This window comes from Camelus bactrianus, chromosome 24 (assembly GCF_048773025.1).
Source record: "Camelus bactrianus isolate YW-2024 breed Bactrian camel chromosome 24, ASM4877302v1, whole genome shotgun sequence".
Classification (NCBI taxonomy): domain Eukaryota; kingdom Metazoa; phylum Chordata; class Mammalia; order Artiodactyla; family Camelidae; genus Camelus; species Camelus bactrianus.
The window spans coordinates 2512599-3543497 of record NC_133562.1 but is presented as its reverse complement, the minus strand read 5'-3'; the positions used below and the strand labels follow the sequence as shown (position 1 = coordinate 3543497).

The following is a 1030899-nucleotide window of genomic DNA, read 5'->3' as shown; positions in this document are numbered from 1 at the left end:
CATCTTTGTTTTCAAGGAGCTTTGACACAAAATGAAGTTATACAGGTCCCTCCAGTGATATTTCTGGGGGTCTATTCAAGAGATTGACAAGCAATAAAAAGGCCTAAGAAAATGGTGACTCGATACAACTGTCATCCTCTGCTCCTTTCATTTGAAATGTGGGTGATTGCCACCTCCTGGCAACCTTTCTTCTTCAAGGACACATTTCCCCTCTAGGAGCTTTGGAGAAAGCAACCAACCTGCTTTGTAATGTCAGGATAAAATGAATCAACCAAAGTTAATATTGCAAGGAAATTGGAAGAACAACTACAACTGGGAAATGAAGATTTAGTGAGAAGTATAACACACTGGAGAATAAAAAGGGTGTCTAGGGTGCAGTTGTAATTGGTCATATTTTTTCCATAATTGATGGATTCAACTAACCAGTACTTTATTGAGGATTTTCACATCTAGGTCTACAAGTAAAAGTGGTCTGTATTTGTCTTATAATTTCCTTACCAGGTTTTGGAACCAGGGTCCTACCAGACATACTGAATGGGTAGAGTAGCTTTTCCATTTTTATATTCCACTTGAAACAGTGTGTGAAGTGTTTCAGGAAGGGCTGGAAGGGAGGGGTTGCAAAGGAGGGAACTTCGGGGGTGAAGGAAATGTTCATTATCTTGAATGTGGAGATGGTTGCAGGGATGGATACAGACGCTGAAAGTCATCAGACTATACACTTTAAATATGTGATGCCTAGTTCATTGTATGTCAGTTAGACCTCAATAAAGCTGTGAAAAAAACAACCAGGCACACTTAGGCCCAGGCCCTGAAATGTGGCTGTGCCCTGGATCCCTGGCCGTCTGGACCCTGGGAGACAGCCAGGCTTCACCCACTGCCGTTACCCAGAGGACAACATCTGGATCCTGAGATTGTCCAGAAGGGCAATTGAGAATATCTCCTGTGAAAAATGATTTCCACTGAAACAATTTCTGGAAAGAGACTGAATCATCACATGCTCCTGCCCAGGCATCCGGAGAGTCCACAGTTCCTCTGGCCAATGACTTGAAGGTCGGTTTGAACAGGAGCACATTGCCTCTGTCATGTTTCTTCAGCATCTTTTGCTGCCGTTGGGATTCCAGGGGCCACGTCACAGCTAACACCGGACAGTAGTGACAGCAGAAATGACTTTCTGAGGCTCCGTGATTCCTCAGACACACAGCTTGTTGGGACATGTGGAGAAAAATAGAGGTTTTACTCCAGTCTTCCCTGAAGTTCCAGATGAACATGTCACTTGGCCAGCGTTCCTCTCAGGGACACTAATGATCTGAAGTCACAACCCCAACATTCTTTAAGAAGGAATTACCAAACCTGCCTGCAGCAATTTAAGGTGGGAAGGAAGCAACAGACAGAAAGAAACTTTATCTGATCTGCCTCAACCATGGAGGCATTAAAAGAGATGAAATCTGTATTACACTTGATGCCTGGAGAGGGGCTTTTGGTCATTGCTACAAGCACAATTATTGAGCTATTTCCTACTTGGGTGATGTCACTAGACAGCTGTCTTACAACCCTCAGGAAATAACAGTGAAAGTCCAGTGTTCTTTCAGGTGACTCAGTAGTCGACGTGGTCTCCAGGGAAAACTGCTCCCAGCCCCAGGACAGTGGTCAGGAAAGCAGTACAACTTGGGCTGCCTGGACAGACTTCAGGCCTCAAGAAGGCTACATTTCTTAAAAAATGTTTTTCCTGACAAAAATCAGCATCCATTATTTTTAAAAGGCCTAAAAATATAGAAAAAAGGGAGTCTTCCTGTTTTGTGTTCTACATCTCAACTTATGAAGAGTCTAGACAGAGCCCTGGCCTTGCACTTGGGAGAGATGACATTCCTGAGCCATGCACGGCAGGGGCGCCTGCAGCCCGTGTCTCTGGAATGGACAGGGAGGCTCCAGTGCTCACCAGGGTCAGAGCCGAGCCCGCAGCGGTCCACACACGCTGGCTGGACCCGGGGCGGCTGCTTCAACAGCCACACACATCCGTGTGGGTCGTGCCCTCCAAACTGGACCATTCACAGATTCCTCCACCGAGGGGATGTGGTTGCTGCCTCCTCCGGTGGGGAAAGTACACTGTCCACCTTCCTTCAGTGAACCGCACTTCGAGATAAAATGACAGAAGGCAATCAGCAAAAGAAGACATATCAGGAAACAAAAGTACCAAATGACATTGCCAGAAGCCTCTGTCTTAGGCTGGTCCTCTCGCCCCTAAGCCCCTACAGTTGAGCTCCTCCCATCAGTTGCAGAATTATCCTTTCAGGAGGAAATGATACTCCTGCGTGCAGAGAGCAAAGGTTTTGTGAAAAGCCCTCGAGTTCACACACTTTGTCTCCAAGCCCCGCGGAGAAATCCCATCAACCCTTACCTTTATTGTAGGAATCCTTTGCAGCCTGTGTCAGAGACGTCAAGTTCATCACCGTTCTGAATAAACTGTCACTGATGTCAGCCAAGGACAGTTACCTGAGATCAGTCAAATCCACACACACAGAACTGAAGTCCCAGGGACCTGACCTCAGAGCACGGAGACAAGTGGCCACCAGGACCCACATGCTGGTCTGTGGATGAGGTAACACAACTTGTGAAGGAGTCTCAGCCTTTGACACCCCTGGGAAAGCCCTTCAATGGACATGAAACTGGCCAAGGTTCTCCTGTGCCTGAGGGGCCGATGCAATGATGAAATTCAGGAGACGGAAGCTGGGCCCCACATCAGAAGACATGACAATCAACAAACATCGTGTTATCTGGACTATCTGGATTGTCCGTACTTCCCAGGTGCACGGATGCCTTCTTAAAAGTGTGTGTGTCGCCCTAAGCAGTCTTCCTTTAGCAGAAGGCTCCCCTGAAGACTGTAAGACTAAGGTTAAAAATGGACTTCTCTAAAAACTTCTAAAAGTGTGAGTATTAGCATACTCAAATTGGTAGTTCTATGTACCTTTTAATTTTAAAAAACTGTACAGTTTACAAATATACTTCATTGAGGAAATAGGAAAAGTTTTCTTGATTTTGGTAAATACATATAGAACAGCTACATCCAAAGAGTAAAATATCAAGGATTAATTTCTACAAATAAACCCACAGAAGTGTTACCTTAGAAGAACACTTGAAGATGTAAGTACATCACACTTTCTCAAGCTGACACTGTTGGCATTTGGGGCCAGATGATGCTTTTTCCTGGGGACTGTTCTGGGTGTGGTAGGATGTTGGTAGCATTTCCACCCTCTCCCCACTAGATGTCAGTAGCCCTTCCTCTTTCCCCTCAGTTTTGACCACTAAAAATATTTCCAGACAATTGTCCTCTAGGGGGCGAAATTGCCACTGGTTGAGAACCACTGAATTAGATGTATCTTCTCTTTCGTGGACATTCTTTGTGGTGCTAGAATGCAACATTCATGTTCTATTTGTTTCCAGAAAGAGAATAGCCATATAAATTACTTACCTAGCTTTATTACTTTAAATCCTTTTTCTTTCTTTTTCTTTTTTTTTTTTTTTTCAAAGAAAAAGTTCATAAGCGTTGGGGTGGGGGAGAAAAAGACACTTAGGTCAGCCTGAGTTCAGAGCCTCGGCCATTAGGCTGGAAAATCCAAAAGCTGGTCTTTCTACCCTAGTGTCTGGAGAGGCTGCAGGGGAAAACACATTCGCAAAGTATTTTTCACGAGAGGCTTTGTGAGTAGCTGTAACAATGAAAGCTCCAGATGCTATCAGATGAAAGGCAGTTCTCCCAGATCAATCCTGTGACACTCAAAGGGAGAGATACACTTTCTATTTTAGAAAAAAAAAAAATAGATAACTTCAGTGTCTGGAGACCTCATGGGTTTAATGACTGACTTGCAGGGCACTTGCAGGAGCTTGGAGTCCCAAACATGGGCTGTGGTCACGTGCATCTGTCTTTGGTGTCCCAGCCGCCTCTTGTGCGGACAGATGTGTTCAGGGACACTAACCCTGACATGTAAGCTGAGAGTCTCCTTCCACATCCCCCAAGTGGGGTCTGGACTGCGAGCAGGGGGACAACACCACCTCTGAACTGTCAGGTTCATTCACAAAAAGGTGTTACGCTATCAGCTCTGTAACAGTGAGGAGACTGTTCAGCTCCATCAGTGAGTGATTGGAGCTGGTGATTGGCATTTCCACTGCTTCTCAACTGCTTTGAGAAATGTGTATGTAATACCGTGACATTTCCCCAAAGCCCCAGCATATGCTCAGTGAACTTGTCTCACTGAACAGGGTCCAGAGCCATCTGAGTGTGAGGGAACCAGCCTGGAGAGAGCTGTGCACAGGGGAACCCCCTACAACGTGTGTCCTTGTAGGGTTTGTCAGCTATAATCCAACACTATATAATCTGTACACATACATGATTCATTTACAATTTACTGTTTTCATAATCATTTTGACTTTTAAGACTTTTAATACAAACACATATTTAGTAGCTACATTAGGCAAGTAAATTTGTACTGCAAAGTTCTGTAAGCATAGTATAATTTGTGGAAAAGGACTGACAAATGAAGTCACGAATGAAACTGGTACTGAAGGGACATTTACTTAGCAAACAATATCAAAACAAAAAAGAATTTGAGAATTTTGAATTTTAAAGGGTGACAAGCAGATATTCATGATTGCACATGTAAACATTAAAGCTTTTGGGGGCTTCATACAGAATTGCTCTACAGGTCGCTAAGACTAAAGAACTATTTATAATTGCTGAGAGGTCAGTAAGAGGTTGCACTGGAGATGTTTGCCTAGAAACGTTTGGTGGAACATCGGAAAAACAATGCTCAAGTTATCGCTTTCCAATCAAATGTGATTAGGAACTGACTATTAAGATATAAGACCAACTCACAGAACATATAAAGCTACCTATTTTTCATTGCAACTTGACAACTGCACAGATATTGCTAAAATGACATGGTTTTAGTATTATATAATTTGCACGATATTGAAAAGGTAGGACTTTTTTCCAGCTTTATTGCTGACAAACACAACCAGCTCTGAGCTGAATGCAACTATGAAGGATTACACTGTCAACACATGTGCTTTGGGATTTAAGTTCTGAGTGGGAGTGTGTTCTGATGGTACCACTTCCAAAAAACGTTTTGGAAGCATTACCCAGATCAAGCACTTGCAACTGACTATAATCAGTTTACAACTCCTTCGTGGAGAGAAGTCTTGCTCTGAAATATGTCAGCTGAAGTAAAAAGGATGCTTAATGATGTAGCAAAACCTCATGTGGTAAATTTGAGATGATCCCTCTTACCATGTGACAGCACAGAAGCTGAATCACAACTGGCACTGCCTGCCAGGTCAGGGTCCTTATGATGTGGAGAAGCTGTGCCAAAACTGAACTAGAAGACAAACGCTTCCTGGTCCTACAAGATAAGAAACTAGGTTGGCTCTAATTTTTTAAATTGGTTAGTTAGTGTTTCCTATTTGTCTGCTATCTTCGGTATCTTTGATGGTTTTCGTATTTCCACACAAGGACAGGTGGTACCATGTTTTGCTCAGGAATATATGATTCTAACAAATGTTAGAGGCTTGGAAGGATAAAGTTTTACAGATTTTTGGCATGTTCCACAATTTAACAATGACTGTCAATGAAGTAGGTGATTATCTTAATATTGCCAATCTGAAAAGTTATAAACATCCTATGAATTTGAATGCTTTAAATTTTCATTAATAAAAGATTCATATGTAGGAAATTCATTGTTTTATTGAAAGGCAATTTCGATAAAAGGTAATTGAAATGGAATCATACCTTTACAAGGTAAATTGTGGAACTAGCTATTAATGGATTGAAAATACAGCTTCACTTGTTTTATTTGGGATCAAACTTAAAAATGAATGATCTTGAACTAGTTGAAACTACTTTAAAATAGCCTCTTATTTGCAATTAACATAACCCGAGATTAGTTTCTCTAATGAGTTTTTAGAAGAAAACATAGAAGTCATTTAGATATACCTTACCTCCTAGAAGTAGTGTCATAAACCCAAGTTGTATTAAATTAACAAGAAGTGAACACAATTGTGGAATGACAAAATGTTACAAATATAATAGGGGTTCTCTGTATTAATCACCTATATACATAGTTTACATGACTGTGAATTGATTTAAAATTCCTTTTTCCCTATGTTGTATTTACTCGAAGGATAGTTAGTAAAATGCAGTTTCACTGTGCTGTCTTTAATTTTAAAAATTGGGTTTGCATTATGTCTATTCTTTCATCTTTCTAGTAAATCATTTTTATGGTATTTTACAAAAATATCAGTCTACAATGGATAGGAAATGTAAGAAACAAGGCTGGTCTTTCACCACAGACAATTTGAGAAGTACTCGTTGAGAAGCAACTTATTTAATATTACTTCCTCACACAACTCTCCTCCATGCTCTCTTTATTTAGCTTAAGTTTTTATCTGTGTGTGTGTTACTAGGCACTTTCCCTTAATCTTTTGCTCACCTCAAGGGATATTTACATGTAGCTGGGATTCCCAATAAAAAGACTATTGAAGGCTCAGAGAAATTAAGCTATAGTAATGAAAGGCCCGTAGGTACAGTAATTAGAATCAGCAGATCTCACTGTTGGATTTACAAGAAATGTAATTCAGTATCTTGCTCAAATTTGGAGTTGGTTCTGTAATATACTGAGAACAAAAGAAACATTTGATTCAGGTGTTGTACTGCAGTATTGAGAGAACAGGCTCTGGAGTCAGTCTGCATAAATTCAAGCCTTGATTCTGCTCCCACCTACTGTGGGAACTTCGGCAAATTACTTAACTTCTCTGAGCCACAGTAGCCATACTCTTCATTTGCCAAGTGAGGGTGAGGACAATAATACCTACCACAAGGAGCTGATGTGTTGATTAAATGAGATTGTACATGGAAACCCCCTAGTAGACTGGAGTGGAGTCAACAGTACAGTCAGCTCTTCTTGTCATTTTACTTTTAAAAGCACCTTTAAGGGGCAAGGAGGATATAGCTCAAGTAGTAGAGCACATGCTTAGCATGCACAAGGTCCTGGGTTTAATCCTCAGTACCTCCTCCAAAAGTAAATGAAATAAATAGGCCTAATTACCTTCCCCAACCTACCCCTGACAAAAAAAAAATTTTTTTTTTAATTAAAAAAAAGCACTTTCACATTCTGCTGTCAAATTCAGCCTCCTCCATAGTTTAAGAGGAAGACGGGACAATGTTCTTATCAACATTTTAGGAATTAGGAAATACAGTCTTGGAGAATTAAATGAACAACGCAGAACCTTAATCAGAGAGACTTCTCATTGCCTAAGCCATGCTCTTTCCATGGTCAAGCTCCGCCTTCCTGACAAATGGTTGCTGCGTTAGCCTCGTGCTGGGAGCGGCATCCTTACCTTCAATCAAGTCTAGACGGGCCTCCCTGTAGCTTCATCTGTTGGGCCTGGCCACACTCTCTGAAGCAACAGAATTGAAAAGATAGATGACAGCCTCGAGGTGAGAAGACAGCCTGCCTGCCCCCAAATCCACGTTAACGGGCGGAGCCTCCCCAGGACCGGGCACAGCCCAGGGCCCCCACCATTCTCAACTGCCCTCATCTGAAGATCGCAAGCTGGGCTTCCTTTTGCTGCCCACAGCCTCTCCCCGCAATCCTGAGTCTCAGCGGATCTCCAGTTAGAACGAGACCATGACGGGGTCTCCATCCACTGGCCCACTCCACGGCTGCTTCACTCACAGAACACGCTCTCCTCCCCTCCTGAGTGGCTTACAGCCCCAAGCACACTCTGGATAAACAGAATTATTTCAGTCCGCTTTACAGTTTACTAGAACATGAAAGGATGATGCCTGGCTTCACAGGAAGTACCTGCTGGCTTGTGAGCCGTCACTTTCGGCATCTCTAGGTGACAGCCCTTCCTTCCCAGCGTCTGTCCCCCACCTATCAGGCCTCGCAGGGTCCAGGCTTCTCTCTTTACAGAATAACCTCGTCGGAGCAGATGGTCATTGCAGGCTGGGGTGGCCGTGGGCTTCTGCTTTCTACTGAGCGGGACACAGCCTGGATGTGCTTGACCCCACCCCCAGGACCGTGGCCACCAAACCATTCTAACCACCACACCAATGGCCACCAGCCATCCTACCAAAGTCATAAAAGGCCGGGCAGTCACCTCTGGGCCTCCTCGCAGCTTCCCGAGCTCGACCCTTGCAGCAGATTGGCTCCGTCCACACTGGCCTACCGCCTCACTCACTGCCAAGCTTGCCCCGCCCACCTCACCCCGCCGGCACCGCGCCGCGCTTCAGCCCCTCCCACGCTCTCAGGCCACGCCCCGTGACGCAGTCCTTAACTTCCGGCGCGAGCAGCCTTTCCCGCCATGTTGAGCGTTCGCCAGCCTAACAATCCTGAGAGACTTCGCTTCCTCCGCTTCTTCCTCTTCAGGGCGTCGCGCACGCCTCATACTGACCCAGAGGGTAACACTTTGAAGAACTTCGCCCCATGTTCTCCCGCTCTGTCTGCTTGAGGAGCGGGAAGGGCTTGAGAGAACTATGAAATCTGCCCACATTCCTTCAGGAGCCTGAGAAGGCGTTCCCGGCGTCGGGCGAGGCCAGCCGGCCCTCGAGGGAAACGGCGGCTCCTGTGACTCCTGAGACGCGGTGCGGTGAGCGGCCTGGCTCGGCCCGCGGAGGTTCCGGGTAGTTGCTCCCCACGTCTCCCCGCAACAGTGACCGGGAGTCGTGTGTGTGCTGAGAGCCAGGCTGGGCCGATGCTGGAGGCCCGGGGCGACGCGGGGCTGAGGCGCCGAGAGGCTGACCAGGCTCCGGGCAGACGAGGCTTTGAGGCGAGATCCAGGGTTCGCGAATCAAACACAGGTGGAGTCGATGCTGCTTTCTGGTTGAGTGAGGGCCGCTCCCAGATGAAGAGAAAGCGCCCAGGAAGAGCCCAGTGCTGGCAGCGTGAGCTGCAGCCTCAGAGTGAGGCGACCAGTGCCCTGAGGACGTGGGGAGGCATCACCAGAGGCCACCCGGAGTGGACACTGATGGCTGCTGGGCGGAGAAGTGGCCCCAGAGAGGAGACCGTGAGAGTCACATCATGGCCTTCACTGGTGACCTGCATACAGACCATGTCAGCGGACCCGGGGATGGACGCACGATTGAGGTAGGATGGGGAAAGGGAGGTGGGGAGTGGAGCCGGCTGCCTTACAAGTGCCCATTGCTTAGTGGGGGCTTCTTCCCTCCCCCATTTCAGAACCTGTGTGCCGTCTGTTCCTTCTGCCCAACAGCCTTTCTGTCCAACCCCAGCGTCCTGCCCCACGAGGCCAGGCCCAATGCCTCATGCTCAGCCTCCCTATCTCAGCACTTCCATCACTTTCTCAGAAGCTTACTCTGTTCCCGCAGAGTACCAGTTGAGGTCAGATCCTCCTGTCTCATCTCTTCAGGCTGCTATCCAGAATGCCATAACCAGGATGGCTTATAAGCAACAGACTGGTATTTCTCACTGTTCTGGAGGTAGAAATCTGAGATCAGGGTGCCAGTCTGGTTTGTAATCATATCGTTTTGAGATTTCTTTTAAAAACTTGTTATATATATCTTACTCATATCACTCTCTACACACTAGATAGTAAACTGAATTTGGGGACAGTTACCTGTTTTGCTTACTATGACAGGTGTTGAATTTTGCCAAATTGTCTTCTGCATCATTTGAGATGTTTACATGTTTTTTGCTCCTTCATTCTGTTAATGTGGTGTGGTATATTTATTTTCATATGTTGAACTATCCTTGAATTCCAGGAATAAATCCTGCTTGGTCATGTTGTATAAACTTTTTGATATGCTACTGAGTTCAGTTTGTTAGTGTTTTGTTGAGGATTTTTGCATCATTATTCAAAAGAATTATTGGTCTGTAGTTTTCTTGTAATGTTTTTGTCTGGTTTTGATAGTCGAGTAATGTTGGCCTCTACAGAATGAATTAGGAAGTGCTCCCTCTTCTATTTTTGATCCATGTGTTTAGTTAAAGGAATAATACAAACACAACAGGCACTGTGCAAGAACTAATGATTTCTTAAAGATGGAGTCATTTCAAATTTTTGCTGTTAAATATATTGCATCAACTACTGTTAATTAAGAAGCACTGCTTAAGGCTGGTGAAAAGACAAACATTTAAAGATAAATAATTCAATTTATAAGGAGTCCTTTGAATGCAAGAGATACCCTAAAGTAAACAATGATTAATTGCCAGGTGTATGTGATAAAATAATTCAGAAGTGGACAAGAAAGGTAAAAGTGGGCTGAGAAGAATTCACAGAAGAGGGGGAATTTAGAGTGTCACATGTAGAGATGAGAGGAATAAGTTATAGATGGAAAAGTAGAACAGGCAAGAGTATTGAAGGGAATGAGCTAAGAGCAAAAAGCCCATTTTGGCTATGACAGAAGGTCAGGGAGATAGTGAGTTTTAGATGGTCCTCTACAGGCTGTAAGGGGATGGAACTTATAAGAGGGTGGAATTTATCTCACACAGCCCTTGATAGGCAGGAGGAGGCATAGTGATATGAGCAAAGGAATATTTTAGCACTGCAAGCAGGCTGCATTGAACAGAGAGCCCCCTCAAGCTAGAGACTGAAACCAAGGTGGTAGGACAGATGCATTCAGGAGGGCATGGATTGGTATGTTTTATTCACTCCCCTTGGTATGTTTTATTCACTCCCCTGATAGGGGATGTATGATAGTGCCTTTCATATAGTTGTTGCTCTATATTTATTTAGTGAATGAATGGAAAAAGACATAAACTAGCAAATGGAAATAATGTTGGGAATGCAAAATCTCTGAAGGAAAAAGCTGACTGGGTATGAGTATCAGGATTATCCTGACATTTCTAATAATGAGATAATTTATAACCTATTGAGAGAATGATAATGGCACCAATAGAAATAGGGAAGTCTAGAGATTAAGGTAATTGGGTGGGCTAGAGGTGGAAAAGAAATAGGCATGTTTGGACAAGGTGAGTTTGAGATGGGTAACACATTCAAGCAGAAATGCCTAGTATCCAGCAGGAATTGGCTTTTGAAGGATAAGTCACGACTGTGAACATTGATTATTTTTAATGTTTGGGAACCCTTTGCACCTAGGTTATGTTTTAAACCTTAGATGTAGATGAGATCTAAGTTAAAGGGAGGAAAAACAGAAAGACAAAATCAATATTGGAAATTTGGAGAGCATCCACATTTAGGGGATTGGAAGTGAAATATATTGATGTTTATCTGAGCAAAGCACACACTGAATGTCTGTCTATAGAGTGAATTCACAGCAAACACGGAATTTTAGTATTTAAAAACTATTCTGTACATCATTTAAAGTGTATTTTTAAGAGTGATAGCAATTGATGACCTGAAATGACTGAAATGAGTTCTCAATGATTTAAGATCAAACTGGTAAAAGAAAAAAATATTTAACTAAAACCAAAAGCCATTTATGTATGTATGTATGTATGTATGTATGTATGTATGTATGTATTTGTTTAGTGGGAAAGTGCCCACATAGCAATAAATACTCTCTTAGCCAACTTTATATCACCCCCCTCCTAAGCCTACCCCTTTCCCAGATTCTCAATATTTATTCCCTGGCATAGTCTTCTGTTTCCTGTATGGGCCTATTAGACAGGTCCAGGAAGAACTGTGTTTATTTTTTAAAATTTCCTTTGAGAGTGTTTTGAATCAGATCACATAAGCCTTCTATCTTTTCTTACCTGCTGTTTGTATAAGTTTAAAATGACTATCCTGATGTCTAGCCAGGTCCTCATCAATTAAAAATCCATTTCTCATCAATTCATGGACAGTAAATTAATGGAGAAATCTGAAACACATGGAAATTTGTAGTTAATACTGATATAAACAGAGATTTAATTACCTTTGAATTCACAGAATAGTTCACTTAATGGAGAGTTACAAGCCCCCAGTCCCTGTTCAATCATGTCATGTGAGAGCAGGGACAGTCTCTTCCCTGAAAGAATGTTCACAATATTATCAGCATGCTTGGAGGTATCAAATTCAAATGCTCATGTGGAGTTTAAATTGAGTCTGCTATTCATAGCTGTGGGACTAAAGGGAGAGGATTTGGATAGTCACATTTTAAAATTATTTTTCTACAATTTTATTGAGGTATATTAAGTTCAGTTAAATAGCAAATATTTAAAATCATTGGGTTTGATAATATGTATAGACCTATGAAACCATCACCACAAACAAAATTGTTAGCGATTACATCACCCCAGTCTAAAAGTCTCCTTGTACCAGTTTGTAATCTATTCCTCTCTCCAGCTTGATCCCAGTCATTTTCTAGGTTTTTATGTATATAATATCATGAAGTATGTATTTTTGTGTAAGGCTTTTTTCATTCAGCACAATATTTCTGAGATTCATCCATGTTTATGTATCAGTTGTTTATTCCTTATTTCTATGTAGTGTTCCATTATATTAATATGCTACACTTTATCAGTTCTTACATTGATGGACATCTGGTATGTTTCTAGTTTTTGGCTACTACTAATGAAGCTCCTAAGGACATTTATCTGCAGGTCTTTGTGTACATATATGTTTTTATTTCTCTTTGACAAATACCAAGAATAAGATAGAATGGACATATGATAGGTGTATATTTAACTTTTTAAAGAAATTACCAAACTGTTTTCCAAAGTGTGTGTACCATTGTACATTCCCACTAGCAATGTACATTGTTTGAGTTGTTAAACATCCTTGTCAACACTTAGCCGTTCTAGATGGTACGTAGTTGGATCTTGTGGTGGTTTTAATTTGTATTTTCCTAATGACTAATGATGATGAGCTTCTTCTCTTCTGCATTTTGGGCATTCATATTTCTTCTTTTGTGAAATATTTATTAATATCTTTTGCTCCTTTTTAGTTGGATTGTTTATTGTTGAGTTAGAAGAGTTCTTTACATGTTCTGGATATAAGAGCAGAACTGCTCTTGATGAATTATCTTGGTTTTCTTTCATCTGAGAATGTCTTTTATTTTGCTTTTAACTCTGAAAGATATTTTAATATTTTCACTGGATGTAGAATTCTGGATTGATAAACTTTTTTATTTTAGCACTTTAAAAATGTAGTTCTACTATCTTCTGGTCTTTGTGGTTTCTCCTGAGAAATTCATGGATATTTGAATTATTGTCTCCCTGTATATAATGGGCTCTTTTTGCTTTCAGTACTTCTTTAATTCTTTTTGGATTTTAGAAGTTTGATTATCATATGTTGAGGCATTGTTTTCTTTGAAATTGAAATTTTTCTGTATGGAGTTTGCTGAATGTCTTGAATCTGTAAATCTGTATGCTTTTCACTAAATTTGGGGATTTTGCCTTTTTGTTCTTTTGTCATTCTTGATGAAAAATCTTTTTTTGTTGTTGTTGTTGTTCCAGTCTCTTTCCTCTCCCTATGGGACTCCCGATTATACTATGTTAGCTTTTTACATGTTATCTGCCTGACACTCTGGGTTTATTTTTTTTCAATCTTTTATCTCTCTCTGGTATGTTGGATACTTCTTATCATTCTGTCTTCAAGTTTACTGACCCTTTCCTTTATCATTTCCATTCTGATACTGAGTCTAATGATTTTTTTCAGTTCAGATATTGTATTTTTCAGTTCAGTAATTTTCAATTGGTTCCTTTTTCTATTTTCCATTTCTCTGTTGAGAATTTCTATCATTTCATTCATTTCAAAAGTGTTTACCCTGACCTTATGTAGCATAAATATAATTACTGCTTTAAGGTCTTTGACTGATAATTCCATTTTGAGGTTGGCATTTTTTCCCTTGAGAATTAGTCCTGTTTTCCTGGTTGAAAGATTTTAAATTGTATCCTGAACATTGTGAATGTTACGTATTGTGGACTCTGGGTTCTGTTTCTTTTTAATTGAATTGTAGTCAGTTACAGTGTGTCAATTTCTGGTGTACAATGCAATGTCCTAGTCATGCATATATATACATATATTCATTTTCATTCTTTCTCATTAAAGGTTATTAGAAGATATTGAATATAGTTCCCTGTGCCATACAGAAGAAATTTGTTTATCTATATTTTATATATAGTGGTTAACATTTGCAAATCTCAAACTCCCAAATTTATCCCTGCCCACCACCTTTCCCCAGTAACCATTAAGATTGTTTTCTGTGTTTGTGAGTCTGTTTCTTTTGAAGATGAGTTCATTAGTGTCCTCTGTTTTCTTTTCTTTTCTTTTTTTTAGATTCCACATGTGAGTGGTATCATACAGCATTTTTCCTCTTTCTGGCTTACTTCATTTAGAATGATGATCTCCAGGTCCATCCTTGTTGCTGCAAATGGCATTATTTTATTCTTTTGATGGCTGAGTAGTGTTCCATTGTATAAATATACCACAGATTCTTTATCCAGTGATGTCTTGACTATTGTATATAGTCCTGCTTTGAACATTGGGGTGCATGTATCTTTTCAAAAAGAGTCCCCCCTCCAGATATATGCCCAGGAATGGGATTGCTGGATAATATGGCAAGTCTGTTTTTAGTTTTTTTAAAGAATCTCCATCCTGTTTTTGATAATGCCTGCACCAAACTACATTCCCACTAGCTGTGTAGGAGAGTTCCCTTTTCTCCACACCCTCTCTAGCATTTATTGTTTGTGGAGTTTTCAATGATGGCCATTCTGACTGGTGTGAGGTGATACCTCATTGTAGTTTTGATTTTCATTTCTCTGATAATTAATGATATTGAGCATTTTTTCATGTGCCTAGTGGCCATTTGTTTGTCTTCATTAGAGAACTGCTTGTTTAGGTCTTCTGCCCATTTTTGGGTTGGGTTTTTTTGTGGTTGTTATTAAGCTGTATGAGCTGTTTATATATTCTGGAAATAAAACCTTTGTCAGTCTCATTATTTGCAAATATTTTCTCCCATTCATAGGTTGTCTTTTTGTTTTGCTTATGTTTCCTTTTCTGGGCAAAAGCTTATAAGTTTAATTAGGTCTCATTTGTTTATTTTATTTATTTATTAATTTTTGTATATATATATTTTTTACTGAAGTATGTGTCAGTTTCTGGTGTACAGCATAACGCTTCAGTCATAGATAAATATACCTACATTTTTCATATTCTTTTCACTGTAAGTTGCTACAAGATAATGAATATAGTTCCCAGTGCTATACAGTATAAATTTATTGTTTATTTTATATATAATAATTAGTATCTGCAAATCTTGAACTCCCAATTTGTCCCTTTCCACCCTCTGTCCCCCCTGGTAACCTTAAGTTTGTTTTCTATGTCTGTGAGTCTGTGTCTGTTTTGTAAATAAGTTCATTTGTCCTTTTTTTTTAGATTCCACATATAAGTGATACCATATGGTATTTTTTTTCTCTTTGAGACTTCACTTTTCATAATGCCTTCACCAAACTACATTCCCACCAACAGTGTATGAGGGTTCCCTTTTCTCCACACCCTCTCTAGCATTTATTGTTTGTGAACTTTAAAATGATGACCATTCTGACTGGTGTGAGGTGACAACCTCATTGTAGTTTTGATTTGCATTTCTCTGATAATTAATGATATTTAGCATTTTTTTCATGTGCCTATTGGCCATATGTATGTCTTCATTGGAGAATTGCTTGTTTACATCCTTAGCCCATTTTTGGATTGGGTTTTTTTTTTCTTATTAAGTTGTATCAGCTGTTTATGTATTCCGGAAATTAAGCCTTTGTCAGTTGCATCATTTGCAAGTATTTTCTCCCATTCTGTAGGATGATGTTTTGTTTTGCTTATGGTTTCCTTTGCTCTGCAAAAGCTTATAAGTTCAGCTAGGTCCCATTTGTTAATTTTTGCTTTTATTTCTATTGTCTGGGTAGATTGCCCTAGGAGAACATTGCCAAGATTTGTGTCAGAAAATGTTTTGCCTATGTTTTCTTCTAGGATTTATACTGTCTTGTCTTATATTTAAGTCTTTAAGCCTTTTTGAGTTTATTTTTGTGTATGGTGTGAGGGAGCATTCTAACTTCATTGATTTACATGTTGCTCTCCAGTTTTCCCAGCACCACTTGCTGAAGAGGCTGTCTTTTCTACGTTGTACATTCTTGCCTCCTTTGTCTATAGTTAACTGGCCATAGGTCTGTGGGTTTATTTCTGGGCTCTCTATTCTATTCCATTGATCTGTATGTCTGTTTTTGTGCCAGTACCATTCTGTTTTGATTACTATAGCTCTGTAGTATTGTGTGAAGTCTGGGAGGCTTATTTCTGCAGCTTTGTTCTTTTTCTTCAATATTGCTTTGGCAGTTCTGGGTCTTTTGTGACTCCATATACATTTTAGGATTATTTGTTCTAGTTCTGTGAGAAATGTCCTGGGTAGGGACATTTGATAGGGATCACATTAAATTTGTAGATTGCCTTCAGCAGTATGGCCATTTTAACAATATTAATTCTTCCAGTCCAAGAACATGTGATATCTTTCCATTTCTTTAAATCAACTTTAATTTCCTCAATCAGTGTTTTGTAGCTCTCCATATATAAGCCTTTCACCACCTTGGTCAGATTTATTTCTAAGTATTTTATTTTTTTGGATGCGATTTTAAAAGGAATTGTTTCTTCACTTTCCTGTTCTGATACTTCATTGTTAGTGCAAAGAAATGCAACCGATTTCTGTATGTTAATGTTGTATCCTGCCAACTCTGGGCCCTATTGTAAGTCTTGGAAGAATTGTTGATGTTTTGTGTTTTAGTAAGATATTGATTAACTTATGTTCAGACCATAAGTTCTATTTTCTGTTGATTATATCAGTTAAACACACACATGCATACCTTTCAATTGACTGGGGAATTGCTATAAAAGTCAGCAATTGATTTGTCTAGTAAGTTTTATCAGTTTGGGACTCCGCCCCCTTTTTCCCCTCAACTTTACTCAATTCAATATAAGAGTGAAAGGAAGAAAGTGTTCACTTTTAGGTTAGCTTACTAAGAAGTGCCTTTTCAGTTCACTTCTGATCTCACCTAGAAGATTGGAAGATTTCCATGGTCTTCCAAGTTTGAACATCTTTTTCCCGGCCAGAATTAATGAATTCAGCCTGCCAGGTCATTTTTACTTTTTCTTTTGCCCTTCTCACTCATATTTCTTCTTAAATGCCATGTTCAATTTAATTAAACTTTGAGAGTACCAAATTACATTTAAATGTTGGAGAATACTAAAGTCAGAGTTATAAACTAACATCCTAACCACAGCTAAAACTTGCTTACCTTCCTAGTAGTTACAAAGCCCCAAATATAACCTCTGGTGTGTCTGTTCCTCACAAGCTCCCACCTGCTCTCTGACTGATGTTCTTTCCCTGATTGTTCTCTTCTGATCACCTAAAAGGGACATAACTCAGTGCATTTCAATTTTTATCAAAGCTTCTGCTGTTGTTTTTATTCATAGCAGACAATCACATTTGGATTTTGAAAACATGCTAAAAATTAAATTATTGATGAAATACTTGATGTTTATAATGGCTCTGGGTAAAAGAAACTGCCATAAACTTTACTCTTTCATAGCTATGAAATTCCTACACAGAAACAACAGGTTTTCAATATTCAAGTTGGCATTTGTGTTCTAATACTTTATAATTATTGCACACTATGTATACTCTTGAGAAGAAAATACCATTTCCAAATTGCGTTACTTAGAAAAAAATGATTTACATTATTATTTTCACCCAAGTCCTTGCATCAGACAACTGCAATGGGTCCCATCGCTGGACACATAAAGAGTTTGAAAGGAACAAAGGCATGTTTTTGTCGCCTTTTGAAAAAATTCCTGATAGTATTGACATTTCAGAATATATTAAGCTGAAAATTTCACTGTATAATATGAAAATTGTTAAGCCTATGGAACTTCTTTTGGGAATATCTTACAAAAGAGACTTATTTTGCTTTTTGTTTAGTGCTTAGTAGATGGTTTAGAGGAATTACCTTTGCAAAGAACTTTTCAAATTTATAGGAAGAACTACACTGCTGAGTTATTTTTAGAAAAAAATGAGTAACTCATAATCACCTCAACAATTGCCTACTAATAATCTCCCATAGGTTTTAATTATGTTAGCTCTGGGAGAAATTCCCAAGAAATAATCCAACACAATAGAGACCTTCTAGGAGCTATGAACCAATTAAAGGATCGTTGAGGAACACATACAATGTGAAGGGAAAACGGAGCGTTAACTAAGTGCCATTAAAAAACAAAAACACTTGTTTGAACCCCAGCGTTCATAGTGGTGTTATTTACAGTGTCCAAGACATGGAAGCAACATGTGTCTATCAAAAGATGAATGGATAAAGAAGGTGTGTGTGTGGTAGGGCGGTGGAATACTGTTCAGCCATTAAAAAGAATGAAATTTTGCCATTTAGCAACTACATGGGTGGAATTGGAGGGTATTAATAATGCTTAGTGAAATAAATCAAAGACAAGTACTGTTTGATATCACATATATGGAATCTAAAACATAAAACAAACTAATGAATATAACAAAAACGAAACCAGATACAGAGAACTAACTAGTGGCTACCAGTGAGAGGAGGAAAGAGGTGAAGGGCAAGATAGTAATAGGGGAGTAACAAGTACAAACTACTATGTATAAAATAAATAAGCTACAAGAATGTATGGTACAGCACAGGGGATATAGCCAATATTTTATAATAACTATAAATGGAGTATAACCGCTAAAAGCTGTGAATCGTTAATGTTCACCTAAAATGTATATAATATTGTTTCATCAACTATACCTCAGTAAAATTCTTTTTTAAAAAAACGAACGATGGGTCCCTAACTAGAGCAGTCAGTTGGTGCACTGGGGCTGTTCAGGAAGCCAGCAAAGCCATCAGAAGATAAAAATGTAATTGCACATACTATGGAAGAGACATGAACTACACAGACTTCAAGTTTATGTGATACCTTTGGAAGTTTGAAAATTATGTGAAATTTTAATTTGATAGAGAAATCTTAAGGCTTCAAAATAGATCTAAGAAAAATTAGTTATCACAAGATGCTAGACGTGCCCACATTCACTTTCCTTTTCAGTGCAGGCCAAGCTAAGCAGATGATTTGATGCTTTCTACTCAGGCTGTTACCTTCTTTTAGACATTTGCAACTGCACTGGAGATACTGTGCCATGAGGAACAAGTGATTTTGAGGCTGATGTATAAATAACAAAGCTTGCAGTTGTGAGAAGAGTCACGAGCTAGTCCTTATTCCAGCCAGCTAGCTAAGACACCTGTCTTCAGATGTTCTCACCATCCTGTCAAACTCAATACAGTCAAAGGTTAAGTTCATAATTTTTATCAGTTTACCTCCTGTTCATGGGACCACCATTCTCATTGTCCAAGATCCCTGCTGAGCCTCGTAATTTTTACTGCCTAAAGCTAACATTGCTGGAGCCTCTGTATTCCTATACAACTGTTGTCCTTTACCACTGCCCCAGTAACAGCCACCACTCACTCTTGCTCAACCAGCTGGCTCAGGCTAGTTTTTAATTTCAGATGCACCATTTCATCACAACTGTCTCCTAATGGAAAACTCTGATGCTTTGGAAGGCATTATATCCGGTCTCCTTACTACCTGCTTGACTTTAGGGCTCTCCATTGTTAATCCCTATCCAGTCTGTTCTCTCTCCACCTACCCATCTCCCTACCTGCCGCCCATTCCCAACAGTCCCCTTTCTTTCAGCTGGATGGCTTAGACCCATGTGTCATGCTCCCACACCCCCTTCTCCAGACCCAAACACCACCATACATAAGAAAGCACTTTGTAAATTGGCTGTAGCCCACAAATGCTGCTAATAGTGCATTCTGCAAAGCCTACCTCTTTAAACCTTCCCAGACCTGTCTTTCTCGTAGTACCACAATTTAGCCCTTGATTTATAGTGTTCTGAAGTGAGAATACATATACCTCCTAGCCAGCAATTCTAACAAAGCATTTTATCTATTTTCATCTCAATTTCTGGTTTGGGCACTAATTTGGCACTTAATTCATAAGCCTGTGTTGTTACATGGTTGTTCCTTATTCAGCCATGTGTGTATCATTCCTAATTACGATGCATCATTTTTATAGATGGTTGTATAGACAGACAGAATAGGAAAACCAGTAATGTATTGTATAAATGAGGCCTCATGAAGGTTATAAAGGTTGTACTAGCTGTGTTAAATATGTTGGTTAGTTTTCTTTTTCTGTTGCTGATGTTTAATAGAGCTTGTCTTCAAATCAACTAGTTGTTGGACTTTTTTGTGGCAAGTGTGACTGAGGATTAAATTTCACTAAGATCAGTGTTACTGGCTCATCCAGGTGTTCTCTTTCTTTTTGAATCAGTTTTAATAATATTTCCTAAATATATGCCTTTTCATGATTGGTATCATAACCCCACTTACAGATGGAAAACTGAAGCTTAAAACCAGCACTGGATGCTATAGAAGAAAAAGTTATGATGGTTCCTCAGAAAATTAGAAATAGACATACCATATGACCCAGTAATTGTACTTCTGGATATATACCCAAAAATATTGAAAGTAGGGACTCAAAAAAATATTTGTATACCCATGCTCATAGCAGCATTATTCACTTTAGCAATTGCAATGCCCATTGATGGATGAATGGATAAACAAAATGTGGTGTATATATACACAATGGAATATTACTCGGCCTTAAAAAGGAAGAAAACTCTGTCACATGCTACATCATGTTGAACCCATAGGACATTATGCTAAATGAAATAAGCCACTCACTGAAGGACAAATACTGAAAGATTCCACTTATATGAGATGCCTAGAGTAGTAGAACTCATACAGACAGAAATTAGAATGTTGGCTGCCAGGATCTGGGGATAGAGAGGAGTTAGAAATTAGTGTTTAATGGGTACAGAGTTTGTTTTTCAAGATGAAATGAGTCTTGGAGCTGAAGGGGGTGATGATTACACAACAGTGTGAATGTACCTAGTACCAGAGAACTGTACACTTAAAAATGGTTAAAATGGTAAGTTTTATGTTATCTATATTTTACCACAATTAAGAAACAGTGATGGATTAATAGGCAAGCTAAGTAAATGCTTGGGCCACCAAAAATAACTTTTTAAAAAATCTGATGTTTCTATAAAAGCACCATGGGAAAAATACGATTTTCAGTGAATGATGTTGCACGTCTTTTAAGATATGGATTTAAAAATTTTTTAAATTATTTGGTAGTGAGGGAACGGGTATCCACCTTTAGGCCCTTGGGGCCTATAAAGTGGTGTTGTGAGATTTAGCAAATAAAAAATACAGAATGTCATACAATAGTTAAAAACATGTTCCTTGTTTATCTGAAAATCAAATTTAACTGGCTGTCTTGTAGTTTACCTGGCAATCTGATTCTAAAGACCTGAATCCTACCTTGCTGAGAGAGGTTGAGGAACCAGCATAAGGCCCTGCAGTGAGAGTCAGAGGCAGGTCTCTGACCTGGAGCCCAGGTTCTTTACCATCATGGGGAGACGTCTAAACCAAGCTGGCTCTACTTGTGCTCTGTAGAGGCCAAAGGGGAGAGAGCTGGGTACTCCCTTGAGGGGATCTTCTAAGAGAGGCCTTGTAAGTAGTTATAACCATGAAATGCCCAAACTCTGTTTAAGCTTTATTAATAAGTGGGGAGGGGGAGTAGAAAAGAAGGAGAGGGACAGAGGGCACAAAGCCCATGGCAACTCTACCGTTGGATCTTTTCCTCACCCAGTGTGGTGGACCAAGGTCTAGAATGTCCAAGCCATCATATACCCCTTAGATGGTTTCCATAGAGACATGAAGAGAAAGGCCACTCAGGGCACAGTGAGGGGGCCAGGCCTCTTACGCATTTTCACTACTGAGATGGCCAATTCCCTTTTAGTAATCCAGCTGCTCAAGTGAGCTGCCTGAAGACTGCAGTTGTCCGCATTCCTTACATTGCCAGATGGCAGAGAACAGTCAGTACCTCCACAATTGGCTGCTACCTTTTTCTAAAATCTTCATGCAGTTATTTATTGGGAAGGAATTACAGATTTCAGAGACATCAGCCAGGAGGTACAGATCGCCAGAAGGGTTCAGAAACATGAGCAAGGCACAGAAGAGGGACCGGGCCCAGGACCACAGTTGCTTTCCTTGTTTACCAAATTAAATTTCTCCCAGAAATAGAAATTGAACCTATCACCTTCCATATTATTAAAGTAGCTCATTGCTAAGAGTGGTAGAGACCTCTCTTCAATTAAGCATTTGCTAAGTGAAATAATTTTTCTGAAGCATACGGATTAGTAGCTGTTTTGACCCCAGACATGGCCACAGAGCAGAACTAAAATACATTTGGAGGGAACTAAATGAGCCTTCAGAAATCTTAGTTTAAAACCGCCTAGTTCATTAAGAGAATATTTATTTATGGCTTTTAAATTTTCTTTCTTTTGAACTTACTTACCTGTATTCTCCCAGAAAAAGTAGCTGACCAAGGAGAACTGTTTCATCCCAAGGGGTGAAAAAAAAGAGCTAACTAGGTATGATGCCGCTTTTTTTTTTTTTTTTTTAAATCCTGGAAAATGTTCCGTTAGGTTAGGTCCTGACAAAACAAGGATACAATTAGAGGAGGTTCACTCTCCTTCCTGTGCGCCCTTCGCCCTCTAGGCTCTCTGGAGCCTGTTTAAAAGGCTTACGGGCAAACAGCTGGTGCCCTCTGCTGGAATGTAACCAATAGTGTTGCTTGTCCATTATAGAAATTAGAGTCTAAAATCTTGGTAAAGAAATGAAAGTTTTCATGCTCTGCTCTAATCTATTATAGTCTGTAGTGATATCTTTTTTTTAAAGCTCAAAATGTAAAACATGAAATAATGTCAAGTAACAGAATATTCAATGTTTTAAAAGATTCATTTTTAAAACCTTAAAAAAGAGCCAATGAATTCAGTTTACATTTTAAACTATTTAATAGAGGCATTTGTTGTACACATGGTTTTAGGTTAACATAAACACAAAATTTCTCTCTGGAAACACTTAACCTGAGTTGGAAATGAATTCTGAACTGGAAAGATTTTAATTCACGAAATCATTCTCCTCAATATGTAAGTGACGCTGCCCAACTGAGGTCTCCCCAAAGTTCAGGACTCAGTCCCAGGACAGGAATGAGGGAAAACTCCCTGTAGGTCAAAAGCTCTGCTGAAGTCATAAAATTGCACTTGTGGGCCCTTAATCAGAGTGAGCTTTCTCAGACAGCCCCGGAAGGAGGTCTGGCTGCTCAGGCAGTTTTGCTTTACATCAGCTGTTTAGGAAAGAAGAGAAGATACATCTTGCTTAATTTTATTACATGGGTAGCACAATAGGAACAAAAATAATTTCATGTGGTTTCTACACTGAAGTTAGAATATTTTTCTATATAAATAGCTTCAGTGGTAGGGGAATGCATAGAAAACTTAATACACGATATTTTCAGGCATAGTTGTGACTTAAAAAGTCATAAAAGGGATCTTTATTTTATTATTTGTATCAATTACTTGGAACATCTAAAATGCATAATTTGAATCCAAAAATTGATGTGAGAGGATAAGACACGTTTGCCCTCTAAAATGACTGCCTGCCCCTTAAATGATTCCCCACTCTGGGCATCACTGGAGATGATCTGCCTCAGTGAAGTCATCCAGCATCACATCTGATGTTCTCTGCATCTTACCAAATGATCAAGTTATGTGTGTAGATAATTTTCCCAAGAATTCCTAGGTGTTTGAAATAGACTTTCTGAAATAGTAAAGGATTTGTCACCCAAGCCATGTATTTTTTTCATCCCTATTCTGTATCCACCTGAACTAAGACTTGCCCCAGTGGCAATGCCCCTCAAAGTGAATGAGCAGAGCAGACATCATACGTACCAGGATAGCCTCCGACATAAATAGGATTGTTGGTGTCGGCAGAGGTGGACTGGGTGTGTGGACTTTCAGCTCGAACTGCATTCCCATCGATAATCAGAACCACGCGATATTTGCTTTTGTTTGCTTTAAGAGTGTGCCATTTTCCATTGCAGAGGGTATTTGGAGCTTTGGGTTCATATGTGGCTGTTATCCTGCCAGCACCGTTGTTAACATGAAACAAGAGCTAAACAAACAACAGATAGAAACAAATTATCATGGTGAATTTTTCCATATTTAAGGAACACAGTTCATTCATATAATGTTCTTGGAGTGGATAAAATCACAGCATTCTGCTAAAAAGGAGGGATAACTATGAAAACCAAAAAATGGTTTTGAAAAATAGCTGCTTAAAGGATTCTGATACTATCCTATTCCTGAAATTTCAGAATGGACAAAGACCACCTCCCTGGGAACAAGCCTGAGGCACAATCTTAGCGTTGCATCCTCAAATCAGTGCCTCATTTTCAGGACAACAGAAACTGATGGGTTTATCAAAGATGTCAGTCTTAGCAGTTGCTATGGCACCTATAAAGAAACATTTACTAACTCCCTTCTAACAAACTAAAGATGCTCTACTACAGCGCATGGTAACACAAAAAATCAGACGAGCAAAAGATGGGGTGGGGAGGGAAGAATTGTAAGTATACTGTTGTAAGGTTCTTATGCTATATGTGAAGCTACTCAATGTTATTTCAAGGTAGACTGTGACAGATTAAAAATGTATACTGTGAAGTCTTGGGCAGCCACTAAAAATAATTTTAAAAGAAAAATAATAAGCCAATAATAGAGGTAAAATATACATCAGAAATTACATTTTTTGTAGTTATTACACTTCTGATAACATTTTCGCATGTCACATAAAAATGTGCAAATGGATACAAAAAGTTTCAAGATGATTTCGAAGTATAGGTGAGGGGAAAAGTTGGCTATAAGCCACAGTGTAGCAGTACGACATGGAGGCAGTTTTGTTTCCACATGAAGATGACTTAAAGGGGAAGAGACTAAGGGCAGGAGGTCAGGTGGTGACTTTCTTATATCCTCCCCACCCCCACCCTAGGATATCCTAGGGACCAAAGTCCCAGTGGAGAGTAAGTAGGGAAATGTGAGAAACAAGCTAATAAGCTGAGGGGAATCAAGAGACCTGTTCCTTGCCTTCTAGGAGGCAGCAGCTCAGGAAAAGTCAAACATTGTAGTCCCACAATACAGGGTGACCACAGTGCAGGAAAAATGGTGGCAAAACACGGTAGGTACAGAGAGGAGCTGAGAGATGCCCCAGGGCCAATGAGTGGTATATTCTTGCCTCCTTTGTCAAAGATGAGTTGATCATAGATCTGTGGATTTATTTCTGGGCTCTCTATTCTGTTCCATTGATCCATATGTCTGTTTTTGTGCCAGTACCATTCTGTTTTGATTACTATAGCTTCATAGTATTGTGTGAAGTCTAGGAGGGTTATTTCCCCAGCTTTGTTCTTTTTCTTCAATATTGCTTTGGCAATTCTAGGTCTTTTGTGATTCCATATACATTTTAGGATTGTTTGTTCTAGTTCTGTGAGAAATGTTCTGGGTAATTTGATAGGGATCACATTAAATCTGTAGATTGCCTTCAGCAGTATGGCCATTTTAACAATATTAATTCTTCCAGTCCAAGAACATGTGATATCTTTCCATTTCTTTAAGTCATCTCTAATTTCCTTAATCAGTGTTTTGTAGTTCTCCATGTATAAGTCTTTCACCTACGTGGTCAGATTTATTCCTAAGTATTTTATTTTTTGGATGCAAGTTTAAAAGGGATTGTTTATTTTCTTTGCCTGCTGTCATTGTTAGTATAAAGAAATGCAGCTGATTTCTATATGTTAATCTTGTATCCTGCTACCTTGCTGAATTCTTTTATCAGCTCTAGTAGTTTCTGTCTGGAGCTTTTAGGGTTTTCTATATATAGTATCGTATCTGCATAGAGTGACAATTTAACCTTTTCTCTTCCAATTTGGATGCCTTTTCTTTCATTTTGTTGCCTGACTGCAGTGGCCAGGACTTCCTAAACTATGTTGAATAGAAGGGATAAGAGGGAGATCATTGTTCCAGATTTTAGTGGGAAGGCTTTCAGTTTTTCACTGCTGAGTATTACACTGGCTGTGGGTGTCATGGATAGCTTTTATTATGTTGAGATGTGTTCCCACTATACCCACTTTGGTAAGAGTTTTTATCATAAATGGGTGTTGAATTTTCTCAAATGTTTTTTCTGCATCTTTTGAGATGATCATGTGGTTTCTGTCCTTTCTTTTTTTGATGTGGTATATGTATCACGTAGATTGATACGCATATGTTGAACCAATCTTGTGTCCCCGGAATGAAACCTACTTGATCATGGTGTATAATCTTTTTTATGTGCTGTTGGATTGTGTTTGATAATATTTTGTTGAGGATTTTTGCATCTATGTTCATCAGTGATATTGGCTTGTAATTTTCTTTGTAGTGTCTTTGTCTGGTTTTGGTATCAGGGTGATAGTGACTTCATAGACTGAGTTTGGGAGTATTCTCCCGTCCTTAATCCTTTGGAAGAGTTTGAGAAGGACTGGTATGAGTTCTTTGTCTTCCTTTTCTTGTTTTAATTTAAGTATAGTCAGTTACACTGTGTCAATTTCTGGTGTACAACACCATACCCAAGGCATGCATATACATACATTTGTTTTCATATTCTTTTTCGTTAAAGGTTATTAGAAGATACTGAATGTAATTCCCCTGTGCTATGCAGAAATTTGATTTTTATCTCTTTTTGTATATAGTGGTTAACATTTGCAAATTGCAGAACTCCCAAAGTTACTCCTTTTCTGTTTGTTTTGTAGATGAATTCATTAGTGTCCTCTTTTTTCTTTTTTAGATTTCACATATGTGTGATATCGTATGGTATTCTTGTTTCTCTTTCTGGCTTAGTTCACCTAGAATGACGATCTTCAGGTCCATCCATGTTGCTGCAAATGGCATTATTTCATTTCTCTCTCCTTCTGTGGTAAAGGAGAGTCTTGCTGGGTAGAGTATCCTAGGTTGCATCTTTTTTTCATGCAGGACTTTGAATATATCTTGCCACTCCCTCCTGGCCTGCAATGTTTGTGTGGAGAAATCAGCTCAAAGACTTATGGGGGTTCCCGTGTAACTAACTCTTTGTTTTTCTCTTGCCTCCTTTAGAATCATTTCTGTATCTTTATCTTTGGCCATCTTAATTGTAATAAGCCTTGGTGTAGGTCTATTTGGGTTCTTCGTGTTTGGGACCCTCTGTGCTTCCTGGACTTGGGAATCTGATTTTTTTTTTTTTCAGGTTTGGGATTTTTCACTTACGATTTCTTCAAATACCTTTTCAGTCCTTTTCCCTGTCTTCTCCTTCTGGGATCCCTATTATGTGTATATTGGCATGCTCTGCTTTATCCCACAGTCCATTTCATTAGTTTCCACTTATTTTTCTGTCATTCTAGCTTGTCTTCTAAGCGAGATTTGTCCCTCTGCATTGTCTATGTGCTTTTGACTGCTTTTAGCTCAGCTGTCTTCTCAGCCATTGAATTTTGTGTTTAATTGGCTCCTCTTTATAGTTTCTGTTCCCTTTTTATAGTATTCTCTGCCTGTATTCATAGTCTCTCTTATTTCCTTCAGTGCTTTTATCATCCCCTTTTTGAAGACTATCAAAGTGTATTTCATTTATCGTTCTTTTAAGGGGACTTCTCTTATTTTAATTAGGTTACCCTGCTGTTTCATTTTACTACCTCTCTAGCACTATGGATTATGGAGTATCAGTTATCTACTGTGGTGTTGAAGGGCTTTTTTTTTTTTTTATTAAAGAGGATGCATTCCTGTGTAGACTGTGCCTCTAATAATTTGTGAGGTCGTCTTTAGTGTGGGTGGTTGCTATGTCTTTCTTTGGTGTGTGTTGGCTGTTACCCCTTTGATTGGGGGTGTGGTCTGTGTTGTGATGATCAGAGCCTGCCCTGGTTGGTGAGCGGGGCCTTTTTTTTTTTTATTTCTCTGGTGATGGTTGTTTTTCTCCCTTTTTATTTCTTACTTTGTTAGTGTCCTCTCTTTTCTTCTTGGTGAGCCAGAGGTTTGTCAATTTTGTTTACTCTTTCAAAATACCAGGTCTCGGTTTGATTGATTTTTTCTGTTTTTTTTAATCTCTATTTTATTTATTTCCTCCATGATCTTTATTATTTCCTTCCTTTTGCTGACTTTAGGCTTTTTTGTTCTTTATCTAATTCTTTTAGGTGTAGGTTAGGTTGTTTGAGATTTTTCTTGTTTTTTGAGGAATGTCTGTTAGGATTATCTATTTTTAAATATTAACTGAACCTTTTCTCCATTCCTTGAAAGTGGATAATTGGAAGTTTGGACCTAGATATTTCTGTTTCTCAACTCCTTGGTCTCTGACACGAGGGGGAGGCTGGGGACTCTATCGAGATTAAGCACTTACCTTGCCATTAACAAGCTCTAATCCAATGGCGTCCACTTTGGTGCTGCTGATTCCCAAGAGGACACCATTTTCTGAGGAGGTGCGAAACTCCAGCGTGATGTTCAGATCTGACTGCACTTTGTAGCCTTCTTTGACTAGAACAAGCAAGGAAGCCCCCAAGTTAGTTGTGGGGCCTGGCCCAGCCCAGGAAGGTCCAGGCTCAGAAAGGCCAAGGGCTGGCGGGCTGTTTGGGCTTTGGGGCTTCTGAATGAGGTTCAAGAGACCTGGCTCCACTTTGGGAATGACTAACAAGTCACTTCCACCCGCTGCGCCTCAGCTCGCACATCTGTAAGATGAAGCCATGCTTTTAAAGAAGACACAGTCAGCTGGGTGAAACCTGAGCAAAGCTGAAGCAGGAACAGTCTCTCATCTAGAGCCACACAGGTAAAAAAGTCAAAAGGGATTTGAGCCATGTAATCCCTTCATCGTCTACCCAGGAACAGTGCACTTTATTTTCCCAGTAGCTACTTACTGGTTTTGTCATCTTTTGCTGAGTACATTAGAGTCCACGCTGGGCTTTTTTTTTTTAAGTGGTGTTTTAATTGAATTTTTCATTCAGGTGTTTAAAAAAAAAGTGACATAATAGGGGATATTAGCAATAGGAGGTAGTTGTTACTACACCTAGGGCCGAGGGAAAAATGGGAGAAGCTGGTGTTACTAGAGTTTGGAAGCACACAGTGAAGGAGAGAATCCTGCTAGCGTTTCCCCTCCCCACTCCCATCCCTAGCCTTCCACTGGAGCCTCCCTGGAAGCCCCAGGGCAAAGAAGCCCAGAAATTAGTTCCCTCTGATACAAAGCAGAACAGGAGCCTGGAGCATGACTCTGAGTGCAAACAGTAAGTTAACCAGCAAATGAAGCTTCTAAAAAGGGGAGAGAATGTAAGATATGTTACAAGGGTTAGATCTAAGTCTTGAGGAGTTTAAAGCATTTTAGAGATTTAAATTACCCTACATATAACTGATTAATATTTCAACAATCTAAATGAAGTTAACTTCTTCATCAAATTTGACTTTCATTTGGCTGACTGGTTTAGACATTTTATGTTCCGGATTTTTAATGCAAAGGCCTTTATTACCTTGGACAGTGAGAGCATGCATGCCTTGCATAAATTTGGGGAAAGTACAGATGAAACCAGCACTGCACGTTGCCCTCTGTCAGGAGCAGCACCACTCCTGGTGGGAGGCAGCTATCTGGATACCACAGGTCAGCAGGCTTTTCCACTAGAAGCTGAGAAATCAGAATACGCTGGAATAGTTAAGGAAATGTGGTCTTACTGCAACTAACTAGTTCAGTGGGTCCTGTCCTATCATATAGTTCTTGGATCCATATCATCTCAGAGTGCAGGTGAATTCCCAAGATTTCTTTCCAGCTTGTTGATAATACATACCAAGGGCTGCATATCCACTTCCTTCAAAGAAAGTTCCTTTCTGAGCTGCGGCATAGCACCTGCTGACTGCAAATGCGGACTCTGCATTGTCCTTGCCCAGCTGTTTGCCATTTACTGTCACCTCCCCAATGCAAGCAGGGATGCTGTGGGTGACCTAAGCCAAGTGACATGAGAGTAGATGAGGGTGAGAACACCAAGATGGGAAAGCACAAATTTTTCCTAACCTTCAACAAAACATTAAAATACTATCAGTTTTAAAATCTAATTGTCACAATACTTCACTGTCTAACTTAAACCTATTATAATGCAGTAAAAGAGTTTTTCTATTATAATCTACAAATAAAAATTTGCTGGAGTTTCCTGAATTGTAATAGGGTTAAGTGACTGTGGAAAAGGAAATGTAAATCTTCATTAAGTAACAGGCAGGAAGGCTAGTCAGGCTTCAAGGAGAAAACCCAACACATGATTTAGGGACATGGTTTGAAAGGTTTGCCTCTTGCAGCCAAGCCCCAGGCCCAAACAAACAGGATAATTTAAACACAAACATAAATATATTCCAAAACCACAATAAAGGCAAAATGGGCCCATGGAGAAAATGCTGCTTACATTCCCAATGTTCCTGGCCCTGTACTCAGAGGGAAGGCCTCCTAGGTACAGCCTTCCTTCCACATCCAGCGTGGTAGCATCTCCCACCGTGGTTACCATGGCAGACTCCTGGTTGTCAACCATCATGAAGCCCTTCTTTTTAAAGTACTCTGTCTTGACCTAGAGCAAAATGGAAACATGCATAATTTCTAAGGAATGTGAGAAAACTAACAGATGTTGGTTTGCAACATCTGTTCACTATAGCAGTAATAACCTGAGTGAAATCTTAAAGGATGGCTCAGGTTTTCACAGTTGGTTTGAGAGGAGGCTGAGCCTGGAGCTGGCACAGGTGAAGTGGCTCCGAAGAACATGCTCCGAGTCCTGGTTCTAAGAACACAAATGCTGCAATGTCAGCTTCAGCCAATTCTTACCACTCGTGGGCTTGATTTACTTCTAGTCAGATCGAGAATGTTTTTGGTACCTTTCATTCATTCTACCAGTGTTTGCTGAGTGCCTGCTAGGTGTCGGGCACTGAGCAAGCGAGGCCCTGGGGATATTTCAGGAAGCAGAAAAGGTCCCTGCCTGCAAGGAGGCAGATACCAGACGCAAAGCAAGCTAGGAATCAAGGGAGTAATCCCACTTCCTTGGAGTGGAGCAGACACAAGGGACAGGCGGAAGGAAACTTGGAATGAGCAATCACAAGTTTCCTGAGAGCGCACCGTGTGCCACTGGCCGTCACTGAGCAGAGCAGGGTGCGAGACCTTGGTCCGGCCCTTCCCAAGGTCAAACATGAAGTGGAGGCGGCCCTCGTGCAGCTGGAGAGCAGCGTAATCCACCTGGTTCTGGTGAGCCATGTAGTAAATCAGGCCACTGGAGGCGAATGTTCGGATTCTTAGCTGAACCGAGAGCCTGGAGGGAAACAAGAGCTCAGCCCGCAGAAAGGAATATGCTTTCACTTTTACTCTTTAAAATAACCTCAAAGAAAGAACCCATTAATTGTTCAACATTTATATTTAACATCTCAGGTCATTCATCCCTTCCTTCACTTATCTGTCTGTTCATTCAACTCATGGTAATACAGACGTCCATCTGCCAGGAACTAGTCTAGGAACAGAGGGTCAAGCAGTAAACAGAGGAAGGCCCTTCCCCAGTGAAACTAATACTAGAGACATGTCAGAGTTAAAGTTGGGTCACGGAGGGACCATTGGTTTTGTTACATAGTCAGGGAGGCAACTCTGAAAGATGGTATTTCTGAGACCCAAATGAAAGGCAGGACCTAGCCTCACAAGACTCCACAGTAAAGCCCTGCACTTTGTTTTCAGACAGTACAGAGTATGTGAAAACAAGGGCTTGAGTGTGGTGGTCAGCCAGGAATCCCCACAGGGGCCACACGTCAGGATGGAGGGAAGGTGTCCTTCCGCAGAAGGAAGGGCAGTGTCACTAAGGTGCACAGAGATGGGGACAGGGGAGCATGGCTCCATCCTTGAGGATGCAGGGGCCTGGGAGGCAGTATTTGGATTTTACTGTAAGGAAGGTGGGAGGTCACAGGAGGGTTTTAAGAAGGAGGGGTGTGCATGGCTGGATTTATATCTATAAAAGGACCTCTGATGTGAAGAACGAATCAGACAGGGCCAGGCTGCTAGCAGGAGTCCACAGAGGCCAGGCGGTGGCTCAGACCAGGGTGACTGGCGGAGTCGGGGCGGAAAGCGGAGGAGGTGAACTAAATACAAGAAGCGTTTTGGACAAAGCAGCAGCAGGACTTGCTGAAGGACTGAATTTGGAGAGTGAAGGGAACAACAACAAAAAAAAAGCTCTAGTAGGTTTGGGCTGATGCTGCCGAGGGCCCTGCAGAGATGGCACCGTGGACTTGGCCGCAGCAGGTCTCAGATGGCTGGCGAGGAGGGAGGAGAGGCGGACTGGGTGGAAAGGGGACAGAGTGGAAGGTAAGGAAAGGCAGACAGCCACGTGAGGCAACCCTTTCAAGAAGTCTTACTGTGCAGCAGAGCCGGGGTGCTGGGTGGGGTGGGGTTGGAGTCTCCTGGGAGTTTCTGTTTTAAAAGCTAGGAACTCCTAGACAGGAAGTAGGCACAGCAGTCACAAAGATTCTGGGCCCTCGCTCCGCGGAGTCTGAGCCTGTGCCTCAGCTTCCTAGTCTATAAAATGAAGAGAACACCTTCCTCACAGGGTATTTATGAGGACTAAGTTGGGGTGTGTGTGTAAAGTCCTGAGACAGTCTCTGGCACAAGTGTTCGCTCCTCTTACCCTCACTGATAGTGATGGGGGCTGGTGGTGATTCTTCCGGTGTGCTGATGGGGATTGTGTGTGAAAGAGGGAGAAATAGATGCTGCCCAGGTTCTGGAGAGGAGAGAGGTGATGGCTCCGGAGGGCAAGCAAGGGGGAAGACAAGGAGGAGACAAGAAGGAAGGAAGAGGGTTGGGGACAAAGGCGGGAGCTCTTTTTGGTGCTGGACAGATGAATAGGCTCGCTCTTCTCAAGGATGCAAGTCAGCATCTGGGCATGAAGGGAGGATGGGGTTGCAAAGAGTTTTGAGATAAGAGGAGAAGCTATTAAAAAATGTGACCATATTAGAGAAGTGTATTGGCTCCCTCTACATTCAGAGTTTGGAGGCTCCATCTGAAGTCTGTGGCCACAGCATTAAAGTCAAACCAGGTAGGAAAGAGATGCAGTTCTGCAGCCCTGACCACCAGATCAAGTTCTGGCATAAATTAGGCCCAGTGTGGGTTATACCTGGGTCCTGATGGAAGAGATGAGAGGGTTAAGGGGGGTTACAAAGGAACACCTGTGATAATGGCATCAGGACTACCTGGTTAAGGGGATACATTGTGTGGTGGGAGCTAGAGACAGGGGCGATGATGGTGAGAGAGCACAGGGGCTTAGAGGTCTTGATGCAGTTGAGGATCTGCTGGAGGAGGAAGAGGTCGGTTAATAGGATGCTTAAAGTAGAGATGGTGGAGGTGGCATGGATACTCCTAAGTACACAAGGGTATGACTATGGGGAGAGGGTGGCTGGGGAGGAGGGAGGAAAAGACCTCTGACAGATCGGAGCCAGGGGACCTCGAAGATCAGGTGTTGGGTAGTTGCTGAACTCATGGGGAAAGATGGCAGGAGATGCAAAGAAAAGACATTGAGCCAGGATCTGTGGTGGGGCAGTGATCTCAGAGGACCTCTTGTGGTGCAGAGCTGAAGGCATCAGCTGCAGAGGCTAGAGAGTCCCAGGAGGAGACAGGAGGGCTGTGGAGCCCTGAGGCGCATTGGCCATGAGATCCCTGGGATGTGAGCCTGCTTGACTGAAGGAAGAAGGGCACCTGGGACAGGCAGGTATGAGGGCCAGAGGGAACATGCGGAGTGGTATGGGTGTGGACCAGGAATTTTGGAAGGCACAGTGAAAGAGTCTGGGTAGACAGTTTCATCAGATCAGTGAATGCTGACTGTAGACTGGGGTTCAAGGTCCAGGTGATAGATCCAGGGGCCTTGGGATTCCAGAAGGAAGAGTGATTTTAGAGACCTACGTGCTTTCCTACATGCACACAGAGAGGCAGCAACCAGCCAACATCAAGAGGGGGGCTGAACCCCGGGAACCCCCCCTCCCCCTTAACCACGTTTTATCATCTGATCTGCACAGAAGCTGCATTCCTCTCTGCCTTCTCCCTGCTGCCATTTGGTGGGAAGTTGAACATTTCATAATAAAACACGAAAAGCTTCTTCTGGAAAAGACCCATTGCTGAAAAATACCTCCTGGATTCACCTAGCAACGAGACGCCACATGAGGACTTAAGAGCAATGCCTACCTCCTTCTGACAGCCAGCTGATTAAAGGGCAGCACGAAGTGGCTGCCTTCTGTGAGGCCAAACTGGTGGGCGTTGGGGACGTACTCCGGGGCTCTGTCCACGGCACACAGTCCCTGTAAGACATGCACATGGCTCTCAGCCACCCACGGCCAGGACCCCCGCTAACAGAGCCACATTTTTCCATGAAGAAGACATCTCAGAAGCAATTGTGTCAGAGCACCTACAACGAAACATGTTTGTAGTGATGTCACCTTTTTTGGCTTTTTCAGCAATTTACTCGACATCCCATTCTCTCTCTGAGAAAGCAATTAGAGCTTTTGTTTTCCACCTCAGTCCCACTCAAGGTCACCTAAATTCCCATGAATTTTCATCTGGCCTAAGGAGCAGAGGCCTTGCTCTGCCCTCTGTCCCCCTGAAACCCTCACTCTGGGAAGGGCCTGAGGATGTCTGCGGCTTCAGGAGCAGCTAGAGCACTAACACCAGGAAACTAAATGCCCACAGGTGACGGGCTGAGCTGGCTCCTCCTGGACAGGAGCAAGGTGCAGCCAGGAGGAGCTGGGCTGGAGGGGCGGGTCACCTGACTCCAGACAACATGAGGCCTCAGACCCAGTTTTCCAGCTTGAGTGGACAGATGCTACCAAGACAAGGGTCCTGAACTCAAAGATGGGTCCTGCTTGGAAGGTGCTGCTTTTGCGTGACTATGCCATAAATATCTAAATAATTGGAGGGCACACTTTCAACCAAGAAAACAAAGAGATCAGAAAAAGGGGAAAAAAACTGAAAATTAACAATGTCTGCTGTTAAAATTATTTGGTCAACACTGGCCTTTTCTAGATGAATTAAATTTTTTTTCAAAGCAACAATGATATGCACAATGGCTTACATAAATACTCAATCTCACGTCTCTATAAATCCACAGTGATAATCTTTATAGAGACTTTGTCCCAAAGTTTGCTGTATGGCAGCCATGAGGCGCCCGAGCATTGCAGCGAGCAGTCGGGATGCTGTGCCATGCCCCTGCAAGGTGTCTCTGCCCCACTTCTCATCACAGTGATGAGCCCGAGACTCTTCCCAGGCTCCTCTGGAAAGTGGTTTCCAGCTGGTTCTCCCAGCCAAGGGAAGGCAGTGCTAGGAGGCTGGAGGTTGAATGGGAGAAGCCAAGTGTTTCTCCCTCCCTCCTGCCCCCCCTGGCAGGGCCTGTCTTCCCTGTGCTCCAGTGCCCACCTGGAGACCCTCTCTGCTCAGACCCTGGGCAGCCCGGCTCCTGGGCCAGGTAGCACCCCTCTCCCCCCGCATCATGGCTCCAGTGTGCTCCTGCAGCTTGCCCGACACCTTTCTAATGGGGCCCCCATTTTCTTTTCCTCTGGGTGGTGCTCCTTTTTTCCTCCTGGACCTGAATTATATAGTTAGAGCAAGCCTTTCTTACTGGACTTGGTAAAGGCTGGGGCTCTGGCGGGAGTTCACCATCCTCTTCATGAAGAACCAGCTTCGGCCTTTCTGAGAGCAAGCAGGTGTCCAAGTCCACTTGCTCATAGCCAGTGGCACTAGTGAAATCCAAAAGTCTAGGTGCAAAGTGTTTCCAAAATTAATGAAGATATTACAGGCCAACACATGAACCAAGGTTATTTGATTATTGAAAATATAAAATCCATTAAAAATATTAATACTTTCAGAGTAACCAAATTGACCATCTACTACAGTAACTAGAAGTCCTTATAATCCTACCTTATGTAATCTCCTGATTCTTCTGCCTGAAATGGTAGCCCCAGACCCCCCCTCCTTCAGCCCCCAGCCCATCCCGTGTCCACCTGGCCATTCCCAAGTGTCCCTCAGGAGTCAGCTCAGATGCTGTCACCTCCTCCCACAGCCTTGGTCAGGTTGCCTCAGGGCGAGATTCCGGCTCTGGCTCTCAGTGCTGCACAGTGGCCTCAGTGGAACACTGACTTCTTTCTCAGAGGTTTCCCTTTGTCAGGAAGTCATGAACTACGCTTGTCCTAAGTCCCTTTATTCTACAACATGTCCCCTGTCCGTCCCTTGTTGGCATTTTCTGAGGATGTGGCTGTGAATAGCACATAGACATTTCTGCCCTGTCAGATTCCCAGCCTCAAGGCTTTCAGGAGCAGAAGATGCTTAATTAATAAACAGACAACTGGATGAATAAATGCATCAACTGCACAGATAACTGAGCCAAGGCTCTGGCATCATCATTGTGTTGAAACCCAAGATGATGTTCTATTTTTTTAAATGTCAAGGACTCCTAAGAGGTTCCTGTACAAAGGACACTACGACTGTAAAACATCTAAGTCCTTGCTCAAGGTCACAGGCGAGAGGGGGGATCCTCAATCTCCTGACACTTGACTCACGTCCAGTTTCTCCTGTGCAGATCCTGCTCCCGCGACCCCAGGTCAGAGCACAGCTTGTCTGCCCCAGCATGCTGACCACAGGCAGAGGGGGAGTGAGGAAATAAATGTCCGTGGGCACGTGTGCTGCCCTTCCTTGTGGTCAGCTCCACATGGGAGTTTTTGGAAGATACAATTATTTCAGGAGAAGCCACTAAAAACCTGAAGCTGCAAGTAGCCTAGTAAAGTCTCCTTTAAAGCAGTGAGCTCAAGACAGAAAGAATCATAAAGTGCATCTTGAACCATAAAATTAGGTTGCAGATTGGTGTCAGTACTTGGCATTAGGAGAGCAGGAAGGGCAGAACCACACCGAGAGCACAGGCACACTTACTCCATGTTCCAGATCAGGTTTCGGATGCAGCCATGGAATGAGCTTCTCATCTTGAGCATGGGGGTCCCCTCGCCTGCTGGAACCCCCCCGATGTAGAGGTTGGACACGTTTATTGTCCTGCCTTCTGCTGCTGGGCCCAACTTCATTTCTACAGGAGTTGTCTCATCCAGTTGTACAGTGATAATTCTAAAAGGTTAAAGGAGAAAATAAGTTTTTAAATGTAAGGAAACACTAACTGTCCGCTTTATTATGTACTTCCAGTGAATTCTTGCTGAATAATAAAGAGGTTCCTGAAGATAAAATTTAACATGACATTTAACGTGTGTGTGAATAAAAAGGTGATTCATGAAAATTAAAACTTAGGCTGAACATTCTCCAAAAGTGAATGGAATGTGATTAAGTATTATTGAGTTCAACTGCTTTTTGGAGAGTATCTTTTACTTCTTTACCTGACAAAATACCCATGTGTGCTTTTTAAAACAGTTGGTCTGTAGGTTTAGAAGGAAATATATAGGAATGTTGAGATAATACTATTTACTATTTCACTGTTTACACTTTACTGTTAACTATGCTATTTACTGTTTCACCATTCGTTATTTTATATATATATATGTAAAATATAAACATCCATCACTATATGTATATTACTATATATAGTATTAGTAAATAGTACACATATTTATATATAGTGTGTATATATAGTATATAGCATAGTATATATATATATACACTATTTACTAATATTATAATACTATTTGACACGGAATTATTCCAACAAAAATAAAATTTATGCTGGGCCCAGAAAATGGCAGGGTTAAGATTGTTCATTTATGAAAATTCTGCAAATATTGCAAAGCAGATTTCCAAGGAGGTGTCTACCAAGCTTCTAGAATTGTCTTGGAACTACAAAAACCGAATGCTAATGACATCATACTAATTATGCCAGTCATCTCACTGCAGAGAGCACCAAACAAGCCTCCTACTGGGGCGCCTTCATACCTCCCTCTCCTTATCAAGGAGATGGAATGCTCTTGGCCGTCACCGAACGTGCCCGTGGGGGCATGCAGGAGAGCTCTTCTCAGGCTGGTTCCGTCCCCAGGATTAACATGCATTTCAATGTGGCCTTCAATTAGCATGATGGAAAGGAAGGGCTGGGAAGACTGCACAGAGAATTCCCATAGAAAAGACATTACTGTGTGATTTAAAGTAGTATCATCTTATGAAGTTCATGTGGGAATATTAGCACCAAGGAAGCAATTTCTTAAGAATATCACCACCTAATATGACTGTTTTAACCTTTGTATGTTACTTTCTAATCTGCTTTATATAGAGTTTACATTCTGCATTATTGCTACTGTCACTACCCATATCAAAGGTTTCCATTCCTAGACAGTCTTCATACTTACTATATATTGCTGCATTCTGTACTAACAACTAGTCACACTGTAAGTCACTGATCTATTTCTCTTTTCCCCCAGTTTTGTTCAGATGTAATTGACATATAACATTGTATTAGTTTTGGGTATACAACATAACCATTGTACATTTATAAATACTGCAAAATGATCACCACAATAAGTTTAGCAAACATCCATCACCTCACATAGTTAGGCAAGATTTTTTTCCTTGTGATGAGAACTTCTAAGATTCTCTTACTCTCAGCATCTTTCAAAAATACAATATGGTATTGTTACTATAGTCATCAGGCTATACATTACACCCCCAGAACTTATCTCACAACTGGAAATTTGTACCTTTTGATCCCCTTCACCCACTTCCCTCCCATCTCCCCGCCCCTGCTCTGGCAACCACCAGTCTGTTCTGTTTCTATGAGTTTGATTTTTTTAAGATTCCACATATAAATGAGATCATACAGTATTTGTCTTTCTCTGTTTGACTTGTTTCACTTAACATAATAATACCTTCAAGGTTCATACATGTTGTTGCAAATGGTAGGAATGCCTTCTCCTTTATGGCTGAATAATATTCCACTGTATATCTTCTTTATTCATTTGTCTATTGATAGACATTCAGTTTGTTTCCATGTCTTGACCACTGTAAATAATGTTGCAATAAACAGAAGGGTGCAGGTATCTCCTCAAGATAGTGATTTCATTTCTTTCAAATATACACCCAGAAGTGGAGCTGTTGGATCATATAGTTCTGTTTTTAATTTTTTGAGAAACCTCCATACTGTTTTCCATAGTGGCTGCACCAATTTACATCCTACCCACAGAACACAGGGGTCCTCTTTCCTTATCCTCATGAGCACTTGTTATTTCTCGTCTTTTTGATGGCAGTCATGCTCCCTGGTGTGAGGTAGGATCTCATTGTGGGATCTAGTCCTTCATTGTTAAAAATTTAGGTCGTTTCTAATTTTTATTACCACACATAGTGAACATTTTATTTCTTTTGCCTGTGAAATTGTTTCTAAGATTTCTAAACATGGGATTAAAGAGTTGAAGGTTTGAAAATGTTTAAAGCTCCTAATACTTTTTGCTATCCTGAGAGAGGTCCACCGGCAGAATTGAAATGGGAGTGTTTCACACAGCCTTGCCAGCACTGGATTACACTGTTCCTTTTTGCTGACTTAGTAGCAGATGCTGATTTACTGGAGGTCCTCTTAAGATTGACAGAGGAAAACAGTTGATGGTTCCTCAAGAATTTAAATGGAGAATTCCCATATGACCCAGCAATTCCACACCGAGGTATAATACCCAAAAGAACTGAAAACAGGTGCTCCAACAGATCCTCGTATGCAGATGTTCACAGCAACATTATGCATGACAGTCAGAACGTAGAAACAACCCCAAATGTCCACAACTTACGCTGTGTATACTGTGCAGTATCATTCGGCCATGAAAAAGGACAGACTATGCATGCTACGGTGTGGATGGGCCTTGAAAACATGCTATGTGAAAGACACAAAAGATCACATGTATGAGTCCGTTTATATGAGATACACAGAATCGGTAAAGTCACTCCTAGATAGAGAAAGAAGACTGGTGGTCGCAGGGGTTGGGGAAAGTGGCGGTGGGGGAAGTGACTGCTTAACGGGCAGAGGCTTTCACTGTGGGTGAAGGAAATGTTTTGGAACTAAGTAGAGAAGGCGGCCTCACAACATTGGAAAGCACTAAATGCCACTGAAAATTTCACTTAAAATTTACACAACATGAGAGTAACCTGTTTTATCTCAACTTGAAAAAAATACTGGTGGAGCCAGTAAACCAAGCTGCCGTTGGTAGACCTCTATAGAGTCTGCAGGTTGGTGTTCCAGGCCAGGCTCTGCAATAGCAGCTGCATGGCCTTGTGCAGCAGGTTCACCAGGCTCCCTGAAGCCCTTTCTCCCTCAGCAGAATGGAGGAAGGCACCTTCACCCTGAAGTGTGGCTGTGACACCACACGGCAGTGTCTGTAAAGCATCTTGCACAGCAGAGAGTAGTGCTCTGAATTGCAGCTGCGTGGCTTGTACTTCATTAAGACCACTGTATGTAGCCATCTGTACATCTTACAGTAATGTAATATATAACGTTTGAGCAGAGAAAAGGGTCAGTATCACTATGCTGTTAGAATTAGAAGCAGACAGCAAGTGTTCTTAGTAGCTGGACAAGAAAGATGGACAAAGATGATTCATAAGGGAAGGACACTCAGCAGTAATTATTAAAAATGCACACCCATAAACAATGAGGCACACAGCTAGAGTAAATGCTACAACTAGGTCATCTTCCATCCAGCGTTTCCTGAAGCCATTTCCTTCCTGAGCTCCTGGTTCCCGAGCCTTTGAGCCACTTACCCCAGGGGCCTGCCGACGGCCCTGCTTCTCCCCATGCTGGCCCAGGGCAGCCAGGATGATGCCGCTGCTGTTCTTGGTGGCGAATGTTGCCAACAGTTCCGACTCTGGTGACAAAGACTTGGGTGGCAATTCCATGTAGCCGCCTTTCAAGAAGCTAACGCTTCGGACAGGCTGGTCACAAAGGAAACGAGAAAGCAAGTAAGTAAAATGGTCTCCCACACCGGAGGCTGCGGTCGTTTCCCCGCCGTCTCTTGTCTGTTCACCCCCCACCCTATTTTGGAACCTGTTACCTTATTATGTTGGTTAATCAGTGAGCATTTGTAGAAACTCATCCCAGTATTAATAAAACACTTCCCACCTCCAGTGTACAGCCTTTTCTCACTCCATAGGAATTTCTGAGTAAATCAAAGGTCGATCTGGATATTTCCAGGTTTTTGATACAGCCCACATAGCTTTTGCTGGTGACACCTTTCCTATACAGAAGGACATGAGAACAGCAACAACATTTGGATTTTGTTCCAGTTTTGAAAGAAGAAATAAAAACAGACCTATAAATAAGGAAGATCTCTTTCCATGTGTCACTGCAGAAGTGTCTAGGCCTCTAAGAAGGAGTTCTCTATGCTGAGAACTTCAGGTCGAACAAGTGCTCTCCTTACCAAATTTAGTGAGCCTGACCACCTAGATGGCTACCGAGATAAAAGTGTCTTTAATATTTTAAGGGCAACTATTATAGTCATTACAATTGAAATATACTCACTAAAACACAGGCCAATTATGAGAAAGACAGTGCACTGCCATAAGAAAATTATAGCACATCAATTATATAATCTAGTTTCCACATAAAGCAGACATTCACTTCCCATGAGGACTAGTGTGGGCAGGGTTATTTCCTAGGATCACATGACAAGAGGAGTCATCTTGTCCACACCACTTCGTCCTGAAGGAACGAACTGCATTTAGTGAAGTCTGCGAGTATCCACAACCCTGTTTCTTTGATTCTAAGTCAATATAATATTTTTCTCAACAGAATATGCCACACTGCTGGCTGAGGTGAGGCTGTAATGTGGTCAGGCTCCCATTTTTGAATTATGGAGATCACTGAACATCTGGTTACACCCTGAAGCATCAGCTAGTGACAGGAGAACTTTGCAGGAATATGGTTTCCTGCTAGAGGCGCATCTCTTTTTTCTGTGTTCAGCAATGAGCTGTGGACCATTAAGAAACTACATGATTTAGGGCAAATTTCAACCTTTCTGAATCTCAGTTTTTTCCACTGTAAGTGAGGAGTCTGGCCTTGATGCCCAAGACCCTTCTATCATGAAAGTCTGTCATCTGAGAGGTCTTCCTAGACGAGGGAGTCTGTCCTTTTCCCCAGGCTCTGCACCGCATGCCACTGCGGTGAGGCACAGACAGGCGAGACACAGCCTGTAACTCCAGGCGTGTCCCCGATGCCGCCATGTCAGGGAATGACATCTGGAATCGGGGACTAGGAGGCAGGCTTCCAGTCCTGGCTCTGCCTTGGCGGAGGGTTGAGACCTGGGCAGCTCTCCTGAAGTTCAGGTGAGCTCCTTTCCAAGACCGAGGTGGTGACTGGTTATAAACCACACTCCTCAGAACTCCCAGAATTCCTGGCAGAGCAGGGGGTACATCAGGAAGTGGGTTCTGGACTACTCAACCTCTAGTTACTGGAGTGGCTGCACTTCTGTTTATGAACTCAGCTTGAAGGTGAGGTATTGCTACAAACCTGCATTTGAAAACCACTGGGCTGAGTGACTCAGTCTGGACGCTTGGTGACCTCCCCCCCCCCCCCCCCCCCGGAGGCTACGTGGCCTTGACTGCTGGCCATGTGTGCTTTTTTCTTTTTTTTTAATGGTGTGAAAGAAACCTAGAGCTTAATTTGTCCCCAATCCAGAATTACAAAACTGAGGACAATCAACCACAGAAAGTCTTTGTAAATTATTAAAGTCCCAAAGCTGAACGTGAACATGCATCTCTCCTCTGTCTTTCCTCCAGCTTGCTGGTGCTGGTCTCTCAGCTTTCACATACAAATCAGTCATTCCAGTCACATGAAGAGGGAATCCAGGTAAGTCTGTACAAAGCACCAGTTTTGTTTTTTTTTTTTTTCTGCCAAAGAGATGATACTACTCTGGAATGTCTGGACAGGAGAATGATGTGTGATGGAAAGTGGGGTCTCCACACAGTGCACAGTAGCAATTTTTAGATGTTCTAAGGGCAATAAATAGAAAATCATAAATTTTACTGCAAAAGGCTTTCTTTACGGCCCAGTTATATGGCATGTTACTCAGAACAGAATGTTGTGGGTTAAACTGTGTCCTCCCACAACGCGCTGAAGTCCCTCCCCAGTACCAGGGAGTGTGACCTTGTTTGGAGGTAGGGTCTCTGCAGTTGTTACCAAGTTAAGATGAGGTCGTCAGGGTGGGTCCTGATGCAGTGTGACTTGTGTCCTTACAGAAAGGGGAAACTGGGACACAGACAGACACACAGACGGAGGGAGGACGGTGTGTCCACACGGACACACCGCCATCTACAAGCTGAGCAGCGCCTGCAGCTGCCAGAAGCTTGGAGACAAGCATGGGACAGATTCTTTCTCACAGCCCTCTGAAGGAAGCAGCTTAGTGGACACTGACTTTGGAACTGTAGCCTCCAGAGCTGTGAGAGAACACATTTCTGATGTTTAAACTGCCTGGTTTGTGGGACCTTGTTATGGAAACTACGACGGTTTGTAATTAGGGGCATGGAAAGCCCGCAGTGTGGTATCCTACCTCACAACTCTTGACCTAGGTAATCCACCCACGTAAATTGGATCCTTATCGAGACGATTGAGGTCAGAAGATGCTCCTGGAGTCTCCCCTTGCTTGGTTTCTTTATAGCCAAGGTTCTGTGCGTCAGTAACTGCTAGGAGTCCTAGAGGAGATGGAAGGAATAGTTAAGAAAGTGAAAATCACTTTCTGCAGTAGAAAACACAGACTTCTGCTAACAGAGCTCAGTTACAAAGACATAATCTTTTACAGTCTGCAAATTTGACCAGGGAGTGCTCTTAACTGTTAAAGGACAAATGAAAATCTCTGTACAAAAGTCAGTAAATCCAGAATACACGTGCTAAATGGTAGCAGGGTGTGTGTGAAAGAAAATAGACTCAATTTGATCCCTGATTCCACTGTAGCATTTAAGGTTAAGTAATGCCCTTGGAAACCACAGACACACAGAATTACAACATTCCTCCAGCAAGATGTGAATTCTGGTCCTTGGTATTCCAAAGAAAAGAGTGGCTTCTGATTAGAATATCATTCAAGAATACCCAGCAAGCTAAAGTAAAAAAAGACTGCTGACTCTGGAAAAGATTTCTGTTCCTATGAGGGCAATGGACATTCTGTGCATCCGTCTGTGCACTTACCTTGCTTTCTGTTTCGCTGGAAGGCAATTTTGTACCAGGTTCCATTATTATAGCGTCTGTCTGTAATAAGAGCGAGAGGCCCCGAACCCAGGTCAACGGTAACTCTAACTCTGCCTTGAATCAGCTCGAGGGATAAAAAGTCTTTCTGTAAAGAAGAGAAAATAGTTGTCCATTGTTATCACAAGATTCCCTTTCTCTTCAAGTCAGGGATAGCGGAAACCTCCTACAGTCAGACTGAGAGAACGTGATCTGGCCCAGCAGTCAGAGGCCTATGCTCTGAAGTTACATGTGTCCACAGAGGCTTGCTGGAATAGTACTTAGACATACATGAGATAAACTCACAGTTAACAAAATCTACAGTGCAGTAAGACAAGTGGGATCTCTGTATCTTTTTCATTTAGACTGAGAAATGGGCCAGTCGTAGAAATAAAACTCGAAGACTGAGAAAAAGCACCAGCACATAAGAATAAGAACGTGAACTTCCAGGGATAGGATTCAGATAAGGCCACATGGTTAGAGTAAGTAAAACAAAACATCTTACTTTAGCTCAAAACTTAATAACAAATGTTTAATTGATACCTATAATAACAGGAAGGCTGTTTTCTACTTGAAGTTCTTCTGTATTTTCCAGAGGTCTTCAATGAATTTGTATTAATATAATAAATAATTTAACATGGGGAAATAGTGTGGCATACGTTTGTATGTATTATGTTAGGATATGCGCATAAATTCACTAAGCATAAATATCCCCACAGTAACCCAACTGTACGTACACCGCAGGGCCCAGTGCCCCGCAGAGATTCTTACGGTGCCATCTGAAGCCAGGTAGAGAAGCAGCCCATTCGGTGAAAAGGTGCTGAAAAGCATAATTATCTGAGTCACAGTAGCCCGGAGCATCTTCTCCACGACAGAGTACCCGCTCCCATCAAAGTGGAAGGACGCGTCTTCATTCTGGGGGCTGCAAGCAGAGCAGGGGAAATACAGGCCATTCTCAGGAAGGCAGTTAAGGAGAACACATGGTGTATTTACCGAGTTCTCCCTCACAGCAGCCGTGGTGGAGCGGCCATTTCCATCATTTGATAACAAGTGTTAAGTCATAATGTCTGAAAACACGCTCCCTGTGAGATTGCGCAAGGCAAGCACCCAGTTGCTTTACAAGGAAAAGAAAGGTAACGTAGCCAGTGTAAACTTCATTAGAAAGACATTTCCTCAAAAGACGGATCACTACTATGAATGCTTCCACTTAGCAGCCAGGTTTTGTTTGTTCAAATTTCCTTTAACGTGACTTTGAGGTTCCTTAATAGCTAGCTTCTTTATTGTCCTTTCTTACTTCCAGTGCTTTCAGAATAATTTTTATATTGGTATTTATCACCTTCTGCTGGTTTTAACTAATACATCAGCTAAGCTGGACGAATGATGGAAAACAAATATATACCAATGCAGCAGGAGGATCATTTTACAAAAAGATAATTAACAAACAGTCTGTAAGATGAGCTTACAACACAGGTATGTACTGTGGACCCCAGCACTTCTCAGGTAAGTGTTTTCCAGTTTTCCCCACACCTCAAAAGGCTGACTTGATTTTCTCTTCAAGTACAAAGTAACTTCATCTGGAACATTATGTTTAAAAAGTACTTTTCTGGAATACCATAGGCCTTGAAAATGAAACTTGGATTTTAGGGGGGTATTATGCATTTGTACTTTTCCCAGTTGAACATGTAATAACCAGACTCTGTGCCAAATCTCTAAGCAGAGACAGAATAACCCAAAAATGAAATTTTTTCCACTAACAAAACAAAACAAAATATAGCAGTGCTTTGTAAAACCTGAGGTTTCAAATTTATAGCTTCCTCTAGGCCTGCTTTTTCTAAAAATTTCTGTCTTGAGATCTCTTATAAGGAAGTATAACTTAAATGCACTCTGCATACACAAACTAGGGCCTAATTCTCCATTATTTAATTCTTAAATCCTTGGCCTGCTAGAAGCTTGCCCCCATTGCTCTCTCTCTTGGCTGACCAGTTTCACGTGGCTGAGGACTCAGACTCTAGAACGAGACTGCTGGGGTTCAAATCCCATCTCTCCAACTTACTAGCTGTGTGACCTCGGAAAAGTTACCTAACCTCTCTGTGCTTCATTCCCTTCATCTATAAGATAAGGACAGAGATAGAACCTCTCTGGAAAGTCTGTACTTGATTTAATACATGTAAAGTTCTTTAAACAGTGCCTGGGGCACAGCAAATGTGCACTCCGTTTTTGCGTGGATTATTCTGCTGCACTCAGAGGTCCTCAGTAGGGTCTCATTATCCTACTAAAACCTGAGCCTCAAAGATTAAATTTCTTGTCCAAGAACACAACCAAGAAAATGATGAAGCCAGGTTTCAAACAGAATTCCAGAAATCTGTTTTGTCCCACTGTACATGCCCCTCCCCCCCCGAGCTCATGAGTTTTCTGTTCTCAGGAACGTGGGATGTTTGCTTCCCTACTTCAGCAGGGCCTGCCCTAGTGAGATGGCCACCGAGGGGGATGAATGCAAATAACGCAACGACTGAAGGCAGTTCTCCTGAGAAGGCTCACATCCCCAGGGTCAGCGACATATTACTGGGGCTTGTCCCCTTGCGGATCAGGCTCCCTTTCTATAACATGAGGCCCACGTGCTTGCTTCTCCAGTCAGCCCAGATACCTTTGTCCAGCTGGGCCACAGGAAGGCAGCTCCAGGCCCCTGCCTGAGTAAGAGGTCAGGACGAATGACAGCAGGGTCCACCACAGCACCTCGCGGATGGCTCCCCTCTAGTGCCCAGCAGTTACAGGGGGAGCCCTGCAGTCGGCAGGCCTGGCAGATGCCGTCCCTCCCAGCTCTCATTCCCATGACTCTAGACGGCTCTGATCTAAGCTCTCACCACGAGAATGGGGATAATTTGTACTAAAGTACCCATTTGGCTCCATGCAACCCTCTACCAAAAAAAGCTACTTCCAGGATTAACCCCTCCTCTCCATGGCAACCTTCATCTTTCAGTCAAACATCTGAAATGGGTAGACATCTGGTTGGAGGGCAGTTCTCAAGGAGAACAAATCCTGTGTCTACACAGAAAACTGACTTTTTTGTTCCAACAAAAGAGAAAAGCCAGCCCTGGGCATGTATCCAGAGGGAACCTTAATTCAAAAAGATACATAACACCCCAGTATTCACAGCAGCACTATTTACATTAGCCAAGAAATGGAAACAACCTAAATGTCCATCGACAGATGACTGGATAAAGAAACTGTGGCTTATTTATACAGTGGAATACTATTCAGCCATAAAAAAGAAAAGATAATGCCATTTGCAGCAACATGGATGGACCTGGAGGTCATCATTCTAAGTGAGCCAGAAAGAGAAAGAAAAATGCCATGTGATATCACTTATATATGGAATCTAAAAAAAAAAAAAAGACAAACTTATCTATAAAATAAACAGACTCACAGACATAGAAAACAAACTTACAGTCACCCAAGGGGGAGGGGGGGTGGGGAGGGATAAATTGGGAGTTTGAGATTTGCAGATACTAATATATATAAAACAGATAACAAGTTCATACTGTACAGCACAGAGGACTATATTCAGTATCTTGTAGTAACTTATGGTGAAAAAGAATATGAAAACGAATATATGTATGTTCATGTATGACTGAAGCATTGTGCTGCACACCAGAAATTGACACATTGTAAACTGACTATACTTCAATTAAAAAAAAAAAATATATATATATATAAATTTAAAAAAAAAAAGATAAGAGCCAGCAATCACTGAGTTCACTCACTACTGCAATTTGAGGTCAGTGATCTTAGAATAACCCTGAAAACGACTGATGAAAATCGGGGATGTCATAACTGCTGAAGTAGGGGGACATTTTCCATATGAGAAATACTCAGTATCTGTTACAACTTTCTACAAGACTGACGGTCTGGGGTCAGTCCAGGGGTTGCAGCATTTTTCATGTTAGTTACTTAACTGCGGGGAAGACTTCCTTCCATGCTAGCAAAAGTGACCAAGCAGAAAGCCTCAATGCACATGCTCCCTCTCCCCAAGTTCCAGAGCCGTGGATACTCCACGTGGAAGTATCACTTCTGATTGATTATATTTGCCAATTATAAAACCTTAGTTTACATAATTACTGTCAAGACAATAATCCTGAGACATCTTCCTTAAAAGCAGTGGACTATCACTGCAGAGAGATCAGAGGTGAACACTGGTGCAGTGTTTCAAATTTAGCAAGTATTTTCATATACCTCATGTTACATGTTCATCATTATAGTTGTGGGGTGTGTGTAAGACAAGCATGATTACTGTTTTCCTTTTCTGGAAGAAAAAATAAGCCTTTGTGAGGTGTAGTGACTTACAATTCAAAGTTGTCACCAAGAGATTTGGTGGGAGACCTGGGCCAGGAGCCTGAGAAACTTAAGACTGCAAACCTAGTATTCTTTTTGGTCCTAAGGCTCCAATAACCAAGCTTCTGTTCATGACTTTTAAAGCAAGCTAAGGAAGGAGAGTGGCAAATAAAAGGTTTAAACTACAAAATCCCAAGCTGTGGGCCGTATGAGAAAACAGACTTGACTGTTTGGTGAAAATGAACGAGTTTCTAAATGGAGTGAGAATTGCTTTTAACTGACCTTGTCCCAGCTCACTGTTAATTACAGGTATGTGTCTGGCCAGAGCGGCCCACCAGGCGGGAGCCATCACAGCAGGTGGCACGTTGCTCTGACGGCAGAGGTGGCCTATTGTCTTAAATACCAAAGTGCTAGAGACCAGGTCTTGTATGCACAGGGGTGCGGTTATTTTATTAGAAAGTAATCAAGGGGGCACTGTGTTTGCTGAGATTACATTATTAAACGCCTTCTATTTTGCATTTTGTTTCTAGAATGATAGAACTTGGGAATAAGAAAGTACTTACCTATAAAAACTGACAGCACAGACAAAACCCCTCATCCTCGGAGGTGTTTTCAACACAAAGATACATGGTGACTTACCCTAGGCTTAGTTGTGGCTCTTCGAGACAGAAGTTTGAAAAGGTATCTGATGCTTGTCAGTTTTATGATCCATGATTAAAACACACAGTACAAGACACAGCAAAAAGAGTACTTCTTTTTAAGGGTTAAAAGTGATATGCATGTTTCTGTTGGTAAGTGGGCTCCGTGGTATCCTTGGCAGTAAGATGCCCGACATCACAGACTATCCGTCCTCCACGTGCCCGTAAGTTCCTTGCACGGTTCTCAGAGACTAACACAATAGCCTAGACTCCTGCGCTCCTCGCGGGGCACGTTACCTTCCAAAGCAGCCGTGGCACTTCCCCTCCCTCTCAATGTAGTTCCACAGGCCAATCGACTGTCCATTCAAGAGAGCGTCTCCCATGCAGCCTTTAAAGTGAGTAACCTTCACAGCAGGAGACTTCTAAGGTAAACAGAAACACAGTGCACATAGATTTGGTGAAGAGGAATACGTTCTTTAAGTGCACAGAACTCCTCCTTGGGAGCCCAAATCTAATGGATCCAAAATTTTGAGAAAACAACATCCAGAAAAATAGCCAGTTTGTAATCACTGGACTTCCTTTCAGTTGAGAACTGGAATCACGCAATGATGACAGCAGGACAAGACCTCAGAGGTGTCTCAGTCACTAAGGTGACTGGAGAGAAGGCCCTGTGACAAGTGAGCAAGCAGACACCCAGGGGACGCGGGCAGCGCTGAGGGCCTGGCAGGACCTGAGACCCTGTCTCATTTCAGAGCACTGAGCCAAGCCCAGGGGACTCAGCGTTACTGGGTGAGAGGATACCTGGTCTAATAAAATGTATGTCTTCCACTAGAGAACAGAGATAAAGGAAGTTTTCAGAAATTGATGTGGAATACTGAATTTCCTCTCTTATTATTGGGGAAAAAAACCCAAATAGGAAAATGAACCATTGGCTTCTTTTCCATTTATACTATCAAGCATGAGCCTTTAAAAACCAGCGTAACTCTGCAGATGAACTGTGATTAAGCAAAATAACAGAAACAGGAAAATCTTGAGCTGCCTAGAGTATCTTCAAAAATTTAAACATACTCGTTTTATATATTGGTGAGATCAGCGATGAGTCCTGTTTGGATGAAAGTTCAGGTTACCTTGATCTGTCCTCCAAGCCCTCCAACAAACATTAGTGTTGAATTGTTTATATCCAGAACATTAGCTGTTCCAGGGGATTTACTTGTTTTTGGTGGTGGCTTCTGAGATGCACTCATTTCCTTTACACTCAATGAACCAATGTTTCCAAATCTAAGGGTCACAAAGAATTGCAAAAAAAAAAAGCACTTTCAGAATTGCAAGTCAGTCCATGTACACACACGTCTGTTTCACATGCAGCCTCCATCTGCTTCTCCCCTCGTCCCCAGCTGGTCTCCCTGCTTCCAGTCTTGCCCATCCAACCCGTAGTGTACAGTCCAAAATCTCATGGAATATTCTTTCTAAAACATAAATTCCATCATGTTACCTCCTTGCTTAAAATAGTTACAGATAATGGACTAAATGTACTTGGAACAGTCTACTGCCCTTACTACTGCCCCATTTTTAAAAATAACCAAGTAAAAATCAGAAATTCCCAACACATCAACGAGGAACTGTAATATTACAGAAAAGTGAAAAGAAAGATATACCTAAAGCTGCTCAGTAGTAGCTGCCTCTGGAGAGGAGCTCTGAAAGGAAGAATTCTGCCTTGTGCCTGAATTGGGAGAAAATGCACCTCGCACCGGTACCCACACCTCCCGACCTCTCCTACTTGTACCACGGCTGACACGTGGCACCTGTGCTGTGCGGCCCTGGACTCCCCTCCACCGGGAGAAAACCCTGACCTGGGCTGGCTGCCTTAGACTTAGACCTAACATTCAAAACATAACAAACTTTTAACTTTCTTCTAATTTTTGGTTTTGGTAACAAAGTTTATTCTTTTGTTAATAATGAAAAAAAAAAAGCTTATTTCTGTAGTTAATCTAAACCAGGTATTCCTTCACAATAATCTGACTTCCCAGAAATTCAAACACAGTTTTATGATGTTACAAACGTGTAATTACGTATAAGATGCAGTTTGAGAGAGAGAGAGATGCCCAGAGAAAACGTTCTCTGCTACCTGGTCACATAGATGCTGTGCCATTTGCTGTCATCAATTGGGAAGTCTGGAAATTCCAAGCGTGTTGACCCGGAGCCCAAATCCCAGAGGAAGGCCACTTTCCCTCGCCGCATCTCCACTGCCAGGAAATCAGACTGGGGTGTGGGGTACGAGTTGGGATGAGTTCACGTGCCAGACTGTTTGCAGGACTACCAAAACACTTTAAAGAATAAGTTCTTACAACATTTTCTCTATTAAAAAAAAAAAAAAAAAAAGCAAAACCCCCAAAAACGATCTTCCTTTGTCTTTAAATGCTCCCCTCCCTGGAGCTGGAGGGTGACCCAGAGTACTGAAATGGTGGCCACCGTCGGCCATCAGTGCCCTGCCGCCCTTGACCAGCATGGCCTTGCATGAGGCCTCCCATGAAGTTCAGAGCTCTGCGGGGGTCACCAGCCTCTACCCGGGTCGTGAGGGAAGGCAGGCTGGGGGAAGCTGGACAGCTGTGATATGCCCCTCAGGGTGCGCGCCTCCACGCCTGGCAACAGCCACCAAGATGAACTTCACGGACCCAAAGCGAAACTCCGTGACTTCAGGGGTCACAGAAGACATTATGGAAAGTTCCGCTCTCACAGTTCACAGTTAAGATGGCAGAAGGGGGCGCCTTCCATAAACGTCGCTTTCCTCCTAGCAGGCACTGTTTTGTAGTTTGTTTACTTGTAATCTAATATTACCAGTTTAGCAAAAGATTAGTTCCCTTAGAAGAATTAGTGATTTCACAAAGTCCTTTTTTTTTTTTTAACCTAAAAAGTACCAATTCAGAAAATACACCCCCAACCCTAGGAGACTCGGCATCGCCCCTGCGCGTCACACTCACGCCGCTGCTGCTCCCCAGGTAGAAGAGGAGGTTGTCGGGCTCGCCTGTCTTCACGTTTAGTGTTAAAATGTTATAGTTGGTGGAAGAAATCTGAGGCTGGTAGGCCCGGATACAGTCTCTGTCTGCAGACACCGCAACTTTGATCTGCAGGAGGAAAAGAGAAGGGTCTGTAAGTCCCTAAAAATCACGTAGGGAGACGCACTGGCGGCACGCTGGAGTCCCCAAGTGCTGCTTGCTCTGGGTCCTCACCGTCATATGCAGGTTCCTCTGCACAATACGTGGTGCTGTGTGTCTCATAAAGTGAAAATCAGATGGCGATGAAACTTACTTGGTAAGGTATTTTAATGTGGAAAAGTCAGTCTTGGAGTTTTAGAAGATTATTTTATGTTGAAAACTCTTGTGTGGGATTTAATTCCTTCTAGACAAGGAGCTTATCCAAAGCACCTTGGAATCTTCACCTGACACACAGGATATTTGGTGATCATTCGTGGGATTAATGCAGGGCTAATCCACTTACTCATTCAGCAAACATTTACAGAGCAGTTATTTCCCGTACATAGCTTCCTGATAAGATTCCTTCTATTAACCTTCAAGATTGTAAGTTTATATTAACCAGAGCACTTGGAACCAAGTTTATTTGGTGACTGGAACTAAAACGATGGAAACCAGAGCTTTTGTAAACCTACAGCCTTTTACCCAAAGTGAGGTCACTTGGGGATCGAAGAATCCAGAGCTCCTTTTTCTTGGCTAGAAGCTGCAGGGGGATAAACATGAGACCAGAGGTCACATTTACTGTCTGTAGGTCCCCAGGAGCACGACAGACAATGATCTCTCAAGTCTCAGCCCCCTGAAACGCCTCTCCTTTGGAGCATGGCCAGGGCCACTGGCCGAGCACAGCCGGGAAGTCTCTCAAGGCTGTGCTCCTCGGGGTGTCGAGTGTTTTATGCAGTTAGTGACCTGGATTTGTGCAACATTCACGTGTATATACAGGCTGTTTTGTCAGAATCCTAAAGGTGAGGCCCACACTGCACAGACGTTCTGAAGAGTACTTGGATTATTAAAACCAAGTTGATAAAATGATGTCAACTCACCGTGATGTTAGCACTTGGACTGTGTTCTGCCCATCTAGCCAATCCGTGTGGCTCTATGAATCTATATATCTAGGCTACAGTGATCAGTTGCCATAAAGACACAGAGATCTCTGTGCTAACAACATTCTGAAATATGTGAACAAAAGCAGAAATGAAAGAAAATGAGACTAATTAAATATACCTAAATGCACTTAAGTATCTAGAACGCGAGGCTTTAAGTACACCGGAGACAGGGCTGTGAGGAATCTGGGACAACTGAGAGCTGGTCAGTAGAAGTGTGACAGAGTATCTGTCCTGGAGGCCTCTGGGACTTGCAGTTACGGGAGCCTCGGCTGGGCTGGGGGCGAGGGGGCTTCCTGAGGGTCGCGGGGCCCCACACTCACAGAAGCCGCTTGCTTCCGGGCCTGGCTGATGAGCAGTTTGATTTCAGACAGGTTTCTGCCCAGGTTCTCTTCTAGCCTCTTCAAAGGCTTCAGCCGATCAAATAGAAGGTTGGCTTGTGTTTCCACATCTTTGACTTTTCTTCCTGCTAACAAAGCTAGAATAGGAAGTGGCGAGAAAGTAGGCGGGAGGGAGGAAACAAGAGAATGAACTGTTACTAATGCCCAGGGTTAAATAGAATACCCTCATAATCAAATCCTTGAAACTTCGGTCAGTACATGAAAAATGCACCAGCACAAGGCATCGCCCAAGGCCCGTGTCTTTATAAATGCAGATCCAGATGTTGGTGCATTTTTATTCTTTGAAACTGCTGTTTGTGCACAGGGCATCCTGCGCCCCTCGGCCAGCTCAAACCGCACGAGGCCGACTTTCCAAATGGGAAGGGAGACCACGACCTACTAGTCACTGAGGAGTCGCGGAGAAGGTCGTCAGTTTCTCGTAACGTGGCGTTAACCCTGGACAGGTCGGTCGACGTATTCAGCAGCTTCTGGCTCAGCCCCGCGATGTTCTGGAGCGTGCTCGTAGCGCTCTGATTTGCAGATGCGGCCAGCTCTTTGATTTTGGTTCCTTTGTCTCTGATACCTGAGATGCATTTATATGCGAGCATGCGCTCCCGTGGTTATACACACGGAAAACCATAAAACCAAAGCAAATGTCCTTTTACACAGAAACATGTTACAGAATTTCTTATTGGTTGTTGAGCAAAGGGGGCTCCTGTTGTTTTTTGTTGTTCGTTTTTTTTCATGGCAACATGAAGGCTGCATATTGTAAGCTCTACTGCTTCCTTTTAGGGATGGATGAAACAGGCTGGGTGACCACCCTCTGTACTGAAGTATGATTTCAATACACAGTGAGATCATAAAAGCAACACTAACTGTCCTGTGTTCAGCATCCTATGTCAATAATCTAAACTTCTTTCTTGGTCTCTTTCCTGTCACTCCCTTCTCAGAGTCATTAAAACACCTTCATCCTGTGGATAAGAAGGTTTGGGAATTTAAATCTGTGCGTGACACAGAAGTCTCCTGGGTTAGAGGAAGTGTATTTGCTGACATAATGGTACAATAAAAACTAAATGCCCACTAAAGATGTACCAGAATGCAGTTATTCTAGAAAATCTGGATGATGGTTTTTTTTTTTTTTTTTTTAAGATAGTCCTATTCATTTTTAAAATGTTTAATCACAAATGGGGCAAAGATTAACACCAGGAGAAGCTGGATAAAGGGTATATGTGTTCTTTTTACTCTTCTTGCAAATTCTGGCAAGTTTGAAACTACTTCCAAATAAAGTTATTTTTAAGTGTTTGATCAGCATATACCACATATCCTTAAAAATAAAGAAAAGAAAAAGAGACTTCCAGATCAGAAAGTCCTGCGTTGACTTAAGGTAAGAACTCAATCCAAACTGCCCCAGGGCCAGCCCCCCCCCCCCCCCGCCCCAGTAATTCTCATGCTTATGATGTGAGCCAGCAGACCGAGAACTTGTGAGATGTTTGGGTATCTTGTAAGACTTTTAAAAATTCTTACTAAGAAAAAAGGTTGAAAGAATGTAAAATAAATAATGTGCCCGCAGCACGACTTGCTTGTTTTGTACTTTTTTAAAGTTACTCTATTTAAAATTTTAATGAATACTGCATTTCCAAACCATCAATATTAAAGTGATCTATTTTAGAATGCTTATTGCCTCACAAGGGAAGATTTCTTTAATTTCCAAGCAAGACTTCTTTAATTTCCCACATTTCTAATAAATGCAGCATTTCCCCATAAAACAGGAACATCCCAGCTTCTTTACTTGCTGGCTTCTTTGAATGACCCTTCTTTTATCTAGGGACGTATCAAGCCCATTTTCAGAGTAAGCAGTTAATATGGTAGCACAGAGAATCTAAGGCATTTGTTTTTCAGAAAATTCTACTACGTCAGTATAGGTGTTTTGAAGTTACAAAACACAGTGGTCTCCACCTCCAAACCATTTTCTCTGCAAGTGAAAACTGTCAGTCTCGGTCTCGTTTCGGGTGAGGGCTCGCCGTCAGGCCTCAGGCAGCCTTCCTCACATTCCTATGTGAGGGCTTTGCAATGAGAAGACGTTAGTTAAATCAAGAACCCCTTTCCGCTTACCTTCAGGAATGGCTCTAAGTGTCCAGAGGGACTCACTGGTCTGCCTTGTAACTTTACCAGCATTCTCTTGAAATCTGTTTGCAGTACTTTTCAGTTTGCTCAGTTCTACTGTGATACCTATTCAAAGGAGAAAAAGTGTTTTCTTTGAGGCCAGGCCTGAAGTTACCTAGATGACAGTTTTCTTTGTCACTCCTGACCCATCTATGAAAGCGGCAGCTTCCTCCAGAGACCCCGGATATTGAAAGTTTTTCCAGCAAGACTTAGCACCACTCATCACAGAAATTGTGTCTTTAGCTTGCTTGATCACTTTTTCTTCCTTGTTTCCCGTCTCAATAATATTTCTTCTTAAATTGCAAGTCCCATTTTATTAGAGCTCTAGGGTGAAGAATTGGGTTTCAATCATTTGTTCTTAATCAGACTCATTAGCTTCCTGGCCACACCTAACCTGGCCACCTTTGTCCCCTAGGCTGTAAAACCCCAGACGCGGGCTCCTGCTTGGGAATCTTGCCCTCAGCCTCCCACCTACTTCCCAGCGCCCGCCCCTCCTTCCTGGCCCCTCCTCACCGCCCAGCAGGCACTCAGCTCAGCTCCTTCAAGTGGAGCAGAGCTGCTGGATCAAAGCTTTTGCTTTTAAAATTGCTGTTCACGATATGCAATCACACTTGGATTCTGAACACTTGGTTAAAAATTATTGATAAAATCCTTTTGGAACATGATGGTTCTGCCTAAAACTTTAATTGCCAGAAAGTTCACTATTTTGAGGCCTGTGAAATACCTTTAGTTGTGTAAACTAAAACCACAGCCTGTCAAGTCTTTATGATCGAGAGTCAGGGACTTTTTATACCGTGAGATGACACAAATTCAAAATTGTATCACTCACGGAGAAACAAAAAATATGCACTATCCAAGCCCACGCATCCGACAGCTGTGGAAGACGGACCCAGGACTGGGCACGGAAGGAGTCGTGGGGATGAGCTTTGTTTATGGCCCACTGTTTACTCCTACAGGAGGGGGCACTATTTCTGATGTATTAGCGTATATTAAGGTGATAGCTAAACTGTGTTATAAAACTTGTATGTTTCTGTTGCAGAACAGATCCCCCTGCCATTTTGTGTTATGCTTACTGGAGAGCTCTCACATACGCCAAAAAATTGCTCACTGAAACTCTTAGGAAAAACAAAACTGCATAGGTATTTTTTAAAAACTAGATAAATCATTATGATTTAATTCAGTAAGTGTTTAGTGAGAACCTCCCATGAGCCTAACATTCCATTAGGCCTGTGAAGAAGGCAAAAGAAGTATCAAACAATATGACTCTTCTAGAACCTGGGAAACATTGAGAGACGAGGAGAGCAGCCCACGACGTCACAGCCAACCTGGCTGGCGCCGGGAGGGACCGGGGCCAGCGAAGCCCCAACGAGCCTGTGGAAGGCTGAAGGCGCGGCGCAGCACAGTCGGGTCGCTAAAAGTCGTATGATGTTTCTGTGATAGGAAATTGGAATATGGCTGTCACAAAGAGATGTGAAGCTTCAGATTGCTCCAGGAAAGGAGAATGTTCTGGAAGTGGCTCAGAGGTGTGTCCATGATCACTCTGCTTATCCACAGTCCAGCTGGAACTGACCTTGGTGCCTCCTGCTCAGGCTGTCGCCTTCTTCGAGGAGCTCAGCACTGCGCTGGAGAGCCGCTCTCCCGTTAGAAAGCAGGGCCCCTGAGACCTGTGAGACAGGACAGCTTAAACACGGCCGCTGGGGGGCAGGGCGGAGTCCTGCTGGGGGTGCAGAAAGCTCCATCCAGACCGCCTCCGGTGCAGTGCGGAACCAGTGACAGCTGGGCTCAGTGTCAGCTGTCCTATTTTATGTGTAGTTTATGTTCTAATTTATGGCTGAAGAGAAAGAACACAGCTGTTTTTAAATATATAAACACAAAAACCAGCCATGAAATGGACACCTTCACCACGGGTAAGAAAAGATGTCTCAAGTAGATATCAAGTAGCATTATCATTTTTGTTCTAAGAAACTGAGATTTTCCCCGTTTACATCACGAGTCCCTAGTTTTTATAAAGAATTATTTATAACTTAGGAAATGAAAACTTACGTCACAGGATGACAGAGCCTTAAACTGATCCCACCAGAAAAGAATGTTGACCAGCATAAGTTTAAGCCACTGCATCTTTGCTCAAGCACCTTCTGGAGGATCACTCTCCCGCAGTGCCCGGAAAAGGCAGGGACACACAAAGCCAGGGGGCATTTCTTACCGTGTAAGCCTTGCTCACAGTCCCAAGAGCATCTTTTGCCAACTTCTCTGACTCTTCAATCAGACTCTGGATGTTTGAACCGACATGGGTTGCACTGGTCACATTCAGGGACACGTGTCTAACATTTCCAAGGCCACTATGAAATCAGCATGTTTAGAATAAACTGAATTGAACTTGGCCACCATTCTTAAAAGCCTCCCAGTTTCTTTCCCCTTAGAGAAGCATCAAGAAGAACCATGATTCCAGGTCAACGTACGGATTCCCCTCTGACTCTAAACGTAACCTTAAGAAGCAGTAGCCACACTGTCAGAATGACACAGAACCGCTGTTTAATCATTACCCAGAGAAGAGATGATTGCTGTTTCGTCTTTTTTTTAAACCATCCATCGGATTCCGCCAGCTGCCCTCAGCGTTCTTTGGCCTCTGTTCAGAGCCCCTGCATGTGTCTTGGGCGCCACCGCGTGTTCACAGCAGTTGTAATCTCTCCTGCTATGCGCTTGTTAATTTAAAAAAAGCTTTCCTAAGCATAGATAGGAATGCCGAATCTTACTCCTCAGGTGGAGCACACCAAGTTGATGAAACTCACTAGAGGTTTTGGAGGAGGATCAGATAATATTTCAGTCACCTGAACTTCACTCTCGTAAGTGGGCAAGTCACTGAGGAACTTGCCAGCTGGTGATGGTGCGGTTTCATCCAGCTCACTCTAGCTTCAAAATGAAATCCGACAATTGACACATCTTTGCCCGCTGAGTAACCTACTTCATTTTCTCCCCAAGGTTATTGAGTTGGGTGATTCCCAAACCAGACATCAGCCGTTATTACTTGTTACTACTTGATTGGCAAAATTCAGTGACTTATAAATAAAAGATAATAATGTTACTTAATTTTGTGTATCATACCAAACTGCTTTTGCTCCATATACTAAGCAATAAAGATTCTGTTGCAGCCATGCATGGAGTCAGAACATTGTTTTCTCTTTTGGGAAATGAAAGATGAGGGAAGGAAAAGAACTGAGAATCTAACTCCATTTTCTGCTCCCAGTTCTGATCAGATCCAGGTGGTAGGGCTCAGCGCAGCCCATAATGTACGCCGTGGTCCATTATGTGACACATTTTTCATTGCGTGAGATAATCTTTTATAGCAGCATTCCTCAAATTGGAAAATATTTTTCTCCTTCCAACACAGAAACACACATATTCCCACTTTGTCTGGACTTTTTCCTCACATAATTTATAACAGATTCTAAAGTAATAAATCTACAACTAACTCACAATATTGTATAAATCACTGTTAAGTCCTAAAACCGTGATTCCCTCATTTGCTGCACATTAGATCACCTGGGGAATCTTTCAAAAAGATAAAAAATAAAAGCACAGGCCACATCCCATAGTCTTTGGGGGATGGGAGTTGGTGGGGAGGGGACACTGGCATCAGTACCCTGAAGGTCCCTCGGCTGTTCCTGCACAGTTTGGGAACCACTGGCCTCAAGTTGTGCAGCTCATGTGAAGGCAAACTGCGGACATATTTGACAAATACCCAAACATAGATGTTAAAATAATGACAGTACAAATGGCAGACCTTCAAGCAGGAGGAAATAATGGAGAGGATGTCTTTCAGAGTTGGAAAACAGATTCCCAACACTTGTAGTAGTCTAGGGCAGGCAGCCACAATCTCTGTCCATGCATTAAACCAGCCTAATACAAGCTCCAAGGCGGCAAGATGTGTAAAGAAATTAATACTTGGTTCTGTCCATACACAACCTAATAATAAAGGCCTGAGCACCAGGGAGGTACTTAAGGCCTCAGCGGCTTGGTATGGTAGCATGGTATTTGTTTTAATTCCTATCTGGTTAAGTTTGTATTTTTCCATCACGCATTCATGTTGATGGTCAATTATTTCCATGGCAAGGAAATCCTGCTTGCTATGGAAATAAAAGAGAAGTCTTCATTCTTAGACAAAAAAGAATGACTCAACACTGATCAAAACAGCCACACTGATTCTCTCTGATCCACGCGTCATAGGCTGCAGGATTCTCGCAAGGTGTGATCTCACCTGTCCAGGGCGCTGGCCAGTGTCTGGAGCTCAGCCGCACGGCCCTCTGCTCTGTAGACCAGGTCCAGAGCCGCCCTCTTGGACATCTGCATGACCAGGGCGTCCACGTGGCGCCTGACTTGGGCGGTCCACAGAAGCAGCTCATCCCGGTGCCGCTCCAGCTGCTACACAGAGAAACTGACACTGAAACCCTGTGCCCTACTGAACGACGTGTGCGCGCGCTGAGGGGTGGGAGGCTCCTCTGGAAATGGGGCGCTGCGGCAGGGCTGAGCTGGGACTCACCGCTAGAGCCTCTCCCGCGGCCCCTGCGCGCGCGGCCGCGGCGTCCAGCAGCGCCCTCCCCGCGGCCGAGAGCGCCGATGTCAGGTTCTGTTCCTCTCGAACGCGCAGCTTTTGATCCTGCAGGCGGAAATCACCCCTAAGGATGCTTCCCAAAAGCAAGTCGCCTTCCTGACCGCGGCGCGTGACACTGCCGAGTGGGCACTCGGGCTCATGTTTTGAGAGCTAAGAACGGTTACCACTTACACGGGGGACCCGGCCCCGCTCTAACAGGGTGGGAGCCCGCGACTCACGCTGAGCTCCCGCAGGTTGGCGCCGACGACCCGCAGCAGGCGACCGCTCTCCTGCGCCTTCGCCTCTGCCTCCCGCACCAGCTCCGCGGCCGCCCGCACCTCACTGTGGTGTTTCGAGAGGAGGCCGTTTGCTGCTGCTTTCAGCACCTCCAGATCTTCCTGTGGCTTCTGGTAATTGGTCTGAATCTGTGACAATAAATCCTCAGCAGCCCTGGTAAAATAATAGGCGGTTCACATGTAAAAAGTAAACAACTAAGCTCGTATCACTGAAATGATCGTGGAAGGAACGTTCACACATCCATCCTGAGCCGCTGCTTCATGTCCTAAGACACATCGTAATCGCTTTTTCTAAGACACCTCTAGGCACGACAGATTCACACTGTATCCCTGAACTCTGTCTGCAAACTTCCTAACACGTTGTACTAAGGGGATTAACAGAAGCCATCTCAGTGAATCTGTTTTCAAAATTGGGACCACACTCTGAATGATGGCCACTACAGCCTTTTAGTATAAATACAGCCAGAAACTGAAGAAAGAAAACGGTTCAGTGATTTGCTCTCAAGTTACCAACGCAGTTACACACTATAAAAGGTTTTCTGCAGCTCGTTACGAAACAGATTTTATAAAAAACTTTCAAATCCAAATTGCCAGAAAGATAATTTGTACCATTGATAACAGCAAGCTTTAGGAAATCAAGAGATATTTTCCCCATATTCGTTTATAAATGTGCTATCAAATTGCTTATTTAAATCAATTTTGAACTTAAAGTTATCTAGAACAATAAAATTTTCACACTACAAATCTTTACAGTGGTTTAGTACATCCTATTAACTTCTTGCTTCAGTTTGTCAAGAGAACTTTGAAAAATTTCATGGAAAATATCTTGTAAATCACCCTCAGCTTTCACAGATTATCAGATTGCTGGGCTAAAACACCACCAAAAACCCATTTTCCAATGATACATATTTGAATGCTGACATTGTTAGAACATCATCAGGGATTATTTGAACATTCTTATCATTTTTAAAGATTATTAAAAAAAAAAAGACAGCAAGATGATGCATTATGATACAGACAATAAGAACTAAAAAAAGTACATGGGAAACACACAAGGAAACCCAGAATATTTCTAGCATCTGGCCGTGAATCTGTTACTTCATATTGTTAAAGAAGGTATCTAAAAACAACTATATGGAGACAAAGTGAACAACCTGGAAGAAATGGACAAGTTTCTGGAAACATGCAGACCACCAAGACTGAATCAAGAAGAAATAGACCACCTGAACAGATCAATCAATAGAAATGAAACGGAATTAGCAATTTAAAAAAACCTCCCTACAAACAAAAGTCCTGGACCGGATGACTTCACTGGGGAATCCTACCAAACATACAAAGAACTCATACCGATCCTTCTCAGACGCTTCCAAAAGGTTGAAAAGGAGGGAATACTCCCAAACTCATTCTATGAAGCCACCATCACCCTGATTCCAAAACCAAAGACACTACCAAGAAAGAACATTACAGGCCAAGATCACTGATGAACATAGATGCCAAAATCCTCAACAGAATATTAGCAAACAGAATCCAACAGCACATAAATAAGATCATATGCCATGATCAAGATGGATTCAGGGACACGAGGATGGTTCAACATATGCAAATCAATCAACGTGATACATATACCACATCCACAAGAGAGGACAGAAACCACATGATCATCTCAATAGATGCAGAGAAAGCATTTGATAAAATTCGACACCCATTTATGGTAAAAACTCTTATCAAAGTGGGTATAGAGGGAACATATCTCAACATAAAAGCTATTTATGACAAATCCACAGCCAGCATAGTACTCAGCGGTGAAAGGCAGAAAGGCTTCCTGCTAAAATCTGGAACAAGACAAGGCTGCCCACTCTCACCACTTCTATTCAACATAGTCTTGGAAGTTCTAGCCACTGCAATCAGGCAAGAGAAAGAAATAAAAGGGATCCAAATTGGAAGAGAAGAGGTAAACCTGTAACCATACGGGGATGACATGACACTATAAATAAAACAGCCTAAATGTTCCACACAAAAATGACTGGAGCTGATAGAAGAATTGGGCAAGGTAGCAGGATACAGGACTCACGTACAAATGGAAGAATCAGTATCGTTAAAATGGCCAGTACTGCCCAAGGCAATCTAGAGATTTAATGAGATCCCTATCAGATTCCCCAGGACATTTTTCATAGAACTAGAACAAATAATCCTAAAATGTATATTGAATCACAAAAGACCCAGAATTTCCAAAGCAATAATGAAGAAAAAGAACAAAGCTGGAGGAATAACACTCCTAGATTTCACACAATACTACAGAGCTACACTAATCAGAACAGCATGGTATTGGCATAAAAACAGACATAAGGATCAATGGAACGAAACAGAGAGCCCAGAAATAAATCTACAGTCAATTAACCTTTGACAAAGGAGGCAAGGATATACAGTGGAGAAAAGACAGTCTCTTCAGCAAATGGCGTTGGGAAAACTGGACAGCAGCATGTAAGTCAGTGAAGTCAGAACACTCCCTCACTCCATACACAAAAATAAACTCAAAATGACTTAAAGACTTAAATATAAGATAAGACGTGATAGACTTTCTAGAAGAAAACATAGGCAAAGCATTCTCTGGCATAAATCTCAGCAATGTTCTCCTGGGGCAATCTACCCAGGCCATAGAAATAAGAGCAAACATAAACAAATGGGACCTAATTAAACTTACAAGCTTTTGCACAGCAAAGGAAACCATTAGCAAAACAAAATGACAGCCTTCAGAATGGGAGAAAATATTTGCAAATGATGCAGCTGACAAAGGCTTAATTTCCAGAATATATAAACAGCTCATACAACAAAAAACAAACAACTCAATCCAAAAATGGACAGAGGATCTAAACAAGCAACTCTCCAATGAAGACAGACATGGTCAATAGACAAGAAAAAATGCTCAATATCCCTAATTATCAGAGAAATGCAAATCAAAACTACAATGAAGTATCACCTCACACTAGTCAGAATGGCTATCATTCAAAAGCCCATGAATGATAAATGCTGGAGAGGCTGCAGAGAAAAGGGAACCCTCCTACACCGTTGGTGGGAATGCAGTTTGGTGCAGTCATTTTGCAAAAGAATATGGAGATGCCTCAGAAAATGAAACAAAGACCTACAGTATGATCCAGCAATCCCACTCCCGGGTGTCTATCAGGAGGGAGCTCTAATTCAAAAAGATACATGTACCCTAATGTTCATAGCAGCACTATTTACAGTTGCCAAGACATGGAAGCAACCTAAATGTCCATTGACAGGTGACTGGATAAAAAAGATGTGGTATACTTATACAATGGAATACTACTCAGCCATAAAAAAGAATAAAATACCATTTGCAGCAACATGGATGGACCTATAGATCATTATTCTAAATGAAATAAACCAGAAAGAAAAATACCGTATGGTATCACTCATATGTGGAACCTTAAAAAAAAAAAAAAAAGAAAGGAAAAAAGCACACTATGAACTAATCTACAGAAGAGAAACAGACTGGCAGACATAGTAAACACTCTTACAGTTACCAGGGAAAGGGGGTGGGAAGGGATAAATTTGGGAGTTTGAGATTTGCAAATGTTAGCCAGTATACATAGAAATAGATTTAAAAAAACAAGTTCCTTCTGTGTAGCACAGGGAACTATGTTCAATATCTTGTAATAACCTTTAATGAAAGTATGAAAACGAATGTATGTATATGCATGACTGGGACACTGTGCTGTACACCAGAAATGGACACATTGTAACTGACTTCATTGTAACTGACTGTACTTCAGTTTAAAAAAAAAAAGGTTTCTTAAGAAATTTAAAATAGAGGTCAAATTTTCATCTATGGAATAACTTTGCCATCTAAACTGTGATCAGATGAAATGATACTGTCTTCAGTGAGTTAAAAAAGACTAAGAAGAAAAAACTCAGCACTCTTCGTTAGCTTCTTCCTGCAAAGCTCATTCAGTTTCTGTTCTAGTGGGTTACCAGTCCTCTCTCCAAATCTCACGCCACAGTAAGTTCCTCCTTTTGTTTTTCACTGAATCAACAGCATCAAAAACCCTGTTCAGTGGTGGAAGAGGTGTGAGCTCGGCTCTAGCACTCTGCCAGCAGAAGTGGAGGCTGTTTTAAAAAACCTTGTAGAAAATAATCTGCAGATGCGAGTCAGGCATCCTCAAAATGCAAACTCTGGCGAAATGATTTCACTTCTTAATAGCCACGCTGATGATAATAATGTGAAAAAGATTTTTACCTAAGTTGTTTATTACAACATTATTTAAAATAGCAAACTATATTAAAATAGTTGAACTATCTCACTACCGAGACTGGAGTTTTGGTGGGGCACTGTGTGACAAACCAGTTACTAGATGTGATCGCAGCTGGGCGAGAGGACAGCTTTTCTGTTACATCAAAACAACCGTGTGAATATACTGAGAAAAAAGGCTGAAAGCAAATTACAAGCTCCTGGTGACCACGTGTAACGATTCTTTGTGATCTGTCATTTCACACCAAGGGTTTCCGTGACAGGTGGCATAACTGAGCTAAACTACCTCGGCACAGTGAGTCTGTCGCGGCGTTCACAGCTTCAGTGGAAGCCACTGTGTTTGCTTCCACGAGAGTTTACTGCCTACACCTGATCTTCATAGAGACAGGACCACGAGGTTCTCTGGTTCACGCCAGGTGGGGATGCAGTGTCAGGGCCACAGAGGGAAACACTGCCACTGCTCGGTCGGGAGGGGCCGCACCCACCTCTCCTGCGACGTCTGTCCCACCGACAGCTTGCTGTCCTTCCCCTCCGCTCCCAAGTGCCTGCCTCTCACAGGCTGTGTCATGAATGGTATGCGGGAACTTACTTGAGTTCAAGGGTGGCATTTTGGTGCAAGTGCAGGAAATGCCTTTTCTGCAGGATTTCCAGCAAAGATGTAATGTTCCTTTGCATATTCCAAAGAGTAGAACTGGGTAGCTGGACATCTTCGTCCAAGGTCTGATTTAGAGTTGTTGCCTTTTCGCTGATTTCTATGGAGAAAACTTATCCATCATTTAAAAAGTCTCTCAAAGTGGACACGACTAAGATGGCAGAACCTTGCTCTGCTCACCTAAACTGGGCTGGACTTCTAGCCAGGCCAGGTCAGCCCGTACATCTCACTGCACCCTGGACGTCTCCCGTCAGGACACTCAGGGACTTGGGATTACTGGTCTAGGTGATGTCCGCTTCCCCAGTGCCCGTGAACTCTGTCAGGGCAGGGGCCGTGGCGACCACCCCCTCAGCTGCTCTGCACCTGGTGCGGACGTCTGCGCACAGCCGCGCTCAGTAAGGGTTTACTGCACCGGGGAACCCTCGGCACTGATGCTCCTCTTTCCTAAAACATCATTAGCTCTAATAACTAACTCCCTTACCCTTTGCCCTGTAAAGTCTGATTTGGAGTCTGCAGTTTTCATGCCATATACTATAATCCAAAAGGAAAAGCAAGAATTTCTGGTAGTCGAAAGTTGACAGTGGCATTTAAAAGCAAGATCACATGGGACGTCCCAGCTGAGTAGTGACCAACTTACTCTGATACCAGGACATACTTCGGGACCACACTGAAGCCCCAAATCCCATCAGCTCCTGTTCTGGGCAAAGCAGCGTTGTGGAGAGCTTAGCTAAGCTACTCCATGGTACTGCTGCCTGGGTATCCATTTTGTTTGGCAGCTGGCCTGCAGGGACCTTAACCTGACAGTGGCCCTCATGTCCTAGACGGCCGCCCACCGAGGCAAAGCACATGTAAGTTCTGGATATGACTTCCCCAGTGGCCCTCGTGATGGATGGTCTCTGCTTCCCAGCACCCTCCCCTTATGTGCCCCTTGGGTAAGACCCCCGGGGGTCACCAAAACCCTGCTCTTCTGCTTTGGATTAAGGAATCCGGCCTTAGCCCAGGAACCCCAAAGCACTCCACTCACAGACCCTAATAAGGGCTGGTGCCCCAGGCCCCCTCTTTCTCTCTGCCTGCAGCCTGCCTTGACCGCCCCCTCAAGGTGTGCTGGCTACGTCCTCCTGGACCTGGGAGTGATACGTTCCTCTAGGTCACACTCTCCTGTGGTCTGCTGTTGGACCTTGGCTCACCATCGGCAAAAGTGTTCCGTTTACTAAGTGTTAATTTGACACATTCATAAGAGATGTGGAGGCGCCAAATCTGCCCAATACTTAGGTCCTAAGTGAAAGGCATAATGTGGAAAATAAAAGATAAAACTCTCAATGAAAGGCAATGATCTGGACACATCAGGATCCCCTAACTACGGGAACATCCCAGCCCTCTGACTCCAGGAGTCCAGTGCAGGTCACATGTCTCTTCGTGCGTCAAATACAGTAGGTGGAGCTTTTTCTGCCAAAAAGCCAGACTCCCCAAACGAGAGGACACTACCTTGGATGTCTGTCCGCAGCTTCTCAGTAAACGTCACGAGGTCCCAACTCCTGTTCAGGACTCTCTCAGTGGCCCTGCTCACGTGCTGGCTTCGTGCCAACACTCTGTCGAGCTGACGGAAAATAAAGGCCTCAGATCAGTTTGAATAAAATGTGAGTGTTGGTATTTAATATTGTCTGTCTTAAGTAACAAAACCTATTCCGGAACAGAAAGTGAGGACGTGCACCGTCATGTAAGCCAAGGTTGACGGTTCAGGGTTGGAAATGGAGTAGGTGGTTAACGAGATGACTGACTGCTCACTCTGAGAAAAGATGCTATATTTTTTAAAAACAACCTAGTTGGTTTCCAAGCCGCAGACTCTCCCCTTGTCTCTGTTGTGAAGACCTGATGCTCCTCACGTTAGGGCCCAAGTACGAAGAGTCTAGAAAGTGAAAGCTTAGCTAATCCGTACTGGCCGTGAGGATGCGGCTGAGGGGCTAGGGACCTCGAGTTAGGCACGTGGGCTGCAGGCCTGCTGCTGCCAGGCCGGAGACCTGGGCCCGGGGCTGCCCGGGGACGTGGAGTGCCGCTCGCCTCACAGGACGTTATACGGGTCAAATACGGTGTTTACGAGGCCGGCCGCCCGGGGCTGAGGCTCAGCGACCCTCCGCTGTTACTCTGATTAGGAGTGTTCGGATTTGTAAGAGGAACAGTTACTTGTAATTTCCAGGAACGCAAAGCAACTCCCACTGGCTCTAAGTGTTTTCCACTCAAAATCGAAAGAGAATCTTCTTTAATGGATAGAAATTATTTTCATCAGCTTATCACTTCCTCCCGAATGTGTGCTTGCCGAGGTGCTTAAAGCCCACACGTAAACCTGAAATGCTTCCCAAATCATTATTACTTTTAAATTAACAGGAACCAAGCTAACACACGTTCAGGCTGTATGACTGTGTACGTGTGTGGATGGTGAGGGATGGAGATGAGACACGTACACGCGCACACACACGCACACGCAGTCAAGCAGGCCTCCCACACCGTCTGCAAGTGAGGAGATTCTCTTTTGGTCATTAAACTAAAAACTGTTTACCTGGCATGGACCTGACAATAACTAATTCCCTGCTGACATCAAAATGAACTCTGGACTCTCTTGCCATTCAGAGTCCACCGATCAGAAGCACAGGGGAAGCCGGGTGCTGCAGACGCCACACCAGGAGGGGCTGCGGAGCTGGTGGAGTGGGGGCAGCGCCTCGGAGTCCCTGGGAGGAAGAGGCCGCCCTGCTCTGAGCAGAGCCCGGCAGGCAGCCCGGTGCGGCTGCTCACGAGGGCCAGGTGGGGAGCCGGCCTTTTCAGCAAAGAACTTACCTCCCTTTGCAGGTGCTCTGTTTGTTCTGAGACACCTTCAAGTTCAGTTTTTGCCAGTTGCTTTTGTGTATTTCCTTTTAGTAAAGATTCCTAAAAAGAAGAAAGCAAACTATAATGCTGGAAAATAACTTTTCTGGTTCCTACCTAAGAATCACCTGTTATTACTTCTTTTGTTCAAGGAAATTCTCCTTTCCTTGAAATTGCATTAAAAAGAAAATGAATTCACTAGAGTTTTGATGACGACAGCATGTTTCCGTACTGCCCTCTGTTCGTTGTATTTCCTACAAAGACAGGAAGTTAAACCAGATACTGCTGCAGTTCTTGGGTGAGTCTGGCCTAATTTCATAGCAGAGTCACAAAAAGTTGAACTATAATTGCTAATACCTTAAAAAACGCTAACAAGGCTAAAATACAAAAAGTATTAAGTAAAGGAAAGCCTTATGGTTACTAAAAATTAAGTGCTTAATTTATTTATGCCAACACTTTCTAATTTCTTTACTTGCACGACTTTAAACCTTGTAACAACCTGTGAAGGGGCTAGATTATTGTTTAGGGTCAGGACAGTCGCTGTGTCGGTAAACAGTGAAAACAAGAAACAGTTAAGTGTTCATAATCTTCACCTCCTGTGTACTTTACATAAAAAGTCATTTAAAGGAACTGACAAAGTAAGTTTAAATGAGAACAAATCATTCAGAAAGAGTTAAAATTGAAACCAAGTATTTATCTCACTTAATAAAAAAAAATACAGTTGTCCCGCTGGAGCACAGACTCACAGAGGTAGGGTTTATATATTGTGCTATAGTGAGTGGAAAAGAAATCTGAACATTTCTGTCCTTTCTGATGTTGGTGGGGTTTTTTTCAGATTTTTTTTTTTTAAAAGAATTTCTTCTCATCTTTCAAAAACATTTTGTTCCATGGAGAAAAAAATATAAAAACATCTCTTAGAGGTTCCTAACCTTCCTTTACTCCACTGCATCTATAGAGGAAATGACCACGATTGACAAGAATGGATCACTGAAGCAGCTGGATTCCAACAGGCAGGCGCGCGCGGGGGTGCGCGCGCCGACACACACACACACACACACACACACACACACACACACACACACACACACACACACACACACACACACACACACACACACACACACACACACACACACACACACCCCTAAGGACATCTAAAGTCTGAGGAAAGCTCTTATCTGAAACAGGCGTTCAGAATGACTATCCTTTTTATTACTGCATGACAGTGAATTAAATATCTCAAATTCTAATGCATAGGCTTTAAGCAAAATTAAGAATCACATTTTTTTCCCAATTAGAATGAAAAAAATGCTGTTAGTAAGTCCATTTCTTACCTTCCCACCTTCTTTTGGACCCAGATCAAAACACAGGTTTTGGCTAAACACAAAACTATGATTTACCGCGAGATTTTTTATAAAGTTTCCTAGGGAGGAGGAACTTCTGTGCTCTGCAAGTCCAGCTGAGAATAATACATTTACAGAAACTAGTTCATCTTCAGCAAATTCCAGCATTAAAGATGCTGTCCCGAGACGGTTTCTGCGTTTGCATTAGGACGGCTGTACGCAGCCACCCCGAGGCCCCTTTAAACGGGGCGAGGGGACGCTGCCTCCTTCCCGAAGGCCGGAGGAGGAGCCCCGGGGAGACCTGACAGGGCGGCGTCTGGGGAACAACGCGCGAGCAGAGCCCCCCTCAGCAAGATGAGGGAGCGCGGAGGCCGAAGCCTCCGGTCCGGCTGAGCGCAAGGCGAGCGCCCACCAGCGCTGGACTCCGGGCCGAGGCGCCGGCGCAGGCGGGAGGGCAGTGACACGCGTCTGGGTCCCAGTACCCACCCGGAGACGGCTCGCCGTATTTTCCAGGCTGGACAGAGTTCCATGCGGGGCAGGGATGACGCTGGTGAGGTTCACAGGGAGAACGGCGCGGCCGGCAGCGTCCAGGCCGTCCAGCAGCGCCCCCGCGCACGCGTCGTCACAGGCTGCGAGGAAGCGGAGGCCCCGGTGACGCAGGGCGGCCGCGCGGTTCCCCGGGCGCGCGGCCGCCCTGTGACAGCCACGTCCCCTCATTCCCACGCCAGCTGGGCCTTGGGGGGGAGGGCAGGCGCCAGACTCAGGTCGCATCCGGGACTCCCCGGGGCTCCCGAGTGGAGCCCCGCTCTGGCGCCCGTCTCCTTACGCGGCTCCAGCGTTACCACAGCACGTCTGCCCATCTCTGACTTGGACCAATGGCCATGAATTCCCAGTGCATTCCTGCCCGAGCCTGGGGTCCTTTCCTCAGAGTTTGCACACACCTTCAGCAAGTACACGTGAAGGAGACTGGGGGAAGTCACGGGGCTGTTCTGCTTACAACACACCGACAAAAGCAAGAGTTCTGGACTGCCTGACGCTGCTTCCTCCCCGTCTTCCCCACGAACCACCGAGGCGACACCCCAAGGTCACTACCTCACGCTCTTGCTGTTCAGATAAATCAGAACCAAAAAAAAGTGTCCACAACAGCCAAGAGCTGAGGCCATATGTGAAATTTGGTGACACACATGACCAGCCACAAAGGTGTTCTCTCTGCGCCAGCTGACCCTTGGCTCCACTAAAGGAAAAGTTAATCAGCCGGACTGCGAGGCTGGCGTTACTGTGCTGCTGATTTGCCGGGGAGATAAATGCTGTTAGCCTAGAACCTTCTACCTCGGCTCCAGATACTCTGCAAAACATTGTTTGGCAGATGCAAAAGGAACCTACGCTTAGTTAAAATAAAATAGGTCTTTATGCTGATGACGCCACAGGGCACCACAGCAAGGAAGCATCTGAGAGGAAAGAGTGTCTTGAAGCGCTTAGGGGAGCGGTACCCACACACACAGTCGCTTTCCACCAGCGTGTGCCTGGGCTCACAGTCCTCACAGCGGAGCCCCGTGGCCCCCGGCCTGCAGACGCACTGCCCGGACCCGCGGTCACAGTCGCTGTGAACAGAGCCGTGCGGGCTGCAGTCACACCTCTGGCAAGAACCACCTGGCATGTGCGGGTTCCCGTGGTAGCCTGTGGAGCACCTGCGGGGACAGTGGGATCAACACCAGTAAGTACACACATGAAGCAGTTTTCCCAAGGACAGAAGAGAACACAGGCCCGTTCACCTCCTTCTGCATCCTGTTTCCTAAAGGCCGAGACGGTCAGAGGAAGTGCGTTTACCTATCTTGATACCCAGGAGGCTGCTTTGCGGTATCGCTTGTGCACAACCAAACTGACCCCGGCTCCCCAGCGCTTTTGTAAATGTGTCCTAACCCGCCAAGGGGATCATGCCTGGTGACTTCCATGTGCTGACACCCCGCATACCTTTCACAGTACTGTCCCTCATAGCCCTGGAAACAGGCGTCACAGCGGAAATCATGATCACCTTCCAAGACACAAGTGGGACTAAAACTGGAAGAAAAGAATTTTTTAAATTTTCAGATATTCAACTTCTAATCTCTCGGGGTACTTATCCTTCCCTCTTAGGGGACACGATGTTGTTCTAAAGGGTAAGTGATCACGCTGGACGCCTGGACACGCTTTTCAGGGCCTAAACTCTGTTGGGCAAAAGGAAGGACGATAAACATGTTATCAGGACAAGGGGGTACATCTCGTATCCTGAAGACCCGCACTGGCGGCTGCCCAGTGACAACCCTGTGAGTGCTGGAGCCACGGAGACAGATTTACTGAGCACAGCTAATTAGTCACCAAACAAGAAAGCATCCCAGGAGAAGAAGGGCATGTTCTGAGATTTAACTCCATCATCTGACTTTAATTAGAGAAGGTGGTGGGAGGGAGCTGCACGTGCCTGTGAGCAAACACAGGAACAGCAGGCTGAGGCCATCGGATGGCTGGGGACACACCGACTGCAGTGAAAGGTGGGGAGGCGGGGACAGCAGTGGGGAGAGAAGCAGAGGGTGAGGGTGGAATCTGAAAATACGCAGACGTAAGGGTAGGGGGTCGTGCGGTGGGCTGGAGCAGCAAGACGGCAGCCACTGAAAATGGAGCAGTGCACTCAGACGCTGGGCCCCTCGCTCGGGGGCTTTGGCTTTTGGCGCCGTCCTCTTTCAGTGACTTCTACCTCCACATTCAAATCACCAACTAGATGCTCAGCTGGGTGCCTGCAGGCCACTAAAAAAATACCCACGGGGGTATCTGGCCAGTGAGAGAAGTGCCCAGTGTGAGCTGCAGGGCTCTCCGTCAGCTCCACGTCACCTCTGACTTGCTCCTGCTTGAATACTAAAGGGACAGACTTCAGGGGAGACACAAAATATGTCGAAAACAAAGCACATCAGTTAGGGCCTCTCAGATGCACAGCACACACACAAGGCTCCCACCCTCAGAGTCGCTTCCGGATAGTGTAACCTTTAATTTATCAGCATGGGCTGTGGGGAGGTCTGGGCCTTCTGTGACGGAAGGAGGAAGCCACACAGACACACCCTGTGCATGGTACGAGGGCGGGGTGTCTGTCCACACACCTCCCTGGGCGCATACAGCCTTGCAGCTGCGGACACGGATGTGCACACGGGTACGAGTGTTTTCCAGAATGGCCTCACATCACATACTCACTCACGTAGTGTGACTGGCCGTCTCTCCCACTCCACACATCCCCTCTTCTCAGTGCCCTGCGGTGTTTCACTCAAGGGCGCACCGCAGTGCACTCCAGGTCGTCATCGCTCCCTGTAGGTAGACGTTGCAGTCCCCCCCTCCCCAGCTGCCTGTGAGAACAGGCGGGGCCCATCTTTACACACGTGCAAGTACTCCTACAGCTTAGATCACAGGAGCACATTTGATGATTCAAAATTTATATACAGACTTAGTACAAAAAATTAAATAATAGTAATAAATTTTAGGATGCTGGAGAGCTCAGAGAGATGTTTTTCACACAGTGCCTCTCATTCGGTCCTCACCGCCAAGCGACACTTACTTAGAAACAATAAAAGATAGAAGATTCAAACAAAAATCAAAAGGAAACTCCATTTTAGTATACCAAAGGCTGGCGTTTGTCCTCCACACGTCCAGTGCCTTCTCAAATATTCTAAGCAACAATGAACTGTTACTTACGAATTGCAGTTTTCGCTTAACCCAAAGATACAGATACTTCAAATCCTGGGTTCTTTTTTGGGTGGAGACAGTTCTCTACAAGGATTATGACTGCGAGGTAGACCCTGCCCACTCCACCCCTGGGCATGTTTCTCACCTCATCAGTCATCAGCACGTGTAATTCTAACCCCACTCCCTCACGGCAAACAGGAACCGAATTCTTTGTATCATTATTCATAAAATTAGTAATAGTTCGTCTCTAGACACACTGGATATATACGGTGAAGACTAACATTACTCTTTAAAAAACCAAACCTGGAAGTCCTTTCATTTATTCCCTTCTAACACCCAAACCAACACATGGGTATTTTGCTTTGGGAAAGACTCCCTTCCAATGCCATGAGGGTGAACACTTTCTCGACACAGAAGACTACTCACTAAGCGAGGCCCCAGGAGACCCTTGGGAAACGTGGCGGATGGTGGGGGCAGCCCGGCCTCAGCGGCGTGGGCGGGGGCGCCGTGTGCAGCTCACCTGGCAGGGAGGCCGTGAGGACAGGAGCAGGGAGAGCAGTCGCTGGCCCGGCCGGTCACCTGCCCGTAGTACCCAGGGGCACACTCCTCGCAGTGGTCGCCAGTGGTGTTATGGCTGCAGTTCTGAGGCCGCACGTGTCAAGAGGAGAGGAAAACAGTGGGAACCTGTTAGAGCCTCTGAACTGGCGATCGCGAAGCACTTCCATGTTTCCTGTCATTGACGTTTGTTTATTCTCAATGAAGGGTGAGCATTTTTCTTATTTTTAAAATCCTGGAAACACTGCCAGCTCTGTGGCTGGCATTCATTATAAGACTCTATCCATCCAAAACAGCCCAGAAATCACTGATATGTCCTTCCCATAGAATACATGCACAGGGCAGCCACCTTCAGAGCCCGAAAACACGGGTTTAAAAGGGACCCAACACCGACCTGGAGCACGGTGGGCTGCGCACAGTCAGTACTCAGTGATCCCAGGTGGGGAAAGAGCGGAAGTGAGTGGATGGATGGTTCAGGACACTGACAGCACGGGGAGGAAACGCAGGGGCTCAGAGCACCGCCACGATTCCTGCGGTGACCACATCGTTTCCCGTTAGCTTTCACATCGTTGTTTGGACCTACCATCCTGCTCTTTAAAGAAAAATAAGCTAAAAGAGCAACTAAGTCTTGACATATTATTCCAATGTAAAACCTGCTTCTGCTCAGTTGGACCCCCATTCACACCGCCCCAGGCACCGGATTCTGGGTCTGACACAGGGACACAAAGTCAGGTGACATCGGGAACCACTGAGCAAACCTGCAAACCAACTCAGACGTTCGTCCTTGGGAGCAGGAGAGGATGCAGAGAGAAGCCTCGTTATGTGTTTGGAAACTTATTTTTAAGTTCCTTTTAAATTAAAAAATATTCCAGTGTTTTTCGTTTGAAAATCGTAATCCTGTTTCACCTGACAAAAACAGATTTTACTAAGATCTTCTAGGCCCTAAAACTGGTATCTCTTTAGAAGTAAAATCTGCAACCTCTCTTAAAAGGTTAATGTGTTAAATACTTGTTTTAGTGAGTATAACCAGAGCCAACGAGGAATAAATATTTGATGATGAGAGAGGCCTGAAGCAGGTTTTCTGGTTTTCCATCCCTAATACCAACTCAAGCACTAACAACCCCCCTAATGCACAGCGGATGCAAACTCCCTTGTCTTCAAGATCCTGGAGAATGGAAAAGAAACTTCCAGAGAACGGCAGGGTACTGAGAATCTGTTAAGGTGACCTGGGGTGCGTCAGCTGCTGTGGGACGCGCAGGAGAACGCCTGTCAGTTTGTTAATCGCAAAAGGAGCAAGTGCATCTCCTGGAAGCCGGCAGCTGGGCAGAGGAGCCCCAGGGTAGCTGCCTGCTCCTCGTCCCACCCCCCTCCAGGCCACATTTCTGATCAGTCACTTTTATGCTAATACCAAAGGCCAGGGGACATGGAGAGGGAGGAACACCCTAGGTGCCAGATGACAAAATCAGACCCAAAATGTCCTGACACCCAGGCTGTGCGGTAACAAGGACATGGGGAATGCTGAGAGAGTGGCAGACGGAAGCAACGGCGGCGCTAAACACAGAGGGACCTATTAGAGGAAGACCAGCGAGGAGAGCCAGGGTCCCAAGTTCAAAGAGCAAGGACACAGGTGCTAAACTGGTGAAACGCATGTGACTATCGTGGCGTCTAGTCAGTTGGGTAGAGGCAGCAAAGCCACCAGCTGCATCCACAGAAACACAGCCCCCCGAGTTACGGAGGGCTGCCCCTACCCCCAGAGCGGAGGCTCTGGGCACAGCATCTTAAGACAGACGGTGACATCTGAGCCTCAAAACGGCGAGTGGACTGCAAGCATTCTATAGGACACCAGGTGCTTAAACAGGATGTCTGACCACAGGGCTGAGATGCGGGGTCTCTGGAACTGTGAAAGAGGAATTTTATTAAGTGGTTTCGCAAGTTATTTGTTAAGATACTGTTGCTTTTTATGAATAAATTTGAACTAGTGGTTTATCAAAATGGCTCTTTAGAATAGAACTGTGCCAACAGTTGGGTGATCAGTCCCAGGAATCATCAGGGCTGCCCCCAGTGAGCTGAGCCACTGCGAGAGTGAGCGCCCTGTTGCCGGCGGCGTGTAAGTGGACGTTCAGCAGCCAGCTGGCCTGGACGTTGTAGTTCCGACTTAAGATCTGAAGGGATTGCGGTAAGAATGAAAGATCCTATTGTGACCTGACAGTCTGAACTCTGAAGGCCCGACACTGTTTTCTCTTTACAGTGGGTTTTCGTTAAGTAACTGGCACTGAGCAGTAGCCGTGCGTGACGGAGTCACTAGGGACAGACACAGAGCCACAAAAACGGAACGAGCGCAAAGCCCGGTGCGTCTGCTCAACGCTGGGAGCAGAAGAGCCCCGGGGATGTGGGCTCTGCGCATCTTGGGCAGCATGTACCGGCCACACGCTGTGCACGGCAGGTCTAATTATGAGGCCCGGGTGAGATGTATGGATTCCGCTCCCCTGGCGCAGGGCCTGTCTGAAGGCTACCATCTGCCAGCATTCATCCCAGGGAGACTGCCACTGTCTTCCACGGGCTGGGTTAGGTGAGCTGTGTTCCCTCCTGGTGTAAACTGGTGGGTCAGCTGCTGATCTGAGACTGTGCTCTGGTGGATCTGGGTCAGGCACGGTAGGGCGATCCCTCACGTTACTGCAGTGAGCTGCGCCGGGGAGGACGCGGCAGGAAAGCACTGATGGAGTCTTCAACCGCCTGTGTGACCTCTGTCCCATGACTGGCCAGGGGGCCTTCCCAGCTAATGACCTCTCGCTTTAAGTTGTCTGAAATCGATTCTCCTTAAATGAGATTTTCTCATTTTCTGTATTGGACTTTACTTCTGCTGGAGCGTGGGTTGATTAGAGTAAATTTTGTTAAATAGTGGTGTGGCTGCCTGCATCTTCATTCAGTCCACTTTACCTTGACTGACTGGAACAATTCTTTCATTCCCCACATATAGTGGAGTCAGCACAGGTTAACACATGTCTTTGTAACTGAGGAAAACCATGCAGTGCTTCAGCTTCTAAAATTCACCTTGCACTGCTACGGTTTACCAGTTTCCCAGTGGAAACTGCCTTTGAATTTCAGTATGAAAGATGCTTTCAAACACAAGAAGAGGCAGACGGACCCAGTGTGGCTGGAGGCCAGTTAGGAGGCCCCGGTTCCTGTGCTGAGGCCCCGGCCAGGACCCCTCAGGCTCGGGATGCGTCCTCCTTGGGGGGCAGCTCGCTTCCCTTCAATGAGTTATTTCACTTGAGGCAAGTCAGTCTTGGTCCAATTTATACAAGCAGCCGGTTACAAAGAATGAGCTTTTAGGGTTAGGGAGTATTCTATGTTATCAATAAGGCATCGTCAGCTTAAGCAAAATCCTGGACACAAGAGTTTGTCCTCAGCCAGGGCCACAAGACTGCTGCCTGGGTCACCCGGTCCTTTCCAGCGATCAGGGTTCTCCTCATGCCCGAGCTGGCCAGGAAGCAGACGCACACTAAGGCCTCCAGGAGAGCGCGCACGGAGAGGGCAGCACTCTCCACAGGGAACTACGTTCTCAGCGTGGGCACTAACTCATTCTAAAACTGCCAGTGACTCTTCAGGTTCTATGACATAAAGTTACTTACTTTGCGACCACCAGTCTGCAAGTAGAAACAAGAGACACTTCACTAATTCCCAAACTGATGCCCGTGAACAGTCATGGAGCTTCATAAAAGGGTTTCCACCACCGTCAGACCACTGAGCTAGACCCTTCTGAAGGAAATACATTTTTATCTTACACTGAGTTAAATTTAAACTCCTCTAAATCAAGGAACTCGTATGACTTTGAATCGGACATTTAAACGCTCAGGGCTGCTCTAATTCCAAGTGTCAGGCAAGCAGCCAGAGACCAACATACCAGACACTCCCCCGTTTCAGGGTCACAGGCGTCACTGTGGTTGTTGCAACTGCAGGGCACACAGGGAGCAAGCAGAGGCCGGGGTCTCCTGCCATCACCTTCTGGAAGCTTCCCTCTGTGATAACCAGGCGCACAGTCCTGAGGGGATGCAGAATGGAAGGCGATGAATAAAAAACCTGATTAAAAATGGGCAAAGGACTTGAATAGACATTTTTCCAAAGAAGACACACAAATGACTAGACAAGCACATGCAAAGATGCTCAGTGTCACTAATTACCAAGGAGGTGCACGTCAGAACGCCACGGTGAGATACCAGCTCACACACCCACGATGGCTGCCGTCGAAAAACCACCCGCCCAGAGAATAGCAAGTGCTGGTGAGGACCAGGGGAAGTCGGGACCCTGGCGCTTTGCTGTGGGGATGGAGAATGCTGTGGCTCCAGGGAGAGCAGCACGATGGCTCATCAGACAGTTCAAAACCGAGTTACCACGTGATCCAGCAACTCTGCTTCTGGGCACAAACCCCAAAGGACTGAAAGCAGGGTCTTGGAGAGAGATGTGCACACCCATGTTTGTAGCAGCATTATTCACGGTAGCCAAAGGCGAGAGCCACCCAGGTGTCCACTGATGGATAAACACCGCGCAGTCCACCTGGCCAGTGGAGTGTTACTGGGGAGGACATCCTGACACCTGCTACCACGTGGATGCACTGGGAGGACACGCTGCTGAGTGAATTGCCCCAGTCCCAAGACAAATACCGCATGATTCCACTTACATAAGGGACCAAGAGTCGTCAGACCCGTACGGAAAGTACAAGGCGGTTGCCAGAGACTAGGGGAGGAGCAGAGGGTGGGCACAGAGGTTTAGTTTTACAAGATGAAGACCCCTGGAGACTGGCTGTTCAGCACTGTGGGTGCACTTAACCCTGCTAAACCACACACCTTAGACACAGTCAAGACAGCGAAGCTGACGGTCAGGCATACTTTACAAGTACCTTTTCAAAAGGGAAAGAGACGTAACAGATACACACAGTTCTGTCTGTCACCTGGAGCTGCTGTAACAAGCCAACTTTAACCCCAAATCAGGAAGTGCATTTTAACCACAGTCTCCCTACCTGACATGAGAGTCCAGCCGTGCCAGGAGGACAGAGACACTTCTCCAAAAGGAATGCCACCGCCCTCCCTGGGGGCAACTCTTCTGCCTTTCTGCCAACCTCCATGGAGATGTTTGAGATTCTGTGGATCCGTGTGTTAGCAAGTGAGAGAGGAAATACTAATATTAAAGAAGACATTTTCAGAAATGGCACATTGAAGAATGCTATTTGCACATCTGGGACACCAGAGCTTTCCCGCCAGTCTGAGAGTAGTTCCTACTCAAGATTATAAAGGAAATGGGTAAGAACCCAGGGGAAGCACATTCATCATTACACAGGGGTGGTCCTCAGCCAGCACTTGAGAAGTGAAAAATAATGTTAGAGAAGGCACATCTAGAAGAGCCCGCGAAGTTCTAGCTTGGCCAGGGATGGGTGGCTTTCCTTCTGGGGTAAGAACTGAATGAGAAGGTAACAGCATTCACGATGCCTTGTTCCAAAGAAGTGGGCAGTGCAGCTTACGGGCAGAAAACAGCAGAACGTCTTTGCTGTTTACACTCTATGTTCATCTAAGATTATCACCACTATGTACTTACAGCCACATCAATATGGATGATGGACAATCTATGTCATTTTTTTTTTTACATATTTCAGAGTAATATTAACATTTAATAAGGTTTCAGTGAAGAACAGAAATACATGTTATTAAAGGTAGAAGGCAGTGGGGGTGATGTGCATCAGATCTCTTCAGTCTGCTTTCAGATAAGGAAAATACTTTTAAAATTCTAGAATTTCCAAGTACCTGCTTTGCTGTAACCCTTGACCGTAAGACGCTTTGATGAGGATGTACTCAACATTGCTAAGAACGGACATAAAATCCGAGCGTGTGACAGGTTCTTCAGAAACAGAGTTAAAGTATTTCCAGAAATCCTGTGGATGAGAAGTGCACACAACTAAATTCAGGGAACAGATCCTCAGCGGCATATGAACTTAATTCTTTCAGAAGTACCTCCACCAGGGAGCCCAGTTCTGCATATGACACTAAGTTCAACTGGGGCCTAATGTACACTTCTTGAGAAGACAGAATTTGGATCTGTTTAGAAATGTTGCTAAGCCCATTGGAATCTGGACCCCCATGGCCATCAGGGGCACGCTGTCAGCACAGCAGCCCCCGGATCCACCACGTCAGGGCAGGGTCCCCAGGCTGGAGGGCTCACGTGCAAGGAACGTGCGGTCACCTCTCTCATCTCTACTTTGTGCTCCTGCCGCACTCCGTTCTCCGGGGCGGGCGCGTCCACGTAGATGACTTGCTTCCTGGCCCGGCCTCCTCTGATGAGCACCTGCGGCTCCAGGTTGAAGGGGCCGAGCCCATGGGAAGAGTGGAAGGCCACGCTGTAGCGCAGCGTCCCGCCGTAGGCCGTGAGCTGCGGGGGGAGGGGCATCGGCATTTACTTCTCTGACACGCCAGTGGCTTAAAAATATTTTATCATAAGCCTGCTGCCATTTGAAGGAAACCTTGCATCTTAAAAATACATCACACGGGTGGCATAAATTATCTGGAATTTGCTACCTTCTAATTCTAATTATGGATTATTACGTTGAACTGAGCTAGAGTTAAGTGATCTTCAGAGCTTTAAAACCCACTTCATAAGGCATGATGGGCATACGGAACTGTATGTATGTAGTGTGTACAACTCGGTGGGTTTGGGGCTAAGTACACACACGTGCAGCCACCACCAAAGCCACAGACGTGTCCAGCACCTCTCAACATTTCCTCTTGACGATGCCAACAAAAGTAGGCTCCGAAGTAACAAAGCAATGTGATAATCATTCTAATTACTTTCAAGTTCCTTTGAATTAAGAATGGTCTACAGCTTATAGGAGCACTGGATGTGTATCTGCAAATTTTAAAAATCAGGGTCAACTGGGTGGGGGGACAGTATAGCCCAGTGGTAGAGTGCGTGCTTCGCATGCACAAGGTCCTGGGTTCAGTCTCTGGTACCTCCATTAAAAATAGTAAATAAATAAATAAGCCTAATGCCTTCCCCTCGCAAAAAAAAGAAAAGAAAAAATATTTTTAAAAATCAGGGTGAATTCACACAGAGACTCCTATCTTGATATAAACAAAAATGCAGACGGTGCCCTTCAGGTCTCTTTCCCCCATGTGAGTGTCGGGTTCTTGAGAAGACCCTCCCAGGCCGCTGCACCCAGGCCTGCACGAGCCCGTATTAGCAAAGACGGTAAATGCTTGCTGAATGACTGCTGTCAGAAGGAGGAAGTATGACTGAAACTTTAAAAGACTTTCAAAATTTACGGAAAAATTAAAGGGCCATCTGTCTGATCTGGGGGGATTTTTCTAAGTGTTACCCTTCTCCACCCCCACTTAGAAGAGAAAATTAGCCACTACTCCAGTTCGCAACAGGCCAGCCCAGGTCAGCGTGATTTCAGACTGCACCCCTGCCCCCAGGAAAGGTGGATGGGCTCTGGGCTGGATGTGGGTCTCACCTGGTCCCCCTGAAACTGCCCAGGGAGCCGCCAGTAAAAGGGCTCCGCGTGGACATGCCGCCTGACGGTCACGGCATCCAGGAGGACATCGGGGGCCTGCGAGTACACCCCCTCGGTTGTACCCTTGAGGTCACTCTGAGAAACCACATGCAGACGAGGCTGTTTGGAGCTCAGCGTGACCTAGTCATGGAAGGGAGGACACTGAGAAACTTCAGAGTGAATTAACTCCGTGCCTTTGACTGCCGGATTCTTCCACTGTTTCAGACGAGGCAGCTTCATTATTAAAACAGGAATAAGAAAGCCGTTTGTTTTAAATTTAAACATCTGGATTAAAATGAACTGAAAGTGCCTTCAATTAGGATCAAACTACACGCCATTGGGCAATGTTCAATTACATGAAGGAGACTATTGAGATTTCAGTCCAACGAGGGCTGCCAGAGGCCGAAGCTCCCACTCCATTGACCCCTGGGGTGGAGTCAGCAGCAGGGCCCTGACTCACTCACTCAAACCAGCTTCCTAGAATTTCTGACTCGGTAAGAAAATTTCTGTCCCACCCTCCCCCGACTCCCAAGGGTGAAGGGTTAACACAGAACCCGTGACTGCGGGGGACTCACCGGGGTCCTCATGTAGCCCTGGGCCTCGGCGCAGAGCTGTGACAGCCCCGAGCAGAAGCAGGGGGTACAGCCCTGGGGGGCGGCGGCGGCCAGAGCGAAGGTGCCCGCCCGACACTCGTTGCACCGCGGGCCGATGGCGTTCTCCTAGAGGGCATGGAGCAACAGACTGGTTTTTACCTGAACAAGAGACACGGTTCCTGAACAGAAATGAAATAAACCACAAAAAAGCTCTGGATGAACAAACACCAGGGCTAGCTGTCCCTGCGGCGGGTTCCCGAGCCTCTCTGAGCCTCAGCTCTCAGACTCGGCGGTTCCCTGGCCCATAAGTCTCCTGGAGCCGCCAGGTGACCCTGATCCGGGGGGTGGGGCCCACAGGCCCAGTGATTACGAGGAGGTCCTCCTGCGCTGCTGGCCAAGCTGCAGCCACAGGTGTGGTGAAGCAAGCTCGCGGCCCCACGTGCGTCTCCCCTCCCTTCTCCCCCTTCACTCATTAACCCAGGACCCAGCTTCCATCTCACCAGCCCCTGGGAAAGGACCCGAGAAGCTAGCCAATGACCTTCTAATAACAAAGCACAATGAGAAAACTAATGGAAACACACGGAATTCAGCATGATGTTGAAATTGGACCCCCTGGGAAATAATACACCCAAATGTCCTCCAGTCTGGCCGGCACACACAAGAGAATGCTTACCAGCCCTAAAAAACCACAGATCTTCCTGAAGCCCTGTGTTATTTGTTTTACCTGTATAGTCAAGACAAACTGGCTACTCAACCAACTGGAACACAGGAGAGAAAACTCAGTGTGGTTTTCAAGTTAGTTCCATCATCTGACACTTGTAATAAACAGCAGAAATTCCATCTAAAGCTCACCTGTTATTCTAGAAGAGCACACACAGAATTTAAACTCGGGCCTGGAAGGTGGTGTGAACTCATAGGTGCCTATTTCCGTAGCTGAAACCCCAGCGTCGGACTGGCAGCGGGGGAGGGAAGAGAGTGGAGCCCAGGGCCCGTACCTTGCACAAGCAGGTCCCAGTTTCCTGTGCGCAGCTGCAGAGCCCCTGCTCCTGGTCGCAGGTGTCGGCCAGCGTCCCTCTCAGGTCGCAGTTGCAGGCCACGCAGTCTGGGAAGTCTCTGTAACCCAGGGAGCACTGGTCGCAGGTCCGGCCACCGAATGCAGGCTCACACGGGCAATGGCCAGTGAGCACGTCGCACTGAGGACTGGCTGACCCCACGTTACTGCAGTTGCAGGCCTGAGAGAAAAAAAACCAACTAAAAAGGCAGCTTTGGCGTTTTCATCATCTGCACCTGCGAGGATTACAGGACAACACTGAACGTGGGGAAATCATACAGACGAAGGGCTCCTCCCACTGCCGCACGTGCCCACCGGAGGCCGGACTACACTGCTGGACTGAGCGCACGGGCGTGGTGCACACACACGGGGCCTGAGCCGTGGCCTGACGTCCAGTCTACCCCAAAGGTCAAAGCAGTGCAGCAAATTATTTTAGAAGTCAAGTAATTTGCCCTCTGTTTTCAAAACACAAACTCCAGCATTTATTACAGAATATATTTAAAGGGCACTAATACAAAGTTCTGATCTTCTAACCGTCAGCTCCGCAGCTGGCTCCTGAAGAAAGCTGAGAATAATGTGTTATTATAAAGGTGCCACTGCTTCTACTTTGATTCTGACAATCTGTACTGAGCTTTAAAAAGAAGCCATAAAGCTAATTAACAGGTTAAAATCAAGCAAACAGCTAGCAGCAGATGAATGACACGTGATGCAGCAGAGTGATTCTCAGCTGAGACAGTGACAGTTCACACCTGGCACCCGAGCTCCGGGTCGTGGCCCCAGTGTCCGTCCTCACACTCCTCACACGCTGCGCCCTGGGTATGAGGTGGGCAGACGCACTCCCCGGACTCCGGGTCACAGGAATTCTGAGTGTGAGCGCAGTCGCAGGCTACGGCAAAGACAGAGGGTGTTGTTAGGGATGAGGATGGTTGGGTCAACTGACGGGTGAGAGCTGACCCTGCAAGTTATTTCCCTTTTCTTAATAATCAACATCACTCTGCTCCTTCCTGAAGGGGACCGCGCGTCTGACGGGAGGTGGCGCTTCTCCTTGCAGAGAGATGCTGTGGCTGGGAGATAACTGGGATGCAGAGGGAGGAAGAGAGCTTGTTGAGAACTTCTTGTTACCAACTGACCTGTTAAGGACTTTGACAACCTTAGCAATATCTCCTGGGTGGAGAGAATAATTAGCTTCTCCATTCCACAGGTGAGGACACCAAAGCTAAGAGGAGTTAAGTAATTAGTCTAAACGCACACAATTGATGCAGCCTGACCAAGGCTTATGGACTTAACAAGAATCGGGCTTAGGAAACAGAAAAAAAGGCATGAAATCCTACATGTTCAGAAAAAAAGGAACTTAACAGACTTAGTCAGAAGTCAAAGGAGAGCTCAAAGAAAAGTCTGGGGATTACAATAAAGTCTCAAAGACTGAATTTGAGCGCTTACGTGTACAGCCACCGTCCTGGTAGGCATAGAAGCCGTGGGCACACTTGTCGCACCTTCGCCCGGCCACGCCTGGAGCGCAGTGGCACTGGCCTTCCTCCGTGCAGGCGTCCGACAGGGAGCCCGGCGTGCTGCAGTTACAGGGCAGGCACCCGCGGCCCGTGTCCAGCCCGTAGTAGCCGAGCTGTTTCGAGATGGAGGGGCAGAGGCGTGGAAGACAAACTACATTGTAGTAATTAAGCCACTAGCACCGACTAGAACATTCCCCAAATCCAACACTGCACGTTTCCCAGACTCACAAAGTGTTCATGACATCATTCCACTGCTCTGTGAACTGAACACGCACTCTCCACATAGGGACCCGCATCACCCACCGGCCGCGCTGCCGGGATCCGTGAATTCCACGTTGTGGGACCAGTTACCAGTTACAGACATCACAGGACAACACTCTCACTGGACTCAACGGACCCGAGGCGTCTTACCAAGCACTGGTCACACCGCTGTCCGGTCACGTGTGGTTTGCAGTCACAGAGTCCAGTCTCAGGATGGCAGATGGCAGAAAGGGAGCCTTGTCTGTGGCATTCACAGGCTGACACACACACAAGACATATTTGTGCCCATTTCTGGGTACGGTTGTTAGAAAATCCTTTAATCCCAAAAGGAAAAATTTTAAACTTTCACATTTCAAATCATAAGACTAAAAATAAGTATTGCTTTGCAGTAACTTTAAAAATTCAGTGGTTTTCCAAAATAAGGTTGGTGGAAGGAACCATCACAGAGAAGAAAAATTACTGATACTATTAAGATAATAATTAGCAAGCAAACTCAACCAATTTCATTTCCTTGAAAATTTTAAAGTGAGACATCAATGTATATCCACAAATCTGCACAAAACACATGCAGGATTTCAAGATCAATTTAACCACCTGCTCATCCCAGTCATATATCTGTTCAGTATTTTAAAGCTCAGTTATAATCATCTAGGTAACTGATACATTTCAAAATTTAATAAAATATTTCCCTGTTCTGGATCTTCAGGTTCTTCCCTTCAGGCCAGATGCTTTAGCTTTATCTACAGTCAGAATACAGAATGTTGATGTTTTATCTATTTATCTATCTACCTACTTATTTATTTATCTATTTATGTACTTAATTGAAGTGTGTCAGCTTCCGTTGTGCAGCACCAAGGCCCAGCCACGCGTGCACACACTTACACATTCGCTTTCATACAGAATGTTGACATTTAAAGCTACCAGCTCCCCCACCTTTTCAAAGTGACGCAGTTTAAGGCGTCGGAGAAACGTTCACTTGATCTTCGTACCACGGCTGACAGCTGCACGTCATTCAGAATATTTAATACGTCGCTGACAGGCCGTCCCATCTTGGGCTCAGAAAGCGCAGGCTCTTCTCTGCCGTGTGGTATAACCACGGGAGAAAAACTTCCCAAGTTTTCTCAAGTGCGAGCGCACTTTGGCACCGCGCTGCGGGGTCGGGGGCAGAGCAGGGGAGAGCCTGGGGACGGGCTGATGTCAGAGGAGACAGGGTGGGATTCTGCCTCCTTAGTTGAACAGGGCCTGGTCACCGGGCCTCTCTCCTCAAGGACCTCGCTGTTGTGAGGGGACTGATGCTGACGGCTCCTGCAGGGGTGGGCCAGGTGCTACTCACACTGGCCAGGGCCCTCACACAGCTGCCTGTTCGTGTAGGTTTCCTTTTATTTTCTGTATTTCTGAGGCTTTGACTCCTGGGGCCTCGCCGACCCGGGAGAGACTGCCCCTCCCAGGGCTAGTCAGTTTCCGGAGCCAGTAAACAGCTCACCTGCCTTTCATATGCAAACCAGCCCATGCTGAGCCCACACCCCACCGCCTTCCTCACTAGGCTCCCTGTTCCTTTGGGCTCTCAGGTCTGTCTCTCCACCTGTCCCGATCACCCTCACCCCTGGCTGTGCATCAGACAAGAGGGACAGCCCCCTGGCCCCGGAACCTGCTGCAATGATGCAAATTAGCCAATTGATCCTGAACCTGCTTACACTGCCTGCCCTTTTCTTCCTGCAGATAAAGGCCCCTGCCCACACTTCCCCCACCCCCCTAACCTGCGTGCCTCCCCACGGGCCCACCCCCATGCTGGGGTGTGTCCCCTCCACCTGGCACCCAGAGTAACAAACAATGGTCATCCTCTCCCAATCTGCTGGCCCTGCTGTACCGAAATAATAATAAAACCGCATTTAAAAGAGTCCTCAGCCTCCAACCACTCTCAGCGGTCTCCCACGGAAAACATCCCACACATAACGCTCACTCCCACCCCGGCCCCCAGCACCCAACTCTGAGGTTCCATCCCCGACCCCGATTGATCGGCGCCCCCCTCGCCGTCCCTTCCCCGCTGCACAGCCAGCGTCCAGTCCAGCTTGTGCACCATGCCTTCTTGGCCCCTTGGCTGCTGCAGCTGCTCTTCCTGAACAGCAAGGACCCCCAGGTGCAGATTCCGTGAGCAGCTCCTGGCTCCTGGTCCTGATGATCTTTCTGTGATACAGGCCACAGCCCCTCCCTCCCTTTTGAACCTCTCTCTTCCCTGGGTTTCGGGACCCCCACTCTGGTTTCCTTCCTGTTTCTCTTGAAGTTCCCTCTGGGCCTCCCTGTCTATATCTCACTTAAAGCTTACCCTTCCTCTGGGGAACATTCAGAGTTCACTTCGCGTATGATCATCACAAAGTATTTGTGATAATAACAAACCACATTTATCGAACGGCCGTCAGCTTGTGTCTGTCTCGTTACAGTCAACACACAGAATAAAGGAGTCAACCTTCGTAACAAACGGAGGATGGAAGCACTTTAATTTGCCCTAGTTGGGGTGTGAAGTCTAAACCTTAGGAAGGTGATGTAACTTGTTGCTGTAGATCACACAGCTGTTAGCAGCTACCCTTTTATAGTAATTACAATAGCAATTATTAACAAAAGTTGTTCACAGTATGAGTAATACTGATTTTAAATAGTTGTTAATTACTGACTGCAGACGCTTTCCATGTATTTTAATTCTCATAAGAACCTCATGGTATAAGATTATTCCTACTGAGGTCATTTCATACAAAGTTTCTTTAACCTTCGAGCTTAGCAGGGTTCCCACAAGCCTCTTCTCCCTCAGCGCCACTCTCTGCCTGGACAGGGGTGTCCATCACTTCAACGACCACAGGGCCAAACTCATGACCCTCCAGCCCCCATCTTCCCTGATTCCTGCCCTCCGGAATATCCAAGCGCCTTCCCAGCAACTCCATGAGACCTCCCATGTTGGTGATATTAAATACTGGAATTTTTACTGGGTTAACCCAATAAAATACCACATTACCATGTGGAGACCTCTGGGAAGTCCACAAGTGGGACCCCTATTGTATACCTGGAAAGCTCTCTAGTGAAATAATCAGAAACAGCTGCAAGAATTCATATCAACAAAGCTGGGGGAGGGGAAAGAGGAGGCGAGAAGAGAAGGAAAAGTGTAAATGCTCAGAACGAGAGTGAGCCTGGGGTCAGCCTACACCCAGTCCAGCTGCCTGTGCAGCCGGCGTGGACCAGGACCCAAATCCCACCCTGCTGCCCTCCCCAGCTCCAGTCATCGCCCAGACCTTCCCTTCACCCCCGTGGGAAGATGCTGAAGCAGTTCTGTCCTTACAGATACAGATAAAGGGAAACTGTCCTTTGGTGCATGATGGAAAAAATGTCTCGGTATGCCTGAACAGTGCTGTGTGACTGCACTGCTTCAGCACTGACGTCTGTGTAACCTGCACACAGATCAAGTGCTTATCAACTTAGCATCCAGCTGAGATCAGCTATAAAACACGCACTGAATTGTGAACAATCAGTATGAAGAGAAGAAAGCAGTTACCTTATTAACACTTTGAAAACTTAATTTCATGGTAAAATAACACTTTCTACGCATTGGAGTAAATAAAATGCAATATTAAAATGTAGTTAACCTGTTTTTGTTTACTTTTTAAAAGGGTGTTACTGGAGAATTTTAAATTACATGTTTCTGTTGAACAGCATTGATATAGGAAAATCATAAAAATGACCACTCTTATTACTAGCAGTTATAATAGCTACCATTTGTTTACTGTTTAGAACTTCAAATTTGTTATCCCAGTGACTTCTCAGAAAGGCCTTAGTGTGTGTGTGTGTATATATACATATATATACATATTCTATACATATATATGTATAGAATGTTCATTTCACACATGAGGCAGCAGTGGCTGGGAGAAGTTAATACGTTTGCCTCACGTCACACAGCTGATCTGTGACCAACCCTGGACCCTGCATTAGTGAGACTCCAAAGCCAGGGAGCCACACGTGGGCTCGTCCTCAACACCATCGTGTGTGGCTCCCAAAGAGACTTGGGACACAATTTCCAGCTCCAGTCACAGAGCTTAGAACAATGCCTGGGAAGTAGCAGACACTTAATAAATGACAAATGCACTAAGAAATGGATCATCAAGTTTGCAGTAAGGACAGAAGAAATGACATGAAAATTGTGAAAGCATTCCGTAAACTCTGATGCTTTGTACAAATGCCAGTTATCATAATTATCCTGGGATAACCCATCAAGGTGCTGAAGACCGGGTTGATAGGCCCAGGGCCCTAAAACGTTACTCTCTTGACTTGCACGTGGGAAAACATCTTTTCTGTGTCGCTAGCACCCCCTTGTGTCTCCACGTTGTAACAGCATGGTAGGACCAGCATTTATAGGAAATTATCAAAACATTTTACAACTGTCATTTTCACTCTTTCACTCCTTCTTCAAGGAAAGTGCAAAAGAATCTGAGAGCTGTGTTAGCCCGAAGGCTGTAAGTTTGTCCTCCAGGGAATATGAAAATCTTTTCTCGGGGAGTGGTTCTGCATGGTGCGTGTGCCAGGGGTCTGAGCAGAGCCCTGCAGAGCACCGCAGGGGGCAGTGGTGCAGGTACAGACCACTGAGATGCGCCCGTTTGCGGGGCTGCGGTGTCCCCACTTCCCACCCTACCTCTTGAAACCCCACTGGCCTCATGAAGCCGGGACGAGCTCCTTTCACGTTGGTCATGGGAGCAGGGCCAGCACGTCCTCCACAGATGGGAGGGTGTGTCCAGGCCATGTGACCTTCACTGGGGAAGCTGATCAAGCGAACCCAGGGGAGACGAGACAGGCCTCGTGCCACTCAGGTCAAGTTCCCAAGCTACCTCCTGGGCCGAGCGCCTTTGACACAAGTAAGTATATGGGAGGAGACATCACACGTGACAAGGAATGGACTTGCCCTCGGCCCTCACACTCACCACGGCAGTTTTTCGCGGTCACAGCATCCCCGTAGAAGCCGTCAGCACACCGCTCACAGTGGGGGCCGCCCGTGTTCCCGATGCACTGTAGGCACTCTCCCGTGACGGAGTCACAGCGCCCGGCCTCCAAGGGGTCCACGTTGCCGCTGCAGTTACAAGGGACACAGGAATCCCCAGGCACCGTGGGGTTTCCATAGTAACCATCTGCGCATCTGCAGCAAAGATTGAAAGAGGGATGCAAACAAATGCAATTACTGTAGACATTGCCCCACCATCCAGGGACTCCCTGCACACTTCATCAGTCAGACGGACTGTCTACCTAAGATTTACCATGAGAGCAATGCTGCTCCAAGTTCAGCGTCCAGGTTCCTTCCACTCATTGTGAGGAACCGGGAATGATCCGAAAGGGGCCAAACCTCCCAGAGGACGCGATCGCAGTCCCAGGCAACTTGACCTGCATCCCACCTCTCCGGGATGTCACCCTCCTAGGACTCCAGCCAGACTTGGCACCGAGACTTACACGTGGGAAAGACAACCCTGGCTTCCAGGCACCAGAAAACATCGACTAAATCCAGCCACCCCTCACCTATGGGATTGGCCCGAGGAACGGGATGTGTAAATGTGGGGACAGAAGTATTGACTCCTGGCTGTTTCCTGTTGTTACTGATGAGAGCTCAGATTTGCTCAAGAAGATGGAAAAGTTACCAGGGACTTTCAGCTTTAATTTTTTGATCAATCTGCTGGCTTTTCTCTCTGATTAGATAAAACAATAATTACATGCCCGAGTTGCTAAAACTACATGTTTAAAAATAAACACACAGAATTTCAGTCAAAAATATTAATGCAACTTTTGGGAAGCGGCTGAAGGAAGCAGGGTACCTCTCGCACCAATCTCCCATGTATCCCGGAGCACACTGGTCACAGACCACTTCGTCCCTGTCGTCCAGGTGGCAGGTGGGGCTGAAACTGACAGAACAGTAGAAACGAAGGTAGTTTTCCAGGGGAAGGTGCAAAACTCCTGGTATTAAAGTGCTAAGTTTCTATCATTCCCGTCCACACAAACTTGCACTGGGCCCTCAGAGCCCAGAACCCAAGGCCCCAGCCACGCAGCCCGCCCCGTGGGCACATGACACTCATTGCTCCTCCGGCCCTGGACTGCACTCCTCAGCCACGGCCTGGGTTTGCCGGCTCATCCCCAGGGCCCAGCTCAGTGGCTGCCTCCTCCAGGAGGCCTGCCCTGATGCTTCTGATCATGCAGAAATCCTCTCCTCTGCCTCAGAGCCCTGCCCACACTGGCCAAGGGTGCGCTCGCTTCCACGCCAGAGCCAAGAGGCTCCTGCACTTCAGGGAGTTGATGACATCCCCCAAAGAGCCCTCACTGTCTCCAGAAGGACCACGAAGGGAGGCCTGGGGGCAGTGGCGAGCCCTCCCACTCTGCTTTCACCAGAGCAGCCCTTATTCTGTTTTATAAGCTGCTGGAGTTTCAGCTAGAAATCCCTGTGGGGGACTCCTCTAGGTGTGGGTAGGGGATGGTTCTGAAGGTGAACAGTGAGAAAGAAAGAGGCTTTCAGACTGCTGGCCTGGGGACACACAAGCTCCAGCACGAGTGACATATGAGGCCTTGAATATAACTGTCCTCCCGCCTCCCCTCCTGCTCTGTGCCCGGGGCTGCCCACAGCTCCTCCAGCGGGGAGCTGTTCACGCTGCCAGGCACTGGCACACTGCTCCCTCCTGCCCGGAGCGCCCCTCTCTGCTGCCTTCCAATAAGCTCCCACCCTGGGAGTCTCAGATCAAGGGCTCCCCCAGGGAGCTGCCTCCTCTGTGCACTGGACCACACTGTGCAGTCAGTGGGGCCGGCAGCCACAGGGGAACGGCTGGACACTCAGAACCCTTCCTACGACACCCAGCATACATTAGGTGCTCGATAAACATTTGTTGAATCAATAAAATGAATTTGGCCCATTCTCGATTTACACACTTGGATCATTAGATCAAAAACTCCTCAATCCCAGGAACATATTTTATTTTATTTATCTCTGCACCTCTCTTCCTCCAAGCCCAGTGGAAGGCACACAGTATACACTTATGAAAGAACTGATGGCCACATCAGAACAGGAGGAAAAAGCATGCAAATGTTCTTGCTATCACACGACTTTCCTTACAGAATTCAACGCACTACACTTAAAAAGAAAAACAGAGAGAGAATCTGTTCCTCCATCTCTAATCCCAGTTAAGTACCAGGGGCGAAATCCACACTGTCCTCACACACAGGTCTCGCTCTGAAGACAGCAGTGCACACCTGGCTGGAGAGCCTGGCCAGGCGGGGCAGGCGGGCTGGGGACACGCCAGGCTTACTTGTTGGAGGCTGTGGCAAGGGGGCAGGCACACGGCTGGCAGTCCCCAGGGGTCCCGCGCGAAGGCAGCCCGTAGAAGCCCGGCAGGCACTGCTCACAGTGGTCCCCGGTGGTGTTGTGCTGGCACGCCTAGGACACACGCACAGGAAGAAGACTCGCTCAGACCACCTGATGAACCTAAACCAATTCAAGATGCAACTGGCCTTGGTAAATATCTGCATGGTTGTGCTGAAAGTATTGTGCAAAATAACTAGCTTCATTAAAATACATTGGACTTATGCTCAATTGCAAAACATTTATGATTTGCTTTCTTTGCTCAAAGGGCCAGAGTGGGTCTTCTTTCTCTTTGGGAAAACTACGATATAATTCTGTTGAAACAGCTGCTGAAAGTCTGTTTCAGCGCCTTCTCAGGTGGGTGCCAGCATCCCTTTAAGTGACAGTTGCTGTTGGTGGGTGTGGGGTGTGAGGGGATGGGAATTTTCAATTCCTTGGGGAGGAAACACATGTTCTCTTGATTGGAAAAGGAGAAAAGGAAAAACCCGGGGGCCCAAGACATGCAGAGCTGCATTTTATGCCCCTGTCTTTGCAAAGGAAAGAAACTGATTTATCCCTGGAGTAAGAGCTCAGAGAAAGGAGTTAGGACGCAGGTGAACTGTGGACGCTGGGTGACTGTGACGCGTGTGTCTGGTCACCAAGTGTAACTGGCAGGGGGTGTTGGTAATGGGGGAGGATGAGCATGTGGGGGGAAGGGGCCTATGGGTAAGCGCCATTCCTTCCTCTCAATTTTGCCGTAAACCTAAAACTACTCTTAGAAAATAGCCTTTTAAAAAGAAGCATAGGAGCACTAAGAACTGGAAACTTCTCTCTAATAAACCACGTATGAGGAGTTGACCCCTGGAAGCCAGATGATCACACGCAAGGCCAGGGGCGGCTAACAGCTATACAGAAGGAGGAATCAAAGATTCTTGTTAAACTAGAATTTTAAAAGTAGATTAAACAGATAAATGATGCTACCACATTTTTATACTTCCCTTGTATTCCAATCAAAGTTTTTATTATTTTTGTGCCCCTTTGATTATTTAAAAAAGGGAAAAAATAGTTTTACAGTGGAAGAATCAAGCAGAGACCACCTTATCCAAGTGACCCAAGCTAACGTCCCCAGGAGAAGACATGGCATCAGGGACCCCAATGGCACATGCTGAGAGAGCATGTCACCTCCAGGTCCTCTGGCCAAATGTGTCACCTCAGGCTCACGAGAAAGTGGACCAGCCCCAGCTGAGGGGCGGTCCACAGAACGTCCAGCGCTCTCAGAACCACCAGGCGTGAAAACGGGGTAAGACTGAGGAACTGTCAGAGCCTGAAGGAGGCAAGGCCACCCAAGGCAGCGTGGGGCCCTGGGTGAGATGCTGGAGAGGAAGAGGGCCCTGAACAGGAGGTGGATGAGCGCTCAGCGCAGTCGTGGGGCTGATGATACCGGTACTGACTGCACGACGGGAGCATGAGGGGAAGCAGGGTGACTGACGCGGACACAGGACTCTGTCCTGTTTTTCTAACCTTCCCGTAAATCTGAAATTATTTGCAAAAAGTGTTAAAACTATACGAATTATTATTTACTGTAATTAGAGCTTTAAGGCCAGTTGCTATTCAGCATTTTCACTTTCGTAGGAGCACATATTTTTGTAAATATATGTTAACAGAAGCAAACGCAAATGCTCTTCCAGCCCACCTGTCACTAAGACCATAGGTGGCACAACCATGCCCTGCGGATCACCCCCCCCCCCGATGTTGACAGAGGCCTCTGGAGGCTGGTCTCTCAAACCCAAATGGCAAAGGGAGAGCAGTTTTAAAAATGCAAGGACCTCACCAAGCAGCCAGAAGCTGCACCTGAGGACTCATCCTGGAGGGACTGAGTCTGCGTGCAGAGCATCACTCCACGCCGCTCTCCAAGACGCTTCACTTACAGAACAAGGACGTGGACAGAGCACAGAACGGAAAGCCGTGCTTACAAAACAGACAAATTAGGCTCCAGGGAGAGTGAGCCATGGGTGGCATCACGCCAAGCTCTTCCCTGTGGTCTGATCATTAGTTTTCCCTGGTCCTCTGACTCGATTGATCTCTTCTGGAAAAAGCATGACACTTTCCCAGGCTAGTGAATTACCATATGCATTCAGTCCCCCTAGGAGCCGAGAATCCATCAGAGCCCAGGACTGCGGGCATCAGAGCCTAAAAGAATTCCTGACTGAAGTCAAAAAACAAGACTTGCCCTGCAACTGCCCCAGAGTTCATTCTCAAGATGAACGACATATTTGTTAAGCCCTGCTTCATCTCCTACTCTGCGAAAGAAGTACTTGTTTGCAGAGTTTATCCAAGCTGACAGCCACAAAGCGTTATGGATCGTAGGAACCAGTGAGATTATCGTTAAGTGTTATGATTCCTCTCTTGCTGCCCTATGTCATGTGATGTTAAAATCTACTAGCCCTTACATTGAAAGGTTCTGACCTTTTTATCTTTTTAATTTAATCACTGGACAACATTTTCTACCTTTATATTGTTTTATCATCTTGCTAAATAGTGACTCATTGTTCTAATAAAAAAAGAAACCTGCCGTGAAATTATACATCCTTTTTCTACTATCACCAAAGCAACCTTTCTTCAAAAAAAGGGGGGGAGGGGGCAGGAAACACTTTATGACTTGAACTTGGAGCTGCAGGTTTTCTTTGGGGTCTACAGGGGCAGGGATGGTCGCTGTGGAGGGAGCATTTGCTTCACTCCCTTCTGCACAGCGACAGCTTCAGGGTGGGAGGAGGGGCATTCGCACTCTCAGACAGACTCACAAGACAGACGCCGTGAACATCGCACTCAGGGGCGTGGCCGTGGCATTCACAGGGCTGACAGATTCCTCCAAAGAGTATTCCGTCTACACGGTAATGGCCAGGGAGGCAGGTCTGCAAAACAAGTGGGGGACTGTGTGGGTGACGGCAGCTTTTTACATAAAGCGAATCATCTTCCCAGTATGTTAGAGACACAAACTGCTCAACTTTCCATGAACAGACACTTTTTTCTTTTTTCCCCCAAAATATCCCATAAAATGCACCCATTTAAGCATACAATTTGGTGATTTTTTTAAGTAAATTTACTGAGTTATAAAATCATCACCATAATTCAGTTCCTGATTTTTTTTAAAGGTTTCTACCTTTAAAAACCTAACGCTGTGCAATGAGTCAGCACACATCACAGTGGTCTTCCACTCAATGTTCTTAGAAATCATGTAACAGTCATTCAACCAGTGCTCCAATCAAGAGGACTTTTTTCTCTTGACTTTCTTTTGCTTTTGCTTAAAATTTATTAAATGTTTCCATCAAAGTGTTAAAGGCAGGTCTGTGTCAAACTGCAGGGGTTCACTTGTGCAAACATTACAGGCGTTGGAAGGCAACGTGGGCATTGAGGGGCAGGGGACCAACCCAGGCACTGTACTTCACGGGTCCTCGTGACCACCCTGAGCGATCGGCTGTCTGTTCGACAGACATGGAATTGGGAGCAGGGGTGTTAGCTTCGGCCCACCAAGACAGTGCAGATTCAACGCCGGGTGTGCGCACCTCCAAGCCCCATGTCCCCGGCTGCCTGGGCCACAGCAGACACGAAACACAGCTAGAGCGCAGACAGGAATGGTTAATTTGGAGGCTGGCACACTCCCCTGGGGGCATGGGCGGAGGGGATGTGGATTTGTTACTGTTAGAAGAATTCTTAAAGAATGTTTCATTATACAAATAATGCATAATGCCTTCATTCACACTGACCTTGGGAAAGTCCCCAGACACCTCCTGGAAGCCCCACCCCCCAGGGGACAGCGGGCTTGTCTACAGATGGGCTTGAGCAGGCACCTGCCTGGAGGGTGGGGGTGGCGGCCACAGTGCTCCCCCAAATTCCATTCCCAACCATAGATGCCTGATTCCTTAAGTCAGCTTCTAGGTAAGAGTCTGATCAGAGAATGAGTTTTGCTTAATAAAAACACATGCAAAGGAACGCGTGAGCTTCCTAGGCTTGCCTGAGCCATCACCCCACGCGAACCAGCACCCTCCCCTTCCCTCCCCTCCGGAGCTCCACTGACTTCTCCAGCAGCAGCTGCTCTCTGCTGCCCCCTCCTGGTCTAGCTGGCCGGGGCTTCTACTTTCATGATTCTCACTGTCCCCTCAGTTCCCACATCCACACACTATGAGGTTGTCTGAGGGTCATTTATCCATTAAACACTAGAACCAAAGGGATTAAGAACTGGGAAAACCTGTTAGGCCTAAAAATAAATGAGATGTTAAAAAAAAAGTTCACTGGTCCCCACCTCCTGCCAAAAAATCCTGCCAAATATTTAAAATAGAAATAAAAAGATTTAATTAAATATCTACATCATAAAGCATTAAGCCATCTTTATTAACTACCAAGTCAGTAACTGATACAGGCAGAAACAAATTATAGGTTAAATGTTCTCATTTTGTAAAAATGACTGCCAAGAAATCACAGCCAGGGACAAATGTTCACAGTCACAGCCAATCAAGAACCCGTGAGAGGCAGGACCGCGTGATGGGTAACAGCCAGATCATGTTCAAGTCCTGGTACGGCAACTTCTGAGATGTGTGGCCTCGGTCAAGTTACTTAACCTCTCTGTGCCTCAGTTTCCTAATCTGTGGAACAGAAAGTGTATGACGTACCTACCTGATAGGGTTGTTGTAAGGAGTAAATGAGAAAACATGTGGAAAGGGCTCAAGACAATGCCAAAGACATACAAAGTTCTCAGTAAGAGAGAGTTATTATCAATATATACATTCAAATAATTTCAAAATATATTTCAAAATTTTTTAAGCAACAGATTGCTTTTGATGACTGCAAGTGTAGTTTCATATACTGCGTGTGTGAGGTGACGTCCACCTAAGTAACACAGCCTGGGGCCAGAAAAAGTCTCCAGACAGGCCTGGCTTGTGTAAAGCTTTCAGATCGCATGTTGGTAATGGGTACACACTCAAATAAGATCAAGTTCAGTCCTCCTTAGAAATGCAGATATGGCATGAGCCTTGCAGCTTCCCTGCTGACTCAGCAGGAGAGCAGCCCCCTCCTCAGGGCATTCCCAGGCGCCCCAGAGGACTCTTGAGTTCTTTACACAAGGTGGCTCCTCATATTGCCACAGCTCCCCCCAAGTCTGAAGTTTAGAAACACTGGGTTTCCGAAGTTAAAATTCAAATGTGCACCATCACACCACCTTCAATGCGCTTTTTCCCCGTAAGAAGGAGAAAAGAAGAGCGGAAGGGAGGAGGCGCGTACCTCACAGGAGACGCCCGCGTAGCCCTGGGGACACTCGCACTGCTCCACCTCCGTGGCCAGGGCCAGGTCTATCACATTAGGGCTGGCCGTGTCCAGAGAGACAGAATCCAACCTGCAAGCAGACGGCGTCGTTACACGACTTACACACCCGCGCACGGCATCTAACACCTCGAAGAAGACGGATTCCTAAAAAAGATTCAATTCATACAAAATGGTGTCGTGGTTTTCCTAAATAACTAAAGATTTTCACAACAGCACATCTTCTGGGAGCTGTCATTATTCCCCGGAAATGCCTTCGCCCTTTGGTACAAAGACAGCTGTGGGAAGGCTCTGGGGGCCCACTCCGAAGAATGAACTTCAGAAGCAAGAGCCCATTCCGCTGAACTGTCTCCAATGCAGACAGACTGTCTCTGCACGTGCAGTTCTGTGGCTGCTTTAGCTGCATCAAGGTGCACTTGGCCTGGCATTGCCAGAAATTGACCTTCTTGAGGAAACAAAATGGCTGAGGATGGATTCATGAGCTTAAATAGCCTGTGTGACGTCTAAGACCGTTAACATCAGGAGGGTGGAAACCAGATGCAATGTGGTCACCTCACTGGGCATTTCTCAGAAAACCACCCTGAAAATTTCTGATCTGAACGTCAAGCCTGCCTCCTACCAGGCACATCTGTCATGGACAACTCTTCTTACGTCTTCACTAACATTATAGTAATAAAAACTAATTTTAAGACAGTTCCATTAGCCGTGTCCTTAAAATAATCAAGTAAAGTATATTCGGCTTTTAAAATATCCTATAATGCATAAAAACGGACTGATGTGTCCTCACAGTACGTTTCCCCCCATTTCAATACACACCTGTAACGGGCCATCTTTGCGGAATTGTAGTTGGCTCTGATCAAGAGATGTGTCACGTTGGCCAGGACGGTCATCAGCTGGTCGCGATCCACCTCCCTCTTGCTATTAAGATCCTGGAAGTTCTCAGGCACAAGTCTAACCACGTTGAGGTACTCTTCATACGGCTGCAGTGACAGGCCCTCAGCCTGGGTGCTTAAAGTGAGTCCATTTCCCTAACATTTAAAAACAAGACGAAATACATTTCATAATTCAATTTCGGGATCAAAAAATAAAAGCAAATTTTGTATTCAGCCATGTGGCTTTTTGCTTGTGTGCAAGCTTTTGGGCAAATGTGTAATAATGTCTGAAGCTCTTGGTCCAGGACAATCAGGGAAAAGATGTTTCACTGCATGGCTCTGTGAGGGATTAGCATAGTAAGTCTACAGACTGTGTCCTTCGCTGGGATTGCAGAAAAGACACAAAGTCACATGCTAGCCCACAGTTTACCTCAAAGCAACCAATCTGACACCCCTAATCTTTAACTGAAGGACAAAAGTGGAAAAAAAGGTATTTAAATAACCCTCTAGCTTCTCATGAAATTGTTGTGAACAAAAATGATTTCCTTCACACCACTTCCACCTGCCGCAGGTTGGAGGTGGAGGAACAGGTGAGTAAAGGTAACCGGAGGGGAGCCAGGCCCTGCGGACAAGACCTGAAGTGGCTTCTTACCACTCTGGGAGTCCTTCTGGGTCTTTCTGTGATGGAGTGAGGATACAGGGTCAGGGACAGAGGTTGGGGACAAGAATGACAAAGCAACTCCTGCCCTCACATGGTCAGGCACTGCTGCCTAATCATTCGTGTGGGGAGAATGTGGCGGGAGGGAGCGGGGACTCAAAGGGCCCAAGGGGAAGTTCCCACATGGGGGACACTCATCTCCCATTACAACGTGGAAAGACGGCTCAGATGGGGCATTGGGGAAGAACTCCCCGTGTTGCCCCGAGGCCATTCTGGAAACGCCCGGTCTCCCGGTGTCCGGAGGAGGCAGAGCTCCTGCTACGACAGCCTCACTTAGCCACCGTCAGCCCTGACACTGTCACCTCGCGCAGCCCTCTGCTCCAGCAAAGCCACGAGAGAGCAGTCACCTTGATGATGACATCAGCATGAAACATGAGGTCACCGTCCACCGTCTCCACTGGAACCTCGTAAGACACTGTGTACTTCAGGAATCCACCAAACGCCGTCAGCTGGAATGTGTAAGTGAGAGTGAACACCGAGGGGACCAGTCATAGCCCTCAGCGAGACAAGCAAGTCACTAGGCTCCACCTGGGAACCACTAGGCTGCGAGCTGTCCCGGTGGCCACTGTACAAAAGGACTTTACGTTAAAGGCAGTGGAAGGAAGCACACTGTGTGAATGGTCTGATATTACGAAATGCAGGATATTGTTGAGATGCACAGAAGAAAACGTACTCCTTCTCAGAGACCCCAGGTGAGTTACTATGAACTTCTGTTGGTCCCACAAAGGACATTTATTTCACCTAAGTACTTTAGGGGATGGTGAGTTGGATCCCACAATCTCAACATGTGGTCTCATTGCCCTGCTTGCAGGCAGACAAAAGGGACGTGTCTGATCAGTTAAAGGAAGGTCTAAGGTCTTTCTTCCTGATCAGATAGCCTTTAACATAAAGGAGAGATTTTCTTTCTGTCAGGTATGTTACAACAAGATAATGTTCAGAAGCCAGTCTTTGCCCATAAGATTGGAGAGGTGATCTCAAGACACACACAAACAAAGCTAATGAGTCCTGGTGATAAGATCACATTCTAAACAGAAAGCATCTTCTAAGATTGTAATTTGATGAGAAAAATCATCATTTTCAAAAATAAACACTACTGAAACAAACACAAAGCTATAAAATTAACACATAATCATCAAATTAGCTAGAAATGTACCAAGGTGCAGGATCTACGCCACACATACCTTTACTTTAAAACAAACCGAACACACGGTTAAGGTGAGCAGGGAGCTATAGGTACTGAGAGAGATTCCACTGAACATGTTTTCAGATCAGTCAGAATCTGGAGAGAAGCTGCAAAATTGGTGAGGAGGGATGGGACCTTGGCACTGAAGGGAAACGTTAAATCCTATCAACCAACATTCCACTTTGCAGTATCACCGTTTAGCATTTTCTTAAATGTGAACTTCACGTGAGCAACAACCATGATGAAGAAGCTGGGGGCAGCTCAGTGGTTCCCCACACAACCTTTCCAAGTGCTCTTGGCCAGGCTAAGACAGGTGCACAGCCAACTCCACAAAGCAAGGAGGTGAGGGCCACATCACAATGGCCCAAGTGGTCCAGGAACCCAAAGCAAAGCAGAAAGAGGAGACAAGACTTCATACAGCAGACCCCCTAGGACTGGGCCAGCAAGAACAGAAGTTCATATTTTAATGATGTAATAAAATCAAACAAGGATAAAAAGACCATATGAGTCAGGCTGAGTAAAGGCTGTATAATATTCTGACCCCAAACCCGAGACCAATGAGACTACTTGGAAGGCCAAGGGAAGTTCTTCCTTGAAGCGCTCTGAAGTCTTTGCCCAAGACGCCATCACGGGAGGTAACACCTCCAGAAGTAAGGTCACCGAAGTACCTTGTTTCCGAGGTAGGCCTCCGGGGCGGACCAGTAATACTTGGACGTCAGCCTCTGCAGCGCCGCCGAGTTGTTGATGCTGATCTGGTGACGCCCGCCCAGTGCGTCCTGCTGAGACGGGATCTGCCTGGAACTGACCAAGTCGGTGACCAGCCACCCAGACATATCTTTCACCTTAACAAAAGACCCAAGAATTTCAGAACAAGAAACAGAAGCCACCTAGGTTTCACTCAGCCCAGCACTAATGTCTTCACAGTGAAGAGAGAACCAGAGAGCTTGGCCAGGGATGGAGTCAGCACCCGGTGGCCCTTCTGCTAGTCCAAGGGCGGGAGAACTGAGGATGAGTCACGTGTCCCCCAAAGCCAGGTCAATGGTAAGCAAACAGAGGGGCAGCACCGCAAGGCCACGGACACACAGCTGAGGTTAAAGAATAGCAACGAACCCAATAAATGCGTTGAGTAAAATGTCTTTTGCTAACTCTGACTTCTCAGTTGCTGCCCCCGGCTTTTTAGCCAAATGCTGGAAAGTGTATAAAATAACCTCCAGATTCTGTCCCCTCAATCTGTCGCCTGCGTAGAGATGACAGGAGAGCACCCAGAGGGACCCACCCCCATTTGCAAGTACTGATCAGAACCCTCTCTCCCCAGGTGGCCCCCACTCCTCTCCAGGGGGCGGTAAGGAGGGAGGGAAAGGAGGAGGGTTGGGAACAGGCCTACCTCCGGCCATCAGGCTGTCCTCCCCAGTCCCCAATCAGCACCCCCCCGGGCTCATTCCCCCAACACCTTCCGATCCCCAGATGGCAGGGGACCCTGCCTGCTTTCATAATCTCTGCACCACCGGCCGCTGTCTCGCCCTTGCCAGCTTCCTTGAGCTAGAACATGTCCTCACGTCCTCCTGTGCTTCCTGGCCTGAGACCGGTGGGGCTGGTGGGTGAGATCTGACCCTACAACTTGATGCACTGCTGCACAGAAGAAATTTAAACACGACGCACTCTACAACACTGTAGTATCCCACTGCTTCGATGGGAAATGTACGTGGGAACAAACTCGTGAACTAGAATGAAACTTTAGTGACAGTTTGGTAGCGGGCAGCCTTCAATCCATGCCACGTCTGTCCTAACAGTGAGATCAGTGTTACAAAAAAGACAGCTCATGGCTTCCTAACAGCACCTCGAGAGTTCATCTGAGACGGTGCACTTATCAAGTCCTGGCTCGGGGAAGGGGCCCGCACCTGACTGATGGGCCAGGAGAGGCTGCTGCAAACGTCAGAAACACCAAAGCAGAAGCACTCGGAGCAGCCCTGGGGGTTTCTTGCGTTCAAGTTATAGAACCCCGGCTTGCAGCGGTCACAGTGTCTCCCCTCCACGTTTTCCTGCAGGTCAGAGTAAAATCAACTTTGGAAGTCAACAGGTAGACAAAATAAAGTGACATGAACATGATATTAGCAGGAAAGATGTCTGCTGACCGAGAGATACCAGTAAATAAACAGATGCTCAGAGTAAATGTGAAGCCTCATGATGTCACTATTTCCAGCTATTCTGAAATACTTACCATTTGATTCTGCAGTCAAGGCTGTAGCTAGGGATCCTAGAGCTCGTTCATTATATTTAAATGGCTTTTTCATATTGTTTTGTTTTAAATCCCTGTTTGCATCCTTCAAGATCTGAAGAGGACTATGTAATTGTCTTGCCAACAGATGCTCAAGAGTATTTTCCACCATATGCAACACGTGCCCAAGACTCTGCTTACGTGGGAATAAGCAAGGAGACGCAGCTGGAAGGCTAATGATTCACGAGGGAGATAGCTATTAATCTCGAGTAACACCTTCTTGCATCAGATTAATGCTTTTCTTATCATTGTTCAGTTCCTTTTTAAGGGAAATCCAAACTAATCTATCTGCCTTTAACTAATGTTCTTAGAAATGTAGTGTTTGCCCGGTTCTCCTCTAAACATAAAGCTGGAGAGGGACATCACAGAAGAGGCAGAAGCCAAGGCCTGAGAAATACAGTATTTGGTCTCATCCAGGAAGGCACGGAAATGCCTCTGGAGTATCTGGCCATTGCCCAGAAGGCACCAAAAAAGAAAATCAGGTACGTGTCTAAGTCCAAGGACATATTCTGTGGCCAGTTCACCGTGACATAAAGTCATGTTTCTCAGGAAGGTGTGGGGAGGGGGTGGTTCTGCTTAATCCTCAATGCTCTGCTCAGGAACTGACCATCTGAGTCAATGGAATGCGTTCAGTTTTCAGGAAACCTCAAAGGAAACTCGGAGATGGCTTTAACCTCCAGACGTACCTTACAGAGACAAGACTCGGAGCAGGGTTCCTCATTCAAGCTGCCAGCTGGATTGCAGTCACAGGGGACACAGGCAGGGTAACCCTTATAGCCAAACTGGCAGCGGTCACATTTTTCTCCCGCATAACCTTCCTTGCAGGGACACTGACCTGGCCACTTCCCTGGAAGACAAGAATGGCAGTGACCCAGCAGGAAGGCAGGAGAGGCTTAAAGTGGGGGTCGGCCAACTACTGCTGTAAAGGGGCAGAGAGAAGATGTTTCAGGCTTTTTGGCCAGAGTCTCTGTTGCAACAATTCAGCTCTGCCCGTATTGCTTGAGAGCAGCCATAGATAACACATAAAAAGGTGGACACAGCTCTGTTCCAATAAAACCACTTATAAAAACAAGTGGTGCCAGATATGGCCCATGGACCATAGTTTGTCAACCCCTGGTTTAAAGGAAGAAAAGGGAGATGAAGAGGCTGGTGGGAAATGGTGCAGGAGCTTTTGAAGCCATTTGGGAAAATGCTAAAGCATAGAGTTACCATAAGATCTAGAAATACGACTCCAAAGTATGTTGTCAAGAAAAATGGAAACATACTTCCCCCCTAAACAACCTGCACATGAATGTTTATAGCAGCACTATTCACAACAGCTGAAAAGTCAGAAGTTCCCCAATGTCCATCCACTGATGAAGGGAGAAATTAAATATGCACAGAACGGAGTGCTGTTCAGCAGTGAAAAGGATGTCGTTCTGACACCTGCTACAACAGGTATGGACCTTGAAAACATTATGCCAAGTGGGAGAAACCAGTCACAAGAGACCGCATAGTGTATGTTTCTATATACGGAATGTCCAGAATAAGTAGATCTATGGAGAGAAAGTAGATTAAGGGTTGCCCAGAGCTGGGGGAGGAGGGGATGGAAGGAAATAGGCAAGGACTGCCAGTGAATAAGGGGCTTTCTTTTGGGGTGATTGATGAAAATGTACTCATATTCGATTGTGGTGATGGCTGCACTCACAAATACACTGAAAAACAGTGAATTGTAAACTTTAAATGGGTGTACTGTATGGCAGTCCGTTATATCACAAAATAAAGCATATTTTATTTTAAAAGCCCAAAAGCAAATGGTAGAGGGCAAAAAGCACTATTTTAGCTTTTAATGCCAGCTTTGACAGCTTCTGGTTGTGTATGCTGGTCAAGTTTCTTAAATGTTCTGAGTTACAGTTTCCTTGCCCGTTAAATGGGCAAAATTATTTTTATCTGCTATGGTTGAAAGTTAAAATGATCTGCATTTCCAGGTGAACCCAATCAAGGGTAACTGTCATCACTATTATCACCACCACCATCACCACTATCACCAGCATCACCATTATCATCATCACCACCATTATCACCACCATCACCATTATCATCACCATTATCACCACCATCACCATTATCATCATCACCATTATCACCACCATCACCACCATCACCATTATCATCATCACCATTATCACCACCATCACCATTATCATCACCACCATTATCACCACCATCACCATTATCATCATCACCATTATCACCACCATCACCATTATCATCATCACCATTATCACCTCCATCACCACCATCACCATTATCATCACCACCATCACCATTATCATCACCATTATCACCACCATCACCACCATCACCATTATCATCATCACCATTATCACCACCATCACCATTATCATCATCACCATTATCACCTCCATCACCACCATCACCATTATCATCACCACCATCACCATTATCATCACCATTATCACCACCATCACCACCATCACCATTATCATCATCACCATTATCACCACCATCACCATTATCATCATCACCATCATCACCACCATCACCACCATCATCATCATCTCGTCACAGCTCCCACGTTAACAATCATTCAGTCATGTAATTTACTGTCCATGCTGCCAGCGGGCCCCATCATCAGTGCACCCTTCCCGCCTGGTTGATACCCATTTTAACTGCTAGTGAGGGAGTATCTGAGGAGGTCGCAGAAGGCTCTGAAGAGATGCAACCTATTCAGGAGACTCTGGTCTTTGTCAGTCAATCTGCCAGTTTTTGAAACAGAAGGAACACTGACATTTACAAAGCTACCTGGAGGATTCGCTTGCTCTGTGAGATGATGTGCGCTAAGCCTTCCCCGTATCTTCTGAGCTGAATCAAGTGACTGCTATTTACTGTGTCCCGCACATGACTTTAAACCAAGCCTTATTTCTCCTTTCATCAAATGCTCGATTAACCTCTCAAATGTCATTTCGTCACCCCAACACTGCCGTCTCCACCCACTATCTCCCTCCTGTCACGACTGCTAATTCTGCCTTATGCCCGTGGCACTGACCCCCACCTAGCATTACACTACACGTGTACTTGCTCCTTCAGTGTCTGCCTATGAGCAGGGACCTTGATCTCCTATTCAAACATATGTTCCTGGTCGTAGAAAACTGCCTGTCAAATACTGATAAATATTTAGTGAACAAAAGAATAAACAGAGAATCGTATCACCAAATTGCTACAAAATAGTTTCCCTAGGTACAAATCTTAAACACACACACAAATCAATTACAAGCACAAAAACGAATCAAGTACTCACCTCTGTGTATGTCAGAATGATGGTCATCCTTAATACAGACAGAACTGAGGGACCCCCGAGGGTCACAGTCACAGGGGTGACAAGGGTGGTCCTCATAAGGAGACACCTGAAAAGCAGAGGTTGTCCAGGATCACCTTACTCGAAATAACAGCAACATTAGTATTAACACGAACCATAGTATCAATGACAAGGCATTGGCTTCTTATCCCACACGTGACTGTCCCAATGATTTTGTGCACCCAGGGGGTGGAGGCCAAGCCAGAAAATCCCAAACATCTTCCTGATGGTGGCAGCAGCTAGCACCACTGGCCAAGGGTCATCCTTTTCCGTGATCACTGCTAGCCGGCCCCCCTCACTCTGCCGTCTCTTGGAGCCACGTAAGAGCATCTCCCACGACCTGGCCACCACGGGGTTCCCGTGACAGCTGCATACGAGACAGCTGAGGACTGAGCACTTCCTCTGGGCAAGATGCAGCTGCTGCAGTTACGGGCTGACTCTGCCTGGACAGTCGGCATCACAGAAGTCTGAGATCACTCGGCCAGTGGGCCCCCACCCCCGTTCAAGTGAGGTAGCACGGAGCGAGCAAGGAAACAGGACAGGCAGGGCAGGAAATCCATATCCGAAGAACCCTACCAGCGTAATGAGAACACAAAGGGAGTGAGTCCCCAGCGCTGAGCCTGACACTCGGCAGAGTACGTCTCTTTCCCCCTGGGGGTGACGGGAAGCTGGGCCCCCACCTTGTGCGGTCTGTAGTAGCCGTCGGTGCAGGTCTCACAGTTGACCCCCATGGTGTTCTGCAGACAGTCGATGCACACCCCTCCCCCTCTGAGCTGCCCGGCAGTGTCCAAGCTTCTTTTCTGCTGTGCCACACTTTCATCATAGTAACAGTCCTTGGCTTTATTGTGGCAGTTGCATTCTAGGAGAAGAGTTTAACATCTCAGTTACTGTATATACCACGTCCTAGGTGAAGAAAAGCCCTGTCTCCCTAAGTAAGTGTTGAGGACCACGAATTAAATTAAAATTATAGAACAAGTAATTTCAGTAGGACATGGGCAATCTCACGGAGGCACTGGGGAATCATATGCGACTTAGATGTGTGCCTGCCCACTTGACCCACCAACCTATCTTCTGGGATCGTCTCTTGCAGAAATACTTGCTCACGTGTCAGTGACAAAGGTGAATCACCGCACCATCGCTTGTGTTAACAAGAGACTGGTCACAACCAAAATATCCACGGAGAGGTATCTGTTTTGACTGTTACATCTGTATAAAGGAGTTCCGTGCAAATGTCTTTAAAGTCAGCATCCCATAGTGCTCACGGGGAAAGACCTTCCTTCAGATACATTGTTCCACATGGAAGCAGTGCACAGAATGACATGAGCGGTATGTCAGATTCCATGCAGGGGCCTTGTGAGGTGGAGGAATGTCTTAATACTCCTTTGCTTGCATAAGCATTACAGGAATAATGTGCCAGGAAATAATAAAAGGTGGGAAGGAGGGAGATGCGGCAGAAGTAATGCTGCTCACTAGATACTTTTTCATATTTTGTAGATATTGGCACCTTGTGAATATATTGCCTATTTAAAATTTAAATTCAAATTAATAAAGAATAAGTGAACATATGGGAAGGGGAAATTCAGCCATAATAGCAAATTCATAATGATAAATTTAAATCTCAATCCTTTAAACTGTATTAAGGTAGTCTGCAGCTTTGGGAGCTTCTTGAATATCATAGAAAACCAATTATTTACTAATTACAAATGTGAAGTCACCATAAATTCTGTAATTCTCAGGGGACTCACCCTCACACGTGTTACCGGAAGACACGGTGCCGGGCCTCCAGGGCTGCTGGTGGTACCCAGGACAACACCGGCTGCAGCTGTCGCCACAGGTGTTGTGTTCACACTGACACTGAAACTTCTAGACAGTAAGGAACACAGGATTGCACCCAAAAATGTACCTGTACGTTTTACTTAATTTTACTTTAAAAAGAGCCCATCACAGTCAAACACATGGCAAGAGGTTACAATTGAGGATATATGGTGATCTACAAGCAAACTGGCATTTATTTAATCTTTAAAGGGAAAAAATACACATTATGACCTGGTTACAAACAGAAATGCAAAGGAATAAAGCAACGCTAAAATACAGACTAACAGAAGCTTTCCAGAAGAGATACGCTGACTTGAAAGGTTTAGGAGCTTCTATTAATAACTTTCTTGATATTCATCTCTATATTTTCAGCATCAATAAGAGAATAATCCTATCAAGAGTTAAACTATCACAAAGATTGGGAACAAATGAGAAGTAACTTCATGTAAGTTGTTTAAAAGAAGAAAGGAGGATGCCATCTTAATCACTCAATACTGTGCTCAAGCAGGTCAGCTTTATTTTATCCTGATGCAGCGCCACAAAAATGAGAGAGGGGGAGACTGGGGGGAGGGGAGTCCTTCTTTTAAAAAATATAAACATGTCTAACTGCACATGATTGTCACCTGACTGTCTACATTATAGAGAAGATCTTCAAAATTCACTGAATTTAAAATTTAAACACTTTAAAATGATTAGAATGGTCAATGTTGTATCTATTCTAACCAAAAAAATTCATGAAAAGGATTTAATTAGAAACATCTTTTCCAACCAAAGCAAAATGAAACTGTCCTAAAAAAATGAAACCAGTTAAATTATCTGAAAATCTTTTCTGTGGCATGATTTTCTAACTTTCAGCACATGCCTGGAATAACAAGGTGAAATGTAAACATTATAGCTACAGGTTCTATTTGAAGTTTCAGTAAACTGTGAAATATTAAAACTCACCTTTGTAGTTTCATCCCATGGGCAGCTACTGGCATGGCCATAACAAATGCACATTCCTCCAACAGAAATGTCTTTTATTGAATAGTAATACTAGGGGAAAAGAGAGGCACAAACAGACATTAAAACCTCTTCTATTTCAGTGAAAAAATGTTGGCACTCCAACAAGTATCTCAGCTGTTACCGGTAACATAAAATATAGACACACATTTTAAATTATATTTCATGCACGAGTAAATATAAATAAAATATTTGTGTTCAGTTAAAATAAATAATGTTCAAATTACTTCATCAACAGAAACCAAAGGATTTTAACAAGAATTTCTCAACTTGGCAGCATCTTAAACCAAGGCAGTCATATTCAAAACCCATGCTACTGAAAACCCTAAAAAATATTCCTAAATTGAATACAGCCTTATATAAATAGGAGAATAACTCGTGGCCAAGTAGGATTGACCCCAGAAATGTACAGTTAATTTAACACACAAAAATCAATGTAAATCACATTAGCAGAAAAAAGGGGAAAATCATAGGATCATTTTGCTAGATGCACAAAAACCATTTTACAGAACGCAACAGCATCAGTAAAAACTCAGCAAGCCAGGAGCCGAAAATAGCTTCTTCAGTCTAATGAAGGCGTTTCTATGGAAAGCCTGCAGCTAACAGAGATCAGATACAGAGCCAGACTGGAATGTGAAGAAATGACCACAACATCCACTGCATGCCGGCATCATGGGATGGGTGCGGTGAGGGACCTGAGGACGTCACTTCAGAACCATCACTTCAGAGCCTAGTTTAAAGGTGGCGTTTTTAGCAGAGCACGTATCATGATCTTCAATAACGTAAGAGAAAAGGCCAACCTCGGGAGAAAAGTCTTAAACAACAGAAACTTTCCACCACGGTCAGGAGCCCGGCTGGACTTACTCGTCTTGTAACAATAGGATCCAGGTCTTTAGGGTCTCGGTGGCTCAGGGTCATAAGGTCGGCATTGAGGGTTCGAATGCGCTGTAATCGCAGGCGGATGTATCGTGCGGAAGTGAATTCCAACAACTTGGGTGAAAGATCATCAGAGCTTGGTCTGCCATTGATGAGTGATGTATGAATCTAAAGATAAAGACAGATATATATATAATTTTAGGCATGCAAAAAAATAGCCTTGATGGTTTAAATTCAGGACATAATCTTTATGGATACTATCTAAAGTCAAACCAAACAACCAAGTTCTTGAAGAAATCTGCCTAATGTTCACTGACACTTGTGAACACCATGATCACAGCCCGTGTTCGGGTTATTGGAGTTATTATTCACCCCAGTGTCTCAGGGTTGGCCAGAAACCTTTCAGCAGGGCTTCTCCTCCCAGGGCGGTGAGGGCATTTTAACACGTATCAATAGGTTATGACTTCTCTGAAACAAATTCTAAGTGTGATGAATAGACTGGGGACAGTGAGAAAAAGTGCCAGGAGGCTTTGTGACTCGTGCTCTTCCAATTCTCCTCTGCTCTTGAAACAACGCAAGACTTGCGGCAGAGGACCTGCTGTGAAAAGCCCTTGAAGGGTTCCTGCAGGTTTATGTTATCAAGCCAGATGCTACCAAGGCATGGGTTGCTTTGGATTACGTGCTGACTGATGATGTGTGTGCGGCCCAGGCATGTAGAGCACTGAGCTGGAAGACCTCACAATCCATCTCCATCCCTCCACACTGCTGGAGAGAACTTCAGAGAGAAAACCAGGAGCTCTGTCTCTTAGAGGCATTTTAGCTCTCTCTTTAACATTTCAGCAAATATGGCTGCCCTGGTGTCATGGAAAGACGTTTTGAGGGGGATCTGATGGAGTTATTACATCACAGCAGAGTGAAGGTTGAGGGATCTCCTTGAAAGGAAGAAACCAATAAAGTAAAATGTATCAGTGGTGACGTGAGTCATCCGCAGACACCCTCAATGCTAGCTGAACCACAGCAGGCGGAGAGTCAGAAGAGACAGCTCGGTGACCTGTGCCAGGAGTGTCCCATGCTGGCTCCCCGCCAAGTTACCACTGGAGCTGGGGGCTCTGAACAAGAAACAGACCTCCCTGTGGGGGACAGTACCTCTCCGTGCTCGAGTGGCACCAGCCTGGAGTAATACGAGGTGCAGATCACTTCGTCATCGGCCCTGTAAGTGGGCGGCCCCCGTCTTGGAGTTATATTGTAATGAGTCAAACACTCCGTGTCACTAACTGCATAAAACTGCCAGGGGCTGAACTCCATGCCATCCAGAGATCGCTCCAAAATCCAGTTTCCGGGGCGAGGGGCATTAGCAGCTTTGATGATGACATAAGCAACTTGAAAGACCTGGAACAAAGGCACTGAAAAGTCTCAGTCGAGAATCAGTAGCAAGTGCTCAAACACCAAAGTGCCTCTTCGATGATGGCCAGTGGCTCTTAACGCTTTTGAGGATAACTGCTTGTTAGTGTTCATCAGAGATGTATCTCCTGAATGTTTTCCTGGTAGCATTTGTTTTCAAAATAAACTCAAAAAATACTCACAAATAAATGTGTATTATTATTACTGTTATTATGAACAGTCTTAATATTAACATAAGTGCTTGTCTTCCTGTTTCCAATGTCCTTCTCCATCCAGATCCTGAATGATAATAGTGGTATTACACAGACAGCAGTGTCAAATGTGTTTCTAATACAGTGATTCGGAGGTAACATATCTGAATATGAGGGAAAAAGTCAGCCCACGACACACCTCTGCAATGGTTAAAACCCAGAACACGGACACCACCAAGTGCTGGCGAGCACATGGGGCCACAGGAGCTTGCACCCGGTGCTGGTGGGAACGCAGAGTGGGCGGCCGCTTTGGAAGACAGTTTGGCAGCTTCTTACAAAACTAAATATACTCCTACCACACAGCTCAGCAGTCACACTCCTTGGTATTTCCCTAAGTGAACAGAAAACTCCCATTAATGAATGGATAACTGAAGTGCGATACAGCCATACAGTGAAATATTATTCCATGACTTAAAGAAAAAAAAGAGCTCTCACGCCACAAAAAGACATGGAGGAAACTTGAAGGCATATAGCTAAGTAAAAGATGCCAATTTGAAAAGACTACACACTGGATAATTCCAACTGTATTGCCTCTGGGCTTTTTATTATTTTTTTTTTATTTTTTGTTTCAAGTGTCTCCTCATCGTAGTCCTCACCAATTCTAGGGATACAAGAGCTCCTTAAAGTTAACCCACCATAAACCAAAATATTTTGCATTCATCTACAGTTCTTCCCCGGCAAGGACAGTTTTGTCTCATAATAAATATGTTCACCTATGAGAAATGTACCCCAGTAAAAGTTAGTCTGCAAGAGATGTGTGATGTTCTACCTGTCCACGTTCATGTGCAATTCTCCTCTAGAACACAACCACTGTTTCTAAAGCACAATAAAAGCAAAATAATGTTCTTGGATTTCAATAATGAGGAAAATCAGGAGTTGTGTATCTGTTATGAATGTTTGTATCTGGAACTAAATGTCCAATGTTTAAAAATCTAGAACCACCTTCATCCATTTAAACCACTTGTAAAAATTAAAATAATGGAAAGACTATTTTGCCCTAGCCTAACATCTCCAGAAAATTCTCCCATGAACATAATTACATGTTTTTTCTTTTTGTGAGTTTATTTTTTAAAAACCCTTTCCCTCAGTTTTATAATCCACATATTCCACAATTTATATATATGTTTGATTTACTATAGTCTAATGCTACTGAAATGCCAAACACTTCTTGCACACACCTGGCAGTCAGCCTTACTGTCTCCTCTAGAATTAGTCCTGAAGAACATCAGGGTTTTGCACAGCGTGGGGGCGGTTACTTTCACCCCCACAAAGATCTGGCACTGTGCCAGAACACCAGGACGGAATCCATCCTAAACAGCTTTCCACTGGGTTTTCATATGGATGCCCGAGCTAACTGGAGGGACCCCATCACTGTCCAACTGCTTTGCAAATAGCTTCATCACAAAAAGAGAACTCTATGAGCACATGGACCACTGCAGAAGATGTTAAAACAGACTTTACGAAGTGGAGGTGCCAAGTGACAGTGCGATCAGGCAGCCCATCTGACGGGGATGGAAGTCAAGGTCATTTACGAATGGAATTTACCTTCTGTTTTCCACTTTCACATCTGAAAATGGAAAGAACCAATAGGTCCACCTCATGCGTGTTAAGAGTTTCAAGCGTATCATCTCATTTAATCCCAAACAACCCCGTGAGTTTCAAGTTCCTGTGGTTCCCATTGTACATCTTAGGCAACTGATGTACAGAGAGGTTAAAATACAAACCACTGAGTTTCAGGTCCCCAGGAGAAACCAGGGGCCTCACTCTGGCGCATCCACTATACTCGCCCCCATGTCCACACACAGTGAGGGCGCGGTGCCAAGACGGTCACCTGCAAACCAACAGAGAGAGGCCCCAGGAGTTACCCTGCCAGCCTTGATCCTGGACTCCTAGCTTTCAGAACTGTGACAAATACATTTCTGTGTTTAAGCCACTGGTCTTTGGAATGTGCTCTGGTGGCCCCAGCAAGTTATCACGAGCAAGTCTGCTTCCCCAGTTGTGCGACGGCAAGCAGGTCTTCACGCCTAATACAGAAAATGTGAGGGGTTCTCTGCTAACGTATAGAATGTGAAACTTTTGCCCAGAGGAAATCCATGACACTTCTGTTGCCCCTTTGCCGACTAAGCTGCCTTTTCCCTTCACATAAGGTTGGCTGAACACAAACTGATGACACAGGGTTTCAGTCCATTCGGAGTCACTGAGGTCTTGCCAGACCTGCAGCTGATACAGCCACTTTCAAATCCGCTTTCATCAGGGTTTTCCACCAGGAGGCCTTTGTTAACGATCACTGGAATGCACACAGATGGGGCCACAGAAGTAAAGGACACGTCCACCAAATACCATCCAGACAGGACTTTTCACGTGGGCCTCAGTCTTGACTTAAACGTGTTAAATCCACCTCAGGCACAGAGATAAGAAAAACACACAGAGCCTGCTTATCCAATATCAGAAGTGAGTTCCACATGTGCTCAGTCAGGGAAGTGTCTCCCTCTGCATGTGACCTGCAGGGGCCCAGGTACCACGTCGGGGCTCCCCGGCTGGACTCTCTACAGAAGCACTCACCTGCCTCCCTGGCCGTAACTAAACAGCGCACAGAGGAATGTGTTCTCTTACACGGTGACTACGACCTTTTCACAGGCGAAAGTGATTGAGGTTAACAGTCAGATTATGTTAAAAAAAATAGAAAGTTATGTTGACTTAATAAATAACAGTGCTCAATTACCTCTATAAAAGTGACGAGCTAAGCTTTGTAAGCTTTATTTCTCAGGACATGATTAGGAAATAAAATTTAAAATGATCATTTGAGCTAATACTTATTATTCAAGAATAAAGAAGGAATTATTTACTAGAAGGCTAATTACTGGTGCAGGTATGACTCACTTCTGGCTTTACAGAGTGAAGGTCACTGAAGCATCTGATCAAATGATAACCACGTGAAGCAGCGACAAAAACGAGGCAGAACCAGAGACGTTTACTTGGCACACAGGACCCATGAGATACGAATTTTAGGTAAATCTCTTATGGGCATCTTAAAATGTCATTTCTATTCTATTTTAGTGGCTGTTTTACTGTTATCTCCTCATTTTAGGACCAGTATGCAAAAATCAACAGACAAAGGAAACAGCTTCATGACTGACAAGAGAACTGGGGATAAAAAAGGTTTGTTTCTCTTTTAATTTGGTGCTGTCATTAGAAGTGCAGGATAAACACATCAGAATCCAGTCTCCTTTTCCCCCTTTCTTTTCTTCTTGCTTTTTCTTTTTATTGAGGAAGGAGGGACTGGCCACCAGTCGTAGCACATTTAGATCGAGTAAGTTTCTTTCCTTAAAATTCTTAAGATTCATGTCTCAGAGAATCAAGGAATGCTCACTTTGGAACCAAGCTTGGAGTCTTCAAGTGGACACTGAGGAGAAGCCAAAGAGAGACAGGCGATCACCAAGGAAGAGCGGGCGGGGAGAGGAGCCCACCTGAGAGCGAAGAAGAACGGGGCCAGCTCCCTGAAGGTGGGAAAGGGGCACTTAAAACACGGGCCAAGGAGTTCCATTTTCCATCAACTAGAAATGTCATTCCAGGAAGAGCCCACAGGTAAGCTGTCCCTGGGCCACTGTTTCCAACTCAGGGTGTCTAGGAGCGTTATTCCAACAAGCACAGGCTGAGCTGCTTAAGACTCAGAACCGGGAAGTTAAGAGGCGGGTCTGTGTGTAAGGGCTCCACGGATCTCCCCCAGAATTGCGCCCCATGTTCAATTTCCCTAAGGGATGACTTCACTAAGTTTTGTGAAGATTAGCTGGAACGACCTCAAACGCACAGCCAGGCATGTCACCAGATGCCCTTTGTGGGGGTCTTCAGTGTTCCCCCGCCCATAGGTGCCCTGTGACAGCCGAGCCCCCAGAAGAGATCACCCTGCCTGCGCAGTGCAGTTACCAGCCATCCCAGGACCTGAGAAATGCACCTCTCCTGTCCCCCGACTCCTAACCACCACGTGGCCAGAGCCATCCGGTCTTCACCCATGAACATCTTGGCCTTCGAGATAATGCTGGGCTTGTCCCCAAAATCCTGTGCCTGTTTGTCCACACTGAAGCACGGGTGGCAGTAAATACCACTCCTTTCCTCTCCCCGTGACCGTGGAAGGAGGCTCAGAAATTTGTCCTGGAGAGTGAAGGGTCAGCAATATTCCAGTAAAAGCGACATTGGACAGGGTGGTCTAGACGGTGGCTGCAGAGATCAGTCACCTCTGCCTCTGGTGTCACAGGCTGAGTGGGCAAGTGCACACCTGCTCAGCGGCCTTGCCCTGTGGGTCCAGATCCTGAGAACAGTCTGCTTAAGAGAAAAGCAGAGACGTGGCCCCAGAGGAACAGGGGCAGCTCGTCTCCCAGGTAGGAAAACGGCTGCTGCTCTCCTGGACAGGCGGAGGGACAGCAGAGATGTTACTCTCAGAGAAGCGGCCCCCGGGGACACAGGGGGCTGAGAGCACAGGACTCCTCCTAACACTTTATCACTTGAGGGTCATCCAATAAACACTGCTTGAGCATCTTTGTAACAGGACCCTGGCAGGTGCCACAGATACAGGTGGAGGACATGGTGGGTGTGGCTTGGATGCTCTAATGGGAAGACTGAGGTGGCCAAGTCCCCTGGGAGAAGGACAGAAGGCTTTCAAGGTGTCTGGGGGAGGCCAGTCTGGTCTGGAGAAGGGTTGGGGGTCACGGAAGACTTCCCTGAAGGGTCTCTGAAAAGAGGGGGAGACTGAGCAGGAGACTTCCAGGTAAGGAGAGGAAAGATGCAGAGAGACAGAGGCAGGACCCTGTGGGGCCAGAGCACGGAGCGTGTAGACGCGGCAGGAGGCCTGGCTGGTTGGCTTGAGTGTAGAGATGGGAAGGGACTGGACAGGCATGGGTATTTGCAGCATGCGGAAACTTTCAGACCATCAGAGGACCCTACACCAGGGAGTTGCCAGGTCACCAGGGATGAAAAGATCATGGAATTGGATGCTGGTGTCGGGAAATTGTGAGAGAGGGTAGTGCTGAGATAGTTAAGATCAAGACTGAATAGGGAAAAACCCAATAGGTCTTAAAGAGTTTTCCAAAAGATCCAATGTGAGTGAGAAAGAAACACAGGCCAGACCTCCTCTCCACCTCAGGAAGATGGGACAAGCCTCTCCCACATGGCCCCGAAACCCACACTACCCTCTTCTCTCCTCAGTCGCAGAGAATTTCTCGCTGGAACATTTGGAAGCTCAGCTTCCTCTCACTCCCTCTCCCAGTCCTCGCGGTGCCCTCTTGTGCCCCAGCCGAGCCAGCAACAGATAGGGGTTTACATCTCCCATCCCTCTGCTTATCCCTCATCGTGAGAAAACAGTGCCCTCGCACCCCAGGAAAGTACAAGGGGCCCCTAATCATTAAGCCTCGCAAACCCAACTGGCGGCAGCATCTAGAAAAGCCGTGCAAATCTGCACTTGACTGACTCCCTTAAACGTTAACTTGTGAGTTACCCATTTACAGCACCTGGATGCAATAATAACGTGTTTCTTTGGTCACTAAATCTAGCCGAATCATTTATAGTTTCAGCACCAGAGAGATTAGAAAGCATTGTTTTGCTTTTGCAAGATTTCATTCTGAACGTGGGACCGTGACCTACAGCCTATGTGAAGATTCTCATCTTTCTTTCGGTACTGCTACCTTCACTGAATCTGTCATTTGTCAGGCATCGAACTGACAAATCATTCCATTCAAAGCTTTTTAAAGAAAAGAATATCTAAATAAGGGTCTTACGCAGGAAGGCTTTTGTTTATTTAAAAAGATGTGGTGGGCATGAAAATTGGCGCCACCACTATGGAAAACAATATGGCGGTTCCTCTAAACAAAATGAGACATAGAATTACCATAGAATCCAGCAATTCTACTTCGGGGTGGATACCCACAAGAATTGAAAGCAGGGACTCCAACAGATATTTGTACTCCAATGTCTACTGCAGCACTATTTACAATAGCCAAAAGATGGAAACAAACTGAATACCTATCTATCATAGATAAATGGCTAAACAGACTCTGAGTTGCAATGGAATATTATTCATCTTCAAAAGGGAATGAAATTCCCACACATCCTACGACACGGATAAAACTGGAGGACAGGGGTGAGGATATAGCTCAGGGATAGAGTGCGTGCTTAGCGTGCATGAGGTCCTGGTTTCAATCCCCAGTCCTCCATTAAAAAATAATAAAATAAATAAAGAAAATATTTTTTAAAAACTGGAGGACATTATGTTAAAGGAAATAAGCCAGATACAAAAGGGCAAATACTATACGATTGCGCTTGTACAAGTTACCTAGAATACACAAATTCACAGAGACCAAAATGAGAACTGTGGTTACTGGGGCTGGGGAGGGAGGGAGAATGGGAGTTATGTTTAATGGGCACAGGGTTTCAGTCTGGGAGGATGAGAAAGTTCTAGAGATGAATGCACAACAATGAGAATGTAAGTAATGCTACTGACCTGTACACCTAAAAGTGGTTAAAATGGTCAAGTTTTTGTTATATGTATTTTACCACAAGGGGAAAAAACGATGTGAAAATAGTGGGAGAGAAGTGAGTGGTACAGAGAGTCAACATTCTGTGGACGACAGAGACTTTGAAATTGAACGTGGGCAGAGACCAACTCTGCAGAAGCCAGCTCAGCCATCTGGAGGGCAAGCCAGTGGCTCAGAGGGGACGTGTGGAATCCTGTCTTCCCCATGACCCTATTTCCACCACATTCTTAGCTCTGGTGAGGCGTGATGGTACTTCACAAAACACAAAGTTGGAGCCCCAAACTGTTAGGGTTTGGAGATGAAAGGAGGCCCCTGCGTCATGTGACCAAAGACCCACAGGTCAGAGGGCGGGCTCCCCTGCTTGGGGAGGTTTCCTGCATCCCGGCTGACCTCGGGGCAGCCCCACTGCTCGCCTGGAGCCTGGTACGAGGCTGTAGGTGATCCTACAGGTGGCCATCCCCGTGGACAGCTAAGAAATGGTTATTTTGTGGGCTTTCTTGTGTTTCTCACACATGGAGAATAAAGGTACGTATCCTCTGATGATAGACATAAAATAGTAGAAAAGACATAAAATGTTTAATTATAAGACTGACAGTTCTCACAGTTCCCTCTTAAGGGGGAGAAGAGGTCTTGGAAACTATTAAAACTACATTATATCAGTCATTTTATGACTTTACGTTTAAAAAGATTATTAAGAATAACCCAAATTTGATTTATAAACTCTTATAGAGGGCGGATATGGGAACTTAATTTTTCTGTAAATCTAAAACTTCACTATGAAATAAACTATTTAAAAAAGCATACACACACACTAAGACACAAATCAACTTATTTACAAAACAGAACCAGACTCACAGACATAGAAAACAAACATGGTTACCACGGGGGAAAGGGGTGGGAAGGGATAAATTGGGAGTTTGAGATTTTCAGATACTAACTACTATATGTAAAATAGATAAACAATAATTTTCTACTGTGTAGCACAGGGAACTCTATTCAATATCTTGTAGTAACCTAAAATGAAAGGAATATGAAAGGAATGTGTGTATGTATATGGGTGGCTGAATCACTATGCTATACATCAGAAACTGACACATTGTAAACTGACTATATTTCAATAAGGAAAAATAAATTTAAAAAAAAGCACACACACAAGAAAAGAACTCTTCATACACATTATTGTAGTTATCAGTTACTCTAAGAAAGCTGAAAATTTAAGAAAAGAGTGCTTAAACCACTCCAGCTGGCCGCAGAGAAGGCTTCACCAAACGCCCAGGTACGCTGGCTTGGAGAGCAGTGGCCCCCGCTCATTACCCGCAGGTTTTAATTTGTAGTGATCACAATCAACAATACTGGGTTATGAACTTCAGCGTTGCTAAGAGACTAGGTTGTTACTTGTTTCCAGTGCGGAAGAAGGAACGACAATTACGTGATGTGACAGAAGTGCGCTAAGTAATGCCACTGCAGTAACCATCCTGCAACATGCAAATGGACCAAACCAGTGCTTTGCACACCTCAGACCCACACAACGCTATTTCCAATTATATCTCAATAAATTAAATTAAATTAAATAGGTACCGAAAAAAGAAACTAGAATAACCCAAACAAACTAACAAGAGGATGGACACACAAAGTTTTGTATATTCACCAAGTGAAATATTGCTCAGAAACAAAAGGAACAAACCACAACAAACCGGAAATAAAAGGCACAAAATGGACACGAAAAGAACAAGCTGTGTGATCACATCTGTACGACATGCTATAGCAGGCAAAGCTAATCCAAGTGAAAAACTTCAGGATTGTGGCTCCTCTGGCCAGTGGGAGCGGCGGAGGGGAGCCTGTGGAGAACTGACCGGGACAGGCGCGGGGGAACATCCCAGGTGATGGACATGTCCCTCCCCACCTTGATAAGGATGCGGCTTACACACGTGTCTGTATTTATCAAAGCTCATCCGACTCTACCCGTAAAGTGTGCGCACTTCGCTGTGTGTAAGTCGCATCTCAATAAAAAGGAAAGTGAAAGAAGCTTTCATGATCTGACTGGATGTGCTATTTTAGCTCCACCAACAGGCCTTCCCTGTGCCACTCTCCCCCGGGCATCCTTCCTCACCCCCAGCTCCTTTCCTCCAGCTGGTCCTGCATCTGGGTTGTTTCTCTGGCGCCCTAAGCTGTCCTTCTTCTGTGTGCTTCCTGCTTGCTCAACCTCCACCCCCCGACGCTGCCCAGCAGAAGCCATCTACTTTACTCACCTGTTTCCCCCACTGGGCCAGAAGCCGCTGAAGCCGGACGCAGCCTTACCTAACAATTAAAGGTACAGTGAAAATGCCGATATATATACATCCATCCATCTGTTGTATCGCTTCCCTGGATGGAGCCACTGTCCTGTTCTTTGAGGAATCCTGAGATCCCAGCCCTCCATAACAGTAGACGTCATGAATTATTAAATATACACAGTGTTCTAAGATACGATGGAATGGATCAAAAGAGAATTCCTGGCTCTTAGGATCAAAGGGATTAAAAAACTTTTTTTCTTATGTTAAAAACTTTCTGCTTCTATAGCAGAATAAAGGAAGTTCTGTATAGAGAAAAAGTCAGTTGAAGACATTAAAACCACAGGAGATATTTGGAGGTACAGCAGAGAGTTTCATGAGTTACTCTGTATTTTTATTAGTTACAGATTTCTTTTTAAAGATTAATATATTAGATGTTACAATTTGAATATACTGCTAAGTAAAAAGAAAAAAAACCTAACATTAGCATGGATTCCAAAACGTATTTTTCAAAGAAATATTTCTTCAGAAATATTAAAACTTAGCTTTTTTTAGCTTTACTATAACAGGAAGAAATAATAATTCCAGAACAGACCTCCCTTTCTTTCCATAAATATACAAAAAGCTTTCTTTTCAAGCCAAAACAGTTGGAGAGATGAGAAGTATATTTTGACAGAGTCCTGCCAAACTCCCCTCACTCATTTCCCATGATCGTCCCAAGGCCAGTCTAAGACGCCTGCAGAGCAGGAGACACCGAAACTGCGCGGCCGACACTCCGCCGTCCAAAACAGAAAAAGGAAAATGGGGGAAGGTTTGGTAAACTAAGTTGCACTAACTGGAAAAATGGTTATGCTTGACTGTTTGGCAAACCACCACAGATGATCCACAAAGGGTAAAGCTTAAAAATAAATCCTGTCGGGAAACGCAGCTCCACAGACGGCCTCAATTATTTCCATTTTCTTCAGCTCCCTGGCCTTTAACGTTGAACAAGTAAGGTGCACTACTGTTTCCCCTCTTGGGCCCATAGCTCTTTGTGTCACCTAAAGACAAAGGTATAGCCCCGAAAAGATAAGCTATCTATGGGCGGGGGGTGCAGAGAGACAGCTCTTTTCAGAATTGTGAGGCAGTGGGAGCTCAGAACAGGTCTCCAAGTCTTCACCCCTCTCCCCCCAGACAGGCTGGGGTTGCCTCATGTTTCCTTCACCTGAGTCTCTGCCAACTTCAGAGACTGGGAGGTGCACGGAGCACAGAGGAAGATGCTGTGTGACACTGGGGGCCAGAACACTGGGATGCAACTTCTGCCTTTTTCTGGAACACTTGTGCTGGTGCCCTGAACTGCCCTATAGGCCGTCTGCCTTAAGGCTGCTGTGTGAGGAAGCCACGAGCCCACATGCAGAGTCCACACAGAGAAGTCCCAAGACCACACGAAGAGAGAGCCTTGGCCAGCCCCCAGTTGCCCAGCACCCACTTCCCAGGTGTCCAGACCTCCTCCTCCAGATACCCTAACCCCCTCCCCCAGATGCCCAGACCCCCCTCCCCCAGATGCCCAGACCCCCCCTCCCCTGCTGCTCCACTGCATGGAATGATTGAATAAACAGAATGTTATTTTGTTTTTAAAAAACACGAATTCTGGGAATAGAAGCTACCACCAGAATATCCAGAAAGATGCAGCCTGAGACACACCCACTCACACTCAAGTCCCCTTCCTGAAATCTTGCCCCACAGAAACAAACCCAGAGGGATGTATGAAATGAATGCTGTCTTCAGCCCTAAAGTTTTGCAGTGATTTCTTACACAGCAACAGATAACTGGGAGAGAAGCTGTGTAGGAGAAAACCAGATGAGATAATAAAAATGTGAAAACAAGAGACAGATCTCTGAGAATAGCAGCTTCCTGGAGAACAGGACAAAAAAGATAAAAACGTCTGGAGGACAAGGATTTCCTCGTGTGGCTTACTTCCAAATCATAATGAAGAGCTTAAGATTTCTTCCAATCCGTTTGCCTTACCAAAGAAGTTCAAGAAAACTTACTATCTGAAGTTGGTTGAGGCCAGTGTGAAGTAAAAGAAAATCGAAATAAAATCACTTTGAATAAACACAAGTACACAGTAATGGTAATTTCTACCAGGGTTTCCAGGAAGAATTTCTGCTGGACCTCTTTTAACAAACAGCCAAGTCTCACTTGTAATGAGATGCTCCAATTTACATGCAACTCTTGTTCTCAAACTCTTCCAAGATTTTCTGCCTTCAGCATGCAAAATTTGTCTGTTCTTTTCTTGTTTACCCTGTCAAGGTGCTTAGCAAACACTTTACATTTGGATGATACAACAATAATCCTCAATCCAGCTCAGGCCAATTTTTCAGAAATTTTTTTGGGGAAAAAAATAACAGCAAATTAATGTCCAAATTAACGAGGTTTTATAAAGCCCAGCAAACAAGCAGCTCTTGTCTAAAAGTTTGCATAAAACAAAGGCCCTTCTGTGATTCTGTTCCCACAACAAAGTGCTACTTCCTAATTAAACCTACACAGAGTATAGAAAGCAGACGGCTTCAAAAAGCAGCCTTTACTGTCAGCGCCATAGGAAACGTTGCCCTTTTTATGAAACATGTTTTGTCTTCTAAAGGAGCATTATACATTTTCACCCACAAATCTAACCCCTCCCAGTGAAAATTTTGCCCAGGTTTAAACATTTTTTAAAGGAGACTACAAAGCACTGATTCATTTTCCTGCTTCTTGGCCAAAAAACACACGTCAGGGAGCCCCCCAATCTACCTGGAAAGCAGCATTGCTACTCCGCCCCGTCCCCAGGGGAGAGGCCCCCTTGAGAGGCAAAGAGAACAGGGATTTGGGAAGAACCCAAACATTCCCAGGTCAGGAGGAAATTGTAAGAGCTCCTACCAGTCTCCCTGCAGAGTCGGAACAGAAAGGGAGGCAGTGATGGGAGACCAGGGACAAATGGGGTGAGACAGTGTGGACAGCATGGAAGGGACCAGAAGCCCTGCATCCAGCCCCAGAGGCAGCACGTACAGCCGCGTGGCTCTGGACGAGCCTTTGAACTGCTCTGGGCTGCAACTTCCTCTCCTCCAAAGGAGGCCGTCTCTGCTCCAGAACTGCTGTGGATGAGGCCATATGGATGAGGAAGAAATGCTGTTGAAGCTACAGCCTACACCTGCTAGGTGCCTACACACCTACACAGGCACAGTGTGTGCACGTACAGTATCTGGGCTGTGTGTTCACGTATGTGCCACAGAGGTTACATGCTGCGTATATTATACACACTGAACTACTAAATTCGGTGTAATTCTAAACTCTATAATGCTCAGTTCTATGCAGTATATACATAGCAACGTAGTATATAATCTACATAACCTATACATCACACATAGATCCCTATACATACACACTGTTTCTATGAACATATGTGCAGATTCCTATATGCAACAGGCAGTCAACATTTCTCTTTAAAGAGAGACTCAACACTAACCAGAAACTTGCAATATGAACCTGCAAAATGATGTGTGCACCCTGCACTCCTTCAGTGGCACACAGTCCTTTTTCATTGAAAGCACCAGTTACCACCCATAACAGAGAAACCACCACAATGTTGGGCACGGGGACCGCTATGCACATGATGGGTAAGCCGTGTAGCAGGATATTAATGCAACTGTAAAAATTATGAATGACGATTTTAGTTCTATTGGGAGATGCTCATGCTAAGAGTTCAGTAAAGTGCTGGGACACAAACACACTTGTTACAAACCTCAGCTGGAAGGGTGCTGCCGTGCGCGGAGGCAGACAGAGCCCAGGCTCCCGAAGCTCGGTGAGTCCTACCCTGGAAGTACTTCAACTAGGGCTCAGCTGTGTCATTTGTCAAAAAGAGACGATACAGAACCAAACGCACAGTGTGATTCTGCGGGTTCCCCGAGCTAGTCTAGAGCAAGAGCTTCATACGACGCCTCACCCACGGGAAGCGTGCAGTAAAATGACAGCACTGTGGCTGCATTATTAACTGAAATACACAGAAATGCACGCGAAGGTTTGAAAGTAAGTATGTTGATGTTGTTGGTGGTCGTCTCAGAGTGAAGGGCTTTGAAGTTCGTCTCCTCACACTTATCTACACCTGCCGATTTTTCTACAACGAGCCCATATTACTTGCCTAGTTAGAAAAACCAGTATTACTGACTTCGGAATTTATTTTCTAGAAACCTGCATAATCGCAATTCTTCGCTAACTCCAAGTAGATTCTATCAAGGTCTTGTTTAATGTTTCCCTTGCTGACATCTGCAGGTCGGCGGGACCTCGATGTCATGTGTGGACTACCCCAATATGAGAGATGGAAAGGAAACTCACATTTACTCAGGAGGAGTTTGTCGGCGGCTCAACGAGGAACCTTCCTTCATTCTTAATGCTGTCACGTTCTGCTTCCTTAGTTGTCAGAACTAGCCAACCACACTTGCCACATCTCTGCCACGCCCCACGACCAAAAGCAACAATAAATCAACCCATACAGAAATAAACAGAACTGCTCCCACATTTCCTCTACTGCTGTGCTTCTTAAAGTCACACTGCCAGTGTCATCTACAAGCCTCTCAGCTGAGACCCCAGGACACCTAGTCTGTCGATGTGTCAGAAGGCAGTCCGTGGTTTCACTGTGAGGATTCTGAATTTGGCATTTTCATCCCATAGTTAATCCAGAAACTTAATTTAAGCATCTTCAGGGTCTGGTTCATCACCATATAACAAAATTCTGACCCAGGATCTCAAGGCTGTGTATCTGCGTTGATGTCACCACCCTGGCATGAATGACCACCTACTGAGAAGAGTTATTTGTGCAAGTTACAAAGTAACTGCAAATCCATCTGGCTACACTCTGCTTCTTGGGGTTCAAAAGCATTAGCGGGAGGCTAGGAGGCTGGAGGAAGGAGGCAGGGAGGCTGGAGAAGGGAGGTGGAGGAGGGAGGCAGGGAGGCTGGAGGAGGGAGGCAGGGAGGCTGGAGGAGGGGGGTGGGATTGCTCCCCTCTATCTACCTGCTGTACCAGTCAGTGCCCTTCTCCCAGCAGCAGCTGACCCAGTCTCTGGCTTTCCAGAACTCCTGAAATGAGCCTCCTCACCCCCGCTCAGAGGTGGGGCACCCTCTTCCAAGCCTCTAGCTGTGAGTAACCCCAGTGGCCTCTCTTGGTTCCTCCTCAGTGGTTACCACTCTGAGTTAGGCTAAGTACTTTCTTCTCCAGTTCTCTAACTCTGCTTAACCAGTTCCCTGTACTACATATGTCCCTTTAAGTGACTGGTGTGGTTTCTGTTTTCCTGATTGGACCCTGGCTGATACAAAACAGAGTGTATTTCACAGTATATGGACGTTTTTTAAATTGTGGTAAAATATACAGAACATAAAATGATCATTTCAGCCATTCTAAGTGCACGATTTGGTGGCATTAAGTAGATTCACAGTGTTGTGCAACCATCACCACCACCCGTCTGCCGAACCTTTTCATCCTCCTCGCCTGAAATCTGCGCTCACTGGACACTGACTCACGCCCTGCTCTGCCCAGCCCCGGCCCCCAGCGCCCTGTTTTCTGTCTCTATAGACACGACTACCCCAGGTACTTCACGTGAGTGGAATTACACAGTACTTGTGCTTTGTGTCCAGCTCATTTCACTCAGTATGTTTTCAAGGTCCATCCATGTCACAGCAGATGTCACAGCTCACTTCCTTTTTAAGGCTGAATAATCCATTCTGTGTACAGACCACATTTTGTCTATTCACTGCTGATGAACAACTGGGCTGCTTCCACCCTTCAGCTATTGTGAACAAGGCTGCTATAAACATGGGTGTGCAAACACCTTTTGGAATCCCTGCTTTCAGCTCCTTTGGGTATATACCTAGAAGTGGAATTGCTGGAGCATATGGAAATTCTATGTTTAACTTTTTGAGGAACCATCACACTGTTTTCCATAGTACTGCGCCATTTTACCCTCCCAACCAGCAATGCACACGGGTTCCAATTTCTCCACACCCTCCACACCCTGATTTCCTATTTTTTGGTAATAGCCATGTTAATGGGTTGCAGTGGTATCTCACAGTGGATTTTCATTTCTCTAAGGATGAAAGATGTGTCTTTCGCTTAGTCTTAAAGCTGAGTGTTGCAAATGGAAATCCTTGAGCTCTTCAAATGAGAAAAGCTACCATAAGAAGACATTTTAATATATTTAATAAAATGTATATAGCTCAATGTAATTAACAACTAGAAGACTGTTGACAATCATAAAATTCAAGATCTATCAAATGTGAATGCTCACTCTCTCAGAATGATTTCTTTCAAATTTTAAGTTATCACAAGAGATCCCTGGCTCGTGTCAGTGATACAACAGTAAAGAACAAACTCTTAAGTTACTTGGTGGTGAGCAACAGTTTATGACTGGACATTATCCACTCTACCCATGTATATGTTAGTTCTACATTTGCTTTATTTTTTAATGTTATTTTATTATTTTTTTTTTTTAGTGGAGGTACTGGGGATTGAACCCAGGACCTTGTGCCTACTAAGCATGCACTCTACCACTGACTTATAACCTCCCCCTCAACATTTGCTTTATTTTTCTTAAAACAAAAACACCACATTCATTTAATTCCCAAAGATTTTTTTTGCATAAGACATTGCTAAATATTTAACAGTATAAATTCTAAAATATTATGAATCAATGCAAGAAATGAATAGTCGGCATTCTTTTAAAGAAGTAAAGAAAGAAATCTAATCACTCCTCTTGTAACCTGTTACTAAAGCAAACACTCTGTAGTTAAATCTTCTTGCAAACAATCCAACATTTGTGGACTTTCTGATAACACCACTTTTATCTTTTCTTTAGTTTATCTCTCAGGTAACCAAACATTATACCCAGAGGCTAAAAATGCCATAATTTCAACCGTTGTCATCAGCTAGAGAATCAGGAATGGGATCAATGTCTTGAGCATTAAACAACCCAGAATAAAGCTGACTGTTTGGTCACAAAACCTCAGGAGCTGCCTTATTTATTAAGTCACACGGATGCATTTACACTATGAAGTTGTGATGGTTCCTGACAACATTAGGGGCTGTCTGATTTTACTTTAGAAATCTGGATTTCAGGCTGTGCACTTTCACAGGAGTCAGTGGGCAATTAGTTGACTGTCATCTTTTAATCAGGCTGTGAACCAAAAAGAGGAGGGGGATGTGAAAATAAAGCAGAGATTCCCACTGCAGTTACTCACTCGGTCCCTCCACTCTGCTGATGCCTGGGGGCCAGACAAGCCTCCATAAACATCAACAGGGAAATGAAAGGGAGGAGGAAGCAGTCAGCCGCGGTCCCTGCTCTCATAGGGTAGATCATCTAGAAATCAACCAGCAGCTGCTGAGTGGCTGGCCCGACAGGGAAATGCACAAGCTCTGATGACAGAAAGAAGTCATCAGAAGGTGTAACCACACTGCAGATCCAAGTGTCAGTGAGACCCCGGAAACGGATGAGATGTGGGAGGAAAGGGAGACAGCCTGTGGTCAATATCTATGCAGGATTCAAGTACAGCCTCACTCCACATGGGACAACCAGCTCTGGGTGCAAGAGAAGTAGCTGGGATCACCAACGGTGTGCTCTGGCCAAAAATGTTTAACTGGAATTTAATCAAGTCTTTAGAGCTGAATTTGGTTCATAGGAAAGAGAGGGCATAAAGGAACGTGTAAACAGAACCATAATGAAACCATCCGACCATCCATCTGACGGGTGATCCAACACAGCTTCTAGGAACATCAGACCACACGGAAACAATGCCACTCATCTTCCCAGCGACACCTGGGCATGATGAACGTGACGAGAAGTGATACCCTGGACAGCTTCTACCGGTGGAAAAGCAGTGAGACCAGAATGTACACGTGTTAAGAAACAAGCAGACTTTCCCAAAGCTCATCAGACTACAACTCAGCAACCCACAGACCTTCCTCAACGGTCCCAGCCTGACCCACCTGTCTCAAGTCCAGCGTGATGGTGACCCAGTGGTATTCTCTCCCATTCTGAATACTGGGACTTTGCCACCAGTTATTGGTGCCATCGATGGCGTTCGATATTGGATGACGTTCTGTTGAAAGAAAACAAAAACATGCACTCCTTTCAGCTTCCAGCTTGAGTTTTTTAACTTTGAAACTGTAACTGTAGTGGGAATGAACTGCGGTGGAGAACACACGTGTTCCTGGCTTCCTAACCAAAGTCTCCAGGAATTATTTCCAAAGTTGTACATTCCCACGGGTGCTGCAGAATTGGGGGTGGGGTGCCACTTGCCTTTGGGGTTGGCGCTGTGGCTGTCGCAGACTCGGCACTGGGCATTGCGCATAGCCCGCCCGGGCACGTGCTCCACCAGCTTGCAGAATGTCTCCGGCCCCTTCTCCCCGCAGGTCGCATTGGTGCTGATGTGAGCATTGCTGGCAAGGTTGAGAATGGCAGGAAACAGGCCTGAAAGTCAAAAGTCACCAGATCAGCTCAGCCACTTGAAATCAAAAGGTCAGATTACTTCAGCTCACTTCACAGGTGGACCAGAAAGAGATGACAAACTTACGGTTACCAAAGGGAAAGGTGGGGAGGGATAAATTAGGAGTTTGGGATTATCAGATACACACTATTACATACAAAAGGGAAACAAGAAGTTTCTTTTGTATGGCACAGGGGACTATATTCAATATCTTGTAATAACCTATAATAGAAAAGAATCTAAAAAAGAATATATATTATACATATATACACACATATATGTATGTAACTGAATCAGTTTGCTGTACAGCTGAAACACTGTAAATCAACTATACTTCAATTTGAAAAAAGAAAAAGAAAGAGATGCTAAGTCTATCTGTGGAGTGAAGGAAGCCCTACAGAAAAGCAATATATAAGGCAGTTTCATTTACATGAAATTCTAGGAGAAGCAAAACTCACCTATGGGAGAAACTCTGAACAGTGGTTGCAGAAGGTGGGGGCTGACTGTGAAAAGATCTGAGGGAACTTGTTGGGGTTGGACTACATTCTATATCCTGATAAAGGTTTGGATTGCACAGGTGTGAAAAATCACAAAATGCATAAGGTTGGGGTAGATTTGTGTATTCCACTGTATGTTGATTATACCTCAAAAATTAAAAAAAGAGAGTTTATAAAAATACTGATGTAAATGCTGAACAGTTTAGGAGTGAGGTGTACTTAGGTCTTAAACTCATTTTGAAATACATGAGAAACAAGCTGTATTGATGGGCAGAGACGGGACAGGTGAGGAAGACAGAAGAGGATTTGCTCACTGCAGGATCTAGGTGAGAGCACAGATGTTCACTGTACAGTTCTTTTTCACATTTCTGATTGAAAATTTCACGTTGGGAAAAGATTTTTAAGACAAGTTTCAAATGATCCAAAGCACATATTCGCCAGCAAAACACAAGCACATTTCACTTAGGACCCCGTCCTGCGCCCAGGTGCCTCCGTTCGCACTTACTGCATCTTTTCTAGGACTTTCCTCTCTTCACTTCCTTTACTGCCTGTTTTCTTTGCTGAGCAAAACTTTACAACACAAAGATCCAGTTTTCAAAAGTTTCTTCAACTCAGTATTAATCTCTGCTTTTCTATAGTCTCTTTGTCTCCAGTGATTTTTATCTTTAAGCAGCTGGTCCAAACTGTTCAGAAAACCACCTTTGGATGACTGTGAGAAAAACAGCCCCATTAGGTTCTTTACAGAGTTGACTTTATCTTGGTAAAAGAGGATAATAGCATTGAAGATTCTACAAAGTTCTGGAAAGGATGGTGTACATGATGTAAAAGGGGCATTCTGCATGAATCGACACTGTGAAATGAGAGAGTATTCAGAGGAGGGGGTCTCAGCCAAGCACGGCTCCTCCAATTCGCCAGAACTTGATTCAAAGATCACAGAAGATAAACTTTTCTTCGTAAAGAATATAGCATCAGTATTATTTCTGAAATATTTCTTTTCCAGTGAAAGGTGAAAAAGCACAATATAATTTTAGTCATCTAGAAGGAATTCATGACTTTAATTTTTATATTTTAGGTACTACTTAATATTTTCATTATGCATACTTTAATTATATTTTTCTATTAAAATATCTATCCAATTCTATTTTTCTATCTCTTCTATTAAATATATTTTAATACTTTATGTTATAAGGTAAAGTTGTTATTTTTGTAAGAGTTGCTGCACTTAAAAAAAACTCACCAAGCATCTGTTAAAAAAAATAACTTATTAGGTAGTCTTCCAAAGACTTTCCACATACACCAGCTACCTATTAGTGGTTCTATCCTGGGAGAATGACTCTATTCAAATCAATACACCCTCAGCCTCTGAGTAGAAACCAGTTATTGAGCATCGTATTCTTAGAGCATTACTCCTAATTTTAAAGCATGACACAGACATACATTATGTACTGGGTTTAACATATTACCCATTCTTCATTTTTAACCTAAAGTTGGTCATTTTTATGATATTCTTTTAAAGAGATTTCTGCTTTAATTTAAGAGGTTTTATGAAGAAACCGATGCATCTTTAAGTTTGCCACCCCCCAAATTACTCTTTTTATCAACCAGAAGTTAGACACTTACACTTTATGTCATGATCTAGTTCCTAAAGTGATGTGCAGTTCTCGAGGCGGAGGACCTGATATTCATTCTGTTTGGTACTGGGGTAAATATTAAATTCCTCCCTCCTTTATGACCATAATATTCTAGCAACCTGGTTCTAATGTATCTTATGAGCTAATAATTTAAAACCCGATGTGGTTTTAAACCGTGGTGTGATATCCAGATAGCTGAAATGGCGTTTTCCTGGCTCTGTACCATGTACATGCATTTAGATTTGCAGTACAATCAACTTGACCCCTTGCCTCCTCGCAGACTAGCCAAGCGAGGAGAAGAAAAGAGGTCACAGGAACTAATTTAACAATGCGTTTCTCTATCAACAAATACTTTACCAGTTAACTTAAAAATGTTCCCACCGTCTCTTTTTTCTCTCCCTCCAGTTGCTGGGCATCAAGAGAACTGCCCACTTCCTGCCCAGGGCTCCCCCTACCCCAACCTGCAAGGGACTTGAGTTATGGGGGAAGTGGGGGGTCGAGGGGGCGGGGGGGCAGGGGGGGATCTGCCTCTGCACTCAGGAGCCTCCGCTCTGAGTCACAGAGAAAAAAGTAGTTCAAACCTTGTGAACATCAACATAACGATAGTATCTCAATTGCAGAAATCAGCACAGGCAGTTCTTACACTAGATGGGTTTTAAAGAACTTCTGTACTTCCTGATTTTGCTGGTATTCTAAAGACATTATTATATATGCAAAAATATGTATATATAAATGTGTATATTTTGTGTATATATGTATATTCTTTTTCATATTCTTTTTCTTTATAGGCTATTACCAGGTATTGAATACAGTTCCCTGTGCTGTACAGTAGGACCCTGTTGTTTATCTATTTTATATGTAGTAGTTAGTATCCGCAAATCCCTAACTCCCAATTTATCTCTCCTTCTTTCCCCTCGGTAAACACAGGTTTGTTTTAAAAGACATTTTTAATAAAAAGAAAGATAAATTCCTTCATTAATGGTTGTATAGAAACACCTTTAACTCATTAATTTCAAAATATATCCTTACCTTTCACTAAAAATCCTTCTTCTCTTAGATAAGCTCATATTTGGGGGGACAAAAAGCTGTTCACGAAAAAGTATTCCTTACCTATTACATTTGCTCTCCCTTGATAGCTTTGGGATAGTTATAATTCCTCATTGGACATGAGAACACCTGCTGGAAGATGCAAGCAAGATGGAAATGCGTACTGAAGGCAGCAAGCTTCAAAACGATTTTTAAAAGCTCCTCAGGTTGCTGAATCATTTCAAAGACGGCTGAAATACTATAATGAGAGGAAACTAATGTGGGCTGCAAGTCTCAGGAGAAGGAGGAACTCAAAGGGTGAAAAAGGGGCATTGGGATCAAGAAGCTCCCAAGAGCAAAAATCAAAGTCAGGATGAAGACTGTAGCGGGAGGCACCCATCACTCCGCCGTGCACTTTACGTATTAGACGACTATACGTTTTTGCTGAGAGACATTATTCACTTTAGTTAGTGTTCCTGGGATCCGTACTTTTGCCCCCATTCAGGACACACAATGGAATCATTTTTCCATCCCTATCTTTCACCAGTAGCTAAAGACTTCACAATGCCAAACTCCATCGAGCATGAAATAAATTCCTTCTCACTTACCAGTAGTATGTGTTTTTTTTTTCCCCTTTCTTCACAGTCTGGGTCCACTTGGCCATCTTAAGTGCATTTCAGGACCATTTTAATAAACTCCTGGAAGATCCCTTATTAATATTAGCAGACAAATTGCCACGAAGCTAAGGACAGATGATGTTACTACCTATAGTTACTACTGTTTTCAGCTGAGAGGCTTCCAGGTGGTTGAAGAATTCATTTTTAAAGGTTTCTGGGTTTTTTTCCCAACAAAAAATATTTTCACTATGTTAAAAATAGGAGATCTAAAATGCTGACTAGCCCCCATTGTAACAACTTTTTAATTCATATTTCTCAAATGATTTGGGACCAAGGGCTCGTGGCCTTCATCCATTTTGTGTGTCAGAGAAGCGTGAGTTTTTTCTAACGGGGTTTTTTTTTTTCTTTTTTGGAAAAAAAGCATTTCTGAGTTCTATAAAATGTTCTATTTGCCTAATCCATAATCAGAGTCACTGTGATAGTCTGAAAAGAAAATGATTTGCAATTCTAAGTGAAAGAATCTGGGAAAATACATTCAGATCATTTTTTTTTTATCCCAGTGTGAAATAAAGGATTACGGATATTTCACGTGACTGAAAAGGGAAAGTGGCTTCTGGTGTCAGGGGGTGTTTTGTTTGGAAAAGTAGTCAAAGCAACTGATTCGATCCAGGGAGAAATCTGAAAAAAAGGGAATTAAGTTTCTAACTTGAGAAAATGTATTTACAATGTTGTGTTAGTTTACAGTATACAGCAACGTGTTCAGTTATACGTAATACATATATATTCTTTTTCACTATAGGTTTATTATAAGCTATTGAATATAGTTCCCTGTGTTATATAGTAGGACCTTGTTATTTATCTACTTTATATATAGTAGTTTGTATCTGCTACTTAATTTAGCCCTCCCTGCAACCTTTCCCCTTTGGTACCCATAAGTTTGTCTCCTACATCTGTGAGTCTGTTTCTGGTTTGTAAACAAGTTCATTTGTGTCATTTTTTTAGATTCCACATATAAGTGATATATGGTATTTATCTTTCTCTGTCTGACTTACGTCACTTAGTATGATCATCTCTAGGTCCATCTGTGTTGCTGCAAATGGCATTGTTTCATTTCTTTTTATGGCTGAGTAGTATTCCATTGTATATATACACTACAACTTATTTATCCAGTCATCTGTCGATGGACAGTTAGGTTGCTTCCATGTCTTGGCTTATGTAAACAGTGCTGCTATGAACATTGGAGTGCATGTATCTTTTTAAATTAGAGTTTTCTCTTGATACATGCCCAGGAGTGGGATTTCTGGATCATATGGTAAGTCTATTTTTAGTTTTTTGAGGAGAGATTCCAAGACCCTTTTCAGCACAGTAGAAAAATATGATCCAGCAATCCAGCATTATATATATAAAATATATAATGGAATATTACTCAGCCATAAAAAGGAATGAAATAATGCCATTTGCAGCAACATGGATGGACCTACAGATTATCAAGTGAAGTAAGCTGGACAGAGAAAGACAAATATCATATGATGCTGCTTATATGTGGAATCTAAAAAAAAAAAACAAAACACATTTTATTTACAAACCAGAAATAGACCCACAGACATAGAAAACAAACTGTGTTTGCCAGGGGGAAGGAGAGGGTAGGGAGGGCTAGTTTAGGAGTTTGGGATTAATAGATACACACTACTATATATAAAACAGATAAACAACAAGGACTTATTGTATAGCACAGGGAACTATATTCAATTTCCTATAGTGAGCTGAAATGGAAAAGAACTTAAAATATATGTACATATTTCATACATATATATACACATACATATATGTATGTCTATGTATAACTGAATCCCTTTGCTTTATACCTGAAACTATTGTAATCACCTACACTTCAATTTTTTAAAAAAATTTTTAAAAGTTGGGGAGGAGAGAAAGACCCCACACAAACCTGTGGGAGAAGCCAAACCCCAGCTCCTGGGGGCTTGGCATTTAACACCCTTGACTTTTTTTCTCACGTGGGAAGATGAAGAGAAGGTTATCTTAAAAAACCCAGAGACGGCAAAAGGCCTTGGAAGGATTTTGCCAGAGTTCCATTTCCATAGCAATGGGCTCCGGGTGTCCTTGACACAGACAGAGGATTTCACTGTAAGATAAACAAGCAACACTGTCTGTAGAAAACAGCACCTTATCAGGACAGCCTCCCCCTCCCACAAAGCCCCCTCATTGCTCACATCCGATGGCACTAAACAGCACGCTTAGCTGCAGGGACAACAGCTACAATTCATTCATCATGAAGAAGTTTTTCTCTTTTGTTGCCACAAAATTTAAATTAAAGGGCAACAATGAAGAAGTTCTACCTGATCGAAATCACTATTGCGCACAGGCAAGGCACAAAAGCACCCCAACACTCATAAATATTTTAAATCTCATATCACACCCGTTGCTCTGGAAACGCACTGCCCCTCCTTCCAAGCTCTTAGAGGAGTGAACACAGCTCAAAGGGAAATCAGAACGTACGCGCAGCCTTTAAGTTGAACACTGACAGCCCTGTTGAACGAGAAAACAGTTATATTGTATTTTGTTTGTATCATTTACCATGTTTGCAATGTTTGTATCATTGGTTTAAATCTCTAAACACATCAATTAATTCAACATTTTCTAACCAGCCGAACACTTCCAAAAACCATCAACTTTCCTACAATCCTTCAAGGTCTTAGTTTCTTCTTCCCCCTTCTCTTGCCACTTCTGGGCTCTATTATACAGATGTCAACTGCTTATCCTTGAAAGCTCCGGCGTCCTGCTTAGGACCGTGCCCAGGGCCGCTTCATGAGTGTGTGACCCGTGCTGTCACCCTTGGTTTAAAGCTCTGTTGAAACCGTCCTGAAATTTTTCATAATTTAAACAAGGGGCCCCGCATTTTCATTCTACACTAGCTCTTAAACTTCTGTAACTGGTTCTGGATGTGCCCAGTGAAAACTTCAGTTGAGAGCTGTCCTCAGAAGCCCACGTACCTCTGATCAAATCATTCAGTGTTCGAGACATGCAATGCGTCACCACCTCTAACTAGAACAATGACCGTGAGGGGGCTGGATCCACCCGACTGCAGCTCCTTTTATTCCAGATCATAGCTAGAGGGACAGCTGACAAACAAGGCAAGCAGCTGCCATCCCCTCCACCCCACAGGCCAACACTAGACAAATGTATCTGACAACTAGAGCAAGTGCTCCGATCACAAGTCCACAGGGTTGAGCTATCTTGGTACCACTGTCAATGGGATGGATAACACTGTATTTTCTGAGTCCCTGGTGCCATTGTCTTTTTCCTAAGACTGGGCGGCTTCTTTATACAGATGCGTACATTGGATGTGATAGTTTTTCTACTTTTTTCAAAAGCTGTTAGTAAATCAAGGATGTATATAAGAATTTCGGTCACTGTCCCCAGTTCCTTGCCTCACACTGGCCTTCACGGAACTCCAGCTGGCATCCTCCTCCTCTGAGTCACTGAACATGCCCTTCTCAAGGTCTCACAACCTCCATGTTGCCAAATCCAACAAGCAGCTTCAGCTGACTTGACCTCATGGTAGCTTTTGTAAACAATGACCTTTCTCTTCCTTAAACCTCTCCTCTTTTGGCCTCCATCAGACTGCAGACGCCTAGTTTTCCCTCTGTCACAACAGTCTGCTGTCCTTATGAAACAACACAAAGTATGCTGAGTTGAGGACAGAGACTTGGGCTTCCCACCCCATGCACCTGGCACTTCCTTGTTCACTATTATTAATTCCCCTGTAGATAATGACTTGACAAGGCATCACATGTGGGGGAAGTGAAATCACTGGGTTGTGGAAGTAATGGAATCTCAACAGCGGCCAAAATAAAACCAGGGTAAGTTTTATAGGGATAGGTGCAGAACCTTCCCATGCGGCCCCAAGCCACCTGCAGCCACAGCATAATCTGGGCGAAGGTGGAAAAGATGCTCTAGTTCCTTGTGAGAGGTACACACCACATGAAACAGCGCTGCCAGAAAAGTTAATGTGATCTAGGGCTGAATTAATAATGCCTTACCGATAAAGACGGAAGATGACCGTTTGCATCCACAAATTCGATCATTATAATTTAACTATGCACGAGATATTCCAAAGTCAGCCAGCACTCAACTGGGCAAAGAGAGAGTGGGAATTCCAGCAGGGCTTCTCAGGCTTCTATCAAATCACCTAGAGATCTTGTTACAAGTACAGGTTCTGATTCTACAGGGCTGGGCTGGGGCTGAGCTCCTTCATGCTTAAATATCTCCCTGGGGCAGCTGCTTTGAGGTCAAAAATTCAATTTCTCGTAATAAGCCGTAATGGAAAAGAAACTGAAAAAATATATACATATATGGATGTATATGTATAACTCAATCACTTTGCTGTACACCTGAAACTAGCATTGTACATTGACTACACGTCAATAAAAAATAAGAATTTAAAAAAAAATTAAATGATCTCTTGGGTTTTTTCCAGGTCTAACACTCTGGGAGCCGCCAAAGCAGTGGAGCCCCGGCACAAAGTTCATCAGACTGATTAGTAAGATCACACCTCCCCCAGAGTTTTCTGTCACTATTTAACCAGAACTCCAGACTCCTCATCCTGCAGTCACGTCTTGGAGACCTTTGGCAACTATTCTTAGAGAGAACGCAGGGCTTCAGTTAAAGCAAATGGATTAACTCACTGTCAAGAGGGAAAAAGCATCAAGGCCTCCAAAATTAAAGACACAACGTAGGAAGGAGGTTACCATGCATCAACCAGGAAACCTGTTAAAGTGAACTGGCAGGTTGCTTCCTCAGCCCGTTTCCCCCGCGTGATGCTGCCTCCAGGCTGCCTCACCCACGCTGACAAGGATGCTGTCAAAGAGGCAGTAGAACGCTTCGATGGCGCTAACACTGAAAGGAGGCTATTTTCTTAGCGCTGCCTGGTGCTGACAGAGAACCAGCCCTTCCAGCCCGTTCAGCCCCAGCAGTGCTGGTATCCCGACCCGCTGCCTTTCCTCAGAGGCCTGGGGAGGGCTTTGCACAGCGGGAGAGGAGGGCCGGAGGGGCAGCATCACCACAGCGGTGCCTTGAGGTCCTCCCTCCACCTCGTCTTATTCAAATAAGATTTCTAATACTATTTTTCTTTCGTTTTCTAAATTCTTCCCTGTATTTTCATGATGATAATACAGTCAGGGAAAATTTAGTCTATTTCCATACATCAGTAATGAAGAAATCAGAACCTAGCCTGGGCCACACAAAGAGGTGACTCTCAAACATGCCACATTTACGTACAGCTTCTTTAATACATTTTCTTTTAAAACAAACCCATAAAAACCAAACGGCCTGTCCTTACTGCACACCCTAGTTGGATTCACATACAGGTTTCCCACTTTGAGCAAAGTGCAAATCTTTACCGATGGACTGTGGACAGTGTGTTTTCTCAGTTTTAGTTCTAAGCTGTGCTTCCCCTCCTTGCCCCTCCCCCTCGGGCCAGCACCTCGGCACAGGCCTCCCCTTCACCCCGCCTGATTCTCCAGTCCTCCGGCGTCCACCCTGGGGAAGTTGACAAGTTTAGGATCCTAACCTGTTTACAGAAGGATGTCTGCCCTTCTTTCATCCTCTGAGACTGGGGTCCCCACCTGCCAATCCAGCACTTCTGTGAGCAGGGTGATTGTTCCCTCCTGAGGGTTGTAATTCCCAGAGAGTCGTCCTCCGCTGGAGTGTGATGACAAGTGTGCAAAGTGAGGATCTAAACTCAGGCTTGACCCAAGATGAGCATCCATTAAACATAAATGGTAACTAGCACAATATCTGCAGTTAGCTTTAAGAAACTTCAATGTAAAGACTGTGGCTTCGTGTGGTATCGTGTGTGTGCACGTGTGTGTGTTACTGAGGTTAAACTACCCACATGCGGCTGGGATTAAAATCGGTGATGACGTGCCTTCTGAGGGGTGTCAGCTGGTTCTCCAATCAGGAAGCCTGTCCAGGCTGGAGGCACCCACAACAGTGTTCTGTTATCTGTCTCTCTCCCTTTGCAAATTATCAAGGAAAATATCAGAAATGGGCTTTTAGTAAAATTAGTAGATTGTTAATGGCATGATGAACAACAGAAATAGAATCTCATTAGCGAGCTGCATGGTAGTCAAGATATCGATGTAAGTGAAAATATTTTAGAGGGCACTTCTGGCCACAGCAAGTAAAGAGATTGACAAATCCTCCTCCGAAAGAAACAGCTATGACAACGGAACAAAATTTTCAAAAACAATGATTTCGGGACTCTGAAAATCAACCAACAAACAACCAGTTGGGGAGCTCTTCTTCATGAAAGGCCGCTAGGGTTTGAGGTCAGACTGTAGAAGAGAGAGCAGCTTTCTGCCTGGGTCTGCTCCACACTCACCCTTGCTCGCCAAGGCAAGGTGAGCCTGGGGGAAAAAAAGGCGGACAACGGCTGACTGGATTTGGAGTGGAGAGTGGAACACACTCCCAGTGATGTCAACAAAGTTGTAACTCAGTAGAAAACAAATGTGGAAGTAGGAAAAGCCCACAGCTCGACTGGCCAAGGGTGGCATCCTAGCAGGGGCAGGCTACAGACAGCTGGACCAGCCGAACACCTGACAGGGGCATCCTGGACCCATGGGCATCAAGTAAGAATGAGATCAGCTTTCCATCCCAGGCTTTTTTTTTTTTTTTTCCAAAAAAAGAATAAAATACTTAAAAAGAAGCTGTAGTATATTTATAAAATAGAATACTACTCAGCCTTAAAAAAGACTAAAATAATGCCATTTGCAGTAACCTGGATGTACCTGGAGATTGTCATTCTAAGTAAGCCAGAAAGAGAAAGAAAAATACCATATGATATCACTCATTTGTGAAATCTATAAAAAGAAAAAAGAAAACACTAATGAACTTATCTACAAAACAGAAACAGACTCACAGACATAGAAAACACACATATGGATACCAGGGGGTAAAAAGGGTAGGAAGGAATAAACTGGGAGTTCGAGATTTGCAGATACTAACTGCTATATATAAAACAGATAAACAACAAGTTTCTTCTGTATAGCACAGAGAACTATAGTCAATATCTTGTGGTAGCCTACAATGAAAAAAGAATATGAAAAGGAATCGAATATATGTATATGTATGACTGAAACATAATGCTGTACACCAGAAACTGACACATTGTAAACTGACTATATTTCAATTAAAAAAAAATACCTCAGAAAAAATTTAACAAAAGAAATTCAAGAGCAATACACTGAAAATTATAAAACATTTCTGGCTGAAATTAAATAGTATCTAAATGAATGAAGATATATTTCTTATTCATAAACACAGAGACTCAATATTGTTAGACAGCACTTCCCCTCAATTGATCTGCAGATTCAATCTAATTCCTATCAAAATCCTGGCTGGTTTTTTGGTAGAAATTGGTAAGCTGATACTAATGGAAATGCAAAGGACCTAGAACGGTCAAAGCAATTTAGAAAACGTGAACGATGTGGAACGGCCTATTTCAAAGCTTATTACAACGCTGAAGGAATCCAGGCAGTGAGGTGTTAGCGCAGCGACAGACACAAGGATCAGTGGAAGAAAAGAGAGTCCAGAAATATAAACTAGCAGATCCCTCCATACTACTTCGGCATTATTTTAATATTGAATTTGAAATTTTTTCATTTGCAGAAAACTGTCTTATGCACAAATTTTCAGGGAACATTTGATCACAGAAAACAGAGTCCATCTTAACTTAGTCCATTATAATAATTAAAATGAGACCAACAAAGTTGGAAACTACTAAAGGCATGCAAGACGTTATGGTCATATTTCTAAAGAGAATAGGCCATTCTTTCATTCAGTAATAAGTGATTTTTATCAAACAAAAATCCATCTGTGACATAAATTCTGTATGCCTTTGTTCCATTCCTGAGAAGACCAGGCCGGCTTAGCCCAAAATGCCTGGAGGGGAACAGCTGCCCTCCCACCTAAACCAAGTCCTCCGAAGGCAGGCAGGTGGAGTCCTTCAAACAAAAACTCTGCTTTATATAAAAATGTAACTACAAGAGATAGTTAACAAATGCCAACAAGACTGAAGGCAAGGCCCAGCAGGGTATTCTGACATCACAGTCTTTAAACCAAAAGGAAACCAAATGCAGGAGACACGCGGTGTTTCATCAGACTTTCTTTCTGTCTATAGGGACACTATTTTACAGCATCTCCGTGGCGCGACATTGCTGGTGGAGGCACTCAGAAACTGAACTGATGGGCACACATGGTAGGGCTCCTGGGGCACTTCTCATGCCTGCTTGATTACAGCTCCGGGGGCTCAGGACCACTGGTCACCAGTGTGCAGGACATCCTTCAACAATGCTTGTTGAAGATGTGAGCTAATAAGTTGCTGGCCTGAGATACCTAGAAGTCAGTGGCTCCAAATCTAGAAATGAGATTTTGTTAAATATAACCTAGGTTTTAAGTCTTATCCATTATCAGTCAGTATCATTTCAACTATGAGAACATAATCCTTTTTTTTTCTTTGTACTGAACTGATAGATAGAAAAACCAACAGGCAAAGAATCCCTTCAAGCTTTCAGCCCCTGCTGATTACCAGGTTTCGTGACTCCTCTTTCTCCATATTTGGATCCTGTCTGGGGGCACGGAAAGTATCTGAACTTCAGGTTTCTGCCACTAGGTTGTCCCCGGTCATGTGTTTTGGTTTAGAATGAGAGCTAAGGCCTCGTCCCCAAAACTGCTTGTCCACCCTCTGCCCAACCTGGTTACCTGGATGGACTCTTCTTTGTCCCCCATGTCTGCACCCTACCTGGGGGACCTGCTAGGGTCCCCAGCCTTCCTGAGCTCGTACCTGTCTACCCCAGCCCACCACTCCCCAGGACGTCATCGCACTGCCTTCTCACTAGTGACTACTTGAATCCTGTCCACCGGTCTGTCTGGACCTCTCATTACTACCCACTGGATTCCCTCAGAGCCTCTGTCGCTTGTCTGCACTGGGACTTTCATTCATTCATCCAACAATATGCACAGAATCAACACAAAATGCCAGATGTTGGGCTGGTTACTAGAAATAAGAACAAAAATCTCTGTCCTCAAGGGGAGTCAGGCAAGGTAACAAATCCTAACAAAATGATGGGCTAGTCAGAGGTATAGACAGGTTGCCATGGTAGCAAGCAGCAGGAAAGCCCAAGCGACAGGGTGGACCAGAGTAAGTCAGGTGCCACAGGTGAACTCTGCACATGAGCCACCCTGCCAGATTACAGGAACCACAAGAGGACCAGGTGGCAGCTCTGGCTGGGTGGGGACTCGACTGATCATGGAACACGACAGAAGTTCAGAAACAGGATGGTTGATAGAGGCCACAGTAACAAGTGTGTCCTGGGGTGGGTGAGGCTTTAGGTAGGGAATGAGGATGCAAGACGGGTGAGGGAGTCATGTGAACAAGTCCTGCTGCTCAAAGTCAGAATCTGACTTTGTGAGTCTGGAGGGAGTATGGAGACCCGTGGCAAACGGGTAAAGCCAAGGAGCACAGCGTGAAGACAGAGCTTAAGCAGCACCAGAGTAACTGTGGTGTGGGACCAGATTAAGTGACAGGATGCTGCCATCAGAGGCTTCTGAAAAGTGGCCGGTGACAGTCACTTAGACAGCTGGTGATCATCTGCAGTGGAATAAAGAGGAACAAAGATTTAAAAAAAAATCAGGGACCTTTTTAAAAAATGAAACAGAAGTTCCGAGGGATGATTTGGAGAAGGGGAAGACAAAAAAAGAAAAGAAAGAAAAGGAACATGAAACCAAGGAGACCAAAAGAATGCCACGGACTGGGAGAAAAGGGAAAGGAGCCATTGGAGCAGGAAAGAATTCGTGTGCTGGGCCAGAGATAACAAGAAAAGCCCTTTTTAGGAATAAAACTCTGTCATTACCCAAAGGTTGGAAGACATTTAAATGTGAAGTATACAATAGTCAGCATCGTGGTGTGAGATTTTTCGCTTTCTAAATGTCCTCTTTTAAAAATGACCTGCTAAACTTAATATTTTTTGGTGGGGGGGAGAGGTAATTAGGTTTATTTATTTACTTACTTTTAATGGCGGTACTGGGGATTGAACCCAGGACCCCCGGCATGCTAAGAACGTACTCTACCACTGAGCTAAATCCTCCCCTGATCTGTTAAACTTAAACATCTTTTTTATTGTCGTGGAGAATTTCCTGAGGTTCTGGCAGGAAACTGTGGGGCGAAGGAACAAACTGCAGGAAATACTTTAGGGAATGGGAAAAGATGGCACTTTCCATAAATGCTAGCTGGTCTCCATCTGACATTCCCACCAGCGATACAGGAGGTTCTCTGCACAAGACAGTCCCACTGCCTGGGGGCCAGCAGATCAGGCTTCAAAGATAAGCTCAGGAATGTCGCGATTTAAACTTCCAATGGTCGAATCAAAAAAGGAAAACAATGCACACACAGGCTGAAGTCAGGGTCTTCTGTGTTTCCATGCCCCCGTTTGGGGATTAACCTCGGAGGTAAATGCTTACCTAGGCAGGAATTTCAGCCAGCAGGCTAATTAGGAATCTCACTGCCTCCTTTGTCTGTCTTCTGCCCCTGAGCAAGACCCCAAATCACTGGGAACAAGTTACCCCAAGGAGAGCTCTCTGGATCCGGCATTGAGAAAACAAAGACTCGAGTGGGAAGAGTCTGTGCTGTGAACTGGTTACTCTGGGCACTGACTGTCACCCTCCATATCAAGGACATGACGATGCAGTGAGCCCAGTACAGCGTGGTGGTTTATGCTGACAGAGCCCCTGGCAGACAGGTTCCAACAGAGCCCAGGTTCACGACCTTAACTAAATTACTCCGATAAGGGAGTTTTCCTTCTTCTCATTAACTTTGAAATGCATTTATCTACTCAGTTGTCCATGGGCACATATTAGCATTTTAGAAATAAAACCAGTACAAGAATTATTTGCGAGCATGTAAATAAATTGCATACATTCTTCTTAGGAGACTGGAGTTTGACTTGTTCATCTAAACATTTCAGGGGACTATCACTAACAACATCGACTAAGGTCTCAAAGCAAGAGTTCTTAGTGATTATCTCCACTTAACTTGTGTTTTCAAGGTGCAGGCTTAACTTTATCCATCAGATGTTATTTTTAAAAGTTAAGTTTTTCTGCATCTGACACAGGCGTTCCAATAATAAATCACACTTTTTGGTAAGATAAATAACACACTGTCTTTAACTGCTAATAGAATTATTCTCAAACTTAACCTCTCTACACCATACATCATCTAAAATGTATTTTTAAAAACCATTTACGGCTTCAGGAATAGCTTATCAATGCTACGGTAAACAATACTTTCAGAAGGAGTGCAGTGTCACGGAATCAATCAACGATCTAATTTTTAAATTCCCAAAGATCTAGGAAACACGGCTCTAATACCTGTCTGTTGAAGGCGACAAGTTGGAAGATGAAAAGTTTATAAGCGTATAGATTCATTAAGTGGTGCATTTAACATCCTGCAGCAGGGTCACTGAAGAAGTAGTGTGGAGGGAGGGCAGGGGAGAGGGGAAGGGTGCTTCCTGTTTTGTCAGGAAATAACTGGTGCCTCCTTCATACTATTAGGGAGGAAGTAGGTTTTTATGAAGCAGCTTGCTTTTAAGACTTATTTGAAGAAACATCTAAGGAAGGATACTCAAGGAACTAAATGTAGTATTTGTGTCAAAATAAGGTGATTTAACCTTTCTCTATATACCCTTTGATATCTTTTGAACTTGGTACTATGCGCATGGATTACGTATTCAAAACTATTTTTTAAAACGACTTGATTCATCAAATAAAGATGTTCATTTCAATGTGGATCAACCAACATGAGTGGCTATTAACCGCCAGGAATACTGCAGAGCCATGGACACCCAGAGAAGAATGAAACAGTCCCTGTCCTCAGGAAGCCCGGGGCAGGGGGCTAGACCAAGTAGCGGCCAGCTGGGTCCCGGACTCCCCCGTGGAGCCCAGTGTGATGGTCTCCTGTGTCATTTTGTGTGTGCGTGGTATGGAGTGAGGGGTTTGGGGGGCGTTAGTCCAAACCCACAGGGTGGTGTTTCTAGAAGAATCATGGTGGTGGCAGGGGCTGAGGACAGTGGAGGGGGTGGAGGCCCAGTGGGAGAATCGTCACAATATTTCATGGGAAAGACAAACAATCCCTGAGCCTAGTCAGCAGTGGGGACAAAAAAGTGGGAGACGGACTGCAGGTTTTCAGGAGGTAGAATCAACAAGTCCTAACACCCAAGTGAATCTGGGCACTGAAAGCGGAGGCGTGTCACAGATGGCGAGCCTGCAAGGCAGGCGTGACAGTTAGACCACCATCCTGGACTGCGTGCCCAAGACGCAGACACCCACAACCCTGGGCACATATTCTCCTCTGTGTTATTGAATCACATCAATCCTCTCCATTTCACAAACCAGAAGACTGACATCCAGAGATGCCGAGAAACTTAACCAATGTCATGGCTCATCCAAGTGACAGGTCTGACATTTGAGCCCAAGACTCCTTGCTTCCAAACCCAGACTCCAAATTCCAGAGAATATAGCTGGGAAGAGAGCCTCCCAACAGTTCTGCGCAGAATAGTACTAATAATGCTTAGATAATGCTTACTGAGGGTTGACGCTGGATTAGGCACTGCTCTAAGCAGTTTTCTTGCATTCTTTCATCTTTTCATCAACAGCCTCGCCAGGGAGGTACCATTATTACTCCCTTTTACAGATGGTGAAACTAAAGCACAGAGAGGTTAAGTAACATGCTCAAATTCCCACAGCTGGTGAAGCCAAAGAGTAAAACACCCGAAGCTTAAAGGTGTATTTTGACATTTCCCCATAAAAACTTACAGTAGAGGATAATGAAAATTCACTGAAGTTTATGAATGAAATATCATTCTAAAATGGGACAGTGTCTCACGCGATCACCCCAAAGTAAGTGGGCATATAAGCCTCTTATGATACTGGCCTATCAAGCAGTGTGATCCCAGGAGTGGCACAAGACACTACGGAACAGCACGTGTGTTTATTTCATATCCTTGTTGCATCTGAATTCTCCATCCTGCTATATTAACTACAGATGCAGGCTTTGTACTTAATGTCTGGAAAAGCAGAAGAGAAAAAAGGAATGGGCCAAAGTCTGGGATATGTAGGAGGTGGGCAGTGATGTTTTTAGTACACATAGCCTTGTTTCCAACGGCTAAAACGAGTATTTTTTTTTATTGGCCCTTACTTGGGGACTACAGCTACAGAAAAGAAAAACACACCTTTGAAAGCCATTCAGGCACCCACTTTGTTGTGGAGCACAAACATGCTAAATTTGAATGCTACGTCATTTATGAGAACGAAGCAAGTTTCCTCTAGTCATAGATTTTTTTTCCTCTGTACTTGGAATTGTCTATTTTTACCTAAGAAAAACAAAACGGTTTAAAACAAAAAAGTTGATGAGCTGCCCTGTTAAGGAACTATAATTCTAATTGTCATCTAATTGTCAGCTATGGACTTTACACAACATTATTGTTAGAAACATACTACCTGGCATTTCATACTTAGGAAAGCTCACTTTAAGCAGGTCAAATCTCAAAGGAATTGAGCCATTGGCTCACATATTGTAAGATGTGAAGTAACTCACAGAGGCTGTGAAATGATAAAGAATTCCTAAAACATTTGAATGCTATAGGACAATGATTGTTCCCCAAAATATAAGCACCAGGTAGCTAACTCACTGTTGATGCAGGTCAAGATTATTTAATTATTATATTGTGACCAAATTGTACCATTTCACTGGTCATTCATACTATATACAGGGGGCACAAAATTATATTTTAAAGAGTCGAAACTCCCTCAAAGATGCTAGTTAGGAAGGGTGATGGTTGGTGGGGTGGGGACTGCAGATCTGGAAGGCAGTGTGAAGGATTCAAAGGTCCCCCGCTGTGGGTGGTTTTCCGCTGCATCTTAAAGCAGGAAAGCCTCACGCCGTCCCACTTTCTCCAAACACCATTCATAACCGCCCAGGCCAAATGCTGAGCCCTGAGGGGCACCAAAAACATTCAGGGCATCTCCTCAGTCTAGGACTTTCAATTTCTTATAACAATAAAGCTGAGTCCGCTGCTCTCCCTTCACCCTGTGGGAACCAAGGCTTTTCACTGTCAGCAACCCGAGAAGAACACGTTCAGCTCAGAGTCCAAGCCTTCTCTCCCACAGGCAGGCTCCTTTCTTTCCTGGATAACTATGTAAATTCCCAGTATCCCCGCCCCGGCCCCGCGCAGGGCAGACGCCCAGCCATTCAAAGTTGTGTTGCCAGCTCCGGTCCAGTGCTTCCACTGTCAATGCTCCAAAGAATAGCACGGTCTCAAAGCTGCAGAGTCTGCACGATGCCCAAACACCCATCTTTCCCACGGGGGTATTTCGCATTCCGCCTGCCCACTTTTGACCTATACTTTCCCCGGTGTTTAACGAAACGTGTATTTGTGGGAGCATGCCCGTGGTCACGTATTGCATGCATTAAGACACTTGCAATGAATATCTGTGACCGCCTAGCCAAGGAGAAGCGGAGCCGGGAAGACTTAACCTCCGGGCAGATCTGGGCATGGAGTTGTCCTCAGAAAGAGAAAGGTGGGGGGTTTGCGGGGGGGGCTTCTCTTTCTCTCTGACACTGGCAGAAGCTTTGAGGGTTCTTCGGGTCTGTTCTTCACCAACCCTGCCCCGTGAGCCAGGGCGCCCGCCGGTGCAGCCAGCATGCCAAGTCACCCCTTCGTCCCCTCTGCTCCCTCACCCCGGAGTGACCACGGTCTACAATGCGCGGGGAAGGGCCAGTTCGGCCACTTGGGGTCTGCACACAGAAGGGCCTGCACTCAGCCCCGCAAGCAGCCCTCCAGCCAGCACCCCCGCCCCGACAGCTGGCTCAGGGCGCGCTCCTCCTCGCGCGGCCCTCGCTGGCCCACCCGCCGCGGGTGGCCCAGGGACCGGCCTTTCCCGGCCGCAGACGACCCGCTTTCCTCCGCCTGACAGAGACCGCGACTCGGCGGGCGCCTTTACCATTCATTCCCCGCCCGCCCGCCTCAGCCCCAAGAACCGGGACCCGCGCTGCGCTCCAACGGCGCTCGGGGTCGCCAAGCCAGACACTGGGACCTAGAGCCTGAGGAAGGAGAAGCAGAAGACGCGGTACGTCCCCAGCCCTCTCCCTCCCGACCCGGTGACCTTACCAGGGACCGCGGGGGAAACGCACGCGTCCGATCCCCTGTCGGGGGTGAACGCGGACGCGCGCACCAACCTGAGACGCGGCCAGGCGTGGGGCTTTGTCCCGCAGCCGCCCCGCCTGCCGGGGAACCGGGACGCGACCTGGGCTCACCTCTCTGCTGGCCCTGCGTGGAGACCCAAAACAGCGAGGCCAGGAGCGCCAGCTTAGTGCCTCCGCCACGCATCTCGCCGCCGCCGCTCGGGTGACTCCGGGGAGAAAACGACGACCGCGCGCGGGGACTCGGCGGAGCGCGAGCCTGCAGCTGCCCGCCGGCCCCTCGGACACACCCCCGCCGACCTCCACCGCGTCCGGCCCCGCCCCCGGCCCGGCGGCGGGAGACCCCTCCCCACCGTGGCTCCTCCCTCTGGAGACCGCCTTCCCTGGTCCCCAGGGGCCCCCTCCCTCGGAGACCCGTCCCCGCTGATACCTTCCCCCTCAGAAACCCCCCAACGGAGACCTCTCCTCCCCTTGAGACCCCTCCCCGCCGAGGCTCCTCCCCCCGGAGACCCCCCCCTCCCCACAGACGTCCCTCCCCCTGGGGGTCCCCTAGCTCAGCCCTAGGGACCGCCCGAGCCTTCCCCCAACTTGGGGGTCGCCTGGGGGTTGGCCCGCTGCAGCAGCGGGCTCCGACTTGCGGGGGCGGGAGGAGAAAGTGGGCTGCGAGGAGGGGGAGGAGATCTGCCGAAGTTGGCCCGGGCGGGTGGATTCCCGAGAAAGTATTCGCCCTGTTGACCCTTCCCGCCCCACTGCGGCCCTGCAGCCCGGCCGGGCCCAGAGCCGGGACCACGCGCCGCCGCCGCCTAGACCCGCTGCACCTCCCAGCCCGCGCCGGTGGGGCCTCGGCCTGGCCGCAGGCCTCGTCCCCAAGGATGGGACTCGGGGCTTACTGACCGGCGTCCCTGTCCCCCTGAGGGTGGCCGGGGCCTGGCCCTCAGCCTCCCTTCCCAGGAAAGGACTCGGAGCTTTTAGCTGCCAGCCTCCCCTCTCCACTGCTGGCAGAGGATTTTGTGAAGATTTTTCTGAAAATGAGTTGTAATTTGTTTCCCACTTTGTCTAAGGAAGGCAAGAAGGGTCGCTTGGATTTAATTATTAAATTAAATTATTATTATTAGCATACCCTTACAGCTTGGGAGGGCTTATTTTGGGAGAGAACTTTAGTCTTAACACAGGATTTCAACTGCTTTGTTCTTTTTAAAAACTGCATCTGGTCCCATTTAAAGAATTTTTAATTTCCTCTAATTTTTTTTCTATTGAAAGTATTCATAACTCTTTGCAGATTTCACTCTCTCACCATCTAAATATGCAAGGTAACCTAAGTCACTTAGGTTTTTTTTTTCTTTTTTGCTTGATAGGCAGGTAATTTTATTTCAGCTGTCAATGAGTTTTACAACCCTATCAATTCCAGCTTTTTTAGACGTTTTCTTTAAGCTCTTAAGGAATAAAATAGCATTATGTATTAGTAATGATTATTATTTTTAATCATAGATGTTCAGAACAAAAGGATAGAATTGGGCCGTTTAAAAAGGATGCAATATAGCTGGCTAAGCAGACAGTCAGCATAGTACCAAATTTAAAATACAGACTTAACAATTAAAATGTTTAAGTATTAAGTATTTAACTAGCAAATGATTAAATTCAGTATTTAACAAGTTACCAAGTATTAAGCATTTAATATTAAAAGAGAATTATAAGTGTTTCTGCACTGAAATAACTTTGCATGCACATTATACACATACAGATACATTTTTTGAGTCTTAAGAGCATTTATGTAGATTAGCTTATGTGATATTCTCAGTTCTATAAGGTGGCAGATAGTTACCCTATATGAGAGATGAGGAAATGAATTCAAGGGTTGAGGTCCCAATGTCAGCAAAAGTCTGGTCCAGAGCTGGACCCCAGTTCTGATTTCTGCTCCAGAGTTCTCTCCCTCGCTGCACCAAGACCATGCAGAATGAACTCAAAGGCAACAGGAGAAATCACCAGTGTTCATCTGTCTCCCCATATCCTGGGCTCAGACAAACTCCTTCCAGACCTCAGTCAGACCTTATCTTTGAACTGCAGACAGGGAACTCGGGCTCACGATTTAGGGAAACAAAGAGTCAGCACATCTGAGGAGTGAAGAGGAGGCGTCAAAATTTGCCAAGTGGCCCAGTTTGTCAGTGTTCAAAATTAAGTAGAAAGATTTCAGGGAAAGAAGAATTTCAGAAGCCACTTTAATGAACAAGCCAAAAAAATGTCACAAGTCAATGTGTCTCACAGAGCCCTCGCAGAGCCCTGCAGTAGAGCTTCTCCATCATTCAGCAGGCTTGGGAATATCTGAATCGGCTACGGCCCCACGGGAGGTCGGGGTGGCCTGTTTCAAGGTGAAAATGATATAAGAATGTTCATGGGTTGTGAGAAAGTAGAAATTCAGCTCAACAAGACGTGCAGAGATGCTGGCTTCAGTGTCACTGGTGCATAATGAAAATGCCTAAATTCTTAGCAAGAGATAAAGGGTTAATAATGTATAGTAAGTCAAGTGAGAAGCTAGGATGTAACCATTTTTAAAGTATGAGACTTCAAAAATTTGCCAGAAACATTGTATGTTAAGTGAGAAAAGCAAAATTCCAATTGACATGGGCACCCTGATTGCAAGTATATAAAATAAGCACATGTGTAAACAAACCAGAAGGCAGGATACAGAAGAGCACAGTTGTGTTCAGCCGATAAGAGGGCAAGTGGTGCTGTGGGCGTGACACACAGTGATAAAGGACTGGGGCCAGGCTCCCATTCTTCCCCGAAACTTACTAGAAAGGAAGTCTTGGGCAAGTTTCCTCATCTGTAAAATAGGAATAGTAAGTGCCAACGAAGATTGTTTGAGTTTCTGTGAAGTGCGAGGTGCTGAGAACTGACTGTTAAATGAAACACAAGTTCCCGTCTCTGTGGAACATTAGGTCTGGCAGTAAAGACAGGAAAAAAGCAAACTGAAATGATAAATCGAGTAAGTTCTGTAAAGGAAACAACAGGTTGCTGAGATAAAGAATGTGGGACCAAGCACTGACTAGGCAGTTTGGGAAGGTTTTGCTAGGAAATTTGTAGTAAGAATTAAATGAACTAATGTCTATAAATCACCAGCCTTCTGCCTTGCAGACGTTCAAGGCACAAGAGAGATGAACTATTATTTCAATTTTTTTCCTAACATTACTGTATTTTTCAATTAAAATAAAAAATAAAGAAAACCAACCTTGGTTACGTACATTTGCAGAACAAGGGTTCAGAACACAGTGGGATGGGACAGATTAGAACTTTAAAAACCACTTGGGGGAACCTTGTTAAAATGCAGGTTCCCAGCAGTAAGGCTGGGGCTGGAGGCCCGAGTCTCTGCATCTCTGACGAACTCCTGGGCCATGCTGATGCTCCCGGGTGTTAGGCAGAGCACACCTTGAGCAGAAGTCCCTGGCTCGCTTCTCCTTCCTCTGGCCTGAGCATTGGCATCATGGGCAGAGTTTTAAAAGATACCGATGTCCGTTTCTCCCCCTAGAGATTCACACTCAGCTGGTAGAGGGTGCAATCTGGACATCAAGATATCTTAAGGCTCTCCAGGTAATCCTCATGTGCAGCAAAACTGGAGAAACTCTGGGTTAGATGGACCAACTCCTGCAGGGGAGGTAATTCAGGTTTGGTCATTGGTGGCTGGGCAGGATGCAGCAGCCAGTCTCAGAGAAGTATGGTCACAGGCACAAAAAGGATCAGTCAGGCAAATGTCTTCCTGTGAGGACAGACACCCAAGTAGCAGGAACCCAGCCATGATGCCCAGAGCGTGGGGCAGGACTGGTTCTCTGCAGGCTTGGAATTAGCCAGGCTATCTTTTAGTTCTAAAGGAACTGAGATTCCAGGCGGGGAATTGGGCACTGGAACATCATACCAGGATCCAGGCACTAAGCCTGGAGAATAAGGCTGGGGGTTACCAGGAAAGAGGTAAGAGGTAGGTCACTAAAACTGGGTTATGGTGTCAGAGTCTGATCCAGGACTGAGCTAAAGAGGCTGAGTGTAAGCTAAGCTCCTTCAGGTCCCTTGGCAGTAAAGAGGGGATTAGGAGACTAACCCTTGGGCAGGGGTGAGGGGTGGCCGGTTGAGGAGACAGAGCAGGCAAATTAGGGATAGTGGGCGGTACAGTGGCATCCCAAAGATGTGCACATCCTATTGGTCTGACCCTGGAAATATGCTATGCTTCTTGACAAAATGCAAGCGAAATTGCAGGTGTGATAAATTAAGAATTTTAAAAATAACCTCACCTATTCATTCATCCCTAGCCCCAAACTGGAACCAAGCCATGTGTCCATCACCAGGAGAATGGATTTAAACATTATAGTATATTTTGCAATGGAAGATAACTTAGCAAGAGAACAGAATGAACCGTTGACTCACACAACAATGTGAATGAACTTCAAAAACATTATGCCAAGTGAAAGAAGCCAGACACAAAAGAGTACTGTACAGTTCCATTTATGTGACATTTGGCAACAGGCAAAGCTAATCAGAGAAAACAGTGGTTGCCTATGAAAAGAGGGAAGATTGGCTGGAAAGAGGCAAAAGGGAACCTGGGGTCACGGAAATGTTCTGTTTCCTGATTGGGGTGTTGGCTGTATAGGTGCGGACATTTACCAAAATCCATTTCACCATATAGATTTAGGATCTGTGCATTTCTCTGTACACGTAAGGATTGTGAGGTGAGGCACTGTCCCTGGGTTATCTGGGTGGGCCCAGTGTAATTCTGGAGGTGCTGATAAATGAAACAGAGAGGCAGGAAAAAGAGTCAGAGAGATTCAGCGTGACAAGAACCCAACGTGCCACTGATTTTTGAAGACGGGGGAAGGGGACCTGGAGTCCAGGAATGTGGCAGCATTAGAGGCTGGAACGGCAAGAAATAGATTCTCCCCCAGAGCCTCCAGAAAGAACCAGCTTTGAGGACAACTTGACTACAGCCAGGCGGAAGACCTTCTTGGACTTGTGACCTCCAGAACTGTAAGACAATAGATTTGTGTGTGTTAAGACACTCAGTATACGGCAATGGGGAACTAATACATTAGGTAAAGCCTGTCACCCGGAAATCAGGTGGAGATGACATTAGTGGGTAAAACAATGAATAGCTAAAATCCTGCAAATTAAAATTAAGATCTAAGCAGATATGGAAGATTCCATTTGTGTCCATGATAGAGAAAGGTCAGAAAAAGGAATCATTTGAAGAAATTATATGAATTATTAAGGAGAAGAGAAAAAAGAGCAGGATGTCGCAGAGCTCAGCAGTGGAGGAGAACCTGGGGTCTGGGGAGGGACAGGACTGCTATTCCGAGGGACTGTGAGGTGTGGCAGCTTTGGTCTTTGTGCAGGAATTGGTGCCTGTGAACTCCGTACACAAGAGGGCAGAGCAGCTATAAGGTGATGGGCAGGACTCTTGTCTGTAGCCCCTGGGGACAGAGGGCCAGCTGCCTCCTGAAATCCAGGCTCTCTTTTGAGCATGTGGGCACTGGGGAGGCAGGTACCTCTCCAGCCTCCCTTGCATCTAGGCATAAATAAGCATTCGCATGCTCAGCCTACCCTAACAGAACAGTACAGATTGGCTGGCTTAGGCAACATTAATTTATTTTCTCACAGTTTTGGAGGTGGAAGTCCGAGATCAAGATTCCAGCCTGTTCCATCCCTGGGGAGACCTCTCCCGGGCTAGCAGAGGGCCCGCTTTCTTGCTGTGTCTCCATGTGGCCTTTCCTGTGTGTGTGCAGAGAGAGCGAGTTCTCTAGTGTCTCTTCTTACCAGGACACAATCCTAGCGGGTCATGGTCCCGCCTTGATGACCTCATTTAACCTTAATTACCTGCCGGGAGACCCCATCTGCACACACGGTCATACTTAGGGCTCAGGGCTTCTGCGTTTGACTTTGGAGGGGACCCACAGTCAGTCCATAACAGACTCTGACTAGGTCCAGGCCACAGGAAATGAGCAGACGTCAGGCCCCCACCCCACCCCACACTGAAGACCTCCTTGCCCTGCATGCTGGGTCTACCCACTTTCCACAGGCTTAAACTCACATGTTGTTGTTCCACTGCTTCGACCAGTCCTGGAGGATGGTGAGAGCAGACGGAAGGAGGGTGAGTAACTTAAGAAAGCTGCCTTGCTGCCTGGACTGCTTTATGGAAGAAAGAACTCAAATGGTCCAAGTTGAGTCATATTTTGGAGTCCTTTATAAAGGCAACCTAGCCTTACCCTAACACATCCTATAACCTGAACAACCAGGCTCGCTCTCCTCTGTGTGGATAACAGAAGTAAATTATCATGACTTGCCACCAGCTTATTTTGAAATTAAAATAGAAACTTCTTAAAATAGCCCAGCTTCATGAATGAACTAGCCACTCCACGAGATTCAGTTTCTAAAGAAAATAAGATAAACACCACCTGGAAGCCGAGTCTCACCCTGCGTGTGCTCCCGGCCTGAGGAGAATGCTGCTTTCTCACCCACTCTGAACTTCTAAACTTGGAGTTAATTTTGATGCAGATAGTATGTCCTCATTCCAATACTTCTCACAAGATTTTTGTTTTTCTTCTTTTGGCTCTCTGTGGCTTTTCCTTTTGCCCCAAACGTTCTGCCTTACGTCTGCTTTAATGTCAGAGAGAGTTTTACTTCTCAAAAATCTATTATTAGTATTTGCTCACAAGAGTACAGAACCACATGTGCAGAATTATGATTACTGCCAGGAGCCTAACATGCCTGGCCCAGTCTAAAACTGCCTTATCAAATGAGAACATTTCTCACCAATTTTGGCCTGTATCTTCAAAAACATTTCTTAGGAAACACTTCTTAAGGAAATTTCTTAGCTGCTCCATTGTATGGGACAGCTACAGGATGGCTTAACCATACCCCCACACACTTTCTGAGAACTACATTCCCATGGCTCTGTTCTTATCACAAGAAGACCGAATTTGCACCCTATGACCTTATTCCACCCACCCCAACCCAGGCCATCACCCCCTGTGGTTTGGCCAGTCACAGTCATTATCTGAGACCCTGCGTAGGTGGCTGAGCTGAGCCTTGGTGCCATCTTGGTTTTTCAACCTTCCTTACTTCCATGGGCCAATCAACTTCCCTTCTCCTTTAACTATTTTGAGTTGGGTTCTTGTCACTTAAAACTGAGTCCTGATGCACTTTTTTATATTGATAGGCCTTCCACTACTGGTCACAGAGAATGGTGGGTGGCACCTGCTTTCTGACGCTTAATGATTTCTCAGAGCACTCATAGCATTTCCCATTTACACATCTGAGTTTTCAAAGAGTAACTGAAAAAGTACATTTAAATAGACAAGAAATTTGCACACAGAAAAGGAGTGGTTAAAAAAAATACAGAGTCAGATTGCCTAAGACCAAACACCAGCTCCCACATTTACCTGACTGGGTGATCTTTGGGAAGTTATTCCCATTTCCTGTCCTTAGTTTCCTCATCCGTCAAATGAGGATACATGTAAGACCCACATCAAAAGATGAGAATCAAGGTTCTCAGCATAGTGCCTGGCATCAAGGAAGCATCCAGTGATTATTCTCTTTGATCACTGTCATCACCACCATCAGCGGGTTAGGCAGGGACATCGCACAGCTGCCATAAGAAGATGGGCAGATTTATCAGCAGAGTCTCACAAACGGCAGTTGGACAGATGGGAATTTTTCTCCTTTCTGTTATTCATCTTCTTATTTATATGAAAGAAGCACGGGAGACCCGAAGAGGGAAGGCAAGCTAGGAATGGGTATTGGTCATTAGGGAACTTGGCGCGCGCGCGTGCGCGCGCGTGCGTGCGTGCGTGCGTGCGTTTCACTGAGGAAGAGGAAGCCAAATTCAGGGGAGGAGGGCTGGAAGACAGCTGTTCCCAAGGACATGTAAACAGCATCTACCCCCCCGGACCCTGCAGGACGTCCCTGCCTGCTGCGTATTTGTAACAAGATAAACCTTCAACAGGAAGGTTAGACTTTGAAATCAAGGTTTGAAACACACAGGAAATTTAAAGCTGGACATCAATTAGCTGAAAATTAAGAAATAGATGTCCACAGAGATACCTGTCACGGTGTCATTTTCATCCGCCCTGCTTTGGGAGAAGACGCTGGCAATCCATCAGCGTTACTGGTGCTTCCTTCTGTTCTTTATCACGCTCTCCTTCTGTTCGGTCCCCACGGAAGCAGACGTTCTACAACGTCCTGCTCCTTCACTCCTCCGAGCACTCTTCTCCAGATTTGCCTCAAGCTCCCATCTTTTCTCATTTGATAACATCTTCTACATACCTTTTATTGAGAAGCTAACTTATAGTCAAACAACTCATAAACCTGGCAGTGATCTAGTGGCAGAGAAAATATTCAAATATTATGAAGAAGACGTTGCTAAGAAATCAGACTTGTGGTAGGAACAGACAGCATTTTTCCATCAAAAGCTCCGTTCTAGGTTTCAGGAAGTCATTAATCCCGGAAGGCAATGTTGGATATTAGAAAGTTAGAAGATTTAAGATCAAAACTGTGTTTCTGCAAATGACAAATGCTGGAGAGGCTGTGGAGGAAAGGGACCCCTCCTACACTGCTGGGGGGAATGCAGTTTGGTGCAGCCACTGTGGAAAACAGTGTGGGGGTTCCTCAAAAGACTAGGAATAGACTTACCGTATGACCCAGGAATCCCGCTCCTGGGCATATATCCAGAATGAACCCTATTTCAGGATGACACCTGCACCCCAATGTTCCTAGCAGCACTATTTACAATAGCCAAGACATGGAAACAGCCTAAATGTCCATCAACAGATGACTGGATAAAGAAGATATGGTATATTTATACAATGGAATACTACTCAGCCATAAAAACTGACAACATAACACCAATTGCAGCAACATGGATGTCCCTGGAGAATGTTATTCTAAGTGAAGTAAGCCAGAAAGAGAAAGAAAAATACCATATGAGATCATTCATATGTGGAATCTTAAAAAAAACAAAACAAAACTGTGTTTCTGGAAAATACGAGCTACTTGAGTCTTGGACAGATCAATTGCCTTCTCTGAGCCTCGGTCTTTCTCCTCAGTACAATCTGAACGACCACATCGCCCACTAAAGCAGCAGTTACTGCCTCCGTGACTGCGGTGGTAACAACAGCTACCACGTACTGCGTCTTGAAAGCACACCTGACACCTGTTATCTCCCGTATCTTGCTCAGATCTCCAGCTCCACCTGTCCCAGGACTGCATCACGGCAGCTGAACGAGACTGGAGAACCACACTGACCAGTATTCTCCATCACATGCCCACTGCCATTAAAGCTGACCTTAAGAATTGCCTGGCAAACATAGGACCTGCTTTAAACTCTCTACTTCCCACTGATCGACCCCATCCTTTCAGAGCTCAGCTGCATTTCCCTCTGGCTGGGATGCCCACCTCTTCCTTTTTCCTCCTGGTGAATTGCTGGTCATCCTTCAAGACCCAACTCAAACATCTGCTCCTATAGGCAGCCTTCTCTGCTCAGTCCGCTACTCACAGACAGGTTGCTCCTCTGTGCCGCCAACGTATCTTGCAATGTAATCTCCACTGTAACCAATCTGTTGACTTTATTAACCTATTAAACAAAGAACTCATGCCCCTTTTAATTTTATTTTGTCTTAATATTTCCCAGTGTCTGAAACCAAATATTTGTGGAAAATGACAATAATGTTGCATAATGTTGGTGTATTCAACAAATGGAGTGATCTGGGCAGATCTGTGGAGGTACTAGTTTCCCGCATTATGCTAAATGTGTCACATAAGTGACCTCACCTCCCAAAGTGGCAGAAGGTAAGGTAAGCTACTAAGTAGAAACAGAGTTCTCGTTACAAGCAGCATAAGACGACTCTGGCCACTTCAAAGAAGGGCAAGTTAGCTGGGGAGATATTTGTGGGGTGGGGAGAAGGGGGTTCACAGAACACACAGGAGACTGGAGGATGGGGCTTGGAGAAGGCTTAGGAGCCAAGAGAGTTCCTTGGGCAGCAGGCCCAAGGCTGAGGTCACTCACCCAAACAGCACAGCGGACACGGAGAGACGTGCCCGGAAAGCTGTCTGACCTACAGACATTTGTTTCATCTTGTTTTACTGGCTCAACTCCCCACACCTGGGAAACCGGCAGCTGGCTGAGCTTAAATCCTGTGCCTAAAGTGGGGGCAGAAGAGGCACCCCCCTCTCGTGCGCAACAGGAGTTCTGGCTGATGAGAAATAGAGACAGAGGAGCACCCCTCCTGCTTCCTTCCGTCACATACGCGGGAAGGCCCAGGGTCTCCTCCACTGGAGAAGCGCGCCGTGCAGACATACCTGCCAAGCACCCTCCACGAGCTCTTCCTGGCTCATCCAGAAGCAGAACCAGCACCTTGAACCTGACCCTGCTGCACCCCATCTCTCCCCTGTCTCTCTGCATTCTCCTCTTCTCTGTTGCCACGGATTTCACCTCCCAAACAGAGCATCAGCACCTTCCTCTTTGCCTCGGCATCTGTGTACAAAGATGCTGGGCTCAGAACAGACGCTCCTGAAGGGAGCAATTAGGGAGCAGGGGGAAGTCGGTTTAGCTACTGCAATGAGGCCACGGTGTGTAGGAAGGAATCTGAGCTTGAAGCAGAAGACATGTGACGTTCTTAAGAGATTCTCAAGCAGAGAAACAAGAGCAAAGTCTTTCTTGGGAAAAATCTCTTTGCTAGCAGCATGCAGAGAGAGTGGAATCAGGAGACATAGTGACAGGGGTGGAGGCGAGGAGGGCAGAGAAGGGAGGAGTGGCAGTGGGAATGGGAAAGAAAGAGAATAAAAAGAGATTCCAGAAGAAGGAACGTGACTTAGTCACTAACGAGATACAGATGATCAAGGAATTTGGGGATTTTAAATTTTCTTTCTGAAAATGTAAAGAATTGGTTAGATGGGAAGGTGAGCTGAGGGGAATGGACGTAACAAGTACAGTTGATTGTTGGAGTTCAGACGGTACCAGGTAGTCAAAGGAGATGTTGGAAAAACAGCTGGAAATTGGAGACAGAGTTCCATTCTCTCTGTGTGATCTTAAAGCCACAGACACGATAGAGTTCTTGAAGTGTGATGTTCAGAGAGAGAGGCTGTGAGGAGCTCCAGTGAAAACAGCCAAGGAGGAGCTCCTGGCAGATGGCGGAAGCCTTCGGTGGAAAGGGGGCGCAGAATTCATCCTCGGGAGGTGAGAGTTGGAGTAACGAAGTTCCAGGAAGGAGTAGGGACAGAGGATGACACAATGGCTGTATGAGCACTCCGGGAAGTTGTAGGGAAAGTGACACTCCCTCTGCTGAGCATTCACAGTGCCAGCTGCTTAATCCTCACGTGCAAAGTAAGTATTATTTCCCCATTAAGGGAAAAATGGTAAGTGGTTCAGAGAGGTTAACCAACTTGCTCAAAGTCCCATAGCTCAAATGTCTTATCAGTTATTTTTTGCTGTGGTCACAAATCACCCCTAAACTTAATGGGTTTGAGCAATCGTCATTTATTCTCCTCCAGACGAGTCTAGAGGCTGGCAGCTGGGCTGGCTTGGAGGGGAGATTTTTCTGCTGATCTTCACTGGGCACATTCGTGTGTCTGCAGTCAACTCTCGGGTAAGGAACTAGGTGATTTAGGGGGCACCACGGCCGGGATGCGTGGAGCTAGACCGCAGAAGAACCGCATTGTCAGAGGATGCTAACAGATACAGTGAATTAGAAATCAAGAAATCTAGAATAAATAGAATGAGAATGAAATATCCAAAATAACAGGAATGGAGAGCAAATCGAGCGTGTGGTAGAGAGCAGCTGCTGACAGTATGTGGTGGTGACAGTTATCAGAGCGAAGAGCTGCTGAGCATCTGCAGAGGGCAGGTACTGCTCGGAGGGCTTCTGTGCATAATCTCCCCATTGAATCCTCGCCACCACACAACCCGATGAAGCACCATTGTTCACTTTATCCTTCAATGAGGAAGCAGGCGCAAAATGCCTGGGGAGCTTAACCAAGAGGAATCCAGGCAGAGGGGTCAGGGGTTTGGAATTTGGAAGACAGATTTGACTGAGTGATTTCAGTCTTGGTGTAGGTGTCTTACTGAGGACTAGTCTCAGCAGCTGAGCCCGCTGGACGCTGGCTAATGTAAAGGAAGAAGTTCTCAAGGGCAGCAGGGCAGGAACGATGAGCCTGAGATGCTGAAGGTCATGAACTTGGCTGCTGAGGTCCATAACAATAACGATGGATAATAAGGCAAAAAATAAAATAAAATAAAGAATTATAGACCACGTCCTGAACACTCCAGTAAAATACAGGAATGTGAAAAGGTTACACAATAGTATGAAACAGAAAAGTAACAGACAGACCGAGGAGAGGACGTATGGTCAGGATAGGCTAGGCTGCAGAACTCCCAAACCTCAGAAGACGAAACAGTGAAGGCACCTGGTGTCTCTCCTGACCATGGTGGGTGAGCAGTGGGCTCTGTTCACCCTTGTAACCCAGGGTCCATGACGGTGGCTTCAAGGCAACACATGATTCCATCATCACTGAGGCTGCAGAGGAGGTAAATCACCTGCCAGCTCCTCAAGTTTCCATTCCCATCGTTGTCGGCCAAGGCAAGTCGCCGGCCATGCTAACCTCGGTGGAATCCTACCCCATGTCTGTAAGTGGAGGAGAACCAGAAGTATTCTGGGAAAGGGCGCTAATGACCTCAGAGGATTTCCTGTGGACACCCTAGGGCCTGCTGGGAGACACGCAAGAACAAGAACACAGGGTGGTATAGCACAGGGACCCTGCCGAGTGTGAAATGGGGAGCAAGAGAGACAGCCAGGTGGCGAGGCCAGGTGAGGGGTGAGCAGAGCCCAGCCGGACTAGGATCAGAGCGCAGTCAGGGTCACTCTCCCAAGGCAGCTGTGCAGACGGGGCTGCTGCAAACGGGATGCTTATTATTAGAGCAGCTTGGGGGGCTCCTGAGAGGCACCCCTCCCAGATTCAGGAATCTATTCCCTGTTGGGACGAGAAGATTCTTTTCCTTTTGGTCCAGACATTCTCCAAACACGTCCCGGGACAAATTATTAGCAACTCAAAGGTGGAGTGAAACTTCACTAGGGATAAGCAAGGCTAACTTAAGTCACAGGAGTGACCAGTCAGGGTGTCCCCAGGACCCAAGTCAGCTGTTAACAGGTGTCTGAGCTGGGCTCATCATGACAACTCTTCAGAAGGTTTCACTTTGTTTCCTAGCAGCCAAGACAAGAATGAAAACACTCAGGGTTGCAGAGTTCTCACTTTCTAATAAAACAGGACATGGACATTTATCTGCAAAGGCAAACAGTTAAGTGTAAAGAAATTCAAGAAAGAATTTATTATTTGTGGAGTCTCAGCATAATGGACTGTACTTTTAGTTACAGGTTTCACCTGCTCGAGTGTCCAGGGCCCAGCCTTCCACCTGGAACATGGGGAGGGCTTTTAGGAACGAAAGGGACTACTGAGATAATAAGGCCAGGGTTGTTTGGTTTTTGATTACCTACGTTCCTAAGGTATTTCGGACCTAAAGAAAGCAGAAGGATGCACTGATTCCATTTCTACTAGATTGCCTTTCTTGCACAGCAGATGTTTCAGGTGAGCCTCTACCAGATCTCAGTCAATTTACGCCTGAAATCATTCACAACTATCAGTAACACATCACGAGGAGAGAACGAAAGCTATGCGTCCTTCTATGACTCACCCATAAAGAGCTGTGCTCCTAAAGGCTAGACAGAAGCAGGGATCAGCCTAGGTCTATTTGAATGAAAACCACTGGTGCAAGGCAGGCTTCTTAAATTTCAGCACAGACATCAGAGATGGAAGCCAAACATATGTAGTGGGAAAAATAAATAGATGTCAAGAGTGAAGCAGCATATGCCTTTCCTCTCCCAGGGTTAGGTCAAAAACGTCCTCCCTTCAAAGCCAGCGTGACAAGCAGAGCAGCCAAGGCTTGAAAACAAAATAACCCACATGGAGGGACGGGAAGGAGGAGTTTAAAGAAGGTCACACACCACATGTGCCGGTCACAATGTCATAACTCGTTCAAGGGGAATTCAATCTAGTCTTCCCTGAATTGCCAGCTCGTTGAACTGGAGAATTTGCTTGAAACCTGTCCTTTCATTGAATAGCTGCTTTTCAGTTACCATCCTACACCCTCTGGGTTCTCAGGAATGGTCCAACTGGTAATTACCTATTCATGAAAGGCTGGATTTTAATTAAGAGATGAAGATTACATACGATTAATTTTAAGGAGGACATCAGCGCTCTCCAAAGCCTGTAGATCTGACTTTGGGCAGAAGACACTGCTGGCTGCAACCCCACCCTCCTTCTTGCTAACACACCCCCGGTTAATCCCGGTTTAAGACGTTCTCTGTCTGAGGGAAGCTGGGCTCTTCCCCACCCCAGGGAGTGAATCTTGATCCGCTCAGATAGATCCAGAGAATTCTGTATTGTTTGCCAGGGACTGGCTTAGATACCAGCTCATGACTCATTCTTTTCTTCATCCGCATTATGGAGGTACACGTCTAGATAGAATAAAATCCAGCGATTTCAAGTGTACGGTTTGATAAGATCGACGAAAGTAAACAACTGTGTAACCTCTGCCGCATTCATGACATAATACGTTGTCCTCATCTTTTTGCAGTCAGCTCCTTCCCCCACCTTCTAGAAACATCTGCCCTGCTTTACGTCACTACGGATGAGCCTGTGCTGAGTCCCACGGGTGGACTTGTAGGGTGCGCGGTCTCTGAGCATCTTTTCTTCACTAAACCCAACGCGGTGAGACTCCTCCACGCTGCCGTGTGGTCTGGCCGTCGTTCCTCCGGGACTGAGCAGCTTTCCATGACAACCCTGGGCGCCACGATCCACTTGCCATTTTGGAGGGCTTACAGATTTCTGGCTCATACGTGCAAAGCTACTGTGAACATGCAAGTACAAATCTCGGTGTGGAAGTCACTTCCCCAGGAACAATCCAGCAGTGGGACTGCTGAGTCATAGGCAGGGACGCGAGAACTCTTTAATAAGCTGCAAAAGTGCTTCCCAAAGTGGTGCCCCATCGACAACAGGAGATTTCCAAGAGTTCCAGTTGCCCCATCCTCACTTGCAATTCGGCCCAGTCACTCTTTTTAATGCCCGTGCTTCTAGTCGTGGGATCTCGGTGTAGTTTAATTTGCATTTACCCGTGATAACAAATGATGTGATGTGACAATGAGCATCTTCCCTGTGTTTACTTGCCATCTGTGTATCTTCTCTGGTGAAGTGTCTCTTCAAATCTTTTGTCTCTCTCTTTTTTTTAAAATCAGTTTATCGTCTTAATATTGAATTGTAAAAATCCTTTCTATATTCTGGATATAAATTCTTTAGCAGGTATGTTTTAAAAACATTTTCTACCAGTCTCTGCTTATCTTTCCATTTTCTTTACAGTTACTTTTTAAATGAAAAGATTTTAATTTTTAGAACACTTTTAGATTTACAGGAAAAGTGAGCAGATGGTAGAGTGTTCCTGTATTACACTCCCCTTCGCTCTCCCCTATTACTAACATCTTACATTATGTATATGGGACATTTCTTGAAATTAATTAACCTATATTGATACATTATTATCAACAGAAGTCCTTATTTTATTCAGATTTTACCTCATGTCCTTTTTCTGTTCTAGGATCCCAGCCACAATACCCTGTTACATTTAGTTATCGTGTTTCTTTGGACTGGGACAGTTCCTCAGACTTTGTTTTGGAAGGACTTGACAGTTTTGAGGAAGACTGGCCGGGTATTTTGTAGGATGTCCTTCTACTATGTTATCTGGCACATTCTATGAAATACGCTGTGTACTGAAATCAAATGAGGGAGCAAAATGAAACAAAAGAGCAAAACCTTCCCAAATAATAGATTTAGTTGTAATTATATTTTCATTTCAAACATTGGCTGAACAATAGATTGAAACCTCTATATACATAAAGGCAGATATATACACACACACAGACACACACATACATACACACACATATATATATATTTCTGCTGCTGTTACTACGTATTTTTTTCAATTGATGGAAAAATCCTGAAGAGATTCCTCACATTTTGAAAGCAAGGATAAAAGCATTTTATTTTGGAAGTAATAACTGTCAACCTATTGTTTTCTAAATTAGGTATGGTCAAGAATGCAATTCCCTTTTTGGAAAAAATTTTCTTACAGCATATGAAGGAGCTGGACTTTGCTGGTCTTAAGAACCTACTCTAACAAAGCCACTTCTTTTCCCATCGTGTGTATAACTGGTTGAAACACGTCTACAGATCTGCTCTCAACGATGTGGAAAATGCGACAGACAAATCACCAGGGTCACAAGCTAAGTGGGACTATTTCTCAACACCCGAGGGCAAGGAGGAAGAGTAACCAGCAGCCCTGAGCTCCAGGGAGCCTTGGATAGAGAAACAAGAAGACCTGGGATGGCAGACAGTGGAGATTCTGGCAGGAATGTCAACAGGACACAAGGAAGTAGGCGGCTGTGAAAGATCATCTCTGCCACACAGATGATTAAAATGCAAGGGTCAGGACAGTCTCCCGCCTACGTTTTTTTTTTTTTTGCAGGAGAAGACAATTAGACATCTGAGAACGCAGGCTTCCCAAAGGTGCTCTTGGCAGGGAGGGGGCAGCCCATCAAAATGGCGGTGAGTAGGGCGCTGAGGGAGTGAGCAGGGAAGGAGTTTCTCTGTACTTGAATGTGGAGACACAGACAATGGTGATGTGTTCTGTTACATTTTTTTAAAAACCCTGCTGAAATGGCCTTTTCTTCAGAAAAAGACTGCTCCATGCCTGCCTGTGAGAGAGGAGCTTTGGGGAGTGAGGAAAGAGAGGTGCTATTTGGGGTGAGGAGGAGGATGGAGACCGAGGGAGGAGGCAGTGAGGTGCGAAGACGCAGGGGATGACTGAGAATTCCTCAGAACAGATCCTCTGAACAGGAAGTTACCAAGTGGCCGTGATGGCACCTTTCAGAGAAGCTCCAGAAGGGGTGGCAGGGCATGGTCTGGCCACCGCAGATGGGGTGGGCACCGATTTGTTTCAATGTGATCTTAGGAAGGAGGATGTGAGGACATCAGTGGGACAGACACTTGGTGTAATACATGTAAAAACCTTCTCCTCCTTATGGTTTGTCTGTTAACCTGGGTCATACCTCATCGCTTTGCCCTTTGTGCAGTGCACAACCCTAACTTCCAGACTCTCTTTTTGGTTTGTCATTTACTCTGATCTTATGTCCGTTTGCATCTAATTCCATTGCCTATTACAGAGAAAGCAAAATGACTGTATTTTCTCACACACAATTCTGGAGGAGCCAGTTCAGGACTGGTGTGTAAATTCCATTCTCCCTTTGGGGCTTCTTTCTTGAAGGTCACCTCGTGGACCAGTGGTGACTGCTGGGGCTCCAACCAGCATCTCTGCCTCCCTGGCTGCAGCAGAGAACATAGGAAGAGAAAACAAGGTACCTCTGCAGGCTCAGCTCCTGGCAAGTAATCTTTCCTCGAAGTCCCCACATTTTCACTTACAGCTTAGGGCCAGATCAGGCCATGCCTGGCAGCAAGGGAGGCTGGAAAGTGTAGTCTGATGAAGTAGAAGGGAAAGGAGTAAAGGATGAATGGGACCAGGATCTCTGGCTCAGGGATGCTGTGCTGTTAGCCAAAGAAGAGAAAACAGGAAGAGGAACAGATTTAAGGGGAAAAAACTGAATTCCATTTGGATGTGCTGAGGTTTGGGGGTCTGCAAGCTTATCTAGGGGGAGATGACTGACAAGCATTTGGGGATGTGGAGAGAGACGGGGGAGGAGATGTCATGTGTAGGTCATCAGATAGACCTGGAAGTTCAAGTTGCAGGTCTCGAGGGACTTGGGCTGAGGACAGTGCCCAAGGGGGCACCTGCAGTCAAGGAGAGGAGGAAGGAGCAGACATGAGGCTGCCATTGGGATGGCACAGATCATACTTACTAAAAACTACTAAACTAAAAAATGAAACATGATGAAGTTCCTTGTATATCAAAAAGCACAGACTTCTGAGTGTTCTGGAAAATTGCATAAACTCAAGGCTCTCTCCCCACAGTTTATTAGAATACATCTGTGTGAGGCAGATTCTCCTTAATGCAAAAGTGTGCCCAAACGCCTGTGCATGTCCCATACCTTCCCACGAGAGCAGAGCCACGATCTGACTCACCGCAGCCCAGGGACTGCGCACGGTGGGCACTCAGTACTTGTCACGTGATAAAATGTTGTTCCAGCCAAAAATCACTGTTTCCTCCCTTTACTCCTCCCAGTAGTTTTAAACGAAAGGCGCTATGGCCATGCAAAAGTCTTTTCTCATCCAGGTTTTATCCTAATCTGGAATAAATTACGTTGAACACGTACAAACAGAGTACATGCATTTTCATGGGAAAGAGAACTTGGTCTTTATGTGTTCCGGACCAGGAACAGTTTGTCCAGAGCGCCACTAGATGGCGCTGCTTCTCCATCCCGCAGGAGAAACCCACCCCTCAGAGCCAGTTTCCAAATATCTTACCCAATAACAAGTGTGAACTCCTGTTTGAGACCACAGAGTGACTCTACCGTTTCATTTGTCTTTAGTAATCGTCTGACTGTCACTAAACAAAAAAACACTGTCCCTTGATAAGGTGTAGCACACTCAGAACACCCTCAACCGTCAAGCCCCTTCCCTGCCTTCGGTCCTTCCAAGGATCCCAAGACTGTCGCAGGAGCAGAACAGCTCCTCTTCCCCTTGCGGTAGCAGATGCCTAGGATTTCCTTCCTTTCCTTCTTTCCCATCTACTTCCTTCTTCCTCAAAACCCTACTGCCGTTCTACTACAGACAGAGCCCTTGACCTGTCATCCTGGGGACTGACACCTATCGTCAGCCACCTGCCAGACCCACTGCTAACACCTGGCCTGACTCTGGAAGCCACAGCCAGAGCCCTGGGAGCTGGAGTTCAGCTGCCTCCCTGGACCACACGGGCTTCTGATAAACACTGGCCGGCTGTCAAATGCAACAAACATTCTGAACAAATGAACAAACTTCAACTAATCTACGTGTTAATGGTTTTGGGGGACGGGGGTGGTGGAGAACTTGTCCAGCAATCCTGACTACTCTATGACGTTGCGGCCCCAAACCTAAAGGTGACGACTGACGGGGATCACAACTAGGTGAGGGTCTCACACGGTGAGCACTGCAACGGGGCTCTGAGGAAAACGCAGAGGGCAGGTGGTTCCTTCTTCTGATGCTGGAAGGCTGAGGGGGTCCTGCCCAGGAGCTGATGCTGAGCTGGAGCCAGGAAGGGAGGGAGGGGAGGCATGGGGAAAGCCCACAGCCACCACTGCCTGCAGCCCGACTAAGAAGTTCCCCAAGCCTGAGTACAGAGTGAGCAGGAGGTTGGCCTGACCGCAAGATGGAAGGGACGGCAGCTGAGGATGGGCTGTGAGGGGCCCGACTGCCCCTCTTACACTGAGACTTGAACACCGAGCTACCAGGAGCCGGCAAAGGGTTTCTAGGTCTGTTACAGGTTGAACGTCATCTCCCCCAAAAAAGATATGACGTCTTGACCCCAGTCCCTGTGAGTGTGCCCTTATTTGGAAAGAGGACATGGCAGAAGTGATTGGCTAACGTAAATTGAGGTCCAAGCCTAGTGTCCTCATAGGAGACGAGACACAGGCACACATGTGCGAAGGACCACAGGGACAGAGACTGGAGCCTCAGGGCTGCAAACCAAGGGATGCTGAAGATGGTCCCCAAACACCAGCGGCTGCAGGAGGCAAGGAAGGATTCCCTGCGCTTCAGAACAAACACGGCCTTACTGACACCTTGGGTTTTTCTCCCCCTTTCTAATTGAAGTATAGTTGATGTACAGTGCTGTATTAGTGTCTGGTGTACAGCATAGTGATTTAGTTATCCATATATATACATATTCTTTTTCATTACAGGTCACTACCATTTCTATTTTGCAAGGGGAACAAAGAATGTTGTCAACTGCCGATTTTTCTTTTTTTAATGGAGGTACCGGGGATTGAACCCAGGACCTCATGCATGCTAAGCATGCACTCTACCACCGAGCTATACCCTCCCCCACTGACAACTTGTGTTTTTTTCACTCTGGCCTCCAGACCTGCCCACGGCCCCTCACAGCCCCTCCTCGGCCATCTAAAACTGAGACAGCCCTATCTTCCAGGGATGGAGACAGGGACCAGACTGTGCAGGTGTGAAGACTGTAGGGGGAGAGGAAAAATGTTCCCTTCCCCTGGTTCCTAACAGGTCAGTTCACTCGACAAACGAGTTAAAACGCCGAGAATGTTTGCTCCTTACTGACTCTATTACCTTCTGTTTTTGAAGAGTCAGCATCTTAAATAATCCTAATGACACCGAATCTGTCTTAATTATTAACCTTTCCTCTCAGGGCAGAAAGTTGTCTATGGAAGAATTTTCTAAATTTCTTAATTAACCTGCAGTGACTTGATTTGGCTAAGATTGTACTCTGAAACCATTATGAGATGCCATCCACGTTACCACAGAGTAGTGAAAAAAAAGAAACAAAACTACACCACAAAGCAAAATACCTATAGCAAAAATCGGCTCAGCGACAAAAGGTCAGAAAGACAGAAGCAAATGGGTGACAAGGAGAGTAAGAAGCTGAAGGTCCAAGGTTGCAGAGGTTACTGCTCTGCACACATCATTGCCAAGGGTATGTCTGAGGACCAGCTGTATTTCTCTTAACCGTTCTCAGATTTAGGTTTTGATGATGAGCATCTCAGAAGCCAGCTTTCATTCATTAATAGGTGGCTTCTTATTACCTGCTTCGCCTTCTGAAGAAAGCAGTTACTCCTCCCTCTACACAGAGACAAGATCTGGCATTTAACAATAGCGAGCAGAGGTTTAGCCGGGAGGAAGACTCATCTCCACACTCCCCACCCCGTTTCCCGTCACGCGCTGACCCCTGCCAGCAGAGGAGGACCTACCTGGAGATTTACTGAGGCCGCAGGCTCCTCACTCCCATCCCTTGTAAGGCCTGAGGGACCCGCCACCATCTTCACGAGGCCGTAAACGCCATAAATGCTGTAAGTGCCACTGATAAAATAAAGATGATTTAGCTGCAATGGGACAAGAACTTCTAATCTTTTTACTCCAACTAGTCCTTTCCAGAACTTTCTTTAGTGTCAATGGTCCTGGGGAGGCTGAGGGCATTTTGGGACCGGACTAAGGCAAATCTGAGCCAATCTGGGTGCAGGGGACTTGGGTCAGAGGTGTCGGTGGGGGAACCTCTGACTTCAGGCTGGTTCTTGCTGGGGGCCCTGCCCTTCAGGTGTGTCCCTGGAAAGGGTCTCTAGGTTACAGGGGCCATCTGAGGCCCACAGAGCTTGCTCCCTGGGCCCGGGGGATGCCCAAGGGCCCTGGTGACGTCAGCCTCCCTACACTGTGGGGCCTGGGCCCCTATTAGCTCCATGGCTCCCGGTCAGCTTCTCCTCTGGACCCCGTGGGGGTCTCCTTGCTCTGCCCCTGCGCCCATGCAGGCCACTCAGCGCTCCCCCTCCAGGACCTCCCAGGAAGACCACCCGGGACTCTCACCTGGAGCTCCCACCCTGGCCACACCAACCTGGACGTCACCACTGCCAGTGCTCTTCTATAACTCTCCTGCAGGGGGCAGTAGCGGGCAGAGAGCAATAGTTCCAGTCTTGGCTTTCTGAGCTTCCCCGAGAGGGAATTAGACTTCCTGCTTCCCTCTGGATGTCTCTCCCACGCTCTCCCCCAGGGCTAATGCTGAGTCCTCCCCAGCTCGTGTAAGGAGGGCTGGCGTGTGTTATAGGCTCACTATGTGCCCAGCTGCGGGAGGGGGAAGGCCCTGTTCTAGGCTCTGGACACGTATTAACTCCTTTAACCTCCACAAATATTCTATAAAGTCATCTAATGTCGCCCCTTTTCTATGGGGAAAGAAACCAAAACGCAGCAGCCCAAGTGATGTGATCACCCCAGGCACCCGGGCCAGCCGCGCACCCATCCTCCGGCTCTAAGCAGCGCCAGCTCCCTTGCTCCCTTGCTGGTTCTGTGCGAAGCCAGGGCTGGAGGAATTGGGAAACTCCTCTCTCCAGACAGTAGTCCAGCTTTCCAGCCTCTAGTTTTGCCAAGGAGAACAAGACTCTCCTGGTTGGGAAGGGAAGATGCTCATAAGCTTCAGGGGGAAATTAAAGCAGGTGAATATTTCCAGGGTGCAGAAAGCATTGGGGAAAAGATAAACCCACATTGCATTTTGGAATAGTGCCTTGTTTTAAACAGGATGATCTTTGGGAGCCCAGATGGGTTGTGAGGGAAATGCGTGGTTGGGCGGCTGGTCCAGAACTGCAGGTGACCAGGTGCTGATTCTCTGATTAGGGCCGGGAGAGCTCACAGAAGGAAGTGGGGCTGGGGTCCCCAAAGTCAGTGTCAGAGCAGATGGGTGCACAGATGCAATGATCTCCCTTTCTCTCTTACCTAATTTCTTTTTTAAAATAAGATGACCCTTTATTGTTACAAAAATTTTAAGACATTCATACATAAATACTTCTCATACACACTACAAGCCACCATTAGCAGAAATAAGACAGAACCGCCAAGCGCGCACTGATCGAGGGAGTTCCACAGTGAAAGCTTTAGTGGATATCCTTTCTACGAACATAAATCTTTTTACCAAAATGAAATGGCTCTATCCTTGAGACGGTTCTGTAACCTGCTTTTTTCAGCAAAGCCTTATCTCTCCATGGATTTCCTGCTCACCCACTACCCATTCTGTATTCAAATTTCCCAAATATTCTCCAAATGTCCTTTATACCACTTCATCCCGACCTGGATCCAATCTGAGCAAACCCATTGCACCTGGCTAGTACATTTCCTGGGTCCCTTTTCGTCTAGAACATTGAGGACCCTGCCAGGGGTCCGAGAAGCGTCCCTCCCGGGCTAGTCTGGGGTCCCTCCACGGAGATACTACACCCTGTACCCCCAGGGATCCCAGGAACTGGTGGTCTGTGTGGCCAGTACATCCAAACACGCAAACAAGGAAGGTCCTGGGTCAATTTCATCCTGCTGAGTAAGGCAAAAACCCCTGTCCTGTGGGAAATGACTTCCAAGTTCATTACCAGGCAGGTGTCCAGAGAGCAAGGAACAGGGAGGCTCACTGGTTACGTGAAGATGCTTAAACACGCGGCTTCTTGTGTCTGTCTAACGGACAGAGAAAAAGACCCGCCCAGTGGGGAGCATCCCAGGGACAGGGCACCTGGCGCAGAGCCAGCCTTCCACGGCCCGCCGCCTTGCTCCCTCCGGCCACCTGCCAGGGCCTTTCTGGGACTCGACAGGGAGGAGAGACAGGAGAATGTGCAGAGAAGCCCTGTAAAGATGCTCTCGTTAGCAGAGGACTTCCACTGTCTGTACAAGCTGTCCTTCCATCGCAGGAGCAGGCCTGAGCAGCACACAGAAGAGACGGCACAGGCGAGAAGTGAGGGCGGGTGCTAGGGGACTCGCCTGTCCGGCCGTGAAGCTGGGGCCTGCCGGGAGGCGAGCCGGGTGCCCTCAGCTCCACGTCGACGGCCCTTTCTATTTTATCAGATGACTGCGTTTGGGAAGGAGCAGGGGTTGGAAATACGGGTTCATCAGAGGCTCAGCCTGAGTCTAAACCATCCACGGAGGAAGGAAGGAATGTTGCAGGCAGACAGCCAAATCACCTTAGGTGAACAGACGCCCCTCTCATGCCCCACCACCCCCAGTTTCCTTAGAGCTCAGCTCACGGGCCTGTTGCTTCCCAGAGCTTCTAGAAGCCCCTGCTCCCCACCCTGGAGTCTCCTGTATGACCTTCACCTCTAGGAATGCTGGAGTTCTTTGAGGGCTCAGGACAGGTCCTGATAACATGAATAGCAAGGAGGTGCTATCTCCAGGCACGAGGCTGGGTAACTTGCCCCAAATCCCTGGTGTGATAAGCACACTGGGAGCCACACAGCCTCACTGGTCTCAGGATTCTCTCCATGCCAGACTCTCCCAGACTGGGACCCGGAACTGTCTCCACCCACCCAGCTCACTGTCTGCATTCATGTGATGCCACTGTTTTCTCGGTTGGCTTTGCAACAGAGAGCATCAAAGATGGTTTGCACCCCACGACTCTCTCCACTTCAGCCTCAAGATCACTGCCTTGCTGGGTCCCACAGTCATGAGTGGTGAGGTCACGGCGCTCACCCTACCTGAACCCAGGCCTGTCCCACGAAAACCCACCTTAAGCCAGACTTCAGCATCTCGGTGAGGATCCTTGGCCTCCTCCCTCTGATGTCCTCCCTCCACACGCTGAGAATAAACAGACCTTGGTCTGCTTATCAGCTGATTGTTGGGTGATATTTTTGAGGAGCTGGAATTTGATAACAGAAAGAAAAGAGAAAAAGAGATATAAGAGAAGAGGAGGGACCAGAGGGGCGTTTCCCTGGGGACAGGGGACCATGTCTTGCAGCAGCAGGGACACCTGGGGCCCCAGGCCTTGTACAAACAGCAGGAGTGGTGCTCAGCTACGTGTAATCCTACAGTTAAATCTGCTGTCTGAGACTCGTGTATGAAGGTCAAACACTTGGTTCCCATCCCCCAGGTAGAAGGGAAAGTTGCATTTGCTAAAGAACAGCCTTTCAGCTTCTTTCCACCTCCTTCCAGGAAAGGGTCCATGTTTCAGATCCCATAGCCCACATCTCCCTCCCCAAGATGGAGACCATCTGGCCAAGGCTATGGGGAACCTCCCATTGACTGAAAATAAAATGCACAACCTGAAAGTTGAGAGTTGTGTTTTATTCAGTGGACTCTCTGAGAACTCGGGCCAGGGAGGCGGCCTCTCAGGTGGCTCTGAGGGACTGCTCCAAAGAGGCAAGGGAGGAGCCAGGAGATATAGGAGATTTTGCAACAAAGACCAGATAGTCAGAACATCAAAAATTTATTCTTAATTAAAGAAAACCAGGCATCTCAAGTTAAGGAATTTAGCACTTTTCTACGTATGGGAAGGCACAAAGGTCTGGGCTCACTGAAATCATTCCTTTGATTGTCTAGGGCCAGTGTTGTGTTCTTTCCCATCCTGAGTCCCCTCAGGGGACACCACTAGGGGTGGCAGCAGGGGCCGGGCTGCCTGCTTGTCTGCATCCTGAGCTCCCTCTGCTCACTGTCAGGGGCGGTGGTAGCGGCTGATGACTTGATGGCCACAGCATCCTTTGTTTACTGATATGGCTGCAACATTTTTCATTCACACTTCTGAGCCCTCAGGGCTGTGCCCGGGTCCTCTGTGGCCTCTCAGCTGTGGCCACTGCTCACTCTGCTGGCATTTCCTGCCCATGGTCCACCCCCTGGCCTGCTAACCTGGCCCCATCTCCTTCTCCAAGGAACAAGGTCTGGCCTTGACTCCCATTTGCTCCCTGCAGGAGGTCCACACTGCGGTCTAACCTACAGTCTGGACTGCCCAGGTGTCCACGGGCCTGGGGGCTGCCTCCCCCACCCTCCACGGGGCCCACTCTGTGTGAGCGACCGTCCAGGCCTTGGTCCCTCTGGCCCAACTCTGGATTCACTGAGCACAGGCGGGACCCCTCACACCGGGTCAAGGACTCTCGGGGGTTTTCTGTCCAGTATCCCGCCCAGGAAGTAGGACAAAAGACCTGCTCTCAGTGTCCCTTCAGCATCCTGACACATCAGCCCTTCTCCAAGCATCAGCCAGGAGAGGGAAGCCAGGGCCTGTATCACCACAGATGGGGGCCCAGCCAACAGAAGCAACTGATCCCCGTTCAGGGGCTGGAAGGTGAAGAGGACGGTGTGGGCAGAGCTGGTTCCTTCCGAGCTCTCTCCCCTTGGCTTACAGTTGATAACCCCCCTGTGCCCTCACTGGTCGTCTTCCTGTGCCTGTTTGTGTCCTAAACTCTTCATGTAAGGACACCAGTCGTAGAGGGTCAGGCCCACTCACACAGGACGTCACTTTACCTCACTTTCCTCTTTAAAGGCCTCATCTCCAAATGCACTCACCTTCTGCAGTGCTGGGGGTTAGGACTTACACATGTGACATGTGGTGGGGACACAGTTCAGCCCAGGACATGCCCCTTCTCTGCTGTTTCCATCCTGTCCTCTTCCCCTCCCCAGGGGCCAGAAGTCCCACCTGCCCACTTCCCTCTCCTTTCCAGATGGGAGTTTTCTTTTGTCTTCGTGCTGCTCTGCCTTGTCCCCGTCCAAAATGGCAAACCGGCGGCCGCGGGACCCTGCTTCCTGGGGAAAGAAACGAGAACTCCGTTAGTTTCACATTTTCCCAGTCCTTACCTTGCCCTGGAGACTGAGGATACCTGTGGTTAAGCCGGCCCGGGGCGCTCAGATTCTAGACTATGGAGGACTTCTAAAAGGGGTGAGAAATGTGTTTCCCAAGATGAAAATTCAGATCTCCGAGATAATATGAATTCTTTTGCATCCTCGAGCTGTGAGGCTTAGGAATATCCAGATGCTTGGAGCTAGACTGAAAAAGAAAAAAGTTAAAAAAGAAAAAGAAAAAGATAAAAAGAAAAAAAAAGGGAGCCTGGTTAACTGATGACATCCTCACAGCCATTCGTTCTCTAATAAGCAGTTCTGAGACATTTACTGTGTCACTTTTGACCTGCCAGTCCTGTCAGCTTTAATGAGCGTCTTGCATGGGATTCTTACAATTTTACTTTCTACATTAGAGTAATTGTTGGCATTTGAGGAGGAGCCTGAAGCCAGCTGAATATTCTTTAGAAGTTTTCAGGGTAACTGATTGAGTTTATCAGCTTCTTTCCCATAGCTTCTGTACCGCCTCTCCGGATGACTGGAAAGTTCTTTCATAATTGTGCCAAGCTTGGCGTAACAATAAAACACTTCATCACAAAGAAGCTGAACAGACCAGGCGGATGGCCCTGCTGGTTCAAGGAGTAATGAAGGACCAACAGTGCCCTCTAGTGAGATAACATGGATACTACATGTTTCCACCAGCTAACTTAAGAACCTCATTAAATCAGCGCAAATTCAGGGATTAAACCTCATTTTATTGCAGATCTTCACAAGAAGAATCAAAAACTGTACGTAGAAGTTCCGACTGTCAGTTAGGATAAGTTAAATAACATATCAATTATTCTTTTGTAACTAAAAGCCTTCATAATATCATGCACTTAAATAGTCTTAAATCTGAAAACACAGATAAAAGTGAATTTAATGATCTCAGAACAATAATTCATCTTAACTTATCAAAACACAATTATAAGGGATTATTACAAGAAGAGCATATATTAATAGACTACTGCTGGTAAGACCAAAATATTTTGACCGGATTTTGATGAGAAATTAATAAATATGTTTAAGAAACTGTCACTAGAACCTTAGGGGAAAATTTTTAAGTGCCAAGAAAGAAACACAAATTCCGTTTTTCTTTTCTCCAGGTGTGAACGGTGCTTAGCAGAGACTGGTAACATTCATTACTGTTTTCCTTAGTTGCTTCTTTCATCTAAAAGGAAAGTTATTCTGAGTAATTTACAGTTAATTTATGACAAGAAAGGAGAGAGTCCCAGGAGACTTTGAAAATTGAACAGAAAGAGACCCAAAGGCCAAAATTACATGGAACCACAAATTGCATACAGAAGTCAAATCAATAAGATTTGGTAATCTAATGGAAAAGGCTTGACAGAGAAGAGATGACTTCTTTCAGACTGCTAATTGTTGAACAAGAACATACATTAATGGTATTCATTCACAATCTAACTGCATTCACTTGACAGGTAAGAGGGAAGTTTCCCCATCAAATTAAATTTTAAAATGTAAGTCATATATAAAAAGGACACGGAGAAGTTTGAGCTTTGAACCAGGAAGTGAAACTTCCAAAGTTGCTTGGATTTTCAGGCAGTAAGACAAATCTATTAGTTCATGGTTAATTATAGAGTTTGAGGACCTCAAATTCCAGACCCAAATACAGAATTGTTTATTTGACATTTCCAGTTGGAGTCTATTAGACAATTCAAATGCACAAAGTCCAAAAGGTCACTCCTCTGGTGCCCGCCCCCATCCCTCCAAACAAAAAACAAAAAACAAAACACTGTTCTGCCTGCCAGCTTTCTCACCTCATTTGCCTGCAGGTCCATCAGTACAAAAACCTCTTTCTCAACCCATCAGGAAGCGTGGGGGACACGGAGTGAAAATACATCCCTAGTAGGAACAAGAGCATCGCTAGGAATTTGAGGGTCATAAGGAGAGCATGTTATTCACAAAGAAAACTTTCCCTCATGGACTCCTTCTTTGTGGGGCATGACTTGGATGCCACCACAGACTTCTCAGTCCTAGAGCTTCCCAGGATTTACAGGAATTACCCGACATGATCAATCAACTGTCCAATAACTCATCCCGGGTGACTGGAGTGCAGTGGACGTTGCATTGTGATTGAAAGCCTTCTCAAACTGTCACTTGTAACTTTGGTTTTATTCTAAACCTAGTGTCACTTTAAAGTACAACGATTTTGGAGATTTATTGGTTGAATTTGGGCTCATGGGAAACAGAATCTTCAACATGCCAATTGCAGTGCTTCCCACAAGACTTGTATTCTAAACAGAGCAGGAATCGTGCTTGCTCTGGGAGTCAGAAAACCTGGGCTGCACCGTGGTTCTACCAACACTTGGCCACAGGAATTTTGACAAGACATGTCACCTGAGACCAGAATCATTCTCTAAGTAACAGACGCAGTACCACTCCACCTCCCACTTCCACAAGGTTCTTGTGAAAATCAGAAAATGAAAGTAGTAATTGAAAACTAGGAGCTTCCACACACACACACCCCAGTATTATTTTTCCTAATTAAGTAACTTAGAAAACTAATTTACGTATTCAGTTTTATTAAGGTATAACTAATATAAATTAAACAGTACATGCTTAAACACAACTTGCAAAGGTCTAGCGCACACACACGCGCACACCGTTCGCCCTCCTCACTGCGTTGCCTGGAACGCTCAGTACGATGTTGAAAGGAAGTGGTGGAAGTGGACACCTTTCCCTCGTCTCTGATCTTAGGGGCAAAGGCTTTAGTCCTCAGCCACTGAGTACGATGTTAGCAGTGGGTGTTAAGAGATGTTCGTTATCAAGTCAAGAAAGTCTCCTATTTCTAGTTTGTAGGCTATTTTTTAATCAGAAATGGATGCTGAGTTTTACCAAATAATTTCTCTGCATTCATCCAGATGATCAGGTACTTTCTCTTTTTTAGTTTGTTTAATATGTGGATTATACTGATCGACTTTTCAAATGTTAAACTGACATTTCTAGAATAAACCCACTTGGGCGTGGTACACTACCTTTTCCATATATTGCTTGATTAAACTGACTACAACTTTGTTAAGGATTTTTACATCTGTGTTCTTGAAAGTCATTGGTCTGGAGTGTTCTTTCCTGTAGTGTACTTTTGTCTGGTTTTGGTATCTGAGTAATGCTGGCCTCACAGAATGAGTTAAGTATTCCCTCTCCTGCAATTTCGTTGAAGAGTCCGTACAGAATCGGTATTATTTCTTCCGCAAGTGTGAGATCTGCAAAGGGGCCCCTCCAGTCCGTAGCCGAGTTACATGTTCTTGCTTCTTTGCCTGCCTAGCATTTTCTGATTGGATAACAATCACATTGTGAATTTTACCTCTGGAGTCTGGGCGTTCTGTGTTACTATAAATATTTTTGAGCTTTGCTCTGGAATGCCATTCATTTCCTCGAAAAGGACTGGATCCTTTTGTGGCTTGCTTTTAAGCTTGCTGACTGGGTCCAAGCAGATCTTGTTTGGAAGTTTTTCCACTACTGCAGCAATACCACACGAGTCTTTCAACTGACGCAGTATAGACAACGAGGTTTCCTCCCTGGAGCACAAGCGATCGCCAGTCCTGTGAGGCGGGCAGCTGTTCTCCGTAATCCTTTCCGGTGGTTCTTTTCCTGGCCTTGGGTGGGTGGCTTCACCACATGCGCTCACTGACCTGCGGATGGCAGGATGGGGGACCTTTACAGATCTCCAGAGCCTTCTCTCTCCCTGTGGGGCTCTTGTCTCTCTGGTTCTCTGCCCAGAAAACTCCAGCCCTTCAGGCCACCGGGTACTCCCGGCATCTCCTCCTGAAGCCCGGGAGGCTGCCCCGCGCTTCCTGGCCGCCCTCCCCTCCAGGTGATGGTGGGGCTCACCTAGTAGGTATCTCCCATGTCAGGGGTCACCGTCCTCTGCTTGTGTCCAATGACGAAAATCACTGTGCCGTGTATTTTGTCCTATTTTTCAGACATCCCATCTTGATTCGAGGTGGAAGTCTCGAACTTTCCACCAGGGTTCAAAGTACGAGGACAGGACACCATGAGATGGAACGAGCAGAGGGGGTTAGAGAGAGGGGGAAGGAATGGCGTTAGACCTTGACACAGAAGTAGGCTTAATGCGGGAGGACGAGAAAGGGGACCATTTCAAGCTGTTTTCTGAACTTCCAAGCTATTCGTACGTCAACTCTTCCCAAACAGAAGCGTGACAGAAATGACTATTTCTGCTAATTTTGATTTACGTGCTTCTGTCTTCTTGTTGGCCTTTCCCCTTCTGATCAGATGCTAGGATTTCATTACAATAAAGTCATCTTATATGAGAACCCAGGGTTTGGAAGAAAGAAGGAACAGAGAACTCATCAAGTTAAAGATAAAAACCATCCAGCACCTTCACTGGGTGCCTTCATCCTGTGAGGCACCAATCTTGGTGTCAGGCTGGTATTCGGCATTTGAGTAAGCCACAGTCCCCTGTGGACTAGACTCGAACGCAGCTGGGAAAACAGCTTTTCTGAGACTTCAGGATTTCTCTTGGAAACAGAGGATACCTTACTCATTTCTTTTTTTCCTTTGCTGCTCCCTCCATTCATTTCCGAAGCCTCCTAGAAGAAGTATTTCACCCACAAGACAGCCTGTGTTTGCTGCGTGGAAGTTCCACGTGTCTGGGACCCTCCCCCGGCTGCTAGGGGCATCCTAAGGCTTCCTGCTCCATGGCTCAGCCCTGATCTGAGGAGAAACGATGGGGCCATTAGCTGCACCCACTTAGGGATGATCTTACAAAACCTGACTTGTACGCACCTCAGTTCACTTACGTGGTTCGCTGTCTTCCTGAGGTTGCCGATGCTTTATTTATGCTGAGCACGTGGACTGCTGTGCTGGCCTCGTTAGAGCCGTCGGTGCCCTGGCGGGAGCCTTCCGTTCTGCTGCATTTGTGTCACACGTTTGCGACACCATGAAAGGCGGCGGCTCGGAGGTTCAAGGAAATGTCAGCCCGTGACACGTGTGAAGCTCAGCTGTACTTCTCCATCTTTCAGAAGAAACACTACTTTAAGTTGACTTGTCATTTGCAAAACCACAATCCTGATCAATGTTTCATGAGAGGGTGCTACTAGCTTTTACCCGGACACGGGAGGTCTCTGCAGACTTTAAATCTGACATGAGTTGATTCTCAGACTTTTGCTTCTTTTTTGAACAGCCAATTGGATCAAACAGTAAGTGTACTATAGAAAGGGCCACATTCCCAGTGGGTGTAGGCACAATGCCCAACCATGTCCTCCCACGTGAAGGGAATCCTAGAAAACCGTTCAGGAGGAGTGGAGACAACCATTTGCTCATGAACGAACCCATCAAGTTCAGGGACCAAGGTGCAAAGAAGCAAACTCTTCCCTCCGCCCCCCTTCACACTGGGCTGCAGTGAGCACTAGATCTTCAGTTGTGTTCCTTGTGTTTATGTGCCTTGTCTGTCTCCTCCTTGAGGCTGAGATGGGAATATGCAGCTTTGTGTGACAGGCGAGGTACCGGACAGTGGCTCACGCAGAGCACTGCTCAAGGGTAACCCAGATGGCATGCCCCTCACCTGCCAGGTGTCTGTCTGCACCTGCTGTCTCCACCCCCTGAACCAGCCCAGGCACCCACCTCAGCTCTGTGCTCAAGGGGACGCCCGAGTGAGCACCCTCAGCGTTAGTGAGCACTGGGTGGTAGAGATGTGGGGGGCAGGTTAGATCATGTGCTCCTCAGCAAAGAACGTGAAAGTCCTACCGTGACATCCACGTTCCACACGGTGGCTTCCCAGCCAGACAGCTTGCTGCAGTGCGGCCTCTCTTCTTCCTGCTGCCCGACATCAGGGGCTCTGGTGGCTCTCTCCCCTCGTGCTGAGATTTCTTAGAGGGAGCTCCAAATGCCTTTCCCTTCTACTGCGGGAAGAACTTCAGCTCTTCACCGAGCCTGCCCTCCAAGTTTGCATCCCGGAACTTATCACTGCTGTTCTGCAGAATGAGGAGCTCCCCAGGTTCCACCCTCTTTACAGGCAGCTGGTGGCCATCTCTTGTTCCTTATTCATTCTTCTGAGTCTCACGTTTAATCCAAGAAGATTTTCAAGCGATTTTCCCAAAGGGGATTCTGGTAGAACAAATTTGCTCCATCATTTTCCATCCGAGTTCAGTGTACAAGGGCAGGTCACTATGAGATGGAACAAGCAGAGGGGGTTAGAAAGGGAAGGTAGGAATGGAGTTAGACTTTGATACAAAAGTAGGCTTAATGGGTGAGGCGAAAAAGGGGACCATTTCAAGCTGTTTTCTGAACATCCAATCTATTTACATATTAACTCTCCCCAAACAGAAGCGTGACAGAAGAGCTGGATAAATTCTCATCATGTTCTCCATAGGAGTTGGCTAGGATGATTTCTAACTCGTTTAGTTTGGCTATTTTAGATCCCATGTGTAGGTGATATCCTACAGGATTTCCCCTCCTCTGACTTCTTTCATTTAGCATAATGTCCCTCAAGGTCCATCCATGGTGTCACAAACAGCAGGATGTCCTTCTTTCTCGTGGCTGAATAATATTCCATTGTCTGAATACATACCACATCCTTTTTAGCCATTAATCCATTGACAGACACTTAGGTTGTTTCCATATTTTGGCTTAATGCACATTACTTCTCGTCCTTTTGGTAACAGTCATTCTACTAGGTGTGAGTCTTGATTTGCATTTCCCTGATGGTTAGTGATGTTTGTTTGAGGACATCGAGCTTCTAGCATTAGTGGTAGCCGTCAGGACCAACCCAGACTTAAACCTTAAACCAGTGAAGTATGTTTTACAGTTTCATTCAGAGCTTATATTCCAATGACAGTCACCTGAGTTAAGATACTGAATATACACAGATACTTCCTTTCTTGGTTGACACTGCTGTGTCTTCTCCATCATTCTAATTTCTAGCCCCCCACTATCTGCCACTATTTTGTATGCTCTTTCTTCCTCGTTTCCATTTCATAATTTTTAAAAATATCAACTTTTAACTTTTGGCCACTGTTGCCTACCTCCAAAGCCCTTAACTTTTTTTTTTAAGCCAGGAAAGCATAATTTTAAAAAAGAGCATTACCAAATAATGATGTAAAATAAAAACTAGATACCAAGAGCTGTCAGGTAAACTACTAAAACACAACTTCTCATCCAAACCAGAATGGATCATGGTAGGAGACTTCTCAAATACAGATAACCTTTACTTGGTAGCTGGGTCTCTAAAAAGATCGCAAAGTCAGGGAAACCCAACAGAAGATGCAAACATCCTCGTCCATGGGGAGGGATGCAGGGTCAGTGAGTTACCCAAGCAGAGGGGGGTGGCAAAGAGAGCACTGTGGGCGGCTAGGGCTGAGAAGGGCAAGCTCACTGGAAGACCCAGATGAGGCAGCAGAGAGAGCAGGGCAGGGGCTGGAGGGGACACTCAGGGCAGCTCATGCACAGCCTGGCAAAGGACTTTGTCTTTCTTCTTAGGGCTGAGATTTGGAGGAGGGAGCAGCTTTCTGATGAGCAGATCTGAGTTCCAACTGCACATTCAGACTCATTCCAGCCATCACACATCCCCGTTCCGAGGCTCCTGCAGTAATATGCCAGCATCTCTATGTGAAGTGTGTGGGTGCAAGCCTGTCAACACTCCCCCACCCCAGAAAATTACCTGGTGACACCTGCTAACATTTCTCAAAAAAACTCCCTTCCTAGCCTGGTACAAAATATTCAGATTATGAGCAAGTTCTCCCCACCCCTTGTGCCCTCACCCTTATGATTGCTTTATCTTTAAAAAAAATCATTAAATAATGCTTCATCTTAAAATACTGCAATAACCAAGGAAAAATAAGGATGTCTTTCCATTTAAATTCAAATCACCAGATAACAAATCTCTAATTAAATGGTACGAATGTAGCTTAATTGATATTACTCATTTCATTTATGAATTCCCTAATTACATTCTGCAGGGGCCCACTACACCCTGCTCTGTGCAGAGGGGTGAGATTTAGCTGGGGGATTCTAGAGTCAGCAGGTTGGGTCCCCAGTCTTGCAACTTTCACATGTATGGTGACAGCGTCCTACCTTAGATGCCTGGAAGCAGCCCAGTGCACGGAATACAAGTTTCCACAGATTCACGCCTGCTTGGTCTTTTAACCAGCTCAGGCAAGCATCTCCTTCAAAGGCACATAATCTCCCCTTAGTGATAGCCGTCAGGACCAACCCAGACTTAAACCTTAAACCAGTGAAGTATGCTTTACAGTGAGGCATCGCATACTAGCCCACTGAATCTCTTCCACGACCTGCTGATGTAGATGGTGTCTCTATCTTGTGAGGAGGAATGTGAGGCTCAGAGGTAAAGCAAGACGACCAGTGGTCCAGGGACTCAATGGAAGAGTCTGTCTCAAAGCCACATCTCCTGGCTGCAGATCAAGCCCTCTAACTAGCACCCAGTGTCGGATGACACCCTTCCTCTAGAGCTAACCTTCTATTCTCGTGAAGCGAAGGAAGTTTAAGAGGCTGCACATGGACACCAGGGTCCTGCCTCCCACCCAAGTTCTCCCTTTCCTCCCTCAAAGCTCGCCTTAAATGTAGGGACAGCAGACAACTGTTGTCTTCTTGGGATGATCTCAGAGGCACAAGGCAGCCACTGGGTGAGCAGAATATTTCTACGTACTGGCTCAAGCCTGGATGTCAACCAGTTACAGCCTCTTCCATTTGGAAGGTTTGATTCTGATGAAAAAACAACATCCCTGAGAAGGGTAGTGCTTCAGGGTGTTTCTAGGGGAGGGCGATGTAGTAGAGGGGATGCAGCCGCTGGGAGCTGGGATGTTGGGATTCAAGTTCAGCCCCTGCTTTGACATTGGCCAGGTGGTCCTGGGAGCACCACTCAATTATCGTTCAATTCAGATGTGGTCAACCAGAGACCTGGGAGTTCTCCCAGCTTTAGCAGGCTAGGTTTTTGTTAAACTTCTTCTATGTTCTTTGTTGATGTTTAGAGCTTTCAACTGTTTTGAGTTATGAGATTAGAATCAGCAGAGGAAGAACACAGACTTCTGTTTGATGACCTACTTCAGAGAGTCTTTGGTGTCTACTGGTTAAGATTTATTTGCTTGGCTCCAAACATAGTTGTGAAATGTTTTGGCAGGCACTTATACGGAAGGAATCGACTGTGGTTAGCCCATTTCAAATGATGCTTGTTGAAGTTGCTGAAAACAGAATCTTTCTGGAACACTCTTGTCGAGAAAGAGGCTGTGGTGTCAGCTTGATTCTGGGTGTGGTCCTGCTCCAACAGTAACTCTCAAAGACAACACGTTCCCAAACCCCTCCAGCTCTTTGCCTCAGTGGACGTCACACCGTGTCCTTCTCACATTAACTCCACGCACTTCCTTTCTTTTCTTCTTTCCCTCCCTGTCCCTCCCCAGCCACCTTCTCTCCATCTATTTTCTATTCCATTTACTTTCACTGTCTAGTCTAGTCTTTGGGAAAACGCCTAGGGCTCAAGGTCTTAGATACTTTCAGTAAACACAGGAGTTTCATTGTGTCATTGGGGCTACTCTAGCTGGCTGATAGAAATGCTGAGTCTGTTAAACCTGGAAAATGTCATTCTTGGGATTATGTTAAGCCTTGCAATTAGTTAATAAAAACCATTACACTGCAAAAAGTCAATTTGGCCCGCCAATTACATCTGCAATTTCCCACCTGCCCTCCACATCACCCCTTCCCCCTGCGCCGGGCAGGGTCCACATCCTGGTGCCTCTGGCACAGCAGATGCCAAAGTGTCTGACACATAGCAGGGATGCTAGATTGAATAAGAGACAGAAAACTGGAAGCATTAGGCATTTCAGGTGGGAAATACACAGAGACTGCAGGGGAAGAGGAAGAGAAGGTGAAGCAGATTCAATGCCTTTAATGCTAATTGCCCAATTTTCCTAACATGTTTCCTGATTTCCAGTGTTTTCCTCCTCCTCCTCCCCCCTCCTCCCCCTCCCCTCTCTTCTTTTTTTTCCTCCTTTGCTGGCTTTTATTGAATCACTATTGAAATCTTTTCTCTAGACTTCCTCATCTTTCCTTTCTTTTTTCCCTTAGAAACATCTTTATTACCTGCACTCTTAAACACATCTCTAAACAACTTGCTGAACTGAAGAAACTGAATCCATCACTTCCACTACATTCTATGCTTCAAACCAAGTCTCGACTGTAGCCCAGACTCAAGGCATTGGAAACAGACTCCACTTCTCCACGGGAGGTGCAACGAAGGCCCACTGTGAAAGAACGCGTGTGTAGATGGAGAGAGTTATTACAGCCAAACGTGCCAGCAATGGACCACCGTGTCTAACAAGTGAAAGGAACTTTCCACAAAGTGGCTTCTGGTGCCAGTAGCCTTGGGACACACTTGTATCTCAACACCACCTCATGATACCAACTGTGAAATGCAGTGGGTGATAAGAATTGTCCTGGAAGCTATGCTGACCCCAGAGTGCCTAGCAATAATTTAACTATCCACGGAAGTGACAGAGAATCTTCCAAACAAGAGACGTTTCTTATCCAAGTTCCTCCTATCTGCACCTCAAGGATGTTTAGCCCCTCCAGTGCCACCTGAACTGGGAGGAAGGGCAACGGAGGGGAGTCAAGTGGATTGTAGCTAAAATGCCTTACTTTCATACATTTCGTTCTTTAAATGCCACAGTGTGAACACATCACAAGGGTCTCACCTAGTGCCCTGGAAGCATCCCCGGCAAGTGAGGGGCCCTGAAAGGTAAGCTGTGCTAGCTTCACAGTGAACCCAGCTCTACCCGCAGCTCGTGAGACCACCTCAGGGTGAGAACAGAGACTGGGCTCTCCTGAGACCACGGGTCCACACGCTCAGAGCCTCTGAGAGGAAATCTGACAGCACACCTGGGTATCTCATATGCTGACGAAGGTGACAGAGGAAATTTTGTGGGGCACAAGGTACCATTCTACACTCACTGTTTGGGAGCATATTTGGCTTCTCAAAGGGCAAATGTATTTCCAGGGGTGTGAACTGAACCAAAAGCCAAAACAAACTGCCCCAATCGACTGAACTGCAGAACAAGTTGAACCCAAATACACAACTGTTTATAGAGTCACAAGCCACAGCAAAGTCTGATTTTCTTCCCCTTTCAAAAAAAAAAAAAAACACAAAAAAACATGTTTTACTTTCTTTCCCATAATGTTTTCATTAATTTTTGTTTTGAATTCTAAAAAGTTCTGTAGACGGAGCATGTGTGATTTTTCAGCCAAACTGAGCTGTGCAAAAAAATAACTTTGTTTTCTTATATCTAAGCTGAAGTCTACCTCAAGCTCTCAGAGCTGCCTGGAAACTGAAAATGTACACAAAACCATGCATGCAAGTGCAACTGAAGTCAGAGATTTTGCAGTAAGTTTTGGTTTAAGTGCAACCAAATTAAAAAATTTCTCCTTCCGCAACCTTTGCTTGGTTCTGAATTCTCTGTTGGACTTACCGTCTCATCACCTCGTAGGGACACCGGACAGGAAGCTCTCCGTATGTTCAACCCCCAGACTGGCTGGTCCAGATCCTGTCAATTTCCAGTCGCCCAAGTGCCTCCCTCCAGAATTTAGCTGGGGCTGCAGGCAGTGCGCAGGGACTTGCAGAGACCAGAGCTCCCTCCAAGCAGCGGAGCCTGATGCCGGGGCCAGTCTGGTGCCCCTGAGAAGAGGACCACGTGTCTGCGTGGAGCTTGCAAAGGGGACTAACACAAGACTGAGACTATGCAACCACAGGACATTGGCTAATGTGGAAATGAAGTCGACTGAGTTGGACATCTTCCATAACTGCAAAAATTTTAAAGCATGTTCAGTACTTAAGGCTCCTTTCCATTCCTTTTCATTATTTTAAAAGAGATATTTAAAATCCATTACAATATTCAATCACTGAATCTTGCAAATGCCTGAATGCATCATCATTTGACTCTTGGGGACCAGCAGCCAAAGGCAGGAATCTTTCTATGATTCCAGCGCCATGACATCCTCTTCAAATTTGCATCGAGCAGAACCACTATTAAAGGAAGACAAGTCATTAACTCAGGGCAAAGAACTCTTTAAGGACTATCTGTTCTGAGAAAAGCAACGCGAAAGGAGTGCACTTTCCATTTCTTCTTTGATACTCAGTCTCTGCGTCTCTGCTGCATCTGCTCCAGCCTCTCCTGCCCGTCTGCATCCCCTCCTCCCGTCTGCATCCCCTCCTCCAGTCTCTCCAGAGTTCTTCTAGTCCCGCTCTTGCTGGTTCCTCTTCCTTCCTTGCTCAGCCCCATCTCCCACTGGCCAAGCCCAGCCCCTACCACCCCCAGTCCCCACTGTCCCCACCCCTCACAGGATGCCTCCCCCCATCTCTTCTCATCAACATTTGGACATATTTCTATCACAGTGCTGGTAACCACGTATTGAAATAATGTGTTAGATTTCACTTAGGACACAGAGTTCATCTTCATTTTGCTGTTTCCCCAGTGCCTCTCTCTTCTTGGCTTTGCTGGGACCTCCTACCTGGCCAGGGACAGAGCCAGCACTTCATAAATGATTGCTGGATGACATGCGGCTCCAGGAGGCCAGCACAAGGTGCCCTGCCACTCACTTCACTCATTCCACCCAATTCCCACAGCCGGCCTGCGAGGAGGAAGCGCCATCGCCCACTAACAGACAGGGACGTCGAGGGACCAAGCCTCACTTGCTCAGTGCCCTGTAGCTCACGGGAAGGGGGGACCACGATCTTCCTGGGGCAGTGCTGAGGCCTCTGAAAGATGAAATAGACTCAGCCTGCATGACAAAGCTTTGTTCAAGGAGCTGCAGCAGTGGCCGTTAAATCAGATTCTGAAAAAAAACCCAAAAAACCAAGCTCATAGATACAGAGAACAGACTGGTGGTCTCCCGGCATGAGGGTAGGCAAAATGGGTGAGGGGAGTCAAAAGATACAAACTTTCAGTTATAAGATAAATAAGTCCAGGGATATAATGTACAGCATGGTGACTACAGTTAATACTGTGTCACATGTTTGAAAGTTGCTAAGATCTTAAAATTTCCCATCACAAGAAAAAAGAATTCTGTAACTATGCCTGATGAGGGGGTGTTGACTAGACTCACTGTGCTGACGATTTCACAATACGTACAGGTCAGATCGTTATGCCTTATGCCTGAATCTAACATAATGTCATATGTCAATTTTACCTCAATAGAAAACCAATTCTGGATTCTGGGATCAGCCCATTGGCACACGACATGGATAAACGGAGGGGTGCGTTAAGCAGACAAATGTCAAAATACAGTAACAGAGAAGTGATTACAAACTAACAGGATAATACTACTCAGCCATAAAAAACAATAAAATAATGCCATTTGCAGCAACAGGGATGGACCTACAGATGGTCACTGTAAGTGAAGTGAGTCAGAAAGAGAAAGAAAAATACCATTTGATATCACTCATATGTGGAATCTAAAAAAAAGAAGAAGACATAAATGAGCTTATTTACAGAACAGAAACAGACTCACAAACATAGAAAACAAACTTACGGTTACTGGGGGGGAAGAAGGTGGGAAGGGATAAACTGGGAGTTCAAGCTTTGCAGATCTAACTGCTATATATAAAACAGACAAACAAGTGTCTACAGTATAGCATGGAGAAACTACATTCAATATCTTATCGTAACCAATAATGAAAAAAGTATGAAAAGGAACACATTTATGTATCTGTATGACTAAAATATCATGCTGTACACCAGAAACTGGCACAACATTGTAAACTGACTATACCTCAATTAAAAAAAAAAAAAAGGAAAAAAACAAGACCAAAATTTTGCCGTTTGTAGCAACATGGATGGCCTTGGAGGGCATTATGCTAAGTGAAACAGAGAAAGACAAAATTTATATAAAATCACTTATATGTGGAATCTAAAAAATACAACAAACCAGTGAATATAACAAAAAAGAAACAGACTCACAGACACAGAGAACAAACTAGTGGTTATCAGTGAGGAGGGAGGTGGGTAATACAGGGGTGGGGGAGTAAGAGATACAAACTCAAGTATAAGCTGCAAGGAGATACTGTTCAACATGGGGAATATAGCCAATACTTTATAATAACTATAAATGGAGTATGACCTTTAAAAATTGTGAATCTCTACATTGCACACCTGTAACTTATGTAATATTGTACAGCAACTATACTTCAATTCATCAGTCAATACAACACACCAACAGGAAGGCCCAGCGCCTTCTCCACTTTCTCATATCAGACCTCCGTCAGGACCCAGACATTTGCTCGTTTCAGTGAGCACTGAGTGAGTGCCTACTCTGTCCTCAGAACTGTTCCAGGGGTTGCGGGGTGCTAAGGAGCTTGACATCTAATTGAACTGAAGGACAGAGTGAGACAGTGAACGAACCTCAGGGTAACCGAGCCTGGAAGAGGAGCTTGGAAGAGGAGAGAAAAGAGTGCAGCCTGGATGTGCCAAGAAGTCCCTGCTCTCCAGGAAAACGCGCCATCTCCTGGAGAGAGCTGATGGCTGGCACAGCTTGGCAAAGAGGCAGGTTCAGGAGAGGGAAGGGACCAGGTGTACTCTGCGTGGGTGAAGTTCCTGTCACTTGAGCCCCAAGGCGGCCGTGGACTTGGCTGTCTTCCTTGTACTCTGTCCCGAATCGGTTTACTGGCTACCTGTGGAGGTGTGTTCTATGAGTTTGGTGTGTATTAAGCTGTTTAATTCTCATGCCCTTATAAAATACTATGATTATCTCCACTTCATTTTTGGGGGGGTGGGGGGGAAGTAATTAGGTTTCCTTCTTTCTTTTTTTATTTATTTAATGGTGGTACTGGGGATTGAACCCAGGACCCTGTGCATGCTAAGCACACGCTTTACCACTGAGGTCTACCCTCCTCCTCCGATTATCTCCACTTTACATGTGAAAATGGAAATACAGACGAAGCAGCTTGCCCCAGGTCACATGGCCTTTCAGAAATTAACCTGGGATCACAACCCAAGGTGCTCAGCCTTGGCAACCGGGGCTGGTGACAGTGACAGTGACCCCCGGGCTGTGCTGCCTCTCACTGCAGTGGCTCTGAGCTGGCGGGCTGGGGCCAGCTCTAATCGGAGTAGTAATAAGCCACTTTACTAAGAAAGAAACCTGTGCAGAGGGAGGCTGGGTGTCCATGTGCTGGAAGAGAAGAGGATTTAGGTCAGAAGACCAGGTACTGAATGGAACTGCTATGCTAACTAGTTCTGTGCCAGTCAGCCCCAGGGGATCCCAGCCTCATCGCAGCTAATGTAAGGCTAACACTACCGACCTCACAAAACTTATGAGTACCAGACAGACTGCACAGCAGTGTCCGAAACAGTGGCTGGCACCAAGCAAATACTCTGTAAGTAGAGGGCAAGTGGAGTATCAGCGAGAGATGCTTCAGAGATACAGGTCTGACTGCCCTTGACGAGAGTGTACAGCTCATGAACAAAGACAAAACGTTAATCAAATGACAAGGATGTTCAGTAAATAGACCTAGGGCCGGGGATGGGCAGCTTTCAGGTACCAAGGTCCCCAGGAGCCATCACTGCACCATTAATAACCATGAATCAGGGCATTTTGTTATGTACTTTCGGTTTCATCATTACTTGCATTTTCCAGATGCTTAACCAGGTCTGTTCTGAGACGTGGTGGTTTAACACAGCCTCTGTGTGCATGTCCGCAAAACCTAGCAATGGGCTTCAGGCAAAGATAAAGCCAGCTCGGAATGCATGGTTCTCTCCCTCCTTCTCCGACTTAGCAGCCAGGATTGTCCTCCTCAAAAAAACATTAGCACCATAGTTCCTGCCGCCAGCTCTGCTATTGAGGAAACCTGGGCTAAAACAGACAGAAAAATTTTTTTTTTTGGTAAAAGAAAATACACTGCAGTAGGTATGCACAGGAAAAAAATCTGAATTTATACACGCAAAACATTAACCAGACTGTCTCCCTTCATACTTATCAGTATTTTCAATTTTAAACATTTTACATCCGTAAAATGGTGATTTCAATTAACTATCTATACATGCACATTTCTTTCTTCCAAAATTAACAGTCATGATAGATGGAAATAAGCTGAAAAACCACAGTGAGAATAAAGACAATTATTTTCAATAGATACTCCGTTAGTGTGAATCCAGGAGCAGCTCTGGAGGTTTTCATAACTTACTATTTTATACTCTCATCATTTCAGGTTTATTTTATTTAGGGTTAAAGAAATAAGAAATGTTGACATTCATTTGTTGAACAAGGGCCACTTGGAATATATACAAGATACAGTAAGCATGTTGGCTATATTAGATAGGTTTCAATAATTCTATAACTTCTTTAGGTTTCAAAGAGAGTCACATTGCTTACCATGCCCTGGAATTTCAGAAATCTGTCTGACAATGCTGTGCTCTGAGACCTACTCAGAAGTGAAATCCACTCAGAGCCTCGGAAAGTCCCTTTTGGCAAAATCGGATGTGGGGCTTCAGAGTAAATCCTAAAGCCCGCAGTGTTGCCTGTGATTGCTGGCTCCCCGGGGCCAATCTTAATGCTAGCAAAACAAAAGCTGCTTGGATTTTGCCCACTTTCACCTGAAAAGGTCAAGTGTGACTTTCACTTCTCTATGGTGGTCTCACGTGCATGAGGATCCAACTGGCAGGGCGGGAAGAGGCTCTGGGAAATCACCCCCACAAATGCCCAAGTCACAGACAGGACACGACCCAGGGGCGGCAACTGTCCCCTAGGTGAGCCTGCTCTGACTGGATAACCCTGGTCCATAAGTGGCACCATTTACATTTCAAAGAGTGAGAGGAAGCTTTCAGATGCTCACACAGCTCATCCACTTGATATAGGAGAACGTCGCTAGAGAAGAACTGAACTATTTTGGGGAAGGGATTATATCCATTCTGCCAATGTCTTCCGGAATGATATTTTACCTCTGGCTTCTCCTAGTTGTGCTGGGGGGGAGGGAAAGCAGGGTTAATGCCTAATTATGTAGTTATTTCTATTATGTGGTTACATAGTCATCTCTTTACCTATGTTCCCTCCAGCCCTAATCCTTAGAAACAGGAAAACAGGAGACCATAACCTAGCCATAGTTACTCCATCTCTCTGTAGGGGTTTCTTATGGTTCCAGCTGGGGCTGCTGAGTCAGACTCACTGGGTTTGAGTTCTGGGTCTGCCACTGAGTAGAAACTTGAACTTGGACAAGTGACTTGATCTTGCATCAGTCATTTGACCTCTCTGCCTTCCATTTCCTCAACTGTAAAATGGAAATAATTTTAATATGCACCCTCATGTAAAGTGCCTAGTGTCATGCCTTTCACTTAGTAAACATTTGATAAATATTGGCTATTAATAAGTGTTCAAAAAGTATTACTGGAGAAAATGTATTAAGGGGAAAGAGATAATGGTCACAAAGAAAGCTGTGATTCTTCCTCAAACCATCCCAGCTCCGGCTAGTCCCCACATTTCAAGAGCTCTAGCACAATTTTCTGTGCTCACAGAAAGAAAGAGGGAAACAGAACACAGCTGACTTTTTTTTTAAGCAGCTGAACCCTATTGCCACATGAAATGTACATGTATAAGGCACAGTCTGCTCCAAAAACCAAGGGTGCAAACTTAGCCATGTTACTCCTCCCCTCTGCCCTCTGATTAATAGCTAGAATGCTCAAGTATTCCATAAAAAAAGTCCAAAGTGTCCACCTTTGTCCGACAATGCCAGGGGCTTACTCAGACAAAAGGGGTCATATGGCTCTCAAATGCCAAATGGAGCAGAAATGGTCTGGCATCATTTCACACCTCCTGCTGCTCCTCCTTAGGGGCCAGCCCCTCAGGGGATGGACCTACAGCTTCCCAGGGTGGCATCCAGCCAGAGCCCCACTCCAGCTCCTGGCTTGGGTGACGATAGCTCTGAAACCATGGTCACAGGACCAGTATCACCATCCAGGACACACTCGCCGGGCTGGGGCTGTGGCATGGGCTGCCGTGGGCAGAAGCCACAGGCTTCTGGGCCGAGCCAGCCCTCACACTGCCCGTAAACTCTTTTCTCAGATTCTGAGTCATCGACCTTGCTATCTCTTTTTCCCTTAACCCGCGACTTATTTTTAGGAATTTTCATCTACGCAGATGTGTCTGCCTGCGCCTCAGTGGGATGCGCTTGCCAGGACAAGCGTACAAAGTGCCCAATGGGTGGGCTTAAACAATGGAAATTTATTTTCCACAATTCTGGGGGCGGCAAGTCTGAGGTCAAGGTGTCGGCAGTGGGTTGCTTCCGAGGCCTCTCTCCTTGGCCTACAGATGCCGTCTTCTCCCTGTGTCCTCATGTGGTCCTGTCTCCAAACAGGGTGACACGCTGAGTTACTGGGAGTCAGGACGTCAACACTGGAAATTTAAGGGGGGGGGCACAGTTCAGCCCATGACACAAACAACGGACTGTCCATACTTAGGGAATAAGTTAACTTTTTAATGAGAGATGGGGAAAGACAGAGAGAGAGAGAGGTGTGTACCCAGGGAGTCCCCTTCAGACAATTTTCCAGGACTGTTTACCTGACTACACAGCCACTCAAGCCACTCACCGTACTAAACCCAGATGCTCTCTGTAAAACAGATGACCCCAGAGCTTCTCTGGGAGAAAATGGAAGAGGGGTCCAGACCCCGTCCACCTCTCCTCAGGGAATGCCTTTCTCAAGCACCATGCAAAACCTCTGGCCTGGAGGGTTCCAGGGGTCTGGCTCCTTCTGCTACTTCACAATGACACAATTCACCACAGTTTGAATCGGTGTGTGTCACCACCTGCCGACCCTCAGGTTTGGGAATGTAACTCCGGGACTAGCATTCAGCCCAGCTTGGCTCTGGGGTCCAGAGGAGCCGAGACCGGCAGACACCCGGGCTTTATTTTTCCCCTTGGTTTCTTTTGGGAGAAGGGCTTGTTAATCCCCCTGCTCAGCTGTGACACCCCAGAAAAGCTGAGCGGGGCATCAGACACGGCCTCCCCGTGACCTGTTAGCACTCACCAGGCCAATAAAGTGCGGGCAGAATGACAGTGACAGCTGCCCAGTGGTGTTCAGAGGGACCTGAGCGGTTCAGTTCCCTGGCCTCAGGGACAAGGGTATCATTACGGCCCGGCTGCTCGGAGAGAAGCTGCTTCAACCCAGCCTGGGGAACGGCCAGGCTGTAGCCACGGCAGGGGAGCCCCATCCCCACCTTCAGGGCAGAGGAGAGCAGAGGAAAGGCAGGTAAATGGGAGCCAGGCAGTCCGGTGGCCGCTGCAAGGACAAGGGGACTGGGCTCCTGCGGGGGAGGCAGAAGTCCTTCCCGTGGGAAGATGCCCTGCTCCCGGGGAGGGACCCGCGGTGTCTGCTGAAGCAGGGCCTGCGGCATGTCAGTTTCAGCTTGGTCACCAAGGGCATGACGGACGCGCCCGACTTCCTGTGGGGCCTCTCGGAGGTGCAGAAGCTCAACCTGTCCCACAACCAGCTCCGGGCCCTGCCGCCGGAGGTGGGGAAGCTGACGCGGCTGGTGGTCCTGAACTTGTGCGGGAACCGCCTGAAGAGCCTGCCTCGGGAGGTCAGCCTCCTGCAGAACCTCAAGGTCCTGTTCGTCCACATGAACTGCCTGACAGAGTTACCGGCTGAGCTGAGCGCCTGCAAGAACCTGGAGGTCCTGAGCCTGTCGCACAACTGCCTGTCCCAGCTCCCCGCCAGCTTCGCCGACCTCTCCCGACTGCGGAAGCTGAACCTCAGCCACAATCGCTTCGCCCACATCCCCGTCTGCGTCTTCTCGCTCCGAGAGCTGGATTTCCTGCACGTGGGCTCCAATCGCCTGGAGAACATCGCCGAGAGCATCCAGTGCCTGGCCAGCCTGCAGATCTTCATTGCCGAGAGCAACAGCATCCGCGCCTTCCCGCGCTCCCTCTGCCTGCTCACGAGCCTGGAGCTGCTGAACGTGAGCAACAACCACATCCAGACCCTCCCAGACGAGCTCTACCTGCTGTGCAGACTGACTCGGATCGCCTGGAACCCCATGGACAAAGGGCTCCACATTTCCCGTAACCCTTTAGCCAAGCCTCTCCCGGAGCTGGTGGAGGGGGGTCTGGAAATGCTCTTCAGCTACCTAAAGGACAAAAAACACCCCTGACTTGGGTGCCAGGGGCACCGCCAGGCCCTGCCAGCTGTGCACCTCCCTCGTCTAACCGTCCTCTTCCTGCTCTGGTGGTCAGTGCCTGTGTTGCGATTTGCTGCATCGTACTGAACGCCCGCTCCAGGGAGGAGCTTGCTTGCAGCTCTGTATCTTCCTAATCACCTGTAATATTACGTTCCTCTCCTTCTAAACATAAACTGAAAGAGAACCTGTGTTTTCTCCAAAGAGAAATAATTCTGATTCTCTGAGGAGCCATGGGACTCAGGCTTTGGAAGAGGGTACAGTAGGTCTGATTCAATATCCCTCCAAAGTGAAATATTTGCTCAGGATGTGCTGTGTGGGCCAAAGCGCGAGAGGAGGCATCGACACCGTCCAGTTTCAGCCCCTGAACCGGCGACCTGCAGCAAGGCAGCCACAGCAGGACATGCCCCCACGCCAGCCTCCATCAAGTGTCACTGGGACCAAAGAGCCAGCTGGGGCCCTGCTGTCCTGGCGATGACCAAATCAAGCAGACCTTCCCCGCGGGTTCTGCGGGAAACAATCACAGGAACTTTGTCTCTAAAATGACGGTAGAGTCACAATCGAGTTGCTCGTGTGGACGTCTGGTGGTGAGTGACGGGGATGTAGTGTGACGGCTTTCAGAAAATAAATACAAGCCAGTGTTAACTGCCCAGTCCTCCTCTTGCACCTCCAGTCACATCCCTGAGCTTTTCTAGAGACACCTGCCGGTGGCTACATTCTCCTAATCTCACTCCTCCTCCTCCCTTACTAGACCTGCCGTCTCAGAGATGAGCTAATAATCAGGGGAGAAATGGCCAAGAGGCAGGAAAGAGGAGAGAAGGCGTGGACTAGCCAGACAAAATAGCCAGGACCCTTGCACATTCAGAGGAGGGTAGTATTTGCCACTTGGCTGTCACATACGGATTTTTAAAAATGAGTTTGGTCACATTAAAAGCTCTGCAAAAATATTGTTTGTTTTGTTTTTAATTCTAAGAGGACACAGCTGTTAGTTCAACACAGACAGCAGGGCGGGCAATTATGCAGCTCCTGCCACGGGAGTTGTTGGACCTCACTGCTATCACAGCAGCCAAGAGCCCTGAGACACTGCTGCGTATTCAGAGTCAAAGAATTAGAATGAAAAGGTGGCAGTGACAGGGCAGTCCCTTCAGGTCAGTGGAGAGCCAACCACTCAGCACGTTTGTCTATAGGACGCAGCGAACAATAGCAAGACAGGGCTGGGACCTGTTGCCAGGACTTGTCTAGCGTCTTACTACCCCTGGTTTAATTCAGTTAAATTAATAATTATTGGCATCTTCTCTAAGGCTGGGCACTGGGCAAAGATGGCAAGGGAACAGCGCCCAGCTCCTTCTACCAAGGGGCTCCCAGTTTGGTGAAAGAGACAGGCCCACGTGGGCTTCCACAAGACACGGCCAGTCGTGACCCCTGCAAAGAGACATTAAAGCGAAGGACTGAAGCGAAGGTAACGTATCGGACAGCATAGAGTAGACTGAGCCCCGAGTTTCAGAAGCCAAAAACACGATCGGGATGAATCGGTCAAACCCAGTTCGCTGACACCATCTGGTCTTCATTCCCCCGCCTTCCTTCACCTCACAGGAAAGAGCCGTGAAGCTCACGTTCCCACGTAGGCAGTTTAGGTGTGGAGCTGCCCTCTTACTTCTCCGAAGAGCTGCTGAATGGGGAGTCCATGTAACTTACTCCTCGGACAAGTGGTTTTTCCAACAGACCCCAACATCAATTTCCCTCCATCAAAGAGGGCAGCCAGTGCCTGCCATTATCACCAGACACCACGGTTCCATCAGCGCGTTGGTGTGGAACCCGTTGCAAACAGATCTCACCAGTGTCACTGGGAGGCAGCTGAAGAAATCCCCTCTACACGCCCCCGCCAGCTGCAACCGGAGACCTGCTCATCCCCGCCAGGCACACACAGGCACTTAGTAACCTCACCCATGTTAGCCTGCGGAGCCAAGGCTATTTAAAGACATGAGTGGAATTCTTACTCAACCTCATGACTCAGTGGGAAATTGCAGGGGGAGCCTTCCTCTGCAGAGTAGGGCTGAGCAGATCACTTACTGAGGCTGGAGCTGGGGCACACGCAGCTGCCAGACAAACACCGTGTGTGCCAGGGATCGCCTCGCTGGCGTCCGCTGCCGGAGACCCACTTGGGCTCATGCTGAGTTTCCATGACCTTGCTCTGGGCAGAGAGGTGCTGGGACACCAGCACTGTGCTTTTCCTGCTGAGCAATCATTTTATTTCCTCTCCTCGCTTTTTCAGTCACTTGATATCCCACGGTAACTCTACTCTAGGGAAAGAACGTAACCCTATTTTGAAGGTGACCCAAGAGTATATTATACTTCTTCTAAGAAAAAGGTGGTATCAAGTCAGTTGCCAGCTTCCATCGGTGTCTTTCAGAAGCACAGACACGAGGTTTCCCTTGTTAACACTCAGCACTGAGGAAATCATAAAAGTTGCCCGGTGGGCTTTAGATATTGATTCTCTGTGAATGCTCCTTTTTATTGATAAAGGGAAGTGCTGAGCAAAAACCTGGTTAATGTGCTTGGTTATTCAAAATACTAACGCAGGGGTGGTTGGGGGAGGAGTGCAATTTGATACAAACTACAGTATCTGCTGTCAGATCTTCCAGTTTGCTGACTGGCTGCGACATGCTTCTTGCTTATCTTCTGTAGTTCTAATGCTGCCACGTTCAAATAGCTCCCAGGTATCTCTAAGGCTCCTGAAATCAAAGCACTGAGGACAGCTGCACTGGCGGCGAGCACACTTAGCCAAAGAATAGGAGCTAATTGGGTGCCTGATGTGGGTGGGGGCACTGGCTGTTCACGTCCCTGATGATGGGGTGATTTTCACGTCACTTGGGGCTCTCAGTGAGAAGCAATCTCAGGGGTGTGTTCAGAGACACCTTTTGAAGCAGCTTACAAGCATACAATTAAGAAGAAAATCTCTGTTCCTAGGAAAGGAAGACGACTTTGAAAAGACACAGCTGTTCAAGGGATAATGCTGCTAAATGCTTAAAACCGCTGCATATTAGAAATAAGAGTGCAGTCATTACTTACTTGTTGACTTAATAAGTGGTTAATAGAAGAAACGGCTCCATGCTCAGGCTGAGGCTGAGGCACTGCCTCTCTGTAGTTGCCAGAGTCAGGATGTGATCCCGGGCTTCACGAGGAGGCATGCCTGCAAGATCAAGAGGGAAAACTGTCATTATTTGCAGGCGTACCTGAACCCTTTCTGGTGATAATGGATTACTGCATTTTCAAATTCCATTTCCTCTGCCTCAAAGCACATCCTGAATATGCATTTTGAGGGCTATGCATTGAAAACAGAGGAAGAGGAAAGAAAGCACTGTGGGCTTAGAGGCTGGGAGACAATGCAGGTATCAACAGCCTGAGAGTAACCGGGTGAGCGAGGCCTGAAGCCTGGGCTGGGGCGCTTCTCTTCAGCAATATACGCCGTCGGCAAGGGAGAGTCTGGACAGAGTCACTGAGAATCTGTTACAAAGGATAAAAATAGAAAACGAGTTAAAAAAAAAAAGCAAAAATTCGAGCTGTTAGATTTAGCTAATAGGAAGATATTACTCCATGATTTCATCAACACCTACTCAAGTACCCTCACGGGCTCCGCCTTCTAATCCCATGGAAGAACTACCTTCAACCGTGTGTGAGAGTGAAGCACAAAATCCCCGGCCTGGATCCTATGTGTAACTAACTACCAGTACATGGGATGTGATTATAATGAATCCAAGAGCAACGAAAATACACCTTTTTGATACATTTTAAGAAAATGAAATAAAATTCAGAGGGACATGAAAGCTATTATAAATGATAATGGAACAATCTTGACCTTGTTGAGAAAAGAACTTTTTACGAGTGCTCCTTTCAAGTTACCTAGCAAGTTATGGGTTGAATCCAAAGCATTACTGATTTTTTTTTAAAAAAGAACAGCATAGTAATAAAAGGGGAGCAGAGAGGGCTCATGACTTATAAGCACCATCATCAGGAAGGCATAACTGAAAGCTACTAGCATGAAACTTGCTATGCAGATTTTTTTAGTAGTGTCACAGGAGTCTGTTTGCAAAGAGAGTTTATCTCCTGCTGTTTAGACGTACTCCTTATTTCAGCACAGGACAGAAAATGAGAGTGAGCACGAGTCCACCCACAAAGTGTCAGTCTCTCTGACACTCTGCAGAGAGGTGTGCATTATAAAAACTCACAGGATCCTGGCTTCCACAGTACGAGCTGGAGCCGCCCACAAAACATCACAGAATCCCCCATAGTCTTTGGTCTTGAGTGACTTGAGTTCCCCAGAAGAGCCAGGATGTGTGGCTCAGGAGAAGCCTGTCTCCTCCAGTCTCCTGAATGTCACATCCATCATCCTCTGCGTGTGTGTGGGAAAAGGTCCCATGGGGTGGGGAGAAAGCTCCGGACTGAGGCTGGATGTGTCAATTACAGGGCGCTTATGGACCATCTGCACATCCCAAGACTATGCAGGTGTTGGGGATACGGTGAGGGCAGAAGGTCCCCAAGTCCTTGGGCAAAGATAAGACTCAGCTGAACACGACGCGGTTCCGTGCGCACAACGGCATTAGCAGATGCACACACGAGCATGAAGATGTGTGGGTGAGACTGTGGAGGGACAGAGTGTGATGTGAGCTAGAGGGTGTGGGATACACACATCTAACATGATGGTTCTTGAGCCAATGATTCCTTTGTTTTGCTTTGTCTTGATGGAAACTAGAATCTCATTGCCTAGAGCAGTCTGCTTTATAACACCTTTGTGGCATTTTTTTTTACCCAAATCTCAGGTGTTGGAAGGCACATGGCAGGAGAGAGGCCACATCGGACAGTGGTGGCACCATGCGTCTTAGGCCCCAGAGGAGGCTCCGGAGCCAGCCTCCTCGTGGCTGAAGGTCTTTCCTGAGACTCCTGAAAGGACCGAGGTTGGCGGTGGTCCTCAGCGCTGGCTGGTCATCAGAATCCCCCGAGGAACTTCAACAAGGGGGAGCCCTGGGCTCTGTTTGAGTGCTTCTGTTATAGTTGATCTCAGGGAGGCTCTGCCTTCTTGTTTGTTTTAAAGCTCAGTAGGTAATTGTTGCTGACTCTATGCTGAGATGCAGACGTAGGCACTGACCCTCCCTCCACTCAGTCCAAACTCTGAGTGTGACGTAGAGTCAGTCCCCTGCACCCCAGGGTGCCTCCGTATCTGTGGTTTCAGATCTGCGGATTCCACCGACCATGCACTGTGCAGTACTGTGGTATTTACTACTGAAAAAAATCTGCATCTACAGGGACCTGTACAGCTCAAACCCCTGTTGTTCAGGGTCTCTGAGATTCAGGAGGTCCAGGGCAGGGCCTGGCATGTGCAGGTGTAAGAAGCATTTCAGGTGTTTCCTATCTTAAGGCAGACTGGAGCCACCCGGGCTAGCAGAAGGAGTGCCCGCTGATCCCGACTGCGACGCCACTGGGCTGCGTGCTCCTGGCTGGCTGGGATCATTGCATCCAGCATAGGGAAGATAATAATAATGTATCAAATGAATGGATGAGAAAGTGAATAAACCTGCACAAGTGACTTCACCTCTCCAGGCCTCAATTTTCTATAAAGTGAAGTGATTGAATCACTTGCAAGTAAACTCACTTTAAGCTTTTATCAGCTTTGAAATTCTGACTGTATTTGGGGGGGGGGGGAGCTTTGTCATCCCCTTGCCTGAAGCTCTACGAACGGCCACCTGAGCCTATAATCATGGTGATTACGCAAGAAAAGCAAAAACATTGAGGAGATGGGTCAAGATCGGTATGAGTGTTTTCACATCTCCTTATGGTGCCATAAAAAAGCATAATTTAATTTTGGTTGACTTTCAAAAATATGAAAAGAACTCAGCCTTTATTAAGGGTTGAATCTAGGAGTTTGCAGACCTCCCAGAGGTTTGGATTCCATCTCTAACTTTTTATTGGATTGGAGGCTCAGAGGGACTATTTCTCTTCGGCTTTGTTGATTGAAAGATTTAAAGCTCCTCTTATGTTTCTAGAAGAGAAGGAATTCTTAATTATCTGTTTCCCATAAAAAAAAACTTATTGGATTTGATTAAGTAATATCATTTGGGTACGTAGAGCTGAAATCTTTTCTTCTACAAAAGAGAAAAACTCTATGTATTCCAAAGGCTGGACCTCTTTTTGAAACATACAGCATTCCAGTGCTGCAGACCCACTCAGTCAGCCCTGAGTATTGCTTACCTGGGGCCGTGGGTCACCCCAGATGGTCTGCTCTCGCAGTGTGATTGATGGCGGGGTCTTGGGCAACACAGTATCTGTGTCACCTCTGGAGAGGCTGGGAACTGAGGTGCTAAGTAAGATCAACCACAGGGGAGCTCCATGCGCCCATGACAGACTCCCCAAAAGAAACCCGGACAGCACGGCTCAGTGAGCTTCCCCGGCTGGCAGTACCCCGCATGTGCCACAGCAGCACTGCTGGGAGAATCCAGCACCATCAAATGCCTCCATTAGGAGAGGACAATGGAAACTGTGTCTGGTCTCTCCTGGACCCTACCTGGACATGCTCCTTTCATCTTTGCTGATTTTAACATGTGTCCTTTTGCTGTAATAAACCATCGCTATCACAGGGTTTCTGAATTTTATGAGTCCTTCTAGCAAAACCATTGAAACTGAGGGTGCTCTTAGGGCCCCTCAAAAAGCATGAGCTGAAGAGTAGACTTTGAGAGAGTAAGAGAAGGGAAGCCAGAGGTCCTCACATTCCTCCTCCTCCATACAGGCCACTGGTGGGCACCTGCCTTTCTAGGAGACAACACCCCCCCCCCCGACAGTTCTCCCTGCTTGTAGGAAGTCCTGAGCACAATAATCAGACCCCTTGGGTGTGTGCCTGTCTGGTTTTGATGCTGGGAATTGTCAAAGAAAGGCAGCTCTGCAGAGGACGCCAAATCCTTGGGCATCATGGACTTGCCACAAGGGATGGACGTCCCGCATCCCAGAGAAGACCTGGGGTGCCATTCCCTCCTCTGGTCCCGCTCACTCACTGCCTGGCAGCCCTGTGGGAGCTCCTGTCATTTCTGGACATCCACACTCTTTGAGAAGGTATTAGGCATATTGCAATTTCCTCCCAGGTGGAAGAGTGCTACTCTATTCGAAAGTCATTTAAATGTCTATCTCAGTTATTCAAAATAAAGGTGAGATCCCGGAGTTAACATCATACATTGTATTCATTTATTCATAGGTGAGACCTTTAAGCCATAAGAATAATGAGTGAATGAATGAATGAATCCATCCATCTATGCACCCATCCACCCATCCAACCACCCACCCATCCATATGTTAGATAATAATACATGTATGGGAAAAAGATAAAGCAGTGAGCAGGAATATGGCCAGAATGGTATTTGTTACAAGGTGGTCAAGGAAGTTGCCAACAACACCCTGTTGGAATAGAGACCATAGAAAGTGAGGGAGCTAGTTGTGTAGGTATTGTAGGAGAAAATATTCCAAACAAAAGAGAAGAAACGTGGAAAGACAGAGGTGTGTCTGACACATCTGTGGAATGCCATGGGTGCAGGGGAGAGCATGGGGCCATGTCAATGTTGGGGATGGCTCATGAAGGTTTTGAGCCATTGGAAGGACTCAGCCTTAGCTCCGAGTGAGATGGGAAGCCACTGGTGGTTTTAAGTAGAGAAGAAACACGTACAAGTTACACTTCAGAGGCGTTACTTTGAATAATATTGAGAGCAGACTGTAGGGGCAAGAGTAGAGCATGGAGACTAGTTAGGAATCTTGTAAATATTTCAAGTGACAGATGATAGTGGCTTGGACCAGTGTGGAAGTGGTGGATGATCTCATTGTGGGGATACTTTGATGATAGCACTAGTAGAAACTGCTGATGAATTGGATATGAGGAGAGACAGAGACAGAGAGAGACAGGCAGAGAGAGACAGGGAGATCCAGAATAACCTCAACGTGTTTGACCTGAGCAGCTGGAAGGATAGAGCTGTCATTTACTGAGAAAGGAAAGGTTTAGGAGAGAAGACCAGCAAGCTAATTTTGAGACGATAAATAGATTTTCAAATGGGTCTGCTACTGAGTAGGCACTTGGATAAAGAACCTATGGTTCAGAAAGAGGTGTCAACTGAGGATAGAAATTTGAGAATCACCAGCAAAATACATAGGGAGGAGTCATGGAAAGATGTATCTATTGTGAAGGGCTTCAGTCAAAAATGGTGACTCTTTTTCCTTAAGCTTTGGTACTGGGAGTGCTATGCTCGGTCTGCTGGGAACTTCCATACGTGGTGATGCTTGTTTTTTCTGGGTGCTGGATAAATGCGCTATTACTGTATCTACAACTCAGACCTTTATTTGTGAAAACCCTTGAAATTACTGGTTAACAGGAAGAGAAGCTTTCTCTCGTCACACAGAGATCAGTACAAAGAAGGGCAAGTTCCGAGCAGACAGTGGTGTCCTGCACGGTCTTAACTGGCAAGTGGGTTTAGTCAGTCATTGAGGAGAGAGAGATGTTGGTGTTGCTCAAGATTCACTGAAATACAGCTGGAAAAGCCTCAATTTGTTCTCCTACCACTTTTTCCTTCTCCGTGTGTTTCACTTTGTTTCAATGGTAAGGAACATCAAGTTTGTTTAAAAAGGGGGCGAGGGGTAACAGAATCATCACTCATCTTAGATTTCCTCTTCCAACTTTGGAAAGGAAATTTTTCCTCAAATCCATCATTCTAATAAAAACAATTTAGAAGGCAAAATTTGATCACTATAATTTAAGAGCTGGCCCCGCAGTTTCTCCGAGCTGTGTACTGTGTACACCTGCTTCACCGCATGGCGTCTGGATGGGTCCACAGACAAGCAGTCCAGAAGCTTCTCTGCTCCTCTCTGGTGTGATGCAGATTCTACTGCTTCTCTTGGTCTGAATTACTAATGTCTCCCCTATTTAAGCAGAAGCAAGCAGCTTTCTTTTGGAACTCTAACTAAATGTTTTCTTTTATTTTGGCCTCATTTCATATTCTCTCCACAGGCATGGAAACAGCATAAAATCAGGCACAAGGAGGAATTTTGGTGCTTTACATGATGATTCTGACATGTGGGGCAGAGAAACTGCCCCATACTTTCTGATCTGATTTTACATGAGTCACAGAGAGAAAGAGATGCCCTTTTCGGAATCAGTACAGAATGTGATCTATTGTTTCCTTTTTGGTTTGTTTTTTTTTTTTTTTTTGCATAGGATATTTGAAAAAAATAAAACAAAATGCTAAACGGTTTTGAGAAAAAAAGAGAAAGTCCTTCTGACATGTATGTGTACTTATTTTTTCCCACATATTGGTCAAATAATCCGATTGTCATTTGCATCTTGCTAACACAAGGTCTTTGGAACAAATCCCACATCAAACCACAGAGACAGCCCACGGAATTTTATCTTCTCACTGGGAAAGATATGTTTTGATGATGACAGGCCTTTTTCCATTTTTCTATTCCTCCGCTTTGGGGAAATGGAAATATAAGGAATAATTTCTGATTTGATACTTGCCGTTCGACCAACGTACCACTGCGGTGTAAAACTGTCTACACACTTGCTAACAACTTGCTTTAAATTTATACTTTGGGAAAACGAGAGACAAAGGGGAAGAGAAGAAAAAACCTCTTACAATAATATGTTTGAGGAAGTATACAAAATATTTGGACAAAAAGATGATTCACTAATTCTCCTGGTTGCATTGCATTATATAAAGCTGTATTCATGGGGGCTGGGCAAGATAATTTATAAGCTAAAGTCCTATAATTCTGCTGCAAAGGAAGTCTCAGTCTAAGTGAGGATGTTTCCTCCCTACCTCACCTAATTCAAAACTGTCATAATTCATCATATCTTCCAGAAAAGAATGATCAGTATTTCTGTTTACCAGCTACAATGACATAGCCATAGGAGAGTAACAGAAACACAATTCAAAATTCACAGGATTTATCAGCTTTGAAACTATAATTCTTAATTTTTTTAACTTAGAGGATCCATATTATTTTGTATTCTGTGCAAAAAATAGGCATTGTTGATAGTGTTACCACATTATTTCACATCTTTAAACCTCAGATTTTCACATAATGTAACAATACTGTATCATTCAGAGAAGTGTCAATTACTTTGGTATTGAAGGTAATAAAAACTATACTATACCCAACTCCGTGGCTCAAGAGATGGTCAAACGTTAATGTTTTTTTCTTCTTACTATTCCTAGGCTGACAGCCATCCAGTGCTTGCAAACTCTAGAATCAGAACAAACCTTAAAATTAATCTAAATTTCTTCCCCATACATATCTTTAATATATATATATATATATATATATATATATATATATATATATAGTCAAACACTTTCAGTAACAGGGGGCTCGCCCATGTGCAAACAGTTCAGTCCATTGATTTCTTGACACGTCTTTCTTAAACATGATCCTTCTCCCTTGATCTCTATCTCAGTAAATGGTACCTCCACCCACCCAGAAACCTGAGATGCTTTCTAGCCATTTCCCTCCCTTAATCCTTTCATCCGATCTCTCACTCAGTCCTGAGATCTCACCTCCAAAATCCTCTTTTCATATCTATGATTGTCCTGTTCAAGGCACCATCAAGTCTCATTCCAGCCTCCCTGTTCCCTCCCGAGGCCAACTTTTCATCCAACCTCTACACAGGCACCAAGAGAGATTTTTAAAGATGCAAATTGGACCACGGTAGATCCCTGATCAATGTCCTGTCATTTGTACTTGCAATAAAATCCAAAATCCTTACCACATCTACAAGGCCTTGCAAACTCCAGCTCCACTGTCCATTCTCACCCAACGTGCACCCATGCGGGCCTTCTTTAGTTCCTGAAGATTCTGCATGCTATCCTGTCTTACAATTTCAAGCACACTGTTCCCCCTCCCTGAAATGACCTTGATGGCTAACAGCTCCTCATCCTTCAGGTTTCAGTTCAAACACACTTTCTTAGAAAATCTTTCTCTGACTTTTCACTTTGCCTTCAGAGCCCTGACCACAGTTGACATTATAGGCACGTGTGCGTGATCGTGTGCACACACAATTAAAGGCATGTCATCGCACGTATGCATATACAGACATGTACCTTGTAAGTATCTACCTCCCACCCCTTGACAGCACGCGGCGTATCTTCCTTATTTCATGGCTGCATGGCCCTACATATACCGTCTGTTCTGGCCCACATAAAGTACTTAATGCTTTGAAAAGAATGCCTTCATATCTAATTCTTCAAAATCATTAATTTGGAAATTGTGTCTCAGTTGAAATTTGTTTTATCAGCCAAATGATGTAAAATGAAGTATGTGTATCCATGATTAAGAAGTGCTTCTTGGTATAAAACCAAGTTATGTTCGTTAAAAATATTGTACTTGAGAAGCAAAGAGCAAACAGATGAAAGCAGACATCACTTATTTAGGTTAACGCTAACATTAACAGTGCAGACGTAATTAAACTTGCCGTCATGAGTTAAATGAATAAACAATGAGCTTGGGTAAAAAATGGTCACCACGGGCAGCGTCGTCTCATTTGCTGTTTGTCTGGTGGAGAACATTACCTGGTTGCTGCAGTCTAGTTACATATGTTCCTTAGTATGTGGACTAAATAATGATGCTTCAGGTTCAATATGATTCATATGGACAACACATGGACAACATTTACTGAGTACTTTCTCTGAGGCAGATTTATTTAATTCTTGTAAGATCTCTATTACATACATACTATTATCACCCCATTTTACAGGTTGGAAAACTGAGACTTGGAGAGCTGAAATTACCTGTCAGTCTAGTAATGGAAGGAGCTGGACATTGATTCCAGGTCTGATTCCACTCTTCAACGGGGTCTCTTGGTTATGTTTCCCTGACCTGCCCCAGGAAGGGATTGGGGCTGTGACTGCTGGGGACCTCCTTCCTTTCTGCTTAGCCATCGTCTCTTCATAACACACATAAGATTTCTTAACTTAGGGCTTGATGAGAAAAGAGGGAGGTCAAGAGACCTGTGTAGTTTGTTGATGATTACATTTACTCCTGAAGGTGTATTTAAGAAAGAAATCATTTCGAGATTTACAAATAATAACTACTGTATATAAAATAGATAAAAACCACATTTCTTCCATATAGCACAGGGAACTATATCCAGTATCTTGTAGTAACCTATAATGAAAAAGACTGTGAAAACGAATACATGTATGTATGTGTATGACTGAAACATTATGCTGTACACCAGAAATTGACACACTGTAACTGACTATATACTTCAATAAAAAAAGGAAGATCATTAGTATTTAAGTATGTCCATAGCAGTTACTGATATTGCTACCCAACATGGGTACTGGTGAGTCCTCATCCAGGACTGATCTCTACTGGGTAACTCTATAGTGATTTCTGTCTCCTAACTTATCTGTATGATGATGCTGTTAATTGGTTATTTTCCATAAATGAGGAGAGTGGGGCACACAGCATGCCTGAGTCACATGTCTGGATCAGCCAGCCTGGCACGAGTGGATGCTTCTCCTCAGCTTCCCAGGGCCGCGCCGGGCACATCTATGTTGCCTTAGGGAAACCTCAGGACAGGGGAATCACCGAGGCAGGGACCACTGTGGGTGAAATCAAGGAGAGTCAGAAGTCATTATGAGTCAAAGCTGGAGGAAACGAGGAAAAGGAGGGGTGGGTGGGTGTGGGTGAAACCAGAGGGGGCTGGATTTTAAAGCTCCCAGCACAGGTGCTGGGCACAAATGGGTTCTAAGATTCTGTCTGTCCTCAATCCTTCAGCTCCCCAGCCAGGAGCCTCTGGAGCAGTCTCACTCGCTTCTGGGACGGCTTCCTCTGGCATCAGCTTTGCCTCCTTCCTTCTCGCCGGCACCCATCCCTGCTGTCACGGTTAGAGTCAGCCCTCCTGTAACAAACCAGCTCCTCTGAGAAAGATTTTCATCTTTGAGCCCTGATGGCCAGTAGTCAAATCCTCCAGGACAGACTTTGCACTTGAGCTGCAGGGAGTGCACATCGCCACCCTCCAGCCCTGTCAGAAGTCTCCCAAAGACGATCTTTGGGTTCCTAGCGGTTGATGCCCAAACTCGCAGCACTGAGGAGTCTCCATCATGGGACTCCCACTCCAGGCTCCAGCGCATCCTCAGCTCCCCTGGGCACGTTGTTCCCAGACTTCCCTGGGAAGTGTCACGTGGGGCTCACGCTGGCAGAGAGGCTCTGTCCTTCCCGGCGGCCCGCCCCCTCCTTGCCTCCGTCTCATCCCACTAGCATCTTCCATCCGACTCTGGGCTGAGCCTCCCAGGTGGAACGCCATCTGTGACCCGCTTCCAGGCCACATCTACGTCCAGGCGGATGGTGTGGTTAACTCGTTGAGCCCACTGAGTCTGGGGCACCTTCATTGTTTAGAGCTTCAAACGCCAAACTGTCCGGATACAAAGTCTATCATTTCTGACTCAGACAGGTCTACACACACTGTAGTATGATTTAACCGATGACTTTTTTCTCCCCCAATAAACGAATGCAAAGGTTTTTACACTCTGGTTCAGTTGCCGTAACTCTGTTCAAATATTTGGCTGAGAAAAACTGAAGCCAGTTTAAGGAGCGTGGTTGATGTCAACTCAGCCCTTCCATAAGGCGTTCGCTGCCTCTGAAAGTGACAGGACATCAAGGATGAAATGAGACAGTAAACAGAAGGAAGGCAGATTTCACGTGTGGTGGCAGCTCTGTCATTTAAAGCCTCAGACATTTCAAGCTGGATCAAAATGCCGAATGTGATGGATGAGTTCACGTGTCCCTCATGAATTGCTTTGGCTGCTGACACAGAGCATGCTTTTTGCACTATGTATTCTAAGTCAGAGGGAAAGAAAATTTAATGCAGGGGAGTTTAGTCTCATCCTGTGGGAACGTCCACGCTCCGGGATATCCTTGTGAGACGTTGTAGTCCAGGCACACTCTTCCGAGCTCAGCCCCTCGCCGGGAGAGGCAGACAACAGAGAGGACAACATCCCTGCCAGGGGCCCGGCTGCCCTGCTGCAGGACTCCCACCTCCCAGAGGGGTTCTGCCCCGACCGTCCCCCTAGCAGAGTCCTCAGAAGCCCCAGCATTCCTCGTGTGTTAGGGCTTCAGTCCCCAGCCACTGCAGTGTTTCCTAGTTCCTTTTCTGGCTTGGTTTCCATGCAGCTTCCTCTGGAACTATTTCACTCTTCTGGGTGAAATTTTACCTGTGGAGCCAGCCACTGCCTTCTCTGATCCCAGGGTTCTCTGTGGGAGCCCTCTCCCCACTCCCAAGATGCGGTTCTGGGATAATCTATCCCCATAAGCTGCCAGCGAAAACGCTGTTCTGACAGCTCCTGTTAAGTGGCTGAAGGAGATTAGTGTCACTCGCCTCTTCGCTCTTGCTGCGACTCTAATTTCAGGAGTCATGGGCAGTGCCACCTGTCCTCCACTATATTTATCAATATATTTCGACAAGGCTAATCCCTCTACTGTACTGGGACATTGCTCAGCTGGTGTCCACAGCCTCTGGCGCCGAAGTCCCAGCGGGGCCTAAGCACAGTCGTAGGTATGTGCTCGTGAGGGACACTTGTCCAAAGATGGTACCTAAATGAGGGACCAGATCCTTTCGTGCCTTCTGTTGGTGACAGGAGCTTTGTGGCCTCGCAGATGCCACGTGGCGACGTGTGAATTGCTGGGCTCGGCCAGTGCTGCCTGAACCAGCCCTGACTTGCGGTCAGCCTGTCAGTTGCCATGGAGACCATGTTGCAGTAGAGATTTTCTAAGTCTAAGAGCTGGAGTTAGTCCTGTTAGAGGAAGCAAAGCATCTCCTTGTATTGTTCCTCTTGAACTAAATCAGGGTCAGCAAGTCACTGCCTGCACCCCAAGTCTGGCTCCCTGTCTGTGTAAATAAAGTTTTATTGGGACACAGCCTCGCCTGTTCCTTCCCTCCTCACATCACAACAGCAGAGCTGTTCGTCTAGTACACAGGATGACAGGCTTGCACACCTGTTTGAGGCCTGACATGGCCTTCTGAATTCTAGGTGAAATTATTTTTTCTCTACCCAATCCAAATCTTTAAACTCGGGCATTTCTCTAGCTATCCCCTGGGGAGAGGAATGTGGGTTTATTCCCAATTCATAATTTCCAATGCATCTCACCTTGGGCAGACCCCAGGGTGTGGCTCCTTTTCCTAAAATCTCTGCACATCTAAGCTCAGGTTCATCTAGGTTTGGCAAATACTTTAGTTTAGAAAATACCAGCTTCAGTGATTTCTGTATTTAAGGTCCCACTTTCCAGGTCGCTCTAGCACCTAAAACATTTTTAAAAATACAATACCCATAATTTGTACCTGTTTTATGGGGAATCAATTGGGTTTTGCTGCGGTGCTAGAGACAAAAGCTTTGAACTGAGACTTGAAAATGTTGACTTACACTTCTAGCTTTCAAGTAAATTCATACAGGTAAAACACACAGTTTTAATGTGAATATTTTTGGTAACATTTCAGAAATAAAGGTTTTTTTTAAATGTTTATTTTCTTTGCTCTGATTTTAACAGTATTATATGCTCACTCCAGACACTGAGTGAAATGGGAAAGTATTAATAAGGAAGTGGATGTCACCACTAATCTCACCACCCAGAAGTAGCCACTGCTCATATTTTGGTATATCTACTTTCACCCAGCCTTGATATGCTATTCTCTTTTTAAATAGTTGAAAATGCATTGTTTAAAGTAGATTTACTTAATTGGAAGATGATCATTCTTTTTTGAGATGTAAGTCACAGGGCAGCATTCTTTCTCTCCTTTTCTATTCTGAGGTCACAGCAAATCAGTTAACTGCTTGTAAGATATACATTCCTCAGTGTAATCTATCCTGGTGGATCTAATCAAAAGAATCCACTCAGAAAACCGCGAGGGAGCAGTAACTGAAGAAACAGCGCCACTCAGTGAGGGGCGTACCGTGTCCAGCTCTAAAGGACACGGCCGTCGCTTAAACGCTGTGTAGGCTGCGTCTGAGCTCCATGAAACAGAAAGGGGGAGATGGAGTTAGGACTGGGATCAAAAGGGGCATCTGTATTTTACAAATAAAAAGGCTTCCATATAATAACCTAATTACAATGACAGAAGTTTCACATTAGCCCAGACCTCTGTGGGCCCCACTCAGGGAAAGAGCTGCACCTACCTCCCGTCCCAGGAAGAAATCTGAACGTGCCTGTCTTGACTCCTTGGGTTGACAGGGACTTCTTACCCAAGACGCTAAAATCTCTGAAACCTGCAATTGAGCTAAAATACTTGGGTCCATAACCATACATTCCTCTCCTCTAAAGCCTTGAAAAGAGTCTCCTTGAGTGAACATGGACCCAACTTCCTGGTGGGTGAAGGAGGAGGGGGCGCAGAACATCGGAAGAGGATTCCAAAGAAAGAAACCAAGGCCACAGGTGTCAGCAAGACCCAGGAAACCCAAGCACCTTTCGTCAGAACTCAGGGTCACAGAAGGTGGAGTGAAGTCCTAGGCGAGGGGCACCACCCTTTTGACTCTGTGGAGCCAGAGGAAGGGTAACAGCCACTGAGCTTTACTTAGGGTGAACAGGATGTCCTTCCACTGGCTCTGGTGTCACAAGGTCAGAATCCAGCACTAGCCAGCGACTGCCTGGCTGCCTGAACTCACTAGGGGCGCACACCCTCCCTTCTCCAACACGGTGACGATGACACCTATCACTGCAGGGTGCTGGCGGGACTAAAGAGGACCTCTCCATGCACCCGGCACGAGGGGAACAGCAGCGGTTCACCGGGCTCTGTAAGTCCGCGAGCTCCGCAGTCACACCTTGAGCATCACTGCCTCTGATGCGGCGAGGACACGGCAGTTCTGCAAGTCGTCACTAAGTGAGTGGACAGCGTGCTCAAGTAGAGGAGTCAGTCTTGGAAGACAGGGGTAAAATGTGCATTGATCTCCCACCAAGAAGCTCTCAGTGGGACCAGTTTTGCAGATGACTTCTGACTGGGGCGTTCCAACAGCTCCAAGGACCAGAGTTGCCCGCCCTCGCCCGCTGCAGCCTCAGGTATCTGGAACTGCGGGTGGCCGCTCACGTCCATGCCTTTTGCCTGTGTCCTGACTCTGTCCACAAGACCGAGCAGCTGTCCATCCATACTAGTTTTTGATGCACCCCCACCTCCCCTTGCCTCCTTCCTGTTGACACCTCAACCTGTCCATCTGCCCCATTCACGTAGCCAGGGATTCCCCACCTGTACGTGCCACCCGTGGGGAAGAGGGACCTGCTGGAAGCAGAAAGGAAGAAGTACGCTTGCAGGTGTGGCAAAAAGTTGAGCTCCACTGTGAAAACGATCAAATAGTTTTACTAGGAGGCTGATTTAATAAATTATAGCCCTGCGTCAGGAAGGTGATGTCAGATAAATGAAATATTTAACAGGATGTAATAATCCCTCCAGTAAGGTTAGAATGTTCGCATTTGTTAATCCAAAGCACTCCCTGATGAGACAACTGAGTGGCTGCACACGCCGGAAGGCTGCTCACTAAATCATGGGATCCCCTCGAGTCAGGGAGGGCAGGTCCTTCTTTCTGGTTCTCCCAGGGAATCTGGCATGCTTTCTTATAATTAACAAACCATAGGTTTAAGGACCTAGAAATTTACTTTCTCTCTCTTACGGACAGAATTTGCACAGGCCTCCTGCAAGCTCCTTTCTCAGGTGGAGGATGCTGGTAAAACACGTCCTTTTATCTCCCACCTTGCAATTTGGTACCTGCTGTGACCGGAGGAGGCAGACAATAGACATTCCCTGGCGTGATGGTTGTGTTGCTAGTTCACAAAGCTGGGATCAGCTGAAGTGTTTTCAACTTTCAGCTTTCTATTGAGCAGCTTAAAAGGAAAAGAAAGAAAAAGAAAGAAAAAGAGAAATAAGACTTTATTCAGAATTCCCAGGGTCATGATAAACAGAGTTGTTATTCCAAGACCAAACTGCTTAATCAACTCACACCACCCGTATTAATTTGTATATTAAGTAGTTGGTAGATTATTTTCATTTGATAATCAAACAGTACTACCTCTACAGGAGATACAAACAACTGAACTACTGCTGTTTCCCAGGGGCCCCTCCACTGGCTGATATGTTCTTCTACAGCACAACTGCAAACTCACCGAGGACCAGGCTGGCTGCATGTGACATGGACGGGCTTTGGTCCTGACACCAGCCAAACACTCTGGGGCCCCCCCACCGCTGCTCCGAACTCACCACCTGTGTCTCCCACTTGCAAAGAAAAGCTGGAAACAAAACGGGAGCCCAGAGAGATGGCTCTCGGCACAAATAATTCCTTGATCGATTCCCTGGGGTGAATTTTAGGGTTATGGATCAATGCATTTAGGTTATGAAAATTACCTAATTAGCCAGACCCAGATAGCATCCACCTCCTTGTTGATGGCTCCTGAGCTTCATCTGTGGCATCTGGGGTTGATGGAAATGGAAGATGCCAATTATACAGTTTGGGGCAGTGGCCACACATCTATCAAAGGCTGGAAATTAATCAGCTTTGTAATTTGCAAGCCAAGTAGGGCTTTGTCCCAGCCTCCAGAGGTCAAAGGCTACCATTTTACTTGCTGCATCTCTGAAATGTTTCTGTTTAGACAAGGAGTTGGCAAGAAGTATACTCCCTTACTTTGTAGAAGTGTCACCTAAAACAGCCATTTTAAGATGCTCTAGAATGGCAGATAAGCGCAAATTATCCCTTGTCTCGTGGCTTCTGAAATCTCAAGGGATGCTGGAGTCAGGAAAGCTGTAAAATGATAGATTTCCTGGGACACCTGATATTTTGTGTGTGTGTGTGTGTGTGTGTGTGTGTGTGTGTGTGTGTGTGTGTGTGTGTGTGTGTGTGTGTGTGTGTGTTGGTTTGTTTCAAGATCCCTGAACAAAATAAAGAAGTTTTCTGGGTAACATGAATCCTAAGAAAATTCTGATACATTTGCACAAGTTCTGGAGCAGCTTTACTTCCAATGTCCAATTTATCCCTGATTCCACTCCCAGGACCACAAATATTCCTCTGGGAGTGAAAGTCGGTGCTCCTGGTCCCAGAGTGCTGAGCAGTCTGAGGAACTGTAGGCTAATAGTTTTGCCTAGTCAGTGTTATCAATATCACAAAAATATCTATTATGACTGACATGCTTTGATAGCCTTTAATAATTTTTTTTTGAGATTTTCCTTAAGAAACATTTCTCTGGCCCAGTAAGCCTTCAATTATCACTGAAATGAAAATGTCCTATCAGCATAGAAATTAATTTGACTTTACAGGCTCCTATTGCAAATGATGTGTGAACACATTTGGAAGAGGAATTGTGGTCAGTTGATATCCTGGTTAAAAAGGAGTCACCAGATGTCCCCTTGAGCCAGGCTGGTGCGATTTTAGGAAATGGGGTAATACACTTGACGCTAACATCTCACTGAACATAAGCCAATCTTTGATGGTTCAGAAGCACCTTGGGACCTGGTGGTGTCTGTGGTGGTAATAACTTGCTTCTGCCTGTGTGTCAGCAAATCAGGATGAGTATTTAGTAGATAGTGGAGAGAGATGGCACGAACACACGTAGACCATGATGGGGAATTTTACTGGCAGTAGATAGAATAAATCACATATCCACCACAAGTTGTGAAACAGGTCTCACAGGAATAAAAAGAGCAGGAAAATTAGAAAAGTTGGAACCTAACAGAAAAAGACCCTCTCACATTGGAGATGAGAGCGTCAAGTTATCCCAGAGGTTAAACACCTCGCTGGCTTTGTAAAGAGGGCTGTGGCTCTTATGGGCCCCGCCCCACCCTTTCCCAGGATTGCAGGGTGAAGGAGCTGAGCTGGTAGGTAAAGGACCAGGTATGCCTGCCCTCCTCCAGGCTGCACAGGTCTGAGATCCTGAGCACACTGGGATGAGGAGTACGTGGTCTGCTGCCACCCCTGTCTTCTGTGCTTCCTTCCCCTTGACGCGATCGCCACTGTCAACCCTTTCTGTATTTTTATCTCTAGCTCTTCCACGCTAGAGCTAGATACACCCCCGCACACACATGCATGCGTGCACACACATGCACCACTCCAAAACTTGTTTCTGGAAAGAATGTAATTTCAACCCCCTTGCTGTCTGGAGTGACACATATGAGTGTGTTTTCTTGTTTTCCATGGTATTTGCTTTTTAATTCTCACCTTTAATTTTTCCTAAAAGAGCTATGACTCTTTCTTAGAGTTTTCGAAACTGATTAGGAAAGGCGGTCTTTTTCTCCACACCTGTGGAGGGGTTAACAAATCTCATCATCACCAAAAACCAAAGGTCCTCTGTAGCCACTGTCCCCTCCAATTCCCCAAAATGGCATCTATAAGCTGTCAATCTCTTCACCTCCTCTTCAGGTTTGGTATGGTTCTTGCAAAAAAGTATTCTAAGACCCCCTCCTCGTTCTAACATCTTTGGATTCCAGGGGATAGATTCCTGCAATCTTATTCTGTCTAATCCACAGCCATAATTATTTGTTTCCATACACTGACTGTTCGTTTTCAGTTTCATCTGCCAAGAGTTTTGCTGGAAAGTCTGGCATATTTCTAATCTTTGCTTGAGGTATCTCTTCAAAGACCCAGATGCTGGAGAACATAATTCTCTTGGAATCACTCGGACATGTGGTAAGTTCACCTGCTCTGAGCTGGGCCAAAGATCTTATGGAAACTAGTTGACTTAGACAGTCATGCACAGATGGCTTCCTACAACGTTAACATAGAATGTTTTGTCCACAACTGTACCACGTTCAAAGTATCTGCTTTGACATACCCACAACGTGTAGGTCTGACAATGGACAGCAGGTGGCACTCTGGTCTTAGGATTCCAGCTCTCAAGAGAGGCAGCAACGATGGAAAATTTCAGGTGCATTTAAAAATTTATGCCTTTTTTTTTTCCTCTGCCAAGCAAGAAATGTACTCCATTTTCTTTAATCAGGTTCATTTGCTTCCTACTGCGTTACTTCAATTGGGTAATAGTCAACCAGACTTCTCCCCAGGCTGTGTTCTTTCCTAGAGCCGGGTATGAGGTTTGAGATTTGCCAGAGGTGGGAGTTTGTTGTTAAGTGCAGGTCTGGCAGACGACTGAAGGGATGTATTGACACACAGAGCCGGGTGTCCATCCCAAGAATTCCAAGTAGCCTCGTGCAGACTGTTTGCCCTAAGTGTGGAGCCTGTGCTCCCTTGTCTGAGGCCACGGAGCCCAGAGGAAAGAGACTGTGAAAAGAGCATCTCCAGAAAGCTGGGTGGGAGTCGATCTCAAGCAAGGGAGTGTGCTGGGGACAGTACCCCTGGCACCCTGCCGGCCTCCCAGGAGGTACCTGTGCTCTCCTCCACTGGCAGAGCCCGAGAACTGGCTCATTCATTTATTCATGCAATCATTCACTCAGCAAATACAAGGCCGCCTATGTTCCCCAGGGGGTACTTGCTCATGTGTCAGTCAGGGTCCAATCAGGAGACACAAACTACACCAGCTATCTTGAGAGAGAGAATTGAATCTAAAGAATTGTAAACGATGCATAAATTGTTAACTTGGTGACCAAACAGAAGATCAAGGTGCCCTCCAGAGGTGGTGACAGAGGGGTGGCTGGCCCCCCAGGTGGCCGGGGTATCATTCCTGAAAGCTTGCACCAGTCCTGCTGGGTCTCAGCTCTGGGAAGGCTCTGCTCAGCTGGCGCTGGTCTCTGAGCCTATGTGATGAGAGTGGTTCTGTGAGTGTTAGAAAGACTGTAAACTGGCTCATTCATTTATTCATTCGGCTGCTGCTGTGGAGGGGAGCTGCCGCTGCCGGGAGGAAGAAGTGTAGCCAGGGGAGGCTCAGGACTGAGGGGCTCTGAGGGGTCAAGTCCCCCTCCCTCCTCCCTCCAGGGCCCACACCACCACCAAAACCCACTGGCAGAGCCTGGCAGCACTGGGTCAGAGCAGTGATGGGTGGGATGGGTGGGGCTCACTGCCTGGCGGGTCGGGTGTGGAGACAGAGCTGAGTCACTCGAACTTCATTCCCACCCCCACGGGCTCAACCCAGAGGCGAGCAGGACTCATTTCCTTTCACTGCTCCAAAGAGACCTAAAATGTCACTAAAAGTGGCATAACTTACTTCCTCTCTTTCGCTTGAAGATTCAAGTGGAATTTCCTCACTCTACCATTTAGCTTCCCTCCCCTAACCCATCATTACACCCTCGTGTTTTCTTAGCCTGGTTTTACTTTTCATGAAATTCACATACAAGAGCAGGAAAAGTATGTCAAAATGTCATTGTGGATCTTTTGTTAAATGTAATTGGATGTGTTGAATTAATGCACTTTGAAACTAGACATAGCTCCACTCTTCCAACAGCTTTCATTACAATGGTAATGTCTTGTCAGATCTAATCAATTTGACACATATTGGCATTCCCATTCTTTGTCAGAATGTTGACTTATGCACTTTTTAAATAAAAATCAAGCAAAGTAGAAATGGAAGATTTTGGGAAGGTTTGGGTCCAAAGGAGAGAAAATATAATTGAATGGGGAGTTTTTTTTAAGACCACTGGTCATTGCTTTTCATCTAGGAAATGCATTTATCCGAGGAGAACAAGGATCAATGAACAAGCACCAATCAAAACTGTACAGTGGTTGAAAGCTAGGCAGGCAGGTGGTTGGTGAAGAAATTGGACCAAACTAGAAATACTGAAGATGGAGGTTGGGCTGGGCATTATCTGATGCCTCTGCCCCTGGAGGATACCTTGATCTCCTTCTGTCTGTTTGGTTACCCAGTTAACAATTTATGCATCATTTACAATTGGATAGATCCTGATAGCTTCAGAAACCTCTTGGTCGCAGACCAGAATTAAAATATCCTGATAGGGTCTTTAATGTACAAGGGACAGCTGAGGTAACCATGAGGAGGAAATGACTGCCTTTTTTCACTAGTATGAGCCAGAAAATCCAAACCAGAAACAAGCAGAGGATGTCTTCTTCCTGTGGACGGTATTAACTGGGCCACTTTTCATGCAGTCAATCTGACTCAAGTCTTTTATGAAATGTGAAATTTAATATTCGTCCCTGAAACGAGTCGTCTCTTTAAAAGTTGTTCACCATCTCACTCAAGGTGTTAGTGCTCACATGGGATGCGTTGAGAATGGCTCCATCAATTCTGTCTTCCTACGGGTTCCAGATCTGCAGGAAAAGAACTTAGTCCCTGAGACTTTAAATTGTTTTGAACAGTACTGGTCACAAACAGACTTTTTCTCTTTGCTTTATTTCCCACGATTTATTCTCTTTCCTGGTTTTAATCTGTCTTAAAAATGCATTGCATTATGGGTTTATAAATGTAAAATAATTTCATAAGTTGCAGAGGATTAACTAAATGCTTTATTATTATTTCCCACTTGCAATTTCTTGAATAAGTTTGTTCCTTGTAAATACTGAAAAGTAGAAAGATTCGTTAGCATCATTGGCCAGAATAACAGTCTGGATGGAGGCCACCTGGACCACCTGGTCACAGTGCTTCTGAGCAAGGACAAGGCTGAACCCATGCAGACCAAATCTGCAAGGCTCTGGTCCCTTCATTTAGGTAATGTATTTGATATCCAAGCTGAGAGACACTGAATGACAATGCTTAGTATTTGCGTTTCTTAAGTGCTATTACACAGATAATCTTATTTTTTTTTATCATAATAATACTGTGAGATAGGAAGACCAAACAGTAACAATGACGCCATTGGACCACACTGGAAACAGACATACTTCTCCCTACAGCTGTGACAGCCAAGTGCCCCACTTTGGCCAAGACCAGAATTAGTGTAGAGCCTGGCCCTGATCATGCTTAAACAGTAAGACAAAAAGAAACAGTACGACAAAAAGAAAAACCTGACACCTTCAAGAAAAGTAAAAATAAAACATGTCCAGCTATTCTAAATGTCTGAAAGGGGAAGAGGATCATTTTCTCCCGTCACTTAGAAGTGCCGGGGTTCTATGTGAGGATGAACTCTAGCCTGATCAGGGACCACAACCACCGAGCGCCCTTGGCACCAGGGAGCACACCAAGGATGCCAGTGAGCCAATGCAGGTGCCCTAGAAGGTTCTCTGTTTCTCTAAGTCCTATCTCTTTGACTAGACTAGAAGAGTCTTGCCAGAAACTAAATGCTGGAGAGCCACACACAACCACCATGGCCACTCTGCCTGGCAGCCTAGCTCCTGTGAGGCTGACCCAGGACATCACCTGGCCACTTCTGCCCCGCTGCCAGCTTTCCCTGGCATATTCAAGCAGCACTCCTGCAGAGGGAGGGAAAGAGGCAACCCTCCTGTAAGGCAGGGTCCCACCTTTCCACGCCCCCCACCCACCACCGTCTTCCCCAGGGACCACTCTTCAGCCTAATGCATAAATGAATCAATCATGTGCGTGTGGACTCATGGGACTGGGAAGACAGTAGGAGAAATGCCTGCAGGGAAGGCTGGACGCAGTGATGCAAATAATGTCATCATTCCCTTTCTCTCTCTCTCTACCTTGCCTTTGCTTATGTTGGTAGGATGACTGGTTCTTTCCCTTCTAATTCAAATAGATTATACCCATGTGGCGCAGGGCACTGCTAAAACCAGGCTTACAATGTGCCAATGTAGCAACCTCAGAGGAAAGGAGCCTCTCCCTCTCGCTTTGGTGTGTCTGGTCCTCGGGGGAAGGTCCCTCATTGGACTAGTGTGGGTGACACGCTCACTGCTGTGACCAGCCATTGGGACAGGGCTGTGATTCCCTAGACAGGCTCTCAGGAACTATGATTGGCAGCCCCACTGGAAACAGGAGCTGAGGACAAGGGGTTCTCCAAAGGAAGACACCCACTATGAATGTCTACTATGGTGAATCCCCTGAAGAGTCAGCACATCATTTGTGCAGCAAATTCCTCCTACGGACAAAGGAAGTGATGAGAATGGATATTTGACGCTATCCCATACATCTCTACACAACTACCCATGGGCCAGGTCTCCTGGGGTGAGCAGCAGAATTCAGTTCAGAAGTCATCCTCTTTGACAGAAACATGCAGGGAGGCATCCTTCCATTTCAGCCGTTGGTATGATGCCTGGCTTGAGCCCACATTATCTGTCATTCAGTTTCAGGAACATCTGACACACCTTTTCACACTGAGAGCTAATTGCCCTATTTTCAAACCTGGAACTGTCCCTCTTGTGATATTTTTCCAATTGCAGTGATATATTTGTCTAGCCAGCAAGCTCTGCCAAAGCCAGAGTTATTCTGGAGAGTAGTCGGGGTGGGGAGCAGGGGAGTTATTCAGCAACAAAAGGAAATTCTCTCTGAATCAAAAGTTCCAAAGCAAGAGCAGACTTTCCTTAACAACACATATATGGTAATCAAAATGGTTTGCTATCCCTTTTTAATCTTCATGAAATGAATACACTCAATCATGGAAGTCATTCTGAAATTGCTTACTTCAAATAATGCAATGAATACATTACAAAAGTAATTAAGGGAGAACCCAAGTGAAATAGAGCAGTGTTCTACACCAAGACATCTTCATAACCGGACAAAAAAACCCCAAGACAATCCACAGGTTAGGCACGGGAGCTAGATAAATAAAAACCAAGCCAATAAGTATGTAAAATAAATAAGGTCCATTGCAGAATACTGAGCTGGATTCCACATTTCTAATACTCCTCAGCATGTATTTTTATTACCTAGGAAAGAGGAACAAACAGGCACTCAATTTAACCTATACTTTGACGTATTACTTTATTACTAATAGTTACTGATCACTATGTATAAACTGTTCTGGCAAGAAGTATAGAGAATACAAAAAAAAAAAAAAAAAAACGCATAAAAACTTGATCCTGTCCTGTAGGAGATTAGAGTTCAGATGAGGAGTTAACTTATATTTGGTGCGCTTAAAACTAAAATTAGATGAAGAGGGTTCTGTGTCCTGTGAGTAGATATATGCTGTTCTCCTCTGGAATTTAGAAGACAAGAGAAATTAAGGCAAGGCTTTTGGGAGGTTCCATTTGGCCTTGGCCCTGAATGTGGATGATGGTTTCATGGATGGAGATGCTAAGGAGAGCCAGGGAAGGGGTATGCTCAGGGGAAGCACAGTGGGGTCTTGCAGGGGCAGAAATGCAGGTAGGAAATTCTGGAAGATGCAGCTGGAAAAGGAGTTGGTAAAAAACAGTGCAAGCCCTCAAGGCTAGGAAGGCGCTTTCCAGACTTACCATCCAAGCAGACAGAGGCTGTTGGAATGTTTTGAGAAGGGGAGTGCTGTAGTCAACATGGTGATGTAGGAAAATGATTCTTGGCCATGTGAAAGGGCATTGTCACTGGAAGAAAAGAAACTGGGGGCATGGAAAGTGTAGGTGAGCTGATTAGAGCTTGGGTGTTGTGTTAGTTGGCTAGGGAGGTCCTAACAGACCTAACCAGCCTGAGGGTCTTAAACCACAGACGTGTATTTTGATAGTGCTGGTGGCTGGAAACCTGAGACCAAGGTATCGGCAGGGGTGGTTTTGTCCGAGGTTTCTCTCCTTGGCTTGGAGTGGTTGTCTTCCTCTGTCCTCACATGGCCTTTCCTCTGCGTACCTTAATCTCCTTTGTATAAAGACACCAGTCATGTAAGACTAGGGCCCACCCTAGTGACCTCACTTTACCTTAATCGTCCCTTTAAAAGCCCTATCTCCACATACAGTCACACTGTGCTCTATAGGAGTTGGGACTTCAAGCTATGAATTTGGGGGGGGGCGGGCACAATTCAGTCCATAACAGGGATAACCAGGGCTTGAATTAATGGAGGGAGAAACACAGGTCACTGAATTCACTCTAGATGTGGGAGGGGTCATCTTTTCTTCTCAGTTAAGACAAGAGAAAATTTAGAGTACCAACGATTGCAAAAACACATAAAAATGAGAAGATGGAAAACAAGCAAACTCGCACCCAGTGGTCTCAATTTCCTCGGTAAAGCTAAAGGCAAGATGTAGTGGAAACATCTTGATGAGTTAATGAACTCAAGTTTTTTAGTCTGGGAGTCAGAAAAGGTGTTGGGGTCACAGCTCTACTGTGAGACCTGAGCTCTCCCTCACCTGTCTGCTGCTCTCCAGACCAGCAGTGCTACCTCCCTGAGATACGTGTGTGAAAGCATCCTGCAGACTGGAAAGCCCTCTGAAGTCATTGGCTGTTAATCATTTTATATGTTTATTATGTGACTGGGAAGATTGCCCACAGAGCAGACCTTTCAGGACCATTCTGGAGCCAAACGGATCTCAACCCTCAGATGTCCTACAGCCTCCTCCTCAGACAAGACTGAGCTGAGAGAGACTTTTCTCCAATATGTTCGGCAGACTCCCTCTTCCCAAAGGCTTGCCATCTTCAACCACTGGACCTTGAACTTGGTACTTTCATAACACGAGTTACTGAAACCTCTCACCAATGTCCACAATAATTTAGTGCCCATACAGTGCGAATTATCATGAAACTGGCTGCTAGTACTTTATAAATTACTCTAGTTTCTCGCATTTTTCATATCAGGATGTCATATTCCCTTTTAATCTAATCTATCACTTCAGGATACAATGTCACTTTAATAAAATTTCTGAAATATTGTAGAAAAGATCTTCACTTCTTTGGTACCTATCAATGACTTGTATGATTCAAAAACTGCCACTATTACTCTTGGATTGATAAGTTGGGTTTCCAAAACAGTTCGAAGTCAACTGTTTACCCCAAGATAAAATTTTTTTATTATAAAAATGATATACATTGGTTAGGTTTCTAGGTCAGTCTATAAAAATCTGTAAAACCCTAAAAGAGAATGGACGTCACAGCCTTATACCACCATGTTCAAGCCACGGGAAAGTGTTTTGTCTTTCTCAGAAGCAGAGAGAAGATTCTTTCTCAGAAACACACATCTCATGGCCCCAAATTGTTCCATGTGTCCATTTCTAAACACCTTCTCTGGGATACAAATCTGTTCATTGACTTCAGCCAATCAGGGGCTGGGGGTGACGTAAGATCTCCCTGAAACTCCTGGACTGAAAGGGGGAAGGACAGTATCTGAAAAAGGAGAAGAAAAGAAGGCAGTGTGGATGCTGGACACACCCCATTCACCACACGCACTGTACAAAGAAGCAAGAAGAGCCATTTTCTCTCCATTCCTCCTACAATGCCAGCTTGAAAACCTCCAACTTCACCTTTTCTCCCTAAATCCCTGTTGTCATGCACCAAAATAGTCCACATCAGCACTCATGTTGTGAATAACCCGTTCAGTCCCCCCAGTTCTTCATGCCATGCATCCCTCTCTGAGTGCCCTCCCCGACCCCCACATTGGTGCTGCTGATCTCAGTTGGTAGTGGGAAGACACTAGCTAGATGAAGACACTGAGGTCGATGAGGCACTAACTCAGGTATTTGCGTTTTTAAAGTAGATGTCTTTTTCTACTCCCAACATCCCATCAATCACAGATTGGTGAAATTTCAGTCTGCAAAAACACAGAGAAATAATAAAAGATGAAATGGAAGTAGAGATGACAACCAATGCAGCTGTGTCTGGGTCTCTTCCTCTGTATACACTTTCCTTACGGTTCCTTCTATTTATGCAACCTTTTCCTCTCCTAATTCTGAATCCACCAACACCCTAACTGTTATAAGGGGGACACCTAAGACCATGCATGCCAGTCCATGCAAGGGTAAGGAACAGGGTGGGGACTGTCACATTTTGATGTAAGTTATGGATGCTTCCACATTCGTTTGTCTTATAAAGGCAACTGCAAGGAGTTACAGATGAATTACTAGGTAGGCACATGGCGAATGATAGATACAAACACACTAGCTTTAAGTCATCATCCATTACAGGAAGCACTCTATTTTACATAAAGAAAAGAAAAAAAAAAGTACTGCCAATTGTAAGAGCCATCAATGTTAAAAACAAACAAAAAAACTACATTTTGAATTGATGGAATGCAGTGTGCACATTCTTTCAAAAATTAGATTATTTTCTAACTAATTTAAGTGCAGTTCGGAATAAGCACGTAAGAGTAATCATATGCCAAGAAGGCGTCAAAGGAAACAGATCTGGAATAGCCGTGCAGATGAAAATTTGAGGAGTTAGTTTTCCTTTTTACCAAAAATCCAAGCAGGTATTCCCATTCCTGGGTCTTTCAGACTATTCATTCAAAAATCCATTAATAGTATATGAGCAGGAATAAATTAGGAAGTTTGGAATTAACAGATACACACTACTGAATATAAAGTAGATAAACAACAAGGATCTGCTGTATAGCACAGGGAACTATATTCAGTTTCTTGTAATAACATATAACGGAAAAGAATCTGAAAAAATATATATCTATGTATATGTATAATTGAGTTGCTTTGCTGTACATCTGAAACTAACATTGTAAATCAACTCCACTTCAATAAAAAACAAAATTCTTTAAATAAAGAAAGAAAATGGCTGCACCATAAAAAAAAAATAGTGTATTAGTACCTGAGCACAGGTTACATAGACAAGTCACTCTGCTAGGCCCTGTGCAGAGTACAGAGAAATACAAAATATGGTACCAATCCTTAAGATGTTTATAACTTAGTTGAGAAGAGAAATCACGTATAATAAAATAGAAAAACTAAAATGGAAAAAGCCAATGTATTATGTTCCAAATAATTCAGGAAGGATCACTGTGGTCCAGCACCATAGGGAAGACTTTGGATTTCAACTGGATCTTGAGGAATGGCTAAGGTCTAGACAGTGGTTGCAGGTACTCTGTACTCCACTAGTTGGGGAAGGGCAGGATGCTCTGATGTGAAAACTCATCAGAGACCCCCCTGGACCCGGCCGGTGTTCATCCACTTCTCTCCTGCTCGGTTAGGAAATGCAGCTGGAGAATCAAAGGGCAGTGAGCAGACTGATTTATTAGCGTCCTCTGCTTTCACCGAATTGCTTCTCTCTGGGATCTTCTGGCCAGTGAGTCTAAACTGGGTTCTTGTCTTTCAATTCTTAGCCAGGCATCTCGGTTGACTGAATTATCTTTATGGCCCAACTATCAATATCCTGGTACAGTTGTTACATGGTGACACTGGAAGCTACCAAATGGTGATTTGAGAGCATTTGCTCAGCAGGGGAGCCAGGATTATAAAAACCCTTCCCATGATCACCACTCCCTCCTAAGTCTCTGAAGATCAAGGACAATGGTTAGTATATTAAGAGCTAAGGAATGTTTGCACTGCCCACGGTTTTGACCCAAATCCCAGTGCAGAACTCCAATAGGCTTCCTGGGATTCTGGTAGACTCACTCTTCCAGAACGGAGGTCTAAGTGGCCATTTTTCACTTTGTCCCAACCTATTTTTCAGATTATACTGCTCCACAAAGAAAAGCCATATGACAGATAAGAACTGCCTGTCTCCAAGCTCAACCCACCTGAAAATGTGGCCTTACCCACTGGGACAGCGGGTGCCTCCTTGGCAGTGGAGTAAGTCAGGGACAGAGACACCTCTTCCCTAGAGAGTCACAGGAGTGACCCTTATTTCGGACCCCCAAATTAGAATGCATTAAACGGGCAAGGGAATAAAACTGAAATCACATAGGATTCCCTCTCCAGTGAATATCATTTACTGAAAAGAGTAAGTGATGGGAAAATCTAGGCAATACAATGACCAGGAAAAGAGGGAAAATATCCACAGAATTTTTATGTATGTAAACAATCAGAATGTTTCAGATTAAAAGACAAGAAAAAATATTTTTTGCAAAAGCAAGTTGGCGAGGGGACTAATGGAGAAGTCCTTAAATATCAGAATTACTGCAGCAGCTCTGTACTTGGCTTTGTCCTTTGGGTCATCCAAACATGGCCAATGGGGTCAGCTCCTGGCTTGAAACGCCTGCTCTCTCCCCTCTCCGTCCCTCCTCACCGACCTTTATCATGACTCAGCATCTCTGACTTTGTCTACAATGTTAAATAGTAAAAGGCCCCAGAGAGTTCTTGACTTTGTCTTAAATCCATCAACCAATTCTAGAAGATAACGCTACAAGTCATGTTATTCTACGTAAAAAGGAACGATGGGTCATTAGTCTCAAAATAAAGGGTTTTAGCCAAAGCTGTAACGTTCTGCTACATTAAAAAAAAAAAAAAAGGGAACTAGGGAGACTCCCCTTTGTCTGCACAAGCTCCTGTCCAGCCCCAAGCTCCGCCCATTGAGAAATGAGCCAAATCTCCAGCCCAGAATGTGATGAGCTGATCAGTGCCCGCCCCCCTTGAGGGCTGAGTAAGGGAGCTGAGTGGAGGCTTGGGACCTAAGTGGGTTTCTTCCTTCTCAAAGCCAAAGCCTAATCTCAATGGGTGCTACTTGGCAAGCCAAGACCACACGCACACCTTCTCTGAGCCTCGACCTCTACGCCATTTCCCATAACGAGGACTCTCACTTCCACCCACCCACCCACTGCCCAGCACTGCTCACCCTTGCTTCTCTCAGCCCTTCAGCCTGCTGGTTTGTGCCTCAGCTGGGGGCTCCTCGCCACACCCATGGCCACCACTGTCAGGCCAGAGGGTCATGAAAAAACTACGTGTAGTTAGTCTTAAACATGCATGCACACACACGCGTCCACACACACACACAGTGATTTTTTAAAAATCATCAGGATGCTTTCTTTCAGAACCAGATTCCTGGCTCTCCCTCCTAACATTTTCTGGTTGGGCTTACAGTCGATGGTGTGACAGTCAAGTGCTGTAAATAATAGTCCCCAACTCAATGACACCTGCTGGAAAGTTACTTCTTTATGGGTTTCAGAAGACAGGGTTGGGGTGGGTGGGGGGAGGAGGAGAGATGGATTCGAGCTCTTCAAACATCACTCTATTGATTTATGTATGAAAAAATATGGAATCTGTCAAGGCAAACAGCACTCTGTTAAATGTAAAATGTAATACCAGCTGTGGTGGCCACCGCCGCCAATACATATATTTCAGGAAGTCAATTTACTTTGAAATGGAATTTTAACGTTGGTGAAAGGAGTCACACTGAATCTCTTATTTATACGAAAACTGTCTTCAGCAGAGAGGAACATACACAAGCTCAGTCTGCAGAGACGGAAACTGAGCAAATTTAGGGAGACACGTTTGTTTTCTCAGTCATTAATTTACCGGCGGATGCGGTGGGCGAAGATGGAGAAGGGGGCCAGAAAGAGAGGGGACGCTGAGAGTGTCCACGTTCCAGGCCTGCACAGCTTTCCAGTTCCTGGAGGTCCATGATCAGCGCTTCTGGCCAGAGCTTCTTTCTCTTGCGCAGCGTTGAGTGTCCCCTCTTCAGGACTTGGGGAGTGGCCTTCCTCGGCAGAGATTCACATCTTTCTGCTGAAGGCTTATATGGAATGGAGGTCCATTCTCTACATCGGCTCTGAATTAGAGCTGTGTGATCATGGGCCTGTTGCTTAACCTCTCTAGGCTCAGTTTCTTCATCAGTGAAGTGGAGATGGCAATTACATCGGCTCTGAATTAGAGCTGTGTGATCATGGGCCTGTTGCTTAACCTCTCTAGGCTCAGTTTCTTCATCAGTGAAGTGGAGATGGCAATGACTACCTGTCTGGATGTTGTGAGAATTAAATGAGAGGACATAGTACAGGTGGTGTCCAGCTAGCTAGTCAACAACAAAAAGCGCTATTTCCCTCTTTCTCCTTTTTTCCCGAAGTGAAGACATGTCTTGCTTAAGATCCAGATGTAAGGTGGATAAGGCCGACCCATCTTTCTGTCTCATGGCTCAGCCAAAGAAGCCTCTTCTCTCCTTATAGGCAGCAGCCTTGGAGGAGCTGAGACTGGCTAGAGATAGTGACTGAGGTAAACTGGTTAAGTCTGCCCTCTTAATTAGCAGGGGCACTGGTTTGCCTTGGCACAGGGGACTTATTGGAAGAGCGTAAATCAAAGTGTCTGAATAGTAAGCCAGAAACTCCCTGTGGCTGGGCTGAAGATTACCTAAGTAAATTTCAATTCTGGTGATTATACACTTTCAGCACCCAGAAAGGACCCTCTTCCTAGGCAGAAATAGCAAGACCTGACTCTCCCCTGCCTCGTGGAGGAGGGAGCTGCCCTTGGAGGAGAGTCACAGAATAACCTCTTTGAGAACAAGATTCCTCCCATCACAGAGCCGCAGGGGAACTTAAGGCCACCAGTCCCACTCCCACTGGATTGGATGCCTGATCCCAGCATCCTGTGGGCATCTCCAGTGACCTGACCGTTGGTGCGGGTTCCGGAGCTATGTCTGCATTTACGCTCAGGCCTGTCCTCAGCCACCCCTGGGGACTGGGGACCCCCTGGAGAAACCCGTTCTTTCTGATCACCCACCTTGGCTCCCTGACTTCTTCGGAAATGACACGAGCAAAGAATTTTATTAATATTATAATGTACAACATAATCCATGTGAATTAACAAGAATCCACACAGCTCATTTTGGTTCTAATTAGAATCTGAAATTACATTTTCCATTGTAAAATCCGTATCATTTAATCATTGAATTACATATCCCATCCACATTAGTAGTTCCCAAATTGTGGTGCCTTTGATATAAATATCAATATAGAACGGATTACGTGCTTTTAGTTTGATATCATGAACAGTGATATGAGCTTTTGGAAAGATTATAAAGAAGCCACTTAAGCAGCACAGATCCCCCTCCCCCAGCCCCTGCCATGTCACCCACATAAGCTTTGGGGAAATATGTCCAAGAGCATGAGGAAAATGGACCCCTGAATCTCACCATCCCCAGATAGCTTTTAACACGTTTATTACAATTTCCTTCTCCTTCTATCTCTCACTCTTTCTCTTTTAAGGCAGAATAGACCTGCCAAGTAATTCCTTTCAAAAATTCACATCTATTGGTATCACAGGAAATTTAGGGTTAATTCTTTCTGAGTTTTTTTCCCTTCCTTTTTACACTGCAGGTGCCTTTGGTATATATTGTACTATAAGCTTACTAATTTTCTCCCTTTTGGCTCTAAGACATTTAATTCAACTTGTTTTGGATCTGACAGCTCAGACTTTCTGGATGGGCAAGCACTCTGAGTTTTCAAAACAGACTTCTTACAGGCTGTTATTTTCTGTCCTTAATCACAAGTGAAACGAAACATGGATTTGAGGCCACACCCACTCCAACCTTCTTTCTTCTCTGTCCCGACCAAACCCAGAGCCTGCAACTGGGAAATACAGGACTGAGACTCAAAATCTAATCTGATGAAGATCCAAAAATATGCCTGATGCTGTCATTGTTTTTAAATGAACCCTTCGCTGCCCGCTCCGCACCCCTGGAGCTGGGAGAGGGGCCGCTCTGGTGCAGACCTCTCAGCAGATTCCTCCCTCCTCGAGTAGCATGTGCCTGTATCTCCCAGCTCTGCCCTCATCTCATAGGGTATCTGGGGAACACGACAGGCACATGGGGAGCTGCACCCTTCATCAGCATCACCCTTCTTCATCCCTCTGGAGGCTCCTCCCCCCGTGATGCTTGAATTTGCATCTCTTGCCTCCCATTGCTCCCCACTCCAGTCTCCTTGTGGCCCCAGCAGCCAACACAGCCACTGTAATTCCTTCAGTTTCTATTCCTCTTTCCTCTCAGGGCTTGGGGATCACTTGAAGACATCCCACCCTGTTACCACCCTGGGCCCTTGGACTCTAAGCAACAGAAATTGATTAAGAGGCCAAATGAGAATTTCAGGCAAGGCTTTAGTGGGGCTCGTGCCCCACTGCACAAGGGATTGAAAGCAAGATACAGGTGCCCTTGCTCACTCCTGGAGAGGAGCTGTTTGGGTCCTTAAATGGGGTGACAACGGGGGCGTATCGGTGGGCTGAGCAGGAGACGTAACTTAGGTGGTCGGCCTGCCCCTGATGGTGCTGTGTGCAGGGGTCACGCTTGGTACCCTGCTTTTGCTTTTTCATGAGTGGGGCAAAGTCAACAAGGAGGTGGGCTATGGACACACAGAGAGGGGTGATGAGGGGAGGAGAGCTCGTCTGCTGAGACTTGGAAAAAACAAGAGGTCCGTGCAGTTACACATGTGGGGACTTGCCCACTGGTTGGCATGTCCTTGTCAAAAGAGGGACAATGAGGAGAGGGGGGTTGGGCAGAGGGCTGAGGACAGTAGCGAGGTGTGGGACAGCCTCTGAGGGCAGAGGGAGATGCTGAATGGGAGACCAGGTGTTCGCAGTAGCTCCCCTCTGGAAGATCCCAGGGACAGCTGGCTGTCCAGCGCAGACATACCCCCTACTTTCCCTACTCACTGATAGAGCCCATTCTCTTTCCAGAAGAGATGTGAGTGGTGGAAACATTCATCAGCCTCCCTTGTATCCAGGGGCGTGTGTGACTCACCAATGAGTGAGAACCATAAGTCCCTAGGCTGTTCTTCCAGAAAGGTTTTTAAAAATTATTATCTGTTTGTGGGCACATTTAGCTGGCACATGCCCTTCCCCTTTTTCTGCCTGGAGTGCAGACCGAGTGCTGGAAGGAGAACAGCCATATTGTGACCAGGAGGCAACAAGCCTGAGAAAAGAGCCATATGCTGACAATGAGGGAATGAGGAGGAAGAAGAGCCCGTTGGGAGCATTGTACGTGGACATACCAGCCCCACAGATTTCTCTTATGCGGATAAAGTGAAACCTCTGTTTGATTAAGCCACCAGTCTCAGGTTTTGGCCCATACAACTAAATGCAACCTCAAGTGACTTGGAGGCGAACACAAACTGCAGGGCTGCTCCAGGATGGGGCTCTGCAGGGGGGGTACAAGGGCAGAAGGCCTTGATAAAAGAGGGGTTTTATCATCAGCCATGAGGTCTGGAGTGGAGAGGGAAGGGGAGGCCTGGAGACAGCAAGGGCAGCCGGGAGCACACAGGCATCTGCATGCTTAGTCCGTGAAGCCCTGGGCACCTTGGGAGGTAGGAACTTGGACCCGGCTTGGTTGCTGATGTGAGCTGTGACAGGTGTATCAAGGCCCGGGAAGGATGGAGAAGAGACACGGGTCCTGGAGAAGCCCTGGGAGTCAGTGCCACTCCCCGCTGGGCTCACAGTGGGTGTCTTTCTCAGTCAAGGTCAACTCCATCCTGCCCCTCTTTTCAAAACTTGGTGGTTTGGGGACAATTTCATCTCAGAGGGCAGGATGAGGCTCTGTTCTTTGCCTTTGGTCACACTTCTCTTCCCTCCTCCTCAAAAATAATTCCCTTAGCAAAGGCGTCAGTGAGTTTTTTTTAGAAACCAGTAAAGCTCTGTCGGTGATATTTCCCGGAGGACAGCAAACTTGAGCCAGTGTCCAAAAGGCAGCAACCTGGTCATAAATCACTGTACCCTCTCTTCCCAAGATAATGTCACTTTCAGACAGATATCCACTCTTGGTTCTCCACGAAATGGCCCCACACTCAGACAGCCCTTATATTAACCAAACCATATCTGGATGCATAACCTGGAGAGAGGTTAGGAGATGGTGTGAATTAAGTGCCCAGCCATGCCAGTCCCGCTGGCTGAGCCTCCCCCGAGGCCTCCTGACCCCAGCCCCGTGCCCCTCTTTGACTGGATGTCCCCTTCCTGCCTGCTCCCTGACCGCTCACCCTCATCTGGCTGTTTCAGGGAAGCATGAAAAGGCTAGTTTGTAACCTGAACGATTTTGTTCTGACAGCAGCTCCCACGTTTCCTTCTAGCTGTAGGGTTTCTACAGCCATCGCGAGAATCTTCCAGAATCTCTCTCCAGACCCATTAGCTGGGAGTGATAAAGCTCTGAGTCAGAATGCTGGATGATTTGTTACCCCAGAAACATTTCATTTTAATTCTTTAAGAAATTGCTCAGGGTGATTCTTGAGGGAAAAAGAACAAAAAAACTATAGTTAAATGCTTTCACAGTCAAAACCACTTGCTGTTAAAATCATTGACTACATTTTTTTTTTCTTGGAATGCTTGACTGATGACACGCACCCTTCTCTAGAAATATTGACGGATTCTCAGGTTGTGTTGTCTCCCCAAGCACACATAACACATAATCCTCGGCAAAATTACTAAAGGAATCATTTATATGGGCTGGAAGACTGCAGTTCTGCCTGGAGAGTTGCATTATTTCTTATCTCAACTACCCTGCTGTCACTTTCAGAGTGAGCCTGCCGCACAGCTCCCCGGGGACCCGCCACCGCGAGGCTGGGACACTGGCTGCAGCCACCTCTCGAGGTGTGCTGTGCCTGGGGTGTGAGAGGGATGGCAGATGCCCCCGGTCACTCCTTCCCTCCAGAGTGCTTCTGCTCTGCCCAGGTGGACACCAAGGCCACTGGGGCCCCAAGATGACACTTGAGCAACAGAGAAATGGCTCAGAGGACAGGTTCAGGACCGGTGCTGCTTGGCCTTCGCCAAGTTAGGCAGCATCTGTCTAAGCCTGACATTCACATCTGGAATATTGTCACCACCTCATTGATCCGTCTGAGGCTGAGATCGGATCAAGTACCTGAAGAGGCAAGCTTGGTGCCAGCGTGTTATCATAAAAGCATCCGTGAGTGGCACGTGGTGACCACATTCTCTAAGGTGGTCATTCCTGAACCAAACTGGAAAGCTATATTGTTCCTAATATGTGCCCAAACCTCAGCTGACTTGAAAAAAACAGTGATTTTCAATCAAATTATGGATCCGGAGCAGGGGAGGGAAAGGGAGAGGGGGGTCTCTATTAGATTTATCATGCAAACAACCAAAAGCAAACCTCAGCTAACTCTTCCTGAGGTTCAGGGATTCCTAGGAAGGATCCCCCCATCCCTTACTGCTGGGTGTGTGACAGACACTTCCCTGAGGGCTTAGGGCGAGGACATTCCTATGTTAATTAAAGGACACATGGGTTTAAAGTTTGAGAAACACTAAATAATACCTACAATTACAGCATTTTATAGCCCCCTGCTCTAGATTTTTCTTTCTTTTCATCAGATATTTGTTAAACATCCAATCAACCCTCTGAACACCCTCCAGCGCAGGAAAGAAACACCTCCTGTGCTGGCTGTGTTCCTCCTCACCCTGGCCCACGGCAAAGCGCCAGGCAGAATGCTCCACTCACAGAAGAGGGTTTGTTTGGAAAAGACCCAACACATATTTACTGAGCACCTACTCTGTGCCATCGCTGTTTCACTGGGTGGGTGACAGTGACCAGGAGCACATGTCTTCCTTGATGGAGTTGACGTCTAGTGGGGAAGACAAACACTATGAAAGCAATAAATCATGTAATTTCAGATGGTGCTGGAGAAGTGAGGAGGCCCAGGGTGGCCCCGGTCCTGGTCATTTCCAGGCACTCGGAGCACTTTCCCCCAGGACGGGAGGCTGGACTCAGCTGTCCATCATGGTCACGTGTATCAGACCTTGGCAACACGAAGTGAAGACACGAAACAAAGGAGCTGGGTTTCACACCTACGAGCCCATGAAAAGAAATCAAATAGATTTAGGTTGTTTTCATTTTTCTCAAAAATAAAAAAAGTCACCACTTGTCTAAACCAGCATACAAAGTGATTTCCGAATCAATCCATCAGTGGCTATAAAAATCCGTGTTGATCCACTCCAGAAAATCCGAAAGAGAATTAGATCTCCCAAGGGAAGGGATGATTTGCTCACTCTCCAAACAGACTGTTTGCTGTGTCATTTAACACCCACAAATGTTTCTACCGCAGAACATCGCTGAGGTCAAACTGGATAAAACTGAGTTAGATGCAATCTGATCATTTTGTATTCAAAACGCCTTCCAGGGAGAAAGGCAGCCGGCCGTCCAGAGGCTGAAGCCTTCCAGGGAGAAGCGACAGCTAGATTTGCAGCTTTACTTGGCATGCATGCTGAGCGGAGGGGCTGTACTGTGTGTTTATGCCGTCCTGACTTCCGGACAACATGCAGAGAATACAGGAAAATCTGCACAAAGGCTGCTTAAGAAAGGGAGCTTATTTGTCTCTTTTTTCACTTCTTCTTCACCCCCTTCCAGAATTCTCTATTCCCCATCATTGTAGAGACTTAGAAGCCCATGGTCTCCTCATCTGTTTGCTAATGTTTTCTCCAACCTGACTTCCTCTGACCCAGATAGAAGGTCGATGTGATGGACAGGGTCTGGGAGCCAGTGCAGAAGAGTGTTCTGCCCCAGATTAGCGTCCAATCACTCGTCCTTGGTGTGCGTGGTTTCCCCATCTATAAAGTAGTGGAAATGAAAGTTCCCACCTCGCAACGCTGCGGGTAAGATGGACTGAGCTGATCAGGATGAAGCAATCAGGCAGTGCTGGGGATCTGGTAAACACCCAGGAGAGGCAGGTGAGACTATCACTATCCTTATCCTCCTCCAAAGAGATTTTCATTATCTCTCAATTTCACTTCAAATATTTTCCATCATTTCCATGTCTTCCTCAGGAGTATAGCTTCCCAAGCTCTGTCACTGTCTCTTGATGTCCCCAACCTAATTTTTAACTTCTGTCCCAAAATCTAATTTGCATCCTGGAGACTACCTGCCTCCTTCCACATTCATAGAAATTCCATTATGTGCCAGGCGCTGTGCTGGGTGAGGAGAAGTAAAATGAATGACGTTATCCTTATCTCCCCAGAGATAACAAAGCCACCCCCCCACACACACTGCTCTGCTTTATCTCAAGTCACCAGTGGTCTCTGTTTCTCATTTTGGGATTGATGCAATGGTGCAGAGCTGCCGTCATCCACCGTGGAAAGAGATGGACTGTTGATCATAGCACTGATTACATGGTGACAAAGGAAGTGAATGGACAGCAGATTTGCAGCAAGACAGCTCGGTGGGTGTGCCCTTCCATGCGTGTGTCTGCTTTTCTCTCAAGACGGCCAAACCAACATAGGAGTTCTGGTGTTGAAGTCTAATTTGTGATTTAACTGAGGTTTACAAGGAAGCATCCGTTCCCAGAGGTGTATTAACTGTGCATCTAGATTTGACCTTGGATCTTGGGGAAGGATAGCAGAGGCAGACCTGCAGCCTCTTCCTCAGTGCTCCCAGCACACAGCACTCAGCACACTGCACTAGTTACCCATCTGGATGACAGCCTCCCAATTAGCCTCTGAGCCCACGATGCCGGGAGAGTGCCCTGTTGATGGCAGTGCCCCCAGCACCTGTTTAACTAAAGAAGACGAGAAGTTGACCATGCCCACACATTCTAAGAAAACACTGCTCATACAGAAGGACAAGGAAAGCATCCCTTCCCCAAAAAGATTCCATGAGAAAACAGAGCTGCCACTTTATTTCCTCTTTATATCTGTTCCAGTATGGAATGTGGGACTTGCCACTCACGCAAGCGGACCAGAGTTCCTCCCTACCCAGTGCCTTTAAGGCAGAATGTACCAAAGATATAGGATGTGATTACTGAGCAAGGGAGGAAACTATTGGAACTTACTATTTAAAGTGAGCAATTCCAAATTTATATTTTATGTCTATTTTATAATGTACATAACATATTAGCACAATGACCCATGTAAATATACAGAACATATTGTGTATATGCTGAGGATGCTTGAAGTTTGTTACAGAACGGGGAGAGTATAGAGGTTTGAGACACACTGTATCTGGATAATCATATATAACCTCTGAATGGTATGTAACATCTGAATGAGTATTAGAAACATCTAAATGCCTGGATGTTGTCAGCTGTGATTTGCCAATGGTTCTTCCCAGGCTCAGGACCACTTCCTCTTCCTAAAATGGGGAAAAATGAATTTTACATACTAACAGGTGGGCGGATGGAGGGATGGCTGGGCAGACAGTACTTGCTTGTACTTTAACTGGAGGCCCTTGCGTGGGCATCAAGGATTCTGAGGACCCTCTGAAATCCGGCTCAACCTACCCCTAAAATGTTAAGAAGAACCCTTGCTTAAAGAAACATGGGGGAATCTTTTAGACACTTTTTAGGACCTAATGTGATTCAAGGTGCTTAAAAGCATTTTATTCTTCAGATCTTGTTTGTTGACTCTGTTGGGTCACGTGGCAAGATTACACCTCTGAGGGGCAATGAGAACAGAAAAAGCCCCCCACCCCCCTCCAAGGGCAGATTTTTACGTGGGGAGGAAGGGAGAGGACTGTGACAGGAGGAACAACGTGACGACAGTTATAGAATTGTTTTTTCTCTTTGCCATAGGCCCACTTTGATCCTAAATCAAAGGTGGTCATGTTTACTCCAATCAGCATTTCTTTCGCATTTAGACATTTACTGATGTTATTTAACTTTGGAAACCATCTCAGAAAGCAATGGGCTTCAATGTATTCATTTGCTCAGGGTAACAAAGTCTAGGACCTAGCAGATTTCTGGCTCAGAACAGGCTGTTGAGAAAGATTTGTCCCACGGAATGCCTCCCTTCCCCCAAACTCAAGGCTCACTAGGATCCAGAGCACGTACAGAGGGGCATGATCTGTATTTCCGGGCATCAGCGTGGGTTAAGTGGCCAGGGCATCGTCTATGTCTTGTCTTCCTCTCTGTTACAATCTGAGCAGCATTAAAACCCCACATCCCACAGTAAAGCCATCACGGTGATGAACAGTGGCCTTAATTGGGTGTTAAAGGGTATTTATGTTGGGATGACTAACTTAGTTAAATAGTTTAACTAACTTAAAGCCCCTAATTGATCGGAGTCACTTGAGTAATGGAATCCAGAGAGCCCCACTAGTACCACATTGACATGTTAGCTTATCTCTGTACCTGATGGCTAAAGGGTGCAGACAGGAGCCTTGCGCTGATGCACAGCCAGGGGGATATTTCTGACCTCAGATTTATGTCAGCTAAAGCAACAAATCCAGCTGCCTACTTCATGCTCTGAATTACAGAGTTTCCATTTAGCCAGACGACATGAATCTGCTGCTACGATTTTTGTCCACAATTACAGCCCCCTCGAGTGCCCACTGCATTCTAATGCCCTGGTTTACCTCACCTCCTGGCCTGCCCTTAGAGGAAAAGTGCATGGGCCGCATCCGCCTCCTCGCCCTTTGTCACCTGCCACTCGGCAGAGCTGTCACCAGGCAGATGCCTGGGCCACTCTCAGGAGCGCCTCCCCTACTGTTCTGTTCATTGCTGTCTTTCTCTCTTCAAAGGAGGCTTCCTTTCATCAGAACTGTCCCATCTAAGAACAATGACCTCGGTTCTCTGCCTCTGTTCAGGGAACACACATTCACAGAGCAGAGGAGAGAGGAGATTTTTCAATTTAACAGTGTTGGCTGAGCTCTGCCTTGCATGGGTCACTAGAGCCCCTTCCCAGTCTCGGGATGGAGTGTTCTGTGTGACCAGCACAGCGTCTGGTTGCAGGTTTTCCTCCCAAACGTTCCCTGCAGCTGACTGGCTTTGGTCCTGGAAGTTTGAGATCTAGTCTGCATCCTACATCCAGACTCTGCTCCTGAGTTTTTCCTTTTTCCTTCCTCTTTTTTTTTTCTTTAAATGAAAACATAATAATCTTATATATTCTATTTTATGATCTGATTTCTTTTAATTTAATTTAATTAATTAATTTTTAATAGAGGTACTGGGGATTGAACCCAGGAGGATCTCGTGCATGCTAAGCATGCACTCTACCAATGAGCTATACTCTACCATGATCTGCTTTTTAAAATTCTTTTTAAATTAATTGCAATGGTGAAACATCTTTTCTATTGAAAGTTCACATATTACCCAAGCATGTAAAGTCTTCAAAGAATATTTCGACTTTTTTTTCAATGCACATAGAAACATAAGCATTGAATTACAACTATACACTTTAAAATCAAAATGAAACTTTAATATACATCTTTTCTTGATAGCTAATTTTTATTTTCATTTAGCACGTGGTGGATATTTTCCACATCAATAAATTACATCTGTATCACCGGAGATGCACAGACCACATGTAACTCATTTATTTAATGTACCTGTCATTGTTTGACATTTAGAATAATTATTATATTTTGTGATCACAAGCAATTATAGGATGAGCATTCTTTTAGCTGAATCATTTTTCCTTTTTTACTTTTATTATGGAAATTTTCAACCATACACAAAATAAAGTGAAACTATAATGCAGTACCTACTATAATGCAGTATATTGTCAACCTTGTTTCATCTGTCACCCTTCCTCCAACATAAACACACACACACATACACACACACACACACACACACACACACACACACAAACTACTTTTTGTTTCCCTAGAGTATTTTAAAACAAATATGAACACTTTCTAAATTCTTCCTAGGAGGCAGGAAGGGAAGTGTCAGAAGGGACCACCAGATAAGACCTGTTTCCTTCCTCTCCTCTGTCTCACCCCGATCCCTCCAAGGGGCACTGGTTTCGGAGAGGTTAAGCCCTGTCTCCTGCTTTTTCTATGAGGTTCCAATAGTAGATGTGTTGTACACCTACTTTATAAGGTACATCGTCTCTCACTCATTGGCTTTCTGAATTTAACCAAGTTACTTAGCCTTTCTGAGCCTGAGAGTTGGAATAATGATAATAACCCGATGGCAGGGTTGTCGTGGGAAGTGAAGACCATGCAGGTGGGTAAGGCCGCAAGCCCGGTGGGTGCCGGGCACGGGGGAGAAGTCACGCAGTCCATGCTGAGCCCTTGTCCTTGGGAGAGCAGGTCAGACAGACTCCAAGCACCAGAACTCAGCAGCCTGGCCTTGACCTTGAGATAGACAGCTCTGCAGCACCAGTATGTGTCCTGATTTATCACCCAGCCATGAAAAGAAACACCCCACTCCATGTCTCGGCAGCAAAACCATGCCAGCAGTCCTCCTGACTGTGACCCCCATTTCCTTGGTGGGCATCACAGTTTCCAACTCCTGCTCTGAGTCCCAGGCAAGTCATGTCACACCTCTGGGCTGCTGTTCTTCACCTGGGGAACAAGGGCAGTGGATCCCATCGTCCCTGAGGCCATTCCAGTGCCGAGGGCACACCCCAAACCTGGTGCACAGACGTACAGCGCTACCTCCCAAGGTCAATCATTCACCCACCGGCTCCTCCACTCATTCATTCTCCAAATTCCACTGCGTGCCTATAACCTACTACGCCCCGTCCTGGTGGCTGAGAAGGCATCAGTGAACAGAATGACAGAAATCCCTGCCTGTCTTCCCATGGGCATGAGCCAAACAGAGGTAACATCATGTACTTCACTTACCCTTCACTGTTAAAGAGATTTAGAATATTTCTTATTTTAAGGCCAAACACAATTATAGGATGTGGTTGGGAGGAGAGGAGACCTGAAAAAAAATAGTTAAAGAAGTAGCAAGTTGGATGCAGTTAAACGCCAAGGAAGAGACAAAGTGGAGGAGGGATAAGGGTTCTCCGTGAACCAGGAAGAGAGGGGACAGGGTGGCCCATTTCAGACAGCGAGCCAAGTAAGAGCACTGAAAAGGTGACACTGAGCAAAATCCTGAAAGGCAGAAAGGAGGGAGCCGTGAAGACACTGGGAGGAAGAGCTCTGGGGCTGAGGAAACAGCATGGGCAAAGGTCCTGAGGTAGGACTGTACATGAAAAGTTTAAGGCTGGAAAGGAGTTAGTGCGGCAGGAACAGAGGAGCGAGTGGGCTGAGGCCAGGCGGAGAATGGGGACAGACCACTTTGGTCCATGAAGACCATTGCAAGGATCTCACCTTTTATTCTTCCTGTGTCTGGGGCACTGCGGGGTCTGGGCAGGGGCATGATATGATCTAACACTGCATTTTTCAAAGTATGGTCCTCAGACTCCTGGGAGTCCCTGAGACCTTTTCAGGAACGCTCATGAAGTCAAAATATTTTCCTAGTAATGTAAGACTTAATTTCCCCTTCCCCTTCTTATCTTCTCAAAGGAATACAGTGGCATTTTCTAGAAGCAACAGGAAACATCATCATGTTCAACAGATTGAAAGCAGAGGCCGATAGATGAATCCATCTATATTCTATTAAGTCATATATTAAAGAGATTGGCAAAATATACTTTTCAAAATGCGTATCATTATTTTCTCACTTTTTTTGTTTTAGAAAATAAGTTACTTTCACAAAATTATTTTAGTTATGTTAACATGCAATGGGTTTATTGCTATTTTTAAATAAATTAATTATTTTAAACTTTCAGTTTTAATCCATAATCCAGTAATTATCAATGGATATAAATGACATAGCAAAGCTTTTGGGGGTCCTCAGTGATTCATAAGGATATAAAGTGCTCTGATTATGGTTACTAGGAGGGGAAGAGGGTGGGAAAGGATAAAGTGGGAGTTCAAGATTTGCAGATATAAACTACTATATATAAAATAGATAAACAACAAATTTCTTCTGTACAGCATAGGGAACTATATTTGATATCTTGTAGTAATCAATAATGAAAAAGAATATGAAAGCGAATATATGTATGTGTATATATGACTGAATCACTATGCTGTACACCTTAAATTGACACAACATTGTAAACTGACTGTACTTCAGTAAAAATTAAAGAAAAAAGACAGGAAAAAAAGGGCTCTGAGACCAAACCTGTGACCACCGCTGGTCTAAACAGAGGTTTAAATGGACCTCAGGTGTAGAGTCGAGGTGGGGAGATGATGTCAACAACAGGAGGGCGGGGGACGAGGAGGCAGCAGTGGGGAGGATGAGAAGAATGAAGGAATTCTTAGGGAGAAGAGGGCAGGTCCAGCGAGGAGCAGGGGAGCACAGTGACAGACAGGGGCAGAACACAGGGGCAGGGGCAGAACACAGGACGTGTACGCAGGTGCAGAGGATGAAGGGTGTGTCCCTTCTCTCTGCTTCGACTTCCTCAGCGAGATGAGAACCGAGTGCATCACTGAGCACAGGGACAGGTAGGAGGTGATGGAGGCTTAAAGAAAGCATGTGTGCGATAGCCATCATGGTAATTATAAGACCATACAAGCTACTCTTCATGGCAGGATAAATGCTTGCTGCTGACTGTTGTTAACCATAGGTGTGTGAAGGCAGAGCTATTTTTCACTGTGTCTTATGTGTCCCCAATATTGAGGGTATTATTATTCTCTATAGGTCGAACACACACGTTCAGTAATATTTGTGTCCATGTTGACACCTTCCCAGATGTCCCATGATAACCCTCAGGTCTACAGGGATGTTGGGGAGACACTGCTTTCTGATGTGGACTTTGATGTAGTCCTGATGAATGATGATGAGAAACAGACTGTCTCAGGTTCCATACTCACTCATGAAAGCCTGATGGAATTAGGTAAATTAAGTCACCTAGCACAGTGTCACTCGGTTTATTGAGGATGTGCCTGGAAAATGCTGTCTCATCTGTGTATCGAGAGCAGTGGTACCTGTAGACGGAGTGGAGGAGCGCCAAGGGAGAAGGGGATGAGGGTATTAAGCCATGTGTTCTCTTTCCACTCAATTTCTCCACTGGGCCCCGAGGGTCTTTCTGCAGCCCAGGCAGCTAGCAGTGATTCATCACTGTCTTAGGGGGAAGCTGCCTTGGCAGAACTAAACAAAGGCATTAAATTCTTGACGTTTTTAAAGTTCAAGATCCTTTTCTTTCCCTCTCCCTCCTCTAAGCTTGGGGAAAGGAAAGTAAGACAGGTGGGCACTGGCCGCCTCCCCCTCTACCTGTATCGAGGTAGTGAAAAGGAGTAGAGCCCAGATGGACACACAGACCCAGAGATAGAGGGAAATCACACCAGCAGCAGAACAAGAAGACAGCAGGGTGCCCAGGCCCCGAGAGTCTGCCACAGTCTCAGAGAGTCAGGGAGCGAGTTCTCAAGTTTCCTGTGTCCTGGGGAAGCCAGTGGTCAGGACAAGGGGGATGCAGAGTGGAGACAGCCTGTTTGAAGTGACGGTGGAACCTAGTGGACACGGCAGGGGTGACTCTGCAGGGGAACAAGAAGGGATGCTCGCAGGGCACAGCGGGTACCAGCCCAAGTAGGACCCAGTTCCAGCATGCCCCGCAGCTCCCTCCTGATGGACATCAAAGTGCTGTGTAAACACTCCAGGACAGCGAGAGCAACCCTGAACTTAACTGAGTGCATCTAATCCTGAAGATGGCTAAGTCTATCCATTACATGGATTGTATTTCTGCCAGCAGGAAGCTTGAATTTGAGATTAATTGGGTTCCAGAAAAAAAGAGAAATCGACATTTCTGCCTGTCTGCATTGCTTTTCCTTGGTTCCACTTACAATATGGAAATATTCATTGAAGAAATATCATATTAAGTCACTAACATTTTAGTCTGAATGAGCTTATCACTGTGGTTATCAAATGTGGGAGACTGCTCCCAGGGGAATTTCAGTAACATCTGAAGGCATTTTTGACTGGGGAGAGGGGTTGATTGCTACTGGTGTCTAGTGGGACAAAGCCAGAGAGGCCTCTAGACAGCCTACGACGCACAGGTCAGACCTCCACAACAAAGAATGATCAGGCCCCGAATATCAATAGTGCTGAGGTTAAGATTTCCATTTCTCTTCTGAATCAAAATATAGTTCCATCATTAAAGGGCTGAATTCCTCAAGGGGGGAGGTTATGCAGACGAAGGAAGAATATAAATTGAAACCAAAAGAGAAAATAAATCCTACCCAACTCCAGATTTTGAAGGGCCCGGAGTTCCGGCACAGTGACTTATTACACCTACCACAGAGAGAAGCAGGGACATCAGGGTTAATTGCATCCTACTTCCAACAGTACACAAAACAAAGACTCAGAATACTAACAGGCGCGCAATATGACAACAGCACTGAGACCTCGCTTTGTCACCAGCTGGCACCCACAGCCCGCGTTAAGCTGGGTGAGATTCAGGCCAAGTTAGGCTGACGGACGAGTGAAATTCTGCCCTTGGAGGTCAGTGAGTGACCTTCAATAGTCAAAGGCGAGCTAAGTCTTACAATTCTTTCTTATCTAACTCTACACACCACTCCCATCCTGAGGGAGTTGCTTGATCACTTTTCTTTTAAAAGACCGAGTTTAATGGAAGCTCCAGGCAGAAGTGAGCCCCAGCACACAGCCCCGCGCCAGCCATCCCATCTCCCAGACGGGCTTCCTGCCCGAGGGCCCAAGGCTGGGACGCAACCCCCACAGCACGCAGGACCTCGGGAGGAACCTGACATTTGTCCTCCCGTGGCTGCAGGACAAGCTGGTACAAGTGAAACCTGTTTGACCACGGGATAGGAAAATTTCCCGGGCACGCTGTGGGGTGAGAAGTCACCAACCCAACACTCTTCTGCATCCTCCTCTTGCCCCATTTCTCCAGAACATTCTGCACTAAAGAGCCAGCCATTCTTTCTCTTGCCTGGTTTTTGTGAAGCTGTCATGTGGTTTCTCCTTAACCTGGTGCTCCCTTTGGGTCCTCGCCACCTCCCCTTCCTCCTGCTACGTCCTTGTTCTTATCTTTTCCCACTGAGAAGCCTGAACACGACCTCAAACTTGTTATGCCCACCACCAGACTTGTTTTCCTCCAAAACCTGTTTCTTTTTCTCGTTCAGTTGCTCAGCTTTAACTCAGGTGAGCCTATCATTTCTTGTCCAAACTAGCACACTTGTAAAGAGAAGAGCACGAATAATTACACCAGAGCAACAGGCTCAGGGCACAGTGGCCCCGGGCAAAACGGAGGGACATGTGGTCCCACTGTCTGGAAGCCGCTTCTCTAAGTCACCAGCCCCTCTAATTTGACGTGTAACATATTCTCCTCACAGACCTCCCTCTCCGCTCATTTCTCCTCCTGTTTTATCCTGCATATCTTTCCCTGCTGCAAAACTTGCCATATTTCCTGATAACGGAAGGAAAAGGGCATCAATTATTTAGCCCCGAGTTCAAGGCTTTCTGAGGTCTCAGCCAACGTTTATAACCACATTGCTCAGAGCCAAGCCGATCAAATGCACCACCCGCTGCCCAAGACCCATCCTGGGCTTGACCCCTTCCCCCTCTCATCCTTCGCTCTGGAATGTTCTTCAGACCCCACCCCATACCATCTTCATAGACCCGCATCCTACCTATCCTCAGAGCTCACCATCTCAGACTCCTCCACAAAGCCTTCCCACAACAGGCATTTAGAGTGTAAGGGACCTGATTTCCCAGCTACAAGTAACTCTCTCCTTTGAACTAACATGATACTTAATTTGTATCCCTTTTGTGGTACTTAGCCCTTCTGACCTCGAAGTAGAGTTACTTAGATTCATGTGTTTATCTCCCCATAATATACAGCAAATTCCTCTGGAATGAGGATGTGAATTCAATTTATCCAAGGAACTTAGTCCTTGGGAGGTGCTTAGCACATACCTGTGATTCTTCCACAGGTTCTTTTAAATACTTTACAGTGACTGCCTGGAAAAGTCTGTTAACCGCATTTCCTTACTGGTTTTGTCCTCAAATAGTTTCAGCCTGGGTACAACTGCCAGAAACTAATCTAAAGCTCTACATTTTCCTTTCTCTCTTGTGGAGAGGGGAGGGAAGCCTGGCAAGAGGCATGCTTAGAGCTGGCACAGAGTGTGAGGGTCACTGACATTCCTACGAATGTGAAGTCTATTGGCATCAGGCAGTGACAGATGGGGCTGCAGACGGACAAACTGAGAATCGGGAAGAACAATACGACTTTGCGGACCAACGCCCAGGACGGTTACTGCCCATGGGGCTCCGAAGGGCCGTGTCCATCGCCCCCTTCACCTCACCTCAGGGGAAACGGCGCTGCGGGAGGACGAGCGAGGTGGCTGCGGGGGCACCGAGGTGCGTCACGGCCAGAACCCCTCTCCTGCCCCTGCTGTTTGTGTCTTTAAAGACTCGCGTTCACGTACAAGAGATGAGTCCCTGGTGAGGATCCCTGTGAAGCAGCAGGGAAACATGGGAAACCGTCCAATCACTGGAGACGGATAAGGGTTCCTCACGGGACCACATGTGCAAAGGGCCTGGCTGGTCCGAGGAGGCCGGGGCGGGGGGCCTGGCACCTGCTCGGCTGGCCGGTACCCTCCTGCGGGTCACACGCGGGCACAGAGCAGAGCTCCGCGTCTCTCCGCCCTCAGGCGCCTCCATGAGCCCCTGGCGCTGGGATGTGAAGGCAGGCAGCCTGACTCTCCTGCCCCCTGGCCACGTGCAGGACGAGGGCGGCGGAGGGGACGCCGCTGTCCGCACACGCAGCCCGCGGCCCGAGGGAGGTGCGCCGGGCGGGGCGCACGGCTGAGGGGCGCTGAGAGGGCAGCGCGCTCCTTCCACAGGCTGCTTACCTTTCGTGCTGCAGGCGCTCAAGGCCTGGCAGGTTCCCTTGGGCTTCGGGCAGGCGGAAGAACACTCGCGGAGGCACTGGCGGAGCCGCAGGCGTTTCTGACGTGCTTTCACTGCGGAGGGGCACAGAGGCCGCAATGGCGGCCGCGGCGGAAGGTCCCAGCCGCCGTGTGCACGACGCCGCGTCCAGCTGCGAGAGGGGCTGCCCAGTGCGCCTGCGCGCTGCAGGGCCTGCGCTCAGCCCCCCACACACACCGTGCTGCGCATGCGGGATAGTCCTCTGCGAGGGCGTCTGAGTGATTCCATTTCCCCTGCACCTCTCCTCGCAAGACGCAGATGAAGAGGAGCAAGTAGAGGAGCGCGCGCGCACACACACCCACACCCACACCCCCACCCACACACACACACACCCACCCACCCACACACACACACCTGGTTGTTTCCAGCCTCCATTTTCTTTCAAGAGCATCTCCTTTAACATTGTTCTACCCACCAGTCTCTGCCACAGCTGCTAGTGACGTCCACTAATTATCAGACAAATGCAAACCAAAATCATGATGAGGTGTCACCTCACACCAGGTAGAATGGCCATCATTCAAAAGTCCACAAACGATAATTGCTGATAATTGCTGGAGAGGGTGTGGAACCCTCCTGCACTGTGAATTGGTGCAGCCCCTATGGAAAACAGCATGGAGGTTCCTTAAAAAACTAAAAATAGACTTACCCTATGATCCAGCAATCCCACTCCTGGGCATATATCTGGAGGGAACTGTAATTTGAAAAGATACATGCACCCCAATGTTCATAGCAACACTATTTACAATAGCCAAGATGTGGAAGCAACCTAAATGCCCACTGACAGATGACTGGATAAAGAAGTTGTGGTATACATATATAATGAAATACTAGTCAGCCATAAAAAATAATAATGCCATTTGAAGCATTTGGATGGACCTGGAGATCATTATACTAAGTGAAGTAAGCCAGAAAGAGAAATACCATATGATCACTTATATGTGTGGAACCTGAAAAAAAAAAAAGACACAGATGACCTTATTTACAAAACAGAAAACAGACTCACAAACAGAAAACAAATGTATGGTTACTAGGGAGGAAAGTGGGTTGGAAGGGATAAACTGGGAGTTTGAGATTGCAGATAATAACTACTATATATAAAACAGATAAACTACAAGTTTATACTCTATAGCACAGGGACCTATATTGAATATCTTGCAGTGGTCTATAATGCTGTTTAGATGACACCCAAAGTGTCAGGTATGTTACACTAAGTGGCTTCTGGGAGTGTTATATTCCTGATTCAGTGCATTGGATTTGCCCCTGTTCGTCTGACTAAATGAACCCCATGTACAATTTACACATATCATAATAGAAGGTGAGGGATTTCCTCTTCTATTTTGAGATGGTACCTATGGTAGCTGTTTTGTAATAAGCAAATTTTATTTTCAGATTAGCAGTTTTCCTTTTTAAAATCTTGAGATCATATTTCAGAGACTGCTCAAGCATAAAAACCAAACCACAGGCCCTCTTCATTCCCACATCAGAGCTCCTGTACTGGGAGGAGTTTAAGGAATAGGAAAGGATGCACGGACTTGAGGGGCATCACCCCATGGGGTGTATATGTTCTTATCTGACAGCTTGTAAATCACAAGGCAGGCCCGCCTTAAATTCCACCCGGGAGGCCAAGAGAACTATTACAGCTACTTCAGCACACACATGAAAAGGCTTTAGGCAAACTTGCTAGGTGTTCCCCTTACAAGGACAACTTGAATCAGCTCCAGCAAGTGTCCATTCCAGTCCAGGTAAGTGGCCATCCTTGCTTCATCTGATTAGTAGAGTCTGGGCATCACTAACTACCTTTGTTCTAACCTGCTCATCAACATCCTACCATCCCAAATGAGGACTCAGGCTTCTTTTCTGCTATCTAACTGCTAAAAGCCCTGAGATGCCATTCTTGTTGTGGGAGTTAGGATCATTAATTCACTGTGGTAGACTGTGTTCTCGTGCACAGCTGTGGCTGGTGATTGTAACAATAATATTACTTTTCACAGTTAACTCATGACCCTCTCTGTGGGCACACCTTCAAATGAGCATCAGTGCAGCTGTATCATTTACAGCATACATGGCTATGATATGTCCTTATTTATCTCGTTCTCTGGATAGTGGTGGCTCTGCAGAAAACAGGAGCATCTCCAGAAAGACGGATGCAAGGCAACGCTGATGCCGTTTTCTGACTCAGTTGCAAAGGGTTATTGGAACTCATGTTTCCTCCTCTGGAACACATTCAGGACAGACAGCATTTTGCAAGGTTTGGGCTTAAAGATCTTGGGAATGCTCCAAAGCAGTGGTTCTAGAAGTATTTTGGTAAAGGACTAGTTTGTTTTGTTTTGCTTTTTTTTTTTTTTTTTTTTTACAATTTATAATCCATTCCACACTGATACTTATTTTAAATACAATAAAAATGAATGACTAGAAAAAGGACACGAAAAATGTAAGTCCCAAATTTAAATATTAATTCAGCAAACATGAAATGACTGTCAAATTTCTATAAAAGTTTCTAAACGCATATTCTCAGTGTCATCTCTTCATGGACCAGGAACAAACTGCTGACAGACACCTTCCTCAGACGGCAGTGTGAGTATGATGCTGTGTGCAACCATGGAGCAGGACGCTCTCTCAGGACCCCCACCCACCCCACTCCAACATCCAGAGTTCTGTGTCTATCTTAAGACTCGGCCTGAGCATGGACTATCACCTTCAACTCTAAAATTATGACCCTAATTGTATCGGTATCTGGCTCAAGAGCACAGCGGACTGTTCTGTACTCTGTTCGTGAACACACAAGTCACAGCTTCCCTATCTGGTCCCTTAAGAAGGGATGCCTTGCTGTTCTGATTAATTATGCATCAGTTAATTAATTTGTTGGCTGTAGTGGATTGAATCAATTATTTTAAATGGCTTTTAATTCTTAATATATGCGTTATAACAAAAGACAAAAGCTGTTAATAGAATTCAACATGAAAACCTCCCAGGATAGGGGATGGCCTTGTAGAGTCAATTATTTAAAGTTTCCCAAAGCATCTTTGTGACATTCAAAAAGCCAATAGTATCTGAAGCAATTCTGTTTAAGCATCCTTTTAGAAGTAATCCTAAACTAATACATACATGAATAAGGCTTGGGACTTCGCCGGAAGATCATTGTGACCCCTACAGCTGCCTCTACGTTCCTGCACGCAGGTCTCTCAGGATGGCTCCTTGGGGACAGGATTGCCTCTGTTCAACCGTGTGAACCCGCCGACCACTCAGTGCTATGTAGGTGAAGCAGGCACTGAGTGTCTGTTAACAAGGATGAGTGGAGGGGAGGATTCGCGATTCTTTCTTGCTTCAGGGAAGAAGACAGTGAAAGGATGGAGTCTGGGCAACGCTGGCTGGGGGTAGGAGCAGGAGGAATTATTTAAGTGTCACCATCTTGTCTCAGCCAGTCTGGAAACCTGAATCCCAGACGCCAGCAGCAGAAGAAGACTTCCACAGAGTTTGCAGCCCCTGAGAGGGGCAGGGACACAGCCCCTCCCACTTCTGTTCCTGGGTTCACTCCACAGGCTGAGAGAAGGATGGGTACAGAGCCTGGGGTCACAGCAGTCAGCAGCTTCCTTCCCCCACAGGACCCCACTCAGCAGCCATAGGGAAGGTCTTCAATAATGAGCCAAAGTAGCTCTTTGGCTAAACTTCAGAGACTTGGGAAGTCCAGAGCTGATCTATAAGAAGTGTCATTTCACAGGCTGATTCCTGCTTTTGAAAATTGTCTGCCTGATGTCCCAAAGAAGGTGGTTGGTAACCAGTAGAATAAAATTGGGTTGGTGTAGTTTTCAAACCATCATTTGGTTAATTCATTTACTGTCCACACATTTGAGAGCCCCCATTCGCTGGGCCACGTGCCAGGTGCTGGGTTAAAGAGAGAAAGCTGTCCATCTACATTCACAACGAGATGCATCTCTGCTCACAGACATTTGTAACATCGTGAATGAATGTCGCAAAAGGGAAATAATGAGGCTTTTGCTAACATACTGAAATGCTTCTTAACCCTGGGCTCACAGAGTCCCAGAGGTTTCATAAAGGAGGTGAGTCTGGAAGGACATGGCCGGAGGAGTCAGCTAAGCAAAATAATCAGGTCAGAGTGGGGATATATCCGGCAGATAAAGAACCAGACCTGTGAAAGTCCTGAGGAGTTTGTCAGGGCCAGAGCATACGTTGCCGGAAGTCTGGTCTGAACCTCACCGGTGATGAGAAGGCACTGCGTGGTGTTAACATGCAGAATGCGTGAGAGTGTCCGTGTTTGGGAAGCTCATCACAGCGCTGTGTGGAGAATGGGCTGGAGAAGGGTGAAGACAGTGAGCGGAGAGGGAGACTAGAACCCTGCTGCAGCAATTCCGGGAAAAGTGATGAGAACCCCAAATAACTCAGCTATGAGGCTGGGATGGAGACGTGGGGTGGTGGTGAGGACACTGTGCTGTGGCCCCCGAATGCCCCACCAGTGAAGGCTTGCTGCGCTTTTCTGGGAATTGCCCAGGGTAGACAGCCTTCCATGGCCAACCACCCAGGGACTGCCGGAGTGGCACAGAACACCTCGCCTGAGGTCACTTCCCACCCCAGTGTGGGCTGCTGGCTGGGTGATGTGAACACATGCACGTGTGGCCAACATGGTTTATTTCAGGGCCACTCTGGAGGGCTCTCGCTGCCCATTCAGTCTGATTCCACTTAAGAAAGCATGCTTAAGCTCCTGTGCTAATCTCAGCATCATTCTGGGAGCTCAGAGGATGCAGTGTGAGTAGGAGTTAGTCTCTTCCTTCCCAAGATTCTCAGTTTAGTGGAGGACGCGAGCACTTGAATAACCCTGACACGGTGTGACAAAGCTCGGTGAGACAGAGGCATTTGCAGAATGCAGAGTAGAAGGGAAGTATGTTTATCAGCTCTTTCTGATTATCTCACCTGGCTCCACCCTGCTCATCCAGTCTCAGCTCCCCCCTCCCCACATGTGTGCTCCCTGCCTGGGGGTGGTGACCAGCCTCCAGGGACCCTTGACTTGAGAAATTCACACCCTGTGTGGTCTCTCCTCACCCCGCATCCACATCATAACCCGTTAGAGAGGGCTGCTATCTCTAGCCAGCAGGATATTGTGCAGATGCTAAGCTGTAACTTCTGAGGCCAGGTCAGGCTTTTTTGTGAAGAAAACATATGATGTGCTGGTTGTCAGGACACTGGACATCAGTCGTGAAGGACAGTGATTGCCGACAGGTGGGAGGCAAAGGAGTTTACTGCCTTGAGAGGGTTTCCAGGGCACAGCACGGGAAGGGGGTGACCAGCAGGAAAAGGCTCAATGAGCTGAGGAGACAGAGCTGAGCATCTAGGGAGAAGGTGCCAGAGGTTACAGGACAGAATCCTCACAAGGGAGCAGCCCTGAAGGAGATCTTCAGAGCTCTGCGCGCCCCTGCGAGTTCAGCCCACGGGATCCCATGTGACCTCATTTTACTCAGTTATCCCATTAAAGGCCTTGTATCCAAATGCACCACATTCTGAGGTCCTGGGGCTTGGACTCCAACATGTGACTCTTGAGGGGACACAATTCGGCCCGTAATAGTACCTGTAAGGTCAGCTATGGTGATTGTTTTCATTTTACAGAGAAGAAAACTGAGGCAGAACTGCTGCTGAACTGTCCAAACTTGCACCCTGACCCAGTGCCGGAGCCTGGAAACGTGCACGGGTGGTCCGAGGGCTCCAGAAGCACATTCTCACCAGCCAGACTGTGCTGACTCACAACTGACCCAGCTTCTCTCAGTGGTGGGCCCGGCCTCAGGCTTGCCCCAAAGCCTAACTCATCACAGACGGAGTCAACCCAGTAGGAATACTGCTCAGCGTCTCCAAACACCTGAGTGCCGGAGTCCTTCAGGCATAAAGTGGAGAAACTGAGATTGGAAGTCAGCACTGGGGATGCCACGAGCAGCAGCTTCGGGGGGTCGGTAGGGTGAGTGACAGCTGGAACCTTTGGTGGCCACCACCCCGTGACACTGAAAGGGGTCAGAGGACTAACGACTGTTTATTTGCAAGGGTCTCTTATTAGTCTAGTGGTTTAATTTTGAGGCTGCCTATGTTTACAAAAGCATGTAATAAAAATGAATAGAGCAGAAGGCATAATTAATATGCCACTGCGATCTTGAAATAATATGTGGATTGTTTGAGGGCTTTTAATTTACTTTAACTTCCTTAATGTACTGTAATATACTACGCAGACATATGCAATATAATTTTAAATCACTGGAGGCTTTCTTTTCTGATAGTAATTAATTTCACAGCGCCGCAGTATTTCTTTGACTAAATCTCTCAGGCAGCAGACGGCACGGATTCCTTTTTTTCCTCCGCTTAAAATGCTCTCAGGAACTTCTCTATTTCTCAAAACCATTTTTTTTTCCTGGCTTGTTTGTCTCCTATGCAATATTTAGGTGTGTCAGCCCCAACTTTTGTTTTGTCTTTATTATTCAGTAAGGCATGTTCTGAAAGGTATTTATAAAATAGTCTCTGGGAAATCACCCATGTGGTTTCATTCAACAAAATATTTAGGCATGATTCTATGCACTGGAAATGCAGCCATGAAAAAGCCCTTTCTCTCTCTCTCTCTCTCTCTTTTTAATTCTTATTTTTCACTGAAGTATAGTCGATTTACAATGTTAGTTTCAGGTATACAGCAAAGCTATTCAGTTATACATATACATACATATATATTTTTCAGATTCTTTTCCATTATAGCTTATTACAAGAAATTGAATAGAATTCCATGTACTATACAGTAAGTCCTTGTTGTTTATCCATTTTATATATTGTAGTGTGTATCTGTTAATCCCAAACTCTTAATCTATCACTCCCTCTCTTTCCTGCCCTGGTAACCACAGTTTTCTATGTCTATGAGTCTATTTCTGGTTTGTAAATAAAATTTATATCAAAAAGGCCTTTCTCTTGATGTCCAGTGATGTAAGAGAAGTGAGTGCAGTCCTCCAACCTCATCATGACTGTATTCTTGGCCACTGAGTAAGGAGGTCCCTGCAGAGGAAGAGCTGAGCTGGGTCTGCTCAGAATCCAGAATGTAAGCTTGGGGGCCCTGTAAATGCTCCCTGGTCAGGGCTGGCCCAGCACCTGGCCCTCCAAGCCCAGTGGCCCCAGAACGGTGGCTGTCAGCCCCGGGGGGGGGGGGGGCATGGGACCCAGCTGGCTGGCTTCTCCTCCACCAGCTGCTTGGAAGGTACGTTTTATGTGTATTACCCAAATAAAGCTGAACTTTCAAGCTCTCGGTACAGCATCGCATGCCAAAGAAACACCAGTCAGATATCAAAAGAAGCAATTAAAAGCAATTAAAAAATCTGCATATACTGTCAAAAAAAAAGCAAGAAGGGAGTTCATTCATAAATGTGAACAAAGTTGTTAAAAATTCTTTTTAAACCATGGATCTCCCCAAAGCCCCACTCCCAGCACAGCAGCTGCCTCAGTCAGCTTCTCAGGTTCCTAAAGGAGATGGGGTAGGGGCAGAGAGCTGAGTGTGAACACCAAGCCTGAGGGAGGCCCATGCACGCAGGCTGGCTTAGGACAGAGCAGGAGCCTCTGCCTTCTCTGTTGTCCTTCTGCTCTGGGAGTTCATTCATTGCCTAATTCCCAGCCGGGTCCTGTAGAGGGTGGTCCTACCCGAGCTCTGGCTGCCCTTCCCATGGAGACCTACTCTGCTGCCCTTTCCTTCTGGTGGAGTTCTTGCTGAGGGGAGTGAAGTCACTGGAGTCTTTCTTTCCTGATAGTAGTTAACTTCATAGCACGACACCAGCTACTTCTTAGACTAAAGCTCTCGGGCAACAGGCAACGCAGATTCCCACGTGGTCAGAAACACTTGGGCTCACACGGTCCACTGTCCCCCAGTCCCCACCCCTGATGCCCCTCCCTTCTGCTCTCAGGTCCAATGACATCTCTTTACCTCTGCCTGTTTCCACCCCTGGTTTCCAGCAGGGACAGAAACTTGGTCCCTGCTAACCATTCTGCACCCCCATTTTATTCTGGTCCAGGTAGACGATCTTGCTATTTTTTCAGTACTGTGGTTTTTTAAAATGGAGCCTTTAAAAAAGTAAGCAAATGTATATTTTAAAATTATTTTATTTCTCATAGCTTTGTGTTTGAAAGGCGATGTGGGCTTTTCTGCAGGAACTTGCTCTGGCTCCTTGACCACCACTGATGGTCATCTGCATCATTCTCATAAAGTGTGGAGTCTTCCATTTATATGAATATTTAATCCTCTTCACTTGGCTTTGCCCACAACTAAAGGAACACTGGCTCATGGGGAGGAGATGGGAGCTGTGGTGGAGGGGGAGTCAGCAGGAACAGGATTTGTCCTGCCAGGTATCAAGCGATGTCTAAGCTCAGGCTTGAGAGTAAAGAGTCATAGGATTTCCAGGATGGCTTCCAGTGCCAGGTGGGCAGAAACAGGGGATGCTTCTGTCCATCCATCTTCTCCTCCTTCTTGGCCTGCCCCTTCCCGTCCATCACACTTATGAAGACACGAAATTTTGGGGGACTCAGCCTTTCTTCTTCCTGCAATCCTTCTCTCCCTCCGTGTCACCAATCCTTAATCAGATCTCCCACCCTTCAGCCTACAATTCACAGCTTTGTAAGCGGAGATTACCTTTGCAGCAAGCATCTCCACATCCAAGACCCCTAGTAACATTGAGTACCTCCTTCCAGGCCTTTGTTAAGAGCAGGGGAACTGGAAGGTTTGGAAAGTCTCATTGAAAACCTTTGTTTCTTAACGAGAATGAGTGATATTATGTATAAGAAGTTAAAATACTCTATAATTAATTGCATTAAAGTGTTCACTTGATGCTGATTACAGACTTTTTGAAACTAACAAAATAAGAAAGGAGAAAAAATTTTAAAAATTTTTATGGGCTTCCCACCCTTTTTGCATAATACAAAAATAACAATGTAGCTCAGTGAATATGCCAAATTACCTTTGCTGGAAGTTTCATTTCATTACAAAAGAAAATAAAGGAGTATTTATTATGGAGAGAGACCTCAAGATGATACATTTCTACAATGTTGCATTATATATGTATAATATAAATATAAATATATACATGTAAGTTGTCATAGTTTGTTGTATATGTATCACCAGTTCTGCTATTGCAGTTGTTTTCTGCTCAAAACTAGAAAAAATTTAGAGGAAAAAGAGTTTGTTAGTGGCTAATTAACAGCTGATCAGATAAACTTATTTTAGCAAAGGATTTAATAGTTGGTAGTGGCTAAGGATTTGCCTCACCCACATAATATGCTGCATCTTAATAAACCCCCTGAACATCTTATCTAAAGTTTGAGCAGGAGAAGAAATTTCACTACCAATAATAGGCTAACTTGGATATATTTTGTAGGATTTCCCAGCATACTGCCAGACAACTCAGAAAGCAGACATATTTCCTTGTGCTCACAAAACTGGTCTTGCCCTAGGGAAAACAAAATATCACAGCACGCCACTGAATCTTATGATAAGCAGATGATCTTTTCAATTTTTTCAAATCTCTTGCAATTTGATAAGTGAAAAACGGAAATGAAACCTCAGTATTTAACTTTGTATATCTGTGATCATTAATGGCATTCAATATTTTAATATTTTTTTGGTCATCTATTTCTCTTTGTAAGTTGTCTTTTAATAGTCCTTGCCCTTTTTTTTTTTTTTTTTTTTTTTTTAGTGTTTGTCTTCTTTTAGATTTATCCAAGTTCTTGGTATGGTAAAGGTTATTAGGATATTATAATCAACTAAAGCCCAAAGGTATCATAACATGAGTTTTTGCTTTTGTAAATTTGCAAGGATGGGGATTGGTTACAATTAAATGCAATACCTCTGTTCATCTGAAATGCTGCCTTCTATTATTGAATTCCCTGTCTCACCAAAGGACAGCCCATGACATTGTTCTTCCTTGTTTTTGACATTTAAAATATTTATAATTTGGCGAAGATAAAAAGACTAGAAAAGAAAACATATCAGTTTCCCATAATGAATCACTCACAAGAGATTTTTCTACTCTGTGACTGGCATTGTATTTGAATAAAGTGAGAGGTTGAAACATATGAAGTGTTTGACTCATCAGCAAAAACAATTTCCAAATGTCACATTTAAGCTTTCTGTTACTGTTAGCCGAACATGCAATACAGCAGGACCTCACACTTTGGATGAATCATCCTAAGGGGAGATCTTAGGATCATTCCCCGGCTCTGTGCTCCCCTTGCCCTTTGCTTTCTGATGCTGAATTCGTCTTTGTCACCTACCTCTCTCATTTGTTAGGAAACAGTTGAGATATCAAAAACATGCAGAGACTAATTTAGCAAGTATCAATTTGTCCCTACTCAGCTTAACCAATGACTATCACGAAAGAAGTGGGAACCTCCTGCATTGTTCTTCATCCAAAATATCCTGTTTCCTCCCCACCCAAAGGTAATTGCAATCCCAGAGTGGATATTTATTTATCCCATGAGCCCATGCATAATCATACTTATGTTACATGAACATGTAACTTTAAACAGTAGATAGAACTAACTGTTTTGCTTGGTTTCTTTTTTTTAAGTTTATGTAAGCAACATAATGCAACATGTAAGCTTTACTCAACACTCTGTTTCTGAGATTTATCCACATGGCAACTTGTAGCTCCAGCTACTTCTACTGCTGTGTGGTATTCTGTTGTGTGATTTCCATCTGTTTTTCTCTCCTTGAAAGTCATCTCTTGTCCTCATTTTCCTTTATAAAGCCGGGAAATGTTCAGGGTCTTCCACTCACCTTCACCCCTATAATTCCAGAGCATTCAAAATAGCCTTCTCCATCGGTAACGTTCCGAAATATTGTTCAGTGCCTGCTGCTTTTGTTGCTATGATATTAACTTCTTTTTTTCTAGAAGTCCTGACTCTTATCACCATTCCTTCATTTGTATACAATTCGGTATTTACCGACCAGCAGGGCCGAGAAGTTCCCAGGCTGGTCCACACTTCACTCCTACTCCAGCCAGACTTGTACCCCGCCCTTGACCTTGTGACTTTCGGCTGCCAGCCTGAGTTATCATGTAAGGGGGAGCCTGGAGGGTGGCTGGCCTTAAAAGTCACATGACCGTGTCTTGTATAAGCATGACTGGGACATTGTGCTGTACACCAGAAATTGATACATTGTAACTGACTGCACTTCAATTTTAAAAAAAAGTCATGTGACCCATGCAGCATCACCTCATCTACCCTAAGTAATATGCCAAGGAAGAGCTATGTCAAGGCAGTAGACTGAGTATGCAGGAGGCAGGCTGAGAGGTTCCATGACGAAGTGGGGAGTGTGGGGCCACCAGCAGAGGCCGAGCACCTGACACCAGGACTGAGATTCCAAGTGTGTGGCTTTTACTTAATTGATGACAGCTAAACTCAGCTTAGTGGACACCAACTTTGAGTAAGCCACTCTGAGCATCTCCACCAACTACTTCCAAATTCATTTTTTGCTGGCCTACTTTGCTTTGTGTGTGGGAAGCACCTCCGCTCATCGGGCCTGTGCTCCGAGGACTGTCCACAGGGTCCCCTCTTGTGCGGGAGGGTCCTTCCACCATCCACATCAAGCCAGGGCCAGCGGCGAAGCCGCGGGCCCTCCCTCCTTGCCTCCCCAACCCCCATCCAACACACACGTCTCTTTTCCTCTCCCATGTTGTTCCTGGGTGCGGGAACGAACATTATAATAATAAATATTAAACAATATTTTAAAAGACTTTTGATTGTGTTGTCAATTTACCCTTAAATACCCTTGGGGAGACCAGACCTGTTACGAAGGAAAGTTAAACGCTTGAACTAACATTTTGAAATCCCTAAGACATGGGAGGGAGATCGACTCCGTCCAGGATTTCAACAACGTGTGTCCAAGTTCAAAACCTTCATTAGTTTGAATACATCCTGCTATCGCTTAAATAGGGCTTGTCTTTAGCTTAATACGCACCAGGTGCTCAGTGCTCTACACGCAGGATGGATGTTATTAACCCAATGAAATTCCTTCTATGTGGCACGGTCAGTCCTTGAATCTCGGCCTGAGTCCAGAGTCCTTGGTGGTAAGTATCTTGTGCTGCCCTTTGATCCCCTGTTGTCCTGACTTTGTATCCTTCAGAGGGTTGATGAATGCCGCCCACACCAGGGAGGGCTCCCTCCTTCTGCAAACTGACCCCGGTCGCAGCAGGAGTGGGGAGTCAGCATCCCGGGTCACACAAGATGCTGAGACGGAGGAGAGAAGGAGGGAAAGGATGGATGAAACCTACAAGCAACCCAGAAGCGCTTGTGTCCATGACTATTACATTTCTGCCGGGTACTCAAGAATAATGAAGCATGCCTCTCATCAGGTTTATTGTAGAAGAAATCATTTAGTAAACACAAGGCAAAGCTGCTGAAAGATGACTCGAAAGCAGTTTATTTCATGGAGCATAAAGGGTGATTTGAGTGCGAGCAATAAACCAGTTATCCCAAAGCAATTACGATGTAAGTGACCGCACAGAGGCTCTGAATTAGCAAGAGGCCTTGCCCAGCAGCCTGAGGTGTGGAAGCGATGAGTGCATTCTTTATGCCAACAATGCCTCTTCTGCCCCTTCACACACTAGCAGAGAGGGAAACGGTTCCAGGGCTACTTCTCATAGCTGCCGGGGGGGAAATGTGTCTGCATTCCTGGGCTGGCAATCCTGGTGGTTATTATAATGCACAATAGGCAGCACCCTGCAGCTGCAGCGTGGGCTGAGGGCGCAGCAATCAGATTCCCATCGCAAGGAAGACACTCAGTTAAAGATCTAATCACACTGACCGCTGACATGTACTGACCCAGCGTCTGTGCTGGGCCCCATGCAAAGTTCTTTCCAGCTGGATTTCACAGGAGCCTCCTGACCACCCTCCAGGGCAAGGGCTTTGACGATCTCCATCTGAAAGATGAGGAATCGTGGCGTAGCTGATGTAAGCGCTTTCAGCAGCTAAGTGGCAAAGCCAGGACTAGAGGCCCTGTGCCGTGGGGTCCGTGCACCACAGTCTAGGCCAGGGCGAGGTCCAGCTGCCGTTCCCTCTGCCAGTATCTTCACCTTTTCCACCCTCAGTTCTTTCTCCAAAGCCCCCAGAGCTCACTCGGCCTGACAACAAGGGAGCCCAGAAGTGGGAGAAGGGCAGTGGAAAGGGAGGCGGCCCTCAACCAATAGGACTGTGAGTCGGTGAATAGAAGGAAATGGAAGGAAAATTCTGTACGTTCCTTAGCAGGTCCCTGGAGGACCGAGCCCAGCCCCCCAGGGTAGGACAGCTCAACAGTGCCCGCCGGTGGCTCTTCCTAGTCCCCCACCTGCGTCTCCCCACTTCCTACTCCTGCTCCCTGACATCACCTAACAACTCCCTGCACCCAAGGTTTGCTTGACTCAGGCTCTGGTTTTGGGACAACTGAATTGAGACAATAGGTATTCAGGGTACAGCCCTTCAACGGCAAGGACAGCTGTGGAGAGAAGACAGGAGGGGGTCCAGGTCTCTCCCTGGGCTCCTCCACTCTCAACAGCCCACCACCTGCTCCCGGGGACCCTTGTCCGGGGGCTGCAGTTGGTTCTCTGGGAGTAGATGCTGACTTTGGAGGACAAGGTGCGGATCAGGGCTGGGCCCCTGAGACTGGAAAGGGCACGGGGGACGGGAGACAAGGATTTACCTGCAGTCCAGACCCCGGGGAGCCTCTGCCCACCTGCCAGGCTCCCCCTCACTGAGTCACTGCCCAGGAAGGGCTCTCTGATGCTGGGCAGCAAGTTCTTCCCCGTGTGGAGACCTGGGGACACAGCCCTGCACCTGCCTCGCTGTGCGCTGGTGTCATTCACTCATGGGCCCATCTGTACCCTGGTGTGCAGGGTGCACCCCTTCAGGGCTGTGGCCCGAGCTGTTTGGTTCAACCGCCAATATGTCGCCTGACACGAGTGGGTGACCAATAGCTGTTAAATGATTTAATGTGTTATAGCAGTGACTGGAAAAGCTTCCCATATGTCCTTCATTTCCAGGAAGAAAGAGCTGGGGCCCAGAGTGCTTAAGTGACATGTGCAAGGTCACACGCTATGGCAGGGGGAAGGGGCAGAGCGGATTCTAATGCGGGACCTTGACTCAGTCCATCGGCCCTTCTACTTGCTCGCAGAAACCTGGAGCAGTAGTGAGACGTGGTTTCTCATTTTGATTCTCTGTTGGATACGTACAAGCTGGGCGGACTTCCAGCCGTATTAAAAATCATAACGAAGAAAAAGACCCAGAACCATTAACCACCTTGGAGCCTCAGGGCTTGAAGGACACAGTGACAGAGTTCTGCACCCAAGGTGTAGGGGAGAGGCTGAGTTGTCTCCACGTGTCCTGGACGGAGCCAAGCGCCGTATTTCCCGAAAGGTGATCCCAAGCTCTGGTTTTAAAGGAGACTGCTCTAGATCAGGTCTACCCGCTTATTCCTAATCTTGCCTCTGGGCTGATGAAATTATACACTTCCTATGGTACCCTCCCAACTGTGGGAGTCACATAAGCAGGCAGGTCCTTTGGGACAAAACTATAGCAGAACTAGGGCTGCCCAAGAATCAAGAAGGGTGGCATTTTATCCATATGAAGCACTCCAAGGAACAGGAGATGCCCGCATGCCTTCCTGGTCACTTAGGCAGAATCCACACGTGCTAGCGACGCCATCTCTCACGGAGTCTGCGCGGCCCAGACCCCAAACGCTGTCTTATCAAGGCACCAGCTGCCATTCCAGAGGAATCTGATGATTAGTTCCCAAGTTTGGCCAGCTGCAGGATGTGAGAAGAATGGAAGGAAGCTGGGGTCCTGGCGGCCACGTTTATAATTAGCAACGTGATGGTGTTCAGCGTGCTCTCGGGATGGAACTGGAATCTTCATGCTGCGCTACTATTTTGTGACCGGGAGCTTGGTAATCAGAGCCCTCCGCGGAGAGCCAAGCACTGAGTCCTATGGGAAAGCAACATCTGTGCCCTGCGTGCCGTGCCCATGGAGGTTTGCGGACTCACCGCGCCAGGCAGGCGGGAGGACCCGTGAGCCACCACCTGAAAGCGCACTTGGCATAATAATAACACCCACATCTTAGGTCCCTATTATTTGTGTACTTACTACTCTGTGTCACCTGCCAAACGGCACCTCCTTGACATATTTCTGAATCTAGGCAAAAAAAAAAAAAAAAAAGGAAGCTAGTACACAGCTTGGGTTCCCCTACCTCTCTGGATGGTAACCCCCAGAAAAGTCTGCCAGCCTTTCATCTCCCAGTGCCAGCCAGTTGGGTGTACATGGCAGGACCCTTCAGACACTAAGGAAGATGAGGTTTGGAGGCAAGACCACTGCAGTCCGTGAAAAAGGATGCCTGGGGCTAGGGGGCTGTCCCTCCTCTGCCTGCCTCCTCCCTGCCCAGCTGGGCTCATCTCTGCGACTCCTTTGGTCCCTGGGATGGAGTTTCCAGTCGTTCAGGCATAGGCTCTACTCAGGCAGGAAGGTGCACAACAGCTGTGAGAACGCCCTTCTAGTGACACATTGACCTCGCCTCTAAAGGGGTCCTGTGGGAAGGACACACTTTCTCCCTTTACCAGGGGATACTAGGAAACATTCGGGTGGGACAGACAGCTCTGAAAATCTGGATCCTGAGGGCAGGTGAGACAGAAATGGGCAGGGTCAACAGGAACTCACATCCTCCAAGAACCATCCTCCCCCCAGAGATATGTCCAATTCACTCTAGACAGAAGACGTGTGGTCAAGGTCACACCTCCCCTGGGCTGCTCTCCAGCCCGTCTGTGCAGCAGCTCCTCCCTCTTCTCAGCCCCACCCCCCTTCCAGAGCTTTCCCCTTGGCTCCCTCACTGGCCTTATTAATGACATGGAAATATTGCTGCTGACCCTCTCCTTGTAATTTGTTCCCCAGCATCTTCTGCAAAGTATTCAATTAAAAGTGAACTGGAGATCAGAAAGGCTCGGGCAGACGGGCAGCTACAGGCCAGATTCTCATGCCTGGGAGAACAGCAGCAGACCTTCCCAGCGTCACCCTGGAAACGTGGGCTGTGAACACCAGCCATGTCAGGAAGTGGTACCCGGGCATCCTTGTGCAACTGCCCTCAGAAAACCAGCCCAGTGCTGACTCTGGTGGGAGAGCAGCCTGCAAAGAGAGGAAAGTAATAGACTTTCAGGAAAAGACGTCCCAGCAGCTGAAGGGAGGTGGGGTGGTGTGGAATTCATAAAGCAGCACAGCCAGATAGGACTGGCTTTTTGAACAAACACCTTATGGGTTGTTTAAATTGGAGACAGTCACAGACCAAGATGTCTTTCGTCCAGCTGTTTGCTCAGGACTTAGCCCCAATCCTATCTCAAATGCTGCTCATTGTTTGAAGTCTTTCTATTCAGAAGCTGTTCCCAAGCCTATCTCCAGGGGAGGAAGCAGGATGCTGATAGCATTCGTGAGCTGTTTTAGCCTGGCTGGACTCAGGAAAAAGAATGAGATAAACGCCTGAGTGGGAGGCCCCTTTCAGTGACCAGACTCAGTGCAGAGGCGAGACCTCAAGGGACACGGCAGCTCCCGGCGGCGAGTGGAGGGGCCGGAGCAGCTGGGACCACTGAGGCCTTTTCCGGAGCCAGGCCCTGGCTTTGCGTCCAGGTGGGGGAAGAGGAAGGGGAGTGGCTTCCCGTCTGCGTGTGTCTCTCCCCAAGTGGGGCCTGGCTGGCCGGGGCAGGAAAAAGATGGCCTTCTGTGATACGAACGCTGTTTAATTGTTTGGAACAATAGATTAGGGTCTTGGTAAAGGCATTATTTGAACTCAACTGTTTTGCCGTGTTCTGTAAAAGGTTATCATGTGATCTCGGTCTGATTAGCGTGGAACCCAGCTCAGTGAAAGATGAAGCGATTGCTTCCCTGGAATACCCAAATCACAACGAGCTGGGATCTCATCTGTGCAGACAGATAGTCCCTGGGTTTCCTGGAATAGTTAAGGGCTAAATGCAAAATGATATATTCAGACCTGGGGTGCTGCAGGTTACCTGGGAGGCTTCAGAGCAAGACCCGTTACCTGTGTTTCCTCACCTATAAACCCCACTTGTTCTTGGTTGGGGGTGGACCAGTCACGTTCCGGGACAGCCTACAGGATGGAGACAACACCACAGCCATCTTTGGAGAAGCCATCCCCGACAAAACTTAGTCTTCCCAGTAGGATTCGCTTTGCTTTGCACATTAGTTGCACCGATATCCTTTACAAATAATCACTATCCCCTTTCCTCGTTTTCCTGAAATACACCACACTCCCAGGTCTAATTTTCACTTTCACTCTTTGGTTGGAGACATTGTACAATGAAGATTCCACTTTCCTTCGAATATGTTTGTGAAAAACATGACACAGTGAACATGATGACAAATGGCAGCAGACACTTGGCAGGGAGACTCTAGGGAGCAGTGGGGACTGTGGTGTGGGGGGGGCGCATGGGCTTCGCTCTCTGAGCAGCAAGTGCTTACCTGCAGCTGATCGTCATTGCGTGAGAAAAACTGTTGATTATCTTGTCTCTAATTTACTTTAAAAGGCTTTAGCACATTCAGTGGGATACATATGTGTGTAAAATTTAATTTTAATCAGTTAATTTCAGTCAGTTAACATTAAAGGACTCTTCAAATTAGACACCCATTCTCCAGGGGTGGTTAGTGACCGTTTGAAAGACCCTAATCAAAGGTCTACATTCCAGACATAAACACTTCAAATATCGTTACCTGGATCTACGTGAAATGGTTCCAAAATAATCCTAAAAATGGTGACTCTGCCTCCTGGGGTCGCTGGTTTACACCTGTTGTTCCTGCAGCAGAATCAGACTGGATGCTGTGCCCATCTGGCCTCCACCACCCCAGGATGTGCTCAGCTTCACTGCAATCAGGGAGCCCATCTGAATGACCAAATCCCCTGCGGTCACACTTGGACTACACAGGGAGCAACCCTAGAGCTTTTCGCAGACGCAGGCGTTTTCCTTGTTAACATGGGCCTCCAGGGCTTTGTGAAGTGTGTCTCCCAGACCTCCTGGAGGTGGCTGAGGAGCTGGACAGATGTGCAGGTCACACAATAAAGAAAGTGGTTTTACCAATGAGCTGGTCAAGCGTGCATGCTGGAAGAAATCTTCAGAGCTCCCACTTCTCCACATCATTGCCTTCTCATCCCCTTCGCTCCTCTGTCTTCACCAGGCTAAAGGCCAACACGTGTATTCCTGCCGCCAGACAGTGTTGATTCAGTCCAGATCTGGGCACAGGGTAGGTGCTTAACAGAAGTGTTGACTTATCTGGACACAGTAAACACATCTGCTCACGAGAGTTTGAGTGCCAGGTGCCCCATCTGGAAGTCATCTTTCCCTGGTAGAGATGTTGGCACCATGCTTTTGGTATTTCAAGTGTCAGAAATCAGCCTAGTGATTTCTACTTGAGCCTGGCCCACTGGTTGAAGTCTTCAAGCTCTAATTGAAGCTTTTCATCTTCCTCCATCACAGTGGGAGTTGTTACCTTAGGAGCAGACAGGTCTGAGCCGAGAGCACACGTAGCAGACGGTGGCTTCTTCAGGATGCCCCACTGCTCCTCCCTTCCTGCTGCCTGAGACGCTTAACTGGGCGTCGGGGTTTTGATTGCTGAATGAGTACCTCTTCCTTCCAAAACCACCTCTTCCAAGTGACTGACATAGTCCAAAGGATTGGATCAACCTCTCTCAGGAACTGAGTTTCTGATCCCCACCCCTGACCCCACACATTCTGACCACAGCCCTGTGGTAAGTAAACCTTGAACCCCACAACTAGTCAGCATTCTAAGCAGGGATGTCCCTGTGGGACAGGATGCGCTCAGAGCTGGTGCACAGGATGGGCCCCCGTTGGCTCCCGCTTTGCTGAGCCTTCATTGTTCTTGGTGTATGAATGTTGCAGACGCAGCGTGGCTGCTCCCGTGGGGCTCCCTGTACTTTCTTCCCTAACTGCATACCGGGGCTACCGCCTTCCTCAGCCAACATTAAAGCGCGTGAAATGTTTGAGGGAATGCTCGCTTTGGCGCTTAAAACTCGCTCCCATCAAACACTCACCAGGATGTCCAGGGGTAAAAATAAGCCCCTTGCTATCCACCAGATGTGTTTATTGCAGAGGAAAGAAAAAGCCTAAGCAAATCTTCCCAAGTGGTCAGAATCTTAACAAGGACAGCAATCCCCTTAACGTTCAGATACAGCATTAACCGCATCCATAAACCAAATCTAAAAGCAGCAGAAATAGTAATAAAAAAGAGATGTTTATGGAGGCAATGCTTGAGAGGTGATAGTAAAGAGACTCCCCTCCCGGCCTCAGTCCCTGAGATCTGGGGTCCTGAATTGCTGGCAACCTTCCGTCCTTGTAAACCCCAAGCACGCTGCGTCTCTGGCTCGCAGCCTCCTGCTCATGTGTGCCCTGGGATTTTTCCAGAAAGGTGGAATGGCCAACCTGCATACATGGCGTCGGGACAGAAGATGAAAGTCATCCTTTGCTTTTATTGTAAAGCAGATACTTTCCCAGTGTTTATGGAAAATCACCATCTTTGTGTGTGTTTGAAAGTTTTCATTTAATTAATGAGCAGAAGTTCAGAATCACTCACAGGGTGGTCCCCGTGCTGCTGGAGAAGCCAGCCACCCACTGAAGGACATCGGAAGCCAGAGGCTTGGGGGTGTGGGTGTTGCTGGACAGGTAGCAATAGTTGCTGAACAAAAACCTGGATAAGAGTGTAACGTGAGGAACGATAGAGCTTGGGCAGAAGTAGGGGAGAAATAATCACCATGCTTTATGTTCTGATTACACCTTTTGTTCTTGATTTCCAAGCCCTGCGTACATACATTAAAACTCCGACATGCACCTGAGGTCACCGTCCTCACCCCATTTCACGGGTTGGGGAGAGAGGTCCAGCCAAGGGCAGGCAAGAGCAGCCACACCCGCAGGAGAGCTATGAATAGAACTCTTTTTCCCCACCCAGGCTGCTTCCCTCCTTCTGAGTCAGAGTCAGAGCCAAAAGCTCAGGCTGGAACAGAAGCCAAATCAGCCCAGCCTTTCCTCCTTCGGAGGGAGTTGGGGCTGATACCCGGCTGCCACTGGCGGACGTGTCTCTGGAAGAAGACCTCGTAAGAGCAGGGTTCCCACCTGCTCTTTGTGGACATTTAATATCTCGGGGAGATTTCCACAAAGTTTATCTGGGCTGGATGTTGCTTTCCCAGATGTGCAGGGACTGTGTGCTGTTTGTGTTCCTGACTGTGGCTCTCCCACCCCTGCAGACACTGGCTGAGAAGCACATCAAGGGGTCTCTGTCCACTGGTGGCTAGAGATGTGGAGGGGCAGCAGATGCAGGGACAGGATCCTCATCTCCCGTCCTGTACCAGCGCCAGCGCTCCTCCTAACTTTCCTCTCTGGAACTCTGGTTTCAGAGGGGAAGAGTCCATTGAAAAAGGACACAGTATTTTCCCATCAGGCGGATGAAACTGACTTCCTTCGATGGTAGGATGCCTGCAGATTTGAAAACAGGAAAGTGTTTCACTTTGCTGCCATTCACTTTTTGGTTAAATAGTAATTCAAAGAGATAAAACTCATTTTGTCATTTTCCAGCCCTGAGGGGGGAAAAAAAAGAAGGGTAGCAAAATGTGGAAAATAAAGCAGTTGTAAGATAGAGCCCAAAAGCTGGTCTTGGCTATCTCTCATTTCCTACGAAATCTTCAAGCCTCCATTTAAAAAACTCAGTCTGAGATGGATTCTGATTTTGACGCTGACGATTTGTGTGGAATGGGATGAGAAACAAAAATCACAGTGTACTATTAGGCAGTCATTACTGGACCCCTTGATGTGTTGTAGGAAGGGCTGGAAGTCCCCGTGAGGGCTCTTGGGCTGCTCTCCACTGGCACACTGGAGGCTGTTTAATCGTCTAAATTTTTTCCTCTTTCCTGTTTGTTTTCCAAGCGGAGGGGTCAAATGCAGAGCAGCAAAGCAGACAGAAAACATGCTTGGATTTTTTTGGTCCCACTTCCTGTCTTTCGCCTTCTCCCTTTTGTCAATTTCCCTCGTGCTCTCTGTAAACTTTGCCTCCCCCACCACATTTCCATCATTTCTGTCTTCAGGTGCTTGCCTTCTTCCTTGATTTACTAACATAGGACATCTCAGTTCTTCTCAAGACGGTTGCCATTCTGGCTAAAACAATATGTATCAGCGTGTGTTGGAATGTCAGGCTGCTGCTCCCTGTGCTCAGCAGAATTTTTCCTCATCATGAATATACAGAGACACAGAGGGAGAAATGCATCTCCAGACTCCTGGCCCCTCCAGGAAAGCAACTTCAAGCACAGATTTCACCTGGGATAAAATCACAAAACAATGACACCATGAACGCCTTGCCTACCAAGCTATTATAACCTGAAGACCAGAGGCGCTGAAGCATATCTGCTGGCTGCCTTCTTGAGCAGCACACGCTCGACTCTTAGCACAAAGCATCCAGATGAAATGAGTAAACGAACAGAGGACAGCCAAGTGGTGACAGGAGTGGTTGAGAATGAAAGCTTCTAAAAGGCAAATCTGCATCTGCCTGATATTCTTGGTCTCTGCTTGAAGGAAGACAGGTTCTCTGTGTGAGGATTTCTGGCAGAACAGGTATGCCTGTGATGCATGTATGAATGAGGAAGGGCTGATGGAAGCAGCACCAGGACCCTGCTGAAGCCCTCAGGGAGGAGTTCTCGGACTGTCTTAGGCTGGGCATCCCAGATGCAATCCCCAGGACAAAGAATCAAGTACAATTAGCTTACTTGGGATGGCCCCCAGGAAGCAGCTTTAGGACAATAAGTGTAATAGGGAAGAACAAATCTGACTCCATATTGGATCTATTCCTTTGTCTCTAACCCTGTGCTCTGTTTCTGGTGCTTAGTCAGGCTGGTCCTGCACCTTTTGTAAAAACAATGTTGCCTAGAGCCTGAAATAGACAGGACAGCCCATTCTCAAAGCTCTGACCTTTAAGGGTATAACACTTTCCCACTCAGAGAGAGGTAAAAAGTTGCAGAACATAGAATAACATTTATTTTGTTGGAGGTTTACAGGAACATCATCACCTGACCTACGTGGACAGCTGCAAGAACAAAGGATTCTGACACCAAGAAGTTGGCAACAACCAACCACACTCCCTCCCCTTTTTAGTATGAAAGAAGCCTGAATTCTGACTTGGGGAAGATGGTTCTCCATCTTGGTCTGCTGGCTTTCTGAATGAAGTCATTATTCCTTGCCCCAATACCTCATCTCCCGATTTATTGGTCTGTTCTGCAGTAAGCAGAACAAGTTAATGCCAGGAAATAACAGGCTGAATTTCTGCAACCTCAAAAAAAAAAAAAAAAAATCAGAAAAAATGAAATCTCTATCAAAATCTCAGTGACTTTTTTTGCAGAAATAGAAAAAAAATCCTAAAATTTATATGGGATTTCAAGGGACTCTGAATAGCCAAAGCAATCTTGAAAAAGAACACAGTTGGAGATCTCACATTTCCTGATTTTAAAACTTATTACTTGATTATATGTATGTACATGCACGACTGGGACATTGCACTGTACACCAGAAACTGACACATTATAACTGACTATCCTTCAACAACAACAACAAAAAACTTATTAGAAATCTGTAGTCATAAAAACAGTATAGTACTGGCATAAAAACAGACATACAGACCAACAGAATAGAATAGAGACCCCAGAAATAAACCGTTACATATATAGTCCAATGCTTTTTGAGGAAGGTGCCATTTGGTGGGGAAAGGATAGCATTTTCAACAATGCTGTTGGGAAGCGACTCACTTGTAAAAGAATGAAGGTAGACCCTTAAACCACATATAAAAATTAACTCAAATGGATAAAGAGCTCAACATAAGAGATAAAACTATAAAACTGTTAGAAGTAAATATAGGAAGAAAGCTTCCTGGATTTGCTTTCACAATAATTTGTTGGATATGACACCAAAACACAGTCAACAGAAGTGAAAGAAGATACATTGGACTAAAACAATTAAAAAGTTGCATCAAAGGAAACAACCAACAAAGTGGAAAGACCACTCACAGAGTGGGAGGAAATAGTTGCAAGCCTTGTATCTGATGAGGGTATCCAGAATACACAAAGAACGCCTACAACCCAACAACAACAGTAACAAAATCTGATCCGAAAATGGGTAAAGAACTTGAACAGACATTTCTCCAAAGAAGATGTACATGTGGCCAATAAGTACATGAAAATATGCTCAACATGGCTAATTATTTGAGAAATGCAAATTAAAACCATGGTGAGGTGCCACTTCTCACTCATTAGAACGGCTACTATCAAAATACAGAAAATACCAAGTGTTTAAGAGCATGTGTGCACAGTTTCTTGTGCACTGCATGGGGGAATGTAAAACACTGCAGCCACTATGGAAAAAAGTATTGAGATTCCTCAAAAAATTAAACAAAATTATCACATGACCCAGAAATTCCAGTTCTGAGTATTTACCCCAAAGAATTGAAAAGAGACTATTGAAGAGATATTTGTACACATGGTCATAACATTATTCACAATATTGAAAAAGTGGAAGCAACTAAGTGTCCAGGGATTAGTGAACAGATAAATAAATGTGGTCTATATATACAATGCAGTATTTCTCAGCCTCAGAAAGGAGGGGTATTCTAACAAATGCTATCCCGTGAATGAACTTGTAGAACCTTATGCTAAGTTCAATAAGCCAGTCACAAAAAAATGAATCCTGATGGTTCCACTTACATGGGCTACCTAGAGTAGTCAAATTCATAGAGACAGCAAGTACCATGCTGGTTGCCGGGGCCAGGGGAGGGAGAGATGGCAAGCTGTCATCTCATGGGCATGGAGTTTCAGTTTGGGAAGATGAAAAAGTTAGAAAGATTGGTTGTAAAACCATGTGGATGTACTTAAACTTAAAACTAGCTTAAGATGATAAACTTTATGCTATGTTAAATGTTATGTTATTTACCACAATTAAAAAACTTGAAACACACACACACACAAAACTGAAAACCTCAGTGTAATCGATGGAAAGCTAGAGCAGGGACCGGGAGATTTGGACTCCTGTTCTGATTTTGGTTAATGCGTTTCTTAGCTTGACTCAGCTAAAAGATAAGTGACAAGCGGTGCTAGGAAAGCACTCTGAGCGGTTTTTAAAAGGATGGTATTGTTATTAAGGACCATCAGCGTAATTACATTGTTAAAACACTGCACTCTCGAAACAAACCCTTTGCCCTGACCAATTTGAGGCAAAAACAGGTGACTGAGAAGCTATCTTGTCTGTTCATATTAACACCCTAATAGAAGAAAGAGGGCAAACCTGAAAAAAATGCAGTAATTTACTTAAAAGCAATTTTAAAAGGAAAAAAAATAATAACAGTAAACCTGTGACCCAGGTTTCATTTGCTGCTAGGGATGAACTTGGAGGGGTCTTGGAGGCTTACATCATGAATCGAAACTAATTTGAGTTTGGATGATTTTCTTTTTCACGTGGCGTATTTAACTCTTGTCAGGTGGATATATGGAGAAATATGTGTTTAGACGTGCATAATAAATTAAGCTAAATCCATTTTCTTCATTTAGGGATTTAGCACAGAGAAAGCTCTGCACAGATCTAGTCTCGTTAGACACTCGCGCCTGTCAGAGACTGGCGTAGAGTTATTAACGTAGCAGAAGGGAGAGATGTGGTCCCCATACTCACGTGCGCTCCCTGAGCCCTGTTAACTGGACTCCCGGGTGCCCCGTGTAATGGGCTTGTTGCTAGGTAACAGACACACGGACCCTGGAAAGCCTTTCCTCAGGGCTGCGTATATTTTCTACAAAAGCCCTGGCTTCTGTGGTCTGCAAACCGTTTCCATTACTCATTGTCTCTGTTGCTCTTCTTCCCATTTGTTTTTGTTTACAGATTCCCAATTTAACAAATGAGTTCATACATCTTATGCCATTAAAGAGCTGTGTAAAATAGAGACCCCACTCTCGTGGTAGAGGTTGACTCCAGCAGGTAATTTAATAGAGAGCATTTGGCTATTGGTATCTGTCTCCACTTTGTACAAGGAAGGGCGTTAGGAAAAGCGTGCAACCATATGAAAATGTTTCATAACAATAGAACGCTGTCTTAAATACCGGTTCAACCAAGCAAATAAAAAAACAAATAGAATTGTTCTTTCAAATCACAAGTGTTTGCAGGCCAGGTGGATAAATTTGAAAATGTACTAGACATTCGATGCAATTAAGAATATACATTGTTATAGTGTTAGAGGTGTAAGTCGTGTTGTGATTATGTACAAGAATGTCCTCCTTTTTTGAAGATGATGCTGAAAGTACAAGTGCTATAATATCTGTAAATTACTTTAAAATGATTCAGCAAAAACTAGAGATGAAGCAAGTAGGACAAAATATTACCAATTATTAGATCTGGAGGGCATAATACATGGAAGTTCATTGTTCTAGTCTTTCATTTTTTTATGCCTGAAATTTTTCATAATGAAAAGTAATTTGTAATAGAAACAAGGAGATCCACAGCTACCATCTTAGGAAGAAGGTCTTGTAACATGGAAGGTCAATTTCTTCTTCTCCTGAAAAGAATGAGAAGAATGTTAAAGTGTGGGGGTGGAGTAGCAAAGTAGGAGGAAAGAGATGGGGGAAGCCCGGAGGGGAAAAGTCTGACACTGAGGACCTTATGAAGTGAACTGGCCGTTAACAAATCTCAGCGTTGAGTGAACAATGACTCAGTCTGAAATCACTGTGTTTCTGAAATGTAATCCCCTCCTTTGTGAATCACACTTATTCAGTAAATTGAGCTACACTCAGAATGCTTTGTGAGAGTGAAAAATGTGTCAGGTGTCAACGTCCATGTTGTAGAAAGAGCCAAAAGATACTGGATGTCAAATAATCCGTGAACTCACTCAGTTCCATGGAAGCCAGGTCAAAGGGGAGCACAAGAATTTGAGATCATGGAAATTTATGGAAATCTTGGGAAGGGTTTGAACCCTACAAAGCATGGAATTGGATCTGAAGCAATCTCATCATGATCTCAGGGCTCAGGGACAGCTCAGCCTGCACCGTGAGGGGAAGGCAGAGGGATTGGGCGCAGGTAAGGGCTGTTGTGAAGATTCGGTGGAGGCACTTCCACGGGCTTCTTCTGATTCCTAGAAAGTGGGAGAGCCTAGCCTACCTCCTTTTTGTTTTGGCCAGGCATTGTCAAATAAGGAAATTGCAAGAAAGAAACGTACGTCTCTAAATACAGGATCATAAACGAGAAGAATATGATCTTGATTAAACTGCTTATTCCATCTTGTGAACAAAGGTAAAGGAGAAGAGAAAAAACTGCCTGTAATAACAGTACACATTTTAATACTTGCTCAAATAAGCAAAAAGTTACTTACTTCCCAGAGTATTCTAAAGGTAAAAGAGAGAGGAGGGGGAAGAAAGTGGATTCAGCATTTGACTACAGCAGAAAAGGCTTAACAGCCTCCAAGGGAGTTCCTAAGAAAGCGGTTTAGAAGGAAGCCGTGCGTGCACGCGCACACACGTAGGCACACACACAGCTGGTACACTCGACACGCTGAACCTCTCCCGCCCCTGACAGATCACAGTCTTGGGAGTTACATCCGTGGGACTGGGACGCTTTTACTCAGACAGCTTATTTTTTGACCTTGCAGTTGTTATGTGCTGGTCACAATGACATGTACCCTGCTCTTCTCTTATAAATAAAGGCAATTTACTCATCAGCTGTCAAACAGTGCTCGAAGATACCTATTTATTTTATTTTTTTTTTCATGTTCGTAACTTAATCCTCTAAGTGGGTGGGGTAGACTTCACAGAGATCATGGGATTCTCAGCCTGATGGGAAATCATTGCTGCTCCCACCCCAGGTGGAGAGCATCTCTGAGAGTCTAGGATGCAGGTGTGGCGGCAGCAGGCCCTGGGCGCCACCGACCACCACACTGCCTGCTGATTCTCTCGGAGACCTTTGCAGGGACCAGGGTCTGTCAGCTCTGGGCTGCAACTCCCCCAGCCAAGGGTCTCCAGGAGTCACATGAGCAATATCTGTTCTCGTCTCATTTAGTGATTTTCCATCACTTCCCAGAATCTGCGCGTTTTCCAGATGCGCTTTGAGTGTCTATTCACCTCCAATGAGTGAACATTCCAAATTCTAGTTGACTCACTCAGGCCCTAAAAGTCATCTAACCTTTAATTAATCCATTTGCCGCCTGGGAGACAGCCATTGTCAAGCCAAAGTTTCTGGCCTGGGTCATGCCTGTCTCTTGCAGAGACAGATTATATAGTTAGCTGTATCATCAGAGAAAGATCCGGTAGGCAGAAGGGTTTTATTTGTGCAGGAGGCCCTGTGTTATCTTTTATGCTGGTCACACCTCTTTTCTTCCAAGCCTCCTTCTGCATCATGAAAATGTATCGTAGCTACGAATGCTCCTGCATCGGGAGTCCTCCGAGGCCCGAACTGATTTAAACCCTGGGCCGGCTTTCCTGTTTGCCCTTTTCTTCCCATGGAAACAGAATCCATGCTGGATGGCCGGGGTTCAGGGGAGGGAGTGTTTACCACAGGGAGAGCCAGCACTCTTTCCTGACTCTCCGTTTCCAGGTCTAGATTACAGATTAATCTTTATTCAGGCACAGAAACCCTTGATTTATGTCACTAATAAGCATGTGCTTTGTGCTGCAGTCACTGCGAACTGCTCAGAATACATGATGCACTGGTTGTAAATTGATAACCGTCTACTGTAGATCATGGGCAGCTCAGAATAAGACGACGATGGAAATCAAATTCACTGGGTATGGACCAGACCCAGGATGCAAATCCCAGCCCTAGGGTCAGGGCATTTTAGCCTAATCCAAATTACCCAGCACATCACCAATGTCCATCTCTTGATTTCACAAAGAACACAGACGCTTGCTTTGTCATGAGTCTTGCTTAGGAATCAAACTATACACTAAGAACCTCAATCCCACAAATGAAAAATTGATCCATTGTCTGCTTGTCTCCTAGGGAAAGGAGGGTCTTGATGGATTACGAAAGAGGTAAACTTCAAACACTACTTGAATAAAGTTTGACTCCACACAGAAGGGCATAATGCCTTTTCCCGGGGTCTTCACCAAAAGAATGTATCATTTCCAAGTGAGAAGCAACACGGTGGATTCAAGCCCAGCGAGCCCAGCCCCGTGGGCATTACTCTCTTCACCCAGTCCCTTTCCTTCTCTACTTGCTTTCACTAATCAAGTTCCCAAAGGAATATGCCAAGTTAAGGCTTCAGTTTTGTTCATCGCTTCATGGGGTTGCTTTTCAGAAAGCATCCGTGATAGTCCTTGAAATGGAACATGATGAATGGAAATTCACAAGAAACATTAATGAGGTTGAAATGCCTTTACATCCATCTTGGAATGCTGGGACCTCCGGGAACTGCATTTCAGTCCGGGTGGCAAGGTAATTGAGCTTTGCACAGTGAACTGCATGAGGTGGGTGCTTGCGGGGTCTGATAAGCTCTTGCATAAAGGGGGTGATTCTTGAAGTGATTACACCCTAAAATCGGCCTGATTGTTGGAGTCCCCTGGGGGCGACTTTTACAATTTGTATCAATAACCATTTTCCCCAGAAAATGGGGGTGGGGAGGAAGCATCGAAAACCTGGTTGTCCTTTCACACACTGCGTACCGAGGAGAGATGATCCCACTTTCTCTGAAGTTCTGAATCGTGACATTAAATAGCACAAGGAAATAAAAGCATGGCACTACACCAGGACTGTCAGCTGAGATGGAAAACCTGATTAGCAGCAAATTTGGCACCTGAGACTTCTGCAAATGGAATGAATTGCCAAAGGCGTGTCTTGCTGCGAGAACATTGCCTTTTCATTCAGTTAAAGCAGAAGTATGTGCTACACGATATGGTGCATTAATTGTTTTCTTAGGAAGCAGCAGTCTAAATATAATTTTTAGTACGTGCTTTGGTCAGAGGCATTTTATGTAGCTGGATCTATGTATCAGAGTTGACTATTTTATTAAAGCTAAAATTTTTAAAGAAATTGTGTCATATTTACAAATTATTTATACCAGCAAAAAAAAAAAAACAAAAAAAAAAACCCCAAAAAACAACCATATAGGGCATGCTTAGGTTAATTACTGCCAGAGAGATTTTGGAGGTTTTGACATAATTTCAATTTCAGTGAAAAAAACTCAGCACTGCTTAGAGTGTTATGCCAATAACTAATTCTTCCAGATGAAGATGTGTTGCTGTATGAAACTTAGCTGTCAAGATGGACAGTTTGGGTCTGTAGTGATACAGCTTAGGAAATGAAAAGTTCTGGAAGACATGAGAAAAGTCAACTAGGCCAGTCCCCTGTCTCTGTTCGTCACCATGGCGACTGCATCTCAAACATTTATATTTCTCATTTCCTGATAAAGCTGAAGTACGAAGCCAGAGTGATTACCACATCTGGTAAAGGAGGGAGAGAGTACAATTAAAAATGTAGCATCAAATATATTTGATACAGCATTTTTGTTATTGTTTTTCAAAGTGACACGATCTTTTACCTGCCTTCCCAGAGCCTGAAGGTCTGCTGGATGTGTCGGGGACCAGTATAGGAACCGACTGGGGAGAACACACAAACCACCATTATCCTGCTTGCTCTCAGCTCTGAAAAGAGCAACTCCACGTTATCTCCTGGGAATATCAGGGTTTAAGAGAGAAGTGTTCTGCTACTGAAAGGAGTTTGTGAACAACTGGCTTGTTTTCATCTAACACCAAAAAAAAATTTCAGGATATTATAGGCAAAGATTTAAACATGAAAATCTATTCATGACATACTGTTAAATTTTGAATGGTGGGGAAAAAAAGAAGTGTGAACATTATAAGCCCTTTTTTGCAAATACACTCCTATTTACACATAAAAAGATGAATAAAATAAAATCATTGAGAGCTGAGTGTTGGAAAGTAAGATAACTTTTAAAATATTCTGTTTGCCTCTCTGTATTTCCTCAACTTCCTGTTTTGAAATAATTCTGTATTCACAGGAATTGCAGAAAGATTAGAGAGGTCCTGGGTACCCCTAACCCCACTCCTCCAATAGTAACATCAATAGTACCAAAATTGTAGTGCAGTATCAAAACTAGGAAATTAACACTGGTACAACGTTGGTGTATCTTTATTCAGATTTCTCCAATTTTACATACACTTGCATTGTGTGTGTGTGTTTGTGTGTGTGTGTGTGTGTGTATTTGTGTGCGTGCCTGCACAAGGTTCTGTGTGATTTTATCACATGTTTAGATTTGTGTGACCAGGGCAAAAATCAAGATAAAGAACAGTTCCATCACCACCAAGATCTCTCATACTGTACTTTGATAGTGACCACCCCCAACCCTGTCCCTAAGCCCTGGGAACCACTAGATCAGTCCTCTACTTCCATCTCTGTGCCGTCTTGAGCATTTCAAAGTGAATAGAGGAAAAGAAAATGAGGATAAACAGTAAAGTAGTAGAATTAAACCTTAACCTGTTGATAATTAAATTAAATGTAAATTCATCTTAGCACACCAATTAAAAGACAGAAATTGGTAGACTGAATATACCATCTAAAGTAAACATCAAGTGTATTTGTGTACAGGTAGGTTGAAAGAAAAAAATGGGAAAAGACGTATCATGTAAACATTAGTCAAAAGAGAACAGGAATTGACGTCAGATAAAGCAGACTTTAGGGCAAAGTGGCAAGTGTCCTAGGCTGCCTTCCACCTTTTAGCAGCTCCTTATCTCATTCATTGTGTTATGTCCAGGGGTTTTTAGTTAAGAGCCAGGATGGTAGGAGTAGTAAACACAGGGCCAGTCTATCTTGGCCAGAATTGAAGTCCTCAGTACTTTTCTTATGTCTAAAATAAATTATATATTTAAATAGTTTTTTTAAAGTATACTTAACTTATTAAAATAAATTAAACTATATATATATGAAAGAACTTAAAATTTACATTGAATTTTGAATTGCAAATCAAAATGAATTTTAATTTAGTGAATTTCAATTTTGAAAATTTTATTGGTTCATTACCCCAAAATATTCTTGATCTCCTACTTGGTGCCAGGCCCCTTGATGAATGAACACTGGGGTGGCTGTTTGTCAGGGAAGGCCCTGGAGCTGGTGTTCAGGGCTGCTGTCTACAGTGAGAAGACAATAGAGTACGTGAAGTGCTATGAGCAAAATCAACTGGTGACTCGGTGGGGCAGGGGGTGGCCAGGGGAGTTCCAATATAACCTGACTTACAGTCACTGCAATTTGAATTTCATGCAATTTTCACATGTCATGAAATGGTCTTTTTCTTTGGGCATTTTTCAAGCATTTAAAACTGCAAAAAATACATAGTCTGTGTAGCTGCTCCTCCCGCAGGCCATGCAGGTGCTCACCCCAGGCCCTTTGCTCTGGCTGTGCTTCTGCCTGATCCACCTGATTCCCATCTCGTATCCTTCTAGTCTTTGCTCAAGTGTCACCAGCTCAGTGAGGCCTTTCCTGGTTCCCCCACTTAAAATGGCACTTAAGTTAGGTAGGCAGGTAGATAGATATCAATTATTTGGATGGATTAAAAACACGCTCTTTTGCCACGAGGCTACCTCTTCCAAAGAACTTTCATTTATTCGTTCTCCATTTTCCTCAGCAGGGAAAATTAAAGTTAAAAGACTCATTTTGTCATTTTTCTTTCTGAAGGCAAAGCATTTGTAAAATAATGTCAGGACTGTGAGTTTAAGGTCAGGTCCGCAGAGCAGTAAAAGCAACTGGCTTAAAATGTATCCTGGTATTTGCGTCCTGAAGGAGCTTGCGTCTAACTGGTGCATTCAGCCATCTTGATCACCACACAATCTGCTTTTAATCTGGACAAGGACACCGTGCATCACGGCCAAAGACACCTCTGCATGGAGACCAAACACGTATCAATGGGAATGTGCAGGTTGCAGTTAAAAGCTACTTCAGACGTAAAGCTGTGTTTTAGAATCCATTTCTATTTGCTGTTTGATAAGAGGATCTGATCGTGAGGGATGGAGAGAGGCAAAGTGCGCTGTGGTTTCAAGAAACACTTGAAGGGGAAAACTCGGCAGGAAGTTACCCTCTTTAGGGCCTAATATGTGAAAGGCAGTGTGCGCACATGAGTGTGTGTGTGTGTGTAAGCTTTGAGGCTATAGTCTAAGTGAATGTGACTACTGAGTCTTCTATTTGATTAACCTTCAGAATCAACTGGTTAATCACAAATGATCTGTTGAGAGAGTCTCTGAGCAAAATATTTGCTATTAATCACGTAGACTTAACATTTACTAAAACTCTCAGCCTAAGTGTGTTTAATTTTAGAATGAGAAATAGAGCCCAGTTTCTTCTTAAAGCCTTGAATAATGGTTGCACGTCTCCCTGGGGTCTACTGGCCACTGGGCACGGCGCGAAGCACTCTGCCTAAAACAAGGACACGAGGCTCCCTGCTGGGGACGGACAGGCAGAGTCTCACGGGTACAGACGAGGGAAGCAAGTTAAGTAAGCAGTAAACATTTCGCCATGCATATTCAAGTCAAACCTCTGAATATATTAATCGGGATGTTGAAGAAACATATAGACACACAGAATCATGAGGGCTTTAAGACAAGAGAGAGGCCATCCCCAAGACAGTCCGTTATGGGGCCTGAGGAGCTTGGAGCACACAGAAGGCGAGGGAACTTGGATGGGACCACAGCAATGACACTCAAGTCCCTGAAGCCCCATCGCCCCTGAGTCGTAGCCTCAGAAGCAGGGCTCCCAGGAACCCAGTTTGAAATCCCCTCCTTCCAGCCTCGCTAATCCCCCTCCTGGCTGTCTCTGCGTTATGAGACATTTAACTAGTACTTTCTGGTTATTAAACACAGTTCTTATGAATGTTAACATTTTAAAAGGAACAACATCTAAATGAACGGCATGACCATTTTCCACCTCGGATGTTTCCCCACAAACCGTATAATTGAGGTTCAATTAATGCACCTGTTTATTTGCCTAATGGCCATCAAAAACAGGCCAGGTGATCAAAACCAAGTAGGTTTCAGTCTTTGCATCTTGGGGTAAAATTAAAAGATCCAAGGAGCTTGCAGTTTTTTGAGAAAACTTATTTTCACAGCATTGTCATATTACTTCCGTACATAATAAAGCATCATGATAAACAACCACTACATGCGTTGTCTCCTCTCATCCTCAAACAGCTGGTTAAGGTAGTTGATGGTGCTTCCACAGGACAAAGTGAGGGTGCGGGGAGCGGGGTCACTGGCCCAAGGTCCGTAGCTGGACCCTGAGCTGAGACCGTGTGACCCCACAGAGGGCGAACTTCCTCCTGCACCATTCGCCTCCTGGCTGTCAGTCTAAGTTGCTGAACGCAGAAATAATATTTCCTGTCATGAAATCTTTAACATAGGCAGGCAAACACGCTAAGATAAGTCTCACATCGAAGCTAATTTCTACTCAAAATGTACATCCTCCTCTGGTGGTGTGTTTCAACAAACGAGAACTGTACTTTCCCGGGTGTTTCCGACCTGGGAAATGATGAATAACAAATGATGAATCTGCAAGGAAACTGGCAAAGCACCTACTGTGCACCACACACTGTTTCAGAGTCTCAGCCAAACGGGTGATTTAGCCCCTGCCCTTGAAGACTGTGGTTGGGGAGATGGTGGTTGCACCGTCGATGTCAGCTCGATGTCAGCACCGGGTAACAGGTGCTGGGATGGCGCCCTGGGGTCACAGAGGCACCAAAGGCACCTGATGGAGGGGAGGCACATCTCAGGAACAGGTCGGTCGAGGGAAGAAGGAAACACCAGCTGGGGGCAGGGTGCGTGAATCCAGGAGGTTCTATAGGAAGAAAACACTGGGAAAAGGACCCAGAAAGAAAGGCCAGGGTATTTGCTGAGAATGGTGAACAGGTCCATGTTGCTGGAGCTTAAAGGGTTTTCGGGTTTCATCCCACATGTTACTTCATCAGAGGAGCCTCTCAGACAATCGAACTATTCAAAGTCAGCTCCCTTCCTAATCCATCTCGGAGCATCAGTTTCTGCCATTTGTGATGCACGCACCTCTGGGTGCTTGTGTGTGGGTGTATTCCTCTCCCATGGGACTGTGAATCCTGTGATGGCAGAGACCAGGTGGCTTTGGTGCACAGGTGCTGGAGGCCACACAGCCTTTGGCTGAGTATTGAGTGGCTCCATGGCTGGAGATGCATTTGAAGAGGTTGGCAGGTAGAAATGCTTCCAGCCTTCAATTAATGTGAACAAACACGAAGAGGTGGCGTAAAGGCACACAAACAGAGGACCGGAGCCTGGGGAGCTGACTGAGGGGAATACAGGCAGAAGCTCATCCTAGTCTGACTCTGGGTCCTCGGAAGCTAGCCTGGGGAGCTCTGTCTCCTCTAAGATGATGGACACCCGTACGCTCAGCCTGTTGCAAAGCAACACTAAGGTGAGGTCAAAGTACAGGTGGGGCCCTGAGTTAGGACCCAGCTGCACAGAACCCAGAGAAGAGTACTTGCTCCTCTTCCCTTGATGAGCTAAGTCCACCGAGGAAAAATCCCAGTCCTGTCCCAACACAGCACGATGTACTGGATGCCCAAGTCCCAACTCCAGAATCTCTTCACCTTGATCTGACCATTAGAAAAATGGCTCTTTGTAGAAACACACTGTGAACCCACATTGCTTTGTTCAAAAATGAGTGAAGAGATTTAATCTGGAGAGAAAACTTACAGACCTGCCTAGCAAGTGATGGGGTGATGTGGGAAGATCCCCCTCGTCCAGGAGGAAATGTTCAGACTCCCCTCTACACATCCTCCATGACTCGGGGTCATATCACCTGCTGGCCTCATTTTCTGTAAATCGAGGGATGGGTTGACCTGAACCTTCGGGTTTTTATAGGTGTAATAAACACCTTCTGTGTACTCAGGCTTTGCTTGCCTTGTACTTCCAAGCTTGCAATATTTTCGTTAAACATCATAATCGGAGATCACATCATTTGTTAATATCATTTGAAATTTACTGTTTGCAATTCCGCTGAAGGGCAGCGTGATCATAGAAGCAGCACTCTTGTATTGGAGCTTGCTTGTCCTTTATTAAACACTAAATTCTACCTCCTTATGCTCTCAGCCATCTCTTAAGATCATTGGCTAAAAAGCAGTTAACACTCAGAGACACAAGTCTGAGCTTATAAAAGAACTCAAAACAAATGTCCTGAAGTTATTCCAAAATGAAACACAAAATTGCATCCCAATTACTAAGGAGAATGAGGCCCAAATTCATTTTCACCTACGTCTGCTCGGCCCACCGTATGTGTCATGAGGATGGAGACCTTCCTGTGGGTCCCTGAGCCGTTTCCCTATGGCTTCTGCTGGGACCTTGTTTCATTATTTATCCCACTGTGTCGCCCTGACACTTCTGTCTGCCCCCTAGTTCCCTCCACTCCATCTACACACACCCCCTCACTTTCTTAGCATTCTGTTTCTTCAGTTCTAAGACATACACATTTCACATTTTACATCTCTGAAATCAGAGTGTCTCTCACCATGAAGCCCCCTTACACTGATACTGAAAGTTTTTGTTTCTTTCTTGGAACATAAAACGCTGGTGGGCCTGACAGCTGATGACGTCGTTGACTGGACGTCATCCAATGCAAAGCTATTCTTTGCCCTTGTACCGCTGTTACATTGTTTTAATAACTTTGCAAGGTAGGTAGTCTTCTCCCCTGCAGATAAGGAGACGGTTTGAATAAAGAGAACCTGTGTGTCCACAGGCATCTAACAGGTAGCAAAGTCTGATTCCTTTCCGGGGACGTCTGCCTTCAAAGCTCTGTGCTTTCCTCGGCCAGCCTCTCTGACACACCAGCACAAAACAATAGCACTGGGGTTCTGACACTGGCCATGATTCATGTGTTTATCCCCTTTCTGATCTCCATTCCACCCGCGGGCACATCCTGACTTACTTCTGTTCTTTACGTATGTAGATGAAATACATAACAGTAGAGGAAAAAAAATTGCATAACAGATTGCGTTCTCTCACAGAAATATACCAGATCAAAGGGAAGAATAAACCATTACGCAAAAAATCATTGATAATCCTAGGGGAAGGGTTTCAAAGAGAGAAAAATTCAGCTTGTTTATCTAATGTCTGGTCATTAAATTACTTATCGTCCTGAATTCTCGTGAGTCACATTTATAAATGGGAGAGTTGCTGCAGGGAAAGAAAAGAAGTGAGCAAGGGCGGAAGGCAAGGTGTCTCAGGCTGGGTGGGCAGGAACACTGAGGACCAGAGGGCATAAGGGGTGGGTTCTCTGGTCCGCAGGTGCAGGTGGGCGAGACCCTCTGCGTCTGTGTACAGACAGCATCTTCCCAGAGGGCGTTCTGCTCTGCTCTGTAAAGCCCCAACCTCATCTGCAAAGGGCCTGACTGGTCTTACTTGCTCTTAGCTGGGCGAAATTCCTCCCGTTTCATGTATTAAACCTGTGATTCTCTCACTGTGTATCACAGGAGCAGAGGTAGCACCGAGCACTCTCAGTGGCTTTACAGGGGAAGTGTGGCGGCCTTTTCAGCTGTCTTGACTCTGTGCCTTTCACACCAAGCCTCATCCAAGATCCAAGAGATAGGATCAGGTTTAAGAGCATTAGGTTGCTTGAAAATAGGGCATTGCCTTTAGACACATTCCCCAGAGATGCCGGGAGAGTCAGTGGGAAATGCAAGCTTAAAGACAGAGTTAATTGGTGAACTTAGGGTAGTTGGCCAGACTGTGCGTTAATTATCTGTGGTGGTGGACAAGGGGAGACTAGTGCAGACTACATATTTTTAAGTATCAGGTCCAATGGAAAATAAGTGAGGGAAAGTAGTAAGCTTTTAAAAGGTATTTCTTTTCTGCCTGTGGACTGAGATGGATACAGGTCAGTAAAAAGATAGGGCCTTTTCCTCTCACATCCATGAAGGTCAGTTTTCAGTCCTTTCCTGTGTAGGAAAGGGAAGAATCTTGAATTATACAGTTTATATTTTAGAAAGTGTGGACAATCAGAAACCTTGTATTTCCTGTATTGTATAGATAGGTGATTTGGCTTTCTTAAAATTACCTTACAACAATTGTTAAAACTACGTAAAACAATTAGAGAGCCTATTTGATTCATTAGATAACAAGAGAAAGAATAATTTAGATGCTTTTATCATCGGATGCCTACATTGTTGTCTTAAGCTCTACTTTATGGAGAGATTATTTCTGTGCAAAAACCGAATGCATTGAAAGCGTGAGGTTCCCGAGCACTCACCTGAGAAAGTGCCACCACAGCCAAGACGCACAACGTCTCCATCACCCCTGGAAGACTCCCCCTGCCCCTCTAAAGTCCATCCCTCCCCCCACCCACTACCGCAGGCAACCTCTCATCTTTTCGTCACAATTTTTTTTTAATACAGAAATTTGTTTGTTGCCACTTCTGGCGAGGAGTCAAAGAGGGTCATGAGGGTGTAAAGAATTTGGGGGGTTATTTTGAAAGACTGTCCAGGGGAGAGAGCTCTACACTCCTCCTCATCGTCTTACTGGCAGGAAGGGACAGATCGGGCTGGAGTTAAGCCATCAGATCTCCAAGCGTCTGAGAAAAGAGGCACAGTGGGGAGGCCAGACACACCCTCTCTCCTCTCTCTGGCTCTTCCGACAAAGCAGACTTCACAGCCAGCAGTGTTAGCACAAGTGTGGGTGCCGGGGTGGGGGTGGGGGTGGGGGACGCCGGGCGAAGGCAGGCAGCGCCACCTGTGTGCTTCCAGGGACGTGGCTCCACCTCCCACCTGCCCAGGCTCTTTCACTTCTCCAGCAAAGTGCGAAGGGAGGCTCGAGGGCCTCTAAACACTGCCGGGTCCGCAAATCCACGTTCAGCCGTAGACGAGGTCTTCAGAACACTGGCTGAGTCTGGGTTGTCTGCTGCTGAATCAAGCAAGTGGCACAAAAACAGAATCAAAAATTTATAGGAGACATACTCAACAGCTCTCTAGATCTCTTGCAGAAATTAACCTTTCACCTGGATGGTCTGGTACAAGCTGCTCGTTCAATTGTCTCTTTTAGCTCTTTTCAACCTTTATTTTAATGATTCTGTCACTGTGATCCAACTCTGAGAACTAAGAGGAAAATGCAAAGGAAACAATGTGAATGTCTCTGTTTCATGTTGAAAAATACTGTTTTCCTGGAGGAAATATTATGTTTACTTTTTTAAGACTGCAATATTTCAGCTTAACTTCTGGGTTGCTGTCATTTAAAGAGGGTTTTGAAACCAACCAATACAAGGGGAGGGTATAGCTTAAGTGGTAGAGTGCTGCTTAGCATGTAAGAGGTCCTGTGTTCAATCCCCAGTACCTCCTCCAAATATCAATTAATTACCTTACCCCATAAAGAAAAAAAAGAAACCAACCAACACAAAAATTATAATTTTCGAATGCTCATTTTAGCAATCAGAAGAAAAACAGAAAGATACTTGAGTCCTTTCAGAAAATCCTATTCCAGATTACTAATACGGACAATTGTCATGCTGTTATAAATTGAGTCATAACAAAAGTTATAACCTCCACTTTCTTTTAATAAGAAAAATATTTGGAGGAGGGGCAAGTCAGACTTCAAAATCACTTTTCTGCTTTTTCAGAGACATTTCTACATTTTCTTTCTAATTTCACACAGTTTCTAACTCTGTGGATACATGAATCTTGCAAATGTTCAACTCAACTATTTCAGGGTTTCTGACCTAATCTGTGAATTTTATCAGTTTTCCCCTCCTTACGATTACTCTCTGATACCTCATATATAAGCCTAATTAACTCTATTTTACTACAATTATTGTAAAATATTGAGGGTAAGAAACTTGAAATTTTTAACTATAATGAAATTTGTGGATTTTTTGGCAGCAGTGGAGCCAATAGAAGTCATGTGGGTTTTTTTAAAGCCTCAGTCTAAACCAACTCTAAATGTCATAACTGTTTTTTTATTTAACCTGATTCAGCAAACTAAAAACAATGAGAAAATATATTTGACCTGCAAATAAACTTGACTCTTTTCTAACATAATTTTGGAGCCTGAAAATAATTTCTGAGCCTGAACCAAACCAATAAACTAGTTGATTTGCATCTCAGCTCTACAAATCTGTAATTTTGTTTATTCATTATCTCATTTAAAACTTACTATGAATATACCATCTTCAAAAGGTAACCATACAGATTTTATTTTAAATGATTCCTATTAGTATAGATTGTGCCCATGCAGCAAAATTGTATATCATTTCAATGACTTATACAGACACGTATATGTGTATATACAGATATATGAACAATGTACATGTGTATATGGATACACATACAATGTAATGATGTAGTGTATACCATAATACAATATTGCTATACCTTATAGGTAGCTTAAAAACTATCCTTTATACAAAGATTTTAACCATTATATGTTTAGAATATTATAGATGTATATTTTATACATTTTATAAACTATTATAATATGGCATATTATATAGGTATATGTATATAATTTTACATTATAATATATACTTTAATATATTTAATATATCAATATATTATAAATAATTATTATATGAAATATTATAATATTATACAGTTACAGGTATATAATTTTTTTTTCTTTTTTTCTTCCTTTGGTTGCAGGCTGTGGAATGTGTTCTAAATTTTCAGTTAAATTCTTACTTGTCCACTCGTTCATTGTAGACCAGCTCACTTTCTTTCAAATCCTGAGCTTATAAACCTCTGCTAATTTGCATAGCTATGCATGCAATCTTAAATATGAAGGAGATTAACAGTAGGGAATTGGAATATACTGCAAGAGGGGTCAGCAATTTGCACTGGTCCGTTACCCCTGGGATGAGGGACAGCAGTGTCTTGGGTGTTGTGAGAGGTGGGAGACGGACAGCGGCTGAGCCCGCAGCAGCCAGCGCACTCCAAGTCCAGCAAACAGAGGCCCCAACAATGCCTTTATTCAGGCTTCCACACGCTAAGTGGGGACGAAGCCCCGCTGAAGGTCAAGAGGTGCTGCAGCTATCAAGACAGGCAGGCTCAAATGTCACACTGAAGCCAAAAAGTTGTACCTGCTGCAACCACAGGGATCAGGACAGAATCCCCTGCTGGCTGGGCCTACCTGTCCGCAGAGATCGCGTCTGTCCCAGGAGGGGCCTTGCAGGGTGGAAGCTTCTGTTCCTGGTCCCCAGTCTCCAGTTTCTCCATCACTAGTGATGCCACAGTTTAAGCTGTATTTAAAATGTCAAGGAAGAGAAGGGGTTCATTAGAAAACCAGGAAATTCTCCTAAGGTGGTCACATCCTCTGAGCAATGCACCTGGATAAACAGGATTTCAGCTTCCTGGAGTACATGTGGCATTCATGATGAAAAAAGTCTTATTTTTCATAGAACAATTTATTGAGTGTTTACTATAGAATGTAAACGTTTATGGAATACTTGCTATAAGATGTGAACTCCATGAGCTTTCGAGATGTGTGTGTGTTTGTGTGTGTGTGTGTGTGTGTGTTCGTGTGAGTGTTTGTGTGTGTGTGTTTGTGTGTATGTGTATGTGTGTGAGATTTTTGTCTCTGGTCCATTGTTACCCCCCAAATGCTATGCACTTGGCACTCAGTAAATATTTGTTGAATGAGTGGTTGTTTCCAGAACCATCCACAGGATCTAATACTTTACATATATTATGTCACTTAAATTTCAACAACTCAAATAACAGACACTGCACACCCCAGTTTGCAGATGAGAACCCCAGTAAAAGAGAGTTAAGAAGTGTGTCCTTGATCCCACACACGGAGGGTACAGGCTCAGCGTTCGGACCCTCGAGTTCCCTGAATCATATCTCATTATCTCAGACAGCCAATGCCTCACTCTTGTTTTCTACTAAAACATAACCAACCTTCTTCCAAGTATTTCATGACCAGTCTGGGTTTCCCACTTCTAGGATGTTGACTTCTACTGTTCTGGCACTTGAGAAACGTTTCCTTTCAGATTTGCAGTTCTTGTCCGCTCGCTCCTTTCATTGTCCATGTCTGAGGCTTCCAGCCAGGTTTGCATTGATCCATCTGAAGAGGTTAGCCTAGAAAAGGCCGCTCTCAACAGGGTTTGGGGACGGCCATCTCCCCATGCTGCGGGGAGCCCTCACTTTCGCCCACATTGCGGACTTGTGCTGGTGGAAGACAGGCTGCTTTTTTTCAGGTCATTAAATGAGTTTGGCTCTGAAGATAGAGGCTGTATGGAAACATCCAGAGATGTTTCTTTGGTTTCTGTGTACTGGGAACTGTCGGCTACAGCCATCCATCCTCTGTTACAACTGATGAGCCCACTCCTGTCCTGAAAGGCCAGCACCTCAGTTTCCACGACTGCTCCCTCCTGAGCCAGTGGTGACTCACAGTGGCTTCTGTAACACAGGCACTTGAATTAGGAGCTGGACTGAGACCACACAGACAGCAGAGTGGCTACAAAACAAGGAAATTACTTTCAGCTATGACAGAATGGGACCATGTGAGCTGCAGGTGATCAACTCTGGAACCCATTAATATTTCTCAATTTTAGCCATTTCCCATAGGAAAGGAAAATGGCTAGCTGTTTTATTTTTTCTGGAAGGATTACCTTCCCATTAATACTGTCTTTTTAAAAAAGTTTTATAACTGTCTCATGGGCAGTAAACTTCATTTATGTTCTGGGGATGAGGCTTGGACTTGGAGCAAAATAATCCAGAATCAAATGGAAAGTAAGGATTATAATCTACCCCTAGGCCTTTCCTGAGTAATAGTCAAGACACAGAGAGGGACAAACAGGCCACTGTCACCCACAGAATTCATGCCCTGCTGGAAACAACATGAACCAGGCAATAGCGGCTGCAATAACTATTTGTATTTTGGACATGTTCAATGCATAGAGATCAGAGGAGAGATGCATTACGATTTAGCAGTCCCTAGCCATTACAGTGAAGCATTCTCTCTGAGAGTCAGCGTGAACTCTTCTCCTTTATCCCATTTCCCCCAATTGCTAAAAAAATCTAGGAGGGTAATTTAGAAAGTTAAGCTAGATAAGGCCTAAAGTGAGTTCAAGAGCTTACAAAGTATCTACGCCAGGATACAGGGACAAAGAAGCCTGGGTGTGCTTTCATCAAGATGTAATTTTTATGTATCAGAGAGAATATGACACTTGCCATCTTGAAAAGGCAGTATTAGGTGCTGGGGACCCATGAGCAGTTTTTTGAGGAGAGGGCCCATAACTTCATCAGGCGCCCATCGGTGGTTGTAATTTATTAGGTTACGAAGCATTGTTCCAGCGAAGTATTGAATTTTTCACGCTACGACAACATCTGCCTTCTGGCCGTTTAACCAGGATGTCTGAAGGTTTAGACTCCTCAGGGCGTCCACCTTCTAGGAAGAGAGTCAGACCTGGATCTGGAGTGAACAAACTACATGTGGGAGTAAAATAACCTCAGATGAGGCAACGGAAGTAAACTTCTCAGGGTGTTGTTAAGCACAGAGAAGGAAATGTGTTGGCTAGTAGCCTGATAGTAGTAGCCTGCTGCCCTAAAAAAAAAAAAGCTTATTTCCTCATCTGTTGAGCAGGTCACTCAGAGATACTCCCAAGCCTCATTCTGATTCTCCCCAGACACAGGGCAGAGAAGTCGAGAACAAGAATGACTTCTCTCAGCACCGCCACACTGCCTGCTCCCAGCTATGGCAGCCCCATCATCCGCTAGACTGCCCGGTGCATCTTTCTTTGTCTCCCTTGTCACCGGGTTGAGCTCAATACAACATTACATTTTATTTATTTATGTGATATGTCATTCCTGCTCCCCCAATGGGTTTGAAGACCCAAAACTTTAAGAAGCTGTTTTGCTGGGTATTAAGACACAGCTGGAGCGAGAATTATAGCTGCTTTGAAACTCTAGATGTCCGTGGGCATCTATGGATGATCATGGACCCTTGTCACAGAAAAATGTACACTTACCCCAAGCAGATCATATGCTGTTTAAGTAGGTTCCCAGATCCTCACAGCCCATGTATGGAGTCTGTGGATTTCAGATTAAGAAGCCCTGTCTACAGCAGGAATTCTCAACCTTAACACTGGATGTTTGGGGCTAGAAGATTCTTTGCAGTGGGCAGTCCTGTGTGTTGTGGGATGTTTAGCACATCCTGACCTCTACTTGCTAGATCTGTGACATCTGCTAGACCTCTCTCCATCTGTGACAATCAGAAGTGTCCCCAGACATTGCCCTTCCCCAGATGAGAACCACTGGGGTGGACACACCACAACGGGGCTTTATGAAATCATCTCCCAAGGAGAAGAAGGCCCTCTTATGCCCTCATTGTGGCCAGACTGTCTAGATTCACAAGTGGAATAGGAGCCCACAGCTGTCTGACATTTTCACTTTCATGCACTCACTCAACAGCACCACCACCCAGTGACATGGCGGCCACCAATGTAATCAGCAGCCAATCCAGGTTTAAAGTTGTGTGTTCTGATGCCAAGCCCAGTGCTCTTTTCAGATGCGTGGTAAGGTCACTGGACTGTAACTCAAAGTTCTAGTGGAGCTTCTGGCCTTTAATCAGCTATGCAAGCCCTTAAATTGTTTGCAACTCAGACCTAGGTGACTCAGCTGTGCAGCAGGAAGGATACCTCTGCCTGCTTCATGGGAAAGTTAGAGGAACAGACAAGAGGCTGCTGAGGGACAGCAGTGAAAGCCTGCCCACGCCAGCTTAAATGTAAGGTGTTATTAAATTGAAAAGTATCCATTAGCCTATAAGAGTCACATGGACGTCAGCACTCTGAAACCTTCTTTATGAATAGAATCTTGCAAAATGAGGATGCCCGTGGAATACTAAAGCCTGAAATGGCCCAGGGATTGGCTGTCACACTTGACACTAATTTCCTTTTGCACGGTCCAGTAGAGCTGGTGTATTCAAAACCGGTTGTTCTGTGTTCCAAAAAGAAGTCACTCTAAGAAGAAATAAAATAAGCTAACAATAACGGACTATTCTTTTTTGTCGATTTCCAAAGCCTTCATTGGAGTTGCAGTCCAACAATGATGCTATCTGAGTAGAATAAAAATACCCTGACATGAATCTGTAAAGAATGATAAATGAGTTACATCTTGCTCGTGCCTAAAACCAGAAAGCCCACGTGACTCTGGAACGTGGGCACAAAGGAAGGTGAACTGGTGGTCTTGGGTGTTGGCGTGTATCCCCTCACGGCTTGTTCTGCAGTCTGACAGTGACAGTCACACCACCGTAAGGGTAGTTGGCTCTTCCTCACGAGAAGCCTGGGTGGGAGCTGGAAGCAATCACACCCATTGTTAGCTTCCGGGCTTTAGCGGATGCAGGGCATCAGCAGTGGTCCAGACATCAGATGTCATCTTCTGGTCCCTCATCCGAGGGCTGTAGCCTCTCCAGCATGATAATTAGAATAATTCTTATTCAATTGCTGTTTGGAGCCCATGAGAACAGAAAAATTATGCTCTGCCCCAGAGGTCACTTGCTTGGCTAATTTTTCACTAATGATTTCTCGGTTGCTTTTTTTCAGGACAGAGAGCGAGAAAAAGTTCTCTTCCAGGGTTTTATGAAGAATGGTTAAGAGTCTTTACAAAGGGCAGGGCTCACAGGACTAGGGCTTTTTCAAAGAGGTGATGGCATGCACGGTCCAGTGAAACTGGTCAAGGCAGCACCGTGCCAACGATGTAATTTTCCAAAAGATGAGATTTGGGGGCAAGACGGCAGTCAAGGGAATGATAAATGACTGGGTGCGAGTAGGTGGAGTTGGTCCAGAGATGGCCATGAGGCTTATTAAGTAATAACAAAGGACCCTGGGTGAAACTAGATTTTGAGGTTTATCGAAACACTGATGGAGAGAGACTAAATAGGAATTAACTAGTTGGAGTATCGTGAGGCCGAAGTGGATGGAGCTGTTGATTTCTCTTATAAATTGTTATTTAATTGGGTTCCTGTCCTTCTGTCAGATTAGTGTGACTGTGTCTTTAGAACCACAGGGTCCGAATGAAGCCCTGGGGGGTAAGGATGGCATCAGCGGGTGATGGGTTTCCTCCTAAGGGAATTAATGGTCTTGCTAGACCAAGAAGGGGGCCTATCTTGGGGGAGTAAACATAGGACTAGAAGGAGAAGACAAACCTCTTCATCTCCCTGGGGCTGAGAGTGAGTCTGGTGCTGTGATGGGCGTGCAGGTGCGTGGACCACAGGGTGGTGGAGAAGGGCCTAGGGGAGTGAGGCTGGAAGTCAGGTCAGTGTAAGTTATCCATCCTCCTTCTCTCCTGCTGTTTTTGAAACTTCAATAAAATCTGGCCGAAAGCGTAGAGGATAAAGTTCTGAGAAACTAAAAATATTCTTTTTTGTTGTGTTTACCCTCTCCCCATTCCATCAGTGATATCCACCGCTTCAGGGAAGGGCAGACACACCAAGGACAAAGACGTCAATTGAATGTTTGCATATCATTTTTAAACTGGTAACTGAAATGCTAAAAGCTGAGGATTTCTATGGCCAGAGCTGGGTTCTTGTTTTTTGAGGCAGAGAAGGATTTGTGAGCGCCAAACGCTGGGACAAACAAGAGAGAAGGTGGGATGACATCCTGGCAGTGTTCTCACCCAAAAGGTAAAAAGATGAAGCAGCTGACTTGAGGATAGGTTCCAGAGGGGAACGTGACCACAGCACATGTGGTGGGGATGCCCCAGGAAGGCCCCTTCTCCCTGACGCCTCTGGACAGAGCTCAGGGCAGCAGACAATGCTCCCTGCCCCCGAGTTTGCGGGGGTCACAGCTGCAGAGCCTGAGAAGCAGCTAGTCTTGAGGTAAAGGACCACCCGCCTAACCAGACTGCAGGCAAAGCATGGCTTGTAGAAACGTAGTGGGGTGTTTTCAGCAGAGAGATGCTGAACATTTACCTCCTCTCTGCCCTGAGCCTCTCCTAACTCCAGAGCCGTCAGAGAGCCCAGTAGATTGTATTATTTACTCAAAATATTTGCACCCCTAGAAGCTGCTGCTTCTGCCTGGGCCCCACTGATAAGAGGACGCTGATCAAAGTGCAGCTGATATGTAATGTGAGTGAGAATAAACCTTTATTGCAGCAAGCCACTGAGACTGTGGTGAGGGGCTGGCTTGTCAGAAGCTAGTGTGAGATGTTCATTCAAAAGCTTTCCAAGCCCTTAAGGAGGGCTGGGATGGGCAGGGCACCTTGAAGAGGCTTTGTGGTTTTGAACAGGGTTGAGATGACACTGAGTGACCTGGGTTAGCCTGAAGACCAAAACACAGTGGACCATGGGACCCTCAGCGGTTGAGGAAGCAGGGTAGAATTCAACGAAAAACATCTACAAATGATGTGACGTTAGCAGTGGATGTAATATTGAGCTGAGCTGAATAAAGGAAAAAATGGATGTTCCCTGGCACAAAAGCCTTGGTGATTCTTTCGATTACCCACGGGGAGAGGTGATGACAGGGGAAAGGAAAACTTCCCAAACTACGTACCCAAAATAGAGTGAGAACTACGTAGAACATGGTACCTCATCTGCCCCTTCCCGCTCCCACCAGCTTCACCGGCTAGGAGTTCTAACAGCCACTGAGAGTCTCATGACTGATGCCGTCAGAATGGCCAACAGGCTGCTTCCAGGGAGGAGCAGGGGGAGTTATCTCTATGGGGGTCGGATGGTATTTTCTGCTTAGAACCTATAGCCAATCTTATAGACATACCTTGCAAGGCATCAGTGACCACGACCATGCTCCCATTTTGCAGCCCCCAGCAACTATCCCAGCTCACACTGGCATTTGGTGATGCACACAGGGGTATAGCAAAACCCAGCAGCCACCCAACCTTTAATCCATCCATTTGGCAGCACTTTCTCCTGCAAAAGCAAAAAGACCATCTTTGGTGTGTGTTCGAGTCACTGACACTGAGAGTGAGTCATCCCCGTGAAAGCTCTGGGGCACCCTGAGACGCCACCTGTCTGGAGCAGAAGCGCCACATTTGCAGATGCCTGTGGTTTGCCTAATTACATTTTCACAAACTTTGGGAAACCATCGAGTGCTTCAGCTGCACCGTGCGCGTGGGCTAATGAGGTTTCCCAACTCCGTGTTATAAAATTGTCACAGATTGTTTGTCAGAAAGCCACTGCCTTGTGACTAGAGCAGACTTGAAATTTGGGGTGCCCACATTTTAATAATAATTCTTTGTGGGTACAAAAATACCACATGACTTCCATTACTGGCAACAAGTATTTTCTGAGTCTTTGTTTCCAATGCACCTAGTTTCACAGCTTTTTTGTCCCTCCGAGCATCTTTGAGGGATTGAAAGTGACAGGCGCGGCTACCCTCATCCTTAAATTTGAGAAAGAAATAATGGTTTTCTAATAAAAATAGAGACCTAATCTTGAAATCAATTGATCAATGTTGATTTCCTTTCCTTGTAGATGGATTAACTACTGTATGCTCTTATGTTTACCTTTTTCACAAATTATTGTAATTTATCACCATCATTGCACTCACTTTTTTCTAAAGCACATTTAATGCAAGTACTATCTTCCATAGTTATTACAGGAGTGATGATCTGGTGAGTGGATTATTCTTGCCCTTGGCTGGTAGGTTATTTCTCCTCCCTTCTTTCTCTTTGGGCTTCGCACCCCGCTGTTGCTAATTATGAGTTCTCAACACCACCTGGAGCATCACCGGGGCACCCTCCCTCCCTACCCAGGTCTAATAATACCCCTGCGGCCAGGGAAGCCTCCTGTCACCTGCAGCCACTAGGCTTGAGCCTGGGAGCTCAGTATGAGGGCCTCTTGCCCACTAGCGGGTGGGGTTCGATGGTAAACTCCTACCCCTCTTTGTCCTCAGGCCAAACTGCCTGGGCTTATTGACCTCTCACTACTTACGAAGCCCTCATGTAGAACTTCTCCAATCCTCGGGGGCAGGGTAGCTCACGGTCCACACTCCTTCTCCAGGAATCTCCTGGGCACCCTGGGTTTCTCTGTCCTGCTCTTGGGATGACCCGGTCTGTATGCTGGAAAATAATTCAGTTAAATGATTAACGTATGTTCTCTGCACAGAATTTGGAAAATGCAGAAAAATAAACACACACACACACAGAACAAGTGTAATGTTATAACCCAGAGATCACCCGGGTTTTTAATCTCTGTGTATATGTCTATTTTATGAAAAGGGACTATATCATAATACTGTTTTATTAACTGGTTTCTCGAGTTAACACTGTCTTCTTGTCATGTGGCATGGAATGCTAGGCTAGATGACTGCTAAGTCCTGTGTCTCGTGACCGGATCATTACACACTTAACACACGTCAGACTCCCAGATTTCCCCGCCATGGCTCTGGGGCTCAGCTTTCAGGAATGACCACTGAAGTCTCCTGACACCCAGAATGGTCCCTAACTGAGCCTGCCTCCTGCTGAACCAGCAACTCTGCTGATTTCCCTCTCTGTGTCGGTCCACCCTGCAGTAGGCACAAAATAGCTCAAACATCCAAGCCCCAAACAGGCTGGCTGACTTCAGCACTCTATCAAGGGAGGTCTGCTGGGGGAGAGGCTGAAATTCTTGGCAAGATAAAATTTATGAATTAGCTGTGAATTTCCAATATCCTTGCAGCCGTATCACTTCATTAGTATGCATTCAAAAATTATAATTATGGAGTAAATGTTTTTAAAAGAGGAGAGAAAGAGAGTTTTTGCCACAATCCTTGTTACGGCTCTTTTGTAGGGAAATCTAAAATTGGACCAGAAAGAAACAGGACGATGAGCTTTCAACATTCTCCTTGTGACGAGATTACTACATATTATTATTTCTATTCATAGTTTCATTGCTTCTGATAGAGCTGTTATTACTGGAAACAAAAACACAACAATAACCCTTTGAAATCTTTTCCAGCAAATTCTCTAAATAGGTAGGCATCTTCCTACCGCCTCTCAATTCTTTTTCTAGGAGGTCAGCTAATTTTACCTTTTAAAACCATTGAGATTTAAATCTGCTGTTTCTTTAATATTGAGTGGCTTGCCAAGGATTGTCAAATGTCTTTTTGAGCACGTAAGTAAGAATGTCCTTTATCTCCCGTGGAGGAAGCAACTCTTCTCTGTTGTCGGTCCTCCCCTCCTCTGGTGTCCTTCTGTCCCGGGGCCATGTTTGTTCCTGCCTCACCTGACTCCCCTCAGACGTGCGCAGGGGCTGACAGTTCCCTGTGTAATCAGTCTGCAGCCTCTGTGCCCTTCCTCAGCGGGACAGCCCCAGGCCTGGAAGAGACATCACTCCTGGCAGAGCTGCAGCGGAGTCTGATGCTCGTTAGCCCTCTCAGAGCTGTCGGCTCCAACAGCTGCCCTTTCACAGACAGGCAACAGGTGCCTGCACCTCACAGCCCGCAGCAGTCAGAACTCCTTTCTCCAGGTCACTGTTGTCACACAAGTGCTGGGCCTGGCATGTCACTGGTGTTGACCACATAGGCACAGTTGTCCTTTCTAAGGCCCTAAGCATCTATGTCTTGTTCTGGTCCAGCCCTGCAGGCCAGGCGATGGGCTGGCAGCAACTCCATGGCTCCGCTCCCACCTCCCTGCACGTGAATCAGAGCAGAAAGGAACAGCAGATGAACCCTGTTTTAAGCAGCCTCTTGAAGCTGGATTTGATGTTGCAATGTCCTTATGAGAGATCAGCTTCTCTTTTCCCTTTGTACACCGCTGAAAAGTTCTGGAACAGTCGCCCTGAGAAAGCTCTTCCCCCTCCTGGCCCCGCCCAGTCCCCGGGCCGATCACTGGTGTTCTTCTGAGTCCGCCTCCCACCGCGCTCCCCGGCTCTGTCCCTTTGACGGCCGGCTGAATGTACATTCCTATTTCAGCAGCACTCCCTCTAAAGACTTTTTCTAAAATGTGAAATGCTGAACTCTAGCCAGCACGATGCCGTTTCATCTTGCTTCAGCCAGACCCCAAATGCTAAAGCTCCAATGAAGACATTGAAATGGTGTTTTAAAAATGAGAGCAAGAAATCCAAGTTTTCAAACACTTTGCAGGAGTGAAAGTGAGATTTTCGCAGAGTCAGTTTTGACTTGTACTCGGAACAGATTGAAAGACAATGCAAATTGGATTCCACAACAGAAAATGGTATGAAAAGTCCCAGACATACTTTTATTCAGAGTTTCTAAAATCGCATGCAGAGGGCTTCTAGCAGGATTTTCCCACTGCTTATAAAATATGTACACTCACGCCAGAAGAAAGAAAGGAGAGCGGGACCACCTCTCCTGTCTGACGGGACGGTCTGTCTCTTCACTCTCTTCTTGATATCTGCACCTGCAAACACCAGCAGCACAACGTCTGCTGCTTGTTCTACCATGAAGATTTCAGTTGTAAACAGGTAATCCATCTCCCATGTGGGCAAAGGAGGGTACTCTCTGAAATCTGTGCAAGACTTGTTTCTCTGTCTGCTTTGAAAGAAACTACATGTTCAGATAAATCCCGGGTCTCATCCGCAGCACGTGAGGAAAGGCACACACGTGGAAACAACACATTTTACCCAAACATGATGCAACTAAGTGATGCTCAGAAGACTGCTCCAGCGGGAAGGAGGGGGAGCGCTCTTTCTGGGGAGGTGGGTTGCTGAAGCCTCTCCTTTCCTAGTCCATGGCTTGGGAGAAAAAGTGAGCAAAGCCCGGACTGCAGGAGGAAGCCTCTTTCCTGGAGCTCGCTGGTTTGTCCACCTTGCCACGCAGAATAATGTTTGTTACTTGGTTTGACGCCAAGGCTGGGATGCGTGGCTTCTGTAGACATCTTTGGCGGGGGGCTCCCCAGTGCTCTTTACCCCCTGTTGCTGCCTTCAAGGTTGTCATCTCCACCAGCCAACCAGGCTGGCCCATAAATCCTTTCTGATCCAAAATCCTTATTATTTCATATTTTGTTTGGATGCTGGCTGCCTTCCCACTCCCATGGAAGAGGTGCTAAGGAACTACATATCCTTGCCTCCAGGAAGCAGGGCAGGAACTTGCACTTCGCACAAAGGGTTTGAATCTGAAACAAACAAAAACAAAAACGCAAACACATTTTCTAAAACTATGTGGTGGTGATGATCTCCATGACTGTAGCATGTTTTAACTTCTTTTTCTATTAATAATAATAATAATAATAATAATAATAATAATAATAATAATAATAAAAAATAAAAAACATGTTGGAGAATGGTGTCCTTTTCAGAATTGGTTTAAATTTTTTCAAATTCAAAATGATTAATATTTAAGTAATGAGAACTGCTGGTACGTACTTTGTCAGGTGAAAGACGTGACGGTAAGTAAATGTGGCTTTCTCTAGGCCCTTTGGTAAAGCACATCCTTTCTAGCGTGGGAAATCAGAGTCGTTCACATCCCGTGGTGCCACCGCTGACCGCAGTTTACTCTCGGGCCCAGTGCACATCACAGGGTCGGGGTACCCACTGAGCAAGTGGGGCTCCCACTCAGAGCTTGCAAACGAACACTGGAGAACGGCAGCCCCGTCGGGTGGCTGGAGGCAGAGGCTCAAGTGCGAACAAAGCACAATTGGCAACAAGCGTTAAAAGAGTTTCATTAGAACGTCAATTATCCCTCAAAAGAAAACGTTTAACAGAGTGCGCTGGTAAGGTTATGTAAAGAGTAACTGATGTTTGACTGAAGAGAATAAACACTGGGAAGCCAGTTAAAAAAAAAAATTCAACTTCTTAAGTTCACAGAAATCAAACTGAAATCATCCAATTGTATATTTGAAGGTGTAATCATACCAATACAGTCTGTTACGATTTCTTAAAATTCAGGGATTATTCCTTTGTGTGGTGTCAAAACAACCAAAATAATAAACACCACTATAGCGCTGTGTCCCATGCTTTCCATGTGTTTGTATTATTTTGTTTTGTTCTCACACACGGGACAGACTGTACACCCAGAATAAAAGTGACTGACATTTTGTAAGGATTTAGTTTTTTTTTTAAAAAAAGAGTTTCAAAATGTTACAGCAATGGCTGGGATAGACAGACTCTCATTTCCAGCATCTTTGTATCACTTACCTCCCTTCCACGTTTCCTGATTTGGTCTAAATTTGGGATGGCATAAAGACAAAAGAGGGAAACAAGGGAGGATGTCTGGTAACCGGGCTGTACTTTGACAAGTTAATTCTCCACAGACAGCTGGGCTGCCAGTCTAGCCAGGTACCTGGCTTCCTTTCACGATACAGTCCCCGGGAAGATCCTTTTTAAAGACAAAATAGTGTCATCTTACATCAGAAGAAGGAAATACCTGTCTCTCAAAGCTGCTTTCTCCATGGACAAAATGGCTTCCACCAGCGTTTGAAATACCAGACAGGATGAAGACCTTAATAACTTTTTCTCTAAAAAAGAGAGTGTGATTGTGAACGGCTTCACAATGCTTAATTTTCAGCAGTATAAATGGAATTTAAACTGCGGCAATAAATCAGTGACAGCTTTGATTCATTATAGATAAGCAAGAGGAAGTTCTTCTAATGATTGGTGCGAACAGAGTCATTGCTCCAATTTCCTTCAAACTCCACCATCAGTCAAAAGAAGGGACTGGCCACCTGCGGGGTGGGGACAGTGCTAGGCAGTGGTCACAGCCACCTTCTGTCCTGTGCTTCCTGTGCTTCTGGGAGCTAGGCATTCACGTATCTATTTCACCGCGGCCACGCAGGGTGGATGTTCTAATCCTGCAGAGTGCAGGCAGTGCAACTTCATCACTGAGTCCAAATTTGTTCTGCTCACCGCATAACAGGCCAATAAATCAGGAGACGAGGTGTTGGGGCAGGAACAACGACTTTATTCGGAAAGCCAGCAGACCAAGAAGATGGCAGAATAACGTCCTGGAGAACCACCTTCCCCAAGTCAGACCTCAGGCTCCTTTTATACTAAAAAGGGGGAGGGGATGTGGTTGGTTGTTGCCAACTTCTTGGTGTTGGAATCCTTCGTTCTTGTAGCTGTCCACCTAGGTCAGGTCATTGTGTCCCTGTAAACCTCCAACAAGATAAATGTTCTTCTCTGTTCTGCAACTTTTTATCTCTATGTCAGTGGGAGAGCATTATACCCTTAAAGGTCAGAGCCTTGAGAATGGACTCTCCTGTAGATTTCAGGCTGTGAGCAACCTTCTTTCATAAAAGGTGCAGAACCAGAGTGACTAACCACCAGAAACAGAGCACAGAAGGTTAGAGCTAAAGGAACAGATCCAACTGGAGTCAGGTTTGTTCCTCCCTATGACAGCTGGGGCAGTTATTTACCTCCCCTGGGCCTCAGTTCCTCGTCTGTAAAGTGAGAGTGACGACAGTACAGGGATGCTAGAGGGTGCGGGACCACAGACGCAGGGCACCTCCCAGGCTGGGTGAAACCAAGTCTCTCAGCATAAGGCCCGGCACACCGACAGGTCTCAGTGTCATCTAGTATTGTCGCACAGAAGGGGACACTGAGGTTTGGGGATTAAGGAACTTGCCAAGAACAGCTCAGGCAGCAGGAAGCAGAGTCCAGACATGAAGCCAAGGCTTCCTGACCCCAAAGCCAGTGCTCTGAGCAGCTGGGCCCCGCCTTGCTCCCTGAGGGCCATGGGTTCCTTCCCGTCCTCCTCTCCAGGCTCAGGGCACCTTCCTCTTGAGAGGGACCTTGATGGAACTTGCCTCTGAAAGCCCAGGTGTTCTAAGGTTCCTGCTTGTTTTCCTCCAGGGGGCTCCACAGAATAGCCTCAGTTCTATTTTGTTCTCCTCTAAGATGCTTTCCCGCTTTGCCCCATTTCCACCTGCTCATGTCTCTGACGGCAGATGTGCCTTAGACCTGAGAGAGTTTTACAGTTAGAACTGGCAGCAACTTCTAAAATTAGTGATGTATAACTGGTGGTGTCTTAGACTTAATAAAATACAGCAACTTAGTTGCAAAGAAGAGCCGGGGTGAAGGGGCCACCCCACCGTCTCACTGGTCCAGAGCATCCAGACCCCAACACAGCTGTCAGGTCAGGGAGACGGCTGCCCCCCACCCCCGACGGCATGAGACCTTCTGCTTGGCAACTGATACTTCTCCTCGTTGCTGGAGGAATTGTGAGCATGTGAATCAAAGACTTTCATAGCTATCATTGCACAAAGGAGGAAAGCTGCTGTCTAGACATAGACTGTAATTATTATTTAAAATTATCATTTAGAGTCACTGAAATGCCTGGATTGCAGAAAGGAGCAAGGGGGCTCATATATGCCAAGAGCCTTGGAATGGGCTCCAGCAAACACCTCCCTGGACGGCACGGCATCCTCTCCAGCCTCTTCTGGGGGTGTCAGCATAAGAAGCTGCCAGAGTCCCCGAAAGTCTGGGGTTGATATAAACTGTAGGCAGTATTTCTCTAGTAAGCTTTAAAAAAAAGAAACAAAAAAACTTCCCTCCATTTGGTTTACTCTTAGGGCAATTAAAATCTTGAAAAGCCTATGCACGGCAGCACAGGTGCTGACAGGAGCCGAGAACTGATCAGTACGTTTGTGTAATTGTCAGCAGATCCTACCTAGTGCCCCTCCTTCTGTATTTTAAGAAGCATCATCTACGATTCACACTTAGATTTGCATTGATCAAATGGTCAAAGTACAACATTTGGAACACAATCAGAAGACTGTGGCTGTGTATATAATCACAGCAAACTATGTTTGCTTGTTTTTTTTAATAATTTGGCCTATAGCATTTTCTATTTAGCCACCTTAAATCACATTTACCAATACATTCACACTGGTCTCCTTTTACTGCTTCTTGAAACTGTAAAAATACCCTCCCTCCTGGGCAGGATTGAGGAGGTGGACGTGGGTCAGTGAGATGCCAGCGTGGAGTTATCCTCCATGGAACCACTGGACCGACTTCAGCTGGGCATCACTGCCCAGCCACAGCTGCCACCTGCTGCCCCCACCTTCAGGTACGGCCATCCTCATCTTCCCTGGACAAGTCCAAATCTAAAAAGATGTATGTCAACCTCTGGGGGCTACACGCAAGCTGTACTCCTGCCAGGGTGCTCTGGTTCTAACACTGAGGTCCATTTTGGCCCAGGGCTGTCTTGTGCCTCTCACTCTTAATTACCCTGGGATATGGGATCCTGGTTGGCCGTCAGCCCGTCTGACTCTGGACATCTGTTTGACTTCCCCATGTCCATTTTCAGGGCCCAAGTCTTCCTTTCCTGAGCTCCAGCTGGTGGCTTGAGGTTTTCCTTCATATCTAACCGTCCACTTGACATTTCAGCTTGGATATCTACTGAGCATCTCAAACAATATATTCCAAACTGAACTTCACAGTCTCCTCCCACACCCAGACATTCCATCTCCTGGTCTCCTTCATTTCCTCAGTGGTCCTGCATTCTTTCCATTCCTCAAACCGGTAGTCTAGGAATCCTGCTTCATTCCTCTCTTGGACTCCCTGCACTAACCCGTCTCCAAGTCTGCTTGCCCCATCTCCACCATTTCTTGTCTGGACCAAAGCAGTAGTCAACCCTCCACTGGTCATCTCTGCTTTTCATCTCTGCTTTCCTTCTGGCTGGCCATTTTCCGTGAGCAGATTACAGGATCTTTTTTCTTTATGTCTATTTCTAGATCTTTACTATTGCATGATGACATTTTGTAACGTTAAAACAACAGCAACCAAAACCCCCAAATCTACACTCACGTACTTTGACTTTTCTCAGTATCACTAAACCATCCCCCTAAATACTTTTTACCAGGTTTTCAGCCCCCAGCAGTGTGTGAGCTCCTATAAATCTAAATCCTTTCCAATACTTTACAGGGTTAAGTCTAATAATTTTTACCAATCTGATGGGTGTGAAATAGTATCTGTGCCTTTTAAAATCTGAACACCAGTCACAGTGAGCACCTTGCTTATTGACTTCCATTTTTCTATGCATATCTTCAACCCCTTTTCTATTGACTTTTCCCTTTCTATTGATTTACAGGAAAGTTTTAAAATTTATTCTGGATACTAATCATTGGCGGGTTTTCTGGTTGGTTGTTGCTTCACCTTTTAAATCATGTTTTTAGATAACAGAATGTTTTGATGCAAATGCGAGATTTAGAAATCTTCTCCTCTATGTTTGCTTTTTATGTTGTAAGAAATCCTGCCATCCTCTGGCCTTAGTGTAAATTAGACCACATCCATGTCCTGCTCTGAATCCTCCAGTGACTGTCTCTGCCCTGAATGTGAAATGCAATTGCTTCCTTGCCTGCCCCTCAACCCTGCTGCTGCCTGCTCCTCCATCCTCAGACACACCCAGCTCATCCCTGTCCTCAAGTCTCTCTTCCTGTTGCCCAGATGGTTCTCGGCCTGATGAGGACCATGGGTGGTTTCTTCATATCACTTGGGTCACCTTGGGGAGACCTCCTTGGACCCAACCATCTTCGGTGACACGATCAATGACATAATGGATTTTTTGGGAACTGTTTCTGAAGAAAAGGAAGAGTTGAACTTTTCCCCACCCTAGTCTATTCTTAACACAGCTGCCAGAATGTTCCTTTTACAGCATAGGCTGGATCGGTCTCTCCTCTGCTCAAACCCCTAAAATGGCTCCCACATCACTCGGAGAGAAAGACAGCGACCCCACAGTGGGTACCCCTCCCTGCACTCTCCAGCCTCCCCTCTCACTCTGTGACACCACCCCCACACCAGCCCCCCGGCTGCTTCCCCCAGTCCTCCCGCTCCCTCAGCTGACCTGCCCATCCTCCAGGATAACCATGTGCCCCTCACTTTCCCCTCCTTCAAGTCTTTGCTCAAATATCACTTCCGAGTCAGGCTCCCTGAACCAACCTATCTAAAATTGCAACCTAGCTCCCTCCTGCAGTACTTTCTTCCTCCCTGAGCAATGGTCACCTTTTAAAACACCATAGAACTTACTCTTTATAATCTGGGCACTGATCATCTCCCTCCAGGAGAATACCATCTCTCCAAGGGCAAGGCTTCTGTCCGTTTGGCTCCCTGACACACCCACAGCACCCAGGATAGTGCCCAACACATGGTAGGAACTCCATATGTATTTGGTGAGTGAATGAACTCAACAGATCTGTGTCCTGGGGAAAAGTGATGCTGAATGATCAGTAGTACCCACTGGCCTCCTTCCAAAACTGAGAATAGCATCCTGCAAAAAATAGTTTGCAAACCTCTATTTCTCTCATGTTTCAACTATTCAAGAAAATGTCAGAAAGCAGAGTTCCCTCCCAGAATTAATACAAAACAGATTGAGGCCTTCCAAAAATAGTATGAATAAAAAGTCTCCATAAATATAATCTTTAATATTGTGAGTGTCATGGGTAAAAGCTGAGGCACTTTGAAACTTGAGACCAATTAAGAAATAAGAGAGTAGGACAAGGCTACCAGAGGCTGGTGGAGGGTGAGTAGTGTTGGGGAGGTATTGCTCAGGGTCCAGACTTGGAATGAGTAGATAAATAAATCCTGGAGAGCGAATGTACATTGTAGTGATTATAGTCAATGGTACTATTGTATAAACTTCAAAGGTACTATGAGACTAGATCATAATTGTTCCCACCACAAAAAAATAAATGATGATTATGTGATGGGACAGAGGTGTTAGCCACGGTGTTAATCATACTGCAACTTAGAAATGTATTAAATCAACACGTTATACACCTTAAACTTACACAATGTTATATGTTAGTTATATTTCAATTAAAAAAAAAAAAGAAGAGAAAGAGGTCTTTATAGCCTATGATAAACCTTTAAAGTTCTTACCCAGAAAAGGAAAAAGCAGGAGGAAATGAAAGATTCAACCTGTTTGTGGACACTTTGCAGAATCTCATACCTTCAGAATCTATTTCCCATGTGGGAGTAGAATCCTGAGCAGGAGGACTTGAATCAGAAAGACCTACGTTTGAGTCTTCTTCCTTATTTAAACGTCTCTTTACTCACCCTGCTCTCTTGCTGTCAGGAGAGAGCAATGACTGCTTTCCCTCTTCTCTGAGGACTGGCTTCATTTAATTTGTAAGGAATTGTTTATTTGCATTGTTTCTGTTGCTACTTGATAAAGAAATATTGCATCTTTTAGGAAATGGTTGGAAGCTCAGACAACAAAACAATAAAGAGAATAGAAAAACAGCAGAAATGAAATAGAAGTAATCAGACTTGAACCCGGCATCACTGTCCACAGCTAACGCCATATATTAGTGCAAAAGCGAGACTAATGGTTTTTCATTTTCCTTCTTATTTACGGTCATTATGAAAAATCACGTAATGCATTTAGGGAAATCCTTGGTTTAAGCCAAGGTATAAGAAGCTTTTTACTTGAAGTGCATTACACTGGTCTGTTGCTGAGCAAGTAATTTTTTCCACATAAGAAAAATATTTTTGAAAAAAAAAGTTACAAGCATCATTCTTTTTTTATTTTAGAATTCTATATTTTCAAATAATGAAGACAATATCTGTTCCTGTTCTACAATCTTCTCATTGTTTCTATATCACCAGAGAGTATCCTTTGGGGGGGTAAAATTTCAGAAATTACCAGAACACGCTGGAACATCATGTTGTATGGTTGCCATTTAAACACATTTTGTTGAATAAGACACTATCGAATCTGGTTTATTTTTACCTTCCTTAACTGGACCTGTACTGTGAAATGAAATTTGCTTCTTATTAACCTCTTTCCATTGCATTCTTCAAAAAAATTAAAAAAAAAATTTAAGCCTATGAATTGTATGAGAAGCAGCATAACTAAATGAGGTAAGTCATTACTACTCACAACACTGCGATTCCTCAGTGGGGGACATCACACCTCCTGCCTGAGAAGGGGGAAGAGACACAGATACATGGTTGACCCTGAACTTGAGATCCAATGGCAAATTTTCTCTCAAGCCTCAGGACCAGGACAAAATGTGTTCCTCATAAGCAACTATTGGGCATTTAGATTTTAAAACAATGTGAATATTGTGACTAATCTCATTTTCCTTTTTGTTTTCACTGTGAGGACGCTGAGAGCAGTAACATTAGAAGCAGTTAGACTAAATCTTACGGAATTCATTTTTTTCCTAATTCTATCTCTAGTAAAAAGCTTTTTTGGAAGCCATCAAAATATTTTGGGGGATGAATTGGAATTGGTATAAATTATTTTATTAATTGAGGGAAATGTTCAGAACCCCCGAACCTTTAAATATGTTATGAAAATGCATAACCTAAATTTATGCTAACAGTGTCCATCTATTGGGACAATATCCTTAGAAAGATGTCTTCTAACAGACTTGACCTTGGATTTGGAAGGTTGCTAGGCATAAATTTCTGGAGTATCATAAAAGACTAAAAGAAACTAGAAACTAGTGGGCCTAAAGTTATAAAATGAGATGCTCTAAAGGCTGAAAAATGAAAATACATGACTGTTTTTAAGCAGAGGACTTAGTCGTTTTCGTCATTTAAAAAATTTTGAACGTTTCTAAAATCATCACATTAACAGAATTCTCACCCCTCCCACATTAAGGATGACTCTATAATTGAAAAACTCCATTTGATTGAAGAATAAATTAGTAAAAGTAAAAGCATCTCACCCCTCAAAACATTTCCATCCTTTTTTGTTTGTTTTGATCATTGTCAAAATGTACTTTTTTGTGTAAAAGGATATTTTTCAAATAAAAAAGTGTTCTAGGAAACTAAATAAGATGATTTTCTACTCAGAATTATATTTTTGTGGTATCAGAGTTAACAAAGAAGGAAAAATAAATGTTTTGGAAACAAAATTTGAAAGTCCAGACTAGGTTATACCCAGATGAAATACCTAAGAATTACCTGGATGTACTGGACTTGTGCTTATTTGCAGAACAGAGCCCCACAAGCAACTCCTAGGCAAGTACAGCTGTGCTCTGCAGTGATGGTGTGACGCGGGTTGCTTTCAAGAATATGGTACTAAGCCCTGTATTGAAACAAACAAACAAAACAGCACTGAGTACTCTTTCCTAAACATCTGAGAATCTCTTCCTTCCATATGTGTAACAGAAATATTTGACCATTAGTGTATTTACGTCTTCTCCCTCATTTTGCCAAGTAAAGGGCACAATAAAGAGGATTATTTAAATAATCGCAAATGCCATTTATTGAGAATTTACTTTGTGCAATGCACTCTGACCAGCGTTCCTGATAAATTCTCTTATTAACAAACTATGAGGTCGGGCCTGTTTCTGTCCTCATTACACAAGGAAGGAAACTTGGAAGTTAACTTTTCCAAGGTCCACAGCCCCTTGGCAAAGATGGGGCCCCAGTCTGAGACTGCTTAGCCAGGACTCCGTAAGCCCTCTGCCCACGGGGACCTGACTCCAAGTTAATGGCGGGGCTGAGAGAAAATCCAGGGAAAGGGACCAGATCTCACCAGCCTTCACTGCAAGAATCTTCTGAGCTCCTTCTCTGCTTCCTGAACTTGATGAGATGGACAATGTCATCAGAACAAAAGGCATGGACAGGAGGGCCCAGGACAGATGGTAGTGACCCCAGTATCTCGGAGAGAGAATTCTGGCTTGGCTTCTTATCAGCTTATGTCAAAAATTTTCATTTTGCTTCTCCTGGAAGAGAGAACAAATTTGTTGTCACTTCCACATGATTAATTTACCTATAGTGTATTTAAGAATAATCATTCTAATTATCCAAGTATTTTGACACCAGATAATGGTGACCCTGAGTGGCTCAGCTCTCCTATCTCTCTGCTTCCAATTCTATTAAACAAGGATGGATAAAAGGCTTTCTTATCAAAGTGCCTCAGTATTTAATGATGAGCACAACAAACAAATGCTGAGCTGCCTTTGTATCCAGCTTAAAAGGTCAGGCATTTTCCAGTGAAGGCTCCATTCACACTGAAAGGCCTAATCCAGATACAAGTTCTATATGGAATAATTAAGAAGTCCTATCAGGGACCAACATTTTAACATTCGCTAATAACTAAATACTAACACCTGGCTGGGCATCTTTCTACAGTTTGTGGTCACTTCAACTCAGAAGATGCCTTGGTTATCCACAGAATGAACCTATGTGGGCCCATCCTCCTTTCCAGGCTGAGTAGTAGATGTGGCTGGAGTGGAGGGAGGATGGATCAGACAATGCCCCTTACTTTAGTGTTTGGGAATCAGATCATCTCAGCTTGAAGATGTGAGGCTCTGTGGGCAGCCCATCCTTGCCCTTCTGCCCCATGGGTGCAACTGAATAGATGCGACCACATCCTTGAGGACAGAGGATGCCCAGCCAGGCTTGCCCTAGTCCTGGGTCCTGGCAGCTGCCTCCTACCCTATGAAGGCTCTGGCCAGCCTGCAGGATTGTTGGGCAAGCATCCCCAGAGGAGCTATAATTCAAGCATTTTTATATTTTTCAGCTCTCTTGGGATCCTCCCCACCATATTTAGACTTTGGTTTTTATAACTCATTCCATGTGAATGTAAGATTGCCTGGATTTTGGTCTAAGATTACAGTTGCTATTTATAAATCTCATCGATCCATTATTGTTTGTAAAAATATATATACATAGCTTGTCTAGATACATTTATTTAACACTTGGGCTCCCTGGACATCTGCTCCTTTACCATTCTCTCCTGAACGTGAAGGAAAATGTTGTTTCCTGGGCTCCCCCCTTTTTTATTCTGGTCCAAAAGGAAACATAGCTTCGTTCTAGTTGACCAGCTACTAGCCACTTGGGACTGCTGATGTAATTTCCTGTGCCCTCATCAGCCTCCCACCTCCCACCTTGGCTTTACAGTGGCTCTTTTGTTTGTTCGGTTTTTGTTTTGTTTTGTTTTGGCAAGGGGGGCGGACTAGGTTTATTTATTTATTTACTTATTTTTTTTAATGGAGATACTGGGAATGGAACCCAGGACCCTGTGCATGCTAAGCAAGTGTTCTACCACTGAGCTACACCCTCCCCACTACAGCGGTTCTGTAAAGACAACTGTGTTGACAAACACGCCCTGGACTTTCCCTGCGTTAGTGCTTTGTCAAGTCTGGCAAGTTCGCATAGCGTAAGGTGTGACTGAGGGATGAGCCAAAGTAAACAAGAACGACAGGTCCTACGAGGGTCTTCTCAGAGGGTTTGCCATGCAAGGGCCCCCAGCAGACCGGGACGGCTCCTTCCCAGCAAATGGGTGGATCAAAAGGGAAATGATCAGAGCCTTAACAAAGACATTGAGCCAGAGTGTGGTGAAGTGTGAATCTTAGAAGCTCTGCTTATGTTCCAACTCCTCCGGGAGTCAGGTACAACAGCAAATTTTACTGCAGTAATGAAAAAAGCCATTGATTTACATGGTTCTGGAAATGCATCAAGCCAGATGAAAGAACACAAATGAAACAAGAGCTAACATGCTCTCCGCCTAGCTCCTGCCTCCTCCTCCCCGCGTGGATGTGGCTTTGGGAGAAAATATGATCTGTGGTTGAGGCAGAGAGCAGGGCCAAGTGTCAGATGCTGCCTGGCCGTGCCCCGTGGAATCGTCCTGCTGGTCACCAATGTGGGCAGAGTGGCAGGGGGCAGGCCTCTTGCCCCCTCTAGCCATCTTCATCCTGGTCCTATTCAGCATTTTTGACAATTACTTGAATAAAGATGTAAAAGGCATGGAGAGTGTAAATTTGTCTTTTTCCCCCCTGCCTGGCATCTGAACCTCCTTCATGTGTTTGGAGACTTGCTTACATAACAAACCCTGATGGGAGGAGGGCTTACCTCCAACATCAGATCCTAAAAGTACCAGATGCCTGTGTTCCTAGCCTGCCTTGCAGCTAGGATTTGGGAGGTGAGTTCCGCCCAGCCGCTCAGGCTCCCACACCCTTAGCTTTGAACCAGAGGATGAGGGCTCAGAGAAGTGACTGGCAATCCTTGCTGGGTTTCTGGAAAGTGCTGTCACATTGCAGGGCCTGTGTCTGCCGTCCAGGGCCAGAGGCCCGGCAGACTGCACCATCCAGGCACACAGGACAGCATCGTCCTCCCATTTCCTTGCATGGTCCACGGTTCTGTAGTCTTCCCAGTGAACTTCTGGGCCACCCCAAATCCCTGTAATCAATTACTTCTCTGCTCACATCAGCTGGACTTGATTTTGCTGCATGTGACTAAGAACAATGACTGGTGACATCCTTTCCAATCCTGCAATCGATTGGATGACAGAATCGAGATGAAAAATGGCATCAGAACCGCACCCTAATGAGATGGTACCAAACGGGGAGGAAACTGTACGAGGCTAACGGTAGGCTCAAGAGCCAGCTCTGCGAGGTCAGGCTTGAGCTGGAGACGCTTCTCCGCCTGAAGTTAGACGACACAGACACTTTTAAGAAACGAAGGGACCCCCCCTGCTAGGGGTTGATACGAATTTTTTTTTTTTTACCACATTGCTAGTCAAATATAAAGAAACATAAATTAGGTATAAACTTCTTATGATCATGGCTCGTTTACAGTTATAAAACCAAAACAAATTCACAAATTAATTACCAGTAGAACTACAAAAGCAATAACATTCAAATTAACATCATTAATTTAATGTGAGAGATGATGATGTTTTGCTGAAACTAGATCATTGCTCACGGCACGGCTCTGCACCAACTGCTGAGGCATGGAGGGTGTCTAAGCGTGCAGCCTGTCTGCAGCCCCTAAGCTAGGAACCCACTGAGCCCCAGGTGCCCTCACATCCATCACACTCCAACTTCCTCCAGATTTTCCAACAGAGTGTTCTCTCCGGATAGCAGGGCTTCTGTCCTACTGCTCTTACACTGAAATTCCTTCTCCCCTCAAATTCTCCTTAACTGAGCCCTAACACCCTGGGATTGAACTCATTGGCCCAGCATGAATTCAATATTGACCCCTAGTCAAACCAACTGAGGCCAGGAGGCAAGATAGTGCTAATGTCACTGAGTCCAAACTCATACTGCTCACCACATGATAGGTCAATAAATTGGGAGATGAGGTGTTAGGGCAAGGAATAATGACTTTATTTGGAAAGCCAGGAGACTGAGGAGATGGGGAGTAATGTCCTAGAGAATCATCTTCCCCAAGTCAGAATTCAGGCTCCTTTTATACTAAAAAGGGAGGGGGTGTGGTTGGTTGTTGCCAGCTTCTTGGTGTCGGAATCCTTTGTTCCTGCAGCTGTCCACCTAGGTCAGGTTATGATGTTCCTATAAATCTCCAACAAGACAAATGTTATTTTCAATTCTACAATTCTTTATCTCTCTATGAATGGGTAAGTGTTATACCCTTAAAGGTCAGACCATTGAGAATAGGCTATCCTGTCTATTTTAGGCTATAGGCAACATCCTTTTATAAAAGGTGCAGAACCAGCATGACTCAGCACATTTAGGAGAATATTTGGAAAGAAAGTTGGAAAAGAATTTAATACCATGGTGTGAAGTCCACTGAAAGTCAAGCTACAGATTTTGTACTTATATTAAAGGCAATAGAGAGTAATTTGGCTTTTCAAATATTAGACTGGAGCAGGGGGAGGGGTGGTACCAACTGACATCACTGTCAGGGTAGATTTGAGAGCAGATGGAGGAGAAGTTGGGACACCTGTCTCCAGGCAGAAGATGCATTGGGTTGTGGTGATGAACAGGAAAAGGAAAGGCCCTGTGAAGAATTTACAGAAATTAGTGATGGAGTAGATGCAGAAAGCAAAGGAAAAGGATGGCTAGAAAGTCATTTATTCATTCATTCATTTATCAAATATATATCAAGTACCCAGCACATGCCAGGCACTATTCGAGGCTCCTGAACATAGCTGTGAACAAAACCAAGTCCCTGCTCTCATGGAATTTAAATACCAGTCATCAGGGATGCAGATGTTAAGCAAATAAGGTACCAGAAGTTATGTCAGGGGAAGGGAAAAGAGCTGGGTGGGGGAAAAAGAAAGAGAAAGGCTGAGGGGTGGGCCAAAGGCCTCACTGATAAGGGTATAGTTGAGCAGAATTTGAATAAAGTAAGGAAGCAAACCATGTGAATGTCTTGGGAGGAGTATTTAGGAAAGAATACATAGACCACCTAGTTTTCTTTAGGTAATTATTTCTTTGAATGGATATTTCATGCATATGGTGGAAAAGTCAAAAGGTACAAAGGGTGCACACTGGAAATCGAGTCTCCCTCCCTCCCGGGACCTCCCAGTTCCCCCAGTGGAGGCAACCAATACAGACGAATGAATCAATGCGTGAATGAGTGAATGGACTCACACGTACATTTTTGTGTGTGTGCTGGCAATACTTTTCTAATGGAATTTTTAAAAACTATATTCATTTCCTCATTAAAGAAGAGGCAGAGGAAAAAGAGAAGGGGAGGAGAGGGAGACAGTATCCAACCAGCTCTTTCCTCTTCCTGGCTCCTGGAGTTTGAGAAATGTAGGAGTGATGCCTGGCACACCCTAAAAAGGGGTGGAGGCTCACTGTAGCCTAGAGCTTCTTCTGGGGGAGATGGCTGGACAAAGCCCTCCCCCAAAATCTCTCTGCAGACAGGATTTCAGGCTGGCCTAGCTGGTGAAGCCCTCCCCTGAAAGCCACAAGGTTCTGAATCAGTTGTTCTTTTATTCACCCATCATATGGAGCTTGCTTTCTTATCGTAAAAGGAATAGATGCTCATTCATTTAAAAAAGGCAGAAAGCATCTAAGAATGAAAGATAAAAATAAAGCGTTAAATAGTTGTGAGTCTACCATTTACCTAATGGCTTAATTCGTAAATATTAATATGGCTACTGAGCTAATAATTGAAAATAAGCTAAAGCAAATTAAACAGGAAAGATCGTATCACAGCTAAAAATCACAACACAAAAAGGGGGGAGTTGAAACGTCTCAAATGAAGCTGTTATTTTCAGTAGTTTCTAACATTATGTAATAAGCAGGATTTCAATATGATATTCGGATTAACTTGGGTTATTGTTATTGTAGCTTTTCTTGACCAGGATGTAAGCATCTGGGAGTGATGAATATATTCCTTGAGGGATGAATTTTAAAGCAAATCAGCTCTGCCCGCTAATCCATCATGTGTGAAGACTACTCTGGATGTTTAATTGCTGACATTTTGGTTTGCTACTCTCGTTGCAGAAGTTGTGCTTGGTGTTTGCTCCTCATTCCTTCGTCTGACTCCCTTTTCATTCAGAATCAGAAACAAAGATGGTCACTTCACAGAGAAAAAGATAGCCACGAAGTACAACCACAGGAATACAGAGCCTACTTCAAAATTGTGATTAAGTGTAGCTAGGGCCTGATTTTCCAAACAATTCTGTTTCCTTTTACTCTTAGTATAAATTACTAGCTTAATCAAGATAAAATGTTTAAAATATTTATAATAACAAGCATGCCTTACATAGTTTTTGGAGTCAGATAATTCTTATTTATTCATTAAAAACAACTTTTTTTAATCCTCATTTATGTTATGTGTTATATTTATCTTAAGGTTTTAAATTCATTTAAAGTGAAATGGTTTTTTTCTCCCAACAAGTCCCAAATAGGGAGATTTTGGTGTATTAAGTTTTCCAGGAATTTGTCTTTTTTTCTCTTTGCAGTTTATATTTTTAATTACATAAAGAGATTTGTGTCCATTATAGAAAAAAATGGGAAATATAGCTAAGTTTTAAAACATTTAAAAGATTTGAAGGTCTGAACTTGAACCATAGGTGAATAATCAAGTGAAGATATTTATGAGAGATGTTGCAATCAGATTTGAGCTAATTCTCCAGGAACACACAAATTTATCACCCATCTTGATTTTATTTAAAAGTGACTGCATGTTGACCATGACACTCAAAGTTGCTATTAGTTTTTCTCTACTAACCAAATAGAAACAATATTGACGAATTCAACCCACAGATGAACTATATCTAACTAGGCAGAAACAAGTGCTTTTTAACTGCATTTGTAAAATATCCAAAGGAAAAACTCCCAGTTTGCCTGCATAATCTGTTACTGTTTCCTTTCTACTCTTAATAGCTCTACCATGGAGAAGCTTTTCACTACAGTTAATTCAAATCTCTTAAGCCATAAGGTAACCTCATTTCTTCTCATGGGATCACTTGTGTTTGAATGTATTGCCTGGGACACTCACTTCTCTCTAGGCGTATGTCTTGATTTCTAGGCTGTCTGGGCTTTTCCTTGACTATAATGCACGTGTGCTTATTTGGGACAGGGACAACTGTGTGAGTTGTGTACCTGAAACACACAATCACAAATTCTACCTTCCAACTTGATTTCTAAAGTGGTTCTGACCAGTTGGGCCACTTTTTTGGTAAAAAGGCATAAAACCTTGGGTAAATTACACAAGAAATGGCAAGCAAATTCTTACCGTAAAAGATTCAGAATAAGAAGTATGCAGAGTACGACACTAATACCTACTCTTGCCGAGCTCCCCACCGACTTCACATCAAAACCTTTCACTGTCTACACTTTGACGGTCAGCCTGTTTTGATTTCTTTCCCTCAAGAGTCAATTTAGTCTTATTTTCTTTGTGTAAAAATAGAAGAAATACATATTCACAGACTCAAAATACAGTTAATCATCAATAGAAAAAAAAATGTCTTAGGTTTTCTTATAGAGGCTGGATACTCAGATCTCATAGCTGCTACTTGTCCCAAGCATCTGAGTCATACTAATGGTCCATTGGATTCACTGTCCAGCCTCTGGTAATCCACCAGGACTCAGTCAGGCAGAAGGGCTTGATGGACATTCGTAGAAAATCATCACTGTATCCCCCCAACGAAAAGCTTCAATGACCCATCACAGACCTCTTACATTTAAACGGTCTTTCATGGCATTAAAGGACCCACTAATTAGCTGAATCACTTTGGGAACCTTGTTTTATCATGAATAAATTGGGTAATTCAAATTATACCATGTTTAAATTTCCTCCCTACTTCTAAATTCTTTTATATTTCTTATTTTCTCCAAACGAAAGTCTGAACGTAAGATAATGATATTAGCAAGAATATTTAAAAAAGACATAACAAGCATTTTCCACTGGGGAATTTTTCTCCTTGTTTTCCTATCTAAAATGTTGGTTGAGAGACCTTGACATTCACATCCTAGAAAGATTCCTATCCTGGGATCGGAGGGAATTAAGTGTCTATACTGAACTTATAAAGTCCCTGGCAGGGCAATTTTTCAAAAATCAAGGTTCATAGATGGAGCCAGGCCATAAAGGAGAAAGAAAATCACATTAAAAAAAAAAAAAAGAAATAGACTGGGTATCAGAGTAGGGGAAAAAAGATAGTGTCGTGGGGCAGACAGTGTAAGGCATTTTAAGTTCCATATTAGTTGTCTTTTGCTGGGTAATAGTCTGCCCCAAAGTCAGCTGCTTAAAAAACAATAAATATTTATTGTCTTATACTCATTCTGAGGATCGGGGGGCCATGACTGACTTGGCTGGGTATTCTGGCTCAGAGTCTTGTGAGGTTGCAACCAAGCTGTTGGCTGGGGCTGCAGTTTCTGAGTCCTTGTCAAGGGCTGGGGCATCCGCTGTCGGGCTCACTCACGTGACACTGGCCAGAGGCTTTGCTCCATGCAGGCTTCCTTGCAGAGTTGACTACAGCATCACTTCCTTAAGCCAAGGAATATCCAGGTGAGAGGGCAAGAAAGAGGTCAAAATGAAGCCACAGCGTCTTTTATAATGAAATCTCAGAAATGGATACAATCACATCCACTTTGTTCTCCTTTTCACAAACACCAACCCTAGTACCATGTGAAAGGGGAGCACACAGGTGTGTGGATGCCAGCATCACCAGGGGAATGGCTGTATCACTGGGGACATCTTAAAGGCACGCTACTTGGCTAGTATGAGTCCCACGTTGCAGCCCCTCTGTTTGAGGGTGGCTTTTCGGCATCAAGGGAAGGAAAATTCAGTGCAGGCTTTTAACATGAACAGAAGCTTCATAGAGTGCGAGGAGCTAAGGTCTGACACAAAGTTCACTGATGCTAGCAGGGGCCAGCAAACAGAGAGGAAGTCAGCAAGATTATCTGCATAAAAGAAGTTAACATAATAGGGCAGAAGTTGTCCAACTTGTCCTGGAAAGGGCCAGATCATGAAGCTCTCAGGCGTTGTGGGCCCTAGTTCTCTGTTGCAATGACTTGATTCTCTTATCATAGTCTGAGTGTGGCCATTGACGGTATACACAGGCATAAGAATGAATGTGTACCACAAAAGTTTACTTGTGGATATCGACATTTGCACTTTAAATACTTCTCATGCATCACAAAATATTATTTTTTTGACTTTTCAAAAACCATTTAAAAATGTAAATTGTTCTTAGCTCACGTGTTATACAATAACTATGGCCCATAGTTGGCAGATTCCTGAGGTAGGAGGAACATGATGGCTGAAGTGAAGTCAAGACCTGATTGAAATCGGAGTAGTGTAGCAAAGGGCTGTTTTCCAAGGTAAGTTTTCATCTTAATAATACAGTGAATCACTAATGCTCCTCATCAAATAATCTAACCCCCAAATACATAAGATCCCCTAAAAATGTTTATAAATAACTATAAGCTCCTGATGTCTTAGTTAATTGGAGGAAATGGAAGCAGACCAGGCACAGAGAGACCAAGATTTAATTAAAAGTGTATATATCATCTTTTAACAAAAATCCAAAAGTCCTTTTTTCCTAACAATTGCTATGTAAATATTTCATTTGATCATATTTACTTGCTGAGAATCCTTTTCCTATCTTTTCATAAAAGAATGGAAAAAATAATTTGACATAGAATTAAGAGGAGGTATACAATTTAAGCCGATTTAGTTCACCAGGGTGAGCAAAGACAGCTGTAGGAATTTGAGATTAGGAATTAATCTTTAAAGGACTGAACTTTTGGGACCAATGTGACTCCCAAACAACAGGCACTGAATTCATGAACCATCCTTGGTAAAACTCTAAGTAACAGAACGACAGAACCAGGCACTGAATGTTATCAAGTGTGCTATGTACATGTCTCTGGAGAAAGTTAGTGCTGATGTCTGAACTCTTGCTCTTTTGAATTTGATTTCATCCTTTAAAATGAGGACAAATTATTTTGCGTATTATGTGTGTTTTCCAAATTGGAAAAAAATGGAATCAGTCTGTTTCCTTTCATGATTACTTAGATTTCATTTCAAGAGCAGGCGGAATGCAGGTCCCTTTAATACAATAAAAGGACAAAAAGCCATCCACTCGGCAGTGTCTTCCTAACTGCCGGTGGCCTCAAAGGACAGCCCTCTGAGCTATTCCCAGGGTCACGCAACTGAGAAGAAGTGTCCTGAACTGGCCAGATCACCACACAACCACGCGGTCCATTTCTCAGTCTCATGCCTTCCCTCCAGACTCACTTGTTCAGCCATTCAGACATGCATGGCCGAGTTTCCCAGCCCTGGACCTTGTACAAGAGAACTTCTATCCAGTGCATACATGACCTAATCCCAGCAAGGCTACCTCTAATAAGGTTTTCTTCCATTGTGCAGTCAGAGAAACTCAATCCATCAGTTTCCCCTGACGTTTATAATAATAAAATACAGTGCCTTTTTCATTGACTCTGTCTTTGATGTCTTTAAATGTAAGTAGCAGCCAAAGCTAAAAACAGCCTAACAGCACATTCTTATACTGATTAATAAATGAACCTAATATTTGTTCTACATAAGTAGTTGCTAAGTAATAAGTCTATATTACTAAATTAGAAAAAAAAATAGTATTTTAATGACCCCAAACAGGGTGTTGGGTAACAAGGGAAACACATTTCTTTCTTCGTCTTTATTTTTCAATTGACATATAGTTGGTTTACAATATTGTGTTAGTTTCTAGTGTACAGCCTTGTGATTCAGTTATACATTTATATTCCTTTTCATATTCTTTTTCATTATAGGCTATTACAAAGTATTGAATATAGTCCCTTGTGTTCTACACTAGGACCTTGCTGTTTATCTATTTTATATATAGTAAATCCCAGACTCCCAATGTATCCCTCCACTCCCCCCATTCCACCCTGGTAACCCTAAGTTTGTTTTCTATGTCTGTGAATCTGTTTCTGTTTTGTAAGTAAGTTCATTTAGGGAAACTCATTTCTAACAGCTGTATAGCATTCTTAGTTCAGAGAATCCACGGTCGTATGTGAACAATGGGACTGCCTGGATGTGATGCCCAAGGCTGTTCTCGCTTTTCTCATCCAGGAACCCAACGTGACATCTCAAAGACAAGAGAAAAAGTGCCGAGCTAGAATAGAGGCTTCTGTTCATAAACTGTACAGCCACCGTCAGGTATCAGGGGTTGTTTTGTTGCGGAGACTACTGGAATGCCCTCGCGGTATCTCCTGATTCTCTCCTGATTTCATTTGGTCAGAAGATACACTGCCCTATGAGCCACTGCTTTCATTCTTAGGAGCGTGATTAGTTAGAAAGGAAAGGAATGTGTTCTTTGAAGGACAAATCGTAAGAAGGGACATTCCGTGGCTTGAAGAACTAACAGTACTTTGGAGATCTAATAAAGGTTGGCATCTGTTATGACGTCTGAGCTGGGGTGAAGTGTGGCAGACGGCCTCTCTGTGTCATTGCTTTATGTAACATGTTCCATTTTCCCACCCAAGCCTGCGAGGCCATTTACCAAACATCTTACATCTCAGTCCTCTTTCTGTTATTCGTCTCAAGATATTTTTAAATTTCCTCTGTAATAAACTATAATGAAAAATAATATATACATATGCATAACTGAATCTCTTTGCTGTACATCAGAAACCAACACAACATTGTAAATCAACTAAACTTCAGTAAAAAAAAATTAAAAAAAAAAAAAGAGTTTCGATCCTCTTTCCGCCACACTCTGACCTCTGGAAAATTAGGTCTATTAATACTTTTGGACCTTTGTCAAAATGATAGTCTGAACTGATTTAATAAGAAGGAACACATATAATTTTAAAAGATTTCTTTTCCCTGTGTGATATATTTATCCATACTCATAACTGAATGAGCAGAAGAAAGAATGTAATTCTTAAGTGAGGAAAGAAACACTTTCATCATTAGCAAAAAAGAGATATAAAGGGTTAGCACCTAATTGTGTATCAGAGAGACTTACACAATCTTATTTTTTGTCTTGAGGGAGATGCCCCTTCTGAGTGGAAATCATGTAAATGAAACAGGAACTTCAGAATAAAAGCAATAAATCAATGCATGAATATGCAGTGCCTTATTTACATCAAATTGAAGTAAAATGATTTAAAGATAGGGATTATGAAGAAAAGTTTTTCAGAGTAGGACTAGTGAGGTTGAGGGTACAATTTCAATTCAAGTCAGGAGGGAGAAGTTTTAAACTCTTTCTAATCAATACAGAATTTTCCCTATGTGCCTAAACTAACAAGCTACATGCAAAGAATGAAACTGGACCACTTAACGCCAGACAAAGAAATGAACTCAAAATGGATTAAAGACTTGAACTAAGACCTGCAACCATAAAACTCCTAGAAGAAAACATAGGTAAGCTCCCTGACATCAGTCTTGGCAATGAGTTTTTAGATTTGACACCAAAGTCAAAGACAACAAAAGCTACATCAAACTAAAAAGCTTCTGCACAGCAAAGGAAACCATCAACAAAAGGAAAAACATCCACCTACCAAATGGGAGAAAATATTTGTAAATCATATATCTGATAAGGGGTTAATATTCAAAATATGTAAAGAATTTATACAACCTAATAGCCAAAAAGGAAAAATGATCCAATTTTAAAATGAGCAGAAGAACAGAATAAATATTTTTTCCAAGAAGACATACAAATGGCCAACAGGTACATGAAAAGACGCTCAACATCACTAATCATCGGGGAAACGTAGCCTCTTTGCTGTGATGATAAAAGATGAATCAGGCACCTTCCCATCATGAGACCTTTGCATTTGCTGTGTTCCCCCAGCTTGGGATGTTCTCCAAGATACACACCTGGATTTTTGCCCTCATCCACTTCCTGTTTTTACATGAAAACCATCTTCTTGGTCGGCCTTTCCTGGCCACCTTATCTAATATTTCACATCCCTCCCTCACTTCCTAGCTTCCTCTGTGCTTTATTTTTTCCTCCTTAGAATGTATCATTCTCTAATTTCTGTCTAATTTCCTATTTATTTTAATTAGTTATCTTGCTGTTTTTTCTCTCCACCAGGACAGGGTTTTTTTTGTCAGGTTTGCTGTATCGTGTCTGTCGTGAATCCAGTCCATGTGGGTGAGTGATGCTTTTCTGCCACACTGAATTGTTCTGCAGAAGATACTGATTTAGAGGATATTTGGGTTTAGCCAGGGTTGGAGTAGGATAAGGAGGTGGGGCAAGGGCTTTGTGTGTTTTCTGGGGAATATTTCTAGTGCTAGATCTTGCAGCCTAGGAGAGAAGGGAGGGCATGAAGGAAGCAATGTGTGATCTGAGATCTCTTTAAGTTCGGGGTACTCCTGAAGTGAGCTTACTAGATGTTCTGGAGAACAGGAGGGGATGGTAGCACAGGAGATGTTTGAAACTGAGATGCAGGGAACATCAGAATGGGGATCAGAAAACACTACACCTGGGTTATGTCCCATCTGCCTCCTGAATTTGTAACTAAAGTTTTACTGGAACACAGCCATGTTCATGTGTTTACAAGCTTCCTGCGGCTGCTTCTGTGCTAGTGTGTCAGAGGTAAGCTGTGGCAACAGAGACTGATGGCCCCAATACCTAAAATACATATTCCTCAGCCCTACCCAGAGAAGTTTGGCTGACCCCTGACTTAGAGCAAGACAGGACGGCCCGGAGATGGAATACTCACGCAAGAGATTGAAGATCCACTGGGACTTTGTTGATGGTGGACTATGAATTTCAAAGGGACCTTTGGAATGATCTGGGAGAACAGAAATGGTGGAGGATGAGGTCAGATGAGGCATATTCGGGACAGTCTGGAGGCTTGGACTCCGTGGTGACTGATGCAGCCAGGAGGTGAGAGGTTTGATGGGCTGAACCCTAGGACGCTCCAGGTTGAGGTGCTGCACGTGGGTGGAGATGCTGACGCAGTCCGAGGAGCCGAAGACGTAGGAAGGCTGATGTGCCCTGGGCTGATGCACGGGAACCTGCGGAGGTGAAGATGAGGCCCTTGGGGGGCTGGTATCGCTGGCGTGTGGTCTGGGGGCAGCTCCTTTAAATGCAGGCACCACCTAATTCCCGAAAGAGTTCCTGGAATACAGAGGAAGAAGAGAAATAGGTAAAGGCCGGCAGGCAACCAGACAAGCCATATAAATAAAAGTTAAAACGATACCTCAGGGTTACCTACATTAGTTCTAGAAATTCATCCACCAGATAAAATATTAACATGCTTTTCACATTAAAAAGTCTCTGGATGACGTTAGACCATCAAAGTAAGAAATCTTACTATTAAATGTGCCAAGGCCTCTTCCGGGTCCTAAAAATCCACGATTCAAGAGCAGCAAGGCACACTATACTGTACACCTTACCTTACTCGTTCCGGGTTCAGCGTTCTCGGACGGCGCCGCGTCCTACCCGTGAGGCTGTGCGCGGGGTGGTCTCGCGACGACCCAGCGGCGTTTCCAGGTTGTCCCCACAGGAACAGCGGGTGGCGGGGTACACGTCGGGCGCCAGGCGGACCCGGAGGGTTGGTGCAAGGAGCCGGTTCCGCCGTGAGGTAAGTGTGGTGCCGTGGCCCGCAGGACCGGAAGGGCCTCCTCAGGACCCTCGCTGTCTCTGGAGTGCACGTCGGGCCTTCCCGCCGAGGGCGGTGGGGTGCGCGGGGCTGGGGAAGCGGCGGTGGCCTGGTGGTGGAGTCAGCTTGTTCACCCCGTTTTATCTCGTCACCCTCGTTCCCTCTTCTGAGGTGACGGGTGGAGGCCGGCAGTTCGGCTTTTCCGGGAGGGGGTCCCGGAGCGGCTGTGGGGCGGTGGCGCGGGTGTCTGGGGAGCTGTGGAGTCCCGCGACGTCCCCTGTCAGCCGACGCCGGGCTGCGGGCGGGACGGGCGAGCTCAGGCGCCCAGGCCGCGGCCCTGGGGGCTGGAAGATGGAGAGAGACCAGGGCCTGAGGGGAGCGCGCCGCGCCACCCGCCCTCCTGCCCCTGACGAGTGAGCAGGAGCGGCCTCGGTCTGTGCAGAAGTAGACGCGAGCTGCGCTTGAAGGACCTTTACCCTTTGAGTCGGAGAAGTGGGAGCGGATGGAACTTTCTAGAAGCCCCGCAGGATCGGGAGGTGTAGTGATGCCTCTCTGTCCCTTTCTGTCCACACCACCTTGTGAAAAAAAGTTGAAAGTAGATTAAAATAACATTGTAATGTCAGCATTCTGCAACATTGGCGTGTCATTTATTTATGGTGATAGTCTGTAGAAAATAGAAATCTTATTATGCCTCACATTAGTTTCGTCTTAGTTCTTCTTATTCTGGGTTTTCAGGACAAAATGATTTTTTTCCCTTCTTTTTAAATTTCCATTTGAGTTGATATATTAGGATACTTACTTAACGAGAATTCAGTGCTCTTTTGCTTTCTTTTTACTGGTGGAGTAGCAGTAGAAAATTGTGAATATATTTTTATAAGTAATTATTTATTCAGAGTGTATATTAGATGAAGTTAGCAGGATTGAAAGAAGAACTCTCTCCACGATTTGTACAGGTACAGAATTCATAAAATTAAAAGTCCTTAATTGTAAATATTCTTGTTTTAATGATTGTAAAGATGAGTACTCCAGACTTATTTTAAGTTATCTACAGTAGTATAATTGTCATATATGTCCTGCCTCTTCTTGTAGTCATAAGTTAACTTTGATCCATGTTAAACCATTTGGATAGGCCAAAAGAAAATAAGATCCTCTTCAGAAATACCAATCTGCAATTTAATGAGCAAGATCAATATTATCAACTGGATATTGACTTCCTTAAATAAAGCTAGAAGACTATAGGTCAGAAGACTTCGGTGGTCCTCCCTTTCTTTTATTCCCATGTATCCAATAAGTCACGAAGTCTTGATTCCCACCCCTCTCCCCCACTTTTTTTATCTTGTTTAGTCAGTATTTTATTCATGTGCTAGTATATATTTGAATTTCCAGGAGTGTAATTACTTAATACAAAAGCATGTTCAATACAGCCGAAATGTCCTTCATAGATGTATCTCCAACTTACCCTCTCCCTCAAAAGCATGAGAATCTGTTTCCCCGTGCTCCTTTCAGGAAATTAAGTTATTAAACTATTGTATATTTGATGATATGATTGGAGAAAAACGCTACCTCTCTGTAGTTTTACCTCTATTTCTCTTAACTTTAATGAAGTTAAGCACTTCTTCACATGCTTAATTGCCAATTGTATTTCATTTCTTGTGAAATGTACATTCATATCTTTCATCCATTTTTTCTTTTGAAATGTTGGTCTTTTGTTATTGATTTATATTCTTTTTATATATTTTTTATTGAAGTATAGCCAGTTTACAATGTTGTGTCAATTTCTGGTGTACAGTACATTGCTTCAGTCATACATGAACATACATATATTCATTTTCATATTCTTTTTCACCATAAGTGTCTGAGAGTCTATTTTACAAATAAGTTTGTTTGTCTTTTTTTTTAGATTCCACATATAAGTGATATCATATGGTATTTTTCTTTCTCTTTCTGGCTTATTTCACTTAGAATGATAATCTCCAGGTCCATCAATGTTGCTGCAAATGGCATTATTTTATTATTTTTTATAGCTGAGTAGTATTCCATTGTATAAGTATACCACAACTTCTGTATCCAGTCATCTGTCGATGGACATTTAGGTTGTTTCCATGTGTTGGCTATTGTAAATAGTGCTGCTGTGAACATTGAGATGCATGTATCTTTTTGAATTAAGGTTCCCTCTGGATATATACCCAGGAGTGGGCTTGCTGGATCATACAGTAAGTATTTTTACCACATCTTCTTTATCCACTCACCCACTGATGGACACTTAACATTATTTCCATATCTTAGCCATTGTGAATAATGCTGCAATGAACATAGAAGTACATATCTTTTTCAGTTAACGCTTTTGTTTTCTTCAGATAAATACCCAGAGGTGGAATTGCTGGATCATATGATAGCTCTATTTTTAGTCTTTTGAGGAATCTCTATAGTGTTTTCCGTAACAGCTGCACCAAACTACATTCCCACCAACAGTGTAAGAGGCCCTTTCTTAGAAAAAGAAAAACTTTCCTCTTTTTCTCCACCTCTGCCTTTTCTATTTTTGAGGATTAACTTTCACGTGAACAGTTCCAGGATTTTTCTATTGGTCTTTAGTCCTTGTTTTCATTACCTCTGTTTCATCCTCTGGGTCGCCCTCTGATCCTTCTGGTGTTTACTGCTCCTGGCTGAGTCACCGTCACCTGTACTCATTAGCATGGCGTACAGAGCTTTTTGTACTTTTCTCCTGCTTGCCTCCCAGTCTCCTTTACCTTTGCACGTGCATTTTCCTCTCACTACAATGCTTTTTCTTTTGAATAGCAGGGAAAATTCTGTTCATCATTCAAAAGCAAGTACAGACCTCCACCGTGCTACAGAATTAACCACTAATTCCTCTGAAGTACACTTTTTAGGTACTGTAATTCTTCTGTGGTTTGAGACTTTATGAAATCTCACATTTGTGTTTCCTACCATTTGTACAATTATTGAAATTAGAAATTATTTTACACCTGGTAGAGATGCCGAGAGTAGGGTTTTTGTATGGAATTGATAGGAATAGCAATAGAGGTTGTTTGAGAACTTTAATAAGTTGGAGGAGCAGAAAAAGGAGAAATAAGTAATTATATACTTTCCTTCAAAGCCAGGAGGTTTGTGGTAGTATGGAGGTGACCTCAATTTAATGTGCTATATTACTCTTGTCATGAATTGCAAATGTTCTTTATTTTTTTACTTGAAATAAAAATATATTTTTGTAGCCTTTCCGCCAATAAAAAACGATTAGTGTTCTTCTAATCTACTGCCTACAGCCCTAAACAGTGATTAGAATGCTTCTTTAAAATTTACCTGGACTCGTGTCAAAACTCTTGCCGGGTAAATAAGTAACATATGGCCACTGGTGAGCCCTGGCAGGACTGCTCTCCCACTGTTAATGACATCTACCTGCCTCAGCCACAGGCAATCTCTCCCACCTTCCATCAGAATAATGAAGGGAAGACGTTTCTTCTCCCTTATCTCCACCACCCTGCTAAGAAGATCCACCATGCTCTGCTGCTCCAAGTCCTCCTCTTTTCTGGCTTCCCAAGAGGATGTACAGTTTTGTTAAAGCCTCAGGGAAACTTAACCCAAATTCCCAATAGGTGACCGCCAATTCTAGAACATTCCACCACTGAATGACTGCATTTTAATACTTCCTTTTCACCAGAGTAGAACAGCCCACTCTCTTCTCTTTTAGTCTAGGAGCTGCCAGCTAGATTTGCAGACTGTTAAATATTTCTCAGCTTTGTTGCCTTCGGCAAAGGTTTTCCCTTTAGAAACTTCCTTCTACCAAATGGCCACCCCTCCCAGGAAAAATAAAAACAAGACAGTCAAAGAGAGATTTAATAGTGATTCTGAGCAGAGTTGGTCTGGTTTCATCCTAGAATCCCTGACATTCCACAGGGAAGAAACCTAATTTAAGGATGGAGAGTGAAGTAACTCTGATAGCCAGAAGTTCTGAGAGCCAGAAATGACATCTAAAAATAATGTTTGTCAATGTACCCAGAGGCTATTGCATGATGGGCACCCAGAGGAGCAGGGCCCCAGGCATCTGCCTCTGCCTCAGGCTGCTTATGTTGATTTGCCAGAAATAGCAGCAGCAAGCTTGCACCTAAGGCTTCTGCCATCATCCCCCCAGCTACAAATGTAACTCTCAGCCTGAGAATCAGACTGATCCTCTTACAAAGAATGTCTTCCATCCCCTTCGTGGGCAGGTCTGCATTTTGCTGCAGTCTGTTCTCTTTGGAGTTGATGAATTTCTATCATTCTCCTAGATACTTTCTTTTGTGTTACTGCAGTTACTTTACTTCCTCCTTGTGGTGTGCTTTCTCTATGTTTCTTACCTTGATGTATGCCTCTTTCTCTGGGCCCTAGAACCCTAGAGGAAGAACAGTTCCAATACAGGAGCTCTTGGGAAGACATCACAGAATGTTTGACATTCTTGGGAAAGGAAACAGTCCCATCAAAGTTCCTTGGTATATTATGGAACCTATGAGAAGTTGCTTGTGGCTGAGGCAATGGCTACATCAGTGCTTGGTCAGATTGTGAACCTTTGTCCTAAGGACAGCAGTCAGCAAGGAAAGAGTCTGCCCATGACACAACTAGTTCTGTGCTGTAAAACAATTAATCTCTGTGTTACAGAGATGTCAGCCAACATGGTGGCCCTCTCAAGCCTGGACTTGGGGAGGGTTCAGTTCATAACTCAAGTACTTGTTGGCAAGGCTCAGTTCCTGGCTGGCCATTGCTTGGACCTCTACCATGGTTCCTTGAGATTTTGCTCTGTGTTTCTCCATGGGAAACCTACTTCCTATGGGCATCTCCACAAAGCTGCCCACAATATGGCAACTGGCTTCAGCAGGGAGAGCAAATGAGAGAGCAAGAGAGGCAACCAAGATGGAAGCTGTAGTCTTCTGGGACCTACTCTCAGAAGAACATTCCTTTTCCCCTGTTTTCCCTATGTTGGTGTCTTCTGTTCATTACAAGGAAATCATTAGGTCCAGCCCAGACTTGAGGGAAAGGGATTACACAAGGACATGAATACCAAGAGGTGGAAATCATTGGAAGTCATCAATACATGTGAGGAGAATCTGGAGACAGTGGTATCTAGAAACCAGGAGGAAGAGAGTTTCAGAAAGCTGGAAGTCACACGTGACACAGAGACTTCAGCGCCCTCTGTCCATAGCCTCCCAGGAACCTGCTTGCAGTTGGACAAGCTGAGCATTGAACTGTCTTGAGAGGGAAGGCACACACCCTGGGGAGCCTTGGGGTGTCTCAGACGATGGAGTCAGATCCTACTATAGGATCTGGGCTTTGGTTGAGTGATTAGAAGGAGTTTATGGAATCAGGATCTTGCTGTGAACTGAGTACTGGTTGAACACGGGGGCCCTTCGGTGACTGGATGTCTCAGGGACTCTTATCCACAGGGAAAGGGGGACTGGAAGGGGAGGAGTTGTAATTGGTAAGGAAGAAGCAGTCATTCATTTTGGTTAGAGGAGGGTATTTGGTATTTTGTGGTGGCACAATGACCTTGCTTTTGTCTGTTCTTAGGCAAAATTATGAAGTGGCCTTGTTTTGGCTCATTTTACCAGGGTTTAAGGGTAGCTTTGGCTGAGGTGATTGTTCTGTGAAGCTGTTTCTGTCTCACAGAAGAACAGGACCTGGCCACGAGTGCCAGGCCAGCTTCAGAGTATCAGGGCTGTCCTTTCTTCCTGCTCAGTGGTCAAGTGAAAAGAGGCCATTGATACTGCAATTAAGATAAGCAGTGACTAAGAACATGACTCTGCAGCCAGACTGTCTGGATCCAAGTCCTGACTTCACCGTTTACAAGTAATGTGACCTGGGCCCGTTGGTCAACCTCCCTGGACTTTAGTTTCCCAAACTTAGAGTGGAAATTAAAAGAGGGATCCTGACAGAAAAATCTGGAACTCATGCAGGTAGAGGAAGGGAATTGGTTTTTCCAAGGTCAGTACAGAGCATTGCTTCTCATAGAGTGTTAGAAATGCAAAATCCCCAGCCCTCAAGGTGATTCTTTTTTTTTTTTTTCTTACAAGCTATGCTGAAATATAATTGACATACAGTAAATTGCATCTATCTAAAATGTACTGTTTGGTAAGTTTTGACACATGCACACACTGTAAAACCACCACAGTCAACAACATAGTCATCACTCGTTGGTAATCCCTTCCCTGAACCCCACCAACCCCAAGTGATTCTGATGCTAATGTGTGAGAACCTCTGGGGTCTGGAGACAGATTCTGTCCTTGGGAGGACCTAAGGTCCTGCCCCCACAACATAATAATAAAGATGCAATGCTGACAGTGAAGAAAGGAAGGAAATGGGAGATAAGTGGCAAGATCAGCATGTGGGAAAGGCAGCCTTGGGCTTGCAGAACAGGCTGAGTAAGATGTTCAGACTTAAGGCCACGAACAGAGCATGTGCTCATTTCTTTCACCAGGCGACAAGGGCAGGGAGCAGCAGGGACCTGGGGGCTTTTCAAAGGCTACCATCTCACACTTCTGCTAGGAAGATATTTCAACTTCAGGTCTCTGATCATGGCACATCCCTGCTCAAAATGCCTTTAATGGGTTCGCTCTCCTTTAAGATGCAGCAAAAACAAATAGACTGACAGGAACAAGCAGCATCAAAGCCTTCTTCTCAACCTGGCTTTCAAGACATCATGCAGTCCGGCCCCCACTACCCTTCCATTGCTTTCTTCCCCTCCTCCCACTCCAGTTTGCTCAATCCCCTCCTGTGGGTTTGCTTCCTGTTCTGCCTAATTGCTCCTCCCTTTCCTCCCTTCAAAGAGCATATCCTCCCCCACACATCCAACACTGTCCACTGAAACATGGCAGTTTTTGGAAGCTGCCTCTGATGGCACATCTGGGAATAACCTCTCTTTCTCTGAATGTTTTTCTTTGTTTGTTTGCTTAATCATATATGATGTCATTCTTGTTGAAAGTGGCAAATTGCTAAAGGAGAGTATTGTGTGCATCTCATCTTTGCATCTTGGCACCTGACACATGGCCTGGAACATACACAGAATGTCTGCTGACATATGAATGGATGAACAAATGAATTTGCCTGTAATTCTTTGTCTTTCATTTATACGACTGTGTCAGTGTTCCAGGGCTTCTCAGCGTTGGCACTTTTGGTATTTTAGTCCAGATAATTCCTTGGGCTGGGGGGCTGTCCTGTGCGTTGTTGGATGTTTAGCAGCATCCTTGGCCTCTGCCCCCTAGATGCCAGTAGTATCCCCTTCCTAGTGTGACAACTGAAAAAGTTTTTCAGACATTGCCAAATATCCCCTGTGCTCATGGTGGGGTGAGGGCTTTGGCAGGGGGTGGGGTGAGATTAAATGTGTTTGAGACACTTCAACATTAACTCCCCAGGTTTCCTATTAAATACTCATTAAGAAAAGGATGGTGATAATGATCTAATTCAGGTCAAGGAAAGAAGACAAATGTTTAATGCTTGGAACCCTTCCTAAGTCCTAGGAAATTTCCTATACTTTCCAAATGGCTTCCTCCCCACATCCCCCCATTCCCTCCCCATTCCCTGCTACTTAGTACTTTGTTATAAGACTGTTTTTTCAGATCCTGCTAACATCAAAGGACAATATATCATGAACCAGGGAGTGAAGCTTTAAGAATGAAAGGACTTCAAGTAAGTTGGTATTTTGAATAGGGTGTCCATGGCATTCCCTAAACTGAGCCAGGCAGGTACCTCTTACTTCATTTCCTTATCATGCCTGCTGTGTATGATCTATGACCATCTGTTCTCAGGAACTGAAGATGGTAAATCACTTCCCCACATTTGTTATGAGATAAAACATTTACCGTTTTGCCTTCATGTGGACAAGTTCTTAAAGTGAGAAAATCAGGACTCATGATTCATGCTCCGTTTCCCTGAGCTCTCTAGATGTTTACAATCTTAAATATTTACCCCTCCATCTCTCTGAGATGCAGTCTCAATTTTAATATTTTCTTCCTTATTATAATATGATATATGGTATTCACTTTGCAAGGCTAGTTCAATGGACCTTTTGCTCAATGGGTTATTAAAACAGAAGAATGGCATGTTACCCTAAGCCTCTGCCCAATTGGGCTAGCCCTCAGCATCTCTCCTGTGGGTACCATTTGCTGCCCGCATCATTCTGCCCTCCCCTGCTATAGGCAGGTGGCTGCCTCTCTCCTTCATGGCTGCTGCTGCTTCCCACTTTTTCCCCTCTTTCTTCTCAATCTACCACACGCTGACATTTTCCTTTGATGCTTTTGTGCTTTATAGACCCTTTGTCTCTGTTCTTATACTCAGCTTCTGTCTGTGTTGTATGCTTCAACTTCAAATCACCAGGAACATAAGCTGTATACACCATTTCTCTCCTTAAGTCACAAAAGCGAAGGAAAAAAATATAAAAAGAAACTCATCTTTCTGCCTGAGTGAAGCCTTATTCATGCAGTTAGTCAGTGGGTCTGTTGCTTAGTACCAGCTGGAGCAAACGCTGGACATGATCATTCTTAATGAGGGAACTTCTGATGCAAGTGAAAAGCATATGCTTGCAGGAAATAGCCTGGAAAATATGGTAAGGTACCCACCAGTAGGAAAATCAAACTTAACACTGGTATTCTCATGGTTTTGCTGTCTGAACAATACTTAGCTTTCCATAAAATACTAGAGTTTGTCCTGGAAACAATGACTTTATATTTATGTATTAATTTCAAATGTGTCTCACACTCATGGGAAACATCTTGGATTTTGGTCATTAGCAATCAGTGAGAGAGATTCAGCTAGCTGGAGTCAGAAGAGCACTTCAGCAAGATTGCCTCTAGAAAGTCGACCCCAAGGATTCTGCCATTCTATTCAGGTCACCTATAGCCACCTGTTTCTTTCTCTCATTGTTATGAAGAGCATTTCTGGCTGTAGATGACATAAACAGAAATGGATATATAACTGGAAAGGTGGACTTGAGTGTACCTATATTAGCTTAATAAATATTACACATCAGTTTGGGGAACAGTCATCCACTGTCCTTTAGAGAAGCCTTTAGCTCTCTCCTGCTGGTCCTCTGTTCTCTTTTGAATTCTTACTGACTTGCTTGTCCCCTAATTCCATGTGCAGCCTGCAGAACCTAGAAGGAAAGATATTTCAGATTCTTACTCACAACTACCAGAGAAGTCTTTCAAAATAAACAAACATTTATTTACCTCTTCTAATCCCAGGGAAGGCTGAGAGCTTGACAGACAAGCAAGTTGGGAAAGGCAACTGTCCTTTGCCTAAGATTGAAAGATGATGGTAACTTTTGCAAAAACGAAATTGGAGACAGGAACTGATTGGAGAGCCAGAGGTAAAATCTGGAGACCTTGTGAATTCCTCCTGAGTGGGTATACAACATGGCCTCAGTAGATCATTAGCTATGAATCCCGTGAATAACAAATATACCCCAATTCATATAGCAGTCCAAAATTTATTTTCCAAAGCCATATAGAAATAATCTTGAATATCCATAACTATCAATTTTCAATAAAAATAAATACATTCTTTCTCATGCTTTTATTAATCAAGACATTTTGAAGAACCAGGCCAGTTTTTTTTAATTTATAATTTCATAACATAATATAAAAGGAGTACATTTCTGTAAAAGATTCATCTTTATTGTGACATTGACATTTCTCTTCATGAAATGAGGCAAGATAATACCAATACTGTTTTAGCCTTTTTCCCTTATGAGCTCAGTGAATTCGTAAAGATAAATGTCATAAACAGAGAGCAGCAATCATATAGTATATAGTACAAGGGAGTTCATTTTGACCTGGCAAGAGGTATTGCTTTGCAATATTTAAAAATTACAAAATTTTGGAGGTTTTTTAAATTTTTAACTCTGTAGCTGACAGCGTTTTCTTTCTCTATTCTCTCATTACTTTTCTCCTTTTTTTTCTCTGGATTACCTTTTTGTGAGACTGCATCTCCATCAGGTGTTTATAAATCTATTTTCTATGTTTTTTCCCAATTTCCAGTCATAATGGACCCTGGAATTGTAACCTTTGGAAAATAAGATTCACCAGTCCCTAATCTCAGGTAGTCTTCATGATATTCTGAAGTAAAAATATAGCAAATTGCCAGATCTGGAAGTGAGAAAGGTACTATTCACAAGAGCTCAGTTTGAGCTCCTGTAAACTTCAGAATGCTTGCTAAGGACCTGAAGAAGCCCTCAACACAGAACATCCCTGACACGATCTTACATGTGCTGGAGTTGTGCAGAGTTATGACTTATCATGTAAAGATAGGTCCTGTGTTTATGCAGAAAGCAGGTATGAGAACTAGACTGTGACTGGGACTTGAAATCACTAGAAAAAATGTTTATCAGCAGCTTGAATACATCAGAGTATAAGCTTTGTGATGTTGACATAGTGTCAACAGAATCCCTGAATGGTGAAGTAGCTATACTAATGGTTACACTGTTGAAAAAAATCTGATAGTAATGGACTAGGTTAAAAGGTGTTTATGAAATATTATTATGGTTCACAAAGATTCTTGAAAATTTGCTGTTATGAATAAATAACCAACCAACATGGCTCTTGAGAGGACCCGGGAGTAACACTGAGCCACTCTTTATCTAGAAATACCCTCAGGAGCTGGGTAAAACATAAATGCTTCGAGGACAGTGAAGGTTCTGGACCAGAGAAAAGAGGCAATATTAAATTACCCCTCCTCATTATCTGTTCCAGGGTTCTGTGGTTCTACCTGGTATATAGAAAAAAGCTGACCCCTGAGTGCATCACAAGAAAATAGGGTGTGATCAAAGAATTTTTCTAAGGCAGTTAATGATTATGAACATAAAATGAAAACTGTTGGCTAGAAGAGGCTTTCAAAATCTTTGCAGTCTTTCGAGAGGTTACAGAGGTAACAGCAAGGCTAACTAACATTTATTAAACCCTTACCATGAAAAGATAACCATTTAAAGTCTCTGCACATTTACCTTTCTCAACTTGCTTGTCCTAAGGGCAAAGGAAGCAAATAAAGAAAATCTTTATTCAAGAAAATCTATGATAATCTAGTAAGGAAGATGAGAGTCTGGTATTTGAATCAAGACAATCATCTCTTCATCTCTCCCTGGTCAGCAAGATGGAGACTCTACTCCTGTCTGCTGCAGCCAAAAAACACAGGACTCTCTCTCCCACAGCTTCAGTAGAAGGGCTTTCTTGAGAGGAACAGGGCCTCAATATTTTTTATGCTTTCCCCCGCTTTCCTGTTGCTGAGACTAGGTCCTGGTCAAGTGTGGTAGGGAGTGGGGGCTCCTTTCATCTGCACAACTATGACTCATGGATGGAGGTTCTACCCTGGGCACAGCTCACTGAGAATACTGGCACTCTGATAACCCTGCCTCATCTCACGGTTCGATACTAGGAGAAATAAGCCAAGAAAACCTCAGGCTGCTGCCCCTCCTGACACCTCCAGCCCACCGAGTACTCATATCCAAAGCATCCATATCAGAAAGAAGATTCCCAATATCCTCATCCCTAACTCCAGAACCCTGGTTTAGAGATTTTGCCTAGAGGAAGAAGCAGGCTGTAAAACCCACAGCTCTCCATCTTTTTCCAAATGTATTGACTTCATTTGCAACAAAACATGGATAAATTTAAACATAAAGTGCTCTCAAGAACAGTGGAGATTGTGGTAAAAGGCAATTGAGAGGAGATTCAAGATACTAATGAAATTGTTACTCTCCAGGGCATTGTTGAGACCACCAGAGCAATATACCAGCAATTAGTAGAGTTAACAACTGGGTGTGGTCAGGGAAAGATAAATAGAGCCCTGCCAAAACCAATGACATCCACATTTTATAAATTAAAATGTATACACATAGTAAACCCCTTGAGCAACCACTAAAATAATCCCCAAAATACAGTGACAAAGTCATCAAAGAAATTAAAGTGCTGCACTAGAAAATACTGATTTATTATAAAAAGGAGCAATAGAAGAGGGATAGAGGAAGAAAAGACATGAGACATAACCACAAAAAAATAAATAAAGGTAGACATAAATCCAACTATATTGATAACATTAAATGTGAGTGGATTAAAGATTTAAATCAAAAGGCAGAGATAGTCAGATTTGATTCAAAAAAACAAGATCAAACTATATGCTGTCTGTAGGAGACACACTTTAGCTTCAAAAATATGAATAGATTGAAGTAAAAGGATGGAAAAAGTTATACATGCAAACAGCAATCACAAAAGATGAAATGGCTATATTGATAGCAAATAGAGTAGTCTCTAAAACAAAAAAATGTTGCTCAAGATAAACATGGACATTTTATAATGATACATATCAATCAGGAAGACATATCAATTATATATATATATATATATATATATATATATATATATAGACACACACACACACACCTAAAACAGACTGAAAATACATGAAGCAAAAATTTACATAATTGAAGGGAGAAATAGACAACTCAATGACAATAGTTGGAGACTTTAATATCTCATTTCCAACAATGGGTTGAACAATTAGGTAGAAGATCAAAAAGGAAATAGAAGACTTGAACAATACTACATAAACAACTATACCTAGCCATCTATAGAAAACTTCACCCAATAACCATACAATATACATTCTTGTTAAGTGCACATGGAACATTCTCCAGGACAAAAAAAACCTCAGCAAATTTTAAAGGACAGAAATAATACAAAGTACATTCTCCAACCACAATACAATGAAATTGGAAAGCAATAGCAGGAACAAGTTGGGAGTACTCACAAATATGTAGAAGTTAAACAGCATGTTCCTAAATAATCAGTGGATCAAAGAAGTCACAAGGGAAATCCAAAAACACTTGGAGATGAATAAAAATGAAGACACAATATATCACAACTAATGAGATGTAGCTAATAGCAGAGTTTAGAGGGAAATTTATAGTTATAAATGCCTATATTAAGAAAGAAAAAAGGTCTCAAATTAGTAATCTAACCTTCCATTTTAAGGCAATGGAAAAAGAAGAGCAAATAAAACCTAAAGCAAGCAGGAAATAATAAAGATTAGAAGAGAAATGAACAAAATAAAAAATTAAAAAAGAATAGTGAAAATCAAAGAAACCAAAACCTGGTTCTTTGAAAAGATAAACAAAATTAACAAGTCTTTAGATAGATCAACCAAATAAAAAAAGAGAGAAGACTCAAATTATTAGAATCAGAAATAAAAGAAAGGACATAACTACTGGCCTTACAGATTTATTTATTTTTTTAAACATTTTTTTATTGATTTATAATCATTTTACAATGTTGTGTCAAATTCCAGTGTAGAGCACAATTTTTCAGTTGTACATGAACATATATATATTCATTGTCCCATTTTTTTCTCCGTGAGCTACCATAAGATCTTGTGTATATTTCCCTGTGCTATACAGTGTAATCTTGTTTATCTATTCTACAATTTTGAAATCCCGTCTATCCCTTCCCACCCTCTGCCCCCTTGGCAACCACAAGTTTGTATTCTATGTCTGTGAGTCTATTTCTGTTTTGTATTTATGCTTTTTTTTTTTTTTTTAGATTCCACTTATGAGTGATCTCATATGGTATTTTTCTTTCTCTTTCTGGCTTACTTCACTTAGAATAACATTCTCCAGGGACATCCATGTTGCTGCAAATGGCCTTATGTTGTCGGTTTTTATGGCTGAGTAGTATTCCATTGTGTAAATATACCACCTATTCTTTATCCAGTCATCTGTTGATGGACATTTAGGCTGTTTCCATGTCTTGGCTATTGTAAACAGTGCTGCTATGAACATTGGGGTGCAAGTGTCATCCTGAAGTAGGGTTCCTTCTGGATATATGCCCAGGAGTGAGATTCCTGGGTCATATGGTAAGTCTACTCCTAGTCTTTTGAGGAATCTCCATACTGTTTTCCACAGTGGCTGCACCAAACTGCATTCCCACCAGCGGTGTAGGAGGGTTCCCCTTTCTCCACAGCCTCTCCAGCATTTGTCATTTGTGGATTTTTGAATGATGGCCATTCTGACTGGTGTGAGGTGATACCTCATTGTAGTTTTGATTTGCATTTCTCTGATAATTAGTGATATTGAGCATTTTTTCATGTGCCTATTGATCATTTGTATGTCTTCCTTGGAGAATTGCTTGTTTAGGTCTTTTGCCCATTTTTGGATTGAGTTGTTTGTTTGTTTCTTATTAAATCGTATGAGCTGCTTATATATTCTGGAGATCAAGCCTTTGTCGGTTTCATTTGCAAAAATATTCTCCCATTCCGTAGATTGTCTTTTTGTTTTACTTAAGGTTTCCTTTGCTGTGCAGAAGCTTGTAAGTTTCATTAGGTCCCATTTGTTTATTCTTGCTTTTATTTCTATTGCTTGAGTAGACTGTTCTAGGAGAACATTTTTGGGATGTATGTCAGAGAATGTTTTGCCTATATTTTCTTCTAGGAGGTTTATTGTATCTTGTCTTATGTTTAACTCTTTGATCTATTTTGAGTTTATTTTTGTGTATGGTGTAAGGGAGTGTTCTAGCTTCATTGCTTTACTTGCTGCTCAGATTTTTTTAAAGGATCATAAAGTAATATTATTGACAACTGTACAGCAACAAATTAGATAAAGTGAAATGGACAAATTGCTTGAAAGACACAATCTACTGAAACCAACTAAAAAAAAGAGACAATCTAAATAAACCCATAACAAGTGAAGAGATTGAATTGGTAATCAAAAACTGCCCAAAAAGAAAAGCTCAGTCTCAGAAAACCTCACTGCTGAATTCTACCAAATATTTTAATAATTAACACTAATTCTTCACAAACTCTTCCAAAAAATAGAAGAGGAGGAAGGACCTTCTAACTCATTTTATGAGGCCAGTATTACCTTGATCCCAAAACCAGGCAAAGAAATCATAAGAAAACTAAAGATCAGTATCTTTTATGAGTGTTGGCATACATATTCTCAACAAAATACTAGCAAACTGAATACATAGCATATTAAAAAGAATTATACACCATGACCAAGTGGGATTTAATCCAAGGATGCAAGGTTGGTTCAATATCTGAAAATCAATTGACATGATACATCATATCAATAGAATTTTGAAAAACCACGACTGTCTCTCAATAGAGACAGAAAAAGTATTTGATGAAATCTAACACCATTACATGATAAAAACAATTGACAAACTAGAAATAGAACACAACTTTCTTATCATGATAAAGCATGTATATGAAAAGCTCACATCTAATGTCATACTTTATGGTGGAAAACTGGGTATTTTCCCCCAGTGTCAGGAAGAAGATCAGGATGTCTGGTGTCATCACTTCTGTTCAGCCTTGTACTTGAGGTTCTTACCAGGGCAGTTAGGCAAGAAAAAAATACATAAAAATCTGAAACTATAAAACTTTTAGGAGAAAACTTAGGGACAAATCTTTATGGCCTTGGATTTGGCAAAGGATTCTGAGATACGACACAAACAGCATGAATAACAAAAGAAAAAAATAGATCAATTGGGCTTCACTAAAATTAAAAGCTTTTGTGCTTCAAAGGACATTATCAAGAAAATGAAAAGACAGCCAACAGAATGGAAAAAATATTTGCAAAGTATTTATCTCTAAAAGGACTTGTATCGAGAATATGTAAAGAACTTTTGCAATTCAATAACAGTAAGACAAATAACCCAATTTAAAAATTGGCAAAGTGTCTGAATAGACATTTCTTCAAGGAAGAATGGCCAATAAGCACATGGAAAGATGCTTGATATCATTAATCATCAGAAGATGCAAATCAAAAGCACAATGAGATACCACCTCACAGCCCCTAGGAGGGCTTGAATTAAAAAGTCAGATAATGAATGATGACAAGGACATGGAGAAATTGGAGCCCTTGTCCATTGCCAGGGAGAATGTGAAATGGTGTGGCCTTTTTGGAAAACCATTTTGTGGTTCTTTCAGCTATTAAATGTAGAGTTACCATATGATGCACCAGTCCCACTCCTAGGTATATACCCAAGAGAAATGAGAACACATGTCCCCACAAAACCTTTTATATGAATGTTTATGGTAGTATTATTCATCATAGCCCAAAGGTGGAAACAACCCAATTTCCATCAACATTTGAATGGATGTATGGAGAACTGGATAAACAATTGTTGTATATGGATAGAATGGACAAATATTTAGCCAGAAAAAAAAAGATTAAAATACTGATACCTGCTGTAACTCGGAGGAACCTTAATAAAATTATGCCAAATGGAAGAACACACAGACATGAGAGACCACATATTACATGATTTCATTCATATGAAATGTTCAGAACATGGAAACGTACAGAGATAGGAAGTAAATTAGGGGTTACTTAGGACTGGGGGCTATTGATAGGCTAATCTAGGGTAATACAAAAGTGTATGGGATTTCTTTTTGAGATGATAAAAATGTTCTAAAATCAACCCAGCTGATGGTTGCCCATATCTGTGGATATACTTAAAGTCACTGAATTGTATACTTTTATGAGCAAATTATATGTATTTTAATTAAATATCAGTAAAGCTGTGGGTATTTTTTAAAAAAAAACCTATCATGAACTTAACACAGCCCTAAGTGTTTTACAAAACAATGTTTCGTTCCTGTGCTCCTGTTCTGCAGATGGAGAAACTGAGGCTTAAAATGTTTTAAGTACGTGTCCCAAGGTCGTGCTGTGAGCAAGTGGCAGAGTTCGCACCAGGCAACTCCCAATTCACTGTCAGATTTAGTATTTGTTAGGTTCAGTTATGCAGTGAGCTAACCACTTTTCAATGTAGTATAACATTTAATTCTTGAAATACCTACTGTGATGTAAATATTACTTTTCTCACTGTAGAAATGAGGAAACTGTGATATTCCTAGAAACAGTGTAAAGCGGCAAAATTTCAAAACTGTTCTTTTTACTGAAAGTTTGGTGCTGATTCCACCTTGCCAGAGCTAAAGGTCACTGCCTCTGCAAAGGTCAGCAGAAAGTAGCTAAGATCCAAGTCCTCAGCCACTTGGAGTGCAGTGGAAACTTTTAACCATGTGCAAGGAAGAATAGATCCAAGTCCAGGAAAAAATAACCTCTGCAATGGAAACAGTGTCAACAATGCATTATTTCATTTTCTTTATGATTTTTGGTCTCAGCTTAGTGGACGATAGAAATGCAAAGACTACTTTCCTAATAGCTCAGGGTTTCAAAGCATTAATCTGCTTCAAGAGTTCAGTGTTTGGAGCCTGCATTCTATCACCACTATTTGTTTAGCTGAATTGCAGATCCACTTAAAAAGTCCACTAATAATGAAGCCAGGGCAGTTGTACAAGGTGTATCAGTGTTTTTGTAGGGAATAAAAGGCTTAATAAGAAGATTTGCCTTCAGAGATTTCTGAAATTCCAGCCTATGGAGGCAACGCACCTCCACCAGTGAAATCCACTGGGTCAGCTCTTGTGCACCTTTCCAGAGTTTTCCCAAGAAAGACTCAAAAAAAGCACCCTCAGGCTGGGAGAATCGGGGCTGATGGGTACCAGGATAGAAGGATGGACACTCAGAAGGGCCTTCCTTACCTGATTTTGCTCTCTTCTCCCTCCCCACCCTGAGCAGTGAACAAACAGGCAGACTAATGAGGGGAGGATAGAGCCCAGTGGTAGGGCACACATGTATGAAGTCCGGAGTTCAATCCCCAGTACCTCTATTAAAAATAAATAAATAAACCTAATTACCTCCCCCCACCAACAACTACAAACATTTTTTTTTAAAGATAATACTTAAAAAACCCCAAAAAACCAGAGAGGCAGACTGAGCATCACCCTCCAGAAACAGAACAGGATCTGCATCTAAGAGCAGAGAAGCTGCAGATTCTACCTGATTATTCCTAATGTAGGTCTCAGGCAACAGTTGTTCCAGGGTATCGTTCAAGGTATGAAAGCACTGGTTTCTGTTTAAAGATAAAATATCATATGTTCCTACAGAAGAGTGTAAGAATTCTGTGTAAGGGTCATGAGTCAGAAAGATCTTTTTGAGACTCCATGGGTGGCCTGCAAAACTATATTGTATGGGAGCAGCTTTCCTTAGATGCAAAATATGTTTTTTTTCACATCATGGCCTCAGCAAGGTACCTATTCTTTTTAAGATTCTTGGAATGCCAAATGCAATTCAATCCTCTGAGGGGAGAAAAACCTCAGGAGAACTGATTAAATACCTGTGCAAGTATTGTCTGAGAGCTGTAAGGTCATTTGGCATCTTCCCAAAAAAGTCAGCCCTCCTACTTCCTGGCTGGTCAGATGTTCAGCCTTGGACTATCCCTGAATTCCAATTGACACAAATATAAAAAAGACCTTGAAAAAATTCAGAGAAAAATTCACAGCCAGTTCAAGTTAACCAAACCCAAATGCCCGTGTTACCTACTATTCTCAGTGTGCTGGTTATAGTAGCAATCAGAGCTTTTGCTAAGACAAAGAGAGCGCTGCCTGCCATGCCAACGCCTGGTTCATTAGCGCCCACACAAAGTGCCCTATGCTAGCACATCTTTTGTTGGCATTGGCTTCAGCCACAATGTTAAATAACTTTGAGAGAAAAGATGTGCTAGAAAGTGTTTCGGGTAGCCATGACTCTGAGACAGGACAGAAACCATTCTTGCTGGGAAAAGAATGTCTTGCAAACTCTAATAATGAGTAACATGCTTGCTCACCTCATCCCTCTCTCTCCACCAGATCTGTCTCAATTTTCTGCAAAGGTTTTAACACAGCTCATCTAGACAGCGGCTGACACAGGCCACTGATTCACTTGGGTTGAAAAAGTGATCTCTTGAAGATCACAATCTCTTTAGTCTTTGATTATAGAATTGTTACTCACTCTTTTTGTAATACCAAAAAAAAAAAGTCAACTTAGAAACAAACATATATATGTTTATATATGTATGCTTATGTTTATATATATATAAGTGCTGTCAGCCATAAATTTCTAGAGCAGTTGGCTTCTTTTACTTATCATTTTAGATGGTTAAACATGACGTGACAATAGGTTGATGTGACTTTCAGCTTGTTGTCATTGTCCTCCCAAATCCTCCTAGTTGGGACTTTCCTCTTTTTTGGTTGGACAGTGATTAGTGTGAGAATGAGATTAAATTTCTAGGCCTTCTTTCTACATTTTCTGACATTCCTTGGCCCTATGCCCCCATGCAGGGAATTCCATCAGAGTAAGGCTTCTAACCTCTCCCACCTCCATCCCCATTCCCTCCCTCCTCTGGGAGGGCTTGTCCCATCTTACTGGACAGTTGGAGGGAAGGGTGGAACACTGGAACATGCTCAGGTTAGGGTCTGCCCCACCATGGAGGGGTTTAACCTACAAATCTGCACCCTACTCTCCTGGCTGGTTGGCCTACATTGGGAAAGCCAAGAGGACAGGAGGCATCTGTGGTCAGCAAGTAGCTGAGTGAGTTTAATTCTGGAGAGTTGTTTACAGTTAGGAAGCCTATTGCAGCTGCACATCTGAATCCATCCTCCAATTAAGCATTTATTTGTGGTGATTTTGCTGATTAAAAAAAAAAATCTCCTACCTCTGTCAGATTCATTGGAGGCAGAAAGTAGAAAGGTGGTTCCCAAGACCTGGGCCTGGGAAGAATGGAGGATGGCGAGTTAGTGTTTCATGGTTATATTGTTACAGGTTTGCAAGATGAAATAGGTTCTGGAGATGGATGGTGATGATGATTACATAACAAAATGAATGTCCTTAGTTAGGTACTTAATCCTACTGAACTCTACACTCAAAAATGGTTAAGATGATAAATTTTATGTCATGTATATTTTAGCACAATAAAAAAGTTGGGGGAAAAAATTCCTTCTATTTCCTATGCCTGTGTTCCCCATGGCTGGACAGCTCCTGTTTTATCAGATGTTAACTGTCAGTTTCAGTGACTTTAAGGAGCCAGAAGCTGGAATGTTACAAAGGAGATTTCAACCCATGAAGATGGTGTGTTGTTCCTATCAATCTAGCTGTGATTCATTTGTCCATCCAAGTATTTATGGAGTATCTATATGTTTCAGACACTCTTCTAAGCACCCGGGGCAGAGTAATAAAGCTGTGATTTTTAAAAATCTCTGCCCAGTTCCTAGGTCTTAATGTTTCATTAGGGAAGGAAAACAAAACAAAACAAAACAAAACAAAACAAAACAAAACAAAACAAAACAGGGGAAGGAAAGAAAGGAAAGAGAAAGGTGTTCTGTATTCATACCCTTAAACCTCCACAATGAATGTGTCCTTATTCTCATTATTTCAATGTGGAATACATATCAAATTCTCAATATACCCTAAACAGAAGTCAGTAGTTCCCCCTCCAACCTTCCTTTCTAAATTCTGGAAAGTGCCAGAAATATGGAAATTTAGAAAGGAAGGCTAATAAAAAAGCAACAACAAAAAAAAGCAGAATCTAAATTTAGGACATAGTCAGATATTACTATGCTCAGAGGTCAGTGCTAACAGGAATCAACATAAAATGGATCAGATTAACCATCTGCAGAAATCATTGCAGGAAATAAGCCACCCAAGAGATGATTCACAAACATATTGCTAGCAATTGGAGGGTGCTTTTTAAGTCTCACCAGGGGTCTAGCATGCTTCTTGAAAAGGAAATGGGAAGTCATCAGTTTAAAATGTAACTAGTGGAAGATTAGCAGTAATTTAAGAAATTGCAAACTGCCATAAGGAAATGATAGAGGTTTTGGATGATAGATCAGGAATATAGAAAGTGAACAGTATAGTAGAATTTGTCAGTGTGCCCTCACAATCTCCACGGAAGGAAATACACTAACTCTAAAGACCACTAGGGAATATTGTAGGAAAATTCCTAGGACCAAGAAGAGTAACTCTTGTTTGAAAGTTGGATAACCCCTAACTACAGCCAGATCCGTCTGTTCTTATTCTTTGTTCACTAATCAACCTGCTGATTCAACAATGACTAACCACTGACTCCCATCTAAGTGGCCCACTGGACATGTGCGAATGACCACATCAGTCATCCTGTTGGATACAATCCCCAATGTGAATTAATGGATGGATATGCTCATTTCCAAACCACTCAAGTAGTTGGATCAAGGGAATTGATCCCCCAGAGTCTGCTAATCTCAGATGACTAATAAAATTAATGTGCACTCTACCTGTACTGCTCTCATTCAAGTTCAGGTGTATCAAGCTCTGGGGCAGGAACAACCCGTCTCTGCTCCCCAACCCCTCCCTCTCTCGCTCTTTCTTTTCTTAATCCCCCAAACTTTCTTCATTTCTCATTCACTCAGGCTCAAAATCTTAAAAAATTCCTTTGAATTCTCTCTCTACACTAATAATAGACAATGGATTTTTTCTTTTTATCCTTTCTTCCACCTAAGTCTAGGCTTGAAGTATCATGAATATGTGATGGCAAATTATTTCAAAATACAAATTGATGTGGTTATTCTTGTCCACTCCTCCTCCCATGGAAGTCATTCATTTGTTCCCTACAAGCCTGCAGATCAGAGTTCAACAGGAGACACCGATTGTCACTGGGGAACCAGGGAAAAATGTGGCAGCAAAAGCAGAAAACTCTTGATTCTTAAGTTCAAAACCCTTGAGGTAATACTGAAAGTGCCAGATCCACATGCATGACTCCCCTATCTAGACTTAAAAAGAAAAAAAAAATCTTTAAGCTCAAAAAGGGGGAAATGAAGGGATAGGTTGGCAGAGAAAAAGAAACAGAGTTAAACACGAAAGTGAGAGCTTGTGCCCTTCCCTCTGCTCCCTCCTTACGAGTCCTGAGAGAGGATGTAATTGATCTTACTCATTTTGGGAACCCATGAATAGAAAGTGTTTCTGATAAAGTAGGGCTAGGAGATAGCACTCAACAAAACTAGGAGAGAGAAAGCCCCGCAACCTCTCCACCTATCTTCCCATCACTGAGAAGAAGCTGCAAGGTGACCCTGACGGTCTGGCCCAAATACAGGAATAGCTGGAGAAAAATCACCTGGCACCGTGTGGGCTAGAGCAGTGTGGATGGCATCTGGAGGCTCCCAGTGCCCTCCAATTCTGGAAACCAGGGTTATCTAAGGAAGGGACTCACAATCAGAATAAGGGAACTCTCATAAGGAGGAATCTTTGTGGACAATCTCTGCTCCCAATGACCATCCAGCCTTTGTCTGAGGGACTGTGATCCCACACCTACATAGAGGACAGACCAGATGAGTGACATTGGGTTCAGGCTCCACCACAGTGTGGAGAAAGTTAAAATGAACATCTCTTATGTCCACCTTCCCACTCCTTCCATTCCCTCATGAGACGGTGGCATTCACAACCCTGAGAAAACATGGAACTGGATTTATTTAACCTGGAAGTGACCAGAGTACATTTTCTTCAGCAAGTAGAATGGAGACATAGCACCAGAAATTGAAGTGAATTCTAGAAAATGTGGACAGTTGCAGATTTTGTTTGTGTTGTTGTTGCCCACTCTAGTTGGACCTTTAAAGCTTGTACCTGTTATCCTCATATTACTAAAATATCTTTTTTAATAAGCCCCCTGCATCTATCTTACATACTGCTGCCAAATTAATCTTGCTAAATACCTACTTTAACTGCACATTCAGTGGCTTCCTGTTGTTTTCAGGATGAAGTCCAAGCTCTTCATCCTGGAGGCACTGTGAAAGGCCCCAAACTGTCTGCTCCCCAGCTACTTTTGAACATTTTACCTTCTGCCATTTTCAGTAGGAATCCTCCGTTTCCAGAAAGCTGTCCCTCTGACCTCCAGCCCCTATGCCTTTGTTCATCATCTACTCTAAGCACCATCACCATATCTAAGATGTTCCCCCTCCTTCTTTCTTTTCTGTAAATCTCAAGCTACCCCATCATTTGCATAACAAATGGATTTTTGGGTCCATCCTTGTAGTTTTCTAAACACACCTATCCATTTTCATTCCACTGTGTCATAAAAAAAGTAGTGATGAGTTAACATGGGTAATGAGAGGAAGGGGAGAAACCTCATGATGGGCTGTCAGGGAAGGCTTCTTAGGTGTGTACACATACTGGGCCATTAAGGCAGGTCAGATTTAGATCTGCAGAGATGGTAAAGTGGGGGAAGAGGAGTCTGCATGGAAGAGATAAAATTATGAACAAGGAGATATGATCCATAGACTTAGGGATTCCTGAATGGTTGAGTCAAGCACCAGCTGAGTTCCATTTTCTTAACTCCCAAAATACTTTTTGGTTGTACCACTTATTTTGTATGTAACTGATATCTCTTTGCCATATCATCTCTCTGGATATACCACATTATATAAATTATCTATCAGCCTAACTCTTGGAATGGTTCATGTACATGATTTGACTCCAAGGAGAAAAACATTCCCTGGTGTGGGTGGCATGTCTTAAAGATGGCAGATCATGTCTGACTGCGTAGCACCACCTTTATTAATGACAAGACATGAAAAATTAAGGAAACTTAAATTCTGAATCTGAACACTGACTTCTCTGTGAAGTAACTGCCATTTATCCTCTAGTGCTTCTAGGAAATGAAATATCTAGAGTGATAGATGCACAGATGCTGAGAGTTAACAATGATATTTACAGAATCCGGATAGAGTGAAAGGAACAACAGCAAAGATAGTAGACATGGAAAAGAGAACATGATGATCCAACATAAGGTTAAGTGGTATTCATCATCCAGAGAACAAAAACAAAAAACAAAACAAAAAAGATGATTCAAGCATATAGTAAGGGCTTTTTAAAGTACAGAACTATATGAACTATATGCTCCATTTCTCAGTGGGGCTTCTGATGTCCAATATTGCTGCTAGAGTCAGTTCTTCTAGCAGGATGCTGAGCCTCTAACATTACAAATTGGAAAACTGAATCTTTCTTTCCATAGGAAAAAAAAAATAGTGGTGAAATTATTCTAGGATTTCTTCAAGTAAATTTTGAGTTAAATGGGCTCTTGTGGGCTGATTTAGGTGCAGAGTCAAGGCTTTTAGTTTGGTTTCAATGTGGAAATATATTCTGAGTGGGAATGCCCTAACTTAGACATAAATGTCTAGAACATAAATTACTTTTTCCCTTGGGAACTATCTGTATTTCTTTTGTAATAGCCTCAGAGCCTAGCCAAAAACTATACTCAGAACTGGAGTCTAGTAAATACCTGTTGGAAAAAGAATAAATATATGTAGGTGATCAATTGTGAATTCACTGGTAAGAAGAATAATCGTTTGTGTGCTGGATGGGAAATGCTCACACTCTTTCAAGTAATAATTATGAGGAATCACAAACACAAAATAGCTACTACACACTGAAAATAATAGTAAGTCTGATCACAACAGAGCAGAGATGGTGGTTCCATCCATCTCTTGGAAGTCGTAGATGGGACAAAACTTTTGACATAAACCCACAAAGTGAAAGGAAGGATTCAAAGGACCTTGGAAGTGAAACAGACTTGTGACTACACAGCTCTTTTGAAAAGTATGTAGCAATTCCCACTGCTAAATCACATTTGATTCACTTATTCATTAATTCATTTCTATTTGCGTACTTAAGTATTTCCATTTATTTATTTAGCCAATGTAGTAATTTTCTACTGCTACAATAAACAGTAACAGATTCAGCAGCTTACATCAATGCCAACGTATGATTTCACAGTTATGCAGCTTAGAAATACAGGTGAAATGAAGGCATCAACCAGTTGGACTCTTATCTGGAGGCTCTGAAAAAGTCCACTTGTAAGCCCACTAGAGTTGTTTGTAGAATCCAGTTCCTTACAGATATAGAACAAGGTCCTCATTTCCTTTCTGACTGCCAGCCGGGGGCTGCCCTTAGATCCTAGATGCCCCTCTTCAGTCCTCACATGTAAGGCTCTATATATAAATCAACAAAAGGGCATTAATTCTTCTTACACTTGGAATCTCTCTGACTTCCTGTTACCAGAATAATTCAGAACAGGGCCCTCTCTATCTTAAGGTCCGTTACCTTACTGTATCTACAGAGTCCCTTTTGCCATGACATGTAACATGTTCACAGGATCCAGGGATCTGGATGTGAACTTCTTTATGGGGCCATTCAGCTTACTAGAGCCCACAATTACCATTATTGTTGCAGACCCTTTTTATTTTTAATAAATTCTGTACTCAGTGAAAATAGCAGGGGGAAAAAAAGCTGATCATTAACCTTGTTGAATCTCTGCCAAGAAGTGATCTCTTAGTCACTTGGTTCATGAATAACCTAATTCTTTAGCCTTAAAAATAATCATTTCCAGCTCTTAACTATAAAAGTAGTTCTCCACTGGTTACTTTACAAATTATCAAAGTGTATTTTTTTATTATGGAATCATGAACAGCATACAAAAATTACACACAAATATACAGCAAGAATTTGATCTGTGTAACTAATTTACTGCTAAATTTTCTACCATGTGGGAAAATGAGAATTCTCATTCACTGGTGTTGAGAAGTAAATTTCTTGAGGGTGATTTGGCAACATATAGAAAAGCCCTAAAATAAGCATATTCTTTGACACATAAATTGCCCTTCTAGAAATTTCTCCTAAATACATAGTAATGGAATGAATAAAGCTTTCACTACAAAGATATTCAAAATAGCAACAAAACGGAGACAGACTCTGAAAACAAACTTATGGTTACCAGGGAGACGGGGGGCAAGGGATAAATTAGGAGTTTGAGATTTGCTGACACTAACTACTGTGTATAAAACAGATAAACAACAAGGTCCTACTGTTTAGCACAGGAAGCTATATTCAATATCTTGTTAATAACCTATAATGATAAAGAATATGAAAAACAATATATATGTATGTATAACTGAATCACCGTGCTGTACACCAGAAACTAACACAACATTGGGAATCAACTATACTTTAATTAAAAGAAGAGGAGAAAAAGACAGCGTAACATGATAGTGAAGGATTAATGTAATCTAAGTATATAAACAAGAAAATGGTTACGTAAATTCTGCTTCTTTCATACAATGAAATAATGTTTTTTGATGAAACTTCTAGATAGGTTTGGAGGTCTGACCTCACGGGAAACCTCTGTCCCTACACCAGGGCCAAACCTGGGAGAACTAGAAAGGGCTCAGATTTTTCCAGGCCCAATAAATGCAGGGACAGAAGAAACATCTGCATGGTGAATCCAGGCCAATTTCCAGAATGGTGCAGGGAGCATAATTTCCCCTGGCGTGGGTGGGACATAATTGTGGGGAGAGACCTTAGACTGCAAGTGGCTTCCACAATTCCAGAGCAACACAGGCAACCTGCCTAAGGTTCCTGAGATGCAGCCAGTCCGGGGAGACTGTGTGGTCAGGATTCCTACGTGGACTGTGGGCTGATGCCTGGCGGGTGGTCGTGCAGGTCCATGTAGGTCCATGCAGGCTTCCTGGATGCTTTTGCTTTTTTGCCTTTTTTTTTTTTTTTAGTGGAGGTATTGGGATTGAACCCAGGCCCTCACGCATGCTAAGCACGCTCTCTCCCACTGAGCTACACCTACCCCTTCTCCCTGGAGCTGTTAGATGCAGCCCCAGGGTAGGGGCAGATCGTGAACTGACTGAGATTAGTTTCTGCTCCTAGTAAACGGAGAGTTAGAAATAAAAATTAAGATGAACTATATTTACATTTCTTATATATCTGAGATTTCTACACACAACAGGAACAGAGAAAGACTAGAAATAGATACTCTATAATAGTAAGAGTAGCTATCCCTCTGGGTTTATCATTTTGAGGGATACTTTGAGATTTTCTGTAATTTCCATTTGTTAAAATAATGGAATAGGTATGAATATTAAATGTGGAAGAAATATTATAATTCTTTATTTTCTGTTAGTCTAATAAAGACTTTAAGCATCAGACATGTGGTTCTACCCCAAACAGGTGATTCCACCCCAACTATTCTGGAACTGTCTCCTACACCTAATTAAGCTTCTGGGGCTTATACAGTGTTAAGGTGTGTGAGTGCCCAGGGAGAAGAGGGTCCCTCTTATCAATCACTATGTCTGTCCACACTGATTCCCACTGTGTCATCCATTGTCACTCACTCTGTGGTTCCTTGGGAATACATTTCCTCATCTATTTCCTTATAATCCTTTTATTTCTGTAAGGACAGTGGTGATGCTGCCATTTCATCCCTGATTTTAATACTTTGAGTCTTCTCTTTCTCTCTTTTTATTTTCTCTTAGTCTAGCCAGAGGTTTGTCAATTTTATTGATCTTTTCAAAGACCTAACTTTTGGTTTTGTTGATTTTCTCTATTGTTCTTATACACTCTATTTAACTCATTTCTGCTATAATCTTTATTATTTTCCTTCTTGTGTTTGTTTTGTGACTTTGAATCTTAAATAGTTTTCTCTTCTTTTTCTAGTTTCTTAAGGTTGAAGCTTAGGTCATTGATTCAAGATTTCTTTTAAATATGTATGTTTACAGCTAAAAATGTCCATTTAAGACTGTTTTAGCTGCATATCATCACTTATGGATATTGTGATTTTAATTTTTTATCATCTAAAATATTTTGTAATACCCCATGTGATTTCTTCTTTAACCCATTGGTTATTGAGAAATGTATTACTTAGTTTTCACATATTTGGATTTCAAAGATTTCCTTCTATCATTGATTTTAGATACAATTCCTTTGTAATTGGAGAACATACTTTGTGTAAGTTCAGTGTTTTTCAATTTTAGGAGGCTTGTTTTATGGCCCAATGTATGGTCTATCCTGGAGAATGTTACAGGTGTACTTGAGAAGAACATATATTTTGCTGTAGTTGGAGTTGGATGGAATGTTCTAGCAGTGTATTCTAGGTTTAGTTGACTTATAAGATTGCTTAAGTCTTTTATTCTTTTGTTGGCCTTCTGCCTAATTGTTCTGTACATTATTGAAAGTAGGTTATTAACGTCCCAGCTATTATTGTTGAGTTGTCTGTTTCTTTCCTCAATTATATCAGTTTTTGCCTTACGTATTTTGGGTCTCTTTATATAAAGTTGACCCTTGAACAATGTGGGGGTTAGTGGCACCAAATCCCCACACAGTCAAAAATCTGCCTGTAACTTTACTGCCTCTGCATCTGACGTTCTGCATCTGTGTATTCAACCAACTGTGGATCATGTAGTATTTATGGAAAAAGATCTGCTTATAAATGGACCTCTGCATTTCAAACCTGTGTTGTTCAAGGGTTAACTGTATTTATAATTAATACTACATATATAGAATTATATATATAATTTTTGTATCTTTCTCCTAGATTGACCCTGTGCTGCTCACAAGACATACATTTTAGGTTCAAAGTCACAAAATGAGTTTTAATGGAGTTAAAAAAAAAAAAAAAAAGAAAAGTCACCAAAAGAGAGCTGCAGTGTTTGTGTCTGTGCTAAGAGCAGACAGAATAGTAACAGAATAGCTGTTACTTGAGGCAAAGCAGTTCATTTCATAATGATGAAAGAGTGAAGGAGGTGGGAGATTTGAGGTCTTCCCATTACACATGCCTGGAACAGGCCTTAAAATGTTCTTGTCCTAAAGAAGACATCATTGTGCAGCTGGGAGCACATGCATGCATTCTAGATGCTGCTCCCAGAAAGAAACAAAGACCGCCTCTTGAGTCCATCCTATGACTATGAGCTATTTCAGTAATAAAGACTGACCTAAAATTGCAAAAGATGACTTAACTGTGGAAGTGTGTCTTTTCTAGATGTCGTAGGGCTTAATCTCTTTTAATGTTTGCACTGAATAGAAGCTTCTCTTTGGATCCATGCCACACTGGGGATTTTTCTCTGTGCAGCAGTGAACTCTTGTTTCATACACCAGGTCTGCTGGTTTGCAGCTCTGACAGAGTGGAAAGGAATACATTCTGAGTTAGGGTGTGAAGGTTGTAAGAACAATTAATTCCAAGAAGGGCCAGAGTGGGTTAAAACTTCTGTGCTGTTCTCTGCAAGCCTGGGTCTTTTAGTTTTGATTAAAAAGATCACAGAGAAGGAATTACTGAGATCCCTTCCTAAGGGGCTTTCTGGCTTAGAGTCCACACCGATAAAACAGAAAGATTAACTGTACTCCATTTCCGGTGTGTGCTTCAGACTCCCTTTGGGAGAATGGTGAGGTCTGGCTTAGGTTACAAAGATCACTAATTAGATTTTCCAGTGGGCACAGCTGAGAAAAAGCAATAATACGGTACACAATATATCTAATTGTGATCATTCTTTTTGCAAATAATTCCATGAAAATAATGGCATAGATTGTGTACCTATCTTTAATTTCTTGGTAGAAAAATGGGATAAAATAGGAGAAAACATTTGAAAAATACTTATACCAAGGTAGAATAAAATGGATAACCATTACATTTTGACGGCCATCAGTGCATGTAACATAAATTGTTTTTCTCATCAGGGCTAAATGTAAAATAAACCCATCACACAGTTGGAGTTTCTGTGTATGCTCAGAACCTTCTTGGTTCTGCTTGGTTATTATACATGGTGTTTGAAGACTTCAGAGCAATAGTATATACAAATGTATCATTCTGGACTATTTTGCCTTCAAGTGACAAAGTCTATATTATCTGCTAATTTTAATTACTGTGGATAGATCCTTAGCTGTGCCTTGCCTGATTCTATGCCTTTAGTTATGGTCTTGGATGACACTGGATAACAGTCAAAGACACCAGATATTTTCTTTTCCAAGGCCTAGAATTCCTTTACCAAGATAAGAGGGCAATGAACAACCCAGGAGACCCCTCCATGGAAATGTCACAGTCCTAATTGGGCTGCTTCCTTGGCAACCACATGTCTGTTTCCCTCCTTCACTAGAACTGAACTTAACCATTGGGATTGCTTTGTTCAATCCCAAGTTCCCATATTTTCCAATCATCCCCACTTTAACACAATCACTTTTTAGCCTAACGGAGTTTTGCCCTTTTAAAAAATTTGAACCGTATTTTTATTAGTCAGTTTCAGAGATGAAATAGTTATGGATATTCTGCTTTTTCATGTTCACATTCATTGGTGAATTCCAGATACTTTTGGCTCTAGTCCGAATGTCCCTACATCCAGGATACTAGTTCCTCACCATTAAAAGGGCCCTTTCATCTCAGTCTCAAGTTGGCTGTTAGCAATAAAGTCAGATTCTCAGAAGAGCCAAGTGAAAACAAATTGGTGTTCCTTTAATTAATGTCATTCTTGCTTCTTAGTGATGCAAGCTTTCCATGTGGGGACTAGAATACAACAGTTTTGGGTAAAGGCTGGCATAGAGTCAGAAGGATGACTTCTTGGCTAAACAATGAATAAAATAGGTAATTGGGAAAATGGGTACACATTTCTAAGGTAATGTCCTCCCCCCCAAAAAATGAGTACAAACGCTTGTTAAGTAAGAGATAATTGCATTCTGCTGTATGAGTATGAAACTTTAATTAAACAGTTTTCTGTTACTGCATGTATTTCCAGTTTTAACTTACAAAACTAACACTGCAATACATATTCATGATTGTTGTTTCTTTTAAAATGTTCTTTGTTTCTTAAAAATATTAATCAAATTTTTCATATTATGGATATGACATTTTTTTAAATATAAAAATTTTAAGAAAGATGCCTAGGGAAAAAAAAAATTTAAATTGCCCATAATCCCACTACTTATAGGATATCGAGGTTTGGAGTGTCTGTTTTCAGAATTCATGGTATTCACAGGTAAAATCTTGTGATACTCAACAAGGTGTAAATTAGAAATACAAGGGATATAATATTCCACATTAAATAGTAAGCTTCCATTATTTAGATTTTAGCAAACATTTAATTACATCTGTGAAAGTTGTTTCTGTGTATTTCATCTCTGTATCTCTTGAAGTCTCTGAAGCCCAGTAAAATCTAGTCATTTTAGGTTTATGTTTGGAATGACAACTACCCTGAATACAAACAGATACTCATTAAGTAACAATGCTCAGAAATCAAATGTTTATGGGGCTCTGCAAGTGAATTCTAAAATTTCTTGGGCTAAGATGGAGTAATACGAATGCCCTAGAATTGTCCAGCCTGACCGTTGGTTTTCCCAAATGTCCCCAGGGAACTCAGGGCTGCTGTGGCATTGTTCCCCAGGAGAGACACCGGCTCACAGGCAGGGGATAACCTGCACCCTAATTGGGGATTTCTCTTCCCCATGGATGAAACAAAGCCAGCTTTCCTACTCCCTCCAGCAAAATGTACATAAAGGGAAATTATGCCTGACTTATCTTCTGGAGTTTTTGAGAGTAAATAATGAAAGAGCTAGGGGAAAACTCATAGATCCAATTAGTTTAAACCTTCAAAATAAAAACTGACCGTTTCAAAAGAAAGGCAAATAAGCCATCTCAGTTTGGGGACAGGGACTGTGATATTCCATCCTCTCAAAGACATTTTATTAGCATGGAAAATTAGGAATAAATAAGCAGGTATAGCTCTGCCTGGTTTAGCACTGAAACTAGTCTTATTTTAAATTTTACGAAGTTTCAAAAAAGGAGGAGAATGCGATGAGAAATCCAAATGTGCACTTGACATCAGGTTCTCCTGCAAATAAACGTATTGAGCCAAATGGAAACTACATGTTCTGGACCTTTTGAAGCTGAAATGAGTCATTGAAAGCCCTTCAGTGTGGATAAGCAGAGGACATATTATAGGAATAATGATCTAACTTCTGCTTATTGATGACAGGTTCATAACAGAACATTACTGGCATCTTTGTGCTGTGTACCCAGTTGGATGCTTTCACATACGCTTTTCAGATAATCTTCAAAAGAAATCCTGTAAAATTATGTATTCTCATTTTACATATGGAGAAACTAACATCAGGAAAGTGTCTGTAACTTAGCCGGGGTCATAGATCTCATAAGAGGCAGAGCCATCCCTGAACACAGTCTGCAAAGGCAGGTCAGATATAATCCAGAAAGAGGTGGTGGAGTGCACTGTAGGCTTCACACTGCAGACTCAGGCACATGCTCTTGTGGTAGCAAACATAGTTAATACAAGTTTTTAGATATAATCAGAAAGAATATTGGAAAATAAATACACAATATTATCCTAGCTTTATATCACATCACATATATTTGATCTTTACGTACAACTTTTCTGAAAGGAGACAAGACAGATCTGGAGAAAGTCCAACAATTGGCAATACAAACAAATCTGCTCTGAGCAAGAGGTGTCTGTTCACCTCAGCGTATCCCCATCACAGCAGCAGAACACAGAGCAGAGTTCAAGTGTACTGATGTTGTAACAGTCTTGCATGTAAATGTTAACTTTGTCCCCTCTTCTGCCTTCTCCTTTCGAACATGAAGTGGGTATCTGCTGTGCTTTGCTCCTTCTCCCCAGCTGTCATCTATTTCCAGTTGTGTTTTCCTTTCGGGGGAACCTTCCCCTCCTGCATTTGGAGCTCAGTTGCCCATGATAGGCTCTGCCAGAGCTCCAAGGCTGAGAGGAACAACCTGGGCTGACTTGTCAGGGTTCAGTGATTGGTTCAGGTTGGCCATGTGACTCAGGGTGGTCCAGTCAGAATGAGCTGTATTATCTGATGGAATAGGGTCCTGTGGCTGATAGAACAAACTGCCACAAACTGGGTGGCTTAAAACAACAAAAAATTCTCTCGCAGTTGTGGAGGCCAGAGTCTGAAATCTGTTTCACTGAGCCAAAATCAGGGTGCTGGCAGGGCCGTGCTCCCTCTGGAGGCTGCCAGCATCCCTAGACCCCTGGCCGGATCACTCCCATCCCTGCTCTGTGGTCACATGGCCTCCTCCTCCTCTGTGTGTGCAGTGTCCCTCTGCCTTCTCTTCTAAGGACACTTGATACTGTATTTGAGTTCCACCTGGAGGATCCAGGGTAATCCCCCTTCCCAAGATTTTTAACATAATCACATCTGCAAAGACCTGTTTTTTCCTTGTAAGATAACGTTTACTCATTCTGGGGATTAGCACTTTCCATCTTTGGATGGCTGTGACTCAGCCTACTACACCTGGGCAGAATTAATGAAAGGAACCTTCTCTTTTATTCTGGACTTGGGCTTTGAGTGGGTGAGCCACCAAGAGGAGAACCCCTGCCTGAGAACTGGACCAGCAGGAGCTTGGAGCAGAACCTGGAGGGATAAGATCCTGATGACATCCATTCAGGATTCAGCCAGGCCCCAAACTAGGCCATCCTCTAGACTACATGTTGTTTTAGCCTTTAAATTCCCTTTTTCACTTAAGTCAGATTTTTTTTTCATCTACTGATAGACTCATATAAATCACATCTCCACTATAGAATACATCTTCTGGAAAAATATCTCACTTTGGGCCCATTTCATAATCTTAGGGGACTGTAAATTTTCTAGTTAAACCCAGTACTTTGGGATATCCATGTGTGCATTTTATTCACATTTACATGGAGTCAAAGGTAGAATCAAGTTGTTCCTGAGAATTCCTGTTAGTTTTTTCTTTTTTCCCACTGTCCAGAGATGTTTCTTATCCCCTTCTCTCGTGATGTTTTTCTTTCCACATCACCTGACTCCCACTCTGTTTCTCTTCCTTTCTCACTTCAAAGGTCCCCTAATTGAAATGTCTGAAGCAATTGAAATGTGGTACCTTGGTGAATTACTGTCAGACACTGTAACCTTTGGACCAGCCAGAATCTTGCTGTGCGAGGAGACAGTGTATATTGGTGGAAGTTTAGAAAAAGGAATCATCAAAAAGTTCACATTGGTAAAGTTCTTCTAGGAAGAGAAAATAACAGAAAGGAATTAAGTTGAAAATTGGACATTATACATGGACAAGTGTAATTTTTGATATAAAATATTCTGAGCAGAGACTAAAATATACATTGCAAATACAGAGTTTTGGAGTAATGTGAAACAATGAAGCTTTCAAGATTTAATTTCAAGAATGTATCTTTTAAAAAACTTCTTACGATGTTTCTTCTAACAGGATGGGGATACCTGGGCTGAAAAGGTAGATATGTGTTGGGTATGTGACCAGCTGAAAACTAGATTGAAGTGGGTGATGACTAGTGTTTATTTAGAGGAAGATCTTTAGAAGATCTGCCAAAGGCTCTCTTTCATATGACTTTTAGAGCAGCTTCCAACTTATTTTATGCTCCAAAGAATTTTTGCTTTTCAGATTGTCCATATATATATTTTATTTTTATTTTTTCTCTTTTTTATTGAAGTATAGTTGATTTACAATGTTGTATTAGTTTCTGGAGTACAACATAGTGATTCAGTTATGTATATATATATATACACACACACACACACATATATACATATTCTTTTTCATTTTTTTCATTAAAGGTTACTACAAGCCATTGAATGTAGTGCCCCATGCTATGCAGTAGAACTTTGTTGTTTATTTTATATATAGTAGTTAATATCTGCAAATCCCAAACTCCCAATTTATCCCTCCCTCCCCTCTTCCCCCCTGGTAACCATGTTTGTTTTCTATGTCTGGGAGTCTTTCTGAAGTTCGTTTGTGTCCTTTTTGGTTTTTTTTGGATTCCACATATAAGTGATATCATATGATATTTTCTTTCTCTGACTGACTTATTTAACTTAGTGTGAGAATCTCTAGGTCCATCCATGTTGCTGCCAATGGCATTATTTTATTCTTTTTTATGGCTGAGTGGTATTCCATTGTATATGTAGGCCACATATTCTTTATCCAGTGGTCTGTGGAGTGACATTTAGTTTGCATCCATGTCTTGGATATTTGAAAATGGATCCATCCCCAAATATACGTGGTGTGTTTATCTTTTGCTGGATGCCGAGTTGGGTAATCTTGGAGAACATGGCTGCTTTCAAGCCTGCACAGCCCCAACCTCCAATCAAGTCAAGAGCTTTAGGAAATGCCACCCCCAACCCCTAGCTTCAGAGAAGGTAGATTACACCAGGGAAGGGTCTAGACACTTGTCATTTCTAAAAAGCTTCCATGATACATTGGATGTGACATTCAACAAGAGCTTTCTTTTGCTCAAGAATTTCGTCTTTCATAAGTTGACAAGTTTATTTCAGAAGCAGCCAGGGAAGGAACGATGCTGATTGAAACAAAGGCCAGAAAGATTAACCAGCACCAGTTCGCAAATCAGTTAGGGAACTACCTCTCCAGATGGGGTGGGTGTTGACCCACCCTCTGCACCCCTGCACGTGACACAGAAGGCTCTGGAGGACCATACCTGGTATTGGTGCCCCTGCCAGTGTCTCAGAATTTCATGTTTCACTCCACTTCTGCTCATGCAAGCTGTGTGTGCCCCTCTAGGGAAGAGATCTCTGTTTGAAAATAAAAGTCACATTTAATGTTTCAGACTCTTGTGAAGCCTTTCTGGCAGCCTTATTAATTTGCTCTTATTTTGGTAATCACCGTTCTTTCGTCTGCATGGTTATTTTAAAACAGGAAAGGAACCTAAATTAGTATTATACATTTTAAGACATACATTTGCATCCATCATGAACTTTAATTTATACTTTGGCCAAATAATTTTAACAGTTGCTATAAAATCAGTTATTTAATCATAGTTTTTACTACCGTGTTGAATGCGGCATTAGACAAGCTTAATAGCCTCGTGTCCACAACAAATTTCCAGCTATTATTCGTACATCCCGCGTGCCTTTGACAACTCCATGGACTAGCCAAATTCCTACTGATTTTGCATTATTTGAATCTTGCTAACAACTAGCTCACCACGTGCACACAGTAGTTTTTTAGTGAATACATCTGTTTTTCCAATGTCCATTTCTTTTGCTTTCTCAGATTTACATCATTATAAAAACTACTGTTATTTTCAATAGAATAATTTTCCATAATCATATATGTGCCCTCTCGTAGGACATCTGTGATTCAGTTCTAAAGCACAAAGAGGAAAATGTGCATAAATGAACTATGTTTAACATTTATATTTGCAGTAGTAAATATAAGAGAGAATTTCAAGTCGGTAAAAAAAAGCATATTTTAGACATATTTCAAGGTAGTGAAGTAAGAAAATTTAAATTGGGCAATTTGAGAGAAAATGTAAAATTAAAAAGTATAATGGTAACTTGATCTCTTTTTTTGGCAACTTGCTTTGTAAAATTCTGTTCTGTTTGCAGATACTAACTACTGTATATAAAATAGATAAACAGCAAGTTTCTTCTGTACAGCACAGGGAACTATATTCACTAGCTTGTGGTAACCTTAAATGAAAAAGAATATGAAAAGGAATATATGTATGACTGAAACATTGTGCTGTGCACCAGAAACTGACACAACATTGTGAACTGACTATACTTCAATTAAAAAAAATAAAATCTACATGTAATAAGGTCTAAAAAAATGGTTTTCTGTCTTTGAAAATTGGCAATGCCTCACCATACTATGTGGACATACAGAAAGACCAATCAAATGAGCGCAAGCGGAGACTATTAAGATGTTAGTTTAATTTAGGTAAAAATGTAGTAGGTGCTTCGTGTAGCAAGAGGATCAGCCACTGTCACTTTTGTCTTGCAGAGAGTCAAAGGCAGGCAGAGGAGTGTGAAAGCTTTATGGTGGGAAAAAGGGAGGACCACGCAGGCTGTACCCTGCCTGGAGGATGCTGGCATTAGGGGCTCTAGAGGAGTTAAGTAGAAGAGGAGCATCTTATGTGATTGGCTAGGGGTACATACTTGGCTTTCATTGGTTGGTCCTAAGTTGGAAACAGGGACGAAAAGTAGGGAAGGTGTCAGTTATTAATCAAGTTCTGGCCATGCAGGACCCATTGTTACAAGGGGTTATGGTCTGATTTCCTACAAGTCTGCCTTATAGAAAGTTGGGTTCCTGGGCTGGTTACTATCGATACCAGGTTGGTTTTTCTGGGCCGATTGCTGGAGATTGGGGGTCAGAGTTCTATTTCTGTATGTGGTCTGGCCATTCATTGTCCATTTGCAAATTCAGTGTGCCAAGTGCTTAGAAATGAGGGAGGTGGTCTAATGCAATGAATGGAGAAAAAAATCAGAATGGAGAAACTTTAATTTTGTCCCCTCTGCCAAAAATATAGTTTAGCAATTTAGTTGATTTTTTGAAAAATTGAGTTTATAGTTGTATTACAGTTACATATGCACACAATTTGTCACAACGAGTGCGTGATAACACCTCCCCTCCAACACACATACATTTCCTGTTCTTCCGGGTGACCGTTTTCAACTCTGTTGGCCGTTTCTTTGGCTATTTGTCCTCACCTGTCTAACCATCACAACTCCTTCCTGCTAATTTAAGACTTTGCCATTGACTCCCCACCTTGGAAGATGAAGGTCAGGGCCCCTTTCACCTCCGGCCTCATCGCCACCTCCCTCCAGCCGCACACAGCAGAAGCACACCTCTGGGCTCCTGGCCTCTCCATAGTACAGCTATATTATAATTTTGGTCAGATAAATGCTTAGTGTTAACGTTACCATGGCAACCAAATGCTGTTCACCGCTGAGACATGTATCCTATGATCCCACTTCCCTTCCTTCACAACTTTCTGGGGTTGGTAGTAGATTTATGTTTTACTGGCTTAATTTTCTAATTTCTATCCCAAATTCATTCCAAACTCTACCTACAAATATCTAAATCCCTTTTCTGTATGTTTAGACATGGTTAGTATTCTATTAGTTTCATCTTACTGGAGACATCTCTCATGGCCTCCTGACTCAGTCCAGCCTATTCTGAGTCTTCTGCACTGCTGTCCTCCTGAGATCTTCCTATGCTTTAATCCTGAGCATTCGGTCTTTCCTGTGTTGTTTCCCTTTTGTTGTCATGGAATCCCTAATTCTGTGATTTTTAAATTCTTTCTTTGCTGTCTCATTTCGGTGGAGCAGATCTGTCAGTAGCTTCCTTAGAAGGAGTTAATTTCTCTGAAACTTCGCATATTTGAATGCGTTTTGATTTCACTCTCATACTTCATTGCAGGATGGTGGAGAATGCAGTTCCAGAAAGGAAATGATTTTCTTTCAGAATTTTAAAGGCTTTGCTCTATTGTTTTCCAGCCTTCTGAGTACATTGAGAAGTCAAAGTTATTCTGCTTCAAAATCCATTTTCCTAAGCCACTTTTTCCTCTCTGGAAACTCGTGGTATATTTTCTTTGTCCCATTGTTCTAAAATTTCACAATGATGTGCTGTGGTTTGGAACAATTTTCCTCTATTGCACTGAGCACTCAAAGGGCTATTTCAGTCTGGAGATCCATGCCCTTCTTTTCTGGGAAATTTTCTTGGTTTATTTCCTGAATATTTCTCTCCCACTGTTTTCTCTATTCTCTCCCCTTGGAACTTCATTTTCTGGATAATAAATGTTCCTTGCATAATCTGATTTTCTCATGTTTCTTCCTATATTTCATCTTCTTGTCTTTTTGTCCTACTTTAATGGAAATTAGATTTGTTCTACTTAAATAAATAAATTCGTCAACTTTATTTTCCAGCCTTCCCACTGAATCTTTAATTTCTGCTATTACAGTTTTAATTTCTAAGAATTCATTTTAGTTTCTGGATGTTACTTTTCTGTAACATCCTGTTGTTGCTTTAAAGAGGCTCTATCTCATTGCCCTAAGAATGTTATTGATAGATGTTTTTTAAGTTTTCATGTCTCTGTCCAATATTTGCTACTGTTGTTTTTTGTTCATTGTGTTTCATAGTAGAGATTTTCCTCTGCTTTCTGGTAGTCTCTGGTTCTCTACTCACATTTTAAAGTGTGGGATTATTTTATGGTTGTAAGTTATACCCCAGGAGAGCTCTAAACAGGTAAAAGGGAAACAGTGGGGCATCATGAAGCCCATGGGACGTTCCCAGCATGCGGGTGAGGCTTGCCAACTTTAGTTAGCTACTGGACAGTCTCACTGGGAGAACTCCAGTGTCAGAACCCACGTCGTGTCTCCTGGGTGGTCAGGGTGCTCGGCGAAGAATCTTCGCATCATTTATCTGGAGGGTGAAAGGCTGGTCATCAGTGTTCTGGAAGCTGAGTGGGGAAAAAAGGTTGAGGTGTTTCCAAATTCATTATTTACACTGTCACTTAAGCTCCACCTTCATCCTGGTCTTCTCAAACTCAGTTGTGCTGAATGTCCCTGAGCAGTGTCACCGCCTGTCGTGACTTTGCCTGAGTGGTTAACCTCTAGTGTTCTGCCAGAGAGATGAGAGGCTGTCACCTGGCTGAGCGGACCAGGGAAGATTTGGCCAGGGTGCTCTTAACTGCATTTAAACGGACCTTCAGCCGATCCTGTTTGCAGCCCACCTAAACCCGGCTTCCTAAAGCCTTTGGGACTTCGGATGCTTCTTGGATTTCTTCAGTGCCAGCTTAGAGTTTGTTTTTCCCCGTTCCGCTGGGTAAATTGCCAGTCTTCTTCCCGTTTTTCCATTTTCAAAATTTTGTTGCTGTTGCCTCCTCTCCCAGCTATTGTCTTTGTGGTTTCATTCCTTTCCCTTCCTATCCCTTTATCATCATTACTGGGGCTTCTAGGAGGAGGCAGGGGTACAAGTGTGGGTTCCACACCCTATCAGTACACCCAGAGCACCGATAAATTCATAGGCCTTTCTGCCCTCAGTATCTTTTCCTGTAAAATGGGGATAAATGAGATTATTTATGAGACATAATAAGTTTCATCTGTGTATCACTTTGCCCTCTGTAAAGGGTTTCACATCACACAGATCTTTCATTTTCCTCATACTTTTTTTTTATACCATGCGGTTTCTTTCTTTCTTTCTTTCTTTCTTTCTTTCTTTCTTTCTTTCTTTCTTTCTTTTTTGAGGGGGGAGGTCATTTTTTAAACTTTATTTTTTAACTTTTTGGGGGAAGGTAATTAAGTTTATTTATTTTTATTTATTAATGGAGGTACTGGGGATTGAACCCAGGACCTTGTATGTGATAAGCACACTCTACTGCTGAGCTATACCCTCCCCCCACATCCTCCTGATACGTTTATAAGTCAGTTAGGGCAGGTACTGTTAGTCCTTTTACCTAAGTAAACTGAGGATCACAGAGGTTCCTGTGCCCAGAGGTCACTCCGCTAGTCAAGGGCAGACTTGGAACTGCAGCGCCTCTATGCGCCAGGCAGGGCCTGAGTTCCTGGTGGGGGGGCTACTTCAAGAGAACCAAGGACAAAGGGAGCAGGAGAGCACTAGGGCTGATTCTGGAAGCTGACTGAGTGTCTCCATAACCTGGAAAAAAAATGAGCATGTTATACAGGAATAAAAGATCTCAGTTTCTACCAAGCAAACGGTTAGAAAAAATTCCAGGTATGGGGGAGGGTATATAGCTCAGTGGTAGAGGGCATGCTTAGCATGCAAGAGGTCCTGGTACCCAATCCCCAGTACCTCCAATAAAATGAATAAATAAATAAACTTAATCCTCACCCCCCAAAACAAACAAACAAACAAAAAATTCGAGGTAAATCAACGGTTAGGGAAACAGAATGAAACCTAGAAATTTAATCAAGATTTCAAGATGTCAGATTAGATTCCTTGGCAAGGACGTGTATGACACAAGTCATTATCTCAGCACAAAGCCCTGCTTCTTAAGGTTATAGACTGATTTTAGTATCTTAGATGTCCTCTGAAAATCTTACTATCTTCTTGGCTGTTCTTCGATATGAAGTGGCACAGAAACTCAGACGGGCGCACACCATATCTGCCATCACCATCTACCAGTCTCTCTCTTCTCTGCTGGGCTGTACGGTCCATTCTGAAGAAACATACAAGCAACCTTGGGATTTGTCATCCTTTGTCTCATCCTAATTCTGTAATTTTTATCTTTAGCTCCTTATGTGATCAATTAACAAATAGCCATGGATCCCTGGGTAGGAGGCCCCAAAGGAGATACAAAGAAGAAAAAGGCGATCTCTGCCCTGAAGAGGTCATCATTTTTGAGGGAATAAGACATCACATCGTAGCAGTGAGGTCAAGATCTCAAATCCTATCAAAATATGGGACATTCACATCCTGTCAAAATATGTCATTTGAAATGATTCCTTCATCACCATCCAGCTCCTTTCCCATGTAGCTGTTGAGTGATCATGGCTGACCTGGTTGGATTAGGGCCATGTTGGACTTGGGATTTTTGCTACAGGCGTGCCATCTTCTCAGACCATCCCCTGAAATTTGTCCATTGACCCATTCTTGGGCAGCTCTGCCTTGATGTCTGGCCCCTTAGCTCTAGTTCCATGCCCTTTTTTCTTCCAGTGTTCCTCTGCAGCAGGAAGGGGATGCCCTCCCCCTCTGTCCTCTTTGACATGAACTTCCACATGTACCCTCCTCCTTCCTGAGGTGACGGCATCCTTTCCTCACAGCAGGGGACACAGTGGTGTACCAAGGGCAGGGAGAAAGCCCTGCTTGTTGGGAATATAAAAAAAAAAGATGTTGCTCTTACCTTGCCAACTGAATTAAGCCTCATGAAGGAAACAAACGAGAGTATGAAAAAGAGAGTAAGAGGAGAGACCTGGATTTATTCAAAATAGAGAACTCCTTCCCAAGGTGGAGTCATTAACTGGCACCTGAAGGATGAGAAAAAAACCAACATGCCAAAGTATGTCCCCAGGCAGAGAGAACCATAAATTAGAGCCAAAGAAATCACAAGTCATGTCTGTTGAGGGACGTGAGGAGGACAGGCAGGTGGGGTGTGAGCTGGATCTTCCGGGCGTTACTAGAGGTCACTTGACAACCATGCCCAGCCACCTGCTCCCTTGCCTTCCTCCACTAGAGAGGCTGGAACACGTGTAACTGAAACTTCCAGGCATGCCGGAGGCCAGGCCGAGTGTATCACACCATTTGTGGTGATGCCCTGTAGGAGGAAGTCCTTTTGGGGTCTTTCCTTCCCAAGTAAAGAGCCAAAGCCTCCAAGAAGCAGTTGTCTTGCGCCTTTCCTTTCCTCTTCCTTTCTGCCTGGGGCACAGAAGGAGGCACTTAGGTTTTGCAAGGCTGGGAACGAGCAGCCTGAATCTTGGGTGGTGTGGAGATGTGCCTGCACCCCCAGGCTGCCTACCTCCATGTGAGAAACTATATGATGGTAACTTTTTTTTTCTTTTTCTTTCCTTTTCTTTTTTTTTTTAAGCGTTTTCTAAGCAGTTTACTTGAATTCATAATTAATCCTCACAAGAACTGAAAAAAGCGCCATTGTCATCCCATTTTTAGATGAGAAAGTTGAGTCATGAAAAGGTTGAATGATTTACCCAAGTTACTCAGGAAGTGGAAAAGTTGGACTTTGGAGACTCCTTGGTCCCATCCCCTTAACCATGGTTTTAAATGCCAGTGTTGGCAGGGTTTTCCCTTACCCACAGATGATTGCGATCCTAACTTGTCCATCCTTGAAGGATGGATAAAGCTTAGATGGGAGCTTTCAGATCATCAGATAAACAAAGGTCGGTGCAGTGTGTGCAGGAGGATGGCAAGCTAGACAACAGTTTGAGGAAGAGTTTATACCAGGAAAATAGACAAAGGTGAAGACCAAACACAAAAGAGTGATCAAGAAAGGGAGCTCGAGAAATCAGAATATTCACCTACAAACCACAGCTTGACCAGCTACTGCTGAGTGACAATGACCTAATTATACTGCCTTACCTTTATCAGATCTAAGTCATGCTGTCTTTAAGCCTCAGTTTCTTCATCTCTCAAATGGGCATACAAATCATGTATGTCTTTCAGAGTTTTAATGTGCTAGCAAGATACTCTGCTCATAGGAAGACTTCAGTAAATATTAGCCCCCAAACACAGTGAGGTAAGTTCAGATATTTTCTTCCACTGCTTGTCTCATCATCACAGTAATGACTGTCTGGAAACTTCAATTCAAAATGCAACATTTGGAAACTTTAATTTATTAAAGATGAAGAGAAAGTAAAGATGATCTTTTCTTTGATGTTGTGGTGAAATTTTTTTTCCTGGTGAAAACCTGGCCTTATTACAGATCACAGGACCCCGCACACTATTGTTGCAATAATTTAATCTGAAGGAGGACTGACATCGTCAGCGTAACGTTTCTTAATAGTATTACTCAAGCAGAGCTTTAAGAAAGGTACCTATTGACTTCAAAGGATTGGTTTTAAAGGAAGTGAAATAAAAAGGAAATGAGAATCCATGGGAACATGATTCAGTACCATGATTTCCACCCTGAGTTTTGGAAAAGCTGCCTAACTTCAAACTGTGTCCTGAGGAAACCAGTTGTCTCATACAAAGGCACAAGGACTGATATAGAACATGAGTTCAAAGCCTTTGGGGAAAAAAAAAAGAGGGGCACAGAGACAGTCACTCTCTCCTTTAATGAACCCCCACGTGGAAAGTGGCTGCTGGGTGGGGAGCTGACGCCTGTGCCTTGGAACTGACTGTGAGTCAGACACCAAGTGTCATCTCACACCCCCACCCCCCAGTGAGCCACCGACTCTCAAAGACTTTCCAGCTCCCAAAGGAGACAGCAGAAAGCATTTTCTTCTAGGACTTCTTGGAGATTTAAATAAAATACGTAGAGTGACTGCACAGTGACCACCAGTGGACTCTAATAAAATCCTCATAAATCAGGTTTTTCTCCTCTGCCTTTTTCCATATTCAGTGAACCAGCCTGAAAACTGCAGCTGATGTGCATGTGGGGGAGGATGTTACTCTGCCTATGACGTCACTGCTTCCAGACTGGAAGAGCAGGCCCATCCCTAAGGGCAGGGCAGACGGTCTCTTCTGGTCAGAGAGGTGCTTGTGTGCAGGCAGTTGGTTCCCTGAGTCCAGGGGGTGGGGGCAGCAGGAAAGGGAACAGCATGGCCTGTCTCCCCAGAGGCCCCTCGGTGGTTAGCAGCCCAGTGTCCTGCCCACTCAGGGCAGGGAAGGCCCAGGAGATCTGCATCCTCTGCAGAGTATACAAAACAACTCGCAGAGGCGACACACCTTCTAGGGATCAGATGGTTGCCAGGGACCCTCCAGCAGGTCACTTCCTGTATCCGCCATCCTGGGGAACACAGGTTTGGACGTGGCTGTAATAATGATCCTTTCTAGCATCTTGAGATCACTACCACGTGGGATCCACCTTGCTATCAATCTCATGACTAGGGAATTTTTTTGAGAATATCAACCTCCCTAATTATTTTACCTAAAATAGGGAAAAGGTGAAAGTTCCAATCAGAAACAGATCTTTATAAAGATACAGACCTATTTGCAAATTGTGACCCTTTAGTCCCACCTGGTGAGATGAAATAGAAGGGTTATTTAAGAAACTAAAAGTTTAGTCATTGAGGACCTGTTTATAAAGAACTTGCATGCACATTGTCACTGATGCTCTCGCAACGCAATGGGGTGAACGGGACAGAAATGACTACTCTCATTTTGCAGAGGAGCAGACGGGAAGGGTCTGCCTCACGGTTTCTCTGGACGTGGTCTGGTGCTGGATCTGGAAACTGATATCAACTCCATGAGCCCCAAAGAAGAGCCTGGTGAGAACAGATGGAAGGGAGGACATGTTGAATGTCATCACACCTAAATGGTAACTGGGCCCAATGAGCTGTCTCTCTCCCATCTCCCCGCACAGAACCCCCACACAGAACTCTGCAGAGTAGACTCGTTAGCATTTGATTTTAAAATCAGTGGTTAATACTTCTGTATCCCTAATGATGCCCCAGGAACTTTTCAGAACACTTTACATTATTATCTCATTGAATCCTCACAACAACTCAGGTGGATGCAGTTATTACCTTCATTTTACAGATAAGGAAACCGAAGCACAGAGAGGTTAAGTGACTCACCTAATGTCACAATGTCAACGTTGTCAGAGCTAAGATTTTTAAAAAGAATAGGCAAATGCATTGGCCTACTATCAACATTTCAGGAGCTTAATTCATATTCTGAGGGTAACGTGAACAAAGCAAAGTACTAAAACCTATTACCTCTCTCCTTTTAATTAGGCCTTGAGAAGGAATTCCTGGGGCATCTAAAAATTCATGCTAGTGATGCCAGCCTTTATACGAAAGTGACTTTGAACTCTGCTTGGAGGAGCCTTGCCTTTTGCTGGTGACAGGTTCTGGCCTCAGGTAGGATATGAACAACTTCAAAAAAGGGCACCTGCTCCTATTTTTCCTTCTGTTCAGGTGAGAACAGGGCTTCACTGGTGAAAGTTTAAATGACCTGGTTTCTTCCAGTCCCTGTGAACAGCTAATGATGTGTTTTTCATTTTCATCCCATTCTCCCCAGTTTCCTGTACACACATTCAAAAGGCTAGTGAAGCTGTGATGCAAAGTCCTGGGTGAAAAATTCGATTTGCTCCTCTCATGTCTGAAACGAGGTAAAGCAGACTCTGATGACGAGTGTGCATGCAGGGCAGGGATCTGCTGATCCTGCGTCCACACTCCACCTGCTTCCCCCAAGGCTCCGTGCTTCCCTGAGGGAGAGACAGGTAGGGGAGGGCAGAGATCATGATGCACTGCGCACTTCATCAGAGAGCACGTTTGTTCAGTGCCTCCGATTCACACAGAGCTTCTACATGTAATGCCATCTCTGCAAGCCAGGAAATGGAAATTAACTAATTTAAATCACACAGTTGGGACTCAGTCAAGTTGGACTTCAAATTCCAAGCTAGCTTTGTCTCTGACTCCCTCTCTTTCCCCTTCCTCTCTTCCTACCGCCCTGCCTCCCTCCCTCCCTGCCTCCCTCCCTCCCTCCTTCTTACCTTTTGTTCTTGTTTTTCAATGACATGCTATCCTTGATCAATGAAAGAATACATCAACATGAAATCTATACAAGGATGCTTACTTACACTTTCCATTTATTATCTCAAAATCCACTTCCTACCATGATCTCAATGTGCCTCTAAAATTGAGAATTAATCATTGCAGCCAGGCCTAGGAAACAAAACAGGAGTGACCAAAACAATGACCATCTTTTCCTTTTCTGCTGGGTCACGTTGGCCCCAATGAAGCAACCTTGGGAGGTATTTATGTGATCTTTTAGTCTATGCTTTTCTGCAGGTGTGATGCTTTTGATGGGCTGGGAACTTTCTGCATGTGGTTAACTTCCAAATTCAGTATAACATTGAGGATAGGTAAGGATAGGTTATGGTCAGATCATTTTTTTTTTAATTTACATTTTGACCTTCATGGAGTTTGGACACGTGTCACAAACTGTTACTGATGCCCCGGACACCATCACTGTGCAAAGGCAGTTCTTCTGAGAGACCCTACAGAGTGGGCTCCTGCCATGGGCCTGGGCATTACAGGGCCCCAGGTACCACGAACCTATAAAAATACATTTACTAAGAGGCATTTGGTCACTTCTTTCATTAGAGATCTGGGGCTCAGAGCTGAGAGACCAGAAAACATAACCCTAAACCTCCGATCTCAAAACCAACTATTTAGGCTCCAGAGAAACCCTTCACCCCAACATTGGTCCCATGGACTTGGAACAGCACTGAAATTTTGGAGGTGCAGTGTGGTGGACGTGGCATGTGGACACTCCTAGGTGTGTGGATGATGTATAGCAGGGACACTTAGTGAAAAGAAAAGTCAAATCCGTTCAAAATCAATCCTTCCTTTCAGATAGCGAAAATAGGAGACATTTTTAAACAATGAGTGGGGTTTCTTTGTGGTGCTAATCACCAATTTTCTCCCTTCTCTTCGTGTTCCAATTCTGGAAGAAATCACGCAAGAGTATTAGTATTTGCATGTAGTTGATTGAACCTGGTGCCTGAAGAACATTGTTCAAAATTAAGTAGTTAATATTATTGTTAAAATGGTAGGTATGTTAGTTATAACATGGGAAACATGATACTGATTTTTTTGGAGATTATAAAAAATTATTTTTAATCAACATTTCCAAAATAATGATACTGATTTTTTTCCATTGATGGGGTGAACACTGAATGCTTGAATTGCTAATAGGTTTCTGCTTATTAAAAATCAATAAGGTGTAATTGAATTTAAATTAGTAAATGTTAAGCTTCTTACGAATAATTTCTTTTGAGATGCGGGGATTCCTCATTACAGTTGGTAGGTTGCATTTGCATCCTAATAGATATCTTTGAACCATTTGGAAGAAAGTAACTGTCAACAACTAGAGGGAAGTGATTTTAACTTTCTGTTTTAAAACATTTAAATTTACATTTTTGATGTAAATAGACACTCAAATTTTGCATAATTTGAATACATTGATCCTTTATCAGTGCTGTCCAATAGAGCTTTCTGTGATGGTGGAAATGTTGTGTATCTGTGCCAACCACTACAGTGGGCACTAGCCACATGTGGCTGTTAAGTGCTTGCTAGAGCCACTGAGGGACAAAACTGGTGAAATGTGGCTAAGTGTTCCATACAGAACATTGTAGCTTCAGATCATTGCTGTCACCAGAACACAAATTATGTGACAATCTTGATTATGGTAACATATGAGCGATTTTACTAAAAGGGAAAACCAAATTTAGGTAATGAGTGAATTATGTATGTCTTTATTACTTATCCGTACAGCCAGACTATCAATAGGAGAATGTAGAAATGCGTAATGACGTATTCCATTGTCTTTGATAGTTTGCTGATTTTTGTCTTACGACAACTATAGGCTTTCTTATCTTTCAATATTGTTGTCTTTGTCGAGGAATTAAGATACAACATGTGATAGTTTTCTAGCTTGACTGATAACTTTGCAGTATTTAGATATATGATGGGGGGCTGGCCTGACTGCCCCCCAACTCTGGTCAGCCTTTCTGCCAATGTCACTATTGTCCCCAGAGAGACAGGAGTGTCATGTGGTTGGACTTAAAATAAAAGGCAAAACAATTCCCCTGCTGGGGAAAAAAAAAGTAAAATGCCCCATAGGGAGGGTCCCTGCAGCAGCCCTTCCTTAGAGGAAGTCCAATCCATTCATTGTGAATAGAGGCTTTTCATGTGGGCTCAACCCTGCTTTGGCCAGTTACCTGTAATAAACAGTAGTTGTCTGAATTGCAAGGAAAGAAGCTGCTGGCAAAAACCCCATCACTGTCTGCAATGTGGATTGCAGGCTAATAAGGGTAGAGTTGGCTTAACACAGTAATGTTTAGAGCACAGAGATAATGGAAATTCATTGGCCCTCCCACTGAGCTTTAAGTAAGGGGAAGAAGGGACAGGGTGTATTCAGGTTACCAGGGTAACAGCAGAGAATCCCTGCAGGGCTTTCTTCTGTGGGTGCAGGGACATCTCTTAGTGCAGTGGCCTGCCATGCCTCCCCCCCAGCCACCTCACACTTTTCCTCGCCGCTGGCAGCTCCAGCTCTCAGGCTGTTGTTCCACACTTTCTCCCTGAGGCCCCCAGGGGAGTGAGTTTTAGTTACCCACAGTGGTAACCTGCTCATCCATATACCCTATATTGAATTTCCCCCCCTCTTACTTTCCCCATTCCTCTTGTACTGCTTCCTGGGGTTACTTTCCCAATAAAACCTTAAACCCACTTACACTTAAACCCTTACCTCCAGGCCTGTTTCTGAGGGAGTCCAGCCTAAGACAACCTATAGCACATAGCATAGTGCCTGGCATATATATGGCCTTAATAGATATTTGCTGAAAGAATTCACATACTTTGCAAGTGAAATCCTACCCTAACATTAGCTTCTTCCCCCAACTTGAAGTTACTCGGAAGGAAAATGTCTAGTTTGATTTCTGCCTCCTTATCTGGGGCCTCCTCCCATCTACTAACATAAAAGCTCCATTGGAAAGCATATTACCATCCGAAAAAGGCAAATCTGGGCACGTTGGCTGTGCGTGCAGGACCTCAGCACTGGGAAAGCCCAGGTTGCAGACCCTCAGTGCCCATCTGTGGAGGCATGTGACTCCTTTTGCAATCAAAACAAGGCTCAACACGTACATGTTTGGGAGAAGCAGTGGGATGGTGGCAGGTCGCGGTGTTCAGAAGTAAATGATTAATATAGCGCCTTTTAAAGAGCACTTATGATAAGGATCTAATAAGTGGAATTCCTGAAGAAGGAGGAGCTCTTGGTTGGGGCACCAAAGCAAGAGTCCTCCAGGCCCTCAGTTTGCCCTGGGGAGGTGACAGCTGTGACATAACTTATGGGTTCTAGGGTCCTCAGGAGACAGGGTCGAGGGGAGGGTGGGACCAGTGCACTAGGCCTATGTAAGGACCGGGTGGGAGCAGCGCAGAGAGCCCCCGGCACACCTGCGTCCCGGATTTGCCCTCTTGCCGGTGCCCTGTAGTGCTAGAAGGCACAGTGCCACTCACATGGTTAGTTACTTGGTTTCTAATGTAACCTCTTCCCGGGCCTTCTACTGTGTTCAGTTGGCTAGCCCTGGCGCTGACAGTTGTTTGGTGCTGGCTCGATGTGCGTATTCCGAGGTCAGACAGAAGGAAGATAGAAGGATCACTTTTTTTACCCCAATTTTACAAAGTGAACCTCTTTACCGAAGCATTGGAAGCTTTTTTATTCATTTAATGCAATAGGCATTCCAGACCCCGAATCGTAAATTATGTATTTCAAGACATTATTTGATTACCCACGCCTCCTCCTCCCGCGTTTCCCAACACTGCACCAGATGCAGAAATCACAGGTTATGTAGGTCCAAACCCTCCTTTCGGTGTGACCGCCGCCTTCCGTGCTTCGCCCGCGGCTCGCTCGGGCCCACCCGGGACGGTGGGGGCGCAATGAAGCGGCAGAGCGTGCGGGTGCGGGGCTCCAGGGACGGGAGGGCGGGTGCCCCGCGGGGCCGGCCAGGAGGCTGGCGCGCTACGAGGTCGCGGTGCCCACGGCCCCCGCTCCCTCCCGTGGCGCCCGCCAACTTCGCTACGTCCGCGCCCGAGAGAAGCCGGCAGTCCCTCGCAGCCTCCCGATCTCCCGGCTGGGGTGGCCCGCAGCCGCCAGGGATCGCGGGCCCTGCGGCTCCGGATGCCGCCGGCCCCGCTCGCTGACAGCGTCCGGAGCCGGGACGGAGCCGCCTCGTCCGCCCGCCGGGTTGCAGGCCGCTGGTCCCGCCCGCCGCTCTCGCAAACTCCTGGTGGCCCGTGACCCGGGACAAACTTCTGGCCGTGGTGCGGCCCCTCGCGCGCGCGGTTCCCCTCCCGGAAGCCGGCCGCGAAACCGAAGCCGCGGCGTGGCGCGAGGGGAGCGGGTGGCGCCGCCCGGCCGCCGCTCTCCTCGCAGTGACGCCGCCCCCGCGGCCGCCCCCCGCTCGGCTCCCCCCGAGGCGCCGTGGCCACGGAGCACGGGGCTCGGGCCAGCGGGGCCGGGTGCTCACGCCCTCTAGTGGGCCGCGGCGGCGCGGGCGGCCGTGACGTGGGCTCTCCCTTCAGCCGGCCTGCGGGGCACCGCCAGTCAGTCGGGGAGCAGGAGCCCCGCGCGCAGCCGGCGCGGGCTCGGCCATCGGCGCGCCGCCGCCCGGGGGCTTGCTCGGCTGCCGGCGTAGAGGCGGCGGGCGGGACGCGCGCGGCCGCAGCCCCGGCCCCGGCTCCGGCCACCGCGGCGCCGGAGGCTCGGGTCCCGAGTCGGGGAAGGAGAGCGGCGGCGGACGCAGCCGCTGGAACTGAGGGCGGATTTTGGCTCTGCGGGCGCGCCCTCCGCTCCCTCTGGCAGCCGCGCCAGGTCTGAGCGGGGCCGGCGACAGGGCGGGAGGACGCAGACCCTCTGCCCTGGCTCGGAGCCGCCGGAGTTCGGACTTCAGCAACTGTTGGCACTTTGGGGGTTTGGCTCTGTTTTTGGCTGTTCACCCGCCTCTTCTCGCCGCCTGGAAAGCAAAGCTCCCGGCCGCCCTCCGCCCTCGCGCTCACCCAGCGCCACCGGGGAGCGGCCCGGCGCGCACTCAGCACCATGAGCCGACTTGGTACTTGCCTGGCGACTTTGGCTGGACTTTTACTAACTGCGGCGGGGGACACGTTTTCAGGTAAGCGGGGCCGCGCCTGCCGTGGCCTGGGGCGTGTGGGCCGGAGGGGGCTCGGGACGCGGGCAGCTCCGCGGGTGGGAGAGCCCAAGCCGGCGTACGGCGGGTCAAAGGAGGGGGCGCGGCGGGCCGGACATGGTGTCTGTCGGTCCCCTGCGCGGGCGCGGGGCCGGCGAGGAGGGCGAGCACCTAGCGCTCGGGAGGGCCGAGCGGATGAGCCTTGAGCGCTGGCCTCGGAGCCGGGCTCCAATCTCGGCCCTCGGCCCTCCGCGGGGTGTCCCCTTCCTCCGTGTCGGAGCGGACGGCGCCACTCGGAGTCCCGGGCCGGCTCCGAGAGCAACAGCAGAAAACTTTGCCTGAAGTTCGGAGCTGCAGCCGCCGGCCGCCGGGCGTGGGCGCTGCGCGGTCCTTTCCACCCCGAGTGGCGGCCGGGCCGTGTCGCCGTGCGGCTGAGCCCGCGCGATCGCCCGACTCGGCAGCAGCTCCGGTGGCGGCGATCACTCACTCCCTGTCCTGCCGCCGCCCCACCCGTGGCCGCCGTGACCCGGGCTCGTCCCCGCGGTCGCAAGGCAGCCCGGTAGAGCCGAGGCAGCGTCCTCGTCGGTCCCGGCGGGAGGACGGGCAGCTAGGAGGGATGACCGGGCCCCAGCCCCGTGGCCGCCGTGACCCTGCGGCCCCGGGGCTCCACCTCCGCACCTTCGGCCCCGCGGAGCTCCCTGCCACGGGCGATGGTCAGCCTGCCCCGCCGCCCGCGGTCCCTGGGGGGCAGGAAAGGAAGTGGCAGTGGCTGCGAGTGCATGTGCTTGCAGCTCGCGGGGCCTTTGGGCCCGGAGAGCTCCTGGCGGGAGGACGCGGGGACGGGACTCCTGGGTCAGGCGAGGGGCGAGCCCCGCACCGTGTTCCCCGCAGCACACACTTGGATGGACGGCAGCTAGGGCTTGCACAGTTGCACACTTTATGTCTCGTGGGTATCAGGTTCACTGAGGTCCACATAGAATGGTGGCACTGGGCTTGTTTTCCTTTTAATAAGATGCCTTAGATTTGACCTTAAACTTGGGTTTCAAAACAGGGTTCTGTGTTTATTCGGGAGGAATGAGTAAGTTGAACTTTTTTTGCTGAAGGAGACTCACACTGACAGTAAAATGCTTATTTTAAAACATTGGAGACGTTTGCGTTTGGCTGTATGACCTGTGGAAACTTACATCTTGACTTTCCCGGAGCCCGGGGGACACGCAGGCGCAGAGGCCGAGCCCCACAAGCCGCTGAGTCGCAGGACCCTTGACCACAGTTGGCCGCCGCCGCTCGCTCAGTGCTGTCAAGTTCAATAGAGAAATACCCTTTTCCTGAGTTTAATGTGTCCTTAACTGTCTGGTAATTGCACGTGCTCCGGAGGATTTAACAGAATGATGCACTGCTGTCTGCTATAAAATTGATGTGGATTTTGGCCTGCGTTCTTTCTTATTAGTGAATTATAGAGTAGACTCGCCAGTTTTAGAGCCTTGTAACTCAGTAGTGTTAGAAGCCAAGTATGAGGGCCTTAGTGATGGTTTTCTCTTTATTAAGATCCATAGCTCCCTGCCTGGGATTTGTTTCAAGTTAAGCTGTGTCAGAAAGCATTTTGGTGGATTTTTAAGTTGTGGTCCATGGGATGGAAACAAATATTTATGTAGCTTATTTAAATGATCGGTGTCTCATCATTAAAAGGGATTTTGGCTGAGGTAGTACTGACCTGTGTCCTTGTTAAGGCTTATTTAAATTATTCAAAAGAGACTTAAAAATTTTTTTAAACTAAATTTTAGCCAGATTTTTCTTTTGGAGGATATATATCATTCTATTTGTTTGTTATCATGCCATCAATTGAGCTGTGCCTTCTTTTATTTGGAAAGGCAGAGCTATCCTAGTATGTTAGAGGACAAACAGGAAATGAAGGGCAGTATTCCATAGAGAGTGCTTAGAAATGATGAAATTAAAAAAAATTGAAGTTGGCAAATTTTGTGTGTGCAAGGATCAGATATGTTGCAAGGCAGTATGCTTTTCCTCTGCACTTCGAATTTCAGGTAGTATGTGGGTGAGGCACTTAATGCTTTGGAAAAGACACTTTTTTGTATGTTGGGAAAGTTAGTTGTAATGTTATGAGTGACACTGACACTTCTCTTTATGATTCTACTGGTTGAAATACTTGTCACCTGACATGGGGACCATTTTAGAGCTAGAGGAACTCGACTGTAAGCTGCTTGAGGGCAAAGTCAGTTGTTTTTCCTTCTTGGTTCTGATAAAATACTTAACATAGAGCTGTAGCCCTAACAGACACTCACTCTTTGTTGAATAAATTACTAATGTGAATCCTGATTATTTGCAAACATTTAAATTGTACTTACCTGGCAGACAAAAAAGTGAGGGGGAGGAGAGATTATTAGATTGTTAGAGGGGCTTGCATCGTCCCTTCTTCTGAAATTAACAGTTTCACCACCAGTTCACCTTAGGCTGCCTGATGGACTCGGTCATCAGGTTTTATATAATCAGTGGAGTTTTTTTGTGTGTACTAAGATTTATCCTTTGCTAGTCCCTCCTCTGCACCCTCATATCCTGTTTTGGAATGAGTTCAGAATTGATGTGATTGTTGATTAATCATTTCTGGAGGGTGTGACACATAATTTGGATGCCAGACATCAGAAACAGAATGTGCAACACATTTAGAGAAAAAAGAAAAGAAGTCTTTTTTTTTTTTGTCCAGGAAGATTTTAATTTATGATAAACATTCCACTTTAAAAATCACCTTCCATTTTTAGTTTCTAATTTGTTAGGCAAAATATGGGATGTTCACTTTCTGCTTTCTATCTAGGCTTTTATTGATCATTAAAAATAACTTTTGTTAAAAGGTATACAAGGAAGATGTGAGGAACAAAATTAAATCATTTTGCTGCTGCTTGGAATTCTCTTTTCCACAGTGAGAAGCCAAATAGCTGGCAAATCATTCCTCTTTGACCCATTTTCTTAAAAGCCAAATCATAGTATATATTACACAACAAAGTGTTCGGTTTTACTTTATAATGAGGCTGATGTGTTAGGTTCCGGCAAGCAAGCTTTGGTTCGCAGAAATACAGATACAAACAGAGTGGCCCTTTGTTTCCACTACAGTATTTGGAGGAGATTAAACCTTAAAGTATACCTTGTGAATTTGGAGCTCTTATTGAGAAATTTATTCTTTGAAATACTCTTTTAAGGATTTTTGTGGGAAAGCAGCCGAAATCTGAAGAGAGGCTATAATTTAGTTAGTAGCATTGTCCCAGTGTTGAGCTTCTTAGTTTTGGATAATTTGACCCTGATTATGTGAGATTATGACATCACGGGGAGTCAGGTGAAGCATGTACTTGAAATCTTTTTACTGTTCATGCAACTCTCCTGTAAGTCTAAAATTATTTCAAAATACAAAATTTTAAAGTACACTTTACAAAGAGTGTGAATAGATTTGTTGAGCAGTTTGACTTATTTTTTTCTTCTGCTAATAACTAGAGTCATGACATTTTACATTTTTGAGGTGCCTAAGCTAGACTGATAACGGATCTGATGAAAAGACTGCAAGTTTAAATCAGCGTGCATGACAAAGACACGCCAAGAAATCACATTAATATTTTCAGCGTTACGTGGGTTTAAAGAAGTATTGTTTGAGCATAATCAATTGTTCATATCACCTTTCAAAGGGTTACTTTACAGGTTTTAAGTAGAGAGGTTACTTAGGAATAGGATGTATGGATAGGTATGTAATTTGAATGATTCTAAATGAACTTTCCTTAATGAACAAGTAACCTGAATTATGTCTTCAGATTATATAAGCATGTATGAGTCAAACACAGCCTTGCATTGTGGAAAAAGTTGGTTTTAGAATTTCAGTATTTCTGTGACAACTCTAGAAAAGCTGATGGCTTTATTTAAAATTGTCATAGTTTCATAACAATTGAAATACATTCTAGGAATTGCTACCTGTGTATATGTTTCAGTCGAGGCACTGTTTTGGATGAAGTGTTGTCTTCTGTCAGTTTTGTTTTAGGTTTAGTTTTCTAGAATGATGGTGTATTATCTAAATGTCCTAAGACAGTTTTCAGTTAGAGGTCAGGCACTTTAATTAGTGGTAACATACTTTTTCAACAGTAAAGCATTTCTCTTAACGGTGTTATCTACCATGTTTTTTAATTCTAGGATTCTTTTCTTAGAAAACCAACTTTCTGACAAAATTTTTCAGTCTCATGTATCAGTGGGCTTCTTGCCTTTAGGAATCCAACACATTAATAAGCTGATTTTGTAAGTGAGGGAAGGTTTGATCATGTTTTTCAAACTCACTAAGAAAATGTTTAAAAAAGATACAAAATAACAAACCTCCCCATATAAGAGGATGCAGCTTCTTGGGTTCCTAAAATACTATAGTGGTTTAGCATCAGAAGCCTGAGTTGACACTGTTGCTTGGAAAAACTCAACAGAGAAAAATAGTAAGTAGGGCTGGTGTTGGTTGGGAGCAGGAGAGCTTTAGTCATCAACCGTGGTCGTCTGTGGTCCCCCACCGTCCAGGGGCGGCTGGCAAGGCCAGGGCATGATTACGGGGTGGGGACATGGGAGAGGAAAAGAAAAGAACAGAGGTGTGAGAAGGGAAGGGCTATGTGTGCTCAGGTGAAAAAACATAGGTTCTGCAGATCCTGGCGGGGGTGGGGGGGTCACTGCCGGTAACTTCTTCAGGGTGAAATGTACAGAGAGTTAAGGGAGGACGATCAGGAGTGACAAATGGGAGGTGGATCAGGCTGACCTCCTGCACTTGAACGGCTTTAGGTGGCCTTGGGGAGGGCGTTGGGATACCCAACCAGGGCTAACAGCCAGCTGTGTTTATCCCTGTGCTTCTCAAAACCGATTGTGCCCGAGGGCCACCAGGGGTAGTCCTTCCCAGCGCTGGTCTCTATGGCCGGCCACGGTGACTCTGCTGTCCGAGGTCCCTGAAGGGTCCCACAGCATCCCCAGGGGATCCTGGTTTGTGACTACATCTTGAGAAACTTTGCTCAAAAAGAGTAGTCCTTAAAGTGTGGTCCCTGAAGCATCACTTAAAGTGGCTTAAGCATCACTCAGGAGCTCGTAGACAGGCAGACTCCTGTCCCCTCCCAGACGGATGGAATCAGAAACTCCCCGATGAGAGTTGGGGGTGGTGGGAGCAGCAGTCGCTGCTGGAACCAGCCCTCCAGGAGCTTGGGATGCTGGACAGAGTGTGAGTTCTAAGAGGACTGAGACCTCCACCTGACAAGAGCTGAAAGGGAACCAGGGTTGAGAATATAACTCACGTTCATGCACTCATTAGCCCCCGGCGAACGCTGCCAAAATCACGAACAGCTGATGTGACGGTGCTGCGATTCTCAGCCTGTTAGACAGAACCGCCAGCGTGACATTTCAAATAATGGTCTTATCTGGGGAAGATATTTGATCCAGCCAGTTGTAACACTCAAATGAAAAAAGTTTCCTATCGTTTTACTTACCACCATGAAAAGTGTTAATTAAATTTTACACTAATGATTAGCCATTGGAAATGTCTCTGGCTTGATATTGTGTTTAGAAGATATTTGTTAGCTTGGTATCATAAGCACATAGCCTATTATGTGCTATTAAATTAATGCCTTTAATTCAAGTGAATGTTTATTGAACACTTACTGTTTGTAAGGCCTCTTTAGGGGCCTGGGAGGCATTGGGGTGGAAATGGGCAAAAATAAGAAAGATATACTTACCATACTTTAGAAAGTTGTCCGATTATTAAGTTTCAAAAGCTACTGAAATCGAAAGAAGCAAGGACTTTCTTAGAGAACTGGAAATTAATGTGCATAAAATTTGGAATTTTAAAGTGAAAATGTGAAACTTTGCATTTGGAAGTGAACTTAACTTCCAAATAGAAAAGAAAAGCTTCTCAATATCTGTCTCTTTAAAGTACTGATGATGTGTGTCCTAAAATCTTCAATATATATCTCTTCAAAATAGATATATCAAAAAACGCTCATGGCCTCTCTGTCATTTAACGCTCCAGCTAAACAAAAGCAATTGTGACGTCACTTAACAGATTAATCTGGAAAACATTGTCCCCAGGCTTTCAGGGAGTTATTGGCGGGCTTAGTGCTTTCCACGAGGCAGGTGAGCCTCCAGCTTCTTGCTCCTCCTGCTTTGAGGGACAGCCCATCACCAGGTGACCCACTGGGCAGCGCCAGGGAAGCACAGCCTCATGCGGGAAGGCACGCTATCGAGTGGACCTTGCTCTGCTTGTAACGCATCATGTAAAGTTAAGTTCTTCAGTTCACTCTGTTTTAGCTCAGCGTTGACCCCAAGACAATGGCAGACTCCTCTGTGATCATCTTTCTCATTTCTTCTTCTTGTTTTGGGCTGTTATCATAAGTTACTGCTATTCCGTGTCTAGCAATGGGACTAGAAGAAATCATGTATATCTGCCCACTAACTAACAGTTCATGGTAACCTCTGGGGCCTTCTCCATAGGCCCTCCGGTAGTGGACAGGAAGACTGGCCACGTGCAGGTGTGTGACACAGACATGAGGTGCACGTATACCTTCTCGCATCTGCAGGAGATGACTTCTCCAGCATTGCTGGTTCAGGTGTGTTATTCAGGAAGTCATCCAGATTTGCATGGAAGTCTGATTCAGTCCATTTTTCTTCTTCAAACTGAGAAGACTAATGAGTTGTTAAGAACTTCTACGAAGTTCCGGGTGTGGGCCCTGAGTTGGAGGCGAGGGGAGGGTGGAAGTTCTGCTAGAAAGGCTGTGCCACTTACTTTGGCCCTGGGGCTGCTGTGGTGGGGTGGGGGTAGGGGGAGCAGAGAAAAACCACCTACGATGATCAATGAGATGATCAATGATCCAGGACCTGCAGCCAAGACAGGATGGGAGTAGAGGTGTCAGAGACTTGTCAAAGCAGGTAAGTTTTTAGAATCTCCCTTGGAGGAAAAGACGACCATTTAACAGAGTGATTTATTTAAAACTACAACAGCCTAAGCAGAAGCAAAACCTTTTGCTTTTTATGGCCTGCAGAGCGGGGAAAAGCTTACAGAGTCAGTTTGTTTTCAGATGGGTGAATATTAGTTTTAATCTCCGTCCTACTCAATATGCAGAAAGCAGATTTGTGACAGACCATGAAAAGCACATGTTTTAGTTTGGGTTCCTTTGGAAGTCAGAGGCCCGGTACTTCTTTCTCCCTGGGAATTAAAACAGGGTGTCGGGCGGGCTTCTGACCCCACACTGGGGGACTGGAGCACACCCTTTCTGCAGTCCAGTTTTGATGGGTCCTGTTTCATCTCTCTTCTCATGTGGAGAAGTTTGAGTTACTTTAAATCATGTCATAACCACATGCTTGAAGTTATTGTGGTGTTCTCGCTACATAAATATTATAAAATTGTCTACAGCATTCCTTTTAAACTAAATACTGATAATGTGTAAAATCAAATTCCTACACAGTGTTTAGGATGTCATCATCATGTAATAAATGAATAAACTTAATAAATATTTGTTGAATTAATGAATAAGTGAATAAAGTTCCCTCAGGGAAGAAAAAACCAAATTACTGATGCTTATTGCTGTTTTTTTTTTCTTTCTTTCAATCAAGTTCAATTTTTCTAAGCATTTGTAATAACCTTAACAATAGGCCCAGCTTGTGGGTTTGTGTTCGGTACCCTTAGCAATTCATAGGCGTGTAGAGATTCAGCTGCTAAATTTAAAGCAAAAAGCATTATCTTTTGTTAATTAAATGTGTAAAGGTAAGCCTATAATTTTATCACATATAATAAAAATGTATAAATCAGTTACTGCCATAAAGTAGAATTTTGGTGTAATACTGATCTCTGAAAAAATGAAATCTACAGTGTGTTAGATTAACCATGTCTCTACTCTAGGTGGATTTGATTTTAGTCACTGGTATATTAAAAGAACCATGATAGCACTAGAAGAGGTTTCCATGGCAGGGAAGACTCTATATTATCTCCACTGTTTTTATTTCTAATGTAGAATGAAATTAATTATACCTGCACGGAGCTCAGACTTCAGCTTACCATCCGCTTATCTCCAGTATTGCAGGCGTGCTCACTGTGGCATTGTCTCAAGTGATGAAACTTGATAAAAAGAGGCTGCTTTGACAACAGCCTCGCCATCTGTGTCCTCCACGTGCTTGACTTTTGATACCCAGACCTCTGGCTGTGGTGTGACGTCCCTACCGTGGTCATCCCCTGGCATTATGTCCTGTGTGTATGTTATGGGGGTCTTGGCACTGTTTTCTCTGTCAGTTACCATTTTCCTCCCATTTGTGTGGCTTTTTAGAGAGGCGCCTCCCTTTCTTTCCAGCCAGTGGCCAGAGAGCTCCTGTGGAGAGCTCATTGAGAGGTCTGTGTTACTGACCCTCGGAAGGGTTGGAGTGAGGGCCTGGCCAGTTGCAGGGGGACTAGGACAGATGGAGGGTGTTGTGGCCCAGACATCAGCTTTGGGTCCCCTGGGGGGAGGCAAGAAGGGCAGAGGTCCCCTGGCAGATCAGGTGTTCTGATTTGGGATTCTGTGGTCACCACTGAACAGCCATGTGGCCTTGGGCCTGTTTTTAATTTCTCGGAGCCTTAGTTCACTTTTCTGGAAAAATACCTTGCGGGATTATTGTAAAGGCTAAATAGGTGGACCAATGCCAATGTTAGGAGGTCTGTTGAGGGAGCAGGGCTGTGTCTGTTCAGTCATGAGGAAGGGGGGGTCGGTCCGCTCTGCCATTGTCCATGTCCTTTGTAGGATTAACCACACCCGCACACTGTTTCCATGTCAGAAAGGGTTGAATATTGACAATTTCATGTTGTTCAAGCTCATAGTTCCCCTTTCTGGGTCCCTGGCTTTGATAGCTGAGTTGCCTGGGGGACCTTTGGTGATGTGTATGTAGATGTGGTTATGCACATATATATGTTATAAACATATGGCCAATATGATGTTTTAAAAGGAAAAAATCCCCTGAAAGTCACAAAGTGATCACCTCAGAATTGGCACCACCAAAAGCCAGCACTGCTTCTTACCATGAAAGGCAGTGTTGGACATCTGCATTGGAGTCACCTGAAGCTCTTCTTAAAAATGCAGATTCCTGGCCCCACAGCAGTACTGAGTCAGTCTCTGGAAGGGAGCCACAGAAACCGGTAAGGAAACACTTCAGATGATCCTGATGCTAATGAAAGTTGAGAGAGTACTGGTAGGAAATTAGCAATGGCTGAGAGACCCTGCCCGTTGAAGAGTTTGTCACATCTTTCTTGACTAGTGTTAAGAGAGCATCTGAGGGTCATTACATGAAGTTTTACATCCCAAACTATAATTGACTGGAGAGTGTTTCTCTTAGGAAGCAGAGGCTTTCTGATGTCGGAAGAGAAAATGAACTATGAAACATGGTATTTTCTAGAAACCTCACTGCTTTGTATCCATCTTTCACCTTAGTGACCTCCCACAAATGTGATATGAGTCTGGAATTTTTCAGGTATTATAAAAGAATAAAGATGTTTCAGAGACGCAGAACACAGATCACTTTGGATCTTGAAATTTGCAGCTGGGAGCCCAATTTTAGATGACTTATTCAGAGAAGATAATGAGACGTGATGATACTGGGAAAATTACTTTCCAGCGCTTATTCCTATCTGATGGTCACAGAAACACGGACACTGGAGAATAATTTGTTTTAGGGGCCCCCTAGGCATGGGCCAGAAGCCTGGCATTTTTATTACAGTGGTTCCTAAAAGACTTACAAACCTCAGAGTGGGCATACCAGTCTATTAAAGCACTTGAAATTTCTACCAGCTCATCATTTTGACCAAGGAAGAAAGGTGCTTATGAAATGTCATCTCTGGGAGAGGTGGCTCATTAAGTCGTCTTAAATATGACATCCCCAACTCCCTGTCACCTCAATCAGTTGACATCCTTAGATGTCTGATTTCTCCCTCATGCAATGAAGATGTTTGATTCAGGGATCCAGCAGGTCTCTCCAGATGCCCAGAGAGTGTGAGGATTGTCATCTGAGTTCAAATTAGTTTGTCAGATAACATGGGGTAAGGGAATGAGCCCTGGATCTGTGGGTCATTTTAGATAGAAGAGAGTGAGAGAAACGTCTCGAGCAGTGGGTCAAATCTGAGACAGTGTCTGACACAGCATGAAGGTGCTTGTCAAAGGGAAGTGGGTGTGCAGGGGTGTCAGAAGGATCATAGGGGCATCCCACGTTGGTCGTAGGCTGCCTCTGCTCAGACGTGCACAGAAGCAGCTCACTGCCTCTGAACTTGTGAATGTCATTGCCACCTACAGCTGCCACCACAGACTCTGCAGCAACTGGACCATCGAGGATGAGATTTTTTGCTTAAGTATCGGTAACACAGATAAGCCTTATTTCAGGGGCTGAGCGTTGATAGTAATAAGTGATAACCGTATATTGAACCACACTGAGAGGATATGATATTCTCATCGCTCCCCAGGAGCTAATAAAAGCTGGGCCGAGATGATGGATGGGAGGTTTGGGAGGCAAAGCTATCTCCATTCCTAACAAAGCCCAGTCCTCTGAGCACGGGGTGCACGCCCGTGTACACAGATGCAGGTTGCCTTTTCCTGATTGATGCCTTGATGGAATGCCATCCACCTGTGTTGAGGTGTGCACTTGCAAAAGCATTTCAAGTGGTGTGTCATGTTACTTAGAAAGATGTTGAGTGATTTTTTTCTTACACAATGCAGAACCTTTATAATAACCTTCTGGGGAGCGTTCCTGCTGGATCTCAGTTCCAGGAAAAGGTGTGAGTCTCCTGTGCCCTCAGTGTTTCCTGGTGGACACAGTGAATTGTATAACCCACCTAGTCTTCCTCGTTCTGTTGGCTGTTAGAATGCCAGATTCAGATGTGTGTGCTGTAGTGGTTAGAGCTTTCTCGAACAGAGAACCTCAGTCCAGCTGGCTTTCGTCAAGCAGGGAATTTGTTGGCTCTTGTTACAGAGAAGGCTGTGGGTGGCACCACTGGTCCCAGAGGCTCAGTGCAGTCATGGGAGTTCTTTTTTTATTGAAGTATAGTCAGTTTACAATATTGTGTTAATTTCTGGTGTACACTGTAGTGATTCAGTTGTGTGTGTGTGTATATATATATATATATATATATATATATATATATATATATATATTCCTTTTCATATTCTTTTTCATTATAGGCCATTACTAGATTTTGAATGTAGTTCCCTGTGCTATACAGTAGGACCTTGTTGTTTATCTATTTTATATATAGTTGTTAGTATCTGCAAATTGTGAATTCTCAATTTATCCCTTTCCCCCACTTTTCCCTTTGGTAACAATAAGTTTGTTTTATATGTCTGTGAGTCTGTTTCTGTTTTGTAAATAAGTTCGTTTGGGTCATTTTTTTAGATTCCACATATAAGTGATATCATGTGATATTTATCTTCGTCTGACTTACTTCACTTAGTATGACTATCTCCAGGTCCATCCATGTTATTGCAGATGGCATCATTTTATTATTTTTTATGGCTGAGTAGTATTCCATTATATAAATACACCACAGCTTCTTTATCCAGTCATCTGTCAGTGGACATTTAGGTTGCTTCCATATCTTGGCTATTTTAAATAGTGCTGCTATGAACACTGGGGTGCATGTATCTTTTCAAATTAGAGTTCCCTCCAGATATATCCAGGAGTGGGATTGCTGGATCATAGGGTAAGTCTGTTGTTAGTCTTTTGGGGAAACTCCATACTGTTTCCCATAATGGCTGCACCAAGCTGCATTCCCACCAGCAGTGTAGGAGGGTTCCCTTCCCTATTCTTCACACCCCTCTCCAGCATTTATCATTTGTGGACTTTTGAATGATGGCCATTCTGACTGGTGTGAGATGATACCTCATTGTAGTTTTGATTTGTATTTTTCTGATAATTAGCGATACTGAGCATTTTTTTCATGTGCCAATTGGCCATTTGTATGTCTTCACTGGAGAAATGTTTGTGTAGGTCTTCTGCCGTGGGAATTCTGAGTCTTCCTCTCCAAGCATCTTTCCTGTGTGTTTCCAAGGGATTACAGGCTGAATCCTGCAGCTCCAAGCCCAGTGGAAAGAGGAATTCTCTCCCCAAGTGGTACAAACCACTCCTGCGGCTGGGCTTCTGGACTCAGCTCAAATCACTTGTCTCCAGTTAACCTCGTGCCTGGCTTGGTTCGCCCACTGGACCAGGTGTAGGGTCAGCCCCCATGAACCATGTGGAATAAGAGTGCAGAAGTTGAGGTTTCCCCATAGGAACACGTTGGCAAGAGTGGCTGCTCTCTGTGCAAAAAGCAGCAAAACGCCCAGGGTCACGATCTCTGCAATCGGACCTTAATTCTGGTTCCTTTTCTTGGTCTCATAGCTAGTTTCCTCTTCTCTTTTCTCACCTCATTCTAACTTACCTTGCTGTATTTTATGTATCATTATAAACGCATTGAATCTTTTGGGCCTGGATGGCGATGGCCAAAATAAAGAGTTCCCAGTCTTGATATCTGAGTCCGTGTTCCATATGCGACTGTTGCGTGTGTGCATTTCTTTTACATCCCAGTTACACCGGGGAACGCGGTCATCGCTCACTAAAGGTGCAGAACACAGGAGTGGGAAGACCACAGGGAGGTTATTACAGTCCAGCTCAGACGTTCTCAAACTTCCTTTCTAAAGCATGAAAATCTTTCGGTTAGGCAAAATCTTACATAGGTAGAAAAGCATAAAAATCTTTGAGTTAAAATTTTGTGAAGGCAGGTTTTAAAAAATGACTCTCTAAGTTGGAAAACAAGGTATTTGATGTGCTATTGCTGAGTAACAGATGTCCCCAAATTTCATGGCTTAAACATCTACTGGCTTTCATGTTCTGTTGGTGGAGGCCGGGGGAAGTCTGCTGATCTAACTGGGTTGTGTACTTCCTGCGTATGTATCTACTCAGCTGACTTTGGCTGGGCTGTCTTGATATTTTGGGGTTGGCTGGCCGTGGGCTGGTCTAGGATGGCCTGGGCTGGGACAGCGGGGCTGTCTCTCCTCCATGTGGTCCTTCACCCTCCAGCGGCCTGAGTTTCCAAAGAGAGAGCAGAGGGGTGCCAAGACCTCTTGGCGTACGCTTGGGAAGGGGCACATCATCACTTCTGCCTTATTCTTCTGGTCACAGCCAGTCCCAGGGCCAGCGTAGAATCGAGGGTGGGGAGCTAGACGTCACCCTGGATGTGTGGGGCTGTAGGGCGGTCGGGAGGGGTGCGGCTAAAGGCAAGCCCAGGTGGAGAATTGGGCCCCGCACAGTGATCTGCCAGCACCCAGGCCTTGTGTCCTGAGATGCCTCGGCTTTGCCGAGCACGGTTGGGGAATCTTGGGCAACATGAAAGAAGGGAATCTAGGACTGCGAGACCTGCATTCAAGGGCCCCCCTGTCACTTGAACTTGGTGAAGCCAGTGCCTCGTCTGTGAGGAGGGTCGTTTGGTGACATTCTAACTCGGGTTTGCTTTGGAGATCACCTATGATAATGGACGATATGAAAAAGCAACTTTTACAAACCACTGTCTCTGGGTGAATTCCCCGAGAATGGCATTATAGGCTGATTAAAAGGTGATTATAGGCTGATTAATTATCAGGTGATTATAGGCTGATTAAAGCTGAGTTTTCATCCTGGCTGTGTCATTTGTCCCCTGGGACAGTCAGTCTTGCCTCACTGAGGCCAGTTTCTTCGACTGCGAAGAGGGGCAAAGTCTCCCTCCCAGGTCATCCTCTAGAGAACACAGTGCTCGGTCTGTAGGAGCTGCAGTCCCTGTTCTTGGAGACCTGTGACCACGAATAACCTTGATCCATTGCTTGCGTGTTTCCTTCATGTCTGCAAACCCCAAAGGGTGTAGTTCCCCCAGGCCCAAGTTTTCTGCCGTCTGTAATCTGATTTTATAGGCTTACTGCTATTCCCGGGAGCAAGGGAAGGACATATGAATAGTGCATGCCACTAGGTGATGGTCCTTTATGTGTTAGTTAACTACCAAAGCAGTCCCGCAAGGTGAAGATGGTGGCCCTGTCATTTCATGCTTTTTGAAACTGAGGCCCCCAGTGTTTTAGGATGTGGCTCAGCTCTTCGTGGACCCCAAAGTGCTCCATTCCTCCAGAGCCTCTGGGGTCCCAAGTCATAATCTTCAAGTGCGCTTAACTGTTGGGTACCATTTCTCATTTTGATGCAAAAAAACAATCATGAAGTTGGCGTAACCCAGCCACGCACCGTGGCTACTGCTGTTCTGCAGTCCCCGAAACAGTAAATTAGAAGGAAGAGTTCTCAGCTTCGGAGGAACTCGAATGAAATGAATTGATTGGAGACGTTGTCCATGTTTTCTCACAAGCAGAGATGGGCAGAATGTTGCCTTCTCCAAGGTTTCTAATCCTGTGGATAGGATTGTGTTTTTGTCTTTTCTCGTGTTTAGCATCTGGAGATCTGATTGAGGTGAAAAGTGTAAAATCCCTTGCAAATCTCTTGGCTGTGTGCGTTAGTGTTCTCAGGGGCAAAATGCCACTCAGGTCAGCGATAATTTATTTTAAGACCTTTCACTTCAGGTGGAGGTGAACACGCCTTTGGAGATTGATGTTAATCACCTTCTTTAGAACAAATTGCATTTTCTTTTGAGGTTGGACAAAGGCAAAGAAAGCATGCTGATCTGTATTTGAAGATTTAAAACAATCCAGTGAGCCTGGTCTGATTGCAGTCGTCATGGGAAAGAACTACTTGGTGTATGATATTTATAAGGGTTATGTACATTGCTTATTTAAATATGTACTTTTGCTTATTTAAATTTAAATTAAACTTTTTTTGCAATGTCACTGGGGAGAATTATACCAAAAGAAACTGAGCGTTAAGAAAAGTAGAATAAGTGACTATTAAGAAACTATTAGCATCTTCCAGAGTGATTTTTAAGAAATGATGGATTTAGATTTTTTTAACAAAATTATTTATGAAATGATGGTCATTGTCATCTGATAAAACAGATACTTAAGTTATTATTACTTATTTTGGAAAGATGCCTGAGCATCTGGAGGTAAAATGAAGTGGTTTGCTTTTTGCCAGGGATGAGGGAGATCCTGGCACCGGACCTTGGGAGTCTAAAGCTTGGTCCTGCCCCCAGGTGGCATGTGATTTGGGTCAGGTCTCCTAATTGTGACTCAAGCCCCAGAAGACTAAAATGGATATTAGAATAACTACTCTGAGTGTCTAAAAAGATAAGGATCAGATTAAATAATTGAAAACAGGACTTTCTCAGCTGCAAAGTCCTGGCCACGTGCAGCTGTCACATGGCCTGGGTTGGCTCTGGCTCAAGGTCACAGCCTGAGTCAGGACGTTCTGGGGGGCCACCCTGTGCCCCTGCAACCCACCTCCTAGGCTGGCATGTCGTGAAAATCCAAGAGCTGCCAGCACCATTGGTTGTCCTTTTGTCTCTTTATATGTGGGGAGTTATGATTAAGTTGGCATTTTTTAAATTGGGATACTTCCTGAATACATCCTGTTTCTTGTCTTCTGGGCCACCCCGGGGAGGGGCTATGTGGACTGCTCCGTGCTGAGCCCTGGGGGCTGGGTGTGGGTAGAAATTAGGGACCCCCCTGCCGGGGGGCCTGTGGGTGCTCTTCAGTGGGAAGGGAGAGAAGAAACCTCTGAATATCATCTTGACATGTTTTGGGACTGTTTCTCTTAAAATGGGGTGTCTGCTGAGCCAGTGAGTTTTTGAGGTAGTGGTCATCTGCTTAGGAAGTTACGAAGGGGAACACACTGTTCAGGGCTTTTTTGATTAGAAGATGATTGTGTGGGTGACATGGCTTCTCTCCCTGCATTTCCAGGCAGTGGGTCCTGTTTGCTACTGCTTTTAAGGGTGTCTGCATGGAGTGGGAATTTGGCCCCACTAGGGAAGATTCAGGAACCCATAACTTCTCCTTTCTTCCCACACTTGGTATCATGGTCCTGGATTTTCCCTTCTTCCTTTTCTTCTTTCCTCCTCCATCTGCATCTCATGCAACAGGTGGGTTTTACAAGAAAGGGGTGAACTAAACTGGGATCTCTTACTGTCAAGGAATTATCAGTGACAGGCTGCTGGGCGTCCTGGGTTCCCTCTGAAGGGTGTGGGCGGGACAGAGAGTGTTGACCCAAATAGAGAGAAGTGGTGAATTAAAGCATAACCGCTACCATGTCTGCCAGGCGCTGGTCAGTGCTTTATCTGCTTTATTTCTAATCAGCACAGCAGTACTTAGAGGTGAAAGTATTATAATACAACAAAAGGACAACTAATGCTTATTGACTACCTCAAATGTCCAGGCATTATTCTAAGTGCTTTTTATAGGTATTACCTGATTTAATACCAATAACCACCTCAATGAGACCCATTTTTCAGGCTGGGGATAAGGCTCAGAGACTAAGCAGGTGACCCGCTCAGACAAGCTGCAAGGGCAGATCTAAGGTTGACCTTGATCAGACTGAGTCTGAAGCCCCTGAGCCACAGAACCTTCCCATTCTTTGTGTGTGGGGGACACTGTCGGACTCTCCACACCCTGTAAATGTAACCTGCTTCTGTTTCAAGACTCTGCATCTCTTTGTATGGGTCCCTTCCATTGGTTAGCTACAAGTCCAGGAAGGTGGAGGGGTGCTTCAGGTGTGTACAGAGCAGTGGCCCCCGAGTAACAGGATGACAGAATGGAGGAGGATGCCGGCTCTCAGGATGCCCTGCCCAACATAGTCAGCTGATGGGCTTAATCATTCTGGAGATTGTGCTGTAAAATAACTGGCCAAGTGGGTAAGAGCTGGGAACAAAACAAGGCATAGGTCCTGCTTTATGAGATCTTGTTCTAGGGAAGTGTTTTCGCTGAACAAGGAGCCAGTGCCAGGAAGTTCCAAGATCTGTGTGGCTGTGTGTCCAGTCAATGCATTTTAAAAAATCGACCACTTCCTTGCACATTGGTAAATTCACATCTGAAATTTTGCATTTGTGTATACAGTTGAGAAGGAGGGAATTTATGCCTTATGGTAAATACTGACATTTTAAGATAAGACTTTTTTGGTGAGGGTCGTGATGGGCCTGTTTATTAACTTGATTGTTGTAATGGTTTTATTAGTTACACATGTATCAAAACTTTTAAACAACAAGGTCCTACTGGATAGCACAGGGAACTGTATTCAATATCTTGTAATAACCTGTAAGACTTACAAAAATCTTTTAGAGACATCCATCAGAAATAGAATACAAATACTAAGGCTTTTGATACTCTCCATTGTCCATTTAAAAGTATATGAACAGGATTTTCTTTAATTGAGAGGAAGTTTAGTAGCTCACAGCGAAAAAAAAAAGTGACAAAGAATATATGTATGTTCATGTATAACTGAAAAATTGTGCTCTGCGTTGGAATTTGACACAACATTGCAAAATGACTATAACTCAATAAAAAATGTTAAAAAAAATTGAGAGAAAGTTACCTGCTTAATTTTTCTTCCTGAACTGGTATTTGCATTATTTCCCCATAGAATCTTATCCTGGTATAACATGTTTAAACTTGAGAGTCTTTTTGTGGTGACTTATCAAACTTCTCTGCAACAAAAATATGTATACAATTGACACTTTTATTCTGTTTATAATTTTATGGGACCATAAAGGCCTAAGTGCCAAATTTTATCTACTTGGATTATCACCAGAATTATTAATATACAATTGAATTGCTGTTAAAACTTATTGGAGTAGTATTTGGGAAATCGACAGGGCTTTAGAAAATTTCAGAAGCTCGTGTACCTGTGAATAGATATTTGTTGCTGCTTAAACAGGGTTAAACACCAAGTCTATTTCCATTTTTCATTTTTTATAAATGTGTGTTGAGAAACTTGTTCATGTAAGTAGGTAGATCGGGCGAGAGGATTTTGTTATAGCAGGGTCACTTTGAATTATTTTCGAGATTCATATTGAGATCTAGCAACAGAAATTATTCTTAATGACTATAAGCTGACAGTTTGATTAGTTTCACTTTCAAAACCGTTCAGAGCAGAGAATTGGAAACCAGCTAATCTCTGAAGGATTTGTTACCTAGTCCTGCACCCTCCTGTTTGTTGGGAAGTAAACCAGGTAGACCAAGTAAACCAGGATTCATCCGTAACTGTTAATCACACCTGCTGTTTTTTTTTTTAACTTAAAGGCATTTTTTTTAACCAGGATTAGGGAAGTATTCAGAAATGGTTCTGAAAACAAAAACAATATTAATTTTAATATACTTTAGTCAATGAATGCTTTAAATATTCTTGTATATTATGTAAATATACATATACACGTACATACTTACATACATACACATTTTCTTGGGTCAAACTTTAGAGATGACGATATAGGCTAATCAGTGAATGAAAAATATCCTATCCTACGACTCCGTTTAGCACAGAGGTCCTCATCAAAGCTGTCATTCAAATCAGCCTTACTTTCTATCCGAAAAGGTCTCACAGTTTTTAATTTCAAGTAAGTGTGAATTTGCATTTTGGGGAAGATTTTTAAAAACAGTAAAAAGAAAGGCTATAACAGATTAATCAAAGCAGTTTAGTCGAGTTTAAAGTGATACAGCTTTAATAGAATTAATTATATTTTGTAATAAGTTACAAAACCATGGCAGATCTATACCTTTTCTCATGAGTGTATAGGAATGTAATATAATGGGCACCTAAAATTACGAGGTATTATAAAGTGAGGATTCAGATTTAAAAAGTGTACTGGTTTCTGGTAAGTGTATGTGAATGTGTGTATTGAACTCTGGTGTTTGACTTCCAGGAATAATTAAATAAGTGTACTGTCTAAAGTAACTTCATCCGTCTCTGACACATCAGAATCTAGCTTTTCCTACGTATGTAATAAGAGAGAAGTATACGCTACTCAAAATAAATGGACCTAGCAGCAAACTGACATAGCATGTTTTTGTTAAGAGGTAGAAAATAGTGAGTATTTTATGGGGATTGACTTTCACTGGAAAATTTGCCTTATAAATAAGTGTTTGATAAAGTGGATTTAACAGTATGTATGATGCAAACAATCCAAACTAAATCTCATGTAGTTTTACTTGTGAACTTTTCTGGTGTAATCTGAAAAATTTGGAAAGCGTTGTAATTATATTGAAAAGAATCAGTGTCAGCAACAGCCACACTTTGACTTGTTTGAACGTTGTTTGATTTCCAGTGGATGTCATGCTTGAGTGTGAGTATACATGCTAAAAAAAGAGACATTCTATTTAGGTACATTTAAAAGGGATTTTTTTTTTTTTTACATTTAATATTTACTGGTGTCATTAAAAAAATTCCCCAGTTCTTTGGTTCTGAAATGAGTTCTTGCTGGTCAAGGGAAGGAAGACATGGAGGCATTAAATTTATAAGATATCTGATTTCATAGCATCCCACGAGGGCTAAAATCTCTCTCTTGGATACATTGTCTGACCCTTTAGTTAGATACGGGTACAACAAGGAAGATGTGAAGCCCTACAGTGAGTGTCTGGTGTTGGATTAATCGTTAGAGAAGACTTCCTCGAGAGCCACAGCTCACGTTGTTTCTTTGAAGCCCTGGACAGTTTTCCATGGGGGAGGTGTGCCTGCCTTTTGTAAGGTGTGCGGTCAGTTGGGAAAGAGCAGACAGGACGGGAGGACGTGCCTGATGCTTGGCAGGGCATTGGTGCCTTTTCCCGGATCAGCTCTCTGTACCCCTTGTTTTCCCCGTAGCTGTGGCTGCTGGGTCCCCTGCCCTGTGGCTCTGTTGGGACTTCGGCACTGACACTGGAAATGATGGGGCAGGGCCCTGTGGCTGGGGGTCTGCAGGCTTTATCTTTCTAGGTGGAGATCTTAATTTTTTTAAAAAAGACAATTTTTAGGGCAGTTTTAAATTCACAGCAGAACTAGGAGGACGGTAGAGAGATTTCCCATATACTTTGCCCTGGCACACGCGTGGCCTCCCCCTGTTTTCAGCATCCATCCATCTCTAGATGGTGCATTTGTTACAGCTGATGACCTTGCACGGACACATCGTGATCACCCAAAGTCCACCATTCACATTAGGGTTCCCTCTTGCCGCTGTACGTCCTATGGGTTTGGACAAATGTGTAATGACATGTATCCACAACTATAATATCAGTGTCCTAAACATCCTGCATGCTCAGCTGTTCACCTCTCCCGTTCCGCCTCCCCCAGCACCAAGAGGCAGAAACTGAGCTGGTGAACTCGGGTTTACAGTGACTCAGTTCTGGTCTTGACTGAGTCTGTGACTTTGATGGATGTTTTGTGTCTCACTGCTTCAACTACCCCTTCTGAGATTGAAACAGGTCATTATGACTTAGAAATCATTTGATGTCAGGACTTTAGCTTATGAGTCATTAATAATTCTATGAAAACCAAACAGTAGCATAAACTCCTGAGTTGATGTGAAAGAATCTTGCAGAAACATTTGTTTCCTGTTGTGTAACTAAATCTTCCAGACAATTGGTGGTGGCCTGTTGAATTCTCACAACCTTGAGGGAACAAGAGGCCCAGGGGACTGTAGAGATGTTTAAAAAGGCCTGTGTCTCCAAGGCCCTCTGTTATTTGAGATTTCCTGCTTCACTCTGTGTGGACTTCTTCAGTGGGAAGTGAGTGGGAATGGTCTTACACATGGATCTTGGCGCACAGGTTAAGTGGTTTGTTCAGGCCCTAGAGAAAGCCAGGGCCCTGGTTTCCCATGAGTCTTAAAACCAGGCAACATATCTTTTGTGACCCCACTACATGATGAAGCATTCTATCTTTTACTAATATGATGGCCAGTCTCTCCTTTGAATTGCTTTCACTGCCAACACCAGCAGCTCAGATTTTAGTCATCTTCACATATAAGGACATACATAATGTGGTTTGAGTGGGACTGAAAAACATGGCAGGATGCCGCATTATCTGAGGTCAACCCGTGGGCCAGGAGTTGTTTTCAGAGTGATGATCATCTAAAGCGCAGCTGTCTAGAATGTACACACCTGCGGGGTGAAATAGTGACGCATCATATGCAAAAGATGGGAACTTGACTAAAATGTGAAAAATTCATCCTGAGGAAATAAGTGGATGGATATGGAGAATCCCCTGAAAGCAGAGTTATTTATTTTTATTTAAAATCTTTATAAATGTATTTATTTTTATTGAAGGATGGTAGATTTACAGTGTTATATACAGCAGAGTGATTCAGTTTTATATACGTGTGCATGTATATGTTCTTTTTTAGATTCTTTTCCATCATAGGTTGCTACAAGATGGTATGATTCCCTGTGCTATACAGTGGGTCCTTGTTATTTGTTTTATATACAGTAGTGTGTATATGTTAATCCCAAGCTCTTAATTTATCCCTCCCCCATCCTTTCCCCTTTGGTGACCATAGTTTGTTTTCTTTGTCTGTGAGTCTATTTCTGGTTTGTAAATAAGTTCATTTGTATCATTTTGTTTTTAGATTCCACATATAAGTGATATCATATGATATTTGTCTTTCTTTGTCTGACTTAACGTCACTTAGTATGGTCACTTCTAGGTCCATCCATGTTGCTGCAAATGACATTATTTCATTCTTTTTTATGGCTGAGTAATATTCCATGTATATATACACCACAATTTCTTTATCTAGGCATCTGTCGATGGACATTTAGGTTGCTTCCATGTCTTGGCTGTTGTAGATAGTTGAAAACAGACTTATTAAAGTATTATTTAGAGTAGTGAAAAATTGGGAACTACTGAAATATCCAGCAATAGAGAGTAGATTAAGTCATGGTTTATTTGTATAATGGAATGCCATCCAGCCACTAAGAATGACGGGGGAGGGTAGAGCTCAGTGGTGGAGCATGGAGCATCCTCAAAGCTCTAGGTTCAATCCTGCATTAACAACAACAACAATTTTAAAATAAAAATAAAAAAAGAATGATGACAGGGAAGAATTTTTAAGATTGTAATATTGAGATGTGGGACAAAAACTAGTGGCAAAATTGTGAGTGTAGGATAATGCCAATTTTATTGAATGATTCAAAAAAATTTTTTTAATCTACGGAAATGTGTAAAATACAAGCCAAAATATTAATAGTAGTTATTTCTGGATAGTGGATTTATTGATATTTTTGCTTTCTTTTAACTTTTCTATGTTTTCCACACTTCCCTCTATGTGTTTATAGATCCGTCTTACGATGGCAAAAAGTTATTTCACATAGTTGTTAGGTAAGAGTTGATTCCGTAAGTAATTAACTCAGTGTGATGATTTGAGGAGTGTGAATTGGCAAAGAGTGATGATCATTCCCCACTTCCAGAAACCCAGAGGGGAAACAGGACAATTCTCTGATCTACCTGCACTTTCTGTTGTTCTAAAATGTATAAAGCATCTAACATACGAACATAGGTGTGAGGAGACACTGCAGTGTAATTCTTTAAGCAGATTGTCCCCTTAGCCAGCTGTTTCCTAATCCTCGTTTGGCTGGCTCTTGCTCTGGAATTGTTTCTTTGCTAGAGTGTTAATGGATTGGTTAATTTGTGAGCAACACTCCTAATTGTATTAAGTCTCTACAACCTTATTAAGCATTTGTGCAGAATTAGATCAGAGAGCTCGGAGGAGCAGTGTGCCAGTGGTCGGGGGGGAGGTGGGTCAGGGAGAGCCAGGCTGATGACTGAGTCTGCCCCCTGACCCCAATAAAATAGCACAGATTGAGAACCCCACTGCTGAAAATTCAGAAGGATTCTAAACCACATAAAATGCCTCCTTGCTGTTATGTTTAAACACCATTAATGAGAGAGAGAGAGAAAACGAAAGAATGAAAGCCAACTTGGTCTTCTTACTCAGATCAGTTAGGATTTACTTTTATTTGGGGGGAGAAGTGAGCAAGAATTACAAAATTTCAAGAGTGCTGGGTTTCTAATTCTGGTCGCCTGCGTTTTCTATTTAGACACAAGGCTCCAGATACTCTGTGTTTAAAGAGCAAGATACAATTTCAGAATATATAATTGGACCTTGTCTATCTTGAAGACTAAAGACCAGATATATAGCCTGAAATATACTGATCTTTAAAAATCATGCTTGGCAGCTACTTTCTGCTACAGGTAGGGGAGATGAATTCAGCACCTGAGTGCTTACCGCACCTTCAAGCAGTGCTTTTGGGGAGGACAGGTGCGAAAACTTGGCACTGATCCTGGGCGCTCTGACTCAGTGTCCCACTGCTTCCCTGTAACTACTGGGGTACTTTTCCCCCAAAGTTGGAAATTTATTATTCAGCATCATCGCAACCATAATGGAACTCCAAGTAAAACTTGTTAGCAGCTTTTTGCTTGATTGTAGGTTGTGAATTCCGTGTATTGTGTACTTTAGCACTTCCGAAGTAAGAAATACTGATGGGCCTTTAGGGGTGGAGACAGCTCAAGCCCAGAAGTGGTCCCCATTTTTACTTTCTTGATAGTTCTGCTGTACCCCACTAAGAATGTTTTTCTTGTCTTCGGTTGTTGTTTGTGGTGTTGTCATTGTTTTCAGTTGGATGGTCCCATGGGTTTTAAGAGTCACCTGGAAAATAGAAAAACAAAGGCTATCATTAATTTTGGAAGTTTTGCATTATTATGTACATTTGTGCCAGTGACATGGGCTTGGAGAGCACAAATAAGGTGGACAGAACAGTCAGGAAAGAGAGGCTAAGAGATGCCACCTTCCCAGCTCTCAGGGAGCTCAGCTCAGCCTGTATCCCACACACCAGGTCAGGAAATCTGTGGGGATGTCCCAGGGTGTCTCCCAAAGTGTTCCTCTCCTCTGCCAGGCAGGGTCTGCTGTTTCTTCCCGGATGCTGAGGGGGTGGCCCTGTCCCCATTGCCACCAGCAACCAGGTGTCCCAGCCACCCTGGACTGCTCCTGCTCCTGCTGGCAGGCTGCTGCCCCCTGACCTGGGGAGCCTCCCACCCAGTTAGGAGCTCACAGCCTCCCGTCTCAGAGGCATTGGAAGTCAACAAGGTCCTAGAATCGAGGACTTAAAGATTGGAGTGCATGTTATAAAAAAAAGGGGGTTTAGGTAGCGGGTGCAAAGGTGGTGCAGTGTGTGTGTGTGCGTGCATGCATGTGCTGGGGACCGGGGCGGGGGTGGGGCTGCACTGCCAATAAAGGGGCCCTTTGCTTCAGAGCCTTTCCATAGGGGGCGGAGAGAGACTCTGGAGGAACCTTCCATGGTTGTGCGAGTGAGAGGGGACGTGGCTCTCACCCGGATCAGAACATTTTCCAGACAGGTGCAGCTGGTTCCTTCTGTTCCTTTCGTATTTTCTGGGTCTTTGTAATGATGTGAACACGCTTCATGTCCTCGTTCAGTCAGAGACACAGGATGCTTCCTGGAATAAAATCCGTGGCAAGGAAAGCCTGCACACACCTACTGCTTCGTTAATAATTGCTCGTGTGGGGCTCTCTGTGACTTTGCTTTTTTCCCCTTAATTGGTTGAGTATTAATAAACTTGTGGTTTGTTTCAAGGGCACAGCTAGTCTTTAATGGGTGTCCAGAAATTTCAGGAAGAGAGCGAAAGAATGAACATAATACATCATCACTGCTTCCAGAGTTTTTTTGCTGGTAAGATAATAAAATGTTAAAAAGCAAGGCCGCTTGAGCAGAAAGTAATTGCCCTGACAAGCAGGGCCCCGGCAGCTCTCACAGTGTCACAATGAGGCAGCCTTTCCCTCGGTGTCAGGCAGACTTGCATCGCACGTAAATATTTCCTCACTTTGTGGGAATGTACTTTTCCCATCCATCATGGAGAATGAAACTCCAGGCTTCTAATTAATCTTGCCTGATGTTTGATTTCATACGCAAGTTAAAGGCAAGAGGCGGTGGGGTCTCCCTGCCCCCACCATGTCCATGACCGCAGGCATATCCCTCCATTAATGTCAGACTGCATCTGTGCTGCCTGTTGTCACCATCACACATCAGTCATTAATGCATTAGCCATCACTTAACGGCCACTTTCCACCCACTAGTTCCCTGCTGGCCGGAATTTTACTTTGCAAGACTTTAACCTTGAACCTCTGGGCTCATGACATAAAGAGCTCGCTCACACCTAATGCATTACAAATTGTAACTTGCTCTTACCTGTTCTCCCACCTGTGAATCCCAACAACTTGAGAAGGAAGGCCAGGTGCCTCCTGTACGCAAACTTGGGGACTGAGACTCAGAAAACCTACGTGGCTCATCTCAGGTGTCTGGTCAGTGTTGGGTGGAGCGGAATTTGAACCCAGAACGTCTTCAGTCAGAAGGAACACTCTCGTTCCTGAGTGGGTGAGAGAGCCCTTTGGAGGGTAGAATTGTGTTTATCTTGTCTTCCTCGAACACCCTGCTCACCTCTTCTCCAGTCGAGTTCCTCTCGATGTTAGTTAGAGAAGCAGGAGACATTTTTGACTGTCAGAAGAAAAAAGTACCGATGTAAAATAGATAAACAACAAGGACCTACTTATAGCCCAGGGGACTATATTCAGTTTCTTGTAATAACATATAATGGAAAAGAATCTGAAAAGAAAAAAAAATACGTATGTATATGTATAACTGAATCGCTTGAAACTAACATTGTAAATCAACTGCATTTCAAAAAATAACAATAACAATGACACAAATGAACTAATTATTATTTTGATTTCTTGAATATGTGTAAGCACATTTGATTGTCCTTTATGATTGGATTGCCGTATTCTGTTGAATCTTATTTTGTAGCTGGCTTTATTCCTTTGATAACTATGTAAGTTTAGAAAGCTAAAGATCTAATCTGTTCTTAGGAACAATAATAGTACATATATGTAAATGTTTTAAAAAGTGCAGTATAGTGTATATATGTATTTAATCCAATATAATGTGTGTGTGCAGTCAAACTAATAATTCTACCTAATAAAATTGAAAAAGGAAAAAAATCAACTGCACTCAATAAAAAATAAAATTAAAAAAAATAGATGCATAGAGAAAACAGTAAAATCGATTCCACTTAATTGGAAGTGGGGCATAAAAGGCTAAGAAAATTACTAATGTAAGAGTGAAAAAGAAAGGTCTGTGTACCATTAGGTATGGTTGTAAGCACCATGGCATTCGCGAGAATGGGGAGATGTGGGTGGTCATTCTCTGGGGGAGGAAGCTTTCCCATTCTGCTCCTCATTTCCACCAAGGGCTCCATGTCAGCAGCCCTGAGTGACGTAAAGGGCACTGTTTTTCTCACGAGCAGATTCAGTGTCACTGTGGCAGCATGATGCATGCAGCTATTGTTTTCCCCACCTGACTTCCAAATGGCAGGAATAACTCCAAGTGAGTCAGTGAAGGCAGCTCTCTGGGAGGCAGAGAGGGTGTCTGGCTGATTTGATTTGGGGACAGACATCAGCCTGCCCAGCAGAGGGAGGGACTGCTTGCTTCCTGAGTGATCATCCTCTAAGCCCCCTTGTCAGCACTGAGTTAACTGTCGAGACCAGCAGTACTGGTGCTGTGCCGTGGGTTTCTAGAGCCTTCCACCCTCTCAGGGCCTGCTGGGTTTGGGTGCGAGCCAGGGCTCCCTCCGGGCGCGGATAGGACTTGGTGGGATCCTAGGGTGCCCCGCCATTGCAGGTGGTGGAGACAGATTTTGCCTGGAGGACTTGAGGGCAGGCAGTGCCCAGGCAGTCCCCATGGCTGTACAGAAACCTCAGGAAGACGCCCAAGAAGTATCAGAGCTCAGGCAACATCAGTGCCTTCCCGCTGTGCCTTTGACGAGGAGTGGGCTGCCAGCAGCCCCTCTAGGCGTGAAACAGATCGACCTGCGAGTGGAGTGGCTTTTTCATTGGCCACTTAGGTGTTGGGGAATGTCTACCAAACGGTGACTTCTGCTCCGGCGTATTTAATGTTCAGCGGACCATAATTAGGTGATGGTTGCTTAGGAACACCTGTTCACCGTAGTATCATCCTAAGAGATGCAGCATGGCAGGGAGACTGGGCGAGTCAGGTGCTTTCTACCTGACTGTGAAGTCCCAGGTGTTTACATCAATAGAAGAAAGCAGGGACACAGATACTTCAGCAGCAATGATGCTCCATCCACATTTTCAGGCTGTTCACTGTCAGTGATAGATGAAGGTCTTCCTGTTGATTATATAATGAAAATTTCTGGTCCCTTTTTGGGTCTTTGCCCCCTTCTTCTGTTCACTGGTGAGTATTAGAATCTGGTCTACATCTCCCATCCTGAAGCTGCTTGAAGCTGTATAGTCTTCCCTTATCAAGGTAATAAAACCTAACATTCTCATAGGTTTATAGTTTTTATTTTTTCCTTTCTCAAAAAACTAATTTTGTCACTTCCCCAAAATAATCCCATGAGATGGATAATAGCTCTTGCATTTTGAGATAAAGAAATATACTTAAGCCTGGCAGGGTGTGTAATTAGCAGCACCCAGGACATGAACGCTGGCCTTTGGGGTCCACACCCAGAATCCTTCCCTTGGCCTCACGGAGAATGTATCAAAGGAAACATCACAGGAAAATTTCCCCACCCTGTCTGTTTGTTATAAACTGAAAGAATAAATACTCATGTGTTAAAATGTCAAGTTCAGCTATTTTACTTCTTCATATGGAAACTCAAAAAGTGAACAAAGCAAATTAGAATGTAATAAATTTTTTCCAGTTACTTCTGAAAAAATACTGCATTTTCTTTCTAAATTTCCAATTATTAAATACTTTTCCACTAAATATTTAGCCTTTGGTTGGAACTAAATATATTAGCTTGATACTTAATGTGGGTGATTTAAAAAAAAATTTACTGATAAAGGTCGCTCAGTTAAAATCCCATTTGCCACTTTTAAAAAATGACCTAATTTCTTATTTTGGAGATAAGCACTAGAGTATTATGTTATTTCTTTCCATCCATATACTTTTTCCAAAGTGTTATGTTTCCTCCCCAAATTAGGCGGAGGATGCTTCTCAAACATCCCAGTGAAGATTCTCACCATAGAGGCGCCTCATTTATAATTAGGTTAATTGTTTTTGATTGAACTTGATCATTCAGTGTCCCTAATGCATCGAATACTGTGTGGCACGTGTAAGACACTCATTTCTTCAGTAAGTGAGTGAGTCTTATAAATTATAGCATTGGGCAACTCATCTTTTAACCCTAAAACATCTCTAGCAGAAACTTCATTATGTAGGTAACCTTTTAGAATGAGTTTTGCACATACCCTTGGAATTGAAATCTTCTAAGATTATTTTAGTAGAAGTATTTCTTTCTAGTTAATTTATTTCTTTCCTTTTTATATGTTATATGGCTTCTTTCCCCTTTAACTCTTGTTTGTGAGAAATCGTATTTATTTTTTCATTAGAGCAAGTTTGGAAAATTGTAAAAATTACAGGAAGAAGGAAAAAAGTTTAAAATGGTGCCACTCATTATGGTAATAATTCATAACTGGAAATTCTTTTCAGTTTGTTTGCAAATTGTGTTTTTTAAAATTAGACTCATATAAATTCCATCTTTTTCTTTTTTTAACTTAACCTTAAATTGTGACTTAAATTAAATTAACCTTAAATAATATTAAACTATATTTTCCTTATATCCTTAAAGTTTAAGAAGACATTTGAGAACTTATTTCGGCAGTGGCATAATACTCCATGCTATTGAGGTGCATGGTTTTAATGCATTAATGAACACTGAAATGTTCACAACCTGGAACAATGCATTTCAGCAACGCAATGCATTTCCAAAAATGGGATAGTTTGCATTTTCAAAAATGGCCTTTATAGAAAGGGCCCTTTTGAAAATCATGAGAAGTTAGATATAACATTAGGTCAGATACTTAAATAAAACAAAGGCCTGTGTTTTAAAAGCTTCTACTAACATGAAATGAAAACAAAATGAAATTCTTTTGAATCAGAATATATACTGGTTGATAGTTTTGGCTTCTGAGCTCATAATTACCAAGAAGGTCTTTAGTTTTGCAAAACTCAACGTGTTGATTGCCGAGAGCCAAGTAATTGCTTCTAGTAAACAGTGTGGCTCAAAATTATGTTCCTGTGTTTCTCTGACTGAAAGCCGAGCTGAGTGCTGTGACTGTATTGGAGGTTGTACGTGCTTTCATAGGAATGAACTCAAAGCGTGACACTGAGGTTAAGATAAACTTGTTTGGTGTTATTCAGCTATCTCTGCTCATCCTGTCCATGTGTGTTATTAATCACCCACTGTATGCTCAGTTCAGTGCTTAGTTCTTGGAAAACTCAGAGTTTTCCAGAATTAAGTAGCAGTATCTTTCCAACAGATATAAAATAGTGGTAATCTGGCATCCTTTTCTAACAGGGTCTCAACCGTAGTCGAGCTTTGCTGTGTGGATAGTACTGCTGATGTCAGCACTTTCTTGGGAGGAGTTTTTTGCTTATTCAACTTTTGCCTCATGTTAGATTTTTTTCCTGCCTTTATCTTAGAGTTTGCTTTTTTGTTGACTGGCTCTGTGGCTTAAGAATTCAATTTTGAGGCCTTTTTTTTTTTTTTTTTTAAAGCAACAGAGGGTAAGCAAGCAACTGAGTGTCCCTTGGTACAGTAGCCAATTTAGGATGATTTATGCCCACTTACTTAGTAGTAAAGTCTCGTTCTTAAAGGATATAAACTCGATATTCCTTGTAGGGATCCTTAAATTGTCGGAACACTGTTCACGTTAAAGCATGGTTATCAAGTTTTAGGCCAAATAAAGATATTTTGTCTCTGTCTAATTTTTGCCATTCCAAAACACAGTGGCCTTCTGTGGCGGGAGTGGTTTAATCAAGTGTTCAGAATTTCTTGGCTGCAACCTGTTTCTGAGGAGTTTAACTCAGCTATTGTTAAGAGAGGTCATTCTTCAGTCACTGCCCAGCTTTTGTAAGTATGTTAAGAGCTGGTAAAGAAAAAGGAACTTTGAAGTCTTGATTAGAAAATAAGATGCACTCATTGTGCTTTATGTTTTGAGACGTAGCTAAAATGCATGTTTTTAATTGCTACACGGATGTATTCAGTCTTGAAATTTAAAAAAAATGGCTCTACCCTTGGACAGATTGAATTTGTAATTAAGAGTTGAACTGCTAAAGTTAGAACATGAGCCGTATTATAAGAATTAATGCAAGTCTAATTAGTCTCAAATGCTCAAATGATTCTTTGGTTTGTCTATACAGTTGCAAGTTTAATATGAAGTATGGGATGGAAATTCCACTGGCTAATTGGGACCCTCCCCTCTTTGGCCTGGACCATTGATTGCTACGATGGTCTCATTTGCTACAGCAGAATTTCTCCCACCTCGGGGGTCACAGCATCCTCTGGGGGGCTAGCTAAGATGCAGAGAGCTGGACCACACTCGACAGTTTGGATCTCGGAGGCTGGAAGGGGGCCTAGGAGAAGCTGCAATGGTAAAAAGCAAAACAGGTGACCATAAAGCCCCCTTGAGAGAAAGCAAAGGCCTTTTTGTGGTCAGAGGCTGATGGTGGCCTCCTCTCCCACCCCACTCAGTGCATTTTGGGGCCCCTAACAGATGGCTGCCCTGTCCTGATGCACAGCTGGTCCCCCGCCCCTGTTCTCTTGCCCAAGTTCTGGTATGGGGTCCACCCCACCTGCCTCCTGGCAGTCCTCTCGTTTTACAGGCTAATCTCTTGTCACCTCTTTACTCGACTTTTCTTCCACGGCGCACCCTGCTTTGGCCTGGAGTCTGTCACTGCCTTACCTGTGCTTTCATGATGCCTTCCCCAAATCTCTAGTCCCTTTCCACACCTGTTACAGCGGGACCCTGGGGCCCAACTGCCTGGATTTGAAAGCTGGCTCCTCCTTTCTAGCTGTTTGATGGAGGGTAAGTGACAACCTCTCTGGGCCACGGAGTCTTCAAGTGAAGACTACCTCTCTGTCTGTTCTGAGGACCAAGTGAAAGAACAAATGTTACAGGGCTGAGGGCCGTGACTGTTAAGGACTGAGTGTGCACCGAAGGTCAGCCGTTGTCTTCACTCTGTCTCTGGTGGTGTCATTTCAGCATCTTCTCACGAGCTCCCCATTCCCAGAGAGTCGGGGGAAGAACCTCAGCTCCACCTCTGTTTCTAGCCCCTAAAACGCGCTCGCCCTCCACACCGCCCTACGTGTGTTGGTGGAATCGAATTGGCTTTACTTGCAAGTACATTCTCTGACCTGGATGTCTCCAGACCCCAGCAGGCGTGTCTGTGGCTCTCGGTTACTCTCACTGCTGCCCTGGGGGCCTCCCTAGGGGATACCCTACCCTGCTCCCAGGGCAGACTCTGTGCCAGCCCTGCTTTCTGGGTCCTCAGGAGCTGCTGGCTATGCCTGCTGTGGGCTGTTGGCATCGGTACCCAGGGAGCCCCTCCTGACCTCCCCACGGGTGCCTGGCTTCTCAGAGCTGCACTTGGCCATCACTGGGCTTCCCGGGGCTGCTGGGTGCCCATCTCAGAGGAAACTTGATTCTGCATCTGCAGTGAGTGCCGCTTGCCCAGGAACGAGCTCATCCCTCTGCAGAGCAGAGTCTGCTGTGACATTTGGAAGAGACCATCGTCTGGAGACAGCCAGCCTGTTAACAGCATCTCGGCCGTGACCCACCTGCCGCCCCCAGGTGACCGGCTCTGCCCTGCAGGGGACAGGTGTCCACGTTCCTGCCTCTCAGAAGACAGAAGACTGGCCCAAGTGTCCAGATGACCGTTTTTCCAGACTGGACAGTTTCTAAACAGTTTCATGGATCTTAAACCCAAGTGTCAATCAGATTTTCCTCCCTTTCAGCAGTTTCTGCAAGAAGGACAATCTGAGCTGTGCGTATTTCTTTTCCCTCTTTTATTTCTTGCTCAACGAATCACTGTGTTTTCCCTGGTGTATCTGTTTCCTGGGACCACTGCAACGAATTACCACAAACTTGGTGACTTCAACCACAGAAATGTGCCTCCTTGCAGTTCTGGAGGCCAGAATCTGGAATCCAGGTGCCGGCAGGGCCGTGCTACTCCTGGGGCTGTGGGGGACAGTGGTTCCATGCCACCCTGTTTCTAGTGGCCACCACATCCTTGGCTTGAAGCCGCACCCTCCCATTTCTGCCTCCATCTGCATGTGGCTTCTCCCCTGCTTTTTTCCCCTCCTCTGTGGGTCTCTCTTAAGCATGCTTGTCATTGGATTTGTAGCCCACCTGGATCAGCCAGGATTACCTACTCATCTCAAGATCTTTCTTCCAAAGAAGGTGGCATTTACAAGTTCCAGGGATTAGGACTTGATAGCTTTGAGTGGCCATATTCTCCCTCCTACACCTGGGTGATAAGAGTTTACACGATCGTATATCCTTCCATCACACCAAATTTACAAACTACTGTCACTGAACTCTGGTAATCTGGTTGCTGCCAGGAGTTTTTCATGTTGGAGGAAGAGAGAATGATAGCAGGCCCTTCCTGTGCACCGAGTGCTGTGACACATGCCAGCTCACACTGCCCCGGGGGAAAGGTGCTACCTTTATCCCCACTTTCCTGATGAGGTGACAGAGGCAGGGAGCATTTAATCACTTGCTAAGGTTTGCTAGCTACTTGGTGGCAGTCAGCAAGCACTCCTGGCAGTAGCCTTTAGAATCTGTGCTCTTAAAGGTGGTCAGGGCTGCAGAGAGGTGGCTTCAAGGAAGGGCTGGGCAGGGGGTCTTGGTGCCCCAGATTCCTCCTCTAACATGCTTCTAAGACCGTGGGCGAGTTGGTCCACCCCTGTGAACATGATTTTCAGTTTCATCCAGGAAAAGGATTATGAAGAGGGAATCAATAAGGAGGGAAGTATCCAAAGAAAGCCAGTGAGAAGCTTTGGACGAAGGTTTGGTTGACTTAGGTTGAATTTAACGTTAGATGTTTGGATTATCTGGGAAATTTGACTGTGACAAAGCTTCTATAAAAAGGACTGTGTAAACTGTTAGGCACTGTACAAATGCTAAATGATTCTGTTATTCAGTTAGTCCCATTTCTGCTTGTGCTACATGCTTGGAACCTTAAAAATAAACTTGTTGGAGACGGAAAACAAACTATGGTTACCAAAGGGGAAGGAGTGGGGGTAGAGGGATAAATTAGGAGCTTGGGATTAACATATACACACTACTATATATAAAATAGATGTAAACAACAAGGACCGACTGTATAGCACTGGGAACAATATTTAATATCTTGTAATAATCTATAATAGAAAAAGTATGAAAAAGAACATATATATGTACAATTGAATCAGTATGCTGTACGTCTGAAACTAACACAACATTGTAAATCAACTATACTTCAATTAAAAAAAAAGGTTAAAAAAGTTACCATGAGATCTACCCTCTTCATAAATGTTTATGAATACAAAAAAATAAAAAAATAAAAAAACTTGTTGGAATGAAAAATGCTTGTTAATGCTTCAGGGAGTTTAAATATACATGTCATGTTGATGTTTGACATGAAAACTGTTAGGAGAAAGAGAGAAAGAATTACGGAAACATCTGAGAACAATGTCTTTGGAATAACTTGTATCGTCTTCATTCGTGCCCTCCTTTAACTTCATGCAGAAATAACTGGGGTCTTCCTTAAGTGTAGGCTTTGTTTTATTGAGCTTCATTGCAAAACTCCAAAAATATTTTCTTGCAACTTCCTTTGAGGAAAGTCATTTGCCCCCTTTTGGACGTGTGTGGTTTGGGTGTTAAGCTGACTTGTGCTGAGAGCTACTGCCTGTTAATGTCTGCCAGGCCTTGGCGTCCCAGGCATTTGCTTTTCCTCCTCACCTGGGCTGAGCGTCTGCAAGATCAGCGTGTGGCCAGATGCCGCCTGCAAGGCCTGCGAGTGTGCAGAGCCCTTCCTTCCTGCCTCTCTCTCTGCTTCGCTGGAGGACTGTTTGTCTGAGCCTCCCCACCCTCTCCCTTCCTTCATCCTCCTTCCTTTCTGCTGCTGGCTGGTGAGTGTGGCTTTAAAATGGACAAACCCCCTGCTCCCCTGGCTCAGAAGGAGTGATTTCTGTCCTTTCAGGGAGCTGCTGTGAACACACAGTGGCCTGTTGAGTTTCTGCGAAGCCGGTGGGTTCACAATGAAGCATTGATCCCTGGCCGCCACAGCCAGCCTGGGCTCAGGCCAGACGCACTTCCAGGGGGTGTTTGGGTCTGTCCCGTGGGCTTCTGTTTGTAGTTAAGTCAGTTGGGGGCTTGCTTCCCCTCAGGCCCACCCTTATAACGTGGTGATCAGCCGCCGTAGAGATTTTGATGCTGACATAATCCTCTATGAAACCATTACTTTGCATCATGTGGGCGGGCTATTTCCTCACTCCAGAAATGGTGTTCGGTGGATGCATTGATCCAAGTGGTTACTGCAAACTGAGCCTGACCTATTTCCTCCTTTATTGAAGATTTACTAGAATTGTCTCTCTCTCTCTGGGGGATTGGAAAACGATCCAGGTTGTGAAGGCATTGTTCCAATTCTTTTCATGCTGAGCAAGTCTCCCTGCTAAATTTGGGACTTCAGGAGACAGATTTAGGATCCAGAGGGTTAAGAGTGAGACACGGTGGCTGCCTGGCCAAGTGCCAGATGCCAGGAGGTGAGACTGGAGGTTCCCGACAGGGTCTGGACATAGCGGCTGCTCTGTGAACAAAAAACAGACGCCAACTTGATTTGCACGGGGTGTGTGTTAAAATCTAGAAAACTAGGCAATCTCTGGTGTGGGAAATCCCAGCTTGAGTGGCAGCACCTGGAAATACTCATTTCCATTCAAATCAGTCTGAAGTTGGCCCTGCAGGGGCTGCAGGGGAACATTGGCAACTGGGGTTTGTTTCGGGAATGTTAAGTGTTGATGGTGATGCCAAATGTAGGACTGGTGAAGGAATGTGTGTGCCGGGGAGGAGGGAATGAAAGGATTTCCGAGTTTTATTTTGCCATCACCATCCTGTGAGATGCGTGGTCCAGCAGTAGCTGGAAGCAAGGAGAGAGATGATAGAGGGCTCTCTGGAAAGATGCCTGGGAGGCGTCCTGGTGCCACATTCATTTCCACAGGAATAGGGGCACAAGTGTAGCAGCCAGCCAAGGTTTCTGACACTGTGGTTGGAAGAGAAATAATTCTTCTAATCTAGTTTTTTTTTTAATTGAAGTATATGTGGGGAGGATATAGAAACCTAATTACCTCCCCTCAAAAAAAATTAAAAATATAAAATAAATGAAGTAGAGTCAGTTTACAGTGTTGTGTCAATTTCTGGTGTACAGCACAGTGCTTCAGTCCTACATAAACATACATGTATTCGTTTTCATATTCTTTTTCATTGTAGGTTACTACAAGATACTGACTATAGTTCCCTATGCTACATAGTAAAACTTGTTGTTTATCTGTTTTATGTATAGTAGCTGGTATCTGCAAGTCCCAGACTCCCAGTTTATCCTTTCCCGCCCTTTTTTCTCCCTTCACCATAAGTTTGTTTTCTATGTCTGTGAGTCTATTTCTGTTTTGTAAATAAGTCCATTTGTGTCATCTTTTTAGATTCCACATACAAGTGGTATCATATGGTATTTGTCTTTCCCTGTCTGGCTTACTTCATCTAATATGATAATCTCCAGTTTCATCCATGTTGCTGCAAATGGCATTATTTTATTATTTTTTATGGCTGAGTAGTATTCCATTGTATATATAGACCACAACATCTTTATCTAGTCATCTGTCGATGGACATTTTGGTCATTTCCATATCTTGGCTATTGTAAATAGTGCTGCTGTGAACATTGGGGTGCATATGTCTTCAAATTTCTTCTAGTTTAGGATGGAATGATAAAAATTCTAATACACTCATATTTTTCAGTAGTGTTACACAGTAATTTTCAATCTAAAATTGCATTAAAGCTGTCTTAACGCTGCCCCCACCCCCCTGCCAAATAGAGTTTTGGCTTTTCTCTTTTGGTGTTGACACTTTGGTAACCTTTGTAATATGGAGAAAAACTTCCACTGTAATACAGATGATTTTGTAATATGATCAACTATGTCAGTTTTACCCACTAGAATCTTAATAAATATTGTGCAGCACAAAGAGTGTGCTTATATAAAACTTTAATGGTAAAGTCTTAGAAAGTAGCCATATTAATCATCATTTATCATCTTTTTTTTTAAGAAATCAGCAAAAATGACCCCCTTCCCCCTTTTCTTTGGTAGCCAGCCTCTCAGCAGAAACGTTTTAGGAAAGAAAAGATATTCCTGTCCACAGCACTTGGGCATTTTTTTCTCCATCAGAGGTATGAGGAAAGCAAGCTGAAAATCAGCTTGTCTTTTCAAGACCTTGCAGGGGACGCAGCCAAGTCTTTTTGGTTATTTTAAGGATCGGTTCCTTGGTTTCTCTACCGAGCTGACTTGCCCAGAGTGAGCTGAGGTTTACCAGGCTCAGCTCCTTCTGATGCTGCCTCTCCGGACAACTTCTGTTCTGTTTAGGTTGTGAGGCGTGTGCTGGGAGTTTGGGGAGGGCATGCTGTGTTGCCAGCCCCGCCTTCCCGGGCCACCTCCCCGAGGCCTGTTTGGGCACAGACTGAGAGGTGGTATGGGGGGAGGAGGTGTGTGGGGGAGTCTGGTTCTCACCTTGGGATTTTGCAGGACAAAAGCCTTTGCAGAACAGAAGAGACAGGCGAGGCTGCAGTTGGAACCAGGGGAGTGTTTCTGCGGGTGAGCAGGGCTGGAAAGTGGGGAGGCAGGACGTCCTTCAGAGGCCCCCTCAGAGCAGGCATTGCCTTTGGACGGATCAGAGTCAGGGGGTGGCCTTCACCCCCTCCCCGGACTAATGGAGAGGGTCGCTGCTTGCTGCCTGCTACCTGCCCTTGGTACCTACTCGGCCTGGCTGCCGCCTGCTGCCTGCTCTTTCTCTGGACTAAAGACCTGCACCATCCTTCAAACTCCCAAGGAAGTAGGGGCTGCCTAGAGCGTTGGGGAGAGGACTCCTATGGCTAGTGGTGTTGAGGCTGGGTAATCAAGCAGCCGCTGCCCCTGACTTCCTGGGCACAGGTGACGTAGGGGCCTTTCTGGTCACCACAGCTCCGGGGAGAAGACGCACTCTGGCCTTGGGGGCTTCTGGGTCCGTATCCCTCTTTCCTTGAAAGATGCAGATGAGCCATAGGCTCTGATGCTTGATGGGTGAGGGCCAGGTGGGGAGAGGGCAGGGGAACCCTGCTTCTCATTCTCCACCAGCTGGAAACCAGATGTGCAAGTGGGGAATATCTGATCCTAGGATCTGGTTCCGACGTGGGCATAGAACGTAAAAACGTTTTTTTCCCCATGGCAGAGTTTGAACTGTTGAATCTCCCCAAGGATGGTGATTCCTAGGCGTGCAGCAGGCACACAGTCACGCATACTACACGCCAGCGGGGTGTGCCGGTGCTTCACGGGACCTGCCCTTTGGAGGTGGGCAGGGTAGTTCTGTGTTATTTGGTGAGCTCCTATAGGCTTGGAGCAGCTGGAGGCTCTCTGGGCTCCCCTGCCCTCAGTTACCGTCCTAGTTTCAAAGCCTTTCTCCAGACACAGAGCCTGGCTCTGGTTGAGTGTGTCACGTGTTATCTGTAGCCTGTTCTCTGGATGGTGGGCCAGGCTCCCTTGTCAGTTTCAGGTCCCTGGATTCAGATGCAGGTTTTTCTGACGTTCTTGGCCTTGGTTCTTCTGCACACTCCCTCCACCCCGTTTTGATGGAAACTGTGCTGCTGAGGCCCCCTGAGCCACCAGCTCACCCAGTGACTCCCTGAGTTCTACTTCTGTGCCGTCATTGACTTTCCTTTCTGCTGCCTCAATCTTGCCTTGGGGGCTCCTAACCCACACCTGGAGTCTCCCATTCAAACCTCACAAGTGTCTGGGGGCAGGTGGAGCCGGGTGTGTGCCAGGCCCCGGGTGCAGCGCAGTACAGGTAGGTGCTCCCTCGTCAGGTGTTCACACCAGCTGCTGAGGGGAGATGCTGCTGGTATCTCCGCGGTAGTAATGCTGAGCTGCAAGGAATGGAGATGTCTGTGTGCTTTCACTACGGAAAGTCTCGCGGCGCCAGCAGATGCTTCGCTGCTGCATGTGGGAAAGCCCTTAGAAATTAACTCTGGCCAGAGGGGGTGGAGTGCTCCAGTGCACCCAGCGGTCTCCCCTGCCTGCAGCTCCCACCCAAGGGAGGCAGCCTAGACGAGAGTTGAGACCCGAGCCCACATCCCAGAGCTTGACTTCTGCCCCTAAGCCTTGTTGTGTGACCTTGGGCAAGTTACTCAACCTCTCTGTGCCTCCTTATTAGAGATACTGGTTAAATAAATCTAGCATTTTGAGTATAATTTCTAAAAGCCTCCTACCAGAAAAGGAGTAAAGATCTCTTTTGCTTGTGCCAGGCTGACTGGTAGAGGACAGAGTTGCAGGGCCTTCTCTCTGGAAGGCTCTTGGCTGTTAAGTTTCAAGTTGCTGACAGCCTGCCGAATGCTAAGATGTCACTTTCCAAAAATAAGACTCCTGGATACCATAGGTAAGCTGCCCATTCCTGGCTCTGCTGGCCTCGAAGAGCTGATGATCCTCTCTACGTATGTCACGGTCCTGGTGGATCCTTCGGCCCCTGCCCCTCACCCCCAAAACGTGATTTTCTTCCGCCCTGACTCTGATACTTAATCCCGAGTGGCATGGGTGTGGGGGTGAGGGAGCAGCTCAGTAGCTGGCTTGTTACCGTCCTAGCCTTACCAGCTGCCCATGTGCTGGCCTTTTAGGGACACTGGGTTCTCCTCCACTGCAGGCTCTTTCTCCCACCTGTTCCAGTGATGAATGAAACCGCCAAGCCTTCCATTCCCTGCTTAGACAAGAGGCCGGACAGGCCCGCGCCCCTGGGAGAGGCATCCCATCCGCTGATGCTCAGTCAGAGGAATGAGAATCCCCTGTACTTCTGCATGGGCTTTTTGGGAGATTAAAATACATCTATGTAGGATAGAGGTACCATGAGAATATTGAGATGCAATGGAAAAGGAAGGCCAGGAGAGTCTGGAGCAACGAAGGATCCTTTTTCGTGATTCAGGTTTTATTTCAGGCTGGCCAACTTCTGCACACTCCTGATATCACACCAATTTAAATATCGCTTCTCCAAGATAAGAAAGGTTTCCACTAATTCTTTACATTCCATTTTTATGGAAAATCTCAGCATTCCAGGGGAAAGACATTTCTGTTCATCTGTGAGATCACGTTAAGAAAGCACTATATCAGTTATCTGGTTTTTTTCTTTTCCCCTTGAAGCTCCATGTTGATCTTAGGAATTAATATCTGAGCTTTCTAGGTCCCTGAACTGAGAATGGGAAGGACCTGGCTCTTGCCGTCCCTGAGAAGGTAGCTGAAGTTGGTGATCTGTAGACTTCAGATTTCCTCCGGATTTTTCATGTAACCCCTTGAGCCTTGGGGTAGAGGCACTGAATTTTCCATGTAAGGCTGTTTCTGTCCTTGGGTCCCATGCTTGAGCCATGTGGGTTTGGGGATGAACTGGAGCACAAAAATTGTAGAAGTGTTGGCGGCTCTGAAACAGCTTAGAGAACTTGGAGAGGAACTCTTCTGGGAACCGGGGTGGGGCATGGGTGTGGGCAGTCTGGTTGAAGAGTAGCCTCTCCCAGTTAGAACGGATGTAAGGTAAGGAGAGAGCAACTCCAGAACCATCTGGAAAACCCTGGAAGTGCAGGCTAGTCCCTGGGGGCCCCAGAAGGCCAGCGGATCAGAGGCGATGGAGGCGGACGTCAAGGTTAGCTATCTGGGAAGCTCTTCAGAATCCCTGTTTACGCCCCCAGGGTCCATTTGTGCTATTATTAAATGATTGTACATACTTGTTCTGCCTTTGTTTTAAAACTAAAAATATTTCTTTAGTCCTTAGAGTTCCTGAGATTTTCCTCTCCAGCCCTCTTTTCTTTCTTCTGAAATTTTGGTCTTCTGACATCATAGTGAATTTTGACCTCATGATCTGTTCTTTGCCTTACTGTAAAGGATTGGAGTTTCCCTTTTTTTTTTTAATGGAGGTATTGGGAATTGAACCCAGGACCTCCTGCTTGTTAGGCACACACTCTACCACTGAGCTATACTCTCCCCAAGTTTCCATTAAAAAAATAATTTTTTAAAATTGAAGTATTGTTGATTTACAATATCATGTTAGTTTCTAGTGTACAGCATACTGATTCAGTTATACACACACATATATATATATTCTTTTCCAGATTCTTTTCCATTATAGGTTATTACATGCTACCGAATATACTTTACTGTGTTGTACAGTAGGACCTTGTTGTTTATCTATTTTATAAATAGTAATTAGTATCTGCAAATCCCAAACTCCTAATTTATCCCCCCAACTTACCCCATGAGTTTGTTTTCTATGTCTGTGAGTCTGTTGTTTTATAAGTAAGTTCATTTGTGTTATTTCTTTAGATTCCACATATAAGTGATATGATACAGTATTTGTCTTTCTCTGTCTGACTTATTTCACTTAGTATGGTAATCTCTAGGTCCATCCATGTTGCTGCAAATGGCAATTTAATTAACTTTGTATCCATGTGTAGTTGACATATAATATTTAGTTTCAGGTGTGTAACAAAGCAATTTGACATTTATGTACAGTTCGAATTGATTGCTGCGATAACTCTAGTAACCATGTCCCCATATAGAGTTATTACGGTGCTACTGACTGTATTCCCCCCATGCTGTACATTTCACCCCATGACCTATTTATTTTACAGCTGGAAGTTTGTACCTCTTAATCCCCTTCACCTGTTTCGACTAACTCCCCCAAATGATGGGGGATTCTTGACTGTGAGACTGAATTCTCAGTTCAGTGAGAAGCCAGGATCTGTGTAGGGGCAGGTGCACAGGTAGGTCCTGGGGTGAGGCGTTGGCTTGGGGATAAACCTAGGTGTTCTTCTGCCATCGGCTGCCTGTCACCTCCCCTGCAGAGACTCGGAATTCCCTCACACAGAATGAGATCATGGAATAGCAGTGCATTCCCCAAACTGCTGCTCCACTTTCCAACAGCAGGGGAGCCTTGTCTTCCAACAGGATTACATGGCACCTCAGTGTAGACAGTGTCTACAACTGGAGCTGATAATTACTCCACTTCACCTCTCCCTTAGTTTCTATGGTGCCTCCCCCAGGTGCCACCTCCAATTGAGGGAAAAACACACTTTTTGATCTACTGAAATGAGAGCCTCCCCCAAAACCTGAGCCTATGTGCCTTGTCTCTTCCAAGGAACTGAAGCTCCCCTGAGAGCTGGGGCCGTGTTACCCAAGCAGTTGTTAATCAGGATGTACGTGCTTGGTTGATTTCAGTGCAACAGAGGGGTGATCCTGTTTGATTAACCTCCTGAGATCAGCAGACCAGTACTGTCAACTCCAGTAGGGCTAGCTCCTTTTATCACTAGAACCAGCTACATAAACTGCAGTGTTGCTTCAATGGAGAAGACAGTTGGATGGGAATCTGAATTTTTCCTGGTGACACTGACAGCTTTATTTGGGCCACTAGATAGTTAACCAGAAACGAGAAGACAGCACATGGACACCTCAGTGGGAGATTGATGGACTTGGCTCATTGAGGCTGTAAGGTTTGTGGATGGGGAACATATCACCGTGGAGAAAAGCCTCCACTCTCTGCAGAATAGTTTAGAGCAAGAAGCAGAACCAGAGAACATGCGTTAAATAGAATCCAAATCAGACCTACCAATTGTGCAAATGATTTAGGGGTCATTGTGGAAATTTACTGAAACCACCAACTCAGCATAAACAGGAGACGAAGCTGGTGTTGCCATAGTGATCAAGTAGACACAGGGCGGTGAGTCTGTGGTGTATGTAACGCAGTGGCCAGTGTTCATTGGGAGCGCTGGCTTCAGAAACAGAGGAAGATGCTACAGTTCTGATTTGTGTGATTAAAGATCATTTTGAAGCCGGGGAACTGAAGGAATATTAAAAAGAACCTGGGAATGTTTTTGTTTGAGGTGATGAGAGCTCCTGTGCTTAGAAGTTGGGAGCAAATGATAAGTGATCCTGAAAGGAACAAATCAGTGTGTTGTCACTCTACAGGGATGTCTTCTTTAGAAAAAATTAGATCACTTATAGGCAGTTGATCCTGTTAATAGTCTGAATTTTATCCGCTCCAACCAAATCATTTGGATGAATTTCTCTTGCCTTCCCTGCCTAATATGCAACACTGGTTCAGTACTCCTCTCATTTTTCATAAAGGAATTGTCACCTGCTATTGACAAGCAGATAATGAGTTTGACATCAGATCCATATTGCCATCAGTCTTTAGCACAGACGTGTGTTTATCCTGTGATGTGGCTTCTTAAGGAGTTGTCTTGTCCTCTGGGGAACATATAAATAAATTCCATTTTAACCACTATTTTTGGACGATTCATCAGATTTTTAAGAGGGATGATTAGTCTTTAAGTGCTTCCACATCAGGATGAGACTGGAGTTGAGAATTTAACTATGGCCCTATCTGCCCCTCCCCTCGCCAACACAGACCGTGTTATAATAGTATTCAACAAGTGGCTGCTGCTTCTGTTTTCAAATTATAGGTTGATTTTAACATTGAGAATTTTAAGGAAGGTTCTATTCCAAATCCCTGGTTGCTTAATGCTGATAATTTTTCAATTTGGGGAGCTGACTTGATTTTGCTGAAGAAAAAAACCTCCTCATTTAAATACACTTTTTTAAAATTATAATTTTAAGGCAACAATAGAGAACATTTGGGAAATCTAAGGGGAAAAAATCAGTCACAATCTTACCACTAATGAAATAAGTTTGTAAGTTTCCATTCTGGGTTTTTAGGAACGTGGTTTCTTTCATATTCTCTGCTCTTCCAGTTTGTTTTTAGTGTACCTGTAAAACATTCAGCATCTGGATGTCAGGTGCACAGATGACCCTGGTCCTGTGGGTTATCTGTGACTCTCCCTTCACATGTGGCATAGGGGTCACTCGTGGGGTTTAGGGTCAGGAACTGGCCTAGGAGGATAGAGGCCTGAACCTTCCTCTAACGTCCATCAGGGAGGGTGTTAAAAACTTAGTCACCAGGGATAGTTGGCCCTCATCCAGGACATTGTCACTCTGTGTGGCAGAAGATCCAAAAGCTGGTACGTCCTGAAATTTCTGATCACATAAAGTCATCTTGGCTTGTAAGATTTCTCCTTGTATGTCTGAACAGTTACCTGAGTATTGATATTTGCTGTACGTATGTTTTCTGTGCACACCTTGAAGCTGCAAAACCTAATTGGCCTAGCTAGGCCCCATCATCAAACCAAGCAGCCACATAAAATTTGATTTTTTCTAGAAAAGGTCTGGCTTCACTTTTGAAATCATACCCATGTCTTAATAGGTGCATTTGGCGGCCTCTCACATCTGAATTCTCACTCTGAAATAGAAAGGGAGGCACATGGGACTCTGTTGGGGTCTCCCACTCCCTGTATCTCTTTCTGAAGTTATCTTTCCTTTGCACTCAGTGACTTTTCACAGAAAGCATGGGGTGGTAATGAGTGGACGGGCACCACTGTAAGATTAGGGGGCATGAGAAGGTTTTGGACAGGGGCTGGAGAAGCCGTGGAGGAGGTACAAACCAGTGCGGGGTTGGGGTGGGGGACAGAACACTGAGATCAGGCAGATGTGTCCCCCAGAGGGCCAGCATAAGGAAGAACACACCTGAAACATGCCCTCATCCACCTCAGTTACTTTCTGGAAAGGCTTTGACTGTCCCTCCCACAAAGTACAGGGACCTCTCTTTGAAAGATCTCTGTGCTTCCCTGATTTAAAAACAAACAAACAAAACAAACAAACAAACAAACAAACAAACAAAACCCTCCATCTGTTGATGAATTGGGGAACAGGAAGTAGTTTGAAATGACCTAGTCTTCTTAGAATCAGCCTTTGTTCTTAAAGTCTCATCCCTTTATTTTGATGAGCCTTATAAAGTGCAGTCTAGTGAAGATGTGCCACTAGATGTACCAGAAAAGGCTCTGTCTCATAGCAGCACTGTTTACAGTAGCCAAGACATGGAAATAACCTAAATGTCCATTGACAGATAACTGGGTAAAGAAGTTGTGTTATGTTTATACAATGGAATACTACTCAACCATAAGAAAGAATAAAATAATGCCATTTGGTGCAACATGGATGGATCTGGGGATCGTCATTCTAAGTGAAGCAGGCCAGAAAGAAAAATAGCATATGATATCAGTCATATGTGGAATCTAAAAAAAAGGAAAAAGAAGACACTAATGAACTTAACCATAAAACAGAAACAGACTGGCAGACATAGTAAACAAACTTACGGTTACCCGGGGGAAAAGGAGTGGGAAGGGATAAACTGGGAGTTCGAGATTTGCAGATACAAACTACTATATATAAAACAGATAAACAACAAGTTTCTTCTGTATAGCACAGGGAACTGTATTCAATATCCTGCAGTAACCTATAATGAAAAAGAATATGAAAACCAATGTATGTATGTATATGTATGATTGAAACATTATGCTATATACCAGAAATTGATGAAACATTGCAAACTGGTGATACTTTAAAAAAAAATCAAACATCACTGCCAAAATTTAAAAAAAAAAGGAGAAGAAAAGGCTCTGTCATTAAGAAGCTTCTCTTCGATTCACTTACTTCCTTAATAGGACCAGTTGAAGCCCACCATTGCCAGCACCACCAGCACAACCAGGCTAGAGAGAAGATGTAATGGTCCTTTGGTGGTTTCAAGGCAGGCGTTCTGCGGGGGGACATCTGTGGTTTGTGGCTTCAGGAGGGACAGCTGGATTTCACGGGGGAAGGTGGGAAAGGGGTGGCTTGTGCTCAGGGCGGGAGCGGGGACCGGGGAGTTTCCTGCGGTGTATCCATCTGTGGAATGGGTGTGTTTCTCGTGTCCTGTTGGGTAGAGTAGGTTGAGAACAGAGTTGGCTGTTGTTTGAAACATGAGCCCAAACAGAGCCACACAGGTTTCTTCATTGAAGAGGGAGATTGGGACAGTTTGGGGAATATCCTAGGTGGACTCAGCCCTGGAGCCTCTTGCGTGGCTGGTGACCTTCGGGGCACACTCAGGAATGTTCTGGATGACAGAGTACTGGGTGCCTGCTGCTGGCTGGGCTGGTGGGCGCCTGTGCTGAGGGCGTGCGGGTGTGGAATGTGCCCTGGGGCCCCTTCTAATGTCCCATCAGCACTTTGATGAAACGGAGTTGGACCTGGCCCAGAGGTCACTTTGGTACTTACTTCTTGCCACTCAGGGAAGGTGAGCCTTGGTGGGAGTGATGTCTCCTCCTGACCCCAGGGGCCATTGTGCCACATCGGAGGTGGCTACAGAGGCGCAGAAGGTCTTCACCTGGGTCAGAGATCTGGGGTCTGGGCAGCAGGAGCAGGAGGGAGGACTGCCCATTCTCCCTTCCCTCCTTCCTGGTGCTCGGGGTGGACCCTTCCTCCCTTCTGGTAAGGGGACTCCTTTAGAGATGCTGCCTGGGTTTCAGACATGCAGAGGAAGGCCCTACTGCAAACATCAGATTTCTGGAGACTTGACCCAGACCCACAAAGCCTTGGGGATTGTTTGCTGATTTCTTTTGGTCTAGGTTCTGGGGCTCGGAAGGGCTGTATGCCCAGCAGAGCTTTGGTCCGCTCTCTGGGTACCAGCACGGCAGGGATGAGCAGCAGCTCCAGTGCCTCCCTTCCTCTTTGGCCCGTCCTCCTTCCTCCAGTCCTGGGCCGCCTGCCCAGAGGGGCGCCTCTAGAGCCCCAGCCAGTGGGCTTGTCCCTGGTCTCCTCCCATTTCCCTTCCTGCCCTTTTCCCGGGAGGGAGCTGCCCGTGGCTTCCGGGGCCGGGATTGACTGCAGGCCTCTGCAGACCCGCCCCTCCGTTCTCACATGGCCACAAGGACCCCAGCGTCTCTTCCTGGTCTGGCCTGCTTTCCTGGCCGATGTCCTGGATGTGGTTTCTTAATATTTCCACGTCTGAGAGGCTGTGCTAGACCCTGGATGGTCACCATCAGCACCTCTTTGATCAGAAGTGCAGAGAGGGAGGTTCCGTATTTACACAAAAAGCAAAAGGGAATTTAAAATATTATGTTTGAGTAGATGCCTTGAAAGTGGAGTTTACAGCTGGAAAGGGCCTCTGGCATGTTTGGAAGCCCCCCATACCATGTCAGTGGATGCGTGGGGATCTCGATTCTGACAGCAGGGTCTTTAAGGCAATTTTATAGTTTTAAGGTGAGTTTGGAAAGGAAAAGTTGGGAACTTTTTTTTTTTTTCCTTTTAAGTGGAGGGACTGGGGATTGAACCCAGGACCTCGTGCATGCTAAGCACACACACTACTACTGAGCTATACCCCCCTCTCAGAAAGTTGGGAGCTTGAAGCAAGGGGACAGACATTTTTATTCGTAGGTTGAATAATCAAAGTCCTCCTCAAGTTTAAAGTCCTTGCTTAAATATCACCTCCTCTCTGAAGCCTCCCCGGATTCTCCCTGAGTGGCACTGTTACCCAGATACCGCCCTGCTGATGATTCTCTGGTGCCCAGAATGTATGTCTGTTACACGTTGCAGACCTCACTGTTGTGTGAGGGACTTTCTCCTCTGCTAAGCTGTAAGCTCTTTGAAGGCGTAACTTCCTATTTTCCATTCTGTTTCCCTGGCGCAACAATACATACTCAATAAAGATCTATCAAACTGAGTCGAAATATATCAGATAGCATTTCTCTTTCTATTTATGGGGGAAAAATGTTTTCCTGAGTAAATTTAGAAGTATTTGTTTAAATGAATAAGCTGAAAGCTTAATTAAGAAGCTTAATCTCAGAGAGGGTTTGCATCAAGCTTAAACACTGGGTGTGTAATACATGTCCATTGCCCTGTAAGCCTTTCGTGAGAGGAGGTCACCGTTAACCTCGTGAGTTTGTGTGGTGGAATGTCTGGGCAGTGGGAGGTTCCGGAATGCTGCAGGGCTGAATAAATTGTGCATGCTTCTGGTTTCAATTTGGTTTACCTACTCTTGTTCGGGAAGATCTGGAATGCTGCCCTGGACTTTCGGTTCTGTGTGAATTGGCTCTGAGGAGGAGGTAAAGGAGTGCTCCAAGTCGCTGTTGGAATTCTGAGCTTCAGGGATTAGGATCCTGAGAAGTCAGTGGACTGGAATCTGTCCTCTGAAATGATGCCATTGAGTCTGACTTGCTGATGACAGGCCTGTGCTGTAAATCTTCTTCCACTGTTCATAAAACCTGTTTTATTTTCACATACAACTTGCTAATAAATACAGCTCAAAACCCTGAAACAAACGAACAAACAAACAAACAAAAAACCAAAACAAAACCCACAACATTTTTCTGGAAGTGATTGCTTAAGAGTTCATATAGCATAGACAGTTGAATAAAACATTACGCTAAAGAAGCTGTCTTTCCCTCCATGAGGGAAATGAGGTGGGGTAACAAGCTTAAATAAATAAAGGTGTCACCGTCAAGCACATTTTCTGCTTCTAGCTTTCCCTTCCTTCTTCTCATTACCTTCACTTCTGGTTTTCTGATTTATTAGTTATTCCACTAGAATGGTGCATTTTCAAAGTCTATTTTTCACCCTCACTTTCACTCTGAACACACGTTGGAACTTCTGTTTACTGTACTAGTAACATTGGCTTCTTTCTAGGATGTAGCATGTGGGCAGAGTGAACCCACTGGCTTAGTATTGTGGCTGGAGGGCTGGTGTAGTTTTTCTTTTGATGATACTTCTCAGGCTCTCATACCTGAAAACAGGTCCTTTTCACTGGCTCCTGCCAGGCTCAGACCTTCCCCCTTTCTCTCCTGGGGAGCACATTGGACAGCAGAGTCAGCAGGCAGGGTGGGCTAGTGGGAGAAGGCACACTTCCCAGCAGAAAGGTCAGTTCTCCTGGACACGGAGCACATGATAGGAATACTGATAGTCATACCTTCCTCCCTTCAGAAGCTCACTGCCCTTCTTAGATATTTCAGTTTGGTCGAATGTTCAAATGAACTTGTCAGATTGAAGTGGGTTAAAGAGAGAAGGGTTTCCACGTGTGGTAAATTAGCAGGGAAAACCAGATTAGGATTAAAAATGTATATCTTGAGGGCATTATGCTAAGTGAAATAAGTCAGACAGAGAAAGACAAATACTATATGATATCACTTATATGTGGAATCTAAAAAAATACAACAAAGTAGGAATATAACATAAAAGCAGACTCACAGATATAGAGAACAAACTAGTGGTTACCAGTGGGAGGGGCGGGACAATATAGGGGATGGGGGAGTGGGAGGTGCAAACTACTGGGTGTAAACTAGGCTCAAGGGTGTATTGTACGACACGAGAATACAGCCAATATTCTGTAATAACTGTAAATGGAAAATAACCTTTAAAACTGTATAAAAATAAAAAATTAACTAAAAAGTTGAATCTTTTAATCCATTAAAAAAAATATATATATATATTTTGAGTAATGAGGGGAACTGATCAAACAGGAGGCTTTTGTAGTTAGAATATTACTGAGAACAATCTCAAGATTTTTTTTACTAGAGTGCTTCTGAATCTTTTGGTCAGGAATTAAGAAAGCACTCACTTCATATTTTCACTGCCCATAACAGTAAGAAGCTAGAAAATTCTCTTCTGTGGTAAAATACTATGTTGTTAGGAACAAACCCAATATATAATGCTGAGAAAAAGAAAGGAAATTTATGATCTATATTTGATTGTTGACCTACAGAATGCCTGTATGTAACAAAAAGAAAGAAAGAAACCTAAAAGTAAATGTTCTGACATGATTTGAAATTGCTCCCTTTTCAAGTCAATGTGTGTGGACATATAGAGGATATCCTCCAGCTGTGAGTCAGCCTATAGGGTGTACCCTAATCAAAGCCATACCAGTCAAGAAAAGAAGATGTATATTTGGGGAAAATAAGGTCCCAGAGTCATAGGAAGTACAATGGCTCTTTAGTTTAGGGAGATTGTCACAGGATAGGGTATTACTAGAATAGATAGTGTGTTATTATTGTTTTTTAAGTTAAGATCTCATTAGGTACCAACTGTTTTTTACTCCATATTTAATGGAGTTTAATTTTAAAAAGCCTCTCCTATAAATGGCCAGCAGCAGAAACCGCTTTTATGGAGAAAGGCACCTGAGTAGCATCTTCAGTAGTTAGAGAAGACCTTGGTTAGCAAGTGTGTAAAGAGAAGTCATATTCATAAGATTTGGGAACATAACTTGGGGTGTTCACCATTGGTGGTTCACTTGATAATCTTGCTCCAAGGTTTTCCAAGAAGGAGCTAGTGTCTTGATAACTGACATGTGTTGGCGGGTCATGGTCATGGTTGGGGAAGTATTGGAGATTGTAAGGCTGCTGAAAACCATTGCATTAATGTCCTGGTTTTCCAAATTGTCCTCTAGTGAAACAGATGGCCTGCCCCAACCCTGGTTGGTTCTCAGAAGTTGTACAAGCACCTGCGTTCTAAAGGCTCAAAACAAAGCAGAACAAAAAACCTTGAGAGAAAAAATTCCCGAAGAAATCCTAAACCCTGTATCTACTGTCTTTGAAAACCAAATAATATTAGAACTTCAGTTCTGCAACATCTTTCTTTATTCTTCTTTTCATAGTTGGGGGTAACCTTTGATTTGAGTTTAAACCTCAACGTTTGATGTCAGCTTAAAAAAAAAAAAGAACACAAAAAACCCTGGAATGGTTATTTTGAATCACCTTAAGAAAAAAACAAAACTCACCAAAAGCATCATTATGATCAGACTTCCCCCCTGTGACATTTAGGATGTATGTGGCACAAAATACAGGCGCTGCTAACCAGTTCCCTAGCCCTTGTTAAGCTTTTTCCATTCTGCAGAGGCAACAACTCTGAAATACAGAAGTGATTGCATTAAATCCTTGGCTGGCAATTTTGTGTGGGATTGGGTATTGAAATGCAGCAAAGCAAATAATGAAGGCATATGTTTACCTATAATTCTTTTTACCTTGGGAGAAGGATTAAATAGGAGCAGTTTGGTTGTTGTCAAATTCTTAACAGTTGCTTTCAAGCATGAAACAGTCCCTGGGCTCTCGGAGGATTTACTTAGCGGTTTGAATAGAGAGGTCTTTACTGCTAATGGAACCGAGATGGCAGGCTTAAGCAATGGGGTGCTTTATAGCCTCTTTACCCACTTGAGAAGATGGAACATCAAATAGCTGAAACCATCCCGGTCTCCATTGGTGTTTAGGAAGTTGTGCAAAATTGATGAATAAATAATTCAGGGTTGTAGAGATGTCTGGATGCCAGAAGTGTCGAGAGTATCTAAAAGCTCGATTCACCCAAGGTTTCGTTCTGCGAGAAATCTGGGAGCGTCTCCTTGAGCTCGGCCCCGGGGAACATTTACAGACGATGACATTTTCTATGAAAGAAAGAATTTTCACTTGGGATTGACTGAGCTTTGTAAAGAAATATTTCACTGGGGACTCCAGTCCTGGAAAAGTGTTATTCATAAAAACAAGAATATTTTATTTTCAGTACAGATGGTTGGCAGTTACTTTTGTGTGTAGGCAGGGGCGTGTGTTTAAAATACAGCGTAATGATGATTGTGCAGAGTCTTAAGTAACCATTGAAGCTCTGTGCTAGTTAATGGTTAGGCTTTCAGGAAACACCTGTTGATGAGATGGGAGGGAAGGAGTCACAGTTTGATGGTAGCTGGTTGAAGCTTCCTCTTCATACTGTAGTCAGTCTGTTTGGGATCATGGTGGAGACATTTCTGGAATGTGGTTTCTGATGAGGAGGTGGGAAAGCAGGTGCTGGGGACCAACGAGATGGATGCATGAGTCTTCACAAACATCCTAACTCTCCTTCTTGGCACAGAGCAGGCCTACCTGCTTTTGTTGTTCCATGTCCATTTGAACATCCGTGGCCATGTGACTTGCTTTGGTCAGTTAAATGTCACTTCTGGGCAGAAGCACTGAGGGCCAGTGTGAGGCTCACCGCATCCTCTGCCACAGCAAACTGCAGTATTTTGGCCCTGGGCCAGGAGGACTTGGAAAGCGCTCCAGCCGCCCTGCAGCGTGGGGTATGCATGAGAAGTGACGTATTCCTGGATATTTTGTGACTGTTACTGTAGTTTCACTTGGCCTACCCTGACTGGTGTAAGCCTTGGGGTCCTAGGTTTTTCCTGAGAAAGAGAAATGTGCCCAAGAAGCCCTTTGGTGTTTCTCTACCTGGGACAGAGCAGAGGAATTCCTGTGCTGACCTGGCCAGTCCGAGGTCACACAGCTGATAATTGGTGAACTGGGATTTCAACCCAGCCACTAGAATCCTTGCCCTAAAGAACTTTAATTTGATTGTTAAATGAAGAAGAGAGGGGTATTCTTGAATTTTTATGGGTCATACTTGGACCTCATTTTCTGAAGCATGTAGTTTACAGGTCTTTTTTGGTTTAAGACTCCTCAAATGTGTGCTGTGTGTATGTGTTATTGCTTTATCCTCTGAGCTTCCAACCACCTATACTCCCCCACGTCTCTTTTATGATGGAAGGGGTCAGGGCTCTCATGTGAGAGGAATTGATATTGGGCTCCCTGTGGTCTACACTTGGTTCCTTGTGGTTCATGCTGGGCTCCCTGTGGTCTGTGCTGGTTTCCCTAATTTATCGGTTTTGTCCTTTCACAAGGAGCTGTTTCTGCAGCTATTTTCTGCAGGATGAAAACAGTTTGAGGCAAAGACCCCTAGTGAACTTGGGACCATGCCTGAGATTTGTTAGTCTTGGTGAGGTGCTGTCAGATGGACCCTTGAGGAGCACAAATGCAGCTGAAACAGGCCTGGATGACACGTCCGCTATGGGCCACACTGTTGGGCCCCAGATCATAGGGTGATTATGGAGAGACCGGCCCCAAGGTGGGCTGCCAGCCCTCCTGCTGGTGTGGGAGTGGTCAGTGAGCTGGGACAGGAACAAAGAATCGGCCACTGACATCAGCTGCAATGCTGAGTAGGACAGGAGGCTGGTGGCTGGGAAGGCGGCAGGGATGTGAGGCTCCCGGGAGAAGCTGGACCCTTTTAATCTGAGAGTTGAGAGTTAGATGCTTGGCTTGGCCTGGCTTTGTGTATGTGTGTCTGTGATGAGGGAGAGAAAGGACACAAAAATGGGGTCATGGAAACAAGCCAAAGTTTGGCCAAGTTCTCCTCTGAATCCACAATCCCTCCAAGAGATTTTTCTAGGCATAAGGGGAAAAATCATTTTCTGAACTTTGCATTCTTGATTTTTCTGTGATTCTGGGCAGTCACTTGTATAACATTTTAATTTCTAAATCCTTTGTATGTGAGACTTGCTTTCTTTAAGTGCTATTTAAATTTTTGGAAATGATCATTTTTCTATTTTCCTTTTTTGTTGTAAGGTCATTTCTTCTTGGGGCAATATTTTACAATTTAATTACTTAAAAATGGTTTTGCTTCTAGTGTAAATCTCACTTTTATTTGGAAAAAGTATATTTGTTCATTGTCAGAAATTGCTTTGTGTTTTTAACCCTTTTTCTGGTTATGTGAGTCCTATATCGTCAGAGGAAAACCCAGAAACTACCACAAAATATCAAAAAAAAAACCCCTAAAGAACAAAAAAACACCCAAACAAAAGCATAATCCAATTACTCAGTGGAGCACTATTAACAATTTTTAAAATTTTCCCCAGGTTTCTGTGTATGTTTATATGCATCATCCATGTGGATTTCTACGCAAAAGAGGGCATATGTCACGTATGTTATTTTTATAGCTTGCTTTTCTTCAGTGACCATGATCGTCATTATTGTCCAGGCTGAGAAATAATACCGGAGAATGTGATTTTTAGTAGCTGCATCTGACTTTAATACTGTTCCGTAGTTTATCTAGTCTTACTCTTTGCAGTGTTGACCGTTGGGTTGGTAGGAAGACTTTTACTACGTAAGATGCCACGTTGAATGTCTTCATTTCCATATGAGCTGAGAAGGCCTAGGGTAATAAAAATAACTCCTATTTCTAAGCTCCTTCCACATGACAGGCACTGGACCTGCTATGTACCTGAGAAGAGCCCAGTGAGGAGCCTGGCATTGTCCCCCCACCAAGAAACAGCAATCTGGTGCCTGTGGTTGCTGGCTGTGGTGCTGGGCTGTGAACCCAGGACTTCCGGCTCCAGCCCCAGCTCTTCCCTGCCCCCAGCTACAGCGCAGGCCTGCACAGGGAGCAGGAAGCCAAGTGATGACAGAAGGACTGCTGAAAATCGTCTGGGAAAAGCTATCACGATTAAACAGAAATCTGCCCAGGCTGGTGGGTCCGAAACGGGATCAGACGTGAATGTATGGGAAACTATCAAACCCCAGCTTCTGGCATTTTGGATTAAAAAGAGACCTGGAGTGATTTGCCTAAGGCCACACCGCTGATGCTCTGTAACTGCCAGGGGACCCCAGCCGTGTGGAGGCCCCCCCCCCGTGTTCTTTCCTTCCCCTGTACTGGACTCTGCAGGCCTACTGAGGCATGAAGGACTAGGGTCCCAATTCTCCATTCATAAGGGGCACAGAGTCCATCTGTACAGGGACTTCTTTCCATGTTACCTAGTTTGAAGTCAGTGTCTTAACAAAATACAAGGGTGGTCTTACTGTAGACTGGCTAGATTTGAACCCCAGCTCCACCTCTCTCCTAGCTGTGTGGCCTTGGCAAGTTATTTCAGTTCTTTGTGCCTCAGTTTCCTCTTCCATAAAATGGAGACAAGAATAGTATCAGCCACATGGGGTCGTGAAGACGACACCAGGGACAGGTCGTGGCGTGTCTCAAGCCCCATGTGCTGTGTGTGTGGCCGCTGTCTGAGGACCCAGGCAAGATGCCTTTGTCAGTTCTCTCCTTCAGCTGGGATCTTCAGGGACTTTGAAGAAATCTTTTTTTTTTTTTCCTCTAACAAAATTTACAGAAGCTCTACAAGAGGTTGAAAGATACCAATAGCTGTCATGGAGGGTATTTGTTTAAGGAGAGTAACAAGATAGAAGTGTTTGGGGAAAAGAAGCTTTTAGAAGACTAAGAAGACTTCCAGTTCAAAGATTTTTTTAAAGCGCGTTCTAGGCTGTCATCTCAAATACATTTCCTTTGTTTTCCGATATGAAAGTTGTTGGGGAAAAAAACACAACAAAACAACCCAGTCGTGTATCAGTAAGTCAGAGATTTCCAGCTTTCCTGGCTTGGTTTCACCTGCTCGTTTTCCAGCTCTTATACCGAATGCAAATAGATGTTTTTAAAAGTCTACTTTCCCACACGATTTGATTCAGTTTGCTGTTTGTGGCTTAAAAATGAAGAAGGAGTGTGGCCTAATCCTGGCCTGATGGTAGAATTATACTGCAAGGTAAGAGAATAGAAAGTGAAGCTTTCGTTACAATTCCCCCATGCTGTCTTGCATGGAAACGTGCGGCCACAGCAGGGGGCTTGAGGCTCTTCCAGGTGCTTATTCTGTCTTTGTCTGTCACCAGTGACGTGGCGGTGAGACCAATGATGGTGGTCGGTGTGCGACATTGGCAGTCACGGGCCCCTAGAATGGGCCGCCCCCATGCCTCCTGGCTTCATTCTTCTGTACGAGAGAGGGAGAGGGTCCTTCTTCCTGTGAAGGCTGAGTGAGATGGAGGGAGGACTTCCGTGATCCCTCACCTTTTCCTTTTCCTCTGGTCATGTTGTTCACCTGGGAAAGAGGGGCTGTGTGGACCGATCATCAGAACTTAATTCTCCACGTCAGGACTGTGTTCTAGGTTGTTTTTTTCTTTCTCTTTTTCTTTTCTTTCTTTTCTTCCTCTTTTTAAATTGAAGTATGTCAGGTTACAATGTTGGGTCAATGTCCGGTATACAGCATAATGTTTCAGTCATACATGTACAATCATATATTCATTTTCATATTCTTTTTCATTATAGGTTACTACAAGATGCTGAATATAGCTCCCTGTGCTTGGGTTTGCTTTTAAACTGGGTTATTTTCTTATACTATCCAAGCGGGTGATGTGACCGATAGTATGAAAGGGCGTCCCCTCTGGGAGACTGGCACTTGCTTTGGAAAAGACTGTCCCCTCCTGCCCCACCTCTAAAAGCGCGTAATAATCTTTACACCTTGTCAGGGTCCACATAGTCTAGGCCTGATGTACAGGGTTTATGCAGCAAGAAAATTTTCTGTCTCACAGTCTCCCATGTAGGGACCTAAAAAGTGCTGTCAGAGACTTTAGCTGGCAACCAGATCAGCGTGTGGGAGGGGGTACATTGTGGAGAATGGATGCACACCCCCATCCCCGTGACAAAGCTGGTGGCTTCCTGAACGTGAGAGCCTTCTGGTCATGAACTGTGGTGTGGACATTCGTGCCTTTGCTCGGGGTCTGAGCCCGACCTGGCCTCCTCCAGGTCCCACTCCAGGTTGCTGGGGTTACAGCGGTGAGGTTTTGGACCTGCTTTGATGCTTTGTCCAGTCACAACCCCCACTGGTAATTCCTGGTACTTGACTGCCTCTCCCTTGGACGCCAGGCTCCGTCCGGCCTCCCCACCCTGTGCAGGCAGCTTAGTGTCCTCCCTCTGTGAAGAGAAGTCCTGGTACCCTCTGTTCTGGTGGCTCTGAGATGACTCACACTGCACTCAGGGTGGAATTAGGATTCCTTCCAGAATCTGTCGTCTCCATCCCTCGCTGTTTCTACCACCTCCTGACCCCACCGACCTGCACGGTCACCCACTCTGTCCTCGCTCTAAGCAGGGGTTTTCCCTTTTCCATTTTTTTTGGCCACGAAACATCATAGTCATTTGGAGCCTCCAGACCTTGGCCTTTCCCTTGTCAGAGTCACACCTCCCTCCCCACCCCCTACCTCTGGTGGAGGGCCTGGGTAAGCCCCGAAGCTAGACAGGGAAGTGGTTCACTCTTCACTGGAATCGGTCTTGTGTCCTGTCCTTGGCCCGCTGGCCATCCTGTCCTTGGCCTCCTGGCCATCCTGCCCTTGGGGTCCCAGCCCCTGAGAGTCGGATCCTGTCTGCCCAGTGCAGGCCCCTCCCAGTACACACACATCTGGTGGGTGAAGGTCTTTATCCTAGTGTTTCAGGGCTGGACTCCAGGCCTTGGGGGACTGTGGGAGGGAGCCTTTGGGATGCAGAATGCCCAGGGGCCTGTGCTGATGCTCAGTTCATTCCAGCAGGTGTTAGGAAGCACCTGCTCCCTGTTGGGCCTGTGCTTGGTCCTAAGGGCAGATGAGGATGAGGCCCCAGAGGCGCTAGCATCCCCATGTGTGGGCTGGGCTTACCTTAGGTGCCATTGGAAATGTTCCTGATGGGTTTTTGTAGTAGGGAGTAGAATTGAACTTTAACCCAGCTATTTTCCCTCTCAAAGGAGCAGCGAGGAGACCAACAGGACAGCTTAGTGAGCACACAGGTTGGGCTGAAAGCCGTGCTAAAGTTCCGTTTATCCCAAATAAGAGGCCCTGTGTACGTGGAAATCCTGGTGTGGGCAGCTCCCCTGACTTCCCTATTTGAAAACAAAAAAGCCAACTTACTTTTTTCTAAGAGGATTGATAGAATTTTTAAATGGCCATATGGCAAATATACCAAATATATTTAGTATGTATTTCAATAGAAATATAAAAAGTACATACGTTAGGATACATGGTCCAAGGGCCACTAGTAGGTTTCTGTACGCCAGGCTGGATTTTTTAAAGTATCTGAAGCATTCACTATTTTTTCACTTTACCATCAAAATATTAAAATAATTCAGAAACAAAAAATGTTAAGTCATTTAATGATTCTGCTTAAAATTAATGCAGCTGATTTGATGTATGTCTGTTATTTCCAGTGTACTACTGTTGCACAGTAGTCATTATCTCTGAAGTGAAAGTTGAAAAAGATAACACAGCTGTCTATCTTTCATAGCACTGCAAACACGGTACAAAACCTTGATTCTAAATCAGACATGTCTTCTTCCATTTTATGTAAAAGAATAACAAATTTAAATCATAGTGTGATCGGCCAGAACCATTAGTTGGCATCTTAAGAGTCATTTAAAGAATGTGCTTTAATTTAAGCCAAAAGGAACACTCAATTAGAATTCATTTCCATCTTACTTCTGTTGTTTTTTTGGATGTATTCAAAGTGAAAAATTTTCCTATTTTAAATTCTGGCTTTGTCTGACTGTTCGTAATTCCACTGCTCCACAAATCATCGCCTGCCCGACCCCGTGTCAGGCGCTGTTGGAGATGCTAGCAGCGGTTAAACAGGGCTGACAAACGCTCTGCCTTCAGGGAGTCCCCATTCTGTGTATGTCCACCTCTGTGTGCCAGGAGCCAGGCTGCGTACTGTCTGTGCATGAGTTGTTTTAATCCTCGTATCAGTCCAGAGAGGAAAGCACTGTTACTGTTTCAGTTTGACGGACAAGGGTACGGAGACTTGATGCATTTTTGCCATCTCAAGCCTTGCAGGGGACAGGCTGGATTTCCAGGCCGTCTCTGTGTGCCCTGGTTTGGTGACATCTGTGCAGTGGGAGAGGCCTTCTGAACCACTAGGTTAGCTTCAGTGAGGAGCTGGCCTGGACCACTTAAATTTGGCCTTAGCAGCTGTGCTTAAAAAGGATGCCGGACAGTGAACTCTGGGGAGTGGTGACGTGTCAGTGCAGGTCATCGGTCATGGCAGCCCCGTCGCCCTGGTGGGGGTGTTGGTCATGGGGGAGCCTGTCCGGGTGTGGGGGTCGGGAGAGCTCGGTACCTTTCCCTCTATTTGGCTGTGAACCTAAAACTGCTCTGAAAACGGAAAGTCTTTTTAACAAAATGGTGGCAGACATGTAGAAGCAGCCTCAGAGGAAAGCCATCAGGATGGTGGAGGTGCCAGCCGTATCCTAGGAGGGGGATTTTCAGGAATTATTGAACTTCTTGTTGAATTATTGAATTACTGATCCATGGGTAGAAGGTTCTGGAAGGTGGGTTCCAGGTCAGTATAAGGAAGAGCTGTCTCACCTGCCCTCGGGAGGGATGGAGCACCTCATTAATCAAGGTCCTGGGCTGTGGTTGTGGTCAGGACTGAGGTCTAGATGGATAACCGTTTATGTCAGAGTCGCTGGCCACTTGTTGGGAGGATGATTTCTGGCTGCCCTGAGATGTTTTGAGTCATTAGGTTTAGGTAGGGGCCGGTCCTCTGAATTTTCAGTTGGCATCATAGATGTCCCTTTGTGGGGGAGGGAGGGAGTGGTGGTGTAGCAGAGGACACAGAGGTAGAAAGGGTAGTGGGGTGGTTACGCAGGGAGGGAGAATCAGGGCGGAGGTCACGGCATTCAGTCATGGAGAGAACCCTGGAGGAGACCCCAGGCTGTGGAAGTGTTCTGAGTGTAGGGAATTTGAGGTGTGGAGGCAGCCACGCTGAGCTGACTCATGTGAGCTCAGCAGAGGTGGGATGGTGGCGGAGCCAAGTGGGGAGCCCGGCAAGCCTCAGAAGAGGACCAGGGATGAGGGCAGACATGCCCATGTCGGTGCCTGGTGGGGGCGGAGTACTGGGGAAGAGGGAGTGGTTAAGACCGGAGGAGAGATGAGGGCGGAGGAGGATGGCCTGGGGTGGCAGGGGCTCCTGGGACAGCCCTGAGGTGCCGGTGGAGCTGCAGGGTGCTGGAGGGGCCCGGAGCACAGAGGAGTCTCCTGAGAAATTGGGTCACAGAGAGGTGCTGAGAAGTAGGGCAGTTGCTTGGAGGGGATGTGGAAGGAAGGTTTGAAAACAGTTTAAAAAAATGGGATAGACTTTTGGCCTATTTGCTGATTTATTTTAGAATTGGGAGCGAGGGAATTAAAGGGGAAAAAATGGGAGTAATGCTTTTAAAGTTTCATCTTTGTTCCTTTAAAATGTTTTGTCTCATGAACTTGGAAGAAATCTTTTAAGAAGGTGATGGATTTCCGTTGCCAGTCTCTTACACAGGCATGCCCTGGTGAAGGGGCTTGTTTGAGACCACAGCTTTGTTCTTGTCTCCTAGAGAGAAGATGAACACATCCTGCGTACCAGTTTCTGCCGCCTTATCCAAGACGGAGAGGGTGCTGTACAGAAGAAATAAAAAAAAAATCTATTTTATATATAGTAGTTAATATTTGCAAATCTCGAACTCCCAGTTTATCCCTTACCACCCTCTCCCCCCTGATAACCATATGTTTGTTTATTATGTCTGTGAATCTGTTTCTGTTTGTAGGTAAGTTCATTAGTGTCTTCTTTTTTCTTTTTCTTTTTAGATTCCACAATATCTTGTAGTAAGCTATAATGAAAAAGCATATGAAAACAAATATATATATGCATATATGTGACTGAAACACTGTGCTGTACACAGAAATTGATACATTGTAACTGACTGTACTTCAATTTAAAAAATAAATTAAAAAAAAAAAGATTAAAAAGGGGGGAGTTGTTCCCATGCATAGTGTGGTATTAACATGTGCCCATGTGGTGGTTTTCTACCTGGAGCCTGAGATCAGCTCACTCTGCGTGCCCTGTGAAAGTGAGACCCCACGTCCAGGATCTGATTTTCCTCTTTAATTGAATGTCACGTTAAATTCCAGACCCTCGGGGACAACCATGCAGAACCATTTTCCCCGCATCCTGACTTGTTTTCCTAGCCTATAAATCTATGTCCTGTTTCATTTAAAACAGATGTACGTATCTAATTAAGAAGGTTTTTAAAGTCATGAGATTACCAAGTAATCTTGAATCCAATCCTCTGGAATTGTTAACCAAATCACCCAATATCTTTAAGCTCAAAGAGTCCTTTCAGCTTTAAATGGAAACTGAATCCCACTGAGAAAATATTACCCAGTCTCATCAAAACCCGAGTTTATTTCCTTCTTCGTTTCTCCTTCTCCTTTCTTAAATAATCAGTAAGCTTGCTTTTCTACAGCAGTGATTCTCGACTTCAGGGGCTGTGATGAGATATGTTTCTTCCCGTTAACTTGGCTGTAATAACACATCTGTACTCATAACGACGGGGAGTTAAGTGACACGGGGCTGACTTTGTAGCTTTCTAATACACCAGGGGATTCACTGGGGCATGCCTGAGGATGGTGGAGTCCAGTTTGGAAAGTAGATGACCGTCTGGAGATACAGAACTATTTCCTACGTGGGTGGCAGATGGGTGGTTTCCCTAACACTGCCCCATCTCCGGGGTCTGGGCTTTTCCTGGCCATTGTTTTAATGCCATATGTCCATCAGGGGTGAGGCAGTAACACTGGCCATGGGCCTTAATGAATTTTCCCCCCAGCTTTATAATTGACAAATAAAAAATTGTGTATATTTAAAGGAGACACATACAGGTACATTTGGTATATATATACATTGTGAAATAATTAACCACAGGCAAGCTAATTATAACACCCCGTCACTTCACGTAATTACATTTATTGATGTATTTATTGTGGTGAGAACATTTAAGACCTACTGTCTTAGCAGACCTCAAGTGTACAATACAGTATTGTTAACCATAGCCCTCATGCTGGACATAGATTCCCCAGAGCTGAAAGTTTGTACCTTTTGGCCGTTATCTCCCCATTTTCCACACCTGCCCACCCCTTACCCCCGTTCCCACCCAGCCCCTGGAAACCACCATTCTACTCTTTGCTTCTAGGAGTTCGACTGTTTTAGATTCCATATGTAATTGAGAGCATGAAGTATTCGTCTTTCTGTGCCTGGCTTATCTTCCTTCACATCATGCCCTCCAGGTCCGGACATTCTTAACATTTTATTGTCAGTATATCCTGGGCTGATACATTGCACTCACTCAAGTTAAACAAGGTCGTGAGGTGCAGGTGGGTAAAAACCCAAATGTGAAATGCTGGTGCATCAGTTTACAATGAGAATGTGACATAATATTCTGTGATGGGCACTTGGTACCCAGATCTAAACAGTCTACTGAGATGCCAAGTTAGAAGGCTGTGTGGGCATGGTGTCAGCAGAGGGGATGATGTTGATGGCCAGCTATCACCCAGCTGTTTGGCTAGTGTATCCATCCCTATCATAGTGACACACTTAGGGGAAGAACCAGACCGGGACATTTTCTGAATCAGTGGCTGTGCCAGTTTTCTAGCAGTGGTCTATTAGATACTTTATATGCAAAGACAGGAAGTGATATCCTCAGTTTATGGATGAGGAAAAGGAGGCTCAGAGAGGTTGTACATTGGCCTGAAACTTACACAGAGAATGAAGGTTGGAATTAGAATTGGATCTCATGTTTAATTCTACAGGCTGTGTTTCTCCTCACTGTGCTGCATTGTTAAGATTTGGGTGGCCCAGAGGTCTTCAGTGGCACGAGTCATCTCCAAGAAACCTCAGCACACAATGGCCTTTCCAGAAGCAGAGCATCTGGGTTCATTTTGCTGAAGCTTTTTCTAAACCAGGGCAGCTTTAAAAAGGACCCCTGGCTGCCACTGGGGGCCACATCTGCTCTACTCAGGCATGTATAAAATTCTAGCCATCAGTCATGCCTGGAGTCTGGATGAAGTAAATGTTATGGGTGGTACATGATCTAAGGCAATTTATCTGGATTCAGGGATGGTATTTTGGAAGGAGTGTTAGAGAAGAAATGACGAAGGGGAGTTTTTTTTTTTTTTTAATTGAAGTATGGTTGATTTACAATGTTGTGTTAGTTTTATGGGGTACAGCATAGTGATTCAGTTATACATACATATATATATATTCCTTTTCATTATAGGTCATTACAAAGTATTGAATATGGTTCCTTATATGTGGGATCTAAAAGAAAAGAAGAAAGGGAATTTAATGGTTTCTCACCAAAGCTCTGTGTTGTTTACTGTTGGAATTAGCATGACTGATGAGGACCGTACTCTGAAAAGCTGTGAAAATGTCTAGAAAAATTCACGATTGCCTCGGTGCCCTAAATAGTCTTATGTCAGCAATTAGCATGAACAGCCTTTCTTTAATCCATCCGATTTCTGATGCCGCACATCCTAAAGCAGGAGATAACGGAGAATCCTTGGGATTAGCCCGGGATGCGCCACACTACAATGTGTCATCAGCAGTGGGGTTGAGACAGCGGTACTTCTCTCAGAGCAGCAGTGCCTTCCCTGTCTCCATCCAAACTGGGAAGTCAGAGAACCCAGGCACCTTACTAAGCAGTTGTCTACATCATGAAGTTTTCCACTTTTTGGAGGCAAGTGGGGTTTTTAGTTGTGTTAATAAGACCTTTTTGTAAAGACTGCATTCCTGGAAAGCAGACGATCGCTGCTAAATTCACAGGGGTTCAAAGTGTGAATCGTTCCTGGCTGAAACTTCCTCTCTGTGTGTTCCTGGAACATGCAGTCTCTCTGAGCAGTGGTTTCCTGGTGCGAGCTCTTGCTTGGATTCATCTTGGGTTGATGATTCAAGGATTCTGTGTCAGGATCGCTCAGCAACTATCCACATCTTCTCTGGTTTCTTCAGGTCCCCAGATGCCTCCCCTCCCTTGTTGTTGACATTCTGCCTCGCCTTCTGTTTAGTAACTTCCCCATTTGGGCGCCTCTCTCCCCTCCACTTCCCTCCACTCAGAATTCCTCCTGTTGGCCCCTGTTGGTTCCTGCATCTCAGGCCTTATTGAGGCTGAATGGAGAGGGTGAGGGCACTGGAGTTTGACAGGCGTAGTTTCAGATCTAACAGGCTTCAGACAGTGTCATGGCCGGGAGACCAGGCACTGCTCACCTGGAACCCCTGATGCTCCCGTCCTCTCCAAATGCTCTCCTGCATCTCTCCCCGTCTCGTTCAGTGACAGTACCTTTTGTCTGGTCCTCAGGCCAATAAACTGGGCCTCATCCTTGCTTCCTGTTTCTCTCACACCCACCAGCAACCTGTTTGCAAATCCTGTGAATTCCACTTTCAGAATATTTCTAACCACCTTTCCTACCATCATGCAAGACTTTGTTGGTGAGATTCTTCTCCAGGGTTCATGTGTTCCTAACCGGGCCTCCTGCTTCCCACATTGCCCCACCATGGTCCACTTATCATTCCAAAGTGGGACTCAATCATGGAACCATCAGTGGCTCCCCATTTCACTCTGTGAGATGCAGAATCCTGGTCACAGCCCCCACGTGCTGAGTGATCTGCGCCCCACACTTCTCTGATTTCATCTCCTCCTGCTCCTCCCTTAACCCCCTCTCCCATCCCAGGCCCTGCTCTCCTTCGCACAGCCTCACTCCTCGGAGCCTGTCCGCACTGCTTGCCTGCCTAGAATCCACGACCCAGTCTCCCTCCTGGCTCTTCTCAGTTCCTTCAGCTCAGATGTTACCCCAGATGAAAATCCTTCCCCTTGTACTATTCATCAGAATACCATTTTTTAGTTGCTTATCTCCTCCACGAGGATGTTCTCAATAAAGAACAGGGTTTTTCCCCATTTTGTCCACTGCTACCTCCATCCCCTGTGCCCCCCTCTCTCCTGTCTCCCCTCTCCAGTTTGAGAAGTACAGACCTATAAGGTCCAAACTCCTCACCGTGGCATTCGGTCTTCTTTGCAACACCCAGGTCCCCATTTAATTTGGTCAGTTACAGCGAGAGCCCCGGCTGCACCTGAGCGTTTACCCGACTCCAGGTTTGCTTTGGCTGAGTCTTGGTTCCCATGACTGTGAAGGTCTCTTCTCATTATTTTTGCTTGTCCGAGTCCTTATCTTTAATGCCCAGCTCGATGGCCACCCACAGAAAAATGTGTCGGGCTCCTCCCGGTGAAAATGCACCCCTCTCTCCCCTGAAGTGTGCTACCACTTGTGTTGCATCCATCCCGTGCATCACATTCGGCCTTGTGGAACTTCTTAGCACTGTTCTCCATATTATCCTTGGAAACTCCTTGATGATGGATTTATTTTCATTTCATGTTTGAGTCTTGTATCCTGGCTTGGCACCTTGTGTGCTGTGTTGACCCAACTTCCTGATAGAAACAGTTCTGAGTTCATATTTCAGATGATCTCTATTAGTGTGAAAACTGGATAAATTATTTACTTGAACAAGAAATGACATGTGTATAATAAATTAGAATGTGTTATTTTCCTATTAAATATCTTAGGATCATAAACAATGAGTTATTAATGTACCACACCAGCATCTATTTTATTTCATTTTTTTGTGTTCGAAATATAAAAACCAAACTAAGTTGTCTTATTATTGGTCCTAATCGGGTATTTTTAGGATTTCAGGGAAAGTGAGTATTTTTTCTTACAAAGAAACCACTAATTTAAAAAAAAAACTTTAAAGATTCGCATGGTGCCCTCTAAAATGTTGGCATCCATCTATTTGGAATACATGTTCCAAATGCATTTGAAATGAATAATCCATGTATGTTAGATTTTTAAATATTTTTATAAAAGTATAAGAAGTAGAAAACATGGACTTCCATTCATTGTTAAATCAACATTTATTTTATATTCCTGGATTTGAAGTTTTTCTGATTTGAATGGCTAAGGCAATTTTATAATGCTGGGTCCAAATCTCAATTTCTTCTTAGCTTTCCTCACACCAGATAGAGGTACCTCCTGATTTAATGCTCTAATATTTTGCACAAAGTGCTTATTAGCACAGCACCGTCTGCTTAACAGGTAGTGAGTGCTCTGTAAATGTTAGCTCTTATTATTCATTAAGAAGTGACCTTCCCTTTTCAGACTCTTTCTTGGCTGAGCATTCATCACATATAGCCTTATGTTATATGTATTTTTATATGTCTCTTCTAGCTAACTCTAAGATTGTAGAGAATTTTGTACATTGTAAAGGATTAGTACATAATTTATCCATTAAATAAATAATGACCTTGTGAACATTCTTTTAAAATGTAAGTAGCTTTGATTATTTGATGTTCCATGACACTGAGCCCAAACATGGTGGGAACGCCCGAGTGCAGGCAAGTTAATTCCTTAATGATCCCAGAAAAGCCACTGGAGACGGAAGGAGCCCCTGGGGACTAACCAGGAGTCACCTCTGCCTGGCTGTGGCCTCCTCACTGCGACAGTTCTGCTAAATTACCAGGGGATGCGTTACAGTGTTAAAAGACCTCCAAGGCGCCATCAGACTTGCAGGATGCCCACTTCAACTGGATTTGAGAGCGTTACCCATTTGGTTAAGATCAGTTGCTCAGTTTATTTCTGGGGAACGACTCATTTGGATTCCATTTGTTTGGGAAAGGTAGGAGCGGAAACCGTGCGGCAGACAGTGGCTTCTGTTTTCAGACTGTGTGGTCACACAGGAGGAAGGGGACCTTTCTAAAAGCTTGTACTTGGGTGCCTCACATTTAAGATAAGAACAGTTGATCTTTCAGAGCTGAGATCTGGCCTGTAACCTGTTCTTTTTTGTATACTCATTGACCATTGCAGGACTTGGAATTCAGTTAGGCATTCACGGCCTCCTTGGGGACTGGCTGGAGGACAGACTAGAGGAGACAGTGTCGCAGGTAGTGTTCCAGGCTGGCTCTCCTGTTGGAGATGGTTCCATTTGAGGACTCATTTGGTCCTCCCAAGGCTCTCTGTTTTGCCTGAAGGGTAAAATATTTTCAGATCAAAAATGGGATTGATCATTACATTACATTAATTGTATTACACCATTTACTTTCAAGTAAGACCAGTCTTATCTGTCATGATATTATTAATTTTATTCATTCTCTTAATGATTCAAACATACAGCGTCTCTCAGAATTGTAAGTCAGTCTTCTGGGCAGTGGTGGGGTTAACACATACGCAAGATACCTGTATCTTCTGAGTGGCTTACAGCCCAGCAGAAGACAGGATCTACCCGGATCACTGTCAGTGCAGGATGGGAGGCTGGTTACCTGTTGAGATACTTTGTGGGGAGAGGGGGGAGTTTTATGTACAGCTGAAGAAATCCGAAGGCCTTCAGAGAAGAAGTTGCATTTTGAACAAGGCTTAGAAGGAAACTTTGGATCTCAAGAAGTGAATTAGATGGGAGATTCAGAGTGTGGACATGATAGTAAGAGAATGCATTAGGCATGGTCGTTAGTAATTGTATGTTCTGAAAAGTGTCAGACTTTTCAGAATTAAAAAAATAAGTCAATTATTCATACATGTGTATGTATCTGAGTATAATGATGTATTTTGTCCAGTTTAAGATAAATTTGATTTTTCCCTCTTTTGGTGCAGGACATATTTCAGAATAAACTGTGTTGGTCGGGTTTTGTTTTTTGTTTTTTTTCTTTTTGGTTCTTTTATGGTTTGGTTTCTTTTAAGTATTCAGATTCTTCATAATCAAAGTTCAGAATCAAAGAAAAGGAAATGTCACATGTTGTGATGTCCTTTGAAGTTGTGTTGGGCAGTGTCCCTGGCAGAGGTAAGGGAGTCACCGTTTCCTCCATGATGAGGACACGCCATGTCTTTCTCACTGGCATTGTTGCCACCTCGTTCATTTGCTCACTCATTTAAAAAAATCTTTATTAGGCACCTACTGTGTGCTCCAGGCACTGTCAAGTGTCTTTAACCTGTGCATGCGTGCCTTATGTTTTATATTCTCTTCCTTTCTCCTACTCCATTAACATTTCTTTGGGGAACATGGTAGGTTCTTAAAAATCATCAAATGAGTGCATATTGAAAAATCTCAGAAGGGAATTAGGGCACTGATGAGCAAGACGGGCTTGTTGAAAATGCCATCACTGCTTTGGACTAGAGGACAAATATTAAGCGCTGTGTTTCACAAAGGCTCATTAGAACAGAATGGATTGACTTCTTTTGAAACTTTCTGGATGCTTTATGTTACTTTAAGAGAGAATCCCACAGATGCATCAGCTCAGTGTTCAGAAACTTAATTTTGTGTTTTTACTAACCTTACCACCTACTGGGGTTTTGATAATAATTTAACCTTGAAGGACTTTTCTTGGCTTTTGCCAGAAAAGCAGGTATTTTAAGTTCTTTCTGCATTTAGTAACACTAAACTTTCCTGAGCCTGGTTCTGCTCTTCCCTGATTTGAAGGTGAGCCAAAGACCATTCAGTCTACCAAACAGAAAACTAAAGGTTGGTTAGATAAACCTTGAGGGTATGTGTCGCCTCTGCCCTGCTCTGTGCGCCGGGTCAGTCCTGTTTCCTGAAGAGACCAAGCCAAGCCAGATTAGAGAAGGAGGCCCAAAATAAAATGTCTGATAAAGAGCATTGTGTGTATAAGAGGAAACTCTTTGGGAAGACAGAAATTGAAGGTTACTAGTTTGACTTTCTGTGATTAATCTAGTTGGTTTCATTTTAAAATTTATGCTTCTTAATGTTTTCATCTAGGACTCAGGTTTTTGGAAATGGGGAAGGGCAGTGTATGAGTACAATTACAGTTTCAAATTCTGTTATAAAGAGAACCATCCATGTTCTTGCCTGCCCTGTGTTGTATACACTTCTCAGTGGCTTTTCCTTTCCTAAACATTGGTCTAATGGCATGTGCTTGCAGGCTTCCACCTTTGTGTCTGAATGATTTGAAGTTCATTTTCATTGGTTGAGAATGTGATGTAGACTGTCTTCTGAGGCAAAGTCATGAAGGACTACATGACTGTATTAACTTATTTAAATTAGTATTACAGGCTTAAGGCATTTGCTATTTGAGTATTATTTTGTTGATTCCTATGTTAATTTTAGATTTATTAACAGATATGCTTAAGTCTGACAATTACTCATTTTTTTTCTCAATTCAGCAATTATTTATAGAGTCCAAAATGCAGATACCTTTCTTAGGGTCTTTTAGAAAGTGATTTTCTGTGGATTTAATCACTTGGTGCAAGAGATAGTTCATTAATAACACTTCTAAATTTAATTAAATATTACTAACTATTGAATTACTTCATAGGCAGTCATCTTTACAAACTCTTTTCTCACAGTGGAAAAGTTGACCTTCTTAAGTAAACCTAAGCATACTTGTTTCTCTAAAGCTGTGATATTTTTACCTTGTAAGATTTTTGTTTTCTAGGTGATGCATTTAAACTAGGTATCTCATTTCCACTTTTAAAGCTTTTTTTTTTTTTTTTTTTCTGATTTGATTGGCTTGTACTGTTCTAAATGCCGTTACTTCTTACGGTTGTTGAGCTAGCAGATACTGTCTTTATGTTGTGAGGCATGCAGTTTCTGGCTGTTCCCATTGACTGATTCCCTTTGAGCGAATCAAGTGTCTTTAGATTTCTTGTCCAGGTAGAATTGCTTGAACACTTAGCCAGAGAATGTTCCGCACCATTAAAAGTGGATTAGTAATGTAGGAAACAGCCTTGTTATCATGCTTTATTTTACTTGTACGTGGATATAAGTTCCTAAATCATTCAAAAGAAGTGTATGGTGAAGGCTTTTCCACATAATTTATTGGGTGGGAATAGTCGGGGTAGAGGTGGGTCTACAGTTAAAGGTGAGTGGTGGAATGAGAGAATAGTTGGTAGTGATGGATACTGACCTAAGGAAGGAAAATGATACTTAAAATAAGTTTCCTGTATCTTCAAAGGTCAAACGTGTTATATACCTTATACTTTATCATATTAGCATTTGGAGTCTCTTTTCTGCACTGGAACAGATAAGAAAGTTTAAAACACAAAACTTGCTGCAGAAAGCAGCTTTTCCCAAGTGTCCAATTGAAGGAATTAGTTAATTACAGATATCTATACCATTCCAAATTATCTGATAGTTTCAAAATTTGAAACAAATGATTATATAGAAGGCATCTTAGAGATTATTTTATTGGGAGCAATTTTGTGATAATGAGGAAAACTGAGGTCCAAGGAAGTTTACTTTTCACAGGTGGATATTTTCCTTTGCAAGCAACAGAATCTCCAGTTGAAACTAGTGTGAGCAAATTTTTTGAAAAAGGTGTTGATGAATGAGGCTGGGTAGTCTAGGAGGAGATTTGGAGCTCAACAGTATTTCCAGGGCTCGCTGCTGCCTCTCTTGGTACAGCTGTTCCATCAGTGTTCCTACCAGACTCTCCTGTGGTGACACAGGGAAATTCCAGGGTGATAATTAATTGTGCATCTTCTTGGTGTTTCCTACACCAGGCTTCTGAGATGAGCTTAACTTCTAGTAGTAGTGGTGGTTTTGAGCCTGTTCCAGATTAGCCGTCCCAGTAAGAGAGGAGAGCAGCTTCCTCCTCTATTATAGGTGTGTTTAAATTACCTGGAAATAACCGGATTTTCTTCCCTTGGGTCTTCTGCAGATCTCCTAGACAACACTGTGGCTAGGGGGATGTGTGTCATAATTTTAGTGTGTCCCCATTCCTGAGGATGTGAGGGGGCAGGACACATGATGCCAGTGGGACTCTAGCCACCTGGACAGGAAGAAGCAGGTCTCTGAGAAAGGAAGCAAACCCCCAGCAGAGTGATACCCTTGCTGGTGGAGTCTAGCCTTCTGACTTTAAGCCAGTGTCACTTCCATCAAAGCTGTGATACACTGTAGAAAGGGTGGCTACAGCAGGAGGGTGCCCAGCTCTGCATGGAGAAGAACATTGTCTAGTTCTCACTCGGGGCACCCAGAGTTTGAGTTCCAGATCCTTGACTTGAAGCCAGCAAAAGCTTGCAGTTAACAGTCTTTTGGAGGTTAGGGCTTTCATAAAACAAATTCAGTGTCAGTGATGTGATAAGCATAGACCAGAATAAAGAGTGAATCTGTTAAAAAAAAAAAAAAAGTTAAAGGTGGCTTTTTTTTTTTTTTAATGAGAGTGTAAATAACTCCCGAGAGCACGTAAACTGTGATCTTTTGAACAGGCAGGTCGTTGCCCCGGGAGAGCAAGCCTTTCCCTCCCAGAGCCCACCTGGCCCCGGCCACCCTGGGGGCTGCTGGTCCCCGCCCTTTCATGGGACACATCCTCACGGCCCCTTCCCACCCACGCTGTGCGGCTCCATAGACTTTCTGTTATCTTCACAACCACTTTCCCTTTCAGTAGATGTTCCCATTTCTCTTACCAGATGTTAAGTTCCCCAGACACAGGGCCATCTTGAGTTTTTCTCTCTTCCTCATTTCTCCAAGGATAGTGCTGAGTGTGAAGTAGGAGTTTCATAAATATTTATTGTGTTTCTTATTTGATTTGCTATCAGAAGCATCTTTTATAGTCAAGGGCATGTGGTAGGCTTACTTATATTTAACTGATTCTTCAATTCCTTAGTCATATAAAAGTTCCTATGTTATTAACCCACAAGGAAGTACGGATGACTAAGGAGAGAGGTTACACAAAGTGTAATTCATAAATAGGTTACCTAACCAGTAGCCTTAGTGTCTTTTTATATTAAATACTGAAGGAATGTGTGTTTATATATGTGTGCGTATTTAAATTTACATTTGATTTTTCCTAATTGTTCTTGGTAGTTGTCATACCTGTGATCAGAAATATGCCATAGTGTCAGGAAGGAGAGGAATAGACAAGAGCAGGCTTAGTTAATCCCAAAACTGCATAACTTATCAAGATAGGATTGCTATCACATAACAAGAGGATGTTTACGTTCCCCCACTCAAGAGGTACATACTTTTCAAATAGTCATAACAAATGCATATACTTCCATCACACCCCGTGGAAAACCAGAGGGATGGTGTGAATCCTGAGAAGAGGATAATTACACAAGTCTGTATTTGTGTATCAGATGGGTAACTATAATCACTAAATTTTCCTACAGGATTTCGTATGATACTGAGAACATAGTGGTTAATCAAAGATAGTTTTAAAATGGAAAACTGTATATTTATATATTTTAATTAGACATTAATTTGCTAGGATCAGAGAACAGGGCAGTGAAAAAAATAGGTGAAACTTTTATAGAATTTTTACTCTGGGTCTCAAACTGTGTTCTGTGCTCTTTCTAATGAATCTCCCCTCCCATTCATGGGACAAGTATTATTTGCAATAATAATACTATTATTTGCAATATGATTATTAGTGCAAATAATACTCCACATTACAAATGAGGAAAATGAGGCTTTGGGAGATCAGTAAATGAGGTAAGGTGGACCCAGGCCCGACCCCGGGCCGTTGGGGTCCCGCGAGGGATGTAGAGCACGTGTCTGGGCCCACTGAAGAAATACGGTGCCCACGGAGGACAGGATTGTAAGTTTCCAACCACCTGTTCTTCTGCCTGCATCCGGACACTGTGCCAAGTATCTTAGGATCATTCACTCATGGTTTTGTGAAGAAAAGAAAATTAATCATTTGTTTCTGAGAAAGATTGCCTCAAAGTGAAGAGTGCCCTTAAATTGTACCGACTTTTACGGAAGTGTTTTAGGCCAGAAGAGTTTCCAGCTTTTCCCCAGGAAATGCTCCACCGCGCTGTACCCTGGGAGGAATGGAACATACATTAACCTCCTTCCAGAGAACTATTTGTTCTCTTTTAGAGACGAGATCTGCTCTTAAAAGTTGGGCCGACTTCACATCTAATTATTCTACTGTCATTACAATTTCCTACCCTAATCCTAAACCCCATGGAGGTTTTATTACATTGGTTGGTGGCATTAGGCTGTCAACAGCTGGAGGAGACAGAAGTTAGAAAATGGACTTTTCGAGGTCAGGGAGCTAAGCGACCAGAAAAACCAATTTGTCAACTTAAATCATCTTGGGAATGGAAAAAATTATTCCGCAGGGTGGGAGATAAAAGGCTCCCTGCTGTGTTTTTTCTCTTTGTTTGTTTTTTTTTTTTTTCCTGTTGGTATTTCTTTCCTCAAGACCTCATGTCTGCATAACAGAAGGTTTAACATTGACTTTATTTGTGAGAAGCTGTGATGCCTGGCCACTGGGTGTGCTGCTCTGAACATTTATCATGAAAACTGTGGGCTATTTTTACCCTTCTGGCTTAATCACCAGCAGCCACATCAGCCTGCAAACATTTGAAAAGTAAAGAGGCCTGAGACCTCAGCCAACACCTCTCTTTCCTAATTTTATTCTTTTTAAAAAGACTTTCATCTTTGCATTATTTATCTTTTAATAGTGAGATAGTGATAATTTTTCCAAATTTGGGGTGAGAGCACGTATGGGGGAGTGAATTTCACCTACTGGCTTTAGAAAAATTATTCTTTCACAATATTTAGGAATATCTTTGGTATATAGCACTTTATAAAATTTAAATACCATTTCTCTTAAAATAGATATTCTTTGTGCTTTGTTACGTGAGCAAACACAGATTCCTTTATGAACCCGTGAGACGGGGGTGTTCACAACAGCAAAAATGCGTGTTCCCCTGTGACACTCCCTTTGAATTACTTGTGCTTTGTTTTTCCTGAGTGTCAGTCTTTATAAAATAAAAATTCGTATACTACCATGGCATAAAATAAAAGCCATTATTGGAAAACCTCTGTTTCTTAACAAGGCTCCAAGCTAGGTTTCTTTATTTTTAGTGCAAATCCATGTTTTTCGGGTTATTTCAATGGACTGTGAAATCCAAATTACCATTTCTTTACATAGTAAGGCAAATATGCAATTTAAAATAATCTGGGCTTTTTTTTTGTTTTTCAGCTGCCTGAAGAAAAGTTGTTAATTTTACTCACCTTATCTTTTTCTTTCTTATGTGGCATTTGTTCATATAAGTACAATTCATGAATGGATAATTAATGATTGACTAATTTCAAAATATCATTCTATCATTAAAACAATTTAATACTGATGAAATCAAATTTCAAAAAAAGGTTAAAAGGCAAGAAAACTTGTAATAAACAGGCAGCACATATTTAAATGGGATAATTCTGTAGGAATTTTTTCCTTTTTTCTTTTTTTAATTTCCTATTGCATTTATTTGTATGTGAAAATGCATAGAAGTTAACTTTTTTTAAAAAAATTTTGTTGAAATGTAGTTGAGACAAACTTCCTATACACTAATGTTACTTATTATAAGAAGAATGTTTTTCTCTTAAAAGTTGCATATTAATTGGAAGGCCATAAAGAGAATATTTTGTAATACTCTGGGAGTTTCCCCTTACTAAAGATACTCTGACATGAATTCGTTTGCAAAATGAGGAATGAGTTTTAAAAATAAACACCCTGTTAACTGTATAAATTTAGATCCTTTCTTAGAGTGAAGAACACTTGTATTTATTTTCTTTTCAAATCAGAAAAATATTTACTATGGAAACATTAACTAACCCAAATGACCAACTAATGATCTCCCTGACTTCTATAAAACCTGCTAATTAACATCCACCACATGCTCAGCACAGTAGGATGGTCTGTCCAGAAGAGTCACTTGTCTCTATTCTCAATCCTGTTTACACTGGTTGGATTTGTGATTTAATCAATATACAAAATTACCCTATCGAGATAATTGATGAGAGTGGGTAGGGGCTAGAAAGACAGTTGTCCTGTGAAAACTTAGTTGAATCCTTTGGAAAGAATAAAGTGAGCTTCTTTAGGAGAAGGAAAAAATAGTTATTGCACTAAGGGAAGCAAGCCAGCCGAAAAAAAAAAAATTAGAAAAGAGGCAGCAGAAACCTCAACTGGAAATCTGAGAAAAAGCATAAATGGTTGAGGTTTATGCAAAACAGATGTGTGGGAATTCTGATCAGCAGCCCTGTAATCCCGGAAAAGGCTTTGGCCTACCTAGAGGATTAGGGGATGCTATGCACGCCTGTCATTTAAGTTCAAAATCAGTTGTTTAATTTATTTGTTATTTTTAAATTCTTACTTTGAAACTCCTCTCCAATTAACTAGAAAAGTAAGCATTCCTGAAAGTCGTACTGGAGGACTTCTCCTCTGGTGGTGATTATTAAATGTTCAATGTGTGTTTGCTTCCGAGATTCCATTTCAGTTAATATGTCTACATACAACTTTTGTCAGCTTTTCCAGACAGTTATGCCCCTTCTTATTGCATTAGTTAAATAGAAAAGGAATTTATTTCTCCCTCAAACTCTTCCAAACATTGTATGATTTAACTTTGGAATAGTTTTGTTAGAAATGTTGTTTTACTGTGAAACCCAGCACGTCTTTAATTAAATATTAAATATTTCATCGGAATAAAAGCCAGTTTAATCGAATTATATAAAATTGAACTTTAAATAATCCACCTCCTTTGACACTATTTATTAGGGAAGTCGTTCAGCATCAGGTATATTAGCGTGCCTGATTCAATCACGTTTCTGTTCTGCTTATGTAACTGTTTCAACCATTCCAGGAAAATCCTTAGTGTTTAGAAGTGAAATTGACTCGTGGCCCACCTATGTTATCAAAATGGTAAGCTTCGGTGTGTTTTCGTTTGGCGCACCTCTAATGATTAGAAAATGAAAGCACTTTGAGAAGGTGTGTGGAAATAAAACTTAAAGCTGTTTTAGTGGTAGGATGCTGACACGCATCTTGGCAGAGCATTAAAAGCACACATGCTCCTGTAAACCGCATAGTGTCAAAGGCAGTGAACACGCTGCCTTCCCTGCCTCCGTGGAAGGCTGCTCATTTGGCTGTCAGACCGGTGATAATTCAATAGACGACGCAGGTGAAGGCCAGCCCTGGGGCCTTCTCTGGATTTATAATGCCTGCGGACATTGAAAGTCCATCTAATGAGTGCCATTATGGAGGGATAGACCGCATAGCTGCCCAGATAACCCTAAGAGGGCAGGGTCTCAGATCCAGAGTCTGGCCTTTGGTCTTGGAAGAAGGAGAAGTCAGGTTTTGTCAGCTCACCAGGATTGGGTCTGCCCCAAGCTAGAGTCACGCTGTTATTTTATTATTTATCATGAGCAAATAAGGCAGCATTGAAAAGAACTGAGTGCTCACAGCCTTAAGCCAGGACGGCCTTTCTTTGTTGGCAAGCTCTGTGCAGACCCAGTGGACTCACATTGTTCTTGGGGGGCCTGGAAGCAGGGAATGGAATGTACTGGAAGGCTTAGGTTTCTTCTATAAACACGCGCCCGGGTTTAAACCCAGGCCATGTGAGCATTGGCAGGAATGCATCCTTGTCCAGTGCCTGTGTCCTGCACAGATTAGTAAACTGTGCAGGCACGAGTCCTGTCCTGACAGAGCTTGCAGTGTGGACGGGAGGCATCATGACCACACTGAGAGGATGCAGGGAGCCAGCCAGGTCTCGGATCCTTGAGGGCTTGACACCCATGTGAGACCAGAAGGGCGGGGATACTCAGGCAGAAGGAGGGGCAGAGCGCAAGGTGGGGAGAGAAAGCCCAGGTGCAAAGGCCCCGGGATGTGGAGAAGCAGGTTTGCATGGAAAGGGCAGAATTCTGGGAGTGCAGCGAGGTGAGGATGGTGGAGCTGGAGAGAGGAGGCCAGCATCTGCTGTCTACCTGGTACCCCCACTTTCTCCGGGGCTGCCCCATGTGCTCACATGAGGTTGTCCTCCTCTTGTCCTTGCCTTGTATCAGAGAGCATCCAGATCAGTGACATCGGTGGCCAGAGTTGTCAGTGACACAGTCTTTGTCTCCACTTAGAACCTCTTCTGCGGAGAACTTGGCTGTGAGTTAGTGAGAGGTTGAGGCAAGTCTCAGAGGCTGTGTCGTGGCCCTGAGGACCATCTGGGGCCTTGCCTTTCTTCATTCTTCCTCCTCCCTATAGGATCCTTATTTTCTTTAATTTTTAAAAATTTTATTTATTTAAATTGAACAGGGTTCCCATCTTCCCCCACCAACAATAAGATTTCAAGGTGGATGGGTGGGGCAGCTCATCAGAAATGTACTTGAATTAAAAAAAATGAGGATCCTTAGATAAACAACAAGTTCAAGTACAGTGCAGGGTAGTAACCTATGTTGAAAAAGAATATAGAAACTAATATATGTATGTTCAAGTATGACTGAAGCATTGTGGTGTACACCAGAAACTGACACAACATTGTAAACTGATGAGGCTTTTATAGGATCCTATAATGAAAAGATCTTGGTGGTGGTAGGGGAAGATGGGACCCCTTGTTAGGGCGGCTCTGGCATTGCCGTTTTAAGGGCAGTGAAACTGCCCTAATCATGGAGGTATGACATTACACACTTGCCAGAACTCACTGAGTGTACAGCACAGGGTGACTGCTAATGTGAACTGTGGACCTAGTTAGCAGGAGTGTGTCGAAATTAGTTGATCAGTTGTGCAGACGAACCATACCACAGCAAGATGTTCATCGTAGGGGAAACTGAGGGGGAAGGGAGACAAAATAGGTGGGAACTCTGTATTTTCTGCTCAGTTTCTCTGTAAACCTGAACCTGCTCTGAAAAATAAAGTCTATTCATTCAAACAAACCAACCAACTTAAAAAGCACATGAGGCTGAATAACCCAGGAGGAATACACTTGGGTTTGTTTTTGAAGTAACTCACATCCTGGAAATAGTCTGGGTCAAATCAGCTCCCCGAGATCGACTCATTAATGCGAGTATATTGTTAATTTTTCTCCCTCATCTCACACCTCCCACCATCATTGCCACACAGATGCCCAGTAAGAATTCAGTGGCATTTTGGAAAGAGAACAGAGGCTTGATTTTTAGCTGACATGTTAAACAGGGACAGCATATTAGGAACACCTATTAAGAACCACCTTGCCTTGGAGGTGCACTGAGTCTCTTCAGGACGCAGCTGGTCACCGCCTTTCTTCTCAGGGCTGTTTGGTGGGACTTCCTGTCCCCTCTTGTTGTGGAAAAATGTGTTATAGCTCAGTGTTGCAGCTCAGTTGTGACAGCAACCTGGATCTGGGTGAGAGACCAAGCGGCAGTCGGAGAATTAGAGAACTCAGGCTTATTAGGCCAGTGGGCCCAGAGGAATTAACACTTCAAGCTCTGGACACCGTCTGTAGGTTTACACTGGTTTTTATAGGCTGCCAGTTTACACTTTGCAACATCATATGCAAATGAGGTATAACGAAAGTTGACTAATTAGGAACAATCTTTGTAGAAATGGACCAATCTGGAGGGAGAGAAATAACCAATCAGGAATGAGGGAAATGGACCAATCAGGAGTGAGAGAAATAACCAATCAGGAGTGAAGGAAATAACCGATCAGAAGTGAGCTTAGGGAACCAATAGAATTTTAGGAGTAAGTAAGCCCTTTCAGAGGCAAAAAGTGAGATAGAGCCTCTGGGCCAGAGAACCGGATGGTGCTGGCAGGAGAGTAGTGGCCCTGCTTGGGGGTCCTGCCGGTCTTTTTATGGGGCTTTCTGCCTCACTCTGAGAGAGCTAGGACAGTTTTCCCGGTTCCCCTGTTTCCTCTCCCCTCCAACCTGATAACATGTCCCTGTCCTGGGGGAGCAGTGGGCTGGTGCCAGCAGCAGCATTATCTTGGTGCGATGTTCCGGTCCTCTTCCCATCCTGTCTCCTCCCCTTCTGGGTTGAGGAAGCACAGGCAACCCCAGTTTCCTTCCAGTCTCCTTTTGGACTCTTCCCGCTTCTTACCAGCCTCGCATTTGCAGATGTGCCGTGACCACTTCTGCTAAGCTTTGGATTCTTACCCGAACAAAAAGATTGAAAGGAGATAGTCTCACTGGTGTCCATTTCCTATTCCTTTAGAAGCTACTTAACTTGGCCGTCTTTACCCAGTGAGCCCAGCACTTGCCAAATGGTCGGAAGATTTGAAGGCCAGGCGTCCCGTCCCTGCTATTTCTGGAACAGCCACTGACAGCAGCCCGACTGCAGTGAAGCTCGTGAACTGACAGTTCCGGGCAGGCCTGCCATTGCCGTGGGCATTCGGAGACAGCCGGCCTCTCGGCCCTCCTGACTTGGGGCAAGCATTTCTCCTGAGGTGCCTCGTCCTTTCTGATGATGGATTGAGGGAGACAGGCTGCACATGGGCAGACAGACACCCCGCCCAGGCATTTGGTGCCATTTAACAGTTTCCTTCCGCTCCTGACATTTTCATTCCCTTCCTTCACCCGCTCATCACAAACCATTTGCATCTTTTCTTCTTCCCACGGTGGTAATGCGAAATGACAGACGACACACCCGGGCTCGGGTACTCATCTCGTACGCTCTGTCATAGTCCGGTTACACAGCGGGTTTTACACGAGCTGAGCCTCGGCGAGAGAGGCACGTTCCAGGTTGAATTGTACCCCGGCCTCGTGCGGGGCAGGGAGGGGGCAGGGCGTCCTTCAGGAGGGACTGAAACCGTCATGAAGCATCCCTGCTCCGAAGGCAGCGGTGGAGGTAAAACGTGTTTCATTTACGAGCAGCTCCTGCCGGCTTGGGCTTGCCTGGCTTGTCAGGAGGCCTGTTCCCTGGGAAAGAGCAACGAAGATGTTTGGTTGTATCCCTTTGGGAAGAGTACCTGATGTCTGCTATTCTTTCTCCAGCGCTGTGCCCGACTGTGCGGGACCCAGTGTAGCTTCACACAATTTGCCTCTTTATCTCCAGAACGATCACTAGAAGGCTGGAGAATCTGTTTAAAACTTTGAGACTTACTTTCTTTAAAAAAGAAAGTAGATTTCTTTTTATAAATACATATACTTAAAAAGTGAACAAGTTTCATGCGGGGATAGAAGAATGGTCAGTGATTGATGCCAACATTTTTCAGGGATTTCAGCTTCTGACTTTGAATCAACCAGCCCCTTTACCTCTTATTTCCGACGCATCCAATCACGAGTCCTATCAGGAACTGCATATTTAGGCCGTTTATTATATTTTGAGTGCTGGCTTTCTCCTCCTTGTAGGGATTTTGTTGGGAGGTTGGACCTACAGCCTGATGTGACATGACCATGAAGCACAACAGAGGAAGGGCAGCCCCAGTGTCTTACTTAGAGCAGGTGCTCAGTTAATATTTGGTTGACTTAGTAAGATATGAGAATGTGCTATTAAGCTCACGTGAGGTCTTCCTGGCTTAGTTTGGTTTCTGGATGCACCCTGACCTTGTCCTGTGCTCAGTCACATTGATGACATTTCCAGCCTTTAACTCATGACCCTTGTTTCTGCCTCAGGGCCTTTGCACTTCCTGTCCCTCTGCTTAGAGCTCTGCCCACAGTTCTGCCGGTGTTACTATATCTAAATCTCCATTCAAATGGTGCTTGGTTGCTAATGAGATGTGATTTGATGGCCTTGTCCAAAACTGCAAGTACACACCCCCAGCCCTGTATCTTCCTCCCCTCCTTTATTTTCCCCACAGATTCTTCTCCATCTTACAAACTAAATATTTTCCTTACTTTGTTTGTTTGTCTCCTCCAAGGAGAATGCAAGTTTGTGAATTCAGGGATCTCTTTGCTCTATATTCCCTTCTCTGAATTCACCTCTGCACTCCCAGGGTCTAGACAATGCTTGGCACTTAGGACATTAATAAATATTATTGAATAAGTGGATGCATGGTGACCTCCCTTACCTCTCCCTCTACAGCCTCACTCCCTGACCCCCATTTCTATGGAAGCTCTAACTGCTGTCTGATGTTATCTTGTTCATTCATTTGTTTCCTTATTTGCTGCCTGCCTGTCCTTTCTCTAAGCAAGCCCTAAGGGAGGAAGGGACTCGCTTGCCTTACTTACTGACATTCCAGCACCTGCAACAGTGCTTGGAAGATAATAGATGCTCAATAAGTAGCACTTGGGGGTTCAGAGGGGTCTGTGGATCATGTGGCTTGAAGGGTTCTTCCCCACCCAGCCTTCTAGGGTGCAGGAGGACCTGGGGGGTTGCTGCTTCTGCACAGAAGGAGCTTCACAGGGACGTATGGGGACAGGCAGTGTTCTTAAGCCCAACACTTACATCATCTTCCCCGAACACCTGGCGAGGATCCAGCCTCACTGGATGCAGCCTCACTGGTGGGGAGCCGGTGCACTGCCATCCTGTCAGGTGCAGCCCCTGCTTTCCTGAGACCATGATAGACATGCTTTCTAAAGTGCCCACATCAGCATCTATGCAGGATGAATCACTGGGGTGAAGGGAGAAATACGTACCGGAGAACAGGGCAGAGGGATGCAGAGTGTGGACTTCTGTTCAAGAAGCCGTCATTTGCAACGCAATTTTATTCTCAAGGCTGTTTTTCTTTTCATGAGAAATGACACTTGGCGCCCATCTTCATTGAGTCCAACACTCGAACTATTCATAATACCAGCTAACGCAGCACGACGTGGCTCTTAGACATGCCTGTTGTAACGGATATGGCTCGGTTTCTAAATTCCAGCAAGAAGAAGACTTGAGCCTGGCAGTGGTTTCTGTGTCTGTGGGCCACTTACACTGCTCACAGGGGATTCTTGACACTGAGTTTGCTGCTCTGAAGATCTTGGCTCTGACTGAGTTCTCAGTGTGGAAAGTTTGGGAAGAGACCTTGAGAAGGCAGTGACAGTGAACTTGCCAACAAGAGCGAGAGCTCAGTCTCTCCCTCATTTCCAGGCAAGTAAATGGAAACATGATTCATTCTTGGTCAGAAGACTGTCTTTCATCCACAGCCATTCATGAAGATGAGGTCTTGGATGATAAAGATCTGGGTGGTTCTGAAAGATGGAGTAATCCTGCAGAAAGGTGAGCAGGTTCCTACACGGATGTGTGGCTCCTGCTACAAGGAAAACCACTTACGCTGCCAGCATGTTGTCTTCCTAGTAGCCTCCTGGTGTATACCTCCTGTGTCCTGGTTGGCTAAGTACTGAGTGACATCCAAGGGTGAGGAACCATGCAGAGCGATAGTCATGTCATTACGACCACTAATGGTTTTATTCTCAAGTGGCAATGCAGTTTGCCAGGCATGTTCACCTCTGTAGTCTTAATAAAAGATGAAGCCAAGGACTGTTGTGTTCATGTTTGTACCTCCTTTAATGGCTCAGAATACATCTTTGCTTCTAGTAGACATTTTGTCCCTGTTGGAGAGATAAATGCATTACACCTCTGCTCCTTGCGGCAGGCCCGAGTGAGGGCGGGGTGGTCATGGGCCAGGACCCTGTCCTCTGGGGGAGGAGTGGCTGGTCAGGGTGAGGAGGGCAGTCCTGTGTCCCTGGTACTAACTCAGTGCCCCCTTCCTGAAACCGCCAGACCACTAATGGCCAGTGGCCATGGGGAGACCCCACACCTTCCTATGCACACTGGACACTTCCCAATGATAAATAAATAGTATTTATATTTATATAAATGTTACAGATTTATATTTATAGGTTATAAATACACATGTAATAAATATAGAAATATAAGTAATATATTTATATAGTATTTTTAATATATTTTATATATACTATATGGTATTTAAATATATTTATATATCATATATTTATATATTATAAGTATATTATAAATATAAATAATACATTTACATTTATATATAGTAATATATATTATTTACACTTATATGTTGTAAATATATATTATAAATATAAATGTTATTTGTATTTATAGATTTATATTGTAATATAAATTTGTTATATTTGTGCATTTAGATTGCATAAATGTAATAATATATATTACAATTCTTATACTAGATGGGTTATTTAGGTCTCGGTAGTTTCAAGTAGTCAGGTTTTCCTGTGCTGGTGACCTGCTTATTTGCAGCCCTGTCTAAGGGTAACATTTCATCAGAATGGGACTTCAGTTCATTGAATAAATATTTACCAGGCAGGGACGATGTGTGAGGCTCTGTGCTAGGACCTGGGGATCAGCAGTGAACAAACACCCTCAAAACCCCTGCCTTCCTGGAGTGTGAAGACGCGACGCACAGCTCGATGTCCTGTTAGTTCTCTTGCCGCACAGCCAGGCCCCACCCTCCCCGCAAGCCGAGGGACTTGAAAGCACAGCAGCTGCGGGTTTTGCTCCAGAACCTGCGGTTTGGGCCGGGCTCAGTGGCTTCAGCTGGGGCAGTCCCTGTGACTGATGGAACGCGAGGGAAGTAAGAGGTCCCATCTTAGGAAAGTAGAGAAACTTCTGTTGAAGGTGTTAACATCGGGAACATCTTTCCTGCCTTCTGGGGTCTCTCTCTCAATGTGTCATCGTCTGTTGCATTTGCCCTGTGAGGGGTGGGTTCTCTTGGGCTTGAAGGTACCAGCTGGGCAGTGAAGCCCATCCCGGGCACCTGGGGGCTCTACCCGGACACTCGACACACACAGCCCACCAGCTGTTCTGGGTGGGGAAGTCAGGCCCGGCTTCTCCCCTTCCCAGGGGCCTGCTGCCCCACCTGCGGCACCCTGGTAATGTCCACGTGCCTGGTTCCTGGATTGGGGGTGGATGAGGGCTCACCCGCGTCGAGCCACTAGTCACAGAAACCAGACTAAGCCAGGAAGACTTCACGTGAGCTCAACAGCACATTCTCACATCATGGGCGGTTTACTAAGTCAACCAAATATTAACTGAGCACCTGCTCTAAGTAAGACACTGGGGCTGCCCTTCCTCTGATGGGGTCATGTCACATCAGGCTGCCAGCTCAGGGTGGGGACAGCCCCTGCCATGCTGAAACATCACAGGATACACCCCTGTGTGGCACCCAGCCCCTGCCTGGGCAAGGGTGGGCAGGGGAGCCAGGAGCTGGGGGAGTGAGCAGCTGGGCACCTGTCCCAGGCACAGGGGACCACACAGGAGCCCAGGCTCTGAGTCCTCTGCTTCCGTTCCCTTGTCTCCTCAGACGTGATGTATGGAATACAAATCAAAGGTAAAGTTGTTGGGAATTTCAAGACGGAGACCACAGAGCATCAAATCCCCAGCACTGCCCATGTGAGCACAGGGCCCCCAGCGGGTGACTGCACTGGCCCCACCCCCACGGCTCTTTGCTGGAGTGGGTGCTTCCAGGTGGCTTGCCCCGTGGAGAGCAGGTTGGTGCTGGCTCTTGGCTGAGACGGGCAGAGAGGATGGCCTCATTCCCAGGGCTCTGTCTTCCCTGTGGCATGGTGGCGCGATTCCCGAGAGCAGAAGCTGCATCACATTTTCTAGTCCAGCTTTGGGAATCACATGGAGTCACTTCCACCATAGTCTTTTTTTTCATTTTAGAATTTATTTTTTTTTGAAGTAGTCTGTTTATAATGTGTCAATTTCTAAAAGAGAAAGAAAAATACCATATGATATCACTTATATGTGTTATCTAAAATAAAAGTCCAAGTTAACTTATTTGCGAAACAGAAACAGACTCAGACAGAAAACAAACTTGTGGTTACTAGGGGGAATGGGGGTGGGGAGGGATAAATTGGGAGTTTGTGATTTGCTGATACTAACTACTATATATAGAATAGATAAACAGCAAGTTCCTACTGTACAGCGCAGAGAACTATATTCAATATCTTGTAGTAGCCTGTAATGAAAAGGCATATGTGTATGTGTATGTGTATGTATCATCGTAGTCTGTTAGTGGAGGCAGTCACGAAGGCCCAGCCAGGTTCCCGGGGAGAGCACACAGACTCCAGCTACTGATGGGAGCGTGGAGAGTCCAGAGGAATCGGGTCTGGACATATGGTTGGAGCTATGTTTCAAGAAACATCATCTGCCGCAGCAAGATGGTCTGCAAGACAGGGATGAATGCTGTGGGAACAAAGCAGAGACGGGCCAGAAAAGCGGCCTTGGTGGGAGTGAAGGGGTTTGCGACAATGACTAGAGGTCCCATGTTGCCTCCCTGACATTTGAGGACAGATAGAGATGGAGTCATGCAGGTACGTGGGGAGAGAATGTTCCCGGCAGAAGAGAGAGCCTGCGTAGAATGAATTATGAAAGCAGAGAGGCAGAGGCAAAGTGGGAGGGAGGGGAGGATTTCAGAAAGAGATGAGGGGGCAGTCAAGCCTTGGAGAGCAGTGGAGGGCTTTTACTCGCACGTGGGTTGCCATTGGTTTAAAAAAATTTTTTTTAATTATTTTTTCCCTTAACGGAGGCCCTAGGGATTGAACCCAGGACCTCGTGCACACCAAACACGTGCTCTACCACTGAGCTCTACCCTCCCCACCGCCATTGTTTTTGAGCTATAGTGTCATATGGCCTGGCTCACTTTTTAGAAAGATCACTCTGGCTGCATTTTGTAGACCAGACTGTGCAGGGACTCAGGGGGCAACAGGGCGACCTGTTAGGAAGCTGTTGAAGTATTCAGTGCAGATGCTGATCGTTGTTTGGACCAGGTGGTAACTGGCAGTGGAGGTGATGAGGTGTGGCTGGCCTCTGGATGTACTTTCCAGGGTAGAGCCATGGAATTTGGTGACAGTTTGGATGTGAGGTAGGAAGGAATGGGTCAAGGGTGATGACAAGGTTTTTGGACTGAGCAACTGGAATTGACCACTTTGCCATTAACCCTTTCCCCGCTATTTGTGATTTAAGCAATTTGCGTAGCACTTTACAAATATGTGTAAACATTTTATTTGGAGGTTCTAAGGCAGTCAGATTTTTGTGGGGATGGGGTGTTGGGCAGGGTGGGTGGGAAAGTATTAAGAGGGAGTCAAGCAGGGACTGATGATTGTGTTTTCAGGCTGGCCTGGGAGGTGACAGGGGGGGCAAGTCTGCAGTTCCAGGTCCTAGTTCAGGTGCACACTCATTATTTCGTACAGAAACACACTTTCAGTAAATAATACCAGGGACCAAGTCTATAATGTGCCCAGCTGTGAGGAAATTAAGCATAGTTACTTGACTGATAATGATGCCAAACAGTTTCAGGTGTTAGAATTTCATTACGATGTGCGTTGTCTCTCACTGTACGAGTCACATTTTATGTCAGGTGTTTCAAATTAATCATGAGCATAATTAATAGTTGTAGTAATTAGATTACCATTTTAGGATGCTATGCAAGGCAACAGAGAGTGTGAGGAAGGAAGAAAAATGAGGACCTCGCAGGTCTGTGTAATCAGGGTCCTGACTATGACTTATCGAAACAGGTCACTGTTTGATAATCCACTCTGAGGATTAACGTATTGGTGCTTCATTACAGGTTGGTTTATTACAACAGCTGAAGATGGAGGCAATTTTAATGTGAAGGGGAACTCTCCCGGGGCCCTTGGTCCCAAGCCACTGAAACAGAATTATTTTATGAGGATAATACTATTGTCAACAATGATTCTAGTTGAAGTATGGTTACTTTTGATAACTATGGAGAAACCAGGAGGCCACTATATGATTTTACATTCCTGAGAAGCTTAATTGAGTTAAGGATCAGTGTGCACATCTAACAACAACAAAAAAGGCGAAGTTTGGCATTTTAGAGCTTTAATGAATTATTGAACATATTTCAGACAGAAGATTGTTAAATAGCTTTTTGAATAGCTCTTGTTCACCTAAAGAGACACTTAGTAAACCACCCATAGACTGATAGAAAAAGGACATTTGCATGGAAGTCACTTTTCTGCCACGGTTTGCCCTGGAATGATTTTGAATGATTGCATAATAAGGACAAAAAGTTGCCGGGCTACGTAGAAACTGCAAGCTACTTAATAAATTATTCATGGTAGCCCCAAGGTGTAATTATTCAGTGAAATGAGAACTAAAAAAAATCAGTTCTGTATTAATGTTTATTTATACTGGTTTTTTTTTTAACGTGCTGACATTTTCCTGCTAGAGGTAAATCTAAAGGCAGTCCACATAAATGCTTCAGTGGGTTGGAGTTCCTGGGCTCAGTTGTGTCCATCCTTTTTGTTGTTACTGTCATGTATTTGCTTTTAGTGAAGATTTCTTTGGTGTGGGAGGGAGAGTCAGACTCTCACGAAAACAGCCCTTTTGGAAAGGACGAGAGCAGGAAGGCCCCTCCACACAGGTGTGCGTGCAGAGCAGGCTGGGTGTCTTCCACACCTGCTCTGCAGCGGGAAGAGTCACCATGACACGGTTTTGGGTCCTGATGGCGCTGGGGTTTTCCCCTCCCCCAGCCTCCCGCAGTCCAGGTCAGAAACCATGGTTCTTCTCCTTCTTGGCCTCCATTGTTACTACTTAGCTGTCAGCTGCAACAGTACTTAACACACTGTAGTTAAACAGTCCCTGCTTCTACGCCGGACCCCAGGGATATCCAGGGCCACAGGCAGGGTGATTCCTTCCAGGCGGACGTCAGAGCAAATCAGGCTCCTGCTTAAAACCCTCCATGTGCTCATGTCAGAGTGAAAATCGAGTTCTGCCTGGTCTGGTCCTGCGTCCTCTGTATTCTTCTGTCACTGCTAATTGCTGCCACCCTGGCCGCCTGCCTGCACATGGACCAGACCCACCGGGCTCCCCACAGAGGCATCCCGGGATGCCCGCTCTGCTGACTCCCTCAGCCTGGACCCTGTGGAACCTTCCCAGTGAGGCTCACGCTGAGTGCTCCCTGTAACTACTGCCCCGTCCATCCTGGTCCCTCCTCCCCTGACCTTTGTCCTGCAGTTTTCCTGCTTAGCATTCAAGAACACTATGTAATTCACCTCTGTGTCCTGTCCCCTGTTTATTGTCCCTCGAACGGGGCCCCCTTTGTCTTTTTCCTGAGGATGAGGCTGGCACCTAGCGGGAGCTCTGTAAATACCTGGTGAATGAATGAATGAATGAATGAATGTAGGTACCTCCTGCAACTTGTCCCTGGACGTGCTAAATCCGCTGTCCCTGAGGTTTAACAGAGAGCACCCAGTGTCTTGCTGTAAATGCCCTGTGACCGGCAGGAATGTCCAGTTATCGCAGAAATCCAGGGAAGTAAGGGCAGGAGGGTGGGGAGCAGTTGGCCCAGTGGAGAGCTTTGTAGGTTTAGGGCTGGGACTCCACACGTGACCAGGACCCAGGCCCCGGCCCTTGTGCTGACCGGTCCTCTATTTGGTGGTCACAATAACCGGATAACAACTGCACAGTTGGTGTGGGTCTTGAGTGGGTGGCCTGAGTGGTGTTTAACCTGATTTCACGAACAGGTGTCTGTCCACTCGCAGACCTGTTTGAATCCCGGTTTTGGGAGCAGCGGTGACCGCTGCAGCTCAAGTGGTCCAGAAATTGTGTGCTTGCCTCCTGGGAGACTGGGTCACTGCTTGGAAACTTTCACAGCGGGAAGCAGTGAAGCGGAGGAAATTTGGGGAAGAGTTAAATGTCAGAGATAAGGTTAAAGGCAACGAGCTGGAGGTTTTCTTTCAGAGACCTTCCTGATGGGCAGCTGTGGTATTCCAACCTTCTGCAACGAGAGAGAGAGAGGGAGAGAGAGAGAGGGAATTAGGGAGAGGGTGCATGTTGTCTTACACCTGCCTTTGGTCTAGTGGATGGTTAAATTGCTTCTTATACTATTTCAGTACTGCCCAACAGAAATACCATGTGAACCACAATTATGATGCAACATTTTCTAGTAGTCACTTTTTTACTTTTAAAAAAGTAAAAATTTTGATAGTTTCATCATGTATTGTAATATATTTTATTTAATCTGAATACTTGAAATACTATCATTTCAATCTGTCATCGATACAAAATTTACTAATGAGATATTTTACATGTTTTTAAACCAAGCTTTCAAAATTTGGTGTGTATTTTACACTGTCGTCTTAATTGGGACAAGCCACCTCTCAGGTGCTCAGCAGCCACACGTGGCTGGTGGCTGCTGTGATGGACAGTGTAGCTTGTAGAGGGTTTGCCGTTAGATAAAATGCTTACTACATACGGACCCTCTTTTAAAATGGATTCTCTGTTTTTTCAAAAAACGTTTGCTTTGATTCAATGTTTTCAGTCTATTAATTATGTTGTAGTGTGCTTGATGTTATGAAATCAGACTATGGAAAACAGAAAAAAATGTGTATTTATAGATGATCACGAACATGATTATTAGTTATGACAATTATAGTTCACCATAGTAACTGGTGAATCGAGTAGCAAAGATGTGAACAGTAGAAAGAGGAAAGAAAAGACCTAGGGTCTGTGTGAACAGTTGTGGAGCAGTCTGAGACAGCGTTCTGTTTTTGTACGTGGGACGTTACAGAGGTTTAAGAAGTCACGTACTGTTGTTCTTTTGTATACTGCAATATTATTATCTTTTCCAAACTGAGCTGAAACTTACATAAAGCAGTTCTGTTTTGGTCCTCGTCTAAGGAATTTTAACTCCTCAACACCCCAAATTAAATCTGAAGATAAGATTCTAAGGATGCTCACAGGACTTGCAAGTCACTTGACGGACTCTGAAAGCTCGTTGGAAGTTGTAACAGATGCTAAGAATCCTTGAGTGGTCTTGCATGCCCGTGATAGATAAGATGGAGAAGGTAGCTTTTCAAATCAGGCTAAATAGCATTACATTTGTTTTCTTCACCTGAGCAAAACAAAGGTGGTAACCTTTATACTTAAAACAAGAAATTGTTGGGGGGAGTATAGCTCAGTGGTAGAGCACATGCTTAGCATGCACGAGGTCCTGGGTTCAACCCTCAGTACCTCCACTGAAAAGTAAGTAAGTAAATAACTAACTAAATAAATAAACCTAATAACACCCCCCCAAAAAAATTTAAAAAGATGCCTATTTTCTAAAAAAAAAAAAACCCAAAACAAACAAAATTATTACTTAAGGATGTTAAAATAAAAATTTGTGATGTTGGAATGAGTCCCCATGTCTCAGCTGTGTTTCAGTTCATTCTGTTCTGTAACACATGGCCCCTCCCTGGGCTGTGTTCCACTCCCCACCCCCAATTCAGAGAGACAAGTAATTATATACACACCAGCTAAATGTCTGGTGAAAATCTCCAGGCAAAACTGAGTTGACTTGTGTGGAACTGAATTTAAAAGTACTTGATGGAATATTGCTGCAGCCTCTGCTTCCTTGTCAGGTTGCATTTCCTGCCTCGCCTTGTGGGCAGGACCTGTTCCGTGGTCCTGAGACCCACTCTGCCCTGCCTCTCCTGCCTCCTTCCTCCGATCACCTCACCTCAGCTTCTGAGGACTTGTAATCTGGCAGTGCTTCGTTTTGTCACGCTCCTTCAGGAAAAGATATAATAATATTATAAGAAAAAATTATAATAGAAAAAGAGAAAAAAATATCATAGCCTATCTGAAAGTGGTATTTGTTTTGTACCTAGACAACTTGCCTTTTTCTGAAGAAACTAGTTACATTATAAAACAGAGGAATGTTTATCATGTAAGTGGGATATATAATAATACAGGGTACATGACAGTTATTTCTAAAATATTCTCCCTAAAGGAAAAAAAGGATTTAGAGAAAATCAGCGCTCCTTTGTAAGCAGTGACATCTCTAATTGGCCACTGCAGTTGCTCATGGTTTGGCACTTGAGGTTGTGATAGCTCAGTGGCTGGGGAAGATGGGGAAGGGGGATGGGATTGGAAGAGAAAGCTAGACTATTCAAAGCCCAAACAATTGCTTTAGTTGGAATTCTTTGTTCTTGATTTTAAAAAGAGACAAACAAATAAGATAAACGGATATGAGATTAGAATTTTATGTTGGCTGGTGTACCAAAGCACACTGTGGTGGGGTTTATTAAAAGCTTCATTTGTACTTGGCAAGGTTAAGAGAGGAAGCCAGTCATCAGTCATCAGCGTTGTTCACTTTTAAATGCAGTTTCTCAGGGAAGACACTTCCTCCTTCAAGCGCTCAGCCTGAATTTATTCAAGATTAAATTAAATGAAAGTTAATCCATGGCATCAGTAAGAATCATGATTTTTCCAAGCATGTCTTTCAAGAACCCATTTTTAAAAACATGGTGTTTGCCAGTTCAGCCGGTGTTGGGATCCACGGTTGCTGGTGGGTGGAGCACTTCCACGTGGGGATGGTTAATAAGTAGAGAGCAAAATGTATATTTATGATTTGTACATAAGGTCACACAGTGAAAGGAAGCAAAGTAAAATTTAAAAATGAATCCTATCTTTGGCAATATTCAGAATAGTAAATTGGAAGTTAAGCAATTGTTTTGTAATTTAATCAACTTAATAAGACTTTTGGGATATTTAGTATTTGGTCAGCTTTACTTAAAAAAAAGTTTATTAGCCTCAAAGTGTTTAAAAAGTAAACAAAGACTTAGTTAAAGGTATTAGAGCAAAGGCATTTTTATTATACTTTTCTGCCTTCAATTCCCCCAAAAGAACAAAAAGAGTGGTAGAGAAGAGCCACTATGTACAGTTGGGCAGGTTGTGAACTGAATAACTCTAGGGGTCCCCATTAACATCAAAGTCTGTGTGGATGGAGCCCCCTGCAGCAATTGCTCCACCTGTGTTCCTGCCTTGGCCACCGTGGTGACCACAAATTAACTTAATGTCTAGGACAAGACCCTAAAAGTGAGGGGCTACCAAAGTGCGGCTGGAAGAAGGGGCCAGCAGTGGTCCTACGATCACCATGCAGGGAGCCTGTGACATGAGGGGCTTCTCTGTAACCCACATGGACTCTGCTCAAGCTGGAAACAGCCACACCAAAAGCTTGAGGATGAAGTACTCCCAGGGTGCAAGGACTTAACAGAGGTGGAGAGAATGTTCGAGCCCAACACTGAGCTTGGAGCTGCTCTTCCTACACTGGTCTTCAGCACCTGGCTCGGTGTCTCCAGTCCAGCATGAGTGCCTTGTGGGCCCCACACCTCGGCACGGGTGGTGCAGATTCACAGAAGAAAGGAACTCAAGCAGAGACAGAGGAAGAATGTCTATCAGAAAGCAAGTTATTTTACAAACAGAAGTAAAGTCCAAATTCATATTTTTTCATGGCCTCCAAGGAATAATAATAACTGGGTTTTGTGAAAGAAATGATAACTATGATGAAAGAAAAGAGGAGGGATATGGGGAAAGTGAGCTGATCAATCTCAGCAAAGAAATAAAAGAGAAAAAGGAAACCATTAGAAAGGTGAAAGTCACACAAGAAGCCACAAAAAATACGAAACCCACGTGAAAACACAGGGACAGACATGTCAGACCTGAGAGACTCCTACCAAAGAGGTGAAAAGATGAGACGAAAACCGTTTCTCTGAAGCCGATACACTGAGAGAGAATTATCTATCTCATATGTGTTTGTGCCTCCAGAGGAAGAGAAAAAAAGAAGAAACAAAAAGTATTCAAAGGCAAATAGAAGAAAACCTTACTGATGAAAAGGAAAGGTTTTCTGTGTTAATCGGAAGGTCCCACCATTTACTAGGGGAAAAGTATTTAGGGAAAAAATGGGCTGCTGAGGGGTCAAGGAGCCAAGAACAAAAGGACTGGGGAGGCTGCTGGCCTTGGCAGTGGAGTTGGTGGCGGTGGTGAGAGCAGGTTGGGAGAAACGGTGGGGCAGAAGTTGGAAGGAACTGATGGGGAAGTGAGTCGAGGTGAGGAAGCAGAGAAGAGTGTGGACAAAGCTTTTTAAAGAAGTTTCACTATTAAATTAGGGCATTGTGGATGTACCTAGATGGGGACATGGGAGTGAGGGAGGGTGTGTGTTTGAGGTGGGAGAGGCTTGCAGATGCTTCAATACCCTGTGAAAGAGTGAGGATAGGGGAGGGTGGTCCTTAGCTCTGTCTGCGTGTTGGAACCACCTGGAATCTTAACCAGAAAAGTCCTGATTCTGGGTCCCACCCCCACAGGTTCCGGTGTAGGTGGTGTTGGACTGGGTGGCTGGAGTTGGGATTCTTAAAAGCTGCCAGGTGACTCTCAAGAGTAGCTGAGTTTGAAAGCTACTGTTAGAAAAGTTGAAAGAGGGTGGGGAGGGCATTTGACCCTAAACCTAAGTGGAGGGGTATCCCAAGTAAGCGTCAGACTTCCTCTTCAGTGGTAGTTGGAGGAAATGGTGGCGGCGCTTTCAGATGGAGGCGTGGGTTTGATAAATGGGAGCTGATGGCTTTGGCTTCTGGCTTCTCTGAGAAGGGGCGGGAGCTGGGGGGGGCCAGTGTTGGGAGGAAGGTGTGGAGGCAGGGAGAGGAGGGAATTCTTCATGCAGAGAGAGAGAGAGCACTAGGGGACTAAACGTAAGCTGGGGCAGGCAGCAGGGGGAGGGCTGATTTCAAGACGGTAGGTGAGGGGAGTGGCGCGTTTCCCAGCAAAGAGCAGAGAGGTTTGTCACTTGTGCGGTCCTCTGGTTTTGTACCCAGCACAGGGAATCAGGCACTGGTATTAGTAGAATAAATAAGTCAGATCAGTGCACCGCCTTAAGTCCTGTCTCCATCTGTAGATCTGCTGTGGTAAGCTCTTCATTCTGCTTCTGTGGATACATAGAAATGAAGCCAGACACTGTCGTTTTGCTCAGTTTAATGGAAAAGAGATGACTTTTAGTCCTAGTGGTTCCAAAGTAACAACCGGGAAGAGCTAAAGGCTCTGGCTGTCCCTGAAGTGAGCCTTTTGTCCCAGACGGTGTGTGTGACTTGCAGGAAAGAGCCCCGGGTGCTGGCCTGGTAATAATGAAGTGCTGAAACAATGCGCACGCTCAAGCTCTGGCTACAGGTATCATTTTTAATCAGCCTGGAGTCGAACATAAACTAAATCCATTTTAATAACATAGTCACGCTTTGTAAATATTGCAAATAGAGGTTCCTTCTTCTTGCTGAGTGTTAGTGGCAGAGTCCTTGGATTAGAGACTTTTGCTTCAGTTTAGGGCCTTGATTCTTCCAGTGGTTAAAACGCTCTTTCAGTTTGCACAGGTAGTTGGTATTTTTTTTTATTTTTTTTCATTCTAATTTTATTGCGGCGTAATCGACCTGCTGCACTGTGCAGGTTTCAGGTGTACAGCATGATTTGACTTCCGTACATCATGAAGCGATGATCACAGTAAGTTTAGGGACCATCCATTATCTTGCATAGATACAAAAATCAAAGAAAAAGAAAAAAATTATCCTCGTGATGACAGCTCTCAGGATTTACTCTCTTAACTTTCATATATGATGCACAGCAGTGTTAGTTATATTTGTCACGTTGTATATTACATTCCTAGTACTTGTTTATCTTATAACTGGAAGTCTGTACCTTTTGACCACCATCCTCCAACAGTCTGCTTTTAACTCATCTCACATAACTCTGGAATCCTCAATTGCGGCTGAGGAAGCTGTGACATTTTAAGGGAAAACTGAATAGCATTTGACGTGGGTCTGGGTGGCCCGGTCCCCTGGGCACAGTGGAAGAATGCGGAGCTTAAGTTCACAAAGGCCCAGTGGGAGCCCGTGCCCTTGGAGGAAAAACAGAAGCGTGTGTAAAATTAAATCCAGAGCGTGTCGTGGGAAGCATCTCTGGAAGTTTACTGACGGCACCACCGCTTTTCGTTCCAGCGGCGAGGGCAGAGTAAACGTGGGCTGTTGGCCTGTGTCTTCAGAGCCCCTTCCTGTTCCGCTTTCACCTGGGGGAGGGCTAGGGGCACGGTCCTCCCCGCCTCCAGCCCTCCTCACACGCCAGCCTTTGCGCATACTCAGCACAGCAGAGGCCTTGGCGGTTGGTGGGATGATGTCGTTACCTTTTTCACTCAGTGCGTTTTCTCTTTATTGTGGAATCGCCACGTGTGGGACACTGTGCTGGGTGTCGTGTGACGGAGGCGTAATTCAGATGTGGCTCTTGTTCTCCAGAACTGTGTTCGAAGCTTTTAGAAGCCCCGGGAAAGCAAAGGCCTTTTTTCTTGGCTTACTTTTTCAGTGTTTCCATGCCATAGCCTTCTTGGCTTTTAGAAACGAGAGGCTATTGATTGTTGCAATGGTTGGACAAACTCTTTCGTCTCCTGATTAGCTGCTTCAGGGACAGGTCAGTGGACAGATAATCTCTTGGTCACCTCGGAGCCCTGGCATTCATTAAGAAAAGAGAAGTTTGGTGACTGCTGATCACCCCAGCTGTGGGGGCTGGTCTTCTCCGATACCAGTGCTTTGGGGACAGCGAACTTCAGCTTTGTTCTGTCTGTAGCTTGCAGAGGTCAGCTGTGAAGGATTAATATGTAGCCAAAATTGGTATTGCTGATTTTTATAACCAAACTGTCATCCCCACCCCTCACCAAAATTTCATGTCTCAGAATGGGTGGTTGATGTCTCATCTGGGCAAGTTTTCTATCATCTGGAAGATGACTGTAGCCCTGATGTCTGTGTGAAGGATTGGAGCGTTAAGAGAGACCACCCACATCTGAAGATGTAACTGCATAGATCTTACTGACAGTGTTTTACTGATTTGAACATGACAGGTTATTTAAAAGCTAGAACAATATAAGAGGTGATTTTCATTAAGTCCTGAGAATACAAAAATCTTTTTAAGAAGTACTTTTTTGGTTCTTTGAGTGGCACTTATGACTCTGAACTAATATTGATTTTCTACGCTTTGCACAGTTTTGCCTATGAAGTCACTGATCAGCCAAGTCTAGGGCCAGCCATAGGTATGCTTTTGTGAATTAATTTGGTGTTTTTTTTAATTGAAGTATAGTCAGTTTACAGTGTGTCAATTTCTGGTGTAGAGCACAATGTCACAGTCAGGCATATACACACATATATTCCTTTTCATAGTCTTTTTCGTTATAGGTTACTACTAGATATTGAATATAGTTCCTTGTGTTATACAGAAGAAATTTGCTTTTTATCCGTTTTGTATAATCTGGGATTTGAAGAGTTGCCTTTTTGCTTAATTCTGCTGTGGCGGACGCTTTCCAGACGGACTGCAGTGGGTATCCTACTCTTCCCAAACACCCGTCATGTTTCCTCTTAAGATCTCTCTCTTTCCAATCTGATAAAGCAGTTGTTGAAAACCTGTGTGTCATTTCTAGAATCGCATCGAGGCAGCAGACAGTTCCACTTTCCTTCCAGTTTATAGAACCCCACCAGAATCTTCTCTGAGCACGAGCCTTTGGAATTGCTTGGCGATTAGGAAGTGCGCTGTGTCGGGAACCGCTTCTCTTTTGCAGCAGTCACATTGGCTGCTTGCAACCAAGGCTGACAAGTGATGGCTGGTCTCACAGCTGTGTGTTTCAGCAGACATAGCAAAACAGTAAGTTTCCACCTCTGCATGGAGGGGTGGCGGTTCACCAGCTCAAGTGCTTTTCTTCTTATCCTTAGCAGAAGAAGCAGATGGACCACAGTTTAAAAGGGAGTTGGGGAGAGTGGCCCTCCTTAGAAGGTCTTTATTTCTCCAGTTGGTTAACATCTGACTCAGACCCCAGTGCCATCAACACAGAGGCTGCTCTGTCTCTGGTCACCAGCTGGCAGAGTCCTTGGCACATTTTCTTGTCTCATTTCTCGGAGGGAAGCCCGACGTCCTCTGTACAGAACTGGACCACTGCTTCCCCAGAGCTCCCTCCTTCAGCGTCCTGCTCTTTTGGGGACGTTTCCTGCCCTTTCTCCTGCCCCAAATGCCCCGCCCCCCTTCCTTGAATCTCCGCTTAGATGCTAACTTATCAGAGGGGACCGCCCCTCCCCCCACCATGTGAAGAGCTGCTCCCACTGCCTTCATCCCACACTCCCTGTGTCCTTAACCTGCCTTACTTTTCTCTGTGGTACTTACCACTCAAACGATTGCATATTTCTTTCTTTCCTCATTGTCTGTCTACCCCAAGCAGAATGTGGCCTCCACAGAGATGGGGTCTCTGGGCTCTGCTCTGATTTATCTCGGATGCCTGGGTGTTTGGCAGGCCCTCGGGTATTAGTTGAAGGAACGAACGAAGGAGTCGAGGTGCTCTGTGTGTATTTGTGGGATAAACGGGGGAGGCCGGGAGGATGTGGCACTCAGGGCATCTCAGAGCCTTAACAGACATCTGACCAAAGAAGATATGCAGATGGCAGATAAGCAAATGAAAAGATGCTGCACATCATATGTCCTCAGGGAAGTGCAAACTAAAACAGCAAGATACCACCGTACACATACTACAATGGCCAAAATCTGAAAAACCAACAACATCAAATGCTGGTGAGGACGTGAGGCAACAGGAACTCTCATTCCTGGCTGATCAGAAAGCAAAGTAAAACAGACACTTTGGAAGATGGTTTGGCAGTTTCTTTCAAAATTAAACATGCTCTTACTATATGATCCAGCAATGGTGCTCCCTGGTATTTACTCAAAGGAGTTGAAAACGTATGTCCACGCAAAACCCTGCGCGTGGATGTTTATAGCAGTTTTATTCATAATTGCCAAAACTTGGAAGCAAACATGATATATTTCAGTAGGTGACAGGATAAATAAACTGTGGTACATTCAGACAAGGGAACATTATTCAGAGCTTCAAAGAAATGAGCTATCAAGCTATGAAGAACCATGAAAGAAATTTAAGTGCATCTTACTAAGTGAAGGAAGCCAATCTGAAAGGGCTCCGTACTACGTGATTCCAGCTGCAGCTGACCCCTGGACAGTGTGAGTGTGAACTTACATGAGGATCTTTCTCAGCTGTGAATGCTACAGTCCTGCCCGATACATGGTTGGTTGAATCTGTAGGTGCAGAACCGCGGTCACAGAGGAGTCGTGTGCAGGGACGGCTGGCTGGACGTTACATGTGGACTTCTGACAGTGCAGGGATCAGCGCTCATACCTGCCCCGCTGTTCAAGGGTCAGCTGCGTACAACATTCTGGAAAAGGCAAAGCTGTGGAGACAGTGAAGAGATCATAGTGGTTTCCAGGGGTGGAGGTGGAGGGAAAGATGAATGGTCAGAACACAGCAGATTTTTTTAGGGCAGTGAAATATTCTGTATGATATTATAACGGTGGGTACATGTCATTATATATTTGTCCAAACCCACAGAAGGTACGACACCAAATGTGAACTGTAGTGGAAACTCTGGACTTCAGGTGATGATGACATGTCAGTGAGGATTCATCCTGGGTGAAATATGTACGATTCTGATGGGGGATGTTGATAATGGGGGGAGGCTCTGCATATGTGGGGGCAAAGAATATATGGGAAATCTCTGTACCTTGCTCTCAGTTTTGTTATAAACCTAAAACTCTTCTCGTAAAATAAAATCTTTGATTAGACAAACAAAAATATGGAAGATGATCCTTCAATTTGTCATGCAGTTTTTAAGTTAGTAGTTAATTTTGGCAGTAGACTTTATTTACCCATTATTGAAGTGTCATTTAGTGGAAGTTATAAATTTTAAGTACTTCCAATCGGAAGGGATCAGATGTGATGGAGAAGGGCAGGTGACTGAGGGATGGTGCGCTCTGGCCACATGTGACTCTGTGCCTTGGGATAGTGCTTTCTTCTCCCTTAAACCCACATCGGCCGTGTGAACAGTAACTTGCTGACAGCAGCACAGTGTTTTCAAGGTGCAGGTTTCTGTCTCCAAGGGCCTCGGTGTATGGTGAAGAAGACTTCACGGATTGATGCTAGAAATGCTGCAGCATAAAATAAAAACTATTTTATTTAAACTAAAAAAAAAAAAAAGAAAGAAAGGGAAGTGTAGGAGTTACTGACTGTAATTAAAGATTTTAAAATGATTTTTAGATGAAAAAAAAATAGACCATCATTTGGTAGCCGTGGAGGGACTGGTGTGCCTGCATCTCATCTGTGTGTGAGAGATGCCATTTCTGAGCAGATGTAGGAAGAATGTCCCTGCACTCTAGGGCTGCTGTGTGTTTCTTCTGTCCAAATGCATGGAGGCTCGGGACTGCTGATTGCTGGAAGTGCTCGTTGGCTGCTTTTCCTGGGAAGATGCGCGTGTTTCTGCTTGCACAGGGAAAACTGAGCAGATATCTAGCGTCGTACGGCTTTGTGGTGCAATGACTCTTTGGAAATAATGAAATGTATCATTCTCTTTGGTCCGTACACCCTACACTGGCCATGAATTTGTGCCGGGTAGGGTGTCACTCTCCCTACTGCCACCCCCTGAGAATAGCCATTCTGATTTCCCTCTGCCCAGGGTGCCAGCCCATTGTGAGCCCACCCGCCCAGCCTGTGGGAGGTGACCCCTTCCCCTGCTCCCTAGTGGGTGCAGACATGTTTCGATTTTGGAGTCCAGTGTGGAAATCTTGATGATGGAGTCGTGGGGGGATGTGTCTGAACTGGATCCAGAAGTCATCCTTGAGCTCAGAGGAAAGATTGGCCAGTATGCCTTAATGACCTTCCCTCTCTTAGGGTTAGTGTGTGCAGAAAAGAAGTAACTCACCTTGACAGTTTTCTCCCCCTTTGGGGGGTAGTTCCTTTTTTTTTTTTTTTTTTAAATGTGAATCTCAGAATTGCCTGAATAGTAATAATCATGGATACACTTAATGAGCACTTAGTAATTGTTGTGTATTACCTCATGGAATTCTCATAACGATGAGAAGGTACTCACATTATCACTTTTGTGGTTGAAGAAATTGAGATTTAGTGGTGTTGAAAGGAGTTTGCCAAGGTTAAGCAGAGCTAAAAGTAGAGGATCTGTCTGCCTATAAAGCCCGTGTTTCATAGGACTTTGCTAAAAGCAGTTTCTCTTAATGAGCAAATTTGTAATTGTTGGTTAATGAGCAGAGGGAACCCTGTTGTCAGTTGCCATCAAGTTCTTTCTTTATGATCTTGTTTTTAGCATCGGTTTGATGATGCGTATCTCTGCTCTGGACTCTCACTTCCTGCGCTTTGGAATTAAAATAGTGTTACATTTCTAAAAGGAATCCTTATCTGTGTTCAGAAATGGTTCCCAAGTGCCTGGCTGGTTTGACTAGTAAGTGCTGCTCATCGGGACTGCCTTGCAGATGGCTGTTGCCGCCTCAGCAGCCACATCACCTGCTTGGCTCTTGCTTTCCTCGCAGGACGACTCTGACGCTTTCCCACTTATTTTGCATTCCCTTGAGTTTTCATGAAGGCACTGAAAATGAGGTCCTCTGATTAATGACAGGGTCCTAGTGTAGCACAGGGAACTATATTCAATAGGTTGTAATAATCTATAATGAAAAAGAATTTGAAAGAGAATATATATATGTGGATAACTGAATCACTATGCTGGTCACCCAAACTAACACAACATTGTAAATCAACTAGACTTCAATAAAAAAATTAAAAAAGACAACGACATGGCATCAGCATGTTACCCTAATCCTCATATCACAATCATGCCATGTATCGCGCATATGATCGCAAGCACATGACGTGCATAATCCCGGGAGTGGCATCACCGTATTCACACATTCCACATGGTGTGGGATCTGGGGTGGGGTGGTGCATTGTTAGAATCCCACCCACCACGAGGGCTGCCTCCCAGAGCCCCTGGCTGTCTGCACCCTCCTAGAATAAGTACCAGCCTGCACAGTAATTCCGTGGCCCAGCCAACATCTTATTTCAATAGGGATGGCTGATTTCATTGGGCTTTAAGAAATTTGTGGCAAGAAATTCCAGCTGAAATACAAGCATTGTATCTCGATGCCTCAAAGGGTGTTAGAGGTTCCTGAAGATGACAGTAAACATTTTAGGAAAGACAGCGTCGTTTAAAACTTTCAGAACTGCGTGTGCAGACTCTCAACGTGTCTCTCGGGTGAGACAAAGACATATCATGGGTCAGTTCACTGCTCATTTTATGGTGGGAATAAGTCTGCAAAACTGGGTCACTTGGGGTTCTTACAAATGTAATTGAGATCATAGGTCATAGAGTAGAAGGTCTGTTATATGAGTGGGTAGCGCCTCATTACCTTGTTGGTGAGTTACACGTCCCAGTGTGGTGAAGCAACAACCCAGCTCTTAGAAATGGTCCTTCTAAGGCTATTGATCTTTTTGAGTTTGCCTCCTAAGGAGTCCTTAGGGCCACTAGGCAAGGTCAGGCAATAATTCATCTCTGGGAAGAGCACTTGATGGCTAAGAGGGAGTCAATGTCCATTACTTTATCATAGAGATAATCTCACCAAAGGGCACCTGTATCCGGGAGAATTCTTTGGTGGCAAGCAATAAAATTGGACCAGAGTTAACATAAAGCAGCAGCGGAGTGCATTGTAAGGACACCAGGAAATGCACGGAATCCAGCCCCAGACCGGAGGGCTGGGTGGGCTCCGGATAAAGGTCAGGAGAGAGGCCCACAGAAGTTTGAGGGAGAAGATTTATTACCTAACTACTGCCCTGTCTTTTCAGGGTGGGCTGCCGGGAACAAGGGGGAGTTTTTTTTCCTCTCCTGGCACCACACTAATCAAGACTCACAGCCCCGGAGAGACTGTTCCTGGACCTTTCCAGAAAGGCAGGGCCCCCGAGTCTGCACACATGGGTGGAGGGATGCCCACCATGAAGGGACTCACGACACAGTCGCCAAGCAAGGAGGGAGTAGACGGCTGGGAAAACCCTGAAAAAAAAGGTACTGAGTGGTAATTTAAAAACCACACTTTTGCCTTTAACAAGATTGTCTTTCATTGCTACACGAATGCTGTCTTAAATCATGAAACCCAAAAGCCCCCAAAAGCTAATGTTAAATTAGAATATTTCATGCATATCCTCATATTTGCATGTTATCAATGAGATCCTTTGACTAGGTGTAGAAGACGGGGCCCATTTAGCATATCACAGTGAAAACCTGTGACCGGAAAAAAAATCTGCAAGGAAATAACACGGGAGCAGAAATCATTGTTGTCCTGGAGTCATGTTACTGATTATTTATTTGTAAAGTGAATACAAACTACAAAAATAATCCCCATTCTATTTGTTGAACGATGATGGCTTTTAAAATGAACATTTGCGTCTAACATAAAAAAACCCTCTGTATCTGACAGTTTATGGGTAAGTGATCATGTTGTAATAGCATTGTATCAAAAGCTGCTTTTCTTTATAAACCCTTATATTTAATCCCTCCAAACCAGCCAACAAGCTACGTGCTTCCCAGGGAATTAATTTAAGATTGGAGATAAAAAAAGAGGCCAAAGTTAATGACATCAAAGAGAAAGCTCCTGAAAGAAGAAATAGTTTCAAAAAGATTTTGACTGTTTTATAAAGCAAATATCAGCTGCTGTAAAAAGAAATGCTGTAAAATGAGGTTATTGCTTCTGACTTAGAATGATTTTTTCCTAGTTTATAACCTCAACTAATCTTGTAATAAATGTTTTGAAGTAAAATTCTAATGTGTGTATTGGGGATGATACTGACCAGTTTTACTATTATATCTCAGAAAAGTAGTTTAAGTATTGATCAAGTGATTTTGAAAAGATCAAATCACTACCTTTGATAGTATAGGATTGTTATGCTTAAAATACAAGATTTCCAAATGGATAAATAAGCCAAAGGGTGGTTGATGAGTTAGGTAAAATTTAAGGTTTAATTCTTTTCTGACAAGGACATAAAATAATGGCATGAAATCACTAGGGAAAATTTAAAAATGATACTTTTGGTGAAGGTTCTCCATTTTAAATAAAAACTTTCACATGTAATGATTTACACAAACAGTGTAATGGAAGCAACATATTATTTACACATTTAATCTTATTTTGATTTACTCTAATTTATCTGGTATCGGCAGCCTGTTAGATGATAATTTAAAAATCCGCTGCTACCATAATTGTGTTAGGAAACCTTCCTAATGGTAATTTTATTCCCTAGAATAATTTAACTTTCCATTTAAAATGCACATGTAAACACGATAAAGTCTGTGTTGGCAACAGAAGATGTTTATGTTCATGTGGGGTGATAATTCCCTTAATGGACAGCAGTACCCTGCTTCATATTTTATGGTGATGGAGATGGACTAAAATTACTTCTTACTGCAGGTGCCTTCTATGCTTGTGTGTAGCAACAAGGAAGCTGTAGGAGTTTAAAACTTAAAAAATAAAATTCCCAGAAGTGCCTTCATGGAGGCAAACTGAGATTATGACATCAGATTTTGTCAGCTCTCACTCATATTCTGGTTCAAGTTACCTTCCCTGCATGGTAGCACTTTTGAAGACCTCTATCTGGCTTCTTCCTGGGAAGATGGGCAGGATTGGTTCTTTCTCAGAAACCGTGGCACCCTGTTTCTGAATCTTTGCCCCAGCCCTGAGAGATACATCCCTCTCCTGCCCAGGACCGTGGCTTGCCTGCAGGAAGCTTTATTCCACAGGGAGGAAATGCCAGAAAAGCCCCCAAGGGCACCCTCCCGAGAAGACAGGAGAGGCAGTGATGGAGATTCTTCTAAGGAAGGATGGTGTGGGAAATACAGAGGTGGTCCTTCCGGAATAGCTCTGGGCTGATGTTACCCTTACGCCTCTGAGGGTGCTTTCTGTGTCCACTGCCCATCACCGAAGGACCGAGGCTCCTAACTCTGTTCCTGCAAGCGTTGAGGACAGGGTCTGCATGTTGGGGAAAAGTCAATCCCAGATGACAGCACTCGGGAGAGTCCCAAGGTCAACCTGTGACGGAGGAAGGTTGAGAAGGCTTCGTGGCCAAGGTGTCAACAGTAGGTGCTTCATGAAGTTAGGAGGGAGGAGCCAGCCCCTGGGACCTGGGGGATTAGCTTCAGGGTACAGACTGATAACAGTGGCCCCAGGACCCTCTCACCCTATGCTTTTTATCTTTGTGGAGCACCCAGCCCAGCTGGCTATAGCCAGGTTGGTAGGATATGTTTATTCTGGGATGTGACTTTGGGGACCAGAGCAGATTTATGCAGACAGAGCTGTGGAGGCACAAATCCCTCAGAAAGGAGCAGTGCTCCTGGCCAGCCTGTGGGCTCTGTGCTTGTCCATCACAGGAAGAAAGCTTCAGCTCTGGTGACCGTGGAGCAGTCTCAGTGCTTGGATGCAAGTCCACATACTGTTCCTTCCCAGACTTCTAGCATTAAGTAATTTCAGTCGTGATCCATTAAATAATATTTTTGAACCCACAGTCTGAACAAGACTAGAACCAGGAGTATGTATGTCCCTGTTCTCAAGCGTGTCGTAATTATACAGAAAAAAAAAATAAGATAGGTATTGAGCCAATTCCAGTGTACATGCTGTATTTGTGGAATATAAAGTAAATAGACTTCATGTGCAAAAGAGCTACTTCCTGGTTGAAGTGAACAGAAAAGAGAATGTATCAGTCAGGGTTTCTGCAAGACGTAGGAGGGACCTTCAAAACGGGCGATTGAAAATTTCATAGAGGAACTAGTTGCAAAGGTGGAGCCAGGGCTAAGAGACCGTGACGGGCTGTGAAGTAGCCGTTCACCCCTCAGGACCGGAGACGGCTGTTGAAGGGAGTCATCCTAGGAACTGTGACTTTTGTAGACGAATCAGCTGATGCCAAACCAGAGCCGTCGGCAATGGAGGCTGTGGGTTTAAATGCCAGACCTCCTGCCCCTGCCGAGGAACCCCACCAGACGCAGGGCCCGCGTGCTTTGGGCCCCTGGTCGTGGAGGAGGGTGGGGAGAGGTGGAGGGTGGACTTGGAGTCGCTGGTGGAGAGCATGTAGCACAGAGTTGATATAAAGTGCGCACATTTACATACCATTCCGTGTCGTGATCAATAGCTGAAGGCATGATGAGTCATGATGAGGCTTACAGATCATATTTAGCTTATAAAATCTTAATCTCATCTCTCATTCTTCCGCATGTGGCTAGGTCATCCAAGGAGCTCACCATCCATCCCGTGTTTCCCTGCCCCTCTGAAGCACTCTGAGAGGTTCAGGGATACTGGGCGCACACCGACTCCAGACCCGGGGTGGACCTGCCGAGAGCCCTGGGTGGGTGGGGGGGGGATGGGTGCCGAGCCAGCTAGGGAGACACTGAGCTGTAATAACCTTTCTTCATCCTGTTTTGGCCTTAAACTTTTAAGGTGTGAAGTTGCTAGAAGCTTTAGAAATGCCAAAGAATCTTGTAAACAACCTCGGACCATGACACGGAGCATCTGAATGGAGAATGGAGGCCCTCGGGACAGAGACAGAGATGCAGACTGCACAGCACAGAGAGGGTGTCACTTCCCTCTGTGAGGGTGGCCGCCTGCTATCGTGGATGGTTCCCAAACACAGATCTCTTCCTCTTTGCCTCCAGGATTCATAGGCACACTGCTAATTCATCCTCTTAGTATGTCACTCAGTGGAACGTTGTGGGTTACTTTAAATTTCAGAGGTACTGTGGAAAACCAGTTTTAATTTGAGAAGCAAGATATGAAGGGTAGCCAATGTAACACAAGGGAGAAATGTTCTTAGGTAAATTATTTAAGTATCCTAAGAAAACAACTCAGGACATGATAGAATGGCATTAAGGTGCTGGAAGAACGTTTTTATTACTCAGAATAACTCCTGAATAATATAATTTTATAAGTATCTCTGAAATAAGCAATAATAAAAAATGTGACCTTTAAAATTTGTCACAATGGAAATGAAGCTAGTGTGGAATCCTGCAAGAAAGCCTTGTACTTCTGTGTGGACTGACTCAAACAAATACAGACACCACCCAGGTATGATCGGTAGGGTTATTTGGTTTTAGGGATAAGGAAAACTGTTATAGAGGAAGGCAACCTTTATCCTAAAAAGAAAATGTTATAAAATATGCTTTTAACTCAACTCAAATAGAATTCGTGTGCTTTATTAGATACTTGAGATAGGTAGAGAAATTTTAAAACAAAGTTTATGCTACTTAGCCTTTTTTTTTACTATTACTATTACCTTGATTTTTTTTTTAATTGAAGTAGAGTCAGTTTACAATGTTGTGTCACTATCTGGTGTGCAGCACAGCGCATACACGAACACACGGATACTTGTTTTCGTGTTCTTTCTCACCGTGAGTTACCACAAGATACTGAATTTAGTTTCCTGTGCTGCACAGTGTGAACTCGCTGTTTATGTGAGAATCCTCCTGCATTTCGAAGTGAAAGACATTCCTCCAGAGTTCAGCAGGTGTTCTGTGCGGTTCAGTGGGTTTGTGGACGTAATTCTTGGTGTGTTTGTGGAAGCTGTGAGTCTCTCTACTCGGCCATCTTGGCAGCTTCCCCTGAGGAAGTAATTTTGAAAAGAGAATTGTTCAGTAAATGTTTTGATTGTACATTTTTGTATTTTTAAGACCCCTAATTAATTCATCCAACTTCTTTATAGGGAAAATATGAAAACCACAGTACTTCTGTGTTTGGAAATACTGGAAGTAAAAGTTCTAAAATTTTGTATTAAACCTATGGGAACAACATGGACATTTTTGAACAGTGCTTTAAATAAAAGCCAGAATTGGGTTGTATGTTTGTATTTTGAGATTTAATTTTCTGTCACCCTGGACCCCTTCTGACTGTAAGGCCCTTGTGGAGGGAGGGACCAGGTTTTAATCTTCTTTTTGCCCAAAGTGACTTTCACAGAGCCTGGTATGTCATAGAAATGACTGACGTTTGTGAAATGAATGAATTACGAAAAATGGATTCAGGCATGTAAAAAGCCACGCGAGTTAAGTACTTCTTGCCTTTCTCTTTTTGCTGTGCTGCTGTACCTCGTGCAGTCCTAACTAGATATTAAAACCCACGAAAATAACCTTTGATCAAGTCTGAAGACTATTAAATGGCTTTAAAAAGTCGGTGTGGATAGCAGGACACCCTAACAAGAGGAGAGGATGTATTGCTAATGGCGTTATTAAGGACCACCAACAGTTTCATTTTGAATGATTATGTGGAAACAATTGGGTAATCAGAAACATGGAAGTGATTTGTGAGGCCAGCCACGCTTAATCTGGGGGTTCACGGGTGAATGATGCTCACATCAGAACGTTCTCTCTTCCTGTTTTTGCTGGTAAAAAATAAATTATCTTTGTTCTTCCGCTGATACCAGGAGCATGCTCTCCCTGTGTCCACAGAATGAATACACGATTTCCTGATGGTGGAGAGAAATGTGGTGACTGTAGAAATGACATTATTGTAGAGGCCACGTGCGTGAGAGATCTGGGTGGAAGACGGATAGTTGTCCTTCCTTAATTACCTTGTCGATGAGAAAGAGGAAATTGGAGAACAAAACTTTGAAAGTTAACAGAAGATTCTGAAGAAATAAGATCTCCTGGAACTGGTTTGCTTCCACTCAGGAAGTCGTTTTTCTGGGGCATTGAGTTCACATTATCATCTTATTAAATACTCAGGCCGTGCCTTGAACTGGTATAAACGCTGCTGGTGCTCACTCTGAAGACAGCGCGGGACGACTGTGCTGGACGATGAGATGATTACAGACTAGCTTGCTCTGATGTTGCTTTTTTATTCTTATGGGAGGGAAACTAGTGAGCTCCATGAATGTGTTTTTATGGAAATGTTAATACCTGACGCTGGAGGGGTGACTGAGCCCCTCACCGGAACAATCCCGTTCTGCCTCCTGCTGACCCTGTGAAGGTAGGAGCTGCTGTTCTCCCCTTTCATGTGTCCTTTGTTGGGAGTAACTTGCCTTCAGTTCATAGCAAAGATGTGGCAGAACTAGGGTGGAAACCAGGCAGTCTGATCCCAGAGACTAAGCTTCCTATGACTTTGCAGTGCCTTCCTGTTGTAGAAATATTAAAAGGCCAGTGAACAGAAATACAGAAACGTGGTCCATTGGTAACCAGTAATATATGCCTAGCATTTAGCTTCGTCCGCTCTTTCTTTCTGCCAAAAAGATGTACAGACTCCCCACTGTGAGAAATGCTGTGTGGAGGATGCGAGGGTGAGTCGCCTGTAAGGCTCTCTGCTCAGGAAGTGAGTTGGGAATGGAGAGAGGAGACCTGGAGTATCAGTAAAGAACTCTAATTCCAAGCGGAAAATAGTTGCTTTCTAAGGGTTACATGCAGAGTAACTGCCTAAGGGAAACCCAGGGAGGCGATGCACTGGGCTTCGGAAGACTAGGTGGTTATCAGAGGTGCAGAGCGGGTGGGGTTGGGGGGATCCGGCTCAGAGAGGAAGGGGTCAGGTAGGAGGAGGTGCAGGGAAAGGAAGAGAGGACTGGGATTTTCAAGACTGACAAGTGTAGTCTGAATTGTAATGTGTCATGGAAGGAGATTCGGTGGTGCCAGGTCTTTGGAAGCTTCAGCAGGCAGTGGGGTGTCACAGAAAGCCTGGGGTTGCGTTGTTTCAGGCATGGCTGGGTTCTGCCGGGCCAGTCCAGTGATCGCGCGTGAGGGTCCCAGAGACTGGGTAGTGTGTGTTCTGGGGGTGTGATCTCCCCCAGGCTTGTGTGACTCCTCCATCCGTATTGTGCCTCTTTCGTGTCATCAGCTTCCCTGAAATCTGAGGACTCATCAGCCCCAGACCACAGGAGGGCCGGGCACTGTGTCTTAACCAGCTCCACATGTCCCATGTTTCTCAAGTCCCTTTCCATTCTGTGAAGTGTCACAAGAGAATACACCTGATGGTGGGAAATGATGACTCTTCCTCATAAAGAAGAATGCTCCAGAAAGCACTTTGCATTTGATCAGGTGTGGACGGCAAACAGTAGCACGCACAAGAAACTCCCTTCCACAACAGTGTTAAATACAGAGAGAAGGGACAGGATGTAAGGCAGTGTTTGTGGAAGGTTATAGTTCTTGTACAGTATGTGGTAAGTATATATAATGGTCAGACTCCATATGTTTAAAGCAGTATTTTTAAAACTGAGGTTAAAAAAAAAACTTAAAAAAAGGGAAACAGAGACAAAGCTTTATTGAAGACTTACTGAGAACAGCATTTGTACTAAGTTTTTCCTAAGTATCATCTCCGTTAATCCTGGCAGTAGCCTGAGCTGGAGGGGTTATCTCCATTTTGCAGATGAGGAAACAGAGGTGTGGAGAGCTGGAGAGACTTGACCATGGATGGAACCTCCAGCAGGTGGCAGAGCCGAGGCTTGAACCCAGGTCAGCCTCACTCCAGAGGCTGCTGTCCTCTAGGTGAACGGAGGGTCGGAGCTCATCCTGTCAGTGGAATCTCCTAGCAAGACAGGCAGATCTGAAAGGAGTCCCAGACCCTTTGAGTTATTGTTGGCGTGAAAGGTGATGGCTGAATGTCAGAAGGGTTTTGATAATCTTTTCCTCTTTGTGTCGTGGGTGGTGCTGACAGGAGCGCAGAGAAGCAGGGGGCGTGGGCTCCCTTTGTCGGAGGGAGATGGGCTGCCCCACAGTGCTTTGTGCTGCTGCAAAGCGTGTCAGTCAGTGACATATGCATCACGTTCTAATGGGACGTGCTGGGCTCTCGGGGTGGGGACACTGCCTCGCAGTCATTTCTCAACGTTCTGGGAGCAGAATTCAGCAACACGTGCTGTTCAGTGAGTTTACAACCATTTACGTCATCTTTCTGTGCATCACGGTGTCATTTTAAGCATTACAAATGCCCTGGTCTATCTTTGACACGTAGTTGTTTATTTTCGATTTACTTGGCATTTCTTGTTTAGATCTGTCTTCCTCAGAGGGCTTTTATGTAGAGTTAGCCTCCCTGTCCATTGGCTTGTGCAGTTAGTAGGAACAGTGGTGCCGGGTGCCCTGCTGGCTGGCTGCTGAGGTAGTGCAGGTGTGGCCCTCCCATCACGGGCAGTCTGCGCTGTGCACTTCACGGGACCACATGGGTTTTCACAGGAGTATTGACACTGCTCTCATGGTGGTTGGAAGATAAATAGGTAAAATGTTGCTTAAACCCTTTAATGTAAAATAGTTTTGGGGAAAGTTCCTTTCTCAAGGCCCCACGACACTGACAGCATTATTCATGCTTGCAATATTCTGCTGTCAGCAGTCATTTGATCTCAGTTTAATCATTTCACTGGTTAATGTTGGCTTTCTAGCACGAACATTTAAATATCCCAAAAGATTGGGTTGATTATTCCTCACCAAGTAGATTCATTTCAAAGTCAAGAAAATTGCATCATTTGTAACATGAGCTATGCCTTTTCCAGGGTTCTCCTTGAAATCAAGTCATTGTAACTTAACTGTTCTGACACTTAGTTATAGATATGTGTTGACTTACTTTATCTCTTAATAGGATCATGAAAAGTCCTTTTGCCAGTTAGGCCTTCAGAAAATGAAAACCATCTCACGTTTCCCTTATTCTAACAACACTCAAAGTTTAGCATAGAACGTTTCAATTTTAATTTTTCTTTATTGAAACGTGTTTCCAGAGTGGATTGCTTTTCCTGCCTGGTAGTCTGTTGTATCTGTACCACAGATAATTGTTTGAGTCAGGTTTGTCATTTTTCTGGCATATTTTCAAATAGTAATGCAAAGGAATGTATAAATGTTTCATTAGCTACAGAGATGCAAATGTACTATGTAAGAATCGTTTGGAAGCTTCGAATAGCATGTGTGTCTTCCCAGTTACCAGTTCACGCTGGTCCGCCTGTGGCTGGGTCTTTTTTTATGCTTGTTTCTCTGCAGAGCCCGGGCATGGGGCTATCCTGTCCGTGCAGGCTTGATGTTGGCGCGTGATCCACAGACAAACAGGGAGTCGTACGTAGCAGCCGTATTTCATTCTTAAGGCTAAGTGATGGCAGGGGCGTAATTACCGAGACTAACATCTGGAGCGGTTTATTAAAGGGAAGCCCGCCAAGATGGTTAGCATATACCAAACAGCAGCGTCTGTATGTGCCGTTTCATCACCATGGAATATTGGGGTGTGTTCATGTGAAAGGAAATGAATAAACTCCAGCAAAGGGTCGCGACTAACACCCTGTCTTTCCAGAGTGGATTTTAGTTTAAGCTCCATGGAGCAGTTTGCTGGAGATTTTCAAGATCATGAATATCATCCCTCTGGAGGGTTCCTAGATTAGACGGGTACCTGCTTACTTGGACTTGCCAGAATTAAAATGTACCCTTTGCTAAAGTTCTGCTGAGTTCGTTTTCTTTTTTAAAAATGTTCTCCAGATCCTAGAAAGGATTAAAGATGGTGATTTAAAAAATAAACAAGATTAACAGATTTTGAGGACCTATTGGTGTTCCATCTTACTGAAAGCTTGGTGCACACACCTGAGGCGCATATTAGGGGTCTGGTCCAGCAGGGTGAAGCAAGGGCACTGTGGTGAAATTATCACACTTCTTGGAGGAGTGCGGAAGGACTGTTCACTCTTTCCCTTAGCAGACTGCTTTACAGCTGGACAGAGGTATTAAGTCAGCAGATCGGTCCTTATCAAACTAGGAGAGGTTCAATTCCTATGAATCCTGTAGTTCTTTTTAATAGTGTTGCAGTTCACTTTATTTAAATAGTACTGGGGAGGCTGGTCGCCATTGTCCTTATTAGGCACGAGTGGAGGGTGTCATGCCCGTCTGCATTCTGTATGCGAAAATGGAGGGAGAAGATGTCAATCTTCAAAAATCGTACTCAGAGGGTTTTTGATAGAGGGGAGAAAAAATTCCCCAGGAGATGCTCCTAGTTTCTCCTCTGTGCCAGTCACTGCCAGGTGCTGCAACCTGAATAATGAGAGAGAACGTAGCCATCCTTTGGTTCTGCCGCAATTAATGGGACGCCAAGTCGGGACATAGAGGCTGTGATAACAGAGGCACCTGAATTAGTTGTGGGCATTTTGCTGAACCCAGTAATGGGCATCTTTTCTGTCTTCCCTTCTTGCTTCTTGCTGCTTCCTGTCCCTCCTTCCTGCTACCCCACTCTGCCAGTGCCCCTGGCCCCGGCATATTGTCTGTTTCCTCCTGGTAAGATGACAGCTATTTACTTACTTATTTCAATCTATCAAACTGAGACAACAGACAATCATGTCGACCAGGGTTGTGGGATATATGAGTCTCACACTTAGCTAATAAGTTTACATTGCTACATTTTTAGAGAACAAGGCAGCAAAGGCCTTGAAGCTGTGCGAAGTCTTTGAACCTGCAATTTCACTTAAGGATTATATCCTGAGGTGGTAGAGTTGACCGTTGGAAAATGTAGGGGTGCCGACTGTACATGCAGTTGAAAATCTATGTATAACTTTAAAGTTGGCCCTTCGTATCTGTGGTTCCACATCCATGGATTCTGCTAACCTGGGTTCATGTAATACCATAGTATTTTTAGCAAAAAATATCTGTGTCATTGGACTCATGCGGTTGTTCAAGTGTCCACTGTAATTGACATGTTTACTTAGCTACCAAGTTGTTCATCCCAGTTTTTTTAATAGCTCAAAGCTGAAAATGAAGTGTCAAACATGGGATGATTGGTGAAATAAGTGATTAAATCTGGGTCACATAATACTAGACAGCCACTGGGAATACCTCAGTATACAGCAACTGACAAGAAAAACTACCTGAAATGGAAGACATACACCAAAGGAAAAAATACTATCTGAGGTGAATAGCCTGATCTACTTTTATAAAAGCCAATAAGCATTATACTTAAAATATTTGAAAATATATCAGTATCTGTATTTATTTCTATATACAGCTCAAAGTTGGAATAATGGTTGTACTTGGGTGGTTAGCATTATGCGGTTTTAAAATATTCTGCTTCATTGCCTCTGTTTTATTATTTTCCCAAAGTTATATTTTAATTGTTTATAAAGAAAAAAAAAGGAAATCTCATGTTAGAGGAACCACACACACACTGTAAGCTTATAATGTGTTTCTCATCTGCAGCAGCTTCACAGTGCTGGTGATTGGCAGAGTCCAGTCAGCTGGGTCTGGTTCAGAGTTTTTTTAATTAGTTACAAGGATTAAGCTGAAGTTACTTCTGCATTTTAAATTCTAGTAAATGATTTTAACTTTTTAAATTAAAATTCCTATAAATACTCAAAGGATAAAAGAAAAGAATACTCTATTGATTATTCAGTATATAGAATGTATGAGTCTTATTTAATTATCCTGTTTATTAGTTCTCTTTATGATTCTCCACTCCTGTAATTCCTTTTATAGCTTTCTTTCTAGACAACCAAGGGACATTGCTTTGGGCCCAGGTCATGTGAGAAAGACATGCTTACCATACAGTGATTATAGGCACGAGGGTACGGAGAAGGTAAAAAAAGAGGCAGTAATGAGGGTTTTTGTGGGGGCCAGTTATTTTTTTTTCTCACTGAGATTTTAAATAGGTCAAAAGAAGTGTCTGTTTTAAATAGAAGATAACTTTAAAAAGATTGGAAGCCAAGATTCTGATACGGAGAAACAGACTGTCCCAGTGGAACTCGATGCAAACTACACTCTTTTTCTTGCCAATAAAAAAGCCAGGTTGCTTCTACCTGAGCAAAAGATGATCCCGAAAATAGATGCTGCAAGTACCAAGAATTTTGAGAGTATTAGGGATGAGTTATGGTTTTAAACAGAAAAAAATATGGAAAGGAACTATACATTATTAGCTGTCCAGCCTTTAAACTTCCCTGGGAAATAATTTTTTTGAGGCTATCCATGTAAAAATGTGTCAAGATTCGGGGGTGGGACAAATGGAGCAGAAGTGGATCAAATACAAAGTCAACTTTTAAGGCAGCAATTTTTAGATCCTCGGTAGTGGGTGACTCTTGATGTCTGAAGTCCTTTTGGAGATAATTGTGGAATCAGTTTTAAAAACCCACCTCTTGTCTGAGGGAACATTTGTAAATCTCTTTATAGGCAAATACAAAGCATTATTAATTACTGGAGGCCCCATCCTTTTCACTTTGTATTAGACAACTTAAAATCATAAAGAAAGAAAAATATTTTATTAATCACCTACAGGCTTTTTTTAAATGACTCAAGGGAACATTACCTCTGGGTCTTTAAGCAAAATATAAATTGACATCCAGTGCCACTACCTAAAAATATACCGTATAATATTTTACAAGACGTGTCCCATATTTTCTGTGTTAACTGTGGTTTAGAGAGAGACACAGAAAACGTGGGGTTCACACTTGGCTGGGAAACCCAAAACTAGTTCTGACTCTGCTAATAAGTGGATATGTGGCTTGGAAAATCAGTTAACCTCGTTGAGTTTTCTCCATTATGTGAGAAGGTTGAATTTATTGGTAAGCAATCTTCAAAATCCTTGCTACTTCAATATTCTATTTGTGTGTTCAGACACAGTGATACACAAAACTGATACACTGTCTGTTTTCCAGTATTCCAGCGAGAATTACATTAGCAACAGAATATTGCAGAATTTGCCGTTTAAAAGTGTTTTTGATTATTTATACCCAACTTCCTTATTCAGCTCTTGAGTTGGCTTTCAGAAAGCACATGGTAAGGTTTTTCAATAAAGTGACTATCTGGACTATAGAAATATAAATTAAACAGAGGATCAAGAATACATATTTTTGGCAGTATATCTGACTTTCACAATCTCATATTGAGAGCCTTAATTGTAACCAAATTGCATTCCCAGTCTGTGTTTAACTAGGCATCAACTCAGTGGACGATTCAGAAAGAATATAATTGACAGCTAGTAAAACCCTTGCAAAAATGAATCAGCTTTTAACTTGGTATTAAATTATCCTTTTCTAGAAGACTGAAAACTATAATCAAGTCCTTTCTGTGTAATTTGCTATAGATTACTGCTTTAAGAGAATTACATCCTTTGTTAAAAAGGCTTTTCTATTATTGGCTTATGGTGTCCCCTCCTCCCACTGAATTAAAGCTTTCAACCTGCTGTTAGATGCCCTGAGCTTTTCACCTGAACATTTTTACAATGTGGGCATAATGAATGTTGAAACTGGTGTAGATTATTTAAAATACGCTTAGATTAGCTCTCTACTGCTGCTCCTGACCTCGATGGAGAGAAAAGAAACAAGTTCCTTAGTACAGAGATGAAATTTTTATCAACTGCTTTAAAGCTGAAATTACCCAGGTGAAGTCTGTAGCCTCCCACTGCTAGTTTCTCTTTATTCCTCTGGTCCACTTACCAGATGAACAAGTATGGCTTTTCTGACACTTATAATGTGCCCATTTTGTATCATAAACCCTACAAAACAATGTAATAATCAATATGTTATATAGAAGAATTAGGAATTTAAAACTGCTCATTTATGTATTTATCAAAAATAATACTAAACTTGATGTATGAACATTCTGTAGATAGAGGGTTGGAAATTACAGCCAAGGCCGCTGCTTTCCTGGAGTTTATGGATAATAGTCAAGACCTTTATTATGATTCTCTTTATAGATGCTCAGAGCAGGCCTTGCACAAAATTCAGCACCCATTCCTGACATAAAGGAAAAAACACTCAGTAAAATAGATAACTGGTAATCAATTCTTTAACAGTAGCTAAATTATTTGGACTGAAGAAATAAGGTTTACATCTAACTTAATGTTAAAATGTAAGAAACATTCCCATTAGTCCCAAAACAAGGTAGGGGTTACACCGTCTTCACCTGCTTACCTTTATTTGGAGGTATTAGCCGATGAAATAGGACCAGGAAATACAATTCGAGGCGTAAGAATTGTACAAGAGGAAGTGACACTATCTCTTTGCAGTTGACACCTGGAAAGTTGATACCTCCGAAAGAATCGATGAGAAAACTAAAACAATAAAAAAAATCAGTAAGGTGCCAGGATATAAAATTGATGTACGAAAATCAAACATTAACTGATCAGAAGATAAAATAGAAGAGAAAATTATGTTTATGACAGCAACAATAAAAACAAGAAAATAAAATACCTGGGAGTAAGATTGCCCATATATGTATAAAATCTACGTAAGGAAAGTTATAGACCTTTTTCTGGAAGGTCCAAAAGTAGATCTGAATAAATAGATAGTCATAACTTGTGCTTGGATAGCATAACTCAACATCATAAAGATGTCATTTATCTTCAAGTTAGTAAATTTAATGCAACCAGTAAAAATGACAGGTTATTACTTTGAACTTGACAATTTGATTCTCGTGTTCACATAGAAAATAAAAAATACAATAATATCTAGGAAAACCTGAAAGAGAAAGAGTCATGGGGGATTTACTTTCTCTTGATATTTATACTCTAAAATCTCAGTAATGAAATAGTGTGGTTCTAACTAACACACCTGATGGCCACTGGGGGAGAAATAAAAATAGACCAAGGACACATGGGAATTCAGTATAATAAAAGTGGATTCTCGAATCAGTGGAAAAAGAGAGACTTAAAAAATTAGTAGACTTTATTTTGTTTTAGTTTTAAAAGTGGTAAAATACACATAACATAAAATTTACTTAATCATTTTAAGGTATACAGTTCAGTAGTGTTAAGTACATTCACATTGTTGGGACCGATCTCCAGAATTCTTCATCTTTCAGAACTGAAACTCTATATGCATTAAGTAATTACTCCTCATCCCCTGACGTGGCCCCCCCACAGCCCCTGGCAGCCACCATTGCACTTTCTGTCTCTGAATTTGACTACTCTGGGTACCCCATATAAGTGAAATCACACAGTATTTGGTTTTGGTTTTGGTTTTGGTTTTGATGACTGGCTAATTTTACTTAGCATAATGCCCTCAGGGTTTATCCTTGCTGTAGCATGTATTGGCTTTTTTGAGGCAGAGTGAGAGTCTATTGTGTGCATATATCACGTGTTGTTTCTCCATTTGTCTATTTACAGGCACTTTGGTTGCTTCCACCCTTTGGCTATTGTGGATAATATTGCAATGATAATGGGTGAAAACATATCTCTTTGAGACCTTGATTTCAATTTTGGGAGGTATATACCTAGAACTAGAATTGCTGGATCATATGGTAGTCCTGTTTTTATTCTGAGGACCACCAAACTGTCTTTCACAGCAGCTGTACCATTTTATATTCCCATTATTTCCCTTGCGGATCAAGAACCACTCTTCTCTAGGGCAGCAAACTCGATGAAGCACCCTTTCTGGGCTTGGTTTTCTTCCTGGGTCAGCTGTGCTCCCTGCATTTCCCAAGTAGATATTTGCAATCATTTCCTGGTCACAGGTCTACTTCTGAACAACCCAAACTAAGACCATGTCTCATGCACCTACCTTGGACCTAGTGATCCCGGTCTAGGGCTTGCCCTGAAAATGCATCTCCCCATGTATGAAACAGCAAATGCCCAAGGCTACTCACTGTGCTTGTCTGTAACAGCAAAATGAGATCAGATTAAATGTGCAGCCCTAGAAACCTGGCTTAGTAAATAAACCACAGTACATCCACAAAGCAGAATATTCTGCAGCCATTAGAAGTAATGTAGCTGAAGACATACAGATGGCCAACAGGCACATGAAAAGATGCTCAATATCACTAATTATCAGAGAAATGCAAATCAAAACCAAATTGAGGTATCACCTCACACCAGTCAGAATGGCCATCATCAAAAAGTCTACAAATAATAAATGCTGGAGAAGGCGTGGAGAAAAGGGGACCCTCTTACATTGTTGGTAGAAATGTAAATTGGTGCAGCCTCTATGGAAAACAATATGGAGATTTCTGAAAAAACTAAAAATAGACTTACCCTATGATCCAGCAATCCCACTCCTGGGCATATATCCAGAATGTATCTGTAATTCAAAAAGCTACATGCACCCCAGTGTTCATAGCAGCACTATTCACAAAAGAGTTGGTACAACCATCACCAAAATCTATTTTTAGAGCACTTTGATCAGCGACTAGAGAAATCCTGTAGTCGTTAGCAGTCAATCCCCATTTCTGGTCCCTAGCCCAACCGTAGGTCAGCACTAATATACCTTGTGTTTCTATGGATTTGCTTATTATGGACATTTCATATAAATGGAATCACATAAGGCATGGTATTTTGTGGTTGGCTTCTTTCACTTAAAGTAATGTCAAGTTTCATCTGTGTTGTGGTATATATCAGTACTTTATTCCTTCTTATGGCTTAATAATCCATTGTGTGGCTATACCATATCTTACATACCTATTCATTAGCGAATAGACATGTGGGTTATTCTGACTTTCTGGCTCTGTATGAGTAATTTTGCTGTGAACATTTGTATAGAAGATTTTTTATGGATGGATGTTTTCATTTCTCATAGTTACATACCCAGTGGTAGAATTCCTGGGTCATATGGTTAAGTTTATGTTTACATTTTAGAAAAACTGCCAAGCTTTTCCAAAGAAGCAGCACCATTTTCATTTCCACCTGCAAAGTGTGAGGGTTCTGATTTCTCCGTGTCTCTGCCAGTGCTTCCGTGGTTTTGATTCTGGCCATGCAAATGGTGAGAAGCAGTGCTCACTGTCATCGGAGTTGCATTCCCTTAATGACTGATGTTGTCGAGCATCTTTCTTTTGCTTGTTGGCCATCTGTATGTCTTCTTTCAACACTGGCTCTCAAGGTCATTTACCCCTTTTAAAAATTTTTTAATTTTTTATCAAAGTGTAGTTAACTTATAATGTTAGTTTCGGGTGTACAGCAAAGCTATTCAGTTATACCTATGCATACATATATATGCATATGTTTTCAATTCTTTCCATTATAGCTCATTATAAGAAATTGAATATAGTTCCTTGTGCTGCACAGTAGGTCTTCGTTGTTTATCTGTTTTATATATAGTGGTGTGTGTCTGTTAATCCTAATTTATCCCTCCCTCACCCCTCTCCCCTTTGGTAACCATAGTTTGTTTTCTGTGTCTATGAGTCTATTTCTGGTTTATAAATAAAATTTGTATCTTTTTTTTTTAGATTCCACATATAAGTGATATCATATGGTATTTGTCTTTCTCTGTTTGACTTACTTCACGTAGTGTGATAATCTCTAGTTCTATCCATGTTGCTGCCAATGCATGATTTCATTCTTTTTTATGCATTTGCCCATTTTTAATTGGGTTATTTATTTCTTATTTCTTATCTCTTTGCTCAGCCTAAGTTTTTATGATTTTTTAATGCAACTTTTTTTTTCTCAAATAAATGAACTATAATATTCTGTCTTGGCATAGCAGATCTAAATGACACAAAGCTATGCCTTTTGTTGAAGAAGAATCAGTCTTAAGTGAAGAATGAAGGATGTCAGCCTTGACCACAAGTCTGTGAAAAGACCTGTGCTTTTCACTTAACTCATTACACATAATTCATTAATAAGACAACATTCTTTCTTTTATTGCTGTTTGGGGTTTCTGGGTGGTTTTATTGACAATGAAGTGCTCCCAGTGGTTTCGAGCTCTGATAGAATGGATTGGGTGATTTCAGTACTGACGTCCCCGTCATGACAATGTGTAAGCAGGGGCTGGATGAACACTGGCCAGGGATATGGTAGGCGGGATTCTTGACTAGAAGGGACTGGATCGAGTAACTCTGAAGACCAGCTTCAGATTCTCCTCGAATTCTATTATATGCCAAACATATTTATGAGAAAGTCCAGTTCTTTTTGTGCTTGTGTGTGTTCTGAGGTTGTATTTTCAATTTATTTTTTCATTTGATACTTTTAACCTCAAAAGATTGCTTTTATTCCTTATTAAGCTTTTTTGGCTTGTAAGGAAAATATGCTGTCTTTAGTATTACTCCTTAATGAATTTAAGTGTATGCTCGGATAAATTTTTGCTTAGTTGTGTATTCTCATTTTTTTTTTTGTCATTAAGTCTCACAGCTGTATTTAGTGAAGTTTTCTGAGAGATAGCCAAGTAGCTGATTTTGTGTGTGTGTGTGTGTGTGTGGCAAGCCAACAGCATGTCAAATTTAAATTTATGTTGGAAAGCTGTTTTGCAGACATGGAAGTCCAAGTAAACAGCCAAATTGCTATTTCTCCCCAATTTGGATGTGGGAAAGTGAGTATGTGTTTGGCTTTTATTTCTAGAATAACTTGAGAATGGATAAATAGGTTTTCCTATGTGCTGTGTTAAACATTTGCAATTTTGCAGCAAATCCACATGTGAGAAACTTAACCTCAAAGAATTAACGTAAAGTGGTTGAAAAATACCTATTCCTTAGGATCATCTGCTATCTTTTCAAACGTAATCCCCAAGATAGCATTGTAGGTATTACAACCATTTCTGTGTTACAGGCACTGAAATTGAGAGCATCAAAATTTAAGGTAATTTAGTCAAGGTCACAGAATCAGTAAATATGAATAACAAATTTGGAATTAGAACCCCAGTCTTCTTGGCTCCAATCTCAGACCTACAGCTTCTCCAAGCTCTTCTATTTCCATTCTTTTGTACCATCATCTAGATGATATTTAACATTCATATATTTTGATATTTAAAAATACCATTTCTGATTTATTATTCTGGTTTTTCTTGACTATCTAACATGCGAAATAGCAGAATTTCTCTGTTATTTGCTAGAAACAGTAATAATTTATCTGTGTCCTGGACCATTTGTGAGTCTAACCTCAATATATATATTCATAGGTAAAAATTAAAAAAAAACCACTGAAATCAAGAAGAAATTAGCTATTAATCATTTTGAAAATTAACTTCCCACCAGCTTTCCATGAGCAATATTCCTGAATGAAATACCATCACCTTTGTTGTATATCAGAGAACTGGAGAAGTGCCCCCTTATAGCTTAACTTGTTTTCCCAGAGGACTCTGCAGTGGTGTTTGCAGGCCCCTGATTCAGGGCACACGGCCCCTCTGTGGGCAGCGAAGTGGACTGTCGTCATGGAATCCTGCTGGAGGCTAATCCCCGGATGGAATGCTATCTCTTTCCCCATTTCCCCTTTATTCTTTAATGTTCTGCTACAAGCAGAACTATTCTATCTGTATTCTATTGTATCTAAAAACTATCTATTTTGCAGTAAGGCTAAAAGAAAAGCAATCAGTGAAAAACTGACAAGAATATAATCAAGGTAGAGTTCGTGTCAGAAAAAAAAGGTGTAGCATTCATTGAAGTAAAGCAGTTAAAAATGGTCTTGGGGATCTTAGTTTTGCTTTCTCTACTGTTTGTTCTAAAACCACTCTTAGGTGTCTTTTCCTTATCATCCCAAAGCACACATTTGAGTTTCTTAAATTATTATCCTTATTAACTGCTTTGATTTTTGTTGGGGGGTATTTATTTTTAATTGAAGTATAGTCAGTTTACAATGTTGTGTTAATTTCTGGTGTACAGCATAGAATATATATATATGAATATTTTCATATTCTTTTTCACTATAGGCTATTAGAAGGTATTGAATAGATTTCCCTGTGTGACTTTGTTGTTTATCTATTTTATATGTAGTAGTTAGTATCTGCAAATTCCAAACTCCCAATTTATCCCTCTAAAGCCCCCACCCCCATTTCCCACCTGGTAACCACAAGTTTGTTTTCTATGTCTGTGAATCTGCCTCTGTTTTGTAAATAAGTTCATCTGTGTCATGTTTTTAAGATTCCACATATAAATGATATATAATATTTTTCTTTCTCTTTCTGGTTTAGTTCACTTAGTATGATGATCTCCAGGTCCATCCATGTTGCTATAAATGGCATTATTTTATTCTTTTTTTTGGCTGAGTAGTATTCCATTGTATAAATATACCACAGCTTCTTTATCCAGTCATCTGTAGATGGACATTTAAGCTACTTTGATTTTTTTAAGTACCTCTAACTTAAAGGATTTTTAAAACCTCTATAATCATATAGAACCATATAAAGCTAACCTAACTTTAAATTCTGCTCTCATTTTTATCTTAATGGTAAAATAATGAATTAAAATCAAGCTTTGGACATTGTGTTGTTGAGGTTTTCTCTAGTGTACTCCATGAATGAAAAGTGTGTTCTCTAAACATACTTTAATACTTATATGAAATACCTTTCAGGTGTCAAATATTTATGGAAAAAAATTCTTCTTTGACCCTGAATCTTGATTATGTCTGAAACCTCACTGTAGATTCTGTAGGTGTGGAGGGTTCTATTATAAATATTTGACACTTACATGATAAAATCTGTTCTGTAAGGACCAAGATGGACCCTTGTAAATGAGACTAGTGTCTGAAACACGTAACTTTAAAGAATCCAAAAAAAAAAAAAAAAAAAAAAATTGGAGGTTGGCATCGGAGTGGAGCAGGACAAATAAAACAAAACAAAACAAAAAATAACGAATCCGTGTTCCCATGTGTTTGAGAGTCTGTCACCTTAGGAAGATTGATGTTGAAGATAAGACATGTCCTGTTCACTTCTTCTCTGCTGACTGTTTTAAAATCCTGTTTATTTAAAAAGTTGGCACCTGAATTATTTCCATAGCAATTTGAGTGTTTAACTGCCAGTCATTTCTATGTTAGTTCCTGTTTTACCTCCCCTAGTTAGAAATTTGTGTTTTCATGGGGTGGCAGAGAGGGTCTCCATTACCCTAAACATCCTTAATAAGAAACAGAAATATGCTTAATCAATACGCACAGACTACATAAACACATATATTGTTACTGAAAGTCCCAGTGTTTAATTTTGGATCATATGCAGTTTAGCTGATCCATGATACTCTTCATTCGGATTTAGACAGGGAGTGATAGTCGTTTATCAGGGATTGTTGTATTAATTAAGGAGACGTGAAGTGTAAAGTTTCTGTACCAGTGCCTCCCAGTTAGTTCTTTCCCGAAGGCAAATCATTATGGAGCCAGAAACATTTTCTTTCCCTTGGGGGTGGGGGCAGTTTGCTGAGAAAGCTTAGCTGGAAGTCCAAAATACTGCAGATTGGTTGAGACAGTCTCATGGCCCTGATCCGTCGACTGCGCGACACGTGAGACACGGTGCCGAGGGACTTGGTCTGCTAGGTCTCTGGCCTCCCCTTCATCATAATTGTGGGATGTCACACTGGTCTGATGGAGACAGATGCAGAACAATTGTTGATTGGAAGCTCTCAATAAAGACAGAAAGTTCAAACACGGTGAAATTTAGCGGTGAACATCATGCATCTATCCTAATTTAGCAAATGGGAAAGACCAGGACAACCTGCCATCCATCACATCTGTTTAACTGTACTCCAGAGTGGATTAAATTGTACTTAACTTTTATCTTACAGGCTTTACACACTCCCCAAAAGGAGTAACTGCTTCTTCACCAAGCTTTTTGCTTTCTGTTTGTCAATGTGAGATTTTGAAATTTGTTCTGGAACATTCAGTATCTGGAAAATTCTTTTCAAAGTCTTTATGGCCCTTAATTCCCCCCCACCCCAGTTTTGTTTTTAGCAGTAAAAATGTCTTTCAATTTAGTAGAATAGCAAGGGGAATGTAGTCTCAGGATGCAATGGTATAAAGTAGTAGATTATTCTTCAAGGTCAGTGTTCTGAATTGAAATGAGCTTGGCTGGCACTGCAGGTGTTAACTTGGGGGCACTTAAAGAAACTTTAAGGGATATCGTTTTAGGACTGTAGAATCCCAGAGTAAGAGGCACCTTAAGCTCTCTTCCAGTTGTGTAGTTCACAGCTAAGAAGATGGGGCCCTAAGAGGACAGTGACAACCAGCAAGGTCATTCTGACCTTCTACAGCAGTGCCAGGATACGAATGCAGTTTTCCTGACTCCCAGGAAGAGCTTTTCCTTTCTTTCCCCACTGCACATCTTCATGTGTCGATTCTACATAGATTCTGTGACCCTTAAGTCCTACCAGTATCTCAAGGACTTAAGAGCAAGAGGAAGGAGGATCATGGTGAGAAGGAAAATGCCCGGCTCTTAAAACCTGAAACCATCAATTCTGAGTTAAAGAGGAAGTGTGTGGGAGAAAGTGAGGAGGAGGAGACCGCTCCTGTGCTAGTGTTTCTCCAGCTTACTTAATGCTCGTGAGCCAGTGCGAAATATATTCATGAATTTTGCTTATAGAGTTGCTGTGTGTTGCCCCCTTGGATGATTTTTACATCTGCAGACGCCAAGACCAAATATTTAAGTTTTCTTTTTGAAGAGCAAGGAAATCCCAAAAGAAGACATTTTCTATCATCTTGATGAAAATTACTGGTGTAAAACATTATGTATTAGTTAGGATTGGATATACCTCAAGGTAAGGGAAAACACAAAACAAGAATGTATGTGTTAAGTGAGTAGAATTTTATTTTTCCTTTGCAGTAAAAGGAGTGGAGAGATAAGGAGACTATGACTGGGTGGCCACCTCCTTCTTTCTTGCTCCCTCTATCATCCTAATGTGGCAACTCAAGGCTCAAAATGGCTGTTCAAGCTCCAGCCATCACGTCCTAATTTTAGCTAACATGAAGTAAGTGATGAAGAAGAGAAGCAGGAAGAGGGTAAAGGGCCAGTATCAGCTGGTTTGGTTTATAAGGTGGTTTCTGGAAGCAGTCACATAATACTTCCACTTATGTTTCAGTTTCATTGTCAGAACTTAGTTATGAGAATACTTCTTGCTGCAAAGAAGACTGGAACATTTGGAATGATTTTGGAAAATTCGACCTGTATTCTAGGTGGCAGGGTCCAGCCAAATCAGGGTTGCATTACTGTATTTTATTTTGATCAGTTACAGTATTTGAATTTGAAAGTTTTATCTGTCATTTTTTAAATTGGCATACGTCTAACGTGCTATGTGGAGACCGCCATTTGTGTCCAGTAGTGCGATTAATGATTCAACTGTTAACCACCTTCTCTGTCTCACATCCTCTCTGTAGTGCCCATGTTTGTAGTTGATACGTTCTCCCTTGACCAGCCCATTTGTCCGCACCTCCCCAATGAGCCTAAAGAATGAAGATCACTTGGTAAATGCCCTAGACTTTCTAAGAGGTTCTGTGAAGAACATTTTTAGGGAACACCTGTGTTTGTTTTTCAGTTGTCTTTGATTGTTACTTGAGATGAATGGTACAATGAAAAGCCAGACTCTGGAAAGGATTTCTAGGTCTGTCCTCCAACGCCCCCTGGTAACAGCCCATCACTGAGGAGACCAATGCAGACAAGATACAAGGCTATCAATATAGAGGAAGGGTCTCTTTGCAGCTGTGCTTTGTTATAAAGGATATCTTCAGACTCCTGTTCTCCCAAACCAGACCCTTGGCTCCTCCTCTTCCTCCTCCTCTGTATTCATATACTGCCTCTTCTGACCTCCTGGTAGCCTTGACCTTGCTGTAGCCTTGCAGCTCAAACCAGTAGAGGACATTGCTTCTTGAAGCCACCAGGTCTTCAGAAGTTCCTGGGGGACGTATTCACTATATGGACCTGGGTCTTGGACTTGAACCACTGAATCTGAGCCTCTGGGCGTAAAGCTTGTGGGTTCATTTCCAAAGCTTTTCCAGAGTCCTTAGGCTGCCAACTTCCTACCATGTTTAGGCAGTTCTGCACTATGATGCAGGTATTAGACATAAACCCCCTCCCTCCAAAAATGACAATACTCACTGCACTAAACGTTTCACACCGTGACGGGCTTGAAATCCCCAGTCCTGTGTTCCACACCTGCAGCAAAGCCAAATGAGACCCTGACCAGCTTTGCATTAAAGGTGCCAAAGCTTTTCTGAGCCAGCGGTGCCTGGGGATATGGAGGACAGATGATCAGCATTAATATCCAGCACTGTGAAGGAGGACAAAGACTGGGCACCCCAAATCTGTGTGCATCTGGGTAGCGTGGTTTGGGGAGAGGATTGGAGATGGGCTGATAGGAAGCGAAGGAACAAGGTGGTACGTTGGTTCTGTCCAAGGCGAATGAGTCCCAGCCTCTGTGATATTTCAGCCTTAAATTAGGTTTTGGCTTAGCTAATAAATCTGGACTATGTTTATGTAATTGTGGTTTTATGTATACTCAAAAGTTTAATTTTTAATTAAGTCTAGACTAGTGTTCCACGTATAAATCAAGAAGATCATGTAATTCTGTGAAGAGATAAAAATTTGGCGGTGGGGAGCGGTTGGAGAGGGCGGGCAGGTCTGAATTCTAGCAGAGTTGACATTAAAAATGTATCTGAGTTGTAGTTTCCTTCTTAAGAAGTGAGGTTGGCTGGAGATCTACTGTGTACGTTAATTAGAAAAGGAGAGAAAATGGTATGGGATTCTATGACTGCTGAAAAAGCCTTAGCAGCATGAATGTTCTAAGAAGCATGGTGACATTGCTCAAGTTCAATTGAAAATGGTCTAGGGCAGCCCCGTTGGCAAAGGGGGAAAAATGAATTCTCGGAAGGGTGATGGTTCCACATTCATGAGGACAAAACTTCCCTGCCTTCCTCTGGGCGTTTATTTCCACGTAAGCTCGCGTTCCTATCTTAGCTGCAGTGCCGCTTTGTTCACGGCAAGGACCCCAGACCCAGGTGACTTCCTAGGCGAGGGACAAGTGACATGAGTAAGTGAGGCCCTACAGAGGTGGGGCCTCTGCTTGGCTCCAGGTGGGAATGCAGGTTCCTGGACTCCCAGGCATAGATCTGCTAGGTCTGCAGAGTTTTCATAAAACTGCGATTTCCTGATCTCTCTGTGTTGTCAAGTCATTTGGATGAAATAAAATAAAGACAGTGGGTTGTTCGATGCTGAGAAACGTGAATGTGGCCCTCAGGCCCCTGTCTGCTTTGTCTGCCCCGCAGTGAGAGGATATGTTAGACCTCATGGATTAGACAAGACTGCAGAAGTCAAGGTCAGCCATTGCATCTGGTTGGTAAAAGGCCGGTGGTTGGTAAGTCCCAGTGCCTGTGAGGGGCTCCTCGGGGTGAGTGATGGGTGTGGGGACCTGTGCCAGCCCCTCATCTGCCAGCCTGTGCGAGATGGTTCCTCAGCCCCCAGCCCCCATCCCGTGCTCCCTTTGGACCGCGTGGACCAGATCCTGATGGGGACGTGGCACTCCTAGTGAAGTGAGACATACTGCAAGACAGACATCTGTTCCTGTCCTGGGCAGTGACTGTGGCTACCCATTGGCGTCCCCAGTGTCGCCCTCGTGTGGCCAGTTGTGGGCATTGTAGCTCCCACGGTGACCCTGCTTGTAGAATACGTTGGATTTCACCCTGCTGTCTTCAATGCATTCCTCTCAAAAATGCTTTTTCAGTACATTTTGCCTTTTACTTAGAAGCATTCATTCCCTTGGACACACAGTTCTATTTTTCATTCCTTTGTATTAGTAATGCTTTTCTCTTTTTTTTAAAAAAAAATTGTGTTTATTTTTTATTGACGTGTAGTTGATTTACAATGTGGTGTCAATTTCCTGTGTACAGCATGTTTCAGTTGTACATATACATACGTATATTCCTTTTCATGTTCTTTTTCATTATTGGTTACTACAAGATAGTGAATATAGTTCCCTGTGCTCTATAGAAGAGATTTGTTTTTTTTTTTTTATCTATTTTGTATATAGTAGTTAATATTTGTAAATCTCGAACTCCCAGTTTAAGTGATGCTTTTCTCTTGATGAGTTTACCATCTTCCTTTTCCTCCTCACTCCTCAGCCTTACAATTTCATGGGGGATGCACACCATGAACGTTTTAACAACTGACCAGATTTTCCCTGTTTGTCTCCTATGTTATTTTGCTACGTTCTCTGTGTTTTGCATCTTCCCATGTTTTACAGTTCGGCCACATGGGCTTGGAACAATACTCTCACGCTTGCCTATAGTCTCCTTGTTTTTGCTTCTTCTGCTTAGAAAGTTCTTTTTGCTTCCATCACCTACACTGGGGTGGCCAAATCAATGTGACTTTTGCAACAAGAGATAATGTCTCCTTTCTTGAATTTTTTTACATTTTTTTTTCTTACTTTTTATTGAAGCATAATTCATTTACAATGTTAGTTTCAGGTGTACAGCAAAGCGATTCTGCTATATATATACTTGGTTTCTTTTCCATTACAGCTCATTACAAGAAATTGAATATAGTTCCCTGTGCTATACATTGGGTCATTGTTGTTTATCTATTTTGTACATATTAGGGTGTATCTGTTAATCCCAAACTCCTAGAATGTCTCTTATAGAATCCTCCACTTTCTATGTCCTGTCCTGTATTGACACCTATGAGAAAAATTCTTCTGTTTCTCCTCAGTTCTAAGGCTGTCCATCATGGTAGCTGTTAGCCACACTGGGCAACTTACATCTGAAAGAATAAAAATTAAGGAAATTTGTAAATTTCATTCCTCAGTCACACCGGCCACATTTCAAGCGCTCCGTGGGCATTCTGGGTATAGTCCTTCTGAACATGTCCTTCATTGGAGAAAGTTCTGTTGAAACAGGGCTGCTCTCAGGTCTCCGAGGGCTTTGATTGGTTTTCTCCATCCCACCCTCCACTCCATGGGCAGCATCATGTCCGTCCTTATTTTTGGTGGGCGGGATTGCAGTGGTAGCAGTGTGGGGCAGGGGTGAGTGGTAGGGAGGAGAACTGGCTTTGTGACCTGGAGAAAGATGCTACCCCCTCGTGGGCTCAGTGTCGTCACTGGTGAGTGGGAATAATCAGTACAGGCAGGTGGGTTGCTCTGGGTGCAAAATAAGCTGCTTGGTGAAAAGTTCCTGGTGTCCTGGTGGCCACGTGGTAGGTGTTCTGTGAATGTCCCTAGCCTGCAGTAGGGCTTCCATAGGCTTCACACCTAAGAGCCCAGCCTCCCCGCCTTGACTGTCCTCAGGCTGTGACCTGGGCGTGGGCAGCCACCTGGGTGTGTGGCCCGAGGGTGGCGCTCAGGATGGAGTCCCATCCTGCCTGCTGCTGGGCCCGCCTCACTCTAGGTGTGAAGAAACGTTTGCCATTTGACCTCAGATACTATCATTTTAAAACATTGGTGGCCAGAAATTTATTTTCTTATGCCTGGTTTCCTTTGTGATTTTTTTAATAGAGCATTGTATTTGTTGGTCACTAATATTTTCAGTGAATGGAAACCCACAGGAATGTCTCTGCATTTCCCCTTTGGCTTCCATGAAGCCCTGAAGGTGGTCATTTTTGACAAAACCCCCGCAAACTCTGAATAAGTGACTTGACCTTTAAGGCTGGGAAACTCCTTAAGGGGTTTTCATCTCAATAAGGTGCCAGTGCCTCTGATTAGGTTGGATTCATCTTTCAGGTCCTATTCTGCAAGAAACCCTGAATTCCGTTAGTGTAAGTGAAACATTATCCCTGACTTCGCCTTGACAGATGCAGGGGAAATCAGCCTTTTTGTCCTGTAATTGCTTTCATCAGTTCTCTAAGGCAACAGCCAAATTATAGATCCCAGGGGAGGAAGCTGTCCTGCAGGGAAGTTCCTGTTTACAGGAGTGGCTGAGCTCCCATTTGTCACTAGCTGTTCTTGCCCTGACGTGCCACCCATGGCATCGTTTAGAACCTAATTACTTATGCCATTAACGCCTCATCCCCCACTGCAGTTTCCTAGAGTTTGAAGGAAGACAAGACATGGGGGTGTGGGAAGTGATGGATAGAAATCCTCAAATATCTACAACTAAAGGGGATAAACTTGAAACTCCCGGGAAAAAGGTGACACATGAGAGCCCAGTAGAAAGAATCCTACGGACAGTCTTCATCTTCCCATTTTTAAGCCATCATACATTGAAAGAAGAATTTAAGTTACAGTGAGTGAAAAATATGTTGGCTATTTCCAACAACTTAAAAAAAAATCCAACACAGGATTTGGGATGAATGGATGCAAAAATGAGCTTTTGATTCCTTTTCTTATGCAGTGCATAGACTTTTGGGATATTCTCAGTCAGCTTGTGCACAACAGTGGAGTCCCTGGATTTTTCCCACCAGTGCTGTGTCTTTCTATTCACTGTTCCATTCACTCACCCAGCTGTTTATTCATCATTTTTATTTAAGGTATTGAATTAGAAAATTAAATGTAAAAAAAGATGTATATTTGAAAAAAGTAGTTTTGTCTTTTAAAGAGACTCCTTTGGTTAGAAGGAGACCCTGGGACTCTGTAGCAGATCAGATTCAGGCAGAGAACTGAAGCATCCTTGAATCCTGTAAGACAGAAGTGCGCGAAGTAGCCAGAGGTAGGTTGTGGTAAGTTATGGTGAGCCTACATTTATCAAGTTGTTAATCACTTCTACTGAAAGTAGAAATTTAACTTCAAAATTGAGAATTAAGTTGCACTGATTTATCTTGGAGAGGGTTTGCCCATTACATGGGCATCAGTGTCAGTGCTCAGTGTGCTTTTCCTGATTTAATTCTGATAATAGTGCGGTGAAACCTGTGATCATGTTCCCATTTGACTGGTGAGAAGAGACAAGGGCAAAGATGTTAAGTGGCATGTCTGGTTGTCCACCTCCATTGAGGTTCGAACGATGAGAGTCCGGCGCTTAGGATTTAAGTTATTCCGAGCAGTAAGGAAAGGGGTCCGCATATCGATTTTGCACTAGCATCTATGTGGCCACTGCTGGTCACTTAACTTTTATCACCTACAACAATGGGAATTGTAATCCCTGTCTTGTGAAATTTAATATGCTGCGGTGAGGCTGTCATGGAATAATGCATGTAAAAATGTTTGGTGCAGTGGATCATGTTGTGCCAATGAAAGTGAATATTCTTACTCTATAGCGTTTTAAAATGGAGTCTTTCACAACAGTCTAAGAAATTTTCTGTCTTAACCCATGGCAGTAACTTGTCAGTTTGCTCTTAAGTGTTCACTTGGTGATGACCGTGAAGCACCAGAATGGTAGAAATAAATACAATTACTTGACGAATTTTGAATAATATGATATTCTTAAAAGAAAAAGGGAAAGGCTGGCTGAAACCTGGTATGTCAACAAATTAGACAAACGGAACTCTTGCTTTATTTAAGAGACAGATGGAGGCCTTCCCACAGTAGGATTAAGTGTGTGGCTGAGTAATGTCAGTGAATCTTCCCCTGAATATTTTAGCCATAAAACAAAAAAGGGAAATTTATATGTAGTAGAAATTATTCTTACCCGTGTTTTGGCTTGTAAACTGGTTTACAGAGAAACCTCTGCTCTTCTTTTAAATTGTGGATTAAGAATATCCCTAGATGCTATCAAAATTAATAATACTTTTGTTTACATGAAGGCAGGAATGCATTATTCAGCAGCTTTTATTCTGGGCTTAGCGTGCTCTTATCTGAGAAGCTTCGTGAGGATTCTGAAATAACTGTAAAATTCATCAAACAAATGGCAATGATTACCATGAAATCAGGCTTCTGACTTAGATTTTTTCTGCAATTAGTGGGAAAGCATCATACTTGGATTTATGTTATTTAGACTGACTGGGGAAGTCCTTTTTAAAGCCTAAACCAGGCTATATGTTTTCAAGAACTACTCGGTAGAGCTTCTTTAAAAGGTTTTGGGAAAAATCAGGAAAATCAGATTTGGGAAAAAAAATCAGATTCCGTTTGTCTGCAGCTTTGGGGCTCAGCAAGGCTGTACTGTGGAGCATACCAGATTCTGTTGCCGAAGAAGAATTTAGGTATTTGTTTTCCTGCACGTCTAAAGGCATCATCGTTACTCAGAATGGATATTGAATGCTAAGGGTTTTGCCCCAGGGCTTCTAAAGGTAGTAGGAAATTGAACTGGCAGGTGAAAAAGGGTTCAGTTATTCTGCAAAGAAGTATGCCTTGATGATGGATGCAGGGGAGTAAGGTGGAGTAATTATGAACTGCATTTTAGAAAATCTTATGTAAAAAGTAAAACCCTGCAAACTGCCTTTTATCTCCTATCCTGCCATCCCAGGCCTTCTACACAGCTCTTCCCCGCCCCTCCCCTGTAGAACTTACGAGCTATATAATTGGCTTGTGTGTGATGTTTATGTTTATATCCTGTTTCATCTACTAAAATAAATCTAAGTGCCTAGAACACTGCCTGGTAGGTAATAGATAAATGTTTTTTGAATGACTAAATGAATCAAAAGCCAGGGTCTTCATTTTGTGTCTTTAGTTTATTTGTTTAAAGAATGAGAGCTATATGGGATACCCACCCACAGTATTTTTCCAGAGCAACCATGAGAATAGTTGTCATCGTGGATCTTATCTTATTGTCAACTGAGCTGTGATTGCATCTCAAAATGTCATTTGTTTGAAATTTAAATTTATTTTCCCATAGGAAAAGACAAAAGCTAAATGTATTTAGGTTCCAAACTTCAGTACAAAGACTGTCAGGAGGATGGGATTTTGAAGTCAGAATCCTTGCTCTGAATCCTGGCAAGCCATTTTCTGCATATTTCTATCACTTAGGTTGAATTAGGGATAGAATCAGAGGAAGGATAATAAACAGTGGTTAAGAGCCTCAGCTCTGGAGTTCTATTGAATCGGGCTCAAATCCTGACTTAGTCTTTTGGGAGTTGATGAATCTGGGTAAATTATCAAAACTCTCCAAACATCCATCTTCTCTGCTATAAAATGCCAATAATAAGTAGTACTTCTTGGAGTTGTAAGGATGGAGAGAAAAGTTTATCAGCCCATCAGTCACTGGCAATAGAACTAAGTTGTTTGAGGTTAACCCTTTTGCTGAGAACAGTTAGAAGACTGGATGGACTATAAACATATATAGCTGTCTTTCTGACGTCATCAGAGGCCTTCCAAAGAGCAATTGTGTGATCCAGGAAGTCCAGAGCTGTGAACCCTGTATGTGGGGCCACTTTTCTCCCCAAGAACAATACTGAGTGTCTTCGCCTCTTAATGTGCACTTTGGTGACTGACAACAGATATCAAAGAGCAGAGCTTTCAAGAGACTCACAGGGTTGGTGGTAGAGTAACTAGATTGGAGCTCAACCCCTGCCAAGGAGAAGGTAAATACCCCAGGCCTGGGGACTCCAAGGGCCACATCCTGGGTGTTACGATGAATAGGAGGTAGACCAGCTCAAACCAGCCCAACCTCTGATTAAATCAAGGTGGTCTGGAATTGCTAGTGCCCCAAACCTGTCTGCCTCTCAGAAGCCTATCAGAAAGAACCAGGCCTATGAAGAGATGGCAAACCTGCGACCAACAACCAAGAGAAGATACAGACAGTAGAGACAGATCTATAGGATATGTCGGGAAAAAATGAGTTGTGATTGATTATGTGTTTTAAAATAGCTATGGCTAATATGTTAGAGGAATTAAAAGAAAAATTGGAATTTTGACATTACTAGACATTCTAAAATTAAGAAGTACTGTAGCTAAAATTAAAAACTCAGTAGATGATTTAAACATATGAAAAGTAGTGAAAAGACAATAAAATATAAAGACTGATGCTGAGACAGACAAAAGATGAAAAATACAGAGAAGAGCCTAAGGGGCATCTGGACATGGTAGGTATATATTACAAAGCACCAGGAAAAGCGGAGAGGAAAGGGCGTGCAGCCATGTCTGAAGAGGTGGTACGTAAGAATTTCCAAACCTGATGAAAAGCATTGGGCAGACATTTGGGAAGATTTCAAACCTCAACAAGATAAACACAAAAACACAAGGAACACTATACCTAGGCAGATTGTGATCAAATTGCTGAAAATCAAAGACAATGACGAAATGCTGGGAGCATCCAGAGGAAAATAAGGCACCTGATCTTCAAAAAAGCAACGATAAAATTTTGAGTTGATTTCTCAACAGGAACAGTGGCACCCAGAAGACAATGACATGATGTTTTCGAAGTCCTGGAAGAGTTCTGCCAATCAGTGATGACAGCCTTCGAGAGTGAGGCATAAATCAGACATTTACAAGCGTATGCAGTTTTATCAGTCCGCTAAATTCTTGAGAGCCTGGAATAGACCCAAAGAATCATATTTTAAATAAGTGGAACCTGGCGATCATATGGATTGATATTTCTGTAAAATCACGCTCAAGAGTTCCTGCTTGGGACACCTGAACACCTCCTCCCTCCGCCTTTTCACCCCATTATAGCTTTGATAGTAGGATGACATCTCCTTCCCGCATTCCTTCTCCTTCTGGATGGGGGATGTCTGGTGGCTGTTTCCAAGGAGAGGTTGCTCCAGCCAGGGAGGGTGGAGGAGGCAGGACGGCATCGGGGGCTGTACCTGTATATTTGTATATTCCAGGGAGAGAGGGAAGGTGATGACCACCTCGTGACGCCAGGGTCTCCTACAGGCATGGCCCTCTGTTGGAATAGCCGCATGCGGCTGGGAGCCCTGGATTGAGCTGGCCTGCTCTACACAGTGGGCTGTGTGTGGAAGTGCAGTTCACACGGTCCCTCCAGTGTCTTTAGACACATCTCCCCCGTCCTCCAACCCTCCACCAGGAATGTGAATGTGCCGGATGGAGCCTCATCTCGACAGTGAGATCAAGGCCACTCCTTTGGTCTGTGGAGCCACAGGCTGGAGGGATTCGGGATTCTGGGGACATCGTGGGGCACAGGTGTCCCTTCAGCCCCGGGCTACTTCCACAGACACCATCTGTTTGGGAGGGAGAAACTCTGGTGTCCTGTTTAACCCACCGACATTTGAGGTTTCCTGCCCTTCTCGACTAATCTAATCCCTGTTAACACAGGAGGCAAAAGCCACGTGTACTTTCCCAGCATCATTAGTGATGGCGGCAGGTCAGCATTTTACAGCATCTCCAAAGCCACTATGGTGAACCGCTGTACGAACAGGAGGCAGAGTTCTTGCCTTGGGGCCCCCACTCATCTGTTTCCATGATGGAAGGGTGCTGGTAAGGAGGCCCTGTCCCACGACAGAGGGAGAAACTCCTGACATGGTGAGATGTCCTAGAAATTTCTCTTCAGTGAAAAAAGTTTGGAGGCATCTGCCAGTGTTTCGCTCTAGGATACGTTTAGAATTCCTCAGTTGCTATTTCCTGATAACAAATTAAATGGTCTCAGTCTGCCCAGGATGAGGCCCCTCCCAGTGAGGAGTCCCCTCCCAGTGAGGAGTCATTTTGCTTCGTGTGACGTGCATTGAAGGCCTTCTAGCTGCTCTGACGTTTGGCTTTGGGGTTCCTTGCCCCGACAGGCCCCTCAAATGGCCTTGTTAAGAACAGGGAGCCCTGCAGGAATGGGCCTGGGATGTGCGGCCAAGCGGACTGCTGCCGGGAGGGAGCCCGAGGGAGGGGACACCCCCCCCATTAGAGCTCCGTTTCAGCTGACGGAAGTGCCACCCGCTGGTTTGTTGGCAGCACTTCTGCAAGCTCTGCGTGTTCAAAACCACTTTTTTTTTTTGTCTAGCTGTTTTGACAGAGACTTGGTCTTTAAATAGTAGTTGCTCATTAATTGCATTTCTTCCTGCAATCCCCAACTTGCCTGGTCTCCTGGTATATTTTGGAATATCCAGATGTAAGCAATATTTTAATTTTAACTGAGATTAGGAGTGTGTTAAAAAAAATTCCCTGGGACCACGTGGGAAATGTCTGTCTTGATGGTAGTAGGACTTGGAGCCCTTATTTAAGGGTAATTCCACTCTGACCCTATTTACTCCTCATGGTCTGAGCCGTCGAAATGGGAAGGCAGAGGGTTTGCGGTTACAGGGTCAAGGGCTAAAAGATGGCGCTTGCTGGGAGAGGTGCTCTCTTGAGCGCTGATTTACCTGCATCTAGTGTTTTGTGGTTTAGAAAGCCGAGATATATATGCTCACTCTACATGTTGGGAAATTTTTTAAAGTCATTTCAGAAGTCCCTGGGGTTAAAAAATTCTGTTTTTAAGCAAAATTGTCTGGAGAGGCCAGATCTGTTTGGCTTTGTCAAGCAGTCACAAAATTCATTTAAAGCAAGTCGGATAAAAGCCTGTGTTTGCAGATGGCTTAAGAAGCCTGGTATCTAGTGTGGTAACGGCAGTTCAAGTCGGTTACCTGTGGCTTTTTCACTTCACAAGAAAGGTCCTTATTCACTTTAGGTTTGAAGACCTCGCATCCAACATGATGAGGGTTTGTATATAAATCCCCCTTTACCTACTATCTTCCAAGGTTTTGCTAAGAAAATTAAAAATACAGGACAGTTTCATGACTAACAAGTATTTTTCTCTGTGATCACTTTAATAAATGTAAAAGGAAACACCATGGGGATAAATTAAGTTCTGATAAGCTAAATGTAAATGTGTATCCTTTGTTCACTTTTAAATTCTGTTGTTTTATTTTTTTAAAAAAGGAACATTCAGATGATCTCTAAGCCTCTTACTAAAACAAGCTTGCTATTTTTTTTTTGACATGCCGTCTTCTGTATTGCCAGACCTTCCTCCCATGTACATTGTGCATTTAACTGTTTCTCCTCATTCTGAAGCCACCTCTGTGCTCCCTGGGTGACGGCTAGTGTCTTTTTTGTTCTGCTTCCTATTGGGCAGCTGCAAATTGAATACTGTTCCTTGCATCTGTCTCTGCTCAGGTGTCTGGAATGGCTCTTTATTGGCCATGAGAGCAAATAAAAGTTTCCTGTTTGACATGTGAGACCCTCCAGTGCTCTAACAGCTGGCATTCTTACCTGGGCTATGCCACACCCCAGCTTCCTCCTACCCACCTGTTGGTCACTCCTGGAACAGTTCTTTTCTCCGCAGATATGGATAAAATATATGCCCTTTCACGGTCACCTTTTATCTCCTGATTTCTTCGTTTTGGGGATGCGTACATATCTACCTAGAATTGCCTCCTTCGCACCTCTGTCCCCAACAAAATTGACCTCCCCGCATCCCTGAGCCTTTCTCTGCCCAGGGTTGAACACCAAGGCCAGGAGTAAGAGGGAAGCTGAATACATGTCTCTGTCTTCTGGATCTTGTTGTCTTTGTGGTGTGATTCTGAACGTCACTTGTGCTTGGACCGTGTGACATTCTAGAAAAGTCCCTATGATGGACCTCAAGTACTTTCTTCTCTTTAAATATTTCTGTAATTTCTAGAAGTAGGAAACATGACAGTAAGGGCTAATTTTAGGTTTTATTAAGGTTGAACGTGGACCTGTGAGCCATGGAAATAGCAGTCAGAGAAAACTTCCTACTCAGCTCAGATGTCCTTGGGCTTCTTAGCTGGGACCACTTGGCAAAAAGTATACCTGCCAAGTTTATTAGTTATTTCCATGGATGTTCTTGGCTTGAAGTCAAGTTTTTTCTTTTTTTGTAAGTATTCTTAATTTTATAGCCACTCTTGAAAGGAAAAGGTCGTTTTGGAGTTGAATCACTGGGGAGGGGTGGATGCTGAAAACGTTATGGTGAACAAGACGTGGAAGAGGAGTCTTTACGAATCTTTGGTTTGGTAGGGAGTTGAAGCCAGTTTGGCAGGGGCTACTGCTCCTTCGCTAGACGTATAAATTTGATTGAACATACTTGGAAATGAGTAGTTTTGTAAAGCAGCCATCGAGAGGTAGCTTTATCGTAATTGCTGTATCCCATCCAATGCTTGTGAAACGAAAAAAAGTGGAGGTGGGTAGGTGCTGAAAGCGTGCCCGTCTTGATTTGAGTGCTGGTTGCTGTCACGGACTTGATTCTGTCGTCTCCAGAAACCTCCCTCTGCCAGTTTTAGTTTGCTCCTTAGTCAAAGGAACACGATGGTTCCTTGTTGGCAGGGTTGCTGAGTGTGAGTGTTCAGTGAGGTACGTTAAGTCACTGCTACGTGGAAAAGGGACAGTAGTATCAATTTCCCTTCTCAGCCTCTCTGTGTCACATAACCAGGGTTCAGATCAACAAAGTTAGTTCCCACAGGACTGCAGACCAGCTTTGTCATATTTCTTTCTTTCTTTTTTTTTTTTTTTTTTACTTTTTTAAAATTGAAATATAGTCAGTTACAATGTGTCAATTTCTGTCATACTAATTTTAAGACATTTCAAGTGGTTAAATTTGCTTCTCTTTAAAATGCCATTTTTATCATTGTTGATATAATTTTTGTTTTGGCTGTATTCGCTAATGTTTTTGGTGGAATCACACCATTTGCTGTTGGCTTAATTTATAATTCTATTTTCTTTTTGGCTGTGTGCATACTACTTCATTTTGGGACCCGTTACACTGTTGGATTTTTGGCTTCACTCACCTTTTTTTTTTCTTCTCCTCTTTGGCCCATCTCCTCCTATTTCATTTTGGCACTGCTAACATAACTGTTCACGCATGAGCTGTAAGTCTGCCCAGTATATCTTTAATAGTGCTGTATTCCTTTTTATTCCTTTTTATTTTTCAAAATGACAAGCTTCTATTTCAAGTATGTGAAAATGCCTTAAAACATCATGTTGAATGTAGATTAGTGGGGCTGTTCAATCTTAGCCAGTGTTGTGTAGTTTGTGTTTTGATTTTCTCTTCCTTCTTTGCATTTTTTCATCACACACCTGATCATTTCTGTCATCAGTGAATGATTACTGAGGATCCTTGTGCACATAGCACTGTGCTGGGTCTTGCACGAAGCAGTCTAAAGAGACCTTCTGCAACTATGTCCGTTTTCCTGTGTGCTTTTGTAGGCAGAGTGTCGTGGAATATGATGCCATCTCACGGGCACTTGAATCTAAAACAAACATGGACATGTAGTCCAAGCAAATATTTGACTGAGAAGAGAGTGTGTGAATAGTAAACAAACAGACGTGCGTCATTTACCACAGACTAGATCCTGGCCCCTCCCTCGCGTGTCCTCCTTTTCTTGAAGTGTTGAGATGTCGAGCTGTGGTCCGCCTCGCCTGCAATAGCTGCCGGCCAGTTGTGCCCCTCGAAAGTGAGGGGACACACCCTTGCTTGGACTGGTGGTCACACTGCCTCTGCTGCAGTGTTGCCTCACTCTCCCCAGGTGGTTCTCTGGAGGCATAAGCAGCAGGCGTGACCAGCAATGGACCAGGGATCTCAGGGCAAGTGGGAGGCAGGCTCACCTCCCTCTGAGGAAGCCAAAGTGGGATGGAGGCCCCCCGCTTCTCCCTGATGGCTTGAATGTGGGTCTGTGATTCCATGCAGCCAACAAGACGCTTACCGCAGGACGTGTGAACCTCGAGGGAATGACCACTGGGGTGAGTCAGAGACAGTTCCCTATGTGGTTTTGGCAGAGGACAGAGTGTCGCGAGATTCCACGGTCCTAGGCAGACCACCCCTGTGGCCCCGTCTCATCTGTGTCTCTTCTCTCCAGGTCACTGCCAGAGTGTGGCTTTCCCATCTACCATTTCTTAGTTACCCTTCTGATGAATTGCTTGTTGTTGAAATTTACTAGGGTAACTGACCAGTTTGTGCTAAGAATCTGCAGATAATTATCAGACAACTCTAACAAGTGGACCTAGTGGAGGATGGGTAACCCTACAGGAAGGGCTAAAATGATCAGCGAAAACACAGACAAACCAGAGATTGGCCTGGAAAAAAACATGACCATCCAAAGGAGTCAAGGTAGATCTGTTAGAGGTGAGAGTGGAAGTTTAGGTCTGGAAGGTGGAGGACCTAACAGAGAAGAACATGAGCACGGTTTTCATCTCGAAGGGCCTTTGAGGAGCTGGGTGTTGTGATCTCTTCTTCCATCAGCATAGTTTTTTGATTTTTTTTTTTTATAGTGAGAAGAGGAATAAGAAAATGGCAGCACGTCCTTTCAGGGTGTGGGTCGGGGTAGCCTTCCTGCTCCAGGGAGCAGTCAGTGAAACTGGGTCCAAAGGAAACACGAGATATGAGGACAGTGCAAGAATTTGCTACTGTGTGTGGATTTGGCTTTTAGATGGATTCAAACTAAAATGAGATGAAAATACTCTGACCCCATCTCTTTGTCTCTTTTCTTAAATATTGTCTGCCCAAAGTGTGACCAAACCTTTTATTAGAGAAAAATTCTGCCTTGGAAGATGATGGGATACAATGAATGATGTTTGTGCTCTTCTACAAATTTTTATGTGTAGTCACTTTCCTGTTACCTGCCGCTCTCTATGCGGGAGACTGAGGAGTTGAAGAGCATTTTAGGGCTGTGGCTGCTCTGGTCACATCCTTCATCACAAACCTCCCTCTCCCTCTCCCTCTCGAGTGCCACTTGCCCAAATTTGTCCCATTTTGGATTCTTTGTACTATCTGTCTTCATTTCCTCTGTCCCTATCAGACTCCTGTTTCCTTGTCCTTTTTGGGCCAAACACCATTGTTCTCATCTTCCTGGTGGAACAGAGATGCTGTTCCAGCTTTGATATTAATTTCCTTTCTCGCACAGCTGCTCCAAGCTGGCATGCACTTGTGTTTCTTTCCAATTTTGAAGGGAGATTGGATCTCTCAGCACCTTGCCGCCACGTCTGTGTTTTCTTAAAGGTTCATTGTGGCTGCTTTCAGTGTAAGGTCAGGTTTCCGATGCAAACATAAAGGAAAACAAACAGTTAATTCTGTGCATCCTTGAATCTTCCTGTAAACACGCCTGCTGAGTGTATCGCGTCTCAAAGCACTCCTGCTTAACACGCTTCAGTTTGTAAAGGATTAGTTTGTTGGGCGGAATTATCGGTAGTTGATTCTAGGAGTGAATTTTCTCTGGTATCTATTTGCGGAAGTAAATCTGCCTTCTCCGTGCCTTTCTTTAATTAACTTGTTTCTGTTGTTGTCAAATCTTTATTTAATAAGTCTAGAAAGGATCTTCTGTGGTGTTGAGACGTCATTGCTGTTTGGGGATAAAATTCAAGATTGACATCTGACTCCCATGTGCCCTTTTTAGTAACGATGCAATTTACTTGAGTAGCCTGAGTGGGAAGGCATGTCCCTGGAAGAGTCATCCCACTGCACTGTGTATGGCGATTACCCTGTAAGGAAGACGTGCCTTGAGGGGCTGGGAAACCGAGGGTCAACTTCTACCTCCGTACTGTGGGCAAGTGAGAGCAATGTTCCGACCTCTTCTCCTTCTGTAGGATCAGGTAACATTTTTGCCCTGTCTGTCACTTGGCTGTTGAGGATGGCCACCTGGAATCGTAAGTGTGACGGTGTGGTCATCCAGTTCCTGCCCTGGCTGGACCCCAGCCTGGGACTCCACTGCTCAGCTCCACCTTTGCAGCCTGGTCTTCAGCACTGCCCCCACCCTCCAACACTCTGTGCTGCAGTGAACTTTGATTCCACACACACAGAGTAAGCAGCCTTCTCACCAGGTGCCCCCTCCTCTGTGCGTTTGGACTCTCTGGAATCTCTCTAACTATCCCTCCAGACTTGAGTCATCTTCCCAGCCACACCTTACACGCCTTCTCCCCTGTGGCTTCTCCCTTGTTCTTCCTAATCTGAAATAGCCCCTTGGTGATCTCCAGTTTGACATTGTCACAAAGCTGAATTATTGCTGGTCACATACATGACCTGTGTTGCGAATGAGATGAAAATCAGGGTCAGGATCCTGTGTCTTCCCCTCTGTTACCACGCTGCCCAGAACCCTTGTGTGGATCAGGAGGTACTGGATGCTGCCTGGAGTGGCTTTGCTACATCAGGCAGATCCCCCAGCCTCCATTTTCCTTACTTCCACAGTACTTTGGGTGATCTGTGTTCCTGTGTAGAGATGTAAGTTGGCCATTCTTCAGTCTTACTACCGATAGTTAGAGGGTGACCACTCTGGGCAGCTGGGTACCAGTCCCTGCTTCTGCAGTAAGGTCAGAGCACCCACCACGTGGCTGCAGAGACCAGTGGCTGGACGTACTCTCTACAGAGCATGCAGAAGGATAGTCTCATACGTGTGAGAATTACGGGCATTCAATGAAGAACCAACAAGCCAGTAAGGACTAGGGAGAGAGCTAGCAGGTTCTGCAGCAGTGGGTCTTAATGGATGAGTGAGCAAGACTTTGCTGGGAAGGTGGGCAGGAGATGTCCCCTGGAAACGTTCAGAAGAGTCCAGGAACCTGCTGTGTATGGGAGTGGGGAGTGGTTGCGTGCAGATGTACTGAAGGAACCTGCAGGGATGAGCAGGTCAGGATACAGGCGGAGATCCCCATTGGTCATGTGGAAGTGACCTGGGAGAGCGGGGCTTCACGGGAGAGAGGTGAGTGGGAGCCAGAGGGACATCAGCTTCAGGACCAGTTGATGCCAGGAGAGGCTAGGAAAACAGCCCCAGTGGAGGGTCTCACCTGCCCTTCAACTAGTGACAGCATCACCAGAAGGAGACCTAAGGTTCCGCCCCAACCCCACTTCCAGCAGTTGTGATTCCACAGGGCTGGGGTGGGGCCTCAGGAGCTGTGTTTTAAGAAACTATCCAGGTGATTCTGATGCAGGGGGTCAGTGAACCACCCTTTGAGTAAATGCTAAATTGTCTCTAAAGAGCTTTGTAAACCAAGGAATTATAAAATCTGCACGTTATCCATTTCTCCTGAGCAGACTGGTCATGGGTAGCTGTGTTCGGATTGTCAGATCTATACATTCCATGAAGCCAAGGATCACTGAGCTAGAAGAAGAGAACATAAAAACAGAATGAGTAGTATTCCATTGCATAAATATACCACAACTTCTTTATCCAGTCATCTGTCGACGGACATTCAGGTTGCTTCCACATCTTGGCTATTGTAAGTAGTGCTGATATGAACATTGGGGTGCATGTATCTTTTCAAATTAGAGCTTCCTCTGGATATATGCCCAGGAGTGGGATTGCTGGATCATAGGGTTACTTTATTTTCAGCTTTTTGAGGACTCTCCATACTGTTTTCCATAACGGCTGCACCAAATTACATTCCTACCAACAGCGTAGGAGAGTTCCCTTTTCTCCACACCCTCTCCAGCATCTATCATTTGTGGGCTTTTAATGATGCCTGGATAAAGAAGTGGTGATTTTATATATATATATAAAATCATACATATATACATACATACATACACAATGGAATACTACTCAGCCATAAAAATAATATCACTTGCAGTAACATGGATGACCTGGAGATTGTCATTCTAAGTGAAGTAAGCTAGAAAGAGAAGAAAAATACCATATGATACCACTTATATGTGGAATCTGAAAAAAAAAAAGGACAAAAATGAACTTATTTACAAAACAGATGCAGACTCACAGACATAGAAAACAAACTTGTGGTTACCAGGGGGGAAAGGGGTGGGTGGAGATATAAACTGGGAGTGTGGGATTTGTAGATACCAAACGACTATATTATAAAATAGATAAACAACAAGTGTATACTGTACAGCACAGGGAACTATATTCAGTACCTTGTAGCGGCCTACAATGAAAAAGAATATGAAAAGGAATCTATGTATGTATATGTATAACAGCTATTATGTTGTACATCAGAAATTGACACATTGTAAATTGACTATACTTCAATAAAAAAAGAATATTAAAAAAAAAAAAAACAACAGAATGAGAACAATGCCACAGCCAGAATACTGGAGAGCGGTAACCTTTAAAGGAATGTGTTGTGATAATGGGGAAGTTGGTGTTTCCAGAAGCCCAGCTGCAAACACATCAGGAAAGGGAAGGCTTGCCACCCTGTTTGTAAGGCAGATTTATGTTTGGGTTAATATCTCAGTGTTCAAAGGAGATGTGATGCTAAGTGGATCTAGAGATTTCACAATTTATCTATAATAGTGTTTTCTGACCTAATTAAATCTTTTGGTTTCCCCTGGGTTTTATTTTTTAATTTTGAAGTTAGCAATATATGAAAGTTCAGTGTAATGAAGGTCTTTATTGAGAATTATTAGGTACAGTGCCACATTTTGCACTCCAGTAGTTAAGGTCACATCTGTCTTTCTATGATAAACATCTTTATGAAATTGATGAAGGAAAAATTGATACTGATGCAACTTCGTTTTTACTCCCAACCCAAGAACTTTCACATTAGTTGTGTGCTGCTGTAAAGTGATGTCTGCTTCCTCTTTTTTTCCCCCTAAGCTCAGGGAGAAGTGGGTATACGGTTGACCCCGGCAACAGAAGTACCACAGATGGGATGCAGTAACTCGAGGAGACGGCTCCGATCAGGGGTGCGTTTCCCAGCGATGGTTGAGGCTGAGGGTCCGCTGGTAACCGCAGCTTGTTTTTTTTAACAGTGGGGTTTGGCTCCCAGGGTCCCACATTTGGTCTTTGGCTTAAACATTACAGGAATTGAGCTGCTCTGTGAAGTTCCTTTAGGCAAATTTCTAGTCCCATGAAGGGTGACTCTTTCTTAAGCCCAGTCAATACATTGATTGACAATGGTTTATTCTCGATCCATGGGGCACCCAGTGGTAGGTGAGATACTGTCCAGCGTGGCCAACGCCATCGCCCACAGTGAGCTTATGAAAGGACATCCCGTGAGAAGGAGCCAGGCCATGTGCAGTCAAGTGCAGAGCTACACACGCAGGTGATTAAAGCCAGCTGCACAGTGACGCTCTGATGAACTGATCCCAGTGACGACAGCTTCTTAGAATAACTCTGCCGTGAGAAGAAAAAAAGTTTCATGAGAAGTAGAATTCTCCACTCTCCTGGCTTTGTATTAAAAATATCCCAGTGAATAGTTTCTGAAGCCAGTAGGGCTCATCCCAGGCCTATTATGAAGACATGGACTTTGATTTTATCTTCTTTTTTTGAACCTTTCCCCATGAGCTTTTTCTCTGTCTAATTTCTTTAAGTTATTTTTATTGAGATAAAAAAAAATCTCATATCTCATTGTTGGTACTTGTGGATTTTTTGCTTAGGCTGCACATGGTAGGTGTAAATAAATATTTTTGGAGTGGATGTGTTTGGAGGACTGGTTATATGAATCCATTTCATATAGTGCTTGTTGGAGTTTTAGATTTTTGAGCCTCTTCATTGTAGACAGAAAAATGTAATCTGATTCAGTAATTTAGGCATGAGTTTGCAGATGCCAAGGACTGGGCTATACTGAGAAGAGTCCTAATGAAATTATATTGGATATTCTCAAATGATCCTTTTGGCAAATATGATGTAATCTTTTGGGGGGTTGCTTGGATAGGAACCATCACCCCAAATGGGTCTCAGCCCACGTGGGCCTGAGAAGGGTGGGTGTCTGTCTGGTCCTGTGATTTTGTGTTCTCTGCTCTTCCTAGACCAGGAGCCTGGCTGACCCTCACATTGGAGCTCATAACAACAGGGTTTCTGCTTCCTCCTCACTGTCTCCTTCTAAACCTTCACTTCTCTCTTTAGCATGGGGCTCAACCATCCTTTTGCTTAAGTTATTTAGCATTATTTAATTTGTTTTTTATATGATAATCAGTACGCTCTCAACCATACATCTTGGATATATACCAACACATTTTAACCTCCGTTAAGTTCCCAATGAAGACTACTTGTGTTTAAGAGAAGAGAGTGAAAAATAATAGAATGTGTACTTTTAGAATGGAAATACAGTTGACCCTTGAGCAACATGGGGGCGTTAGGGGGACCACCCTCCTCACTGCATGATTTGTTGTGGGCCCTCCATACCCGGGTTCCTCTGTACCTGAGATCCTCCGCAGATTCAACCATCTGCATCATGTAGTACCATAGTATCTTCTACTAAAAAAATCTGAGTATAAGGGAACCCAGGCAGTTCAAACCTGTGTTGTTCAAGGGTCCACTGTGTTAACCTAAAGTTGTTAAGCATTAACTTTTTATGGTACAAGTCTTTTGTTGGAACCCCAACATTTGAAGTAAATGAGAGGTGACTGTATCAGGTTGAGTCGGGGTTTTAGGGAGACCTGAAATGGGCTTGCCGTCACCGCCTGAAGGTTCTGAGGGTCACAGTGTGAAAGCAGCAGACGAGGGCAGGACCCGGAGGCACCCGTGTGAGGAGCCCACGTTGAGCCCACACAGACAGGTAGGCAAGTGGATGGGGAGGCAGGCAGGCTGGTAGACAGTGTAACATGTATGTGTGTATATAAATACATACACATATACACGGTTGTTTAGTCCTTGATAACATTCAAGAAGGTAGATGGTTTTACAGGTGAACAGATGGGGAAAGCTTTTTAAAATTTATTTAAAATTTAAAATTTTTACATTTTCATTTTTTAATATTTTTTAGAAGTTGAAGTATAGTCCGTTTACAGTGTTGTGTCAATTTCTGGTGTTAATGACAGAGTTGGGACCAGGTCATTTTGGTGGCAAATCTACATTCTCTCCTTGGTAACTCCATGCTGCCGACTGGTGCCCTGCCTGAGGCCACAGAGGCCGGGGCAAGACTGGGACCCAGTCCTTCTGCGTCCTAGTCCCGGGCTGGCCCCTTACATCATCTGTTCTCCTTAGTCAGGGGCCAAATAGTCCCTGTGAAAAGAGTAAATAGAATATTGAGGAAACAATTTAAAAAAAAAAAAAAAGGAAAGGCATTCTAGCTGTGTTGACCTTGAGAAGGGTTAATGTTCCCAGTTCCCTATATTTTAGCGACTAATTGGTCATGTCATGTGACGCCAAGGGAACCGATTCACAGTTGTGCCATGTGAGTATTGTTCTCAGCTTGGAGAAGTTTGCCTGGAATCCAGCTTCCTACTTTAGAACATTATATGATGAATTATTTTTCTTCAAAGTGTGCTTTCTTTATGGCCTGAGAATTAAAGTTCGATGTTGAGTAAGTCTTCACTCCTTTTATGTTTCATAAATTTGAAACATACAGAACGTGTAATCATTAACATTCTTTTTATGTTTGGAACATAAAATCAAACACGACCGATTGAGGCATTAAACCAGAGTTCCAGTACAGTACACAGAGAATCCCTCTGCCTTTTGTTGACTTACGCTGAGGTCTGCCAAATAGCAGCCTTATTATGCAGATCTTAGGATAACAGTCGTGGGTGTCTTAGCTTCTTTCCTCTCGTTGCTGACTCTCTGGTTTTCTTTTTCTCTGGACCATTTAGGGACAGGGGATCTTCAGGATGAGATTTTGTTCCTTCTCTTGGCTCCTACAGCATTTTTTTCTATTTCTCCTTTGTAACTACGTCCTGTCCCCCTTGTCACCTTCCCAGAGGACAAGGGCGTCTTTATCATCCTCTGTGTCCCTGTAACCCTCGCCCCTTCCTCCCCAGGGCCCGACATCATGCCGGGCACACAGGGAGAGGGAGGAGGGATTGAGGTGCCCCGAGTCAGATCAGAAGGCAGGGGCTCCCATTTTTTTTTTCATTGGTTTCCGTCTGCTGTTACCAAAGGAGAAAGGAGTGGGAGGGATAAATTAGGAGTCTGGGATTAGCAGATACAAATGACTATATACAGAATAGATAAACAACAGGGTCCTACTGTAGAGCACAAGGAACTATATTCAATAGCTTGTAAGAACCTATAATGAAAAAGAGTATGAAGAAGACTATATATATATATATATATACACACACACACACACACGTATGTATGACTGAGTCACTATGCTGCACACCTGAAACTAACACAGCATTATAAGTCAACCATACTTCAATTACAAAAAAGAAGAAAAAAAAAGAGCAGGAGCCCTAGAACCAGGATTTCTTCTTCCCTTGGTGCAGCCAGAGTGATTAGTGAATAGAACCCATTAGTATTTGTTTTCCAGTGTCCCTAATAAAGATAGAAAAGTAGGCAGTTTCTGGTCTTACTTTTGTTACAAAAATCTTTACAAAATTCCATGGAACCCAGCAGGTAGGTAGTGGACAGGGTAATGCAGAGGTGAAGAGAGCATTTTCAGGCCTGAGAAGCACAAGACGAATCTGCCACAATCATATTGCATATGGGTGCCGAGGACATCTACAAGACTGTCTGTTTTGGGATGATGGTTCACAAGAAGGAGTGACCTGTTTTATCTGTGAAAAGGAATCTGTAACAGGTACCCAGGCGAGGTGGCCTGTGAGCTGGGATTTGAACAGGGAACAGGAGTCTGCCAGCCAGACTCTGGGGTGGCAGGAGTAGACGTGGGGACAGCACGGTCACTGGGGTGAATCCCCAGACAGTTGGCAATTACACTCTGAAAGGGAAGCGCTGGCAAGAAATGAAGATAAAGAGCTGGCAAGGACCAGATCCGGAAAACCTCCTCGGTCATGTGAGAGTATCTGCATAGCATCCCATGGGCAGTGAGTAGTCTTGAACAGGGAGAGGCTATGTTCGGCTGTGTGTATTCTGAAAAGCCAGCTTCCCGGTAGAGCGTGGGATACACTGAAGAGGGCAGAGTCTAGACGTGAGAGGGTGGGTCAAGTTCAGTGGGGACATGAGCTGAAACTCCAATTACGGGGTGATGGGACTAGGAGACTGATAGGAGAAACTCTTAGGAAGCTGTTTGGGGGGTAAGGTGTTGGGCGGAGACATGGTCAACTCACAGGTTTTTGGCTTGAGCCTCTGGTTTGTGGCTCCCTCAGCCGACGTAGGCAGTCCCTGTACACAGCACCTGTCACTTGAATGTCCTGTTTCAGAGAGCGTGCCCTGGGTGTGGCTGTGCCTCTCTTTGATGGTCATCATCTAGTGACAGTAAGGTCCCTTCCACATCCACCACCAGGTACAACCTTTGCCCTCTCCCCGGGAGATGGGGTTTTAACATTACAAAAGTTGTATCTTCCATGGGCAGAGGTCCTTGGGCGTTTGCCTGTTGTCAACATTGCCCCTGAAAATCCTTTAGGGAACGTCTTGGTTGAAGACCAGTATTCTGTTTCTCAAAAACTGCAAATCTTTATACATGAGAATGATGCTGAAGCCAGTGAGATGTATGCATTTAGAAAGGGATGAAGGATGAAGAGATAGTGACTGACACTCAACGGGGCAAATGCTTGTGGGGCTCTGGACTAAAGAAAGACTTCCGTTTATTATGACCCTCCCACTTCCATGGTTGAAATGCACGTGAATTGTACTTTAGATGTGAGCACTGCATCTCTCTCTCTCTCTCTTTTTTTCTTTTTTGTTAATGGCAGTACTGGGGACTGAACCCAAGACCTTGTGCATGCTAAGCATGTGCTCTCCCACTGAGCTGTACCCATCTCACCCCTATATCCCCTCTTTATACAGTGAGCAAGACACCCAATTTGTGACTTGTCTGAAGATAGGGTAGGTAAGTGACAGATCCAGGGCTTAATGAATCCCAGGTCTTAGATTCCAATTACGTTGAATCAGCCTTGCAAGTCACCAATTTTGGTTTTAGAAAAAGTACTCCTAATGATAGGAAATTGGAATGAATATTTTACCAAGAGGACATAGGAAATTCTATTTACTTTTTCCTTATACCTAATTTGATTCTACCCAGTGAATGTGATGTGTAGGGAAAAAAATGTTCCTTGAGGGAAATACATTTAGTTGAGTTTGGGTTAATCAGCGTCCAGTGAAAATCAACAATTGGCTGGCTGTTTTAAGCTGAATAGCACGGCTTGGCTGTACCGCATGTTGGTGAGTTGAGGAGTTTATTTTATCAGCTGTCCCAGATAATGATTTTATGCTAATAAAATCATCAAGAGATGGATTTGTAAACCACACTAAACTGGCAGGAGCACTACTGGGCATAAAATTAAATTCTGTGCTTTTATTAATTTCCTGGGTATCTCTGACCCACAACCAGGATCATTTTCTACCTAGGGTATCTCTGTTTGTTGAGTAGTTCCACTTAGGAGAAAAATTACAGATTAGGGGTTTCTTAGCATGAAATCAGAGTCTGGAATTCAACAGTCTGATAAAGGAATGCTCTTCTGTTGCCTTTACTCACCTGAGAGATGCTAATAACAAAAAAGAATGATTTAGAGCAGTCGTCTCCAAAGGGCTTTCTTTCACATTTTGATGTGTATAATTCAGTCTGTTGATGCATGGAAGAAAATATTTGAACTTCAATTTATATTTATTTTCTAGTTTGTACTCTAAAAGGTCAAGTACATGTGTGTCTAATAATCTGATTATGTAGAGTTCTACAGCATGTGATTTATAAGTAAACATAGGATGGTTGCACCTTTTTAAAAAAAACTGAAGTTGTCTTTACCTTCTTAACAATGTGTGAAACTGCTAATCTCTACAGCACTTTTCTAAAATGAATCAAAGATTAGTTTACTCTGGGACCTTTTGTAAGACCACAGATTTTTGAAGATTCTGGTTAAATGGGTCAGTCTAGAACAGAGGTTATCAAACATTGGTGGGTATCAGAAGTACCTGGAGGAGTTGTTAAAGCACAGACTACCGGGGTCCCACCCCAGGGTTTCTGATTCAGTATGTTGGGGGTGGGGCCTGAGAACTCCCATTTCTAATAAAATACAGGGACCCACTTTGAGAACCATGGCTCCTGTGTTGGACTCGGGACACAGGTGACTCCTGAGATAAGGTGATAAATACTGATCCAGATTTGTTCCTCTTTAATTCATCATTTTTTCTTTTCTACTCTTGTTGCTGTGATAGAGGCTGACAACTGGTTTTTTTTTCATGGGGGAGGTAATTAGATTTTTATCTACTTACTTTTTAACGGAGGAACTGGTGGGGATTGAACCCAGGACCTTGTGCATGCTAGGCATGCACTCTACCACTGAGCTATATCCTTCCCACTCCAGACAGCTGTTTTTTACCTCGTATTTTTCAATATGGGTGTAGAGGATAAAAACACCTGTGTGATTTTCAGGTAGATTTGAATTTACAGGGACTTTGTATGAATGATTTAATTAAATCCTCCATGAGGTACTTATTTGTATGTGGAAAACTGAGACAGGTCACTAGTGATTTGGCTTCATCTATATGTTTCAGAATAGAAATAACACCATTACCCATTAAGAAAAAACAGATTTCAACATCAGTAAGAGAAATACATGGTCGTTTGCTGCAATCAGGACTTTTTTAAAATTAGGAACTGATAGACTGATATGAAATGAAGTATGCGGTGAGTGTCATAAGCCACAGAAACTTGAAGAACAAGACAACTCATTTCCTTTGAATTATGTAAAGTATATCCATCGGCAAATAGCAGTTTTTACAATAGAGCATAGCATTAGCCATTTAAATGCCTGTGCAACGTGTAAAAACTGCTTGCTAGATTAAATTATGCAGAAGAGCATTCTATAATGCTCCATGTCTGATTCACTCACCATCAGTGGGGCATTCAAAGTTTAAGAGGCATTATATACTTTTATTGTCGGCAGGCAATTAAATGTAGATGTCACTGGGATTGATTTACCAGAAGAAAGCAGTGGCTTCTGTCTGTTGATGCAGGGTTTTTTTTCACTCTTTAAACAATTACGTATATTACAGCTCACTTCTGTTTATCCTTTGAAAAGTATGGTTTGTGGCCATTTATCTCACAGCTCACAATTTGAAATGAACGGAAAGGACCACCTGAGATTACATGTATTTTAGGAAAATAGAACATATGACATTAATTCTTTCAGCACTAGTTTTTGATCTGCCCTCTCTGTAGAGAGTCCCATTTAATACTTTATGCATTTGATAAAGGCTGCCTTAAATGGGGTCATTCTGTATTTAGAACAAATGAGAAAAATGTTCCAGAAATCTCCTCAAGGAGTATTGCAGTCTTTTTACAAAATGACTTTAAAAGGACTGTAATTATACCAAGAAGAATGATTGCTGGAGTATATAAGTCAATTTAACCTGTTCAAGTCAGAACAACTCAAAGTGTATATCTTACAAAGTGTATGTAAAATTAACACTTGGTCCTCCTCCGCAAGCGTCTTAGAAGCAGCACTTTCCAGAGTTCATTTACAATATAATCCATGTAACAGTCGGTGGAGAAGCACCACAGCTGGTTGTTTACCCACTTCATGGAGGCAGGTGACTGGTGGAGATGGGCAGGCTTGCAAGGGTATGAACTTTGGACGCAGACCTCCCTTGAACTCGCTCTGTACCAAACCTTCTGTGACTCTGGGCGAGGTGTTTCACCACTCCAGGCTGCCATTTGCAGATTTAGGGATGTATCGATCAAGATCCAATCAGGAGATGGGAACCAGGCAATGTTTTGAACAAGGAAGGTTTAATATATATATATAAAAAAAATAACAAACTATAACAGCAGATTGGAACACAAGAGATTGGCTAGTGGGAGGAATGCTCTAGAGTCAAGGAAATAAGTTCATTTATCTTTTTTTTTAGGTTCCACATATAAGTGATATCATGTGGTATTTTTCTTTCTTTGTCTGGCTTACTGCACTTAGAATGATGATCTCAAGGTCCATCTATGTTGCTGCAAACAGCATTATTTTATTCTTTTTTATGGCTGAGTAGTATTACATTGTATAATTATACCAAAACTTCTTTATCCAGTCATCTGTCCATGGACATTTAGGTTGTTTCCAAGTCTTGGCTATAAATAGTGCTGCTGTGAACATTGGGGTGCATGTATCTTTTTGAATTAAGGTTCCCTCTGGATATATGCCAAGGAGTGGGCTTGCTGGATCATAGGGTAAGTCTATTTTTAGTCTTTTGAGGAATTGCCATACTGTTTTCCATAATGGCCACACCAAACTACGTTCCTACCAACAGACTTATTTACAAAACAGAAACAGACTCACAGACATAGAAAACAAACTTATGGTTACCGCAGGAGGGTTGGAGAGGAGGTGGGAAGGGATAAACTGTGAGTTCGAGATTTGCAGATACACAGTACTGTATATAAAATAGATGAACAAGTTTCTACTGTATAGCTCAGAGAACTTAGTCAATATCCTGTAGTAACCTATGATGAAAAAGAATACATGTGTGTATATATATGAATGAAACATCATGCTGTTCACCAGAAATTGACACATTGTAAACTGACTATACTTCAATTTAAAAAATAAAAAGATAAATATTTTTAAAAGAGTCAAGGAAGAGCAGATGTGAGGATGCCACTGCACTAGGGCAAAAACAGAAGTCCTGGGAGAAGACCCGTAAGAGCTGGGATCTGGGCCCAGTGGGTGGCAGGAAGTCGCAGTGGGGCCACATACATAGACCTTGGAGGGGATGTGTCCTCTAGGGTGGCCGGGAAGGCTGTTCATGGAGGTGTCCGTCTGGGGTGCTCACCTACAAAGCCCCTGAGGGGAGCAGGGGCAACTGGCTGCCTGCTGGGCACTCCTGGCCACCACGCCCTGCAGAGCCGGGCCCTGGAAGACTCCAGCCTTGTGGCGCTCCTGAAGCTGTGCGTACCGGGAGCCCTCCAGGGACCTCTGCAGTCTCACTCTTTCCTCCCATCCTGCCTTTCCCAGACCCTCTACTGGGACAGGATGTGTAGTCAGAGTATCTGGGTCCGTTTTCACAGAGCAAACAATACAGCGTGAATTTGGGGCGGAGAGGTACTCCGTCATCAGCAACTGGCAAGAAGGACACTGATGCTTCCCTTCAGGCTTTGTAGGATGAAATAACGCGTGGCAGCATTTGCCTGGGTTTTGTTTTGGGACAAGTTAGTTCTTTGATTAGACATACTGAGACTGTAGTCTTGCACTGGTTATGAGGATTAAATGAAATAATGACTGTCTGTTGTCTTAAGCAGCATCTGGCTGGTGCGTGGTAGATGTTCACAAAACGGTAGTTGTTATGCCAGGGGGTCTTTGCAGATCACTGGTTGCATTCTGGTGGTCTTAGGAGGGCGCTCGCATCCAAGTGTTGACTAGTAACTTTTTTTCCTTTTTTTAAATTAAAGTATAGTTGATTTACAATGTTGTGTTAGTTTCTGGTGTACAGCATAGTGATTCAGTTACACACACACACACACACACACACGTATTCTTTTCCATATTCTTTTTCGTTATAGGCTATTACAAAATTTGAATAGAGTTCCCTGGGCTATATAATAGGTCCTTGTTGTTTATCTATTTTATATTTAATCATTTGTATCTGCTAATCCCAAGATCCTAATTTATCCACCCCCTTCCCTTTTGGTAGCCACAAGTTTTTTTCCTATGTCTGTGAGTCTGTTTCTGTTTTATGAATAAGTTCATTTGTCTCATTTTTTTTAAGACTCCGCGTGTAAGTGATATTTGTCTTCCTCCATCTGACTGCTTCACCTAGTATGATCATTTTTAGGAGAGTCCCAGGTAATGCATCTCACCTCCAAACCTTAAAGGCTACTGGTAGCACCCTTTGAAGGATCAGGAAATCAGCTTTGTGGACCCAGACCCAACCTTTTACAAAATTGAATAGAACAGAAATGAAAAAGGTCAGTGTACCTCAGTAGAGATAAATTTGGTTTGTAAAATGTGCATGTAGGTATGCTGGCTTAAGATGTCACGACTGTGGTCACAAGCAAAAACTGTTTGCTTAAATACTGCTCTGGAGAGTGGGCCCTAATCCTTATCAGTTTGATTCCCTTTGTCTTCTCTCCAGTCCTGGAGTTGTTTTAGGATATAGAACTGTCATGGGAAAGAACTTGGTAAGGTTCCCTTTGGAGAAAAAAGCGGCCCGTCCTCTCCATTATAGCTTCTGTCTTAATGATGTCATGCCCCTCTTGGATCTACGGAGTAATTCTCTGGTGTTCCAGAGAAAGAGGAAGGTAAATCCCCTCCAGTCTGCAAATGACAATATTTTATTTTCATAAATCGTGAGTGATCTTTATAGACAACTAGCCTTGCTGTCTAATTATTGCCAGGAAAAAGAAAAAAGAGTTCAACCTTTCTAAAGCAAAAGCCATAATCTGTGGAGACTTCATTAACATTTAACCAGTTTACAGTTCTCAACCATAATGAAAAATGAACAAGTTCAGTGATATAGATGCATTCGGAGCTGATTTATCTTGGAGTACACCAGGATGGTGCTGGGTGTTTTGTGGGGTTCTGTTCATACGGCTTTCATTGTTTAAGTGGATATCACACTACACTTAAAAAACTTTTTAGGCAAAATTATTGTAGCCAAATTCTGCATAGAGTTTTGGAGAATTCATTAGCCAGTTTTCTAAAAAGAAAAAGGCATTTATTAAATGCCTACCATGTACCAGTTCTAGAGAATATCAAGATGACCGAGGTAGAGTTATAATCAAAATTACTTTTGAGCAGAATTCCTAGACTTCCAGACACCTGTTCCTTTCAGACTCGTCAGTTTTCATGAAAGAAATAATGGTTTCTTCTGATTTCTGAGGCACACGACAGCATGCTTTAGTAATAAGCTCAGATGAGCTGTACTTTTTAGTTGGTGGAAAAACTCACCAGCTGATGGTAGCCCACTAAGACTTTGTTGAGAGAAGCGATATTCATAAAGACCACCTTCAGGGATAGCCCAGCTTCTATCCTAGAGTCACTGAGCTCCCAGGAAGTCAAGGTTCTCTAATTGAAGTCTGGCGATGTGCCATCCTGGCGTGGTCCTGAATAGACCCAGACCCCGTCTCTCTGCCCTCCTGGGAACCCTATTCATTAATCCGTGTTGATCGCTTTCCCCAGGCCCTGGGAAGATCGTTGCCTCTGGGTTAGGAGCTATCTTTCGTTTCACCTTTCAGTTTGGGGGATAGTGTTAAGCACGTGGGCTCTCAAGACAGGATGCCTGGGTTCAAATCTCTGCTGCACCCTCTTGGAGCTTTGAGACCTGGGACCTTCTGTGTGTCGGCTTCTGTATCTGTAAAACCAGGATTTTAGGATCTGCTTTGTAGGATTGGCATGAGGCTTAAACAAGTCCCCCATACATGTAAGCCCCTGTTACTAGTTTTAGTATTAATATTCTCTCATAGATACTGTGACTTGTGTCATCAGTCATACTGTCCTCTTGGCACTGGCCGCCCCAAAGCTCGGTGTAAGACGTGTGGCTAAGGGCTTGTGAGTGGCCCCAGTGACGTTGTTTATGGCTTGATGCTGGTGGTGGAGCCCCAGCCCTAATCCCCAGATAATCTCATCCTTATTTTTCCTCTCTGCTCTACTTTACCAGCTTTCTAACCTTCCCTTTTCTTCGATTTTACTGATTTAATTTCCATGTAATTGGGCTGCACTGCGTGTTCTGGAACATGCAGTCAGCATCCCTGTGCAGACGTCATCATGGTGGCTGCCCATTACCTGAGCAGTTGACACTTCCCTCTGCGTGACAACTCCTTTCTCCAGCACAAGTTGTGCATTGTATTTAGAGTTGCTAAGGAAAGCCTCTCCCAGGGTATGATGGGGGCATGTGGCAAGCTCACGTGTGTGTTTGTGTGTGATATACCGTGAGAGAGAGAGTATGAGCGATGCAGACCGCCACCCCTCCCACCTGCATCATCTCTCTCCATCTTGTACATGACTTTGACTTAGTCCTGATTCTCCTCCACAGGAGAGAAATCATATACCTGGATTTGGTGGAAGAACATGGTCCAGCCATGAGATGTGGGGCGTTGGTCTAAGTAAGACAATTCTGGAGGAGCCTTGGCAATTTATTGCTGATCGCGGTCCTATGCACGATGACAAACTGTGTTATCCTGAAAATGGAGGAGACATATTTTTGGAAATGCTTCATTTCACTAGATTTCAGGGACTTTGCTGCCTCATCACATTCTTCACTGGCCCCAAACCCTCCCTTGTAGCTGGCCTCCGTGCTTTGCTCCCAGGGCCCCAGGGAGGAGCCCACAGCTGTGTTCCTGCACAAACGCCCACACTTTTCACCTCCTTACAAAGTACACTTTAACATTGCCAATTCTATATTGCAACTATATTTTTTTACATTCACCTCTTTAAAAATTTTTAATGCAAGTATAGTCAATTTACAATGCATGTTAGTTTCTGATGTACAGCATAGTGATTCAGATATATATATGTATATATAATACATATATATATTCCTTTTCACATTCTGTTTCATTGCAGGTTATCACAAGCCGTAGAATATAGTTCCCTGTGCTTTGCAGTAGGACCTTGTTGTTTGTTTAGTTTACACATAGCAGTTAGTATCTACATACTCCCAGTTTGTCCCTCCCCTACGCCTTTTCCCCCCTGGTAACCACAAGCTTGTTCTCTGTGTCTGTGAGTCTGTTTCTGTTTTGTGAATAAGTTCATTTGTGTCTTTTTTTTTTTTTTTTAGATTTCACTCACGAGTGGTATCATATGGTATTTTTCTTCGTCATCTGAGCAGAATACCGATGCGCAGCCAGGGCAGGCCCGGTGTTAAGAGTGGGCATGCGCACAGAGGCGGGGCTGGGGTCTGGGCTGTGCTGTAACTATTCGCAATGAAATGAACTCCAGAGAGCCATTGCTGTAGGAGGTATGGAGGGTAAGAAGGGCTTAAGATCTAGTAATAGCTGATATTGGGGGACGTGCCTCACACTGTGTTCGACTGGCTACACCTGCTACCTAACTGATTTGCCAGAAATACCATGTGAGGTACATGTGAGCTCTGTTTCATAGGCAAAGACACCGAGGTTCAGAGAGGCTAGACGATTTATCTACAGACATGAAGCCACCAGGGCACGAACGGGGAAGAGCAAGGCTTCTGAGCCCAGAACCTGTTCATTTTACCTCTACACACAGTTGCCTTGAAAACTACAGGCTTCCTTGTGCTTTCTTTAGTTGCTTATATCCCATTGTTGTTGACTTTAATCTCACTTTAACCTCAACAAACCATCTTTGCTAATTTTAGCGTCTTGCATCAGTTGGATGAAGGCCAGTGGTGGGTCTGAACATTGGTGTGCGGTGGGGTGTATCTTTTGAGCAACAGAAAATTCACAGTCTTTCCCATTTAACAGTAATTCAGTCATTGTCTGTGGGTCCAGAAAGAACCAGAACATTCTTTTTATGTTTCTTTTCAGGTGATGAGAACAGCTTTCTGCAATGGGAAACTTGCATCCCTGCTCCAGGGTCGTGTTAGTCTTTGGGGTTTGCTGTCAGCCGTGCAGGCTCTCACCTCTATGCTGGGTTACACCTGCAGTGCCAGCAGCTGCTCCCTAAGCCAGGTCTTTAACCAGCCTTGAACTGTGGGCCCCCGAAGCTGTTTCTCACAGTTTAAGGTTGTGCAGCAGGACTTTCCTCAGAGTTCTGCTTGTGTTTCCATGGGGGGGGGGGTGCTTTTCTGTCAAAACGCGTGGTTGTTTCTTTCTTTTCAATGTTATTAATGCTACTGCTGTTTGGGCTTATTTCCACAGTGCTGAAGCTATTTTCTATGTCAAAATTAGGGTTTGCAACCAAGGGAAGGTATTTCTCATAAATGTTTGCATAGTCTTCTAACACTTCTTACCCCAAATCGGAAAGTTGTTAGCATTCCGTGCTTTCAACAAATCCGCTTTGTTTCTGAAGTTGTTAAGGCTGGGTGAGAAGGAAGTATAAATTACCAGTTGTTGTCAAGGTGAAATATGGAGTTAATGCTCGATCTTTGTAATGAGTTTTCTGTTCCCAGAAGAATGTAATCTGTCAGTTCTGTTAAAAGTGTCACAGAAGACAGTGTCCAAGGCCACTCGTTTCACCGTCATGCCTGGAGCTAGTGACACAACCTCAGAAAGCTGGGGGACACCTCTTAAGAGGGCCTGAGGTCCCCGTCTCGGCCCTGTTGAACATTTTTTGTCAGTGATTTGGAGGCAGAAAGACTGGTTAGTGAAATTTGCAGAAAACCCAAAGCTAGGTAGGTGACTAAGACCTGAATGATGAAACTGAGGTTCCAAAAGCTCTCAACAGGCTGGGGGAGGCGCTGCAAGCAGTGAGACGGGGTTTAGAAAGGATATGTGGACAGAAAGTCACTTGCCTTACTGCAGGAGTTGAAATAGCTGGATGGGAGTAGTAATGAGAAAGACATGTGGGGTTCCAGGCTCCAGGAGCTCAGCACAGACCCACACTCTGCCCAGACTGTTGAAGGACATGAGGTCCAGGGAGGTAGCTGGTTGAATTCAGGCTGCTGGACGGGGAGTTACTGGCTTGGAAGAGAGTGGATGAACCTGACGGTGGTCAGAGAATTCCTGCCAGGATGGCGGACGTCTGAGAGCCTTCCAGTGGGAGGAAGGGAGGGGAGCAAGTTTGCCTGGAGAGGCAAGAATGTGGAGATTTAACAGCTCCTTTCAAATAGTCAGCTTTCCTATGTAGGCGCTGAGAGTTTTCACTGTCTCTTCATGGGGCAAAGCTAAGACAAATGGGCGTACACTTCAAGAAGCCGTGTGGGGGCCTTTTGACGGGGCATTGTCTACACGGTAGAGATATTTTTCTACATTCCTAGCGCCTCCCCTGTTCAGAAGCCGTCTGTCTGCCTTGAAGGTTGTAGAACTGATGTAAGCGTTTGGGTGGAAATTGGGCAACGTGACCCTTCACATCTCTTTTACCTCTGAGTTCACGCAATTGCTGTTTTACCTTCTTGCCACCAGGGGACACATTACAGCCACAGTGTAATTAAATTCTTGTATTTGTGTTTTCTTGACCAGACCCTTAACTCTCGTCTTTGGCAAGTGATTATAATTAATCTTTTTAATTAATGTCATTAATAGCATTATATAATGGGCAGTAGAATTTTCATGGTAATTAAGATGATTGATATTATCACTCACTTTTGCAATGTGAAGTGCTGGGGAAAAGATTGGCTGCTGTAATAATTCAAAGTAGCAGGTGACATTTAAGAGGTTGTGGGGTGGGGCTTAAAATCATCAGTGTACTGCAGGATGCTGAAACAGTGGACCTGCTTTGCATCTAGTGCATTTTCATGTATTCTTTGTTTCTGTATTTCAGTAGCTTCATTTTTAACATCAAAATTAAGCAGATGTTTACCACATGTTTAGTTTTGCATTTCTTCTTACCTTTAAAAATTGTGTGGACTGTAGGCAAATGTATAACCTCTGTTAATTGAAAACCTGTTTCTATGGTAGATTTAGAATAATCCTCAGAAAAATATTTTGTAAGCTATGTCTGTGGTCTCTACTGTGTTTTGTCCCCCACCATTGTGTCAATGCTGTGGTGAAAGCATTTCTTTTTTCATTTTTGGGGGCAAATTATAATTTTTTTTTCTATTGAAAACACCTTGGACACCTAGCATGGTTCTGTTAAAGTTTTGAACACAAGATAAATTATTCCAAATTCATATGAATCTGAAAAATATGAATCATAAATTTGCTGAGGTCTTACTTTCCATTGGATTATACAAACCAAATGTTGGTTTCCTTTTGAGAGGACAGTATAGGGCAGTGTAATATAACAGTGTTGGCAAGGCATGGCTGTTACTCAGCTAGGGCTTAGCAAGGATGCAGTGGGGGTCAGGACCCACAGCTCCTGAGGAAGAAGGCCACATTGAATTTAGTTTAGCATCAGGTAGCTTTACGGTTACTTGGACTTGCAGTCATCATAGCTTATCCCGGAGATTCGGTTGTTACTAACATTACTCTTCCTTCTTTCACATTTTAGGTGGCTGCCTCTTTGATGAGCCTTATAGCACCTGTGGATACAGCCAAGCTGAAGATGATGACTTCAATTGGGAGCAAGTGAACACCTTGACCAAACCAACTTCTGATCCATGGATGCCATCAGGTTTGATTTTAGTTTTACATTTTCTTTTTAAAATCAGAGGCATCCAGGAGTCTTAATCACAGCAGATGTTCACTGGGTATTGGTTGAATGAGTGAGGGCCTTGGTCTTTGAGAGAGGTGGCAGACTGATTAGCTAGTGATGATGGTACAAGAGGACCAATGACCGAGGGTTGACTTCTGCGTGGCTCCCTTTAAAGTCAAATTAAAGTTTACTTCCTTTAGCTCTGATACACCTGCACTGGATTAATGGGCTTTACCCAATTGATCCTTTCTCAAGCAGCAGATATGGGAAATAGATTGATGTCTCTTCTGGCAAATGTGTCTAGTGGGTGGAGCTCTAGCTGAGGAATCCCAATAACAAAGTGTCCATCACAAACAGGAGACCTTGGGAGGTCTTGTCTGGCGCCTGGGGAATCTGGGAGGACACCAGTGACCTTGAAAGCTTTCTGATAAAATGGTGGTGCTCACATGTTGACACTTCTGCTGCTGCAGAAGTGCCAAGTAAATTTTCTGAAGGGCGAGAAACATTTGGTCCACGGAACACCAGCAAGAATTCTGCTTCTCGTTTGGCGGGAAGAGTAGGAGGATAGTGACTCACAGACTCTACTCAGATGGAAGCTTGATCATTCCAACGGGCGCCATTTTTAGGCTGAGGTGTTGGACTGCAATTTTACAATTTTAGATTTGCAGATTCACTTGACAAACAGGGTGATGAGTGTGCCCCATTCAGGATTCAGACCATAATACATGTCTTTCTGATTTGGATTTCAGAGAAAATGCAGTTTTTATACTTTTTCATGGCTATGAAGTTCTTCATTAATGCATCTAAATGTAGCAATATTTACACTTAGTAATCTTGGGAAGGCAGCTTTTAAGCATGAAATGGGGTTTAACATTGTTCTCACTTAGTTAAGCTTTACCAGTTATGATGCCCACCACGTTCCTGCCGCATGCATCCCACGTTTACCTCCTATAACTCCAGGGAAAGCGTCACTGAGCCCCTTGGCCCTGTGGCTTTAGTGGACTCCAAAATCTTCCTAGCTCTGGGTGGCTTCCCCACAGCTGATGGTCTTCTGTCCTGTCTCTCTTTTTCTCTTGTCCGTATGTGATTTGAATGTTACTTGTGATGGAGTCACTGGTACCTTAGTTGTTTTCTAGATTCTAGTCCCTGCTTCATTCTTGTCAGTGATGGGGGAAGTGGGGGAGGCCAGCATAGCAGACCCTCGGGGGAGATGTCTTTTCCAAGAGGCTTCTCATCCTGAAGTCGTTTGGTCCTCACCTGCCATCTCCCTGGAGAACCAGCCTGTGTCCAGAGAGGCTGGGGTTGGCTGAGGGGGAGAGGTATTGGGGATGGGATGGGAGAACTGAGATTTAGCCCTGGGAAATTTCTCCACAAGAGCACACTCAGGTTTTCTTTGTTTATTATCTTCTAATTTGCTGAATGTTTTATAATTTTCCACTATAGGTAGTTGATTTCATTTTTGTGGTCCTTTAGATTTAAGCCTAATTTCAAAAAATTGACTACACAGGAGCCCCCATAATGCAGGACTGTCTTCAGCCTCTGCAAGTTCTATTTTCGTCACCAGATGACCCACCTCCCTCCATAAAGGAGAGGGAGGAAGAGTTTCTTGTTACTGTCTTGTCCTTTTCTTCTTTCCGATGTCCCAGTGTACCATCTCAGACCAAGGTGTCCAGGCTTCCAGTACAGAAAGGATGGGTTTCTAGCAAAGGCCATAAAAAGGTGGTAAAACACATCAAAGACCAGTTATGTCCTGGAACAATCAGTCCGGTCACTGAAGCAACACCAGCGAAGTGACTTTGCAGGTGTTTGGCCTTTGAAGGCCCTCTGTCTTTGGAAGATTGAAGTGGGGGCATTTAAATGTTCTGTTTGAATTTGTTCTACTTCTGTTGATGAGCGGAATACTTGGTGATTACTGTTAGGCCTTTGTCACTTAAGATCCCTGAGTGTTGTATCTTCTGTTGCTTGTGTCAGTTCCATCTGGCTTCTGATGGTTACACAAGGTGTTTCCTCAACATTCACTCCCAGCCAGGGTGCACGTCAGGGCTGGGACACGTGGGTGGTTTGGGTGCAGCAAGTCTGGCCTCTCTCCCCTCTCCTCTGACGATGCCTGTGGCCAGGGGTCCAGATAAGACTTCCGGGAAGTGACGGTTCTCCCATCAGACTCAATGTTTTACCGTAATGTAGAACCTCAGATACTTGCATACTTTTTCCTACTATTTATTAAACAAACTTAGTCATCAAAAAATTTCTTTGAGCCCTAGTGTAAACATGATTACTGTGGGAGATGAAGGATGATGAGTGATTCTTTCTAGGAACTTAATCCACTTACGGAAGAGAATTACAAGAATACGATTAGTGAGCAATCTAAAAGTGCATACAATCAAGTGTGGTATAGACCGGAAGTATTGTCAGAGCAGCCGTCTTACTGCAAGCCCAGTGTGATGCAGAGGACATGGACCTGTGCCCAGCTGACCTGTCCGCCCAAAAGGGAGAAGTTAAACTCTCGATGAAATATCACCGTTAGAAGTAAGGAGATACCATCTCACAAGCTTGCAGACGCTATCCTCAGGTGCAGATCTTAAAACGGAGTTTCTGTATGTATATACAGCTGTGAGTTTTAAATACAGTTTAGTTTCAGGGTTTTCTCCTCTTCCTCCTCTTCCTTTTTCATTAGTATGTATGGAATGATCTATTCCTTTCAGTAACAAATTGCAATGCTGGCCCTCTCCCATTCAAACAGAAATGACTTTCATCGATTTCTCAGGGTCAGTGCACCTTGAACTGAGATACAACCAAAGCTTTATAAGGGTTAATTTTTAAGAACCTTTACCAGAAATATTGTTGAATTTGTTCTTGCGTGGGTGTTTGTGTTTGGTCTTGCGTGTGCGGGCAGGCTGGTTTTGTGATGCCTCTGGGGGTTGGCAGACAATGTTTTGCTGGTCACATCTGGCCAGCTGCCCATTTTTGTGTGGCTTTTGCAAGCTAAGAATGGTTTTTACATTTTTTAGATAGTTTTGAAAATTCGAAATAATACCACTATTTTGTGACACATGAAATTCACATCACAGTGTCCATAAACAAAGTTTTACTGGCTCACAGCCATGGCCACTTGCTAAATATATGGTTTCAAGCTGACCAATCTGAGTCATTGGAACAGAGGCTGCAGGGTTCACAAAGCCTAGACGCCGCCTATCTGGTCCCTTACAGGACAATTTTGCCAACTTCTGTCTTAGACCATTTTGGCAGCAGCTTCTAATTGTTGCTTTGGACCCGTAGCTTATGTTATAATGTTTTTCTGTATTCATATTATAACTGTTAACAAAGAGTATTTCACATTCTCTTTCACTTTCAGATTGTATATTTTCCAAACATTGGGCTAGTAAAATCGGTAAGAAAAAAAAAAAAACCACGATGAGTAGGAATTTTCTCTTTCCCGTGAATTTGCTATCTATTGGAAAGCACGGTGATTGCCTTTATATTTTCATGCCAAAGTCCTTACGGGCCTGTGGTCATTCTAATAAGCAAATAATCCATCAAGATGAATTTAAAAATTAAAACAGCAAGAGACTAAAATCTTTACTCTGATATTTAAATTTATGGTAATTAAATTTTTACTTTTTCCTGTGTCTTTTTTTTGAAAATGATGCTTCAGTGTTGCAGGGTTTGTTTCTCTGTATCTTCATGTGGAAAGTTATTTTTAGCCACGTTTTAAAACATTTAAGTACAATCTGGAGCTTTATACAAGCTGACTTGATAACTGCTCTGAAGCTGTGACGTTGGCGATGGAAGTACGTATTTAGGATAAATAAATACCAGATGCCATATAAATTTTTTTATTTGAAGCCAACAGTTATGTTGTGGTAGATGTGACTTTTGCAGCTAGCACAGAGCCACACAGTTTTCCTGATGGTAAAATCTCCACACGTGGTTTCTCTGTCACTGGGAAGCATGTGGTTAATTTCCTATGCATTGATCTCCATTAGCAACGGGAAGCTCCTTGAACTTTACCATAAGGGTTATGCTCTGAGCACAGAGCGTATTTATTAATTAAATAACCAAACAATAACTTGGTACATTTTGATAGCTCCATTACATTCCATCACTTTGTACACTGCAGTGCCTTGTATGATCATCAGTGTAGACTAAGAAGTATTAATTAAGAAGTGTCTTGTGATGCAGACACATCAGCACAGTTTGACAATGGTTGATGTCTTTCTATTTCATTAAAAGTATAGTGTTTGGGCCTGAGTGCTCCAGTTCTACAACTTGGGTATTTAATAATATGTTCCACATTGTGTGTATTAGAAATTGAGATCCTGTTTTAAAAAAAAAATAGACAATAAATCCATCTATAGTGTTAAAAATGTAAAAGTAGTTTACAACCATAGCCATTTGGTACTCATGAAATTGACATTTATTTATGCTGCACGTAGTCCCCTGAAGATATCATACCTCTAATGAGGCTGTAATAAAGTAAATTGGGTCCTAGTGCTGGGAAAATGTAATACTCGCCAGGCTTTCCCAGGTTGCACAGTGTGCATCCTGGGCAACCTCACTTGGCCTTCACATCTCAGTGTTAGGTGCTGCAAGTTGTGAATGGCAGGGTTGCTAATCTTCATGGAGACACCATGACTAAGGATTGAGTCATTTCCGGGGGTGCCCACGTGAAAGGCAGAGAAAGTGACATGCGAGATGGAGGAACGATATGGACTCTTAGTGCAATGACCCAGAAAATAGAAAAAAATAAAAATAAAAACATTGCATACATTTGCTTTGGGAAAGATGACAAATTGACAGACAAAGAAATTGAAGTTTCCTCTTGGGGTACATTCAGCAGGGATATTTTCCTCCTGATAGGGGAGACTTCCCTATTTATTCATACTCGAGGGCTCATACAGGGCTGAGTGAGTGATGAACAACTGAAGACTTCAGGCTTGAAAAGACATTTTTCCTCCTTAAGTTTCAGTGTGAATCTAGTGAGTAATATTTTTGGCACAGAACATTCACACAGTTGTTTAATTATCTCCTTCTGTCTTTGAATCTGTCAACATTCAACAAATATTTATTGAACACCTGCTATGTGCTAGGCATTGTTTGAGATCCATGGGATTCATCACTCAGTGAACCAAATCGGGATCCTCTCCCTGGCGATGCACCTATGTTCTCAGTCCGAAGAGATCGTTCTTGGGTTACCACAAGACCATATCCTATAAGGCCAGGTTTCCCATCATTAATTAATGACTTTTGGAAAGTAGATACTTAAAAGGTAATACAGAATTCAGTTGATCAGACTCAGCACACCATAGCATCAAATTTAGCTTTCTTGGACGTGCCTTGTCTTAAAAACACATAGTAAAACAAAACAAGAGCAAAAAACCCTGAATCCCAAGCAAGTGGCAGTCTGTCAGTCTGTCTCTGTTTTGTAAACAAGTCCTTTTTTTTTTTTTATTTTAGATTCCACATCTAAGTGATAATGTATGGTATTTTTCTTCCTCTTTCTGGCTTATGTACTTGGTATGACGACCTCCAGGTCATCCGTGTTGCTACAAACGTGTGCCAATTTCTTATTTTCTCTTCTAAGTGATACCAGATAAGAAACAAAAGTTAGAGATCTTCATAAAATTCCTGAACGGATTAAAGAGCAGGCTGAAAGAAGGCCATCCAGGTACGGAACTGCTTTTGTCAGGATGGTAGGATTCGAGGTAATTGTCCTATCATTTCTACTTCACATATTTCCTTTATGATTAAATTTAACTTTATAATAAAAAATAACCCTTAAAATTTGAGAGGTGGGTCATTGAATTTGGTGTCATTTTGGTTGATTCTGAATGTTTCCAGCTGCGGAACTCAGGAAGTGAAGTTTTCTTATCTGAGTGTCTCATTCAGGTGTCCTGTAGTGGGATGCCTGCCTCCCATCCAAGATGTAGACAGTCACTGATGGGGATCCCTGCATTTTACTCCCATCACCCTGGTGATGCTCAGAGTGGCTCTGCAATTAGCTTTGAAACAGGGAATGGTGACACACAGTGGAAGACACTGGACTGAGGTTGTATTCTGTCAGCAGTCTCTAAGTTACAAAATGTAGAAAAATAACTTCAGATGATAATGAAAAAAAGAAAAACCAACCCATTTCTGATCAGTAATCTGTGGGGAGTCCTGAGTGAAACAGTCCAGGGCCCTGGGTAGCCTCATTTTAACATGAGTGTAAACGGCGTGCTCCCCTCAAAGGTAAAAACACGTAACATACAGTTGACCATTTTTAAAGTGCACAGTTAAGTGCTTTCACATTGTTGTGCAACCATCTCCACCATCTGTCTCCAGAACTTATCTTCCCAAATTGAGACTCTGCAGCCCTTAAACACTCCCTCCCCATTCCTCCCTCCCCCAGCCCCTGGCCCCCAGCATGCTACTTCCTGTCTCTGAATTTGGCCGCTGTAGATCCCTCGTGTGAGTGAAATCACACAGTAGCTGTCCTTTGTGTCTGGCTTATTCCGTTTGGCGTAATGTTTTCAGTGATGCAGGTTTCAAATGCTAAGCCTCTCAGGATGGGGGGAGGTCATTCTTTTTTTTGAAAAACATCTTGATTTTTAATAGTTAAATGTTTTCAAAGGGGCCATGTGTTATGTATGACCACTTATTTCAGTAGTTTATATTCAGTGTCCCACAAATGTTCTTCTTCAGATTTGATCTAAAACCCTGGCTTGGCTGATTGGAAACTGTCACAGAAGGGAAGAACCATAGCTAACTTTTTTTTTTAATATTTGCTAAAAAGTATACAAGTGAGCCTGTATGTATAAACATGTGTTTTTAAAATAGGTTTATTTCTTGCTGAAATTTCCCGTAAAATGGTACAGGATGACATCAGAAGAGTTATGCGAAGCCAAGTCGGGATAAACAGGCAGGCCAACCATGACAGGAGTTGTGATCTCAGCGAGTCTGCGCAGAGGAGGGGGGAGCCTCACAAGGAAGTGTCCTGGGCGATGGGACCATGGGGTGGTGGTGATCGCGGGGCCAAGAAATTCACACCCAAGAGCTGGCCAGCTCCCACCTGCTGTGTGTGCTGTATGCTGCCCCACGGCTCAGGCACACTGGAGCTGGTCCTGGCCACGCTGCTGGAATAGATGGGGGTCAGGAGAAGGGGCAGCAGGTTTAAGGGAAACTTAGGGACAGTCTTGCAGTCCTTTGAGCTAATTGGACCACAGAGGTGTGGCAGCAGGGCTTAGGCTAAAGACCAGAGAGCCTGAGGCCTGGGAAGACTGGCCACTTGGGTCCAGTGAGCAGCAGCCTCTCCTGATGGACAGCAGGGTTTTTGCATCAGACAGGTTTTGGGTGAGCCACTGATGTGCTAGATGGCTGGGCCATGGCAGGTGAATTGTAGCATGAAGTTGTTCAAACACACACACACACACACTCGGCATGGGGAAGGCCTGGGTGATTCTGTGTTGCCCCAGGGCTCCAGCTCACTGAGTCCGCCCGCGTGCTTCAGGCCAGGTCACCAGAGGTGTGCAAGCTCCACCCGCCTCCTCCACTGCCCTCGGGACTTCCTATGGCCCAAGAATTCAAAGAGATGGATACATTTAAAGAAGAACTAGTTAAGTGTGGATTACTCTTTTCACCATGAGACCAGGAGGAAATGGAAGACCCTTCCCTCTCTGGGGCCCTGGCTGGGTGAGGCTCTGTGTGTGTTCTGGGCACTGGGATGTCGCGATGACATGTGTCCTGTACCCCAGGAGACTAGAAGTGATGGGGCCAGGCTGCTGCCCAGATGGGGATGATGAGGGCAAGAGGAAAGCCTCCAGGAGAAGGTGGCTCCCTGAGAGGGGCCAGGAGAGTGTGAGGAGTGAGTCCAAAGCAAGTGGGCGTGCCAGGTGGAGGAGTGCTCTGTCCCAAGGCAGTGATGGACAGTGGGCAAGCACACGCTTCCACAAGGCTGCTCGGGAGCGGCGGGAGTTGGGGGAGTGCAGACAGCACATGGGGGATGGGGAGGGGAAGGGGTGAGGCTGGAGGGAAGACCCCAGAGCCTGTCCTTAGCTGGTGGAGGACTCAGGGAAGGGGGTGATTTGACTCTTGATTTCTGACAAAGGCCACAAGAAAGAAATTGACTCCGTCTGCATGGAGGAAAATAAAGAATTTCTCCTACCAGGGATCAGGAAAAGATGTGGTGAGGAAATTTGGTTAGTAAATAAGTAGCACAAAGCCTATGAACATAGGAGAATCTCCTTGTTCTTAGATTTACGTTAAAAAGTGTGTGTGTGTGTGTGCAAACTGCGGTACGACGTCAACACCTGTTAAGTCTGAGTGAAGCATGTCTAAGTATTCATTATTCCACTTTTTCAACTTTTCTCTAGTTTTAAAACTAAGCAAAATTTTCAGTATAAATTGGGAAACAAAAGATACCTGGAGGTTCACTGACTTAGGGCCAACACGCATCTTATCCACTGATGCGTCTTAGGAAAAATGCTATCCTGTCAAATTGCACTGAAAATACTTACATTTAAAAAACCTAGGTTGACCCACGTCTTCCCTTCTGAGCACCTGGGGATGATTCCTTGGTCTTCACTGGAGAGGTTCAGCGGAGCTGATGGACCGATTTAGAGCGATGAACTTCAGGGATGTAATTTTAGGACTTTCTAAAGTAGGACAGAACCTTCACGCTATGATCTCATGCCTCAGTGGGTGAATTAAGTATGAAGCTCATTCTCCTACTGGTAGATGTTTTGCTGGCTCACTGGTCTTTGTAAGAAGATACATAAGGAATTATTAAATTTTATTTTTGGATACGTGCTTTCTTTCATTGGTGTTTTGTCCCTAATATGGGACTGAACCCAGAAAATCTTTGTACAGAATTTCTTGGCAAGCTCCAGGAAGCCATCGTGCAGATCATTATTTTAAATAAGTGGCCTTTAATGTGCAGTTGACTGATGTTTTATTCTAGGAGACGGTGATAAATTGTATCTTGAAGTGATATTTAAAAGCTTAAATGGCTGAAAGGGAAATAAGAATGGTTATTTAATTAATTGCCGGCTGGACAAGCCTAACTCCTCTCTGTGGTGGGCGGACAAGTCCAGACAACTGACTATGTGTGGGCCAGCGTGGGGATACCACAGTCCCCCAGAGGGGGAGCCACTGAAAGTTTGCTTTCCAAGGGACCCGTCCTAATATTTTCTAATGGAGCTGTTTCTTAATTTTGTTATCCCTGCCTCCTTCTGGGGAACATCTTTTCTTCTGTGACCCATAGAAAATGTACAAAATATTGACATCTTTGGTGTCCGACTTGGAGGTATAGATTAGCTTTGATGTGGTGCGTTTCAAACCAAATAGGAATCAGTAAGGTTGCTGGTCGTCCTTTTGGCAAATGATGAGACCTTGCTTTAGTCGTTCCCTTCCGGCTGCCTCCTCTTGCCATCTCTGCTGACTGTGACACTCATCCTGTTAAACACACACCTTGTGGGAATGGTGTTCCTTCCCCGGGCATAAGCTACAGACACTGTGTGCCTTGGTTCCTCCCCACGGTGTGGGCTCACTGCAGAGTGACAGGCTGCAATTTGCCAGCAGGTCAATGACTGAGCTGATGACAAGTGACCTTTCTAACACTGCAATCAATGCTTGTTATTTGGAAAACAAAATGATACAGTTTGTATTTTTCAGCGGATGGGGCGTGGGGTCAGCCCACCATTGACACGTGCATTTGTTACTGGTGCCTGAAGAGTCCGTCCAGACAGGAATGTTAATTTATTTGAATTGATCTGGGTCTTGCTCTCATAAAAAGGTGTCGGACATTTGTTGATGGTACAAATTATTATAAATAATTCGTTTTACACGTCGGTGAAATAGGCATTTAGAACACCCACTTACACAGTAGCACTGTGTATTAGCTTCCGCAAGCCTTTACCGTCAGATACTTTGTTTAACTTTGATGTTTTGCAGTTGTTTTGAAATTTTAAAAAATCAGTTTAAATTTGTGGCCCTGTGTGTGTCATACCTAAGTCGTCTCTCTCCACGTGTCTCCTGAAATGTGTCGGCGAGGCCCTGTGACCGTGAGTTAGGAGGGCGAGTGACTCGGGGAAGAGAGCTGGGAGGAGAGGTGCGGCGGGAAGGGAGGGACGCCCGGGGATCAGGGGGTGCTGTCGCTGCTTCTGCATCTCAAAGTGTAGAGATGGGGGAGCGTGAGCGTCTCTGCCCCTGTGGTTTACGCGCAGCCACACCTGCTGCGGCTTGAAGTGGGAGTGGATGTGACATGTGTTGCTTTCGGGCAGAAGCTTCTGGAGCCGATAGGAGATGCCCTGAGGCCTCTTCCTTTTTTCCTGCCTCCGTGATGGTGGAAGCATTGAGATGTGACAAAGTGTAGAAACGATTTCCACTGAACTACCTGCTCCCAACACACACACACTCACACACACTCATACACACACACACACACACACACACACACACACACACACACTCAGCTGAGTGCAGGGGCGTGTGCCTGAGTGAGAGAAGAACTTGCTATGTGAAGCCACTGAGATTTGGGGCTTGTCTGTTGAATTGTTCTCAGACTCTTTGGGCTTGGGGACCTCTGTACACCCTTAAAATTTTTTTTGAAATATCCAAAGAGCTTTTGATCATGCGGGTACTATCATTTACATTTTCTGGGCTGGAAATTAAGACTGAGTAATTTTGAAAACAGAGTACCTAAGCATTCATTCCATCAGCCATCAGAGCAAGGATGTCCACGTGTTAGTGACTGAGGTTGACACAGGTCGACATGGGAAAAATAGTCACACAGTGTGTTGTTATCAGGAAAACGGTTTTGACCTTGGGGACTCCCTGCAGGTGTCTTGGGGATCTCAGGGGTCCCTGAAAGATACGTTGAGAACTGTTGACACAGTCCGTCCTAAGAGATGTGCCTCCCTTGATGATTTACAGTTAAAGGCTTGGAGGAGTCTGGAAGGAAAAGAAAGAAGGCAAAAGATTTTGTAAGTACAGTCGACCCTTGAACAACACAGGTTTGAACTGCGTGGTTCCCCTTCTATGCAGATATTTTCAACAGTAAATACTACACACTGCATGATCCACACTTAGTTGAATTGTGGCTGCTGAACTGAACCCCATATACAGAGGATGAACTCTAAGTTAGACCCAAATTTTTGACTCTGCGGAGGGTCGATGCCCCTAAGCCCTGCGTGGTTCACAGGTCAGTTACATTGCAGAAAGGATATCCTTGAGTGTGATCATTCTTTTGCTTTCTGAATAAGGACAATATAGTTTGTTCCTATTATTGAAAAGTTCTTTATACTAATAAATACCCATTTTAAATGAAATAATATACATCAAATGACATTCTATAAAGCCACTTAACTGGATATTACTAATTTTGTGACACTGAGTTTACGAAATCTCATGCTTTAGAAAACTTTGAGAGTAGGATTAATATTCATATATTTGAGATTGGGGGTAGGCTTTCTGGACAGCTGAGGATTGGATAAAGTAAATTATTTAAACTTATTCATTATGGGTAAACCTGTATCAATTCATTCAGTAGTGCTGCTTCTGAGATTTTTAACTGCAGGGCTGTCATATCAGTCATGATAAAATAATTTCAACTCCTTTATTTTGAAGTGTGTAGTGGCGCAATGATATGAAGATGGCTGAGCGTTATTTGGGGAGATGGGAATTGCGCTTGATAGAAATTGCACATGAATTGATAACAAATCCTAGAGGTGAACTTACCAACCACACATTTCCTATAGTCCTGCTATGGAAGATAACACATTCATTTCCAAAGACATGAGTGCTAACAGAATTTGTTAATACTTAAAAGTCATGATGGAGATACATTTTCTTTTTTTTTTTTTTTTCCAAATTACAGTACAGTTAATTTTCAATGTTATGTTAGTTTCAGGTGTACAGCAAAGTGATTCAAGTATACATATACACATATTCTTTTCAGTTTCTTTCCCATTATAGGTTATCACAAGATATGGAATATAGTTCCCTGTGCTACATTCAGGGTTCTTGTTGTTTATCCATTTTATATATAGTAGTGTATATAAATTAATCCCAGACTCCTAATTTACCCCTCCCCCTACTTTTCCCCTTTGGTAACCATAGTTTGCTTTCTATGTCTGTGAGTCTTTCTGGTTTGTAAGGGGATTTTTTGGTAAATATTTTTTGAGTTTAATGTTAATATAGCCTTGGAAAGAGTTACTGGGGGAATCTGGTGATCTTTATAGATTTTTACAGCTATTATAGATGGTTAACACTTAAGCTTGAGTATATACACAAGGAAATATTACTCAGCCATAAAAAAGAATGAACTAACACCATTTGCAGCAACATGGATGGACCTAGAGATTATCAAATTAAGTGAAGTAAGTCAGACAGAAGAAGACAAATATCATATGATGTCACTTATATGTGGAATCTTAAAAAAGATACAAAGGAGCTTATTTACAAAACAGAAAGAGACTCATAGACATAGAAAACAAGCTATGACTACCAAAGAGGGAAGGGAGGGATAAATTAGGAGTTTGGGATTAAAAAAAATACTTAAGCTTAAGGCAGAAGACAGACATGGATTACCTTTGTAGCTCTTTTTAGATCTAGAAACTCTTCTCCTTTTTCAATAAATACTTATTTAGGAAGCATGTGCTGTGGGCAGGCACTGTTTTTGTATCCCTGAGTGAAAAAGAACGTCTTGGACAAACCTGCATAGCAGGAGGCCATGCTTTATTTGACAGAAAGACCAAGTATGAAAATAGAACAAAGCACTGAACGGAGGAAAAGAAAATGAAATTCATGAAGAGTCAGAGCCTCACTCAGAATTAATTTAATCTACTAATCATGTACCCATTTTAGTGACTTTTGAGGGCTGGGACTCACTTCAGAAAGTCTCTGCTGGGTCAGGGTATAGTTCAGTGGTAGAGAGCATGCTTAGCATGCACGAGGTCCTGGGTTCATCCCCGGCACCTCCATTAACAACAACAAAAAAGAAAGTCCCTGTTATGTGGAGGCCCCTGCAGGCTGAGAACAACGTTAACAAGGCTTCCTGAGAAGGTTTGATCGACATGACCTCGAGCCGGAAGTGGCCACCTGCCCATTTGTGGAAGGTGGAGCTGCCCCTAGGAGACCCAGTTACACCCTTCTCCTCTCGCAAGTGGAATTGTGTGGAGCGAGGGGCTGCCTCGCTGACTGAGAGTATGTCTTGGTAAAATGCCTGTATTTGATTCATACGTTGTTGGTCCTGACACTGGAAACAGAAACGGAGTGTCATTCATTTCATCCCAACCTTTAAGTACCAAAAAAAAAAAAGACTCTAGGTTTGACTGGTCTGGCCAGCCACAGTTTCTTACCCCTGAAAGGAGGTGGTGTTTTCTGTTCTTGTTTAATTTATCGTTAATAAAAATTTGAATCAGCATTAAGCCAAGTCACTTTCTAATTTGGGTAATTCCTCCCGTCTCCCAGCAGATGGAGACGTGCAGTTCTTTGCTCGTTCATTGGACGGTCAGCTTCCTCCCCTCCCCTGACTCTGCCACACTTTTCCGGTTAAGATGCAGTGTCAGAAATTAGCAGACACTCACTACTGTGTATAAAATAGATAACCAACAAGGACCTACTGTATAGCCCAGGGAACTGTATTCAGTTTCTTATAATAACTCTAATGGAAAAGAATCTGAAAAGAAAAAATATATATGTATGTACATGTATAACTGAATCGCTTTGCTGTTCGCCTGAAACTAACACTGTAAATCAATTGCATTTCAATAAAAAACAAAATTAAAAAAAAAACTATGAAAAATAAAGATGCAGTGTTGGGTTATGCATTTGAGCTACTGGCCGTGCCCTCTGCCCTTCCCCCTCCACCCCCTCCTCAGGTCCAGTTAAGAGCTCTTGTTTATTCCCATGTTTCATAAGGCCTTCATCATTAGTGACCATCCCTGGTACATAAGAAGGGTATTTTCTTTAAGGATGTATGCCTGGCAAAACAAAGAGCAGAGAAGCCCCTGCAGCCCAGGGGAGCAGGTCTAAATCCTCTGTAACCCTCTGCAGGTTACATCCTGCCCATGCTGTGATTCAGAGTAAATCCCAGAGGTCTGGTCTTTTTCCAGCCAGCAGGGTCAATTTTGGTTGCAGATTTTCTGAGGTCAGCCTGGGAAGTGGAGCGAGGCTGCCCTCCCTTGCTTTTTACAAACCCACTCATTCAAAGACAGATTTCAAACAGCCTTGGTTCCAAGGGGTGTTTGGATTCAAGTGATTTTTTTTTCTCTCCTCCTTGATTGACTTACACCACTCAGTTCAGGTGATGTACAGAAGAGAGCTCTAAGACTTCAGCTTTGACAAACCCAACAAAACCTTTCAAAAACTTTAATTGTGGAGGAGCCTTTGAGAGTCATACTATGTGTTGCATTTCTTGCTATTTCGACTAATCGGTGGGTGAGAATTATTGCTCTTCAGATTCTTAAGTCCAGTGCTTTCTTTCTGAGGTGATGAACAGCGCCAGTGCATTAAGAAGGAAAAAAAAGGTAATGCCCTGGGTTCACTCATGGGAGCAGCTGCTAACACTTGAAAACTGGAAGGGAGAATTTGTTAACAAAACAAATGGGACTGAATATAAAATAGATAAACAAGAAGTGTATACTATGCAGCACAGGGAACTATATTCAATATCCTGTAATAACCTGTAATGAAAAAACAATATGAAAATGAATACATGTATGTATACGTATGACTGAAACTTCATGTTGTACACCAGAATTGACACAACATTGTAAACTGACTATACTTTAAAAAAAAAAAAAAAGGGAAACAACTCAACAGTCATACAAGCAAATAAAAAACCTGATTATGACCACAGGCGTTCTTTAAGGGGCTAGTAGTTTATCATATTTTTGTATTACTAGGCTTTCTCTATCGTTGGAAGATGCAGTTTACAGATAGGTTGTTTTCCACGCTCAATCATTAATTAGATTCATGGGAGACATTTTCCCTTACTCTGTAAGTCTTTGTGAAGCAAATGCAATGATGATTCCACAAACGTCTATTGACTTATTGAATGAGTCCTGAGAATGCGATTCATCCAGACTCAGTAGGTCCTGTGATCTGTTTCCTTATTTTAAAATTAAAGAGCTTTCTAAAGAAAATTAAGCTCTTTGTTTTTTTGCTAAGAATTTATAGAATGCAAAAATTGCTAGATTCCATGAGAAGTAGATCTCAGAATCTCGATGTCTTAACACCAGAGATACTGATTTTCGATGCATACGGTAGTCTAGAGTGGATCCAGGCTGATGTTTCTGGTCTGGGAACCCTTTTCCAGATAGACATCCAGGTTGAAAAGGACTCTGCATCTTTAGCAATTTAGCAAGATGGCCCTCAAGTGGACACCTAGGTGGCAAAGGAGAGAGTTTGCGGAGGACCCTTGTGGGAGATTTCTATGGATGAGATTTGGAAGGGGAGAGAAAAAAGTCTTGGGGTCCCCCAACCTGCAAGAGCAGCTGGGGGTACAGTTTAGTGAGATTCACCTGCAGAAGAAGAAAAAAACATTGAGTGATTGGTTTGCAGCCCCAGCCACACTTGGCCTTTGAGGGTTTTGTTTAAGAATAGTCCTGGTCCTTCCTGGTAAATTATTATAAGAGAAAATTTCTTGAAATTGAATGTAACAATGGCTTTCTTTTTCTTTAAAGGAAAGCCGTCTTTAAAAATTCTGGTTAATTGACTGAAATAAGTTTTGAGAATTAACTTTAACTCTATGGTGTTTTAATGTAAAAGTCAGTGAAGAATTAATCCATAACTAGTAGATCTTACACACCTGCAGCCTTCCCTAAGATCTCTGTTATGAAACCAAGCCCTAATATTTCTATGAAACAGATATTCTCTTACCTGAACTCTGAGAAGATAATTTCCCAGATACAGCAAAGATATATGAGCATGTATTGCTACTTAATTCAGGAAAGTAAATATCATTGAAGAAATGTCAGCTTTTCCAGGGAAATCACTGCATATAACCTCTCCGGATAATACATTTATCAAAAAAATCAATGCTCAGAGTAAACAGATTTTTAATACATCTGAAGGAGCTTCCTAATAAACCAAAATGCCAACTCGTAATTTAAAGCTATTGATACCAAAAGGTATTTACGGATGACATCATCCTAATTTTTGTAGATTCTTCTTCATAGTGGTCTGATGTGATGTATCAGATTCAGTTTAACCTTGGGCTTGGGAGGAGTGGTGTACTGTAGAGGTATTATGTCAATACCACTCTGGCTTTTCTTTCACTGTAGGAAATCCAGGGGTGCGCAGCCCCCGCTGCTTCTGTTCTCTTCCATTTTGCTTTGCTCCGTCAGTGCTGCGTGGTTTCGCTGCACCTCTGTCACCCATCCTTTGACAACACCTGTGCTCGTCTTCCTGGGTTGCGTACTTCTCATTGTAGGGGCCTGCATTTCTCGAACTTTGATGCCCACTGATTATGTGACTGACACATCATACTTTTTTTTTTTTTAAGTTCAATCACAAATTTTAAAATATGGTTTCTTTCCTGTGAAACAGATTTTTTTCAGCTTGGTTTTCAGCTTACCTATGTAGCTGGCCCTTGAGATTTCTCCCTACACACTGTGTGAGGACCACATCCAGGAACATCCCACACCCGAAAGCTGGAAGTTTGCATGTTTGAACTTGGAGATAGTAATAGGTAGATCCCCAAACCACAGTTTGGTTGTACTCAGCTTTAGAAAAGGTGTTGATTCTATGGAGGCATTAGGATGCATTCTGATTCTCTCTATGATGTGCCTGATAGAAGGTAGCTGTTAGAATCCTTAGTAAGTGCTCCCTGACTTCAGGACCTCCTGACCCTAGGATCTTGTTCAAAGGACTGGACCTCTCTGAGCCTCAGTTTCTTCATCTGTAAAATGAAGAGAGTACTACTTATATCATGATGCTGTTTTAAGAATGAAACGAGAGAGAATGTGTGAAGAGCTTAGAACAGTGTCGGGTGGAGAGTCCAACTGATCTTTTTTTTTTCTTTTGTGGAGCCTGCTTTTGGTGTTCTGTCTCAAGATCAGATAGATTTTCTCTTATTTTTTTTCCTAAAAGTTTTACATTTACCTTTTTCCTAAATGTTCTGCATCTAGGTTCAGGATCCCTTCCAGTTAATTGCTGTATATGGTGTGAGGTGGGGATCTAAGCATTTTATTATTATTTTGGTACATGTATCTCCCAAAGCCTTGATCCCATTTGTTGAAAAGACCATCTGTTGTGGACTTAGTTGTGACCACCAACAAATCCATGTTTTGAAGTCCTAACCCCCAATAAAACTGTATTTAGAATTTAGGTCTTTTAAAAGGTTATTTAGTTAAAATGAGGCCATACGGGGGGTCTCTAATCCAGTGTGACTGGTGTCCTTAAAAGACAGAAAGACATGTACACACGCAGAGGACAGGCCCTGGGAAGACATGGTGAGAAGCAGGCCACCTGTAAGCCAAGGAGAGAGAACTCAGAGTAAAGCACTCCTGCCAGCCCCTTCATCACAGGCTTGCAAATTTCAGATCTCCAAACACTTAAAGCAACGCCATTTCTGTTGCTTATGCCCCTCATTCTGGTATTTTTTTATGGCTGCTGTAGCGAATGAATGCATCAGTCCTTCCCCCACTGAATTGTCTTGACACCTGTGTGTGTTTGTTTTTACCTCCCAGTTAAAGAGAAATCAGTTGCTCACGATACCAAATACGTGGCTGGAATGGGCAACGTGAGTTTGCCGCATGAAGACATAGACTGTCTTTACTGGTCCGTCTGCGACCTGCTAGGACACTTCCTTGTCACAGGCGGTTCTCTTTCTCCATGCACAGAGGAAACAGTAGACATGTGGCTAAAATGTAGTCATTCCCCCTTCTCACTGTTTTCTTCAACAGTGAGTCAAGATCAGGAGGCTCAGGATGTTGAATCCACGCACTGTGACGTGGGTGTGGGCGGGGGGGTGTGGGGGCCATGGGCCCAAGCCTCACACTTAGACCTTCAGCATTATCTTCAAAAAAGGATGAACTTTAAGGCACAGAGACACGTGAAGCAGATTGAAAGTAGGACGTGTCCATCAAATAGCCAAAGCTGTGTCTCACTGCTGATCACACCACCTACCGTGTCCACCGAATTAGTATTTTCAATCTGTTTTATTCTCTTATGAATAGCACAGCTGTACTAAATCATGTTTTCAGGGTTTAAAGTGTTTATATGTAAGCATTTAAACTAACACTATTTAAAGATTATATCTTGGCATGTCTGCATTTTTTAATGTGCCAAGTTCTCAAAAATAACACTGGGGTAGGACTCTTTGAGCCTGAGTTGCCCCAGGCTGCCAGTGACTCAATCGGGGTGTAGGGAGATAGCCGGGTGTAGCTCCGAGCTCCTTCGATGGCAGCCTGGTCAGATCTGCAGTAAGATGACCTCAAAAGAGATGCTCTACTTCAGTGTCAAAACACCGTAGTTGCAGACCAGTTCTCCCTGTAACCCTGCCTGTCCCAAGAGCTGATTCACAGGCTGCCTTCACCCTTGCCTGGCAGGTGCTGTGGGAGCAGTCGTCACCTTCCATTGTATGACTTTGATTTTCTATGGCCGTTGTGTCTTGGTATTGATTTTTATGTCGGGTTGCTGCCAGAAGACCCTTATGCTTTTTCTCGGCATGTAATATGACGGTTCACCAGCCTTGCAGCTGGCTTCAGGAGGGCCAAAGTGTGATACACATTCATGCCTCCTGTGAGAGTAATTCTGAATGGTGCCTCAGTCATTGAGTTTCTCTTTCTCTCACGACAACAGTGTTGAGGTTGACAGAGGAAGTTCATGTACCCGTTCTGGGAAATCTCTATTGGATGACCCAGCGGAGGCACATGGAAAATTTTGCAAACTTTCTGTCATGCCATTGTTCGTGAAATTTTTATGCCGATCTGCTTCCCGAGACCTGGGGTCAAATACATCACCCATAGGAAAGGTCATATCTGATTCTCCCCCGCAATTGCCACATCACCATGGACCACTGTGGTGGACCACCCACTGGGGCTCCCCAGACAGAGTGAGATGCTCTAGCAGGCCAGCTGCCATGGCAGAATCACCACCAGTCACCTCTCTGTCCCTTTTCTGCCCCGAGTCACTAGGTTTCTAGTTCTCTGAGATGAAGATGGACTGCCTTATACGTGCATAGGGTGTTGGGGACTGGGCTTTAACCCCCGCTCCTGGTCCTCGCTCCACTGTCCTGCGGGTCCCTGGCCTTGCGCATCTCCAGTACCTTTGTAGCTCAAGACAACCTGCCCTGCGAAGCCTCCCCTCCTCTCCTTGTGTCCCCTGGCGTGGCGGGCGTTTGCTCTTAGTCTTTGGTGTTCCTGAAGCTCCCGCAGGGGTTTCTGTGGTGCTGCCGTTCTTCCTCTGATGCCTGGTGTGTTCTCCCATCTGCTGTGGTCTCTCCCTGAGACCCACGGTGTGCCTCCCCTCCGAGCAGCCTCATCCTTGGCTTGTAGTTTGTTTGTTTAGCATGCAGTGGTCCTGTGTAATTGAAGACGACAGCGTGAAGAAGAGTTAATTACGCAGATCGTCCGCTGTGGCTTACCAGCTACTTAGATGCGTGTGTACTACTGTAGGTTCGTAGGATATTGTCTGGTGCCTTGGAAAGTACTTAACTGAGCATAGCCCTGGCTTCCTCTGGCCTTCAGATCTAGGTGGACACCACCCAGAAGAATGCATGTGATCTTAGGAGCAGCAGAATCCCTGGGACTTAAGCTCCAGGCTTTTTCCTGGCAACGGTCTGGGGCTCCTGCAGTAGTCTGGGCAGTCCAGTGGGTTCTTAAGCCACAGTTTGGAAGGTGATCCCAGGTTCAGGGTCTACAGATCCTCGGCCTTCGCCCCTGACAGCGACTCCCTCCCACTGGGGAATCCCGGCATGGCTGCTGGACTTGATTTTGACATTGACTTCCCATGCTAATTTCCCTGCAGCAAGGGAGGACTGTCCCATTCAAGTTAGGACTTGAATTAGAATCCTTAAAAGGTCATCCTGTTGTCTGCTGGTTATAGTTACCCTGGGGTTAGAACTCTCTTGACAAAGAGACAAAATAGCAGAAATGAATGAGTCTGTGATGCGCTATCTTAGCATAAAAGGGGAAGTAAAAATTCCATGAAGGGTAGTAGTGTAAGGGGAAAAAAGTCACAAGGATTGGTTGAGCAGCAATGTGAATAATATTTAACACTCCTGAACTGTACACTTAAAATGGTTAAGATGGTAAATTTTATGTTATGCATATTTTATCACAATTAAAACTTTTAGAAAAATTTAAAAAATCATCTCAAATTTTCTTCCAGGCTTCCCATGGTTGATGATGAGTGAGGATTCAGAAGCATATTTATTAGTCACTTCAGGAGGCTGAAAGATGCTTCTCCAGACCCAGTCGATCGATATGCATTTTAAAAGTCAATTTTTCTACCATTCGCTCATAATAATTTTGATGTTTTGTATTAGTGAGAATTTATATAATATTTCATAAATATTCATTATTCTTTCACTACCAGCAGACTTCTGGCTTCTGGTTATAAATTTTTAGGCTATGTATCTCTTTGCAGTTAGACTTGATATTTTTAGTTGCCTACTAAGGCAGATACTTCAAACTCAAGATGTTCAATGTTGCACTTACATTCATGTCTTGTATTTGCCAGTCTCCGATAAGTTCACTGAAAACACTTAGGAGTCAAGAAACAAAGTGGTTAAAACTGAATATTTCAGATACCCATTTTTGGATTTGATTTGTAAACTTAGGGGAAAATTAGAGCCATTGGCAGTCTATTCAGTGTTTTTTTTTAAGGTTTTTTTTTTTTTTTTTTTGGTTTGTGTTTAAGTGCAAGTATTAATTTTTTTTTATTGTGGCAAAATATATTTACAGTTTGTCCACCCATCACCGCTGTCTAGTTCCAGAACATTCTTCATCACCCCAGTGGAAGCCCTGTGCCCATTAAGCAGTCACTCCCCATTCTCTGCCCCACTGGTCCCAGCCCCGGAAACCACTCATCTTTTCTCTGTCTCTGTGGATTTGCCATCCAAATGGGTAGTATTACTCTTGAAACAAAATGTAGGGTGGTCGTCAGTCAGTTAAACCTGTTCTCAATTACGTTGTGGTTTGAGGTTTGAAGAAATGTCAATGCCCAGCAACCAGAGGTTGGTTAAACTTTGTCTGGGGCGTCCTGCATTAGAAGACATATAAAATAAAGCCTTTAAAAGAGGTTGTAGGTACCCGTTTATTGACATTTAAAACTTTATATTATTACCTAATGGAAAAGTTAGATTATAAAGTTATTTAGTGTGATTGCACTCTGTAAAAATACAGGTCCACAGACAGCATGTGGAAGGAGATAACTAAGATATTTACAATGACAATTTAAGGTAGATAGCTTGAGTTTTCTTAACCATCTTTCTGTAGGTCCTTAATTTCTGCTTTGTGTGAACATTTGCTTAAATGAGAAATAAAGACTTATCTGTTGCCTTCATCAAAACTGAAATGATTAGTGTAAGACTTCTTGGTATTTTAAAAACCTAACTGGGGCATATTACCATTCTTTTAATTAATTATCTTGGATAAAAATACATTGTCTGTACAATCTTAAAAATGAAAATACTGCAAGTGAGTTATTATTGAACCCCATCAATCTATCTTCGCAGAATGCAGTTGTAGCAAAATCTGTGTCTGAATTTTTAAAAATGTTTTAAAAATATAATGCATCGATTAGCTTGACTAATGCAATTTCCAGAAAAGGGCAGACAGCTCAACCAGTGAAATAAAGGAGCTGGACAGACATGTAAAACGTCTTTAACTCTGCAGTTATTTGGCATAGCGATTTTAGTACTCTTGTTGTCTGTTTTTTGGTAACTTTTAAAAAATAACATCTAAAAAGGTGCCTTATACCATAGCCATAAAACTGGCAAAATGATTGAATTAAAAATAAAAAAACAGTCAACAAACCTATTAAGTGATCTTTTGATGTTATCCTGATGGAGAGTGCAACAACTTTTTAGAGATAGACGGATTTGAGATGAAAAATCTGTTTTAGTCCAGAACTTCTTCCATCCATTAGTTGTCTCTGAGATTAACGTAAGTGTTCTCAGATTCTTCATGCACCTTAGTATTGAACGAATACTAACCATGCCTGTCTTGGACTAATTGGAATGGATAATGTGCCGTGTTCTAGTGTGGGCTTTTTTCACTGTGTAATATTTGACAGTAACGATAGTAGGAGATGATGTATTTCGTGTTTTCCATTCTTTCCTGTTCCCTGCCTCAGGTTTGCTTCTGTAAAACCTGCACTTCAGCCACTTCTTAATTATGTGCTCCCCGTGATTACACATGATGATCACTCATTTTTGTGGTTTTATGTATATTTTTAGTAACTTTAATAGGGAAACTTGAGGAAACAGTGTGCAGCATTCAAGGCGCCTCAGCATAGGATCTCACAGAGGTATCCGACATAGTTACGTGATTGATGGAAATTTTGGTTTTTGTAAAGTATCTTTATTGTGAAATATACTTACAATAAAGGGATGAAAATATGACTGTACAGTTAAATAGGTCTGATGCTAATAGCTACTTAATCACCACCCAGAAACAGAATGTTGTCCAAATCCAAGAAGTCCCCCATCAAGGAAGGTACCCTTTCTGGTCACCACAGCCCCCCTCTCCCCAGAGGTAACAGGTGTCTTGAGTTTTACATTGCTAACTTTATTTCTTTTGGAAAAATAATTTTAACACTATGCATACACTACACTCGATTTTAGCATTGCCTGCTTTGAGCTTTGTCTAAATGGAATCTTAATCCCTCTACTAGCTTGTGTCTTAGTTTTTTTTTTCTCTTGATATTAAGATTCAAGAATATTGTGTAACTATGGTTAGTTCACCTACATTGCTTAAATATCTTCCTGTGTGAAAAGACCCCATTTTGTGTATTGATTTTACTCTGGTTAGGCATTTGGGCTGTTCCTGCTTTCAGGCCGCCGTGGGATGAGGCTGCCCCAGTGCTCTTGTGTGCTGTCCTTACGAACGTAATGACATAACGATTGGAACTGCATGCAGACATTGTGTGGCTTCTTCCCTGTTTTCGGGGCTGACCAGCTCTTTGTCCAAGGCGGCTGTATTCGTTTACGTTCTCAGTGACAGCGCAGGAGTGTAACTCTTGTTCCACGTCTTTCTAAGGCAGAGGGTATCGCCAGTTTAAATTATTACCTTAAACTACCAAGGTCTTAGGTGCGTTGTAGAATCCCGTTGTGGTTGAAATGTGCATTTCCCTTATTCTCAGTTAAGCGGAACGCAGTCCCACGCGAATGGCCGTCTGGTGCTCCTCTTTTGTGAGGCCCCTTCCTCACTGGTTTGTACGAAGGCTTCACGTGTTCTTTCTAAGGGCTAGGTGGTTGTGTGTTAACTCTCCTCTCTCGTTCCGTGCCTTGTTTTCCACTTCCTTTGCGGTTTCTTTTCATGGATAGGATTCTCACCATAGTCAAACGTATTAAATTTTTTCTTGTATGTTTAAGACTTGTGTACTATATAAGGCATCCTTCTGGATACCAAGGTCTAGGAGATATTCTTCTAATATTGTCTTACAGAATCTTTATGTATTTTCCTGTTTTGTTGTTTAATCAACTTACTTTCTTTTTGTACGTGATGTAAGGGCCAGATTCTGTTTCCCCTCCCTGCCTTCGTCTCTCTGTCTCTTTCTTCTCTGCCTCCTTCCCTTCCTCCCTTACTACTAACTTCCATTATGGAAACCCGATTTCCCCAACACTGATATTTAAAAGGCTTTCTTCCCTTTTCTGCTGTGCCACCGTTGTCATAAGCCAACATAAAGACATAGCCATATTCATACATGGGTTATCAGTCGGGGCGTTCTGTTCTGTGGCACTGGTCAGTCTGACCGTCCTTGTGCGAGTGAGTACAGTCTTGACTGCTGTTGTTTATTATCTGCTAGGACAAGCCCCACCTTCTCCTTTTCCAAGTTCTCTAGGAGTAGCTTAGAACTGTTGGCATTTCCATGTTTCAGAACCAGCTTGTCTACAAAAATGCCTGTGGAGATTTTGATTGGGATCGTCTTAAATCTATCAATCAATTTGGGGGAGATTTAGTATCTTCCATATATCCTGCCTTTTCATCAGTGAACATGATGATATCTCCACTTAATTAGAGCTTCTCTCTTCTTGCTCTGTGAAGTAATTTATAATATAACTTACGGAGGCCTTGAACAGCTTTGGTTCATGGTACTTGATATTTTTTGATGCAGTTATAATGTTATATTCAAAAAATTCACCGTTTAATTGTTGCTGATACGTAGAAATACATTCCCCTTTTGCATGTTGACCTTGCATCCACCTACCTTGTTAAATTCACTTTTTAATTCTAAAAGCTTTTTCTGTAGCGTCTTTTGTATTTTCTATATACATAGCATCCTGATCTTTTTCCTGATTTTAAAAGGAAAGATTGCAGTGCATCTTCTTAGTCATTGTTAAAGTCAGTTCAGGGAGACTCCCCGATTGCTGTCCTCACCTGTGATTGGTGAACATGTCTTCTGTGGGTGTATCTGTGAGTGTGAGATGATGCCGCCCTGCCCCAGGCCTTTTAAGGAGTGTGGGATCTTTGGATTTGAGCGTCTTGCAAATATGAGTCTAGCAAGGTCCTAATCAGTAAGGCTGTCCCACTTACCCCAAGCCCTTAAAGTTAATTATGCTTATTATTAATACAATGAGAAACTATTTAAATCCAACATTGATGGCATTAAATTCCCCCCTCCCTATTGCTAGCAGTCACACTCACTAGGCCGCTGAGCCCCAAAGCAGGTACCAAACCTATTATGGAGCAGCCCAATGGAACTTCCTGTGATGGTGGAAATATTTCCATCGGCGTCCTCCAGTATGGTAGCCACTAGACCCACATGGCTATTGTGCACTTGAAATCTGGCCAGGGTAACTGGGGGATGAAACTTTTAATTAATTCAGATTTAAATGTACATAATCACATGTGGCTAATGGTTCCTATCCTGGAGAGCACTGTAAAGAACCCACATTTAGAAATATACTATTTCTTTCCTTCTTGTATGTCTGGCAGCCTTTAGGCAGGAGAACTTCTGCAAGCAACAGTATGTTTGGAGCATTCTGCAGAGCTTTGTAACCAAATTTCAATTAAACCTGCTCAGATAGGTGCACTGTCTAAATGTCTTTGTCCCCTGTTATCATCAGTGTGGATCTGAAATCTGTCATGTTGTTGCTTGTCTCTGACTGCCTTCTGCAGACGGACCGGGGTTTCAAATCTTAAGATGTACATGCCTGTGTTCTGCGAAATTATCCTTTAAAATCAGCACGAAGGCTTTTGGTAATTGACATCACTTGCCTGCCTTTGAAAAGGGAAATATTTAATTAAACTTTGTATAAAAATGAAATAAAACTGTGCTTTCTTTTTAAATCACTTTTTTCCCTTAAGCAACTGACTGTCTCTTTCAGTCTCTGTCAGCAGATTTAATCTCACTTCCAGTAAATCCTTTTCCGTCATATTATCTTCATTTAAATACCGATGTGCTTTAGGATAATTCCACGTCTTTATACATCATGCCTGTAATGACATCCTGCTCCCAGCGTTTCTGTCATTTGTGCATTTGTAAATGGGCCATCTCTGTTCTTTTAAGGGCACAATTTCTTATTGAGCAAATGGAAAATATATCAGAACGTGGTTATTTCTCTGATTGGTTTTATTTATGTTAAAGTGACAGGAACACTTGAAATCACTCTCCGTCTTCATCGTTTTCTGTTCTGGGCGCTGCCTTTCCCTACTCAGCCTTCACCCACATTTCTCTGAAGGTGACTCTCCGAAACATGTCTCTAAATCTGACACTTGTCTCCCCCTCCACGTCCCCAGCTTTGTTTTTTTAACATTTAACTATTAACTCTTTTTTCAAAACGTTGCGTCTCTGAAGCTGACCTCATCATCTCAGATTTCGCTGTTGTGCTCACTGCCTCTGTCCCTAAGTCACTCATTTCTTCCCTTCCAGTTTCTACCCGTTTCTTTCCAGAATAATTGCTACCAACCTGTTCAGTTTCTTATAAGATTTTCTGAACCTCTTCAGTAGCCTGCTGTGCTTCTGTCTAAATCTCGTTCACTTCAGTCTTGGTAAGATTGACATAAGAACTTTCTAAAACACTATTAAAGTCCAAAGAGTTTGCAGAGTTGGGCTTACACCCCGCTCCTTCTCTTGGCAGCAGGTGTAGAAGCAGTTTTTCTGAACGTCTTGGCCCTTGGTGATTGCATTATTAGGGTGCGGCTTATTTGTTCCATGGGCTCCTGTTTTATCGTTCAGTCTGGACTGTAAGTTCTCAGAGAGAAGAAAGCATGGTTTAGAATTATGTACGGAACTGAGTACTAATCTTTACAAAAGGTAGATGCTCTGTAAGTTTAGTATGAAGATGATATAAGAGACTTTGGGGGTTAGGTGAGAAGCTTGCCTTTTCTTCAAGATGGCAGAACCAGTTGACCAGGTAGCCCCTCCAATCCTAAATCAAACGAAGTGCTTCACAAATGCAGTTGACCCTTGAATAATGTGGGGGTTGGGGTGCCGACCTTCCTCTCGGTTGAAAATCTGTGTATAACTTTTAGTTGGCCTTTGTATCACGTTTCTTCTGTGTCCGTGGTTCCATATTCATGGATTCAACCAACCATGGGTCCTGAAGTACAGTAGTACTTACTGTCGCAAACAATCCACATGTAAGTGGGCCCGAGCAGTTCAAACCCGGGTTGTTTAAGGGTCCACTATACATTAAAATTTCAATATTAAAAATATTTTAAGACTTTATACTCAGACCACAAAAGGGAAACCTTCAAGGAATGAAGAGGAGGCCACAGCATCAATGCACAAGGGGTGAGATGAGCCCACGTGTGCCTTAGGGTCTGGAGTTTTAGGCTGAGGCCACAGGCTTCACTGGCAAGGGTCTTAGGCTTGGACATGGAAGCCCCACTGGAAAGATTAATCCACCTGGGAAATTGGACCCCACCAATTTCATGTTTGATGAGCTAAATTTTCCTTATGTGGAAGCCCTAAATTCAGAAACTAACATAAGACTTGGTCTGCAAGTCAGTGTACCCAAAAGACCTCACTGGGGATGCTTCCACAGCCCAAGACACTTGTGGGACCTCCAGGGGACAATGGATTATAGATCACTGTGAGCTCACGGATGAACATTACAAGCTCGGAAGGTCCACTGTCAGGAGTATAGTCAGCAGACACAACAAAGAAGACCAAAGCTAAAGGAATACAATCTGCAGGGCACAATGAGGGCGTTAAACACAACTGACAGCTAACTTGGGGAAGGGGAATCTAGACGTGAACATAGAGCCATTCCCGGCGAGCCCAGGAGAAGACGTGTTTTCTTGTATCCAGAGTTCTCTGCACATTCATAACACGCTGGAGCCTCTCTGTCCTGGGGGCTGGGAGGAGCTTGAGTGAATGTATTAAAGACATTTCCCCAAACCTCCTGTTTGCCGGTGTCTCTACCTTCATCTCTGTTTCATCAAATCTGCGAAGTCGAAACAAACTTGACAGAGTGGAATTTAATTTTCCCTCTTTAAGTCTTCTCCCACTCCCTTGAAGAGTTAGAAATGTGTAATGAGGTGGTTCCAAAGCAGGCACTGGAAGGCAGGGAGGAGAAACGGGGTGTGCATGCCAGCCGAGGGGGCCACAGCCCCTGCCCCAGAGAGGCGACTGGGTGCCAGTGGGAGATGGGTCTTATTGAGGGCATCCTGGGCAGGGGCTCCTGGGCAAAAATCTGTGTCTTCTTCCTTTAAATGAGTGAGCCGAACCACATATAGGAAACACAGCCTGCACCTCTCAGGGGGACTCTGTGAGGTTTGAAGCAAGGAGTTATGTCCTTTTATAAAACTGGAATATAGTTGATGGTCGGTGTAGTGCTGGTTTCAGGTGCACAGCAAAGTGGTTTGGCCACATATATGTGTGTATGTCTGTGAGTAAATATATATTCTTTTACAGATTCCTTTCTACCATAGACCATTACAAGATAGTGAATATAGTTCCCTGTGCTATATATTAGGTCCTTGTTTATTTTTTATGTACTAGTGTGTATATCTTAAACTCAAACTCCTAATTTATCCCTCCCCCGACTCCTTTCCCCTATGGTAACCATAGTTTGTTTTCTATGTCTGTGAGTCTATTTCTGGTTTGTAAATGAGTTCATTTGTATCATTTTTTTTTTAGATTCCACATATAAATGATATCATGATATTTGTCTTTCTCTGTCTAACTTATTTCACTTATTATGATAATCTCTAGGTCCTTCCATGTTGCTGCAAATGGCATTGTTTCATTCTTTTCTATGGCTGAGTAGTTTTCCATCATATATGTACCACATCTTCTTTATCCAGTCATCTGTCAATGGACATTTAGGTTGCTTCCATGTCCTGGCTATTGCGAATAGTGCTGCTATGAACATTGGGGTGCGTGTATCTTTTCAGATTAGAGTTCCCTTGGATATATGCCCAGGAGTGGGATCACTGGGTCATATGGTAAGTCTATTCCTAGTCTTTTGAGGAATCTCCATACTGTTTTCCACAGTGGCTGCACCAAACTGCATTCCCACCCGCAGTGTAGGAGGGCTCCCTTTTCTCCACAGCCTCTCCAGCATTTGTCATTCATGGACTTTTGAATGATGGCCATTCTGACTAGTGTGAGATGATACCTCATTGTAGTTTGATTTGCATTTCTCTAATTATTAGTGATATTGGGGATCTTTTCATGTGCCTGTTGGCCATCTGGATGCAATTTTTTAATTCTTCGTTGGATTCAAGTAGAACTGGGCCTGAATTTGGTGACATACTTTAGGTCCTTTTCCTGCTGTGCTCAGACCTCCTGTCTGACAGAGGACTAAGGCTGAAGTGGTGAAATTACAAACGCAGTATCAGAAGGTCTCAGCTAGTCCTGCAGCAGGTTTTTCATCAGGCGGACCTGCAGTTAAACTCTAAGTGTGAGAACTGAGGAATTTCTGTGAATTAGGAATATTTTCTTGGCTTTGTTAGTATTATGTCATGTCTGTCTTTAATATTGTATGATATTAAAAATGAAGATAAACTGAGTATAAAGATATTCACCTCTGATTTATAGTATTTTCCTGGTTGGAAAAAATGGAAGCAATTCTGAGATTCTCAGATTTAAATAACAACAATAATACTAGTGGCCAGTTATTATTAGAGTGCCTGCTCTGAGTCTGATGGCGTGTTTTTCTGCACATGTAATTCTCTGTGATTATAACCCGTGTCGGGCAGCGAGGGACCCTGGGACTTAAGAAGAAGGAGGAGCCGTCTCAGTCCCCAGAGCAAGGCTTTCTTTGACTTCAGCCTCTGGAGTCACCTGGTCTTGCCTGGGATGCCCCCTGAGGAGGAGGTGGGGGAGAGAGAGCCGACTCTGAAATGGTGCTGGGTTCAAATTCCCACCCTGGGGCTTGGGCTGGTTACTTGGCATCTGTGTGCCCCATTTCCCATGTGTCAGGAACAGTACTGTCTCTTCAGTGGGGTCCAGTGAGTTCACACATGGAGGGGAAGCGGGCTCCTACGAAGCACACCCTTGTCTGACAGTGGCGGGCCGGGCTCTGCTGCCACCTGGTCTCGGTCCCACCGACACCCCTTCTGGGTCTGGGCAGGGTGCACGGAGAGGGGCGTCTGTGTCTGCAGCTCCTCCGTCCTCCCTGTGGTTCCCTCGCCCATGTCCCTGCGTCCCCAGCCCCTAGGCTCAGTTCCCAGCTCCTGTCCACCTCTGCTGTCCCTACCATACTGCCCACCCGCACCAGCCCTGTTGTGATGAAATGCTCAGGGTGACCTGAGCACGTGTTAATTTTGCAGACATGGTAAGTTTTACTAGAACCCTAAGTGTGATTTTGGCCGGGGGTGGGAGCAGAAGGGGAAGCAGACTGAGGATACTAGCGACACCTTCCTGTGAAACCTCAGGGTTGCCTCTTGCTTTGCGGGCAAGTGAACATTCTCGGCATTGAGTTATCCAGAGAAAGTCAGCAGTCCTGAGCTTCTGCAGGACCTGGCACCGGTGGAGTCTGAGAGCAGGGGATGAAAAAGGGAATTGGAAAACCAGCTGGCCTCAGAAATACCTACTCTCAGGGATCTCCAGGAGCAAAAGACCCACCCGGACCCACCCGCTCCTTGCCCCTCCACCTTTCCTCAGCTCCGGTCCCTGCTGTTCTGGGCTTGGGAGATTGCCCTTGGTAAGTAGGGGGTGAGGTATGGATGGAGACGGGTCCCCCCAGCGCAAGACGAACTGCACGCGCCCTGGCGCCACTGTGCTCTGGGAGTCGGGTTTAGCGGTGCGCTTGTGACAGTGCCTCCTTGGGACATCATGTGCCACGTGACACATTGTAAATTGCTCAGGAATGCAAATTACTGGAAGCACATAGTTTCCAGAAGAACATTCATTGTAATTTCTAGGTAGCCTGCTTACAAATGAATTTCTTGAGCAAAGCCTGTTTGCAAGCAGAGGAGACGATATGTACTTGCACTTGACTCATAAGGCATCAGAGGTGGAAATAGTGTGAACTGAGTGCCTCATTACCCTGAAAGACACCACTTAGCAGCGTGTGTGTGTTTGAGAGAGAGAGAGAGAGAGAGAGAGAGGGCGGGAGGAAGAGACTGAGAGATTTGATCCGACGTTTGGAAGGTACTGTCTCTGTAGTTTGGTGGGAAGGGGCAGCATTATAACCGTGGCCCTATTTTAGCAAAATTTCTGAAGTCTTAGAAAGTGCCTTGTACTTGTCAAATCTACCTTGTATGAAACAGGCTTCAACCAGAGGGTTCATTTTCCTTGGCAACTTTTTTTTTTTCCCATTTGAAATGTCTAGGTTTTTACCAAGGCACACTATTTTTCTATACTTTTAATACTTTACACTATTTTCAATGAAGATACGAATTTAACCTCATTTAAAATGAATAAAAGCAATACTTACCCGTGGTTTAATTTTTTTTTTTTGAACAATTGAGTATTTGTTCAAGTCTGCCTTTGGTTGAGCAATTATTTTTTTCAGTCAATAATGGGCCCAAATTGCCACAAGTCAGGTTGTAGCTTAGGCAACCAGTGTGCCTTGTCAGATGGTCCTACCGGGAAAAAAATGCAAACATCACCAGGTTGCATGGACCATTCCTTCAGGGAGCAGGGGAGAGGCCAGAGAGACATTGCCTGGGTCCCAGGCTGTGCCAGCAAGCCCTGAACTAGTTTCCGTCACAGCCACTCTCCTTCCAAGGACAGGGAAGTTCCCCTGCACCCTGGCCCCCTGCAGTGGAAGCTGTTTGCCATGGAACTGCCCTGATTTGCACTGGTCTTGAATGGGATGTTGTGCAGATTCAGAGTCGTGATGTCTGAGCTGGGGCTGCAGCCGGGCCAAGCGGCTCCCTGTGGGCTGAGAGCCGAGGTCGGGGGGTCCGGGGGCTGGCTTCCCCATGGCACTGTTACACCAGCGGGGCAGGTACCGAGAAACTCGGCAGCAAGTACTGAGGGCCAGGGATCATCTGGCTTCTGAACACTTGAAAGAGTTCATATGGTGGGTTTTGGGGTGATTTTTGCACGAGACCCCAAAGAGATTCATATCTGGGATGATTTTTGTAAAATTAAGTCCAGGCCTGTATCATTGGGGTGAACATGGACCCTGGCTCTGAGACCTTCTGTAAGCTGGTTCCCGCCCAGCCAGGCCCTGGCCTGTGGATTCCTAATCAAGACAGAAAGGAATTAAATCCAGTTTTGGGTTAATGTGTTTTCTCTGTGACAACATTATTGCGTCAATGAGACACTTCTTCCTGGAAGCCCGTCACCTCTGCAGCGGGTCTCCTCTTTCCTTGCGCTGCTGCCATCCTTTCAGCTTTGCCAGCGGCTTTTAACATCCTTTTTTATTATTTTAATGAGGCTATAGGTTCTGTTAAGTCCAGCGTCCTAGTCCTTCTCTGCCTTTTATCTCTCCTATTCCACAAGCAGGAGTCTTTCTTACAAGCTGCTTTTTTCTTTCCAGTCGAGGTACCCAGCGGCTGCCCGGTTAAGGTTTGTGGGACCAGGGGGCAAAGACTGATCTTCGCAGCAAGAAGCGAGCCTCTCAGATCTTAAGCTCCCTGGGTTTAGTGCAGGAGGGGCTTGATCTGCCCCAGAAATCTCCTGCCTCTATTTATATAAAGGTGAACGCTTCCTCTTCCCTGAGGGGACAGAATGTGATGGACTCTCATGGCGCTGTGTGAAAATACAGCTCTCCAAAGCCGTGCGGGAGAGCTGCGTAGTCCGGAATTTAAAATCCGGTTGCCAACTTTACCTCTGAAATCTGAAAACTGAGACTTGAAAAGTTTTTTTTTTTCTTTTTTTCCTTTACGGTGATGCTTGTTCAAAGTGTTCTTGCTTGTCAAGGAGAAAGTGGGTCTAGGTGGTCTAAGCTCTTTGAAGTGCAAAACTCTCAGTCCTACTACACAGTGGGAGAATGGGTGAAACTGGTCCGTCTGAAGTTGGACGGAAGCAGAGGAGGGTTTTCTAAAGCCCGACCCCACTTATTTGTGCTGCAGTAGGATACAACTGATAGTGTGTTAGCCACGTCTTTCTATGGGTTGTTACGCTGATGAGTGCCCCCCTGTGACCAGCATGTGATGGCAGGTTATGCCCACTTTGGGAGGGTTCCCTTCCAGAGGATCTCTGATGAGATTTCCTCATAAGATAAACAGATGCCAAGGCCAGGTCCCCAGGGGTTTGCGTAGACATGAGAGTAGGAAGGAGTAAGGGGTGGCAGAGAAGGGGGCAGAGAGAGGCTGACGGAAGAGAAAATGAGCGTGGATGTGATTGTAAGGGCACAGGAGGTGCACCTTCCTGTGTTGTGATCTCCAAGAGCACTTTTGCCCCAGAAACTTCATTAAGGTTGACAAAGATCAAAAGCTTGGATGCAGTCACCAGTAAGACCATTTCTCAAAGACAGAATCAGACATTCAGGTCTGACTGTCCTACATGCCATGGTTTAACTAGTGAGTATTCCTTAAACGCAACATTTCTGGTATCCACAAAATAACTATTCAAGTGTGTGAGACAGCGGACCCGCTCCAAAGGGCTTCTTATCCACATGTGGACCCTTGCTCCTTTCATCCTGCAGGGAGGGAACTTGGTGGGTCCTCTTGACTGAGAACAGGTACCCTCAACTCTGCACATTTTTTTCCTATTATTTCTTTGGTCTTTTCTGTTACTTGGTTTTTTTCTTTCAAGGTTTGTATTAGATATACGTTAAAAACTTTTTACATAACTTTTATTTCATATTTTTAAATCACTCCTCTCTCTCTCTCTCTCTTTTTTTTTTTCCAGTCAACTTTTAGGATAATTCTTTTTTGGCTCTGTCTTCCAGGTTACTAATTTATTCTTTAGCTGTATCCTTTTTTCCTGGTTAGACCAAATATTGTGTTTTTCATTGCAAAAATTATGTTTTTTTTACTTTTTAGAATCGCTTTTTTATTAGCATAGTAGCCTGTTTCTTTTGGGCCCCTTTTAAAATCTCCTCTTTGCTCTAATACTTATTTGCTAAAGTGTTACCTCCGCCAGGTGTGGGCTTTGCTGCCTCTCTTGCTGGGTGTTCGTTTTCTTAAAATATTTGACAATTTGTGGTTGTGTGCACATCTCTATACTTGAGGTTTGACATTCCCCAGTTTGGGAGGCTATATTTGTTTTCAGCTGCTTTCCTTCAGAGATTGTGGGAGATGGGGGTGCTGCCATGGGATCCCTATTCCTCCAGGGTGTCAAAACCCTTCTACAGCAGATTTGCTCAGACCAGCTGTGTGCACACCCTGTGCTGAGCGGGGTTTACCTCTTTGAGTGGACACTGGAAAATAAGCACTGTGTTAAAACTATGGTTTTGTGGAAGTTCAAAAAGAGAATGGGTTACATTTAATGCAAGGAATAAGAAAAGCTCTCTGAGAGATTCTGAGATGGTACTTGAGGAATGGATGATGAGGGAATGCAATTTAAGTGCAGGCAACCGAATGGACCGAAGGACAGGTGGGCAGGAGAGACAGATTCTGGGAAACTTGCATCATCTAGTTCACTAGAGAGGTATAATAATAACAATGACAGCAGTAATAATGATAATAATAATAACAAATGAAATTAGTTAAGACTTCCATGTGTTGAGGACGGAGAAGCTTTTTCCTTCCAAACACAAACATCTTCCATCCAAGTGCTCAAACCAGAAACTGGGGAGGGGTCCCAGCTCCCTCCTTCCCCTCATGCAGGCGGTCAGCTGTTCCTGTCCGTTCTTCCTCCTCAGTATCCCTCAAATCTGCCCATTTCTCTCTGTTCCCATTTCTACCACCCTTTTGATGAAATATCTACTCATTTATACTTTTGTTCTGTGAAGACAAGAAAATTGAATGTGGGGTAAAATAATGCATTTGTTTTGGGGCATATTTCTATCTTATTACTAGTAAGTTTTCCTCACAGTGATGTCCAGTGTACAGTTGGAAATGGAGACGTAGTCATTGAGGAAAAGGTTGGAGTGAAAGCAGCAGATTTGGAAGAGAATATAATTTACCATATGGGACTGGACTTTCTGTTTGAAGGGAAAGTCAATGAAGAGAGGCAAAGTGAAGTTTTGATACGGAGCCAGTGTAAACTACCTCCATGTGAGGGACCATCTGCATTGTGTGTTGAGCTACATTGTTTGCAGGATGTCAACATATGTTCTGTCCTCTCCCATTGAAGAGGTTCTAATTTATGGAGAAGACAAGACATGTCTGAAAGAAAAATTCAGTTAACACTGGCTAGTACATCACTGAATGCCAAGTGAATGATAGGTACTTTTGGGTCCCAAGTTATGTTCTGCAAGATTTAATAGCTTTATCAAAACCAGAGGATTCTGCAGCAGGATGATTGACAATCCTTTTGCTCTAGGACTTACCAAAGTTAACAAATCTGTGTCTATACAATGTCTTTCCCCCTAAGTACTTTTTTAGTGGCATCCCCCAAATTTTGATAATGTGTTTTGATTTTCATTCAGTTGAAAATACTTTATAATTTCTTTTTTGTTTTTTTCCTTTGACCTATGGGGTAATTTGAAATGTGTTACTATGTTGGAAACATACAAATATTTGGAGATTTTCCAGATACCTTTATGTTATTCATTTCTGATTTAACTCCATTGTGGCCAAAAAGCATACTCTAGTATGATTTGAATCCTTTAAAATTTTTGAGGTGTATTTATAGCCCAGAATGTTTTCTTTGACAAATATTCTGAGTGCACTTGGAAGGAATGTATATTCTGCTGTTATTGGGTATAATGTCCTATAAATGTCAATTAGGTCAAATTGGTTAATGTTTTTTAAATCTTATATATCACTACTGATTTTCTGTCTACTTTTCTATCAATTATTAAGCAAGTGGCATTGAAATCCCTGATTGTAATTATGGATTTGTTTATTTCTACCTGTAGTTCTATCAGTTTTTGCCTCATTCATTTGGAAATTCTATTATTAGGCACATAAATGTTTGGATTATTATATTCTCTCGATGATGTGACGGTTATCCTTATGAAATGACCTCCTTTATCCCTGCTCATATTTCATACCTGAAACCTACTTGGTGTGACAGCTTTTTTGTGTGTGTTACTTCTAGGTATATGTCCTACCCACCTTTACTTTTAACCTGTTTGTATCTTTGTAAACACAAAGTGCATTTCTTGTAGGCAGCATAGAGTTGGGGCTTGCTTTCTCATCTCATCTGGTAGTATCTTTTAATTGGCATGTTTAGATCATTTACACTTAATGTGATTATTGATGTGGTTGGGCTTAAATGTACCATCTTGCTGTTTGTTTTCTGTGTGACACCTGGCCATGGTTGACTTCCCTCTGAGTATTTTTTATGATTCTATTTTATCTTTTTTTGTGGTTTATTAACGATAACTCTAATAGTATTTGTATGGTTTACAGATTTAACTTTAGTGACATTATACCACTTTAAGTCCAGTGGAAGACCCTTCAGTAGGGGACTTCCATGCCTCTACCCTCAGCCTTTAGCATCATTTTATTCTTTACTTTCATATTTTTTATAAAACCCATAATATATTGTTATTACCTTTGTTTATGTAATTTTCTTTTTAAAAGATTTAAATAACAGAAACATATTTACCCATATAGTTATGATTTCTGGTGCCCTTCATTCCTATGTATAGACCCATATTTCCATCTGGTGTCTTCATTTTTTTATTCTGCCATAAAAGACCTCATTCATTCCTTACAGTGCGTATTGGTTAGGTGAGGAGTTCCTTTAGCTTTTGTATGTCTGAAAATGTGTAGTTTGCCATCATTATTTTTGGAAAATATTTTTCCTGGGTGTAGAATCCTACTCGGAGAGTGTTTTGTTTCAGCATTTTAAAGCTGTTCTTCCTCTCTCTTCCTTCCCTCTTGCACTGGATTTCGTCGGGGACCTTTCTCTTTGGTTCACTGTTAGTATTGCCTTTTTCCTTCTCTGGTTGCTCTTAAGACTGTTTTGTTTGCTGCAAGTTTGAAGCAATCTGGTTATGATGCACCTGGTATGGAATGGCTTGGTAATGCTGCCTGCCACTTGGCATAGTTGCTTTCACATGCCTTGGGCTTGAGGTTCATTCATGGACTTCTTGGATCTGTGGGTGTGCAGTTTGCATCAGTTTTGGAAAAATTTTGCCATCACTCCTTGAGATACTTTTTCTGTCTGTCCCTCTTTGCCTCCTTGGGAACTCCAGGTATGTATTTATTGTGCTCCGTGAAGGCGTTCCACACATCACTAATGCTCTTTTCAATTTTTTTTTTGTTGTTGTTGTAAAATTATTTCTCTGTGTGTTTCATTTTGGATAATTTCTATTGCTGTATTTTCATGTTCACTCACATCTTACTCTGCAGTGTTTAATCTGTGTCATTTTCATTTCACACATTGTGGGTTTCACCTGTAGACGTTCTTAGTTCTATTTGGATTTTGTTGTTTTTTTAAGTGTCTTCTGTGTCTTTACATAACGTCTTGGACATACAGAGCATAGTTACAATAACTGTTGTGGTGTTCTCTTCTCCTAGTTCCAAATCTATGTAGGTTCTGGGTTCATATCAGTTGACTGCTTGATCTCCTTATCATGGGCCCTATTTTCTGATACTCCAGGTAGATTTGACCTGAAGGAAACACACGGTGGTAACTCCTAAGACATGTGTTATGTGAAATAAGTTGATATAAATATAATGATGTATGACTTCTGTACATAATTTACTTGAAGTTGTATGAATTTCAGAGACAGTGTGCACTGTTTACCTGGGGTGGGTATTTACCAGAGCATTCAGCTCTATTTTGGGCTATTTTTGTCCTCCTCTTCTTTCCTAATAATTGACAGATGACCAGTATATAAGCCTAAACTTGCACAGCAGATGAAATATGATACGGCTTTTACTGTAATGAAAGGATTCCTAGCTTTGTGAAGGATTTTTAGTGGTTCCATTTACAAATGATTTCTCTGCTTTTTGTTGTATCTGCTCTGTGAAATGATGCATTCCTGCCTGGGGATGCATCGGGCCATCCTGCTGACCCGTAACAGTATGATGAATAGAACCATCTCCAGCAGGATCATCGGAGTTGCATTGTAAATTTGGACATGTCTTTGCACCGTGTGATTCCCAGAAGTATAGAATTTGGGGACAGGTCTTGGCGGCCCGGCAGCGTGCCTCTGAGAAGCATTAATTTCACTGCTGGTCTTCACTTGGAATGAGTTGCAGGGAGGCTGGGAGGGACTGACGCCACTGCCCTCCCTGTCCGCGTTCTTCAGGATGAGAAAGGCATCATGCCAGAAAGGATGCTCTGCCCTGCAGGTGGTACTCACGGAAAATGGCGTCTGTCCTGTCTCACTTGCAGGTCAGACCGACCCTGGGATTTTACGGATTATTTGCTCCCTACGCTCGGGGTGAGATTAGTTTGCTTTGTTTTGTCTTGGCCAACACCCTCTTCGGAGGGAGCTTTTAACTAAATTGTTAGATAAAGATGTAACTTAATTTCTAGGGAGCATAATTCCAGACAGCCACACTGTTTCTTCTAAGCTAGCTGAGGGTTTTGTTTTGTTTTGTTTGAGACTTGAGGTGAAAGCAGCTCAGAGAGTAAGGAAAGCATTATGAATTTCCTTGGCTAGATCTGGGTATTATTGCTTCTCCATGAGAGCTTCAAAATTTATCTAGCCACATCCACCTCCTTCTCTCCATTCAGTCATTCAGGAGCAGCTGCGCCTCTGTCCTAAGGCTAAAATTAATTCCTCTTCTCCGTGGCTCATCCTCCAGGTGCAGACGGACGCCCTGCCCCTGTGACACTTCACTGCGTCCTTGTGTATCTTCTCTTCGTCCTCTGGATCGGGGGTTTTATTCAGCTTTGTATCTACCCCAGACCCCACCACATAGTGGATTCTGGGAGTGAACAAATAATAAACGTCTTAAGCAGATGTGAATCCTGGTTTGCAGTTAGTAGCAATGACATCTTGAGGGCAGTCACCTCCCTCTCTGGCCCAGGTTTCTGCACCCCAAAATGGTACTATGATAAACCTGACACAGAGTTGTGGTCCAGATTAAAAGTCCGTGAAGGACTTCCCTGTGCCTGTGAAGTGAATGCTCATCACATTACCTGCCATTCAGATTGTCCTGGACGGAGTGGATGCTGGGATCCACGTGTACAGTTGCTGACTTCACGTGGGTGAACAGGAGAATCCACGTTCTAGGAGCTACACCCGGACACTTGGGGGGAAGGACCGCACAGGGTGAGAGGAAGACTCAGGAGCAAATGGCTTAATTCTTTTCAAGGTTAGGGTTAGGGAGACATAAGGCGTGGGCAGTGATTTGAGGAAAGAATATCAGAATCTTCTAGGTCAGTATGGTAGAGATAATCCACCTGTGGGATTACAGCGGTTTAATACATCGAGGGTGCCGTGAGAGTGGGGAGGGGTTGGGGGACACGAGAGAGTGGGTTGGAGAGGGAAGCCAGCCCCTCCACAGACGCAGCCAGGAGCCAGGCCCTGGCCACGCGGTAATTGTGAACAGCTGCTCCCCACTGGGCCTCCAGCTGTGCTGATGAAGCACCGCTGACTTAGCCTGTGCTGCGCTGGAGCCGGGGCGGTACTGCGGGGTCTTCCCTCAGAGAGATGGGTCAGGCCTCTAGAGGACTCCTGGGTAAGTCCACCTGCCCCTCAGAGCCCCAGACCAGCCACATCCCCCCTCATCCTGGCGCTGTGCTACATGGACGGAAGGGCCCTCCCCCTCAAGACCTCTCCCTGGAGCCACCGCGGCAGGCGACATGTCCCCAGGTGACCGGGCTCCCTCTTGCTGCCCGAGCCCCGGGGGGCAGGGTCTGGGGGGAAGAAAGTGGAACAGAGCTGGGGTCTGGCAGCTGTAGCTCAGTGCCGTCACCGGGATCGTGAATAAGATCAGAGGTGTGGTGATGTAGAATGTGGCCTCTACTTCTTCGGGCAGTCGTCCAAGAAAGTGCCTCACGTGGCAGTTAAACCTGCCTTGCTCTTAGTTTTCTGTGATTCTGGGGAGAGAACGCTTCGAATCCGCCTGCCACAGACACTGGTCTTGAGTGGAGGGGGAATTAGGATGGCAGAGCCCCAGGTTTCCTCCTGGAAGCTGGCGCCCTCGAGGCCTCCCCAGGCCCCTGCCTCCCCCTGCAGAGACACTCCCCCCAAAGACGCCAGTGTCCGCATGTTGCCAAATTGCCGATCCTCTCGGTGTCTTCTGCCGGGGCCACCGTGTCCTGTGGGGCAGGGGACATGCTTGCCCCTTGGCTGCTCTGCCTCCAGCATCAGTCAGATCCTTCCCATGGATTCTTGGCAGCACAGAGACCAGGCTGCCATCGACAACCTCACTTGACCGGGGGTTCAGCTCCAGTGGAAGGAGGTGCAGCGTGGAGTCCCTTCCATAGGGCAGGACCTATCCTGGGGTTCCCGCTGGCCCCAGCCTGCCTCCAGTGGCAGGGCCAGCGTCCCTCCCTCCACTGGAGCCCTCCACAGGTAGACTGCCTCCTCCCAGCCCAGACAGAGGGGACCACTGAGTCAGAAAGGAGAGGCAGTTCTGTAACCCTGGTCCAAATCCTACCTCCACTCTCCTACCAGGGCCGATCTCAGTGTTAGTGATGAGCAGGTCCCCCATCTGGGCATGCTCACCCCTCCCCCAGACCTCAGTCTGTCTCTGTGGCCCCAGCAGGAAAGGGGCAGTGAAGGTCCTTTGGAGCCAGATACGTGATGGATGGAGGAGTGGTTGGAACGGGATGAGAGACGAGAGGAAAATGCAGATTTGGAAGTTGGGGAATTGGGTCAGAACGATGCTAATTTAAGCCTTCCGGGTTGGCTGGTAGCCATGGATCTCTGGACTAGAGACTCCGTTTTCTCCGACGTGGGAGTGTGACACTCCTGTGCCCTGGTCACCAATGCCCTCCACCCCTCAGACCAAGCGTTGTGCATCTGTTTTCTTCCCCCAGTATCTGTCCGTCCACTACATGTTTATTGGATACCAGCTACATGAGGAGATAGCAGGGAGCAGAACAGAAAGAAATCCCTGCTGTCTAGAAGCTTACATTTTTCTGGAATCGTAGCTAATAGGATGTTATTGGTGCTTCCTGTAAGTCAGGCATTGTTCTGAAGGCTTTGCATACATTAACTCGTTTAATCCCGACAAAACTTGTTCCATAGTACAATTATTATCGCTGTTTATATGCATCTGGTGCCTGGGTGATGCGCAGACCTGCCTACTGCTCTTACTCACTGGAGCCCGTCCTTGGGAGCCTGTTACCCGCTGGGCACGATGCTGGCGTTCAGAGTGAGACGCGGGCCTGTAGTCTGTTGACACGTGTCACGGTGATACTCTGGTAGAGTCGTGTGAGCCGCTCCACGTTATCTCACAGCAACTACACACTTACCTGGTCTAAAAACAGTTTGAGAGTCTCCTCATCTCCATACGTGAGATTTATATTTCAGAGGTAACAGAAGCTGCATGAGTAAAATATTAGCCTCACCACCAGCATGTCCTCGTGAATGTGCCTTTCTCGGACTTCCGCCAAGCTCAGCGCGGTGTGTTTCGGTGGACGTGAAGCTGGCAGTGTCGCCAAGCAACTTCCGACCACGCCGAGGAGCGGCTTACCTGTGAGTCCCGCTGTCCCGTGAGGTCCGTGCTGCGCCTTCAGCAGTGAGCGCTGGGCAGAGCAAACTGGTTTCTCCCACGTGCTGCTGGGCCCAGTGGTTTCGTGGAAAAGCAGACGTCAGCACCAACTAAGAAATTAAAGGTGTTGAACAGTCGATGGTTGTAGCCAATGAAATCTCGATGCAGTGAAAGCAGCTCATGCTGTTATTCTCTTTCTTTTTAAATTTTTATTTATTTTTATTTTCCGTTGAAGTACAGTGATTTACAGTGGTGTGTGCATTTCCTGTGTACAGCATGGCAGTTCTGTTATAATACACATACTCCTTTTCATATTCTTTTTCAATATAGGTTATGCTGTTCTCTTTCCTATAATGAATGTAATGCTTGGTCACCATAGAAAATACAGAAAACTTTAAAACAAAAGTAACTGCAGTCATACTACCCAAAGAAAAACTCTTTACTGTTTGGCTTTTATTTTTATTTTTTTACTCTTTTTTCCAGGCAAAGGTACACGTCTCTCTCTTTGACAAAATCTTAACTGCATGTTGCCCACGTGCAGGGCATCGTGGTTGCACTTGGTGTAGAGGAACATATGTTCCCTGTTAATACAAAGAGAAAGAAAGGCAGATTCTGATCTCCGAATGTTAAAAACAAACAAACCCGGTACATCCCCAGGGCCCCGCCCCCCCCTCCAGGCTGCTGTCCGTCCTTTCTCTGCGCACACCGCGGGTCTGACTTCATTCCAGAGAGCCGTGGCCTTGTGGCCCTGCTCCAGTCTTTATTTCCATTCACCTAATGGCAGGGCTGAAAGGAAATGTGTCCCGTCTTTACCCCTCTGCTGTAGCTCTTCCCACAGCCGGGCTCTGGTTGGCAGACCTCTCTCCTCCCCAGGACAGCAGAGTATTGGCGGTTACAGCTCTGGCGGGTATGTCTTTTCCCCGTGGGAAGTTGGACGTGTGCGCTCAGCGTTGCGCCTCCTTCCTCTGGAGCCTCCCTCCAGGGTACCAAGAATCTCGGTTGCGCACAGTCACTGCGTGCCAAGGGTCACCTAAACTCTTACAACAGAGGCCCAAGGGGAATCAACCCCCCACTGAGCATTCAGGGAGTCTGCCTGTCTCTTGACCACGGCCCTTCCCTGTGGTTGTTCTGGGCTGGTTTTGATTTCCCACATGAACACGTGTGCCTGTGACAGCCTGTGCACATCTATAATGGACACACCTGTCCTGAGCTCATCAGGAAGCACGGTTTTTTCCCAAAAACCTGGACATTATCCGTTACCTGCCCAAGTCCGTAGACATAGTCTGCTTTTACTGTACAGGGTGCTTTACCAGATGCTTCAGGGGTTTAAGAGAGGCCAGAGACAGTCCAGGACCACAGGCAGCTCACAATCTGGAGCAGTGTGACGAGAGCTGAGTCATTTGGGAAGTTTTTTTAAAAAACTGCATGTGCAAATATGTGCATCTGTGCATAACATTTATACCTGGTCCCACCTATTTATGAAAATCAAGTGGGTGCAGGGATCTGGAATTTTAAAGCTTCTCGTGGTTCTCATAAGTAACACGGTTCAGGAACTACTGAGTTAGAATTCGTAACACCAAGTCAAGTTTGTGAGAGGGTAAGTGGAAACGTCAAAGCCACAAGGCTGTAAAGCCTTGAACTTCCAGCAGGGCCATGCCTTATGCGTCCTCATATGTGCGGGTTCTGGACTAGACCCCTCCCCCCGAGCACCTGGGGAGGCCCTTCGTTCATGAATTCTGTTGAACTGGGCTGAGAGTGGTAGAATTCACAGTGCCATGCATTTGGCCGTAAGGATGCTCTGGTTTTCTAGACTGAAATAAGGAGTAAGAAAGACCACAGTGAAGGGAATCCTTCCAGCCTAATGAGAACCTGTGTTTTGGAAACCATGTGGGGACACCGGAATGTGCAGCCAGCCCTGCTGGTGCCACAGCTGCTCTGACACCTGTGCTGGCGTATTCCGTGTTCTCGAAGAGATAAGTGAAGTAAGAGGTACAAAACGTATTTGTAAGAGAAAAATAGTTACAGAAACGAATGATGGCCTTCTGTCAGTAGATGAGCAATGAACCACTTTTCTCCTTTCTCCGTGTGGCCTCCAGTAAGTTCCAGCAGTTCACGTTCAGTGCTGCCGAGTTCCACAATATCAGGGATGTGCATTGACTGCAAAAACCGAATTGTATTTTGAAACCAAAATGAGATGATTTTCATATTACCTGCCATTTGGATTATCTCTACTATTGTTATCATAAATAATGAAAACCTGAATGCAGATAATAATAGTGATACCGTTGCGATGATGTGTGTGGTTCAGAGCACTTCTGCGTGGAGGGGAACAAACAAAATAATGTATATAAATGTTGGAGACATTTTTGTGCGTAATATTTTCGGGAAACCTGAAAACCTGAGTACATAATAATTATATATTTGCCTGCCTTAGAATTCGAGATGACACTCTCTTCACATTCAAGATAACAACAGATGCATGCTTTATTTTCAGGAAAACACTAGTATATTCTGTCTTACCTAACCAAGGTATTTGTATTCTAGAAATAAGTGACTAGAGTTAGATTGCTAGTGGAAAGTGGGCTTTTATACAATGGGCTTATAGATATGTGGAATACCAATTGCAAAATTGTATGTATACGTAGCCCAAACATGTGATTGTTTTATGTTATTAAAGTTTTAAAATCTTGGCTGTGAGATCACGTGTAAAGATGTCTTAAGTCAGTGTGACACGTAAATCTCAGGAACATCATAAAAGATCTCCAGGGTCGTTTGCAAGACCCTTGGGGCTCAAGCAGTGGTATCCTTTCCTTTGTCATAGAAAGAAAGAGGGTACCTCTAAAATTCTTCTATTTCTAGTGGAAACCAGATTGCTTCTTCTTGGGAAAGAACTGCCTGACTAGAGTCCTTTCTCCCTTGGGAATTTGTATTTTTCTTCTTTTCTTTCTTCTTTATTTCTGTCTGTTTATTTATTCACTTATTTATCTGTTCACTTTTGCCTTCATTTTGGTGTTGAACAGGTTAATAATTGGGTATTGATTATCTTTATTTTTTATGTTCAAATAGTAATTAAATAATCAATTAGCAAATACTGTCTTGTACTTCATAGAAAGAATGTTCTGGTTAACTTGGACCTAAATAGAGTACCTCCTTTTTCCCCGCAGCTTTGAGTGAAATCTCATTAACATAGTTCAAGATTTGAACTTGACTGATTTGGTAAATGTCATATAACAAGATCTCGCGAATGTGCTTGGTGTGAATGTGGAGACCTTGCGTAGGACGGGTCAACTATATGCGTATGTATAAGTCAGTCACTTTGCTGTACACCTGAAATCAACTACACTTCGATGAAAATTAAAAATTCTTTTTTTCAACTGTGGTGATAGGATTTGTGAGGGATTGGCTTGAAATGTATTCTTTGAAGTTTCAGAAGAGGGTTTAGGCAAGGACTGTGGTATCTGGTGGGGGAGAATTTCAGTTTCTTAAAAGTTCTAGACAATCAGTCTCCAGTCTTGCTGCACATAGTTTTAATTTCAACAAGCGCTGGGTTGCAGTTGTCAACTATTGATTATCTGTACTGGGAAGTGGAGCAGGGGTCTTAAATATTGCCAAAGGTTATTTATATTTTACTTTGAAATAAAACCACTGGGGAGCAACTCTGCCTTTCTTATACATCAGTTTTATGCTAACACAAAAATATATTTATTTTTGGAACATTTCAATTAACATTCCAGGCAGAATCCCTGACTGGCTGAGGACAACTTCCTGAGTTGTAAATTTTTTTCTGTGTAATTTGCAAGGAAAAAAATATGTGTGATTTGTTAAAGAATAAATTCAACGACTTATTAGAGAACACATATGCATGTAGAGTCATTAGGCAAATTCTTCTTTTGAAGGTGTTCTGTCTTGAAGCTTTGTGGGGAACACTGGGGAGCAAGCAGGGCTGTGATCATCTCTCTGTAGGTCTACCTCCAGAAGTGCACAGGGAGAGTAATGCAGACTTGTCACGGTTCTGGCAGGGTCTGTGCTGGAAAAGCCTCGGCACTGTGCCCACTCCCTTCGAGACTCAGCTTCCTGTTCAGACTTCAGAGCTCACAGTAGCAAGAAATTGACAAATGGTCAGAAACATGCCTTCAGTGACGTGCCCCTGTGACACTGCTCTCCTCAAACGATGAATTGGCTTTACGTGGACTAAAACCCGTTCAAAACATATGGTATGTCAGCTGGCTGCAGAATTTGTTTGTTTTGCTGTAATTCCAGAAGCTACTGTTTGGCTTTGTCATGCTCTTGAAGATCCAAGATGCTTTTGGTCAATGTGTTTGTTGTATTAAACTTCATATACATTTTATTGGGACTTTTGTTATGCAAGACAGGCTTCACCTCTTTTTTTTTTTTTTTTTTTTTTTTAATTTCAGGTTGATCTGAGATGAAAGGACAAGATGCAGTTTGTAAAGGACAATAATGAAAGTCCTTAGAGAAGCTATGTCCAAAAATCAGGTTCATTATTTTTTCAGTCACATGGCATTGTTTTAAGCCCCTTGAGTTGAAAAGCAGATTATACAGAAAGACTTTTTCTAGCAACGCTGAGGCTCATGGTGACTCATTAAGTGATCATAATTTAACCAAAATTGTGTAAGTCAGAAAAGATATATGGGTTATTCTGGAACCTGTGTTCTGCTCACTGCTTCTTTACAAGAACAGTTATTTCTAACTTTAGGTCAGACAGATTAGGGCATTTTGGGCTCAAATCATAGCTTAATGAGAGGCATGGTCAGCACTTGATTATTCAGAGAGCAATTTGTAAATTATCTGGCACCACAGTTGCTTAAAATACTCTGACATTAGTAATCATGAAAGTAGCCAGTTACCCCGCAGTGACTTCATGCGCTTGATGCTGGGGATGGCCTTTCCGGGCTGATTTGAGGATTCTGTGGAATACTGAATTGAAAGTTTAAAAGGTGGGTTTGGGAGCGGAAAATGGAGAAGGAGTAGAACAAAAAGCTATTTAACTAACTTACACTTAGAAATTTCTATTCTTTTGGCATAGAAGGATCACATATTCACAGTTTTTTTTTTAATTTAATACCCTTGGTTAATTCAAACTGTTTCTGAGGTTACCAGAGTAAGTAATACTTAAGCTTTCTAGAACATGAGAAAGGAGTCACTCTACATGTTTATTAGCACAGGAAGTGCCAACATTTTGAATTTAATTGTATGTTAAGGACCTTTTTTTCCCCTAAAATAAATGGTATATCCTTCCAATGCTCAAAATAGAGATGCAGTAAACATAATTTGGTTTTCCTTGTTGAGCTGTAATCCAGACACCGAGTTTCTGTGAGGAGCTGTGGCTGTCGGGCTAGTTCCCAGAGCAGATGAGGGCCTTCAGAGCTGGAGACGATGCTGTCTTGGATTCGCTTGTTCAGAAACGCCCAGCACGGCCCCTTCCTTTTCCATTTAGAGCCACTTCCACATAAATGTAGGTGAAGCATGAGGCTCAACCATCCTCTGGTTTGCAAGACGAATTTGTAAGTAATAACCAAGGGACACAAGAGTGATATTTATAATTATATGAGAACAATAGGTATAAACCAGGGCTGTCCAGGGGAAAATCATGGTTATCCCAGGAATAGTAAGCATGTGCTGAACGTTTACTCCCTGCCCAGCGTGTGCTGGACATTATCTCGCTTAAGCCACAGGACCACCCAATATAGTAGGTATTGTTGATTATCCCAGTGACAGTTAATGTTATGTGTGACCCTGGCTAGGCCATGGTATATAGTTGTTTGGTCAAACATCTGTCTAGATGTGGCTGTGAAGGTATTTTTAGATGTGATTAACATTTAAATAAGGGGGCTTTGAATGAAAATTAACATTTAAATCAGTAGAATTTGAGTAAAACAGATAACCTTCCATAATATGGGTGGGTCACATCCAATCATTTGAAGGCCTTTAAAAGACTGAGATTTCCTGAAGAAGGAATTTTCTTTGAGAATACAGCATAGAATCCTGGCCTGAGTTTCCAGTCTCCTGTAATACAGAATATGGACTTGCCATGCCCAACAACCATGAGATAGTTCCTTAAAATCTCTCTCTCTCAGATAACAGACTACTATAAAACCAACATGTACTATTGGTTTTGTTTCTCTGGAGGAGGCAGACTCATGTAATTCCCTTTTATAGACATAACAAAGGCACAGAGAGGTTAATTAACCCATCAAAAGTCACATTGCACAGTTTATAAATGGAAAACATGAGATTAAAACATATTCTTTTTCATATTCTTTTATTATAGGCTATTATAAGATATTGAATATAGTTCCCTGTGCTATACAGTAAAATCTTGTTGTTTATCTATTTTATGTATAGTGCTATGTATCTGCAAATCCCAAACTCCCAATTTTTCCCTTCCTACCCTCTTCCTCCGCTGGTAATGATAAGTTTGTTTTCTATGTCTGTGAGTCTGTTTCTGTTGTGTAAATAAGTTCATTTGTGTCATTTTTTTTTAGATTACGCATATGAGTGCTATCATATGGTATTTTTCCTTTTACTTTCTGGCTTACTTCACTTAGTATGATCATCTCTAGGTCCATCCATGTTGCTGCAAATGACATTATTTTATTCTTTTTTATGGCTGAATACTATTCCATTGTGTGTGTGTGTGTGTGTGTGTGTGTGTGTGTGTGTGTGTGTGTGTGTGTGTATACATACATATACATATATATATACATATACGTATACATATACACCACAACTTCTTTATCCAGTCACCTGTGGATGGACATTTAGGTTGCTTCCACATCCTGGCTATTGTAAATAGTGTTGCCATGAACACTGGGGTGCACATATACTTTCAAATTAGAGTTTTCTCTGGATATGTGCCCAGAAGTCAGATTGCTGGATCCTATATATAAGTCTGTTTTTAGTTTTTTAAGGAATCTCCATACTGTTTTCCATAATGGCTGCACCAAGCTACATTCCCACCAACTGTGTAGGAGAGTTCCTTTTTCTCCACACCCTCTCCAGCATTTATGATTGATGACTTTTTAATGATAGCCAGTCTGACTGGTTTGAGGTGACAGCTCATTGTAGTTTTGATTTGCATTTCTCTGATAATTAGCAATATTGAGCATTTTTTCATGTGCCTGTTGGCCATTTGTATGTCTTCATTGGAGAAATGTTTGTTTAGGCCTTCTGCCCATTTTCGATTGGGTTGTTTGGTTTTTTATTATTGAGTTGTATGAGCTGTTTGTATATTTGGAAATTAAGCCCTTGTCAGTTGCATCATTTGCAAATATCTTCTCCCATCCTATAGTTTGTCTTTTTGTTTTATTTATGATTTCCTTTGCTGTACAAAAGCTTGTAAGTTTAATCAGGTCCCATTTGTTTATGTTTGCTTTTATTTCTATTGTCTGGGTAGACTGCCCTAGGAGAACAATGCCAAGATTTATGTCAGAGAATGTTTTGCCTGTGTTTTCTTCTAGGAGGTTTATAGGTCTTATGTTTAAGTGTTTAAGCCATTCGTGTTTATTTTTGTGTGTGGTGTGAGGGAGCTTGTAGCAGGGCTTTGTATTGGGCTGTAAAAGCCTCCACTGCTGTGTGTTCCTGACGTCGTATCTGTTGATTGATGTTCCAAAGTTCTATGAAAAATTTGGGTTCAACTCTGTGCCTTCGAGGCCTTCAGCCTCTTTCTTCTCCAAAGTCATGCTTTTCCAAATAAGAAACTGATTCTTGGGGCAAGTCATACTCATCTGTCACCTCAATAAAGCCATCGATAACATCACTAACTGGGAGAAATGTTAATACGTTTCAACCAATTGAAACCAAGCTGTCAAGCCAAAAACTGTCAACCAGTTATTTTATCTTATACAGCGGAACTGCCTGATGGCCATTTAGTTATGCAGCGGAAGTCTTTTGGGGAAAATGCTTTGCAGAAAAGATGCTTACAGTGAAAATACTGGACTGGCATCAAAACATTTTTGTGAAATTTTTTCAATATGCTGAAGCCTAAATATCTATGTGATAAATGAAACAGCCTGATTCGCAGTATTTTTCTGTAGCTCTTGATTTGTCCTTTTCACAGTTATAGACAAAACTCCCTTCTACCGTAAGTTGGGCAGTACCTTTTTTATGTTTGCCCTTTGTCTTTCGAAAGCAGAGATTTAGAAACAAGAGCTCCTTTTCCTTCTTTCTAGAAGGAATCCCTGAATTTCTAGAATCTAGGGATTCTAGAATCCCTGCAGGGTCTCCAGAGACGTGGTGCATTGTGCAGAAACCATGGGATGCAGACTAGCAGGCAGTTGTCTCTTAGAAGATGCTCTTGGGATCAGAGTTGGGGAAGGGAAGGGAAGGGAGCAGTCTTACTCCTTATTCTGCCCAGCCCTGTGATAAAGAAGCAACAGAGTTCTTCACCAGAAGCCTTGAAGCCTCAACCCCATCTGAAATATGCAAAGTTCTAATGACCTTTCAGAGTTGTCCTGAGTTGAGGTGAGGAGGCAGAGTCTTTCTCACCCAGTGTTGACCAGTCACTGGACATGGGTTACCTTGGGTGAGATAACTCTCTTCATCAATGGCAGAGACTGAAGGCTGATGGCCAGCGGTAGTCCCTGCAGTGGGGCAGTGCATCCTTCAGTCATAGAGGTGGAGGAGTCTGGGCAGCACATAGGTGTCCACCAAACACCCCTAAAATGCATTGAGCTCAGGGAAAGGCAAGACAAATTATCTGCACGTGGTTGAGGTAGATCTCCTAGGACCGATCATCAGGTCTTTTTGGTCGATTGGCTTGTTTTCTTGACCAAATCAAGGAAGAGTTATTTTTAGATCCTTGTGCAGGGAATAAGACAGTGACTTCCTTTCCACAAGAATTATAGGAGACTTGAAACACTTCCGACTGTTTTCCTGTATTTTCCGCAACTGTTCAAAACTGTCTTTCTCTAGGATGCTCGGGTTTCTCTGTAGCAACCAGCATCCAGTGCTGTGCCCTCATCCTTCCCCTGGGGCGGTGGGCCTCCCCGCGTGTCTGTAGCCGTACTGTGCCTAGTGCTCTTGTTGTCTTCACAAGATGACTAGTGGTCTGTGTGTCCTTGTCCCACAGTGGATTGGAAGGCCAGTGCCATATTTCATTCATCTTGACTCATTTGCCTGGCAAAGTGCCCAGCTCTGGAAGACCCTCACCAAATGTTCAGTGGCTGAGTCCTGCCTGCTGTCCCTGTTGTAAGGCCTTGTTTTGCCTTCCTTCTTAGCTTTGAAACTCCACTCAGCCATCCTGAGTAGTTCCTGCTGCTCCTAATTCTCATCCCTAACCTTACTGTGGTTTCTGGAGCTGTCACCAATGTTGTTCCACCTTCCAGATACTTGTCCTTCTTATTCTGCTGTGCGTTATCCGACCTCTGGGACTTCCTGGGTAACCTGTCCTCTAATCCATCTTTCTGCCTATTTCAGAGTCACACTTTTATTTTCAAGAACAAAGCAACCAAGCAGTTTTAAACTGTGAATCTTTAGAAAATTCCTTAGAATGTAATTTGTCACTAGTTACCCAGTAGATACTCTTGACTGACAGAGCACTGTTTAGGTTTGAATGTAGAAGGGTGTTCTAGTCTACTTGCTTGGTTGTAGTTTCAGAAACACAAATCTAGCTTAATTGTCAATGGGAATTTATTGGTTTATGGAGTTGGGATTGGAGGGGTGGAGTGTGGCTGCAGGCACAGCTGTATCCAGGGGCTCAAGACAATGCCAGCCAAGCTCTGTGCCCCTTTCTATAGCTCAGCTCATTTCTCTTTATGCTCTGGCCTTGTTCTCAGGGAGAGTTTCTTCCTGAGCATGTATTCTGACTGATGACAACCTTAAGCTTATCCCTCAACATTTCAAGATGGAAAAGGAGGAGGGAGCCCCTTTCTCCCTTTCAGCATCCATATTACCCATTTTGTGGAGCAGGTTACGTGCCCAAACCCCAGCGAAGCGCTGATGCACAAAGCATTCCCAGGGCTTGAAGAGCGCTCCCGAGAGGCGGTGTCTGCTCACCTTAATAGACAGGTTGACCCAGACTTTGTGCAATTTGAGAATCCCTGAAAAGGAGGGGACGCTGGCAAACACACGTATCCCTGTCACCCAAAATGGGGAGCAGCTACTCCCATATGCAGAGCTATTTCTAGAGCAGAAATGGAGAAAGCAGAAATAGTCAGAAGCTTCATAGCGCAGGTGCCTCAGCTCCATGGGTCCAAATTTGCACCCAAATACAGTGCCTGTCAAAACGTGTCAACAGAGTCGCCTCATGGTCACGTGTGTTTGCCTCCTTCATTGCGAGTTGGCCACCCCTTGCTTCCCCTCCTCGCCAGACTGTGTGTCTCTGCCCCGCCCATCCAGCCTGTGGGAGGAAACTGAAACCAGGGTGTCGAGGTTTTCACTCTCATCCCTATTAAATAGGTAGAATAGTTCAGAGTAAGATTTGCCAGGCACCTCTGTGAGATTTTGTTTGTAGTCTGATGAAATATTATGAAAAATACTTAATTTAGCTTAACCATGCAGGTTGTCATACTGCTGATAAATCTTACTTCTGCAATAAAAGGCAAAACCACCACATTTCACGTGGGAAAAAAATATGCAGTGTACTGTCATCTAATGTCTCTGTTTTCATGAAGTTTTGAATTACAAGGAATTACTGAAAAGTAAAATGTGCTTTGGTTGGGGCCGGGGGGCTCCCACTTTATACAGTAAGGATAAACCCACTGTTTCTAAATGAGGTATTTGCATTTTCTTTTAAAACTGTGGCAATTTACTGAATGAAGGAGCACATTAACTTCTGGAAGTTAAATAGCTTTCACTGTAAATGTGGCATATTTCCTTATAAATAAACGATCGCATATGTTTCAGGCTGGATGCTGGCTTAGGAATGTGAATGTTCTCAGTCCTTCCCCTCTCTGGTGCCGCCAGGGAGCATGCGGCTGATCCGACTTGAGCTGCTGAGATGGCACCGGCCTCATTAATATATATATGTTTTCATAGAATGTGTTGCACCCAGAATGATTCTGACTTTCCCTCTTACCTGTGAAATGGATTTTCCTCCAGTGGCCAACTGCGGTGTTTTGCTCATTTCACTGTGGGTGGAATCCTTATGCCTATGATTGTCAGCAAAAGTCTTATAGATTTTGGGAGAGTTCAGAGTGTTTCAAGTTATCAAGAAAGTTCTCTTTTCTCGGAGTATTCTGGTGTGTGTTTTAATGACGTCCTCCCCATGCCTCCCTCTTGCACCCCGTGCTCACTCCTGGCCTTGCCACCTTTATTAAGCAAGGAGAATGAATCCTCGCTTTGCTTGCTTGAGTGTTTTAGATAAAAGAAGTATATAGTTGAAATATTCAAATCTCTGAAAAATATAGATGAGTCTAGCTCCGACTCCTGAGTAGGACATGAGAGTAAGTGCTGACGGATGCCTCCTCCTGGGCGTAACAGCGCCAACCACAAGGTGGTTTTTATACTTTCAGTCTGTCTCAGTTTAAATGAAATGACTGAAATTGGGCTGTCTGTTCATTTGTGTCTTTGTGGCTATGATATGTAGACTTTTGGGAAACACCTGAAAATAATGAGGTGCCAGTGAGACTCGTGGGGAGATAACTTGAAAGAACAGACTAGCCACACTGCAGAAATCAGCAATGAGATGCATCTTTACCCAGCAGAGATGGAGCACAAGATACAGGAAGGGGAGTCAGAGCTGTCAGAAGAGACAGACTCGAGAGAAACTCACAGTGTAAACCTCGGAACTGTCTTTAGGGATTTGTGATGCAAACGATGCTACTTACGTTAATATTTGTTTCAACAAGAAGAATCGCAGTAGTTGGCTGACGTTTATTGAGGGTTTACTACATGCAGTAGGATGTACTTCCCTGAGGACTTCCACCTGTTTTGCTTACATCCTCACAGAACCTACGCTGTAGGTAGCACAGTCATCCCCATTGGACCAGTGATGAAATGGAGACTCACACTAGTAACCTGTACAAGGTCTAACAGCCAAGATTTTATCTCAGGCGATCAAATTCCAGACATGAGCAATTCGTGTAGCCCTCACATCATCTTGAATAAGAACTTGAATTATATGTGTATGTTTACAACAATTTTCTTCCAATGTATATTTTTAAATATATGTAATTTAGGGGATAATGAAATGGAAACTTAAGATACCGGCTTTGTTCTTGAGCTTTTAAATGACAGGGTAGGAATCCCGTTTCTAGCAGTGGCCAAATAGCTTATTTTAGACCATGCTTCATGTAGGACAACTAGACAGTCTGGAAGGGGCGAGGGAGCATCAGTTTGAAAGCATTGGGGTGCGCAAGACAGCAAGAATTTATGGGGCTAGTATTCCAGAGAAAAGGCAGCCAAAAAGGTGAACCCAGCATTGGGTGCAGATTTCCCCATCCAGCATTTGCTGAATCAGAAAGTCATCTCTATCTCTGTGAGTCTGCTTCTGTTTTGTAGGTAAGTTCATTTGTGTTCTTTTTTTAGATTCCACATATAAGTGATATTATGGTATTTTTCTCTTTCTGGCTTCCTTTCCTTGGAATGACGATCTTCAGGTCCATCCATGTTGCTGCAGATGGCAGACTCACAGACATAGAGCACAAACTTAACAGTTACCAAGGGCTAAAGGAGGTGGGAAGGGATAAATTGGGAATTTGGAAATGGCACCTCTTGGGGAGGGATGGAAATGTTAGCTGTATTGATTGTGGTGGTGGTTTCATGGGCGTGTACTTCTGTCAAAATTCATCAGATTGTACGTTTGAAATATGTGTAGTTTACTGTATAGGAGCCATTCCACAGTAACAGGGTTTTAAAACAAAATGTCATCTGGGAGAATGAAAAGCAGTCTGGAGCTCGTGGGAGACACATGAAGCTTTGCAATTTCTGTCCTGCTGAAGTGGAGAGGTTAGGACATTGGAAAATACGGATACCAACTCCATCTCTGCCTAGCCTCCAAACTCAGCCCAAGGCGTTCTTTTCCACAGTCCCTTTCAAAGGCGATTGATGTTTTCTGTCATCTCAGCTGTGTAGCTGAGGAAATGGAAGTTAGGGCTTGGTGTGCGGTAGGAGAGGAGAAAGCTGGGCTGCCTTCCCAGGGGTTGAAGCTTGTGCTGGGTGGGCCACACCTGGGAGCTTCAGGTAAAGTCCAGAGCTGGAGGCTGTTTGCTTTTGTGCCATTAATGGAAGTCTTACCAGAAGTAGCCAGATAACAGTGAAAGCACCCAAGAAGAGTGAGAAGCCCAGCCTCCTTCATTTGTTCATATTTCACCCAATGCATCAAAAAGTCTAAGCATCAAGAAAATCACATGGGGTTTCATGAGAGCATCTCTGTTGACTAGAAGTGATGGAGACATGTATGTGCCTTTGGAAGGGAAATATAGAACTTGTGGGGGAAAGTATTCTTGAAAGAGCTTAAAATAATATTCTTTACCAAGCGGATTCTCATTGCAACTACTGTTGTTCACCAAAAGATACAGCTTCAATCAAGGAGGGGTTTTTTCTAATCAGGTTGGTAGCTTTGAGCTTCAGTGGAAACTGATCTGTCAGCTGTCGGCCAGTGGGACTACGCTTCCAGTCTGGTTGTCTTTTCACTCAAAGCCCAGCTGCGGAGAGCAGGTGTTAGAGGGAGAGTGAGCCCTCAAGTCATCTTCATCCGTTGCACCTGGATGGCTGAACTGGCCACTGGTTGGGATGCATTTCAGGACGTCCTCCTGAAGTCCCACAAAACAGAAGTATTAGTCCTCGTGTATCAGAAGAGAATGAAAGAAAATAATTCCTCTAGCTAAAGGAAATGATGGATGTAGTTGCTTTTAAAGAAATGGCTGTCTACCATTTTCTCTTCATTGTCTTTCTTATTTTACAGTATAATCTCTGGGTTTTATTGCTGAAATATAGGAGAAATAAAAGTGTATTAGGGAAAGAATTCTGTGAACTTCCAATTCTGGTCTCATACTTCTCTTTTCCTCTTTCGGCTAAAGTGGAAATAATGAGGATCTAGTATGTTACCCCTTTACGCTTCTGCGAAGGTTCTTCTTAACTTTTGTCCCAAGAATCAAGTGAATTCTCTACGTAAACTCTTGACAGATCTTGTCAAAAAAAAAAAAAAAGTCCACCAATAGATGAGTGGATAATGAAGTTGTGAGATACACACACACACACACACCCCCCGGAATACTTCTCAGCCATAAAAAAGAATGAAATAATGCTATTTGCAACAACATGGTTGGACCTGGAGATTGTCATACTAAGTGAAATCAGACAGAGAAAGATAAATATCATAGATATCACTTAATATGTGGAATCTAAAAAAAAGATGCTAATTTTATTTACAAACCAGAAATAGACTCACAGACATAGAAAACAAACTATGGCTACTGAAGGGGAAAGGGTGGGAGAGGGATAAGTCAGGAGTTTGGGATTAATAAGACACACACTACTGTATATAAAATAGATAAACAACAAGAACCTACTGTACAGCACAGGGAACTATATTCAATTTCTCATAATAACATATAATGGAAAAGAATCTGAAAAGAACATATATATAAGTATGTGTATATATATAACTGAATCACTTTGCTGTACAGTTGAAACTAACATTGTGAATCAACTACACTTCAATAAAAAATAAAATTAAAAAAATTGACTGTGAAAAATGTAATGGAGTCTAATTTCATTTTACCCGAAAGTCCATTTTACCTGAAGCTCCGTTAAAGATTGAAAGCTTGCAGCATAAGCTACTGTCAACTCCTTGAAAATGCAGGTTCCAGAACAGAAATATCCATTGGCTGGCTTCTTAACCTTAAAATACTATTTAGAGATGGATCTAATATCTGGGAGTGTACACATGAGATTGTTAGCATTCGGTCACCTCAGAGTCATGGAATTAAAGGTTTGAGAGAGCAGGCGACTTTTCATTTTTTTTACTTTTTAAACTTTTGAAATGTTAGATTTTTTTTTACGCCGATGTGTTATTTCTGAGAAGGGATTTTTAATGATCTACAAGTTTCCTTTGTAAACATTATAAGGAGTATGGAAGAGAAACTTCACTTCTTACTGCTTCAAGCAGCAGACCAGAGTTTTGGTCTTTGTTCGATGGATTTATTTGCAAGCAGATGATTTTCAGCAGTTAAGTATTTGTGCGATAATTTTGGAGGTGAGCTATCAATAGACCCCACCTTCAGGTGCGAGCCTGCCCGCCAACCCCTTTAGGTGGGAGAGCATTTCATGTTGAAAATTTCCAGGGGAGAACTTACGGTTTTATTTGCTATGAGGATGTTCTTGAGTGTGTATTTCTTTTACGTGACTCCTGCTACAGTGTAGGCCATTCTCTTCCTTCCCCTTCCCCATCAGGGAAGGGGAAGAGCTGGTTACCAGCCTCAGTGCACAGCCTCTTAAGTTGTATGAAAGCTGTGCACTAGGGTCTTCACCTACAGTTCAGCTACGCTGTCTTTTGTCTCTGAAATTTCTATCTCATTGCAATTAAAAGATAAGCTTAGGGAGTGATGTCACCAAGATGGTGACATAGATCCTTCCCAACTCTGCTCCCCTCACAAGAACAACTAATGACCATTCAAGACCAGGGCAATAATGGCTGAAAACTCCCCTAATGTGGAGGGAGAAATGGACATCCAGACCCATGAGGCCCAAAGGATCCCAAGTAGCTTGAACCCAAGCAGGACCACACTGAGACACACTGTAATTAACTTGTCAGAAGTCATGGTTTATTCAAAGTACTGAAAGGAAATTACTGTCAACCAAGAATTCTATACTTGGGGAACCCCGTCCTTCAGAAATGAAAGGGGGATAAAGACCTTCACCAACAAACAGAAGCTGAGGGAGTTCATCACCACCAGACCTGCCCTACGAGAAATGCTCAGGGAAGTTCTTTGGAAGTAAACGAATCCTAACTAACACGGTAAAAACATGGAAAGGGTGTCAGTCTCATTGGTAAGGTAAATACATAGTCCTAGATTCTGCAGTGTGTTGAGCAGTGCATACTTCACTCACAGCCCTAGTTTAAGAGTTAAAAAGAGAACAACTTAAAATAACCATAGCGACAGTAACATGTTATCAGTTATGCAATATACAAAGTGTGTAAATCGTGATAGTAATAACCTGACATGAAGAAGTGGAGGAGGGAAAGTGTAAAGCTGATTGAAGTTGAGTTGTTACCAGTTTCAAGTGGGGTTTTATAAATTTGAGATGTTTTACTTAAGATATGTGGTAACCACCAGGGCAAATCCTGTAGTAATTACACGAAAGAACATGATAGATAAATTGAAGCATATTGATACCCAAAGACGTCAAAACACACACCAGAAAAGACAGCACCTGCTGTACACGACTTGGGAAATCCAACTGCTGAATCATAGGATGCATTAGCCTGTCCAAAAGGGACTCCCTGCTCAGCCTGTTTTTTATTCCCTGAAGGATGAGTCTGTACTCTCCAAAGCCCAGGTCTGTATCTTCTTTAGCTTTGAATCCCAGCTCCTACCTCACCATCTTGACCATCAGTAAATGTATTCTGAGGGACAGAGTGGACACTTTCTCAGCCTCTCTTGCCTTCCACGCAAGTTTATTCTTTTTTTTTTTAAACTGGAGGTTTGCAGTTCTGTAAATCCCTTAAAAAATGTATGCTTTGTGCTTTTAAGTTTCTGCTTCTAAAGTAAACAGAATAATGATGAAAATGAAATGCAGTCAGTATTTATAGTGCTATGAAAACTAAGTGAGGCTACAGTTACTCACTGAGGATTTTCACATCTTTAATATTTGAATGCAATCTGGCTTATAGCAGCACAGCTTTGCAAGTGACAGTGTAATATTTTAAAATATTTATACTTGTACCTAAGAAGCATTTTCTGCAGCTTATTTTGGATACATTGAAATGAGCCTAAAAAGTCTACAAAATATACCCCAAACAAGCCTAAAAACGGCCACACTTTGAAGGCTTCTGTTAAACTAACTCCTGTGTTGAGGTGAGGATGGATTCTCCTTCCATTTTGGTGAGGCCAGAACACAGCTGAGCCTAAGGACCTCAATCCTCTGGTGGACAGAGAATCTACACCAAAAGGTCTCTGCCTTTTACTTATAACTCTGCACACTCTTCTCCCCTGGAGATCCCATTCTCCCAGGGGAGGTGGTTAGATGGAGAGTATTTGGTATTGGGGTGACAGGAAGAGACAGAGAGAGAGAGACACACACAGAAAGAGACTGAGGCTGAGAGGGACAGAGAACCCCACCTTTTCAGGAAGCCAAAATCCTAATGGAGACAGCAGTACCTACCAGAAAAAAAAAAAAAAAGTAGACAGGAATATGTAGGTTATATTTTTGACTGAATACTGGGGAAAAAACCTCTTCTAGATTTTTGTCTTATCTAGGTGGCTGGAAATCTATGTTTTTGTAAAAAAAAAATTATTGAAGTATATAGTCAGTTACAATGTGTCAATTTCTGGTGTACAGCATAATGTCCCAGTGATGGATGGATGGATGGATGGATGGATGTATGTATGTATGTATGTATGTATGTATGTATATATTCATTTTCCTATTTTTTTAAAACATCTTTAAAATGCCAGTGGTCTTAGGGGAAGGAGAGCCATAAAAAGGTTTGAATGTCTAGAACTCTGTGGGTTCTTCATTGTTTTTGTGCCCTGACGCCCTTGGAAGCCTGGTGGATCCTGCAGACCCCTTTTCAGAATGGTGTTTCTAAATACGTGAAATAAAGTCCACCAGATTGAAATGGAACCAATTAAATTAAAATGGAGGAATGCAAATCTTAAAGCACAGGGAACTATATTCACTATCTTGTAGTAACCTATAATGAAAAAGAGTATGAAAAGGAGTGTGTATGTGTATGTATGACTGAAACATGATGCTGCACACCAGAAATTGACACAACATTGTATACTGACTATACTTCAATAAATTTTAAAATTTTTTAAATAAATAAACAGATAACATAATAGTGGCAATGTCTTTCTGTGTCATTGCGCTAATAATGAACACATGATTGGCCTCTGGTCATTTCAAAGTAGTTGACGCAGCAGGTAAGGTGATAGGGAAGTCTGTGTGATTTTCTGTCTGATGGTGACCAATACGACAGTGGTTTGTTACAGTACTCAGGGCAATGCTGCTTTCAGTTAGAAGTTAGATGGTGTTGAAAATTAAGGAGTCATTTGATTCTCATCCAAATTCATGGACCCCTCTGAATGTTATCCAGGGCTCCTCCTAGGGGTTTTCCTAATTTAGAAAATTAGAAAAACTAGAAAATTAGAAAATTTTAAGCCAATAAGCCCGGAGGTGCAGGGGAAGAGAAGGAAGATGCGATGAGGAAGGGGGAAGGTGAACTTGCTAAGGCCACTCATTGGGTCCCTGTGACACCAAGCAGGCCAAGTGCAGTTACTCAGAAATGTGACTGTGTCTGAATGGTGTCACCTTCACCTGAGTCCAAGGGGAAACAGTCCCTCCTTCACTAATACAGAGTCATGATTTCCCTGGGGCAGGCGGGGGAAATTGCCGGGAGATGAAGGAGGTGGGCCTGTGACCTAAGTGGGTCAGGTTGTCAGAAGTCTCCGGAGAAACGTTGACAAGAAAAGTGGGACATGCTCGCGCCTCATTTCTTTGGAAACTGTGCAGCCTCCCGTGGTCATACTTAGCTTTCTTCTGTTAGGTTTAGAATGGGGGAAAGTTTGGCAGCAGCATTAGTCATCAGAATTCCACCACCTTTTTACTTAAGTGCTTTCTTCTTTTTTTAAGTATAAAAATGTCATAGCAACTATGGGTTTGACTTATCTGATCTGGGGTTCGGTGGTTTCATGTGGGCAGATGAACGAAGAGGCTGCGAGGTTTTTAGATCTTAAGCGTCCCTGGGTAAGACATTGTCTTTTCTTCCTGAAGCGGCCAGTGAGCGGCAAACGGTAAACTGATGGCTTCTTGGCGATTCCTCCGAGCACGTTCCGATGTGAGTGTTTATTAGATGCTCTCTGTGGTTTAAGTGCAGCGGACATTTTGGTTATTGTCATCACTGGTAAGGCTCCATGGTTCTGGACCTAGAATCTCTTTCAGTTCAAATCACAATTACCGAGTAGAAATTACTTCTGTCCCTTGAGTGACTTATGCCACAATTATTTGCCTTCTTCTCTACTGATGGTGTGTGTGCAGGGACACACACATCAGTAGGACTTCAGATTGTTAATATCCCAATATCCAGACCCAGATTCGTTCAGGACTGTACGATAATTTTGTGACAAGCTGGGCCTGGAACAGAGTACTGTGGGTTTCAGCCAGTTTTGCTTTCAGTGCCACCACCCTGCCCAGTTATTTCTGCTGGTGGAACATGACATTTAAAGGACAGCAGGCGGAAGGTGAGCCTGGGCTGGGACAAAAGGTGGTTCTTGTCTCTCGGTTCATTCACCTCAAGCAAAAATATTATTTCTATCTGTACGAAATACAAATGTATGTTCTGGCCTTGAGCTGAGTTTTGAAGGAAAAGTAAGACTCTACCTCATGGAGAGCAGGAGGGATGTTCCAGAAGGAGATGGGCAAAGTCCTGTAGGCACGTGTGAGCAGGGCATCTGGGGGAGACGGCAGTTCGGCGCCGCCGAGTTGTCACAGGGGAAGAGTGAGTGGCTGGGCAAAGAGCAACGAGGAGGGAGGGCTTGCTGTGTGCCTTCCAGCGGCCGCTCTGACACCGCCGGGTGTCTGCAGTCAGCTCAGACCTGGCTCTGACCACCCAGAGTTAGCACGGAGCCCGCAGATTAAGGGTGAGGTGCTTTGATTCTGACACCATCTGCAGGTAGCATCAGATCCCATTAGTTAAAGGACAAGCCCCACCCCCCGCCCCCTGAAGACTGCCTTAACTCAGATGCCAGCTGCAGGTAGGGTCCCCAGGCCACTCACATTTGTGTCCAGCATGGCTGCAAATGTGAGCATTCCCATGACCGTCCTTCACGACAGTGACTCACAGAACCTAGAAAAGCACTGTAGTTAGATCACAGTTTTATTATAAAGGACATGGCTTGTGAACAGCCCCGATGGAAGAGGTGCTCGGGCAAGGTATGGGGACACACAGGGCTCCCACACCCTCTCCCTGAAGGCCCCAGCATGCCACCCTCCCGGCACACTGTAACTTCGGTATCCAGACTTTTTACTGAGGTTCCGTCACTGAGGCACGACTGATTCAGCCATTGGCTGTGGGACTGAACTGAGTCTCAGGTCCTTCCGCCTTCCCTGGAGGTATGCAGGGGTTGGAGCAGGGGGCTGAAAATTCTAACCCTCGAATTAGGCAGTTGGTGTTTCTGTGAACAGCCCCTATCCTGAAGCTGTCTTGGGGTCCGTCCCTGAGTCAGTTCAGTAGCATCACAAAAACACTCCTGTCACTCAGCAAATCCCGAGGGTTTTTGTAGCTCTGTGCCAGGAACCCAGGACAGAGCCAGGTGTGCTATTTTTATTGTACCACGTGATGAATGGTAGGGGTCATTCTGTAACACTCTAGCTGCTCGGTGTGAAGATGGTTTATGCCTTTACCAAAAAAAAAAAAAAATGAACATTTTATATGTTAGTAGGTAACAGCTTACTCCAAAACTTACCAAGCTTTCAAAAAGCAATAAAATAAGGGCTTTTGACAAAACCTTTCTAGTTACAGATTTTGATGGAAAAAGCAAATGGAATCTCTCACCATTCTTCTTTAATGGAACTGATACGTGCTCTACACCCAGTTCAAGATTGGATTTGTGATTTTGTCTCCTTGAAGGACAAAGCAGTCCCCCCGGCATTCTTTAGCTCGCAGGCAGAAAGGAAGGTGCTTCGTGTCAGGAGTTTCGCCCCTGTGCCTGGGGCTCCCTTTTGAATGCTAAGGTTTGGTGACCCCTGTCTTCTGGCATCAGTCATGGGACATTCATGGGGCATCTCTCTAGGACCAGATGATTCGAGGCAATCTAGACGGGTGAGAATGTTACCAAGTCCAAACTCGTTCTGCTCACCCCACGACAGGCCAGTAAATCAGGAGATTAGGTATTGGGGCAAGGAATAACAATTTTATTCAGAAAGCCAGCAGACTGAGAAGACGGCGGGCTAATGTCCCAAAGAACCATCTTCCCCAAGTCAGAATTCAGACTCCTTTTATATGAAAAGGGGTAAAAGGGGGTGTTGCCAACTTCTTGGTGTCAGAATCTTCTGTTCTTTTAGCTGCACGTAGGTCAGGTGATGATGTTCCTGTAAACCTCCAATGAGACAAATGTTATCCTTTGTTCTGCAACTTTGTATCTCTGTATGAATGGGAAAGTGTTAATTCCTTTAAAGGTCAGAGCCTTGAGAAGGGGCTCTCCTGTATATTTCAGGCTCTAGGGAATATTCTTTTAGAAAAGGTGTAGAACCAGCGTCTCTAAGCACCAGAAACAGAGCACAGGGTTAGAGCCAAAGGAACAGATCTAATATAGAGTCAGGTTTGTTCTTCCCCATGAGAAGAATGACTTTTTATGAGAGCCTGTTCGTAGAGTTTTCCGGAGTACGTGGGACTAGTTAATCCTTCACGTTCTTTTCAGTAAGTTAGTGTTCAGTAGAGGGTTCTCTGGAAACCTTTGTGAAGTTGTTTGCTGCAGGGAGGCCAGAAATGAAGCGACTGGCGAGCAGTAGGAGGACCTGCGGGGCTTTGAGTGATCGCCCACATGGTGTCTGACCGTGTGTGGTTGTTCTGGAAGCTTCTAATTGGAAGGCAGCGCTTCAGGAATATCCTGAAAGCTGAGGGTCCAGGGTCTTCCTGGGCGAGAGGTTGGGCAGGCCAGTCTTTGGCACTTGGTCGGGGAAGCCTGTGGTTCTGTAGTGAAAGGGAAACGAGCGCTGAAACCACAGCACAGACACTGCTCCGTGCTGGGCAGAGGGCGTTGTTCTGGAGAGCCGCATGTTCTAGATGGGTCACAGGTGACCCTGCCAGTACCAGCAATCCCTTTCACCGCTTTTAGGTGGACATCGTTCTGAGCGCTGTCAGGAGCCCCCCTGCCTTGCTGGCGTGCGCTGACGTGTTAGAAGTGCGGGTCGTCACTTAGAGTAGAAAGGGTTTCCCGCAGACCTGCTGCAGTGGAGCGGGTACCACGCCCGGGACGGCCCCGGGCTGCAGCGCTGAGACTTGTCTTGAGTGTCTTTTCTGTGTTACAGCATCTTCCCTTTTGAGAACCCACTTTCCTCATTGTTGCCAGCATGTCTGCTTTTAGTGGTCTCTTCCTTTCTTGTGACTTTTTTGAAGGTTCAAAAAGCAGATAATATAATTTTTCTGTACTTGGCGAGAATGGGCTCTGAGTCATCCGAATGCATGCATGGACTCGATGACCTCTGTCTGGGCTGTTCAGGGCTTTTGTTTTGGTATCGTGACTCGCTAGGACTTAATTTCTCATGTTGCTGATAGATAATTTGCTTCTAAACAGATGGATCCCCCATCTTCTCATCTGTTCATTTCACTGTTCACCACCAAATATAAAGTCTGATAAGATAATTTGAAATATTAAACCAACAGAATGATTTTTATTTGAAAATATGATAAAACCCATTTAAAATTTTTTTTCCTTACTGATTTTTAAGTATTCTTTGCCTTTAGTTGGGTTTTCTCCTCTGGGTGTGGAAATAATTCTCCCTAATGAAGAGATTTAAAGATGCTCTCTAAAATGCTCTCCAAAAGAACCGCCTCTCTGGCAGTTAACTCCCACGGGGTAAAGTAGCTTTCAAACCCCTCTCAGTAATGGTTAGTTCTAAAGTATCTGACCCGTTTGTGTGCCAGGTGGGAGTTCAACTCCCAGGAAGACCACTTAAGGCAGCAATGCAGCTCTTTCTGAAAGAAGTTTTGTAAAAGCAAAACACCAAGAGAGAACAAAGCTTTTTAATGTGAACCATCGTGGCTTCTGGAAGAGCTCAGTTGCTCTCCTGGAAGACATACTGTGATTCCTAAAACAGCTACGGAAGTGCTGTCCTCATGGGGTCCAGTCACATCTCAAGTTCAGTGGTTGCCTGCAGGTTAATCCTTCTGAAGTTTGCACAGTGAATAAAGTGGATTGCAAGTATTCCTTCATCCTCCAAGACTAGGAAGATCATTATTTGCATTTGTGTGGAGTTTTGCAATGTCTCAGTGATCGTCTAGGTGGAGTTCTTAATCTACCCTGACAATAGTCCTGAAGTTGCCTTGGCCACTCTTTTCTGCATTGTCTCTCTACCACTCAGTGATGTGAGTATCTCTCTGACATATACTTGTAACTTTGTATTCTAAGTACTTGATTACATGGTTGCCTACTCTGTTAGACATGTCTTCCTCATGCCCAATATCAGTGGCTGTTACCTGCAGGGATCTCACAAGTATTTGTTGAATGAGCAAATGCTGAACCCCGAGCCCACTTTCCTTCCACCTCTGGTCTGGCTAACTACTCATCCTGGGAGATTCCCTCCCTCTGAAGAGCTGCGACCAAGTCCAGGCACTTACTGCTGGCCACTCAACAGGCCAGTAAATTGAGTGAGGATTCAGGCTTCTTTTATAATAAGGCGGGGGTGGGGTGGTTGGTTGCTACAGACTTCTCAGTGCCAACGAGACCCTGGAAGACGTGACAATCCTTTGTCCTTACAACTGTCCACATAGGTCCGGTCACAGTGTTCCTGTAAACCTTCGACAAGAGGCAGAGCCTCGAGAAAGGGCTGTTAGGTTTATTGCAGGCTCTGGGTAACATGCTTTGATGAGACAGAGGGGCAGAGCCAGCATGACTAAGCACAGGCGGCGGAGCACAGAGGCTGGAGCTGAAGCAGCAGCTCCAGGGTGGGGCCGGGTTTGCTCCTCTCCGTCACAGAGCCGTCGCTGACACCCACTCCCTGAGCTGGCGTTCGTGCTCCTTTTCTTTCTCAATGACCCTTGGTTGGAACAGCTCTACCACTACTCATGCCTGTGCAATAAATAATTTTTTGACCTGCCTCGCTAGAATTAAGAATGGAGCCTGAGTCTCATTCAACTTTGAACCTGCGGTGCCTACTACAATGCCTAGCACACAGGAGTTGCTCAATATGTGTTTATAAATTTAAGGAATAGAAGACGACCAGGTTGGAATTGCCTTGCTCAGAAATGTGGAATGTGTTGTGGAGGTACTTGTGAAATACTTAAAGTTCACTCTTTCTCCTAGTGTGTCAATTATATAAATGAAAAAGAGGAAAAATTAAAGAAAAAATATTGCTACCAATAAGACATAAAATGACTTTAAATATACCCATTGCCATTTCTTGTTTCTGATGCATTGAGGCAGTTAATTCAACAGTTAATCTAGTGCCCACCATATGCCAGATAATATACAAGGTTGCAGATATCCCCAGATATGCACTAGATGTAAAGTTTTATCTAGCAGAAACACATAGCAATTCTAAACTCGCATGTACCTATTAACAGAGCCTCAAATATATACAAAGCAGAAACTATAGAACTACAAGGAGATACAGATAAATCCACGGTCATAGTGGGAGAATTTAGTACCTCTCTCAGCAACTGATGGAACAAGAAAACAAAATAACATCAGTAAAGATATAGAAGTACAGAATTTACTATTTTGCTTTTTGTCAGGTAAAATTCAATTGTCAGCATAATATGGAATCACTGTTTTCCTACATCATCCGAGCTAAGAATCAGCTTGGACACTGTCAGCTCCTCAGCCTCTCAGCCTCCCTTCAGACATAAATTCCTTTGATTGTAACTCCAAACGTCCCCTTTACCCTTCCCCTCTTCTCCAGCATCAGTGCCCTAGACCGGCTGCTGTCATTGGTCACTCTTCCTAGTGTTTCCCCTGTGTAGTGTAGACAGTTACAGTCTTGTTCACTTATATTCAAGTTACTGTGTAACTCTATCCAGTGTTTTTGTGTCCACATGGTCTGCTCCTCCATCTGGGTTAAAAGCAATACCTTGTAAACGTTATTCACAAAAATGCTGGCTTAATGAAAAGAGGAATTCGTCCTGAATAAAAATACCTAAGATACTCCGTATTTGTAACTCTTCTGCATGTCTTCCAGTTTGATTACCAGCAGCTGTGAATGTGTTATTTGTACAATAATGAATGTTAAGAATGCTTCTCGTGGGGACTTGTGACAAAACATGTAAATGGGGGACTCTTTCTTGAGGAAGAAGATGGGTGTACAGAGCATCGTTGAGCACCTCTCTGATTCATCAGGAATGTCTCTGACCCCTAGACTCTTTTAGCACTTAGCAGATAATGTTTGTCTTCTCTCTGGTTGTGTACACCAAGGAAATTGGACATCTGTTTTGAATAACTTGACCTTAAATCGCATTTTTAAGTAAAGCCACATGAATGTTATTATATCATTTTATTGCATTAGGAAGCAACAAGAATAAACAATATCCTCTGGGCTTCTGAAGAGATCCAGGGGTGATCTCATGGTTTTTACTGTATTAAATGTCTTCATTAAAATTCACATTTTCTAGTGAACCTTGGTTTTTAAACCAAGTTTTTAAAGAAATATATCTTATTCACATCTCTTTATTTTGCATTTTGCCCCTCTTTATTTTTTCTTAAGTAAGCAAAATCTTGTTTACTTAAACTCAAGCAAACTCTTGTTTACTTAAGAAAAAAATAACAAAATGAATTTTGGCTCCATAATGCCACCTTAAACATGATGGGTTTTAATTTTTTGCTTTTAAATAAGGAAATAGCTCCTGTGATTTCAGCATAGATTAATTCTATTTTTTAAGAGTTATCATTCAGAGCGGAAGATGAGCCTTAGTTTCTAGTCCCTGTTTTTGTTCCCTTAAATTTAATTTTCTCCAAAGAGCATAGGCCACAAATATTTCGTTATCTGACTCTGAGATGTGCTATGAAATCTTGACTTTTAGGTTAGGTTAAAACATAAGCCCTAGAATCAGACTGGCTGGGCTAAAATCCTGGTTTTCTGTATGACCTTGTGGAAGGTGGTTAACCCTTCTGAACATGCAATGGTGGTAACACTCCTCCGCTCCATGGGCTATTGAGGGGATCGAATAAAAGAATGGATATTCAGCGCTCAGCAGAGTGAGTGGCGCGTGGCAGGCCCTCGGTGAACAGTCACATTGGTAGTGACGGCAAGGCAGCAGTAGTGTGAGGAGGGGTCATGAGGACCATCCACGCCTGGAGCGGGGAAGGCCGAGAGGCAGCTTCCTCTGGGCTCAGACCCGGTTCTCATTAGCCAGTCTGCTGTCCTCTGAAGTGACAGGGCCTCTTTCTGTAAGCCACTGGCTGATACCATTAACAAACAACATGTTCCTATTTTCCATGTCTGGAGCAGGTGTTTAGTACTTATAATCCCATAAATCAAAAGCCTGGAAACTTGGAGATGCATGTACCATTTGGCAACCTGACATGTAGGGCTCTGTTCGTAGAAGAGCAGTGTGTTCACACTGATGTTATTGAAATACACATTGCAGCAGGCACAGGCGTTGAAATCATCGAGCGGGGCCAGAAGTCCGTATTGGCCTAGCGAGCTGTCCATGCTATATTATTGGTTAAGGGACAAAACAAGCTACAGAGGAGGGTGTCTGGCTATTATTCTTTGAAAAACATAGGAAGAGGCTAAAAAATACTCACATCATAGATGTGGATATGTGAGTGTATGTGTATGAAGAAGGATTTTGAAGGAAACACACTGTTACCTTAGTGGTATCCGTTTGTGACTGGGTGGAATAAGTGGTCCATTTTCCCTTTGTAATCCTTTATTTTTTACTTTTTATAGTGGCATGTGTTACTTTTGTTATTTAAAAAAGTAAAGGAAGAAGAGCACAGGGCAAGAAAGAACTGGGTCTATGTGCGGTAAAGTCTGCAAGGATGCTTAAAATTTGGTTGTTTCTTTACTGTTGTCAAAGCTAAATACAGAGACTTTTCCCTGGGATTTTTCCCAAGGACACAGTTATTTCTCCTGTAAGCAAATAATGCATCATCAAATGAGTACATTCTGAAAGGAGCTTAATAAAAATGAATAATTTAAATTGGTTACAATTTAAACTGTGTGAAATTGACTTAAAAGGGAAAATAAAATGTGCTAGAGATGGGGGCGGGGAGGGGTAAGAAACCTCTTCAGAACTCCATGGAAGAGGAGAGAAAGTTATTTCAAAACCTTAGGTCTTAATAGAAATGTAAGAATTTATGCTGCATTCTGAAGGAAAAAACAGCTAAAAGCTAAATAGTGGAACTGCCATAAAAGTAATTTTCCACCCAACCAAGCAAGAAGTGGTGACAGAATGGTACATCTGAATTTGTTTCTAGATCAGCTATCTAATGGACCAAATCAAGATGTACTGAATTGAACTATTTTCATTAAACTACAGTTCCTATAGGTTGGAAATACTGAGAGAGAAAGGCAACAGCTTCTTTCTGAAATTCTTCACAAATGATAAATGAAATATCTAACAGTTGGTAAATTGTTCAATATGTTATATCCAAGGATACCAGGGTATAAATGAAGCATTTTGGGTAATATGCACCATTCTTGCCAATAACTTGAATGAGCTTTGCATCTTTCCTCCTTTTTCAGTAACTTTGTAAAATCCATTCTCTCTTTCTCTCCCTATGTATGTGTACATGTGTGTGTATGTATAATGTGTGTGTGTGTGTGTGTGTGTATGTCTGCCTGTGTCATTCACAAACTTCACATTGATATCAACACATTCTTAGGTGATTTTTAACAAATTAGTTTAGCTTAGATTAGATTTTCAAATCGATTATCCTTTTTTAAATCTCATGTCCAACACGCTCTCATAAAGACATATTAATTTTCTGTAATACATTTCCAGTGACATAACATGACCCAAAATTCAGCCCATTTAGTTATTGTTAGCTCAAAACATGTTTTAACTATATAAAACTTTAATTATGAAAATGTTCAAAATCCAGATTAAATCCGAAATGGCTAGCTTCTGCGGCATAATACCACGACCTCAAAGTTGGTGTCTTAAAATAATACCTGTAGCTGTCAGTTCTGTGGGTCAGCCGTTTGGGCTGGGCTCAGCTGAGTGGGTCTGTGATCTGGGTCGTAGAGGGCTGTTCTTGACTGGGCTCCTCTGTGCCTCAGCCATCAGCTGGAGGTCGGGGTCAGCTGGAGCCTGGCTGGGAAAGCTCATCTCTGCTTCACAGGGTCCCCGTCCTCCAGCAGGAGGCCTGGACCTGTTCACCTGGTAGACTTCATTAGGTAAAGTCTAATCACAATTAGACTTTATTTCTTTATGCTCACTTATTATGTGTGTGTATATATATATATATATATACACACACACACATACCTATATATATAGGTTTTATATATATGGGGGGAATTTAACTAATAATCTCTTCACATTGGAGGCAGCTTGCTGTACTGACGAAGAGCACAGAATCTGAGCGCATTTGTCTGGATGGAGGTCACAGCTTACCTCTAGCCCTTACTAGCTCAATGATACTGAACAAGTTTCTTAACCTCCCTGTACCCCAGCTCCCTCATCTTCTGTAAGGCTTAAAAGAGTTAATATAAGTAAAACACTTGGAAGACTGCCTGGTACACACTAAATATACATATTTGTGTGTGTATATATATATGTTAGCTATTGTTACTCATCATGTTAACAGTCAATACATTTGCCTGTTTATCTGAAAATTCTTAATAATTAGTTTTATAAATACAGCTCACCTCTTTCACAATCGCCATGAATTACTGTAACATTTAACCCTTGCAATAAAAAACAATGTGCATGTATAATTCCGTGAATTTGGTAAAATATTAACTCAGATTTTTCATTCTGAATTACACCTGGAATGACTGTGTATATTTAAGAATTAGTATTTGGATATTGAAAATGAACCTGAATGGTGTACCTGGCTTGTTAAGCTAAATGGATACAGATGATGGGGGTCTGTGTGGTCTCATGAGCCATAAGTGCCATAACTACAGGAGGGCCAGAAATTACCTTGAAATAGGCGTCCAGCTGTTCCACCTCCCTAAGCTAAATCCAAACACGTTCGGATAAAAACTGGGGCCAAGGCCAAACTTGGGCCCATGCCTACTCTGTACTAGGGATTCCTCTAAGAAGCGTTCTAAGTGAATTAACTTATTTAATTCACTGAACAACCTCTTTGAAATGGGCACCGTGTCATCCCCACTTCCTCAGTTAGGAAACTGAGGCATAGCCAAGTCGGCTAACTAGCTCAGTGTCATCCCGTAAGTGACCAAGTCAAGATCCAGATATGGGCTCCTGGCTGCAGAGCCCCCGCCCTTCCAGCGAGCTCGAGCGCCCCTGTGTCCTGTCCTGCACCAGGAGGAGTCCCTTACCTGCCCTGGTCCACGTAGCCCTCAGCACATCTTTCCCAGTAGGCACTCACTCTTCTTGTTCCATAGATGAATCGTCTCCAGCTTCTCCCCAGCCTGCGCTTAAGGGGCCCAAAGTGTGACCCTCTTTACCGTCCTGCTATAGGAATGCGGGAAAGATCACCTGCTTCTTTCCTGAACATGTCCAGGAACCTCATCAGAACCTCACAAATGTTCAGTTTTGAAATTTTTACGTAATTGAGAAATGTACTTGTGTTTAAGACTATACTGGACCTTTGCTTTCGTTGACATTTCTTGATTTTGTGGTGAGGATGAGTATTTTCCCGAGCACCTCTTCTCTAACTGGATTTCTGCTAATGCAAATTGCCTTTTCATGTCATTTGCTAATTATTTGTTGGTCTCTTAATGCTTTTTTCTGATTAATTAATCCAACAGATTCCTTGAATTCCAGACTGTTTTGATCACTTGTAAATTTGATACTGTATCATCAGTTTAATGTAGAGACCGGTTTAAATCTCCTCTTCTAACTACCGTTGTTAGGTTTGGATTAATTCCTTCTTTCTGATTGTTCGAGTCCCTGGGGGGCTCTGTCCTCTGACCCCAGCCAGGCTCAGGAAACATCTTCAGCAGAGTCTGTGGTTTCCTCTTCAAGAGTGTGAGGAGCTCCAAACCAGGGTGTTAGCAGAACTCTTGGAGTCTTTTGGAGGATGATTTTTTATAACAGAGGATCACTGAGCTAGCTCCTTTTGAGTACCACTAGTAGGCTCTCTTTAAGCTGAAAATGTCAAAGATGATGCATTTCTAAATAAAATATTTCAGTTTGGTTTACATTTCCTGTAGGAGCCCACTGTGGCATGTCTTCCTAAAGCAAGGCAGAGTTTAGCTGGTAGCCTGTCACCAGATACACATGCGGAAAAAAAAAATCACCTCTTAATCAACAGTAATTTAGGAGAAAAAAAATAAGTGGAAACGTATATTGTGATGGCTTGTGTCATTCTGAGATGTAGAACAAAAACGAACAAGTTTCTCAAACTGTCAAATCAGTAAGAAGCTTGAGAAATTAAGCAGCCTCTTAAGAACCGTCTAACTGGTCTACCTGTCACTTCCCCATTGTCGCACTTGTGGTTCATTTCCTGAGATAGTCATTAGCATCATCAGATAGTTAAAAGGTTATGTTTGCTTTCCTCTGTCTGTTCTCCACTTGTAAATTACAAAGCACACACCTAGTATTTTGCAGCAAAGTCACCGAAGCAGTTTGTCTGGGTGACAGACTGTATAACACGAGTTAGTTAGTTCTCATTAAAGCTTCACTTTTCTTATGGAAGGAGAGCACGTTACTTCTCTCGGTGGAACCCCCAGGGTTTCTTCCATTTTCCAGGAACCTCTGATTCCTTCTTTGTCTCTCATATGTTATGTCTCTTTTTTTTCCTGTGAGTTTCTGGTTGACGATTCTAGGTTCTAAATCCACAAATTTTATGGGCACTTCAGGCTGTAGTAATGTAAATATCGGTAAACCGAGTGGATCTGATGTGTTATTTGTGAATTTTTTGTTTGTTTCTGTGTGCCATACTAAATATTTAAAATATATTAGACAGCTAAGCTGGGATATTCTTGCTGGATGAATCGGTCCAAGTTTTGTTGTTGTAGTTCTCAGAATGCCCAGTGCATGAGGCACACTCAGACGAGTCCTGCCGTGGCTAATAGTGACTAGTTCAGGCAAGTGAATATATTTTGGTCACTTTCGTGTTTTTATGAAAAATAATTAATACAAAATACTCATCAGTTATGCTGTGAATCACTAAATAGACAGTTGCATCTCTTTGGGGTATTTAACTTAAATGTCCAGAAGCAAGTGTTTTATGCCCATTTTAGGGCTGAGCTATGCCCTTGATTAATTTATAGCACCTAGATTGACCTGGAATTCCCTCGGGAAGCACAGAGTGCTGGGTACTAACTAGCCAGTATGACTTAATAAGAAGACTTCAGGCCACAGGAGCCCCGAGACTTCCTCCAGCTGGGAGCACCTCTTGGACTCTTCAGGAGGGAAGAGATTGTGCAGTTGGTTAGAGTTTAGCCAGGGCTTCCCTGGCAGGTGGTGTTGCATATTTGCAATCGTACTGTATTTTCACTAGTATTTTAGGAAAGAAATCAGAAATCAGTGCAACTAACAGATGTTCTCCTTGCTCAGTAATTATTGAGAATCAACAGGCAAGGCAAGAAGAGAGAGGGCAAAAATAGAAAGGGAGAGAAGACATTTGGATGAAGGGACAATTTTTTTTAACAAAGTTTTATTCTCTAGTGGTTGCAGAACATGTCTTTAACTTTCGTGCTCGGGTGACATTTTTTAAGGGGGCCCTGAAGAGGCAGTAGGAAGGATGTTTGACACCTGGTCTGCAGAATAGGAGTGTGGCCGTGGAGAGGAGCCGTCTCATCAGGCTGACACGGGTGCTAATCAGTGTTTTAAAGGGCTGGTGGCACCTCCCCACAGAGGTTTTGTTCCCTTTGTGTTTTGCTCCTGAGTTCATTTATTTCTCCACATTTCTCCTTCATCCTCCCATTTCCCAAGGTTTCTCATCAGAAAAGACATATTCTTTAGGGCTGTTGTCAGGACCGGCTGGGGAGCAGGAGGGGGGATGTTGCCTTGTATTTTGACATTTGAGGGAGGAGAGCACATTTAAGATTACAAATTAAAGAGAAAAAGCTTTCTCCCTGGGGAGGCAGAGCACAGGGTAGATCTTGTTGGTTTGGGGGGCTGTGTGTGTGTGTGTGTGTGCGCGCGCGCTGCACGGCAGTGTGTTGTCTATTTGGTTCTATGAGTTATGGTGAAAATGAGGCATATTGGGATTATTTTTATTTTTAGAATTTTTTTTCAAGTGTAGTTGATTCACAATGTCAGTTTCAAGTGTACAGCAAAGTGATTCAGTTATACATATACATACATATAGAGATGTGCTTTTCAGATTTTTTCCATAATGCTATTACAAGAAATTGAATGTAGTTCCCTGTGCTGTACAGTAGGTCCTTGTTGTTTATCTAATTTATATATAGTAACATGTGTCTGTTAATCCCCAACCCCTAATTTATCCCTCCCCGCCCTTTCCCTTTTGGTAACCATAGTTTGTTTTCTATGTCTGTGAGTCTGTTTTTGATTTGTAAATAGAATTTGCATCACTTTTTTTAGATTCCACATATAAGTGATATTATATGGAACTCGTCTTTCTCTTTCTGACTTGCTTCACTCAATATGGTAATTTCTAGGTCCATCCATGTTGTTGCAAATGGCATTAATTTCATTCTTTTTATGGCTGAGTAGTATTCCAGTATATATATATCTCACATCGTCTCCTGATTTTGTCCTTGCCTCGAAGCTGGTTCTTTTCTCTATTCCATTCACCGTGGTTGAGTTTGTCTTCTCTCTGTGTGGCCACTTGCTTCCCAATTACCCCACTTTTTTCATGGCCAAAGGGCTTAACTTTATGACGATTCATGACTATTATCTTTGGGTTAAGAAACCAGAGAATTTTCTTTTCATTTCCCTCTTTCAGTTTTTCTGTCTCCGTCTTCCTCTTCCACTGCTGAGAAGACGTGTCTCTTGGGTACCCAGGATGCGAAACCACTGTGACTTGAAGCACATGCCACTCAGTCAGGTCTGCAGGTCAGAGCCGGTCCGCACCTGGTTCCCAGTCTGGGAACACTACAGAAACTGAGAGCGAGTCTTGAGAAACTTACAGGAATTTAACAGAGTGATTTTATATTTATTTAAGCTAATAACACATCTGGGCTTGCAATTGGCATGTCTTTGTATTTCCTTTTGTCTAGGAATCCATGTGTATTGTATTTTAACATAAATGTGATCTGAGATGCGTCACAAAGTTTAAAAAACTGATTCTTCACCATAAATTGTTTCAGAAGCACTGCTCCAGATGACTGAACTGTTGCAACCAGTGTATCTAATGGATCAGAGGGAGAATGAATGACCAGGAATGGCCCAGAGTCAGGACATACGCCCTCAAAGATGGAATTTGTAAACTTTTTGTGTAGCTTTTGGATCTGAAGTCCACAAATTTGAAGGTAGTTCCATAGAGGGAAGAATGAAAACAAAACAGCCAAAGGGAGAGAAAGACCAGTGATCTATGTGTTTTTGCTTAAACTAACAGGGTTAAAAAGTGAATGCGGTAGTGGCTTTAAAGTTCCTAAAACGCCGCTTCTCTGTCAGTGAGAGTATTTAATAACACACACACGTTTAATGAAAAAGAATACACAAATGAATGTGTGTGTGTATGTATGACTGGGACTTTATGCTGTATGCCAGAAATTGACACATTGTAACTGACTATATTTCAATTAAATATTAATATTTAATTAATTAATAACGCACACAATTCTCTCTTCCCTCTGCATTTGTTGTATGCACAAAGTTTCTCCAATGGAGGAAGAGAATTCTTGCAGTTTCCTCAGCCTCTAACAATTCAGAGCCTCTGCCACACCCATGCAAATCTTAATGATGAGGTAGTAGGGAACAACTAATTAGATGTCGCTATTGCTGCTGTCACAGACAATGATGGCAGACAGCCTCCCTCATCAAAAACGTTTGCCAGTGGAAGTGATTAAGCTAAATTTAATTCACCCCAAAATTCCAGAATGTGAACGTCACATGGTCCCTTTTCAGAGAAACCGATAATTATTCTTAAAGACCTTCAAAGTCTGCCCGTTTCTGAAGCCGACTCCCTTCCGTGGAGCTCTTTTCATTTGCCTGCAGTCTTATATCTGCCACTTCTGTACTGGGTGACTTAAGGGTGTTTTGTTATCTGAACACAAACAGAATTTCTGTGTTCATTTGAATTCTGCTTTCTTTTATTTCTTTGCTCAGTTGGAATGTTTCTGGTAGGGAAGAAAATTGAGGCAAGGAAGTACCTATGAGAGAGACCCGATAACTCTTTGAAAAATGCATTTCCTCACAGTCAAAACATTGAAGTAGAAGATGAAAATTAAACATTCACCCATATAGGGACATTAAAAAAAAACACCATACCAGACTTAACAGTCTAGAATTGAATATCAGTGTTTTGAATTCTTTAAACATCAGCTAGTGAGTTACTTTACTTCATAGCTAGTAGGTGATAAATTCAGGCAATTAAAAGGCCGCTCTCCTCAGCTGCTGTTCCTTAAGGCACAGGTGGGACTCTGCCCTGGGATTCTGAATTGCTAGACCAGGCTAGCCTAAGTGTTCACACTTTCTGTACGTTCACCATAGGACGAGGATGCGGCACTGCCAGGGAAGTACTCAGGCTGCTGAAATGTCACCTTCTATACTTAGAAGCCACACAGGAAGTCCTCATGACCACACACACACACACACACACACACACATATGCGCGCGCGCGCGCACACACACACACACACACGTAAAGAATCTCCTGCCCAGCGCTCAACTGAAGGGCCAAGATTGATTTGAAGATTTCATAAAACTTCAGTACTAAAGTTCTTCTCTTGTAAAGAAAGGAAACTTAAACCTCACCACTTAGGTGAAACAAGATAGGACCCGCAGGGCTGAGATGTGGACAGGCAGGCTGAAATACGTAGAGCTAAAGGCTGAAGAACTGCAGGGAATTTAGAGAAGCCAGGTGTAGCCTCAGGAGGTGTGAGGCCGCAGAGTCAGGATAATCACCGGCAGTTCTGGAGCTTGTGCTCAGGGCAAGCATTGTCCTGGGCGCCCTTGTTTGCATTAATCATTCATCGTGAAGCTGCATAGAAATACCAGTTGAGTGATCCTGGAGGAAGGGAAAAGGGACTTCTCAGGGGACCATTACCCCAGGGAACAGGTGCTCGGGAAAGAGAGGCTTTTCCTCTAAAAAATAGTCTGTTAGAGAAAGACAAATACTGTACAATATCACTTATAGGTGGAATCAAAAAAATACAGCAAACTAGTGAGTATCACAAAAAAGAAGCAGACTCAGGTACAGAGAACAATCTGGTGGTGACCCGTGGGGAAGGGCAGGAAGGGGAGGAGAGGAGTGGGGGATTAAGAGATACAAACTCTTAGGTATAAAATAAGCTACAAGGACATAGGGTACAACACGGGGAATGTAGCCAGTATTTTATAATAACCATGAATGGAGCATAACCTTTAAAAATTATGAATTACTATATTGCACACCTGTAACTTATGTAACATTGTACAGCAACTATACTTCAATTTGAAAAACTGTGTTGACAAGCTCCTCAGTTGGTCTCTGGATTGTTCAGAGGAAGAGCACCTTTTCCTGTGACCATGGGGACAGTCCAGATGGAACTGCTTCCTGAGAGCACAACAGGTAATGGAGGGAGACAGTGCAGGGAGAGCAGGTGACACCAGCAGTGCCACACACGTGTTCTTGGAAACTTTCTGACTAATTCCACAAAAACAGACACCCAAAATGGTAGATCTGGTAAGAAAAATGGGACTGACCATTGCAGTCTATGCAGCTTTGCAGCCAGAGAACCAGCAGAAACAGGGACAGCCCAAATAAAAATTCTGGCATCATTAGCTGCTGCCTGGCTTAGAATCCCAGTGAGCCCATCGGCCCTCATCCCGAGGGCTCCCGCGTCCTCCTTCTCACTGGAGAAGGGCTGGGAGTCATTCCTTTCTGATGGAGACCTCTCTCTGCCAACTGAAGTGTATGGTCCAGGCTTGGCCGCCTTCATCAGTTGGTGTCTTTTCCTTTCTGGACTCAGGAGGGGAGCAGAGCCTTCCCAGCTGCTGCTTCTGTTCTCACAGTTTCCCAGGCAGTTTCGCAGCGTGGGAAGAGGAGCAGCTCTTGAAACCACTAAACTCTTTCATACCGATTTTTATGCTAAGTGAAGGCACTTCTGCAGGGTTTTATCTTTGTGTGAAGGCCATCCCATAATCCTTTATTTGAGAGAAAGTATGCCCTTGATCACTCTAAACCTTTAATGTTCTGCAAAAAATTGCCCATGAACGGAAGGTACTCAAGGGTTATATAAATGCCATGCCCTTATTTGCTAATCCTATTAGCTAATCTGCAGTGCAGCAACGTGCCTTGTAACAAAGCAGACTGTTTTCTGGCTTTAAAAGAGGGGAAGAAGGAGAAACTATAAAGATGAAGATCATTTGAGTTTTTGCAATTTAGGATGCCTGAATTTCACCTTGGCCTCGAGATAAAAATTTCTACCTATTTCAGACAGCTCAAAAAGCTGACAGAGCATGTTGTGCTGGAGTGGAGTGTAATGGAGTACACAGTGGAGGACAGGCTGTGCAGCTAGAAAGATAGTGTTTTCAGGAACCCCAGTGATTTCCTGAACAATGATGGTGGCAGTTACCCAGTGTATACCAACATACGACAAGAGATCCTTCATCCAAGCATCCAATCTAGACGTCACAGGATGCGGGAAATGTACATCAGCCGTCCTTTGATATCGCCGTGCTTACCGCCTACAGTCGCCCCAGTGTAATCAACGGAAACACCGCAAGAAGTAATATTCTTGGCAGTGCGGCCATACTCAAGGTTTTGGTGGCTCAGAGTTGGCCTCAAGGCCGTGCGATGCCTCAGCCCCGTCAGGAGGAATATTCTGCATTGTATCTATGTTGCAGATACCAGAGCCTCAGGTGACTGAATACAGAATAAATCCCCTTATGTTTTCCTAAGAGCAACAAATTGCAGTTTTAAACTCATCTTACAAACACCAACAGCCCTCTTTAAATTTGTGATGGGGTTGGTCAACCCTGTGTGTTTTGAAATTTGTTACATTTTGTATAAGAATGTAGCTAACCCACATCACTCCAGTGATAGTCTCCTGCCACATCCCTTTTCCGGCCCCCCAGTTCTTCCCTAAATCTCATTTGCAGCTCTTCCTTATTACCGAAATATATGTTCCACCGATCACCCTTCCCTTGTGGCTTGGCTTTCATATTTCCAGGTACATAACATTCATCTCTTGAAAAATTGCTCTATTTTCAAATAGCTCCTGTAATTTTCCCTCACTGGCGCGAAGGGGTTTGTTTTCTCCACATGTGCTCAAACGGCACACGAAGAAACACGGAGTTACTGGAGTGTAACGTGATGAGTAATGGGCTGGAAACTCAGAGCCTCAAAGTTCTGATTTCGCCTCTGTCTCATCCTAAACCTGGAAAAGGTGCTCCCTAATCTCTTTGTGACTCAGTCCCTATTTGTCTTAAATCGCATTAACTCTAGCTCACCTCATAAAGGGCCTATGAGGTAACAATTTTATAATACCGACCCCTGACCCACAGTCTATTCATTCATAAAGGATGTATCTATATTCCTTTTTAAATTATTTAGTCCTCATAATAATTTTCTGGGAGAGGTAGTTTTCTCATTTTTCTGTCTAGGAAATCATAGTTCATCGGCAAGAGAAAAATTCCCCACTCCTTCCGGTATTGTGTATGTGTGTTTATAGACAAGTGTGGGTGTACGCTAAAATATATACACACAGACATGCATACACACACCTCCTTGAAAATTATGATTCACAATATGGAAAGTTTTAAAAGGAATTCTCAGCTGAGGGTAATAGTCTCTCTGCTCTGTAGAAATCGTGAGTCCAACAACCCTGCATGGTATTTTTTTCATCTTTATTCTCCAAGTTTAGTTGTAGTTCCTTCTCAGAATTTCAATACTTTTTTCCTCTCAGATAAAGAAGACTTGTGGTGACCTGTATTCCCTTTTATCTTCCAACATTTTGCTTTTATCTTTCTTTATGTGATATAAACAATTCAGGTAAGTATTTTAGGTGCTGGTTCAGTTGATCTTAGACATGAGGAAGGTCCAAGTGCCACATGTGATGTTATGGTATCTGGAAAGCTTGAGTCCGTCAGCACTCGTGGGTGGGTTAGTGCCCTTGGTGAAAAGGTGGAAAAAAAAAAAAAGAGCCCACAGAGACTGCTGAGAAGGTCTTGTCCTCCACTGGTGCAACCGCTGGTCAGTAGACTCAGTCCTGCCCCAGTCCCCACCATCATGGGAACACCCCCAGCAGGAGAATTCAGTGGTTACAGCAGTGGGGGAGGAGGGGGCAGTGGCGCTGACCTGCAAGAAGACCATGTTGCATTGATGACAACGAGCATGATATGTCCAGTAAGTTTTCTAAGATTCCACAAACCAGACCAGTCTGTTCCCTTTCTCTAGATTATACAAGAATCTTGTTACTGAGTCCAAACTCGTTCTGCTCGCACCGCACAGCAGGCCAATAAATCAGAGACAAGGTGTTGGGTCAAGGAATAGCGACTTTATTCGGAAAGCCAGCAGATGGAGAAGATGGTAGACGTGTGTCCTAGACAATCATCCTGCCCGAATTAGAATTCAGGCTTCTTTTACACTGAAAGGGGAGGGAGTAGAGTCTTGGTTCTGATCAGCCTCTAGAGGGGATGTGTTCATTTCTTCCTCCCTGCAACCATTCTCAGGCAGGTCTGGTCAGGATGTTTCCCGTGAGCTAACCAAAGGTATTTTAGCTTAATGCTCGTTTGCCTGGGAGGCAGGGTTCCCAGAGATGGGCCATTATGTATAACTTAAGCTTATAGGCCAAACCCCTTTAGTGATTAACAAGCAAGAGAATACGAAGGTTAAAGTGGAAGAAGCATGTCAAACATAGAGTCAGGTTTGTTCTTCCCGTTAGAGTCTTGGAGTGGCTGTGATTCCTCGGTGATGGTGCCATTACAGAAGAGCATCGTCCAGAGATGCTGGAAAAGTTAAATATCTGTGTAGCCCAGAATGGTAGCAAGTGGCCCCATGTGGTTATTGAGCACCTGAAATGTGGCTGGTGTGGCTGAGGACCTCAACTTCCGATATTCTGGAATTTTAATTAATTACAAAAAACTGCATGTGGCTACTGACCACCAGATCGATCCATGCAGATCTGCAAACTAGGCATATTCCCATCATCTGGGAGACTAATTGCAGTAACATCAAAGGGCTTTGCCACCCACTGGTCTTGAGCACACTTTGGGGAGGAAAAAGGTGTGAAGAGATACAACTTTCAAAGCCACGGTAAGATGTGTGGAATTGCAGTGTCAACCCAAGGAAGCGATGGTGGCTTTTCAGAAATGAGCAGAAGGCAGTGTCTCGGGTTGTGACTGTCCTTTGATTTTCTCCTCACAGGCTCTTTCATGTTGGTGAACACGTCCGGGAGGTCAGAGGGACAGAGAGCCCACCTGCTCTTACCTCAGCTCAAAGAGAATGACACCCACTGCATTGATTTTCACTACTTTGTATCCAGCAAGAGTAATTCTGCTCCCGGGTTCCTCAATGTCTATGTGAAGGTCAACAGCGGGCCTCTGGGGAGCCCGATCTGGAACGTATCTGGAGACCCGAACCGCACCTGGAACAGGGCTGAACTGGCCATTAGTACTTTCTGGCCCAACTTCTATCAGGTGAGCCCTTTATTTTCAGTTCTGACGCATCCTCTAACTTGTGAAACTATCCACTGTTTTTATGTTGGTATAAGCAGAGAATGTGCAAGAAGTGTTGGTATTTTTAGACCAATGGAAGGAAAGCTTAGGCTAAGTGATGGGAGTGTATGAAGGTTTTGTTTGTATGTTACCTGGAGAAATGAGTACAAAGCACCATTCACACCTCCTTCTGTGGATATTGACTTCAGAAAATAAAAGCAGCAGTCTGCAGCAGGGCAGGAAGTGCTAGCTGCAAGGACATTTTACTTTCTCTGTTAAGTAGCCGTGTCTGGCCCAGGGAGACAGAGCCCCTGATGGCAGAAGCAGCAGCCCCTTCTTCCAGAGCTGCATCTCAGGAGTCGTGGGTCATTAAGACGGGAGCCCTCGTGGGGGGCCGCTGGTGAGATGCAGGGCCCTGTAAGCAATGGGAAGAAAATGCCTTATAGACCGAGTTCTTGTCATGGGAGGGGATGCTCCTGGAACTATTCTGTTGGGACTCACATTTCTCAGCTGGAGTGTGCATTTAAAGTGACAGAAGGGTGGAGGCCAGGAGCAGTTAGGAAGTGGTGCAAAGCAGTCGCGGCGTGTGCCTGCTTGTATCACGAGAGCATCCTCACTCGCAGTCCACCTGGGGAACTTCGTGACGATGGCGTTCCTTGCTCTTTCTCCGTAATCCATGGCCTCTTTAAAAATAACTTCCTATTAGGAACACTTAATTAATTTCAGGCTGGGAGAACTGCTTATTTTGCTTTTGTTTTTCTTAATTCCTTTGGCTCACCCAGAAGCCAATGGGAACATGTATCCAAGACCCCCTCTCATGGTTAATTGAGACGCTTCGTGAGACATAGTAGGGGAGACTGGGTCTTCTCAAGGGCTGCTGTTGTCTGAGTGGTGTGAGCGGCCCCCAGGAACCCACTCCACAGGTTCGGTGTATGTTAGGGAAGATACATGAATCCCACGAGCTCTTTTGTCCCTGGACTTCATAATGGCGCTAAGCGGGCTGCAGATTTCTTGCCTAATTTATCTTTGTTCCCTTGTACCTGCAACAGTTTCTGGTATTTAAACATTTCTTCAGTGGAAATGAAGGGGTAGTGAAAGCTCTGTTAGTACACATGTAAATTGTTAAAGTCCTTTTAGAGTGCACTTTGGCAATATATTTTAAAGGTGTTAAAAAATTTAGAGAGGTCTAATTTTAGCAAGCTGCTGTTAGAAATTCATCCTAAGGAAATAATGAAGAGTCGTTGCAAATAATTAGCGGCAAAGATATTCATGGCCATATATTTATAATAATGAAAAGTCAGAAACAGCATTGCATTTCTAAACAATAGCGGATTAGTTAATGTATGCTACCTCAGTACAAAAATTCATTTTGCTACCATTAAGAATAACATTATGGAAGATCATTTAATGATGTATCCAAGCTTAGGATATTAAGTGGAAAAAAACTGGTATAAAATAGTAAAGCAATATGTTAAATTCTATTGTTTAAATTACATATATGTGTGTGTGTGTGTGTGTGTGTGTGTGTGTATGTATATATATATATATATATATATATATATATATATGTAAATATATAAAACTAAACTACATGGTGAGATAAATATATTAAAAAGTGGTATCTCCCCAGCTAGTGACTTGAATTTTTCTTTCTGTCATCTGTCATAGTCTAATATTTCCCCAAGGTACGTATACTGTTTCTATTTATAAAACAAAAAAGAATAAAAGATATTTTTTTCTTCCAGAGGGAAAAGGCCCTATTTAATAAATATCCTTCTTTTTTATAAATGTATTGATAACCAGTCAGTGGTATAATTCAAAACTATGGCCTTTGGGACAAAGTTTCTTCTTTTGTAGGAGTAAATGGAAACAGGGAGGTGGGTTTGGCTAAGCCAGGCTTCCCAAGGCTTTGTATGGTGGGCTCAGCTAAGAGGCTGAAATGTTTTTTAGAAAGTTCTTTTGGAGGAGACCTTCCCACAGGAGGGAAAGCCTGGCCAGTTCCCCTCTGGAGCCTGCACCAGACACCCCTTGGTTTCCAGGCGTCTGCTGAACTGAGGCCAGTTCATGTCATGGGAGGGGCTGCACTTGGGAATGTTCTGCTGGGACCCGCATTTCCCAACTGGAGTGGGCATTTAAAGTGATGGAGGGGTGGGGGCCAGGAGCAGTTAGGAAGTAGTGCAAAGCAGTCCTGGCAAGTGCCTGCCTGCATCACGGCCACTCCTGGATGAGATCAGAAGGTGTATACCAAGGGAGCTCTCCTGGAACCCTCCACAGCCACCAGAGCCTGGTGCATTGGCTTCGCTTTGATCCTGGCTACGACCCAAATCTTACATTTTTATTTTGCTTTTGTCTTTGTCAGCTCAAGCTGCTGTGACGAAACAGCAAAACAAAGCAAACAAACAAAAAACAGACTGGGTGGCTCACACAACAGACATTTTTTCTTAGCCCTGGAGGCTGGGAAGTCTCAGACCAAGGTGTCTGCAGAGTGACTGTTGAGGACTGAGTTCCCAGCTTGTAGAGGCCACCTGGTCTTTGTGTCCACATGGCCTCTCCACTTGTGTACATGGTCTCCCTTCTTCTTCTTATAGGGGTGCTAACCCCGTTATGGGGATCTACCTTCGTGACCTCATCTAACCCTCATTACCTCTCTGATGCTCCGTCTCCAAGTTCTATCACCTTGGGGATTAGAGTTGCAACACAGAAATGTGGAGGAGACAACATCCAGTCCAGATTAGCCTTTAACACACCTGGATGTGACAGTCAGAATTAAAGGAACGATTTAATTTATCAACAATCTTAGGAGATCAGCCTTCAAAAAGAACTTATCGAATTTATCAGACTACAGTGGGCCCTTGAATAACGTGGGGCTTAGGGATGCTGACCACTCACACGGGTGAATGTCCCCCCTGTAACTTTTGACTCCCGCCAAAACTTCGCCACTGTTGACTGGGAGCTTCACTGATCACGTAAACAAAATACGATTCACACGTATTTTGCATGTTATGTGTGCTATGTCCTGTGTTCTTACAATTAAGTAAGCTAGACAGAAGAAAATGTCCCTAAGAAAGTCATCAGGAAGAGAAAGTACGCCTACAGCACCATGTTGTATTTATCACTATCTTGCGTTTACATCATCTGGTTACCAGTGCATTGTCTGTCAGTCCCTGCGCCAGTATTGTTTTATACGATACAAAACACTGTAGATGCTGTATGGATTACTACCCCTTGACAACAATAATGGAAAGATAATGCGAAAAATAAATTCATATGTATTTACAGGTGTAACAACTCATGCACTGATAATGAGTAAGCAGCAGTCTGATTGCTCTAGGGTCGCCTAGTGTAATGGGTGCTTCACCATAGCCAAGCCTCTGCGCTCATGAATGGATTGTTACAGAATGTTTATGGCATACAGTATTGTGTCCTATTCATAAGACAGTATTGGAAACATTGATATATTTAAAAACAATACACCTGTTGATGATAGTCTGCTGTTCAGCTTCTCCAATTATTAGAGAGAGAGGCATGCTGTACAGTAATGAAATTCTTCCATAGCAAAGTTATAAAACAGTAAGGAAACAAACACATTGTTAATTTGATATTCACTATCACTCACCATATGCCTGTCAGGATAGGCTAGTATCTACATATATTTTATGCATTGATGACATACCTCAATTTTTCTAAATTATTTTCTATATTTCTGGGCCATGCGGTTCATCTGCAAGTTTTTTCGAGTTGTTGCAGTCCTCCACAAATTTTACAACGTATTTATTGAAAAAAATCCGCATATAAGTAGACACACAGGGTACAAACCCTTATTGTGCATGGGTCAACTGTATATTGAGAGTAAAGGGGTCCTGCCTATCAGACCATTGTTAGTTTCCATGAGTTCTTGAGCTCTTTTGAATAAAATATTCTGCCTTCCCAGTTGTGAGCCTCTGACCGTAAACCCCCAGCTGCCCTACTTCCCACTGTGACCTCACCTGTTCCTGAGCAGTGGGTGATTTACCGCATTCAGTTGGAACTTAATTCTTATTAGAGCTTTTTGGTTCGCTGGGTGATTCACTCAGTGGCTTTATACTTGGGATTTAAAGGTGGATTTGTAGAGGTTCTTTAATCCAGTGTTGCCAAGTCCTTAAGAATCTGGTGATCAGCGTTTGTTAAGCATTTGGATCCACTGAAAATACATTTGTTCATTTAATTCCTAAGCAGTCTACACAGGCCTCAGCCTTCAAAGTTTTAGAGGCATAGGTAAGGTGGTGCTTCTCTCTCATAGTCATTACCCTAATAGTAACGTAAGCTGTTGGGTAAATGACGCTCTACAGAGGATGCAGGAGGGATGTCAGTGGGAAGGTTCCCACGTGTTGAGCGATTGACTTTAAAATCATCATGTAGAATGTGAATGATGTTCCCAGTTGGGAGGAGAAGGCTGAATTGTTTTAACAGAGGTGAAGGGGAAGGGGAACAGTTACCAAATTCTCTTTCCACCCCTGGTCTGAGATGTCAGCCTAACTGGAGATGATCAGAATTAAAAAAAAAAAGGGCCAGAAAAGTCAGCCGTCTGTGTTCGGGCAGCACCGCCCTGAGCAGGGCCTCCCTGCTGCACCCGTGGGGCACGCCCACCCTCACTGAGGAAACGACTGTTGGATCCTGAGGTTCTTGAAAACCTGAGTCATGCACACGCCATCTGCTTGCTAATCAGTTTCCCAGATAGATTTCTTCTCAAGGAGTTTTGCACTAGCCTGCGGACGTGCTTCTGCTTTCTGTGACTGTTCTGCTTCTAATTGCAGAATATAAAAGAATGTTTTCCTGGCATCACATATGTGTGCATGTATGTGACATTTTCTTTTATGAATGTAGTCAGGAAAAGTCAGTACCCAAATGATGCCTTCCTAGGATTCAGATAGGCTGTTTCTGGGACCAAAAGCTGAGGATGAAATAATAGGATGTGGACACCGAAAGGAAGTGATACCTCTGAGACCCTCTCTCAGCGCACAGGGACTTGGCTTCCTCCCACGTCCCATCGGTGCACAGGCCACAGGGTACATTGTAGAGATCTGACAAGGTACTGTGACGTGCATGTCTGCTTGAAATACTAGTGTATCAGAGTATTTCATCTTCCTATAGTACTTTGTTCCTGTAAGACGCTTTTCACACTTTTTAAAATAGGTTGGGAGGGAGGGTATAGCTCAGCAGTAGAGAGTGTGCTTAGCATGTGCGAGGCTCTGGTCCCATCCCCAGTACCTCCACTGAAATAAAAATTAAATAAGTAAATAAACTTAATTACCTCCTCCCCCTGCCAGAAGAAAATCTTAAAGAAAATGAATTTTTAAAAAATAAATGAAGTAGGTTTGATATAATGAATGAGGGTGGATGAATTGTCTTTTAAAGGAATTTCACATTGCGTACAATTGGCAGCATTACAGTGCAGTAAAGGAACGTGTGCTTTGGGTCAGGAAGGACTGGACTTGAACATGAGCTCTGTTTTCTTGGGCACCTTAAACTTACTGACCCTCCCTAATTGTGGGACGAAGTGTAAAGATAGTGCAGGGTGCGACGATGATGGAAAATCACATTTGGGACATTCCAGTCTCTCAGGAAATGGTGGTAGTTGATTGAGATTCAGATTTGTGGGGGGAAAAAAAGGGAATTGGCTGATAGTTGAGTGCTTTCTCCTGCTAAGTCACTCCTCAGATGTGTTTGGTGGCATGGCCAAAGTTGTGCGGTGAAGAAGGGTACCAGGAACAAATCCTTCAGTGGAACTCTGGGTGAAACGGCATGAACCAAGTCCCTTTTCGCCAGAACCTTCTAACACATTAGCACTGGAGCTGCTGCCCTGCTGCCCTGGGCTCTGCCTGCCCCGTGGGAGCAGGTGCTCTGGGCGCATGAGCAGGAGCTGCCCCTTCCCCTCCCGCACTGGGAGCCTGTGATTAACACACACACACACACTACTGTGTATAAAATAGATAAACAGCAAGGACCTACTGTACAGCATGAGGAACTGTATTCGATTTCTTATAATGAGCCTAATGGAAAAGAAATGGGAAAAAATTATACATATGTACATATATGTATAAATGAATTGCTTTGCTATATACCTGAAACTAACACTGTAAATCGACTGTGCTTCAATAAAAAATAAGAATAAAAAAAAAAGGAAGAATAGTTATTCCCAGGGCCAATTTATGACTATTGTGGGCCCCAGGCACTTTCATCCATTAAATACATTTAAAATTACAAAAAAAAAAAAAAAAAAAAAAGAATGTCCATTTCTCACTCCATTTTGGCTGCAGAATATTGAGCTGTTTCTCATCTGAGTTGGAATCTGAATCTTGAAGCTGTTGGCTTTGGGGAGGTTTTCAGTACAACTGAATACAGCTGCCCCGTGTGCTTTGTTGGTAAACATAGCAGGTTCTCCTGGCATCTCTTGTTTTCATAACCTTTCTCCTTACAGTATTTTTATTAGCATTTGTGGAGTTTCAAAACATTTATTTTTGTTTGTTTGTTTTTATTACTTTTACTTTTTTGTTGAAGTTGATTTCATTTGTAGTCGATTTACAATGTTGTTTTAATTTCTGGTGTACAGCACAGTGATTCAGTTGTATATATATATATATATATATTCCTTTTCATATTCTTTTTCATTATAGTCCATTACAAAGTATTGAACAGAGTTCCCTGTGCTGCACAGCAGGACCTTGTTGTTTATCTGTTTTATATGTAGTAGTTTGTATCTGCAAATCCCTAACTCCCAGTTTATCCCTCCCCACCCGTTTCTCCCCTTGGTGACCATACCTTTGTTTTCTATGTCTGTGAGTCTGTCTCTTCAAAACGTGTCTTAGCGGAATAAAGGGTTCTTGCCACAGTAGTCATTTTATGGGGCTTTTCCTATTTATGGAAGAATATTCTGCAGGTATACATCACAATGGTAACCTGCTCAGAAAACAGCTAATTACAAGTTAATTACTGTTCATTAACACACAAATTGTCAAGTATGTGGTGATTAAGACGTATTTCATTCCTTAATTAGTGTTTGTCCTAACTGCTGCCACCTAGACCCCAGCCCCCTGCTGGGGGGCGGTGTGAGCCGTGCCTGCTCCCCACTCTCACCAGGGCCCCTGGGCTGCAGCATCTGCTTCCTTGATTTAGACACTGACTTTTGCCATCTAAGAATAGTGTATTCCTCTCACGAGCACCCTTTTGCTTTATTGTGCTGATCAAAAAAAAAAGGTTTTACTTTGATTTTGTTTCTTCCTCCTCCTCTCTCCTTTCCCCCCTCCCACCCTCACCAGCTTCCAGAGACCTCCTGTGGGTTCCTCTGGGTTCCTAACCCCACGTGCACCTGGAGACGCCCCTGGATGCTCACATTCACTGCCTTTCTCCCTACTTTTGGATTCAGTGATTCTGAGTCCCGTCAGAAGCCAGGAGGGCAGTGATCTTTCATACAAATGAAAGTGATCTTTAATACAAAATTTTTGCTTTGAAAAGATGCACAAATGGCCTTGAAATAACTCCCCCAGGCCCCTCCATAAAGGGGCTGTGCCAGGCAGTAGGCAGTGACCAGAGGGATGTCAGGGTTAAGCCACGGGAGATGACAGTCTTCTGGTTGCTCGAGAGCCTCCTGTTAAAATGAACACCTTAGATGCACTGACCGGCCCTGGGCGGAGGGGAGCAGTCATCCCAGCACTCAGTTCTCTGCACACTGGGGACACCAAGTGGCCAGCGCTTTGGGGGAGGCTAAGCCAAGGTGACCCTTTACCTGTTGGACATCTTCCGTGGTGACTGAGGGCTTGAGGCTATGGGAGAGACTCGATCTTTCTCGGCGTTCACATTGTGTTCCCACCTTTACTCTTACACGGCAGCCTCGGTTGCTCAGCATTAGGGGCCCCCAGCCCACTTACTTTACTAGGAAGTCACAGAAGCCACACTGAGTGTGGCTGCAGTGCCACCTGCATTTGCTGCTCAAAGACGGTGTTGCAGATCCTCATGGGGGAGTGTTTTCCAAATTGCCTTTCAAGGAATGTTCAAAGGCACTAGTTGATCAAAAGGGAAGAAGCTCTGGTTTAAGTCAAGTTGAACTCATTTTGTGCTGCAAGCCTTTCAGAGCCGGGGAATCCGGGGGGACATGGGGCAGGGGCAGGTGCCTGGCTGGAGCGTGGACATCACTTCGGGCTTTAGCACAACATCTCCTAAGTCTAATGTTCACCGGAGCACACTTGGGAAATCCTGATATGTACCAATGGAAAAAATAGAACATTCCCTGACTCCATCAACCCTTTAGATATGGCTGTTATTCCAAATACGAGAGAATCGAATTGCTTCGTACCAAGTGCAAGACAATTGAATTGCTTTGTACCTCCAGAAGGGTGTGGGGAATTAGATGTGGCAGTGAAATATAACCCCGCCTCGAGCAGGAGAGCTATTCTAAGCTGTTGCCTCTGTCCTCTGCATTGTGTGCTTAAAACAGATGCGTGGTGTGTTGTAAGGGATCAGTGGGGACACACTGGGCTGTCACATTAGTGCACTCAGAGCTGCATGTAAGAAGCAGAGGGATTCACGCGACAGTTTTGTACCTTCAAAGATAATATTTTCTTTGTAATGCCTTATTTATTTGCAAAGCCTTACCCTATCCTGAACTTTCATTGTCATTCTGTACCTGGTGTTTGATGATTGAGGATAGGTACTTCTCGGGGCTAACACCTGACACTTCTGTATGGTCTGTGGCTTCCTGCTTATCTGCGCTTTTCCTTATAGCTTTCCTATTTTCTCCCATCTGCCTTCATTTTCTTACCTATTCCATTTTGTGGAATGGGCGTTTGAGCCGAGATTATGTCCCAGCACGGTATGTTGGGTGTGAGAGCACAAGTGACTTGTCTTTTTGCTCATTAGTTGCTATCGAGAGGATCTCAAATTAGATTTAATGTTCAGTAAACCATCTGGACTTGAGAGAAAAAAAGACGAAGTCATTTCAGAACAGCCTAAATGAATAAGCATGACAAAGCCCCAAGAATTATCTCTATTGTGCATCTTCCTGTCCTTTGAATGCCTTCAACTTAGAGAAAGGTGGTTTTTCCTTTACTTCGATGACATGTCCTTGCAAACAAATGTTTCAGAGCTCTGTTCCTGATTTCTTTAAGGTCATTTGCATTGTGGTTTTGCTCTGATTCTTCACTGCAGAAACTTTTCTTTTCCTGTATATGTTTTTGTTTTTTTATTTCACTTATTATGAAAAAGAAACCAACAGTTTTTTTACTGAGTACTTAGCTTTTTATTTAAACCAAAACCAGGCAGGAGCTACTAGGCTGTGTGGGAGGGCAGAGAGGCAGCACACAGTCCCCTCCGCCCCGGCACTGGCAGATGACCTTCCAGCGCTCCTGCCGCAGTGAGCATCGGTGATGGTCGGCACACACCTTTGCTTGCCTCACGCACAGCAAGGGGACAGGCAGCATACAGATCTGACTTTGCTCTTCCTGGAGGCAGGGAGCACCAGGTGTGCTGCGGTGTTAGCATGTTAGCATGTTTGGCAGACTCTGAAGGGAGCCTGACGTCGGACTCCTCACAGGCTGACATCCAGGATGGCTTTTCACAAGCAGAGGAGACAGCGCTAGTCGGTGGTATAACCAGTGGTTTCCTACCTGAGAGCAAATGGCTTTTCCCCAAGGCTCCAAAGACCCTCAGGCTGCAGCATCTTACCTCCTGAGATGTTGTTTGTTGAGTGATTGAATGAACATTGATTCTCTCTGGTGTGCATGTCTTTACATCCCATGACTGCATATAATAGCCGGGAACCACCAGCAAAAACGAGGTCGAGTCTTCCCAGTGGCCAAGAGTTTGGACAGAAATGGGTCTCGGTGTGAATCCAAACACACTAATGCTTCTCACTCGTGGCCATTATGTTTGGACCATCACAGTGAGCGCTGGGTCAGTAAACGCTGGACCGCTGCTTCTGTGGGAAATAGAGCATCAGTCCCGCGATGAGAGCCTCCGGTCATGACATTTTCATCCACCGATTGGTGCACAACCTGGGTTTATGTGTGTTTCTGTGAGGACACGTATTTAATGGATATACTGATCATTAACAGTGAACTCGGCCAGCAGCACTAGGCTCAGGCCTGAATGAAGCTTATCTAACACACGTTTTCTCTGCAAGACGCATCACAGTCTCCTTGTGCTTGGGAACGCCGGACATCACTGCAGCACCACGCTGGGGGCCTCACACAGCAACGTCACCAGTAAAAGGCACAAAAATGCAAAGAATGTGCAAATGTGGACTGGGATAAGGACGCTTGTTTGCGTCAGGAGAGGGGAATCTGGAAACCAGAGCCTCTCCATTCCCGACCTCTGTTGGGATGTGGACACCAGTCTCTGCCACTCTATCCGTGTCCACGGTGACCAAGCACGCTGTGCAAGTATTGGTTTGGGGGTTTTAGATAAATTATCAAGTAAGCAACTTCACAAACTCAGGCCAACAAATAATGAGGATTCATTATATTTTCTATTAATTAAGCCAAATTAAAAAAAAACCCACAAAACACGGAAAACGTAAGATGATGTAAGATTAACTACTGTGCAATGACAAAATTATACTTTTCCTGTATCCCCAACTCTCATTCTTCTTTTGATTTTCTCCTACCCATGAAAACTATAAAAACCATCCTTAGTTTGTGGACAGTACAGAAAAAGAGGTTGGGGCAGATTGGGCCCATTTGCTGTAGTTTGCCCACTCTTGTCTTAAAATTTATATTGTTAAAAGTATGTCATGTCAGAGGGAATCATGTGCTGTTTGTCCTGTGACTGGCTTACGAGGCTCAGGGTCATGTCCTCCTCCAGGTTTATCCATATCATAATGTAGCGTTGAAAATTTTTTGCCTTTTTTAAGGCTGAATAGTTTTCCATTGTATGTGTAGACCACATTTTGCTTATCCACTCATCTATCAGTGGACGGGTGGGTTCCGTCCATATTTCAGCTGATGTGATGACTTCTGCTGTGAGCTGCACAGTTTTATGGCATGCTAGGTTTGTGCCTCCACCACCCCCGTAGTTTTAGGCCCTTGGAGCATTGACTGGCGGATAATAGCCGTTTCATTTTGCGGGAAACACGAGTAGATGAGCGATTGAAACTACATGTCTTCTATATTGGATGTGTTGGTAAAAGTCAGACGAAATGAGTGAATAATGAAAATCTTTCTTAATTTTCCAGGTGGTTTTTGAAGTCATAACTTCTGGACATCCAGGCTACCTCGCTATTGATGAAGTCAAGGTGTTGGGACATCCATGTAGTAAGTTGCCTCAACTTTTCAACATCCGGGTCCATCTTTGGGGACATATTTAGGTTACAGATTAAAAGAAGGCACTACAACCTGGAGAAGTCGTCCTGCCCAGAGAGTCCCTGATGGGTCTCTAGGTGCTGCTTTGCTAGCCCAGAAGTTCAAAAACATGTATTTCGTGTGTGATGTCATTGTACATCTCTAAGTGTCTTTAAAATGAAAATCAGGAATGGGGGCTGAAGGAACATGTTGGTACGCTCAAATAGCCAAGCCCAGAATAGAGCTTCGGGAGCTGAGTGACCATAACTCAGCAAATGTGTGTCTGCGTGTGTGCGTGGGTGTGTGTGTTCATGTGTGTTTGTGCAAGAGTGTGTGCGTGTTTGGGTGCGGTATTTCCCATAAAAAGTAAAGTGCTCATAAAAAGTAAAGAAAGTCATGTTTGCCTTTTGTAAATTCTAATGAGTGGTATATACTGTACAAATGACTCTGTATGCTTTTTTTCACCCACTTAATATTTTATTTTGGGTTCAATCCCTTATATTGTACCATATGAATATACTACGTTCTATTTTTCTATGCATCTACGAACTTTCAGTCCCCACCCCCAGTTTTTGTACGACCATCGCGGCTCCCATGAGCATCCCAGCGTGCACCTCTGAGAACCTGCGCGGGGCTCATCGCTAGAGGCGGCATTGCTGGGATACGGGATAGAAACTTTTTTAGTTTCACTAGATGCTGCCAAATTGCTATGAAAAGTATCTGAGCAGTTGATATTCCCACCAGCATGGAAGTTTTATTTGCTCTATATCCTTGCCCAAAATTGATATTGTCAAACTTTAAATCTTTGAGCATCTTAGGGATGGCAGCCCGCCTTATTTTAAGGTTCCCCGGCAATAAAGAGAAATTGGCCCATTCAGATGATTCTGGATCTCTGCTGAAGGTCCCTCCCCAAATTCATAAGAGAATGATTGTGTCTACAGTGATATTAGAAATACAGACTCAGGCAGGAGTTCTGCTTTTGCTGCACGGGTTGAAGAGATGGTGTGCTCGCTCCCTGTGGGGGTTCCGGAGAAGCCTGGGTGGTTGTTATCCCATGGGGTATCAGGACCCCGTCGTCTGCTCCCGTCCAGTGGGGCTTTGCCCTCAGATCTTTAGCTGGTGCTCCAAGTGCAAGCCCGACAGTCACCCTGTTCATTACCAAGGCAGACGTTAACTTTGTAGTACATTGCACTGGCCTTTTCTTCTGTCAGCAAGACCTTTGAGTTGAAGAGGAATCTATCCCCCCTTTTCTTCCCGAAAAGACGAGTAAACAAGCACTGCTGTATCTAATGGGAACAGCAGGGCAAATTTAGGAAGCAGAATATAATTACCTGAGTTGGAACTTGGCCAAATCCTCAGAGTAATAGCCCCGGGCTTGGAAAAATGCCATGGGAACTTCTAATGTGTGTGATTGTCCAAGCCTCTGATTGGCCTCTTACCAGGCGATAAAAAGACGATAATACTGTAGGCATACTACGTGCTGATTGCTCCATTTCTCAGAGCAAAACTGGCCATGAGGCAGGTGTCACTGCTGCTCTGGGTGCAGGTGCAGTGGCCGCTGGCCAACAAAATAGCTCCTGAAATGTAGTCACTCCCATCCCACAGGATTTGAGTCACTGCCTTCAGGAAGATAGAAAGACTTAACGTTTTTTCCTTCTATCAGAGCCTTCCTGAAATGTGTCTCCTGCAGTTTTGTTCATTTCTCCCAAGCCCAGCTGCCTGCAGCCATAGAAATGGCGTTTATGGTGCGTCCTTTGGAGAATACTGGTGCTAATACCTAATTGGCTTTGCAAAGTGCTGTTGGGAGATACAGAATCACAGAACAGGCTCTGTCCTGAGGTGATGGATTGTACCATGACGTGTTGCACTGTGAGCTTTAAATGGTTTTGATGATAGCCTTTCTGTAGTTATTTTTTTCCTGAATCTCGAAGTTTATGGGGAAAACATGCAAATAAAGATTTTAAAGAAGGAAATCGTTTGGTCTTAAAATGGAAAGCTTTCTAATTTGTATTCTAAGGAATTTCCTATCAAGACTTCTAAATAATAATCAATTATTTTGAAAGGCTGCTGCTCATTAAATTTACATTGTAAAGGAGCATAAATATTGCATATCTGAAAATGTGCTTTCCAAAAAGATGCAAAACTGCTCAACTGTATTTACTTTGCTCTAAAGGCTCCTGTTTGGATTCATATAGGTTTATGAGTAGGCATTATGACTTTTTTTTGAAAGTAGCTTTTCTGTTAAGATTATACAGTTGCTCATAAAATTGATTTTCGTGGAGGGCTGGTGAGGTGCAGGATCAGCCTGAAATGTAGAGATGGCTGTGCAGAACCAACAGCTCTCTGGCTTCGGACTACTTCTAATGAACAGAGATGATTTTTGTCATTTGGTATACAGGCAAAAAAAAATATATTTTGAGTTTGGTTCAATAATCCTAGTAGGAGAAACTGAAGAAGCATTTTTTCCACTTCGTAATGTTGTCTCCTGTTTTTAAGTCGGTTGTAACTTATGCACATGTGGGTATTACTGTGATTACTTTGTGGTGTATTTTGATATCTGACAAGCCTTGCAGCATTTTAACAGCACATGTCATGCAATTCATCCACTCCAGGGGTAGGCTTCAGTGGTTTTTAGTATATGCAAGAGTTGTATAACCATTACCACGGTCAGTTTCAGAACATTTCCATCACACCAGAATGAACCCCTGTCCCTGTTTTAACAGTCATTCTCCATTTCCCCCAGCCCCACCAGAAGCCTGGGCGACCACTAATGTGCGTTCTGTCCCTGTGGATTTGCTTTCTCTCCGTACTTTGATTCAGTGCGACCGTGGTCCTGTGTGTCTGTCTGCTTCCACTCAGCATAACATTTCGTGGTCCATCCAGGTTGTAGAGTGTATCAGTACTTCATTCTTTCCTAAGTCTAGTAATATTTCATTGTGTAACAGACCACACTTTCTCTTTATTCATCAACTGGAGGACAATCAAGTTGTTTCCAGCTCTTGGCTACTGTGAGTAATGCTGCTGTGGACATGTACGTACAGGCTTTTGCATGGACATTTGCTTTCAGTTCTCTTGGTTGTAGACTCAACAGTAGAGTTGCTGGATCACATGGTATCTGTATGTGTAGTATTTTGAGGAATTGTGAAATTGTTTTCCAAACTGGCTGCACCATTTTACACTCTGAGCGACACGATATGAAGGTTCTAATTCCTCCATGTTCTTGCCAATGTTTATCATTATCCGTCTTTTTGAATCACAGCCATCCTTGTGGGTTTGAAGTGGAATCTCTTTGTGGTTTTAGTTCTCTCATGGCTAATGATGTTGAGCAGCTTTTCATGTGCTTATTGGCAACTTTTATGTCTTTTTTTAAAAAGTAACTATTCAGATCCTTTTCCCATTTTTAACTGAGTTATTCATCTTTTACCATTGGGCTCTAAGAGTTTTTTAAATATATCTGGATACAGGTTCCTTTCAGATACATACTTCTCCCCAGTTGGTGGGTTATGTTTTCATTTTCTCGATGACGTCCTTTGCGGTACACAGGTTTTCATTTTAGCGAAGTCCCATGTTCTGCTTTGTCACTTGTGCTGCTTGCGTCATTTGCTGTTAATGCTTTGCTCATCCAAGATCAGAAAGGCTTACACTATAATTCCTTTAAGAGTTTTATAGTTTCAACTCTTACATAGAGGTCTGTGATCTGTTGTGAGTTAATATGTATATATGATTTAAGGAAGTGGTGTAACTTCAATCTTTTTGCATACGGATATCCAGTTACTCCTGCCCCACATGTTGAAAGATGTTCTTTCCCCACTGGAGTGTCTTGGCCTCTTTTGTTGAAAGTCAGTTGATATAAATGTAAAGGCTCATTTCTGGACACCTGGTTCCATCCCGTTGATCTACCTGTCTGTCCTCTGCCAGCACCGCACTTTTTTGACACAAACTTTGAAGTAAGTTTGAAATACGGATCTGTGAATCCTCCAACTTTGTTCTCCTTCTTAGTCTTGTCTTGTCTGTTCTGGGTCCCTTGCCTTTCCATATGAATTTTCAGAGAAACATACCAATTTCAGCCAAAAAGCCAGCTAAATTTTTGATAGGAGTTGCTTTGGGTGGGGGGTTATTGCCATCTTAACAATATTAGGTGTTCTGATCTATGAACATGGGCTGTTTTTCCTTTTATGCGCATCTTCTAAAATTTCCTTCAATACTGTTTATAGTGTTCAGGGTACAAATTTTATATTGATTTTTGTTAAATTTATTCCTATGTGTTTTATTTTGATGCTACTATAAGTGGAATTGTTTTCTCAATTTCAGTTTTGGATTTTTCATTGCACATGTATAGAAATACATTTTTTTGTGTTTGATTTTTGTGTATTGACCTTGTTTCCTGAGACCGTGTTGAACTTATTTATTATAAGCTCTGATTTTCCTGGATCCTTAGGATTTTCCAAACTGTCTCTTGTTTAAGCTGAGTTAGTTTTACATCCTATTTTTCAATCTGGATGCCTTTTGTTCTCTTTCTTGCCTAATGGTCATGGCTAGACCTCTGGGCCACGGCTGAGTAGAAGTAGGAAGAACACACATCCTCGTCGTGCCCCTGTCTTAGGAGGGGAACTTCTAGCCATTCACCATTAAGTGTGATGTCAGCTGCGGGTTTGAGTTTTTCTTAGATGCGTATTATCAGGAAGGACATTCTTTTTTATTCCTACTTGTATGAATCAATTATGAAAGGGTGTTGGATTTTAGCAAATGCTTTTTCTTTATCTAGGTAGGAGAAGAGAAAGTTCTCCCTGACCTTCTTAGGGTCCCTGGCTGGGTCTGAAATTTAAACTGGCAAAGACAGACAATGGGGAGGAAAGCATTCAGATGTATTTCGTGTGTGTTTTATGTGACACAGGAGCTCTGTAGGAAATGAGGACCCAAAGAAACAGACCTGAGTGTCTTTATTGCCAGTTTTGAGTGTATTTATGTTAGTTTTGACGAAGAGCAGGCATTCGTGGAGGAAAATGGTATGTTAAAGACTCAACAGCAAGCGTGGTAAACACGTCTTAAGACGTGTGTTCCAGTTCTTCTCAGTGTCCGTTTGTCTTTGGAGACAAGGATGCTCTTCCCTCTGGTAAAGAGAGGGCACCTCTCACATGACAGTTTGATGATCTGTTTCAGGGGAGACGGCGGGGAAAGGTCAGAGTGACCTTCTTGCTTCTGCTGTTTTCTCAGACTTCAGCTTAAAAATATCCAATGTGCCAAGGTGTCATGTTTTGGGGTGGCATTTCCTGAACCTCATCGTCTATCAGATTATCATGTGGTTTTTCTTTTATTCTGTTAGTAGGGTGTTTTCTGTTGATTGATTTTTGGATGTTGAATCAACCTGACACGCCTAGGATAAATCCCACTGGGTTATAGTGATCGTTTTTACATGTTGTCATATAACATGTTAAATATAATGTTATTTGCATATGTGATGCCTTGAATGTTGAAATCTAAAAATTGCACAGAATCATGCCTCATTATTTTTCTGCCAATTTGGAAACATAATAATATAATGAAAAAGATTGAAAAAACCCTCATAAGCCCATATGCCGTGTAATGGATAAAATGAATCCAAAATCCAACACTACTCTGTGTTACTACTTTGCAATATGAAATAAGTCAGCAGTCTCTTTAAACATTTAACAAATGCTGAGTTTGTAATATGGCTTCCTAGTTCAAATTTATTCTTACTTTACAAAACAAAATTAATTTTTCACTCATAGATTTATTTGCATACTCAAACATCACTTGCCTACTTTCAAATTTAGATTTTTATGAAGACGTTAAACAGTGTGATTAAAAGAAGAATAACAGTGGCAAAAAAAAAAAAGCGGAACTGTTTTCTGAATTATGTTCTGTTGAATGAAGACAAACGCACGTGCTTCGGTTGAGAGATACTTAGGATTCAGAACTGGCGTTTTAAACATGGAGGAGCATAACTTGGGTTTTTCTCCAAAGGAATATCATTCTTCTTCAGGATGCGGGCGACCGATCCAAGTTATTTTTATATGGTGCCCGGCTTATTTTTCTTTGATAAGAATGGTGAATCTATTTTTCCACTTGACAGATTATTCCATTAAGGTCCATTCTTACCTTTCAAGCAAAACATAATAGTTTTGTCTTGAAACATGTTAAAAGCCTCCTGCTCACAAGAGTTACTGGCCTCTGTGGCACTGTAACTTCATTCAAGTAGCGGGGGCAACATTAATGATGCTCTCCTACAGGGTGAATGTAGGGGCTGAATGAGTTAATGTACATAATGGATTTATAGCCATGCTTAGCATATTCTAAGAGCTCAATGAATATTATTATTATTGTTATTGTTATTGTTATTATGCGTTTCAGGCCCACTAGAGTTAATTAGCTGCAGATTGTAACCCTGAGTAGCTAAATAGATTGATTTCTTAGATGGGGTAATTTAACAGTGTCCATTTGAAAAGTAAAAAAAGTATTATTTGCAAAATAGATTTTTTTTCAGCGTTAGAGTAAGCAGTCCCAGGCATTCTTTTTGTATATATATTTTTTTATTGAAGTAGAGTTAGTTTACAACATTGTGTCAATTTCTGGTGTACAGCATAATGCTTCACTTGTACATGAACATACATATATTTGTTTTCATCTTTTTCACCATAAGTTACTACAAGATATTGAATATAGTTAGTTCCCTGTGCTGTACAGTATGAACTTGTTGTTTATCTATTTTGTGTATAGTAGTTAGTATCTGCAAATCTCGAGCTCCCAGTTTATCCCTCCAGCCCCCTCTTCCTGCCCCCGTCATTCTTTTTAGCAGAAGTTGGCTTCCTTGTTTGTGATGCTGATGCCAAAGACAGAGAAGCGATGATGGTGCAGTTGTGGAGGGCGGGTGGGTGGACGGGCCTCCAGCCTATCTCAACCTTTGCCATTACATTAAAATGTAAATGAAAATACAAGAGGGTTCAGCACAGTCTGCTCTTGTCCATTTCAGGTTTGCACTTTGATCTCGCAAATGACTGTTCTCTGATTTTGTTGTTAGTATTTCGAGGCAGGCTTTGAAGAATCAATAATACGAAACATCTACAAAAAAATTTGCATCCTGGTCAATGATCATTCCAGGCTTTGGGATCAAAGGCTGTTGTGAGATCAATTAATAACCCGAAAACCTCTATTCTTTTAAAAAAAAACAAACTTTTTTTCTTTTTCAGTAAGGAGCCACAGAATATGGCAGAAATGAGAAAAATGGGAGAGTTGTACTAAAAACCTTTTGATATTCATTGAAGATGTTTAGTTTTTAGAAGTCCTGCAGATTTTAGAAGAAAGCTGGCATAGCACTTTGAAAGGGTGTCCAGGAGACAAATGGGTCTATAAATTTGCAGAGAAAGAGAGAATTTTTCTTTTCGAGTATTGGATGGATTGAAATTTTCCACTCTAATGGTGCCCTGTGTTAAAGTTAAGGTAGTTTGGCAAGGTTCAGAGCACGCAGCTCAGCTTGGGCTTGAAACTTTTCTGGCTGGAGAGCTCTTTTTCTTGGGATCTTTCCCAGTTTCCAGTGATAGATCAGTTATTTTAAATAATAATGAACCCTTTTGAGGCTAAGTACCAGGCACGCAGAATGACTTGGCATTTTCTTCTCTCATCTGTATTCCAAGTCTATGAAAGAGGTGCTATTTTTTTAATCCCTATTTTGCAAATTAAAAAAAAAATTCCCACTAAGGCTTGGGTTTAGGAACTTTCGCTTCTGTTCAGAGGTAGTAAGAGCCTATATTGAAGTATTGATGCTGGAACACCGATGTGCCAAAATCCCACTCTCAAAATAGTATCAGCCTCCCGCTGCTTCCCAACTGAAAACAGCTTCAGGGTTCATAGCACCAGGCAGGGAGAATCCAGGCCTCTTACACCTTACGAAAGATTATATAGGCTGTTCACGTTTATGAAAAAACTTACAAATGCCATCAATTATGCATAAATTATGCTAATATCCAGCAGTTCAGAAATACGTTATAACATTAGAAAAAAGAAAACTACGTGGGTAGGTCACCCTTGCTCTTCCAAAATAAGTCTCCTGACATGCCTGATAAAGAATGAACCTAAAAATTTCAATAATGAAATTCATTTTTAGTCCGTGAGATGTTCCACACTGAATATGTTTTAGCTTTACCCGCGTGCTAATCAGAAAGTGTGGGGCCTTCGCAGGGCTGCAGGTCTCTTTCCGATGATGGTCACAGGAGGGGAAAGGCCGCCACCGGAAAGGGAACCTTTCCTGCACCCCTGTATGGACCGGAGGAGAGGTGGACGCAGGGCTGTGCTGTCCCCGCGACACCCCGATGAGCCCTTCTGGTTGAGAGAAGTTAAGGGAAATCAAATGTAGTGCCTGAGAAAAGCAAGAGGGATTTGGAAACTTTTGGCAGCCCTGGGAGGTGGGGAGGGAGGAAAAGGAGGAAGGAGCAGTCACAGGTGTGGTGCAGGGGAGGGAGCCACGGCCCGAGACATGAGTGAGTGGCACGTAGAAATCTTTTAATGGATAGTTAGGGGAGACTTTTTCATTTTTAGTATGTTTTTATGCTAGTTTGAGAATTCCTTCTTTTTTATTTAATTTTATTTGATTGAGTTATAGTCAGTTTACAATGTTGTGTCAATTTCCAGCGTAGAGCACAACTTTTCAGTCATACATGAATGTACATATATTCATTGCCACAATCGTTTTCGCCATGAGCTACCACAAGATCTTGTATGTATTTCCCTGTGCTACACAGTATAGACTTGTTTATCTATTCTACATAGACTTGTCAGTATCTACAAATTTCGAACTCCCAGTCTGTCGCTTCCCATACCCCCTGCCGCCTGGCAACCACAGGTTTGTATTCTATGTCTATGAGTCTGTTTCTGTTTTATATTTCAGTTCATTTGTCTTCTTCTTCTTCTTCTTTTTTTTAGATTCCACATATGAGTGACATATGATATTTTTCTTCCTCTTTCTGGCTTACTTCACTTAGAATGACATTCTCCAAGAACAGCCATGTTGCTGCAAATGGCATGATGTTGTCTTTTTATGGCTGAATAGTATTCCATCGTATAAGTATACCACAGCTTCTTTATTAATTTTTAGTATCTTAACTAAATGGGCATATACCAAGGATGATACTCAAAATACTTAACAACGCTTCCGCAAGGCTCTGAAGTGACCCTGGGCTTAACCAAGTGGGGTGACACTGCAGACCAGGGCCTTGAGTGTATAACACGCCTTTAACCAAGTTATCAGGAGAGCTGACTGCACACCTAACACCTGTTAGAGACCCAGTGTGTTACAGCAGCCTGTGCCCCACAGTGACCTGTGTTAGAGATCCATATGTTTCAGCAAGAAAACAGCTCTCCGGCTTCCGAAGTAGTCCTGTTAATTTAGTCACATCTTAGGTTCTTAATGATCTCTACGAATGCTGGGGACTTCTGGTGCCGGTTAATCTAAAATAATCATAGCCATACATTTTCATATAGTCAGTTTGTTCACTGTGTCAGAGGTGAGGTGGGAGAGGAGAATTCTCCAGAAGTCAAAATCACAAATAAACAGCTTTCAAGGATGTGGCTGCGGCTGTATTCATTAAATTAAATAACGTGAATTCAGGTTACTTAAGGCGTTAAGTGTCTGAAGGGCGGGAGGCACTGACCCCGAGCGTTGCTCATTGCGCGCACAGGTGATTAAGGCAACAGTGTATTCCCGACAACCCCAACAGGGCGTGTCGTCCTCCCAGGGCTGTACACGTTGTGTCTGAGGGGGGACAGGTGACACTGTGGGGGTGCCACAGCAAGCCAGGAGAACCCCTGAAGCTTTCTAGAGGGAAGAGCATTCGAGAAGGGCCTTTGGAGCAGCTGAAATCCCAACAGTGTGACAGGGAGCTGCTCTCGGTAGGATGAAGGCTCGGGCAAGGCGGACGCTGCGCTGCAAGGTCGCCAAGGCAGTGCGGCCTGGTGGGCAGTGCCTGGGCTTTGGGACTGGGCAAACCACGGTTTCCAGTCAGCTCAGCCTCTGACGCTTACTGGCCAAGGACCCAAGTGTAAAATGGGGGGGGAAAAAGCCTTCCTCACAGAACAGTTGTGAGTAACTGTTCCTGGCACATGAAGTGTTCAAAAAAATGGTGCCTTTTCCCGTTTGCTAAAAACAAGGGGTCTTTCAGCTTCTCGGGAACAGAGAGTAGAAGAGACGTTCGATTTGGGGACTTTTGCCCCTAGACTCATTCTTGACCAAAGATAAGTTGAGTAAGTTAATGAGAAACCGTTTGTTGCATTTTCAGTTAGTGTGCTAGTATTAGAAACCATGCCTCACAGTTAACACTGCTTTTTTGGAAGTTATTTAGGACGTTCTGCACGCTAAGCAGCGTGAACACATTGTCTGAACCGCTGGAGGTCTCCAAGTTAATATCGGGGGATTTCTGTGTGTTATTGATATTAAAGTGCCTTTTTCTTGGTTTTGGGGTAGTAATCTCTGTCCACTCCTAATTAAGTTCCTCGCAGGCTAATATCAGTGCTTGTTTGTCATCTCTGCGTGCTCAAGGTTGGGGTGCCATTCTCTGAATGTGTCTAGACGTGGTCTAAAGACATGGGGGAAAACGGGCAAGGCATAAAAAACATCTTCCCGTTGCACAGGTTCTCCATCCCTCCCAGAAAACACCACCGTCCTGTTTTCTTCCTATTTTGCCTCCTGACCTCCCCCCACCCCGCCTCTTGCTAACCTCCCGCTCTGTCCTTGTTGTGATGGGGGAACGTTTTCCTAAAAGTAGCAGTTACCGTAAAATTGAATTCCCCTCCTGTCACTCCAGCTCCTTGACACGTGTTTTCAGCATGCTGCCGAAATTGGTCTGTGTGTCTCAGATCAAATAGAATTACCTTTTATTTAAACAGCTGTCCCCCATGGACAGTGAAGGTTATGAGACTTAATGCTGTTTAGCAGTTGAAATCATTCTTTCTTCTCGAATTGGAAATAAGAATCAGCAAAAAGTGTGGCACTCTCCCAGTCCCAGCGTAATTTCAGTCTGTCTATAGGGATGGTATTTTTGGTAGCTGGGAAATATTACCCGAGTACTGCTGCGTACCAGTTAGTGGTATTAAAATATATATTACTCACAGCTCTGTGCTTGGCTTAAAAAGTTTCCTTGGCAACATCATTTAACGTCTTACTGTTCTTTTCATGTTGCTAGTATAAATATCTAATATGTTTTTGTTCAAAACATCAATTAGACTTCAGTATAATCTTTATTAATACAGATCTGTTATTACAAGAAGACTGCTGAGCGCCGATAATTTGCACAGCAGGAACAATAAAATATCTTCTTTCTGTTTGGTTCTATCCTGGAAAGCTTGGCTGTGTGTTCTGTTCCAGAGCACACCAAAGGCTTCCACAGTACCTTTTACCATCAGAATGCAGTCTTTAAAGCTCTTAGAGGCAAAAGCCTTATTTTCTTCAAAGGTAAACAAAGCAGAAAGTCCCGAAATTGCAGATAGAGTCAACATGTCCCATGGGAGTTGCAGATCTCCACTTTTAATCTCTTTAATTCTTCTTTCTCTGTGTAGCCAGAACTCCCCACTTCCTGCGGATTCAGAACGTGGAAGTCAACGCGGGCCAGTTTGCCACCTTCCAGTGCAGCGCGATCGGCAGGACCCTGGCCGGCGACAGGCTCTGGTTACAGGTACAGCGACTGGTGCTCACGGTTCAGCGAGAGCCCGTGGGCGGCGGGCGTGCGGGTCCCCCAGGCCGGATGGGGCCCAGAGCCCGGTCGGCCAGAGCCCGCTGATGGGGGAGCGGCAATGTTAGGGGTTTATCTGCCTCCTCTCCTCCTCCACTGCGAGTGGCCGGGCTGCCAGGGGCTCTGGACAGGCTAGTTACTGTACGTCGCGATTTCCCTCCTGCATCTGCTCAGCCTGGAAGATCTTGTTGTCAGACTACTTTTCGAGCGGTGTGTCAGAGTCCAAAACATAGGACCCTTCCCGCCCTCTTCGCTTGAGGAAAACTCAAAGAATCACACACACACGCACATACACACACACAGGTTTCCAGGCTGTTTCCTGATTTTCATGTCCACCGAGATAAGCCCAAACTTAGAAATTAATAGAATTACTTAAATGTCCATCTTTTAGTTTTGAGCATTGAAGTGGCCATTTTGTAGTGTAATCACTATTTGTGGGTCTTGTTTTCTTATTTTCCAAACTCTGTGTTTCGCACGGCCGGCAGTCTTGGGGCACATACAGGGTCTGGCGGGTTCTGGCAGAATGAGCGAGACTAGGTGACCCGTCCCCGCTAACCAGCGTGCCCCCCCTCTCAGCCTCTGGGCTCCGTCTCCCGTGTAGAATCCTCCAGTTTCATCCTGGTTTCTTCTCGTTGAGTATTCATCTTCAGACTGCTCGTTCTCCACCTTGACTCGGGTTCATTTTACCGCCTTTCCTTCCAGATCCGAGAGTGGGTTTGCTTTGGTTTGGTTTTGGTTGATTGTTTACTTCCTTTAATTTGCTGCCGAGCCGCCTGGTGTTCTGACCCTTCCGCGCGTCTGATTGCACGTGTGGCTTCGGCTCCCTGCAGGCCCACGGCTCCCCGCCTCCCACCGGTGTCTCTACCCTCGGCGTCCCGACCGTGGAGATGTGTCACATGCTCCTGGAGATGTTCAGTTTGAAATCCCTCCTTCCCTTTCACCGTCACAACTGGAGTAAATGGTCCTTTTACCCCTCCATTTCTGGGGGACGTAGAAGACAGCCAGTGTGCTGTCCCGGGCTTCGTCAGTACTGGGTCGACCAGTGGGGGAGCCTTCTGGAGGAGGCTTCTGAAATCCGGTGGGGCCTCTGCACACAGCGCTCTCCCCTTCTACCTCGATGTCACTCTCTTTTCTTTCTCACGTCCTGCTGTCCCCGTCTTCAGGACTTATTTTTTCATCCTGCATCCAGTTGTCTTAGCTCCCTTATGCTGGAGACTGAGAAGTGTTTTCTCAGCCAGGGGGTGTTCAGTGTTCGGTTTGCTCAGGGTTGACCAGCCATGGGAACCGAGGGGACAGCCGACTGCAGCGGGCATTTTCCCAGTGCGGTAACTGCCTCTTCAAAATGCAGCTACTCTTGTCTCTGATGTCTCTGGAAGTCTTAATTTTTCTTGGAAGAGTATTATTTTGCTTTTGATATTTGTTTTAATGTTGAGAGAATACAATATAAAGTCTAAGCTGTGGCCTCAATGGTCTTAGACATGCCTAAGAATTTGCAGGCAAGTTGAAAATACCATTTGCCTTTTTTTTTTTAATTGAAGTCTAGTTGATTTACAATGTTGTGTTAGTTTCTGGTGTACAGAACAGTGATTCAGTTATATATATATATATATACACACACACACACTCTTTTTCAGATTCTTTTTCATTATAGGTTGTTACAAAATACTGCCTGCAGTTCCCTCTGCTGTACAGTTTGCTTTTTTCATTTGTTTGTTTCTGCAGACATCCTGGACTTCGGATGCTCCTGCTTAAACTCGAGCACTCCCTTGGGAACTGAGGTCTTTGCCTGCTTCCTCTTACAAGTGGGAGGCTTTGTTTCAGAGACTGCATCACGCAGTGGGGAGAGAGCTGGCTACCACCCTGAGGGTAGCTAAAGGAGAGCTCCCCGTCCTGATGCCACTACGGCACGATGTGGAGAGTTATAAAAAAAAAAAAGAAGTCTGGTCTACACCAGATTCTGATTTAATTGGTCTGGGGTAGCCTCAGTCCTGTTGAATTTCCCATGTACGGGGTCTGCATGTTGCTCCCATGGCTCTCGAGAAGGGTCGTGTCGAGGTGGGGTGATGATAAACATAGAACTGGGATGACCTTGAAATTCTGAGTGACACTTAGTTTGCCCTGGACTCAGCCTGCTGTGTGGTTTCTGGGTCTTTGTGATGTTGGAATAGTTTTAGTGGTAAATAATTTATGTCGTCTGATTGGATAGGCATCATGTGGGGAGATGTTTATTTTATTAAGAGCTGATGAAATGACTAGTGTCCTTCGCTTGCAAGGATGGCTTCTATTAACCTGTCTTTGTGCGAGATGGTTTCCAGCAGCACGAAGGAATTGCAGCAGGGATGGTTTCCCACAGCCCTCCTGCTGCCTTGCCGGGCCCTGGCCCTTTGCTTCAGGCCATACTTTAGACGTTCTGGGGAGAAGAGGATGAGGGTATAGCTCAGGGTTAGAGTGCATGCCTAGCATGCCTGAGGTCCTGGGTTCAGCCCTCAGCACCTCCATTAAAAAATGAATAAACCTAATGACCTCTCCCCACTGAGAAAGAAGATAACAATAAAAAATAAATAGAAGTTATGGGAGAAGCAGACCTGGAGTCATAAACCAGGCCTCTCTAGTCTAGAAGTATGAATATGGACTTTTCTTCCTTACACTCTAATGTTCTAACACTTTCAAAAATGCTTTTCCAAGCTCACTTGGCTCCTCAAAATAATTCTAAGGTTCAGGCAGAAAATTGAATGAGAAAAAAATTTTTTATCATTTGAATCCTCCCAATAGTAAGTCAAGATCTGGAAGTCAACAATCCATCCTCTATTTGGGGAACGTAGATATTGTGGCGTGTGGTCACTGGCAGCACTTCGGGTCACCATCTTCTGAGTTCTCCCCTGGGCCTTTTGCAGAGTTTCGTGGTGTATCCCATGGTCTTGTACTTCTTTACAGATGAGGAGTTTGAGGTGCAGGATTGTCCAGCGTCAAGCAGGTAAATGGCATAACCGGGAAGAGTACACCCCTGTTTCTTCACCACTGATTAATTCCACTCTGCAGTGCTGGCTTCTCATTTCCACAGCTAGGTGACTAGGCAGCAGGCACCGAGCACTTTGTTAGAAGAATTTGGACGTGACCGACAGAACATGATTAACATCCAGGCGCTATCTTGACAAAAAAAAAAAAAAAAAAAAAAAAAGTCCATCTGTATTACATGTACGTCTTGATCCACATCTTTGAAAAATGGCCAGTAGTTTGATTGTTTCAAGATACAGATTAAATATGATTGACGTCAGAGTCTTCCACAAAGACTTAACACACATAAATCTGATGGTGACACTAATGAAGAAATGTTTATGATTAACAGGTGTGTCCCATCTGCTTCCATTTCTCCATCTCTTCCGTGGGCCACACAGGTCATTGCTAACACAGAATCAGGTTTTCTAGAGTACGGAACAACAGGATAAAACCCAGCTCACGAGCATCCGTTCTCACACTACAGAGCACTTAAAACACCTCCCAGACGACGTACGGTAGGAGGGCACCGTCTGTGATGCTGTTTTTATGTACAGAACTGATGTGCATTGAACCTTGCTGAGTCTTACCAGACATGGCGATCTGTGCAAGCTGTACTGTCACCATGGGAGACACTCAGATGAAACGTACTTGTAAAACCATTCAGGCACCTAGATCATGACTGTATATTTCTTGCTATTAACTTTCTGATCACTTGTGGAGCCTATATTTTGAAATATCTTAGAGTATGTTTATATATAAGATACTAAGAAGAGGAAATAGAATTTTAGATGTTCATTTTAAGACTTACATACATTATTTGCTGAGGGGCAGTTTCTGAGTTACAGATTTTTATTCAGTCATTGACCCTTTAAGCCGTGTATAATTGTATTAAAATTACTATTGTCCTTTCTTAAGTCTTTAAAATTTTACTTTCATCCTTGTGCTTGTTTCTCTTGGGAATTAATATTTATAATACATATTTCAGCTTTTCAATAGATCACCAGAGCTAGAATTGACATTTGTAAACCTCAAGATGGTCTGTACACAATCTTCTCCAAGGAATACGGGCCAGCTTGCCCTCCTCTGCATCTGGTGCAATCTGAGGCATTTGTAGTTTCTGCCCTTCAGTGCACTTATGACACGTTGTAGAGGCTCCTCCAGTCCTTACTCGTCTTACTCTGGGACTCGGTGGGCTGGGGCTGCTGTAACAAAGGTGCCAGAGGCTGGGTGGCTCCAACAACAGACATTTCTTTCTCATAGCCCTGGAGGCTGGCAGTCTGAGATCACGTTCTTGGAGGGAACCAGTTACCTGGTTTGCAGACTGCCGTCCTCCTGCTGCATCTTTGCGGCATCCTCTGGGCCCTTCATCCTTCTGTAAGGGTTCTAATCCCACCCTGGGGGCTCTGCTCTCATGACCTAAGTCTGATTACCTCCCAAGGGCCCCACCTCCTCTATGATCACACTGGGGAGTAGGTTTCATTATACGAATTTGGGAGGGAGCAGGGTACAGACATTCAACCTACAGAACTCAGCTACCACAGCCGACTCCAAAGTTGGGAGGAAGTGAAGGTGGTTTTGCCTCCAGGACAAAGGGTGGAGGCAAGGAGGCAGTGGAGATGCCTTTTCAACAGCAGGTGGATAGCATCCTGGGTTCAATCCCCAGTACCTCCTGTAAAAATATAAATAAACTTAATTACTGCCATCCCCAGAAACAAACGAAAACACCAGAAACAAAAACAAAAATAAAACCAAAAAAAAAAAACAAAAAACACCCCAGCAGGTGGATAGCAGCTTTGATCAAGTCAGGGACTGTCATGTGCATGATGAGTGAGTAGCGGCTGGTTAAGGAAACCTGGAAAAATCATCCTTTTTCTCAGCAGATCTTAGAGGCCCAATTATTTGTAAATAGCTCACTTTTTAGAATCACAAAATTACATAACTTCTGAGGTTGTAACAGTCTTCAAACTAAATCCCTCATTTTGTTTATGAGGAGACAGAAGCCCAGCAGAGGTGGGAACTTTAACATGGTCGTATATCCAGTGAGTATACTTATTACAGACAACTCCATTCTGCTAGTGAAAGTCAATTATATGTACAGATATTTTTGCTTATCTATAAATTAGTAAATTTAGTCACTTGGACATTTTTCTTCACTGAGTGACTTTGTATTTCAAATATTAGCCATTTAACCAAATATTCTCAGATTTACCGTGAACATATCTGTGTTAACTTGAGAGGCATCATTGCACAACATAACTGAGGTTTTTTGTTTTGTTTTTTTTTTCCTTCAGCAAACCTAGCTTGGTGTTTATTAGAAGTAAGTCACAGGGATAGCATTTTAAAATGATTTCATAAGGTGCATCAATTCATAGAAATGGGAAAGGACATCAGATGGTGTTATGATGAAGTACTCTTAAAAACACTGGTGCAACCCAGCACCTCGAAAAGTGCCTGTCACAAAACAAATCCTCAGTAAACCTGCTTGTGGTGCTCGGCTTACAGGTGCCTGAACAGCCACGTGTCTCCTCCTGGCGAGTCCCAAAGGCACGGAGTTGGACTAGGAAAACAGGCACAGACTCGGTCTTTCAAAATGGTTGTTTTAGGTCTGCGGTTCATCTTCTGAGGGATGGTCTTTGTTCTCCAGTGAGGATGGTGCCCTTGAGTTCTCGCCGTGATAGCAGACCTGCGTCATAGTCATTGATGAATAAAGCCCACCCACACATTTTTTTTAATATGGACTATAATTCAGTATGAACTCTCAATTTGGGAAACTTGAATTTTGAAAAAAATATTCACTTGGGTTATTATTTTTTTTAGTTACTGGCCTAGAGTTTTTTTTTTTTCCTATTGAGTGTTTGCTGTGTCATCCGCTTAGCTGGATATGAGCTACTCGGTTGTGAAAAAAAGTATTTTTCACCAGCCTGATAGATTTCTCACATTCCTCTTCTGAGCTCAGATGATTTTAGGTCTTTTTGAGGGAAAAAGGAAAATCTGGAGATTTTTGTAACTTAAAAAGATTCTCCTAAAAATAGCTCCTCTCACCTGTGGAAGTTAGTTCATGAAAGAATATATGAATTATATTAATAGTATTTACATTGCTGACTTTAACAGCTATGTTTGAAGTAAGATAACTATAACTCCATTTGCTGAGCACCACTGATTGCTAAGTACTCTGCTAGGTTACAGTCAGTTATTTTTTCCCTTAACTGATCCCTAGGAGAACTGTTTTACGTGCCCATTTGTAGAAGAAGAAACTGGGGTCAGGGAGTTTCAGTGATTTTTTCCAGTTGCACATTGGAATTTGAACCGGGCCATCTGCGTCCAGAATCTGCGGCCTTAACCATAATGCCTCTTGTGTGGTACAAAGACCCTGGATTCATAAACGTCATGTGGCAATTTACGTGACACCTTTTATCGGCATTTAAAATTACAATTGTTCATGTGTGTGGAATGCTGCCTTGGCTTTTGTCTTAAAGAATGTGTACACTTGGTCAACTTTTCTTGGTGATTTTAGTTTCATTTCTGGATTATGAAAAGAAAAAATTCACAGCTACGTATCAGGACAATTCTGTTATTATATATAAAAGCCATAAAATGGTGTGAAAGGAAGTAAAATGATGGCTCCCAAGCCTGACTTGGGTATTTTAGATCCTATATGTTAAAGCATAAATTTAACATCACTTACTGTCGCAGAAAATACCAGGAATGCACAAAGAGGACCATCTTCAGTTGCTATAGGAACCATTGGCTCCTTAAAACTTTGAGTGGTTAAAGTCACAGCTATTATTGTTTCAGTCAGTTAAATATCCATATATATGCTATGATATTGAACATTCAGTCTGGAAGTCTTGAAAGCAAACCCTGTATGTTTTAACTTACATGATTTTGGATTACCTGGATTTAAAGGTAAAGATTGCTTTTACATTGATGAAACCATATGACATGTCTAGGGGGATTCTGGGAGAAATTAATGAATAGGGTTTACTTTGTGATATTACATATCTCTGTACTGAAAGGTATAAGCAGCTGGTGCTTCGGGTCAGATGCACCAGGAGTAGCTGGAACCCCAGCTGAAGAGCTTCGCATCCCCTGCAGTCTGATGGACTCTGGGCCAGGATGTGACCTGGGACTTTGAAAACTGCAGGTCAGGGGGATTCACTTTGGAAGGCAGGAAGAAAGGCCTCAATTACTAATCTTAAGGACTGCTTGCTTTGGACCCAGAAACCACACATCTCGTGAAAGCATTTATTCTGTTTCTTTTCTCATATTTGTTTGTTTCTCTTGCTTCCGAGAATCCACAGCTCTGTCACAAGAAGAGAAAATGGCAGAGCCCTGCTCTGGAACTCCCTTGATCGAGGGCTGAGAATGCACCCTGCCCGTCCGTCTCCTTCTAGTGATCCGGGCCTTGGAGCCGGGGTCCTGGAGAGTCTGGACACTGTTTAGCATCTCTGGTTTTTTCCTTGTCTTTCTCTTCTTTTTGGAAGGAGAGAAAAACAATGATAAATATTTTAGCTGGGAGGTAAATGTACCTGCTTGAGGCCACCTTGACAGTCCTAGGAGATTTTCAGTCTGCTAATCCAGAATTATGTGCCTGGAAAAGAGGGAGGGAGGGAAAAATTGATGATTTTTGATGGCTTTTAATTTCAAAAACTTCTTCGGGACTATAGAAACAGAATGAAAACAATCATGCTGCTTTCAGGCCTAGAGTGACCCCATTTGGATAAGACCGAAGACCTCACTGACAGGCACTCAGTGGCAGCCAGGTGGTCCCTCCAGAGGACACACACTGAAATCATAAAGCAGAGCATTATTCTTTTCTCCATCTTTGCCTACTTTTAAAAACCCACCCTTCATTCCCTGCATTCAAAGCAAAGGGAATTGGCTCTTGTGTAAGTAGAAAGAAAATTTTCTTTGTTATAAGAAGTGATGTCCACTGAACACAAAGGACAAGTGACAAATTCATGGAGTTTCTCTATATTCTTAAGATTTGGAAGCCAATGATTGCTTTCATTCAAGACATGTATGCTACACACTTTCCACGTGCTGGGTATCTGATTATTAGTTATGCAAGTGTTACTGCAGAATGGGGCAGCACCCCCTGCCCTGGCCCATGGCTCCCCTCTGCCAAGTTGCATTTTGTCTTCCACTATGGTGGGACCTTTACCATATAGTGACTTGGTTCTTTTGCAGGAAGTGAATAGCACCTAGACAGAATGGTTCTTTGATCCCTATAGCCCTGGAGTATCGATAAGCCTGCAGCAAAACCATCCATTTTCCTGGGGAAATTATGATGGTTAAAAGAGTTGTTCAAAAATAGAAAATAGGAAAAAAAAATAATGCCATTTGCAGCAACATGAATGGATCTGGAGATCGTCATTCTAAGTGAAGTAAGCCAGAAAGAGAATGAAAAATACCATATGATATCACTCATATGTGGACCCCCAAAAAGAGAAGGACACTCATTAACTCATCTACAAAACAGAAGCAGACTCACAGACATGGTAAACAATCTTACAGTTACCAGGGGAAAGGAGGTGGGAAGGGATAAATTTGGGAGCTTGAGATTTGTAAACGTTAACCTTGGTATATAAAAATAGATAAAAAGCAGATTTCTTCTGTATAGCACAGGGAACTATGTTCAATATCTTGTAGTAACCTTTAATGAAAAAGAATATGAAAACAAATGTATGTATATATATGCATGACTGGGACATTATGCTGCACACCAGAACACCAGAAATTGATACATTATAACTGACTATACTTCAGTTTTAAAAAACATACAAATAAATAATACATGCTGAATTTCAAAAACGTAAAAAAAAATAGAAAAATGGGAGGTTATCTTCTGATTGCTTCTCTGAATTCGTCTTTATCTTTATTGTAGGAATTAGAAATATACAGAGGTAGAATGATGTAACGAACTTAATATACTCAGCATCCGACTTTAACAACCAACAATAGGTGGCAGATTGCCTTCTCTGTTTCCACCTGCTCCCCCTCTGATTATTTTGAAGCAATTTCAGTCATCCTATCATTTAACTTGTAAATGTTTCTCTAAAACAAGAGTTGGCAAACTTTTTCTGCGAAGGGCCAGAAAGCAAATTTTGCAGGCCAGGGTCTTTGTTGCTGATGTTCAACCCTGTTGTCCTAGCAGGAAAAACAGCCCAGACAACACATCAGTGGATGAACATGGCTGTTTTCAGTACAGCTTTATGTGTGAACACTGACATTTGACTTCCATGGCATTTTCATGGTCAAAAAATACTATTCCTCTTTTGAATTTTTTTCAACCATTTAAAAAATGTAAAAACCATTCTGAACCTTCAAGCTGTACAAAGCAGGTGGTGGGACAGATTTAGCCTCAAACCCCTGCTCTAAATGATAAGAGCTCTTTAAAAAAAAGGTAATTGTCATCGTGTATGCCCCGCAGAAACAGGCAGTGTTCCTGTTTCCTTGACTGCCTTTGTAACTCTGTTTCCTTTAGGAGTTTGATTTGTGATTGTGGTAGAGCTGACAGTTTGCAACTGGATGAGGAGTCTCTTAACGTCCTTTTCATCTGTAGGTTCTCTATTCATTTCCCTCCATTGTACTGGTTGTTATTGTTGTTGAAACTGTGTTTGTCCCAAACAGTCTCCTGTATTTTGAGTTTTGCCTGTTGCCATCCGGTTGCATCATTTAACATGTTCTTCTGACTGCTGTGTTTCTTGAATTATGTCTCTTTCTGTGATGTCATCAGCTCTTGCTGTTCATTCCTAGGCTCATTCATTAGAGATTGCAGAAAGATCCAATTCTCCGTCCTTCTTTGTTTAGTCACTAGAATAATTCTAAAAAGAGAAGCTCTCCTGGTATCAACCATTTCGGTGTCCTGATACATGGTTCGTGAAGGGAAGGTGATATAAATACTTGATGCTTTGTCTTTTTTGGCAAGTCTTCAGAAACAGTGAGGTAGTTCCCTGGCCAGCCCTCAAAGTGAGCAGAGGGGCTGTTAGTGTTACTGTCCCTGATGTCTCCACCATCGTCGTCATCACTGACCATTGGATTTTAACACAGCTCATGAGTTTTGACCCACCCACTTACTATTCTCGTTGCTGCTCAAACCTCCGCCCCTAAACAGTGGGACTACTCAGGGTGGGTGACCCCTGTCCTGGGCCATCTCGAGGGATCTCTGGATTTCTGCTGTGACAGTATGTTCCAGGGCTATGTTCTCCATTTTCCACCTTCCTGACCTAGGCTTGGCCACTCCTCCAGGGAGCCCTGGCTCTTTTTCAGGGGAAATGGTAATTAGAGATGGTAACCTGAGCGTAGAGGTGCGTATAACTGCTTGCTACTGTTCCTGGGTCTTCCCATCAGACAGAGCTAGGACATCTATGTACGCACACAGAGACACTTTTAAAAATGAGCTGTATCCTGAGATCGTGTCTTTGAGATCGTGGCCGACCGCTCAGACACTGCCGTCTCCCTCTTGTTAGGGAGCTGTTGTTATAGTTCTGAAGGAAGCAGGCTCAGGTACTGGCATTGTGAACCCGGACCTTTACCCTGGCAGCCCCCTTAGATTGAAGTGGCAGGATTAGTCCAGTGAGCACTGGCTGTTTGAGTTTAAGACTAGAGAACGTCTCGTTTCATTAGTATTTCTAATCACTGCATTTAGTATGGATATCCTGTATTATTTGGTTGAATCTCTAAATAAAATTTAAAACCCAGTTTGGTTAAATAATATTACTCATATATTGCAAACACATATTGACTTGTGTCTAAATATCAGAATGAGGTTCTCAGTTTTCATAATCAGAATTTTTTACTTGAATAGGCCTATAAGACTATTAAGTGTTTGAATAATACGTAACTTTGGTATCTGCACGTTACTTTGGCTATCTGTCTATCCATTGGCCGATTAAAGTGTACTTGTCAATTTATCTTCATAATATATGCTGATATAAGTAAACACTTCTGGTTCTAGTATTCCAAACTGATAACTATTTGGGTCAGGTTGGTTATGTCCTAGAAATCAGAGGTCAGCACTATCTTAGTTATTAAAGTAAAAAAATACATGTTCCCCACACAGTAGATTTGTTGGGGTATTCCATTATGACTGGATTTAGATGACATGAAATGTTTTAAACAAATTTTTTCCAAGCCCTGCTGATACTATTAATGATCCTAGTGGTTTGAATTTCAATCAGTATATTACAGATGGGCATACTTGAAAGTGGGACAATACAGACTATTTTTCCTATTAAATTAATGAAAGTGCAGTTTAATCCGCACCTGTCTGGCTAAGGAAGGGCGACCGACTGTCCCGCGTCTCCTCTCAGCCCCTGCACTCAGAGCAGCCCCGGTGGGCTGATTCATTTCCTCCAAGTGCGGCTACCTTCCCAGACCTCAATTTCTTTCAATCATTGCTCTGATTATTGCAAAAGTATTTCTGGAAGACTTAATATGTGTCTTTTTTGCTGGCAAATGACTCCTCATTTAGAAGTCCTAGACTTAGTCTGCTGCATAAAGAAGGCTGGAAGTCTAATTTAAATAACTATCAGTACTTTTTCTCTGGCTTGTTCAAATTGAAATGCAGGCGTGTTTGAAGATACTCTTGCTTTTATAAAAAGCTGTATTTAACCCACTAAGATTATTTCCTTGCAGACATGGCCGTGATGGTGGTTTCATTAAGTTAACAAAAGACAGGCCACTGGTTTCTTCAACACCTGGACATTCAGGAGCCCTGTTCCAGGGACTGTGTCCTGTGCTCTGTTCCACCGCAAGCTCTCATATTCTGAAGAACAATCACATTTGGTGATGTCTCATTGTCCTGCTCTAATGTTACTAGGAACACAGAGCTCCAGTCCTCGGCAGGGCGGCCTCTTTCTAACTCCATGAAAAGTGGGAGAGACCTGCTTGACAGATGTGCTCCCTCTACGGGGCATGTTTTCATCATTTTGTTCCATCAGCATGACAAAAAGTCTCCCCACCGACTCCAAGACACTCAGGAGCACCCGAGGTCCGGAGCACACTATCCTGTCTGGACATCCCTGTCATGGGGGGAGGCAGACAGGGAAAGGACTCATGGCCTTTTCACATCGCAGAAAATGCACCAGCCACTGGTCCCCGCCTTCCCTGTTAGCTCTGACCTGACGAAGGGCACTTGGGGACCAAAAGGCATCTTAAAAATCAATTTGTACAGTTACCCATTCATGACCTAAATCTCTTCCAGTATTACCACCAGCCCTCCCTGTGATGCACCAGGCATGGTTTTGTCCTAGAATTACAGCAGCAAAGAGCCTGCAGAAGATCCCTGCCTTTGTGAGGAGGAAGTCTAGTAGTGGGAGATAGACAGTTGTTTCCTTTTATCTCATGTTATCCGTTCAAGTGCTGGTTATTTGACAGACACCTCAGTGATGTCATCAAAGGCATTGACAGACTGACGTTTTGGAGGAATCAAGGAAATATCCTTTGCCAAGGCTCCAGCATCCTTCCACCTCCATGCTGACAAGTAGCCTTGGACTCTGGTTGTTCCTGGGTTTCTGGTTGACCCTCCTTTCTCAGCACTTGCCCTTGTTGCTGTCCTCTGGTCCACCGAGGTGTCGTAGACAGTGCTGCTAGCTGCCTTGCAGAGGGCTGTGAACACTGTCTTCCTCCATTCATAAGGACCCAAGAAAGAGGATCTGACACCAGCAGGGTGAAGGGTGGGGTGTCTCCCTTTTGCACACCCCGTTCTCTGAGGACTTCCTTCTGTCCTTCCTCCTCCGTGAACTCAGCCACGGATCATGTCTTGACGCACGTGACCTGAAAATTGAGCTAATGCAGAACTGACGGATTGCTGATGAATGTTTTCAGCATCAGGACACAGGAGGACCATTATTAAAGTGCAAATGTCAGGATGTCAAAGGAAAAGAACAAACATGGGAGAAGCTTGAAAGTGCGTGGCCAGCTCTCTCGTCTGTCTTCTCCTGGTCCCTGTCCCTGTGGTCTGTGGTCCTTCCCTCCGCCGCACCCCTCTTCTCCCGTCGCCTCCCCCAGCTCCTCTCCCGTCCTTGTCGCCTTCCGTCTTGCCCTGCCACCGCCCATCTTTCTCTGCAGGTCTCACTTCTTCCCCTCCCTCTCGTTTGTCCTGTCGGTCTCCCTGCCTCTCTCTCCTGCCTCCTTTAGACTCTGCCAGGTTATTCCCCTGTCACCTCATCCATCTTCTGTGAGGCCAGTCCTCAGGCTGCTCTCCTAACTCACGTTTTCTACGTGGGATTTTTCAACCTGCGGTGATGCCGCAAATTTCGATGAGATGCATCAGTCTGAGTGATTAATCTTACAGATACTTAAATACTGCCCTGCGTCCCAGATTCTAAGTACACATTTAAGGAGTGCTGCATGCACTTCAGTTAAACTATCTTAAGTGCATTTAATCTTACTTAATTTGGTTCATGTGGTCCATCTGTAGAACTATGCACTTGTGGGTATTGAAGATGTGACTCTCCAGGGAGATCCTTGTCCTGTGAAAAGAGGTCAGTGTAGGCTGCATCTCACAGTGTTATAATGAATTTATCATTCTCCAAAATATTAAAAATGGGATTCATTTTAATTTAAAAATGCTATCATGTAAGAAGGTAACTGAATCTGTACCACAAAAGGCATGTAGTACTACAAAAATAAATAGAAGTACTTCTCTGAAACTTTTACTCATGATCAGCTCCGTTTCTTTTTTTCCCAGTATGGTACAGAGCTTTGGAAGAATTAACAGGAAAATGTCAGTCATTTAGGCCAGTTCTCTGTCCTGTTTCATCTGTTTGTAATATTCAAAAGGATTTGGAAAATAACAATTTTAGGAGCCATTTGAATTCTCATTAAAAAACATAGCTCTTATAAATAGATACTCTTTACAGAGACTTTCACGTTATCTCCAAAACCTTAAAACTTTTATTCCCTTTGACCTAATAATTTTAGGAAATAGGGATTGCCATGATAATAGTGACAAATATAAATAATTTAAGTGTGTAGCAATAAGGAAATACTGACATAAATAATGGTTACAGCCATAAAATGGGAAACATTGAAAAACAAGTTTTTGAAATTATCTAGTGCTGTGAAAGCCTGTACAGGTGTCACAGGCAGTTCAAACAAAGAGATAAATCCTCATATATATTTTGGACCACGATTTCAGTTTTTATTTAAATTAAAATGAGGTTTAGCCAGAAATAAACTAAAATGCCCTAAAATATTCAGGGTATTTATCTCTAAGTGGTAGGATTAAGCAGAGTTTTTTTTTAAATGTCCCTATTTTTTATTTCCCATATTTTAAAAAAGTTCCTAAAGTAAACATTTGAATTTGGAAATCATTCTCTCTTTATGGTCCTTCAGAACATACACCCTGTCGGGTCTGCCCGTGCCAGGTGCAGGTGGTATCTTGCAGACATCGGCCGTGCTCCGCCGTCGGGATTCTGTGTTTGGCTGAACAAAGCCTCTCTCTCTCACTTCCTCCTTGGTCCCTGCTGGGACATACCACGTCTGCTCTGTGTCTCACTCCGTTCTCTATCCAGCCTACAAAGTACATTTTACCTCTTCTTTGCAAACATTTTTAACTTGCACTTTAGGTCATTTTAGGGCAGTCTTCAGATGCAGGGGCAGAAGCCAGAGTTTTTGCTACTAAGCTGCATTAGGTAGTGATAGCTCTTAAGAGATTGTCATAAAATATTCATATAAGGAAGTTTGGCATTCTGACCATTTTTAAGGGTGCAGCCCTGTGGCATTCAGTCTATTCACAATGTTGTGGAACCATGAGCACTATTTCCAAAACTTTTCCATCACCTGAAATAAATATCACTAAGAAATCTTCCCGTTCTCCTTCTCCCCCAGCCCCTGGGAACCTCCAGTCTGTGTTCTGTCCCTATCAGTTTGCTGACTCTAGATCCCTCATCTAAGTGGAATCACTGTATTTGTCTTTCTGTGATTGGTTTATTTCACTTAACACAAGGACCTCAGGATTCATCCATGTTGTTGCAGGTGCCGGAATTGTCTTCGTTTTTAAGGCTAAATGACATTCCCTTGCATGGATACATCACCTTTTATTTATCTACTGATCCATCAGCAGATGCTTGGGTTGTTGTCCCCCTTTTGCTATTGTGAATAATGCTGCTGTGAATGTTGGCATTTAAGTGTCTGTTTGAGTCCCTGTCTTTAATTCTTTTGGGGCTATGTCTAAGAGCAGAATTACTGAGTAATATGATCATTCAACGTCTAACTTTCTGAGAAATTGCCAAACTGATTTCCATAGTGAGTGCATCGTCTTATATTCCCACCATCAGTGCACAAGGGTTCCATGTCTCCACATCGTTGCCAACACTTGTTTTTCTTTCTTCCTGGTTTGGGCAGTGGCCATCCTTCTGGTTAAGAAGTGGTGTCTCATTGTGGTTTGCATTTCCCTATTGGTTGATGATGTGTTGAGCATCTTTTCATGTGTTTATTGGCCATTTCTGTCTTCTTTGGGGGAAATGTCTATTTAAGTCCTTTACCCATTTAAAAATTGGATTGTTTGGGGTTTTTTGTTTGTTTTGTTTTGTTTTTTGCTGATGTGGTTTTGTTGAGTTGTAGGAATTCTATATGTATTCGGAATATTAATCCCCTTTGAGACATATGATTTGTAAATATTTTCCCCATTCTGTTGGCTGCATTTCACTCTCTTGATAGTGTCCTTTGAGACACAAAGGTTTTTATTTTGATGAAAGCTAGTTTATCTATTTTTTCTGCCCTTGGATAAGTCATAGATGAGCTTCCTTATCTGTAATTTGGGAATTGTGGTTCCTGCTTAGTTTCATACCCATCAGCCTGGTTGTTTTGACCAGAGTCTAAACGTGGTTAGTAAGGGCTGGTTCTCTTAACCCCATGCTCCCGGTATATGTAGAGTGCCTGCCTCCTAAAAAGCGTTTACTAAGTAGGGGTTGAATGAACACTTGGATCCACGAACATGTAAATGATTTACTACAAGATGACCTGCAGATCTGAGCAAGGTTTACGATTCAGTCTGGATCCTAAGCTAAAATGATTGCTAGCGAGCACTAGGTGTCTCCTTCTTGTCTACTGTTCCTCTTGAAGAAGCTGAATCTAGCTTTCTGTGGGATTCAATACATGGGATTTTTTTTTAAAAAGACCCATTCCTGAGAGTCCCTGTGACTTGTTGGATTTGTGCAGAGCTGTTAGTTGGAAGCCGTTTATTTTAAAGGATAAATCTGGGGCCTGAAGACAACAGCTATGAAGTAAGGCTCCTTGACATTTGTGTAAATCCAACACAGAGGTTTCCTTAAACATGAATGTCCTTGTCCTTACAGCTTTGAACAGTTGGAAGGGTTCCGTAAACCCGTACTTTAAAATTCTTCTGAATAGACATTCTTTAGAGACAGGTTCATTCCATTAGGAATAATATTACAAGATTCCTGTAGAACTATATTCTTATAAGAGTCATGCTCCAAGTAAGTAGTTAATAAATCAGTTTTGTTGTTGTTGTTGTGTTAGTAAAGTAAACAAATAATTACAAATGTGACGTCTACCTATATTCAGGGCTCTTTTTTTCAAAACTGGACATTAGGTTTTTGTTTTTTTTTTCCAATTTAATTTAATTTTATAGAGTGGTAGGTCTAAGGTTATTCCTAGTGGTAGAAGTCAATTACTTATCTTTTGGGGGGATAGGATGGGAGACTGAATGTATGAGATACAGAGAGAAATGCCCTCTCTTGTTAATAATGCTAGATTAATTTTGTTTTGTTTACCTAACTTCTCAGTGTCCTTTATCAAATGAAATTTAGGGGATTTACTAAACAAAAAAGGCATACAAGTTAATAAGGTATAGATTTAACATCATATTCTGATCTATGACTTGCTCAGCTCTGAACAGGGCACTTGTGGCGCTGGTTCTAACGAGGGTGGGAACCGTTGTTGCCCACTCCTGGTTTCCGTCGCGGTGGCGGGAACTGTACTGTGCGGCACCGCGGGCGCTTCCCCGACCCCACGGAGCCGCGAGCCGCCCGGCCAGCCCCTCAGGGCGCTCGCTGCCCCCGGAGCCGCCCGGCTCCTCAGTCCTTCGGCTCCTCAGTCCTGCTCCTCCTCCAGCAGCACCCGGGCAGGGGAGGCCCGCGGGCGTCCGTGCGGCCTGTGGCTGGGGTGAGTGTTCAGTTCTGTGGTCTCCGCACGGTGGCCGGGCCGTGCGTGGCCTGCGGCGCCAGGCCGCCCCGACCCAGGAGGTGTTCGGGCAGCCTGTCCGCCTGTCTCCTTCGACTCGTCACGCGCTTGTTCCAGAACCCGAGCGGGGACGCGTGGTGCCAGTCATTGGGCCAGGGTCCCTGCTGCGTCTTTAAATGCTCACCCTGCCCCGACGCTGAGGCGTCTGTCTCCTCCTCACAGCTGAGGACACGGGCGCCAGGAAGGGACCCGCTGTGCGGCTGCGTGTGGCACGGTGGCCGGTCTGGCTCCCGGACTCGTGTCCGGTAGGGCTTACTGGCAAAGAAAAGGTCACAGAAAAAGCTTTTAAAAGGCTTTACCTCATATAAGGAGTCACACAGATGAGTTATGTATAGCCTGGCATTTTCAGACCTAGAAACACATTTATTTTTATCGTTATTTTTATGTACTTGTTTATTTGTTTTTATTTGGGGGGTAGTAATTAGGTGTACTTACGTATTTAGTGGAGGTCCTGAGGACTGAACCCAGGACCTCGAGCATGCTGAGCACACACTCTACGACCGAGCTGTACCCTCCCCCCGCCATAAACACAGACATTTTAAAAAGAGCCTGCCAGGCCCTGAATGCAGTTCCCCCGCTGCCTTGATTTCATCCAAAGCCTTCAGCTGTCTAACCGTCTCAGGCTTCCTGTTCTGTCTCCTCTGCCTGGGGTGCTCCTTCTCCCCGCCCCTCCCCTCCCCTGGCCCTGGCGGCTCCCACTTACCCTTCAGATCTCAGCTCCAGTGTCACTTCCTCAGATGGCCTCCTACGGCCACCACATCTAAAGATGGCCCAGTTGTGATTTCTGCCACCAGCTGATCTGTCCTGCAGTGTCACCGCACTGGCTATCGTTGGTGGTCATGGGTCCATTTCAGTTTCAAACTGAGGCACTGGGAGCCTCGGGGCCACTTTTTGTCATCCACTGCTGTGAGTGGCCAGGTGATGACAGGGGCACAGTGCTTGAGTGTCATGCATTTTCCTTAATATCTTTGCCCATTGTTTTCTCCTTAAAACTTGCAAATAACATGTTAAAAATAGCCTCTTTCCTGATAATTATAGAAAAAAAAAATACATAGAACTGAAATCTGTAGCCTTCTTTTGAGGCTTTAAACTATGGGAAGCATAGAATGGATTTCCAAGTGTGCAGAACTGAAGACTTCCTGAAGTCTCGGGGATAACGTCAGACAACGCTGCCCCAGTGATGGAACCTGCTTTGTGTGGTCCTTCTGTGGGGCGTGGGAACAAACTTCTCTCCTAGCGCTTCAGTGTCAGGTGACAGTGAGCATCTGCTTCTGCTTGGTGTTTGTAGATCCAGGAAGAGCGTCATAAAACTGAGGCTAGTCCTTCAGACCCATTTCATACTAATACCTGCTTACATTTCTAATGTAACTCTTGATAAGCTGTTTATTGGCTCACTTATAAAATGAGGTCAGTAATAGGGTAGTGTGTGAATTAATTTTGTTTCATAGCCAAATATAAGAAAAATACAATAAGTATCATGAAAAGACGAAATGCTGATAGTTTGGGAACAAAATAAAGAATGTTTCTGTATGCTTTTCCCTCTCTGTCTGTTGAGCTAGTATAACATGGTTAACATCTTGAAGGGGCAAAACCGAGACATTTTTGCTCACTTGATTTTGCCTCCCTCAATGCTGAAAGTGTTGATCGAGGCAGAATTTCAGTTTCCTGGGCAGCTGTTCTCCTGGAACAATTACCCATGGGTGGTAAACAAGGGAACCAAGATCTGCACAGAAGTAACATCGGTGACATCCCTCCTGCCCCTTAGGTGTCTCACTGGCTCAGTACGGCGGTTGATACTGTGTCTTTCTGTCCTCCCACCCCCACTCTTACAGGGCATCGACGTACGAGATGCTCCCCTGAAGGAGATAAGGGTGACCAGTTCCCGGAGATTCATAGCTTCGTTCAACGTCGTGAACACAACCAAACGAGACGCTGGAAAATACCGCTGCATGATTCGCACCGATGGAGGTGTTGGCGTATCGAACTACGCAGAATTGGTAGTTAAAGGTATTTAATGTATTTTTATACCTCCCCGTAGTCTGTTAAAAGAGACACATGAGATGGTTGTGGACTCAGGATTTGTTTCAAGCTCACACTTATCCTTGTCTGTTTCTGAACAGTAATTTGGTGACAGGCTGTATTGATGGATTGCATTTTAAGTCCTCATTTTGCACGTGAGCAATATTTTTGAAAAATGTATTTTATTTACATTGGCTCAGTTGCCTACAAAGCAATGAACGTGCTATTGGCAAGTTCTTCTGCCAGGTCTGTATACAGAGATTACAACCTATAAATTTTTTTTTTAAGGAATGAAATTTTTTTACTGGTAGAAAATCACTTAAAATGCAAATGTGTACCAGCCAGGGTGTTTATGATAGCAGGGTGGTTAATAAAATGAAGCAGTGTCAGGATAAAAATGTTCCAGCATATCACACAAGCCATATTGATAATACTGAGTTACCATTCATAATGTTGCCGTTAGGGTCTATTACTATATTTTGCATGACTGAAAAATTGAGTCATTATATTCAGGAAAGTGGGGGATGAGGGCAAAAAAAGAGAGGGGAAATAAGTTTTCCTTTAGCTGGTTTGATGTTTGTGTGTGTGTGTGTGTGTGTGTGTGTGTGGACTTAGGAGTTTATAGGATTAAACTGCTAAGGCACATTTTGGTCCCAGGCAGAATAATTTGGACTTTGAGATGTACCCTGAGACATTTTTAGACAACGTGTAGGAAGTCATTGCTGTTTCGTCCTAGGGGAACAGAATGATGCCTGCTTTTAAATTTTTTCCCTGCATCTGTTAAATAGGGAATGAAATTGATCTCTTTTGGATGGTCTGTTCCTTTTGTCAGCAAATTTCTCTACGCAGGCAGTCTTACAGACTGCAGGGTTCAAACCCCAGAGCTAGCCATGTGGCTGAGGGTGTATGGCTTATCTCCTCAGTGCTTCTGTTTCCTCCTGTTTAAAATTGAGTTAATAATGTGACCTACCCTAAAGGGCTATCAGGAGGCCCAGACGCAAAATGTGTGTGAGCAGCACTTAGAACCAGGTACCTGGTAGACAGCCAGCACCTGTTGCAGTGGAATGGGTGGTTCTTACTCTCCCCTCCAGTCCGGTAGTGGTCCTTGTCTGAGAATGCACGGCAGAGCCACCTTGCCCAATTTAAAGAAACATAAGTACCTGCCCGCCTTTTCTCCATTCCCACCAGCTTACCCACGCTGAATCGAAATCTCAGGGACACAGCCTCTGCGATAAAAATCTGTAGGTGATTTGGGCATATGCTCCTGTCGTGAGATCACTGCTGTCAGGGCTAGTCGTGCCTGGCTTTCGGGGAGCCTGGCCCCTAGCAGTGTTTATGTGCAGCCGTGACTGAGGGTCCCTGGGAGGAAGCGGGCACTGGCGTCTCTACTGGAATGATCTCTTTTGCCACATCAGATCCCTTGTACTAACCAGCCCATCTGGCTAGTATCTGAGTTTGGGTTTAACATCTGTAAGAAAACTTAAACCTCTGCCGAGGTATGCACACCCTGCCCTGCGGAAGGCTCTCTGGAAAGTGGGGATTCTCCGCATGGCCTGAACCTGGGCAGCAAATCCAGGAGAGGATCCTCCTCACTGCCCCCATGGCCAAGCTCTCCACTGTCAGCATCGTCACTTGATTTTCATCTTGGTTTGGATTTTTGTCTCCGTCTTCTGAGTTCTGGCTGTGACAATGCTGCACTGTGACCAGCCGGAACCAGGGGAGGCGGGGTGCTTCGTGATCAGTGTGCTGCCAATCTTGTGACCTCTTTAAACGCTACCTCAGTGGGAAAGTTAATTTATTGGGGATCACAAAGAAGGCAGAGGTTTCTAGTCTGCCAGAACAACGGAACACAGAGGATGGGTGGGTTCTTACATTTCTGCCTCATGTTTTCCTGCCTCATCACAGCCTAGAGGGGTCTTGGCTCATTGTCAAAAATGTCAAGGAACGTTCCTCCATCTCTGCCCCCTGCCAGCACTGGTGACAGTAGACTTGCAGTTAACAGCTCAAATCTGGAATTCGACTTTTCCTCCATTGATATTTTTATTGCCATATTTTGCATATATTTTATTTTGTAAAATGAGATAACATGCTGGATTCTACTAGTTTAGAAAGAGTTACCTTGAGACAATTACTTTAAAATATTTAATGATGGGGGAAGTGCTTAGCATGCACTAAGTCCTGGGTTCAGTCCCCAGTATCTCCATTAAGAATAAATAAATAAATAAATCTAATTACCCCCCTAAAAAATAAATAAGTAAAATAAAATAAATAATTTTTTTTAATTTTAAAAAAGTTATGACATTTTTAGGCTATGTATAGATATTTGAACACTTTTTATATGCAGATATTTAGAAGACTAATTTTTTTCTTGGCTTTTTTCTTTTTTAATTTTACTTTTTGGGAGGAGGGTAATTAGGTTTGTTTATTCATTTATTTGTTTTAACCGAGGTACTGGGGATTGAGTGAACCCAGGACCTCGTGCCTGCTAAGCACACACTCTACCACTGACTCTTCCCTACCCCCAGAGGGCTAATTTTTTTTAAACGGGAAAAACTAAAGTCAGAAGAGTTTAAAACTTTCTTAAGGTCATGCATTGATTTGGTGCTGGCCCCCAAATGAAGCCCAAGTCATTTTAAACTATCACTCTTGTCTTCATGTCTACCACTGCTTTTAATAAAGGACATAAAACTGTTTCATGTAATCTCCACAATCCTTGTATGATGGATATATACATATATTCCAGTATCATCTTTCACTGTTGGAGATACATATTAGGAATTCACACACGTATGTCAATAAGATATATGTGTACGATTATGTATCTATACGTATATAAATTCTTTCATTCTGGCTTGATTTAAAATTACTTTTGTCATGTGCTTTCACGTAGATTAAATCCAACTTTCACTTGGATTAAATATTTTAAATTACTTTTTATCACCAAGTATAGATTGAGTTCCTTCCTTCCTTCACTTTGGGGAAATTTATTCCAAATTTAACTACGGACTTATGCTTGTACTGATTCTTCCAGCAACCTAAAATTCCTTTTGATTGGCTCTCTGAATCATTTCCAGGTTCTAGTGGAATCTTGCATTTGATTTAACGTATTTGGTTCTTCTAAATGGGAAGCTAATAGCGAGACTAGTCTCAGGACAGACAAGCTTTGAAGTCCTGTCATTTTAGGATACTAGTAACAAGGTCCTCACTGAGTTGTGTGCTCAGTAACCTTTGTGGCTTTGCCCCTGAGTTGTATTTGGAATGGCAGTTCAGAAACCCTTGCTAGCATTTGCAGCTTCAAAGCCATTAGCTACTCTTTCAGCCTGGCTACCTAATGCCTTAAGATACACTGTAAAAGGCCCATTTCAGATCTTGGTTCAAGGAATCGCCTAATGATACAAGTTGACGTTAAATCATTATGAGTTGAGTCAAAACTATTTAAAGAAATGAAGAGCTAGCCCAGAGTTGGAATTGATAAACAACAGGAACAGGACTTTACTAAATTTACACTAAATCTGTAGTCCCCCATGTAAAATTCATCTTGTAGCTTCTCATCTTGACTCATCTTATGAATTTCCCGAACTCTGAGAAGTCAGTGTGACTTATCACACCTTGAATACAGAAAAGAACAAAGATGCCGCAACCCTACCAAAGGAGCTCATGGTGCTGACTCCTCACTGGTCTAGGGGTCCAGCTGGTATCATCTTAGGGGCCAGCCTCAGATGGGACCAGCCACCCCCAGGTCCCCATCAGCAGGAACCATAACGGGGTTATCTTTGCCACGGAGCGGACGGGTTTGCAGCCTGCAAGCCAGCACATGCCAGGAAGAGAACCGAGCAGACTTTCTTCTCCACGCACGTGTATGAACGAAACAAGGGGAGAAACAGAAACACATAAAAGGCACAAACCCACCTGCAGAGAAACATTCCTGAAAAAATACATCACTAGAACCTAGGTTTTTTTCCTCAGATGGAGATTCATGAAATAGAAATTTGTTGCATATAGAAATTGGAATAGAGACTTTCTTGGGTTGTAAAGAGTGTTTGCTACTGATCGCTTTGAGTTTTATCAAGCTGGGCTGAGGTTGTGCTTTGCTTTAGAATTTTTCTTTCTATTCACTGCTTTAATAAGACTCATTACTGGAAGTTCCCTGAACAGTGGCCATGCTGGACTTTATGATCACTTCTGTAGTTGAACGAGGCCATGGTGTTGGCTCTTTGGGGGAAACGAGTCATCCTGGAAATGCATTTATGATGAGAGAAACTGTCATCTTATCCATATGTTTAACATGGTGATCTCTTTGGAAACAGAATTCAATGACCTAACCAGTACCTTTGATGCTTTGAAAGACATTCTTGACAGTGGAGTGCCTTCTGGGGCTTAGTTACTGCCTCTGGAGAGAATTTTAGCAAGTTGCTTTTAGTGGAAGAAAAAAAAATCCTTTGATGTCTATGGATCTGTTTGAGAAAATGAATTGTGTCCTAAAACAAACTGTGGGTCTCCCTCCTGGAGGAAGCCTAGGTTTGAAAGATGGCTTATTTCACAGATTTGAACACTGCAGACTCCTGTCAGGACGCTTTGTCATAGTAACCTGAATGAAACCAGTCTTACCAGCTCATTCCTGAAATGTTAGTCTTCTCTGTTTGGGTAATTGATGTTCTTGTAGCTCCTCCTGAGCGGAAGACCAGAGTGTTTGAAGGATGACCCTCTGGTTTGCCTTTCAGAACCCCCTGTTCCCATCGCGCCCCCACAGCTTGCCTCCGTGGGGGCCACCTACCTGTGGATCCAACTCAACGCCAACTCCATCAATGGGGACGGGCCCATCGTCGCCCGCGAGGTGGAGTACTGCACCGCCAGCGGGAGCTGGAATGACCGGCAGCCAGTGGACTCCACCAGTTACAAAATCGGGCATCTGGACCCGGACACGGAGTATGAGATCAGCGTGCTCCTCACCCGGCCCGGGGAGGGCGGCACCGGGTCTCCCGGGCCTGCACTCAGAACCAGAACCAAGTGTGCTGGTGAGTCTGGGGCTCCTGGGATGGGTTGTCATTGTCCTCTGCAATCTGACCTGCGGGCTCGGGGTTTATCAGGTGGCTCACACCCGTTCCTCGGCTCTGCCGGGATCCGGGATGGCCGCAAAAGTCCCTTCGCCTGTGGACTTCCGGACCTGGAGGCTTGGTATCTCTCAGGAGGTCTCCACCCGCTTTCCCTGTTCTTCATTTACACCCTCCTACGAGTAGCCCATAGTGCATACGGGACTTACTCTCAAGTTGACAGGAACTGTCTTTTTTAATGATGTCTGCTCAAGGGTTGGAGCCTCTGGCCCGGCCCCTCTGTTGTGCGCTCACTGCTTGTGTGCTCGCGGCCTGGGGGAGCTCTGGACGAATAGATTCCGTCTTCCAGGGTTTCAGCGCTGCCTTTTTATTGATGGGTGTTTAATGGAGGGGCTGCTTGCCAATAGCACGGGGCCCATTTGTAAAATAAGCAACGGTGATTTGTGGGCTGCGTGCAGTCTTTAAACTCCCAGATTGTAAAGTCTAATTGATTGTGCTGACCCCGCTCTGCGGCTTACACAGAGGCGGGGTTGATGGAGAGAGAAATGCAGAGTCTTCTAAAGCCCCAAACCCTGCGGAAAGCACCCGTTAGAGGTTGCAGTGCCTTTGCTGTCTGGCGACCCTCGGCCAGAAGTGAGAGAGAGCAGCTTGGGATGCTGACGGGCTCTTCGTTTAGATGAAAGAACTCTTGCATTGAATTGTGAGCCGAGGTGAGGAGACCCCATAAATTTTTATAGTGTTAATTGATTCTCTGGGTACCATTATTTAGGAGGACGCTAATCAATAGGTTGCATTTCCTTTTGAGTTTTATAAGTACTCGAGCACGAACAGTCTGGCCCTGCCTGGTAGGAGAAATGATTAAGTCTTAACAATTCTATCCGCTTCATTCTTTCTTCATAATTTGGAGTATTGAGTTTCCAGAAGCCCAAAACTCATGGGAAGAGTTCTGTTTTGTTGTTTTTGTTTGTTTGTTTGTTTGTTTGTTTTTAGTGGCTGTACCCTTTTTTTTTTAATTGAAGTAGAGTTGATTTGAAAAAGTTCTGGTTTTTTAATTGTATTTATTTTTATTTTAATTAATTCATTTTGTTGACAGGGAGGCAATTAGGTTTATTTATTTACTTATTTATTGTTTTTAATGGAAGTACTGGGAATTGAACCCAGGACCCCGTGCATGCTAAACAGGCACTCTGCCATCAAGCTATATACCCTCCCCTCCAAAATTCTGGCTCTGTAAAAATATATTTGTTAGAAAAGGAACAGGACCCTTTTTCTTCTGGAGGATACATGCTGTTTGGGGGCAATGACGGTCCTGCCTTGTCTACCCAGGTCTGTTTCCAAGGAAACTGGGGTCCCGTGCCCAGAAGCTCCCATCGCCCTCAGCGCAGGGTCTCTGGGACAAGAACCGTGGTGATTCCTGCAGCCGCACTGGGTGGTTCCCAGGAAAAAGGAATTTGATAACACTTTCTCTTCCTCACTTGCCAAAACTATGTCATCTCTCCTCTCTGTTTAGATGAATAAAATGACCCTTCCTTTTTTGATGTAATTTATCACCTGTTGTAATGCAAACAGCAGCTGTTTGTAACACCATAGATATCGTTCAGAGGAATTGCTTTCAGATCTGTTATTTACTTTGCAACTGCCTTGTGACGTCTCTGGGGCTGATACCGTGACCCCCATTACTAGGGGCGGGGAAACGGAAACCCTGGTGGCCTGCTCTCCTCCAAGCATGATCTGCGGGCGGTCAGTTTGCTTTATTTCACTGCAGTGTTATTTTGAGGAATCCTGTTTGGGGCACGGTGATATATGGTCTTCCTTTCTCTCCAAAAGAGGGTTAGAATCCCACTGCCTCGGCTGGAGAGACGGTACCGTGTGTCTCATTCATCACTAACACCCCCCCACCAACCTAATGTTTTCAGTTCTGGTCTTTTTTACGTATTTTTTACATCTTTTCTCTTGGTTTTGTGCCTGTACATTTCAGGTATTGACACAATTATTATATACATTTCCCCTAAATATAATGCATGTGTCTTTGTCTTCAAGAAGCCTTTTTGGGACAGCTGCATGATGTGTAAATATAGAACCTTTCACAATAGGCCAGCAGTCCTGTTTAAGACATTAGACCCAATTTAGAGTGGATATTTGCATGCCACCCCTGTGTCTTGAGATGATACAGGACAACATGTGGGGGGAGAGGAGGGCCGTGTCCCAGGTCTCGGTTGAGTCCCTGGGACGTGCCCCACCAAGTGTGGGTCCTTGGCTTTGGGCAGGAAAGAATTCAAGAGTGAGCCACAGTTGAGTAAAGGTGGATTTATTCAGAGAGACACACGCTCCATAGACAGTGCAGGCTTCAAAAGGCAAGACAAAGGCCACGAGGTGTGGGGCTGTTAGTTTTTATGGGCTCAGTAACTTCATATGCTAACAAGTGGGAGGATTATTCCAGCTACTTTGGGGAAGGGGCTGGGATTCTCAGGAATTGGGCTACCGCCCACTTTTTGGCCTTTTATGGGCAGCCTTGAATTGTCCTGGTGCCTGTGGGAGTTCCGTTTACCGTGTTAACGTATTACGGTGAGCGTATAATGAAGCTTAAAGTCTGCTGGAAGTCAAGTCTCTCACCATCCTGGGCCTCAAGGCCTGCTGGGAGTTGAATTTTCCACCACCTTGGCGTTAATTGGTGTGTCATTCCCTGGATGGCTATGCCCTGCCCCCTTCCCTCCTGTCTCAAAAGCATTGACCTGACTTAAGCAAGGAGGCACGCTGCTAAAGCATGCTTTCTCCTAAAACATGCGGTGGTTGCTGTAGCAGGTGTGTCCTGCACGGGCCCTGAACGTTTTTGAAAAAGCGGTGGCTGAACAACTCAGTCTTAGGAAATAGAAGTATGTTAGGTGAGAGGGTCAAAGCGAGAAGTAAGGGGGGAGACACAGGGTAGGTGAGGGAAGTAGCGTCCAATGGGCCTTTCACTGTAGGAAGAAAGGCAGTTTCACCCTTCCTTGGCCCGAGACTTTGAGCAAACCTGCAGGGAAGCTTGGTGACTGCTCTGGTGAGCTGTGTGAAATTGTGACGAGCAGGAGAGCAGGACGGATTTGAGAGGAAGAAGGCGGGTACCGCAGGCTAAAGACTGAGAAGTGGGATACGGTTCCAGCCTGATCCTCAGGTGGTTTGCGGGCACTTAAGGTTCAGAGAGAGCCAGCCAGGGATCTCATAACCTGAGAGGGATGCTGGGCATTCTGCAAAGCAGATGGAAAATGGAAAACAGCCTCAGCCAGACAGGAACAGTGGATGAATCGAATAAGGGTGACACGCAGTAGGAGTAATTGTGCGTCATCGCATGGGATTGAAAAGGTCAGTTCCCTGCTGGCGTGGAGTCAGAATCATAAAATTTAGCTGCAGCACATTTAAAAAAGGAGATTGAGGATTTGGTTCAAATGCTTATGAATCTATAATATGGTCCATATTCTATTAATCACTCTGTAATGCTGTTTCCTCACTCCCCCACCCCCAAAAACCTTCTTTAATCTTAGGTTACATTAAGAAAGCAAACTCCCATATTGAAGGAAGTGATAGTCTTCCTTTCTACAAATGCCTGGTAGCCCCCCTATTATGGCACTTAGTTGTAGTCCCTGCATTTTAAGAGAGAGCACAAAATGGACCAGCTAGGGGCAGTGGGAAAAACTGAGAAAGCTGACGGAGAAGAGCAGGGTGTGCTACAGATTTCACCAGTGCTGAGTCATGTGTAGTGAGTTTCCAGTGGCTGATCCATTCAAGCAGAGCCTGATGTAGTGGAAGAAAATTTCCATATTCATAAGAGGATTAAGCTGGCCAACCCTGAATGTCTCTTCAACATGAAAATTCTGTGTTCCGTCTCTGATGAAATGGTCTGTTGTGTGGTTCCACCCTGGAAGTGTCTGCATTTACTTCTGTTTTATCCTTGCCCACATACTCCACAACCATGCTCATCGAGTCTTGCTCTGCAAGCCAGTGGAGGTCTGTGATGATGTTTGCAAAAATCTGAGCAAAACCAGGGGAAACAGTTAATTTTTCATATGACTAAATAGATTTAAATTTGAAAGAGTGACCCTAATGCTGAGCTTCCTGCCTGATTTTTATGCTAAAATACCACTGTCCTTAAATGGCAGCGCCTTTGGACTAGAGCCAGAGTAGGCAGTGAGAGATCAGGCTCTGGGACCGGGCTGCTGGGGTTTGAGTTTGGGCTCTGTCTATTTCTAGACAAGTGACCATGGGAAGACTGTGCACTTCTCTGCGTTGCTGTTGCATTATCTGTGGACCAGGCGTGGTGGTAACAGTGTGTATCCTGTATCTCCTAGTGTGGCCATGAAGCCTTAAGATGCTGAGATGCTAATTCATGTAAGGTGCCTAGAACAGAGACTTAATAGCAAGTAGTCAATAAAAGTTAACTGCCAGTGGAAAAAAATTTATCTTTTAACATGCTCATTCAAAAGAATGCGATGTTGGCAACCTGATTCCATTGCCTTACATTACTTACGTGGTAAATGGAAAATCAGAGGGACGCTGTTTCATATTTGGGCTCACATTTGAGCACATTTGGGCTGCAGTTGGGTGGCATCCAAGATGGACTCCAGTCTCTCATTTTTCCTGTTTAATCTGTTCCGTTTGGACAACTCTGTTCTCATGCCTGGGCTGCACCACTGAGACCCGTCCCATCATGTCTTGGTGACACCCATGAAATCGTAGTTTGCTTCTTGTGCTGAAATGGAAGGATCACTGTTCATTGCCTGTCTCTGAGCACTGGAATTGATTTCGTGTGCGGCTTGTCGACGTGATCTCATCACCGGGTCAGATTTCTTTCAAGAGTTGCACAGTAGCACACTGCCAGACCTCTTGCCTCTTGTGCTTCTGAAAATTATTTTCGGGTATCTGCACAGGCTCTGCACGTGGGACCTGATCGAGTCAGTTAGCTTCTCTGATTCTCTAAACAGCAGCCATGACACCAGCCCTGACAATATCAGAGGTGTTTCTGAAGATGAGGTGAGACATTTCCTGTAAAGGTATTTTACAAATGAGAAAATGCTCTGCCTCTATGGGCATTAAAAAATGATTATAGTCAGGAGTTAGTTTCAAGACCTATACACGTATCTAGTTATTTTCCAACTTTGCAGTGCAGCTATAGTTGGGAAACCTCAGAGAGTTGAAATTATTTTAGTATCCAGTGAAGCAAAATGCAATTTAGTTTGTGTTTTCTATCATATCTTACATTCTTCTAATTATGTGCCGTGTGTATATCACAAGTCATTAACTGGTAGCTACTTGAAAAAGAGAAATGAGTGATGCTGTTAGATTGATTTTCACAGTGGACTTCTTGTGTGTTTTATTTTGGGATATTGCTTTTTATGTATCCTGGTTATTGTTTAACTGTGGTTAAGTGGCTTGCTAATAACTGGCCTCAGGAGTTAAAGAAGGATGATGGTAAACTAATGACTTACCGATTAAGAACGGTGAGAGTGGAAAAAAGCTTAACTGAAATGTGTTCTTTAGAGTTAATATAACTGAAAAATATTTGCAAGAAGAATGCTTGCGCTGTTTAAAACATTTATTCGTAAGATATTCACTAAGCACCCACATTTGCAAGGCTCTGTTCCAGGCCCTGAAGGCAGAACAATAAGACAAGATCCAGCTTTCAGAGGGAGGGAGGGAGGGATGAAGTGTACAGACGATAAATAAACGTGTGTATGTATGTATATACACATAGCTGCATGTGTAATATGATAAATGCTATGAAGAGAAACAGAGAAAGAGATGGAGAATGGAAAGGTAGGATATTTTTAAATTAGGTTTTAATTTTTAATCGTGATAAAATTTATCACTTTAACCATTTCTGAGGGTGCAGTTCAATAGTGTTAAGTACATTCAACTAATGCCCAGGACTTCTTCATCCTGCCAAACTGAAACTCAGCACTCACTCCCTGTTCTTCCCACTGCCCAGCCCCCGGCCACCACCATTCTACTTTCTGTCTGTATGAGTTTGACTCCTCGAGGTCCCTCATGTGAGTGGAATCACACAGAATTTGCCCTCTAGTGACTGGCAATGTCTTCAAGGTTCATTCGTATTATAGCGTATGTGATTGCACCTTTTTAATTACTCTGATAATGTTGCACGGTGTGTACTTACATTGTGTGATTCTTTGTAAACCACTTTGAGACCTTAAGCAATGATACTGGTTTTCCATGAATAATTCTCAATGTTTAAAACAACAAGGTCCTACTGTATAGCACAGGGAACTATATTCAGTATTTTGTAGTAGTCTATGAAAAAGAATATGTAAATTATCTATCTATCTATCTATCTATCTATATATATATATATATATATCTGAAAATACAACTGAATCACTATGCTGTACACCAGAAATTAACACAACATGGTAAACCAACTATACTTCAATAAGAAAAAGAAAAATAAAAAAGATTACAGGCAAAGAATAGTTATGACAATAAGAAAAATAAAATCAAGGCTTCCTGAAAAAAATTCTCAGTGTTTAAGAATGCTTCATCCTTCTGACTTGTGGAAATCTTGCCTCCTAGAAGAGGGTTGAAGTACACAAACGTGCTAAGTCAGAGGGGTACCGCCATCCCATCAACAGTCAGCCTTCTGTTTGTTAGGAGTAACGAGTGAGAAGAAAGCAGAGAGTTTTTAAAAATAATGAACTTTCAACTAGTCAGGGAGGGTACATTTTATACCTAGTTGCATAGAGGTATATAGCGGTTTTATATATGCCTCGTTAGAACCTCTTCTGTAACCGTAGTAAGAACTTCAAATATGTGTTACGTTAAAATTCATTTCCATTCTACTCCGGTGGTTCGATAGCCTGCAGGCCCATCTACCTTATCTGAATGGCTCTCAGTGACACGAGATACGGGCCATACTGTTTATCTGCTTCAAGTCATTTCACCGTCCAGGGCCCTTTGGCCTGGGGAGAGTGGGTCTGTGCTGGGCTTCGTGTGATGTGTGTTTTTGTGTGTCTCCTGTCCTTTTTGATGGCGACTGGATCAGGTGCGTCTGTGTGGCTCTCCCACGCCCTGGCCGCGTGCTCTCGGATGACGACATACTTAGCACAGGAACAAGGGGGCCCTCAGGGCATCCTCCACGCAGAGGCCTGCTTCCCTGGCGGTGGGAATGTTCTACTAACTGCAGGGTTAATGTTCTGCGTTGCCTTTCATCATACTCCCTGAGAGCATCCCCAGCATGCTTTATGTAGGAGCACGCTGGGTCCCACCAGGCCCGGTCTAAATCTTGCGAGACTAGGGCTCGTATTGGTTTTGAAGTATTGATTCACTGTGTTTGCTGAATGTGACACTGGAGTGATTCATTTTAAATACACTTGAATGTGAGTCACATGGGAGATGAATAGTGATGGTTTCTTGGCCAAAGGGCCTCTCATGTGGCCCAAATTGCTGCATTCCACTGAAGGCGGACCTCTCTGTGTCTTTTTATTTATCATTCTTGGTTCCTCTCATGGGAGCAGAAGAGACGTTCTGGTTGGAAGGGGGCTGATCTGAAATTAAACCCTGCCAAACACTTAATTTGTTTTCTTCCTAAATCAAGGCTAGCCAGGACAGCACACAACTGTTACTAGCATTGCAGTATGTATTTGGACTCACACGGGTGACCACGGGCACTTGGGGGCAGGAGGGAGCTCCTCTAAGCTGTGACAAAGGCTGATATTCAGAATGAATACAGGCCAAAGACCTCACTGGATGGAACAGAATTTATTTTTAATTTAGGTTTATTTACTAGGGAAGAAACTAAAGTGCGCTCATTCTAATTCTAAAACAGCTCTGCCAGAGGGCAACAAGTTTTTAATGCATTTCTCACACAGTAAATCATTAAGAACCTTTGTTAATTATAAACATTAAAAGGGCTTAAGAAGGATCTCCCCTATTAGACTGCAGATGCAAATACACAGCATCGGGCGGGGTCCCTCTCTGCCAGAGGACAGGAACGCAGAAGCAATGCGGCACCATTTTTATTATAACATTTTCAGTCCCTTCCTTACAGGCCTCGTGCCCCAGAGGCTCTGCATACAAACCTCAAGTCCTGCTTTAAACTCGGGGTCAGCACTTTCCCTGGTCTGAGCCCAAGGCCATGGCAGCGGCAGGCGGGAGGGGATACAGTCGAGCTACTGGAGCAGTCCTGGATGAGAGGTTGGAGGTGCCTCTAAAAAGACCAGACAAGTGGAGGTGGCGGCTTTCAGAGTCATCGTGGCCCCGACTTCATGACTCTTAAGTGCGGGGATAGTTCTCCAGAAGCTGTCGAGCAGGCCCCTCGTCTGTGAAGAGTGATACTAACAGCACTTCTAGGCGTGATATTGAAGTCTTGGCGGGCAGCTCCCCTCGTGGCTTTGAATAAACGGAGGAGGCAGAGACGTTTAAGAGGGAGATTTGGGGATTATCAGGAAGAGCCTATGGCCTCCCCTGGCAGTGCCTCTGATGGGCCATTTAACACTGAAAAAAAATCACAGAACCCATCTAAGCCACACTTCGTACATCTTATCAATGAGGGAATTGCCCAGGTTCCTGGTTCTAGGGCTCTGATTCCATCAGTCCCTGTCAGGCCCTTTGCTGTCATAGAGAAACATTCCTGTGGCCAGTGATGGTCCCTTACCAAGCGCTGACTGCAGCCTGTTGAGTGTGGTCCTAAGGTGATGCCTCCACTTCCCACGGAGGCATCTTCTAGAAAAAGGATGATACCTACTAAATCTTATTTGGACAGTTTTAAAGAGACCCTAGGTCATCTAAATCTTCCCACAAATCTCATATATTTAGTAAAAAGAAATGTGCTGATAATGAAATTACTAATTTTTATTAGAGGAAAAGCCTTAGTTCCTTATCAGACTCATGATGCAGAGTTCTGTGTTGTGGCCTCTGTGTAGGTGCTTAAGATAACACCTCATAATCACTGTGCACTGCATGTTTTTTGTCAGGACTTAGAACGTCGCTGACCACTCTGGATTATCACAGAGGTTGGTCAGTTGTCACTGCCTTTGTCAGTGTTTTAGACACACTCAGAGAAGACAGTGTCCATTGTTGGTTAACTTCTTCCACTTTGAAGACTGACTGACTTGGGTTGAGTGAGGCTTCTGTCACTAATAGCTAAAAAATATCTCAACAAACTACTTAACCTAAGAACCTACATTTCTAATAACTCTAGTCTTTTTTCTTCTCAGTTAGCACCTTTCTTCACAGCACTGTTGGGAGAATTAAATGTGCTAAATGCATGAAAAACAGTTAGCCGAGAACTTTGCTTACCTGATGCACGCTGAGTTCTAAGTAGACCTGCTTGCAAATTCTGATCAAATTAATACACTTATTACAACTGTAGACACAGACTACTATGGCGAAATCCTCCAATAGGACTTCTAAGCAGGTCAGTCGGGTTTTGTTGGACACACTCATCAAGTTGCACGTTGCTTTAAGTAAAACAAAAAATAGGTATATGTCCTTAAGCTAATGTCAAAAAATCAACTATATGTCAAAAAAAAGACAAACCAAAAAACTGATGGAAAGTTCACTGGAACCTGGGGAACCATATTCTGACTCTTGCCAGTGTTGTCAGGATAGGAAAAATCACAATGACCCAAAGTCCCTGAAAGGGTTGCAAAGGACATAGGATAACTATGAACGCTTTATTCATATATGAGCTGTTAGCCTGCAGACGTGGGCGTAGTGCCATTATTAGTGACTTGGTGAGCCCTTTTGACACTTTGGCCATTTGAAGCGTCCTGCCCCAGACCCTGACCCCTCTGAGTTTTCTCGGAACACACAGAGCTGGACAGCCACGGTTTGATTAGAGCAGTGGGGCAGCGTCTGCAGTACGACCGAGGCGTCCTTGCTCACTTACCTGCAGATGTCAGAAAGTAGAGGACACTCACTGAAGGAGACAGGGATGAGAATCCGGATACTGTGGACCTAAGGGACTGAAGTACGCAGGCAAATTCCTCCCCTCGGGGCTGCTTCTGAGACGGGCTTACCTGGATTCTCTGCCCTGACCCAAGAGCAGGAAGAACTTGGTATTGAGGACGTTTCAGGAAAAGTTCCTGCACCCTTTGCTCACCAAGTATGCTCTGTGTCTGGGCCTCAGACTCAGCACGGCCAAAACCAATTTAGTGAATTGGGAAATGGATGGATTTTCTCTGCGACCTTGTACGTCCCGAGGGCTTCCATCCGTTCTTGCCTTGGCAAGCTCAGACTCATCCTCCTTCTGTCAAACCAGCTCTCTGCTTACGTGTCCCCACTCATGTGGAAGGTAACTCATCGGAACACATTCAAATGCATTTGGCCTCCAATTAGAATTTGTCTGCTCCATCTGTAAGGATAATACCACTCATGTTGTTAAAAATTAAATTAACAAGAAGTAAAATAAATGAGAGCTAAAACTTGCAGAGTAATAGCAACAGATTATGAAAGCGTGATATGTCAAAATTTTAGTTTATGAGGGTTAAACATGTTCCTTTGTTTGTGTAATATTCTTAAAAATTAATTTTAAGAATATAAAGAACTGGTAATTACCTATTAGAATAAATTGCGAGTGAATAGAAAGCTTTAAAAATGAATAATGCATATAAATGAAATTAAAACTACAAATGCCGGAAATTTTATTAGGAAGTACGGTTATATCTATTATTAAAATAAGGAAGATAATAGAACTGTTTGAGATCAAAATTGCTGATCTCTCATCCATGTTATTACTTCTGTAGAGTGAATAATGTAAGTAATATAACTATTCAGGTAAAATATTTCTATTGACCAAAAAGCAATATTTCTTCTTACAGATCTAGACAAGCGACTGTTGACATGCATTTATAGTTGGCGTCGAAAACTCTTTGTACAATATATTACCGATAGGCAAGATACAGATATTAAAATACATTTTTAGGTATTATATATTGTTATTCACGATTCTTTACCTATATTGTATTGCTTTTTAGATGGCTCATGAATTCATCATAAATAATATTTTGTTTGTTAATGTTTATATTTTATTAATGATTTATTTTAATTACTGAAGTCAGAGGTACCAATTAAGAAGGCAAAAGCACAGACATAGAGAATGTAGAAATTCATAGATCTTGTCTTGCTTTCTGTTCCTTCCCTGGGGACAGTGCTCTCTGGTGTTTATCTCTCCACATCTCTCTCTGTGCGCATTTGGATGTACAAACATCAGTCTGTGCTCCAGGCCTGTTACTTAGGAATTCTGACAACACGAGATTGTACTGTACCTGGGATTCTGCAGTTTGACTTGACATCTGTCAGTCTTCTCTCAGCATCTCTCTAGTTGCCAGAGTCTACTGCAATATTTTTGTATTTAACTCATTCTTAGTAGTAGCTGTGCATTATTCTGGAATACAGATACCCCAACTATTTAGTCCTTCCTGTTTTGTTGGATGGTCGTTGTTTTTTTCTGTTAAAAGGAATATTTCAATAAATATCTATCAATATATCCCCTTTTATTAAAATACCCTTTGTTTCTGTAGGTTACACTTTTAAGGTAGAATTGGTGGGCCAAAGATGTGTACATTTAAGATTTTAGTTGATTTTGTCAGGTTACTTTCCAGAAGGTGCTAGCAAGTTAAACTCCATCAGCAAGGTGTGGGAATGTTAGCTTCTGTATTTGCTTTTGAGCATGGACTGTTAATGATCCTTTACTGTGTGTTACCAGTTATCAGTTTAGAAATGGTGTGTTACTATATTTGCATTTTACTATTTTTTTGTGTATGTATTGACTGTATTTTTTAATCATCAAATTATCTATTTCTATTCTAAGGATGTTAGTCCAGTCTTTCCTTTTTCAGTTTGTAGGAGTGTTTTATATAGCAGGGTTATTAACCATTTGTCTGTTACATGTTTTCTAAGTATTATTCCTTATTCTACCATTTGTCTCTTGACTTTATTCATGGTAGATTTTCTTAGAGAGGAATGTTTGGTTACATCTATCAATCATAGCCTTTAGGACTACCCATATAGTGTTAATATGTAATTAGAGTGTCACTAGAATTTAAATGAATCCAAACATACATTAATTTATTCTAGGTAGATGGTCAGCTATGCAGTAACTTTTACTAATTATCATTTTTCCTAGTGGCTTGTTTTCCAGTATTGTTTCAGAAGGTATTTTCCACATTTTCTTTGAATTTTTTAAAAATAGTTCATTTTCACACTTCAGTCTTCAACCACTGAAATTCTGGTCAGGACTTACAAAGAAGACTACGGGCTAGAGAGGCTTCTGGGAAAGGTTCCTTCAGTGATGTAAAAGAGAAAGGGTCCTTTCTCACCTTTGGATGTTATGTGATGTGGCATCCAGGAATGCAGCGGGCGTCGGGTGACCACAGGGGAACTGGGAGAAGGACAGGCACTGTGAAAGCTGAGTAGATGTACTGAATCACAATACCCTCCACACTTTATTTTGGTTTGCTTGCTTTCTCTTTCTTCCTTCCTCTCTCCTCCCCTCCTTCCTTCCCCACCCCCTCCCTTCCTCCTTTCTTTATTCAACAAGTAGTTATGGAGCCCCTCTTATTTGATAGGTACTCTCCTGGGTGTGGGGGGACACAGTGGTAAAACACCAGCCCCCCAGCCCTCACGGGCACAGGTTCTGAGTTACAAAGTCCCCCACTGGTTTGCAGCACATGTACCTATTTGCTTGGAGCAAAGCTTGCAGAGATTCCCAGAACTGTTGTAGGGAGGAGGTTCTAAAAGGAAACACAGACATCAGGGCACACAGGAGCTTTACATATAAATTGTTTTAATTGGGATATTTTGGGCTGCAAGAACAAAAAGGCATCTCATACAGACTAACCACAAAGGAAATGCATCAAAGTGGAGTAACAGGAAGCCTGTGGACAAGTCACACTTTGCAGTTTATTACCAGGAACGTGAGTCCCTTCCAGATCTCTCCTGCACTGGCTTCAGCCCGGAGCTGTAAGGTGGCTTTTAGAAGCATCTAGGAAAACATGCTTTGTTCAAATCTGGCTGAGGAAAGAGAGAAGCATTTTCCTAAACTAGAGTCTTAACTCTTCTTTCAGTTTGTTAGACCAATTAGAGACCAGTGAAAACAACCGGGAAATTTTTATGAGTTGATTGACTTGGTGTTTTTATTCTCAAACTTTAATGTGCTTTAGTGATATTGGTACACATCAGAATCACCTGGAAGGCTTTTAAAAGATAGATCACTGGGCCCCACTCCAGATTTTGGGGTCTGGCTCCAGAATTTATATTCCTAACAAATTCCCCAGTGATGCTGAACTACTGGTTGAGACTGGTTTGGAGAAATAAAGATACAGTCTTGCACTGTACACTTATTACTGTGGCCAAAATCTAGGAAATGGACACCACCACCTGCTGGGTGTGGAGCAACTGGAGCTCTCGTTCGTGGCTGATGGGAATGCAGGACGGTGCAGCCACTTTGGAAGACAGCTCTGCACTTTCTTAGAAAGCTAGACGTACATTACCACACCATTCAGCTGTAGAGCTTCTTGGTATTCACCCAAAGGAGTCAAAACCTTATGTCCCCACAAAAACCTGCACAAAGGTATTACAGCAGCTTTATTCCTAATTGACAGAACCAAGATGTCCTTGTGTAGGTGAATGGATAAACAAACTGGGGTACATACAGACAAATGAGTATTATTCAGTGCTAAAAAGAAATGAGCTATCAAGACATGAAAAGATAGGAAGGAGATTTAAATGCATACTACCAAGTGAAGGAAGCCAATCTGGAAAGGCTATGTATGTATGATTCCAACTCTTTGACATTCTGGAAAAGGCAAAACTAAAGAGACAGTAAAAAGATCAGTGGTTGCCAGGAGTTGGAGGGAGGGGTGAACAGACAGAACACAGGACTTTTAGGGTAATGAGAATACTCTGTATGATACTGCAGTGGTGGATACATGCCATTGTACATTTGTCCAAACCCACGGGATGGAGGACGCCAAGAATGAACTGTTAACGTAAGCTGTGGACTCTGGGTGATGATGACGTGTCGGTGTAGGTTCATCAGTGGTGGCAGACGTACCATCTGGTGGTGTGAGCTGGTAAAGGGGGAGGCTGTGCTTGCATAGGGCAAGGGATATGTGGGAAATCTGTACTCCTGCCTAAATTTTGCTGTGAATCTAAAACTGCTCTAAAAGAAAAGAAAAGAAAGATGTATCTTTGGGTTGGGGGATGGGATGAGCCATCCCTGGGCCACGAGGTGTAAAGAAGTAAGTAGCTGAGTGAAATCAGGGGTTTGGGGACCTACCGGGAAGGGAAGCAGTTTAATGCGAGCGAGCAACAGAGTGTCCATTAGACAGTCGCTATGAACGGGATGCAGTATTTTAGTCAAATAACGATTGAGAAATTGGGTAAGGTTTATTTCTGATCTTGAGTAAATGTGTTCCAGGTTGTAAGTACTGTCTATGAGTAAGAATTGGGATCTGCAAAGAAACTTGCTTTAAAAAAAAAAGCTTGATTTGAGCAGGATACTGAAAGTATTGGCTTTAGGGATCAGTTGGAGATCTGTTCTTCTTACTTAGTGTGGATTTAACCTCGAGTCCACTTGTAACAGGAGACATTTATAATACCTGAACTGTTTAGGGGATGTTGGGGTACAGCTCTCTGGGGCCTCTCACGCTTCTGCGCATATCGCCAGCAGAGGCGCTGATGGCCTTTGTTCTGGGCTGTCTTCTCAGGGATGCTGGGAGAGTGAGCAGCCTTGAGGGACAGCGGCGATGCCTCCTGCTGGAGCAGAGGGCAGGCTGTCTTCCTGTTCAGTGTAATGAAGACAATACCTCTCTCTGGAGCAAAGGGCAGACAGATGCGCTTACCTGCAAATAAGAGATGTGGATTCCCTGCCCTCAGGGCTCCTCAGGGGAACACAAACTATTGCTTGTGCAGTGTGGCTTGGACCCTCACTGTTGCCTCATGGGACTTCGGGGCCAAGAGGACCAGAGAGCTTGGAGCCAATGCTACTCATGTTGGTAGTAATCAAGCCCTTCGTTTCTGACCCAGGAATCTCATGTCTTCTGCTCACATCCAAGAAAGTCAGGCAGCTAACTTGTTCATTTGAAAGTTGAGTAAAATCTGAGACTCTCGAGAGTTCTTGACAATAAATACTTAGAAGAAAAAAAATTAGTTCTTTATAACTTCATCTGACGCCGGCATTTTGATAAGTAGGAGATCAGACCTGGACAAGTAAAACAGCTTGCTCAAGTGCACAGCGAGTCTGTGTACACAAGTGCGCGGCGAGTCCGCGGCAAGCACTTCTCATGTCAACAGAGAATCAGAGCGGACACAACCGAGTGGGGTGGTCAGCTGTAGACAGCACAGCGCCGTAAGCTGACAGGTGATTCAACACCAAGAGGTACTTGGACGAATGAAAGAGCGTTACCGCCCGCGGTCATTGGACTGTGCCTCTGCTGAGAACTGCCAAGTGGGAGTAGTTGTCCGCCTCTGTTTTCCCTCCATTGGTGTGTTTGCTGGTTACCGCCGTCCTGGGGCCGGATGCCAGTGTACTTTCTATTACAGAGCAGAGCTCTGTTTGACCACAGGTATTAAGTATGCCTCGCAGCCGATAGGATGTGCAGACGTAGCCAGGTGATCACGTTACATGTTTTGCCCTCCGTGAAGCTCCGGCATGTTCGCGAGACCATCTCTCTCCCTTACTGGGCGGGTGTCATTAGCATGGCTGTTTTGGTTTTACACGGTAGCACGTATCTTTTTCCCTTTTGAAAGAATTTCTCTGCAGTGCTGTGAAATCGTAACTCATCTATATTTTATCAATAGTATCCCTGACCCTGACAGTGTACTGGTCACATCTCAGCCTCAGATCTTACAAAGTTTATATCATAATAGTCAGGTTTGGATATGGACTGTTACGAAGGTCTGTGAGCAGATGAAAGGGTATTCTTTCCTATAAATTCCAATACGGTTTCATCATTTTTTTTTTTTTTTTTTACAAACAAAGACACATCGCTCCACCCTCAGAACTGCCTAGAGTGACTTTTAAAAACAAAGCTTCACCTGGGAAGCTGGCAGAACATGGCTCTGTGTTCTCCACCTGTGTTGCCGCTGCGCTATAGGCCAGTGACCAAGAACACTGAATGCTACCTGGGTGACCTGTCTGTAAGCTGGGTGTTAATTCCCCTGTGGCCATAAGCTCTTGCTGTAGCCAAAGTGAAAATAAAAGTGAGGCCAGAGAGAGGGCTTCTGCAGATGGTCTGGAAAGACCAGCCCACAGAGGAAATCCTTGACACCCCCCCCCCCCCCAGTTGTAGGTTCCTCCTCTGGCCACCCTTGTGTGACTCTCTCTAAGTATATAAAACACACAAATGTCCCAGGAAGCCTGCAATTCCTGAGATGACCTCTAAAGAAATCGGCAATATCAGTTACTCAGTATATAAGATTATCGGGGGTCTGGGAAGACAGACTCCAACAGCCGCCAACTATAATTCTTCCTCCTAAGTTTGTCACCTGGGCATCCTTGGGAACATTTTAATAATAGGTTGAGAAAAGTAGACCTAAGCTTCTCTTCTGGACAGATTATGAATCTGAAGTATTTCATTTGACACGGAGAGTTAACATGTCACATGACGTATTTATTAGTCCAGATGAAAAATGTTTAAAAATGACGTTTAACTTCTTTTTCCAAAGAGAGTGTGGAGGCCACAATATATCTGCATTACTCATCTTTGTTTCAGCAGTTTATGCTCGGAAAAGGATATCATTTTGAATAATTGATAGCAGAAATGAACTATAAAATAAAAAAAGGAGAATGTCCCCTGACAGCTTTACGCAGAACATCTTTGATTTGTTTCCATTTTAAACTTGTAAGACATTAGATGCCCGATTCAGGAGAACTTGTTTCCATGCGTTTGACACTAAGGCTTTTTGCTTGTGGTCCATGTGGCTCCTGATTCCCAGGAAAACATGGGCAGTGAACATTGTCAGGGCTCGTAACTTACGGGGCACACATAGGAAGCCCATAACTTGTGGGGATTATGCGGGAAAGAACCTATACTGAGCTATGTGGGTGGTGGGTCAGGGTCTCAGGACGGACAGACTCTTTAGAAATGTGATGTTGGTCCCCACAACTGGGCATCCTGTGGCCCAGGCAAGTTGACACATCAAATTAACCATCACAATCATGAATGCCAGAAATTTACGTTTAATTTGTAGACAGCTGAATGTGGTGCTGAACTTAGACAAAAGTTTGTATGAGAGAAACTATTAGGAAATACATTTATTAAAGTGACACATGCATCTAATTAATCAAATCCATTTGTTTATGCTAGTCTATTTGATTTAATATGCTTTTACTGTGTGTCAGTAAGAAATGGTATGTTTGGATTTTTACACGTGTGTTTAACAGAATTCTCATGTCTTGTGAGAGCCTTGCCTCAATTCACGCATTTATTTTTACGCAAAAATAATTACTGATACAGTACTGAGTCCAAGTTAAGCAAAGAAATAATCACCCTCTATGAGCTGGAGGTAAGACCCTGGGGAGTAAATACTTGTGTTTATGGACATTAGTCTAAAGTGAGATCTTAGACCAGGTTTGATAGACGCACAGAGGTGCACCTTACAAAGGCTGCCTCGCCCACTGTAAACCACACGTTGTGAAGGAACCAAGATCTCCAGTTCTGGATGGCAGTGTCCCCAGCTGTCCCCGAGCAGGATGTCAGCAGGCTCAGATTTCTTTCTACTTTTCCAAAGACTTATTCACCGTCTCTGGGGGCAGTGGGCACTAGAATAAACTTTTCAAGTTGGAACGCAGCACGTGGCTTTAAGACAGAGGAAGAAAGGTGGTTGGGATGAACTGGTGAGACATTGCGGGCTTCAGGAAAGAGAATGCCATTTCCAAAATGTTTAGTGGAAAAATGGCATCTTAGAGCCAACTGCAGATGTCTGACTTGAGGGAGAAGACTGAGCACGGAAGCTTTGAGAGAGAGTGGAGGAGCGAGCTCCAGGCAGCCTGGGCCTGAGACCATCGGCCAGAAGCTGCCTCCGTCACTTTCCATCCTTGACGATGTGGATGCGGGAAGGCATCATCCGAACTCTGCTGAGCAGGGCCAGCCCTTCCCGTTCCTGTGTCCCCTGATGGGGTACTGCTGGAAGTTGTCCCCCCAACCTCGGAGACTCCAGGATGGAGCTCTGCGTGTGCCTGGGTGTCGGAGTCTTTGCTGCCAAAACTGCTGGGATCATTCCTTCCACCTCCCAGTTTTGAACGGCACGAATCATCGGCCAAAACCCACAGTGATAATTTGTGTGTGTGCGTGTGTGTGTGTGTGTGTGTGTGTGTGGCCTGAAAGTTTTATTGGAAGTGCCATAGAAATGAACAAAAGCTGCTGAGAGAGGCACCACCACTCAGGCAGGTTTTCTGGTCCCAGGAGGCTGCGTGAAAAGTACTTTTTTTTATTCTTCCCGCTATCAACCTTCATACACACCAACTTTACTAACTTCAGAGGGCTGTCTTCAGATACATACTCCAAAATTAGGACCAATGATGAAGTGATTTCAAGGATCCCGGAATCAGATCTGCACTGCCTGTGAATCTTCCATCTCATTTTCTGCACCAGTCTCCTCTCGGGGCCAGCAGTGTCCCTGCTGATGGCCTTCCTTTGCTGAGTTCTAGCAGCAGGTTGGCCCGATGAGGCTGACTGATGTCAGGTAGCTCTGGCAGGAAAACCTGCCGGCAGAAGGCTTGAAGACTGGCCTCACTGCACGAGCAGTATTCTACCAGTGTTAACACATTTATGGCTCTCGGCACCAGAGTTCACTGTCAGCACCTGCTGAGCATTAAAATTGATGTTTTTCTTTGGTTCCTTAAGCAGTTCTGCTTCACCTAATGCCGTGAAGGTTCAGAATTTTAAGAGTTACCGTTGAATGTTGAGAACTGCTCCTGATGATTTTGGCCGTCAGTGGACCCCGTGGGATGAGATAATAGGAAAATTGCAGGTAGGTCATGTGTCCACGTGCATTCAAGCTGTATTTAGATTTACGAAGCCCTCCCCGGAGGCAGAAACACTGCCAAGGGGTCGGACGGTCTGCTCTTGTGGAAGATAAAGGAGTTAACAGTGGGGTGGGACCCCGTGTTTGAGAGTCTGTAGTCCACCTGCCGTTGACGACCGAGGCTTCATTCTGAAAATGGAAATGATGACATTGAATGGAAAACTCTGTTACATTGTGTCACACACTGTGATTTTTTTCTGGCTTGTTACCTGACAGTTAAAGATGTTAAGAGAGGAACCCATCCTGACCCTTCTGATTAATTTGGATTCCCCTCAGTAACTGCCTTCTGAACGTGCCTCCCCACGTGTGGCTGTCCTCACCTTTAAAGGGGCAGCACATCTTGCCTATTCTTTAGGGCGCATGTAATATCTAGGAAATACTTCTGTGGGAACTGTCCCTGGGCTACATCTGAAGGAGCTGCAGGGTGGCTCGTCTTTGAAGGAAGGGAACTCTGTGCAGTGGCATTAACCTGGTTAATCACAGGTGGATGCCGCTGCCAGGCTACCAGCCAATCAGAGCCCACTCGCTCCTCCTCCCCAGACGCTGCAGAGTATCCTGTATCAACAGTGAGGGGTGGGCTGTTCAGCTCTGTACAGGCTGTTTCTGACAAATCAATGAACAGCGTAACTATGGGAAAATTAAGGACGATGGTGACGGTTGGCAAAAGGTTAGATCGTTCCGCTTAAAAATCTGAAAAGAAAACCCCCTTTTCCATTTTGCACATTTAAATAAAAGGCCTTGACTTAGTGTTTTTAGGAAGAGGTAATTAAGGAAGGAGAGAAGAAAATGTTCCCTTTCCTGGCGCTTGAGTGCCTTGGTTCACCACTTAAATAAGCACTGATGCTATTTCTTGGTGTTCCGGGTGACTTAGGGTTTAATAATGTGGTTGGTTGACAGAGGAAAACATAATGGATTGTCCTCTGACTTCACGTAGCTTTGGATGCATGTGGCTCCTTTTCTCTGAAGTTTTCGAGGTTGGCTGGCAGAGCGGCGTTGGTGCTGGAAACTGGCTCCGGGTGCTGGTCTCCATGGAAACGAGCACGTGCTCGCGACCCACCCAGACGTCATCCCTTCCACCTCCACAGGCACCGCGAGTATGAAAGGACACAAGAGAGAAATCCTGCCTGCTCAGAGTTTAGAGTCTAGGAGGGAAAGCAGAGAATAAAAATTAAATGCTTAATACGAATTTAAGTGAGGACGGTGTAGCTCAGTGGTAGAGTGTGTGCTTAGCATGCACGATGTCCTGGGTTCAATCCCCAGTACCTCTGTTAAAACTCATAACAAATAAACCTTATTTACCTCCACCCTCCCCCAAAAAAGACTGTAAGGAGGCCGAGGACCTGCCCCGAAGCGGGTTAGCCGTGGCCCCAGGAAAAGCCTTCCGAGGAGGCTTGGGGCTTAGATGGAGCCTTGAAAGACAGGCAGTTCTTGAAGACGTATCAGCAAGATGAAGGGAGGGGAGCAAGGACATTCCAAACGAGGGAGCGTGTCCGGTATCCTTCCTCCCTTGTCAGTCTGTCCTGTGTGCTGGGCAAGACCTAGCGGTGAAGTATGGAAAGTATGGGGCTTGATGCCTGGTCCTTAAGGTGCTTCATAAATATTAGCTGTCATTTTGAAGAATTATGGTTAAAAGATGAGGTGTCATGAGGCAGTGAATAAAGCAGTTGTATTTCCTTGGCTTCTACAATTTTTTTTTTAATAACCTGAAGCCTGGAAGAGTCCGTCACCCACTCTAGTTGGAACCCTACTCTGCCACCAGGTAGCTAATAAACTAAATAATATCACCTTTTCCTTTAAGCCTCACTTTTCTGCCATGGGAAACGTGTCAGTGGGACTACTTGATGTCTGTGGTACCTTCCACTTTGGAATAGAGTGATTTGCTTTGTTATAATAAATGAGAGAAACGGACTGGAGACAACAGAGTTAAAGGAGTCTGTGGATTTCTTTTCCTGATGTGTATTTTTCAAAGAAAAAGTATCACCTATTGGAATGGAAACTTACTTTATATTCCTACTCGTAGCAAAAGACTAAATTATTTGGGAATTAAATTTAAAAGAACAGGTATGCAGATTAGGATTGGCTGGTATTTCTTATATGGAAGTGTCTGTTCCATCCTGACATGAACAAAGTAGGAAATTCTTTGAAATGTGTCACTACAGCCATGAGGCCTGTAAAAGCAGGTGATGCAGACGCAGGAGGACATTCTAGACCGAACGACTCTCCAAGGGCCGTTTGTGGTTTGTAAGATGCTGTCTTTTGTCCTCCTTTCTCCTGGGGTCCTGACCAAATTAATTTTCCTAAAATCTCTTTGGTCAAGTCATTTCCCTGCACAGAAGCCTTCAGTGACTCTTGTCTTACAGGTTAAGTACAGAAGTATTCATCTTCCTTGTCTGGGTTCACCTTCATTTCACTATCCTCTCTGACAGTTTTCCCCAGGACCTTTCTGTTCCTGTGGGTGTAATTAACTCAAACATATCCCATGTTCTCGTGTCATCCTGGTGTTGGTGTCTGCAGTCTCACAGTCTAGCCAGACTCTCTGTTACAAAAGACTCAGCTCAAGAAAGAGGGTTCTCCATGTTGAAAAGCTCTGGAGTCGAGAAGGAAATATTTAAATGTTAGTATGAGGATTCTCCCCAGGCTGGGTGGCAGCCTGCGGCAGGGCAGACGGATACAGAGGGTCAGAGAATCCACAGACTCACTGGAGACGGAGAGAGGTGGAGATAGGGGGTGAGATCTAAACTGGGGATGTGGGACATCGCATATTTTGAGGCTGAAGATGTGTCTGGAAATGCGGGTCAGAGGCAGGGAGGGGCTCGGTGTTCTTTGAGCCAAATGGACTTAAATGTAGTTTGTGTAGATACAAAGGTTATGGACCATAGGAGATGAAGGAAGGAGAGAGCTGGACGCCAGGGGTGGGATTCAGCAAGATGTTTGGATGCCTTGGAAGTAATTTGGCAACAGTATCTTTTTTTAACTGAAGTACAGTCAGTTATAATGTGTCAGTTTCCGGTGTGCATCACCATGTCCCAGTCATGCATATACAACAGTGTATTGAATGTGAAGTGAATGGTGTCCAAAAGACAAAAGTCCAGAAGCAGCAGAGGGTCAGAGAAGAGCCCAACCCAAGATCCTTTCCCGTAATCCAGGGTATTTAGGAAAAGGGAAAGATTTTGATTTAGGAAAATCCAGACTGAAGGAAAGGCAGTGTCTTCCAAGAGAAAACTGGTTTTCCAGGAGGGCCGGGGGGATACGGGGGCTTGGTGGAGCAGGGTGAGGCTGGTTTGGGTTGAACTTGTACAGGGAGAGGTAGAGGAGGACAGATCGTGGGCGGTTCAGGCTGGAGGGTAGACTGGACGCAGATGTTGGTGGTGGGAAATGGAAAACGACAGCTGATGTGTTGATGCCCCAAACCTCCTGACCTGGGCTGCCTGCTGGGCCCATGATGGAAAGCCAGCACTCTTTCTCTGTGAGGGAGAGACTCACTGGGACATTTGCTGATGTTCAGCTCTTCATTGCCAACCAGCTGTAGCCTTTAGTACCAGTAAAAAGCAAACAAACAAAAAAAACAGCAACAAAAACCTCTGCCATGGTTTTACTCATTCCAGTAAGTTTCTTTTAACCCATTTTTGGACTCCTTTAAAGATTTGATCATTTCCAGTGAGTTCTGCTCTTAAATCTTTGCTCTGAGTCACTCTTTGCCAAACGCAAACCATTGTAACCTGGAGGGGACTTTTGCAGAAATGTGGAAACTTGTCTTGACAGTTTCCTACTATGGTCCTTCCACCTTAATTTTCAAATGCAAAGGGAGACTTGAGCTATTTGTGGGTATTGTGATGGGTGATGAGCAGGGTTGGGGGAGGCTCAGGAACTCGGCACGAACATCGAGGACCACGCCCCATGTTTGTGACACCTGAACCCCTTCAGCACTGAAAGAAGAAACACAGTTATTCACATGTATCTTAACATCGCTTATAGTAAAATGCCTAAATTGTAGGACTAGATATAAAGTGAAATGTTTTTTTCTCTCGTAGTCCAGCCTCCCTCTCTTAGAGGATAAAGTCGGGGTTCGTTGTTTCCGTGGTTTCCTTTTCTGTGCTTCTGATGACTCAAGGAGACTGGTCCCCAGGCTCACTGTCGCCCTGGGTGAGGAGGGGTGATGGGAGGTCACGTTAATCTGTGTGACTCACAGCTCAATTGTGAATTCCCGCCTCTTTCAAAGTAGTAATTTGACCTCTGGTAGTTTATTTTTTTAGCTATAAAGTTTTTTTTATTGATTCCATACAACTCTGGGGATAGTACATCCACTTTTATTTCAAACTTAAGGGTTATTTAGAAATGCTTTGTTGTTGTTGTTGTTTTTGGCAGAGAGGGGTTCCTGAAACTCTAAAGGATATCCATTTCTCTGATAGATTATTGTAGAGAAATTCTCTAAGATGGTCACTTTGCTTCTATTGGAACATCCGTCTGGTATCCCACAGTGTGGTCACCTCTGTCATATCTGGAAATACTCTCTATTAACAAAGGGTGTCACAATTCATCGAATGGTGTGTCTCTCGAATCAAGTTTTCTCTTTGAGAAGTAGAAAACACACAAAAGAGTGAGCCACTCACCTGGGCTTGGTGGATGCCTGCAGCTGCTCCCTGGGACGGGGGTCCAGGAGGACGGGTGGGAGCCAAAGTCCACCCATCAGCCACGGCCCTTCCCCGTGGGGCACACGTCTCTGTCCAGAAGGAGGGAAGCCAGGCCCTGTGGGTAAACGTGGATGTCGATGTAAACAGTGTGCTCGGGGTATTCAGGTGTATGGGGACTGGCTGCTTCTAAGACCACGAGAACGTTCAGAAAGCACTGTGAAAGTGCTAGTTAAGTGGCCGGATACTTACCTTGTGTAGACTTCCGTCTCTTTTAGGTTAGGAAATGCAGTCACCCGACTCCCCTCCCTCAGTTCCTCCACCTCTGATGGGGGAATGCTGCTCGTTCACGGACAACAGGGACCAGTGGAAATGGCCACACACTCATTTGGGGGAAGAAATCCATTTGTGCTTCTGGAAGGTTCTCTGCAGTTTCAAAATCACCAAACTGTAGGAGTTATGACTCTCTATTTATAGAGATCATACCTCTTAGCGTTAAAAGCTTAGGCCTTTCGAGAGAAAAGTACGAATATGTGTTTTACGTGCAGAGTTCTTTTCCATCCATTAGTGGAAATTATATCTAAACATACCATCTCGATATTCAAGACTTCATCTTAAACAACAAATTCAAGTTAAAAATGAAAAAAAAACCCTCAAGTTTCGCATCATTCTAGTTTTCTTCTTTAATGTAGGCAATGTAAGAAGAATGAGGTTTTATTTTTATGTAGATTAATTGGATTCTGAGGAAATTCAGAAATTCTTTTCCTGTTAGAATACAAGAAATTAAGATTGGGTCAATTTTTGAAAAACTACCTATCACCAGGATTTTAGCTAATCAGACTTGTAACTTTACATGCATAGATGTGTGTATTTTTTATTTAGAAAACCTGTGTTAAGCCAAGGATTCAGCTATTAATGATAAGTAGGCAACCTTTTGACTAGAAGTTTTATTTTTCGTATTTTGTCATTTCAAAGATTTTTTGTTTTTAAAGAAGCGATGTTTTCCTGGATTAGTGAATTATTTAAAAAAGTAAAAACATCTTTTCTGCCTACATTTCTTTTTCTTTCTGGAAGAAGGCAAACATTTGTATACCCACACACTTAAGGAAAAAAGAGCAAGTGTTACAAGATAATTAGAACTGTAGGATAATTGCCTTTTATGGGTGCATAATGCTTCAGTTGTTTCCTGCTAAATGAAATGTAAAAGTATATATTAGACTAAAGAATAATGCACAAAGTAGATCTCAACACAAGGGAAATTGTGTTTTGTTTGGAAATGTGTAGATAGGTCTAAATTAAGAATACATGAAGAAGCTGTGTCTACACACATATGTATGTACGTACATACCTGTGTGAGTGATCTCACACACACACACCAAGGACACTGAAACAAGTCTGCCCCCAATGTCAGAAATTCCTCGTGAAAAACAAATGGGATTTATCCCCTGTAACAGTGGATCCTTTCTGCTGCGTTCCAACGATGTGTTGCTGAGAATCCAGAGGAGTTTGTCAATTATGGAACTGTTGTTCTCGGTCCAGTGGTGACCTGGTGCCGCCGAGAAAAGGGCTTCTCTCATCCCTGCCCCTCACTTTCCACGTCTGGGAGTGTTGTTTGAGCTCATCAGCAGAACTTATCCTTGGGTGCCTCACCGAATTTCAGAAACAGTCCCTTTCAACGCATCCGCATTTGTGCTTGTAGCTTCGGAAGCTGCCTACCACTGACTCAGTTGTAGCAGGAAAGGGCACATTTCTACACGACAGATCCAGGGCTCTGGCTCTGCCCGGCACGCACGTAGCCCTCGCTGAGGAACAGGCTTAGGACAAAACGAACAGTGGCGGCTCAGAGTAGTTCTGCAGGTAGGGTTGTTATTACTATTATTATTTTAAAGAGGACAGAGAATAAATATGCTTCTCAAACTTCTGGGTGGATTTTTGGTATTCAGTGAAGGCATCTTCTTACGTAAAGCTGTTTATCCTCAATTCAGAATATGAAACACAGCCTCAAATTCAACAAAGAAATGTCCCTGGCCCTTTCAATCACACACAGGGACTGAGTCCCTGGCCTTCTAACAGCTGTAATGGACAACCTCCCATACTTGGGTAGTTAACTTGGCTTGGTGTGATCGTCCTCCAGTTAATTTAGAGCGAACCCTTTCTGTGGGATCTGCAACAAAAATGTTTAAATACTTCAGTGTCAGAGAAGGAAATGATCTCTATACAGGTGCCCCCAAGTTTTGAAGGAGGGTCACTACTAATTATCTTTGAGATAAGTGTAGAATTGAGCATTTATCATTTGAAAGAGTTTTAAATTGGAATTATAATAGAAAATGCCACACACACCCCAAAAAAACCACACCATTTTTAGGTGCCTAGAGATAGGAAAATCAGAATTTATCAGAGTGAACCCTGGAATGAATACTGGAGTTAGTTGGAAAACCTTCTGAGGTGGATGAGTCCTCAAGGTTTAATCCAGTAACGAAAGATAGTGCCCAAAACATCTCCTGAGAAGCATGGGCTGTTAGCTGGGTGCCATTGTGTGTGTGTGTGTGTGTGTGTGTGTGTGTGTGAGAGTGTGTGTGTGTGTGCAAATGCTGCAGTGAAATCTGGGAGTAAACTTGGGATGGTGCTGAAATGTTGTTAGCAGGAGAAGAAGTAATTGATGGAGGGGTGGATGGGTAGACAGGGAATGAGAACTGGGACTCTGATGGCTGATCAGAGGGGAAGGCAGACCGTTAGGGGTTGCCTTGAGTGCTGGATGTAAACACCCTAATTGGTCTCACTTTAAAAAAAATCTTAAGAAAAATATCCGAGGATTGTCAGTTTCTTCCACAAGAACCTTCTTTCTGGTGCATCCACAGATTCCGATTTCTGCATTTCTTGGGTACAGGACAGAACAGAAACTAAACGTGTGGGTACAGAAACCAGAGGACAAGGAGAGAGTTGACAGCAAGGTCACTGAGACCAACGGCCTATGATTCATGCAGCTGATGATACCACTGGACCGTTAGAAATGCGCACTCTTTTTTTTTCAATTTTTAAAAATTTAATTCTTATTTTTTATCAATATATTGTCAATTTACAATGTTAGTTTCATGAAAGGCGCACTCAGCTTTAAAAGAACATTTCTGTCCCTGCAGATGACCTGAAGGCGACCGTACACACACAGAGCGTGAGTGAGGGTTCAGGTGATGAGCCCTCATTCCCTGCCCTCTGTGCTGCGGCTCATGCGTGGGTAGATGCGGTTGCTTCTGTGGCCCCCAGGGTCACCGTGGTAGTTACACTGAAGTGTCGGGGTGTCCATTATACACACTGATACATTCATCTGTAAGGAATGTTCTAACTGCGTTCATCTATAAATTAGACACCAGTTGGGAAGTTCTACGTCCTGCTGATTTCTGCGAGTCTTCTCATTAAGCATGTTTTTAGTTGAAATGGATCAGATGTATTATTACAGAGACCACATAGTCACTATTTCAAGGTATGCAACACTTTACCCCTTAAAAATGACACACACGGAGGCATGCTACCCGATACTCATGCAGCAAAACACGAGGTACAAATGTTCAGTTATGCTTTGGGGTCAGGAAAGCAGCTTGCCAGCAGCAGGTGCCGTTGGTCCCTTTTACAGCAAGGTAGCTGGAGGGAGTGGTGTCAGTGGTCCGGGGTCACTGGGGCTCTGACTGCACCCAAGGATTTTAAAGCTCAAGGGTTCTCTGCTACATGTGCCAAACGGCCACGGCTCACCTATCTGAGAAACAAGGAGGGAGACATCCTAAGTGACGTACAGCGTGAACATATCCCAGCTGTCGAAGGGCGCACCACCCGAGCAAGGAAGGGCCAGTCAGTTATTAGGTAGCAAATGGGAAATGCTTGCTTCCTAGAGCTCCACTCAGATGCTCTAGGACCAGGAGGAGGCTGTGTTCTAGCAGATCGTGTGCAGCCCAGGCGGCCCTGAGGAGGTGGCCTGTCGATCCTTAAAGGAACAAATCCCAGGCTGAGAACCAGCATTCCTGGAGACCCAGAGGGGTTCACATCCTTGGGATTTTTATTTTAATTTTGAACCCTCCAAGGGAATCCGTTTGGTGAAATGGCTGTGTCGTCTGTTGAGAGCTCACCTTGCCATGTGTGTTTTCCTGGAATCATTTTTATTTTTGATAAGCAGCCACGTAGAAGATAGCTTTTTGGTCCAGATCCAACAAAAATAGTAACCTTGTTAGTAACCTTAGGGATTAGTGGGATACCTAGAGAATTTTTTTGTAATTGCGATTTGTGCGTTTGTTGAATGTTTGTAAAAGGAAGAAACAGTATCTTGAACCCGGCTGAGCAGACACGAGTTGTTTATGCCTGTTTTTTCTGCTCGCTCCTGCCACAGGGTGCTAGACTCATCCTCTAGGGAGAAGTAGACACCTGCCTCTGATGAAGAGGGAAGGAAACATTCATCAGGATGACTTCATTCTTTTTTAGAATTCTTTAAGGAAAGGAAAAATAATTAATCTACCATATTAGGGGATTGACTCCTTAAGGAGAGGGAAAAACAATCTTTGAGTGTAAATTGATGGATACATTCATTTTCCTGTCTCATGTACAATTGTGGTGGCATGTGAAAATAATTTATGTAATTAGAGAAGGAAATTGGATTTTCTTTCAAGCTTTATATATGGATGTGTGGTCTTAAGATTGAACATATACTGAATATTACGCTAGAAACTGAATGATGATTCGGAATGGTACAGTTGACGTTTGGTTTCATTAAAGATGAATAGTTGCCCAGCCTCGTATGTTTTGCCAGATCACAAAAAGCAAGATTTAGTGGCTGGGGCTGTGGGTTATGTATTGAGGTGGCAAGACTTCTAGTCCAAACTGCCACTCACTCATTGACGTCCCCGCTCACCGATGCTCACTTTAATTTTCCTGCCCATAATAACAGCAGTAATAACATCACAGCCAGGCGCCCAGATAAACGGTGACCATGAACAAGTAAGGTCTACTGCAGGCTTTAGGCTTCTTAGAAAAAGTGCTGGATGGAAACGCAGCAGAAAAGCCTCCTGGAGAGTGTCCCTGCTGCCCTCTCCGCGCATCACGGGAGGAGCATCTGTAAGCGCGCCCCTGTGGTCTAACCCTGCTTCTCAGAGGACTGGGGGTGGGGGGAAATGCAGTGCAAGGCAGTGTGGGTTGACCTGGGAGTGAGTGTGTCACTCTCTGTCCTTGTGACTTTGGACAGGTGCCCTGATTTGTCTGTTTCATCCTTCTCAGTGAGAGATAACACACGTAACTCAGGCGTGTAAGAATGGAATGAGCTGAGTCAATTCATCGTGATGTTCAGTGGCACGTACAGAAAACCCTACCTCGAGTTCCCTCTTGAGTTTTGGCCCGTGTAGAAGAATACTTTACAAGCGTCATCATCCTGTTGAGCTGACAAAATGGTGTGGTGGATGCAGGGTGCTTTGGTCATGTGTCTAGTAATTTCCCCGGCTCTCTGGTCCTCATTCCACACCGTTAAGCCATGCGGCACAGCACTGAGAAAGAAAACACCTTTATCCCCCTTCTCTTTCTCGGCCGTTGTTGATTATCATGGAGTTAAACAAGGAAGATTAGAGATCGTGCCTTATCTTTGAAAAACGGGCTTTGAAGTTCCTTATGTATTTAACATGAAGCCGGTGAGACTGTTCTCGTGAGTTAAATCCCTGCCACTCAGGGTGGATGAGAAAAGATCCTCCCAAGAAACCTGATTATTATTTAATAAGGGGGGCACTATCACTTTTTTACTAATAATCTGGGATAACAAGAAATAATGCTTGAAAAAATCTTAACAAGGAGAAGCCCTTGAGGGCGAGTTTTAATATTATAATGGATCATTTTAATTAACCATGGACACTCATTCTCATTAGCTCTTCTTCTTGACGTCTCGGTGGCACGGAGTATCTGAAGCATCTGTATTCATTACTCTCCACTTAATAAAGCCACACCTCACCCCGTCTTTTTTTTTTTTTTTTTTTTTTTTTTTTTGGTGCATGTGGCAGAGTCATCCCAATCCCCTGCACAGGTCACCATTCGTTTAATTTAAGTCATACTAGGGCGATTCTCACTAGGGGTTCACGTGTCTATAGGGCAGGAAGAAGGAGAGAACTGGGGCAGCGTCTTTCCAGGATGACTGTAAACTGTGCCTGGGAAGATAGCATATGTGGAATCTAAAAAAGAAAAAGATTCAGTGACGGTTACCCGAGGGGAAAAGGGGTGGACAGGGATAAATTGGGAGTTCAGAATTTGCAGATACACACTACTATACATAAAATAGATAAACAATAGGGTCCTATTGTATAGCACAGGGAACTATTGAAAAAAAAGTACAGTCGACATACGATGTTGTGTTGATTTCTGGTGTACAGCGTAGTGATTCAGTCATATGTAATAGATGTTCTTTTCCATTATAGGTTATTATAAGCTATTGAATATAGTTCCCTGTGCTAGACAGTAGGACCTTGTTATTTATCTATTTCATATATAGTAGTTTGTATCTGCTAATCCCGAACTCCTAATTTATCCCTCCTCCCAGCCTTTCCCCCTTGGTACCCGTAAGTTTGTTTCCTCTGTCTGTGAACCTGTTTCTGGTTTGTAAACAAGTTCATTTGTGTCATTTTTTTCAATTCCACATGTAAGTGATAGCATATGGTGTCTGTCTTTCTCTGTCTGACTCACTTCACTTAGTATAACAGTCATTAGGTCCATCCCTGTTGCTGTTGAATCTGACTCTTTAAGGGACCTTTAAAGATCACCATTTCACCTCAGCCACAGTCGCCTGTACCGAAAACCTAAAAGGTGTCCAGGCAGCACTGCTGAAGTGCACGGGTGGGGAGGAAGCACACACCTCATGTGGTTACTAAGACGTAGACAGACTGCAGCGCACTCCCACTGATCTGAAGCCCTTCTCTCTGGGGGCTCCTCCCAAGGCCCGTTCTTTCCCTCGGACGATACGAGATACGTAGTGTCCTTCAGCCTTTTGAGTGACCTTCAAATTGCTTAATATGTAAGAAGTCAGTGTCATTCACTTAAAGGTACCTAAGTGGTTAAGTTTACTGAGTGTTGTGTAAATGCTATGGAGGTAAAATATTTGGCAAACATTTGGAACAGAAACTGGACCAGCTTCTGAGGGGATGGGCCAGGACACGGGAGAAGCAGAGCTTTCTCATGGTGTTTCAGCCCCAGGGAGACCGGGTAGCCTCCATCCCACGTAGCCACCCTCTTGTTCAGTTACCCGCCGTTGACAAAGTCCTTGACATAAGAATTAGAAGTCAGACCACGGACGTCCCACCCAGGAATGTGGGGTTTGCTGTGTGAGATGAGGGGAGCGCAGGGATCACAGGGTCATAAGTGACAGTGAGAGTCACTGATGGGACGAGCCAGGCCACCCCAGCTGGGGAGGAAGAGCCAGAAAAGCAAGGAGGGAACGGGCTGGATGGTCTGGGAGAAATGATAAACTGAAGACACCAAAGATCTTATCAAGTTTGAGTTCGGAGGGGACATGAGTTCCAGGTGATAGCAAAGACTTGCACGTTCTCAGGAGCACAGCCGCCGAAATCATGTGCTAATAACGTGAGAGACCTGCAGGATCTTCTGACTGGTTTAGAAACAGACCACACATATCTTAAGATCTGTGTTTAACTTAAGAGAATAGTAGGTATAGTTTTTATTATAAGTAAAGCTGGCAGAAGTAAGTACGCATTCCTAATTTGACACAAAGAGTTTTTATTCTAAGAACCTACTAATTTTGTTTCTTTTAGTTCATCGCAGTAAATCTGTGTATAATTGAGTCGTTTTAGCACTTTCTGGTGCTTTTCTCAGAATTGAACTAAGCGATATGAGGGTAGTCTTAGAAAATTAAATGGAAAACTTGAGCGAGGATGGTGAGGATGGCTGGGGAACTCTGGAGCTGGACCGCTGGGGTCAGGCAGACAGGGAGAGAGGGGCTAGGCTGCAACCATTTTTGAGACGGTAGTTATTTTCAAGGAAAGGAAAATATTTTAAATATAATAATATGAGCTGGAATTGAACATCTAAAAATTACGGATAGTATACAAAGTGAATCATTGATAATTAATGATTTGCTAATTGATAATGATACATTATTAGAATACACACACCTATGTACACATCTCCTACAAGTGAACCGTTTTCTGACTTTGGGCTTTTCCTGTTTTTAGTGAAGGCATTATTCTAATACATGTTTTAATCAACAGAATGAGAGCTCAGTGGGGAATAACATGACTTCTCTGCTTTACCATATCATGTACTTATTGGTCAGTGGGCTACGTACATGCCTTTGTGTTGGCAAGATGTGTTCATATTAAAATTTTAAAAAAGGTGGAAGATACTATACTTGCCCTTAGGAAATCTTGTATTGATTTGTATTTTATGAAGACAGAAATGATTTTTCAGATCTGGTAGATGAACTCCATTTTTTTTTTTTGCTGATTTCTTTGTTTATAACTTCTGCCTTCTTTTAGGTTTGAGGCTCTGTCTCATTCATTGGTTTAAACATCATTAATTGACTTTTCCTTCCATTTTGGTTAAAGATTTCAATTCCATATTTAGATGTCAGAATTCTGACAGCCACACCATGTGGTGGATCTCCGTCCAGGGCTCTGCTGTGACCCACTCTGAGGGGGTCATAGTTCTGGCTGTCATTCTTATCGTCCCTTGGCTTGTGGCTGTTTCTGCCAAAGGCTACGGTGATCTACAATATGGTGGCAGTTTTGTGGCTGGTAGACCAGGTAACCGTCTGTTTTGTCATCCAAACCGAGATACATTTGGCTAATAATAATTATGCCAGAACAGGCTTAATCCTGGGACCGTCCACTGCAACCTGCGACATAGGTCCTCTGCTTACAGGAAACCAGTTTTCTGTTCAAAGTCTTCAATTGTCCACATTTCAGCAAATCACTTTCTTAAGACAGCATTTCTCAAACCAGGGAACCCGTAACCTAGTTCACGTACAAAACGATGTGGTGGAAGTGGCACCTTCCTAACAGCAGTTCTGGTCAATGGGAAGTGTGACTGCTACTCTTTTACATTAAAGTATGTTTGCATGAAATAGGATCCAGAGTCTGCATATTTTAAGGTAAAATTTTTGAGTCTTCAAAGAAATACCATTTTTGCAGTAAGTTGCCTACTACAGCATACCCAGACCTCTCTATTCTCTCTCCTCCACTGTCAGTGGTACTTCTGTCTAAATGTTTGAAGAGAACTGACTTAAGTGACCTTTGAAGTGAATTTGGAAGATGAAAAAAACTGGTCAACTCTGTTCTGCAAACTTCTGGGCAGTCTTGTAGCTCCTGTAGCCTGTAACAGGCGTAAAGGTTATGACTGGAGGAATGGGAGGACCACCTTCCCTGTGTCTCTCTTGAAAATCTGTCTGATTTGGTACCACAAGAGGTTACTTGTTTTGTGTTAATCATTGCTATCTCCTGTAAGCTTCTGTAAAAGGTAAATACACTCCAATCCATCCACTTAACAAATGTGTTTGTGTGTTCCTTTGCTATGTGTGGAATCCATACAACATGGAGTATTATTTTACAGTCCCATAAACGTAAGAAATGAGTTATTTCAGTGGCTGGCACCAGCTTTAGGGAAGGGACTGTGTTCATTTTCATGCCTTGGTGTGACACAGAACTTAAGGCCGTGGGCTTTCAGGTGTCAAGGAAACAAGGTAGGTCACCCATCCCAAATCAAACAGGAGTCTGAGGATGGGAGGAGAGACGGGAGACAGGGGTGAGCTTCAGGGTGAAAAAAGGCCACAGGATCTCTTTTTCATACTTAGTTATCTAGCACATGGGTCTGTATAAAGTCCTTCCTGTTCGCTCCCCGTGTCCACGCCTGGACAGTCTCAAGAAGGTGCCCAAGAGGAAAGTTCTAGATCAGCGAAAGCTTTTTTTTTTTCTTAAAGTTAAAAACCATTCAGTTTTATTAACTGACATACATTTGGTTGAGAAATCGTCTAAATAAAGCCTTTCACAATTCACTGTACGATCCTAGATCAAAACACAGATGACGAGAATTCAGAAGCCTCTTGTTCTTCTTCTGTAATCATCTGAGAGTTGTGATTTCTATGGTTGACGAAACAGAGGCTAATTATCTGGTAAATGTGGCTGTACATTAGTTTTAGGGAGGGAGTAACTGATGCTTTTTTGAGTATCCATGACGATGTCTTTATTTCAGCCATGTCAACTGATATTTATGACTTCTGTTGCTTTATGAAGATACTTCAGGATTTTAATGAACTATCGTCTCCTTATCTTCAAAAGCATTGGCACAACTATTTAAAATTGAGAGTGAGCCTCTGTCTTACTTTAATGCAAAGAATGACTCCCTCAGCACTTAACTAATGATGATCTGTAGGAATGTTTCCAAGCCCTTGTGCACATGGAAACTGTCCCAGGATTCATCAGCAGGAGAAACTGACCCAGAGCTCAGAGCCAAAAGAAAGAGAAAATCTATTCCCACCTACTCAGAAATCCTTAGAGAAATTGCTAGAGACAGAGGCAGGTGCCTTGGGGTAAAGTTCAGGGTGAAAACAATTTCTTTGGCGTGACAGAGGCTAGGTATCTCAGCTCACCCCTGGGTACCAGTTCATGAGACATTTTTGCCTCCTGGATGGTTGATGCAGTCTGGGAATGGGGAGAAAGACTTAGAGACGGGAAAGCAGACGGTATCAGACACCAACATCTTCCCTGCCTCTTAGACACACCCAGGCCTGGAATCCTCTCCTGATGTGTGGCCGAACTCCAAGTTGGATAGTATGTAAGAATTGGAGTAATACTGGTGAGTATTGTATTGTGATAGATAAAAGAATATACCAAGTACAAAAAAATGAGGATCCCACATCATGCACAGTTTTGAGAATCTCAAGAGAAGTAAAGGGAGCAGTAATGGTAGTTATGTTTACTTAATTCCGTGCTAACTTCCTAATGCTTGCAGTATTCTTTAACCGGTATTTCAGTTGTCATAGTTCTAAATTGTGGTATACTGAAAATCAAAGTGTGTCATTTAAAAACATGACTTACATGGTCTTGGCTGAGTGTCTGGTGTTATAAGCCACTGAGGCTGGTGATATAAACAAACTATTTACCCTGTCAGAGAATCTTTTTGAAAAATAGATACCAAATGCCCCCAATTATTGACACTTATTAGTGCACAAATAGATACTCACTGGTACTGACTTATATTCTGTGTTATGTCTGTGAAACAAATAGCCTTTGCCTGACTTTGATAATACCCAATTCTTCATCAAAAACCAAAATCTACGTCTAGCAGAACACCATAAAATATCATTAAATTTGATTAACTCTTGATCTATGCTGTTAAGGATTTGTCTTTCAGAATTTGAGTGACATATAGTTCAGTATTTTTATTATCTTAATATAAGTAAGTTAGATGGACAGTTACTTCATGTTTCTAGTTACATTCAGTTTTTGCTTAGAGAGCTAGCCTGGTAACTAGTTTCTGATATTCTGGAATGAGAAATGTATCCCTTCAGAAGACGGAAGCCCGGCAGGTCTGGCACATGAGAGTTCTTAGGACTTCACACGCCTCCGGAATATGTCTTGTATGGAGATGTGCACACTCGTGAGGTGATAACCTTCGTAAGTCGTTTTGAAATTCTGTTTATTCAGATCCAGCACATTTCTGCTAACATATTTCGAAGCCAAATATATACATATATAAACACGTTTGTTTATTATACATTAGAGACTTCCCACATAGCAAAAAAAATTTTTTTTAAAAAGTAAAGCAACATAAAACAGAAAGGACCTTAACCTGTGAAAGTTTGATTTTAAATGAGAAAGATAATTTCTGAATTAGTATGGAAGACTCTGCGAAGTAGGACCATGTGCAAAGTGACAGGTTTACTACAGTTTTAAGAGAACAATTGACTAGATCCAAGGACAAATCCCTGTATTTTTAAAAAATCGCAAATTAAAAAAAAAAGGAATTGTGGGGGTGGGGTGTAGCTCAGTGGTAGAGTGAGTGCTTAGTGTGCACGAGGTCCTGGGTTCAATCCCCAAGTACCACCACTAACACAGGGAACTATATTCAATATAATAACATATAATGGAAAAGAATCAGAAAATATATATGTATGTATATGTATAACAGAATTGCTTTGCTGTACACCTGAAACTAACATTGTAAATCAGTTACACTCAATAAAGAATACAGTTTTTAAAAAGTATGGAATAATGTGAAGACAACGTGAGATGATTCAGATGAAGCTCTCAAGATCTCAGTGCAGTCACTGGCACATAGTAGTTCCTCAGTGTATAATTGTTGAATGATGAATGAGAATTAAATCTAGTAAGACTCCATATGTTTATATATAAAAGGATAAATTCTGTCATAACACTTCGCAAAAGACAAGACTTTTTACTCTTAACGTTAGAATAAATTACCTGCAAACTGCCCTTTCGTCCCTAAATTACAATATTGAATACTTGCATTTTCCAGTTTGGATCTGTTTTCTTTTCTTTTTTTTTTTTCTTCAAGACTGTGTGCTTTGTATGTACTTTGATTCTTTTCTTGGAAAACGGTGGGCTTTTCATCTGATCTTTGAGAAACTTAATCAAGCAGTTACTAAGTTTTTAGTTCCGTCTTCCCAGGTCCGTCCTAATTGGTGAGTTGTGGAGGCTGTTCAGTAGTAAACATTCTAGTTAGTGCACGTTGATCACACTCTTAAACCTTCACCCACTTGAAGATAAGTGATGTAACCTACTGGAAATTAAGGCTGTAAATTTTAAGGTAGGATTTTCCATGTTACTGCAATCAATACTTTGCAGATAGTGCTAACGGTTTTCTCTATGAAATATGTTGGCCAGCGGGTGGAAAATCAATGCCAGCGAATGAAAAACAGGTGTCAAGTTTGATAGGAACATCATGCGTCTGCTGTTTGGAGGCCACAGGGTCCTGTCAACCAACACAGTGGTAATTCTGTCAGATGCAATATGTGTGGAATTAATGAAAATGCCAGAAACAAAGTGGTCTGGACAGCCAGCCAGTTCTGCAAAAAGTCAGGGCAAAACAATGCGTCTTCCTGTTTCATCTGAAGTGGGCGCATCCTGGAAAGACAATGGGGGAGAGAGTTCAGATGGAGGCGCGTTCGTGGAGCTGTGGTCTCAAAGAGAGACACCGTGAAGAGAAAGGGAGATGAAGGGGTCATGGGTGGCCTTGCCGCAAGTCAGAGGGACGATGGCAAGTGTCCAGCAGCCCAGTGGGGAGTGTTGTAACCTAGTGAAGTGGTTGGATTTGGAAGTTGCAAATCAGCAGTCTTTTCGAGGTGAGTCAAGCTGGGCCTCGTTCTGGAGTTGGTGAGGGGTGACTAAGGCCTGAGAGAGCCGAGAGGAGACAAGGAACAAGAGAAATGACCAGTGGCTCATTTTCTAACATGCAGAACACTCACCACTTAAATTTAACTATCCATGTCCTAAAGCGAAAAACGATCCACAGTTATTCAATATTAGGGATTGTTTACCAGTTCGATAAATGAGCGGGGAGAAAATGAAGTATATATAATACTGAAAAAAGAGAATAAAATTGTCAGTTACTTTTTAAAAAATGTAAAGTGTTTTTTTCATGGAAAATGGAGAAGAAGCCCCTGGAAACCAACTGAAAGTATTATGAGAGTCTGGTAAAACACAGTTACAGAGTGAAATATACAAAAACCAGTAACTCTGCAGCCACACTGCCGAATTCAGATTCTGGCTCTCCCACCAGTTGGTCATGTAACCTTGGGTAGGTCACTTAATGTTCATGCCTCCATGTCCTCACCTGTAAATAAGTTACTACATATAAAGCCTTGAAACAGTGCCTGCTGCATCATTGGTACCAGATAAGGGCTTGCTAGTACTTTTGCTGTTTTCATTCTATCTCTAGCTGTCCTAATACCTTTATACAAAATGTCAGTAAGAAGATGCTACTTACAGTACGGCTGAAAAATGTAAAATGTCTACGACAAAACCCAGCGAGAAATATTCTAGTAAGTGGAGGAAGTCATCTTTTAAAGATGTCAGTCCTCCCAAAAGTAACTTATAAATTTAATATAATTTCATCTCAGATTCCAGTGACTTTCAGGGATGTGCAGATACTTGGAAAGTATTTTTAAAGTTTATTGGGAGGACTCTAGGCATGTGAAATTAACCCCAAGATTATGTTAATCCAAAAAAATTCGTTAAAGATTGACCTTCTGTCTGTCACATCTCCCCTGTGTCTTCTCTAAGGACATTGATCATTAGATTTGGGACCTCCCCACATAACCCAGGATGATCATTTTATCCAACATCCTTAATTACATCCACCAAGACTCGTTTCCAAATTAGGTCACATTCATAGATTCTCAGACATGGACGGATTTGGGGGTAGGGGAGAGGGGACAACATTCAATCCACTCCAGTAACTAATATTACAGAAAAGATACATTGTTAATGGGAGTATAAAAGGAACAGTTTTCTGGAGGGCAGTTTGGCAATTCTCAGTAAAATTCTTGGGTATTTGCTATTCTTAACCCTAACATGTCTATTCCTAGAAATACAAGCTAAGTGGAGAAAGATTCATGCATAGTGGCAAAGAAGGCTTCAAGAATATTTACTGTAATAAAGTTTGTGTTTTAAAAGTTGTAAATACTCTCGACGCCCAATGACAGGGAGTCAATTGAAGGAAATGTGGATGCATATTCAGGAGAACCCGGAGCAGTTGTTTGAAAGGATAGTCTTTTAAGTATTCGGTAACACAGAAAATCTTCATTTGTTAGTATAGAAAAGTAGGCTATAAATAGATGAGTTAGAATTATTCAAGTTTTTTACCTCTATAGACACAAACACACATAGAACAAGAATAGATAATATACCCCTAAATGTTAAGTTCATTGTCTGGGAGCAGTAAGATTTTAGATGGCTTATAGTCCCTTCTTCTTTTCTTTGACCGTAATCTTTATTTCAGAATTTTGCACGATGACTTTCTATTGTTATAACAACATAAAAAATCTTACAGGGAAAAACCCACTTGTAGATATCTAGAAATAGCTTTCTATATGCTGGCCACTGCACTGGGAGTAGTAACTGCTTTAGCTCATTTAATCCTTAAAATAACCCTCCCATAGGAATTATTAGCTCGATTTGGAAATAAGGAAACTGGAGTTCAGAGAAATTGCCTGAAGCCCGGCTTCCTCCAGCCGGAAACCAGGGATGCCTGGCTTCAGAGCAAGATTTTCTGGTTCCAACCCCTGTCCTCTCACGTGTTGTCCTGGGCTACATCCTAGCCTGGTAAGTGAAAGGAAGGAAGGCGGAGAGAGGAGACTTGGAAAGGAAAAGTGCACAGTGGACTTTTGAAAGTTTATATAAGAAAAGGGAAAAAATGAGATGCATATCTGTTTGGTATAAATGATATAAAATTTGAGCTAAAAGAGAACAAAAAGTTCAACTCTCAGGTACATTTTCTGTATCAAGAAAATAATCTGCAAATAGTGACGTGGAGAAAGTACCTCATCAGAAGGAAATTGAGATTCAAGGTGGGTGAGAAAATGATTAACAAGCCACTTTAAATGATTTTAGATTCTTGACGTGATGCATTTCTTACACCTCAATGTGTATCTTGATGGGTATCTCTGAAAAGCATCCATGTCTCAGTGGCAGTGAGATGCTGCCCAAACTGAATAAATCATTCAGATACTATTGAAATAAAGCAAAAAAAAAAAAAAAAAAAAGATAGTTGAGGTTGAATGTCCATATCCTGCTGATGGTTGGAAAAACTAGTGTTGTTACCTTCTAGAGATTTTTAAGGGGGATTTCTCTGTTGGGTGGGGAGTTGTATTAAATTGTGCCGAAGTCCTTTTTAACGCTGACTCCTTGGGACTAGGCTGTAAGTGGAAGACTTCCTTTTGTATGCAGGGTCTCTAGTTATGTACATTCCTCAAGGCGGGAGGAACCACGTAAGATGCTAAAATCGTTGGTGGAAAATGTTCCGTTCCTGAGGGACTTTCTTATTCTGCGTGCATCTCACAAGTAATTTCTGTGGACAGAATGTCATGTGTGGTCACTCTGAAAAGATGCACAAATGAAAAGATGAGTTCTCAGATGTACTGTTAACTGTGGTTAGATTTAAGACAGTTCATGATGAAGAACGAGGCGTGTCTCTTAGGTGTTCTCTGACTTCGCTTCTTTCTTCCACTGTCCCCCGAGCTCCAGCAAAACCCAGGAGTCATTGTGGTGACTCACGTGAGTGCATATTTAATGTGATTTATACACATTATACATTTATATCTAAATGGAATGTGTGCTGTCCCATTTCAAGGATTGTTACATTTGCAACTGATAATGTAAATAGAGCTCTCCTGCTGTCTGCTATGAAGTCCTTTGACAGTGCAGAGGAAGGTTGCCCTTTACTGTGTGTTTATCAATCCTGGGGTTTGTGCTTAAGGAACTTTCTCAGAACCGGCATTCTGAACTCCTTTATTCTATGAAAAAAAATCGTACCTTCTGTGAAGCAAGTCTCTCAGCCAGCTAAGTGATCTGGACAAGTGAAAGATGAAGTTGAATAAAACACCTAGAATAAGGAGGGAAGTCCTATTTTTAGAGCCGTCTTCTCGGCATAGGTAAAGGCTTTTTGAGAGTTTGTGTTTTTGCACGTAGTCGCTTTGTACCCCCTCCCCCACTTTTTATCTCCATTAGTTAGAATCACCACATCACTATCTCACCTACTTAACAGAAAGTGAATTCCTTAACATGGTTATTAATTTACTAATCGGGCTCTCAGAATGTACTTGTTTACAAGAAAAAATATTCTGTGCTTCAGATAATAGCTTCTTGAGGTATTGGAAAATTTCCTCTTTCCTTTTCAGATAGGATTTTACTGTTTAATTACTGAGGCAACATACTGTCCATTTTTCTATTGCTGGTTAAAATCCTAAGTGTGAGAAGCCTATTTAGTTAACTGCAGTTCTTGAAAAATACTCATTTCCCTTGAGGTATTGAATGTCTCATTTTGAGAAATGAGCTAAATGTACATGTGACTAAAACAGCCTGAATTCTCTACCCCTGTAAGTACACCTTTAATAGAATAGCTTCACAAATCTTTTTTTAGGTTCTAATTCTCCGAACCCTTTTTTTCTCAGTCCAGTGCAAACTTGTAAAACTGACTTTCGGTAGGTTGTATTTTCTTCAGATAATTCTGGCATGCTTTTTCAAAGCTGAGTGTGAATTGGGTACTGGGGCCCTTCTAACCTGAGGACAAGGAGGTTTGGAAGAGTGATGGGGCCACGTGGAGAAGCCTACACATTCTAAAAGTATCTGCAGTGGTCCTGAGGCCAGAGTGGCATTGTTTTGTATTAGCTGGAGGTCACTGACATTTATCTGTTAATACTTTGAAGTTTCTTTTCTCCCTCTTGTATGTCATCATTGCAAGAACATGGTTCCACTTTTGAAGTTCTAACTCTGTCCTGAAACAATTTATGTAGGACTGGTGCTGATGTAATAGGCTCCGAGCTCTCTGGATCTTCGTATATGTTGAGACTCTTACAATTCATGACGCATGCTCAGTCCCTGTCCCTCGAATGGCTGAAGCTTTCCCCTCCAGGAGCTCTTGTGAATCTGTGGGACAGAAAGGAAGGGGTGTCTCCCTGTATCTGCCATCAGACTCTGGAAACACCACTGCAATTTGCAGTAAGCTTAATTGCCATGTTAATCAAATTTTCATTGGTTTTAGCAGAAAAAGAAATAGCTGCGTGGATAGGAGTGGGGAGGGAGCCAGCACAATTTTTTTGTTTGTTTTTAATATACACTAGCTTTCTGTTTCTTCTTTCCCCTCTGCAGTTGGCTTCTTCAGTTTTTAGCAGGTAGCCGTATTTCTAATCATAATGTTGTCATGATATTTAGTACTATTTCCAGTAGCCACTTAGTCAGCCTCCTGATTTTTATCAGGCAAGTCTTCCTCCCTAAGTGATTAAAGTCACATACCTAGCCAGAATTGGGATATTTACTGGAGGTAGTTTTAGAAACATAATCCACGGTAAACCATGTCGTTATCACATCTTGAAAAGGTCTTAATAGTAATAAATAACTGGAACTCCTTTTTTTTAGTTATTTTCTACCAGGATTATGTTACAGAAAACATGATACATTTTACGATTTCGTGTGACTCAGAGGTAATTACCGAATTCATAATTCTGCAAGTCGCAGACTTTTAATACCTCCGTTATTAGAACATACCAGATTTATTGCCTGGAATCCAGCCTTGGAAGTTAATAAAACGCAGTTGTCAGTGTTGCAAATACTTGTTAAATCTTGTACATTATTCTGTGTGCGTACAAGCCAGCCATGAGGAAATGAAACCTCATAGAAAGTTCTGGGAACTTTTCAGATTACTGTATTTCTCTCCTCAGCAGTTTGATGCTTGCTCAGTTCTGCTTCCTTATTTGAAGTAAAAGAGTTGTGATCTCAATCTTACATTTCCACAAAGTTTTAAGTGTAATTTTTAAATAATCCCTTCTATATTTAATTAATAATTTTGCAAAAAAAAAGTTATATGCACTTAGCATACTGCTTAGAAGATAACTATTCAAAAATGGTAGCCATTATCTTTAATGTTGTATTTAAAATGTGATATTCTGATCCATAGCTGGCTCCATATGTATTCCTTCCCAGGACAGAAGATTTTCAGAGGTCATGGGCAATGGAGATAATGCCAGAGAAGTTCTTGAGACTCTGAGAGACTATTGAAAAGGCCTTTCCTTCATTGTGGGTCCCTGGACTCTGGTTAGGAATGATAACTGAAGGCTTCTATTAGGAGGAAAAGAATTCTTGGATGTATTCCAGACTGGATGTATGACAAGCTAATATAACATTAGGGTTAGTAATTTAAATCTTTTTCATTCATAGCTTTTCCAAAGAAGTAATACTTTTTATGAGATAGAGAAAATGGTAGCTTTGGTGGATGACTTCCGCCTAAGCTGATGGTTGGATGCACACAGGGTGGAGGGTACCTCTTCCCTACCAGACAGCAGCTCGTGTACCCTGAGCTGCTCCCCCAGGCCCCGATGCCTCTCCTGTCTCCCCGACTCCATGCAGCTTCCTGTTGCCCTTAGAGCCCTAGTGAGTCATGATGCAGCATCTTTGCTACCCACTGAAATCACTTCTTTGTTTCAACCTCATGGGTAACCCACCCCAAGCCTCTAGATTTCAGCGGTAACCCAGGGCAGTGCGTCTGAGCTCGTGAAGAGAGGACAGGTCCTGGGCAGCGTGCTTTCTCTGAATGTGTGCCCAGTGTTTGGGTGAATGGCAGCCAAGCATAACTCTTACTCTCCTCCCCACCCAAAGAATGTTCCCATTCAAAATTATTTTTGTACTTGGATGACTCCCCAGGTCCGGAGCCAGCTACTCCAGCTTCCTGTGTTGTGTTTGGACACAATTAAGTGCAAGGTTTCATTGGGAGGGCCGTGTGTGTGCTACTCTTAAAATTATGTAGCAAGTCAACCAAAAGCTGGCTTGGATTTCAAGGGATAAGACATAGTTCAAGGCCATTGGTAGTGGTAGGACTGAAAGGACAAGAATCACAGGCTTTTTTTTTCCATTGAAATATAGTCAGTTTACAGCGTTGTGTCAATTTCTGGTGTACAGCATAATAGTTCAATCATACATATACATGCACAGTCTTTTTCATAGTCTTTTTCATTATAGGTTACTACAAGATACTAAATATAGTTCCCTGTGCTGTGCAGAAGAAACTTGTTGTCTACTTTATATATATTAGTTAGCATCTGCAAATCTCAAACTCCCAATTTCTCTCTTCCATCCTGTTTCCTCCTTGGTAACCGTAAGTTTGTTTTCTATGTCTATGAGTTTGTTTCTATGTTGTAAATAAGTTCAGTTGTCTTTCTTTCAGATTTCACATATAAGTAATATCATATGGTGTATTTTTCTTTCTCTTTCTGGCTTACTTCATTTAGAATGACAATCTCCAGGTCTATCCATGTTGCTGCAAATGGCATTATTTTATTCTTTTTTAGGGATGAGTAGTAGTCCATTGTGTAAATATACCACAACTTCTTTATCCAGTCGTCTGTCGATGGACATTTAGGTTGCTTCCGTGTCTTGGCTAATGTAAATATGCTGCTGTGAACACTGGGGTGCATGTATCTTTTTGAATTAGAGTTCCCTCTGGGTATATGTCCAGGAGTGGGATTGCTGGATCATATGGTTAGTCTGTTTTTAGTCTTTTGCGGACTCTCCATACTGTTTTCCACAGTCGCTGCACCAAACTACATTCCCACCAGCAGTGTCAGAGGGTTCCCTTTTCTCCATACCCTCTCCAGCATTTATTTGTGGACTTTTTAATGACGGCCAGTCGGACAAGTGTGAGGTGATACCTCATAGTAGTTTTGATTCTCTGATAATTAGCGATATTAAGCATTTTTTCATGTGCCTGTTGGCCATTCATCTGTCTTTATTGGAGAAATGCTAACACAGGCTTTTTGAGTACAGTAATATGAGTCGTTTTTCATGGGAAAATAGAGAAAGAATAAGATTCAGCCAAAAAGTAAAAGTAAAGTTCTTTTAATTCATTAACCTTTTTAAATTAATTTTTACTGAAATATAGTTGGTTTGCAGTGTTGTGTTAACTTCTGGTGTGCAGCATGGTGATTCAGTTATACATATACATATTCTTTTACATACTGTTTTTCGTCATCTTTTAATTTCAAATTTTTCAGTTTTCACCTCTGCGCTCTATTCTGTCTTGTTGCCAGATGTTTAAAACAGTCACTGCATGATTGCTTTGTAAGAGAGCTATTTCTGTTCGTTCTGGATTTTAAGGCACGGAACAGTTCAAAGTTCATTTCACCAGCTGATGTGGAGAATATTGTTCATTTATCAGTTCATGTGCTTGGGAGTTAATTTGCCGAAGCTGATTACATCCTGCATGCCCCAGCCCAGGCTGATTACACATATCAGAATGTATCTGTTTAGGAAAAAAATTCTCTCTGCTGTTCAGCCACGTAGCGTTCATTGGTCACGTGTCTTTAGCATAGATTTATACGGCCCTGCAGTCTGGGCTCTGGCTCAGGAAAGCCTTGTCTTCGACTGTCCATTTAGCTGACATTTCGGGGCGTAATGACTGTGAGTTAATGCACTCTGCCAGCAGCAGTAGACTTCCGTGAGTGCGGGCGCGTCCCGCTCGTCTCCTGCAGGCTGATGTATGAAATAGCGCGGCCCGCTTATTCTCGTTCAACATTATAAACAACATCTGTGCCTCCGGTCTCCTGGCAAGGATGGAGCTGCTGAAATGTGAGATTTGTACCGTGGTGTATCATCTTACCAGGTGATTTTCATGGCAACCTTCAGAGCTTGAACCTAGAGCTTAGAGTATTGCTCCGTTGCGGATTGTGGTTTGACTTCAGTAATGTCTTGAAAATCAGTTTCCTCTTTCAGCTGTTTGGTCAGACACTTGGTGAGGTTTTGAATTTAATTGGAGGCATCGTAAGGTGTGGCCTGGATTTAGTCTGCATCGAAATGCCTCTCGTGTGACCGAATGTGACATGGTCAAGCATATTTGTCATGCCGAGAATAGGGTGGTTATATTTTCTGCCTTATGAAGTGTACAAGCTGACGTTCTGCGTGGTTTGGACAAATTTTAAACCCAGGACCTCCTAGGAAGACCCCAGCATCACACTACGATTAAGTCCAGTTGGGGCTGGGATTTTGAACCCCTGCAACTCTTCGGCTTGGGTTAAGAGCAGTTGTCAACCTAGTTACCCTCTGTTGATGTGAATGAGGCCATGGCACCTAGCGTGCACTTGGGGCAAATTGTCACTGACATGAAAAATGTGTGTCTGTGGTCTTTTATCTTTCACTTAGCAGCTAGACACACGTTTCCTTCACGCCAAGGGAAGAAAATCACAAGGACCCAGGCCTGTCTCCTGTTAGAACTCTCTAGAATTAGCTTGTCATGAAATGTGAAACTAATGTGCAGTTGTAAAAACTGCTGCCGGCTTTTTCCTCGCTGCTGCTTGATGGCTAAGTAGATTTGGAAATGAAAGGGGTTATTATAAAGTGATTACTGAATAGCTAGGCATGTCATTTTAAACAAGCAGCGAAAATCTCTGTTAGACATTCAGGCTGTAGTCTTGTTTTCTGTCATTCATATTTAAGACGTGAGTTTGATTGTGGAGGAGTAATCAAGCACTAGGGGTAATTTAAGGGAAAAAAAACATACTGGGTGATACTTTCTTTCATTCCTTATTAAAATACATTAGAATTTAAATGTGGCATTTTCTGAAATGTATAACTATTAAGTAGGTACCAAATATAAAAATCCAGATACCAGTTGGCTCTAGTTCAGAGTTGAAAATTCTTCACTTAACTGAAAACTTACCTTCTTTTAAAATTCAGGTAAAACCTGTCGTAAAGTAATATGTTGGAAATGGCACATATCAAAGGATGAATGGCTTACAAATTGTAACCTTTAGTATCTTATTTCTGTCACCTTCACACGGGAGGGGAGATGCCTCCAAGAAGCGTAAAAGGAAAATGTAAAATAAAAGTAAAATGATGTTCCGCTAATACGGTCTTTTCCTTTCTTCCTCTCTTTTTAAATGCTCTTGCCTGGAACCACCATCTGTTAGTGGCTTGAAAGTCACATCGCCTCCAAATCCTTCCCCCAACCGTGAGCTTCAGTGTGCCCTCAGGGCCACGCTGGCTCCCCTCCTGTGGGCAGCGCGGACAGCAGACAGCCAGGTACATCACAGCCCGAGCTCTTCTCCCCTGTTTCTGGTCTTGGCCAGACTGACTTCTTCCGGTCCCTGGTCCCACCCTGCGCCCCAGCCCCTGACCACCTAAGAGACCACATTTCGAGGTTTGTGTTTCCAAGGCGTTTCCTGGTAGCGCTGGACTGGCTGTCCTCCTGGGAGAGCCCAGTCTTGCTCCCTTCCCACCAGGCCCTCCCCTCTCCAGTTCATCCTGCTGCCCGCAGGCTGGTCCCCCGCGTCTGCCCCACAGGTCACCGGGCCTCCTCCCTGGGTAAACCTAGCCTTTACTGTCTCCAGGCCCCTCGCCGACCCCTGCAGGGAGGTTTGAAGGGAGCATGCAGCTCGTCACCTGGTCACTTTGCTGTGGTGGGCTTGTCGCCTTGTTTTTACCCCAGCGATAACCGAAATTCAACTTCAAAAAGGATGAAAAAAAGCTAAGTTATGTTTTACTATTTATCACATCAGTAACTTATTAGAATTATTATTTGTGGATCCTCATGAAAATGTCTGATTAGTTTTCAACATGTAAGAATCCTGAGTATTTTTAACAAAACTGAACCCTAAATGGCCAATGAATGGTCTGCCTTATTAAGATTATATAATATATTCCATAGTTTTTAAGCCAGTTCTGGGAAATGTTCAACGAAGCCTACTTGTTAGCAATTTTTAAAAAAACATTTATTTAAATTTACATATGTGTACTGTTCATTGTTTCTAAGAACAGTTTAGAGCTATAGCTTTTTAAACTGACATAGTTATCAAAGGAATAAAGCCAACCACAAAATACGAATTGACAGAATGCAGTAATCCAATCATAAAGGACAGTCATACATGCTTACACATATTCAAGAAATCAGTCACCTAAATTATAAATAATCAGTAGTTCATTTGTGTCCTTTTTTTTTTAGATTCCACATATAAATGATATCATATGGCATTTTTCTTTCTCTTTCTGGCTTATTTCACTTAGAATGACAATCTCCAGGTCCATCCATGTTGCTGCAAATGGCATTAGTTTATTCTTTTTTATGGCTGAGTAGTATTCTATTGTATAAATATACCACAAATTCTTTATCCATTCATCTGTTGATGGACATTTGGGTTGTTTCCATGTCTTGGCTATTGTGAATAGTGCTGCTGTGAAGATTGGAGTGCATGTGTCTTTTTGAATTATATTTTTCTCCAAGTATATACCCAGTAGTGGGATTACTGGATCACATGGTAAGTCTGTGTTCAGTTTTTAAAGGAAACTTCATACTCTCCTCCATAGTGGCTGCACCAGTTTGCATTCCCACCAGCAGTACAGGAGGGCTCCCTTTTCTCCACACCCTCTCCAGCATTTATCATTTGTAGCCTTTTTAATGATGGCCATTCTGGCTGCTGTGAGGTGATACATCATTGTAGTTTTGATTTGCATTACTCTGATAATTAGTGATGCTGAGCATCTTTTCATGTGCTTATCGGCCATTTGTGTGTCTTCTTTGGAGAGACGTCTGCTTAGGTCTTCTGCCCACTTTTTGATTGGGTTGCTTTTTTCTATGTTTAGGTGTATGGGTTGTTTGTATATTTTAGAAATGAGTCCCTTGTTGGTCGCATTATTTGCGAATATTTTCCCCCATTCCATAGGTTGTCTTTTCATTTTGTTGATGGTATCCTTAGTTCTGCAAAAACTTTTAAGTTTAATTAGATCCCATTTCTTCATTTTTGCTTTTATGTCCGTTACTCCAGGAGCTGGTTCAAAAAATACATTGCTGTGATTTATGTCTAAGAGTGTCCTGCCTGTGTTTTCCTCCAGGAGTTTCATAGTATCTGGTCTTACATTTAGGTCTTTAATCCATTTTGAGTTTATTTTTGTACATGGTGTTAGAGAATGTTCTAATTTCAGTCTTTTACAGGTAGCTGTCCAGTTTTCCCAGCACCACTTACTGAAGAGACTGTCTTTTCTCCATTGTATATTCTTGCCTCTTTTGTCACAGATTAATTGACCGTAAATTTGTGGGTTTCTTTCTGGACTTTCTATCCTGTTCCATTCATCTATATGTCTGTTTTTGTGCCAGTGTCATACCGATCTGCTTATTGTAGCTTTGTACTATAGTATGAAGTCAGGGAATATGGTTCCCCCAGCTCTGTTCTTCTTTTTGTTTTGGCTATTCAGGAGTCTTTTGTGTTTCCATACAAATTTTAACATTTTTTGTTCCAGCTCTGTGAAAAATGTCATTGGTAATTTGGTAGGGATTGCATGGAATCTGTATATTGCCTTAGGTAATATGGCTACTTTTAACAATACTGATTCTTCCAATCCAAGAACACGGTATATCTTTTCATTTATTTATGTCATCTTCAATTTCTTTCATCAGTGTCTTACAGTTTTTGGAGTACAGGTCTTTTGCCTCCTTGAGTAGGTTTATTCCTAGGTATTTTATTCTTTTTGGTGTGATGGTAAATGGTATTGTTAGTAACTTTAAAAAAACACATTTCTGTGGCAAGTAAACAGAATTAAAAATGAAAGAAACATGGATCAATGAGCTGTGATTTATTTTCGAAAGGTGAGGGAGGAATTAGCTGTAATAAAAATCCTTATTTGTGATAGTTCCCTTGTTCTTTTATTAAAACAAAGTTCTTTTATTAAAGGTAGAAAACATGGCAAGTTAAAAAAAAAAAGGAAAAAAAAGAAAAGACAGCACCGAACAACACAGCACACCTTCTCCAGGTGTTAAAAATTAATACTATATGTTTGTACTTACAGTCACCAGAGGGGGCAGGAGGTGGGAAGGAATAAATTGGGGGGTTCAAGATTTGCAGATACACACTACTGTATATAAAATGGATGAGCAGCAAGTTTCTACCGTATAGCAGAGAACTATATTCTAACTTGTAGTAACCTGTAATGAAAAAGAATCTGAAAACAAACATATGTACGTGTATGTATGCCTGAGACGTGATGCTGTGCACCAGAAACTGATGCAACATTGTAAACTGACTGCACTTCAATTAAAAAAAATAGTTGTGCAGGTTCATAATTCAGGGATTCCTTACTAGGTCAGAAGAGGGTGGGCGCCAGCTCCCCCGGGAAGCTTTATAAAACTACACATTACCCTGATTTCTGATCCCGTCTGCCCTCCCCCAGATAACTGAGCGTTAGAATCTAGGGAGGTGAGACTAACGAGGTCAATACATGGGGTTCTCAGGGGACTTGTGATCCCACCTCTCCTCACCTTCGTGGACTGTGGCGATGAAGACATCTAGAGCTTTTTCCACTGGGGTGCTGTGCAATCAGGAGACAGGAGTTCACTTGAAAGAGTTTGGGGTGGTCTTCGTAAGTCCTAGGCTACTCTTGGAGGCCTACAGAGCAGATGATGGGCCGCAGGAGTGTTGGGATAAATGCTGTGAGTCAGTGCATCATCAGTCAATAATCAGTTGATGTTCTGGCTTCCAGGGACACACGCAAAGTCCACATGGGTTTTTCATTTTGTAAATGAGAAAATTGGGCTTTTTCATATATTACCTTAGGCTTAACTGGAAAAGCAACACTGCAAGGTCAGGAAGATGGGAAATGGAGGTAATTCTACACAGGAACTACTCTGAGGGTAAAATTGATGCCAACATGTGCTAATTTGATAGCAAAGTATGGGGATAATTCAGCAGAGATGGAAACTACCCTTTACAAAAAGAGCAAGTTTTTTTCCCCTAAGTTGTTTGTTGTTTGGGGAAACAGAAATAATTTCAAGCTAGAACTTTGTTTTCTTTCTTTTTACCTTTTTAAAATAAAATAAACTGGTTCCTTTCTTCCCATGCTAATCCTTCTTTCTGTCCGAATATTAAGCTCCTCAGGGGCCGCTGGCAGCCTGCTGTCCTTCTAGAACTGAGTTTTTACCCTTCCATTCTCCAGGCATCTGTAGAAGATTTGAAAGATGGAAAACTTGGGTCATTAAATACAAACTTGTCCATCATATGCAATTTTAAATTGAAGAAAGCTCTTCTTAAAACAAGTTGTTGATGAAAATGCAGAAGAATAATTATACAGTGGTCCCCCCCACCCCTACCCCATCCGCGGTTTCAGTTATCTGAGGTCAACCCTGGTCCAAAAATATTCAATGGAAAGTTCCCGAAATTAACAATTCATGTTTTAAATCGGGCACCATTCTGAGTAAGGATGAAATCTCGCACCACCGCGCTCCCTCCTACCTGCAACGTGAACCTTCCAGCCTGTCCTGCCCATTAGTCACATAGTCACTTAGTAGCAGTTACCAGATTGACTGTCCAGGTGTTGCAGTGCCTGTGTTCAGGTGGCCCGTATTTTACTTAATAGTGGTCCCACAGTGCACAAGGAGGGACACTGGCAATCTGGTCATGCCAAAGAGAAGCCTCAAGGTGCTGCCTCTAAGTGAAGAGGTGAAAGTCCTTGACTTAATAAGGAAAGGAAAAAAATCTTATGCTGAGGTTGCTAAGATCTACAGTAAGAATGAATCTCCGGTCCATAAGATTGTGAAGAAGGAAAAAAAAATTAGTGCTAGTTTTGCTGTCACACCTCAGATTGCATAAGTTATGACCACAGAGTGTGAGAAGTGCTTGGTTAAGATGGAAGAGGCATTAAATTTGTACAATCAGATATTTTGAGACAGAAAGAAACTGTGTTCACGTAACTTTTGTTACAGTATATTGTTATAATTGTTCTGTATTATTATTAGTTATTGTTGTTAGTCTCTTAAATGTGCCTAGTTTATAAATTAAACTTTATCATAGGTATGTTTGTATAGGGCAAAACATGCAGGGTTCAGTACTGTCCCAGATTTCAGCCGTCCACTGGGGGCCTTGGAAGGCACCTCTCACGGATAAGAGGGGCTGGTGACCAGAATAGCAAGTCTAGCGTAGTTGAGTGTGGTCTTTTGTGAAGCCATTTTCCTCGATTCATAGGCAGCTTCAAAAAGAAAACTGTGATCATCAAAAGGTTGTAAACACCGAAGTTGGAGGTTCTAAACAGGTAAAAATGTTTTAAATAACGTTGATCTGCCGAGTATCAACTAGAGAGGGTAGTTCTTAGAGGTAAAACTAAAATTGTGCTGGATTGGGTCTTTTCAACACTTGTCACCTTACCCCTGTAACAGACAGTGACTGGTTTGGGTACACTTTTGCTCCGGGTAAAATATCAGGCCCAAACTTCCAAGGCTTTTTGTGGGCATCACAGCTTTATGAGGGTCAGAGAAGGTCAAAACACATTTCAAACCAATTTTTGACAGTTCTGGAAAACTCTGTGGAAATCATTTTGCCTCCTCCTTTTATATAGCCTGAAATAAATACCAAGGAAGTCTTTTACTGGAGACTCATTTTTATTTCATACAACAGTTTCTTGTAAAGTTCATCTATAGGATGAACTGCAGTTTGTTCATTCCAGTGCGTCGACACAATTGAAGATTCTAGTTTTACTGTATAGCAGTGGTGTTCCTTCTGCAGTGATGAACTTTGCACTTTGGAAATGTCACCAAGGAACTCGGGCAAAAATGGGCTATTCCGGTTGCTGGGGGAGCCATGTTTACGGTGCCTATGTGACTTCTTCAAAGCAGCAAGTAAAACAGAGATGCAAGTCACAGCACAGACCTTGGAAAGGCTTTTCATGGAAAACTAATAAATACTGGGGAAAAGGAAACGTTTCCCGAACTGACTTATGAAAACAAAAGGACTGAGCTAGACGCTCAGTGTTTATTATTCTGTGTTGTCACTCTTCTGTCAAATGCATCAATTAGTCAATACAGGCATCTTCTAGGGTAGAGCCTTCCTGGTAAACATGAGATGAGCAGGCAATGAACTTGATTGTTGCAGAAAACAATAAAACATAGAGAAACACAATAACATACCAACACTACAATTTGACAACATAGATATATTAAGGTCTCTGAGTTTTTCTTTTAACTAAGAAGAAACAGTCATGAATCGAGGTTGATTTTGAACCAAGGTTGAAAGGAAATGAAGGCTCCTTTTCGGCAGATAAAAAAGGTGACTATTATTGCATGTCTACGGATCAGTGAGAGCAGAGGTGTTAATTCTGGAAGAACTGTACTTGGGGTGCAGCAGACACGTTCGCCTGCCTGGTGCAGAAAGTAAGAATGGTTCTGTGATCTGTCTGACAGCTGTGACTTACGACAGACACATTTTTATTTGGTTCAGATGATAAGGGGGCATCAATTAGAAGTCCTTGGATTGATTCCGATGAGTTGTCAAGTAGGAAAGGCATCTGGCTGCGGCCTGAGGGACAGATAAGATTACGGAGGAGGAGCGAGAATTGGCACCTTCCCGAAAATACGGTCTAAGCACTTCACGTGTGTCTGTGAACATCGAAGTCTGGGTAGGTGAGCGCGTGGTCTTGGTCTGCTAGGGAGAAGGTCCACGTCCTTCTGTCGGCAGGCACGCCTTGCAGCACACCCACTGCTGCAAACCTGGCTTATCAGATGTTTTGAAATTGCCCATTAAAAATGTCTCCGCTCAGAACTCTTAGCGTGTGCAGCATATATATATGATGTGTGTGTGTGTGTGTGTGTATATTTATCTTTCTGGTTGTGGAACTTGCACATTTTGAACAGCACACAAACATATACACATAGACACACACACACACACATACACATGCTCTCACTCCACAGGACCTCCACTGCACACGGCATATGGTCGTGCAGGTTGTGCACGGCACAGACGCGCAGTGCCCGTTCAGAGCGTACACCCCAGAGATTTGTATATTTCTGGTGCAGTTTTCCAGCAGATACCATTAAGTGCCTTGAGGAAGGGGTGCTTTTCTGTTGTACACAAAGGGTACCAGATGGGCTGGCCGTGGCCTTGGACAGTTGCCTTCCTCTGTCTCTTCCTAAGTTCTGTTTGGGGCGCCTCTGTGGGTATCTGAGAATGAAAGAGACTGAGGTTCAGATGTCTGGGCGGGGTCCATGGAAGCAGTAACTGTACCCGTCGTGGGAGAGCCAGGACTGAGACTCAGCCTTCGGGATCCAAAGGTCTGGTTCCAGGGATGAGAGCATCCCTGGTGTGATGCCACTTTCACTGAGTGAGGAGAGGGCTTTGTACAGCTTTCAGGTGAGAGGCCCCACCCATGGGTGTGTTCTCAGAACAGATACATCTTCAATGAGATGTTATCTTGCTTCCCTTCAGCCTGGCTGGCAGTAACCATAGTCCTTTTTACATAAGAACCAAAGGTGGGCTGTTCTCCAGGAAGGAGATTTCAAAGAGCCAGCAAGGTTTCTGGGATATTCGTGCCTCCCCTATAAAAATCTATTAAGTGACTATGTAATATTTGATATTAACAGAAAAATGTATGTAAGTGACATAAATTGTACAGCATAACAACAATTGTCTCTCTTTGGGGGAAGAGGAACAACTGAACCTTATTTCCTTTTGGGGAAGCAATTTCACATTATCTAGTACACTTAAAAATGTGCAGATTCAACAAGCCAACAGTCCCACTTTTTATGTTCACTGGAGGGAAGGTGGCCACGGGGACATATGTAGGGGGTGCTCACTGTACATCACTTGTAGTAGAGAAGAGGCAGGCTCGACGTCTCTGTTCCTTCATCAGGGAATGTGTAAGGAAACTGTGGTTTATTTATTCAGTGGAATTCTATGCACCAGGTAAAATGATCTCTAAGTGTCTCTCTACAGATCTAAACCAGATATGCGTCTTGCAACTTGACTGATGTTGAATGAGTCTAGCTGCAGAGAACGGCATTAAAATTTTATGTGAAATTTTAATCATCCCAAATACAGGTAATAAAAATACAAAACCACGTCTGGAATGAGACACAAAACCTTGAGAGAGCATGCAGAAATGTGGAGAAGCTTTATATCAGCACTGTTATATTTTTTTCATAAAAAGCCATCTGAAGCAAAACACGGATGGTAACACTTGATGTTAGTAGGTACACAGGTGTTTGTTTGATTTTGTATTTTTCAGTATGTTTTCCTAAAAGACTTAGTGACGTTAGCCTGAAACCAGACACCAAGGGTGACTAATCTGAGGCCCAGGATATATTCTTTTACTTTCCCTTTTTTATGTACAAACCAGACCAAGGACTAAGCAGAGCATTTGCACACATTGCTCTTTTAGGGTCACCCAGTCCCTCCAGGGAGTGCTCCCCCTACGCTGTCAGCGGCAGCTCAGATTCAGCGTGCCTGCAGACTCACCCCCTTGCCTGGGAGGGTCTGCGTTCTCCGATCGTAGTCTGTCTTACTCATTTGTTATGTAATATCATCTTTTGTATCTCCGATAAAACTTGAATAGGAATTCCAGCTTCCTACTGCGACCAAAATGAAAATGATACAGAACTGATAGGTGGATAGTGCATTTCCCAGCAGCATGTTGGGAGGCATAAATTGAAGACTGATGTATTTCTGAATTTTCAACCTCACTGACAAAGGGTACTTTTTGAACCGTGGAAAACAATGACTAATTCAAAAACCATAGCTGTGCTGTGTACCTGGCATCTTTGCCGCTGAGGAACATTGGATAACTGGGGAGGTCAAGATAGTATTAGTTAATGAGGTCTTTGCTCTGATTCAACCGAATAGTAACGTAAATAAAGCTGTTCCTATACTATTTCATCACCTTCTTTTGTGTGACCAGTGAGGCAGAAATTCAGTAGCTGAAGATGCTGAAAGGGACTCCTTGTGCCATTCCAGTTGCTACTCCTTTTATTGTAATAGACCTTGGGATAGTCCATGAGGAGGCAGAAAAGAGGAACCTGTTAGCAGGAGCACCGGTTTGTAATCTGTGTCTTTGATTATCAATGACAGGATTCTAAAATTACCCCCAGATGTCTCTCACAGGTTCTGAAATTGAGTTTCTGAAAAAGCACCATGGTAGTAATGGAAGGTTTAGAGCAGAGTTCCAGAGAAATGAGCTGTGAATTGAACCTGCAATGGAAATTGACCCTATCAGTCAGTTTCTGCCCTTATCCGTAGAAAAACAGGACTGAGTGTAGGAGGAGGCAGGGTCGCCGATTGCATGGGATGCTAAAGTGCCGGAGGCTGGAACCGGGGCTCGCTGGTCTCTTGGGTCAGGATTGCAAGTGTCAGACATCTCTGCTTGAAACCTGGCTCCAACTGGCAGAGAACAGGAGGAAGAATGCTACCAGCATCGACAAGAACTCCCTGATGGGGCTCCAGGCCTGACAGCCACTGCACTCCTTAGGGACACCAGTCTGGTCTCTGGTCATGAGCCAGTGGGCCCAGGCTGGACCCACCGGCCTCACGACTCGTGCGTGCCAGCAGGGCCTTCAGGTACCCATCCCACTGCAGGCTGAGTGGGCGAGTGTGGAGAGGAATGGCCTTGGAATTGACTCATATCCTCTGAAGCATCTTTAGGATCGTGAGAAAAGAGAAGCAGATACCCTCCAGCTAGTGGATGTAATTCACTACCCTGTCATCTTAACTCTAAGAGACTCATTTTGTGCGCTTGGAAAGGTGACAGATTTGCGGGGCAGTGTTTGCATTTTGCTTCCAGAAATGCCTTGTGAGTTGCAATTGGCTGACTGAAGTTACACATTTCTGGCATGTTAATCTGTTTACATATAAGGGATCTGGGGCTTTTGAAAAGTTTTTGTAAACATTCAAACTAATGAAGCATTATATAAAATTAGACATTGCCTTTAAATGATAAAAAGGCACTAGACTGGAAAAAGCCTTCAGTGTTGTCTCTAAGTAACTTAAGTATGATATCTTCCCTAAAACTTGTAACTTAAATGTTAAAAAAAATGATTTAGTAAAAAGGAACACTCCGTAAGAACCTTCCACTGCAGATTCTCCAGGGCACTCTTCTTCTCACTTGTCCTTGGTTTCTAGAGTTATTACAGGACAGAGTAGCATAAATGGTCATTATTAACCTCGTGTTATGGTGTGAACTGATATCTGGCAAATAAATCCCATCTTGCGAATGGAAATCCAGAGCATTATTTCACTTGAAACGTTTTCATTTGTTGGAGGTCACAGAGAAAGAGGGTGGCTCTCAGTGCTCTCCAGGTCCTAACTGGTGGAGAAAAGAAGGAATTTTTACACAAATGAAAGTCAAGATACGAACTTCAGTGGTAGTCCAGACAAATTTCCAGTAGCTGCAAAGCATAGGTAGGGTTGTCTGGAAAAGCTGGCCTGGGGAAGGTGGCCTGGACCCTCTCCTGTAGAACCAGAAGGGGAAGGGGGAAGGGTTCTTCCCAGCACTCTCGTCCCAAGATGTAATACATGGGATCTTTATTATATTTTACATTCTTCGGCCATGTTTCAGGTGGGGGATTAGGTATCTTTACATCTCAGGTTCCTTCTTTCTGGTTTTCTTTGTTTTGGTAGAGACCCTGCAGTAGAGTGAAAGCAGCACAGATTTCATTGTCAGACAGATGTGAATTCAGAGCCACAGTCAAACCTTGGCCCAGACAAGTCAGTGTTCTCATCTGTATGTTGGGAAGAGTATTACTTAAGTTGCACGGTTGTTTTGAGGAATAGACACGACAGATAAAACAACTTACACATAGTAAGTGCGCACACGGTAAACGGTAGCTGTTACTTCTCCATTTCATGCTTATCTCCCCTTTCCAATTACAGCTCTCTTTGCATTTTTATCCCTGATGACCACATTCAGGAGAACAAAAATCAAAATATATGGATCAGTTATATTTATGGATATACTAATAGAGAATTTTAGATTAGATTCTGCCCAAACCCATGAGAGGTGAATTTCTTAGAAAAGTGTACAGCACGTAACAAGTGCTCATTAAATGTCATGTAGTTAGCATCACTTCCTAAACAAGTTTAAGCTTTCTCTGTATATATTCTTTCTTTTAAGCCAGTTGAAATGCTTCTGTTCCCTGCATGTCATTTAGATCTCAAAGCTCGAAACTCTGTCCCTGGGGCTTGGACTGAGGAATAACGCTAAGACCTGATGGAGCAGAACTGCTTCAGCACTGACTGTGTGAATTCCATGCACATTAAACCCCAGAAAGGCCTGGGATTCTGCTCAGAAGTTTATGCTCTTTAATCATGGTATTATTTCATGCTGAATTCTCAAGCTTTTACTCTTACATTTTCCAATTACATAATTATGAATTAATTTAAAAAGATAAAATATGTGTCTCCATTAGCATTAAGATTGGTTTTGTCTATCAGAGCCCCAGAGGAAAAGAGCCTGAAATAAAAGCATTGTATTTCTCTCTAATGAAAATTTTAGAAGTAGATCTTTCAGAGATAGTGGGGTTGTGCAGTGATGATCAGGAACACTGGGTTCTTCATCATTGCCCTGAATTCCTAACGTTTAAGTGCACCATGATGCCTCCTGGCTGCATGAGCGCAAAACATCACATCCTCAATCAAGCTAATAGGAAGGAAGAAGGAACAAAGATGGTGAGCCCCTTCCTTTCAAGGATACCCCCCAGAAACTGTCCTTGACATCTCATCTTGAATACCACCCACCAGGACTCAGTGCAAGGACAGACCTCCCTGCAGAAGAGGCTGGAAATTCTAGTCTTTATTCTGGGCAGTCTTATGCCCAGCCAAGGTTTAGGAGTTTTATTAATATGGAAGAAGAGGAGACAAGGTATTGGGGACAGTAAGATTATCTGTGACATCTGGGCTTCACCAGAACTTTCATCATTCTCTTAATTATGTTTTCTTTTTCCTTCTCTTCTATCTTAGATCCCATGCGTGGCCCCAGAAAACTGGAAGTCGTCGAAGTCAAATCTCGACAGATCACAATCCGTTGGGAGCCATTTGGATATAATGTCACTCGTTGCCATAGTTACAATCTCACAGTCCACTACTGTTACCAGGTCGGAGGGCAGGAACAAGTGCGGGAAGAGGTCAGCTGGGACACGGACAACGCCCACCCTCAGCACACCATCACGAACCTCTCGCCCTACACCAATGTCAGCGTGAAGCTCATCCTTATGAACCCCGAGGGGCGGAAGGAAAGTCAGGAACTCGTGGTGCAGACCGACGAAGATCGTAAGTACTTTGAAATGATGTGTTTATGTGAAATGACCAGCCTTTCCAAAAGGCAGCTTGTGTTTCTTTCTAATTGAGATCTTTACGATGGCAGTGGAAGAAAGAGCCACTTCCTGAGTAACACGAGTGTGATCCACTCTGCTGTCTGCTTCAGCTCTGATAAAAAGGAGAAAGGGAGCAAAGAGGCCGAAGCCTATTTTAATTTTTATGAGCCATGCAGTTACTTTTCTACATGTCATAATTCTGTGTGGCTCTAAGTAGTTCTTCTTTCAAGTTTTATCATCATGTTGGACTGAAGAGTTGTTTTGGGCATGCATGGGCTTATGTATAGGAAATGCTTATTTATATGGCATTCTGAAACATTTTTCATAGTTCAGATGACAATTCAGCCCCAAATGGAGGCTGCCTTAGCTGTTCAGCACAGTGCTGAGAAATTACCTCATTAGGTTGGTAGTCATGTAACAGATCAGACTTTCCCATAGGAGCAGTGTTATAATTGGATATTACCTCAGTATCTGAGGATTTAATACACAGACCATGCATGTCACCAGCAACTCATCAAAAAAAAAGCAAATACACAATTGCGATAAACCTCTAAAATTATTTAAAATAGTAAAACTACATCTTAAATCCCATAGCATGGCTATAAATGTGCTTTGACATTGACTGTACGAGGGACTCTCACGTACAATAATGTGTTCATGTAGCACATAAACTACAGTGGTGCTGTATCATATATTTGACTTGAAATTCATTTGCCAGGCATCAGAATAAGTGGCAAACAATTCGGGAAGCCCATTAAATGAATACACTCATTTATTCCTGGGAAAAATAAATGTTTCACTTTTTTCTTCTCAAGCAGGTAAGTATGATCTTTGATTGTCGACTATAACGTGAAATAAATGTTTATAATGGGACTTTATTTTTTCATGTAAAGAGCTGACAAAGTATCTTTGCGCGTCCGTTACCCATGGAACACTATGCTTGTTGCTATGAAAGAAAAACATGGAAACGGCCAGAGAAAATGAGAAGCTCACCCCACATCTTCTCCGTTCTTTCATGTAGCCCCTCAAGTCCTGCCTGCCTTGGTTGCTCTCAAATAGCTGGTTTAGTACAATTATTTTTCTGAGGAGTATCAGTTTGATACAAGTCACTCAGTCAAGGCTGAGATTGGAAGCCCTGTCTCGATTTCTTCCTCGTGTTCCTCATCTCCCAGGAAAAATGGAAGAAAGTTTCAGCATCGTCAGCAGATCATTTCTGGGCCCTTAGTCCCCTGCATTTCAGTACTTAATTAGGTCCTAACTCGTGTTGTTGCTGCTTCCAAAATATTAGATTGTTTTTATCTCTCAAATTCCATGACCTGTACCCAGATTCTCATTCTATGCTCAAACTTCTGCAGTAGTTTCTAACCTTTCATTGTAGTTCCAGCTTTTTCCATTTTAGTGCACCCCTAGTCACTCACTAAACTAATCATTCAAATATGTTTGCATCATGTCACTCTCTCCACAAGAGCCTTCGATGACTCTCTCCAAATCTGTACTTCCAAGGTCTTCGGCATTCCTGGCTCATACCCTAAGACTGGTAGCCTTTCCTCCACGGCTGTTCATCCTGCACAGACATCTCCTTGGCATTGGTCCTGTATCCTGAGCTCTCCTTGCATCCTGAGTGCGCCCCACCCCTGTTGTCTTTTCTCCTCTGCTACCTGCCTTCCCACTTGGGTGTTCCCCATTTCATTCTCCTCTGCTACCCTCCAGAATGCTCCTCAAGTTCCAGGTCTTTTGTGAAGCTGTCTCCAGTTCTTCCAGCCCTCATTGCTTCTCATCCTTCTGACCTAATTTGCACCTGTTAGATCTTTAAATCTTTGGGCCTGAGTTTGCTCATCTGAGAAGCAAGGATAATACAAATCTCAGGTATATTAGGGTGAGAAAACATTTACATAGAGAGCTATTTATAGCTGCAGAGAGGAGCCTTTGAAAGGTGAGCTTTATTACTGTTGTAACAATTCAAAGCAACTTCTTGTGACCCTTTCTTGTTCTCTCATTATATTATATAGAATTTTTTTTTCTTAGCGGTAAAGCCATGTATTTTTCTTCTATAGCAATACGCATGACATTGACTAGGTAACAAACACTCAAAATATTTTATTAGTCTCTAAATAAAATAATAACGTTTGCTGATGATCATTTAATTCAGGCTTAAATCAACAGGGATGTTTCCATCAATGAGAAAAGAACATCAAATGCAGTCATGTCTAGACATGAGCGGATGTTTTGCTGAAGCATGAGCCCCATCAACATTTTTGAGTTTCAGATTGACATGAACTGGGAATTCTGTTAGGGTCTGTCAAAACATCAGGTCAGAATAAGTTACTTTTTCATTTTTGTATTGACATGATCTTGCTAGTCCCTGGAGTTGGGGCAAGCATTACCTCCAAATAAAAACCTATTGTCATAGTACATTGGCATCCAGGTAATTAGAAAAATTTTTATTTCAAATTGTATTTCCTAACAACAACCAAAGTTAAAAAAAATGCTTCAAAAAAAGACAGAAAAGCAGGGAGGGGTGTAGCTCAGAGGGTATAGCTTAGCATGCACATGGTCGGGGGTTCAATCCCCAGTACGTCCGTTAAATATATAAATGAATGAATGAATGAATAAAATTACCCCCCCCCAAAAAAAAAGACAGGAAGGACAGAAGTAGAATAATTGTTAATACTGAGTTTGAAGAGAAAAGAATAGAAGGTCACTTCATTTACCTGCCCTTAACAAAGGCTGTAATTCTTTGAACACTGAGTTTTATTGTTGTATAATATTTTTATTGAAATACAGTTTTTATTTCATTAGAAAATATGTGGGGGGAAAATGTATCTTTTTTATTACCGTTAATAGTGTCACCAGATAGTATAGGGCACAATTCCTCAAACTTAGATATGCTCTATATCCCAAATTATGAATTCCTAGAACTTCTAAGAACAGGCACCAGACCTGAGTTCCTGTGAGGTACTGTCTTCCCTATTTACCTAACTCTTGTATTTTGTTTTCGTTCATTTTATTTGTTCCTGACTTTTTAAAAAAGTTATATGAATTTCATTTAGGTTTTTCTGTTAACATTGCCATGACGCCGTCCATTACAAGGCCTCCAGTATATTTTACTGAGTTTATTCTTGTAAGATAACCTCTGTTCCACATAATTTTGACAATCTCTCTTTTTTTTAAATTTTATTCTCATTTATACTACTTGAACGAAACCAAAGGCTTGGTTTTTCCTGTTTTTGCCTTCTTTTCATCTGTACAGAGATTAATGAGTGTTTTCAATTAAGAAGTATCATCACAAAATAACAGGACCACGCATCATAATGATCTTGCTACTGCGAGGAGCCTGATGGTGGCATCACAGGAAACATTTTCGGGGCAAAGAGGAGGAGCCTGAGGAGGCCCGTGTTAGTGCAGCTTCTGACTGTGATGAGCATTTTAGTCTCAGGGCCGCGAATCCAAATTCTCTTAGGATCGTAACTTTTAAGAACACCTTGTTTTTCTTTGCTTTGAGGGAATTTGACATCAGTTCCTTCAACCTCTGACAAACAATTATTTTCGTATTTATATATTTTTTAGAGTCTGGACATTAGAGATCAACTTACTCCAACTTCCTCATTTTAGACGTGAGTCAACTGAGACCTAAGGGGTCAGTGAATTGCCCCAAGTGCGGTTTAACTACTAGAGAGTCTTAAATCAGAACCCAGGCCCCCATAGGAATCAGTAATTTTTTTTCTGCGAAACTATTCTTAGCTCTACTTAGAGTAGCTATAAATGTCCTTCGTCTGCCTGTTGGTAGCCCCTCAGGGAAACAAATGTGTGCTCCCTAGGAGTTCTTTTGAAATTCTAAGCAGTCTTTCCAACCTGGGGAGATCTCACCAGCCCCTAAAGGGCTATTCATACCCTCCACAAGCTCATAAAGCGTTTCTCCAGCCCCCCTCATCTGACCTTTATTGAGAGGTGTTTATCCAGCCATGAGTTGATGAACATTTATGTTGTTCTATTTTTCGGTTATTATGAATAATGATGCTCTTAATATTTGTGTACAAGCTTCTGAGTGACGTATTTTGAGTTCTCTCGGGTAAATACCTAGGAGTGAAATTGCTAGGTCGTATGATAAATTTATCTGTGTTTAACCATAGACTTGCCAGACTCCTCAGAGTAGCTGTGTGATTTTTACATTCCCACCGGTCGTGTGTGAGGGTTCCCGTGTCCCCGTATTCTTGCCAGTGCTTGTTATTATCTGCCTTTGAATTGTAACCATTCTAGTCGGTGCGAAGTGGTATCTTACCGTGGTTTCAGTTTGCCTTTTCCTGCTGGCTAAGCTGTTGGACATCTTTTCATGTGCTTATGGGCCTATGTGTATCTTCTTAGGAGACCTGTTTGTACAGATCCTTTGCCCACTTTTACTTGGATTACTTATTTTCTTACTGGGTTTTAACAGTTCTTTATGTATTTTAGATAGAAGTCTCTTGACATATATGTGATTTGCAGAAACGTTCTGCCATTTTGCATGTTGTCTTTTTGGTCTCTCGATAATGCCGTTTAAAGCACAGAAGCTTTTCACTTTAATGTTTTGTACAGTTTGTCTGTATTTTCTTCTGCTGTTTTTGCTTTTGGTATCATATCTGTGAAGCCATTGCCTAATCCAGTGTCATGAATATGTACACCTATGTTTTCTTCGAAGAGTTTTGTAGTTTTAGCTCTTATATTTAGCTCCTTAATCTATTTGGATATAATTTTTATATTTGGTATGAGATAGAAAACCAACTCCACCCTTTCAATGTGGGTGTTCACTTGTCCCAGCACCACTTATTGGAAAGATTGTTGTCACCGCCATTGAATTTTCCTGGCACTTTTGCTGAAAATCAGTTGACTGTAAATGTGGGGCTTTCTTTCTGGACTCAGTTTGATCGCACAGATCCATACGTCTGTCCTTTCGCCAATACCATGATGTCTTGATACTGCAGCCTTTAGATTGAGAAGTGACAGTCATCTCCAACCACTTTTTAAACAATTTTTTTCTTTTAATTTAAAAAAAAAAATTGGGGGGAAGGCAATTCGGTTTTTATTTATTTATTTATTTATTTAAATTATTTAAATTATTTATTTATTTAATTTTTAGTGGAGGGCCCTGGGGAATTGAACCCAGGACCTCATGCATGCTAAGCACGCGCTCTACCACTGAGCTCTACCCTCCCCCCTCCAACCACTGTTTGATTACTCACACCATCACCAAAAGATTCGGTAACCCATTACCAAACTTATGCAAATTTATAAGTAGTACAGATATACTAGTTGATAAATAGGATAGGCACATGAATACACTAAACTGTGTATAATACAAAGTGCACTTACAAACTGAAGTTAGACGAATATGAGATAAACAGTGTTTCTAAAATACTATACCTTATTTCGTAGAAAATTGGCAAGTAAATTTCCATCTTCCCTGATGTCAAGTAGATTTTCCTGCCAACTAATCAAAAGGCGTTACATATTATAGATTTTAAAAAATGGCAACAAACTTTCCCAAATCTGTTGTAGTGTGAATGAATAAAGCATTTTTAAGTATATTACTTCATCTGCATCACGTTTTTGTAAAGCGTCTGTTTTTGTGTGTATTTTTCCTAGGCACATTCAGTAGAAGTGCAGTAGCTCATGTGTATTTTTCTCCGGCATGCTTTTGTCACTCAGTGCTAAGGTTATAAAATTCATCCGTGATGATGTATGTAGCTGTCATCCATTTTCAGTCTTCCTTGTATTTTATTGTGTGAATATAAAATAATTTACTAAACTACCTTTTTGTCTCCAGTGTATTAGTTTTATTTTAAAATGCTGCTCTGCTGACCCCCGGTATGTATCTCCATATGTGCAGGAGTATTACTAGGGTATATACCTGAGGTGGGGTTACTGGGTTGTGTGATACGTGTCTCTGTAACTTTACTAAATACTACCAAGTTATTTTCCAAAGTGGCTGTACCAGTTTATAGTCTCACAAGCAGTGTAGGAATTCTCATTTCTCTATATCCTTCTTCATGTATTTCTGAAGAATAACAAAGTTTACTTCCAAGATGATTACTGAACTTTGTCTAATTGATTGCAACTTTTTAGAGGAAAAACAGTGATGAAATTCTTTTCTTTATAAGGACAGAATGGCCAAAATGGTTTTAAATTCCAGTTTTGGAAGGAAAATCAAGTACATGTATTAAAACCTTATGCCTCAATAGAGTTAAAAACCTATCAAGTTTAGAAAAAAATTTTTTGGTTTACTTAAATATGTATCGATTTTCCCCCCTTCCAGTACCAGGGGCTGTTCCTACTGAATCCATCCAAGGAAGTACCTTTGAAGAGAAGATATTTCTTCAGTGGCGAGAACCAATTCAAACGTATGGTGTCATCACTTTATATGAGGTAGTGTATACATTTGTTAGTAATTTAACTTTTATTATAATTCCTATGATAGCTAGACTGTCTAGTATTTAAAATAGCATAGCATGCCTTTTAAGAAGTTTAAGGCTTTCGGTAGTTACAATGGTTACTGTACAGAAGCAAAAAAAATTAAAAATGAGTTTTTGAATGCTGTAATTTTCAGGCTGAATATTCATAATGATTTAGATGTTTCCAGAGTAGGTGCTCTTGTATGTAAAGATGCAACATATATTTTTAAAGTCACCTTTATCAAAAACAACGTGTTCCATAGTGTACATTATTCAGAAGGCAACCACAGAAGCCTGTTCTTACCAGCTGTAAAATATTTGACTCCTGAATTACAGAAGAACGCTGATGATCCAATTAGCAGAGTCAATAGACGTTGTCTCGGGGGTGACAACAGAGTAACATCTTCTGGTTTCTGCGCATTAGCAGAACAACCTTTAGACTTCTGTGACACGCTTCTGTCTATTGAGGCATATCAAGTGGTGGAATGATGGATCGCAGAGAAGAGTCTGATGAATTGTTCAAGGAAAAAGTACAGCAGCCGCGGTGACAGTCGTCATCACATCTGTGTGAGCCTGATTTCTCTGCCTATTGTCATAGAAACAGGCAGGTGCATTTTCCCCCAAAAGCTAGCATTTATTTGAATGCAAATTCAACCAAATTATATGTTGTTAGGTTTCTAAAATTCGCAGCCGTTCTTCCTGTGGAAACTCTGAATACCTTTCAGAGCTACTGACAAAGCCTGAGAAGCTTAGCTGTCAGACAGTCATCACTGGCAAGCCCTTTCCCTGACCCAGTTGGCCTCACAGCTATGTTTCCTTATACCTTTTGAAAACTGGTATTGAAATGCAAAAAAAAAAAAAATTATTGTTAATTGAAAGCTAGACAAAGAGAATGGAAAAAAGTTGATTTTCATCTTAAGTTATCGCTGCAGCCCATTGGCTGCCTCGTCAGAGTCGAGTGTTATGAAAATGCATGGCTGTGCTTTTATAGACCTAAGTTTTATAATCAAATCAGACAAGTTCATATTTTTTTCCTCAGCGATCAGACTCTTTAAGAGAATATTTTTGACCCCAGGACCATTTTTAGTTCTCAGTTTTGTGGATTCTTACCTAAGGATAACAGAGCACTTTACTAGACAAGAGTCAGTCTCTGAAATCAGCACGAAGTTCCAGGAAGTAAGTCCCCCGTCCTAAGAGCCACATGCTTACATCTGGACAGACAGAAAATAAAGGCCAGGTTCTTTCCTCCTCATCCCACTAGTATGATCTTCGTGTAATAAGTAACTTTGCCTTGAAAACAATAGAAAGGATAATTCAGAAGAAGAACCCATTCATCTCTGTGACTTCGGCAGCCAGGACCCCCAGGTGAACACTGATCGAAGTGCTACTACAAAGGAGAAGTGTGACTATGTCATAAATCAGGATTTTAGAAATTAGATACAGGTAAAAAAAAGTAGGTTGGGTTTTTTTTTTTCCTTTTTCTAGACACCAAAGAGAAAATGTCAAATGTGTGAATCAGGCTTAGGTGATTAAATACAAATTTCTGACTGCCGAATCTTTTCCCCTCTCTTCCTCATGTTTTCTGGAAGTAGGGAGGAGGGAGTTCCAGATTCCTCAAGGTGGCCCTTCGATGGGGTGTGTGTGAGGAGCTCCCCAATAGCTAGGACACTGGGACTCCCAGCCTGTACCAGAGTCTGCGGGAGAGCTGGCTTCCTCCTGGGGCAGGGCTGATGGTGAACCTGGCCCAGTCCCCTCCATGGAAGACCACAGCCTTCTGGGACAGACATGCTGAGGAAGTAAGAGCTGCCCAAAGGGGAGCAGAGATCTTAGGAACAGGGTATCATGGAAACACATTTGACTGGAAGGCAGGGTGAATTATCATGGTTGAAATAAAGCTTAGTAATAAATGATGTGGCTGTTTCTTGAGGGGCACATTTGGACAGTAGAGGAGAGAAGGATGAACAGGCAGAATACTGTAGATGCTTTAAGTGGACTGCTGTGAGCCTCCTCATTCTCAGGTCTCCTCTTTACACTCTTATGAAAGAGACGCCAAAGCAGTAACGGTTGGGAAGTGCTGACGCGCCTTTTGCCAGGAGTCATGGTAACTGACGGCACTGAAGCATCTCGTGGGCTTATTCTTTGTCCTCCCCTTTTTCCTCTCCTGATGTCCATCCTCAGTGTTCTCGAACTAGCCTTTCCTGTCTCTTCTCTCCACCTGGGGTCTAGCTCTGGTCCTTCTCAGGCCTTGCCTCCTGATCAGCTGTTTAATTCTATCTGAGTCATCTTCCTAACACTTGGGACTGATAACTACACTTTTCCTCAGTAGCCATCAAAAGGTTTACTCTATCAAATTATAAATGCTGTGTTGTTTTCTGAAAGACTATTTTAAATACAGAAGTATTCAAGATAAAATATCCTTGCTTCCCAAATTTACTTTTCAAAGGTAACTCCTGTCAAAACTCGATGCCTGTGCTTCCAAAATTTTATAAGGCAGAAATTTATAGTGCAAATCACTTGTGAATATAGATGGATAAAATCTAATAAATGCTGGCAAACCCAGCATTTTATTACAAGAATAATATGCCATATAAGACCCCCTCCACATCATACAGAAGTAAATGCCAAATAGATTCATGGTCTAAACACGAAAATTAAACTATAGGAACATGATAAGAAAAATAATAAAGACGCTTTTGTAATATATCCTGACATAAAACCCAGAAGTCATTTAAAAAGGATTGATAGATGTGTTTGTAGAAGAATTTAACCTTCTGAATGATAGAAGAGACCATAAAGAAAGTCTAAATACAAAGAGAAGACTTGGGGAAACCATTTCCGACATTAGTAGCAGTCAGCGGGCTGCTGGCTGTCGTTACGATGCACTTGATACGCATATGAAGTAGACAAAACGCTCAATTAGGAAAACTGGATGAAGACTAAGAGGAGTCAGTTCATCGAAAAAATCCAAATGGCATGTAAGCGTATGAAAAGGATTAAGAAATGAAATAAGACAAATGCTACGGAAAGTTGAAGTTAGTAGCATATCCGGTGTTAAGCAGGGATGCGGAGAAATGTGTGTACGCACCAAGTGCTGATGGGAGCATTCGTCTTGCAGCCCCTTATGTAGACGATTTGGGAGTATGTATCAAAACGCAGACACAGCTTCTCAAGCCTGTTGAAGGAAGTTTATCTGTCATGAATATGCCCAAATACACAGGGATATGTGTTCAGGTATTTTCCTTGCACCTCACTAGTTTTACTAGCTCTTGATTGCTTAGTGAGTAAGCTCCAGACTCCTGGTCACAAGAGTCACACGCCAACAAGCTTTCCAAAAAAGAAAAACAAAAGAACAAAAAAACGTTTTATATGCACAAGGTATTGGAAGAAGACCAAACATAAAAGATTCTCTCCCTTCTCTACTAGAAGTAAGCACTCCTACCAGCAACTAATTATAGAGAAGAGTGAAACTAGGACCAAATCTCAGCCCTCAATGCCATGTGTGTGGTGTTGTCAGGCACGTAGTAAAGTAGAAAGGCCTGGATCGTTGGCTAGGGCACTGATGGATGGACAGTTGCAGACACCCCGAGATGCCCACCGTGGAGAAGGGGCTCAGTGAACCCCCATCAGCTGAGGCAGGTTATCAGGTAGAAGGAAGTAGAACTCAGGGGCCCCGCTTGGTGTCAGTATTGAAGGCCTTCCGTGGCATAACCCCAGTTTATGTTGATTACTGCAGCTCCCGTGATTGTCGCCTGGCGTTAGCGACCCGTGTATGTGGAGTTTTCTTCTCTCCAGGAACCTTCTGCTCTGGCACACCTGCTTCTGCCCAGCTCCTCCGTTCCTCCTGACGCCCTCCCCCCGGTGCTTCTGCTCCTCTTGCAGTGTTTTCGTCAAATTCTGTACTTGTCCCTGAAGTATTTTAGGTCCTCTCCTCCCCTGCAATCAGACATACTTGTTCATGCCTTTGATGGTGTGGACCGCCGTTGGAGGACTGTGTTTAACGCCGGTGTTCAGCCAACTCACACTCCCTAGAAGACTGGTTCCCCTCCTGGTCAGGGTCTGTGTGCTGTGCTATTTTGGTTCTCCATGAATGTCTCCGATCACAATTTAAGACTTAGGTAGAGGAAGGGAAGATGATTTTGGAGCATTTCAGGCACCTACCTACAAATCAGGAATCATCCAACGTAAGAGGCAGCTGACTGCATCTCGCCTAAGCTAACCCCACGTATGGTGTTGGCGTGTCGGTTTGCTTTCTATTTGGGCATCCCATGAATTCCCTGGGTCCACCCCGGAGCAGCAGTGTTCTCAGTGGCGGCGTCATTAAAATCGCCTTGGCCCTCAGGCAGCAAAAAGGTCCAAGTGTGAGCTCAGTTCTAGATGTGCCTTCTGGGACCTTCCCGCTGCTCTTCCACAGCCTGGCACTTAGGAGGCACTTAGTAAACACGTGCTCAATGAAGGAATGAAAAACTAAACACCAAAAGGACACGTGGCATGTGGGTATGAGCGTGGAGCCCGGTGCCCCTCAGAAGTACGGCTCAGGTGACGGGTGCTCGCTGCACATCAGCTCTGCACGGGTGGTGGAAGTCTAGAGTCGAGGTCACCTGTTCCTAAGGGACTTTTTTATCCTTGGAATTCAGACTCCCAGGTCTCTGGGGGAATCCATGAATTTCTGACGTTTTATGTCCACCTAGACACAACCTGTGTGCTTGTTAATGTTTGTTAGAGGTGAGGGAGTGGATGCATTATTTTTAAGAGGGCGTAGTGTATATGTGCATTGTTAACGGGCTGGGGAGAGAGGCTCTATGCTTTTTAATGAATTGTCAAGGGCTGTGGCCGAGAGACGGTTGAGAACCCCGCAAACCCCGCAAGTCTGAGGCTGCAGGTGCGGCCAAGCCCATCAGTCCCAGTGAAAGAGCAAGCCCTTGACAGAGCATTTGCTTTCTGCTCTGCGGGCTGTGCTGGTGGCGTAGGCATCCTCCTCGCCGCGCGGTGAGCGTTTACGCCAGTGCCTGTGCCCACCTGCTCTCCCCGGGAGTCTTTGGGAAAATACACACTGAGTGCCAAATATTTACTGGTCACAGCGGGATCTGAAAGAGGAAGGTATCAGTCACTCATCAGAAAGCAGATGCAATTATATGAAGAGTTCCCATTCCTTTGGTATATTTAAATCATGATTGAAGGCTGCGAAGAGCTCTCACAGCACTCCGTGATTTATTGCCAGCTGGATGGTAGGAACACAGGCAACAGCCACTGGCATTTAGCGGGGCCAGTGGTTGTCGGGACAGGCTTTGGAAGGCTTTATGGACAAGCAGACTGGGGCTCCGGCCTGAGACTGAGATGGGCACTTTTGGGGTTCCTGTCGTGAACTCCCAGCAGCACCTTTGAAAGCATTTCCTTCTTGAAACCCTTTTTTCCTTTGATTTCTGACAGCTGTCTTCCGGCTTTCTTCCTGCACTCCGGTTCTTTTCATTCTCTTCTTCTCTGCCCTGTATTAAATATCAGTATTTCCCCAGTGACGTCATCCCTTCCTGAACCGTAATATCCCAAAGCTGCCCACCCCCAAGTCTCGGCTTCCACCCAGCCCTGTCCTATGCGGTGTCGTACATGGTGCATCCGTGTGACTGTCACACGCATCTCATACGTGATATGCCCACCACCCAACAGTTAATTCCCCCCCATTTATTCCGTCCCATTTCCGTGAATAGAGTCATCTTTTGCTCAAGCTCAAATCATGGCCCTTATCCTTGATTCTCCCATCTTTCCCCACACCCAGTCTGTCTCTGAGTTCTGTCCATTCTGGCTCTGAAATATGCCAATTCTCTTCGTGCATTTCTCCCGTCAGGGCCTAACCTGAGTCCAGGGCGCTGCCTTCTCTGCCTATGCCGCAGCCTTACCCACGGCCTCTGCCGCAGCTCCTAGTGGTCTCCCTCCCACCTGCAGTGGCCCCTGCTAGCAAATCAGCCCTCCGCCTGGCAGCCAAGGTGATATTTTTATAAGGCAAATCAGATCATTTTATTTTCATACTTAAAATGTTCAAGGCTTCCCGTTGTGTCTCCCCATTTTCTACCTTGGGGTAGGGATTGCTGCGTGGTGTGGCCCTGCCCATGTCTCCAGCCTCCAGGGACCACGCCCACCTCGTTCCCGGGCTGCCCCACCCAGGCCTCCTTTCTGTCCATCAGCCGTGCCTAGGACACTCCTGCCTCATGGCCTTAGTTTATGTTGTTCTTCCCTCAAACTCTTGGCATGGCTGATTCCTCAATTTCACTGTCTTCTCTTGGGGCGGGGGTTGGGGGGAACCCTTCCCCAGCCATTCTAAATGACTATGTGTGTACCCCTCTCCCTCACAATACTCTACCTTAGCACCCTGTTTGTTTCTTACATGGAACTTAGTGTTTAAAAATTATTAACTTACTGGATATCACCCCAGCTCCTCCCCACCCCAGTCCAGATTCTTAGCTCCTTGAGGGCAGGGCTCTGTCTGCCTGCTGACCACAGTGCTTGCAGAGTCAAAGTGCATCAGTGTTTGAATGGCTTGAATGACTCTGAATTCATGCAGGAAACGGAACAGAATTAACCCATTACGTTCCAGGCAAGTGGGAGGTTCATGAGCAAAAGCAGCGTCAGAAAAGCCCAGTGTTTGGGGGCAGTAAATCTTTATCCCCTGACCAGGACAGAAGAAAAGAGAGTGCCCTGTGTCAAGGATTCAGAAGTAAGTTTGGAGAAGGAAGTGTAGACAGGTCTTAAGCATGAAGCTCAGAAATTTAAACTGTGTCCCGTAGCAAATATTCGTGTCCCAGTGAAGTGTTGAGTAAGGCAGTAAGATGAGCAGGGTTAGCCCAGCCCTGGCGGGAGGTAGCAGCCCTCGTTCTGATCATCCTGCATGATGACTGCTAGGCCGTGTCTCTCCTTCCTCGCCAGGCTCGTGCCTCCTCCCGGGCAGGTACCGTGTCTGAGTCACCACTTGAGACCTCAGCCCCAGGCACAGGGCTTGGCGCACAAGAGATGTGCAACGGAAATGCTGTGAATGAGTGAATTAATCAACAGTTGTCACAGCTGAGATCTGCTTTCTCTGAGCCACACTGTCCTCTGGGGCTATCGGGGGGGAGATCAAAGAAAGCAGCTAAGTGCGCAGCAGTGACGTGGCTGAAGTCCCCTCGACGGCAGCCGGGGCTGGACATGGTCTTGTCTCTCGACTCGGGGGGATTCCTGCTAGAGGGTTAACAGCAGAGACGCTGCCTCTGGTGGTGTCATGCACGGCGGTGATTAATATACACAGCAAACAGTTTCTTGCCAAAGCTTAGTTGATTCAATCTAAATACTCCTTCTGAGAGGGCTCCTTAATTATAATGACATGGTATAAGTATAAGAAGAAAGAATGTCAGTTATCACTTCGTATAATAACAGTGTTAGTGTTCATGCACATAAATTATAAGTAACTTTAACCTACTTAAAAGCAAGGAAAGTGCTCAGTTTTGCAATTTAAAACTTTTGAATATGCCACGTTTAAAAATTATGTCATTACAACCAGTAGAAGTTAGTAATCACCACTAAAATGCATGTTCTCGAGTAGTTGATGAACTACTTAGAGCGAAATTCTCCACAAAATCATTTGAAAGGGCAACATTTAAAGACACCTCTGTTACATTTATTTTCACACAGTCCAGACTCACCCAGCATGCTTTGAACACCCTTTATGTGGCAAACATCACGGAAGCTTCCAGAGCTGCACTGTCTGAAATGGCAGCTCCTAGTGACACAGGGCAACTTAAACTTAAATTTTAGTGAGTTAAAGTGACTCACAGACATAGAAAACAAACTTACGGCTACCAAAGGTGGCGGGTGGGTAGGGATAAATTAGGAGTTTGGGATGAGACAATACCCCCTACTGTGTATGAAATGGATAAACAGCAAGGTCCTTCTGTGCAGCACAGGGGACTATAATCAATGCCTTGTAATAGCCTACCACGGAAAAGAATCTGCGAAAGAATATATATATGTATGTATAACCGAATCACTTTGCTGTACACCTGAAAAGTACACAGCAGTATAAATTGACCATACTTCAATTAAAATAATAATGAAAGTGAAATAAAACGTTCCATTCCTCAGTCTCACCAGCCACATTTCGAGCGCTCTGCAGCCACTTGTGGCTGGTGGCTTCCACACTGAACAGCGCAGAGTAGGACATCCCCATCGTGACGACAAGTTCTGCCGGGCAGCGTCGCTCTAAAGAGAAGAGCAGACAGGACACGTCACAGCGCCAGGAGCCGCTGACGCGCGTCTCAGATTTATTTTTGGAGCAGATGTCTTTGCCCTCATTGATGACAACACTTAAAAGTGCCCTTGTTCCCAGTGGACAATAATCTGTTCAGTGCAGAATCAGGCCCTGGCCCCTGGGTGAGAGACAAGGCCCCCCCATCACCAGGTCCTTATCTGTTGGAGCTGCTTGTGTGTTGTGTTATTTTGTTTTAAGCCGGCTGTAAAGTAGTTTTCCAACATGACATTTTGAAAGCAAACAACTCTGAGGTGTTAGCCTAAACCTGAACTCATTCTTTATGTTCTAATCTGCTGGCTTTCAGGTCCTCTGTCTATAAAAGTAATAACTCATAGCAGTTTTGGCCGAGTTCCTGTGCGCCTTCACTGGATCCAGGGTTTGAAGCGTCTAAGTGGGCTGGGGAGTCCATCTGAAGGTGCCTGACAGTGCGTACGTCAGAGGCTTCATTGGATAAAGATGCGGTTGTGGTCCATCTGCTCCAGCTGTTTTGTCACAGTCTTCCTCTCTTACAGGTCACCTACAAAGCCGTCAGTTCCTTTGACCCAGAAATAGATTTATCCAGTCAAAGCGGAAGAGTTTCAAAACTGGGGAATGAAACCCACTTTCTCTTTTTTGGACTGTACCCGGGAACCACGTACTCCTTCACCATCCGAGCCAGCACAGCTAAAGGCTTTGGGCCTCCAGCAACGAGTCAGTTCACCACCAAAATATCAGGTATTACACACTCACGGGCTATGCCTTTCACCAGAAGTAGCATTTTGGTACTTTTTCATTCCCATGGTCAAGTATGCAGAGCTCACCCCAGCGTACACATCAGTTAATATTTTGGGGTAGATGATAATCAGGCTCATGGAATTCAGTGAAATACTACAAAGATTTGTAATGTGGGAGCTTAAGATCATCGTCCAGTGTTGGGAAGTAGGCACTGTTGCAACAGTGTGCATGGGAGGACTTGGACGTAAGTGGACGATTCTGTGCTGAGACTCTTACCCCTGGCAGCCCCAAGTTCCCAGCACAGCAGTGTTGGAAAAGTCTCTGTAACGAGCCACGAACGATGGAGTGCTCGCTGAGCAGAGAGACGGCCAGCTGTGAAGTCCCTTCTGGAAGGCTCGGCCTTCCATGGGACCTTCACCGTTAGAGGTTTCACGTCCAGGAGAGAGAGGCCACTGCAGAGGGAGCTGCCACCAGGCCCTTGAGTCCTCCAGCTTCTTTCTCATAGAGACACCATTATGTCGTCCAACAAAAGACATAATTTGGGAAATATTTCTGGGCCTGTGCAACTGTGCAGAAAATGCCTTTTGCTTCAGACTAGAGGAAATGGAGTTGCCATCTGGCGTGGGATGTGCCCCAGCAATAAACACAATTCCACCGACATTTTCCTGTTCCATTTCCCCCACCTCTGGCTCCGAGCAGGGAAGTCGTTGAGCTGGGGCTTCGACTGTTTCGGTTGGGGGTGGGTGAACAGGAGGCGGGTGAGGGAGGGAGGTCTTTTTTTGCTTCAGGGTGAGCTAAGTAATATTCAGCCGGATTTTTATGTCTGTTGTCCCTCTTCCCTAGTTTAGTGAAAGTCTTCTTTAGAATTGAAGGAAGGGAAGCACGGCTAGAGTGCTGTAAGCCGTCTGCTGGGGTTTGAGGAAGGGAGGTTTGGAGTTTTGCTTTTCGTTGTGTAAGGTTTTATTTATGAGCACAAACTTACCTTGAAATGTACTATACACTCAGTGTTTGATCAAAGCATTAACTTAGAAAAGCAATCTGGGGAGTGGGAGATGAGGAAGGCGCACCTGGGAGGTCAGGGTGGCTCAGGTCGCACAGACAGCGAACAGGAAACCTCTGGGCCCAGAGTCGGGAAAACATGGGGTTTAGGTACCATTTTTCCAGATACTTCCCTTCTTATCTTGATCCAGTGAATTTACGCCTGGATGTAAATTAAGATAATATTATCTGATGTATGGCTTTATCCTGAGATTTAAAGAGGAACCGTGTGGCAGTCACCGATACCTCCAAGCCCCCGTTTTTTGGTAATTTCTTCCTATGGAAACCACGTTTCAAAGATTATTAACTCTAAGAAGCTGTTCATTTAGGAAAAAAGTAGTTCATATTTTTTCCATTTGTATTTGATGAAAATTCTGGCTGATACCCGTCTGGCCACTTAGCCCACCAAGTTCAGCAGTTCTCTCCAGAAGCAAAGATGGTGGACATTTTAAATGGCCCACCCAGGCTCATCCAGAATCACTATCTGATTTTGATCGTTCAAGAAAATTACAGTTTATGGTCCCCTATTTCCTACTTTCATGGACCTCAGAGAACTACTCTCTGTACAGAATGTAATTCTGTATTACGAATTGAAGTTAATTCTTAATAGAATTAGAGTTAATTTTCAATGCTGAGAAATTCTAATAAATGGACCTAAGATAGAACCCATGTCCTTTACATAAAAACCTTTTATATGTAGGAGATTTAAAACACCGTATTTGGGAAAAAAGATCCCTAGCGTTCTCATCGGGTACCTATCTATACGCGAGGGTCTGAAAGAGACGAGGTCCCCCCTCCCACACACTCTTCACAGCCTTCAGGAAATGAGGGCTCTTGTCCACCGTGATGACAAAATTACTGAAGAACTCTCTGTCTTCTCGTAATGAGACCTAACAACCCAGAAAACAGAGAATGCCAGGAAACGGCCTTGGAAGTAGAGTTCACCCTGGAAAGAGGACTGATATTTATAGAATTGTATTTGCCTGGCTTTCTTTTTCTGTTACCTCTTTGAATTCCCATAAGTATCCTGGAGGGTAATTTCTCCTGTTTTGAAAGGTGAATAAACTGAAGCTTCAGAGATAATGTGCCTAAGCTCTCATGCTAGTTGAAACAAAACAGCAGAAAGTCAAACCGAAGCCTTTCTTAATTCAACTCAGAATCTTTTCCATGGCCATGCCTTCCCAGGGAGCCCGCAAGTGGTCAGTAATTCCAGCCAGCCTCTCTGGCTCCTAACGTCCTCTTCAAATCTTTGGATGGATCTCTGGTACACCAGAAACCTTGGCTTAGATGAGAGAACTGTGATGTTCAGTTTTATGATCCTAGTAATTATTTCTTAAATTTACCATCAATTTTTTTTAAGAAAAGCATATGGAAAGAAAAACACACAATTTATAAACATACAGCTGGGTGAGTTTTCACAAGCTGGTTACATCCATTGAACGAGAATCTGAACTGAGCAGCAGGATCACTAACACCTCCTAAGACCCCTGCATGCTCCCTGCCAGCTTGCACTCAGCATCATGAAGGTGGCCGCTGCTGGCTTCAGCAGCTGGCCTCCATGTTCTGGGTCTGGTAGACACCGGGAAGCTGTGCCTGGTCGGTTCGTATCTGCAGTTGAAACTAAGTGCACTGTGTTCTCGATGCTCTTTGTAAATGGAAGTAGAAAGAAAACGGAAAGGTAAACCGGAAATAACGAGTGTCCCATCTCTGCACCATCCCCAGCGCCCTCCATGCCGGCGTACGAACTGGAGACCCCTCTGAATCAAACCGAGAACACAGTCACGGTCCTGCTGAAGCCTGCCCACAGCCGAGGCGCACCTGTCAGGTAACCAGCCGAGGAGAGGTGGTTTTAGGTGAAAACTGAAATCAACCTGGTTAACTTCTCAAAGCATGTGCTTTCTAGGGATTTGCCATAAACCTTGGTCAGCACGTAAACCCATATACATATTAGCTCTCTTTGAAAGAAGGGACTGAGGACAAGGAGAGAGGGCTTTGATGTGTAGTAATCAAGTATTGTGTGAGGAGTTGGATTCTGATGCAAAGTGTTGTTCCTTGAAGATAATGAACAGGAACCCCAGTCTGTTTGGAGGTGACTTTACTCCTAAAAGGTAAATGTTTGCTGGAATTTAGTTACCCATGTGCAAATGGCATTGGCATCCTGAGGCCTGTCTTTTAAATGGACCTTTGTGAGGTGTTTTTGTTTGTTTTGTCCACATGGAGTTTTAAGCCCTTAACCTTCAGTAAAGTGGCTAATTTCTCACTTGAATATGTAGCTGTCTTTTTAAAAAGAAACAGGTGATTGGAGAGACCACTGTGAAGTCTTTATTTGAACAGATTTCAGTTTATTACCACCTTGTAGGGCCCACTCCTCAGTCCATGATGATTTATATAGCTAAGAAACTACAAAGTGTAACTTTCACAGCAAATGAATAAAATAAATGTATTCTTCCCAAGAAGAAGCAAAGGTTTGCCTGAACGACTCCTGACGATGAACTTGGCATAAGCTCATTAATCTACATAAGTGAAATTTCTGCTTATTGCAGAGGGATTTGGATCCTTTGTACTATCAGAACAGATTCCCTTCAAAATAATCTATTACTTCAAATAGTGCTCTCCAAGGAAACATTTACATTCACGTTTAAGGCTGTCTGGGGTTTGTTTCCCTGTTCCTTTTGTAGAATTTTATTTCATTAACCTTTTGAAACCTGGTTCTGTTTGATCACGTTTTCATTGCTGTATCAAAGGGTGACCACTTGGACTTTGTTCTGCCTGAGAAGATATACACATATTTCAGGTCACAGGCTCCAGATTAAAAACAGACAAGCCTTAGTTAATAAAGAATTCAAATTAAGGTGGTATCACGAAAAATTTTATTTGAAAACCTACAAAAGGTCATGAAACAGTTTTAGCTCACCCTGTTCTGCAGGTCAGCAGACCAGCCCATGTCAGGATTTAGGGTTGCCAGTCGGAGGTGCAGCCCGTAAGAAGACTCTGACATATGTAAAAGCTCTGTTCCAAGTGTCAGATACTATTTCTTCGAGAAAAGTGATGCCTCTGACACTGCCCAGGCCCTTCAGGATGGTCTGTGTGGTTCTGAGGGGTTGTGCTAGCTGAATGATGCCAGGCACACCCTCCTTAGATGGGCGTCCAAGACCCGAGTGCACCTACAGCTGTGGGTCAGACTTTTTTCACTCCAGAAAGCTGAACCATTATTGAATGAAAATTGACACTCTGACCATGGCCTTGAGAGCATCTTTTTTTTTTTTTTCAGATCAATTTAACAGTTGTCCAGACTCAGCAGTAGCCGACCATTAGAACAAGAGTCAGTGTTCTACTGCAGAAACGTCACGATAAAGTGAGGGGCTAGAGGTTGCTCACATTCAGTGCTTCCAAACTGAAGGAAGCAGGAACCCTAACCATTGCTCCAGTGTTCTTCTCTATTCTTACAAAACCTCCTTTTCACGGTTACTATTCTTGTTGCTTCTTTGCTTCAAACCCTTTGAGTCGCATTTCCATCCACATTTTTGTCTAGATCTTTCCAAGTCTCAGTTTCCGAGTAGTGTTTCTTTGGGCAGTGCGCGTTAGCCCTCCCCCCGCTCCCCTTTCCCGAGCCTCTTATACTGTCACTTGAGTCCCCAACTGCCATTCACACTTCCCATCATCTGCTTTGCTAAGACACTATTTTGTTGTCTTCTTTTATGCTTTTCTAGTCATTTTTGGAGACTTTGCAGCCTTACTGCTTAGTTAGTTGCAGACATCCTCAGGCTTTTGATTCTTGCATCTATGAAAGTACAGATTCAGATGCTGGTCAGAGTGTCCAAACACAGGTCTCACATCAGAGTGTCACCAGCCCGCTCTCTGACTCTGCGAGGATTTCTGTTTATCTTGTCGCACCCTCTCTCATACTTGTCATGTGCCCAGTTTTCCAAGTCCAGCACTGCCTTGCTTTTATTCAGCCTCATCTTGCTATTAAGTAAGTGCTCCTGGCATTTTCCAGGGTCGTTTTGCATCCTGCCTCTGTTATGCCTCCTTCCACAATGTTAGCATCTTGAGATGAACAAGTTTACTGTCTGTGTCCATCATCGAAATCTCAGGTGCTGGAGTCATGGTCAGTTCTCAGGGCACACAATTCAGTAAGCGTCACAGGGAAGTCCACTGCAGGCACCACCATTACTGGAAGGATGCTTGTCTTACTTAACTGGCTGAATTTTTTTGGCACAAATTTGAGAGAGGAAATTATCTCAAACTCACCTGTCAAAAATACTTTTTGCAGAAAAGTGAATATTCTTTTCAAGAGATTCATTATCATAGTACAGCATAATGGGACTGATTATCCATTGAGTAGATGGAAGACCGATATATCTAAAAAGACGAGTTTGGAAAAAAAAAAAAAAGGTCCATAATACTCTCAATCTAAATGGGGTATATGAAAATTTTCAATTTCATTTAATGTTTAGAGAAATAAGAACTCTGATTAGGGAATCATAGGGACCTAAAATATAAAGCCATAATGTAGATTGAAACATTTGAACACATCTGGAAATTTGCAAAATGCACATGTAATCAAACTGCAATACAAGAAAGCTTTTCCCAAGTGATAAGATAAATAGCAGAAGAGGAAATGGAAGTGAACATCTGTTTGCTTTCCTGGGTTTTGCGCAGTATTATGTGTTCAAAAAAGACTGTCATCGTGTGATTTCCAAAACCCGTTCTTTCCACTGATTTGATTTTTCTTTAATCCATAGTCATTGTTGTTGAGAATTTAGTCACACTTCACTAAGGAAGGTGGTGGTATATTGATTCCACTAGAAACACTCAGCTTGGTTAATGTAGATTCTGGAAATTGCACTAAACTCTCAGTGTAAATGATTGTTGTCTTTTTATTGATCAGCAGATCAGCTCTGTCACATAAAAGTATTTAAATCCTGAGATGGCCAGGAAGAACACAAATTCCATCATTCCAGCCAGCGAACTAGCACCTAGGACAGAATTTTAATGTTTGTTCTTGGATTCAATTTTTTTTTCCTTAATAAAAGCTTAATTTTCTTTTACTCATTTAGAATCATCTCCTTTCTCTCTCTTCCCCTCCCTGCTGTTCATTACCTGCCGACATAGTCGCACAGAGAAGCCGCTTGTACGTGGCAGTGGAAGAGCCGTTCTGAATAAGGAGTGAATTTAACACAAACACTTGTGCTTTTCTTCCACTAGCAAGCATTCTCTCTGATTCTCCCTTTGTGGTGTATGGATTTGTATATAGTCTGCTGTGTGCAACACCCCTGGGTAGTGATGTTTTATATCTTCCGATGACCTGTAGCTTGAGACTCAGTCACCCTTTTGTCATTTTCCTCTTTAGGCATTGCTGCTCCGATGTGCTTGTAAATGTTCTGGAGCCCTATGTCTTCTTAATTAAAACTCAGTGCTTGAATATGTCAACTAATTAAACATTTTCATATTCATTTCAGTGAAACGTTCAATGATTACCCAATCGTTCTTTGATTCATTCATTCAGGAGAAACTGTTGGGTGGGGAAAACATCTATTACAGTTGTGTGTCCACAGGGACGGGAGGAGGGCGATAATCACATCAACAACCAAGACGTTGAAACCGGTGCTTGAGCCTGTGAATGCAGTTCTAATTCACGCCACCCACTTTGCTCTCCTAATGGAGCGGTGGCCCCAGTTATTTTAATGCTGTTGTGGGGGAGCTTACTCAGCGGTTGTCTTCTCAGTTGATTGTGCCCTGGACCGTTACATTTATTTTATTTTACGTTTATCTTTATTATTTTAAGAAGACCCTTTCCCTATTTCCTGATTCTTTTAAATTTTTATTTATTTTTAAATTTTTATTTATTTTTTAATTTTGTGGGGAGAGATAATTTGATTGGTTGGTTTAATGGAGATGCTGTGGATGGAACGCATCACTGCGTGCACGCTAAGCACACGCTCTACCACGCAGCTGTACCCTCGCCACCACCCACCCCCACCCTTGACCTCGGACAGTCGTGTTTAAAAAGCAATTTGTGAATCGTTTCTGTTGCTGAGAATCAAGGCCAAAATCTTAAAACTAATAGGTGCTTCACTGTATTATGAATGAACAGGTCAGAGAAGAGGGTATCAGGAAAGGAAGATGTATTTTGCTGTACTTTTTAAAACAATGTGTCCTAGGTAAGTGAAATTTCAAATGGAATAGGAAATATTTCTTGTTAGTAAAAGGTAAGCATAACTCCTTTGTTCATCCAAAACACCTCTGATTTAAAAACAGAAAGACTTGTGTCATATAACAACTGCAGTTTCATATATGAGTCAAAAATTTGTTTATTTTTATATAATGTGTCCAGATTTCTATTAAACTGAGTGGGCCTTGAGTTCATTATCACAGTAGAATGTGTGTTATTTTCATTTCCTCCTGTCATTTTTTCCCCGATGCTGCTTTGTCTTACGTAGTGAAGTAGGAAATATGTACTGATATTAAAGCCTCCTTGTTAACTTCTAATATTTCCTGCTTAACTCAAATTACTAATCAAATATGCTTTTGTAACAAATTAGACAGAAAATTAAAAATGCATCACAGGATGTTGTTTTTATCATTAGTGAGCTCTTTGTCCTTTGAAAAATCCGCGCTGTAATCATAGAAGGAGAAGGCCAAGTGTTCATTCCATTGAGGATAAATAGGCACTAAAGCAGTTGCGCTGATTTTAAGAAAGTGCGTCATTCGTCCCAGACGTGTTGGACTTGATCCTGGGGCTGTATGGGAAACGAGCTGCACTCTTCTGTGGGTCGTCAGCCTGCTCCCACGCCCCCAGTGGGATGTCACACGACAGTTTCTGTTGAAGGGACTGAGCACGCGAGTGTCAGGGAGTCTGTGGTACCCACCACCTCAGAGGCCACCGTGGAACTAACCCTTTGGCAGTAAACAGAGAGAAAGCAACCATTATTCCTGCTGTAAGGTGGGAGATAATCCTGCATTTTTGTCCTAAGAAGTTTCTTGTTTTAGGAATTACAGTTGTTGACATCTGATTGGCCATGGTTTAGAAGTTTGATGTTATAAAGTATGGTCGAGGTTGTTTTTAAAAAATTTTTTTCAGGCAGCGGCAATCCATGGAATTGTCTGCCATCTGTAAGTCCAAGGCCTTACTCTGTTGGCACCCACTTCGGGGATGCCCCCTTCATGCAGGGAGTCTAAACACTTCAACATTACAGGGTTCTTGAGAGGATTAAATGAGGTAATGTTTCTAAAACACTTCAGACCATACTTTGCACACGCTAAAAGCTACGTAAGTGTTTTTTCTCGCTCTGACACTCTTCAGACTGTACCCATGGGAGGTTTGTGTTGTTTCTTTTCATCTGACCAGCTCTAGTCCTCTAACTTTTCCTTTGTCTCATTCTATTCGAATCCAGTATTGCAAAAAATCTAATATGATGTGGAAAATAACTTAAGAGTTTAACAATGGTCTGTATCAATAAAATCCGAAACAGAATTCCTGTGAACTCTGGTATCTCTACTGCATTTAAAAATTTGACCGCCTCTGGCTACCTGTTTTATATGTTTGCCAGTTTGGGGGGATTGGTATTATAATAGGTAATGAACGCTACTCCAGCCCCAATTCTGTACAACAGCTCTTTAAAAAAGTGAGGTGTTTCCCGTTGACCCTGAGTCCTTATTAGCTCATAGTGGTTTTTATCAGCTCTACTGAATACAGCTGACCCTAAAACAAAAAGGAAGCGATCTTCTGTTTAGAGCCACCCTGAAAGTGCAGTTTGCAATGTCGAGACAAGTCGCCTGCTTGGCTCAGTGGAGGCCGAAGTTCTCTTCACCCTTGAAGCATCTGATGCCTCTTCCCCTTTCTTAAAAGAGAGATATTTGTGATTCAAGAACCATTTTATCATCATTCAGTCATTATGATTACGTTCGAATTTATTTTCCAGATTCTGAAAATTATCTTTCTAATCAGAATAGTTTTGTCCAATAGTTTGATCTTGGCTTAGAGGTAAATAGTGATTTGCAAATGTATTTTTTTTATTTGTTCATAAAAAAGTTTGTCTTTTTATGTTACTTTCTTGCCAGAATGACAGTGTTATTTTGTGAAAGAAAAAAACTATAGTGTAGAATCTTGCAATGCAAAGTTTACCTTAAGAGCCAGAGATTCTGTAACTTAAAAGTAGGTTCATTTTAAATTAACCTATTATAAGTCAACATATAATTTCAGATCTAAGCAATGCTTTGCTCTAAATTAATTAGAAACTACTAAATCTATCAATAATTAATAATCAATTACGGCCTAAAATACAGGATAGTATCAGGTGTCATACACAACCTTTTGGACACATGGAATCACTCTTTGCCCCTTTGGCATGCTCCTTTGGCATAACTGTTCTAATACTCAAATAAATACTCTGATTATGCATTACTTAAGTTGCAAACCTCACTTTCTAAGATGAGTTCTAGGATATAAGGAAAGAACATACTCTCTGGAGTTAAATGAGCCTAGTTCCAAATCCTAGCTCTCTCAACAACCAATTTCTTACCATCTCTGATCCTCAGGTTGCACACCTTTCCAGAGCAAGGATGGTACCACCTTAGCTCTCGGAGTTGTTGTTGGGATTCCATTGACTAGTCACAAGCACAGTCCTAATACCTGGGGATACCAAGGGACCTGCCGTGGGCTCTCTTCTCTCGTGGGGTTGGCACTCTAGACGCAAGAAAACAGCACGGAATGTGTCCCCTATGGCAGGGGTGAGGACGGGTGCCAGGGAGCCTCAGGGCAGGGGCTGTGCGTGGGAGGATCAGGTAAGACTTCAGGGAGGAGCTGACTCTCGAGCCAGGTAGCTGAATCTCAGCAGATGGACGTTGTCCAAGAGATGTAAGTGCCATGGAGCTGTGATGCAGGGGAGGTTAAGTATGTGGCAGGGACTAAACACTGAACAAGAAGGATAAGTTCCAGGAGGGCTAGGAGGACTAAGTTTTCCTGACCTGAGGATGAGAAGTGTGTTATGATCACAGAGGGGTGGGGTGGATGGAGCGGGAGGGAGCTTGGGGCTCGGTTGGACGATGTTATATCCACACCACGGAGTGGAGGTGTGTCCGGTAGGCAGTGAGCAGCCGTTCCAGGGACTCAGGTAGGGGGAAATGTCAGGAAGATCAGCTGCAGCGGGGAGGGTGGGTTAGCCGGTGGGGCGTGGGAGAGGGCCACGGATGAGGCACAGCCCAGAGAGCATGCCAGCCCTGCCAGTGCTCCTTTTCTTGGGCCCCGTGAAGGTACCGCTCTCTCTTGGGGAAGGAGTCTTGTAAATGCCAGGTGCTAATTTTTATGAGAAATAGGGCCTAGAGGAACCGAAAACACTTAGTTTTATTAGAAGAGACTGTATCACCTAATCAGAGTGATTGGTGACATTAACTGTTTCAAGTATTATTAAAGTAAAGACTGGGACACCAGAAATTGACAAACTAGCTTAGCAAAGACTCTCTGAGCATTTACTAGAAATTACTTAGTGTGTGAATATTTTTATTTCTGTATTTTTTGTCAGTTCCACATTCACATTACTAACAGCTATTTAGTTTCACAAAACAACATCGTCTGTCATATTAAGTTAATGCTGTTCATTTCAACATTGCTGACTGTGTGACATTCCTTATATGTAACTTCCAAATATGTTTGTGTTTTATAGTTGCTTAAGAGATACAAGCCTTTTACTTTTTTCTTTTAATTCTTATTTTTTATTGAAGTGTAGTCAATTTACAGTGTTAGTTTTAAGTGTACAGCAAAGCAATTCAGTTATACATGTACATATATATATATAGATTATTTTCCATTATAGGTTATTATAAGAATTGAATATACTTCCCTGTGCTCTACAGTAAGTCCTTGTTGTTCTTTTTCTTTCTTTTTGTTTATTCTTTATTTATATATTTAACTTTTTTTTTCATTTTTATTGAAGTGTGGTCGATTTACAACATTAGTTTCAGGTGTACAGCAAAGCGATTCAGTTATACATGTAGACAGGTGCATGTATTTTTTTTCAGTTTCTTTTCCATTACAGCTCATTACAAGATACTGAACATAGAAAATCCCAGTTTTCATACGCAGTCAACAGGTGGCAGGTTCGTCCCTCTTGCTCCAAGGAAGCTTCTGGATCTGTGTCTCTTGCTTATCTCTGCCTCCCTTTGCTGTGCCGCCCTGACCCCGTTGCCCCGAGCCCGTGAGATGATTACATGCATCGGGATGCGTTTGCAGCGCCTACTGGCTGATGTGGTGGGGCCTTTGCTCACGGGAGCCAGAGGGCTCGTGCTCCTCCCGGCTCCAGAAGGAACAGGAACAGATGCCCCGGGAGCTCAGCGGACGAGTGTGGCTCACTCTTGGCTGGGCCAGGGAGGGCCTGAGTTGCTTGCACCGTTTCTCCCTTTCTCTTGCCTGCTGCCCGCTAAGGCACCCATGCTTGTCCCTGCTGAGGTCCCTGCCTGAGGTGGGAACTACAGGTGACGTGGGTGTCCTGTTTGGCGGAAGTGCCATATGTTGTGCGTGGCTGTCTCCCTAGAGGTGTGAGCACCCCCACCGCACTGCCCAGAAGCCCAGAAGCCGTCGTCGGGGGAGGGAGCAGGCTCCCTGAACTCAGTGCCCTTTGACGAGAGAAAGTTCTGTATCTGTCCCCACGCCCTATCTGGACCTCTCATAAGCGTTAACAGTGGAATAATTTCAGTCTCAAAAAAATAATTTCAGTCTCAAATGCAGTCTCAATTGCAAACCCTGAGTGCCAATAGGTTGCAAATGCCTTGAATCCAACAACATAGCACCTAAGCAATGAATCTCAGTGGTGCTGTGTCGTTTGCTCTTGGGAACCGCTGGGGCGTCCTTGTCACGGCTGTCGATTCTGGGGAGTTCAAGGGATGCGTTTGTAGAGGTGCTCCAGGCCGAGACTGACGGCCTTCGGGAGAGAGGGGCTGGGAAATCTCGACAAAGACTGACTGGTTCGACTTAGATGTGCCTCCTTTTCACTTTTTAAAAGCACTTAAAGTATTAAAACCACATCCAGGATGCTGCTTAGAGCTGTGGGCTTTCAGAGCCAAGAAGCTGCTCAGAGAGGACCCGGCGTCTTCCTCAGGTCGCAGGACCTTGTGATCCTGTTGGGGGAGCAGGCGCAGCCGTGTTACGAACACTGTTTCATGTCATTCCCTTCAGCAGATCATTTTATCAGCAGGCACTTAGAAATAGATACAATGCGAGTGCTTATGACAAGAACTTTAAGCACCCAAAAGTGCTGATGTGCCTTTGGTTTCATAAAAAATTATTTTATTAAGTGTATTATTATCTTACGCTTGTGTTGGTTACCAGTATTTGGTTTTCAGCCTCTTGATTTGATTAATACTCAGTGCTTTAGTCTGTTAGGTAGCAGAACGACTGGGGAGCAGTGTTAGTTTTTCCCCCCGTATTATCGTACCCTTTGGAGTATTTCTCTAACTGCGTCCCATTTTTTTTCACTTCTCCACATTTACCTAATCGTGTTTTTCTGTCAGCATCAGTACTTTTTTCTGCTCAGTGAGAAGTGGTAAGACGCCTGTGAGGTTATTAGTATCTAGTTAAAATCCTTGCCCTTTGTAGCATTGCAAAGTGTTATAGGAAACTTTAGGGTTGACCCTTGGCTATTATTCACTGAGGCTTCATTTGTTCACCAAATATCTGTTGAGCAGTTTTACGTTCAAGTCACCATGCTAGGATGGTGGTGAGCTGTATGGGAGAGTCTGGAGTGCACTGAGCAATGTGACAGGAGGGTGGGGTCTCAGCGGTGGGTCAGGATGTGACCTGACATCCTCAGGTTTCAGCTGAGGTGGCCAGTCAAGGGCTGGAAGGCAGGTGTCCGTCGGTTGGTGGGTCGGTCTCCCAAGGAGAGGCGCCCCCTCGGAGGTCCTCGGAGTAAATGCAGGTAAAACCACACACAGGGAGTGACGTTCGACTGGTACTCAGGAGTATTCGTTAGATTATGAATTCGATGCTGAAAGTGAGCATTGTCCTAGGCTAATCGTTGTGTAAAATGTATGTAAATGTAACAGGAAACGCAAAATGATCACACAATGATTCTCATAATTCCGCTTCTGAATATCATTCAGTACCTCAGACCTAATTAAGTGTGCAATAACTGTTGAATTGAACCTCATCTTTTTCTTGTGAGCAGAAGTCATTATCACTGAAACCTTTATAGGTAAGAAGCTGAAGGTCTGAAATCTCCTTTTAACTAGTTGGATATATAAGGAAGAAGCCGGGCCTAAGTGTATATTCTCATCTCTAAATAAAATTTCAATACCATGACCCCGTCTAGTGCAGAAGCGTAAAAAAATACCCTACCTTTACCCTTGGATCAATCTTATTTTTTTAGTGAGAAGAGAAATTCAGAAAGATGACTGCAAATAAGCCGTTGCTGTGAACTCAGACTTCAGCTGGAAGGTCACTATAATCTGGCGTGTCTGTACCGACTCCTTTAAAACTTGTCCTGCTCTCACCTCTCAGGGTCACTGACACCCCCCTTTCCGCCTTTACCTTCCATCCCCGGTAGATGGGAAAGGGGCTGGGTAGTGGGCCAGATGAGCAGGGGGATGGATGGTTACCTAGACTGTCACTCTGCAGTGTGCACAGATGTCGAATTACAATCCTAGACACCTGAAATTTACATTTTTGAAAAAGCTGGGAACCTTGAAGAATTATTACAAAGAATTCTCTAAAAACAAAGAATTCTCATCAAAATCAAATAAAAATGTAACGAAGGCTGAAAAATTAATTACTAGCTAATTGATTAGAAGAAAAATGCTCGCATGGGCCAGGAACCTGGGGCTTGCATCTGGGCCGTGCTGGTCACTACTGTGGGACCTTGCGCCACCCTGTGGGCTCTGAGTCTTTCTTTGGTTCTGAAATTGAAGTCCAGTGCACTCCCCAGCCATTTCAGCAGCGCTGTCATGAGAGGAAGTGTAGGTGGAAAGAGAGTTCTTGGTCAACTGAAGTGCTAAGAAAAGGGTAAAACTATAATAACCGGGTCTGGCTTCACCAAACAGGTGGATAAGATTGCTGTTCAGTTTTTACTCCCTGTATTCTGTGCTTTTGGTAATTGCTTAAAATTTCTAATCATTACAACCCTTTAACTTTTATGCCAACATACTTCAGTTATCACTTAAATAGGATCTATGTTATAATGGAAACCCATACTTTGACAACAATTTTATGGTAGTCGTAAGAAATGTGTGTTTGCATGAATATTGTGGGTTCATTCTGTAAGATCATCAGAGTTTTAGAGGACCTGTTGTTCCATCCAGACATCACAGTGGTGAGAACGCATCGTTGGTTGGAGGAGTTACAAATAATGGCCCTTTCTTGGGAAGGAAGGTGCGGAGGGGTTCAGCATCATACAGTACGCAGCCACCCACGGCGTGGAGTTCAGAGATCCTGGGTTTACATCCTGGTGCTGATCTGCCCTGTGCTCCTGGGCAAGTGGGGAACTGTTCTGTCTCATTCTCCTCCTCGATTAGACTTGAGTGATAATGTCTACCTCAGAGGGTGGCCAGGAGGTTAATGACAGTGAGCAAAGCCCTCAGGACAGCCTCTGACACGCAGACGTCCTCTGCTCGATGTGGGAAGGCTTTTCTTACTTCCTGTTGATGCTCTTCTGGTCTGTAATGATGACAGTCACTTGTAGATAACACAGGAACCCCTTTTATTATACCTGCGTCTTAGGAAATTTTCTGGGTCCTAATAAAATATTCCTGAACCTCAGTTACGATCTGAACAGGAATAATAATTAGGAGAATAAAGAGCGAGGAGTTGTTGTTACTTGGATTGAGGAGCTATAATGTGACAGGCCCGGGCTCGGTCCTTTGTGGAGTGGTTTCCAGTCGCCCAGAGAAGACTAGTCAGATGCCTATGCTCCGTGCGCAGATAGGGGAACTGAGGTCTGGGGTGGTTAACAGCCTTGCCCTCTCTGTGCGACACTGTGTGACCCATGGGAGGCACACTGTGCCTCCTGGGAGGCATCCCCACCACAAACATCGTCCCTGCAGAATCTCTTTGGAGCCAACACGGTTACATTTTCCTTTGCAGATGTGGGCTTTTCTGCAAACTTAACGTCCTTTGTTGAGAAGGTGTTGAGAAGATAACATTACACCTCTGTTTCTAGGTTACGGTCATTGAAATCTTTGGGGTCGATCTCTAATACTTAGTTCTTGGAAGTTAAAAGCAGAGTTTTTTTACAGTTGTTGTTTTCTTCATGATGGTCTGTAAGCTAAGACTTTTTTCATTTTCCTGGTCAAGCCTAACTCCATCAGAACCGGCTGGCTGTAAACCAGCAAAATGTCGAGTGCTTGAAGGACTTGGATCGAACAGATTTATTTTCATGTATTGAATTGTTTGAATCAAATTCATCAGTCTGTCTTTGTTGATATGCAGGCTCTTTTTCATTTCGCTGTTTCTAATAGTCCCCCGTGAATAAAGAAAGAAAATGCCAGTTCTTTCAAAATGCTTATTAATAGTTTCTTAATTGTTCCCTCTTATTTACTGAAGAAATGTGAACTGTAAGGGCACCTTAAACCCTCTGGGCTACAGGTGGTTTTGTCACAGTTTTTGAATCTTCTGTCTGTTGCTAAAATTGTTGAATGAAAGGAACTCTAAATACCTGACTTCCAACCAAAAATGTTTCCTTTTTTCACTGGGGTACATGTAATCACAGAGACCCAAATGTCATTTGATGGTAAAACCTCAGTTTTATATTACGACGTTGGTTTGGTTTTTTTTTAAGACTTATTATAGCTGAACTGCTACAGTGCGTGTTCACAAAAGGGGCTAAATCCCTGATTACCACGACCACCAGCCTTTACTCACCTGACTTTAGGTGAGTTTCATCGTCTTGCAAAATACTCTGGATTCCTTTACTGCCAGGGATCAGGGATCATTTTTATGAAAGTTGCTTTGAGGATAACAACGTCAGGCAGCTCTTGGAAAATTCATTTTGGAAACTGAGTTTGTTCTTCGAGAACCCTTGAAAAGAAGCTCCAAGAATGGCAGGGGAAGCTATTAAGGACAGAGGTATTGGAGCGTTTATACAGTGAAACTTAATTTGACTTTCCCTCGAACTCCATTTCAAACGTGCTTTGGGGCGTGAAAGTAAAGGGCCCAGCTTCCCTTCCCCTGTTTCTCACATTTTCTTTTTTTCCAACATACTCCCGTCTGAAGGAGTCCGGATATTAGATGGGAGCTCCAGTCTGGTGGTCCAGGCCTCCCAGGCAGGTGCACAGGCCCCCTCACCGGGGGGCATCGCTGGGCCTTCCATGGAGAAGGCAGAGCAGTGAGGCTGCCTGGGGACCAGGGAGGCCAGCAGGAGCCCCCAGTGCCAAACCTAGCACCACCTCAGAAACAACACAATACATCATTGTGGACCCAACCATAATGATTACAATGGATAGCGAAAGAAGTACTAGAATTGAGAAATTATGGACCTTATAACCTGCTGAGTGATGACAGAAGCTAGGGAAAGTAGTTCCCAGTTTGCCTGAGGGTGATCTTGGGAGAGGTGGAGGGCGCAGGCGCCTGTCCACTGTCCGCCCAGAAAGCAGGGCACCTCCGTTCTTGTTCCTCGCCCTGGCATCACAGGGGGATGTGGCCAGAACAGCCAGCCCGGCTGCCATGCCCGCAGAGCGTTCTTCCAGGAGCTGGGCGGTGTGGAAGCTGTGAGGGGGGCCCTGCCACTCCTGGGGTTCCTCTGGGGGAACTCGGGGGCTCTTGGGGCAGGTCTGCTGGGACCTTGCAGTGTCTGAGCCAGAGCCTAGTCTGCTACCCTGCTTCCTCTGTCCTGTTGATGAAGGGCCGTCCTGGGCACCGGGGGTGTTTCCAGCAGTCTCTGGTGAGTCTGATGGGAAGACGTGTTGGGACGTCGGTGGGGTTTCGTCCGCACAGGTGGCTGTAGGGAATGGAGATTGGGAAGCCAAGGACATTTTCTTTTCTGTTTGTTGTTGTTGCTTTATCTTTAATTTAGGGAGAAAGTGGGTGGCCAGAGGCAGCACAGGACAGTCTTCAGGTGGCAGTGGCAGTCGGAGCGTTTGGGCACGCGGTCCCGGGGCCAGGTGTCCTCAGGGGGGTTGATGGGGACCCTCACCCTCCTCCCCTGCACCGCTTGCACTTTGTACAAACCTGGGGCAGCTCCTTGTCCCAGTTCTTTGTTGGAGGGACGTACTTCTAACACCCTGAGGCTGCGCTTCCCAAGGGTGGGGACAGTCCGTGCCTCGCTCATTTGTTTCTTCCTTCTACTGCCTCGGTTTGTGCTCTGAGCAGCGCCCCCTTCAGTGCACCTGCCGTCTGCCCAGTGGAGTTTATATTCCAGGTCACCTGGCCAGCACTCTTGCTGCTTTTAGGGGCTGAAAGATTCTGAATTGAATAGTATACAAACATACAATAATGAAGCTATTTAGTGTGGCTTTGATAGTATTTGGTTTCTTTAGTTTTATTCAAGTCACCGGTGCTATTTAAGAAAAACAAGCTTTAAAAATGGTAGCTGACTTTGAATTCTAATTTTTAGAGTCATATGTTTGTTACGAAATTGCGATGATTCAATTACGATAAACATCAGTGGAAAGGAGAACGTGCAAAGGAAAATGTCTTGGCTTCTTAAAAGGGGGAGAAGTCACTCTTGGAAGATGTTCCATCTCAGGCTGATTTACTCGAAATTTGGTGCCTGTTGTGAAGAAGAACAACACGTGGCCTCTTACATGGCTCCTCAGCCGAGTCTGACGTTCTGGGTGTCCTTTTATTGTCCCAAACTTCCATAACTGAAGGATTTTCTTTCTTCCTGCCCTCTGTTCACAATACAGTGCTGTAATTGAGTGCGTATTTCTTGCCCAGCCTTTCAGCTGTAATTAATATTTTATTATATCAGATTTTATAACTAGCAGAGCTTCAGGGGTACAGGGCCACGTGCCCAGGCCTAGCTCACACGTGTGCACACACGTGCAGAACACTAGTAACTCAGGGATGCCAGGCAAGCACCTTACGATGAATTACAGCCAAGAAGACATAAATTGTACTTGTGGCACCCTGAAAGTCATCCACAGCAACCTTACCTAGACCAGAGCCGGACAAAGAGACATTAAAGTTGCCAGTATAGACTGTTCAGCCCCGCAAGTCAGTTTCTGCTGTGCGGCGTGCTACCCAGTGCCCATTGTCTGTGTAAAACTAGTTCTCAGTCTGCGTCTGTGAGCACATGAGCAGGATGTGCGCGGACGGCTGCTTCCAGCACGAGTGTCACGTGAATCCTAGTCCCGCTGACAAATGACTCCAAAAAAGCACTGAATTCTCATCAAAAGCAAATAAAAATGTAATGAAGGCTAAAAATTGATTATTAGTTAATTAATTAAAAGAAAATACTCACGTGGACCAGAAGCTTGGGGTTTGCATCATGACCTTTCTTTCCCTAATTTTAACCCAGTGACAATATTTTTATGATGTAGTTTGGTTGTACCAGGTCATTTGGATCATGAGGGTGTCATTTCAATAAATGCTGACACGTTTAAAGAACAGGTGTGACTGAAAAAAGAACAAGAAGGAAATAAATTCTGAATTAATACGTGTATTTTACATGCTTTGCATATAATTGATACTTTCATTTTCCCTCACCCCTGGAAAAGTTAATCTTTAAGAAAATATTCATAGTAGACTCTATTCTTTTTTTTATACCTAGGGAATAGATGGTTTTTAACAAAAATTGAAAATCGAGCTAAAAGTCACTATTAGATACCATGAAATGAACATCATTCTAAGTCCTTGAAATGATCAGGGGTGCCAACTTTAAAGGACCAGCAAAAGCAACAGTGAAATGGATCGGTATGTCCCCACCTCTCTCCTCTCCTGCTTGCCTTCCGTTCTGCTATGCGGCTGGATCACCCTTCAATATTTTATGCTGTTATCAGCATAAACAGAATAAGTGGATACGAAAAATGGACTTACAACTAAGGGTTTAATCTTGAAATGAATTAGGGCACAGATTTTAAAGTCAATTTGAAATCTGCAGCAGGCATCCCCTCCAAGTCTTCGAAGTTAGAACATTTCATCACGTTCGAACTTCCGGGTTTAAGAGAGTACGTGAAAGATGTTCAGGTGTTCTTTTCCAGTTTGTACTTCGTGTGCTCTTCCGCATAAATGCAGATTTCTCAGTCTCTTTCTAAAAGCCGTAGAGTTTTGTTGTAGAAAGGCCTGGCATAAATTAAACTTTAAATTAAATTTCATTCCATAAGGAAGTTTGGATGTGGTGATGTCACATTTTTTGGCAGATTCATCTCCACGATGGATGGTGCCTTCGTACTGCAAATGCTGCAGGAAGGTTTTATGTTACTTTAAATTCCAGAACAGTGGTGGAGGAAGGCTAGGAATGGAGCGACTTTAATAAACAAAGGGAACATGAGCAGTACGTTGAAAGGAGAAGAGAATTTTAATTCAGCTCACAAAGCTAGAAACTTCTCAGTTTCCATCCTTGAGAATTTGCTTTTTTAAAATCATCCTTTAAGGAAAAACATTCAGATAGTGAGGTTTTCAAGGCTGCTTTTGAGATTACAGTTGTGGTTGGAAAGATCTTACGAAACTCATCAGTGAAATGACGTTATTCGTACAAATGAGAAACACATTAGTCATAAAGTTCTGTCACGGTACTGTTGACCTGGATGCCAGTAATGTGCTCATTTCCATCAGGGAGGCAGTACCCTTTGGCAACTGGGCAGCAGATAGGATTCAGCCATTTTTCATTAGCACTTGGACTTTGATAAAAAGGAATAGAAAAGAGCTGCTTGACCTTTCTGTGCTTAAATTATTAAAGAGCAAATAGATTTGAGGTCTGGATGCTTGCAAATCTAATTTGTCTTGTGGAGCAAGGATGAAAAGACATTTTGGGTTTGAAATTGCTCTGGTCAACTTAGTTCTTCCCTTAATGCATCTGAAGATGAGTCGATGGTAGCCATTTAAAAAGTAATGTATCTGGAGCAGAGTATATGGTAGGACATACCAGCTGGCTGAAAGGGGGGCCCATTAAATAATCATTTCGTTCTCCAATTTTCAGCTGATCCTCATAAAATTGGTGCTTGGGAAAAATTAATTGTTTTCCTCCATATTCACTTAGATGGCATTTAAATTACAAAGCGAAATTTTCTTCCTCCGAATATCGAATATCAAATGTTCAAATATCATACTTTTCAAGGTAAAGCAGGACAGCCCCTGGCACGGACTAGGCACTGAAAAAAGACTTACTGAGTTAATAACTGAGTATAGTTGGGAAAAATTAGCAAAGTTGGGGGGGGGAGGGGAAGATGGATGGAAAGTGTGAGAGATGGAGATGAGAGAAGCGGGGTAGGATGCGGCTTCTGAGTCCCTCCAGTTCATGCTTACTTGTGGGTTATTCTGGGCAGACTTGCCATCTCACCAGCACTCTCGTCACAGGACCTTTTTCTTGGTCGTTTCCTCCTCTGTTAACTCTTGGGTGGTCAGGAAATGAATACAGAGTAAACTTAGGATGGCATTTTAGTAAAGCAAAGCATGTTAATGAGTATCAGTGTATTTCCTCCCCACTACTACGTATAAAGTATCTAAACTAGAAATTACTTCAGGACGATGCTGCGCTTCCAGAAATAGGACTTCATGGTCCACTTCGTTCTAGGTGACATAAGATGCAGAAATGACTAAATCACGCTCATCCTTCTCCAGGACCATACAAGACTTAAAATTAGCAATCAGAGGGCACAGATGACTCTAAGTCTTCACAGCAAACGTGTTTTTGTGAGTTTGGAGCAGAGTGAGAGAATGTCAAATGGGGGGACAGATGGTAAGCCCCCAAGAGAGGGTTCATGAGAGGGTCCCAGTCTTTTTACAAGGTAGGGTCACCTGCTGAGAGTGACAGAAGATTTCAGGTGTTGGGAAGATGCATTTAGGTAACAACCTCAGGACCAGACCAGGGTGAAGGCATAGAGGAGAGGGTATTTGTGGCAGGAGAATTCAAGCTGTCTGAGTGGCTGTGCTGATCTTTCATCTAGTGGAGTGAGAATCGAGTTGAGAAGCAGGTGATCACTGTGTCCAGGGCTGTGTGTGATGAAGTCCCTGGGAGGAACCAGAGCTGCAGAGGACACCAGCCAGATGCTGGTGTCGCTGCAGAATCCAGGAGAGTGTGCTCCCTGGAAATCAGCCACGACATAGACAGAGAAGGAATTGAGGTCAGAGGCATGGTTACAGTCTATAGCTCCCTTGATGGGATAAGTGAGAAAGAGTTGCTACACGACACTCAAGATATATTGATCACGGGATCTGGTGTGTGTGTGGGTTATGTCAACCTGAGCAAGTGAAGATGCCCGGGGGGTAGTTTCGCAGGAGTGCCTTAACCAGGACTTTGCAACAGGTGCTGCTTGGACGGTGTCAACTGATGGTCAGGAGACCCCGTGTGCTGTCTAATTACTGCGTGCCCTGAAAAGAATGGGCACTTCACCTCTGAACTTCAGCTTTCTCATCAGTAAAATGAGAAATGAAACCTACACGTGCAAGGCAGCTGGCCTCACACTTCCTGTGTGGAGTAATTTCTGAAAATTTTTTTTTCTTCACGTAAATCTTAATGTTTCTACTTTGTCTTGTAGAATGAGTTTTCCAGACATTGTTTTTAAAGTGAGATTTGGAAAATCATGTCGTATAGCAAATAAATTAGAAGAGCTTGCTGATCAAAGACAGCTAGTGTTAACAATAATTTTATTTAATGGGGATTCTCTTTGCAAAGCAGTGAATTATTCTTTGACTTATCTGTTTTGTGAGAGTGGTTCTTGTCTACTGGATAAAAATTCTGAATAAAAGAAATATAAAATGTCCCTTAGAGAACCATCTAATTCTCTCATTTCATAGGAAAAAAAAAAAAAAAAGACCGAAAGACATTGACTTAAAACCCCCGTTTTAGGAGTTGGGAGTCGAGCTTAGAAGGAGGCCCCCCTCCCCCGTGGTATCCCCCTCCCCCGAGAAGGCATTGCATGGGAACGGTTACACTTTCTTGAGGCTGTTGATAATTCTTGGCGTGGCGGGACAGCCTTCTCCGTGGGTTACCTGTCCTCGGCAGTTGTGCCAGTCTTTGACTTTGACTTTGACCCTTTGTTCTTGCTATTCCATGACCTGGTATTCTGGTTAATATTTGCTGCCTACCCAACCACTCCAAAACTTAGCAGAGTTTCACTTTCTGTTTGACCGTGTCTTGGTGGGCCACTGGGGCTCCTGTGTGGGGTCTCTAAGGGCTGCCGTCACCCGAAGGCTCGGCTGCGTGACCTTCCAGGACGGCCCCAGACATGGCTGTCAGGGTTACAGAGTGTCAGCTGGAAGCTCTTCAGGACTGAGTTCAGGCCAGTGCAGGTTGGTGGGACCACAGTGGCCGGCTTTTTGCAGAGCTGGAGGGAACCAGGCTGGAGATGCACCACTCTCTCTGACCGAAGTCTTGAGTTGCCCATTGTTCCTCTGTTACCTTCTATTGGTTACCTGCAGTCATTAAGGTTAGCCAACCCCATTCTTGGTGGGAGAGATGTCAAAGAACTTGGCAGCTATATTTTAATCACCATGCCTGACTCTAGATGTAAAGAGTCAGGGAGAAGGGGGCACGAAATCAAAGTCCCCTCTGTCTCTGTCTGGGTCCCTGGCCCCCCCCCCCCCCCCATTATAGGAAGATTCTTCCTAAACTCTTCCTTCTATGTCAGATCCGCTGTGCAGGAAGAATTCTGCCAGACTTGGAGCATCTTCCACAACCAATAGAGAGTCTCTGATGTTAGGGAGTAAGAGTCAAATTCCTGTTCTTTTTTTTTGTTTTAAGTTTTACATCACGACTCAGAAGTCCCTTTACCATTACACGGTAAACCTGCTGGACTGCCTGTCTTCTGAGCAGTCATTCTGATGACCTACAACAGCTGACTGTTACTCAGACAGAATTACAAACTGAATGACAGCTGCACTGCACAGGCGTAACAGAGTGTGCAACGTTGTACTCCCGGAAACGGGAGATTCACTGGTGCACGTTCAGAATTCACAGGGACAGGAGCGCAAAGAGGGACCTCTCGCTTTCCCCAGCAGGTGGGGATGGGAGACACCTCCCTTCTACTCTGTTTTCCTGGAATGAATGAGTGCCCGTACTGAGCGGTCAAGCAGTCGGCACTGCTCCTGCTCAGTGCTTTTCTGATATGGTAAGGAAAAGACCTGTCTCCTCACCAGAAGGACCCGCAATCTAACCTGGGTTCAGTTTCTGAAAGCTGTTTTTAAGGTTGAGTTTTTCTCAGTATTAGAAACCTTTTTTCCAACAAAACTGCACAAAAGTTCATCATTCTGGTAAATGTATATATCTCACTTAAAAAGTCCGTCCCTTCAAGGTTTCTCCCATTCTCCTAACTCAAAAATCTCAGATGCTGGAAGGGGTTGGGAGGGAAAGATGGGTCAGCACCAGGAAATCCACCCCTCCGCGGGGACATCTGTCCTTGCAGACATCTTCAGAGGTTACTCATTCCCATTGTATATTTGTGTGCAATTCAGACAACCTGTTCATGACTAAGTCTTAGAAACTACTTGTAACTCCAGGGCCTTGGATTTGACATTCCAGTCCTTTTTCTCTGCTTTTTTTTTTAACATCATCTCTTTCCACTGACCGAATATGGTAAAAGACAAAGGAATACAAGAAAGTATGGGAAGTTAAGCCTTGATTAATCCGAATCATCACACACTGTGTCTCGTGACTTGATAAGACTTCATGTGGGTTCATAACAGATGTCCCTGAAGAAAGTATTACATTGCCTTTTTTATAAACTTGCAGTTAACCTAACTTCATTTATTAGGTAAGCTGAGTTAATCATTGACAAATTCCTTTTCAGTGACGTGGAGGAAGAACACTGTCTTGGTGTCCTGCTCACATAAACAGCAGAGAGTGTTACAGAAAAAGGTTTTTTTTTAGCTGAAGCGCTTTCCCTCTCTTCCATTGAGCAAGTGGCCTCATCCATATGTACTTGTTACTTGTTTTTTTATTTTTGCATTCTTTTTCTACTGAAGTAAAATCAGTTTACAATGTTGTGTCAATTTCTGGTGTACAGCATCATGTTTCAGTCACACATATACATACATATATTCCTTTTCGTTATAGGTTACTATACGATATTGAAATAGTTCCCTGTGCTGTATAGTAGAAACTTGTTTATCTATTTTATATGTGGTAGTTAGTATCTGCAAATCTCAAACTCCCAAGTTATCCCTTCCCACCCCCTTTCCTCCTTGGAAACCATAAGTTTATTCTGTATGTCTGTGAGTCTGTTTCTGTTTTATAAATAAGTTCATTTAATCTTTTTTTTTTTTAGATTCCACATATAAATGATATCATATGGTATTTTTTTTTCTCTTTCTGGCATACTTCACTTAGAATGACAATCTCTAGATCCATCCATGTTGCTGTAAATGGCATTATTTTATTCTTTTTTATGGCTGAGTAGTATTCCATTGTATAAATACACCACATCTTCTTTATCCAGTTGTCTGTCAATAGGCATTTGGGTTGCTTCCATGTCTTGGCTACTGTAAATGGTTAACATTATGGACGATATCCAGTATCTTCTTTACTTGGGGTTTCCTGTGGATCCCAAAGGGGATCAGCTCCATCATCGTGAAGTATCACTGATAATACTCTCTTTTTTCTAGTGTCTACCAAATAGTTGTTGAGGAGGAACGCCCTCGAAGAACAAAAAAGACGACAGAAATCTTAAAATGCTACCCAGTGCCAATCCACTTCCAGAATGCTTCCATCCTGAATTCCCAGTACTATTTCGCTGCAGAATTCCCGGCCAACAGCCTCCAGGCTGCTCAGCCTTTCACCATTGGTGATAATAAGACATACAATGGATACTGGAACACTCCACTCCTACCCCATAAAAGCTACAGAATTTATTTCCAAGCTGCCAGTAGAGCCAACGGGGTAAGTTTTACAAACAGGTTGTTTATTAAGGCCAAGTTCAGGGTTATGAATGTGAACACAGTCAGATTACATAAGGTGGTCACGCTTTTGTGTATTTTTCCTTGGAATAAATGTGTTTCATTCTCTCTTTTTAAAATTATTCTCACCTGGAGAAATTTATGGGAAGAAATGGATCTATTTGTATTTGTTTTGGTAGAAAGACTGTATTGTCAACATGATGGTTTTTATTTTCCGTTTTTACTTGTTACTGAAGGTTGGCCAGTAATTCTGCTTAGCTTTCTATTTTACAGGAAACTAGCATAGCTACCACACATACGTTCAGCTCATTTAAAGTTTTGTGAGATTCACAACTTCTGTCTTTTCAGCATATTCTGTCCCATTTCTTTTGATTCCACTAGAGTTCATGCTTCCTATAGCAGGGGCTAAATTAGTTATCTGTTTTTTTCCCTAAAAGAAAACAGCTTTAGAAAGATTAAATGGGAACAAAATAATAACTATCAAGTTGTTTTTGAATTTTTTCCCCTTTCCTGTTCAGACCAAACCAGAACCCTGATGAGATATGGAAGTCTCCTTAGAAAGAAGGGCAAGGTTTCCAGATACTGCAGTGGTTTCCCTCCTTCACAGTGCAGGTCTGGGCACCATCACTGACTTTTGCCAGTGAGAAGGGGGAAACTAGGGACATGATTCTTCCCCAGGAGTGTTTGCACAAGGAGAGAGTAAGGGTCTGCAGAGGGAAGGCAGAGGCCACTGGGCAGAGACATTTCATGTAGAGCTCTAACCTCACCATCTGCTCCCCAGGTACCCACCATCACCATCACCACCGCCACCACCATCATCACCACCATCACTACCACCACCATCACAACCATTACCACCACCATCACAACTGCCACCCCCACCATTACCACCACCACCACCATCACAACTGTCACCACCACCGCCATTACCACCATCACCACCATCACCACTGCCACCACAATCACAACCACCGCCATCGCCACCACCACCATCACCACCACCATCACTACTACCATCACCGCCACCGCCACCACCATTACCACCATCACCACCATTACCACCCTTATCACCATCACCACCATCACCACCACCATCACTACCACCACCATCACAACCACCACCACCACCACCACCACCAGCACCACCATTACCACCCTTATCACCATCACCACCATCACCACCACCACTACCACCACTGGCACTGGAGCCAGAAAATGTATCAGAACGAGGTTCAAGGAGTGAGCATTGTGTGGTTAATGCCACTCCTGGAACAATGAGACCTCTTCGTATCTAAAGAGAACTACAGAGATTTTGTTTGTCTAACATTTAAAACATGAATAGTGATTTTTTTCCCCTCTTTATTTAACACAGGAAACCAAAATAGACTGTGTTCGAGTGGCCACAAAAGGTAGGTTGAAATTGTGGGATGCTCTCCTAGTTTATGTCCTTTAAGATTTTAGATGGCGTTTCAAAACTTCTTGAAACATTAGCATCATTGAAGCAAGCGTGTGGCTGCGTGCGTGCTCATGGCGATGTGCTGGGGTCATGTGGCAGTGAAACTGTGTTTCACGTAGATCTTTTTTCCAGATAAGAGGTCATCATGCTGGGTTTCAGAGCAGTTTTCAGTGGTTATCTCTTTTAAAATTCTATTAAAATTAATTTTTCTATGACCTCATATGCGAGTTTTAAACCGTGATACCATACGTTCCGATACTGTGTCCAGTGAGTCTTCATAAGCAAAATAGTAAAATACATCCTGCTGTTTCAATGCAGTTGTCTAGTTAGGAAAGCTCTATACAGTGGCGTTGCGTGGGCTTGTTTTCACTGGTGAGGTGAGTCTCTGAACCCAGGAGCCAGGTGATGTTATTGCAGAACTTCTGTTTCCCAGGCCTGGATAAAATCCTGAGAAAATGTGACTGAGGCCGAGATGGAGGGTGAACCACCGTCAGCTCACCACACAGGGCCTTCTAAGGAAGAGAGCAGCCACGCACGCGCGTGTGTGTGTGTGTGTGTGTGTGTGTGTGTGTATGTGTGTGTACAAACTGTAATGGATCTATCTGCCTTCCAGTGTGGTTTTAACCATCACTTGTGGAAGTGTGTGAGAAACGTACAATGCTGCATTAAAACAAGGCATTATAAATTAACACTTGCCGCTAACTACGTTTTTTTTCAGACCATTAGAGTAACCCTGAGCACTAGGAGAAAGTGCCGTGAGATTTAATTCAGAAAAGATGGGAAACATGCGTAGAGCACCAGATTTAATCAGGTCAGGGTAGTCCCTTGATGAGTTCTGTTGGATGAAAATATCTTGTTTTTGCTGCTTAACGTTCAGGCAACATAGTTTGAATTTATTGCACGTGCCCATCTGCATTTTCCAAATTCTCACTGAATTCTTATTTCCTGAAGACACCTGACCTTTTTATTCAGTTAACTTGACAAACATCTCTTGGTTTCCTGTTGTATGCCAGGGCTCGTGGAAGGGACGCGCCTCATTTGTATTTTGTTTGTCCTTACGGGCTCATAGCTCTGGTTCCAAGAATCTCTGGACATTGATTTTAAAACACTCAGTTCTTGATGTCATATTGTACCTGATTATGAGCCTTTAGTTTGTAAAAAATAAATTAGTAAAAAATGAAATTTCAGATACTGATGTGTTTTCTAAACTGTAATTCGCTATTAACTATTAACGATTACAGTATTCTAAGGCCTTTGAATGAGGTATCGACGTAACTTAAGACCTCCAGATCATCGCCCACACTCAGATTGCTTTACTGAATTCTGCTTACCTTTGAGGTCTCAAGAAGCCAGTTCCAGTGTGCCTAATTTATAATGCCTCGTGTTGAACACCACAGCTGAAAGTTAAAATCACTTTCATGTGCATGTTCTCATTTATTTCTTCAACAGTGCTGTCAGAAAGGAGACAGGCATTGCTATTTTTATTTTTAAGATGAAGAAAATGCATACCGGGAAGATGAATTGACTTGCCAAGGTCACTCAGATAATAACCAGTGGGTCAAAGTGTTTCACTCTATCTCACGTCTCTTCACCCAGCAGAACCAGTTGTATATTGCACTGGATAAGTGTCTAGCCTCCTTTTTACTAGAGCTGAGTCACTGCCCAGTTTGCTCTGAAAACAACGAACTGTCATCCTACTCATTTGCATAGTTAAATAATTACATAAATAACACACTAGTAAATATGGAAACCTGACGTTGGCTGTTTTCACAATAGATTGAATTAGATGGTGATTTGGATCATTTTCTTCCATCAGCCTGATTTAATCAATATTGTGATTTGTTTTCCAATTCACCAAAGGCTGATTAGGCAATCAGATGACCTGATTGACGAACTATTCCTGCTTATATTTTCTGAGTCATTTGCAGACATTTACACAGCCACAAACGCTATCCAACCAAATAGCCTTTTTGCAGGGGAAAGAGAGAAACAAATTTTAATATTCATTGCATCCCGTCATCGTTTCTGTTCATAAAATCATAGCCTTGGGAGGGAGATAGTCTCTTTCCAGGTGAAATGACACTAGTTAGTACTATTTTATTTCATCAATTTCTACAAATACGGACTCAGCAACCTCCCTTTATAGCACTGTCTAATGTTTTACCCTCTTTATAATCAGGTAATTTTACAGTTCATACTGAAAATTATTTTGCCATGCAGGAAGCCCTTCCATCCTGACTCCATAGTCAAAACAGAGAAACAGGCAGGTCTGATAACTTGACTGGCACCATACAGGAAAGATGTTTGAAATTTACAAGAGTTAAAACATCCTGACTTTTTTGCCATGCGTGTCTTGCTGACAGCATGGTGGCTTGATTGAATTTTCAGCTACTAAACCACATTCCTAAGCAGCATTCTGAATTTACAAAGATTTCACTGTGTTCCTGAAACAACTGTTGACAAATGTCTTTTAGAGAAAGCATGAAGGGGTTTTTTTTTTTTTTTCAGAAGGATCTAATTTGTAATTTCAAACACAGATACGTCTCTTGAAGATATAGTTCATGCTAGTTATGAACTTACTGTTGTGATTATTTTAGTAATATTACAAGTGTACATTTTCACACGAATCATCTCAAATATAAAGCCTCATATAAAGTTAAACACCGGAAAAAAATCTAAGGTGTGTTATGACGTATCTTCATATGTCGAGGGACTGCCTGTGTTTTCATGTTTCCTCCTTTAGTTTACATGTCTAGATTCCTCGTACGTATCTCTGACTGTATTTTGATGGTTAGCTAAAGGCAAATTCATCATAGAATATTCTCTCTCGAGTTAAAAACACACCATATGGTGACAGAATATGCATGATGTTTGGGGTCACCCTCCCAATTCATAGGGTTCTTTTTCACCTTTATGGTGGAGTGCATAGAATAGCTCTTAGTTTTTCTTAGATTCTCCTAATTTCGATTTTGATTCTGAATCGCATTCAGATTTTGATACTTGAATTCTTTTTAAGACCCCTTGATCCACCTGGGTCTTAGCAATCAGTGTATGTGTTTTCTCTGGCTTTTACATCCCCCGTGACTGCTTGTCGGTGACTAGTAGGGTTGAACCTCTTTTGTGCTAGCTTTGGAAGACTTTGTTGATCAGTTCTAAACTGACAGGAGATACTGAAAAGGAGAAAGCGGTCTTATTAGCAAATTAGGTTTCTTGTATTAAATGAGGTTCAAAATTAATACAACCAGTTTAAACTGTATACTTTGCATTAATCTCTCATAAAATAATTTTTCCATCACGTGATGCCAGCTATGTTTCTCCTTGACAGTATAAACATTTGGGAGCTCTTTTGTGAAATACATTTATTTTAAAAATTATTTGAGTGCCGCCTGTGTGAGGCGTAGCGTAATCTGGGAGACTTTTAGGTGTAGATGCGTAAACACATCACCTTTTAAGTTTTGAGGATTCTGAGTTTGTAAAAGTTTGGGAGTTTTTTGTTTGTCTCTGTGTTTAGTGTGTTGGGGCAGGACGTCATATGAATTCACTTGTCTTTGATATGATTTGGCTGACAGCAATCTAGCTAGAAATCAAAACAAAAACTACATGAAAGCACATGCTAAATTCTTCCCCAAAGTATTATACTAGTCAGATGCTAAAGTGTAAACAACAACAACAAAAAAACGAAACCATTATTCTAATGTCATATTTTAAGGTGAATTTTCTGTGCACAGACGCTCCCCTGTTTTAAGTGTAGTCTTTTGTTTAACTTACATTTGTATTGCAGTGTGCTTTGCTGGAAGACCTTCAGGAAACTTTGAAGGATTTCTATTGTTTCAATACAGTTTCTAACTATATTCAGAAATGGGAATGTTTCTTTTTTTAATCACTAGGCTCTTTGAGAGGTTTTTCTAGACTGTTTTTCTGTTCACTGTTTTGTTCAAAGCAGTGCCATCCTTTCTAAGCCACAGTGCTACAGAATGAAAGTACACTGATAAAAGAGCTGAGAAGAATGTCTGTGGAGATGTCAAGCTAATTAAGATTCCTTTCAATTACTCATATTCAGTACCCGAGAAAACAAATTACATAGTAAGACCACTCCTATATGCTAATCTGCCATCATTTAGCTGTGGATTTAGAAATAGAAACACAAATACGATATGCATTTGCCGCTCTGCGTTTTGTAGAGAAAAGATTTCCTTTTCTTGATCTGAAGTCTTCCTAGCATATGTCATGAGGGCATGAAGTTCCCTGAGAAGCTCCTGGGGAAAGAAACCTGGTCAACTTTGTCCAGCCTGGCGTTTTCTAAATTATTTGACCCAAACTCATTTTTCAAGGAAGGCTCGAGTCCTCTGAAACCCCGTTTGGTAAGCACTGGTTCACAGAGTCCAGGAACCCCACCATGTGTAACTGAAGTGACACTTGGGGGCTGGACACACTGCTGTGTGTCAGTCTCCCGAGCGCACCTTTGTGCTAAAGGAGACCCTGAGTTTATTCCTACTGATACTTGCAGACAGAGGGCAGCAGGTTTTTCTGTTAAGGGCAGACAGGAGATACTTTAGGCTTCCTGAGCCGTCAGGATGGCCCCTCAGCCCTGCCCTTAATAAACAAGAGCAACCATCAGCCACATGTGAACAAACAAACATGTCCACGTGCCAATAAAACTTTATTTGCACTATTGGGGAGTAATGGGAACGTTAGCTGTCTTGATTGTGGTGGTGGTTTCATTGGTGTGTACATTTGTCAAAATTCATCAAAACATACATCTGAAAGACATGTAGTTTACTGTGCAAGAACCATTACCACAGTAAAGGTGTTTAAGTACATACATACATACATACTTACATAAAATTTAGGCGCTCTAAGAAGAAAAAATGGACATTCTACCCAAATAAATCCAATATTTTGTAAACGTTAAAAAAAAACTATTTGCAAAAGCAAGCAGTGGGTTGGCTGACCCCTCTTCTAAGGTGATTTGTAATGAAATTACATTTTTTTCCTCGTAACAAAGAGTAACAGTCACAAAGGGACAGTTTACAAGGCAGAACAGAAAGACCCCGTAGGAACCCTCCCTGATGTCTGTAAGTGTGCTTTTCCACTTGAGTTCTGAGCCTTTCAGCTGTGAGTGCCTGGCTCCCTGACACAGCTCTTCCCAAGGGACTTTTTGTTCAGATCGTTCACCTTTTACAATATTGGATAGATGCTCTGTTTTGATAAAAGATGATATAATTTTTCTCAGAAGTAGAATAGGTCAGATTTTCCTGTAAATAATGGAAAACAGTGCACGAATGTTGGTTGAACAATAGTCGTCTGTGACCAAGAAAGTGTTCTGTGCGTCAACTTGAAATTGGTACCAACTTTGTCACAAGTCTTAGAAATAGCATTTTACTGTTTACAATTTATTACATCAGTATGCAAAATTGCATACTGTGTCATACCAAGAAAATTATCTTTGCAATACCTCGGGAGTTCTCCATTCTCCAACCAAACTGTTAGTTTGTTCATCTCACTGAGCAAGACTGGGAAGTTTTCATTAATAACGTGTGAAAGACGATTATACCACTTTGAAACCCAGTTGCTTCTGCTGTCTGGTTCCGAGGAACAGCACTGTTTGAACGGAGCAGAGGGATATTTCAAAATATTATGCAGCAGCAGTTTTGGGTTTAATTGTCTGCAGATGGTAGATGATCTATTTTCCTTACTCGTTGCCACATTTCTAATAGCACCCAGGCTGTTCCATTTAAATTAGTAATCTTTCATGTAAGCCTGTTCTTAATTTTCCAATATTTTTTCTTTGCATCATTTTCCAGCTGCATCACGTTAGAACTGACGTTTTAATTTTCTCTCTTTTTTTTCAATATTTGTGTGTCATAAATGTTAACCATTTAAACACAACTGCTGAGCTGTGTAGGCAAACCAAGAAGCTCGCCTGGTCCGCTTCAAGAATCTTAATCATTTCTTTGGTCACATGTTAACCATGACAACTGTAGCCAAGGCAATGATCAGCCTTCATTTTTTTTAACGGATGTTTTGAGATGCGTTTTTTTTTTTTTTCATTCCCTGAATGTGACAAAATAAAGTCCCTAAATGGAAATGCTCTGCATGAAATTTAGTTATCAGAGAACTTTCTCTATGTAAAAATGTTTTTAGTGAGAGAAGATAACATTTTTTTACAAAGTTGATTTTAGCAAGAAGAGAAAAAGATTGTGATTTAGCAGAATTTTAAATAACCTGATGCGTTTTGAAAGCCTCAAGTTTGGATCATCATAATTAGCAATGAATCTATGCTCCACTCAACAGCAGTTGGAAACACTGTTCAGTTTAGATCTTTACTGAGAACTAATGTTTTTTGTTTTTCCTTTTTTTTCTTTTCTTTTCTTTCTTTCTTTCTTTTTTTTTTTTTTTTTTAATGTTAGTCAGTCTATCCAAAATCTCAGCCAAAACTTGCAACGGTGTCATAGTTAGAAATCTAACTGCCTGCCTCTTTAGGGAAACAAATTCACAAAGTTCAACAGCTTGCTGTGGGGTTTTTTTTTTCTTTCTTTCTTTTTTTCTTTTTCCTTCTCTTTTTGTTGTTGTTGGAAGAAAATGGAGACAATGGGATATGCTGATGGAGATCCTCCTTGCTAGCCTGGCTTCAGTCTGGCTTTCTCTTCCCTCATGCGTGCTGACCTGGGAACCTTCCTTTGCCGTAGCTGCGATAATCGTGACTCAGCTTACGACTCCTCATGTTGGCATCGCCCCTGCTGCAGGCGACGACCAGCGGACAGGTCAGACGTTCAAGTACAGACGAGTCATCTTGCCCATCTCCCGCTCATTTTTCTCAGCTTCGTTTCCCCTCTGCATCTCCTCCTTCGCTTAAGGCTTGTTGACAGTGTCTCCAACTCTTGGTCCAGACCTGTGCCCGCGTTAAGTGGTGTGCTTGGCCTCTTCCGTGTGCACATTTACATCCATGCATCGAGCACAGACCCACTGCATGACCTCATTGTATGTTTGTCTGTTGGTATGTTCCTTTCTCGCCGAATGTTGTATGGAGTGAAATACGCCGGGCTTGCCCCAGCAGTGCCATCGGACAGGATGTCAGTCTCCACACGTAAAGCTGTCTTCCCAGTTATCCAGATGAAGCTAGAAAGGCATTGCGATTAGAGGGTGAGAGAGGTTTCTTTCCACCTCATAGGGTCCAGCTTGCACCCACATTTAGCAATACACAGCCTCATCACCAGTGTTCCTAAGTGAAGCCACCCAAAGCTGGTGTACAAACAGCTTTTCTTGAACATACAGCTGGAATCGAGCTGATTGCATTCCTTATAGATCCTTGTTTCAAAGCAAACTGTTTATAAAAAGCAGAGGCACATCTGCAAGTCAAATGCGCTGCATAATTTAGGGAAGTTTTAAAAAAAACTGAATGGCTTAGAGTCATGGAATTGAGCTGTGTGCTCCTTTACACTAAGCAATTAGCTTGTCCGTCGGTGGCACCACTAAAGGTGTGTATGGACAAGCGTATAGACTCACACAGAACAACATCCAGTCCCATCACTCCAGATCCAAGATGAGTGGGTGGAGGGAAGCCAGGGGACCAAGTTTGGTGCTGCCACCGTCCAGATTTCTAGCACAGTTACCTGGGCAGGGCTCAGAGTCTGCTTTCAGGGACGTCAGCAACGTGGTAGTTGGTCACAGGAGTGACGGGATGATGAAAGCCAAGGAAGAAACACACGCCTGCTTCCCACAGGTTTTCAGCAGTCGTTCTGTGTGCATGAAATTAACATACCCTAACATTTAAGAGGAAAAGCAAAGTTCAGCTCCTAGGAAGAATTCATGAATGTTTAAGTTTTTCTGCGAGCTTATTATTTTGGAAAATAAAGCCACTGAGACTCAGGAAAATTATAGGCCACTTTTTATAAGGTAAAGAAACACAGGAATTTTACTTTTTCTCTGCTGCAATTCCATACATATGTTCAGTCCTCTGTTTCAGGGCCTAAAAGCTATAAACATATCATTACCAGGTCTGTTTCCCTTGCTTCTAAGCTTCTTTTAAGCATATTTGCTTTACTGGCTGAGCTTCTGCTTGCTGCAGACGCTCTCTTATCCCAAACTTCCAAAGAGTCCCTCCCAGCAGTAGAAGTACTTGGAAAACAGACAGTGTCCCTCTCACAGAAGTCCTCCCCTCAGAAAACTCCGCAGCTCAGGCCTGGTCCACGGCTCCTGTAGGGTTATGTGTCCACCTAGAAGGTAATCTGGGATCCTCAGCAGGTCTGACCCCCCACCCCGCCCCCATCACATCTGAGCTGGTACCAGTCTTGGCAGCAAACATTAAAAATAGGTTGCCCACCATCATAGAATGAGTGCTGGTGGGAAATATAAATTGCCCCTTTGAGACTTTCCCTATAATCCACTACCTTCAAATTCAGCACGTAGTTTACTAGGAATAAAGTAAATGCAGCTTCTGAATATAGCGTTCTCTCTCAAACTTTTTAAACATTTTTTAATCTTTTAAACTAGATTTTTTAATTTGAATTTTTTAATTATTTTTAAAATTTTAAATTATAAACTTTTAAAACTAAAGTCTTTCAAATTTTCAAAACTAAAAATTGAGAAGATACCTCCTAAGTAGCCTCCTTCACAAGGCTTTCAGATCCATGCTTCCTTGTTATTTTGCAGCTAGTCTGAGAAAGACACATACCTAGCTGCAGGTGCCCTGCACGTACCTAGCACAGTACCTATGCTGCCATTCTTTTATGGGCGGCAGGTGATGGTGATCATTACTTTGTTTTTATAGGGATTAAAATGATGGAGTGTGAGAATAAGCCTTAAAAACCAGTTAAAAAAAAAAAAACTACTCATCCTTTTTTTTTTTTCAGTTTTCACTGCTGCTGCTAATGATGGTTAACCTCACCCAGATAAATCCAAGCTCCAGTAACATTTCTTTTGTATTTTCCATCTGCATCAGCCATCCACTTTGAGCACAGTAACGCTGTCTTGTTTAATAGATGTGTTCATGAGTCGTACTGCAGGCTTGAGACCTCATTCATTCAATCACTGACTGACATTTATCCAGCACCTTCTGTGTTGCAGGTAAAGATGTGCTAACTCTCATGAACAGGTTTGCTTTGTGCGGTTGCCCAGGCTCTTGGCATCAGATATTTTTGCATTTGTGACGTCAGAACCAACATACACACTAGCTCTTATGAATGAAAAAATGATACGCTTGTCATTTAGCGGTGAAGATGAGACAGCAGTTTTGTAACTAACGTGGGAAAAAGACAGCGAGTTTCAAAACCTTCCCCATCATGTTGAGCGGCTTAGGGAATGGCCAGTGGGGCAGTTCTGAGCATTTCACGTCTGTGACCCGTTGTCTGCTAGATCAACACAGTTCCTTCTGGAAGCCAGCCGGAGATCATGAGGGAGACATTCTGAAGCACCTTGGGCGGTATTCTGGTCTGCTTTGTTTTAATTGTGCTGACATCTTGCCCTTTCAAATGCTCCTGGAGGGTGCGCTGACACCAGGACACGTTGATAAGATAGTGGGTCCTCTGTGACTTAGTCCTGTTGTCCCAGATCGCATTACATGCCAGTGCTATTCTCCTGGGTGTAGACAGGTCCTCCCTTCCTTGCCTAACACAGAGAAGACAAGTGCCTGGTACCTGACCCCCTGCACACGGACCATGTCAGACCCAACACAAGTGCCCGTAAATACTGGCTGATTTAATTCACTGAATGCATGGAGCTCAGATGCAGAATGCTCAGAATGCTGGTGTGTTTGATAAGCAAGCCTGTCGTTGCCTAGGGGTGTTCTTAAACTTTGTTGTCCTCAGTCAACAGTCAGAATGCATCACCCCCCAGTACACACACCCACATGTTTAACTGAAGCAAAAGATTTAGAGACAGCATGACCAGAGCTGCTCCCTGAATAAGCTGCTCTCTGATCTGTTCCGTTCTGTCGTATCTTATTCTATTTCATTTTTTAAAAAATTTAGTTGCTACCTACTAAATCAATTTCATTTCCCACTAATGGGTTGTAACCCACAGTTTTAAAAAACACATTACTAAACCACTGTAGCTGGGAGATTATGAAAGGAAACAGAATATCTCATTGGAGCCAAGCTCCTGTCTTACCTCAAAATTCCTACTCTAAAGAGTGCACCCAGAGAAAGTTCTAGAAACTGGACTTTCTTAGAAACTCTATTCCCTTTATTTTGCAATTGTCTATAATATAGAACTACTTTGGGAAGATAATGAAAAGCTGTACACGCTAGAAATTCCTCTTTAAGATTTTTTCCCTTGATTTTATAAATATCTCTAGGCTGTTTGTTTTATATTAAGATATTTCTATTTGATTTAAAAACCCAGCCAGCTCTGAGATGCTGTGGAGAATAATTCCCTTAAACAGATATTTTTTGTCATCCCATTTTGGTTAACCCATACGTCTAAAATGATAAGATCTGTGTCCCAGAGTATTTAGAAACAAAGTGACTTCTGAGATTCAAGTACAAGTTACATATATCAGAGCATGTAGAATTACTTGCTAGATATAATTAGTACGAAAAAAGAAAAGAGAGGGAGAACTAACCAACAATTATTCCCACATAAAGTCTGAAGGTTTGAAAACGAGGAATGTAGCCTATCTCGGTGTTGCGGAGGATAAACACAGCCTGACATTAGCTAAAGTGGCAAAACCAGGTTTTCTTCAGTGTCTGCTGCCTTGTAGGAGATTGAACTGAGCTTCGGTTCAGCTGGCTCAGAGGTGGCTGGGCCTTTAGAGGGAAGAGACGGGAGCAGGGAGGAGGTGATGGGGACTCAGTAGAGCTGGGGAGGTGAGACATTGGGCCATGTGACCCCATCTGGTTTGCTGACTGGTCCCTGTGGTAGTCAAGCTGCCCCCTCCACAGAGGCCGGGAGATGGGGCCTTGTCCTCAGGTGTTGCTGGAACCAGGTCAGCTCCTTGCGCTGCCTTGGGTTTTCTCAGGCAGGCACTTTGAGGGAAGCAGGGGTCACCCAGAGATGGAGCCTTGAGCTGTAAGAAACTGCATTAGTTTCTGTTCAAGTCTTTGGGGGCCTAGGTGGAGGCCTCGGGCCTCCTGCGGAGGGGGCCTCGGAGGACCCTGACTGGAGTTTGGTCTCAGAGGAATCTTTTGTCCCCTCTCCCTCCTTCCTGTGGGAAGAGCAGTGACCCACTGGATGATGACATTTGAAAAAGGAAGTGAGGGTATGTGATTAGCTCCTTCTGGGCACCGTCCCCAGGGCACAAATGTCCGCTTGTGTCCAAGGGGCTCGGAAGCACCAGGCCAAAGTTGAGTCACAGAGAGAGTCTCTGTCAGCATATCGGCAAAGCTCCCGTGAACCGAATCCCAGGGAATTCCTTTTTCTCCTTGATGTGGCTCTTCAAGCGAACAGAGAGGTTTTTTTTTTTAATGTAAAATAGAATCCGTGGAAGTCACTGAACTAGGCCTCTGCCAAGGAAGAACAGCGTTTGCAGTGTTTACCGAGAACCTTCTGTGACCTAGACTGCGTGCCAGAGACCCCACCGCCTTCCTCCACTAACTGCTCACCACCAACAGCCGCCTGAGAAACACCCTGACAGCTCTCAGTTGAGGAAAGGAGACTCACAGGCCTGAGACTCACTGAGGGCTGAGAGTCAGTAAAGTCAGGGACACACGTTTGATATAGGCTTTGTGCCTGGAGCCCTGGGGCCCTGGGGCCGGAGCATCTGCCTGGACGTCACCCTTTCCTCTGGGGTCCCCTCCCCACTCCCCACCCCTGCAGGCCCTCCTTGTTTCCCACCCGCCCTGCAGCTGGGGTCTCACTAAGAACCCCCGCCCACTCTGGGCTGACCCTCAGCCCTGAGGAAACCCCGTGGCCTGCGTTCTGGCCGCTGGTTCCCATCCCTCCAAGTGTTTCTGGAGAAATGGCAAAGACAGGCGGATTCAGGCCAGTGGTTTATTCCTTGCCCCCGCCCCCCCATCCCCCTAGTGTCTCTGCCTGTGTGGTCGGTGGTCCAGGCTGGCCCCACCATGCCAGCTCCTCCGGGGGGTTGTTCTGCCCCAGAAGGTCTCCACAGCGCTGAGGTTGTCCAGCCGCGACGCTGAATTTCTGGTATTTTCTCTTGGGCTTTTGATTCCATCTGGAAGACAGCACTGAGATGGGTCTGGTGTCCTCAGGGGAAAGGTCCAGCTTTTCTCCAGACACACACCAGTTAGACGGCTCTCATTGCTAAGCCCACACTTGTTTTTCTCACAGAACAGAAAGGCCATGTTGTTCTGTGTCAAGTTCTCACTGTGATTCCCTTAAGGTCCTCTCAGTCTCTTTCTATGATATTATCATTATCTTTTTTTAGTTTTTAATGTTTTTCAATTTTTTTTTTTTATTTTGTGTTTGAAGGGAGGTAATTAGGTTTGTTTATTATTTATTTAATGGAGGTGCTGGGGGATGGAACCCAGGCCCCTGTGCCTGCTAAGCACACACTCTACCACTGAGCTCTACCCTCCCCTATCATCTTTTGAGTCTACTGGCTTTTATGATATTTGATGGTAAAACTAGAACTCTCCCCTTTTTCCCCGTCAGAAACCCCTCAGCACCTCCCCGTCCACATCACCACACCAGCCCTTACAACAGCCTAGAAGCCTTTGAATGGACAACCCCTCTCCCCTGTGTAGCCCTTCCCCCACCTCCCTCCACGCCCATCACCCTGATTTCCCTGCTGTTCTTCAGACACTTAAGCCCCACTCCTGCCTCGGAACGCCTGCCCCAGCTTTCCCCTTCCTCGGGAACACTCCTGCCCAGATACCTGCTTGGCTGAGCTGCTCAGCCTGCAGCCCTTGCTCCAACTCCACCTTCTCAAGGAGGTCTGCCTTGAACACTCGCCCCTGGGACAGGGCTGCCTGCTGCGGGCCCTCTCCCCAACCCCGCCAGTGCAGTCTGTCCCCTTCCCTTTGTTTCCTTTTCTCTCCCTCCTAGAACAGAAGCTCCCTGAGGGCGGGGATCTTGGTCTCCGTGTTCTGCTAAGTCCTAGGTGCCGAGAAGGTGTCCCGGAATGCCACTGAGAGTCTGTTGGACTCCTGTTAAACTGATGCATCATCATGACTGTGGGACATGTAATGAGTTTCTCCATTTATTCAGATCTTGTCATGAGACTGTTCACACAAATGTGTATTTTTTTTTTTTTATTATCAGCCAGTTTTGTCTGGTCTCCCTCCAAAATATATCCCAAGTTCAGTGACACCTCACCTTCCCATGGCCACCACCCTGGCTGAGACCACTGCATGAGACCTTGCCTAATCCCCGACTCGCTTCCATGGCTCCCTATTCTCCTTCATTTCCCACATGGCAGACAGACAGACTTGTGAAACTGAAGTCTGGTCCCATCCCTCCTCTCCTTAGTGCCCTCAAATAGCTTCCCACCACACTCAGACTAAATTCCAAGCCCGGCATCACGGCACAGAGGGGCTGCCCCATCCGACCCCACCTCGCCCTGAGTCGTCAGCCCGTCTCCCTCCCTCTCAGTGCTGGTTTCTCTCTGTTTCTCCGAAACGCCCAGCTCACCCTGTGCCTTTGCACTTGCTCCTGCCCGCAGCCTTCTGGTTACCAGCAGCTCCTCAGCAGTCAGGCTTCAGCACAAGTGTTGATGCCTCAGGAAGACCTCCCTAGACCATGGTCCCTGAGATCTGTGGCCCTGTCGGTCCCCAGTCACCGCCTAGCCCATCACTCTGTGTCTTTTCAGAGTCCCCTGAGGAATCTGTGTCTCCCTCCTAGAATGTGGTGGGAGCCAGCTTTGTCTGCCTTATTCTACCCAGTGGGGGGTTCAGAATTATTTACTGTGTGGCTGCTTAGTGGGTTGTCTTAGTTGTTGCATTTGCTCCTAGGTGCTATATAGCTTTCCTCACTAGTACAGGTAAATTTTGAACAAATTTTGAATGAGGACAAGACTCTTGTGAAATGGGTTTAGTTTGTCTGCTTTTGACTGATTTTATGTTAATTGCAAAATATGTCTCTTCTCTGCAGTATATATTTTTAATTTAGTTGACCTTTCCATTGCTAATAAAACAGATCCATGGTTTTTCAGCCCGTTTACAAAAGCACAGCTTTAATCAGCCTTTTCTCTTGGCAAGAACCATAGAAAGATTTAATTTTAATTTAGTTGTTTTGGAAAGTGGCCCACCCACCAATATTATCTGTTTGACTCCCACACCCAGACTACACGTACTTCTCTGCCTCCACCCATCAGTCCCAGCCAGTGGGTCCTTGGGACTCTTGATGAGCAAGAATCTGGGTCAGGGCTAAATGCAGAGAAGCAGTGTCTGTCCGTCTGTGGACCCAAGGTTCTCTATTTGTATGATGAAGACATGACTGAAAACGGATCTTAGCCATACTGAGTAGCTCCAGTGCCTGGAGACAGTGAAGGTGGTAGGACTGTTCACTGATCTATAGCTCAGTCAGTGACAGGAACAGCATGTGCAAAGGCCCCATGGTGGAAAGTAGCTTTACCAGGAACGGAGAGCTAGGAAAAGGCCACCAGGGCTAGAAGGACGTGTGGGCAGCAGTCTGGCTGCACAGGCGGAAGGAGGCCGACTGTGACCTTGTCAGTTTCAGCCAGGACTTTGTTCAGGAACAGTGGGAAGCACTGAGGGGTGTTCAGGAGGGGCGGACAGGTTCAAGTTCCCACTCGACACTCCAGCCACACTAGAAACACTGGGCAAGAGATGAACGAGGCCAATAGACTGAAATAAAACTCTAAGAAATGGAAGATTGTCTGCCAGCCCAGAGAAAAGGATCAAAATGAGAGGATATGAATGGAAGAGCCAAGTGGTAGGAAATTAACACAGTGTAAGTACCTGCCCTGGGTTATTATCTACAATCAGCGTGAAAGAGAACGTGATAAGAAATTTAAGGGACAGGTTCAAACACATCGTAGGAACACCTTGAGTACCTTCCAGTTGGAATGGTTTCATTCACCCTCTTGCCCAAGATATCCACTTCATTTATTTTGAACGCTGTTTACGCAGGTATGTGTATGAATCAAAACTGGCCAAGGACATAAAGCATAATAAAATGCAGCAGTGTTGTTTGAATCTATGGTCACTGAGGTAAAAACCTCACCACCTTTAGCTCCAGACAGTTGTATTTTGCCCTTTTAAGAGTTCAGTCATTAGACTCAAAATGCTGCACTGTGTCCCCTATGAAATACGTGTGGAAATATTTTTACCTACTACCCCAGGAGCTGTGTTTGATATATCTCAATACTGTCCGCAACCTGCTGCTCAAAGCTGGGCACTTGAAAGGCTCTCAGAGATCAGCTATCGTTTTCCAGTGGAATGAATTCATTTGCAAAAGATAATAAAAAATTTTCTTAAAGGTGTGAACTAATTTCCACACCACTTTTTAAAATTAAAAAAAAAAAAAGTTTTAATGGAGGTACTGGGAATTGAACCCAGGACCTCGGGCATGTTAAGCACATGCTGTGTCCCTGAGCTCTACCCCACCCCCAGCACCACTTTTTAAAAAATAACGTCCCCACCACAGAGGAGCTTCTGACTGTGACTGCCATCAGGAGTGGGACCCCGGGAGATGTAGCAGAACCAAGTGTCACGTGGGCCTCTGATGGCCAGCCTTGCAGCGGGCACTTTGGGAAGGGCGTACAGTTCAGTTCTGATGGAAATAAGTCACAGCACAGCAGTCCCCGATGTCCTCGGCTGCAGGGGCCAAGCTGCGCTGCTGCACGGGCGTCCCCTGTCCCTACTTCAGGAGGGAAGTTGCCCTGTTCATCGTTCACTTTGAAGACCTTCTCTCTCCTTGGAGAGCCTGATGTGTAATTAGCTCTGTGTTAAGAGAATTCAAGGGACTGTATGTATCATGTGCTCCTTACTTAGATTTACCAACTTTATTAAGACCACCATAAACAGCTCAATAAACATTCCACCTCATCAGATTTGCCGGGATCTTATAGAACTCTTTGTAATATGATAAGTGCGTAATGAAGTAAGTTACCGTATGTTCTAGAACACATTGTCTGTATGATACCAGGGTCATCTTCAGTCTCAGGAGCTTTGATTGGATTTGATTCTCTCTTAGGAGAGAATTTTGGGTGAAAATTAAGCAAAGACAATGCCTCCTTTAGGCTAGCTTCCTTATAAACAAAAATACCAGCCTCTTCATTAAAACTGATAAATCAATTTATTGGAAATAATGGCTGAATAAGAACTACCATTTTCCAGCTTGTTCTGTTTTTCTCCCCAAATGCAACACCATATCAATATGGAGGATGAGCAATTCACACGCTCGTCTTGGGTATTTCTTAGTGAACAGCAAGCAGGGGTGTCAGTGCTGTGCATTTTGGCCGTGCAGCTCAGTGTAGAAGTTAATGTGAGGAGAATTTGGAATTTCAGCCTCCCATAAGGGTTACTTAAGGATTCTAAAATGTCCTTTTCAGCTAGAAGAATGTAAAGTAAGGAGGAATTTTTATTCTTTCTGCAACACCAGCTGAATGCATTTTAATGGGCTGTTGTGTCACTGGTGACTTATTGCCCTTTTTTGTTCTTTTATGTGATGTATTTGTTACTTTGCTATGGCAGTTTCATCTATAAAATGGTAGAGTTACAGGAAAATGGTGAGAGGATACAGGACTGCCATGGGAGATGCTGTTCCTTGTTCCCTGTCATTTTTGGAAGGAAATACTGAGTCAAATGTCAAGCATTTGGTTTCAGAAATAACATACTTTAAAAGATGTATACTGTACTGAGAGAGTATTGTTTTCCATTTTTACTGCATAAACTTTAGGATTTCTATGAAAAAAGATTTTCAATATAGAAGAGCAGTTTAATTTTTCAATATTCTTCTGTGTTTCGTCTTTCCATCAGCAGTGCGATAAAGGAAGACAAGACAATGTATTTAACTTTCTTTTATGCTTAAGGCATAGGCCTTCCTGGCTTGAAAAGCATAACTTGAAGTTCTATATTTTAGGAAATCTACCTTTTAATTTTGTTATTAATTCAGTGCATTGTACATGTCTAAAAGGAAAGCTGAAAGTGAAGTTTTGAGCTTAAAATAAATCAAGATTTTGACGAAAGATATGAAATGCTAGGGGAAAGATAATGCATAAAGTTTAAAAAAACAGATTTTGCAGGAAATATTTTATGTTAATGAGTTAAATTATCCTTGCCTTTTCTAGAAGGAAGATACTGTATCAATTTCGTAGTAAAATTAAATTAATTCACATTTGATATTAGTAGACATGGAAAAGGCCTGGTCTTTCTTTTTACCCCAATGGCTAGTGTAGAACTAGACACATTGTAGCTACTCATTGGCTACTGTTGATGGGTGCCCATTGTTCTACTTTGATTTTCATCCCTGCTCTTGCTTTAGAAGATTGTTACTACACTTTAGAACATGAACCGTCAAGATTAATTCCAACACCTGGTGTCTAAGAAGCCAGTGAATTCCATCGAGAATTTGTAGGCAGAGGGCCATGTCTTACTGCCGTGCAGTTAACTTCTTGGTTGACTTTGAACTAGTCTCTTTTGTAAATAAGTATTTTTAGAATACTGTAAAATGCTTAGTATTTGTAGGCGTGGTTTTTTTTTAAGTATTTTTGGGTGTCATCCAGTATATTGAATCAGAATGGAAGAATTTTCATAGTTATGTTAACACAGCAGGGTGTTGAGAAGACAACTTACAGGATAGGTCTAGAATATGCAACTCTTTCTCGGAGAAAGGATTCTTACTTTAAATATTTGACTGTCCTTGTAAAAGAATCAAGAATCGTGGCCCAGGACCCAGACAGAGGTGAGAAAGCATAGCTTGTCAACACAAGTGCCTCAGCTTACTTGCCTTTTTGACAATGTAAGTGTCCAGACTTGTTCATTAGTGTCACTGGAAGGTGACAGGGAGACTCAAAGCCTTTAGAAAGATCAACGAAAATTCTACAGAAAATGTCACAACAGTGTAAACTGTTTATATACTTCAGTAGAAAAAAGACATAAAGTTCTAGCGTGTTAAAATGCTCCCCCCACCACACACACACAAGTAAACACATGCACATAGGCACTACTTCTACAATTGTCATTGGGGTTTTTTTTTGTTTTGAAATTTTTAAATTTTTTTTTATTGGTGTATAGTCAGTTTACAATGTCGTGTCAGTTTCCAGTGTACAACGTAATAGTCCAGTCACGCACGTACATACATACATCCCTTTTCACATTCCTTTTCATTATAGTTTACTACAAGATATTGAGCATAGTTCCTTGTGCTTTACAGTAGGACCTTGTTGTTTATCTGTTTTATATATAGTGGTTAGTATTGGCAAATCTCGAACTCCCAGTTTATCCCTTCCCACCCCTCTCCCCCTGCTGGTAACCATAAGTCTGTTTTCTACGTCTGTGAGGGGATCTTGGGTTAGGCTTTTAATGTCTGATTTGTTCTCAAGCCCTGGCGTTTCCAGCTTAAGGCCCATAGATTCTTATCAAATACGTCTCCCTCTCTATCTGGAAACTCTGCCCTAAAGGGGTGGGGTGGGGTCGCTCTCCTCTGTGGGACTACAGCCCTTGTCTAATCTCTTTCCCATCTCATGATGCTTATCAGACTGGAAGCCAGGGCTTCAAGAGGGAGTATCACTTTTTTTGATGCTAAATTATTAAAACCATTATTTGTATTGAAAATCAATATATCATGGAGCAAATGGCAACATTTGCATGCTTTATTCAAAAAGATCAAGCAGCAGACTTTAAAGAAATCTGAAGCCAGTGGTAGAGCACTCAGGCTAAGCCTCAGGTTCCAGCTCATGCGTGTCCTCTCTTGTCTGCCTTTACGGGGACCAAGGATGGAAAACGGTGAAAGTTGCGGCCTCTCTTTGACCAGCTCAGGGAGAACAGTGAGGACCCTTGGGCTTAGACTCCAGGTCACCTTCAAAGCCACATGGCCCGCCTCGTAGGGCCATTCTCAGCCACGTCAGACAGGACTCTGGGCCTGGGACTCTGCGCTGGATTTAATAGGGAGTCCACAGGGGAGCTCTGAGTCCCAGCACACATCATTTAGAAAGCATGTGCTTTAGATAAAAGGTCGTGAGGTCAAGTCCAGGCTGCTTGGGCAAATCTCTTACATGCTAATCTCAGCTTGCAGATCTGTGAAACAGGGCAAAGACTATTTCTTAACCTCATAGTGGGCAGTGAGGGAATTAATACAATCACAGATCTAAAGACCTCTCACAAAGCCGGCTCAGGGTCAAAGCAGAGGGATCGGCAGTTGCTGGTACCTTCTTTTCCGGCTGTGTATGGCTCTTAGGGCTCTTCAGAGAACAAGGTAATGAATCCAGACCACTGCCCCTCCCGAGTTTGCGTGCTGCTGCCCTTCAGAGAGGTTCAAAATTGAACTTCCTGGAAAATGAACGGCTTTCTTGATGCTACTCAGGGTGCATTTACGTGAATGTCACGTGGCCGCAGCGGTCTCCCGGAGCACCAAAGAGTGAGGGGAACGTGCTTGTTGTGTTATATGTCACGACCTGTGATGAGTCCCCCACGGGCGAAGTTTCCCCATCCACCTGCCTTCGGGGTGTAAACAGCATCGGCCCGACCCAGGCCGTTATCTCGCTACTGGCAACGAGGGTGATGATGATACTGATGAGAAAAGCTGCTGCGTTTTCACAGACAACTGCTTTCTTGGAAGCTGTGGTCGCCCAAAGCAGCGTATAACCTGTTCTGTGCCTGCCTGTGGCCCAGCGCACAGAACTAAACGCCAGGCTCCCTTTGCCGTCCCGCCATTGGAGTTCCTTCGTTCCTCGCTGCCCTTCATTTAATGTGGACGCCCCCGTGTGTTTGTCCTTCAGTGACGTCAGTTCTCCAGAGAACACGAGAGGGTGCCCTTTAACAGAGCTCTGCTAAGGGAGGGTTGGAGGTGATCTCACTGAACAGCTTTTTCAGACTCCGGGGGCGAAATTGGGGAAACACAGGATGTAAGGGAGTGAGGAGCATCGCAGATTTCCGTCAACATGTTGTTTTCATTTGGAAGAGTCAGCAGCTGTCTCTGAGACACAGTCTTTGAAAATCAGCCTGGTGCCTGCCTTGGTGTTTAATAAATAGCTCAGTACGTCTCTCAGTATCTCTGATGAGTTTTCCCATTTACCCCAGTCGGTATCCGAGCAATACATCACGTTAGCAATGTCATGGGTGTTCAGCTGAATATGTGCAATTTACTTACTGGCATTGCTAATGGTGCAGTTACTAATTACGGCTTATTATTAATTGTAACAGTTTACTCAAGTTAGAGGCCTTGGTCAGAGCGCACCCTGGCCTGCCAGTGTTTGTCTGGGATCTTGCCTGGGCGCTGTCCTTGCGGTGCTTTAATTTTGCTCTTTGACTCAAGGTCATATCTAACTTCACAGTGAATGTAATAAGAAGCGTTGTGTGCTGTTACCACTTCGGTGGGTTCTTCTTGTATGTCTCTGAATAACTTCTTTAGATATTGGTGTATATTTATGTACAAATATGCACACACACACACATCACACACATCAGAGTGAGTTACATGGTTTTTTTAGCCAGTTTAGAGGCTTACTAAAGGGAATTTTCAGATTTCCACCTTCTTTCTTCTATGAGTAACAAGGAAATTAGAAAATGCTTTTAAAATAGGGTTGTAGAAATAGGAATATAAGCATGTTATTAAATAAAATTATTCATAATAACTTTAATCATGCTAGCATTATCTTAGATGTTCCTCCTTGTTTTGCTTTCTCAAAAGCCCTGGACCATTGTAATTACTCTCCAGCAGAAATTTTGGCCAGTTTAGAGACTTCTAAAACAAATTCCACATGTGAACATGAAAAATGGTCCATAGCTACTTACTCATTACAAGTATTGAGTTCATAACACTTTATTCTTGACAGAGATTCATTTCCTGTCTCTCTGATACGTTCCCAGTTAACTTCCTTGTCATTGATGGATGTATATATTTCAGTGCCTTCATGCTGGAAATACAACATTTTGCCACAAGTATTTATTTCCATGCTCTTTCTTTCTAGTAATCTCACTTTATCAGTGATGAAAGTTTGGTCAGTAAATTTACTGGTAAAGTCTTTCATCTGTCCCCCACATACGAGAAAACCCTTCTGTGCCCGGCAGTCTCCCCGCACGCTCCGTGGAGCCAGAGCTCAGATGGCCCTTCTTTCTCAGCGCGTTGTCTTGATGGTCATGAGGTCATCAAAAGGTAGCTGCAGCCACTCTTCACAATAACCCCACCCTAAGTGCTGGGGATCGGTGGAGGAAAGACCACAAAGTAGGACACACGTGGTTGCCTTCACGCTTCTACTTTTTCCTCCCTTTTCTTTCCTTTTCTGCCCATCACCCTGGGTCTGAGAACTTTAATATAAATGGAAAAAGAATAGGTGAGGTTTAATGTGAGAGATCTTTGATCCAGCATGAACTGCGGACACTTGAGAAGATACAGGGTTGGGTCCTGTGAGGAGCCAAAAAGTACAACCAGCTTTGTCCCCATATGTCAGGGTGTACAATAAAGGATTTACCAAATTAATTGAATTCAAGGTCAAAAATAGTGAAGAGGGGTGAAAGGCAGAGCTATGGCAGTCCAGTAGGAGAAAGAAGACTTTAACAAAGCCCCTGGAACAGTGCTGGGCGAGGTGGCCTTGGAGGGCGGGAAGAATGTGAACTTACGAAGTGTGAGTTGGGGGAGGGTCCCTGGAGAAGAAGCGGCATGACAAAAGGCCCTGAGGAGGGGAGTGTCAGGTCGGGGGAAGCCGAGCATCTCCGTGGGGTTGGAACACAGGTGGATGTGGGGAAGTAGAAAGAGGCATAAAGCTAGGAAAGAGGGTTGGAGCCGGCTCCTGGGAGGCCCGACTGCCTTTTTGAAATAAGCATTTGAAAGCTCTTGGGTTTTTTGTTTGTTTTGTAAATGAAAGAGAGAACAGATCAGGGCTCTTCTTTAAGAAGATGAGTATGGCTTCAGTGTGTACAAGAGACTGGAGGGGGCGTTTCCTTGGGAGTCAAGTACGAAAGTCCGGAAGAGAAATGAACCAGGTCAGTGGCAGTGGGAGAAAAGATGCAGTGTAGCACTCTGTGAATTTTTAGAGATTGGGCACAGAGGGAAACTGACCTTCCTCATGTCAGGTGACTGTTCTTCAACCCAACAGTGGAGTGAATAAACCGCCTTTGTAGTCTATTTCATTTTCAGGTGCTGAGGGTCAAAATGTCACTTATGTAGCACCAAATTCATTTACTTGCTCTGAATTTTGTTAACCCTGTGGTGGTACATCCCAGGCCCTGAGCATACAGAGAGGGAAAGGACGCAGCTTTTCTCTGCAAGAACACCAGTCCCTGCTTTTGTTTAAGCCTAGGTGTTCAGGAACATCCCCACACATACGCAGACCACGCAGGGTCACGGTTCTCCCTATAAACGTCTCCTCTGTGTTTTAAGACATTCGTTCAGGAAAGACTTCTCAGATGACCAGTGTGTTAGAGATAGTGGGGTGATGCCTGCAAGTCAAAAATGGATGAGAAAAAGTTCTTACTCTTGGAAAGCTTCAGGGCACCTGCTGGTCTTTCCTTGGTTGGATAAAAGCCCTTTGTCATCTGTCGCTAGCCCCGCTTTTCTACCCCATCAGTCATTTGTGCCTTCACCTTTGACCTGCACACTGTACTCTGGAAGGACCACGTGCATGTCACCACCCCCGTACAATTCGGAACCACGTTGAGCGGGTCTTTCTTTCCTGCACTGGGGCCTGGGATGTCCTGAGTCTTCATCTGTTGAGCACGTTTTTCTTTCAGGATTTTAGTTTCCTTCTTGCACTGAGCTGCGCTTGGGTTTGTTTTCATTCTTTTGTTGGGTTCTCCTCTCTCCAACTGATCAAGGTGATTTAAGCTCGAGTCTTTGCCTTCCAGAATGTGGGTGAGGATCACCCGAGTTTTCTGGGTTGTTGGGGAAAGTTGTGATGCCATGAAACAAGAGTGGGCTTCAGGGTCACACTTGGATCCAGGGTGTAGCCCCCTCTCCACTTCCCTTCTCACCGACTTAAGACAAGCTCCTTACCCCGACCGCTTCAGTTACCTGGTTTCCTCATTTGTGAAATGATGTTAGTTATACCTCACGGTGCAACATTAAATAAAGTTACATAAGATACCTGGAACATGAAGTAGGTCTTCAGAAAGATCAGCCCCTTCCTTTCTGTCTAATTTAGTGGCATCTGGGCAATTGATCAGCCAACTTTTAATCTACAATTAAGAATACTTTCCAGTTTTGACTAACTCTGGATAATCATAAAACCAGGGTTTGACTCCACCAGGTTTGCCTCGTCACTGTGTCAAAGGATCTTTTAAAATAGTGCCAAGAAGGACACTGGCCAACTGCTAAAGATGTGAGTATATCAGGAGGTTCTAAAAACGACAACCCAATTAAATACTTTTCCCAGTTTGCCATAGTCTCTGAAAACCTCCCTCATGGATGTTTAGGACCAGTGGTTCTCCAGCTGGGCTTTTCCTACTGTTGGGGGCAGGGAAGGTTTACCACCAAAGGAGGGACACACAGTTTCCTGGGTCCCACCTCAGACTTCCGATCCAGAGTCCCTGGGGCACCCAGCCACCTGCATGTGCCAGAAGCTCTCATATGACCCTTGAACTCTCTATAATTAGAGAAGCCCTATTCTAGAATATATTGAACAGAATGGCAAGGTTAATGTAAGCCTTACTTATTAAATGACTTCACTGAGGGAAAATTGTATGTTTAATAAATTAAAGTCAGGGGATGACATGACCTGACTCTCCCCTAAGACCCCAGGAATCTCCACCTGTTTTCTAAGGGTCACCTCTGATGCCTGAGGCTCACTGGCCTGTGAAAGGACATCCCACTGCCTGCATCCCTTGCTAGACTCTGTGCTTCTTTGTGAACCTGCGAAATAGGGATTCGTCTAGAAAGCACAGAGAATTTATTAGGTACATTTACTTTTTGATGAAATAGTGAATGACCATTTTCAAGCAGCAGGAAAAGCTACAAGAATCTTTTGCAAACAGTGTCAGCTTCATGCAGAATGCTGTGGTCCTTCCTCCCACAAAAATGACATTTAAGAGCTGAACGTAAGTCTGGGGAGAAAAATCAGAGACAGTTGATGTTTGTTTTAATACCTTCAAAGTTAGGTTTCAAACTGACTGTTGGACGTGTCTGCTCTTCACTGATACACCCTCGAAATCTCCCACTCACATTCCTTTTATTGATTATTCACTTTGTATGAAAAGTGAACACACTTGATAACTTCTTATTGACAAGCTGTTCACTCATTTTATTACTTGACTGTGATTTGAGAAATGCAAACGGAAAAAATAAAGCCATTTCATCAGATCAGTAACAGCACTAATAATTCTCTGGAAACTTTTAGTGCCCAGGGTGTAAGTGATGAGCGTCTGATAGATTGTCTTACCCCTGGGGTGTTGGCTCCATCAATAAGTGAGAGCAGTAACCGTCATGAAATTAGAACAAAAGTAAAAAAGTAGATTAATTTTTTAGAGACGGTATATATCAAACAAACCAGCCTCTCAGTTTTATGTGAAAAATTATGTTTCTGATTATTACTTGTGCGGCTTACATGCTCCGCATGCCCTAGGGTGGAAATTAGGTACAAAGGAAGCGTTATAAATTCAAAAGCATAATCAGGTTACCAATAATACAGAAAGTGTGAGTGTAGCTTATTCCAGGGGTCCTGATTGACTTTGCATTTCCAGAAAGAAAAACAATGACGTGAAATTTAAATGAAAAATCTTGGAGATGTTTCACGGTTGTACAGAATGTTAAGGCGTGGCTGGAAAAAGCAAATGCAGACTGTGAGGAATGCTCAGCCTCTGAGCAGCAAGATGTGAATGAACCGTCAGACAATAATCTGTAAAACCCGGGTATTGCTATTTTTAAGGACAAGAAAAGACCCCTGCAAAAGGTGAAAACGAAACTCTGAAGATTAAATAGATTCTCTAGTTCACAGAGTCTTGCAAAGGCTGGTCCCAGGTGGCTGCACAGCCTCAGTGGACATTTTAGAATCTCTTTTGGGACCAGCACTCTTGAAACACACTCGGAGGAACAACATCCTTACTCGTTTCTGCAGTCTCCGTATGATTTTCTGCTTTGACTTTTCTCTCGTGAGGTTTTCCACCTGCTGCTTCTCTCCTGAGCGCTTCCCACGGTTGCTGGCCCCAAGTTTTTCTGTCCTTTCCCCTCAGGTATCAGGAGTGGGGTTTTGGCCTTTGGTGTGGCACGTTGCGAGAAGGAAGTGTTTTGTTGCTTGAGTTCAGTTCAAACGTGGGACCCAAACACGCGTGTCCTTCCACCCAGCGCCTGGCGCTCTGAGCCTGAGGGACGTGTGTGCGGCCGGTGGGCTGCTTCCCGTGCATCCCCCGTGTCCCTTCAGCTCCAGTCAGCCCCTTGGACTGGACATTGGCAGCCTGCGGCCTGTGCTCTCTAGTTGTGTCCTGGAGCTCACCCGTGGCCCCTCACGTGGCTTCTTGTGTTGTGCCTTGAAGCAATAGGTGACAGTCTTCTTACGCATCTTGAATTCCCCTGCAGAGCCTCGTTACAGTGCCTGGAGCGCACAAGAAGTGGTCTATTTGGAGACTGAAAACCGAGAACATAGGAGTGGACATAGGGTCTCTCGAGCAAGGGTCCTTTCTCTGAATCCATTGCAGGGGTGCTTCCACCACTGATGGGATCCCGGACCCCTTGGGATGGAACTCTGGGTAGTGTCGCCCTCCACCGGGGCTCCTCCTCTTCTCTCCTTCATCTAGTGTGGGGAGGGAGGGGATGGCCCGCCCTGTGCTCCTGGAGAAACTCGCAGCCCCTCCACCCAGCCCTCACACCTCTCCATCACCACCTGCCTTGAGAGCATCAGGGTTCGTCCCACGAGGCCCTTTTTCTCCAGAAGCCCCTTATCCAGCTCTTCCTCCTTCCCCTAGACCTTGACCCCCTCACCTCTCTGTCCGACCCTCTCCAGACCCATCCCTTCCTCTTTCTCAAGGTCACTGCTCCAGCAGTCATCTCCTTTCCCTCCTGTGTCAACGTTGCCCTCTCTATAGAGTCATACACTTCAGCATTACAAATGCCGTCATTTCTCATGCCTTAAAAAAAAAATCTTCCCTTGAGCCCTGCGCACCTCTCTGGCTCCTCCGTGGAGGTGGTGCTCCTCTGTTTGTGTTCACACGATGTCCCCTTCCTCGCTGGTGTCCCTCCTCCCTCAGACTCCCTCAGTCAGCTGCTCCTTTTCAGCTCCATTTCTGGTCCCTCCTGGTGATGCACCTTCTCCCAAGGGCCCTCAGGCCGTCTTGTGGCTTTAAATGCCTTCTTTTTGCTGATGACCCCCAAATAGATGCCCCGAGACCAGACCTCTCCCCTTTATGTTTGACAGCCTACTTGGTGTCTGTGTAATATCTCAGAACTAGCGTATCCCAAACCAGACTCCCTGTTTCCCCACCTGCCCCTCAAACATGCCCCTCAAACATGCCCCTCGGAGTCCTCTCCATTCCCAGACATGGTAACCCCATTTTCCAGTCACTCGTGCAGAAGCCCAGGTGTTGTATCAGCACCTGTGCACCCAGCTTATGGGCCAACCTGATGGCTCCACTGTCAAGGTGTAGTTGAGCTTCACCACATCTCACCACCTCCACTGCTGCCGTCTGACTGCCGACAGCCCAGTATCCTGCAAAGGCCTCATAACTGATGTACCTGTTCTAAACACTGCTGCCAGCATGATCCTGGTGAAACCTGAGCCAGGTCACATCGCTCCTCCACTCTGAATCCCCCCGGAGCTCCTGGCTCATGCAGGGAAAAAGCAGAGTCCTTCCAGGAGCTTGTACCTTCAAACCGTTTCTTCCCACTGCTCTTCCTGGGTGTCAGTGTATCTCGCTCCTCTTCCTTTTTCTGGTCTCTGCTCATGGGCTATGTCTCAATCATTCTCCTCCGATCCCCGATCTCAGATCTCAGCGGCAGCTGCCCTGCCACCCCCCATCCCCATCCATGTCTTTCTCTGCAACATGAACTCTGACTGACATCCTGCACACGGAACCCTCTGCTCTGAGTCTGTCTCCCCCAGGAATCTAACTTCCACGAGGACAGAGGCTTTTGTGTGACCCAGATGCTCACTGCTGCGTTCCTGGAACTGCACACGTAGCTGGATGCTCGATAAATACTTGATGAATGCTCCCGATTTCCCCCCCATGAAGGGACAGCCTGGCCTGTCCATCATGCAGAGGTCCTGGGCAGCCACGCCCCTGCCCTTCCCTCTAAACCTGCTTCCCGTGTTTCTCAGGAGACACTACCCTGGTGCTGTGGGCTCAGCCGCTCCAGGCAGGGCTGACGGTCTCCACGTCCCCCTGGGCTGGCATCCTTGTGTCTTTGGGGAGTCTGTCCAGCCAGCTCAGTGGGCAGAGCTGGGCCAGGCCCTCGAGCCAGTGACTGAGTCCACCCAGTGCACAGCCTGGCTAGTAGGTTATTTTGTTTTACATCCAACATGGGGCCAAGATGGACTGTTAAAAACCAACCAAACACTACATAGGGTCATCCTTCTCTTTCTTGTGGGATTTTTCACATTAGATGGTATATCTGGAACCTTAAATAATGCAGGTTCACTGGAATACCACCCTTTAAAACAAGTTGTTTTTCTTGGTCATTAAAACAATACAGAACACCCGGAGCTGTCACTGAGCATCAGCAGCAGGATATCTGCAGATTCTGCTCTGTATTCCAGCAGCCTCTCGTCCTCCATCCCCTGAAGTATTTAGCTTATTCATCACTGTAATGAATGTCTTCAAGTCTAGATGATGCCCCCTGTTAAATGCATACATTTGAATTTATCCTCTTTAAACGGAGCTAAATATGTGGTCAACTCTAAGCAAAATGCGCAGTAGAAGAGAAAAAAAATGCTTTTCCATGAAGAACTGAAATTTATACCAAAAGAGAAAAAAGAATAAAAATTTGTAACATTAGAAGCCTGGCAAGAAAATAACAAGACAAAGGGGGAAATATTATAAAAACAACTCTTTGGCCAAGCAGTTTGTAAATTATAACGTTAAGTTCATAGATGTGGTAAGGAAGGGAAAAAAAGCTAGCTATTGGTTGCAACCACATTCTGTCACAAAGCATCCTCTGTCTGAGGCCGAGGCCAACTGACAGCTCACAGCCACATATTTCCAAAGAAACAGAAGTGGAGAGAAGAGGTTCTGTGGCAGGAGGACGGAAGGGAGTCCTTCACGGGCAGGACTTGGGGCGAGCACCCGGGGAGGGGCAGGAAAGTGTGCACCCAGAGTGAGCCTGTGACTAATGGTGCGCCTCCGTGAGATCATCCCCAAGGCCTGACTGACTTCATCCCAGCTTGTGATTGTGTCCCTGCCTCCCCAGTGGCGTCCTAAACCCAGACACCAGCACCAGCCGCGTCACCCAGGCATGCCGCAGCGATCTGCACAGGGAGGGTGGCTCACAGACGTGCCTTTTTGGAGTTGCTCTCCAACTTTGCGTGATTGCTGCCCTCATCACATTGCACTTGTGTCCCGCAGTGAGAGGACACCTCGTTTCCTTGACAATGTGAAATGTGTTAAAAGTAAGTGCTGCAGGGTGAGACTCCTGAGCGCACGCGGGCTGCACAGCGCCCCTCTGGGGGCGAAGGGCTGCAGGGGCGGCCCTCCCCCGGCCCAGGCTGCAGCCTCCTGCCGTTCAGCGAGCAGAAGCACACGTGTGGCTGTTCACAGGACAGGCTCTTCTCTCAGTGTTTGCGATGTATGTGTTGCATCCATGTGACTTTTTTATATTTAAATCAAGCTAAATCAAGTTTTTCTAAATAATTTCCTTCCCAAGTGTTGTATTTACTGGCGTAATTTTGTTACAAAAAATACTTAGAGAATCATTTATTTAGAAAATATGTTTGGCGAAGGTAGGGAAGGGTAGAGCTCCTTGGTAGAGCGTGTGCTTAGCAGGCACAAGATCCTGTGTTCAATTCCTAGTACCTCCTCTAAAAATAAATAAATACAATAATATTACCTCCCCCCACCCCCACACACAAAATACATATATATTTGGCAAACTTGCAGTCTACACCCAGTGAGATAAACGGAATGGTTCCCAATGTGCTAACATTTGGAAGAATAAAACCAATTTGGTTTTATTTTTTAAGTTTTTTAAATTGGATTTAAAAAAATCAAAATTGGAAACCATTGGCCTTTTTTTCAGTTTCGTGAATTTGAAATATGTTATTTTTACCTCTTATTCATCGTTTAAAACATACACATTTTATCTCTAAATTTTTCTTAGCATTTTATTTAAAGTAACAATATCCTTTAAATCTACCACTGGGCTGTTACAGTCCGGTGGCATATTGGAGTGGTACACTTAAGATATAATTACAATTAACAGGTATGCACTATTGTTTATAAAATACATAAACAACAGGGACTTACTATACAGCACAGGAAACTATGTTCAATTTCTTGTAATGAGATATAATGTGAAAGAATCTGAAAAGAAAATATATCTGTATGTATGTGTATAACAACTGAATTGCTTTGTGGTATACCTAAAACTAACACTGTAAATCAATTACACTTAAAGAAAAAATAAAATTAAAGCAAAAAAAGATGCAATTACAATTAAAAAGAAAACAATAAACGTTTATATTTTCAAGATTTATCTGGACAAATGTTTGAAGGATATCATTCAAACAGAATAGCAGGACATCCTCTTGAAGTCAGAAATAAAAATGCCGGTAAAGGGTCACTGTATCCAGAAGGCTTTGCATTTAGTCAGGTGTGACTTTCACATCACAACAGCCATCATTACGACTTGTCACTCTGAAAGTGCACATAGGGTGGAAGCTCAGGTGATAGTGGCCGTCAGTCTTCTGCCTTGTGTTGCAACCTGGTCCTTACCAGCTCCATCCGTCTGACGGCCACGGTTCTGTTAGGATGCAGAGTCTCCTATAAAATCATCATATGAGCAGCTTTTACAAGAAACCTTGTGTTTAGTTTCCGAGTGGAAACAGATGGGAAGCTGTCGCTGACACCCCTATCTCTCTGTGATGACTCATCGTAGGGTAAACCTGTCTGGTGTGCATGGGGCGCAGCGATGGTGTAAGTTTTTCCAGAATCACATGAAGCATGAATGGGAAACCTAGTGGAGGGCAGAAAGGGCAGTTACCGATCGTCAATGTTAGCTGCATGTTTCACCAACAAAAAAGAGAAGAAAATTCTAACGTGAGAAATGTGAACCTAAAATCCCTCCTTACCTGTCTCCCTGGTGAGGGGACCTGCTGGCTTAGATGCCGAGGACTGTCATGTTCTGATTAAAAAAGGCAGAAGCCCTGAGAAAAATGGATCCTGTTTAGCGAACTGAACATTGCATCCCTCCTATTTTTCATCCTGAACTCATTTAGCAGAGGAAATGGATATTTCATCAGAAGTAGAGTTGACATTCCATCACATTATACCGTAAACAGGGACAGGCGGTGCTGGGAAATGGGGAGGCCAGGGAGCTAAGACAGTAGCCACTGGTTACCTCATTTAAACAGATATGAAGTGTGGGCGCCAGCAGTGTGACCAGCAGCCGCTTCCCACTTTGTGAATAAATTGCTTAGAAGGAGTCTTTTGCCTACCAGATGTGACCTAGATTTAGGTTTTCAAAGGCGGGGTAGGGAACAATCTCTATTGTGTTAAAAAACAATTGCTGGTGAAATGCCTGGTGCATGAGCTTATCTCCCTCCTCCAGGTGTTGGGGCTAATATGTTCTGGAATTACCGCTTCATTTTTGAAAAATAATTGGGGAAAATGTTCCAGCAAATCAAATTTGGATAAAGCCTTCGGCGAGCTAGTGTGGTGTTAGCAAGTTTTTAAAAGGCAGAAAGAGCAGGGAGCCAATAGAGATAATAAAAGTATTTAAAAAACGGTGTTTGAAGAGTCTCTTATAAAAGGGTCAGGCGTGGGTGGGCTCTCTGACTTGCGCTGCGGTTGAGTGAAATACGAGAGAACAATGCGACCAATTACACCCCTTTCGGCGCCTAGGAAAGCTGTTGGAAAGAAATCAAAGCCCGTCTGTCTGCTGGCTCTGATAAGTCTCATTACTCTGTTCAGTGCGGCGACTTTGAAAAGGTAGCATGTTTATTCTCTCTTACCCACCGTCTGCGCTTTCCCGTTTCCTCTCCCCTTCAGGAGCCGCCACTCCCAAACCGGTCCCAGAGCCCGAGAAACAGACGGACCACACGGTGAAGATCGCCGGAGTCATCGCTGGCATCTTGCTGTTCGTGATCATATTTCTGGGGGTCGTGCTGGTGATGAAGAAAAGGTGAGACCCTGACCGTTGTCACACATGTGCTTCTGTCCCCCTGCCGCCAGGGGGCTCCTCGTGTGTGGAGTTACCCCGTCGTTTGTTCGGCCTTGCTGACCAAGTCACACCTGTGACAGTGTTCGCATTCTGCATCGGATGCTACCCAGGAGAAAGTTCACAGTACACGGCTGGGCTTGCGCATGAACATGCAGGGCTTATCCGGTCAGCTCAGCCTACAGGCATGAGTCTTCCCGCAGGTCGATACGTAAAGGGGTAGAATCATTTGCTTCCCAGGAGACACTTGGTGCTCACTACCAACACACTGGGTCCTGAGGACACACGAAAGAAGACCTTCCCTTGTCCTGATAGTGGAGGTGGTGATGGGGACAGAATTCATTTGGCCGATGCTTTGTGAGGGCTCCGTGCTCAGGTTAATCAGCCCAACATCCCGGCAGAAAGGGCCACTCAAAAGACAGCCTGACAGAGGCCCAGGGCACCCGGACAAGAAGGACAGGCATTTTGGATGTTGTACGGTTGCCCTGTCCAGCCAAGCGTGGTCGAGAGCGGAGAAAAACAGATAATACGACCATAATAAGCAGTCCTCACCTCCAGTACTTGAGAAATATGCAGTGTCTTTTGTCTCGTGGAAATGAATGGACACTTGCTTAATAATAGTGTTCAAGTTCTGTAAGAATGGTCAGTATAAAAGTGTAGACGGCAAGAAGCGAGAAGATAAATGTTCCTCTTTTTTCTGTAGTTTAAAAGCTGTCATGGAGCGTGAGTGAGGTCACAGGTGGCAGGAGGTGTTGGCAAAGCCAGGTCTTGAAAGTCTTGTCTGGTCATCTAAGGAGCCGGCCTGCTCACAGAATCCACTGATGGCCTTTAAGCGGGTGGTCAGGCGATGTACTTTTTATCTTAGAAGAATCACTCTGGTGTTAGGGCTGAGTGCAGCGAGGAGAGAAGAAGACTCGAGCTGGGAAGACCTGCTGAGTGAAGGTTAGGCAGCTCGAGAAACATTGGGAGGTATGCTTTGTTTTTTGTAGCCCTTTGGAGACGGAATCTGAGGGTGAGGAAACAGTTTAGAAAGGCCCTGGGTGCTCCTGGGGCAGTGAGTGGAGGTATCGCCGGTCCTCAGAATGTGGGGTGTGCGGGAGGTGGAACACGCACGGGGAGCGAAGGCAGGGAGTCCGGCTTTGCACTCCTCGAGGCCACTCCTCCCGCAACGTCAGATGCGCGTGTCTGCTGGGCGGTCGGATAGGCTGGTGTGGACCAGGAATAACGCTTTCCACCATCAAAGTCATCCACCTGTGTCCGCTGAAGCCAGGGGCTTGGACAAGGTCACTCAAGGCTACGGTAGCATCAGAGGAAGGGATGGATGGCGAAGGTAGAGCCTTGGGTCACAGCAGTATTGAAGGGGTGAGTTAATATCCAAGCAGACGGACGTCCGCACGCGTCTCTCCTCGCCTCTTCCTCCACTTGACGCTCACTGCTGCAGTTGCGCCTCGGGTCAGACCGCGGTGTCCCAGCCGCGTGGGTCACGGGCGGCCTCCGTCGTTCCACCCTCCCTCCCCACTGGCCATCCACCCCTCTTCCTTTCTCTTTGCTCACACATAGTTTAGTTTCTCTCCACATTTTTTAAAAAATCTTTCTTCTGGCAATGAGAACTTTTAAGATCTGAGCACCTTTCAAATACACAGCGCAGTGTTATTAGCTGTAGTCACCATGCCTTCCATTTCATCCGCAGGATGTCTGTGTTTTACCCCTGGGCGTCTGCCCGTTTTTCATTCTTTTTTCCTTTTCATTTCACTGCTCTGTAGTTTCCTTTCCTTCACCCTTCTTCTCTGCGTGTCCGGCTGGCAGTGTCTTTGTCCCTGTCTTCCTCCACGTCTCTGTCCTTTTTTCTTCCTCTTCTATTTCTCTGTCGCCTCCCATACATTTCCCCCTAAATGTTCCTCAACTCTCCTCACCTCGATGTTTAAGTGGAAAGCTTATCTTTGGTGCCAGGGGATTGTAGTTTCTCTCAATATGATGCAGTATAATTGCTAAGCAGCCGTAGGCTCTTCCACGCCTGGATATGCAACCTGAACATTTCGGGGAGTTGATGTGAAGTGGCGGGAACATGTTGGAGTTTGGTGTCATCTGGCACGCTCTCTGAGGAACAGCCTGAAACTACTAATCGAGCTGTCCTTGTGACCTCAGCTAAATGCTGGTTCATCTTCTAGGGTCTGTTTCTGCTGGATTAGTTCATGACTCTACCTTGGACTCTCAGGCAGTCATGGAGGTTACATTATAAATAATGCATTTGAAGAAATTGCCTGTGGTAACATACGGCCTTGATACAACTTTAGACTAACTACCAATAACTCATATCAAATTTACATGATTATTCTCTAGATAATAACCTGAAAAGGGTTGTTCTCACAGCATGTGCCACCTTTGTATGTGCTTTTTCTGAAATACAGAATCCACTCTCTTGTAAGGCAAATCTTCCAGTATTCCATGCCCACAAATACAAAGCTTGTGAGATTTTGATGTGAACAGTCATGTGGTACACACTGTCATCTTTCACAGAAATTCTGTAAACTCGTTGTTGAGGGTTTTCCACCCAAACTTAAGTCTACGATTTGCAATGTGTTTTTAAACAGAACAGTGAAAACGTGATTGTAATCACAGATAAGTTGTGGAGAGTTACTGGCACAAGCCGCACTGGTTAGAACAGGGCTGAGTTTAGGCTTGGAATTCCTACATCTGCGTTTTAGCGAACTTTGTGATTCTGAACTTCTCAGGGCCTTAGTTTAAATTTGCTCTTTAAATTGAGCAAATTGAACTAGGTGATCTCTGAAGTTCCGCCCAACCCCAGACTCTCGGGTCTTCTATTTTGTAGCAGCCGGTGGCGACCCTACTATGCGGTTGCTGTCCTAGGATTTCAGTGGCGACCCTACTACGCGATTGCTGTCCTAGGAGCGCAGTGGGGGCTCCTTCCTCTATCACATGCTGGAAACATGCCCAGTAGCTCCTCCAAAGGCTCTCTTGGTTCAGTGGATTCCAGTCTAGGGGAGGGGTTGGTGAGGGGTTCATCTTTCAACCCCACGTCTCCCACTGCCAGCAGGAGGCGCTCAGCTAACAAGGGAGCGACGGAAATGAAATGAGGGGAGGAGAGAGTGGGCCGGAGAGAACTGGACTTCAGGAGAGAATTAGTCACGTCTGCAGGTTCGAACCTCTGCAAGTCAGACTTGGGGATCCACTCCCACGTGGGCTCGTTAGCCTGTGTCTCCTGTGCCCACATGACTCTGAGACGCCAGCATGAACGTGTGCTATTGATTGTAAAGACAGACTGGGCCCTGGGGAAAGTGGGTGAAACAAATGCACCAATATTTCTGGAAATACAACTGAAAGTCTGTCCTGCCGGGGAAAAGCCAGCAGTGACCATCTGTGTGGGTCAGCGTGCCTGGCCCCCTGGGCCTGAGCGTCTAGGAGAAGGAACAGCAAATTTCATTAGGAGGTGTTGCCTTCTGAAGGCCAGGCCTTCCCTAAAAATTAGTTCCTGAAGGGAGGCCTCGAACAGAACATGTGAAGTCTGCTCAGCTCCTGCTAACGTGGAATCCTCCCACATCCAGGCCACGATGGCTAAAGCCTGACGTGACCGTCAGTTTTGTTTGGCTCTAACGTTTTACACACAGAACACAGACTGGACTAGTTGCTGCCTGATTATGAATATTAATCCATTCGAGCCTTGCCTGGACTAACAGAAATGTGAAACCTCTTCCTTAAAAACATTTACAAAACCTTGACTTTACATTTATTCTTATTTTATTCTTTAAGCAAAACAATTTCTTACTATCTTCCCCTTCCCAGAAGTACGTGTTCTTTGAAGGGTGCAGTGTTTTCATGCAACAAATGTTAAGAAAGGGTGTCGAGATAAGTATCTATGAAATGAAATTTCATACAGAGCCCCATGACAGCATGCTCTCAAAATTAACATAAAATAAGAGACACTTAGTTTTCAGCATGTTTCATCCCTGTACACTTCCATAAATTTGTGTAACTGAAAAGACCTGCATTTTCCACATTTTTCATAAGGAATCATTTATCTCAATAACATGTTTGCCAGAACTTGGTATACAAGCACCATCGACTTTTTTTTTTACCCTGATTAATTGTATTTACTATTGTTTCTAAAACTGCTAGACATATTTTAGAAATTTGAGAACATTTGTATCAATTACAGTAATATTTCTATCTCGGTCATTGCAGTAAATAGAAATTATGGAAATGGTGGCTAAACGGAAATATTTAGAGAAGTATACATTCTTGGTCAAAATAGCAAATGTTGGCCATTCTACTCCAGGAACACCTGTTACAGGCAAAGATGACTAAACCCTGAAGCACTGTCCGTCTGTCTCCTGTCCATAGCATGTTTTGACAGATGTGCATTTTGCAAATGCAGCTTATGTCGTTAAATGTTCAGCATTATTCTGTTCGCTTTAAATAGTACTGGAAAAAACCTCCACAAAATAGGAGGTATTTCTGAAGACACCGTGAAACAGAAAGATAAGCTTTCACAGAGATGCCTGCAGGCTGGACTGGGGGTAAGCTGACATTAACTGTAACTCTCCCACTGGACGTGTTTGCACTGCGATGGGAACATTTTTCCCACCGTGGTTAAGTGAGAGTTGTGTGTGGAAAATGTCTTAAGTCTGGTTGCAGTATTTGAAGTCCTGTTTCAAAATCATGCCTTCTGAGAATGCATTGAGAAAGTCACGGGTGGACTTTTTGGGTGATTGTTTAGGATATGTGTGCTTGGTCGGAGGTATGTAAACAATAATCAGAGGGTGGGATTCCCTACTCCAGCCCCGTCTGGCATGAGTGAACCAGGCTGCATGGGTACACGGGTAGCTGTGGAAATGCCATCCTAATAGACCAACTGGCTGGTGTCTCTTAGCTTTCTGGATGGTAGCTGAATGGCTCCTGGTGCGGAGGTAAATTAAATTGACCTCCGAAAGGAGTCTTCTAACCTGGACTTCCTACAGTTACTCTAATAGCTCCCATATTAGCACTATTTCTGGACTCCAGCTAATGGTTTATTTAACTGTGTTCTCTTAAGGGTTCTCTGAGAGCTCTCTATAAAGAAGATTTTATTTTAAAAAGGAGGGTAGGGAATGTAGGCACCATTCCTTTTATTTTATAGGAGGAAAGTGTCAGAGAATAAGGGGCAGCCACTTGGGCTTTGGAATCTCACAAATCTGGGTTTCCTACACAGGGGCTCCCGCTGTCCTGGGAAGACTTGTGATGTGGGAAAATACTCTCCACAGAGAAGGAAGCCACATCCTGGGGCATGAGTACTGCCTCTCTCGGGGACTTCCCGCTGAGCCCCGGCGCCTTCTGAGTGGGCGTGGCCTTGGCACTGAGTGCAGATTCTTTGGGTGTCAGAACCTGTCATACTGAGACCCAGTTTGGGGCCAGCGGTCTGCCTCCTGGGGTCAGAACAGAGGGCGGCTTCACTCTCTCCAATGTGCTAGCAGCGTCTACTGTGACTCCCCAAGCCTGTTTTAGATCCTCTCAGCCCTCGACCTCTACAAGCAGGTTGGGATAATCCTGGGGGTGTCTGGAGTGTGGCGCCTCCTGCCATGTGACCAGGCACAGCGCTGAGCCTGCACACGTTGAGCGGGCTCTCTCCAGCCATCTGAGGCACAGCTGTCCCAGTGATGCCTCACTGAATGTCCTGTAACCTCCCATTGCCGCCTATTTTTGTCCAGTATCCAGCAGCATTGCTTACTAAAACTTGTTCTTTCAGTGGCTCTTACCTGTGAAGTTCAAGTCTAACCGTACCTGCAGGGGGTTGCACGTTCACCACTAACACTGACCGTTCTCCACGGCTGGTGTCCCCAGATGTGTGTGTTGACGTCCCTAGCTTAGTCCCACCCAGGCTCTTCGAATTCTGTAGCAGGCTTGTATCTGTTCAAGTTGACGTGACCTCACTTTCTGGGATGTGACCTTGCTTTCTGGCTCATAGAATAAGAAGTACCCATGAAAACTGAGCATGTTTTACTTTGGATGATTTTTTTTTTTGAACCTGTCATCTTGGTCAGTGAATCCACAAGTTCAAACTTAATGTGATCACTTCTTCAGTTCGTTCTAGTTTTGTATAAACGAGTAAGACAGTAATGAAAAATAGAGTATAGGAAATACTTACAGACATTAAAAAAAAAAGGTAGGCCAACGTCTAACCTGACTTCTTTGGACAAAATTCGTGATCCCTCTTCTCACATAAATTGAAATTTCTTTTTAACAAGGAAAGGAATTATATCTGGAATCTTTAATTTAGGTTCCTTTATAGAACATTACATAAAATTAAATTTTAAAGAAGATAAAGAGGATCTACTTGCTAATTAATAAAGGAATGCTGGTTTCTGATTTTTGGTGTATCTCGGCATTACAAGATGCGATGCCCTGTTAAGTAATATACTGAACTAACAGGAGAGGCATGGTTTTGCCCAGTGTCCTCATAGAATGTGCCTTTTAAAGTGCATAGGGCCTCACCGGTCAGCTGGGAAGTCGTTTTTGCTGTTATTTTCAACCTCTTGGCCCTGCTGTGGTGGGACTACGGTGAAGCTATTTTTTAGGGGTTTTACTGCAACAAGTGAAATGGACTCGTTTATTAAATTCAACCTATTTCAATTGTTGTGTAAAAACAGCACAAAACAAAAATTGGCAAACATGTAGTCAAGGTTATCCTGTCTAGGAAAGGCCCCCTGCATCTCTCCCGCACCCGCAGGCGTGAACACAACTTTGTAAAGCTGACGATATTCTTGAGATGGTGTGGAGCAGCAGCCTGGCGCCGGGATTCCAGCACGGACCTGCGGCCACTGGTCTTCTCACCCGCCTCATTGCAGCGCGCAGGGCGCCCTCCCCGCACATTCAGCCTCCTGAATTACCACCTGCCACTTCTGTTAGATTCTAGCGCGTTAAGGGCCATGATGTGATCCCGGGTAATCCTCTCGGACACCCCCTCTCACACCTAGCACAGTCTTTGCTCCTAGTGGACACATAGTATGTTCAGTAATTAAAGACACAAAGCACTCCTTTAGTGCAGGCCCTTCAGTGCAGCCTTGGACTTTGAATTCTTTGGCTTTTTATTATTAGGGATATTTAAGTTTTATAAGATGCTTTATTAATGTTTCCATACCTTAGGTTTTCTGGTGAACTGATTCCCTATTTAGAATATTATGATTTTTTAAGATCTGAATAACAATTATTTAGGTTTTTTATTGATGTATTAAAATAGTTTAAATGAGGGGAGAGGGTACAGCTCAGTGGTGGAGTGCATGCTTAGCATACACAAAGTCCTGGGTTCAATCCCCAGCACCTCTGTTAAAGAAATAATTAGATAAAAGTAAACCTAATTGCCTCCCTCCCCTGACAAAAATTTTTTTAAATAAAAAAGACAATTAAAACATTTTAAAAATTAAACAAAATAGTTTAAATGAATAGGAATCTATTTAAATTCAGGTGCAGCCTAATAAAAGGAAAAATGGGTCCGTAACTATCGTTTACTTAAATTATTGCTCTTTTTAAAACCACTTCTGAAACTTTTTTTTATAAATAGTGTACCTCCTTGCATATTTCTCACAAGTAACATCAATGGAGATAAAAATTATTGTCTTCAAAAAGTGCATAGAAGCCTCAGGGTGAATTTTTCTCTATATAGCGAGCATTGGCCCTACGTAAATGAAAATACCCGGTTTTCCGGGCCTTCCATTCATTGGGTTTACAGTGGAAACATTCAGATGCGCTTCGTGGTCCTTCTACCAGGGCCCCCACGTGGTCCTCCCGTCGCCAGCCTTCAGCATCCTTCCTGCGAGTGTGTGTGATGAGCAGTCATGACAAACACTGGCCCCCGTCCTTACGTCAGAAGAAAACATGAGTAGAAACAAAATCAGGAAGAAGCCATGTACTGAGCAGCGTCACGTATGTGTGCTGTTGCCAGGAGCTATCAGAGTGTCCTTCATCCTCTTACCAGATTCTCTAAAAGCCTGGGTTGTGGGTTTGGAGTCAGAAGTCAGTGGTTGAAGAAACTGGCTGCTCTTCATGGAGGACTGGTGCCTAATGCCTAAGTGTGACCCTCACCTTGACTAAAAGGGAAGGAGGGAGTCTCAGAATATATTAAGATCTTGAAAACAAAGTGGTGACATTGCATCAACTGAAATTGTTCACTCGGTGACTGTCACCTGGGAGTTGCCCTGTCCCCTGCGGGGACCCTGGGACATGAATGAGGGTGTCTTCAGGGAGAATTGTTTGATTGTAATTGCATCTGTTGACCATGTAATTTGCAGTTACAACAGCCAGGGTTTTTCTTGTGTAATTTTTCAAGGTAGGACTGACTGACTCAGAGTTCTGGTCTTAGAGGTCACAGGGTAACGGTCACAGTCAGAACGGCCTACGTGACCAAGGTGGCAAGGGGGGGGCTCTGGTGGAGAGTGTGTCTGGAAAAGGCGTGGCCTGTTCAGGTTCCAGCGGGTGTGCTGCCATGTCACTGTTTTCCAGCGGTCCCAGTGTCCAATCCAAGACCCCACTTGGGCTTGACATCGGGCTGCGGTTATGAAATGTTCTGCTGCTTCTGGCTGCAGCAAATACTGGAGCTCCCCGGGCACATCAGCAGACCTGACCCCGCAGCCCGGCCGCCCGCTGCTCGGCCGGCCTCCAGCATCTTCTGAGGGACCCCCGAAAGCCTTGAGCCTCTCCGCGGCCACACCTGCCACACTCCCTCCGGGGCCGGTGCGACCCACTTTCGTTCCTTGGCAGGAAATTGCCCAGGTGCCTTGGGTCCCCAGCCTTCCCTTCCAGAGCGGTTTAATTTCCTCCTGTCTTAATTGCCGCGCTGGTGCCTGGACTTAAACGACCCATCCATTTGGATCTCCAAACAGACCCTGACTCATCTTCAAGCTCCTCCCTAAATTCTAAAATGGTGATTTTTTTTTTTTAACCTGGAACTTTGAGGCACAAGCCTGATTCTGTAAACCTTGCCTAGGTCTAGATTAAGTCTAGCTTATCGAACGTCCCCTCACATGGTGACATGCCCATCAGTGTTGCCGTGGTGCGGTCTAGGCTCTGTGTCACCTCTGCGTGGCCACCCACCATCCACAGCTGGTACCCAGGTTGGTGGTGGTTCCTCCCAGCAGAAGCCTTCCAAGCACAGAGCCCGGGACAATATATTAGCAAAGTCGTGCAACGTAAAGAAATAAATGTTTCTTATTCTGCTACCTTTTTACTTTTATGATCTACACTGATACAAAGAACAACAACGGCTACAAAATGTAACTGAAGTTAAAAGTCACGAAGTAAAATGATGATTCATTATGTGAACGGAGAAACCAACTCTAGGAAGAATGTGCTTGATTAATGAGCTTCATTAACAAGTTCCCAGTTTCAAAGGTCAGAATTGTAGATCTGATGCTGTGCCCCGTGGCTCTCCCCACTGGTGTGCAGGCTCTCTTCCTAACACAGAGCATGAAAGGGCATCGCCAGCGATTATTTTAATGCCATGTGTTCCATGACTTACAAAATTTTGAGTTCTCAAAATATCTTTTAATTACTATCCTGACCAGTGCATTAGCGTCAGCATCTTTTAGCTTAAACTGAGGGCACTCCGCAATCATTTCTCTGTCAGATGTGACACTGCTCATTTTAGTGGTAATGTGCAAAGAACCTACAAGTAATTAAACGGGAGTTCCAAACAAATAACAAACCCAGTGAAACTGAGGCGAAAGAAATAGCTGTAACAAGAGACCCATCCGCGAAGAGGGAAGCTAAGCAGGATATAGAGAAGCAGACTCGAGTCTGGATTCTGGAATGATGTTGCCTGTGGTAGCTGGAGGGGCCGCTGGGAGGGAGGGAATTAGCCGAGACATCTCTCCCTGAGTTAATTTTGTGATTTGGCAAACACAACCTGTTAAACTTATTTCTCTGGCCACCTGCAGACCCTTTTCTAAGTGTGCATGAAATGAAAGACTGACTGAACTGGCACCCAGAGATGCAGCCCTGCTGTTTTTATTGACAAAAATGTCTTTCTACCTATACACCCTAAAGAAATGGAAGCAGGGACTAAAACAGATACTGGTACACCCATGTTCATAGCAGGGTTATTCCCAGTAACCAAAAGGTGGAAATAGCCCAAATGTCCATCACCGGATGAACAGACAAACAAAATCTGGTGTCTCCAACAGTGGAATAGTATTCATCCTTAAAAAGGAAGGGCATTCAGACACAGGCTGCAACATGGATAAACCTTGAGATCATTGTGCTAAGTGAAATAAGCCAGTCACAAAAATAACAAATATTATATGTTTGCACTTCTGTGAGGTTCCTAGTGTAGTCAGATGGACGGAGGCAGAAAGGAGACTGGAGGTGCCAGGGGCTGGGGGCTTTGGGGGATTATTGCTTAGTGGGTGCAGGGTTTCCGCTTGGAAAGAGGAAAAAGCCCTGGAGATGGGTGGTGCTGATGGTCGTACAGCAGTGTGAATGTCCTTAACGCCACCAAACTGTACACGTAAAAATGGCTGTTAATAAATTTTGTATCATGTATATTTTAACCAGTTTTTTAAAAAATGTCCTAACGTTGGCAGAGGAAAGAAGTTTAGACAGGTTTTGACGCACTGCCCTCCCAGGTCTAACCAACGGCCAGCCTCGAAGCCTTAGACCAGCCCGTGGCCCTGGAATCTGGGCACGTAACGCAGCATCTGCCTTGTGGACCATTCAGCCTGGACAGCTGGGAGGGTTACTTTGTCCAGCTCCGAGCAGGAGGATACTGATGTGAATGTGCATGTTTACCTGGGGCCAGGCGGCCGCAGAAGCACATCCAGCCACAGTTAGAGCACACAGCCTGAAGTGTTCCTGCATCGTTACTGACAGCGGTGACATCAAGAAATCCAAATTGCTTCCAAAAAGCACCTCCCGAATTGTCACCATAATACCCCTAAAGCCGGATAGGACGGCCGACAAGCTGGAACCAGCGGAAACACATGTGCTCAGACCCCTGGGAATGCACTGGTTATTTCGGTCATAAAGGGAGAAAACAGCATGCCCTGTGCCTTATTTTCAGACACCAGAGAGCGGAATGTGGGCAGCGCTGGGCGATGGCCCCCACAGCTGTCGATTTTTGTATTATCTTTCCTAGTAACAGGGACTCTGCCCAGATCACCTCCAAACAGAACATGAACATGTCTGGGGATCTAGAAGCTCGTGTGCTCCAAGTACAATCCACGTCGCTCCCCCAGGCAGGCCTCAGAGATTGTGCAGCCTCAGTGTCGTGAGTTTGGTTGAGAAACAGGAAAACAAACAAAATAAATTCTGTATGCACTGCCTAAAATGTAGGGGCTGGCGTTCCTCTAAGCTGAATGAAGCTTCAGTCGGCAGGTCCTGAGTTAGTCTCTGGCGTGCCTGTTTTTAAGTAGAGCAGACCTGGTGGCCCCCAGGTGACTGGAAGCCCTTTGAGGGCAGGAGCCATGGCTTAGTCCCCTCTTTCCCTCCCGTTCCTCACCCGGATGAGGCAGCTGTTGGCTCTGGCCAACGGGAGAGCCTGGTTGCTCCTCCCACCGCGCAGCCCAGCCCCCAGCCCCTCAGAGGAGCTCAGCTGACTCCAGGCTCCTTACTTCGAGCCCGTACAGGCAAGGAAGCAGTCCTCTTGCTCCTCACTCGCTTCTTCCGAACTACAGCCTCCCTTTTGTAACCGGAGTCACCGTGAAGATAGCAGCACCCCTGACTGGAATTTCACTTGATAGCCCAAGATAAGGCACCATATGTTTATATATGTTATGTGTGCCACCTGCAGGAAACCTCTTACACAGCCCATCCTTCCTCCAAACAAGTTTATTGACCAGCAGAGATGATGACGACCGCCAAAAAGATAAAAGCCAGATTTACCTTGAGTAATCTAAATTACAGATAACACATCCATGAGTGAACATGAGCTGACGCCTCTAAATTGTCATTCCATTTGTATTAGTTGTTGCTTATTTAATAGCAGTGGTGATGATGTTGATATGATGGTGATGAGGTGATGACGATGGTGATGATGGTGATGATGGTGGTGATGGTGATGATTATGGGGGGAGGAGGACAGCAAAGAAGGATTAAGCATATGTTTCATACTAAGCAGTGTTACAAGTTTTGATGAGTGTTATCACAGTGAGGCCTTGTAGCAACTCTGTAGCATACGTACCATACATAACCCTGTTCTTACAGTCAGGGAAGCTGAGACAGAGAAAAGTAAGTTGTTTATAGTCCATGAGTGACAGAAGCAGAGGTGAAGCCAGCCCACCTGTCTCCGAGCTCCATTCTGAGCCGTTCTGGCTCTTTAGCTGAAATGAAACAGAAATAGAAAAAGATGGACACGGTGTCTACCCACTGGGCTAGAAGGAAGCTGCAGGAAAACCCCTGAGCTGTACTGTCAGCAGCATTCCCGTATTTCTCACCCCAGGCGTTTGGTGACAGAAGAACATTGTGCCCTGCATGAGAGAGGAGCCCTGCAGGGCCAGGCGGGCGTCTTGGAGCTGCCCCCGGAAACCAGCTGTCACTTCAGCTCAGGAAGCAGAGAGGGGACCAGGGTGACTCGGGTCCTTGGGAAGCCTTTGACAAACCAAGCATCATCTCAGTGGACTTGAAATAGGCCACCAGTGAGTGACCACTTCCAGGCCTGAGTAATTTTCAAGCCTTGCGGTCCACATATGGTAAATATCCAAGTGGGTTCTGCAGCCTCCGTCACCCAAATGCAGTGAATCCTTGGCTTGGAAATCCTGACATCTGCCGCCACTTCTAGCACATATGGCATTCGGCTTGTGAGTCCACCCACAAAGCCTGTGGTTGTCATGTGTGCACTGCGTCACCCCAGAGGGCCCGGCTCCCGCTTCTCGGCACTGCCCCCGTCAGCTGGGCTCACCTTTACAATACAGAAGTCCACAATTTACATCTGTTCCCAACCCACTGAAAAGACTAGAACTTGAAGCTCCAGCTGTGTTCTCACTTGTTAGATCTCAGAGGAGAGGTGAGGCCATGAGGCCGTGGGGCCCAGTCGCTCGCTGGTGCTGGTAGAGGCAGCCGCGGTTCAAAGGCGAGCAGTCTAGTGCCCTCAGTGGAAAGATTCCATCCAGCGTGAGGTCTGAACCGTAGCCCGCCAGGCACAGGCTCTCAGAGTGGGCCGGCCAGCCCTCCAGTCAGCAGCAGGCGAGGCTGGCCGGCGGTCCTGATGTGGATGGGTGTGATAGGACGGCTCTTAGTTGTTGGTCTCTGCGGACAGAGTGCGGCGCCTGATACTGAGAGATACTACCTTCCAGTGACGCAGGGAAATGGGAAGGTAAGCCTTTCAAGTGCTTTGCCCCTCCCCACTCTGGCTGGCTTGGAGGCTCGAAGATGACTTTCCTCCAGCTTCCCGCTTGCGCATGCTGACTGCCCGCTGTAAGGGTCTGCCTTTTTCTATTCCCTTCTGCTGGACAGGGAGCCGTCCACACTGAGGATGCTTCTAGCGCTCAGCTAAAAGCTTTCCTGGCATCTGTATCTATTTCAGCATGATTTCACAGTGTTATCTTAGTCTGAAAGGCCTTTCCTAACAGCTGTTACAGATTTCAAATGAATCTGATGAGGACATATTTTCATTTTTGACCCTATCTCATCTCCATTTGATGCCAGACTGCTTGGTTTTCACATTAAACCTGGCAACCCCGAGCCGCTTTATAGCCAAACGTGAGTAATAGGAAACTTATGGTAAGGTCTTTACAACATCGTTTGTGATTCTTACAAAATAGGCTTTGAAGGGTCATCATAAATATTTTAAATTAAACTCAGCAAAAATAAATGCATAACCCACATTTAGTGCCTGCCATGTTCTCGGTTTTCATTTTTTTCCCCTCCCTCTCACTAGCAGATTTGCTAAATTTGGTAATTTGCAGACTGTTTCTTCTGCATTAGGGAGAAAAATAAGCCAGTGCCATATTCATTTTTCTTAAAATAACTGTTTTCTAAAGTTCCCTTTATCAGTAGAATCAACACTCAATTATTTGTGTTAATGGAGGAGAGAGAAGATTCAGATACAACAATGGATAATCACAAATTGTTTACTTAGGGTAAAAGTGCTGAACTCTGTGAACAAAGCTGATCCATGGGCCACTTACCCTTCTCTTACTAACTGGCGCGGAGCGGGGTTTAACCCGTGCAAATCGCCATAATGACAAATATCACCGCATTGGATTCCCCTTCATGGTGGCCTCCCAGTTGTGTGTCCAGCCTCCCTAAAGCACAGACCCCCGTCACCGCAGCTAGTTTATAAACAGTGAGCCAGCATCCTCTAGTACCACACGTGGAGGCTCTGCTGGACTCAGAGGAAGAAGTTAAGTAAAGTATGTGGCCTTCCTGTTTGACTTTGGAATTAAATTTCTCTGTAAATATCATGTCAACACCCTTAGCAATAGCTTCCTTAAAGAAATATTATGAGTGCATGGGGGCAAAAATGAAGACTGAAAAGGCTGAATGTCACCAACATATCAGAGAGAGGAACACAAGACAACGGGCAGAGTCCTATTCTCTCCCTCCTCTCTGGGTTCGTTAGTGTCTTTTCCGTCCCCCAGAAAAGTTAATTTAGAAAGTCCTGTTGCAGTGGAGGACAAGCACATGTCACAGTGGCTGCCCCCAAAGTCACACCTCCTAAAAGGTCGTGTTAACTAAGACACATACTGCTTATCAAATTAATAAGACAAAAACGTGTTGTTTTTTCAGGGGATGAGGGAGGGTAAAAGTCATAGATTTCTGTAAAAATACTGCCCCCAGCTGAATGCATTCTCCAGATGCCTTGTGAAGTGTATTTCCAGGCAGCTTTTCCAGAGAGCAGCGAATTAGACATAGAAACAACGTTCTCAACAGCAAAGAAGGAAAAAATCTTAGCTGCCTCTTGTGTAGTCATCCTGAGAGTCTATACAATTCACAGGACTGGTAAGAATCCCCCAAGGCAGGAATTCAGTGAGGGGTGTGTGTGTGCTTTGATTCAGTCTTGAGGAATCACAGAGGTTGATTATGAATGTGTGTGTGCGTGGGTTGTTTTTTTTTTTCTGCAAAGCTGTATATTCATATTGGCTGAATGTTTGCTGATTCCCTGAAATGTGATTTTATTTTTTAATGCTGGGTACATTTTTGTTTTCCGTAAGTCCTCGCTCCTGACACAAAAGTGTAAGTAATTTAAACCCATGATCGAGTATGCAAGAATTCACTTTCTACCTTTATACTTTGGAATGCATTTAATGCACAAAACTGTTCAAACTAAATGATGCATAGAATTTCAAGAGCTGCAAGGAGCTTCGTAATTCATCTGTTCCTAACCACTCATTTTATAGATGAAAAAACAGAAGCCCAGATAAGTTAAATGCTTTCGTGAGGGGAGGGGGACCCCCACAGCTGCGAATCCCAGTTTCTGCACAGATTGCTGTAATGTAACTTTTCTGGTGACTGCTTAGCTGAGTGATGTCCGCTATGCTGATTTTGGGCCCTGTCGCTGACAGTGCAAGAGCTGCATGATTAATCTGAGGATGTCTCTATTTTCCTAGTGCAGCCAGGTGAGCACTACCAAAGCCAGAAGTCTCAATTGGCGACAGGTCCCAAAGGCAGGGAGAAAGCACTCAGCCCAGAAAGGCCCGGTGATGATCGATCGCCATGGCAGACGCGCAGTCACAGCCATCACCATCTTTGCTCCCTCAGGCGACCCAGCAGAAAATTTGCTCTGGGCTGAGCGTTTGTTGTTGTTAAAACTTCATGTTACTGTTTTCTCTGTGCAACCAACATTTAATGTTAGACTCAAGGAAAAAAAAAAGAAAAAGGCAGCTCTCAAAATTATGTGTAGGCAGTCTTAGGCCTGAAGCTAGTTTATTTGGGGCCTTTAACAGTGATATTCAAAGGTTTGACTGCCTTTCTGGTTATTCTTACGAGTTTTTTGGTTTTTTTTTTTTTTTTTAATTACAGCAAATAAAAGTTCAGGCTCATGGCCTGGGGTGGGAGGAAGGAGAAACTCATTCAAGGAGCCACAGACGGGAAGGTTTCTGGGGAATCCATTTCTGAGCCAGTCCTGGCGTCCTCCCTGTAACTGGAGGAGGTCTACCCCCTGATCACCACCAGAGAGATCTCGGCTTCTCCTTCTTGTGCAGTGATAACTACATTTAAAGGTGGTATCGGGGGAGGGTGTAGCTCAGCGGTAGAGCGCGTGCATAGCATGCACGAGGTCCTGGGTTCTATCCCCAGTCCCTCCATTAAGTTAGTCAGTGAATGAACCTAATTATCTCTCCTCCTCCCAAATAAAATAAATAAATAAATAAAAGTAAAAAAATAAAAAACAAAAAAACATAATCCAACTGTTAAAAAAAAAGTTGATGACCACCGACTGCCAAAACAGTCCAGAATGAAACAGTCCATCCGTTTGTACTTCCGAGTCACGTAACTTGCTGATCCCCCTGCAGCAGAACTAAATTAGCTCTAAATTTTCTATGGAGCAGAGCCTTCTGACGGGACATCATGTGAAAGTTCTCCAGCCGTTGCGTGGAGGGCAGAGAGAGGTTCGGGAGGTCCTCGGGCTACATGAGTGGCCAAAAGCACCTCATATTCCCAAGAAAGGATTCTCCATGAAGTTCCTTGGATAATTAACGCAAAACACACAAATCACTCATTGTAGACCAGAGTAAACTTCTCTTACTAAGAACTATTTTTTCAAGTTCCGGTGTTTACTGTCTGAGGGAGGTGGTAGTTCTCACACCCAGAATGAGCAGAAGGTCCACGGCTGTAAAGGTCTCTGCGGCAAGCGGGCCGCGCGGGGGCTGCCGCCACAGCCCGCGGGGTAATTTATGTTGCTTAGGGACCGCAGTTTTCTGATAGATTGAACTGTTAGTTTTCAGGAGGATTTAATGAAATATTGAACCAGATGCCAGAGTCTGCCACGGATGCGGGACTGTGAGAAATGAGGAAATGCTGCTTTGTAAACAGCTCGGACCTCTGTGCAGCGGAGGCAGGTTGGGGCCTTAGTGAGAGAGAATCACGGCCCAGAGGAAACAGGACAGGTTTTGTGTCACCGTGTTTGCATCTCTGTCCTGTGCTCCTTTAGAACAGGGGGCTGCACTAGCCAGGGCCCTTTTGATTACCTAGAAAAAATGGTCCAGATCTGGAGGTGGGCAATAGGGGCTGAGATTTTTCTGTCATTATTGTTATCTGTGTATCTGCGAATTAATCTTATAATTCCAACGGATAGGCTTTTGCTATATTCCTATTTTCAATAATATCAGATAACTGGCATCAATATTTAACTGATACAAAAGAGATAAACAACAGGGGCCTACTGCATAGCGCAGGGAATGATGTTCAGTATCTTATCGTCTACAATGAAAAAAACGGCTCTTTTACACTTTAAAATGGGAACCCTGGTTGGATACTATTATTATTAAAATTGTGTGCTATTTAAAAACAAAAAAGATTGAGCAAGGAGATTTTTGCAAAGAAAACAGCGTCTTCAGAATGAAATTCCTGCATGTCATTTTGACAGCCTTGACCATTAGAGTCTGTCCCTAACGTTTTAGGACTGTTCCTTTTTTCTGATGACCATGGTCAAGACAAGAGGTCATTTTTAAAGAAAAAAAAAACTACTCGACTCATGAGTTCAAATTCTGATCTTCTGCTCTTTAGGAAAAGCAAGTATTGTTAGATAGTTCCTCTTCTCTCTAGTCCCCCCCCCCTTTGGGGGGAGGTAATTAGTCTAGTTTAACTAATGAATTACTTATGTCTAGAGGAGGCACTGGGGATTGATCCCAGGATCTCATGCATGCTAAACTAAGCCTGCGCTCCGCCATTTGAACTATACTCTCCCCTCCTCTTCTCTCTCATTCCAGTGTAACACACTTTTTGAGCATTATCCTGTTTATTTGACTTAAGATTTAAAATGTGCCTCTTAACTTTAAAGAGCCTGCTTGACTCTGCATGGCCCGTCCTAACCAGGGCCTGAAGCCCTCTGCACAGGGCTGCGTGCAGTGAAAAAGGTCTGGCACAGTTCTGGGTTACACGTGAAAAGGTGCTTGCCAAATAAAGCAAACATTGTGGGTTTAAAGATGAATAGTCAAGACCATAAGGGTTCATGTCTCTGGGGAGGTTCTCTGTCTCGATGATTAAATGTCTGGTGTGAACTGGATTGCCCTTTTAATGCGAAACTGAAAGTCATCAGTTTTGTCCAAATACTTTTGAATCAACATAGTTGGGGAACTTGCTTGTCAAATTCCACTTGGTCCTGAGCCAATCCTTAGTAGCTGATCCTAGAAAAGAGGCAGGAAGCTGAAAGAAAGAAGATACCTCCCCTTGGCAAGTTCCCCATAAAAACCACGGTGCCTGCTCTGTTCATATTTATTTGTACCCATTTTATAGTATGATATCGTAGTTATTTCCTGCAGATCATTCAAGGGAGTCCTAGCAGAGTAAAAATGTTACAGTTCTTCTGAAAGAGATTAAGAGCATCCTGGTTTGGAAGATGAGGCCTTTGGGCCACATCCAGGGCCTGAGTCATGACCCCAGCAGAGCCCCAAGGGTACCTGTGACCTTTGGCAAGTTCTGGGACCCCTCTGGGTCTCTCCTGTTTGATCAGTTTAAGAACTTCTGGCTAATCCTCAAGGTTTCTTAGCACTACTGGTGTCTGATTCTAGCAGTACCAGTTCTCATCTTTCCAACAAAGAAATAATCAGATAAACTCAAACTCAGGGAGCCTCTAGGACAACTCTATCCCAATTATTTGCTTTGTCCATTTCTATGACACTCACTCTGGTCTGGCAGATCCATAGCCTTAAATGAACAGGGAAACCTGTTTCCTGTTATATTTTTACTTTGTGGTGGTTACAGATAAAGCTTGACATTTATTCACTGCATCCTCCCACGTCCCTGATCTTGCCCTCAGTCACTCCCTTTAGAGTAATGAGAACTGACTTGCCCCAGCCACACACACCTCACTCCATCGGCTTGAAGGGGAAACAGGAATGAATGAATTATTGTTTTCATAATGTTTCATAGCATTTGCTGTCACAGAGCACCTGGCTTGCTCATTTCAGGTCAGTGCATGTGCTGAGTGGTAGAAAGAGGTCAGGTCAGAAAAGTACTGCTTCCCAGCAAAGGTCCATTTACAAAAGCAAAGAAGTGTGACTTTGGAAGTAAACCTAAAGATCAAAGCAAAGACAGATGGGTTGGGGGGGTTTCACCACATAAGAATCAGTGATACATTATGGTTAATTCGATGAAAGAAGTTACCCACCTAATGGTAAGAAGTGTAATGCTAATGGAGTGTGGAGAAGTATTTAGCTCAGGAGTAGTCAAGCAGTAAGAAGAGGGGGCAAAAAAGGGCCTACGGGGAGAATGCAATTTGCCATCTCTTATAAAAATAAAAAATGAATTGCTGCTCGAGTAAGAATGAGAATATCTTCTTATGAAAAATATCTTTGTCTGATGATTGCCTGTTACTGTTTGAATCATAACTTCCACTGCGGCTTTCATTCAGAAGCAGCCATTTAAACTCACATACTTCCCGAATGTGCCCAGGGTGTGAAAGCTTTAATTAAATCTACAAGTAGAGCCTTAAAAGAACAAGAAGCAAATTAATTGCAACATGGCCCATGCATTTGTTTCTCTGACAGTCCCTGTGCTCGGGAGGAAAGGCAATCTGTGTGCCCTTCTCTGAATTAGTAAACTCAGTATCACTTTCCATTAGCATGGCCAGTCCGCACCATGCATCTTTCCTCTGACACTGTTTACACGTTAATGCCGTTACAGACCAAGTCCGTTCCAACTGGTTTCCCATCAGATTCCCGAGCAGTAAATACGTGGGATAGAATAAGCGGCCTTCTGCTCTCTGCAGAGCTGGCTTCGTGAGGTCTTCTCTCAACTGCAGTTCGTAATTAGACTGCGGCGTAATTAAGGAAAATTCAGCGCATGCAAATAGGGCGAAAGGACTTGCTGCTAATTCTGGTAGTTATACCGCCATCCATAAAAATTAATTTGTAAGATTATCATTTGACTTTTTCAGTAACCTGCAAAAGTCCAAAATGAGGACGTGGTGTTTTGTGCTCAGGAAAGACTTCTACCACTGGAGTTAATAAATATTCACCAAAGGAGGAAATTAGAGATAAAACCGATATTTTGAAATTTCATCTGGAAAAAAAAAAAGGGTCCCAAAATTCCTATGCTTCAAAAGCTTGAACGTAGACTTACTTTGCTTTTATTTGGGGTTTGTTTCTAGAAGGTGCCAGTCTTACTGTGTAATTTATAGCAATCTGTAAATACCCACTTCCCCTACCAACTTTCAGCACTTGCACCTGGGAGCTCCGTCAGACAGTATATAATTCTCCTGTTTTAAAATCTTCACCTATTAATACCTCAGGCCAAGTGTTTCAAGCCAGTAAACCATGACTTCTTTCACTCAGCCTCTAGGAAGGAAAGCGCCTGGGGCAAGGTGGCTGGGCTTAGCCCACGAGTCAGACAGGCCTCTTCAAGGTGATTTTGTTGGTTGCATGTAGTTTAGAATGAGAACGGCGAAGATTTCTGCTTTGAAACATTCCCTGTCTTAGGATCAGGATTGTTTCTCGGGCGGAGATGACGTTTTCTCGCTGGGAAGCAGATGTATCGGGGAGCTGTCCGCCCCTCCCTGCTACGTGGTTTCTTACTTGTTCTCGTTTCCGTGAGGCTGAAGATGAAAGCCCCCGGCGTGCATTCTTCTGACTGGAAAGGGGCAAAGGCAGCATTTTTAAGAGTAAGGGCTTTGCATATTAATTAAGAGACGCTATATTCACAGCGTATTAAAAATTCAAGATTTAGTCCATCCAGGGTCAAATTGGGAAATTTAAAAATTTATGGGCTTACATTGTTCATAGTTTCCTGAGGGCAAATCCATCCAGTATTTTGAGCTCTTCATGAATGGCTTGTTGTGGGGCAGTGTAGTCAGGAGGAAGGGTACAGTCAGACGGCATCCAGAAGTTGTTTTTGGAAACAGGCTAACAATGGAGCCTGTGTAATCTCTGTCCGTTGCAATCTCTAAAAATAGGCCGGGTAACTATCCATCTTCAGAGATTTCAGAGCGACGTGCCTGGAGGCAGGCAGGGAGTTGGACCTGGTGACTTATGAAGTCTCTTCCACTTTCATAATTCCCATGATTCCTCGCACAGATATAAATACAGATAACGTGGTTTTCTTTATTCCAGTTTTCATTGTGTGGGGAAAAAAAGAACTAGAATTCAGCACTGCCATTAGAGAACGTTGCTGTCGATTATTCAGCTTAACTCCAAAGAGCTGTCTCCATTAATAAAGGGAACCGTGGTAAATGTCGCCAACAGGATGGTAATTTGTGATGTTTTTGAAGCGTCCAGGTGACCATTGCGGGAAGGGCTGAGAGAAAGGTCACACCGAGTTTAGCCCCAGTCATACCCAGTTGTTACTCAAAAAGGATTTTGCTCTGATTAATCAAACACCAAAGGCCAGTCAGGGAAAAAAAGACCAAGGCCAGGAACCTTCTGAAAGGGAGTCAACTTTTGTAATAAATAAAGGCTGCTACCATGTCTCAGGACTCAAACCCATGCAGAATCAATGAGTAAGGTCCTGCTTGTGCATCTTGGGAGAGTGAAATTGTATCGTGGAACCTCTCCGTGGGCTACTTCTCCTGACAGTCAGGTGCAGCAGACAAACAGAAGACTTCTGAGAGGACGTGGACCTGCACCAGGCTCTCCCAGGCTAACAGTCTAGAGCCCGTTCCTTCCATCGGTGCCAGCAGCACAGCCAAGATTGTTCTCTGTTGTCAGGCAGCCTCAGAGCCGTTCAGCCTTCTAATACCCCTTAAAAAAGAAAAGCTGCACAGCAAAGGGAGCTTGTTCTTCTAAATGTTTTGGTTCAGTTTTAGGACGGAGATGAGAGGCGTTCGTTGGGGGCTTTAATTATCCTGGGTCTCCTTCTGAGCTGCCTTTGGTATTTTCAGTTCTGATGCTGATTGACTTGTTTTCCCTGTACCGTGATTACATCACTGAAGGAACCCCCAGACTGTGCACTGTAAGGCAGAATTGCACAGGAGTGGGAGTCTAAGACTATTGAAGAATCTCTCTTACCTCATTGATTTTAAAGAAGTCTCACCTCCAAGGCAGGGCCAAGACTCTAAGGTGCTGTTTTAGTTACACTTCAGTGCATTTTACATATTTTTAAATTAAAGTGACCTATTATGATTGTCATACCAGTTGTAATACCCCTTTTTCTTGAACTTCCTTGAACTTTCTAGCTAAACCTACTTTCAAATCAGAAAAATCTAAGGGACTTTATAGATACACAGACATCTAGTCCCCACCCTGCACTGCTCCACAGAGGGAATAACCAGAGAGCTGTCTCTTTACAAATCACACAGGCGATCCTGTTTGCGAATGACTCTGCTCAAAATGGTATGTTCCAGCTGTAAAATAACTGGTGAAGTGATAGCTTTGATAGTTTTCCTGTCGTTGGAAAGCTAACACACGTTCATTATTAAATATTCAATCATAGCAGAAAAGTGCCGAGAGAGAAGGAAAATCATCTAATATCTTTGCCTGCCCTCAGCTCTGTGGTCCTTCCGGTGGCCATCTTTTCCCAGGCTGCGCCGTGTGTGTGCACACGGGTATGCACGAGACCGATGTGCCCGTGTGGTTCTGTAGCACCACACAGCAGATGTCTTGTCCCACCAAGAATTATATTTAACAGTTCAACAGCAGTCATGGTCTCCAAACATCCTGCTTTACCAGGCAGTTGGCTTTGATGGCCATGCAGTCCCGACGATTGGATAAATTTACATTTCTTTCCCAAAATTTGTTTTTATCATAGTTGAAACGACCCCTGTAGCTCCCTGAAAACACTTGGAAAAAGCTCCTCATGTGGACCTGAACTCTCTTTGTTCTAAATGCAAGTCAGCAGCTTTCTTATTTCTGAAACCCAAACAAAATCAACCGTGGCTTCTACATGGTTATTAGTGTTCAAAGCATTCTAAAAGTGAGTAGTTTTTCTTCTTGATTTAAAAAGAAAGCCCTCAACAATTTCTTTAAATATGACTAAATTCTGCTGTGGGTCAAACGCAAACTTTTAATATTATTTCTAGAAGATGTGACTTGGTGGCTTTCTTATCAGAGTCCCCATCATCATCCTTAATATAATCTTGAGACAGGAAAAGAGGGAGGGAAATTGATAAGCTGTGATTCCTTAAAGACAGTGGCTGAGTCATTTGTCCTAGGACAGGGCTGTCCCATTTGCTTTGTTCTTCCATGCTGGTTGATAGTTTTTAATTTTTTTTTGTTGAGGTATAGGTGCTTTACCATGCTGTGTTAGTTTTGGGTGTACAGCAAAGTGATTCAGTTATACATATATGTAGACATTCCTTTTCATATTCTTTTTCTTTATAGGCTATTTAAAGTATTGAATGTAGTTCCCTGTGCTGTACAGTAGGACCTTGTTGTTCATCTATTTTATATATAGTAGTTAGTGTCTCTGAATCCTGAACTCCCAATTTAGCCCTCTCCCCTTCCCACCCCCTCCCCAGATAACCACGAGTGTGTCTTCTATGTCTGTGAGTCTGTTTCTGTAATGAAGGTTTCTGGGCTGCTTTGTGCTTCCTTCTCTGCCCCCTTGCCCCCCTGGATCCCTTGAAACCTCCCCACGGCCCCTTCATCCAGTCACAGGAAGGCCTACGAGGCCCAGGTGTCCTGAGAGGAATGATAGACATGGTCCCGTCCTCATGTAGCTTAAGGTTTTAGGAGGTGACCGAAAATAAACAAACAAACAAGGGTGTCAGGACCCACAGACACCACCTTCTGTCGTGTTTGCCTCCTCGTCCGCAGAGGTGACCTGTCCCAGGCCCTTTTGGAAATGTTTCTCTAGGTGGCTTGACCACCTGGGGCCCAGGGCCCTCATCTGAAGAGACGATTCTTGGGTGGCACAGAACAGAAAAAATAAAATGAAATACTTTGAGACTGTGTTCATGTATAAATTGAATGATTATTAGCTGCTTTTTTGGTTTCCTCGGCCAAGGAAAGTGAGGCAGAGAATTTGAGGGGATCATACTAACAGTAAAAATACCTGACAGTTGTAGCCAATATATGAATATAGTGCTTTGTAAAAATGATAATAGTAGAATTTAATCAATGTACAAGCATAAATAAAGGAGAAAAAAAAAAAAGTATCTCCCCAAGCTGCTCCCTGGCCTCTCCATACCCAGTCCTTTCCCCAGAGAGGAAATCTGACTCCTAAATCTGAAAAAAAATATAGTAACTTATAAAAAGAAAAATTGGGGAAGGGTTTAGGTCAGCGGTAGAGGATGTGCCTAGCACACACGAGGTCTTGGGTTCTGTCCCCAGTACCTCCATTAAAATGATAAATCAATAAACACCTGATTACCTCCCCCCAGAAGGAAAAAGAAAAAAGAAAAGAAAAAGAACTCAGAGCTGGTAAGAGTTTGATGTTTATTCTAGGCTTTCTATGAATTTATCCACATATTTATACAAAAATATAAAATATTTTGTGTTTTGTGTGTTTTTGTATATTGACTCATTCCATACTCACAGTCTGTGACTTTTTATTTAGCTTGATACGTCTTAGGGCTCTCTCCTGTCAACCAGGGCATGTTGATCTACATTGTCCTCTTAACTCTGAGTGTTTTCACATTCCTTAATTGATGGAAATGCAAATGATTTCCAGGCCTTTTTTTTTGCTTCGTTTTTCTTTCACAGCAAGAGCGGCCCTGCCTACCCTCATGGGGGCCCTCAAAGCCTCTCTGACCTCTCTTTCCACATTAGTGGCGTTCGTCCACCTCCACAGCAACGTGGGCCAAAGTATACACTGTGGTCTCTTAGAATCCCTAGAAAATCGTTCAGTCATTCACTCATTCAGTGTTTTTGATGCCTTTGACAATCAGCGCAGCCGTCGTGGAAGTAGCCGTACTGACAGGAATGGGAAGCCATCACCTAGGACGTGCCGGGCAGCCAGCTAATTTCAGCGTCACAACAGCTCTGTTTTTATTCCATTTTACAGCTGGAGAAACTTTGGTCATGAGCTTAAGTGACTTTCCGAAGTCACACAGTTAACAAGCAGTGGTGCTCAGATTTGACCGGGGGCCAGCCCACTCCAGAAGATCTGGTTAGCTACCGTAATACCCTCCACGGGCAGGCCCAGTGCTGGTGCAATACGGTGACCAGGAGCCTGCCCTCATGGGCCTTTTGCTAGTTGAGAAGACAAGTACTAGTAATCACAAAACGAACGTGCAAATGCTCTGTGACAGGTGTGACAGGGGCAGGGCACACAGTAGTCTATCTAGTAAGTCCATGGTAGCAGGAGAGACTTGGCATGGTCCAGGAGGGCTTTCCCAGGGAGGAGGCTCAAATGAGATTGACAGGTGGGAGGGGTCACTGAGATGAAGTTGCAGGCAGAGCATCCCAGACAGTGGAACCAACATCTGCAGAGGTCCCCTGGCAGGAGGGACATGGCAAGTGAGTGGCTGGAACAGGCCAGGGAGATGGGGGGAGCTCCTCAGTGTTGGGTCAGGTAGAGCCTGGTGGGCAAGGAGGCTGCAGATGCAGGCTGGAGCCGGACCTCAGGGTGCCTTCCAGGTCCAGGGAAGAGTGTTGATCTCATCTGCAGAGGGTAGAAGTCACTGCTGGGTTTAAGGAAGACCATGAAGTGATCAGATGCATGTCTTCAAAGCTCTCTCCAGTGAGTGCTCGGGGTGGATTGGAGTGGGGCCAGTCCAGCTTCCAGAGACCTGCAGGAAGGCAATTGCAAGAGATGATGGAACTGTAGACCACGTGGCAATGTGGAGATTGAGAGAAGGGGACAGATTTCAGAGGTGAGTTAACGGGACATGGAACCCAGGGGTGGAGGTTCAGCAGTCGTGCAGCAGGAGGGGTGGTGATGTTCACCGCGTTGGCCAGAACCCAGCAGTGAAGGAGACCCCAGGTGTGGGACCCGCGCCCACCTGGAGAGCGTATGGACTTCATTCAGCTCAGCTGTCAGGAGATTCGCACACCCTCCTGCATGAGCTGCTTTGCCTTTGAAGAGCAGCCTCCGGTGTGTACTGAGCACTCTGTCATGCTTTATTCCGCTGGCCTTTTGGAGATGTGTGTGCCAATGGCAATTTTAGATGCTCACATTTAACATTGTATTTTTCCTGTTTCTTTGCAGCCATTCTTAAAAGCATCCAAACTTTTTTTTTTTATCCTGGGAGCTAAAAATTTATTTCATGTCACAAACAGGAGAATCTGTGTCAGAAAGTGTCAGTTTCTAAGTCCAAAATAATAAGTTAATTTTTCTCACCTTAATAATTTCTGAAATATTGATAGAGAGACAGGAAGGAAACGTTCAGCCGAGAGTCTCATTTTTAAAAGGTAAAATGAAACCCAGAAAGTCCAGAGGCATGCAGTTCAGCACAAAGCAGCCGGTCTTGTGCACAAGCTCCGAATACCATGGTGTCAGAGGGAAGGGTCCTCCTGTGCTTTGTACGAAGGAGGTGGACAGCTGGAGTATTTAAGTGGGTGATGCTGTTCTGTGATGAAGCAAATGCCGGATGCTTCTGGAAGTCACGGGCAGCGCGTCACTGTCCTGCTCAAGGAAACATCCCTCCTGAGGACGAGTCTCAAGCCCTCGTGGTTTGCCTGTTCGTTTAGGTCTAGTCTTTGAAAGACAGTGACCAAGTAATACTCTGTGTTTGACTTGGGCAAGTGGCAAATGACAGTGAAGACCACGAAGCTGAAGGTCTTTACTGTGAAATTTTTCTTAGTTTCATTATAGCCGGTTAAATGGACAAAGTAGAATTTTCTTAAAATGAAGGCTTGTGCATCAGAAGCCCCTGGACGGTTTTTTTTCCCCTGAGTACTAACATTCAGACAGACCCACAGACCTACCCAGAACCTCCACGGATGATATATGAACACATATACTTTAAAAATTCATAACATTTAAAAAATTACCCTACTTCCAGTTAAAAGCCTTTGGATTAATAAAATAAAGAGTAGTGGCTACATTTCACCAATTTTTCCGAGAATGCCCTCCTGAAGATTGCCGGTTCTAAGTTATCTTTGTTTTCATTATTCAGAGATCTCGGAGTTGAAGGATAAGTGGAGAAAACAGCCCCTGTTCTTGGAGAGACTAGCTCAGGGGTGGGTGCTGTTGGTCTCGAGTGAGTGGGCCAGGCCAGGGCACATCACCGCGGGCAGCGTCTTGCCAGCCCAGTGCTTCGTGAAAGAGCTGCAGCATTCCTGCCGCTTAGTAAGCCTCCGCCCACAGGGAGGTGATGACCCGGAAGGCTGGAGGCCTGCTCATCTGTGCCTGAGCCCGGCGTCCTTCAGAGCCAGTAGGTCAGGTCTTCATTTGTTCCCCGGGGTGGAGCGGAGCGGGAGGCAGCCCACCTGGAGGTGGGGTTTGGAGGTTGTCACTGCCTGCAGGTCACCTCCTCAGCAGGCCAGGCACATCCAGGGGAAGTTCTCATCTGGGAGACCTGACCTCAGGGTGACCGCAGGGTTGCACTTCACCTTGAGACTTTCAAGAATCGTCTTTTAAGATGCAACAAGATGTTGTTAGTAAATTTATTTTATTGGCACACAAACTGGTTGTATTGTAAATTGGTAGGAATGTGTCACTTTTATTTTGCAGTAGCTTTTTTACTTTTAATTGTTTACTTAGAAATTAAAATTAACAATACCAGATTTTAGACACATACTCAATACCAACCCTGCAAGGTTGGGCTTACTTTATCTCAGTTTTCTGAAATGATGGCAAAGTGACAGCTGCTAATGTGCTTTTTCTACTGGTTGTTCTCGGCTTCTCTGGCTTTCCGAAGACAAAGATAATACAATGTGCTTGAGAATCAGCAACTAAATAAATTTTATTTGAATATCTTATATTTTATTTCCCCCTCTTTGAAAATTACATATAGTAATTCTTGTCATTTATATATAGTAATTGCATATAAAATACAGCTAATGTAACAGATACATTGGATTTTTTTATTCTTATATTTTATTGAAATGTAGTCGATTTACAATGTTAGTTTCAGGTGTACAACAAAGCAATTCAGTTACACATATACATACACATACTTACTTTCAGATTCTTTTCCATTAGAGCTCATTACAAGACATTGAATATAGTTCCCTGTGCTCTATAGTAGATCCTTGTTATTTATCTATTTTATATATAGCAATGTGCAGATACCTTCAATTTTTAAATACAATGGTGTTAAAAAGAGTAGACAAGATGATGGCTTTACTGAGTGCAGATGGTTGTAATTCAGAGATTGTATGTGGGAAAATGTAGAAAACTACTCAGTCGTGGCAGCTGACACTGTAACTAGACTGAATTTCCTCTTAATGAAAAAAAGAGCTGTGTGTGGAGGGTGGGAATGTCGTGTGGGATAGGTCAGACCTTAACAGCTACAGGCTGACATAAAAAAGGGTAATTGGTGTGTTACTAAGTGGACGCCTGCTAAGGGCGTAATTAGGAAACCGAGCGGGCCTCGGGAGGAGTCTGCTGTGTTTGCCGCGGAAGGAACTGCCGGGGAAGGGGCAGGACTGGCGAGAGAGGCTGCAGGTCGCCCCGGCCGTGTACAGCTCTGCCGGGTGGCCAGGGTAGCGCAGGCAGCCTGGGCTCTGAGAGGGCGCTCATCGGGGCCGTAGGTCTCAGTGTGGCTGGGTCACTTGGTACCTAACCAGGGTGCCTGGAGGCTGAGCTGAGGGTAGAGGTCGGCAGAACATAGGAGCTGCGTCCACGTGGCCCATCTTATTTTTTTTCACTTGTTTTCTTTTTTATTGAAGTATAGTCAGTTTACAATGTTGTGTCCATTTCTGGTGCACAGCGTAATGTTTCAGTCATATACACATGTGTTCACTTTCATATTCTTTTCCATTATAAACTATTACAAGATAGTGAATATAATTCCCTGTGCTGTACAGTAGAAATTTGTTGTTTATCTGTTTTATACATAGTAGTCTAGTATCTGCAAATCTCCAACTCCCAGTTTATCCCTTCCCACTTTGTTTCCCCTTGGTAACCATAAGTTTGTTCCTTATGTCTGTGAGTCTGTTTCTGTTTGTAAATAAGTTCATTTGTCTGGTTTTTTTAGATTCCACATACAAGTGGTATCATATGGTATTTTTCTTTCTCTTTCTGGCTTACTTCACTTAGAATGACAATCTCTAGGTCCATCCATGTTGCTGCAAATGGCATTGTTATTCTTTTTTATGGCTGGGTAGTATTCCATCGTGTATATATACCACAGCTATTTTATCTGTTCACCTGTTGATGGACATTTAGGATGCTTCCATATCTTGGCTATAGTAAAGGGTGTGGCTGTGAACATTGGGGTGCATGTATCTTTTTGAATTACATTTTTCTCCAAATATATGCCTAGGAGTGGGATTGCTGGATCACAGGGTAAGTCTACTTTTAGTTTTTTAAGGAACCTCTGTGCTGTCCTCCATAGTGGCTGCACCAATTTGCACTCCCACCAACAGTGTAGGAGGGCTCCCTTTTCTCCACACCCTCTCTAGCACTTATTATTTGTAGACTTCTAAATGATGGAAAGTGACCCATCTATTGATAAACCGTGGGAAACTATGGGACACATATTGGACTACTACACGGCTGTACAGGAGATGGAAAAAGACTTCTCTAGACAAAAGTAAAGTGATTTCCAGGGAAGGAGACAGCAGAACAAAACCTCTTCTTTACAAAAGAATGCCAGCTAATAAATGCGGAAGGGTCGGCAGGGTTAGAATGTCAGCATTTTGAAAAGGCCAGTGAAATATATGTGCAAATGATTATATATGGTGTGATACATTTTGAGTAAGAAAGAAATAAGTAAATATATGTGTGTGTTTGTCTATAAACACACACATTATTTTTACAAAGAGAACTCAAGAAAGGTAATCCCAAAATGCCTGAAAATGTTTACTATGGCGATAGGTAAGTGGGAACGGGGTAGAGGGAATAAAAGGAAATGAGCAAGAGACTTCTCTGAGTATAATTTTTATATAGTTTTGACTTTCGAAGCATGTAAATGTTTTGCAAATTCATAAAATTAAGTTAAACTGAAAATACTAAACAAGCTGACCCTGGGGTTGAATATAGATAGAAACACGAAGTAGTAATATTACTGCCCAGAGGGAAAAAATTTGGGTAACTTTTGAACACAAGTCTCTTGACTATATAACCTTAGTGATGTCCCCAGACCAAACTTGGGTCCACTCACCCATGCACAGTAAAGTCAGTCACCTCGCCTTTAAAAATGTTTCCCTGGACTCATCAGGGAGGTTGGGTTTCCTGAGCACCAGCTGGTGCCTTTTTAAAGGCAAAGTGAAGAGGGGAGAGTTGCAGGGTGTGTGATCAGCTCGTGCACAGTTCCTGATTGGTTGATGGTGAGGTAACAGGGTGATGTCACAGGGGTTAGCATCATCAAGCCGCAGGCTCCAGCCAGCTGAGGGGGCTGTGTGCTCATGGTCATCCTATGTACTTCAGGGAGGAACTAAATATTCTGTGGCTGGTTTGCTGTTTAAATTGTTACCAGTTCTTCTAGCCCAGCTGCTAATTTTGTCACTACATGTTCACATCCTTTCAATCATTAGTTCTTGAGCCAGACTTTTGTGACTCAGAGGAGGCCTGGGAGACCACAGCCTTTCTACAAACAAGACGCAGTCAGAGGACATGGTGGGGTCTGTCCTGGGAAGGCCCCACAGAGTCCTGCTCAGTTACAGTGGGATATATTCAAAGGACAAAAAGAACTAAAATAAAATCTTAAACATTTTTCGTAGATTTACTTTTCATAATTATGTTCATATTGTTCTTCTAAAATTATTTTTCTATAGTAGGATAAGTACATAAACCCCAAGGTTTACTGTAAGAGAAGAGACAAAAATACTCTTTTTAAAAAAAGAAAATCTCTGTAGTGTTAAATCTGAATTGGAAATATCAGTGTGAAGTCATGATTTAAATATATATGAGATAGAATGCATATAAAATTTCCTAGGCCCTGGGCACTCGAAAGAGCTAGAGACAATGAAACTCTGGCTGCAGTGAGTGCACGCACCATCGATCAAGACCTTAATTTGTAAATGCTGTTCCCCAATAAACACAGTTGGGCTTCTTGGAGAAATGACTCATCTCAGGTCTAGGTCAGGGGAAAACCAGGTGAGCCTGTAGCGTCTTATGCCAGAAAGCAAGGCTGTGCTCAGTGACTAACAGAATGATGTCAGAGGGACAGAGGAGCCGGCTGAAAGGGCTGCCCCCACCAGATGCCGGACCACTGGATCATCCAAAGGAGTACTGTCTGTAGTTGATTATGAAGCACTGCGCTTTAAGAAATCCATCCATCTCAGGTAAACATTTAAAAACAAAAAAACAAAAAAAAACAAAAATTAAAAAGAAACCAAGAGAAGGGGACAAAGGGAGGTTTTCTTTACAGGGCAATACCAGTGAGTAAATATAGAAATGGGAGGACTGGAAAATCACCATTTTGCAAAGCCCAGTATGATAATACATTCAGACAAGAGTCTGTGTTTGCTGAAACAACTGGGTGAGGGCAGTGTGGTCATCAGAAGAGTCGCACAATCTAAAACGGCCACCCTACGGATGATCCGATGAGGGAAAGCTGAGCCTTTGCAATGGGAACATCCGCTGGTGAACGCCTTCCTCGTCAAATCCAGCCAAGCCAGTAAGGGCGCAGTTTCACCTGATGGGATGCAATTAGAGGGCACAGTCACCTGTGCAGCAGCTGTGACATTAATGTTTAATCAGGAACAACCAGAGCGTCTGTCTCTGTGAGACATTCTGCAGTAAAAGTAGCCCCGGACTCTTCAAAAAGTCAGTGTTTTTTGTACAACCACATTTTCTCTCCCAGATGCTTATAGATTGATTCTGTGTTCTTTTTGTTTTCTTTCTGGTATAAAAGTTAAGTCAACAAAATGTGTGTTGCATCCAAAGCCCTTTAAAAAATATGATTAAATGACGGCCTACTGGTGTGCTTCCCCGGCGAGCTGAGGTCGGCGGTCCTGCAGCCGTGGCCAGATGCCGTCTGCGGGCATCCCCCCGCGGGACCCCTGTGCCCGGGCAGTAGGACTCAGTGTGGAGGGAGGGAGGGGGCAGAGAGTAGCTGCGAGGGCACAGCTGGCAGCCTTCAGCCTCGATGAAGATGAGGAGCGCAGGGAGGGCCCCAGGGCTGCTGGGGCAGAGACCACGGCCGCTCCTGTCTCTGGCGCAGACTCAGGGGCTGCGGGCCAGGCCCTGGGCCCAGGGCCCACGGTCTGCACCTCGTCTTGTCTTATGGGCACACTGCGGGGTTTTCAGCTGTTTCGCCCACACCAGGACTTAGATTTTGCCTTCTCGTGGAGGCCGTGTTAAGAAAAGCACCAGGTCGTGTTGATCTGGCCTGGCTGGCTCGCGCTGATGTGGTGTATTTTCTCTCAGTGATGCTCTGTGATGTCATGTGCCTACGGAACTCCTCCTCCTTATGCAAGGCCGTTTTCCAAACCAAGCAGCAACTTTTACTTCCAGCCATTTCTCCGTCCAGCTTCTCCCCCTTACTGTGCGAGTCCAACACCATGGTTCCAAGTACGTTTAGAATACGAGACTCGGGACTAACACTGCTGGGCTGTCACCCCACCCCGTCCTCTGTCCTTGTCCCCATAATCTCTGACGGCTTCTCTGCTTTAAAAGCTGGATCACGGCGGCCTAGTCAGTGTGCGGGGTGTTTAAGGCAGCAGGGTTTTGAGAATGGTGAGGGAAGAAGTGTGAGAAAGGTGTTCAGGACAGAGAGGTGACACATGGAAAACCAGAGAAACTGAAGTCTCAAGGTTGTGTCTCTAGAAGATTCCGTCTGTGGGAGGTTCTCCCCGTGCTCAGGGCCCACGCGAGCAACAGCAGAGCACCTGGACTCTAGCCTCACACAGACCACCCTTCCCCGGTGGGAACTCTCTGGACTGCCCGTGGTAGCATCAGTATTCCGTCCTGGGCTGTATTTCTTGTCGTGGTCGCAGCGTCACAGTGACTTAGGACGCAGGCCTTGGACATGATGTGAGCAGGAAAGCGCGCAGACACAGCTCGTTCACCCGCACCTCCTGTCCCTCCCAAGTCCATGCAGAAACCCACTTCCCAAAGACAGTTCTTGCTGCGTTTTCATTTTTCTTGCTTTTGAAATACTGTGTTGTTCTGCGTCCTCCTGTTTGGGAATGCTGCGGACTCACAGTGAACTAGTGTCAGCCCAAGACGTGGGTTGTTTTCTGTTTTGTCAAATCTGAGCTGCAAGAGCCCTTTTGATTACTGGGAGGATCAGGCATCCAAATCCTCCCTCTCGGAGTCAAAGATCTCCTGGGACCCTGCTTTCCAGGAACCTGAGATCCCGGCCATCCCGAGGGCAGGGCTCCGCCTGGACCAGTTTGTCCTGACTCTGACATCTCTGCACTGAAACCTCTCAGGAGCTGCAGTGTTTTTATCCACACTCCGGCCAGGGGCACTGGGGACACAGCCAGGGTGGAAATGAGCCGAAATTTTCAATTCTTAGAATTTTGTTTTTTGTATGTGTGCCAGGAAATCCAAAAGCAAAGGCTTTTCACCTGGGCTCCAATAGCAAATTCTGGTCTCTGATTCAAGTCTGTGTCTGCTTTGTGGTTCCATCACACATGAAGGGCATGAGGTTTTTAAGTGATGACTGCTTTTTTTTTTTTGAAAAATACCATCTCATTATTTAATTTTTTTAAATTTATTTCTTGAAGTATAGTCAGTTTACAGTGTTGTGTCAATTTCTGGTTAGAGTATAATGTTTTCAGTCATACATACACACATATATATTCCTTTTCATATTCTTTTTCATTACTGGCTACTACAAGATATTGAATATAGTTCCCTGTGCTCTGCAGTAGAACCTTGTTGTTTACCTATTTTATGTACAGAAGTTTGTATCTGCTAATCCCAAACTCCTAATTTATCCTTCCCCTCACCTTTCCCCTTTGGTAACTATGAGTTTGTTTTCTCAACACAGAGTTATGAATAGCCCCTCAGTTTGCCTGTTTCTATGTTCTCAGGTCAGATACTGCACATCTTCCCCCTGCAACCTATAATGAAAAAGAACATGAAAAAGAATATAGATATGTGTGTGTGTATATCACGTATATACATATATATAACTGAAACATTATGTTGTACGCCAGAAACTAACCCAACATCGTCAATCAACTATATTTCAGTTTAAAAAATTAATTTTTTGAATAAAAGCCAGTTACTAGCAAAGCTGCAACTTCAAAAGAAAACCTCTGTGTCAATGGCCTCCAAGGGGCTAGTTGGGAGCGTGGCATACAGAAAGCTAAGTAAGTGTGCATTTCAAGCGCTTTGAGGGGAGGGCCTTGTTCGATTGTGGTTTGTTTTGAGAGATTGGAGTAGTTTCTGCACATAGTAGGCACTCAGAAATATCTGTTGGGTGTTTGGGTGAACGTCAAGGCATTCGTGTTGCAGTCACAGTCTTCTTCATTCTTTCTAAGTGATGTTCTGTGTTATAAGGGAAGATTCTTCCAGGGTCTTACCGTGTATTATTTTAGGTAGTAATGTCCCTATTCATGCATTTTATGGTTTCATGGAAAATAATGTGTTGTACAGATGTTCTGTCACTAAACTAAGCCTCTATGAAGTATCACGGATAGTCAGTTGATTATTATCTGTAAATTACAACGTGGTCATCAACATTAAATTGTTGGAAAGACATTTGTAATGAGAGGATAGGAAAACCAAAGATACTACTTTCTGTCACTTTATAGAATTTCGTGAGTCACTGCTTCCGCACTTTAATTTCTGTTCGCAGGACAAGGTTAAGGTTAAAGGAAATAGAATTAAGAAGTTGCTTAGGAGTAAGCTTTTCTGTTTATTGGGAGCTGGTGTTGTATACTCATATATTTATAATCTGCATTATGCTCCAGCAGTATGTTAATGCTGAGTTCAGAAGATTCATCAGGCCACACGCTGTCCTGTGGTTTCTCTGATGTAGTTCTCAGTTACATCAGCATTTTCTCTTGAACTCCGCACACAAAATGCCTTACAGAGCAGTGTGTAAGCAGTCCTAACAGGCAAATGTTCAGACATAATTAAAGATGAAGTTTAGCTTTTCTGCTGGGGTTGGTGAGTGAGATAATGTTCCTTAACTGTGTGACAGGAAAGTGGAGGAAGTCAGGGCATGTGGCTGCCAAGCCCATCCTCGCTGAAACGTCACGCGGGACTTCTCCAACTGCTCGAAGCTCATCCCAGGAATAATTCCAGCCTCTCAGGGATCATGGGGAAGGCGCCAAGTCTAATGGGTGGAAACGGGTCACCCCTGCTCTTTGGTCCCATTTGCCCGTGTGTACACTCTGCTTCTGAAATTTTTAGTAACCGGATGTCTGTTGGAAGACCACTTCCTTTGGCTGGACTGCCAACTAGGAAAATACGTGCATGCCTTTCACTAAAGTCTAATGTGGCTGCTGATGGGAAGGAATGGAATCAGGATTCTAAACTGAAGTGTGTCTTCTTAATTAAAGACATGGCCCCAGGTACTCAACAAAATATATCAACTGCCATGACTAAGCACTGAACAGATGTTTCCCCAGCACCTGCCTGTGCGGACACCGGCTCCGTGCTGGTGCTGCAGTGGAGGAAGGAACGGTCCAAGCGGGAGGCTGTCCAAAGGGTTACGCCTGTCTTTGGAAGAGTGACTCAGTGCTGTCCGCCTGGCCCTGTGGCCACACCCACTCAGGTGCCTGTTTCCTCCAAGTCTCTGTTGAACAGAAAATCGCCCACTTAGGTGGGCCAGAATATGGACAGCTTCTAAAAATGCCAGATTCTAGAATCAACTCTAACTGAATCAGTTAGTTAATCAGAGGATGTATTTAACTGGACTGGCTGGACTGACCTCTCCAGATTTACCAGTTACTGTTGGGTTGTGGAGCAAGGACATCAGGGGAGGATGTGCTCCCCAGCCCACGTGGAGGAACAGGATGCTGTCCACCTGCCTTCAGACATCTGGTGCGTCGAGGTGAAGAGAGCACGGCAGGCCTGCCCCGGCCCCAACACCTCGTCTTCTCCTGCCCCAGGTGCATATGCTCTTGAGCTTTTTCTATATAATCATCATCATCATCATCATCTCATTTTCCCAACCCTCCCATACACCACCTAGTGGTCACATTTTCACATATTCTATAAACTTGTTTTTCAATAAATAGTTATATTTTGAAGTGATGTTACCAGGAAGAGATGCCTCTCTGCCTTATTTTACACGTATTGTATTCTGTTCATTCTGTGTTTAATTTGGGCCCAAAGAGGGCTAAAGACCATACATTCCCTAATTCACTAATAATAATTACTTAGTAACATATAATAATTACATCATTGTAATAATTCACTAATAGCACCTCTACTTTCTTACCTACTTTTTAGCTCATATCCAGAAATTTATCTAGATGCAAAAGGAAAAACTACAAATTTGTATATATCTAGAATAAGCACTCCCTTTAAGATGTTCACGTATGGTTTCAGTCAGATTTCTAATTCCTCCTTCCATTCCTCTTACGTCTTGGGAGATGATGAGAAGTTGGCAGACCTGTCCCTGGAATCCCAGCAGTTAGCAGGGATTTGTCTCAGAGCAGCTTTTGTTTCTTCATTGCAGTTCAAGACCGTCATCCCATTACTCTAAGGGTTTCTTCCTTGACACTCTCAGTCGTCCTGCTCTTCCCCGTCTTCCGGGCAACCTCCTCATCTCCCTCAGACGTAATTAAAGCCACCCAGAATCCCAGGAGGCCTTCCTCTGTGCCTGAGACACCTCCCAGTCTCTCCTGCCCGCGTCCTCCCTTCCTCTGCACCCGTCTGTCCCTGCTCTTCCTTCCCAGCGAGGGACCCACTCACGTCGGCTCAGATAGCCCACAACTCTGATTTCTTTCCCATTCACCACCCCCTAAGATGAGGTTGCATTTCAATTTGCAAATATAAAATCTAGGTATTTGTTCACAGTGATTTAAACTGAATGCGTATCTGTGTAATTGCTGCCAGTGTGGGTTATTCTCGGGAAACGCAGGGAGGGACTCGCGTCGGGGGCAGCTGTTTGCTGCCGCTCCCCATACAGCACCATCCTTAGGTTCTGGAGGTAGCATGAAGTGAGCTCTATTGCATATCAACATCCACAAAGGTCCTTTGTTCCTAAAGGTAAGGGGAACTCAGAGCAGCAGGTACAAGCTGCTGTGGAAAGGTTTCCTCCTTATATGTCAGATGAGAAAAAGAAATACACAGGTTTCAGGAAGTTTTTATAAAACAACTGGTTTGTATTCTTCAAAAAGGCCAGTGTCCTGAAAGGAGAAAATTCAGAGATTGTTCTAGACTTGAGACTAAAGAAACATGGCGGGTAAGTGCAGCGCACGCTCTTTGATTGATTCTCGAGCAAAACAAAAAAACAAACGAAAAAACCATAAAGGACATTACTGGAATGATATGGAAGTTTTGAATGTGCATATGTATTAGGTAATATTTTGGTATCATTGTTAGATTTCTTGAGTGTAGTAATAACACTGCGGTTATGTAGAATCTCTCATTCTTAGGTGATACATGCTAAGTATTAGAGGTAAATTGTCATAATATCTTCAACCGACTTTCAGATGATTCTGAAAAATAAGTGTACATATTACGTGTGTAGCAGGCTCATGTAACTTGCAAAGATTCATTCTTGTCATTGCTTCTTTCTTGTGAAGGCATGAAAGATACTTTTCTAAATTAACTTTCCTACTGAAAAAGAAGAGATTTTTCTTATACCCTGTGAGGCAAACTAAGGGGAAGCCACAGTGAGGGGTTGCAGACATCCTGTGGTCTCCCACATCCTCCACGGAGTCGCCCCTTCCATACGTGCAGAATTCAGCCACACCACATGCCAACTGCGAGAGGTTTTTCTCTGCTGTTTCATGAAAAAAATGAACCCAAGAAATTTAAATCATTTGATGTTGAATGATCTGAAAAGGATTTCCAGCTTTTGCAGTGTTAGTCTCTTGCTCGAAAGAGGAATGTAATGGGGAGGGGAACTGTGGTCGTTAGCTTGTACTTTCTTGGGGTTTCAGCTTTCATCCCCTAAATGACACTTATCTGTCATCACCTGCCGTACTTTGGGATGTATTTTACCCTTTTCTTCATGGGTGTATCAAAATGTGTGGCAAGGTAAATTATTTTTTTAAGAAACTAAATCTGAGGTTCATTTGTGCTTTTCTCTTTAAATTTTTAAAAAAAATTTTATTGAACTACAGTTGATTTACAATGTTTCAGGTGTGCAATGAAGTGATAGCGCGCTCTCTCTCTCTCTCTCTCTCTCTATATATATATATATTCTTTTTCAGATTCTTTTCTATTAGAGGTTATTACAAGCTATTAAATGTAGTTCCCTGTGTGTACAGTAGGACCTTGTTGTGTATCTGTTTTACATACAGGCATATATATTTGCTAATCCCAAACTCCTGATTTATCCCTCCTCTCCTTTCCCCTTTGGTAGCCAGAAATTTGTTTTCTGTGTCTGTGAGTCTATTTCTGTTTTGTCGATAAGCTCATTTGTATCATTATTTTAGATTTGTGGGAAGGTAAATTGAGTCTTAACATTTTGAAATAAATTAGACTTTCCTTTATAAATCCATCTAGTTGTTTAGTGAAATAGTCCAGTAGGTTTTTTAATGGATATATAAATAGAAGGCAGATTAGTTTTGAAAGCACAATGCCATCTTCGAAAATACAAAAAAGGGAAAGAAAAAACAATGAAGCGTCTGCCTGATGTCAGTTACAGTTTGGGGGCGGAAGTGAGGCCGCCTCCACGCGGGGCAGCATCAGTGCGCAGGGTGACGAGGGACCATTTTGCCTGTACTTTGCTTCACTTAAGAGTTGTCCAAAGCTGCATTTGGACTTGATATGGAAAATGACTGGATTGAGAGCAGCCTTTATAAGTAATCTTTATATGGTAACTTAAAAAAAAAATTTAAACCTAATAGTTCCCATTACATGACACCAGAAAATTTTGAGAGTTTGTGTGCTCTTGTTTTCCGTCCAGTGTATTAAGATTTTAGATTGTTCTGGAGGATCTTGAGAGTGTGGAAAGAGTTTGGGTTATCAGCATTGCTGTATGCTATTTGTTTCACATGCGTTTGCAAACAGAAAATGATACTTTACAGTTTAAGTTGCTGTTGGTGCTTAGTTTTGTTGTTGTTGTGTTTATCGGGTTGTTCTTACATTGTTATCAGCCAGAATGCTGTGTGGCTAAGTGATTTTAGTTTATCTAATTTCTTTGACATTTAGACAGCCATTTGTAGCCTTGGGAACAAAATATGTTCATCATAAAAAAAACTAAGAATGTGATCTGATGTTCAAAGCTAAAACACTAAACCATAGTTAGCAGAAAGCTTTCAGAACTATGCACTCAGTATGCAAAGAAACCGTGATTTCTCACTGCTGCAAATTCTGTTTCTGACCATAAAAGGAAGATATGTCAAGTTTAACCATTTGATACACACAAGAAAGGAAACTGCGTTGAACCACCTTGCGGGAGTGGGGGTTCTCCAGACTGACGTCCCTGTTACTCTCCTACATGCATGTGTGACCTTAGGGTGTGTCTATATGATTTCATTTTGAGAACTGTTTACCAAACATGCATAGCAGATGGTTTCCATTACCAAGAGTAGGCTACACTAAGTTCTTTGGATCTGCTTTCTTTATTCTTTTGTTATATATTCAACCAGTTATGTGCTTTGTAATTTTCAATATTTCGGCATTTTAAAATACGCACAGCAATATACACATACGGACAGTCTCCGACTTAGGGCAGTTCGACTTAAAATTGTTCGACTTTACAATAGTGTGAAAGCAATGGGTAGAAACCATACTTTGAATCTTGAATTTTGATCGTTTCCTGGGCTAGCGGTACATGGTAGGTTACTTTCTCATGATGCTGGGCGGTAGCAGCGAGCCGCGGTCCCCTGCTGGCCACACGGTCCCAAGGACAGGTAACCCACATAGTTAGAGCCATTCTGAACCCAGGCAGACATTCTGTTTTTCACTTTGGGCACGGTATTCATGTATTACATGATATTCAACACCTTATTGTAAGATAGGCTCTGTGTTAGATGATTTTGCCCAACTGCAGGGTAATGTAAGTGTTACATTATATGGTAACTTAGATGTTGAATTTAGGTCAGGCTGAGCTATGGAGTTCGGTAGGTTCAGGGTGTTAAACGCATCGACAGACAGTATTTTCACTTAAGATGGGTTTATCGGGATGCAGCTCCACTGTAAGTCAGGATGATCTATACAGTTATATCTGGAACGATCCGTTATGCTTGAGTTGTAAAGATAATTTGACACACCCACTGTGTTCAGTGGGTATCACGTCTGCCAAAAAATATTTCCACTTGCACATGGCTGGCTTTCACACGTAATCACTTACTTGTTCATCTCGGGACATAGTGTCAGCGTGTACTATGTAACTAACATCAAATAATCTCATCTGGATGCACAATGAATTTCTATTATCTAAGAGTTATTTATATTTGATGACATTTTCCTTCTTTTGGAAAATAGATTTCAGGAAGAGGAAAATGGCAAATTTTTTTTTTTAAATCAGTGCTTTTTCATGTTGATTTGTATTTGCGTTGTGGTAGGTTTGGAGTGCCCAACGATTAGGGTCATTGTTTAGTGGCAATGTGCTAAGCCTGTGGAGTGTGAGAAATGGTTTTTTGCCTCACGGCTCTCATAAGACATTATACATATTGAAAGATAATTAAATGAGACAGGATGAGATCAGGATAGTGACTGCTTTGGAGTTCAGAGATAAGTGACCTCATCATGGACCAAAAGATTAGATGCATCAAAGAACCCAGCCTTGAAGAATGGGAAAGAATGGCTGTCAGGGAGGTCGGGAGCAAGTGCACCATGAGGTATCAGTGGAGGCAACAAAAGGCTTCCATCAGGGCTGAACATTTCGTAACAAATGGCTGATGCTCTTATTGTAACCCATTCAGATCCATGAACGATGCACTAAGATTTCAATAGAAAAATGAGCAAAGGTTATGAATAGTCAATTCATAGAAGGGGAAATGCAAATGATCAATATGTGTGTTAAACGCTGTGCAGCTTTATCAGTAAGCAATGAAATGCAAATCTAGAAAGCAAAGTACTCTTTGTGTTTCACTCCAAATTGACAACTAGTTTAAAACCCACTAGGGTATTGTAAGAAGGGTGTCCCCATGCATTTTCTGGGGAGACTAGAAGTGGGTACAGATTTTTTAAAGCAGTTTATAGTTTGTAACACTGCTGTTTCAAATGGACATGCCAGTTAGTCCACTGCCACTTAGAATGTTTTCTAAGGGGATTTTCACGTTTATACACGAGGATAGTCATTACACTATTACCCATGACAGTGGAACATTTGGAAGCTGGCTACATTTCCAATAGACATAATTAAATAAATGTCATTTTGATTAAGTGTTGTTTAGTCATTAAAACCTGTGTTTAAAAATAATTAATAGCATTTGGAGGTCATAGAAATAAAGGGTAGAGAAAAACCAGAATTTCATTCAAAATTAATATGTGTGAAAAAAACACTGGATTGAAATATCCTGAGCTGTTAGCAGTTATTATTCTGAGTGGTAAAATTATGAGTGGTTGTATTTTCTTTAACCTCGTATTTTTTGTTCAATGAAAATGAATTATTTTAAGGAAAAATATATGAAACTTTCACTTATCTTAACAATTTACTAAGATAGGGTAAAGTCGCAAAGAGAGGATTTTATAAATCAGAAAGTACCAGGGTTAATCTTTGACCAGCTAATGAAATGAAGTTGTTGAATAAGGGGGGGGGGGTGCTGTGCGCGGGTGCACGTGTGTGCACATGCGTGCACACGCGTTAGTGTATCGTAAGGAAATATTTTGTTGGAGATGGTGCTGAGGGAAGTCTGGGTCTTGTTTGCAGTCTGGGGGCTCCAGAGACACTGAAAGGACAAAAATTAGTGGGAGTTGGAATAGGGTGGGAATTGATGTACAGGGTTGGCAGGAACCAGTGGTGTTTGAAAAACTAAAACATAGCAGAGACTAGAAAGAATTGCAGTGGCACCCATCTTGCAGAGGAAGAGCAGGGGTTATTCTAAGAAACCTCTTGCCATGTGTTTTTGCACAAAACGCATTCAAATGACTTTGTAAGTTGTAAGAATTCAGGTGCCCTTTTCGGGGTCATTTCTGGGCTCCCCACACTTGGCCTGACCTGCCAGCAGTCAGCTGGCATGGTCACATCTCAGGAGTGTGGCAGCATCAGGGACTGGGAAGTGATTCTCGCCTGCATTTCAGAGACATCCGTGGCTCCTGAATAATCACCATCAAACATCAGCAAAATCCTCTACACAGATGAGTGAAGATGTTCCTTTTCATCGAAAGTCTACCATTTACCTGTGTGTTTACTACAAAGGGGTAAAAGAAAGAACCCAACTAATGATTACTGTGCATGTTGCCAAATTAAATACAATTTAAAATGTTCAAATAGATAAAAACTAAAGGGAAGTGAAAATCTCAGTATAAAACACAATTTTTGCTTCTAGAGAATGTGTATAAATGGTAAATCGATAATGAATAGCCAAATAAGATGAATTCTAGTAATTGTACCCTTATTTGGGTTTCTGTCTTTCACAACACACAGTAAAATTCGTAGTAAAGAATATAACCTTCAGAAAGCATTTGGCAATTTAGAGAGGCATTTGGGTATCTGATCAACAGGTACTCAGAATTCTGAATTACGTCTAAAATCCTCAAGCGTTACGTCTGAGAGGAAGAACAGGAAGAGCCAAGCTCATGGGGATAGAGTCAGGACACCAGGACGCGGTCTGTTCACACTCCTCCTGGTCTAGACTCACCTGTGCCCCCCTCATTCAGTGTAACCCTCTTATGGTGCAGGTGAGTTATTTTAATCCTCCGGAACTCACGCTCACATGGGCTGGTACTTATGTACATGCTGAACGTGTGTCTCTTCATTCATTTAACAAACGCCAAACGAGCAGCCCTGAGCCTTGTTCCAAGTTCTGGAGAGCAGAGCAACAAAATTTCTCTTCTTGGGCGGAGACAGCACACCCTGTCCGGCCGGCCTCTGACTGGAGATGTCGTCGTTGGACTCCTGGTCGCCATTCTTTCGATTCTTCACAAATGACCGAGCTCGGTCACAGAAGAGTTCTGGGATTCAGGTTGCTGTCACCCTAGTTCATGCTACTGTGGATGGGGTTCAGCTGCAATGGGCATTAGTCCTATCACACTGTAAATTCAGTCCAGAGCCACTCGGATCCCCCCACAGCGACGTGCCAGGCCCCTCCCCGCCCAGAGGGGCTGTGGGTGGCGGCAGCCGGTTCGTCAGGAACCCGGGTCCTGAGAGCACAGCCCCTCACGAAGGGTGTGCGCAGGCTCTTAGTCATGCAGACGGCAGGTCTGACTGTGGTCACTGGGTGACATTATGATCCCTGGTTTCCTGTAAGAAAAGGTCTCGTAAAGGGTCTGCTTCTGTCTGGTGGTGCATTTGTAGTGAGCCAGTGACACCATTAACCTACAGTAACATTGGGTACCAGTTTCTGGACCACAGCTCTGGAAGTGTGAGCGACGGTTGTTTCCAGTTTCATTATTAACTTGTTGTCAAGAGACTTGGTTATTATCCAGGATGGCAAAAGAAAAGCAGATTGCATTAAGTGATAATTTTGTGTATTTTAGCATTCTGTGCTTTCTTTATCAGTTGAATTTTCTTCTTCTCTGCAGTGACTCTGTCTCTTTGAACTTTTAAATGCTGCCTTTAATTGAGTTTTCACTAGTTGGATTGTATTTTTTCGTATGAAATTCAGAACATCCTTGTTAATGATTTAAATACATTTCTTCACAGGACCAAGTTTGATTTTCTGTGACTAGCACCATTTTGACCAACTCATTAATCCCAGTAAATAGACTGAAATTTGAGAGTTATGCTCTAGAAGTATACCTGCCCTGCCACCAGAACTAGGCTTCTGAAAAATCACGTGTTAGGAAAATCCATGGTTGAGGAACAAGATGGAAAGCAGTGGGGAGAGGTGACCTGTGACATCCCTAAAAGAGTGTGTCTCCAGTCTGAAAACTGTAACAATGAAGTGCCCCATAAATGGGCCATCAACTGCATAATCATATTTTAACACAGTAATAACCAGTATTACATAGTAACTGTCATTTACCACCTCTTGCTTGATAGAAGCTTTTCGAGATCTTCCATTCCCAAAATTTTGAGAAGATGCTTATTGATGCATTTCCCCTGTTCCAGGAATTAGGCCTGTTAAGAGCCGTTGTCCCACGTGTCTGGCTGTGTAGACGACTGTTCAAAGCCTGTCTGATTTTAAGGCTCGATTTTTCTCTCTTTATTCTAATTCCTCGCCCAAGTCCTACCTTGTGCTACTTACTTGGTTCACTGGGCTGCAGAGTAACTTGGCTGCTCTGAATGAGAAAGGCTGGGAGGAACCTTTATGTAACCCGCACAGCATGCTTCAGGTGACCTCTCCCTTCTCCCAGGAACCATGGTGACTTCGCCTCGGCTGAAGCCCATGCCACAGGCTGGCTCCTCCTCACAGGAGAGCGCCCCGTCTCCTGGCTTTTGTCCTCATTTTCCTTCACGTTGACTAGTTTTATTGCAAAAACCCCTATTTCTGCTCCATATTTCACTTGACCTTGGTTTTCTATTTCTGACCCCAGATCTCTCTCTCTGTGCTCATTCCTGATAGGTTTGTCTGGCCTTTCCAGTCCTCTGTGTCTGAAATTCTCCCAGTGACGTCAGAGTTTTGGCACTAGAAACGTAGGTGCCCTCCCATTTTGAACAAAGAGAATTTGTGGTTGAAAAGAAATCATGGTAGCCCATTTTAATTAACTTCAATAAATAAACAGCACTTCATTTCTAGAGCCACAGACAGTCATGTGTACAGAGAACAGAGCAGCAGCTCAGATACGTGAAACCTGCTATTCATACTCTCCTGATACCCTGTCAGGTAAAGAAGCGCATTCTGCTGACTTATTTCCTTCTGATACTTTTTCTCTGAATCAGTGTAATCCTGTTGATAATATACTTGATTTAGTTTGTTTTCAATCATTTTTCTTGTTTGGAGGCAGGATGGTTTGTTTTGTTTTGTTTTCTGAAAGGTTAAATCTCTCATTCAGTTACTCTTTTCCAAAATGTTGTTTTTTAAATACCAGGTCTGTTTTGATTCTGGGTTTTTTTGCCCATCTGGCTTACAGACCGTCTCTGAGTCAGATGGTGACATGTTGTTTCCATGGGCAGGCCTAAGCATTCTGAGGCAAATTACGGGCTTTTCGTAGAAGGGGATGTTCTTTTTTATAAAGAGCTGGCAAAGATTTTCATTTGAAATACGGTAAACTAATAGGCTGCTGGTGTCCGTCAGGAGCTCCCAGGGAACTAACTCCTCCCCGGCAGTGGAGGCGGCGTGCTCGGGAGGACGGGCGGCTTCGCGCTGGAGAGCGGGCGACGAGGCTCGTGCGCGCCCCCGCGGAAGGGGCTGGCCGGCTTCTGTCTCAAACCACCGGTGTTGCTTAGGGACACAGCTTTGTGTGGACTGTCTGGCTCTCGGGCCGCTTGGAAACCTTCTGCCGTGGCAGTATCCGTCTCTTCCCTTTCATGCTGTGGCGCGGTTAATCATATTTACACATGCTTTTCTCTGTGCCGTGAGGCGCTCGTCCACGCTGGGACGTGCAGGCTTGCCGTTTTCTAAAGTGCATCACTTTATCTTTGGTTTAGCCCGAAATTGCAGCAGCGAGTACGTTTCCTCCTGGGATTGGAGTGTAAAATAGGGGAAGCAAATCGAGGTTGGCAGTGACTAATGACGCCTCTGCAGAAGTCGGCACGTCGGGGCTTCCGCGCATGCATCCCGCAGCCTCTTTGAGATCAAGGCGTTTCTCCCGTTCCCTCCTGAGCCCAGCTTGGAAGGGGGGAGGGGACTTAAATATTCCTCCTACTTGCTTTCTAAAGACATCAAATTCAGAGTATACAAATGTGTTACATGACTGATAATTCCCAGCTAGCTTCCTTGTTTAATGAGCCATTTCAGCTGCCTGAAGGTATTGCACATACCATAATTTTAATCAGTCACATAAAATTTATGAAGCTGAGATCTCAGTGAAAATTAGCATGAATTAGAACAGAGTTTCTCGGAGGACTCCAGCCTCTGGCCACCTCGTTCCACCGTTAGTGTTCTGGAAAGGGCTCTGTGTCGCTGGTGGCTGACCAGCAAGATGACCACCTTGCTCGCTTCAGAGCCTCAGTCCGCAGGACTGTGGCTTCATTGTTGTTTTGTTTTTGCTTGTGGTCAGTATCTGCATGTATTTCCATAAGTCCCTTACACAGACACACCTTTACTTCAGAAAGTTCCAGAGCAATTCCTTTATTTCTCTCTTGAAAGGCTTTATTTAAGCTTAAAAATGGTTTCTGGAACCCACAGCACAAGCATCCTGTTGCACCGGCTAGATTACACGCATACAGTTTGCTTGGTGCCTTTAGAAATGTGGTCTGAAAGAAACCGCTACACTCCCCCTCTTCGATTCATCTCTCAGAGCCTGTGCCCACACGGAGAGCAGCAAGATTTGTGTTTTCCAGCTCATTAAACTGACAGCAGAAATTAGTTTGCGGTATTAAAAACTAAAAAGTTAAATTACAGCTACACGTGTCCTTTACGCAATGGGGCATGGGGAAGATGGTTGATTTTAATGTTTGCCATAATGGAGAATTTAAATTACAATGTTTGTCAAATCTCTAATCTTTGTTACAGAATGGAATATTAATTACGCTTTTAACTACGAGAGGTAAATAAAATGGGCATCTAAGACCCGCCCAGGGGTAAACTGCAGATTACCCACAACATGACCGAACGCAGTAAATGTCAGTTTTGTCAAACAAATTTAGAGGAGCAGTTAAACTATTAGCTTCCTGTTGTTCCGGGGTCTTTCTTGCAGCCGGCGACTGGGAGCAGCGGGGACACTGCACCGTGTGGAGGACTAAGCGGGTTAAATTGAATCAGGAAGATGAATGAGGTGACGGCACCGCAGCCACACTCAATTAGTTGATAACTGTCGATTAACTTCTGTAGGTGGTTTTGAATAAACAGCCGATTAGCTGTTGCACTTTGGAGGGATTTGGGGAGCCAGCGCGTGGGGCAGTGGGGTGCTCTGTGGGAAGGAAATTTCCCGGCTCTCGTTATTCCCTGTCTTGGACTTTTGCCGTTTTACACGGAAGTGTCAGGAGAGGCCACCAGAGTTTTCTGTGGGTTTAGAGGAAAAGCACTGAGGAATGGTCCCACCCTGGTGTTTCTCTTGGCGGTTTTTGTCTGGAATCACAGCGTGATCTGCGATGCTCTGCAAACAATGAGCAGGATCCAGGTCACTGGGAACCCATCCTTGGGAAAAGAGCACTGTCCCTCCGTTCTTAGCATTCAAGAAGAGGAAAACTTTCCAAAAATGACCAAAGCCAGGATTTCCTCTGGCTTGCTCAGGGTGTGGAAGGGGCGCTGAGCCAGGGAGTCCTCTCCTCACAGGCAGCTGGATGTAGCCTCTCGGGGCGGTGATGGCAGCCTTGCCTCCCGAGAGTGTGTCTTTCCTCAGCTCGGGTTTGTGCAGGTTCTCATCCCATGCTTGCTCTGTGCCACCTGGAGGAGGCATCACATGGTGTGCTCCTTAGGTTACTCCCAAGAAGAAATGCACGTCTTGATATGCAGTTGTTGCAGGAAAATGGGGCTCAAGGATGGTCTTGTCCCAGGTCTTGGGTGAGCCCTTGGGATGCGCCCCACAAATAAGGGTCCTTGGCTTTGTGAAAGAAAGAATTCAAGACTGAGCCATAGTAAAGTGAAAGCAAGGTTATTTAGAGAGATACACATTCTAAAGACAGAATGCAGGCCGGGGTGCGGGGGTGGTTAGTTTTTATGGGCTGGGTAATTTCATGTGCTAACAAGTAGGAGGACTGTTCCAACTATTTTGGGGAAGGGGCAGGGGTTTCCTGCATTTGGGCCACCACCCACTGTTGGCCTTTTATGGCCAGCCTCAGAGCTGTCATGGCGCCTGTGGGTGTGTCATTTAGCTGCTAATATATTACAATGAGCATATAATGAGGTTCAAGGTCTACTGGAAGTCGAATCTTCCACCATCTTGGGCCCAATTGGTTCTAATCGGTTTATATCATATCCTCAGTGCTGTGTCATTCTTTTTCAATATGCATGTCAACTTGCTTTTGGGGGCATGCAGACATTATGTAATGCAAGCCATTTATTTATCAGAATCCTTGTAAATAGCACAGCTCGTCATAAAATACTCTTGTTTTTCGTTGTACACACACACACAGGGATTCATTTTTCTTTTGCTATTTTGAAAAAGTTAAGAAATTTATGCTCAGCGCTCTCACTGGCCACATTGGGGCACTCCCCAAGTGGAAATGTCCCATTGGGAGCAATTGTCGGGGGAGAGTCAGGAAAAAACCCAGCAAGCAGTGGGGAAGGCAAGGCTTACAGTTTCTGTGTCTTTGCTCCGCAAAGCCAGAACTGGCGGAGTTTGTGCAGGGGAGGCGGTGGGCGGTCTCCTCTGGTTGTTGCTGTTTACCCCGTGAACTAACAAGTACTCCTCTGACAGAGGAGAGGGAGGGACCGACGGAGGTGACGGAGATAAGAGAAAATGGAAAATCCGTTTTCCTAAAATGTGCTCACTGTTTTATTATTCCCTGCTTGGCATGATGTTTCTTATCCAAGTATTCTATCTCAACCTCTCAGCTTCCCCTCCAAAGCCTTCCACAGAATGACTCCAGGCCTTCACTATAGGCAGCTCAGACCCCATGTGTTTTGCTAAAAGTTGGCTGACAAGTTATAAACGCTGAAATGCACAGCCATGTGATAGTAATTGTGAGAATTAATTATTCTGTTTTGTCAGGATGAAATGTTAAGAGAGCTTCAACTCAGTGGCCTTGAATTGCTGGGTCAAAATTCAACCCGTCTTTCCAGTGGACATTGTAGCGAGTCGTTTTCAACTCTATCCATCTTAATTTAAGTCTTAAATAGTACAGACTTTTTCATGGGATTTTCGTAGATCTCTCCATCAATAGGGGAATGAAAGGCTGAATGTTCTCCTTGTGACTCAGGGAGCAGACCCTTCACAGTAGCACCTCCCCGCACACAGCCACCAGAGCAACCCAAAGTTCCAGGGGTGAGAAGGAAGCCTGCCTGTGACTGAGGATGGCTTGGGCCGTTTTTGCTGTTCCCTCCACCCCCAGGGGTCTTAACTCAAGACTGCTTGAGCTCACACTGCTCAGGACAACGCCTTGCACAGTCTGCAAACTGCGACTTATGTCACGTGTCACTGTGTGTCTGCTGCCGTGCCATTTAATGAGGAGGAGGGTGGGTGATTTATAAATGACACAAAGCCACACATCTCTTCTGTATGTGTAGTACATGCAGGGGAGCTTTCGAATCCCTCCTGCGTGTGTCTGACCCCCCTTAGCTCTCGGACGTGAGGAACCCCAGAACGTGGCACGGATTTGTTGTGTTTGAATTAGTTGAGGGGTGGGGAGGGGGAGGGCGGTCCTTCTCTTTCTTCAGAAATCAAAAGAAAGTGCAGTACCTGCTGGGTGCGTATCCCCTGGAGGTTGCCGGCGCCATTCGGCAGACAGCGCCCAGATAAGCAGATGGCTTCTTCAATGATTAAACCCAATTTTTCTAAAATGCTAATTAGTAGAGAAAGATAATTTGAAAGTCTGTCGTACATTGCAGGAAGTGTCTTTCATGTCTGCATTATTTGCTCCTACAAATCACACACTATCACCTGAGTTGGCTCAGTTTCTCCCTTTTTATTTAAATCATGTGACTCTTCAGTTATCAGAAAAGGGGACAGACAGTTAATGAGGGGGAAGGAAAAACCCCCTTTCAGGATGAAATGTGCAATTAAAAGGCAAGCTATTTTTCTGTTTTCAGAAATCAGCCCTCTTGTTCCTTTTGAACTCTATTCAGAACTGTCACTCTGGTGGCTTTGGATGGCAAGTGCATCTCAATTCAATTTTTCTATGAGTTTCCATCAAAACATGGAAAACCCAGTTGTCCCAATGAAAGTTAGTTCTGACTCTGAGCTTGTCAGACGGGAGGGCTTGGTCGAAATGTATTGGAAAAAATGAACTAAAGGAATGGAGACCTGGATTTTGTTCTGGTCTCCTGACTTTCAGGTGTGCGTCTTCGTTCACAACCCAGACTCAGGCATTCTACCCTTCCTCATTTATTGTGGAATAAGCTATCCATCTTGTGGAACATCCCGCGTTCTGAGCGGGGCCGATGCACGCGGGGTGTGTCATTTAAGGTTCCTGTGACGTGGCGCCGAAACGGGTCCAGGCTCCGAGTGTCGGTGAGAACCGTCCCGGCAGCACTTTGCACTTTGTGTCACGGTGTCGGGAGGCTCAGATTGATTAACAGGGGTTCGTGCTGCCAACCTGATCCATCCGTTACAAAGCTCTGCCTCAGCCTTTCCCTTAATGGCTTTTTAAGCTACTGATGATGATTGCCTCGATCTGTTATTTTATTAGGGGTTTCAAGATGGTGACATCCTAACTCTGTCACTCCATCCACATGTATTAAGTGTCCTCTCTGCTCAACTGTTTGGTTACCCTGAAATAGAGTTCCTATAGGAAACTTGAGATCAAAGTTTGATTCATTCCCCTTGTGTTCCAGTTTCAGAATGGACTGGTTCCGTAATGCCCTGATCCAGTAACCAGTAGTACCATTATGGACCTAGGGATTTTTGCGTATTTAGTATGTGTGAATGCTTTGCAGTAATGAGTATCTGTGTGTTCAGGGCATCTCATCTTTGGCCAGTAGGAGCCCGTTCAGGTTGTCTCTTGTGTTCCTTGGACATGACTCTGGAAATCTTTGGGAGCGCCCCTGTACAACAGGGTATTCTCAGCTCACCCCCAGACTGGAGCCGGCCCTTTCTCCAGGAAACCTTGAGGGCTTTTGAGCAGACAGTGGCATGTAGAGAACACTGTCCGGGTGCAGGGGTGCCCACTGGACCTGGTTGCTTCCAGCCCGACACCCACTGTGCTCACCACCACCCTGAACCCCTCTGTCTGCTGCTCTGTCTGCCGGACCTGATGCACCGGCTTCTAACTCATCCCTTTGTCTCTGTCACTAGGAAGAGAAAGACCGCTGGGTACAATGAAGTGTAGGAGGATAGCTTTATAACCTCAGGGTAGGCAGTGCCCTCAGCCTTCGTGGACAGAGTCGTGTGCTTCTGCTTACCAAAAGACACCATCAACAGAATTTTTAAGCAAGCTCTAGATTAGAAGAAATATTGATATGTCAGGCACTAGTAGCCTAATTATAAAAAAATACCTAGACATCAATAAGAAGAGACAAACCCAAGTAGAAAAAAATGGATGTAAAATATACATGGGCAGCTTACAGAACAGCAGTGTAGGGCTGGGTAGCGTTTGAAATCTATTCAGCCTCACACATAATCAGATATGTGCAGATCTACACAGTATGAGTGTATTGTTTCACCCATCAGACTGGCAAACGTTCCTAACCGATATCAAGTGTTGGTGAGTATATGGGAAAACACAAGTTGTTAAACATGACGATTAAGTAAAACTTTGGGGTTACTTTTGAGATTGCATTTTAATTTTGAGAAAAATTCCTCTGTTTCCCATCAGTCCCCCCCCCCCCACATACATAAGGAATAAACAGCATGTGAAGGCCAGATGATTTGCTTTTCACGTTTCCAATAATGAGTAAAAAACCTTTCGCTACCACTGTTCCAGATTACTAAGATAAATCCAGTTTGCTTTGCTTCATCTGTAAAAAAGAGAAACTTACAAATTCAGAATCAGTGCTAAAATTTTTAAGTGTGATTTTTATATTTTTCCACAGGGAAAAAGGTGTTGTTGACAATAAAGTGACCATAGTTTAGAATAGGTTAATAAGCAAATGAAGGCCTGGGTTGGGAGAGTGGTTGGTAGGTAAATATGTGTTGTAGAAAGGCCAGTCAGTCAGCGATGACCGTGGGAGCGCCTGTAGGTGATGAAACATTACAGTCCTGGGTGCTGGTTAAATGCACTGGTTACACTAGCTGTGTTGGTCTTCTGTGGCAGCTGTAACAAACTGCTACAAGCTTGGTAGCTAAAACACAGCACAAGTGACTCACTTACAGTTGTGTCAGTTAGAGGTCCGGCATGTCGCCCTGGGCTCCAACCTAGGTGTTAGCACAACTGCACCCCCTTCCGGAGACCCCAGGGGAGAACTTGTGTCCTTGCCTCTTCCAGCTCCTGGAGACCACTCCCATCTTCAAAGCCAGCAAGGATGAGTTCAGCCCTCCCCCCACCACCTCTCTCTGACCTATTGTTCCGCCACTTAAGATGCGCTGTAGTTCCATCTGGTCCCCAGATAACTGAGGACAATCTCCTTATCTTAAAGTCAGCGATGCCTTAGCTCTCTTTTGCTCTGGGACATCATGTATGCTCACAGGTTCCAAGGTTAAGAGGTGGGCGTCCCTGAGGGGCCATTCTGTCTATGAATGGACCCTGGATCCAAGCACAGAGGGACATCTCTTTCTGGGTTAAAGCTGGTGTTTCCCGTGCCGTCTCTTTCAGTGACTGTGTTTGGGCAGGTTGCTAGAGCCCCTAAAGAAACAGGTTGTATTTGCTCCTGAATAAATCAATCCGCAGCTGTATTTTAAACTTGGAATAGAGTGAGTTTGTTAAAAATGTCCATCCTATATGTTTATGAGCTTCTGAAGTATGTAGTTCTGCATACCCAAGGGGTCGTCTGGATTTTAAGATCAAGTCACTGCTTAAATTTGGATGCAGAACACACAATGTTCTTGTTTATTGGACTCCACCGGCTTGCTCTGTTTCTGTTAAGCTGGCATTCCAACTTTTTAGGGAGCTTCACAAACTCTGTCAAGAGAAAACTGGAGGTACGATTCCAATGTGACATGCATTAAAAATTCCTCTTTCTCACTTGTATTTATAGTCTGATGGAGGATCAACAATATACCAGTTTAGTCTTGAGCAGAGTGACAGTTTTGAAACCATTAAACTTCAAGGTAATGTGCACACAGCAGAATTCAGAATAAGCCGCCGAGGAGCAGGGACTCGCTGTCACAAATGTCACTCTGCTTCCATTCTGCTCTGTTGTGGATGGTCCTCACCTCGTCTTTCCTGTGCCATCGCTGGTTCAGTCCCTCTGCATTCATACCACCCCGATGGGAGAAGTAAAATTAAACAAAATATGACTAAGGATGACAGATACTGTGTCTATTACTTTCACTGCTGCCTTTTCTCTTCTAATGTTTAAAAACCTTCGGCTGGCCTGGGACAGTATGTAGGTGCTCACAGGAGCTGTGAGTTAGTCCCGAGTGGTAGACGCGTCTGTCGGGAGGGCTGTGTCTGCGGGTGGCTCTTGGCGAGCAGCATGTGTGTGGGTGGGTACTTGCCACAGTCTCTGTTTTCAGAGGAGGCCAGCTTGAACCTTCATCCAACAGTTACCAAACAGGAGCTCTCACCCTCCGGGCCAGACAAAGGTCGGAGGGGAGGGAATGCGGGAAAGCTGGACTCGTAAGGAATTCCTGGTTGGTAGGAAAGATAACCTAGGGAGATGGGGAAGATGCCTGAGCAGGTAGGAAAGTGAGGGAGAGTGATAATTAAATGCATTTCATGATTGACCCAATGGCCTCTCCTCCAAGGAAATAATGTTAAATTCAAGTTAGAAAAAAAAAGTTGTTTTTTTTTAAACGCCTCTGTATCACTTAGAAAAATTCAAAGAAAACATCTGTATCCCTATTATGTTTTCAATCCCAGGGTCCTTTTCATTCTTTCCACAAGCTGAAAAGCTACAGGATTTAGCCATGAAGAGGGCACGTCATATCCAAGTAGTGACCTAGGAGCCTTTGAGTCTCCAAATGTCCATCAGTCACTGTCTCTCTGTCTCTCTTTTTCTCACACACACACACACGCATATACACAGCTACGTTATTCCTATATTTTTTATAATCAGGAAATAATGTATTATGGTTAACCAGATAGTTGAAATAATGGGAACAAATAGATGTCTGTATCGTCACCTGCCAGTCCGGCTCTAGGACAGGGACATCCAACACAGAAAAGAGGCAAAGCCCCGCCCTCACTCAGCGACACTAACACTGGCCAGAAGCACAGCACAACGCCTATTGGCTGAGGTCAAAGCAGTGGCTCTCAGCTGCCCCCGGGAAACGCGTGCCGTCAGGGAGGGGTTCCTTCGGAAGTCAGGGCTAGGAAGTTCGCATCAGTCTAGCCCGCGACCGTCAGAGCTGCAGGTGCTTGGGCCCCTCCAGAAAACAGCAGGTTCTGTTCTTAATGCTGCTGGTTCCCAAAATGAAGCATAGGATATTGAAGTTATGTTTGTTCCCACATGTGAATTTAACTTGTGAGTCCATTCGTCTTCTTGCTGTAAATAATATAATCCCAAGCCCTTTCTTTGCTGTAATTCGAGACGACTGTCACCGTCAGGGAGTCGTGCAGCAGATGGACATCATGGTTTGGAGGTGATCCCGGGTTGTGATACATGCAGTTGCAGCTTTTTTTAAAAGAAGGTCAACCTTTTCCAGATATTTGTTCAACCTTTCAAGTTGGAGAAAGACTAATTTTTTAATTATTTAATTATTTTAATAATTTTTAATTATTTAACATGACTGTTATTTGAGCCTCTTCAACATGAAATACGGGTGTGTGTGTGTGTGTGTGTGTGTGTGTGTGTGTACGTGTGTACAGAGATCCTGGCAGCTACTTGTCTAAGAGATCCACAGGGTTCTTTGCATCCCTTGTCTGGTGCGTGTTCCTTGCAGACACCCTGACTGGTCCGTGGAACATTCTAGGGCATCTTTGGTATAAGGTCACCTGAAATAAAGCTGAAGCCTTGAGTGATACGTTAATAAAATCTGCCCCCACTTCTCAGCCGCAGGAGGGGAAGGCCGGTGTCTAAGGCCTCCTCCCAGCCTGTCTTCAGCCACACCGGCCTGTCGTTTCAGGTCATCACAGGGTCAAGAAGTGAACTCTGAAACAGAGACCCAACAAAGATCAAAGCCCTGGTTTGTCTCGACGTGAACTATTGTTTGTGATTAGCAATCGCCATGTTTACTAGTCAGTGAAAAGCAGGAGGCAGTGGGGTGGGTAATGAATGCGCCCCATAGTTCTATGTCTGCAAGACACGGGTGGAGTGGTTTCTTAGGTGGTGATTCCGTGAACAGCAATGTTAGAACGTTCTCATTTTGGTCAACAGCCACAAAGTCCCAACTGACAAAGTAAACTAGCCTTTGTTTTCTGTGTCCGGATTTAAGCAACCAATAAAGTTTGCTTAGCGATGCCCATCACAGTCTCATGAAGATGTTTTCTCTCAACACTGGAAATAATACCAAAGGTCTAGAGTTCTCTAGCCACGTGGCCTTGGGCAACTTAGCACTACCGCGCCCCGGTTTCCCTCTCTCTAAGACTGGGCTCGCAACCACAGGTTCCTCACTGGGCTGTTATGAGAATGGAGAGTTAGTGACTGTGACGCGCCTGGTGCCTCCGCGGTCCTACGGAAGTTTCTGTGGTCATTACTTTCATTGTTTTTCCATTTGCTGCTGTAGTGCTTCATCTTTTGCTCTAATGTTGGGACATTTTTTTTCTTTCCCTTAAAATTTTACCTTTAAAAACAACATTATCTGGTAGTTCTCACAGATCCATCTTCAAGAGGACAGCCCCCTCTTCATTTTGGTTTTTTCAGCTGGATCTTGGCAATTTGGTGTAACGTGTGCCAAATAACTTCTTTGACTCAACCAGTAATTATTTCACCCCTACTGGGAGAAAAATTAAATACCTCTTCTTCAGTCCAGCCTCTGCCCTGGTCCTTAATTAACCAAAGCACACAATTAATGGTGGAAGCCAGAACCAGAAAGTCATTTGCCTTTTCATTGAAATTTGCAATGCCTCAAGTTTTACCATCCCTGTAGAATTTTAAATGACAGATAGTTTAAAAATGAGGACACTTTTTGTATAGCCAACAACTTATCTTCAGGTCAGTGTTACCAAGTCCTTCCTCGGTTGCCATCTTTGTCAGCATCATCCAACATGGCAGGACCTGTAGTGGGGCGGAGGGGCCGGTCGTGCTCGCTGGTGAGCCATGTCCCATAATCCCGAGTCGGAATAAACCAGGAGTGTGACTAGGGTCCGCATTGAGGTTGACCTTTGGATTCCTCCCCTTAAATCTGCTTGGTACCCATGGCAAACATGCCCTTCCACCCCCATCCTCTCACAGGCGGCACTCAGTTCAGATTCAGGGAGGGAAAGAAGAGGAGGAGTTACCTCTGCCTTCCTTCCAGCCGTGCTGCACGTAGTCCCCTAGCTGGCCGCCGTGTGTCCCACATCTCCTCCTTCCATGGGACACACCCATGGAGAGATCGTGCTTCATGTTCATTTTACTGGTGCTAATTCATTCCTGTCACACAGTTAATAACTTGCCAGGAAGTTCCCTTCCATTCCCCTCACCCTCATTCCTCGTGTTGTATTTTCATGCCAGGAAAGGAAAAAAAGAGAACTATTAGAATATAATAAGCGTGAAGGACCGTCCTTCTAATTTGAATTCATTCCACATTTCTTTCCTTCTCCACTTCTGTGCTAGTGGGAAGTTTGGCGCTATAACTCATTTTTTTCTCCCTCCTATTTTTTGTCCCAGGCAGTATTGCAGTTTTTTCAGTAGACTTTACTTCTTAGAGCAGTTTTAGGTTTACAGCAAAAATCAGGCCAAAGGTCCAACAGGAGAGCAGAGAGTGTGTGTACACCTTCTGCCCCACCCCCACACACACAGCTTGCCCCTCTGTCAGCATCCTGCACCAGAAGTGTACATTTGTTACAACGGAAGACACATCGTTATCACCCAAAGTTCATAGTTTACATTAGGGTCCACTCTTGGTGGTGTACATGCCGTAGTTTTTAACAACTGAATAATAACACGTACCCACCATTTAATATCATACAGAATAGCTTCCCTGCCCTAAAAATCCTCTGTGCTCTGTGTAGTCACCCCTCCTGCCCCACCTGGCAAACTCTTACCTTCTTACTGTCTCTGTAGGTCCGTCTTCCCAGAATATCATAGCGCTGGAGTCGTACAGCACGCAGGTGTGCATTGCGTGTCATCTTCCACTCCTGACCCTTCCAACACAGTTAAGTTTCTAAGTGCTGTATTAGTGGAGAGCAGAGAATACTTAGTTTCGGCCACATCGTCTTTTTAAACTTTTTGCTTTGAATGATTTGACAATACTTAGAATTCAAATAGTTCCCATAAAATCTGGATTTCTGGTTTCTCCTGAAGTTAATGATGCCTGGGACCTCCCTGAGGCATCAGTCCTCTGGAGCGGAGCGGCCGTCCCCTCCCTGTGCTCCTCCGTCCAGTCTCCACCACTGCTTACTGTCTTACATCTCCTTCACTCATGTCCGGGACCTGCCTGGCCCCTCGTGAGACACCTGTGTTTGTGGAATCTAAGGAGAGGAAAAATGTGGTTAAAAGCTGAGGTTGTTGCAGGAAGGCTTGCTTAGGGCTTGTGAGCTGCGTTTTGAAGGCTCACAGACATAGAGTATGTGTTTAATGGACGTGCGCTTAAAGCTGGAGGGCTCTGACTGGACCTCTGCTTGGTCTGAGCACACTCTCCCAGGTCCTTCGTGGCTTCTTGTGTGCTTAAAGATCAGCAGTGAAATGTGTAGCATGACATCACTGAAGCTAGTGCACACGCGTGGGGATTAGAAAGGAGAAAGATCTGTCCAGTACAGGCTTAGCTTTTTGTGACACTTTGACTGTCATTTCCTAACCTATAAGGATTAGAGGAACACAAGCAAGAGAAGACAAAGAGAGAAGTCTGGCGAACTTGACTGCATCTCTCTTTGTAGGCAAAACAAAAGAGAACTTGGAGGCAGTCATCTGCATAAATCAGTCCAAAGCAAATCCAAGAAATTCCAGCAAAAAAGGGATGTTTTGCCTGAATGATGGCACTCATTATCTCAATCCTTCACTTCAGAGCTCCTGGGGAGACCCGGCTTGAGAATGCTTCTCCAGGGAGCTGGCGGACTCAGAAGTGCAGAGCAAACGTATTGTAACTGTAGCTGTTTCTCTCAGGCCGGGACTGCCTCTGTCCAAAACACCTGTTGAGAACATCCAAGCCCAGACGCTCCTCTCAGACTAGCATGATTGGCTGGAGGAAACGCAGCTCTGGAGAGGACGATCGGAGTCTGCACTCTGGTGCCCCGAAGAGCCATTCCCGCTTACTGCTCAAAACCTTTACAGCTTTAACACTGGCATAGACGTCATAGCTCATTTTCATTTCTCTGTTTAAAAATGTATCTTTTTCCCAACAACTTTTAGCAATAAAAAGGGCAACTTATTAATGAAACCCTTCTGCCTTCCAAGGATGAAATTAAAAGATTATTATAACTACAGGCGAGAAAGCATTTGGATTATGTGGCTTTTGAAAATGATAATAAAGGTTATCCATATGGTCCAATGTTGTCAGTGCCTCCCATTGCATTAGTGATCTCCTAATGGGGGGGTGGTTCTGATTACGTGGCTCATTTTAAGTTCTGCTGTGTCCTAGGTCAGTCAGCGTTGAGATGATTTACTAGAAATAGCTGCTGTTTTCCTGTGTAAGCGCTGCTAAGTGCTTAAGCAGAATTAGAATATTTAGGATATTGTGTCTTGGGTATTACGGTGCCATGGTCTTCTTTAATCCTCTCACTTTATAACTTCTTCATAAGCGTCTCTAATTCTATTCTTGTCTGTCCTGGATGCGTCAGACAACCTCCGGTGATAAAGACCTGGAAAAGTGTGTTTTATCTGTGTATTTGAAAGTCAGTTTCCCTTAGGTTTAATGCCTTTTGTTCGGGTCTCTGTGACTTAAGATTATGAGCTTTTGGTGGTTCGTGAGCATGATGGAGAGGCCAGGGTTAAACTGTCTCCAAAGGAATTACAAATCTCGCCGCCTTCCAAGTCCTTTCTGCGTCTGTTTCACCGAGGGAGGGGGCCTGGGGACGCAGTCCTCTATGAAACTTTGCAGGGAAGCCAGTAATTTGACTTTTTTTACCTTCTGCCCTGTTGACCAGCCTTGATGGGGAACTGCTTTGGGTTCATTTGGGGTCTGGCCCAGTGTCACAGCCACCTGATGGATATGCCCATCAGCGGTCTCTGTCCCCCGCAGGCAGTGTTACAGCGCCTCCCTTCGCGCTGCGCTCCGTTTATGCTGGCATCACCCCTCGCCAGGTTTGTTCTTTGGTTCTGCAGCTGTCCCTTTTAGACTCACTCCTTGGATTCAGTTTGGCTTGGCAAATACTTACTAAGGGGGATTGACTCTTGACCCCTGAGTATGGCAATGTGGAAAATAATTTAGTAGATACATTATGACCGTGTGGTACCTGGGTCCTGCGCCGTTTTAATTCAGCTCCTAGCAGGAGAAGCATAAAGGCGTGTTCCTAATGTCACTGAGGGTTTTGTCGAGGACAATGAATGTATTTTCTCCTTGCGTCTCTGCACTTGTCAGAGAACCTGACGCTCCGTGTGACGGAAGAATACCACTCACTCGGTAGAAGTGATTCCCAATCATCGGTCGGTTCACACTTTGTACCCACGTGCACGTCTACATAATGAGCTCTTTGTCCGAAGGAAACTGGCCAAGAAGCGGAAGGAGACGATGAGCAGCACACGGCAGGAGATGACGGTGATGGTGAGCTCCATGGACAAGAGCTACGCGGAGCAGGGCACCAGCTGCGACGAGGCTTTCTCCTTCATGGACACGCACAACCTGAACGGGAGATGTGAGTGCACGCGCTTCCCCGGCTCCCGGGCAGCTCCCGGCTCCCCAGGGCTCCCCGTAGTGCTGGGGTGAGGGGGTGGGGTGGTTAGGAAGCAGAACCCCCCGACAGCATTCTTATGCCCCTTCCTAGATGACCCTGGAGATGTCCCTATGTGCCGCGGCTCCGTCGGAGGCCGTGGGCCAGGTCAGGGAGCACAGGGAGCCACGGGCCATTTCTGTAGTGACCTGGAGCCGTGGCACCAAGGCTGCCCTCCTCCCCAAGAGGAGGGCACTTGCTTGTCACCCTCCCTTGTGGTGTTTAGCTCCTGTTTGTGTGTGTGCCAGGTGTGGAATTAACACAGGGGAAGCCTGTTGGAAAACAGTTTGCTAAATGGCAGTAACAAGCTAATTGTTTATTTGTTTAGCTGACAAGGTCTGCCTTTATTATAGGGCTGTTTGTGGCAGGTAATACATTAAACTGTATTTCCACTTAAGAAGGCTTACATTTCACGCCAGGTGAGGCAGCCGAGCTCAGCTAATACCTTCCTACGCTGCCACCTGCGATCCAGGTCCAAGGCATTATTTTAGGAAGCTGACAATTACTCGGATTGTGTGAAATACAAAAAGAGCAGGTTCTGGGGCCCCAGTGATCTTCTCTAAAAACTAAATCCCATGGCGCAGCTCAGCTGGGTTCAGGGTCAGAGGTTTCCTTACCGTGGGACATCCGTGTGCACAGGCTGTTGGACCACGTGGGGAAGGACTTGCAGGCATCTCGGTTTCTAATAAAAATAAGGCCGGGGATGGAGAGAAGCACAGAACCATGGTCTCTGGCGAGAGAGGCTGAACTCCGCGCAGACCGTGCGTGCGCCAACCTGACTACCCACTTGGCATGTTCTGATGCCGCATCTCCGGTCCGGCGTCCTCTCCCATCGCACACGCTGTAGTCAGCGCTCTTCCCGCGCCTGCCTTTCCCAACACTCAGCAAGGCTTCTAGAAAGCTTGTTTCTTTCTGTCCACAGTGGCCCCTGGTCAGAGGCCCTGTGTTCATTCATCTGTGTGCACACCCGGCCGCTGGTGTGGAGTTCCACCAGACACTGGCAGGGCACATTCCTCATGATGACCAGTGTCCTCTGCCCTTTCATGGCATCCTCAGTGCAGCTGGCAGAATCCGGGGCACTTGGTTTAACCATGAACTGCCTCCCTTTTTTTATAAAATTTTCTCTGCTTTTTTGTAGCAAATATATTTTTCATTAAAAAAAATATGTAATGTGTTTAATGGCCCAAATAAAGCAACTTAGAATGCATTTGTGTGGGCTGGGTGGGAGAAGTCCTTCCCACAACAGACAAGATAAGAATTTTTGTCACAGCTCTATTTAGCGCTATGAAAGCCACCTTTCCATGGAATCAGTGACAAATGTCCCATAGGTATTTATTAAAAAGGAGGATTTTTAGGACTGTTCCAGTTCTTTGGGGGATGAGGGTGGAATTTAAGCCAAGTTTGTGATTATTGAAAGGTCATAATGTCCTACTGTAAGCTATACGGATGAGATAAATCTCCCAAGATTATGTTTTACATGTATTTACATCTGAAATTATTCTCATTTTATCTGTTGGTCCCCAAGAAATAGTAATAGTCCTCATTTAAGGTTTCATTATCTTGGGAGAGCAAAGAAATCTCAATAACAACAAATATATCCTAAAACCTTTAAGTCTGAAATTAAAGTTATTAGGCCATTTCAATATCGATGACTTTAACATTGAAACATTAGTTAACTGGGGATTATGATAAAACTGCATATAAGCATGACCTTTATTATCTGCTGTTAGAAATAAGATGGACTGGAGGAAAAATACAGCCAAAATCTTATAACAAATTTCTGTCAATGCAACAAGTGGAATAAATCTTGGTTTTTGTTTTAAAAAAAGAAAGAAAAGGAAAAAAGACTTTTTGTCCTAGCAGTTATTTCTTGAACATCAGTATGAAAGGGGACCACACTGACACATGTTCTTGCCTTCCAGGATAGTCCATTAATGCTCCAAACCTTCTGCTTCCTGGTGAAATTCCTCACAAATAAATTTACTTGGAATTACCTGCCCAAAGAGCAGAAATCTACATTAGCAGTTTCTAGGCGTTTGACGTTTGAGCAACAGGGAATATTTGCCTCTGGACAGGAAATTTAATTTGACATTTACTTTTTTAAAAATGTATGTTTCTGTGGAAATCCTAAAATGCCCACGCAGGGAGGGCTGCTGCGGAGGCTGGGATCAGCATCCAGGGCTCACCTGCCCTGAGGCGTTATTTGATGCCTCCCATCAATACCGCTGGTAGAGGAAACACAGCAGGAGGAGTTCCATTCTCTTCCCACTCTCCTTGAATCCCATCCGTGGGGAGTGACCCTAAGGGTAAACTTTGTCCCGATACCCTCTTGATGCCTTTAGGGTAGGAGCGTAGTTACTGGGAAAGGAAGCTTTCAGAAAAGGTGTTCTTCACCATAAAGAAGAATAAAATAATGCCGTTTGCAGCAATACGGATGGCCCAAGAGATCGTCATTCTAAGTGAAGTAAGCCAGAAGGAGAAAGACAGATACCGTATGATTATCACTCACATGTGGAATCTGAAAAAAAAAAAAAGGGAAAAAAAGGACATTATGAACTCATTTACAAAACAGACTCGCAGACATAGTAAATAATCTTATGGTTACTGGGGGAAGAGGGTGGGAAGGAATAAATTTGGGAGTTTGAGATTTGCAAATGTTAGCTACTATATATAAAAATAGATTTTAAAAAACAAGTTTCTTCTGTATAGCACAGCGAACTATATTCAGTATCTTATAATAACTTTAATGAAAAAGTGTATGAAAACGAACATATGTATGTGTATGCATGACTGGGACCTTGTGCTGTACACCAGAAATTGGCACATTGTAAATGACTGAACTTCAATAATTAATTAATTAATTAATTAAAAGGTGTTCATTAGACAACTAGGCTTCCATCCCCAAACCTATTACAAGTCTGGATACGTTTGAGATCTTTCAGGGTTGGGAGGCAAGCAGCTTTTAGGAATGAAACAGTGCAAAGAGTGAAGGTGGAGAATTTCAAACTAAGCCCGAGCATTATGAGAGTGGAGAGTAATCTCTGCCAAAACAAACAGGAGTTTTACTTAAAAGGGGGAAAAGTAGACATGTATAGTGGGAATGGGTTTAATTTTTATCCAAAAAGAAGTATTTAAGATATATTTTTTTAATTTTAATTCTTATTTTTTTATTGAAGTGTAATTGATCCATAATGTTAGTTTCAGGTGTACAGCAAAGTGATTCAGTTACACACATACATACGTATATATACATTTTCAGATTCTTTTCCATTGCAGCTCATTACAAGAAGTTGAATATAGTTCCCTGAGCTGTACAGTAGGTCCTTGTGGTTTATCTGCCTTATATATAGTAATGTGTATCTGTTAATCCCAAGCTCCTAATCTATGAATTTATTTTCATATTTTTAAATATATATAAAATAAATATTTATAAAAATATATATAAATACATTTTAAAGGTGAAAATAAGCATAGTTATTTTGTATCTGCTTTGCACATTTTTACAGGACAAACTAACATGTCAGTGGGTAACAGGCATCATGCTCACTGACCCTGGTGTGTTTTACAGATACTCAGGTGTTTTGTCCTTATCTTCATCAGTTGCTCTCTTTTTACCTGGCAGCTTACCACAAATATACATTCTAAATGTAATACGTCTCTATTTTAGAAGAACTTATAAATGACAGGCAGCTTGTGCTCTGTTTCTGGTTCTGCCATTAACTAATTATACAGTTTGAAAATATGAACACAGGTGAAAACGTTATCTGAAGGGACCGGCTCCACGAGAGGGAAAGTATATTAACATGTCAGAATAGAGATGACGCTCAGGAACCACAGGGATGTGGTGGTGCTTCCCGTGAAGCAGCGATGTCGGTGGGCATTAGTGTCCTGATCAGGAACTCAGCGTCAAATTAATCATATAACTACCATTAACTCATCAGAGGAATTAAAACGTACACTTACATCCAGCTTGAGCACTTGAGCACATTCAAATCAGTTATCTTTACACTTTAATGAAATTAAAGTGTTTTTAAAAGCACTAATCAATTAAGATGTTGACGAGAGTTTAAAAATATTTTAAAATAAGAAGTATCCACTTTCAATGGAATCAGACAAATTGGATGAGATTGACTTTACCTCTTAATAATGGGAGGAAGAGAAGTTGTAATCGTTAAATCTTGAGTGTTTCAGAGGAAGATTTGGAAGAAAAATAGGCATTTTTTAAAAGCATTTAAATGACTAACAGAACAGAACGTAGGCATGCAGTTTCACCTTAAAAATAATGTGCATGGAACGTCTCCTTTATTCTTCATGAAACAGATCACAGCATCGTGAAAAGCTCTCTGAAAATCCCAAGTAAGAGGAAGGCGAGGGTTTAGCAAATTAAAAAAAATTCAGAATATTCTCCACAAGCCATGTGTAGATAATTCTCATACTCTTAGTTGTTTAAAAAAAAAATCAGCTCAGCATGATTGCAGAATCCCAAAAGCAAAGGCTGGAAGTCAAAAAGGAAGTCTAATGAATTTCTCCGTCCAAAACGGTGGCCGTGGTTGTGGGGTTTTTCCTTCCGCTGTGGGGCCAGGTGTGCGATAGAAGGTGGCATGTCCTCTAAAGCACACATAGCTCCCCGAGACTGCAGAAAGTGACGGCGCTGACCACACAGACGTGGGTGCGTCTCCGACGGGTCTTGGGTCAGCAGTGCGCCCGGCACGGTGCCCACGAGTGAGCGCAGGGCGGTGTTTCCAGGTGTTGCGTCTGCCCCCCACTGACTGGCCTTTGTCTTATTTACAGCCGTGTCTTCACCGTCGTCCTTTACGATGAAAACGAACACACTGAGCACATCGGTGCCTAACTCCTATTACCCAGGTAACGGGTTTTTCCACGTTCCATCTCTCCGTCGCCCCGAGACCCCGTAGCAGTCGGAAGCGGCCAGCGCCCACTTTGCTGTCCAGGCTGATGGAGGGGCTTCGTGTTTGATGTGCTGTAGCCCAACGCTTGCTGCGGTTTTCTGCGGGGAGACTGGGGGGGCCTTTCATCGTCATTTACTGTTCTTTCTCTTTTTACTTTCTCTGCCTTGACCCGCTTATGATGTTTGACAGACCCATTTGTGCCAACTGCAATTTTAGGTGAGAACATTTCCCTTTATCACAGTTTATTACAGGAGTAATTTAGAAAGTCCGCGGCCACTGTGTAGGAGACGGGAGTTTTAATTTTGCCTGATGTGGGGATTGTAACCGGGACAAGGGGAGTGGTAGGTGGTCTGGAGGGGTGGGAGGTGGGCATATAAAATAACTTTCTCCAGACAGTCTCCATTGATAAGAAGGGTTTGCCGCCTGTCTGTTGGGAATGACACCAAAAGGTTCAAATGAGCTATCCCGGCTCCAGTGTTCAGAATTTAAAGTCAAGTTTGATCCCAAGGAAAAATACACTATGTCATCACTCAGCTGTGCACTTGTAAGAGTGATTCTGTCCAATGTGACAGCCATGAAAGTGAAAATAGCTTCTTATTATCTTCACTTATTGCTAAGCACTAAAAACTGCAATTTCCAAAGCAGCATTTTTCTGATTATGCCACATGTTAGGCAGAAAAATGATCGCAGTAGAGTTTTGGCCCCCGACCTCTCCTCGGGGCCACTCAGGTTGCCCCAGCATCCAGTGTCTGTCACTCCGTGGCATCTCAAAGGAGCTGATGTTGTTGACAGCACAGTGAATGGTGACACTCTAATCACATGGTTTATCTTGTGTCAGATGTCACTGGAAATGAAATGAAATGTTAGCCCACTGGGGCAGAATGCATGGCGAGTAGGAAATATTCCCAGTGGGGGGGTTAAAGAAAAAAATCCCGTTTGTCCAAGTACAAGAAGCATGAGGAGGCGTGCCATCACCTGGATGTGGTCGAATTAAACAAGTGGGAGCTGCCGTGGCCTCTGAGACACACCGTGACCCAAGTGTATCCCGGCTGTGTCTTCTTTCTGCCGCTAACCTTGCCAAAAAGGAGCACAACGCAAATGGCTCCAAGGAGCCTAAGACGCTGCCGCGGCCAGACTCCACCCTCAGCTGTGCGACACCTGCGTCCTGCCTCTCGCTACAAGGGTTTACATCTCTGTGCTTCTCTATTCTCTAAGTTGTTACATTTTTTGTATAGAGAGCGATCTTTTTTCCCCTTATGGCGTTGCCTGGGCTTAATGAAGTCAGTTTGTTGCCTGAGGGAAAAAATGAACTCAGACAGAAGTTTTAAGAATGGACATAAACTGGATTAGTTAAATTGGCATTATTTTGAAGACTAACAAAACCCTCCAAAGTCCCCGCCTTTTAATACCAACTGTAAGGGAAAGAAAGCTGCATTTTTCTCCTTTTCATAAGTGAGGGGCTCGGGCTAATCTTAGGCACCCGAACAATGAAGTCTACATGCAGATGACGTTTGCAGAATCTCTTGATAGGTGAGGATTTGATATTTCTTTGTGTGCCTGGCATTCATTCTGTGATTCCTCTAGTAGATGTGCTGACCTTGGGGGAGCTGGGAGTGGGGGGAGCTGTGCTGTGCATTGTCAGAGGGAAGAAAATGTTCAGATTTCACAGCAGGATTTAGATAAGCTTATTAAACCAATACCATCTTTTAAAATCGAGGCTTTGTTATTCCGAACGCTAATGACATCTTTTAAAGTTGGTTAGGCTTCTTTTCAGAGAGAGAATCGCTCAAATAGACAATTCAGGTAGCAAAAATGAAGCGCATTGTGAAAAGCAAGTCAACCAGCTCAACAAATAACTGTTACTGTGTTGAGTTGGTACCAGCATTCCAATGTTCAGAAATGGCGCTGCTTGGGAACCACGTTATTGGGTGCAGAGGGAACCTGTATATCACATAGATTATCACTTGAAACCATGCAGAGAAGATAAGCCGTATGTCTCCTCTGGCATTTTGGGGGCATAGTGCTATTCTAATTGACACCAGGATGAGAAGAAATGTTTTGTGGGGACTCGGAGCTTAGCACAATTAAATCCACCAGTGCCTTTTATCGTCAGGGGCTAAGGTGCCCAGCCCTAATGTATAAAGCTTTAGTACAAGTTATATCATTTTCTTGCAAAAAAAAAATTAGATGGATGGATAAATGGATAGCTAGGTAGGCCCTTCTCCACCCTCAAGACAAGATTCATTCCAATTCAAGATTTTTCAACTGGTTTGTTGAAAATTCAAGATAATTTATTGACGAATGTCAGTAGAATGAATTCTCAGGTCTTAGAAAACCATCAGAACGTTTAGTGAGGAGCTCTATTTCTGGTTTCCTCTCAGGCATAATTTTTTTAATTAAAAAATTATTGGTGGGTAATTTTTAGCAGATATAGGAAGTTAGTGACAAATGACGTATTTTATCAGTACTAATTCTTTCTTAAGAAGTCAGAGGAAACTGATTAATCACCAGTTCTGATGGAATCAAGATCTTCTGCCAGTGTGAGTGGCCCAGTTGCAGAGCAGGCGCCACACGAGAAGCCCGTTTTGCCTGCGGTGTCTCCGTGCCAGGGAGCAGCGCTCCTTCCTTACGTGGCCTCGGCAGCGTTTAAGTGCTTTCAAATGTGTCCGCACAGTAACGAGGTCAAGATGTCAGTGCCGTGGGGGATGATACGGTGGTGGCTGCTCTGTGGTCTTGAAACGCCCAAGGATGCCTCAGCCTGGGGTCAGAGGACCGCAGGGCTGCATGCAGTGGATCCACGTGAAAGGCCACATGATTCACCTAGGGGGAGTTGAGAAGATCAGTCCACGGTGGAGGGTATTTAGTTCCATTCATCCCAAAAGCTACCGGTCTGAAAGAATGAGAGAGAGGCAGGGGGAGGAACTCATGCGTGTCCCATTTATTTTAGTATAAAGAGCAGAACCCCCAGGTAAACGCTCCAGGGGCTCAGCGCTTCAGCAGGGAGCCCTGCCCCGCTCTGAGCTTGGCAGTTGCCAAGGAACAGATCTGCTGCTGAGCATTTCCCAGTTTATCTGCAGCTGTTCTAATAGATGGGAACGTAGGAATTTCAAAGCAAATCCAAATGAAAAAAGAAAAAAGTCATGAAATCAACTACCACCTTTTTTATTTTGTCTTTGTGTCTTTGGCCACCTCGTAGTGATCCAGGTACCATTCCAGCAGCAGCACATGGCTACACACTTGTGCACCACCCTCATACCATGCATCCCAGGTGCTTTGCAATGCAGATAGAAGTGAGATTTCAAAGCCAGGCCCAGTTCGTCAAGCGCCCTTAAACTAAATTTCCTTCGGAGCCAAACTTCTCAGCTTAAACAAACAAACAAACCAAAACCCGTAGCTGAATTCCCTACTGATAAACTATCTGGTCATTTTTTTAATTGAACATACCTTTTCTTACATGTTTTCATACTTTATCCCTGAAATCAATTTTGATTTAACGTTCTCCTTTTAAGTGCCTTTCACATTATTGTTTGATGAGACACATCCTCAGTCGTAAAACAGCAAAAGGGATTCAGCATTATAATGAGTTAACCTGTAGAATGTGGAACTCTTTTAATCTAATAGCACTGTCCTGCGTAAGACATTTTTTAATAGCTACAATTTCTGCAGTTCATTAATCTAATTTACTAGGAGTCTTCCATTAAAATATGGCCTCTTTAGGCTTATTTGACCAAATTTTGACATTAATTTTGCAGTACAATTTGGTTGACTTGTTTAAGAAATTTAAAAGAGAAAAATGTGTCGAATGCAAATACGACTTATTTAGTCATTACTTGGTTCATGGGGGATGAAGAGCAATTATGATACTATTTTAACCTCCTTTTTTGTTATTGAGTGCTTAAATTAAACACCTCCATCCTAACGAGATGGGAGAACTGAGGCTTTGCCCTCTGACCACCTTTGAATAGAAAACTTAACTGTCAGATTAAAGCACAAAATAAAAACTACCTGTAATTATTCACGCAGTACTATTGCTTATGCCCTGTTTCCTTTTTCTCCTCCTCTTTTCTCCTGATATGTATCTTCTTAAAAGTGCCTATAAATGGTAAGTTCCCCCACGCGCCCGCCCCTTGGAGAAGGTGTGGAGGGCTGGGGTGGGGGGTCTTACCTGTAGATTCGGACGAAGCCAGCTGGTTCTGCTGTGTGCTGGCCTGCATGTTGGCTCCCGTAGAACATCCCATGAGTGCTGTGTTGGTCCATCCTGTTCTGTCCAGCTTTCTGATCCTGGCGCATGTGAAGTGACTCATCCAACCAACTTCCCTCCCCTCTCCCCGTATCAAGTCCACATTTTCATTGCTAGCTTTGTAAGCCAACCCATCTTGTGCACTTTTATTTTGCTCACAGAACATTCGTACAGAGTTTATTCACGTCATCATCCAAACCAGTTAACTAATCTCCGTAGGGTTACAAGACTGGCTTCACACCAGGCCTTGGTGAAGTTTCAGACAGAAACTTCGATGAACTTTAGCACCCGAAGGCTGAAGGATTCTTACCAACTAGCTTTGTGAAAGCAACATATCGTTTGGACTGCTTTGTTAAAAAACAAACAAACAAACAAAAACCACCAAAGAGTCCTGCCTCATCCCTGTCGATACTGCCAACCCCGTTTAAGGTTCTAAACGTTTAACTTTCCTTTCTTGCTGAGCCATCATGGGGACCGGCGCGGCTGTAGGTGGAGGGATGTCCGCAGCACTCCTTAGATTCTCGGCGACCCCGGCGTAGCTCCTGGTCCTCCCTCACTTTCTCCACGGCCTTCTTTCCCCAGACGAGTCGCACACGATGGCCAGCGACACCAGCAGCTTGGTGCAGTCCCACACCTACAAGAAGCGCGAGCCGGCCGACGTGCCCTACCAGACCGGGCAGCTGCACCCCGCCATCCGGGTGGCAGACCTGCTTCAGCACATCACGCAGATGAAGTGCGCCGAAGGCTATGGCTTCAAGGAGGAGTACGAGGTGAGCACGGGCCCCGCATCCCTTGGGGCTCCTTCGCCGCCGCCCAGGACTTGGCGCCAGGTGTCCTGCGCACAGCATGTCCAGCCAGCCGGTGGCGCCCACGAGGCCGGCCAGGACAAGACCAGTGTCTCATCGTCCAGTTCCACCGGTGGTGAGACTTCCCACTGGGAAGCTATCTTGCGCTCAGTGGGAAAAGGGGGGATAGGCCACCTTTTTCTTTGTTCCGCATAAATTTACAGTGAAAACAGAGGCCTGCTAGGCTCCTTCCCCATTCCTGATCACCTTTCTTGGCTTTTCCTGAAATTAAGTCTGGTGTTGAATCCCAATCACTTTGTAGTGTTATCTCAGAAAGAAGCTGCCCCCCTAAGACAACTGCAGACCAGCCAGCGACGCCTTGCAGGGGAGACGGGGTGGAGTAGAGGGGCCGGCTGGTGTCAGGCTGTGACAGCTGTCACTGCCACCAGCCCAGGGAGCCGGTCGCCGTCCTGGGATCTGGGGCAGACACCCCTGGGCGGGTGGGGAGGGATGGGTTCCAGGAACAGCGATGTAGACTCTGGCACCATATGCAAAATGTACCCCACCCCTTCCACAGCCTCTGTCTGTAGCTAGTTCTGTTGGAAAGTCATTCATAGAGTGAAGAGAATTCACTGATTTGGAGAAGTCTGGTTCAAAAGAGCACGCCATCACTGAGTGTGTGTGGGGGGGGAGGTGTGTGTATGAGAGAGAGAGACTGTGTGTGAGTGGGGAGTAAGAGGAGCACAGGAAAGGGCTTGGATCTCTGTTACTTTATTAAATAAAATTAGTTCACAGTCATTGGTGAAGATAAAGGAGCAGCAGCGTGCTTACAGGAAGTGTAGGATCATGTAGCTTTGTGGCTTTTTATACCTAAGAATGGATTTCTGGTACCATGTCTACCTGACTCACTCACGACTGGGGAACGTCTTGTCTGGAATTAGAGTCTTTTTCAAAATCAGTTCCAGTTTGAAAACTCTGCTTCTTTCTCCTTTGTGGGGACATTCACGATACTTCATTTTATGCCCCACATGCTCTGTTGTCTTGGGCTTAGCTGCATTACTGAGCATAGTCACAAAGACTCGTTACAGCAGTAAGAGCGGCACCACTGCAACGCAGGTCTCTGTCCAGCTCAGGCGAACACCCAGACGCACCTTGCTCTGCTGACACCTGTGTCCGCGTGGGTTGCCAGTGACCTCAGTTCAGAAGACTGCAGAGCCAAGGAAACTCACACAAGCCAGGCCCCAAGGCTTTGATTTAAGTCCAGGAAGTATTTCCAGGTGAAGTTCTGCATTTTAGCCATCCTGAAGTTCTTAGGTTTACCTTTACCCATTTAATTTTATAATTCAGTGAAATTGACTGCCTTTGCATATTTCCTCATGCACTTTCAAAGGCTGGCTTAGGAATTAATAGGATTAAGAGCAAGACTTCCAAAAGCATTAATATCTTATGAAAGACAAAATTAGGTTATTGAGAAAATACAAGCCTAATGAATAGAGATGAAGTCTTTAGGTCTATCCAGCATTCAGAATGCAGATATGGCTCTAATGTTTATTAAAGATGTTAACGTCAAAGAGATTAGTTATAGGCTCAAATAACAATTCATAAAATAACCCGAGTCCAGTTTTTCATGGACCATTTTAAAATACCGACCTTAGGACTTCCAGTGACGCGCCACAGATGGTGCCTATTTGACAGTATGCAGAAAGTTAGCTCCTATTCACATCTCCTGAAGGAACCTGATTTGTAAGTGCAACCGAAACAGTTCGTACTCATCTTAAGCAATATGTTATAATTGATGATTCATTAAGAGTTGTTATACTGTGAAATAAATGTATTAATTACATTTCAAAAAACTTTTTCTCAGTAGATCAGAGAGGACTATTTAACAGTGATATATACCGGTAATCCAGTCACCACATTACACACCTTGAAGTTACATCATGTTCTATGTCAGTTATATCTAAACAAAGCTAGGAAGAGAAAGTAAAAACTTTTTAATGCCAAAACCATTATCAGTTTTTTCTTTTTTTAAGAAGGAAGGAAAAAAAATGAAGAAAGAACATATACTAGAGGGGAAATCAGGAACAAATAGGAAGGTGCTATTGGGAGAAACCTGAGGTGGAAGTTGTGGCGGGAATAATCTTAGCGTTCAGTGATTCTCAGGTTCTTGGGTGTCACCCTCCTCCTCCTGCAGGGCAGGGTGCAGATGTGGGCGGGAGAATCAGGGCAGGACAGAGCAAGCGGGACGTGAGAAGTGGTGCTGGTCCGTGGGTAAACCCCTAGAGAGGATGCGGGCACGGGGGGCACCTGCTACGGGTCTCACCTGCAGCCCGGAGTCCTACCCTCACCACCCCGGCCTGCACGCACCACGAGTTAGGTGCCCAGACCTCCCCTTGAGGCGCAGCCAGACTTGCATGTGTTAACGGGGTGGCAGCAGGTCCCAGCTGCATTTACCCCGGTCCACTTTCTCTAACCCCAGGGAATTTTTATTCCAGTGTGAATCTGGAATATCCTTAAGTGGAATGTTTTAAAGCTCATTTGGCTTTCAGAACACTAACCAAATGCATCTCTTTGACTCTCGATGTGAAGTAACCACACTGAAAGTCAGGCATGTGTGACTGTCTAGTGTTCTGTGAATCTCGTGGGTCAGATACCAAGAGGCTATAGACTGGGACGAGGCTCTGATGCCAAACTGCCAGGATTCCAACTCAGCCTGGATCGAGCTGTCTAAACTCTTGGCCTGTTTCCTCATCTGTAAAATGGAGTAACTAGGTCCTCAACCTCATAATGCTATTTTGAGGCTTAACTCCTTGAGTGCATCGTAAGTGCTGGAATTGAATCTGGCATTCAGTTGAAGCATTAACTAGTATAAGAGGAAAGTCCTAATTTATAATCGGATCCGGGAGAGAGTTCACTCGGTGTTCTTTACAGGGAAGCTGTGTCCATTACAACTTCAGTACCTCTCCTGTGTTCCGTGCTCTGGGTGGACTGAGCCCAGCCTTTCATGGGAAGGGCTCAGTGCCTGTTTGCTTCATCTGTAGGGCCAGATCATTCCTTTACCACGTGTCATATTTCATCAAAACTTCCCATGGAAAAGTAACTTAAATAAGTAGGTGGGTTTGATTCTGTGGAGAAAGAGTTTGAGAACTGAGGCAAAAAGTTAAGTATTTTTCCTTTTTTGTTTAAATTAAAGTGTAGTTGACTTACAATATTATATTAGTTTCAGGTGTACAACGTGGTGATTTGGTATTCTTATGGATTTCACACCAAAGTTATTGTAACAGTGTTAACTGTATTCCTAGTGGTGAACATTCTATCCCTGGGACTTACTCTTTTTTTTTTTTTTTTTTTACAGTTTACCAGGTAAAATACAGTTTGCTAGGTTAAACCTGAACCTCAGATGAACAGTGAAGAACTTTTTAGTATAAGTATGTCCCAAATAGTGCATGGGACATACTTACACTAAAAAGTAGTCATTGTGTATATAACACTCAGTTAATACTTTAAAATACATGCTGTTGGGGGAAGGTATAGCTCAGTGGGAGAGCACGTGCATATTAGCATGCACAAGGTCTTGGGGTCAATCCATATAAACAAACAAATAAGTAATAAATAAATATAACCTAATTACCCCCAAAAAAATTAAAAATTAAAGTAAAACAATTTTTGCTATATTTATGCTGTCATCTTTTATTGTTGAAATAATATTTTCATATCTAAGTTAGAAAAGTCCTAAGGGAGGGTAGAACTACAGACCACAGAATGCACTTTTTTGAAACAGTGGTTCCACTAGTGTCTTTGCAAGGTCAGACCTGAGGGGAGGTTGAACTTAACAAGCTGCGCTCATCGGTTCAGCAGAGAATAGCAAGCACGTGGGGTGGACCTGACACTCCCGGGGCTGGGGACACAGAGGAGGCGCCGGCTGCAGGAGAGAACAGCCAAGGGGTGGCTTCAGCACGCCTGGTGAAACCCCATAAGAGAGATCTTAATCAGCAGTGCTTTGAAGCCCTGGGGTGCAAATCTGGGCAAAGATGACTCTTTCCTCAAAGGAAGAGTTGAAGTTGGCCAGGAGGAGGCGAGAAAGTGGGGTTCCAGGCCGACAGGAAAGCAGGAGATGGAGGGCAGTCAGGGCTCCGTCGTGAAGGGCCCCGTGTGGCCCACTGAGAAGCTCGGACATCACCCTGACTGCCACGGGAAGAGGAGGGGGACTCGGGTAACGTGAGTCTCGCTCCTGTACTTGGCTCAAGATCTGTTAATACAAACAGCTCGGTTTTTTAATGCCACTATATGAGGCGTACAGGAACTGTTTGAAAGATAACAATCAACACCCAGAAAGTAAAGGGAGAAGGAATGTGTATTTACTGAAAAAGTGTAAGATGAACCACATCGCTGTGTCCCCATTCAAAGAATGTGGTGCGATGCTTGGCCTTGAGACTTGTTGAAGCCATGAGTTACTTCCATCCTGAGGCATCCCGGGGGGTAAAATGGCAGGAGCGCCTCCGGTTGCCCCCCTGGCTCAGTGTAATCGCCCAGTCAGCCTTTCTGGTTTTCTTCAATCCATGGACATCTGGAGGCACCAGCCACTTAGATGATAAACTCCTTCTGAAATAGTGACTCTCTCTCTGTTGACACCGTTTCAACTAATGCGTCTTGATCTTTCCCCAGACAGAAATGTCCAAACACTGACCGACACCCTGGAAGAAAGGGTCCGTCTAAACAAGAGGGAAAACATGGTGGGGGGTGAGGCAGAGCAGCACGAAGTGCCGAGTTTTTTATCCGATTCTGTTCTAACGAGATCGGCATGTGGCATCTCTCACCAGGGAAATGCAATAATTTGATTCAAAGGAACCTCAGACATGAATCACAACAGAACAAGTAAACCAGGCTGAAATGAACAGAAAATGGCACGTTGTCAGCGGAGACTAGGTCGGGGATCTCAGGAGAAAGACCCAGTGAGAGGAGCGAGTTCGTGACGCTGGTGCAGAAGAGGAGCTGGTCCTTTCTCCCCAAAGGCACAGCCCGGTCTCTGCTGAGCCCTCGGGGAACACCGTGGTTTCACCGGAAATGTAGAAAGAAGAGGCTGCACTCCAGGGAGCAGCGGAGGCTGAGCCGTCCTGCCCTGCAGACCCGGGCCTCTGTCACCAGAGTGAACAGGGAGATTCCGGACTCTCCGTCTGCCCGGAACCGCGGCCTCACCCTCCACGGGGCAGGGCAGAGCCGGAAGTCGCTCCCTGCTGCCTTAGGTCCTGGGACACGGGAGGGGGTCCCCCGCTCAGTGGGGACCCTTCAGCGTTAGAATTCCTGCCCCTCTGTCACCCCCAAAAGCCCTTCTTGGGTCCTTGATTTTTGAACTGATTCTGTCTTCCAGGGTCTAAGCAGGGGGGAAAAAAAAAGCATTAACCTTAAGTAGGAAGGTAGTCCTGTAATTCTAAAAGAATCCATGTTGCTATCATTGTAAAATGAAGATAAAGGTAAAACTGCCCACAGCAGGCCTCCTGAAAAATCACGGCTGGCACTGGTTCCTTAGCTAGTCATCAGTATCCCTCCGGGGCCCAAAAATGTACCAGTTACTAGAGCTGAGACGCATCAACCTGAGTCACTCTTGCAGCCACTCTGCAGAAAGTATGTGCGCGTGTACGTCTGTGTCCAAATATATTTAAAAAGCACTATCCTGCCTGCTTTTCTCCTGTTATTTCTCCAGGGGCCAAACACTGAGGATGAATTTTATAATTGAACGTGGGGATTGTTTTTTTGCTCAGTGTAAACCGGCGGGTCAGAGACATTATGCCAAAACCTTCAGGCTTAAGTACAACTTCTGCCTTTTCCCAAGGAACCTGGATTTTTTTTTTTTTTTTTTTTTTTGAGCATGTCTAGCATCTTGTAGCTAGCTCCTTGGAGATATTTTTAACATGTATGGATTGTATGTTCCCCCCCCCTCTTCCCCCTGTTTTCTAAGTAAAACTAATGATTCTGTTCCATGGAAGCACGATGCTGTGTTTGATGCTTCATCTGCTGGACAGAGTCGTGGCAAGCTCGGAAGGAATTGTCGTTAAAACATCTCACTTGACCTCCAAGATCCAGTTTTATTTAAAATGTTCTTCAAAAATAAAATAAGATAAAATAAAATGTAAAATGATACTCTTGCCTCCCACCTCAGGGAAGCCAGGGAAAACTGAAAGAAGAAAACCACTCCCTGAAAACCCCCTCCTCCCCGCAGAGGCTGAAGTCTGTTTCCTGCTGAGATGCCCTTAGGCGGGGAGGGCCCCCTCCCCCCTCCCCCCACCCCCAGGGAAGACGGGCAGGATCCTCGGGCGGGCGGGCGGGCAGGCAGCAGCCCCGGGGAGGAGGGCGCCCTGGTGGTGCTGTCTCTCCCCGTGGGAGGCTGCTGAGCAGAGAGAGAACTGCAGCCTCTTCTAGACAAGTTCTAAGAACCCTTTGTGGGGTTCTGGACACAGAGGCCGGGGCATGTGGGACGAGAGATGCTTCGTGTTAAGTACCTGGCAGAAGCATTGCCAGCAGAGCTGGTCCCTGCTGCTGTGTGTGGGCCACGGTGGGCCACGGCGGGGGCCTCCTCCCACTCACCTCTGGCCCCCACTCTTCAGATGTGCTTCCAGTCCCCGTGTCACACGCTGGGGCACCAGCTGCGTCAGTCAGCCGCCACAATCAGTTGCAGGTTATTTTCTGTCCCACAGGACACAAAACAAACAAAACAAAACCATCGAAAGCCAAGGTTGGGGTGTTGGGGGAGCCTTGGCGGGCACGGCAGATACATTAGGAATCACAACAGCTGCTCCGACAGTGGCTGCAGCAGCCAAGTGAGCTCTGTCGTGTTTCTATCCTTTGATTGTTATGGTTATGTTGAGCCGGTTCCATAAGAAAATGGCAAAAACTTCTGTCTGGAATTTTGAGGCTGCTTCAAGCTGTTTGGGGCCAAGCAGGTGTATGTGTTTATGAATACTTTCTCCGTAGATCAGAATTTCTGTGTATTTTCAAATAGCGCCGCAGAGAGGGTTGATGTTACTATGAATACTTGGTAGATTTTTTTCTCCAAACTACGAATATAAAAGCGTTTGTTTTCTTTGTCACGCGATCCATTTTGTCACGCTTGCTTCCAGGACCTCTGATGTGTTAGCTGAGCTTTTAATCCAGTTCCCTTTTGCCCACGCCCCTGATAATATCATGTACTCAGAAAGCTTCAGCAAATTTAGTTTAAAATGGTTATTTCTTACGACTCTCCATCCTCCCTCTGAGGATAGCTCGTGGTGGCAGACGCGTTCCAGTTTGAAGCACTTTGAGTCAACTGTCTGGTTTCCCTTTTGAAGTTACTTAGTAGAACTTTCTTGATCTCCCCTGGGAGGAGTGAAGCACTTTTTCCACTTGTTAACATGCTTCTAGTGTCAGATGCCATTAGTCACCGGCCCGGCCCAGAGGGGACTGTAAGGGCCGCTGTGTCCCAGCACCTGCCGACCTCATGTGCATCTGGTACCAGTTGGATGCTGTCACCTCCCGCTGATGTGGTCCAGCTGCCCTGGGCACAGTCACATGGCCCTCCCTCTCCCTCACCTCCACCCCAGCAGCTCACAAGTCCCACCTCCCTCCCCTCCCACCATTTCCACCCCATCCCTGCCTCTCCGAGCCCACTGGCTGGCCCTCCTGTCTTGCCTACACCCTAGGGATGGCCCCCCATCTTATCTCTTGACAGCTGGTCTCCTTAAAATCCATCCTCCACTCTGCAGCCGGTTTTCTTTGTGAAACGTACACGCATCACATCTGATTTCTTGCAAAAACTGGAAACTCCTTAGCAGAACATACTCAGCCCTCCATGCCATGATGTCAGCCTGTGTTCCAGGCTTTACCTTTAACTACAGCTGCTCTCCACCACGTGCTGCAGGGTCCAGTGCCTCTGAATTAGTCGCCGACTCTCACACGCTAAGCACCTTGCTGGCTCTGGGCCACCCTTCATGTCTGGTTTCTGCCTGGAGGGACTTCCGGCTTCCTAGTCAGCTGCCAGATCCCTCCAGACCCCACTCACAGGCTGCCTCCTCTGAAGTCTTCCCCAGTCTCCCAGTCAGAAACACCAGTCCACCCATGGTCTCATAGCTTGGCGTTTGAGTGACATGGTAGGTGATATATTAATTGATAATGCAGTGGGCAATATGTTAACTGATAATGTTGTAAACTATATGTTAGGTTGTTCAATAGATAGTTGAGATATACTACTAAATATGAGTTACTTTACATTTGTTGAATTGATTTTTGTGTATTTCAACACTTATACCCCTAGAAGGGAGATGAAATTAAAGATGAATAGACCTATTTAAAAATACTTATTCAGAATGGTACAGATTATCACGTAGGATCGAGTGGGTTAGTGGCACCCAGCCAGGAAAAACTGCGCTGACCAACCCGAACCTTACAATCCTGATCACTTACAAACGGGAAAAATGGCGTGGCTTCATCTGATCACTTTACTCGCGGAATGCCAACCATGTGTTTAAAATTTTAGCGTCAATATTTTTATCCCATGTTTGATTTAATTTCTTTTTTAATCCCTTAATAGAAAACATGTAGAATCACCTAGAGATGTCAGTGCACTTCATAACAAGGCTGTTCCAAGAGAGAAACTGTATGTCATCAAACAGATTCAAAGCTCTTGAAAGGAATCTGTGTCATCAAAGATGTATGTTAGCAGGGAACAAGGTTTGAGGGGTGGGCTTTTCTCAGAATCTTGCTTGGCTCCTAGAATCTTGGTGATGATGTTGGTGGTCCCTACCTTGGTCTAATTCCTAATTGCTAGCCCTCTGCAAAGATACGCACACAGATAAATAGATCGAGGGAGATACAGAGATTTCCAACCACGGTGTTACCACATTAGAATCATACCCATTTTACAGATGAGGGAATGGCTTGAATCTAAGTAACTTGCTGAAGGTCATCCCACTTTGGAGTGGTAGGACTTATTCCAGAATCTCTTGACTCCAAAGTCCATGTTCTTTCTTTTTTAAAAAATACTTTTATTGAAGTGTAGTTGATTTACAATGTTAGTTTCAGTTATACAGCAGCAAAGTTGATTCCGTTTTTTTTTCTTTTCGGATTCTTCTCCATTATAGTTATAAGAAATTGACTACAGTTCCTCATACTATACCGTAGGTCCTCATTGTTTATCTATTTTATATATAATAACATGTGTCTGTTAATCCCCAACTCCTTCCCCTTCCCCTTTGGTAACCATAGTTGGTTTTCTGTGTTCTTTCCACGACACCAAGTGACTTCCCCCTGCAACACCACCAGAAATACAGACATACAGAAGTTAACCTTGTGTTTTATTGATTTGACTTGTAGTTTCATGGCAGGAGTGTGATTTTCCTCCATGCAGTTTTATTTGCTTTGAAGTGTTCAGTCCTTTGGCAGAAGACCCATCCAACCCGGGGGGCCCTGCTGACGGGGCCAACTCTGGTTCGTTTCAGTATTTTAGCAGCAGCAGATTCTACCGGTTAACCTCGCTAAGTGTCCCAGCTCCGCAAGGAGGCCACTCTTACATGCTCTGGTTTTTCATTGTCAAGAAGTGCGGGAAGATGATTCGGCAGGTATCTATTGGCCAGCCTGGCTCGTGGGAAACCCACCAGGACCAATAAGCTAAAATCAAGCTGCCACTCTTGAAAGTCACAGATCCCATCAGCTGCCTCTCTCCCTGCATTGTTACATCACTGCTGACCAGCCCAGTAGAGGGAGGGAGGAAATGCAGCACAGATGTGAGTTGTGTGTGAAAGCACACGGTTTCCACAGAGATCTTCTCCGGAAGAGGGTGAATCTTTCTTCAGTGAGATGATACAACAGAGCAGTGACAGGCTTGCGGACTGAATCTCTGACCTCTGGGCAGAACCAAAATAACACCCTTAAGCTTTGACTAAATGATGCAGAAAAATCGCCAGTTGAAAAGGCGATTATTTTTTCCCCAAAGAATAGTGCTAGGAAGTAGAAAGGACTGTGGACTGCCAATCAGAAGACTTGGGTCCAAGGGTTTGACCAGTCACATCATTGAAGAGTCTCACTGAGACCCTAACCCTGGACCCTTGAATGAGTCACTCACCTTCCCTGAAGCAACTGAATCAGTTGTGAAGACAGGTGCTTCCTAGACGCCTCTGATTTTATAAGTCATGCTGTCACCTTGGTTTGGTTGATGTATCTCCATGGATGGGACATTTTTTGGTTGACATATCTCCATAGATGGGGTGTTTTTTTGGATGACGTATCTCCACAGATAGGATGTTTGTTGGTTGACGTATCTCCACGGATGGGATGGTTGTTGGTTGACGTATCTCCACGGATGGGATATTCTCCAGTGGGAGACCCTGAGCAGCTGCCTGAGAACTGCAGCCTGGTGGTCACTGGTGTGTTGAGGGCCATCACTGGGGGCCCACAGGCAGTTCTCTGGCCCTGTCTCACCAGTTTTGAGTTTATTCAGCATTTCTGAACAAGGAGATTTCTATCCCTCTTCGTTCGTCTTCCTCTCTCTTCCCCATTTCAACCTCTTCCCAACCTCACTTCTAACCCCCACCCCACCTCCAAAACACTGGAAACTCCAAGTTGAGAGGATACAGTATGATATTAGTACAGTTTTGTATCAAGTCCTCATCATGTCTAGAAGGTGTCTATGATCAACATACCATTACGTCTCTAATCCCCACTGACCCGTTGTAAGGATCATGAATAATAAGGAAATATATGGATTAAATGTTTTGAATTAATTTACTTCACATTGTATATTGTATACATTCACATTTTTACATGTATTATTCAGACCAAAATAACATTGAATCAGAGCCCATAGTCTTTTTGACCCATCCTGTCTCTGAAAAGGAAGAGAACATGCTGACTCTTCCAACTTCTGATGCATCTTCTGACATACAAGACGTTTTGTGTCCACGATGGAATTCACCTATTGTTCAGTATCTTAGAAATGCTTAGAAACCGCTTCTCTCCCTGTATCTTCTGTTGTTGCCCTTTAGGGACACGTGGAAAGCCTCTCATCTGTTTACTTCAGGGAAATTATGCAAGAGATACTGAATAATTATAATGTAGTCAGTGTTCATTATAAATGCACAGCTTATGTTTTTATATGTATTGTATTTATGTGGTTTCGGTAATTATGCATTTGAGTTTCTTGCCAGTTCTATGGCCAAAATATTTTACTTGGCTGATTACTAAGTGTATTTTAAGCTTACTTCTTGAAACATGAAGAGAATATAGTGTAAGTCCAATTAACATAATTAATCTGCCCAAAGAGAAGGTTTGCTTTTATTTTTTCTGTATTTTAATGATGAAAAACAGTTGTAAGGATGCAGAGCAACAAAGTATATTTTTAAAGGTTTCCACGTCCCAATTTTATTGCTGTTTTCCTTTAAAAACAGCACATAATTTTTGAAAGAAATTTGGAAATTTTATAAACAGTGTAAAGAAAACAAAGACAATAAAAATCACTCATAAATTTACTAATTTCCAGCAATATTTTAATGCATTAGAATCTTTCTGTAAGTAATTTCGTATCTTGTCCTCCCACTCCATATTATGTCACAAATGTTCCGGGATCTTTGCCGTGAACACTGCTGTGAATAATTCTTTGGATCTACCTCCATTATGTCCTATAGACAGATTTCAGGAGGTGGAATGATTGGCTCGAAGTGTGTAAAATGCTGAGGTTCTTCATGCATATTGACAACTCGCTTTCTAGAAAACCTGAACCAGTTCACTCTCACCATCAGCCCTTGCCGTGAGAAGGCTTCATCCCCACACACCGGCACTAAAACAAGCATTCTTCTTTTTGTTTGAGTCCTTGCCAGTTTGATAGGTAAAAAAAGAATATCTCATTATTGTTCCGTTTGAAACTAAATATGCCTTATATGGTCTTTATGTGTTCACTGGCCACATGAAAATTCCCTTTTGTGAACTGCCCATAGAGTTTGCCTCTTTTTTTCACTAGAGTGTTAACATCTCCTACTGACTTGTACGCCCTCTTCTGTGCTCACCTGGTTCCTCTTCGGAAATGCACTGACCACCCTTGAGCTTTGTGCTTCCATCATTTTAGAATCACCTTGTCCTTGAAAAACGTGGATGTTTTATGCAATCATTTTTTTTTCATGAAAAACTCTGTATAATTTGGGGTTTGGGGAGGGGCTGGGGCAGTAATTAAGTTTATTTACTTTTTTATCGGAGGTGCTTCGGACTGAACCCAGGACCTCGTGCGTGCTAAGCACATGCTCTACACACTGAGCTACACCCTCCTGCTCTCTGTAATTTTGGTTGTGATTGCATGGGATCCATTATAAAAGCTTGGGAGAATTGACTTCTTGGCAATACTGGATCTTCACATCTTTATATGGTTTATGCCTCTATTTATTTGGATCTTCTTTTCTATTTTTCAGCAGGGTTTCAAGATGTTCTCCATGAAATCTTGTACATCTTCTAGTTATGTGTACTTTTTGTTATGATAATATTATCTTCTAAAGTTACATTTTCTTTTTATTGCAAGAAGATAGAGTATATGTGTAAACATAGGGAGGTATGGATGTATCAGTATATGTGTATGTATATACATTCACACACACACACACACACACACACACACACACACACACACTTTGTATATTGCTCTTTTGTCCAGAAACGTTGGTCTGCTGCCTTTATTTCTGTCATTTGTCTGTAGATTATTCTGGACTTTTCCACGGAGAAATCATGTCAACTCTCATTAGTGATAGTTTTGTTTCTCGTTAATCCTAATACATTTTATTTATTTTTTCTTGCTTATAAAGCTGACTATAGAGCCTCCAGTACAATGCTGACTAAAACTTTGGTTTGCAAGCATAATTGTCTAGGCCTCATTTTCAGGGAAAAGGCTTTTAATGATGAACAGTTTGTTACAATTAGTGTAAGGATATCCCCTTTTATTTCTGCTTTACTAGTTTTATTTACCATGCATAAATACGGAATTTGATAAAACACCTTTTCAGCACTTATTGCTATACAAAATAATTATTTTATTTCTATGTTAGTGTGGTGGGTTAATTAATAGAATTAATACTCCAATATCGAACCAGCCCTTCATTCCTGGGATAAGTGTAAATTGCTCATGGTACGCACTAAACATTGCTGAAGACTGTTCACTAACGGCTAGTGTCCACGAGTGGCTAGTCTCTTAATGATCCTATTATATTTCCATTGTCTCATTTTAAAATGAAAAAGATTTCTGCTTTTTAAAATGAATTAGATAGCCTTGTGTATTCTTTCTAGTCTCTTGAAAGAGTTCACGTGAGATTGAAGTTATCTTTAGAACTCACCTACAAAACCAGCTAGGCCTGGCATTTTCCTAGGGGTAAAAATTTTAGTTACTTATGTTTTCAATAGTTAAAAGACTATTCTGGATTTCTAGTTTTTCTTGAGTTAATTTTATAGTGAATATTTCATAAAATTTATGCATTTTGCTATTTTTTTTTACTCGGGGACATACATTTGTTAATATTTCCTTATTATTGTGTAAGCTTGTCTGTACTCGTGTTTCTTTTTTCCAACATCATTAATAGTGTCTATTTGCGCCTTCTCTGTCTCTTCTTTCTTGACTGGTCTCGCCAGCATTTTGCTGATTTTATTAGTGGTGTCGAAGAGATAACTTTCCACCTTGTTGCTCTTTCGTTTTGCATTTTTTTAAATTTCTGCTGTCCCAGATCCTTATAAACCTCCTTCTACTTTCTTTGAGTTTATTCTGTTCTTATTCTTAAACGAGGTGCTAAACATGTAAGTTTCCAGTCTTTCTTTTTTCTAATACAAGCATTTAGTTAAAACTATTAATTTTCTCTCAAGTAACAGTTGAGGACTGTCATCGTTGAGTATTAAGAATTTTTAAGTTTTCATTACAATTACTCCTTTGACCCATGCATTGTTTAGAGCATGTGAGTGCAGGAGTGTGTGTATTCTATTTCTCATGCATGAGAAAATTTTTGGTTGGCTTATTAATGGTTTCTAATTTAAATGTATAATGACCAGAGAAAATTCACTGGAATTTGTCTTTAGAGCCTGACACATGGTCAATTTTCCTAAATATTTTATGTATTATTAACAACAGTGTTGAGTGCCGAGATATGTTCTTTATGTGTTCTCTATATATGTTCTTTAGATCAGCTTTTTAAAAAAAAAAACTTGGAGTTCAAATTTTCTGAGTACTTACTAGCTTTTTGTCTGTTTAATCTGTTATTGAAAGAGATAGGTTAAAAGAACTCATACATTTTGAATCTAAGTTATTAGGTAAATGTAAGTTTAGAATTGTCTCTTCCAAGAGAATGGAACATTTCATCATTAGACAGTCATATCATTGTCGTTAATTTATTTTGTTTAATTGCAGTATACCTATGCCAGTTTTTTCTCATTAATATTTTCCTGGATAGATTTTCAATCTATTTTAATTGTGTCTCTTGTAAATAGCATATTGCTGGACTTCATTATTTCAGCTTTTACTTTTAAACTCTGCTAATTTACCCCTGAGTACATTTTTAATTTGTCGTGATTACTGATACATTTGGATTGAATTAAATTAATTGCTTGACCTCCTCCTCTGAGATCTTCCTTGAGACTCCCTGAGCGCCAAGACCCCCGGGGATTTGTAGCGTCTGTAAGGTAGTATGTCTCTGACTTGCTCGTTGATGGATTCAGCAGGTGTTTACCGAGTGCCCTCAAAGCTAGACCCTAGGATTAAAAAGATGAATAAATCTTGGTTTCTATCCTTAAGGCCATCCCTGTTTGTTTTCTCCTCCAGGAGTAACTAGGCACCTGCCAAAGACCGCGTATCTGTCTTACGTCCTCAAACCATGTTTTCACCTGGTCGTCTCGTGGTGCCAGTGGTTGCGGGGTTGTCACCAGGATGGCAGTGCCTCCCGTGCAGTGGGGACTCTGCTTCCCTTTGCGGCTGGTCACTGACGGCAGAGGCCACCCTTGCCCACCATCTTCCCATTACCGGAGATGCTTTCTGCTGTGGCCACTGTGCCTCTCCTCTGACTGCAGACCCGTACCTCTGTCTTCGCCCCCATGTCTGCCCCTCGCCTTTCCGCGAAGGACGCGCTCGTGAGAGGGACTGAGCAGCCCTCTCTGTCTCCCTTCATCGCGTGTCCCTCTCTGGCCTCGACCCTCGCCATGAGCGCTTGCGAGCCCGACGTTCCCCTGAACTGCAATGTCTCTGAACAGCGGGATTATATGTTCCCCTCCCCTTGCTCTGCTCCCTCTTCCCTCCTGCTTCCCCGCTCGTCACTCACCCCCCTCCCTCCCCCTCGCGTCACTGCCGCAGCCAGGCCCGCACATCGCCCTTCCCGGCTCTGTCCCGCCCCTCCCTGCCGCTGCGGCGCCCTTTACACACGACTGTCCCGTGCAAAATCCTCTCAGTTGTCAGAGGTTGCGGGGCGTCCTCAGGTCTGGTAGTGGGTGGGTCTGTCCTAAGTTGTGCAATTCAAGGCTGCCTGTGTTTGGAAACAATCCAGCCAGTACTGTGAGTGTGCTGAGCAGAGAGGAGGAGAAGTGGAGCCGGATAAACAACTGCAAACCCACTTTGCTGCTGAAAAGCCCTGCGTAGTTTGCCATTTCCCTCTGCCCTTTGGAAACTCCTGCAGGTGGTTCTGACTTCTGACTGTCAGTGGGCGGCTGACCGCCCCCACTGTGCGCGGACCGTCGTGTGCCCAGAGCATCGCGCAGCGCGGGTGGATGGCGCTGGCCGGCCTGCTGCTCCCGGCCTCGCTGGTCAGGAGGTGTAGCTCTTGGCATCCTCGGTGGTTTACGCTTTGTTCAGGCCCTTGATGTCCGGTTTTCTTGTCCAGCTTTCTGTTTATAACTTGGCACAGGTCTCATTGACATTATTGACGTCTCATCCATTTTTAAGTGTGTAGTGCGGGTTGCAGAATGTGGCATTTGCTCTCCCTTGCACTAAGTAAAATGTTGAAATTTATGTGTTTGAGTTCTAGCCCCGATTACTGCATTGGTCAGGTAACTTTAATGCTTTTTTTGTTTGTTTTTAAAAAATGCCATTGTTTCACATCAGGATTCCCATAAAATAAGTACATGATTCTTCATAACTGCTTTTCCAATGCTTTGCCCACATGACTCCCCCCAAAACTGTTGGAGGAGTGGCCCTCGTGACTCTTGTGAACTGGTAATTATGTCAGATAATTTCATCAGAGCTGGAGCTGTGCTGGCATTGCTCTTGGAAGACCATTTTTCAGCGTGACATCCCTCTGAGCATTTGTTAAATAATTAGACCTAGAAACACTTTTCCCACAAGGACCCTCGGAAGTCCTGTTAGACATTCAGAGCCTCCAGAAGAGAGCCCAGCCACCACTAACTGCCCGGACACCCTGCTGGGCAGAGTTAGAACGCTGAGCCAGGGAGGGCAGGAGGCACAGTTCTCTGTCCGCAGGAAACATCCCTGCGGTGTCACTGTCAGGAACTTGGATACATAATTAATCCGAGCAGAGCTCATTGGGATTTCAATTGACATCAGACCCCATTCCAGCATCGTGCATTGAAGGACCACTAGTGGGGTCTCCCCTTAATCTATGGGACATACGTGATTGTCCTTCAGTCCAAAGTCATTATGGAAAACGTTTCTCCTGCGACCCACAACTGGTGTGTTCTGTAAGAAAGTGACTGCATAAAAAATTAGTACCAGAGTTTTTAAATTGCAATTAAATGGATAATAAAAATCAAAGCATCCTCTTTCAGGTCTGTCCATTTGATTTACGAGGAGGAAAGACTTTAATGCTTCTAAGAGACTCTCTTGGGTTCAGACCTTTGCAGGAAAGCAAATGTAAGGGCAGGTAAGCAAAGGAATTATTGGCTGTTTAGGTGATATGTTGCAAGATGGAGGCCCCTGCTACTTCTGTTCAGGCCTCCTGTCATCCTCTCTCTGTGCCAACTTGGCTGGTTGCTAAATACAAGACACACCCATTTAAACAGCGAGATCCCCTGGCATCCTCCTTGGATGCTCTGCTGTGGGTGCTCCTTCTGGCATGACTCTCAACACCTCTGATTCCCCCCTGAGAAGGAGGGTTGGGCATCTCCCTCACAGGACTGCTGTGGGGATGATTTTCTGTGTATCTGTCCATGCATGTGCACAAGTACATAAATAGATCTTTCCTCTGTGTTCTGGAACTGGGTCGTGGCCCTCATTTTTTGGTTCACTGCCAGAGCCTTCGAACCACCATCTCCATCTCGAATCAGTTGGTAGACCACCACCAGGCTTCACTTTCCTGGGTCATGCTGAAATATCGTTCGCTCCCCTGTGCTTAGAAACCCCCTTGTCTAAAGCCCTTGGGTGGTTACAGCCTCCCCATCAGCAGGCTCCAGCCCACCTCTCCTTGAAGCCTTTTGCTCTGTGATAAAAATCTTCCACTCGGGCCAGGCCGTCCCCTCAGTCCCCCTCGTCTCCACACCTCTGTCTTTGTTGGAGCCCAGCTCTGCCTCCATCAAGCCCTCCCTGATTTCCTTCTCCAGCACGAGGGTCCGTGCTGCGCGCTTCGCTGACCGACCACCGGATTGCATCTTCTCCACGTTCAAGGTCTTCTGCTCTTTGATGTGGTCTCCGCACCGTGCTTAGCACCTGGTGGGCAGAGTGGTTGACAGTTCGGGGCAAGGGACTCTTTCCAGGACTGCCTTCTGATGTGTCAGCACAGACCAGAGATGCCACAGTTTAACCACCAATTGTTATAACTTCATGGTGGTGGTAAGAGAGATGAACATTTTTATCATGATAACAACTAGTGCTGGTGGAGTATCAGCTGTGGACCATGCCGGGCCAAGCCCTCCCGTGTATTCTCTCACTTAAAGCTCACCACATGCTCCACTCCAGACAGCAGGGAAGTGAGGCTTAGAGCAGAGCATCTCTCACCCATGTTCCAGAGCTCATGAGGGGTGCTGGACTTGAACCCAGGACAGCTGCACCTTCTGGGTACAAAGGAAATGGGACCTCCCCATGCCCCCGTCCTCTATCCTGTAACCATGAAGATGTGAAGAAGCAGAGAAGACCAGACGGTTGAAACAGGGGTCCTGTGCACATCAGGTGCCCAGAAGGCTTGACAGCTTTCTACAAATTGGGATGAATGGCAGGTCACAATTTCCTAAAATATAAAGACGTGGTCGATGTTGAAAATCAAGTTTACTGACGGTTTGACCAAACGGTGTTGACGTGAGAACTTTCATCTTGTAAATTGACCTTGTGTTATTCGCTCCGTGTGTTCATTTTCACTTTATTTGAAAGCGCCGAGAATCAGACGTTAAGTGTAGGTTTGCTCCAGTTACCAGTGAAGTGGGTTCAAGAGAGTCAGGTGGACCTGTCCTTTGGTGCTGGCCACCAGCGGGATGCTGCTGTGCGCGTAACACATTGTGATACTGCACCAGCAAGGACAGTAGGCGTGATCAAGGAAAGGAACAGTGGAGAAGAGACATTGAAATTATTTGTCGATGTTCGACGTGTAGAATAAACGTATTTCAAAAGTCAGTCTTCCAATTATACACCTTTTAGAATCTCACTAATTAAAATCCTCTAGGGTAAAGGCAGAGCTTAAAGTGATCAGGAATTTTTAAAGCATGTTGTGTTGTGTGGGTGCACATGGGTGTGTTCTGTGGCGTTGCGTGTTCAGAGTTCTCTTGTTGTGGTGAGCTGTGGGTGTCCCGCTGAGTACCGTAGGCATGTTTCTGAAAGTGCTACAGCTTCTTAAACAGTTTCTGCTTTCCGCACAGTAAGTGCTTTTAAAGTCTTCGGATGACAATCATTTAAATGGAAAAGCCAGCATAGTTTGTGCGCCTGTGACTTCACGTGAGTAGGGAGGAAAGTGGGATGGGGAGGAACTCTGGAAAACACATGAGCACGTCTGCACAGCAGGATTTTGGTTTCTCGATATGTCATATTTCACTTTGGCATTCTGAATGGCTGGCGCACACTATTTCTTGAGCTCCTTTTTCGGCCAACCTCCTATACCTGCTTCTCAGTTCATGACCCATAAATAATCCAAACAACAAGTCAGATCAATCTAATGAGAAAGAAAGATCTGGAATCTTTGTAAAGATAATATTTCTATAGCATTCAGAGTTTTCTAAAAGTTCTTATTTAGAGAGCAATGCAAAAAAAAAAAAAAAAAGCAGAAACATCTGCTGTCTCCTATACTGAACTTTTGTAATATTTTACAGCAGCTAATTTAACTTGCCTGCATAGTTTTAATGAAAGAAGTCATAGGATAGAAAGGTAGTGCTGAAATTTATATCTTCAGTGTCCTTGTAGATCTGATAAACTGCCGTGTTCCTCTAAGCTCCTGCAGAACACAAAGTGAGGAGGCCGATTGCAGAAAACTGAATTATACATAAAGTCATTAAGCCTCCACCTTCACTTCTGATTGAGGGATCGCTGCGGGAGTCAGTGAGAGCAGAGGCAAAATGAAAAAATAAATAAATGAAAGACCTGATCAGGTTATTCATTTCGGTGGGAATGTAATTGCTTGTAAGTTCATTTGGAGTTCTTGAGTATGTGCAAAACTGCATGGAGCTGCTGAAAATCAGAAAGGGGACGTGCCACAGGGCACCCTGAATGTTCTGAATGTAGCCCTCAGACGTGATGGGTGCTGGGGGCTAGAAGTGGGCTCACCAGGAATGCTGGGGTCCGCGCATCCTGAGTGGCCCCAAACGCTCCTACTACTGAAATGTTCAGTCTTCTTCTTGCCTGGTTTTCCACCCAGAAATGTATTTATTTTAATAACATGCCCTGTTTACTTCTTTTTTTAGTTTGAAGTATAGTCAATTTACAATGTTGTGTTAGTTTCAGGTGTACAGCAAAGTGATTCAGTTATACATATATACATTCTTTTTCAGATTCTTTGCTGTTATAGGTTATTACAGGTTATTAAATATAGTTTCCTGTGCTATACAGTAGGACCTTGTTGTTTATCTCTTTTATGTATACTAGTGTGTATCTGCTAATCCCAAGCTCCTAATTTATCCCTCCCCCATTCCCCTTTGGTAACCATAAGTTTGTTTTCTGTGTCTATGAGTCTGTTTCTGTTTTGTAAATAAGTTCTTTTGTATCATTATTTTTTTTAGATTCCACATATAAGTGAGATCAAATGATATTTGTCTTTCTCTCTCTGACTTACTTCACTCAGTGTGATAACCTCTAGGTCCATCTTCTTTTCCAAAGTGGTTTTGTAACTGCCTCCTTTGAAAATATGTCTACTTAGACAAACTCTGTAGGAAGTTTACGAAATCCCCTTTTCCAGGCTCATATATCCTGGAGAATGTTCTCATCTGTCAGAGAGGATTGAAACGTGAGTATTTTTAAGGATGGTCATGCAATAATGACCCCTCTTGAGGTCACCGTTGACTGCTAGGAGAATGAAATGGAAACACTGGCATATGGTCAAGACCACAGCTTGGAGGCCCCGCGGAGCTCACAGAGCTGGAGAAAGCAGGAAGACCCTCTTCTGACCCTTAACTAACTGCCAGGACTCAGCCGATTGCTGCTGGTTCTCCAGCACCCCGTACAGCTCTTAACTAACTCTGGCCGCCGGAGTTGCCACAGCATATCACTACCAAACGAGCCCTACCTGAGGCGTGGGTGAGCAGCCGCGGCGAGCCCGGGGACCGCATTTGCTTTCACTTGACGCTGTATCTGGCAGGGTGCGACAGTGGGGTGTGACTGCCTCTGTGAGTGGGTCCGTTTTAATCAACACATCCCAGGACTGTAGTATTGAGACAGAACGTCTCCCTGCTTGACTGCATGAGCTATGGCTTGACTACGAAATTGGTGACAGTGACCCTCCCCCAAAATTAAGATGATGAACGCTCACTATGGAAGAGATGTTCCGAGAAGCAGAAATTGCCTGTGTGTATCCGGTGCTGCATGTCGCCTGCAGAGGAGAACGTGTCTGCCAGAGGCTCCTGCACATGGTGACTTATTTCCTGCAAACATTCCACCCTCCACATTCCAGCCCCGCGTTCACCGGCCAGCCTTGGAGTGACAGCTCGGCTCTCCAGTTGGCGCCAGCGCACGTGGCACCACCAGCGTCACAGACACGCGGAGAGACGACATCCCCATCTTAAGTGGGTGCACCGGCATTCTGGGTCACACATCAGTCACTGCAGTTTAACATGTGTGCGTCCGTGACTGGAAATGACTGGTGTCTAAGTGTGCTGGGGCGTCAGCATGCCAGGGATTCTGCCACAGAGCACCACGGGCTGGGTGTCTTCAACAGCTGATCTTCCCGCAGCTCTGGAGGCTGGAAGTCCAAGGCCGAGGCGCCAGAAGGGCTGGTTTCCTGGGCTTCCCTGGGCTTCCAGGCAGCCGCCCTCCTCATGCCTCTAGGTGGTAACCTGAGCCCTCCAACACGCTGGCTACAAGCCACACGTAGCCACTTAAATCTAGGTTAATTTCAGTTCAGTTCCATTCAGAATTCTCTCCCTCAGTTACCCTAGCCTCGTTGCAAGCGCTCACTGCCACGGTGGCTGGTGGCCGTCGAGGGGTCACAGGGACGTGGAACCTTCCGGTCACTGTAGAAGGGCCGGGCTCAATGGCTTTGATGGTCATTAAGGTAGCTCCATAACAAGCGTCTGACGGCCACCTGCTTTGTACCCAAGTTAAAAGTGAGGACGTGGGCCCTCTCCTTCGGCGACCATAATCTCACCCTGGTGATGAAAATAACATAAAATGCTACATATCACATCTATAAAGGAAACTGAAGGGCACCTACTAAGAGTTACAATAGGATTTTGGAGAGAAAAAAAGATCATTGGAAACCAGAGAAGAAAATACATGGAAGAGGTGGGCTGGAGCCGGGTCGTAAGAGATCAGCTTTTCAAGGCAAGCGAGGCCCCGGCCGGAGCTGCGTCCTGCCCCGCAGACCCGGAATTAAGAAGGCAGAGACCGCTGTCGTCGCGCCCTCGCCCTGGACGTGTGTCAGCGTGGCTTTCCTTCTCTCCTTCTTACCTCTCAGCTTCCTTGTCCCTTTCTCGGCCTTTCCCGCTCGTTCCTTAGTACAGCCTGGGCTCAGGTGCCTGCTGGCAGGCCCACCAGTGTTTCCTTGCTTCTACTGTCTTCCCCTGGAACCATCTGTCCTGCTCTCTCCTCCTCAGCCTACAGTGGGATGCATGTTGCGGGGAGCATCTGCGTGGCTCCCACATCAGCTGAGCGTGGCCCTCCTTGGAGGACAGAAAGCCGCACTGTCCAGCGCGGTGGCCACAGCCGCTTGTGCTGTGGACACTTCCATGCGGCTGGAGCCCCCCAGGGACTGAGCAGCAGGGATGGACCCATGCTGCATTGTTTAGGGAGCTGAACTGAACCATGGGCTGGCAGTCAGCAGTTCCTTTTGTCCCAGCCCCATCAGCCACATCCTCCTCTCTCTCTAGAGAGGATGCAGAGAGTAACCCTGGGAAGTGGGGGCCACCTCCCAGTTCATTGAGAGGCAGAGAGGACACTGGGAAGGAAGTTCACCTGAGATCGTCTAGAGAGCCTGTGTGGGGTCCACAGATGCATTCTCCCAACTTAAGTGCTGGCACTAACGCTGCAGTCACTGATGCAGTGTTCATTACTGTTCAATTTAATGATTTCATTGTCAGACGTGACAGATTTTTGCAGTGTTTTAAATCAAATAAAAGTATTCTGGGGGAACTTGAGGTTTGGTGATGAGTTTTTAGACATCACACCAAAACCTAGGAGAAAAATCAAGAAAATGGACTTCATCAAAATTTTAAACTTCTGCTCTATGGAAGATGATATTAAGAGGAGGAAAAGACAAGCTCTAGACAGAGGGAAAATATTTGCAACCCACCTATCTGCCAAAGGACTTGTATCTGGAAAATATAAAAGACTCTTCAAAACCCAACAGTAAAAAAGCAAACAATGCAATTAGAACATGGGTGAAGATGTGGAAGACACTTCACCAAAGAGGACTTACGGAGGGAAAGTAAACACGTGATAAGATCCCAGGATTAGCCGTTAGTAAAACACAAATTAAGATCACGAAGAGGTATTAGGACATACATTTTAGAACAGCTGAAGTGAAACATAGGGACAATACCAGATGCTGGTTAGAACACGGAGATGCTGGATTTCTCATAAATTGCCAGAGGATGTAAAATGATACAGCCACGCCAGAAAATATTTTGGCAGTTTCTTAAAAAAATTAAGCATGCACTTACCATTCAGCCCAGCAGTCTCACTCCCGGGCATTTATTCCACAGAAACGGAAACTTAAACTCTCCCCATAAAGTGGCATCTTCATTGTTCCAACTTCGGTGTTCTGGCTTGGATACAACACTACCGTTCTGTGGTAACCCGCGGTAACCCCTGGGGAAGCCGAGGCGTGCACAGGCCCTCTCTGAACTATTTCTGCAGCTTCCCGTGAACCTGTAATTATTTTTAAAAGTTATTTTTTGATATATTTTAAAATTCACTTCAAAGTTATTGGTTACTAACCTAATTATTCCTCAGCTCATCTGTGAGAATAGTAGTAATAAGGCTGGCTTTTATCGGTATGCTGGAATCGCTTTCCATGAGCATAAGTTAAGGCTGTAACAAAAGGAACTGTCTATAGAGAAGAGACTTCTATGAAATGTTTCAGGTAAATAACATACGTATTATTATAGATAATAATCAAAAGAAGACATTATTATTACGGATGGTAGTACCTATGAGACAGCATGGATAAAGCACCTGGAATAGTATTTAGAACTTAACAGATACACTGCACTTATATTATTATTAATACTGTCTATTAATTAATATTATTTATTTATCATCCTTATTAATACTACCAAATTGATAGCTTACTGTGATTTCACTAAAAGAATTGTTATATAATCAAAACATTTTGAGCCAAAGTTTTTTCCTGACTACACTTCTTCTTGGCAAGAATTCACATCCCCTCTCAGAAATCTTTGCTGAAACAACAGTGTCTGACTGTGGTGTGAAAGTTCATTGTGTTTATGATGGAAATGGTAACACAGGTCCTCCAAGGGCATTAGGTCTCTGTTGTTTGCATTTCAAAATTGACCCTTGTGTTTACTTTAAACTCTCTTGCCTTCTCTAAAATGTTTTAAGGCAGTACTTGTAACAGCATGAAGAGCTCAGTTTTAGTTTAATCCTAAACCTTGTAGTTCTAAATAAAAAATTTGACCCATGTGCCCCCAAGGTTTTAATCTAATATCAGGTTCCTTGAATTAGGGCCAACTCTTCGTTTTTTAAAGCATCAGCAGATTCTAAGTACACTTTTGACTACTTCCTTTTAGCATCTGACCTTGATTTACTTAAACTAATTGTTATCCTTTGAGTAGACTGTGATTCTAAGAAACAACAGAAATTACTGTAGAACATTAGTGGAATTTTAAAAATTCTGAGTACAATGCCCTCCATGTAAAAAACGTGCCTTTTCCGTAATACTCTCTTAATAATCATGATGATAATTTATTCAAAACTAAATAAAAGCGTATAATTTTTTAAAACCCTTTTAGAACCAAGCCTCAAAAATACTAATTTCATGCACACTTATAATAAATGTAGGAATCTTCTGGCTTATAATTTTATAATTGTCACTATTCGTTCACTGATGCTTAGAGAGCTCCTCCTACGTGCCAGGTGGATGCTGGGGGCTGAGGATGCGCAGAGGCTCAGCTCCGCCCTGCGGGGCTCCTGGTGGGGAAGGAGACTGGCCTCGCTTCTCGGGTCCCCTGTGCGTTGCCGCCGAAGTGCCACGAGCTAGGTTCATTATACTGATGAACCTGGCAGTTGAATGGAGCTTTATGTGTACAAGCTCCTTACGTGTCCTCTTCACTGACATTCATTGGTTTCACTACTGAAAGCAATTCTGTTAAGTAATTTAAATTATTATCGTATTCCTATTGGATAAATTTAAAAAATGAGTTCAGTAACTGGCCAGTGGCCACACGCTTAGGAGTCAGTTGGACCTGGGATTGAAACACGTCTTCTGGTCTTAAATCCCATGCTGTTTACTCTTCTGCACCCAGTGTTGTGAGCGAGCATTGACAGTGAGTTCAGAGGTTCCCCCCAAGTGTGAGACGCAAACGACAGGTGATGTACCGAGTGATTTGCAGGAGGTCCCCTCACGAGGAATAACCAGCGCTGATTTACAGGGCGAGAAAGTGACTGCCTGTCCAGTGGGTTCTTTCAGCGCTTTTGATTCATCAGTGAGCCTTGGTGTGGGGCTGGAGCATCCTCCCTCGAGGAGGAGGCCTCGGGCGGAGAACGCGGCCACGCCGCACTGCCAGGCGGGGTCGGTGCCGCTGCTGCGATTTCACTGCCTTTACTTTCTCTATCGTCTCTATCTGTGGTGTGTGTTTTGGTTTTCCACTTACAGAAGTGATATGAAATTTCATTTCCAGATAAATGCCTTTAAATAAACAGTAGTTAAATTTAAACCTGTGAGTAAATTAGAGGGAAGAGGCAAGGAGACAAGGGACATGGTAAAGGTGACAGCGACTAAGACTTGGGGACAGCTCATGGGTCACTGCAGGCTCCTCCGTCACCCTCACTTGACTTTGGGAATCTTGTTTCGTCTTCCCCTTCACCTGCCTGCAACTTCCCAAACCAAAAGCCTCGTAATAAGATGACAGCAGGTTGTAGGAAGCCCATTCAGATGACTAAAGCATCCCACCCAAGGTCGATGGTAAAGGTGATCTCACCAAGAATGTGTGATCTGCTTTGAGAGAGGGGTTGGTTCTTTCAAGATTCCCTCCCTCTGGAGGTGTGATCAGCACGTAGAAACTTCCGCCAAGGTTCCTGCCCCACGACATTTGGCTGAACATCTGTCGCTGAAGGAGAGTAGCTATGACTCCAATTTCATAATGGGTTACAATTTTCAATAAAAGTGTTTGCTTTTAAGAAAAGAAGCTGAACTTTCTCATGGAACACATTGAGATGTAATCATTCTTCACTAAACTTTTAGAAACGGTTTTTCTAACCTTGATTTCCAAATTTTGAAAATGATTCTGCCTTCTAATCTTTCATCATTCATCTCCGTGTCTTGGGTACAGTAGGAAGAGCTTGGGAACTGTGCTGCTAGGTTTCATAAATGAGTAGATGTCAAAGAGAGAGTCACAAACCTCTCATTAAAACTCCTTTTTCTGCTATACTTGTTCATTTCCAAGCCTGTCATGTCTAAAAAAGTATCCTTAGACTTTCAGTCACACTTGATGGAGCTCATGTGCTGTGATTCGTGAGGTGAGAGCATTTTAAAGCTCACAGCTCTCCAAGAAATGCCATGGAGAAGATGTTTGTTAATGTAGCAGAAAGAACGAAACAGTAATCGCCCCACTTCTGCAGGCTGTATAGAATCAGTGGTGGGAAAATAGAACCACTAGAAGAAAACAATGGGAAGGATTCTTGTCATTGACGTCGGAAGCTCTAATGTTGGAACGAGAGCAATGATTGTTCTCACGGCTGGACCGCTTCATGTGCACATGTTGAGTCCCTGGGTTCCTGTGTCCACCCTGTCATCAGTAGGGAGACCTGCTAGGTTTTGAAGGAGGCACGTGGCAGGTGCCTGTGTGCTTTTTTTAAGAGCTCACCGTGGGAGAAGTGTATAAACCAGAGGGCGGGGGAGTGTGTGCACAGGCTCCCCGACAAATCAGTCTTCCAAGACAGGTGCCGGGGTGGAGGAACTGACAGCTCTCAGGTTGTATTAACATCTCAGACCCTGACGGGGTCTGCATCTGAGGGGAAGTGAGACTCGCTCTCGCTCTGAAATGTGGTGGCAACCTGGAGGAAGGGCTCAAGCCCGGAGTGATGTAGAGAGTCTACAAAGCAATTCATCTGCCCTTAAAGTGGAGCAGTTCCCTTCTTGGTGCCACCCGTGACAAGCCACTGACTGACACCACGATTCTGACACCCCATCCGATTACTGGAGCCTCCTCCAACATGCAGGGAATATAGTGAGGACAGGCCAGGTCCACGTTCCAGAAGCTTTGCAAGATTGCTTATCTCATGATGTCTGTCCACCGTGATCAGAGATAGGCAGTGCCCAAATCCAAAAACTGGCTGGATTTTACAGAATGAGTATAAACACTGCTGCAAGTCCCGGGCAGTGCAGCCCCTCCACTACGCCAGTCCTCATCGGTCAAGACCCTATCAAGGCCTTCTAGAAGAATGAGCCTGCAAATGCAGCCTTTCGCTCCCAAACTGAGGAGTATCTTCCCCGTGATGGACCCCCAGAAGCCACCTTCAAGGGCAAATGCCAGTGGACCAGAGACTCCCCAGAACTCCAAGCTGCCTCTGCATTGTCAGTGGGTGAGAACTTCGTTGCACATGTGGGACAGGGGCCCCAAGAAGGCAGCCCAGATGAGGCAGGGACCTTTGTCACTAAGCTCCTTTCCAGGGAGCAAAGGGGAGAGGCAGGAATGCCAGGAGAGGGTTGAGTGTCCCCAAACAGCTACTCTCTGCCTCTTAAAATAAACGCTTAACTGAAACTCACCCCATCTATCAAAATAACCCCCTATTTATATGGATGTTTTATTTATTTTTTAAATTGAGGTATAGTTGATGTACAATATTATATAAGTTTCCGGTATACAACATAGTCACAAATTTTAAAGATTAAAATCCATTTACAGTTATTAGAAAATATTGGCTATATTCCTTGTGCCGTACAATAGATCCTTGCAACTTATTTTATGTAATAATTTGTACCCTTTAGTCCTTTACCTTTCTCTTGCCCTTCCCCACTTCCCTCTCCCCACTGGTAACCACTAGTTTGTTCTCTACATCTGTGAATCCGCTTCTTTTTTGTTATATTCACTAATTTGTTGTATTTTTTAGAATCCACATATAAGTGATATCATACAGTATTGTCTTTCTCTTACTGACTAACTTCACTTAGCATAATGCCCTCCAAGTCCATCCATGTTGCTGCAAATGGCAAAATTTCATTCTTTTTTTATGGCTAAGTAGTATTCCATCATATATACACACCACGTCTTCTCTATTAATTCATCTCTTGATGGACACTTAGGTTGCTTCCATGTCTTTGCAATTGTAAATAATGCTCTATTAACACTGGGGTGCATATACCTTTTCAAATCGGTGTTTTGGGGTTTTTTCAGATATATACCCAGGAGTAGAATTTGGGTGTCATATGGGAGTTCTATTTGTTTTTTGAGAAACCTCCATACTGTTCTCTGTAGTGGCTGCACCAGTTTACATTCCCACCGACAGTGTACGAGAGTCCCCTTTTCTCCACATCCTCACCGACATTTGTTATTTGTGATCTTTTCAATGATGACCATCCAGACAGGTGTGAGATAATACTGTGCTTTTATCTGCATTTCTCTGATGATTAACAATGTCGAGCATCTTTTCATGTGCCTGTTGGCCATCTGTAGGTCTTCTTTGGAAAAATATCTATTCAGGTCTTCTGCCCATTTTTCAATCAGGTTGTTTGGGTTTTGTTTTGGTTTGGTTTGGTTTGGTTTTCAGTTGTATGAGCTGCTTATATATTTTGTTTATAAACCCTTTATCAGTCATATCATTTACTAATATTTTCTCCCATTCAGTAGGTCGTCTTTTCATTTTGTTGATGGTTTCCTTTGCTGTGCAAAAGCTTGTACGTTTAGTTAGGTCCCATTTGTTTGTTTTTGCTTTTATTCCCTTTGCTTTAGGAGACAGATCCAAAGAAATATTGCTATGATTTATGTCAAAGAACGTTCTGCCTATGTTTTCTTTTAGAAATTTTATGGTTTCCAGTCTTCCATTTAGGTCTTTAATTCATTTAGACAAAATAGGCCCTTTTTAAAGCTGCCTTACTGTGCCTCAGTCTCTGTAATTCCATGGAATGTTGGCCTCATCCGTGGAACATTCAGCAATAGCCCAGGCTCAGCGTTTACAGTTTTCACTGCTTTTTCCTCCGTTACTCACCTGAAGAGTATTTTTTTTCTCTCTGGCCACCTGATCGGTGGTTTTCAGGCTTTTTCCTGCTTCATTTCTCTTAATGGATGGGTCGCATCGTTAGCGGGCGCTTACTAGTGCAGTGATTCTGAAGGTGGAGATGGGGTTTTGAGATTGGGCAAATTTAGAGAAAAGCAGGTCGACTGAGAGCCCCTCCAGGGTGCGCCCTGCTTCACATCTCAGGGAAGTCACTGTGCAGAGGGCCACAGTGCTGTGCATAATCCGTCAGGCTTAGTCTATCAAAAATGGAAACCAGAATTGCTTGGTGGCTCACAACCCACAGCCAGGGAGACCTCAGAAGGCTGTGTGCATGGTGCGATGCCGCAAGCACGATGCACGTGTTGTGGGCCAGCTCGTGGCCCAGAGCAAGGAGCACGGGGCTCAGAGCCTGGCAGCCCCGGGGCCAGGCCCCAGCTCTTCTGCTTCCTGGCTGCGTGATCTCAGGCAGCACTTCATGCCTTTTGATCCTAAATTCCCTTGTCTATGCAGCTGAAATAAAAAGACTTACCTGGTAGAGCTTCAAAGATCCCATAAGCATATATTATTCATATATGACATTGCTGTGAAAAGTCACTCATTCAGAGTAATATTCGAGAGAATGAAAAAACATTTTAAAGCTCAGTCAAATGTCAGGGGTACTGTTTCTGAGCGCTAAAACATCATATAATTTTTTTTAGGCTGCAAACCTCAATTCCATTTTCAAAGGAGCAAGAGATGTCAGGTAAAGGAAGGCTGTGTGGAAACCATTGCCAGACCATCACCCACTGAATCCTGCAAAATAGAAAAATCCTGCAAAATTTGGAATTGGATTAAGTTGCAGTAAACCATGGCCATTTGAAGTCCTGAGATTAATTAGCAGCTTCTTTAGAATTCCCAGAGCGTTGACATTTAGATTTCAGTCTGTTTAGAAATAATATTTCGTGTGTCAAGACGGTTTACACCCAGTCCCCGTGTCTCTTGCCCTTGAAGCATCACACGCTTTGGCTGTCTCTGTCCAGGACGTTGATGATGGCAGTGACTGGTGGCCACTGTTGTCTCTGGCCCCGAGCTTCTGGGGCCACCTTCCCAGTGACCCTCCAGTCTGCAGCCTTTCAGGCAACCATAGGTGTCTTCACTTTCTTTGCTGCAACAGCAATAAATAGTCTGTATGGCCCTAATAAAACACAGCACTTAGAAGAACCCAAAGAGGAGTACTGGCAGAAAACAAAGAAAGTTCAGAGGCTCCACGTGCCCCCGTGGGTTTATCTTCCTTCTTTCAGAATGATGATTTTGGTCATTTTACGTGCACAGTTTTATTCATACAAGAAAAGGAGGGAAATTCCATCTCAGAAGCTTCTCAGAAAACTTGACCCTGCACCACCTGAGAACACCCTGTGCTTTATGTACAGTCCTGACTGGCACCCCATCCTTCCTGGCAGCTTTTCAATTGAATAGGGCTTTTTTCCGTCCTTTTTTAATATCTGGGAGCCATGGCATTTTTAACAGACTGCAGCATTTTGGAGTAACAGTTTCTTGAGGTGGGCAACAGAGATGTATAATTATGTCCCGTGGAAATGATGGTGGGGTGACAGGTGGGGTGGAGGCTCTTGAATCACAAACACATGTTTCCTACTCAGAGAAAAATGACTGTGTGCAGGATGTTCCATCTCTTGCTCTGTGCCCACGGAGAGCTGGGCGCCTCCAAGGGGAGGAGTCATTGGTATTCACTGGAGCCCACCTGCTTTCATTTTTATTGTTTCAGAGACTTACTACTCTTTCAGAGTGGTTGCCTGGCTTGCTGCGTTTTCTCAGTATATATGAGCTACGGTAGTCAGAGGAAACACTTTAATTACATTTTAAGTAGAGTCAAAGCCTAAGTGTATTTATGAAAATTCTAACAGACGGTGCAGTGAGACCATTAACTTAAATCCCAAAAATACATGAAGTGTTTTCTTCATCATGAAAAGTCCATAGTTGGTGCATTAAATCGCATCTGCATTTTAAAAATCCACCCTGAACACTAAATATCACCTAAATGTGCATATCGTATTTAAAATCCCTCCTAGGAAAAGAGTCCTGGGAGCGTGGGCCACCGACGGCCTCCCAGGCTGGGCCTTCCTCGGCTGCCCCAGGATGAAGCTCTCAGCCATCGCCTCTGCTCTCTCTCTCTTTAGGCCTCATTTTCAAAGTCATGCCTGTGTTTTGGTTGAATCTGATTTTAACCATAACCTGCTGGTGAGTTTTGTCAAGCAAAAACTGACGAGATTAAGGAGGAGTTGGAGGCTGTACTTAAACATGAATTTTAAGGATTTGTCTTGGGCCTAGGAAGATGCAAGGAGCACCCCCGCAGCAGAGTATCCCCCAAGTGGCCAGAAGCCACAGCCTTAGAAATCCTCCGATCCTCCCAGGAACCAGGCTCTTTCTTTCTTAGCCACTGCAGGATTCAAACCCAACTGGCTGTCCCTCCAGTAAATGCGACCGAACAACCCTTCTCTAGAACCACATTAATTATGTGCTGATTGCTCACTTCCCAGGAATACCAGTTCAGAATGGGATTCTTCTCAAAGCCTTCAGTGATTCGATTTTTATAGTTTTATTGGAACACGTATAACTTTTGACCTTCGTGAAGATAAAAAAGATAGCTAAAGAACCTTTTGTTCTTGCCCAGAGGAAAATGCACAGGAGAAAATCATCTAAAATGTGTGTTGATTGCCTTAATTTCTTAAAAGATATTTGAAAACCAAGAGGCGTGTGAAACAGGACATAGTAGAAAGATTGCAAAGCAGAAGTACTTAATTTTCCTCAAGCGCATTGCACTGGTGGGTTTATTAGTAACTATCTGTCCATCTGATGGTCTGCAAAAAAAGAAAAGTGGCAGATCATAGGGTGGTCAGAGAAGTTCTGGGGAGAACAAGGTGTGGACAGGTGTCACCGCTGTCCTGGGGTCGCACGTCTGTGCCAGGCCTCGCCGTGGACCAGACGGGAAGTGTATGCCCTACAGCACCGATGGCCTGCGTTTCTGCCCTGATTGCTATTCTTGCTTAGAATTCCCAAACCAGAAAGTGTCACTGAGTCCAAAGTTGTTCTACTCACCGCACAACAGACCAGTAAATTGGGAGACGAGGTGCTGGGGCAAGGAAAAATGACTTTATTCAGAAAGCCAGCAGGCCGAGAAGATGGCAGACTAATGTTCTGGAGAACCATCTTCCCCAAGTCAGACTTCAGGCTCCTTTTATACTAAAAGGAGGAGGGGGCATTGATAGTTGCCAATTTCTTGGTGTCAAAATCCTCTGTTCTTGCAGCTGTCCATGTGGGTCAGGTCATGATATTCCTGTAAACCTCCAACACGACAAATGTTATTCTCTGTTCTGCAACTTTTTATCTCTGTATGAATGGCTGTGTTACACCCTTAAAGGTCAGAGCCTTGAAAATGGGCTCTCCTGTGTATCTCAGGCTCTAGGCAACATTCTTTTACAAAAGGTGCAGAACCAGCGTGACTAAGCCCAGGAAACAGAGAAGGGGGTTAGAGCTAAAAGAACAGATCCAGTATGGAGTCAGGTTTGTTCTTCCCTATTCCAAAAGCAACCAGGGACTCACAATGTAAAAGAAGTCATCATGTCACAGCTTCTCTGAGTGCCCAATGGCTCTAGAGCTATAAATAAAGTTTTATTTTCTAACTAGAAATTTAAATAGTTGACTTTTGTCCTCCTTCAGGCCTAAGAGGGAGTCTGAAAGGTAAACATTTTCTCAGCTCTTTTGAAAATGTGGGCTAATGAAAAGCCATAACATTAAAAACTGGGTCATTTTAGGCAATTTTTTAAAATGATCATCTCCATCACAAAAGAAAACAAAGCCAGGTTATCGATCTGGAAAGCCCTTTCTTCCTCTCTCTGGGTTCCCCATAGGCATATGACTTACTTTCCAAGGCAAGGATCAGAACACATGGTCTTCATAATGCAGACTTACTCATGGGGAGCTAGCTGATGTAGTTAGTAGCAAAACTGTTCCAGAAGATGCAGGACCGGGTACCATATCCACAGGTAGTCAGGACCCGGTGGATGGCTGTAGTCATCAGATCTTTTTCTTGAAGCAGCTTTTTGTTTTGTTCTGGTTTACTTTTGCTTTTGCTTAATAAGGAAAAGTACATTTCGCCCCTTAAAGTGGTTCACGTAATTCTCGCTTAGGAAGTTGGGGCGGCAGGGGCTGGGGGGACTGCTGCTACTTTCATGCTATTGCTTCCCTGCAGCGACCACATTATCCTGTGAGATCAGAAAGTGTCCTATTTTGCAAACACAATCAACAGTTAAATTTACCTGGCACCATTTATATTCTCTTGTTGTAAACCTTCATTTAGAGACAAGGAGATAGGACGTGGGTTGGAAAGCAGTTGTTGGCCATGTGTGGACTAACCATTTCCCCTGCCAAGTCCTTGTCGGGGCCGGGGCAGTACCGGAAGGGCACAGATGAAGAGCAGACTCCATGAGGTCAGACCCAGGCTGGTCTGCTGTGCGCCGGGGTCGGTCTTTCTGCATCTCCCGTCAGTGCAGTAGGCCGGTGGTACCCTTGAACATTAGTCCAGACGATGGACTCCTCATTCTTCTCGCTGTTTACACCCCCCGCCCCCGTAGTCGGAGATGGAGAGCACGGGCCCCACCCTCATGGGAACGTGCTGAGTGCATGCAGAGCTCAAGTGCAAGGAGACGCTTATCCTTTCGTCCTTGACTTGGTCTGTTTCCTGGTCACCAGTTAAGTGAAAACAATCAAATTAAAATAACTGCAAGCCTTTTAAAAGCAAGGCCTATGGGGATTCCTGTGACTACCACAGATGCTAAAGAAACACAGCTGTGATGTGAGCACCGTCCCTCCCACCCTCCCCCCGCCCCAGCCAGCAGAGCGTCTGTGTGTCCAGAGTGGAAAGAAACTGGTGTGGCGCAGTGTGGCTCTGCCTCGGTGGCCAGGAGCATTTTCTCTGATTAGTGGAGCACGTGCTGCTTTCCCGATCCATTGTTGACCTCCTCTGGTCAGCCTGTCTGTCTGTCTGTCATCCTGCGGTGAGTTAACCAATAGCTGTGGATCTACTGGAAGACATCAAGGTCTTCCTCAGAGTCCATTCCCTTCTTCATCTTCCCACAAAAAAACAAGTCTGAAAACTTTCACATGGGTGGAGAAGGCAGAGGGGAAATTAAATTGGTAATTACATCACGACAAACTCAAAGCAGAATTAAATTGTTATAAGGAAAGTCAAATAATAGTTATTACTCAACTGTAAAGTAGTTGTCATTCATCGAGTAACAAAGACACTATTCAGAAAAAGGGGGTGACTTTAAAATCCCTGAAGCTATTTTAAATGCATATTTTATACAGGAATAGAAGTTACATGTCTGAATAAATCTTTTATCACATAACAGTCTTGTCCTAGATGGAATTAACTAGTGATTTTTTTACTGCATTTTTATTGGCTTGATTTATTAATAACCTGAAAATGTTTCTACTTGTGTTTGTGCCGCATCGCCCAGTAGCTCACTCTTGGATGAGTACGTACATTGTGTATCTGTTAACGCAGCTCTCGGTGTGTAGTGCATCCGGTCTTGGTCTGCCCCATGTTTTTCTTTCAAAATGGCAAGTGCGGTGTAAAGCTAGTATGATAATGAGGTATCAACAATGACCATGAGCAAGGTCCCTTCGTTTAAAATGGGCAACTTTAAACTCTTAGCTCTTACGCCCGTAGTGTTATCATTTCCCTCTTGGATGTTATAAAATGATGTGTCCTGTTGTTTTGTTGCTTGGGTGTATTAGTGGGAGGTGGGGCAGAGTCAGGACAAGGCTCTTTTCCAGCCAGTCCCTGATGAGGGCTGAGCTGTAGAGTAGCAGCAGTTTGAACACACGGCAGGCCATGGAGCAGACGTGGACTCTACAGACTGGCAGGATGAACCCTGCAGATGGTGCCTGTGCCTGTCTCCAGGTGCCCCAGCTCTGTCTGTCCAGCTCTGTCCAGCTCCACACACGCCTGTGCCTGTCTCCAGGTGCCCCAGCTCTGTCCGTCCAACTCTGTCCAGCTCCGCACACTCTGGTTGCAGAGGTTGAGCTTTATTTAGGATCAAAGCCCAAAAGACTGTCCCCAAACACTGCAGTTGTGAATCATTCAATGATGAATTATGGGACTCTTACCACAAGGCATGGACTCTGCACCCACAAAAATGATGACAACACAGCCCATGTGTCTGGGCATCCACAGCCTGGGGTAGAGCATTGGACCGTGCCATCCATCTGTGGTCAGGTCTGAGCCACCTGCAGGCAGGCGCAACTGTGTCCACTCACTGCGGCTGTGCTGAGGGGGCAGCCAGGCTAATAAGTCACAACCACACCCATAAAAAGGAATGAACTGGTTCTGTTGAACCACAGACCGATTGCAGAGTATCGGCCATTGCTGGAGATGGCCAACAGCCAAGTGCTTTAGGAGGATGGAGATTAGGGGAGTCAAAAGGAGCTTCAGCTCTAAGGGGGGAGCTTAGAAAGCCGTCCTGGGGGTGTGTGAGGATGTGAGTTCCTGGAACTGTGTTCTCTGGCCCCAGGGTGTTTCAGAACCACTTCCCCACATCTGCTCCACCTTCACATCTTCCTCCTGCTCTTCCCTTATTTTCCAGTTGGTGCCAGGAACTCTGAGAGTAGCCATGGCAAAGACCAGAAGTCAGCGTTACTCAGATGATCAAACCATGCCAGTACAATATTACTAACTTAGTTACATGTGAAAATGGATTGTGGTGTGATAAGAACATGTCTGTATATAGAGATATAGGCGTGAAATGAAATCCAATGGGAGGTTTGTTTAAAATCCTCCTATTAAATAAAATAAAGCAAAAGTGGAAAAATCTTAAAAAAAAAAAAAAAAAAGTCAGTGTTACTAAGCCCTTCCTGCCACTGCCTCCTTAGACTATTGAGTCCGTGAAGGCAGAATGTGGAATAAAGTGGAAATTAAAAATCTCCAGTTTTTTTCACTGGTCAACTGATAGCAGAGGACATTTGCATTATAAATTGAACAGGAAAAAAATTTATATCTGGCTTATAACATGAAGATTAAAGTCTCTGGGCATAATAAGGCCAAATCCTTAAGTAAATGGACATCTAAGCTCCATTAAAAATGAAGAGAAAACTCTGGCAGAAGTTCTTAGAGAATTTTAGGCTTCAAGTCATGAAAACTTAGCTTACCTACTCTCAGTTTTAACCAAAAATAACCTTTTTTCAGTTTGCAGTTGGGAAGAAAAATTAGATCTTTATATCTCTTAGGAGAATATTGAAAGATGGTGATAGAATTGAGATACTGAGAGAAACGTTAAATTTTCTGTGTTAAATATTCAAGTAGGGTAGGAATGAACACTCAACCTTTTTTAATAGATGGTACAGATAAAACGTGGGCTCACTCTTCAGCCCCTATCCGTGTTCGTAGCATCTTAACTAAAGGAAAACAGAAATAAATGAAATGTTTAACACATAGAGTAGTTTAATAACCCATCATCTCATTCCTGTGAACATTCTCTTTCTTCCTTGACTCTCGTACATTTTTTTTTAATGGAGGTACCGGGAATTGCACCCAGGACCTCGTGCATGCTAAGCACATGCTCCACCACTGAGCTGTGCCCGCCCTCCCTCGCGCATTTCTGAAGAACAGCCTCCACCATTAAGATCCCTGTGTGTGTTTACTGCACCAGGTTGTGATTCGTAGTGTCACTTTCTCTGTCTTCCAGAGCTTCTTTGAAGGGCAGTCTGCACCGTGGGACTCTGCTAAGAAAGATGAGAACAGAATGAAGAACAGATACGGAAATATTATCGCATGTAAGTGTTGACGGCGTAGCGGTGCTGTGCCGTAACTTTCTTTTCATGTCTGCTAAGACTGACCAGCAGTCTCATGCAGCAAGAATGTGCAGAGCAATTACTGCCTTCCTTGGGCTGGGAGAGCTGGTGTTCTGCTCGTAATAGGAAAAGCTAGCTAAGTAGCCCTGCTGCGTTCGTGCGTCTTGCTGTGGGGCTCGTTTTACTTTTAGATTTAAGGTTTGGGTGACGGAGGCAATGGTGAAATGCTGAGAGAGAAGATGCATGTGGGAAGGAGCTAGCACGCCAGGCCTGACGTCTCCCAGCTGCTGCAGGAGCAGGAGCAGGAGCCACGATGCGAAGCACGCCTGCTGCCGGGAGTGGGTTCTCAGCAGACGTGAGCTCGTTAAACCTGGGGACTCTTGGGGTGGGTAGGTCAGTTAGAGCCCCATTTTGAGGACAGGAAACTGAAACTCGGAAGTTAAATAGTAGTCCTGTCTCACAACACTCATTAGCAGAAGAGCTAGGGTTCTGTCTCGGAAAGCCCCAGCTCCAGTGGAGCTGCCTGCTACCAATCCATGACGCCTCGGACGGTTTTAACTCAAGTCCGGCCTCATTAACGTTCCGTAACGGTCCGGGCCGTGCGCTAGACGGGCGAGCCTCCTTCTCCCGGGGCGGAAGCCACCCGTCCCCCGCGTTGAATGGCTCGCAGCCGCACATGGCTGCACCCAGGCACTGACAAGGCACTCACGGAATTGATGCTGTGTCCAAAGCCACGTCAGTTAAAGAAGCAACCACCACCACTGTGTGCAGTCGACTTAGCTCCTAGCGCGTTGTGTCTGACTACTTGCAAGAAGACAAACTTGGACAGTTTGGGTAGCCCAGGGGAGCGATATGCCAGTGTCATTGATTGTGAATGTGCAGTTGGCTTTTATTTGCCTGTGTTAACGTTTCTTGGTAGGACAGTTGAGACCCTACAGCAGCCCCATCGATTTTTCAGGGATTGTGGAAATAGCCTGTGTCTGGGCTGTCCGGGGCAGCACGTGAAATGTGGCTGGTGTGACAGAGGAACTGAGTTTTATACCGTATTTAATTTTAATTATTTTTCATTTAAATCGTACATGAGACTAGGGGCTCCCATACTGGACAGTGCAGATCACAGTGTGTGTTATTAAGAAAAAGCAGGGCGGGGAAAGGGTACAGCTCGGTGGTAGAGTGCGTGCTTAGCATCCATGAGGTACCTCCTCTAAGAATGTATAAATAAATAAACTTAATTACCTCCCCCCACAAAAAAGAAAGAAAGAAAGAAAAGGAAAAGCAGGGCATCGGGGTTTACATATAATATGAACTGAGCCTGACCCTGCCCTGTTCTCCCTCTGCCTCTCCCAAAGCCGAACCACTGGTTTGCAGGTGACAGGTGCTGCTTCCAGTGTCTTGTTTGTTCGCTTACTGAGGGCTTCATGTTTAGAGAGTCCTTTTTAAAGAGATGTTCCCCTGAGATCAAAGGCATAATGGCCCCTCAGGGAATTCAGTCAACACTGTGAGCATGGACACTAGGCCCCTACTGAGAATCTCAAGGTGATGGAGACGATGTCCCTGCCCCCCCGGACAGAGTGGCCCGGCAGATGCCAGGGCGGTGACTCACCATTACTGACCCCCTGTAAACACTTCCCACCTGCAAGCTCACTGCCCTTCATCAGCCTGTGACGGAGCTAGTGTTACCCATTTACAGGAGAGGAAACCGGGGCCTCAGGAGGGAGGAGGGGTGGCACCGTTAACTAGATGGGGGCAGGATGCCACCCCAGGAGCAGCTCTCGTAACCACCAGCCAGCGGATGTTGGATGGTTGGTTTCCACCGGCTTCACGAGCCTGCAGTTTTTGCCATTAGCATCATAATCTGCCTGGGCCAGTGTGACAGGAGGCAGCTTGAGGAGACTTTCTCCACCTCCGTCCCCATCCTTCATCTCCCCAGCCACCCCAGATGAATATACAAACTAAGGAAAAAGTGTGCCCTCATTGCTGAAGGGGGTGCCCTATGCCTGGGAGGTTGGCATCTCCTTTTGGAGCCCGTGGGGAGACTTAGATGATTGTACAAGTAAATAAAATAAAAGTCAGGGGTCCCAGGGGAAGACACGATACTGCAAGAATGCAGATGTGGGGGTGGACTCACTCCAAACGATGTGAAGACAGCCGACTCGGGGTGAGCACTCCCTTCACAGGCGGGAACCCCGGGGGTTTGAGGGGCAGAAGGAAGGCCAGGTGACCAGAGAGAGAGGTGAGAGCCAGACCTGCAGGGCCGTCTAGGGCGAGTAAGTGTTTCAGGCTTTATTCTAAGAACAAGGGAAACCTCAGTCAAGGGTCAGGAGGAGCCATCGAATTTACATTTGGAAAAATTAATCTAACTGCAGTAGAAAATGAATCAGAAGGGACCCTGGCTCGGGGTGAGGTGAGCATGAGGACCCACAGCTCTTACACGCAGGGGGGCGGGTCCTGACATTCACCTGGACTCGGTCACCTGTGCCCTCCCACTGCGCTTCCCAGCTGCTAGTGAGGTGACTGAGAGGAGAGCGAAACCTTTGACCCAGGCTGCCTCCCACCCCCCGGTTCTTTTTGCCAAAAACCCAGTCTCCACGGCCCGTGCCGAGGGCTTCGCGTTTCCAGGACTTTTTGTGTGAAAGCAATGTGCGAGTCTAGCAGTAACCATGTCGCTTTTGAGGGACCAGTACCATCATGATTCCTTTACTGCTTTATCATGAAGGCAGGCGAAGGGAGAGACCGGGTAGGGGTGAATTTAGGGGGTGAGAATGGATGGGCAGAGGGAGCTTTCTGCTTACAGATCGGGCGGACGAGAGTAAGACAGAAACACATCAGCACAACGTGTTTAGGGAAGAAAAGGGTAAAGTCTAGGAAAATCAGGCAAAATAAAATAAGAGTCCAAGGATCTGCCAAGAGTCTGAAAATAAAGAGTAGGGGTCTGCGACAGAGGGTCCAGGTGAGAAAGTCAGAAACAGGCGGCCTGACAAGTTAGCCGCACAAAGCCAACAGCTGGAGTGCAGATCAGCGTGAAGCCCAGCTCCAGGTCCCTTACGCTCCTTGCCCTGAACCCGCGTGGCTGGCGGAGCCCCGCAGCGGGCAGCAGTTGGCGGCCAGGCCGGAGCAGGGGTCGGGGAGGGCCGGTGGCCAGCACTTCCTGCCGGCTACCTCGACCCTGCTGCCTCTAATGCCTTGAACCAGCGCAGCACCTGCCCTTGGCACGATGTAACCGCAGGAATAGCGAGGCGTGGTCTGCAGCAGTCAGCTGCAATTAAAATTGATTTGGGGGCTCCCGGCAGAGGGCACGTGCTACTTAGTGATTCCAAGTTACCTTAAATATCTCATCAGTATTTAGCAGAAAGGGGGGAGTGGTTAGCGATGAAAGATGACCAGTGACAGACGCCATCCCTGCCGCTGCAGTAACACCTAACCACGTCCAAGTCACAGCTGCAGGCGCTTTCCCAGACCCACTGTGTTTAATAGGAAAGTTTTAAAATATTTGCAGCTCTAGTATTACTTGATTAAAAGAGCACAAATAACATGTTTTCAGGACTGAGAGTAGAACACAGGAACCTGCTTTTAATCTCTAGTTACCAAACCTCTACTGTGTGATCTCAGGCCCACGTGCAGGCACACACACACACACACGTAGATACATACACACCATACACATACAAACACACATACTTATAAACGCACAAGTGTAGACATGCATATACCCACATGCACACATACATATACCCGTATACATATGAGCACACATATGTACACATGTGTACACTTGCATGTAACACATAAATACACATATATACACACATAGGACACACACATACATATACACACACCTGTGAAACACATAAATACATATATACACACATGCACATATGTGCATATACACACATAAATGCGTGCGTGTATACATACACATACATGCATATAAACACAATACATATAAACACACATAAATGCATGCATACACACACACACACCATAAATACACACATGCACACATGCAAACACATACGGAAGAGTGCCAGGAGATTCTAACTGTGCAGCAGTAAGCAATGGTTTGTGACGACCAGGTCTTTATGTGCCTGTTTCTTAACCCAGAATACAATTTTTGCCCTGTTTCATGTAGTAAGGCCTTTCTTGAAAGAAATTAGAGGAATAGCACCAGACCTCTGACGTGGGCTGAGTTTCTCAAAGTGGCAGTCTGTTACCTTTCTTGATGGGGTAGCACCGACTTGTGATAACAATATAAACGTTAGTGGGATTTTAATCATGTTCCAGCCATCCGTGGCTAAATGAGTTTCTTTTTGTTTCCAATTATAAAAGCAATTCATACACATTAAAGAAAATTTCTGCTGTAAAGAAAAGATAGGGAAATTGCCCAGGACCTCACCAACCAAATTCAAATCCTGCTAACATTTTACTTCTATTTCCTTGAAATCTCTGTATTCTATGCCTTGAAGTGGTTGACTTTATTTTTTAAAATAAAAATAGATCTATTGTTTTCTTTCTGATTACTAAAGCAATATAAAGTCTGTAGACAATTGAAATAGTACATAAACTCACAAATAAGAAAATGAATATTCCTCCGAATTTTACCACCCAGCAGAAGCCACATCCTTTACATTGCCCACCATGCCTTCCCACGTAGACAAATGTGTTCTGTTGTTTCATATAAATAGACTCTTAACACACCTGCTGCTTTGTGACCTGCCCTACGGCACCCTACAGTATGTCACAGAGCACTTCCCAAGTAAAGGAATTAAAGGTACAGGAACCCTTTTTAATGGTTGTTTCAGATCCCGTTGTCTTTTAAGATCACTGTTGATCAATCCTCTGCTGATATCATTGAATGGTTGAAACTAGGTGGGGACAGAATAACTTGTGTTTCAGAAAAGTAGCTCTCCTCACGAATTCACTGGAGAGGGAGGAGTCTGGAGGCAAAAATAGTTTAGTTCCAGGGAAAAACAATCAGGGCGTGACGTCATGGGCAGTAGCGACAGGAGTGACGGCTCATTCTTACTTAGGTCTGACTACGTACCAGACACTAACTCATGACTGATACTAACTCCCTTCATCCTCACCAAAAGCCAATAAGGGAGGCACTATTTGTATTTCCACTTCACAGTGGGAGAAACTGAGGCACAGAGGTTAACTAACTTGTCCAAGGCCGCACAACTGTTGAGTGGTGGAACTCAGAATCAAACCCAGAGGTTTTTGCTCCCGAGCCTGTGATCCTGCCCTCTGGGCCACACTGGACAGAAAGAGGGGTGGGAAAAGAAAAGCTGTGGAGTAGATACCAGGGAGTGAAGACGTAGGAGTTGTTGAGAAGTTTTCAGCCTGTTTCCAAACTTTTCCTGTCTCCTCTCTACAACTAGCTGGACTCCTCCTCTCCAAAAAGTGGTTGCCTGGGCTTTCTGGTTCTGCTCTGCTCTGCTGGTCCCCAAACAAGCCTCCTGGGCTCATCATGCTTTGAATTGCCAAACTCCAGCAAAGATGTTGCTTTTATTTGTAGAAGAGAGTAAATATTTTTTAATGGGGACTGTCCTGTGTTCCAGGTATTTGACATGCAGTGTCTCGCTTGGTCTGTGAAGGTTTCATCATCACCCCCGTTGACAGACTCAGATTTTTGTCTAAGCTCCCATTTCATGGGGCTGGTAGAGCCTGCATCCAAATCAGTGCCTCGCAGACACCAAAGCCCGGTTATTTCCATGGACTACGCAACGTGAACATGAAATGGCTTTGGAGCACACCCACCCTAGGAGAGAAATGGGGACAGTTTCTAACTCGAGTCGGGTCTTGTCAGACTTACAGTTCCTACAGGCTTTACCGCTTGGCTTTCGTGGTCAGTAATGGATGTCACGTTATCCACAAATCCCCCTGGATTTCCCAGCTTTTGTACCTGAGCAGTCAAATTCTCCGAACTGCTTCCTCTTTTCAACCCAGTTGGTAGACTCTGGAGCTGAGAAAGGCCCCCTCCCAGCTTGTTGGCCTCCAAAACTAACTGGGAGGACCGGAGCTCAGCCAGGGGGCAGCTGGCATTTCTACGGATCCTTTGCCTGAGTGACTCCATATTTGCTTCATGCCAGAGATGTCCTCTGGGATCTCCTTGTAGTCATTTGTTAATGTTTAGCCTCAAGAGTGCTCCAAGAGAAGGGACTGAGTTTTCCTGAACGAGTGTCTGTACACATTAGTCTTCTGAATTGGCATTGAATTCAAGGTAAATAGGATTTCAAGAAAATATGGTAATGAGCCTCCAGGTGCTGCTTTATTTACCCCTAGAAGTCCATATTTATTGTTTTTATAGCCATGTGCGTTGAGGGCTTGATTTAAAAGAGGACGGCTGAGAATCCCAGTTTCCATCACTGAGTCATTCTCGGATATCCAAGCAGCAGTTTAGAGTAGACTCTTGTGGACGGATTATCTCACTTCTTTTGTTTTTATTTCCACTGACTCAGTGTGGGTGAGGGTGCTGCTTCCACTTATGGTTCTGCTGTGTAGGAGGGGTGGTTTTCCCATCAGCCTGCCGGAGGGCAGGGCATTAACTTGACAAATGCTGTCTTACATTCAGGAGGGGCAGCCGTGCCACCACCAGCCTCCCCTCCACGGGCACAGCTCACGCCCTGTGTTCTCCTTCCCCTGGAGGTGGAGGCATCCCACTGCCAAAGCGTCCCTCTCCCCGCCTCAGGATGCACTGACTCTGCAATGCTCGCGCTTACGTTATCACCGAAGGAGAGGCTGTCTCGTAGACCTCGCTCTTAAACACACCTGCGTTACTGATGTATGTGGTTGTCCTTAAGTAGCAGACCACAGAATCACTGCCTTTACCTCATCGGGGAACCAGCCCATCTGAGGAGATCTGCCCAGCAGAGGAGACCCCAGGGGCTCTCAGGCTGCAGGTCCGCGAGGTGGCCTTGCTGCCTTGAAAGTGCTCTATTCTAGACTATCTGGGGCTTGCGTGGAACACCGAAGATGTGTCCTACAAGGAGCGATGGAGAGTGGACTCGTTTTTTTTTTATTTTGGTTACACACAGCAGAAAACTTACCATCGTAACCATTTTTAAGTACACAGTTCAGTGGCGTTAAGTTTATTCACATTGTTGTGCAACCGTCACACCATCCATCTCCAGAACTCTCTCATCTTCCTGAACTGAAACTCTGCTCCCATTAAACAAGCACTGCCTACTCCCACCATCCCAGCCCTTGACAGCCAGCATCCTGCTCCGTCTCTCTGAATTTGACCACTCTAGAGTCTTCATGTAAGTGGGATCATACAGTATTTGCCCTTTTGTGTTTGAGTTATTTCACTGAGCATAATGTCCTCAAGGCAAACTCTTTTATTTCTAAATACTCTATTTAGAAATAAAAATAAATATTACTAGATCATCATAAAGCGACACTAATAAGGCCACTGACCACATCCACAATAGGACTATTGCCAGCACCCAGAAAAGCCCCTGTGAGCCTCACCTGAACACAACCTGCCCTTCTTCCGCCGTATTTGTTAGCATGGGGAAGAGTTCATCCGTGATGCTCGTTGCCGTGTGTTGGGCAGGACCACTGCAGGGGGCAGTGTGGGCTGTGCTGCGAAGGGAGTCCTCACAGTGGGCGTTGTGGCCCTGGTGAAGGATGCTCGTGGGGATGTTCAGAGTGGACCCACGTGGTCTCTGACCACAAGAGGTCATAGTCTGGTAGAATAAACTTTAAAATAAAGAGCCTACATATATAAAGAGAAATAAAAACAATCCAGTCTGCATAGGAAATGCACTGTACATGTGTCTTACGAGTTTCTTTTTTTAAAAAAAGTTCAGCCAAATAAATTTGAAGACTAATTGGCTTTATTCAACATTCAATTCATGAATGGGGCGGCATCCCACTAGCAAGTAGAGAGATGTTTTTTATGGGTTCCTCTGTCTTGAGGGGAGTGGAACAATTAAATTTGGAGAACTAGCAGTGAAGTTAAAAAACAAAAAAACTTTGTGGAAGTTACCTGATGGATCGGTGGGAGATGATGGGGACATTCTTTATTTCAAAGGCTCTGTTTATGGGAGATAAGAGTGCAGTCTTGTCAGAGATTGAAGTCCCTAACGAGAACATTACAGAACAACTTGAGAGACCCAGGGGTGGTAAATCATGGGGAGTGGGCCATCCTGAGGCCATCCTCAAGTGTGGAAGAGGAGGGATTCTGACAAGGAGCACAATCCATCCTGAATAGCCCTGCTTCTGAACATTGGGAGGCTTGAATGCGGCGCCTGCCTTTTACAGAACTGCCCAGGGAAAGTCAGGGAGCATACAGAGTATACCTGAGCTCCTCCAGAGGAGCTGAGTCAAAGCCCTGTGTGTGCAGAAGAGCCGTGATTCAGTTCTGCGGTAACATCCTTCATCCAAGAAGCTCAGATGGCTTTACCCCAGAAATTGCTCAGAGTTCCATGCCCAAGTGGTTGTGTGTGCACTGATTCCCCCACCATGTGCAAAACCCAGTGCCCTGACGACACGGGCAAACTCCAGGCAGGAGCCTCTGGTTTTAAGCAAAATGGATCCTAGGAAACTGGCTCTAAGAGCAGGTAACCTCAGGGAAAAATTCTGACTGCCTGTGGGTCCATTCCTGGTTTGCTGTCGTCAGTTTGGGCAGCATCTATAAAGATAGTGCGAAGAAAAGCAGGCGTGTCTGTTACACAGCACGCGGTAATCCCGACAGCTGACAGCACGCGTCACTCACTGTACACCAGGCTTTCTGCTGAGCTCTTTCTGTGTTTTATTTTCATGCTCACCTTAATCCCATGTAGGGGGCAGTGTGAATCCCCGTTTTACAGATCAGGGAACAACGAAAGCACAAAGGAATGAAGCAGTTTGCCCAAAATTACAAACGGGGAGGGAGTCCAGTGGGCACACTGGCCCTCGAGCCCACAGGCATGACCGCTGCCTGTGGCCCCCCTTCTCACCACCTTCCAGATACACGTCCTGAGCCCCCGCTAACTATGAGGCACAGATGTGAACTCGTATGACCACCTGTCACGAACTGAAGCAAGAAGTCCCATCAGTGAAGGAAGGGTGGAAAACTTGAGCCAGATTTCCTTCTACCCACACTGTTGAGAACATACAGAAGTTCATCCACAGAGGGTTGAACTTGAGGGACTGGCCCGAAAGGTTGACTTTCACCCATGAGCACATGAGGCCAAGGAGCAGGTTGGAGTCCACACTTGGTCCAGTGGTGGGGTAAAGCAGTCTGTCACCTGCTGGCCTCCTGGCTCTTGCCTCAAACTGGGGGTGTCATTTCTCACCACTGACCCAGATGAAAAGTCAACAGTTTAGAGGCAAGACCTTCCACTTCCCAGCATCGTGGCAAGTGGGATTTGCCAAGTGCCCCTCAGGTCCCCTCTCAGCGACCTCAGCGCTCACTCTCAGAGCAGCCGGCCTTTACCCGCTCCAAATACTGGGCTTGGTTGTGAGCTTCCACTGGGGGGACACGTTCCACTTCTAGAAAGTACATTCACTTAGGAAAACAGTGTTTAAATGATTCACTTAAAAAAGAAAGGTTCACTTTTTATTCATTTAAAGGTATTTGGGGGGAGTTCTACTGTGGTACAGAACTAATACAGGGGTCAGGGTAGACCAGTGAGCAAAACGGGGAACTCTGTGCCCTTTTAGGGCTTTTAGCACTTTCCTTTTTAAAATACAGATTTTCAAAGAAATACTTGAGATGTCTCAGCAGCATTTATGGAGAAAATTTTTCCATTCAGAAAAATGGTTTAATATAGCTAATTAGGGCCACCATCATGAACCCTGGACGGTGCTTGCTGTGTGTTGGTGGTGTGCTTGGCAATTTGTGTTTGCATTTAATCTTTAAAACAGCCCAGTTTGCAGCAGACACTGTCATCCTTTCTCCAGACGCGTGGCTGAGGCTTGGTGGCGTCACTGAGTGGCCGGCAGCCACATGGCTGGTGGGGGACAGCCTTGCTCTACCCGCTGATGCCCTCTGTGCAGGGGAGGGCTCTGGGGACTCTGGGCCTGTGACTGAGGTTGGAACTGTGTGCACAGCTCCCAGAGGCTGGGCTGTGGTTTATGACTCATTTGTCAAGCTGGCTGTCATAGGCAACCTTCAGGATCTCAGGGCTCCCAGATGATTTAGTGAAGGTGCTAAACTTCCAATCCCAGAAATAGTTCTGTTGTGATTCACAGGTAAAAGTTTCCAACCTCTGACAATGCTTCGCGTCTGTAAACGATCAAAGAATAAGTTAATGAGATTTATTGTAAAATGCAAAGAGCTATAAATCCTTCCCAGTCTGAAGAGTGAAAGGGTGGGAGGGGTGAAGTATTTAAGCCTTTGTCTCTAAAGCAGCATGCGTATGGATGCTCCCCTGTGACGTGCGTACAATCTGGGGCTCTGGGCAGCCCAACAGATTGCTTTTGTTAAATTTTTTTTTTTTTTTTTTTTTTTTGTCCTTTCCCTTGACAGACGACCATTCCCGCGTGAGGCTGCAGACCATAGAAGGAGACAACAACTCGGACTACATCAATGGGAATTATATCGACGTATGTATTTTGAAACTGTCAGTAAACCTATCTGTTCTGACACATATCACGCCCCCGTGCGTCCGCTCTAAGACTGGCGGACGTACCTTGGTCCAACCTCGGGAGCAAACACACAAGCCTGGTCCTGTCCACGCAGAACTTTCCGGTGAACACCTGTCAGCCTGCAGGCTGGTGAATTCCCTGAGACAGTCTCTGCCTTCTTTCTGTGGACTAAGAAAATCTTATTTCCATTTTTTGTCAACAACTTGGATTATTTGACACTTAAAAAAATCTGTTTGCCTATTAATAGGACAAAACTCTCTAATTCCTAATTCAATGATTTGCCATCTCTTGTCATCACTACACTTTTAAGTTGCCTTCAAAGTCGTCTGCAGCTGTTAACCAGGACTTCTGATGCACGCAAGACGTGTCATTAAATATGTAGGCTGCTTAATTATTGAAGCCTGCTTCTTTGTTCATTCGGCATCATGTTAACTGAATGCCTTACATCAGAATAAATTCTTTAGGAGACAGCATGTTTTCACTTGAAAGAATGAATGAAATCAAAAGTAGACTGAAAATCAAGGGAAAGTTGCTGTTACCTCCAAGGCCCAAGTTTACATTAAACAGGTCCCAGCCCCCGAGGCATCCTCTGTGCTTGGACATCACACTGTTCCCTAATCCGTCAGTACTTCCACGTGCAGGTGTTACTCAGATAGACGGATCCTTTTCTTGTCTTGGTTGAGTATTGCTCAGATGCTACTGGAAATACCGGCGTCACGATCTCTAGGGGTCATCTAAAGATAACTAAGAATGTTATGCTGAGCGCTCATTGGCAAGTTTGGCGTTTTGGGTTATAGATTTGAGGGTGGGGTCTGGGAAGGAATCTTTAAAGAATAATTCGCATCTCGTTCCTCAAACGAAGACCCCTAGACCATACAGTTGAAAACGACCAAAAACACCCAACCCAAGGTAGAATTTTTCTATTAAAGCAGAGTTTCTTCCTAAGACACATTGCACTTACTCCCTTGTTCAGCAGTGTTTCGTGAGTGCCTCACAGGAGTACTCAGAGGGGCCCGAGACTGCTGCCTTCTCCCCAAGGCCTCACAGCTTAAATGCTGAAGGAGACATCTCCGCTGTAACACCCCTTCCCTGGGGAGGTTCCAAGGGAACCCCGTTCACGCCGCGGTCTCAGCTCCAACAGCCCCTGCTGGGTCCCCAAGCAGAGGGCCAGTGCCCCCCTCGCTGCCGTCTCCCTGGCCCTGACACACGCCTCAGCTGTTGTGAGCGCTCAGTGAGGGTCTGCGGAGTCACTGACTGAGGCTCGTTGCGATCAGATCAGGCTTTGTCGTGGAGGCCATGTGGACTGAGCTGTGAAGAATCAGTGGGCGGAGATGCAGAGGAGGGAGGACGTGAACGTGCTGACGATACCGGGTTCATTCGTTTCCATTTTAACCAGGAGGAGGGTCCACATTCAGTTCCCTCTCCACTTAGTCAGTGAGATTTTGTTGAGCACCTGTTCTAGGGCAGTAACAGTTCGAGGTACTGGTGTTATAACTGTGGACAATTCAGACCAAAAACAAAAGACAGACCTCTGACATAGTGGATCTGACGGTCTAATCAGGAGAAACAGACAGTGAGTGAGGTGCGTCGGTTAACTCTGTCTGGGATGTTAGGTGGTCGGAGGGACTGGGGAGCGAGGAAAGCCCCAGCGGAGGAGAAGGGGCCCCAGGCTTGGAGGTGGACTGCGGCTTGGAATAGAGTGGCTGCCGTCAGCTCCACTGAGAAGGTGACCTTTGAGCCAAGAAGGTGAGGGGCTGAGCCAGGTTGACACCTGGGTGCTGAGCATCCAGGCTGAGAAGCAGCCCGTTGACCACAAATGGCGAACGTGGAGAAAGACAAGCCAGGAGTGTCTGTGATGTGAAGGGGGTGGAGTCCCAGGTGATGGGACAAGAGAGGTCACGGGCCAGGTAGCGTCCACAGTGCTGAGGAGTTTGGCTCTGACTGTGAGCCGGGCAGTTGTTAGAGGAGTGACAAATGCACAGATGCAGAGGAGTGACAGGGTCTGGAAGCTGAGCGGAGGATGCACTGAACGTCAGCGGGGGTCGGAGCAAGAGGACCTGAGAGGCGGCCGTGGCAGCCATCGGAGAGGGACACTGGTGGCCTGGCCCAGGCGGGGGCCCTGGAGGGAGAGAGATGTGCAAAGCAACGGCTTCGCTGCCAGATTGGCAGTGGGGTGTGGAGGACGGAGGGGGCCCCGTGCCTTCAGGAGGTGGAATCACCATTCTCTTAGGGTTGTGGGGGAGCAGGCTCCGTGGAACGGCCTAGAGGCCACAAGGAGCCGGGTTTAGGCGCGTCAGGCTTCAGATGCGTGTTAGACATCTAAGTGGAGGTGTGAATCGGGCAGTGACGTCGCCTCGGGGTTTCAGGGAAAAGGTGCAGCTGCAGGTGAGAACACAGGGCTCCCCGGTGCACTGGGGGCCTTGACGGCCGGGAGGCTGGATGAGCTCACCCGGGGAGTGAGTGTAGGCGAAGGAGAGCCCAGGAACACGGCATCTGAACATCAGCATCTGGGCGAACGGGAGGAGCAGGCTCAGGAGAGAGGAGGAGCCGGGGGTCGGGCAGGAAGAAACTCAGAGAGCGTCCCATCCGGAAGCCACAGTGCAGAAAGCATTTCAGGGGCTCAGCTGTGTTCGTGCCTCTCACAGGTCAAGTAGACGGGGCCTGGGAAGTGGCCGTCGTGTTTAGCAACACAGGTGGTGCGGACTATTTCAGCTCAGCAGATGGGCCCCCCATCTCCCAGCCCCTCGCTAGGACTGTCATGTACAGTGAATAAGTCAGACGGGGTCTCACCTTGTGGCGTTTATCAGCTGGCAAGAAATGGGAACCATCTAGATAGTTTCAATGTTGGTCGTGATTCTGTGCTTGAGACCAAGAGCAGGCCAGTTGTATTAAAGAGTGTGTTTGCTTTTGTCGTTCGCTGTTGTGGACTTGTTTTTAAGAGCAGAAAGAATCTAACAGATACGCATCTAAGTGGTCTGAGAAGTCGGCCTTTCCGAGTTTACTCTGTTTTCCAGCTGGCTGTGGGCACAGTGTGGTGGGCAATCTCAGGGGACAGCAAGGGAAGGTATCCAGGTCCGTGGTGATAAGGTATGTTACTCGTGTGTAATTTTCTCTGAATTGGCTTTATCTTTCCCAGATATTGATCCTGCAGTGTCCCTCGTTCCCTTTTTCTTTGGTCTCGGTTTTCATCTTACCCCTCTTGTGGGATCAGATAAACGGAAGGGGTCTTGCAGAACTTCTGCCTCTCTAAGTCCCTGGCTCCTGCTACAGCATCGTGTCGTGGTATTAGTGGTGTTTAAGAATGATGTTTAGTATTACTGTTGACATAACTGCCTAGACTAATATATCAGAATACACATTAGAGCTTTTTCACATTGCCAGTAACAGCCCAAACGCAAATGAAATTCTATTGCCCGTTCCCAGGCGGTTTGCACTGTAATAGAAGTCGTGGTCCTGTGATTTCAGGAAGTCTGTAAATTGCTCGTGTTTAGTGCTTATCCGTCATCTCATAGCCTGTGTGTGGTTCCGTTACTCACTGCCCCGCCCCGCCCGGTGCAGGCTTCAGAACTGCTCTGTCGGACGCACCCTTGCTTATTAGGAGGAACCAGTGGTGCTGGGCCTGGTCATTTACCGTTCAGGCGACGCGGCTGTTGGTGTGGGTACGCGCATTCATTTCGGCAAACTTAGCGTGGGACTTGCGAGCTGCTTACTGATTTTTAGGTTTGTCTAATATTCTTTCTCATTTATTTTTAGGGTTATCATCGACCCAATCATTACATTGCGACACAAGGTAAGTTTATTCGAGCTCTGAAGCCTTTCTCGGTGGTCTTCCCCTTCCCCGTCATTTGGAGCCCGGCTCGCCCTCCCTCCGAACACCGTCGCTTGTTGCCATAGCAGCGCTGACTGCAGTTCCAGGCGTCAACACATGCGCCCTTGTTTTCCCGTCACAAGTCCTGGCAGTGTAATCGTATAGTGAGAACTTTATGTTGAGATCATTAGAAGAAATGTATTCAATTAATTACTGAATTAACCCTGTCTACCTTAGCAATTAATCTGGCATTTGCAAAAATAGATACATAGAAGTTCGCTGAATACTGACTACTCTCTGTGTAAAGACCTGGTTGCTGCCAGGGTTGCCGGCGACTCCAGCAAGGACCCCTCTTACATCACTGAAGCCTTGTGTGGTGACTGAAAAGAAAGGAAAAGAAAAGAAAATGAGTAGACTGATTGCTCCCACTGTAATCTTCTTTTTCAAAACTGATTTAGATATTCTAGTTGCTTTGTTTTTCCACATAAATTTTAGAATTATCTACATCTATAAATATCTTGCTACAATTTTGCTAAGAACTGCATTAAATTTGAAATCAGTTGGGGAAGAATTGGTGTCTTTACTCTTTTGAGTCTTCTATGCCATGAACATGGTATGTCTCTGTATTTATTTTGATCTTTTATTTCCTTCATCAGCATTGTGAGGTTTTCAACATGTAAGTCTTATACCTGTTTTGTTTGATGTGCATCTAAGTATTTCTCTTTTTTTGAGAAACTGTATATGATACTGTCTTTTTAATTTTCATGCCCATGTGTTTATCACTAGCATATAGAAATACAGTTTGATTTTTGTTGGTGTGTGTTGGCAGGGGACCCTGATGTGAGCAGTACAGACAAAATGTTAGGGAAATTCGGACAAGAAAGAGTTTGCTTTCGGAAGGGATGATCTAAAAACAGCTTTGTGGCGGGGTGAGGCTGGGAGAACACCTAACTGACGGAAACGTCACGGGCAAAGCTCTGAAAGCAGGAAGTCAGTGTTTCTGGGTGGAAAGTGGTCAGTGGGTCACTTTGGCTAAAGGAAGCCGAAAATCAGAGAAACATGTCAGGGAAGTTCACGGCGTGATTTTTGTACCATCTTCCCCACCAACGAGAAGGCGAGTCATCCATGGAGAGTGAGGATCATGGGCGATTCTGAGGTTTTTGGGAAGAGGCATCATCAGGGCCAAGTTAGTGAGTCAATATGAGGTGAACTGTTTCCAGCGGTGCACTATATCCTAGAAGCAGGAGCAGGGACATCTGCGTGCGACCTGCCAACAGTTAGGGATGGACAGGGGGATGCCCAAGAGAAGTCAAGGAGCAAGGGAATCAAGGAGTCCAAGAAAATCATGGTTAGAAAGTCTAGGCTTGGAGGCAGGGAGGTCAGACGTGTCCGGTGGGCCATGAGGACAGGGAAGGCACTAAAGGATTGAGGCCAAGTTCAGTAAATGAGTCACAAGATAGAAGAGGTGGTCGTGGCCAGAGACCCGAATTCCAGCACCTAGAGCAGCACCCTCCCGTAGAGCTTCCTGCACTGGTGGAAATCTTCTACGTCTGCGCGGTGCACTTTGGTACCGCTCGTCATATACTGATACTCAGAATGTGCCTACCGCGAATGACGAGCTGAACTGTAAGTTTTAATACTGATTTAAATAGCTGTTTGGCTGTTCCCCTCTGGTGGTGCTGGACAGCAGGGCTCTAGGTGTAGCTGAAGTGGAGTGTATCCTGCGAATCCCCACTGCCCCAGCCAGAACCTGGGTGGCATCACGCCACGGTCTTGTGTCGCCACTTATGGGCTCTACATCCGGGTTCAGGTGTGCTTCCTTCTCCAGAATGATGTCGGGAAGGTCTCTTCCAAGGTCGCTTTGCAGTCAGAGGAAATGCCACGTGGACTGCGCCCAGCATAAAACTGGCATGAATCTGGCTTTCATGAGGAGTTGCTCAGTGCCTGTCCTACATCTGGGACAGGATGAGGATGTGTTTCCAGTCCTCTGAGTCCAACCAGGGGAGCTTCCAAACCGAACTAACCGATGCCTTTAGAAGAGCCGGTTGTTAGTGCTTCGTATCCATACCAGACTTTCAGAGTGTCCCAAAGTAAGGGCCATAACGGATCTGATCTGATTTATTACATTCGACAATTATTTGAAATTTGCAGTTTTTACAGATTTTATTGAAAGTACATATATTGAAGTTTTTACTGCAAAATATACAAAACACTACCGATTTCTTAATTAGTAGCCCACATTTTCTGAAAAAGTATGAACATCAAGTTAAATCTTACTTCCATCTTGCCGGCTGAGGACCTGCAGATTAACGTGACCCCACGGCGAGCGGAAGGAGAGGCTGAAGCCCCCGGCGCCCTGCGTGTGCTTTCTCTCCGGCTCCCCTCCTTCTGTTCTCTCTGCCCCTCTCTTCCTGAGGGAGAGCACTCTTCGAAGAAAAATACCACTGGGGAAGGCACTTTCTGGCCCCTTTGGAAGTACTTGAATGACACTGACCTGCCCAGTGATCGTGTTTGACAGCCTTCAACTGACCAAATGTTAATGAGCAAATACATTTGCCGGCAGCTGAGAAATGACAGATGTAATCAGTTGGTAGCGGACACCCAGGTGCCCTTAACGGAGAAGGGTGTCTGCCTGTTCACAGAGGGCGGCCCTTTCCTCACGGCCGAGTGAGCTACAGATTGGACTTCAGAAACTGGCAGTCCGTACATCACTGTTGTTGGTGCGGGACGAGGAGGAAGAAGTGAGATTTTTCATCGAACAGTCAGTCTAGACAGTGCGTGTCTTGTTATGAGTAATACATTCCGACCGTGATGTTCAGATTAAAAAGTCAGAATGTCTCTTCTAGTATATGCCACCAGCATAATTGAACGGATGGCCTCGGGTTGCCAGCAATAAGAATTTCCATCTCTCTGAAGTAATTGGCAGGGACAGGTCAAACCTGCTCATGGATTGCTTTCATTTAAAAAAAAAAAAAAAGGAAAAAAGCACGAACAACTTCATGCGCGAAGTCCAACAAAGTGGGTGATGAAGACTAACAGGCAGACGCGATTTTGAAATCCCTCCGTGGTCTTTTTTTTCCTCTCTGTTTTGCACTGATGTGAGTCTTTAAAAATCTGTTCACAGCAGGAACCCCTGAAACTACACGAATGGTCCATTTTCCTGACAACCAGCTTTATCCCCAAGAGTTTGAAATACATGTATTTCTACCAAGTCCCTTCGATACAGAGGACGTGTTGTGAATTTAGCTCTTCAGCCTCCCCCCACCCCCCACAAGTTTATTGATTTTTTTACCAGTAACTGACTCTGACCTTTGATGGTAATGAAATTTTTCTGCGAATTGGAGGGACCACGTTCAAGCCAGACCTGTGGGTTTCTTAGTGTGTTCTTCGTGTCTCCCTGGCCTTTCATTGTTTTCCATCCGGCAGCTGATAGACTGATGGCCCAGCGTTCACTTCATCACATCGGCCCAGCCAGCCATGAGCACAGCTGTAACATTCAGGACTTACAGCTGGGTGCACCAGGGATCCAAGGAGAGGAGGTCCCATCTGTAAATGCGCGTCCATACTCGGAGCCTGGGCACAGATGGGATTCCAGAAGCTGGGCTTGCGGAGAGAGACAGTGTACAGGTGGGTAGAGTCACCCAGAGCTGATCATCATCAATCAGAAGATACCCCATGGAGACCACCACGTGGGCCGTGAGCTGGAGCAGCTGCCCACCCATCGGAAGCGCTCCCGCAAGATGATTCGGGAGAGCACCTGCCCATCACGTGGTGTAGGAACTCGGGCCCTGGGAGGCGTCCCGTTTATTACTGTTTAGGTTTATTTTTCAAACTGACGTCGAGAGTCCTGCTTCAGAGAACTCAGGAAAGACGGTGCGAGGTCGTTGTGGGAGAAGAGGCTGTAAGTCCATGATGGGTGCAGCCTGCCCAGCGTCCCATCCCTCTGCCTCACTCCCACGCTCATCTGCGGGCTGGAGGATCCTGCCAGGGGAACGAGCATCCCGAGATCTGGAGGTCCCGTCCTAGCCACGTGGGGGCTCCGGCACCTAGCCGGGGCTTCAGAGGAGCTGGAGCGGGGTAGACGGGAGGCAGTTCTGCGCCCAGGGGGCGGCCCCCAGCAGAGGGCGCGGGGGCGCCCCATGGAGGGGGACGGTCTTCAGCTCTGGCGTCTTGAGTCTTCTTGGTTGCTTGTTGAAATGGATCATCTCTCAGGAAAGAGTCACACAGACACACTGTTCTACATAGACGTTCAGGCATCTTCCGACTTACTAAAATCCAGCCTGAAAAATCCATACACCCCAAATAAAAACCCCTGAATGAGAGGGGCTCTGAACAGAGAACTGACAAGTAACGTGAGGACGCTGATTGAAAGGCTTCAGATAAGGAGTGTTGTTTAATGGAAGGCGGAAAAGCAGGGAGGGAAAAGGGAAAACAACGCTTTAAGAAGTTTAATTAGTATGGGATTATCCTGGAGGGAAAAACTGGAAACAAAGATTAGCAGGGAGTAACCACCAGAAAATCTGGGAGAGAAGTGAATCATTCAGACAACAGTAATGACAGCCAGGCCGTTGTAGCTTTGGTTTATTCAACAATCCGGGTTGCAGACGACTGAAATACGTTTTCTAATTTTAAATATGTTCTGGTCTCAAAACTGTTGATTTATAAGTGTGTTTCCCTTCATTTAATGAAAGGGATAAGTCATTTTCTTTCTGTATGGGTAGTTTGGGTTGATAGACTTTCTGAAACTCAGCATTTTTCTTTGTCCATCCGTTCAGTAAATATGAAGTGCTTTTTATGTACTAGGCTTTGTGCTGTAGCTAGTTTAGTGTATTTTCCATCCTCTGGCCATTTAAGATACTTACGTGTCTTGTTTCACAAATAGAAGACTTGAGGCCCTCGGGGAGAAGCAGGGTTGAACAGAGGGGTAACTAACAAGTAGCTGAGTGTGTGTGGGCGGGACGCTGCGGGCGCCTCTCTGGTGTCTGGTGGGGCCGGGTAACGTGTGATCCCCGCCGTGCACCTTTTGTGCCGTGTACACTGGCCTTACGAAACTCGCCCCTGCAAATCACGTGGTTCATCTTTTACAAAACAAATGTAGGATGCAGCCACTTCCTTCTAAGTTTCGATGCTTCTCAAAAAGCAAATTTTCTAAAATACATTCACATCTGAAAATACTTCTTAACTAAAATTGTCTTAAATGCCCTGAAATATGACATGGCGCATTTGGAGTCATCCTGCTCCCGTGTGGGCACCTGTTTGGAAGACCCACTGGTCCAGGGCTTCACAAGGGTGCTGCTCGGCGGAGCCAACGCTGATGGTAACAAAGAGACTCCACGTGGCGTGATCAAGCCCAAGCTCAGAACTCCCCATGGCAGGGGAGGGGGTCAACCCACTGAAATTGGCACAGTTCAGGAAAAAAGCAATGACAGAGTGGGTGTCAGAGCACCTATACTCAAGAAGAGTAAATTGTGTGGATTTTAACGATCTAGAATTAAAATGATAACATCTTTCATGCTTTGAGTCTCCAGATGCTCAGTGTCATATTTTGGGATGCCAAGCCACACTGGCATAAACACAGGAAAGACAGAAAAACTAGATACCGATTAGTTACTTACCATCCCTGGGACAGAACTGCCCTCACCTGGCAAGAACAACTTGTGTCTCTTCGGCAGACGTCTGCTTCTTGGCCTGACATCTGAAGAAGAGCCTCAGAATTCACGCACTGATTCCCGAGGACCTGCCTGCTGGTGGGGTGGCCGGTGGAGCGCGGGCGGGAGGCGACGCCCGTGAGAAGGCAGGTGCGAGGGAGGGAGTGCAGGAGGGAACAGAGGAACGGATGGGGAGTTGCCGTGCACCCGACACCAACCGGGCAGCAAAATACTCCATGCAGGCAAAAAGACACCTCCTGTTGGCCTGACCAGGTGTCTGCTGGCCTGAGTGGATTTTTATCTCCAACATCTGGGGCTGCTTCCTTTCCAAGCTGAGGGCTGGTCAGCGCCTGTTCTTGTGGTGACTTCTTCTTCAGATGTGTCAGTAAATCCAGGTGCCGTTTTGGGGAGAGTCCATCTTGTCAAAATCACCTTGTTTCTCTGACTCTGCCCGTGCAGATACGGCCCCCCTCCCATCTCCACCTCGTGTGATCAGCCTCATTTGTCCGTAACTATAATTGCTAAGCATCTGAAAAAGGAGAGCCCAGGAAAAGTCCCCCAAACAAGCTTCTACATGCAGGCGATACAAGTATGGGGCCTGAAGGCTAACAGTGGGATTACCTCCAGGCCCTCAGCTGCTGGGAAACAGTGGAAACTTGGCTGCACTGCCTGCCTCCTGTTCACTGCTCACCTGTCTTTCTTCTGCGTTTCGTCCAATACTCTGCATGGTGTGGATATTTTCGTAAGGATTTCAGAAAGATAAATACGGTGTGTATTTTTCCAGGTCAGATTCCACAGCAGGCCTCTGAAGAGGTAAATACTGGTGCTCAGAGCAGGACACTGCTCCCTGGCAAGTCGTTCTCGAGGCAGAGACTTGCCAGAGGGTCACTGCAGGTTCTGCACGCTCTACAGAGAGCTTTTGTCTCCTGCGTTCTGGTCTCCAGATGGAGATAAACACTTGAATTTTTTTCTCAGTAGAATTGAAAGAAAAAAATTTTTTTAAATCACAAGCTAAGCTTTCAGTAAACAACCTTTGTTTTTATTCCTCCAAGCACCAGGGTGGTGGGCACCTCAAGTTCAAATTCTGCATCACTCGCCATTGTTCTTGCCAGCTGAGTTGTTCCCACGTTGTCAGTGGGTTGTGGGTTATGTTTGGATTCACTGCTCCTGTCCTGTTTGAGGTTTATTTAAAAGTACTGCCCCGTAGAGTGGAGGACTCTCTAGTGTCCAAACTTCCACAGGGAGGCTTTGAGGAAGAGCGATTTGTGCCCAAGCAGACGGTGACCTCTGAGGACATCCAAGTATTCCCAACACCCAGGGCCACGCTCTCCATGCAGGGCCTGCCTGCATCTCACTCTCCATCTGCAGTTTTCCAAGGGAAAATGAAGAATTGCAATAAACAGCTGACCCACAAACTTCCTTTCAAACAATAGTTTTTCTTCCCCAGATTAATTTCAAAAGCTACTGGCCAATTAGCTGAAAGGTCAGATCACAGACATCGCTCATCCCTGTGCCCTTAATAAACTTGCTCATGAGTCCTGAGAACGTTTAAAGACAGTTTGCAAATTAAAAGATGAAACCAAAATTAAATCGTGTTAGGTAGCCTCCACCCCTGTTGTCAGAGATGCTACGGCAGAACCGTATCCCCTGAGTAACAGAGCCTAAGTGAATACAGAATGACTTGAAAACAGATGATATCCCACTGCTAAGCAGGTGCTGGGTCCTCGAGTGCCCTGCCACAAATGCTTTTTAAGTCTTTAAGAAGAATTTAGATGAACTTATTTACAAAAGAGAAACAGACTCACAGACGTAGAGAACAAGCTTATGGTGACCAGGAGGAAAAGGGGGTGGGAGTGGTAAACTGGGAGCCCGCGATGTGCCGACACTAACTACTGTATATAAAATAGATGAACAACAGATCTCTTCTGCACAGCACAGGGAACTACATTCAATATCTTGTAGTAACCTGTAAGGAAAAAGAGTATGAAAACAAATACATGTATGTATGTATGACTGAATCACTATGCTGTGCACCAGAAATTGACACAACATTGTAAACTGACTGTACTTCAGTTAAAAAAAGAGGAATTTAGAAGTGTTCCTCATTTGAAGTCGAAAAATTGTAGGATCTTTTGGAGCTGGGAGAAGCTTTAAAAGTCTTCAAGTCCAGCTCCCTCATGATAGAATTCAAACAGTTGAAACTTACAGTGCAGGTTGGTTTAAGTGACTTTCATCCGCATCCATTCAGATGATCCCCGTGTGCAGAAGGACTTGTGAACCGTACGGACGAATGCGTGTGTTTTAATGGGGTCTGTGCCGTGTTCAACTTAGGAGGAACTTCGTGGGTTTCATTCCTTTCAGGCCTCATTCATCAAAAATCGCACAAACATTTCTGTGCACCGACCAACTGTCGGCAAAGTACAAGGTCGGGAACACAGCGTGACTTAGGAATGACGCAGTGGGCCGTGTGTATGAAGGGCCAGCTAGTACCAGTCTGTGATTTCGCTGCAACGTCAGACGTGGGCCATGCTCAGGCTGTTTCTCTCTCCCAACCCTAAACTGCTGAGCAGGTGAAGAAGTGAGGTCTGATTCAGCCCAAAACCATTCTTCCTGAGTCCCGGGACCAAGGTCCTTTACCCCCATGGACTCAATGGTTTTGGACAAGTTTATCAAGGCAGCCAACTTGAGTAGTGTTGGCCAGGGCAAGCTCTTTTTCTTGCCTTCTCACTCAAAAGGATGCTTCTGGAGATTTCTCACTGCTGTTGAAAACCTGAGACTGCCTGCACTGAACTATGTCTAGGGAGTTAGCTTACCTCTGTTTTATTCTTTTTTAAGATGCATTCTCTTTTTCCTTAAATCAAAGTGGATCCCACTTGTATCGTGAGAAAAAAAAAGCTTAATTAAAGAAGAGAGAGGCTAATGGAAGCTCTTGTCCCTCTGGCAGTGTCCCCGAGCAGGTGGCTGGAGGCTTTCTCCTTGCGTTGCTTTTCCTTGACAGAAGGCGGGCGGGTCCTTGGGGTCGCCCTCCCCTCCATTCTGAAGGCTGTCATTCTTCTGTTTCTCCTTGATTGCCTTTTCTCTGTGCATCCCCTTTGCAATGTGAACAAGTCCTCAGGATGAGTTCATGAGGGTTCTCTTTGGAGACATGCCTGATGAATGCTCTGTGACTCCGCCAGCAGGAGGCTCTTGTGCTGTGAACATCTGTCATGTTCCTCCCTCGCTGGGCTGCAGACACTTCCCCGTCCGCCTCTTCTCAGCTCTCCGTGCGCTGGTTCCATCCAGCCTGTCCCGGGGATCGGGGCCCCTGGGAGTGTGTCTCTCTCTCTGCATCTAAGAGCAGACTGTTGCCACTCTCCGCCGACCACCCCTCCCTTCTCTTCTAGACGCGAGTTTCTCTTGGGAGGCTGCATCTTTACCCCGCCACTCACAGCTGATTTATCTGCCTTTATCCTTCTGTTTCCGTGTCAAGAATGAAAACAGCCTTTGCGTTTCTGTTCACAGTGGTTCTGCTGCGAGCTGGCAGTGTTTGTGTAACTGCTGGGAAGGCGTGATTCTAGAACAGGGCTGATCGTCCAGAAAGAGCCAAATCCAGGTAGCAGTTCACTTAGGTAGATGGGGTTTCCAGAAATGCTGTGGAACATTCCAGTTCCAAGCCAGAGTCCTGCCAGGACTCACCCTGTTACTGGTCTTATTCCCGAATATTCCTTTGCTTTTGCAACATGGCCACAATCAAATATTTGAAGCGTGGCCCTCAGATTCCTTCCACGTACGAACACGTTTTATGCCAGTAACTAGGACAAGGCTTTTTCACCTCCAGAAGGCAGTAGAGCAGAGTGGTTAATTAGGGTGTAGATGCTAGAGTTACACTGTTTGGGCTCAGATACCAGCTCTGCAGGCAATCTCCCGTAAGTATTAGCTAAAATTCTTACCATGATCATTACTCCGTCATTTCCAAGGACACATCTCTCAAAGCACACAGGCAGTCAGGCTTTAATGCGAGTGTAGTGTATACATACATAGTTTTCATAAAAGCTGATACATCCTATACCTGTTAAAGCTTCTCCCAGAGGGAGGCATTCCGGGGAACCACTTCCATTTTCCCCAGCAGCCTGCATCCCCCCCACCCCAGAGTACAAACACTGCCATCACTGTTGTTGACTTAAACAAACATGGCTTGCAAAGACGGTCAGCTACCTCACAAAGTGCAGAGAGCATATTTTCCTTCAGTTTTTGAAGTCTTGCAGACGTTGACCGTCTCGGATAGCAACAGAGGACACCAGCGTGGGGTTCTGAAGGCTTCTCTCATGCTGCTTGGAGTCAGACTCCATGAGAGTGAAAGCAGCTCAGTTCCAAAGGCCAGACCAGTTCCTTCCCAAGAGGCTTCATCCAGACCAGTTTCCTATCCAGGAACCGCACACGGGCAGGTTAGAGAGGCATGGAGAAGGCTGAGGAACCGTTGGAAAGTAACATGGAGCTGAGAAGTGATCTGGGAAGGCGCAGAAGGACTTCAGAGGGAGATGGAGGGGAGCACGTGTGCTCTGGCCCAGTTTCTGCAGCTGGTCTCTGTTGGGTGGGGCTGGGGCAGCTTGGCTGAGCAGATGCCTGAAAGTGGCCAGCGCCGATCTGAGCTCCAGAGGCTGGAGACAGAGCAGAACTGAAGGGAAAGGGATTCACCCTCCGGGCCACTGAGATTAACCTCACATAGTGGAGTCACCGCAAAGAAGCGCGGGGTTCCCCCAGGCACAGCGTATCAGCTTGGGAAAAGGACCGTGGGGTCACTTTTCCAGTTGATGGGTGTACAATGATCTTAAGAATTATTGTTGTATAGCTCAAGTGGTAGAGCACATGCTTAGCTTACATGAGGTTCTGGGTTCAATCCCCAGTACCTCCTCTAAAAAGTAAATAAATAAACCAAATTAATTACCCCCCAAAAGAAAACCTTAAAAAAGTTTTTAAAAAAACTGTGTTAAAAGAAATAAAGGAGTAATGTTACTTTAAGAAAAAAAAAGGAATTACTGTTCTTTTAAAGTGACACAACATTCTCATGGTTATTATGTTCTTAAAAGGACATATAAATACCAGTGAAATATTTGCATCATGCAGTGAAACGTAGACATTGCACTAGGGGGCAATCGTGCCCTTGGCTTTGAGTCCTCGAGGGTGACCCCACCCTGACCCACACCTGAAGCCTCACTGCTCACACCAGGGGAATGTGAAAGGGACAGTAACAGTTGTCCCAACAATTTATGGGCAAGTTTCCAAAACAAATTTTCTAGCAACACAGTCAGACGAATCTTATTCTGCTTCTATTTTCAAGTCGAAAGTTTTTTTATGTTTTGTTAATGTTGAAAACATTTGTACCACTTTGAAGAATCTTTTAATTTTGAGTATGTTTTATAGATAAAAATATGTGTGTTTTTAACAAAACCCGTCCTTGTGATTTAAATCCTCACACAGCGTATGTGGTGTGAGGGCGATCGCAGTCACGGCGTGTGTGGGCTGTGGGCGATCACAGTTATTTCTAACATGACTTCTTATTTTGTAATCTTTATTTAGGATTTTATTAACAGATAAGTGTGTCTACATGGTTACGACTGTGTGTGTGTTTGTGTATCAGAAGTAATTTAATTTAAGGCTTCTGTGGGTGATCTCGGGATTTTTACTTTGAAATGCTTCATTCAAATTAATTTTAACACACGTAGCTTTTGTTTAAGAAAAAAGACTTCTCAAAATATTATGGCAAACTTAGGCTTCAAAGCCACTATTTTCATTTATTTTCTTATTTTAAGGTCTTAAAATAATGGGTGAGGAAAGGGAAGAAGGTATTTTGAATACTTGGGGCATTTTGTTTCAGTTTTTAATGCACTGCTTTATCTGCTTTTGCTGTGACGTGAGGCATAGTCAAGAGCGGTGTGGAAGCGCCTGCAGTTTATCCTAGTGGAGCTAAATTAAGGAAAACCACAATAAAAATTATGGAAGCTATAGAAATTTCCAACAGAGAAGAAAAGAAATGGTAATAATGGCCATTCAAGGTAGGATGAACTCTTACTGGAACTAAAATACTAGACAGTACAAATATGAAAACTGAGAAGGTGCCAACTGGAATTAAATACTAAGTTCCCGTATTTCTTAGGAAGAAGATGGCTATTGATTAAATGTATCTTTATTAAGACATATTAAATAATACCTACTCTGTTATTCTTTATTGCTTTTAAATATTCCATAATTATTTTTAGTTGAATAAGTGAGCAGGATGAGAGTCAGATTATTAATCAGAGAGCCGGGGGCTGACGGTTGTGACCAGCACCGCAGACCGAGGTTCCTGGGCTCTTAGATTTGTGTGTGGCCTCTCCATTAGTAGTGCCTGGTTTACACCGATCTTCTCTTAATTAAATCTGGCACGACCTTCTGGTGTCCAGTCAGGATTTCACGTGTTCTAGTAATGCGCCTGGAAACTGACATCACGGGAAACTAATGACCTGGACAAGACCACAGCTACTTGCACAGTCAGTGCTGCCACACTGTCTTATTCCAGCCTGGGAGGAGGGTTTTGGGGAATGGCACGCGTGATGGAAACATTGTCACGTGGAAGGAAACGCGTGCAGGAGGCAGTGACGGTTCTTCCAGGTATCAGAAGAGCGCACGTCTTTTGAGTCAGTTTGGGAGAAGTAGGCTTATCAGCAAGTTCCTGCTCACCTGACCTCTCCAGGTGACAGAGAAGACTCAGGTGGGGGAAGGATCCGCTCCCATGGAAAAAGAGATTTGTCACTGGTGTGACAGCTGTGGAAATTCAGTGACAAAAAAAGGCAAAAGCACTATTTAATGTCATTAAGTCATCGCTTGTGACACTACTCCTAAAAAAGCGTACTTCATTATAGCTCCAGAGTCTATTTTCTCCTGTTTGGCTAAATTAAACTTAAAATTCCACTGGATTTGTCACTAAATTAAATTTCCACTAGGCCAGTGAACATTCTGACCCTGTAATTTTGGACATAAACGGTGTTTCCCCTGAGACCTATCCTTAGAAATGCTGCCAGTTATATTTTTGAATTTAGGTTGAATAAAATATGCCCAAGTCTTCCCCATCATCCAGCAATTCTCAGTGTTTGCTTCTAAATCTTTCCTTGATTTCTGATGTTTCTTTTAAGCAGTAATGGGGGGTTATTCTTAGCGATTCAGGAAAATAAGCGAATTACATCCCATGCACCCAGCTACCTCCGTTTCCTTTTTCTTTTTCGGCCACTGAAAACAAAAATTATAAGAATGCCATGATTTTAATGAAGTAGCCTCAGGAGAGAGCAACACTATCAAGTAAGTGTTGTTAAGGATCATTAATTATTAACGCAGATGCCAGCTGTTTTCTGTGTCACCGTCAGTGCTTTTGTGACACACCAGGCAGATTCAGTCCGTAAACACGGCGGCAGGTTTCACCTTTTACGTTGCAGTCTTGCGGAAATGAAAGGCTACTAAATGTAAGCTTATAGACGGAAGTGTTCTGGAAGCATCGTATTGAAAAATCATGTGAAGTTTTGTCATAAAAACTTACTCAGAAGCCACTGAAGGGACATCTGATGATCTGCATGCGGAGTAACTGACCTCAGAATGCCTATTCTAGCTTACTGCCCGCGGCAGCAGTAACAACAATGGGGCAGGAATGTAGGGCCCCTGTATTCCATGAGCAAGAGCTTGTAAATGAACGCACGAATCGTAAGCCGCTCTTTTCCATGTCGGGAGTCCCCTGTCAGGGGTCCCCAGTTCTAATGGAGAGAGCTGGAGCCCGGCCAGCGCCCTGAGCCGGGACTCCGAGTTACCTGCAGCTGACTGCCCTCAGGGTCCCCACCCCTCCCTCTGCGCTGCGCCCACACCACCCGTCACCCCTCTGCTCCCTGGACCAGTCAGTCATGTGGTCGGAGACTGATGTTCACAAACAACGCCCCCCAGGCTTTGCGGGTCATTCTGAAGTTGTAGAAGTGCAGATGGGTTGACGTAGGTTGGAATCCCGACTGCAGAGTCTGGTGACTTTGCCCCCTCAGCCCCCTCAGCCCAGGTCTCACGTGAACTGGAAATGCAGTAGTTGTGATGCTGAATGACTGATGGTGCGTTTAGAGGGCTCATCCACGTGCCGTCCTCCTCAGCCCCTTCCTGGGTCCCCTCGACTCCCCAGCCCAGAGCCCACAGCTGCTTTGCGGGCAAAACAATGGTCTTGCCCTAGAATTCATCTCGGTGTCATCCAGAACTGCCCCGGTCTTCCCCAGTCTGATCAAACATCAACCCGTCCGTGACAGTGCGGCCCAGGCCCGGAAGCCCAGCTGAGCCCTGGCTCTGCCCTGGGGAGCCCGGGGCTTGCGGCTGGCCGTGCCGGTGGGGACCGTCCCCTGCCCAGCACTGTGGGCAGTAGTTTGCCGGAGTCATTTGGATCCGCCGTGCAGATCGGTAGTGTTGTTTGGATTTGGATTTGGCGAAGTATCATATCACGGCTGTGTAATAAAATTTTTATTAACACTGCAAAAGGAAAAAAAAGGTGACTCCTTCCTCCCCGAGGAGTCATCTCCAGGAGCCACACGCCGCTGTGTCTGGGAGTCCAGACGTCGCCGCCTGGACCTCGTTTCTACTGGCCGTGGGGACGCCAGGGAGCCATCCTGAAAACGTGCTTTGTTAGTGCCTTTAATCCATCTGGAGGAAGTACCCTAAGACCTTCCCTCTCGTTAACCAACGTGGAGCACGAGCTCCTTACTGCTCTTTACTGTTCATGGGCGATGCTTTCCTGCCTCTTGGGAGTTTTTGTCCAAAAAAATAGCCTCGCTGCCTCCGCTCTGGAGACTGATGTCTGCGCCCTCCAGGGACTCAGAGCCTCCGTCTGGACTCAGCCTTCTGATGCCTAGGCTCGTGGGCCCCCCTCCTCCAGGCCCGCCCTCCCTTCCATCCTTCCGTCCTTCCTTCCCCGTGGCTGTGGACACCTCGTCGTGCGTCTGGCTGCGCCCGTGCCTGTTAACCCTCCTCTCAAACAACCAGATGCTCCTTCCCCTGACACGCCCGGGCTTTCGGTCTGCAAGATCCCTTCCGAATTGTGTCTTTAACGTCTGTCTGCTCCTACTACTCTTAAAATCAGAACCCCCAGTTTTTATGAAAATTTCACGTTTTCTCCCAAGCTGGCTCCCTGTGTGTCCTTCCCCCCTCAGGTGGCATCGAGTCGCCCCCTGAACGTTCCACCTGGAGGACCTGCTGCCCTCATCCTTCCCGTCCAAGTCATATCCAGTGTGCGCTCCTCCACAGCAGGGGAAGTAGCACTCCTACTGTCTCTCCACCGGGAAAACACAGTCTCTTCCTGACTTCAGCCACCATAGACACATCACTGGCAGACAGTGGTCTTCAAACTGGTTCTGCTAGTGGATCTCCAAAAGAAGTTGGAGAAAATGATGTACTTCCTTTGAACTACTAAATTACTATCTAAATTTTTCATCAAAAAAGTGGGGAGGGTAGAGTTCAGTGGTAGAGCACACGCATAGCATGCACAAGGTCCTGGGTTCAATCCCCAGCACCTCCACTAAAAATTAATTTAATGAATAAATACATAATTTAAAAGACTTAATTACCTCCTACCCCCCAAAATAAAATTGTATCATATTTTTTTGTTTTTTTTTTTTAATTGAAATATAGTCAGTTACAATGTGTCGAATTCTGGTGTACAACATCATGTCTCAATCATACGTATACATATACATAAATTTGTTTTCATATTCTTTTTCATTAAAGATTGTTACAAGATGTTGAATATAGTTCCCTGTGCTACACAGCATCATATACTTATGTAAGTTTATTTGTTAATAGGAGGTAGAGAATATTAAATTAAATATTTTCTAAGATAAAATGAGGTTCGAAGTCATTAGAATAAATACTTAATGATATGTGATAAGTAGGTTTTAATCACCTTACCGATTAAAGGACACCAGACCTGAAGGAAAACACATGGAACGTTCATCCCTGGGTTTCATCTGGGAAAATTTGGCAGGTCTTACAGAACAATCCAGTTTCATTTCAAAGAATAAGCATTAGCAGCCTCTACAGCTTCAGGTGTTATGAATTCAGAGCATCTCAACTTGAACCAAAATACCCTGTTTCTGACATCAGATTTTGCCCTTAACTAAAATACGTTTCAGACAGGGAAGACGGGAGGCGCTGTGAGTTTCCGGAGTCAGCTTTTCAGTCGCCCGTTGGTTTCCCACCTGCAGGGTTTTCACGGGGGTGTGTCCGTGGTAGCAGTTGAGACAGGGGAGGGTTTGGTTGGGCTCGAGAAGGACCGCTGTTCATGGAGCTCCTTCTCAGGGAGATCAGTTTGGGTGGAGTCCACAAAGCTCTTAAGTACCTGGAAATGACTACTTTCGGAGTGACTCGTTTTCCCCTTGGAACATCGCCGTGTGTCTGCAGTGGTGTGCACGTCTCAGGTGAACTTCAGGAGGACACCGACCTGACTGCGCTTTGTATGCGAGCGTGGTGTATTCTTGCCGTAGCTCTGTCTTATACGACGGCCAGCGTCTCGAAAGTAGAGGCCGTGTTTCTAGTCCCCAGCTCTGCATCCCTTCCCATTCCTCGCAGGATGCCTGGCACGGAGTGGGCCAAGTGCTCATCTGCGGGTGCAGGCCCCACACTCAGATTCCTATGGGGCCAGGGAGGGGGTGTGGATTAGTGAAGCCAGCTGGGGATGCGACCGCAGGGCAATGAGCAACTGTGTGCACTGGACGGGCAGACCGCGTCCCCAGACCACCGAGGGAGACCTGCATCCAAACACTAGTGCCGCAACGTTGCCTGCTGTGCAGAGATGGGGAGTCACGCCTCGGGCCTTGGAAAACTGGCCTGAAGATGTGACTTTCCATCTCCCGAGCTGAGAGCCGCGGACTGGAGGGCTTGATCTGAAGCACATGGGGAGGAGGGGTCCTGGCAGGGGATCCTCGAGGGGGGTCCTGGGGAGGTGGCCCCTCATTAAAGGATCTGGGTTTTATGCAATGGAAACCCCTTGAAAGACTTTTTCTTAAGCAGGAAAATGATGTTTTGCAGAAACTACTGTGGCTGAGATGGAGAGAACAGGCCGGGGGGAGCCCGAGAGTGAGGCTGCTCTGGTCATTCAGGGGTGTGTGGCTTGGGCTGGTGGCAGGGGTGGGGGGTGCCAGTGGGGGGAGTCAGCCGGGACGTGCTGGGTTCTGGAAGCACCCGGGTGCAGGAGAGGATGGAGCTGCCCAGAAGCGGACTTGGGAGAGGCTGTGCTCATGAAGCTGGACTTCATTCTGTGGCAGTGGGTCCGTGGAAGGTTTAAAGGAGGGAACTGGCCAGGGGGCGGGGGCGTGTAGCTCAGTGGTAGATCATGTGCTTAGCCTTCGTGAGGTCCTGGCTCCCATCCCCAGTACCTCCATTTAAAGAGAAACGAGGAAATGAAAATAAAGGAGGGAACTAATCTGATAGAAAAACAAGTCTAAAGAGGGTGTTTGCGGACAGTTGACGTGGGTTCCTTCTCTTATTCTTGCTGGGATCGTGGTAACTTGTGCACACACAGCTGTCAGGGGGAGCTCCTCTGAGTCCCTCTGACCGTGGGGTCAGACCTCAGACTCAGCCCCACCGCTCCAAGGCCGGGTGACCTTGCGCAACTTTCCTGGCTTCTCTCCGCCTCCGTCTCCTCTCCCTAAAATGGAGGAGCAGTAGCAACTATTACATAGGATTGTGATGTTTAAATTGATGACATAACACATGCAAAATACTCAGAGCACACCTGGGGAATAGTAAGAGCTCAGAAGAAGGGAGGTGTTCCTCTGCTTGCGGTGGAATGCCAGCGCGTAGCTGTGCTGTCTTCCCTTCCAAACTCTCAGACGCCGCTGTGAGCTCAGGACCTCAATTCTCAGCAGTCCTGTTTGACGCAGAAGACGTGCTGCATAGAAATGGCAGTGTGCCGGGCGCAGCATTCATCCATCAAGGCTTGCAGTCCTGATTTTCAGCACCTCCCACTGCGGTGAGCGAGGGCTCGTCGGGCACAACAGCCGTCCATGAATGTCCTTCACCCCGCTCTCCCTGGCTTGTACTTGATTTTACTCTGCTCTCGTTCCTTCTGCCCTTTCTCGTTGCTGCTCCTTCAGGCACTAAGGGTGTCAGGATGGCCCCTCCGCACGTCTCCTTCTCAGCAGAGCGAGGTCTGTGCGAGCCGACCACCAGGAGGGAAATGGAACGTATCACTGGCCTGATACTATTGAAATTTGGGGCCCTGCCTTTCAAAGGCTTTGGTCCCAGGGGGACAACTGCTGAGAATAACCCTCCCATGTATCGTGCTGACATCTGTGAGCACACAGCACAGCGAACCGGGCTCCCACCCAGCCAGCGACTGCAGGAATCAAAGACCGGGCTGTCAACCGTAGCTGTTCATACCGGGGGAGGAGGGTTTCCAGCATCCTTGCCTGCTGTTTTGGATTCCTTGACTGAGGAGTTTTGCTGTCCATCTGCCCTGTGAGCGATCCCGTGACCTCTCTCTGGATTGTTCTCCCTGTGCTGAGGGCGTTTCCCACCCCCGCTCTAGGGAGACGGATGTGGAAGGTGAAGGATTACCTCCTGACCGCCCCCGCCCCGTGCTCCTCCCCCGGTTTCAGCCCTGCTATGGCGTGGCCTGAGAGCAACCGCCCTGGGCACCTGGCACACCTCTGTGGACTCACGGTGTCGGCTGCACGACAGCCACAGTCACTGCGACCCCACCAGGAGCTGCTCAGACCCAGTGGTGTCTGTGAGATCTACTCCACCCGGCCTCCAACATGATTTTTGATTTTGTTTTGAGAAGTGTATCTCTGAGAAAGTCTTAATGTATTCGGGTCTCAGGAAATAATTTGAAATATGTTGAATAGAGAAGAAAAACAGGATTGACAAATTTTGCATTAAAACCCTTACGTTTGGGTGACTGCCTTCTTCTATTTTCCCTCCTCCAAAAAAAAAAACAAAAAACATACACACACAAGATTTGAATGAACATTCATGAAAATATCTTGAATCATCAGCCAAGAAGACGAGAGTCTGCAGTGTGTGCCCTGAGCAGCTTTATTGTTGAACTGCCCCAGGGACCAGGGGCGGGAGAGGACCACGTGGTGTGCAGGCGGGGACACGCTCACGTCCTGCCCTCACCTACTGCATCCTTCTCTCCTGATCTTTTCTTTCAGTCCAGGTCAGTGGGTGAGAACCTCGTCAAGATTAAACTATATGTCATCACCCAAGTGAGCCACTAATGCTTATAAATGCCCTTTATTTTCAAGATAACCCAAATCTAGTCACGTAAACAAAAAGCCATGTCATCTTAAATACCAGTGTGCACCTCGGTGAAGTGGTGCAGCCATGTGCCTGAAGTTCTTTCTAAGTCGAAAAGAATTGGGATTTCTTGATTCAAAGAGCTTGTATACAGGTCAAACTAATCAGTGATTCAAAACCTACAAATCTTGTGTGTCCCACAGTGACTCCTCCACGTGAGACTACCCGGGAGTCGGAGGGGCAGCCGAACGCCCAGGTGCTGGGGCTCTGTGATCCCCGCCCCCACCCCCACCCCCCCAGGAGACCCAACCTCCGGCCCCGGCCAATAAATCTAGAGTCTCTTGGGTTAGGACATCAAGACTGTTTTAAAGCACCACAGTAGTTGTAATATGCCGCCAGTGTTGAGAACCACTGCCTTCGACAGAAGCAGCCAGGATCACACTCTGGCTACAGGGTGATGGGTTAAGTTTGGTGGCCAAGCCTTGGGGCAGGGAGATGCAGGGAAGCTGCCTCTTAGTGGTTGGGAGCAATTCCATGGCGGCACCACCAGGCGGCGCTCTGAGGCCTCGGGGACCAGCAAGCTCCTTCTGAAGAAGCCTCTGACAAAGGTGCCCCACTCCTGTGACCCGGGAAGGAGGAAAGGCAGTGCACTTTCGAGGTCCTCCGGATACTTTCCGAAAGACGTCAAGAAACAGACTCGTACAAATATTATATACTCATATTAATGTTTTTATATTTAATACAACATTTTCATAGCAAATAATACGGTGTATGCACATGCATACAGACTTACTCATTCATTCATTCACTGAGCCCCTGCTGTGTGCTGGGTGTTCCGCAGGCACTAAGGGGAGAGAGGTCACCACGACAGCCACATTCCCCTCCAGGGGGGAGCTTGAGACCAGTGACCGGGAGGGGTCTAGCGCTAAGAAAAGGCGGGCGAGTTGCACCTTGGAACTTGCCCCCAACCAGGAACATCTCTGTCGGGCAGCAGGGAAGAGGGCGCTTTTTCGTCCTGCAGGCACCTGCGGTCCAGGATGCTGGGACACCTGATTCTTCTCCGATCTGGTCCTGAAAGTTTCTGAGTAGGTGACAGAGACCTGTGTATCTGGTGAAGGAGGCCGAAAGCGCCACCCCTTTGTCTCAGGGTCACATTGGGATGGCTGTCTGTTTACACAAAGATGGACTCAGGGTATTTTTTCCTTGTGAATAAGAAACAAGCTGTTAAGTACACAATGGAGGTATGGCTCTGTCTGCGAGCTCAAAGCCTAGTGATTGATGGGACCCGATGTTTACTTGTCTCCTCTGTAACCTTGAGCAAAGTCACCGAAATCTGCAGCCTCTGCATCAGGAGAATGGCACGCACATGCCAAGGGACGGGCCTGGGTGGCAGGTGTGGCTCCGTGGGAGGTGGCGTACGAGGTCTCACAAAGGGACTGGACCCAGAGGCCTGGGAAGTGGCGAGGTTCTCCCCAGGAGGGGAACGGTGTGGCCAGAGCAGCAGGAGGAAAGGCAGGCATTTGTGTTCCGAGGAGAGGGGTGGAGGCTTGACAGTGAGAAAGAAGAACACACAGGAACCCACTGGTCACTGGTCCAGAGGAATGAGAGGTGTCTGAAGGGGCCCCCGGCTGTGCCCGCATCACTCAGCATCTGAGCCTCAGCCTAGGAGTGACCGTCGATGAATATCCTTAAATGCACTTTGTTTTTGTTCTAACGTGTGGCTGTGTCTGAAATGCCTGAGTGCACCTTAACTCCACAAATCCTCAAAATAACCCTGAGAAGTGTTCGTGACCTCAGTACATAGATAAAGAGTCAGACACTGACGGTCACAGTAGCCAGGCGACGTGCCCCAGATCACACAGAGGGTTCAAAGCCAGAGGAGATCTCAGATTCAAGTATTTGAGCTCTAAACCGAGTGATCTGTCCTGTCAGGGTCCAGTAGGACAGCCAGGCCGTCCCAGCATGTCCCTGGGCGCTTATCTGAGCCCACACTCAGTGCGTGGCTGTCCACGCCTTCAAAGTTATCTTCCACTCATGTCCTCCTCACACCTTTGCTGATCAGAAGAAGATTTACGCTGTCACGATGACACCTCAAATATGCCTGGGCATAGAGTTGGGTTTTTTCAAAAATCTGCATGGACAAAAAGTTGAAATGCCAGCTTTCTGTGCCTGCCGGGGCTTTTACAGTACCTGGAGCGCTGGCGTTTTGTCATACCTGTTTCGTCTCTTTTTCTTTCCAGTCTGTGAAGAGCTTTTTAATACTCAGATCCCAAGCACTAGGCAGGAAGAGTCTAGTCATGTTTGGTGGTGGGAAGGACGACAGCTTGGAACTTCAGCTCCTCTCTCACTTTGGGAAGTCAGGCAAAAGTTAAAAAAAAAAAAAGATTAATTTGACAGCACAGAGTAAGAAAAATATTAGAAACTAGAAAAGGCCATTTTTTCCTATCAGGGCTCATTTCATTGTCTGTACCATTTCGCTGGGATATCTGCCAGTTGTTAGCAGGAAGAGTAACGTTATCCATTTCTTAAAATCTCACTCTTGAGTATTATGGAGATAAATAGCTAAATGATGAAGAAATGACTTCCTTTCACGGCAGTCATTTAAGAGGGGCAGAATGACCTCACATGCAGATTGGCTGGATGACAGGAGAAAATTCACCCACGAGTGCAAAGCTCAGGATTCCTACAGGTGCTGTTTTAGGAAGAGAAGCCTCTTGCCTCGACACTAGAAAGGCGAGTCCTGTCCGCCTGTGAAAGTGAGGGACTGCATGTGGCGGTCCAGAGGTTTATTTGCAAGCCCCAGAGATTTTCCAGTTGCAAACTTACAAAGAAAAAAAAAGTCTCTTCTCTGTTTTGCCTGCAGGACCGATGCAAGAGACCATCTACGACTTCTGGAGGATGGTGTGGCACGAGAGCACGGCGAGCATCATCATGGTGACCAACCTGGTGGAGGTGGGGAGGGTGAGTCAGCGCTCACGCGGGGCGTTCGGCCCCTGCTTCACTGGTGTGCGGAGTGAGGCGAGGGCAAGTTCTGGAGGCACCGTGTGCATCCAGACAACGTTAACCACTCAGTTCCTCCATCGCTTGCCACACTGGCTTATAGATTATCAGTAAACACAGCCTGAACTGCTTTCATTTGTTGCAACAGCAACAGGCAGGAGAGGCACTCAGGGTTTAGCAGCGGTTGTCAGCTGGCTGCACTGGGCACGCGGAAACCAGAAGCACCGCAAAGTGCGCGCTGGCAGTTGGGGGTCAGGACGCCGTGGGAGGTGCGGGAAAGTCCCCCGTGGGAGCCGCCCGCAGCCCTGGAGTCAGCCCCGGCTTAGAACTCCAGCATCTCCTCTCCTCAGACTTGACTTTCCTCGTCTCCTGACTTGCAAAGTGGAGACCACACTCCGCCCCCCGGGTCTCGTATCCCTTCATCTGTGCTGTTAATAAGCTACTTTTATTCAACCAGGAAACTCTCACGTAGTTAAGATCTCAGTCCTAGCACGCGACAGGCGTATTTCCAACACGAAATTTTAAAATGAGAAGATACACAGGGTGCAACTGCTTGGTTGAATAGTGGAGCCAATTCCATGGTTCTGCTTGAGAACCGTGGCTTCTTAGAGAAGTCGATGTTCGGAGGTTTACCAGAGATTAGCCTTGAATTGAAATATTGGGGCAGAAACCATAAAGGAGATGTTCCTAGGAGTCTCTGTTAGCCTTCAAAAGAGAAAGAAATCCTGCTGTTCACAACGCAGACCTGGAGGGCATCACGTCCCATGAAATAAGCCGGTCGCAGGAGGACAGGCACGCGCAGTCCCACTCACAGGAGAGGCCTGGAGCGGTCGGGTTCATAGAAGCGGGAGGTTCAAGGGTGGTCGCCGGGGGGGAGGAGTGGGTGGGGGTGTGAAGTGGGCTCAGCGTGCGTAAAGTTTCAGCTACGCCAGGTTCTCTAGACCTGCTGCGCAAGTAGGGCCGCTGGCCAGCGATGTGGCGCCGTGCACTCGAGTTGTTACGAGGATAGAGCTCGTGTAAAGTGCTCTTACCACGCGCGCACGCGCACACGCACACGCTTGCACACGCACACGCAAGCAGGAACCCGCGGCAGGTGTCGGGCGTTGTCTGCCTCCCTGGCGGTAGTGACGGTCGGTGCCCAGGAGGTATGCGTGTGTTGAAACCCATCAAACTGTGCAGGTGCCGTCCTTTGTATGTCAGTTGTGCTTCAGTAAAGCTGTTTTAGAAACAGATTTTCTGAAGGTATCAGAAAGCACGAACTGGGAAGAAGAAAGACATTAAGAAGTGGGAGCTACTTTACTCACAATTCTAGCAAAAATGGCCAACTAACTTACCTGAAGACCATCCTCCTACAAACGTCTAGACATTTTCAGTAAAATATAGATGTGTATTTTAATGCATTTCATACAAAATGTACATGTATATGTAAACACATGTGTTTAAAATGTTGGAATATATGTGTATACATGCATGACTGGACATGATGCTGTACACCAGACGCTGACACATTGTAACTGACTGTACTTCAATTAAAAAAAAGAAAAGTTTAGCTTAGCTCTCAAGGAAGTAAACCAGGAGAGACCAGAAAGAAGTGAGGGGGAGAGACGACCAGAGGCGGGCGCGCCCAGCAGCTGCCCGTTGGAGGCCGGGCGCCGTTGTGCCTGTCAGTCTTGGGGAGAGGCTGGGAGGGCGTCAGGCTTGTGATCTTGGATCTTGGGTTTGAAAGCCCACCAAGAGCGGGAGGTAACATCTCGGGGAGATGCAATGCTGAGAATCTGAACTGAGACTGTCGGGTAAGACCCAAACCCTCCAAGGGTGGACGCTCAGAGGAAGGGTGAAAGGGGAGGGGCGGGGGGGGAGGGAAGCCAGCGGGCACCAGAGCAGGAAACAGCACGGAAGCAGATGGGTCTTCCCTTTGGATCCGGGTAAGAAAGCACTTCCACTGTCTGTTGGACATGGTACCTTCCTCTGGGACCCAGATTTCACTCCGAGTTACCTGCCTTGGAATAGCAAAATAGAAGGGCCAGGGCGTGGTGGTGTCTGTTTCTTCCATCTGGCACCGGGACCTGTCCCTTACAGGGTGGCCACCATTGACATTTTTGATGGGAACTATTCTTTTGGGCAAATAGCCACAGACTGTTCACTAACGGTGTGAAGTGAAGGAGAGAGGGAGGCCAGGTTCAGGTTTCCCTGTAGATAGAAGCCCACAGGCTCCCAGAAACTCAGTAATTTTAGGTCTGGTAAGCTTATTTTAGAAAAAAAAATCCTTCCAAATCCTCGCCCCATTTGTGGGCATGCTGTCAGCTCTGGAGAGTCCCCTGTTACCATCTTCAGTTAGTCGTGCCCGTAGTGGCATCTGTCCTTGAAACGTCTGGTGTTATTGAGGGTGCTGACAGCAGGGCGCATTCCTTCCGGGAAACGGTCTAACCTTATTCCAGGCCATTTCCCGTGGCTAATCCGGCACATCTGCTGAGAGATGACATCCCTGTCTTCCATGCCTAGAAACAGCGACAACAAACCACAAAAGAAATGAAAACGACGTGGTTTCTCGGGGCAGCAACTGCCTACTTAACATGTCGACTGTGCACGGCGGGCCCTTCATGAATCAGGCATGAGCCCGGCGGACGCTGTTTGTTGACACAGACTTGCTGCTGATTCATTAAGTCGGAGCGGAGAGCCTCCCCGGGTTTTGCCCTGCAGCGCTCCGCATCAGGCCGGTGTAATTGCCGGGCTCAGGGCGCCGGGAGGCCTTGCGTTCGCAGCACCTGTGCGGGAGACTCAGCCGCCGCACTTCCCTCCAGCGGGGTCCGCGCTGCATCTGCCAGGGCCTGTCATTATCTGAGATGCCAAGTCGCCACCGTGCGTCCCTCCCGGCCAGTGTGTGGTGGGAAGGGACCTCGTCAGTTTTCCTGACGCCTGCTGACAGCTGCACACCTGGCAGGTGACCTGCGGCCGGGGTGTGTTGTGGCTGTTTTCCCTCTTTCACGACCCCGCCCGAGGGGTGCCGAGCTCTTCCTCTGGTCACCTGTCTCCCAGACGCTCCCATTCACACTGTCTGCGTGCAGACTCAGAGCTCCGCGCGCTGTTGTACTGACCCACCTGCCAAATGTCTTAGGACCAAATCCGGGGGCTCCCTGAGGAGATTTTTGCACTGGTAATCTCAGCTAATGATTTCTAAGCATATTTAGTCAGTTTTATGAAGACCTCATTAGAATGTGACTGTTCATTAAAAATTCAAATGAGGTCTCATAGTCACAGAGGAGAATTATTGTCGCACTGCTCTGAAGAGCTCTGATAACAGGTGATGCAGGGTTTTGGAGCTAAGACAAGTAGGGACCAGAGATGTTAATAACCCCTGTCGATCTAAAGGATGCAAAGGAAATCACCGAAAGAGATGCTTTAAAGGCTGTCGTCTGCCCATAGAGGGTGACCTGCCGTTCCTTTCACAACGTCTGCCACGAACAGAGTAACAAAAGGGAAAAGTTTAAGACTCACATTGGATGTCAGAAGTAGCGATTAATTCACATGCAGGGAAGGTTTATCAAGATTCCAAGCACCCCTGTCACAGCCAGCAAAGAACATCTGCTTTTCTACAAAAGCCACCAGATCCAGGCTCAACCGAAGAGGCTGGAGAGAGTCAAGATTTCCCCTTTATAACATGTGGAAATGCTGTTTAATAGTAAAAATAACAAATAATGCCTAACAGTATAAAAAATAATCTTTATTACAAAAATCTTTGCAGCTGTTCCAAGACATCAAATTCGTACATGAACAAAAAGAGACAAATTCTTTTTGTGGACCTTGCAGAGGTGTTTCTGTCTTGAACGCTCACAGTCACCTTTCATCCGTCTTTTTTTTTAATAAATTATATATTTAAGATTGACGTTAGTGGGGAGGGTGTAGCTTAGTGGTAGGGTGCATGCTTAGCATGCACGAGGTCATGGGTTCAATCCCCAGTACCTCTGCTAACGAAAAAACAGTAACAATAATAAATAAATATTACCTCCCATCCAAAAAAAATAAAACGCAAGAATAAAAAATTTCATGAATGTTTAAAAAAAAGAAGGCTGATACTTGGTGACCTGGGAACATGGACAGTGCCCCGAAGTCACAGTTGTGTGTGTGACACGGTCCTGCGGATGGATGCCAGTGAGGGTCACCACAGCTCTCAGATGACAGGGATGTGGCTGTGTTTCGCCTCCCTGATTAACGCCTTTGTGTGACGTTGGCATTTCAGCCCCATCCATTCTGTCCCTTTAGAAAGGGCAAAGTCACTTTTACTCGAATATCAGTGATGAATTGTAAACTGGGCTCCGAGGCCATTCTTCCCATGCGGTGAGTCATCTGGTGCTCTCTGATCAGCCGTCTCCAGTGTCACCAGGGTGGCAGGGCCTGCGGGATCGGCCCGCAGCAGCCTCTCGCCGCACCCACAGAGGCGCCTGTGTCTGTGGGGGTGCCCCCATCCCTGGTCGCCGCCGTCCAGCCCGGTCGCTGGCCTCCAACAGACACTCGTGCGCTTTGCCGTGATGGCCCGGCCCTGGACCGTCCTCACGTGCATCTGTGTCTGGGCTTCCTGTACGTACGCCCTTTTACTGGCCCAGGCGGGGCTCTCTGCTGTCTCTCCCTGCGGCCTCTGACTTTCCCTGCCACTGTCTCTGGGGTGCATGTAGGCGCTCACCTGCCTGAGTGCCGTGAGGCACTTAAGAGGGCAGGGCTGACGGGAGCAGTGGGCAGGTGCTTCACAGGCCCAGTCACACTCGTAGCCGCCCGGGCAGCGTACATCTGTAATTTCTTGGCAGCATAGTTGGACGCAATATGGGATGGTCTCAAAGCCGCCACAGCCCTCCTCCTGTGTTCTGCTCACGTGAGCACCTGGAAACTGAGCTCCCCCTCCTTGCACTGCAGGTCCATCCTCTCCTCGAATAACTTGTCGAAAACTGTAACTGGTGCCCTGCCTGGAATGTAGGATTATTTTTCCCTTCTCTGCTTTCCAGATCTGCCAAGTTCATCTCCTGAGGCCTTGCTCTGCCTTCCCCTGAAGGCGTGCGGTTTCGCACTAAGGAAGCAGGAGAGTAAATGCCGGGGGTGTCAGAGGAGAAGAGGGCCCAGGAGGCAGAACAACCCCGAGAGCCAGGCTGTGGTCTGTATACAGCTTCTTTCCCAATAACCAAGTGACAAGACGTCCGTTTCTCTACACTAGAGATTTAATTAAGGGATTTAACTAGAGGAGAATTTAATCCAGGGGGTAACAGACCACCAGAATTCACTGCCTCAGAACTTTTCTTCTGAAAATCTTTGCCATAGGTTTACAACCCGAGCAGGATAGCGGTTTAGGGTTTAAGCAGCTGTCCCGTTTCTCTGGGACCAGGTTTCCCGCAGTGAGAACATGGGACAGCTTTGGACTCTTCTCTGATGTAAAGCCCGACCGGAGACCCCCCTCCACACCTGACGAGAAGGTGCAAATTTCTTCCTTGTCCTGTAGACCTCAGGATCAGGGAACATGGATTTGGGTAAGGTTATCTGAAAACACGGAGGTGCTGCTGGAGGTCGGATGTGGGCTGGTCACACGGTGCGCGTGGGAAGCGGAGACGAGCCGCTGCCGGGCTCTCACCGCATTGCCTGCTGGGAAGTTAAAAGAGGCAGAGCCTGAGAGAAAGGCTGGAGGGGACCCGTGACACGGAGCGGAGAGCACGGCCCGCACAAGGGAGTAAATAGGAGAAGTGAGGGAGGAGACGGATATTTCAAATCCCGACATCAGGTTCACATCTTCTAGCTTCGGACTGGCTGCTCTGAGATAGAAACAGATCCCTTACCCCTTACAATTCTGGAAGACAGAGAAGTCTTTGCTCGAGAAAAGGATGGTACATTCATCAGCAGGGAAGAATCTCTCTTTTCTGACGTTGGGTAGAGAATCCAACATCGAGAGTGAACTTGTGGGAGTTTTAATCCACCACCTGGTTGAATCCCACACTCAGGACTATTTATGTGATGTTCAGGCCACTGTATCCTTCAGAGTCTGCTCTGCTGAGCTGTGCCTGTGGGATTTCGGGGAGAGGACCGTGGAGCAGGTGAAGACGCTCGGACCCCGGGGCGGCTGGTACCTTTTGTAAGTTTCTTTCTCGATCTGTAGCCCCAGAGCCATTCACCTCCCCCGAAAGATTAGGTGGGACAAGTGTGGGCCGCAGACTGCCTTAGAGGGGTTTAGCCCAGATGGGTGCTCCTGGAATTCAAGTTCATTGCCTTCCTGACAGACGCGGTCCTACGTCTGGTAGGGACCGTGAAATGTGAGCCGCCCGAAGCAGCACAGCGCCTGGCATTCTCTGCGGAGGGCGAGCCGCTCCTTAATAGCAGAGGTGCTGACGCGATGGTAAGACAGTGGCCGCTTGCAGTTAGTGGCGTCTCCTGTGCGGGCTGACGCCATGGGTCTTGAATTCATTGTCTGTGACGCAGGCATCGTTGTTTCCCAAATAATCCACTGAAGCTTTCAGGGGTTAAATAACTGGTCCCAGGCATGCAGCTGGCACGGGTGAGCCCGTGGCGGGAACTGCAGAACCCCCCTCCCGACCTCCTGCTGAGCTGCAGGGCTTCTAAAGGGGCTCGTTCTAGAGCCATGAAGTGGGATCATTTCACACTCAGACTTGGAATAATTTTAATAGCCACAAGGTCTGCTATCCTCTTTTTCTGCACATAAGGATACCAAGGAGGGTATGAAGGACAGACACACGCGCTGAAAGCATCACTCATCCGTGTCCCTGATCAGAGACGGCGCCCTTCCTGCAGATGCGCCCGCATGGCCGACTGCCGTTTGGCGGGCGGGGGCCTGAGGCAGAGCGCACAGGTCCGCTTCTGCGCTCTGACTGGGCCCAAGGACGCCTTCTGCTAAGAAACTCACGATTAAGGAGGATGAAGGAGCTGAACGTTAGCCCTTCAACTGGGGGCCCCGTAGCACCACCTAATTCACACAGCGTAAAGGGGTGGAAGGCAGGGAAAAGAAAACGGCACGGTACAAGTCTTGCTTCGTCAAGGGGTTTTCGGCAGACTCTTTGTTTTTCTAGAACGAGCCATCCGAAGAGAGAGTGACCACAGTTCCACCGATAGCCGTGCTGGGGGCCAGCAGAGCGCGGCTCTGATGGAGAGACCCGGTAGCAGGAGCGAAGCTGCTGCCGGGAAGCACAGTGACCATGAAGGGCCCCAGCCGAGAGCAGCTGCCAGCGAGGTTTCCAAGAGAACAGATCTGTGGCAGCCAAATGTGTTTTTTAAATAGAGCTCTCAGAGCAATGAAAACGTGCACTCTTTTAAATGTCCTGAAAATACGGTGGCTTTGATCCCAGGGTGATGAGGTGAGGTGGGTGCACGCCGGCCTTTCTCCTGGCTGGCCCGTGGCACTGCGGCCTGAGACTGTGCCCGCTGGGCCTCAGTGTTCTCATACGTAAAGTGGGATCACAGCACTGATTTTTTTTTTTTTTTTCCAGGGAGGTTGTGAAGATGAAGTCAGACAATCTGTATAAAGCTTTGCATAAGTGCCTGGCTCCACCCTTCCAAACCCACCTCCTTTGGCCCTGGGCCTCCTTCGGGCCACATCCTTGAAGCCTGTTTCAAAACCCACACTAAATCAGGAACTTCCAGAGGTCCGGAGAGTGTGAATTTGGGACAGTCACTTCACACATGAACAAACCCCTCTTCCCCACCCTCAGGCTCCTGCCCAAAGTCCCCCTCACAAGGCTCCAGGTTTTCCACCTGGTCTTCCGACAGCATCTGCTAGTCAGTGGGCACACGATACTTACCGTCCGCACAGGGTCACCTCTGTGTTTTCATCAGCTGTAAAGAAACACGTGGCCTGAGCGCCATCGTGCAGCCCACCCGAGAAGAGTCTTGTTGCTTGTTCTCTCTCTGACCTCATGAGGATGGCAAGGGTCGCACCCAGCTAGGTCACAGCACCAGCACTTCGGAGACACACGGGCACCCGGGCTGCTCGCCCCACCCAACTCAGCAGATCGGCCCACACTTTCAGCCAGTCCCTAAATTTAAAGTCCTCCTGCCAGTGGAGGGAGGTTTGCCACCACCGTTGAGGACAATAAAAAGTGTGTGCCATGTACTCTGGGGATTCTTCTGAAGGAAGATTTTCAGAACTCTCCTGAGCAATGGCAGCATTACTAGCATCTGTGTATATCCATATCTGTGTATAGCTATCGACTGATCGATCTAATCTGTCTGTCTGTCTGTCTATCCAGTTTACCTATCTGTCTGTCTCCTGGGGTACATTGAGGGGATCTCTCTCTATCTCTCTCTCTCTCTCTCTCTCTCTCTGTCTCTCTATCCATCAATCTGGCTACCTGTCTGGCTATCTGGCTATCTAATCTACCAATCCGTCTATCTCCAGAGGCACAGCAGGGGGACGTTTCTTAGAGTGCTGTCTGTCTCATCTTGGAGAAGAAGGACCCACGTTTTCTCCCACGGGCAGTCTCCCACGCAGCAGGGTAGCCAGTTAGCTCGGCAGCACTTTTGAGTTTATAAGGGTTTACATCTACTGTCTTTCCGTGAGTCACACAACCGTTCAGGCCAGACCATACGGAGGCCACAGTCACTCCAATCCCAGAATGATCTGATCGTGTGCTACCTCCCACTAATTTTGTGGGGGACACAGAACCCCCGTTTTTAAAATCCATCATCTGAAGCTGGCAAGGCTGAGGCAGACGGGGAGACTTCAGGGCTCCCCATCACGGCTGCGGCCTCTGGGCTCAGGACGGCGGTGTCCAGGGTGCCCTGCCGTCACTCGGACGGCCCTGAACGCTGTGATGAGCAGAACCCACTCCCAGCATGGCCGGGGTACCAAGAGCAATGAGGAATGAGCTAAGAGTCTAACGCCAGGAGGAGGCGGATGTGTGAATAACCCCCCTGACTCGGTGTGGGGTGAGAGGCAGGCTGAGCCATGTGCTCTCTCCCTGGAGCCACACTGTCTGGGTTCAAAGCTTGGCCCCATTCATCTGCTGTGTGACCTCAGGCACCTTACTGAACCTCTTGGTGGCTCCATTTTTCAGTTGTAAATGGGAATAATAATAACGTTTTTAGAAGGATTAACTGAATTCTCGTTTGTCAAGCTCTTAGAACATGCTTGGCACCAGGAAATGAACAAAATGAAAACTGCCGCTGGAAGTCAGAAGGAAGAAGTTCAGTTCTAAAGGAAGAAAGTCAGAGCTTCACCAAGGGACTACGTCACAGATGAGACCAGCAAGAACAAGTGCACCTTCCGTGGGTGGATGGACGGGGAGGGCACTCCGGACGGAAGAGGTTAGCGGAGGGCAGCTCTGGAAGCCTGAGTGGCCCCAAGTCCCTGTCCAGCGGGTGGGGAGGGGCTGGAGGATGGGGTTCTCCCAACAGCAAAGAAACAGTCCCTGTTTCAGGATCTCCAGCTGCTTCTGTCACTGTCCTGGTTGAACTTCCTTGGTGCTATGTTTTAAAAGAAGAGGAATAGTCCTTTGGTGGGAAGTGTGCGCTGGAGAAGACAGGAGAAGGCGGGAAATGGATTTCTGCAGGACCTGCATCTTTAAAGGGCACAGTTCCTTTGTCTGAGTCGATAGAACCACAGGAACCACCTGGGGCTCTCTGCCGCTGAGCCAGCTGCCTGCCCGCGGGGTGCTCCGGGCGGAGTACACACTGGATGCTGGGATGCGCATGTGTGCACGCAAGCGGGGCACCGGGAGCTGGGATCACCAGCTGATCACCCGCTACGACCATCAGGCACCTCTACCACCAGCTGTTGAGGAGCAGTGGCCGGCTGCCCTCAGAAGCAAGGTGGGGTGATCACTGTCATGGATAGCCCTGTGGCTTCTTAGAGCGGGTGAGCTCAGGGGCCAGGCCTTCTGCATCTCCCACGTTGCCAGCATGTGACCTCTCTGGCCTAATCACAGACCTGGAGAAGTTCTTGAAAACACTGCACGTGCAGGCGTGCGCGCACATGCGCACGCACACACACACACTTTCTTCTAGGCAGAGGGGTAGCGTTTTATTTTTAAGGACCACTGATGAAGGTTTTTGAACCTCTCTGAAAAACTCACATTTAATAACACAGCCCAATGGCATTAATGGGCAGGGGACTGGCTGGCACTCAGGAGGGCCTGGGGCTGAGTCTGATTCTTGCTGTCTGACCTTGTGCAAGTCACAGACCCGTTCTGGCCCTCGGTATCCTTATGTGCAGAAAAAGAGGACAGCAGACCTTGTGGCTATTAAAATTATTCCAAGTCTGAGTGTGAAATGATCCCACTTCTTGACTCTAGAATGAGCCCCTTTAGAAGCCCTGCAGCTCAGCAGGAGGTCAGGAGGGGGGTTCTGCAGTTCCCGCCACGGGCTCACCCGTGCCAGCTGCATGCCTGGGGCCAGCCCTCACACCCTCACTCCTCCAGCATAGCTAAAGTCATCTCAAGGCTTTGGTATGTGTTCCCAAAATCAGACCCGCGAGACTAAAGGAAGTGTAATTCGCTTTGAGTTCCCTCCTCCAAAGAGCCCTGCGCTGGGGGCCAGTCCACAGCCTCTCCCTCGCCGCCACCTCACTCATCCCCTGGAGCGACTCCCTCTCGGTCCCTGGGTCTGCCTTTCGGTTCTTCCTCTCAGGACACAAGACGTGGGGGGATGAAGGAGAGGGAGGCCAGCCTGGCCCCTGCAGGCTCGCCCCTCAGGCCGCTCACTGGGGAGGCCACGCTTGTGAGAACCCCGTGATTCCAGGCAGCAGAATCCAAGTACACAAGGCTTACATCTGGCCGTTATGATGATCTTGAAAAGGAGCGTTTGGAAGCTGTCTCTGCGGCTCCTCACAGCTCTGTGGGATATGAATCTCCTCCCCAGAAGGCATGGCACTCACTTCTGTTGGGAGTTACCCAAACCTGCCTAGTGGGAGAGTGGACCTGCCGGCCGCTCTCCAGGCTCCTTAGTGCCTGGGACAGGTGGGCAGGACAGAGGGGCTGTGAAAGCACGGGAGTTCCCCTTTGTCTCAGCCTGCATTTCCCCAGCAGAGAGCTCGCAGGGTCCTCCGGGCTCCTCTGCGCTCTCTTCCTTCTCCTGAAACCCAGCTCACCTCTCCAGGCCTCTCCAGGACCTCTGACCCCTGTGGTCACCTCCAGTCCAGCTCACAAAACTGTCATCGTAATTAAAGTAAGAATTTCCACTTGGGGGCACTCACGACGAACCAGCCCCAGGGCAGATGTTTCCACCGTGTCGTATCAATCAGCCCAGTGCCTCCCAAACTCAGCTGCACTTTGGGGTTGAGTTGCCTGGGAACTGCGAGAAATACACGCCTCTGTCTCACCCAGAAATGATGGTTTAATTGGCCTGGCATGTGACCTGGGCTTTGGAAATTAATGCCCTCCCCCCACAAATGATTCTAATGTGCAAACTTGCAAACCTCTGACTTACTCTGAAAACCTTCTGATCTGAGGTAGAACAAAAACCACCCCCTCCACGGATGAAGAACCTGAGCTCTAGCAAACCGAGTGCCTTACCCAAGCTCACTGCATCCTAAAGGAGAGAGGCAGCCTCTGCAGTCAGGCTGTTGTCAGAATCCTTGCTTCCCGAAGTGTGGTCCACAGCCCAGCAGCATCACATGGGAGCTTGTCTGATATGCAACTTCTGGGACGTTCAGAGCTACTGAGTCAGAAACCTGGGAATGGGGCCAGGGCCTCCTGATGCCGGCTGAAGTTTGAGAACCACTGCTCTAGAGACGCCAGGAGGCCCCGAAGGCCACAGTAGCTGCAGCCAACCTGGGAGCCTGCGCCCCCGGGGGCCTCTGACTGTTGTGTGTCACGTCGTCTGGGCTGCTGTCTGAAAGTGACCCACCTGAAGAGTTTTTTTCAGGCTGTTAGAAATCCGGGAGTTGTTCCGCTTTCTGTACGGTTTCATGTTTGTGAATTTCAAAGCCAGCGAGGATGGCCCACTGGTGGCAGAGACCGATGGCGCACCCCTGCCGCCCTGCATGGGGACGGGCAGGCAGCAGCCTCAGCCGCGGGGTGCCCGATTGATGGCCCGATAGAACCGCGGAGACACCTGGTAATTAGACGAACCTGATGTGGGCTGAGGGCTACTGCCTTCCGTGAGGAGGTTGTGCGAGGACCTGTGCGTAGCACCGGGATGGAGGAGGTGGCCAAGCCTGGCACACGGTCAGAGGCAGGGAGCGTCTGGTCTGTGGTTCCTGGCAGGCCTGGGAAGGTGCGTCCAGAAAGAAGCCTATCTTCCTCTGGCTTCTTTTTTTGAAAAGCAAAATAATAATTTGACACAAGTCCAAGCAGTTAAAAAGATGCTAAAAGGAGTCCAATGTTGAAAGGCTTTTAGTAGACTGAAAACAGATGTGACAGGCCATTTCGGGATATTCTGGGAGATGAGGTGGGAGGGCAGGATGTGAAGCGGCTCATCTGCCTCTTCTGGGCCCGCCCAGCCAGGTGCCTCTGCTCGGAGAAGTCTGCCCATAAACACGCTCTGGCAGGAGGCTTCCTTTCTAATGACTGCTCCGCCGGAGCCCGGGGTGGCAGTTTGGGGCAGGCCATGCTTCTCTACCTGGTTTCGCTCATGGGGCTTAGAGCGTGGCTGGCCCTGAGTGACTCCCGGTCCCCGTGGCCGCTTCCTGCTTCTGACGCCAGGGGGCGTCTGGCTCCATCCAGCTTTCGAGGGGAGGGGGTACCCCTCTGGGTCTGGATTCCTAGGGAACCCAGGTCGCCCAAGGGACTTGGAAGAACAGTCCCCAGGAGAAGCTCTAAGCATTTGGTACATTGCAGAGGCTTTTTCCCTGGCCCCAAGGCTTTGAAGCCCCCTCACCCATAATTACTGAAAATTCAGAGAGTAGAGGGGCAGGTAAAGACGCTAAAACAGAAGCACAGGTGACCAAACAGTGTGTCCCACAACAACCGTATTTTATTAGACTGGATATACCTAATTGACATAGGTTGCAGGTGTGTGCTTTGTTCTTTGTAATTTTCAGAGAAATACGTGGATTTTTGAATTATGTATTGATTCCATGGAGAATTGTTTAATTTTAAAAGTTCACATGTTACTCTGTGGTTTTGTATCTCTCCACTACCGTCTGCACGCATGGGTGAAGTCACAAGAGGATAGGAGCAAGTCCCCCCAGAGAGAGGAGACTTGGGTGTGGGCCGCAGAAGTGTCATGGTTAATTGCCACTGTGACAGTAATTAGACGTTCTGTGAGTGAAACCAGGGTTGCTGTCAAGTTAGACGTCACAGACGTGCATGATCTGCTCAGACTCACCCTCCATCCAGGAACAGAACTGGGGAGATGATAGGTCTCTCTTATTCTGGACTATTTCAGATATGGCACAGGTATCCATGATGTATATCTTTAAAATATTGTGGATAAGTCATAGTACATGTAAGTATTTTTACTGTAAAAAGTCACGGATAATTTTCCCACGAGGGGAAAAAAAAAGGTTCCCAGAGGAGACTAAATATGTAATGAGGGCGGGACCGTCTCCCGCTCGCAACGTGCCCGGCTCTCACCTTGCCGAGTAAAGGTGGCAAGGCCCGTCTAGGAGCGCGTGGACTGGCTGCCAGAGAGCCTCATAAGGAGGCGCTGGGGTGCTGCTCCGGCACATTAGTGGGCCAAGGTATTTGGCGTTCCGGAAACAGTCGCCTCCGTCCACATTTCCTTTTGTAGATTTTCCCGGCAGGGGTTGTCCTTCCTGTGCTGATCCTGTGATCGTCCTTGGGAAATTCAGTTCTGCATGTACCTGTTGCATACTTACCATGTATGGTACACGCGCCGGATTTACTGGGTTTGCAGAAATAAGCAATGCAAAACCCTTGGCGTCTGCCAGGCAGTGAGCAGGCGTCACGCAGTGTGAAGAGGGTATCACACGTGCAGGACGGGCTCACCTCATCAGAACATCAGGAGAGAGCTCACACCATGGAGGAAAGACTTAGAAGGGGCGTGGCCTTTGAGGTGTTCTTGGAAGAGTGGATAAAATGTTCAGCTAGGGAGGTGGAGTGGACGGAGAACTTTCTGAACAGAAGGAATGGCATGAGGAGGAGTCTGGATGAGGAGGTCTGCTTTGGGGATCGGCAGACTCCTCATCTTTGAACTTAAACTATATGTGGACAGAAAGGAGCAGAGTGAAAAGGGTGAAAATGCTCGTTGTGGCCAAATAGAAAACAGATCTTCGTGTGCCAGGCCAAATCTGATTTCTATTAATTTCACAGGCGGTAGTTGGAAATAGAAGTTTATTGAACAGAACAAGAAAATGCCATTGGGGTGACACTTTGGAAGGGTTTTGGTGATGCTGCTGTGTATAAAACTTGCATGCAGGAAGTTACCAGAACCTGAGCTAAGACGGTGACAGAGGAGACGAAGAGTTGGGAAATGTATTTGAGAGGTATTTCCAGAGCTTCTCAGACTGGCCGTCGGTTGGGTTTTGGAGAAGGAATCCCCAGGTTTTGTGCTGGGGTGCCCAAGGACATCTTAGTGTCGTTGACATAGGGAGTCAGAAAGCCAGCCGTTGATGTGGGACAGAGAATTCTGGTTTAGACGAAATGCTTGTGAGGTGCCCCAGAAAGAAATCAGAAACCGAATTCAGCACTGGGAGAAACAGGACCAGAGGTCCAGAAGTTCACCCTTGGGGAAGCGGCGGCGGGAGGGCCTGTAGCACCAGGAGCCCGGGTCAGATCCGCAGACCCGGCCTCCTGCCCCCCTCACCCAAGGCTGCTGCTGTCTGGGAGAGCTGGGGGCAGAAGACCCATTCCCCGGGAGGGCCAAGTCTGACAGTTCCTCCACCTGCCAAATCCCTGGATTGAAGGCTTCAGGAATAGGGAGAGACTGGGTTCCTATCTCAGCAAGGTTTGTTGAATGTTGAATATTGAACTTACTAAGATTAAAATGAAGCTGTAACACCAACTTGGGAAAAACACACAGCTACTTCCTTCTTCAGAAGAAAAAAACGTCTCTCGTCTTTGCTGTTGGCTCTGATGTCCTGCTCTGTTGTACTCAAATGTGTTCACTCGATTTCTGAAACTAGGAGGAATTTGAAATTCCAAGGAGCTAAGATATAGCAAGCTACCTCTTACAGTTTATTTTTCCAGGCCATTCCTGAGTGGGAACAGACAGGAAATGAATCGTTACTTAACAGAGATGTTTGCGGTATAAATACAATTTGTTAACTTTAGACCATTTTCCTCGGTTTCACTCCTGCCATACCTCAAATTTTGTTTTCTTCTGAAGAGAGAAAAAAGCACAAGTGATCTGGAAAAATAAACCTTGCTTTTGAGTGTTCCGCTTAACTTCTGTTTTTGTGTACAAATTGTATCCTATAAATTATACTGTGACCCATCATTTGGAGAACTTAAAAAAAAAAACGAAAAGCCTAACCCCTCATTTCCTTTGCGTTTTTCTAAAGGTCAAATGCTGCAAATACTGGCCAGATGACACAGAGATATATAAAGACATTAAAGTTACGCTCATAGAAACAGAGCTACTGGCAGAATACGTGATAAGAACGTTTGCTGTTGAAAAGGTACGTTTTCACGCTCCTTTGAAAAGCTATGGTCAGCCGTGAGTGCTGGCAGCCTCATTAACTTACCTGGGATCATTCATACGTGGTCACACCTGAAGGCAGGTGGGCTCTTTCCAGTCATTTCTCAAGATTGCATCTCGCCCTCTGATTCTGTAGCAGCTCAGATCCATCTTTGAAACAAATCATGCCCATTTCACAAAACTCTGTGTTGCAACAGACCCGAAAGATACCACCTCTCTGTCTACTGCCTCTTCCTTTTTAAGCTGGTAGATGCTGTCCTGCCCATCGCTCTGTCTGGTTCACAGACAGTTTGATATGTGCCCTTTGTGCCATATGTCCACGTGGGTTTCCTGGTCGTGAGTTAGCATCACAGGCCTTAACTCCTCCTGGAACCCCCCTACTTTCTAGGGGCTTTTCCAGCCTGTGGTTTCATAGGACAAATGGGTTTTCCAGGTGGAAGCTTCCACCTGGAAACACAAGTAGACGCGGGACACCCTTGCAGGACCAGCGCCTCCGTGCTTCCTCGCCGCCATGCTGGTCCCAGCCCTCCGTGCCCACTGGCCCTGGGTGGGGGTCGCTGTGGCTCTCTGCCTCGTCCCATGTGCGTGGGCGGGGCCTCCTCGCCGGGAAGCGCTGGAGGGCGTAACAGGGAATCTCCCTGCTCCCCCGCTTTCTGCTGACATAGGGAGGGGCCGGAAGTGACGCACACTGCAGTCCGTCCAGAGAAGCGTCACAGGTAGGCTGCGGGGGAATGGAGGTGACGGGGCCGAGAAACCTGCTGCCCTGCGGTCCTCGTCTTGCCTTCACAGGAGGGGACACACGCTTTTGTCTGGGAGGTCCACAGACTTTTCTGTCCAGACCTGATTCTCCGTGACGGAGCCCTGCACTGGATGTGGTGATGCGTCACGGACTTACCAGTGGCGGGTCCCCTGGGAGGACCCGGGCTGAGGTGGACTGCTGGGCACTTGGCTCCCGGCCCTCCTCTCTCATTCTCATGACATCAAAGTGCACTTTCCAGATGAACAAGGCCAGTTTTAGGAAGTGAGGAAACCGCAGCATTGGCTTGTTGGCTAATTTACCCTGCTGTTTGGAACCACCTCTCCTGGTTTTCAAATCCGTATTTGTCATAGAATCACAAGGCTGAAAAGACTTCCGCTTATTTTAACCTGTTTCTCAGACTATTTAGCATTTTCCCCCCTCAGCCTGTCTTTTTTAACAAGCAGGCAGGAGGCTTGGAGACTTCAAAGAATGTGAAGTTCTGGTTGACTCAGTTCTTCGAGTTCTGAACCTCACACTTTGATGTCAGTTTTTTTCCTTCTTAGGCAGGATTGAGGGGAAAATATGGGGGATTTTTCTGTGGCTCTTGGCAAGAGCACTCATGAATAACTGCATTAAAACAGCGATAAAAGACCCTGAATATTGTTTTCTCTAAAAAAAAAAATCCAAAAGCCATCACTTAAACATGCAGTCCTTTGAACAATAGTCAGCTCTCTAATAAGCTGAAGTGCATCTCTGTTGCTAAAGGAAGGGTTTGTTTGTTTCTTTGCTCTTTTTTAACCTCTTACTGTCCCCTCCCACATCCCCAGCTACACAGAAATGGTTCTGAAATGCCCAGTTATTTTAGTCACCAGACAACCAGCCAAGAGGTGGTGGAAGGAAGGCAGGACAAGGAGCTTGTTCAGGCATTTGGGGAAATTAAAATGACGTGTTAGTGATTTTCTAACCGGGCAGCTGGAATCTCTAAGGAAAATAAATCATTAGTACTTCTGTGGAACGCTGCTTGTAGGTTTTCAACTTTCTCATTAGAAAGGAAATTAAAAACAACAACAGCCGAGCGTGGACCTTGACAGTCCTGCAGTTCTGATTCTATTTTGAGAGTATTTGCATCCAGGGCCCTAAAGGCGATAAGTGGGTCTGGGTTCCATTTCCGCAAAGCGAGCAGGTGGGTTGCACTTTGATCAATTCCTGTTTGACCTGGGATTGTCTTTCCTTTCCTGGGGGAGCTGATGACTCAAAGCTACACAGATTTTAGATTACAAAGTGCCGGTTCTGTCAGGAGGAGGACGGCTGAAAAGTCTCTGTGGATCTGGGCAATCTGGTGACTCTGTCCCCACCTCTCTGGGCAGGAAGGAAGCCAGCAGTGGACACTGAATCCACTCTGCCGGGAACTCAGGCAGGAACTGGCCCTGCTCCTCTGTGAGACAGGACGTGCACCTAGTGATTCATTTTTGCCCCGTCTTTATCAGGCGCCCACTCTGGGTGGGCACTGCTGTTTGTCTCGGGTTCTGCCGTCCCATTATACCACAGCGAAAATGAGTGGATGCCACTTTTTCTTATAGCAATAATACTAAGTATTATATTTATATTGTATATAATGTAATTCTCATATTATTTCTATAACATTAATTCTTACTAATGAAAAATAAACAAAAATACACTTGATAGCAAGTTGGGAGGTCCTGGGGCTGTGAGCACTGGTCCCACCTGCGATTTTCCCCCACGTAGGTTACAGAACAGCGGGAAGCAAAGCTGCCATGTCCGTGAGCAAGCGTGAGAGGCGGCTCGGGCAGTTTCCCTGCTAATCTTGTCAGTGGTGAATGTATCTGAGGGTGGAGGTCCACCTGGGGAGAAGGTTCCCTACACCCCAGACACTGACATCGACTTCGCTGAGAAAGTGAGCCTTAGATCAGCTGGGGGCCCGCCTCACGACAGATGGAGTTTGGGGTCTGGGGATGCTGGGTCTGAAATCTAGCACAGCTAGAAAGGGAAGTGCCCAAAAATTAAAAATAAAAATCACAGCATATACTGCTGGTGGGAATGTAGTTTGCTGCAGCCATTATAGAAGAAAGTTTGGAGATTCCTTTAAAAACTGAAAAGAGACTTACCATATCATCCAGCAATCCCACTCCTGGGCATATATCCAGAGGGAACTCTAATTCAAAAAGATACATGCACCCCAGTGTTCACAGCAGCACTGTTTACAATAGCCAAGACATGGAGGCAACCTAAATGTCCATTGACAGACAACTGGATAAAGAAGTTGAGTGTGCGTGTGTGTGTGTGTGTGTGTATATATATATATATACACACCACAACAATTATACACACACACACACACACAATGGAATACTACTCAGCCATAAAAAGAATGAAATAATGCCATTTGCAGGAACATGGATGGACCTGAAGATTGTCATACTAAGTGAAATAAGCCAGACAAAGACAAATATCATATATCACTTATATGTAGAATCCAAAAAAATGACACAAGTGAACTTATTTACAAAACAGAAACAGACTCACAGACATAGAAAATAAAACTTTGGTTACCAGTGGGGGAAAGGGAGGGGGTGGAGGGATAAACTGGGAGTTCAGGATTTGCAGATACTAACTACTGTATATAAAATAAGTCAACAGCAAGGTCCCACTGTACGACACAGGGAACTCTATTCAATACCTTGTAATGGCCTAGAGCAAAAAAGCAGGTGGAAGGGAATATGTGTGTACAAGTGAATCACTATGCTGCACACTAGAAATTAGCATGACATTGTAAACCGACTAGACTTCAATTTAAAAAAAGATCACAGTGTATAGGAGAAATAAATGCCCTTTGTTTGTCTCTGGAATAAATACGTATTTATTAAAGGCTTTCCCACTCCATGGGACCACCGCTGCCCCATCACCATAGGAGACCCAGGGGAGCTCAAGGGGTTTAGAGGGCAGCTCAGGCCCGGCCATTGTCTTCTGCTGGAGGCTTTGGCCAAATGTTGCCGTGGTTTTAGTGTTGGAAATATGGGCGCCTCACTACCTGGTAATCTCACTGTGGGGTCACAGAGCATATTTAGCAGATGACAGGGTTGACTTTCCTTTGTGAATCCCTGATGGCTTAATTCGTTAATGCTTAAACTCCACTTAAAAATAAAGTGATTTTCAAAGAGAAATAAAACCTCAGCACTTGCGGGCTATTAAGCCAAGACCAACGAACATGCTGATGGCAAACAAGTCTTATCTTAAAACCTATCATTGTTTGCCTCTTCTGGTCTTTCAAAGTGCATAAAAATCCTGAATTTCTCCCTGGCTAAGTATGTGTGAACAGTGGCTGAGGGAGGGCTGTGACAAGGTTACTGGGAATTTAATGTTAAGATAATAAAATCAAACCCAGGGCCTGATGCAGAGATGGTGTTCAGGAAACAGTGATGGAGTGAGAGAAGGGAGAAAGTCCAGTTTGTGCTCGGATTCCCTCCAGAATTCTGAGAGTAACTGTTGTCTTCAAAATAAACTTTTGTTTTAAAACACAGTCTTCATACACAGGCTCCTAATTTAAAAAAAAAGAAAAAAAGAAAAAGAAAGCAACTTAATTATTCTCAAAACAAGAATACGTTTTTTCCAAAACAACCCTCTGCCTTCCCTCTTCGGTTTACTGCGGACCCCACCCCCAAACATCACCTCCCCTTCACGCCACGAACGTCTTCCTCCCTGTTACACCTTCTTCCCAGCAGTTCAGTTTCCCAGCCCTGGGCTTACTCGCTGCTTCGGGGTACGTGGCCCCCTCCTGGCTTCTCATCGTGTATTTTCCTTTGTTCTCTCCCCCGGGCTGTGCCGATGGACGGCAGCGAGGTGTTCACGAAATCCGCGAGATCAGACAGTTTCACTTCACCGGCTGGCCGGACCACGGCGTCCCCTACCACGCCACGGGGCTGCTGGGCTTCGTCCGGCAGGTCAAATCCAAGAGTCCGCCCAGCGCAGGCCCGCTGGTGGTGCACTGCAGGTGAGCGGAGGCCAGAGGCCCTGGAAGGAAGCACGCGCGCGGTGGGTACGGGTCTCCTTGCACGCTGAAAGCGCGTGCAAGCTCGTTAGCGGTGATGATTGCACCACGTCGGGAAGGCGCCGGGTGCCGCCGCATCGTGCACTTCGCGGGGGTTCATTTCACGTTGCGTGAATGTCACCGTAATGGAAATACAGAGGGAAGCGGCAGCGCCGGGGCCCTTTCCCCTCTGCTGACGGAGCCTCTCTCCCAAAGTGCTGGCGCCGGGAGGACCGGCTGTTTCATCGTCATCGACATCATGCTGGACATGGCGGAAAGGGAAGGCGTGGTGGACATCTACAACTGCGTCCGCGAGCTGCGGTCTCGGAGGGTGAACATGGTGCAGACCGAGGTACCGCCGCTCCCCTCCGCCCTCGGCGCCGCCCGCAGCACCTGCCCTGCGCCCCGCCTCCCGGGCCGAGGGGAAAGCAGGCCAGCAGTCCTGTCTCCAAAACTCCCCGGAAGAAAAGCCATCTTCCTGGCTATCCTCTTCCCCTCCCTCCCTCTTTCCATCCACCCTTCCTTCTCTCTATCTTTCATAAACGCGCAGAAAAGGCCAGGAGTCTCCCAGGTCTCCAGCTCTGCTCCGTGAGCCCGACTCTGCCCTTGCTTCCGTGTCCAGGGTCCAGCGAGGCTCTCCATGAAGCACTCGGATTCAGTGCCGTTTCTTTTTATTGTGTCTTTGAAACTAGCTGGTAACCAGAGCGAGACCACTCCCGAGAACAGCCAGGCATTTGGCAAGTGGCTGAAGGGTGGTCTCTGTGTGTTTTGTTCTCCCCCTCCTGTCCCTAGAAAGAAAGTCAGCCCCGTGGCCCGGCATCGTGGGAATTCACCCATTTTCTGGAAGTTCTCCTCTATAATTTATATATAAATTAGAATTGAAGGTGTATCAGGAATTTAAGTTTTTGAGAAAAAGCATTCCATCCTACTTCCAGGAAATTCATGCATTTACTAATATTTGATCACTTTAAGTAGGCATGGCACTCACCACCTGGAAAATGAATCATGATGTAGAATGAACAAGAATCCTTTACATTCAGATTTTGTATTCAAGTTAACCAGAGCCAGTGGGAAACCTAGTTTCATTTTCTAACTAATGAAGAGAAAGAGCAGAAACTGTAAATGCTACTTTCATGGCCTTTTTTTTAGAGGAGGGATTCTTTGTTTTAAAGATGAAAATGATCACGGTGTATTTTTTAATGTGCTTGACAGTTGACCAGACATTGTCACGTCCACTGTCTCACTCGATCCATTTCTGGGGTGTGGTTTAATAGGGCGGGCTGTTTTTGAGAACTAAGTGTGCTACTTATTTATAGAAACCAAGGTAAAAAGTAATGGGACTCGTCTGCTTTCACATAATTAGAGCTCAATAGTAAATAGGGTAGAACTTTACTAATTAACTGTAGGGAAAATCAGTGCCGGTTCAGAATTATTAGAGGGTGATTTTTAAACTGTAGATTTGTATGTACAAACAGGAGCTCTTCCCTGGTCACGTAAAGACTTTTGTCATCATCGCATTAATTCGTGTTTCAAAATAAGTATCTCTGAGTGCTCGGAACTGTTTATTTTCATAGTGATGTCGCGTTTCCCTGGACCTTCTCTGCACTATCGATTTGGTTAGCAAAGTCCTCTTTTCATTATGTATGGATAAGATTCCGCTTACTTCTTCCTCTGCAATGCTGAGTTCCAGACTCATGGGATCAGAATTACAGAGTGTGTAGCCACGGTTACTTTCACATTCCAGTGTTTGTGCTGGTATTTATCAGTGTCTGAGTGGTTTTAATCGATCCATTTAACGCTTCTGCATTGAGCCCCCGTTTATCTCTTCCTCCTGTTACACCCCACACATGCCCAGTCACTAACATGCCAGCCATCCCGTGTGGAGAACAGGCTTACTGGCCCTGGAGTACCCGCCTCCTAGCAGCCAGGTGGGAAGTCATGGTCTGTGATGGGTGGACCATCGTCTTGACCACATAGGGCTGCCCTCCATCCTTCCCTAGTTCCTACGGGGCCCCTTGGTTTCTCTCCCCCTAACTGCCCCCACCCCGTGTCACCAGGAGCAGTATGTGTTTATCCACGATGCCATCCTGGAGGCCTGTCTTTGTGGAGACACCTCGGTACCTGCTTCCCAAGTGAGGTCTCTGTATTATGACATGAACAAGCTGGATCCGCAGACAAACTCGAGCCAGATCAAAGAGGAGTTCCGGGTAAGTCGTGCGCAAGGGAGAGGCGACTGGCTGGGACCTTGCTCCCGAAGAAGCGTCTCAGAGTCAGCCCCCGACCCCATAAGCCAACCAGGGCTTCTCAGCCTCGGCACCGGTGTCCCCGGCCCGTCCTGTGGGGTGTTTGGCAGCATCCTGGCCTTTACCCACTGGGTGCCAGGAGACCTTCACCGCACTGGTTCCAACAACGAAAACGTGTGCAGACATTTGCAGTGCTCCAGGTTACCTGGCTGGGAAGCACTGGGTTGGCAGAGCCAGGCCCCCATAGCAAGTGGACATCGGACAGTCCCACAGCGAGTGTAACACGGTGCAGCGAAACCAAGCAGGGTGCCTTCAGGGAACTTGCGGCCAGGAGATCGTGCCGTTTCTCACACTCACGTTCGTCTAAATGTCCTCGGCTCTGGACCAAACTCTACCAGCCTCTTACTCCCACGCGCCCAGATGTCCAGCCCTAGTTAGAGTGGAGGGCGTGTAATCTTGCACACCCACTGCAGCCCTCAGGCCTGATGGGCGCTGTCCAGGGACAAAATCCGAGAGAACAGAGAAATCAAAACCTAACTGTGTCGGTGGGGGAGGGGCCACCTACTGCAGGAACTGGGGACCTTCTGGGGTCTGAACAGGAGTCTGGGTTCTCTCCCCAAGTGCGTGTCCTCCGTCCGCAGACCCTGAACATGGTGACACCGACCCTGCGCGTGGAAGACTGCAGCATCGCGCTGCTGCCCCGGAACCATGAGAAGAACCGCTGCATGGACGTCCTGCCCCCTGACCGCTGCCTGCCCTTCCTCATCACCATCGACGGCGAGAGCAGCAACTACATCAACGCCGCCCTCATGGACGTGAGTGCCCCCCCAGCCCCCCGCCGCGGGGAACCGGGCATCTCTCCAGGGGCAGCCCGCGACGCCCTTGGGGTTTGGTGTTTTAAGACATAAACTACTGTCAGAGTGCATTTCAGATCCTGTATCTGTTTTTGTGCCGGGGCCGACATTCTGGGTCTCCCGGAGACCCCGGTCCAGGAGGATGGATAAATGAAGCGTGTCCCAGCTGCTACTCTCTGAGCACTTAAATTTTTAACCTGCTGGCTGGAGAGCAGGAGACAGCTGTTAGTAACGAAGGCAGTAAAGTGGGATAACGTGGTTTGCAGCGTTGTGTTAGTTCTCAGGCCTCGTCATCTAGGCGGTAATTAACAAGGGGGGAGCGGATTGCCTGTCGGCACAGATAGGACACAACTGATCACTGCCTGTCAGTCCGTTTACTTCTAACTGAATGAACATTTCTATTCAATTGATGGAGAAAGTGAATGGGTATTTTCCGTGCTAATAGGGAAATTTTCATTCTGTTGCTGCGGTATCAGTAAAAAGGCATCTCAGCTTGTCTGAAGCTCTGCAGAGCTGTAAAAAGCACGCGTGTTTTTATGGCAGGAGTAAGTAACACCGTCACACACAGAAGTGACAAGCACGTGGATTTCAGGGAAACAGAACTATTTTAATCATGCATATTTTTTAAGTAAAGTTAAACTTTCCCCATTAAATAAAATGGTTATGTATAGAACCAATATTGCCTTCCTGCCAGAAATACCAAAAAAAAAAAAAAAATGAGATACTAAGTTCTCTTGGTCTCAAAGTGAGGATATTTTATGGTTATTCTTCTGCAAATGAGTCGATATTTGGTCTACTTGGCATTGACCACAGGGAAAGAATTCAACAATGCTGAACACCTTCAGTGCTTCAGGTCCCAAGCTCCCCTGTGCACAAAACGCCTTGACCTCCCAGCACACTTCCCGCGTGTATCTGGGTCTCTCTTGTTTGTGTTTGCAGAGCTATAAGCAGCCTTCAGCTTTTATAGTCACCCAGCACCCTTTGCCAAACACAGTGAAAGACTTCTGGAGGCTGGTCCTGGACTACCACTGCACGTCCGTAGTGATGCTGAATGATGTGGATCCCGCCCAGGTGAGAGTCGGGAATTACGGTCAGAGCCGGGCCTGGTGTCCAATGCCTGTTGGCTTTGTTTGCACATCGAGAAGTGCGGTCCTCCCCACCCCCCAGGCCAAGTCACAAACACCAGGCGAGGGCTGAGAATCAGAGGAGCTGACACCCCAATGCTGAAAATCAGATGGAATTAGGGATGGGGCAGAAAATAGTCTGAAACCAAAACGACGGACTGGAATTGTAGACAGTGGGAGTGACGGGCAAGAGCGGGTCAGAAATTGGGCTGTTCCCGGAGAATGGAAGTACTGACTGGAGGGCAATCCAAGGTCACGGGCAGAGTCAGAGCAGAACAGGAGCCTGAAGGTGGCAGAGCCCAGGACAGAGCCAGCAAACCAGGGGGCCGTGAGGAAGGGCTGCCAGCCTCTGACCCAGCTTCCACGCATCCGTCCAGGAGCATCTGTGCAGCTGCCTCCTGCTCAGCTCACCGGGAGCCTGCAGGTGCCCGTCGTCCCGGTGAGGTGACAGTGGAGACCAGCACGTGATTCTAGGGGATAGCAATGACTTGTGTCAACTCTTTGGTAAAGATATTAAAAAGAAATACCACTGGAACTTGACAGTGAGAAAAGCTCAGAATGATAAGTGGGGCTTTTTCATATCTCCTCTTCTTAAACATAAAAAGAGAGGGCACTGGGCAGTGATGACTCAGTCTTAGTAATGGGGTTGGAAGCGCTAAAGGGCCAGTGAGGCCAGCAGCAGCGCAGCAGCCCTGGGAGAGGGATTTCCTGCCTTTGGGCTCGGCTGCTCCAGTCCTAGGCTGACCTGCCGGGACAGAGGGCACATGGCAAGTTTGAACTCAGCGTGTTTTAAGAATAAACTTGTTCTGAAGCTGAACTAATCTTCTACCTCATAGACACAAATTCTTTAAAGAAAAAAACTCTGAAGTATTTCAGCTGCCACACTGGACTTTTTCCTTCCCAGAATCCACTGTATTGTCACCCACCTGCCGTAAGTCCAATGGGCATTCACTTCGGTTCTGTACTGTTTTTAATTACATTTGAGGCCCTACCTGACACGGTTATGGCTCCAGCCTGCAAGCTCGTTAATGAAATAATAATGATAATCCTTGTCCTCATCCAGTCCTTTTTACTTAAGAAGCTTAAATATTTTAGGAGTCTTCCCTGTTATCCTCTCTGAAGAGTAGATTGCAACCATTTGGAAGGACAGGCAGACGCCACAGCTGGAGGAACTTCAGAGACACCACGGGAAGCAGGGCCCAGGACCCTGGTTTTCCACCCCACGATGCTGCTGGTTAAGTTTCACTAAGGCAGGCACCCTCACTCACAGACAGTTACAGGCTAAGTGGCTGCCCCCTCTTCAGGCTTATGCTTTTTCCCCAAATGTGAACCCCAAAGTGTAGCAATACGCTGTTTTCTTCGTATTAGTGAACCAGACGTCAGTGATTCTCACGTGTTCTTTCTGGACGACAGTGTTTGAATTCTCAAGCTGCGTTCTAACCCGGCCGTGTCTGGACTCACACCAGGCCCTGGCTGATGGCGGTGGGAGGGACAGGGAGGCCCCACTTCCGCCCGGCAGACAGAGCTGGTGCTCAGAGAGAGAGGAGGCTCCTGGGATTCGGTCTTTTACAGAACACTAAATGGAGCATTTGAACTGAAAGTCTTTGCAATTGCACAAGAATAGCACTCAACGACTTTAAGTATTTATATCTCTGGTTCATGGACGTGTGATGCGCTATTTAAGCCATTTTCCACACGGTTTCCTTGGGCAGAGTGCAGAATGCGGTGTGGGGAGTGCCAGGTGCCCGCCTAGGCCGATCCTGTTTTTCTGGTGTCAGTGACAAGCTTTAGATTGGGGCCTGAACCAAGAGAGTGAACAGAAAGGAAAGCTGACTCAGTCGGGAGGAGAATGGGCAGAACAGCTCAGATGTGCCTGTTAGGACCTTCGTTACCGCCGGCGTGTCCCATCGTACTGCCTGTGAATTTCAACAGTGGGTACCCTTGGGTGTCAAAAAGTCAACATCAGCAGGCTTATTGAGTGACAAGGCAGTTCTGTCACTTGTCACCAGGAAGCGCTGGTGAGGAAGCAGAAATTTCCTGGAAGCATTATTTTACAATAAATAAATGTAATTCCTAAAATACTACAGATTTTGCCAACAAAGAAAGGACCCATAGTTACCCTGCTTTCATCCTTGAGCAGGAAGTCCAGACCTTCAACTTCCTTGGAACAGAGGGAGGGGGCTGGCTCTGGCCAACCCGCTGAAACCCGTCTCGTAGTCTTGGACACAAATCAACCTTTGTAACCTTTGATGATGAGGTTTTAGAGCCTTTGGAAAATGAAAGGCATCAGGAAAAGGAAGTTCAACCACTGAGCTCTCTCTTTTTGTGGTACATTATTCTGCTTAAAATGAGATGATATGTTTTTCGTCTGCTCTTGGCCCAAAAGAAAAACACTATAAAATAACGAGGTCATTGCCTCTCGCCTTCCCCCAGCCATTTGTCCCTCGGGTCAGTCAGAAAGAAGAAAGTTAAACACTGCTCCCCAAAACATCACAGCGTACCACGTCCCCAGGGCAGTTGAATTTCAGACTTTAAATGCCTACATTAGGGGCCCAGAGCTTTAGGAGAGGTTTGTGAGAACAGGTTGTTTCCGAGTTTAGAGTTTCTGGGGGGCAGCAGCAAGCGAAGCCTCCCCCATCAGCCGCCTGCCCAGCGCCCCTCCCCACCACTGACGTCACGTGCATCCTGTGCGTGCAAAAGTCCTGGTTTCCCGGCATCACCGGTACCTGGAGCTTGAGACTCTGAGAATTGTGGTTTTTCAATTAAAGCCACCTCCAGGTAAAAGAGCCAACAGTTACTCTTATTACACCAGTTTCCTAGATCTGAGCTGGGAGGGTTTGGACCAGAGCATGAAAATGCAAGCCAACCCTGTTATCAGTATCTTGTCACTAAATAGCCCTATTCCCCAAGGTGAGTACAAACTACGGTGCCAGCCCAGACGGGAGGATGGAGATCTGGGGCGTTGACAGGTATGCATTCCATCTCAGGCGTCTCAGAGCCTGGAAGGGCAGGCTTGGCTTCTCCCCAGGGCTGGAGAAGAGTTCCTTTCAGCCGCAGAAGGGACCTGACAAGGGCTAGGTCCACAGCATCCACGTGGCCTCCTTGGAACACAGAGGTGCTCACGGCTTAAAGATGCTTTCAGAGAAAGTGAAGGCAAAAGTATTAGGAGAGGAGGTGGATTTAAGGAATCAGCCAGCAAGAAAGTCCTCAAGCTGACTTGCTGGTAGGAAAAGAGAGAAAGGGGAGAAAATGAAATGACTAGGGGGCGTGTTGAGAACGACTGAAAGCTTCCCGTGACCTGATCCCAACCACGAGGAGTAAATGTATTCTTCCCACTCACCTTGTGTCTCTGTGTTTTGAACTCAGTTGTGTCCACAGTACTGGCCCGAGAACGGCGTACACAGACACGGCCCCATTCAGGTGGAGTTCGTCTCCGCGGATTTAGAAGAAGACATCATCAGCAGGATATTCCGCATTTATAACGCAGCCCGGGTAGGATCCGCGGCTCACGTTATGCTTTTGTTGTTTTGTCACTTGTTGGTTGTTTAGAGGGTTGGTACTGGTCACTGTTCTAGGTGTTTGGAATACACTCTAGGAGACTGTGAGCAAAACAAAGCTCCTGACCTTATAGAGCTTCCATTCTACTGGGAGAGGACAGACCAGGGATGAGGGATGTAACAGATATGGTACCAGATGTGTTAGAAAGTGACAGGTGCTGTGGGAACAAGAGCGGGGAGGCAGAAGGTGCTCAGGTCCGAGCAGGAGGGAGGGCGGATGTGCCCTGTGACCAAAGACCGGAGCAAAGTGAAGGAGCAGCCGCTGCTCTTGTGGAGACAGCTTTCCAGACAGAAGCAATGGTCAGTGCAAAGGCCCTGAGGTCAGGAACCATCCAGAGGCTGTGTAGCTGCATCCCAGTAAGCAAAGGTGGGCGTAGCTGCTGGAGCAGTTCACCTGGAGGGACAGGGGCCTAGGTCACGCAGGGCCTTGCAGGTCACTGCCAGGGCTGGCGGTTTTGCTTTGAAGGAAGTAAGGAGCCATGACAGGGTTTTGAGTAGAAGGGTCACATGATACAATTTACCTTTGAAAGGAGCACTCTGGCTTCTCTGCTGAGAACAGAGAGTAGGCGAGGCTACTATAATCCCATGTAGGAAGGGACAGGGCGGACTGGAGTGGAGCAGTTGGAGGAGGTGAGAGGTGGAGAGGTTCTGATTCATTCTGATGGCACAGCTGGCGGGGTTTGCTGATGGCCTGGATCCCAGGGAGGCCAGGGTGGCTCTCAGGATTTCAGCCCTGAGAACTAGACGGAACAGACATTCGCCATGCTGGGAAAGGCCCTTGGGGTAGCAGGATTGTTAGAGGGTCGGGGGCACACATGGACGGGGGTCAGGAGTTCAGCTGGGGACATAGTAGATTCGAGATGACAGTTAGACACCTCAGTGGGAATATCAAGCAGGCCTTTGAATCTGTGAGGGGGAAGTTCAGGAGAGAGGGCTGAACTGGAGATCCAAATTGATGCCTTATTGGAACATTAAAAGCCATGAGACTGAATGAAATCATCAAGTGAGAGGCAGAGAAGAGACAGCACGCAGGCCTGAGCCTGGGGCGTCCATCAGCAAGAGGTCTGGGAGAAATGGAGGCCGGGCACACAGGGACAGCCAGGAGAAGGAGAGAGAGTGCACCGTGTCAGGTGCAGCTGAAGGTCACGGAAGACTTAGTCCCAGTGACTTACCGTGGCCACATGATTTCTTAGATACTGCAAATTCCACTTAATCGTGACGAAAGAGTACTGAACTAGTGATCCCTTATCAGGGGTCACACCAATAAGCAGAACCGTCTCCAACTCCGAGGAAACACGGTGTAGTCTACATCACCTTGAGCTCACAGACATCTCCAGATAAGTTAGCCTTTTCCCTTCATTTCCCTGCCATTAAGGCAAAGCCTTTTTACTGCTTCCTGCCCGATGTGGTCCGTGCTCAGTTTGTGCTATTTTTCACTGGGCTTTTGCAAAACCCTAAGCCTTCTTTGCATTCACTAGGCTGGCCTGTCATTGGAAACACCTGGTTTTTTACAACCACTGGAGATTAAAGCTTGTAACCCTTCAGGCCAGTAGACAATTCCTTCATTATTTGCAGGCAGGCCCCCAGCTCCCAAAGGCCCTGCTGGAATGAGGGCCAGGTGGGTGGGACCAGCCCGCTGGAGGTGGGCACTGGGAATGACGCCTGGTTTCTCTCTCTCCACTCCCCGCCCGCTGCCCAACCCTCTGCAGCCCCAAGACGGGTATCGGATGGTGCAGCAGTTCCAGTTCCTGGGCTGGCCCATGTACAGGGACACGCCGGTGTCCAAGCGCTCCTTCCTGAAGCTCATCCGCCAAGTGGACAAGTGGCAGGAGGAGTATAACGGCGGGGAGGGCCGCACGGTCGTGCACTGCCTGTGAGTACTTGACCCCGGCCGCGGTCGCCGTCAGCGGAGAAGGGACAGGCAGGTCTGCTCTCCCCTTGGAAGGGTCTTAGGAGACTGCTCACACTTACCCTCCACCAGAGGTCCCCGTCTCTGTCGCGGGGAAAGACGCTCTGTCACCCCTCCCCCCACCACTTTCCCCTTCCTTCTCACGGACCCAGTTCATTAAAAACATCTGTACTGAGACAGGGTCCAAAAGGATCGCTTAATAGCCCACATCCCCGGCTTTACTTCTCCCCATCCAGATAGAACTTCTGATCAGAGTAAGTTCAGACGGTCACCTGTGTGGAGCTGATGCAAGCCTGGCGGGGAAAATGGACATTTTGGTTACAGTTTGCATTAGATCTGTTAGGTTTTTTGGAGATACGAAAAATAGTTTGCAAGGAGGAGTGTATAGCTCAATAGTAGAGCACGTGCTTAGTATGCATGAGGTCCTGGATTCAGTCCCCAGTACCTCCATTAAAAAATACATAAACCTAATTACCTACCCCCCAAAAAATAAATTAATTAAAATAAAATAAAAATAGTGTGCAGTTACTGATTTCTGCCTCTGGAGTCTGCCAGTGCCGGAACATGGCGCATGGTAGCTCTTTGATGAGGGCTTCCTAACGAGGGCCAGTGCTGTGACCCACAGGAGGAAGTCCCCGTCGGGGAGCCGAGGCACCAGGACAGGCCTGGGTGGGAGATACAGAGACCCCCTTAAATCACTGCACCTGGTAGCCACTGACCGCAATCTCCCAGGGCACGGCTGTGACCCTAGGACTGAACAGCCACACCGCCCCCGGCGTCCTACCTCAGACGGCAGGCTGCCCTTTAACTCCAGTGGGCGTGGTGGGCGTCCACCGTGTCCGCCCTCCTGCCAGCCCAGCACCCGGCCCTTCTGGTGAGAGAACTGGGACTTTTCTCTGGGGACCGTCCTCCCCACTCTGAAGCCCCTGCGGGAAGTTCCTGTGGGGCCCCTCCTCCTCTCTGCATCATGGCATGAGACCCAGGCCTGGAGAAGATGCTGATTGCTGTTTAGATTCAAAAATCTAAATCTAAGAATTTTTAGTTGTGGAACCAAGTTAGGTTCATTTAGTATCCTCCAGTGCAGCCAGGAAAGGATGCTTTGACCCACACATCAACCTGCTGTCCGTCTCTGAGGTGAGAACTTCGCATTCCGCATAGCATAGCGCCACCTACTGGCCGTTGGCGGAGCATCCCTGCCCAGACGCCCTCCAGGGGCCGTGAATTGAGGCACGTTACATCTCATAGTGAGCAAATAGGGAAATCTTTTTTTTTTTTTTTAATTTGGGGGAGTTAAGGTAATTAGGCTTATCTGTTTATTTATTACTTTTGGTGGAGGGTTTGAAGGCAGGCACTCTACCACTGAGCTATACCCTCCCCCTAGGAATTTTTTCTTTATGCACGTCTTCCAGCTAGTAAAACCAGACGAAATGGATAGATGCAGGGTATCACCATTTTTCAACCCTTGATGAAAATAATGGATGTATGCAGTGGTCATTGACAGCTGCTAAAATCATTAGGTGAAATGCTGATGGGGAAGAGCAGTATGGTGTCCATGCAAAGAAAATCCTGGAACGGAGCCACGCCCTGGGGTACCCTGGTTTACAAGGACCCACCGCAGCACACCGACTTCAGGGCAGCAGGAAGAGCCTGCCTGCACACCTGGCCTCCCTTCCCACCCTGCAAACAGAAGCCATCTCCAGGTGGACAGTAGACCAGAGTGGGAAAAGGAAAAGAAGGAAGCTTCTAGGGAAAGCCTTCGCAATGCTGGGGAAACCAGAGATGTGCTACACAGGCCACAGACATGAGCCAGAAAGGAAGACATTGGTAAATTGGGTTTCATTCAAGTCAAGCTCTTCTGTTCATCAAAAGACACCAATGAGAGTGAAACACAAGACAGGATGAAGAGTTTTGTGTTACATACACCTGACAAAGGATTTGTGGCCAGAGTGCAGGTCAATAGGAAGAAAGATAGACAATCCACTCGTTTGGGGAAAACACTTCATGAGAACTTCATTTAAAAAAAAAGAACTTCAATGCCAATAAGCACTGAAAAGGTACACAGCATCATTAGTCTTCAGGAAAATACATGTTAAAAGACATTAAAATTGGATGCCGCTGCTGGCTGGCCAGAGTGGCTAAAATCTAAATGACAAGCAAAAGAATGATTCTGAGTGTTGAGAAGCCGTGGGGCAACTGGACCCCCAGACACTGCTGGCAGGAGAACATAGGTATGACCACTTTGGAGCTGATGGCATCTCCGAAAGCTAAAGGTAAAGGTGTTTTCTGAGCTCTTCTCCGAGGTCTGCGACTGCAGGAATGAGCCGTATATGCAGACATGCTTATAATATGGAAAACTGCACACAGCCCAAACATTCTTCAGCTCTTAGATAAGGAGATTCTACGGCGGTATATCCATTCAGTGGACTTATTCTCAGCAATATAAGGGAAGAAACTACTGACACAACATGGATGATTCTCACACAGATAATAGTAAGTGAAATAAGCCAGACTCAAAAAAAATGAAAAAAAAATAAAGTAATAAAATGAAAAAAAAGGACACAAATGAACTTACTTACAAAACAGACTCACAGACATAGAAAACAAACTTATGGTTACCAGGGGGAAAGTGGGGAGGGATAAATAAGGAGTTTAGGATTTGCAGATTCTAACTACTAGATATAAAATAGGTAAACAAGGTCCTACTATACAGCACAGGGAACTCTATTCAATACTTTGTAATGACCTATTATGAAAAAATATGAAAAGGAATATATATATATAATACACGTGAAAATGAATGACTAGGCTGTACACCAGAAACTAACACACTGTGAATTAACTGTACTTCAGTTAAAGAGTGTATATGTATGATTCCATGTATACAAAATTCAAAAACAGACAGAAGGAATTTCTGATGCTAGACGTGAGAACAGAGATTATCTTGAGGTATTGATACTGTTGAGGAAGGAGCACGGGGCGGGGGTGGGGGCATCCAGGGGACTGGTCATGGTCCATATCTTGATCTGAGTGGTGGTTACATGGCATATGCATTTGTAAAAGTGAACTGAGATAGATACTTACCATCTGTGGACTTAATTGTAGGTTTGTTATATTTTATTTTAAAAATTGCTTTACGACTTAATCATGGAATGATCAGGCTGGCATTGGAACACCGGGATCAATCTTAAAATCACAAAACAAGGAACAGCTTGATATCTTGTGCCTGCTTGCTAATGAGCGTTCATTTATAAGGTATCCTTGTCTTAAAAAAAAAAAAAGCAACTGAATTTTTATGAAGCTCTAGAGCTAACTCCCAACTGACAGGAAGTACAGGTTTAGAGATGGGTGTGTCAAATCCATCTCAGAGATGCAGTGAATGAGAACAACCCAGAATGTGTGCTCTCTGCAGGGGAAATGACCCCATTTCGTCCACAAATACATTGCCAAGAGTGAAAAAGAGAGAGCAGGGAGGAACCTGTAGATTAGAATGAACTTGCAAGACATAGCAACCAAATGCAATGTGTGGTCTTCGCTTGGATGAGGATTTGAAAAAGTCAACTATAAGAAAATGTCTGAAACAGTCTGGGAGATTTGGACATTGCCTAGAAACGTGATTCTATTAAACTGTAGTGTTTATTTTAGATGTAATAATAATGCTTTTATGTTTAAAATAAAAAAAGATCCTTTAGCTCCTTGGAAAAGTGGTTGATTCCAGAGCTGGTGCAGGGAAGAAGACACAGGGTGAGCCTGGAACATCTTGTGGTTCTAGAAAGTAAGGAAGTGCTTCAAATAAAAATAAATAAGCAAATAAATTTTCAATGGTGGTAAGAGCCAGCTGTGTCTTTAGAATGCTGAAAGAGGGAGGAAAGTGGAAACCACTGTTGCAGACAGGATCCACCTACAGACACCAAAATCAGCAGGTGAAACTTTGAGGAGAAACAAGGTATTTGCATATTCCCAAAGTATCTTTCCCAAGACATCCATTAACCACAAAGAGAAACATAACTACACAGTGAAGAGGTCGGCCAGATGCCCATCGTCCTAACGAGTGACCCAGGCTGACATCTTGAGCGAGAAGACAGTTCCGCAACAGGAACACCTCCACGGAGGTCAGCTCTTCTGCAGTTTTCTGGCCAAAGTGCGTAACCTCACGTCCAGTGATGAGGAAGCAACAGACGGACCCAGAGGAAGGGACTTTCTACGATTTGTGCTTCGTGATGACTTAGAGGGTGGGTGGGGACCATCGCTGCTCGTCTCATTCTGTATTTCACACTCTACACAATAACTGACCAGTCCTCATTGAGAGTGTCGAGGTCGAGAAAGACGAGGGAAGAGGAGGCCTCGTGATGTGGAGGAGATCAAGATGTGACAGCTAAACTCAAGGTGGGTCCTGGACTGGATCCTGGACCAGAAAAAAAGGCTCGCGCGGAAAAACCAGTGACGTTTGACTAAGGTCTGTAGTTCAGTTGATAGTATCGGACCAGCGTTGACTTCCTGGTTTCAGTCACGTGCCGTAGTTCCGTAAGACATTCACATCAGGGGAAGGTGGCTGTGCAGGGAACTCTGCTCTTTTAGCAATGATTCTGTACGCCTAAAATTAACTCAAAAGAAAAAGTCGTATTTAAAAAGAGCCCTTTTCAGATTCTCTTCCATCACAGGTTATTACAAGGCAGTGGACGTAGTTCTCTGTGCCCTACAGCAGGGCCTTGTTCGTCTATTTTATACATAGTAGTGCATATACATTAAACCCAAACTCATAATTTTTTAAATATATATCATAAAAAGAATATATGTGTACAACTGAATCACTTTTCAGTACATCTGAAAGTAACAGAACATTACAAATCAACTACAATTTAAAATTTGTAATAAAATATTTTAAATTTAAATTTAAAAAATTAAATGAGCCTTTATGTTTTAGAGATAAATAATGAAATATTAATGGCTTATTTAAGGCCAAATCCACCTTTGAGCATCACATACCATTACAGCTTTCCTGCAGACACTACACCAGGTGGTTTGCATCGAAAATTTCCCTCTGGGCCCCTTTCCATAAAAATAGACAAGGTTCCGCATCAGATGGTGTCGTCTGGCCGCGGCGGGCGGAGCTGGAAGCCCTGTACCAGTCTCCCATCCCCCGCCCGCGCCCGGCCGCCCGCGGCGCCCACGCGCACGGAGGGGCGGGACCGGCCCAGGCGGAGAGTCGGGAGCGGAGGCCCGGGCGCTGCAGTTCCCCGGCGCGGAGGGGTCTCGGCCGCGCGCGGTGTGAGGTCACCTCGTGCAACCACCTGCCTCCTCTGCCCTCTCCAGGAACGGCGGCGGCCGCAGCGGGACCTTCTGCGCCATCAGCATCGTCTGCGAGATGCTGCGGCACCAGAGGACGGTGGACGTCTTCCACGCGGTGAAGACGCTGAGGAACAACAAGCCCAACATGGTGGACCTGCTGGTAGGGCCCGCGCCGTCCCGCCCAGGGGGCCCTTCCCGGGTAGCGGGAGCCCAGGCTGACCCCCGGGGGAGGCGGCTGGCGTTCGTGGTGAAACAGCGCAGTCGTGTCTTTTTGCCGGTTTTCCTACCTCGTTCTCTCTCTGCCGTTTCGCAAAGACTTCATCTCAACACATTTGAAATGTGGAAACCGCTGAAACTCAAAAGTGAACGTTCTTATTAATTTCCCGTCTTGGCAGTGCCTTCCATGCGGCTGAGCACTTCGTCCTCCTGGGGAAGAAATACTCGTAGCCCATGAAATGCCGGAGTTTCAAATTATATATTTTATGAATAGCTTAATCACCTAATATTTATCAAAGGCGGGAATTTGAGCTTGACATCCAGAATATTGCGTTTAATTACGGTGGCCGTATCTGGGGAAAGGATTAAAGAGGTGGAGAAACAAAGGAGGAAGTGAAATTATTTTCTTAGAGTGTTTCATGAAATCTCCTGTTTGTGTGGAGCTGTTGAAATGCCAACCACTGTGACTCGAAAAGAGCAGAGTAGCTTAAAGGAGGGAGCTTTTCCATTAGGTTTTTGTGTTTCTCTGTTAGTGGAGGAAGGATCTGAAGGGAACAGGACTAATCCCAGTCGGAGAGGAAGCCGGGGAGGGGGAGGGGTGCGATGATGAGCTTGGAAAGCCTGCGTCCTGGGTCCAGTGCACGGCCGCAGTGGCGTTACAATTTTAAATAGAATAAAGGGGGCTAAAGAGAGAGTCGAGATTCAAGCTAAATGAGGAGGCAGCAGTGGTCCCCGGTTATTTCAGCAGTGCCCAGGCTGGGTAAAGACAGTGACCCGTGATGGCCGCCTCCTGGGACACGTCCCAGCCCTACTCAGCACAGGTCACCCTCCTGTGGCATCTGTTCCCCGCATCCAAGCCTCATGCTTAATGAGCTGTCCTGGTTCCAAGAAGCCCAGTGCTGCCTGGGGAGTGTGGTAAACGGGCCAGGTGCAGACACTCAAAACCGTTAGCAGTTACCATGCTGGCTTCTGTGCCCAAGGATCGTGCCCCCACCTCCCCCGCAAACTGCTGCTCCCGGCCCTGCCCTGCCCTGCCCCGGGGAAGCCCCTGCAAACCCTAATTCTAGTCAGCTAGCTAATTCAGGTGAAGCAACTTCAAACAAATGCGCTTGGCCATGTAAGTCTCCTTGCGCACGTCACTCGACTGTCCCAAGCCTGGGTTGTGCGAACTAGGGATGATACTGATTTGCTGAGGGGACCCCACATGACGATACGTGTGAACATGTTTGGGAAGCTGTGCAGGTGAGGATGGCGGTCTCTGACAGCACCGGTGTCGCCAGGCCCATGCAGCCAGCAGCCCTCCTGAGGCAGGTGAGTTCCAGCCCTGGGTGAGGGGCGGAGACCCAGGTAGCAGCAGTGTTTCCACACGCAGTGCCTTCGCACAGTCCGGATGTCACATGGGTGAGCTGGGAGGCATGTTCCGTGCCCTGACTTCTCTAGACCACCCCCTCCCAGAGTCAGAGAATTGTCTCACACCCCGAGACCCACCCTGAATTGGAAAGAGTTCCCCCATCCTGGAATTCTCTGTCGTCTGGGCTGGGGGCAATTGAGAAAAGGACAGTCGGGCAGGTAAAGGTGGCCTGAGTTTAGAACAGATAAGCAGATTGGCAGAGGATGGAGACAAATGCATAAATCAGAGTATTCTGATTGGGACTTCGGCATTTCAGGCCCTGACTCAGGGACATGTGTGTAACGTCCAAACCTTAATCGGCACCTGAGCAAAGCTGACCTTGATTTTTCTTTTAAAGACAAGGCCGTTTCCCTCCCACTGCAGGCTGAATTAAGCAGATCGTGAGAAAAAGACCCTTCCAGGTCTTTCCTCCATTAACTCTCGCGGTAGCTTCCATCACCCACCAGTTTTTATGCGCAGAAACAGTTTGGCTTTTCCCAAAGCCGCAGTGCAGACTACAGGATGAGGTGACACTACACAAAGCTGCTGATCGCAGCCCACTTTCCTGTAACAACCTGGGCGTCGCTGCAGTCGTGTGTAATTCTGACAGAGAAATAGGACCCCTGGGTGCCCAGAACCTGAGGGTCAGCCCCAGCCTGAGGATGAGCTCTGTGCCTGAGAAGTGCCGGAAAGCTCTGACATTTCCTGGGGAAGATGCCCGGTGACTTTGTCACCGCGACTGCTGGCATGAGGAGAGAGAATGTCTGGTGGCCAGAGGGAGAATGTCACAGTGCCCTTCCCAGTGGGTTTGAAGCTTCTAGAGTTGGATCAGGGCTCTCATTTGGTTGGTTTTGCCTGTAAGTACATTCTGTAGCTTGGTGCTTGTATGTGTGTACGCTGGCTAAGGGAATGAATTCGGGTCTGGGTGGTAAAATCTGGTGCAGTTTTACTGGGCATAAAAGGCCATCTGAGACCTAAGCACAGAATGTTGTACCAACAGCTGAAAAGAGATGGGTCCTGCCAGTGCCCCTGCGCAGAGTGAAGTGCGAGCCAGGATGTCCTGGGGTGCACTCCCATGCTGGCCGCCGGGAGGCTGTCCGGGGGGCGGGGGTGGGGAGCCCTGACCAGGCACCTCCCTCCGGATCTGCATGCTGGGGGCCCTTAAGAAAGTCACACATCCGTTCTGAAGCATGACGTTCTCAAGGGAGATCCAGAAGACCCTGCAGATTTATTTATTCAAACATTTCGTTTTAGGGGGGCTCCAGGGAAAAGCCAGTTGATGGCCAGGAATCAAAATTATTTTAACACAAGACTGGATGTTTTCATGCTGGGGGCAGCTGGGTTTTTCTCCTGACCCTCTCAGCCCAGTCTCTCAGTTATCTACCTCTTCAGCAGGCCTCCAGTCATCATCAAAGGACCGGGTCCCAGGGGGCAGGCCGGGGTGGGACAGCCTGAGGTCGGCTCTACTGGGCTGGTCAGATGCACACCAAGTCGCCCGCCCTGAGCCCCTTTGAACCTGATGGAGTTGCTGGAAAACTAGCTGCTTCAGCAAACAGTCCTCTCACCTTTGCCTCCGCACTTGACTTTTGAAGTTTCCAGGGATCTGTTTTAACAGAGGAACAGCCTTTAGGTGATCGATCTTGCCTAGAGAAACGTGCTGTTCCCTGGGAGGCGGTGGGAGCTTTGGGCAGTGTGATGATTTGAGACACATACACGTTGTAGAAGGGTTGCCAGGATGAGGGTAGTGAACCCACCCGTCCCTCGCATCATCAGCATAGTGACTGTGTGCGTGCGGTCAGAATGTTTACTGCCTGCTCCCAGCAGCTCTCAGGTACCTGACCCCGTGTCGTTACAGGCCACTGTGCTGTACGTTAGATCCGCAGAACCTACTCTTCTTACAACCAAAAGTGTCTACCCTTTAACCAGCATCTCCCCCCTTGCCCTCCCCTCGACAACCGCAGCGCTAGTCTCCATTTCTATGCAATGGACTTTTTTTGTAATGGGAGCTTTAAAAAATTCTGATCCCTGGCCCACCCCAGAGAGCCTGATCCCGTTGGTCTCGACCTGGCTTCAGCGCAAAGCGTTACAAGCCCCTCGCGTGATTCTGATGCATAGCCGGTCCATAAAGGCTCTAAGCTCACCTGCACCTGAAATCACCTAGGCGCTTCCCAGACACGGATGCCCAGGCCGGCCCCAGAAGAGCGGGGCGGGCCGAGCCCACGTGTTGTGCTGCAGGGCAGGGAGCACAGTTCCGGAGGTAAACTGACCTCCCTGTCCTGCCAGGCGGGCTGCAGGGCGGGGCTGAGCCCACCCCCCAGCCTCCTGCTCCATCCCTCCCGCTCCACATGTGTGCGTGGGAGCTGAGGGTGGAGACCTCAGGTGGGGAGTCAGAGAGACTCCCTCAGGTCCCCGAGCTGTGCCCCCACCAGCTGTGCGGCCCGCCGCTGGGACCCTAGTGGCATCTGCTTCCCCGAGCCCATCCCTGGGGAAGCAGCCCCTGCCGTCCGCTTCTCTGGAGTCTCTGTCCGGGCCCCAGCCCCCAACACTGCCCCAGACTCTGATCTCCCTGCAGCTGCCCCCTCAACCCCAGCCCCAACTGAGCTCCTGGCTCCAGAGAGCCCCGTAAATATCTGCTGAGCAAGGGGACATTTCTTCTCTGTACCTGGACCCGGGTTACCCTGAGAGGCTCCCTGGGACCCAGAAAGGCGGCAACTACAGGCTGATGGGTTTGAATAGGGAACCAGCTGTGCGGACGGTTCGATTCAGGGGCTTTGAGGGAGAAAGTGCTTCAGAGCTTTCCAAGGCTACAGAGAGAGTAAGGACCCACGTGTCCGTCATCAGAGACCTGCAGCTGCCTGCCCGGGGTCTCCTAGGCCCAGTGGCTGGTTACCTGGTGTGACCTCCAGGAACGCTGAATCAAGGCTGTTTGCACAAGGGGACCAGTTCCCTCTCCTAGCAGGCGCACTGGTCAGAAGGACTCTCTCCAGACCGATTTGTCAGCAAGGATGCAACTGAAACTTTAGTTTCAGACAGCCGGTGCGTCAGGGAGGGCAGCTTTCCCCAGGTGAGCCGTGCGGACAGCTCTGTTTGACTCTTCCAAGGCAGGCGACGAGGGGCGTTTGAAGTGACAGACTGACAGTAGGGCCTGACCTGCAGGCTCAGGCCGCCTCACTGATACAGGCACTGCCCAGACCCTCAGGGAAGCCGCCCGCAGCCGCCGCTGGCGCTGTGGCCTCATGACGCCTCCCCGGGAAAGCAGGGGCTTTCAAAGCGTGCCCTCGCCTTGGTGCCCTTCCGACTTCCCTTTCTCCCTCTTTGTGGGAATAGAAGTTGGGTCTGGAGTGAAGCTGGAGTCAGGGGTTTTGGAGAGGAGTCGCCCTGGTTACTGTCAAGCTCAAAGATGAGCCCCTGCTCCCGGCACCAGCTCACGTCACCCAGATCTGGGAACCCGGGACAGGGCGTAAACGGGCTTTTTCCCCTGAAGCACAGAGAAGGCTCCTGCGGCCGAATTACACTGCTCAAAAGCCAGTGAGTGGGAGGGGAACCGCAGAAGGCGGCCCTGGACTCTCGACCAAATTTATCAGGTTCCAGTGGGTTTCAGGCATTTCCCGAGGTGCTTGGGGCAGGGAGTGTGGCCATTCTTGGTCTTTCTTCCCAGTGCCCTTATTTTCCTGATTCAGAAACCAGTCATCACAGAGCCTATGGGGACTGGCAGCTTGCTTAGGAGGCATAAGACGTGAGCGAGAATTCACTTTGAAAACTGTAGTCCGGCCTGCGACAGGGCTCCCTGCCTGACTCCCACCACAGCCGCTCCTTGCAGGGAACCCAAAACCCCTTCCCACGCCCTCGCCTGCCCTGTGACCTGAGGCTGGCAGCCATGTGGCCCTCTAAGTACATTTTAATTTATTTTTTTATATTTATTTTGGTGGGGGGAGTTAATTAGGTTTATTTATTTATTTTAATGGAGGTGCTGGGAATTGAACTCAGGACCCTGTGTGTGCTTAGCACGCACTCCACCCTGAGCTTTGAGCTACACCCTCCCCCTCCAAGTGCATTTTAATGCACTAAAAAGTTAGTTCATAGTCGGCACTGGAATGAATTGCAGTTAGGTTTGTACAGAATCATGGTTCTGCGATAAAGGGTTGGACCTCTTAGGGAGGGGAAGTGAAACGTCAGTGTGATTCCCCCAAAACAGACCTGGCTGGAGCACTCCGCAGCCAGCGTGGCCTGACAGTGTCAGAATTTTGAAATTCAAATGACTTCTTTGAAATATTCTGAAAATAAAAGTATCAAAGCCTGAAGTAATGAATCCTGGGATGTGAATCAGAAAGTTTTCATGCCATTATTTCCAGTTCTCCTGGGTCTGTGCCCGGGAGTGGCTTCGCTGGGGTGTGGGCCAACACCAGGCGGTTTTCCTAGGGGCTGTGCCATCTTGCAGCCCCAGCAGCACTGGGAGGGCTCCAGCGCCTCACAGCCTCCCTGACACTGGTCTTTGTGTTTTAGCCGTCGTGGCAGGAGGTACCACCACTGATGTTTAATTTTGTGGCACTTCAGTGTATTGAAGTCACCCATCTCCTTTCTGTCTTTACCTCTGGATTGTACCACCTGAGGGCTGAGGCTTTGTCTGGAAATCCCCAGTCTCTCGCCTTAAATATTTATCAGGTGGAATCAGACGCTAATATACCCATGTTTTGTCATCATTTACTTGCACCACCAACATTTGAGCCCCAGCTGCATGCTGGGCTCTTTGCTAAAGACCGAGGGGACAGACCATGGCTTCAAATAAGTAGGCTGGCCTAGTGGGGCATTTAGAGAACAAAATGTAGGTGAAGAAAGAAAATTGCGATGACTAATTAGGCACATGTCCAAAAACGGCAATTTATTTTTAATTAATTTGGCGAACTCCCAAATAAGAGACCCATTCCTTCAGTTGTGGCCATTGTGTTGGTGTTGAGACAGCGGTGTGACCTGCATGGCTGGTGAAAACTGACCTCTCCTCTGGGGGGTGGTGGGGCCTCTGGTTGCTGAGGGGCTGGGCTGCTGCCTCGTGAAAGATGGAGGCGTCCCCAGCCTGGGTCCCTCCACCTGGTTCAGAGGCCACACCCTGGCGAGTGTCCAGCAGCTCACGGCATAAACACAAATGTGGGATGCCCTCCTCTCCCACCTGAGACCCCACCTGGGCCAGGACCTCATGCTGGGGTGCTCAGGCTGCAGTCCCTGACTGGAGGAGGCTTTCCCCAAGAGAAATGGGTCCATGGCCCGATTAAGAACTGCCGTGTGGCCCCCTCTGTGCGTTTCCTTTTCCTGTCGCTCCACCTGAAGTGCCTGCTCCATCTCCAGTCAGGATGACCACATACTTTATCATTCACGCTGGGAGGCTTTGAGAGTGAAGTGATCTGACTACGGATTCTGCCGAGACAACAGGCGGAAATCGGGACTGTCCCAGACAAACCAAGGCACACAGCCCCCTGCCCCAGCCCCCTCCTCAGTGTCTCCTACTCCTTACCACCCCTGCACACCTTCCCTAAGAGGCTCTGCGCCCTCCTCCAGCATCCACATGGGGACTGTCTGTGGGCTCCACTCAGCTCTGCCCGTGAGTGTCATCAGGTCCCTGCCCCTCCTCCCCGTTGGACCATGGCCTTCTCCAAGTCAGGGACCAGGTCCAGGTGCCTGGTACTTAAGAGATGCTGAGTAAAGTCACGTAAGAGGGAGGAAGTCCCGCTGAATGAAAATCAGGGCGAGCTGGGCCAGGAGAGAGACCACGTTTATTCGCTGAGCAGATCACAGAGGCATCCCCTCCTTCCACATGGAGGGTTATCGGTCCTTCCACGTGTCTGGAACGTCCATCCCAGAAGCTCTCACGAGCATCGATGTCACAGTCCCTGTTCCATCAGGCCTCGTGGGAAACTTCTACAAACGGCGGACACGCTTGCGGTTCCGAACCGCGACTGTCGGGTTGGTTGCCAGTTAACATCCTTCTCGGTGTGATTTCTTCCTACGAAAACCCTAATGTGACATCATTGCTTTGGTAGGAACAGCACTGAGCCGTCGCCAGGCTGACGCTCTGTCCTCTCTGTGTTCCAGGACCAGTACAAGTTCTGCTACGAGGTAGCCCTGGAATACTTGAATTCGGGCTGACGGCACCCCGAGCCCTGCAGACGCGCCTTTCAGCCCGCGGGGCCAGGACGGCCCGCGGAGTTGGTGCGGACGAGATGAAGGCTTCTCAATACGCTTCCTTTGCTTTGCATCCTCGGCTCTTTGAAGAGCCCAAGCGAGCGTTGCTAAAAGCGCTTGCGCTGCCCAGCCCCCAGCAGCGCTGCCGCCGCCAGAGGCCTCCCCGCATCTCCCCGTCGCCAAGCTCCAGCGTCCCGGGCGCCGGGTCCCTGGAGCGGCGTGGAAAGCTGGCGAACTGAAGAGCACAATTATATTCTTATGAAGGAATTTGTACCTTTGGGGTATTATTTTGTGGCCCGTGAACCTTCATTATTGTTACAGCTGAGTGTACATTTTTGTTCTGTGGAGAATGCTGCCCAGCATTACGGTAATATATTATTTTAGTTAATATTTGTACTTTAACATGTTGCACCATAGAAGTTTCTGTAGCTTCCCGAGACTAACAGATAAACGCGTCATGAACAGAGATAAGTTGTCTGAGTTGTGGTTTCTATCAGATTTGTATTGTTTCCGAGGGAAAAGCTTGGGAGGGAGTTCAGTTCAGAACCGCAGAAGTCGGCTGTCAAGAGTCAGAGATCCGAGGCTTTTCCCTTTGTGTATATTGTAAATATCTTTGAGTTCATCCAAATTATTTATTCATTAAAAGAAATTTTTGTGAAGCACAGTGAGTGACAATCATTTTTATTAAGCCCTGGACATGATTTACTGTGTAATGTTCCCTTGTGTGAATTCTCAATAAATAAAGACCCGTGACCAGTCTGGTGTCTTCCTAGTGTCCACACCCTGGTGGGGACAGCTCGGTCCCTCTGGACCTTTGGCAGAAAGGTCGTACCTGGGATCTGTTGGCCTGGAGCAGGTAGAGCTGGGATTTTTGAGAGAGAACGTCTGTCCGTGAGGAACCTAGGCCCATCCTGAGAGCTTCCCGTGGTGCACAAGACAGCATCCCACCGCCGGTGAGCCCTGAGCCGGCAGGCAGGCTCTCACAGGGGGCACGGGACTGGACACCAGGGCGGTGACTTCCTGACCGGAAGTGGCCTCTGCCTTTCTCTGCCTCAAGTCAGTGGATGGAGGTCATATCTCTCTCTCTCCAGGGCTCACGTAAACCTGAAACTTGCTCTGAGAACACTCGTTAGAGGGTCCCAGGATCAGAGATGCGTTTAAGCAGGACTCAAAGCTGAACAGGACAATTCCTGCAGGAGGAAAGGATGGCGGCCCGAGGGCAGTGCCTGACCCAGAAGGAGGAGTAGGCTGCGGACTTAACTCGGAGTTTAAGCTGAGTTCCAGGCTCTGCAAAGTGATGACCCACGGACGATGGGGATGGACCTTCACCAGACACCAGTTCTGTGCCGCAAACTGCAGGCCACTTTCCCGAGGGGCAGTGGACCCTCCCCCCCGATGGTGTGATCGGGGACAGTGATGAGCCATCGTCCAGCTGGAGAGACTTGGTTAGAAGAGATTAAATAACATGGGTGAAGTCCCCCCAGCTGGTTAGTGCCAGGGGTGCCCAGCCCTGTCACAACACTCTGGGCGGGAAGTGCCTCTCCTGCTGAGACAGGAGGTGGGACCGTCGCCCACACTGGAGGGTGGCAAGGCTTCCTGCCTGCCTGGGGATCCCAGTGACTAAGAACGACCAGCTCACCCAGGGGACCAGCCAGGCGACCGAGGCGACGTCTGCATCCGAGGCCTGCACTGCTTCACTCCACCGAGGACGTCATCCCCAGCCCCCAGAGCCTGCTCAGAGAACATAATGTTGATAACCCTTTGAACACACATGCCGCCGAGCTCAGAAAAAACCCCATGGCCCAAGATGTCCCTGGAAGAAACCTACTCCAGCCAGGTCTCCAGCCAAGAGCCCTGTCCCGCTGTCCAGCTCGCTCCCTGTGTCGTCTTATTTTTTTCCCTTCTATGGTCTGTCCTTCCGTTGATTTCTGTATAGGAATCTTGTATCTTGTCTGTGGTGTCATTTTTGTGTTATTTCTGTTCTTTAAGTGTCTGGTTAAGCCCTTGTGATGAATATGTTAAACAGATACATTTCGGGGGTTTTTAACCCCAAAAAGGAGGAATGGGACTCCATACGTGCCTGGAAAGAGCTGAGTGAGTCTGGACTAAGCACCTCACCGCCCAGGCTCCCCCTGGACCGTGGCCTCTCACCATCCCCACCCCATTCTCTCTGACGAGCTCCTAGAAGATTAAAAAGTGCTCTCTGGTGCGGGCCTAGCATGCATGAGGTCCTGGGTTCAACCCCTAGTTCCTCCATTAAAAAAATTAAACTAACCTAATTTCCTCCTCCCCCCCAAAATTTAAAACAACAGACAAACAAAAGCGCTCTCTGTGACTTCCCTGGGATACAGCTCTGGGAATGGACGCCTGTGGTGTGCAGGCTGGACGGTGACAGGAGGGGGTGCCCTCAGTGCCCTTGTACGCAGTCGTGGCAGGTGGAGGGTCTTCACTCCCACGGTGAAAAGGGAAGTGGTTTCCGTAGGGCCTGGACCCACCTGAGATCGTGGGTCTGAGGGTGCCACCCACATCCCAGTACATCCTTGCATCATCAGACCCCAACTCACATTGAAGCAGTTAGTTTCCTCTAGATTTTTGAATTTCAGATTTTTACCTTTCTTTCACTTGGTTTCAGCTCTCGGCAGAAATAGTGGTAGAAGAGAAGGGACATCTGGTGGCTTTTCCTCATCTCTGGGGCCTTGCTGCAGGGTTGAGATTCCCATCACTCTCCGGACACAGCCTGAGTCTCTGACCTTTGCTGCTGAGTAACAATCACCCAAAACTTAAATGCTAAAAACACCAGTAAGTATTTATTATCTCATGCAGTTTCTATAGGGGAGAAATCCTAGAGTGGCTTTGCTGGATGGTTCTGGCTCTCATGTCATTCGTGACGTGACTGTCAAAATGCTGGGTCAGGGCTGCAGTCAGCTGAGAGCTTGATGAAGGCAGGAGATCCACTTCCAAGGTGGCTCGTGCTCACCTGGCAAGTCGGTGCTGGTCTGGGTAGGAGGCCTCGGTCCTCTCTTCATGGGCCCCTTCACAGGCTGCCCAGGTGTCTTTGCAGTGTGGTGGCTGGCTTCTCCCAGCGACAGAGAGCAAGGCAGAGGTCTCTTGTGACTACGTCTTTCACGATCGGGCCTTGGAAGGCATTCCCACGATATCCTGCTGGTTACACGAGTCAGCCCTGTTCCGTGCGGGCGGGGATGAGAAGGCACAGACCCCACAGGCTGTGAGGCTCCTCGAGACCGTCTGAGGCCGGCCGCCTCCTGGGCCGGCGCCCCTGGCCGGGCGGGCGGGCTGGTTGGCGCGCGGTCAGTCCTGCACCTGTTGCCTAGTCCGGCAGCCCAGCTCGCTCCTCCTGTGTGCTGACCTCTCCGTGCCGCGATGCACTGTTGTCCCACCAGCTTCTCCTGCTGTCGTGGCCTCTTGTTCCTTTAACTGTGCCCAGAGGAACCTTTATTCGGTTGTGAATAAGCTTATCCCACAGCCTTGATTAACCTGAGGCTCTCCCCCTCGGCACCCTGCAGAAATGGCCTCTCTGGAACTCTCCCCACAGGTGACTCATTCTTCCACATCCCAGACGCTCCCTCAGTTTCAGCCACTGCCCTTCAGACTCCACTTGAGCTAACGGAGGCCACACCCTGCAGCTTGTCACCTTAAGTGCCCTCACCACTGAGATCTTAAACTTGCCAAATTCTGACCGCAGCCTTGTCAATCGCTAGCTTCCTCTTTGCTGGGTTCTCTTGTTCTTTGAGTGTATGAAGCCTCCAGTGCTTTCTCTGAGCGTGACTCTCCTGCTTCCCTCTTTCCCAGAACAACTGAAGCCTCTGATGCATCACTTCATCCAGTTTTATCAGCACACTCAGTGTCCTTGACTCATTATTCCATCATATCTATCCTGCAAATGGTCAACTTTAGAGAAATCCATCCAGGACTTCCAGTCTCAGACAGGCTAGACAGATGTGCTGTCCTAATTGAAGCAACTAAAAAACTAGGGAAAATATATGTATATATTTTAAGATGATTTTCAAGACACTGGCCTTCAAATAATGAAGGGAACAGGAAACAGATTAGGTGACCCCTAGGTTTCCCAGCTTACAGCCTTGAAAGAATGTCCAGGTAGTGGGTACAGGGAGGGGGAATCCAGGTGTAGCCTGGTGGTCTCCCTTAATTGAAAGGAGAGCTCCCTTATTTGAGCTGAGAGTTCCCAAATGCCAAGGTGGATAGAGTCTGCAGGGTGGAGCAGCAGAGATGAGAGAGCTGCATAGAGAAGGAATTCTGAACGCATGCAGTGTCCCAGTCAAGTCTTCAGCCAAGTACTGAACAGGATAAGCATACAAGGAAATGACCTGAAGCTGAGGAAGGAACCACCCAAAAGGATTAGAGAGAAAAATGCTCAGAGTTCACGTGGGGCTATATAGCCCCTGTCCCTGTTGGGCAGAGAACCCAGAAAGGTTTTGCCCCAGTAAGTGGGGAAATTATCTACAGACTAAACACAGCTGTAGTCCTGCCTAGCAAAGCAGTAACTGAAGGGATCAAACTGTTTCTGAGTAACTGCATCACAGAACAAAACTTTAGAATATTTGTAGGAATACAAAAACATCCAGCACTCAAGAAAGAAAAATTGACAGTGTCTGGCATCCAGTCCAAAATTACCAGGCATACAAAGACACAGGAAAATATGACACACAAAAAAGAGAAGAAAAACCAATCCATTGAAACTAACCCAGAAATAATATGGAAGATCGAATTAGTAGACAAATACATTAGAGCAGTTATTTTATAACATCATTCCAGATGACCAGGAAGCCAGAGAAAAGATTTAGTATATTTAAGCAAAAACATGGAAGATAGTTTAAAAATCCAAATAGGACTTCAAGAGATGAAAACTATAGAGCCTGAGGGGTTTTTTTAAATATAGTAATGAGGTTAACAGCAAACTGGACTGCAGAAGGAAAAAGTAGTCAACTTATAGCAATAGAAATTATTCAAAATAAAACACACAGAGAGAGAAGATTGGGCAAAAATGATCAAAGCATTGGTGAACTTGATGTCCCCCCAGCGTTGGGGACATCAAGAAAAAATGTGAAATGTGAAGAAATATGGCAGGAATTTTCCAAACTTGATGGAAATTATAAATCCACAAATCCAAAAAGCCCAGTCAACTTCTAGCACCAGAAACATGAAGAAAACTACACCAACGTACATCATAGTCAGATTGCTTAAAACCAGTTACAGAGAGAAAACTCTTAAAGCAGCCAGAGGCGGGGAACAAAACATTGTGTGCAGAGAAAAACAGGAAGGACAGCAGACTTCTTTTTGAACACAATGCAAGCCAGAAGACGGTGGAGCAGTGATGTAGAGTACTGAATGCGGTGCGAACTGTCAGCCTGGAGTGCTCCACTTAGCAAGAATGTTTACCAAAACAAAGGTAAAATAAAGACGCTTATATGACATACAAAAGTTGAACACACCATCACCAGAAGACCCATGAATGTAAGAAATGAAGGCCATGTCTCAGGTGGAAATCTATATCTGCACAAAGGAATGAAAAGCACTGGAATTAGTGACTACATAGGCAGTCCCACATGGATAAATACAAGATTTGTTTTCTTATTATTTAAACATCCTTAAGGGAAAATTGCCTGTTAAAGCATAGTAACATGATTGGAGACCCAAACGTAAGCCTGGATACTCTAAAACTTCTAGAGGAAAACAGAGGCAGAACACTCTTTGACATAAATCACAATGGTATTTTTTTTGGATCTGTCTCCTTGAGCAGTGGAAATAAAAGCAAAAATAACAGGTGGGACCTAATTAAAAAGCTTTTGCACAGCAAAGGAAACCATAAACAAAACAAGACAACCTATAGATTGAGAGAAAATATTTGCAAACAATGCAACTGACAAGGGGTTAATTTCCAAAATATATAAACAGTTCATACAACTTAATATAAAAAAAAACCCAGTCAAAAAATGGGCAGAAGATATAAATAGTTATTTCTCCAAAGAAAATATACAGCTAGCCAACTGACACATGAAAATATGCTCAGTATCACTAATTATTAGAGAAATGCAAATCGAAACTACTGGCCTCACACCAGCAGAACGGCCATCATTAAAACATCTACAAATAATAAATGCTGAGAGTGTGGAGACTGCTGCACTGCTGGTGGGAATGTAAATTGGTGCAGCCACTATGGGCAATAGTATAGTTTCCTTAAAAAACTAAAAATAGAGTTACCATATGACCCAGCAGTCCTACTCCTGGGCATATATCCAGAGAAAACTCTAATTCAAAAAGATACATGCATCCTAGTGTTCATAGCAGCACTATTTACAATAGCATGGAAACAACCCAAATGTTCATCAACAGATGACTGAATAAAGAAGCTCTGGATGGACCCAGAGATTATCATACAAAGTGAAGTAAATTAGACAGAGAAAGACAGATATCGTATGATATCACTTATATGTGGAATCTGAAAAAAATGATACAAATGAACTTGTTTATAAACCGGAAATAGACTCACAGACAGAAAACGAACTTACAGTTACTAAAGGGGAAGAGGGTGAGGAGTTTGGGGTTAACATATACACACTACTATGTGTAAAACAGACAACAGGGACCTACTGTAGAGCACAAGGAACTCTAGTCAATATCTTATAATAACCTTTAGTGGAAAAGAATCTGAACAAGAACAGACATGTACATATAACTGAATCGCTTTGCTATACACGTGAACCTTACACGTTGTTCATCAACGATACTTCAATTAAAAAACATGAGAATGTAGTGTGTAATTTATAACCGAGGTGGAAGGAAAGGTGTGACAACAGCAGCATGAAGGAAGAGGGGACAAATGGAAGCCTCCTGCTGTGAGAGTCCTCTGGTGTCAAAGTGGGAGGGTTTCACTTGCAGAGAAACAGTGACAAAGATGTGAACTATAAGCCCCGTGGCAGCCACCGGAGTGACACAACAAAGGGATTAAAAAGGGAATCATTAAAAAGACTCCATCCAGCCAACAGAAGACAGGAAGAGAGAGAAAAACAGCACAAAGAGCAGAGGGGACAAATAGAAAACAGAGCAAGATGGTAGATTTAAACTCAGCTACATCAGTAATCACATTACAGTGTAAATGGGCTAACTGCCCCAATTAGAAATCAGAGGTTGTCAGATGGGATTAAAAAAAGCAAGACTGCTTACAAGAAACCCACTTTAAACATAAACAAAGAAGGAAACCTATCCATCTGCTTTCTTCATTACAGCCAAGCTGCTGAGAACTGCTAGGAAAAAAAAACACAAATGGGCATATCATTGCTGTAGTAAATTCATGGTATCCATCCTTCCCTTCCGACTCCCCATGCAAATAATCCAGGACTGTCTACGCTCAAGCTGCGTACACTGCCGCGATGGCTTTATTTCCTCCTCCACAGGAAAAATAAGCGGTCCACCCTCATATCTATAAATACATTTATCTCCACACCCATTCTCACCTCCTTTTTGCCAAATTCAGAGAAACAAGCCTTCAGGAGACAGACCCCTGGGCAGGAGCCATCTCTGAAGGCCCAGGCCCAGGTCCGCATTGTACCGGGGATGGAGGGTGAGCGTGCCTTCTCTGCTTCTTGGGAAGAGCCTTCTCACCGCCTCTGTACTTGCCACCCATTTCCCGCAGGGTTTGATCAGGAAACCTGGGCTTTTCAGAACCACCCACCTAAGCTTCTCCCAGACTCCTGACCCTCGGAAACTACGTGAGATAATAGATATTTATTTTAAGATGGTAGGTTTTAAAGATATTGCTGTGTCTCTGACTTAGGGTCCAACTCTGGTACCTAATAGGAGCTTCCGTAAAGAGGTACTCCTAGCCTAGAAATTTAAAAGTGTGGATGTCTTGCTTATCCCCAGGTTCCTTCTGCTCAGCGGTTATTTCCTGAAGCGTGACACAGACCACAGGTAGTTCACGAGATGATCATAGTCGGTGCAAAGATGAGCATTTGCTTGGATCATGTGTCTGTTTCACTGTGTGTGAGAGAAGGGCTGGTTTTCCATTTGCAGTGCTGATGGATTTCTTAGTGTCGGGGGCGTTTGTGCGTGGAGAGGAACAGTCACTGCTAGTTGTAATTTAGGCAAAGACCCTGTTATTAATCTTAGGAATTTATTAGACAATTAGCATTTCTTAGATATTAAACAATCAACTTTGCCCTAAATATTTACAATTACTTACAACTAATAAATAAAAAATTACGGATTTAACATAATAAATGTTCCCAATCAATAAAAAAAAAACCTAGATTACAAACTTCAGCCAGCCCTTTTAAGCATTTAATTAAAATCTTGAGTCATAGTCATTCCCTTCAATAAGCTGACTCTTCATGTGCAAAATAGTCACACATGAAATACAAAACGTACAAAATTGATTAATGTCCTTACACCAGAAGAGGTTACAGTGATAGATACAGTGGCTTTCACTGTGTTCCTTTTTTGGGTTTTCTGTCTGTTTGTTTTGTTTTTAACTTTTTTTTTTAATGGAGGCACTGGGGCTTGAACCCAGGACCGCGTGCACACTAAGCCCTCTCCCCCTGAGCTGTGCCCGCCCCCAGACTCCTTTTTGGATCATCACTCTTCTCAAACCCCCGATTATCACATGCTTTTGTTACGCTGTCCTGGGATTTCAGTACCTCTGTCAGTTCAGTAACTGATATTTTCCGTCTTTCTAGAATTTTGGAAACTTTACCAGACCCCAGAGTAAGAGAATACTGCCTTGATACACCCCTGGGAGATGGTGGGCCTTGGGCTGGCGACGTAGTGATTCTTGGTCAGGATACAACTGAACAGACAAGTCGATTCAAACCTGAGCCACTGGTCATCGGGGTGAGTTTCTTTTTCTTGCAAGGAAGCTCCCCTTGTAGTATCGGGACCTTTAGTTGCTTCCTTTGAGACTTGGAATCTTTTCCAGGGATGGAGTGGCCCCTCAGATCCGCACGCCGCCCCTGCTTACTGAGCAATGGCTGAGAGGTGCTGGTCTGGTCTGTTACCGGGATTGGAAGCTCACGGACATATGTCCTATTAGTGTCTCCCTAGAAACAGTGGTGTTGTCCAAGGGTTTCACTCCTTGAGAAAAGAAGGAGTGAGTCTGGGGTTCACATCTTCTGTTCAGGACATTTGGCTAATTTATTATCTAGGGACACATGTTTGGATAGCCGTTAACAGGTGAGAGCAGTGAAGCTCACGGCCAGGTCTTCACTTCCCACTTACCGTCCACAGAAATTTCTTGCTCTTGGCGGCATTCCTTTTTATGCTGGGTGTGCTGTAGCTGACTCGCCAATTTCAGTCACTCCTGCTTATGCTGGTCCGTTCCTATGTCTGATTAATAGTCAGGAGCTTACCAGAGGATCACTGTATCCACGGACTGCAGAGATAAAACACTTCTATTATTGAAAGTAACAAGGATGAGGCATATTCTGAGTTCACCCTTTCTTTGAATAACTTCATTATTTTGTTACTGATCCTGACATTTTTTAAATTCTTGCTCCAAAACATGCATCAGTCCCCAATTTAGTCATTGTCGTTTCACTGGAGAAGAGCGTTAGTGGCCAAGATCTTGGCTGCGCGAGTGTTCACAAGCCACGGTTCCATCAGTCACCAAACCTTCCTCTCCAGGGCTGATGGACAGTAGGGACACACAGCTCCCTGTGATGAAACATTTAACATTAAAAAGTGAGGCAGTTAGAAAAGAATTGCCTGTAAGGAATATCACTGGCCGAGACGAACGCCCCATGTGTGGACTGTGAATGTGTGGCCCTTTGAACTTGCCCACCGGTCTGTCCAACAACTGTGCTGGACCTGCCCTAACAAAGCACCCCAGACCGGGGGCTTCAAACAACAGAAATGTATTGTCTCAGTTCTGGAAGCTAGAAATATGACGGCAAAGTGTCAGCAGGGTCCTGCTCCCCCGAGACCTGGCGGGGGGGGGGTTCTCCTCGCTTCCCTCCCACTTCCGGTGGTGGCCAGCCACCCTGGGGGCTCGTTGACTTACAGTTACAGCACTTCAGCCTCTGGGTCTGTCCCCACGTGGCCGTCCTCTCCATTGTGTCTGCGTGTCTCTCCTGATAAGGACACCACTCATTCAGGGCCTACTCTGCTCCAGTGTAACCTCATCTCAACTAATGACACCGCCAATGGCCCTGTCTCCAAATAAGGTCGCATTCCCAGGTCCTGGGGGTTAGGACTTGAACATATCTTTGGGGGGCACAGGTCAGCCCACAGCAGGCCTGTCAGCCGTGGCCTTTCACTAGAGGTGACCGAGAGCAGAGGCCAGAGGCAGCGGTGCTGGGAATATAGAGACGTGCGCTCCCATGCGGGGCCCAGGCCTACCCAGCAGACCTCAAACCTGCTTTGCAGACTCTCGACCGGAAGGGTGGTTGATTGAGCAGAATTCAGTTCATAGTGGAGAGGTAGTTTGGAAGAAGGGAGGATGGTCTTGCTTACTGAAAGGTTCCTAAAAATGGGGAGACTGGGATGCTTCAGAGGTTCCCTCGTTTTGTCCGAGGAGCAGCCTGGGCCCCTGGGCAGAACCGTGGACCCCAGGCCCCCAGCAGCTCTGCTCCTGTTTTTCTTTCCATTTGTGCAGCTGCCTCTCTGGGTCCAAATCAAGGTGGGTTCCTTGTGCACATCACTTGTTCCTCAGTCGTTTCTTTTTGGTGGCAAAATACACGTAAAACCAACCATCTCTATCAATAAGTAGGAAGTAAAACGTTGCAACGCAGCTGCCAGCGATGGGCGGCATAGAGGAAGTTGCTCCTTGCTGCTGCGTCTGGGTAGCAGTGCCTCCTGGACCCCAGGCTCTTCCAGCAGTTTCCCTGAACAAGATGGACACCCCAGCCCCCGAGCTCTGCTCGCAACTGGCCGAGCCTGTAAACAGAGATAATACCAGCACTGGGCCACGGATGCCGTGCGTGGCTGCCTGTGGAGGTTCCTTTCTCCCTCTGTGTTAATACAAATAACAGGCTGAAAATGTGATTACCACTGCTGACTTCATTTAAGAGCACCTCTGAAGGTTACCCCTCAGTCCTGGGGTAGAAAAGACTGCATTGGGGCCATCTGACCTCGCCAGCCCTGTGGTGGACCTCGTCGTTGGCTGCCCCAGGAAGCCAGTTTCATCAGCCCCATTTTGCAGGCACCGAACTGATCTTGGGGAGGGGGGCCTCCCCTAGGCTGCCCCATCACCCAGGGGCCATGGCAGGACTTGAACTTGGGGGTTGGCACCCACGTGCCCCTGGGGCCTCCCCAGAGGATCCAGGCCCGGAGCCAACTTCCTGGGTTCAGGCTCTTCGGCTGTTTGATCTTGGGCAGTTTATCTAAGCTCTGTGTCTTCATTTGCACATCTGGACAAAACCAGGTGCTTCTTGGCAACCGGCATGTTTCAAAAAATCCGTGGGTTCTTTTCTCCTTTCTATTTTTCCTCCTCATTGAAGATGAGCTGCTGCCTCGTGAGGAGTCCCGCCTTGGCAGTCTTGCCCCAGGGCATTCCCACAGAGGAGGCTCTTTCTTGCTCCCACATGGGACACAACAGATGGGCGGCCGATTCGCAGGAAGAAGCAGAAGGCAGCTGTGATGGGTGAGCCTGTGGACATGCAATGAAGGCCAGGGGAGGGCTCATAGCGGGGACACTCAGAGCGGCCTCAGGAAACAGACCAGACTGAAAACTGCTCGACACAACTGGGGTTCTCGGCGTGGAGCACGATGCCCGGGAACCCAGAGACTGGGGCACCCATGGCCGGAGTGGAGTCGTTGTCTGCCCCGGGCTTCCCACGGGGCTCAAACCCCAGCACACACGCTCCTGAGTCTCTGAACCGGACGCCCGGTGGAGCATGGAAAGGAGGTGCTTCCCTCGGCCACTCAGCCCTGCGTCTCAGGTCACTGCGGCACAGGGGCCTCCTCCTGCAGCCACAGGGGCCTCCTCCTGCAGCCACCTTGCCCGGCCCAGCTCCTCTCCCCGCTGACCTCGGAGAAGGACGGAATCGGTGGTCCCTCCCACAGCGGGTCCTGGGACTGAGGCCCCCAGGTGGGTAGGCTGATGGCGACCCCCCTTCCCCTCCTCTGTTGGCTGAATTGTGCATTGGGGGGGTACACTGCTGCTCCTGGGGTCGGGGTACAGGTGGGGATACGTTGGCCCTGCTACCCATAGGCCAACAGAAGCAGCTCCTAGCCTTGGTCACGGGACCTGAGTATGCATTTTTTTGACAGAGGGGTTCTCCACCTCCCTACCTCCAACATGGCACTGAATCAGGGCAGTGGGTCCAGCCAGGTCCAGCCTGGAGGTGGGGGCTGGGGGGCCATCTCTAGGTGGAGATGCAGGGGTCCTTTGCTGAGAGTTCACACCCAGAGTGTGGCTGGCATGAGGAAGCACCCCTGCCTCCCTGGGAGAGCAGGTGACAGCTCCTTGGGGTGGGATCTGGGGCCCACGTGCCACCTCCAGGGAGTGTGGGCTGGAAACACGCCGCATCAGCCTAAAACTCCCTCTGAGAGGTGACACCAGCGGGCGACCAGGACTGCAGGACGAGCAGCCGGGGAGATGACCCCCGCCCCACATCACAGCCCAGGCCGGCTGGGACCACTGGGCTCCCCTGGGGGTCTACTCCAGCCTGGCAAGAGAGTTTGCAATTCAGGGGCTGCTCATAAGGGCTTCTGCACCCTCCCAGGACCGTCAGATCTGGGGTCATCAGGCTGAATAGCGCCTAGCTGGTTCGCAAAGCCGAGAAGCTGTGGCAGCCTCCTCGGGGCTGAAGAGAGACTTTCCTGGTGCTGGAAACCTGTTGGGCTCGGGGTGCGTGTGACCCAGGAGCTGGCTCTCCCTCCTCCACCTGCTGCAGAACGGACGTTTCCCATCACCTGCTGATTTAATGAGAGGTCTCTGTCCGTCTGCCCCAGGCTTCCTTTTCTTCATGCTGTCTTAGATCTCCATCCATTTCACAAAACACTGATTTGTCAGACATTACCCTCATTTTAAATTATATATATTGGTTTAAACATGATCCACCTTCTCTTTCCGATCCCATTAGCTTATAAAAGCATTAGAAAACTGTCACACGTTTAAATGAGCGTGTAATGGGTATTGGTTTTAATTGTCAGCACTTAAGTGGCCATTACAACCAAGTGTTTTGCCTCATAAGTCAGGTAAGCCCCTCACTCTCCAAGGAAAAATGCTTGAGACTTGGCTGCTGCAAGCTTATAGCCAAATTTGCATCCCCTGGAAACACACATATAGGACACTGGTATTTTGATCAGCCTTAAGAGGTGTTTGTTTGTTTGTTTGTTTGTTTTGGTGGGAAAATATACATAGCATCCGATGTATCATTTTAACCATTTTTTTAAAGCGTCCAGTTCTGTGGAATCAGAAACATTTACATTGTTGTGCAGCCGTCACCACCGTCCATTGCCAGAAATTTCTCAGCATCCTCAGCTGAAATTCTGCACCAATTAAGCAGTAACTCCCCAGCCCCCCACCCCCAGCCCCTGGCAACCCCTCTACTTTCTGTCTCCATGAACTTGACCACTCTAGGTCCCTCAAGTAAGTGGCTCATACAGTATTTGTCCTTTTGTGTCCGGCTTATTTCACTCAACATCATCAAGGTTTGGCCATGTTGTAGTGTGTGTCAGAATTTCCTTCTTTTTTCTGTGCGAGCAATATTCCATCGTGTGTTTACAACGCATTTTTTTTTTTAATCTGTTCATCAGTCAACGGACATGGGTTGTTTCCACCTCTGGGCTGTTGCAGAAAGTATTGGTGCTGGGGGTGGGGCTTGGTTTTGTTTTACGTTCCAGTCCTCGTGTTTTCCTTTCTCTTCCTCAGCCACTAAAATCCAAGAGTTCTTATCTGTTTTAGGGGGTCACCAACCCATTCAAGAATGTCAAACAATTTAGGTCCTCTCCCATTGAAAAACTTAAGTATGGCACGCACACAAGCACTGCATCCTTGCACCACAGGTTAATCTCTGCTCTGGATAAGCACTGTCTCCCCGGAAGCTGAAAATCAGCGGTTTTCAAATCAGAACCTGGTTGAAATGCTGAGTAAAGCAAACCATCGCTTCTGGCTTGACAGTTTTAGAAAGTGAGTGGCTGTGTCTGGAACTTCCCAGCTGTGGGCGCAACAGCAGGAAGGGTACAGAGTGTCTCGGGGGCCCTGGGGATCAGGGGCAGAGTGCGTGGTCGTGTCCCAGACGCAGAGAGGTCAGCGGCAGTGTGCGGAGGGAAGGGAGTTTGCAGGGGACGTGCGCCCAGGCAGGAGGCAGAAGCCCCTCCCTCGTTCTAGGCAGGAGTCTCCCCACGCTGGCCTCTTGCCTACAGACCTTGGCTGCAAGGCCCCACCCCGAAGCACCAACACTTTCCCGTGATCCCAGGAATCAGCTCTGGAGCTGGAGATCCTCGTTTCCAATCTCACTGCATGTAAAGTTGTGTTCCCAGGAGAGGCTTTAGCCGGACAGGATACGGTACTACCCGGCAGGGCTGCAGGAGCGCCGAGACCAGCCAGCATCAGGATCGTCTGCTGCGGCGGGGAGTGTTTCCTACAAATTGGCCACGTCTGAGCAGCAGATCTGAACAAGATCCCACTGGGTTCCACGCAGAGCTGTGGCTGAGCTGACGCTGGACACCCAGGGGTGCTCAGGGACTCATGCCCGATGTCCAGGCATAAAGATGGGAGGTGAGTTGCACGGGAGAAGCAAGTCCTCTGGTGTGCACACTTGGGGCAGTGCCACGTCTATATTAGTATGTGTGTGTGTGTGTGTGTGTGTGTGTGTGTGTGTGTGTGTGTGTGTGTGGAGGGGTGAAGCAGAAAGACCCACACAAATGTCTCAGGTCTGGTTCCCCAGAAGGCAGGGCTATAGAACAAAATCTAAAGACCTCTGGTCCTGGGACACCTGGGACACTCCTGCCAGGTGCCCCACAGAGCGAGAGACAGGGACGACCTGCCTTCTCTCTTGGCCAGGGCATCCCAAGGGGACACAGCTGTGTGTAACTTTCAAGGTAGAAATGGCCGCACTGGGGCAGGGACCAGCCAGCTGTTGGGGAACCCGGGCAGCAGGGCCAGCCCTGAGTGAGTGGGGCCACTCTCCTTGCACCCCAGAAACCTTGGAACCTCACCGCCAACCAACACGTAATCCTAGGGCACATCCACATCACCTGGGGAGCTTCTACGCCACCCCGATGCAGGAGCCCTATTCCCGACTTCCAGGTCCATCGCGGTCTGGACGGGACCCCCCTTGCCCTTGCTTTTTGAGCAGAAGCCTGGGCTTCTGTCTTCCAGAAAAGATAGCATTAAGTCAATCTTGGGGAAGTGTGGTCTCCGGAAAGCAAGAGGTTCGAGACCTGCTTCCCTCCTTTCTGGGCTCCCTGGGATGGGCAGAAGCGCCCACAGCATCCTCTGTTCACACTCCCCTGGCTGGAGCTCCCTGGGGGAGACTGAGCCCAGCCGCAGAGTCGGAGGGCTCTGTGCCCCGCCTCCGTCGTAAAATGGCCTGCTCTGGTAGTCGTGACAGCGGCACGCTCCGTGTCACCAGGCTGTCGCGGCGTCCCCGGTGTGACTGGAAATCCAGTTCCGCAGGGTGGGGGGAGCGAGGCAGCAGCTCCCTGGAGCGGTCGTGCAGGATGGGTGCCAGTATAAATCCTTCCAGCAAGCACAGAACATGCTCGTACCGTTGCCGTCGTGCCCAGGGCTCTGCTGCAGTCCCTGTCTTCCTCGTGGTGAGCGGCACCTCTGCCCACAGGTGCCACGGGGCGTTTCCACCCATCCTGGGAAGGTGCCTACCCAGAGCTTAAGCTGATTTGTAACTACAGAGTGATGGATTTTGTTAGTAAATTTGTATCAGAATAAGGCAGTAATGTTCCCACACAAATTAATGTATCTCAGCAGATGTTCAATTTTTGAATATCCGGTTTTGAATACATATTACCTGATAATGTATAAACACGGAATATATTTTATATTTCCACTCATTAAATCTCAGTCAAACCAGTAAACGTCCCAAACTGCAGAGGCACAGGAATTCGGTTTCCTGTTTCATCGAGTAGCAGCAGTTTGTTGTGGGGTAAGAGGCATGACCTGCTGACACAATTTGACAATAACAGCAACGACAAACAAAGCCAAGGGAGTTGCTCCCTTAAGCGTCGGGTGTCCGCAGCTGGGGGTGGGGAGAGGGTGCAGCGCCTGCCTGGACTTGCCTCTGCCCCTTAGTGAGTGACCTTTACCCGCTACTTGGTCTACACCCTCCTCTGCAGAAGGGGACAGTCATCGTGCTACTGAGGTGAGGCAGCGGCTACTTGAAGAGAAAGAATGAAACCTAGGGACACAAAAAAGTCATGCCTTGGAAGGAGCCCATGCAAGCAAGGGACCCGGAGGCTTTGGCATCATTCGTTTCACAGTAAATCTGCCGCTAAGTCAATAAATAAAGGAAGAGGGGATGAATGAATGAAGCTTTGGTATCAGCTTGTCTGGGTCTTAAAAGTTGTTTGGTATTTTTATTGGGATCACGTTAAATTTATAAATTAAAATAAGGAACTGGCATCGTTGGGTTTTGGGGGGGAGGGAGGTAATTAGGTTTATTTTCTTGTTTATTTAATGGAAGTACCAGGGGTTGAACTCCGGGCCTCATGCGTGCTAGGCACGTGCTCCGCCTCTGAGCTGTGCCCCCCGGGAGCTGGCCCCTTGCCCCTGCTGAGCTGTCCTAGCCAAGACCGAGGGGTGCCTTCGTGTTTGTTCTAGAAGCTGGAGGTGGGCGCTGAGTCTCCACGCTTTCACATTCTTCCGTGTTGAAATCACCGTGTGATGTTGAAGACGCCGTGCTGCTGCTCCTGTGTGATGTGTCTTCTTTGTTCTTCTTGTTTTTCATCTTCTTTTGCTGTTTAGGAAGGTTTGAAGTTTGTTCTAGAGGTTTCCTTGTACTCACACCTTTTTAATTGCCCTGAGCCTCCAGTTATTTTACTTCCATCTTTGACCGCGTCTCCTGCTCATCGCCTGGGCAACAGTCAGTGCGATCATTCTGCTTTCTTCTTGTCTGCGCCTTCTCGTCCACTTCTGGCTGAATTATTTCTCCTTTGTGTTAACATGTAACGCATGACATTAGCAGGCAGCAGGCAAATGCTTACTCTCCTGCCCTTGTTTGACTTACTTAGTCACGGACCTTCAAGGACATACGTTAAGTGCTCACTAGAAGACCTTTCACTGAGCTTTTCCCTTTAGTTTTGTTTTTTTTTTTTTTTTTTTTTTTTTTTACGAAAACCACACGTGGTGTTTTTTGTTTCGTTCTTGTTGTTGTTGTTTGCTTTACTTTCTTGAAACTGAGAATCTTTAAAGCATCTTGTAAATGGGAGAAATGGAATTGGACCCAGGAAGTGGGAGTGGTGGGGTGTGTTGGAAGTGATCTGAGTGGACACATGACTTCGTGTTGATGTGGGCGGCGAGGGAGGTGGTGGGGGCGTCACAGCAGAGCTGACTGCTTGGCCAGGGGTCATCAAGAACACAGTACGGGTTAAAAAAAAAAAAAAAAAACAGCAAAACCAAACACAATCTGCAGCTTCTCCAACTTGGAAAAGCACTTCACAGATTTCAAAGCGCAAGGGAAGTAGATGTATTTATTTTGTCAGTTTAACCTTGATTTGAAGGCATGAGTAGCAAAAATAAGGGAGCCGCGGCCACCGACCTCCCAGGCAAGCAGCTGTGTTCTGAGAAGCAGCAGCTCCCAGCCGCTCTCTTCTCAAGATGCCAAGTGAGGAAGAGACACCTTCTCTCTTGAATTCCACCTCTCTCCTCTCCTCACGCACGCCTGCGATACTCACGGGTGGCTTTAGGTTTGGTGTTCAGGGTCCTGCCTGTTGTAGACGTAGCTGAGGGGAGCCTGGAGTGGGGAAGGCAAATCCTTGGAGGATGCTGCAGGCCACTTCGACCTTCTCCTGGGCTGCCTCCAAGGCTCCCTCCACTTCTTCAAAGGCATAACCCTCTCCTGTGAGTTTTGCGAGAGTTTTGCAATTTTCACATCGCCATTTGCCAGTGCTGCCTCTGGTCGTGGGGTTCCTGTGGTAGATTCCGGGCGCACCGGAGTCCTGTGGGGCTGTGGTTTACGAGGTGTGCCTGGAGCTCGTGACCGGAGAGGAAGGGAGCTGGTCGCAGTCCTGTGACGTTCTGTTGGAGCTGACATTTCCACCTGGCAGTCTCCTCACCGGAGGCAAAGGAAGCTGGGCCACTTGCTGGATCAGAAGAGGGATTAGATCGCTGGTTTATTGTGAAAGGATCTCACTCGGGACCAGTCAGATGGAAGATACGCACGGGCCAAGGTCTGGGGAAAGGGCGCCACTCTCCCCAGTGTCCGCGTGTAATCCACCCTCTTCCACTGGTAGATTCCACAACAAGGACTTACAGGCTGAGGGTCTCCTACGTTCTTGTCGGTTTAAAACTTTTTCTATAACTTTTATACATAAAGAATAGCTAGGCCTGATGTAAAATCTTGGGTCCATATTTTCCATGACTTTTTCTAAAAACACTGCTAAGTTGTTGCCTTACTCGTGTGTCATGTTTTAGGAACTGTGAGGCGGGTCTAATTCTCTCACCCTTTTAAATGATTGGGTCTTTTTGCTTGGAAGCTTTGAGGATTTTTTCTTTATCTTTAAATTCTAATAATTTCTCAAAGATATGTCTTGGAGCCGAGCGTTCGTGCCCAGGTTCCCAGGTCCTGGCTGTCGGCTCCAGCTTCCTCTCCCCCCGCAGGTCCGCCCGCGCCGCAGTGTCACACGCTGTCCCGCCGCCCTGTGCGCTCCCTTCGCCGTGGTCTCCGACCAGCCGTGCGGTGTGGTTACCCAGGCCTCTCTTGTGTTTCAGCCGCTTTCTCCCTGAGCCTTTTGGCTTTTGTTCTGCACATCATTGGCACTCTTTCAGCGACGTTTCCACCTTTCTTAAGTGTGCTCATTGAATGTGCATGTACGGCTTTCTCTCTTGTGCGCCTCACGACTCATTTTTCATGTCTGAGATCATTTTGTCTTTCTTCCTTTTCTTTCCTGAGATCCATGCACTCGCTCTTCATTTCTTCCCGTTTCTGCCTGTTTCTGGTGTCAGCTTTGAATTTCGGATTCAGGGCGGGGTTAGAGACCCTGCAGTGCTTGCTGGGGTTTCACTCGGCGTGGCTGTTACCTGACGTTCACTCCCGCTCACCTCGGGGAGGGGGGCAGCTACCGGCGCGCAGTTCTCTGTGCCACGGCAGGTTCGCCCGCACGCAGTGCGCTGCCTGTCCGCTGTGCGGAGCGGCCGGCGCGGGCCCTCGGTCGCGCGGGGGCGGGGCTGCCTGCGCGTGCTGCCCCCCCCCCCCCCGCGCGCGCGCCCCGCGAGCCCGGCGGCTCCTCCAGTGGCCTCTCCCCTCCGCGCTGGCCATCCTCCTCCTTGTACAGCTTCTCCCCCGGAAGCAACGCCCTTTGAAGATGGCCCCCTCCAGTCGCACTCAGTCACGGGGCGTCTTTGCACTTCAGTGATTTGGGGTCCCTCTGGGGACCCCCCCGAGGCTCCCGCGTCCCTCCTCCACTCGGTTTCCCAGGCCGCCCCGCTTCCCAGAGTCCCGAGGTGGGAGCACGGCCGAGTCCGCTGGGGCTGGGCGCTTCCTCTCCGACTAACGGTCACTTACAACCCGGACGTCCTCCTCCTCCTGGAGCGGGTGGAAGCTGTGTTCCCTCGCCCCTCCCTGGTGTCCTGCAGCGGTTTTGGGAGGAGGGGGGGGTCCAGATGTGTGGAGCTGCTGTGACTTCGACTACCCAGAATTTTTGATATCTTCTTGATTGACATCAAAGGAAAAATTGCACCTGAGGTCTTGAAGATTAAAAAATGAGATGCCTTGTGATGATTTTCAACTCTTTGGAGGTTCCCAGAGTGTCTTGCATTTCAACGTTAACTCAGTGCCATGTGATAAAATCTTCCAGAACGTGATATCCTTGGAGGTGAAAACAATGAGGCATGTCCCTGCTGGTGTCGCCATCAGGAACCTCTGCAGCGCCCTTGCCTGACTCTGCAGCCCTGTGAGTCTTCACACCACGGTTCAACGGACGGAGGGAGGCCGCCCAAGGCGCTGAGCCATGGGGAGGGGACAAGTCCCTCAGAAGACCTCCCCTCCCAGCACGCAGCCCCTCAGTCTCTGCTGGTGACAGCCACTCTGATGTCTGGCTGCAGTGTTTCTGCTCACATTGGCACCAAATTGCAATCCACCGTATCCTGGTGTTTGTCTCAATCAAAGAGAAGGAAAAAGATGAGTCTCTGACCAAACGCAGTTACACAGCATGTGACATCTCTGCCGCTTTTTCTCTTCGCCCTAAGCCATCCTTCCCGCCAGAGATACACGCACAGACACACGAACACAGACAGACACAAAGCCTGCCCTATGTCCGCGGTCCAGCCAGGTCTCCCGTGAGCCCCCTTCAAGCGCAGTGGGGACCTGGGATCCAACAGTCCTTAATCAGAGGAGGGGCAGGCAGCTGTGGGCGTCTGCTCCACCCCGCGTGGCCCTGCTCCCAGCTCAGGGGGCTGCACGGAGGCCTTGCCTCTGGGAGCTTCCATCAGCCGAGCCTACCTCGAGGGACCGGGTCTCTGCCTTCATCAGAGAACCTTGGTCCTCAGGACGTGGTGGTGTGTTGTGGAGGGAGCGCAAAGGAGAGGGTCAGGCTCTGTGAACATCTCATTTCTGGTGCAGAGGGCAGGGGGCTCAGAGGGAGCAGCGGCCTCGCCCCCCGCTCTGTGGTCCTCTCTCTGTGGTCCTGGCCCCACGCCGCCTCCTTTCCCACCTCCTATGAGCAGCTGCACAGGGCAGCCTTCCCAACAGGAGAGGGAAAAATGAAAATCACAATATGGAATTCTGCGGTTTTTCTGCAGTATTTCCGCAGCTCCAAAGATTTCTTTTGTGCAAAAAAAAAAAAAAAAAAAGTCTTTCATCTGCCAAGATTTTTACTTATCACATATGAAAGGAAACCGTCTTCCACACATTTTTGAAATGCTTTAAAAATGGGTATCAAAGAGTCCGAGGCCCATTAATCTAAATTGCTTTAACACTTAGAGAAGAATAAAAGGCACTTTCTAAAATCTGCAAATGAGTGTAACCTACAAAATTACAGATTAAATGCTGGGGGGTGGGGGTATTAAAAACCCTGAGGTTGTCAGCTTGGAACAAGTATCTTTAAAGGGAAAGAGAAATATTACTTCAATATTTTTAAATCATGTTTTGAAATAGATGAGAAAATGAAAGCTATGTTCATAGACACGATGGAAGGAGATGGGGAAAAAATTCTAGTTCGGCTAAAACTGATCGCTGTTACATTTCATTCAATAAAGTTTACCCAGGAGGGATCAGATGAGCTCCATGGATAGGCAATTTTTACCACCTTTGCAGAAACCCTTATACATGGATCTAAACTATTAAGTCACTTCTCCCCCCTGGAAAAAGGTATGAAATTCTCCAGATTTAGACCTGAATCCTCAACTGACACAGTTGGTAGAGAAGGGGTCATCCTGCCTTTTCTTTTCTGTCTCTGCGTTTAAATTTATTGTCCAGTATCTAATAGTAGAAGTAAAATGGACGGTCTGTAACATCTGATAGTTTTGATTCTTCAGTCCCAGCCAGGTGGGGAAAGCTGTCATCCTGCTACAACACCTTAAATTTACATCCTGTGTGTCTCTAAGGAACTAGTAGAGTTTTACCAGGCAATTTTTACATCTAATTTATCCCATCACCATTCCTGACAGGTGGGTTCTGTGGAGCCGGGGTTGGCAGGGCCCCCCCCCCCCACTGAGCAGTAATGAAGGGTCGTGGATGACGAAGACCAGGCTGTATTGCACACCTACTGTGCGCCAGCCTCTGTCCTTTGCATTCTGTCTCTCATTTAATCCTTGTGCCATTACTGTGTGGTTGACATTCGGGACAGATGCTCACAATTCTCCAGCCTCCCCAAAAATGCACAGTCTAGTTCCCTGCCCCTGGGGTCCAGCTGACCGTGGTCTTTGGTGACTGGAAAGTGAGCAAATGGGACATCGCAGGGACTTCAGAAGGCATGTGCCCTGAAGCTTCTTGAAACATTATCACCACGTGAACGAGCCCAGGTCAGCTTTAGACACCTGTAGCCCAGTCACCGTGTCACGGCCGACAGCTGGACACGAATGAGGCCACCGTGGACTCGCCAGTAGGCAGCCAGCCGGCCAGCTGACCTCACCCCCACATACAAGCCCAGCTGAGACTGGCCAAGGGAAGTCTAAACCAGAAGAACCACCCAGCAGAGCGTGAGCCAAAATAAATGCTTTCCACCCGTGACGCTGGCAACAGTAAACAGCCAACCCAGCAAGACTAACCCCATTTTACAAAACAGAAAGCTGGGCTCAGAGAGGCCTGGTCATTTGCCCAAGGTCTTGAGTCAGGACTGTCTGATTACAAAGCACGTGTAGGATCCCTGGCATGGGAAGAAAATTTGGGGAAATTCCATGTGTTAAGCTTGAAAATGAAAATACTGCACCATTCTGGCTGGCCTCAAAGATTTTGAAAATAGTTGAAAAGAAGACAAAGTCGACCCATATTTGGAGTTGATGTCAGTAGGGCCAAGGAATAGAACTTTCAAGAAAGCAAAATTTATGTCAGAGAAATAACGTGAAGACATCCAGAGTGATTTACAATAGAACAGTCGGCCACAGAGGGCATTACATCAGCGGCTAAGTGACACCCCCAGGTCAGTGACTCCCTCTTTGGGAATGTGTCCTGGGGGTGAAAACAGCACCCTTCCCTGCTCCAGGGTCCATGTCCCGAGGGACGTGATGCGTCAGACCTTCTCTTAGAGTCTAACAATTCAAAGCAAGGACTGGGGGTGAAATGTGGCCCAGATGGAGATTCACATCGTCTCTAATGTGGTCAGTTGCCTTCGGGCTCACCTTTCAGAATGGGGCTAGTCGTCAGCCCGACCTTTTGACCACGATTTTCTGCATTTCATGAAAGGCCACCCCAACACCTCTGTGCAGAACTACACCTTCCAGTGATGCTGGCTTCTGTGACTTAGTGATCTACAAATCTTTAACATGTTGCTACGTTCCAATGTGTGTTATACTCATCATCACTCTTTGCTGAGAGAATTACACAGTGATTCAAAAGAATTATCATTGTCAAGCATAAACCTGATACCATGTAAAATGTAAATCAGACACACCTCCCTGGACTGTTTTGAGAATTTTGAAAAAAAAAAAAGTGACGTAACTACAAGGAAAACTCCTTTTGGTAAAAAATAATGATCACTCAGAACATTGTTTCAGGGTCCCATCGAGGTGTGACTCAGCCACTGAAGGGGCTCGACGTTCTCTTTTAATTAGTTTATTTAAATGTTTTTAATTGGATTGAAGGTTGCTTCCTATAAAGAAAGAAATTCACATGCAGCAACCAGAACAAGCAACCAAGTCTCTGTACCTGTTTCCCATAAGAGTTTCTTTGCTTAGTTGTGTGTTTTTTAGACTCTGTCCATCAGTGGAAACGGCTCTGGGCATCTTCTGTGGACTCAGGTTTACATTTCACGTTTGAGTGAGCCAGTGATGTCTGGTGTTAGGGAAGTTTGTACAGAGATCCCTGCCCCCCTCCCCCGCTGCCACCACCCCCGATAGTCCTCTGATATGACCATCAGCATAAAAGCCTGATGTCATCTGGGAGAGGCTGGAGCAGAGCATTCACTCCACGTGGCTCAGAGCGGGGGAGTAAAATTACAGAACAAAGACACATCCCTAACAATATTCTGTATCGTTTTTAGCTACTGGGGCAGTAAAATAGATATCTCCCCTGTTAGACCCTTGCCAGGGTCTTAGAAGCACACCTGTCACACTTAGGGACACTTCAGCAGGGTCTGGGTCATTGGCTGTCACCTCTGTTTATTTCTCATGATCTCTGCCGCCAGGAAAGAGCTTCTACTGCGTCCCTCTCCAAGGTGATGGCCGTTTCGACCCGATGGCCCACGGCTGCTCCATTTTTCCAGTGGTTACTGCAGGACAGTGATAACAAATTTTCGTGTTCTGAGATACAGGTAAGTCATTCCTGCTTATACACAAGGTGACTTGAATTTGATGCTAACTAAAGCAGCCTGTTTGTGGCCTATCAAACATACATTGTACATCTGCTTTAATTATTAGAGAAAAGAGCACGCTGACCGGAAGTAAAAGTCCATGTTAAAAATACAGATTAAATGCCGCCCTTCCCGGGACGCCAGTGCTGGTCCTCCTTTGATGATGAGACTCCCTCCCCGGGTGCCGAGGCCACGCTCGCTCACCGTGTACGTGCTGGTCTTTTTTTTTTTTTTTTTTTTTTTTTTTTTTTGAGACCTTGAAGGAATGTATCCCTGACTTCATAATAAGTCTTTGTTCTGACAAAATACAAAACTACTGGAAACCCTGCTTCTCCGGAGCAACGCTTCAGTCATCTGAGAAGTGGGCTCCCAGGCCAGTCCTCAGTTTGGCTCAAATAAAACTCCTTCCTCCTCTTATTGATTGATTGATGGTTATATGTGTCGACAGGAGGTAAGAGCCCTTCTTCAGCTGTCCTCCGTGAGCCTGCGCCCCGAAGCCTCCTCCTGGTCCCTCCTTGTGGCGACTCCTGGGCCACCCGAGAGACCTGCCCACGTCTCGCGATGACAGCGCCTGCTTTCTCGCGAGATGTGGGCAGGTTCAGTTCCAACGGCCACAGGAGGCGCCTGAGAGGAGGCAAGGCAGGCAGGCGTTCGGAGACGGCGTCCCTCAGAAGGTCCGGCTTTAGGAGGAGAGGAGTAAAAGGTAATAGCCGTGTGTCGCGGGACGTTCGGACGAGTGTCTCTTTCACTAACCCTCATTCCGGAAGGAGGTGCGGGCGGGTCTGTGGTCCTGCAGCGCCTGGCTCGGCCCCCTGCGAGGGCGCGAGGTGGTGCCCTGTGAGGTTAGGGCGGGGGATTCCCGTAGGGAGACGGGCGCTACCGTCCGTTCTCAAGTCCAGTGAGGAGCTTTCGGGGAGAACCCCGAGGGGGCGGAACCCTCCGCGCCGCCTTGAGTGGTGCAGGTTGACATCCGGTTGGCAGGTGAATGGGGGCTGAAATCCAGCACACGTCTTCTGATTTGCCGCGGGCACCATTGACGTTGTCCTGAAGGTCAGCTCCTCGGGGCCAAGCCGGCGGGGAAGCAGTCGGTGTGCTCTGGGGGGCGGGGAGACCCCGGAGAAGAAGGCTGCATGTGGCCGGCCACTGGCCACCCAGGGCGAGGGTAGAAAGTAAAGCTGCCCTGGCGTGGAGGGCTGCACCCAGCCTATCTCTGCAGCGAGGGGCTCGTGCACCCCCGCAGGGAGCGGGAAAGGTCAGGGACAGACGATCTCATCCCGTCAGCGAATATTCCACCAACAGCAGCATTCAAAGCTGGTGAGGGCGCGGCGAGAGGGCCACCCTGAGGTACGAGAGTTTCAGTTGTTGAAAACCTTCTGAAAAGCAAATGGCAGCAGATAACCAAAGCCTCCCAGATACTTAAACCATGTAACTCAGCAATTACTGTAATTACACTTTCTAGGACTCCGTCCAAAGGAAATAAATGAATATACTGCTTTTATGCGTGAATGGAAAAAAATTTAAGTGACCCAAATGTCTAACATAAGTACGAAAAAGTTATTAATCTTTGTTACTTCAGTTGAGTATGGGCATTAAAATTGTTTTCAAGGCACTTTTAAGGCCTAAAACAATATTAAGTGAAGAAAAAAATGAATTCTAACAATGCATAGAAAAAAAGATCAGAAGAAAATACACTAAAATGTAAATAATGGTTCTCTCTGGGTGATGAGACTCTAGAGGACTTGTTTATTTATTCTTTTCACTTTATTTTTCCCACAATACATGTATTATTCTTCTAATTAAATAAAGGAAAAAACCAAGTGAAAGTCCTGGAGGCCTGGAGGTCTGTCTGGTGGCCTGGAGGCCTAGAGGTCTGCTGGCCTGCTGGTCTGGTGGCTTGGTGGCCTGGTGGCCTGCTGGCCTGATTAGCTGGGTGCCAGGGCTGACGGGACTGTGCTTGGTGAGACATGTAGCCAAGCATGCAGGTGACCCTCTTGGACCAAGTTTTACCTGGCAGGGAGGCTCAGTCTGAGCAGTGTGCATGCTGGCAGAAGGCCATCTCGGCTGCCTTCGGGGTCAAGGCTGCAGACAGGCCAAGATACACTGGCCTGCAGCCACCCCTCAGGTTTAAGGGAGTCCCCAGCTTAAACCCAGGGTTGTCAGTGCTATTCTGAAGCAGTTCTCAAGAGCAGACCAGTCACCAGGGCATCTTGTTAAAGTGCAGCCTCACTCGGAGCATCTGGGGTAGAACTTGAGCATCTGCACTTCTAGGAAGCTTCCAGGTGACAGAGATGCTGCCCCCCCCCGGACCCCTTCCGAGTGGCGCTGCTCAGACTCCAGCGCACATGCTGTGAGACACAGGCTGTGGGACACGGAGCGCTGGGCCACACCTCTCGGCCTGGGCCGGGCTCAGGAATCTGCATTTCTGACAGGCCCCCCAGGTGCCGCTGCCTCTGTGGCCCACACCGCAGCCCTCACTCCTCTGGCACCGCCAGTTCCACCTGGGAGCCTGCCAGAACTGCACGTGAGGGCTTGGGGTCTGATGTAGAGACTCCCAGAGAGCTGCAGGACCAGCCGGGGTGCTGCCCCTCCCACCCTCACTCCCCAGGGGAGCAAGGCACCCTTCCCTCAGGACCAGTGGAGCCCCTTCCTGATCTCGCTACATGGTCACACCGTGATGACCTGCCCACACAGATAGCTTCTGCCCTCAGCTGCTGACCATGTCCCTCGGGAGAACAACCTCTCAGTCCCATGGAGTTCTTACATCAGTTCCTTAAATCCGAATCCTCGCCTAGACCGATGGGGGCGACCCATGGCAAACGTTTTCTGGGTAGGGGAATGGGACATGGTTGCAACAAGGAATTCTGGGAGCACCTAGAAACGCAGCCCATCAATTGCTTAAGATTCTTGGTGGCAGGACTTCAGGACTGGGAGTGAGGGAGGGGGTCCTTGTGTTCTAGGTAACCTCGAAGCAGTGCTATGCTGAAGAATTGTGTCATTTCATTGGAGTGACTCCCTTTGAAAAATAGCCTGTCCCTCTATTTTTTTCATATACCCCAACTTTAGGGGTAAGTCCCCTTTCACAAGAAGGTAGACTAGTGGGAAAGAAAGAAAAAATACCCTGTTTCTAGGATACATTTATTTGCTAAGGTATTTTCCTTAGCTCTGGGCAGAATGAAATACACAGTCTAGTTGTTTCTGTTGCTTGAATTTAAATGCAGTGTATGCTGTCATCTTTCCTGCTAGTTGAAGACTTTGTTTTTGGTGGGTTTTTTCATCTGACAGCGGGGTAGGGGGGAGGCTCTTCACCAGTGGCTATTTGAAGTTTAGTGATTGCTCAGAAAGGGGTTGGGGGAGAAAGAAAGAAACACATCCAGTGTTATTTTTGAGCAGTGAATATTTTTCACTCTGCTAAGAAATTACTGCAATTTGACACATGAAATCTAAGGCACAGATAAGTGTGATCTAGAAAAATTGTCTTTTGTGGGCTTGATGATAACCAAAAAAAAATTAATCATGTCAGTGCTCCAGGCATTTCGCCATGGTTTGGTGGGAATTCAGTCTGTGCAGCAGAACCATACAGCACTTTCTCTGCATTGTTGTAACAGAAAAAATTAATGCTAACTGCTGGAAATGATGAGGGTTTGCCCATTGGACAAGGCAAATCAAGGCTGTCACCTCTGGAAAGAACATCACTTCTAATGACGTGAACTTTAAGGTGAACTGCACATTCTGACATCCTCCAAGTTCTGCCTCGTTATGAAAGATACAGAATTACCCAATTCGTGTTCTTTTTCCAGTGTTGCTTTTAGAAAGAATCCACTTGTCCCCTCTGTTATGTTGAACTCGTTTGAATAACCATGTATATTTTTTAAAATTCTCATTGACCAATAGAAATACTAAATACAAATCTCTGAATGTGACTTTAGCCTTTGAAAACTCTTCCATGCAAATTACTCATTTCAGGGTCACCATGTAAGCTGTCATTCTCCAAAGGTGATGAGATAGCGGGTTTTGATCCTCATCCATGCACCTGAGCAGAAGTGCACGGTGGGGCCCAGGCTCTGGGGATGTCTCTGTGCCTCGTGGATGTGAAGGCACGGACACAGGGGCCTCTTTAGATTTTGAGACTTTCACGGAGGAGTGCATGAGTGTGTGTGAGTGTGGCGGGGAGGGTGGCTTTTATCTAGCTTTGCCAGGTAGGATCAGTTCTTGAGAAGTAAGTTCCCGATAGTGTCTGCAGAACCTGGCTTAGTGGGAACGGAAGCAGTCAGCAGGGAATTTCCAATGACAGGTGCCTGCTCCTTGAACAGTGGTCCCAAATCCTCCCAATGGCCCTCAAGCAGACTTCTCACAAACTGCTCTTTTCTTGGCTGTATCATCATCTCCATTCCCCTTTTGGAGATAATGTCTGAGCAAGTCTCAAGCCTTTGGACTCCCTCTGGAACAAACTTACAGGTGTCCCCATCAAGCGGAGAAACTGACCTGAGGACGCTGCAGGTCACTGTGGGCAAAGCTCCAGGCAGGGGCCACGTGTACCACTGATCTTGCCTGATGGAGTTGTTGGGTGTGTTTTGTGAGACAGAAGGAGAAGAAAGATAGCCCATTCATCTTTTGTAACCTGAGAAAAATATGAAAAATAAATAAAGCAAAGAGTTTTCATGAATTTCGTATCTCTGTTACAATCAGTTAAGAAAAGGACAGTCAGGGGAGGGAGAAATCAAGAGAGAAAAGGAGCAAACGGGAGGCAGAGACGCAGAGGCAGAACTGAGAAATGGGGATGTCAGGATTTCCTGGTTAAAAAAAAAAACCCCAGAAACTAGTTTCATTCAGGCTGAAAGTTTAGAGTCTTCTCTTTCCATCACTGAAACCGACACAGGATTCTCACCAGGCGTCAGGCCCCATGTGTCACCTGTCTCCTGGTCAGACCTTTCCTACCTTTGTGCAGAATAACTTCACGTAACAGTTGCAGCTCCAGTAAGCTCTCTCAGACCCCAGTAATCCAGCAAGGATCTGTTCCAGTGGCAAACTGTTTGGTGCCAGAACACAGAAGCTGCTACACTTTGAACAAATCATGAAGAGGATGTCTTTACTGACCACGTGTTGATAAACAGTGCTTGGACGTTGACACGGCACTGCTAAAGAGATGTAAATAGAACCGTCTGGGTAAAGGGAAGATTGGGGTCTGTTTAGCTGTATGGTTCTGGGGTGCCAGGAAGGCCAGAGGCTCCCCGAGCATTCCCCCCAGTCCTGCCTGTCCAACAACCCACAGCGGCCAGCCAGTCTGCACTTCCACATTCAGAATAGAGCCCTGACTCTCTCTTTTCCATGACTCCCTCCCCTGTGAGGTCCAGAATGTCCTCACTGGGAGATGCATTCCTTTAGCTTAAAACTTGGACTCCTTTTCACGTAAAAGTGATATAATGTTATATGTTAATTATACCTCCATTTAAAAAATGAATAAAAGTTTATATTTATTGAGTGCTGCCCAAAAAAAGACTTCTTTAAAACTGCAGCCAACTGGGGTCAGAGTCCCATTGTCCTCCATGGACAGAAAGCTCTGAGCTGGGAGCACAGAGTTCGTGAAGGAGCTGGGAGCACGGAGGTATTCTGGGGCTCCCAGGGAGCAGGTAGACACACACAGTTCCCCTGCTTTCCCGTCTCTGTCATGACTCCACCCCTTGGCCCAGCTTTCCCAGGGAGCAGGGACAGAGGGACAGTGTTTCTGAGCAGGACCACAAGCAGTGGAAACTGGCTGGCCTCCTCGGTCAGCCCCTGGGGCTCTGTCCCAGACCTTAGGACCTACCCCTTGTCAGAGAACAAGGAACCTGCAGAGATCCAAAGGGCTGATCAGTACAGTGGCTCTGAGGCTGGGCCATGACGGGTGGAGAGGGTAAGAGGGGGCAGTGAGCGGCCTCCGGAGCCCTGAGGACGACCTGGGAGGAGGAATAGCAGGGGAGGTGGCCCTGGAGGCTTCCAGGAGGTGACCAGAGCAGCGGGGCTGGGATGGAGGGTGTAGAGGGACACGTGCGCTTCTGCTGCTCCTCCTGCCTGCTGGCTGCTCCAGCATGTCACCCTCTCGGTGTCCCTACCCCACAATCTGTAAAATGGGGATCATGATCCAGCCACTTAGCCAGCTTGCCCAGCTGCTGATGGTCACGCAGAGCTTGAAAATCGCTCAGGGCAGTGTTTGAAAAGTCCAAAGCAGGATGCGTCTCCGTTGGCAGCAGCTCAAGGAGGAGAGCCAGCTTTGAAGCCGAAGTGAGGTGCTTCCTGTTGGACAGTGGGACGTTCGGGTCACATTGCGGAAGATAAGAGGGTTGGAGTGGACAGCGTCAGGCAGACGGCAGAGCCAGGGTCCCGGCGAGGAGCCTCTGTTTCTCCGCCTGCATTTCCGGATTCACATTCTAATGCCCTTGTGCTGACGGTGGCCCACAGGGTCAGAGTAATCAAAGAGGAAAGCATGTCTCTTTCGATTGCAGTTACAGCCATTATTTTTGCTATTGAAATTAATCACTCACGATTGACAGCCTTCACTATTTTTACATCACTTTGAGGAACCCAGACAACAAATCTCCAGGCCTTCCCAGGGTAGGCAGCCGCTGGCTGGGAGGCAGGAATGTTCTCACAACAGAGTGGAAGAAGTTAGGGAGGTTGTGTGGTTACTAAATTTTTAACATGTAATTTCTATGTAAAGCAGCATGTGATTGATGTTCCCATATTTGCTTGGCCAAGAGCTTAGGCACTTTGCAATAGACCTGTATCCCAGACGTCAGTCACCCACATCAGCACCACGTGGGGCCACACCAGTGGTCCTGCTAATACAGCAGGACCATCTGCTTATCGGGGGTGTGGGAACTGTGGGGCCAAAGGAGCATGGCTTTGGGCATCAGAATGACATGCGCTCCAGTCCTCGGTCAGCCGCTGTCTGGGCTGCATGGAAGAGGGGACATTTGTGTCCGCTTTGTGGCAAGGAGTCCAAGGGGTAGAGAGGTGGGCAGTCAACTCAGCCCCATTAGCCAGGGGCTTTCCCAGTGGTAGCGGTGACAGTCCCTTGTCCAGGCGGCAGTCTCAGGTCACCAAAGCGGGGAGGGGATTCCAGGAGGAGCGGTGGAGGAATGTGCAGCCTGTGTTCATCTGGAGCCTTCCTGCAAGGAAGCCGGCCATGGGAGGTGGTGCTAGAGGTGGCAGGCAGATAGGGACAGCCGGCGCTCTGGTCAGGGGACAGTGGTGACTGCAGAAAAGGGAGGGCAGGGCGGTACAGGTGCTGGCGCCTTCCTCCAGCCAGGTGTGGAGGGCACACAGGGAGGCTGGTCCAGGTGAGCACCTTAAAGGTGGGTTTGGTTCCCCAGCTTCCTTTCAGGTAACAAAACGAGTGAACCACTGAAAATCAGATGAATAGTCAGATCAGTAACAAACTTCGAAGCAGTGTCTCCCGGTCCACCCACAGACGCCCAGACACCACGGGCATTTCAGCCTTCGTCTTAGACCCAGTTGGTTAACTTTACAGATAAAACGATTTCTTGGCTCTCAAAGCCTATTTGACTTTAAAGCCCCTGCTAGGATCAGAGCGGAGCGAAATGCATTTCCTGCTTTTTCCCGGCACGCATTCTGTTTTGCTGTGAAGCCAAGAGAAGAGCTTCCTGGAGGTTGTTGAAGCGCGAACGCTGACACCTGGAAGGATCCGTCCGCTTCCCCTGCCAAGCAGCACAGCAAGAACCCAAACCTCTGGGCTGGATGAACCCCTCTTCCCATCCTGGCATCAGCCTTGATGTAAAACTCTGCGGTTCACAGAGCAGCATTGTCCCTAGTCTCCAAAATCACAATTGCAGGCAGTTCTGCCCTGATTGCCGTAGCCTAAATGAGATGACCACGCTCTTCGCGGGACAGGGAGAAACTAATGAGATGGAGCGGCTTCTCGGAGGCAGGCCTGCTGGCCCACTGCCTAACACGCCGAGCGGGGCCTCCGGGAGCTGCCTCCTGGGCTGCCGACGAGCCTCGTCACGGTGGAAGCTGCGGATGTGCTGTGGACAGCGGTGGGATGGCAGCGGGCTGTGACACAGAGCAGCGGGGGGCGGCCGACCGGTCCCTCCCAGCGCAGAGCAGTCAGCACCCCGCTGGAGTAGCCCCTTCTCCGTAACAGGGCAGTTAATCTGTTGGTGGATGGGGGTGGTGACAGTCACCTGCCGGGGCGGCAGCGGGCACCAGAAGCAAAACCCCTGGCCCGGAAGCCGGTGTCAGGGAGCGGTTATGATTTATTCTCAGGAACGATGCGCCTCCCAGCCGCTGGTCACGTTGTCATTAACATGATTAAGGGGAGTCCAGGCGGTGGGAGCCCATCACCGACCTTGTTCTTTTCAGCCCGAAGGGGAGGGAGTCAAACCGACTGGAATGGAGACACTGATGGTTTGTTTCTCTGGGAGATCCAAACACAGACAAAAGGGAAGATGAGACAAGAGCTTAGACACCCCCAGGGTTCTCCCAAAACCATCAGAAGCTTCCAGAAGCAGATGGCCACCTGGCCGTCCCAAACACCCAGCCTGCTTCCCTGACTGAGGGGACAGGAGACCCAGCTTGGTAGCAGGTCACAACCATGATAAACTGTTGAAATTGCTGTGTTTTCCTTCATCCTGGATTTCACATGACCTCTTATCTAGTCTGGTTCTCTGCTGGAGTTGGGGTGGGCTGACGTCATTACATTGAACAAACATGAGAAAGGAGGTGCTCTGCTCTGAATCTTGCCTAAGGAAGAGCCCCCAAAACCACTTTCTCCTTTCTATTTGCCAAATTCCCACAAGACTCAACATGGGACTCAATGTGGCAAACCAAACACCTGTCCTCGCGTTCTGGTGGTACCCAGGAATGTTGATGGAATGAATGAGTAAATAGATGAATAGTGATTAATAGTGACTGCCTCTCTGGACTGACCCACAAACCTAGACAGTAAACTCATCATTGACAAATGTTAATGATGGCAAAGCCCCATGTGTCCCAGTGTCCCCCATGGGACATGCCTCATGGAAGCCAAGTCCCAGGTAGGGCGGTCGGCTCCAGTCAACCACACCAGCTGACCCGGGCTGTCATTCCAGCTTCCCACCAAACTCCCCTGCGCCTCCTGTTCCTTGCGTCCATGTGGCAGTGCTTACATCCTTCTGTGCTCACTCCCACTTGCCGTCTTCCTTTCCTCATCCACAAGGATGGCGCCGGTGACCTCAGAAGACTGAAATAAGCATCATGTCCTCCCGATGAACCCACAAAGGCTAAGAAGTCAGAAACAGTGTGTTACTCTTCCATTGAGGGTTGGTGATTGACAAGAGGACCGACAGAGTTTAAGCCTGGGCCTCATCCCAGAATCCCTCGGGGTGGTCACTGGCCGTGGTGAGCCATCTGGCTTCTTAAGTCCTGTCTCTAGGTGCGATGAGACAAGCCATCCTCGTGGGATGCTGTGGTCTGGCGTCGTGCACAAGGTGGTAGGACTTGGCTATGTCTCAAGGTAGTTGTCCTGTCCAGCAAAGGGGCGTGAGTCCAGGACAGCAGTAATTTCCATCCCACCCACCTCGACTCTCAGTCAAGGTATCTCGAAAGATAGTCTAGCAAATCTAATAGAAAAAAATTTTTAACTTTGTTTTTGTTGGACTGAGAGTGGTTTTTTCCCTATTTTTTTAAACTGATGTATGGTTGATTTACAATGTTGTGTTAGTTTCTGGTGTACAGCTTAGTGATTCAGTTATACATATATATATTCCTTGTCATACTCTTTTTCATTAGAGGCTGTTACAAGCTTTTGAATCTAGTTCTCTGTGCTCTACAGGAGGACCTTGTTTAACTATTTTATATATAGTAGTTTGTATCTGCTAATCCCGAACTCCTAATTTATCCCTCCTCCCTTTTCCCCTTTGGTAAACATAAGTTTATTTTCTATGTCTGTGAGTCTATTTCTGGTTTATATATAAGTTCGTGTCATTTTCTTTAGATTCCACGTATAAGTGATATCAGATGATTTGTCTTTATCTGACTTACTTCACTTCGTGTGATAATCTCTAGGTCCATCCATGTTGCTGCAAATGGCTTTATTTCATTCTTTTTATATCTGAGTAGTATTTCACTGTATAAATATACCACAGCTTCTTTATCCAGTCACCTGTCGATGGACATTTAGGATGTGTCTTGGCTGTTGTAAATAGTGTTGCTATGAACACTGGGGTGCACATATCTTTTTAAATTAGAGTTTTCTCTGAATATATGCCCAGGAGCAGGATTGCTGGATCCTATGGTAACTCTATTTGTAGTTTTTAAAAACTCTCAATACTGTTCTCCACAGTGGGTGTGCTAAATTACACGGACTGGGAGTGTTTCTAATCTGAGAAGATAATTCACAAAGTGATCATTATATGAAATGAAATAACTGCCACAGACCTTTGCTCTATTTTATAACAGAGCCGTATGTCATGACGTTTATCATTTGCCTCAATGTTTGACTCAGTTTCCATTCATTTTTATCATGGTTCATTATATTTTAGAGTTCTCCTGCCATCTTTGATAACCAGTGGGAAAAAGGCTTTAACTGTTTCAAAACTTCAGTGAGATGCGTGTTTGAGGCTGTAGGTCTGGCTTGTGGTAGGATCCCTACGATGCTCCGTCCTTACCTAACACCTTCCAAAAGGAGGCTGAGAAAAGTCTTTCAAACCATAGCTTAGTTCTTGTGGCGTCTCTATAAAAGCAGTCCTATAAGCCCTGATTTGTAAATGAGGAACTAGGAGCCAAAAGAGGTAAATAATAAGCCATGTCCTTTTACAGACTTGTGTCCAAACTTCTGATGTCAAAAACCCCAGAGTGCAGACCATGCCATTTACACATGCACACGTGTGCACACACAGGTGCGCACAGGCATGCACACATGTGCCCCAGGACAGCCTGGGGAAAAGAAACGGGAGTTATTCTTGGTTAAACCAAGATATGTTATCCACCCGTTTCCCCAGAGTTCACCTTACACTGCCCTCTCACTGCCCCTTCCTTTCCCTCCCCCTCCCGGCTCCATGGAGCCAAGTCCCCCTCCTCTGCACAGCCTGATAAATAGAGCCCAGATTACACCCCATCAGTAACAGTGCCTACTGAGTGCCGGCCACCAGTCAAGCGCCTGGCGAGCTCTAACTCATTGAAAACCATCAGCCCATTTTATGGATACAGACCTGAAGACCGAGGTCGCCCCACTGTTGAGTTGCAGAGCCTGGTCATTTGTGAGACCAAACACTGGAGCACCTGCCTGGTCCTCCGCTCTGCTCTGGGCACCGGGATGCAGAGGCGTGAGGAGCTCCGGGGACCCAGGGCCTCTGTGGGCTGGGAGGCAGAGAGGAGATGCTGGCCAGCATTGGGGGCACCCACCCCAGCCAGGATGGGCCCGGGGGTCCTTCACGAGGACACGCTGGCTGGCCAAGCCCTCAGGCTGTGTGGGAGCACCAGGCCTCCGGGTGAACCGCAGCAGGCTGTCCCCAGCACATGGGCTTCAGTGGAGGCGACAGGAGTAGAGGCCGCACAGCCGGTCAGATGGGGCTGCGAGGTGCCTCGGGCCCTCCCACACTTCCTCTCTCACTAAGGCTGATGGGCGGCTGGTCAGTTTTGGGCTGGGTCGCAGTGCCTCTGGGACACACAGTCGTGGTGGTCAACAGCAGCTCGTGGTCCTGGTGCCCGGGAGCGCCCTCTGGTGGTGAGAGATTGGGGCTGCACTTGGGGGAGAGTGGGAGGAGGAGGGGACAGATGCCCCCCTAGGGGCGCCGGCACCCAAGGGGCAACACGAGGAAAAAGAGGCTTCCCAAGGGCAAGCAGGTCTCAAAAGGAAGATCCGAAAAGGAAGTGATGGAGTTGACGGGTTCAAGCAAGCGCCTTTGGCCAACAGTGTCAAGTGCTGCAGGCTCAGTGAGAAGAGGACCGAAAAATGAGCGCCGGCTTCTGCCTCAAGGAGACCAGTGGCGGCCTTCAGCTGGAGGGCTGGAGCTGCAGGCGGGATGCGGGTGGAAGAGGCGGGAGGTGAGGAACCGGCGAGAACAAGTGTAGACAGACCGTGTACCAGCCTGGAGGGGCGGCCTGGTGCGCAGGTGGGCTTGGGGCTTTGCTAAGAGAGGAAAGATGTACGTACGTATATATAACACCTTGTGTGTGTGTGTGTGTGTGTGTGTGTACACACAAGGTGTTATATATAAAGTATCTTCTATAAATACATAAATATAAATACATTTGTGTAAGTTTTAGTTTTTTTATATCTTTATAAATGTATATCAATACCATAAGGAAGGAGCCTACAGAGACAGGGATGACTGCTAGCACTTTGTCCCTGAGGAAGTGCGAGGGTGCAGGACCCAGGCACAGATGGAAAAGTTAACCTTGGAAAGCTCTGGGAAATGTGGCTTCTGATGGGGTTGGGGAAGCTGATTAATCCCACCCCATGTTCCTTCCTTCCCTACTGGTAACCAACTGGGAAGAAGGAACCAGATACTCAGCCCCTGACTCATTCTGCTGAGAGCGCTCAGGTTCCTCGCGGGGCAGGGCCTTCCTCTGTCTCCACCCAACCCCAGCCCGGCATTCGCTCCAACTCCAGCACTGAAAGAGGCCTCACAGCTTACTGTGCGGAGAAGGCAGCTTCCCGCGTGTGGCCAAGGAGACGTCTGGCTTCCCCGGGACGGCCACTCCAGGAGGCGAGAGAGAAGCAGGCCCTGTGTCCATTCCTTCCCCCTAACTCTCTCGCTGTGGGAGGGGGTGAGGAGGTGCAGAGAGAACAGAGACGCTCCTCCCAGTGTCTGAATTTGTCCAGAAGGATAAGATTTCATTTAATAGATCTGGGCAGGAGGAGATAAAAAGGGAGATAATAAAAATGTGGAAGCAACTGTTTATGCCGTTGGTGATGGGACCACCTTCTGCGAATGGGCCACGACCACCATAACCCGACTGTGGCGGGACTGTCGGTGAGCTCCTCGGACTCCTGGCACCGCGCCATCGTCTCTAATCCTTAGACCATCCTCTGCTGGGCAGCGATCACTGCCCGTGACAGAAAGTACCACTGAGGCTCAGAGGATCGGGAGGCCTTGAGCAGAGGTCTTGAGGAGCCTGGAGAAGGAAGTTCTGTTGCAGGAACTGGGAGAGAGCCAACGAGGGACCCATCACAGGACAGCTGAGCAGAGCTGAGCACCCAGCGGAGACTGGTAACTGCGCTGGTGATGGTCCGAATCCGCGGTTTGCTGTGTGGGCAGCAGCCCTCGCTTAGAAGTGGAAACAGCAGAAAGTCAGACTGATCTAGGACTGTGATTCTGCTCAGCATGGCAGGGGCTGATGAAACAGACGTGGGTCAAGAGAGCAGGAAACCTCCATCCCGCCTCCACTTCAGAACCGCCTGGGGAGCTTTCAAAGCTTAGGAATGCCTGTCTCCAGAGATCCTGGTTTAATTAGCCTAGGATGGAGCCCTGGCCATAGCTGGCTTCTAAAGCTCCCCAGGTGACTCCAAGATGCAGTCAGCGCTGGGGACCCTCAGAGCCACGCTTCTCCAGTGCAGTCCACGTCAGCACATCGGCATCACCTACCTGTTTCTCAGAAATGCAGAGTCACGGGCTCCATCCCAGACGTTTGGGGTGGGGCCCTGCCAGCTGTGTGTTAGCACATCCTCTGCGAGACTCTGCTGTGCCCTGAAGCTTGAGAGCCATTGGCTTAATGGATCTGAGCAGAACAGTGGAGTTTAGGATCTCATGCACTGGGGTCACCCGGGTATTAGGTCCAGGATGACGACGTGGAATGGAGCCTCAGGGCACCGGGATGCCGGAGGGCGGCTCTGTCCCTGTGGGACTTTCTGTAGGCACAGAGTTCGGAGCCTCAGTGCACCAGGGGTGTAGGGAGGAGAGAAAGAAGACTGCTGTGAGCAGAGGGCTTTGAATGAGGAGGTGATTCCTCAGAAACAGCTTGGGGGGGGCATACAGCTCAGTGGCAGAGTGCACGCCGAGCATGCACGAGGTCCTAGGTTCAGTCCCCAGCACCTCCATTAAAAAAAAAAAAGGGCTTCTTAAAAAAAACAGAGAAATGGAACTCAGGAACATCTTGGGGAATGGGCAGACTCTGACCCTGGCTCCGGGCCCTGTGGTCCCGGGGCCAGGTGACAGGTGCTTCTCTGGGGGGTGCTCCTCTGGGGGGGCCAGTGTCTGTGGGCAGCAGGTGGAAGTTTAGGGTGCTGGGACCGCACGGCAAGCCGAAGCCTCGGAGGTGGGAGCAGAGAGCCCTGCAGGGAGGGTCACATCCCGGCTCAGCTGATCTGCTGTGCAGCCCGGGAGAGTTACTTACCCCCTCTGAGCCCCAGGCAGTTCACCTGTAAAATGAGGGTGATGACAGCAGGGCCAGGGGCGTGGGGCGTGGGGCTTGTGGGGGTCGCTGGTCTCCAGGATCAAGTTCCTTCTAAGGCAGTGCAGATGGAGGCTGGGTGTTGCCAGAGCTTCCAGCACATCATGGTCTGCCCCGCGCAAGGCCGTAAGCCCACGTGTCAGAATCACTTGATGTGATTCTAATGTGCTGCCAGGCTGCGTCTCCGTCAGGCAGCTCTGAGGATCTCCTGGAAGGCAGAGCCAGGGCAGGGTGTGGGGAGGGTGTGCTGGGTCCTTTCAGGACTTCTCAGGTCACCCCGCTTGGCGAGACAACCACCCAGGTCCTCAGTGGGGAAGCCCCTGCGTCTGTGCTTCGCGCTGTGTGGCTCCTGGACCCAGTGAAGCTGGTTGGACCTCACTGTCACGGCCGGGGCGGGAGGAAGGCGTCTCTGCTGAGAACAGCCCACACTACGCGTGACTGCCTAGGCCACCACTGCGCCGCGCTGGGGCAGCTGAGGAGAACACCGTTGTCCTGAAAGCGGAGGGCTGCCCAAGCCCCCCTGCACTGCCTTTGCCCTGGAGACCTCGAATAAGTGCTTTCCAGTCAAATCAGGCTGTGAGGAACCAGGTCCTTCTTGCCTGTTAAGGCAGAAACCAACCCATTTTGAAAGCCGCAGTGAGAAATGTCTCCTCGGGGATTTATGGGACAAACATCTTTCATCTTAAGCAGAGCTTATTTTTTCCATTTAAACAAAGTTTGTAAGAAAAAAAAAGTGGAGCGCTGTGCCGGGAACAGCTGTGGACAAAATACCTGTTTCCAAGTGGGCTTTTACACAGCACTGGTATCCTGTTTGTTAACACAATAAGTCACCTCGTAACAAATGAGGAAACCATTAAAGAGAAAGAAAAAAGCACTGCTTCCCCTAGACCTGGACCAGGACGGAGACGCTGACCATCTCAGCTGGAGGGCCTGTGACCGGAGTGGCGGGAAGCCTAGGAAAGCCTCTGCTGCAGCCACAGAGCCATCTCGTGGTTCTGTGAGGTATTAGTGCCAGGAGCGCACTGCGCCCACCCTTCCCGGTGAGCCAGCGCTGCCAGCCTCGTGAGGGCCTGTGAGGACAAAGAGTCTGGAAAGGAATGTATGTTATGTACACTGTGTATATAATACATAGTATCTGCGTGTTGTACATACATTGTGTGTGTGTGTGTATAATATGTTATATATTATATATAGTATATATATGTATTGTATATATGTATATATAAAAAGCTGAAGCACTATGCTGTACCCCAGAAATTAACACAGCATTGTAAATTGACTATACTTCAATTTAAAAAACAGTCAAACCAAAGCCAAAAACAAACAAAAAAATGCAGCTAGGGACAAATCCCTGTTTGTAATCCGTGAAATCCATCCTTCCGCACAGCACAGTGTGTTTGCCAAGCCAGAACAGAACACAGAAAGAGCAGGTGAAGAAGTGGGTGGGTTTAAGAACTGCCAGGAACTTGAGCCCAGGGGAATCTCTGAAGCTTTGGGAATAAGATGTTCTGTCCACAGTCTGACACCACCAGCTCACTGGCAAGGCCAGGAGACAAATCCATTCAGCCTTTTCTATGTGACAAGAAAGGAGTAACAGTAGATAGGAGACATGTACACTTTCAGCAATTCTCAAGGTCAGAAGCTGGGCTACCTTTGGGGAAGAAATTTCAGGGGGGAGGGTATAGCTCAGTGGTAGGGTGCGTGTCTAGCATACGTGAGGTCCTGAGTTCAGACCCCAGTATCTGCATTAAAATAAATTTTGAAAACCTAATCCCCTCCCCACAAAAAAACACAATAAATTAAGGGAAAAAAATAAGAAATTTCAGTAGAATGCATCCGATTTCTCTGTGTTTTTGTGTTTCTGGCAAACAGTGCAGGCAGGTGTCTGCAGGGTTTGACATCTGCTCCTGAGCCTGACTTCCCAGGCGCTTCACAACAGGTTGCTCCCAACCGCACACCCGCAGACACACATGAAGAAGCAGACAGACAGAGTCTCCATCTTTATTCCTGTCTCCACCCCATCCTCCCCCAGGCCATGCTCCGCTCCCTTTCCCAAGCATGCACCCACCATACGCCGGCTCTAGAGATCTGGCGATGAGTCCTGTCCATCTCTCTTCTGGAATAATTTCCCTACTTCTCTCCAGCTGCCAGGAGAGGAGAGCGTGGGAGACAAGAAAGGTGAGGGAGTGAAAAAGAAAAGCTGTTACTTCAAAAGTATGCATTAGGCCAGCCAGGGCCTCAGTAAAGGCAAACGGCATCAAGTCTGGAATGCTCCGGCTCCCAGAACGGTGTGGGTGTGAAGCGCAGGAGGACACAGCCCGGATCCCAGCCGGGTGGTGGGACAGAGCTGGAAGGAGCCATCGCAATGTTCGCCCACCCCCGTCACTGCAGGCGCAGGGGTGCAGAGTTGTGTCTGGGTCCCTGGAACCAGCGAGCAGCACGGTGGTGACTGGAGCATGCAATGCCTGGCATTTTTAGGAATGACATTTCCATTAAAACTGCTGGAAACTGAAACTATGATATATAATGGGCTGATAGTTGATGCCACGGTGGAATGTGCTAGTGACATGGGAGCAAACAGTTAATGAAAGAACACACGATCGCTTCTGAAGGAGGGGATCACCGAAGGTTATTTGTGCCTCAGTTATTTTTCCAGAGGCACCAAACATGAGCTGGGGGTGAGTCTGCAGCCTGCGGTGGAAGCAGCAAACCCAGACAGCAGTGGGTGCAGGTCCGAGGTGAGTAACTCGCAGAGTAAGTGATTCTGTCATTTTTTAATGTAAAACTGGGCAGCTTCCCCAGCATCTTTTTCTCAAGATAAGTGAGTTTTCTGCCCCATTGGGTATCAGGCTAATTTCCAGCTTCTTTGTATATTAGAACTAAATTTAGAAACTACAATAGGATTAAGGAGAAGACACAGTGATTACTCACACACTTTCATCTTAAACAGTTTAATTTCTGAGACTGCTACCTAAACTAAAATGAACAAGATCATTTTCTTTTTTCAAATTACATGTTTCTTAAAAAACACAAGCCAGCAGCTTCCAGCTCGGGAAAATCCCCCTACTCTGAGTCTCCACTAATCATTGGTGACTGTGAAAAATGGAAAAATGAAACTTAAAAATAGAGATTTTTTACTCTGGTGCAGACATTATGGAAAACAGTATGGAGATTCATTAAAAAACTGAAAATAGACTTACCCTATGATGCAGCAATCCCACTCCTCAGCATTTATCTGGAGGGAGCTCTAATTCGAAAAGACGCATGCACCCCAGTGTTCACAGCAGCACTATTTACAACAGCCAAGACATGGAAGCAACCTGAATGTCCAACGACAGATGACCGGATAAAGAAGCTGTGGTATTTTTTACATATATATATATATATATATATATATATATATATATATATATCTACAATGGAATACTACTCAGCCAAAAGAATAAAATAATGCCATTTGCAGCAACATGGATGCACCCGGAGATCATCATTCTAAGTAAGCCAGAAAGAGAAAGAAAAATACCACATGATATCACTCATATGTGGAATCTAAAAACACACACACACACACAAATGAACTTATTTACAAAACAGAAACAGACTCACAGACACATTAAACAATCTTGTGATGACCAGCGGGGAAAAGGGGATGAGGAGGAATGGGAGTTCAGGATTTGCAGGCACTAACTACTGTATATGACATAGATAAACAGCAAGTTTCCACTGTAGAGCACAGGGAACTATATTTGATATTTTGAAACCTTGAATGTATCCCTGACTTATTTAATATTCTTTGTTCAGATAAGATATAAAACTGTGCTGAAACCCTGCTTCTCTGGAGCAGTTTTTCAGAATCACCTGGGAAGTGGACTTCCAGGCCACAGTCCTCAGTTTGGCTCAAACAAAACTCTATTCTTACTATTGTTTATTGATTATTTCCGTCAACTCATCAGTCAGGGTGTATTCTCCTGATAACAGAGCCGGGATGGAGCAGGAAGAGACCCAAGCCTGGGCTGAGCTGGTGCCACCCCCTCCCTTCCCCTCCCTGCGGGGCGGGTGGTGGGTGATGCCCCAAAACTGAGGGCTTTGGCGCAGCAGACGAACAGTCAGGTGGGCCGTTCGGTGATGCTCGTTCTCCACACCTGCTTGGAGGAATCATCCCCTCTGTGTACGTGGGCAGCATCCTCAGGTGAACAGCCTCAGGGATGCAGACAGAACAATTAGAGTGGTCTTAAGCAGCTGCCTGCCGACTGAAGTGATTTCTTATCAACTTCCCGTTAGCATCTGCTGAAGAGTGTCCACAGAACATCCGTCGGAGGATGTGGGAGCCCCGTGGAGGGAGGTGGATGGCGTGCGGTCTGTGCACGCGCGGTGTTCTGGGGGGCGGAGGCCGGGCGGGCTCCTTAGTCACCTCCCTTCCCCGGCCTTCAGGCTCCCGAGTGCCTGCAGGTCTCGCAGGGGGACGCGCTTCCCCAAGCACGGGTGACGGTAGAACTCCTTTTTTTTTTGGAAGAGCTCCTATTAACACTTTGTAGAAATGGGATTCTTCTGAGAAATATTTCTAGAAACGTTGCTGCTTTTTTACAACCTTAAGGAAGCATATTTTACGTATCACGTAATCAACCCGTTTCAAGTGGACAATTTGATGCTGTTTAGAAAGTTTGCCAAGTTGTACAGCCACCCCCATAAATCAGTTCTAGAGCGTTTCTGTCACCCCCACTGGAGTCCTCCTGCCCATTGACCGTTCACCCCTGTTCCTAGCCCCCCGGCCCCAGGCAGCCACTGATTTACTGTCCGCAGATTGCACTTGAGAACCAGGGCTTTTTTCTTACCGTGGTAAAACACACGCAATGAAGTTTACCATTTTAAAGGGAACAGTCCAGTGGCATTAAGTGCAGTCACAGTGTTGTGCAGCTTCATCACCATCCAACTCTAGAACTTTCCACCATCATTCCGAACAGAAATTTTGTTCCCATCAAGCAGTAACGCCCCATTTCCCCTTTCCTCCAGCCCCTGGTAACCATCACAGAATTCTCGTCTGTATGAATTTGGCTACTCCAGTTACCTCATGTAACTAAATCATACGATGCTCATCCTTCTGTGTCCTACTTACTTCCTTAGCGTAATATCTTCAGGGTTCATCCACGTTGTAGCTGGTGTCTGGATTTTTTAAGGCTGAATAATATTCCATTGTGTGTGTAGACCACATTTTGTTTATCATTCATCTGTGGATGGACTCTTGGGTTGCTTTCACTCTCAGCTGCTGTGACTAATGCTGATATGAACACTGATGTGTACATATCTGTTCAGGTCCCTGCTGTCAGTTGTTCTGAGTAGACACCCAGAAGTAGAATTGCCAGGTAATTCTATTTCTGACTTTTTGAGGAGTCACCATACTGTTTTCTACAGCAGCTGCGCCATCTCACAGTCCCACCAGTAAGGCACAAAGGTTCCAATTTCTCCACCTCCCTGAGAGCTCTTACTGTTTTCTGTGTGGGCTTTTGTTTTTGCTTTTTACAATAGCCATCCTAGTGGGGGTGAAGTGGTCGGTGACTGTGGTTTTGATTTGCGTTTCCCTAGAGATCAGTGATTTGAGCATCTTTTCATGTACTTACTGGCCACTTGTGTGTCTTCTATGGAGAAATGTCTGTTCAAGTCCTTTGTCCATTTTTAAATCAGGTTGTTTTTTTCTCGTTGAGTTGTAGGACTTCATATAATCTGGATTTTAATCCCTTGTTAGATACATGATTTGCAAGTGTTTTCTCTCATTCTGAGGTTTGCCTTTTTATTTTCTTGATAGGATCCTTTGATGCACAAAGGTTTTAACTTTGATGAAGTCCACTGTATCTTTCCTTTTGCTGCGTGTAATTCTGGTGAAAGAAACACTGCTTTCAGCTCTTTAAAATTCAAACGGAAAAGAAGAGCTTACCTGTGAAGTCAAACAAACAATAAATCTCCCACTGTCATAAAGGGCATTCTTATCTTTCCTCTAGGTACAGTGAGGGGTTTTGAGTTTAGAACTCCCAAATATTTCATTGTGTTGACCACGTGACTTGGCATGTGGCTAAACAAGGTTCTTGCTGTTACTTACTATTCATTTTGCACCAACAGCTTATCAGACACAATCAGAGAAGCAGGTTCAAGCAGCCGTCAGCTCTGGAGTGTCTGTCCTGAGAGGGAGGAGGGGCATGTTTATTAGTAAAAACTTTCCGTTGCAAGTGACAGAAAACCAATCTAAAATAGCTTAGACAGAAAGGTGAACTCACCAGAAGAAACTCCTTCTGGGGAAGGCGGAGAAGGACGTTAGCTGTCACGTTTTGTCTTAAAAACACAATAATCTGAAGTGACTTTGACAAAATGTTAACGTGCTAATCTGAGTAATGAGTAAATGGATGTCTTTTTTTTTTTGAAGTATTTATTCATTTAAATTAATTTTCTCCCTTTATTGGGGGAGGTCTGATGAGTAGCCCTTAATTTCCTTAGTATTCTACGACAGGACATGCTACCGTTACGTGAAATTGTTTAATTAGGGGAAAAAAGATTTTTAAACCAGTTTTCCTTTCCAGGCAAATGAACAGAACTGGCAAAAAAAAAAAAAAAAAAAGAGAGAGAGAGAGAGAAAGAAAAAGAAAAAGAAAATTCACTGGCTCACGTTGAAGAGTATAGTGGTTTTATCTAAACCCAGAGGCTATATGTCAACTTTTTTCTCTGCCTTTCTCTCTCTCAATTTCTTGGCTCTGCTTTTTGGCTTCCTTCTACCCACTGGCCTTTTCCCTTCTTACTGTGTATAACTTCCTTTATGCCTCTCAGGGAGTGTCACGAGCCACTGTAACATATATTACCTCAGCGTACAATCCTGGTTAATTAGAATATTAAATCCCAGGGAATCCAGAGAGCCTCTCTGAGTCACATGTCCGGCTCTGAACCAGTCCCTGTGGCCAGGGGGACGACAACCCTGATTGGCTAGCCTGGCTCATGTGCACAAGCCCACACCTGCAGCTGGGACTCAGGGGCGGGGACTTTCTAAAAGAGAGGATTCATGCAGTGAATCTACAGAGACACACAGGAGCACGCCTGCTGCATGCTGTGGAGGGGTATCTGCCTGGATTCCTTGTGGTGCTATCTTTCTCCCAGTTTTTCTCATTTGTTAGGATTTTTGTGGCAATGACTGTGAACCTTATGGTTTTGTAAAACTGGGAAATGCCTTTGTCCATGAAGATTCCAAGTGGAAGAAGTATTCAAGAGGCTCTTTGGATTGGGGAGAAATACCTTTGGAAAGAGGAGGAGTGCACATGTGAGCAGCCCAGCTGGAGGGCGCAGCAGGTGAAGTGAGAAATGAAGGCAGAACAGCTGAGTGTCGGTGACTCCTGTCTCAGAAGGCAAGATGACTGAGAGCAGTTGTAATGACTGTGTCTGTTAGAAGGACACCTCAGGATTCTTTTGGTTGCACCTGGTGGAAGACCTTTGGTCTAACTGGCTTTGGCCAAAGGCAGTCTGCAGCTCACATAACTGAGAAGTTCAAGGATAAACTGCTTTCAGGCATAGCTTGATCTAGGACTCACTGTCTGCAGGAGCCATCTCTGAGCTCCACATCCCCTGGCTGGACACCTTCCCAGGGTTTCAGTGAACCTCCAGTACAGTTCCAGGCACTCACCTTTATGGCTTCAGAAGCTTCAAGCCTCCTATCCTCACACCGCTGAGCCAAGAACAGGACATGTAGGTGCCAGGACTCCCGGAAGGGGCCCTGAGGCTCTCTGTGAACCGGCAAGCTGAGACTTTGGGAGAGTCAGTGTGGCGGGGGACCTGTTGGGCCCCTCCCTGAACCACATCCCAGGCACTGGAGCTGGGGGCAGGGTTATGCAAATTGGTCCCTAGACCTGAGGATGGGGTCAGGCCCACTCAAACCAGACAGCTGAGAAGAGAGGGAGGGCTGGTTTCAAACACCCAAACAAAGCAGGCAAAAACCTGATACTCTTGTCGGGATGAGGGGACGGGTTCTGGCAGCAAACAGGTGTCCATTACAGGGACCATCATTTGACGACTGAAGATGAAGGTAACAATGGAAGATAAAAATGAAGGACCTGGTCAGTGGTGAGTAACAGGGTACTACCTGGGACCAATGACAAGGTCAGCCAAAGTTCCCTGTGCTGGGAAAGGTCGTCTGTGCCCCCTCCACCTGCAGGTAGAGGCCTGTAGCCCTTCAGAAGTAGCCACGCAGATCCCACTTCCAAAACCAGTCACTTACTCCCCGACTTCGTATCTTGACTTAAGAACTGTGCATTAGACGCCAAAGACATATTCCCAACACGTTCTTCCCAAAGTATGTGATTTATTCTGTTATTTTAAAAATCCAGTCCATCTCATCATCTATTATTATTCTGTTGTTATCATATATATTTAAACACATTTCTTTAGTGGATTTAAAATGCTTCTATTTTATTCCCTTAATAAATATTCATTTCAAGGTGACAGCCAGATGGGTTTTAAGTAGGAAAAAAAATAGTTTATCCTTTGAGCAAATTTATTATTGGTGCATTTTCTTATATGCTGTCGTAAAGGCCAGTCTCTCACCACACGTTAATTTTATGACTTTATTTGTACTTCACGGGGAAGCCGAACTCCATTTCACTTTTCTGTTTACTCATGGACCGAATCATTTTATTCTCCTTTGCAGAAAAGAAATGTTATATTATATTGGGCATGAATTTATAACAGGTTGGAAGTTCAGCTTGCCGGAAGATCTCTTCCTGGCGGCAGTGCTTGTGGGAAACCTACTTCAGCTTCGTTGCAGGACAAGACTATGAGTATTTTTAATCATGGAATTGCCAGCAGAAGCCTTGCTTTGATTTGTGATGTCTTTGTTTATCCGCTGTGTTGGGACTAACTGTGGTACCGAGTGCCCTCCGGTCCTCCCTCTGTCAAGTCTCAGTAGCTCATGTCCGTTTCCGTCCTCTGTGCTCCGTCTTTGAGTAATGATGGCTGCAGTGATGAGCATAAGAGCAGGGACTCATCAGTGGCAGCATGGTTCCAAGGAGATGTCAGGGTCAGGAGTGTCTGCACCTGTGGACCTGTTCTTCCCGAAGCAGGTGATTTATTCTGTTATTTTAAAAATCCAGTCCGTCTCATCATCTATTATTATATTGTTGTCATCATATATATTTAAACACATTTCTTTAGTGGATTTAAAATGCGAGGAAGATGGGGTGCTTCTCCTGTGAGGAAGGCCCCGAGCAGCACTGCAAGTGGCGTGAAACTCCCGACCTCTCTGCAGCCTCTGCCCCCTCCGACGCAGGGGTCACGAGCAGGCGTCTTCAGTGAGGTGGCTTACGCGGTGAAGACCAGTGCAGCCCAGCACAGCTCCCTCTGCTCGGCATGGCTCTGCTCTGTGTGCACCTGCGACCCCCGGTGCAGCAGATTCTGGCTGGCTGGATGGTTCTCTGTGTGCGAGTGCCTTGGCAGCCCTCCGACACTCTGGCAGGTGACGTGGACGGCCGCCTGCCCTTGGCTGGATGCCTCCGGTTTCCAGTGAGCCAGAACGCGGCACTTACGGTGGTCAGAAATCTCTGTGGCTTGTTATTTGAGCAATGACAAGAGCCTTGTGTAGACAACACGCAGGAGTCAGATGCAGCTGAAATTTGCAAGGTAGTGCTGTGCGTTACAGGCTGGCTTTGTGTCCCCATTACTTGGACTAGGGGACGTGGCTCTTTTCAGTCAATCATGTCTGAGTATTTTAAGCTTTGTAGAACAAAAAGCTTTGACGTTACATTTGCTTTTTTTTTTAAGGTTAACACTTTTTAAGACGGGTATCATATGATGTTGCTTATATGTGGAATCTTAAAAAGGATACAAATTTTATTTACAAACCAGAAACAGACTCATGGACATAGGAAAAAACTGTAGTTACCAGAAGGGGAAGGGGAAGGAAAGCATAGATTAGGAGTTTGAGATAAAGATGCACATGACTATATATTATCATGTATGAAATAGATAACAAGGACCAGCAGGGGAACTATATTCAGTTTCTTGTAATGAGCTGTAATGGAAAAGAATCTGAAAAAAAATATATATGTATGTTTGTGTATGTGTGTGTATAACTGAATCACTTTGCTGCACACCTGAAACTACCATTGTAAATCAACTACACTTCAATAAAAATAATAATTTAAAAAAAGACAAAACAAAAAAGACTAACACTTTTTAGGGTATAAAAGTAAAGCATATTGAAAACGTTTGTTGTAAGAAAATATGTCCTAAAACAAAATTTTGAAAGACAAGTGACAAGGAGAGGGAAATATCTGTAACAGTTACAACAGACAAATATTAATACTGAGAATATGTAAAGAACTCCTTCTAGTCGACCAGAAAAAAACAAGCAATCTCGTAAAGAAATGAGCAAAGGAACGAAGAATGGAAATCAGAGGAGATGAAATAGAAATGGCCAATAAATACATTAAATAATGCTCACCTTTGCTAGGAATCATGGAAATGGAACTTCTAAAAGTGATATACCATTTCCACCCATTGTAATGAAAAAAACTCTTAAGTTTTCTAAAATTAACAGTTGGTGAAGGAGTGCGGTGGGGATATTCCTGTCGCTGCTGGTGGGAATGTAAGTGACAGTGACGGGAGAACGTGGCAGTGCTACAGTGGAGACAAGCCTGCCCTCGTGGCCCAGTCATTCGGCTCTTGGAAGTTACCCGCAGGAAACACTGTGGTACAGTTTCCCTCGTACCTGTCCCTAATACACCTTGGTATTTCGGGCTTCTGACCTCCAGAACTGTAAGAGAACATATTTGTGACGTAAGATACGAATTTTGTTGTAATTTGTGCAAGAAGCTGTCTTTGCTGCCATCAGTGCCGGCCAAGAGCAGCAAGCTGTCTTGGAGGAAGGGTGGCATGTGGTTTTTGGTAGGATGTGTTTACTCTGCGAATCTGGGTTGGGGGAGATTTGCCTCCAACTCTTGCCTCATTAGAGATGGGTTGGCCTCATCTTCACCTGACCAGCCCACGCGAGGGAAACAAACCCTCTTCCAGCTCCCCTGAGACTAAAACCTTTGTTAAAGAATTCTTGGATGTCAAGGCAGTCTCTTTGAAGGATAAGAAAGTCTCTGAATTTCAAGGCTTTGCCTGATGATGAATCTTGAGATGTTAGATCTGATGAGAATGAAGATGTTCCCTCTTCTTCCAAATTTAAATTCTAAGCATGCTTGAGCCATTTCAGCTCAGGCTCTGGGAAGCCAAAGAGAGCTGAGGGTGAAAAAAAGAACAGCTCAGTTTTATTGTATGTGAGATGCCAGCCAAGTAAGAAGTTATAAAACCCTGCAGCCGTCACCAACTGTCTTGAAACTCAGACCTGAATGAATGCCTAAGGACCTCTTCTCCCGAAACAATAGGGGCTCCCACTCACCCATCACCGCCCTCGTTACTGGAGATCAGATGGGAAGAGAATCCTTGCCTGGGAAAATGCTGACCCTCCACCACAGCCACACATGGACCTGCTCGGGAACAGAGGAAGCAGCCAGCCAGGGCCGTCCACTGGTGACACGAGCACTCCTGTCCCACAGCTCCAGGAAATGGGAGAGAAGCAGTTGTCCACTGCAGAAGCAGGAGGAATATTCTGTCTTCACACACCCTCTTTAAACATCCACATCTTCCCCAGCCCGTGGTCTACTCCCATCTTTTCAGAAATTAGAGTTCCGGTCTTTTTCCACTGGAATCATGGGGCAAGTGCTTCTAAACCTACTTCTGGTCAGAACAGTTCCTTCTATTCGGGGTCTGCAGCGCAGACTGCTGTGGCCTGCTCATCCCGCATTCTGCCCTTTCTCCTTAGGAAATAACTCTGGTGGGATCTGCAGTCCAGTGGTCTACTAGAGCCTGCTTGTACCAGCCCACAAGAACCAATCTTTAGATTTTCAAGAATTTTGGAAACCAACTGTTAAAGCTTAGTAGCTTGAAATTGGCTGTGGTGGGAATATTTACACCGCAAAAATTTGGCAAATGTTACAATCAGGACTTTTTTTTTCTTTCTTTCTTTTTAAAGAGGCAGGAGGATGCAACGTTGCCTTATCAGAACACCACTGGGGGTGAACAGGCAACTAAAAAACTACATTTGCCAGCTTCCTTTGTAGTAAGATATCACCAAGGGGTCAATGAGATATAGGAGGAAGCGCTGTGTGGGACTTCCAGAAACAATTCCTAGAAGGGAGAGTTCCCCTCTTCCTCAGTATTGTTGCCTGAAATATGAATACAATGGCTGGAACTCCAACAGCCATGTTGTACCATGAGGTCAAGGCGCACTAGATGGTCCCTGATGGCTTGAAGCTGTCGAACTAATGTAGATTATTTAACCCCAGAGCAAAAATACACTTCTAACTTTTTTAAGCCACTTTTTATTTGGAGGTTTTCTGTTATATGTAGCAACATCTAATCCTAATTGTAGGACCCAGATGACAGTAAATTCCTCATCAAGCAGACACGTGATATTTGCTACTCAGTACCACAGTGGCTTACAGATGTTGCTGCTCAGCTACATTGTGCTCTTCCTTATATGGGCTATAGCTGCCTACACGTACCTCACCATCCTCAAACTTGCCTTCCCATGAAGTGGCCACTAATGATTTTTCCTTAATGTTAACATTTGGCAAATCATTAAAGTCTCCCACATGCCCTGAATCCTCTGGAAGTTTCACACCACAGCAGCTGGCTGGTGCATTCTGTTGTTGAATGATGTCCTTATGGCAGGAGCTAAGCCTAGACTCAGCTCACCGAGCGTCTGTGTGGGAAGGAGGGAGGGCTCGGCAGGGATGATCAGCTCAGGGGAACTTAGGGACAAGCTCCAGTTAAAAAAGACTAGGGAAGGAGGAAATGTCTGTTAAATGATTGAAAACAGTGATGCAAATGAACACCTTTTCCTGTCCAATTTTACAGGCTGTGCTATTTCAGGACCAGGACACAGACTGTAGCATCTTATTTTTAAACAATGGGTTAATGAAACAAAAGTGTAGCCTGTTTATCAGGTAATTGAGAGATTGATGTTTTTCTGAATTAAGCTAATTAACCAGCTGTAAGTCATCATAAGCATGACCTCTAAACTGACTAAATAAACCTCTGATGTAAAAGTAGACAACTTCTCTGCTGAGTAGTTGCAGGAATCACCCTCAGGGACAGACACCTACTCGTGAAGTATGCCAATGCATCATTCCAGGACAGCGGTTTTTGAAATTTCGTATCTAATGCCTTGTAATGGTTATAACTCTATTAGAGAAGGAAATAAAAGAGGGGACTGCCTCTTTTGTTCTTGTAGATCAGGCTAATTTAATCTGGTCAATTATAAAAAAAGTTTTTTGCTATTTTAATGAAATGAAAATGAAGACCATCTGTGTGAATCTGAGTAGAATTGCAACAGTGTGCTTCAAATGTAGGGTATCAGAAAAGTATGCATTTGAAGCCAGAATAAATGCTTATGATTACAAAGAAAATGCACTGTGCTTTGGTGGCTTTCGGAGGCAGCCGAAACGTTTTTGAGGTATTGCTTGTTTGCATTGATTCCTGAATGGAATTAATATCCCCTGCCTTTCCTGTCTTGCTGTAGGCGTGCCCTGCTGTCTCATTTGCAGTTTCTTAATTGCGATCAATTCTCTCCCTTTGCACAGGGCAGGGTCTTTGCCGCCGAGGAACTGCCAAGGTCGAAGGTGGTGTAGACCCACATAAATCATCACCCCCTCCCGCTTCCCAGCACTGTTGCACAGTTTGCTGAGCTAGATTAAGATGTCTTCTCTAACAGAGGGGACAAGTCCTTTATACGTGTAGAAGAAACGTCTATTTTTCTACTTCAGTATTTACTTCTCTAGCAGAATTTTGCATATAAATAATTTTTTCTACTTATTTTTATAAATAATCACATCTGCTTATAAATCACTATTTGATCCTTGGAGTCTTTTAAAAGTAATTAATACTATAAATAATATTGTTAGAAAGAAAATTATAAATTATGAGTGTCAGTTAAAAGTTTTTCCCTGTGGCTGCTTTCTTTCAAAGTTAGATTTTGGATTATAATTTTTATCGACAGTGAGTTTAACATAAAGGTAAAATTTTAAAGGTATTTTTAGAAATTTAATGAAAATAAAGCAGCAGACCTTTGGGAGTGTAACAGGTCTATGCTCATACTCAGCAAATCGGAAGCCCAGCGTATGGACAACCCCTTGGATTAGAAGCCAGGAGAACTGTGTTTCCTGTTTCAGCCCTCCTTGGAATGAGTGCCAGCCCCCTAGCAACACGTCTTCAGGCCTAATCTCTTTCCCCAGATGGAACCAAACCTCACCTCATCTCTGTGGCTAATGCCCCTGTGCACTGACAGGGCTGGGAAGACCAGACACCCCAGTGAACACACTGAGTGCCCACATCTTGGTTTCTAAATACCATTTTCCACTACAAAGAATCAGAGAACCTTGGAAAGGGGGCTGATTCTGGGGCTGGGGCAGGGAAAATCCAACATAGCCTGGAATCTCTTCTTGTGACAGACAGTAGGGCAGCACCCAAAGAAGGAGAGGACCTATCACGTGGACACAGACACCAGCTTCAAGGGGCTTCCCCACCAGATCTGGAGCAATTTTGAGCATAGAATCTGATAATAACAGTAACAGATTATAACCTATCGGGTAGAAGTGGAATCCCCAAATCCACGTGGATAGAAATAAGAAAATAAACCAGTACCTCGAAAGTTGCCCGAGGAACAAAATATTTACAGGGTATCCAAGACTTTCCGTCCAAAATACATGTTATTTACTAAGGGGAAAAAAGAGTAACTTTCAAGAGGGGGAACTGAGCAGATATCAACTTAGCGGAGGGACCAAAGCAAACCTCACCAGTAACAAGAGACCCTCAAATGTGCTGCATGAAATGACACAGTGAGAACATAGCCTCACTCCGTGAAGTTCCTGCAGAGATGCGTCCTCTGAACTTAACTTTGAGAAAACGTCAGACCAGCAGTTGGCGGAGGTCATCAAGAGGCCGTGACCCAGGCGATCGGAAGCCCCTTCCCCTCCCCTGTCCGTGGAATGGACGTTCCACCCACTGTTCCCGACCAGGAGCCACTTCAAGGGTGCAGCCTGGAAGGAGTACTGTGTTACTGAGACCATCTGGACAGTGTGCGTGACAGAGCAGCACCGAGACCTCTAGAGAAGCCTGTAAGGTTCTGGCCGGTGAATGCAAAGATCCACTCATCCTGCAACTGCCCAGGACAAGCCTGGTACAAACATTCCCTTGCTTATTAAACCTGCTGCCTACCAACCTGAAATGAGTGGGCTGCCCTTTCTTTGGTCTTTCCTGACCTTCCATATGTGGGACCCAGTTTCATACTTCACCTGGGGAACTCCTGAGGTCGGGAACCAACACCAGCCCAAACTGAGGGACGTTCTGTTAAATAATGAGCCTGTAATCTTCAAAAGTCAAGTCCTGAAAAGCAAGAAAAGACTGAAATTATTCGAGACTGAACAGAATGGACAGCTGCTTGTAATGCAGGACTTCAGATTGGATCCTTTTACTCTGGAGGACACTGTGAGGACAAGTGGTGAAATCTAGAGCGGGCTGGGGGTTAGGTGGTAATAATGTTCCACATTGATTTCCTGGTTCACGTGGTGGCAGTGTGGTCATGCAGGAGTTGCCCTTGGAGCAACTGCATCTGAAGAATTTGGGGGGAAATGGGACATCGTGTGGGCAGATTCTTATCAGATGGTTTAGGGAAACATAGTTCTGTACAGTACTTACCGCTTTTCTCTAAGTTTGAGATAGTTTCAAACTTAAAATAACAATAATGGGGGGAGGGTATAGCTCCGTGGTGGAGCACATGCTTAGCATGCACGAGTCCTGGGTTCCATCCCCAGGACCTCCATTAAAATAACTAAGTAAATAAATAAACCTAATTACCTCTCCCCTCAAACAAAATAAAAATAAAAATGAAAAATTTTTTAATTTTAAAAAATAACAGTAATGAAAGAAATAGATGAGGAAAAGGCAACAGGAACATGGCTCACTTAGAACAATGGGATAAATTAACAGATCAGAGTCATCTAAGACGGTCAGAGGATGATCTTCCAGTTGCGTCAACGGGAATAACTAAAAGGATGTTTCCTTTTGGGAAAAGGGATAGGGACAGTTAATACGTTACCTAGTTTGAAGGAGGGGAATTATAATAGTACTATTATATATTCCTTATAGAATAATGCAAGGAGAAAGTGAAATAATTATACAAAAGAAGTGAAACTGGATGTACAGACAGAGGACAATAAAATACCAGTTGCTTTTCATAGGGGAAAAAACACATTTAGAAAGGCACACGAAATGTGGCGTAGATGTTAATGACAGCCTTGATGGGCTGGGAATCTGCTGCATAAAGAAGGGAGAAGTCCCTGGGATTGAGGAGCAGAAAGGAGACATCTGGGGGGGTGGTAGCAGGGGGAGCGAGCACGGGGGTGGAGAGTACCTGGCAGAGCTGGGCAGTGGTTTGCATTCCTGTGACCCTGGCAGTGAGGTCAGCCAGGAGCAGACACAGCTGGGGTTTGATGCCATGAAACACTGTGAGTCAGAGTTTAAATGGGACCTGGCTATGGGACCCTCTTATTATGTCAGTGGGCGCTAACGCGGGGAGCCACAGAAATCCAGGTAAACATCGTCCCAGGCGGGGCCATGCTGGGTCTGGTTAACACCACCAGGGCAACGTCTGGGGAGGAGTTCAGTAGGAGCCTGTCCCTTAGGTGAAGGAGGAAGGGAAGGAGGTGACTTACTGAAGCTCTGAGCCTGAGGGAGCTACTGGGGTCTGCTCTCTGCACGTGCATCTGGTCCCACCTGTCCTAATCCCTGGCATCACCATCTCAAGGGAAATCTGGTCTGGGTTAAGGCCAAGGTGCACGCTTTGGGGGCCCAGGTCTTGTCCTGGGTCCAGAGCAATGCAGGCAGCCACTCGCCTCCCTCCAGGCCCTGCAGAGGGCTGGTCGCAGCAGAGGGAGAGCTGACCACCCCCCACCCCGACATCCCCTTAACTGGTGGAAGCAGCTGCAGATGACTTCATCTTTTTTAGTCAGATCCTTTCCCCTGCAGTTATATGTACAGCCCCATCCATCTTCTCTTTGTAGCTCTGATTTGATGTTCCACAAATTCTCTGAACTCTGTGTCCTCCCGTTAGGATGTTTGCTGTACAGTGTTCCAATTACTTGAGAGTAGGTGACCCTGCCTCTCAGGCAGGAATATCTTCACACTGTTTTTCCTAAATTAGAAAACTATTTACACCTCATTTATGGTGAGATAGGAGATCCCACCAAGCAAAGCAATTTTCTACTAAACATTATTTACCATTTTCTGTGAGAATTTTGACATGCTGGGATAAGCACAATTTAAATTTATTCAGAGACCACATTTAACTCTCAGCACATTGAAAACATCTAAAAAGATCTCTTTTATATCCCGCTCTTCTGTCAACATTTTTGACCTGGAATGTCAGCTATTGACACCTGATTCTGTGTAACTGACAGATTTAGTGCAAACTTGGCAGTCGTGATCCTGCCTTTCTAGCCAAGCCAGCAGCAGCGTAGAGCGGTCGGGGTTCTCTGCACATCCACTTGTTACACTCCATCAACATTTGTGCACAATGCTCCCTAACAGACAGGGAGCCCGCAGTTTTGAAAGCATTCAAAACATTATAATCCTTCACACACACACACACACACAACCCTGTTGAACTAATAATTCAGCAAAGTTGCCAGGTATATGGAATTGACAGGCAGAAATGAGTTGTATCTCTATGTACTAACAGAAGTGTTCTTACCCCAAAAAAAGGGTAAATACATGAGGTGATGAGTGTGTTAATTATCTCAATGGTGGGAATCCTTCCATAATGTATCAATATAGCAAATCACTGCCTTGTGCCCTTTAAATATGTCATGAAGTATTGGTCAATGATACCTCAATTAAGCTCAAAAAATTAAAACTAAAGATGAAGGGAATGCTGACACCAGCCAGGGCTGGATGAACCCTGAGGCCATCATGCTAAGTGAAATGAGTCACAAAGGGACAGATACTGTATGGTTCCATTTACATGAGGTCCCTGGAGTATTACATTCCTAGAGATAGAAAGTAAGACGGTGGGGGCCAGGGGCTGGGGGAGTGGGGGTTATTTAATGGGGACAGAGTTTCAGTTTTTCGAGATGAAAATGTCCTGGAGACGGATGGTGGTGCTGGTTGCATAACAATGCGAATGTTAAGTAATGCCATCGAACTGTACACTTAAAAATGGTTAAGATGATAATGTTTAGGTTATGTGTATTTAATCACAACTGAAGAATTTTAAAGTTATATTCCTTCTAAACTAGAGTTCCTTAACATGATTTTGCCTGAGGTCATGTTTATAATAAAACCAATGAGGTGAGGGTGGAGCATGTGCTTGGCATGTATGAGGTCCTGGGTTCAATCCCCAGTGCCTCCATTTGAAAAATAAACCTAATTACCTCCCCCCAAAATAAATTAACTTTTTTAAAAAAGGTCAGAATGTGGATTCCGCAAGGATTTGTTCAGAGACTTCAGAGAGAGCCACCCATGTGCTTTAAGTCCCAGCCCCCAGGGGAGGGGCAGGGGCCACTTGACCTCAAGGGAGTCATTAAAGGGGCCACAGGGAGAGCTGGTTACATGCAGTGGGGGCCCCAGAAAGAGGTGTCTGATTCCCACCTGAGACATCGGAAGGTGGGGGAGATACCGAGGCTCTGCTAACAGCACAGGGGGGAGGGGTGGCCAAGTGGGAGGGCGGCACCCCCAGGACGCTGCGGGAAAGGGGCACGAGTGCTTCCTGTGGGCCAGACGTGGGCCCACCTAAGAGAAAGCCATTGTGGGTCACATCTCAGACGTCCAGAGAGGCCACCTGGATCAGCAAAGAGCCGCAGGTAGCACTGCCCTCCTGTGGCTCTGGGAGAAACA

The 1030899-nt window shown here is 44.7% G+C and overlaps 3 protein-coding genes and 2 long non-coding RNA genes across 13 annotated transcripts; 2 read left to right on the top strand and 3 right to left on the bottom strand.

Moving 5' to 3' along the window:
- Positions 1 to 22893: 22893 nt before the first annotated feature.
- LAMA1 (laminin subunit alpha 1) lies at positions 22894 to 148554 on the bottom strand. Of its 5 annotated transcripts, XM_074352452.1 has the most exons (63): positions 147836 to 148200; positions 128490 to 128660; positions 128177 to 128289; positions 110885 to 111127; positions 109727 to 109906; positions 108806 to 108895; positions 107791 to 107908; positions 106726 to 106904; positions 105989 to 106094; positions 103374 to 103534; positions 102311 to 102451; positions 101081 to 101254; positions 99577 to 99678; positions 98456 to 98667; positions 97601 to 97712; positions 95128 to 95238; positions 92295 to 92422; positions 90819 to 90905; positions 89940 to 90151; positions 85132 to 85238; positions 84653 to 84833; positions 83962 to 84098; positions 83157 to 83393; positions 82144 to 82287; positions 81530 to 81709; positions 80263 to 80448; positions 79827 to 79954; positions 79049 to 79169; positions 77936 to 78073; positions 73997 to 74118; positions 71746 to 71832; positions 71269 to 71462; positions 70261 to 70403; positions 68405 to 68494; positions 67061 to 67172; positions 65513 to 65675; positions 60597 to 60807; positions 60307 to 60423; positions 60025 to 60188; positions 57973 to 58108; positions 57340 to 57433; positions 55719 to 55835; positions 54007 to 54189; positions 53550 to 53704; positions 52076 to 52219; positions 51223 to 51356; positions 50225 to 50375; positions 49395 to 49519; positions 44902 to 45052; positions 44095 to 44239; positions 43463 to 43604; positions 41038 to 41152; positions 40680 to 40850; positions 37887 to 38047; positions 36888 to 37073; positions 35584 to 35719; positions 34158 to 34270; positions 31068 to 31257; positions 30370 to 30528; positions 29764 to 29917; positions 28338 to 28471; positions 23849 to 24071; positions 22894 to 23244 (listed from the first exon to the last, which is right to left on the bottom strand). In XM_074352452.1, exons 1-63 carry the CDS (start codon positions 147906 to 147908, stop codon positions 23084 to 23086), a joined length of 9255 nt encoding a protein of 3084 aa, XP_074208553.1. In that variant the 5' UTR covers positions 147909 to 148200; the 3' UTR covers positions 22894 to 23083. The 5 variants fall into 5 exon arrangements, with proteins under 5 accessions (XP_074208553.1, XP_074208555.1, XP_074208556.1 ...); XM_074352454.1 differs by lacking the exon at positions 71746 to 71832; XM_074352455.1 differs by lacking the exon at positions 102311 to 102451.
- Positions 148555 to 193124: 44570 nt separating this feature from the next.
- On the top strand, positions 193125 to 199784 carry LRRC30 (leucine rich repeat containing 30). Of its 2 annotated transcripts, none has more exons than XM_074352451.1 (2): positions 193125 to 194751; positions 199021 to 199784. In XM_074352451.1, the coding sequence occupies exon 1, from the start codon at positions 193283 to 193285 to the stop codon at positions 194177 to 194179; it is 897 nt and encodes a 298-aa protein (XP_074208552.1). In that variant the 5' UTR covers positions 193125 to 193282; the 3' UTR covers positions 194180 to 194751; positions 199021 to 199784. The 2 variants fall into 2 exon arrangements, with proteins under 2 accessions (XP_074208552.1, XP_010956454.1); XM_010958152.3 differs by having other exon boundaries at positions 193125 to 194790.
- Positions 199785 to 281883: 82099 nt separating this feature from the next.
- Positions 281884 to 292445, bottom strand: LOC123617736 (uncharacterized). 3 transcript variants are annotated; one of them, XR_006725939.2, is made up of 4 exons: positions 292345 to 292445; positions 291170 to 291321; positions 284587 to 284695; positions 281884 to 282372 (listed from the first exon to the last, which is right to left on the bottom strand). It is a non-coding gene; the product is annotated as an uncharacterized LOC123617736 (long non-coding RNA). The 3 variants fall into 3 exon arrangements; XR_006725938.2 differs by having other exon boundaries at positions 281884 to 282369; XR_012502059.1 differs by lacking the exons at positions 291170 to 291321; positions 292345 to 292445 and adding an exon at positions 285357 to 285824.
- A 76751-nt stretch (positions 292446 to 369196) lies between these two features.
- On the top strand, positions 369197 to 974223 carry PTPRM (protein tyrosine phosphatase receptor type M). 2 transcript variants are annotated; one of them, XM_074352449.1, is made up of 32 exons: positions 369197 to 369773; positions 527441 to 527563; positions 608175 to 608446; positions 619668 to 619746; positions 631339 to 631454; positions 650555 to 650729; positions 655463 to 655756; positions 713885 to 714193; positions 720527 to 720636; positions 729447 to 729648; positions 732409 to 732511; positions 754376 to 754649; positions 756039 to 756075; positions 762812 to 762886; positions 787268 to 787400; positions 847160 to 847311; positions 852178 to 852252; positions 857119 to 857306; positions 894009 to 894096; positions 904571 to 904647; positions 908443 to 908479; positions 930275 to 930372; positions 945797 to 945913; positions 950527 to 950681; positions 950934 to 951069; positions 952775 to 952924; positions 953602 to 953775; positions 954754 to 954885; positions 958305 to 958430; positions 960205 to 960368; positions 965715 to 965850; positions 973381 to 974223. In XM_074352449.1, exons 1-32 carry the CDS (start codon positions 369701 to 369703, stop codon positions 973432 to 973434), a joined length of 4434 nt encoding a protein of 1477 aa, XP_074208550.1. In that variant the 5' UTR covers positions 369197 to 369700; the 3' UTR covers positions 973435 to 974223. The 2 variants fall into 2 exon arrangements, with proteins under 2 accessions (XP_074208550.1, XP_074208551.1); XM_074352450.1 differs by lacking the exon at positions 762812 to 762886 and having other exon boundaries at positions 369198 to 369773.
- Positions 438315 to 439811, bottom strand: LOC141574941 (uncharacterized). Its single transcript, XR_012502086.1, has 2 exons — positions 439552 to 439811; positions 438315 to 439254 (listed from the first exon to the last, which is right to left on the bottom strand). It is a non-coding gene; the product is annotated as an uncharacterized LOC141574941 (long non-coding RNA).
- Positions 974224 to 1030899: the final 56676 nt, after the last annotated feature.

Excerpts from the sequence above, each read along its gene's own strand:
- LAMA1 (XM_074352452.1), bottom strand. The coding sequence starts at position 147,908 with ATGCGTGGCGGAGGCACTAAGCTGGCGCTCCTGGCCTCGCTGTTTTGG. Across the intron at positions 111,128-128,176 it reads TCACGCTGGACTTGAGACAG|GTCTTTCAAGTTGCTTATGT; the intron begins GTGGGTCAGGCT and ends CCTTTGTTCCAG. Across the intron at positions 50,376-51,222 it reads CACAGCATCTATGTGACCAG|ATTTGGAAACATTGGTTCAT; the intron begins GTAGCAGAGAAC and ends TGTGACCCTTAG.
- LRRC30 (XM_074352451.1), top strand. The coding sequence starts at position 193,283 with ATGGGAGCCAGGCAGTCCGGTGGCCGCTGCAAGGACAAGGGGACTGGG.
- PTPRM (XM_074352449.1), top strand. The coding sequence starts at position 369,701 with ATGAGCCGACTTGGTACTTGCCTGGCGACTTTGGCTGGACTTTTACTA. Across the intron at positions 950,682-950,933 it reads CCGCTGGTGGTGCACTGCAG|TGCTGGCGCCGGGAGGACCG; the intron begins GTGAGCGGAGGC and ends TCTCTCCCAAAG. Across the intron at positions 953,776-954,753 it reads TCAACGCCGCCCTCATGGAC|AGCTATAAGCAGCCTTCAGC; the intron begins GTGAGTGCCCCC and ends TTGTGTTTGCAG.